This window comes from Lissotriton helveticus, chromosome 2_1 (genome assembly GCF_964261635.1).
Source record: "Lissotriton helveticus chromosome 2_1, aLisHel1.1, whole genome shotgun sequence".
NCBI lineage: Eukaryota > Metazoa > Chordata > Amphibia > Caudata > Salamandridae > Lissotriton > Lissotriton helveticus.
Window position 1 is genome coordinate 516055207 of NC_136059.1, and position 1153433 is coordinate 517208639.

General features: G+C 47.7%; 3 protein-coding genes across 4 annotated transcripts in view; 1 reads left to right on the forward strand and 2 right to left on the reverse strand.

Moving 5' to 3' along the window:
* PPWD1 (peptidylprolyl isomerase domain and WD repeat containing 1) overlaps nt 1-167050 on the forward strand; it is a 387705-nt gene extending 220655 nt beyond the window's left edge. The window contains exons 7-11 of the mRNA XM_078675153.1: nt 64538-64727; nt 92063-92244; nt 114931-115012; nt 148548-148730; nt 166690-167050. Coding sequence (XP_078531279.1) covers nt 64538-64727; nt 92063-92244; nt 114931-115012; nt 148548-148730; nt 166690-166833 — 781 coding nt within the window. The 3' untranslated portion in view covers nt 166834-167050. The remainder of the gene's footprint in view (nt 1-64537; nt 64728-92062; nt 92245-114930; nt 115013-148547; nt 148731-166689) is intronic.
* Nucleotides 167051-250915: 83865 nt separating this feature from the next.
* Nucleotides 250916-963588, reverse strand: TRIM23 (tripartite motif containing 23). 2 transcript variants are annotated; one of them, XM_078675155.1, is made up of 11 exons: nt 963225-963588; nt 802974-803136; nt 724985-725106; nt 651858-652136; nt 577742-577924; nt 517891-518106; nt 483645-483779; nt 390742-390871; nt 390537-390647; nt 292751-292875; nt 250916-254207 (listed from the first exon to the last, which is right to left on the reverse strand). In XM_078675155.1, exons 1-11 carry the CDS (start codon nt 963318-963320, stop codon nt 254028-254030), a joined length of 1740 nt encoding a protein of 579 aa, XP_078531281.1. In that variant the 5' UTR covers nt 963321-963588; the 3' UTR covers nt 250916-254027. The 2 variants fall into 2 exon arrangements, with proteins under 2 accessions (XP_078531281.1, XP_078531282.1); XM_078675156.1 differs by lacking the exon at nt 517891-518106 and having other exon boundaries at nt 963225-963374.
* On the reverse strand, nt 428115-443301 carry LOC144819101 (uncharacterized). The gene is made up of 2 exons (XM_078677101.1): nt 442239-443301; nt 428115-428170 (listed from the first exon to the last, which is right to left on the reverse strand). Exons 1-2 carry the CDS (start codon nt 443299-443301, stop codon nt 428115-428117), a joined length of 1119 nt encoding a protein of 372 aa, XP_078533227.1.
* Nucleotides 963589-1153433: the final 189845 nt, after the last annotated feature.

The following is a 1153433-nucleotide window of genomic DNA, read 5'->3' on the forward strand; positions in this document are numbered from 1 at the left end:
GTGCCTAGTAGGATCACCAAGTAGGTTGTGGTGCTACAGGATTATGACTTTGAGATTAAGTACCTGCCTGGAGTGGAGAATAAGGTCGCTGATGCATTGTCACGTTTGGTTGATTCTGGTGAGCAAGGTTCATCTGATGATTGTGAACAAGAGGACGAGGACATGGTTTGTTAAATTGAGGGTGACAGTATTACCCGACAAAGGTGGTTTGAGGCGTTAAGCTCTGACAGAGTGTTGCTCGAGGTTTTGGAACGTAGCAAGGCTGGTTGTAAGACCAAGCTCAAATGCGAGGATGAGTTAGAACATTTTTGGCATGTCTGGGATGAGCTTTCTGAGCACAGTGGTCTACTTGTTAGGGCTTTGATATTGGTTCCTCTGTCTACCCTTAGACAAGAGCTTGTTACGTTGGCCCATACAGGACATCAGGGGATGTCAAAACCAAGGAGAGGCTGAGGGTTGGCCTATTGGTGGCCGGGAATGGATTTGCAGGTACAGCACATTATCAGGGTTTGTGTGCAGTGTTCCTTGAGTGAGAGGGTAGTGTTGTAGGGATACGGCTCAGTCACAGAACTGTGCATAGAGACTCGGGACCTCAGTGAATTAGGGTGTACCAAAAACTCACCTTAGTACCCAAAATCCCCAACCAGACTAGCATCAGTGTCTCATTAGCTCTTCATCCTATAGCAAAGTCACCATTGATTAGACAACCCAGAACATGCGACTTAGGATACCTCAGGTAAGGTGGGAAACGTGAACACTCTTTCGTTATACTCTCGTACTAGTCCAGAACAGGGAGTAAAGGGAGACACAAGCTGGTTTAAAATGTTTATTTTAATGCCGTTATATCAGGTGCAGCATCTTAGCTAATACAAGCAGACATATGATAAGAAATAAGATTGTCATCATAGTTACTATTCCTTAAAATACAAAAGGAGAAAGCATGTTATAATGCTAAATGGAAACAGGTTAAATATATACCTATATTTCACCCTCCCTTGCTAGTAGGATATTTTGTAACTAAAAAAGGTCTCTTAGGCTTGCATAGGCGACTCCATACCTCAGAGATTAGCAGGAGTGAATCACATCGAGTTCAGCACAAGCTCTCAGGATACGAATGTTCTTCAAGTGTGTTCAATCATGCCTACACAGTGTATTATTAAAAGCACCAGCTATCTAAGCTGTCCACAGCTGCATATATGTTATGTCTAGAACGTGCGCTGATCAGTTTGAACAAAAGCAAGTGTTGATAAAACCTTGAAAGCCTCGACACTCACTGTTCAGACTAAGCTTACAAAGCAAGTCTAGCAATGTAGAAAAACAAGTTATTCTCATGTGAAGCAAAACTCTGTCTAACTCGAAACAATATCTAACGTGTGTGTCGTGTGCAGAAGAAAGCAAAAGGTAAAATGGCGTTTAAACTTCTAATAAGCTCATGCTAACTTAACACTGTAGAAATGCAAGGCTCAGCCCCAGTACAGTAGCCAAGACGAAGGTCCAACCGATGGTCATACGAGATCGCCCTGATGGTCGTTGGAATGGATATTGTTGGCCCGCTCGTTCTTTGGGCTCTGAGTGGTATGTTCTAGATCTGAAAGAGACACATTAGTGATAGATTCCTTAACTTAGAATATCCCCAGGCGTCAGACTGGATCCGGAAGATTTTTGCGTAGCAATGCCCCTGCGCGCCGGCACGCGTCGTCAGCGGGTCCGTCGTCGGCGTCGTTGGCGCCAGTATGACGTCGTCAGAGTGCTTAGACGCCGCCCTCGCGCGCTGACGTCAGTTCTTCTTTTTTCCGCTCCAGCTAGCGCAGATCCGGAGAAGCTCTACCCCTTAGTCACTTTTTGACTAAACTTTTTGATCTTTTTGATCATCTTTCTCGAGTCTCTCGACTCCTACGGTGCCGGTAGGGATGCCCGGTTTCAAACCTTGCTCCAGGTGCGACCGACTAATGTCGGTTACCGACCCCCATCGCCGGTGCCTTCAGTGTTTAGGCCTCGACCACGACGACTGCACCTGCTCCGACTGCCGGGCCCTGACGTCGAAGGCTAGGCGGGAGCGGTCCCGCAAGCGATTGGAGCTCCGGCAGTCGGCCCGTGCCGTTCCAGGTCCTGGTCCCATAGGAGGTCGAAGGACTGGTCGCAGGGTCGGAGTCCTCGTAGCTCCGGGAGTCGGCATCGGTCGTCGGGATCTTCCTCGGGTAAGAGGCATGAGAGGTCGGAGCGACGTCATCGTTCCTCCGACCCACCCCAACGCTCGCACGACACGGCCAGGGGTTCGGGTGACACCACCCACACGGCTCCGACGGAGTCGCAGGCACCGCATCCTGCCCCACACCTGCTGGTCCCTGGGCACGATGCAACACCGGAGGAGATTGAATGGTACCTCATGGCCATGGGGTCCCTCCCTCCTCAGCCGGATTCCGTGGCGCCTTCGGGCCCAACGGTTCCGGCTGAGGGCCTGGCGGGTCGGGTGCTTCAGCTCCGACGCCGCCGGGTGTCTCGGTCCCGGCGCCGCCGGCGACTAAGGTCCCGGCGCCGCAGGCCCTCACTGGATCCACTTCCGGGTCGTCGCCGGTCGACCTCACGACCTCGCCAGGCGCCGGCCCAGCGGGTGTCACCCCGGCACCGTCCCCAATCCTGACGTCGTTTGGAGATTTCTATTTCCACGAACCGGCCCCATCCGTTGACCCTGAACTTCAGGAGATGGGTGATGAGGGTGATTGGGAGGGGTCTGTGGACCCTCTGGCATATGAATGAATGAATGAATGGCATTTTTATACCGCGCAAACTTAGCCCCAAGGGGCATCAAGGCGCAATACAAACAAACATAAAAGTCCAAACTACCAGATAACTAAACCAAGAGGCCACTGGGAGAGCAAACCCTAACATACTTGAGAGAAAAGCCAGGTTTTCAGAAGTTTTTAAAAATTGTTAATGAAGATTGACTAGTGAGCTCCAGGGGGAGGGAATTCCAGAGTTTGGGAGCCAAGGTGGAAAAGGCTCTACCTCCCCATCTTACCTTTGCAAACCTAGGAACCACAAGCCTGTTCTTCGATGATGATCGAAGAGTTCTAATGGGGGTGTAAGCACACAAAAGAGATCTAATACCTTCTGATCCTGAGCCATGAATAGCACCATGGGCCAGACAAAGAATTTTGAAGGAGATCCTAGATGGAATCGGAAGCCAGTGAAGGTCCCTTCTGGCCATTGTTGCAGAAGCTCGCCTAGGAAGGCTTAAGACCAACCTGGCTGCTGCATTCTGTACCATTTGGAGGCGGTAGATGGAGCCTTTATTAATGCGCCATAAAGGGCATTACAGTAATCTAGCCTCGATAGTACTAAGCCAGCTGTTGCTTGTTTCCGGGCTGCCAAGGACAGGTAGGGGGCAATTTTCTTTAAGATTCTAATAATGCCACAACAGGTTGACACTGTCCTATTTACCTGAGACTCGAAAGATAAGGCAGGGTCAATTTGTACGCCAGGTTCTTAGCAATAGAGGTAGGGGTCGGACAGTCTCCCAGGGACGGTGGCCACCAGTCCTTCGACCAAAGATCTTGGCTCCCTCCAAAGACCATAATTTCGGTCTTTTCGCCGTTTAGTTTTAAGAAATTACACGCCATCCATTGGGAGACTGCCTCCATACAAGCTCTAAACTTGGAGGCAGTCTCACATGCTGGCTGGGTGATGGATAGGACTATAGGAGCATAGGAGTGCCAGTCTCAACAGGACTGGACATATGAGCTTGGGGAGGCCAGTGGTATTGACACTTCGCCAGACACTGGATTTGTCTCCCCTCCTACCGTGGGTACGGTGGAGGGGGCTGCCTACAGTGTAGTGTTGACGCGGGCAGCCAAGGCCTTGGGCCTGACGCTCCCCGTCGCGGCCGTGAGGACTAACCTCCTCACTGAGGACCTTAAACCGCAGGCATGCTCCACTGAGCCTCTGCTGCCGTTTAATGAGGCCCTGTGTGACGTTCTTTTGGGCACTTTGTCCAAGCCCGCTACAGGGCAGCCTGTGGATAGGAACGTGGCCAGACGCTACCGCCCGGCCCCGGGCGACCCTTGCTTTTTGTCCACCCATCCCACCCCCGAGAGCCTGGTCATCCAGGCCTCCACTTCCCAGACCGCATTCCCTACGGCTCCACCCGATCTGGAATCCAAGAGGTACGAGCAATTCGGAAAGAAAGTGTTCTCGTCCCGGAGTTTGGGACTGCGGTCTGTCAATACCGCATGCCTCTTGGGCCGCTACACCCACACCCTGTGGGACACGGTCGCGGACGTGCTGCCACAATGCCCGGAGGAGGTCCGGGCTAAACTCGCCCAAGCCCTTGCGGAGGGTCGAGATGCAGCGCGCTACTTCATCCGGTGTGGGCTGGATACCACGGACTCACTGGGCAGAGCGATGGCAACGACTGTGTCGGTTCGACGCCACGCCTTGTTGAGGTCCGCCAACTTTTCGGCCAATGTCCAGGCCACCCTTCTGGACATGCCGTTTGATAGCCGTCGCCTCTTTGGCGACAAGGCAGACCATGCGCTTGAGCGTTTTAAGGACTCCAGGGCTACGGCCAAGTCCTTGGGCCTCTCGGTCCCACGCCAGCAAATGGGTGCCTTTCGTTCCTTTCGTGGCCAAGGAAGGGGCGTTCCCACACGTGCTGCCAGCCACGCACCGCAGACTACTACACAGCGCGGTGGCGGCCGTGGAAACCGCCGTGGCGGCGGTCGGGGACAACGGCGAGGCCAGTCCACACCTTCCCCTGAAGCACCCGCCTCAAAACCCTCCTAGTCCGTGCTTTCAGGCCCATGTGACGCCAGTGGGAGGCAGGGTCCACCATCACCTCTTCCACTGGCACGCGGTCACGTGGGACAGGTGGGTGCTGCAAATCGTCCGAAGGGGCTACTCCCTCCCCTTCGAGGCGACCCCTCCAGCCATGCCACCGCAGTACCACCGCGTGTCGGGGGATCACTTTCAACTTCTGCAAGAAGAAGTGTCGGCCCTCTTGGCCAAGGGGGCCATCGAGCGCGTTCCTGGGCCAGAAGTATTGTGTGGTTGTTACTCCTACTACTTTCTGGTACCCAAGAAGGGCAAAGGGGGCCTACGCCCTATCTTGGACCTACGGAACGTCAACGGCTTCCTCCGGAAGGAGAAGTTCAAGATGCTGACATTGGCTCAGGTCTTAGCTGCCCTAGACCCTGGAGACTGGATGGTAGCGTTGGACTTGCAGGATGCTTATTTTCACATCCCCGCCTGCCGGCCCACCGGCGTTACCTGCGGTTCATGGTAGGCCACGAGGACTTTCAGTTTACCGTGCTCCCCTTCGGCCTTACCAGCGCCCCACGGGTGTTCACGAAAGTGATGGCGGTGGTCGCAGCTCATCTGCGCAGGTTAGGGGTTTCAGTCTTCCCCTACCTCGACGACTGGTTGTTGAAGGCGGGCTCGCCCTTGACAGTCGTCAGCCACCTCCAGACTACGGCCGACATCCTGCACCTGCTGGAGTTTTCCATCAATGTGCCGAAGTCACACCTGTGTCCCTCTCAGAAGCTCCTCTTCATCGGAGCGGTTCTGGACTCGGCGCAGTTTCGGGTTTATCCACCCGAACAGCGGATTCGGGGTATTCAGGCTCTGATTCCAATCTTTCAGCCTTTATCCCGAGTCTCGGTCAGGTTGACGCTGCGGCTTCAGGGGCTGATGGCCTCCTGCATCCTTCTGGTGCATCATGCCCGGTGGCGGATGCGGGCTCTGCAGTGGGACCTGAAGTTTTAGTGGGCCCAGCTTCAGGGCAACTTGTCCGACCATGTCTTGATCTCGGAGCGCACTGCAAGACAGTTGCAGTGGTGGCTCACAGACCGCGATTGGGTCAGCGGCAGATCCCTCTCCCTACCCCACCCGGAGCATGTAGTTGTGACGGAGGCGTCCCTCCAGGGCTAGGGGGGCCACATGGGAGAGGCGGAAATCAGAGGCCTCTGAACTCCGGCGGAGTCCCAGCTCCACATCAACCTTCTGGAGCTGCGGGCGATCCGACTTGCACTGAAGGCATTCCTCCCCTCTGTCCAGGGGAGTGTAGTGCAGGTGTTCACGGACAACACCACCGCCATGTGGTACTGCGACAAACAGGGCGGGGTGGGGTCGTGGACCCTATGCCAGGAGGCTCTGCACCTCTGGCAGTGGCTGGAACATCAGGGCCTGACCCTGGTGGTTCAACACCTTGCAGGTTCTCTGAACGCCAGGGCGGACAAACTCCGCCATCGGTGCATGATGGATCACAAATGGCGTCTGAACTCGGACGTGGCGCAAGGCCTCTTTCAGCAGTGGGGAGAGCCTTGGTTAGATCTATTCGCCACAGAAGAGAACGCGCAATGTCATCAATTCTGCGTGTTGGAATTTCCAAGGCGGCACTCGCTCGGCGCTGCTTTTCGTCACAAGTAGAGTTGCGGTCTATTGCACGCCTTTCCGCCTATACCACTTCTGCCCAGAGTGCTGAAGAAGATCAGGCGCGACCAGGACCAGGTTATCCTTGTGGCTCCGGACTGGGCACGAAGATATTGGTATCCAGAGCTACTCAGCATGTCTGTCGATACCCTGATTTGTCTGCCTCTTCAGGAGGACCTTCTGTCGCAGCAGCAGGGGACGGTCCTCATCCAAACCTGTCCAGTCTCCACCTACAAGCTTGGAGATTGAGCGGCGACAGTTGAGGCCATTTGACTTGCCCCCTGAAGTCTGAAATGTCATTCTGGCAGCCAGGCGTCCCTCCACAAAATCGGTATATGCCTGCAGGCGGAACAGATTTGTGGCATGGTGCACAGCAAAGGCTGTGGATCCTCTCTCTGCACCCCTTTCTGAGGTTCTCCTCTTCCTTCTTTCTCTTCTTTCTGCCCTTTCCGCCTTCTTAAGGCTACCTGATCAGCCATCTTTGTTCAAGTTCCCAAATGTAAATAGGTTTTTGAAGGGCATCACACACATGTTCCCTCCTGTTCCATTCGTGATGCCTCAGTGGGCCTTGAACCTTGTACTTACCTTTCTGATGTGTGCTCCCTTCGAGCCACTCCATAACTGTCCTCTCCGTCTTCTTACTCTAAAGACTGCTTTCCTGGTTGCCATCACCTCTGCCAGGAGAGTGAGTGAGCTCCAGGCTCTTTCTTCCAAACCTCCTTTCCTTTCTGTCCATCCAGACAAGGCTGTGTTGCGGACAAGACCCTCTTTCCTGCCCAAGGTGGTCACAGCCTTCCACATCGGGCAGTCCATCACCTTGCCCACCTTCTTCCCGCCTCCGCACCCCTCTTAAGAGGAAGAGCGGCTCCATCGTCTGGACCCAAAACGCACGTTGTCATTCTATCTACACCGCACACGCCAGTTCCGGGTGGATGACCAACACTTTGTTGGTTACGCGGGCGCTAAGAAGGGGTGGGCGGTGCACACAAGCGGACCATCTCTGGGTGGATCATCTTGTGCATCCAGGCGTGTTACTCCTTGGCTAAGAAGGAACCCCCTGTTGGGCTGAGGGCTCATTCCACTCAGGCCACGGCGACTACGACTGCCTTAGGCCGAGGAGTGCCCTTGCAGGACATTTGTCAGGCAGCTACGTGGGCCTCGCTGCACACGTTTGCGAAACACTACTGCCTGGACAGCCAAGTCCGGAGGGATGGCTTCTTTGGCCGTTCCGTCCTCCAGGACTTTCTGGTGGGATTATTGGTTCGCAGACCCTCCACCGGGGTTGGTATTGCTGGGGTATCTATTCTAAGGTAAGGAATCTATTACTAACATGTCTCTTTCAGATGCACAAGTTACTACTTGTGTAACGATATATCTGTAAGAGACATTAGTTAGTGATAGATTCTTTACCGGCCCTAGTTTCATGGCACCAGTGTTGGTTCTATCATGGCTTTGCGTATCTGGCGCGGAAAAGCGGTGTATCAGAACTGACGTCAGCACGCGAGGGCGCCGTCTAAGTACTCCGATGACGTCATACCGGCGCTAACGACGCCGGACGCGGAGCCGCAGACGACACCTGCCGGCGCGCAGGGGTATTGCTACGCAAAAATCTTCCGGATCCAGTCTGACGCCTGGGGATATTCTAAGGTAAGGAATCTATCACTAACTAATGTCTCTTACAGATATATCGTTACACAAGTAGTAACTTGTGCTTCTGGTAGACTTGTTCTCCAGATGGCCAGAGCTGTTACAAGTGGCATAGAAACTAAGCATGTGAAGACATTTTTGCAAAAAGCTCATAGCCTGGGAAGGCATCCCTGATGCCATATTAACTGACAATGACGTTCAGTTTGTTTCCAGAGAAATGGAGCAGTTCCTGGTTCAACATGGCATTATATGAATGAAGGTGGTCAGCACTCCTTATTCTCCATTTTTATTCCTTTGCTTTTTATTCCAAATTTAAACCTGTTGCGTGCTACCCGGATTGTGTAAGCCCAATACACCTTTTATGAACCTCAACATTGGGGAGTGCGCAGATACACACTCCACTCCAAGGTGCACAGCGTTATGCGGATTTCAAATCCATCTTAATTTTAAACCATTTCATCTTTGTTTGTAAGTTTCTTCAATCTTAATCAAGTCATTCGTCATTGTTCTTCCTTATGCATCAAGTACACACGTTTTTCATACTGCATTTGAGTAACTTCTCATATTTTTATGCGTCCATCCGGACTTCTTTAAAAATAAGATCCCAATACACCAAAATGTTCAGAGCAGCCTTCATTTATTTCAAACCCAATGCCCGAAAAATATGAGAAGTTACTCAAATGCAGTATGAAAAACGTGTGTACTTGATGCATAAGGAAGAACAATGACGAATGACTTGATTAAGATTGAAGAAACTTACAAACAAAGATGAAATGGTTTAAAATTAAGATGGATTTGAAATCCGCATAACGCTGTGCACCTTGGAGTGGAGTGTGTATCTGCGCACTCCCCAATGTTGAGGTTCAACATGGCATTAAGCACAAGGTGTGTATACCATCCTGAAACTAACGGAATGGTGGAACGCTTCAATTGTGTTCTTAAAGAGACGATTGAGATGACTATATCCACTGGGTTGGACTGGCATAATGAAATCTTCAAGAAGGTTGAAATTTATAGGTTGTCACCCACACCACGACCCCTTTGAACTTTTCAGTGGTAGACGTCCCAACACGTTGGTGGCTCCTACATGGGTAAATGAGTTACAGACCGCTCTGGGTGCAAGCTGGGATGAGCATGATTGGAAACTGGCTGAGTCAAGAAAAATAGTAGCTCGTAAGGCACTTTATGGCCAGAGAAAGAGTGTGAAAGAGACTATTGTGGAAGTGGGGGATTGGGTCATAATTAAAAATCCTTGTAGAAGAAGCTCTTCTAAAGCATTTCTGAAACGTTCCCAGCTTATCAAGATCTTTAAGAATGCTCTCAAGACTGCTGATCACAGCATTTGGAACCTGAACAGAGTGGTTGTTGTCAGAGATGATCTGGTACCTTTTCATCCGCTGTACAGAGGTTCCAGTTCTGGCTCTTCTAACAGATTTAGTGGTTCAAAGGTCTCTCCTGCAGGTTTGAAGGGCTCTAATGACTCTTGTGGTTTAAATAACTCTCTTGGAAGTTCAAAGGCTTTCTCAGCATTTCAGGTACCATTCGTAGGTCCACAAGAGTACCTTCTCCTCTGACATACTTAAAAGATATCACTTATGGTTTTAGTCTGCTTTGTAAATGAGGGAGGTGTGTGGCATTCTAGGTCTCTGCTCCTGTTGCCAGGAGCTTTGGAATGTGTTATGTAAGAGGCTGTCAGTTGAGGCTGAGCCTCCTTCCTGTCTGCATGGTTCCTGTGGATGGGATCCCTTTTTCTATGAATAAACCTATCTTCAAAATACCAATCTGCTCAGAGCTTGATTTTTACAGCCAAGTTACCTTATTACCTTTAATAAGCTGTAATTTCCAAATGTCTTTGGAATTCTAATAAAACAAATCCTGATTTATGATAAAGTTTGAGTTTAAGTTACAATTTTGTAAATGCCACTTTTGGAAAGTTTGCATTTTCCTTCCTTAGCCATTTAGTGTCTGTAGGCTGTCTCTGGATCATATGACTGGGTGTAGTTGGCAGCTGGGCTTTGTGTACTCCTCCTCTACAGCCACACACAATAGGTGTGCCTGGATGGGCCATCACTGGCAGGGTGGAAGGGAGGAGCTGGGCATAACCCCACCTACACTTGTAAAGCCTGTGTCCTGCCTCCCCTCATAGGGCTGCTTTCTCCCTGTTAGTCTGGAGCCAGGACAGGGAAGGCAGGGTGCCTAGTAACTTCAAATGGAGTTTCTAGAAGCTTCTGCCATCTTCCAGAGGAAAGGTACATGGTAAACATGTTGGACCTCAGAAACCAACTCTTCAGTATACTTCTGGGCCTGTGGATTTTCTGCCAAGAAACAGTACTACTGTGCTAATGAAAGGTCTATCACTCTTCTGCTGCCCTCCTCTGCTGGCCTCTTGCTTTGGGGAGGACGACAGTGCCTGCATCTATTGATTCAGGACCCCGGAGTGACTCCAAAGTTGCTGATTTCCTGACTAGATCCTCGAGTACAGAAGGCTCCAACATCCTTGAACCTGGCAACTGCACTCTGCCATCTGTAAGACCTACCCTTTCAAGTGGTGCCTGGACCCTTGGAAGTGGGTCTAAGGTGCTCTGCCAGCATGTGCTGTGTGGTGCAACCCATTGCCTCTGCTGCATCGATCACTGCGGAACTGCTGCTGCGTGATGCATCCTCAACGCAAGCCCTCTCATCCCACATCAAGAGCCGCCTCGATGACAGACTGTGTCGCAGCCGCTCAGCTCCTTGTAACTGCTGCATCGCCCTGACTGCACACCTCATCCTCAACACCTAGCTTCACATCACAAGCCCTGTCGACTGGATCCTCGGTGACCACACAGTCCCTCTTAGCTCAGCCTAGCTACATCTTGGAACAGACAATTTTTTTCGACTGCACGGGTCATCTTCGATGTGGACCCTCAAAACGCTTTGCAAACCAGGATTTAAGGTACTTTGTCCAGCTGGCCTAACTGGGTCCCTTCAGCAGGCCTAAGCACCTTTTTGGTCAATCTGAACTTGTGACTTTATCTCGGTCCGGCTCAAGCAAATATCCATAGTAGACGCGTTGTGCTTTTTGGATTTATTTTTACTAAAATCTTTAAAATTGCACATCTCTGATTTTGCTGATTACATTTTTGTTGTATTGGTCTTTTTATTTATTATAATTGACTCCATTTTTCTAATGTAGTGTGGGATACTTTTTTGTGGTGTATTCATTTTATTACTGTTTGAAGTATTGCACAAATTCTTTCTGCATTGCCCCCTGATTAAGCATGACTGCTCTGTGCGAAGTTACCAGAGGGTTGAACACAGGGTAATTTAGGTTTGGCTTATGCCTCACCCTGAAAAGGATTATTGTTGCTGCTTGACCAGGTTTCACACCCAGTCAACCACTATACCAAATTCTCACATTGGTGGCATTGGTTGGATTTAGATTTGTGTTTGTGTAGTGAGATTCAGTGGTTTTGTGTTGCACTACCATCCCATATTTGAGACCAGTTCGAGTTCTAAATTTTCATTGATTGGCCTCCTTGCTTTTTCTAATTTCTCTCCGATCGTTGTGCCTGAATCCACCCCTGCAATGATGGGGTTTGGTCTGGCCAACAAGGATGCCTACACTGTGGCCCAGCTCAATTAGTTCTGCAAAGAGAGGAGACTTGCTGCCAAATTAAACACCAGAAAACTGGAGCTTCAAAAGATGCAGTGGGCCTTGGCAGAAGTCCACCACTCACCAATTACAGCAGCTGATGAGGATGTGGACGGGCAAGGAGAGGATCTGGATACCAGTCCTGAAAGGCAGTAGTCTACTGAGGTACAGTGTACCTACTGAGTTGAAGCTCCCTAGCAGAGAGCATTGGGTTCTCTCTTCATCGGACAGGAAGGCAGAAAGGGAGTTTAGCCTGGAGATGGCCAAACTCAGGATGACAAACTGAGTCTTAAGGAGTCGGACATCAAGGCCCAGCAGGCAGAGTCCAACAATGTAGGTGGCAGCATAGCTGCAGTGTCCTCTTGAAACCATAAGGTCCATATCCCCAAAGGTCTGGTGCCTGACTTTGTTGTGGGGGATGACATCGGCAAGTGGTTTGAAGCGTAAGAGGTGGCTTTGCAAATGCATAGGATCTCAGAGGAGGATGGGGGGGCAACCTCTGTAAGCACATCCCTAGCGGGAGAGGAGGTGCCGGGAGACAGGATGATGTCCCCTACCCCTCCTCCAATGAAGGACACCCTTGTCAGAAAATATGTTCTCACCGCAGTGAAGTACAGCCACAAGCTGGACCAGCAGTTCTGGGTGGATTGTGTGAACTTCTTTTGCAAGGCACAGGATGGTTTGCGTGAATGGCAGTGAAATGAATGAAAAGTTTTTTGATTAATTAAAACCTTACAATATATATGCAGTAATCCCTACTTATAAAATCCAATTATAAAATCAATTATAAAAACATTTGGGCATCGAGTTCGTTATATTATTTACATATTATGTACATCCTACATTACATTCTTTAAGTTTTTGGTGTTCTAACTTAATTCTCAGTTCCGTTAAGAACTTTACATAAGCTAAAGTAAAAATTATATCGTCAGGATGGAGGCATCTTATCCGAGCTTGTCTGCAGCTCCTTATTCCTCGAACATTAAAATGTCTATTAAGAATGGAAATTCTTTCAGCTTTCAGTTCTGGACATGCTCAAAGGAGGTACATAATGTTCTCTTCACCAAGTTTACATAAGCTACAGGTCGTTGGTCCCTCTGTACTCAACCGTGGCATTAGATGACATGTGCCCAGAAATACTCCAAAGCGAGCTTTTATAAATATTTGCTTGCACAGACCAAGGAATTTCGAGGTACAGTTGGACTTTTACCCTGGTATAGCCACTCATTAGAGGTGACGCTTGTTTCTTTTTGAGAAGGTATCTTTATCCAGGAGAAGTGATAAATGTTTTGTTGCACTGTTAATGACTTTTTTTATATGAGTTCAAGGAAATTGGCATTTCCCAGACAGAGTTTACTGAATATTCCTCTAATGATGTAAATAGGTATTTCCACGCCTGGGCTTTCCAGTTTGTTAATCTCCTGCCACAATAATTTGGACAATTGATTTACAGTATCCATTTTTATCCTTTTCTACACTTAAACAAATTGGCCTTTTTGCGCAAGTACCTGATTAGTTATCGCAAATTCCATTCGTATCTGCGTGGCTGATGCATTATGTGGAATTATGAAGAGGGCTTTATAGATTTTCTTGACTGCATTGTTGATTATGACGGAGTCTTTTCCACACAATGCTTCACTTCCATATGTCAGAGTTGTCAAAAGGTTTGCTGATATTACTTTTAACAACGGTCCATAACTTTGCCCTCCTATGGATTTCTATATAATTTTGAAAGCCGCTAGCAATATTTTTGCTCTCCGTTGTATGTCAGTCTTATGTGGTTGGAATGCTCCTCGGTCATCAAATAGTACTCCTAAGTATCTATATGTACTCACTTGTTCGGGTTGTGAGTTATCCAAAATCCAGTTATACTTATGTTTTAACCTTGAGTATTTGTTAACCGCCATAATTGTGGTCTTTGTTTCGTTGATCACCATTCTATTTTCTTTAGAATAGGTGGATATCCTATTTAACAGGTGTTGCAGTGCAACCTTTGTTTGACTAAGTAGGATAACATCATCTGCATAAAGCAGGTTTGATATCAGAGTATTGGCTAATTTAGGTGGACAAGCATTCACCTCATCCAGGGCTTGTTAGATCAGCTAAAAATAAGTTAAAAAGCAACAGGACCAATACACATCCTTGTTTCAAACCTGACGCTGTACGTATTTTTTCTGTTAGGCCATCTCCCATCCAGACCCTGACCCATCTGTTCGTGTAGAGAAGTTGGATTAATTTTAAAAGGGAGAGTGGGGAATCGTTGATCTATTAACTTCTGCCACTAAAGATCTCTATGCACACAGTCGAAAGCCTGCTTAAAATCTACAAAGCACAAGTATAGTGGTTGTTTCTTTGTAATGGAATCGCAGTGTAGTAAAAGATGATCAGGGCTGTACAAATTAATTGTGAGAGACCATAAGTTCAGTCTTTGTTTTGTAGATCTGTGCCAGCACAGTAAGCTCACTGACCCCAGGAAGCTTGCCAAGGAGGCAGACCACTGGCTTTGCACCAGGGTCCATAAAAAGGGGAGACAAACATAAAAACTGAATTCTCTTAAGGTCCCTGAACTAGCTCTAAAAGTCAGAACTCCCAATCCCCACCTGAACAGATGAAGAAATGGTTCCCTGATAGTAAGTCATCAGGGAAGGCACCCCCTAAGTGCTATGAGTTTCAACAGGTCGAGCACTGCAAGGGGGATGTAAAGTATCCCAAGCGGGCACAACCCCCTACTGGTGGGCAGACTTTGGGGTAGGTAAGTGTGTCGCTTGGGGAGGAGATAGCCTTAGATACTGTAGGGGATAGCGTAGAGGTTATGTTAGTGCTCCTGTGTGAGGGAGAGACAGTGCAGAGAATTCACATGCCTAGTAAAACTAGGAAATGCAGGCAGTGGGCCACAATCAATGGGCAGAGGCTCTGAGGGACACTAGAGCCAGCAGGAAAACTGTCAGATATATATCTAGTGACCTCAGCAGGTGGTCCCTAATGCATTCCACAAAGGTATTGCAGAAGACACCCGCAAGCCACTACCCCGTGGCTCTGGTTCCCTTTGTGGGGGAGTGGGTCTGTCTCTGGTTCCTTGAGGTTAGCTGTGAGTCGATCCATGCCTGTGGTTTGTCTGCTTGGCAATGCCTTGAAGCAAATCATCTGGAAGGAGGGGGAGCTCAGGTCGCACTTGGAGATGTTAGAGTTCCCTGAGAGGGTGTTCCTGACCACAAGGTCCCTGGCTTCCCGAGAGGGTAGTCCGGAGGCTATTCAGACTGGAAGAATGGCCCAGTGCCTGCCTTAAAGAGGAAGGGCAGGGGGCACGGAATACCCGCCCCTGAAACTCCCACAGTCCGGGAGGAGGCTGAACCTGCCGTTGATGCCCCAGAACCTACAGGGGAGGACTTTTCCACCCTGGGGAAATCAACCAGAGCTGACTAATTGGCAGAAGAAAGGAGGTCAATCCAGGGAGGAGCTCTACATGTTACAGGTGAAGTGCCTTACTCTGGAGTGCTTACGCCGGCAGGCCAAGGCCCAGGCAGCTGGCAACACCTCTGGTGATACCCTGATTTATTGGGAGAATGGTTTCCTGTATAGGTAGCCTAAAGTTCCTGAGCCTGGAGCAACCCGGGTGTTCATGGTCTCCCACAGCTACAGTGCCTTCCATGGGGAGTGGACTCATGACATACCCCTGGCAGGTCATCTTGGGCAGTACAAGACTATTGAAAGGCTTATCACTCACTTTTATTGTCCCCAGATGAGGGTGGTCTCAGATGCGTTCTGCATGTCATGCCAGGCCAGTGGCAGGTCAGAAGGGAAGCAAGGCTCCCCTGCACCTCGTCCTTGTTGCTGGCAATCCCTTAGAATGGGTCGTCATCACATTTTTGGGCCCTCTGGATCCCAAGACCGCCCTTGACAACAGGTTCATCATGGTTTTGGTGACCGTGCCAGTTGGTACCCAGAGGCTATACCTCTGAGGTCAGTCACTGTCCCCACAGTGGCCAGGGGACTGATGGGGCTCTTCACCCACATGGGGTTTTATTTATTTATTTTATTTATATAAGTTTTATATAGCGCTAGCTAGACCCGGGGGTATCAGAGTGCTTTACAGACTCAAGAGCCCGGCTATACTCCAGTCACTAAGTAAATTACGCACAACAAACTAAGGATCATGTACAAAGAGTAAATATACATGAAAATATTTGGCAAAAACAGGTGGAATACAGTATGTACACTGACTGCAGCTAGGCCCTGAGGGCGGTTACTGTTTAACAGGCAAGTCGTCAATTTGAGTCCAGGTAGAGAAATATCCTCAAGGTAGACGGAGGCAGAAACAGAAGTAAACAGCCCTCAGCTTAACGGGTTAAAGGGAGACTAATATAAGCTGAGGTAAAGAAATTGCTCAAGTGTTCCACTATTTGTTGAGGAGATGGCGTTTTAGATCTCTTTTGAAGCCAGTGAAGGAAGGGTTGCATTGTAAATCCCTCGGGAGAGAGTTTCATATGCTGGTGGCGTCACCCAAGAATGAGCGAGACTGGGTAGATTTATTTTTTAGTTTGGGATGGACGAGAAGAAGTAGGTTGGAGCTTCTCAGTGATCTGGTTCTTCCTGCTTTAATGAGATTATCTAAGTATTCCAGGGTGTGCGAGTGTATGGCTTTGTGTGTGACACAGGCAGTCTTGAAATTGCATCTTCCTTCTTTAGGAAGCCATTTGAGGGTCTTGATTGCAGGCGTGATGTGCTTATACCGTTTGATATCTGCAATGAGCCTGGCTGTCATGTTTAGAACTGATCTGAGGGGAGCAAGGGGTGTTTTCAGGATCCCTGTGAGGATGACATTCCCATAGTCAAGTTTGGAGAGGACCAGAGATTGACCGACCCTTTAGAAATCTTCCAAGGGTTGAATGGTTTGATTAATTTTTGTAGGCGTTTTAGTGTATAAATCGCTCCTTTGGCTAAGTTATTGATGTGCTCCTTCATTGACGGGTCTTTATCCAGGGTGAATCCTTGGGATTTAGCTGAATTTGAGAGAGTGAGAGTACAGGTTAGAGCCTACAGGTCAGTGATCCAGTCTTTGATAGGGAGGTGGTTACTTTTGGGGGAGAACAAGATAATTTCTGTTTTGGTGGGGTTTAATTTTAGATGGTTAGCGTTAAACCATGATTGAATATTACACAGTGTTACATTGAGATGTCGAATTTCACTAGGAGATTTAATTTTGTAGTAGAGTTGCATGTCATCTGCATAGAGGTGAAATTTCATTGGATTTGATTTGATAGAAAGGGGTTCAATGAAGAGATTGAACATGACGGGTAGAGGATTGAGCCCTAGGGTACGCCAAGTGAGATCGGTGAGGGATTTGAGAGGCTGACTTGATTTTGATTTATTGTGATCGGTGTTGAAGGTAAGAAGTGAACCATTTTAAAACAGTGCCACTAATACCGGAACAGATCTTCAAGGATTCCAGCAAGGATGTGTTGTTTACAGTGCCGAAGGCCGCTGATAAGTCAAATATGATAAGTATGCATGCATCACCATCATCTAAAGATCCATGGATGTCATCTGTGACATTGTAGCACATAAACTGCTGTGCTTGATCTTTTCTGAACCCTGATTGGAAGGAGTCAAGTAAGTTGGAGTCTTCAATATATTTGTTGAGTTGTTGCAGTATGCATTTTTCCATGGTTTTGGCTAGGAACAGGAGGTTGGAGATAGATCTGAGATTGCCTGTTGACTTCTGGCCTTTAGCCTCAGATGGACCACTGACACCAGTAAAGACGTTGCGGAACTTGGGGGGCAGCTTCAATGAAAACTTAAACCTGGAAACCAACGTCAACAAACAAGTGAGCAGTTGCTTCACCCTAATGCGGGGCCTCCGAAAGCTGCTGCCTCTCCTCCCAGCACTGACCAGAGCAACCGTAGTCAGGAGCACCATTCTTAGCCGCCTGGATTACTGCAACGCTCTGCTACTGGAATCTCCTCCATATCTGATTTCCAGACTCCAGAGTATCCAGGCGGCAGCAGCTAAAATGGCACTCTCTCGAGGACGCCGATCCTCCACTACTCTAGCACTGGCCGAGTTGCACTGGCTTCCCGTGCCCCAGAGGATCCTCTTTAAATCTCTATGTACTGTTTTCAAAGCAGTACATGGTCTGGGTCCCAAACCTCTACAAAACAAATTCCAATGGTATGAGCCCACACGGACCCTCCGCTCTTCATCCACTACCCTTATCAGTATACCTAGAATCAGGAAAGCAACTCAAGGTGGCAGAGCCTTTAGCATAGCAGCAGCCCACCTCTGGAATAGCCTTCCAATTGCGATCAGGAAAACCAGTGAACTGCTGCCTTTCCGCAAAAAGGTAAAGACCTGGCTCTTCCCTAAAGTTTAACCCCTAGGAGTATCCTGTTCACTCCCCCATCCTGCCCCTTGCTGATCACTTCTTAGTCGCACTTTTCCAAAGCGCCAGGATGCCCGTAGGGTTGCAGTGCGCTCTATAAATGATATAAATAATTAATAAATAATAATTGCTGAGATCATTCGGGTCAGCCCTGGGTTTCTTTGGAATGGGTGTGATTTGTCCTAGTTGAAGGGACTCTGGAGCACAACCCAAGGCGAGAGGGGAGTGGATGATTTTTGTCCAATACGGGGTAATGTGGTTAAGGTTATGTACCATTTTAGCAAGGAGGGGATCTTTGGTATGGGAAGTGGGCTTTAGTTTTGCAATAATATTAAAAACCTCAAGTTCTGTCATGGGTTTGAAGATCAACCATTTGGCGTTGCTTTGCAATTGGATGCTGAAATGGTTGCCGTTAGTTCCACTAGGAGCCATTTTGTCTTTGGCGAGGTCCAGAGGAGTGATTGAGGTAGTGTAGGGAGTGTCCGAGCAGATTGGTTGTAAGGGGGGTGGGGTTGTGGCTTGAAGAAAAAATTGCAAAATTGTCATTCTTTTGTCAGTGAAAAAACTGGCAATTTCTTCACACTGTTCATAAGAGGCTATAATTTCAGCTGTGGAGGGGGAAGTGGTTTGATGTTTGACAGTGTTAAAGAGTTCCCTGTCCTTTCCTCAGTCAAGTTGATTGCGGAAGAAGATGACTTTTTCTCTGAAGATATGCTTCTTATAAGTCGTCCTTGCGGTTCTAAGTAGAGTAAGATGTACTGATGATGGGCTTTCTCTCCAGGCCCTTTCAGAAGAAGTCTAAGAAGTCTTCTGTTGTTGTTGAGATTGGAGGTAAACCAAGATTTGGATTGAGTAACTATTAGTTGTTTTAGTTTGAGGTGCGTCTAGCTTGAGAGCTTCTGTTATAGCAAGGTTGAAGTGGATGGCCAGGTCATTTACGTTATGCGAGGAAGGGAGTTATAGTTGTTCACAGATCTTGGCTTCAAGGTCCTTGAAGGGGACTTGTTTGAGGTTTCTGGTCCAATGCTTGGGTTTATTTGATGAGTCTAAGTGTGGTTTGATGGAGGTATGAGATGGTGGTCTGACCAGTCTTATAGGTAGGATGACGTTAAGGGAGACCAATTCATTGTTGCTGATCTCGTCAAGTGTAGCGCCTTTAATATGTGTTGGTTTATTGCAGAGTTGCTTTAGATCATTCGTTTCAAGAAGGTTCATGAGGCGCCTGATTGTGGGGCCGTCGAGGTTAAAGTCTCCCAGAAACACGTCCTTTTGTCAGTTAAGGAGAACAGAGTTAATAGGGCCGATAACTCTTCAACGAATAGGGCACGCTTACCAGGAGGGTGGTAGATGGTGTCTAGTTTGATAGGTGTGGAGCCATTGCCTTTAACTTCGACGCTGAGGTACTCGAATGTTGAGTATTCTGCCTTATTTAGTAAGGATAGAGGGATTTCAGCTATGTGGGTAATGGCTAGGCCTCTACCCGTTCTTTCCAGTCTGTCTGGTCTGTTCCCCAATGAGATCCATCTGACCGTGTGGCCATGTCCCGGTCCGGCGCTAGCAGATATCCACAGTTGGCCCTTTGTGCTTTTTTGGAGCTATTTTGACTAAAATCTTTCAAATTGCACATGTCTGATTCTACTGATTAGATTTCTAATGTTTTGGCCTTGTGTTATTTATTAAAAATTACTCTATTTTTTAGGCTGGTGGGGGGTCCTTTTTTGGGTGGTGTTTTCACTTTATTACTGTTTGAGGTTTTGCACAAATACTTTACACGTTGCCCCCAGATTAAGCCAGACTGCATTGTGCCAAGTTACCACAGGGTTGAGCACAGGCTAATTTAGGGTTGCTTGTGCCTCACCCCAACAAGGTTTGTGGTTGCTGCTTGACCAGGGCTCACACTCCAGTCAAATAACAGCTAAATTTCTCATACACACCTATCTTGAATACAATAAAAATCTGCATATACATGTTAATCTCTTAATGGTACAGTGATATAACTATTACACTGTCTTTTATTGACATTTTATATATGGAAATTCTGTAAACTTCAACTGGAATGATGAATGCTCATATGATTTTCCAGTTCGTTTCAAAGCCAACAAGAGGTAACTATTAGAGACCATTTATGGTGGCCTAAGGTCTTAATTTAGTTGTAATTTTAATTTCAAACTGACTACTCACAAATCGTAGCTGATTTAGGCCCAAAATATAAAAATAAAAATATGAAACTAATTTGATTTTAAAATGAAAAAGAACTCCTGGTGGAGCTTAATTACATACTCTTTGCAGTTGGTCTTTGCATTCTGGGATCCTGTAGGATACAATCATTTCTCAGTTTCCATAGCCATTGGCACTAATTATTGACCTTAAGTGGAAATCGAAACGGAGCGAGAGGGGGATATCTTAACATTGTAGAGAGACCTGTAGAGGAAGAAACAATTGTGGAAAGGGTGACAAAATGGACTTGAGTGTAAATGTAAACATTGCAAGAAAAACTACATGAAAGTCAAAAACTAATTTAATGGTTATCTACTTTAAATATATTAGAGTGAATTTGACTGCATCGTTAAAAATAATTATTTACAAATATAATAGGTTTGTCCTTTCCCAACCCGCCGACTAACACAAAGGCATTGGCAAATACTTAGCCAACCCGGTTTCTGAAATCTAGTAGGGCTACATTTGTACACTAGTGTAGATGGCTATGTGCTATGTAAACTCTAGCTCTGCTCAGCCAATTTAAAATATCTTCACTACCTGACCAATTGTGAGGGTAAAGAAGCTGCTAGATTCATACTCCTAACCGGAAACCTATGAGACATGCTTCCCCCAAAAAAGCCTTGTCCAAAAATACATCATGGAGCAGTTGCCTCCTTTAGAGGATTAATTGTAGCCAGGACGGATTATTATGTGTTAATCAAACATTTAATCTTTTCCCCAAGATCATACTCACTAGTATTATGATAGGTGTTTATATGTTTCTTCTGTTGCCTGAGAAATTATTTTCCAGTACATTTTCAGAGATCTCCACTACGGTTTCTTTTGCTTTCCGGCACTTGCCATTTTTCAAGACTTCAAGTTCTGAAACTGAAAGACAGTCCTGTATGAGTATTATGTAAATCTTCTCCCGTAGTGCACATATCTCTCCTAGCAGCATGCATTGCTCTTTTTAGATGCAATGTAACTGGTATTGCAAGTCCCACATGGTTTTTACATTGAAAACTCTGTACTTATTCGTCCGGCTGCTTTAGATGCCACTTAAACCAAATACTTTGTATAACAAAAAAACTATTTACTGTTCAGCATACATCCTTGGTAGTCATTTAGTGACACCCCCTGGCACCCTATAAACTCAGACATCCAATTAGTGATGGGGAATAGCCAACTCCCTAAACCTTCTCTTGTTGTATACCTCTGTATACCAACATTGTAACAACACAGTAATAGTTTACTGAATTAGTATGACAGCATACAGGACACAGTGCCTTGTGAATATCTGCAATAAGTTTGGGGAGCCTTTGAGTGCAATCAAGAGGGTGCAGAAGCTGAAGACTTTTGCCAGGAAAAGCTATGAACACAACACATCTCTATTGTGTTTTCTCAACCCGCCTGATCAGGTGGATTGACTTTTACCTTACCGTACCAATCTTCTTTGGCTACCCTTCCCTATTCTGGCATCCTCTTTTGCGTTCGCACTCCAAGCTACACTAGTTGCACTATATGCAGAAAGAGATGATGCATGGATTGTTGCTAGCTTGCACAAGCATACTTACATATGTCATTTTATATAGGGCAGACAAGACCCAGTGTGGATCAGAGCTCTTTACAGAGGTTATGTGTTGATAACATTGCAGTAGGGTCCAGGGAGTAAGGCTTCAAAATACATTATTAATGCCCTCTTCTACAAAATATCCATAAAGTCTAATGATGGTATATCTATTCTCACACATGATGAACAGAAAGAGTCAATCCTTCCTTGTTGATGGGATGGGTGAACTGAATCATACGAGGGGTACTGGTAAGGCCACCAGGGAGCACTGTGATCTGAAAGTACTTGTGGCCTACCATGAACCACAGGTAACGCCCTGCAATTTCATGCAATCATTCAAGCTCTGCGGTCTAGGGCAGACAAGTCCTGAGCCAGAGTGAGTATTTTGATATTTTCCTTTGTGAGGAAGTAGTTGAAGGCTCGTAGATCTAGGTAGGACAAAGGCCCTGGTCCTTTTTTTGGACCACAAAGGAGCGGGAATAGCAACCACAGACTTCTTCTGGCGCCAGAACCCTCTCTATGGCTCCCTGGGCCAAGAGAGCCCTGACGTCCTTGAGAAGCAAGTTCAGGTGATCCTCAGTCAGCTGGTCGTAAGTTAGAGGCATGAAGGGTAGTCTCGAAGGGGAGAGAGCAGTCCCATTGGACTATCTAAAGAACCCACCTGTCTGATGTGATGTTTTGCCAGTGGTGGAGGTGATGGCTGCTACTGTCACCAACTGGTGACTCCAGAATCTTGAATGGACTGACCCACCCTCTGGCCGCCCGACCCAGGGGGTCAAAAGGAGATGCGTCCACAGCAGCGCAGAGGTTTTGAAACTTGCACGTTATAGTGGCTGAGAGATGGCTGGCGCAGTTGAAAGCCCCTTCCGTGGCCACGCAAGGCAGACTGGTGGCAACTGAGAGGCCAAAGGACATGACCATTGCCAGTGAGTCTTCAACGATCACAAGGCACCAGAGACAAATTAAGTGTGGATCCTTCACCGACATGGCGCAATGGCAGGCGCTACATGGTCTGAATCAAGGAAGTCCTGTTCGACATGTTCAGAGAAAACCTACACACCAAAAATCGTCGACAAAACATCGACAAAAACCTGTCAAAAAGTGACAGAGGGTAGCTTTCCACGCTGGTGACATCTTGCAGTCGACCAACCACCTACTGGTGTGCAAGAATATTGCTTCAGCAAAAGTAATTTAAAGGTATGGAAACTGCAGCTAGATGTCTCTATCAGATAACTCTGTTCAACCTAAGATCTTGCAATGGTCTTCAAGAACGATTTATTATGATAACTTTGACTTCATTCTCTCTTTTTTCGTTTTTATCAATCACTGAGTTAGGCCTTAATGGTGCAGCATAGTAGCGCTTTACAGCTAAACGTTACTTGGTTTACCCAGAGAATGACTATCGGCATGGTGAACATGTCCTAGAAAAATTAGGTACCTATTGCTAAACTTCTGAAAGAAATGTATCCTTCCATCATGTATCCTAGTACACAGTGTCGGACTGGCCTATAGGGCAATCAGGCAGTGCCTGATAGACTGGTCTGACAGTCCAGTTTGTGGGCCGGTTTTTAATATTGATTTGGAGGATATTACAACAAACATTGCTTGCAGAAAACACAAATGCTTGCAGTCTCCCCCACCTTGCAAAATACCTTCACAGGAGTCCTAACAAGTTCACAACTGGCCTTACTTGCAAATGCAGGTCCCTTTTATAGCTATCTGGTTTGCTAATGTGGACCACTTTTATTTGGTGCCGGGCCTATTTTTTGTCCTATTCGGACCCTGGTTGTACATGTCCATGACCTGTAAGGGGACTTCACATGAGAGCAAGCGTACTGGGACACCAATCATTCAGTAGAATGGTCCGCAAATGTATAGTGTAGTTAGAAGCACTAACCTACAAAATAAGGAATGCCAGTGCAATGTTTTGTTGGCACTACTGGTGGCTCATCATGGCTTCAAATATGCACTTGTGTTGCATCTATTTTTAAATACGTAACTAACAATGCAGTCTCTACAGGCATCGTATTTCCTCTGCTGCCCTGAAACGTGAGCTTATGCGCCGGAAGCAGCTCTCCTTTCTGGTCATATGCTTTGAGAACTGCTCCTTCCCAATGCAAAGTATGCTCCCCAGACAAGAGATGGCTGAAGGGGCTGAGACAATGCTCACATTGAAAGAGCTGCGTCACCCACCAAATCATGTTCCGTGGGCACTACTTACATTACAACATTCAGCTTAAAAAAACAATTATGGTGCATCCACTCGTCCTCAGTGGATGCTCTAGATAGATATATATATACAGACACTCACCCTCACACACACACTCGTTTTAATGAGGGTAAAGAAAATCCTGCACTTTAGCTGATGAACAATAGTGCCAAATTGTGGATTTTTTAATGAGAAAGTTTTTTGGGGGGGAAGAGGATACAGCAACAAACAGTATTAACCTGGTTGTTATGTGCACACCTATAAGTCAGCCATTTAATACCAGTACATTAATTTGTAGGTGAAACATGAACGTTCTTTCAAATCTGACAACAGAAGTACTTGGTATCCAAACACAAGAACCTGAGTATAAGTCAGTAAAAACAAGCCAATGTGGATTTTTTTGCAGTTGCTAGTGATGGACTTTCCACTTAAGAGACACTGCAACAAAAAGCGAAGTGATGGAAGAAATGCTTGTATTAATCTCAGCCACGAACAATAGTTTGGACCGCATTCCTTACCATTTTTCACCCATTGTGACACTCCACACGGAGATTAGTGATATGAAAGTCAGTCTTTGTCTTGCTCCAACAGGAACAGTCCAGCTCAAACTGCATTGCCTGGTCCTTCCCAGATGGGAACACAAGAAATCCCAAACCAGTTTTTGCCTAATCTCATCAGTGAGGTATAGCTGGAATCCTGTGGTATAGTGATAGCATGAACAATGTGTGGTCATAGTTGTTACACTTAGAGTTTCTACAACAAACATACAACAAGGTGATAGAAGTCATACTCAAGTCCATATCGGGCACTTCCACTCACTGAAGACCACGTTCCGCCCCATTGTTTTGCACTCATTATGCCACTTTAGACAGAGACCAGCCCATAGGGGCTGTCCATCTAGCGTGCAGCAGTCGGTGTGTTGAAGTACTGAAAATGATCTTTACAACAACTTTTCAGAAACATTTTGTGAACGAAATGCTTGGCTTCTGCAGGCAAAACGTGGTGAATGAGTGTAGAACAACTTGTCGGGATGAAAGAATTACTATCACAGGCATGCTACAGTGCAGCAAGGAGTTTGAGTCCAACAGGCTGGGACAAGAGAGGTGAGAAGTGAGCAGCAGAACAAGAACTAAAGTGTGCAACTACAATGCTGAACTCGGATGAAGTTGCCGATAAACGCTGAGTAAAGAGTAGCTAAAGGTATATGTTACCCATCCCTTTCCTTTAATAATGTACACAGTACTGATGTTAAGCAGTTTCACGTCTCTTCTGCCTACACAGTTGGAAACCATCGTAGGCAAAACCTCACATTGCATAAGTAGTACCCGACCACTTGAGATAAGGAACGTGCCTGCCTAGTGAATGTTCTTACTACTGGATGCATGCCTGTGGTCGCACCTGATCAGAGGTGTCCACCTCATGGTTTAAGGTATGAGGAGACCGTGGCTTTCACTTGGTGCTCAGGCACCAGCACACCCAAAGGCATGTAGGTGAAGGGACTTACATCCGGCAATACTCTTGGCCATAAATGACTACCAAATTGCCAGGAGTCCTTTCTGTTAACTGCCCAAACATATTAGAATTGAAGCACACTATAGGTTATTCATTGATCAGAGAAAACTACACCTGCAAAAGAAAACCAGAATCTACATGTGAATGTAATTAAGCTTAATTCTTAACCAGCAGATAAGAAAGATATCTAAGTTTTAAGCCATATTGATAAACATGTTCTTCTATTTATAAGCAAGCTTAAAAATCTAGGATCAGAGCTTTAAATATGTGGGTTTAAGTACAGTTTTTAGGTAACATTTTTCTTCTGACAGACCATGTCTTGGTCTGATAGACCATGTCTTGCAATCCTATAGAGTAATGCAAGTGAGATTAACTTCTTAATGCTAATGAATATGCAATGGGCTGCAAATGAGTGGCTCTCAGTGTGTGCTTGCTGTTCATTCTGGATTTATAATGTAATGAATGGTCGACATAGTCAAACTGAATCCTGCACCAATAGAATGCACCTTCTACATTTTATTGTTGCAACAAGAGATCGTGCATCTTTCACCCAACCCAAGGGGGTTGAAATAACCTGAAAGAGCAACCCATAGATGGTTGCAATCCACTGGTTCAGAAAACAACTTCTCTGCACCAGGTCCCTAACCATTTCCAAACAGGCCCAGCTCACTCCTCAACTTACTTAAGCACCCTGTTTATTTACTCATACACAATTGTAGTGTCCTCAGGAACACATCCTACAAAACAAACAATCATATGCTCATCTGGCACCCCTCTTTTTAAGACTGCCATTAATGTCTTATGAAGAAACCTATTCACCAAATGAACAAAGTGGTTGTATCCCTATGTCCACTAAACAGCTTAGATCCCACCTGGATGCATGTTACATAGGAGACTGCTGGAGGTTCCTGCAAAGGTGAGGGGATTTGCTGCGGTACATGCAATGCAATAATTGCTCAACAGCAACCACCTATACCCACATATCTCCCTAGCAGCAACCACATGGCTCAGACAACCTTATCGTGGAATATCGGTTTTGCAGAATAAAAAGCTCTGCTTGCAATTCTGTTCTAGGAGTCCTTCTCAGCTGTGGAACTCCATCCTGACTGCTATTGTAATAAACCCCTCTCACAAAGCTTTCAAAAGTGAAAGGCTGTTCGAACTATACTTCCAGATGTGACTGTGTATCCCTGTGATAGTGATGTGAGAGCAGAAACACCAAGGGACAATCTTTTATAGCCCCTCTGCTGAACCATGATCAGGGGTGCCAGTCTTTCCCTATCTCGAAAACTGACTTTTGTATGCGAGCTCGCCCCAGACTGCCCTCTTCCACCTCCAGACTACGGCGAACCTCCTGCTTTTGCTGGGGTTCACCATCAACATACCGAAGTCCCACCTGACTCCCTCTCAGACGCTCCCTTTCATCGGAGCTCTACTGGACACATTGCAGTTTTGGGCTTATCCTCCAGAGCGGCGAGTCCAGGATATTCAAACTATGATACAGATACGTAAAGCTCTATCCTGAATTTCAGTGAGACTGATTCTGAGGCTGCTGGACCTCATGGTCCCCTGCATCATGCTAGGGCATATGTCGACTCTGCAGTGGGACCTGAAGTTCCAGTGGGCGCAGCATCAGGGTAATCTCTCCAACATGGTACAGATCTTGGAGGAAACTGCACAGGACCTGTAGTGGTGGCTGACCAACCATGAATGGGTCACAGGAAGAACCCTCTCCCCTCCTCAACCAAATCATATGATAATGACAGATGTGTGGCCATCTGGGAGAGGTGGAGATCAGAGGACTTGTTGGAGCTCTAGGCAATCCGAATAGCATTGAAAGCATTTCTTTTCTCTGTTAAGGGGCAGTTGGTGCAAGTGTTCACGAACCCGATTGCCATGTAGTACTGCAACAAGCAGGGCGGTGTGAGGTCATGGACCCTTTGTCAAGAGGCCCTGCTTCTGTAGACCTAGCTGAAACAGCAAGGCGTATCCCTGATGGTTCAACACCTGACAGGTTCCCTGAACACCAGCCTCCACCTGGAGGTGGAACAAGGTTGCTTTCAGCACCCTGTTTATTTACTCATTACCTTGGATGCTTGTTTCCAGTCCAGGAAGGACCTGGCTTGGCAGTTCGGGCTGGACTGTTCCCATGGGGCACAGGGTCAAGACTGATTTGCATATGTGTGGTAAATAAATAAATAATACCCTATTTTTGACTAGACTTATAGCATAACAGATAGCTCAATAAATAAGAGTCAAGATTCGAGGTAGTAGGAGTTTCTGCAGGTTTATTACAGCATAAGGACAGGATCAGGACAACCTGCATAGGAACAGAATGACAGGGCCCAGCAGGACAACTGGGGCCCAGCAGCTGCCGGGGCTTGGTCTGGGATGAGCGCGCTAACATTCAATAACAAAACATTGACTTATATACATAGCGCAAACACATAGCATTACATTGCAGTAGGCGTAACAGTAGGTGGAGTAGAAGGCGTGACGCGTAGCAGTCGCGAGAGATAACAGAAATAAGGGGTGTAACTGGGAGTTTACTTAGACATGTGATGCAAAAACGTAACAGATTATGTCCTGAATGGGCGGACACATAGGAGGGGGCTACCTAAGGAGCCGGGACCTCTAACCTAATGGTGCGCGGAAACTAGCAATGACGTGTTACTAGGAGAAGCTGGGGGCTACGAACTCTGGGCTAGGAGCAGAGACTAGAGTCTGGAGGGTCGGAGCGACATGTACCTAAACCCTATCTGGTATCTAATGTTTAGGGAACACGTTGATATAAACTAGAAGTCATGAGGGGAAAAGCTAACTTGATTCTAAGACTGGACCATGCATTATTCTACATGTAGTGCGTGAAGAATATTAAATGACCATTAAATACAGTATTTCTCTAACATGGAGACGAGAAGGCTAGACAATGACGGAAACTATTGATGCAGTTCAGTAGCTTAGGAATGCAGAGGAGGAGGACTGAACTGATAGCTGGAACTATAACATACTTTTGGCAGACTCAGAGGCAGAGCCGGGGTGCACCGGGCACTGCAAGGCAGGAAGTGAAGGGTCGAGGATACAGGTGGGGGCTGTATCGCTCCTCAGCGAGGCTTTCAGAAAACAGGAGCTGAATCTGTGGTCCGGGCCCTTTTGAGGCCTAGAAACGGAGACTTTATAATGGAATAACGTGCACACTGAGAAACGTGGCAACATTATTTACATAGGCCTGATATTCGTAGTATTCACGAGGACTGGAAACTAACATACTAGAGGTGGACACAACTGTAATTGTGTCTTTAATCAGAAATGGGGAATAACATATGCATATTGATCATGCACACATAACATATGATGGATGAGGCGTAGGGACACAGAACATGGCAAAATTTACTTTTCCACATTCCCTCCTTGTCACTACGTTTCCATCAGGAAACATCAATATTCATGATACCGTCTATCATTTCATACAGTACCATTTGCTCGTCTCGAATTGTCTTGGAACGAGATTTAGAACGGGGCTTGGGACTAGGAATACAAGAGGTAGCACACATGCTGCAAATCGCAGGGCCACATTGTATACAGAGGCAGCAGCTAAATATGATCGCTACTGCAATACCTAAGAAGGACAGGACTTTCCATCCCCATGCGGAAATTATATTCCAGAACCAACCGGACCATGTCCAGGTGCCTGGATCTTGGTGTAACAGATGGGCAATTTTATGGAGTCTGGTTATAGCTGAATAAACAGACGGCGCGTTATTTGGAATGAAAATACAACAACTGGATCCGAGAATTCTACAGGCCCCGCCCCTATCGGCCAGTATGACGTCAAGGACGAGACGATTCTGTAAAACGACAATTCTCATAAAGGATTGCTCTTCAGTTAAGTTACCTAGAGCGGAGGCAGTCTCATCTACTACTGCTTCAAGGGTTCTTGTTAACCTACGAATAAGCTTACTATTTACAACTGTACCTAAATAAGGGAAAACACCTTTATCTATATCAATGAATTGCTCTGCGGCAGTTTCAGTATAATCGACAATCGGGAGATTTCTCTTGTGTCTAGTGTGTACTAAGAAAGAATTCCTATGATAGTCAGGTGGGGCTAAAAAAACAGGTGGCAGTAGGAAAGCAATGTAACAGGTTCCCTCCCAATCGAGGGGCAGACGGACATATGCAGTTTGACCACAAATAAAATAAGAATGACGTGAAGCTTTGAAAATAGATTTCCCACTGTCACTATACTGGATAACAGTAGTACATTCACTATGACCTATATGTACAGAACCATAACTACGGACACATAATTCGCCTTTGACTGGTAGTACTGAAATAGCGGGTGAGTCTGGAGTAGTATCAGACTGAACATTCAGAACCATGAAATTCGACGAATAATTTCCTAAATTATATACTTCATTTTCTAAATCTAAACCTGTTCTGTGGGGGAAACCTTGCTTGTCTGGGAAACATGTACTGTTAAGAAAAGACATATCTGTTGAGGATGACGTTAACGTGGACCATGCTCCACACGAACCATTGTGTGAGAATGGATAAGGAAAGAGTGGCAGAACTCCCTTCGGTGTCTGGAAAGGGGGGAGTCGACCACACACCCAACAATTAGTGGCATTGCTGGTCTGGTGTGAATAATGTAACATACGGATAAATGTGTTATTACGCATAGCGAGGCGGTATGCATATTCGTGAGGAGGCAGATCACTAAACGTGTGCTCTACTGTAGCATGAGCAGACATATTTACATGAGGAACTGAAAAACACAGATAGAAAGCATAGCTGGTGCAGGAAATCATTATGCTGATGAATAATACGAAACTCAGAAAAACGATACATTTGATTGAGCTTTGACTGACTCTCTCACTATGGGGGTCTATTTTATACATGTCAGAAACAGTCTAACCGTTTCACCTAGGGGAGGACTTATACAATCAAACTGGCTGACTTATTAGACCTGAGCTTTAACTTATACTCCTGTTGCGGAGTTTTCTCTAACAAGGGAGGGAATGTAACAATGTCTTGTGCGGGACAGTCCTTTAAAACAATGTTCTGGCAATCCTTCGAATCCTGGGAAATGTTCTTGGGAATGTTTTTAAAGACTGGTTTCGGTCCTTTGAAAAGTTTTACATGAGAAAGGTGGACCCACCCCTTCCTGCCTTCCAACTTGACGGCAGTTCGGGTGGTCAAGAGGACCTGACGTGGCTCCTTCCAACGTGGTTCCAGCGGACTTGATCTGTCAAAATTTCTGATCATCACTAGGGAGCCTGGAACGATCTCGTGCGGTGCCACCTCAGTATTGTCTGGAAATGCGGCGGCAACCTGTGAACGACATGAGTTGAGGGCAGACATCAAGGAAGCTAGGTAATCTGTCAACATATTACATGAAACATCGGTAATACTTCGGGGTCTAGGAGTACCCCACATGTTAGGGGGGCGGCCGAAAACGACCTCATACGGGGACAGACCTGATCTGGAATGTGCGACCATACGCATGTAAAACAGAGCGACTGGCAAAGCTACTAACCAATCCACACCCTTGTCTTTACATACTTTTGCTATACGGATTTTCAGAGTCTGATTATGCCTTTCGACTAGTCCAGCTGCTTCTGGATGGCGTACACAATGGAACTTCCACTGGTACCCTAACAACAGGGAAACGTGTCTCATGAGTTCAGATGAGAATGGCTGGCCGTTATCAGAATATACGACTCTAGGGAGTCCATATCTAGGGAAGAATTCACGAACCAACTGCTTGGCAGTGGTCGCGGCTGTGTAATCTGGGACTGGATATGCTTCTGTCCATCTGGACAAGGCGCATACAACTACAAGGACATACTTGAAACCTCGACATCGCTCCATTTGAATATAATCCATCTGGAGGACCTCAAAAGGGTGGTCAGGGGGCTGGAAACCACCTTGTTCCACCGGAACACTTTTACCTGGATTAAACTGACAACATATCATACAGGTACGGACTTTCTGCTTGGCTGCAGCTCGTAAATGCTTGTTGAACCAAATGGTCTGGATACTGTCTAACATAGCTTTTTCTCCTAAATGTGCTGGACTATGTGCGGTATTGATAATGACTTGAACCATAGAATCGGGGAGAAACCATGTGGCTCTACCCTTCGTTAACCATCCTTGATCTGTCTGGACCCCTCCTTGTACAGACCATTTCTTGATTTCATCGGGAGTAGCATGTGACTGGATATCTATGACATCTTGTGTAGGGTCCTTAACTGTCATGCATGTAATCGGATCTGGAGTATGTGTCAGATTGACTGGAATGTCTGGAGTCTGTGCTGTAAGCTTGGCTGTGCGGTCTGCTAAATCATTACCTTGGGAAATAATGTCAGTAACTTTCGTATGTGCTTTGCACTTCATGATAGCAATAGATGTCGGTAAATGTATGGCATCTAACAGGGCTTGAATAAGGAGACCATGCTGAATCTTGGTTCCATGAGAAGTCATAAAACCTCTCTCCTGCCAGAGCACTCCGAAGTCGTGTACAACTCCGAATGCGTAACGTGAATCTGTGTAAACATTAACCTTCAGGTTCTTGGCATGTATACAGGCTTGTGTCAGAGCAACTAGCTCTGCTGCTTGAGCGGACAGAGTATCAATACGGTGTGTTTCAATAACTTCAGTGTCAGTAGTCACTGCATACGCGGCGACTAGTTCTCCTGTACTAGTTCTCATACATGAACCATCCACATAAAGTGTCAGGTCAGGATCTGGTAACGGAATGTCTGTCAGGTCTTGTCTTGGCTTTGTCGTAATGTTAACTACTTCCACACAATCATGTGTGTCTGGATTTGAACTAACTGATGGTAACAGTGTAGCAGGATTCAGGACGTTGCAGCGTCTAATTTCTATGTGTGGCTGGAACAGTGTCAATTCATAACCTGTTAAACGTGCAATTGTCAAGTGCTGAGTTTGTGTTCGGTTTAAAAGAACTTCTACTGAATGTGGAACTTGTACTGTCAGGGAATGTCCTAAAACTATAGAATCACTTTGTCTGATAGCTAGTGCTGTGGCTGCAACTGACTTGAGGCACGCAGGCAACGCCTGGGCGACTGGATCTAATGTGCTCGAAAAATAAGCACAGGGCTTGTATTGACCTGCTTGATCTTGTGTGAGGACAGATAATGCTGTACCTTCGCGTTCAGTAACGAAAAGTGTAAAAGGCTTACTGTAGTTCGGTGTAGCTAGAACTGGAGCTTGACATAGGGCTTTCTTTAACTCGTTGAAACTAAGTGTATGGTCAGATGTCCAAGGGAGGACAGTCGATACGGCTGCCTCCTGTGTCGTTAACTGTATCAGTGGCTTGGCTAGAAATGCATACTGGGGAATCCATTGTCTACAATAAGAAGTAAGGCCGATGAAGGCACGTACCTCCTTCTGGGTTCTTGGCTGGGGAAGACTCGCTATTAACTGGATACGGTCGGGTGTCAACTGCCTACCCCTCTTGGACAGCAAGTGTCCTAAGTATACCACTTGCTGGACACAGAATTGAAGCTTCGAAGGTGACACCTTGTGCCCCATCTCGGCTAGAAAATACAGAACTGTAAGTGATGCTCGCTCGCAGTCACGTTCAGAACGGGCTGTGATCAGTAGATCATCGACATACTGGAGCAGGGCAGTGTCAGTTGGCATGTGAATGTTGTCTAGTTGTCTCTTGAGTGCTTGACTGTAAATACTAGGGCTTTCTGTGAAACCTTGAGGAGCGCGTGTAAACATATAGCTCCTTCCATTTAAACAGAATCCGAAAAGAAACTGGCTATCTGGATGAATTGGAACACTAAAAAATGCATTCTTGAGGTCAATAACAGTGAAAAACATGGCTTCGGAATCAATGGCTGTTAACAGGGAAGAAATGTCTGGAACAACTGGGTACTGAGGAATAATACATTTGTTAAGCTCTCGTAAATCAATCACTAATCGATATACTGGGGGTGCATTTGGATCAGTACGTTTCATGACTGGAATGATCGGAGAATTACACACATTGGAGTCAGTTTCTACAACTACTCCTTGAGCCATGAGCTCGTCAATAATTTTGGATAAGGCTGCTACAGCCTCAGGTGGCAATCTGTACTGCCTGATTCGTGGTAACACTACACCTGGTTTGAGAGTCACACGATAGGGTGTGATTTGCATGTAACCTACATCAGTTGGACCTTGCGCCCATAAATGCTGCGGAACATTAGACAATCTTGAATCAAAATCTCGTAATACATAGTGACCCTTAAAGTCACGTAGGAACAGACGTATTCCCTCTGGGGAACAGCAAATAACTGCACCTAATTCTTTCAATGTCTTAATGCCTAATAGATTTTCTGGACATGACTTAGTAAGTAACAGATCAGTAGTACGGGACAATGGACCTACTTCTAGAGTAACTGGCTTAGATATTTCATTAACTATGGGTTTTCCTGAAAATCCAAGGGAAACATTTCTTGAGCCTGAGAGCGGAGCCCCTGGAACTTCGGCATGACTAATTGTGGTCCTACTTGCCCCTGTATCGATCAAAAACTTTCTGTCTTTCCCTAATACTTGACTGTGAACATAGGGACCTTCTTGATCTACAGGTATCTCGATGAGAGGCAAGCCTACCTCCTTCTCTAGGCTGTTTCATGAATATGACTGGTACTCTGGATACTCGGACTGTGCATACTGGTACATCTGCGATGTAACGTGCTGTGTTGCAGCAATAGGCTGCGGTGCTGTAACCGTCTGTTGTGCATTCTGTGACTGAGGAGTCTGTGAAACTTGTTCTTGTCTTGGCGGACGTGGTCTTTCTTTAGTCTTACCAGTAGCTATGTTGTGTTTCAGAACTGCACACTAGTTTATAAAATGACCTGGCTGTTTACAATAGTTGCAGTTCCCTTTAACGGGAGCTGCAGGATGACTGGCTTGATTCGGACCTCTCTTCTGACTGTCTTGAGGAATAGATTGTGCAACTAGCACTTTCATTTTCGTGTCTTTCATACGTTTTCTTTCGTGTTCTTGCTCTTCTCTGATTCTATTCTGGTGGTACTGGAGCATCTGGAGCATCTGGGACGGAGTATTTGCTTGCCAGGTGCTTTCGACTTTCAAAACTCGGTTTTTAATTTGTGGACTTGAATTCTCGACTAATTTGGTAACGAAAAGGTGAGGGTATGACTCACTACTTGTCTTGAGACCACTATTAATACTGAAACATTTCTCAAATCTAGAATAAAAATCACTAATATCCTCATCTTGTTTCTGTTTACAGGCTGAGATTGCATCCCAGTCTTCTTTCCTAGTTGTCAATAATCTGGGTAAAACTTGAATCAATAATTCTGGTAATTCTTTACATTTATCTCCAAGACCGGTACCTGGTACTCGTGCCTTGTCTTCAGCTTCTAGAGCTGCCCAATCGATCTTTTTCTCTCCCACCTCCCATTCTTTTTCCTTTAACTTTTCATACACCCCTGCGGGTAACAGGACCTTTAACATTTTAATGATATCTGGGTAAGTGTATTCTCCCATACGGAGCATGTCTTTTAATTCTCTATGGAACCCCGCTGGATCTTTGTCATGACAGGGGATTAATTTCTTCATTTCAAGAAGTTCCATCTTTGATATCGGAGTGTATACAAACACTCGTTGCATTACGCCACCCGCCCCTTGGACTGGGTGGACTTCTCGTAGCGGATTCTGTCTGTCTATGTAGAATGGTTTACTTTCTGGGGGTGAGACATGAACAAAATGCGGGTTCAGGAACGTTCTATACTTGTGGCGCTGTTCTAGAATGACACTTATTAAATCGGTACCTAGACCTCTCCATCTGTACTGGAGTAACTCGTTCAGGATATCATGTAACGGGCCTGGATCAGAATGTTGACCCTCATACAGGGTAATGAGGTGCTGGATCATATACATACCCACCAGTCGTTGCTCGGCTGGGGGCAGTTTCAGAAACATTTGTGCCACTATTTCGTCTGGAAAAGTGGTAGAATCAGTAATCCATCGGACTGCTGATCGGGCTAGTTCTTGTTCGTGCATGGTACTTAATTCGCTATAACCGACTCGTGATTTCAGAATGTGATCGGTAGCTTGAAATACTTGTTCTAAAGAGCTTTGTTCTGGTGCTAGATGTTGAAAAATAGACTTGGGTTCTAGACGTAAATGGCGATCTGGAAATCTGGATTTTCCTACATACGCTATTCTGGCGGGATTCTCGTCTTCCTCTTCAGGATCAGAGATACTTTCTTTCTCGCTTACTTGTGCTGCTTTACGCTGTTCGTGTAACCTTATTATTTCTTTACGAATTTTCTTGTACATACTTTCCATGGCACTAATGGTCTTGTGCTTACCCTCGGCTATATTATCACTCCACCTTGTTAAGATTCTCATTTCGGCGGGATCTTTAGACGGATAATCTTGTTCTCTTATTAGACAATTGATCAGGAACTTTAATATCATGAGCTGAATCTCGGCTTTCCTTTGAGACATAATCTCGCCAATACTTTCTGGATCATCCCCTGTACGGATGAAACGATATATTCTGTCTAGATCTTCTTTCATATTCGGTAAGGTGACTAGATACTCGGTCACCCTTCTTACGCGTACGGAATATAAAACCATATTATACTCGCCTGGGACTGTGTCATAGACACATTCGGCAAGGGCTTGTCTGATTTCTGTAACAGACTTATTACTTTTAGGAGTACGCTGTGATGCTTGGGCATGTAATTCGAGTGCTGATAGACGCTTGTGTGGCGGTGGGGTTTGAGGAGGACCTCCTCCTGCGGCCCCTAGACTGGAATCGTCGACTGACATTCTTCGTGCTTGCAGGGTCGGTAATTGTAACGTGGGCTGAACTTGTATGACAGGCTGACCCGGGGGTACCGTAACAGGTACTCCGGTGTCTGGAGAAACGGGAAGTGCCTGATTTACAGGGACAGGTGGAGCGCGAACTGGATTGGCATATTCTGGAACTGTGTCGTCCAAATAGGACGAAATAAAAATATCAGCTGCGGTCGGTTTGTGACGTAGCTTGGTCGGAACTAATGGTGGCGGGAAATTACTGGGTGCCTCTGGGGTCGCTTTTGGCAAGCCTTCGGCAAGGAGAGGATACATACCCTTAATAAGGGCATGCCTCTGTCTGTCTGACTGTTCGACTTTGACTTGTTCACCTATCTCGATTAATTCTCTTTCTTGGGCTCGTTCTTGGGATTCTCTACTTAACTCTGACTTTCTGACTTCCTTTTCCGTTCTTCTATGCGCTTCCTTACGCCATAACTCGATGGCATCTTTCTGTGACTGTCTGGCTTTCTTTTTCCATAATGCTTCTTCTACTCGCATGATACATTCGGCATCCCATGTACCCGATACGGGCCATCTATACTTTTCTTCTAACTGTTTGGTATACTCTACCCATAAATCTAGATACAATATGGCGCTTATGCCATGTTTCTGATACATAAAGTGACCTGGACTGTCCCTAGGCGGAACAGGAACTGCTGCTTCCAGCAGACCCTTTCTAGTTTTTAACTGACGTAACTTGGAAAAGAGCGGCATTCTAAACTTGAATCGGAACACAATACAATACACGAAAAACAATAACAATTGGGAAAACAATTCAGGCATACCACGACATTGGAAATACATTAAACAATATTATAAATAACAGTTCGAACAGAATACTACCTGAAAATACTGAAAACAGAACAGAATTCTCGAGAACGGAACAGACTAGAGTTACTGGATGCACTGCTGTAACAGTACGGAACATACCGGTCCCATAAAGGAACGCATCAAGACCCGTATCCACCTAGGTGAACACTTCGTTTGTGGGCTTGGGTACCACCAACCCACGGACCAGGAGTCAATTTAGACTGACCCTGTCTAGACACTACCCCAGCAATGGTACTCACCGGGCAGCACGGAACGGAAGGCCTCGAACGGGACTGGACTACGACGGACTTCGGACTTCGGACTTCAGTTACGGGTGGGCCTCCGGATACCTCGGACCTTGGACTCTCGGCTTGGGCTCTGGTCGGGACTCGCCGCGTTCCTCCACCGTCTCGTTCGGATGCTGGACCGCCTCCTCCGTCTCCTCCGTGGGCCTGAGGGATACTTGAAGCAGAAATATCTGCACTTGGCCAGTATGGTTCCGTCACGACTGCAGAGGGTCAGGGGGTCGGCGTGGCTTCACCGACGCGTGGGGAAAGGGCAAGTCCCTGTTCGGGCGCCATTATGTGGTAAATAAATAAATAATACCCTATTTTTGACTAGACTTATAGCATAACAGATAGCTCAATAAATAAGAGTCAAGATTCGAGGTAGTAGGAGTTTCTGCAGGTTTATTACAGCATAAGGACAGGATCAGGACAACCTGCATAGGAACAGAATGACAGGGCCCAGCAGGACAACTGGGGCCCAGCAGCTGCCGGGGCTTGGTCTGGGATGAGCGCGCTAACATTCAATAACAAAACATTGACTTATATACATAGCGCAAACACATAGCATTACATTGCAGTAGGCGTAACAGTAGGTGGAGTAGAAGGCGTGACGCGTAGCAGTCGCGAGAGATAACAGAAATAAGGGGTGTAACTGGGAGTTTACTTAGACATGTGATGCAAAAACGTAACAGATTATGTCCTGAATGGGCGGACACATAGGAGGGGGCTACCTAAGGAGCCGGGACCTCTAACCTAATGGTGCGCGGAAACTAGCAATGACGTGTTACTAGGAGAAGCTGGGGGCTACGAACTCTGGGCTAGGAGCAGAGACTAGAGTCTGGAGGGTCGGAGCGACATGTACCTAAACCCTATCTGGTATCTAATGTTTAGGGAACACGTTGATATAAACTAGAAGTCATGAGGGGAAAAGCTAACTTGATTCTAAGACTGGACCATGCATTATTCTACATGTAGTGCGTGAAGAATATTAAATGACCATTAAATACAGTATTTCTCTAACATGGAGACGAGAAGGCTAGACAATGACGGAAACTATTGATGCAGTTCAGTAGCTTAGGAATGCAGAGGAGGAGGACTGAACTGATAGCTGGAACTATAACATACTTTTGGCAGACTCAGAGGCAGAGCCGGGGTGCACCGGGCACTGCAAGGCAGGAAGTAAGTGAAGGGTCGAGGATACAGGTGGGGGCTGTATCGCTCCTCAGCGAGGCTTTCAGAAAACAGGAGCTGAATCTGTGGTCCGGGCCCTTTTGAGGCCTAGAAACGGAGACTTTATAATGGAATAACGTGCACACTGAGAAACGTGGCAACATTATTTACATAGGCCTGATATTCGTAGTATTCACGAGGACTGGAAACTAACATACTAGAGGTGGACACAACTGTAATTGTGTCTTTAATCAGAAATGGGGAATAACATATGCATATTGATCATGCACACATAACATATGATGGATGAGGCGTAGGGACACAGAACATGGCAAAATTTACTTTTCCACATATGGCTGGGTTCAAACTGGAATGGCATGGTGAGCAAAAAAACGATGGATTTAGGCCCAGATCTCTGTACTGGGGTGAATGTATGACATTGTTCTGCATTCTGTCCATCAACTGTTGTTTTTGCATTTGTCACCCCGAGTGGAACTGGTATGCTCAGACGTGAGTCCCGTGCTCTCCATGCCACTGGAATCAAGCTATCCAGGCTGATGAGGACTGAAAGCCCGAAACCGGTCCTTGGATGCTTGTTTCCAGTCCAGGGAGGACCTGGCTTGGCAGTTCGGGCTGGACTGTTCCCATGGGGCACAGGGTCAAGACTGATTTGCATATGGCTGGGTTCAAACTGGAATGGCATGGTGAGCAAAAAAACGATGAATTTAGGCCCAGATCTCTGTACTGGGGTGAATGTATGACATTGCTCTGCATTCTGTCCATCAACTGTTGTTTTTGCATTTGTCACCCCGAGTGGGACGGGTATGCTCAGACGTGAGTCCCGTGCTCTCCATGCCACTAGAATCAAGCTATCCAGGCTGATGAAGGCTGAAAGCCCGAAACCGGTCCTTGGATGCTTGATTCTGGTCCAGGAAAGACATGGCTTGGCAGTTCGGGCTGGACTGTTCCCATGAGGCACAGGGTCAAGGCTGATTTGCATATGGCCATGTCTGACCTGGGGTGGTGTGGAGTGCAAAAAAACAATCGATTTAGGCCCAGATCTCTGTACTGGGGTGAATTTATGACATTGCTCTGCATTCTGTCCATCAACTGTTGTTTTTGCATTTGTCACCCCGAGTGGGACGGGTATGCTCAGACGTGAGTCCCTTGCTCTCCATGCCACTGGAATCAAGCTATCCAGGCTGATGAGGACTGAAAGCCCGAAACCGGTCCTTGGATGCTTGTTTCCAGTCCATGGAGAACCTGGCTTGGCAGTTCGGGCTGGACTGTTCCCATGGGGCACAGGGTCAAGACTGATTTGCATATGGCTAGGTGCAAACTGGAATGGCATGGTGAGCAAAAAAACGATGGATTTAGGCCCAGATCTCTGTACTGGGGTGAATGTATGACATTGTTCTGCATTCTGTCCATCAACTGTTGTTGTTGCGGCAGTTGACATTTGACCTTCCTCCCAAAGTCTGTAATGTAATTTTGGCAGCCAGTCGCCCCCCCCCCTACCAAGACAGTGTATACCTGCCGGTGGAAAAAAATTGTAAAGTATTGTACAGAAAGGTCTATTGATCCTCTTTCTGCTTCCCTCTCTCAAGTCCTTCTCTTAATTTTGATCCTTGCCCAGTAGGGCTCTGCTCTGGGCACTCTTAAACGGTACCTTTCGACCTTGTCTGCCTTCTTAAGGTTTCCAGACCAAACCTCTTAGTTGAAGTCCCTTTTTGTTTTTGTTTTTACTAATCTGTTTTTATTGTTTTAAGATTACACTCGATAATAACTGGCATTGCATACAGAAGTTCGCAATCGTGCATAACTTATTAATCAATACATAGGCATGTGGCCACATTAGTTTAACGTGCGTTCAGCTTTCACTGCGAATGTGACAAGGAGGGCTCACCCAGGAGCTAGCTGTATTGCATTCTGCCAGTTCCTTTACAGTCTCTAAATTGCAGTTGAAAAGTAGTGCGTCAACCTCCCGGTTACTCGTGTGATCCAATGCTGATCGTTCCGCTTGATCAATGAAACAGATGTTTTACTTGCAAAGCAAAAGAACAATAACAATGGCAGCTCAAACCATTTGTACATGCGTAACTCCCTCCCCCCTTACCTTTGCCCCAACCCCTCGCCCCCAGGGACCCCTTATGTGCTCCTCAGCCATAACCGTGCTAATGTAGTTGCACCCGCGCCAGGGTAGGGTAGGGAAAAAGTGGGACCAGGCTATCCTGTCAGTACAACAGCCTGTGGCATGCATCCGCCTGCGTGGTCATTACCTGCTTCCCCCGCGTGTCTCATGTGACCCTCCCTTTCCAGCCACTGTAACACACAGAGCATCTGTTCCCAGTGGGCCGCTATCGGCTCCTTCCGTAATCCCAGGGTTTCCTCCCTACGGATGGCAGTGCCCTCTGCCCTAGCCCATGCCTGAAATGAGGAACTCCATGCCCGTATGTGCAGCTGGCCGTGCGCCTTCCATCTCCTTGTAAGGAGGCGTTTTGCTACCACGAGCCTGGAGCCTAGGATTGCTGTTGACTGTTGATTGTTGCAGAACTGTCGTACTCTGTGCCTGTGTTGGCTGTCTGGGGCTGACGCTCGGAGCTCTTTACATCGTGGTGCTGCCTCCCCCTGACTCGCTGGTGTGAGCGCGAGCTGCACTCGGCACGCTCTGCCTGTCGCTCCCAGCTGGAGTCAGAGGGGTTGAGGCAGGGGCACTTGCAGCGAGAGCACCTAGCCTGGGGGACTGCGAGGACCAGAAACCTTAGCGAAGGTCAGCTGGTTCCTCTTCCCCCAGGTGACCCGCCCACGGACACGCCCCCAACGAGCTGACCATATCTTCGTGACCCCCGCTTCGCGGGCGCCACTCACTGGAGCCTAGGATTGCTGTTGACTGTTGATTGTTGCAGAACTGTCGTACTCTGTGCCTGTGTTGGCTGTCTGGGGCTGACGCTCGGAGCTCTTTACATCGTGGTGCTGCCTCCCCCTGACTCGCTGGTGTGAGCGCGAGCTGCACTCGGCACGCTCTGCCTGTCGCTCCCAGCTGGAGTCAGAGGGGTTGAGGCAGGGGCACTTGCAGCGAGAGCACCTAGCCTGGGGGACTGCGAGGACCAGAAACCTTAGCGAAGGTCAGCTGGTTCCTCTTCCCCCAGGTGACCCGCCCACGGACACGCCCCCAACGAGCTGACCATATCTTCGTGACCCCCGCTTCGCGGGCGCCACTCACTGGAGCCTAGGATTGCTGTTGACTGTTGATTGTTGCAGAACTGTCGTACTCTGTGCCTGTGTTGGCTGTCTGGGGCTGACGCTCGGAGCTCTTTACATCGTGGTGCTGCCTCCCCCTGACTCGCTGGTGTGAGCGCGAGCTGCACTCGGCACGCTCTGCCTGTCGCTCCCAGCTGGAGTCAGAAGGGTTGAGGCAGGGGCACTTGCAGCGAGAGCACCTAGCCTGGGGGACTGCGAGGACCAGAAACCTTAGCGAAGGTCAGCTGGTTCCTCTTCCCCCAGGTGACCCGCCCACGGACACGCCCCCAACGAGCTGACCATATCTTCGTGACCCCCGCTTCGCGGGCGCCACTCACTGGAGCCTAGGATTGCTGTTGACTGTTGATTGTTGCAGAACTGTCGTACTCTGTGCCTGTGTTGGCTGTCTGGGGCTGACGCTCGGAGCTCTTTACATCGTGGTGCTGCCTCCCCCTGACTCGCTGGTGTGAGCGCGAGCTGCACTCGGCACGCTCTGCCTGTCGCTCCCAGCTGGAGTCAGAGGGGTTGAGGCAGGGGCACTTGCAGCGAGAGCACCTAGCCTGGGGGACTGCGAGGACCAGAAACCTTAGCGAAGGTCAGCTGGTTCCTCTTCCCCCAGGTGACCCGCCCACGGACACGCCCCCAACGAAACGTTCAAAGAACATCGCGATCCCCGCGACGCGGGACGCGCGCGGGACCAAGCGCGGGGCGAAGCCCGGGCAAAGGGCGGGCCGTCTGTGGCCGTCCGGGGACGTCAGAGGACGGGCCGGGCCCCCCCTCTTGCACCCCGATTATTAATACAGAGAAAACAGCATTCGGTAAGTCAACTCAGAACCCATACTTCACATTAGAACCTTCATCGGTGTTATCGCCTGTGAACTCATAACCCGTAACAACCTAAAGTACATAGGCAAATACATGGGTTTTAAAAAATTACGTTCCCGGACGATATTTATGAAAAGAATGGGGACTGAAAATGCTGTTCGGAAATCAACCGACAAGGCAATTAAACCTGGTCGGATAACGGTTACACCGGCAATAAGTACATACTTTACCACACTTAAAATGAAAGACACTCAAGAACTGAATACATCTGCCAGAGAAACTTCCTCCAACGCTTCCGTAATTTTGAGGGAATTAGAATGCACTCCTACGATTCCTAACCATCAATTACAACGGTGTCTTCCAGTTCTTGATTTAAGTAGTAAATCACTCTGTGTTCCAGTTGATGTACTTAACCCTCAACATGACCAGACCACTCTAAAAACTTCTACTCCTATTAAAACTGAAGGGAGTTTAGCGCTATCGGTTGATTTAAATGTCAACAAATCTGTCTTAGGCCAGCAAAACTTGGATCATACAATAAGTCAGAATAATAAAGAGGAAACATCTCGACCAATCACCTTTACTGATCATTCATTTGACCCCTTCAATATCGACTCTAAAACAAATATTAACATTATTGATTCAACACCACCTATATCAAAAGCCCTGTTTTCATTGCAAGAGATCCTAGAATCTATTCTTTCCTTTCTGGGAAATATACTTGATAATTCTGATCAAACCCTGGACGTTCAGATAGGGATACTAAAACATCTAGTAAATAAAAAAAAGAATAAAGACCTCCGCTTAGCAGAGGCAAAGAATTTACCAACGATAACAAGATCTGAGGAAAGTGTTATATTGAAAGAACATAATAATGAACAGAAGAAAAGTACACGTGATTTCGGCACTCAAACCTCTAAGACCCAAACACAACAAAAACAAAAGATGAAGCAGCCAAATGATTCAACAATATACTCCTTAAAAAAGCTCTTCAAAGAAAAACATCAACATAAAGCTAACAATTTCCCAATATTCAATAAAAGGAGTGAAACAACTACACCAGTAAACAATTCCATATCTGATAATAAGGAAATATCTATGTCTAATTCAGCAGCACAAGATAATGGAATGCCTACAGAAAAAAAGAATCTGGAGTGTAACACAGAAGGAAGGCAACGAAGGAGAAAAAAACCTACAAGGAGGATTCAAAAAAAGAAAGCTCACAAACTAAAATTTCGACAGTTGGCTGGAAAACAAAACCAGGAAGAGGAAGAATTTGGAAAAATAATAGCATCTGAAAGTTTGCCAACATCGGTAACTAGGAAAAACTTCGTAGAGAAGACGTTACAACTAGATCCAAGAGCTCAAGAATTCGTCTCTTCTAGATCCCTTGAGGATCCAATGCAAAAACATAACAACAATAAAATTATAGAACATCTGGATATGAACAAACAAAGAGAGCAAGAGTCTCCCCCCAAAACTATACAATTCGAAGAACTTTTCCCTAGTGATTCATTCCCACTCAACAGAAGTAGGATATTACATTTACTGCGTCATATTAAGTCTTTGCAATCACTGAGTAGCCATGAACTTGATTTAGTAACTTTTCCTATGAAAGACAATAATAAATTAGCAAGGGTAACATTTTGGTCGTCTGTTATCCCAGAAATCATCTTGAATGATAAGGAGTTACTATACAAACAAGGATTTGATGTGGTGGAAAAAAAAGAATCATTGGACAGTGCAGATTCAATTGGGTATGATGCCCAAATTAGCGCACTTTCCAATTCATACAGGAAACAATTTCCAAGAGTCAATGGAGTGCTGGAAGACCCTATCAAGCACTCTGACACTTACTCTACAGGGCAAGAGAAACTAAAAATCCTGGTGAACAATGGACAACGGGCCGTTTGGTATCAAGCTCCCAAAATACCAGAGAACAGTAATAGCATAAAGTCTTGGGCTTGGGTTTCAGAGACTCTAAATTGCAGCAAACCCAGGAGATTTCAACAACAATCTGTTTAGCGCTGGCATAAAAATATCTTCCTGGAACATCGCAGGTGGAATAAAGAACAAATTGCCCATGGCCACTAGGAATTTGCCGGATATCTTGATTTTACAAGAAACATGGGCAATCGAACCTACAACTGTTCATAATTACTATGTTTACGAAATTCCGGCAATTAACACACATCGAGGCCATGCTAAAGGCGGTTTAGCTATTCTGTTAAGGGAAGAATATCTGTGGGCCCAGGAAATATTAGATACCAACTCGGATAACCTCCAATGCATCAAAATCTCTGTTAAAACACACAGCACAGTTCATTCTAAAACAATTCTCATCTTTAATGTATACGCTCCTCCAGGAAAAAAGCAGGACATAACATTCTTAAATATCATGGAAAGGATTGAGAGTATAATAGAAAACCATCTTCACTCATCCTTTTTAATTGTTGGCGACTTCAACAGTAAAATTTCCAATTTCGAAATTAATAAATGGGCAAAACTACATATAGAAGAAGGTCTGGACATAATATCTCCACAATTCCCGGAGGGCATACAGTCTGATAAAAGAGGAAAACTGTTGTTATCAACTCTTACAAATATCAATGGAGTAATATTGAATGGAAGCATGGAAGGGGATATTCCTGCGCACTATACCAGACGGGGAAATGGGACTTCATCTATAATCGACTATGTAATCACAAGTTATGACCTGCTAGAAACAGTTTCATATTTGCTTAACCAGTTTTGCCAAGAGAGCGATCATTCCCAAATGCACTTGACAACAGATTGGTTACCCAAATCATCAGCACCTTGTCATATAACATATTTAAAAAGTAATGTAGTTGTAAATGAAGATAAGAGACGCATTTTCTGGAACTCTTATACCATCGACAAAATTATGTGTCTGATTGATCATTCAAAATTTTTAACGAGAACGTTCTCAGAAAATCCCATCAAAAATTTTGAATCCATTATAATAGAGTACAGATCTCTTATCCTTCAGATGATAGTAAATGATTCAGCTGGTAACAGTAAGAAAAAAGATAAAAATAATCGTACCCTTAAGAACTCCGAGGTAAAGAAAAAACTAAACAAATATATACGCGCCCAATATATAAATCCTACTCCAGAAATAAAAAAGGAAATAAATAAAATCAAAAATCAACTAAGACGTGAGAATCTGAGACATAAAAAAACTGTACAAGATCGCAATTGGGTAGATATACAGATAGCGGCGAATAAGAACGACCAGCGCAATTATTGGTACCTAATAGGAAAACTCACCGGATCCAAAAAGAAACTACAACCAATACCGGTTCCTCCGGGTGCCTGGGAAAATTTTCTAACAGACCTTTATAGATCAAACTCTATAGCCTCATCAGAAAGCAGCGGGGTCTATAACAAAGAAAAAGTTGAACTCTCATTAAATAAAATTACCGCAACATCGGTGGAATTAAACATACGTAAAGCAAGAACAACAGGAGCGTCCGGCCCAGATCAGATCCCGATCAAAGCACTAAAAATTGCCCCAAAGGAATGGAGTCAGTTGTTATATCCCCTTTTTAATTACATCTTAGATACTGGCCATATCCCAAAATCATGGCAGGGAAGTATAATCATCCCGATTCACAAAAAGGGAAGTAAAACCCTGGCAAGCAATTTTCGTCAAATTGCCCTTATGGACTCCGTGGGCAAGGTATTTGCAGCAGAAATTTTACATCGTCTTAAAGAATGGGCCTTTTCGACTGGCCGGATACCAATGTATCAGGCAGGCTTCAGGCCCAAACATTCGGTAACTGACAACATCGCAGTTATTCAAACCATCATCGACAAATATATAACACAGAAAAATCAGGTTGTATATGCTGCCTTTATAGATTATACTACAGCGTTTGACCGGGTGGACCGACCAACCCTGTGGGAAAAATTGAGGAAACTCGGCATTAATGAACAACTACTACAGTCTATAATCAGCTTACACACCAACACTTGGTGTCAAGTTCAAATGGGGGGAGAAAGAGGTTACACGGAAAGAATTAAAACGGAAAATGGACTAAAGCAAGGGTGCCTCTTAGCCCCAATACTATTCTCCCTCTACCTAAGCGACTTGTGCCATTACCTGCAACTGGGTTCTAACCTACCTCCAAAAATTGCTGATCAAAAAATAAGTGCTTTACTGTACGCTGATGACATAGTGCTGTTGGATCTTACCCCCTTCGGATTGCAAACGTCACTAGATATTTTATACAAATACTCCAAAGAAAACTATCTAGTCCCAAATATACAAAAAACAAAAGTATTGGCCTTTTCAGGGAAGAAACAAAGTGCGAAATATACCTGGAAACTGGGGGGGGAAAAGATAGAAGAAGTTAAGAACTATCCCTACCTTGGCAGGATCCTCTCAAAAAATGTATCTAACATCACGCAATTGAATAATCTGTCAAGAAAATCAGATATACATGTAGCGGCCCTCCTGAGACTATATAGCGCAACAGGGAATAGACATTTTTCTTCTCTGATAAACATTTATAAAGTAAAAATACCTCCTGTACTTTCTTACGCGACGGAGTACATTCCCATAAAACAATGGGCTTTTATGGATCGGAAAGAGGGGAAGATTTTAAGGAAAATTATGAAACTGTCTGATGCAGTTCCTGTTCAAGCACTGAGACTAGAACTATCAGTGACCAGTTCTTATGCAGTAGCTATTGCAAGTGTAATAAGGTGGGCCTACAACTTATTGCATGCAAAAGAGAACACATTAAGGTCACTGTTGAAAAAAGAAACCTTTGAGTCCGATGCTAAAAAGCAGGTTTTTAGAGGGAACATGGCAGAAGCATTTCGCGTAGCAAATATTACAGTCGATATGTTGCAAAACTGGTCACCAGCACAACTAAAACTGTTTTTAAAATGCTTCACCCCAAAGCTCAGTTACGAAATGGATTCCCGCCACTGCACCAAATTAACCACTTATAAACTATTCGCTGATTCCTTAGAATTCAAGCAAAGTCGGCCTTATATTGGGCTAACTCTAACACATGGAGCTAGGAGAACAATTACTATGCTTCGACTAGGCATTCTTCCCCTACTTGCATTTATTTCTAGATGGTCCCCGGGGGGATCTGCTTTATGTACATTGTGCGCGGGGGGTAATCAGACTCTGGAACATGTTCTTTTTATATGCCCGAGCCAAATTGTAATCTCTGCGCGTACTAGATTTTTAGCTCCAATATATTGTTCATGTAGAATCACGACAGTAAGTGAACTTATTGCTCTTTGCAAACAACCTCCGAATGAATTTGTTTGTTTTAATTTGTATAAATTTTTTAAATCGTTCTTATCTTTGTATTGATAATGTTGAATTTTAATCTATATGTAATTTGCATATTTTGTGGTCCTCTGTTGAGTACCAGTACAAATAAACTTTTTTGACTTTGACTTTGACTACCACGAGCCCCAGATCCAAGAATCGGGACTTTACCTTGTATTCGGGCCAGTGAAAGGGTATGGTACGACCCGTGCTACCCTGCAACAGCCCACTAATCACGCGCCAGTAGTTGCCCAACCCAGGACAGCTCCACAGCATATGCAAGAACCCCGCCCCCAGCTCATTACACCTAGGGCACCGTGCATCGTTACGATGAAAATACCTTTTGATCAGCTCTGGTGTGAGATGAGCCCTGTGGACAATGAATAACTGAATTTGGCGGAACCGCATGGTTCTGGGGATACGTAAGGGACTTTTAAGTATCCTTTCCCACTCCTTATCCCCCAGTGGCCGCCCCAGGTCCAGTTCCCATTTGCATCGAAGCAGGCCTAAGCTGATAGCTGTATGCTCCCTCAGCGATGCTGCGAAACCAGGTGCCTGCCTCTCCCCATGACATGGAGGTATTGCATGGTTAGGTGCTGATTGGGCACCGTGGTCATGTCCCCCAATTTGGCAGTCAATTTCGCCATCAGGGAGCAGTGCGCCAAAAACCTCCCGGGTGGGCGCCCTTCCTCTGCCACCAGAGTCTTGTATGGTATGATCTCACCATCCCGGTATAGATCTCCAAGCGTATTAACATCGGCCTCCCACCATTCCGCAAGCGCAGGAGCCGTAAGCACCCCTCCATGACTAGGGGAACCCTCCAGAGGTATGGCGGGTGCGTAAGAGACAGCAGTGCGGGTGAGATATAAGGCCCTTCGGTAGCACTTGTATGCCACCACCAATAGGAGCGGCGTCGGCCGCGTAACTGTAGCAAGGGGATGGAAAAGTCTGGTTATTTGTTAAGGCGGCATTGTGTGGCTGTATCATCCCTGCCCCGGTCTGCCAGCCAGCAAGCAACCCATTGCAGTTGAGCAGACAGATAGTAGTGCTCGAAACAGGGAGCAGCCAGGCCACCCCGGTCCGTCGGCAGGAATAATTTAGCAAGTGCCAGCCTGTGCCTAGCTGTACCCCAGACAAAGTCCCGTGACATCTTATTGAGCATGTTAAAGAAGGAGGCCAAAATAAATAGCGGCAAATTAACAAAGTAGTACAGGAGGCGGGGAAGTATGACCATTTTGGCGAGCGCCACCCTACCTGTAGTCGTCAGTGGAAGAGTACTCCAAAAGCGCACCTGCGATTTAAGCGCCGTGCCCGCCCTTCCCAGGTTCCCGTTAAACAAATGAGCTGGTCTACTGTAGATTTGTATCCCCAGATATCGGAAGGTACCCTCTTTCCACTGGACCAGTGTACCATCAAGACAGTATCCCGGGTCCGCAGTCCCTGTGCTAAAAGCATAAAGACAGGATTTACCCGCATTCACCCGAAGCCCCGAGATAGTGGCAATTGTCTGCAGCAGCTGGGCCAACCGCCCCGGCATGTGCCCTACGTCTCTCACATACACCAACAGATCGTCAGCGTAGAGCGACACCTGGTGAACCGCATCCCCCAGAGAAATACCATCCCCTAGAGTCGCCCGTATAGCCACTGCTATACGCCGCCAGTGCGAACAGCAACGTGGACAGAGGGCACCCCTGCCGAGAGCCCCGGATCACTGATACTCCTTCAGAGATGTAGGGCCTTACCGCACACAGACTGTGGGATTCTTGTAAAGCAGGCCGACCATGTGGAGGAACCCCATGTCCAACCCATATCGCAGCAGCACTGCCGACAGGTAACCCCATTCTAGGCAATCAAACGCCTTCTCCAGATCTAGGATAAGACATCCCGTCCTGTGCCACCCATGTGTGGCCTCAGTTGCCACCCTGAAATACCTCCTAAGATTCAACGAGGTGGACCTCGCAGGGACAAACCCGTTCTGATCTGCGTGTACTAAGTGGGGGACCACTGGTGCCAACCGTTCCGGCAGTACTTTTGCGAGGATTTTATAATTGACGTTAAGCATCGCCAGGGGCATATATATGATCCTAAAGCCGAAGGGTCTCTGTCCGGCTTAGGCAGGGAGACCAGGAACGTCTCCAGGATTGAAGAGGGTAACAATCCTTCCTCTACCGCTTTGTTGTAGAGCGCGTGAAGTAACTGCACCAAGGACTCACAATATGCTTTATAGTACTCAGTGGGCAAACCGTCTGGCCCCGGCGTTTTCCCGGATGCCATTGACTGGATCGCCTCCCCAATTTCCTCTAAGGAGAGAGGTGCATTAAGTGCTTCCTTATGCTCCTCTGAGGGTGTGGGCAGCTGGATAGAGTCCAAAACCCCCTCCAGAAGGTGCCTGGGGCCAACTCCTTTGGCCTTGTACAACTGCTTATAGTGGTCAGTGAGGGCCCGGTGGATTTCGCGCTGTGTATACACTAGCGTCCCGTCCACCCCGCGAATTGCTTCTATCGGGGCACAGTGTTCCTCCTGCCGTATCAGCCAAGCCAATAGGCGGCCCGCTCTATCCGCCCTAGCATGTGTTCTGGCCGTGTGTGCCCCATAATTGTGACATCGGAGCCGCTCCAGAAGCTCCGCGTGTTGGGCGCGGAGATCTTCCAACCTGTGTGAGTGTCTACCCCCTCCTTCTCCCTCCCGCTCATATTGCAGTAGCTCATCTTCTAAGCGCGCCAGGGAGTCTGAAAGCGTCCTACGTATATTCCATGTGGCTCCCAAGCAGTGGCCCCGGACAGTCACCTTTGTGGGCGTCCCACTCCACTAATGCGTTGCTCGCCGTTCCTTCATTAATGTCAAAGTATGCTAAGATAGGCGTACCCAGGGAAGAGCGAAACTCCGGGTCCTCTAGCACGCTTGGTTGAAGTCGCCACGTGGGCACCGGCGAGCGATCCGCCTCCCAGCCGATCTGAAACCACAAGGGGTGGTTTCAGATGACATGCAAATCATGTACTGCTGAGTAGTAGGAGTAGATCCTATCTGTCGGGTGGAGTATGGGCCACAGGTCCTGCAGCGCCCAGTGTGTGAGCCAGTCCCTAAGCGCCTGCGCGTTGGACTCTGGCGCGGAGGGGGTGGGGGTGGGAGATCTGTCCAACTGGACATCCAGCACCATATTGAAGTACCCTCCTAGCAACTAAGGGAACCCAGCAGAGGGGTGTAGGAGCTGCATCAGCCGCGCTAGAAAGGACGGTTGGTCCACATTAGGTGCATATAACGATCCCAACTACATCTCTTGACCATTCAGTTTCCCCCCACACTAGCGTGTACCGGCCCTCCCAGTCCACTTTTTCACAGTTGAAGGGAATGCCGCCCGCACCCAGATCAGTGTGCCTCGCGCGTGCACTGAAAAGGTGGTTCCGTATATTTGCCCTCTCCAACGCCTGCAAAGTCTGTCAAGCTCCGTCTGGGATATGTGGGTTTCCTGTAGGAGGACAATCCCCACAGAATGTCGCTGTAGGTAGGAGAAGATGGAATAACGCTTCGACGGTGTGTGGATGCCACGTATGTTCCAGGTCACAATATTATTGTGTGTCCATCAATCTGGGTAGTTAGGCGCGGCGTGGGGCGAAGTGGCCACACCAGGGAGTCTGGGCTGTGGCCTAAGGGGAGCATATCAATGCGCTGCCATTTGAACAATATAACAACTGCAAACATTGCAACAAATAGGGAATATATCCCCGAATGGGCATCTGTCCGAACCTCAAAAACTTCAGTTAAAGGTGAGCTATTCCAGTGTGTTGCCTGGTCGTTTGCGTGTGATAGCGGTGACTTGTCTGCACTATTCCCCCTCCCATGTCTCCCCTGAGTACGGGAGGTGCATTAGCGTGTGGTGAATTAAACTAACGCGCAGGTCTGGTGCGAGTCGCAGGAGCCTGCGAGTGCAGACGAGAGTGGCATCAAACGCCTTGTGTCCCGCCCCCGCGCAGCAGGCTGTCCCCTGTTACACATGTGCCCCGGTAGGCTCCAAGGACCCCCGAGTACACAGTACAGTTCAACGACGTGTGCGCAAACATATAAAAGGGGGAATAGCAATTCTTGGCCAGTGTGTGTAAACCTTGTCCGAACTTAGCACTGTGACATAATATCACTCAATTTGGTCAGCAGTCTGTGGAGTCACCACTGGCAGGTTCGAGTCTTCCGAGATCCCGGTGGATGGAGAAGACGCACCACTGGTTCCCGGAGCACTGCCCATGTAGGCCTCCATGCGGTCACTGCTATGCATTGTCCCAAGGGTCGCCACCTCTTCAAGTACCTCCTGCCGTTCCATTCTGATTCTCTCCGGGCTGGGCGCTACTGGGTCGGGTCTTGCAGTTTGGTGTGCCCCCCGGCGCCTACGCCTTCTGGACCTTCTCTCCGGTCGGCTGCCGGCCTCTGTACCTGAAGGTCTCGTTCCTATCCACTGCCCCGACTCCTCCAGCCAATCCCACACGTCCGCCGGGAAATTGAAAAAACAAGTCCCCTCCTTCGTGACCACTCTCAGCCGGGCCGGGAACAGCAGGGAGTAAGGCAGCTCCAGCTCCCTAAGTTGACGCTTCACCGCCATGTAGTTACTACTTAGCTGCTGCACAGTCGCTGTATAGTCCGGAGAAAACATAACTCGACTGCTGCCCACATTCAGGTCGACTAATTTCCGAGTTTCACACAGGACCACGTCCCTGTCCCGGTAATTAAGAAGTTTGAAGAGGACCGGGCGGGGCCTGGCCCCCGGCCTGGGCTTCTGTGCCGGTACTCTGTGCCCTCTTTCCACGACAAATTGTTGAGAACGCCCCCTGGGGCAGGAGTTCACGCAACCAGCGCTCAGCATACTACTCCGGGTTTCTTCCCTCCTATCCCTCCGAAAGACCCACCACGTGGATAATATTGCGCTGGGAGCGCCCTTCCGCATCGTCTATCCGGTCTTCAAGCGCATGGACCGGTCGATCATGTCTTGTAGTGCTGCAGTGTGACTCTGGGTAACGGGCTGGAGCTCTTGAAGTATTTGACTATGTGCTGTAACTCTCTCAGCCAGCTTATGGTGTTCAGCATGGAGGTGGGTGAAGTCTGACGTGACCTTGTCGATCGCGTTTCTAGGGACTCCTTGGTCTACTCCAGGGTAGCGCCAATCCACTCCACTGCCGCAAGTATAGAGTCCATCTTGGCTGAGAAGGCCACTGCTTGCGGCTCCATGTCTCCAGTTTGGCGCCCTTGTGGGGGTACAAAGCTCCCCGTGCACATCTGCCTTGCTGCGACTTGTCCCGCCGCTGGCCCATCACAAGTTGTTGAGCAGTTGGCATCCAGATTTCTTAAGGGACTTGTACATATGTTCCCACCTGCCCCTTTCATCATGCCTCAGTGGGACATTAATTGTGTTCACATTCCTAATGTGTGATCCATTCAAACCTCTGTACAACTGTCTCCTCCGGCTGCTTACCATCAAACAGCCTTTTTAGTGGCAAAAACGTCTGCCAAGAAGGTGAGCGAATTGCATCCTCTGTCATTCAAGCCTCCTTACCTGACCATCTTCTCTGATAAGTAGGTGTTTTGCACTAGGAACTCTTTCTTGTCAAAAGTAACACCCTTCCACGTGGGGCATTAAGACACCATGCCCACTTTATATGGTCCTCCACACCACTCTAAAGAGGAGGAGCGACTTCACCATCTGACCCCAAAAAGAGTTGTTGTTCTACCCTGACAGCACTAAAGAGTTCGGGGGTAGGTTGGATCAAAGAAAGGTCTTGCAATGCAGAAGAGGACTTCCTCTCGATGGGTCGTCCTCTGTATCAAAATTTGCTATGCGCTCCTGCAGGCTTATGGGCCCACCAGAGCTGTGTCTGTTAACACAGCATTGCAACGTAGAATTCCAGTTCTTGACATTTGCCAGGCAGCAATGTGGGTATCCCTGCACACGTTTACCAAACACTACTGTCTGGACAGTGAAGTCCGAAGGGGCGGCCTTTTTTTCCGCTCTGTCCTGCAGGACTTCCTGGTCTACCCAGGGATGGTATAGCTTGGGTATCTATTCAAAGTTAAGGATTCTGATGCTAGATGTCTCTGTCAGATGGACTAGTTACTTACCTTTGGTAATGCCTTCTCTCGTAGACACCTTATCTAGCTGCAAATTCCTTACGAACACACCAATACTCCACGCACTGTGCTTAGGTTTTTAGAGTCGGGCTGATAGTTTCAGGTCCTAGTTGTTCTAACCACACCACTGTCAGTGCACTTCATGGCTCCGCACTCCTTGTGTGGAAAGTCGTGAAAAGTACCTGACATCAGCACGCTGAGGTGGCGCCTATATCGGTGACGCAAATGTCACTTCCGGCACACCAGATGCCATTGTCACGCTTAGCCGATGCCACCTACCGGGGCGCAAGGGTTTTGCTCAAGCAAAAGTCTTTTGAATCCACCCTGCCACCTGAGAAGCTCAAAGGTTAGCAAACTGTGGTTAGATCATGTCTCTACTAGATAAGGCGTTACCGAAGGTAAGTAACTTGTCCTTTTGAGAGACTGTTTTCTTGAAAATTCTTGGCACAGATACTATGACAAGTCTCAAACAGTCTTTGTCCACACCTACCGGCCTGAGGTTTTTTGTTGTTGTCCTAGACCAGTGAACTAGCCCTAGTCACACATTTAGTAAATCCAGGGATGGTATCAAGAGCGCCACGTCACCCTTATTGTAAGTCTTAATGTTGGTGATGGTGCTGTCATGGTGTATCATCTCACATTTGACCCGTCTTTCTTTGTTTGGGAGTTTGACTAATAGTCCTAACAAAATTAAACCTTTATCTGTTTTATGCTTGAATGTTAATACTTCTGTGAATCGCAAACCTATCATTAGGGAAAGCACACACAATTTAGTGTTCTTTTGTTTTGGCAAGCCTCTAGTACGCTCTAGTCTAGATAGTATGCTGAAGATGGGTTAATCTGCAGATCCTCCCTATGAGTGCATGGTACTCCGTGCAGGAAAGTATAAGGTGATGACAGTATAATGGGGAGGAGAGGACTCCACTTTTTGCTGAGCCTCACTTGGAAAGTGACCGAAATGAACTATAAATGCTTTCTTTGGTGACATATGTATTTAAACAAGCATTGGCAAAGCCAATTGGTTACGCCAATATGAGAGCTATTGACTTTGCCAATGTCTTTGAGCTAAGTTGTACAGCAGCGTTATTGCAGTTCTGCATGGGTTGGAATGATGTAGAGTACAGTAGAGTGGCATAGACGAGTGGCGTAGAGTTGAGTGATGTAGAGTGCCGTAGACTTGCATTGTATTGAGTGGAGTAGCATGGAGTGGAGTAGCACAGTGACCTGTAGTGGAGTGGCATGGCATAGAGTGGTGTAGATTGATATAGATTGGTGCGAAGTAGAGTAACAGAGTGGAGTGACGTGGCATAGAGTGCTGTAGACAGGCATTTTATTGAGTGGAGTAGCACTGAATGGCATGTAGTGGAGTGGCCCGGCACAGAGTGGCACAGTGGCATAGAGTAGAGTGGCGCGGAGTAGAGTGACAGAGTGGAGTAGCATAAAGTGTGGCACAACATAGTGGTGTACAGTAGAGTAGCATAGATTGGTATTGTGTGCAGTAGAGGGGAGTAGGGTAGAATGGCATAGTGACGTGTAGAGTGGTGTGGCGTAGAGTACAGCGGGATGGCACAGAGTACAGTGGATATACATAATGTATACAGTACAAAGCATTAGTCTTCGAACATTTTTGATGTCGTGCCCACAGTGGGGAAAAAAATAATCTGGGCCCTCCTCAGAATTTTTCACATGTATTCTATTAAATTAGTAATGTTTAAATATGTCTAGACTTATTTAAGCATTGCAGTTACGTATTACAAGTTCTGATAACCGTTTTAAAAACGCAATCCAATACATGTTTGCCAAGCATACTGTTCTGGTCAGGCAGCTTTACTAACGCGTAAAAGGATCTACAGTGTGATTATTAGAAATGGGGGTGGGAGTTTTGAAGAATATATGGAATCCTTCCCCTTTTCATACTTACTCCCAGCTAGGATACAAATGACAAAGGATTAGTGATGGCCCATTACAGAGTGACGTAGTGCCACTTATTTATTTCCACTTAAAACAAAGCACTGTTATCAGGATAATGCTTCTTTTGACCTGAACCTGGCGCCCCCCCCCCCCCACTCCCCCCAAGGGGGCGGCCCCTCCAGTTTTAAGACCCCTGGTATACAGTCTTTGTTTTTGTGTCACAGTGCTTTACGCCAACCGGTGCCACAGCTCCTGGCATGGGGCTTGTGGATGCTGTATTTCAAAATTACTTACTGGCTTAAAAACACCTGCTGTAGACTGTGTGTCCAGCAATGTTTGAACAACAGCAATAATAATTATAGCACAATAACTCTGTAATTACTGTTTGTGCTGGCGAGAGATCAGTTATGTCAAATGGTAGTTTTAACTCCTAATAAAGTAGTGCAGAGGGTTAATATGCCTGCGCATTTAACGTGTAGTGCATATCTCAGAAATTAATTTTATATGGATCGCTTAAGTTTTGTTACTTGCAGTTTATCATGTACAAACCTAATGTAGCACAGTGAGCTATGAACTGTCGTCAAAACCCTGCATGCAAACTGCAAGGTATAGTTTTTGTCTTTTTTGTTTTCCGCAGTGTTTCCATTATGCACATGTTCAGACAAGTGTTTTCTTTCTTAAATAAATTTGTATCCGTGAACCCAACTCCAAACACTATGCAACGTTTAGAATCCTGTCACTGCTTCTCGAAAGCAAGCACTTTTAGATGTATATATATATATATTTATATATATTTGCAATGTGCCTTAGGCGTGTATCAAAGCCCCTTGTGAAACGAAGGAAATGGTATTCTTGGGTCTTGTAAAAAAAATTATATTCTGGTTAGGCAGTGTGTGGTATCCCCTACTGCACGTGAAGGAATTGTGTTATTTTTGTTCGTTTAAAAAGTAAACTGAAGCATTAGAGTAGGTTTAATGTTTCCATGAGTTTTTATTGTCCTGGTGTCACTGCAATTGCTGTTTGAAAATGAAGTAAGCTCCTGGAAGTGCATGTTCAAAGGATAGGGAGAGGTAAGAGGTGGTTTGATGTTGTGGTGTTCATTGTGAGTGACGACTTTGCCTATACTGAACTTTTCCTGGTGTAATATGCAGACACCGGGACACGTTCAGTAGCGCCTGTACTGTTGTCTGCTTTCATTCCAAGCAGCAACATGCAGGCAGGAAGGGAACCTTGTTTATTTCGCCTTTGCCTGGGCCAGAGCTAAAGTTAAAGGGCCATCAGATCTCCTTTTGTTCTAGTCCGATCCTGACTGAGTGCGGTCTGGAAGCTCACACTCCTATGGAAAGGAGGGAAAGAGAGGAAAGAAAGACTCACAACTTATCACTTCACAAGTGCTTAGTAGTTGCACAAATGACGATGCAAATACCACAAATGTAATTTCTTTTATAGCGCTACCTATCCCAGTGCAATGTGTCAGAGTGCTTTAAATAACATACATATTCTACATTGACATTAAATCATGCAAGTATGTAAATCTGTGGTCAGACGTGCTTTCCAGTTTTACTTTGGTGCTCACCTGGTGAACCTTTGCCTGCAACTTTGCTTTGGTGGATTCCGTGACTGTGGAGAGTAATCGCCGATTGGGGCTAACTACGGAACAATGGGAGTGGGACTGCGAGGACCAGCCTGCACAGGGCTTCCATCTCCGCTGGGACCTCTTCCCGCCCCCTCCTCCCAGCAGCTGATAACGGCTCACGGCCCCCGCTTCATGGGAGCCGCTCGCAGCCGTTCTGTGGTCAGACGTGCTTTCCAGTTTTACTTTGGTGCTCACCTGGTGAACCTTTGCCTGCAACTTTGCTTTGGTGGATTCCGTGACTGTGGAGAGTAATCGCCGATTGGGGCTAACTACGGAACAACGGGAGTGGGACTGCGAGGACCAGCCTGCACAGCGCTTCCATCTCCGCTGCAGCTGGGGCCTCTTCCGCCCCCTCCTCCCTGTACATAAACTAAGCTACTTCCGTGTTTCGCGGGACACGTGCGGGTCGCGCGCCGGGCGAAGCCCGGGCCAAGGGCGGGCCCGTTTAAGGCCGTGCAAGACCGGACCGGGCCATCCCTATTTATTCTTGTCTCCCGTGGGCTTGCGAATTGTATGTATATCATTTAAAGAATTAACTGTAAAATTGTAGATCCGTGACTGGTTGTATATTCACAAAGGATGGCAACTCGTGAAAGCAGGAGTAAGGCCGCATTGGGGGGGTCCCAGTTAACAGGTACCCTTGATAATTTCATAATCAGGGCCAACTCATTCATAGATCAAGGGATAAGTTTGATGGAACGTAGAGTGTCTCAGGATTTTGCGATGGCCAAAAGATCATCTATGGGCCATATCGCATCTGCCCGAACACCAGAACACACCGATAGACTTAATATTATTGAGACACAAGCTGATGTACACAGTATGTCGAACATACTTTTACAAGCACCTACACAACTGCCAAATTTTACAGTTTTTACGGGGTTAGAAATATTAGATGATATTATAATCGAAACCACAGAGGTTGAGGGCCACCAAGAACCTAATACTAGACAATTGCGTGGAAGGCGGGAGGGCGCTATATCAAAGCGAAAACGCCCTATTCCCTCAGCCCCTGGTGGTAAGAGGGCTAAGGAAGCCAAAGCACAGGCCAACAGTGTTTCACTGAGTAAGCAGGGGGAGGAACGAGTGCCTGCACTGCAAATAGTACAGACTGGGCAGGATGCCTCACAAATTGATTTAAATATAGATTTATCAAATGGGACCCACGACTCCAGAGTTGGAGACGATATAGCAGTCTCCAATACAGGCATATCTGATGAGGGGGCCGCCCTCTTGCAGAAAAATTTGGGAAAAATGTTAAAAAATCTTTTAATCTCCCTGGAAACTAGATTGTCACGTATAGAACATCAGCTGCTTGAGGTAGAAAAGAGTATAATAATACTGTGAAGACGCCACCCATAACAACTTTGGGTACTGCCTCAATAGCTTCAGCCTCAGCTGCAAATAAACCCCAGCTTCCGACCCAAAAACCAAGCCTGAATCCCATAAATGTACCTAAGATAAATCCTGTAGGCAACCATACAACAGTGGAAGATCTTCCTAGATCAAGTGTTACGGGTATCAAGCCTACTCAGCCTAGTCCAAATGAGCATCGAACGGGGAGGTTACCGAAGGGTGATTACATCAACTTACCACCAGAAGCTTGCCCATATGTAGCTGTCCTGACTGGAGTCCCTGAGCTAGGTAAACAAACTGAGGAATCCTTTTGGTCACTTAAAAACAAAGTATCCCATTGGCTTAACGTCAATCGGCCCTTACCTCCAAATATAAAAAGTAAAATTCTAATGGTACGGAGAGTTCCTTGGATAGGCCACACTAGGAAATCATCCCCTGGGGACTGTGTAGTCGTAAATTTTGCAGATCCGCGAACAGCGCAACATATCTGTTCGTGGAGCCCCCAAGATGATGCGGCTAACATTGTAACCAGACCACTTTCGTTTTTTTATCCATCCAATATGGGATCTGATGGTGGTGGGATTTGGACTGTGGTCAATTATGATGCCAAGGGTGGGTATAATGACAGGAGCTCAGGCTACCTCAATAGATGGGGAGGGGCACCGACATTCAACAGATTCAGTTGCTTAGAATCAGTGGATTGACTGAAGCCGATTGTGGGCAGTAGAGCTAGTAATAAAGGAGGGTCATGTCTCCTAAGCCCCACGCTCATATATGATCATGGAAAAAAAATGACAGATGTGGGTGAGTGTGCCGAAACTAGAATTAATTGTAGTGTCTATGTCCCATTTGGGGAAAAAGGAGCTTGTACTACTGCTCCTAGTGAAGGGAAACTGGGGGCAGACTGTGCTGAGGTGGGTGGTATGTCGAAAGATTCATTGCACCACCGAGTATCTGTGAATTGTGGCACTAGAATGAGAGAGTGTACTAACATATTAGATGGAGAGACTTCTCTTGGCGTGCTATGTATAGGAATCACAAGTGCAAGGGATGTTTCACTAGTAACAGTTATGATCAAAATCTGAAACTAATATCATGGAATATAGCCGGAGTAACAACCTGAGTGACCCCGATTGGGCAAACTACATTGACTCGAGCTCATTTTGTCTTCTTCAGGAAACATGGGCCCTTAGTACACCGCACAGAGTGGACTATAAGTCCTTTGGGATTGGTGCAATCCCTTCAGTGAGAGGCAGGCCCTCAGGTGGACTTATCACTTGGGTAAAAGTAACCTTGAAGATTCAGGTAGAAGTTATGGACACACACTCGATAGATATATTGGCACTAAAAATCACCACGCGCGAAGGGAAGGTGCTATATTTAATTAATGTCTATAATAGACCTGCCCCACTATCGAAAGAATCCACGACCATGGCTAAATTTGACTTTTTTAAATAGAATGGCTGATAAAGAAGCTGTAATAATAGCCGGGGATCTGAATTGTATCTACGAACCAATCTTAGGCTTGGGTGAGGTCTTCGATGAGGAAGACCGAGCAAATAATATCCCCTTGCTGGACAACATTGATCCTGTGCATAGTTCAGTTCTGGCAGTCCAACTAATGAAGTTGTGTGTGGAATACGGCCTGAGGGCTTGTAATGGCCGTCTTCCGTCGGATATATCTAAAAGACCTACCTTCGTAAGAAACAACTCAAAAAGCAATTTAGACTTTATAATTGTGTCTTTAGATATCTGGCAGCACATGATAGATCTAGAGGTGAAGGACAGACTAGAGAGTGACCACCGTCCATTGGACTTATTACTTGAACCATGTATAGTTAATGGGGTTGGTAGTGCAAATACAACAGATGCTCAAAGTGGTCCCTGTGATGAAATCCTGGTTAGCAACAATAGGCGTGCCCTAAAATGGTCCCATTTATTAGAATGCGGCGAAACTCTTGCAGAAATGTATTTATTATTTGCTAAGACGTTTTCCGCCTTTGTAAATTCATCAGCGGAGGCTGACTACCCTGATAACTTTATTAAATTGCACAACGAGTTCTTCAAAACTTTAAAACTTTTGGTTACTAAAATGCCAAAGAAGGACTACCAAAAGTCAAATAATTTGTCCCATAGCAAGCCATGGTATGGCAAGATTTGCCGGCAGTCTAAAGAAAGCCTTTTGTTGGCACTAAAAAAGAAATCCTCAGATGATGTTAGACTGGCTCAGAAAGAGCATAAGCATACCCTGGCCGCTGCGAGAAAAGTTTGGGAGGAAGATAGCTGGACAGAACTGCTGGCAGCTGCGAAGGCAAAAGACAATGTAGGTTTTTGGAGATAAGTGGCAAATGGGAACCACGTAGGAAGAGTAGTCAAGGATGTTTTCCTTGACGAACTTACGTGGCTTAACCATTTTACCACCTTATATAAAAAATACGAAACCACAAATGCCACCAGTGAAGATGCTCCATGGCTGACTCCCTCCAGTGCTAAATTGGAATTTACTGTTGAGGAAACTGAAATGGCCATCAATGCCGTAAAAAACGGTAAAGCACCAGGCCTAGACAAGGTCCCCGGTGACCTCTACAAGCATGAATTAAAAATGTGGGCACCATACATAAACTACTTGTGCAATGTACTGTTGTTGGGTGTAGATTTCCCAGAAAGTTGTCGGGGAGCAGAGATTGTTTTAATTTTTAAAAAGGGCGATCGATCTGAACCCTCAAACTATCGCCCAATCAGCCTAATGGATATTCTCCCAAAAATCTATTCTAGGCATATTTTAGTTCGGGTAAACCTGTGGATGGAAGACAATTCTGTCCTCACAAAGTCCCAAGCAGGATTTAGGAACAAAGTGAGCACAGTTGATCAGGCCTTTAGATTCTGCTGCCTTTACTGGAAATACGTTCACATTAAAAAGGGACTTCTCTACGCCGCGTTCGTAGATCTTAGAGCGGCGTTCGACCTTGTGCCACAAGATCTTTTGTGGAAGTTCCTCTATATGATGGGGTTACCTGGTTGTTTGTTGTACCAGATAATTTGGTTGCATGCGAAAAATTTCGCTAAAGTGAGATGGGGCCCAAATGGGGAATTATCCCAGAATATACCAATTGAGCGCGGGGTTCGTCAGGGCTGCGTGCTGGCCCCCACTTTATTCTCACTGTTTGTGAATGATATTCCTACCCATTTGGAGGGTTGTAACAATGACTCGCCTAAATTGAACGGGGAGAGAGGGTACCCGCGCTACTATTCGCGGATGATACCATCCAAATCTCTCAAACCAATAGAGGTTTACAGGCACTCCTCCATTCGTTCTACGACTATTGTAATAAAAAGGGTTTGGAGATAAATACAAAGAAAACTAAATGCATGGCCCTAAATCCTTATAAATCACAAAAAGGTTGTCTAATATTAAACGTCCAGAAACTAGAATCGGTCCAAAATTTCTCTTATCTGGGGGTTTCCATTGATTCTAAGTTTACGTGGAATCCACAAATAGAAAAGAGTAAGTTAATATTTACACAGAATACCATACCCATTCTAAAAAAGCATGGTGCAAGTACAAGTAAAGCTGTTTCACCAGCGTTGGAGATATTTAAGTTCAAGGTCCAGTCCGCAGCATTGTATGTTGCGGAAATCTGGGGGCCTATGTCCAAGAATGCTTTCTCAACTATTGAGAACAAATTTTTTAGAAGTCTTGTAAGGGCTCCAAAAGGCACCCCTCTAGTACCATTACTGTTGGACCTAAATGTTAAAAGAACAGACCACTATACTATCTTGCGTCCCCTAATGTTCTGGGTGAGACTATGGTTAGCGCCAGAATTGCTAGATTATAGGAATGGGTTAAAAGAGATAATGTGTCTTGACGTATTAAAGACCAACATATGGTTAAAACATGTTCGGCTATGGTTCTCAAATTGGCTTGTCCCAGTTCTGGGACAATCCTGAATCCTTACCGCATAACTCGAAAAATCTGGTGAAGATCGCTTTTTGGGGCTTTGTTAAAAGTTTAACGACTAATGGAAATAGAGGCGGAACGCTAACAAACAACTTTCTGACCTTTAAGGACGAGCCTAGCTTTGAGAACTTCCTTGATAAAGTCGAGCCCCCTCTAGCCAAAACATTATTTATGAAACTAAGGAATGGTAACCTCGTGACCAACTCAACCTTGGCATGTTGGTCTAGGAGGGGCAAAGATGATCAAATGACCAGCGAAATCTGCACCATGTGCCAGGGAAACTACAAGGAAGACGACCAGCATATCCTTTTCTTCTGTTCGGCCTATGTGACGGCCAGAAGAAAGTGGATTAAACCATTATGCAACCTTCTGGGTATAAGATCATGTAAGGAGGCACTGAGAATTATCAAATCTGATACAGCCAGAACTATAGTATTCAGTGTCAGTAGATTTCTGCTCTTTACCTATTATGTATTATGTAGGGAGAAAGGCTTAAAACTATAAGGGAAATCTTAATGCTCCCATTCACATTGTAACCCGAATTGTTCGCAATTTACTGTATATGTACGATTTTTATTTTCCCAGCTCCCCGTCTAAATGTTTATTTATGCTTAGTATTATTCCTTTTAACAAAATTATCCATCTTTTTTTGCACGGTTTTCATAATTATATTTGTTCGTTCTGTACCAAAATGGTGTAGGATATGTATTTTTATAAATGTATTGTTGTTTCGCAAATCTTTTCTGACCAAGTTGTGCCGAAATAACGATGAAATGAAATCAATGTACAAGATGATTGTTGCATAAAATAGTAAGGGCTACAAATCATAGGAGACATAAGTTCTTCATAGCTCACTGTGCTGTATTAGAATGATTACAATGTATCAACTACAAGTGGCTAACGGATCTCCGTGTTAAAAGCAGAAACCTGCTTACCTATCTAGCTAAAATAAAAATCTGTCATCAGAATGTTACATGATGTGCTATTAAAGGGTTTTGTTACAGCCTTGTAAACTGGAGCATAGGAGGGGCACGAGCAGGCTCCATGGAGAGGGTAATCTGCATTCATCTTTCCAAAAAACGCTCTCACTTTGAAGTCAGCAAAAGCAAAGTAAACACCAAGCTGTCTCTGAAGACACAGCTTGGCATTTGACCTATGCCTGCCCATCAAACGTGACCCGATCAGAACAAAATTTAGAGACCTGTTTACAGAAAGCGAGTTGATGGAAGAATACAGTAAACAAGGTCAACTTTCTGAATGTTCCAAAAAATGTATTTAGCAAAGCAGACAGTGGTGCTATCTGGTAGGCAGCGACCTAAAAGTACGTTTTAAGTTCAAAATCTTTGGAATAATGTTAATCAAAATGCAAAGGCTGGTTTCAATAATTTTGATTGTCTACATTGACGCCGATGTTTTCAAAAGGGAGCAAGAAAGCATTTATTGGAAGATATGATTGTTTTTCATGTAAGCTTTCTTTTCTTTTTTGTGTAGGTGTGTCCGTATCCTTGGAAAACAAGAAAATGTCAGAATATTACAAATTGCCATGTTCCAAGGTGTAGCCAGAAAGCATCGAGCTGCTGCCACTGTGGAGATGAAGGCATCTGATAATCCTGTTCTTATGAGTGTCCAAGCTGACCCAACAATTGTCTGCACAGCTTTCAAAAAGAACCGTTTTTATTTGGTATGTATAATTTCTAGGCACATTGCTTCACTTCTCTTCACAAATTTTTTGTATGCTTACATTTACTTAAAGCTGATCAAATCCTGTTTTCCAACTGCTTAAATAGTCCGATCAGCTTTTTTCTACTTTCAGAATATTTACATTTATAAATTGCTATCAATAATACTATTCACTGTCCTAGTGGGTAATTGTATTTCCCCCTGCGTGCACACAACTCTATTTTTTTTAACTCTTAATATTAGGGAAGCGCACTATCTCAGTCATCTGATATTAGGAATTCCATAGGGACTATGATGCTCAAACCTAATAGCAGTTCAGCGTCACCAGTGAAGATCAAGTTATAAGCCTTTAAACCGATGGGCACACATGGACCCCGTAACTTAAGGACGACAACATACCCCTTCTTCTGTTCATACTCGGGGTGGGGGAAAGAGAGAGTAGGGAAGATCAAGTTCTTACTAGACCTGAACTCCATTTGCGAAGTGAGACGCGCAAGAGCAGAGCCCTCTTTTTCCCTCCTAAGAACCTAGGGAAACTTGCTTGCCACATAGCGCTTCAGAGCTGGAACACTTGTGACTTTATTAAGAGTCAGAGTGGGATTCCTGAGGCTCGGAATAGTGTAGCTTATCCAGAATGTTTCCTATAGTGAATGGGGAATAACTACTGCTAGCAAGAGAGGAGTGGGACTCAGGATCCAGCCAGTTAAAACATGTAAGCCCTGACCTCGGGGAGCTCTGTGTGTATGGTTTGTGAATTCCATATTTTTCTTTGTGTTGGTACATGAATACAGCTTTTTTTCCAAAAGCAAGTATTTGACTGAACTATCATTTGCTGCTGAATGTATTTTGCGTCGTGAGCCTGTCACACCCCCTGTTTAACCACCACCCGAAAATCCTTGGACTGCTTGACCTGCTCTACAATGGAGAATCAAGTGCTCGAGGTGTGCTCGGTTGCTCAGAACCCATAATAGGTTGGGCACCAGGACATGAGGAGTAAATAAAACCTCAACCCCCATGGTTGGGCTTATGGTTGGATTAGGCTTGCCCCTTGGCCCACTAAACAGGGTTCTGACAGTGTATATAAATGAAGAAGCAACATTTTAAGTTGACATTTTTTAAATATTCTTTAAATGGGAAGGATTTTGAAATAGGAGGCTAAAAATTAAATTAGTATCCTCTGATGTATTCGTGGTAACAGTGCACGTGCATCAAACAGTGTATAGAGTATGGATGATGAAAGTCCTAAATTGAATTTAGAAAAGCTTCAACCTTCTCATTAAAATTCTGAATTATTTTTTTATTGGATTAGGAATTAAATAAAACATTTAATCATTTATGTATTTGTTGGATAAATGTTTGTTTCTATATTGTTTCTGTAATGTTTTGCTTTTCAAATCATCGGAAAAGTTTGATGGGGCCCCGGCTTCCACTATTGACTTGGTGGGTGCCCTAGGATCCAATAATTCATTTTGGGTCCCCTGATTATATTAATGATTAAGGGGCGGGGGTGTCCACATAAATCAGATGTTTGAGAATCACTGCTCTAAATACTTCTGAGATGGTGTTCTGATTAATACGGGACATGAGCTTATCAGACGAGGTACTGAACCAGGACCACACTGGCAAAGGAAGCAAGTGATAAAGTTATTATCAAACTGGAACATATGAAACACCCATGGAAAGGAGCCAGAACAAACTGGAAATACTCAACTCACCTCCAGCAAAGAAGAATTGTGCATCCCTCTGTATAGCCGCACCTGTGCGACATGAGCACCATGGGGTTTAATAGCAGTGAAATTCATTTTAATGTAAAGGGATGACGTTTTTTCTGGTCTGATGTTCTGCAGACCTCAAGGGTGGAAAATTTTCTTGAAAAGCTTCACCTGTGTTTCTTTATCAAGGCAGAGTGGTGTGGCAATTAGATGGCTAAACATCATGAGCCCAGAATTAATGCCAATTGAAGAGTAAGGGTTATGGAGAAGGAATGGGGTGTATTAAATGCATTGATTAAAGTCTTTGTGCTGAACTGCTTTAGGAGTGACCAGTGTTAAGAAGGATATGAGAGGAAAGATTGAAAAGGATTGACAACCAATGGTGTCTAGTAAATGACATCCAGAAACATTTGTTGCTGTCTGACACGAGGCATTTAAATGGGGTTGTTAAAGTTCAAAAGAGGCCGTCCCCCATCTTTTTACTATTGGGATGACAGATATTTCTTTCTAGGAATTGTGGGTTTGGCTGGTTTGAAGGCGGGCGAGTTAAGTTGAGGAGGTGTTTGGTTGTTTTCGTGTAGTTCTTGTCCTATTCATTCTCCTCCATATGTCTCTAAGAGATGGTTTTCCCTGTACGAAATTCGGCAGTCAGGTTTATGTAGAAGAGTCTTGTCCAAGCCAGGACATCAGGGTGGTGCGGGCAGCTATCCACCCTACATGAGTGACCCCTGGGTCAGAACTCGGGAGACAGCACCAGGATCATCATTCAAGAAGATGGCATGCAGGAGCTGAAGGCTCACCTACTGCACACCAACCATAATTGCCAGAAAGAGGCACTTCACCAAAGCAAAGTTTCTGAAATATTGAGTGCTGGGAGGGGAGAAAGAGGGGGCAGAGGACTGTAGCATATTTCCTGGACAAATTGGTGGGCCAGAGGGTGGTTATCACCCACACGTTTATTAGGATGGGAGCTTAAAACATCCGGAAACAAAAAGCAGATTCCCTGTCCATGGTTGCCCTTACAGTTAAGGGTAGTGAACAGTAAGTGATTGCAATTGATTGCTGATCCACATATGGAAGCTAGTCAGATATATTGCCTAGCCTGTGCGAGATCCAGACTTGGCACCTTCGGCGACAACCCCCACCCCCATTCATATTTTGTACTAGATTGACTAACTTTGAAGTTAATTTGAGTAATATTGTGCATCGTGAGGTACGAGGCCTTTGGTGGTGGAATTATGTGTTCGAGGCATTTGAGCTGTAGATCATATGCTTTTGCATAGATCACCATCTAGTGTTGGGTCTGTATGTTTGCACTTTGTTTTTCTTCGAAGAAGTATTTCCAGTCACGAGGTAGGGGACTCCTCCTTTCGGCGATAGTGCGCATGAGCATCGACTCCATTGTCAGATTGTTTTTTTCCACCATCTGGTTCAGATGTGAATTGTCCGCTCCGGTTTGCACCGTTTCTTCTGGCCCCCTTCAACGCACAATACTTTACCCTTGACGGTATTGTTATCGATCGCGTTTCCCATGCTCCGCGTATCGTTTGCTCTCGAAAACCTTTGATTGGAACATTCGTGAAGGTCCTTTGGGCCTACCCGCGCCGGGATCGGTAGCAGCTGATGGAATGGACTCCATTCAAGTTATGCCCAGGGTGGCGCGCTAAGTTCCCGCACACCAACTTGCATGAAGTGTGCAACCTTTGCCTATCCTCGGAACACGAAGAGAAAGACTGCGACGTGTGTCGGTCGTTTCGGTCCAAAGAAAACTAAACGTGATCGTCTGGCTCGATGTCACGAAATGTACCAACAAAGCGGCCCTGCGCCGGACCTCCCCAAAGAACAGTCCGAACACTAAGAATGACAAGCACAGAAGCCGAAATGGAGGAGGAGCAAGTCTCCGTATCTGACGCCGACGCCAAAGACTTGACACCGGGACAACGGATCGTGAGTAAAGAGACTTTGTTCCCCTACCATCTCCTTTATAAGAAAAAGGCTCTGGTCCCTCCTCTGCTTTCTGGCCAAAGTCGGCACCGAGAAAAGGTTTTGAGCACCACGCCTTCGGGCTCGGCGCCGAAACATAAACAGCCTTTGGGCTCTAGCCGTCTCCACACCGGTGCCGACCCGAAACCTTTGGCGCTAAAAGCGAAACACCTTCTGGTTTCCCTGCCACCGTTGCATATACTGAAATGTTCGGAGCCAAAACTTTCAACCCCAAAACCGGCATCTAAAGAAAGTACGGCAAATAAAGAGCCTCGGATCGAAAATCTACTGTAACCGAAACAGAAGGAAATTGTGATTCATCCCGAAACTGGTCATATTCACGCCACACTTCCTGAAAAAGAGGAAAATGGGCCTACCAGAGGGCTACCACATTCCTTTAAAGAACAATTTGCCCACTAACCCTTCTCCTCCTTATAGTGTACCATCTTCACCTATTCATGAAGAATTGCTTATTACACCTACACATTCCCCTACACCAACATCACCTGACCCACAGAATACAGGGGATGGGGATATAGATTACTATGTACCGCAGGAGGAAATACAGGACCCCAAACCATGGGATAATAATAATGTCCCTCAAGATAATGATCCATCCAGGCCTTTGCCTCTAGGTACATTGAGCTCCTTAGTAGGGGTGCACAATATCATGGAGTAGAGCGTCATAAGGAGAGTTTAGAAGAGGATTTTTTGTTAGAGACACTGAGTTCATCTCAAAGGGCTACACAAACATTACCAATGCTAAAGGCAATGCTCAGACCCACTGAAGATATCTTTAAAGACCCTGTAAGAGCTAGGATCATCACTCCCAGGGTAGAGAAAAAATATAAAGCTGCACCTAATGTATATCAAAGGTCAGTTAACCTTAGACTCACTGGTCGTTTCCAATGCTCGTAAGAGAGAACTCACAAACAGGAGATGCCCCTCCTGATAAGGAATGCACATTTTTAGATGCTTCGGGAAAAAGGATAGCCTCACAAGCAGCTAATAATCTGTGCATTGCCAATGCCCAATCATTGTGGGCAAGGTATGATAGAGCTCATTATGACAAAGTCAAAAAGCTCATTGAATTCCTTCCGGATGAGCATAAGACTAAAGCCAGTGACCTTATTCAAGAAGGCAAACTAATAACTAATACTTCTATCCGGTGTGCATTAGATCAGGCAGCAGCACGGGCAGTAAACACTAGTGTATTACTTTGTAGACATGCTTGGTTAAGGATTTCAGGATTCAAGCCTGAAATACAAGCTTCTATTCTTAATCAACCTTTTGATAAAGAACAACTTTTTGGCCCAGCTGTAGATTTATTACTAGAAAATATGAAAAAAGATACCAAAGTTGCTAAATCCATGGGTGCCTTGCAATAACTTTCTAACAGGGGTTCCTTTTGTCGCTTATTCTATAGGGGCGGTTCTAAAACTATCTACAAAGAATCCCTCCTCCTCCAAGGGGAACAATCAATCGCCCTCTTCAGGAGTTTATTTTAGAGGAGGATATAGAGGAAACAACGGCAAGGGAAGGGGTAGAGGCAATTCAACACAAACCTCCCCTGCAAACAACAAGCAGTGACTTATTTCCCATACCCCGATCATTCCACTCCTGTCAGGGGATGCCTTTCACAGTTTCTACCCATTTGGAATAAGATTACATCCGACAAATGGATTCTACAAATTATCTAATCTGGTTATTGCCTGAAGCTTACAAGTGGTATGGTAATTTTTTTTTATTATTAAGAGTTTCATATAGCGCTGGCTAGACCAGGAGGTATCAGAGCGCTTTACATGAGGTTCCACAAAATTACAAGATTACATCAGTTCCAATTTACATCAGTTGCTAGACAAACAATTACAAGACCATAGAAAACGAGACAAGTGAAGTGTAGAGGGGAATGGGGTAAGGGTAAAGGGGTGGGAGGGAGATACGGCAGAAAGACGAAGGAAAGTCTGCCCAAAGTCCGGCTGAGTAGGTGACGGTCGAGGGGGAAGTCCCAAACCCCATCTCCTCTATAGCTATCAGGTAGCTCCACCCGGCTTTGGCCAAATAGCTAGGTCTCAATGGGAACATTTAAAGAACATGAAGGGCAAAATAAATGGAGCGTAGAGGGGAGGGGACAGGGAAGGTGAGAAAGGGAGGATAGGGGAAGAGACCACAAGGAGAGACGAAATGAAATCTGTCTAAAGGCCGACTGGGTAGGTGACGACCAAGGAGGGAGTCCACGGCCCATCTCCCCTATAGCTAAACCAGGTCGCTCCCTCGAGCATCAGACAAAATAGTTTAGTCTCAATACATTGAGAGAGGAGAGAAGGAGAGACATAAATAGAGGGAGGATGCGGGAAGAGACGACAGGAGAGACAAAAGGAAGTCTGGCTAAAGACCGACTGGGTAGGTAACGTCCAAGGAGCAAGGCGATTTTCTATCCACTCTGGATTTAAAGGATGTTTATTCTCATATTCCAATACACCCTGCGCAGCGCAAATACCGCAGGTTTGTGGTAGCAGGCCAACATTATCAATTAAATAAATAAATCCGTATTTGTAAAGCGCAAACTACTCACCCTTACGGGTCTCAAGGCGCTGGGGGCCATCGTGGAAATTAAGTGAGCTATAGCCCAGAGTCACATGGGGCTGTGCTGAGCTGCCGTCGGGGTTTCGAACCGTGAACCCTGTGCTCCGAAGGCAGCTGCCCTGGCTGCTGCACCACATTTTTGGAGTGACAACCGCTCCCAGGGTTTTCACAAAATGTTTGGCAGTAGTCGCAGCCCACCTGAGAAGACAACAGGTTCATGTCTTCCCATACTTAGACAACTGGCTCATAACGGCCAGCTCGCATAAAAGCTGTCTGCGCCACTCACAGAAATCTGTGCAACTCCTTCACCAACTGGGATTTTCAGTAAATCAGACCAAATCCCATCACCAACCATCCATGTCTTAAGACTATATAGGAGCTACTAAAGACAAACAAAGAGCTCTAGCATACCCAACTTCGGCCAGAATCGGAAATATTCAAAACCTAATGTCTCAGTTCCAGCCTCAATACTTCCTACCAGCTAGAGTGTTCAAGCAATTACTGGGAATGATGGCGTCTTGCATTTTTATAGTTCCCTACGCAAGACTTCAGATGCATCCCTTACAGGAATGCTTAGTACGTCAGTGGAACCAGGCTTAAGGGCAGTTATCTGATCTAGTGTTGGTAGACGGTTGCACCCATCGCTCTCTGCAGTGGTGGAACACACAACACCTTTTAGAAGGGCGCCCCTGCAGCTATCCGGTTCCACAGATAGTACTAACGGCAGACTTCTCACTGACCGGTTGGGGAGCGCATCTCCAAACCCACAAAATCCAAGGCATGTGGGGCTCCCAACAAAAACAGCTTCATATAAATCATCTAAAACTACCATTGATTTTTCTGGCGTTGAAAGCATTTCATATTCAACTTGTACGCACGATTGTACCAATTCGTACAGACAACATGACAGCCATGTACTACATTCAAAAACAGGGGGGACACACTCCCTCCAACTGTCCCACCTAGCACAGGACATCTGGAGATGGGCAGTTCTCCACAAAATCTATCTCCTAGCAGAATACCTCCCAGGAGTGAACAATCGGGTGGCAGATCTGCTAAGTCGTCAGACACAGCAAATCAACGTCTGGGAACTGCATCCTCAAGTTCTCCTCCCATTCATTCAGATGTGGGACTTCCCAGACATAGACCTGTTCGCCAAGCATCTAAGCGCAAAATGCCCAAACTTTGTGTCCAGGTATCCACACCCATTGTCCAAAGGCAATGCACTATGAATCAGCTGTTCAGGGATATTTGCTTATGCTTTTCCGCCTCTCCCAGTCATTCCATCAGTTGGTCGGAAACTCAAACAAGCGTCCTTGACACTAATCCTAGTTGCTCCCACATGGGCGCGTCAACCATGGTTCACAACCCTATTGGACCTCTCTGTAGTTCCTCATCGAAACTACGTCTTACACTCAATGTCCTCACACAGAGCCATAGAGACATAACGCACCCAGACCCCAGTCAGCTCAGTCTGGCACCTGGAGTCCTAGAGTTTGCCTATCTTAATTTACCGCCAGACTGCATACATATTATCAAAGAGGCTAGTTGTCCTACCACAAGAGCCTGCGATGCAGCAAAGTGGAAGCGGTTTGTGAATTACTTTAATAACAACCACACGAACCCGCTTGATGCTTCGGTACAAAACATTATATTACATCTACAACGTTCCAATTTAGCATACACGTCCATATGTTTACATCTAGCTGCTATAGCTGCATATCTCTAAAATAGACAACATCTCTCTCTTTTTAGAGCACCTGTCATTAGAGCGTTTATGGAGGGACTCAAGAGTCATTCCCCCTAGACGTCCACCTCCTCTAGTGTGGAATCTCAACATTCTTCTCACCAGACTAATGGGTCCACCCTTTGAGCCATTGCACAAATGTGAACTGCAATCTCTTGCATGGAAAGTTGCTTTCCTAGTGGCTATTACATCACTCAGGAGAGTGAGTGAACTTCAGGCATTAACTATAGAAGAACCTTTTTTACAAATGAATCAAAACAAAGTGGTTCTTCGGACCAATCCTAAATTCCTTCCTAAAGTCATTTCTGCTTTTCATATCAAATCAATCTGTTGAGTTGCCTGTGTTCTTCCCTCAGATAGATTCAGTAGCAGAACGTGCACTACACACATAGATGTCAAAAGAGCATTGCTTTATTACATTGAAAGGACAAAACCTTTCCGTGAGACAAATCAGCTGTTTGTCGCTTTTGCTCCATCACACAAGGGCAATCCTATATCAAAATCAGGTATTGCAAGGTGGATAGTCAAGTGCATTCAAATATGCTATGCGCAGGCTAAAAGAATGCTACCAGTTCCCCCTAGAGCACATTCTACACGCAAACTGGGGGTTTCTGTGGCATTCCTAGGAAATATACCCATAGATAATATATGCAAAGCTGCAACTTGTTCTACACCTCACACATTCACAAAACATTATTCTGTGGATGTATTAGCCGCACAGCAAGCTAGCGTAGGCCAAGCAGTTTTACGTACACTATTTCAGACTACTGCAACAGCTAACAATGGATTTGATGACCATGCGCACTGTCGCCGAAAGGAGGAGTAACCTACCTTGTGATTGGAAAGACTTCTTCGTAGAAAAACAAAGTGCAAACATCCCAACCCAACACTAGATGGCGATCTATGCAGATGCATACTTGGTAAGTAGCATTTCCTATTGGGGGTAGGGGATTTTTTTTTCAGAATGTCACAAAAAGGTAGGAGTTGTGCTTGATAGGTGGTAATAGGTGGGGTGAGGAGGGAGTGGTAGAGCTGAAATCATAAAAAGGGGGGTTGAGGGGGCGTGGCCAAGATGGCGACCTGAGCTGCAGCAGGACTTCGAGGTTTCCCGCTCCAGGTCCCCTTTCCCGGCCTATTTAGCGCACCGCTTGCCCCGGTTCGGTGAGTTTAGAAGCAATGTGTAGCTCCGTGAGGGGTGCCCGGCTGGGGCGCTACGTGGGGTCTCTGGAGATGTTAACCGGAAGGAGCTACGATCCATAGTCCGCATTCACGACATGGCGGCCGAGTGAGGTGCGGGCGCTGTGGCGGGCACCTAGGCCCTGCATGAACGACTGAGCCTGTGACGGTTCGCGGCAGTCATCCGACTTCTGTCCCGGAGGTGTCGCAGGAGTGAGACCGGGGCATCGGCAAAGACAACGGCGGAGGCTGGGAGCGACTGGCGGCAGCTGCGGGGACCCCCCGGAGGGGCCGCGAAAATAGAGGTCCCGGCTCAGGGCCTGCTGACCGAGGGTGAACTGCTGGTCCAGCTGTGAGTGCCCGGGGGCCGCTCGGGATCAGCAGCCACAGGTTATCCCTACAACGGAGGTGGGTAGTCGCCCTCACAGCGGGGTCGAGGAGGGCGGCTGACGGTGCTGGGGGCTGGTGCCGTGGGTCCAGACAGGCTCGCAAATTTAGCCCGCGGCTTGAAGGCCCACATGACTGTCCTGCTGTCGGCCTACCCCACCCCTGGCGAGCACCAGCCGAGGTGAAACAGGAGCCGCCAGCTGCCAGCACTGGCGGAGGACGAGGGGGGACACGGCCCCTACAGCACCAGGAGGTAGAGAGAGTGCTGAGAGACCACACCACTGGGAGCTGTCAACACCGGCCTAGCACAGAAATCCAGGCCGTGGCTCAGAGGCCTACGCTGCAGGCCCGACCACGGCCTAGACTGAACTTGGCACGCAACTGCAGGGGGAGAGAGAGGGACTTGCGGCGGCCCTGCAGGTGGGAGACGGACCCACGAGACGGCTGGGGCGGCACAAGTAAATAACATAGCACCGCACCCTGAGCTGGAGCCCCCCCCCCCCCCAACGGAGCACACACCGCAGTTGCCACCGGGATCCCTTCCAGTGCTGGTGCCCCACTCCTCTTCCTCGAATCACCGCACCATACCAGGGACAGAACGGCTGAGGTTTTTTCGAAGAGCCTGTGGGGGCTCCTCTTCCCCCCCCTGACGTGCTAGCGGCCCTCTCTGAGCTTCACGCCAGAGGCGCACGGGGGGCAAATCTGCAATTGGGTCGGCTCCCCCCTCGCGTTTCTGCCTGCGGAACCCCGGTCCTCGACTCGGGCCACATCATCCTCCACATTCGAGGGACACAGGAGCGACTGCAGACCCCCGGCGGGGCCGCCATGAGGTTGGTGACAACGATGGCCATCTCGGGCAGAAGAGGCGGGCGCACCCTTACTGATATGCTAATCAAAGGTCCTCCCAAAGGCGACAAGAATCCCCCCTCCCCACCAGCAAAAACGCCTGCGGACCAAGGGGACGGGGAGGTACCCATCACCAAATCCTTTTCGAAACTCTCTTTAATTCATTGCGCCAAGACTTCCAAACGTTGAAGCAGGAGATGGCCGGTGAGCACCGGGAACTTCGTCGAGATGTGGATGGTTTCGGCGAGCGGGTGGCGGCAGTAGAGGAAGCGGAACTTTCTAGAGGCGAAGAAATGGAACAACTCCAGCAGGAACTCATCCGCCTCCTTGACCAACAAGTGGACCTGCAGGCTCTCGCAGAGGACCTTGAAAACAGGTCCAGACGGAACAACATTAGGGTCTGTGGCGTGCCATCCAAAGCAGAGGGGGAGAGCATCGTCCGTTTCTTACAGGATATGTTCCGGGAGATCCCAGGGGAAACAAAGGATTTCAACATCCGCATGGACAGAGCACACAGAGTTGGCCTGGGGTGCCGCGCACCTGCACCCCCTCCCGATATACTAGCTTTCCTGCCCGACTTCCCTTTAAAGGAGAGAATCCTTCGGGAGGGGTGACAGAAGCAACCCCTTACATACCAGGGACACCCGGTGACACACTATCAAGATCTCTCGGCCATCACCCTCCATAATCGGAAAGCCTTTAAGCCTGTTACGACGTTCTTACACGATAAGGGAGTCCCCTACTCCTGGGTCCACCCCTTCCGACTGATTTTATTTTAATGGAATGGGTCCCTGCATCAAATGAGGTCCTTACAAGACACCTGCGCTCTTCTGGGTATCGACTTCCATGAGGATGCATCCTCGCCAGATAATTCGCAAGGACCTCGGCCAGCTCTGTCGCAGCGCCCACCGCAGCGCCCACCCCAGCATGGGTGGCATAGGGTTGGTCGCAGACGCTCATCCAAAACCTCCATGAAACCGAACCCCGCCACTGTGGCCCAGGAACAGGCCCTGGCCATTCAAGAGGTGTCCAGAGACGCATCAACGGCGGACTGACCAGACTGGGTGAGGGGTTTCCATCGCATCACAACCATGCAGGTCTGGGAGGGGAGTGGACGGGGGGCCGGAGAGGTCGCCAGTGCCACAAGTTCCTTCACGTAACTTTACCACAGGCCTGATTTTGGGGCTACCTGTCCTGGGACTATGATACAACAGTGGGTTCTCTATGTTGGGTTTAGGGTGGGGGAAGTCGGGCAGGGGGTGTTGGGGTTAGGGAGGAGGGTGGCTGGTACGTTTGGGAGAAGTTGGGGACAGAGGGCAGACGGGCGGGCTGAGTTAGGGGTAGGCGTTGGGGGAGTTGCGGGGCTGAGGGGAGGGGGGTGGGAAAAAGTGTGCCGACAGGGGCAGAGGCCCACGCGCAAGGTGTAGTGCGACAGCAGTGGGCGAACCGCATACACATCACTCCCTGGCGCCCAGATTGCTGATACCACCTTGAAAATTCTCACATTGAATGTGAAGGGCCTCAATAACCACATCAAGCAGCGAGCGGTACTGTCATACCTAGAGAATTCGGGTGCCGCGATCTGCCTGCTTCAAAAAACGCACTTACTTTCTAAAGATTGGCACAGGATGAGGTCCTGGGCATTCCCTCAACAATTCTTCTCCACCCCCGACAAAAAGGCGGGAGTCGAGATTCTGGTTGCCAGGCACTTCCATGGTCAAGTTAGAGACAAAGTGGGGGAGATCAAAGGCAGACTTCTGGCCCATATTATCACAGTGGGAAGCATGCAGCTGACGGTGGGATCCGTATATGCCCCGAACACGGGACAGAAGCCTTTTCTACAAAATGCCTTATCGGAGGCGTTGCGCTCCTCCGATCATCCCTTACTACTCATGGGGGGACCTTAACTTAGTGATGGACAAAGACAGGGGTAGGTCAGGCCACCACTACGGCAGTCCAGACTCTATCTCTGCGGCAGGCAAAGAATGGTTACGCAAAGGGGGTTGGAGGACCTGTGGCGGGCTAGGCATCCTGGGGCATCACACTACACTTTCTACTCCCATGTGCATCATACCTAGGCTGTGGAGTTTTAGGTTTAACCCTATAATAACTGATAAAACCCCACTGAAAGAAAAATATCCCTCACCGGTGAAAACATATAAACACTGGAAAAACCCCTGCACAACCACAAAGTAAATGCCATTCAAAGAAAGGAAAAAGAAAGTGAAAGAGTCATTTTGTTCTTACTGAATGGGTCAATAAAATGTAACTTTGTTATACAAGCTAGCAGTAAGAAAGACTGGCTAACATTATTCTGCTTGAGTTTTGTTCTTTAGGGATGCCACTAAAATATTGTTTCTTCTTCCTTTTACTTTTTTCAATTTTATGGCCTTTGGTCTAAAGATGCAGGGTTTAGTTTCACGTTTTAGGTTTAGTTTAATTATGTTATAAACTGTAGAGAATCAGGTCATATCAAACTCATATTTGATATTTTAGCTGCATTTGATTCTTTTACTGATAGGTAAAATGGCTAGTTTCATAAAAATCTTTCCTAATATGTGTCATCACATTTACCCACAGAGAATGGGTAAAAACCCTTAATACATCAGACCATAGTTTCTAGTGGGTCAGTATTGATAGGTGAATTGCCAACACCTCAGGCTTTAAACATTAAATGCAAGGTATAGTGACAAGTATATATATATATCACCAAGCATCTGGGATAGTGGTGAAAACGTGACACCAGACCTTTGGAAAACATGGAACGCAGTGTCACTGCTTATGCTCTGCAAAAAAGGTTCTTTCCAAGTTCAACAAAGATTGGAGTGATATTGTTTGTATTTGTAGTGATTCAGCTACGTATATAAAACATTTGTGTGATGACCTGTCAAAATTGATACCCCAGCTGAAGTGATTCCCTGTAGGAGATCCTTGCCACTTGTTAGATGGTATGCTGAAAGCATCTTTACAATCTTCAGAGTTAATGAGGGATGCTATTGACTTTTTAGTCCATTCTGGTGCACTGTTTTCCTATCCCCAGGAACTAAAACGCAAATATTTATCATTTCGTGCTTTATGTGGAATCTTAGAGTCAACCCAACTGTGTCCCTTAGCTGACGGTTCTCAACCCAAGGGGCTATGAATGCTAAGAGGGCCTTTTCACAGAAGTTTACACGGGAAGGAAAGCACGAGCGCACATGACCAAAGACTCACTGAAGAAGTATTGTATGGTGTACTACAATAAGATTGAATTTGCAAAAATCTCTTTGGACCTCATATACACTATATGTACACTGTCTATATACCATGATCTTTCAGTGCAGAAAGCAAGCAATGATAAAAGCAAAACGTTCCATAAACACCGGAAAAACACTTTTTCTGTTGTTTTTAGTGGCGTGACAATGTGTAACCACTGATAACTGTTTTTTAAGATATTGAAAACACTGGAAAAAAAACACCAGAATTTACCAAAAATAGAAACTGAAAACAGGACAGCCTAATCATACCTATGCTAGATTGGACCACTTCATAGGCTCCTCTGAACTGGAAACCCTGGTGGTGGATGTGGACATCATCCCGGCTGCCATTTCCGACCACGTAGCCGTGGAGATCATGATCCGAGTCCCTAGCATCAAGAGACCCCCTGGTCGATGGAGGTTGAGGGAACCCCTCTTACAGCGCGTAGAGATAGTCCAGCAACTCCCTAAGCGCATCACTGATTACATTGAGGTTAATGACCGCTCCGATACACCAATGCCGGCAGTGTGGGGGGCGTTAAAAGCAGTAGTGTTTGGTGAACTAATCGCCGTAGCAGCGGCGGAGGCCAAAGATCGTAAAGGCAAACAAAAAGTCCTCACCGCCAAGGTAGTAGAGCTGGTACGGGTACACAGCCGTACGGGAGCCCCAAGAATCTGGAAACATATAAAAGTTGCCCGAGCACAATTAGCGAGTCTAGACATGGATCGGGCCGAGTACGCGGCTCTCCGCCTACAACATACCTATTATATAAGGGGGGAACAGAACGGGACGCCTCCTTGCGAGCGCGTTGCGGGCCAAGGTTCAACGCTTAAAAATGTTATCCTAAAGTAATGAGAGGGGGGACGAGATAAGTGATGAGGCACAAATAGCGGGGCGTTTTGCGACTATTACGCGTCCCTTTACAAGGCGGAACTCATACCAGTGGCTAACGCTGACACTTACCTGCGGGGCGCGGCAACTACCGCGCTGAACTCAGCGAGCGCTCTGGATGCACCTATTCGAATCGAAGAGGTGATCAGTGCCATCTCCCATCTCAAACCTCCAAAATCGCCAGGCCCAGACGGCTTCTCTGCTGGTTTTTATAAAACTTTCTGTCCGCTGCTTTCCCCGATTCTTACAAAGCTTTTCAATTCCTTTCAGGGCCCCAGCTCCATCCCGCCCGATATGCTGGAGGCGGATGTAATAGTGCTGCCCAAGCCGGGCAAATACGCCACTCAATGAACCGCTTTCCGGCCAATTTCTCTACTTAATCTCGACCTTAACATGGGTGTGCTGGCCTCGTGGCTTGGGCCTTGTCTCCCGGGGATCATAGATCCAGACCAATCTGGGTTTATCCGTGGGAGACAATGCAGTGACAACATCAAACGCATCCTCCACTTGATCGACAAAGCCCATTTCCAGGAATCGGACTCTGTACTCCTAGCCATTGACGCCGAGAAGGCGTTTGACCACGTCGATTGGGGCTTTTTATGGGGAAGGTTTTAACGCACTTTGGGGTGGGTGAGCGTTTGCAAGCTGCTACCATCTTCCACAGGCGCGGGTCCGCCTCAATGGCTTATGCTCCAGCCCCTTCGAAATTCAACGCGGCACCAGGCAGGGGTGTCCCCTTTCCCCCCTCTTGTTCGCGCTCTACGTCGAGCCACTGGCACAGAGAGAGTGCGTGACCACCCTGACATCCGAGGCATAACTTTTGGCGGGGAGCCACATTCCATCGGTCTGTACAAGGATGACGTCTTGGCGGCTCTCGATAATCCCGAGAGCTCAATGCCGGCCTTCCTGGAGGAGATTGAGTCTTTCGGCAGGGTGTCGGGCCTTAGGATGAATAGAGGGAAATCGTCAATCTTACCGCTGGGCAAAAACGCTCACACTCAACGTGGAGCACCTGCGTACGGAGGGGGACTGTTAACCCAGATGCAACTCCCTTACTTGGTATTACCCTTACACCGTCAACAGACCGGACGGTGGCTTTGAACTATGCCAACATAACATTGCAGATTCAAAGGGAGCTGGGGCGCTGGGCAAAACAGCCGCCGTCCCTGCTGGGAAGGATTGCGGCTGTGAAAATGTCGGCACTTCCCAAGATACTATATATCTTTCAGACTATCCCTGTGTTCCCACTGGCCGGGACTTTTAAAACTTTGCAAGCCGCGATCCAGCACTTTTTCTGGGGGGGGAAAGAGACCGCGAAAGAACAAACAACTGGCATATCGGGGATGGACGAGAGGGGTCTGGGGATTCCCAATTTACAACAATACTTTCAATCGGCACAGCTGAGATATCTAGTGGAGTGGTGTAGGCCCGAATCGGAGAATAGATGGCTCTTCCAAGACAGGGCCATGGTCCAAACATCTTTGTGGAAAATACCATTCCTTTGTCGCCTACACAGACCGTGCTATCTCCAGAACTCACCCATTACGCGCACCATACTGAAAGTGTGGGACTCGGTTCCTACCGGACGAGAGCTCACAACCTTCCCTTTGCCGCTCACTCCACTATTGGACAATCCTGAGTTCCCCCCAGGCACTGACCCCCGATCGTTCCCACAATGGCGAGGCTCCATCTGTAGATCAGCGGGACATCTCTTTGACTTGGAGGGCTTTATTCCATTCACCGTGCTGTCTCAGGGATATGATATCACCTCGCCACATCTTTTTCAATATTTCCAGCTCAGGCATTGGCTCACACAACCGGAGATTAGCCCTTTCGTTGGTAGGCACATGACTGAGTTTGAGAAATGGCTGGTTACAAAGGACTCGGATCGAGGCCTTATTACGGACCTCTACAAGATGCTCTCTTGTTTCTCTGAGACACACCACACGGCAGGGCAGAGACGCTGGGAGGGGAGTTAGGGAGAACTTTGACGCTTCGGGAATGGCGGTTGTTTTATTACAGGGCCACTCACCCAGCTAGGAATACAGCGGGTAGAGAGTCAGCTTTGAAGTTAGCCATGTATTGTACCTCACACCTGCTAGGCTCCACAGGGGCAACCCATCCCGGAGCGCATCCTGCTGGAGAGGATGTGGTGAAACAGGCACTCTGACACACCTCCTATGGGAATGCACAGAAGTCAAGGCGTATTGGACAGCAGTCCTTAACGATATAGATAGTTCCCTAGACACTGAAATCCCACGGTTTCCAGCCTACACCATTCTAAGACTCCCAAATGCACTCACTTTCCCTCTGAAATCCATTAGGGGCCGCCAAATGGGTCTTGCGATACAGGCAGCCTCCCAGCACATCCTATCCCTTTGGGGGACTAACACGAGGCCCACTCACACGGGCTGGTTGCACAAACTCTGGTTTACATTATGGATGGAACGCATCCAAGCTACACTCACGCAGACTACAGCCACATTCCACACAGTTTGGCAACCGCTGCTCACACTTCTCTCTCAAGAGTTTAATGAAATTACGTGCCCAAGATACCTCAGTCTACTGCGCCTGACAGACACAAACTATGCCACCACAGAGTCTGAGAAGGAAGCGCCATGAACACGCCGCAACAGAGATACCCTACATTCACAAGGTACGGCACACTGGTTGGGGAGGGGCGAGTTTTCGTGGATGGGAGGAGGGTTTGTTACTTTTGTTTTTACTAATTTGGCTTCACGGACGATTATTGCTCAGTGCCATAACTCATTGGGGTGACACAACAAGAGAACGATGGTGGGGCCCTACGACCTTTGCGAGATATGTGCTATGTTATACAAAAGCGGTTCTTCCAGCATGTCATTTACTGTTTCTTGTGGCCTTAATATTGCATTGTACTATCTGTTTTTCCTTGAAACCAATAAAACAAATTTAAACATAAAAAGGGGGTTCCTGCCAGTTTACTAAAACGGGCCAGAGAGCGGCATACCTAGAGGGTATGCATTCTATAACTTATTAAAATACTTGCATGGAGCTCCCGTAGTTGGATACAGCAATGGGGAGATAAATCCGGTAAATGACTGCATCGGCTGTGCCAGCATGTGCTACAGCCAATTCATATCTCAAATGTTTGTGATCCCAGCAGTGGTATCCTCACTAATCCCTCGGTGCTTGCGAATAGTTTTGCCGACTTTTACACTGCATTTTTCACCAAAAGCGATACGCTGCTAGAGGCCTTAGTACAGAAATTTCTGGATGACCTACCACACAAAGACCCTATCAGACTCAGCCATGTTGCTGCTTGATACCCCCTTACAGTCGAAGAGTGGGCAGCTGACCTATACCCAGGTAGAATCCCTAGAGGAGGATTTCCTTTTTGAAACCCTTAGTAGTTCCCAGAGAGCCACACACACACACACTCCCCATGCTCAAAGGTATGATAAGACATGTGGATGACCTATTTAAGGATCCTGTTCATGCACGTATTCTCACCCCCAGGATAGACAAAAAATATAAACCTGCACCATCAGACCCAGTTTTCGTCCAGTTCCAGTTAGACTCTTTGGTGGTTTCTAATGCCCATAAACTGGCCAATTCTCAGGCGTCAGGAGATGTTCCACCTCAGGACAAAGAGTCTAAGTTGATAGACACCTCTGGAAAGAGAGTAGCCTCCCAAGCTACAAATTACTGGTGCTTTGCTAATACCCAAGCCCTTTTAGTCAAGTACGATAGGGCACATTGGGACGAAATGGAGCAACTGCTTCAATTCCTGCCTGATGAGTAGAAGTCCAGATTCCAAGACCTAGTGCAAGTGGGAAAACTCCTTTCTAATTCTTCCATTAGGTGTGCGTAAGGATCCTGTTTGTGCACGTATTCTCACCCCCAGGATAGACAAAAAACATAAAGCTGCACCATCAGACCCAGTTTTCTACAACAGGGAGACTTTGTTTACTCAAGACCTAAAGGATGCGTTTTTCCGCATTCCGATACATCTTCAACCTTCCAATGCTCAAAACTATATAGGAGCCACTTTAGATACTCGAAGAGCTATGGCTTTCCCCAATGCAGACAGAATTTGCAATATTCAGGCTCTAATTCTTCACTTTCAGCCCACTCACTCACTCACTACTAGCTCGAGTGTATATGCAGTTGCTGGGAATGATGGCCTCTTGCATCATGATTGTTCCCCATGCCAGGCTTCACATGCATCTCCTTCAAGAATGCTTGGCAAGTCAGTGGAACCTGTCGCAGGGTCTCTTAACCAATCTAGGGTTGGTAAATGGCCGTACTCATTGACCGTGCTTGAAACAGCCAGTTATAACTCAATGTTCACATAAATAACTTCTCACAGTACATTGACATGATAACTTGTCACACATAACAACACTTGGAATCTCGCCGGTTTCAGTATGCAGGGCCACTGTTTTGAACATCTCCCCAGTCGTTTTTGTGCAACTCCGTTCGGTAATATGAGGTACTCTGGCACTAGGTTTTAATAAAGTCATTTATGACTCAAGCAGCCTCTGTCTGCACCCATACTCTGTTAGTATTATACTAGTATTTGTATTTGTATTGTATATGTATCTTCGTGCGATTAAGTGACTGCTCTATATTGCAGTTTTATACCTCTACTAGTACTCTATACACTCTGCGTAAACTGCACCCATTTCACTTTTCCCTCACCGGTTCGGCACCAAACGCTACCTCATGCTGCACCTATCTCACCTTTATCCCTATCATTCACTGTTCGCTACCTCATTTATTTGGTTCTTACACTTACACTCCTAGCTTTATTTTGAACATTTGTAATGCACTGAATGAGAATACTTTTTTCTGCATTTGACTTTTGTTTGTAATTGTTTTTTGTTAATGGCACATGTACCTCACATATTTTTGACTACACACTACTGTCACTTTCGATTCAGGTATTTTACTGCCTGCATAGGTATTCTATTTTATTCCAGTATATTATTTATATTATAGGCTAGCACTAGTGACACTCACTAGTGTCTTCCTTGGCCCTGTAACTAGCGGCTGACAGTTTGTACTATCGGCCTATTTCCTACTCCTAACACCACAGCCTCTATAAAATGGAGCTCAACGGCAAGAACACTTTTAGAATTAACTACCCCTCCACTCCTCTCTCCAAAAATGCCACTAAACGTTTTAAACACAACTTCTTGAGGTCACACCCTGAAACACCCTTTGCCGACACTTACTTCTCACTGGGCAATGGAGCCCTGAATACTGATATCATCTTCCACACCTCACGCAGAGCCCAATGGAGAAAAACTTTCCTATCCCTACTCAGTCTCCACCACCAGGAAAACAACTCATGGCCTAAGTCTCACCATCACACCTTCCCACCTCTTCCCTGGCAGGTCTACCATTACCATCTACAATAACGGGATTGTCCTAATCCAATCCACGGACAAGAACCTGGAATTACTAGACAACCTGTTCCCCAAGTTCAAAGAGCACCTCTCCAAGCTGCGGACCCCCACCCAGAACTCCGCCAGCACTATCACCCCTGACGTCGCAGCCACCACCTACTACACTTCTACCCCTAGCACCCCAGTAAATGGCCCACCTGCTGTTAACGCCCCCCACTCCCCAAGAACAGTCACAAATAACTCCACCGCACATACTAGCAGCCCCTCTAACATGACCCTTCTTATCCCCACCCATATCCCCTCCATCCCTCCCCCCCCGGACAGAACATCCCCCACCCACAACACACCACCATCTGAACAAGCCACCGCCCAAAGTTTATCCTCCCATCCCCCCCACGACAGACACCTCTCCCTCCCCATCTCCCTTCCCACTCCCACCCACGAGTCTCTCACACCTGACACAACAACTCCCACCCACAACACGCCTACATCTGCACACACCATCACTCGGAGTTTATCCACCCATCCCCCCCACGGCAGACACCTCTCCCTTCCCTGCTCCCTCCCCACTCCCACTCACAACTCTATCTCCCTCCCAACAAAAGATACAGAACATACCTCCTCCCTTACCTTAGCATCCCCCTCTCTCCCACCTCCTATTCTCAGCCCTCACTACCCTCCTGTCTCCCCCACTGTCCTCAGCCTTCACTCACTATTCTACTCACCGGCACCGTCTCCCACTGAAGTCACTACCTATGCTTCCCACCCACCGCCGGTCTCACCTACATCACCCACACCCCTCGCCCACAAACACGTCCACTCCTTGAATACCATCCCACTCATTAGCTCCGCGGAACCCCTCAACAACGCTAGTATACCCCCCCCCCCGATACCCTGCCTGCTCTCCAGCTCACTACTCAACCACTCACCAACGGCTCTCTCCACCAACACCTTCCCCAATGACCCCCCTGACCTGACTTTATCCACCCTCCAACAAGTCAAAGAGGAAATCTTACAAATCAAAAAAGACATCCACGCAATCAAAGACCTTCTCTCCTCACAGCCCAGTCTACCTCCCACCATCCCACTACCCTACAAACGACGCACCCTCCCTGCATACCCTCGCCCCCGACGACACCAGCAATGGCCTACTATCCCCGTTCGCAATAATTCCCACCGCCCCCGTCGTGTTCTCAACCCCTTGTCGGACCGCGACCTATGCTCTCTCCTACGCTCTTATGGCCCAGGTCCGGTAAAAGACTTTTCCAACTCACACATCCCCATACCCACAATTCTTACAAACCCTCTAAGGCCCCCAACACTCAACAACAGAGGCTCCGTCCCTAACAACCTCAGAAAAGTTCCCCTCACACTAGAAAGCTCGACCACCCTTCTCTCTCCCAAACTCAAATGCATCCTACTAAACTGCAGATCGGCCCAGAGACATTCCTCCGACATCTCGGATCTCGTCTCAGATAGGGATCTAGACCTAACCATTCTAACGGAAACGTGGCTCACTGAAGCCTCTACCCCGATTATGGACATACTAGTCCCCCCCAATTATCACATCATTAGGCTGGATAGGTCTCCTGGCAAGACGGGCGGGGGAATTGCATGCATTTTTAGGAGCAACCTCTCCGTTACTCAAGTCACCTCCCCCTCCCTTTCCTCCTGTGAACTCCTCTGCCTCGACATCACCAGTGAGGGCAAACAAGTCTGTGCTTTACATCTCATCTATCACCCGCCTGGTGACAATCTCATATTCACCCAACAATTCATGGACCTGATCACTTCCAATGCCGGTCGGCAGACCACTCAAGTCTACCTGGGTGACTTCAATCTCCATTGGAACGATCAGAAAGACACCGTGGTGAATAGTCTCAAAACTTTCCTCAATGCGCTTGACCTCACCTAATTATGCGATAAACCAACACACGACAAAGGCGCGATACTCGATCTCATCATTGCCAAAGAGAACGCTATTCAACTGGAGGCGATTCTACCCTGCGATTGGTCAGATCACCACATTATCACCTTCTTTATCAACGAAAAAGTTAAACCTAACCCTACTCAACCAATCAAAACCAAAACATGGAAAAGGGATTTGAAGAATCTCAACCCCTCTAACCTACCTCCCCACTACGGCAACCTCCTCCTTCCCCCTTCAGGGGCCTCAGATGTTCAATCACTGACTGACCACTACCTTGACTCTATGAATACAATAGTCAATGAAGTCGCCCCTCTGCAACTGAAGAGAGTCTCCACCAAAATCTCTAACCCCTGGTATGATGACAGACTCAATGACGAAAGGCGTAATATGCGAATGGCAGAGCGCACCTGGAGATCGGACCCTTCAGCTCTGCATCTCAAAAAGCTTAGGAACAAGAGAAATGCCTACTTTAGGAAAATAAAGCGCACAAAGTCGGACTTCTTCAGCCGCCAGTTGGACCAAGCGAAGAACAGGCCAAGAAAGCTGTTCGAGCTAATCAAGACCCAAACAAAGGCACAACCCACACAATCAAACAGCACAACAAACGACACCCCACACTGTGAAGCCTTCTCTGCTTTCTTTAAACTAAAGACTGACAACATAAGAAATGACCTCATCATGGATGTAAGCCGATACCCCAACCACACCAGAATGGCAGACACTCAACCTAAAAACAAGGCATCCTGGCAGTACTTCGATACCTATTCAGAAGAAGCAATACACAAACTGCTCTGCACCTTGAAGCCCTCTAATCACCTCACAGACCCTCTACCTGCTAATGCTGTAAAAGACTTTATCCCCTTGCTCCTCCCTCTCTGGACCAAGATCATCAACAGCTCTTTGCAGCAAGGCCACATTCCAGACTCCCTTAAGGTGGGGCAAGTCACGCCTATACTCAAGAAACCTACAGCTGATCCGTCTGACCTAAACAACTATCGGCCCATCACCAATATCCCCACCCTGGCCAAACTGCTGGAGAAATGTGTCCAACTCCAACTAACAAAACACATTGATCAATTTGACCTCCTCAACCCTCATCAATCAGGCTTCAGAGCGAAACATAGCACGGAAACAGCTATGACACACATAATTGATGACGCCCTCCAAATTCTGGATCGCAATGAGTCCTGCCTCCTCATCCTTCTTGACCTCTCGTCAGCATTTGACACGGTCAAACATGAGAACTTGCTGGAGCTGCTAAGCACTAGAATGGGGCTATCGGGAACTGTTCTCAAGTGGTTCTCGTCCTTCCTTCACAATCGGTCTCAGAGGTTCAAGATCGACAATGTGCTATCTACACCTGTGCCTGCAGATCTAGGTGTCCCACAAGGATCCACCCTCTCCCCTACACTGTTCAACCTCGTTATGGAACCGCTCGCCACCTTGCTTCAAGCATCCAATGTTCAATTCCATATGTACGCCGATGACACACAACTCTATCTAAAGTTACAATCCCCGGAAGATATCAAACATCTGAATTCCACGCTTATTAACACCCAATCTTGGCTGGCCGATAATCACCTCAAACTAAATGCTCTGAAAACTGAGTTCCTACTCATCACACCCCCGGCGAAAATCTCCACCACCCAAACCTGGCTCAACAACCTAACAGCACTCAATGTCCAACCTACCATCGTGGACTCGGCGAAATCCCTAGGCATCACACTCGACGCCAAGCTCAACATGCAGCAGCACGTCAGCAAAGCCACAAAAGCAGCTAATTTTCAAATTAACACGCTGAGGAAAATTAAACCCTTCCTCCCGGCCAAAGACTTCCAAACTGCTGTACAAGCTTTAGTCATCCCTCGAATAGACTACGGAATTGCGGCCCTCAGCGGTCTCCCGCTATCCACAACAGCACCCTTAAGAGCCTCCCTGAACGCTGCCGCGAGACTCATTACTGGCTCTAGAAAGCATTCGCACATATCCCCAGACTTAAAGTCTCTAAAATGGCTGCCTTTTGAAGCCAGAATACATCTAAAAATTGCAGTTATGACACACGCGGCCGTGCACCACAAGGCACCCAACTACCTCGCTCAAAAGCTGTCTATATCAGGAGGTTCGAGATCCAATAGGAGTACAAAAAATCTACTCCTGAAACCTTGTAGATTCCGGAAAGTGAAAACCTACAAGCGCTCCTTCTCAGGAATGGCACCCAGGATCTGGAATGCGCTCCCTCCTGAAACCAGGCTGATCTCCTCCACTGCACTCTTCAAGAAAGAGGTGAAAACAATCCTTCTGGCCAAGATCTCCTTATCGTTATAGATGTTGGTTCAGAGACTCTGCATTGCTTTATATCACTGCTCACCCTTTCCCTTGGCACTATACTCTACTTGCTGGGGGCACTACTACGGCACTCTCTTACTACCGACCAAGATATGATACACGGTGGTTTACTGATCCACCTGAACACCTCTGTAGTGGGATCAATGACTTGTGCTGTCCTATATTACTTCCTTACCTGATTGTATATGGATTGGTTTTATGTATGTTTTTATTATCCATGTTATTACCATGTTATTAACTATTATACTGTTCCCATTATCTCTGTTGACTCCTACTGCCCCTACCCTGTCTTTGTGAAGCGCTCTGATATCTGTAAGGATCCTGTTCGCGCTATATAAAACTTTGAATAAATAAAATAAATAAAATAAAGTTAGGCATGTTATTTGACCACTCACGACTTAAGCGAGTGTACTGTTCAAGGCTGGATAAGATGGAATAGGGTCATCGTGTACTCACTATTTGATCATGGAATATTGACTTTCACCACCCTTTGCGCTAGTTATGGATGTGTATCGTTTTCGATTTAGATCAGTAATGTGCAGTTAGTGGATGGTTTGCCACACTAAGATGGCGCCCAAAATTTCTCTGCGGTCGAATTCGCAGCATGTTCTCGCGACAAGTTGTTTATAAAGCAGGATGTCCGTCATACAAGTGACCAGCTGTTATGGAGGAAATTTCCGGCATCAGGGTTTGAAGTTTTAGGTAAGAACCACGCGGTACGATGAGCGAATGTGGCAGCTTAAATGATTTTAAACTATTAAGTGTGTACGGTGACAGCAATTTCATTGAGGCATTTAAATGTTTGATGAGCGTGATTTTTGCCCTTTTTCTATCTTGTCTAGCGAGTCTGACATTGACCTCTTTATCCGGAAACTAGTGATCACTCTATCTCACTGTCTGAAGTTTGAAAATTCATAATATCTATGGCAACAAGAAGATACTTTTAGTGTGTTAACATTATTAAGGTGATGGGTGCTGTCCCAACGTTTTCAACTTTCTATTCATGCACGAGTATACTCTGGTATTGAGCACGGGTTACAGTGTTGAACGCCCACTACAAGACTGCATGCATATACCGTGATTCTAACGCATTCGGACTATAAAGGAACACATATCTCACATATGCTTTTAAGAGACACCAGTTAAATATCACAGAAGTATGTGGAATAGTTTTATAAGGAGCAGCCATTGTTATATTCACCGTTTGTTGCGAGCTAACCACTTTGCTCTATCTATTGCATCTGTTATGTATATATTTAGTCAATAATTTGTTCTTTCACAGGTTATGCCCCTGATGAAGGGACCACCATCCCGAAATGCATTGGGCTCATATTAACATTTTGTTGATACTTGTATGGAATGAGAAATTGTGCATGTATTGTGTATAAAATAGTTTTATGAATTCATTGTGTGATGTAATATATACACACATTTATATATGAACGGAAACATGAGTAAACAATGAAGATTACATTCTTTGATGGGTAAAACAGATAAACTGCAGTCAAACGTATTGATTATAATCAGAGGCTTTTAAGCCCTTATCAGCTGTGCGCACTCTAATCCAAGTTATCTTGTGAACTTGGCCCCCTTTTATTTATTTTTTTATTTATATACCATACTAACAGTATTTTCAGTATGTTTTTTTCTTCTAATTGTGGCACAAGTTCTGTGTGTTAGGACGCTATAGTTTGAATAAATATTCTAAATTCCATTGTGTCTCTTGTGCACGAGTATGAATATGAAAGCGAAAGTGTGTGTCATGTTACTGCGGTCTCTGAGAGGATCGAGAGTGCTGTGGCCTGGGGTGCCAATTTACTTTTTTCTCTGGTAAGGTTAGGAGGTCAAGTGAGGCACTATAGCTAGTCAGACTCTGGCTCATAGGTACTGAGGTGGTATGGTGACTCAGACCCTACACGCCGATGTTCTATAATCCCAAGCATAGTTCTATTCCTGGGCAGAATCCCTGTAATACAAGAAGAACAGCTACTTCAGCCTACCATAGGATTAGGTATTATGACCAATTGAATAATTTCCCCCTCTACACCGTATCCTTATTGTTGTAATTTATTAGATTGGAGACTGTGCTGTGGCAATACCACTTCATCTCTTTTTGTGTTGCCATATGCAATTTATTGCCTGGTCACAGCCAAGTTGCATCCCATTCAGGCACCAGACCTGAGGCATCCATCAAATGTTTTCTAGGAGTAATCCCAAAACTGAAGAAAGGCAAAATGAGGCACAAATTTGTAGTTTAATGGACACTTGAGGTAAAACGCTGGCTCTCCATTCACTGACTGTAGCTCTGCAGTTTAACAAGACAAGCATGGCAAAGGGATTCGATAGAACGGACTCGTGTGGAAGGAACACATATCAGGAAATTATCCAAGATCCTCCAGAGTCCTGACCTCTATAAACTACATGGCTCAGATGACAAATACAGTTTGGACAGAGTGGGGTAGGTGGATCTGTGCAGAGGAATCATCGAAGTGTGTGCCACCCTTTGCCGTTACAGGGGTTACATATGGTAAAGTGTTTTGGGAACATTGGGTTTATCTAAAAGGATTTATCACCTCCTCCCCTACTTGATGTAATTGTGACTGAGTTTGTTCTACTTGAAATTAATAAGTATGTTAATAAGTATACAAATTATAACATTTTGAAAATAGGTATTTAGAAAAAACAAAGCTGGGAATCTCACAAGTTGGTCCCTAATGTGAAGAAGCATCTGAAATGTATGTTTAAGTATTTGACTCGTAGGATTAATTAAAGCTTGCACTTCTATAATTCACCATGGCGCGAGGTGTGCTACTCTCCTATTAGTTCTGCTCATTGCATAGTCTCCTAGCATTAATGCTCTTAAAGCTGTATATCACTTTTTCTTTGATTTCACCCAGCTTGATGTTGCCTGTAGCCTGACACTTTAGACTGATGAGTAACTTTTGCTGACTTGTTTACTACAGTGTTCGCACGTAATGAATTGCTGCACTTTTCACCTTTAAGTGTTTAGAGAAACCAAATCATGCAGTCTTGTAATTCATCAAAGAATTGCATTTAACTATGTTGACTGTTGTGATCAAATATGATTATTTCTGGTTTTAGTTTTCCAAGCGGGAACCCGAAGACACAAAAAGCGCTGACTCTGATCGAGATGTATTTAATGAGAAACCATCAAAAGAAGAGGTTATGGCCGCCACGCAAGCAGAAGGTCCCAAGAGGGTTTCTGACAGTGCCATTGTCCATACTAGTATGGGAGATGTTCATGTCAAACTCTTCCCTGTCGAGTAAGTACTTTATTCTGTGGAGTTAAGTTGCTTTGTTTCTTTAACCTTGTTGCAGCAAGCCTTTTCGCACATATACAAGTGAGTGTTTAAAATGTTATGAGATAGAGACTCCTCTGTGAAAGGACTGATTGCTTTTGTCATCCCTTGACTGCCTATAGAGCTCCAGAGTCTCTGCATTTGTATGAGCTGACTGGGTGCAAACAAGCATTGCAGCTGTACCCCACTGTTTGTCATGTTCACAGGTCCTATACCTTATTACAAAACTTTCTACTTGTTTTCATACCTCTGTTTTTGAATGGTGTAGGGGACAATGTCTTCAGCCTTTATCTTATACATGCTTTACAAAAGCTAAAGAGAGTCTCCTCTCCTTACCACGAACAAACTATGTGATGTTCATTTCATGCTATAGTTAACTTTTTTTAAATCCCTGAAAATACTCCAAGAACCACAACTATAATTTGAGAGATTGTCAATTGACAGTCAGTTGCCTGCATCCAGCCAAGTGTTTTGTTGAAAGTGTGTTAACCCCTTACATGCATAATAAGCACTGCCTTCGTTTTAATAGGTGCTGTTAACCACATGCTGGGTAAACTATATCTTACTAAGTGTTGACACAGTTGTGACTCTGTATCGCTGATGTCAGAGTGTAGATGATCTATTCTATGTGTTAAGGGATGATACTGGCAAGCTTTGGGAATTCAGTCGATAGGACATAAATATTTCAAATCCGCTCATACTGGACAAGAAGAGAGCAGCAGTGGAAATACTGCAGCCCGATTAAAAAATAAATGTTATACATTTACTACCTTAGGTCTAATCCTAGGTTCACAGTGATAGTGTACAATTACGCAGTTGCTAAACTGTTTGTGCCTGCAAAGTAGTATGTTGTTGATTCTTGACTGGCCATTTTCAGTTGCAAACCTAGGTTCTGAATTGTAGAATCTTCTTCAGAATCACAGGATTTAGAATAAGTCTTGTCTTGCAACATGAAGGGACCATGACACATTTGATAGCCATATCAGAGAGGATGAATAGGCCAGCATATTATCGAATTACGACTTATTGTCGAATGATGTGACTTTGAGTAGTGTAGTTACATGAAACGGCACCACGTTGAGTGAGGGCATGACGTCCAATTTTGAGACCTGGACCACTTAGACTTCAAAGATTTGTCTGACACAAAGTGGGCATACTCTTTCAATATTAAGATGGAAGTTGTATTTGATGGTGAAAAGTTGGCACATTATCTTTTGCCAAAGTCGATAATGAGAAGTTTCTCAGAGGAAATCCCCTAGAGAAAATGGAGAAAAAACACCCGGAGTGTTCCAAGATCCCATTCCCAGGAGACTCTAAAAACATACAGTTAGTTTATTTCCAGTACTCGACATCGTGGGAGATGGAAACCCAAGGAGTGTCAAAAGGGCAGCGTGCCTTGCTAGAACTTCTAATGTTAAATCTCATCAGGATGCTCTTTTTCTAATTTTTATAAACATGTTAGACAACAGGTTATTATAGATGCTGTGTTGCCATTTTAGGTATAGGTTTTTTTTTAATCCTAAAAAATCTGAAAGCTTTGCCTTTGGTAGGCTGAAGACCTGTGGTTCTTAACCTGTGGTCCTGGGACCTCTGGGAGTCAATGAAGCCCAGTCAGGGTGTACATAACTGTCTAGAAAGTTAAATATTAACAGAATATTAAAATGTATTTTGGGATTGAAAATACCTTCGCATGGTGGTGGACGTGCACCCTTGCCCTGAGTGCCCCAGCTGTAATGATCTCTGGATCCCTGATGCTGATTTTTGTTTTCATAGGTGAACACAGATCTGCATGTGCACCATGACATAAGCCTGTCTAAGAGAATTGCAGACTATTTGGAGCGCAAAGGGCACCAAAACCACTACCCTGATAGTGGTGAAAGGCTACTGCCTTTGCCAGGAGTTGAGCAGCATGAGCGCGGCGGTGGCAGCATACCATGCAGTGATCAATAGGAGTGAACAGGCCTTTTCACTTGAGTCGCTGGAGTGCGGCCTACTGGCTCACTTATATAAAGGTCCGCTGCTGTGTGCTTAACCCCCCGTTGACCTACCTCATTTTGGTGTGTAGTGCATGTGTGGCTGTGAATGTTACAATACGTCGGCTATATGCATGTCCTGGATGTATGTGTGCCTGTGAATGGTACAATGCATGGAAGATTCTAGGTCCCATTTTCTGAGGCCCAGGGCTTTTTGGAGGAGCATGAGGAGGTAAAGTAATCCCCCAGTCAGATTTGTGTATTGATGCATTCCTGTTAGCTTGGTGGGACAGACTGGCGTAAGGGAAAGCCAAGCTCCTTAGTGTACTTCAAAGGGTGCTCTTTGATTCAGAGAGAGGCCACTGGGAAGGGGCCTGGGCATATCTCAGACAGGAGGTGGGGATGATAAGAGAATCATAAAGAGTAGGGCTGAGGCCCTAGGGTTTTTTATACTTATCACTGTGGCTGACATCCTGGTGTTACCCTCTAGTCACTCCCATGGGCCTGTGTTGTAGGGCTGTCCTATTTGGAGTCGCTGCTGCTGTGACGTAATACTTTCTTTAGGAAAGGCTGGGCAGGGAAGAGAACACTTCAAAGGAAAGCAGACCCCCAATATTAACTTGGAAGACTAAGACTATAGAGAGGAAGATGGCGTCGGTGTGATCAGGAGGAGTAGGCTGCACTCCATTAGCTCCTGACCCCCTGTGCTATGTACACGGAGCGCCTCACCTCACCTTGTCTCAACTAAGTAGCAGACCGCTGGCATTGGGGTGAGAGCGCACAGTCACCCGTGAGGGACTTGAGACTATGAGAGGTTGTTCTTGAACTGGGAGAGAGCCTGCCAAAACTGGGAGAGAGCCGGGAGAGAGCCTACCAGAACCCGGGAGAGAGCAAGCAAAGGCATAATCCGAGCAAAGGCATTATCAGTGCCGGAACTGGAGCAACACAGCAAACACAGTAGCCGAACAGGATGAAAACGAAAGCCGTGAAAGATCAAATAGAACAAAAAAAGTAAAGACAATCAGGCAAGTTGACTCCACATATACGCGCCCTAGTGATTTAGCACCAGTTTTAACAGGGGCGCCGAGAAAAAAAGAGAAATAAGTTAATCGTTTAGAGAAGAAAAGAAAATTGGCACCCGCGCTCATCCGCACCTGATTCTGTTGCTGTTCTGTATCTGTGCCGTGTGCGGTGCACGGTGCGCCTTCTATCTTAGGCTGCACTTTCTGATCGGTTGATCCATCTGCTTGGGCGTTGGTGTCTCGGGCACTGCAGCGCCGGTGCACTCAGGGTGCATTCCGATGGCGTATTCTGACGGCGCAAGCCTGAGAGTGAACCTTGCTGCAATCTCACTCAGCTAATCGGCTCTCTGAAAGGTCTCCGAGGCCTAGAGTTCGAGACTCCCTGCTCTCTGCGATCCATTGCCAAGCAGACAAGAGGATACAGAAACACGGATGCAGGCAACACTTCTGCATGACTGGACCCAATAAAACCTTAAAATAAACGGGACTAGAATTCAGTGTGTGATAACGGGGTATATTCTGGTCTGCTTTTCTAGCAATTATAACATTTCTAGCTATCCGGGTTCGACTGTGATAGCTCTTCTAAGATTGTGGAGCCTCGTTTCCCGATTGACCAACAAAAGCCTTTTTTGATTTCCGAGGCTGCCATGGTGTCGATACAGGCACCAGCTAAGGCCTAGGAAGTACCTACGAGGTACCTACTGAAGTACACGAAGACATTAGGTGCTGTTGCTGCTGCAAAATTTGATCCCTATTTCTCCCCTTCCTCCTCCTCTTCCTTCTCTTCCTCTTTCTTCTGCCGCCTTAAGGCCTGTCCGAAACGAAGACACAACAGCCAGAAACAATGGCTGGGGCGCAACAAGGAGGCTGATATGGCTGGTATGGCCGGTGCGGAGGGGTCCATTCATGGATCCTCACTGAGCGAGCAGAGCATATTCCACATCCAGGACGAGATTGGCACTATTAGCTCTCAGGGGGCAGTAAATGCACTGGATGACCCTGAGGTTCAAAGTAAGGTAACCCCTACAAGGCGGGTCGAGACAAGGGGCTCTAAAAACAAAGAAGAAAGAGGCAAAAACTCGGAGAGGGACAGGGAAAAAAAGGGACAGAAAGACAAAGAAAAGGAAAAAGCGAAGGAAAAAAGCAAAGACAAAGATAAAGACAAGGATTTTGATATTGAAACTGGTCCTGAAATAGGTCTTGAGAACCAACAGACGCTGGCCAAAATGGAACTACAGGCAAAAAAAGTAAAACGATTACAGGCGATTAAAAACCTAAAATTAGCTGCTAAGACCAGTGGTCTATCAAATGAAACTCAACCCCGGATTTTAACCATCTTTAGCCCAGTTTCTAAAGAGCTAGTCGATCAGAGGATGCCAATGGATAACAATGATCCAAGCGACATATCGAAACTACCGAACAATCGGAGCAAGCGCCAGTTATCCGCTAACGAGAAAATCAAGAGTGGAACTGTGAACAGTTCGAATAGCATTACGACTATTGGACCTACAGAAATCCCTGAATCTACAGGAAACCAAGCAGCTATACAAGGGAAGAATATATACAGATAGCCGATCAAAATGCCCTATCTATTTTATTACCTATAAACTTGATTAACCCAGAGCTCGAGAACACAGCCCAATCACGAGACCCTGACTCTGATCCAAACCCGAATAGGACCAGTCAGCAACCAGACCGGCTCGGGCTAGAATCCGAATCAGAGTCTGAGTCCGAAATCTATGAAACTGGGATGTCTACCTCGAGCGAACCACAGAAACTGCGATACGAACAGATCAATACCGACTCCCCTGAACCATCAGATTCCAACTCCAACTCTAGAAAAACAAACAACTCTCCTAAAGACAATAGTTTAAAGAAAAAACAAGATAAAAAGAAAAGATGACAAAGGAGACAAATCAAATTAATAGATGAAGATACCACCGACCAAGGAAGCAATGCAGATTTGACTGATCAGATGGATCATAGACTTCGGAACTTATCCTCTCATGCTACAACCATATCTGACTCAAAGAATGAGCACAAACAAATGGGCGATAGAGGAGGGGAAGTTAAACCATCCCTGGGGGATGTTTTTAATTCAATAAGGAAGTTTCAGGAGAATGTAAAAATAGACCACCAGAAACTACAAGGGGCAATCTACAAAGTAGGCCAAACTTGTTTGGAAATTTCTGACAGAATGGCCTCGGTCGAGCTACGAACAGAGAATTTGGAAAACTAAGTCTCGGCTCTCCAGAAACAAGGACAAGAACAGGAAGGGATTATTCGAGACCTAATGATGAAAGTAGAGGATCAGGAAAACCGGGCTCGGCGCAATAATCTTCGCATACTGGGAATCCCCGAAGGAGTGGAGGGGAATGACCCAAGGAACTATGATATCTTTGCTCAAAGACTCATTCCCCGAATTAGCAACCTGGGATTGGGATAAAGAGGTCCAGCGTGCCCATCGCTTTCCGTTTACTCTTATTAAACGATCGCAGGGATCGAAGAAATACCCTAGAGCAATGTTGGTGAACTTTGGTAACTTTCTCTTACGGGAACACATTTTTGACCTGGCACGACCAACCCGTAAGAGAGAATACAAGGGGTATGCATTTTTCAGTAGACCCGATTTTGCCCACGCGACTGTTGAAAGAAGATGGAGGCTGCGGCAACTCTTCACACCGTTTGAACAGATAAGCGCCACGGTTTTTCTACAAAATCCAGCTAGATTAAAGGTTATCTACAATGGCATCACCAGAAGCTTCACCAGCAAAATACAAGCACAACTATATCTAGATGAGATCACTGAACATAGCAAAGACAAAGATAAACTCGGAAAAAGGGCAAAAAAAAACCACAATAAATAAACTTTAACTCTAGGTCAAGCAAAACCATGTTAAAGGTGAAGGGATGAGACAGAGTCACCATGAGAAGGGGAGAGGAGAGGGGGGGGGGGTAGCATGGAAAGATCTAAAGGCTAAGAGCAGGGAGTATAGTTATATATACTTCCGAATATGAAAGAACTGCCTACTTTCCCGAAAGCTAAAGGGGCAGGACACGGAGATGCCAGCCGCCTGTGGACCACAGCGATGCCTACAACCTGGGCCCACGGGAACCAGGTAGCCTCATCAGATGGTGGGGGGGAAGGGGAGTGCTAGTAGTTGTGGGGTTTTAGGGGTAGGGGGAAGGGGCGACGATACAGGCAAAAGTATAGGTCAGAATATATGACTTGGTACACAAGCAAGATAAGAAACGGGCTCATTTTAGGCCCAATAAAAACATAGACATAGAGATACAAAAGAAAATCTACACTTACGAATGGCTAAACTAAAAATACTAACTATTAACATATGTGGGCTCAATGACGTTAAAAAGAGGCAAAGACTAGCAATTAGGTTGCAGTCAATTGGAGCCGAAATTGTATGTCTTCAGGAGACACACGTCGACGGGTCTCAAAGGCATCTCCTTAACAACCTGGGGTATAGAGTTATTGTTGCCACTACACAGCCAAAAAAAACTTGTGGGGTAGCTATCCTGGCACGGGGTGGGGATCTTCGTTTTACAAGATCAGCATCAGACCCATGTGGCAGATGGTTAGTGCCAATATGATAGTGGGAAAAAATTTACGATTTGCTCAATCTACGGGTGTGTCACAGACGATCCCGAACTATTGTTGTTTTTATCTAACGAATTAGCACATTGGTCGACTCCCATGATTATGTGTGGTGATATCAATATTAATCTTCCATCAATATGGCTTTCAGGACACACCTTTAAATATCAAGGCAGGAAACCAAATACATATAAGGCCTTGGAAGCACTTTGTTGTCATCATGGGCTAGTAGATTGTTGGGAGATGAAACAACCATACAACCATGGTTATACTTTTTTCTCCCACCCACATCAAAAACTTGCCAGATTGGACTATTATTTTATGTCAAATACTATTCTTTCCAAATCAAATGCACTATAGACCGGCTTCCCAGGGTCTTTTCCGACCATAACCCTTTAATTATTAGTTTTGATACTGATACAATCAAATCCGATCGCAGTAATTGGCCTTTTGAAAGAGCGCTATTACTTAACGAAAAATACTGTAAACATATGGAACATTGGATTCCCGAGTTCCTAACGTTTAATTTGGGTAGTGCCCCGTTGGAGGTGGTTTGGGACTCACTAAAAGCAGGGATAAGGGGGGAAACTCTCCCATTTTCAATCCAAAATAATAAAGAGGCAAAACAAAATTTGAAAAATTTCAAGGACAATCTGGCCAGAAAGGAGGAGGATCTAGTCAGATTAGTACAAGGTGGAAACAATTTAGAAGGGGCTGTTAGGGAAGTAACCATAGCTAAAAACCTCATATCTGAAATATTCACTACTAAAGCAATCAATAAGGCCACTATGAACAAAGAGAAAATCTACGAATGGAGCGAACAGGTGGGTCATCAATTGGCAATTAGTACAAGACAACAAAACTCCAAAACTATTATTAAAGCAATTAGAGACCCTATCCACGTTTTAACCTACGACCCAAAAGAGATTAGAGATGCCTTTAAGAGATACTACTCGGAGCTCTATACTGATACTAGCAATAGTCAGATCAAAATTGATGAATATTTAGGCCTAGTTACAAGGCCCCGCCTATCCCTAACTGATCAAGAAATTCTCGTCGAAACTCCCGATTGGGTGGAAATATTACTCTCTATACGTAGCCTCCCTTCTGGTAAAGCAACAGGCTTAGATGGAATTCCTGTGGAATTCTATGCAAGATTTAGTAGTGTTTTGAAAGACATTTTAACCAAGTTATTTATTCACTCCGGAATCTTGGTCACGGGCCAAAATTATTGTTTTTCCTAAAAAGAACAAAGATCCAACTGAATTAGATGCATATCGTCCGATCACTCTAACAACGATTCAAAAATGTATTAAAAAATGCTGGCAAGTAGATTGGCTCCCATAATCCATAAAATTATATCTGTACGGCAACATGGATTTGTCCCAGGGAGATCTACCACTGATCATGTCCAGAGGGTGATCACTCTCTTTGACATGGCCGAGGTAGCAGGAGACCCTACGGGCCTAATATTACTTGATGCTGAAAAAGCATTTGATAGGGTCTCCTGGCAGTTTCTATGGTCGGCCATGTCAAGGAGTGGGATAGGGGACCAATTCATTAAAGCCGTTCAGAAAATGTATGTCTCTCCTGAAGCCGTGGTAATGGTCAATGGGGACATCTCAGATACTGTCAACGTGACAAGGGGTACAAGGCAGGGATGCCCCTGCTCTCCCCTACTTTTCGCCATATACATCGATCCATTTACTGCGAGGCTAGAAACAAACCAAATTATACAACCTATGAAGACCCCTAATGGTGATACTAATACCTTAGCTTTCGCAGATGATTTTGCGATTGTTACAGCCGATCCAATTATAACAGTTAAGGTAATGGAAGAAGAAGCGAAAAAGTTCGGTGAGATTTCCGGTTATAAATTGAACCAAACAAAAACCCAGATAATAATTAATAACAAAATAAACTCTTCTGATGAAAGGGTTGTGGACAATGCATTATATCTCGGTGTAAATATTACCTCCGAATTAAACAACTTAGTGAACCTGAACCCCTATTGAATCAAACAAAAAAAGTCTAACTAGACTACATAATCTACACCTAACAATCATCGGAAGGTGTAACCTTATCAAAATGGTATTCTTCCCCAAATTTTTGTACTTTTTTCGTACAATATGTCTAAACTTTGACACATCACTATTCAAGGAAATAGATAACATCTTTTCGAGCTTTATCTGGGGATATGCAAGAACACGCAGAGCCCACAGATTTATTACACATACAAGGGAAAGAGGCGGTCTAGCGCTGCCTAACTTTAAAATATATTGGTGGGCTACAATGATTAAATACAGTCGTCTACTTTTAACTGCCGGGCAAGATCTTAATCAAATCCGATCAGTTCCAACCCCACAAGAACTTATTCTTGGTAATGAGGCAAATAACCACTTATGGAAATTAACGTACAATTGCCATTTAAAAAAAGTGCGCTTCAAAACACTTAAAGGTATCTACATCATGTGGAACCAGGTTCGAAAACGTTTGGGGATTGGTAGGTTTTCCTACTATACTACTATAGAGAACACTACTAATCTTCCTGAAATTTTTAGGGATTCATGTATGAGGCGATGGGTCAGATCTGTAATTTCACAATTCGGCTCGCTGTATGATTCTATGGGTTTTTGCTCATTTGAATCCTTAAAAACTAAATGTGGGCTGGATACCCGTGGCTTTTTTAAATACTTGCAAGTCAGGGATTTCATCTTAAAGAAGGGGGGTGGCAGTGGGTGCTTTAAGAAAACCCCAGCAATTGAAACCCTGGTTAGAACAGATAGGGTCAAAATTGGAGAGATTTACAAAGATTTATCTGCAGCACTACCAGATGATGTAGATAAACATACATGTAAATGGCATAACGAAATAGGTATCTCAGAGGTGCAAGCTCATAAAGCTTTGGAACTGTCAAGTTCTATATTAATGTCCACCAAATTACAAGCCCAATTTTACAAAACTTTTTTCCAACTCTATTACACTCCTAGAAGGCTATCTAAATGGAGTGTGGGCAAAGGTACACTCTGCCCTAGATGTATGATGCCCTAGGCCGATCTGACACATATGCTGGCCACATGCCTCACCTTAGATTCTATCAAACAAGAAATCTCTTAATTTCTATCTGGAATCTTAGAGACCACTATAGAGATAACCACAGCAGAAATAATCGTAGGGGGGGATAATGCTATTAGACCTAATGCCATACAGTGACTTATATTTATTTCGATGGCTGTACTAAGAATTTGCCTGACATCCGCTTGGTTGGATCAATATCCACCTTCTTTTCAACAATGGCGGACACGCTTTCTAGCTACATACAACCTTGAAATAGCTATATATAATCGGAAGGGCTGGAAGAAGAAAAAAAAGGGCTAGAAATTTGGTACCTGGTCAGACTATGGGCTGGGAGACCGGATTAGCAACGATATTACGAATAGTAATGAAATGAAATAAGTTGTTGTAATGATATGTAATTACCAACTTGCCCCACGCGGTCCCTGCTGGTGACGGGACGTGGACTGGGGGACCGTCTAGGCGCGTCGGCCATTTCAGGAGGTACGACTGGCACTTGTGAGCGGAGCCGGGAGGCCGAGGTGAATGGGCGCCACGCATTGAACACAGCGGTAGGGCTGCGACCTTCCCGCCTGCCGAGATGCCAATCTCCTGGCTGACGTGGCGACATGGAGAGAGGTGATGATACATAGCGCTACGACCCCGTCTGCACCTGATGCCCATCGCGGGGCAGATTCTAAATGAGATGGCAGCAGCTGTGCCAGGACGCTGAGACATCTCACCCCCCCTGGACCCCTCGTGACGGACAGACCTACGGAGAGTGGCGGCTGCTGACACCTGCTGCCCCCGGAGTGGTTTTGAGCCGTGAAAGCTGCGGAGGGCGCAGCGCGCCAGTTACGGGCCAACAGTGGTGGGACGGTGCCGAGAACATAAGAAGAGACACTGCGACACGGATGCCCGTGCCTGCATATTCTCATCTTCCCACCGTTTCCTGGACACACGCAGCAGCCGAGACCTGGTTACCCTAAACCCTCCGGGGCCCGCGCGGTGTAGGCTGTCACACCCTGCCTACCCGGAGCTGGGCTGAGACCCTTCCACCTAGGTCATAGCCGGAAGGAACGGTCACCTACGGACACCACAGGCCCCTGAGATCGTGGCCTGCAATTGGCTGAGGCACGCCAACACACGGGCTCGCCGCCCGCACGGAGGACACACAAGGGGTCAACTAACTGCCGCACGACGCCGCGTGTGACAGACACAATACTGCGAGCCACAGACGCTACCGGCATAGAGTGAAGGCCGCCATCTTGTCCCCCAGCCGCACGAACGCACGCTACTGGCTGAGTTGCCTGGCACATGTCCGGAGGGGTGAGAACCCGCACTGGGACTGGAGGGGCCCCGCCGAAGGGAAAATCCGACAAGTCCTCGAAAAAGATGGCTACTGATCCGGTCACTGTGCGGTTGGACAGCGTGTTGGCCGCCATGGAACGAATGGAGCAATCGCTCCAACTGACCAGAACTTCTCTAGAATCCAAAATAGACAGTGTTGCCATAGACCTCACCCACCTACGTGAGGATCACAGGAAGCTGGCTGATAAGACCAAGACGCTAGGGGGAACAGTTGAGGACCTTGGCCCCAAAGTCTCCCAAACGGATAGACAAGTTCAGGATCTACTGACCAGAGTGGAGTTCCTAGAAGACCGCGCTGAGGATGCGGAAGGGAGAGCGAGACGCAATAACATCAGACTCGTCGGGGTCCTGGAGAAATGGGAAGGCAACCGACCGACGCAACGAGTTGAGGACTGGCTGAGAGACCTACTACCGGAAGGCACGCTGTCGCCATATTTCGTGGTAGAGAGAGCGCATCGTGTGCCCACGAGACCTCGCACCACCGGCTCCAACCCGAGACCGCTCCTCTTCAAAGTCCTGAACTACTGGGACAGGGACACTATACTGAGGGAAACAAGACGGCTGGGGGAAATCCGCATTGACAATGCTGCTGTGATGTTTTTCCCGGATTACACCATTCAGGTGCAGCGTCAAAGACACGATTTCTTAGAAGTGAAACGACGACTGCGTGAGGCTGGCCTGAAGTACTCCCTACTCTTTCCTGCAAAACTGAGAGTGGTGGCGCAGGACAAGACCTACTTCTTCAATGCTCCTGTGGAAGTCAGCGACTGGCTGGACAGCGGGACGGAAACAGCTCCCAGGCAAGCACACTATCCTGAGGCGAGACCTCAAGACCGTGGGCCCCGACGCCGCAACAGAAACCGCGGGAACGGCCATCCGGAGGAGGCGACGCGTCACTCCCCACCGACGGACCAAATGATCCAAGAGCAACAAGATGCACTCCGGAGAGTTTCCCAGTTAAGCGCCTCACCGACCTCGGACAACGTTCATACCACCAGCCCACAGCTGATTCCGAGCGATGACGAAGCTATTTATGGGATCCCAGACTCCCAACTCTCTGTGGAGCTGCCAGACGTCACGCCGCAAACGGCTGATATGCCACATTGAAACGCTACATGCATGACCATTGGATGCCACGGGGCGGCGGGGAACGGACCAGAGCCCGGACAATGACTGAGATGCTGCGGCTGGACACCAATGCCGGAGATGTCCCTCGCCGCCCTGGTGACAGAGGGAGTGGCCTTTACGCAGTGAGTACTCTACCTGAGATATGGGCGCTGTGCAGCTGATGAACTGGTGGAACCATACCGCATGGTTCCCCCCACCCGCCCCCCCCTCTCTCCGCCCCATGTCACCTGCTCCTGTCACCCGGACACATACTCCTCCTATGCTAGAGGAGCGCTCATCTGGGTACGGCCGGGCACTCCCTGGGCGGTCATGGACACGCAGATAGATACGGAGGGTCGCTATGCGATGGTACGAGGCAGACTTGATGGCCGCCCTGTGGTGCTTACTTCCCTATACTGCCCGAACACTGACCAGGGTGGATTCCTTGAATCCCTCTCCACGGCACTGGCGCCTTGGCATGGACTCCCATGGATCCTTGGGGGCGACTACAACTGTGTCTTGGATGTGAACTTGGACAGGTCTGCCGCACCCCCGGCCGCTGCTCAGGCACATGTAACCACGAAAGCACTCCTCAATTGGGCCCGACAATGGGACTTACATGACGCATGGAGAACACGCAACCCCACGAGGCGTACATATTCCTACTGGTCGGGCGCACACGCTTTGCACGTACCCTTGGACAGATACATGGTTTCCTCTGACCTCCTCCCATTGATTCAGGACACGCAATATATGGGCCGCACCCACTCCGATCATAATCCACACACACTAGCCATCACTTGGGAAGATCCGCATCCTCCCATACCCACCTGGCGCATGCAACCGGACCTCCTACTAGACGCGACCTTCCGCGACTCCCTACTTACACAGACGGCTCAATACTTTGATCTTAACACTGGCACAGCGTCATCTTCCCAAACTGAGTGGGACGCATTCAAGGTAGTGATTCGGGGACTCTGCCTGGGGACACAGGGGCACATGCGACGCACACTTGAGCGAGACCTGACACAGCTAGAAACTGAATTACTGAATTTTGAACGCGCCACGGGAGATGTGGCGACAGCCCGACTGACTGAAGCCAAGGCGAAACATGGCCGCCTACTAGACCAGTTGCGGCACGTCAATTTCGCGGCGCACTCAGCCCGGGTCCATGGACAGGGTGATAGACCAGGCAAACTATTGGCCTGGCTGATAGCACGAGAGGACCGCTCGACTCCCATAACGGCCATACAGGCAGGAGCCGGCGGATTGCTCTACTCCCAGCGCCAAATTCACGAGGAGTTCACGGGTCACTATACGGGACTTTATCACTCCCGCTTACGCGTCCCGTTAGATGCCATTGCTGCCTACCTGTCTGATATACAGCTGCCTGTCCTGACGGCGGCGCAACAGGATGACCTCGGAGCACCATTGGATTCTGAGGAACTTCGCGATACCATCTTTAACCTGTCAAATGGCAAATCTCCGGGGCCGGACGGCTTACCGGCCGAATTCTATAAGGCCGCCTCGGACATCTTGATCCCACACTTGGCAAGGATGTACTCTGCGGCTATAGATGACTTTGCCCTGCCTCCGACACTCAATGAGGCGACCCTTGTATCGCTACTCAAACCAGGCAGGGATGGCACACAGTTGGGATCCTACCGCCCTGTAGCACTCCTTAACACTGATTACAAAATCCTCGCCTCGGCACTGGCTCGACGACTAGCCCCTTTGGTTCCTGCACTGGTGCACCCCGACCAGAACGGGTTCGTACCGGCACGACATACATCCCACAACATCCGTCGCCTGTTCCGCTTGCAGGAATACGCCACGAGACAATGGCCACGAGCTGGGTGTCTGGTGCTGGACCTGGAAAAGGCGTTCGACTCAGTGGAATGGCCCTACCTGAGAGCGGTCATGGAGAAATTCGAGCTGGGGGTCGACTACCAGGCTATGGTCGGGCTATTGTACCGCAGACCCACGGTCCGAGTCCGTACAGGAACGTTGTTATCTGACCCTATTAATGTACGGAGAGGCACCAGGCAGGGCTGTCCTTTGTCTCCTCTACTGTTCTCCCTAGCAATGGAACCCCTGGCTGCGAAACTTCGGTCGCAGGGCATGGACTGGGGTATACCTATGGCGGATGGTCTCCATGTGGTGTCCTTGTATGCCGATGACCTTCTCTTGTACGTTAATGACCTGAGTACTGTCCCGGCGTCCCTACCTGCTATCTTCGACGCCTTTGAGGAAATGTCGGGGTTGAGGGTGAACTGGGCAAAATCAGGGGTCTACTCCTTCAACCCGAATGTTCCGGAATACGACATACGTATAGGGGGTGAGAGAATGCAGTGGTACCCTACCACGTTTAGATACCTTGGGATACACATTTATAGAGACCCTACAGATGTTTTGGAAGGAAACCTGCTGAGAGCAATTGCATCCGTCCGGGCACAGGTTGGGTTCTGGAAGACGCTGCCTCTGAATGTTCCGAGCCGCATCGCCCTAGCGAAAATGGTGGTCCTACCAAGACTGCTGTACTACTTTGCGAATATACCAACTTATGTCGGGTGTTCCGAGATCTCGAGACCCTGTTGCGTGACCTGATCTGGAATAAGGGTCGGCCACGGGTTGCCTTGACTAAACTATACATGCCCACAGCAGAGGGCGGCCTCGCTGTTCCCAACATGGAACTTTACTACTTAGCAGCGCAAATGCAATGGGTGTCGGGCTGGCTCGGTGGTAAGAAACTGGGAGACACAGCCACGGACACCACAGTGTGGTCACTATTACAAATACACGTATTGTTTCATCCATTGACACGGACTCCCCGGCCATCACAGCTGCTGCTTGCGGTAGCGCACAGGTGCTTCCACCGATGTTTACGCCTGACCCGAGAGACGATACCTTACGCGCCGATACTGCCGTTACTGGGTACCCAGACAACGGCAGGGACTCTGACCGCTGCGCAGTTGGGTACCTGGACCACCGCAGAAGTAGAATCGCTGGGAGACCTCTATTCCGACGGCGTTCTCCTATCCTTTGCGGATCTTACAAGGGACACGTCCCTCCCTGCCGGGCAGTTTCTGCTACACGCCTCCCTCATTCACGCGATGACTGCTGCTTGGGGAGACATGTCTGACGAACCACCGACCCACCTCTTCCTGCAATATCTTCATGTTATGAGCAACGGCACACATATAATACATTGGTTAGCGCTTTTCCACACGCACCCGACGACTACACAGCTGAGAGAGAAGTGGGCGACGGACAGGGGGAAGGACTGGACGGACAAGGAGTGGGCTGTAATACTGGCTGGCCCGGTGAACATCCCCCGCAACCCACGCTTCAAAATCATACAGCTTTACATACTACACCGCGCATATCTCACCCCGGACAAGATTAATAGGTATTTTTCGGTCAGACACTGCCTGCGGACGTTGCTCCCAACTGGGCGCGGACCTCCTTCACATGCTCTGGCTCTGTCCTGCCCTCCAACAGTATTGGGAGGGGGTGACCACGATGCTCCGGCATTGCACCAAGGAACAGGTACCAAGCACATGGGAGGCTTGCATACTGGGATTGTATAAGCGTACACGTCTCAACAAAGTACAGACCAGGTACTGGGATCTTGGACTAATCGCGGCCAAGAGACTGCTGACCAAGCGGTGGAAGGCTGCCACACCCCCGCACATCCGACACTGGAGCCTGTCACTGACGAATTGGGCGCGGGCAGAGAGCTCTGTCCTGCGACGTGAGGAGACGGCAGGGCTTAGAAAATTTCCTATTGCACAACACTGGGATGACATCCTACAGTCCTTTCTACAAAAATGCATAGACCAAGGGATCACGTAAAGACCTGTATACTGCACCCCCCTCCGCGCCCAATACTGGAACCGATGAGTCCCACACAATGCACCGTCTGTCTCCCACATGACCACTGTGCTCTATTCACAATACGTCACATATTTGGCTATTTCACGCAGGCGATTGACTAGCCCCCCCAGACGTGCGCCGGCACGCGCAGCGCTGAGACATAGGCCCGAATCCTGTGAGATCGCGCCGGACTGACGCACCGGCAGACCCTACGGACCCCCCCCCCGTACCCTTGACACACGTAGGATCTGACCTCCTCCACCCTCCACCCCCCCCACCCCCCCGGGTTTCCTGCCTGCTCGCTCCATAGGACACGACTGCCACACTAGCTCCACACCCCCTCCTCATGACAATATGGCTCTCTCTGCCCCTATCCACCCCTACCTGCCTTTTATGTATCTTATACTACAGTTTTATAGTTCATTAAGGATCTAGTTCTATTTCCTTTTTAGACCATGCCCATACCGATACGACTCTGCATTTCACACTTTATACAACCTTTGGCCGTCACAACTAGGGCCTGGACGCATTATCTATGTGTCGCGAACAATGGCGGACACTTTCGTCAGGGTGGCCGGACACGGCGACCACGTGCTCCCAACACGCTTGGGCACTGTGCAACCTGGTCACTCATTCAAGTCACACCATACCCGCTTGAAGGCCAAACCCAAGTTGATGCCCTTCCCAATAACGCACGAAAGACATAGTGGCCTTGACCGAAATCGAAACCTTTGATGAGTACCAGCCCATTAACATAAAACTGACCACGCAACCTATATATAGAAAACTGAGTGGACCGCACACTTTTGTCACGCCGAATGCTTACATGAATGCACAATGTCGTGGAATGTTAACGTGCGCTGCCGAACCCCAGGGTTGTCGGCCTTAAAGCTGTGTTCACTTATCATATCTTCTGCAATGCTTCATTCCTAGCAGCTGGCCCGGCTGGGTTGTAGGCTACATGCTGTGTACTATGTGTGTTGGACAATAAAGGTCTTTTGGAGAAAAAAAAAAAAGGAAAAAAAAATGATATGTAATTACCAAAATAGAGAGATCCTCGGATTCTGTTGTGCTTTTTGCTTCTTATTTTTCTTAATTTTCTTATGGGTTTTTTTGGGGGTTTTTTTGTGACAATACCAAGATGATGTATTGTAAGTTTAGCATTTTGCCTGTATCGGGGAGGGGGGGTTCCTAAGGGTGGGGAGGGTGGGTTAATGTAATCACTGTAAAACTCAATAAAAAAAGGTTTTAAAAAAAAAGGAAGACTAAGACTATAAATAACATTTGGACTATAAGAAGTGGAGCTCGAGGCCTCAAAAATTGCCACCTGTCAAGCAGCCTCTGAGGCTGTGCGAGGAGGAGAAGCTCTGCAAGACATCTGCCTGTCACAAGGACTGGTGGTCAAGGCCTGCCAGTCTTCCAGCTCAGTGAGCAGACATCACCCAGGAAATCTAAGATCACCTGCCCCTGGAGCACCAGTGCCTGCATGCTTGCCAAGACCAATGTTCCCTGTGAGAAGGAAGCTATATGACCCAGGTTTGAAAACTATTCCTAAGCTGAAGATTGGCCTGACATGGATACTAGACCTTTTTGAGCTCTAAGAGATGTGGTGTCCTCTCTTAGCAGACATAGTGAAAGCAACAAGCTGTCAAGGGATGGAAGTGAAGTAGGTCTGTCAAGTGCCTTTCAGAATTGCCTGAGGAAAGGGCGACTTGACCCAGTAGTCATGGTGCCACTCTGCACGGAATATTATATGTGAAAAGTTGACAGGTGCCTCCTTCAGAGGGTCACTGCTATGTGGAAACACTGACAAAGAAGAAAAAATCTCATTTGGCAATGTGTGTAGTTCTTGATTCAAGATCTGGACTGCTTTGGTAAAATCAGCAGGGCACCAAACTCCCCCTAACAGCTGGAAGGAGAAAAGAGCCGAGCAACACACAGGTCTAGAGTTAAATATTCCACAACAAAGTTGATCCAGATTGAAACAATGACAGTAGAAGAATTCACCCGTTGTAGAAGGAAAAATCAGGGGGAAAAATAAATAGCAAGAGGGCAAAGAAACCCTGGCGGCCTAGCACTGAACAAACAGAAACATTATACCCATGTCCTGGAACTTCCAGGGTGTCAAGGTCCTTTATTATTTTTATTTCAAATACAAACTCCAACTTTTGGAGTTTGTTTTTGTCAAACAAAAAAGTGTGGTAAGCCTGAAACTTGGCAGCTGCTCAACTAACTTTCATTGCCCTGCAGAGGAGCTGCTGTGATGCTAGCTCATCTGAAGGCACAGAGATCTCTGCTGTGCTGGCAGAGATCTCAACATATGATGAGCAGTTATCCAGCCAGGATGGCGGAAGAGATGGCTTCTGCCACTTTGGCCGGCCTCCATAGTCTAAATCAGGCCCTTAGTTTTAAACATGGACTACTTTGCGGGACCAGAGTTTACACTTTCGATCATTACTGCAACCTGTCCTAGGGGATAATTGTGGCATTGAATAGGGACAGAGCCTGGCATCCTTAGTGTTCGTGGTGCTAGAACAGGAGGCTATATTCTTTGACATCATAAATAAGATCTACAAGCATGCTTCTCTACATTTCGGTGCGATCAATGCAGATGTAGTCCTAAGGGTGTTTTTTCCTCATCATCACGATGATACGTTTGAGCTTCAGTTCAGTCAGTGGAGAAAAGCTGTTGACAGTGCTGCTTTTGATCTTGACACTTGTGCGGGTGTAGTTTGTGGGAGTAAGGGGGCTGGAGCTGTGTATTGGCATACACATGCACACACTTTGAGTCACCAGAGGAAATCTGGGACCTCCTATTTGAAGGATGGTGCCCATAAGTGTTAAATATTTTATTGAGCGTATGTATGTGGCTGATGATGGCTGAAAGCCTGAAACCGGCCCTAGGATGCTTGTTTCTAGTCCAGAGAGGACCTTGCCTTGCCATTCGGGCTGGACTGTTTCCATTTGGCGCAGGTTCAATACTGATTTGCATATGGCTGGGTCCAAACTGGAATGGCATGGTGAGCAAAAAACGATGGATTTGGCCCAGATCTCGGACCTGGGGATCTGGGTTCGAGTCTCGGTAACGACGCCAAAACCTCCTGTGATTCTGGGCAAATCACTTAATCTCCCTGTGCCTAAAAATGAAAGTGTAAAACGTAACTTGTGCTATGTAAAGCGCTCTGATACCTGATTCGGTTCGGGTCTAGTTCGCGCTATATAAAACTCTACAAAAAAAAAAAAAAAGAAGATGATAGTGTAGGCGAGAGTGAGGTCAACTGGGGGATCCTGGCGAATGGACCTCTGTAGAGAGCTGTGAGAAGACAGTTGTGCACCAAATGGGTTGTTGCCCATGTGCAGGTTAAAGTCTGCAACATCGGTATGCAAGAGGAGGGCCGCTGTGAAGTGAACCATGAATGTTGCTGCACCAATCGAGCCATAGCCTGTGTGCGTAGTGTAGTTGGTGACCCTGTATGCTACATGGGGCCATCATGAAGATTGCTGCTGTGCTCATTTGCAGATCGAGGACAGTGACTCCGTATGTCATAGGGGGCCTCTGGGAAAAGGCAAGGAGTGTGGTCTGGTTGAGTCATCGATAGGAGGCGGCTGCTATGGCAACGCATGTAGGCCCAAACCCATGTGAGGACTGCTACCTGCAGAGACGCCCCCAACCCCCTCTCCTCAACCTGTGGAGAGGATCCCAGGAAACCTACCAGCATCGGAGGCGCATAAAGGATTGCCCTCGCTCGCCCCCCCCCCCCCCCCCAACCACCATCACTGCCGTTATGTCCGCAGGACCGCATATGAGAAACTCTAGGACACCCAACCGTTGCTCCTCCGTGGCCACCTGTGACAAACTTAACCGAGACACCTGCCACAACTTCCGCACTCACGAAGGAGGTGTGATCGGAGACTCCTGTCTACTAGGTCATGCTGGTGTAGGTAAGACTGATTCACAGGCCAGACGGCCCCAGGGGAACTTGCGTTCAATATATTGCTTTGGCGCTGGATCCCTTCTGACTTTAATAGGAGTGGGACTCCTGACACTGACTACTAGTGGGGCATAACCTGAATGTCGCCTATAGTTAATTGGGAATAACCACTAGTGAGAGGGGAGCGGGGCTCAAAAGCACACCTGTTAAAACACTAAAGGCATGATCTCAGGGAACTATGTGTATTGTTTGCAAATGCTGTATTTTACTTTGGATTTGTATATAATTACTGCTTTTTTCATAAAAGCGAGTATTACACATCTGGATGACTCCCTGAAACTGTCTGTTCAATGGCTCGCCATCAACCAGCTCAAACTGAATGCCCCCCTTAATATCTCCAATGACTTCGTGGAATGGATTAACTCGATCACAGCACTCAAGTGCACACTGACCATAGTGGAATCTGCCAAATCTCTAGGTATAACCTTGGACAGCAACTTGAATATGCGTGAACACAGCAACTCGATGGCCAAAACATCCAGGTTCCATCTGAGCTACTTGAGAAAACTAAAACCCTTCCTTGAAACTGCCGACCTAAAAACCGCAGTTCAGGTGTTAGTTATCTCCAGAATTGAATACGGCTGCTCTATCCTATCTGGCCTGCCAAAGAATTCCATGGCCCCTCTAAAAGCTTGCCTCAACGCAGCAGCTAGACTCTTATCTGGCTCATTTCACCACGTCTGAAGGCCTTGAACTGGGTTCCTCTTGAGGCCAGAATCCCTCTCAAGCTGGCCTGCATCACACACAAAGCTCTGTACATGAACTCCGCGGCCTACCTCGCCCAGAAAATTGTGGTATCTGGGAAATTCAGAAACTCCCGGTCCAACAGAGACCTTGTGCTCCAGCTACCTCGCTTCCACAGGGAAAAAACATATAACAGAGCGTTTTCTGTGGCTTACCCAAGAATCTGGCACCTGCTACCATCCTCCATCAGAATAAATACCTTCTCTGTCAATCTTCAAAAAGGAAGCTAAAACCTTCCTAATGAGCAAAATTCTCCTATAACTCTCCTTTGTAGCGCATACCGCCTTTTATCATGGCTTTTGTTTCTGTGCATAATCTCCTGTACTGCTTGGCCCTCTCTGTGTACCAATTCTCACCCTTTCAAATGTTCTGCTGGGTCTCTCTGCCTTTTGCTATCATTGTGTCCCCTAGTATACAATTGCTGGTTTTCCCTGTTTATCGCTAACATGTTGCTCGCTGATTTTGTTACTGCGCTGAATATGGGTATATAACTCTGGCTTTTGTCCTATTGTGTTCCATTCCCTTAACCCCATTCCTTGTCTTTTGCCTATGCCTAACCTGTACTTTACATGTTGATCCCTGTAAAGTGCCCTGATACCCTAACGGGTCACGTTTGTGCTCTATAAAACCTTAAATAAATAAGTATATAAATAAAGAAGCAACATTCAAATGTAAACATTTCAAAATGTTTTATAAATGTGAAGGAATTTGAAGTTGGAGACTGAAAATTCAGTTAGTATCCTCATATTGAATCGTGGAAAGAGTGCAAGTGCATCAAACAGAATATAATACGGACTAAAAGTGGCTTAAATTGAATTTAGAAAAGCTCCAACCTTCCCATTAAAAATCGGATAATTTAAAAATAAAAATTTGATTGGGAATTACATGAAATATTTTGTAATTTATGTATTGGTTTGAATGCTTGTTTCCATATTTTTTGTGTATTGCTTTACATTTCAAATCATCAAAAATGTTTATGCTGAGATCCCCGGCTTCCACTAATGACTCATTGGGGTCCTTGGGTTCCAAAAATGATTCAGTGGGGGTCCCCACATTCCAGTAATGTTTAAGTGGGGGTTCACAGAAGTCAAGTTTGAGAATCACTGCTTTAGAAAGTGCTGATCTGCATTGTGCATGCTTGCTCTTTACCGTCTCTGATTTATTTCAACCTTTCATGGGATTGTGGGGAATTATAACTTTTTAAAGACCTCAGTAAAGATTCCTACAATGAAGAACTAAGATGACAAGTAAGTAATGCTTCTCTTTGTCCATAAATTGCTTTGTGATTCAGGTCAGAAACATTTCATTTCTTTTATATTCAGATTTGCAGCACATTTATTCTTCATTCTATAGCGCAACAAGCATAATATAAAATATATGGGCAAAAAAGAAGCTCATGCTAACATTTTGGCTTGACTGTCATGCATCCATCAAGTAAAGCAACTCCCAACTTGAAGAACGACTGCTGTGATAGGTAGAAGAGAGGCAACTATGACACACACTTCTTCCTGTTCTCTGTATTCCAGACTGATCTTGCTGTTTCTCCTGGTTTGTCAAAAATGTACTTGCAGTCTGTGTAATGTTATTTACAATGTTCAAAACTTTGAACAGGCACACACTTTGATTATTGGTTTTATGCTGTATTTAACTTCCTAACACGTATAATGCAGTTTTTCCAGAGCTTTATCTTGAGCTCCTCAATTATTTGACCCACCCATTATGAAGCTGAATTTACCTATATCATGTCTTTGCACAGTTGACTGAGGCACTCATTGCATCTTTAAGTAAACTGGGTGAATATAAACAGCGATGTAAGAGAGAAGGTAGAAGATTTATATGAGAATTTGTAAGACTAACTTTGATCTGTGCCATAACATTACATTTGTCTCCATATATAGGTGCCCAAAAACAGTAGAAAACTTCTGTGTCCACAGTCGAAATGGGTATTACAACGGCCACACGTTTCATCGCATCATAAAGGTATACTACAATTTTTTCTATTTGTAGCAAGTATGAACTTGTATTTGTGACTGAATGGTAATGATTTTGACATGTAGGGTGAAACACAAAAGCAATCTATAAAGCATTCTTTTAATTGGATTGTTGAAGTGTGCTTGAAAGTTTCACACAGTTGGAGGTTCGATTTGTAACTACTTCTTTCCTGGCCTGAATAAGGAACTCTGTAGTAGTGATTGTAATCTGACAAGATAACATAAGTAGATACTATAATAAATACACAAATCCTGAGGTAGATTCATTTATCAGGCCGACAAAATGTTTACATAGTTTTCCCAAAAATTCTTGAAATTGTTTAGAAGTCTATTGACATCGGGCGCGGAATTGATAGGTTGAGTGATGAGTTCAAGCATTAGGTTGTCTATGGAGAAGTCTCTGTAGAATACCTTTGGGTCTTCTCTTTTGTTTTGACCTTGGTTTTTTGGTAGGATGCTGAACAGGGGTTAGGGATGCTAAAGTTAGTTGTTCGAGACTAGGGGTATGGGTGGTCTGCATTGGATGTCTGATCATGTTGACATGGTCAAGAAAATATATCACTTAGGATTATGTTGGTTGTGTTGCATGCTTTACCACTTTGATTGTTATGATGGGGTTGAAGAGGGGGGTGCTTTCTTTTTTTGAGCTTGTCGAGCCTGGGAGATTGATGTCACCCAAAAAAGTGACGTGGGCTTGTCAGATGGAAGAGGTGATAAGGAGATCTGAGACTTCCTTCTGGAAAAGGCCATGACATGGCTGCATGAACAAAAATTACGGAACAGACGGTTCAGCACAACCATAACATAAATATAATGAGTATGAGTCCGGTGCAGCACACTTCCCGTGCCCGTCGCCACAAGGCACAAAAAAGGTCAACAGGTTTCTTCAGATGGTGGAAGGTGCACTCATTCAAATTTAAGCAAAAAGTCTTCTTTAGTCCAAAATATTTAATTCTTTATTGTAGCAATTATGCCAAACAAGTTGCACAGCCAACGCGTTTCGTTCCTGGGCGGAACTTCGTCAGGGCAATTCAAATTTAAAGAAAGGTGTCTCAAAGAGTATATGAACCAGCAAGGGTAAAAGTGTAGACAGTCATACGCGTCCCGGATCCCGGTGCAAGGAAAGGTCGTCCCACGGTGTCCCACAAACGATAAGGATAAACTGGTACGAGGATAATCTTAGAGCTCAAGTCTGTGGATACATGCAATAAGGATAGAAAAGTATAAATGGCACTTCAATTCAGCAACCACTACACATGATGTACTCTCGAAATTTGACGGCAGCTCCCGGCATAGTAACAGGGAGAGGACGAACCTAAGGGCTGCAGCACTTATTGTGCCACCCTTAGAGGTCATATACCTTCACACTCACACACTGCCTGTGCAGGCTGTGTGTTTTGGTGCAGAACAAAGTGAACAGTCCACATGGTACACATCCCTGTGCCCCATGCCTACAACCAACTATCCTGGCATAGGTCAGTCTCCCCTCTATCTGGGTGCACTATACCAGTGGTGAGGGATCAGGTGCTTGAGCCCTGTATCCCTACAGTGTCTAAGTCCATTCTTCGACTTTGAAAAGTGCAGTGCTTCCATTAAGAGTACATGGTGCAGGGAGTTTGTCATTACGAACTCCACAGCACTATAATGGCTGCACTGAAAACGGAGAAAATTGGTATCAGCACATTAAACCCACACTGATGCCACACTTGATAAAAAAAGGCAGGCAGAGGGCATCTTAGAGTTGCCCCCTGAAAATTAACCTACCACTAGTGTCCAGACATGTTTCTGCCCCCCTGGGTCGAGAGCCTGCTGCTCTCGGGGCCTCAAACTATGCACCTCCTGGGACGAGGTGCCAAGTCTCCTGCCCCAGGATGGGCAGGGTCCACGAAGGGGAAGTTTCAAAGGCTTGCCGCCTTTGTGAGCTTCCCAGGTCACTTGCTGCTTTCAGACACTAGTCCCCACTGGTTCTGACCCCCACTTTGGGCGGGAGAATCGGTGGGAAAAACAAGTGAGGAAAAGAGGTGTGCCCACCTCTGCAAACTCCACCCTTCAGGTGGGTGAGGCGAGGTGAAGCACAACTCTCAGTCCCCGCTATCTTGCAGATGGGGGGACTCAGCCAACCAGGGAAAGGCTTATGCCCTCTTCCCACTGGCGGGTACCATAGTAGGGGGTGTACCCCCCCCAGTGAAGGGACCCATTCGTCCCAACCTTTTTACCTACCTGTAACGCCCCTAAATCTAGTGTTTGGGGCACCCCTGAACCTTGCTTCCTCAGACCAGAAGAAACTACAAGAAAAGGAGGACCGAACAGACGTGCCGAAGCTAAGAAGAGGAAGGGGCTCACTGACCTGGCCCCAATCCTACCGGCCTGTTCCCACCTCTAGCCTGCTCCTGCGAATCCCGGTCTGTCCTGCAGCCATCAACCACGTATACCTCGGAGGACCTGCCTGCCTTCAATCACAAAGACTGTCTCTCTTGTGGACACCAGATTTGTTCATCTCCAACCTCTGGCTCCGGCCAGATACCGCGAATCCGCACTACTCTGCACCTGCTGTCCACGGCCCATGTTTGACTAGGCAAACACCACGAGGAGGCCCCCCTGGCGATCCTGATCTGAAATCCGGTGACCCCAAACCTGCCTCAAACCTCCAGCCGACGCCTGCAGCCTAAATCCAGAAGGTCCCCCCAACCAGGAGCTAGTAAAAAGATCTGACCCCAAAAGGCACCCCTGCCCCTACACCCCACGGCCTTGGGTCGCTAAACTGACTGTGCCTAACCAACCCACAACATCCCAACTTACCTCGAAGTGTGGTTGCACCTAGAAGACCTTTGTCCTCAAGCCTTTGCAAACCGGAGGTTCCCCATTGCAAACAGGGCACCCAACGTCGAAACAGCACCCTGCACTTGGGCGCCCTAGTCCTGCTGAGGGTGCACCTTTGGTGCTACTTTGTTTCCCCATTTTCCCTGAGCTAAAGTCTAGGAGGTTTGCTCCCACCATCAAGTGGCCTGCTCGTCAGCAGCCACCAACTGGAGGCCCCCTATGCCCCCATTGGATAACATTGGGCCTCGGCACTCTACAGCCAGCCGCCCTAGTGCCACTGAGGGAGTAACAAGAGTGCATCCCTGACACTGAGGGACCCCTGAGTCTACCCACAGAACCTCAACTCCCACTACCAAATACTTACCCTAAAACCTATAACACTATATTCCTCCATAGGATAACATTGACTGTTTTTCTTGGGAAAGTGTGGAGTTTGAAAACCTAAAGAAATTTTTTTTTTTAAAGTACTAACAAAAACGATTTTACTTACCTGTTTACAGGAAATGTCCCAGTGTATTATTCAGGTATGCCACACTGTGTAAGAAAAGTAATCTCAAAAGTAACTTGCCTGTAATCTTACTGAAAATCCTATACAAAGTATATGTTCTGTATTTACACAGCATTGCATTTCGCAGAAACAATACTGTAAGTCAAAACCAAGTACATTTACAATTGCTATCCAAACTGTTACAATCTGTATATTTACTGCAAATACTTATCACTTACCTGTGCCAGGCTGGCTTGGTTCTAGGAAATAAAAAAACTAAAAGAATATTTTCAAACAAAAACAATTGGCCTGAAGTTCAGTCCTAAAGTGTGTGAATTCATTTGCTGACTGAGTGTGTACAACAAATGCTTAACACTGTCCTCTGATGAAGCCTTACTGCTCGACCACACTCCCACAAATAGAGAGTGAGGTGCTTTCTAATTTTCCCCCTGCCCACCTTTGGGGTTCCACTGGACTCTGTGCACACTATACCTCACTTTTATACAGTATATTTATTTATTTATTTATTATTACAATTTGTAAAGCGCATACGTATGCCCATGGGCGTCATGGCACACAGGCAGTGTGCCATGTCAACTTTGTCATTTCATTTTTGTCTGCACCAAGGCATGCAGGCTGCAGTGGCAGTTTGCATGGCCTTGGTGAGGTGCCCTAGGGGATCCTCTTCAGTTCCAATGCCTTGCATACCAAGCGTACTAATTACTAAGGACTTACAGAGGGGCCTGAAGTTGCCAAGTGTGGTACAGTTTGAGAGAAAGAACACTGGTACTGGGAATCTGTACTGCAGGGTCCCAGTATACTAAAGTCAAAGTAGATGGAAAAAACTGGCAAAACGTGGGGATGTACTGCAACAGAAACCTACTTTGCCACAGGGACAACAAGTGTTCAACAAACTAACGTCATATTGTGTCTTGTGACATTCCCTTCTAGTCAGGTTTCTGTTCTCTTCATTCAACTGAATTTGCACTCGCACGTAGCCATCCTCATTACCTCACTCATCATCTTCTATCCTTATTAGTCTTATTTTTAGTCTAACCGTAGCACTCAAGTTTTGCAGAGTGAATCTTTCTGGATTCACTATGCTGTGCATTATTCCGCGGTCTAATGGTTGGGTCTGGAATCGTAGCCTTTTCTTTCTTTTTCTTTTTCTTTTTCTTTTTTTTTTTCGTAGCCCAGGTGGGCGTCGACTTACCACCTTTTGGTGTACTTCCTGTGACGTAGGCACGCTTCCTGCGGAAGCTCCCACCTTTGGACGCCATCTTCAGATTCTTTTTTCCGCCGTTGGGTCTGAATCGTTCCTGAGGGGCTCCAGAGTTTTGGAGGAAAGAACACGCATAAAAGTCGAATTTGCACGGAAAACACTGAGAAGACGACGAGGAACAACACCATCGAGCCGGGACGACGAAGGAGAAGGAGAACTTCGAGAACTTCGATGTCCAACGGAGAATGCGCACACAGGGGACCCCCCCGAGCACAAGAAATGGACAAGACACCTTTTATATTCTGCCGTAACTGCCACCACAAATACGCGCAGTAGGGCCAGCACCCGGTTGGTAACCTCTGCCTACCGGTCGACCACGAGAGAAGGGACTGCAACGCCTGCTCCGCCTTCACAGCGAAGACTCTCCGGGTTAGAGAGCGACAGAGAAGAGCCAACTACAACATGCAAGGCAAGGGACAACCACCGTCCCCTCGAGACCTGGGGCTCTCTAGCGACGAGGAGGACAACGTCGCTGGAGAAGACGACTACACGGTCGTAGAGACCGAAAAGAAGACTTCTAAAGAGGTAGGGGAGTCGATGACCCCTAAGCCCCTGACAGAACCTCGAAAGTCTGAGTCAGACTCTCGAAAAACAGAGCCAAAGTTCTCAAAGGGAGTACTGGCGCCGAAAATCTCGACTGCCTCAGCTGCATCCAAGGACAAACAGCCCAGCGGATCCTTCGAAAAGGACTCCCCGGCGGCGAAGACCGGCGAAAAGCCACGGTTGTCGAAGCACGTCCCAGAAAAGGAACGTTCAACTTCGAAAGAGAAGGACCTGAAGTTCGCTTCGGCGTCGACTAAGGACCCGAAGCCCATTTCGATGTCGACGTATACGTCGAAGAGATCAGCCGAACCGTTGGACGCCGAACAGGCTGCCGAACTGGAGAGAAAGAAAAGACAGCTCGAGGCTGAAATGGATAACACCCTACAAAGAAAGGAGTTCGACGAAAAGATGAAGAAGTTCGCGATTCCGTCAAAGCCAAAGACGGTGATTGTTGAAGTAGAAGAGGAGGAGGACTTTGACGCCGAAGAGCCGCCGAAAAGTCCCGAGACCCAGGACCATCCAGAGGAAGAAGCCTTCTACTACGAGGAGGAGGGCGAAGACGATCAGCGGACGATCCTCTGCTCTGCATCCTCGGGGACACAGGACCTGGAGTGGCAAGACCTCGACACCGAAAGCCCAGAAGAGGCCGTGGACACGTACCCTTCGAGGCCTTCGCCGCCAGATGACATTGGGGTCTATAATATGGTCATCAAGAACGCGGCAACAGCTTTTGGAATCAAGCTAGATGAGGAAAAACCGAAATCAGACTTCCTCTTGGAGACCCTGCTCCCCACACAAACTAGGAGCCAGTACCTCCCCATGATTGAGAGTTTCATGGCCCAGGGGAAAGAGGCGTTCAAGGAACCGGCAACATGCAGGTCCGTTAAGCCTAGGACGGAGAAGAAATATAAACACTCCTCTAAGGATCCTCCCTACATCCAAGGATCAGTTACGGCGGACTCCATTATTGCGGCGACCGCCAGGAAAAGGGCAAATGTGCCAACAACATGAGGGCCACCACCAGACAAGGAAAGCAGGAGGATGGACCTAACTGGGAGGAAGATAGAAAGAAATGCAGCAATGCACTGGCGCATGGCAAACTCAAACGCCCTGCTGAACAGGCACCAGTACCAAATTCTGGACGAGATCGGACAGCTGATCAAGCACCTCCCAGACTAGTACCAACAAAGAGCTTCACACCTTGTGGAAGAGGGGAAAAATTTGGCACATTCTTGCCTCAAAACAGCCTTGGATGGAGCTGACACGTCCAGCAGGCTGATGATGGGAATCACGGAGAGAAGGCAGGCCTGGCTCAGGATCTCAGGCTTCAAACCAGAGGTACAGCACAACATTCTAAGCACCTCGTTCAATGGGGAGACACTGTTTGGGGCACCGGTGGATGAAAAGTTCACCCAGCTGAAAAAAAAAAACGAAACTGCAAGGTCCATGGGGGACTTACAATTCAGGGGGACGAAAAGGGGTACTCAGTCACGGAGACTGAACAGAAGAGGGGGAAACCAGCTAGGAACGTCACACCAGACTTTCCAACAGTCCCACCAGGGCGCCAGCCAGACACAACAGGGACATCAAAAACAAACCTGGCACTACCAGCAAAGGGGACATTTCTTTCGCGGGAGGGCAAATGGACGTGGACAAAATAAGAGGGGGCCAACAACCCACCTCAAAGTGACTCCGTCACGCAATACGTGCCCACCCACGCAACTCCTCCCAGGGTGGAGCACCACAAGACCAATACAGGGTTACACGGACAAAACATCAACGAACATGTAACACCAGTAGGAGGCAGGCCAAGTCATTTCTTCCGGGGGTGGAAGAAGATAACCACAGATAAATGGATACTCAACATCATACAGTTCGGATATTGCATAGAACTGGAAAAGACACCGCCAAACAGGACACCAAAAAGGAAGGCGCAGTCAGGAAAGGAGCTAGAGCTACTTCAAAAGGAGGTGAAGGAACTCTTCCAAAAGGAGGCCATCGAACCAGTACCATACAGCGAAAGGAACAAGGGAGTGTACTCAACCTACTTCCTGGTACCAAAGGTGGACGAAACACTGAGACCCATCCTGGACCAAAGGTCCTAAACAAGTACATAAAAACACAAAAGTTCAAGATGACCTCCTTACAAGAGGTTATTCCTCAGATAAGGGACGGAGACTTCATGGCCACCATAGACCTCAAAGATGCCTACCTGTGTAGTGTAGTTCCTATTATCCCAATAGGCTCTGCGCATTGGAATAATATCTTCAATAGTATAGACGTAGGACAGAGGTTAACTAGGTCTTCTACTGACGATATTAGACTTAAAGTTTAATGTTTGTGCCAGCTAGCTCAGAGTTCACTAGAAACTTTCTCGAATAGACAAGGAGGAGTTTAACCTCCCTGGATAGACAAGAAGGGATTTAGTTTCTGACAACCATAGAACATGACAACTTTGCTCTCCCCTAATCAAGAGTGTATCTCTAGAGTCGTGTGAAAACAAAAGACAACTTATTTTACTCAGTCAGTTCAGTGCATTCTTAGTTTCACCAGATTGTAGAGAAAAGGAAGAGACGGGCGTGTTCAATAAAAAGATGTTATTTATTGATCAGTCTCTGTTCTCATACAAGAGAAATGAATCGCTATTATTGCAATACTTAGAGTTAAGTAAAGTGCATACAGTAATAACAGAATTATAAAATAATACTGTAAAAGCATTGATATGGTTTCTTAGCCATACGATACTTAAAATGGATAAAATAGATACATACATATATACATTGACTAATCGTACTCAACTGGTGCTTCTAACTACGCCTACCCCAATGTACCTGACCTAAGCCTAATACGTGGCGGGAGTAGATAAGTAGCAGTTTAAGTTAAGTTTGTTTTGACAAGGGTCTGCTTCAAGAATTCTCTACAAAGGATGATTCAGTTCAGTACCTGGGAGTTTAGAAGGCTGGAGGGCTGGTATCTCTAGCTCAGGTCTTGATATTCCAGCTGCCTGCGAGGGCTGCTTGGAAGCGCCGGAGCTGGATTTCTCGGCAGGAGAAAAGGCAGCGTCTCTCTCTCTCTCAGCGCGTCAGAAAGGAGGGGCAGCGTCTGTGGGCTTCGCTGTCAGCTGGGCTCCTCGGTAAGTCTCGCTGCTCCAATCTTGTCACCACCTCGTGTGTTTGCTTAAGGCAATGTCGGTATTATTTATACCTGAAAGGTGCCGGGATTGACGTAAGGATGGACATAAATACGTCAATAAGGATGTCATACGAACTTGATCGTTCGCACATTCTTTACTGAAGTTCTCGGCTAAATCAAAACAATGGCTGTGGGGATTTCCCAGATCGTGGTAGGTTTGATTTGTTTTGAGAACACCGTATGCCTATTAGGGGGCTGGAGGAATAGTGCTTGCCTAATGAGATGGCATGCGCTATGACCTAATCAGATAACGGGCTTCTGTGCCGTTGTGTGGCTAATCAGATAACGGATTTCTGTGCAGTTGAATGGCTGCTAGTTAATTATTAACCAGACAAGGGTCAGAAACAGGGGGATCGATACAGTACCCATAATAAATACACCACACCTGCACATCCCAATGGACAGGCAGCAAAAACATCTACTGAGATTTTCCATCAACAAAGATTACTACCAGTTCACAGCCCTAGCATTCGGACTAAAATCCGCACCAAGGGTCTTCACAAAGTGCCTCGCAGCAGTGGCAGTGCACCTAAGGAGTGAAGGGATCCATGTATACCCTTACCTGGACGACTGGCTAATAAAGGCAAGTTCACACAGGACATGCAAAGAACACGCACAGAGCTTGACAAGTACACTGGTGGACCTGGGATTCTCCATTCACTGGGGGAAATCCTCATGGAACCAGAGCAAGTAAAAATCTTCCTGGGAGCACAGATCGACACCATACAGAGCAAGGTGCTCCCCAGCGACAAGAGAACACTGGCCCTGCTGAAGGAGACTCGCCTCTACCAGAAGGGGCGAGCTCTGACAGTGAGGACAGCGAGCAAGGTCATGGGCATGATGGCCTGCATCCATCTGGTCCCAAATGTACGGCTACACATGAGACCATTCCAGGAATGGCTGCAGGAACAATGGTCACAAGCTACAGGAAGTTGGGAAGATCTAGTGGTTGTAACGCACGCAGTGCAGGAGGAGATGTTGTCATGGAACAAGGAGAACATAACAGAAGTGAAGCCTTTAACACCACCGACCCCAACGGTGACCATCACCACAGACGCATCCCATAAAGGATGGGGAGCACACATGAGCAAGCTCAGGGTGAGGGGTCTGTGGACTCCAACGGATGCGGTCAAACACATCAACTACCTGGAACCAAAGACAGTGTTCCTCGCCCTGAAAGCCTTCCAGACAAAACTGTACAACCAGAGTGTTGATCCAGACAGACAACACAACAACGATGTTCTACATCAACAAGCAGGGAGAAACACAATCAGCCCCACTATCGAACCTAGCACAGGAGATCTGGAGATGGGCCATCCAACTAAAGAAAGACCTGCTAGCCATACAGGGAAGTACAATGAGAAGCAGACTGGCTCAGCAGACAGACATCGGCATCCCACGAGTGGGAGCTCAATACACACGAAACGCAAAGGCTATTCAGAAGGTGGGGAACACCAACAATAGACCTATTTGCAACACACCAGAATGCAAAATGCCTAAACTTCGCATCCAGGCAACCAGGGGAAGGATCCCTGGGGAATGCCCTGTGGATAAGCTGGTCGAACACATTTGCTTACGCTTTTCCCCCGATACCACTGACACACAGAGTACTCAACAAGTGCAGGACCAGCAACATGACTCTGATCCTGGTGGCACCCCAGTGGGCCAGGCAGACCTGGTACTCAGAAAATGGAAATGCCACAGGGTGCACTCCACAAGTTTGGGAAAAGGAAAGACTTCCTCTCCATGCAAGATGGAGAAGTACTACACCCAGAGCCAGAGAGCCTCAGCCTAGCAGCATGGCTCCTGAAGACATAGAGTTTGCACACCTGAAGTTACCTGATAGCACCATGCAGGTACTACGAGAGGCGACGTGACCTAGCATACAAAGGTGCTATGTGGCAAAATGGAAGAGGTTTACACAGTGGTGCAGCAAGAAAAAAACGACACATTAAGATGACCAGGGAATCAACGGTGCTAAGATATCTCATGCACCTGCTGAAGGCAAAACTAAGTTCATCCTCACTAAGAGTACACCTAGCAGCGATAGTAGCCTACACAAGAGGAGAAACAGGGAAGAGTTTCTTTACGTTACAGATAGTGAAGAGATTCCTGGAAGGGGCAAAAAGGATCGCACCTCCAAAGAGGATGCCGCCACCGGCATGGAACCTCAATTTAGTCCTAACAGAGCTCATGAAAGCGCCCTTTGAACCCATTCATAAAGCCTCACTACAAATGCTAACTATGAAAACAGGCTTCTTGGTGGCAATCACCTCGCTGCAAGAACCCTACATCCAAATACACAATGATAGGGAGGTGATGAAAACTGACCCACGCTTTATGCCAAAGGTGGTGTCAAGGTTCCACATCAACCAGACAGTACAAATACCAAGCTTCTTTCAGAAACCGGCCACAAGCGCAGAGAGGGCACCACACACTCTGGACGCTAGAAGGGCAGTAATGCACTACATAGAAAGAACCAAGGAACGCAGCAAAACAGTTCTTTGTGTCCTTTGCAAGCAGTTTCCTGGGTAGACCAGTAACAAAGGGAACCATCACACGTAGATCGCACAAACTATACAACTCTGCCACAAGCGGGCAGGCCAAGAACTAGCAGAGGGGGAACGAGCCCATTTGACCAGGAAAAAAGGAGCAGCGATAGCCTTCCTGACTAACACACCCATTCAAGACATATGCCTGGCGGCAACATGGGCTTCAGTGCACACGTTCACTAAGCACTACTGTGTGGCTATACAAATGAACAAGGAAGCACAAGTAGGACAGAAGGTGCATCAACATATATTTAACAACTAACGCTAATCTTCCACCCAGCCGCCACAAACATAACAAACCGCTACAAAGTCTATGCACAGCATGGTGAATCCAGAAAGATTCACGCTGCAAAACGAATAGTTTCTTAACTGTCGGAGTAGTTTTGCAGCTTGAAGGTCTTTCTGGATTCACTAGCGAGCCCACCCACCTCCTCCAGAAAGATTAGGCTGGGGAAGCAGGTGGTAATATAAGGACAATACAGAAACAGACACCTTGAAGGACAAAGCAGAAAAATCACTTACTTGAAAAAGAAATACAGAACATTGCCAAAGGATTCACAAACAGCACAAAACAAGAAAAAAAGAATCCGAAGATGGCGCCCAAAGGTGGGAGCTTCCGCAGGAAGAGTGCCACCGTCACAGGAAGTACACCAAAAGGTGGGACGTCGACGCCCACCTGGGCTACGAAAAAAAGAATAGACTACGATTCGGGACCCAACCACTAGACCGCGGAATAATGCACAGCATAGTGAATCCAGAAAGATCTTCAAGCTGCAAAACTACACCGACAGGTAAGAAACTATTCGTTAATAGACCACTTCATATTTACTTTCCTCCCTCTGAACTTTAACATCAAGGGCAGTGGGAGGCACTGTTCATTAATTCTTAACTACAGATCACTGCTCAGTGGGACTTCAAATGGTTGTCACAAACCACAGTACAAATCTGGGTTTCTCAAGGGTAAGTAGTAGGTCCACTCCTATTTTCTTTATACACTGCCTGACTTAGAAGCATCCCCTCTTTTGGCTTCTCTTACCATGTTTTCGCTGATAAGCCCAGGTCATCTTCTGCCTTCCTTCCCTCTGACTGGCTCTCTGACATTCATCATTAGATACCTCTCAAGTCTCTTATGCTGAACTTCTCCAAAAGTGAGGGTCCTCTACTTCTACTTATCTTCTACATACACCCCACTACCTAGTTTTATCCCCTTCCTCCTGTCATCTTTTTATTTTGCCTCGACTAGAAACTTGAACCTAGTTTTCAAGACTGATAAGCATTGAATTATTTATCACTACCACTACAGCAGGACACCAAGTATTTAACCAAAGAAAATGTATCCATGTGTCCCTTTCAGTTAAGAAATTTCCCAGTACTTAGTACATCAGCGTTCCTGTGGGATTCCCATACTATCACTTCTCACCATTGGACAAGGTACCTAAATTTGCAACAAGTATGCTTTTCAATCCGCCTGTTCATACACCTACCACTTACTCCTTTTCAGTGATGATGGATGGCTCTCAGAATAAAAAATAGCCATCTGAGGCGGGGTGTGGCTTGGCACCAGCCAAGATGGCCGCATAGTTTGAGAACTTCCTGCGGCCTTCCCGTCCTAGGTAAAATCTGACACTGTCCAGAGCAGAGGTCTCCAACCTTTTCTGTATTGAGGGCTACTTCTGCTCAAGGAAAGTCCTGCTGAGCTACTAGCATATGTTATCACTGTAAAATAGTGGCAACATGTGTTAACATTAAACTATGACCACTCTAAGCAGTATTATCAGAAGTGACCACCCACGCATTCCAGACAAGGTTACCAGCAGAAGTGGCAGGAAAACATTTCTCAATATTAAATGCCACCAACTCACTAATGAAGTTACATTCAAAATATCAAATGCTCTGTGTCACAAAGGACAGAACTAGAGCAGTAAGTCTCTCCAACTCAGCTTGAATTATCATTCGGCCATCAACTTTAAATGTGTTTTAGAATTAAAATATTTTGTCTTTGTCAGCATATTAGTTTTTCAAAATACACATTTTTTCTATCAAATACCACTTTCCATTTTGGGCAAACAAACTCAGTTTCAGAATAAAAACCTTTTCTGAAAAAACATTTACCTTTAAAATATCAGTTTTAATTTTTAGAAAGCACTCAATCCACAAATATCAGTACTATCATGTAAAAATGCTTAACGCAGACAGATTTTTCTTAAAGTGCCCAGGTATTACAGTCATAGGTAATGAATGTTCACCATAGCACCAAGGATGCCTTTGTTATGTGAATAATGCCCACCATTATATCAATATGTCAATGATGGCAGCCGCTATCAATCAATCATAACATTTGTAAAGCGCGCTACTCACCCGTAAGGGTCTCAAGGCGCTGAAGGGGGGGGGGTCTCTACTGCTCGAACTGCCATGTCTTGAGTAATTTCCTGAAGGAGAGGTGATCCTGGGTCAGCTGTAGGTGAGTGGGGAGGGAGTTCCATGTCTTGGCTGTCAGGTAGGAGAAGGATCTTCCTCCGACTGTGGATTTCCGAATTCTTGGGACGGAGGCGAGTGCGAGGCTGGCGGATCGGAGCTGGTGGGTGGGTATGTAGAAAGTGAGGCGGCTGTTGAGGTACTTCGGGCCCAAGTCGTGGAGAGCCTTGTGTGCGTGCGTGGGTGAGGAGTCTGAATGTGATCCTCTTGTTGACGGGGAGCCAGTGCAGGTCTCTCAGGTGGGCGGAGATGTGGCTGCGGCGCGGGATGTCCAGGATGAGTCTTGCTGAGGCGTTCTGGATGGGATGGGAAAACAATACTAAAAAATACCTGTTGTAGTCAAAGATGACCATTATTACACCATGGGCGCTATTATGCCATGAACGGGCACAATTGCACCAAAGATAAAACCCTTATGATGCAGGCCAGCATACACATTTGAGGGTCCTTCACTCTAGGCATAGCTTCCAGGAAACAACACTGTTTATCAGAGAGCGACACCATGTCAGACAGGCAGACACATAAATAAATGCAGATGAAGCTCTTATTTTTTCTTTGCTCTGGATCCATATCCTTCTCTTCTGAGCTCTTTGGTTAATCATGCTCCTAACCAATTTTAACTCTGGCTCCAGACAGTCCCAAATTTTGGTGGGTCAGCACTGATTACTATTGTCGTTATATGATAGTACATTGTTTACATATGTGCTGAAACTGATGGAGTAGGGCGTGTTACATGGCCGATCTCCTTGTGAATTAGTTACAGGGGATACAGAAGGTCATGTGGCAGACCCCATAACACAACTCAGTTTGTGTTTGAGTGTTACTATAAGGCTCTGCTATTTGTTTGGTTGTCTTTCACTCTAAGTGTTTTGAGATGAGAGGTGCTGCCTTCTTTAGTATGCACATATTCTCTGAGATTGTCTTGGCTTGTCTTCAACTCTGAGAGCTACCTTAAGGGTGCTGGCGAGCTACCAGTAGCTCCCGAGCTACTCGTTTGGAGACCCGGTCCCACATAAAAAAGCTGGCCTAAGTGTCCGTGCTGGAGGGGGGCACCTGGCTGGCTGAAGCGGGGCCGAGATCGTCTCCGTAAGAGGCTTGACAGCGACAGATCCATGTGACCGAGGTGTGGCTTCGAGAACGCATGGAGGAAGGAGCCCTTCGAGGATCGTCTGAGACCTGTGGCACCGAACTGATCGCAATAGAGAGGGGTCTGGGACCGGAGCCACTTAAGCCTGGCTAGTGTTGTGGCGACCGCTGGCTCTGCAGCGATCTCAAGTGGGACACCGGGTCCTGACCAGCGGAGGCCCGAGTGTCATGTTAGGCCGAGCCGCAGCAAGAGACCCAGCATAGGGACATAGACCGCAAAACGTTCTTTCGACCCGGTGGTCCCCTCCTTAGAGAGCCACGCCTAAAATAACCACACTGGGGCTTTCCTCCCCCAACACCCGGAGCAACGAAGAGAACCAGGCTGTAGTAGTGAATAACTCATACTGCAAGCCTTCAGGCTGCTGGCTGAGCGGGAGTGCCGGGATCATTGCTGGGCTGCGATGGAGGACACTGAGGTACACACCTGATGGGTCCCTGAGGGGGGGGACGGTCCCAGGAGAGAAGCCTGCGCTCCTTGCACTGTTCTGCGTCCCCCCTCAGATACAAAACTTGAAATAGTTGTGGCCCTCCAAACAAGCCACTGCATAACAGCCGAATAGCCCACAATATTCTAAGCCAGAGTAGCCACATAAGGAATCCTCTCGACCAGGCCCACAGTAATGGGTGAAACTCGTAGCAGGAGGAAGTGCCCTGGAAGACGCCGGAGGAGGCAGGCCCGGAATGAGACTCAGTGCAACCTCTCTCAAAATTTGCCTGAACAGATCAGCCACCCCTCCACCCACCCCTCCAGCAGGGTATCGATGGTGGAAGGTGCAGCAATGCAGGGGGACCCGACGAAGCACTTACGGGGGCAATTATGGTGGCAATCCAAGAACTGGGAATGACGCTAGAATCCAAAAAGGATAAGATCACAATTTAGGTGACCTTACTGATCTGAACAAAACTTTGGAAAAAGTGGGAGCAGCAGAGACCAATATCACTGAACTACAAGTCACTTCCCAAAGAATGGAAAAACAGATAAAACACCTAACATAACAGCATAGGGTGATGGCGGCGAAGCTCGAGGACCAGGAGGGACAAGCCCGAAGAAACCAGGGGCGCTCCTCTTCTGGAGGAGCTCAGACAGAAGCACACATACTCTCTGGAACTGATACCAGGCGCGGACTAGCTGGGGGGAGGGAGGTAGAGTGAAGGAGCCCCCGAATAACAATGAATACGGGGCGACCGCACCTGGCCCGGTAGACAAAAGTGGAGCGGAACAAAAAGACTTAAAAAGGTAACCGGGGCTTATGAATGAATGAAAAAGCATTTATAAAGCGCATAGCTACCCTGAGGCATCCCAACGCTATCTGCGGCAGCGGACAAAGGAGACCGCTTGCTAAGCAGGGACTTGGAAAAGCCAAGTTTTAAGGATTTTCCGGAAAGGCAAATGATTGGACTCACGGCGTATGTGAAAATGAAGGGCGTTCCAGAGCTTAGCAGCGTCATAGGAAAAGGAACGCCCGCCGCTTCTTACAACTCTTTATTTTTGGAATTAGGGTGAGCAAGAGGTTAGCCGAACTGAGGCTTCTGTTAGGGCAGAAAGGAGTAGCAATAAATTGATTTCCCCCAGAAGGACTTGTGGGTGATACAAAGAGCCTTAAATTGAATTTTCTCCAGTATAGGCAGCCAATGAGGAGTCTTCAGTGCAGGCTTGGCAGATTGCCAATAAGGGGTCTTGAAAAGTAGGCGAACTGCGCAATTTTGGATGACCTGTAGTTTATAGGTGGTGGCTTGGAGGACTCCCAGGTAGAGCTCATTCCCGTAGTCGAAGCGTAAAAGAATCAAAGCTTGGTCGAGTATCATTCTAGCAAAGAATGGGAGAAGAGGAAGGATTTTTCGAAGCATCCTCAAAATGCCATAGCATGTGGACTTCAGTTTCGCTGCTTGATAGTCAAAAGTCAGGGAGCGATCCAGGCACGTGCCCAGACCTTTGATCTGGTTCTTTGGTGCTGGAACAGGGCCAAGACAATTTGGCCATAGTAACCCCAGATTGAAAATTGGAAAGTTGCCTAGGTGCATGAGCTTTGTCTTATCTCCTTTTATCTTCAGGCAGCAGAGCTCCATCCATTTGGCTACCTTCTCCAGACAGGCGCCTAGGCTGGAGAGTGAGTTTTCTGGGTAGTTTAAGGCCACCACAAGTTGTGTGTCGTCAGCGTATGTAACAATTTTCATGCTAAATGGATGGACTATCTCTGCCAGCGGACTCATGTATACATTAAATAATGTAGGGCTCGAGGAGGATCCCTGAGGCACAACGCAGCTGAGAGACATACACTTAGAAAAGCTTACACCATGAGCATTCCTGGCTACTAATCATACTAGATGAGGAAGGTGGGCCCCTAATGTCCCATGACAGGGGGTCAGGAGGTGGTCTGACCATGGGAGCAGTGTAGGTGCCCCCACTGTAAGATCCTCACTGTTAGTGAAGATAGAGTCCAATAAATGACCCTTAACGTGAGTGGCTCCAGAAACTCTTTGTCTAAACTGATGTGCTAAGAGATTCCTAACTAACTCAGAGGTTGGGCTGTAAGAATGGGCACAATTTTAAAAAACAATGGGGACAGAAGGTATTGTCCTTAGATGGCAGTAAAGAGTGAAGACAGCTTTCATTTACAACCCCCGCCCCATTAGGCAACGGAGGTATTCAGGGGAATAAAAGCGTTTATTTGCATTAGAACAGACAGGGGGTATGGCCCTTGGCCCGACCGGATGCGGACGGGTGCAGATGGGCTTCCCTTTGGCGCGCCAGTGTTGCGCCTGCTGCGTGTCACGGTCCACATTTGCTTAAGTAGGTCCAGCAGCTAGACTGCTGACCGTGTTACTCCACCCCATGCCCGGAAGAGAGCACCTTTGGTGCTGCCTACTCCCTCCACGCAATCGGGATGAACTGTGGTGGACCGGGTAGCAGGGCGGTAGGTTAATGCCAATTAAAGGAGGATAAGGTGAGGAACCAAAGGGCTAGTGCAAGCAACGATTAAAACAAAACATCCGTGCAAATTTGTTATTAAAATACTTTAGTTAAAAGAAGAAAAGTTTAAAATCAACCATGCTACCTTGCTTGATCACGCGTCTGCCCGATACCCTAAACTGATTACTGGAGTGGGGCCCATCACATGTATGGTTAATTACTTGATCCAATGAGGGCAGTAGGGCGGCTGTATACACACACGCGGCAGAGCCAGCCAACCACAAGTTGTAGTTAAAATGGTTCTAATGGGACGACAAGCGCTCTACAAATTGGGGCGGTAGGTAGTTCTAAACCTACTGTGCAGGGAGGGAGTCAACTATATAGGGGACTAGATTTTTACACACACGGTTATGTTTGTTATTCGTTATCTTTGTTTTACATATCGACCCATCATTTCAAACTAGGCTCATCATGCAGCAACTAGGGTAGGGAGTGGTTGAAGAGGGAGGTGGGACAGGAACCGTACTGAAAAGTTTGACGTGAATGTGAATGGCCTGGGGGACCAAATTAAACGGACTATGGTCATCGTGGGCACTTCCCCGACCTGGTCATCCTTCAGAAGACGCACTTGTGAGGCAATCAATACCTAGCACTCAATAGATATGGTTACACTTTGGTAGGTCACATGGGCTCTACGGCAGGATCCCAAGATGTAGCGATATTTGTCAAAAACATGGTGCCTCGACATTAACTGGGACATGGGAGGGGCGAAACCTCAACTTATGTTTAGCTTACATCCCACCAAAACTCAATGCAGACACCCTCCCTGACTAAGCAAAATCTTACTAGAAATGCGCATACTAGGTGGGGACATGATCGTGGTAATGTCACACAAGTTAGACGGAACTACAGTGCCAGCCCGAATTGGAGGGGCAGAGTCCCTGTCGGTATCTTCGACTGCAATGGGCCTGCAGGACCTATGGAGACTGCACAACCCGACCAGTAGACAGTACACGTATATTTCTGCTGCGCATGGTTCAGGGTCGCGTCTAGATTATCTCTTCATGCAATGCATGCATTTGGGACACTTCTGAGGGGCGCAGGTCACAGCCAGAGGCATCTCTAATCATTCACTAGTAGAGGTCCTGTTCCAGGGCCTAGTCGGAAACTACACCACACCCACATGCATAGCACCCTGGTACTTCCAGAATAGAGGATTCCAAGACCAATTCAGCGAGCGAACACAGTAGTGCTTCAACGAAAACATGGGGTCGGTAGACTCACACTCCACTCTGTGGGAAGCATACAAAGCGGTGGCGATTGGAAACTTGAAAACAACGATAGGGGGCATCAAGAAAGAGAGGCGCTCTGTGTAAAAGGCTAGAGCACGAGATAGAAACAGTAGAACAAACCACCTGTAGTGGCGAGTCAGAGGTTTGTGGGCTGAGACACACAATACGCCTTAAAAGGAACTTCCAGATTTAGAGGAGAAGACTGGGCGCCAACACTCAATAGCTACGCAAAGGCAGCTATACGACTTGGGGTCAAGGCCAACAAGCTCATCACATGGCGACCAAGGAGATATAGGGAGCATAACTGGGTCGCGGAAATCCGTATGGTAAATGGTGCAAAGTCAGGGTCGGGAGCAGACATAGCTGAGGCATTTGCGTCTTTCTACGAGTTACTCTGTCAATCTGTGACCTCTAGATCAGGGGACGAAAGTATTGAACTTCTCAGAGAATTTTCCTTGCCAACTCTTTCATATGAAGAAATGGATGCACCAGATTTTGATTTAGCAAAGGAGGAGGTGGAAGGGGTCCTCTGAGACTTAGTCCGGGAAGGTCACCGGCCTGAACGGGTTACCCGCAGAACTCTTTAAATGTGTAGCAATGAGGGTGGTGCAACCGATGCTGGACATATTTCAGACCGCGCTAACAGAGGGATGTCTGCCCGAGGGCCCAAAAAGGGCAAGCCCGCAGACCCATGTGACTCCTACCGGCCTAGATCTCTCCTTAACTTTGAAACCAAAGTCCTTGCAAAGGTGCTGGCAAACCGACTTATACCTATAATCTCCACCTTAATACACCCAGACCAGTCTGGAATCATACCCCACAGAAGTACACAACTTAATCTCAGACGACTATACGGTGTAATCCACGCCACGGCGGCACACCCACATACACCTGCAGCTCTTATGTCATTAGATGCCAGAATGACCCTGATACCATCAAAGGCCCTATCCCAACGCTGTGCTGCTCAGGCTGGGCTTCAGAACACACTTCTGTGCCTGGGTTTGTTTCCTGTACCAATGCCCGAAAGCCTGTGTGCGGATAAATGGGTCAATTTCTAGGGCGTTCACACTCCACCAGGGCACACAACAGGGGTGCCTGCTATCCCCAATATTATTAGAATTAGCACTAGAACCATTAGCGGCATGGATCCGAGCAGACCCCTTAATCTGGGAGGAGCGTATATCGCTGTACGCAGACGATGTACAGCTCTGTGCACACAAACCCAAACAAACGTTTCATAGACTAATAAATATACTTCGACTCTTCGGTACCTATCCTGGATACCAGATAAATTGAGGCAAATCTCTCATCTTTACTCTAGCGAGCGAACTCCCACTACTCACAACTGACCGCGCGTCCCTGACGCAACATGATGAATTCAAATACTTAGGAATTCCTCAGCTGTCCTCGTGATCCATATGCCGAAGTCTCCATATATATTCCCAATTAGCGAGGCTGCGCGGGAACACAAAACACTGACAGACCTTTACAGATCTCCCTTCTGGGTAGTGCAACACTATTTAAGATGATGGCCCTACCGCGCTTGTTCTATGCCCTGCGGAACACCCGATATAGGACCCCAGACTCCTTTTTCAGGACTATCGAGGGGGAACAATGCAGCCTTCTGTGGGAGAGCGGTAAGCCTCGGATAGCATTGTGCAAATTACAGCGCGAGGTATATGAGGTCCGTCTACCGGTCCCGGACATTCAGAGCTACTATCTAGCATCCCAACTGCTCTATATTAATGACTAGGTCTTTGTGCCACAGACCGAACCGGCATATAGGATTGACAGATATGCGATGGGGACTGAAGGGCACCTAGCGGCCCTCTACCACAGGTAACGGGGGAAGCCGCTGCCACCACACACAAAAGAGGTCGTATGAGCGTGGCTATCGACCACTAAGCTGCGGGGGTGGGACTCGAGATTGACTCAACAAACACCACTTAGGAAGAGAGGTGCACTTGGCGACGTAGGGCGCCTGCAGGGAATCCACAAGTTGAGCCTTATCGGTCTGGACAGCATCAGGACATATGGCAGGGTGGAAGAATGCTTAACTTTGCAGAACTAGAGACTGAATATCAAATGGACGGCACAGAACAATTTCACTACTTACAATTAAGGCACGTCTTACACCGTTACATACCAGAAGGAGAGTCCATACCTGACTATTCCCCTCTAGAGGGCCGACTATTACTCGACCTTGTGCAAGACAAAGCAACATCTCTAACCTATCTTAAAAATAATTAATAATCTCCCAGATCCCTTGGTCTCACTGAGAGCCACCTGGGAATCTGACCTGGGACTACTGGAGGGCGACAATTGGCAGGAAGCAATTCAGAGCCCTAGGGAGGTAGATTTAGATTGATCCAACTGAGAGTCCTGCACAGATCTTACACACTTTGGACGCTCCATTAAATTGGGACTCAGATCACTGCATCAGGGGGTGGAAGGGACAGGTAATTTCTTCTATTTTATCTGGGGGTGCCCCAAAATACAGCTCTATTGAACTCTGGTCACTGGAGTGATGTCTGAACTACTGGGCACAAATACTTCTAGACGCTCGCTGGTACTTACTAGGCATAACTGGCGAGACTAGGTGGCCATCTCACACGAAAACCTGGCTCGCATTGGCCTCAGTGATGGCAAAGAGGGCCCTGGAATCAGCAAAGCTCTCCAGCTGAAAGCAAGATTTAGACTTGTGTTGCCTGGCAGAAAAGACTGTCTACCAAAGTAGGGGATGCCCCCCAAAAAATAGAAGAAAGTATGGGGTCCAGGGGAAAAGTACAGATCCTAATTAAGATGAAGATACGATTGCTGGGGAGAAAGGGTGTAATAGCCCCACAAAAACAACTGAGGGCCGGCAATCACTCTCTGTTACATGTTATATTGTATCCTTGCTCTAAGAACTGCTGATGACGGCGGGCGTGGCCAGGAGCGTCAAGATGGCGGTCGCACTATAGAAGTGCTCCGGACCCCTCTGTCATCCACTCCTTTATCCGCCAATATCATCGACCGTTTGCTTCAGTTTTTTGTCCCTGGACTGCTTCTACGTCTTGAATCCATGAGAGGGCTTACCGGTTGGCGCTTTGATGTTCTTGTCAGCCTTGCAGAGCAACCGCCAAGTGACATCTCTAAAATGGCGGCAAGCTCCGGTAATCTGCTCCCGCCTGAGCTGCTGCGCTAAGATAAGAGGACCGGGGGACCAAGGCTCCCCAGTCATCTATAGGTGACAGATTCACTGCGGACCCGTGATCCCTGCGCCTGGTGGAGGTGAGAGGTGCCGTGGGCTGTGGAGGTGGCCTGCCGCTGTCACCGGATTGGGCTCTTGGGGTAGTATTGGGGGGGGAACGGCGGGTGACCTGTGTCTCCTGGTAACCATGAGGCGTACTTGTAGAAGGTTACCTGCTATACAGCTTGAGCGTGGGTTCCCGACCTCCGGGCGGGTCCTCACCACGTGGGGCACTCTCCTAGCTTATTCCTGGGTAGAACAACGGTGTAAGCGGGGCTCCCCGACCGCTGCCCTCCTGCGTGTGCAGCATCGGCGCGCCCGCTACACCTGGCCTGGGACCCAAGTGACCTCATCTATATTTGAAGGGCTCGGCCGCCACTCCGGGCGGCGACGTAGGCGGTACCATCTCTCTTGGGCAATTTGCTTCCACCTACCCCTCTCTCCCGGAATCTGGCGGAAGGGAGCTGTAGGGCGCAGGCAGCTGGTGTTGTGCAGCATCCCCCTCTGGTGAGTGTGGCGTTGAGGCCTGTGGGGCGGTGTGGTGAGGCCCAGAGAGGGGAGGTATCTGCTACCCACACCCCCATCGGAATCGGGACGTGTGATCCCTGCAGTTTACACTCCTGCGGTTTCTGGGAGTGTGGTGAATCACGCTCTCTTCAGACCGGGGCCTGCCATCTGCCCAGGGGAAGGCCATCTTGCACACGAGCAACCCGAGTGGCGAGGAGCCTAGGCTGCGCTAACTGGATGGAGGACTGCTGAGGGGGATCTCCGCCGCTCATTCGCTCCTTCTCCTTGTACCCCATGTACACGTGGCTCTGCGCTTGGGGCCCCCTGGATGGGTCACCTCTGGCCCTAGCCCCTGTTCTTTTCTGGGGCCCTCTCAGCTCTGCTGTTTGCGGGGCTGTGGTCTCATTGCTGTTTAATCCCTGGCTGTCGACACTGCCGCGTGTGGCCCCCAGTGATCCAGTCTGCCGCGGGTGACAGTGGCTACCTGCTCCGGGGTCCTCTCATGGGCCGGAGCCCCTGTACTCCTCATGCACTGTGGGCTCTATTTGCGGGGGGCTAGCTGCGGAACTGTAGACTTTCCAGGAGAAGTTATCATCTGTGCTTTGGGGAGGACTGCTGGGAGTGTGGCGACTGGGCCTGTGCGGCATCCTTGGGCGTCTTAAACCAGTGGTGGACACGTACGGAGGCCTGCCCAATTCCAGTCTGTCTGGTTGGGTTTGAAGCAGGTGCTGCTGCGGGGCCCTGCCGGCGGTTGGTTGAGGGCCTGCGACGAGCTTCTGTGCCTGGAAGTAGAGGTAAGGAGTGGGGCGCAAGGCGCCGGAGTTTGGGTGGAGGTTTCGGCCGTCAGTCGGGCGGCATGTGGGTGTGAGGGGGCCCTGATCACTGCAGCTTCCTTTGGGTCACCCCGTCTCCTCCCCCTCTCCTGGCGCACCTCCTACGTCCTGTGGTTGAGGCGATCTGACCTGATTGGACCGGGTGCTGCCCAATGACGCACAGCGGTGGTTGTCAGTTATAACCCCCTGCGCAGCTGTCACTCGTCGGGTGAGCACTTTGCGCGAGCTGGAGTGGGGTCTGGCCTGGGTCTCAATGGGAACCTGGTCCTCATTGGGGTCAGAGCATGGGCAGAACGGATAGATCCGCGAAGGTCCCCACCACCCAGACAAAAATGGACCACTTCATCACCCCGGAGGGGGGGCTGCTGGGGGTGGGCGGCGGGGCAGGTTGCTCCTCCGTCCGCAGACCTGGCCGCCACCCTCCAGGCCATCCATGCATCCCAGACCTCGGTGGAAGGCAAAATCACCGAGGTAAGGGTGGACATGACTCATTAGGCAGGACCTCCGTAACGCAAATGCCCGGATTGAAGAAACTTAGTCTAGGATCTCCTCGGTGGAGGATGACGTGCAGCAACTTAAGGGACAGGTGGTACGTCTTCAGTCGAAATAGGTCGAGGCGCAACAACCTCCTCCTGCTGGGCTTTCCGGAGAGAGTGGAGCAGGGGCGAGCGTGGATTTCCTGGAGCGATGGTTGCGATTGTGGGTCCCCGAGGGGGCCCTATCCCCATGGTTTTTTGATTGTGGGCCCATCGGTCCCTGGCCCCCAAGCCAATGCCGGGGGGCTCCCTCTTGCCCGCTTATCATGCGGGTCCTTAATTTCAAAGACCGTGACATCATCCTGGCTGAGGCCCGCAAGCAACAACGGCTCCTACAGGAAAACTGGACCATAATGATCTTTCCGATTATACCCGCGAGGTTCAGGGTCAGAGGCGCTCCTTTGGAGAGGTCGAGCAAAAGTTGAGGGCACTAAATACCTGCGGGTGATATTTGAGAATAAGGCTCTGTTCTATGACAATCCGACGGAGGCTTGGACCTGGGCGACGGAAGAGCATGCTCTGCGGGTTTAGGGCCGAGCCATGGATGAGAGAGGGGCGGGGGGCAGTCTAGGTCGGTCCGCTCCCTCCGCTCCTCAGCCTCCCTGCAACCGTTCCCGTTGGCGCCGTGATCGGAGGTGGGCCCGATAGGACTTCCCGCCGGGTCACACACACGACAGTTCACCCAGTTTGAGGAAGGAGCATCCAATGAAAGGTGCTTGGGTTCATCTGGCCGGCAGGAAGATGGAGGTGACACATCCCGGCCCTCCGTGGCTGACCTTCCAGACACAGACCTCTGCTGTAGCCCGATGCTGCTGAAGGACCCTGCATGAGCCGTTCTCTTCCCACCGGGCCTTGTTCCGCGGCCGGAGGCAGCCTGCTGTCCCTGATCTGTTCCCAAATTCCCGTTGATGTTTATCATTAAGCATCCGCTCATGAAGAGGGTTCCTCCACGCTTCCCGATTCCCAGGCGTTTTAGTTTGGTTGTTCACCCGGTATACTGGGTGCTGTTGTTGATTGGGGGGACGACAGATGCTTCTGTTCCTGAAGTGTAGGGTGGGGGTGAGGGTGAGGGGTGGGTTTGGGACGGTTTAGTCCAGTATGTTGTTGTGGTGTGTGTTGTTTTTTGTTTCAGCCATCACGGATTGACTCGAATCTCTGTGGGACGGGCGGGTGTGTTCCCGTAATATGTGAGCACATGCACCACCATAGGGGCTCCAGCGTGTCTGTACACTCCATACCACACGCTCCGCCTAGATCAAGACCACACTACCATGACAGATAACACCCCCCCTACGGGATCCCTCCACATCATGTCGTGGAATGTCAACGGTCTGTTGGACCGTCACAAAGGTACAGCGGTTTTAAGATATGCGCAGCATCTCCACATAGACATCCTCATTCTCCAAGAAACGCACCTTCTGGGTAACTGCTGTCCCTCCTGGCTCGTTATGGCTATGACAGGGTACGGCACTCCGGCTTCTCCAGGGGCTCCCATGGGGTGGCCCTTTGTTCTTTTTCAAGTGGTGCATGACCGCCAGGGCTCATTTGTGGCGGTTTGTGGGACGTTGTCTGGTACGCCCCTTACTCTCATGTCGATATATGTCCATCCCTCCATGCTTGCAACCACTCTGGCGCACACAGCTTCCTTCCTACACAACATGCCTGCAGGCAGCATGATCATTGCGGGTGACTTTAACGCAGGCTTAGCCCCAGCCCTTGATACATCGCCTCCCCCCCCCCCTCGGCAGCACGGGTGGCGAATGCGAAACACTTGAAGTGGTCTGAGTCCCTGGGGCTTTGTGATGCATGGCGCACTTGGCACTTGCGTCAAATTCACGCATACATCCGCAGCACACCACACCCAGGCCAGCAAAGACGCAATCTTTGTACCCGCGCATGACTGGTCAATGATAGTAGATGTCCGTATCCTCCCCGGGGGCATTTCCGACCATTCCCCGATAATTCTTGGGTCCGCCCCATCTCCATGAAAGAGATTGAGGAGGCAGTCAACCTGGTCTCACCGGGTAAGACCCCAGGGCCGGATTGCTTGCCGCAGGAATATTATGCGCCCTACCGAGGCACTCTGATCCCCCACCTAGCAAACTTGTTTAAAGAAGCTGTGGGCCAAAGATAATTTCCGACAGAAACGGACATCGCCACCATCGTGGTTATCCTAAACCCAACCTCCCTCCCGATTATGTGCTGAATACCGCCCCAAGCTCTGTCACCATTCTGGCCCAGCGCCTGAAACCCTATTTAGCCTCATTGGTACACCCGGATCAGTGCGGATTCATGCCGCAGCGGGGGACCTGCCATTGCCTCCGAAGACTGCAGTTGGCCCAAGCACACCGGCACCTGATTACCCCTTACTTGGCACTCCTGTCCATAGACTTTGAAAAAGCCTTCGATTCCGCGGACTGGGGGTACCTACAGGGCGTGTTGGCCAAGATGGGATTTGGGCCCCACTTTTGTTCTCTGGTCCGAGTCCTCTTCGCCCGTCCGAGAGCGCGAGTCCTGATCAACAGGGTGCTGTCGGAGGCCTTTCCCATCACCAAGGGCACTAGGCAGGGTTGTCCCCTTTCTCCTTTACTATTTGCCCTGGCGATGGAACCCTTGGCGTCCCTGGTGCGGGCTGAGGATCGCCTCCGCGGTTAGGAGTGGCCGCATACGGACAAGATCGCGTTGTACTTGGATGATGTGCTGGTCTTCCTGTCCGACCCCGCCTCCTCCGGGCCACAGTGCCTCAGAATCTTGCATGACTTCGAGCAGGACTCAGGACTGCGGCTTAACCCCAGAAAGTCTGTGCTAGTCCCCCTGCATCTTTCTAGAGAGTGCTTAGAGTGGCAGTCCACCATACCGCTTTGGAGGCTGTCCTTTAAGTATCTGGGGATCTGGATCACCCTTCTGCCCGTACTGGGCTGGTCCCTCAAGGTGGCCCCCTTGGTTAAGAAGGCCAAAGAGGATCTCCTTAAATGGAGATCCCTGGGGAGGGTAGCTCTCTATAAAATGATGATCCTCCCCAGGTTCCTCTACGTCCTCCAGAACACCCCCTTCTGGTATTCCAAGGTCTGGTTCAAGGAGCTGGACACTCTGATCACTAAGTTTCTCTGAAGCGGTGGAAGAGCCCGGGTGGCTTTGTCTGTCTCTCTGATTCCCTCTTATGACGGTGGCATGGGATTGACGCACCTATATCTGTATTTTCTGGTGGGGTGCCTATTAGTGATACACGATTGGTTTAATGGGGGCTGGTCAGACCCTGCCTATAGGCTTGAATTGAGCGAACTGGGGATAACGGGCGTCCAGGCCATGTCATTTAGGGAACCCATTCCGAGGCGGCTTCCTGAAGTCACGCGATCAGTGTTGTCCGCATGGCGGGCTTCGCTCCGACACACTGGGTGGTCGGGGAAACTGACCCAGTGCAAACCCCCTCTGGCAGGGGGCCTGGCTTCGTGAAGTCAGCGGGTTGAGTGGCTTTAAACCTTGGGACCTTATTGGTATCTCCCAATTAGGGGATGTGTGGGCAAGAGGCCAGATTTAGTGCTTCCAAGAGCTCCAAACCCGTTACTCCCTGCACTTCTCTCAACACTATAAATACCTGCAGTTGCGACATGCCCTCCTCACACACATCACGGGCGACACGAGGCTCCTTGAATAAAGCCCCACTGAGGCTCAGACACTGATGGGTGACTTGGGGAGGGGGGTGTTTCCCGAATTTATCGTACTCTAATCAATAACACCCCCACATCACTAGACCAGTTGAGGGATCAATGGGTGGGCCCCCTAGATGATGTGGACTGGTGCAATGCCCTTATGGCCCCCAGAACAGTTACTGTCTCCGCCAAACTAAAGTTGATCCAATTATACTATCTACACGCTGCGTATCTCACCCCTCTGCGCCTGCAGTGAGGGGCTTTGCGCCCAGATGCTGCACGCGCGCGATGCAAACACGTCCCGGCCGATTTCCTCCACATGGTTTGGTCATGCCCCCGCTTGGGGCAGTTCTGGGGTTCCATTGAGGGTGAGTTAACCGAGGTACTTGGTTGGGATGTTTCTCATGACCATGACCTACGTCACTCCTTGCTGGGCATCACTGACGGGCTGGGTGGGTCCAGGTCTGATAAGTTGTTTTACAATACAACAATGATGGTGGCCAAGCAGGATATTGCGGTGGCCTGGCTAAGCCCTGATCCTTCTACCCTGGAGAAGTGGCGAAGAGGGGTGGACTGGTGTGCGAACCAAGAGAAAGCCATGTATACAGCGAAGGGGCATTGCAAGAAATATCGTAGAGTGTGGGGGAAGTGACTGGGGGTGGTGGAGGGTCCCGATTGACTGGGCTCCAGCGTCTGCTAGAGGTTATGTTTTTCCTTTTTAGAGGGTCCCTGATTGGGGAGTACAGCGACGATCTGAATGAACTCATATCTGATATTTCTGTGCATTGGCTGATTTGTTCTTCTCTGTTTTTTTAAAATCAATAAACATTTGCTTATCAAAAAAAGAACAGCTGATGACGCCAAATTTGATCACTGATTATGATGATGGGATGTTTAATAAAAAAATTATGAAATCACCAGTGCGCCCTTTGCAATTAAAGGGCGGCCCTCTGGGCGCTGCTTTGAATTGGAATCGCCACTGCGATATTAAATGTTTGTAAATTATAATCCAAAATTTGTTTTCGATAAAATATCCACAATTAGATTGTCATTGAAAACTTCTTTTTATTCCATGTCATTCCATTGCAAATTGTAATGTTGTATATCACATTCAACTTTGTCCGTTATTCAATAATCACAGGCTCTCAATGCATTTCGTGCCGTGCGGCACTTCATCAGGGAATCTAAAAATCAATACATTTAATGAGGACCCACACTCGTATAATTAATATAACAATGATCATAACAATGATATATCCATAATGATGAAAGTCTATATCGATTTAAAGTATATGCATTGACCAATAAGAAACATATGTTGAAAACACAAATAATTGTGAATTACATTAATGTGCACATTTATCATCATTCAAAGTTGCGTGCTGCTAAACAACTGAAATCTCCTGACAACAATTATAGTCTCGTGGTAAATGCAAAATGTTTAAAACAATCAAGTTAGTATAAATGTCAACCTATGGTGGTGCTATACAAACAAAATAAAGTCAGTGTCACTCTCTGCTTGCTACACGCGTATTACTATCAAAACAGTGTTCTTATCTTACCATATACTGCCACGTGTCTAATAACCAGCTAATAAACCTTACACTATAGCCCTACTTACCGGGCTAGCTGCAAGACTGTGTCATGGTGTGAATTTGCAAACTGTATACTCAGCGTGCTGTCTGTAATCTGCCATTAGTAAATTCATGGCTTACGCGCGTTTGGAAACAAATGATGTCCCGCTAAAGAAAATAAAAAACCTCTGTGTAAACGGCGGCCATCTTAAAGTGTTCGAGTTACCCTGAACATAGTGTATAGTTTGAGTTGCTAACCACCACATGAGAATCTACCAGTTGTGAGATAACAAAGAAATAATAATAAACAGCAAGAGTCTTGCATATAATCAAACTGTAAACACACACTCAACTACTCAAACTCCTACAAGTGGGCCTTTTTTAGAATTAGGCCAAAGAGAACCAGCAGACCCAGGCGGGGCAAAAGGAGATGAACCTTTAACCGTGCCAGTGAAGGAACCGGTAGCCAAACCCAAACGCAGGAACAAATAATGAATGAAAATCAACTGGTGATTAATATTTCATCTCATCAACTTACCAAAGAAGAAATACAAACATTACAAAAAGGAACATCCTTTGTTCCAACGCACAATGCAAACAAACTAGAGTTTCACATCAGCCTTTTCAAACTGATACGGAATTTAAAATTACGTCATTTTTTTGAGAATGTGTTACCACCAAGTGATGATAAAGAACAAGATACTGAGTTGAAACACCTTAGACCTAAAAGCACTTATCAAGCGCCTATCGGCCATAAGTCAATTGATACATTTGAGTCTTTAGTCAAGAATGACATAGATCGACCGGATTACAAACATGGTACCAAATTTTACAACTTATCAAAAAAAGAACTAAATATTCTAAGAAATATTGCAAACAATCCCAAACACCCAGTACTGAAAGCAGACAAGGGAGGGGCAATTGTCCTGATGGATACAGAGTTTTATGTCACTGAAGTGGACGCTCATGTAATAGATCAAGAAACGTATGCCTCTTTAGGATTCGATCCTACAAACAAATTTCAGGAGTTCTTACAATCGATTTTGGAACAAGCAAGTAAAGTTGGTGTAATTACAGAAAAAACAAGACCATTTCTCACTAAAATGCATCCTAGAACACCATCTATTTATATGCTCCCAAAGGTCCATAAGAATTTACAGCATCCACCTTTACGCCCCATCGTCAACACTAGGGACAGCATCCATGAACCAATCGGTCTGTTTTTGGATTTATACCTCAAAGATTTTGTCATCAAGGCTACGTCATATATTAAGGATACAACTGACTTTTTGAAGAAGCTGGCTCAAATCACGCTATCTGAACACCAGGAAGTATGGCTTTGCACCATTGACGTGAAGACGCTTTACACCTCCATTCCGCATGACTCTGGTATTGAAGCAGTAGAATCGATGTTATTACAGTCAGAACTTGATCATGATTTCCAAGTGTTTCTTATCCAACTATTGAACTTTTCTCTTTACCAAAGCTACTTCAAATGGAAGAATGATTTTTATCTACAACTCACTAGAACTTCAATGGGTAATTGTGCAGCTCCCAGCTACGCAAATATCTTCATGACCGACTTTGAAACAAAATATATTCTAAGTGGAGAACAGTGGAAACATCACGCACAAATTTATTTACGATTCATTGATGACATCTTTGTACTTTGGCAGGGCCCGTATGACATTCTGATACAAGAATGAAACAATCTCAACAATATTAACAACCGGATACAATTCACTTACTCGGTGGATAAAACAACCATAGCATATCTTGATGATTTAGTGAAGATTGAACACAACAAAATTACTACCACATTATACAAGAAATCAACCGATCGCAACAACCTGCTGCATTATAACCGTTTCCACCAACTATCTTTGAGAAACAATCTTCCAATCAGTCAACTGTACAGGACGAAAAGGATAGTTTCAGATCCTGACGAATCCGAAAAACAAGTGAAAGCGATGTTGGAAAGATTCCAAGAACTGGGATATCGCAAAATGCTCAGCAAAGTCACGATCTGATTTATTACAAACAGTTCAGAAAGTGGAAACCAAATGCATGGTAGTAGTTTCAAAGTACTCAACTAAAAGTCTCAGTTTCAAACGTTCTATTCTCAAACATTGGCAGATATTGGCGTTGGAACCAGATTTTAAAAACATATTTCAAGAGAATCCAAGATTTGCGTATACTAGGAGTAGGAACATTTTGGATTTAGTAAAGACTACCAACAGAACAATGATGTCTGTGCAATACAAAGGGACTCAACCTTGTCACAATTGTAATAATTGTAATGCTATTATAAAAGGAACAACGATCAATCACCCACGGAGTGGGAAAGCTATTGAGTTGAGAGTTACGGCCACTTGTGACTCCAAAAATCTAGTGTACTTATTGAAATGCCCTTGTGGCCACGTTTATGTGGGAAAAACTATCAGAAAAATTAAAACTAGGTTAGTTGAGCATAAAAGCAGCATCAGAAGGAATGATGAAAAATCCACTGTGGCAGTACACTTTAATGAACGCAGACACAACATATCACAACTTAAATTTATGGTGTTAGAGATACTGGATAACATTGAATATATTGACCTTAACCGGAAATTACTACAGAAAGAAAATGAATGGATTTTTAAGCTGGATGCTTTAAAGCCACATGGGCTTAATGACCGCACGGAATTCTCGTGCTACCTGTGAACACTATGCAATCATTGTAGAATGGACTTGTATGTGGAGGGACCCAGTCAGAGGTCCCGCATTACTGAAGTATATGTGATGAAGTATTATTCATTTATTCTTATCATACACTTGTGTTGGATTTTGCATGGTACACTTGTTGTTTTTCGTCACCTTCCATTCATCAAATTTACACGAGATCACTAATAATTCAGATTTTTCACATTTGGTAACAGTTATTCATACATCTTTCAAGATGGCCGTCGTTCACATTGAGGCTTATGCTTTATCTAAAGTGACATTATTTATTTCTATTCACATGCACGCCAGGGATTTACAATGTGATGCTTTTTAATTATTTCACTTTTATACTATTTTTACAGTTTGATTATATGCGAGACTCTTGCTGTTTTTTATTATTTTTTTGTTATCTCACAACTGGTAGATTCTCATGTGGTCGTTAGCAACTCAAACTATACACTATGTTCAGGGTAACTCGAACACTCTAAGATGGCCGCCGTTTACACGGAGGTTTTTTATTTTCTTTAGCGGGACATCATTTGTTTCCAAACGCGCGTAAGCCATAAATTTACTAATGGCAGATAACCGACAGCACGCTGAGTATGCAACAGTTCGCAAATTCACACCACGACAGTCTTGCAGCTAGCCTGGTAAGTAGGGATATAGTGTAAGGTTTATTAGCTGGTTATTAGACACGTGGCAGTATATGGTAAGATAAGAACACTGTTTTGATAGTAATAGCGCGTGTAACAAGCAGAGAGTGACACTGACTTTATTTTGTTTGTATAGCACCACCATAGGTTGACATTTATACTAACTTGATTTTTTTAAACATTTTGCATGAGTGTGGGTCCTCATTAAATGTATTGATTTTTAGATTCCCCTGATGAAGTGCCGCACAGCACGACATGCATTGAGAGCCTGTGATTATTGAATAACGGACAAAGTTGAATGTGATATACAACATTACAATTTGCAATGGAATGACATGGAATAAAAAGAAGTTTTCAATGACAATCTAATTGTGGATATTTTATCAAACAAATTTTGGATTATAATTTACAAACATTTAATATCGCAGTGGCGATTCCAATTCAAAGCAGCGCCCAGAGGGCCGCCCTTTAATTGCAAAGGGCGCACTGGTGATTTTATTAATTTTTAACACCTCTAGGACGACGAGGTGATACCTCTGAGGCACGCTACATTTAGATTAATCAATACAGACGCCAGTGCACAGTCTAATAAACATTTTGAAATGTTTAATAAAAAAGAATTAAAAAAAATAATAATCTGAAAGTTGCTGATAGTTCTATTCAGAGTCGCCCACTGCATTTACCCACCAGGTTTTTACGCACCCAATCAGAACTTGCTGATAACGCCCAAATCACCATATGCAACATCCAAATTACAATATCACCACTTTCTCCATCCCTATAACTAGAACTACTTGCCTTCAGCCTTCCAAGCTTTTCCTTCACTCAACATGTTCAAATATACCATGAAGTGGTCTAATTTGGCATCTTGTGCGATCGCAACAGAACAACAACTAATAATGTATCAAATGTGGAAAGGAGTGTTTTGATGAGCTCTTATAGTCTAGCAATTTCAAACTGCACCATTGTGAACCAACCTGGTTAATCTTTATTCATATTTCTGCCTATCAAAAAATGTCTTGCTCCTTTTATTAATCAATAACAAAAGAAGATATTAACCTGGAATATTTATTTTCTTGAGGATCTGTACAATTCAAATTCAAAGTTATCATTTATTTATGCTTTTTACTGTCTAGGGTTTCATGGTGCAAACAGGAGATCCATCAGGAACTGGAATGGGTGGAGAAAGTATTTGGGGAGGAGAATTTGAAGATGAATTTCATCCAACGCTACGACATGACCGGCCATATACACTCAGTATGGCCAATGCTGGACCAAACTCAAATGGCTCGCAATTCTTCCTAACCGTGGTGCCCACAGTAAGTACAGCCTGCTCTTTCTTTTATCACTTAATTGTGTGTTTTTGTATGGGCTCACAGGTAAGCATTCCCCGTCCATATTTATTTGTAGAGGTCTCTGCATCAGTTTATGTTGGAAACGCATACTAGCACCTATTTGGACACATACACCTCTCTTCTACTTGCTTATGTTACGTTAAACCTACTTAATAAAGCTAACACATACCATTGGTTTCTTGGTGCTGACCCTACTGGAAAGAAGAGGAAAGTCAGTCAGCAAAAACTTGTTTAAAAAGCCAAGTCTTAAGAGCCTTCCTAAGTGAGACGTTTGTGAGTATGGATTTCACACTCATCTCCATGCCATTGTAATCCATAGGGGTACATTCCATCACATAGAAGCAGTAGCCTCCCTGGTGTTTGTCTCAGATTTCAGGGTGATCAAGAGATGAGCAGAGGTAGAACATAATCACCAAAAGGGTATATTTATCGATTGTATTACACACAAATGTAGGTTTTCAAGCATGCATAGCTTTACAATAGGATGCAGAGATACTTGAAATGAATTCACTGTTCAATGTGGAGCCAATGCAATTGTTCAAGCAGTGGAGAGATATGAGCTCTTCTGGGGAATCTGGTAATCGGATGCAAAGCCGTATTTTTTACAGATTTGAGACACATCAACTCTTTGTCAAGTAGTTGTAAATAAAGTGAGTTGGTGTAGTCCAGTTGCGATCTGACTAACAGCAATGGCTAATCTAAGAACGTCTGAAGTAAGAAAGGTACAATTTTCTTTTATTGGTCTGAGCATATAAGTGCATTAGAGACCACTAAGATTTGATCTGGCATGGTGCGTTTATCTGTGATCACACCCAGGCTCATTACAGAAGATTCAGGGAAAAGTTGAGCACACAGTTTATTTGACGAGTGCTCCTGAAACCACAGATTAACCTTAATAGTTAGCACCAAAACCTTAGTTTTATCAGCGCTTACCTTCAAAGAGTTGGCGCCAATCTAGGCCATAATGAAGTGCATTATGTTTTTGAAAGGTTGCTGAGAAGACAGGTCTCACAAGTATCTGTGAATTATCTGCATACATGTAAAACTTGCACTTGGGAGGCCAGCGGTTCAACAGATAAATGTTGAAAAATGGTTGGGAGAGTGAGAATTCCAGTCTCCACAGTTTACTGATTTCTACCCTCTGTGATATGAAGACAGCTGTAATGTTTGGCGCTGGTCAACTAGAAACAATCTCAACTAAGCTAGGGTTAGGCCTTTAATTCATGCCATCTTGACACAGTCTAGACAAATCTTACGAGAGACTGTGTCAAAGGTGACGGACAGCTCCAGTAGGACCAGTGCTGTAGTTTGTCCTAAATAAGTCTCTCAAAGGATCATCTGATGCAGCGAGCATAGCCAATTCGGCGCTGTGTTTAATACAGAAACCTGTCTGTTTTCTGTCTAAAAGTTTGGCTTCTGAGGGAAGTTCAATAAAACTATAGCCACGTGCATTTCGGTTATTATGGCAACGTGATGGAGTAGCAAAATTGGTCTATAATTTCTCATAGTGGCAGGATCATCATTAAGTTAATATAGCTAAGACCACTGTTTGCTTAAAAGATAACAGCACGTGACCCTGAATCATGGCAGTATGGATCAGTTATTAGAGTGGTAGACTAAGGGCCAGCCATAGTTGAAGCAAAACAGGAGGAGGACATGAATCTAATGGAGAACCAGATTTTATTTTACTAGCAATTTTATGGTGTACCTCTAAATATAATAAGGGAGAATCATGAAGGTGATTATGTTTGATCGACATGTCAACAGAGGGAAAGTTACTTTTAGGAATTTCTGTTTTTTTTAATGCCAGCAGTTTTCTCGCTAAACTAGTCATTGATGATGACACTGCAGTTGGTGCACAAGGGTAGTCCGCATGAGACCGCATGAGACCGCTAAATGCAGCTGTCATTTGATGCAATTGTGCTTAAACAAGATGTATAACCTTAGAGTATGCCTGGAAGTGACCGCGCTAACTGTTTTTCTTTGCTTTGGCAATTGTCTTCTTTATTGATTAGGTCTCCTCCAATTGGTTTGAATGTAGGCCTTTTGAAATCAATCTAACTCAACCTCCAACCATTGTCCTGGAACGTAGTATTTTCAGTGACCATTAAATGTGCTAAAAGGGTGCGCAAATCATAGGTCTTCTACATCCATGAGACTTTCCATCTGAAGTCAGATACCTTCTCTACTGAAGGTAAATCCATATTTCATTTAAAATCAGTTTATTTTAATGTTTCTTGCTAAGTCGGTCTTCTTAACAAAATACCCCTAAAATCATAGCTATGAAAGTAGACTGAAGTCAAGCCTAGCTGCTTCCATCCTCATACTCTTTGCCTCGCAGGCAACTCAATCTCTTTCAAGCAGTCAACTCTGTTCATCTTCATGTTGTGAACCCCCTGCACTGATCTTCTTGCTGAAGTAAATAACCGAGAAGGAGGTTCTGCTGTAAAGCAAGAAAGGCATAAGGGAGCCAGATAATGCTCAAATTGAGGAATTTATCTATGGGGTGATTTCAAAACTGAATCCTGCTGTGGAAAGAAGCCTCAATTGCTGGTCTGTAATGTTCATGTACACCACTTCCTTACAGAGATGATTGAATAAACTTTTCTAGCCATAACCTAATTCTGGCTTGGTCAAGATTATTTTACTGATCCAGCTAACCTATTTTTTTCACACAGCCACTACAAGCATCTTGTTGCCAAGATTGTACAATAAGTATAGCAGTTGTTCAATCACAAGACCCACAGTGTGCCAGGACTTTCCCTGGGGCAGATTGAGTGAGGGGCACTGTGACCGCCAAAAATTTGTTCGATCCGCTGTTAGGTTGGTGCAGAACCACACAAAAGAAAAGTATAAGAATCCAAAGCTTGTAGCTGTAGCACAACTTCCTTCACTTGCAAAAGCCCAAATTGCATTGGCCCTCTGGCTGGGCATGGAATGACCATGCTAATTAACCTCCCAGTGAGTAAATCATAGGAGATTGGGGCTATTGACAATAGTCACATAATAGCAGCCCTGAAGGAAGTTGATCTTTCCAAATCAGCACTGGTCTCCCGCTCAGGAAAAAAACATGGCTTTAAACCATATAGTTTGTCCTTGAAATATAAACACATGCAGTAAATATGCCTGTGAATGAGTACATCTTACTTTCAGAAAAGTTGAATGGTGTCTTATAGAGATTCATGACAGAAAAGGGGCATGCACTTGAATCCCCTTGCCCATCAGACCTGTTTTTGGTAAACAGATTTTGCAATTTTGGGTAGTCCGTTGCATGTTGCGTGTGGTAGCACAATTTCCTGCTTAACTGGGATTTGGATTAGTGTTGCTTGTTGAGAATGCTGCACAGGACAGGGGAAGTATATGGAAACCATGGAAGTGCCACACAGTAATCAAATACAAGGGTTAATCATCTAGGTCATGCCATTCCATAGCACCCAGAGACATGAAAAGAGGAATTTGCAGGTAAATGTGGCAGCCATCCTGGACTGAAATTTGAAAGAGACCTCGCTGAGTTGACAATTGACTCATCAGGTGTCCGGCAAGGATGATGGGAATATAGTAAACATTTTAGCAGCCCCGGTAATTTGAACACAGTAGCTTCTCAATTTATCTTTGATATCAACAGAGAAATGTATATCAGGGGAGGAGGAACCAATCGAGCCAGAAAGGCTCCGTATGGTGACACACAACAGAGGTTGAAAATAATGCTAAGGGTGCAGATGGAAATATAAGGTAAATATAATATGAACTCTGTACCCTTGGACTCTTCTCTGCCCTCATAGAAGGTATAATATGTGTGCAAGATTCTGACTAGCTCTGCACACATGCAGGATCCTGGGACACACTTTTTAAATAAACATTTTGAACTTGTAAGCAGATTATTACAAGAAAACATGCCTGTAGGATGCAACATTTTCTTTTCACTATTTTTTTTCTTAAATCCAGACAAGTAAATAAACATTGCAGTATTATACTTTACTGAAAATTTCACTGTAGCAATGTACTTTTACACAAAAGAGGAAGCTACAAATTGTGCTGTCAACTATGTGACAGAAAACTTATGTTACAACAAACTAGGAGGGTACTGTTCCTATCAGGAAACGAAAGTAAGGATGGACGAATAGAAAGGGTTCCTAGGGATTACTCTTTGGGATGGCATACTTCATCATTGGGGGTGCTCCTGGTACGGCCAGCACTGTAATGCCCTACATGCCCACGAAGGGTCTATGTTCTGTGTCCCAAGTATGTCTATGTACTTCCCATAATCATATGTACCAGCAGATTTTCATCACTTTGCCTCACGCTGTGGCGACTGATTAGCGCCACAGTGAGCATGCGTCCATCCTTACCTTCCTTTCACGATACGAACCGTACCTCCTAGTTTGTTACATCAATGATGTAGGAGCCTGGGCACTGGACCGTCATTGGGTCTTAGCCCCCTTCTTCTTTGCTTAGAAAACTGATGTTAACTATGGAAGCTCTCCTATACTGTTGTAATAACCATGGAGTCAGTCAGGATTTTTGAATGACCGATTTACAAAGTCTTTAACAACACTTATTCAAACTATGATCCTAGAACAAAGTGAGGTGGCTGGGTGCAAATAGCTTTGTAGTTGAATAACAGCTGCTTAGTCTGGAATACATCTTTGGTTCTAATAATGCATTATTGAAAAGTCTTGTTTGTAGTATGTGTTGCTGTAGATGCACATGCTCTGCATACTCCTGCTATCTAGTGCTAGGCTCGCACATTTGCAACTTGTTTTTCTTGAGCCATGAGCTATATGGTGACTCTTCCTCATATCTGCTTTGCACATGTGCCTCAGATTGCTTTTTCCTTCCATTGTGTTCAGACATGACGACTGGAGGTCCAGGATCGAAACGCCCATTCGAACTTTTTTCCTCCAACACTGATTAGATCAGAACATGACATACTACTGCTGACTCGCTATTGAGACCTCCACAACACCAAGGATCAACAGACCTTTCACTGCTGGGCCGCAGACCCGACTAGGGGTCTGAGGCCCCAAAGCGTTTACTCCACGTTTTCTCCTTTGAGAATGTACAGCTGGTGATGGAACACACCCCAACAAGATAATAGCAGAATGTAAAGGCATCTTTATTTATTTATTACTTGAACTTTCACAACCCACCAAAAGTATGCTTGCACCCGCAGTTTGGGAAACTTTGCCTTAATGAGCACTTGAACAAGACATGGATCTTGCCTGCTTGTGAACAGGCAGATTGCTAGGTGGCACAGACCTGCTCTGAGGGACTCCTCTTTAATTCTCCAGCACCCTGCTGCCAAGAGTCTTGTGGTGTAAACTTCCACAAGCAGGCCAAAACCTAACTCTTTTCTGTTTACACCTCTGGATAGAGAATCTAAACTGTTGGAGGCTTTCGGGGAAAGGATGTTATCCTCTGCCGACCGGACCCACTGATAAGTTAACTCTTGTGGTCTCTTAGACAGTTATTCTCATGCATTATGGGGCATTGAGAGCAAGGTCTTGCCTGCGGTCCCAGATGAGTTGCATGTAAACTTGGCATAAATTATACAGATTAGACAGGGCATTGCGAAGTACGTCATTAGATTGGGACTCAACAATACCAATTGTTGGATAGAATGCTTCGTGGCACACATGGATAAGATCCATAGGCTTTTCCAACAACATACAGGCATAACTAATTGATATGCCATTTGATGGCACCCATCTCTTCAGCCTCATCTGAGGCAGGATGAGTTATTATTCTCACATGTGGCAAAGTATCACATTGGATGGATGCTTCAAATTGCCCAGGTTGGATACACCCTTTTGTATTCTGCTCATTCCTCCTCGTATGCCACCTACACCACAGCAACATCCAGAAGGGTGATTGTCCATTTTTAAGTGGGAAGCTTAGGCTCTTTTGGACAGGGAAGCCATTGAGAGGTTGCTGGTATTAGTATTAGTAATAAGAATTGGATGCTGCTACTGTTATTTCCTGGTGCAGAAGAGAATTTTGTCCTTTTGTCGACATTTACCCTCTTCCTCCAAAAAGAACAAGTTCAGGATGTTCACCTTGACCTAAATTCTCTCTCTACCTTGGATCCAGGTGACTGCCTGGTGACACTGGATTTGTAAGATGCGTATTTCCATATTCCCATCCTGCAGTCCCACAGACAACATCTGCAGTTCTGAGTGAAACACAAGCACTTTCAGTTCTCGGTGCTCCCTTTTGGGCTCACCAGTGCTCAGTAGATGTTCACAGAAGTGTTGGTTGCTGCACATCTTCAGAGGTTGGGAATACTAGTCTACGTCTACCTCTAGACAATGGCAAACCTCCCGACATCTTTGGTGTTCTCGATCAACGTGTTGAAGTCACATTGGATTCCTTCACAGAGGCTCCTCTTTAAGCCATTCTGGATACAGTGTTTCGAGCCTTCTCACCACCTCAATGAGTCGAGGACAATCGGGCTAAGATCCCAATGCTTCAACCTGTGATCTGGGTCACAGTGTGTGTTACTCTTAGACTTCTTGGTCTCTTACATCCTGTTAGTAGATCGTGCCAGGTGGCCTATGCAGGCTCTGTAATGGGATCTGAAGTATTAGTGGTCTCAGCACCGAGGGAAACGGTTAAATTTCCTCAATGTGTCAAAGGAGCCTGTAAAACATCTGCAGTAGTGGTTGTTAGACCCCCAGTTGCACCAGTCGCGGGACTCCTCTCCCTACCCCACCCAGAACTGACAGTTGAGACGGATACATTGTTGCTGAGTTAGGGAGGCCTCCTGGGCGAAGTGGGAATCAGAGGACTCTGTTCTCTGACAGATACCTTACTCACATAAATTTGCCGAAGTCGCTTGTGATGCGCTTGCCACTAAAAGCCTCCCTCCTGGTCATTAACAAGGAACGGGTGCATGTTCTCATGCACAGCACTACTGCCATTTCTTACTGCAACAAGCAGAGCAGGATGGGTCGTGTTTCCTGTGCCAGGAGGCTCTATGCCTCTGCAATTGGCAGAGTTGTCAGGATATTTCCCTATTCGTACACTGTCTGGCGGGATCTTTAAATGCCAGGGTGGTTGTACTCAATCTGCGTTGCCTATCAGATCTCAAATGGGTATTACAGCCTGAAGTGGCTCAGTGGTGTTTTGCCAGCAATAGGGAAAGACCTGGCTTGATCTTTTTGTCACTGCAGAGAACATGCTGTGTCAAAGCTTCTGAATATTAGAGTTTCCAAGGTGGTTCTCCCCAGAGATTCCTTCCACCTGGAATGAAGCTCGGAACTTCTGTAAGTCTTCCTGTCTCTACCTCTTCTGCCTAAAGTCGTGAATAACATCAGGGATGACCAGGCACACTTCATCCTAGTGTTCCTGGACTAGGCCAAGAGAGTGTGAGACCCAGAACTTCTGGCCATGAGCCTATGACATCCGATACAGCTGCCGCTTCAGAAGGATCTTCTGTCGCAACAGCAAGGCAGGGTCCTGCATCCTTATCTGAGGTTGAAGAACTACCCGCTAGACGGGATACGTATGACAACTTGAGCAGAAAAGATGCCCTTAGAAACCTGAGCACTAGAACAGATATCACTATCAAACCAGCGGACAAAGGTGGGGCCACAGTGATACAAAGTACCACGGCCTATCAAACTGCCTGTATGAACCTATTGGCAGATACCAGGTATTATAAACCGCTCACCAGAGACCCCACAATGCGCCTCAGAAAACTATAAATACAATAACTGCAGAAGCACTGGACCGTGAGTGGATAAACAAAAAAAAACATGAATTTTTTCAGCTGTGAAGACCCAAGAATACCGGTCTTTTATACCATACCAAAAATTCACAAAGGCAAAAACCCACCACCTGGAAGACCCATCGTATCTGGAATTGGATCTCTGCTGGAACCCTTATCTAAATACACTGACTGGTTCCTCCTCCCTCTAGTTACGCGCATTAGGTCTTCCATACAAGACACAAAAGACCTTCTTAATGTTCTACAAGATGTCACCCACAATCCTTTGCATAACATTCTGGTGTGTTTGGACATCGAAGCACTTTACACCAGTATCCCGCAGGAAGAGAGCATCCGGATAATTGAAACACGTCTATATCAAGAAGACTGGACCTGGGACGCCCCGGTGAGCTGGATAATCACATTGATGCGCCTTGCGCTCAAAGAGAATTTCTTTAGAATTGAGGACCAACTGTATCTACAAGTCCATGGCACATCGATGGGCAGCACGTTTGCGCCCAGTATAGCCTGTTTGTATGTGGGACAACTAGAGGAAGAGTACATCTGGACCCCCTACTCCAACAATATAAAGAAGTGGTGGTGCTACATAGACTATATCTTGGAAGTGTGGGAGGGAGATGTTGCTATGCTGGGAGACTTCCATGATTGGCTAAATCATCTTAATCCACACTTAAAATTGACTATGTCCCACAACCAAGAACATGTGTCCTTCTTAGGTGTGAAAATTAGTGCTACAGATGGGGGGGAGGGGAGGGAGGGGGGGTTGTTGGCTCCCTGCACACAAAATTGACAGATAAAAACAGTCTATTACACTTTAACAGCGCTCACCCCGCGCTCTGAGAGAACCTACCTGTGGGCCAATGTTTGCGTATTCGCAGAAACTGTGCTGACCTCAGCGAGTACAAAGTGGAAGCAGAGATCCTGACAAAGAAATGAGAGGAACGATCCTACCGTAGAGGGTCATAGAGAAAGCAAAAAAACAATCCCGTAATACACCTAGGGAGGCTCTACTGCAAACACACCAGAAAAGGAGCTTGACACACTAATGTGTGTGACGACTTTCAATGCATCATCTAATGATATTAAAAACATCATAAATAAAAAATGGTCGGTCCTAACCTCTAACAAACTGAATTTAAAAAAAACAATGTTTTCTTTCAAAAGAAATAGGAGTCTTAGAGACTCTCTTATACACACTTGACTTCAAAAAATGAAAACATCACACCAAAGTACACTTTGGAACCAGCCACAGGTTACGGACCACTACCCTTGCGGATCCTGTGTGGCGTGTGCGTTCACAGAGCATACGAAGGAAATACACCTAGGCATGCATCATGAGTGGGAGCAAAGATCGCACACTAACTGCAACACTGATAAAGTCATTTATTTGATTAAATGCTCATGCCAACTCATGTACGTAGGAATGACCGGGAGGAAAGTGAAGGTGCGCATAAGCGAACATATGAGCACAATCAGAAGGTCCATTTCGGCTACGAAATTAACAGCACACTACGTTGAGAAAAAACATACAGACAATGACCTATGGTGGACAGTAATTAAGAAAAAAGGTCCGGGGAGATGGGGACATGACAAAGATCCTACTGAAATGTGAGCTACGATGGGTCTACAGATTGAAAACCCATATCTCTGGACTAAATGATTCCAAAGCCCGGGAAAGAACACAGTGATTGTGGGTCATACTGACCAATCTCGCTCTTAAAATTGATGCAAAGTTGTTTGCGGGCATCTTAGCTTCACGCATTAGTCCCCGGATGGTATTGTGGATCCGGATCAATCCGGTTTTATACCGACGTGGCAAGGGGGGATAATTCTAAGCGACTACTGCATCTCATTGATCTTATACACCGCTCGCGCACTCAGGCCTTCCTGCTCTGGATTGACGCGGAAAAGGCCTTTGATCGCGTTGATTGGGAGTACTTGTTCGCGGAGATGCGCGCATTCGGATTCGGGGATAACTTCATCCGCTGGGTTCGTTGCTTATATGCCTCCCCCACAGCTGCGATGCGGGTTAATGGTTGCAAATCAACCCTTTCCCCATTGCCTGGGGTACGCGTCGGGGCTGTCCCCTATCCCCACTTTTATTTGCGCTCTATATGAAGCCTTTTGCCCAACGCATTAGGTCAAACCCTGACATTACGGGCCTTAAATTTGGAGCTGATACACATAAAATGAGTATGTATGCCGATGAGGTCATCCTCTCACTCACTCGGCCTCGGTTTACGTTACGGTCCCTGAACTTTTGGGAACATAGCAGGGTTCAAGGTCAAATTCACAAAATCGCAGATTCAGGTGAATAAGGTGCAGGACCTACAGCAGGACTTTGCATTTCAATGGGCTCCTGCGGTCATTACGTACTTGGGCATTCGTCTGACCTTGTCCATCTCTAAAACGGTCTCTCTCAAATACGCCATACTGATGGAGCAAACGACCAAGGCGCTGGCTGCCTGGTCGCGTCTCAAGTTGGCGTTGTACGTGAATCTGGCTGCGGTGAAGATGATGGATGCTTCCACGCATTCTGTACATCTTCCAAATGCTGACTTTGACTCCTCTGCCGGGCACACTGCGGTAATTGAAAGGTCTTCTTAATAAATTCCTGGGGTAGAATAAGAAGCCACGCCTCGCGTTCGCGCACATAACCTCCTCAAAGGCGCAGGGTGGGCTAGGCTTCCCACTGGTAAGCGCTTATTACCAGGCGACATGCTTCCGTTACATCACGGAATGGAATAGGCCCATGTCCAGCAAGCATTGAAACTTCATGGACCAATCCATATGTTCCTGGATGGAACATATGGCGCGAACTGTGGTTCCTGCGCAAGCACAGAGCGTCTGGACTGTACTCCTCTCCGGTTACTTCCCTGACTCTCAGTGTGAGACCGACTAGCCGGCCCGAAAGGCTGGACTACATTCCCTTCTCCTATGTCCCCCATCGTGGATAATCCCAACTTTCAGCCAGGATGTGCGTCCCCGATCTTCCATCGCTGGAGGGAGGAGGGTTGCAAGAGAATGGGTTCCCTTTTTGATGTTGAAGGCTTGATCCCCTTTCCTCAGTTGCGTAAAGATTATGACCTACCAGCCTCCGATGCCTTCCATTACTCCCAGGTCGCACACTAGGTTACACGGGCTGAGAACTTCGCCCTCATGTCTCGCCCCTTGACAACCTTCGAGAAGTGGCTGGTGTGTAAAAAAGATGACCGTAAGCTCATATCTGAACTTTACGCCATGATCTCTACTCATCCAAAGAGGCACCGCACGAAGGCGCAAGTCAGATGGAAGACTGAACTGGGGATGCCCTGATCACACAGAGTGGGAACACATTTTATACAGAGCACATCACACTGCTCCCAATACGGCAGGCGCAGAATCTGCATATAAGGTGGTTACTTACTGGTACTATACTCCAGTGCGTATTAAGTGTTGGGACAGGATCAAGTCAGACCTCTGCTGGCGGGGGTATGGTCTTATTGGTACACTGGTGCATTTGCTCTGGCATTGTCCGAAGGTGGGACGCTATTGGTCAGCAATCATTGATGATGTTGATGCAGCATTTTAAATTACATTGCCACGGGTTCCTGAGAATACACTACTGGGTCTTCCCCCACCCTAGGTTCTTCCCGCTGAAGTCCTGGAGGGGCAAGCAGATCGCTATGGCATTATTTGCAGCGCTGCAGGTGCTCTTAGCACACTGGGGGTCTTCTTTAGTCCCGGACCCTCGAGATTGGAACCATCGACTTTGGCACTTTTTAGCAATGGAACGCTTGTCGCCTGGTGTAGAAGGAAAAGGCAAAGAATTTGCGAAGCTATGGGCCCCCTTTTTACAGATTCTCACCAAAGACATGAGAGAAGTAACGTGTTCGAAATACCTGAAAATCCTACAGCTCATACCTTTAGAACCACCCGGTGTGTCCACAGAACGAATTGCTGGATGATTGGCCATTGCTCTAATGGCTGTAGTGCAGCGGATTAGACGGGTGCGAACTGATGCGGAGAGAGTGTGGGGGGTGGGCTGGGAGGTGGGGCTGTTTCCTTGTTTTCCTAAAAGTTGTATCTGAGTTGGGAGCATTTATATTTAACACACACTTGAATTCATCGCGAGGTCGCCCTCCGGAATGTAGACCTGAACTCTGTGTATTTAAGCTAATTTCGCTCTGCCGGCACCCCGATGTAGGCAGCTAAGCTGTGTTTTTACTACCATGCTACCACGCAATAAAAAACGATTGATGCTAAATTATTCCATGCTTTGGAACCAACTTCACAGGAACAGATGAGACAGTGTCTCATCACTGCAATCATTGTACATATGATCCAACCCTATAAGTAAAAACCATGTCTGATTAAACATAAGTAATGTTCAGTTCAGAAATCAAGTTGAGTTTTGTACATATGACCTGCGGTATAGATCAAGATTTTTTTTTTTTTAATCCAACATTATACATGAGTGAGCACTGACACCAACATAGACCTAGATACCACTCACCAACTGGTACCACACATCAGCCGTCCATATACCGAGGCGGGAATGAGGGTTCCTAATCACAGTCCTTGCAATCAATATGAGTTCAGAAACAAGAGGCATTATACGCCCTCAATAACCTTTGAATAGAGGAAGCGGTCCTGTATACACAGCCACAGGTTACTGGCCACTACCCTTGTGGATCCTGTGTGGCGTGTGCGTTCACAGAGCATACGAAGGAAATACACCTAGCCATGCATCATGAGTGGGAGCAAAGATCGCACACTAACTGCAACACTGATTGTCATTTATTTGATTAAATGCTCATGCCAGCTCGTGTATGTAGGAATGACCGGGAGGAAAGTGAAGGTGCGCATTAGCGAACGTATGAGCAGTGTAAACATCTTCAAATAAACAACTGCTTGTTCACACACCCCATCCAGAGGTGTAGTGTCCCAAATTCCAGCCCGTACACACAACTCATTATGGGCATAACGCTAACAATAGGACCTCTTACCCTAATTCCGTGGTTAACTACAAACTGGGACCACATTTTCCATGATTCCACAACTAAGTGCGATGACGCACACAACGCAAAATCTCATCATTGCTCCAGAAGTCTTTTTGTGCAATGGGTTATTGTATTTATGTAGATCGTAGTCCCCCATCATGCCTACTGCTGCCAATTTTGGGTTCTGATCGATCTCCTACCGCATTATTACCCCAGTACTTTTGTATGTTTCGGTACCCTCTTATCGTGTGCCCAAGTTTCTCCTCTTCTCCCTTTAATCTCAAACAGTAAGAGCAAACTAGTAGCCCAATTTTAGTACAATAGATGCTCTGTATAATACAGATGCATAAGAGCTACCCCAGTCTTCCTATTCTATTAGTTTTAAATCCATCTCCCACTTAGTCCTAAGACATACATGGCAATTAGGTGTGCTAATTAAGGTTTTATATACATTTCAGATGGGACCATCACTCACTATCTCTATCAGTACTGTTGCGTCCATATGTAAATTGTGTGAGATTCACCCTCTCGATCCCTCCCCACTCACCTCCCCCAAAGTATTTCTCTAAATCATCTGTAAATACTTGTAGAACTCATTCCAATATAATTTGAAATGAGCTTAGGTTTGCTTAAAATATTTAAGTCTTTCGTGATATAGCAGGTCTTCATGTTTCGCTATTGCCATCATGTCCTACTTTAAAAAAGGCTCTTATCCGAACTCCTCTTTAAGGGCTGTACTGAACTAAAATCAATGTTTGCATTGTTCCTACATTTCCATCCTGTAACAGCGGAAGTTTGTTTCAATGTCCTTGGGAAGTATAACCATCCTGTCATTCAGTTCCCCAACCACATACCATGTCCCAATAGTTTACCTCTGTGACCTTTATATCCCAGAAAACGTAAAGTTCCTATCAATCACTACCACTAATTGATTGGTATTAAATGTGAGGTAGTAACATACCGCTCCCAAACACATTTCTATATAATGTAGGCCATAATAAATGCATTCTTTGCCACCATTCCATTGCGTGTTCCTCAGTGCCTCATCTGCTTTTGGGGAGAAAACAGTGCTCATAATTTCTCTATCATGGCTATTCCCTCAGAATTCTGAGAGGTCTCAAATAGCCGTCCTTGTTAAAGCATCCTATTTTGATTAAGTTTCTTGTTTAAACTTTTAAAAAGCTGCTGCCTCACTGACTGCTCAGCATGTTAACATAACACAGTTCACACTGTGTTAAAGTGGCAGGCTCCGGGTTGGATTGTTTTTCAGTTTTAAGTGTGAGGGCAACATTTACTTTCTTTTTATTTTAAAAGCACAGTGGTGTTATCAGTCAGATGTCCCTTTATGTATCAAATTTGGTTGACTGGATTATTTTAAAACGTGCAAGTGTTGTCCTTTAGTCATGTTCACCAGTTAAAAATGCTTTCTTTGATATCATGTTACTTTAAAAATACTCTTGATGGAAGATATTACATTGTTTATGAATTTAGAGGAAATGTCCACAATGTATAATGGGAATTGCAAGTAAGTTACTTTTCCTCTCATGGGTATCTCAAAACTCCAAAAATGATATTGCTACAGTTGTTCTCTGGGTGATTGATAGTATGCCACCTTCGCAGAATAATCTTTTGACAGCACCAGACCATACACTGCACTCTGGTCGAGCTCATCCAGTTTTAGTCCCGATTTCTAGCGTTAATAATCCTCCAGATATTCCTGGGGAGATCATGTGCAACTTATCACCGCTCCTAAATGTTGAACCCATTGGGTGGTGAAACAAGTTCAGTTGTCTGCATTGACATGGTGACCCTTAATCTGTTAAAGAGCTTTTGTCACTTTTAAATCGTCAAACTCTTTTTGGTGAGAGAGTGCTTTGAGAAGCGAATATGCAAGTTGGGGGTAAGCAAATATCATCTTGCTCAGAAGAAACTACAGTGACAGCCATGTATTTTTAGAGGATTATGGAGCTGGTTTCAAATTGAAGAAAATCACTCTGCATTGGTAATGTTTGTTTCTACTTCTGAATCTTGGGAACTGTGTGCTTCTTGTGCATAAGATTACCCGCAAATAGCCATCTTTAGGGTCTTTTGCACATATTCAGTCTTGGTGTTGTAGGTAAAGGAAGCTTTTGCAAAATACTAACATCCTGAGCGTCTTTATACATGCTTGTTTGCAGTCTTCAGGTATAGAGAATGCCAGAATTCTTAGAGTGGTCTTGATTAGGAGGAAGTAGAGGAAAACTATTCACACTTTTTGGTGCAATCCAGTAGGTGTGATTTTGTACGAATAGAAGCAGACACACTTCAGATAGAGGACAATGCTTTCTGAATGAAGGCATTCTGTCTTCTCATACTGATTGACCTGTTAGCAGTGATTGACTTTAACCATCCCACCCTCCTTAAAATAGTTGCAGCAAGAATGGTAATAAGACTCAATATTCACTTGGTTCTACTTGTATCTGCAAAATAGAAGCCAACAAAAATAAAAGCTCTGTCATCGCCCTTTCACCTCCAGCAAGGAGGTACAATGCTCCATCCTCCCGTATACCCTTTTTAACCTTTACATGCAACCTGAGCTCTTTCCTGATAAAAGTTAGTATCTAATTCTATTTTTCAGCTTTTTCTCTGTTTGGGAATCTCTTTGGTGGAAGATATTGGCCAATCATCCTCAATAGTTGTCCTTCAGTCGTGGAGGTCTACCACAATCTGAAGGCTCAACCTGGTAAAAACACAATTCCTTCCTATAATCCCATCCAGCATTAAAATTGCTCTTCAAGCCTGGCTAAATCTCAACAGTCAAAAGACCATAATCCCTGGGTTTCACAGTAATCTAAACCTTCAAGCTCTCAATGCACAGCTGAAAAGCTTCCAGATTCAGCTGAGGTTGATGAAAGAAATGAGATACAACACTGAGGAGGACCTCGAAGCAGTGATACAATCTTTAGCAACTCGCTATTCACTGGACTTCTCAAAATCCAAGTTGCCCCTTAAAAAGTGGTTCTGCATGCAGCAAGTAGCCAGGTTGGTCTCGCGTACAAGACGTTTTGACCACATTTTGTGTATACTAGTGACCCTAAATGGCTCACAATTGAAACTAGAAGCATCTTCAAACTAGTTTGTGTTAACCACAAATAATTAATCATTATCAAATTTGGTTCTCCCAAGTATGTCATTGAAAAATTGGCCATCTCAGGCTGCCTATGAGCACTCCTAAAAAGTATAGATTTTAAATTGCACAATATTTAGTGCATGCCCGTTACTCATAATCTTCTGCCAAGCCAGAGGATGATGGTTTTAGCTTCTGATAAGTGGTGGTGTTGCTCGTGCAACAGTCTTCGGCAGTAGGAATAATGAACATGTTGCTTGCCACTTCAATACTCCTTAATCTGATCCTTAGAAAAATCCTTTGTCATGGGTCTTAACTTCTAGCATTTTTTTTTGTTTCCACGTGTCAAAGAGCAGAGCCTACAAATGAAGATCGAGGATCTTTTGCTCCTCATCAGGAGATAACGCGGTGAGATGTGCCCAGGAAATTAGTTTTATTTCAAAGCTGTCACATTGACATATTCCGAGTCTCTCTAGATGTGCCAATCACGTTAGCTTATGCTATGCCCCACTTCCACATTTCCTAAGAATCCTTCATTTTGCTTTTGACAAGAACTCCATGTTTGTCCCTTAAAATCCCATAAAGCAGGTTCATCCAGTAGAGTACAGGAGTGGCACTCACTTTGAAAGCTGATGTTTGGAATGCCTTCTTTTCTGGAGAGTACATTCTTCTGATTTCTTTCCCTGGAGCATGCCTGGGCACTAGGCATGTAGACCCTTGTGCATAGTACTACTACTGGTTGCTTGTAGTACCAGGGAATATGTAGGTAGGTTTTACTATAGGAATTGAGTGTATTCTGAAATTGAATCCTTCTTCACAGAGGTAGCAAAGTAGGGATTCAGAAAAGTACCCCTGACCGAATCTGGTAGAGCAGGTTGTAGAGGAATGATGGTTCTAGCTGTTTGCTTTGTTTGGAGAGTTTCAGGCCGCCTTCACAGCTCTACGTCTGTAGAAGTGGCTTTATCAAGCCTCTTTGTAGCAACATCAGTAATTTCTTGGAAAGCTTCCAAGTTATTGACTTTGATTAGAACAGAGTGGCATTTTTTTAAAAAAGATCTTGCCACTATAGGAAAACATCAATACCTGGCATCATGTGGTGGAGTTGCATGTATCTTGTATTCGTCTCTTCTACTGCACTGTATTCACACGCATGTTTCCTCTTCATTCCTCCCACTGTTTATTGTTTTGGCTTCTCCAAAATCCAGTTACAAACTGCTGTCAAAACATGGTACAAAATAAGAACATACACACACCATAAGAGGAAGTTATCTTTTTACATAGCTTACACTGATAGCTGAATTGCCATTAAGATGGTTAACAGGGTTTTTAGATGTGAAACATGCAAGTAGTGGAATCCTACTTTTACCATTGCTCCATTACTTTGGTCCATACCCATGTCAGCAGCATAAGACTAAGACACTTGTGACAGTGGGACTTAATCTGCATGTGTGATGGCCTGATGTTTCTGGGATCCTGTTATAAACCTTGTGGGGATGGTGTAGTGCTGTTGAGGGCCTAACTCATTCATGAAGTCTCTGCATAATGGTTTGACCATGTGCTATTGTATCTTTGAATTTCCCCTCCGTCTATTTGCTTGTTCAGATCCTCTTGTTTTGCTTTCCTTAGCCTTCCATGCTCTTAGATGTTGTAGAAACATTTGAACGCCTCAAGCAATAGGTTAGTGTAGCTCTGTTGGTTACTCTTTGAAACCTGGAGAGAGTTGATATGAAACAATAAGTTTGTTTTTCAACGAGTAGCCCCTAACACCATTTATCACAACTGCCCATAATACCCTGGTTTGAGAAGTCGGCCTACACTTCCAGAATTGGTCAGTGAGAGATTTCAGTACTTACAAAGCACTCTTCCTAGCGAAACATGCACCATAAGTACACGGAGATGATTCTAAAATGTAAAAAGGTTCAAATGTTTTGAATGCAAATTAGTCAACCAGTGATTGCTGTGGAGTTAAAGCAAGCAGTCTTTTAATTCTCTCATATAAATTTAGGCCGTCACCCTTGCATTTAGTTGTTTTAAAAATTTAATTTGAATCAAGATTTTTAAATTGTAACATTGCTTTCCTTTTTCCTTTTCTTTTTCATTAAATAGCCATGGCTAGACAACAAACATACAGTGTTTGGGCGAGTGACGAAAGGGATGGAAGTCGTTCAGCGGATCTCCAATGTGAAAGTCAACCCCAAAACTGACAAACCATACGAAGACATTAGCATAATTAGTATCACTGTGAAATAATTAAAGAAAATTTTATAAATTTTGATAAATCTTTAATGTTGAATTTTAGATCCATTATAAAGTTTTTTATGTGTTTTTCATTTACGCTCTCTGCTCAGGAAAGCCACAGGACAGCACCAACTATTACACCAAGTCTTCTGTTGTTCATGCCATGCAACTATCAAGTGATTTTGTTCAATAATTTGTAAATTAAGAAATAAAACTTTAAACCTGTAAATGGATGTAATGCGTTTATTAAGTCTTCAATCCAGTATAGTCAACATTTATGTTTCTGGCACTATTCGTATAGGAGAAGGAAGATAATAGTTCCCCGTGGGTCTGCTTCTTATAGCAGCAATCCCCAAATTCCCCAACCAGAGAGTACTTGTTAGGCCCCACGGTTGTCAAAATGTAATATCAACCAATTCCCAAATAATAAACTATCTTGTCTGTATGTGCCACATCTTCATAGAGGCTATTTGGCAAAAGGCAGTGGCAACATCACGATATATAATGAGCCAATGTTTAACCCCACCACCGAAGTGACACCCTAGGAACTGAAGCACTCCTTAAATGTCATCCAGGTATGAAGGTTCACTTTCTAAAAAAAACTTCCACAAGCTTAAATGCAGCACCGTAAAGGATGACTTCGCCCACAAGTTCAAACTAGCAGAAAATTCATCGAATTTTTTTTTTTAAATTGTTCAAGACTTTACTAATCCTGCTGCGCTTGTTAGTAGAGTACAACCTACAGCCTCCCTCTGTGCTGGGTTATCTGATTTTTTTTCCAAGACCAAATCCATTCCATCTATGACACCTTCCCTTCCAACCCGACCTCACCCAAGCATGAAGCCTATTCAGATAATTCCGAGGTTCTGACCGAATTTCTTCCGGTTTCTCTCAATGACTCCTTAAAACTTCTATTAGCTTGTAAACCTGGCGATCCCTTCCTTTCCCAGATTTTCCAACTCCTTGCCACCTGCTTTAATACCCCTCTGAATCAGATTCGGAATGCCTCCCTGAGGTTAGGCATCTTCCCTGCCTTATGGAAACAGGCTTTCCTACTGCCAATCCTCAAGAAGCCAGAAGCTGACCCTGCAGAATATAAAAACTTCCGACCTATCTCTTTTCTGTCGGCTCTAGCAAACATTCTTGTGAAACTAGTCCAGAGTCAACTTTCAGAATTTCAGGAATCTAAAAAACGAATCCATGACTCCCAATCTGGCTTTAGAACAGGCTATAGCACGGAAACTTCCCTGAGAGTGGTCTGCGAGACCATAGACCAGGGCGACTCAGCCATGCTTGTGCTATTGGAACTGTCCGCAGCCTTCGACACGGTGGCCCATTCGATTCTCTTGGTTGAAGTGCCTGGGCATTCAGGGCACGGCTTGGTCTTCGATCCGGTCCTTTCTGAAGAACCAGACACAGCAAGTCTTTCTCCGGCCCTACATGTCTTCCCTGAAACCTTTGTTATGTGGGGTCCCCCAGGGCTCTGCACTAAGTCCTCTCCTCTTCAACGACTACCTCATGCCACTTGCCACACTGGTTGAATCCTGCAGAGTAAAGGTCATCTCCTATGCGGATGACACCCAACTGCTGTTTTCCTTCAAACATCAATCAAAGGCAGCATTTGCCAACTTTAGAAAATGTCTGTGTAACATCTCGGCTTGGATGACACAACTCTCTCAAGCTGAACTTGGATAAAACCGAGGTGCTCTTCTTTAACCAGCAGGCTCCTCCCCCCTCTCGCGGCACTCTGGTGGCCTCAAGAACTGAATACCCCCCGAAGAGCCAGTCTCCCAGCCCGAGCCAGTGGACTCGGTGCGAAACCTGGGGTTTAGAATCGACAATGAGCTCTCTTGTAAATCCCAGATTAGGCAAGTCTCCTCCTCAATTGTTAGGAAGCTTCTAATTCTCGGGTAATTTCTCCATTTTCTCCCTCTTGACTGTGGAAAGACAGTAATCCACGCTCTCCTTACTTCCTGCTTTGACTACGCCAATAGCCTTTATTTGGGACTCCCCACTTATCTGACCCGCAGACTCCAAATGATTCAGAACGCTGCAGCCAGATAGAATGGCCAAAAGGTACCTTGCATATTAATCACCCCCCCACTTGAGAGACTTCCATTGGCTGCCCCGTCATCAGGCGCACAGTATTTAAGGCACTCACCCTGGCGCACAGAGGCCAAGGCCCGGTATACCTGAGAGCCAGACTTCAACATTACCATCATGACATGGCCCTGAGATCGAACCATCTGCGGCTCCTCACCATTCCTCGCTTCCGCAAGGCGAGGACTGGAGGCAGAGCTTTCTCTGTAAGGACCGCGAAATTATGGAATGCCTTGCCACTTTCTCTCTGACTGATTGAATCAGAACCTGTCTTCCGACTAGCTCTAAAAACCTGGCTCTTCTACTGCCCCTAAAACCACTCACTGTGCGTCCGTATCAGTCATCCGCTTCAGCACCGGGACACCTCTGTTTGGGGTAGCCGTGCGCTTTACAAATGTCTAAATAAATAAATAATACACACAGATTGCATTTATCCTACAATGTCATCCAATGAAATGCAGTAAGCAGAACTGACGGCCTCCATTCCTGCCAAAACCTGGTTCACCAGCCTCTGAAAGGTGGCATGAGTATTCTTGAGTCCAGAGGGCGTCACTCTAAACTGATACTGATACTGTCCCTCTTGAGTAAAGAAGGCTGACCTCTCCTTGGCTCCTTCAGTTAGGGCAATCTGCCAGAACCCTGATATAAAATCACAGGTACTCAAGAACTGGGCAGCCCCTAACCTATTAATCAGCCCAGGAAATGGGCTGAGTGTCAGTTTTGGTGACTGAGTTGAGCCCCCTGTAATCCACACACAACCAGAGGTGCAGCTTTTTGTACCAGCACCAAAGGGCTGGTCGAGGGGCTACTGGAGGGTTCCATCACCCCCAACTCCAGCATCTTATAAGCCTCTTCTTTGATGCTAGCCTTCACCTTATTTTATTCTTGACAAGGAGGCTGTCTCCACATCATGGGTACACAGATGGGTAGTCCCTGGGCTGACGGAAAATAGAGAAGGGGACCCATCCTTCTCACTGGAGGCTAAGGGATCAAAGAGAGGTTCACGCTCCTCTTCCTCCCCTCCACCTGTCACCAACAGCATGGTGAACTCCGACCTCTCAAAGTTTGATTTGAGATGGTTGAAATAGGGCACCTGGGGGTCTTGAGGTCCACCAGCAAGGTGACCTCCACCTTCCTCTCAACTATCTCGTAGGGCCCAGTCCAACAGTCTTAGAGGGCCCTCGACCCCCCAGGTTTAATCACCCACACTTTCTGCCCAGGTTGTAATTCCACATGGTTAGCCGTTTGGTCATACAACTGCTTCATTACTTCCTGGCTGGCCTCTAAGTTGTCAGAAGCTTGGTTCCATAAATTGGCCATTTGGCTTCTGAAGGACAGCATGTAGCTATCTACATCCTGGGGCGTTTTCCTGGGAGCTTGCTTCCACCTTTCCTTCGCCAAACTGAGAGGTCCCCTTACAGGGTGTCCATACAGCTCAAAGGGGTTAAAGCTACCACCTTCTGAGTCCCCTCTCTTTAGCAAAGTGAAGGCATGGCAAAAGGACGCCCCAGTTTTCGTCCATTATCAACAGTGTGGACTGCGCCACGCGTCTTCTAGTTCAATGTAGACTGGCAGTAAAATAGTCTGTACTGAAGTGTTATTTAGTTTTGCAGCTGCCCCTAAAGCCAACTGTGATTATAGCTCTAAAAGTTTTTTTTTTAGTATATTCTCCCTTTGCTTTCCTCAGGAGCAGGGCAAGATACCTCTTGCATTAATTCACCCAATACTTGCAGAAAAAGAAGTGCATTAGTGTTGCAAAAGACTTATCACGCCCACTAAAAAGTCTGTGAGGCTCCTATAGGACTGAGTGCTGGTGCCCAAGGCTGCTCTGAAGCCTGTGGTCGGCGCTATTACATGTGGGTGTGCAGAATACCAAGGCTGCGTAATCTTGAATCCATCCCTGGCCTCTATAACCCACTTCCAGACACTCCCTGCACCTTTGCCAATATTTCAGAATATTTAATGTAGGAAAGCACAGATAAGGCACATTTTATTGTAATTCTGAAGATCACTGGAAACAAATATTTGAATGTGATCAAAACAAATCTGTTAGACCTGTCAGCCCTTTGGGTGGTCCCTCATAATTTTTTTTTGTCCTCTTTTTGCCTTCTGTTTTTTTTGTGTGTCCACTATATATTTTTGGTGTTGACCATAGGTCTCTGGACGCCCATGGTTACCAATTAACCATGTGGCGCAAGGGCTCCTCTAAAATGGAGGGATAGGTGGAAACACAAAATGGTGGCCTGTCCAAATCACCTCATGACTTGGGGCCATAGGGTTGCATTGAGGGATTCTAGAACCTTCTTGTCCACTCTGGACTCTCTTGGCCCAGGCTATAAAAGGTGAAGTGTTGGGCCGCCATTTTGTCATTATGTGAGGAGTGGGGTCAGTCTGGAGCAGAGGCTTTGGATAGGAGAGCCTGGCACATTGAGGAGGGAATTGACTGTTTTCGGGCCTGCTACCCTTTTCTAATGACGTCCCCTCCGGCCTGATGACCTGGCCCTGCCTTTATTCTTGACCCCGAGGTGTAGCCCCATTTTGGTACCCCCCCTCTTCTGTGAGAAGAACGCTGGTTCAGACTAGTGAGCCAAGTGGGAGGGTGGGGGCATCTACCACAAATCAGGGCACCCAAGTCCGTTGACCTAATCCACTTTACCCTGGTGGTTGTCCCAAAACCTTAAGGACTGCCCCTTTGAAGCTAGTTTTCCCCCAAGCCTGCTGCGGAGCTGATTACACGGGAGGTTCATAATATAAAAAAAACGGACCTCGGGCGGCATGGCACTGTTAGCACTTTCCTTCAATTGCTGTTTCTAACCTGGGAATCCGCTGCGGAGAGAGCGTGTGCAGCCTGAGATTCTTGGAGTGTTGCCCAGCAACGAAGGCCCAGTGAAGCCCCGCCCGGCGAGTTGACCGAAGGCGCCGGAAGGTGAGGGGCGGGCTGGAAGGAGGCCGGGCCAACACAGAGCGCTTCCCCGTGTGGAAGGCTGTAAATGTGAAGGACCTGACAGTGGGGAAAACGCCAGAATTAATCCCTGTTTCCCTTTTTCTCAACGCGCCTTCCTCCGGTAGGACTGCAGAGTGAAAGCAGTCACCGGAGCACTTTGAACAGCAGGGAGATTCGATCACGGAATCTACCGGAGCCGGTATTACCATCAGACTTGAGTCACAGTAAGCCGGGACCTTTCAGGGGGAGGGAGGAGTTACCATTATTGTAACCTTAACTGGGAGGTGTACTGGTTATTTGCAGCCAACTTATACGGAGTTAAACCAATTTAATAGGGACTGAGCACTGCTAAAAGGGGGATCGAATTCTTCATATGTAAAGCCAGACTACTCTGGAGAGTGATCCTGACTTCCTGCGATATAATGTCTGTGGGCCCACCTGGTAAAATGGAGTTTGAGTTGGCTGAGTTAGAGACATACACAGCGGCCCAACTTAGGGAATTTTACCAGGAGAAAGGGGTGTTCTTCAAGCGTGGTGCGAAGAAAGTGGAACTCCAAACCAGCTTGAGAGCATGGGTGGCAGCTCACCCAGATGGGCAAAAGGGGGAGGAAGAAGGGGATAGTGACACCATCACAGAAGTGGACATGCTGTACCAAACCGAAGGGGGGAATCTGTTAACAGGTCCTGGGACACCTTCGAGGGCGGGCAGTAGTGTGTCTGGAAGGAGCCTGTCTTCAGCAGAACTAGCGGACAGGAGGGAGAAGACAACTAAAATTAGAATTAGCCCGATTGGAGAAGGAGCGGGAGGAAAGGAGGTTTCTCCATGAGCTTAGCTTAAGGGAGTTAGACCTCAAAGCCCTACAGATAGGGACACCCAGCAATCCTATTGGTGGCAGCGTACCTAAGGAAATTACCAGGGAACCCAGACCCTATTTGCCCAAAGATGTAGTCGCCAGTTTTAGTGTAGGAGACGACATTGCCAAATGGTTGGCTGCCTATGAGGTCTCATTAAGAGCCCATGGGCTTTCAGAAAGTCATTGGGGGGGTGGCCTGTACAAGTATATGCCTCCAGTGGGGAGGGATGCTCTTTTAGCCTTAGAGCAGGAGGAACAGACTAATTACCCCACCATGAAGGTTGCTTTGATTAGGAAGTTTGGGCTGACCCCTGAAAAATACAGGCAGAAATTTCAGAACAGCCACAAACTAGCTACACAAAATTGGGTAGACTTTCTGGATTACGCTAAAAAGGCATTGGAGGGTTGGGTGCAAGGCAGTGAGGTGACTGATTACGAGGGGTTATATGATCTGTTCTTAAAGGAGCACCTCCTCGAGAAATGTTTTCCGGAGCTGCGTCAACACCTGGTGGACAGCAAGCTGACTAGCCCTAGGAAGCTTGCGGAGGAGGCGGACATCTGGGCTAGTACCCGGGTGTCCTCAAACGGGACCGGAGGAGATTCCCAAAGGACTAGTCAGGGCACTCTCCAGAAGAAAGAGGGGGGAGACAAGAAGGAGTTCTCAAAAGGTCCCCAAAACAGTTTGCAAGGAAAGGGATCAGGTTACACACCTAGGGTTAATCCACAAAAACCTTCCTATCCTGACCATAGTCAGCAGCCAAGGGTTGTCCGCTGTTATGAATGTGGTGGGGCACTATAAAGGAGATGCCAAGTGCCCAAAGAGACCACCTCCTCCCACTGGAGGAAAAACCCCGGGAGTGGCTAGTGTAGTGCTCGGGGAGGAATTGCCCTTAGATAAGGGAGGTGAGTGGGCAGGGATAACCTTAGTGTCCCTGCGAGACAGCGAGATGGTTCCTAAGATCCAGGTGCCCCCAAATACCACCAAGTATGGGCAGTGGGTCACCATCAACGGCCAGAGAGGGGAAGCTCTGAGGGACACAGGTGCCAGTATGACTATGGTAAGGAGTCAGCTGGTGTCCCCAGAGCAGGTGATCCCAAACGTACTCCACCCTGCCGCGATGGCTGATGGCAGAATAGGTCACTATCCTGTGGCCGAGGTTCCCTTTGAGTGGGGAGGGGTCGCAGGTCTTCGAGTTGCGGTGAGCCCTGCCGTGCCAGTAGATTGTCTGTTGGGGAACGACCTAGAGCACAATGCTTGGAAAGAGGTGGAATTCCGGACCCATTCGGAGATGCTGGGTACACTTGATTGGACCTGTGCAAGCACACGGTCCGCGACTGCCGGGAGGGGGAGTTCGCAAGTGCTGGAGCCTGGAACAAAGGCACAGCCAGCTGCCAAAAAGGGGAAGACCTGGGGACAGGGAAAACCTGCCTCGGCATCCACACCCCGTGAGATGGATGGGACACCTGAGATGGTGGTCCCGGAGTCCACGGAGGGGAATGTTGTCTCCCTGGAGGACTTTCCTATCCCTGCAGAATGGCATGTGGAGTTAGGACTTACCAGGGAAGAGTTTTGTCAGGGGCAGAAGGAGTGCCCTACCCTTAAGGGTCTGAGGCGTCAGGCAGCAGGTAACATTGCAGGGAACTTTCATATCTATTGGGAGGATGGACTTCTCTACATCGAACCCAAGGCACCGGTGCACAGTTCGTCACGGGCCTTGTTAGTTCCCCAACGTTACCGAGCCTTTCTCTTGGAGTTGGCTCACGAGATTCCCTTGGCAGGACACCTGGGTCAGGACAAGACCTTTGCCAGGCTTGTCCCCCATTTTTATTGGCCTCAGATGAGGATTGCGTCTGACACTTTCTGTAGGACGTGTGTGTCCTTTCAAGCTAGTGGGATAACAGGGGTTAAGCTGAAGGCTCCCCTGGAACCACTACCCGTCGTTAGCACCCCCTTTGAAAGGGTGGGCATCGACATTGTTGGGCCGTTGGATCCACCCACTTCAGCCGGTCACAGGTTTATCCTGGTTCTGGTGGATCATGCCACCCGGTACCCAGAGGCTATTCCTTTGAGGACCGTTACTGCACCTGCGGTAGCACGGGCCCTGTTGGGGATTTTTACCCGAGTGGGTTTCCCCAAGGAAGTTGTGTCTGACAGGGGGGCCAACTTCATGTCAGCCTACATGCGGGCTATGTGGAAGGAATGTGGAGTTACTTACAGGTTCTCCACTCCTTACCACCCCCAGACCAATGGTCTGGTGGAAAGGTTTAATAAAACCTTGAAGGGCATGCTCAGGAGTCTGCCTGAGAGCCTGCGGAGGAAATGGGACATCCTCCTACCCTGTTTATTCTCATACAGGGAAGTGCCACAGAAAGGAGTGGGCTTCAGCCCCCTTGAACTTCTGTATGCGCACCCTGACAGAGGGCCTCTCAGCCTGGTGAAAGATGGATGGGAAAAGACTCCCAGGAGGCTTGCCCAGTATGTGGTGAGTTACATGCTGGCCTTCCGTAGCCAAATGGCTAAGTTGTGGAAGCAAGCTTCTGACAACCTTGAAGCCAGCCAGGTAGTCATGAAAGAGTGGTATGACCACAATGATCACCCTGTGGAGTTGGAGCCTGGCCAGAAGGTGTGGGTCATGGAGCCTGGAGAGCTTAGCGCCCTCTAGAATCGCTGGACAGGCCCCTTTGAAGTGGTTGAGAAGAAGGGCAAGGTCACCTACTTAGTGGATCTTAAGAGCCCTAGGCAGCCCCATTGGGTGCTCCATGTCAACCGCCTCAAGCCCCACCATGAGAGGCCCGAGGTCATCTTGATGATGGTGACTGATGGGACAGAGGAAGAGGAAAGTGAGCCTCTCCCTGATCTCTTTGCGTCCCAGGAGAAGGATGGGTCGGTAGAGAGGGTGAACCTCTCATCATCCCTAACTCCTGAACAGCGGAGAGACTGCCGTCAAGTCCTGGAGCAGTATTCCTCGCTGTTCTCCCTTATCCCGGGAAGGACCCACCTGTGTACTCATGATGTGGACACAGGGGACAGCCCACCTGTGAAGTCCAAGTCCTACCGGCTATCAGATAAGGTGAAGGCCAGCATCCATAGCGAAGTCACTAAGATGCTGGAGCTGGGAGTAATTGAACCTTCGAGCAGCCCCTGGTCCAGTCCGGTGGTTCTGGTATCAAAAGCCGCCCCGCCGGGCACCACTCCAGAACTCAGGTTCTGTGTGGATTACAGGGGGCTGAACTCTGTGACGAAGACTGATGCTCATCCTATCCCTAGGGCAGATGAGCTCATTGACCGGCTGGGAGCTGCCCAATATCTGAGTACTTTTGACCTCACATCAGGGTACTGGCAGATCTCCCTTACAGATGTAGCAAAGGAAAGGTCAGCTTTCTCCACCCCTGAGGGCCACTACCAGTTCTGTGTGATGCCCTTTGGGCTCAAGAACGCCCCTGCTACATTTCAGCGGCTGGTAAACCAGGTCCTCTCCGGTATGGAGGCCTTCTCTGCTGCCTATCTTGACGACATCGCTGTCTTCAGCAGCAGTTGGGAGGACCATTTGTGTCACCTTCAGGCTGTCCTTCAAGCCTTGAAGCAGGCTGGCTTGACAATCAAGGCCAGCAAATGCCAGGTTGGGCAGGGGTCGGTAGTGTACCTAGGCCATTTGGTGGGCAGGGGAAAGGTGCAGCCCCTCCAGGCTAAGATTGAGACTATCATGGCCTGGGAACCCCCCAAGACTCAAACGGAGGTCCGAGCTTTCCTGGCCCTAACCGGATACTGCAGTCGCTTTGTCAAGGGGTATGGCACAATTGTGGCACCCTTGACGGAGCTGACGTCCAAGAAACATCCTCGACGGGTAGTCTGGACTGAGGCGTGTCAACGAGCTTTTGACATCCTAAAACAAGCAATGTGTGCGGCTCCTGTCTTGAGGGCCCCTGACTTTTCCAAGGAATTTATCGTCCAAACTGATGCATCGGAGCATGGCATTGGGGCAGTGTTATCCCAACTCAATGAGGAGGGTCTGGACCAACCTGTAGTTTTCCTATCCAGGAGACTGCTTCTCCGGGAACAGAGGTGGAGTGCGATTGAACGGGAAGCTTTTGCAGTGGTATGGGCTCTGAAGAAGTTGCGACCATACCTGTTTGGCTCACACTTCCTTGTTCAGACTGGTCACCGGCCCCTTCGTTGGCTGATGCAAATGAAGGGCGAGAATCCTAAGCTGCTACGGTGGTCCATCTCCCTACAGGGAATGGACTTCAGGGTGGAACATCGGCCTGGAGTGGACCATGCCAACGCAGACGGTCTCTCAAGGTATTTCCGCCTTAGTGACGAGAACTCCCAAGGGGTGGGGTAGCTCTCCCCACTTTCAGCTGGGGGTGACGCGTTTTAGACCTGTCAGCCCTTTGGGTGGTCCCTCATTTATTTTTTTTGTCATTTTTGCCTTCTGTTTTTTTGTGTCAACTATATATTTTTGGTGTTGACCATAGGTCTCTGGACGCCCATGGTTACCAATTAACCATGTGGCGCAAGGGCTCCTCTAAAATGGAGGGATAGGTGGAAACACAAAATGGTGGCCTGTCCAAATCACCTCATTACTTAGGGCCATAGGGTTGCATTGAGGGGTTCTAGAACCTTCTGGTCCACTCTGGACTCTCTTGGCCCAGGCTATAAAATGTGGAGTGTTGGGCTGCCATTTTGTCATTATGTGAGGAGTGGCTCAGTCGGGAGCAGAGGCTTTGGATAGGAGAGGCTGGCTCATTGAGGAGGGAATTGACTGTCTTCGAGCCTGCTACCCTTTTCTAATGACGTCCCCTCCGGTCTGATGACCTGGCCCTGCCTTTATTCTTGACCCCGAGGTGTAGCCCAATTTTGGTACCCCCCCCCCTTTACTGTGAGGAGAACCCTGGTTCAGACTAGTGAGCCAAGTGGGAGGGTGGGGGCATCTACCACAAATCAGGGGACCCAAGTCCGTTGACCTAATCCACTTTACCCTGGAGTTGTCCCAAAACCTTAAGGACTGCCCCTTTGAAGCTAGTTTTCCCCCAAGCCTGCTGCGGAGCTGATTACACGGGAGGTTCATAATATAAAAGAAACGGACCTGATTAAAAGTTTCCATTGGGAGGAGCCTAGCTCGAGAGCGTAATGGCCGCCTTTTAGCTCGGCTCCGTCGGCCCTCCGGCCAACCTCGAATATCCTGCAATATATCCTGTACTGCGACGATACTTCACTACAGATTTTGGAATTTAACGACCCACTCTTACTCACCGTCTGGTCCGGAGGCTCCTGCGTGCTGTGGGTCCGCAGTTGTGCCCTCGGTGGGATTGGGGCCTCCGGGCGCTCGAGACCGGGACCTCGCCTGTGGGACCCGACCGGCGGTGCTGAGATTGCCGGCCCCGGCCGCGAGAGTGAGCCACTGGTGGGAGCCGTTGTGTGTATGCCCCGGCGATCCTGAACTGGCCCCGATTTGTGGACCGTGCGGCTGGAGGGGGACGAGATGTGTCGGGGGCTGACTGTGTGAAGGGGTCCCTTCGCCTTTGTTCTGTCCGGCAGCCCTGACCCCGCGCCTGGCTCTCGCTTGTGGGGCCCGCCACTGTTCGGAGGGGGCCCCCCCCCCCATTGAGCGCCTGCCCGTTCTGTGCCGGTGAGGCCGTTGTTGGGAACCCCCGGAGGTCTGTAAAGTCCTACATTTGGGAACTGTTTGGGGGCCCGCGGTGGAGTGCGGGGCGGCGAAACTCACAAAATGGCTACCAACAACGTGGGGGGTGATCCGCTCTGCACCGACGAACCTTGCTGGCCGGATTGCGCGGAGGCCTGGGCGTGTGCTCGAGCGCCCACGCTCGGAGATGTCCTGGATGCCTTGATGTCCTTGTACGCTGTCTTGGCCCCCGGTGCTTCTACCGACCCCATGCGGCCCGCCGCCATTTTGGGTCGTCGCTCTTTCATGCACCCCTATCGTCCTGATGCCTCCATTGCTTTGCCCCCTTCGGCTGCGCCAGGAGTTGCTGCCGCTGTTCTTCGGCCACTTGATGGGCCGGTGGCTTTTGAACCTCTGCTTTCTCACCGCCCGGACTTCGAGGACTTGCACACGACGCGGAGATCTGCTCCTTCCCGGACAATTGGGAACTATGGTGGACCGCTGTTTGCTCCCGCTTCGATGGATTCGAGCTTTTGTCCTGGTGGGGTACCTCTGCATTGTCGAACTGCGAAACTGGACTCCGGCTTGCTTTTGCTGGCCCTGTCGTTGCTGCTACAATTGACTTGCTTCATTGACTTGTTGTATTCCATTAGTATGGTGGCTCTCCCTAATCTATATCACTGCCGTAACCCTGGTCAACATTACGATTATTCTGTGCTGGGTGGTCCGCTCCATGTTATCCTTTATTGGGTTGGTTTCGTGATTAGGAAGGGCTGGGGGTAAGTCGCACGACACTGATAGACTGCTGGTTTACCTGTCCGTTGCACTGATGCTTGTAATCTCGACATTGTGAAACTTTTAAATTTCCCCCTCCCCCCCTCCCCCCCTTGCGGGTTTTTGCTGTATGTGAAGGTGTAGCACTGATTTGATAATTATTCATTTGCTGGTCGGGGGAGGGTCGTAGCCGAGTGTGTTTGTTCATATCCTCTGGCTCCTCCCTCACATCTTATTTTTGTTTTATATTCCCTTTCCTCCTTCTTTTTGTCTCCTTATTCTACTTTCTTTCTTTACTATATTTCGGGTTTCGGATTAGGGCGACAGGCACGCTGTTTGGAGGGTAGGCCGTAGCCTTCTGCAGGGGTGCGGGGTGGGCGGGGTCTTTCAGATGCTTCCTTTTTTGGTTCTATGGCCCTTTTCTATCCCTTTATAGCGGTGCCGCTTCTGTCCTCGCTTCTCTGGCATGAGTGGGTTGGGGTCTGTCGCTATGCCACTTTTATCTGTCTCGATGCTCCGTCGTGACTGCCATACCCTTCTTCTCGCCAGCTCTCTCCTTTCTTCTGTATTATTAGCCGCGGGATGCCTGGCCCGGGGTGGCGCCCATCTTGCAAGATTGTGTTTCTCCTTTTATGTTTCCTTTTCTTTGTTCCTCCTTCTTCCCCTTTCCCTGTTCTTGCCCTTACTGGTTTCCTCCCCTCTGTTTCCCCCCTATTTTTCCCCCTTTCCCTCCCTCCTCCTCTTCCCTCCCCCCCCCCTTTTTTTTCCCCAGGCTCGTATGGCGAGTAGGTTTCGATCGTGCAGTTTATCTGCTCCCCTTGCCTTCGTTAGCGTGTTATTGGGTGGGGGGCATGAGATGCTGGTAGTACTTGTATGCTTATCTACTATATTTTGCGTTTGTTTTGTGCTACGACCGACTCGTGTCTTCACGTCCCCCCTCCCTTTCCCCTCCTCTTCCCATTTTGGCGTGGGTGTATTTCTGGTTATTGTTTTTTCCGTATTTTATGAATCTGCCATGAGCCTTGTTCCTTATTATAAAATGGACCTCATTGATCCTGATATTGGGCCGTTAATGTCGCTTGTCCTTTCCTTAGCATTGTTTTCAATATGTTTGCCTGCCTGCCAGCTGGCCTTGTGTTGCTTATTTTGACTTTTGATCATTTTTTGAATTGTGGCCGGCCGGATTGGCTGTGGACCCACGCATGTCTATCCTGTTGATGCAAATAAAGGTTTTCAAAAAAAAAAAAAAAAAAAAAAGAAACGGACCTCGGGCGGCATGGCCCTGTTAGCACTTTCCTTCAATTGCTGTTTCTAACCTGGTAATCCGCTGCGGAGAGAGCGTGTGCAGCCTGGGATTCCTCGCGCACTCTGAGGCGGCCGACATCGGTGTGAGGAGAAGGAGCCGCGTCTTGGAGTGTTGCCCAGCAACGAAGGCCCAGTGAAGCCCCGCCCGGCGAGTTGACAGAAGGCGCCGGAAGGTGAGGGGCGGGCTGGAAGGAGACCGGGCCAACACGAAGCGCTTCCCCGTGTGGAAGGCTGTAAATGTGAAGTACCTGACAGTGGGGAAAACGCCAGAATTAACCCCCGTTTCCCTTTTTCTCAACGCGCCGTCCTCCGGTAGGACTGCAGAGTGAAAGCAGTCACCGGAGCGCTTTGAACAGCAGGGAGATTCGATCACGGAATCTACCGGAGCCGGTATTACCATCAGACTTGAGTCACAGTAAGCCGGGACCTTTCAGGAGGAGGGAGGAGTTACCATTATTGTAACCCTAACTGGGAGGTTTCCTCGGACCCAATAACTTCAAAGGGGTTGCTTGTTGATAAAAGAAAACTCGGCCCATTTCCCGTATGTTCTCTGCACCATTAGGAGTGCATAATTGGGGAAGTTAACTACCAAGAGTGTACTGGTTATTTGCAGCCAACTTATACAGAGTTAAACCAATTTAATAGGGACTGAGCACTGCTAAAAGGGGGATCGAATTCTTCCTATGTAAAGCCAGACTACTCTGGAGAGTGATCCTGACTTCCTGCGATATTAACACATTCAATGCTACTGTGATGATCTGCTAAATTCACCTTTGATCCTCCAGGCCATTAATTGGTGATTCTGCTAGAAGTGTCAATATGGCAGAGCTGCTTTTAGGACATGTATTTCATTCGCTGTAATTTCAAATTATTTGACATAGTAATGCAACTCTTTTACCTTTTTGCGCAGGATTATTGTTGATGAAAAAGTCTGCTAATGAAATTAGATCTTTGCTATTCTTTAGGAAATTTACAAAAGCATGAGAAATAATAGTGATGTTTAAAGTGCAGATTTGACAAATTGTGCGGTAACTGAGAAACTAAGTACAAGAAAAGATAAAGCTTTTCTAACTTTTTCCAAATACGGTGTGGTGTCATTTCTTTTTGAGTGGAAGTACGCTGAGGTGCAGGAGTGCGACGCAAGTACAGCACAAAAGTCTTATAGTTAAGTCTTTCCCTCCCGTGCCAAGCTACCCTAGACGGACCGGTGACCCCGGGTCCAACAAAATCAATTCGCTAGATGATGCCAATTCCACACATTATCAATGTGCGCTGTATTATCAGAAAAACTGTATGTCTGAATAAATTGAATGGTCATTGCAATCAAAAATGTGTTGTCGGTAGCGGCAGTACACTACTAAAACATGCATACGCCACTGTACACCACTCACAGAAATTCTACTACCCTCCACTCCATTGTATGCCACTCCACTGCAGGAAACGATGCCACTCCACTCTAGGCCACTTCTCTATGCCACTCCACTCTTCACCACAACACTCTACGCCACTCCACTTTCAATCAATCAGTCCGGATTTGAAATCACTCAGAGGGTTTCCAGGCACAGGGTTGAGGCTTTTCGGGATCTCAGTCGAAAAGCAAGATTTCAAGTCCCTTTCTGCATTCCTGAAGGTAGGTTGATGTCCTCAGGTGGGTGGTAGGTATTCCAGGGTTTCGCTGCGAGTTAAGAAAGAGAACGACCTCTGCTGTTGCTTCAGCGAATGCGGGGTGTTTGGGAGAGGGAGGCAGAGCACAGGTGTCTGGAGGGTCGGTGGAAGTTCAGTCGGTGGTTGATGCGTGCTGCTCCTTGGTTGTGCGGGGTTTTGTAGGCGTGCGTCAGCATTTTGAATTGGCATCTCCTTTGTATGAGGAGCCAGTAGAGCTTCTTCAGGTGGGGGATGATGTGGGTCTGTCTAGGGAGGTCGAGGATGAGTCTGGACGTTGAGTTCTGTATGGTCTGAAGTCTCCTCAAGAGTTGTGATGTGATCCCAGCATAGAGAGCGTTGCCATAGTCCAGGCGGCTGGTCACAAGAGCTTGGATGATAGTACGTCTGGTGGATACAGGGAGCCATTTGTAAGATCGTGCTGAGAAATAGGGTGGGGAAGACAGCATTGATCTGTTTCTTCATGGTGAGTTTGCTGTTCAGGATGATTCGAAGGTTCTGGGCCTGGTCTTTGGGAGTGGAGGGGGTCCCACATCTGCAGGCCACCAGGAGTCGTTCCACAGTGAGATGGTGCTTCGACGAGTAGCACTTCCGTCTTGTCAGTTTTGAGTTTGAGGCAGTTATCTTCCATCCAGGTGGTGACGCTGGTCATGTAGAGGTGGAACTTTGTCTTTGTGGTGGAGGGTTCCTTGGAGAAGGATAGGACGAACTGGATGACATCCGCATAGAAGATGATGTTCAGTCTGTGGTTTCTGACAGTGTTGGCCAGAGGGGCCATGTAGATATTGAACAGGGTGGGGCTGAGGGATGAGCCTTGAGGAACGCCACAGATGGTGTTTTTTGGACACTCCTCTCTAGTCCACTCAACTCCATTCCAATCCACTCTAGTCCACTGCATGAACTCTAGTCCACTGCATACCCTCGTGTCCACTGGATGCACTCGTGTCCACTGGATGCACTCGTGTCCACTGGATGCACTCGTGTCCACTGCATGCCGTCTAGTCCACGGCATGCCGTCTAGTCCACGGCATGCCCTCTAGTCCACGGCATGCCCTCTAGTCCACGGCATGCCCTCTAGTCCACGGCATGCCCTCTAGTCCACGGCATGCCCTCTAGTCCACGGCATGCCCTCTAGTCCACTGCATGCCCTCTAGTCCACTGCATGCCCTCTAGTCCACTGCACTCTTTAGCACTCTGACACACTGTTGCACTCTACGACACTACTCCATGCCACTCAACGCCATTTCACTTTACGATAATCCACATCACTTCACTCTAGGCCGTTCTACTCTGCTCCAAGACATTCTATTCTATGACACTCCACATCACTCTGACACTCCACTGTACAACACTATGCCACTCCACTCTACTACACTACACTCTTGACACTCCACATTCTGTCACTCCACTTTGATGCTTTACTCCACTCCACAACACTTAAGTCTACTCTGAGCCCCTCCACTCTGAGCCGCTTAACTCTACTCTATGCCACTCTACACCACCCCCCTCCTGTACTCTCCGCCCTTCCACTCGTACTCTATTCCACTTGTACTCTATGCCACTCCACACACTGCGCCACTCCACACTGCGCTACACTACACTGCCCCACTCCCCATCTGCCCCACTCCACCCTCTGCCCCTCTCCACACTTCCATACATGTTTTCACTTCTCCGTGTATTTTTTTAACATCAGAATCGACCTTCCATCAGAAAGCTTCGTCGACGGCCTTCAAGGCCTAACCGTGCCCGGTCAGCTCTCTGCCAATGGATCGGACTCAGTTTAAATTATGTCCTTGGTGCCACGCGAAGTATACGCGCACTGATTCATGAAGTGTGCAACTTGTGCTTAACTCCCGAGCACAAAGAAGAAAACTGTGATGCTTGCAAATCGTTCCAGTCAAAAAAGACTCTCTGCGACCGTCTGACTCGACGTCGGGACATGCAGCGTAAAAGCATCGAAGACACACCGGATATCTTCAGTTTAGACTCCGGCCAAGAAGACACCGGGATATCAGCGGCAGAAGAGGAGGAAGCCTTCTCTAACCAAGGCTCGAACTCAGAGCTCGAGATAGACCTCAACGCCCAACAACTGCCTCAGGCACAAGGTGATGTGAGTACCAAAGACCCCATGCCCTCACAAACAGCGAAATGCATCGGCACCACCGCCGCCATCTAGCCAAGGTCGGCCAGGAGACGTTTCCGACGGCCCGCCTTCGGGCCTAGTTCTAAACAGCCAGTCAAGCCTTCCGGCTCCGTACCCGCTCGCCAAAAGTCTTCCTCAGAGACAAAACCCTCCAGTTCAAAGCATAATTCAGGCTCAGAGCCGAAACACGAGCAACCTTCGGAGTCGAAACATTCCACGCTGAAAGGCCAGCCTCCGTCTGCACTAAAAACACCAGCACCGAAACACAGAGCCCCCTTCGGATCCCAAAGTGGACACTATTCCGTTAACACCAGTTCCAAAGCAGAAAAGGCTACACATTAACCCTGAGACTGGTTATATTTACACCAAACGGAAACGCAAGCTTCAAGATAAGGACATTTCTTACACGATCCCATTGAAGAAAAAATGTGTTGCTACAAGTCTTTCCATCTTCCATCGCCTCCTCCACCTCAGAATCCTTTGCATATTACATCTCAGGATTCCCCACAATCACACCATGACGATGCAGATGATGGGGGGTTGAATATCCCTATAGAACCATGGACAGATAACACAATTGATCCCCCAGGTAATACTGATCCAAACCTTTACCCAGCCAAACCATCTCCTCCAATGCATCACACCAAGAACTCATTGCCAGGGGTGCACGATGCCATGGGGTTGAGCTGCACAAAGAATCACTAGAAGATTTTTTCTTTGAGACTAGTGTTTACACACAGGTCATCACAGACACTTCCCATGCTTAAAGGCATGATGCGACATGCTGTTGAGATTTTCAAGACCCAGTCAGAGTACGCACCTTGACTCCTAGGGTGGACAAAAAATATAAGGCTTTCCTACAGATCCTATATTTATAAAGGGAAAATTACCATTAGATTCCTTAGTAGTATCTAATGCTCGTAACTGGGCGAATTCTCAAACCAGGAGTTGCTCCTCTGCCAGATAGAGTCCAAATTAATTGATGCTTCTGGCAAACGCATAGCTGCTCAAGCTACAAATCAATGGCGCATTGCAAATACGCTAGGCCTCTTAGCCAGGTATGATAGGGCAACTAGGACGAATTGGAGAAATTGCTCCAATATCTCCCAGAGGAGCATAGAAAGCACAGAACTAAGTAAATTAGGGTAAACTCATTTCTAATTCCTCTATACAGTGGGCTCTTGATGCTGCAGACACCACAGCTAGAGAAGTTAACACCAGCATTCTGATCAGGAGATAGGCTTGGTTAAGGATTTCAGGGTTTAAACCTGAAGTCCAACAATCCATCCTTAACACACCCTTTGATAACACCTATTTGTTCCTAATGTCGATCAGGCATTAGAGAAGATGAAGGACACCATGGTATATAGTTCTATGGGAGCACTCCAGACTACCTTCCGCATAGCTCCTTTCATCACTCCTTTTACAGAGGAGGCTCAAAAACCCATCGCCCGATCAAAATACCTCTACTTACTAAGGTAACAACTAGTCCTCTCCCTCTAGAGGGTTTCTTCGAGGAGGTTATAGAGGCAACAATTTCAATGGAAGGGGTAAGGGAAACTAACTCCCCTTCCCCCAACAAAGTGATTTTCCCACACTTACCCCGTCCCCACCCCCCCTCCCCACCCTAAATGCCTGGCGGTAGTCGCTGCTCATCTGAAAACAAAAACAAATTCACGTCTTCCCCTATGTAGACTGGCTTATCAAAGCCAGCTCTCACCAAACTGTCTACATCACACACAGATCACAATAGATCTACTTCATCAACTGGGGTTCACCATGAATGCTCATAAAATCTCACCTGCATCCGTCACCGATGCAGTCTTACCCAGGAGCCTGTCTAGACACCGTCAAAGCTCTAGCTACTCCCAATATAGCCATGATTCTGCAGTTTCAACCCAGCCTCGTTTTACCAGCCAGAGTGTTCATGCAACTGCTGGGAATAATTGTATCTTGCTTCGCAATTGTACCCCATACAAGACGTCACATGCGCCCCCTACAAGAGTGCTTAGCACGTCAGTGGAATCAGTCACAGGGTCGATTAACCGATCTTGTGTTGGTAGACAGCCGTACCCAATGCTCTCTGCAGAGGTGGAACCCACAAAACTTATCGGCAGGCCTTTCATCGACCCTATTCCACAGATCGGGCTCACAGCAGACGCATCTCTAACAGGTTGGGGGGCTCATCTCAAGGGTTACACAATACGAGGCCTCTGGAACAACAAGCACAAGGCTCTCCACATCCATTACCTAGCGCTTTTAACACTTTGTCTGACACAGAAGCTTTTCAAACTCACCTCATCACCAACACTGTCTTAGTCAGAACCGACAACATAACAGCAATATATTATGTGAAAAAGCAGAGGGGGACACACACTCCAACTGTCAACCCTTGCTCAAGCCATCTGGAAGTGGGCAATCCATCACAAAATGTATCTTCTGGCCAAACGACTTCCAGGAGTAAACCATCAAATTGCCGACCTCAGCAGAAGGAGACAGCCAATTCACGAGTGGGAACTTAATCCCCAAGTTCTCCGTCCCTATTTTCAACAGTGGGGTTTTCCACAAATAACAGAAAGATAACCTGCACACCTAACATGGTTCTCAAAAATAATTTTATCTTATTAACTAATTTGTAAAACGTGTTTTAATGTTTTAAAAAATGGTGCATACCCTAGAGCAACCTGACTTTCCCCCGTCAGGTAAAAATATGTCCAATGATCAAACAGAACCTGCTTGAATACCAGGGTGCACTGTTCACATGCCCCATTTGGTGCTAAATATGTTATATTTCTCAAATCATTATGACACTTAATGTCAAACGATATAACTAATTCTTGTATCGGTAATGAATTTAGTTTAAAAATGATTCCTCAATTATGCATTCTCCATAACATGAGGTTAAACATTTTTCACAGTCAACCGAACAACATTGCAATGCGTACACAGTAAGTGAAAAAAAAAATGTGTTTTTTTTAATAAACAAAATGGTCAATGATCAGCATGATAGTTGCTGTTTTATTTGCGGTTTCCAATATTCAATTCTCTATTCTTCAGTACAGCATCCAACAATTCCCAATGCATTTCGGTGCTGGCACCTTTGTCAGGGGAACACTGTGAAAACATATGTATACACAATCCATGTATTCCATGACAAGTAAAGTTTTTCAAAATCGTAAACAATTTTTGTTTAACAAAATTGTATATTAGCAAACTTGTATGGGAACACCACTAGCCAAAGTGGAGAAACATGAGATGTTTTCCACAAATAGACATGTTCGGCATGGTCGAAATGCAAAATGCCCAAGCTTCAGCTCCAGGTTCCCACACCCGCTATCAAAGGGCAATGCCCTATGGATGAAATGGTCTAGGATATTTACCTACGCTTTTCCGCCTCACCCGCCCATTCCGTTTGTGTTTTGGAAACTCGGGCAAACATCCCTCACACTAATTCTTTTAGGTCGCACATGGGCCCGTCAACCATGGTACACCACCACCATGTTGGAGCGGTCAGTAGTTCCACATCAATAGCTACTCCTCACCTCCAGTCTCCTCGCACAGAACCATGGAGAAATCAGACATCCAAATCCCAAGGAACTAAATTTAGCGATCTGGCTCCCGAAGTCTTAGTTTGGTTATTTACATTTACGTTTTTGCCTTTGTTTTTGTTTTTATTTACATTTACCACCAGGCTGTATGACTATTCAAAAAGAAGCAAGAAGGCCTACCACCAGAGCTTGCATTGCAGCAAAATGGAAAAGATTTGTTTTTTACTGCAATAACAACGAAATCAATCCTTTAGATGCTTCCATACAAAACATCTGTTACCTGTTAAATGTATACACCAGTCCAATTTGCTGTAAATGTATTCGTTTGCACCTTGCAGCAGTAGCCTCCTACTTGCAAAATAGGCAACATCAATCACTAGTCAGAGTTCCATTAATTAAAGCTTTCATGGAAGGCTTAGATAGAGTAATACCAACACGGGTTCCTTCTGACCCAGTGTGGAATCTCAACATTGTTCTCAAAAGGCTCATGGTTCTGCCTTTTGAACCATTGCACAAGTGCCCTCTGCAATTCCTCTCATGGAAACTTGCTTTCCTCATTGCCATCACAACACTGAGGAGAGTTGGTGAGCTACAGGCATTAACTTTAGAAGAACCCTTCCTTCAGCTACACACAGGATAGTTCTCCGCACCAACCCTAAATTCCTTCCCAAAGTTGTTTCTGCCTTTCACATAAACGAATCAGTTGGGTTACCAGTTTTCTTTCCTCAACTTGACTGTGTAGCAAAACTTGTGCTTCTCGCGCTTGATGTTAAAAGAGCTTTACTGTACTACATAGATAGGATAAAAGATTTTTGCAAAACAAAACTGTTTGTTGCATTAGCTCCACCTCAAAAAGGAAATCCTACCTCTAAATCTGGTATTGCCAGATGGATTGTTAAATGCATTCAAACACGCTATGCTAAAGCTAAAAGAACTTTAACTATTAACCCTAGAGCGCATTCAACTCGCATAATAGGGGCTTCTGTGGCTTTTTAGGTAACATTCCGCTAGCTGACATATGTGAGAGGAGTTGGCCTAACGGATAGGGCGGTCAACCTCAAATCTGGGGAACTGGATTCGAGTCTAGGCATTGACGCTGAACATCCTGTGACTCTGGGCAAATCACTTTATCTCCCCGAGCCTACTAAATATGAATGTGTCCTCATGTAACGCAACTGGTGCTATGTAAAGTGCTCTGATACTCAATACCTTCGGGTCAAGTTTGCGCTATATAAAACTCAGTAAAATAAAAATGTAAGGCAGCTACATGGTCTACACTACACACGTATAGTAAACACTTGCGTAGATGTGTTAGCACGTCAACAAGCTAATGTAGGCCAAGCAGTACTTAAAACACTTCCAAACAACTGCAACACCTACAGGTTAGCCACCGCTTTGGGAGTATACTGCTTTATAGTCTATGCAAAGCATGTGTATCTACAGCACACATGCCTCAAACGGATAATGTTACTTACCCAGTAAGCATCTGTTCTTGGCATTGAGAGTAGTAGATTCACATGCGCCTCCCCGGGTACATTTAGTTGTTGCAGTTCTTCATTATACAATCATACGCATGGACATCTATATACGACACTTTCTTACTTCATTCTCACCCTCTTGCGGGAAAACAATCTAACAATGGTGTTGATGCCACTATGCACTATAACTGAATGGAGGAGTCGCCTTACCTCGTGACTAGGAAATACTTCTTTGAAGAAAAACAACTTGCAAACATTCAGACCCAACAATAGATGGCAGGGGTATGCAACACATGTAAATCTACAGCTCTACATGCCAAGAACAGATGCTTACTGGGTAAGTAACATTATCCTTTGTAGTGTTTTGCATCACTTTTGGTGACTTTGCACCAGCGCTATGTACTGATAAGTGTGGTCCTAAGTTCTTAATACCATTTCACCAAGCTTTAGAAACAAAAGCAGCTTCTAGAGATGGTTAATCAGTGTTACATACTTCCTAATCAGCGCTGTTTATTCAGTGTCCTTGATACAACCACACCATTATGCATCATAAGCTGCCACATCTCCTTACCCCACACCGCTTCATACCCTTATTTAACAAGCATTGGCGATAAGTTTGATGTTGGCTGCCAACAGTTTGGCTTAGTCAATGATTATTTTGGTAAGCTATGGTTATTGTAAAAGATTATATTTGAGGAACTGCCAGGCCTCAACCAAGTAAAAAAAAATTGTCTAAAAGAAAATATATGTTTGAGGCATATGAGCTGCAGATTACACGCTATGCATAGATCGCTATCTGGTGTTGGGCCCTGATGTTGGCAGTTTGTTATTGTCTTGGAAAAAGTCTTTCGAAGTCACAAGATAGGTGACTCATCCTGTGGACAATAGTGCGCATTGGCATCAACTCCATCTTCAGATTGTTTTTTTATGACATCGGGCTCGGATGTGTTTGACGCATTCCAGTTCGGTGTCAATACCAATCTACCTTTCGACAAGCAATCCTTTGCCCTTTCTTCGGTGTTGTCTTCGATCGCGTTTCCCATTCAACGCGCATCTCTACAAACTTGAACTCTTCAGTTACGGTCGTTGACGCAGACCTTCGGGACCATCTGCGCCATCAGGCCCTTTGGCTCATTGAAAGGACTCCTTTTAAAAAGTGTCCGCAATGTGTATCCAAGTTTCCACACACCGACCTTCATGAGGTGTGTAACCACTGCCTTTCACCCGAGCACAAGGCCAAAGACTTTCCAGCTTGTGCCTCTTTCCACTCCAAGAAAACCATATGAGATCGTCGAGCTGGAAGAAGCATGGCTCGATCATCAACATCGATACCGGATGAGATCTTCCAAGAAGGCATCAATGTACCGGAGCAGGAGCACATCGAAGAGGGCACTTTTAGCGCCTCCGAAGCCGAAGAATCCGTCATCGAAGACATCACCCCAGGGCAGCAGGTCGTAAGTACTGACGTCGACCCCTCCCCCCCCATCCATCCATACAAAGGCTTCGGTAACACCTTCACCTAAAACTTCCCATGCCCTGCCTTCGGGCCCAACAAAGAAGTCAACATATAAGCCTTTAGGCCACTCAGGATCGAGCCAGCCTACCGTCGGTGCCAAAACCCCATCCTCTGCACAGACAACAAAAGACAAACCAAAACAAAAACCATTGTCTTCCTCAGCACGAAGCCTGGTTCCACATCAGCGCACTCGGCACCGAAATCCACAGACAGTGAACCTTCAGATCCGAAAAAATCATTGGAACCAAGGAAACAACCGGATCCGAAAAAATCAACGGAACCAAGGAAACAACCGGTTCCAAAGACCCCAAGCAAACCTTTGGAACCTAAGAAAACTCTTGATTCCAAACCTAAGGAGCATAAAACAACTCCAAAAACTGTGCCACACAAACACTCGGACCCGAAAAAATCTGCACCGAAGCAACAACCTCCAGAAGAGGAGCTTTTTCGACCTGATCAACCCAAAAAACTCTGGAAATAGACCCAGAAACAGGTCATCTTAGAATAAGTCCTTTCCACAAAAGGAAAATGGACAAACCTACACCACCTCCAATTCCTTTAAAGTAAAGAGACATTGCTACTTCTCCTTTAAGAATTCCCCTCTCCACCTCCTCCCCCACAACACATCTCTCCTATCCCATCTCACAATCTCCTCCACCTCGAGAGGATGATGACACCACTGGGGACGACGGGAATGATGAAACTCTAGGGGAACCTAGTCATCCTTATATCCCAAATGATCCATGGGAAAATGATGGCACACCAGATGTTCCAAGTCTGGCCCAAATGACCCTGTTTACATTAAAGGCCAGCTTCCATTAGATTACGTGGTGGTCTCCAACGCCAGGAAAAGGACCAACTCCCAGACCTCAGGCGATGCACCACCGCCTGATAAAGAGTCAAAACTCTTGGGCGCATCTGGTAAAAGAACAGCATCATAAGCAGCCAACATATGTAGAATTGCCAATACACAGGCCTTACTGGCTAAGTACGATAGGGCGCACTATGACGACTAGAGACCCTACTACAACACCTTCCAGATCAATATAAAACAAGGGCCAATAATCTCATCCAGGAAGATAAACTAACAATCAGTACCTCCATTCGATGTGCTCAGATGCGGCAGACACAGCCTACCGAGCTATTCATACAAGTGTTCTCTTATGCAGGCATGCCTGTCTATGGATTTCAGGGTTCAAATCCGAGGTTCAGACTACCATATTAAATCAACCCTTTGACCAGGAACATCTATTGGGGCCTACTGTAGATTCATCTTTAGAGAAGATGAAAAAAGGAGTAGTTTCTTTCCTGTAACTCCAGTTCTGTAGTAGGGGTATCTCTGTTATAGTCATAATCTAGTGAATAGTCCCGCCCATGTGCGTGGACCCCAGAGCAATCAAAAATAATCTCTTAAGGTGTCGAAAAATGCAGAACTGCTCAGACACTTAAGAGAGAATTTAAAGACAGATAATGCAGCCTATATCCACAGGCTACACTGTCCAGTACTTCAACTAGAAATTCCACCAAAAAACCGCAAAGCCTGTCCAGATTTCCCTTGCTTTAACAGCAAAACCCCTCTGGAATGATAGAGAGAAAGACCTGGACAGACAAGCCCATAGGCTGCCATTATGTGGCTCAAAACAGGGTACTGTTATGTTATGTTATGTTAATATGTATTTATTAAGCGCACGTACGCCCGGGGGCTTCATGGCGCTATAGAAGGGAACACAACACAGCAATTTAAAATGAAAGCAAAAAGATCTCAGCAATAGGCCTGCGAAAACAACCAAGTCTTAAGAGAGTGTCTAAAATTAAGAAGGTTGCCACTCAATTTCAACTCCAGAGGAAGGGAATTCCAAAAGGTGGCCGCCAGATGGTCAAAGCAGCTACCACCTAGGCGTTTCCTTTTATAGGAAGGGACAGTCAATAAAGATTTTTGAGCGGAACGTAGGTTTCGCGGAGGGGTATATCTGAAAAACAGATCTTTTATAAATTTAGGGCCAGTGTCTTGTAAAGATTTAAAAAGGATACAGCCAGTCTTAAATGCCACACGCTGCGCAACAGGAAGCCAATGTAAATACTTCAACCCAGGTCCAATAGATTGTCTGTTAGGGAGTCCCAGAATCAGTCTAGCAGCCTGATTCTGGACCCGCTGAAGACGTTTTAACTCTCCAATTTGGAGCCCCAAATAGAGACTGTTGGAGAAATCCAAACGAGATAGAACCAGAGCAATCATGACCTGAATAAGGGCAGCCTGTGAAAGAAAGCAGGCGATTTTTCTTATCTTTTTTAACTGAAAAAGCTAGAGGACACCACCGCGCCTACTTGTCTTTTCAAAGAAAGATCTTCGCTAATTAGTACCCCCAAACTTTTAACTGTGGACGATCTAACCGGTGGGGCCCCCATGCTAGATGGCCAAAAGCATGGGCTCCAGCTTAACACACTCTGCCCAGGCAACACCAGCTCGGTTTTGCCTGGATTGAGTTTCAGATGGTTACAACTCATCCAGGCCTGAATGTGTGCCATGGTGTTTTGGAATTCTTCCACCGAATCCCTGGTGTTCAAAGGAAAAATAAGTTGAAGATCGTCCGCATAGTTAAAGATGGTCACTTTCGCCTTTCTTAGGGAGTACAATAGCGGACGGAGGTACAGATTAAAAAGTAGAGGTGACAAGGATGAACCCTGGGGTACTCCACAAGTGGTGGAACAAGTGGGAGCAGTAAAAGGACCCAGCCTTACGGATTGGGTACGGCCCGTGATAAATGAGCGGATCCAGCTCAATGCAGGTCCCCTAAGGCCAGCCTGTTCGACACGGTTGATCAAGATGGTATAGTCAACCGTGTCGAACGCTGCCGAAAGGTCCAGTAAAACCAGGGCCTGGTGAATCCCATTATCCGCGTTCCGCCTCAGGGTATTTTGTACCGCCAGAATAACTGCTTCAGTCGAATGACAGGAACGGAAGCCAGCTTGGTTGAATTCAAGGTAATCTGTTTCCTCAATGAATTTGGACATGTTAGCACAGACATGGGCCTCCAATAGCTTCGCACAGTACGGCAGCAATGAAATAGGCCTATAATTTAACGGGTCAAGGGGGTCGGCTCCTGCCTTCTTAATAAGGGGAATAAGTAAAGCCTTTTTAAGATTATCAGGGACCTTACCCTGTGAAAGAGAACTATTTAACAGAGGTAAAATGCCCTCAGGGATGACAGTGCCAATCTCTCTCAAGATGTACGGGGGACAGATATCATCAGGTGAGCCCGATTTGACACGACTAAACAGTTTAGAGAGGGTATCACCATCAATAGCAGGAAAAGATTCCAACGTCTCACAGTTATAATACGTGTCATCCAACAGAGAGGTAGGCAGAACCGTGGAAATACTAAGTTTTATAGTATGGATTTTATTAAGGAAGAAGGAGTTCAACGAATTGCAGAGGTCCTGAGTGGGAGCGACCAAAGGTGTCGTTCTGTCACTGCCACTGAGACCATCAACAATATTGAACAGCTCCTTAGATTTGTTCTGAGAGTTCATTATATTCTCTGAGAAGTAGTCAGATTTATGTTTCAGGACAAGTTTCTGATACACTTTCCGAGCCTTGCAGTAATTGATTTTATCTTGTGCCAAATAACCAGCTCGCCATTTCCGTTCCATTTGACGAACTTCTAGTTTTTGGGATTTCAAGTGTGATGTATACCACTTGTGTGCGTCATTGAAGCGGGAGCGGGGAAAGTTAGAGCAGGGAGCATAGGTGTCTGCTGCCTGATGTAGCCAGTTGGAATAGGCGTCTTCAATGCCATCAATGTCCTGAGGCAAACGGGGGAGAGACAACTTCAGAGAGTCTAAAAAAGCTGAAGTGTCAACGTTCTTCCACAGTCTGACTTTCCCACCTGTAAGAAATGGCTGCTTTTTGCTCCTCGCAATGGCGAGAGTGAAATGTATCAAAAAATGGTCCGACCAAATACAGGGGGTAATAGAACAAACCGACAAGGGAATATTCTGAGACCATATCTGGTCCAGATGGTGGCCTTTATTATGGGAATATTCTGAGACCATATCTGGTCCAGATGGTGGCCTTTATCATTATACTGTGCCTTTAAGAGAACCTTCCAGAACTTCACAGTATCCCAGAATGCACTGCAGATCCCTTTTACTTCCAGTTCTTTTTGAAGGCATAACACGCCAGACCTGTAGCATTCTTACGTGAATATCTCTCTCCACCAGGGAGGAGGGCGGGCGCTTATGACTATAACAGAGATAGTAGGGGATCTCTGTGTATAGTCATAATCTAGTGAATAGAATGGCAAGCCCATCCCCACACCAAAGCGGCGATGGAGAAAAGAGAAGAGAAATAACACCACTACTGTGCGAACAGATTTCGCAGCGAAGCCTGCCCAACCTGAGCGTCTGCTTGGCATCAGTGTCCAGGCAGTAATGCTTAGCAAAGGTATGGACCGACTTCCAAGTGGCCGCCTTGCAGATTCCTGCAATTAGAACATTATGGAGCAAAGCAGTCGTGGCAGCTTTGCCCCTGGTGGAATGAGCCTTAGGTTTACCCCCTAAGGTCTTACCAGCTTTTTGGTAACACAACTGTATACAGGACACAATCCACCTAGAAATGGACTGTTTAGAGGTAGCAAGACCTGTCCTGACTGATCCATAATTGATAAACAATTGGTCTGACCTACGAATATCCTTGGTTTTATCTAGATAGAATTTCAACACCCTCCTGACATCCAGGGAATGCAGGGACCTTTCCGCTGGAGAGGAAGGATTCTGAAAAAACGTAGGTAAAGTTATGGTCTGGTTAACATGAAAGTCAGATATAACTTTAGGCAGAAATTTAGGGTGAGTACGCATAACAACCTTAGCAGCATGAAATACAGTATAAGGTTCTTGGCAACACAACGCCTGAATTTCACTCACCCTGCGGGCCGATGTAATGGCCACAAGGAACGCCGCCTTCCAGGATAGGTGCTGCAACGAAGCCTTATGAATAGGTTCAAAAGGCTCCTTCATCAATCTGGACAGCACCACATTCAATTCCCATGAAGGCGAAGGAAGCCGGACAGGAGGGAACACTTTCTTCAAGCCTTCCAAAAAGTCTTTTGATCACAGGGATCTGAAAGAAGGAAGTCTGTGAAGGGCATTTCCTGTAGGCAGTCAAAGCAGCCAGATGAACCTTAATGGAATGGACATTAAGGCCAGACTGCGCCAGATGTAGAAGATATGGAAGGATGACATCTTCCTTACAGGTCGTCGGGTCATAGTTCTTAGACTTGCACCAGATACAAAACCTCTTCCACTTGTAAGCATAGGAAGTCCTAGTGGAAGGTCGCTTAGCCTTCTTCAGTATGTCCATGCAATCTTCTGGTAGATTCAGATGGCCATATTGCACTATCTCAGGAGCCATGCCGCCAAACTCAAAGACGAGAGGTTGGGGTGCAACATCTGCCCCCCGAACTTCGTGAGAAGGTCCGGCCTGCACGGCAGCCGTATGTGAGGAACGAGAGACCGGTGAAGCAGGTCCGTGAACCACCACTGTCTGGGCTATTCCGGGGCAATCAGGATCATCCATGCCCTGGACTGGGACAGTTTGATGAGCACCGCCGGACTCAGGGGAATGGGTGGAAAAGCGTACAGAAAGCTGTTCGACCAGTTGATCCATAGCGCATTCCCCAGCATCCCTGGTTGGTAGTACCTGGAGGCGAAGTCTCGGCATTTGCTGTTTTCGGCGGTGGCGAACAGATCTACGTCTGGAGTCCCCCACCTTGCGAAGACTTCTCCTAGTACTTCGTCGTTTATGACCCATTCGTGGTTTTCCTGGATCAGTCTGCTCAGTGCGTCTGCCTGAACATTCTGCACACCTGGTAGATGGGTGGCCGTTATCGTCAGTCCTCTGGTCAGAAGCCAGTGCCAGATCGCCTGCGCCTCCTGCGACAGAGTGCGCGATCTCGACCCCCCCCTGCTTGTTGAGGTAATACATCGTGGTCGTATTGTCTGTCAAGCAACGAGTTGATCCGGAAGGACGGAAGAAAGGCCTTCAGTGCCAAGTGAACAGCTCTGAGTTCCAGGAAATTGATGTGGTACGTGGACTCCAACTGGGACCACGTCCCTTGAATCTGTAGGTCTCCGGAGTGCGCCCCCCAGCTGTGGAGAGACGCATCCGTCACAATAGTCTGCGTGGGAATGTCCTTGTGGAAGGGAACCCCTCTCAGGAGATTCTCCGCTGAACACCACCACTTCAGAGACTGCAGAGCATGCAGAGACAGTCGTATCCTGTCGTCCCAAGATCCTTTCCTCTGATCCCACTGATCCTCCAAGCACTCCTGCAATGGTCTCATGTGCAGCCGTGCGTGTGGCTTGAGGAAGATACAAGAGGCCATCGACCCCAGTAGAGAAGACACCGTCCTTACTGTTGTAGATGGAGCGGTCATAAGAGCCTGAGCCTTCCGAAGGAGTGATAACCGTCTCTCCTCCGAAGGAGACACGCTTGCTGACAGCGTATTGATGGAGGCTCCCAAGTACTGTATGCACTGGACCGGAGTCGGGACAGACTTGGACATGTTGATGTGCAACCCCAGCTTGTTCAAGAGAACGCACGTCTTCCGGAAGTGCGCTTGAGCTTCCGAGAAGGAGGAGGCCTTGATCAACCAATCGTCCAGGTACGGGTAGACAAACACCCTGTTCTTCCTTAGGTGTGCGGCTACCACTGCCATGCACTTCGAGAATGTCCTGGGCGCAGACTTCAATCCGAATGGCAGTACCGTGTACTGATAATGATTGGCGCTGACTTGGAATCGCGGGAACTTCCTGTGTTTGTGTGCAATGGGCACATGGAAGTATGCATCCTGTAGATCTATGGCACGCAGCCAGTCTCCCTGTTGCAGCTGAGGATAAATCTGATGCAACAACAGCATGCGAAACTTCTCTCTGCGAATCCACTTGTTTGCTTGTCGCAAATCCAGAATGGGCCTGAACTCGTTCTTGTCCTTCTTGCGGACCAGAAAGAACCGGGAGTACAGACCTCTTCCTCTTTGAGACAGAGGTACGTCTTCTATCGCCTTTTTCCTCAACAGGATATCGGCCTCCGCCTGGAGCTCGCGCAGCTGAAACTGCGAGCTGACTGGAGGAATCGATGGAGGCGGGCCGGTGAACCGAAGACTGTATCCATTGCAAACAATATTCAGCACCCACTTGTCCTGAGAAATTTTTCTCCACTCTGCCAGAAAAAATTGGTCGCTTCCCCCCACAGGAGCGGGTAACAGATGAAGGGGAAGTAACAGCTCAGGGTCGAGACCCGGCTGTGCCCTTGTTCGCTGTAGAGGACTGCTGACCTCCTCTACCCTTCTGGCGTTTCTGGAAGGGCCTCCGGAACTGCTGCTGTTGTTGCTGCTGCTGTCCCGGAGCCTGTCCTCGCCCTCCGCCCCGCGCCCCGAACCGTCTCTGGAACGGGCGGTAGGCTTTCTTTTCTTTGGGCTTCTCCAAGCCCACAGCCGTCAGAGTCTCTGCCTCCGCCTTCATTAGGGCCATCTCATCATCCGCATGTTTTCTGAACAGGGTCTCCCCCGAGAAGGGCAGATTAGCCACTCGCTGCTGGGCCTCCGGCTTGAGTGATATGAGCCTGAGCCAAGCATGGCGTCGCTGGTTGATCCCATGACAGTAACCATGGGCCGCCAACAGGGAACCATCCGCAGCCGCGCTGATAACCTGGTTCGAAACCAGCATCCCTTCCTTCAGGATCTCTAGGAAATCCTCCCTCTTGTCTCGTGGCAGGAGTTCCGTGAACTGCTGGAGAGATTCCCACAGGGAACGATCGTACCGTCCCAGCAGAGCCGTATCGCTAACTGTCTTCACGGCCTTAGCTGCTGTCCCACAAGCCTTCCTGCCATTAGAGTCGATCCATCGGCTCTCCTTATCCGGAGGCATGGTAGAAGACGGAGAGGTAGAATGTTGTTTTCTGGCTGCAGTCACTATAACGGAGTCCGGAACCGGGTCAGACCTTAGAAAAGCCGGGTCGGAATCCGGAGCCCTATATTTCTTCAGCAGACGGGATGGAGCAGCTCTCGTTACTGCAGGCGTAAGGAACAGCTCCTCCGCCGGCTCTACCAAGCCTGGCACGAGCGGCAGCAGAGGGCGAGACAAATGTTTCTTGTGAAGTGTCTCAAAGATCACGGACGTCGTAGGTGTGGGAGCCGTCACCGTGATTCCTAATTTCGCTGCACCCCTCAGGAGAACATCCTGGAACGTGCTGATGTCATCCATGGGAGACACCCTAGTCCCCGGGGAGTCTGACAAGGTCGGGGAGTAGGACCTCGTCCTGGAAGAGCCCGTGCGGGACCGTGATTCGCGCCTCCTGTGGCGCCGTCTGGACCTCATCGAGGATCTGTGACGACTGCGCGACCTCCCTCTCCGTCTGGAGCGGGATCGCGACTTCCGTGGCTTTGGTCGCCCTGCCGGTTCCACCGGGACAGGAAACTGCGGCTTGGGTGGTCCCCTCGGCCGAGGGGTCCCCTTCGGAGGGAGCGGTGGAGGCTTGTCAACCGGCAGCTGAGGTTGAGGCTGAGGCTGGGGCCGAGGTGGTAGAGGTGGAAGAAGCAGCGGGGTAGGGACCCGCGGAGGAAGCCCTCTCAGCAAAGGAGGCGGAGGAGGAGGCGTCACTGTCCCCGGCTTAGGAGGGGTATACACAAGGGAGTACACCGAGCCCGGTGACCCGCCCTCCTTATCAGGCTGGGATGTGGGAGAGTCTCTCCTAGGCACTGGACACCTGTCAGACTGACTCCTGGCGCCCAAACTCCTTCTGCGCCGTTCCTGCGTCGAAGAACGGCGACCTGACGGCGAGCGTCGGCCCCTCGACGTCAAACTGCGCTTCCTCGACGGCAAACGCCTGTCCCTCGACGGCAAACGCTTCCGCCTCGACGGCGACCTTCATCGCCTCGACGTCGATCGCCTTCGCCTCGATGGCTTCCTGTGCCTCGACGGCGATCTCTCCCTCGACGGCGATCTCTTGTGCCTCGACGGCGATCTCTTGCGCCTCGACGGCGATCGCCCCCTCGACGACGATCTTCTCCTTTTCGCCGACAGCGAACGGCGGTGTCGCCACGACGGCGAGCGCCGACGCCGGGCCACCCATCGACGTCAAGCCCTCGCCGACGAGGACGGCGACGAAACCGTCACCGGTGATGTCGACGGCGGTCTGTTCAGATCCCTCGACGTCGAACGTTGACGCCACTTCGACCCAGAGCCCTGGGGAGACGGGGAACAGACTGTAGTCATCCCTCTCGACGCCGTAGTCGGTGCAATCGACGCCGACGGAGAATGGGGACGCTTGCTGGACTTCCTGCCTCTAGGGAGCCCCCCCAGAGGCCTCAGCACTGGCAGATGGAACCTGCCCAGACCCACCTCGTGCTTGCAGTCTTCTCTCCTCCATGCCTTGGAGCCTGATCTTCTTTCTGTCTCTCAGGGTCCTGGTGGTAAATCCCTGGCAGATCTCACACTCATCAGGGTTATGAGAGGAGGGAAGGCAGAGGATACACACTTCATGTGGGTCAGTCTTGGCCTTCTTCCTGGAACACTCCGGGCATTTGTCAAATAATGCAGGCATATTTGACAAAAAGACTGCCCCAAAAGCACACCAAAGAAGAATTAACCAAAGTACTTTGAACAAAGTACCAAAAAACACTTGAAAAAGTGAGAAATCACAAAAATAAATCCCAAAAGGGAGAGCTCAATGCTCCACGGTCCTGCTAGCAGGAGCCGGAATAAAAGAACAAAGTAAAAGGGACCTGCAGTGCATTCTGGGATACTGTGAAGTTCTGGAAGGTTCTCTTAAAGGCACAGTACCCTGTTTTGAGCCTCATAATGGCAGCCTATGGGCTTGTCTGCCCAGGTCTTTCTCTCTATCATTCCAGAGGGTTTTTGCTGTTAAAGCAAGGGAAATCTGGACAGACTTTGCTGTTTGTGGATTTTTGGTGGAATTTCTAGTTGAAGTACTGGACAGTGTAGCCTGTGGATATAGGCTGCATTATCTGTCTTTAAATTCTCTCTTAAGTGTCTGTGCAGTCCTGCATTTTTCGACACCTTAAGAGATTATTTTTGATTGCTCCGGGTTCCACGCACATGGGCGGGACTATTCACTAGATTATGACTATACACAGAGATCCCCTACTACAGAAGATACAGATACTGCCAAATCAATGGGAGCTTTGCAATCGCAAGCTCCCAGAAGTTCCTTTCGTCGCTCCTCTTATAGGGGTGCCTCTAGAGGCTTTAACACTGATAACTCCTCCACCTCCTATAAGAGTCCCACACAGACCTCCTCTACCAGAGGTTATTACAGAGGAGGCTACAGGGGCAATAATAGCAAAGGTAGAGACAAAACTACCAATACTCGCACTGCCTCCACTTCAAAACAATGACTTCCCGCTGCTCCCTCCGGACCATTCTGCTCTGTTCGAGGGAAGATTGATACAGTTCCTACCTGTCTGGAACACCATTACCACGGACAGGTAGGTGAGACAAATCATCCGAACTGGTTATTGCCTGGAGCTCACTTCAACTTCCCTAAACATACCACCCAAACAGCGTCCAATGTCAACAGAGCATTTAACACTTCTAAAACAAGAGGTGCTTTCCCTCCTACAAAAACATGCAATAGAACCAGTTCCCCTGCACCATCAAAACACAGAGGTTTACTCCCTGTATTTTCTCATTCCAAAGAAGGATGGAACCCCGAGACCCATCTTGGACCTCAGACCATTAAACCTTTACATACAATCAGACCATTTTCATATGGTCACTCTTCAACAAGTCCTTCCTCTACTCAAACAAGGCGATTTCCTTGCCACTTTAGATCTCAAGGACGCCTACTTCCACATTCCCATTCACCCTGCTCACAGGAAATATCTTCCATTTGTAGTGGCCGGTCAGCATTACCAGTTCGAGGTTCTCTCATTTGGAGTCACCACAGCATCCAGAGTATTCACAAAATGTCTAGCAGTGGTAGCAGCCCACTTAAGAAGACAACAAATTCACGTCTTCCTATACTTGGGCGACTGGCTCATGAAAGCTAAGTCGCATACCCAGTGTGTAAATCACACACACTAAAATCCAACTACTTCACGACTTGGGGTTTACAATAAACCTCCCAAAGTCTCACCTCCAGCCGTCCCTCATCCAGTAATATCTAGGTGCTACAATAGACACCTCAAAAGGCCTTGCACATCCCAATCCAGCCAGGATAGCAAGTATGCAAGCCCTTAACAAATTTCCATCCGCAGCACTCCCTTCCAGCTCAAGTGTTTATGCAACTAATAGGGATGATGTCCTCTTGCATATTCATAGTACCTCATACAAGACTCCAGATGTGCCCCTTACAGGAATGCTTAGCACGCTAGTGGAACCAAGCTCAAGGTCAGCTAACAGATCTGGTGTTGGTGGACGGCCGCACACATCGCTTTCTGCAGTGGTGGAACACCCAAAACCTTTCCAAAGGACGACCGTTCCTAGAGCCGGATTTCACAAATCGTGTTAACAGCAGACGCATCGCTCACCGGCTGGGGAGCTCATCTACTACATCACACCATACAGGGCAAATGGACACCTCAGCAAAAGCTACTCCACATCAATCATTTGGGCTACTAGCAATCTTTCTGGCATTAAAATCATTCCAGAAACACATATCGGGCAAAGCTGTCTTAGTCCGGATGGACAATATAACAGCGATGTATTACCTATAAAAGCAAGGGGGGAGGCACTTTCTCCAGCTCTCTTAACTAGCACAGAGCATATTGAGATGGGCTATTCCTCAAAACATATTCCTTTTAGCCCAACAATGCAAAATCAGATGGCAGATCTGTTAAGTCGTCAGACACACCAGATTCACGAGTGGGAACTTCTTCCACAATCCTTCAACCGTTTTTCCAAATGTGGGGGCATCCAGAGATACATCTTTTCGCCACACATTCAAACAAAATGCCCAAGCTTTCCCGCCAGATATCCACACCCATTGTCCAAAGGCAATGCGATATGGATGAATTGGTCAGGCAGATTTGCGTATGCTTTTCCGCCTCTCCCACTCATTCCATTAGTGGTACGCAAGTTGCAACAACAGTCACACTGATCCTAGTTGCTCCAACATGGGTCAGACAGCCATGGTACACAACATTGCTGGAACTATCAGTAGTCCCACACCAAAAACTACATCTCTCCCCACAACTCTTAACACAGAACCATGGAGAGATCAGACACCCAGATCCAGCACAGCTTAACCTAGTGATCTGGCTCCTCAAGTCCTAGAATTTGGTTACCTCAATCTTCCACCTGATTGTATGATTGTCATCAAAGAGGCTATGGATCCCACCACTAGAGCCTGCTATGCAGCCAAGGAGTCACCTATCTTGTGACTTCCAAAGACTTGTTACAAGAAAATAACAAACTGCAAACATCCGGGCCCAACACCAGATGGTGATCTCTGCATAGTGTATGAATCTGCAGCTCTACATGCCAAGAACAGATGCTTACTGGTAAGTAGCATTTTCCTTGTATGACCTCACAAAGCACACTTTGCAGTACCAGTCCATGGTACTACGTGAGCAATACTGTGTGGATGTGCTCTATGGGGAAAAAGAAGAATGCCTTCACTCTCAGTAGAATTAGCCATTGGCTGAAGTGGGCTGATCCACCGCCTATGTTGTGTAGTAAGCAGAAAAAATGTAAATGAACTACAACTGATGAAGAGGGCTGGCTTAAAGCCCTTTATAAGTAAGTATATTAAATGTATATATAATGTAAGTAATTAAACGGTCTCATGTCAAACCTTAAAAGGAGACGATCAGCATTTATTTACTTGAACTACCGTTGAAGTGCTGGTAGGAGGTTGCCCTTAATAAGTGGGGATAGGCCACAGACTGACTAACAGATTCATAATCATCATAACACTATCCTACTTCTGTGTTCTCTCATCATATAGGTTGTGGCAAACAAGGTTCCTCTGACCCTCCTGACCATATATGCTTGCCTCAAAAGTGTAAGGCCTGTTTTGAGTAAGCCAAATGGCTTTAATACATGATGGAGCATTAGTGTTGGTCGAGTGTTCTCACACATAGGTTGGTCTGCCACCTGGTAAATGTAGGAGCAGGATATGCAGATGTAGTCTACCTGGTAATGATGCCCTCGATATCAATGCCAAAAACCAAATGTCAAATGTCTGTTCTGCAAAACAGAGAAGCTGGTTCTGTCTAGGCAGAATCTGAGCATCAATGTTGTGCACTATTTCCATGGCCTTCCAACATGTAGACCATAGTGAACAGTTCAATGGTGCAGAATGGATGCCTTTAGTTCAAGGAGAAATAGAATTGGTATATTGATGGATCCTGGAGACCTCTGTTCTAATCATGGGATCAGCAGCTGACCAACAATTGTGTAGCAACTCTCTTGATCTCCCTGTGCCCCTTTAAACTCTCCTCCATAAAAAAAGACATGCTTTTGTCGAATCTATTTTACAGCGGACCCTGCAGACTAAATACTTTTCATTGTACAGTGCCACAAGCTTGAGATGCCGCTGGCCACATCCCGGTCTCTTCTCATATGTCACCCTTCCACCACCAGAGCCAAATTCCATACCTGCATGGTGGAAGTTGCTTAATGGATGAGAGGCAATTGTCTGAAACTCAACATGGACAAGACTGAAGTGCTCATCATTGGGAAAAAACCCTCGCACTGGAACGACACATGGTGGCCCATGATTGTCGGCCCAGCACTGGCCCCAACAGACCATGCCTGCAACCTCGGCATCATCCTAGATAGCAAGCTCTCGAAAAAACAGGTCAACGCAATCTCATCTGCCTGCTTCCATACCCTCCCCATGCTCTGCAAGATCTTCAGATGGCTTCCTGTCAACACCAGAAGGACCGTCACACAGGCCCTCATCACCAGTAGGCTGAACTATGGAAAAACACTCTACGTAGGAAAAATGGCACACCTTCTAATGAGACTTCAGACAATACAGAAACACTGCGGCTAGAGTCATCCTCGACCGGACCAGAAGGACCCACATCATTCCCCACCTCAGGAAACAACACTGGCTCCTGATAAAGAAGATATGACAGTTCTAGATGCTGGCCCATGCCTACATTGATTCATTCATTCACAAATTACTACTCTTTACACAGTAACTTTTCAATAAAGACCTGGAAGTGCTCAATTAAAAATGTTTCTTTGATTGCTGTTCAAGCCCTTGAACAATCTCAACTCTGTTGTCTTGCATCTCATGCAGATAATGAAACTACTTTAAAGGAGTTTAAAATCACCAATTTAGCAGCATTTAACACCATTGCTCCCCATTCGCTAAAATCCAGCATAAAAACCTACCAAGCTTGCTTCAAACAATATCTTTAAAAACATTAATTTGTAACCCAAAAAAGGTCATGCTGAACTTCGAATCACTCATTATTGACAAAATTCATAAAGATCTGAAAAAGAAGCGCAATGTTAAAGCCCAAACAGTATAAACATATAGACTTGAATCATTGTCCAAACATTAGTAATAGATGCTCCATGTTAAGTGGGCTTTTAGAATGGTTTCTGAAAACATGCTCACATTTCTTTAAAAATAATTGTTTGAAGGTAGAATGTGGAGTTCTTGTCTTTTGTTTGTTAATTCTAAAACCAGGTGATGCCTACATGTAAGGACAGGAGTTGGCCTTGTTGTAATTCTATCTAGGACCCTAATTCGATATTCCTGATTTATGCCCTTATGTGGTTATAATAAATAATATCCTTATAAAGGCATAAGAATCATATCCATATTTAGTCGTAGCCCATGCAGTCCAAATTAAGCAAGGCTACTTCCCCAGGCTCCTAGAGAGTACGAGTTCTTTAAACAAAACAAACCTCCAGCAACCTGGGAAATCCCCATGCTTCTGTTTTGATTTGTCCTAGAACTCCTGTGAACACTGAAAGAACGGCCAGTTCTTAGTGACATCTTTATTGACGTCTTATGTCCAACCTTACGTCAAACCAGGCACCTTTCAGGTATAAATATACCAACGTTGCCTTAAGCAAACACACGGTGGTTTGAAGCAGAGCGGCTATCTACTTGCCCGAGAGCCCAGCTGATGCGGAGAGCCCACGGACGCCGCCCCTCCCTTTTGACGCACTGAGAGAGACGCTGTCTTTTTCTCCAGCCGAGAAAATCCAGCTCCGGTGTTTTCAGCCGCCCTCGTGGGTTGCTGGGATATCGAGTCCTGAGAGAGAGATACCAGACCTCCTGCTTTCTATTACCCAGGTACGGAGCTGACTAAACCCTCAAAGAGAATTCTTGATTCAGATTCTTGGCAAAACCAACTTTAACTTAAACTGATACTTACTTACTCCTTCCCAAGTATTAGGCTTAGGTCAGGTACACCGCGGTAGGCGTATTTAGGAGGACCAGTTGAGTTCGTTAGTCAATGTATATACGTATGTATATATTTTATCCATTTTAAAGTATCATATGGCTAAGAAACCATATCAATGCTTTTACAGTATTATTTTATAATACACCTTTTACTGTACGCACTTTACTTCACTATAAGTATTGCAATTGTGGCAATTCATTTCTCTTGCATGTGAAAGAAGACTGCTCAATAAATAACCTTTTATTGAAAACTCCTGTCTCTCTATTTCTCTGCACTCTGGTGAAACTAAGTATGCACGATTGACTGAGCGAAATAGCTGTCTATTGTTTTCACACCTAGAGATACACTCTTATTCTGAGGGAGCAAAGTTGTCATGTTTTATGGTTGTCAGAAGCTAATCCCTTCTTGTCTATCCAGGGAAGTTAAACTCCTCCTTGTTTATTCGAGAAAGTTTCTAGTGACCTCTGAGCTAGCTGGCAAAACTAATTAAGTCTAATATAGTCAGTAGAGACCTAGTCGACCTTAGTCCTACGTCTACACTGCTGTTTATATTATTCCAATGCGCAGAGCCTATTGGGAATATAGGAACTACACTACAGCCTAACGGCTAGGGCGGTCGACCTCGAATCTGGGGAACCGGGTTCGAGTCTCGGCAATGACACTCGGCTGAACATCCTGTGATCCTGGGCAAATCCATTAATCGCCCTGTGACTAACAAAAAGGAATGTGTCCTCATGTAATGCAACTGGTGCTATGTAAAGCGCTCTGACACCCGATACCAGGTCATGTTCGCGCTATATATAAAAACAGCTGCCTTATCTCAGCTATGTATGGTTTATAGACCTGTATGGTTTGGTATGGAACTTCAAAAGAGCCAAGAAAATAATTGGGTATTTTGCAATGAATGTTCTGCCAGAATGCACGTAAATAAAAACGGTGTTTTCTAAGTTAGATAAAAGTGGCATGTGCATGGAATTGTAACTTTTATAAATTTGTAACCGTGATATGCACTCTAGGGACAGCTAGGCTGCTGGCATATGGATGGTTGTTTTCTTCAGCCAAAGCCCTTGGGACGGAGATTAGAAACCAGAATGTCATCGCTGTAAATTCACTTTGCTGATAGACTTATCTTTCCTTTTGAAATACAACCAACCATCTTTCCTTTGATTTTACTGTGCAGCTGTACATTGATATTGAGTAAAGCAATAATAATGCTAGGCAATGCGAGTTAAAACATATGTGTGGGGCCTCTCAACTTAAACAAGACAAAACATTTGACAGGATGCAATCTGTATGTTTCCGTGCCGAGGCTAAGAGTAAATAAGTTTGCTTCTTTAGAGCACAATGACTGTGTATTTACTGTTCTTTGCTTTTTACAATAATGATGCTTCCACAACAACTAAGCAATACCCATTCTCAATGGTGACTGCATACAAAAGCAAATAGCCACCTGCTTCAACACTGCAAGGTCTCCTTTTCAGTTTATCCTTGTAAACACCTCCCCACCTCTCAAAACCTCATCTACCTCAGGCTCTAAATTTCTCTTTTTCTCCACTGTTAAAACGAGCTCCATCAGTGAACAAAATCGTGCAACTGTGTCACTACCACCACAAACGAGGAATATCTGGCGTATTTTCCCTCCCATTTCTAAAGATGAGCTCCTTCAAAGTTATAAAGTTATGTGTAGGCGCCTCCTACTCAACGTACGCTCATCTCAGTTACCACTTTGGTCCAGAATTGTACCAGTCCCGGGCAGCCCTATACCATGTGGATGATACGGGCATTTATAGGTGTACAGCAGCGGAGATAAATATTTTCAGCGTGTTGCATTACATTTATTCTATGGAGTGGTAAGATACGTAGTGGGTTAGTAGTTCAATTGTGTGTACTTGTATTGCATGTTCCTCAATACTTCCTTTAACTGTTCCAGGGTCTCAGTCCACTCCTTTCCTTGGAATTGTCGTCCTAGTGGCTCCTCCCACCTAGCCCGCTGACGTCTCGTGTCATCAATGATAACTGCAAGGAATGCTTTGTACAGCCAAGATGCCAGCCTTCGTCCTGAGCTAAAGGTCAGCAGGACTTGAAAGCTCTTGTGTGCCCATGGCTCCAATTAGCCATGTTGCCCTAAATGCTACATGGTTTATTTATTTATTTATGCGTTTTTATATAGCGCGTACTTTACCCGAAGGTGTCACAGCGCTTCACAATAGGAACAGAACTGAAACATGAGAACATTACAAGTGAAAAAATTACAAAAGCAAAAGTTACAATACATGAGGAAAAAGTGACAATCGTGAGCAAACAAAATACAAGAGGTAGCAAAGGTACATTACAGGAGGAAAAAGTGACGTGTGCAGGTTACAAAAGCGTACAAAGTACAAGTAGAGGTATAATACTGCATACTGCAAAAAATGGAGGACACTCAAACACAAGAACAAACGTTACGTAGGCAATGGTGGCACTTGTGCAAGTATCGAAAGCAAACAAAATATAAGAGGTAGCAAAGAGTGTGTTACAAGAGAAAAGTGACGTGTGCATGTTACAAAAGAGTACCAAACACAGGTAAAAGGGTCAATTCAAAGCGCCATAAACCAAGAATTGGGCCTCTGGCAAACTATCTTGCTCTATCATACCATGCAGGCTGCGAAAGGTCCTCTCCGAGTAGCATTCACCCATTTTTTCTATCCCGGCCTCTGTCCACTCCATCACTCACTTCACTGTGAAGAAACTCACCCCCTGTGAAGGCAAGCCCACCAATGGAAGGGCCAAGTCATAGGCTTCATTCACCCTGTCCAGCCTTCTTCAACGCTGTTTCCAAACTGAGCACCACCACCACCAGGAGTTTGGGCTGCTGCCTTTGATGTACTTTGGTTTCCAACATCACTGCCATCAATGCCCCCTTATGCCAAGGACCCCCCAGCTTCCCATTTGATCCACATTCAGTTCAGGGCCCCCTTGACGGCCCCTGAATCTGAGCCCACAAGAAGTACAGTTCAAGATTGGGGTCTCCCAGCCCCCTAACCAGACAATGGTGGTGGCGAGTGATCGAGGAGACCCACTTTCATCCCCCATCTCGTATCAACGCTCGAACCAGGCTGGTCATCGCCAGAACTAGCTCAATAGATTACAGACTAGCAGGTCTGCAACCCACTCATGGCAAAACCACCCTTGTAGAAATGGCAACTCGTGCCATGAAAGGCAGTCTCAGAGAGCGCCGGAATGTCACACTTCTCTTTAATGCCCGCCGCACTCTTCCTAAATTCCCCTCTCTGGTAACTACGTCCATCTTCCAAGGTGCACCAGAAACACCCTCATTCGCCTGGAGTTCTCACTTAACCAGCAAAACCTAGAAGAGCTGGCCGCCCTAAGTAAGTATTACTTTTTAACAATGGCGGCACAGGAGAACACATTAAAGGCAGTTTTGAAAGGTATCTTCAGTGAGCCAGGGAACCCCTGGTCGGCCACCTTCGAAGCGGCTAAGGACCAGCTTAATCTCGCTACGGATTCATGGAACCCTGAACTCGTCAATTATTCTGCCATCAAAAACGCAATTAAAAATCAAGGGGCCGATTTATGAAGGCCTTGCGCCGCCGGTGCGTCACTTTTTCCCATGTTAAAAATGACGCACCGGCGGCGCAAGGCCTTCATAAATCTGCCCCCAAGTGTGTGTGAGGTCACGGGAACTGGATCTGGAGGCGCTTGGAAGAAAAGGCTTGCATGAGACTTTGTGTCTCCCGCACATTCTGCACACCGCTAAACCTCATCTCACGCAGGCCGTGGGCCGCACAGCCCTTCATAAGATCTTGGCGTACAGACTCCACCCATTGCCCCTAAATGAACTATATCCAGGTGTTCAGGCAAGCTCAGGAGTCCGGGAATGCAGGCTTTGCATGTACAAACGCGAGTCTTTGTCCCAACTTCTCTTCTGCTGCCCGGCCCTGCGTCTGGCCCGTAGTCTTTATCTTAGGCCATTACTAAGACAATCTGGGTCACGCACTGCAAAGGAGGGTCTTAGCTATCTTTATACTTTGTCCACGGTAAAGCATATGGCGGCTTCCGGGAAATTCATCTTTCAAGCACGGGCAATGCTGATGATTTCTACTAGTCGGGTTATAGAGTCTCCTGTGGGCCCATGAACCCTTTCATTCGGAATTTCCGGGACCCATGGAGCAACTAGATAAACTGTATTTTGATTTTAACTTTTGTAATGCTGTGATTTTGTATTTTGGTTTTATGTAATGGTTTTCAGTAACCAAACAATAAAAAATATCATGGTAACTACGTCCGTGTGAAAGATTTGCAGCCCTGGGTACTTAAGGACTCGGGCTCCCATTTAATGGTCAGTCGGAAGATCATTGGAGGAGCACAGGAGTTTGTGTGACACCGGAAAAGTGCAGGGCTTGCTCCAGTTAGATCTAAGTCCCAATACCCTACTCGGATCCTCGAGTGCGGCCACACTCCAAGGCATTCCAGATTCTGGGTCCAGTAAGCACAGGAGCACATCACCAACATATAATGATATTATGTGCTCCCTGTCTTGTAGCGGTATGCCCTTTCCTCTTCCGTCTGTTCTCAGACTCACAAATAGTGCAATTGCCAATCAAAAAGCATCAGCGAGAGGGGGCACCCCTAGCTTGCCACCCCCATACTCCCCAAAGGCCTGAGATATGCACTGCCCAGTTCTGACCCTAGCTTGGGCCTAAGCATATAAGAGCTGAACCCACTTGTCTCATCCAGGTCCAAAGTTCACTCATCGTATTACTGCGGATTGATACCCCCAATTCAATGTCAAAAGCTTTGTGTAGATCTATGAACAGTATCAGTGACGCAGGCAACAAACTCCCTGTGACGCAGGCAACGAACTCCCTGGTGTTTCGTCGAGCATCCTTTATAGTCCGCTAATGTTAAATGAGGTGCTACATTGAGGAATGAAACCATTCTGATCGTGATGTACTAGTGTGTGCAGATGTACCTGCAGGCCATTAGTGAGAACTCTACTGAGATTCTTGTAGTCCAGATTCAGCATGGAGAGGGGGCCAAAGAAGGCCACCTCCTTAGCTTCCCCCTGGGCCTTCAGAACTGAGATAATCAGTGCCTCGCTTGTGGTGTCTGACAGTTCGACACATTCCATGGCACCAGAAAACTGCAGCTAGTGTGGAATGTATGTAAACCATCAGTGTCTGAGGTCTTAACTCTGGTGATCTCTGTAATGGCCTTAATTTCCAATTCTGTCATGGACCCACCTAAAGGCTCCTGTTCCTCGGCTCCCAGTTGGACCAGCGGTACCTTATCTAAGAAGTCCTCTATGTCTACATCCAGAACAGTTGGGTTTTATTTGTATAGATCCCAATAGTAGAGGTTAAAACTAATGTCCCCCTGAAAGAATATAGTCTCCCCCAGTGCATGTTTGGTCTGGGTAACTAGGCTATTGCTCTCCTCTCCTCTGATTATAAACCAGGCAGAATTCTGCCTGCTCTCCCTCCATCAGCGTGTGTGAAGTCTATATAGTCCTGGCGTGTTATGACTCTTAACTACTCCATCATGGTGGCGATTGGTAGATCCCTTTCCAATGCTCGGATGTCTCTTTCAAGTGCAGTCAATTTACCACCCAGGGACTTCTGGACCCCTACTGACTTGCCTATGCAATAAACCCTCACCACTACCTTTAACACCTCCCATTCCGTGTTGATATGGCGCGATTTTCCTGCGTTAAGTCAGAAGTATTCCCTGATCTACTTACCCTAGGGATTCCTGAACATTGGCTCAATGACGTTAAAAAGGACGCATCTCCATATTGGAATGGATGCCACAGTGTACCCCAGGTCACTTCCAGAACTAAGGAGTTGTGGTCCGATAGTGTGCAGGCCAGGTACTGTCATAGGGAAACATCCTTTACAACGCAACTTTTGCCACGCAGTGCCTTTACGATGCAACTTTTACAACGCAAACCATTACAACGCATTGCGCTGGGGGGCGCTGTAGGATAGGGAATAGGTTTAATTTACTATCCAACACCTTCCCTACTATCCACGGGGACTGGAGTTGGAATAGTAAATTAAACTATTCACTATCCAGCGCCCCAAAGCACTATGCGTTGTAAAGGCATGCGTTGTAAAACAGTGTTGTAAAGGCATGCGTGGTAAAAGCATGCGTTGTAATGTCATACATCCACTGTCATATAGTTACTGCTTACCTATAGACCGTGTTAAGTTAGCATGAGCTTATTAAATGTTTAAACGCCATTTTTCCTTTTGCTGCTTTTGCACAAGAAACATAATTGTTATTTTAGCTTTCAACCTAGAAGAGCGTTGTGATTTACATGAGAGTAATATGTTATTGCTCTGCTATCAGCTTTGCTTGGTAAAATATGTCTGCACAGTGAGTGCTGAAGCCTCCAAGGATAACTCGACACAGTGTTGTTGTGAGGTCTGATCTTCGCACATTCCTAGACATAACATGAATGCAGCTGCTGCCAAAATCTGGCTTTACGCGCGTTTTATATTGCTTTGCTTAGAGCACACGTAACACACTTGATGCGGTACGCATGCAGAGAGCTGGTGGAAGATGATGTGATCCCTTCACACTAGGATCTTGAGGTATGGGGCCGCCCTGCTAAAACCCAGAGACCTTCTTAGATATTAATATAATATGCTAGTTAGGGAGGGTGAGAATTAGGTGTTGTTAACCCTATTCATTTCAGCATTTTAGTATGTTGTCACCGTTTGCCTTTTATGGACTAGTAACTATGCTGATAACTTTGCTTCTGATAATATGTTTCCTTGTATTATCTAAGATACTGCGTTTGAGAAAACGGCATTAGTAAATAAATATTTCAAATGTGCACGTGTCCTCATTTACTCCACGTTCTGGTTTGAAATGATTGTATAACGAAAGAGTGCTCATGTGTTCCACGATACCTGAGGCATTATAAGTTCGTGTTCCGGTTTGTCTAAACATTGGGAGTTTGTTATGACCAATGAGACGCTGTAGCTAGCTTGGTAAGGGGATTTTGGGTACTGAGGTGAGTTTTGGGTCATCCTAATTCACTGATGTTCCAAATCTCTATGCACAGTTCTGTAGGAGAACGGAATTCCCGCTACATGGCTCCCATACGTTGGTGGTCTTATATCATGACACTCGAGTAGTATATCATTCAGTCCTTAACCCCTTCACTGTCGTTTCCGGAAAACGGTGGTGTCGGGCAAAACCTACCTATTTTTGAAATAGGTCTTTTCAAGCTTGAATCTTTCTAAAACGGTTTCCTTGAATTACTACCCAGTTGTGCTACAAAGTTTACTTTGTTTTTCTAAAATTCCTGTGCTGTCATGGCCCAGCCAGTGGCCATTCCGCAGCATAGTCGCATTGCGGTGCGCAATCATTTGCTGACTTACAATGTACCCGTTGAGGGCTTGGCTGTGATAATGGTGGCGAGTGCGGAAGCTGCTTACCCGTACAAACTCTTTTATTCGTGGTTGACGTTTCCGGCTGTGGACGCTGCTTCTGGTGTGTTCCACACTTACACTCCCTCACCTGTACCGGCTGAATATACTCCGTACAGGGCACAGGAAGTACCTATTGATACTTGGCAGCATCGCGTTTGGTTTGGTGGCGCCCTACCCCATTCTTTGACCGCTCCGAGGTTAGGTCCTTTGTCCATTCTAGGCGCAAATTGGCCTGTTTTGGCCGGCTTTACTCCTCACTCTCTACACGGCAATTGTGACCTTGCTGAAATTCGTAGACTACATGTAGTCTCTATTGCCGTGATTCGAGCTTTAGTACAATACATAGCCCGTAATCTTTCGGGTGGGCCCTCGGGGGGTGCGGCACTTCCGGCCGGACAGGGCGGTTTGAAGCTCAGTCCCGTGATGGTCAATGCTGTGATGGGCAGGCGTCACCAGGAAAAGGATGATTTTCCTTTCTGGCTTGCCGAGAAATTTGACCAGCTGGAAGCTGTATTTCCTAACACGACTCCTGGTGAAAAATACAGGATTCTGACACTTAGTTTACCAAAAAATTTGGCCCCTGAAATCAGTTACTGTGAGACCTGGGGTAGAACATTTGCGGCGGTCTATGCGAGGTGTTACGGCACTCCGTCTATGGCTGTCCTGCCTACGGTCCTTAAACGTGTTCAGGATGATCACGGACCAGAGGCTGCGGTTGAATTGGGTATGCGCCTGTGTGGCACCTATGATGTGGTTTGCAATCTCATTCTTGCTAATGTCAAGGGGGATGCAGTGAACTTTCAGGTAGCTAATGCTTTGGCGGCAATTCCCGATGCCGAGAAACCCCGACAGTTAGCGAGGATTATTGTGGCGGCTTATAAAACCGTGGGTTGCAATAGTAGGGGTCTCAAGCCTTTTTCTGTTAAAGAGAAAAAGCAACCCCAAGGGCAGACTTCAGAAACGGAAGTTCAGCCCAAGTCCAAAAAACAAAATTGGCCTAAAAAACAAAAACAGGGAAAGCAACAGCAACAACAACAAACACAGGAATCTCGTCCTGCGTCTCCGTTACCTGCGCAAACAGAACGTGTTTATGACTTGCGCGATCGCGCAAAGATTAAATCACCTGATCGATTTCAGGTTTCTGATCAACGCTCTCCTCGTTCCTTTCAGGACTCATCAGCCTCGACGACCGGTGGTGGAGGAGGCGGAAGAGGTCGGGGTGGTCAGCAAGGACGCGCCTCCTCCTGTGTCTACGAGCGTCTTACCGGGTTAGCTGCCAAGGGGACATCTGCTGTGTTCTCCGGCCAGTGGCTCTACAGCAAGTGCCTTTACCTACGGGGGCACCCGGAATCCCGTTCCCTACCTACGTCCTGTGTGCTTGTTCCCTCTCAGAGTCCTGTACCAGGCGCCAGACAAGCGCGGTACCGGGACTCCGGCTGAGAGGCTCCCAGACATGAAAGAGCCTCAAACAGGTAGCCTAATCACCGAGGGCAGTCCTGATTGAACACCGGAGTAGGAGAGGACGCGGCAGAGAGCCTGCGAAAGCCTACAGGGGTTGCTACCTCGTGGATGTGTGAATTAATCAACCTTTTGCAACAGACTCTTTTTACCCGTAAGGAACCCTTTCTACCCTAATAATCCTTTTGTTTCAAGAAGCATATTTTATGTTGGTTTATGTCCGTTTTAAAGTCTGCCTAAAAATATATAAAGCTATATTATTTTTATAAATATACCTGTGTGGTGTCCGTTTGTGGTGCTCTATTTCATTACTGTATGTGTTGGCGCAAATACTTTACACATTGCCCTGGAGATACGCCTGTCTGCTCTGCCAAGCTACCAAGGGGGTGAGCAGAGATTATCTACTAACGTGTATCCACCTTGCCCTGACTGGAGGAGAGGGTCCCTATTTGGTCAAAGGCCTTGGCCTCTGCCAACTGGAGACCCCCAATTCTAACATTGGTGGCAGCGGTGGGATGTTAACGTGTATTTGCGCCTGACCTACAGTGATTGGTGTGCATCACTAGTTTAGTGCAGACCTACATAACCACATACCGAATTATTTTTGTTCTTTTTGTTGTGTTGGTTTTTTTTTTTGGTCCTATTTTTGAATTTCCGTGAAGCACCATGTCACAGTCCAGTGAGAAGGCACCCAGTAAAAAGGCACCAAGTGAGAAGGAAGCCAGTGTAAAGGGAGAAGTTGATTTTAACATTGAGGATCTGTATTCCTACCACAAAGATGCTCTCAGGAAGTACTGCAGAGAGTTTGGGTGCCCCATCAAAAGCAGCTCTAGAAAGGAAGAGCTGCAGGAAGCCTTAAAGGTCTGGTGGGAGGCCAAAGAGGCAGCGGGGACAGGTGCTGAAGAGACGGAGAATCCACCAGGGAATGGCTTTGGAGCAAGTGATCTGCCAATAGGCAGACCGGCCTGAAGGGCTGGCAGCAACCATTCCAGCAGGGGTCTCTCCCCGGAGGAAATTCAAGAGAACCAGAGAGTGCGAGAACATGAGCTAGACGTCCTGAGGCTCAGGGCCCAGATGGAAGAAAAGAAGTTAATTCTGGCCCATGAGGTGAGCATGAGAGCACTGGATCTAAAAGCTAAGCAGTTGGAGTCCGGTTCAAATGGTGGCAGCGCACAGCCAGTGCATGGGCATAGGGTATACCTCCCCAAGGATATAAGTCCAGAATTTTCAGAGGGGGTGGATATCTATGCGTGGTTCACAGCCTATGTGATTGCTCTTAAGATGGGTAAGGTGCCTATGGAGGATTGGGGGGCGGGCCTGTGGAAACATTTTGAGGCTTCTGAGAGGGATGTCCTCTCACCCTTAGAATTAGCAGGCAAAAAGACCTACCCCCATATGAAGGAGGCCCTATGCCTCAGGTATGGGCTTACCCCAGAGAAGTATAGACAGAAGTTTAGGAACTTCAAAAAGTTAGAGTCCAGTACATGGGTGGAGTGTGTGAACCTGTATACGCGTGCATTGGAAGGTTGGATAAAGGGCAGCAAGGCAACTGATTATGAGGGGTTGTTCCATTTAATTAGTTGGGAGCACTTGCGCAGTCTATGTGTTCCAGAGCTGCGCCAGCATCTTTTGGATAGTAAGTTAACTGATCTCAGGGAGCTTGCTAAGGAGGCGGACCGCTGGACCAGCACCAGGGTCCACAAGGGGATCGAGGGGACCACAGCCAAAGTTGGAAAGGGTCCCCAGCAGAAGAGTGGGGGGGGACAGGTAACAAAAAGGAGTTCCCTAAAGGGCCCCAAAACAGTTAGGAGTCCCCAGCCCCCAGTCTCAGGCACCACCACCCCTTAAGGGTGGGCGTACCTTTCAAGGTCCCATTAGGTGTTACAACCGCAATGGGAATGGTCACATTGCCCTTAGGTGCCCCAAGAAATCCCCAGCACCCCCTGGTGCTCCCAAACCAAGTTTGATGAGTGTAGCCTTGGGGGAGGAGTTAGTACCTAGTGGGGGGGAGGTGCTGGGGCAGTGATGACCCTGGTCTCTTTAGGAGACCGAGAGATGGTCCAGGAAGCCTACCTGCCTGAAAACACTAAAAACTGCAGGCAGTGGGTGACCATCAACGGGAAGAGGGTGGAGGCTCTCAGAGATACAGGAGCCAGTGTGACATCTGTCAGGTGTCAGTGGGTCTCTGAGGAGCAGGTTATCCCAGATGTGCTACACCCAGTAGTGTCAGCTGACAACTCGGTGCGCCGCTGCAAAGTGGCGCAAGTTCCCTTTGAATGGGGGGGGGGTCTCAGGTCCCTTGAGAGTTGTTGTGAGGCCCTCCATGCCGGTAGACTGTCTGCTAGGCAATGACCTGGAGAGTTCTCCCTGGAGGGAGGTGGAATGCCAGGTGCATCTGGAGATGTTGGGTTGGCCTGAGTGGGCCTGTGCGACCACTCGGGCCATGGCCGCCAGTAAGGGTGGTCAAGCAGACTTGGAGCCTGAAACAGTGGCCCAGGTACCTGCCCAGAGGAGGAAGGGCAGGGGGCGTGGGAAACCAGCCCCAGCCGTTCCCACGGTCCAGGAGGAAGCAGAACCTGAGGGGGATGCTCTGGTACCTACAGATTTAGGCCCAGATCTCTGTACTGGGGTGAATGTATGACATTGTTCTGCATTCTGTCCATCAATTGTTGTTTTTGCATTTGTCACCCCGAGTGGGATGGGTATGCTCAGACGTGAGTCCCAGGCTCTCCACACCACTGGAGTCAAGCTATCCAGGCTGATGAAGGCTGATAGCCAGAAACCGGTCCTTGGATGCTTGATTCCGGTCCAGGGAAGACATGGCTTGGCAGTTCAGGCTGGACTGTTCCCATGAGGCACAGGGTCAAGGCTGATTTGCATATGGCCATGTCTGACCTGGGGTGGTGTGGAGTGCAAAAAAACGATGGATTTAGGCCCAGATCTCTGTACTGGGGTGAATGTATGACATTGTTCTGCATTCTGTCCATCAATTGTTGTTTTTGCACTGGTACCTACAGGGGAACAGGTAGCCGAACTGGGAGACTTACCTGAGCTGACCCATTGGCAGCAAGAAGGGGGTCCCTCCAGGAAGGTGTTCTGCAAGGCGCAGAAAGAGTGCCCCTCTCTCATTGGTATGCAGCAACAGGCTGCAGACCAGGCAGCCGGTGGAGAGTCCAAACACCATCTCATTTACTGGGAAGATGGGTTGTTGTATGGTGAGCCTAAGGTCATTGAGCCCGGTGCAGCTTGTGTGCTGGTGGTACCCGAGCGCTTCAGGACCTTCTTACTGGGTCTGGCTCATGACGTGCCTCTCGCAGGACATCTGGGGCAAGACAAGACCATTCAACGGCTTGTCACCCACTTTTACTGGCCCCAGATGAAGAAGCACGTGGGAACTTTTTGTAGGACTTGTCAGACTTGCCGGCCAGTGGCAAGAGTGGAGGAAAGTGCAAGGCACCCCTCCAACCCTTTCCTGTGGTTAGCACCCCTTTTGAGCAGGTGGGCATAGACATTGTGGGGCCTCTGGAACCCAAGACAGCCCTAGGCAACAGGTTCATCCTGGTCTTGATGGACCATGCCACCCGGTACCCGGAAGCTGTCCCTCTCCGGACAATCACAGCCCCTGTGGTGGGCCGTGCATTGATGGGGATCTTCTCCCGTGTGGGATTCCCCAGAGAGGTGGTATCCGACAGGGGTACCAACTTCATCTCTAAGTACATGAAGTCTTTGTGGGAGGAGTGTGGGGTAACTTATAAGTTCACCACTCCTTACCACCCTCAAGGGAATGGTCTGGTTGAGAGATTCAAAGGCATGATAATGGGCCTCACAGAGCCCATGAGGCGGAAGTGGGACGTCTTCCTACCCTGCCTGTTTGCAGTTTACAGAGAGGTGCCCCAGAAGTCTTTAGGGTTCAGTCCCTTTGAGCTTCTGTACGGTCACCCTGTGAGAGGAACTCTGAGTCTGGGGAAGGAGGGTTGGGAGAAATCCCCTGGTAAGACCCCTCAGGATGTGTTCAGCTATATGCTGGCCTTCCGCAACCAGACTCAACGCTTCAGGAAACTCGCTCAGGCGAACCTAGAAGCCAGCCAGGAAGAAATGAAAAGATGGTATGACCAGAATGCCACTCTGGTCGAATTTCAACCTGGACAGAAGGTGTGGGTGATGGCGCCAGTGGAGCCTTGTGCGCTCCAAGATAAGTGGACTGGGCCGTATGAGGAGGTGGAGCACAAGAGCGATGTAACCTATCTGGTTAACTTTCAATCTCCCAGGAACCCTTTGAGGGTCCTGCATGTGAACCGCCTCAAACCACACTTTGAGAGGTCGGATGTCGCAATGCTCCTTGCTACAGATGATGGGATGGAGGAGGAAAGTGATCCTCTTCCTGACCTCCTGGCAGCCAAGGAACAAGATGGGTCAGTGGATGGAGTGGTTCTCTCCCCCACCCTGACCCCAGAGCAGCAGAGAGACTGTCGCCAGGTGTTGGGTCAGTTTGCATCCCTGTTTTCCCTGACCCCAGGAGTCACCAATTGGTGTGTCCATGATGTGAACACTGGAGATATCCCCCCTGTGAAACAGAAATTGTACAGGGTAGCTGACAAAGTCAGGGTCAGCATCAAGGAAGAGGTTTCCAAGATGTTGGCGCTATGGGTGATTGAGCAATCCAGCAGCCCGTGGCCTAGTCCGGTGGTCTTAGTACCAAAGGCTGCGGGGCCCGGTGCCACCCCAGAACTCAGGTTTTGTGTGGACTACCGCGGGCTCAATGCGGTTACTAAGACTGACGCACACCCTATCCCCCGAGCTGATGAGCTTGTGGATCGGCTGGGGGCTGCCAAGTATCTCATTACATTTTATTTAACTTCTGGGTACTGGCAGATTGCCTTAACTGAGGGGGCAAAGGAGAGCTCGGCGTTTTCAACACCAGAGAGGCACTTCCAGTTCAGAGTCATGCCCTTTGGTTTGAAAACCGCCCCTGCCACCTTCCAGCGACTGGTCAACCAGGTACTGTCCGGACTGGAGCAAATCGGCGCCGCATACCTGGAAGACATTGCTGTGTTCAGCTCCATTTGGGAGGAACACCTGCAACACCTCTGGGAAGTGTTGAAGGCTCTGCAGAATGCAGGCCTCACTATCAAGGCCAGTAAGTGCCAGATAGGGCAGGGATCCGTGGTGTACTTGGGACACCAGGTAGGGAGCGGCCAGGTGGCGCCCCTACAGGCAAAGATTGATACCATTCTGGATTGGGAGCCCCCCCAAGACCCAGACAGAGGTGAGAGCCTTCTTGGGCCTCACCGGGTATTACAGGAGGTTTGTCAAAGGGTATGGCACCATTGTGGCCCCCTTGACAGGGCTGACTTCTAACAAACAGCCTAAAAGGGTGATTTGGACCGATGCCTGTCAGACCGCATTTGAAGCCCTGAAAGCTGCCATGTGCACCGCCCCCGTGCTCAGGGCACCTGATTTCTCCAAGGAATTTGTAGTGCAGACAGACGCTTCAGAGCATGGGGTGGGAGCAGTGCTCTCCCAACTGAATGACGAGGGCTGGGACCAACCTGTGGTCTTCATTAGTAGGAGGCTACTCCCCCGGGAACAGAGGTGGAGCGCAATTGAAAGGGAAGCTTTTGCCGTGGTCTGGGCGCTGAAGAAGCTAAGACCCTATTTATTTGGGACTCACTTCCGGGATCAGACAGACCACAGGCCTCTCAGATGGTTAATGCAGATGAGGGGGGAGAACCCAAAACTGTTGAGGTGGTCAATCTCTCTACAGGGAATGGACTTTACGGTGGAACACCGCCCTGGCACAGAACACGCCTATGCTGACGGTCTGTCCAGATTTTTCCGCCTTAGTGATGAGAACTCCCAAGGGGTTGGGGAGTTCCCCTCACTTTCAGCTGGAGGGGACACGTGTTAGACCTGGCATCCTTGGCGTGGTTTTCCCTGACTTTTTGATCTCTACCTCCTGTGTTTTTGACTCTATGCTGGATTATGTTTTGCTGGTTTAGATGCTTTGGGCACGTTGCCACTGCTGATCAGTGCCAAAGTGCAAGTGCTCCTAGTAGGGCCTGTACTGATGAAGGGGACATGCTGTAGTAGTGGACTACTGCCAAATTCGTTTTTCACTGCAGCAAGGCTATCTTGCCCATAGGACAGAATGAGGGGGAGCGGGGTCCCATGTGTACCTGCCTATCTTCCCCCAGGAGCAAGATAGAAAATCCAAACCTGGTTTCCCAGGATTCGGAAATTGATAATACATCTTTTAGCACAGATGGTTTTCCAATGTTGTGTCTGAAAATAGCAATTTTAGAAAGTGGCTATTTTCTTGTCCAGGCTGTCTGTGGGCCTGCCTGGGTGTGCGAGTTAGAGGGAGTGTGACAGGGTCTGGGAAAGCTCCAGCAGTGGAATGATAGCTGGCTGCCCCTGAAGGTTAGGGGGAGGAGTGGTGCTGGGCTGTGCCCTGCCTTTTATGATACCGGCTCCCCTGTCTGCTGGATGACGGATGTCCCTGCCTCCCTGCTTGAAAGAGAAAGATTCCCCAGGACCAAGAGACTCCCACCGCCAGGGTCTGGACAAGGGCAACCCGTGCCTAAATCACAAAACCTCAAAGGCATCAAAGACAATTTGCTGTATAAAGGAAAGACCGGTGCACAATAGAATCAGACTACTTCTGACTGAAGAGGAGAGTCCCTGCTGAAGAGGACACCGTAAGAAGACCCCAGGGAAAGGGCTGCCATTGCTGTGTGTCTGTAAGCTGACCTGCTGTCTTGTCTTGTCCTGCCTAAGAGGGACCTTTGGGACTGTGCTGTGTGCTTTGTCCTCCTCTGTCCTAGAAGAACTCTCCAAGGGCTAGAAGAAGAGCTAGCCTCCTGACCCCAGAGTTCAGGGACAAAGAAACTCTGCCGTCTTCATCTCACTTCCTCCCTCCCTCCGTGCTGTGTGCGTGAGGAGCGTCTATTTGACTACCACCGACCGGGAGAGACTGAGGACTGCGTGAGCCCGCCAGCTTGTGCTCTCTCTCCCCAAGCTCAACTACACGAGGCACCACCAGAGCCAGGGTGGCCGCTCTTCTGCATCCTGACAGAAGCGCCGTGGGCCCCCACCTCTTGCCGTGAAAACCCGGCGTCCCGAGGTGCCCCCAGTGCCAAGATCGCCGAAAGCAAAGTGCTCAGAGAAGCCGAAGGGGCTCGCTCAGATCGCCGCGCAGGGATTGGCTCAGCGTTCCCCGGCTCACAGCGTCACCAAGGACTTCCCGTGAGCTGCGCGGTGAGTGGCCGAATCGTTGCCACGTCATCAAAATCCCCGAGAGCCCCTCGCGGATTGGCTGCCCAGTTGCCGGGACCGACGGAGCCCTCCGGGACCCGGACTACCGTAGCCAAGACCAGCGATCTCCCCGGTAAGAGCGCGCCTCCTCCTGTGTCTACGAGCGTCTTACTGGGTTAGCTGCCAAGGGGACATCTGCTGTGTTCTCCGGCCAGCGGCTCTACAGCAAGTGCCTTCACCTACGGGGGCACCCGGAATCCCGTTCCTTACCTACGTCCTGTGTGCTTGTTGCCTCTCAGAGTCCTGTACCAGGCGCAAGACAAGCGCGGTACCGGGACTCCGGCTGAGAGGCTCCCAGAGATGAAAGAGCCTCAAACAGGTAGACTAATCACCGATGGCAATCCTGATTAAACACCGGAGTAGGAGAGGGCGCGGAAGAGAGGCTGAGAAAGTCCACAGGGGTTGCTACCTCGTGGATGTGTGAATTAATCAACCTTTTGCAACAGACTCTTTTTACCCGTAAGGAACCCTTTCTACCCTAAGAATCCTTTCGTTTCAAGAAGCATATTTTATGTTGGTTTATGTCCGTTTTAAAGTCTGCCTAAAAATATATAAAGATATATTATTTTTATAGATATACCTGTGTGGTGTCCGTTTGTGGTGCTCTATTTCATTACTGTATGTGTTGGCGCAAATACTTTACACATAGCCCTGGAGATAAGCCTGTCTGCTCTGCCAAGCTACCAAGGGGGTGAGCAGAGATTATCTACTAACGTGTATCCACCTTGCCCTGACTGGAGGAGAGGGTCCCTATTTGGTCAAAGGTCTTGGCCTCTGCCAACTGGAGACCCAATTCTAACACCCAGCAACAGTAAATGCCTTTTATAAATGTTACCCCCCCACCTCTTCCAACACATGCAGCAGACCTAATTGCGGTGTGCGAGGGAGTTCCCACCCTAGTACCTCGGACATATGGTCCTACATCCCATTCCTGAACCTAGCCAGTGAGCTACAACTCCACACCGTGTGGATCAATGTCCCCACCTCCCTACCACACCGGAGACAGTCTGGGGACGCAATGAGGCCGGCCCGCCACAGTCTCTCCCTTGTAAAATAGACCCTATGCAAGTATTTGAATTGGATGAGCCGCAAGCGCATTGCTATGGCCGCACCTCTAGGGACCGCTAGCGCCTCCCGCCAGTCCTCCTCCTCCAGTGCCCCCACATCCCTCTCCCAGGACTCCCGGAGCTTCAGCAGTGTAGTGGAGCAATGTGTAACTAGCGTTTGATAAATGCGAGATATCTTTTTGTCCCCTAGTTCTCCCATAAAGACCTTGGCCTCTAACGGACTAAATTCTGGGAGGGAATCAAGGCCTTCCAGGCTTGGCATGATGGCATGGCGGAATTGCAGATATTTAAAGAATTGGGATTGGGGCATATCATACTCGTCACGTAGATTTTGGAAGGATTTAAGTGTCGTACCTGACATTACATTTCCTAGGGTCGATATTCCTATATCATCCCAGCCCCTGAAGCCCGGGAGAGACGCCAGAGCATGTAGACGTCCATTATGCCATAACGGGGTCTCCTCGGTCAACGTGCCCCACCATCCCATGCGACGTAGTGCCTGCCTCCAGATCCGAAATACCACCTGGGTGGCCGGCGGCAACCTCTTCCGCAGCTGAGCCGCGTACAAGACCGTATGCAGGGTGTGGGAGCCCATAAGGTGGCATTCCAGGGCGTATGCCGGGTCCCCCCTATCCCCATACCACCATTCATTCAGGACTAGGAGATGGGAAGCCTGGTAGTGGTAGTATGATAGGATATCGGAGGTCGCCAGCCCACCGCAGTGGGTTCATAGAAAACAGGTGCACAGCGCTACCCGCACCGCTCCTCCAGCCCAAAGAAACTGCCCCAACGCCGAATCAACTTGCCGGAACCAATGGGGTGAGATCGGGTATGGATTTAATTGATAGAGCAATCCGGGAAGGGCTACCATTTTAAAGATGGCCGACCTGCCATAAATAGTAAGGGGCATCCGGGACCACGTCTTCTTCTCCGTCCGGACCCGATCCCAAACTGGCACCAGGTTGCGCTCCCAGGATATCGTAGGAACCTCAGAAATAAACACTCCCAGGTATTTAATACCCCCAACCGCTACCTGCAGTGTGGATGCCCAGTCACCCACCCCAGAATGCCCCCCAACACCCACAGGGTCGACTTACGAGGATTCAGATATAGCCCGGAGGTTTCGCCAAATATCTGCATAATCTCAAGTAGATGCGGCCCAACCTGCCAAGGTTTGTAAGAAAGAACAGGACATCATCAGCATAGGGGGCAATTCTATCCGATGGGCCCCGCTCCCATTCAAAACCACGAAGCTGCGCATCTATGCGCACCCAAGCCGCCAACGGCTCCATGGCCAAGGCGAAGAGGTACGGCGAGAGGGGGCAGCCCTGCCTAGTGCCGCGCCCAACAGAGAATTTAGAGAAAATGGCCCCCGCTACCCTAACCGAGGCTGTCAGGTCTGTATACAAGAGTCGCAAATATGACAGGAAACGAGGCCCTAAGTTAAGCCGAGGCAGAAGCGCAAACAGGTAGACCCAGCTCAGGGAATCGAAGGCCCTGTCCATGTCCGTGAGGAGAAGAGCCGCTTGCTCCCCGGTATCTCGAACTACCGCCACATGTGCCCTGCGAATATTGTGTCTAGTCGCCCTATTGGCCATGAACCCGGCCTGGGTGGACGAGTCCCGCAATGTGGGGCAGGAGACAGTTGGCCAGCGCCTTAGCCAAAATCTTAGCCTCCACGTTTAGGAGAGATATGGGTCGGTAGGACGCATGCTGCTCCGGAGGCTTCCCGGCTTGTGGAAAACCACTACCTCCGCATGTCTCCAATCTGCAGGGAGGCTGCCACGTTCCCTGGCTTCTTCTAGTGCCGCCCTATAATGCGCACCTAACTGTAGGTGGTATTTCTTATAGAACTCGCTTGGAAACCCATTGGGTCCTGGCGCCTTCCCGGTGTTAAGTTCCCCCAAGGCCCCTCCCAATTCTTCCTCTCTCAGTGGGAGCTCGAGGCGCTCACGTACCTCGTCCGTCACCACTCGTGGTGGCAAATCAGCAATAAATTTGTCTACCATGTCTGTCGGGAGGCACTCGTCGGGGCATATTGAGCAGTGTAATACGTCGCAAAGCTGTCAGCCAGCTTCCGCGAGTCCGTGATCGGGTCCCCCGCAGCATCCAGGAGTCCCGGTAGGGTCTGCGCCTGGAACGTATTTTGACAGAGCCGATGTAACATCGTCCCCGACTTGTCCCCCCACTGATAAATCCTGCTGCGCGTCGCCAGCCACACCTGCCGTGCCTCGTCCAGCAGCATGGACGCATAAGATTGCTGTGCCAAGAGGAATTGCCCCACCGCCTGGCTGTTGCCGTCCACACTACAGCGGCGCTCCAGGGTCTCAATGTCCGCTGCGGCCCGGACCAAGCCCGCCCTACGCTCCCGGCGCGCAGCCGCACACCACGCAATGTCTACTCCCCGTAACGTGGGTTTCAGGGCCTCCCACACTGCCCCCACATCCGTGACAGATCCAACATTCTCAACCCAGAAGTGTGCTATGGCCTCCCCCATGTGTTTCTGATAGTCCTCGTTCTGAAGGTGCCATGTAGAGAGGCGCCATCGGAATGGCTGTCACCCTCTATCTAGGGTGAATTCTATGGTGACAGGGGAATGATCCGAGAGCCCCCGCGACAGTACAGCCGCCGACTCCACCCTGCCAATAGCCGCTCGAGGGACAAATATGTAATCTATTCTAGAGAAGGATTTGTGGACCGCAGACAGGTATGTGTATTCCCGCCCATGTGCATGTAAATAGCGCTACGTGTCCACCCAGTCAACACTGCGAACCATATCTCCTAGTTTAGTGGATATTCCAGCTAACCGCCCACCCCAAGGCCTACATCGGTCTACACGTCCATCCATGACATCATTCCAGTCCACCGCTGTTGTCTCAGGAATATCAGCCCAGACTGCAAATAACTTCTCCACCAACGACCATTGCAAAGGAGGTGGGGCATATACACTGCCCAGCACAAGGGTCTCCTCTCCCACCGTACCTCTAATAAATATATACCTGCCCTGCGGGTCAACCCTTTGAGTGGAGTGAACATAGGAGAGTCTGCGGTGCACCAATATGGCCGCCTCCGGGATCCTCTGACAAAACCCGCATGGTAAACCTGTTGGTAGCCAAAACGCTGTAAGCAAAGTGTCTTATTGCCTAGCAAGTGGGTTTCCTGCAGTAACAGGACATCTGTGCGCTCCCTTTTCGCCTGCCGCAACACAGCTCCCCTCTTAACCTTGTCCAATACTCCCCGCACATTCCAGCTAAGGACTTGAAGGGATGCCCTGGGACCTCTGCAATTGCCAACCGAAAAAACAAGGAAAGGAAATGGCCAGATGATGGGCCACGGAGGTGCATACAATTGAACCATGAAGACCCCCCAGCTATCGTGCGACTCGACCCAAACAAACCCCCCGTCAACACAAAAAACTGCCCCCCCCACCCTATAGCTCAAAAACGCTGAAGTACCTGTCGCGGTAGAGACAGCTCCCTGCCCCAAATGTAGGACCTGAGGCTGTCCGTACCAATGGATCCCCCTCAAACTGCCCATATACCCAACTCCCCCTAAACAGGCCCCAAAGCACGGGGGAAAAGGGGGGGTCCTGCCCCTAAACATCTCCCCCCACCCCGCTGCCCCACAAACATCACATTCATCATGTACCAAGAGTCTTGTCTACCGCAGCTCTCTTCCAAAGCGTCTCTACAGTGGCGCCCCATGCATACCGGTCACTGTAGAGTCACATTGATATCAAAAGTCTCCCCAGCTCGTGTGCCTGGTGTTCAGGGATCCACTGTCAACGGATCAGGGGCTTCCTTTGACCCCCCCCCGCAGCCCCTCCCGAGGTGGAGCGCCTCCGGGATCTGGAACGCCAATTCCCTCTGCTCCGTGACCCCCGGGCAGTTTGTGACCTTGCCCAACACTGCGAAGAATCGCAGTCTATGCCCGGCGGGGTATGCACCCTCACTTTCACTGTCTCATCGGTCCATTGAAATACCTCCTCCGGAGTATCAAAGAAGTGGGTGCGAGACCGGAGCACCACCGGCAGGCGGGCCGGATAAAGTAAAGCATAAGGGAGCTTGAGGTGCCGGAGGCGCGCCTTAGCCGCCATAAACGACTGCCTCTGTTGTTGCACCAGTCTCGTACAGTCCGGGAAAATAAGAATCCGCTGATTTTCACACAGGAGGGGTTCCTTCGCCCGTGCCTGCTGTAAGATGCTCTCACGGTCATGATAGTTCAACAATTTGGCAATTACAGGCCGGGGACGGGCCCCCACGGGTGGCTACTGGACGAGAGCCCTGTGTGCGCGTTCTATAACAAAGCATTGCGACAGGGAGTCAGGAGGGAGCCAGCTCTCCAGCCACTGGGCCAAGAATTTCTCATATGTTGCCCTTCTCGCAGCCCTCCGGGAGCCCAACAAAACGCAGGTTATTCCGCCGGGCCCGCCCTTCCGCATCCTCTGCTCGGAGTGCTAGGTTCTTCTGGATACCCTCCATGCTGGCGACCATGCATTTCAGGGCCGCCACATCGTCTTCCACTCCCGAGATTCTGGTCTCTGCCTCCGTGATGCGGGCCACAGCGTTGCGCAAGTCCTGACGCAATAGGGTAACGTCCGCTCCCACAGCCCCTATTTTCGCATCTAACATATCCCTGGATTGGGTTATGGCTGCCATTAGCGCTGCGTTGTCAGGCCCCGGGTTTTGATTGCCCCCGCAGCCCCAGCCACCTCCACCAGGGTCCGTGAATTTGTCAATAGGGCCATGTTTCGTAGACCCGCTACCGCTCCCTCCTCTCGTCATCATGGGCGGCGATCAGGGACACTCACCGGGAGTCCAGCCGTCTCGTCCACCAGTACCCTTCCTCCGTCACTCCTGGGTCGCCCATGTGCATCCAGACCCTTCCCAAACTGCTCGCTGGGCCCCCGCAATGTGGCCAGCCGGCCGGTTCCAAGGCTCGCCACCCTCCATCAAGATCGTCTACAGAAAGAGCGACAGCAACTCCCCCAGGCCACCTGCAGGATCCCAACGTCACCAGTTAAGTTACTCCGACCCGTCAGCCAGGCCCTGAGCTCATGCACACAAATCAGGCATCAGTTGGTTGGGCTAGTCGACAGGATCCGTGCCACTCTTCCACCCTTCCGGAGCGCACGCAGGAGGGCAGCCACCACCCTGCCAGGCCACCTGTCGCGCGCACCAGCCAAAGGTCTCTTGGCCACCAGCCACGTCTCGCTGCCCCTCACATCTCCGCAAGTGCCGCCATCAATGTCTTGGCCTCAGAGCGCCCATGTGCCGCTATACCGTCCACCAGTCAGGGCGCCCCCAAGAGCCACAGTCCACTATCATGTTGCGCCTGGCGGTGCTGGACCCTACTCATGGCCGTGGACACCCCTGGCACACACTGGTTGCCGCCTCCGAGGGCCGACCTGCCCCCCGATGACCAACTCAGCCACAACTGCTGCCTCCTCGGGCGATGCCAAAATTTAGCCCCCGGCTCTACCGCATACCTTCAGGCCTTGCGAAGTAGAAGTCCCAGTGCCGCTGTAGATGGAGGGTCGGGCCCCTCATGGTGGCAGCCCACCACAAGCTGGAGTCTCCCGGGGGCCTCGGGTGGCCGCGGAAGTAGTTTGAGGAGCACTCGCTCCCTTGGGCTTCACTCTGCTCCCCTCAGCCGCCACCAGTGCACCTGGCTCGGGGAATCTCGAAACTCGAGGCCCCGGTTTCGCCACCCGGGACTAGGCCGCAGACTGCCGCGCCTCTCCCCACCGTCTCCGGGCACCTCCGTGCTCCGTAGATATCACCGGAGCGTTGCCTCACAGTCCGGTGCACAGTACCGCACCTCTGGGCAGCAGGGCAGTTCGGGGAAACCAGGATGATTGTCGGATAATGTGCGGGCGGGACGTAGCTCCACTAGGCTGCGTCCGCCATGTTGGCCCGCTTAGCCACGCCCCCAAAAATAAAAAAATTTTGACAACAAAACAATTATAAACATTTTTTTTAAACATTACAGTGAAACACGTTAATTCTGGGCAAAAATGAGATAGGGAAGGGAGATTAGACATGGCAGGCCAGTAACAAAAATAAATTGAGCGAGGAGAGCAATGTGAAAAGAGAGAAAAGGAGTAGTGAGACAGCAGAATGAATAAGAATGACGAAAATATAGGAAAAGGAAATCAAGTGAGGATGCAAGGAAGTGCTAGTGATGCAGACAGAGGGAGTGAGGGGGAAGAGATTAAGGAGAAGAAGTGATGGACGACAGTTGAGAGAAGGGCAGAAATTGTTAAAGATGGAGAAATCTGGAAAGCAAAAGCGGAGAAGAGAGGGACAGGTAAGTGGTAGAGGATGTGGCGTAACGGCCACAGCTGCCAACTTGGGAACCAGGTTTGAGTCTCGGCATTGGCTTACCATGCTGCGAGTCCAGGCATATTACCTTATCTCCCCATACCTAAAAAACTAAAAATGAATGTGTCCATGTAAAGTGCTCCAATTTATTTGGGTAGAGTTTGTGCTATGTAAAACTACAAAATAAAAGGGAAATGACGAAGGAAATGATGGAGAGAAGAGGAAGGCAGAGGAGGGAGTCAAACATTTCCTGGTCTATGAGTTAAAAAGGAAGGATGGTTACTACCTTACATGCACTATCCTAATTCTGACCCTCAGTCTAGGGCTTAGTTTAGAAGTTGTTGGCATTCCAGGAGGTAGTGTTAAATGTAGATTTCAATCCACAAGTGGACTTTCCTTCATCAAAGGGATGGAATTGTAAAGGAAATTCCTCCTGTGGATTCTCCTTTGGTTTCAACTCTGCCTCCAGGCACAAAAGGACTTTCTGTTACCGTCTGTAGCAAAGCAATAAAAGGGGGTACATAAAATATAACATTCGGTATAGTACAAAGAAATTCAAGGGGTAGAGGGACGTGAATGAGGCTTACAGGAGAAAAAGCAAAGGTTTGCAAGACCGAGAAATGAAACAAAACTTCAAGGAGAGATACAAAATGACAGAAGGAATAAGGGCATGAGAGATGTAAAAATAACTGAAGAAAGAGCCCATATAAGTGACAGGTGTGGGAGAGAGAGGGGTATTTGTAGACAGAGAGAAACATAGGAAAAGAGAGAGGGGGAATGTGAGAGACTGGGTGAAGCACATAGGTAGAATGACATACACCAAGAACAGTAAAAGAAGTAGAGTATGAGAGAAAACGGAAGAACTAGAGGAGGGGCAAAAAGTGATCGGGAGAACAAGAGAAGTGCACACAGCAAGTAAGAAAGGGGTATGGAGACAAAGGCATTTGGAATGAATTACTGCAGCTTTTCCAGATTCAGATCAAGTCTCTACCCACAATACAAAAGAAATCAAGTAAGAAGTTGTATAAATTCCTCAAAGATAAAAAGAAATCAAGTCAGAATTTGTATGAAGTCCTCAAAGACATCACTTGCCAAGAGGCTCCTGAGTGACAACCAAGAGAGGAAGACTCTTAGGGGCATATTACCTAGCAATAGCGATATTTATCGCTAAGCAGGGTTAGCGGGAATAATTTTATCGCCGCGCTACGACGATTTTTATCGCTGAGATACCTTGCTATCATCAAGGTTTATCTCAGAAACGATAAAAATCATTCGCAATGCGTGAATATCGCTGGAAATACAGCGATATTCACACATTATTGTGACAATGCTCTTAGCCATGTTATCCACCTCTCATTGGATAACATGGCTAAGAACTGCTCTGGGCAGGTGTTAGCTTTTGGAGATATTCGCGCTTAGCGCGAATATTTCCAAAACTACACCTTTGTAGGTAATAGGAGATAGCAATGTTAGCAACTGTTTTCAGTCGCTAACATCTTGGCATGCCCACTTTGCATGTCATTAGCGATAATTATCGCTGACATGCAAAGTGGGCCCCTAAATGCCCGCTATCGCCTACAAGCTGTCGCTAACTGGTGTTAGCGACAGCTTGGTAATCGTCGCATTAGCGGGAAAAAGTCCCGCTAAAGCGGCGATAATGGCCCTTCATAATATGCCCCTTGGTTCCTTGAGGGTACACGGAAGCCTCCAGACACGAAAGATGCGCATGGTTCTCTGACTCATGACCTGATATAATACAGGATATTTAGGGATCTCTGGGGGTAGCAGTGCAATAATGGTGTGAATAATGGTGTGTCTAGGCTTGGCCAATGCTACTGACTCCACGAGTTTAGAAAGATTAATTTATCTGAGAATTCTCTCAAAATGACTGCCGATACTAAGCAACATTTCATGAAAATTTATTATCCACAAATGTGGGACACTTTTTCTTTTGGTGCCCGGGCCTAATGTTGTTCCCAATCCGACCCTTTTTTGCACCTGCCAGACCCCAGTGATCCACCCAGCCCTGAAAATCTGCCGCCATTAGGAAGTCAGGCAGAGGAGGAACTGACCTGTCTAAGGCTATATATAAAGTTATAATCTTCTTGCAACATCGTGACCAAACTAACTTGGGGACAGCATTGGGGTTATAGATTAGAAGAATTGCTTCTGATTAGGTTTCGGGGCATAAATGCCTCCTATCAACACTGTTACCATTAGGTCTCGCCCGCAGTAAGACGCCCCTCCCTGTCAATGTGTACTGTTCTCCAATCCAAGGAGACCTCCCAGCCTGATTCAAATGAATGCTCCTCTGGCATAGGAGGAGAAGCCAGTAGCATAAACCTGCCCCCCTCAAATGCCTAGGCAAGTTAGTCACCTAGATGGGTCTCTTATGATAATGCCACATCCACCCTCCTGCTCCTTAGGGAAGAGAATACTTTGTATCTCAAGGTCGCTGATCCCGTAACCCTCATGTTCCCAATAATGAACGTGTATTTAGAGGTGGTAACTGTCATTGGGTGGTCTATCCCATTTCTTCCTTCAGGCCCTTAGAGGTCGAGGGCCGACATCTGCATATCAAGTGGCACAGCTATAAGGATTCAACTATGTGCAGCTCAGCTGTATAACTAACACCCCAACTCCATCTCCCCAATCAGTGTGGCAACGACCACCAATCCAAAACTAAGACAAAACCAAGATGCAAAAATAGAAATCTTAAATAAAAACTTATCATGGACTCCCTTTCTCTAATATCAAGTGAGTTGTGAGGGTGGGCAGCTTAGAATGAATGAGTAAAATAAATCAGAACGTATAAAGCGCAAAACCACTGAAACCGAGCATCCTGGCTCTTAGCTTATATGCATGTCCTGTTCACATGGTCCGATGCAGGAGAGAGAAATGAAGAAGCGATGTCCTGAGGCTCTTCTTCAAACTGACTTCACTGGTTATGAATCGGGTTCCAGGCTTTAACACCAATAAATAAATAGAAAGGCGCAGGATTTTCCTCCTATTTACTTTAATGTGAGGGGGGAAGGGACGGGGGGGGTCAACAGATTGGACCTGGATGATCAGAGGGTTCTCATAGGCCTATATTGCAAGAAATGATTAGATTGATATTTAGTAGCTGTCAGGAAAATGCATAAACCCCAAGACCAATGATTTAAAAGGAACTCTCTTATGAATAGGCAGCCAGCGCAATTCTCTAAGTGGCATATTTAGGAGATTAGTGGTGGAGGGCTGCGCAGGAAGTTGCCTTGCAGCACTGCTGCACTGCCCTACGTCACCCATAAAGGGCAGAAGTGCTGTATTTATCCAATATGGTGCATTCCTGCCCTTTCCTCCTGTGATGGGGCTATTTTGCACTTGCAGGCACTCTTGCACCATGGTGCAAGGGTGCCTGTGTTGTAGGCAGGATTGTTTTTGTGCAGGAAAGGTAACTTCCTGCACAAAATCAATTCAGAGAGCCTTTTTTCCTCTGTCTGGGTGTTCTGCAGAATGCAGCACACACACAAAGAGGAATAAACGAGGAGAAATAATGATATTTCTCGTCGTTATGCCTTACCTGGGGATGTGTATCTTTTTGGCGCATTCCCAGATATACCAGGTTTGGTAAATGGGTCAAAAAGCATGGGACCACCCCCCGCAAAGCCCATGGAATGCCTCCTAGTGCAACGCGATACAAAAGGGGATGATGGACGGAGCGTTTGAGCAAATCAAACACTCACCACTAGTCAACTGATCTGGGTTTAATCCATCACCATTCTTTAGCCCACTCAGCCACCCCATTTCAGACATGGCCATATGCAAATCAGTCTGACCCTGTGCCTCATGGGAACAGTCTAGCCCGAACTGCCAAACCATGTCTTCCATGGACCGGAAACAAGCATCCTGGGACCGGTTTCGGATTCATAATCCTCATCAGCCAGGCTATCCTGAATCCAGTGGCCAAGTGAGCAAGGGACTCACGTCTGAGCATACCCTGCCACACTTAGGGCGAACAAAGCGATACAAAAGGAGATGATGGACGGAGCGTTTGAGCAAATCAAACACTCACCCCCCAGTCAACTGATCTGGGTTTAATCCATCACCATTCTTTAGCCCACTCAGCCACCCCATTTCAGACATGGCCATATGCAAATCAGTCTGACCCTGTGCCTCATGGGAACAGTCCAGCCCGAACTGCCAAGCCATGTCTTCCATGGACAGGAAACAAGCATCCTGGGACCGGTTTCGGATTCATAATCCTCATCAGCCAGGCTATCTTGAATCCAGTGGCCAAGTGAGCAAGGGACTCACGTCTGAGCATACCCTGCCACACTTAGGGCGAACAAATCTGAACTGGGGTGGCAGAGTGGGCTAAAGAACGGTGATGGATTCAACCCAGATCTTTTGACTGGGTGTGAGTGTTTGATTGGTTCGGATGCTCCGTCCATCACCACCCCCTTTTGCACCGCTTTTGGCCGCCATAAGTGTGGCAGGGTGTGCTCAGACGTGAGTCCCTTGCTCACTTTGCCACTGGATTCAAGCAAGCTGGGCTGAAGACGGCTGTAATGCCAGAAACCGGTCCTCGGAAGCTTGTTTCCGGTCCAGGGAAGGCATGGCTTGGCAGTTCGGGCTGGACTGTTCCCATGAGGGAAAGGGTCAGACTGATTTGCATATAGCCATGTCTGAACTGGGGTGGCAGAGTGGGCTAAAGAACGGTGATGGATTCAACCCAGATCTTTTGACTGGGTGTGAGTGTTTGATTGGTTCGGATGCTCCGTCCATCACCACCCCCTTTTGTACCGTCCTAGTGCAACGCAGCAATTTGTGGTAGACTGCATTACTCCATAGTTTTGAAGCCATTCAAATCCACGCAAAGTGGCTTTGCGTGGCTTCATAAATATACCCCAGAGGTTTGCGTGGTACAAGCATGATGCAAACTGCTCATAAATATTGTACTGTAATTGCATTTATATGTGCTTACTATACCTGAAGAGGCATCAAAGAGCTTTTATCAGCGAGTAGCACACTACTCCAGAACCCATAAAAGATTAGTGGTGAATTTGTTTGGATTGAGAAGGATAGTCAAGGGATAGAAGAGGGAAAAATGCCCCTGTGTACTTTAGTAGTGGTAACTTTTTCCGGAGAAATCTCAGCATTAGTCTAGCTGCTAAGTTTTGAACAACCTGTAACTTACGAAGAAGCTGTTTAGAAGCTCCTTGGTAAAGGGTGTTACAGTAGTCCAGTGTTGATGTTATGAATGCAAAGACCACAGTTTTCCTGATGGCCAAAGGGAGAAAGTCAAGGACTTTTAAAAAAGATTTAATCAGAGAAAAGCGCGTTTCTACCACTAATAGTACTTGTGGTTGAAAGGACAGGACATTGTCAAACTTAACTCCCAGGCCTACTGGGGGTGGCATTCCCCCCACATAGGAGCATTTCCGTTTTATCTGTGTTGCATTTCAAGTGGTTATTTTTCATCAACGAATAATGTCCGTGAAACAGTTTATAAAATTAAATTCTGACCCAAACGAGTTTTTAGCCATCGATAATATTTGGGTATCGTTGGCATAAGAGGCTGCTGAAATGCCAAATGAGCTAATCACTGAAATGAGAGGGGCCATGTACATGTTAAACGATGGGCTAAGTGAGGAGCCCTGCAGGCCGCTGAAAGATAAGGCGTTCTCCTCCAATGTGAAGTGCTCAGTGGATACCACTTGTTTTCTGTTTGCAAGGAAAGATTGGAACCATGACCAGGCACTGCAGACAATCCTCATTCCCAAAAAACGCTGAAAGAGTATTGAATGAGCGATGGTATCGAATGCCGCTGAAAGATCTATTAGGATCAGGACAGCATTATGTCCGCTATCCAGTGTCGTCTTTAGAGTCTCGGACACCTCCAGCAAGGCTGGTTCCGTAGAGTGTCTAGGTCTAAAGCCAAAATGAATGGGGTGAAGAGGCTTAGATTTTTCTAGAAAAATAATCCGTTGTCTATTTACAAATTTTTCCTGTATTTTTTTAAGTACAAGAAAGGGTAATATAGACCGGCAATTTGTCAATATTGAAGAGTCAGCCAATGTTTTTTTAAAAGGGGTTTTTACCATTGCCATTTTCCAAGGCTCTGGCACTACTCCTGAAGACAAAGAATTGTTCAAAATTTGGTTAGTGACCTGATTGATGACTTCAGTTGTCTTGTGGAGAATAGCAGGTGGGTAGTGGCCTCACAGTGAGCCAGATTTACAGGTGAAGGTAGCCTGTTCTGATTGTAACAGGGAGATGGGCTGCTGAAAGCCCGCTATGGAAAACCTTGTGAGTGCCACTACCTGAGTGGCCTCTACAGGGTGAATAATCTCGGGTATGATTTGTACAAAGCCTTTTTGGACTTTTTTTAATGTTCGAAAACATTTGACAAATTGTCACAGGGGGACAGGGAGGGGGAAATATCTCTCTAGAAGGCTTTAGGCTGAAGAAAGGCTTTTGAAATTTGAAAAATCTTCTTAAGATCAAAATTAGCGGGGGCGTGGCCAAGCAGCATGGCCGACAGGACGTGAGCTCCGCCAGCTCCTGTCCTGAGGACCCATATATCCTTCATATGTATCCTACCTGGGCTGTTTTTTCCCTGATTCGGCTGCCCAAAGCTCCTCTCGCATTGGGGGGACCCTCTTCCCGGAAAAGCTGCTGACAGACATCTGCGAGCTGCCCCGGAGACGGTACGGTCGCTCTGAGGACTGGACCTTGGACTACGTGAGCCCGGGGTCTGCAGCCTGCGCCGGAGCGGTGTTGCGGGGGCGGACCGGCCCTACGGCGCTCCCGGGTGATTAAGAGGCGAATCGAGAGTCGGCGGAGCCCGCTGCCATCTGGGGCTCCGCCTTGGAGACTATCGTGTGCGGCTGGGGGACCTACGGAGGGCCTCTGCTGCCTCTGGGGGCACGTCCTGATCCCGAGGAGAGACGAGGTGGCCACCCATCCCCCGGGCGCTGTGCCGAAGTGGAGCGGGAGCCTTCCGCCGGGTGAGCGATCCTCAGGGGGGATCTCCCCTGTCTTCTAGGGCCCTAGGGAGCTGGCCTGGAGCCTGAGGCGGCCGGGGAGTGCAGGACAGTGGGAGACACGCGCGATCGTATCTGCGCCCCACCCCACTGCGCCGCATCTTGCCCCTGCGCCGAGGCGGTCGCTTTCTGCGGCACACGGACCTGTCGCCTGGAGGCCCGCTGCCCCGTGCTGGGCTATCATTATATGCGCATGGTTGGAGGGCGCCCCGGGGGCTTGAGAGACTGCACCCGTGGATGTAGGTGAAAGTGATAGCCAGCTGGGCACCCGCTCACCAGGAGGAGCCTGCCTCCTGCACTGGCCTGATTGCCACGGGCCCACCGCCTGACCGGCGGGGAACGCGTGAGCTGCTGGATATTGCTGCCCATCATTCTGCAAGCCTCGGTCCTCTCTTGGGTGCTTTTTGAGGAGGCGGATTGTTGCCCCTACAATCGCGGCTGCCCTGGTGGGAGTAGGCGGCCCTGCGCCCTTGCTTGGAACACTGGACATACTGGCCTGCCCGGGCGCCCCCTTGAATTGCCGCAGGCTGGAGGTGACATTTGGTGTCTGGCATTGTGAATTGAAAAGCGACCTAGAGGCAGGTGCCCAGACGGCAGGGGCTGAGGGAGATCCTCGAAGTTCCACTGGAGGGGTTGTGTGACTTTTTCCCTGATGGCAACCCTCAAGGATAGGACCTCGCGGTCCACCCAGCCCAACAGCATCATGCAGTATCCTATCCCGCGGCTGCCATCGCAACAGATTACGCGCCAGACGGGTCAGGAGGAGGGTGTGGATGGGCCGCGGAGCCTTCCCGGGCAGAGATATTGAAGGCTATACAGGGCTCGCATTCGGCGCTGGATAGGCAGATAGAGACTGTATCGATAGATGTCAATCTGCTGCGGACGGATCTTCGCAAAGTGGCGGATAAAGTCTCGGATGCTGAGGGTAACATTACCCAACTACAGGGAGAGGTGGCCTCCCTACTAAAGACGGTCACGCACCTCACGGCCAAGACGCATGCATTGGAGAGAAGAGCTGAGGACGCGGAGGGTAGGGCGCATCGAAGCACCATTAGGGTCCTAGGTGTGCCGGAACGATTGGAGGAGGGAAATGCCGAGCGCTTCCTAGAGACCTGGATCCGCACTCAGCTGTGCCCCCACGGCTTGTCAAATATCTTCGTTATCGAGCGGGCGTATAGGGCCCTGGTCCCCCCTCCGTGCCCGGGTGAACCCCCAAGGGCGTTGATTGCGAAGATCCTGAATTATAAAGACTGGGACTGCATCTTGAAAGCAGCAAGGGAGGCGGAGTCTCTCACTATAGAAAACAGTTGCGTGTCCATTTATCCTGACTACACTCAACAGGTACAGGAGCAACGGAAGTCCAACCTGGGAGTTAAGCAAAAGCTCCGGGAGATGAAGCTTCAATATATGCTTTGTATCCGGCCCAGCTCAAGGTGATCTCACAGGGCCGTGCACACTTCTTTGAATCCCCGGCGGAAGTGTGTGAGTGGCTGGAGATAAGGGGTGACGACTTGCCCCCGAGTGAACGTGGTGGACCCCGCGAGACGTGGGGGACCGGTCCTCAGCGACGACGTCGAGGAAGAAGAAGACGCCTGTCCAGATCGGGGGGCTCACAGTGGGAGCAGATGGTGCTCTACTTATGAGACCCTCATTGGTGGTGGCTAATCCGGAGTCCCCCGGCGCGTCCGCCCCTGAGGAAATCTTGGTTCCGGATACCCTGCAGGACACTATGCCAGATACAGACTCTACGGCTCCGGTGATCCCGGAAACTGGCCTTTCTGAGCCACGGCTGGAGAAGGCTCCAGCCTGAGGTACTGTTTAGTTTATAGATTGATGTCCTCCGCTTTGGGGGGCCTCTTGTTAGGTCTCTGGTCTGTGGGAGATGCTTATGACCTGTACTGTTTGTCCTTGGATGGCTGGGTGGAACAGAGGACTTGCATCCTGTTAAAAGAGGTACACGAGATAGAGACCACGTATGTCTGAATGGAGACCAGGGGCTGATACCAGTAGACATGCCTAGGGACTGTCCTGTAAGTCTGGGTCCCACAGGGAGCTGGAAGGTTGGGGTGGGTGGTGTTGGTTTGGTTGTGCGTGGGTGTGTGTTGTGTGGGGTGAATGGGGTGGCTGTGTACGTCCTTGCACCGGCAAGGGGGAGGGCAGGATAGCATTTTGTGTTGTTGCTGTCATCTTGCTCGTGGGTGGGGGTGGGGGAGATTTTATGGGGGGGTTCAGAGTTCGCGGGTTTTCGGGGGGTGGGTTGGGATGGGTGCGGGAAATGTTGCTGCCATTAAGTGTACTGTGATTCAGGTTTCTGTGTGACTGGTCAGGCGGGCTGGTTTTGCCGGCCTGGTTAATGTTTGGGCCCGGGGGTGGCAGATCACAATGCATGGATCATATGGCCCGGATGGGCACAATCACCAACTATGGGATTTAAATTCTTAACCTGGAACGTGCGCGGCTTGGGTACTTGCACCAAGAGACACAGGGTCCTTTCCTTCCTCAAGCGACATGGGGTCTCCGTTGCATGTCTCCAGGAGACCCATCTAGACGAGGAGGGTGCTCAGCGGCTGTCCAAGAAATGGAGAGGCCAGATGTTCCATTCCTCCTTCTCTACTTATGCCAGGGGGGTCCTCATTTGGGTGGCGGCTGGGGTTCCCTGTGCCGTCCAATATGTTGAGGCGGACATTGAAGGCAGGTACCTGCTACTGCGGATCAAGCTAGATGGCAGGGATTTCCTGCTCTTGAATTCCTATGCACCAAACGTCGATGACCCTGTTTTTTTCTCCCACCTTCAGGAGCTCATTGTTTCGGACCTAGATGCTCCCTTCCTCTGGCTTGGGGATTTTAATTGCGCGTTGGATCCGGAACTGGATCGACATCCTCCTTGCTCTGGCACGAAGCCGCGCATGACGGCGCGCCTCAGGGAAGTAATGCATAATCTGGGGGCTGTGGATGTGTGGCGTATGGGCCACCCCACTCAGAGGCTATATACTTGTTATACCCCGACGCACGAAACCCATAGTAGGTTGGACCGCGTCCTTGCAGCCAATATTGCCCCGTCTCTCTCACTGACGGTTACCCACCAAGCCCGGTTTCTATCGGATCATGCTCCATTGACATGCATGGCACAATGGGCTGACCAGGCTGCCTGTCCCCGTACTTGGCGGATGCCAATGGACATTCTTCAGGACCAGGTGGGTAGGGACCATGTGGCGACTGCCCTGACGGATTATATAGATTTGAACTGGGGGGACGGTGATTTGCCCTACTCCACCAAATGGGATGCCCTGAAAGCGGTGATACGCGGTGCCTGTATGGGCCTTACATATGTGGTCCGGAAGCAATTACTCTGTGACTTACGGGTCGCAGAGGATGTACTCCGGCGTTGTCAGACTCTACCGGATCCCGGCGTCTCGGACCGGGCGGCGGGAAGGGCGGCCCAGGTGTCCGTTCATGACATTCTTACCCGTCTTGATAAATATACTTTGGGCCAATATAGACAGCGTCTCCACCGTGAGGGAGACACATCTGGTTGACTGCTGGCCTGGATTCTTCGGCATGAATTCGCACCAGAACGGATAGTTACCCTGCGGGCTCCATCTGGTGGTATGGTGCACTCGGAGTCTGATATTCTTGAGATCCTCTGCTCCCATCTGCAGACCGTATATGCGGCTGACCCCTCGATCACGGAGGCCTCCTATCGGCCTTACCTCCAGGGATTGGCTTTCCAGACCCTCTCGAGGGAGGCGGCCGAGGAACAGGATGCAGGGTTGACGCTCTGGGAGATCAATGTGGCGTTGGCCGCCCTGCCGCGGGCTAAGACGCCGGCGGAGACGGTTTCCCGCCTGAATTCTACCATTCGTTTAGCGATGTCCTGGCTCCCCCCTCCTATTACAGGTTTATAATGAGGCCCTGGGGTCTGGCGTTCTTCCGCCCACCATGAATCAGGGAGAGGTCTGTATGATCTTGAAACCAGGTGGGGACAGTTGCGATCCCGCGGCGTTCCGGCCTATCACTTTGATCAATACAGACGTAAAGATCCTCACCAGGCTATTGGCCACTCGACTGGCCCCGCACATGGCACACTTGATCCATCAGGACCAATGTGGGTTTATCCCTGGCCGCAACACTGCGATGAACTTGCGGTGTCTGAATCATGTCCTCCACGAGGTGCGTGGGAGGGAGGATCCCCACACACTGGTGTCAATTGACCTGGTTAAGGCCTTTGACACGGTCAGCTGGGGGTGTCTCTTGGAGGTGCTCCAGATGGTGGGGCTAGGGCCAGTGTTCTGCAATTGGATCCGAGTGCTCTATGGGGCACCCGGGCTAGAGTTCGGCTTGGTTCAGCCCGCTCTGAGGAGTGGTCCTTGGGGAGGGGCACTCGTCAGGGGTGCCCCCTGTCACCGCTCCTATTTGCCCTGGCAACAGAACCCTTGGCGGTCTCCGTTAGAGCAGTGGCGTCACTAGGGTTGGTGTCACCCAGTGCGGGTAAAGGTGTCACCCCCTCACGACAGGAGGGAAAGTCAGGCAGAGGGGTGTGTACGGGTACATGTGTGAGGGAAAGGGAGGAGTAGCGAAATGATTTGACACTGCCACTGCCTAACATTCCTACATTACTAAACAAAGATTACTTTGGACAGAGCTCCGAGCTCGAAGTTGCCTGCGCAGTTTGCCACTGTGTTCGCGTTTCTTTTTCATCTGTTCACTTAACCCTGATGTGAAAACAGATTAGGATTTTAGCGGCTTTCACTTGTGTTTTCCAGTTATTCATCAAAGGGATTTCCTCCTATAAGAATCCAATAAACAAGCAGATAGCCATCGCTGTGTGAGCGCAATCTAAAATGAACACTGCAGAGAGATACTGTAAAAGAAAGCAATGAACACGCTGCCTGATTTCGGCTGTAAACGCAGTGGATGCGAAATCATGACTGAACCCGAGTGCAATGGGGGGGGGGGGGGTTGTTATAATAAAAAAACGTACCTTATGGCCTGATCCCGCTCCGCGCCACCTCAAGGCTCCTGACTGGTCATGGGCTGCCGCGTTTTTTCGAAGTAGGCTTCAAGCAGCCTCCGTCCCTCCCCTGCACCAATCACAACGTTGCAATAGCAGCAATGTGATTGGCCAGAGACCGGGGGTTGCTGCATGAAGCAACCCCCGGTCTCAGCCCAGAAATCGGAAAATGTGCTGCGCTACCCTGGGCCTGCTGCTGCAGGCTGTCAGTCAACTCTAGACTGCTGTCGCGTAGAACGGTGACATGACTTCTTCCTGCGTGGACCCTCATTTCAAAACACAAATGCCAACAAAAATAAAATGGTAAGAACTAAGAACATACTGAAGCAGTACTCGGAAAATGCAATGAAACATGTACTGGGAATGAAAACCATCATCGTTTTCATTCCCAGTACATGTTTCTTTGCATTTTCCGAGTACTGCTTCAGTATGTTCTTACCATTTTATTTTTGTTGGCATTTGTGTTTTGAAACGATATCTTTCCTGGCATTAAGGAGGCATTGGAGACAGCAAGAAGCGCACGGCGAACACTAATTTCCTACGTGTTTATTTTCAGACTGAAGGACTCTCTGGGTCTATAGTCCAGGCTCTTAGCGTCAGGCTCAGCTGCGTTGTCCCACTAATCACGATCACCTGGGGTGACACCACTCACCTGGTGCGTGATTGGTGTCACCCCAGGTGATGGTGTCACCCAGTGCGGTCCGCACCCCCCTAGTGACGCCACTGCGTTAGAGCTGAGATGGCGCAATGGGGCATTAGGGTAGGCGATACCGTGAACGTGATCTCCCTCTATGCGGATGACGCTCCGTTCTATTTGACCCCCCGAGCGACTCGCTTCCCGCTTTGATGTGGTTGCTGGACCGCTTTGGCGCGGCCTCCGGGCTGCGCATTAACCCTGGGAATTCCCCGATTTTCCCGCTGGGGGGATGTGCCGCCGGTCCAGGCGTGAATCTCCAATGCCTGGAGCCGAGATGAGAGCTAGAGGCATTCCGATATCTGGGTATTCAGGTGGCTTCGCTGGCCCGCAACGCTGAACAGGTGCTCCGCTCCCTGCACCAATCTGTGTCCTTCTGGAATACGCTGCCTCTCTCCCTTATGGGGCGGTTAGCGGTTGCTAAGATGGTGATGTTGCCTAGAATGTTATATGTCCTGCAAAATACCCTATGCCCGCTTCCCCTGCGAATATTTCGCACTCTCGACTCGCTGCTCACATCTCTACTCTGGGCAGGCGGACGTAGCAGAGTTGCCCTGCGTACTGTGGTCCGGAGTTGGGAGGAGGGAGGCCTCGAGGCCCCGAGGTTTGACCTTTATTATTATGCGGCACAGCTCCTGCCAGCCGCGAGGTGGTTCGCAGATACAGATAACTGGGAACTGCAGCTACTGGCGGGTAGAGCGGACGAGAAGGCTTTACGAGAGGCTTTGAAGCAGGGAAGGGGAGCAGATGAGGCCTTGCCCTATGTGGTGCGTCAAACAGCAGGAGTCTGGCAGCGATTTGTGGAGAAAATATTGCGGCGGGACCCCTTTCATAGGGAGCTGCCGGTGTGGATCTTGGCCCCGGTGCTCCGGATGGAGGAGAATGTGTCCTTCCGGGAATGGCGGGACGGCGGATGTGAGACTCTAGCAGACCTCTATCCAGATGACTCCTTCTTGTCTTTTGAGCGTGCCACGGAGGCCTTTGACTTGAGCAGGGGACAATACCTGCACTACAGGGGACTCCAGGAGGTGGCAAAGACGACCTGGCCTCAATTCCCAGAGACTCACACCCTCAACATCCTCCTCTCGTGTGGTAGAGGAAAGCAGCTGATCTCCTTATTGTACTCAGCCATGCGTCGGGATTCGGCCCCGCCGGTCGCACCGTCCGGGCGGCCTGGGAGGCGGACCTGGGGATGGCTCTGGAGCCAGGACAGCGCAAACGTATTGGGCTCCTGACCTGGAAAGTCTCGTGTAATGCACGGTTCAAGCTGATCCACTTTAATTTTGTCCATCGCACCTATATGACCCCGGTCATCCTGAATCGCATCTCTGCGGATAGGCGGGACAACTGCCCTAGGTGTGGGGCGGAGCGAGCTGGATTCTTCCATTTGGCCTGGGAGTGCCCACAGGTCGGTAGCTTTTGGAACGAGGTGGTGGACCATATTAGCCGTGTTACGAGCCTATGGATTGCCCTGGACCCGCTCCATTGTCTCCTAGCCCTGGTACCCAAGCCCAAAAAGAGGAATTTGTCCTACAAGTTTCTACAGTTGTTACTGGTGTTGGCAAGGCGGGGCGTGGCTATAACTTGGATGGGGCAGAGGGCCCCAGAGGTATCCCTCTGGCTTAGGGATGTTAGAGAGTGGACCCTGGCTGAGGAGACACATATGCAGCGCACGCGCCACGATGAAAGACTTCAGGAAGACTTGCTTGCTTGGAGGATGTTGTGTGCAGAGGGGTTGCCTGATGATGACTCGGATGCCACTAGTGCCGAATTGTTCACCCCTGAGGGGTCTGGATCCGAGGAGGATGTGGAGGGAGGCGGGATGAAGGGCCATGTCTCGGGGTAGTGCCCTGCTGGGCGCGCACTAATGTTCCCTATCATATAACCCTGTGATTTGTCTTAATTCCCAGAGGATTGCTTCTAAATGTGCTGTCTACACCTTATCGGGCCTTGAGTAAATAACCTGGCTTTTACACGTACTCTATTATTGATGCCATGTACGGGGGGTTTGTTTGTTTAATACTAGACTGTGTTTCTATTGAAAAATTTATCTATTTTGAACGATAGGAGAGGGGCTCCATGGAGGACGTAGGAGGAGCAATACATGTAAACCAGCGGATACTGGAGATGTACGTGTACTGTATGCAAACGCCTATGATTATTTCGGGGCATTTACCGACTTTACGCCTCCCGGCCTCCGGGATGTGGGCTGCATGGCTGTGTATTAACCTGAATGTTGCATGTGGCTAATTTCGCCTCTCGGTGCTTCTAAGAGGTTATACCTGATTGTGTCTCCTATGTGTTCCGCAATAAACATTTAAAAAAAAAAAGATCAAAATTAGCAAGCACAACCTGAAATGTATGAAACATCTTTTACGCCTTGCTTATGGAATTGTGGTAGGTTTTCTAGGCAATTTTAAATTTGAACCTATCGGCCAGTTTATAGGCCAATCGCCAGTTATGCTCTAATTGCTTACAAGTAAGCTTTTCTTTTGCAAGTTAGGGCAAGAACCAAAGTACTGACGGTGAGGCACTTCTTCTACTGGGCCCAGCTAAGGGAGCTGTATCCTCTACAGCCCCCAGAATCCACTGGTTGAATGATTCTAAGTCATTTCACAACTCTCCTGTGAGGGGGGGCTACAAGTAAACAATTTGTCAATTTATCACCAGTGATTTGTTCCCACTTGCGGGTGCTCAAACACGCTACCTTTGGCTGTCGATTGGAAGGAAGGCCGGGGTTTGACGCTAAATGGATGGTCACCATTCAGTGGTCCAACCACTCCTGAACTACACAGCAAATATATCCTGAGCTGTTAGAGCCAGTTCACAGCATAATTGCATCGAGAGTGTAATAGGTGTAATAGGTGTGGTGCTGGGACCACCTGTGTCTGTCCCAACCGTGGGCCCTGAATCTGCATTTGCATTTCTGATCCTCTGTGGACAGCAGACCAAATGATATGTTTGTCCCTCCTGTCTATGAAACTGAGGGTTGCACCATTCAAATGGTTACATACAATGAGTTAATTGGCGCAACGTTCTCTGGTGCCTGGCTCAGCCCTGGTTTCAGCAGATAACTAGGGCCCCATGATCCTCTTCGCCCCCTCTGCTGCTCAGTCTCCCCAGGTCATGCCAGCACCTCACATGGGCAGTCTCGCGCCCCTACAGTTTAATTTCACCTTAGGGGGCCCTACATACATGCCATTAGACCCAATTCAGGTGGGAGACTCCCGATTTTGTTATACAAAAGAGGCTTTATTTTGTCTGTCTCCCGCCTGAAATTGCCTTTACTTCAATAAAAGTCAATGGGGGAAATACATTTTTTTTTTTTAAATATTTGTATTAAAGAAATGACAAAACATTTCACTTCTGTGCAGATAATCCCACATTGCAAAATACAGTTACTACAAATGCATACGTTACATGTTTTGCTCTCCGTCCCCAGCCCTCCTCAGTTCTAACTCTACCATTGGTGACACACATATCTCTCCTCCGTATAAATTCCAATTGGACCATTTTCTGTCCCATTTCTTTGGGCATCCTCTTGCGATAAAGACTTCTTTCTCCGCTATCATACACTTATCCAGTTCCCTACTCCACACCGCTACTTCAGGTGGCCTTATTCCTCCCCATCCCCTAGCGATTTCTATTTTGAATAGCGTGAATCCCAGCGTTACAAACTGATATTCCGTTTCTGTAAGATCTGTCGCCTCCCAGATGTTTAGTAGGCCCAATCGTGGCATCAAGGTAATCGTCTTTCCCAGGGTAGAATGCATATGTGTTGTGATTCTGTCCCATTTGCTTTGCACCATTGGGCAGTCCCATACCATATGGTAGAAGGTGGCTGGCTGTCTGCCTCCCTTGAAACATAGATCATCAGGCCTAGTCCTTATCCTTGCTAAAATGATTCCAGCCATGTATGAGCGATGGAAGATACGAAGCTGAACAAGGCGGTATCTAAGTGTGATGGCAGCCTCTCTGGGAGACATCAGCGCCTGCCTCCAATCCTCATCCTCGATGACTCCCAGGTCCTCCTCCCATTTCTCCTTGAGCTGCCCAAAAGAGTCTGGCATATTATTGCTTAGCTTTTTATAAGTGAGGGAGACCGCCTTAGCGTGCAATTGTCCATCTAACAAACGATCTTCTAAGGGAGAGGATTCCGGTATGTCTACACAGCTAGGAAATGCCGCCAGCAAAGCATATCTTATTTGCAAATAACAAAAGATTTCCGTGGGCGCCAATTTGTAAGTCTTCTGTAGCTCTTCAAACCGAAGGATGTTACACTTCGTAATCATATCGCCTACCGTCGAAATACCAATCATGTCCCATTTATCGAATCCCAGGTGATGGCATAGCATACCCAGCTTTTTAAAGAGGGCAGCACGGCCAATCAGTGATATTGGTAGGGATCTCCAATGTTGGACATCTGCTCGCAATCGCGTCAGCAGGGGCGCTAAGTTGCGACCATTAAAGAGAGCCTGATCAGGCGTAACAAAGATCCCCAGGTATCAAAAACCGTCCTCCACCACCCTCAGAGCACAGTTTTTTGGAAGACGCGGGGTCTGTCCATGAAGTACATACAATACTGACTTGCCCCAATTAATAGCATAGCCAGAGTACTTTCCAAAGTTAGTAAAAATGTCAAGGACCACAAGAATGGATCGGTAGGGGTTCGCAAGATATAGCACTATATCATCTGCGTAGAGTGATATCCTATCCTCATAATCCCGTGACCATCGCAGGCACTTGGTCATAACATCTCGTCGTACCAACGCCACCAGGGATTCTAACATCAGAGCAAACATCAGTGGCGACAGAGGGCAACCCTGTCTGGTGCCTCTGCGGAGAGACAAATGTCTAGACGTGTGATTGTTCACTCTAACTTGTCCCGATATGTCAGTATAAAGTAGCTGCACCCATCGCATGAATTTAGGGCCTAGTCCTGCTCTTTTCAAGACCTCAAACATATGACCATTCAATTGAGTCGAATGCCATGGAAGCGTTGAGGGAGAGCACAACTGCATCTTCTTCTAGGTATTGCTGTCGGGCCAACACGTTATTAAGTCTATGGATATTAAGGGCTGTATTTCGTCCTGTCATAAAGCTTGATTGGTCCGGGTGTACCAGAGAAGATATCACCGTTCCCAATCGTGTTGCGAGTACCTTCGCCAGAATTTTCGCCTCTACATTAATTAAAGAAATCGGTCTATAGGAACGGCAATCTTCCACCGGCTTACCGGCTTTATGTATAACAACTATGTTCGCTAGCCGTTAATCCGGGGGTAGGATACCCTTTTCCCAGCTTTCTTGATACATGCCCCTCAAATGTGGGACCACTCGGGAGGCCATCGCCTTAAGAAACTACACCGGAGTACCATTTGGCCCCATTGCCTTACCTGATTTTATTTGGCCAATGGCCTTCCGGATTTCCTCAAAAACAACAGTTGATGGACAGAATGCAGAACAATGCCATACATTCACCCCAGTACAGGGATCTGGGCCTAAATCCATCGTGTTGGCAGTTCGGTCTGGACTGTTCCCATGAGGCACAGGGTCAAGACTGATTTGCATATGGCCGTGTCTGAACTGGAGTGGCTTGGTGAGCAAAATAACGATTGATTAAACCCAGATCTGTGACTGGGGGTGAATGTTTTGCCATTGTGCAACATTCCGTCCATCATCTTGTGTGTTTTGCTGTTCACCCTATGTGGGAAGGGTATGCCCAGACGTGGGTCTCGTGCTCACTAAGCCACTGGAGTCAAGCTATCGTGGCTGAAGATGGCTGATAGCCAGAAACCGGTCCTAGGATGCTTGATTCTGGTCCAGGGAAGACATGGCTTGGCAGTTCGGTCTGGACTGTTCCCATGAGGCACAGGGTCAAGATTGATTTGCATATGGCCATGTCTGAACTGGGGTGGCTTGGTGAGCTAAATAACGATGGATTAAACCAGATCTGTGACTGGGGGTGAATGTTTTGCCATTGTGCAACATTCCGTCCATTATCTTGTGTGTGTTGCTGTTCACCCTATGTGGGAAGGGTATGCCCAGACGTGGGTCCCGTGCTCACTAAGCCACTGGAATCAAGCTATCGTGGCTGAAGACGGCTGATAGCCAGAAACCGGTCCTAGGATGCTTGATTCCGGTCCAGGGAAGACATAGCTTGGCAGTTCGGTCTGGACTGTTCCCATGAGGCACAGGGTCAAGACTGATTTGCATATTGCCATGTCTGAACTGGGGTGGCTTGGTGAGCAAAATAACGAAGGATTAAACCCAGATCTGTGACTGGGGGTGAATGTTTTGCCATTGTGCAACATTCCGTCCATCATCTTGTGTGTTTTGCTGTTCACACTATGTGGGAAGGGTATGCCCAGACGTGGGTCCCGTGCTCACTAAGCCACTGGAGTCAAGCTATCGTGGCTGAAGACGGCTGATAGCCAGAAACCGGCCCTAGGATGCTTGATTCCGGTCCAGGGAAGACATGGCTTGGCAGTTCGGTCTGGACTGTTCCCATGAGGCACAGGGTCAAGACTGATTTGCATATGGCCATGTCTAAACTGGGGTGGCTTGGTGAGCAAAATAACGATGGATTAAACCCAGATCTGTGACTGGGGTGAATGTTTTGCCATTGTGCAACATTCCGTCCATCATCTTGTGTGTTTTGCTGTTCACCCTATGTGGGAAGGGTATGCCCAGATGTGGGTCCCGTGCTCACTACGCCACTGGAGTCAAGCTATCCTGGCTGAAGACGGCGAATAGCCAGAAACCGGTCCTAGGATGCTTGATTCCGGTCCAGGGAAGACATGGCTTGGCAGTACCGCCTGGACTGTTCCCATGAGGCACAGGGTCAAGACTGATTTGCATATGGCCATGCCTAAAATGGGGTGGCTTGGTGAGCAAAATAACGATGGATTAAACCCAGATCTGTGACTGGGGGTGAATGTTTTGCCATTGTGCAACATTCCGTACATCATCTTGTGTGTTTTGCTGTTCACCCTATGTGGGAAAGGTATGCCCAGACATGGGTCCCTTTCTCACTACGCCCTTGGAGTCAAGCTATCCTGGTTGAAGACGGCTGATAGCCAGAAATACGTCCTAGGATGCTTGATTCCAGTCTAGGGAAGACATGGCTTGGCAGTTCGGGCTGGACTGCTCCCATGAGGCACACGGTCAAGACAGATTTGCATATGGCCATGCCTAAACTGGGGTGGCTTGGTGAGAAAAATAACGATGGATTAAACTGAGATCTGTGACTGGGGTGAATGTTTTGCCATTGTGCAACATTCCGTCCATCATCTTGTGTGTTTTGCTGTTCACCCTATGTGGGAAAGGTATGCCCAGACATGGGTCCCTTGCTCACTACGCCACTGGAGTCAAGCTATCCTGGCTGAAGACGGCTGATAGCCAGAAATCCGTCCTAGGATGCTTGATTCTGGTCCAGGGATGACATGATTTGGCATTTCGGGGTGGACTGTTCCCATAAGGCACAGGGTCAAGACTGATTTGCATATGGCCATGTCTGACCTGGGGTGGCTTGGTGATCAAAATAACAATGTATTAAACCCAGATTTGTGACTGGGGATGAATGCCATTGTGCAACATTCCATCCATCATCTTGTGTGTTTTGCTTTAGCAACCGATAGGCATTTTATCTATCAATGAGTTCGCTTTTAGCCATAATATGTGCTATTTTATTTCATCTAGTAACCAATGCAGAAATTGCAAATCCTTTGTACATTGCACTTTATCAAGCCATAGAACCCTGTGTAGGGAGTCAATCTAAGAATGTATTAAACGCTTCTATAACCTGGAGTATTCCAATTTAAAACGCAGATATCATGTACATAGTTTTTATAATGATGAATTGTATTCTTATTTCTTTTATGTACTACAATGTATGCATTGTTTTCTTCTTTTGTATGTGCTTTTATGGCCTGTAGGGACGAAATAAAGCTTTTCTTGACTTGCCTTGAAAAGGGCAGATTTTAAAAAACGTCTGCTGCTTCCTTCACACTGCAAGGCACCTGGCATGCCTGAGTGACCTAAACCTGTCAGAATATGTTGAAGAACTGATTGAGGGCAATGGCCTCGCAACTGGTTTGGATGAGAAGCTGACCTAAGATTTCACCATAACCTTACCCCCTTATTTTTACTGAACTCACTGAACATATAAACAGCAGATAATACATGTTCCTTGGTCCACTGTGTCCGACACGAGTGCTGCCTTGCTCTGGGTCATTTGCAAAATCCTTGTACTCTACTATTTCCTTCCTCATCTTGCAGCCAACTACAGGGCTTGCGTAGATTAAAAGTGCAGGTTTCCAAGGGTGTGTTTTAGTTGATAAAAAATGCATATACTCCTCCGGACACTACATATGCACTTTGGGTGAAATTAATGCACAACACTGAAAGCAAGAAAATTGTAAGTAGTAAACTAAGCTTTTAATGTACTATCGAAGCGAGCTCCGTATAGTGTATTGTTAACTTGGTACAGAAAGAAAACCTAGGAGTACCTTATAAATACGCGCCTACAATTCAGATAAAGATCCAGTTTCACAGTAACTTCAGTAAAATATTAAATGATTCACAAGCTGAAACAATGTTTTTTGTAGGCAAACATACTATGAGAACTCTTTAAGTTCAGAAAAATCACACGTATGCCATGTTTACATTACACTTTTCCAAAAATGATCATGCTCACGTTTCGAAGGTCCTGTTTTAGCAAAACAAATGGCAAGTTCAAGTAACTTTTCAGACCAACATATCTCACTACAGTAAAGTTACACATTTTAACTTTGCATTGGAACAGCAAAAAGAAAGTGATACATTCTATCAAAGGTCCAAATTCACAAATACATTCCAAAGGTGAGTGAAAGAATCCCACACTAAATACCTCATGTTAGACTAATTGCAGGACCATGTATTACAATTTCCCATACAGTTTGCTACCAGGATAAAAGGGATTTAAATTATCTAAAAGTATTACCTTACTGTTGTTAAGGGGTCTAGCACACAAACCTTCCAATCTGCAACTTCATAATTCGTACTTCCCATCTTGCTCCGCAGAGCCTTCACTAGTTCCTTTAGGTAAGACCATATGGAGAAAAGCATATCTAACAGTGTCCTTCTACTATGTTGATAGTGTCCTGACAATTTAAGTCCACACTCTGAAGATACATTCTTAAAACCTGTGAAGCAGAGCTACAGAGCAAGTAACATAACCCAGGCACATTAATACAATGTTTCCAAAAAGGCTGGTAGCTCCCAAGCCACACCACTTTCTATCTGAAGGGTGGTAATCTACTACGTATGAGAGTTTCCAAGCATTTAATGATCCAAAAGCTATGGTGATCAGTACATTACTGCGTGAAGGACAAACCTTGCTGTGTGGTTAATATACAAGGAAAGGGACAAGTGCTCAGAAGACAACACATCATGCTCCTAATATCTAGAGAAAAGAAAATGTGATTTCCAACAGAGGCTTCACTTTGATCCACTATTCCTTGATACTGCAGAAAATCACTTTTCGCTTGCCTTCAACAAACCATTTGAAGTCCTTTGGGAAAGTGCTCAACTGCTTGGTGTTAAAATGTATAATATGAAGTTATACCAAATTCCTTTTATATTCATCGGCTGCTCGTATATTACAGTAGGCAGATGAATTCTAAAAACGTCCGTCCGTAAGGTTTCTGTTAATTGCATATTCCCAGGAAGTAGAATATTCCATAATGTAGCAAGTTTCTTTGACAGTCTCTTAAATGGGTACACATTACAGTTGGGGCACTCGCAATACACACATTTTAAAGATTGCCTGTAAAGCTCATGATGACTGGTATTTCCTTTGCCGCTAATTACAACCTGCCTTCTGCAAGTATTACAGGCAGTGATGCAATGAAGCGATTATCGTTGTTTTGACATTGTCTCTTAGGAACCTTGAGTCAGAATTTGAACAGATGTTTTTTTTTCCTTTTAAGGTCACTCCTACTCCTGCAATATAACTGGCAATTTATTGTGATGGATAGCACCTAATATGTTATTTTTAAAAAACAAAGAGCACTAGTCGTAGGATTGCTATTGTGATCAAGGAAGCATAGAATACGAACAGATGTAAGTATTGAAGCAGTCCAAGATGTCAGTTCTAAAACAGAATATGAAACAGCAAACAGTATGTGATGCATACTGATGTTTAATTTCTCACAAGGAAATGAGGAGGAAATCAAGTCTTCCTCTAGGAAGTTCATCTTCATACTCTCAAAGCTTGCACACTGCTCACAAATATGTTTTGGTATAACTAAAATGTATGCGTAACAAATCAAACCAATATACTATATTAAAATAATTTTTTTTTTTTAAACTGTACTTTTGCAACTCTTTTATCGCTGAATTAGAATAGCTCCTTTTCTCATATTAGGAAATTGATAATAAAAATTGAAGAAGCTATTAACTGCTCAGATGAAGTGCTACATATTCTTCACAGGGAACTGATTTAAGATTTCCATAAAAAAATTGCCCATTTCGTTAACCCGATCATTGTTTCAGAGGACTGATTTATTTTCCGTGAGGGCTCCAAAAATAGCCAATTCAAGAGTCAAGTTGTCTCCTTTTTTCCTGGAAGGCAGGTCCATTTGTACTCTCTTATTGGACTATCTCAATATGGACTCTCTCATTTCTTATCTCCTGCAAGATGGAATTTAACTATATAGCCTGCAGATTGACCTTAAGATTCACCAGCCACTTTACCAATTTAGTTTTTTAGCGAGCAAGCTCAACTCCAAACATAAGACTTAAGAGTTTTTGAAAGTTATATATTCAAATAGACAAAACAAACTAACAAAAGGCGCTTTAAAACTGCAAACAAAAAAACTATACAAAATGAAAAAAGTAAATACTGTGACCTTAGTGTAAACAAACTAATCTATATGAACAATACATATCTACTTAATCCAGGTTTGGGATTTGGAACTGATGTTACAGGTATTGTATAATAAATATCTCAAAATACTATTGCAATGGGTTTTGATGATACAGGAAAATATACACTGGAAATAAACTTACAGCTAGTTTACATTTCTTGCAATTAAAACGGAGTTTTTCATAATTTTACCATGGATTAAAAGTGCAGTATACTCCGAGGTGCATTAATCTAAAACAGTTTAGGGGTTTTAGGCACTTGGCTGCACCTTGTGCTTCTCAACATTCCCCAAGGTAACATAGACTGCCTGACTCCCAGACACCCAAGCAGGTTACGCTACATACATAATGCTTACTCTTAGGAAATCATGCATCTTGTATCACATTACACTGTTAATCACCATAGTACAATTCTAAGCGAAGAACTATGTTATAACCTGTAACAATACCTATTCTAAAAACTGAAGGGTTATTATTAATCTGCTTTCATGTAAATTGTACTATAGCATTGTTAGAACCAGTGCTAACCAACTATTGTGTGACGTGCTAATAACAGTTACAGATGAAAGATATTCACTGAATTGTTACATATGTACATGAGTTTAACACAAACGTATTAAATTAAGCAACATCCAGGACTCCTGCAGCCACAAGTTGTCTTGAGAGCCAGTCAAGTCCTTCATAGAGTCCCATGCCACTTCGGGCATCACAGCCTTGAATATACCAGCTGCGACCGCAACAAAGTTTGTGGAGACTGAGCAGTTCGGTCACCTCTTCCACTGATAGTGCTCCTGCAACATCCTGAAAGACAACCAATATTTTTTTTTAACTTGAGTAGAATATTAGAAATGAGGTGCATAAGTACAACACTATTTAAAGTATTTCTGAATACCACTGACAAGAATAATAAGGAACAATGAACTTACTGTCACAACATATTGCAAATAAAGTCAGAGACACAGAAATCAAAATGTTTGCTTTAACGTCTAATCAGAATATCACAAGCCAACGCTTTCCCCATCAAGAATATAACCATTAAACTGATCGACAGAATACTGCTGTTCCAAAAACATTTTGCATTAGCAGTACCTTTAAAGGCAAAATTTTGGGAAGGGAAGTAAAGTAGATCTGTCTCTGTAGGTCTATGCCTCTGCTCACTTTCCACACCCAGGTGTTGTTGCGAGGGGCTCATGATCACCAGAGACAAGAGTTCATTTCTGCACTGATACCTAGAGTAGAAGGCCTGTAGTGTTTTAGAGCTTCTACCCCCTTCTGTGAGCTGGTAATATTGAGGAACCGGATGCTTGTTCTCCCTATGTGCAATCCAAGATGACGTCCAGGATTAAGGGTAGAATGTAGCTCCCATAGCTACTGCGGAAAGAAGAGCGGCTCCAGAGTGAGGAGCCGCCCCAGTGATGCAGAGACGAAGATTGTGGTAATCTGCTTTGGATTCCAATGGAGTCTTGGCGATGAACCAGTACTCTAGTGCTTTCTTTAAGCAGTAATACCCTGTGTAGCAAAAGATGTGTCGGATTCTCCAGCAAGGTGCAGCAATCCAGAAGTAGTGTGGGACAGACATTACTGTGACTTGCCCAGGTGCATATACACATCTGCAAGGCATGATATCATTACGTGGTGCTAGAGAAACCCCGCTATGGAGAGACCAGAGGGGTAATGAACAGCAGATTTGTGAAAGTAATGTTTAATCATGCTGCCAAAAGTACAGAAAAGTAAAGGCCCCCAAAGATAAACAGGACACCTGCCCGAGACATCAGTGTGTGTCAACCATCTGAGCTGCACAATGATCAAAACCCATGGGAAGTCAATATAACCCATGAAGAAACCTTTTCACTGGAGCTTCTGAAATACCCAAGTGCTACTACTGGGAGTATAAATCACGGGATGTCCTTGACAGAGCAATGTTTAGAAGACATATCTACAAAGGTCATTTTAGAATCTCAAGACAGGAGTGATGTCTGGAAACTCAAGCTCACAAAAACTAAGAAAGTATTCCTCAGTATGAAGATTTTAACAGTGATACCATCTGCGCTATGGAGTATCTGGAAAGAGACATGGAAAACCTAGAGAATAAGGAAAACACATCCACAATACAAGTGCTTGGAGTTCCTGCACTGCCAGATGGAGAAGACAGTGTAGCCCCCTTGCTAGGTTTTGAAATCCAAGGTCTTGATGGATGATCCTACAACTACACTGGTGAGTCATTCAGGAGTTTTCATCCCCACAAAGGACCCCAAAAAAAGGATTCCCCAGGAAGGAGGAGACCATAATGGATTTAGGATCCCCTAAGCAGATGAAAATAATTATCAGTGCTGCAGCTAGAGCAAAGAGTTTGACTTCTTAAGCTGCAAGATTCTTATTGTCGTCCAATGGAGCAATGGTGGACCACTTGCTCCGCACCGCAAGCCAGTTCCAATAAGTACGTTTGCTACGCAACCAACCCCAACACCAGCCGTTGCGTGATGTCAATGTGCTCCAGATCAAAGAAATGCTTTTTTATCAAATGGGCTTGCGCAGCTCATTAAGTCCAATAGACATATAGTGATGTAAAAATAACTTCTTTATTCCAAATTTGTAAAAATCATCAGACATAGACACTCCAGCCAACGCGTTTCATTCCCTTACTGGGAACTTCCTCAGGGCAATGAAAAGTATTGCACTGGGGCCAAGCACCATGGCGGCAGGTATGATAAATCCTGGACGCTGAGTCAGTCTTCCTCTCTCCTCGAGTGCTTGGCCCCAGTGCAATATACGGGATTGTAAGAAATATTAAACTGTCATTAAAATACATCGGGTATTGAGATATCAGTTACTTATTTGTTCTACGTCATTTGGCTACATTGCGTTACACGGAACAGACGCCTACAGAACCATCACAAATATATAATAGCCTAAAAGGCATACATAGGAACACACGCTAACCTTGGGAAGAGTCCATCGATTCTGACAGTACGGGACGCGAGTAACTACCAAAGTTTGGAGGCATATTCAAGCCGTTACTTTTCAATGCCCTGATGAAGTTCCCAGTAAGGGAATGAAACACGTTGGCTGGAGTGTCTATGTCTGATGATTTTTACAAATTTGGAATAAAGAAGTCATTTTTACATCAATATCTGCCTATTGGACTTAATGAGCTGCGCACCCCCAGTTGATAAAAAAGCAAGATTCCCATTGTCCCCCAATATGAGCTGCATGACACAGAGGACATCCCAAGATCTACAAGTGTATTAAGAGAGAATGTCTTGCCATCAATCCCAGTGTAGCTGCAACATCTTTCTAAGATTCATATGTAGGGTGACATGATCCATATGTTTACCCAACCTCCAACCAGCAGACTTCCTAGAACTGAAACGTAGAGAGATCAGGAAGCGGTCCACCACATCCATCATTTATCATCCTCAAAACCTGTGTGGAACTCATTCAGATTTGATGTTCAGAGCCTATGCAGTGCTCAGCCTGGACAAGACATAATTCCTCCTGTCCACCTGCATCAGCAATTAATTAGCAAGTCAAACATTGATTTCCCCAGTTGGCAACAAGTTGGTTTGGTTCACCCTCAAGACCAACCGTGCCTTTAACCTCATCGATGCTGATGACGGAGCCACTCCGTTACCAGCCACGGACGCGCTGTGCTGGTGACGGAGTGGTTCCGTCACGGCCCGGCCGCCGCGCCTGCGCGGCACGTTCTATTGAGCGGGCGGGGCCGTGACGGAACCACTCCGTCACAAGCACAGCGCGCCCGAGGCTCGTGACGGAGTGGTTCCGTCACGAGCATGGCGGCGCCGCGTGGCCCCCCTCCCCTTAGCGCTGCGGCGGAATTACCGCCGCAGCCAAGGGGTCAAAGAGCACATCGCCAAGAAAATAGATTTCAGAGCATTCTTCACAAGCCTTAGTTCTCTCAGACCTGAATGGAGCCAACACCCTGCAGTATAATCTCAAGGAGTCCAAAATGTCCCTCTTTCAAAAGCATTCTACACAATACAACATGGCAAAAGACAAAAGAAGTCTGATCTCGAAGGTCAAAGGAAGTACACTAGCTTCCTCCGCATTATGTCATCACTTTTAGGACCAGCACCATCACATATAATGTCAGCAGAACACACACTACCACATACAAGGCTGTGAAAAGTGACACAAAACAATGATACATAAATAGGTGGGATGTGGATGTAACCAGTCTACTGTAGAGGCACTCAACTACGATGGGTGCCTAGTAGATGGAGGGACTAATGTAGTATACAACATATTCATCATATGCAAAGGGTTGCATTAACATGGGTCCAGCCAGGGCTGCCTCTCACAATGCTCGATACCAAGATAGACCCTGACGGCAGATATGCGATAGTAGAATGTACGCTAAATAGTAAACCTAAAGTGATTGCGAGCCTCTTTGCACCCTCAACCTCATGGCTAGAACACACAGATTTGCGAACACCTCAACTGGTGTGACTTTTGCAAACCCCGTCCTTGTGTGTGTATGGGAAGGGGGGGGGGGGGGGGGGAGACTATAACTGCATGCATTGCCTGGCATACTTGTAGTAAGGAACGTTGGGGTTACCCAAGTGGAACTTGACCGAAACTTAACCGAACAAAAACAGAATATATATTTTGTTCCTCCATGCATGAACTCATCAAAATGGATATGATATTGTCCGAGTACATGCTTTGGGCCATAGAATACAGAGAACACCTGGGACACACAGTCAGTCAAACCACTTTATTTGGTTAAGTTAAAACCATAAAAGTACAGACACAAAATACATACATACATACATATATGTGCAAAAATACAATATAAAGTGTCCATAGTGTGATACAATCCGGCAGTGGGCAGGTTATGTGCAAAGAACGCAATACAGTACTGGCCAGGTAAAGTGCATTTACAGGACAAAAGTAACAATACATCCAAGATAATTGATATAAAACTCATTACAAAATACCAGTCATAAAAACCAAGTTTAAAAGGATAAAATCAAAATTAAAACCTCATTAATTATGGGCTCTTCTCACAGCTATTTCTCAACCGGACAGCTGCCGTAAGAAAACTGGCTATATAAAAGATCTCATTGGGGTCACTTAGTAACTGTAAGTACAATAAGGCTGGCTTAACTTGGATAAAACCCTTTCTTTTTAGTAAGGGAAAAAGAAACCTCTTCCTGATGTCACTATACAAGTCACAGAACATTATTAAATGCATTGTGTCCTGGGCTGAAAATTTTTCGCAAGTGCATGGCCCTAGTTCTTCCAGCCTGCACCACCCCTTGGAATTTCCCAGTGAGAGGTGAATTAAATTAAAACGGAAGCGTGTAAGGAGTATACGATGGAAAGATCTAGTCACAGTTTTCAGGTAAGGTTCCATCGACGGCGTAGTTTTTAAAAGATAATGGGCTTTTACCGTTACTTTTTTCAGCTCCAATTCCTCCCGTTGTACTGCCCACAAATTTAAAAGCTGTTTCTTCACCCCGCTGGGATCCATTTTCGTGATCAACCCAGGTTCATCATAAAGGTTCTGTCGACCAACAGTTACCAATGTTTCCCTTACATAAACAAGCCACCTAACCTTATGTACACCATCCAAAGTGAGACAATCCCTGATCAGTCTGTGATTGAGGTCTAATTCTGGATTAAGCCACAATTTAAGCCAAAAAATAACTGGCGCCAACCTGAGGGTATCGGTTATATAACCCACCCCCAGTTCCTGATGTACAGCATAGGTGGGTGTTGATTGGGGAACCGATAATATACCCCGTAAAAATGTATTCTCCTCTAGCTGTATCCCCTCCATAGCTCTATACCCCCAGATAGAGGAGCCATATGTTGCAACTGCGATACATTTAGCTTTGTAGATGTTCACAATTGCCTCAACAGGTTTGGTTCCTAACCGTTTGGCAAATCCATTTATGGCCGCAATTGCCCTAGCCATGCCATTGACTTTAAGTTTATATTGAGCAGCCCATGTACCTTTTTTCATCAAAGAGAATCCCCAAATACATAAAAGAAGTTACCCTGGTAACTTCGGAGCCTTCGAAATAAAAAGCCCGGCAATTTCGTTTACTCTGGCAACCTACACTCATTACATGTGACTTGGACACACAATTTCCAACCACAATCCAGTACTGGTATATTAATTTTAGGGAAGGTATGCTGCGGGCATCCCTACTTGGCGGTCACAAACACTATCCTTACAAGATACAATGGTTAAAGACAGTATCAGGGCTTACATTGAGCAATACTTCAAAGATAATGAAGGAATGACTCCATAAATAACAATGAATATGGATGGCCTACTAGGTCTATCTCTAGAGAATATACATTCAGACATCATATACGGGATGTGAGAACCTTGATAGAGATGATACCAGGTGGGAGAAGGAGATCAGGCAGTTGGATATCACAGCGGTGATGGAACCACAAGTAATGAGGGACTTAATAGGCACAAGAACGACTTATAAAGAGACATTGTGGGAACTGTGACAACAGGACTAAAGGTAGTGGAGAACTAAACAACACAGTGAGGGCGACAAGTCAGGTAGTCTTGGCTGTTTTGAAGTGGGACCTCAAAATGCCCCATCCTGGTACTGAGGAGCCCAGATGAGGATGCTATCAAACACACCGACATAAACAACGTTATGCAGACTTAAAAAACAAAGCTGTACACTGCATCCAGAAATATTGTGAGAGAAATATCAGACAACTATATTGAAGGACTTGATTTGAAGAAAGTGGTCAATGCAGGGTGTGACACTAAACGAGCCATTAGGGTCAGATGAGATCAAAATGGTAATTAGAGAGTAAGACTGAACAGTTCCCTTCCGGGTTTAACATCAGATATAGTGCACTATCGGCCAGCAGACTACTGCCAGTATACCAGAACATAGGATACTGCCACAAGCTTTTAGGGGAGCCGTGATATAGGTTATCTCCAAACCACATCAAGCTCTGCTTGAGGTGTCTTTATATTGCCCCCTCTTCATGTTGAACACAGATTGTAAACTGCTAGAGAAAATAACTTGTGAACAGAATTATGTCTTTTCTAGACAAACTAATGCATCCAGACCACTCAGAATTCATCATGCAGAGAAGCACAGTGAAAGACATTAGAAGGCTTTTCCCTGTCACAGGAGAGTGCTCATGTGAGGCAAGACTGCTGAATGTGGTGTCCACGGATATGGAAAAAGCCTTTGATTCTCTTTATTGGTGATATCTATTTGCAGTCCTGTTCAAGATGGGATTTAGCCCAGGGATAATTGGGTGGACCAAACATTTACCCATGAACACAACTGCAAAAGTCAAGATGGGGAGATACTACTTCCAATCATTTTTTGGAATCACTTCACAGAGGGGCACAAACAAGGGCTGCACACTATCCGCACTTTTATTTGCACTGTCGATGTAACCCTGTTATAAATAGGTTCCGCCCACTTAGAACGCCCAGGTTTGTTTGCTTTTTAGATCACCCAGATTGTTTAATTTTTACTATACTGTGGGTGAGTCTCACTATTGTGTCTCACCCACAGTAATCACATGGTAAATAGACTGCGCATATTTACAGCCAGTGTCCGCCTTTTAAGATAAGGCCGCTGTGACGCAGCTAGAGTAAGGGGCACTTGGTTGGTTACACCTATTCGGACGGTGCGGTTGAGACAACAGTTGTGCATAGCCCAGGAACTGATCACAGTTAGACTAATGCAGAGGGGACTATCCAAGGTTAGATGGTGACTTGAGATAGGCCTTATAATATTAGTGTTACAGCAAACAAATGGCTGGGCCCAAACTGGGGTGGCGTAGTGGGCAAAAGAACGATGGATTTAACCCAGATTTTGTGACTGGGGGAGAATGTTTGCATTGTCAGCATTCCGTCCATCATTTGTTTGTTGCAACACTTTTCGCCCTAAGTGGGATGGGTATGCCCAGACATGGGTCCCTTGCTCATTGTGCCACTGGAATCAAGCTAGCCTGGCTGAAGAAGGGTGACATACCCTGAAACCCGTCCCAGAATGCTAGTTTCCGGTCCAGGGAGGACCTGGCCTGGCAGTTCGGTCTGCACTGTTTCCATGGGGCACAGGGTCAAGACTGATTTGCATATGGCTGGGTCCAAACTGGGGTGGTGTAGTGGGCAAAAGAACAATGGATTCAACCCAGATCTTTTGACTGGGGAGAATGTTTGCATTGTCAGCATTCCGTCCATCAATTGTTTGTTGTAACACTTTTCAGCCCTAAGTGGGATGGGTATGCCCAGACGTGGGTCCCTTGCTCACTGTGCCACTGGATTCAAGCTAGCCTGGCTGAAGAAGAGTGACATACCCTGACACCCGTCCCAGGATGCTTGTTTGCGGTCCAGGAAGGACCTGGCTTGGTAGTTCGGTCTGGACTGTTCTCATGGGGCACAGGGTCAAGATTGATTTGCATATGGCTGGATCCAAACTGGGGTGGTGTAGTGGGCAAAAGAACAATGGATTTAACACAGATCTTTTGACTGGGGGAGAATGTTTGCATTGTCAGCATTCCGTCCATCATTTGTTTGTTGTAACACTTATAATATTAGTGGGAACACATATATCTAAAGTCAGTATGGTTTACTGTTTTGTCTGCAGTGACACTGCATTATACATATGGGGGAATCTGCCTGAGAGTGCCGTTTCACTTCCCTTAGGCCTATAAAGTATGAAACTGGGGTGAAACATGTGCAACCCAGTGTGAAATCGCACGTTTCAAGATCATACATGTACACATTATGGGTCGTCTAGAATTTTCATACTTCTCTGGCTCGGCTCAGGTTCTACGCCTTTTGTCACCCTGCTGGGCCAAGTTAATTATTCTGCTGCTGAGGGGAAAAAAGGCCTTCCCACCCAAAAGGAGTAATTGACAGTGATTCACCCAGCTTCCGAGTAGAAAGGGAAGGGGAAGAAAATCTGCATCTATTAATTAGCTGTCACATTGTACCAGGGTTGGGACAGCCCAGGCCCACTGATCAAAGGAGGAAGCCCAGACAACTGGAAAAGTGGTGGGAAAAGCCCAGGCAGTGATTTCAGCTAGGGTTGGAGCTGAGGCTCCGGGAGGAGATATAAACAGTGACTTCTTGATGGCGCATCCATGAATTGCCCCAGCATGCTGTGCAGGGGATTGGTGTCACTACAACGCATGCTTTTACCACGCATGCCTTTACAACGCGGTTTTTACCACGCAGTCCATTACAACGCATAATGCTTTTAGGCGCTGGATAGTGAATTACTTAATTTACTATTCCAACTCCAGTCCCCGTGGATAGCAGGGAAGGTGTTGGATAGTATATTAAATACATTCCCTATCCTAGAGCGCCCCCCAGCGCATTGCGTTGTAATGGTTTGCGTGGTAAAAGTTGCGATGTAATGGTAGTGCGTTGTAAAAAATTCGTTGTAACCGTGCTACACCTGTGCAGGAGGGTTGGGATGTGGCACCCTAGGATTCACCAGGGGTGTCTGGCTTCTAGAACTTTCCAACCCATTTAAAAACACTTGCCCAAGGGAGAGATAGTTGTTGTTGGATTTGGACTCTGGACCTCGACAACAGCAACACAATGGAAAGCTGGAGGTATAAACCCCTTGATGGACTAAGAACTCGCCTACAGCTGATCCTAGGATCAGTGGATCTCTTCAGGACAAGCTCTCTGGCAAGTACATCACGTTTTAGGCCAGTAGGTCTGCTGGAACTGCATCTGGTGGCTAGCGCTCACCATCAGGATTAAAATGAGCACATTATCATTAATATTGGCCCTACGGGGTCCGAGTTATGGGCATTAGAAATGTGATCCCATTTTAACATGCCCGCAATCAGTGACGGGTCCCCTTGCCCGTATCGGGATTGCCCCTGGGGTGCCATCTCCCTGGAGACTGACAAAGCCAGAATTTTGCCCAGCGAGGGCAAAAATGGAGATCTGGGGGCCCGGACACCACAGCACAGGAGAGGATGAATGGGAAGCGCTGCCGCACCCTCCAGGAATGGCCATGGACTGCCTCCTCTCTCCCGTGCCTTGGAGGAGGAGGGAAGAACCACACGGTACAGGACCAAGAAAAGGAAGTACGGCTCCCGTGCCAGGCAGGGAGCTGACCGGGGAGCGAGTGAGTGAGCTCACTGCGCTATCCCAACTAAAAAGAGGTCGGGAGTGCCTAGGTGAGACCAGGGACCTCAGACAAATGCGAAAATATGGTACGAGACCGCTTTCCAGTAGTGTGGCTCTCCCGAAAGTAGAGCTGATAGTTATATATTCATAGCTCCTTGAGGATGAGAAATTCTTCATAACTAATAAACCAATTTCTTACAAAGCCTTATTGGTAATATTTGGCGGGGGGTGCACACCAGAGCATTCTCATTCTCATAGGGAGGCTCAAGTACATGTATTCCTGTAAAATGATATGCATTTCTTTATTTCATACAGGAAGACTTGCAGGCACACTGAAGGTTTTACGCCTTCAGAGATTTATCAGGCTACACATAAATAAAAAGAAATCACCTGAAATTATTAAAATCACTAGAAGAGCTGGGTTTGCAATGAAACTTGAAAAATATCTAACTTATTAGATGGGAACCTGATGAAGAACTTGTCGGGTGCCTACACATTTGTGTCGTTTTGGAAGAATTTTCCCTGTCTGTGATGGGGTGAATTGCTCCAGCTATAACAATACTGCTGGTGCAATTTGTTCCTATTATTTGCCGCTATCTCGTTAAGCCTGCCCAAACTGTTTTTCACTGATGTTGATATTGTACTTAGACTAAATATGGAGGTTAGAGACACAAAGTGTAACTAGTCAAACCACAACTACCACTTACTGAATGAAGGCTGGGAACACTCAACCTAAAGAACTACTATTTGACCACACAGCTCCAATAGCTGTGTGGCGGTGAGGTAGGTTGTCAAACCAGTGCGTCCCCAGGTCCATAACATATAGACAATGATAGGCAAAACACTGCTGCTACTATGCATTCTCTTGAAAAATTTGGTTAGGCAAGATAATATGACATTACTAAACATCACAAGTCAGTGCAGAGTATTGACTAAACAAGCATTTACAATGCAATGGTCTCGGCATTATTAAAGGTAGAGCTATTGGCATTGCTCATGAAATTTTTTTTAAAATCATAAATAAATGCCATTGTCATTTACATTGCCAATAGCTTAATCGTTAAATAAATGGCATTGACATTTACAATGCCAAGAGCTTAATCGCTAGCAAATGCATGACCTATTACATGACCTATTTTCAATATTGAAACCCAGCAGCTGCTCGCTAATATTGAAAATAATCTCTGTGATCCGTTCCCATTTCTCATATGTGAGGTCCTTTTTTGATCTTAAAAAAACTTTTTTATGGATGTTGCATAAAACAAACACATTTCTTTGCAAAATGTCTGTAATAAACTCTCACACATCACTCACATTAAAATTAATGAAAGGAAAACGGTATTTAAAACAATCTGTTGAAGAATTATTCAAGGTCATCAGGGCAAGACTCTGCAGAACAGCAATGGCTCTATCAGGACCCCCCTGAAAGCCAGGGGCCTTGGGCCAAAGGGCACTTTGCCCCTGCCTTAAAACGTCTCTGCTTACACCATATCTGCAAGACCATGAAAAGCCACGCCAAGTGGCTTTGCGTTGCCTTGTACATATGGTTTAGCTCTCTGCGCCACTGAGCGTCATAAAAAGTGATGCAGTGCCAACGCCAGTGCTTTTAAATACGCCCCATGGTATGGGGACTATGGAAGAGAACAGCTTGCCATATGTTAATGAACAAAGCGCTGAGGGGTTTCATATTTTTTGATAATTGGCATGAGAACTTACCAGCAAACTGTGCCTCCCACCGCCACCCCATAAATATTGAGTAGAGTTTGGATGAATAATAAACATACCAGCCTGCCAAGTGTCACATATCTTGTGTTATAAGAAAGTATTTTGTCACTGTACCGCATTACAGCAATTAAAAACATTGTCACGCAAATAAGCTTAGTAAAAAGACCAACAGCACCACCCCAGGAAGAGACGCACTAGTAATGTAATACATAATAAAAAAGCGGCCTGCCAGTGCGCTAAAAGTGTCTTGCTCTGCCTAAGCCTCTGACATTTTTCTCTCACAATAGCGAAAATGAATCAGGCTCCATTATCCGGCATCAGATCACAGATTTAACCGCTTCTGACCCAGGCAGTCGGACAAGGGGCGAGCTGAGCTGACTCAAGTTCCAGGGGGTTTCTCCGCTAATTTAGTTCCGGGGCTAAAATCAACTCCCCACCCCAGTCTCATCAGGACGCTTCTTCCCCAAGCGACTAGTCTCCCGGCCCCAGTTGTACAGCCAGACCCCTACCGCCCCTGGATGATACGTCAACAACTTCACCTGACCACCAGGTGTGTTTGTTAAGTGTTGGGTGGGGGCGGGCACTGTGTCCATCCTGGCGCGCGCAAATATTTAAATATTAAAAAGCGCCACCCCAAATCACCAGTCCAACTACCCCATCCCTGTCTGAGCAGCCATCTTGAACGCGGTTCCTCAGCTCTGCAGAGCTAGAGGGAGTCCTGACTCACAACAGACTGAGGTACGGGCCTGAGGGTCCGAGCTGGAGCCTGCCCAGCACAGCAAGTGGCTCACCAGAGCAGCAATTTAAGGCAGCGAGAGGTAATCAACCAACAAGGGCACCAGGCAGAGGTGGCAGCTGTGCCTGGCGGCGCTGCAACATTTGAAAGGAGAGTGGTGGTAGTAGTGGCCATGCCAAGAGTTTCTTAGCTTCTCAACTTATGCTATGGTGGTGGGGGTGGTCGTCGTGATGATAAAAGCAGAGTTAGGATGAGCTCTCCCGCAGTATTCACCCCTAGAAGCATAGTCAGTTGGTAGGTGGCCAATGGATGAGGCCTTAATAATCACTGGGCGAGCGGTGGCAGAGGGTGGCTGGGCTGAGTGTCGGATGACATCAGGACTGTGTAATGGCTCTCCGTGATTTTTCTGATTTTTATACTGGAAGGGGCACTAGACTTCATTGATTCTGCTCACGAGAAAGTGCCAGCCTTAGTCGTAGAAATGTCACTCATAGTTAATCACACTGAAATGGTGAAACTGTCACACATAGCAGCCATCTGTAACATTGGCAGCTATGAAACACCCTTGCATGTTTTTAAATATGCCTGAAATTCGAAATCTCTCCGGCGCTGGGCAATTAGGATCGACTTCCCGCTGTCAGTGTCTGTAAATGGCCCCTTTTTCTCTGGTCTGTGTTTCAACACGTCTAACTTCCACCTGTGCACTTCTCAGGTAATCATTGCAGCGCCAGACAAACCCGCAACGAACATTCCAGGAAAAGTCAAACATGTCCTGGGCGATGACAGACCTACGCAACCAACACAGGTGGTCGCCCTGGTATTCCAGGTTTAAAACTGCGCCCCCTCCCATTTACCAGAACAATGCAGGGAATGTGAGCCGCCAGGAAGTAGATGCTGCCTCGGAGATATGTAATGTATGACTGGCCTGGGGACGCAAAAATAGGTGACATTCAGGGAGATTACGGACGGACGTAATGAGAAAAGCGGGGTACTTTTAGTGTTTTCCTTCAGATTTAATAGTGATGGCCAACTTTTCCAGTTTTTCGGATATACTGCCCAACATCTTATTACAAAAAAAAAGATATAAAATATAATAGATCGCAGGTAAAGTTTATAACTCATGGAAACCTACCCAGATGGAAAGCTAACAAGCTTTGGTAAAGACAATAGGTCTTACCTTTGGGACATATTGGCGTTGAGAATAGTAACCATGTTGTACAACATCCCACACAATGGTGTTTCTTTTATTTATCAAGTTGGATTTTGGCCTCATACATATGCTAATCCAGGGTGTTTGCGAAGACCTGGGACTGTCCATGGTAAGTTGCTACACCTGTCCCGACAGAGAGAGGGACACCAAGGTACCCTCATATGTCTGACTGGAATTGTCGTGAAAAATACTTTTATTTGCTTTTGTTAAAACCGCCTTGATATGTACAATGCAGCACAATTAATCTAGATTAAAATTACAATAAAACCTATTCTACATGATGTAATTGATTCTAGGGCGGGCGTGGCTACGCGGGCATTGGAGTCGGATATGCTTAGTTAGAGCTCTGTTGCTGGCTCCCATTTCCCAGCTACAAACATCCGACACAGCAGGTTCTCTGGACCAGTGACCTGCTCCGTCGGGCCCTGGTCCAACCTGTAAAATGCAAAACAGTATCTGTGGCACGCTGTGAAGTCTGGAGCCGCCACAGACGCCCGGGCCCACGTTCGGTGCCAGACAGCAGCGAGGCACTGAGTGGAAGTTAAGGAAGCCCAGCGGAAGTCTTCACGCAAGGCTGAGGATGCACCCCACCCAGTAGGCTGCGATACGCAGCGGCGAGAGGCGCTCTGTTACACTGGAACCCCGCTGGACATTGACAGGGCCTGGGGGGGGAGGGGGGTGGGATCGACCGGCGCCCCAGCCAACCCACCGGCATGGCGGCCAACATTCAGCTGGGGATCTGCGTAGAAATTTTATAATGTGCACTGGATCCAAAATGGCACACAGGCAGCCCAGAGCCCGGATTCATCTTTTAAAGTGCACCCAGACTCAGAAGCACACGGGGGACGGTGCCGGAGGCGCGTCGGGACCAAGTGAGTCTCCGATAAATAGCAGAGCGGTACTGGAAAGTGAACGGCACAAAAAAAAAATGGTGGCCACAAACACCCGGACAATTTCGGATTCGGGGGCGTGCTTTGGCTCCACTATCGCATTTGAGCGTGGAATCCGCCTTCTCATCAAACAAACGAGAGCCATCAATGGGCATGTCCATGAGCGAGGCCTGGTCATCCCCGGAGAGGCCATTGGTTCTCAGCAAGGTGTGGTGCCTAAGGGCCACTGAGGATTAAATTGCAGTGCCCAGCGAGTCAGTTGCATCCAGCCCACATTAAATTGGCGAACTTGTCTGAGTCCCCTCTTCAGCAATTGCATAAGAGAGTATGGTTAGGGCCTCCTCCGAGACCAAGGACAGCACCTGCACAACTGAGTCCAAAATGCTATGGGAGTATCGGCCAAGAGGCATGGACGGAGCTCTGAAACTTTTCAGACACTCATCCCCAGTCACAGATCTGGGTTGAATCCATCATTGTTCTTTAGCTCACTTCGCCACCTCAGTTCAGAATTAAGTGAGCAAGGGACCCACGTCTGGGCATACCCTGCGCTTCATCCATCATCTCCTTGTGTTTGCTTTGTTTTCCCTAAGTTGGCAGGGTATGCCCAGACGTGGGTCATGCTCACTTTGCCCTGGATTTCAGCTAGCCTGGCTGATGATGGGTGTTACCCTGAAACCGGTCCCAGGATGCTTGTTTCCGGTTCAGGGAAGTCCTGGCTTGGCAGTTCGGGCTGGACTGTTCCCATGAGGCACAGGGTCAAGATTGATTTGCATACAGCTGGGTCTGAATTGAGATGGCAAAGTGAGCTCAAGAAGGATGATGGAGTCAACCCAGATCTGTGACTGGGGGTGAGTGTCAGAAAAGTTTTAGTGCTCCATCCATCATCTCCTTGTGTTTGCTTTGTTCGCCCTAAGTTGGCAGGGTATGGTCAGACGTGTGTCCCTTGCTCACTTTGCCACTGGCTCCGAACTAGCCTGGCTGATGAGGAATGTTACCCAGAAACGGTTCAGGGAAGACCTGGCTTGGCAGTTCGAGCTGGACTGTTCCCATGCGGCACACGGTCAAGACTGTTTGCATATAGCTGGGTCTGAACTGAGGTGGCAAAGTGATCTAAAGAAGGATGATGGATTCAACACAGATCTGTGGCTTGGGGTGAGTATCTAAAAAGTTTAAGTGCTCCGTCCATCATCTGCTTGTATTTTCACCATTAAATAAGTGCCTATCTATGATCAGAATGTCCTAATACATTATATGACAGATCGGATTTGTGAATGGTGGGATTGGGGGTAGGGGAGGAAGGATCAAAAGTTCCTGGTAGATCCTGGTGCTACTCGCACATGACTGGTTCATAATCCATTTCCTAGGGCTCCTCTCTCTGGTAAATGTAATACATCTGTTGGATTTTCTGGCATCCCCATTCAGAGCTCTATTTCACAAGCACTGGTGCTGGTGATTTTCATAGATGTTTTGTTGGAATTGATCTTATGCTGCTTCCTCCAGAGTTACAGGAAGTACATACATAAGTTTGGGCTTCTGGGGACAATGATGTAGGGAGAATGGAGATAGATCCCATTGTGATAACAGTTAAAAAGGGTGTCCCCTTAACAAGCATTCCGCAGTATAAAATATCTAAGGAAGGGGAAGAGGGATTGAAAGAGGTCATCTCTGATTTGATACATAAAGGCATTATTAAATAAACAGATGGTAGCTCATGTAATAATCCTATACATGCTGTTTTGAAGAAGGGTACTGATGGCATGCCAGATAAGTATCGGCTAGTAACTGATATTCGCCCTATTAATAAAATTGTGGTCCCTCAATACCTTGTTGTACCAGACATGAATTCAATATTTACTATGATGCCCCCCACGACTAATTATTTGAATCTTTTGGATTTAAAGAATATGTTTTTCGATGTTCCTATTGCCCAAGAAAGCCAGGACCTTTTCTTTTTTTCATTCTACGGCTGCTCTTGCTTTCACTCGAGCAGCTCAAGGGTATACAAAAAGTCCTAGTATTTATAGCCAAGCTCTTAAGAAACAATAGGATCCCAGACTCTGGAAACGTTCACTTTGAAACTCAAACATGAATGACCTGATCTCCCTCAGCAAGAACATCTTGTTGCCTTCAATTGACATGTCCGGGGTACAGGACCTGACGGAACATTACAATAGCTCTTTATTGAGTATTTTAGACTCTGTTGTCCCCTTACAACTTAAAAGAAAGTCCACCAAAGACTCCAAACCTTGGTTCAACAATAGTTTAATTTCAGAGAGACGCAATCTGAGCTTTGTCGAACGATCGTGGATAGGATCCCCGTCCCTGGAACACCTCCTGGGATCCAGAAGAAGCTCTTAAAACCAACATATCAGGAGGACAAAATCGAACTTCTTCAGAAGCCAACTAAATAGTGCCAGAAACAGACAAAAAGAGCTTTGTGAATTGATCAAACTCCAATCCATCTATCTACCCACCCTCCTGCCATCTCAGGCACTTATGCAGCCAACCTGTGAAGTGTTGCCTCTTTCTTCTTTGACAAGACTATTAAGATTGAAAATGATCTACGAGCTCTACAAGGCAACCAACTGACTGTCCAATGCCCGACTAACCCTACATCCCCTCCTCCACCTCATCCTCTGCATGCTATATGTCTCTCACCAAAAAATATCTGCTGCTGGAGCCAACTCACTCCACCTCAGCCGGACATAGGTCTCGCATCCAACAAGAACGCCTGCTGGAGCCAATTCACTCCCTATGATGAATTCTCCATTCTCACCGTGCTTACCACTCAAACCCTCTAACCACTTCAGTGACTCTTTACCCTCAAGTTTCTTCAATGAGATGAAAGGGTCCTTAGTCCCCCTCTGGACCAAAATAGTAAATGCCTTCCTACGTCAAGGTGTGATCCCTGACTGTCTGAAGTCAGGGCAGGTTTCACCCATTCTCATAAAACCCACTGAGGACCAAGAGGACCTTAATAACTTCTTCCTATCACTAGCATTCCAACTCTAGCGAAGCTCCTTGAGAAATGTGGTCTTGTCCAACTACGTAAGCACATTGATGAATTCCAGCTTTTAAATCAATTCCAATCAGGTTTTCGCCAGGGCCATAGCACAGAAACAGATATTACACACACAGTCGATGACGCCCTAAAAATGCTTGATCAAAATGAAGCTTGCCTTCTAATCCTCCTTGACTTATCTTCAGCGTTTGATACGGTCAAGCGTGATAACCTCCTGGATTTACTGGAACGAAGGATGGGTCTCTCTGGCCCTGTATTAAACTGGTTTGTCTCTTTTCTTAACAACAGAACGCTAAGATTTAAAGTCAATCAAGATAGGTCGCACCCGCCGTTGGTTGACTCCCCAGTGCGCAGGCTGGCGGCTCATAGGAATGGTTGGCAGGAGAAGTGGGGACTGCTTGATGTGTGGAGGGCACAGCATCCTGGGATGAGGGATTACTCCTACTTTTCTGCAATACACGACCTACATGTTAGATTAGACGCAGTGTTGTGTAGTGGCACGTTGGCAGCGGCGGTGACGCATACTGAATACCTGGCTAGGACCATATCAGATCATAACCCCTTATTGGTGTCAGTGCAGTGGCAACGGGCTAGATCGGCGGTCCCATCGTGGCGGCTTCGGCCGGAGGCGCTGGAAGATCTGGTGTTCGGTGACATGGTTCAACAGGGCATTGACCGCTACTTTGCGGAGAACGAGGGCTCCGCGACGTCACGATCAATAGAATGGGATGCGATGAAAGTGGTGGTAAGGGGCGTGTGCATGGGTGGGTTCTCGAATGTGCGGGCGACTGTCCTGAATGATTTAGCGAAAGCGGAAGGGACGTTGCGTGATCTGGAACGTCGGAGGCCTGAACGGCCGGATCTGCAGGAGAGATTGGTGGAGGCCAAGGAAGTGGTGGCGACTGAAACTGAACGACTGCGGTGTTATGATTATAAGTTGTATAACGTAAGGGTGCATGAGGAACGTGATAAAGTGGGCGCGCTCCTGGCCAAACTTGCGGATCCTGAGCCTAGGGGGTGCCCGATCATGAGTGTAAGAGCAGAGGGGGGGGAGGTAGTTTACTCGCAGTCAGCTGTGTTGGCGTGCTTTCAGTCCTATTACACAGGACTGTATGAATGCCACCTGGAGGCGGGGAGGGACGAGATAGGCGAACACTTGGCCTTGCTCCCGTTGCCAGCGCTGGATAGTGAGGATGCTAAGGAACTGGGAGGTCCTATAACGCTAGCAGAGGTGAGAGTAGCTATCAAACAGATGGCTCGAAATAAAACCCCAGGAGTGGACGGTTTGCCGATAGAGTTCTATGCCAAATTTGTTGACATCCTAGCGCCAAAACTATTGGTGGTGTACTCGGAAGCCAGGCAACGAGGTTGCCTGCCTGAGTCAATGAGGGAGGCACTGGTGGTGCCACTGTTGAAGCCGGGCAAAGATGCGTTGAGTGTGACATCTTACAGGCCCTTATCGATGTTGACAGTGGACTACAAGATCCTGAGTCGAATTCTGGCCACCAGGCTCCTGCCGCACATGACGAGGCTAGTGCACAGGGACCAGGCGGGGTTTATCCCGACTAGAAATACCTCCATGAATATACGACGGCTGGTCCGAATTTTGGATAGTGCCGGGTCTTCGGCTCTCGACTCCGTGGTGCTAGCGGTTGATGTCGAAAAGGCTTTTGATAGCCTTGAATGGCTGTATTTAGATGAGGTGCTGCTGAAGTTCGGAGTTGGGGAGGGATTCCGGAGCTGGACGAGGGTACTGTACTCGTCGGCTAGGGCAAGGGTGCGCCTGGGCCCGCTGATATCTTCGGCCTACCCTGTTTGTAGGGGGACGAGACAGGGGTGCTCATTGTCCCCCCTGTTGTTCGCATTGGCGATGGAACCGCTGGCGGGATCACGCAGGGGCCGGAGTCGCATTATATATCGTTATACGCTGATGATTTGCTGCTGTACTTAGCGGACGCTGAACGGTCACTGGAGGGAGTGGTAGATATGCTGGTTGGCTTCGGTCGGCTGTCGGGCCTCAAGGTGAATTGGACTAAGACCTGTATATTCCCATTGCGGGCAGGTATGCCCTGTCCCCCATTAGCGAGGGAGGTAGTATGGGAGCCTTCTGGCTTCACCTACCTCGGGGTGCGAATTTATCACGAAGCCACCGATCTCCTGGAGGGGAACGTAGGGCGATGCATACGTGCGCTGAAGGGCTGCATGGCATTCTGGGCCTCTCTCCCTCTGTCGGTACTGGGCCGAGTAGCATTGTTGAAGATGGTGGCGCTTCCCCGGCTGCTTTATTACTTCCGTACACTGCCGGTATGGATTCCGCAGCGGGTTTTTAAGGAACTGAAGATGTTGGTGACGGGCTTCCTTTGGGGCCAGGGTCGGCGAAGGGTGGCATTGGAGACTCTGATCAGGCCTAAGATTGAGGGGGGAATGGCGGTCCCCGATTTTGAGCTATATTACCTAGCGGCGCAACTGCAGACCCTAACGCAGAATGTGGCTAGAGAATTCAGGGGTCCTGAGTGTGACTGTGGTGCTGGCATTCCAAAGTACGTCCTTTCTTATATAGTTATGCAACAGAAACTGGATTCGAGGGGGCTGACGGTGGAGGAAAGGACGCTTAGAATGTGCTGGCAGCGGAGTCTGAAAAGAGCCAGGAAGGTCCGGCCGTATGCACCGGAGATACCGCTGGGGATGTTGACCGCACTGCCGCATGGGGGTGACTGGTCCAGGCTTCTGGAATGGGAGGAATTGGGTCTACAGATGGTGGGGGACCTGTACATTGATGGAGTATTGGTCCCCTATCAGGTGCTTCAGGAGCAGTTTGGCTTACCGGACGGAACCTTTCTATTGCACGCGGCGGTGGTGGCGGCGCTGCAAAAACATTGGGGAGTAGGGCTTGCCGAGCCGGAGGTGACCATGGCATGCCAGTATGTGGTGATGGCAGCGGGCACTGTTAAAGCGGTGACGTGTCTCCACATGAGAATGTTGAATGAGGGGCTGGCTCCACTGCTGGCTCTGAAGTCGCGATGGGAGGATAGAATAGGCAAGCCCATTCCGGACACGGTCTGGAGTCAGGTCCTGCGGCGGACGTGGAAGGGCACGAGGAACGCACGGTTTCAGCAAGTGCATTTCTTTATACTGCATAGGGCGTACTTGACTCCGGAGAGGATAAAGCGGTACTTCCAGGTGCATGACGCTGTGCGCCCACGATGCTTGGCGCCCGAGGTTGACTTGGATCACATGTTGTGGGGGTGTCCGACACTGGGGACGTACTGGTCGGAGGTAGGGGTGCTCTTGAATGCGGTAACGGATAGGGAGGTGGACTTTGATATGGCGGCATGTCTCCTGCTCTGGTTCCCACATACAAAAAAGACGAGAATCACCAGTAAATGTATTGATTTGGGACTCATATTGGCACAAAGAGAGATAACCTGGCACTGGAAGTCTAGTGCAGGCCCTTCAGTGAGGAGGTGGATGAATGAGCTGTTGAAGTGGGCGGGCTGTGAAAGCATCATTAGAATGCGGCAGGCTACTAGACTTGGTAAGGAGGGCTGTCTGGACATGGCAAGAGCTTGGGAGATGGTGGTGCAAGCGTTGCGTGATTACATGGTGGGGGATGACGAGGAGGAATGATGATCCATGCGGCTTCCATGCACTTTTAGCGATTGCGCGCGACTCCTGGTGGATGGCGAACCTTTGAGATGGCACGGATTTAGACAGCCCGCATTAGCAGCAGCAGCAGTAGTTGGGGGGGGGGGGAGGGGGCGTTTTGAGGAGGGTAGCTCGACTTAGTGGCCCGGAGTAGAATAGGAGGATAGCACGTGGGTTGGACCCAGGGACCCGGGGCTCCCGGGATAGCAGGCGGGTATTCTGACAGTGCTACAGGGGAGGTCCGGGAGGGGGACTCTGGAACGACTTGATCGGCACGGGCTTGGGCATGGTATGAGCTGTTGACGGTTTCTTCCTGGAAATCTTCAGCTCGTTAGTTGATGCATGGGGGGGGGGAGGTTTAGGGGGGGTAAAAGCAGAAACTGAAAAGTGATGTTGGTCGAATAATTGGGAAAGGAGGACACAGAAGCATCCTACTGAGAAAGGTAATCCTGCAGCGCCGCCCAGCCTCCGGGATGTGGGCCGAATGGCTGTGTACGATATAACTGTAACTTTTAAGATTGTGATGCTGCAAGTGTACTGATTGGCTAAAGATGTGGCCTTGTTCTTAATTCTGCAATAAAAATATATTTTAAAAAAAAATAGATTTAAAGTCAATCATTCCCTTTCTAACTCTTTGCCATCCACTCTTGCGGTCCCACAGGGATCTGCACTCTCTCCCACGCTCTTCAACTTGTTCATGGAGCCTCTAACAGAATTCATCAATTCATCCAACATTCATTTTCACAGGTGTGCCGATGACACCCAACTTTACCTGAAAATCTTCACCTCAGACGACATCAAATCACTCAACTCAACCCTACTCAAAACTCAACACTGGCTGACTTCCCAACATCTTAAGCTCAACTCCTCCAAAACGGAATTCCTCCTGATCGCACCAACCAAACAGACAGCCATCATCGCTGAGTACTTGAACCACCTAACAGCTCTCAAATGTACCCACCCACATCACTGATCCTGCAAGGTCTCTAGGAATTATACTTCACAAGTCATTGAGCATACAGGACACATTAGCTCAGACACCAAAGGTGCCAACTACCACATGAGTATTCTAAGAAAGATAAAACCCTTCCTCCCCCAGACGACTTCAAGTCTGCTGTTCAAGCTCTAGTAAGTTCCAGGCTAGACTATGGCTGCGCAACACTCTGTGGGCTACCCAGCTACAAGTTGGCTCCGCTCAGGGCTTCCCTGAATTCAGCAGCAAGCCCCATCACAGGTTCCAGAAGAGATAGGCACATCACTCTGGTACTGAAATCTTTAAACTGGATGCGTTTGGAGGCTAGGATTTATCTTAAGATTGTGTGCATGATTCACAAGGCCCTTCACTTTAACACCCCTCTGTACCCAGGCAAACAACTGGAGCTTTCTGGTGGGAGCCGATCTTCTAGGAGTTCCAGCACTCTGCTGCTGAAACCTAAAAAATTCCAGAAAAAGAAAACGTATAATCGGGCTTTCTCTGGTATCGTCCCGAGAATCTAGAACTCTCTTCCTGCGTACATCAGACTGACTCCCTCTACGTCACATTTAAAAAAAAAAGTGAATGCTCTATGGATGAATGCCCTTGTTTGATGGCACATACCTCCATTAGCGCTACTTAATTTTTTTCAGGGGGTCCTATGCTTTTGACTATGTCTGTGATGTTGGTTTGTGCTTAACCCCTTTATTTGTCTTATATGCTACTCTTCGAACAGCGTTTGCCCTTAAGCTCGTTTTACTCAGCAAAGAACTTTGTTAGTTTTTGCAACTCACTGACATGCTGGAAAAATTACAGTTGTGTCTTAATTTACTTATCTGTTTGTGACATGTAATTGATAACCAAAGAAATAGGAGAAGGCCTTATCACTGATACTAAACACTTACCGTGTAAGATGCAACTCTTAAAGCAGCCTCGGGCAAGCAAAGGGAATTTCCACTGTTAAGCAAATTTACGATGCACATCTGGCTCCATGTCGGAGTTGAGGATGACTATGTGGTTGGTTGCATTGGTAATGGAGCAGATGCAAGGGAAGGTCAAGGTGGCTAGACTGGTGCCGCTTGATAGAGCCATTGTTCCAAGGTGCTCAACTGGTGCCGGGGAGCGGGGGGGCGACCACTGGTGGAATAACAATAGGGGCCCCTCTGAGCCTGCGGGGCCCAAAGGTCCTCCAGCGGGAACAGGCTGCTCAAATATGAGATGCATGGCCTCATAAAATTTGCATAGCTGGGCGGAGATCACTCCGGCTCCCAGAAACTCTGGGAGGTGCGGCGACAGTCCAGTTGCCGGCTCCACCACAGAGCTGGACTTCAAATGCTGATAATCCCCTGTCTCGTAGGAGGACTTTGACGGACATGGCGAAGTCAAGGATCTCTTCAACTTCGAGCCCTTTGTGTGTCAGTGGGACTTAACCGATTTTCCTGACTACCTCGACTGCGATGATGAGCACTTTAGAGAGGCTCTGCAACCATTCTCTGAACCTTCCTCTCGACGAAGATCCTGAACGCCTTGGCGTCGCACATCGAGTAGAAAGGAGCTTGAAGGAGTGCTCACTCAAGGCCTTGGGGTGCATGGGACAACAATCAATGCAGGTCTTGGCGTTGTGGTCGCGGTCCAAACACAGGTGGCTCACCGAATGTGGGCCCGTCACGCCATCTGCCAGCAACAGGCACTGCAGGGCTTGAAACTAATCTTCCTAGTGGACATCCTCAACACATAAGGAAACAGTCTCAAAAAAACTCGACAAAATGTTGAAAAAAGGTCAATCAAAAAGACTCCGGGTAGCTCTTCTCTGGATCTGCACTGACTGACACAGAAAGAAAATAACAGACGTCCGCACACTGGGGTGGCACCAATGTAGGCACTGCATACATCACTTCCAGCGCGGACGACACTGGTGACACTCAGCGGAGCCGAATGATGCCACTTAGCAGTGTGCAAGGATACTGCTCATGGAAAAGTTCCAGATCCAGTCTGACGCCTCGGAAATACTCTAAGGTAAGGAATCTGAGGCTAGAAGTCTCCATCAGATAGCGTTTTTTACAGTAGATTGGGGGGAGCAAATTGTAGGGTGCAGGTGCGAGGAAGCAACAATAAGGGAAGCAATACATAGGGAGTGAATGGGGGAGCAACAATGTCTGAAGCAACACAGTGGGTGGAGGAAAGCAATGTGGAGCATGAGGTAGAAGAGAATTACATGGGTGACAGAAAGCAATAAAGAGCGCAGTGGAGGGAGGAAGAAAAGTATAATGAGGGAGACAGCTGGAAAATACATGCACTCTCATGGAGTGCTTACCAAAAAGAAATTAGTGGTGCTTGAAAAGTAAGTAGTAGGACACAAGCAATGAGGTCATGGTCCAGGAGAGGGAAATACAAGAGAAAGAAAGAAATCCCACACAATCTAATGAATAAGAAACAAGCAAATGAGAGTGGCAGTAAAGCCAATCAATGGTAACCAATGGGTAGATTTCAAGTCCAATAGGTCTTTTCGCAAACAAACAACTGTGTTGTGAGGAAGGAGTGGCCTTAACACAGGAAGCTTTAACTATGTAACTGGTTGGGACACAATACTCCTAAATATAGCTGAGAAAATTATAAGAATCCACCCTGAACTTACACAATGACTAATATGGATTTGCTAAGAAATATAGGTTTGATCTGACAACCCACCCCGTGGAAAAAATCCTAAAGATGTAGCTTATACGTGACAGTATCATACTGCATGATGGGAAAGCATGAACATGACTTCTGTTGAAAAACCACAAGAGGTTAGGAATAAAAAAGTCTGGATATACAAAGACCACCGTTGAAGCTGCAATTATAATAGAATAAAATTTTTGTTTTTCTTCTTTCTGTGAATAAGAAAATGACTTAAAAATGACCACTCATGCCCCCTGTGCCTCAATTTATGTGCATCCACTTGCTTATCTGAAGCATGCTTGTGAAAACCTTTCATTAAGACCAGTCAGTGAACTAATGACTCTACTTATTAAATTACATTATTCAATACATCATAATCATACATCAGATTAGATTAGACTCATGATTAAATAGACCAAAAGCTCAAGGGTCTGTCCTTCATGGAAAAATCTGAAGCAAACCCTGGTACTTAAAAGGTTCTCTGTGCATCTGACAGTTTCAGCCTCATCACACCAGAATACTTTAAAAACTAATGACGGGGGCCTGGCTAAGATGGTGGCCGAAGCAGACGCGGGTTCGTAAGGCTCCCGACCCAAATCCCCGTTCTGACCCTTCATTAGCTCCCAAACCCCCAAGTAGGAGTTATCCGTGCCCAGCAGTGCGGGGGCATCTGGTGTCTGACCTTTTGGGCAGCGGGAGGAAGCAAGGCTGCCCCTACGCGACGCTCTTCTTTTTGCGGTGTTGGATCCCGCCTGGCACCGCAGTGTAATGGCGGCCAGGATCACGGAGTGATCCGCGACATATCCCAGCCGAAGGGGCATAGCCGGAAGACGCCGATGGTACGGGCGCTGACTGGGGCCGGCGATAAACACCGGAGGGGAAGCCTGCGACCGCAACGCCTGGTGAGAGAGGTGAGCTGCGGGGCGCGCAGCCGAAGACGGCGGCGGCACCGCCTCTGGAGGCGCGAAACTCGAGCCCCAGGACTCGGGGCCTACTCCTGGAGGACGCCTGCCGGCAAGGCCCGCCGGAGCTACACTCAAAAGCGCGGGGGCAGGTGTGGTGGGGCACCAAGAGTTGCCCGCTCTACCAGCAGTTGGCAGGGGCTGGCCGAGAGACAAGAGACTGCAGCGTGCTCCCGCGAGACGAGCTGCGGGAGGACTAGCCGGCGCTGGCGGGACAGCATGAAAATCGAGCTCAGGCTGGGGCCTACCAGGACAAATCCGCCTACAGCACTGTAACCGGACTGGACTCATCGGGGCACGGCCGGGTGAGCAGAGCCATTGACTTTGAGTGAGTACCCGGCAAGGGGGGCTGCTGCCCAAGGGGACAGGACTGCAGCGGAGGAGCCGGCGGCGCTGCCCGGAGCCCATAGCATTCCATCAGTGTCGTGATTGGGCCAGGTGGGCCGCGCTGGAGCCTGCGCTGGACGTGGCCCAGGCGGACTATGTGAGGGGCAATTCAGCTTGTGCTGCATAGTCGAGAGTGGGGCTTGCAGTGGACGTCCGCGGCGCTTGCCCTCCACAAGACCCGGGGGCGCATCGATAGAAGGCACGCCTGACCAGAGCGGCGTGTAGGTCGGTTTGCGGGCCCGGACCTCGGCCCAAGTCGCGCGGGCGTGCAGAGAGCACGCACTCATAAGAACAGACCCCCCCCAGCGGTCGGGCCTTCGAGGCCTTCCAGGGATAAAGTGCTTGGCGCATCATGGCGACAGGGGCACGCAGGGGCGGACGCACCATCACGGACATGCTGGCAAAGGGTGCCCCTAAGGGAGAGAAGGGTCCGCAGTCTCCAGCAGCGGCGAAGGACAACACGGGGCAGGAGGACGGAGGGGCCCCCATCACTAAATCGTTTTTAAAGACTCTATATTTTTTTTTAAACCTTATTTTTTACATTTTAAAATTACAGTTCAAAATGACAGCGCAATTAGCACGTAGACAGCTCAGTACAAAATCTGTTACTTGATAACCTTACTGTGAGCAGAGTTGTAACATTACACGCATGACAATAGCATAAATAGACCATAAACGAATCCTACAGGGTCTCTGAATCCGAGACATGATGTGAATAGTGGCACATTATACATAATGGAATGGCCCGTCAAAAGTCATCATAGGAGCTCTACAAGTATCAGCCCTCGCACCCAGCCTCATCCTTAACAATCAACATTGAATTCGGGTACATTTCAGTGCCAATTGGAGTTTTCCCCAGCCTCACCCTCTTCACCCTCACCATCTTCATCAGTGTGTCCCCGTTGTAGCATATAGTCCTGTAACGGTCCCCTAGATTCCAACCTGTTCCTAACAATATATCATGTCTTGTAACCATTCCTTGAACTTAGGGGCTCTCCCCCTCCCTTATCGGCATGCAAGTTTCCGTTTAGCTAGCAATAGAGCAATATCAATGAATTTCCTGCTGCCTTTGGGTATGTGTGCTGTGTAGCCTAGAAGTAGAGTGATCGGGTCCTTCTCAAAGCTCAAAGTCAACATGCTCTTCAGTGCTTCATGTATCTGCTCCCAATAGTGCCATATCAGTGGACACTCCCAGGCCAGATGGTAAAAACCAGCCCCCGGTCGCCTGCATCATTCACAGTGGTCTGTGTCAGAGAGCTTGAATCTATACTTCCTGGCAGGTGTGTAATAAACTCTGTGCAGGAATTTATAGTGTATAATCTTAAATCGACAACTGGAAGTGATACGTCCCGTTACATCACAACAATACTCCCATTGTTCGTCCGTTATCTCTCGCCCTAGGTCTTCACTCCAGTGTCGCCTGGCCGAACCCACCACCTCCGGGGTGTGAGTACGAAGGCTACTGTATATGCCGGATACAAGGTGCGTGCAGTCAGTGCTGCCCAATAGGACATTCAGGGGCGGTATACAGTCCGGCTCCCGTGGATAATCGGAGAGGAGAGCCTTCATTCCCTCCCGTAGCCGTATATAATAAAAGAGTTCTAGGGGACTAGAGATAGTATGTCCAAAAAATTGTTCCTTAGTTCGAAACTCTCCATTTACAAACAAATCTCCCCACGTTGGCAAGTGAAGAGGTTTGCATAATTTTTGAAATCCAGATTCTTGTATCACAGTCACCTTGGGGTGATACGTCAAGGGCATACGCGGTGCATACAATAGGGGAATCTGCAATTTGTGCGATATCCTCTGCCAAGCATCGATAGTGCACGACACAGTGGTTGGCGGTGTCTCGAGAATAGTGGCAGGTCCATGAACGACCCGGCTTAGGGGCAGAGGCTGTGCAATCCAGTCTTCAGCTGCTATCTGCGGCATATAACGTGTGGGCCTGACCCAGTGATAGAGATAATGCGCTTGAGCGCTAAGATAATATGCTTCGAAATCAGGGATATCGAAGCCCCCTTTGCTATATGCCTGTGCCATGACAGCCCACTGGAGCCTCGGTTGCTCCCCTTCCCAGACCAGCCTGATCAGTTCTGATTTCAGAGTTTTGAAAAAGAAAGCCCCGGGGTGGTAAGGTATATTAAGGAAGAAGTACAAGAACCTGGGTAGCACAACCACTTTAATAAGTGAGGCTCTTCCCGCCATTGATAAGGGCAGCGCATTCCAGCGGGTAATGGTGTCCTTAAGTTTCATCATAGCTGTGCCATAGTTCAGCCGTAATATCTCATCCTTGTCTCTCGAAACCCGGATCCCCAGGTATTTTAGGTCGGAGTGGCACCATTCAATAGGAAAATCTAATGGGAATTCGGACACTGCTGGGGTCAGTGGAAAAATCTGCGATTTGTTCCAATTTATAGTTATGCCCGACAGTCTGCCAAAAACCAAAAATTCCCTTAACAGGGCGTTTAGTCTGTGCTGCGGGTCGGTGACATACAGCGTTACGTCGTCCGCGTAAAGTGAAACCGAGATCTGTCTTTGGAGGCATTGGAATGCACTGTCCCTATGTAATTGTCGGATTCTGCAGGCCAGAGGCTCTATTGGAATGGCAAAGAGAAGGGGGGATAGTGGGCACCCCTGCCGTGTGCCTCTGGTTATAGAAACCGCGGGTGAGAGGTGACCGTTCACTAGTATTCTAGCAGTGGGTTTATTATATAATAGTTGTACCCACGCGAGAAATATAGGTGGAAAGCCCATCTTTTGCAGTACAGTAAAAAGGTAGCACCACTCCACGGAATCAAATGCCTTGGAGGCATCCAAGAACACAGCAGCAAGCGGAAATTCCGGTGCTACTGTTTGTGTAAGTGAAAACAGGGTACGGAGATTATGACTGGTCGCTCTGGACGGGACAAACCCCGATTGATCCGTAAGCACTATTTAAGTCATCAGCAAAGACAGCCGTGTAGCCAGTACTTTGGCCAAAATCGCGTTGCAATTAATTAATTAGGGATAAGGGGCGGTAGGAATCACACTCCTTGGGGTCTTTCCCTGGATTGTGGTAGTGTACCTCCCTCCATTGCGTCTTCGAAGACTTCGCGCAATAACGGTGCCATAATGTCTATATAACATTTGTAGAATTCCACCGGTATTCCGTCTAGTCCCGGCGCCTTCCCATTTTTTAAAGACATAATCGCTTCCCTGATTTCCTCCAACTCCAGTGGAGCACTTAGAAACTGTCTGTGTACATCGCTCAGCCAACATAAGGCCACGTCCCCCAGGAAGCCATCAAAATCCACAGTGCCTGTGACCCGTGTAGTGTATCAGCTCTGGAAGTGCCCGGTAAGTACTTCCATGATGCGTGCATTATCTCTACAAGCCTCCCCATTATTGTCAGAAAGTTCGAGTATGGTATTAGTGCCTCGCATATTTCGTATGATTTCAGATAAGACCTTTCCTGGGCGTTCACCCTCCCCATATTTTCGAGCAATCCAGTATTTACTCCGGAAGTTCGACTCCCAGTTCGCTTCCTCCTCATATTCCGACAGCTTGGTTCGAAACTCTTTCTGCGCATCAGCCTTGTCTCCCTCTTGTATCCTCTTCTCTAGTTCTTTCAGGTCAACCTCTAGTTTTTGTATTGTGCGTTGGATGTCACGGAGTACTCCAAACCCCTTTGCTATGCACCACCCGCGTACTGTGACCTTAAAGGCCTCCCATACCATGTCAACGCTGTCGACAGTACCCTTATTGCGTGGGAAGAAGTCCTGTATGTTGTCACGCAACTCCTCTCTAAAGGCTGTATCAAGCAAAGCAGTGGGCTGTAACCGAAAATTTGGCCTAGGGCAGTCAAATCCAGGCATCCTTAAGTAAGTATGACTAATACAGGACAATGATCAGAGTAAGTGCGGGCCAGATGTTTTGCAGCAGTCACACCAACCGCTAAACCCGTGTCAAGAAACAGTAATCTAGAAGTGCCCATGTACCTGTATATGACGTGAAGTGCGCGCCCTCTAGTGTCGTAGGATGTTTATGTCTCCAGCTGTCAACCAAGGATCCTTCCTCCACTATACCCTGCATGGCCTCCCTTGCTTAAGGATGATATGTGCCAAACCATCTGCCCTGTCCAGTGTAGGTGTTAGTGCCACATTAAAGTCCCTCCCCAGATGACGTGAGTGGATCCAATATCCAGGATCTTACCCCATAACATTGTGAAAATTTCTGGAGCGTCAGTATTGGGAGCATAGCAATTCACAATGGTAACCGTCCCGTCTCCCAGTCTCCCCCACACTATCACATAACGCCCGGCTGAATCGACCAGTTGACCAAGGGATGTGAATGGAACAGCTCATTTAATCAATATTGCAACACCCCTGGCGTAGGAAGAATAGGATGAGAAATACCTACCACCAGCCCATCTGTTGGCAAAGGAAGGATTAGCCTGTGGGGGAATGTGTGTTTCTTGCAGTAACACCACTTGTGCTTTGTGCCTATCCAGGTAAGACAATACTTGCATACATTGACGAGCATCATTAAGACCCCTAATATTCCAGGATATGACCATTAAAGATTTGTTAGGTGGTTCGCCAGTGACAAATAGAAGCAATAATGAGCAGGCAGTACCACCCAGTCCCCATCTCGTCAACCTCTGCCCACATATCAGAGTCCTGTATAGTGTCATCTTGTGCATCTGCTCTGTCTAGAACACAATTAATATTTCCCCCCCTTCTCCCCCCACCCAGCCCCAACCCTACCCCCACTCACTGAAGCAGCCCCGACTTGCCAGACCAGTCTACCCACCCACTACCCCTTTCCCCCAACATAAACGCAGTCCCTCCCCAACAAATACAATCCAATTCAGGGGAATACCCGTAGGGGGCCATTCTAGAGGGTTACACCGCCGCCCTCCCCACCTCGAGCCTCTGGACCTGTACGACCTCTAGGCTCCAATTGAGGGGGGGGTAGCGGATCCCAGAATACATTACCACTGGAACGTCAGCAGTCCTTCTGGGATACTTATCCATTCTTCGATCTCAGTTACAGTTTCTTGCCAGGCATTAGTATTGCCAACAGCAGTTCTTAGGAAGTGAAAGCAATTGGTGGTTGCCCAGTTCAGGTTTCCTCGTCCGTGCCTTGGTCATGTTCTTGTTGGCCTGCGTTCTGTCCATTTCCTCCCCGCTGCGTCCGCTTCAGCAATCGTAAGTAGTCCTGTGTGTTTGTAAAGAAGCGTTGTTTCCCTTGGTGAGTCACCCGAAGACGTGCTGGATATAGCAAGGCATAATTGATCTGTGCTGCACGTAGTTTCTTTTTTACCTCAATGAACTTGCGCCGCTCCTCCTGCACCAGTGGAGTAAAGTCCGGAAAGATCGAGAAGGACACCCCATTATACACCAGAGTTTGTTTGGCGCGTGCTGCACGCAGTGCCACATCGCGGTCACGGTAATTAAGTAGACGCGCAATGATGGGCCTCGGAGGAGCGCCTGGTTTCGGCCTCGGCCCAAGGGAACGATGTGCGCGTTCCACGATAAGATGTGCAGAGAATGCCTCAGCTCCCATGGTAGTTCTGAGCAGTTTTTCAATTAAATCTTCCATACGCCCAGTGTCTGTGGATTCCGGAATGCCCGTCACGCGGATGTAGTTGCGTCTACTGCGGGCCTCCAAATCCTCTTTCTTCGCAGCGATGATACGTAGCAACTTATCCATTCTCGTCAATTGCGTCGCATGACTAGCGGGGATGTCATCATTGTCCGATATGCGCCTCTCGGTCTCCTTTATTCTCTCTTCATGCTTGTCTACTTTATGCACAATAGTGTCCATTCTAGAGGACATGCGGTCCACCTTGTCGACGATTGTGGCAAATCCTTGTCGCATTTCCTGCAATATCTGCCGCATGTCCAGATCTTGAGATGGCGCACTGCCACCTGACGTATCCGCATTATCCACATCGGCATCGGTCAAATTCTGTTTAGCCTCTTTTTTGGCAGCCTCAAAGTTGAGCCTCAGCTGGCGGGTGTCCGGCTTCCCCATATCTCCGCCTGCACCCGGAGATCCGATACTATGCAGCACCTCTCGGGGCCAGTACCGTGTCAATACCTCGCTGTCTGTCCCCTGCGTCCCTGAACTGCGGCGATAGTGGTGGGGTCCGTCACAAATGCAATATTCCTGTTCTCGATAGTACCCCTAGGTCACACCACACCGCTGGGTCTTGTCCACAATATTTCCAATATTGCGCGGTATGGTTGAGCGCAGTTAGTACCTGCCGGCATTCAACAGTTTACGCCCCTGCAACGTCTCCGCCGATCTCGTAAATAGCGTCTCACCGCCGCTGGTTATAATTTTCTAGCATTGCATCAATCGGCGCAAAGCGCCTGGTCCTGCCGCCCAATTCTGCAGTCTGTCACACTGCGAGAGGCCAACGCACAAGTCTGCCCTCAATAAGTGTCCCAAGGTGTCGCGCTTAAGGCCGCGCTCCCAGCAGGGTGCCCTGGTAAATACCTCCACTTTCGCAGTTAGCGCATCGGGCCCCTTGACGCCGCAAGTAGCGCTATATTCCTATGATGCTAGGTTCCCCCTTGGAGAAGGGGTGAGCAGGGGCCCAGGGTCGTAACACTGCGCTGAAAAGCTGGGCTAGATCCGGCCTTTCGTTTCACCCTGCCGGTTTAGATGTCAACCGTAAGTCCACTTGTACCCTACTTTGTTTAACAGGTCGCGTGAGGCTTTACTTTTTAAATAGGATGAGCGTGTGTAGAGGCATGTGACTTAGCCCTCCTCTGCAAGCTCTCCGGCAGAGATGTCACACCGTCTCGAATCTCCGAGCGATGGGCTCAACAGTTCCGTCCCCGATCATAGAGGCCTGTTCACCTCGTGGCGATCCCCGGTCTTTCCTGCCATCGGCCGCCGCCTACGGTGACTCCAGCTTCCCCAGGGCGGTTCCCGGCAGTGAGATCAGCGCCGCGTTTCTCAGCCTCAGAGACTCGGATCGCCTCCAGATTTTCACCGAGTGTGGGAATTGTATTTATAAGCACGCAGGCTTCATAAAAGGAGCTTTCGTTCCAATTTAACAGGATAAATACCGGATAATTATTCCGGGTAGCAGGAGCCTCACCACAGGGCGGCCATTCTGCTTGTGCGCCCTCTAGCGCCCCCGTTTTTAAAGACTCTATTTAACTCCTGGCGTGAGGATTTCCAGACACTGAAGCAGGACATGGCTGGGGAGTACCGTGAACTACGCCGAGATGTGGATGGCTTGGGGGATCAAGTGGCTGCGGTGGAGGAAGCAGACCAGACTAGGAGCGAGGAGGTAGAACAATTGCAACAAGAAGTCATCCGCCTCCGTGAGCAACAAGTCGATCTTCAAGCGCACGCGGAGGACCTCGAGAACCGCTCTCGAAAAGGGTCCGCGGCGTCCCATCCAAAGCAGAGGGGAACAGTGTCACCCACTTTTTGCAGGGACTATTTCGGGAGATCTTCGGGGAAACTGATGACTTTGAAATCCGCATCGACAGGGCGCACAGGGTAGCCCTGGCGCGGCGGGCAACGGCTCCTCCTCCTGATATCCTAGCTTTTCTACCCGACTTTCCCTTGAAAGAACGAATCCTACAAGAGGCACGCCAGAAACAACCCATCCAATACCAGGGCAACCCAGTGGCGCTGTACCAGGACCTCTCGGCCATCACCCTGCAAAAGAGGAAAGCCTTCAGAATAGCCACAACGTTCTTGCGCAACAATGGGATTCCTTATTCCTGGGGTCACCCTTTTAGACTCATCTTCAAATGGAACGGAGCCCTGCAGCAGCTCAGATCTCTACGGGACACATGCGCCCTACTGGGCATTGACCTAGACGAGGACTCAAAGAAGGAAGACGTAACTTCGCGGTTCTGCAGGAGAGATCACCGCAAACCTCGCAAGATGGATGGCAGCGAGTGGGTAACAGACGCTCGCCCAAAGCATTTCTCAAACCAGACCCGGCAACGATGGCACAGGAACAGGATTGGCCATCCAGGAGGTGTCCAAGGACACAGCGGCATTGGACTACTGCAGCGACCACAAGGGGGTTTCTCTTTGCACTAAGACCAAGCTGGTCTGGGGGGGGGGGGGGGGGGGGGGGGACAGGTGGGGGCCAACGAGGTCGCCATTGCCACACACTCCTCCACGTAACGTTACCACAGGCCTGAACTGTGTTTTGATAGGCCTGGGACTATGACATATACTTGGGAGTTCCTGGTTGGGGCTGGGGAGGGCGGGCTGCGGGTGTTGGGGCTCAGGGGAAGGTGGGAGGCTGGCATTTGGGGGAGTTCTCTGTTGGGATCAGGGTGGGGAGGTGGGGATCGGGGGGGTGAGCGTCGGGGTGGACGGGAGCGGGGTAGGAACCAGTGTGCCAACGGGGACAGAGGTTAAGGCGCAGGGTGCATGGCAGCGAAATAGGGCGACGATGGCGCACACCACTCACGGCCGAGACCATGGCCACTGATACTGTAAAAATCCTAACACTGAACGTGAAAGGCCTCAATAATCCCATCAAGAGACGTGCAGTACTATCCTACCTAGAACACTCCGGGACGGCAATATGCCTACTTCAGGAAACCCATTTGCTTTCTAAAGATTGGCACAGGCTGAGGTCCCGAGCCTTTCCACAGCAGTTCTTCTCCTCCACTCACGATAAAAAGGCAGGTGTCGCAATCTTGGTTGCCAGGCATTTCCCAGGACGCGTCGGAGACAAAGTAGGTGAGATTAAGGGTAGATTCTTAACCCACAGCTTTACGGTAGGCTCTGTGCAGTTGACGGTGGGGTCCCTATACGCACCAAATACCGGGCAGGAACCATTTCTACGGAACGCCCTCTCTGAGGCTTTGCGATCCCCAGACCCCTTACTACTCCTGGGATGGGACCTAAACATAGGGATGGACAAAGACAAGGACAGGTCCGGCCACCGTTACGGTTGCACAGGGGCACTTTCGGAGACAGGCAAAGATTGGCTGAAGCAAAGGGGGTTGGAGGACTTGTGGACGGCTAAACATCCAGGGGCATCGCAATACACCTTCTACTCGCATGTACACCACACTTATGCCAGATTAGATAACTTAATTGGCTCCTTCGAGCTAGCGGCTCGAATGGCAGATGTGGATATCACCCCGGCAGCTATCTCAGACCATGAGGCCGTGGAACTTCTGATTAGAGTCCCGGTCACCAAGAGTCCCTCTGGTAGGTGGCGGCTGCGGGAACTCCTCTTGCAACGAGAGGATGTAGTCCAACAGCTTCGCAAATGCATCACTGACCATCTAGCCGTTAACGACCACCCTGACACGCCCTTGACAGCCGTATGGGAGGCGCTCAAAGCGGTAGTGCGGGGTGAGTTGATTGCCGTGGCGGCGGCGGAGGCCAAAGATCGCAAAGCTAAGCGAGAAGACCTTACGGCTAAGGTAGCTGAATTAGAACGGGTTCACAGCCGGAACAGGCGCACCTAGAGTCTGGAAACAACTCAAAGTGGCCAGGACTCAACTGGCGAGTCTAGACGTGGACCGGGCCGAGTATGCGGTCCGACAGCCTGCGCCACACTTATTATATAGGGGGGAATAGAACAGGGTGCCTCCTCGCGAGCGTGTTACGAGCTAAGGTCCAGCGTTCAAAAATCACGCTCCTGCGCAACGAGAATGGGGATGAAATTCGAGACGAGGCGCAGATAGCGAGGGCTTTTAGAGACTACTATGCTTCACTTTACGCGGCAGAGTCCATCTCAGAGGCTGACGCAGAGATCTATCTCCGAGGCGCGGCTACCACCGCCCTAAATTCCACTAGCGCCAGCACCCTCGACGCACCGATTCGAATCAAAGAGGTGATCAGTGCCTCCTGTCTCAAACCCTTAAAGTTGCCAGGCCCCGACGGCTTTTCCGACGGTTTTGATAAAACTTTTTGTCCACTGCTCGCTCCGCTACTTACAAAACTTTTTAGTTCATTTCAAGGCCACGGCTCCAGCCCGCCCGACATGCTAGAGGCAGACGTCATAGTTTTGCCTAAGCCAGGTAACGATGCCACGCAATGTTCTGCCTTCTGACCAATCTCTCTGCTTAACCTTGACCTTAAGCTCTTTACGGGAGTGCTGGCTTCGCGGCTCGGACCATGCCTCCCTGGTATTATAGAGCCGGATCAATCTGGCTTCATCCCGGGCAGACAATGCAGCGATAACACTAAGCGCTTTCTTCACTTAATTGATACGGTCCAATTTCAACAATCCGACTTGGTCCTCTTGGCCATCGACGCTGAAAAGACGTTTTATCGGGTCGATTGGAGCTTTTTAAGGAGGGTCCTGGCACATTTTGGAGTGGGAGATCGCTTTCAAGCCTCGGTTGCTATCACAAACCCCGAGCACGTGTGCGCCTCAACGGCCTATGCTCCCCCCCCATTTGAGATCCAACGCGGGACCTGGCAGGGGTGTCCCCTCTCCCCTTTGCGCTTTATGTTGAACCGCTAGCGCAAAGGATACGGGACCACCCCAATATACATGGGGTAAAATTCAGCGAGGAACCACATCCCATCAGCTTGTATGCGTACGACATTCTGGCGGCCTTGGACAGCCCTGCAGGTTCAGTGCCAGCATTTCTAGATGAAATCGAGCTATTCGGCGCCGCCTCGGGCTTTCGAGTGAATAGAGGGAAATCGCTGATTTTGCCGTTGGGCCGGAACGCTCAAACTAGCCGAGAGCCACCCGCCTCCGCTTGGGGACTAGCGACCCAGTCGCAACTCCCGTACCTCAGCATCACCCTCACATTTTCTACAGAGCGGACGGTAGCCTTAAACTACGCTACCCTCACGACGCAGATCCGCAGGGATCTAGAGCGGTGGACGAAGCAGCCACTGTCTCTAGTGGGACGGGTTGCAGCGGTGAAAATGTCAGCACTTCCCAAGATTCTCTACATCTTTCAAACAATCCCTGTGCCCCCGAAGGCCGGGACAATTACACAGCTACAATCGACACTTCGGCACTTTATTAGGGGAGGGAAGAGGCCACGCATGTATAAAATACTAGAATACCGGGGGGTAGACGAGGGGGGACTGGGAATTCCCTACCTGCAACGATATTTTCAAGCAGCGCAGCTGCGCTACCTTGTGGAATGGTTTAGGCCCGAATCTGAGAAGAGATGGCTCTTCCAAGACAGAGCCATGGCTCAGACGTCTCTGTGGAAGGTGCCCTTCCTCCGTCGTCTGCACAGACACGCTACCTTCAGAACTCACCTATTACACGCACAGTCCTCAAGGTCTGGGACTCGGTAGTTACCAGACACCAACTTATGACTTTCTCCTCACCGCTCACAACCCTGTTAGATAATCCTGAGTTCCCCCAGGCATGGATCCCCGGGCCTTTCCGCAATGGCGTGGGACCAGCTGCAGGTCTGCAGGACACCTATTTGACCTAGGGGGCTTTCTTCCGCTCGCCGACTTATCCCAAGGATATGACATCCCATCGCCACAGCTCTTTCAATACTTTCAGTTGCGACACTGGCTTCTGCAACCCACAATGAATCCACTTGTCAGTAGACACCTGACCACATTTGAGAAATGGCTGGCAACAAAAGACTCGGACCGAGCCTTATTACTGACCTCTACAAACTGCTTAGTCCGGCCCTCGAGACACACCACACTGCAGGGCAGCGACGTTGGGAACAGGAGCTGGTGAGAACCTTAACGGCCCAAGAATGGAAATCGATTTACTACAGGGCCAACCACACAGCGAAGAATGGAGCAGGCAGGGAATCGGCAGTGAAAGTCGCCACATATTGGTATCTAACCCTGGCGAGGCTTAACAGGGGCAACCCATCTCGGAGCGCGTCATGCTGGAGGGGATGTGGGGAAATAGGCACACTAACACATCTCCTATGGGACTGTACGGCAGTTTAGGAGTACTGGACCACGGTCCTAAACTAAATAGATAGCTCCTTGGACACTGATATCCCACAGTTTCCAGCCTATACCGTTCTGGGCCTCCCGAACGCACTCACTTTCCCTCTGAAATCCAATAGGGGGAGACAAATGGGCATCGCGATGCAAGCAGCCACTCAGCACATACTCTCTCTTTGGGGGTCCAGCACATGGCCAACACATAATGGTTGGCTGCACAGACTTTGGTTTACACTGGGGATGGAGCGTATCCAGGCTACACTCACACACACACTACAGCTACATTTCACACGATCCGCTGCTCACACTTCTGTCCCAGAAGTTCAATGAAATCACTTGCCCTAGATACCTACGCTTACTGCGCCTGACAGAATCACCAGATGAAAACACGCAGCCCGAGACGAAACTACTGAGAATTGCCTTATCTAACACAGCCCTTACTCGCACGATTTGGCACACTGGTTGGGGTGGGGGAGAGTTCTGGGTATTTGGTGGGAGGGGTGTTCTTTTTCTTCCTTTTCAGGTGTTTGCCAGCTAAGACGCGCAGAAAGTTACCGGACGATTCCGCAATTCATGGGACTGTCACAAAAAGAGGGCGACCACGAGATCCTCCGCACTATACGAGATACTTGCTGGGTCCTATGAGGAGGTTCCTCCTACAAGTTGGCTTTTTTTATTTGTCTCCGCGATATGGGTTTGTACTTTCTGCGCTGTTTGCTTTGCCTGAAACTAATAAAACACATTTAAACATAAAAAACTAATGTCTCATGCCACATTTGGCATGTGTCCTGAGAACAGGGTATCAGAAGGAATGTACTTGTAATGCTAAAATCCCCTTATGGTTAGCACCCTGAATACAATGCATCTAGATTAACAAACTGCAATGGCTGAATCACAACTGGAGTATTGGTCTAGCTATATATACATGATGACATTCAATTGCACACTTAGCTAACAGCCATCCAGAAAAAATGTTATCCGATTAACTTTACTCTATATATTCAATATGCAATACATATATTTCTTAAGAGTTAGTCTGTTTCTTATATATATGTTCTTTTACGATAATTGTGTAGTCTCAAAATATAGTTATGGCAAAGAACACTGACAAAATCGATCACAGTATGGATGCATACCTGCTTATTAGCGAAGATCAACAGCAATGCATCCCGTAGTTCTTTCTCTGTCAACAGCTTTGCAAGTTCGCTATGTGCCTCTGTTACTCTGTCCCTGTAGCTACTGTCAATAACAAACACAACGGCTACAAAACAAAAACATAAAAGAATATAATATAAAAAACATGACATAATAAAAGATGTAACAAATTTAACATAAGAGAAAAAACACCTATTTTTAAAAAATGTAATTAGGTAGGGACAAGAAACTTCTGCCAAAAACATAGTGCAAGATTCACAGCCGCCTTCAACGGTATTAAACCCATAGCTGTCAAATAAATGTTGGAACCAAGGAAACTTAGTCCACTGTTGTATGATTTAAAAACAAGCAATTACAAGGCCAATAAATATGGTTTCAGCATGCTAAATGCACACAGACACATATAACAGATATGCCTACATACAAATATAGTACAGAAAAAAGGGTCCCAACAACAATTGCATATAAGACACATTTTTTTTAAAGAATAAGAATACGTATAACAAAATATGAGCAACTTGTTATTTAATCAAAAGTGTCAACATAGTCATTGCAGTTTATCATCAAACGACAATAGTGCCCCTAGAAGTGAAGGCGTGCAAGTGAAAGTGGTATTTGTGCAACATTCTCAAAGTTGTGACAAAAAGGCAAAATCCATCAAATCACAGTATAAAATTCAACCCGGCTTTCAAAGAGCCGAAGAGTATCGGAACAACCAATGTACAATAAATCACAAATAACCATGCCAAACGCATTGCAAGTAATGTCCACAGTTAGTAGATGACGCTGGCTGGTTTTGATGTGGGATAAAGTCGACATTTCGACCCCAAGGATGTAGGTATGGATGTGACCTTAAAACAGGGTCTTCCTCAGGACAGGGTGAAGTGTAGGGTGGGGGTGGTGGCAGGGGCCAGGTTTATCTAAAAAATTCATAAATAATGATCACAATCGGAAGGTAAAAACAAATTTAAGAAACACCAAGTCTCATCGCATTGGTACTCAATTAGATATGCAGGGCCATAAAAGCTCAAAGTAGGCGGGGAGCTAAGTGACTCAATAGTATATACAGTGAAGAATCAATATACTAGTCATAAGACCCATATCTGGTATAAATTAATACAGATGTGGAACTCATACAATCACAGATGACCTGATTCACAACTTACGAATGAAGAGTAAACTCCTAGTGTCAACGAGGCCGAAGCTATCTAGCCATCAGATCAGTGCCATTCGTCACGATTATTGTGCAGAGGAATAGAAAATATACAACGGAGGTAGCAGCAGTGTTATCTGAGTTACGGATAGCCACTAAGTGTGTCCATACTAAAAACAAAACCATCAGTACTCACGTATAAAGCTAATACCTAGTCGTAATTGTCAAAGGCATCCTTAATTCAGCCGCATCCGCGGTCCGTGATGCCTGAAAACATAATGGAAAACTATCAACTAACAGAAGGTTCGAGCGTACTGACAGAACGCTCGAGCGCAACTGAAACCGCTCATGGTTATGGGTGGCCGTATCGTCAATTACCTGAAGAGGGAGCGCCTCTGGCTTGTGAAGGGGTTCCGTGTGTCTGCCGCGTGAATCAGCAACAAGCGTAGTGAGGCGCGGCGTTCAATAAATAGGGTGAGGCGTCTAGATTCAATTGGAGTAGAAATGCGATGTATGTGGCCAGGTATGAGACCCACTTTTCAGTTAAGGGGGTGAAAAGTCCACTTGTAACCGGGCAGATTAATCACACAGAAACCCTACAGTATAATGGGGAGTGTGCTAAAGACATGTTATTCTGCAGTGAAACCCCCTCAGTGTATAGCTCATGTTAGGAATGAATGAATGAATGAATGAATTACGCACTTGTATAGCGCATGGCTACCCGAGGGCATCCCAGCGCTTCCAACTCATTCAGACTCCGAGATTCAAACAAACAGAAAGGTCTTTAACAATTTTCTGAATCTTAAATGATTTGCTTCCATTCTAATTGCTTCGGGAAGAGAATTCCAAAGATTTGTGGCTTGTAGGGAGAAACGTCTCCCTCCGGTACGCACTCTCCTTGTCTTGGGGACCGCTAACAGATTTTTGTTGGTGGATCTCAGGGTCCGCTTGGGAGCATATGGGCAGAGCATGGATTGGATAAGTACAGGTCCAGTTTTATTAACTGCCTTATGTACCATAGTCAGAGCTTTAAATTCCACTCTCTGTTTCACTGGTAACCAGTGAAGTTGGCGCAGACCAGGCTTAGCGGATGACCTGCGCGGGACATTCAGCAACATTCGTGCTGCACAGTTTTGTACTGTCTGTAAAGTTTTGATTGTCCCTAATGGGGCACCGAGATATAGTGCGTTAGCATAATCCAATCGTGTCAGGATCAACGCTTGCACCAAGATCTTCCTAGCTTCGAAAGGGAGAAGCCTAACAATTTTTCTCAGTAGCCTGATATAAGCAAGGCAGGTACCTGCAACCCTCCGGGCCTGTACCGCAAAGTTAAGAGCAGGGTCTAGCCAGACCCCCAGGCTTTTAATTTTTTCTTTTGGTAGAGGAGGCTGGCCAAGTCTAGAAGGCCACCAACTTTCCACAGTGGTGGGTGGGTTGTATCCCAGCATCATCACCTCCGTTTTTGCGCCATTTAACTTTAGGAAGGATTTATCCATCCAGTCATAGATCTTATCAAGACAGGTGGTAAGATTTGCATACGGGGCGGCTTGGGTGGTCAGGGAGATGATGAGCTGGGTATCGTCTGCGTATGTCACCAGTTGAACCCCCCAGGGCAGCACCACCTCAGCCAATGGCCTCATGTATATATTAAATAAGGTAGGGCTGAGGGAGGAGCCCTGGGGAACACCACACTGTAGACCCATTTGGGGGGAGGATACATTATCCTCGATCACAGCAAACGATCTATCGGACAGGAAGGAGCACAGCCAATTGAGAGCCTGGCCCGTGACACCTACTTCTCTTAACCTCTGAATCAGAATAGAATGATTCACGGTGTCAAAGGCCGCGCTCAGATCTAAAAGTAGTATAGCAGCACAACTTCCACTGTCCATGATCTTCCTTGTTTCCTCCACCACTGTAACCAAGGCTATTTCTGTACCCAAATTGCTTCTAAAGCCAGTCTGTGTAGGGTGCAGAGAGTTACTGTTCTCCAAAAAGGGGGAGAGCACGGAGTTTACATGCTTCTCAGCAAGCTTACTGACAGTTGGTAAAAGGGATATTGGGCGGTAGTTTGCCCAATCATCCGGATTAAGGTTAGGTTTTTTTAGCAAGGCCTTCACTCTTGCCTGTTTCCAGGAAGGGGGCACTACGCCTGCTATAAGGGAAGAGTTAATCACCTCCTTGATCACTGGGGTCACAGTATCAGACACCAGATTCAATATAGTTGGAGGTGCGGGGTCTAGAGGAGAACCAGATTTAAGTTTTTTTAGAAGCATTTTGGTAGTTGAGCAATCCAACAAATCAAAATGCTCAAGTACATTTACACCTGCATGAGAGGGGCCAGTGGATTCAGTGGGGGGGTGTTGAAAAGAAGAGAATATATTGGCCACCTTTGTAGAAAAGAAGTTAGCAAGTTCATTGCAGCGTGTAATTGCTTGGCCGGGGTCAGCTGTGGGAACAGGAGGAGCAACAAGAGAGTTAAAAATTTTAAAAATTTCTCTGGGCGCATTAGCTGCAGCACTGATTTTTGTCTGGAAGTAGTTAGATTGTGTATTTTTTATTTCCTGTTTATACTTCCTTAGAGCTAATCTATAGCTCTCCTTGCTGGTTGCCGTATAATCTTTCCTCCAGCTTCTTTCTTGTTGTTTACACAGTACTTTAAGGGCTTTTAGCTCGGGGGTGTACCAAAATTTTTTATTTCCACCACTTCTGTGGGATAAATTGCTTTTGGGAAGGGTGCTGTCTAAAGATGCCTCCACCCATTGGTTAAACCGTGCATCGGCCTCCAATGGATCATTCGTTATAGCGGGTAATGTTTCTTTCAAACTCTTGTTCCAGCTATCTATTGGAAGTTTGGACCAGACTCGAGTTGTCCGTTTGGAAACACTAGCCGGTTCCTGCTGTTTCTCCGGGGTCAGGGAGAAAAGTACTAATGAATGATCGGACCAGGGAATCCTAATGGACTTGTCAAAACTAAGAGTATCCATATTGGTATGACAATGATCTAAAGTGTGTCCTGCTTTATGCGTTGGACCTGTGACTATTTGCTTCAACTGGAGCACTTCCAAATTGGAGGTCAAGTTACGACAGGCCAACGAGTCAGGCTCATCGAAGTGGATGTTAAAATCACCTAAAATGGTGAAATTGGGAGCAACGCTTGCATAGTTTATTGCTTTAATCGAGAGATCTTCACAGAATTGGCCGTATGTGCCAGGAGGTCTGTAAAGCAACAATCCAGAAAAGGTGCAGGTAGGGGAGAATAGGATCGCAAACTTCAGGCATTCAGCCCCTGCAATTGTAATTGCTTCTGTTCTACAAATCAGTGTTTTCCTAAAAATGATGGCGATGCCTCCGCCCCGGCCCAGTGGGCGATCTTGCCTCAAAATGGCAAAGTTGGAAGGAAGAGCCCGTATAATATCTGGCTCTGAGCTATCATCCATCCATGTCTCCGACAGGAAGAGTACATCAAGGTCTCGTTCCTCCAGGAGCATGTGGAGCTCAGTCGCATGTTTCGGCAAAGATCTACAGTTTAATAATGCAAGGCGGAACAAATGGGAGGTGTCCTCTCTCCCGTAGAAGTTGGTTAAGTTATAGTTGCATCCTGTGCATGGTTTCCACGTCCTTAAGTATGTGTCTAACTTAGTACATAGTGAACTTTCCCTCCCCTTTAGGGCATATAACTCATCACGACTATACCTTATGGGCACGTGTTTGGTGTCCTTAGTTGACTTCATTCTGTGTTGGAGAAGGTGCTTTTGGTACCCAGAGGTGGAGACATCAATAGGATTCTGAACATGCGTGAAGCAAAATGGATGGCATTTTTTGATTCCATAAAAAATGGCCTAAACGAAACTGACAGCAGCCATGCTCAACTGGCTGCACTATTCAACTAAGTACACCAAACACGTGCACACTCCTAACATGAGCCATACTCTGAGGGCGTTTCACTGCAGAATAACATGTCCTTAGCACACTCCCCATTATACTGTAGGGTTTCTGTATGATTATTCTGCCTGGTTACAAGTGGACTTTTCACCCCCTTAACTGAAAGGTGGGTCTCACACCTGGCCACATATATCACAATTCTACTCCAATTGAATCTAGACGCCTCACCCTCATGTCTGAGAGGTGCAAGTCCTTATGAATGGATGTGATTGCTTAGCGTAATGCACTTATGTATTGTGATCATTTTTCAATGTGGATGCCTTACCCTCCTGTTTGAGAGGTGCGCGCCACCTCTATGTCTGTAATCTGATGTCTAAACTGCTGTTTTTGTGAAATTATGAATATTTCTATGTGTAAACTTAACGTACACGCCCATTCTGCTGCCCCCGCATAGTCTTTTTACTATGGACACACTCACGCATCCGGCGGTAGTACAACGTGCACGCTAGTCGAGGGCGTGCCTATTTATTGAGCGCTTGTTGGTGATTCACGCGGCAGACACACGGAACCCCTTCACAAGCCAGAGGCGCTCCCTCTTCAGGTAATTGACGATACGGCCACCCATAACTGTAAGGGGCTGTGATGGGCCCTAGGCCCACATGCTAGCAGGCACACAATCACTGACGCAGGACACACTGGAGGTCTGGTGCAACTGGCCCAGAGCACGTGCGCTCGGCCTCTTTTATTGATGCTGTGTCACATGACCAGTGACATCAGTGGTGGGTGGGTGTTAAGTGTGAATACAGGCTTCAGCACTAGACTGCTAACTTATGCTGGGCATTACATCCCTTTCCAAATTGGTTAAAAATTAAACCAAACAGAAAAAGTCCAAAACCTGTGGGGGAAAGAAAACACAGAAAATAACACTGGACTTGCGTTTTTCAAAATGAGTCTCTTTGGCTGCTTGCAAACCGCAGGCAGTATAGTTCTTGTATTCTGGACTTGCAGTTCTCGGAGGCACGGTCCGCAGTTGTTCGGCGGGTTCTTTCCTTGGCTGTGCTGTCTGTCTGCTGTTCTCAGCCCTGCATTTGCTTTGCTCCGTTAGTGATGAGAGATAACTAGATGATACAGGTGTTGACAGTTTTCTGGTTTTGTTCTCTCTTCTGGCTTCGTTATATTCTTCCGGGCAGGCTTTCATGTTGACTCTTGGCAGATGAATAGAGTAGGTGCACACATCCCTCTCACTAGGATGCCCCTCTCGCCGGTATTCCTCTCTCACCAGATGTCCGGGAGGACCTCTTTGCCAGGCGTCCACTGGACTGGTGTCTTCGGTCGTGGTGCTCCACCATAGCCTTCGGGCCGTGAGCAGGGCGCTCCACGAGCTTCACCGTCGTGTCCTAGTTCCACCTGAAGGTTGGGTTGTAGACTCTTCTCATCGCTCGCGAGGCTTTCATCCCCTTGGGTCCTGCAGACGTGCATCGGTAGACCTGTCTCCCGTGCGGGACTTGCTGCCACCAGAGTCCCTCGAGGCCTCCGATTCTGGTTTGTCACGGGCTGGTGCGATGTAGGTCAGGTCCTCAACCTCCAGAGGCCTGAGTAGTCTCGTCATCCAACTCTTCCGCTCAAACCACAGAGGTTGATGTCGCCAACCGTCTAGCTTGCTCTCTTCTGCGATCTCCATGTGGATGGATGGCTCGTAGGTGGTTGTCTTTGGTCTGCACTGCCGGTGCTCTTGCCAGGCTGGTCTTCCTTTGCACTCAGGTGTTCCAGTGCTTGTCACTTTGCTTCTTTCCGCAGGGGCGACTTCTTCTTGCAGTGGCAGCTTGCCATTCCGATTTCTCCTTTCTTCCTTTCTTGGGTGGCGGTGTGCCACTACGATCATTCTTCTTCTCTTCTCCTTTTCTCACGACGTACCCTGGTCCCTTTTCCTTCATCTTCTCTGGCCAGGCTTCCCCATGCAGTTGCGCACTCTGCACGTGTCATCCTGGTCTTGTCCTAGGACACTGTCTTCTTGTCACTCACTTCCAGGGTTAGCGTTGCGACCTTTTCTACTGTTCCTTCTTCCTTTTCTTTATGGCATCACGCCCTTCTTCTCCTTGTTCCTTCTTGCGACGTGATTTGGTCACTGTACTGCCTTGGCCTTCCCAGCCAGTCTTCTCCAGGTGGCGTGCACTCCACCTGTTTTCCCTCTGTTTTGGGCATGGCTCTCAGACATTGGTCTTTCCTTCTAGTGACTGGACCGGTTGTCGCCATCTTCTCAGTTGCTTCTTTTCTTTTCTTGGCGACCATACTTGGTGTTCGGCTTTCTCCTTCTGCATGAGTAGTCATGTTGTGCTATCTTTTCCTGGTCGCTATTCACTGTCCCGGTGCCCTTGGCGCGTCGCTGTGTAGCGTCACTTTGGCGCGTCTGATTCCTGGCACGTTCCGGCGCAGTGCTGCGCGGTCCTGTCGTGCGGGGTTTGGAATTCTTGCACTCCTGTCGCATTCCTGCGCGGTCTCCTGACGTCTTCCTCAGCTTTCTGGAGAGTGCCTGTGCTTCTGGCGTTGTAGTGCTGACCTCCGTTCCTCGCTCTCCTTTTGAGCACTTTGGGCACTCCTGGTGCTTTCTTGCACTTGACCACTGTCGCTGCTCTTTCACTCACGCAGCTCCTGGTGCTTTCTTGTACTTGACCCCTGTCGCTGCTCTTTCACTTACGCAGCTCCTGGTGCTTTCTTGCACTTGACCACTGTCGCTGCTCTTTCACTTACGCAGCTCCTGGTGCTTTCTTGCACTTGACCACTGTCGCTGCTCCTTCACTTACGCAGCTCCTGGTGCTTTCTTGCACTTGACCACTGTCGCTGCTCTTTCACTTACGCAGCTCCTGGTGCTTTCTTGTACTTGACCACTGTCGCTGCTCTTTCACTTACGCAGCTTCTAGCCGTGTCGCACTTTAGATCCACCTCTTACTCCTTGCGGTGGCGTCGACACCTCCTGGGCGTGTACTCTGCTCCTTTGTTCGTCCGTGTCGTCGGGTACTTGCTGCTTTAGATCGTTGACCTGCTCTCTCCGTCGTGTGATTATGGCAGTCTTTTCCCTAGGAATTCTTCCAGTGCTTCCTTGCACTTTGTGGCGCGTTCCTCTTTTCTTGCGAGTAGCCACCTGCCAGCAGGTGTTTTCTCTATCCGTCTCTGGGCGTCACTTGTGGAGGTTCTTGTGTTGGATGGGCTTTCTTTACTTGTCGTAGGCTTGTCTCATTTTGACCTCCTTCAGTAGAGTGGTAATGCCACTGACGGTTCTCCCTTTGTTTTCCTTCACCTGGCCGTAGACACCGTCCAACTTCCTCCTGCCCTTCAGACGGGCGTCGCTGCACATAATCTGTCCTTCACTTGAGCAAAACCTGGATATGTGTCTCTATTCGGTGTGTCCTTCACTTGAGCAAAACCTGGATATGTGTCTCTATTCGGTGTTTTTGGTGATATTTCCCTGCTGTGTGTGTTTGCACTGTAATCTCTCCTGGCGTGCAGTACACGGAAGCGGCCACCGGGTGGCAGGGGATCGTTTTCAGCTACGGACGGTAATCTTGTCTTCCCAACACGGTGTTTCACTCCTTCACCTGCGCTGGGCCCCCTGCACCTCCTCGAAGCTGGGACACACGACTCCGGGCACAATCTCCCACGGATGCCTGCAGCACTGTGCACCACTGGGGACCTCTCATTAAATAACCGTGAGTTCCCTTCTTTTCTGGGCACTGTAACATGAGGCGTGCTGCTTCTTTCTCCCACTACGTCTTGGGGCAGACACTGGTCCAACTCTTGTTTTTCCTCCCCCCCCTTTGCCGCTGCAGTTTCTCTCCACTCACGCTGCACGGAGTGGGTGAGGGTCGCGCTATTCTCGAGGCTGCCTGCTTCTGCCTCTCCTCAGTCTTCCTTTCGCCCGGCAGCTCACTGCATGCTGCGGGCGCACCAGTTCCTTCACTCCGCCGCCGCAGCTGCAGTCTTTACACGCTGCACGGTGGGCGGCTGGAGCTCCTCTTCACCGGCCGTGGCCGGGTGCCTACATTATCGCCTCCCCTCCCCCACCGCCGCCGCAGCCACACTTCACACGCGGCGCGGGGTGGGGAGCAATTAGCGCGATTAGCGCTCCACTGCGGGTGAGCTCCGCTTCTAATTCAGTTCCTTTTTCTGGGCGCCCTTGCGATCGCGGGTGGGCTCCGCTTTATTTACAGTCACTTTCCCCCCTCCCGGCAGCTCTGCACCTCGCACGCTGCTGCGGGGGACGGGGACACTTCATGCAGGCCGCGGGTGGGCTCCGCTGGCGCTGTTTTAATTCAATGTCTTTCACCCTCGCCGCGGCCGCCTCTCCTCAGACGCGGCGCGGCGGGGGACAGCAGACGCCGCAGGCAGGCCGCGGGTGGGCTCCGTGAGCCTTGCTTAACAAAAGTCAATAGCTGGCGCAGCTATCATTTCAGGGGGCACATTAATTGTTTATTGTCCATAGCGGGTGGGCTCCGCTTACACTGCAGGTCACGGCCAGGGCTCACCTTCGGCCGACGGGCCTCCTCTCACGCGGGTGGACACCGCATGGCTCTCTCTTCGCCCCAGGCAGGGGGCACACACGCGCCGGGCACAGGGTGAGATCACCTTTTCCTTCACCTCTAGGCCCGAGGCTCTTGACACGCCTCGTGGGCCTCGCGGCGGCCGGCTGCTTTCTTCGGGGGGGGTGCCTTTACTGCTGGCAGCTCCCCATTCCTCTTTCCTTCATCTTCGTTTTCACAGCTGGCACGCGTGGCATCGCGTTACCGCCTCGTCGCCATTGTAAGGGGCTGTGATGGGCCCTAGGCCCACATGCTAGCAGGCACACAATCACTGACGCAGGACACACTGGAGGTCTGGTGCAACTGGCCCAGAGCACGTGCGCTCGGCCTCTTTTATTGATGCTGTGTCACATGACCAGTGACATCAGTGGTGGGTGGGTGTTAAGTGTGAATACAGGCTTCAGCACTAGACTGCTAACTTATGCTGGGCATTACAATAACCATGAGCGGTTTTAGTTGCGCTCGAGCCTTATGTCAGTACGCTTGAACCTACTGTAAGTTGATAGTTTTACATTATGTTTTTAGGCATCACGGACCGCAGACGCGGCTGAATTAAGAATTCCTTTGACAATTACGACTAGGTATTAGCTCTATACGTGAGTACTGATGGTTTTGTTTTTAGTATGGACACACTTAGCGGCTCTCCGTAAATCGGATAACACTGCTGCTACCTCCGTTGTATATTTTCTATTCCTCTGCAGAATAATCGTGACGAATGGTACTGATCTGATGGCTAGATAGCTTCGGCCTCGTTGACACTAGGAGTTTACTCTTCATTCGTAAATTGTGAATTAGGTCATCTGTGATTGTATGAGTTCCATTTCTGTATTAATTTATACCAGATATGGGTCTTATTATTAAATCTGTTTTATTTTCAAGGGTAAGGGATGTCGCACAAGACGGGATCAAGAATACACAGCGTTTAGCCTACAACCCTTTCCAGGGCCGGCCGCGTGTTCAGGTGCTGCAAATAATACCTCAGTGTTCCATATATAAAGCAGAGCATTACACAGCGATATGCCTACAACCCACAGGGGGCCGGCCGCGTATTGTACTGTACATGGGAACACATCCTAATCACCCAATGCAGCAAAAACCTTAGTGGCTATTTGTTGGACAGGCCGCATGTTCGAGCTGTCCCCCCTCCCCGCAATGGGACCAGGACCCTGGCTCTCCCTGCATCCCCAGCCAGAGTCCACAAACGACCACCCGAAGTACCCTGCAATCCCTCCACTACAAGACACCAGCTCCGGACCCGCTGGCCCGGGTCACCATCTACCCCACGACATCGACCCGGCCGCCATCTTGGGGCACTGCAGCACGAGGCCGCGTGGCCTCAACTCGACCCTAACCCCGGGCCCGGCCGGCCCCGACATCGAGGCCCCACCATCCTCCCAGGAGGCAGAGTGACCACTTGGCGAGTCAATGGGAGAAGGAATCGTCAACGGCTCTCCTCCGCCAGGTGTCGATCACCCCAGGCCGCCTGGGCGCTGGCTCCACCCCCCTGCTGGGTGTCTGGACTCCCTCATCCCGGACCTCCCGGCCCCCAGGCGCGAGGGTCCGGACATCAAAGGGGACCAGACCTATAACTGGGGCAGGGCCAGACCAGGAAAGCAGTTGTATCCTGGAGTCGAGAGACCCGAGAAGAACTCATCCGTGACCTGGCCTGCTGGCGCTGCCGCGGCCCTCTGCCTCGTGAAACCATCGTCTTGGCCTGCTGGCGCTGCCGCGGCCCTCTGCCTCGTGAAACCATCGTCTTGGCCTGCTGGCGCTGCCGCGGCCCTCTGCCTCGTGAAACCATCGTCTTGGCCTGCTGGCGCTGCCGCGGCCCTCTGCCTCGTGAAACCATCGTCTTGGCCTGCTGGCGCTGCCGCGGCCCTCTGCCTCGTGAAACCATCGTCTTGGCCTGCTGGCGCTGCCGCGGCCCTCTGCCTCGTGAAACCATCGTCTTGGCCTGCTGGCGCTGCCGCGGCCCTCTGCTTTATGAGACTATCACCTTGGCCTGCTGGCGCTGCCGCGGCCCGATCCATAGACACTCCAGCTCGAGGATTGTGAGCTCGCCTCTTACCACTACCTGTACCGATCCGGTACCAAGACTGTCCCGCTACCCCCTTTCCCTACAGAGACTAGAAGTGAGAGGACCCCCGGGTCCAAGATATCCTGTATCGCTGATATCCTTGCCTTAAGAACCTTATATAAAGCCTTGAACCCGACTTGGTGTGGTGCCTGTTTGTGGGGAGGGAGGGTACTTGTCTGTACGCTCGCCGGAGACGGTCCCCCTCGGGGATCTCTCCCTCGGTATCCGGCCGACCCTCAGGGTCCCCGTCTAACATTGGTGGCCAGCGACGGGATCCGAACCTACGCATAATCGTACAGAAAGTCACTCGCCCCACCACACACAACAACCATGTCAATAGAGAGCGGAACAACGGAAAAATTCCAGATGGAAAAATTGGAAGACTACAACCACCGGGAACTGAAGCAATATTGCATAGAACTTGGACTTCCAACCACAGGTCTTAGCACAAAGGAAGACTTCAAACGAGCCCTAGAAGCTTGGGCAGAAACGGGTACGGCCGTACCCCGAACACAAACAACCGAAACGAGCCCCGCACCAACTAAAGAAAGAGCGGATCTCTCCCTGGAAGAGATCCGAGAAAGAGAAAAAACCAGACTCCACGAATTAGAACTTGCCCGACTTCGCTTGGATGGGGAACTCAAGCTGGCAGAACAAAAAATAACCCTGGAACACTTACGGCTCAGGGAAGAGCGGGAAGACAAGCAAAGACAGAGGGAGCTAGAGGAAAAGAGACTAGAGTACGAACATGAGCGCAATCTCAAAGCACTGGAGATCCAGAAACAGAATAAAGACCTCGGGCTCCCCGAACGACCGACCCCGTCTGCCTCGACCGAACCCAAGGTTCACATCCCCAAAGATGTCATCCGGGAATACCACAAGAACGATGATATCCAGCAGTGGTTTAAAGCCTATGAGGTGGCAATGACCTCCCACCGGATTCCCCGAAGCGATTGGGGAGCCGGATTATGGGGGAGGTTTGTCAACGAAGGGCGGGACGCCCTGCTGCAACTCCCGGACCAGCTGATGACCTCCTACGACCACATGAAGGCCGCCCTCCTCACTCGATACGGGCTCACACCTGAGATGTACCGCCAACGGTTCCGCGACTGCAAACGGATTCCGGGTACAACTTGGGTGGAGTACGTGAACTTTTTTAGCCGAGCCTTCGAGGGGTGGATCAAGGGCAACAAAGTAACCACCTACGAACAACTCTTTGACCTTATCGTATGGGAACACCTGTCGAACAACTGCTTCGTGGAGCTCCGGCAACACCTCCTGGACAGCAAGCTAACCGACCCTCGACAACTCGCCGCCGAAGCCGACCGGTGGGAAAGCACCCGAGTTGGCCGGAGCGCACCCAGCGAAGTATCCAGATCGTATCGCCCCCGAGGGGGAGGAGGAAGTCAGGGTCGGGGGAGAGACCCCGGCCCCTCGTCACCCCCCAGAAACCCCTCGACCCCGGTTGGCCGGGGAAGCCCTGCCGTCCGGGCCGGTTTCCGGGCCAACATTACGTGCCACAGGTGCCAGCGACCCGGCCACTACGCCAGTGATCCCAACTGCCCAAAGAATCCGAACACTACTCCCCGCCAAGTTGCAGCGGCGGCCCTAGGGGAAGAAATAATCCCGGAAGACCAAGAGGAGTACGAGACCGATCCCTCTGAATGGGCACCCGCCGCCATGGCACTGGTCTGCTTAGGGGAGAGAGACATGATTCCGCGGGCCCCCCTTCCCGCCAACACACAGAAGTACGGTCAATGGGTCAACATCAATGGCCGCCGGGCGGAAGCCCTCCGCGACACCGGGGCCAGTGTAACGGCGGTCCGACGCCACCTCGTCACTCCAGACCAAATCTTGCCGAACATTCTTTGCCCTGTTCGATCAGCCGACAACTCCGAAAGCCTATGCCACATGGCCTGCGTCCCCTTCGAGTGGGGAGGAGTAACAGGGATGTTAAAAGTAACTGTCCGCGATGATGCCCCCGTGGACTGCCTCCTAGGAAACGACCTTGAAAGCTCTCCCTGGGCAGCTGTCGAACGGAGGGAGCACCTGGGGATGCTTGGCCTCCCCGAATGGGTCTGCGTCACGACCCGGTCCATGACCGCCCGCGCGGTCCCCAGCCCAGAAGAGCCCGAGTGGCCAGAACCTCCTCCCGCGCTCATCCCAGAGGAGGCCGCCCCAGAAGCCATTCCCTTGACCCAAACCGAAGAAGGACCCGACCAGCTTCGGGACGTCCCTGACCTGGCACAATGGCGGCAGGAGGGAGGCCCCACGCAGGAACAATTCCGGGCCGAGCAAAAAACCTGTCCTTCTCTCGAAGGACTCCGGCAGCAAGCCCTGGCCCAGAGCTCCGGGGATACCTCGGGGGCCCACTGGATCTACTGGGACCAAGACCTGCTCTACAGCGAGCAGAAAATTGCAGAACTAGGGGCCAGTCGGGTGCTGGTGGTGCCCCTTCGCTTCCGAGACTTCCTCCTGAACTTAGCCCACGATGTCCCCCTTGCCGGACACCTGGGGCAGGATAAAACCTACGACCGCCTGGTGACCCATTTTTTCTGGCCCCACATGCGGAAGGATGTCACCAACCACTGCAAGGCCTGCCCCACCTGCCAGGCCAGCGGAAAAAGTGGCCGAAAAATCAAAGCACCATTACAACCCTTTCCTGTCGTCACCACCCCGTTTGAACGAGTGGGAATAGACATTGTGGGGCCCCTCGACCCTCGAACAGCCCAAGGACACCGGTTCATCCTGGTCCTTGTAGACCACGCCACCCGCTATCCCGAGGCCATCCCTCTTCGGACTGTGACGGCCCCCGTGGTGGGCCGGGCCCTGATGGGGATCTTCTCCCGGGTGGGGTTCCCCCGGGAGGTCGTCAGTGACAGGGGCGCGAACTTTATCTCCAGATATATGAAGTCCCTCTGGCAGCAATGCGGGGTCACCTACAAATTCACGACCCCCTATCACCCGCAAGGAAACGGACTGGTCGAGAGATTCAACCGCACCCTCAAGGGGATGATTATGGGTCTAGAAGAACCCCTTCGACGCCAGTGGGACGTACTGCTTCCATGCCTCCTGTTTGCCTATCGGGAGGTCCCGCAGAAGTCCCTCGGCTTCAGCCCCTTTGAACTACTGTACGGGCACCCCGTCCGGGGCCCCCTCAGCCTAGTCAAGGAAGGTTGGGAGCAGCCTCCCCAGAAAACTCCCCCGGACATCTACCGGTATCTCCTGGCTCTCCGCAACCAGACCCGGCGGTTCCGAGACACCGCCAAAGCCAACCTCGAGGCCAGTCAGGAGGACATGAAGAGGTGGTACGATCAGCACACGTCCTCCATTGAGTTCGAACCTGGACAACAGGTCTGGGTGATGTCCCCGGTTGAGCCCTGTGCCCTCCAAGACAGATGGTCCGGGCCCTTCAAGGTAATCGAACGCAAGGGGCCCGTCACCTATTTAATCGACATGGAGACGGCCCGGAACCCCCTACGGGTCCTCCATGCCAACAGGCTCAAACCCCATTTTGTGCGATCCGAACTCAGCCTCCTGATGGCTACCGATACTGGGACAGAAGAAGACTCCGAACCCCTTCCGGACTTACTGAGGGCCCTCGAGCAGGATGGCTCAGTGGAAGGGGTCCAGCTCTCCGAGGCCCTGTCCCCGGAGCAACGCCAAGACTGCCAAACGCTCCTGAGGCAGTTCGCCTCCCTGTTCTCCCTCACCCCCGGAGTCACCCCCTGGTGCCTCCACGATGTGGACACCGGGGACAGCCCTCCTATTCGACACCGAGCATACCGCGTACCAGACCGGGTACGAGCCTGCATCCAGACCGAGGTGTCCAAGATGCTGACCCTAGGAGTGATCGAACCCTCAGACAGTCCCTGGGCGAGCCCAGTCGTCCTGGTTCCCAAGGCAGCTGCCCCGGGCGTTGCCCCTGAGCTCCGGTTCTGCGTGGACTATCGAGGGCTGAATGCAGTTACCCGGACCGACGCTCATCCCATCCCCCGGGCAGACGAGCTAATTGACCGGATGGGGGCCGCCCGCTACCTGAGCATCTTCGACCTAACAGCGGGCTACTGGCAGATCGGCCTCACCCCTAGGGCCCAAGAACGATCCGCCTTCTCTACCCCAGACGGGCACTACCACTTTAAAGTCATGCCCTTCGGCATGAAAAACGCCCCGGCAACGTTCCAACGGCTGGTAAACCAGGTACTGGCGGGCCTGGAAGACTTCAGCGCCGCCTACCTGGACGACATTGCTGTGTACAGCCACCAGTGGACCGACCACCTCCGCCACCTGCGGGAGGTTCTACACGCCCTCCAGCAAGCCGGGCTCACCATCAAGGCCAGCAAGTGCCAAGTTGGCCAAGGGTCCGTGACCTACCTGGGACACCAAGTGGGAAGCGGGCTGGTGGCCCCTCTCCAACTCAAGATTGCTGCCATCCAGGCCTGGCAACCCCCTACGAGCCAAACGGAGGTCCGGGCCTTCCTGGGGCTCACCGGATACTACCGGCGGTTCGTGAAGGACTATGGCAGCATCGTGGGGCCCCTCACAGAGCTCACCTCCAAAAAGAGCCCCAAAACCGTCAACTGGACCCCGGACGGCCAATCAGCCTTCGAGAAGCTAAAGACCGCCATGTGCACGGCCCCCGTGCTCCAGGCTCCCGACTACAGCCGGGAATTCATTGTGCAGACGGACGCCTCCGATCATGGTGTGGGGGCCGTCCTCTCCCAACTCAACACCGAAGGGGTCGACCATCCGGTGGTCTTCATCAGCAGACGCCTCTTGCCCCGAGAACAGCGCTGGAGCACCATTGAGAGGGAGGCCTTCGCCGTAGTCTGGGCACTCAAGAAGCTCCGGCCATACCTCTTCGGCACCCACTTCCGGGTGCAAACAGACCACCGACCCCTGCAATGGCTGATGCAAATGCGGGGGGAGAACCCGAAGCTGTTGCGCTGGTCCATCTCCCTGCAGGGGATGGACTTCACGGTGGAACATCGTCCAGGCCAGGACCACGCCAACGCCGACGGCCTGTCACGCTTTTTCCGCCTCAGCGAGGAGAGTCCCCAGGAAGATGGCTGACTCTCCCCGCCTTCAGCTGGGGGGGACGCATGTTGGACAGGCCGCATGTTCGAGCTGTCCCCCCTCCCCGCAATGGGACCAGGACCCTGGCTCTCCCTGCATCCCCAGCCAGAGTCCACAAACGACCACCCGAAGTACCCTGCAATCCCTCCACTACAAGACACCAGCTCCGGACCCCGCTGGCCCGGGTCACCATCTACCCCACGACATCGACCCGGCCGCCATCTTGGGGCACTGCAGCACGAGGCCGCGTGGCCTCAACTCGACCCTAACCCCGGGCCCGGCCGGCCCCGACATCGAGGCCCCACCATCCTCCCAGGAGGCAGAGTGACCACTTGGCGAGTCAATGGGAGAAGGAATCGTCAACGGCTCTCCTCCGCCAGGTGTCGATCACCCCAGGCCGCCTGGGCGCTGGCTCCACCCCCCTGCTGGGTGTCTGGACTCCCTCATCCCGGACCTCCCGGCCCCCAGGCGCGAGGGTCCGGACATCAAAGGGGACCAGACCTATAACTGGGGCAGGGCCAGACCAGGAAAGCAGTTGTATCCTGGAGTCGAGAGACCCGAGAAGAACTCATCCGTGACCTGGCCTGCTGGCGCTGCCGCGGCCCTCTGCCTCGTGAAACCATCGTCTTGGCCTGCTGGCGCTGCCGCGGCCCTCTGCCTCGTGAAACCATCGTCTTGGCCTGCTGGCGCTGCCGCGGCCCTCTGCCTCGTGAAACCATCGTCTTGGCCTGCTGGCGCTGCCGCGGCCCTCTGCCTCGTGAAACCATCGTCTTGGCCTGCTGGCGCTGCCGCGGCCCTCTGCCTCGTGAAACCATCGTCTTGGCCTGCTGGCGCTGCCGCGGCCCTCTGCCTCGTGAAACCATCGTCTTGGCCTGCTGGCGCTGCCGCGGCCCTCTGCTTTATGAGACTATCACCTTGGCCTGCTGGCGCTGCCGCGGCCCGATCCATAGACACTCCAGCTCGAGGATTGTGAGCTCGCCTCTTACCACTACCTGTACCGATCCGGTACCAAGACTGTCCCGCTACCCCCTTTCCCTACAGAGACTAGAAGTGAGAGGACCCCCGGGTCCAAGATATCCTGTATCGCTGATATCCTTGCCTTAAGAACCTTATATAAAGCCTTGAACCCGACTTGGTGTGGTGCCTGTTTGTGGGGAGGGAGGGTACTTGTCTGTACGCTCGCCGGAGACGGTCCCCCTCGGGGATCTCTCCCTCGGTATCCGGCCGACCCTCAGGGTCCCCGTCTAACACTATTCTGACAGCGCTCTGAGGACACAGTCACAACGAACTTATCAGCCCAACAGGGGCTAGAAGTCCGCAGGAGAGCAGAGGAAACGAAGAGGAAAGAATAGGCGGAAGGAGGAGAATGACAGGAGAAGTGCAAGACAGTGCAGGGAGGGTCAGAATAAATACAGTGTGCGCTGGGGATGAAAGGGAAAACATGGGGAAACCATGGGGCTCCACCCTAGATGGCTATGGCGGACGCAGCACAGGCGGGTGGCTAGAACAGCAACCTCTTTGGGTCTGTGGGAGCGATAGCGTCAGCAAACAGGCGCAGTGTTCTCAGTTTGGTGGGCATGTGTCGCGCATGTTCTACGTTGCATAGGTATGTAATTAGGGGCTGCCAAACTGCCTTGTAACGTGTATCGCTCGCCTGCAGATGCGCTGTGAAGAGCTCCATGCTGACAACATGCCATAAACGCACAAACCATGCAGTGATTGGAGGCGTCTCAGGCTTTTTCCAGTACAGGGTAATTAGCTACCTGGCTGCACCCAGCATTTGAAGTGCCAGCGTCCAATCACTCCTGGTGAGCGCCTTCAGGCCAGCAGGTTTGATACCCAGCAAGACTGTGCAAGGGCTGTCAGGCAGGGGAAACCCCAGCACCCTCCTGATGTGGCTAAGGACCTCCTTCCAGAATACCGCTAGCAATGGGCAGGCCCACCATATGTGCATAAAATCCCCCGTCGCAGAGCAGCATCTCCAGCACACAGGAGAAGAAGAAGGGAACATCCAATGGAGCCGTTGAGGCGTGTAGTACCACTGGGTCATAAGCTTGTAAGCATTTTCCCGTTGCGGAATGCTACGGTACACTTGGGGATTTCCCGCCATAATCTACTCCACTGGGTAGGGAAGACTTCCTCGCCCAGCAGCTCTTGCCAGCGACGTTGATAGGGGTGAGCAGGTGGCTGTCGTGGGTGCTGCAAGATCTGATAAATGCGAGATGTAAGTCCTTTAGACTCAATCGGGTGGCGGGCTAAGCGTTCGAAGGGAGTAAAATCCCTAGTCGCCGACTGCTGCATGTCCACTGCCGTTGCCCAATGTTTCAGCTGAGCGTACTGTAGTCCTGCAGTCGGTGGAACCCTGAATTCCTCCCTGCACTGAGCGAAGGACTTAAATGAGCCCCCCTCAAACAGATCCGTTATAGCCCGGCAGTCTCCTTCCGACCACCTGGAGAAGGCCCGAGTGCGATGAGCCGGTGGAAAGGACGGGTTCCCTTCAATTGGGGTGTGCGGCGAAGGGAAGGTCGTGAGTCTTTTGCGTAAGGCAATTTTATCCCAGATGTCCAGGACTGTTTTTGTAGGCACCACAATATAGGCGCTCTTAGAGCGCGCTGCCCGATGGTGCCATACGAGGTCCCAAATAGTTCGCCCGTCGCAGCTCGATCCATGTGCATCCAACCCTTTTCGCTCTCCGGGTCTCCCCACTCCAGAACGCATCGGAGGTGTGCTGTCCAGTAGTACTCCACAAGGTTGGGGCACGCCAGGCCTCCCCTATCCCTAGGGGCCATCAGAAGCTTTTGCGAGAAACGAGGTTTCTTGCCGCCCCATATAAAATTTGTGAGATCGCGTTGGAGACCGCGAATACTGTGCAACGGCACAGGAGTGGAGAGGCATTGAAAGAGGTATAGAACTTTTGGGAGGACCGACATTTTAATAGCGTTAAGTCGGCCTAGCCATGACAGCAGCAGGGGTCGCCACCGTCTCAGATCCTCAAGCACTGACCGCCGACAGTCCCGCCAGTTGGCCTGCGTCCACGTGTCAAGAGAAGGAGTCACCCGGAGGCCAATATAGCGAATGGAGCTGGCAGTCCATTGGAATGGGACCAAGCGTTCCAGGGCAGGGATCTCTTCTTGCGGGATAGTTAGGTTAAGAGCTCAAGATTTGCTGTGGTTAATCTTGAGGCCAGTAGCGTGTTCAAAGAGGCATAAGATAGCATTCAGGGCTAGTAGGGACTCCCGGGGGCGCGTGAGGGAGAGAATGAGATCGTCCGCAAACAACGCCACCTTATTGTTACGACCGCCCAGCTGGATACCATGGATATCAGGCGCTTGGCGGATCATTTCCGCCAGCGGTTCCACCACGAGGGCAAACAGCAGAGGCGAAAGGGGGCACCCCTGTCTGGTACCCCTATGGATAGTGAAAGGTCCTGTAAGCCGGCCATTTACCCGTATCCAAGCCTGCGGGGTAAGATATGGCGCCATGATCCGAGCGATCATGTTCTGCCCCAAGCCAATTTTAGTTAAGACCGCCCGAAGGAAGGTCCAGTCCACACGGTCGAATGCCTTCTCCGCATCCAATGAGAGAAGGCACTCAGGGATCTTCCAGTGGCGTGCCTTGCCCACCAAATGCGATATCTTGCGTACATTGTCAGCCCCTTGCCGGTTGCGAATAAAACCAACCTGGTCCGGGTCCACCAGATCTGGCATATAAGGATCAAGGCGCTTTGCCAGGAGTTTAGTATAGATTTTGAGGTCAGTATTTAACAGAGCGATGGGGCGGTACGACGCACACTGTGTGGGGTCCGTTCCTGGCTTCAAAATCAACGCTATCTCCGCCATTCCCATGTCTCGAGATGGCCCCTCAGTGGCCGTAAAGGAATTATATAGTCTCAGGAGGTGCGGCCAAAGCTGGGACTGAAACATACGATAAAGGGTAGACCGTCCGGCCCCTTCAGGGCTGCCAGCACCTCCTCTTGGGTGAAAGGGTCCTCCAGAGTTGCAGCATGAAGCGGATGAAGGGTCGCCCCGTGTAATTATTTAGGACCTCCGCCACAGTCACCGGGTCCAGCGGCTCTCTCTGATAAAGCGTCGAATAGTAGGACTGGAACGCCTCACATTTATCCCACTCCAAAGTGACCTTCGCACCTTCGGGACGCTGGACTGTCGTTATATGAGCCTTTGCCACGCGTGCTCGTAAACGTCCCGCAAGCAACCTGCCCACCTTATCTCCTCCTTCGTAATACTTCTGCTTGAGGGCGAGCAGCGAGTGTTCAGCCTTGTTAGCGCGCAAGAGTCTCAACTGTCCACGAAGGTTGGCAAGGCGCCTCCTAGACGCCAGTGAGGATCCACCCTGATCCCTTTGCTCCTCCAGTTTGATATCCTTTGCCAGCCTATCCTCCAAGGCCCGAGCCGCACGCGCCCTGGCTATGGAAAGAGTGGTTATATGACCTCTCACGGTTGCCTTGAAGGCGTCCCACACCACCGGGAAGGGAGTCTCTGGGAGATCATTGGCGAGGAAATAAGCATCAATGGTAGCTCGTATACTGTCAACAGCTTCCGGATCCCGGAGGAGGCTCGGAGGCAAGCGCCATACTGACTTGCGAACAACAGGAGCGCGCGGGTCCTGGAGAGTCAAGTCAACATGGGCATGGTCCAAGATTGAAATATCGGACATGGAGGCACCCAACAGGTCGCGCAGCAGGGCATGGGTGACAAAGAGGTTGTCGATGCGGGAGTACGAACGGTGGGCGTAAGAATAGAAAGAGTAGTCTCTTAAGTATAGGGAATGAGAGCGCCACGCATCGAACAGTCCCAGCTCCGCAATTTGGGTGCGCAAAGCAGATGACATGGCCCCAGCACCAGTAAACATGGTGTCACTGCGGTCCACCTTCGGGTCCCAGACTAGATTAACGTCACCCCCAAGGATCAGGAAGGGGTCGCCCCGCGGCACGTGGTCCCTTAGGAGCGACAGTAGATACCGATCTTGTATCTGATTGGGTGCATACACATTGCAGAGAGTGAGGGTGCGCCACCCAATCACCACGGTTACCCTGAGAAAGCGCCCATCTCCACCCTTGAAGGGCCTAGTCTCCCCCCGCCCGATGCCGGACCTGCACAGTATGGCTACGTCTGCCGTCTTGGTGTCTGCTGCCGCCGAAAACTGGAGGGGGTATCTGGCATGAGCCATGCGTCCAGTATCGGCCTGCAGGAGGTGTTTCCTGTAAAAATATGATGTCAGGATCTTGCTGTAGGAGAACGCCATGTCTGGCGCCGTTTGCTAGGAGATTTTAAGCCCTTGACGTTTAGCGTTAAGACCTTCAGGGGTCTGGGTTTGTTAGTAGTCATATTAGGAGCCAATCAGTGCCAACCCCTGCCTCTCTTCCCCTGTCCCTGCGCAGCGCAGCCCCGCGGTGAGTACCTCCCCTCCCGTCCCGTCCCATCCCACAGAGTGACGCCATGTCCCCCCCATCCCAGCGCTCAAGAAAGGGCGAGAGAGAAAGAATAGAAGCAAAGGAAAGCAAGACACGAGAGAAGAGAGGGAGTGGAAAGGAAAGAGAGACCATAGGAGGAGGAGAGCCAGTTCAAGACAAAGAAGAAAGAAGAAAAACAAGAGAACTAAAAGCGGCCAAGTGAGCCACAAAACATGGTAGAACCTTAACGGCCAACAGGGTCACATATCTCTGGCCCACATACAGGGCATCCTACACCCAAGGGTTTGGATACCCTCAGGGATGTCACTCCCTTAGGGACAGTCCGGGGCAGAAACGGCATTGGCCCTTCAATTCCCACCTCAGGGAGCCCCCGCCGCCCCCATCTTCCCATCTAGGAACCGGGGTGTGGAGTAAGATGTCGGTGAATGTCCCTCACCTGGAGCGAGGGGGAACCACAGGAGATATAGGTAGACAGCTATGCAGCTGGGGGGCCTCTCACCCTAGTCAGGACGGCAAGGGCTGCGTGACGGGGTCCTCCGCTCTCCTTCCAGGGACTTCATGTGAGCGATAAATGTCCTGCTTGGCCTGAGAAGGCGACCGCTCTTCCTGAGGGGACACGCGATGGTGGCGTTGTATAGTGGTCCAGTCTGGCTTGGTTGGGAGACGCTCCTGGTGTCGAGGGCGCGCAGAGCTCTCTGGCGGCGGTGGCGTGATCTGGAGGAGGCGCGCCGCCTCCGTGTAGGACTTGAGCACTCTAAGCCTGCCCTTCCATTGAAAAATGAGGGCGAACGGATGGCCCCATTGGTACGGGATGTTCATAGTGCGGAGTTTTTCTGTCACCGGCTTGAAGGCCCTCCTCCGCTTAAGAGTGTTGGGTGCTAGATCTTGGAAGATCTGAATCTTGTGCCCCTGGTACCGAAGGTCTGGTTTATCACGCGCCGCTCTCCAAATAGCTTCCTTCTCCGTAAAGAAGTGGACCCGTGTCAGGATGTCCGGAAGGAGGCCCGGGCGTCCCGGGGGACCGGAAACCCTGTGCGCTCTATCCAGGGTCGGCGGAGAGGCATTCTCATCCCCCCACACCTCATGGAGGAGCTGCGCCACATAGTCAAGGATGTCCTTCCCCTCTTCTCCGAGCGGAACGCCCCGGATGCGGAGGTTGTTCCGACGGCTCCTATTCTCCAGATCCTCCTGCTTGACTTGGAGCTCTATATTTTGTTCCTCCAGAGCCGCCAGACGCCGCCACAACTGCTCCTGGTTTTCCGTACGGGTATCCATTATTTTTTCCAGCCCGTCAACTCGGTCTCCCAGGTCCGTGACTTCTTTCCGTAGCTCCGTCACACAAGTGTGCACCTTAGACCTGAGAGAACCGATTTCCATTTTGAGTTCCGCCATGAAGGTAGACATGAACGCCTGCGTGACCGGCAGCGTGTCATTCGCTGTCTGGGAAGAGCCCCTGGAGCCGCCAAGGGACCCGCCTTGCCCCACATAGCCACCACAATGATTTTGTTCGTAGCAAGTTCTCACTGAAATACTATACCGGATTCTCAGAGGTATTCGTTTTTCTGCTGTCAGAGTCGTAGAAAGGGAGCTTCAACCGGCAAAGTCACGGCGAGGCAATCATGATTGCCTCACCGTGACTTTGCCGGTTGAAGCTCCCTTTCTACGACTCTGACAGCAGAAAAACGAATACCTCTGAGATTTCTCAGGAGAAGAACGGTGATTTAAAGACTCGTTAACTCGACCGTGAGAATCCAGTAAAGTATTTCAGTGAGAACTTGCTACGAACAAAACCTTTCAATCGTGATAGTTGGCACAAGCAGGTCCTCCTTTCAAGGGTCATCGGTACATGTTTAACTATTCGTCCTGATGATGGTCTTGTGATTTATCTTGATAAGAACGAAACGTCGACCTTCACGTCCATTTCTGCACTACTGACATCTTGCGTTCAGTGACTTACCTCAAATCCAGTAGTAGTCATTGTACCCTATGTAACAGTTTGGACTTGTTCTTGTGTACTATAGGAGAAATGATTGTATTCCTTGTACATTAGAATTGTTTAGTTTGTTTTATTCTGATAACTGATCAAGAACCCTTATGATTTCAAAACAAATATTAACAATTTTGATACATAATCTACCTGTGTTGCTTCTCTTTATTCTTTTAGCTAGTGTTAGGTAGCCATTTATATTTGTTCTGTCTTAAATAAATGGACACTTGAATTGAATACAGCAACTGATTTTTACAGTCAGGATCTAAAATCCTTTTTAATAGAGATCCTCAACGCTGTTCAATAGATCGCAAAAAAATCCCTTGCAGGCAATTTAGATTTGACACATCATCTGCCCAAGCCCGCAAGGGTCTATTGGGTCACCCACCCCTTTTCAACAATATACTTACACACATTAAAAGCTTGAGGATTCACAATTCTTACTCGTCCACTTTAAGGCCTTATTAATCTACTGTAACTTCTAAAATAGGATTCAGCATTTATGTGCATCTACTATGGGTAAACTCTAGCCACAGTGAGTACAAAATTATTTTAGATAATGAGCTGCAACCACATTATCGGTGACCAAATAGTAGGTAAGAAAAAAACATTTTATTTTAATTCATAGAGAATCTCTTCAACACTATAGATCATATCTGCTATGGCAAAGTCTTGTCTTAAGCAATAAAATCCTGATTAATGAAGACCTTTCCAATACACCGACTACTATGACCTGTATTTGAAAGAGTTACATTGGATATTAGCACCAACATAGTTTCTTGAACTGCAGTAAAATTAAAAATGGCTGATGACATTTCGGGCAAATACACTACTGGGTCCCCATAAGCAGAGGCATGCAATGCAAGCTTAAAATTCTGCTGGTCAGAACGACATATATGTGGAAATTGCGACTCGCTAAATAGGGTTTGTACATGGCCCTGTAGGTTTTTGCATGCGCAAACGGGTCGCAAACCTCCATCGGTGAGTGTTCAGGTACACTTTCTCCCTTTTTAGGTCTCGCCAGGCGTTAGCAGCGCGCATGCGTTTCTCTTGCCATGCGAGGGCTTTTGGAATGGATTCAGTTCCAGAAGGGGGCTTTAAGCCACGCCCTTCTTTTTAATTGGCTTGCGTTCGTGTTTGTTAAACGCTGGTGCGTGATTTGTCAATTGGGATTACTTGTTACCACCTTGTCCTCTTTTACTACGGCCCATTTCGACAGTCTGACACCATCTTTGTGACGTATGAGGACTTCTAATCCCCAAACCCCCTTCTAATACCCTAAAACCCCCAAATCCCCTCCATTAAGGAGCGCTGCACGTCCCTTTGTTGGCCTCGCTGCCAACCCCGGACCTCCCCTTCTGCAGTCTTTGCACCTGGCCCTCGTCCTGGTGAGTAGCAGACGTATGATATACATCCTGGGCAGCTGTATCTGTAGGGGCCCCTCTGACTTCTAAGGTGCAGCCCCCCCCCCCACCACACTGTGGGGGCTGCTGGGGCATCAGTTACGTCCCTGATTTATGTAAGAAAACCCAAAGCCTCTTTAGAACGTGTTTTCTTTAGCTAACATTTAAAACAGGGACACATACAAAACAGTAGCATCATTACAGGGACCTTGATGTTATTGCATCAGCAAGCGCCCAGCATTATGTTTCTCATTCTTACCGTGAACTCGTTTTTTAGTGACTAGATGAAAAAAGAAACTATTTAAAATCTGCTTACAACATAAAGACTGTTATATTTTTAATAGGTGTACTGTCTGTACAGTGAAAAACAAGTCCAATGATCACAAATATTCTGGTTAATGTGCAGCTTGTCGGGAAAACAAGCAAAGCGCGCAGTTTCATCTGGGGACATTAAACTCACGCAAAGCAGGGCAGAAGGCGTAAGTGTGTTTATTCAAAGCAAATGGGCGTAGCCAGAACTACAGCCATGTAGAGACTTTTCTGTATGATCTGCAAAAGTGCTTGTGGCCGTGCTAAATAATGTAATCAATGAAAGCATTTGCATATATTGTGTGTGTGCATTTGTCCTGCCTGACACACTCTTTGGCAAGGCCCAGTTGTGCTAAGTGAAAGAAGAGCCCCCCCCACACCCAAAATCCCTTGCCCACTCCATTAAGCAGCCCTGCACCTCCCTTTGTTGGCCTCGCTGCCAACCCCGTACCGCCCCTTCTGCATTCTTTGCAGCTGTCCCCCGCCCTGGTGAGAAGCGGAGTCCGGCAGCCCTTGCACCCATCCCCCACCCTGGTGAAAAGCAGAGTCCGGAGTCAGAGGTTCCAGGAGGCAGATTTAATTCTAGTAGAACATTAGCGATAGTCAGAATAAAATAAACACTGTTGCGGCCTCTCTTTAAACGTGTAGTTCTGGTTAAGTCTTTTCTAATGCTGTGATGCTGTTTTCAGTCCATTGGAGCTCTGACACTTCTTCCTGCCGGAGCCTCGGCTGGAGCAGTTTTGTTCTAGAAAATTCTGCTCTTTTCTTAGATTTGAACACTCAGGGAGTTTGGAATTAACTCTTTCTCCCAGCCTCCCAGATGGAAACATGAATGTGTGTGTGTGTGTGCCTGTGTGTTTTGTGTCCATGTGTGTGTGTGCATGTGTGTGTCTGTTTGCCTGAGTGTATGTGCATCAGTGTGTGCCTGTGAGTGTGTGTGCCAGTATGTGTGAGTGCCTCTGAGTGTGTGTGCGTATCTGTGCATCTGTGTGTGCGCGTATTGTGTGTGTGTGCGTGCCTGTGCGCGCATCTGTGTGTGTGTGCATGCCTGTGTGCGTTTGCCTGTGTATGTGAATATATCTGTGTGTGTGTGTGTGTGTGTGTGTGTGTGTGTGTGTGTGCATGCCTGCGTGTGGGTGCGTGCATGTCCAGGACAATGCACTCCTTCAATTAACATAACAAGCATTAAAAACGCAATAGGTCTCACCTTTCATTAGGTTAAAGCCATTTGCTTTGCTGTACAATACCATTAGCAAAGCAAATGGCTTTAACTTAATCAAAGGCGAGACCTATTGCATTTTCAATGCTTGTTTATGTGTACTGTTAAGGCGTGCCTCAACTGAACATATTTAAATCTTTCTGTGTCCGACAGTTGATATTCTTTCTGCAGACTCTGGAAGCTCACCACTTCCTTGCCTTTCCACACATCTCCCAACGATTCTATACCCAGGAGTTCCCAAGCCCGGAAACCTTGTAACTTTCGCACTTCCCTCAGGAGATCCCCTGCCTACAAGGGTGTTCGCTCTGGCAGTCTGTCCTCCCACCCTAGGAATTTTTTGCCTCTTTCCATATCCGGACTGTTGTTTGAGCGTGTGTCGGCAGCCCTCTTACTATATATAGCATCCGGGTAGCCCTTCTGTCCCACTGCCTAATGGTCTACTCGGTAGTCCGGCTCCTCTCTGCTGCATAGACCCAATCATTAATCATAGCTAACTGTGCCGCCCAGTAATTTATTTATTTATTTTGAAAGTTTTATATAGCGCGAACAAGACCCTTGCGGGTATCAGAGCGCTTGCAAGGTAAGTGTCTTAGATACATAGGTGCAAGGTAAATAACAAAGCTCAATGCTAGTCAATGAAAGTGTAAACACCCTATCATATATACATAGGTATATGGTGCAAAACAAAACATTCCATTAAGAACTTTTCTCTAGGCTCCAAGTTGCGTATATCTGGGACTGCTATCCCCCCATCAAATCGGCCTCGCTGTAGTTTGCCTAGAACTATCCTGGGGTCCCCCCTATCCCATAGGAGCTGTTGCAGCTCCGCATCTAATGTTTGGAAGTATTTTGCTGGTATTCTCGGACCATCAGAGAGAGCGGTAGGTTCCTCCAAACTACCACATCCCCCTTCAGCTTGTGCAGTATGGGAGTTCGGCTGTCCTCTCTAAACTCATTCTCTGTCTTTGTAATCATTATTCCACTGCGAGTGCAAATAGCATAGGAGAGAGCAGACATCCCTGCCTTGTTCCCCTGTAAGTGTCACCTGCCTCGACACTGTTCCATTTACACGTATTCTTGCCCTTGGATCAGTGTAGAGAAACTTAATCCAGGCCTGTATTTTAGGACCAATTCCCAGACGCTCCAGTACTGCCAACAAGTACTCCCATTCTATGCTGTTGAACGCCATTTGGACGTCTAGTGACAGTAATACAGCACTTCATCTGATTTGGAGAATGGGACTATTTATTCATCATATTGAGAAGAATGGGTTTCCCCCTTCTTTCCTCACCTGGGTCACTCTACTGTATAATCAGCCACGAGCGATTGTGCAAATTAACAGTTGCTGCTCACGTCCAATAAAGATATCACGTGGCACCAGGCAGGGGTGTCCATAGTCACCTCTGCTATTTGCCCTCGCAGTCAAGCCTTTGGCAGCAAAACTACGGCAGCACCACAGGGAACATGTGCTCATATATCCAGAGCTGCACCTATTAGTACGCGGATGATATCACCTTATTTTCCGCGAACCACACATAAGCCTAAATCCCATTCTTCGAGAATTCATACAATTTGGGAGTGGTCAGGAGTTAGTATTAACTGGGATAAATCTGAGATGTTCCCCCTCACGCTGAATACACATCAATTCCCCTCGGACTATCCCTATAAATGGTGCGACTCTGATCTTAGATACTTGGGGATAGTAATCTCCAGAGACAAAGGAGCGACATTGAGGGCCAATTATGGCACTGCAGTTGATACAATTACGGAGTCAATGCCATGTTGGATTACACTACTGTTATGACTTGCAGGGCACACCTCCTTAATTAAAATGGTTATCTTGCCAAAATTGTTTTATCTATTCATACCGTACCCACCTGAATGCCAGTTCTTTTGCACATTGCATAGACAACTAACTAAACTCACATGGAGGGGGTAAACAACCCAGAATACGGTGGAGCACGCTAATGCAACCTTTTGAAAAAGGCGGCTTTGAAGCTCCAGTCATGGAACTTTTTTACCTCTGTGCACAAGCACATTTGGCTGTGTATTGGTTTCAACCACCTCCGCATATGCCACCCTTAGCAATAGAAAAGGGGTACATGGCCCACATCCCACCACAGCGTTCTTGGGGGCTAAACCTCCCTGCGCTGGACACTCCCACTCTACTGTGGGCTGCACGGGGCTGTCCTGAAAAAAATTGGGGAGAGATTAGATAAGCCACTACAGTACTCCCAACTGTTGCCCCTGCCCTACCATCCGCACATCCCGGTTACTCATGAATGGGTCTCCAGGACCAAGGTCCAAAACAGAGGAGTCACAACATGGGGAGACCTTTAGAATGACGGAGAATTCAAAGACTGCCCAATGTTTTTTTCAGGAGAGCTCACACACCTCTTTAGAGACTTTCATGCACATTAGAATCAGACATGATGTCAAAGCAGCCTCCTCATGTAGGTTTCCGAAAGAGCCCCTCACGCTGAACACACTACATGTACTATTACAAAACCCGCAACCTACACACTTGGTGTTCGACTATACAGAGCTGCGCTAACCGAACACCCGGTGGAGACAGAGCGGGATGGGACTCGAGATTGGACACCCCATTGACCGGCAAACAATGGACATACTGTTGCAAACAAACAGAGGCAATCACAGCCAGTAGCGGATTAAGAATCATACATTATGGGGGGCGCTAGGTGGCACGCGGCCAGGTGGCACATGACCAAGATGGCCACACACCGGTGAGGCTCTGGCAGCTTGGCGGCATTATCTTGCATTAATCCTGCTCATTATATATTACTCCTGCCTTTTGAAGCCTGCCGCTGATCGCCTACCTCCTCCGCCACCTCTGATGTGAAATCTGGGGCTCCACGATCCTGTCCAGTGACTCCTGAGCCAGACTCCTCCCTTCCCGGTCTGGAGTAGTTCCAGTCACAGCGCAAGACCCGGGAATCCCAAGTGGTGCTGGGCCTCTCTACCCGATGTGGGGCTCCCGCCCGGCCCGTACTGACGAGCTCCCAGTCGTCCTCCAGCAGAGGCTACAGAGTTGCAGGCGACCCCAAACAAGGACTGACAGCGGGGGGGAACAACTCCGCTTTGACCCCGGCTGTCCGCTTGAAGCATGGTGTGAGAAGTTGGCCTGGCATATGCGGTCCACTAGTTATAGTGGGCACCTTGCACCAGTCCAAACAACCCTTATTGATGACAGGTTTAAGAAAACCTTTATTGAAAACTATCCTAGTGGTACCTATGTAGAGCAGCATTCAGGCTAAGTCTTGAAGGAGTGTAAAGCAGCTTGGTTTACCAGATTGTAATCTCTTGAATGGCTAAATTAAAGGAGAACCACAACAGGGATATACAAAATATATGTATTTATTACTAAACACTCTCTAGTAATCTCTTTATGAGATTACAGATCAAGGTACACACGTTAAACAAAATAGAACTTCAGTAAATAGCACAATATACACTGGGCCCCAGGCGGGGACCAAACCATATATTAAGAAAATGTTATAAGAACCCCGACTTAACTAGACACAAGGCCTAGAGCCTGTAGAATCGCTGGGACCCAAAGGAACCACCCAAGGTAGGGACACAGGGGACCCACGAGGGACGTGTGCAGTGTGAGAACACAGCCGCGAGCTCCGTTAACGTCTATGGGGAAAGTCGCGGTTGGAATTTTAAAGATAAAGGACACTTAGGAGAGGACTTTGAGCAAACCCCTTTAGACTTAAGGGGTTCTAGGGCCAACACCCATGGGAGCACCGGAGTACTCGAGTTACCTCACCCAGGGAAGCCGGGTACATAGGTGTCAAATGGTGTTGGGAATAGTCGTTGATTTCAATGGCGATCTGCTGCAAAGTACTGCTGTCGTGAAGAAGAAAAGTGTCCGGTGTGATCCAAGCCTGGATCAAAGATGTGAGGAACCTGAAAGCAGAGGGGACAGAGTCTGGGTCACTTGCCAGTGACCAGGGGCACGATAGACAAATGCCCACCGATGTTGGGTGCTTCAGGTGCGAAAAGATGAAGCTTGACTCTGCAGCCACGAGGACTAAGATGCGTCGAGATGACCAGGAGCTGGATTCGAGCTGTCCCACGAAGGATGTCGAGTGCTGCGGCATTGGTGCTCGGATTGAACACAACAAGCCTTGGCAACAGCAACCCACGCAGGAAGAGAAAAAATGCTTTGGTGTGAACTAGCAAGGTCCAGGGGACTCCCCAAGCGATGGAGAGTCAGGGCACATCTGGAGCAACCAGGGAAGCCCAAGGAAAGTTAAAGTTGCCTTCTCAGGGACCCACCAGTCGACGGACCAGGGATCGCGAAGGTACCTCAAGAGAAAACACAAAGGGCCAGCTCACGGAACACTTGTGGAGTGTAGGCCAGCACCTTCAGTGGAAATGCTGCTCAGGGTCTGGGCTACAAGTAACCCAATGCATAGCCTCAAGGTTCGTCGAGAAGCAGATGCACTTGTAAATGTGCAAGGTGTCCAGAGGTTCCGGTTCCATGGTACCCATGAGGGCTACCGATCTCAGCTTTGCTGGGGACTTGGGTCGGTCTCTGGGAAGTCTGGAAATCCACCTCCTGTGTTGCAAATTCTTCAGAGTCCGGCGGGAGTTTCGGAGATGCAAACCGATCAGGAGCGTCTTTGGTGCCTGCCACGCAGGGGAGTAACTCCTTTACTCCAAGGGAGATTCTTCAGTCATCCAGCGTTGTACAGATCGTCTAAGTTCCAGGATTCAGTATCAGAGTTTCGTCCAGGTAAATCTAAAGTCCTGTAGGCAGGGGTTCCTACTTTATACCCAAGGAAGGGGTGGGACAAACTCTGGGAACCCACCTATGGGAGGGTTTGGAAAGAATGGTGGCTATATCCATTTCCTATGTCCAGTTTCGCTGGTAGCCCCTGCAACTGGTTTGAACTGGGCTATGCACAGGGACACTAAATGTGCCCCCCGTGCTGACTTCAAAGCACTCTTGGAGTGCAGCACCAAGCCCCAATACACTAAAGCATATCTGGGAGGTGGTGAAATCTCTCTGTGACAGGAAACCTATTGTCCAGGCAGGATGCAACTGGGGCTCAGAAGGCTACACTTTGTGACAATCACGGAATACACCACCACAGCTGAACGAGAAGTTCGCTTTCGCGGCAAATACTTCACCGCTCGTAGGTTTGGGGAGGGGGAGCGGCCTGGCAGGGCACTAGTGACGGAAATTCGCTTGACTCGTTTCTCTAATTACGTTACGGATATAATATACAGCTCGGGACATGACATAGGGACAGTGTTGAAATGCAGACATTCACTGAATTCTACACAAATCTTTATCATTCACGTAGATCCGGAGCCCCATATTTTGCTCCTTTCCTTCAAGACATCGTGCTGGGGTGATTAGGGGATAATCAACTGGAATTTCTAGTAGCCCCCTTTGAAGATGATGAGTTTGGAGCGGCCATTATGCAAATGAAATCGGGCAAAGCCCATGGGTCCGACGGCATTCCTATTGACTTTTATAAGATGTATATTGAGCAGCTGCTACCGTGTTGCGAGAGGTATATACCTTGAAGCTCTAGAAGCACAGATCCTTCCAGGTACAATGCGGGAGGCATTAATCACCTCCCTTCTGAAGCCGGGAAAGCCTACATTACGCTGCGACTCTTACCAGCCCCTCTCCCTCATTAACACGGACTCAAAAATTCTCGCCAAACTCTTGGCCAACTGCTTCTGTTTTTTGATGGAGAAGCTAGTACTGCCTGACCAGGCGGGTTTCATTCCAGGGAGAGCGACCTCCCATAACCTCTGTACTCTATTCTCCACTCTGCAAACAGTCGATCCCCAACTGGCTCTTTTGGCTGTTTTTTTTAGACGCCAAGAAGGCCTTTGACTCTGTTGAGAGGGACTACCATTTCACCGTCCTCCAATGCATGGGGCTACCCGTTGGATTTTTAGTGTGGATACGCTTGCTGTATGCCTCCCCTAAGGCACGGGTTCTGATCAATGGCCAAACACCCCCCTTTCTTCTCACTCGTGGTACTCGGCAGGGCTGACCTCTCTCCCCCCTCCTTTTCGCCCTCGCAATAGAGCCGCTGGCAGCAAAAATCAGGCAGCATCATCAAGAAAAGGCCCTACGTTGCTTCTTTTACTCGATCCTCATTTCCCTGTATGCGGATGGTGTTACCCTTTATGTCACAGACCCTAAGCAAAACCTCAAGACGCCCCTCCACGAGTTCATTTGATTCGGAGGACTTTCCGGCATCCATATCAATTGGGCCAAATCTCAACTTTTTCCACTCACAGCATCTGTGGTACGATTCCCCACATACTATCCCATAGAATGGTGCGACTCCGAGGTGAGGTACCTGGGTATAAATGTCACAATCGATCGTGCAGAGGTAATCAGGCTCAATTATGGGCGCACACTGGCGAATATCACCAGCAGCGTCTCTCGATGGATTTCTCTCCCCCCTCACTATGGCAGGTCATATCTCACTCATAAAAATGGTCATCCTCCCCAAGCTTCTATATTTGTTTTTAAATATCCCATATGATCCGGGCAGGCATTTCTTCTCTCAGCTTCGCTCGGAGCTAATCAAATTGGTGTGGGGGGGAGGGTGGGGGGGGGGGGGGGCGGGGGTAAACAACCACGCTTGCAGTGGGATACACTTACACAGCCATATTCCAAGGGGGCATATGATGTCCCTCCCTGATTTAGAACTGTACTATATCTGTGCACAAGCACACTATGCTCATTATTGGTTCCACCCTCAAAGATGTACGCCTCGCGTAGCAACTGAGCACTGGCTGTCGGACCCCAACCGGCTGGACTGGGTTACATTGACTACACCCTCGCCCCGCGCATCCTGTCCGACTTCTGTAGACTATATGGTCGTGGCGTGGCGCCGCATTGCTCGCCATTTACAAGCCCCCATTTTATATTCCCCACAGCTCCCACTCACATACCACCCAAAGATGCCAGTCCTGCAGGAAGGAGTTTTTCACAAAACCCAAACTAAACATGACATTCATTGCTGGGGCGACCTGTATGCCGCTGGCACGTTCCGTACCAGGCAGCAGCTCTATAAGGATAAACAGCCCTCTCCTATGGACATCTTCCTCTACATCCGCCTGCAGCACGGCTTTAGAGAATACATCCCCCCATATCCGCAAGAACCCCCAGTAGTTGCCTCCTTGCACCATGTACTACGTGCTAGCACTGCGTCCCACTTGGTATCTACACTCTATCACAGCATATACACAGTAAAGGTATACCCCCTTTGTCAGTCACGGGTGAAATGGACGGCTGATATCGGACAAGAGGTCACTGACCAACAGTGGCTATATTGCTGTAAGCAGATGGAGCAAGTCTCTTCCAGCAGTCGGTTGCGTATAACTCATTACAAGTTCCTACACCGTTTTTACTACACTCCTGTTAAGTTACACAAATACAAATTACGCTAAACAAATCAATGTGATAGGTGTGAGGCTGAAGCCGCCGACTTTCTTCACTTTGCATGGGATTACAGGTCAATCATTACCTATTGGCAACAGGTGTTCACCGCTTTGGAGTTGATGACCTCATTGCAAATCTCCAGGTCCCGCTTACTGCGTTGCTTGGGTATACAGCAGAGATGCCGGCAATGTACCATAAGTTTGTATCATTTACTCTCTTGTTGGCCACGCTGCGTGTGGCCTGGAGATGGGGCTGCAGATGTGCGCCCAGATTTAAGGACTGGATTAGTGATATGCTACCCTGGCAAGGCCAAACGTGCTCTTATGCTGAATTGCTCCCGCTTTCATCCTGTCCCCGGAACATTTGGGGCCCATTTGCTTATCTCCTTGAACACCATGTGCAGACTGTTCATGAGCCTTAGCTCTTCTCCCCAACCTCCATTTTAGGCTCCATATACGAAGGACCTATGTTTGATAATTCATATTTTGATGCACTGGTGTACCGCCTAACAACCTTACATCTCTATATCTTTATGTCTGTATACAGGGTATGGTTGTGAAGTACAAAGTCAATGGCAGTCATTCGTTTAAGTTTCTCTACACGTACAAAGTAACCAGTTATGGGAGAAGGTCTGAAACAGGTGGAATAACGAGAGAAGGACCACCATCTTAAATGATGATCCGTTCAACACACGTGCAAAGGGAACACTAGACGGCATGGGCAATCTAGTATTTACCATTTGGGTCACTCATATGTAGCACATTTTGTATGGCACCGTCTGACTTTACTTAACAGCTTTTGTTTCATTTTCCTTAAACTACTTTACAAGTCTCCTTATTCCTTTTATTACATATCAAACATTTATTTATTTGCATCTTGATGTTTCCTGGCATCTGCACACTCTGGCTGTAAGCGTTTTATTCTATTCTCTTTTAACTTTATTATAATTGTAATTATCTTGGGTACTATTTATATTTAACTTGTTTGGCTTATTATTGTAATTATTATTTCATTTATCAGTTATTATTTTGTCCCTTATGTTTCCTTACAGCACTCTCTACAGGCTTTTATTCAACGGTGACATGTCAGAGTTAGTCACTTCTCTCTCCTCATCCCACCCAGGTGGCTCCTTCCTGATGTGCTTTGGCCATAGTAGGCTGCTTCAGGCAGATCTCCACAGCAGACACCCTGCTGGCTCATCGAAAGCATACCCAAGGTAAGCACACACAGGCCCAGACAGGGTGAGAGGCAATGAAAGCTGCCACTTCGCATAGATGTACGGAGTTCCTTTCTTCCTATTTTAACATCACCGCCATGTTATGAGCTAAATTTCACCAGCAGCTCCCATTTCTTCTGTTATAACCTGCTTTCTCATTATTTGGTATGAAGAGGTCCAGATACAGACAAATGTTGCATCATCACTTCATCAGCCCATAATTGAATTCTGGATGAAAATCTAGATGCACCTCTTATATCAGAAAAGTAGCTTATGCCCACATCAAAATTTGAAATTTCTGCAGCCATTCTTATGGATTTCTCCCTCTCACACTGACCACTGTGGTGGATCTATCACTGTAAGAGCTTGTTGGACTGTCTTTTTTTCCTAGCTACTCTCCCTTCATCAGTGAGCGAATTCAGATATCCCATGACCGTCATTTTATACTTATGGCCTTTGCTGTACAGAACACCCACACACAACACAAATGTTCTTTCTATATTCTCTAGTTGGTATACTTTCCCTGTGAACTCTTCTAATGAAGTAGAGGTCATGTGTAACTTAAAGTGTGTCGCTTGATGATCCTTCTAATACATTAGTCATAACCTTAGTTGATATCTTTATAGATATTAACATGCCTCAATAGGTCCAAGTTCCCACTCATGAGAAAGGTCACACTTAGGATCATATTTGGGCAGAATAAAGCCTCTTAGCTATTATAATGATCAAACCTGCTACCTGGACTGATCAAATATTTGAGTTTCAAAGTAACTCTGTTTTATTCATTACACCCCCCCAAAACCCCTAATAAAGAGATAATTAGCTGTCTTAACTAGTCCAACATCCCTTTAACAACTACAAGATTTAATCTAAATAGTTCTTTAGTATCCCCATCCTGTGCCTCATGTATGGATTAAAATGCAGCCACCTGTAACCGTATCACCTAGGCTGCTAATGTGCGTGAGCTCATTAAGGACAAAATAAAATAAAGGTGTGCTAATCCTGTTGCTGGGTTCAATAGCTACTTAGCTAATGCTAAAATTAAAGGCCATAAACAGAGCGCCAGTTGTCCCAAATTTATGACCAGTCATTTGTAGACAGAGCTGCAAGAACATAACTCAACCAGAATCTCTCTTGCTTGATCAGAAAATTGTTTGCACGTCATTAGGGAACTTACTGAAGTGTTTTTCGCTTCAGGACAGTCTTGGGTGCTTCAAGAGTGCTGGAGCCTGACAACGATATACTAGCATCATTTTCGCTGTGATCTGAGTCGGATACGCCTGAAAGTGATTCCTCAGTAGTGGAAATAACTTGTCTGTGCCATCAGAAATAATATCACCAGCTGCGGATGATAACTCTTCAGGACATGTGGTGCACACCGCCCTCCCTGAAGCACCTTCTGGTAAAAATGATACCACACAGAATTGTGGGTCAGGCAACCGTATTCCATTTCCATGCAGGTATCGGTATCTTTATTATTCAGCTCCTTCTCCTCCCGAACTTCCACATGTACTAAAGGGGTCTCCCCCCTGACATCCCCCAGATGTACACTTACATTCTGGTCAGCTATCTCCAGGCCATAGTTACCCAGTGTGAGAAGTTGGCCTGATATATGATGCTCACTAGTTCTAGTGATCACCTAGTATCAGTCCAAACAACCCTTATGGTGATTGGTTGTAAGTCAACCTTACAGACCAGCTATCCTAATGGTAACATGGACAAAGCAGTCTTAGGCTAAACTCTTTTGGCATGTGAAGCCAGCTGTTTTACCACAATATAACCCCTTGAATATCAGAATAAAGGACACCACACAGGTTGTTATGAAAATAAACACTATATTTATTACTAACAACACCTCTGAACTCTTTATGAGGTCAGAGGGCTAAGCACATGACAATCTCTTAAGAAAAATACGACAAGTTGCACAAAATTACAATGGTGCCCTAGAGGCACGACAAACCATATACTAAGTAAGTAGAATGTGAAAGTCGATAAAAGGAATGGAGCTGTCCAGAGGCTGGAGGTTCGCTAGGACTACGCTATCTTCACCTTAGGTAAGTAATAGGAGGCCCATGGGACGCGTGTGCAGAGTGTGAACTCATACGCGAGATGCGTAACAACGTCTATGGACAGTACAGTTCAAGTTAAAGGTGAGTACGGACTATCCTGACTAGGTAGGACTAGAACGACTGTGGAACTGGACACTAGGACAGTTAAACTACCCTTGAGCACCCAAATGCTCTCGTTACCTCACCCACGGGCTGCGGGTGCATAGGTGTAAAAGTGTGTCGGGTTCTCGCGTTGAAGTCTATGGAGCCTGGAAGGAAAGATGCTGCAGGCGACCAGGAGGAAGATATCCGGTGCGATCCAAGGGTGGATCGGTGAAGAAGAGGACCTGAATGCAGAGGGGACAGTGTTCAAAGTCACTAGCCAGTGACCGGTGTGGAACCAGGAAGGAACCAGATGCTGTCGTCGCGATCAGGTGAAGAGTGGACGCTTGACTCTGCAGCCACGTGGACCAGGAGGTGTCTTCGACGACCAGGATGGAGGCACGAGCTGTCCCACGCAGGCTCTCGCTGTGGGCGGTGTCAGATCCGGAATTGGGGTCAACAGGCCTTGGCAAAGGTAACCCACGCGGTGAGTGGAAAAGACATCTGGTGCGGACTAGGAGAGTCCGGGGTGCCCCTCTTTTGGAAGGGAGCAAGGGCCAGTCTGGAGCAACCAGACTAGCAGTGAAGATTCAAAGGTTCGCCGTCTGGGAGGCCACTAGCCAGCCGGCAAGTGACCAGACAACGTGTCGAGCAGCAAACAAGCAGAAGGGCTCCACGCAGATCTCATGGAAGCTGGAGGGCTGATCTTCGGTGCAGGGGCTGCTCGGGAGTGGGGCTTCTCAATCCCCAAAGCACTTGGTCGAGTTTACCTCGGGAGTCGTGCTGGAAGCGAAATGCAGGTTCGTTCAAGATGGCCGGTCCCACGTGTCTCGTCGGACCCACGGGTCTCAGCTTTGCTGCAGATGTGAGTTGAGGTCGGAGAGGTCTGGGAATCCGGGTCGCGTCGGGCTCTGAAGTCTGGATCCTAGAGGGAAGACGACAAAGTGAAGCCGCTGGACGCTTGATGGTGCCTGCAGTTGCAGGGTGGACACTCCTTCTCCACAAGGGAGATTCTTCAGTCTTCTGTGGAGCAGAACGTCGAAGGCCAGAGTTTCGTCTTGTAGAATTTGTTCAGGATAATCTAATTTGGAATGGGACCAGCTCCTACCTTTATTCTCCTAAAGGGGGCTGCACTACTGACTAGATCCCTCCCCTGGGTGGGACCAGGAAGGGGGGTGGCTACACCCCCTATCCTTTGTCCGGTTTCGCGCCAGAGCTGGGGCAGGGATGCCCCAGCAACTGGTTTGAACCGGTGTATGCACAGGACACCTTGTGTGCCCCAGGCATGTCTCATTCCTTTCAGTCCTGTCCTACCCAATACACAAAATCCTGTCTGGGGTGGTGCTAGCACCTCCCAAGGCAGGAAACCCTTTGTCCAAGCCTCCCTCGCTGGAAGGACTCCCAGCAGCAGGAGGTCAGACTTGCGTCTGTGATGGCAGCATCCATTTTGTGATGCCAAGGCTCGAGTTAACTTTACCCGGGGTTCACAGTTACATACATGTTGTGCCCCTCTAGAAGGGTGGAATGCTACCCCCGTCGCCAGAATTGGCGAGGGGGTAGTATTCCAATTTGTAGGACACCTTACCCGACATGTTTTGATAATGTTATACCAGAGTTAGCATTTAACCGCGAGGTTGATAATGCACTTAAGAGTATATGGTATAGCGTTATCATGGAACAGCTATTAGGACTTGGTTCCGCAAGCTGCAGACGGGCTCAGCTCATGCCAGAGCACCATCTCACATAATTCCAAGCACTCTGCCTCCAGGATTGATAAGGCCTGCCATAGGAGTGACTGATAGGAATATATCTGTCCATTTTAGGTTTAGATATAGGTATACTATATCTACAGCAAAGGGTGATTACACCACCTTGCCCCAGCTGTCATGCAGCCAGTTGTGTCAGTTTTAGATGACCAGGCAGGGGTGGCATAATACATGCTTCAGCCCCTGGTAGGCCCTGGGTACACCTATGCCCTGGGTACAGGGACTGATAAGGTGGCCCAGTACCAATTGGTAAATGCACCTAAAGTACATGGTTGTCAATTTAGAGAGAGAACAGCTAGGCTGTGGGTCTGATTAGCAGGCCCACAGCCAGGGAAAGTCGTAAACCAGTGAAGCAAAAAGCAAAAATCTGGGGTGACCATAGGATTGCAGACCCCACTCTCCTACACCCAGGGAATCACAAGCTTGCTCCAGAGTACCATCCCTAGTTTAAAAAAAATCAGTGATAGCTGGTTGGGGTGCTGAAAAAAATACATTTAGGTTATCTCCCTCTGGGACTGCGACCCCTTCTTCCGCTATTTTCAGATTTATCGCTTTCCGCCCCACAGTTTGTGTGCGCTAAACCAAATGCATCCATTTCCCGGCCCCTCCACTGTCCAACTGCTTCTTAGCATTGCTAGGCTCATTAGGTTTACCTGTTAGACTCCCGGAAACTGGGGGGGCACTCCAGTCTAGTTCCTTGTGTTAGCAATGAAATTCGTCCCGTGGCTTCCTAAATTTGCCTCATTGCTTTTGGGGGCATACCTTCTGCTGCCAAGTTAGAGCTGGTTTATGTTGTGAATGCCCTCAGAGCCAGTCTGTGTCCAAGAGTTGCTGCAATGCTCACCCACAGCTTCAGGGTGGAGCGTAGTGAACGTGCTATTCCTGCTAGTACGTCATTTAGGTTGAAGCCGTCCTTCCTCCGTTCAATCTCAGCTGATCCGCAGAGAGCCCCCAAGTTCCACAGCACGGAGACGCCGTCCAACGCTCCCTCGGAGAAACGAGCCTCTCGTCTGAACCCAATCATGGCACCAGTAATCCCCAATACTTAATCCGGACCTCAATAGTAGTCATCCGCCATTCGCAGGTAAGCCGTGATCCGGGCACAGATGACTGCGCTAACCTAGGGATGCTTTGGGGGCGAAGGAGAAGCGATCTGCTTCGGTATTGTACGCCACCGCCATCTTGCTTCCTATGCCAAAAGTCACATCGAGACATAGAAGAACAGGGGAAGGCGCTCTGCTGGCCCTTGACTGAAGTGGGATTACTTCCACACAAGGATAACAGGACCTGCGGCATTGGCGACGGAGCAGGTGGAAGGCTCCCTGGTTGTGATATTGGAATCTATAAAGGAACATTGCGCAGAGACTCGAGCAGATGGAAAGAAGGCAAGACAGGCTACACAGAAACTGGAGGGTGCAGTGCGGAAAGTTGGCAAAGCCTGTGCAGAGATTGGTGAACGGATGAATTTCTTGGACGAGAGAATCACTGTTGTCGAAAAAGAACTGTCTGATGTGAGAGAGGAAACAAAATCTCATGATGCTCAGCTCACTGACGCTATGTGGAAGCTGGAATATATGGAGAATCGACTGAGGAGGAATACACTCCGCTTTCTTGGGATTAAGTAAGGCCTGTAAGGGGAAGACATTTGTTCTTTTATTCTAAATCTTCTTAAGGAAGCCTTTCCTGAGCTCATGGGGTAGGACTGGGAACGGAAAATCCAGAGGGTTCATCAGTTCCCATTTATCTGGCAAAAAATCCCTGGTAGAGATCTAAATCAACCGAGGGCCATTTTGTTTTTTTGGGCAATTATATGCTTAGGCAGGCTATATTTGCGAAAGCTCGGCCTGAGGCTAGAAGGCAGTATAAAGAATCTTCTTTCTTCGTGCGTCCTGATTTCTGCCACGTCACTGTGGAAAGCAGATGGCGACTACGGCAATTAATTAAGCCTTTTCAAGATGCGGGATTCGAGGCATATTTTCTGGCCCCGACTAGGCTGAAGACAGTTGTAAGAGGGTTTGTCAAATTTTTCACTTCAGAAATCTAAGTTAGAGAATATCTAGATCAAACCCGGTTGGATAAAAGAAACATAAAAGACCTTAATGTACTTAAATGCCTAAAAAAGAAATGAGCCCATGTTAAGAGCTAAAAACCACACGAGTAGGGTGGTTCTCAGTTTTTTTCCCGGCTTTCTGTCTCTTCATACGTCATAATGGTTTGATAGGGTGCGAAAGGGGCTGGTGGGGGGGGGGGGGAACTGCAGTGTTACCTGTCATACCTGTCACTGAGAACACAGAAGGTGGCATTGGGTCATATTGTATCTAAACCCTCCAAGATAAAATGTGGTGTTCCCCAGGGTTCGGCACTGAGCCCGCTACTATTTAATGTTTACTTGGCACCTCTGTTTACACTCATTTCAAACTGGGGGGTCAAGGCAATATCCTATGCTGACGACACCCAGCTGGTGTTTCCATACTCGGAGGTGTCGGAAGAGGCTTTTGCAACTTTTAAGGTGTGCCTCCGAGATGTGGCCAGATGGATGGACGCTAATAAACTTAAATTGAATGCTGAGAAGACAGAGGTTATCTTCTTTGGCAAGGGGTTGCCCCACCCTGCAGAACTCTGGTGGCCGGTGGAAATGGGGACGCCTCCGTCGCCGAGCCAGAGCGCAAAAAATTTGGGAGTCCGCTGGGATAGCAGTCTCTCTTTTGCCTCTCATATTCGGCAGGTAGCAAGATGCTGTTTAACCAAGCTGAGGAACCTGCGCAAGATCCTGAGACTTCTACCAGAAGAGTGTCGTAAAACTGTAGTCCACGCCACAGTAACATCGAGGCTGGACTACGCCAACGGACTCTATCTGGGTCTTCCCCAATATTTAATCCAGCGCCTACAGACGGTGCAGAATGCAGCTGCGAGACTGCTGAGGTGTATTCCTTTCAAGCACCCAGTCTCTCCGCATCTCCAGGCACTGCAATGGCTCCCAGTGGCCAGTAGGATCAAGTTCAAAACCTTGACGCTGGCCTTCAGGTCCGTGTTTGGCATTTGTCCTAACTATTTGAGAGCCAGGCTACCCAGGTATCATCAGTTAAGGACCCTCCGCTCCAACGGGCGGGTGCAGCTCGTGGTCCCTCGAGCGCGAAGAGTGCGGCTGGGTGGAAGAACCTTCTCGGCCAATGTGGCGGGGTTATGGAACTCTCTCCCTCCTGCCCTACAACAGGCCCCTTCTGAAACTTGTTTTAAACGACTGCTAAAAACCTGGCTATTCACTACACAACGCTAAGATCTGCCACACGACATATGGCTAGTCTGTTCTCACAGCGCCGGGACACCTCCATGTGAGGTAGCTGTTCGCGCTCTATAAAACTCATTATTATTATTATTATTATTATTATTATTATTATTATTATTATTATTATCTCTATCTCACAGACCCCCACAAGGGTAGGGGAGGGAGGGCAGGGTGGAGAGGGGGTGTTGGGAAGGGTGTGGGGGGAGGGGGCATACAGTGGAAAGTTAAAGTGTAAATTGCAGCTGAAATATGTTTTTTAGGATTTCTGTGATCTTTGCGATTTTTTGTTGGTATTAAAGGCTAGAGAACAATCTGTAAGTGAGATTGGATTTGAATATTTGGTGGGCCAGTATATTATCTGTATTAATTGCGACAAGGTAATACAGTTGGATAAAATGCTCCACTGGAATAATAGCTAAACTATGCATTGCTACTATTAATATTTGCAGGTTAAATGACAGTGCTAAAAAGGAGGAGGATTCAAGAAGATCTTAAAGTACTAAAGGCAGATGTTTATTGTCTCCAGGAGACTCATATTGTGTGGAATGACCGCAATGTCCCTAGGGCTGAAGTTTGCAGCCTATACAACACAACATGTGAAGACTAGGGGTGTTGCTGTCTTCATAAAAGGCTGAACCATTAATCCAGGAAGGAAAGCTGTGGATAAAAATGGCAGATGGGTAATACTGGAATGTAGACATAGTACTAGCTCATTTACGCATTGCTCAGTTTACGCTCCAGTGTTAGACGATCTAGGGCTACTGCATTTTTTATTGAATGAATTACCTTCCTAGCCTGCACTGTACGTGGTGTGTGGGGACTGTGAGAAGTTGGCCTGGTATATGATGTTCACTATTCTAGTGAGCACCTTGCACCAGTCCAAACAACCCATATGGTGATGGTTGTAAAGTCAACCTTATAGATCAGCTATCCTAGAGGTAGCGTTGACAGAACAGTCTTTATGAAGTCAGAGGCATAAGCACATAACAAGTTACTCTTAGAAATACTTTAAATAGCACAATTTACAGTTAGGCCCTAGGGGCGCGTGAAACCATATACTAAGTAAGTGGTATAAGAACCACGACTCGGGAAAATGAAAGGCCTAGGGCCTAGAGAATCGCTGGGGCTAAACTATCTGAACCTTAGGTTAGGAGTAGGAGGCCCACAGGCGGCGCGTGCAGTGTCACTGCACTCACGCGAGAGTCAATAGAAAGTCAATAGGAACTTAAAAAGGTAAGTAACGAAGATTTAGGACACTTCCGGTCTAAATAGGAAGATACAACTAACAAAACTAGACACTAGGATAGTCAATCCCTACAGGAGCACCGAAGTACTCGCGTTACCTCACCCACGGGCTGCGGGTGCATAGGTGTCAAAGTGTGTCGGGTTTTCTCGTTGATTCCTATGGAGCCTTGGAATGAGATGCTGCAGGCGACCAGGAGGAAGATGTCCGGGTGGATCCAAGGGTGGATCGGAGTTGAAGAAGACCTGAAAGCAGAGGGGACAGAGTCTAGGTCACTAGCTAGTGACCGCGTGGAACCAGGAAGGAACCAGAAGTCATCGAGGAGCAATCAGGCGCTGTCGTGAAGCTTGACCTTGCAGCGAGGCGTCGAGGACGACCAGGTGCTGGAGAGGAGCTGTCCCACGAAGGTTCTCGCAGATGGAGGGGTCGGCTTCAAGATCGGAGCAAACAAGCCTAAGCAAAGGCAACCCACGCAGGATACACAAAAGGCTTCTGGTGCAGACCAGGAGGGTCTGAGGTACTTCACCTTTTCAGGGAAGCAAGGGCCAGTCTGGAGCAACCAGACCAGTGATGGATTTTCAAAAGGATCGTCGTCACAGGGCTACTAGCCAACTGGCCAGCAACCGGGACAACGCGTCGAGCAGAACACAAGCAGAAGGGCCCCACGCAGATCTCGTGGAGTGTGGAGGGCTGGTCTTCGGTGCAGGTGGAGCTCGGTGTCGGGGTGTCTCAGTCCCCAGGGCACAGCTTCGAGGATGCCTCAGGAGCTGCGCTGTTAGCAAGTTGAAGACTTTCCAAGTTGCCTGGTTCCACGGGTTCCGACGCCTTCCACGGGGCTAAGCTGTGCTGGAGTCGTGCAGTGGGGTCAGAGAGGTCCGGGAGTCGAGGTCTTGTCAGGCTCTGTGCTCGGGTTCCGGCAGGAACAGGGACAATGCAAGCCGTCGAGTTGCTGTATGGTGCCTGGTTGCCCAGGGTGGTCACTCCTTGGCCACAAGGGAGATTCTTCAGTCTTCAACTCAGGTGAATGTCGAAGGGTCCAGAGTTTGGTTTCAAGTCGATTCCAGGATTAATCTAAAGTCCTGGGGTTCAGCTCCTACCTTTATACAACTAAAAGGGGCTGGATTACTTTCTAGGTCCCTCCTATGGGTGGGACAAGGAAGGGGGTGGTTACACCCCCTTTCCTTTGTCCAGTTTCGCGCCAGAGCTGGGGCTGGAGTGCCCCAGCACCGGTTTTAACTGGACTATGCATGAAGCACCTAGTGTGCCCCAGGCAGTGTCTCAATATATTCAGCCCTCCCTGTCCCAATACACAAAGTCCTGTCTGGGGTGGTGCTCGCACTTCTCCAGGCAGGAAACCTATTGTCCAAACCTCCGTGACTGGAAGGACTCCCAGCAGCAGGAGGTCAGACTTGTGTCTGTGGCAGCAGCGTCCATTTTGTGATGCTGGGGCTCTGGTTAACTTTAACCGGGATAGTCAGCAACAACATGTCTTCTCCCTTTAGAAGGGTGGAATGCTACCCCCGTCGCCAGAATTGGCGAGGGGGTAGTATTCCAGAGCGTATGACACCTTACACGACATGTTTAGATAAAGCCAAACCAAAGTTAGCATTCAACCGCGAGGATTATAATGCACTTAAGAGTATATGGTATGGCGATATCATAGAACAGCTATAAGGACATGGTTCCGAAAGCTGCAGACAGGCTCAGCTCGTGCTAGAGCACCATCTCACACATAACCAAGCACTCTGCCTCCAGGATTGTTAAGGCCTGCCATAGGAGTGGCTTATAGGTTACTGTGTGTCTATATATAAGGTTAGATATAGGAATACCATACCTAAGCAAGGGGTGATTACACGACCTTGCCCCAGCTGAGTGATCAGACAGTTGTGTAAGTTTGAGTGGCCAGCCAGGGGTGGCATAATACATGCTGCAGCCCCTGGTAGGCCTTGGTTACACCTATGCCCTGAGTACCTAGGGTACACTTCTACAGGGGCTGACAAGGTGAACCAATTCCCAATTGTGGTTGTACCTACAGTACATGATGTGAATTTAGATAAAGTGCATCCGGGCTGTGGGTCTCATTAGCAGGCCCACAGCCACATCTAAGTCGAAAACCAGTAAAGCAAAAGCAAAAAGTGGGGGTGACCATAGGAAGCAGAACCTACTCTCCTACACAACCCCCCCCCCCAAACTTAGGGACATTAAACTAACCTTGACCAGTTGAGTCTTCATGTTCTAAGTGGAAATATCTGGAGAGTCCATCTGCATTGGCATGGTCAGTCCCAGGTCTATGTTCCACTGTAAAGTCCATCCCCTGTAGGGAAATGGACCACCTAAGAAGTTTGGGATTTTCACCCTTCATCTGATTTAACCATAGGAGGGGCTTGTGGTCTGTCTGAATCTTGAAGTGAGTGCCAAACAAGTATGGCCTCAGCTTCTTCAGGACCCAAACCACAGCAAAGGCCTCCCTCTCTATAGCTGACCAACGTTTCTCTCTAGGGGTCACCTACCAGGTGGCCCAGGTACACAACCTTGCTCTGCCCTATCTGGCACTTAGCGGCCTTGATAGTGAGGCCTGCCTTTTGCAGGGCCTCTAAAACATTCCTCAGGTGGACCAGGTGATCCTCCCAGGTGGAGCTAAAGACAGCAATATCATCTAGATAGGCTGCACAATAATCATCCAGTCCTGTGAGAACTTGATTCACCAGCCTTTGGAAAGTGGCAGGTGCATTCTTCAAACCAAAGGGCATTACCACAAACTGATAATGTCCTCCTGGGGTCGAAAATGCTGTCTTGGCTTTTGCATCCTCAGCTAATCTGATTTGCCAGTAGCCTGCTGCCAGGTCAAATGTGCTCAAGAACTTGGCAGAAGCCAATCTATCAATGAGCTCATCTGCCCTGGGGATGGGGTGGGCATCTGTCCTAGTGACAGCATTGAGACTTCTGTAGTCCACACAAAACCTCATCTCTCTTACCATCTTGCGTGTGAGGTTTTGGCACCAGGACTACTGGACTGGCCCAAGGGCTCTCTGAGGGCTCAATAACTCCCAGATCCAACATCTTTTGGACCTCTGTCCTAATGCAGTCCCTGACATGGTCAGGTTGTCTGTAGATTTTACTCTTGACAGGCAGGCTGCCACCAGTGTCCACCTCATGGGTGCACCAGCTTGTCTGACTTGGGGTCAGGGAAAACAGATGTCTGAAGGACTGAAGAACTTGTCTGCAGTCCTGTTGCTGATGTTCAGAGAGGCTGTCAGCAAAGACTACACCACCTACTAACCCATCATCAGTGTTCTGAGTAAGCAGGTCTGGGAGAGGGTAACTCTCTTCCTCCTGCCCCTCATCTGTAGCCATGAGCAAGCCCATGTCTGCCCTGTCGACAAATGCTTTTAGTCTGTTGACATGAAGCACCCTGTGGGGGCTTCTGGGAGTCCCAAGGTCCACCAAAAAGGTGACATCTCCCTTCTGTTCAACTATTGTATGGGGTCCAGACCATTTATCCTGGAGTGCTGCTGGGGCCACTGGCTCCAACACCCACACTTTCTGTCCTCGCTGGTACACAGTTAGCACAGCCTTTTGGTCATGCCAAGCTTTCTGAAGTCCTTGGCTGGCCTCAAGGTTTTTGGAAGCCTTCTCCATATACTCAGCCATCCTGGAGCGGAAACCAAGTACATAGTCCACTATGTCCTGTTTAGGCTTTTTGCGAGGTAACTCCCATCCTTCCTTCACAAGACATAGGGGTCCCCTTACGGGATGCCCAAACAAAAACTCAAAAGGGCTGTAGCCAACCCCCTTTTGTGGGACCTCTCTGTAAGCAAACAGAAGGCAGGGTAAAAGGATGTCCCATCTTCGCCTCAGCTTTTCAGGTAACCCTTTTATCATCCCTTTGAGGGTCTTGTTGAATCTTTCCACAAGCCCATTGCACTGTGGGTGATAGGGGGTGGTGAATTTATAGTTGACACCACACTCCTTTCACATTGCAGTCAAATATCCTGACATGAAGTTTGCACCTCTGTCAGAGACAACCTCCTTTGGAAACCCCACTCTGGAGAAAACTCCAAGTAGGGCCCTTGCCACAACAGGAGCTGCTGTGGTCCTCAGGGGAATAGCTTCTGGATACCTGGTGGCATGATCCAGTACCACCAGTATAAATCTGTGCCCAGATGCTGTTTGGGGGTTCATTGGTCCTACAATGTCTATCCCCACTCTCTCAAAGGGTACCCCCACCACAGGTAGTGGTATGAGGGGGTCCTTTGTTGTGCCACCTGATTTGCCACTGGCTTAGCAGGTAACACAGGAGCGACAAAACTCCTTGGTATCTTCTGACACATGGGGCCAGTGAAAGTGAGGGATAAGCCTGTCCCAAGTCTTGTTCTGGCCCAAGTGTCCTGCTAGGGGAATATCATGGGCCAAGGTAAGAAGGAAGCCCCTAAATTGCAGAGGTATAACCAACCTCCTGGAAGCACCAGGCTTGGGGTCTCTAGCCTCTGAATAAAGGAGCCCATCATCCCAATACACTTTATGGGTACCTTGTGCATTCCCAGCAGCCTCAGCAGCAGCCTGCTGTCTGAGGGGTTCAAGAGAGGAACAATCTAAGTGAGCCTGCCTCAGATCTGCCCTTGAGGGTCCCCCTGTCCCAAGAAACTCAACGTGATCAGGCTCAAGCTCTTCTAGGACAGTTCCCTCTTGGATCTCAGAATCATCCTCCTGGGAGGGCTGATCCTCAATCTGAGGCAGGGGGAAGGCACTGCCTTAACCCTCTTGCTCTTTCTCTTGGGTAGTGTCTGGTCTATTGTTTCAAGATCCAGCACTTGTTCAGGTAAGCACTTTTTGGCCTGTGACCTGGTCACAGCAAGGACATGTGCTGATGATGGCGTCAAGCAAGACCAGTAAAAGTCCACATTTGTAAAGCGCACAATCACCCGTAAGGGTCTCTAGGCGCTGGGGGCCGTCGGGAAGATTAAGCGAGCTATTGCCCAGAGTCACATGGTGCTGGGCTAACCTGCCGCCGGAGCCGGGGATCGAACCGTGGTCCCCAGATTCCAGCGTCAGTCGCCCTGGCCGCGGCGCCACACCTCTTCCCTGTGAGGAAATGGCATGACTAGCGCGAAGAAAGAGGAAGTGGTCATGAGGGGGATGCCTTACCTAGATGCAGTGGATACTAAGAAAGGACTAGATTATGGACTGCCTTATGGTGTTCATGGGAGTTGTAGTTTATGGACATGTTCTTTTGTTTCGCCCATACCCTTTGTTCTGTGGTAGGGCTGATGTTATTGCTTTTTTTTTGTTTTTTTTTTGGAGTTCAACTGCTTTTATTATAACTGGACTTCAGTACACTGCTTCACACGCCTACAACCCGGAGGCCGGCGGCTACAATGCAATCAGCAGAAAGTATATTGTCGGTCAAACACAGCCTTAAACCGGCATCCCGGAGGCCCGGTGGCGTTAAACGGAGATATAAGAGGAGCGGTTGTCAGCCTGTGCAGTGGAATGAGAAGTGTATTAAAGGACGTCGTGCAGTAGAACAAAGGAGTGCGTTGTAACTGCCCCAAACCTTAAACATATCCCCCCCCACCCGTATCTCTAAAAACAAAACATTGGTCAGTGAGTTACATCAGTCTCGGCACTGGTACAGCACCACAAGCGCAGCATATGTAGAACCTGTCTAGCGGCTATCGCCACAGGGCAGAGAGCTTAGTCTATGTCTTCAGGGCCATCCTGTGGGACAAGGGGAGGTTCGCATATGTTACCTCTAAATTCGTTCCAGCTGGACCATATATCCCTCCATTTGCGGGGGCAGCCTCTTGTCTCGTAGACAGTCTTTTCTTGCAGCATGCACCAGTCCATGTCGCTTTGCCAATCTCTCAGTGTCGGTGGATTAGGGGCTCCCCATAGTCTTGCTATGTTCCTCTTTGCCACCATCTGCCCAAGTGTCACCCAGATCCTCCCCTTGGAAGACAGGTCTGTGGGCTCCCAAATGTTCAGGAGACATCGTTTGGCCTCAAGGCGGAGTCCTACCTCTAAAACCTCGCGCATACAATGTACCACCCTCCTCCAGTATCTTTGCACTTTTGGACACTCCCACAGTATGTGGTAGAAGGTGCCTGTCCCTCCACAACCCCTTCTGCAGAGCCCTTCTCCACCCTTCCCCATCGCTACCAGCCTTGTACAGGAAATGTAGACTCTGTGAAGGATTTTTAGTTGGACTAACCTTAGGCGGGCCGAGATCGCTAACTCCCTGGGTGTGGCTAGTGTGTGAGACCACTCTTCCTCATATATCTCCAGTCCGTCCGTAACCCATTTGTCTTTCAGGGGAAGTAGGGTGTCAGGGGGGTTGTTGATTAATTTTTTATACGTGAGGGAGATGGCATGTTCTGGGAGGTGCCCGTCTAGTAGTCTGTCCCCCAGTGGGGAGGCCTGAGGTATGGTGGTGTCTGGTGGGATATTTGCTAGTAGGGAGTGTCGTACCTGTAGGTATCGGAAGTATTCAGTACGTGCCATGTCGTATGTGTCTCGTAGGTGTGCGAACGTGTGGATAGCTTTAGGCCCCCAGAGGTCTCTAATTTGTGAAATCCCTATCAGGTCCCAGCCGCGGAACCCCTTGGTGCGCCCCAGAGTGCCCAGCTTTTCAGAGGCCCACAGAGGTATTGACATAGTAAGGACATCCGACCACCCTGGCTTCTTCTGGGCAATGTGCCAAATTTGTACTGAGTGCTGGGTCGGTCCAGTAAGTTGGTATCTTCCCGGCTTAGAGTAGATTGCGGCCTCGTAATTCCCTCCAGGGAGTTGCCACCTATCCATCCCATATCCGGGGTCATCCCCACAGCTGTACGTCCCTTGGTTAATGGCTGAGAGGTGCGCTGCCCAATAGTATTTGCGGATGTCGGGAAGGGCAATCCCACCGTCATACCACCCCAATGTGAGTTTATGTAGTGCGATCCTGGGCGTCCCCGCCCAAAGGAGTTCCCGCTGCGCCGCCTCCACCGCTACGAAGTATGAGTTGGGCACTAAGTCAGGGTAGTTCTGTAACGCGTAGAGGAACCTAGGCAGCGCCACCATTTTAAATGATGTTATTGCTTTTTGGCTGCTGTGAGTTTTTGAATAAAATCAGCGAAGAAGATATAAGCATAATCCTCGCCTCCGTGTCTTTAATAGAATTGAAACTTACCGTTACAATGCTAGGCAAATTTCGATTCTGGCGAGATCGGGGAGGCTTTTAGAGTTTTATGAAGATCTATATTCGGCCCCATCCCATGATGGTTATCCATCAAATGATGAACTGTTAAAATTGACCCGATTGGAAGGGTTCCCCAGGAGGAGGGTTCCCAGTTAGGGTTAGAGATAATACAGGAGGAGCTATATAGTGCTCAATAGTAACAAAATAGAAGGAGTGTTCCCAGGACAGGGCGTCCTAGCACGGAGAACGAGGATTGTGAAAAAAGAAAGTTTTCTTTTTTAGTAAACCCCTCACTCACCGACCTGGGCGGCGACATGCTTCAGCATCGGGGTCCACCTGAGTGACCGAGTGCCACTCAGGTGTGCTACGACGCCTGCAACTGCAGCGGAGCTGGTTTTTTGTGAAATGAGTGAAGTGGTGAAGATTAAAATGTGTAATACGTGTCCTCCCTACAGACTTTATTGTGGAGTCAGTAAAACACTAGGAAAAACAAGTGGGATACTACTATTGGTGTAAATTGACCAAGGAGTATCAGATTCTGAGTGAAAAAATGGTCAACATGTTTCAACCTTGTTTGATTTGTAGGTTTTCGTCAGGACCAAAGGAATGGGCCGGGGGGTCTGCACACGCTAAGGGGCAACCGTCCTGGACTCAATAGTGTGCTAGACCGTGTACTTACGGTTTAGCTTTATTACGACCTTCCATGTAAGCGTAATCTGAAACAATAAAAACAAAGCATAATGATGGTGCAAAGGTTTTTTCAGTTGTGGTATAGTGCCTTGTTCCATGCTATATGCTTAATGTCTCCGTGATTTTTCAATCTGTCATGCAAAAATACATTCGAAAGTGCATGCCGTGTCACGCCATTTGGTGTGCAACATATGACCCAGCTGGGTGTTATCTTTTAGAAATTGTACATCTCCCACTATGTGATCACATTCAATTGGTGGGTGACTAGCGTACAACGTAGTGATTTTTACGGACGCTATTTGACTATATTCAGTCAATGTGCGCATAACGTCAAAAGACGTATGTGAACACAATCATGCAGAAAATAGGGCGAGGTGGCCGAGGTATCATTCACTAATGTATTAGCAGGTATGATTACTGAGCACACTCAACATCGGACTTACTAGTTTCTTTTAGAAAAAACACCCCATGGATGTCAGTTAGATGGGAAGGAACTGAGGAAACTCACTGTTTTAGATGGAAGACATACAGTGCGGATAAAGTACATATTTTTGCCATTTGTCCTTGCAAAGAACCTAGAGGTCTTGAAATATCAGGTTTTTTACAACAGGTTTTAAATGAGGATGTCCCTCTGACACCTCAGCTGATGTTATTAGGTGTACATGATCTAGAGGGGAACAATGGGATAGAACTCACCGTTCGAGCGATGGCAGTTTTTAGGCTCTGAGTCGCCTCAGCCAGGCTCGATCCGAAACCTCCAACCTTTCAGCAGTGGAAGGGACGATTTATGCATATATATAATTTGGAAAAAGCACTCTATGAAAGAAGAGGCAGAAAGGGTAGAATTAAAAGGAATAGGATTTGGGGCCCTTTTACTACCTGGGTTACATCATTTACTCAATCGGAATAACCCCTAAGGCTATTGGTAAAATTTCATGTAGTGTATAAACAGATCTAATTTATTCTATAAAAAAAAAATTGGTTGCTCTATGCTATTAGCCTTTATTTAATTTAATTCTTTAGCCTATGATATACTGCTTTATATGATCAATGTATTAATTGACTGATTCTTATTTCAATTGAAATTGTGTTTTTTTGTTTGGATTGTATTAATATTTTCATTATCTGCTGCATTTGCACTGCTTTATCGGAAAATAAAATATATTTAAAAAAAAAAAAGGGAACTTACTGAAGCTTCTTTTCTTTAATGCACCGCCACCCAATTGCAGGAAATCTGCAACGTACTTAGTTGTTCTTTGGTGAAAACCGAAATTTCTGTAGCCTGATTACAGCCGAACATAATATGCCACCAGGAGCATCCAAACAACTAAGTTACCACTGAATCCTAGGGCTTGCTTGGTGGCTATCATATAAGGTTTAGGCCGCCCACAGTAAGGTGTCAGTTCTTCTTCCTACACTAAGCAACTCTAGGATGGAGACTAACTAAGACGATGTAAATGTCCTTAATCTTCTGGTTTATTTAGTTTCACACCATCAGCCACTCCCTTCTGCTTGGTCACCTATAGGCTGCTGGATTTATACCCTATGTCATGGTTGAGATCTTTTTTTGACTAACTGAATACAATCAATTTTTTCTTCCTCCATCCCAAGTGCTATTCTACTGAATTGTAATGTGCCAAAGGAATCCGCTATTTCTCTGGAAAGGTTCTTCAGCTCCTTTAGCTATAACCTTTCCATTAAACTATACTGGCATCTTAGAGCCATATCAAGTTTAAAAGCTTTCTTTTAAAAAAACCTCTAAAAGACTTTTTAGAGAAAAGCAAGCAGGGATAACACTTAAACAAAACTCCCCTATCCATATCCACCCCCCAAATCCCATACTCATTTACCCTTGGCCCCGTTGGCTAACCGCTCCATGCGGCCACCATGGCCACCACATCACCACCAGTACTCGGATTTTGGTAAGCGCAGTGTCCATTTTGCACCTTTTGATTAGTTTGGCAAGATTTCTCGAACGAGAACATCGTGAGCTACTGGTAACTCTCCAGCTACCTGTGAGTAGCTCTCCTGTGTGCAGCCTGGGCTACTAAATTAGAAGATTGCACTTTGTTGAATTAATATATATATACCAAAACTGAAAAGTGTGTATTCAAGATGAAAATGTGTGCATTTTCAGAAACCATCATTTACACACTCTATTTAAAGCTGATATTTGAATGATAAATCATGTAGCATTGGAAGACCTATTACTAAAAATATTCCCATGGAATTATTACCTCAGTGCCAGGGGAAATGCTGCTGTGGGTGATCTGTATTACCAAAGTAGAGGCATTCCAAATTGATAAACCCTTTTTTATATTACTGCTGGCAATCCTGCACTGAGATGATCACATCAGGTAATCTTGCTTAAGGTGGTACCAGTAATCTTGTTTGATGTGTAAAACACTGACAATATTCGTAGCACAGGATAATTTTCTTTGAACATAAGTAACTCTTAGTACTGAAAAGTTTGGAGACCCCTGGTTTAGGCAGAGTTTTGATCCATCAACACATGGGTGCGCTTCGACCCCTCCGGGGGCTGGGGAGCTCCTAATTTAGTTTCTTCCATGGAAGTTTGAGTGATCTGTTGGCTCATTTCTGTGGTGGAATGGGAAGGATGGGGGGTGAGGGTGATGTGCACCACCTTATAGGTGAGCAACGCCTCCCGCTATTTGCCACCTCCGCTTGGAGTATAGTCTGAGTACCTACAGTACCAGACAATCTAGGTTGATCATCTCAAGGCTTCTAGACAGAGTATTGACATATCTGGTCGACAGCTGCCAGTAACTGTTATGAATAATGTATTTTTGGAGCACTTCCAGGATACAGAATCATATTTGATGTGGATGAGGGGCCCTTACAAGCCATATCCATTGACTTGCATAAGGATTGAGATCATCTACCATATAACATTGAGACTGAAAAGGGAGGGCAATTTCAGAGATCCAAGGTTTTTGTTTAGCCAATTATGTACTTCTTTGTTATTCTGTGACCTCTTTGCTTGGATATGAAAATATATAAGTTTTAGATGCTGTATGCCAGCACTTGAATACCTTATGCTGTTGCTTATCCATTTAGGTTTTTCGTGTAGTTCCTATAAATCTATATAGGATCTGCACGTTTAGACAACATAAACTGTGGGATCAGTGTCCAGACTGATTCTAGACACCCCCATTGGATTTGTTCCCTGTATACCAGCTAGCTCACAGTGCCACTATAAACTCCTCATACCAAGGAGAGAATAGTTTCTGGTAACTATCGAACATGACATCCCAGTCCTATTAGGGATTGTGGAAACAGTACAGTACTTTTCGCTCAGTTACTCGTGCTCACTTTGTCTCAGAGAGATACACAGAATAAAAGATGGGGACGTTTTCAATAAGCATTTATTGAACCAGAGTCATTCTAGTTTAAAATATGTTTGCTGAAACAACCATAAGACAGACAGATATAAACGATTATAAGCACCAACAGAGTAAATGGATGGTACATTTCTATCATAGTGCTAAAACAATTTGCAGGCATATAAATACATGACGGTAGTAAAGCATACTCCTATGATGCAGACTCTAACTAGATGTACCTAAATGTACCTAGAATGTATGTATGTGTATAGTCAAGAATCCCCCTAGGATAAAACCAACCCCATTACCTGGTGTGAGAGATTAAAGGACTCCGTCTTGGTCTCTGGATGGACACCCAGCGAGGGATGTAGTGTCTGTGTGGAGGAACCTCAGCATCTCGTGTCAGTGTGTCAGCATGGAAATCTTTCTCCTCTGCCTGCCCCAGCAAAGATATGGTGTTCATATACCCAAAAGGTACCCTCAGGGGTTCTACTTTGCTGTGTCATTTCGTCCGAGGACGAAGAAGGTATGACCCTTATACATAGTTATTTTGTAGAAGATGGTAGTCCTGCTGTGATTCTGAGAATCGTCATAACAATTGAGGCTAGTTTTCTGAGAAAAACACACGACATTTATGTGGCACCTAATTAGATAAAAGGTCAGCACAAACCGGTTATGTAGTACAATGGTACGGTAAATGGAGGTGAAAAGTTAGGCGACTACCCAAGCCAATATTGGGATAAATTACAAATCATAACAGGTTGTTATGTTGTGAGCCACTTTTGACTAAGGTTGTAAATGAGCAATAAAATACAAAATATAGACCGCACTGCAATACAATAGAACATTCCCACACTCTGGACTTATTGTAATTAAGTGATTGTCTAATATGATATGTAAAATGTTTATAAATTCTTTTCAAACTTTGTTTTAATGACTGGTTAATTTAGAAGGAAAGTTATGTTTTTTATCGTTCAATCGTTAAGCCGAATTACGTATTTGATACTTACTTTGAAAGCATGTGCCTCTTTGACCAGTTTATTTGGTGACATCCCCTTCATGTGGATGAAACCTAGATGTACACCACCACCAAGTACCAAACAATTCAAAGAAAGTCCAGCATCAGAAGCAGGTTATCTGGCTCAGAGGTAAAAAGCAAAAGACTAAGATTCTATAAAATGGCAATCGCCAGACAGGAGATAAAAATGTGCAAGAAAGAAAAAAAACGAAAAGTTAAGTTTTTAGGATGTGGAACAGCACACCCACCAATATAAGAACTCCTCCAAACTGTTTAGAGTTCAGAGAGAAGCTGAAGAATGACTTCTTTAAGGGGCACTATGAGCACACAACACAAACATTCCTTTTCCCTTACTCTCTGTAAACCACCTTGTTTTGTAAGTCTGGGCTCTCATCCAGTATTCAATGCTCCGCTCCCTCATAGGTAGTTTGAAGCTACACAATTAAACCCACATATTTGCAAATGTTGGAAAGCACCATGCCATAATTTGTGCTAATAGTTTCCTCTTTATCCCTTGACACTACCACCCTGAGATAGCGGAATGCTGTGTGACGGGTAGGAGGGGAAATACATTGAATGTTTCCAACTGATTTGGGTACCAGATAACCCTTCTAACTTGCCACTTCAGACGAATTGGAACGAAGTGGGTCAAACTGCCTGGTAGAACACCAAGTCACAAACTTATTCCAGCTGCAGGTTGTACAGACTTGGTAGAGGGATGCCAGACTGCCAAGATGATGCCAACAACTTCAAGAGGAAGGTCAAAAGCGCACAACTGCTGCCACTCAATCGCCAAGCATAGAGGTGGAGTATTCGCAGGTTGAGATGCAGGACCGTGCTCTGCTGCTGCAACAGTATGTCCTCTTGAAGGGGCAATTTGATCTGATCAGAGGACAGATGCTCATACCCAGGAGTTCGGGACACCATACTTTCCATGCCCAAACCTGGGCTACTTGAATGAATTGGGCCCGGTCGGTCCTAATTTTTCTCAGAACTCAGCGCAGGAGAGGTACTGGTGGACAGGAGTATAGGAGTCCCGAGTTCCAGTCTACGTGGGACATGTCTCCAAGCAAGAGACACATTTGAAACTCTAATGCGCATAAGGGCTGACATTGTGTGTCCTTGGCGGTGGCGAAAAGATCGAGTTAGGGTTCTCCCCATGCGCGGAAGAGTCCTTGCACTAATTGTTACTGCCGTTCATGATTGACAAGGCGCCGACAATTGAGTTCATCCACCCTGTCATTGAGAGATCCTGCCAGATGGCAAACCACCAGGAAAATATTCTAATGTTCCATTAACGTCCAGAGGCATGGGGCCTCCTGGCATAGGGTCCGCCACCCCACCCAGCCCTGTTTGTTGCAGTACCAGATGGCGGGTGTGTTGTCTACGAGCATGTGCACCAGCTACCAAACGGAAGGAAGAAAAGCCTTGAACACCAATCAATTGGCTCAGAGCTCCAATAGACTGATGTTGAGGAGCGCATCTGCTGGAGACCAGAGGCCTCTGATCTTCACCTCTCCTAGATGTCCACCACAACTCGAGAGTGAGGCATCGGTCCCCTGTTAACTAGGGGTAAGGTAGGTAGAGGGGTCTGCTGTTGATTCTTTGAGGACCACTGCAGGTCTTTTGCAGTCTCCTCTAAAATCTAGCTGTGATGTGCCCACTGGGACTTCCGATCCCACTGACGAGCCCTCACATGCCACCTGGTGTGCTTCATCCAGCATAATGCAGGAAGCTATCAAGCCAAGTAGCCTAAGAGTCATATTCACTTAGCTCCAGGGCAGAGGCTCAACATAAGGATCATAGCGGCACCAAATTGCACCATTTCCAGAATGGCTCCAATGAAAGGGAGCATCTACGAAGGAGTCAAGTGTGACTTTCGCACACTTATAGTCAACTCCAAAGATCCTAGGAGGTTCACTGTAGTCTGGAGGTCAGTGACACCTGCCAGGGGAAACCTGCCTTCAACAGCCCGTTGTCGAGGTAGTGAAAGACTGAAAAACCCTGAACTCCAAAGTTTTGCTGCAACCACCGCCATCACTTTCTTGAACACCCGAGTGGTGCATGTAAGACCAAAAGGGAGCATAGCAAACTGAAAATGCTTTTAGTCCACCATGAACCGCAATTAACGCCTATGGCCCTCCAGGAGGGGGAAGTGAAAATAAGACTCCTGCAGGTCCAGATTTACCAGCTAGTCTCCAGGGCCGAGGGCAGATAAGACCACGGACAGATTGAGCATGCTGAATGTGTCTTTCTGCAGGAAGGATCGAGAGGGCCAAAGTCTAAAATGGGACAGAGACCCCTCATTCTTTTTCTGCCCCAAAAGGTAACAGGCATAACAACCACACCAACTTCAGACATTGGCATCAGCTTTGTGGCTCCTTTGTCCAAAAGGGCCTGCACTTTCTGCTGCAAAAGAGACAAATGGTCTCCATCAGCAGGTCTGAGAATGGGGGAAGGTGGAGCAGAGTTACAAAAAATGGTAAGGCTTAACCCCGCTGAATATTTTGCAGGATCCACTTGTCTGAAGTTACCGCCTGCACTCTAGCAGAAAATGTCAGACCTTCCCTCCGACAGGGTGTCATGGTGCGATGAAGGGCACACTGTAGGAGACTGGGGGCTGTGGTAGCTGGGGGTTGGAATACTAGGCTACACACTGCTCCTATTGTCCACGTGTTCTGTGAATACTGTGGCCTCAATAATATTGGAGGTATTGCAGTACTGGCTGGATCTACACCGGTGCCTAGGACTCGACGCAGCAAATTTGTGACATCCAGCCCACAGCTGATAATAAAATTGGCCACATCACAACTGTCCTCTGTACCCATGATTCTTCAAGAACCATGGGTAATACCTGGGCTACTGAGCCCCACAAGTCATAATAGTAGCAGCCTGACAGGCAATAGGCATTCAATGAGTGAAGTGCCAAACTTGTAGATGAGAAGACCCTTTTATCAAAGATTTCTATCCTCTTAAATTTTCTATGAATGGAAGTAGCTGGAACATAATTCAAGTTCACCTTGTTGGCCGAAGCCTGCACCACAAGGCTCTCAGGAGTGGGGTGCAGAGTATGAAATTCTGGATCACCTGAAGTAGAGTGATGACACCTGGCAACCTGCTGATTAACGGGGAGCCTGAAAAGGTCCTCAAAAGTGTGTCTGTAAGATTCTCGTTAAAAGAAAGAAGGGGCTCAAAATGTGTTTGCCCAAGCAGAAGCATCATCAGTCAAGACACTGGTATTTATTTCCTAAGTAGGAAGGAGGCATTGGTCTTTATTTCCATAGTAGGTACAACAAACCTGGGTGATATCGGAGGTCTGGGTGAAATTCACAATTCTTCAACAGGAATATGAACTAACAGACTCTCAATACTACAGATACTTTCAAATGAAACATGCATTATCTAAGAACTTGTGACATCTGCCGGAGACAAATGATGAATCCTCACTGAAGTACAGAGTACTACCCTCCAGCTGCAGAAACACATTAACCGCCTGATTCAGCAAGCTAAATTGCACTCGCAAAGGGCAAGATTTTCAGAATCTTGCCTTTTGCGAGTGCAATTTTTGCATTTGGGATTCATCATCCCAAATGCAAAAATCGCTATTTAAGAATTCGCACATTTGCGAAGAATTGAATTTAAGGAATCTCTATTTGAGATTCCTTAAATGCAATTCATGAAGCATTTTAAAATTGCGAAAATGCAATTTTTTTTTTTTTTTTTAAAAACCTTTATTGTACAGAAGGCGCTCACAGATACGGGCCTACAACCCACCGGGCCGGCCACCACAATAAAGAGACATACGAGGCAATACAGGAGTGACAACAGGATATCTAAATAGCGCATATGAAGGCAAAGGTAACAAGTCTTCGAGCCGCCATCGCGGACAGGATAAGAGTAGGTTAATTTTATAATGAAATAAAGGGGTTCGCAGGATAAAAACAATCTGTAAAGTCCAGAGGGCCGCGGTGGGCCGTGAGCAAGCCGAAGTTTCGAATACAGGAAAAGACCAAAAGAACAGTCCCATTTTGGCAAAGGCAGAACGTGAGTCCCACATCAATAACAATCACAATCGCTGCTCAACGCCCTCCCACCACTACCATGGCACATAATAGTAAAACAGCGAAAAGTACGCTTACACAACTAAAAGCCCTCCGTTACAACAACCCAGAAAAGGAAAAGAAAAATGGGGGGGGAAAAGGGAAAATAGGGGAGGAAAAGGACATCGGAAAAAGGAGGGAGAAAAAGTGAGGGCGCAGCGTCAGTGCACGCCCCCCACGGCTAACAAAGCACCCAACACTAATTCGGCACAAGGAACTAGTGGCAACAGGAGAAATGAATGCGTAGTAAACCGTGACAGCAGACGCACCAAAAGGGCCATGCCAGCACAAACACCCCGGGGGGCGACGTGCCGACACCACGCCACGAAATAAGGGGATACATAAGAGCCATAGAACCAAAAAAAGGAACAAGGGAAGATACAAGAAAACAGACCCCTCCCCCACCCCGCACAGCCCACCCTGCACCCCTGCAGAAGGCTATGGCCTACCCCCCAGCAGCGTGCCTGTCGCCCTAATTGGAACCCGAAATATAGAAGAAATATGGAAAGAAAGAATCACTTAGATAAAAAAGGGGGGGGGGGGAAGGGAAAACAAGGAAAAACAGCGGGAGAGGAGCCACACAATCAAAACCCTTTCAGCTCCCACCCTCCCGCCGAAAATACTCAGAGCCCACGGGAAGACGATAAATACACGAATAAGCTCCAGGAACGTAAAGAAGTATCAAATATAATCATACAATTATAAACGGATCGCCCAACCATACCACAAAATAACAGTCCACAGAGGCAAGATCAGCTCAACCCTGTCCTCGTTTTTCGCAAATTGTAGTAGTCCAACGAACCAGGAACCAGATCACATGGAGCCGGAGGTGAAGAACAGGGAGTCGAATCAAAAATACACTCAAATCAAAGTGATCGCGATCCGGATGATCCAGATAGAACAGGAACCACCTCAGGCAAAGCAGGCACAGTTCCGATGAGAACTCGGGGAAAGCCGGTCCAGCGGCACAGTCACAGGATTTTCGTTTGGCCATGTGAGGCAAAGGAGGAAAAGGAGACCCATCGAGGTCGGTCCAGATGGGATCCGGCTGGCAAACCTCCGGAGCAGAAGGAGGCACAGGATGAAGAAGGGCAGCGGACTTCCGTACATCCACACCAACAGCAGCCTCCAGGTTCACGACCCCAAGGAAAGTTCCAGCAGCACACAACAGAGATGAAGCCGCCCAAACCGGGGGGGGGGGTCCGGCAGGTCCAACCAAGGGACCTCTCTCCAGGATAGCGACAGGTGCGGTCATGGGTGCCCCCCAGGAGCGCAAGGCGGCGAGGATTTCGCCAAGTGTAGGCTCACCTTTGCAGTATTCAGAAAACGTGCCGTGCGGCGGATCCGCATCGCCAGACCCAGCAAGGCCGAGAGTCATGGGGCCGGCCGCCATCTTAGAAGCTCGGCGGGGCCGCTGCAAACACAGATCCCCGCCCGGATACCAGCGGGGCAAAACAGGACATCGGCAGCCGCCAGCGGAGGCGCCACCAGGGCAGAAAGGGGGGTCACCAGAAGAAGGCGATGCGCCGGCACCCCACACGCCGCCGGCACCGTTCTCCGAGCCCGGGCGGAGGAACTCAAAATGGCCGGGCCGGAGAACAAAGGGGGGACGAGCCAGATGTACGGTGAACCCCGTCCATGGAAGGCAGCGCCCCAACACCAGGCCGCAGGATCGCCGGACCAGGCCCGAGGGGCCGCAAGCGGTCTATTAGCACATCGGCCTCTCCGACCGACTCCACACCACCACCAAGGGCCGGCAACCGCGCCCCGTCCAGCCCGGGCGCCGCCAAGGAGTGCCAGGCCCGGCCGCTCCGGAGGCCCCGAAGCAGACAGGGGCGCAACTCAGGATCTGCAACACCCAGGAGCCACCGGAGTAAACGGTAAGTGTCCGTGAGGTATCGTCGTTCCACAGCACATCGTAGAATACTTCCCGGGGCAGGATAAAGTACAGGATAGTTGTTGTAGACAGGAGAGTGAACGGAGCCGAGCTAAAACGCGGCCATCTCGGACGCGAGCTTGGCTCCTCCCCCGCGAAAATGCAATTTTGGGCCGCTATTTACCGAGAGGTCAGACCTCTCGGTAAATAGCAAAAACTTAGAAAAATGCTTTTAAAAGCATTTTTCTAAGTTGCATGTTGCACACACACATGTCCTTTGGACATGTGTGTGCGCAACACCTGTTTCAATTTGCATTTAAGGGGTGCTACAGGGTGTCCTTTGGACACCCCTGGCACCCTTTAAATCGCTATCTTATTTGCGATTAGCTAATTGCTAATCGCAAATAAGGAATACTCCCCATTCATTCCTATGGGCCTTTTGGCCCATAGGAATGAATGGGTAGTTATTCCTTATTTGCGATTAGCAATTTGCTACTCGCAAATAAGGAATGTGTAGGAATTGCTATTTATTTAGCAATTCCTACATGAATACCGTTTTGCGAGTCCTTAATAGCGATTCGCTATGATTCGCTATTAGGGGCTCGCAAAACGGCCCGTTGATGAATAAGGCTGTATATCTTCATTATGCAGAACACTTCTAAACAATTCACCAGTGAAACAAACAACGCTTAGATCGTAATGGGACGTTGGGCCATTAGAGAAAGAATGCATATGCCCATGGGAAGTAGCCAAAGGGTGGGATTCAGATTGGTTCAATAAAAATGTCCACATCAAACTTACTACTCATACAATCAAATGGCAGAGTTTGATAAAACTAAGGACAAAAGTTGCCTCTGGGGATGTTTCTGACTGAGGCACTCCTGCACTTACTATTGGGATGCTCCTAGACTTCAAACCTTCTAGAGTAGTGTCAGGGATCAGGTCACTCAGACATGTAGCGTGAACAACTGTTTCCTAACTTGATATTTTTTTAGATTTTCAAAAAAGAGGTCACTAAACAGAATGGTAAGGGAGGAAGGAAGGTGAGGAGACTATGAAAACCGAATATAAGCTAATTGTTCCTCTGATGGATACTTCTAACAGCAGATTCCTCATCTCAGAATAGAAACCAAAGCAGTACCTCCCTAGGCAGAGGACCTGTGGAGTGGACGTAGACCAAAATGTCCTGCAGGACCACGTAGAAAAATGCCCTTCCTGCGGTACCTGGCTGTCAAGGCAACAGTGCTTTGTGCATGTGTTCACTGATGCCAATGTCGCACCCTGGAAGATGTCAAGGACAGTCATATCGTGTGCCTACACAGTGGCAGCAGCTTAAGCCCTGGTGGAATGGGCACTTCCACCTTCCGGAAGCTTCTTCTTGGCCAGTATGTAGCAAATCTTAATGCAGATGACCATCCACCACGAAAGGGTCCTCTTCTGCATAACCTTCTATTTCTTCACGGTGGAGAACCCCACAGGTTTATCATCTGCTTAATGGTCTTTAGTACGATCAACATAAAAGCTTAAAGCACTTTTGGCTCCCAGCTTCTGAAGCCTTTGATCCTCCAGTTGAGATTAGCCCATCACTATATTCAGTTGTTGATGAGGAAAGGAACTGAACCCACTGCGTTTGAGCAACCACCACTGCAAATCTTAAGCCCTCTGAGACCTGGATGGCATTGGTCAAACTGCCTTGATGTAGGACCTCATGTGAGCTATTTACCAACTCTGATGAGGAAAATGCAGGAGCTAATTGGCCAAGAAGCTTCACTGCAGCTCTCAATATGATCCACGTTTGTACCTGAGTCACTGGGATCATACCCAGACTGTTATGTTAGAGGGAAAGCCATGAACTCCACCGTGACTAGGATAGGTCTGACAAAATGAAGCAGGGACCAATGTGGATCTCAGGGATGGGCTAGAAATCTGTACTGGAGTCTGTATTGGCCCGGTAAGGAGTCCCAGTGGGACAGACAACACCTGTGATAGGTCCATGACAGTAACCTGACTGCGGGCTGTTGTGAAGGGGTGTGATGGTTTGATGTCCTCACGCCTTCTCTTTGGTGATGGGGTTGAGTCCCTCTGCTTTCTTATGCTTGGACTTACTGGAGGACTTCAAGCACAAAGTTGTGCCCTGGTACCACTCCTGGAGCTTGGAAAGGGAGCAGGACCAACAAGAGGGCCATGACTTTTTTCTTGTGTTCGACATACAGCTTCTTCTCCTTGTCCAAAATCACCTTTGGGTGCACTTATGGCAAAAATAAAGTGGTGGCCCAAGCACAGACACCAAAGATGCACCTTCTGTGGGTCTGTGACAGACATCTGCATCCTGCATTAATGGCATGGGTAGAAATCTATCATTTTGGATGGGTAGGCCGTTCCTTAGCATACTGGTGAAATCATTTAGGAAGTTGTTAAAAAACCGACAAAGTTGGGAGCAGAGTTCTGGTTCCACATCAGATGGCACAGAAAGAAAGGAACTGATATAAGAGGGCAAGAGTGACGCTTTTAAACAACTCTGCTCTGTCACTTCCAGGTTGGCATGGTGTCAGCACTGAGACATACAGCGCCACCTACTAACAGGTGGGATCATGTTATCATGGAGAAAAGTCTCTCGCATCGCCTGAGGAGGGGTTTAAAGTGAGGAATCTGCAGTTAGAATTATCCATCAGAAATATTTTGCAATGTGTCTCTGTTGATGGCAAGAAGAGATACTACACAAGAATTGAGGGGGCAGTATGCTGTCCTCTGTGGAGGCCTGAGGCAGAGATAGGGCTTGGTGCATGACAGTCTAACGGATGGTCTATGCTGCAAAAGATTACCCAACGGATTCTGAGAAGGTTTGGAGTCAATGGAGGGATTGTTAAGGTGATGGATGGAGGTGATGGAGTTTGATGTGATGGATGTGAGAGAGGCAAAAAGAAGATGAAACCACACTGGAGAAGTCTAGCTGAAAGGCGGACTTTGGGTTGAGATGATATAGGCGATAAAGGGGAAAACACTTATTTTCTTATATATACAAATGAATGTGTTTTCTGATGGGTGATTGTTGAATTTCGCCTGTAATAAAATAAAAATCAATAAAATATTTTAAAAATAATCTATCCGCCCACTGTCTTACATGCCTGTGTTTCAACCCACAATGTAGGGTAAGATGCAGTCACCCGCTAATTCCCAAATCTGTGCTTCTTAAAGTCACATAAATTCTATGGTGCCTTTTTTTGGTTTCCTTTCCTACTCCTAGAACGAGGATTAGCATCTTCTGGAGTGAAGAGCAACTCATTTCAGTAACCAGGCCATTTATAAAACTTGAACAGGGTTATCACAATGAAATAACATTACCTTCTGTCATTGTTAAAAACCCTCAGGGCATCACAATGAACATATGTTCTTTGAACTTGTGTTATTGGGGGATATTTGTACTCAAATGGAACATACTTATCAAAGATACACTAGTTTATGGGGTTACTTTATTGCTAAAGTATCTAATATGGTGTATTGTGGGTGTAGTGAAATGAATGCAATTGCACTGCCATAATATTTATTACAGCTACAAAAACTTCTTGATGGAAAATAATAACTAATGCTTTTGTACAGCTGTTATTTCTAAAAATGTGGTTTTTGCTCATAACAAACTTGAATTTCAATGTCATAAATTGAATTCTATGATCGGAGTAGAAACTTGTGGTTTGTCAGAGTTTTTGTAAAATTAGATATGGTCTTATCGGTTAAGGACCTGGTCTTGGAACAAGGATATCTCAGTTTCAATCTAAGCCTAACAGGTTTGCCTACTGTATGATTCTATACACCTCAGTATGTCTCGATACCGCAGACTGAAAGTATGGCTAACATACTATAAATATGTATGATGTAACCACTAACTGCAGAGTGCTGTCAGGAAGTGACCCAGGCGAATGTTCATAGTTGCTCTCCCAATCACATTCGGGTTATAATTGAAGTCTATGGACAATACCTACAATCAAACTCAGTTTCACGTGAGAGGGTTAGAGCTTTCTCTTTTATTAGCACACATATCTTTTTAAATCTCTCCCCATGCTACTTGGACTCCTTCCTTATCTTGCAAGCTTCAGAAATGAGCTAAAACATGTTTTTTAGACTAGCAAGATCGACAACAAGAGACTTTGTGTGGGTAGTGTATGTGCCATAAATGTTGTAATTCATTCATTTAGTTTCATTTCATTTATAGACCCATTCCACTTTAGCATGGCATTTTCATACCAGGAATCATAACTATCTCACAGTGACCTGCTATCATATCAAAATTAAATTCTTCAACCATAGTTTTACTACAGTCATACATCTTCACTGATCTATTCCCTATGTTTGGAATCTGCAAGGCCCCAGTTGACATCAGCCCATTATCCTACATTCCTGAGCCATAAATACATTGAGGGTGACCTCTTGGCTGGCGATGTCCTCCCTATATGCCTTCTTGGCAATAATAGTGTAAGCTACATAAATTTATACAAAATGTAACTGTTTGTGATCAATTAAAATCAGACTCTATCGATGATGATCTGCTAATATCACAATAGAGATTGGGGAGAACCAGAACATATGATAGAAGATAAACCAAAGGTAAATGAAGGAGTAGTTTCTGTCCTGTAACTCCAGTTCTGTAGTAGGGGTATCTCTGTTATAGTCATAATCTAGTGAATAGTCCCGCCCATGTGCGTGGACCCCGGAGCAATCAAAAATAATCTCTTACAGTGTCAAAAAATGCAGAAATGCATAGACACTTAAGAGAAATTTTAAAGACAGATAATGCAGCCAAAAAAGGCTACACTGTCCAGTACTTCAACTAGAAATTCCACCATAAAATCCACAAAACAGCAAAAGCCTGTACAGATTTCCATTGCTTTAACAGCAAACTCCCTCAGGAATGATAGAGAGAAGAACCTGGACAGACAAGCCCCATAGGCTGCCATTATGTGGCTTAAATAGGATACTGTGCCTTTAAGGAACCTTCCAGAACCTTCTCCCAGTATCCCAGAATGCATAGCAGGTCCAACTTAGCCTCAGTTCTTTTTGAAGGCGTAAAAACGCCAGACCTGTAGCATTATGTACCTGAACAAATCTCCACCGGGGAGGAGGGCGGGCGCTTATGACTATAACAGAGATACCCCTACTACAGAACTGGAGTTACAGGACAGAAACTACTCCTTCTGTAGTAGGGGATCTCTGTGTATAGTCATAATCTAGTGAATAGAATGGCAAGCCCATCCCCACATCAAGCGGCGGTGGAGAATATGAAAATTACACCACTATTGTGCGAACAAATTCCGCAGCGAAGCCTGCCCAACCTGAGCGTCTGCCCTGGCATCAGTGTCCAGGCAGTAATGCTTAGCAAAGGTATGGACCGACTTCCAAGTGGCCGCCTTGCAGATCTCTGCAAAGGGAACATTGCGAAGCATAGCTGTCGTGGCAGCTTTGCCTCTGGTGGAATGAGCCTTAGGTTTACCCCCTAAGGTCTTATTAGCTTTGCAGTAACACAATTGTATACAGGACACAATCCACCTAGAAATGGACTGTTTAGAGGTAGCAAGACCTGTCCTGACCGAGCCATAATTAATAAACAATTGGTCAGACCTACGAATATCTTTAGTCTTATCAAGATAAAACTTCAGCACCCTCCTCACATCCAGGGAATGTAAAGACCTTTCCGCTGGAGATGACGGATTCTGAAAGAACGTAGGCAAAGTGATAGTCTGATTGATATGAAAATCAGAAACAACCTTGGGAAGAAATTTAGGGTGAGTACGCATAGCAACCTTAGCAGCATGAAACACAGTATAAGGTTCTTGGCAACACAACGCCTGAATCTCACTCACCCTGCGGGCCGATGTAATGGCCACGAGGAACGCCGCCTTCCAGGACAGGTGCTGCAACGAAGCCTTATGAATGGGTTCAAAAGGCTCCTTCATTAATCTGGACAGCACCACATTCAAGTCCCACGAAGGCGAAGGAAGCCTGACAGGAGGGAACACTTTCTTCAAGCCTTCCAAAAAATCTTTGATCACAGGGATCTGGAAGAAGGAAGTCTGTGAAGGGCCTTTCCTGTAGGCAGTCAAAGCAGCCAGATGAACCTTAATGGAATGGACATTAAGGCCCGACTGCGCCAGATGTAGTAGATATGGAAGGATGACATCTTCCTTGCATGTCGTAGGGTCATAGTTCTTAGACTTGCACCAGATGCAAAGCCTCTTCCACTTGTAAGCATAAGAAGTCCTAGTGGAAGGTCGCTTAGCCTCCTTCAGTATGTCCATACAATCCTCTGGGAGATTCAGATGGCCATATTGCACTATTTCAGGAGCCATGCCGCCAAACTCAAAGACGAGAGGTTGGGGTGAACCATCCGCCCCCCGAACTTCGTGAGAAGGTCCGGCCTGCACGGCAGCTTCATGTGAGGAAGGAGAGAGCGGTGAAGCAGGTCCGTGAACCACCACTGTCTGGGCCATTCCGGGGCAATCAGGATCATCCGCGCCCTGGACTGGGACAGCTTGACGAGAACCGCCGGAATCAGGGGAATTGGTGGAAAAGCGTACAGAAAGCTGTTCGACCAGTTGATCCATAACGCGTTCCCCAGCGTCCCCGGCTGGTAGTACCTGGAGGCGAAGCCTCGGCATTTGCTGTTTTCGGCGGTGGCGAACAGATCCACGTCTGGAGTTCCCCACCTTGCGAAGACTTCTCCTAGTACTTCGTCGTTTATGACCCATTCGTGGTTTTCCTGAATGAGTCTGCTCAGTTCGTCTGCCTGAACATTCTGCACACCTGGCAGATGGGTGGCCGTTATCGACAGTCCTCGAGCCAGAAGCCAGTGCCAGATCGCCTGCGCCTCCTGCGACAGAGTGCGCGATCTCGAGCCCCCCTGCTTGTTGAGGTAATACATCGTTGTCGTGTTGTCTGTCTGAACAAGCAGAGTTGGTCTGAAAGGACGGGTGAAAAGCCTTCAGTGCCAAGTGCACAGCCCTGAGTTCCAGGAAATTGATGTGGTACGTGGCCTCCGTCTGGGACCACGTCCCTTGAATCTGCAGGTCTCCGGAGTGCGCTCCCCAGCCCTGGAGAGAAGCATCCGTCACGATAGTCTGTGTGGAATGTCCTTGTGGAAGGGAACCCCTCTGAGGAGATTCTCCTTCGAGCACCACCACTTCAGAGACTGAAGAGCATGTAGAGACAGTCGTATCTTGTCGTCCCAGGAGCCTCTCCTCTGGTCCCATTGGTCCTCCAAACACTCCTGCAGCGGTCTCATGCGCAGCCGCGCATGTGGCGTCAGGAAGATACACAAAGCCATCGATCCCAGCAGAGAAGACACCGTCCTCACTGTCGTGGATGGAGTAGACATGAGAGTCTGAGCCTTCCGAAGGAGCGATAAACGTCGCTCCTCCGAAGGAGACACACTTGCTGACAGCGTGTTGATGGAGGCTCCCAAGTACTGGATGCACTGGACCGGAGTCGGGACAGACTTGGACATGTTGATGTGCAACCCCAGCTTGTTCAAGAGAACGCACGTCTTCTGGAAGTGTGCTTGAGCTTCCGAGAAGGAGGAGGCCTTGATCAACCAATCGTCCAGGTACGGGTAGACAAACACCTTGTTCTTCCGCAGGTGTGCCGCTACCACTGCCATGCATTTCGAGAATGTCCTGGGTGCAGACTTCAGCCCGAAGGGCAGCACCGTGTACTGATAGTGATTGGTGCCGACTTGAAAGCGCAGAAACTTCCTGTGTTTGCATGCAATGGGCACGTGGAAGTATGCGTCCTGTAGATCTATGGCACACATCCAATTTCCTCGTTGCAGCTGAGGGTAGATCTGATGCAACGACAGCATGCGAAACTTTTCTCTGCGAATCCATTTGTTTGCCTGTCGCAAATCCAGAATGGGCCTGAACTCGTTCCTGTCCTTCTTGCGGACAAGAAAGAACCGAGAGTAAAGACCTCTTCCTCGTTGAGACAGAGGTACGTCTTCTATCGCCCTTTTCCTTAGCAGAATGTCTGCCTCCGCCTGAAGCTCGCGCAGGTGATACTGCGAGCTGACGGGAGGAATCGACGGAGGAGGGCTGGTGAAACGCAGACTGTATCCATTGCAAACAATATTCAGCACCCACTTGTCCTGAGTAATTTTTCTCCACTCTGCCAGAAAAAATTGAACGCTTCCCCCCACCGGAGCGGGTAACGGACGAGGGGGAAATAACCGCTCAGGGTCGAGACCCGGCCGGGCCCTTAGACGCGGTAGAGGACTGCTGTCCACCTCTACCCTTCTGACGCTTCTGGAAGGGGCGTCTGTATTGCTGCTGCTGTTGCTGCTGCTGATGTTGTCCGGTGGACTGCCCCCTTCCACGACCCTGCGACCCAAACCGCCGTTGGAACTGGCGGTAGGGTTTCTTTTCCTTGGGCTTCTCCAAGCCCACCGCCGTCAGGGTCTCCGCCTCGGCCTTCATCCTGGCCATCTCGTCATCCGCGTGTTTTCCGAAGAGGGTATCTCCGGAAAACGGGAGATTCGCCACACGTTGTTGTGCTTCCGGCTTAAGAGACGTCAACCGGAGCCAAGCATGGCGCCTCTGGTTAATCCCGTGGCAGTATCCGTGCGCAGACAGCAAGGAGATATCCGCCGCGGCGCTAATGGCCTGGTTAGAGACCAGCATCCCCTCCTGGACGATCTCCATGAAGTCCTCTTTGCGGTCTCGAGGAACGAGGTCCGCAAACTGCTCCATTGAGTCCCACAGTGCACGGTCGTATCGTCCCAACAACGCCGAGTCACTGGCAGCCTTCATTGACGAGGAGGATGTACCACACGCTTTTCGCCCAGCAGAGTCGATCCAGCGGCTCTCCTTGTCCGGAGGCACCGTGGATGCAGGGGAGGTGGCATGAAGCTTCCGGGCCGCCGTCACAATGACCGAATCCGGCGCCGGGTCCTTTCTCAAGAAGGCTGGGTCCGAGTCCGGAGCTCTGTATTTCTTGAGGAGCCTGGAAGGCGCAGACTTCACAACCGCCGGCGTCAGGAAAAGCTGTTCAGCCGGCTCGAGGAGCCCCTGCACCAAAGGCAGTAGGGGGCGAGACATGTGTTTCTTGTGTAACGTCTCAAAGATGACAGAAGTCGAAGGCGTAGGCGCTTCCACTTTGATCCCCAACTTCGCCGCTCCGCGCAGGAGAACCTCTTGGAATGTGCCTATATCGTCTATCGGGGACACCCTAGTCTCCGGCGAATCAGACAGCGTGGGCGAGTAAGAACGGGTCCCAGATGAGCGTGACCTGGACCGACGCCTCCTATGGCGATGCCTGGATCTCGATGAAGATCCGCGTCCACTCCTAGACTTGTCCCGTCTCCCCGAGCGAGACCTCGATCTCTTGGGCCTGGGACGGTCCGCCGGCCTCCCCGGTTCCGGAGTCCGAGGCTTCGGCTTCGATTTAGGAGTCTTCTTCGGCGGCGTCGGAAACTTGGGCATCGACACCGCCCGTGGTGGAACCGGGGGTGGGGGAGTCACTGGAAGCGGGGCCTGCGGAGCAGGCAATGGAGGGGGGGTCGGAGCCTTCGGAGGCAGACCCCCCTCGTGCTTCTTCGGGGTATATACCTCGGAATACGCCGTTCCCGGCGAGCCATCATCCTGTCCGGAACGTGGGGAGCCCCCCACAGTCCTGGCCCTGTCTTTTCGACCTCCTGACGCCGAAGATCGGTGCCCAGACGGCGAGCCTGGGTCCCTAGACGTCGAACGGCCCTTCGGCGTCGACCGTTTCTCACTCCTCGACGTCGAACGGTGTCGACGTCTCGACGTCGACCCCGACCAGATGGACGAGCCACGGAATCTCAACGACGGGCGATGGTGCCTCGACGGCGACCTCGACCTCTTCGTACGTCTCGACGTCGACCTCTTGGATCGTCTCGACGTCGACCTCTTGGAACGTTTAGACGTCGATCTCTTTGAATGTCTCGACGTCGACGTCTTCAGCGCCGGAGACTTCTTCCGTCTCGACGGCGGCCTCGACGACGAGGATCCCCTCGACGACGATGTCCTTGACGGCGAACGGCGGTGTCGCCTCGACGGCGAGCGCCGACGCCGGGTCCTCCGATGTCGACCACTCGACGCCGACGGCGACGACGAGGAGATCGACACCGGCTTCGACGGCGGCCGGAACACGTCCCTCGACGTCGACGGGCGACGTTTTCTCAACCCAGAGCCCTGGGGAGACCGGGAACTGGCCGTGGACCTTCCCCTCGACGTCGTGGTCATCGCAACTGACCCAGACGGAGATCTTGGCCGCGGGCTGGACTTCCTGCCCCTGGGGAGCCCCCCAGAGGCCTCAGCATGGGCAGAAGGAGCCCCTCCTGACCCACCTCGTGCCTTCAATCTTCTTTCTTCAAGTCCCTGAAGTCTGATTTTTCTCCTGTCCTTCAGGGTCCTTCCAGAGAAGCCTCTACAGATCACACAGTCCTCAGGGATGTGGGAAGAGGGAAGGCAGAGGATACAGACCTCATGGGGGTCTGACTTGGCCTTCTTCCTGGAGCACTCCGGGCATTTGTCAAATAATGCTGGCATTCTGGACAATAAAAGAGTGCAGGAACCCAAGAAGAAAGTCACTAAAATACTTTAAAAGCACCAAAAATCGAATTTAGTGTAAAAACACCAACAAAACCCTTGAAAAGGGAGAGCTCAATGCTCCAGGGTCCTGCTTGCAGGAGCCGGAAAAAAGAACTGAGGCTAAGTTGGACCTGCTATGCATTCTGGGATACTGGGAGAAGGTTCTGGAAGGTTCCTTAAAGGCACAGTATCCTATTTAAGCCACATAATAGCAGCCTATGGGGCTTGTCTGTCCAGGTTCTTCTCTCTATCATTCCTGAGGGAGTTTGCTGTTAAAGCAATGGAAATCTGTACAGGCTTTTGCTGTTTTGTGGATTTTATGGTGGAATTTCTAGTTGAAGTACTGGACAGTGTAGCCTTTTTTGGCTGCATTATCTGTCTTTAAAATTTCTCTTAAGTGTCTATGCATTTCTGCATTTTTTGACACTGTAAGAGATTATTTTTGATTGCTCCGGGGTCCACGCACATGGGCGGGACTATTCACTAGATTATGACTATACACAGAGATCCCCTACTACAGAACTGGTGCTTCACTGAAATATTTTTGTGTACTCTATGTTATAGAGACATTTGTGGATCTATGTTCGAAGCAACCAGTTGAATTAGAGCTGTTTGAACCTGGTGATAGCCAATACCTTATTAATGTTCATACAGCTCCTGTCCAACCTAGCACCTGCTAACTGTCACCATGTTCTTCTCACACTTCAGCCACGGCTTAAAAATAGGATTTAGTCTGACTTTAAGGACCTAAATAACAATGGTATTTGTCATCTTTCCCTGGCAAAGCTAGTCCTAACAAAACTAGCACTCTCAGAGACTTTTAGACATGTCCAGTAATACTTACCAAAGGTATGAAGCTATTGATATATTAAAGCACTGTATAAACAGTCCTGGGAAAATCCCACATGGTCCTGTTCTTCAATGAATAAAATAAAGGTTAGTAGATAAAGGCTTCCCATACAATTACAGTCCATTGGTTTCCACAGAGTCAGATTCATGTCTGTAGCTATACTAGAGAGGCACCCACAGAGAAGTCTGATGTGCTTGACCATTTGCTAGTATTGCGCAAGCAATACTAACAAAAGCTTTCATGTTTCAGTTATGCACTTGTCACCTTGAGGAAAAACCAAGCATGAAGCTATTTTCTAATTCTGAAGCTACCTCTTGTTGGTAAACGAGCAAATTGTAACCCTGATGGTTATTCAATTACTATATCAAACCTTAATTGTGCATACTGAGTGCCACCAAGTACCTGCTGCACACATTTTTCCAGAATTTCCTCAGTATCAATGCCATATATGAGAACACACACTTCACAGCAATTCTCTCTAAACAATACATTACTAATTTACTAATACCATGTAATAACAGTCTTTCACTATAGTACCCCATCATCAGTACACTTAGGAGGAAGAGGGACTGAGCTATCTTTTTGTAGTATTCAAAGTCTACAAAGCCCAAATCACCCTTTTCGTTGGAGAGCCTAAGTATATTCCTAAGCACCCTATTTGTGTACTGCCCCATGATGATCTGGTGATCAGTCTACCAGGAGCACTAATGACCTAAGTCAAATGTAGCATGCGATTCCATTGGAAACATACAGATCTGGGCAACCACATCCCCCCCCTTTGGTTTTCTCTCCCTATCCTTAACCGGCAAAGGAAGATAACACAAAATTCAATTGAGTGCTTCAACCTTTTCATCACCGTCATCATTTTATTACTTAAATATTTATCAAAGTAATAATTACAATCTTCAAACAATTTCAAACGGATACCTTCCATATGAGTAGTAGTTCAAGAATTCAGTGCAGAGTTGTTATAGCATTGCTTTTAGCAGAAAATTGTGGAATTGCCCTTCCAAATCTTAAGCACCAATACCAAACACAACCTCTAAACGTGTTCCAACATTATGGGAGTGTACTGCTCACCATTCTGTTGCAACACTGCTCAGTTTCCTGCATAAAAAGACATCATGTGTACATATGCCCACTGCGCATGCTCTTCGCTGGCAATATAGGTCACTGTATCACTAACAGTGGCAGTACATCTATTGAAAAAAAACAGCAGGCAAGCCAGTCACACCCCATTCAATCTAACAATACTCAAATTAACTCCTTGCACAGAGCTTGAAATGTTTTGGAATGAACAATCAAAAGTGAAGTGGGTTTGTATGAAGTAGAGACTTTAGGATCCTTGTTTTGCTTGAACATAAGACTACCATTCTGTCACACATACATTGCCAACTAGCCAACCTCCTCTGTGACTTTCAGGCGGTTTGTTTCATGCAACCAAGCGAAGTCCTGTGTTCTCTAACATCTAAGCCAACCCTACTTTGTCAATGATCTCTGTCATATATTCATTACACTGTTTGGGGAGGCATGTGTGTACAATGCTATAGCCATCACCAATGGTAGTCCTTATGTCGTTTTTTTCTTGAAGGGATAATGCCACCAAGGCTCGCTCCAAATATAGATGAACGTCAATTGCGCTTCTCCTATTACCATGACTAGAGAATCTGGATTTCCTTAAAGACACGGAGGCTGACATTATGCAAAGTCTTTTAATGCAGTCTCCAAGCAGCCGCATACATCATAATACAAAGGTTCCAGAAAAGAACATAGAAATAAAGTAAATGGCATGAGCTGACAACAATCTGCCTCTTTTAAATGAAGCGAAGAAAAATAAGTAAGTTCAAAGGTATGATAAACTTCAGAGATTTCGGATTGAAGACTTGAAGGCTTCTAAAGGATCCAAATAGAGGCGTGAAGAAGGAAGTAACCTAACAAGGATTCAGCCAAAAAGACCGTAGGTTATGAAGAAGGGTTACCTGAAAAGAAAGAAAGCAATGAATGTCTCTAGAACAAAACAAACCATATGAAAGACAAGATAAAAGGGAAATAAGCGCTATTTCAAAGCATTACATAGGTATAAATGTAAACAAATAATCTTTGTTGAAGAAATCACCAAACACTAGGGAATGTGATGGGTGGGATAATGTCAGCCTTCGTGTCTTTAATGAAATCCAGATTCTCTAGTCATAGTAATCGTAGAATCCTAATTTCATTACAAGAACGGAGGCTACATTATGCATGTTGGTAGCTTTGTAACACATTAGACATATGTTCAATAGGCTTGCAATAATGTCGAACAAAGGTGTTGGCGTTCAACAAGTCGGTCGCTTTAAGGATGTCATCCAACTTACCTCCAGACCATAGGGATTTACTGGCCATAGCACCTCTAACAGAATGAGCTTGAAATTTTGTTAAATCAATACCTGCTAAGTTTATGACGGTCTTAACCCATCTAGCAATGGAAGTAGAGGTTATAGCTTTATGAGGTTGTACGAAAGAAATTAGTTGTTTCTCATCAACAGGACGTAGACTAGAAATTCTCTGATCGTATACTTTCATGCATTCAACCACAAAAAGTTTTGGGCAAGGATCAAAACGTGGGTAGAAGATTGAATCAGACATGGTTTTGGTTCTGCTGTACTTTTCGAATTTGACTCCAATTATGTTATAAGATCGGTTAGAGATCTCCAGGGCTTTAACGTCAGAAACCCCACGACAGGAGATAAGACAAAGAAGAGTTGCAAGCCTGATGGAGAGAAACTTTCTATTCAGAAGGGAATTATCAGGCCAGGAGTGGAAAAGATCCAGAATCAAGTTTTCATCCCAGAGGGTATCGTATTTGGGTCTTGGAGGTCTCCTTAGTCGAATGCTCTTCATTACTCTGCAAACAATGACATTTTTACCTACCGTTATCCCATTGACGATCTATAGCAATTGATAGATCTATAGCTTAAACCTTTATCAAATAGTTCGACCAGAAAGTTCACTACAGCAACAATAGATGCCGGTAGGGAATCCAAGTTCCTTTCCAGGCATCAACAAACCCAGAATTTCCATATGTTATTGTATCTTTAGTGAGTGCCTGGTGCCCAAGACTCTCTGAGGAGAGTCGCAGCTGATGACGAAAGTCCTTAGATTTCGTTGGATCTCCTGAAACTCTCCAAGCAAGAAGGTTCAAACTCCCTGTTTGGATCAGGAGATTCTCTAGAGAAGGGATTAGGCAGGGAGGATTGCATGCAAGTTCCAGAGTGGTGGGGAACCAAGCCTGAGATGGCCAGAACAGAGTTATCAGGCTAAGGGAGCACTGGTCTTGTCTCTCTTTCTGTAAGACTCTTTGGATCATGGAAAAGGGAGGAAAGGCATGTGCGTTGATTCCTGACCAAGGTTGTAGAAAGGTATTCACTGCTAGAGCACCGGGGTCGGGCATCCAGCTGAAATAATTCTCTAGTTGTGAAGTAAGATTGTTCGCAAAAAGGTCTATCTGGAAAGGGCCCCAGATCTTGTTCAGGGTTCTGAAAACAAAGACGTTGAGCTTCCAGTCGCTGTGATCTAACAGGAATCTGGAATTTCAATCGGCAGAGATGTTCGACTTCCCGGGAAGGTATTTCGCTTTGAGAGCAATTTTGTGCTCTAGACAGAACATCCAGAGTCTCCTGGCTAGATTGGAGAGATCGGCAGATTTGGTACCTCTCAAACGATTGATGTAAGCAACTGCCGACATTTTGTCCATCTTTAAAATGACCAACCTCCCCTGGAGGGAATGTTTGAAGCTCAAAAGAGCATAAAGGCCAGCTGTAACTTCCAGGAAATTTATGTGGTGAGAAGATTCTTCTTGAGACCAGATCCCCTCTGCGCTCTGATTCAAAAAGCATGCACCCACACCATGGAAGAAAGCATCTGATTCCAAAACAAAATCTGGTTCTGAACAAAGATTGCTTTGCTATTCCACGCTTCTAGGTTGTCTAGCCACCAGATTAGTTCTGATTTGGCATCCTGGTCCAGGGTAATTCGATCTTCGTACCAGAGACCGGATCTTAGGGCTCTTCCTTTTATCCTTTGTAGGGCCCGATAATTCAAAGGGCCTGGAAAAATCGCCTGGATAGAAGAAGAGAGAAGAACTAGTTCCATCAGAGGAAGATCTTGTCTCAAGACATGCCTTATCTCTTTCTTGATCTTTGTTATTTTGGTGGAAGGTAGAAGAAGGAGACACTTGAAGGTATCCAGGGTAAAGCCGAGGAACTCCAGTGATTTTGAGGGGGTCAGGATAGATTTTTCTTTGTATATAATGAATCCTAGACTTTCTAGGAGATTCATTACGGTGTTCAGATCTTGGAGAATTTGTTGAAGGTCTTGAGACATTATCAGAATGTCGTTGAGATAAATGATAAGGCAAATACCTCTTTCTCTCAGGAAAGAGGCGACTGTCCTCATGACCTTGGTAAAACACCAAGGGGCAGACAAAAGTTCAAAAAGGACGGCCTGGAATTGATAAAGATGATTTTTCCACATAAATTGGAAGAAAGGTTGGTGGATTTCTGCCATAGGAATGGTGAAATGCGTGTCCTTTAAATCTAGTTTGACCCGCCATCTTGAAATGCCTGTAGACTAGATATTTGTTGAGATGTTTCAGATTTATAACCGGTCTCCAACCTTTCCCTTTATTCTTACGAGGAATAAGCTACTTACAAATGTTAAAGTAGCCAAGGGAACCTCTATTATTGCAAAAGTCAACGACGAAGGAACCCACTTTGGTTCCATCAAGCATGCACTGCCACGTCACAGCCTGATTCCAATGAATTAAATTAATCTATTTAGAACTGTTTTTTCATTTTTCCGTTTTTCTCCTTTACTTTTCATCCTGTCTTTTCTTTGGTTCAATTTATTTTACTCAATGCATGTTCAACAACACTGTTCAGCGTAAACTCGGAAGCATGAGGTGTGTTCCATGTCATGTTTTATTTATCAAGCCCAATGCATTTCGGGAATAACTTTCCCTTCGTCAGGGACACCTGAAAATACAAACAAGTATGTGTGCTTTAGATCCATTCTACCAATTAAGTTTAAACAGCTGATACTATTTTTTTTACAATGAGTCTCACAGTGAAACACTGGCCATTATTCTGGCATATATGCAAACAATTATCATTTACCCACAACATACCTTCTTATTAAAACACATAATTTTCTCATATATTGCTCTTAAACTCAATAACTCTAAACCATTAAATAAGCCCTCCCTTGTGCGTAGGCAAAAACAGTTCACTAATTTAGAGGCTCAAACTTTTTCAATACTTTAAAACGCTTACCATGACATGCTGTTTAATCTTAAATTTCCGATAGAATAGAAGGGGGGGGGGGGGAGGGAGGAGAGGAAGACTTACTTGGTGGGTTGGAGTTCAATGAAGCACACGCTGGGGGTAAAAGGCAGGAGTGTTGCTGATATCCCCGTCCAAAGCCACGGGATCTTTGGTAGGGTCTCTGGTTAAACCGGCCGGAAGAAAGGTCCCTTCTCACGACCCTTCCAAAAAGGTTATTGTTAAAAACCCTTTTCATATTTTGTTGTGCTTTGTCTAGGGCTGTAAATGTTGCAACATATTTCCCCAGGGACTTGATGAGCTCTTCGCCGAAAAGAAGGCCTTTTGGATTTGAAGATGGTTCTTTGTTGGCCATATCGGAGAACTTGGGATTAATTTTGGTGAGAATTATTTTACGCCTTTCTGAGTTAATGCTTGCGTTAGCATTACCCAAGAGTATTAGGGCTCTTTGGCTCCAACCTCTGATAAGTTCAGTGTTAAGAGGTGTGCCGTGGATATGGCTCTCTTCAGCTGAGTCGGGAATTCTTGCAAGGGGGCCAAGGACATCAAGAACACGGTCCTGGCAACACTTACGTGATTTTTCCATGCCTTTTCTAGGGTCACGACCGAGCTTAAAAAGAAATGTTATAAGCTCGGGGTCCAGATGGGGAGTCTGACAGGTCTTATCTTTAATGGAAGGTCTTGAGCATTCTGCTCTAAAACTATTCCTAGTTTCCCTTTCTAGGAGATTGTGAAGCCATTTTTTAATACATTTTGAAATGTGGTCCTGCGGGCACCATTCTGAAGATCTAGGGTGCTTTAGATTTAAGGGAGAAAACATTTCTTCCCCTAAGGGGTCAAGAATGTTATCTTTAGAGGATGTAGGGGCCTCATCCTCTGTGTTGAAGAAATCATCGTCTTCTTCGTCTAAATCTAAGATGTACTCGGTACATCAGAAAATTCATCATTGATGCTAGAGGGGTCATCTACCATGTTATGTTGAGCACTATGAGGTATTGTGCCGCTAGGGACACCCGAGTAATTTGTGCCGCGGTGGGCACCCACAGATGTTGTGCTGCTAGGGACACCCTTGGAGATTTAGATGTGAGGACCTCTAATTAGATTTGAGGTGCTAAGACCTCCCGTATTTGAAGAGGTGCTAGGACCTCCAGGGCTCATAGGGGTAGAGAGTTCAATATTTTTACTGTTTTTTATTCGTTTACCCCTTAAATCATGATCATCATAAGTAGGCACCTCATTAATTTCGTCTTCTTGAGAAGGAAGAGGTCTTTTAGGAGGAATGACCTGTCCAAGGGTCTCTAACATGCATGACCTCATTTCCCTTTGAAGCATTATTCTAAAACTTTCATTATCAAAGTTGGGAAAAGAAGCACTAACCTGCTATATTGGGGTTCCCTTGAATAATACTGATGATCTGACCCCTCTTTTTTTTAATTTTATTTATAATTAAGTTATTTACAAAATGTATGTAAATCTCTTCGGCTTTGTTGCAAAATAAATCCTTCACGCTTATAATAAGGGCTGAGGCTCTCTCTACCGAACAGCTGATCGTCAACTGACGATCGCGAGCTTTGTATTGCCAATTGAAATGTCAGAAGAAAGACCCTTGGTGAACTAGGCACGAAGCGTGTCTGTTGCCAAGGTAAATTCCTCTAAATCCTACTGCAACGCGATGTACTGCCAGCATCGCATCGCGCTAGAGGAAGTATCGAGCAAATGGGCCCGTGATGCTCAGTCGAGCAGAGGAAGGGCACGTAGGCTAATGGCCTGAGGGGAATCAAAACAAACCACCCGCAGCGCGTGAAGAGGTGAGGAGTGACGCATAGGCTAAGAGTCTGAGGGGAATCAGATCACAGCACCACCAGCGTGAGTAGATAGCCTGAGGGAAATTGAAGCACCGGTAGCGAGTGAAGAGGCGCAAGGTGCGGGGGGAGTAAGCGGCAAATAAACAGATTAGGAATAATACAAGAATTCGAAATAATACTTACGTGTGCTGTAAAGGAAGAAGTTAAGAAACACGTACTACAAAAATACAAAAGTAAGCGATTTTGATTATGGGAAAATTCCCGACCACGGAGGTGTGTGTGTGTGTGGGAGCGGAGGGGTACGGGGGGGGGGGAGAGATCTTCATAAATTGGAGATCGGTAAGGTTAGGGGATAGGGGTGGTGGTGGGGATTAGGCCACCAATAATTAGAAGAGAGATAAACTCAAAAGAGAGAGAGGTTACTTATCTGCTGGAGCTGCATTTAAAAGAGGCAGATTGTTGTCAGCTCATGCCATTTACTTTATTTCAATGTTCTTTTCTGGAACCTTTGTCATATGATGTATGCGGCCGCATGGAGACTGCATTAAAAGACTTTGCATAATGTAGCCTCCGTTCTTGTAATGAAATTCAATCCTTTCCTTTAGTATGGAGCCTGACCCAAAGTTGTGTCAGGGTGCAGCGTAAGATATGCTCATCATTGCACACTGGTCCAACGCAGTGCACTACTCCGAGGCTCATGAGCGTGCATAAGTTTAGGTGCCGTGGCGGATGGAAGGGTGTCCAGGGTTAGGGCGCTGTCTGGATTCATGTCTCACAACTGAAAAGGATGTGTTCCATGAAACACCTGGGGAAAGACAAGGACTACATGAGGCTGCAGGACTCTCGAGACATGCAAAATACGGTGGCCATCTTAAAATTATGAGTATAAATTCTTCATAGTCTATAGTGCCCTTGTTGGCAATCGTGATACACATTTGCTTCTGTCAGGGCCTGTTTTTGGAACCCTTTTATCTGTTCTTCGGTGAGACAACAAATGCACCTGGAACGAAAGAGCTATCTTGCATAAAACTCAAAGCACTGTTTTATTTCACAAGGAATCATCCGCAAGGAATACAAACACATTTTCTTCTAAAGGAGTAGTCATAGTAATTATGAACTCTTCGCTCTTGTTGATTTCACAAGAGCCATCCATGGAATATGAACTCTATTTGAACTATGGCAAACTCCAATCAAAGTCTAGTAGAGTAGAAGTACTGTTGTATGGTGTGCAGAGATCAAAGATAGTCAATACATATATAACCATTTGTTAGTATTCGCCAGGCAGTACAAATGCTTTCATGTTACAATTATCCACTTGTCACCTTGAATGTAAACCAAGCATGAACTGATTAGGTAGCTCTTGATGGTCAGTTAAAACATCACGGTTCAAACCTTAGTTACACTAAAACTTAGTTTTGCTTTTTATAATTTAACATTCCAGTAGTGCAGATTAACCAACTGTGTAATCAGGAGGGAGACTTTTTCCGGTGTCAGTTTCTCTCTATAGCCTGATTCTCGTTTCTTCTAGCCTACTACATAATTTTGCAACAGTGTTGTGGAGTTGGACATGGGTTTGGTGAAGTGTGGACAAATTCTTGCTCCTGTTTGTCCTACATTTCCAGTAAGTGCATGTTGACAAGTTACTTGACCTTCTCATCACTAGGGATAGTTTTTCCATACTTCCTGTCCTGAAATTTACCAAACTCCTACTGTAACTCTGTGCAATGCAGTCATGTTAAAACTTCCTGCCCCACCCGAGGATGTAGCAGTAGCTTTCACTATAGATTTTGCAACCTACACCTAACTTTTGGTCAAAGCTCATTTAACTCTTCCAGACCCTGCAAAGCACTTTCATAGGCTCACAAATGTATTTTATAAACGACAGGCGCAGTAGTCAGCTATTGTCACTTTGATCAATCTCACATCAAGCCACTGTGTTGGTACTCTACAACCTACAATAATAATATATTCTTATTAAGGAGGCAATATTCTGAGTATCGTTCTTTGACACTTGTGTGAAACCGGGTTGTTGGTAAGGGGGGTGTGAGCCTTTCTCAAGCAACACCCACAATCCTTGTTAGGGTGAACCACAAAGCCATTACATTAACCTGTGTCTAACCCACTGGTATTCTGGCACAAGAGCAGTCAGGCTAGACTTAGACAAATGTATAATGTATTTATGCAGCACTTAAACAGTAATAAAGTGAAAACAGAACACAAGAACAATTGAATAGATGTAAAGAAATTATCAGACACCAAAACAACAAAAAGACAATCAGAGCCAGAGTTATGAATTTTTAAAGTTTAAAGTGAAAAACAGTGCCTTAAAGATCAAAGCACCAATCATGAGCATCTAGTCAGTTGAGACTAGGAAAAAGTCAAACGTTATGGACGACTACAATGGAGCACAGTTAGGATACATGAAGTGGATTGGGCCTGGTTTACGCTTACCTTTGGACTAAGAAGAATTTTGAAGAAAAATGTCTGAGAAGGTAAAGTATAGCTGGGGGCAAGGCAGCTAACTGTGTCAGAGGAAGCCTTCTACATTCAAACTTAGTATATTTTGTGGAAGTCGAAAATCTCTAGTGGGATGAAGCCGCAGGTTGTACCAATGAAGGCTCCACAACGCTGGATACCTCTTCTGGTATGCGCCGCTGAACACGATTTACTGCTGTGCAGAAGAGCTGCTTTCAGGTGATGTACATTGGGCGGATCGGCAAGCAGGTAGGTCCTCGTCTCCTCTCGGATCTCTGAACACCTTTTGGCAGAAAATATTTTAAGTCCCAAGTTTTGGATGTGAGCTATCTGTGAACATGCAGCACCACTTTCAACAGTCCAAGACTGGAGAGGCACCACTTGGAGGGTCAGGACTCACTTAGGCTGGGTTCGGGTGCAGATTCAAGATGGTTAGAGCCTGTTTTGTCCCTGAGGCTCTGATCAGGATGTCAGGCAACAAACCACTAGAGTCACTTTGGATTTCTTGGGTTCAAGCATGAAAGCAGTTCGCAAGCCACAGGGTAGTCCTCTGAGGGCACAGGGAAGACTTCAGGCAGCAGGGAAGTCCTATGAAGTACACTGCAAGGCAGTTCTTTGAGAATCCTTCTACAGGTCCAGAAGTGAACTGAAGAATGGGTCTGAGGGTCCTAATGTTAAATTTGGTGCCTGGTGTTTAGTGGAAGAAACATCTGGAATTTTCATCCGACAGAAGGTTCTAGTATTTCCTGTCTCCTTGCCTGGGTCCCAGGCTGTCTGCAGTCACAATAAACTCGTGTGACGTTCTTTGTTCGTGAGCTGAGGCTGGGCCTCGGAAGTACAAGTGGGGCTGTGGACAGCTCCACCCACATTCTACCACATCCAGTCCCTCTACTGTGTGGCTGTCTGGGCGGAATAAACAAACGGCAACTGCCAACTACAACTAGTCATATGATCCAAGAAACAGGCTGCAGGTGCCAAATGGTTAGGACAAGAACATGCTAACTTTCTAAAAGAGGCCCTTTCAGAATTGGGACTTAAAATCTGATTTTACCAGTAAAGAGGATTTTAAGTTATAATTGCTTTGGCACCAAACAAGACTATCTACTCCCAAACACAAGTTATCACTTATTAAATGGAATAAGATAACCCCAATGTTATCCTATGGAAGGGGTAGGCCTCAAAGTAGTGAAAACCAAATTTGTGAGATTTTCACTACCAGGACATGTAAAACTTAAAAGTACATGTCCAACTTTTTAAATACAAAGCACCCTGCCCTAATGGCTGTTTATGGCCTACCCTAGGGGTGACATATTTATTAAAAAGGAAGTTTTAGGCTTGGCAAAGGAGTTGTTTTTCCAAGCTAAACTGGCAGTTTAAAACTGCACACAGGTGGTAATTGTGTGTTTAAAAGGCTACTTATTAGAACAAGACTGCACCGCATGGGTTTGATTGCTACAACAGGCTGCCTACCTAAACGGGGATCTCCCTCAAACGTTTTGGCAATGCCCCGCACTTTCTCATTTCTGGAACAGAGTATTGAGATTTCTGGAGGGAGTTCTCGGCTGGAACATACCAAGGAACCCCACATTTATTCACCTTTATGTAACACATGGCTTAGAGGGAAACAGGTTTCAGAGGGATTTGCTTTGGTTGGGTTGGATTGTCGGTTGCCTTGAAGGATACGGAGGCTCTCTCCGTCCAGCAGTAGGCCAAAGGAATGGATTTTTGTATGGGACTGGAACGCCCTATTTGCATGTCTATACGGTGCCCTCAGAAACACCAGAAGACATGGAAAGAATGTGCAGGATACAGGGCTATACAGTTGGATCCGTGCCCAGCTATGCTATGCCATGGTCCGTTTTCAGAGATATGCTCTCACATAGCTCTGTACTACACGACTTACACATGGGGTAGGATGCTTAGGGCTTGTGAAACAGTGATGGGTTGTAGAAATTATGTTCGAGCCTTGTTGTCGTGATACTCAATTATTCTGTTGTAACCATGCTGCTGTCTTGGATGTCTATCTGTTTTCATGCTCTGTATCACTATTGGGAACTGTTTGATAAAGTCAATAAAAATATTTTTCACAAAACAAAGGATAACACCACGGATATTGTGCTGCATAACTAAATACTTATAAGGTCCCAAAAGTGAGACCTATTAGCTTTGCCAATGCTTGTTAATTAATTGTAATTAAATTAAAATTCATATAAACACAAACAATGGTTGGTAAAGTTTGTTTGCTTGATTAAACGCTGCTATATAAATGCCCATATATGCATAGATATGCGAGAAACAATGGTTCACTGAGGACAGTGAGTCCTATACAAGTTATCGTTGAAACTTCTCTATTTTATATATATTACTCAGAATTACATTTAGAACCCAAATCAAATAGTTTGGTAAGCAAGGTAAGTATGGAGAAGGACATCATAAAATGATTTAGAAGCAAGTATTTATTTCATTGCAACATTTCAACTTTTTTTTCATTGTTTTAAAAAGTTATAATGATCCAGTGCTCACAAAAAAGGGGATATAAAAGTGCTTCAGTGAACGAAAAACATTAAAACGTAATTTTTTTTAAATAAAAGGACAAAGTACTACAGATAATCATCAGAACAGGTGGTGAACACTAAATATCTCTAGAGAAAGAAAAGAAAGGGGTCAGACAGAGTGACCCCATGTTGCCTGCCTAATATTAAACAATGAATCTACTTTTGAAGTGGAAAGGAGGATTGATAATTGTCACACAATTGGTGTGCAGGTTGAAGTCCTTTATTTGTAACCAGTGGGGGAAGCAAAAAGGGGGTAGGAACCCCAGGTGCGCGCAGGACGCCGGTTAATGCGTCCAGGGTGGTGGATTTGTTTAATGAGACGGAACAGAACCTTTAGGAACGTAGGATGACAGAGATTTTTAGCACACACGTTGATGAGGGGGATCGCCCACGAGTGGAGAGCAAATGTCAGCGGAACTCTGGTAATAGATCTCGATATTTTAGTCAGGAGGCATTAATTGCCTTTAATGAGAAACAGGAGTTGTTTGAAATAACCAATGTGGAGAGGTACAGTGGGGCTGCATGAACCGCGTGGCCCGATTCACTTATGTGGCTCGCTGGGATGCCGAAGGGGGGACCAACTATAAAATTGACAAGGCATAGTTTCAGTGCTGGCAAGGCATACGACAGACAACACACTAGAAGTGTCTGCTCATTAAGCCACATCCTCTCCGATTGAGACCAAGTGGAATGGAGGAGCAGAACATTAAGTAGGGCAGCTTCTTGCTGCGCCCCTTGGAATATTGGTGCCTCGGATCCGAGCCCAGCTCACCCATGCCCAAGGCCAGCCCTGCCCTGGTGAGGTCAGGAACCACTTTTAATAGCATCACGTTCTTGACGTTGAAAATTGCGTGGCTGAAAGAACGCTGTTTGTTGTTTGACCAATATGGCACGTGAGTGAGAGGCGCATGAGTTTTGATGACATGTTAGAAACACGGTGCACCACATGTCACGTGAGATTTCATGACATGTTAGAACCATGGGGCACCAAATGTCAATTTGTGTGTTGCGAAGATTTTGAGAATAGATGAAATCACGCATGTAGGAGCTATATTTATTTGAAGTGAAATGCTGTATCATTTAACACTGGCCCCACATCCTCAAAAACGCTGAGCTTCTCATGGCCAGGCACAGACTGCAACCTTCATCAAACAATTGACGGGCTGCTGGTGGCGAGCGTGAAATCCACAAATGGAAGGGGTGGGGGGGGGCCGAGTGCACTCGCGCGCGCAATCTAAGCAACAGCTGTTTTCTCTTTTTCAAAGCAAACACTCGTGCTTGTGGCGCGCCGCTGCGCACTCCCGCAAGCTGCATGCTGCCACAAGCACGAGTATGTGCTTGGAAAAAGAGCTGTACGACGGCTAAAGGTCTCCTATGCAGCGCATGCGCGCTGCATAGGCGAGACCTAAAAAAGTAAAAGGCTACTTGAGTGGGTGGCACAATAAGTGCTGCAGCCTTTAATTTACAGGTCCTGGGTAAATGTAATATCACTTTACTAGAAACTTCGAAGCAAATTAAATATGCCAATCAGGTGTAGGCCAATGTTACCATGTTTTAGCGAGACAGCACAGAGCACTTTAGACATGGTACATGGTAAAGTAACCATAGCCCTAAGGCAGAGAGGGCCACGTCCAACAACACTTAATGTATTAAAGCAGCATGCAAATTCAGTAACAATTAAAAATAAAAGTCAGGTATACCACTAATGGAAAACTACACTATATACACTTACGAGATTATTTCATACATTTAGCATCATGTTTTAGGTTTTATTATGTTTTCAGGTTTTCACTTGTGCGGAAAGGGCACCCAAATCTCCCTTAATTTAAATACAGAAGTTCTGTTTTTATATTCTCTTTTAGGGGAATACCCCAAACCCTCCTTTAAATGTTTTTATGTACGTCCATTCACTATTCCAAAAGCCTTCAATGTTTGAAACTATTTACAAAAAGATCTTCAGTGAAAGTTTACAAATCTTACATTTGACAATGTATTGTAAAATTATAAATAGTTTCAAGCAAAATTGTGTTTTTGTACCATTCAATGAATAATTTGGACTAAGAAAACTATGTTACAGTAAAGTTATTTCAGTAAATTAATTTTTGGAAAAGATATTTTGGAAAAATATATTTTCAGATGCTGCCCCACTCATCACTAAACCAACAGCGTTTAGGGCATTTCTTAAAAATTTGAAGCTCTTTTCTTTGTATTCCCAAACTGCCACAAATTTAGATTAGGTTACTCGATCGCCATGCCATCAAAGAGAGAGGTATATTCTTAAATATACTGATATTTCAATTGGAGGATTAAAAAGTGTCTCCACCTCGGATTGTTAGGCTAAGTTAAATAAAGATTGTTGGGACAGAAAAGTTTCCTGCATGTGAGGAACGTACCCTAGCTGCAGTGATACTGGATTCTTGGTATGATTTTCATCATTTTCGTCATGGGTGAAGACGGGTCATGCATGTGTGCCTGTCTCATGCATTACGGTCTTGTTGCACTGGAAGGGATGCTCAAATCGTTACCCTAGTTGTGGTAAAGGGTTACTGCCTTTACCTAGAGTTAAGTTGCACAAGCGCGGTGGTGGTAGTATACCATTTCAGTAATAGTGATCAGTCAAGTGGTGCCAATGTGACTCGAGTGAGGCCTACTAGCCCAGTCATGTAAAGTCCTACTGCTGTGTATTTAACTCGCTCATGGACTACATAGTGCTACACAGGACACATGTGGTTGCGTGTGCGCCTTGTTATGCATGTGTGCCCAGGTGCGGAATAGTACGTAGAGGTCTGTGGGTCCCATATTGGAAGCCCAGGCTATTGGAAAAGCAAGTGGAGGAGAAATCCCAGATAGAACTGTGGATTGTCTGAATTTCTGGGAGTTGGGTCACACTAGGACACACACAGGGGCGTGGCTTGGCCACCGGCGAAAATGGACGCGTGAGCTCCGTGCTCCGTACCTGCCTTCCCCAATTATCCTGCTGCTCTTTCTCCTGATCTCCCTAACGGACTAGGATTGTCCGCTTCCCCAGCCGCGGACATCGAGGTGCGGCCCGGAGCGGCGAGTCCGGCTCGGCGGCAGTGCACCGACGAGCCGCGAGCGAGATCCTGTGGGCGGCGCCGGCCATCTTCTGCGGCCTGTGCGCCCGGCATCATCCCCGGCCTCAGTTGATTGTGTGGCCGCCTGGCAGTGAGGGCTGGCCGGTCGCTGCCTGTGGTGGGGGTCGGGGGCCCCCGACTTTGCGGCTGACCGGCGGTGGCGGACGACGAGCCGACCCGGCGGGGGATCGACGTGGTGCCCAGTGGGGAGTTCACGTGGGGGAGAGGACCCCACGCTTCCTGCGGCTGCAAGGGCCCGGCGGACGCGGCAACAGAGGGACTGCCCGCTCGATGCTCGGCCGTTTGTGTTCCTCGGCGGGCTGCCGCCCGGACTCTGGGGGCTGAGTGCGGCCCGGGGTCTGCCTGGCACTGCGGTGACTCTGTGGGGGTGCTTTGCTGGCACTGGACGGCAGGGCTGCGGCACTGGTGTGCCCTGGTGATGGCGGAGGGCCCGGGGAGACGACACTGCGGGCTCCTGTGGCGGCCGCGGCCTGCGGGACCGCACTCCTCTGTTGGGGGACTGCATGGTGGATTTGCCGGTTGCGGCTGGCACGTGGCGAGGGGGCCCTGGAGGAGTGCCTGGGGGCCTGGTGGGGCCTGATACCGGGAGCGACCGATTGCTGTGGAACTGGGGCGCTGGCACCTCCTGGCTGGGGCGGGCGTTGTCTACCGCTGAAACTACGGCGCTGAGGCGGGCGCGCCTACCGCCGCACACCCGGTTGCCCATACATCTGTGCGGAGGGCCGGCTCAACATCGGAGCCTACTGGCAGCGTTTGCCCAGGGCTGGGCGGCACACCGGACCAATGCTGGGAGTGGGATACTAGACCCGAGGACTCACGGTGGTGCTGCCGCATGCGGCCGGGGAGGCGGACCTTTGGTTGGCGTGAATGAGCTCTGGCCCACCGGCTCAGTGAGGACTCCTGGTGGATCTGATTTGAGGAGTGCCCCGCGCCTGTTGACCGAGCGCTGGAGACCGGCTGCCGCCATGGGGAAGCGCCTGAAACCACCTCCTGACCCTGCAGAGGAATCGGTGAGCGGTCAGGACCCTGCTCTGCCCGGTGGTTCGGCGGCGGGCCTTCCGCAGAGCCAACTGGATCAGATCTTGAAAGCCATCACTGACACCAGAGAGGCCTTGCATCACGACATCGCTCAGGTATCCACTAGTTTGGGGCTTCTGCGAGCAGATCACGGCAAATTGGCAGACCGGGTCACACAAGCTGAGGCTCGGTTGGACACACTGGAGCCCTCTCACAAGGCGTCTGAGGCTTCTCTGAGTGAACTGCAGCAGCGGGTACACTTGCTTGAGAAGAGGGCAGAGGATGCGGAGGGACGCAATCGCCGCAACAATATACGCATAGTGGGCCTGTCTGAAAAAATTGAAGGTTCTGACATGTTGGGCTATCTTGAAACCTGGCTGCGCGGCGTGGTAGTCCCGGAGGGTCTGACGCCATTTTACACGCTGGAGCGCGCTTACCGGGTGCCCACCCGGCCTCCTGCTGTTGGTCGGCCTCCTCGGCCAGTCGTGGCGCGTCTCCTGCACTACAGAGACAGGGACATCATACTGCAGAAGGCCCGAGCACTGGGGCCCTACCAAGTGGACAATGGCCGTGTTTCCATCTACCCGGATTATTCCTTGGAGGTCCAGAGGCTGCGCTCCACCTTCCTGGCGGTCAAGAAGGCTCTCCGTGAAGAGGGTATCCGTTACTCTCTCCTGTTCCCGGCCCGCCTGCGGATCATGATGGAGGGCAAATCCTCCTTCTACAATTCGCCTGAAGAGGTGTGGGACTGGCTGGAACTGTACAGGGCCGGCGCAGATGCTCTTCTGCCTTCTGGGGAGCCGCGAGACGTCGCACCGAAGCCTCGACGGAACAGGAGAACCCGGAGGCGACCACCAACTGCTCGGACCCCCTCCGCGTCACAAACTGAACTGGAACGCAGGGAGGTCCTTCGGGCGGTCTCTACCATTTCCAGGACGGCGGAGTCGGTGTCGGCGATGGAGTCGGGCTCCCGCAGGGGCTCTGAGGATGGGTCGTCGGAGGGCTCGGGCAGTGGCGGCCCTGCGCCACCTCATGTCACTCCTGGGACTGCAGATGGCTTGCTGGACGAATGACCTCTCTGCCCCCCCGCTGTGGTATTGTATATGCTGATGTGATCATGCTATGAGTTGGGGAGGGGGACGTCTACCCCGAGCCGGCTAAGGGTTGTTGGGCTGCTACCTCGTACACTTAGTGGCTCCTGCCACTGACACAGTAGAGATGTGGGACACCTGGGAAGTACTGGGGGAGGCGGGGTTTGCGGTATGTAGGGACTCGCGGTCCGTTGGATGTGGTGCCGACCCCCTCCCCCGATCTCACACCTATTGTGAGACTCTGGTAGTTGCCAGAGGCTGTTCTTCTTGGGACTTTTGCATTTGGATGGGTTTCTGCGGTTTAGTGCCTTTTCTGGAGATGGGTGGGATACGGGTTTGTTGGGCGGGTGGGGGACTCAGGTTTTGGGGTGCGGTCAGTGCGCCTGGAGTTTTTTCATTCATTAGAACTGTACCTGTTATTGTGAATGGGGACCCTACCTGAGCTGAAGTGTGTAACCTGGAATGTACGGGGACTGAATTCCATGCTGAAACGTCATAAAGTGCATGCCTATCTTGTTCGCAGGGGGATTCAAGTAGCTTTCCCGCAGGAGACACATATTGACCAGACGGAGGGGCGGGCTTTGCAGCGCAGGTGGCGGGGCCAGTTTTATACCGTGTACTCGGCCTTTGCAAGGGGAGTTTTAATCTGGGTGAGAGCAGGGGTTCCCTTCCAGCCCTTGGTGACAGTGGTAGACCCTGAGGGCAGATTTGTAGCTGTGCAGGGCCGACTGGATGGGAGGGACGTGACGCTTTGCAGTGTTTATGCCCCGAATGTGGAGCAGCCTGCCTTTTTCACACGATTGTTGGGGAAACTGGCGACAGTCCTGGCTAGTACGGTCCTGCTCGGGGGGGATTTTAACTCTGTGTTGGATGTAGAATTAGACAGATCCCACCCACCACTGGCACAGTCAGCAGCTCACAGGCTAGCGAAGAGTAGGCGAGAGTGGCAAGGTAGCTGGGGCCTGGTCGATGCATGGCGCACTCAACACCCTTTTGAGAGGCATTTTTCCTTTTACTCCCCCCCGCATGCTCTGCATGTTCGACTTGACAGCATTCTCTGCTCGCCGGACGCTCAGTGTTTGATCCGCCACAGCGAATACCTGGCTAAAACGATATCTGACCATAACCCTTGCTTGGGGGTGGTCCAATGGACATGGCAGCGCCAAGCTATCCCAACGTGGCGGTTGAACCCGCTGGCGCTGGAGGACGCGGCTTTTAAAGCTGATGTACGTACTGGGGTGGAAGGCTATTTTACTGCTAATGAGGGCACGGCGTCGAGTAGGGCACTTGAGTGGGACGCCTTTAAGGCAGTGATTCTGGGAGTCTGTATCTCGGCTACCGCGGGAGCCCGCAAGACTCTCCTGCAGGACGTCGCACTGAGTGAGGATCGCTTGCGCGCGGAGGAGCGATGTAGTCACACGACTCCAGAGGCTCACGGAGCCGTTTCAGCTACGCGAGAGGAGGTTGCGTCTAAGATGGAGAAGCTCCGCTGCTTCGACTATAAGGAGTATCTTGTTAGAGCCCATCCTGAACGCTATAAGGTGGGCTCCCTACTGGCCTGGCTGGCCAATCCGGGGACTCGCGGTACTCCGGTTGTGGCTTTGGCTACCCCGGAGGGGCACTGGTCTACACTCAGTCGGAGATCAACGCCCAATTCTTGGCATACTATGAACGCCTTTATAGGAGCACGATGTCGAGTGCACCTGCTGAGCTTGACGACTTCTTGCTTGCGGCGCGACTTCCCCAGCTCGATCCGGACCATGTGGACCGCTTAGGCGGGGAAATCGCCGAAGGGGAGATACGCGCAGCTATTAAGCACATGGCTCGCCGCAAGACCCCTGGTGTGGATGGTCTACCGATTGAATTTTATGCAACATACGCGGATGTGTTGGTCCCGCGGTTGCATGCTATTTACCGGGAAGCCTGGGATACTGGGGCTCTACCTGCGACCACTCGCGAGGCTTTGGTGATACCCTTACTGAAGCGTGGCGGCGATGCCAGCTCTCGCTCGGCCTATCGCCCGCTTTCCATGCTCACGACTGACTATAAGATCCTGAGTAAGGTTCTTGCGACGCGGCTTCTTGCTCACATGCGGGCTTTGGTGCACCCCGATCAGGCGGGCTTTATTCCCGAACGCACCACTGCCACCTGTGTGCGTTGGCTGCTTCGGATCATGGGGGGTAATGTTGAAGGCTTACCTGAGGCCGCTGTCCTTCGATTGACATTGAGAAGGCCTTTGACAGCGTAGAGTGGCCGTACCTGCTCCGGGTACGGGGGGCCTTTGGACTGGGTGAGCGGTTTGTGAAGTGGACTGCCTTGCTTTATGCTGCAGCCACTGCTCGAGTCAGGACGGGTGCTACCATCTCGGCCGCGTACCGGGTCGGGCGGGGGACGCGGCAGGGATGCTCCTTGTCCCCTCTATTATTCACGCTGGCTATTGAACCGCTTGCGGCTCACGCCCGGATGGGCCAAGCTTATGAAGGTCACTCGCTGAGAGGTGATTCCCATTATATCTCCCTCTATGCAGACGACTGTTTGATGTTTTTGGCAGACACCAGCAGCTCCCTTCATGGCGCCGAGTGCTTGCTACTACGAGTCAACTGGGGAAAGTCTTGTCTTTTCCCGCTGACGCTGAAGAAGGATGAGTCCCAGCCGGAGGGTGACCTGCGCTGGGAATACCATTGCCTCCCTTACCTGGGTGCGCATATCTATCACTCTTCACAGGCCCTCGTGGAGGGTAACATTGAAAGAGCGATCAGGAACCTGCAGGGCTCCATGGGATTCTGGCGGACGCTGCCTCTGTCGGTCGCGGGGCGAGTGGCATTACTGAAAATGGTGGCACTCCCCCGCTTATTGTATCTGTTCCGCACCCTACCAATCTGGGTCCCGGCGTCGGTTTTTCGCAGACTCCACTCTTTAACCTCCGGGTTCATCTGAGGGTCGGGCAGGCGTCGCGTCGCGCTGGCCACTTTGATGCGCCCTAGGGCGGACGGGGGCTCGCGGTCCCGGACTTCGAATGGTATTACCTGGCGGCGCAACTGCAGTGGCTTACCCAGGCAGTGGCTTTGGAGTTCCGGGGACCGGAGGGGATGCAGGGCAGATTGTTCCCCAGACATGTCATCTCTTTTATAATTCTGGGCCAGAAGATGGACCTTACCCAGCTCACTCTGGAGGAGCGTACTCTTCGCAGCTGTTGGCTTCGTTGCCATAGGCGCTCGGGTACGGCTCGCCCGTATGCCCCTGAAATTCCACTGGGGATGTGCACGGCCTTCCCCCATGGGGGTGACTGGTCTGCGCTGGCAACCTGGGAGGAACTGGGATTGCATATGCTTGGTGATCTTTACAACGACGGTACGCTGCTTACATTCCAAGAGTTGCGTGACTCTTACGACCTCCTGAGAGGTGATTATTTGCTACACGCTGCGCTGGTGGCCGGTATTCAGAGATACTGGAAGGGGGGGCTCATCGAGCCACCGACGTCTGTGAGCTGCCAATATGTGGTCATGGCGGCCGGTACTTATAAGGCCGTCACCTGCCTCTATCGGAGGCTCTCGACTGAAACCCTGCTGCCCATGGATGGGTTGCGAGCCAAATGGGAGTGTGATGTTGGGCGACCGATCCCTGAGTCGACGTGGCCGCAGCTGGTACGCCGCGCATGGAAGGGCACTAGGAATGCCAGGTTCCAATTGGTCCAGTTCTTTACGCTGCACCGTGCATACCTGACGCCAGTTAAGATTTTGCAATATTTTGAGGGCGCATCATCGCTCTGTCCACGCTGTGGGACGGCTGGAGCGGACTTTGCACACATGTTTTGGTCCTGTGATGGGCTGACTGGTTACTGGGGAGCGGTGCTGGCTTGCCTGAATGCTGTCACGGACCGGCAGATAGAGGTGGATATGGGCACTTGCTTATTGTTATGGTTCCCTCACACCCCCCGGACACGGGTCACTAGCAAGTTTTATGATTTGGGCCTGATTTTAGCCAAAAGAGAGATCAACATGCACTGGAAATCTAGCCAGGGTCCCAGCTACTTGCGTTGGAGGGCCACTCTGCTGCGTTGGGCGAGGCCTGAGAGCACACTACGACTGCAACAGGCCAGGCGCTTAGACAACGACAAGGCCTTGGATGTAGCTAGAGCATGGGAGGCCTTGGTGGTGGCGCTCCAGCATCCTGAGGGTAATCTGAGTGAGGAAGAAGATGGGGCAACAGCATAGGAGTGATACTTTAGTGGGTACCCTACTTCCAACGTAACACACGACTACTACATGCATGACAAGGGTTCTGGGGGGACGGTTCCCCCCATCGAATTAGATTATATTTGGCGGTTTGACAGGAGGGGGAGTATCTATTGGTAACAAGCTCACTAGGGAAGGACGGAGGGCGCACTGACAAGGGTGGGAGGGGTGAGGGGCGGGGATTGTTATGGGGGTTGTTCTATAAATGGCTTAGTATACGAAAAGTGTTATCATCCTGGATTGTCATTATTCAATGCATCGTTTTGCTGACTGTATCAATCTCTTTTTGGATATGAGTGCCAATAAAAATTGTTTTTGCAAAAAAAAAAACACTGGGACACACACACACAGAGAAAACACACACACTCTGCAGAAAGAGAGAGTCTATTCTGTGCACTTAAAACAGTTCTTTGATTTCTGAAAATGTCACTGGTTATTGTGTACATCTCAGGAAGGAGATGGGACTGATAAGGGAATCATAAAGAACGGGGTTGGCGGCCTTGGTAATATTCCGATAGGCATATATAAATGAGGCTAACATCCAGGTGTGATCCTCTAGACACTCCCATGACCTGTGTTGTGGAGCCATCACATTTGGAGTTGCTCCTACTGTGAACGACTGCTTCTTGGACAAAGAGCAGGACAGAAGAGGGGGAAATCCCCATAATGCGACCTTCAAAGGCTAAGACACAAAATCACATCTGTGTCCGGAAATGGATTATTAAAAGGGTGGCTTGACTCTCCCAAATTTGTTAAACTGGAGCTGGGCATCAGTGTAGAGAAGCTCAGGACAACTTCTGCCTGTTGTGACCATGCCTGTGGACCAAGATCTACATGCTCCCTGCTGGTTGAAGGGACATCACCCAAAGAATCAAGACCTCTCATCCTGTAATTTGGAGCATCCCCCTGCCTGCCGAAACAAGAGGAGCCTGTGACAAGTAGGAGAGTGGTTGGATAGAGCGAGGTCGAGGTGAGTGGATCCCTCAAGCAGAATGTGAGTTTTTGGGTCCCTGTTGAGGACCTCTGCACCAATCGGGCAACCCGCCCATGTGTAGTTGTTCGTGATCACCATATGTCAAGTGGGGGATGCGGTGAAGATTGAGAACCGCTGTACCGATCAGTTTATCCGCCCGAGAGTTGCTGTTCGCGACTCTTGTATTCCATGTGAGGGTTGCGGTGCGGATTTACGGCGATCACCCTGGTGCACGCTGTGAAAAGAAGCGGGACATCACTCTGTGCAGTGTTGTGACCCGGAGGGGCCGTCACCCTCTGTGCAATGTTCACGAACCCTGTATGCTAGATGAGGGCCTGTGGTGAAGAGAGAGGGAGGTTGCTCTGGAGCACTGTGTGACTGAGGAACAAGCCAGTTGCTACCACCACCCATGGAAGAGGAGCATCGATTCAATCACCCAAACCCAGAAGCACCTGAGACCTGCTGCTGGACATAGAAAGACTTACAGTACAATTGGAGGAGCATCATTGGCACCTGCTGCCTTGCTTGCAGCAGCAAGATGTATGCTCACCACCCGCTGGCACCTGCCCTGACCTACCGAACAGCTCCAGCGGCTAAGAATGATTACTAAGAATGATTACTGGGGCACAGATCTCTGGGTTAACTTGCTCTGACTAAAATCGCAAAGGTGCTGAGACACTTTCAGATTTAAGAAGCTATTGTGGTTCCTTGAAGACTTGCATCATTAGCAGGGCTTAACATGAGTGTTGCCTCACATGAATGGGGAATAATCACAGTCTTCAGACAGTAGAGTGGACTTCTAGGATATACCTGGACAACGCTAGAGTGCAGGCCTTATGAAGACTGTGTGTATTATTTGTTGAGTGCCGTATTTCACTTTGTGTTCATATATAAATACTACTATTTTCATAAATCTGGCTGGGTATTCATGTACTGGGGTTGCTAAGTGCATTTTGAGTTGCGAGTCTGTGTACACCTTGCCCTTACCTTCTCCCGGGAAGCCTTGGACTGCTCAACCTTCGCTACTGCTAAGAGTCAAGTGCTGTAGGGTTAATACTTAGCCCAGTTTCTCTGAGCCCGTACTACTTTGGGCCCCGGGACATCAGGAGGAAAAGGCCTCAACCCCTATGGTTCGGCCCAGTAGCCCTGTGGCCCTCTGAAAGTGGTTATGACAAACATTTTTACATATTGGCTGAAAAGAAAAGCAATTTTTTATAATGACTGCTCAACTCTCCTGTAAACAATCAGAAATGCAAACTAACCTTTTAACAGGATAATGAAAATTGATTTATCAAAGACCATGCTAATCCTACCTTGTGTATTAAGATAATAATGCTTCCACAAAGGTCTTAATTTATGTTTACCGCCAACATCCCAAATGGTGAATTTGAGATTTTTGTACTCGACAGTTTCAACATTAAAACCTAAAAGAAAAAAATAAAATTTTTGCTGCCCATCTCAACAGAAAATACATTTTACCAATCATGTGTATTATGTTTAAATTGTTGTGCTGCTCACCTATTGTAGGAATGGGTTGCATGAACTCATCTTGCTTTAATTTGAATAAAATTGTAGTTTTTCCAGCTCCATCTAATCCTAGAGTTACAACTCGAATCTCCATTTTGGGCCCAATATGTACTCTATTGTCCTGTAAATAAACACGGCAAAAAATGTATCATAACCTTCATTTCCCTTATTGCTCTTTGGCATGCAATTAATTTCAGTTCGACACGAGAGCCACACCTGAAATTCCAGTTCAAAAAGGCATATATGAGCTGCTGAATTATAATTAAAATAGCTACAAACATGAACATGCATACTGTGCATCTGGGGTAACAACTCCAACCGTTGAACCCACTGAAATCAAGTGCACAGAACCACACTTGCAAATACAGTACCCAATCACTCTACATTACCGAAAAAAGAACAGAATTCTTCCTGAGATGCCACGATTACTAAGAGATATTGTTCTGCTTAAATGCCCATTGGAGATATATGTATAGTTGATAATATTAACAACTGGATGCATCGCCTGCATATATCTCTCTCTAGTATTGTGAGCCCCCTAAGATACTGCCTCACACAACAGTAATGGAATGATTGGCCAGAGGCGAAGGCCTTTCTTTGATGTAAACTTCCTTGCATTGAGAATCTGAGGTTTTTCATTCCTAATTTGATACTGGAAGCACAGCTTTTCTCTTTATACATGAGGTTGATCTGCAGATGTCGGGTGTGAAAAACAGGCTTGTTTATACCAGTGCTTACCAAACATTTTAGTACAACACACTTTCAGGACCCCCTAACTTTAACTCTTTCCATGCTGATGACGGAACCGCTCCGTCATCAGCCGCGGTGGCGCTGTGCTGATGACGGAGCGGTTCCGTCATGGCCCGCCCGACGCGCCTGCCCCCGGCCCCTTAGCGCTGCGGCGGAATAGCCGCCGCAGCGATGTGGCTAATGGACATGAGGCAGGCGATTTGTTTATTGTAACTAAAGCATTGTGTGGTAGGGCAATGTCAATTACAGACAGCACGTTTAATTGAAATGGTCACAAAATTTGGTCAGAAAAGGTTTTACTGACAAAACTATATGGCACATGTTAGACCTGTCTGGATTTTTTGCGCAGTCCCTCCTCATTATTATTTATTTTGTCCCCTTTTTGCCCCTCATACCCTTACTATTTTTCTGTCTACTATTTTTTTAGGTGTTGGTCAAGGGGATAGGTGTTCTTTTTCCCCCCATAGTCTTTTTACCTCAAGCCCTGAGGCCTGTTCTGACAGGAAAGTTGGCACCACCTAAAATGGTGGCCACCAACTGCCCTAACTGTCACACACAGAACTTGGCCATAGCCTAACATAGGGCATTCCAGAACCTTCTGGTCCATGCTGGACCATTGAAGGGCAGCCTATAAAAGGCGGAATGCGGGGCAGCCATTTTGTCTGTCAGTGAGGAGCAGCTAGAGTGAAGGCTGAGGTCTAGTGGGGGTAGGATTCTGAAGGGTGGTTCCCTCTACAAGAGTAGCCCTCTGTCAAGGCTTTCCCCCTCCTTGGTCCTGTTGTCCTAGCCAAGTTAGCTCATCCTGCTGATCCTGGGCAGATAGATCAAGGGGTTAACTTTAGTAGTCCTGGGAGCTGAGCTGAGAGTTCCCCGTGCCCCTAGTCTGCCCAGTAAGGAGGAATAGGGGGTTGGTGCTGAGAGAGTACAACCTGGCTTTATTCTGAAGGAGCCCCCCCCCCTTTCCCCTCCTCTTCGTTCTGGTGAAGGAAGGGAATTCATTCATTAAACAACTGTTAGCATCCCCTACCAGTGACTGGTCCTGTGGTGTGTGGCCATCCCCTCTGCCAGCTGAGACGAAGGTGTGAGGTGAACTGTGACCGGGTTTTCATCGATCGCGCTCTGGGCCAACACCCCCCCGGGATCCACTGAGCCTGGGAAGCTTAGAGGGACTTCCCTTTGTGAGCGGGACCCCAGGGGCATTGATCGCGCTGGAGACGCGTCGCCTGTCCTGAAAGGAACAGGAGGAGTTACTGCGCACGCCCCGTCTGTGAGGATATCCCCGGAAGGAGGGGCCGTGAAGTGAGCAGGCCCCAGCGAGCAGCGTCTCTCCTCGGAGCAGGTTCAGTGGGAGGCGGCCTCGGCGAGAGCGCTCCCGCGCATGCGCACCGGAGGAGTGTTTCCTTCGCGCTGAGCTGAGGGAAGGCGCCGGAGGGTGCCTCAGATCGCCGCCTGTCAGGTCGCTTCCTCCTGCTTGGGCGCCGTGTGGAAGAGTCGGCCTGAGCAGGGAGGGAGAGCGAGTAGGCCTGGCAGCGGGGAAGAGGGTTGAGATCTGCCCAGAGGGAATTTCCAGCGCGGAGGTAGCGCGGAGGTAGCAGGCCCACGTTAAGGAGTCACCTGAGGCGTGGGAGCCTCTCTAGCCTTGCTTTTCCCCCCAGCCCCTCGCGCCAGAGCGTTCATGTCCCCTGAAACCGAACTACCTGCGCATCTACCTGATAAACAAGTAAGGAGGAGTCTGAAAGGGGGAGAGCGACGCTGGTGAATAACTTAACAAAAATCTTCCCATTCAACTACTTTTGGGACTTAACTAAATGCTGATGTAAGAGAATCTAAAACAATAGTATCAAAGGAGGTTTGGTAGAAGAACTGTACTGTTGTCCATGCAAAGGGGTGTTGCTCTGATCTAATTTAAGTGCTGCTCTTGCCAATCTTTAAAGCAATGCTGTGTTAAGAGATAGTATAAGGTGCGCAGAGTACAGTAAATGTATAGCTAACTATCAGGAAATCTAGTGATGTGATGTGGACTTTTAAGGTCAGTCATTCTACTTAAAACGAATGCTAATATTGTGATGATACCTGCTTTGGTTTACAGAGAGTAGTAGTTCTCTCCCAAGACTCAAGTAGATTAATAGTTAGCCTGATCGTTTCTAAGGTACAATTTCCCTAAATGCAAAAGTGTGATAAGAAATCAGAAATACAGTGACTGCTAGTAATTTAAAAAGTGATAATCTGCTAGTAACGTACAAAGAGTAATTGCTGACCCGGAAAGTGATTTGAAATGTTTTGAACTATTGATATGTGAGCTACTAATACTTGACAACAAAGAGAATATTATTTTTATATAAAGCAGAACGTATTTTCACATAATTTTGGTGTAGTGTTTTCTTTTTGAGTGCTATTGCGTGGTTCTACTTTAGGGTGGTCTGCAACCTTAACACTGTGCCTCTGAAATGCATGTCTTGCCCTAGGCCAGGCTACCCAGTTCCAACATTTGGTGCCTAGCGGTGGGATTACTGACTTGGTTGCAGCTACTCACTAGTAATTCAACGCAATACACTAAACCTACACCAGGAGTTTTCTCCTTGCGGCCCTCCTAATTTACATTTTTGTTTTTTCTAAATTTATTTCTGGTGGTGGGTGGAGGTTAACCTCAGGTCACTTCGTGGTTTTCTCCTGTGAGTAATTTTATTCCATGGCAAAGATGGAGTTGAATTTTAAGGAGTTGGAAGCCAATACTGTGGCCCAACTGAGAGATTGGTGTCAGCATCAAGGGGTATTTTTTAATAAAGGTGCCAAGAAAGGAGAGTTGCTGACAAGCATAAGGGCATGGGTGGAAGCTCATTTAAGGGAGGAACCAGAAACTGAAGAGGGTGACGGGGACACTGTCACTGAGGCTGCATTGTTGAACCAAGTGGGGAGTGGGAATCTTCTGACAGGTCCCAGGATACCTTCAAGGGCAAGCAGCAGCGTCTCAGACAGGGGTTTAACCGAAGCCGAGCTAGAAGATAGGAGGGAGGAGAGGAGAATGAAGCTGGAATTAGCTAGGATGGAGATGCAAAGGGAGGAAAGGAGGTTAGCTCATGAGCGAACCCTCAAGGAGATGGACCTACAGGTCCTAATACAAAGACCTCCCACTCCAGACAATGGTGGCAGCGAAAAGAAAGTAGACACCAGGGAGTCTAGACCCTACCTACCCAAAGATGTCATTGCTAGTTACACCCCAGGTGATGACATTGCCAAATGGTTGGCCGCTTATGAGGTTTCTTTAAGGGCTCACGGGATCCTGGAAACTCATTGGGGGGGTGGGCTGTATAAATACATGCCACCTGCTGGCAGAGACACCTTGTTGGCTCTGGAGCAGGATGAGCAAACCCACTACCCTGTCATGAAGGTGGCACCGGTGAAAAAGTTTGGACTTACCCCTGAACGGTACCGACAAAAATTCAGGGGAAGTCACAAAATGAGTAACCAGAATTGGGTAGACTTTCTAGACTACGCCAAGAAAGCTTTAGAGGGTTGGGTCAAGGGCAGCGAGGTAAAAGATTATGAGGGGCTGTACAATCTATTTTTGAAAGAACACCTCCTCGAGAAATGCTTTCCCGAGTTGCGCCAACACCTGGTGGACAGCAAGCTGACCGATCCCCGGAAGCTTGCAGAGGAGGCGGACACTTGGGCAAGTACCCGGGTGTCCTCCAAGGGGACTGGAGGGGATTCTCAAAAAGCCGGACAGGGCGCCCCCCAGAAGAAAGAGGGAGGAGATAAAAAGAAGGAGTTCTCCAAAGGTCCCCAAAATAATTTCCAAGGTAAGGGAGCAGGTTTCACCCCGAGGGCAAACCCGCCCAGAAACCCTAATCCTGGCCAGAGCCAGCAGCCAAGGGTTCTCCACTGTTTTGAATGCGGTGGTGTTGGACATTATAAAGGAGATGTCAAATGCCCAAAGAGACCACCCCCTCCCACCGGAGGAAAGTCACCGGGAGTAGCTAGTGTAGCGCTCGGGGAGGAGTTGCCCTTAGATAAGGGGGGTGAGTGGGCGGGTGTCACCTTAGTGTCCCTGGGAGAGCGGGAGATGGTACCAAAGATCCAGGTGCCCCCAAATACTACAAAGTATGGGCAATGGGTTACCATCAATGGCCAAAGAGGGGAGGCTCTGAGAGACACAGGAGCCAGTATGACTATGGTAAGAAGTCAACTGGTGTCTCCAGAGCAGGTTGTTCCTAATGTACTCCACCCCGCCGCGATGGCTGACGGCAGAATGGGCCACTATCCAGTGGCTGAGGTTCCCTTTGAGTGGGAAGGGGTTGCAGGTTCACTTCGAGTTGCCGTAAGCCCTGCCGTGCCAGTTGATTGTCTGTTGGGGAATGACATGGAGCACAACACTTGGAGAGAGGTGGAATACCGGACGCATTCTGCGATGCTGGGTACACCTGACTGGGCCTGTGTAAGCACACGGTCTGCGACTGCCCGGAGAGGGAGTTCGCCTGGGTTGGAGCCTGGAACAATGGCCCAACCCGCTGCCAAAAAGGGTCAGAAACGGAGACAGGGACAGCCTGCTTCGGCTTCCACGCCCCATGTGACAGATCGGCCACCTGCAGTGGTAGGCCAGGAGTCCGTGGAGGGGGAAGTAGACTCTCTGGAGGATTTACCCTTCCCTGCTGAATGGCATGTGGAGGGAGGTCCTACCAGAGAGGAATTCTGTAAGGGGCAGAGGGAGTGCCCTACCCTTGAGGGACTGAGGCGTCAGGCTGAAGCCCAGGCAGCAGGTGATGCTACGGGACACCACCATATTTACTGGGAGGATGGCCTCCTCTACAGTGAACCCAAGATACCTCTACCTGGCTCATCAAGAGCCTTGGTGGTCCCGCAGCAATACCGAGCCTTTCTGCTGGAATTGGCTCATGCGATACCACTGGCAGGACACTTAGGCCAGGACAAGACCTTTGCACGGCTTGTTCTCCACTTTTACTGGCCTCAGATGAAAGCGGCATCCAACACATATTGTAGGACATGTGTATCCTGCCAGGCCAGTGGGAAGACAGGGGTGAAGCTAAAGGCTCCCCTGGAACCACTTCCTATCGTTAGCACCCCCTTTGAAAGGGTGGGCATCGACATTGTAGGGCCATTGGATCCACCAACCACAGCTGGACACAGGTTCATCCTGGTTCTGGTGGATCATGCCACACGGTACCCAGAGGCCATCCCTCTGAGGACTGTTACTGCACCTGTGGTAGCTAGGGCCCTGATGGGAATCTTCACTAGGGTAGGATTCCCGAAGGAGGTTGTGTCTGACAGGGGGACTAACTTCCTGTCCGCTTACATGCGGACCATGTGGAAGGAGTGTGGGGTGACCTACCGGTTCACCACTCCTTATCACCCCCAGTCCAATGGACTGGTTGAGAGGTTCAATAAGACCCTGAAGGGCATGATAAGAAGTCTGCCAGAGAGTTTACGGAGGAAGTGGGACATCCTCCTACCTTGCTTACTGTTCTCCTACAGAGAGGTGCCGCAGAAAGGAGTGGGCTTCAGCCCGTTCGAATTGTTGTATGGGCACCCAGTGCGTGGGCCTCTCAGCCTGGTGAAGGAAGGATGGGAGAAGTCTCCCAGAAAACCTCCCCAGGATGTGGTGAGCTACATGTTGGCCTTCAGAAGCCAGATGGCCAAGTTGTGGAAGCAGGCTGCTGACAACTTGGAGGCCAGTCAGGCAGTCATGAAGGAATGGTATGACCAAAATGCTCACCCGGTGGAGTTGGAGCCTGGCCAGAAAGTCTGGGTGATGGAACCTGGAGAGCTAAGTGCCCTTCAGGATCGTTGGACAGGCCCATTTGAGGTGTTGGAGAAAAAGGGTAAGGCCACTTACTTGGTGGATCTTAAGACCCCGCGGCAGCCCCTACGGGTGCTGCATGCCAATCGCCTCAAACCCCACCATGAGAGGCCAGAGGTCATCCTGATGTTGGTGACTGATGGTGCTGAGGAAGCAGAAAGCGAGCCTCTCCCAGACCTCTTTTCATGTCAAGAGAAGGATGGGTCGGTCGAGGGAGTGATTCTCTCCCCGTCTCTCACTCCTGAGCAACGAGAGGATTGCCGACAGGTATTGGGGCAGTACTCTTCACTGTTTTCCCTTGTCCCGGGGAGAACCCACCTGTGTACCCATGATGTGGACACAGGAGACAGCCCCCCAGTGAAATCCAAGACCTATAGGCTGTCGGACAAGGTGAAGGCTAGCATCCATGGCGAAGTTGCCAAGATGTTGGAGCTAGGAGTGATAGAACCGTCCAGCAGCCCTTGGTCCAGTCCGGTGGTGCTAGTCCCAAAAGCCGCCCCACCGGGCACCACACCAGAACTGAGGTTCTGTGTGGATTACCGAGGACTGAACTCAGTTACCAAAACTGATGCTCATCCAATCCCCAGGGCGGATGAGTTAATTGACCGGCTAGGAGCTGCCCAATACCTCAGTACCTTTGACCTCACTTCAGGGTACTGGCAGATCTCCTTGACAGATGGAGCAAGGGAAAGGTCAGCCTTTTCCACGCCCGAGGGACACTTCCAGTTCTGTGTGATGCCCTTTGGTCTCAAGAACGCTCCTGCCACATTTCAGCGACTGGTGAACCAGGTCCTCTCTGGAATGGAGGGATTCTCGGCTGCTTACCTGGATGACATTGCTGTCTTCAGTAGCAGTTGGGAGGACCACTTGCAACATTTGCAAGCAGTTCTCCAGGCGCTGAAACAAGCTGGATTGACCATCAAAGCCAGCAAATGCCAGATTGGGCAGGGGTCGGTTGTGTACCTTGGACACTTGGTGGGTAGGGGGTCAGTGCAGCCCCTGCAGGCAAAAATTGAGGCAATCATGGCCTGGGAACCCCCCAAGACACAAACTGAGGTCCGGGCTTTTCTGGGCCTCACAGGTTACTACCGTCGCTTTGTGAAGGGGTATGGCACTATTGTAGCGCCCCTCACAGAGCTCACCTCTAGGAAACAACCTCGACGGGTAGTTTGGACAAAGGCTTGTCAGCAAGCCTTTGAAAAGTTGAAGCAGGCAATGTGCGAGGCACCGGTCCTGAAGGCTCCCGATTTCTCCAAGGAGTTTATTGTGCAAACAGATGCATCCGAACATGGCATTGGGGCAGTGTTATCGCAACTAAATGAAGAGGGCCTGGATCAGCCTGTAGTCTTCCTATCCAGGAGACTGCTTCCCCGGGAACAGAAGTGGAGTGCAATTGAGAGGGAAGCTTTTGCGGTGGTGTGAGCTCTGAAGAAGCTGCGGCCATACCTCTTTGGCTCGCACTTCCTGGTTCAGACTGACCACCGCCCCCTTCGTTGGCTGATGCAAATGAAGGGGGAAAATCCCAAGCTGTTGAGGTGGTCTATCTCCCTACAGGGAATGGACTTCCGGGTGGAACATCGGCCTGGAGTGGACCACGCCAATGCAGACGGTCTCTCCAGGTATTTCCGCCTTAGTGAAGAGGACTCCCAAGGGGTTGGGTAGTTCTCCCCACTTTCAGCTGGGGGGGACGCGTGTTAGACCTGTCTGGATTTTTTGCGCAGTCCCTCCTCATTATTATTTATTTTGTCCCCTTTTTGCCCCTCATACCCTTACTATTTTTCTGTCTACTATTTTTTTAGGTGTTGGTCAAGGGGATAGGTGTTCTTTTTCCCCCCATAGTCTTTTTACCTCAAGCCCTGAGGCCTGTTCTGACAGGAAAGTTGGCACCACCTAAAATGGTGGCCACCAACTGCCCTAACTGTCACACACAGAACTTGGCCATAGCCTAACATAGGGCATTCCAGAACCTTCTGGTCCATGCTGGACCATTGAAGGGCAGCCTATAAAAGGCGGAATGCGGGGCAGCCATTTTGTCTGTCAGTGAGGAGCAGCTAGAGTGAAGGCTGAGGTCTAGTGGGGGTAGGATTCTGAAGGGTGGTTCCCTCTACAAGAGTAGCCCTCTGTCAAGGCTTTCCCCCTCCTTGGTCCTGTTGTCCTAGCCAAGTTAGCTCATCCTGCTGATCCTGGGCAGATAGATCAAGGGGTTAACTTTAGTAGTCCTGGGAGCTGAGCTGAGAGTTCCCCGTGCCCCTAGTCTGCCCAGTAAGGAGGAATAGGGGGTTGGTGCTGAGAGAGTACAACCTGGCTTTATTCTGAAGGAGCCCCCCCCCCTTTCCCCTCCTCTTCGTTCTGGTGAAGGAAGGGAATTCATTCATTAAACAACTGTTAGCATCCCCTACCAGTGACTGGTCCTGTGGTGTGTGGCCATCCCCTCTGCCAGCTGAGACGAAGGTGTGAGGTGAACTGTGACCGGGTTTTCATCGATCGCGCTCTGGGCCAACACCCCCCCGGGATCCACTGAGCCTGGGAAGCTTAGAGGGACTTCCCTTTGTGAGCGGGACCCCAGGGGCATTGATCGCGCTGGAGACGCGTCGCCTGTCCTGAAAGGAACAGGAGGAGTTACTGCGCACGCCCCGTCTGTGAGGATATCCCCGGAAGGAGGGGCCGTGAAGTGAGCAGGCCCCAGCGAGCAGCGTCTCTCCTCGGAGCAGGTTCAGTGGGAGGCGGCCTCGGCGAGAGCGCTCCCGCGCATGCGCACCGGAGGAGTGTTTCCTTCGCGCTGAGCTGAGGGAAGGCGCCGGAGGGTGCCTCAGATCGCCGCCTGTCAGGTCGCTTCCTCCTGCTTGGGCGCCGTGTGGAAGAGTCGGCCTGAGCAGGGAGGGAGAGCGAGTAGGCCTGGCAGCGGGGAAGAGGGTTGAGATCTGCCCAGAGGGAATTTCCAGCGCGGAGGTAGCGCGGAGGTAGCAGGCCCACGTTAAGGAGTCACCTGAGGCGTGGGAGCCTCTCTAGCCTTGCTTTTCCCCCCAGCCCCTCGCGCCAGAGCGTTCATGTCCCCTGAAACCGAACTACCTGCGCATCTACCTGATAAACAAGTAAGGAGGAGTCTGAAAGGGGGAGAGCGACGCTGGTGAATAACTTAACAAAAATCTTCCCATTCAACTACTTTTGGGACTTAACTAAATGCTGATGTAAGAGAATCTAAAACAATAGTATCAAAGGAGGTTTGGTAGAAGAACTGTACTGTTGTCCATGCAAAGGGGTGTTGCTCTGATCTAATTTAAGTGCTGCTCTTGCCAATCTTTAAAGCAATGCTGTGTTAAGAGATAGTATAAGGTGCGCAGAGTACAGTAAATGTATAGCTAACTATCAGGAAATCTAGTGATGTGATGTGGACTTTTAAGGTCAGTCATTCTACTTAAAACGAATGCTAATATTGTGATGATACCTGCTTTGGTTTACAGAGAGTAGTAGTTCTCTCCCAAGACTCAAGTAGATTAATAGTTAGCCTGATCGTTTCTAAGGTACAATTTCCCTAAATGCAAAAGTGTGATAAGAAATCAGAAATACAGTGACTGCTAGTAATTTAAAAAGTGATAATCTGCTAGTAACGTACAAAGAGTAATTGCTGACCCGGAAAGTGATTTGAAATGTTTTGAACTATTGATATGTGAGCTACTAATACTTGACAACAAAGAGAATATTATTTTTATATAAAGCAGAACGTATTTTCACATAATTTTGGTGTAGTGTTTTCTTTTTGAGTGCTATTGCGTGGTTCTACTTTAGGGTGGTCTGCAACCTTAACACTGTGCCTCTGAAATGCATGTCTTGCCCTAGGCCAGGCTACCCAGTTCCAACAGCACACAAATGATGATGTGTAGAAATCGGGTTTCAGTGAACATTTATTATCTGTGCATAACCAAGTAAACCGTCTTGATTTGGTCTGATCCTATTAAAATCTTTGTTTCTATCACACTTCAGAAGTACCCAAAAAAGGGCTTCATTGATGCTTCCCTAACTGCTGAATGTGTACAGTTCATTTACAGGTATTTACATTGTGTTGTGTTACGAAATAATGACATCCTACAGCCTTCCCTTTCACAGTTCATGTACCCCAGCAAGATTGTCACATAATTCGCTTTACTTTTCTTTCGCTAACTGCAAAGTGAGAGGAGTTTGTAAACACCAGCCCCATGTTAAAAAAAACATAGGCAACAGAAGGCATAGCCTAACATTTGACCTATGTCTTTGAAACCCAGCAAATGTGATATCATAAATACAGAATGTAAAGGCATCTTTATTGCTTAGACTTTCGCGACCCACAGTTTGGGTAAAATGAATGAGTCTATCAGACTACGGGATCCCTCACAGGCGCGGTGCGTCCATTGGGGCGTAGGAGCATAGGCCCACTAAGCCTCGTGGCATGCACGCACCGCACCTGCAAAGCAGCACAAACAGGACATTGCTTTTCTGTTCTCACCTCTCACGCCCAAATATCGGAGTGCGCGGCGCCAGGGGGTTGTGCTGGGCTGAGCTTCTGCAGCTTGAGTGATAGTTCAATCACTCAGCTGCAGCAGTAGTGCGCAAACTGCGCATGTGTATTTTTGGGCTTTATTCAGCCCGCGTATGCGCTTACTCTTCCCCCTTAGCGAGGGACCCAAGGGGTGCTGTTTCATACAGCACCCCCAGGGCCGCAGCCCCTAGGGTTGAAAGGGGCAAATCGTATCTGTGCCCCCCCTAGCCAATCCTGGCGCTGCATGCAGCGCCAGGATTGGTTGGTCCCAATTGTCCACCCCGCAGCAATCCATTATTGGGTGACACGCGCGTGGGTGGTGCCATGCCCTATCAAATGCCAGGGTAAAAAGAAGTAAACAAGGGTCAGCCGCCTCCCGTCGCATCCAGTCTCCTGATTTGGCCGTTTAGACTTTGCAAAGAAAAGAGCGGTGAGAAGTTCGTTCCACCACGTTGCAGAGCAGAGGAGACGCACGGGATCGGAGGAGAATGGAGATGCCCGGTAAGTTTATTTTTTTAATGTATTCATTAAATTAAGGGATAGAAATTGCTGCCACGCACTCTGTCTACTCTAAGTCTAAGGCCGTCATTAGTAGGGAACTCCATACCGCACTCGGGAGTCTAACTGAAGGAAGCACGATGAGGATTTCTTTACTTTTTTCGCTACACAGACACAATGTCGTTATTACTAGCTCAGGCTCAACCTCTCCCTAAATTAGGGATTTTCAAGAACGATCCAATATGATTGCATATATTGTGAGGTGTAAAAGTTGTCTTACTTCTTGACGCATTCTTTACAATTTGTTCATGCCATTCTTTCATTCTGCATTTACTTGAACGTGGTTTCAGCTGTTTCAAATGATGTTCTTAAATCCTTCGCCAATTCCCATTCTTCTAGCATTTAACATTATCTTCCTCGGAGCAGGGTTGCCTTGTATCCGATTTTCAGGATAGGTGCTTCTGAACTGAATTGCTTCCATAGTATTTCAAAAGCACTGTGGCGATTGGAAGCATCTCGTTTTCTAGTGCAGGTGGCTCTTTCACAGTACTTCAGTTTCCAATCAATTATGTATTTACGCATCCATATATTAGTTACTTTTTATACTTGTTATGTTCCTATCACTTTACTTCTCATCCTGACCATAGTTTTTAATTCCTTTGAAAGTGTAGTTTCAGACAGGAGATGAATACATTGGAAACCCCTTATAATTAATAAGTAATATTACAATATGGCAAGCAAGGTTTGCATAACTATGAGAGGAGTTGGCTAAGGCGCTCGACCTCGGACCTGGGGAACTGGGTTCGAGCCTCGGTAACGACGCCAAAAACCTCCTGTGATTCTGGGCAAATCACTTAATCTACCCGTGCCTAAAAAAATGAAAGTGTGTCCTCATGTAACGTAACTGGTGCTATGTAAGGCGTTCTGATACCTGATACCTGTATTTAGTAGGCATTACCCAATTTAATAGCACTTGAATCACTGGTCTTAGATGTATTATAGGCTCTGGCAATCTAGCTGCGATTCAAACGTGTGACTTGCAGGTGACAGAAGATTCTAGCAGCTACAATAAATAAACCCACTGAGCCATTTTGCTGGTGAAAGTATGTGAGCTAATTTCACTTTAACGCATCTCTCACATAAAAACATTAAGTAGTTCTGTTAGATGTCCAGTTGCTGTTGTCATCAAAAAATACGTGTCAGTTCTCTTGATAATGCTACATAGGCTCTAAAAACAAACAACTTGTAAAAACCGATTGCTAGATGACATAATAGCAATAGGTTCATTATAAAGGGCCTCTTTGGAGCTCGTACAAAAGGGGGTGGTGATGGACGGAGCATCTGAATCAATCAAACACTCACACCCAGTCAAAAGATCTGGGTTTAATCCATCACCGTTCTTTAGCCCACTCTGACACCCCAGTTCAGACATGGCTATATGCAAATCAGTCTGACCCTGTGCCTCATGGGAACAGTCCAGCCCGAACTGCCAAGCCATGTCTTCCCTGGACCGGAAACAAGCTTCCGAGGACCGGTTTCTGGCATTCCAGCCGTCTTCAGCCCGGCTTGCTTGAATACAGTGGCAAAGTGAGCAAGGGACTCACGTCGGAGCATACCCTGCCACATTTATGGCGGCCAAAAGCGGTACAAAAGGGGGTGGTGATGGACGGAGCATCTGAATCAATCAAACACTCACACCCAGTCAAAAGATCTGGGTTTAATCCATCACCGTTCTTTAGCCCACTCTGCCACCCCAGTTCAGACATGGCTATATATGCAAATCAGTCTGACCCTGTGCCTCATGGGAACAGTACAGCCCGAACTGCCAAGCCATGTCTTCCCTGGACCGGAAACAAGCTTCCGAGGACCGGTTTCTGGCATTCCAGCCGTCTTCAGCCCGGCTTGCTTGAATCCAGTGGCAAAGTGAGCAAGGGACTCACGTCTGAGCATACCCTGCCACATTTATGGCGGTCAAAAGCGGTACAAAAAGGGGTGGTGATGGACGGAGCATCTGAATCAATCAAACACTCACACCCAGTCAAAAGATCTGGGTTTAATCCATCACCGTTCTTTAGCCCACTCTGCCACCCCAGTTCAGACATGGCTATATGCAAATCAGTCTGACCCTGTACCTCATGGGAACAGTCCAGCCCGAACTGAGTGGGCTAAAGAACGGTGATGGATCAAACCCAGATCTTTTGACTGGGTGTGAGTGTTTGATTGGTTCAGATGCTCCGTCCGTCACCACCCCCTTTTGTACCGCTTTGGCCGCCATAAGTGTGGCAGGGTATGCTCAGACGTGAGTCCCTTGCTCACTTTGCCACTGGATTCAAGCAAGCTGGGCTGAAGACGGCTGTAATGCCTGAAACCGGTCCTCGGAAGCTTGTTTCCGGTCCAGGGAAGACATGGCTTGGCAGTTCGGGCTGGACTGTTCCCATGAGGCACAGGGTCAGACTGATTTGCATATAGCCATGTCTGAACTGGGGTGGCAGAGTGGGCTAAAGAACGGTGATGGATCAAACCCAGATCTTTTGACTGGGTGTGAGTGTTTGATTGGTTCAGATGCTCAGTCCATCACCACCCCCTTTTGTACCTCTTTGGAGCTCAGCACTCGAGTACCAAGGTTGCTTCAGGTCATAGCTGTAGTCACGTGGCTAGCAGAGATCTGTGTGGGAACTTAGTATTGGAAACGCAGAGGCATTTTCACCTAATTGTTTGTTAGGAACGAGGTGCTTTCGCAGAGCTATGTGTTGGATCCTAATACTGGAATACCAAGGAGCTCTGCGAGTCATGAATGCGGTGCAGTGGATCCTTTCTGGAGTGCCAGTGATGGTTAGAATTGTGGTGTTTAATGATAAAGAACCTGCACCTGCACTATCCATTTGTACAGAGCCCTGAGAGCTCTGAAACCACTTGATAACGTCACTGATTTATTACCAATAGTCCACTGATCTATTTTCCGCCGTGCAGTTGTCCATAGATTTATATCACTCTGCATTTGGGACAGCTATTGATTAAACCTAGTAAAGGCAGGCTTCAAGAGCAGGACATGAATATTCAACATCATAAGACCATAGAGTGTTTTTAAATGCATGCCATATAACTGCTGCTGGTCAGGAGCCCGTTTCTTGTGATTTTCTGTAATAGAAAAACATAACTATAGAAATGTTTCTGACACTAAGCCCTGCTGGCACACAGCGTGTATATTGCTCAGAGGTGCGTGGCACTGGCAGGGCCAAGCTTCAGAAACCTTTCTATCTATACGTTGTTATATGACATCCCTTTACTAATGTAATAACTGCACTTTCACAATTGCTTTATTAACCTTCTTGCTTCCCAAATTTGCTTGAAAATGCACCATTTACCCACTCTTTTTTCAAAATGTTCTCAGGGGGAGAATCCCCCCAAACCCCCTTACGCTGTTCGGGCTTGCGCGCTGTGCACGCTCGTCGCGGTGCCCTGAAAGTTTACGCCCAACCACTTTCAAATGTCACCAGCCACCACTGATCCCTCCCTCCTCCCCCGATATATGCTTTTCTCAGCCCCTAAGAGTTTCTCGGTAAACTGTTCACTCGGTCTTGTAAGTGTGTGGCCGATGCTATTGTTTCCAAGATGTAATCTCTTGCAAAATGTTAACAAAGAATTACAACACAAATTTTTGGGGAATGAGTCTTTCTTTATACTAAACTGCACACTACAGGTCTGCCTACACAGATGTCCTGGTTTAAGGTACGCTTCTAGGAGAGATTAGGAAGAGCCAGAATCTAAAGCCAAAACAACACAGAGCAGACACTTGTCAACGTGTTGTTTAGTTACTGTGGCTCTCTGCTTCGTTCAATTCACACCGGATCACTGTTGCCCTCCTCTCCCCAACCCAACACACTATTTCGGTGTTTGCCACATCGAGGCATCTTTGAGGTCTGTTTACTGGTTGCCTTCTCAGCTCTGGGTCAAACAAATCTTTTTGGCATCCTGGGATATCTGACTGGGATCCAGGTTTGGCAGATGCTTGTGATAGCGACACCTAGCGATTAAGACCGATTATACCTCTCCTATACTCTTCTCACTCCGGAGGGTACATGCTTGTCTGATTGTGTGAGCTACTTCTAATAGGTAGTCCTTAAAGTCCATTGTCTAACCATGCCCGAGTCAAATTCATGGTTCCTGGAGTTCCGGTACTTACCTGTAACAGAGACAAATCCATCTCAAGGGGATTTCAGTCCAGTGTTTCGCGTCATGTTCGGCTGCTCATACATTGCCTGTGAAACTTTGATTAACCCAGAAGAAAATATTCTTTATGGAGGATTTCACCATATACCTTTACTTACAAATTCTTTTTTTAAACTATTTATTTACTCGAAATTGCACTACAAAAGCATCGTTATGTTTACATTCGCATGAGAGAAACAATTTTTGCAATAAGCTATATTCACAAGAATCAACAAAAAATAAACTGTCCATTCAGCTGAACCCAAGCCCGGCCCACTTACCTATAGGAAGGTAGAAATGAATAACAGTTGAGGAATGTATAATTGTTTTTTATGTGCATAGCTGCAGGAGTATGGCTGTGGGGTCAAACATCTGAGGAGGAGGTGGTCAAGGAAAGGGGACAATAACATAAGAGACCATAGTCGACAGTAACATCCCCGACCAATAGTGGAATAGAATAACAGCACAACATGACATTAGCAACCTGACTGGTGACAATATAAGAGAGGACTTTGTCTAGGCAAGAACTAAAACTAAGAGGCAAAAAAACTCAAGACTCTAGGAAGAAAGAAACACAAATAAACCCCCTCTCCAATTACCCCCAACCAAAAGGAATTCGGGGAAGACCGTTCATGACTAACAGCCGGGTGTCCTGTGAGCGCCCTAACCAGGGCCATATATGGGAGAGTTCTGTGCTGGCTCAGCGAGTGCAGTGGGTGAGGAGGAGGCGGTGCAGAAAAATGGGGGTATGGAGATGGGTCCTGCGGGGGTACCCACAAAACCCAGAAAGCCAGTCTTTTATAAAGGGGCCGTAAGGGTATAAGGGTGGTCCCCAACACATTTTGTCAGTTTATGTGGGATCCCGTATGGTAAAGGTGGGGAATGCCTTAGACCTTAGCATAGAGGAGTCCCACAAGGAGCTGCTATCTATGGCCATGCATGCTATACTTCCTGGGCAAAGAACTAAACGTAGCTAGGAGAGTGATGGCTGAAAAGGAATAAAATTCAAGATGATGATGAGAATTTTGTAAAGCGCGATAAATATCCTGAGGTGTCTAGACGCTGCCTACAGTGCAGTTGAGTACAGAGGGTGCAAGACAATTAGACTGAAAACAGCCAGGTTTTAAAGCCCTTCCTGAATTTAGAAAGACTATTATCCTTTTTCAGTGTGATAGGCAAAGAGTTCCACAGGCTTGCTGTTGGGGCTGTGAAGCTCTTACCACCCCATCGCACCCTGCTGACTTTAGGAACAGTAAGGTTTCTCAATGTGGCCGATCTAAGGGCTATGGCAGTGGAGTAGGGTTTAAGAAATGTCATCAGCTGTGATGGCCCCATATTGTTCAGACATTTAAAAGTGATACATAGTGATTTACATTGTATCCTCTTAGCCACTGGAAGGCAGTGTAGTCGGATCAGAGCTGTAGAGACTGAGTCAAACTTGGGGATGCCCAGCAATAGTCTAACTGCTGCATCTGCGCTGTCTGGAGTTTGTTAATGCTGCAGCATGGAGCACTGAAGAAGAGGGCATTACAATAGTCGAGTCTTGATGAAATCAGTAATGAGACCACTGTCTTCCTCAGGTCCGTAGGTATTATCAGGAGTATTTTCCTCAACATTTTCCGAATGAAGAAACAGGCGGAGGTGGCAGCATTAATTTGATATTAAAAGGACAGCTTGGTGTCAAATAGAACACCTAGATTTTTGGCTTTAGGTACTGGCTTGGGCAGGGGACCCAGTTGGTCCGGCCACCAGCTGTCAGTCCAAAAGGAAGGATTATTTCCTAGCAACAGCACTTAGGTGTTCGAAGAGTTTAATTTCAGATAATTGTCGGACATCCACTTTGCAATGTGGCTCATGCAGTCACAAAAACTAGTGGCCGCCTGGCTAGCTGAGCTGCACACCGAGACGATCTGTGAGTCATCGGCATATGATACAAGGGTGAATCCATAGCTTCTCACAAGACTAGCCAACAGGGTGACGAAAAGATTAAAAAGTGTTGGGCTAAGAGAGGAGCCCTGGGGTACCCCACAGGCAATTCAAAGGGGCTGATACCAGGTTCCCCAACGCCACCTCCTGAGATCGCTCGGACAGGAAGGAGCATAGCAGGAACAATGCCTTGCCCCTGACCCCGATGGTACACATCCGGTCCCGCAGCAGCCCATGATCACCAGTATCAAAGGCTGCTGACAGCCCAGTAGGATCAGTGCTGCATTCCCCCCTGTGTCCAGGATCAACCTATTAAGCTCCTCCGTTGCCGTGATAAGAGCCAGCTCTGTCCTGTGCTGAGCACGAAATCCGCATTGGGAGGGATCCAGTATGTCATTGGCCTCGATAAAATCAGAGAGTTCAGTATGTATTGCTCTTTCAAAGACTTTTGCTGGAAATGGAAGTCTTGAAATAAGTGTGTAATTGAGTGGCTCCTTAACATCTAGATTGGGTTTCTTTAACAACGGGTGTATGGAAGCTGTTTTCAAGTCCGTTGGAAAGTGCCCTAATATTAGCATTGAGTTGAATATCTCAGTCAAGGGAATGGCTATAGTCTCTGGTGAGATATGCAAGATTTTGGGAGAGCAGGACAGATCTAGTAGTGGCAATAAGTGAGGTGGTTTGTTCAATTGTTAGAGTATTAAAGTAGGAGAGGGTGGGAGGGTCTATATCTAGGTCACCTTGTAAATTATCAGCCATAGCCGTTTGAGTTTTATCAGCCTCAATCAGCGATTGGCCTTGGCATTTGTCTTTTTGTACACCCAGCAGTGGGTATGGATATCTAGATCCGAAATGTCAGATGTATCATGAAGAATTGCTAGGTGAAGGGAGGAGGAAATGGAGATGGGGCAACTACGTCTGAAATGGGACCTTGGTCCACTACGGGTGTGGGGCTGGATAGGACCCTTGAGCCTTATCCAATGCACAGCATTGCAGGTCACTCACAATATCACAGGCGTGGCATAAAGCTGTCTCACCTGGTCTCCTTCTAAAGCCCTCACCTTCATAGCAGCACTTTCCTTGTGCAAGGGTACCTCCAGCACCCCCCCCCCCCCCCCCAAGCAGTTGACAAACTCTGTCCTTGAAGTAGGGTCCAGGAGCCACCTCTTGGCAGTCTGGTTCAATGACCCCAAGTTACTGGTCCTTTATCTGGAAAGGAACTTGGTGGATATCCCTCCCTGGAGCTCTAAGGATTCTCCTAATAACTAGTGGCGTGGGAGCCAATGCTCTGGTCAGTAAATACTCAAAATGCAGACAAACTTTGCATATTTCTGCAGTTCAGTTCTGTGATCAATTCTGGGGGGGTTCTGCACGTATGCAATTTCCATGTAGCCTGCCAGAAGGGAGATTGGGTGGAGCTGGGAGTCTCCCAGTAGGAGAGAAGAAAAAACAAGCATTTGCAATGCAATCGGTCTCGCCTTTGGGACCTTATATGTATTTAGCTATGGCGCTCATGAGCCTGGGTGCTGAAACATCTACTGTTCCTTAACGTGGATGGATAGTAAGCACCAAACTGCGGAACATGCCAGGTATGGGAACACAGGGAGAGAAATACTGGCTATCAGCGGGAAACTGTATTGTCTAAAGCTCTGTTTTTAATATAAAATTAGCCCCTTCGGAGGTCATATCACTGAAAATACAATTTGAAAAAAATATTGTCTACAGGTGCTCGTTGAATACAAGTTTCCATGGCCTGGAATCTAGAGAATACTAAAATGATTCTGGTATTTTACTGACCACTGCTGGTCGTTTTCTATCAAGAAAGTTAAATAGAGGCAGGTGCCAGTAAAATAAAAAAAGAAAGTCCCGAAGTAGAAATAAATTCTAGTATTTTACTGACCTCTACTGATAGTTTTCTATCCAGACAGTTAATTTGACGCAGTTGAACAAGCAGAAAGCAATTTTGGTATTTTACTGACCTCTACTGGTTGTTTTCTATCAAGACAGTTAAATAGAGTCAGTTGAACAGATAAAAAAGTCCCTAAGCAAAGGTGGAAGCAGACAGGTCGTAGGGCTGATCTCCAGATCCCACAAAGTACATACAACAGATCTTCCAGACAGCGCAAGTGCTGTCTAGGCTCGACCTAAAAAGGGCACAAAAGGTATGCAGGTTGTCTCCTCTCCTACAAACGCTCTGGCTGGTCCACCACAATGATCCATGAAAGAGTCTTCTAATTCATGTTAGAGGTCTGGGCTCTTTTTGACTCTCTATACTAGGTACCGCTTAGATTCTCTAATATACTCCATGCCACACATTTCTTCCATTCGTGTAAACAAGTTTGCATAGGCAACATCCATGTCTCACATAGGTGGGTGTAGCACTCGGCTGCAGAGGACTGTCAAACACACTTAAAACACTTGAGATGCTGGTTGGCCGCTCTCCCTAGCAGGCAACAGGTAAAAAGGACTATCCTGTAATTGTATTCCCTTCGCTGCCATCTTCCTAACCCCCAAACGCGAACCACCCCTCCCCAAATGAAAATCCTTGGACTTAATCCACCACTGGAGAAGTCTGAGAATTTGACTTGGAAAACCAGTGGGAAAGTCTGTTGGAATGAGACTTTCCCCAGCAGGCTAAATGGCCATGAATAGTATTAGAACACTGCGTTTGAGAGAGTACTGGACCAGTGGGGTACATTTTGGATGCGTGTGGTTTACCATGCCACAGTGGAAGTGTATTCCAGGCATTCCTGTGGCTGAAAGCAGGAATAGAGACAGGGCTTTGCTTAGATCTTCAGTGAGGACCTTCTTAGTAAAGGGTTGCTAATTAGGTCTTGCCACTGTCATTTGGTAGAGGGTAGGAGAGAGGGATAGAATTGAAGTTTCTGTAGTTCAGGGTGAGGAAGTTTCTAGGCAGAGCCTGCCCCTCTGTGTATTCCTAATTGCTACTTCTGTAAGACGGATGACAGCTAGGTGCAACAAATTCACACATCAGTGTGACTTTGTTTAGGACACTCATGCTTGGAGCCAGTCACACTGCTACCTGCTCTGAGAGCCACCAACCTGCAAAAAGGCCAAGTATGAGGAAGAGCCAGATAATGACTTATGAGAGGAACACAACCCAAACTGGTTCTGAAGCTTGAGACAGTGGATCCACATCCTTGGTCTAGACAATGTGTGTATAAGTGGGATCAAAGTCACTCCCCATTGTTCAAGTTTCTTCTTGATCAAGGTAGAGAGTGCTCTGCAGAAGACTCAAAGAGCTGTTTTTTTTACCAAGGCTGATATATGCCTAATAGCCAGACGTCCAGAGGTGAGGGAATATCACCTGAAATCTGCATTTACTATTTGAGGAGCTGAAGGTCTACTTAAATTCCTAGAAGTAAAGAGTACGTCTGGCCCTCCATGAGGCAAAACAGTCCAGGAAATGCCCAGAGAGTTCCCGGTGTAAGGAGCATCCAGAAAAATATGACTGGCATAGACGGTGAAGCAAGGAATGGCCCATGCTACAAGTGTTCCCTCTGAGAGGTTCCCATGTAAACTGCCCCAAGACTTGGCAAGAACAAGCATCACTCTAAGGTCTAAAAATGTGGCTAAAACGAACAAAATATTAAGTAACTATTTTTACTTTCAGGTAACCCCACGCCCCCCACATTAATGCAGGTTAGTCTAATCTGTGTAACATATACTATTTTAAGTTATGAAACTAAGGCAATCAAAGGAGATGTATGTGTGACCAGTGTCTCACATAATTTAATCCTGGTTGGGGCAGTAGGGAATAATGACTTGTGTATTTACAGTGATATGAGGTCCCAGTCTGAGGTAAAAAGCAGTGTGCAGATGTAAAGCATTATTTATACCTATATAGTTTAGTGACAAGTAGTCAGACTATACAGAGAAGCATTTTGTACACTTGTCCATTAAAAGAACACGCTACAGTCTATCAGTTAAAGCATTACTAGCTCCCAAGCAGCCTTTATGTTTGTACATAACCAATGCACAGGGTTGAGTGGTATGAAAGGCCAACTAAACCCAGGGTCTCTGATATTATGTGGGATGGAGGGCTTTATCATGTGGCATGGTTTACTAAATTATATGGCACGAAAAGGCAAATTATGTGGCACAGTGTGGCACATTTTGCCATAGTATTACTTCATTATTTTGCCATTTTAGATTTATTGACACTGTCTGGGCATAGGTTTCACCTCATTAATAACAATTTAACACCCAAATATAGCAATAAGCAACATAAAGTTGACCAACTTTTGCGAAGGGCCTTATACTGTGTGCCAACATATGTCGCCATGTTTTAGTAACTTTTGATCTATTTGAGCAGGAGACAATTTTTTGTTAAAATCTACATATTATGCAGCAGATGAATGATTATGTGTCAAAGACTGCAAATCCATAAGTATACAAAAAACAAGATGGCACAAAATCACGTAATTCCAGTGGCCCAGACTAACCCTAAAATTATAGCTGTTTTTCTATCCCTCTTTGCTTGCATGGGGTGACCAGTGCACACTTGCTGTGCACTGGGACTCTGAGCAAAGTTGTATGAAAGGGGAAAAGTGAAGCAGATGAGACACCTTAGTTTCGGAGTCAGAGAGAGGACAGCGTGGGGGATGGAGCAATATGGGAGCCCATGTTTATAACAAAGGGCAGAGTAAACCGTCCATTTCGTAAGGTAGTAGCTATCATTAGTGAAGCAGGTGTAGCAGCAGTGCAGTCCAGGGGTCTGAGGTACCCACTGGATCACAATTAGGACTGCCTTTCTCTTAAAAACAAAGGGTTCAGGGGTAATTTTCCTTGGTAGCATTAGAGCTGAGAGCCCCTCTCTGCTTCAAAAATATGGGGTCAATATGTTGGAGCGGAGTCTTTTTCTAAAAGGGAGGAGTTGTGACCCAATGGTGAGAGCTGCCAACTTTAGAATGGAGTCCTGGCATCAGTTCAACATTCTGTGATTCTGGGCAAATCATGTAACCTTCCTATACCTCAAAAAAGGAATATGACCTCGTGTAATGTAGCTGGTGCGCATATAAAGTGTCCTAATACCCTTGGGCGAGTCAGCATTGCTTAAAATTCCCAAAACAAAAGGGGACAGAGAGCTTGTTTCAAGATTGAAGTGATGGCCAGGAATGGTGGGGAAGGGGCGAAAGAGGCAGAGGAGATAGACTGCTAATCAGAGCTGCAGCGATCATTAGTGCAGTTGCATTGGGGCACTGGAGTGCGAAGGGTCACAACACTGAAATTATGGGGAGTCTCACATTTATTGTGTATTAAAAGCTACTGAAAAAGTATCCATGAATTGATCTCAAACTCCGCTCATCCCAGGCCATCCTGTTTCACAATCCTTGCAATAGAGTTTGGATTGGAAGGGGGGGCACATTTAAACATTTTGCTTTGTGGGGCTCAGAGGAAAAATGTTTGAAGACCTCTTCTATATCTGATACCTCTGCTATAGGTTAACAAGAGACATGGTAGAATGAGTTCCTATGTCCCCAGAGATTCTGTGTTAGAGTTCATATTATACCCACGGGTCTTGTTTAAGAGTTCCACCAGCTCACTGGTCTGTGGTTGGTATGCAGTGGTAGTCACAACAGCTTGCTCCAGTATCGCCCACACGTGAGGAGATTAAATTTGTCATTCTGTCGGGAGACCACAGTACTTGGAAATTTGATCATGGACAAGATAGCAATGAGGACATTCAACACTACCTTGACAGTCGTGCCTCTCAGGGGAACAGACTATGGGTACCCGGTGGGTCGATCCACACGAAGCAAGATATATTTGTTACCTGAAGCAAAGGAGGGATTAATGGGCCAACTATTATGACCACCAGGCCAACTACAAGTAGGAGTATCAAAGATGCTGTGGTTTGGTTTCACGACTTGCTACTCAATTGAAAGCCGGGCAAATTGTGTAAAACTCCTTTGGGACCTGGCCTTTCTTGCAGGGTTATTCCCAAACAATTTGCCTCCTGTACTTTTTTCTGACCTGTTTTTGTTGGCTTAAGAACTCTGGGCTCTTTATCACTGCTAACCAGTGCTAAAGTGCATATGCATTGGTGATTGGTTTATCCATGATTGGCATATCTGATTTACTAGTAAGTCCCTAGTAAAGTGCACCAGGTGTGCGCAGGGCCTGTAAATCAATGGCTACTAGTGGGCCTGCAGCACTGATTGCGCCACCCACATGCAAAGCCCTGTAAAAGTCTCAGACCTGCCATTGCAGTGTTTCATAGTGCAGTCTTAAATTGCCATTTTGACTAGGCAAGCGCACCACTTGTCAGGTCCAAACCTTCCCTTATATTACATTTAAGGCACCCCTAAGGTAGGCCCAAGGTAGTCCCATGGGCAGGGTGCAGTGTATTTGAAAGGTAGGCCATGTACTGGTGTATGTTACATGTCCTAATAGTGAAATGGGGATAATTTCGGTTGTCACTGTTGCAAGGACTATCTCATAGGGTAATGCCTTGAAATATCTTTTAACATAGAATAACATGAATTTGAAAAGTACATGTTCACCCGTAGGTATCCTGGCACTGATTAACAGATGCTTTTTGTTTTAGGTATAATTTCCCATTTGGAGCACATAGAGATTTGGAGTCTCTGAACGCACAAGTTAAAAATAACATCTTTTGGTGAAGTTAGTTTTTAAACTCCGTGTTTGAAAATGATACTTTTAGAAAGTGGGCCTTTTCTTGCTTAAACATTCTGTGCCTCTGCCAGTCTGTAGAATGCATGTCTGGGTTGGCTGACAGTTGGGTTCTTGTGTATTCACTCAAGACAGTCACACAAAGGGAGTTGAGGTGTGCCTTGCATATCCTGATGGGCCATCACCAGAATGATGGGCCTTTCTGAGCTAAAGTGGTGGGAGGAGTAGTCACGGATACCTGAATAGGGCTGTGCCTGTCCTCACACAAAGCTGTCTCCACCCCCCTGTGGTGTGTCTGGAGCCATGTCAGGGAAAGGCAGGATCCTGTGCACCACAAAACCTTTCCTTTGAAGTTTGCCTACTTCAAATGCAGAAAGGGGTATAAGTATTGGACCTCTGACACCCAAAAATCAGAACACTTCTGGACTGAGGACATTCTGCTAGGAAGAAGAGCTGGATGCTGTAGGTGGGACTTGTAGGAACGTGGATATCTGACTATATGGTTACCCCAACTTTTTGCCTAGTGTTTTGCTGGTTTTCGACTTAGTTGGCCTAGGATCCTGATATTCAGGGCCCAGGCTATCTGCTCTCCCTATAAAATGGACTCCCTGTACTTTAGGTACATACCTGATTGGGTATTGGGTCACCTCTGTGAGCCCCTGTATAGTGTACCATAGGTACTCAGGTAATAGGTGCATCCAAGGCCTACCAGGGGCTGAAGCATGTGTTATGCCACCCCTGGCTGGGCATCCAAACTGACACCACAAGCTGATCACTCAGCTTGGGTAAGGTGGTGTAATCACCCCTTACTTAGATATAGTATATCTATATCTACCTTATATATAGACACATAGTAACCTATAAGTCACTCCTATGGCAGGCCTTAACAATCCTGGAGGCAGAGTGCTTGGTTTTATGTGAGTGGGTGCCCTAGCATGAGCTGAGCCCCTCTGCAGCTTTCAGAAACATCTCCTTATAGCTGTTCTATGATATAGCCATACCATATACTCTTAAGTGCATTATAATCCTCGCGGTTAATGCTAACTTTGGTTTGGCTTTATCAAAACATGTTGTGTAAGGTGTCAAACACTTTGGAATACTACCCACCCCCCCCACCAGTCCTGGCGGGGGGGTAGCATTCCACCCTTCTAGAGGGAAAAGACATGTATGTTACTGCTTTACCCGGTTAAAATTAAACAGAGCCTCAGCATCACAAAATGGATGCTGCTGCCACAGACACGAGTCTGACCTCCTGCTGCTGGGGGAAACTCCAGCAAGGGAGGCCTGGACAATAGGTTTCCTGTCGAGTTAGGTGCTAGCACCTCCCCAGATAGCCTGTAGTGTATTGGGGCAGGGTGGGTTGAATGGAAAGATGCTTTTCCAGACACTGCGTGGGGCACACAAGGTGCTCCATGCATAGCCCGGTTCAAACCAGTTGCTGGGGCACTCCAGCCCTGCTCTGGCGCGAAACTGGGGAAAGGGGTGTAACCACCCCCTTCCCAGGTTCACCCATAGGAGGGACCTAGCAGGTAATTCAGCCCATTTTCTTAGTATAAAGATAGGTGCTGTGTCCCCATGACTTTAGATTATCCTGGAACGAAACTCTGTTACAAAACTCTTGGACCTTCGACGTTCTATTTTGACTAGAAGACTGAAGACATCTCCCAGCAAATGGAGGATATAATAAACTAAGCCTCAATTTTGGCGTGAATTTTGGCGAGCTCGGCTTTTGGAGTACGGAGCAGGGCGCGCAGCATACCGGGTTGATCCCGCACCCGCACCCACACGGAAGACTTACATGGAAAACGCGGAGTGCGGGCGATTGAACCAAAGCCCCCGCAGCCCCCACCGCAACTGCGGACCAGCATCTGGGCAAGTGGGTAAATAGAATTCAGTTTACCCGGTCACCCGGTCCCAGGTCACAGGTCCTGTTCGGAATCGGACTGTTATTGACGCCGTCCCCGTAGGCTCCCTTGAGGCTACAGGAGGTTTCTCGGCGCAGCTGACTGCCGATCGCCGATAGTGAGGAGGAGGGGAACAGGAGAACAGGCCACGGGCTCCCAAACGGGTGTGAGCGCTGAGTGAGGAGTCGAGCGCTGGGGGAATACAAGACCACAGCCGCAGCACAGGAAGCCACAGCTGCCGCAGTAGCAGGGGAATTCACCATTGGAGTGCGGGTGAACAGTGCGCAGCAAACCCAGCATACCCGGTGAGGAGTGGCGGAGGGTGTAGAGCACTAGAGGAAAAAGGGGCAGGGTGCTGACTGCTATAGGCAATAGTGGCAATAGAGGTGTCAGTGGTGGCGTGTAACAGCAAAGGCAGCCACAGTTGAAGTCTCCGCTTGGAAAGGATTTGGAGAGGGGTGAAATGGAGCACAAAGGGACATTTCACTCACTATACGTGTTCATTGACCATCCCACCATACATGTAAATACTTTGCAAGCACACAGTGCAAAGGTCCCTAAGGGCAGTAAGAGACCTTGGGGTCAAGCCGGCGGGAACAATGAGGTCGGGGAGAACACGAGGAAACCCCCAGCAGACTACCAAACGGAAATTTAAAGCGAAAGCAATCACTATTCATGGCAAAGATACAGTAGCCAATCCCCCAACCACCTCACTTCTATCCCCAATCTACCCAATATTTGGTACTATGAAGTCCAACGGTAAATTCACATTTTTGAAAGATCCCGTGTCAGCCATTTACACAATGCCAGCAACCCCAAATGGACTACAAAAACCAATGACCCCAAGCAAGGCTCTAATGCAGTCAGTCGTTCCACAGTCCCCTCCGCCCGATGTAACCATCACCCGAGCAAAAGGCATAGGAACCGATGAATTAGACAAGAGCTCACAAATAGCTCTGGGGAGCAACAAGTACAAGACACAAATAAAAGCTCAGGTACATATGGTACATACGGAATACACGGACAACGGTAGCCACGACTCGGCTCAAGAACAAATGAATCGTTCGATGCCGTCAGGTGCCATTGACTGCTCAATGGTCAGTCCTAGTGAAAAACCCTTGGGTGGGAGTATCTCGACCATGTGGCCTCAAAGGATAGCCACGACCCCCACACCGTCAGTTTCATCAATAAATGAGATAAACCAAGATCTACTAAAGACCAGTTGCCCTCCGGCCATAGGTGTCGACGATGCAAGCTATAAGGTCAGCACGACTGATGCAGCATACAAGGTACAACCAAACAACCATTCGACCCCGAGACTGGATTCACGTCTAAATCAAATAAAGCTAAAGTCCAGCGAAAACAGTAAGGGGAGTAATTCCTGGTCGGACTCCCAAACCCTTTCGGACAAGATACAATGCACAACGTCGCGCAATGTAAAACAAGATAACCAAATAAATCTGCCTGGTTCCAAGCAAATGAAACTACATAATAAGTTTGTAGCTTCAACAGCAAAGGCGCAAGAAAAAAATCATAGGCGAACAGCACCGTGGCATTCAAACAACTCAGGAAACGCAAAATAATAATTTAATTGAGATATCTAGTGTGTCAAATCAGGACACAGAATCCCAAGAAAAACAAGACCACATAGTTTTGCTTAACTGCCCTATTGTTGAATGCCATCATGAATCATCAATAGAAATCATAATAGAAATTTCAAGTGTGTCTGCATCCTGTGAACGATCATCCTCAAAAGGGACATTACATAAAGAACCGCCACACAAACAAAATGAGGATCATCGAATGCTACCGACTCTTGATGAACACACATATAGTAACCGTACGTCAAACACTACTAAAGTAAACGCACGACAGCAAACAGGAATGCACGGTCTTAATCAAAATCTGGAATCCATAATAACCTTACATAGTGCATTGGGTAACATCTTGGAAACCTCAATAAAAACATTGAATATGCAGTCGGACAAACTTGATATTCAAATCCACCTTATGAGTACAATAGCCGAACACATCTCCAGTATAAACAAAAAACTAGATACCATGGGAAATGTGGTTGACATTATCCAGGAACAGTCACGTCTCCGGACTCAGCCCTTAAATTGTACGTGCAGTCCAATACTGGAAAAGTTAAAGGACTTGCCGTCAATACTTAAAGACATTCTACAGGTATGCAAGCATGCAAACCAGGGAGTGATTAGTACATTAAATACAAGAGAACCCATCGTGCAACAAAACAATTTCCCCAAAGACGAAATAGTAATTCTAGAAAAGAGAAAGGTGGACCGACAACAGTAGTCGCTCAACAAACATTAGAAAAGGATCTGAAACAAAATATGGCAATAAAAAAGATAACCGATGAACAACAGGATGTCCAAAATGTTTTCGGGACAAACCAAGGACTTCGGAATAACTACTGTCATGAGTCATTAGAAAAGGAACAGCACGCACATGACAGTGAAAAAAATCCCAACACCAACCAACCCCTAACTAAAAGACAGAAAAAGCGGGCGAGAAAAAATAGAAATCAATTATTAAACCGTATGCCGGCCACCAAGCAGACCTTGATCAACTTCCCGATCTTCAATCGCCCAAAACCATTAGTTAAAGCAAAGATTGGTACTGAAGAGGGGCCACATCCTCCAACACCTAAATCACGGGGCAGTTCCAGGGTGCAGAGCTCCAAAGTAGTAGGGCAACAGCACACAGCCGAAGAGGAATGTTGTAACAACCTAGCCAAAATCAAGAGATAAGGAACATCAATAATACAAGAGGAGACGGTCCATATTGCAAGTCCAGATACAGATGACCAAAATAGGGATGAACATGCAACATTAGCCACAACATTAAGTAGTGTGGATTGGAGTCTGGAAAGTATCAAGTATGATCACTCACCACTGCATAGAGTACCACGGAGTTCAAATGACGAGCCAAATAAAGAGGGGAATAAACAACAAAAAACCTACGTTAAGCAGCAAGGTACAAACCATCAAGCATTGAACCAAGAACCCAGCAGATATGAGTCTAACAAACAAGGAGGTCAAAGGGTAGTGACCAAAGGTCTTGACAATAAACACAAAGTTACGCTAAACCCTGACACAATTATGAGCATCAACAACACCTTCAAAAGGGACAAAACCAACGTAAGACAAGTAATAGCAAAAGCTGATAAGAGTAAGCAGGACCAGCTACAAGTAAAGATCATCACTGATCAACATCAAATAACAGGACCGGAAAAAGCAGCTAGGTCAACGCCCATCCAAGTGACCACCATCAACGACCGTATGCCTTACACAGAAGCAGGCGGACAAAAAAGAACAATCCTGAAAGCAAAAACTAAGGAAAGTATGCCATCAGAGCAATTAAGAAAGGACGACTACACCCAACAGGTGAAAAGCACAAAGGAAGAATCGAAGGATATCGGAAGCAATAATACAATGAGAACTCGGTTGCACCGCAATGTGCAAGGTACAAAACCAATAACCACTGGAAAGCTACTTTTTATACCTAATTATATAATGCAAGGCACACAAGACTATCTAAACCGAGGAAACATCTTACACCTGATATCGGTTATACCGAGCCTCAACCATATAACGTCAGCAGACCTATTAACAATTGAATTCATTAATCATGGGAACAACTTAGCCAATGAAGGCACCCTCACAACCTGGAGTGGCGTAGAAATAGTCAAGCAGTTACTCAATGAAATCACAAAATTTGAAGTGTGGGGGATCTCGCTCAAGGAAGAAGCAACTACAGGCTATCCCTCGCCTCTACTAAGAAAGCGCACAAAACGAGATGTTCACACCAGTACAAGTAGACAAACTTACTCGGTATTACAAGGTGCCAGGGGCGCAGAACTTACAAAAACTGAGTTACAGAATAGGCCAATGCAATGCCCTACTGAAGATTGAATTAACAGCGGGCCGTGTAACACCAGACGAAGCATAGTAAAAGTCCTTTCTTGGAACATTGCTGGAGCCAAGGAAATTTTAAACAACTACTGGAAAATGGACACTTGGGACACTTATGACATCGTTGCCCTGCAGGAAACTTGGCTAATAGAGCCAATTGACGTCCCAGGTAGAATTAGTTTTCATGTCAGTGCAACCCGCACCCAGCTCCATGGTCGAGCAAAAGGGGGTCTGTCGGTTTATATAAGTACTGCATTAAATATCAAAGCCTCCCAACTAGCTGCCACTACGGCAGACATGCAAATAATCAAATTTGAGAGGTTATCCCAGTCTAGTATCGGACCCATTATACTAATCAATGTATACGCTCACCCAAAAATGAAGGTAAAAAAAGAACTATTCAAACGTATTAACAATGTAATATCCGGGGAGGAGCTTGGCGGGCATCCGAGATGGCCGCGTGAGCACAGCGCTCCCCGGACCCCCGCCACTCCCGGCATGATATCCTGAACTTATCCTGACTTTTTACGAGGATTTGTATAGAGGACACTGGGCTGATTGCCCTGGACTTTTTGGAATTCGATTTGGACCCGGGGTTCCGGAGTTACGTCTGTTCGAACTTTCGGGCTCCACTCTCGAGGTACGCCCGGGACTGGGTGAGGCTCAGTGGCCGTCTTGAAGTTGAACAACAACGGCAGGGGGATTCGACCTGTGGGTCCCCCTCTTAAGTTTCGGTTTCGTTTCTGCCTCAGACTGAGACATCTGGCAGAGGAGCCTGGCCTGGGCTGCAGTCGGGGCACGGAACGGCTGTCGGGCCTTTGGCTAGCTTATTCTCCTATCTGTTGGCCCTTCTACTAGTGGTGCCCTAGCTGCGGTTCTTTGGTCCCGAGGCCCTACTTTCCTGTGGCCACTCCATCCAGCCTGGTTAATTACCTGGTGACGCAGTTCTGATATGGCGGGCAGAGGGGACCGAGAGACTCGGAAGACCAAGACGCCCCTGCGTGGGGGCCCGGTCCAGTCTAACGTGATGGACCGCTACACCCATTCCAAGGGGTCCCCCGGAGCCGCCCTGCCCGGAGCCAGTAATGCTGATCTCACTGTGGACGCGTCAATGGAGCCTTCTTTGCAGGACATCATGGGCGCCATTTCTGCTATGAAGGAGTCGATAGGCCAACAATATGAAGCTTTGGCCCACAAAATCGACACCGTGGCCATCGAGGTCAACTTGATTCGTGCTGACCTGTCGAAAACCAATGAGAAGGTGAAGTCACTGGATCTTAAGTCATCCAGTCTCACGGAGGACGTTTCGGAGATACAGACGGAGGTCGGCAACCTTCGCAGGGTGAACGACTTCATGACCCGGCGCTTGGAGGACTTTGAGAACAGGGCACGTCGCTGTAATGTACGAGTGGTCGGAGTTCCGGAGAATCCAGAACCTCACTCTGTTGATCTCCTTGTTGAGGATTTGATCCAGAACCACCTCTCTCCGTCTGGTCTGACGAAGTTTTTCGCTGTGGAACGTGCCCATCGTGTTCCGGGGGGCAAGGGTAAACCAGGTGCCCCGCCGAGGCCTATTGTTGCGAAACTCTTCCATTATAGGGATCGGGACGCTATCCTGCAAGCATCGCGTGTGAAGGGCCCGGTGGCCTTTGAGAACGCCACGGTGAACTTCTATCCGGACTTTTCTCAACAGGTCCAGAGACAGCGTATGGGCTTCCGTGATATTAAGAAACGTCTCCGAGACATGGGGCTTCGCTACGCCATGCTTTTTCCGACCAGGCTGCGCGTTGAGTACAACGACAGAACCTTCTTCTTTGATCGGCCTGATTCTGTAAATGACTGGATGGACTCTCTGCCTGATCGATCTCCTGAGACTGAGTCCGCCGCCCACCCGGGTGGTGCTGAGGGTGGTGTGGAGAGCTGAACAATCCGCCTACGCCTGGGCCCTCGACTAGAGTAAACTCTTCAGGGATTTGATGCCTCAGTGCCTCTGCTATTTGTGTATTCTCCTCAATATCTGTCTTACTCGGGGTGGCGGGTGGGCCGGAGCCTTTCCTCCTCCGGGGTTCTTTTTGTAGAATGGGGGTTCCTGGGCGACAGGCACACTGCATGTTGGGGTGGCTATTTAGCATTTTGCAGGGGTGCAGGGTGGGGGGTGTTTTCTTGATTGTTGGGGGGTGGGTGGTTGGGATGTTCGATGTTTTTGTGTTATGTTTTCTAGGCGAATCAATCTGGCTTCTGCTCCTTTTTATGTCATGCTCATTGCAGGGGCGGTTTCGGGGTTGCTGTGTGGGATGGGGGGTAGCGGGTTGAGGCTTGTTTCGTGGAATGTTAATGGTCTGGGAGATCGCATTAAGCGGAGTGTGGTGTTAAAATGTCTACGCCGTTTATCTCCCGATATTGTTTTCTTGCAGGAAACTCATTTGGTGGGCAATACTTGTCGTGCGATGAATAGGTGGGGGTATCGCCTTGCTGCACATTCGGGGTTTACCACAGGTTCCAGGGGGGTGGGTATCCTTGTTCGGGCTTCCCTCCCCCTAGCTATTGATGATGTGATCCTTGATGATCGGGGGCGTTATGCTGTCCTCGTGGGTCGCTATGAAGGTCGTACCCTCTCCTTGTTTACTGTTTATGTGCCCCCCCGGCCTACAGACTTCTACCTTTGCCGATTTGGGCCGTGTGTTGTTGGACCTTCCTGATAGTACTCTTTTTCTTGCAGGCGATTTTAATTCTGTGATCTCCGGTCTGCAAGATCGCTACCCCCCTAGGGATACTCCTTTAGCCCAACAGTGGTTAGGTGGGTTTTTGGATACGTTTGGTTTGGCGGATTGCTGGAGGCTCCTGCATCCTACCCAGCTTCAATACACTTTCCATTCGGGGGCCCACGGGAGTCTGTCTAGACTGGATTATTTCCTGATGCCCGCGGCGCAGACGCCGGCGGTGCGTGAGATCAGACACCTCCCCCGGGGCATCTCCGATCATTCTCCGCTCTGGCTTTGTTTTGAGTTGGGGGTGGAGGCGGTGGGCCGAGTGGCTCCAATTAACCCCTGGTATATTGCCTCCCCTGAGACCCGGAACCTTTTGACTAAGTCTTTAGATGCCTACTTTTTGGACAACGAGGGGTCGGTTTCCTCGGCGGTATCCCTGTGGGAGGCCTTTAAAACAGTGATTCGTGGGCAGGCCCTTTCTCTAATTGCTGAATCCAAGAAGGCTGGGAATCGGGAGGTGGTGGACCTTGAGATAGAGATTGCTGAGAGGGAGGCCGACTTAGAGTCTGAGATCACCCCTGATAAACTCCACGCCCTGGGTCTGAAACAATTTGCTTATAAATCCTTGGTCACGGATGCGGCTAGACTGATGTTCCGGGAACAGCAGGGTCGTCTGTATGATGTGGGGGACAAAGCGGGTAAATTGTTGGCATGGTTGGATACGAAAGAGAGAGCGAATCGTGTGGTGCCTGTGATTCAGTCGTCGAATGGTGTCGGAGTGACAGACCCGGTTGGAATAGTTGAATGTTTTGCTGAGTATTTTCGTGTGGTGTATACCCCTGTGTCTGGACGAGATGTGGCTGACTCTCGCCTTTTGTTGCGCGATATAGCTTTGCCCAGTGTTTCCGATCTGGACCGTGTCTCGTTGGAGTCCCCTTTTACTACGGATGAAATAGTGACTGCCATTCGTTCGCTCCGTTCGGGCAAGGCATTGGGCCCGAATGGGTTGCCAATTGAGCTGTACAAGCTACGCCCTGACAAGGTAGCGCCCTATCTTCGTGCCATGTTTTTGGAGTCCCGGGAACGGGGTATTCTCCCGTATGACCAGCGTCTTGCCACGATAGTCGTTATTCCCAAGGACGGGAAACCGCGGGACCTCTGTTCGTCTTATAGGCCCATTTCCCTGTTAAATGTTGAGCCTAAGGTCCTGGCTAAGCTCCTGGCAACCCGCCTGCTGACGGTCATTAGCGACTTGGTTCATCCGGATCAGTCCGGATTTATCCCGCATCGCAACACGGCTCTTAACCTACGTCGTCTTCCCGGCGCTGTTGCGAGGGCGGGGCTTCTGACGGAGCCGGCCATTTTGGCCTCGTTAGACGCCTCGATGGCTTTTGACACGGTTGAGTGGCCCTATCTTTGGGCAGCTCTCGAAAAATTTGGTTTTGGACCTGAATTTATTGGATGGGTGAAGTTGTTGTATGTGGAACCCTTAGCGCAAGTGGTGGTGAATGGCAGAGTTTCTGTCCCCTTTAGCCTTGGTAGAGGGACCCGTCAGGGTTGCCCCCTGTCTCCATTGCTTTTCGCGCTGGCCTTGGAACCGTTAGCTGCGTGGCTTCAATGGGAACCCTCCCTCAAAGGGATCCGTTGGTCACCGGACTTTGAAGACCGCGTCTCTCTTTACGCGGACGACATTCTTCTTTATTTGACATCCCCGCGTAAATCTTTGAACGTCTTATTTGATGTTCTTACTTCGTTCGGTGCTAACTCGGGCCTTGTTATTAATTGGGCTAAGTCCTGTGTGTATGTTCTCTCGGGTGTTTTGCCCTCTTTGCCGGCCAGATTCCCTATCCAGGTGGTCCAGTCTGGCTTCAAGTATTTAGGGATTTTTATTACCCGGGATTCCTCCCTCCGGTTTGAGCGTAATCTCCTCCTCCCGCTTCTTAGATTGCGACTGGATGTGGCCCGTTGGCGTAAGCTGCCCCTGTCTCCTCTGGGTAGGGCTGCTCTCTTTAAAATGATGTCTTTGCCGCGGTTCCTCTACGCCCTTCAGAATTCTTTCGACGATGTTCCTGCTACTTATTTCAGAGAAATCGAGAGTCTGCAAAGACAATTGATTTGGGATGGGCGTCCACGTATAGCCCTTGCGAAACTTACTATCCCTTGGTACGACGGGGGCATGGCACTCCCCGACATCAAGAGGTACTACTGGGCAGCCCAGCTATCGGCCATTAACCATGCGATGTACTCGCCAGGTCGCGATCCGGCGTTTGAGATGGATAAGCTCCAGTTGCCGGGAGGGGACTTTAATAGAGCGCTATACTCCAGATCGGCCGGGCGCCATCTTGTGGGCCCGACCAGGGCAGCGGTCAACGTGTGGCGCGCAGCGAATGTGAGTTTGGGATGGGAGAATCGGCTGACGCTGGCGACTCCGCTTTATGCTTCTGAACGTTTGGGATGTCTCTGGTCTTCTAAGGGCTTTGACCGCTGGGATGTGATCGGGATTTGTAAAGTGGGTGACGTTTGTGTGAATAGTCGCGTGAAATCATTCCAGGCCCTTAAGGCGGAATACGACTTGAGTGATAGAGAGTTTTTCCGGTATCTGCAAGTCCGACATGCCTTAGCCTCGGTTCTGACTCCTGATGTGGCCCTGCCCGAGTCTTCCCCCCCTTGAAGATCGTGTACTAGATGGACACTTGCCCGACAGCACCATCTCTCTCATCTACAAGAAGCTGATTCATAATCGCGCTGATTTGTTGGTCCGACTCCGAGAAATGTGGGTAGGTGATGGCTTGGAACTAGATGACGAGGACTGGCAGTCGGCACTCTCCTCCCCGAAGGAGGTCGCCATTCCCGCCCGTCTTCGTTTGGTGCAACTTAAGATCCTCCACCGGGTGTATGTGACTGGTCCGCGTTTGGTCGTGATGGGTTTTTCCCCGGATGGATTGTGTAAGCGTGGCTGTGGGATGAGCGCTACCTTTATGCACATACTTTGGGAGTGTCCTGTGGTGGCAGCTTATTGGGTGGATGTGCTTGCGTTGATGACTGAGGTGACTGGTGTTGACCTGCGGCCTGAGGCCCGTCGATGTCTGCTGAATGTGTGGGAACCCTCCGATTACTCTGTGGCCCAGACTAGATGGGCGACCCTGGGTTACATGGTCGCGAAGCGTGACATTGCGCAACTCTGGGGCGCATCCCGACCTCCTGATGTTTCAGTGTGGGAGGACAACATGGACTGGTCCATGTTCCGTGAGAAGACAGTCTACATGGCTAGGGGCAGGCCGGGGGCGTGGACGAAAATTTGGGGTCAATGGAATGCATACCGTGGAGAAATTTGTACCCCTCCCTTGGTTGCCACCTCCGATGTTACCCTGTCTCCTTAGGCTGACGTTCCCGAAATTTTTCGCTCTGTTCTAGGATTTTCCTGTCCTCCCTGCTTCCCCCCCCCCTCACGGCCTTCCCGACTCTCATTGATGTATTTGTTCTCCTGTTTCGTGACCTCCCCCTCTGCTATTTGGGCTGACTTGATTATTGCACTCGCCTTATGTTTGTGTTGAGTATTTTCATGTTTTATATAGAAAATTGTTGTATCCTGTTCTATGTCTGTAGCAATTTCGTTCTACGATTTGGCCTGACCTAGGAAATGATTGTTTATTTCATGTGTCGTACTATGCGACTTAGCGGCCAGCCCGTGTGGTTGTGGGCCCATCTATGTAATTTTACGTGATTGCTCAATAAAAGTTTTTAACCAAAAAATTAAAGAAAGAAAAAAAAACAATGTAATATCCGGGTTCCGTCTTGATCAACCGGCATGGGAAATAATCATCACGGGCGATTTCAATACCAATCTAATACAGCCCCCAGAAGAGGAAGCTAATATCGCTGACAACGAATTCTGGGCGGTTGAAACACAGGAGATCCCGCAAGCCAAGAAGAGCGACCGACTGGGAAAAAAACTCATGTGGGCCCTTGAAAACCATGGGTTGCGAGTCCTTAATGGAAGAATTAAACAGGACAAACCCCCCTCTAACACCTTTATATGCCCCAGAGCAAGTACAATCCTGGATTATACCATCGTCTCGCTCCCGCTGCTGGGGTTAATCAAAAAGTTCCAAATCCTATGTTCGGCTGACAGTGACCATTCAATGCAGCATATTGAAATCAACCTGGCACCATGGAAACATTTAAAAGCCCAATCATCAGTTGGGGAAATATCGACAAGCAATCTGAAGCGACTAAGATGGACGAATAATTCACTAGCGCAAATAGCACAGGAAGCAAAGTACTTATTCCAAAATATAACCAACGGAAATGCAATTTGCGCAGAAACATGGACCGCCTTTTTGAACAAACTACCAAAGACCGGAACCAACTCGAGGATGAAGTCTCACCAAAAGAACAACGGTCAGTTCAGAAAGACCTTACTGTCCTTAAGAAGGCGTCTGCGGAAGTTCATGAGGCGTGCAAAGGGCCGTACTTCAGATCTGCATATTTGGCAAACAATCCGACTAGTAAGGAAACAATATAAAAGACAAATATGGATTGAAAAAAAACCCAGAGAAACAGATTTTTGGACTAAACTATTGCACAACATAAAGAAATCTGATTCCAGAGCATTTTGGTCGCAGGTAAACACTATAAACAGATCAGTACAAACAATCAATATGACCTGTGTTACAGAAAACACATGGGTACAACATCTACTTGACACATTCTCAGTAAATCCATCTACGCCGCCCATAACAACAGCTAAAGTCCTAGCGCAATTAAACAATCTGTATACCAATCAGCAAGGTGGAGATCAGGCATCTAGTTCTCACGCAGAATTAGACATATTAGAAAAACTAATTAAAAGAAGCAGGCAAGATATCGCACCAGGACCGAATGGTGTCCCTCAGGCTATCTACAAGGAGGACCCCCAATATTGGGCACGCAAATTAAACATCTTATTTAGGTCAATAAACAACTCAAGGCGGCTCCCAGAAAGCTGGAGAGGGGCGATTATAAACCCGATCTACAAAGGAGGAGATCGAAAAAATCCAGCTAATTACCGTCTGATAGCACTTATTGATGCCGAAGCAAAATATCATGCATCCCTGGTGCTACGTGACCTTACTAAATGGTCTGAAGAAAATAAGAAAATCCCGGGAAATCAGACTGGGTTTCGCAGGGGTACAGGCACCATGGCTAATGCCATGGCGATAAGTTTAATCGCCGAAAAGAGCATACAAAGCCGTCAAGCATTATACACCTGCTTTGTTGATTTCAAGGCGGCTTTCGACCGTGTCAACCGTCAGCTACTATGGTCCAAGTTAAAACAGCAGGGCCTGCCTGATACAATTCTAAATCCCATAATAGACTTATACACAGATACCTGGATGCAGGTAAAGATCGCAAACGGGCACCAGTTAACAAGGAAGATCAGGACATATGACGGATTGAAACAAGGCTGCGTTCTGGCACCCCATCTTTTTAATTTATTCATGGCAGACCTAACTACAAAGCTAGATGGAATTAACGCCCACCCGCCACGGCTGGGAACACTACGGTTGACACATCTCTCCTATGCCGATGATGTGGTACTGCTTAGTCAGACCAAAATAGTTCTGCAACGTCTCTTGCATGAACTGGCCGAATACACTAAACTGAATCTTCTCGAAATAAACAGCCAGAAAACAAAGATTATGATAATAACTCGCCAACGCAAAACCTTGCCACTTTTCGTTATAGACAATAAAAAACTGGAGGTAGTGGATAGCTATAAATACTTGAGAATACATCTGGCCAGACGCTTCAACTTTTCCTTGCATTTCGAGGTCATCGAAAAAAAGGGTACAGCTCTGTTACATGTATTCAACAGTATTTCCAAACAGCTAAAAGGCCCTCTGTTTAATCCACTTCTGACAGTCATCAAGGCCAAGCTACTCCCTACAATAGCCTACGGCAGCGTGTTACACCATGGGAGAAGTGCGCAGCTTCTAGACAAAATTCAAACCAGAGTCTATAAGCATATATTCTGTTTACCGTACAACGCCTCTCCGGCTCAGGTCCGACTCGAGTTTGGACTACAATCACAAGAACTGCAAAAAAAATATGAGACCATTAAGTTTTGGTATGACATCTGGATGAACAGGGAAACGGAGATCAATTCTGCCACATGGGAGGCAATGCAAAATAGTCCGAACTCCCAATATACTAAGTTCCTAAACCTGTCCCTTGATACCACCGAACTTGCATCATTGTGGCAAACCAAGCTACCGGTATCATCATTCAAGCAAGTAGTTAAAAGGGCAGCAAACAGGCATTCGCTAATCTATGACAAGTCAATCTTCAGTCATCGCGCACATTCCTGGATGGTAATTCAATCATATACTATGCCAAAATCCGCAGTCTATTTTGGGTTATCCTTTTCATCATTTGTCAAACTGAAATACCTTAGCTTAAGGATGGGAAACCTGCCAACAAATGCAGATCAACCAGATTGGAGGAAACCAGACAACAAGGAGTGTGACTTATGTGGTGCCATAAAACAAGACTTATCCACCTATTTTGCATCGGTCCCACTCTGGACCAGGAACGACTATGGAACACGTACCTGTCGATCCGCCATCATACAAGTTCTGTGTACTGCGGATCCACAATTCATTTGTAGATCAGTCAAGTTTGTAATGAACTTTGAGATCAAAAGAGGTGTTATTGTAAAGGGTTGTTAAAAATTTAGACTAAGATGTAATGTAAAGAGGCAGTAAGAACCCTTGTTCGACTCTTAGGCTAGAAATTGCGCCAGCTATCTTTCGCCATTTAATTGGTATCACACAACTCGCAGTAGATCGACCAAAACTTGAGAAGGATGAGCTGTACGAACTGTCCTGTAACAGCTCATGGATCGATTCACACTGACATTCAATTTCTGAAAAAAGACCAATTCTTGTATAGAATTAATATAAAGCTGGTCGATGTAGTGAATTTCAATCTGACATTCTATGAATTTAAATACTTTTTAATGTTTTTTTTTAAGGAATTTTAAACTAATGTACCTTCACTTTTGTAAAGGTTTTTATTAACCATACAATAAAATCTTCTTGACTCTTGACATCTCCCTTGTGGTCAAGGAGTGACCACCCTGTGCAAACAGGCACCACCAGTAACTTGCCGGTCTGCTTGGTCGACGCTCCGGCCGGAACCCGAAAACTCAGCGACACAGGAACTGGACACTCAGACTTCTCTGACTCCGACCCACATCCACAGCAAAGGTGAGACCCGTGGCGGACACGAGAGACGTGGGACCGGACACCCTGGACATCCTGCATTTTGCTAACAGCTCGACTACCGAGGCACCCTCGCAGTTGTGCATTGGGGTACGAGAAGCCCCAGACCCGAGCGTCATTTGCACTGAAGCTCAGCCCTCCACACTCCACGAGTGCCGCGTGGGGCCCGCTCTTGCATTTCAGCTGAACGCGTCTTCCCGGTTACTAGCCCGCTGGCTAGTGAGCCCTCTGAAGACAAACCTTTGAAACCAAACTGCTTTCCTGGTTGCTCCAGGCCTGCTCCAGCTTCCCTGCAAAGGAGAAGTTCCTCAGACCTTGCTGGTCTGCTCCGAAGCCAATTTTCCCTTCCTGCGTGGATTGCATTTGCCAAGGCTTGTTGGGTCCAATCCGGATACCGACACTGCAGTCAACTCGATCCTTCGTGGGACTGCTCGAATCCAGCTCCTGGTCATCGTCGACGCCTCCTGGCCCTCGAAGCTGCAGAGACGAGCTTCACCTGAGATCGCGACATCGCCTGGTTCCTTTCTGGTCACTGGCTAGTGACCCAGACTCTGTCCCCTCTGCTTTCAGGTTCTTCACATCTTCCATCCACCCTTGGATCCACCCGGACACTTTTCCTCTGGTCGCCTGCAGCACTTCTTTGCAGATCTCCATAGAAAACGACGACGAAACCCGACATGAAAAGACACCTATGCACCTGGCTTCCCTGGGTGAGGTAACTCGAGTATTCCGGTGCTCCCGTGGGTATTGACTCTCCAAGTGTCCTAGTCCAAAGGGGTTTTGTCGTAGTCCACCCGGAACTTTATAACTTCTTCCTTCTCCATTATAAGTCAATGGGAACTCGCGACTGTGTTTAGACACTGCACGCGTCTCCCGGGGAGTCTCCTACTTCCTAACCTATGGTTGTTTAGTGTAGCCCCAGCGATTCCTTAGGCCCTAGGCATATTCACTATTTCTGAAGTGGTTCTTATACCACTTACTTAGTATATGGTTTGTGAGGCCCCTAGGACATAACTGTATTTGTGCAACTTATCGTATGCTAATTGAATAACTTGTGATGTACTTCAATCTCTGACCTCAAAGAGTGCAGAGGGGTTGTGCTACAAATAAATACATATATATTTGATATATACCTTGTGTGGTGTCCTTTCATTTGGTGTTCAAGGGATTATAATTGGTAAAACAGCTTGCTTCACATGCTCTCTGAAGTCTTAGCCTATGACTGCTGGTCCATGCTACCACTAGGATAGCTTGTCTATAAGGTTGACTTTACAACCACCATCAATAGTGGTCGGTTAGACTGGTGCAAGGTGCCCACTGGAATAGTGGATATCATATGCCAGTCTAACTTCTCACAGGACTGGCACTCTTGCTGTTGCTTTGTTGTGCTGGCCTGCTGCTTGCGGCTTCTGTCCTGGGAGTGAAAGGACTGGACTTTGCTTTCTACATCCTGCTTTTAAAGTTCTCCAGGGGCTTGTGCATACTTGCCTTCTGTTAAGAAGTTTCAGGGCCATCAAAGACTTCACCTTTGAGCATGGGCTCTTCTGCAGAGGGTCCTGACTTGCCAAGCGGTGCCAAATCCAGTTCCTTGGAAGTGTAACCTGGTGATCTTAAGGAGAAAATCCATGCATCGACCAGGGTTTGTTTTATTGACCCCGTGCTGCAAAAGACTGACGCAGTGCCGTCTTCGCAGCTGAGAAATCGATGCAGCGCCTGCTTTGCGATGTGAAATCAGTGCAGCAACTGCTTCGCCGCTGTCACAGCGACATAGCACGTCTGGATTTTCGGCCCATCCTCTCTTGAGGTCGATCCTTCATCAACAACGCGCTGCAGTAAGGAACCAATCAGAAAAGGGGGTGGTGATGAACAGAGTGTCTGAATTAAGCAGACCACTCTTACCCAGTCCAAAGATCAGGGCTTGATCCATCACCGTTATTTAGCTCACTGCCCCATCCCAGCTCAGAACCTGGCTATATGCAAATTAGTCTGTCCCTGGCCCAGTGCATCATGGGAACAGGGCAGACCAAACTACCAAGCCAATTCTTCACCAGAAAGGAGACAAGCTACCGGGGACCGGTTTCTGGCATTTCAGCCTCGTCGGCCCGGCTTGCTTGAATCCTGATGGAGCAGTGAGCAAGGGACTCATGTCTGAGTATACCCTGCCACACCTATAGTGGCCAAAAACGATTCAGAAAAGGGGGTGGTGATGAACAGAGTGTCTGAATTAAGCAGACCACTCTTACCCAGTCCAAAGATCAGGGCTTGATCCATCACCGTTATTTAGCTCACTGCCCCATCCCAGCTCAGAACCTGGCTATATGCAAATTAGTCTGTCCCTGGCCCAGTGCATCATGGGAACAGGGCAGACCAAACTACCAAGCCAATTCTTCACCAGAAAGGAGACAAGCTACCGGGGACCGGTTTATGGCATTTCAGCCTCGTCGGCCCGGCTTGCTTGAATCCTGATGGAGCAGTGAGCAAGGGACTCATGTCTGAGTATACCCTGCCACACCTATAGTGGCCAAAAACGATTCAGAAAAGGGGGTGGTGATGAACAGAGTGTCTGAATTAAGCAGACCACTCTTACCCAGTCCAAAGATCAGGGCTTGATCCATCACCGTTATTTAGCTCACTGCCCCATCCCAGCTCAGAACCTGGCTATATGCAAATTAGTCTGTCCCTGGCCCAGTGCATCATGGGAACAGGGCAGACCAAACTACCAAGCCAATTCTTCGCCAGAAAGGAGACAAGCTACCGGGGACCAGTTTCTGGCATTTCAGCCTCGTCGGCCCGGCTTGCTTGAATCCTGACGGAGCAGAGAGCAAGGGACTCATGTCTGAGTATACCCTGCCACACCTATAGTGGCCAAAAACGATTCAGAAAAGGGGGTGGTGATGAACAGAGTGTCTGAATTAAGCAGACCACTCTTACCCAGTCCAAAGATCAGGGCTTGATCCATCACCGTTATTTAGCTCACTGCCCCATCCCAGCTCAGAACCTGGCTATATGCAAATTAGTCTGTCCCTGGCGCAGTGAGCTAAAAAACGGTGATGGATCAAGCCCTGATCTTTGGACTGGGTAAGAGTGGTCTGCTTAATTCAGGCACTCTGTTCATCACCACCCCCTTTTCTGAATCATTTTGTCCACCATAAGCGTGGAAGGGTATACTCAGATGTGAGTCCCTTGCTCATTGCACCATCAGGATTCAAGCAAGCCGGGCCGACGACGCCTGAAATGGCAGAAACCGGTCCCCGGAAGCTTGTTTCCTTCCCAGTATAAGAATTGGCTTGGTAGTTTGGTTTGCCCTGTTCCCATCATGCACTGGGACAGGAACAGACTAATTTGCATATAGCCAAGTTCTGAGCTGGGATGGTGCAGTGAGCTAAAAAACGGTGATGGATCAAGCCCTGATCTTTGGACTGGGTAAGAGTGGTCTGCTTAATTCAGGCACTCTGTTCATCACCACCCCCTTTTCTGAATCATTTTGTCCACCATAAGCGTGGAAGGGTTTACTCAGATGTGAGTCCCTTGCTCATTGCACCATCAGGATTCAAGCAAGCCGGGCCGACGACCCCTGAAATGGCAGAAACCGGTCCCCGGAAACTTGTTTCCTTCCCAGTATAAGAATTGGCTTGGTAGTTTGGTTTGCCCTGTTCCCATTATGCACTGGGACAGGAACAGACTAATTTGCATATAGCCAAGTTCTGAGCTGGGATGGTGCAGTGAGCTAAAAAACGGTGATGGATCAAGCCCTGATCTTTGGACTGGGTAAGAGTGGTCTGCTTAATTCAGGCACTCTGTTCATCACCACCCCCTTTTCTTAAGCAGTAAGGAACCAAGGCTGCATGTCAGGAAACTGACGCAACAACTCACATGCCAGTAAGGAACAGACACATCTCATTACTTTTCAGGCGCCTCACCTCCCCTGCGCCATGCACCATCTTTGATTTTTGACACAGCTAAGCTACTTTGTGCTAAAATGAAGTAATCCATTGATTTCTATGGACCAAACTTGCTTAATCTTTTAAAAGTGATATTTTAATTAAACTGGTCTGGACTCCTTTTGTAGAGGGTGTGTGGTGAATGTTTGTGTGTGCTTTACACATTGCCTCTGAGATAAGCCTGACTGCTCATGCCCAGCTACTAAGGGGGAGAGTAGGGGTTATCTTTGCGGTGTGATTCCCTTACCCTTACTACAGTGAGTCCCTGCTTGGACAGGGTGCAACCCACTGTCAACTAGAGACTCAATTTCTAATAACCTGTCTATATCTCGTCCCATAGTTAGCCAGCAGGACAAGGACTCTGATTGGTCTTTTGTCTTCTTGATGTCCTGGTGCCCTGCTAAAGCTACCTCATGTGATCTTGCAGAACCACTAGCCTCTTACTGGCACAGAGTCCTGGATTCATGGGCTCACTACATAACAGCCCATCCTCCTGAACCATGCTGTTGGCCAACTACTCTGGTGGAAACTTTGTCTGGTTTACAAGAGTAGGATACATTCTGGAGCCCAGCGAAAATCTTCCCGTCAATGCCCTATATCAGTTGGCAACTCTTGCAGCTCTGGCTGTGATTCAACCTTCATCATATGGTCTGCTTCACAGGCCTCATCCTACTCTTTGTCTAGAGCAGGGTCAATGGACACAACTGCCGGTGTCTTCTCAGAGCCTGGTCTGCATTAAACTACAGTTATCTGATCCCTTTACTCCAGCAGCTGTCCCAGTAGTTTCCTGATGCTGACTAAGAGAGCACCGGCAAGTAGATTGGCCCAGTGATGGTCTTTGGTCAGGGTGTAAGCATGAAGGTAGGACTAGATTGGCAGTCTCCGGTCAGGAGAAACCCAAATTAAGAGCACAAAAAATATTTCCGGCTTTCCCACTCAGCTACCTGTTAACATGTGGTGGTTAGCCCTTCCCCAAAGAACAAAGGGGAAAGCATAAAAGGGACCCAAAGTTTCCTCTCCTAAACTCACTCCAAAGATCCATGAATTTCCTCTAATTCCCATCAACTGTTGGAGTTCTTTCTGACCCTCCACCTTACGTACCCGATTCTGTAACACACAAAATGGAAGGTAGTGTGCTCATGGCCACATGTACCACACAAACTCCAAATGCTTTTTCCAGTGACGTAACAAGTTTACGCATGCAGCATCCATTTCCGAAAATGTTGGTTGACGGACCTGATTGTAGGAGAGGCAGGTAGGCCGGTAGTCTTGCCCCTGCTAACACTGTATTCCAACACCAGGTCTTCAAATAGTTCAACATTTAATTACTCAAGGAGGCTTGGAGTACTTTCTGCGCTCTCTTTCATCTGCTGTCACTTATTTCCAAAATAATCACTGACCTTATGAAACAACTTTAGGGCTTCAGAGGTAAGTAGAACAGTTGGTTATTCTGAAAAAGTAAAATGCATTCATAACAGCTGCTTGAAATGACAAAGTGGAATGCTCACAATGGGCAAGTGGGCATATAGAATATTAGGGAAAGGAATTTTCTTTAAAGAAATCATACTGGAATTCAACACACCGTCTCTTGTGAAATGAATAGAATAAACATAGCTATAATATTATGGTGAACATTAAAGATAAGACTTTAAAATTGCAGGTGGCAATGCAATTTTTTTTTACATTATCTCCTACACCAAACATGAAACAGATCTCCTACACCAAACATGAAACAGAAAGGAAAATGGGAACACAAAATATACGCTTTCAAAGGCTAAATAATGTGCATGCAATATCACTCTGATAAAAAGAAACCAAGGACCACACGTAAAGAGATATGTAATCACCCAGCCTTCACATCAAACACACATCGAAGAACTAACACAACCATGCTCTTGTGTCACACATTACTATTGCTCAAATCAATCCAACACAAATCTACCAACTCTCCTTATTGTGATGCAGCCCAAATACTTAGAAATTACATTTCTTTCAAAGTTACACAATCTTATTCTCACCACATCTCCAATATTAAACATTGACTCGTGTATTTTCTTTTTCAGAACCTTCAAACCTCCTGGACAGCTTTCTCACACACTCCTTGAGGGTTTTTCTGACAACTGCTTGACTACCACGTCCCCTTGAATTTTCATCATCCAAGGTGGACACAACAAGTGCAAGACTTTATCCCCCTTATCTTTGCAAATGGTGACATATCACCCTCATGAAGAGGTCACTGTGTATGCTCTAACAAGTTCTTCCATCTCATCCTTTACATTTTTAACACTGCACAACACTAACTGAATTCTTTCCCTCAAAACTCTATTCCATCTTTCAATCTTTCCATTCCTTTTTTCAATTTTTTTTTACTGAGTTTAAAATGTTATAAACAGCACAGCAATTAACAATTCATTGCAATTATATATGAGGAATCAGAATTCCAGTTTTTACATACAGCATTTCATCAAAAAAGAGCAAAAGAAGAAGAAAGATGAGATTATAACACATGAAAAAATTGATGTTTGTTTCAAATAATTTATACAAATGAATAACTAAGATATAGAAGTAAATCTAGGCAATATAGAAGCGCCATTCTTTCCAGCAGCCTAGGGCCTATTTTGGGCCCTGGGATTCCCTCCAGCTATATAAGGCTGCCCATATACGTCTGCCAAGGGATTTCCCTTTCTTGCCTTTTCTTTCGTAAATTCCCTTCTCAAGGTTAAATATAGAAAGAAGCCGTGCCAACCATAGATTAAATGTCGGGCGGCTTGGTCTAGCCAAGCTGAGGCAACACAACTTCGTAGAACTGCCATGGCAAGAAAAAGAAAGCGGAGAGACATAGTATGTCCCTGTGTGTTATCAACCCTGAGAAGAATTAAAGGTGAAGTTAGCTTAACCCTGAGGCCCAGAGTGGACTCAAAAAATGTAGTAATTGAGGTTTTTAGCGTGTCTAATCGGGGGCAAGTTGAAAACATATGGTCTAAATCAGCATGTGCAGAATCACAGCATGGACACCTAATTCCCTGCAGCGCCCCCCCCCCCCCACTGTAGAATGTTTGCTGGAGTATAGTATAGGGAAAACACTGTTTTATAGTGTTGGGCCTGAAGCCCAGCAGAGCGCAATACTGTCTGCCCCAACTCTAGGGACTGAAAAAAATTATCTGGGTCAATGCCCAACCTGCCTTCCCATTTTTCGGCATGTTTTTCTAAATTATCCAATTTGAGTGCCGTAAGTTCGCTATAGGTTCCTTTAATAGAACAGCCATCCCTGCTTCTTATGACTTCTATGGTTTTCACCCTACTGAACCCGTTGGGTCCACCCAGCTTTTAACTCAGGTAGCTTCTAAGCTGAAGATATATTTGAAAAAGTTCCCAGTCCCGATGCCAAATTTATACTGGATATCCTTAAATTGGTAAATTCCGTCGGTACGTAATAGATCCCCGACTTTCGTGAGGCCGCATCCCGCCCAGTGTGCCATAGTTTGATCTGAAAAAACTTTCTGGCAGCGTAGATTGCCATACAATTCTGTATAGTAATTCATCCTCCCTAAGCCAGTCTTTCTTTTAAAAGTAGTCCAGATTTTTTTTTGATGAGCAAATTTTATTGATTTTAAAAACATAAGAACACTTCAGCCAATACACGGAAATCACAAACATAAGTTCATTCACACAAGCGCTACAACGCCCAATCACGATCCCCATAAAAACATGTGTAAAAGTTGGAACCAGATTAATCAGGACCCTCCACGTTCCCCAACCACTTCCCCCACACTCCATGGTACTTCTTGACACACCCCTTAGCTTTGTAGAGGGCTTTCTCCTGGATTGCACACCAGTCCACCCCTCTCCGCCACCTCTCGAAGGTGGGCGGGTCAGGGCTTATCCAGGCCGCCGCAATGTCCCGCTTGGCCACCATCATAGCTGTGTTTAAAAGAAAAATGCTACTTACCAGTATGCATCTGTTCTTGGCATGTAGAGCTGGAGAGTTGCACACTATGCATAGATTGCCACCTAGTGTTGGGCCCGGATGTTTACAGTTTGTTTTGTTGTAGAAAAGTCTTTGGAAGTCACGGGATAGGTGACTCCTCTTTTGGATGATACTGCGCATGGTCATCGGCTCCATCCACAGATTGTTTTTCGCCATTAGGGAAGTGATGGAGCTGTATAAGAGATAGTGATGTCCATGTGATATGTATCTAATTAAGATAATACTGGAACAGATAAATGTAGCCGGGGAGGCGGGTGGGCGTGTGCAACTCTGCAGCTCTACATGCCAAGAACAGATGCATACTGGTAAGTAGCATTTTCCGTTCGAGGCATATGAGCTGCAGATTGCACACTATGCATAGATTACATAGCCGTTCCCACACCTAGCGGCGACCACCAGTATCTGTTGCAGTTGTTTGAAACAGAGTTTTTAGTACAGCCTGGCCCACAGTGGCTTGTTGTTTAGTTTGCACATCTACACAGTAATGCTTTGTGAATGTGTGCGGTGTAGACCATGTAGCTGCTTTGCATATGTCATCTAGGGGAATGTTCCCTAAGAATGCCATTGAATCCCCTATCTTCCTGGTAGAATGGGCTTTTGGTGGGATTGTTAATGTGCGTTTGGCTTTTTGATAACATATTTGTATACATTTAACAATCCACCTAGCGATCCCTGACTTTGAAATGGGATTGCCTTTATGTGGCAGTGAGAAAGACACAGAAAGTTGTTGTGTCTTACGAAAAGTTTGTGTCCTTTCAATGGATACAGTAATGCTCTCTTGACATCTAAAGTGTGTAGAGCTCTTTCGGCGACTGTTTGAGGCTGCGAGAAAAATACGTGCAGCTCAACAGATTGATTTAGATGAAAAAGGGAAATTACTTTTGGAAGGAATTTTGGATTAGTACGAAGAACCACTTTGTTATGATGCATTTGCAGAAAGGGTTCCTGAATGGTAAATGCTTATAGTTCACTAACCCTTCTGAGAGACGTAATGGCTACTAGGAACGCTACTTTCCAGGTTAGAAATTGCAATTCACATTTATGTAATGGTTCAAAGGGAGGTCCCATTAACCTTGTGAGAACCACATTTAGATTCCACACTGGTGCAGGTGGTGTTTTGGGAAGAATTATTCTTTTGAATCCTTCCATGAAAGCTTTAATAGCTGGCACTCTAAAAAGAGATAGATGTTGCCTATTTTGCAAGTATGCCGCAATGGCCGAAAGGCGTAACCTAATAGACGTGTCGGCTAAGTTACACTTTTGAAGGTGCAATAAATACCGATGATGTGTTGAATAGACACGTCTAAAGGATTCATTTGGTTGTTCTGGCAGTATATGACAAACCTTTTCCACTTAGCAGCGTAACATGCTCTACTGGTGGGGCGTCTAGCTTCTTCGATAACGTTCATACATTCTGTGGGGAAGGTTGAGGTAACCTAACTATGACCTCAGGAGCCAGATCGCTAGGTTGAGCTGAGCTGGGTCCGGGTGTCTGATCTCTCCAGGGCTCTGTGTTAATAGGCGTGAAGATAGGTTTAGTTTTTGGTGTGGTACTACAGACATTTGTAACAGCGTGGTGTACCACGGTTGTCTGGCCCAAGTTGGAGCGATTAGGATGAGCGTTAGGGAACGTTGCTGTAGTTTGCGTACCACTAATGGAAGCAGTGGGAGAGGAGGAAAAGCGTACGCAAATATTTTTCACCAGTTCATCCATATCGCATTGCCTTTGGACAATGGGTGTGGGTATCTGGCGGCAAAGTTTGGGCATTTTGCGTTTTCATGGGTGGCAAAGAGGTCTATTTGAGGTTGTCCCCACATTTGAAAGAACGGATGAATAACTTGTGGATGAAGTTCCCGTTCGTGGATTTGCTGAGTTTGTCGACTTAGCAGATCTGCCATAGTGTTTGTACCGGGATGTGTTGGGCTAATAGGAAGATCTTTAGTGGTATAGCCCATCTCCATATCTGCTGTGCTAACAGAGAGCTGCAGAGAGTGTGTCCCTCCTTGTTTGTTTATGTAGTACATAGCTGTCATATTGTCTGTGTGGACTAAGGCAGCTTTGCCTGACACTTGAGTTTGAAAAGCTTTTAGGGCTAGAAACACAGCTAGTAACTCTAGGTGGTTGATGTGGAGTAGCTTTTGCTGCGGTGTCCACCTGCCTTGCATGGTGTGATGCAGGAGGTGGGCTCCCCAGCCGGAGAGCGATGCGTCCGCTGTCATGACTATTTGAGGAACTGGCTCTAGAAACGGTCGCCCTTTGGAAAGGTTTTTGGTGTTCCACCATTGCAGAGAACGATGAGTCCGACCGTCTACCAACACTAGGTCTGTCAGTTGACCTTGAGCCTGGTTCCATTGGCATGCTAGGCACCCTTGAAGTGGACGCATTTGCAATCTTGCGTGAGGTACTACAAATATGCAAGATGCCATCATTCCTATGAGCTGCATGAACACTCGAGCTGGTAGCGAGTGCTGAGGCTTGAATTTTGTTAGGAGAGTGTGTACGCTTGTTATCCTTGCTGGAGAGGGATACGCTAGGCTTAGTTGGGTGTTTATTGTAGCGCCGAGATACTGTTGCATGTGTGAGGGTTATAGATGCGACTTGGTGTGATTTACTATGAATCCCAAGTCGTGAAGCAGTTGAATGGTAGCGTGAGTGTGTTGTACACACTGGCTGAATGAGCTGGCTTTTATGAGCCAGTCGTCCAGATATGGGAAGACATGAATATGCTGTCTTCTTAAGCGTGCTGCTACTACTGCTAGGCATTTGGTAAACAACCTTGGCGCTATTGTGACTCCGAATGGGAGCACTTTGAACTGGTAGTGCTGCCCATCTAGCACAAATCTGAGATATTTTCTGTGCGCTGCGTGGATGGGAATATGGAAGTAGGCGTCCTTGAGATCTAGAGTGGCAAGGAAGTTGTTTAGTACCAGTAGTGGAAGGACCTGTTGAAGTGTGACCATATGGAAATGGTCCGACTGAATGTAAACGTTTAGAGGTCTGAGGTCTAGGATGGGTCTTAGAGATCCGTCCTTTTTTGGTATTAGGAAATATAGTGAGTATACTCCTTTGCTATACTCCTTTGCTTTTCTGGTGCTCTGGAACTATTTCTATTGCATTTTTCTGCAGGAGGGATATTACCTCTTGAGCAATGTTAAATGTTCCTGTGACATTGGACGCTGCTTGGGTGGTATGTTTGGGGGGTAGATTTTAGTTCCAGACAGTAACCTGATTGAATAATTTGTAACACTCACCTGTCTGATGTGATGTTTTCCCAGGCTGGCAGGTATTGTTGGAGTCTTCCCCCGACAGGAGTGGAATGGGACAGGGGAAGGGGAAGGGAGTCATTGGGCAGGGGTAGAGGCAGAGCGGGAGTTGTACCTCTGCCCTTGTTATTGTTACCCCTGTACCCACCCCTTTGGTAGCCCTTGCCGTAATTGGACTGAGTGGGGGCTTTGTATGAGGCAGAAGCTGTGTCTGAGGAATATCCTCTGGTGGCACCTTTATAGGATGAGCGACTAAAAGAACGTCTGGGAGCCTGCGACTGCAGGGCTCCCATAGATCTGGCGGTGTCTGTATCTTTCTTCATTTTTTCAAGAGATACATCCCCATTGGGTCCAAATAGGTATTGCTCATCAAAAGGTTGATTAAGAATGGCACTTTGTACCTCAGGTTTGAATCCTGATATACGTAGCCAGGCGTGTCTGCGTAGTAAGACGCTGGTGTTAACTGCTCTAGACGCAGTATCCGCTGCGTCAAGGGCACACCTGATGGAGGTGTTTGTAATGTTTTTACCCTCTTGGATGAGTTTGTGTGCTCTATCCTTGTACTTGTCAGGGAGGTGTCTCAATAGTAACTCTAACTCGTCATAATGTGCTCTATCATATCTAGCTAGCAATGCCTGTGTGTTGGCGATACGCCACATGTCTGCTGCTTGAGACGCAGTTCTCTTCCCTGATGCGTCCAGTAACTTAGACTCTTTATCTGGTGGGGCAGCATCACCTGATGTTTGCGAGTTTGCTCTCTTGCGTGCGTTGGAAACTACAAGTGAGTCTAGTGGTACTGGGCCTATAATATATGCGGGGTCTGAAGGGGCGGCTTTATATTTCTTCTCTATACGAGGGTTAATGATTCGAGTTCTGACTGGGTCTTTGAAGACTTCAGAAGCTTGTTTAATTACTCCCTTAAGCATTGGTAAAATGGATGTAGACCTTTGTGCATTATCAAAGGTATCCATAAGGAAGTCTTCGCCTACAGGGTCTGTATGTATGTCTACCCCGTGATATTGTGCAGCCCTGTGTATCAATTTGTTAAACCCTATAGTGTCTTCTGGTGGGGAAGGCCTTGAGGGGTATAAGTCATTCTGAGGGACATTTGGGACATCTGGAGTGGTATAATCATCCCATGGGTCAGGGGATCCTGTAGGTGTGGCTGGATCAGGCATGTTACCCCCCATATCATCAGAGCTATCATCCCTATGGTCTATAGAGGATGCTGGAGAATGCTGTGGTATGGGAGCATGTGGTGATGGCATAGGTGGAGGAGAAGGGGAAGGCTGTCTTAAAGGCGAGGTAGCCATGTCCTTCTTCTTTGCATGCGGAGCTGGAACTGGTCTGTCCAGTGGTCGCTTCTTTGAGACCAAAATCAACTGTCCAGTGATTGGTCTCTAGCCAGAGTCTTTTGAGCAGGGTCTGGATAAGGTAAGACTTCTGCTGGAGGCCGATCTTTTGGTGCTGGAAAAGGTTTCGGCACCGAATCGGCTTGCTTTGGTTTTTTGACAATGTACTTTGTCGGGGAAGCAGGAGTCTTTCTGGGCTCCGAAGGTTTTCTGGGCTCCGAAGGTTTTTTCGGTTCCAAAGGTTTTTTCGGGTCGGATGTTGTTTTTGGATCCAACTGTTTCTTTGGATCCAATGGTTTTTTCGGTTCCGGTGGTTTTTTGGAATCCGAAGCTTTGCTTGGTTCCGACCTGGGTTTCGGTGCCGAAGGAGGTGTGGGTTTCGGCGTCGATAGTTTGGACGTCGGCGTAGCCGGTGCCAATGTCTTTTTCGGTGCCAGTAAGTTGGCGCCGGCACCATGCGAAGGCTGACTCGAGTCCGGAGGTGGGGCAGTAGAAGCGGAGTGTCGTGTGCACCCGAGCCCGAGGGCGAGGGTGTAACCGAGGCCTTCTTTGGGGGTGTCGAGGAAGGGTCGGGGTCGACGGTCTTACTTATGACCCTATGCGCTGGAGTGATGTCCTCGACATCCGAATCTTCTTCCTGTTCGGAACCGCTGTCGACGTCTTGTTGTTCTGGGACATTGACGCCTTCCTCAAAGATGTCGTCCGGAATGGAAGTTGAAGATCGAGCCATTGTTCTTCTCGCTCTTCGGTCCCGGATAGTCTTTTTGGAGCGGAAAGAGGCACAAGCTGAACAGTCCTTTGCCTCGTGCTCTGGAGAAAGGCAGAGGTTACACACCTCGTGAAGGTTGGTGTGGGGAAACTTCGACCCACATTGAGGACACTTCTTGAATGGTGTCCATTCCATGAGCTGGAGTTGAGGCCTAGTTAGGCCCGAAGGCCGTTGAAGACGACCGGAATCGAAATATTCGACGTTGAAGAATAACGTCGAGTGGAAAAGCATTAGAAACGTATTTTCTGAAAATTGGTGAGGATTGCACGCCGAAGGAATTCGGTTTCAACACGGAGCGCTGGAAACACATCCGAGCCCGGTGGCAGAAACAAACAATCTGGGGATGGAGCGGATGACCATGCGCTGTATCATCCAAAGGAGGAGTCACCTATCCCATTACTTCCAAAGACTTTTCCACAACAAAACAAACTGCAAACATCCGGGCCCAACACTAGGTGGCATTCTATGCATAGTGTGCAATCTGCAGCTCATATGCCTCGAACACAACTTTCACTCCTGGGCCCATCAAGCTCATGAGTGATCCCCAGCTGGGAGTGCCGAGGGTCATGGAGGACATCCCAGCCCAAGACCCCTGTCAGCTCCATTTCAATGGATCCCCAAAACTGCCCCAAACCATATGGAGGAAGTTGGCCGGAGCGTGGTAACATCTGGCACATGACGCGTCTGGGCGCAGACCCGCTCGATACAGGCGCTTGGGAGTGAGATATGCAGCATGTAGATAGTAGAGCTGAATCAGCTTGAGTTTGGCAGAGACGGTGACTATCCTGGGGCCCATAAGGGCATCACGCCAGTCCACCTCGTCAAGGGGGGGGTTGATCCCTCAACTTGTCTAGGGATGTGGGAGTGTTGTTGATTAGGGTGCGGTAAATACGGGAGACCCCCTCCCCAGCCAAGTCTCTCATCATTGTCTGAGCCTCAGCAGGGTTGTATTAGGGGAGCCTCGTATCATCCATGATATGCGTGTGGAGGGCATGTCTCAACTGTAAATATTTATAAAACTGAGATGAGTGTTAAAAGTAGTCTAGATTTTAAAGGCAGTCTGCAGAGTTCTAAATTTAGTTCGCTTGAAGTAGCTAGGCTCACTGAATTTCATAAAGCAGTTTTTTTAATCTTCCCCCAGTAGCCTATATACATCTGGGATCTTATCTTCCATGCTGGGGTTTTCAGATCGGCCACTCAGTAATCCACCCATATAGTAGAGAGCTACGGCCCAATAATAGAGCTTGAAATCCGGGACCACCCAGCCTCCCCTTGATTGGGGTAAAGTTATAAAGCGTAGGGCCCTCCAGGTTTTGCCGTGAGCCCAGACAAATTTGTTGGCCAGATTATCCAGTACGGTAAACCAGTTCTTCCCACATCCCAAAGGTATTGTCCTAAACAGGTACAGTATTTTTGGCAAAAAAATCATTTTTATCACATTACAGCGGCCAACCAGTGACATATGCAGGTTATGAAATTCATCAAAATCTACGTTGGCCTTCCGGATAATGGGATCAATATTAATAGCCACTAAATTCTGGAGTTATAGTAATCCCAAAATATGTCACTGAGTCTGTCATCCGTAAATCGGAGCGGCTTATCTTCCCATTCAAGACAATCTGGGTCTTCTGTTTGTTTAGGGCATATCCGGAGATCAAGCCAAAAGCTGAGGCTATTTCCTCAACTGCCGCTATCGCTGCTACAGTGTTAGGGGTAACTAAAGCAACGTCATTGGCGTATGCTAAAACTTTTGTGGCAGCCCCGTGGTAGATAACAGGCTCAATCTCCCGACATGCCTCCGACTGCCGTATTAGGGGATCAATGTATATGGCGAATAATAAGAGCGAGCAGGGGCAGCCCTGCCTGGTACCCCGCATGATCTTGAAAGACGGACTGTACTTCCCATTAATTCTAAGGCGAGCTATTGGTGCGCTATACATGGTGCGAATAGATTTTATAAACTCCTGCCCAATTCAAAACCATGTAATTGCCTGCCATGGATAATCCCAGGAGATCCTATTGAAAGCTTTCTCTGCATCCAAGAGTAGCATAGCCATAGGGTCCCCTGAGACCTCTGCTGCATCAAACAAGGTTATTGCCCTTCGGATATGCTGGATGGTCCTTCTCCCAGGGATATACCTGTGTTGGTACGGATGGATTACGTTCCTTAACTAGATTCCCACTCATCTCATTTATTTCGCTCTTGACACTCCTTTGTTTGAGTCTAGCTGCCAGCATATGGCCAACACGTTTGCTAAATTCGTAACAATGTCCTCGCTTGGTTGAAAAAAGCTTGGCTGCCTTCGCGGCAGCACAATCTCCTATTTCTGCCTTGGCCCAAGCCAGCTGAAGTAAAATATCGTCGGCAGATAAGCCAGCATTTACTGCAGTTGCGAACTCCCACTCAATGCTAGCCAGCGATTTATACAGTTCTGCCACCCGACATGCTTCCCTCTTTTGTCGAGAGAGGCTAAAGCCGAGTGTCTCCCCTCTGATACTCGCCTTAAAAGTGTCCCACACAACTCCGGAGCTCGCGCTATATCTATTTATATCCCAATATGATGTAATCCATCCCTTCATATGCAAGACATATTTGGGATCTGTTAGGAGCCCCCTTTCAAAAGTCCATGTCCGTTCACTACACAGACCACTAGTAAAAGCCAGGGTAGGGGCTAAAGGGTTACGATCAGATAATATCCTAGGGTACTTTTATATCCTTGCCCGGTGTCCTAGAGAATAAGAGATGAAAAAGTAATCAAGTATGAAAACTGCCTTGTGTGGAGCACAGAAGAATGTGCTACCGGGATCCTTACAGTTTAAATGATTCCATAAGTCAGTAAGCCCATGATTGCTGGACAAGTTCGTAAGTGCCTTAAAAACCCCCTTTTCCCGACCTGAATATATATCTCCCCCACTACCCCACAGCCCATTGATGTTGAAATCACCGCATACTATTAAAGGGGTAGGCCAATTGGCTAGCTCCATGTCCAAGTGCTCAAATACCTCTGGGTCGTCAGCAGTTGAGCCATACACCGAGCATATAGTAAAGGCCTCCCGGCAAACACACATTCTAATACTCTTAGCGTCTGGTCTAACCATATCTATTATAGCTTGCCGAAGCAAAAAGTTCTCAATGTAAATCAAGATTGCTCTGGGGCGCTTTTCTTGCCCAGCTGAATAATTTTGTTTCCGCATGATTGGAAAGCGGTGGGCACGCTGCACCTCAGTGCCCCAGTTCCACTGTGTGAGTTCCGAAAGTGCACCTTTTAGCAGGGATACAACAAAGGTCATTATGTTCCCCCCTCTGCCTTTTCGGCAATTCCAAGTAATCTAACGTTATTTCTCCTTTGTCGTCTCAAAATCCTCGAGTTTTAAGCACATGTCCAATGCCTGTTTTTCCTGCTGTCCCTTGGACTCCTGTAGTTTATCAACCGCTTCCTCCAAAGCCACTGTTCGGTCCTCCACTTGTGTGGCCCTTTCAGCCATTTCAGTACATCATTTCTTTGCTTTACGAATTGAGGCCTGTAGATTTTTTGTTGCTTGTAGCGCCCGCCTACTTTCTATTCTGGCCTCGCCCTGTATTTGTTTTAGGGTGGAATATATTAAATCCAAAGGGGGGGGGGGGGGGTAGCAGAACCGGGGGGTGCAGCTGTGCCATCAGTTGTCGTGATTATTTACAACAAGGGGTGGTGATGGACAGAGTCTCTGAATTAAGCAGAGTACTCTCACCCAGTCAAGAGATCAGGGCTAGATCCAACACCGTTTTTTAGCTCATTGCACCATCCCAGTTTCAGAACCTGGCTGTATGCAAATTAGTCTGTCCCTGGCCCAGTGCATCATGGGAACAGGGCAGAGCAGACTACAAAAGCCAATTCTTACACTGGGAAGGAAACAAGCTTCCGTGGACCGGTTTCTGCCATTTCAGGCGTCTTCGGCCCGGCTTGCTTGAATCCTGATGGTGCAATGAGCAAGGGACTCACATCTGAGTATACCCTACCACGCTTAGGGTGGACAAAATTATTTACAACAAGGGGTGGTGATGGACAGAGTCTCTGAATTAAGCAGAGTACTCTCACCCAGTCAAGAGATCAGGGCTAGATCCAACACCGTTTTTTAGCTCATTGCACCATCCCAGTTTCAGAACCTGGCTGTATGCAAATTAGTCTGTCCCTGGCCCAGTGCATCATGGGAACAGGGCAGACCAGACTACAAAAGCCAATTCTTACACTGGGAAGGAAACAAGCTTCCGTGGACCGGTTTCTGCCATTTCAGGCGTCTTCGGCCCGGCTTGCTTGAATCCTGATGGTGCAATGAGCAAGGGACTCACATCTGAGTATACCCTACCACGCTTAGGGTGGACAAAATTATTTACAACAAGGGGTGGTGATGGACAGAGTCTCTGAATTAAGCAGAGTACTCTCACCCAGTCAAGAGATCAGGGCTAGATCCAACACCGTTTTTTAGCTCATTGCACCATCCCAGTTTCAGAACCTGGCTGTATGCAAATTAGTCTGTCCCTGGCCCAGTGCATCATGGGAACAGGGCAGACCAGACTACAAAAGCCAATTCTTACACTGGGAAGGAAACAAGCTTCCGTGGACCGGTTTCTGCCATTTCAGGCGTCTTCGGCCCGGCTTGCTTGAATCCTGATGGTGCAATGAGCAAGGGACTCACATCTGAGTATACCCTACCACGCTTAGGGTGGACAAAATTATTTACAACAAGGGGTGGTGATGGACAGAGTCTCTGAATTAAGCAGAGTACTCTCACCCAGTCAAGAGATCAGGGCTAGATCCAACACCGTTTTTTAGCTCATTGCACCATCCCAGTTTCAGAACCTGGCTGTATGCAAATTAGTCTGTCCCTGGCCCAGTGCATCATGGGAACAGGGCAGACCAGACTACAAAAGCCAATTCTTACACTGGGAAGGAAACAAGCTTCCGGGGACCGGTTTCTGCCATTTCAGGCGTCTTCGGCCCGGCTTGCTTGAATCCTGATGGTGCAATGAGCAAGGGACTCACATCTGAGTATACCCTACCACGCTTAGGGTGGACAAAATAGTTTACAACAAGGGGTGGTGATGGACAGAGTCTCTGAATTAAGCAGAGTACTCTCACCCAGTCAAGAGATCAGGGCTAGATCCAACACCGTTTTTTAGCTCATTGCACCATCCCAGTTTCAGAACCTGGCTGTATGCAAATTAGTCTGTCCCTGGCCCAGTGCATCATGGGAACAGGGCAGACCAGACTACAAAAGCCAATTCTTACACTGGGAAGGAAACAAGCTTCCGTGGACCGGTTTCTGCCATTTCAGGCGTCTTCGGCCCGGCTTGCTTGAATCCTGATGGTGCAATGAGCAAGGGACTCACATCTGAGTATACCCTACCACGCTTAGGGTGGACAAAATTATTTACAACAAGGGGTGGTGATGGACAGAGTCTCTGAATTAAGCAGAGTACTCTCACCCAGTCAAGAGATCAGGGCTAGATCCAACACCGTTTTTTAGCTCATTGCACCATCCCAGTTTCAGAACCTGGCTGTATGCAAATTAGTCTGTCCCTGGCCCAGTGCATCATGGGAACAGGGCAGACCAGACTACAAAAGCCAATTCTTACACTGGGAAGGAAACAAGCTTCCGTGGACCGGTTTCTGCCATTTCAGGCGTCTTCGGCCCGGCTTGCTTGAATCCTGATGGTGCAATGAGCAAGGGACTCACATCTGAGTATACCCTACCACGCTTAGGGTGGACAAAATTATTTACAACAAGGGGTGGTGATGGACAGAGTCTCTGAATTAAGCAGAGTACTCTCACCCAGTCAAGAGATCAGGGCTAGATCCAACACCGTTTTTTAGCTCATTGCACCATCCCAGTTTCAGAACCTGGCTGTATGCAAATTAGTCTGTCCCTGGCCCAGTGCATCATGGGAACAGGGCAGACCAGACTACAAAAGCCAATTCTTACACTGGGAAGGAAACAAGCTTCCGTGGACCGGTTTCTGCCATTTCAGGCGTCTTCGGCCCGGCTTGCTTGAATCCTGATGGTGCAATGAGCAAGGGACTCACATCTGAGTATACCCTACCACGCTTAGGGTGGACAAAATTGTTTACAACAAGGGGTGGTGATGGACAGAGTCTCTGAATTAAGCAGAGTACTCTCACCCAGTCAAGAGATCAGGGCTAGATCCAACACCGTTTTTTAGCTCATTGCACCATCCCAGTTTCAGAACCTGGCTGTATGCAAATTAGTCTGTCCCTGGCCCAGTGCATCATGGGAACAGGGCAGACCAGACTACAAAAGCCAATTCTTACACTGGGAAGGAAACAAGCTTCCGTGGACCGGTTTCTGCCATTTCAGGCGTCTTCGGCCCGGCTTGCTTGAATCCTGATGGTGCAATGAGCAAGGGACTCACATCTGAGTATACCCTACCACGCTTAGGGTGGACAAAATTATTTACAACAAGGGGTGGTGATGGACAGAGTCTCTGAATTAAGCAGAGTACTCTCACCCAGTCAAGAGATCAGGGCTAGATCCAACACCGTTTTTTAGCTCATTGCACCATCCCAGTTTCAGAACCTGGCTGTATGCAAATTAGTCTGTCCCTGGCCCAGTGCATCATGGGAACAGGGCAGACCAGACTACAAAAGCCAATTCTTACACTGGGAAGGAAACAAGCTTCCGTGGACCGGTTTCTGCCATTTCAGGCGTCTTCGGCCCGGCTTGCTTGAATCCTGATGGTGCAATGAGCAAGGGACTCACATCTGAGTATACCCTACCACGCTTAGGGTGGACAAAATTATTTACAACAAGGGGTGGTGATGGACAGAGTCTCTGAATTAAGCAGAGTACTCTCACCCAGTCAAGAGATCAGGGCTAGATCCAACACCGTTTTTTAGCTCATTGCACCATCCCAGTTTCAGAACCTGGCTGTATGCAAATTAGTCTGTCCCTGGCCCAGTGCATCATGGGAACAGGGCAGACCAGACTACAAAAGCCAATTCTTACACTGGGAAGGAAACAAGCTTCCGTGGACCGGTTTCTGCCATTTCAGGCGTCTTCGGCCCGGCTTGCTTGAATCCTGATGGTGCAATGAGCAAGGGACTCACATCTGAGTATACCCTACCACGCTTAGGGTGGACAAAATTATTTACAACAAGGGGTGGTGATGGACAGAGTCTCTGAATTAAGCAGAGTACTCTCACCCAGTCAAGAGATCAGGGCTAGATCCAACACCGTTTTTTAGCTCATTGCACCATCCCAGTTTCAGAACCTGGCTGTATGCAAATTAGTCTGTCCCTGGCCCAGTGCATCATGGGAACAGGGCAGACCAGACTACAAAAGCCAATTCTTACACTGGGAAGGAAACAAGCTTCCGTGGACCGGTTTCTGCCATTTCAGGCGTCTTCGGCCCGGCTTGCTTGAATCCTGATGGTGCAATGAGCAAGGGACTCACATCTGAGTATACCCTACCACGCTTAGGGTGGACAAAATTATTTACAACAAGGGGTGGTGATGGACAGAGTCTCTGAATTAAGCAGAGTACTCTCACCCAGTCAAGAGATCAGGGCTAGATCCAACACCGTTTTTTAGCTCATTGCACCATCCCAGTTTCAGAACCTGGCTGTATGCAAATTAGTCTGTCCCTGGCCCAGTGCATCATGGGAACAGGGCAGACCAGACTACAAAAGCCAATTCTTACACTGGGAAGGAAACAAGCTTCCGTGGACCGGTTTCTGCCATTTCAGGCGTCTTCGGCCCGGCTTGCTTGAATCCTGATGGTGCAATGAGCAAGGGATTCACATCTGAGTATACCCTACCACGCTTAGGGTGGACAAAATTATTTACAACAAGGGGTGGTGATGGACAGAGTCTCTGAATTAAGCAGAGTACTCTCACCCAGTCAAGAGATCAGGGCTAGATCCAACACCGTTTTTTAGCTCATTGCACCATCCCAGTTTCAGAACCTGGCTGTATGCAAATTAGTCTGTCCCTGGCCCAGTGCATCATGGGAACAGGGCAGACCAGACTACAAAAGCCAATTCTTACACTGGGAAGGAAACAAGCTTCCGTGGACCGGTTTCTGCCATTTCAGGCGTCTTCGGCCCGGCTTGCTTGAATCCTGATGGTGCAATGAGCAAGGGACTCACATCTGAGTATACCCTACCACGCTTAGGGTGGACAAAATTATTTACAACAAGGGGTGGTGATGGACAGAGTCTCTGAATTAAGCAGAGTACTCTCACCCAGTCAAGAGATCAGGGCTAGATCCAACACCGTTTTTTAGCTCATTGCACCATCCCAGTTTCAGAACCTGGCTGTATGCAAATTAGTCTGTCCCTGGCCCAGTGCATCATGGGAACAGGGCAGACCAGACTACAAAAGCCAATTCTTACACTGGGAAGGAAACAAGCTTCCGTGGACCGGTTTCTGCCATTTCAGGCGTCTTCGGCCCGGCTTGCTTGAATCCTGATGGTGCAATGAGCAAGGGACTCACATCTGAGTATACCCTACCACGCTTAGGGTGGACAAAATTATTTACAACAAGGGGTGGTGATGGACAGAGTCTCTGAATTAAGCAGAGTACTCTCACCCAGTCAAGAGATCAGGGCTAGATCCAACACCGTTTTTTAGCTCATTGCACCATCCCAGTTTCAGAACCTGGCTGTATGCACTGGGCCAGGGACAGACTAATTTGCATATAGCCAGGTTCTGAGCTGGGATGGGGCAGTGAGATAAATAACGGTGATGGATCAAGCCCTGATCTTTGGACTGGGTAAGAGTGGTCTGCTTAATTCAGACACTCTGTTCATCACCACCCCCTTTTCTGAATCGTTTTTGGCCACTATAGGTGTGGCAGGGTATACTCAGACATGAGTCCCTTTCTCACTGCTCCATCAGGATTCAAGCAAGCCGGGCCGAAGAGGCTGAAATGCCAGAAACCGGTCCCCGGTAGCTTGTCTCCTTTCTGGTGAAGAATTGGCTTGGTAGTTTGGTCTGCCCTGTTCCCATGATGCACTGGGCCAGGGACAGACTAATTTGCATATAGCCAGGTTCTGAGCTGGGATGGGGCAGTGAGTTAAATAACGGTGATGGATCAAGCCCTGATCTTTGGACTGGGTAAGAGTGGTCTGCTTAATTCAGACACTCTGTTCATCACCACCCCCTTTTCTGAATCGTTTTTGGCCACTATAGGTGTGGCAGGGTATACTCAGACATGAGTCCCTTTCTCACTGCTCCATCAGGATTCAAGCAAGCCGGGCCGAAGAGGCTGAAATGCCAGAAACCGGTCCCCGGTAGCTTGTCTCCTTTCTGGTGAAGAATTGGCTTGGTAGTTTGGTCTGCCCTGTTCCCATGATGCACTGGGCCAGGGACAGACTAATTTGCATATAGCCAGGTTCTGAGCTGGGATGGGGCAGTGAGATAAATAACGGTGATGGATCAAGCCCTGATCTTTGGACTGGGTAAGAGTGGTCTGCTTAATTCAGACACTCTGTTAATCACCACCCCCTTTTCTGAATCGTTTTTGGCCACTATAGGTGTGGCAGGGTATACTCAGACATGAGTCCCTTTCTCACTGCTCCATCAGGATTCAAGCAAGCCGGGCCGAAGAGGCTGAAATGCCAGAAACCGGTCCCCGGTAGCTTGTCTCCTTTCTGGTGAAGAATTGGCTTGGTAGTTTGGTCTGCCCTGTTCCCATGATGCACTGGGCCAGGGACAGACTAATTTGCATATAGCCAGGTTCTGAGCTGGGATGGGGCAGTGAGATAAATAACGGTGATGGATCAAGCCCTGATCTTTGGACTGGGTAAGAGTGGTCTGCTTAATTCAGACACTCTGTTCATCACCACCCCCTTTTCTGAATCGTTTTTGGCCACTATAGGTGTGGCAGGGTATACTCAGACATGAGTCCCTTTCTCACTGCTCCATCAGGATTCAAGCAAGCCGGGCCGAAGAGGCTGAAATGCCAGAAACCGGTCCCCGGTAGCTTGTCTCCTTTCTGGTGAAGAATTGGCTTGGTAGTTTGGTCTGCCCTGTTCCCATGATGCACTGGGCCAGGGACAGACTAATTTGCATATAGCCAGGTTCTGAGCTGGGATGGGGCAGTGAGATAAATAACGGTGATGGATCAAGCCCTGATCTTTGGACTGGGTAAGAGTGGTCTGCTTAATTCAGACACTCTGTTCATCACCACCCCCTTTTCTGAATCGTTTTTGGCCACTATAGGTGTGGCAGGGTATACTCAGACATGAGTCCCTTTCTCACTGCTCCATCAGGATTCAAGCAAGCCGGGCCGAAGAGGCTGAAATGCCAGAAACCGGTCCCCGGTAGCTTGTCTCCTTTCTGGTGAAGAATTGGCTTGGTAGTTTGGTCTGCCCTGTTCCCATGATGCACTGGGCCAGGGACAGACTAATTTGCATATAGCCAGGTTCTGAGCTGGGATGGGGCAGTGAGATAAATAACGGTGATGGATCAAGCCCTGATCTTTGGACTGGGTAAGAGTGGTCTGCTTAATTCAGACACTCTGTTCATCACCACCCCCTTTTCTGAATCGTTTTTGGCCACTATAGGTGTGGCAGGGTATACTCAGACATGAGTCCCTTTCTCACTGCTCCATCAGGATTCAAGCAAGCCGGGCCGAAGAGGCTGAAATGCCAGAAACCGGTCCCCGGTAGCTTGTCTCCTTTCTGGTGAAGAATTGGCTTGGTAGTTTGGTCTGCCCTGTTCCCATGATGCACTGGGCCAGGGACAGACTAATTTGCATATAGCCAGGTTCTGAGCTGGGATGGGGCAGTGAGATAAATAACGGTGATGGATCAAGCCCTGATCTTTGGACTGGGTAAGAGTGGTCTGCTTAATTCAGACACTCTGTTCATCACCACCCCCTTTTCTGAATCGTTTTTGGCCACTATAGGTGTGGCAGGGTATACTCAGACATGAGTCCCTTTCTCACTGCTCCATCAGGATTCAAGCAAGCCGGGCCGAAGAGGCTGAAATGCCAGAAACCGGTCCCCGGTAGCTTGTCTCCTTTCTGGTGAAGAATTGGCTTGGTAGTTTGGTCTGCCCTGTTCCCATGATGCACTGGGCCAGGGACAGACTAATTTGCATATAGCCAGGTTCTGAGCTGGGATGGGGCAGTGAGATAAATAACGGTGATGGATCAAGCCCTGATCTTTGGACTGGGTAAGAGTGGTCTGCTTAATTCAGACACTCTGTTCATCACCACCACCCCCCTTTTCTGAATCATCAGTTGTCGTGAGGCCTGTGTTCTCATAAACCATACTTGTGGCGGGATAGTCCCAATCCAGATTTCTCACAGTGGTCAGATCGTTTTTTACAGAGCTGGCTTTTGCTCTTATTCTTCGCTTTTGCGAAATTGATTTATTATAGTGGGCTTTTTGCACTGCTGAGGATTCTCCAGAATCCTAACCGCTAGAGATAATTGAGTCACGCGTTGTTGCAGCCAGGAGCTGGGGCACTTGCCTAGAATCACTGTCTGTAGCATTAGTGTCAGCATTGCGCATGTAGAGTAATCCCCCCTTGATGTCAGCTATATTGATGCAGTTATTACTGTTATTGCAGCTTATTCCAGCAGGCTCAGTAGGCGTTGTGGTTGCTGGTAGATTACTGTCCTTCAGCAGAACAGGTTCCAATCCTTGTGGTAAAGGTACACTTGTTACATTATTTTTGAGTGGGTCTGTACAAGCTACAGGACCTACCTGCAGGTTTCCATCTTGGGGAGTCAGATCCAAATCTGATTCCAACTGCTGATCCAGTCCGGGTAATGCTTCCAGCCCTGTTTACAAGCTGAGCACACCAAACTCTGCAGCTCCGGGAGTCGTCTGATCGAGAGAAGTCTCTTTAATACCTTTAGCCTTTGCGAGCGGAGCGGTAGGTGAAGACAACGAGAATGCCTCAACTACAGTGGGCTGCCTCAGCGCACCTTCTGAGGCCGCCACTGCCATCTGGAGCAGAGTTCCCCCGGCAGCGCCAACATCGTTCAGGCCGCCGTCAGCACTTTTTGCCTGGCCGCTGCGTCGTCCCAAATTTAACCCCTGCGCTGAGGCAGTATCCCCGGCGTTAGCTGTAGCTTTAGCCTTGGGGGCACTGGAGCTCCCGCGGGCCCCCACCGAGCCTGATGACATACTTGGAGGGTCTTTCGGCCCCCCTTTAACCCTTCCGTGCGGAGCTGTTTCTCCCGCTGTGCTGGGGGGGGAGGGGGGCGCGTACAGCGCACCGGTGCTCATGACGAGGTCAGCTCGTCATGAGCTCCGGCGCTCTGGTGCTCATGAAGAGCTGAGCTTGTCATGGCCACACCCGTTCCCATGGAACGTTCAGCACAGCAAGGGAATCAGCCCAGCGTGCGAGCGTTCCATGGAACGGGCGCAGTCATGACGAGCTCAGCTCGTCATGAGCACCGGAGCGCTATAGCTCATGACGAGCTGACCTCGTCATGAGCACCCAAGGTGTTAACCGCCTTATCTGCCTTATCCAGTCTCAGAGCCATAGCCCAGTCCAAGCGGCGAGGAAGCTCATGCGATGCACCAGATGAGCGACGGGTGTACCGAGTCAGCAGATGCAGGACCGTAGCAAGCACTCTTGTCCTCAGCGGGATCCCGGTATTCAGCAACCGCATGTCATATCGAAGGTAAGTGTCTTAAATGAAGATAGGTTCTTTCCTTTGTTTTCGTTTAATGTTCTTTGTTAAGCTCACTACTACCCCAGCATTTTCAAGTGGGTGCAGAGGGGAAAGGCAGCAGCGGCTCTAGTCGAGGTCAGTCGGCCATCTTGCCTCCCACAAAAGCCCAATATTTCCATTCCTGTGGAGAAATAAACTAAGTTCTTTGGTGTTCAAATCAGAGTCCTTCCAGAAAACACTTCAATTTACCAGACACAAGCTGCACACTGTTGTCAGAAACCAAATGTTTCAACAACACTTCTCTGGTGAATACCTCGCTGAGGAACTTAATGGTTTGACTGGCCTTGGGACATTTAGAAAAATTATACAACTACACTAGAACCAACCTTGCACCCATACCTTTCACAGAAAATGACTGAATATCTACCTGGACTTCTCTCATGCACTTTGAGCTAAAAACGTAATTACATTTTTTTTATTCAAATCTTTTTTATTGAATTTTAAGAAAAGAACAAATAACTAAACAATACAGTAATGAAATCATGAGAAATCATGGGAAATGCAAATTATGAGCAATACAAAAACAAATCCTGAGGAATACAAATCATGAGAAAAACAAAGTAAATAAGTAAGTAGAAAGAATTACAAGTTACTCAAGTGCCTAGCCATGGTATTCGCAGTGAGCCCGCAGCGACATACAGGTGGTTGCACAGTTGTGACAAGCCTGTACATTTACACAGTTGCGGATGCAGGAAATACAATGCAATACAGGCGTATCATTACAAATGCTTCTCATCGATACTAACTCTACCACTTTTAAACTTGTTCCACGAATTTAGTGACTGGCCACATTAATGGGACACCATCAGAAACGTAATTAATAGTTAGATGCAAAGTCATCATCTGTGATGTATTACTCTACACACAAGCAAGAAAAGAACACACCTTCTTTACCTGGGATCTGGCCACACCCAGCCACCCTAAATCTGAACACAATCTGCGTTTCATCCGTCTAATACCATGATGACCCTTCCGTGCTATGTTCCACACTCTCTCTCTAAAAGAAATGGACTCGACGAATAACTCTCCTTTGTATAATAACCCTCCCTCATAAACACTCAATTAAATAATTTCCCACTTCGCCATCCAAACTCCCCCTATTTGATCATCCTTGTGTTGCATAACCTAACACTCATTTTTGTTTCACCTTTCTCATACTCCTGCAACCATTCCTCTTTAGTGATCGCCGCAAATAGATTGGCAATCATAACATCATCTTCCTCCTCACAGCTTCCACTTACCTCTTTGTTTACAAGCATCCTTGACAATCATTCACAACATTTTACAACTGTGCAGGTACAATAAATCGAAATTGTAATCCTGCATCTAAAATTTTAACTTTGTGTTGCTTTCCCTTCAGACTTTGTAGACAATTTATCCACACGCAGCCTCAAATCAGTATACACAGAAATCAACATAACTAACTCAAACCGATGCTTATGTTCCATTCCTCAATAACATGCTAGAGTCTCTTTTTCTATTGGGCTATTTTTATGGTCAGCTCTCAATGGGCCCAAAGCAAGTCATTCTTTCTAACCATCCTTTATAAATACCTGGGACCAGGCCAATTCGTACAATTTACTAAAATAGCGGGTACATCACATGGGATATGGCCATCATTCCTGGATGCCCCACTGGTCTCCAATACCCTGGAAATCCTTTTAGGTATGTTGGGGGCGAGAGGCTGATTTCGCATATCATCCTTTAATGCTAATTATACTCTGTCGGGCTTACTGATCTATCGTCCACCTGGTCCCTCCAAAGAGTTCAGAACGGCCTTAATTGACGCTGTAGCGCTTCTAGCTATGAGAGCATAATTTCAGTATCCTTGGGGATCTGAATTTGCATTTGGATAATCCTCATGACGCCGACTTGGGTAATTTTCTGGCTGATCTTGCAGCGTGTCAACTTCTCCAGCTGGTGCAAGGGCCCACGCACTCTGATGGTCATTTGTTGGACCCTGTTTTTACCAATCTTGCTCTTTTGACTGTCTACTCTCCCTCCCCGATGTGTTGGTTGGATCATCACCTCATAACAGTGACACTCCCTGGGATTACACCTATGAGCAGAGAGCCTCTGAAGCGCACACTTAGGCGCCCATGGCATAAATTTAATATTACACAACTCTATGATCTTCTTTGTTCATCCCCGCCCACTCTTTCAGCTGTCCCAGACTCTGTCGACAAATCACTGTCTGACTGTCTCTTGACCCTCTCATTCCAGTAAAATGGTCTAAAGGCCGCTGCACCAAATCTAGTCCATGGTACAATACTGAGATTGCTTTCTTGCGTAAAGAGTGTAAGAGGTCAGAGAGAGCATGGAGAAGGAGCAATGACCCTAATCTAAAAAGCTCTATAGTACAGCTATTAAGCAATACCATAGATCCATCCAGTCGGTACAGGCCACTTACTATGCTGAGGAGATCAAGAGCAGTGCTAATCCATCTAAAAGTATCTTTTCGATACAGAAGGAGCTGAAATCATCTACTGCCCTAACTGCAACTCCGACTTCATCTGTTGAGCAATGTGACGCTCTGGCCTCCTTCTTTGTGGAGAAGGTTGAGAAGATAAAAAAAAAAAAAAGATCTATAATTCCTTCTCTCAGAGCGCGCCTGTTCCAGATGTTGTGCCTCGTTCCCCACTCCTTACACTCTGACTACTTTTCCTGCTATTTCCCATGAGATTCTGCCTGTGTTATGCCGCAAAGTGAAGTCTGGCTCCCCATCTGACCCTCTCTTGCTGATGCGTTGAAAATCTTACCTGAGCTCATTCCTAATTTGAGCCATGTGATCAACTTATCTCTCTCTACAGCTGTTGCACCGAGTACTTGGAAACATGCTAAGGTGGTCCCACTGCTAAAAAAGCCCAACATGGATGCTGCCAAATTGGAGATTTTCCGCCCCATCTCCACCCTGCCCGGGGTTTCCAAACTTTGAGATCTATGCCAATTCCATCTTGACGGGGTATCTGGAGGAAAATAACATACTAGACCCCTCTCAGAATGGTTTCCGTGCTGGTCACCGCACAGAATCTGCTCTTCTTGTTGTTACCTAGCATCTGAGATGGGCCTTAGATGAGGGCCGGACGATGGCACTGATTCTGCTTGATCTCAGTGCCGCGTTTGATTCGGTCTCCCATCAGATCATGCTGAGGCGCTTGGAGGAGGTGGGTATAACGGGCTCCGCCCTGGATTGGTTTGCTTCTTTTCTCTCTAGAAAGACCTTCCAGGTTGCAGCGCCTCCCTTTGCCTCTAGAGTTATTGCAATCAAGCAGGTTATACCGCAGGGCTCGGCTCTGAGCCCTACCATTTTCAATGTATACGTCCAACCGCTGGCGAGAGTGGGCTTACGATAGTGTTGTATACAGACGACACTCAGTTGGTGGGCACACTCTCCGATGACATTACCCGGGACGCTTGTAAGTTTCGTAGCGATCTGGAGGCCATTTCGGAGAGGATGACTTCCAACTGTCTCTAACTCAACGCCAGCAAGTCTGAAGTGGGGAGGGATGGAGAGCTGTGGAGTGAGCACAGTTGGCCTGCCATAATGGAGTCAGCACCTGTTCCCAAACAGGTTGTAAAAAACCTAAGGTTCTGGATAGACTCCGTCCTCTTCTTTCAAACCCAAACCAAGAAGGTGGCAGGGACTTGTTTTGGGCTATTGCGTAGGCTTAAGCCCGTTTTGGGCTTTTTTGACCCCCCTATCAGGCAGATTATCATCCAGGCCTTGATTCTGTCAAGACTAGACTATGCCAGTTCCCTCTATTTGGGGGTCAACCAGTCTGAGATTGTCAGACTACAAAGGGTTCAAAATGCAGCGCCCGAGCTCTCCTTGGTCTGCCAAAGAGGTGTCCTACCTCTAATGCCATCCACCGTCTTCACTGGCTGCCCGTGAACAAGCATTCAGAGTTCAAGACCCTCTGCATTACCTTTAAAATCCTTAATTTTTCATCTCCTTGTATCCTGACAAATCTTCATGCCTTCTATATCCCCTCTCGCCAACTTCGTTCTATGGGACAGAATCTTGTGGCCAATCCCAGGGTCAGGAGGGCTCATGCTGGTGGGTGCTCGTTTCGTGTGTTGGCCCCGTTGCTCTGGAATGTGCTCCCCATCTCCATTCGCAGTATAAAGTTCTACCTGCCTTTTCGGAAAGCTGTGAAAACATACCTTTTCCTTCCGTTATATGCTGTCTCGTTCTGTGACCTGCTTTGCAGTTTTCTGCTCTCAGCGCCGAGACGCCCCTTTGCTGGGGCAGCTGTGCACTCTATAAAAATCTATAATATAACATCTATCGACCTAGATGCAAGTGCACTATCCATTTCTTTATTCTATGCCATAAATTCATTCTGACAAGCATTACTCCACAAAAACTATTAGTTTGTTTTCAATAACTTTATGTTAATACTGTTGGCAAAATGTTTGGCTACACATCTAACAAAATACTCTGATAACTAGCTGTTTCATATTCACGGAATTTGGGGCACCTATTACCACACTGGGAAGGCAATGCGATCACAGTGCAAATCCACATAGAAGCAAGGTTGCACAGCAACAAACAAGCTTGCACACAAGTCGTATGTAGAGTAACTTCATTCACAATATTGCAATTGGGTGCCCTACAAACACTTTCCTGGGTTGATACGGCCTCCAGATCAACAGCACCAGTGGGTGATGGTGCCATAGTCAAAGCACACTGCTCTCTCACTTGAAGGTTCCTATGCAGGACGGTCAGATTCCTCTTCTGCAGGCAACTCTATGCCAGTGGGACAACTTCAGAGGTAAGTAGAACAGTTGTTTAGTCTCAGTAAGTAAAACTGATCCATAACAGGAGAGGGAGCTTCTTGAAATGACAAATGGAATGTTCATCAAGGTTAAATGGCAGAGAGAATATTAGGGAAAGGAACATTCCAAAAATGAGAATATGCTAGAATACAACAACTTACCTTCGGTTTTCTCTTTCAGCAGGTTTCCAGGACCATTATCGGCTAGAATCACCGCAGTCATGAAGAGTTGAGAAGCAGGAACTGTAACATGTGGCCATGGTAGATGCTTCGGAGGATAAGCACAGTCTCATTGTAGACCGTGATTTATAAATTAAAGCACACCAAAGCTAGCCACCAAGTTTATGAAGTCTCGTAAGATCTCGAATGATGAGATACTTATATAATTTAGTAATTCGAGTACAATTTGGAGCTGGCCAAGAGGAAGAGTCATCATCATCAAAATCTTTTATTCGATTAATCATTTTGATAATCATAAAAAGTACATCATAGAAAATTAAATACATTTGCATAAAAACACATTATTATATTACAAGTTTAAAAGAGTATGTGCAAAATTGGATCGAAAGAACAGGAATTCAGTTAGACATTATCACCATAGTTTTACGAACCATTAAACATGATTTCAAAAACAGCGCTACATTCTTTGCCACATATTGAGAGTCAAGCTGTTGAAGTGCTAGCATGGCCGGACGACATGTCCTCAACCCCATTTGACGCAACAGTGGAATGATCCAACGTTTGCGTGCTTGGTCGTAGTAACGACAAAAAAAAACAACGTGGATAGTCGTTTGAGGGGAGACATGATCGCACGGGCAATTGATTAGATCATGAGACCAATTTGATACTGTTGGAAAGGTAACAAGACGAAAAAACAAATTAAAACGGAACCTTGTTAATGGGTATTTTTCGTGATTCGATATAAAAAATGTAAGGTAGGGCTGGATACCTGGGGACACCTGAACCATCAATACTTGGACGTTTGCTGGCTTATGTACTTCACAGGAGAGACGCAATTCTCGTAGGTGGTTAAGACATTGATTTTTTAGTTCTTTTCTAGTTATTTCAACTAGAGAAGGTGGATCGGTAAAGTAATGGATGAGGTTCAGGTCCTTCAAAAAATTGACAACGTACATTAACCATGGGATTTTCTTCCAGGACGGCATTTTTAAACAATCAGAGATCAGTGCACGGGTTAAGTGACATTGTGGCTTAGTCCAAATACGGTGCCATAGGAGAATTGGTTACTGCAAACACTACAATGATGGACAGAATGTGGATCAATGTCACACATTCACCCCAGTCAAAAGATCTGGGCCCAAATCCATCGTTTTTCCACTCCACACCACCCTGGGTTAGACAATGGCGATATGCAAATCAGCGCTGACCCTGTTGCCCCATGGGAACAGTCCAGTCCGAACTACAAAAGCCATGTCCTTCCCAGAACGGAAACAAGCATCCGAGGACCGGCCCGGTTTCGAGGTAACACCTCTCATCAGCCCGGCTAGCTTGATTCCAGTGGTGTGGAGTGTCTGGGACTCACGTCTGAGCATCCCCAGTACACTTAGAGCGGTAACTGCAAACACAACAATGATGGACAGAATGTGGATCAATGTCACACATTCACCCCAGTCAAAAGATCTGGGCCCAAATCCATCGTTTTTCCACTCCACACCACCCTGGGTTAGACAATGGCGATATGCAAATCAGCGCTGACCCTGTTGCCCCATGGGAACAGTCCAGTCCGAACTACAAAAGCCATGTCCTTCCCAGAACGGAAACAAGCATCCGAGGACCGGCCCGGTTTCGAGGTAACACCTCTCATCAGCCCGGCTAGCTTGATTCCAGTGGTGTGGAGTGTCTGGGACTCACGTCTGAGCATCCCCAGTACACTTAGAGCGGTAACTGCAAACACAACAATGATGGACAGAATGTGGATCAATGTCACACATTCACCCCAGTCAAAAGATCTGGGCCCAAATCCATCGTTTTTCCACTCCACACCACCCTGGGTTAGACAATGGCGATATGCAAATCAGCGCTGACCCTGTTGCCCCATGGGAACAGTCCAGTCCGAACTACAAAAGCCATGTCCTTCCCAGAACGGAAACAAGCATCCGAGGACCGGCCCGGTTTCGAGGTAACACCTCTCATCAGCCCGGCTAGCTTGATTCCAGTGGTGTGGAGTGTCTGGGACTCACGTCTGAGCATCCCCAGTACACTTAGAGCGGTAACTGCAAACACAACAATGATGGACAGAATGTGGATCAATGTCACACATTCACCCCAGTCAAAAGATCTGGGCCCAAATCCATCGTTTTTCCACTCCACACCACCCTGGGTTAGACAATGGCGATATGCAAATCAGCGCTGACCCTGTTGCCCCATGGGAACAGTCCAGTCCGAACTACAAAAGCCATGTCCTTCCCAGAACGGAAACAAGCATCCGAGGACCGGCCCGGTTTCGAGGTAACACCTCTCATCAGCCCGGCTAGCTTGATTCCAGTGGTGTGGAGTGTCTGGGACTCACGTCTGAGCATCCCCAGTACACTTAGAGCGGTAACTGCAAACACAACAATGATGGACAGAATGTGGATCAATGTCACACATTCACCCCAGTCAAAAGATCTGGGCCCAAATCCATCGTTTTTCCACTCCACACCACCCTGGGTTAGACAATGGCGATATGCAAATCAGCGCTGACCCTGTTGCCCCATGGGAACAGTCCAGTCCGAACTACAAAAGCCATGTCCTTCCCAGAACGGAAACAAGCATCCGAGGACCGGCCCGGTTTCGAGGTAACACCTCTCATCAGCCCGGCTAGCTTGATTCCAGTGGTGTGGAGTGTCTGGGACTCACGTCTGAGCATCCCCAGTACACTTAGAGCGGTAACTGCAAACACAACAATGATGGACAGAATGTGGATCAATGTCACACATTCACCCCAGTCAAAAGATCTGGGCCCAAATCCATCGTTTTTCCACTCCACACCACCCTGGGTTAGACAATGGCGATATGCAAATCAGCGCTGACCCTGTTGCCCCATGGGAACAGTCCAGTCCGAACTACAAAAGCCATGTCCTTCCCAGAACGGAAACAAGCATCCGAGGACCGGCCCGGTTTCGAGGTAACACCTCTCATCAGCCCGGCTAGCTTGATTCCAGTGGTGTGGAGTGTCTGGGACTCACGTCTGAGCATCCCCAGTACACTTAGAGCGGTAACTGCAAACACAACAATGATGGACAGAATGTGGATCAATGTCACACATTCACCCCAGTCAAAAGATCTGGGCCCAAATCCATCGTTTTTCCACTCCACACCACCCTGGGTTAGACAATGGCGATATGCAAATCAGCGCTGACCCTGTTGCCCCATGGGAACAGTCCAGTCCGAACTACAAAAGCCATGTCCTTCCCAGAACGGAAACAAGCATCCGAGGACCGGCCCGGTTTCGAGGTAACACCTCTCATCAGCCCGGCTAGCTTGATTCCAGTGGTGTGGAGTGTCTGGGACTCACGTCTGAGCATCCCCAGTACACTTAGAGCGGTAACTGCAAACACAACAATGATGGACAGAATGTGGATCAATGTCACACATTCACCCCAGTCAAAAGATCTGGGCCCAAATCCATCGTTTTTCCACTCCACACCACCCTGGGTTAGACAATGGCGATATGCAAATCAGCGCTGACCCTGTTGCCCCATGGGAACAGTCCAGTCCGAACTACAAAAGCCATGTCCTTCCCAGAACGGAAACAAGCATCCGAGGACCGGCCCGGTTTCGAGGTAACACCTCTCATCAGCCCGGCTAGCTTGATTCCAGTGGTGTGGAGTGTCTGGGACTCACGTCTGAGCATCCCCAGTACACTTAGAGCGGTAACTGCAAACACAACAATGATGGACAGAATGTGGATCAATGTCACACTTTCACCCCAGTCAAAAGATCTGGGCCCAAATCCATCGTTTTTCCACTCCACACCACCCTGGGTTAGACAATGGCGATATGCAAATCAGCGCTGACCCTGTTGCCCCATGGGAACAGTCCAGTCCGAACTACAAAAGCCATGTCCTTCCCAGAACGGAAACAAGCATCCGAGGACCGGCCCGGTTTCGAGGTAACACCTCTCATCAGCCCTCTTATCTGACCCAGGGTTGTGTGGAGTGCAAAAAAACGATGGATTTGGGCCCAGATCTTTTGACTGGGGGAGTGTGTGACATTGATCCACATTCAGTCCATCACTTGTTGTTTTTTGCAATTGCCGCCCTAAGTGCGCTGGGGATGCCCAGACGTGGGTCCCAGGCACTCCACACCACTTGGAGTCAAGCTAGCCGGGCTGAAGAGAGGTGTTACCTCGAAACCGGTCCGGTCCTCGGATGCTTGATTCCGGTCTGGGAAAGATATGGCTGTTGTAGTTCGGACTGGACTGTTCCCATGGGGCAACAGGGTCAGAGCTGATTTGCATAAAGCCATTATCTGACCCAGGGTGGTGTGGAGTGCAAAAAAACGATGGATTTGGGCCCAGATCTTTTGACTGGGGGAGTGTGTGACATTGATCCACATTCAGTCCATCACTTGTTGTTTTTTGCAATTGCCGCCCTAAGTGCGCTGGGGATGCCCAGACGTGGGTCCCAGGCACTCCACACCACTTGGAGTCAAGCTAGCCGGGCTGAAGAGAGGTGTTACCTCGAAACCGGTCCGGTCCTCGGATGCTTGATTCCGGTCTGGGAAAGATATGGCTGTTGTAGTTCGGACTGGACTGTTCCCATGGGGCAACAGGGTCAGAGCTGATTTGCATAAAGCCATTATCTGACCCAGGGAGGGGTGGAGTGCAAAAAAACGATGGATTTGGGCCCAGATCTTTTGACTGGGGGAGTGTGTGACATTGATCCACATTCAGTCCATCACTTGTTGTTTTTTGCAATTGCCGCCCTAAGTGCGCTGGGGATGCCCAGACGTGGGTCCCAGGCACTCCACACCACTTGGAGTCAAGCTAGCCGGGCTGAAGAGAGGTGTTACCTCGAAACCGGTCCGGTCCTCGGATGCTTGATTCCGGTCTGGGAAAGATATGGCTGTTGTAGTTCGGACTGGACTGTTCCCATGGGGCAACAGGGTCAGAGCTGATTTGCATAAAGCCATTATCTGACCCAGGGTGGTGTGGAGTGCAAAAAAACGATGGATTTGGGCCCAGATCTTTTGACTGGGGGAGTGTGTGACATTGATCCACATTCAGTCCATCACTTGTTGTTTTTTGCAATTGCCGCCCTAAGTGCGCTGGGGATGCCCAGACGTGGGTCCCAGGCACTCCACACCACTTGGAGTCAAGCTAGCCGGGCTGAAGAGAGGTGTTACCTCGAAACCGGTCCGGTCCTCGGATGCTTGATTCCGGTCTGGGAAAGATATGGCTGTTGTAGTTCGGACTGGACTGTTCCCATGGGGCAACAGGGTCAGAGCTGATTTGCATAAAGCCATTATCTGACCCAGGGTGGTGTGGAGTGCAAAAAAACGATGGATTTGGGCCCAGATCTTTTGACTGGGGGAGTGTGTGACATTGATCCACATTCAGTCCATCACTTGTTGTTTTTTGCAATTGCCGCCCTAAGTGCGCTGGGGATGCCCAGACGTGGGTCCCAGGCACTCCACACCACTTGGAGTCAAGCTAGCCGGGCTGAAGAGAGGTGTTACCTCGAAACCGGTCCGGTCCTCGGATGCTTGATTCCGGTCTGGGAAAGATATGGCTGTTGTAGTTCGGACTGGACTGTTCCCATGGGGCAACAGGGTCAGAGCTGATTTGCATAAAGCCATTATCTGACCCAGGGTGGTGTGGAGTGCAAAAAAACGATGGATTTGGGCCCAGATCTTTTGACTGGGGGAGTGTGTGACATTGATCCACATTCAGTCCATCACTTGTTGTTTTTTGCAATTGCCGCCCTAAGTGCGCTGGGGATGCCCAGACGTGGGTCCCAGGCACTCCACACCACTTGGAGTCAAGCTAGCCGGGCTGAAGAGAGGTGTTACCTCGAAACCGGTCCGGTCCTCGGATGCTTGATTCCGGTCTGGGAAAGATATGGCTGTTGTAGTTCGGACTGGACTGTTCCCATGGGGCAACAGGGTCAGAGCTGATTTGCATAAAGCCATTATCTGACCCAGGGTGGTGTGGAGTGCAAAAAAACGATGGATTTGGGCCCAGATCTTTTGACTGGGGGAGTGTGTGACATTGATCCACATTCAGTCCATCACTTGTTGTTTTTTGCAATTGCCGCCCTAAGTGCGCTGGGGATGCCCAGACGTGGGTCCCAGGCACTCCACACCACTTGGAGTCAAGCTAGCCGGACTGAAGAGAGGTGTTACCTCGAAACCGGTCCGGTCCTCGGATGCTTGATTCCGGTCTGGGAAAGATATGGCTGTTGTAGTTCGGACTGGACTGTTCCCATGGGGCAACAGGGTCAGAGCTGATTTGCATAAAGCCATTATCTGACCCAGGGTGGTGTGGAGTGCAAAAAAACGATGGATTTGGGCCCAGATCTTTTGACTGGGGGAGTGTGTGACATTGATCCACATTCAGTCCATCACTTGTTGTTTTTTGCAATTGCCGCCCTAAGTGCGCTGGGGATGCCCAGACGTGGGTCCCAGGCACTCCACACCACTTGGAGTCAAGCTAGCCGGGCTGAAGAGAGGTGTTACCTCGAAACCGGTCCGGTCCTCGGATGCTTGATTCCGGTCTGGGAAAGATATGGCTGTTGTAGTTCGGACTGGACTGTTCCCATGGGGCAACAGGGTCAGAGCTGATTTGCATAAAGCCATTATCTGACCCAGGGTGGTGTGGAGTGCAAAAAAACGATGGATTTGGGCCCAGATCTTTTGACTGGGGGAGTGTGTGACATTGATCCACATTCAGTCCATCACTTGTTGTTTTTTGCAATTGCCGCCCTAAGTGCGCTGGGGATGCCCAGACGTGGGTCCCAGGCACTCCACACCACTTGGAGTCAAGCTAGCCGGGCTGAAGAGAGGTGTTACCTCGAAACCGGTCCAGTCCTCGGATGCTTGATTCCGGTCTGGGAAAGATATGGCTGTTGTAGTTCGGACTGGACTGTTCCCATGGGGCAACAGGGTCAGAGCTGATTTGCATAAAGCCATTATCTGACCCAGGGTGGTGTGGAGTGCAAAAAAACGATGGATTTGGGCCCAGATCTTTTGACTGGGGGAGTGTGTGACATTGATCCACATTCAGTCCATCACTTGTTGTTTTTTGCAATTGCCGCCCTAAGTGCGCTGGGGATGCCCAGACGTGGGTCCCAGGCACTCCACACCACTTGGAGTCAAGCTAGCCGGGCTGAAGAGAGGTGTTACCTCGAAACCGGTCCGGTCCTCGGATGCTTGATTCCGGTCGGGGAAAGATATGGCTGTTGTAGTTCGGACTGGACTGTTCCCATGGGGCAACAGGGTCAGAGCTGATTTGCATAAAGCCATTATCTGACCCAGGGTGGTGTGGAGTGCAAAAAAACGATGGATTTGGGCCCAGATCTTTTGACTGGGGGAGTGTGTGACATTGATCCACATTCAGTCCATCACTTGTTGTTTTTTGCAATTGCCGCCCTAAGTGCGCTGGGGATGCCCAGACGTGGGTCCCAGGCACTCCACACCACTTGGAGTCAAGCTAGCCGGGCTGAAGAGAGGTGTTACCTCGAAACCGGTCCGGTCCATGGATGCTTGATTCCGGTCTGGGAAAGATATGGCTGTTGTAGTTCGGACTGGACTGTTCCCATGGGGCAACAGGGTCAGAGCTGATTTGCATAAAGCCATTATCTGACCCAGGGTGGTGTGGAGTGCAAAAAAACGATGGATTTGGGCCCAGATCTTTTGACTGGGGGAGTGTGTGACATTGATCCACATTCAGTCCATCACTTGTTGTTTTTTGCAATTGCCGCCCTAAGTGCGCTGGGGATGCCCAGACGTGGGTCCCAGGCACTCCACACCACTTGGAGTCAAGCTAGCCGGGCTGAAGAGAGGTGTTACCTCGAAACCGGTCCGGTCCTCGGATGCTTGATTCCGGTCTGGGAAAGATATGGCTGTTGTAGTTCGGACTGGACTGTTCCCATGGGGCAACAGGGTCAGAGCTGATTTGCATAAAGCCATTATCTGACCCAGGGTGGTGTGGAGTGCAAAAAAACGATGGATTTGGGCCCAGATCTTTTGACTGGGGGAGTGTGTGACATTGATCCACATTCAGTCCATCACTTGTTGTTTTTTGCAATTGCCGCCCTAAGTGCGCTGGGGATGCCCAGACGTGGGTCCCAGGCACTCCACACCACTTGGAGTCAAGCTAGCCGGGCTGAAGAGAGGTGTTACCTCGAAACCGGTCCGGTCCTCGGATGCTTGATTCCGGTCTGGGAAAGATATGGCTGTTGTAGTTCGGACTGGACTGTTCCCATGGGGCAACAGGGTCAGAGCTGATTTGCATAAAGCCATTATCTGACCCAGGGTGGTGTGGAGTGCAAAAAAACGATGGATTTGGGCCCAGATCTTTTGACTGGGGGAGTGTGTGACATTGATCCACATTCAGTCCATCACTTGTTGTTTTTTGCAATAGGAGAATTGGTTGACATTTGATGTTATCCGAAAGATAGTCAATACCAAGCTCCACATGGCAACCGCATATTGGCGCACTCTGTGGGAGTGCCAGTAAATATTTTGTGAAGCCATTTTGTATTTTTTGCAGGTCTTCAGTATTTATATAACCCCAGACACCCGCTCCATAAGTTGCGATGCTGTGGCACTTTGCTTGGTAGATTTTAAGCAGTTCAGATGGAGCTGGTTTGCCCAATTTTCTGGAGAAGGAAACGAGAGCCGAGGTCGCTCTCTGAAAAAGTAATTTCCTGCTCGCCATCGCCCTTTTCCAGGTTAACTGGTCGTCTATTAAAATACCCAGATAGGGATATTCCCTAGTTCGTTCCAGTTTGGTTTGTTCGATGACAAGATGTTTAGAACTTTTTACCTTGGGGCCCGTGTACATGACGAAGGTCTTACTTTTATTCACTTTTAGGCCCAGTGAAAGCATGTACTTACAGTATTTATCCAGTTGTTTTTGGAGCTGTACTAGGGTTCTGGCAAGTATAACAGAGTCATCAGCATATAGTAATGCTGGAATAGGGCGGTGGTTGATGGTAGGAAGGTCCTGGCTCCCTTCTAACATGGCTGTTTCCAGCCCGTTAGTGTAAAGATTAAACAAGAAGGTGGCCAGGACACAGCCCTGTCTGACTCCTCGTGTGATAGGGAATGAGGATGACAATTCTCCTCCCATCCCGTACCTCACGCAAGCTGAAGCATCAGAATAAAGCTCGCGCAGGAACTTGATGAGCGGAGGATCAACACCCATCCCTTCCAAAATGGACCACAACCTGGCATGAATCACACAGTCAAACGCCGCGCTAAGATCGATGTAGACCAGATATAAATTGCCCCGTTTTACTTTCACATACTTTCCAATTAAAAGGGTTAAATTTAAAGCCTGTTCGACAGTACCCATCCCTCCCGGAAACCATACTGGAGATCAGTGATGATGTTCTTCTCCGTTGCCCAATCCTGGAGGCGTTCCAGGATTAGGCGACCCGCAACCTTCCCCAATGAATCCAGGAGGGAAATGGGCCTGTAGCAGGCTGGGTTATTTCTATCGCCCTTTTTAAAAATTGGGAGGAGTATGGAGGAGGACCAGGAATCCAAAAGGCCAGTTTTTAAAACTGCCGCCATCGCCTGGGTGACTATTGGGGACCATAAGTCAATGTTAGCGAGAAATATATCGAGGGGGACTCCCTCAGGGCCGGGAGCCTTTCCGGTTTTTGAGGAGGATAGAGCATGCATGATCTCACTGAGAGTGAAATGGAGATCTATTGGATATATCTCTGTTTTAGGGGTGTCAACTATCGAATCAACCTGAGCAGGGCAGTCCGAGGAGGGATCTCTAAAGATCTTTGAAAAGTGAATCACCCACTCGTCTGCAGTAACAGCCACATCCAAATGCTGATGTGAGTTCTCTTCAGCAAGAAAAGGGGATTTAACCACCTGCCAAAATTGGGAGCTATCCTTATTGCGGGTGCTCTCATGTAATTGGGCCCACAATTTTTTCTTGTGATCTTTTTTGCAGTTAATTTGGGCCTGTTTGTACTCAGATCTAAGTTTAGCTACTTCATTTTTGTCTCTAGGTTGATTAAGTAGAGCCTTTTTTAGAGCGTTTAACGCTTTTCGACATGCACTATTAAACCATCTGGGTGCTGGCTGATTACCTAGTTTGTGATTACAAAATAGTTCGGCCTGAATTACTTTTAGGATCTCCCTAAGGCTGGATATAATCAGTTCAGGGGGAGAATCCTCCGCCAGACAGTTATTGATCCATGAGGAGGCCTTTGATACAACTTTGTTGGTAGTTGTTGTAGGGTCAATCCTTGACCATTTGACAGAAAAACCATTAGTTCTGTCCATGGTCAAGGATTTCTGAGTCAGTTGGCTCGTCCTAATAGGATAGGAGTCGGTAAAGGTCAGCTTAAAAGTAATGCTGTTGGGGAAATGATCGCCTGAGATTTCTGAACCTGTGGTAAACTGGAGAAGTATACCCTTTAAGAAGTAGGAACACAGTATAAAATCAATAGTGGTAGAGCAATCCCTGCCGTGGAAAGTGGGTTTGAATTCCACGGGAGGGTCTACAAGTTCATTAGCATACATCAGTTCTAATGACATAATACTATCGTTCAACGAATCTCCTATGGAGGAATGAGTAAAATGGGTCATTGGGCAGTCCCCTTCATCTAAAAGGCCACAATTACCATTTTTATAGGTTGAACACAATGGGAAATTGAAGTCCCCTCCCCATACTATATTACAGGCAGATGATATTTTCTTGAGGCGTTGTTCTTTTATAAACAAACAGAGTGCAGAAACAATTTTTACACATTCTACTGGTGATAAATTATTATAAAAATTAATAAAACAATATGACGTACCATTGTTAAAAGTAACCAATAATATTTGGTAATACAAAGTAATATGGAGAATGGAGATATTTCTTACTGCCAGGCTATTTGAAACATATATTGCTAAGCCGCCCTTGGGTCTACCGTGGGTAGATGGGCTCGCTGGGCAATGAAATGTTTTATAGCCTTGTATGTGTAGCGGGTTAACTGTCCAGGTCTCTTGCAAACAGATTATCTGGTAAGTAGATACAAATTTCAGCCATGATTCAAGTAAGATCTTTGGTCGAAGACCTGCTACATTCCAGAATAGTACAGATATTTGCAGGGTCGATGGTGTTTTAGTGTTCGGTACCAGTCTTCCTGTTTGAGATGCAGTATAAAAGGAAGACTGGTTATCTGTGTTAACGGGATAGGGCAGAATCTCAACACATTGCTGTAAGTGTACATCTGTTAAAGCCGTTAACTCTAAGATGGGAGATGGTAACTCTAGTCGGGTGACTGGACTCAAGGATAATAAAGGTGTAGATGGTGGAGGTGGAGAAAGACCTAAAATAGGAGAATTCCTATTGTCCTGATTGTTGGCCGATCGTGGTCAATCCACCATCTTTAAACAGTCAAATCTGTTGTACGTGGGAATACCCCTCCAATCGTAAGATGACCTAGTATCTCTGTCTCCTTGGCCCGTCCAGCCTGCCCAATCTGGTTTCCTATTCCAATTTCCTACCTGAGTCCAGTTCCACTCAGGACCTGGAACATAGCGTTTAGCTGGAGGATAAAAAAAGGACAGTCTTTTAGTGCCTATTCCTTCTAAGGATGTTAATGAACCCTCAGAAGAGGAAATATATTCGACCGTTTGGGGATCTTCAAAAGTTATTACACAATCCCCGGGAATGGATTTTAACTCTTTCCCCACCCAGGGAGCCCTGCGAACTGATGTGACTCTGTTATTGGCGTATGGGGGAAGGGGCCTGTTGATTGAAAGCCAGTGTAGCACTTTGTTTTTTAAGGACCATCCTGGTTCATCTGAGTTTAGATGTAACTCAGGAACCCCAGTCATAACAATGACAAATGGGGTTGCTTCTGGTGGGAGGTGGGCAGAGCGAGGACCGCTTCGTTTGGTGTTATAAGCAGCATTATTGGTGTTATAAGCAGCATTTTTGATTGCGGGTGTTTTTATTGGATTTGTTGCATAAGACAGCTTTTTAGTTGGCACTAGTGGCGAGGGCTGAGCTAAGGAGGATGGAATAGCAAGACTCCCTTTTGCAATGATAGGAGGTAACGTTTGTTGCACTGGTGGGCTTGGTGGTTTATGGTGGACTTCCACTATGGTAGTTACAGATTTATGTGCTTGGGGAGTTTGTTGAGTTGTTGTTGGCCCTACTTTATTTGCTTTTGTATTTAATGTTTGGGCCACTGGAAGAGTAGGAGCTGGAATTAAACTCTTCTTGTTATTTAAGTCAGATACTAATGATGCTAATGTTTTTTCTATCTTGAGCAACGATAGCTCAATAGGTTTCATGTATAATTTAATTAATGTCTCTAAGGAAACCAATATTTGAGTATCATGAGTGCAAGGGTCCTGCCCGTTGGCCACGATCCCACTAGAGGTAGGATTAAGGGCATCAAATGACAGATTTATAATATCTGTTGGTATAGCAATGGCCTGTTGCTGGGCTAACGATGGTTGACTTGTACCTTGTTCAGCGATTGGAGACTGAACGCTAAATTGGGTCTGGGAAATAATTTGAGGTGATTTCTCTTTCCCGTTATACTCATTTCTGTTTTTTAGTATAGCTCCTTCCCTCTGCCCCCTAGTATTGGGAGAGAGAAAATCCTCCTGAGTTGGATTTGTAAAAAGAGACGGAGTTCTCTCAATTCATAGGGGTGAGTGGAGTGGGGAAGGATGCGATAGTTGCGTAGTTGACAGATCGATGGACACTGATAGGTCCACAGTGCCCGGGGCCATGTTGGTAACTAATGATACGCCAGGTTCTAAATTGCGTAGGGGGGTTTTAGCAGCTGCCAGTAGTCCCAAAGAGGAGCGCTTAGCAGTGGCTAGATCTTGAGAGACCCTCCTTTCGAGCAAGAAGACGCCTTGATTTATGGCGTCATTTGCTTTTGCAATGAACTGGTCAATAGGGCCTATTTTTTGGGCAGCGTGAGATGGTTTGCTGCTTCTGGTGGTTCTAGATGACATACTTGTAGTAAATTTGAACAAAGATCTGATGTCCAATTAACAAGTAATATAACACATGAAAAGAGAATACATGAAATGTCAATGGGGTGGCCCAGTCCAGTCTTACCCGGTCTTGAACGGGTTTAAACGGGCCCGCCCTTGGCCCGGGCTTCGCCCGGCGTCCTGCGAGGCGGCGGTGATGCTGCTTTTGAGCGCCTCCTGGCGCTAGCAGGTGACGCAGCAGAGCGCTGGGGCTTCTGGGGGCTGTGGTTCGGTCCTTGCTCGTCTCCACTCGGCGGCCCCGCTCTGATGACAGGAGAGCAAAGGGCGGCGGGAGACAAGCGGTGGAGAGTCCACGGATGTCGCAATACACCCCAGGCAGTAAGCGGAGTCAGAAAAGGCAACCCAGACTTCAGATAGGTTGGCAAGCAGAAAGGTTTCCCCCACTCGGTCGCGGTGATGCTGCTATTGAGCGCCTCCTGGCGCTAGCAGGTGAGGCAGCAGAGCGCTGGGGCTTCTGGGGGCTGTGGTTCGGTCCTTGCTCGTCTCCACTCGGCGGCCCCGCTCTGATGACAGGAGAGCGAAGGGCGGCGGGAGACAAGCGGTGGAGAGTCCACGGATGTCGCAATACACCCCAGGCAGTAAGCAGAGTCAGAAAAGGCAACCCAGACTTCAGATAGGTTGGCAAGCAGAAAGGTTTCCCCCACTCGGTCGCGGTGATGCTGCTTTTGAGCGCCTCCTGGCGCTAGCAGGTGACGCAGCAGAGCGCTGTGGCTTCTGGGGGCTGTGGTTCGGTCCTTGCTCGTCTCCACTCGGCGGCCCCGCTCTGATGACAGGAGAGTGAAGGGCGGCGGGAGACAAGCGGTGGAGAGTCCACGGATGTCGCAATACACCCCAGGCAGTAAGCGGAGTCAGAAAAGGCAACCCAGACTTCAGATAGGTTGGCAAGCAGAAAGGTTTTCCTAGTCAAGTCATACTAGAGGCAACAGGCATGACTGTGCTCTGTCTACTTTTGAAAGCCTAGGTGTCCACTGGGGATAAACGGGGAAAAAACTAAGCCCAAAGGTGTATGGATCCTGACAATTTTACATGCCTGATTCAATTAAATAAATTGAGGACAAGCTGGAGATAAAGCAGGCTAGAATTCATATCTCATTCCCCTCTCTAGACTTGTAAGCCATTGATTGTGTGAACATGGAATTTTTGTTCCACACAAAGTATAACTTTCCAACTTAATGAAGGTTTCAATCCTAAACTTTAATCTTCAATTTTATTTGCATCGCACAATTCAGATGATGATGGACACAGTCAGTACTGTGTGCTATATACAGAACAGGCTTATTTTTTATATTTCACATTTCAACTTGTAAACTGATACAACAAAGATGAGTAGACCCAAGTATTGCTTTAAGAAACACAATCTTTTTAGATAATGATGCGCTCCAGATCAATGAAACTGGTAGACTCTCTGTATTCATCATCCTTCTCAAAACATTCAAATATCAGACTTCGATATAATTGTTTCTACATAACTCTAGTAGCTTAAATAATTTCAATTATTTTAATGGACTGTTGTTCTATATATGTTACAGATACATGGAAGGAAAATGCTACTTACCAGTATGCATCTGTTCTTGGCATGTAGAGCTGCAGAGTTGCACACTATGCATAGATTGCCACCTAGTGTTGGGCCTGGATGTCTGCAGTTTGTTTTGTTGTAGAAAAGTCTTTGTAAGTCACGGGATAGGTGACTCCTCCTTTGGATGATACTGCGCATGGTCATTGGCTCCATCCCCAGATTGTTTTTCGCCATTAGGGAAGTGATGGAGCTGTATAAGAGATAGTGATGTCCATGTGATCTGTATCTAATTAAGATAATACTGGAATAGATAAAGGTAGCCGGGGAGGCGGGTGGGCATGTGCAACTCTGCAGCTCTACATGCCAAGAACAGATGCATACTGGTAAGTAGCATTTTCCGTTCGAGGCATATGAGCTGCAGATTGCACACTATGCATAGATTGCATAGCAGTTCCCACACCTAGCGGCGACCACCAGTATCTGTTGCAGTTGTTTGAAACTGAGTTTTTAGTACAGCCTGGCCCACAGTGGTTTGTTGTTTAGTTTGCACATCTACACAGTAATGCTTTGTGAATGTGTGCGGAGTAGACCATGTAGCTGCTATGCACATTTCATCTAGGGGAATGTTCCCTAAGAATGCCATTGAAGGCCCTATCTTCCTGGTAGAACGGGCTTTTGGTGGGATTGTTAATGTGCGTTTGGCTTTTTGATAACATATTTGTATACATTTAACAATCCGCCTAGCGATCCCTGACTTTGAAATGGGATGACCTTTATGTGGCAGTGAATAAGACACAAAAAGTTGTTTTGTCTTACGAAAAGTTTGTGTCCTTTCATTGTAGTACAGTAATGCTCTCTTGCCATCTAAAGTGTGTAGAGCTCTTTCTGCGACTGTTTGAGGCTGCGAGAAAAATACGGGCAGCTCAACAGATTGATTTAGATGAAAAGGGGAAATTACTTTTGGAAGGAATTTTGGATTAGTACAAAGAACCACTTTGTTATGATGCATTTGCAGAAAGGGTTCCTGAATGGTAAATGCTTGTAGTTCACTAACCCTTCTTAGAGACGTAATGGCTACTAGGAAAGCGACTTTCCAGGTTAGAAATTGCAATTCACATTTATGTAATGGTTCAAAGGGAGGTCCCATTAACCTTGTGAGAACCAAATTTAGATTCCACACTGGTGCAGGTGGTGTTTTGGGAGGAATTATTCTTTTGAGTCCTTCCATGAAAGCTTTAATAGCTGGCACTCTAAAAAGAGATAGATGTTGCCTATTTTGCAAGTAAGCCGCACTGGCCGCAAGGTGCAACCTGATAGACGTGTAGGCTAAGTTACACTTTTGAAGGTGCAATAAATATCCGATGATGTATTGAATAGACACGTCTTAAGGATTAATTTAGTTGTTCTGGCAGTATAAGGCAAGCCTTTTCCACTTAGCAGCGTAACATGGTCTAGTGGTGGGGCGTCTAGCTTCTTTGATAACGTTCATACATTCTGGGGGAAGGTTGAGGTAACCAAACTCTATGACCTCAGGAGCCAGATTGCTAGGTTGAGCTGAGCTGGATCCGGGTGTCTGATCTCTCCATGGTTCTGCGTTAATAGTCGTGGAGATAGGTTTCGTTTTTGGTGTTGTACTACAGACATTTGTAACAGCGTGGTGTACCACGCTTATCTGGCCCAAGTTGGAGCGATTAGGATGAGCGTTAGGGAAATGTTGCTGTAGTTTGCGTACCACTAATGGAAGTAGTGGGAGAAGAGGAAAAGGGTACGCAAATAGTTTTGACCAGTTCATCCATATTGCATTGCCTTTGGACAATGGGTGTGGGTATCTGGCGGCAAAGTTTGGGCATTTTGCGTTTTCGTGGGTGGCAAAGAGGTCTATTTGAGATTGTCCCCACATTTGAAAGAACGGATGAAGAAGTGGTGGATGAAGTTCTCATTCGTGGATTTGCTGAGTTTGTCGACTTAGCAGATCTGCCATAGTGTTTTGTACTCCTGGGACGTGTTGGGCTAATTAGGAAGATCTTTAGTAGTATAGTCCATCTCCATATCTGCTGTGCTAACTGAGAGAGCTGCAGAGAGTATGTCCCTCCTTGTTTGTTTATGTAGTACATAGCTGTCATATTGTCTGTGCGGACTAAGACAGCTTTGCCTGACACTTGAGTTTGAAAAGCTTTTAGGGCTAGAAACACAGCTAGTTACTCTAGGTGGTTGCTGTGGAGTAGCTTTTTTTGCGGTGTCCACCTGCCTTGCATGGTGTGATGCAGGAGGTGGGCTCCCCAGCCAGAGAGCGATGCGTCCGCTGTCATAACTATTTGAGGAACTGGCTCTAGAAACGGTCGCCCTTTGGAAAGGTTTTTGGTGTTTCACCATTGCAGAGAACGATGAGTCCGACCGTCTACCAACACTAGGTCTGTCAGTTGACCTTGAGCCTGGTTCCATTGGCATGCTAGGCACTCTTGAAGTGGACGCATTTGCAATCTTGCGTGAGGTACTACAAATATGCAAGATGCCATCATTCCTATGAGCTGCATGAACACTCGAGCTGGTAGCGAGTGTTGCGGCTTGAATTTTGTTAGGAGAGTTTTACGCTTGTTATCCTTGCTGGAGAGGGATACGCTAGTGTTAGTTGGGTGTTTATTGTAGCGCCGAGATACTGTTGCACGTGTGATGGTTGTAGATGCGACTTGGTGTGATTTACTGTGAATCCCAAGTCGTGAAGCAGTTGAATGGTAGCGTGAGTGTGTTGTACACACTGGCTGTATGAGCTGGCTTTTATGAGCCAGTCGTCCAGATATGGGAAGACATGAATATGCTGTCTTCTTAAGTGTGCTGCTACTACTGCTAGGCATTTGGTAAACACCCTTGGTGCTGTTGTGACTCCGAATGGGGGCACTTTGAACTGGTAGTGCTGCCCGTCTAGCACAGATCTGAGATATTTTCTGTGCGCTGCGTGGATGGGAGTATGGAAGTAGGCGTCCTTGAGATCTAAAGTGGCAAGGAAGTCGTTTAGTACCAGTAGTGGAAGGACCTGTTGAAGTGTGACCATATGGAAATGGTCCGACTGAATGTAAACGTTTAGAGGTCTGAGGTCTAGGATGGGTCTTAGAGATCCGTCCTTTTTTGGTATTAGGAAATATAGTGAGTATACTCCTTTGTTTTTCTGGTGCTCTGGAACTATTTCTATTGCATTTTTCTGCAGGAGGGATAGTACCTCTTGCCTGAGCAATGTTAAATGCTCCTGTGACATTGGACGCTGCTTGGGTGGTATGTTTGGGGGCGGGGGGTAGATTTTAGTTCCAGACAGTAACCTGATCGAATAATTTGTAACACCTACCTGTCTGATGTGATGTTTTCCCAGGCTGGCAGGTATTGTTGGAGTCTTTCCCCGACAGGAGTGGAATGGGACGGGGGAAGGGGCAGGGAGTCAGAGCGGGAGTTGTTATTTTTACCTCTGCCCTTGTTATTGTCACCCCTGTACCCACCCCTTTGGTAGCCCTTGCCTTAAGTGGACTGTGTGGGGGCTTTGTATGAGGCAGAAGCTGTGTCTGAGGAATATCCTCTGGTGGCACCTCTATAGGATGAGCGACGAAAAGAACGTCTGGGAGCCTGCCACTGCAGGGCTCCCATAGATTTGGCGGTGTCTGTATCTTTTCATTTTTTCAAGAGATACATCCACATTGGGTCCAAATAGGTGTCGCTCATCAAAAGGTTGATTAAGAATGGCACTTTGTACCTCAAGTTTGAATCCTGGTATACGTAGCCAGGCATGTCTGCGTAGTAAGACGCTGGTGTTAACTGCTATAGACGCAGTATCCGCTGCGTCAAGGGCACACCTGATGGGGGTGTTTGTAATGTTTTTACCCTCTTGGATGAGTTTGTGTGCTCTATCCTTGTACTTGTCAGGGAGGGGTCTCATTAGTGACTCTAACTCGTCATAATGTGCTCTATCATATCTGGCTAGCAATGCCTGTGTGTTGGCGATACGCCACATGTTTGCTGCTTGAGACGCAGTTCTCTTCCCTGATGCGTCCAGTAACTTAGACTCTTTATCTGGTGGGTCGGCATCACCTGATGTTTGAGAGTTTGCTCTCTTGCGTGCGTTGGAAACTACAAGTGAATCTAGTGGTACTGGGCCTTTAATATATGCGGGGTCTGAAGGGGCGGCTTTATATTTCTTCTCTGTACGAGGGTTAATGATTCGAGTTCTGACTGGGTCTTTGAAGACTTCAGAAGCGTGTTTAATTACTCCCTTAAGCATTGGTAAAATGGATGTAAATGTAAATTGATACTTGTATAGCGCACTACTCACCCGCAAGGGTCTCAAGGCGCTTGTACGAATACCGCTGTGGAACCCATCCTGGGCACCCCCAAGGTGGAGGCCAGGCATCCTTAGCGTTGTGGGGGCCGTTGTGGAGATTAAGCAAGCTATTGCCCAGAGTTGCAGAGTGGGACTCCATGATTGGAAAAGGCACCGAGGCGAGAATTATCAGGTCCGTGGAATTTATTAGCTCAAGACCCTGCCGAGGCGGGGAATTGAACCCTGGTCCCGGGCTAGACCTCTGCATCAGGGTCTGCCACTCTAACCATTGAGCCACACTTCTCCACACCTTCTCCTAGACCTTTGTGCGTTATCAAAGGTATCCATCAGGAAGTCTTCATCTACAGGGTCTGTAAGTATGTCTACCCCGTGATATTGTGCAGCCCTGTGTATCAATTAGTTAAACCCTATAGTGTCTTCTGGTGGGGAAGGCCTTGAGGGGTATAAGTCATCCTGAGGGACATTTGGGACATCTGGAGTGGTATAATCATCCCATGGGTCAGGTGATCCTGTAGGTGTGGCTGGATCAGGCATGTTACCCCCCATATCATCAGAGCTATCATCCCTATGGTCAATAGAGGATGCTGGAGAATGCTGTGGTATGGGAGCATGTGGTGATGGCATAGGTGGAGGAGAAGAGGAAGGCATTCTTAAAGGCAAGGTAGCCATGTCCTTCTTTGCATGCGGAGCTGGATTGTCCAGTGGTCGCTTCTTTGAGGCCAAAATCAACTGTCCAGTGATTGGGTCTCTAGCCAGAGTCTTTTGAGCAGGGTCTGGATAAGGTAAGTCTTCTGCCGGAGGCCGATCTCTTGGTGCTGGAGAAGGTTTCGGCACCGAAGCGGCTGGCTTTGGTTTTTTGACAATGTCCTTTGTCGGGGAAGCAGGAGTCTTTCTCGGCTCCGAATGTTTTCTCGGGTCCGAAGGTTTTTTCAGTTTTGAAGGTTTTTTCGGGTCGGGTGTTGATTTTGGATCCGTCTGTTTCTTTGGATCCAATGTTTTTTTCGGTTCTGGTGGTTTTTTGGAATCCGAAGCTTGGCTTGGTTCCGACCTGGGTTTCGGTGCCGAAGGAGTTGTGGGTGTCGGCGCCGATGGTTTGGACGTCGGCGTAGCCGGTGTCGATGTCTTTTTCGGTGCCGGTACGTTGGCACCGGCAGCATGCGAAGGCTGACTCGAGCTCGAGTCGCCTGAAGGCTTAATTGGCTTCTTAGCCGGGCCCGAAGGTGGGGCAGTAGAAGCAGAGTGTCGGTGTGCACCCGAGCCCGAGGGTGTAACCGGAGCCTTCTTTGGAGGTGTCGAGGAAGGGCCGGGGTCGACGGTCTTACTTATGACCCGCTGTGCTGGAGTGATGTCCTCGACATCTGAATCTTTTTCCTGTTCGGAACCGCTGTCGACGTCTTGTTGTTCTGGGACGTTGACGCCTTCCTCAAAGATGTCGTCCGGAATGGAAGTTGAAGATCGAGCCATTGTTCTTCTCGCTCTTTGGTCCCGGACAGTCTTTTTGGAGCGGAAAGAGGCACAAGCGGAACAGTCCTTTGCCTCGTGCTCCGGAGAAAGGCAGAGTTTACACACCTCGTGAAGGTCGGTGTGGGGAAACTTCGACCCACATTGAGGACACTTCTTGAATGGCATCCTTTCCATGAGCTGGAGTTGAGGCCTAGTTAGGCCCGAAGGCCGTCGACGACGACTGGAATCGAAGTATTCGACGTTGAATAGCGTTGAGTGGAAAAGCGTTCAAAACTTATTTTCTAAAAGTTGGTGAGGATTGCGCGCCGAAGGAATTCGGTTTCAACACGGAACATTAAGTATTTGTGCTTGCCAAGGAAGCCTCAAAGCACAGAGAAAACCAATATCCTGGCCGTTCATTAATACTGAAGCCACGGGCACCCGATGCATCTTGGTAATAATCACCCAATGCCCCAGCCTCACCCATTTAACTTTGGAACAATTCATTTTCTCTTTTTGAATGATTGCAATAGGTTATTGGGCTTCAGTTGGATTATTTTACCCAAACTAATAAACGACTGCTAAAATACAGTTATTCTGGAAGATTTCGGGACTAGCTCTAGCTGAATCAGCTCCAATGTAGTTGATCTTCCTAGGTTTAAGAAGCTTTTCTACAGTTTACGTTCAAGTTAATTAGTTTAATGTCTATCACAGCTTCATATAAAAGAACAGAAAAAGTATTGGTACAGTAAACATGCAACAAAGTGCTAAAGGGCACGCTCCAAAATGAGCAGTGAACTGCCTTAGAGGGGCCATTTCTGCCAGCGACCTCACTTTTCCCATTTAAAATGGCTACTCCCTACAAAGGATTATTCCAAGGGGTCCCAAGACCGGCAAAAGATGGATCAGCTAAAAGTGGATTTTATCTCACCTTCCAGCTACATATACATTCCCTACAGTTCATGGCAATTTATCCGGTTGATTTCAATACAGTAAATTAGATAATTTTGACCAAGGACAACAGCTTTCTTTTCAGACCTACTGGCATATGAATCAAGCACAAAGTGGCACTATCATAATCCATCAAGATACTCTACGATCCAACTAATTTAGGATGAAATACCCACACAATATTATATAATCAAAGTATATCTCAAATATACAAGGTAAACAGGAGTGGTACCAGCAAACACTCCTGCTCCAGCCCTCATTGTACCAACCTTCCTTCAAATTTAGCCATCTACTCCAAATCTGATGCTAACCATGCATCAGTATAAGATGAATGACTACAAATGGTAGCATAGGTGGAATTCAAAAGAAAGCCAATTTACTCCTACAAGCCCTCTTTTTTCACCAAAATCAAAGTTAATTAGTTTCTAGGAAATATATATTTCACAGCAAGAATTTCAATTCTCATATACCGTGTGGACTTCTAAGCCATGCTGTACCTTTGTAAAAGTGACAGGTATGCTGGCATCCAGCTGAATATTATCTGCAAGCTCAGTAAATTGTTGCTGTTGCTTCTGCAGTGTTTCCAGTAACCTTGTAATCTCCAGCTTTGCAAGAACCACTCTACAGTCATCCTGAGAAGATACAAATGTAAAATGATTCAATTATTTCAACATGGAAACATACAGGTTGATAGCACAATATTTTAAAACCTCTGTCCGCCCTACTAGTACTCAGCTACAAAAAATAATGTCATCTCCCACTCACAGCTGAATAATATAAGTGCATACTATGTTGTGTTTGTGTGTATAAAATTACATTTACCATAAATAATTGCCGGCTTTTGTTTCTGCATTTCTACAAATTGACAAATTTTAGACATGTAGGTATGTTCACATTCACCCTGCATTGAGACTAAGATTTTGATAATACGAACGATTTGCGATTTGAAAATGATCAGGAAACACTCAAAAATTAAAACGTATTGGATATTGTAATAAAAAGTATGAATCGTCTTTTTAGTCGACTTAGGTGCATTGTTCTGCTTTTGTATGCCCTGTAAATGGTTACACTTATTTTCCATAAAGGAACCTAAACATGCATGCATACAACTAGACCAAACTTTTATGTAACATGTGACTATTGTTCATGGTTTTTTTCCTATCTTAACTCTAGAGAGGACATTCGGGTATCTGCAAGAAAACCTGTTTTTGCATCGTTAATAACTTTATACCCCATTCTTCCGATCAATTTATATCAAACCTTTCACAAACCCGGTACACAAATCAAGATTTCACTCTGCGAGTCCTTGTGCAGGTTAGTCAAACGGTAGAAAAGAGTAAAGCCCCCAAAACAAGGGAATTTCTTTTCATTATGGAGATTCCCATAGGCAAATTTAGCTTTGAAAAATAAAGTATCCAAATTAATGAAAATACACCATTTTTGCAGGCACTAACCACTTGCCTGTAATTGGCACCTCTTCTTGGTTGAGGTCCTCGTTACAAGCAGTGATCGTTATTTATTAGGTGCAATAAACCGAATGTTTCGCAGATAATGAGAAATAAGGAAAAGTTACTCACTTGTAATCCTACTTCTTCAGGGGAATCCTCCTCAAAGTCACAAGCATTGAATTGTCCTGTCCACACGATCCCGGAGCACTTTACTAAAAGTATATATAAATATGTATACACATGGAAAGCTTATCAGTAGAAACGAGTGCTTTAAATAGCAATATTTTTTACTTGCAGCCAAATAATGGCAAAAATAAGCCAAATGTAACTTTTTTCGCACAAGAAGCCAATTAAACTAAATAGTCATTAATTTAGCAAAAGGTGACTAGAGACATCTTTCACAAAGTTTAAAAAAAAAAAAAAAAAAAAAGGAAATGAACGGCAATGTTACCACATGGATTGCAACGGACATAAGCGTATAAACTGGTGCTGTGCCTTTAAGGATTCACCTTTCTTCCTGAGTCCTATCATGCCCCAAACATGACAGGTCAGTTAATTTTAACAGAAACAAGACCAACCTAGGTGCAACAGAAAAACGATGTAAGCCCACTTAGCCAAGGAGGTGAGAGAGTTGCTAACAACTTTAATACAGATTCACTTGGAGAAGAACTAGGATTAGAGGTAAGTATCTTTTCTTTATCTTCCACTGGATCCTCCTCAGTAGCCATAAGCACGGAATAGAAAAACAAGTTGACCCCACAAGAAAGGCAGAAAAGAGAGTGAAACAGAATCAATTATCATCCATCCGATTCTTCCAAGAAGCCTAACCTACCTAGACATTTTCCCTGGAGTCCAGATCAATATAAAAGTGTCAAGACATACACTGTGAAGCCTAACCTCTATGTGGAGGCCTTACATATTCCTAAAGTGGTGACATTTCTCCATAGAGGCCTGGTAGTAATTTTTCCATTCATTGAATGCACTCTAGGCCAACCAAGGAAAGAACTGTTTGCTAACTGGTAACAAAGTAAAACACAAGACACTATCCATCTTGAGATGGACTGTTTTGCAGTAGATAGACCAGTTTTTACTGGACCATAGTTTATAAAGAGATAATCAGATTGGCTAACATATTGTGTCCTCCCGGGGTAGAATTTAAAACCCTGTTCATGTCTAACATGATAAGGACTCATTCCACTGGAATGGATAGGTTTGGAAAGACAGTTGGTAAGGAATTGGTCTAAATTATTATGAAAATCTAAAATGACCATATGGAGAAAACTTAGAGAAGTTCTAATCACCACCCTGTTCTTATGGAACAAAGGGTAAGGAACTTCTGAACACAATGATAAAGCTCACTCACTCTGCGACCTGAAGTAATAGCTACCAAAAAATCAACTTTCCAAGTAAAATGCTGTTGCCTTATGTATAGGTTCAAATGTGGCCCTTTTAACTTTGAAAGGAGACTGTTAAGCCCTCAATGTAGAGATGGGAACCTAGCAGAAGGAAATACTTTCCTTAAACCCTTGAAGAAATATTTCACAATAGACAATCAAAAGAAAGAGGTTTGTGAAGGACTTTCTAAAAGCAGTGATTGCTGCAGGGTGCAAATAAATGAAAAATGTAGCTCTCCCCTCATGTTAGGTTGCAAGCAAGGAATGACCTCTTCTTCCTGACATATGGAAGGGTTATGGATACATCAAATGCAGACTCTCTTCCATTTAAAAGAATATGATGTTCTGGTGGAAGAACTCTTTGAAACTCTTAAAATGTTCATACTGTCCAGTGGCTAATTTAAAAGTCCATACTTTAAGATACAGGCTGCTTAATTAAACAAGGTAAGGTTGGTATGCAGAATCTGGCCACTGAACTTATAAAGGACATATGCTCTGCGGGGCAGATTCCCGTCTGATTGCACACTTAGATGTATGAGATCCATGAACCACCACAGACATGATCACTCAGGTTCTGTAAGGATCATTCTGGCTTTCCAACTGTACAGTCTGATCAGCACACTCTGGATCAACAGAAAGAGAGACAATGCCTAAGGAAACCTATCTGAGCAGTCTATGAAAAGGGCACTCCCCTTCGATTCTGGTTGATGATTTCTGAAGGCGCAGTCTGGCCATTTCTTGTTTGCTGCGCCTGCAAACAAGTCTTGTATTGGATAGCCCCAACTGTAAAAGATAATTTGCAGAACTTTGTTGTTGAGAACCTACTTGTGGTTTACTTGGAATGATTGCAGAGTGATTCCACATCAGCATTCTGGATTCCTAGCAGATTAAATACTGTGATGTGCAAGTCTTTTGCAATCAGCCATTTTCAGATAATTTGTGCTTTTAGAGACAGTAGTCTCAAATGAGCCCTCCTTCCTTGTCAGTTTAATTCAATTCAATTGAATTCAAGGATAGCTTTATTCGATTTATAAATAAATCATAAAATCACAGCTAAAATATACACATTCAAATATGTTATATAGAAAACATAAAAAAACAGGTTTCCAAATACACACGGTTGTCCAGCCTACAGTAAAACTATATCTTTAAGAAGTATAATGCATCAGACTTTATGACATTTCATTACATAGAGTTTGTATAAAACTGTCATAACTGTCAACCTAGGTCGACTTCACATTGAATTCCTAGACCTAATGACACTTTTTAAAAATAAGGCGACATACTCCATGATCATTTCGTTATCCAGGGTTTGTAATTTAAAATATGCAATACGACATTGTCTTAAGCCTAAACATTTTAATATAGGGATTATGAACCCTTTCCTTGGAACTGAATAACATTTACAAAATAAGACAGTGCGCAGACTTGATTGGCTTGATATATCAGCACATGGGCAAGGCACCAAATTTATTGACCAATCATTGGTAGCTGTATGGCTAATAAGTCTGTGCAGAATCCCCAAGCGAAAGCGAGTCAAAAGCATTTGTTTGAAGCTTCCCTGGACTTGGACCAAATATGGCTGAGTACCTGAACATGTTAGCATCAATTGATTATCCATAACAGTTATTTTTTCGTTTTTTTGGAACATCTCTTAACTTGTAAATGGACCAAATTATCTGTTTTCAATACCTTTCTTGGGATAAGAGCCATGGTCTCTGATTTCTCATAAAATTCAGATGGCCGATTTTAACTTGCTAGATGTTTAATATAGCAGAGCCAGGGAATGGAGGAAACCCTATCAAGTTTTAAACAATCCTTAATAATATCGTGATTAAAGCTGGTCTCATTTGACACCCAGACCTTGTGCCAGAGCAAAATAAGGGTTAATTCTAATCACAGCTGAGATGACGGGCAAACCAAGCTCAGAATGACAAATAAAATTAGCAGTTGAGCTTGGAATAGCCAGCAAGTATCGTATAAATGCGTTCTCGCTCAATTGTAGTGGCTGCACATCCGCAAAACCCCATATACCTGCTCCATACAGAGCTGTCGATAAGCACTTTGATTTATACGTTTGTAATAGTTCAGGGAATGGTCTGCAACCCAATTTTCTCGAAAAGTTGATCACAGCACCTATGGCTCTGGAGAACATCAATTTCCTTGCCTGGACAGCCGCAGATCACGGCCCCAGTGCCATCAAAGTTAATCACCAAGTACGAGAACTTATTAGTACATTCAATGTTATTATTTTTAATAAAAATATCACAACAGTTTCATTATATTCGTCTTACTAGTGTTCACACCTAAACCCCATCTAGCAAAACTGTTCTTTGTAATCCTAGTCGAGTCTGTGCCATTAAATCTGCATCATCTGCGTAAAGTAAAACTTGGACTGGGCTATTGTTAATAATCGGATAATCCTGGGGGTGATCTAATAAATACTGGCCAATGCCATTAATGTACAAGGTAAAAAGAAAATGAGCGAGCACGCATCCTTGCCTCACTCCTTTTCTTATCGGGAATTTAACTGAACATTCACCTAGTTTCCCGAACCCTTGCCCTTGCATCTCTGTACAATTCTCTCATAAAAATTATTAGTGGGGGATCGACTCCCATCCCCTCCAATGTGCTCCATAGCACTTTATGTTTCACGCAATTAAACGCAGAACTAAGGTTTACGAATGACAGGAAGAGCTTTCCCTCCTTCGCCTGCATATATTTGCTTATATTTAATCCCTGCTCAATGGTCCCAAGACCTGATCGAACCCCATATTGCAGGTTTGAGTGGACACTAGTCTCATCTGCCCAGATCTGCAGCTTGTTTAAAATAACCCCCCTACCACTTTGAGGAGAGAATCTAGCAGGGAAATTGGGTGATAACATATAGGTTCATTTCTATCCCCCTTTTTAAAAATCGGAATCACTCATGCATAAAACGATGAAGAAATAAAACCCTGACGGCAACATCTAGCTAAGACATTATTTAATAATGGAACCCAGAGCTGAGTATTGGTTTGTCAGTTAAGTTGTGTTGTTCGTCTCACCAAGCAGGGACTTCATTCTGAAAGAAAGAAAGAACAACTTTCGAACTTGGTGGAATGAGGAATAAGTGGATTGGGCAGGGGTGATGCAGTGGTCCATTGCCTAGTATTGCATTCTGCTTCTGTTAGTTACAGTGGCTTCATTGATGTTCTGGTATTGTATTTTGCTGTGATAAGCTGTTTCTGTGTTGAGCTGAAGGATGTCAGTATCAATAGGTCCTTAGGGTTCAGTTTTAATTACATTTTCTTTCCTATCTGTGGATGCATCGTTTATTGTCAGCAAGATCTTTAGAATACCAGAAGGCTGTAACTGGCACTTGTATGCTGGATTGGGCCTGGTGTCCACATAGCTTTCCAAAAAGTTGCTGAAGTTGTTTAGAAGGGTGGCTGTGCTGGACGAGGAGTTGATATGGTGAGAGAGGAGTTTAAGCATTATGTTGTCTATGGAGAAGTCCCTGAAGGTTTGGTCTTATCTTGGGTTGTCCTTGGCTTGTTGGTATGACGCTAAGCATGGAGAAAAGGATGGCAAAGTGGACGGTCCTGTCCAGAAGTATAGGTCATTTGCATTGGATTGTTGGTGATGTTGAGAAGACAAAGTTGAGGATGGGGCCTTTGGAGTGTGCTGGGTGTAGGACAAAATGCACCACATTGAGTGTATCAATGAGGTTGAAGAAGGGTTCCTCTTGTTTTTTTTTTAGCTTATGTTGTCTGGGAGGTAGAAGTCATCCAAGAGAGTGGTGTGTGCACGTCAGATGGACGTGGTGATGAAGACATTTGACAATTTGATGATAAAGTCCTTGTTCTGCCCAAGAGGTCTGTAGATGAGATGGAAGGGGGAGGTCTTAGTTGCAGAAGAGGAAAGCAGCTCAATGGAGTTAAGTGTTATTTGCTTGCCCATGGTGCAGGACTAGGAGGACTTATGTCAGCGAGGCCTTCTCCCTTCTTATGTGCGCTGACTACACCATGGATGATATGGTCTATGGGGGAAAGGACGCCTAGGATATGTGAAGATGCGGGTATAAACAATGTTTCTGTTATGGTGAGGGTGTCAAGCTTGTGATAGGTGATCAGGTCTAAGATGTTGGGTGTGGGGAGTACTACAGGGTGAGCGTTGATTAGCATGAATTGGAACGTGTGTTGTGTGGTTTGAGGGTGACTGGTAGTTAGTTGGATGTATATAAAATTGGATTAATGTGTAGTATGAATGCTATGTGAGTGTCTGGGTTGTCTACATCTAGATGTGATTTTGGGGACCGGCTCTATGGAGTTCTGGGTGAGGCTCATGACTATATCATACCTTGTAAGTTTCAGTGGGGTTTTCTCTGACGGCAATGTGTGCCACTAACAGGTCCAAATAGACAATACCCTGTCTGTGTCTTCCCTTTCATAGGGCCACCTCCGTGATGGGACAACCTGAAGAGTTGACTGAAGTAGAGAGAAGGTAGGAACAGATTTCACTTTCTGTGCAGATGGATGATGCGAAGTGAAGCCCTCTTGGATGGCTTCCTCTTTTAAAGACGTTTAGGCAGGAAACCAGTGATGTCACTTCCAGCGCAGTTGGATGCTACCTCATCAAGTAATGTTAATTCATGTGCAGATGGAAGATGGGAAATCCAGCGGTGTCACTTTCTGTACAGATGGATGATGGGAAATGGGTAGATGTGGTGTGGTACCAACATCCTGAATTTATCTTTCTTTATTCATTTTTTTGTAGTAATGAGGTAGAGTGTCACTTCCTGTTCTGGACCTTTCTTTTTTTTCCTTCAAAACTCTGTTTTATTGAGTCATCAGATAAAGTAATCACATACATTACAAAGAAGTGAAAGTATACATTAATCAGTAAATCAGTTTCCAAGCAGGTGACTACTAAATGGCATTTATAAAGCAAGAAAATAAACCATTCGGGTCTGTAAACGACAGTCCCTAACCTTCTTAACATCTGTGTGTTATACCGCATAGCAAAACACTGGTCATACCCATCAAGCCCCTCCATGTATGTTACATCTGGTGTAACAACATTACTGTCCTGTGATATAGCTCTATCAACTTCTGCAGGTTGCAGTGGAGGTGGTTCCAATAGGAGACCCCTAAAATCAGCCCATCATTTCCATATTTTAAAGTGCATCTGCGGGCACCCCCGCGCTTAAAAAAAAGGCTGTTCCTGACCCATACACCAGTCGAAGCCTGTCCTCCAAGCACACAATTTTGGCGGAGCTGGATCTTTCCATGCCCTTGCTATATCCCTTTTTGCTAGGGTAAACCCCAAGAACAGTAGATGCCTTTTGTAGATATTACCCCCAATTACGTCTGTGCTATGCAGAAGAACAAGCTTAGAAGAGGGAGGTATGTCCCAGCCTAGTACTTTTGATAAGCAACGAGTAACCCCCCTGCAAAACCTGCCCAGTGCGGCACAACCCCAAGTTGTAGGTAGCAATGTACTCTCTAATTGAGAATCGCAAATTGAGATTGTCTTCCCATTCAGAGGCCCATAGCAATGAATGGGGAGGTATTCCTTGATTGCGACTCGCAATTTGCAAGTCGCAATTAAGGAATTTTAAGAAATCGCTATTTTTTAAGTGACTTCTTCATGCATAGCATTTTGCTATTCCTTATTAGCGAATCCTTATTTTTTGCTAATAAGGAATCGCAAAATGGATGCTTGATGCATGTAGGGGTAGGTCTCAAACAAAACGTGTGGCCTTATTAGTGGGCTGCCAAGTTCGAGGAATCTGCAGCAGCACTGATCACTTGGTTAGAGACAAGCATTTCTTCTTGCAGGATTTCATGAAAATCTTGTCCGCCTTCCCTTGGAAGTTCTTCAGAGAAGTGCTGTAGGAAATCTCAATGGGATCAGACATACCGACCTTTCAATGAGATGGCACTGGCAGTCTTCACTGCTACAGCTGATGTTCCACATACATTTCAGCCAAGTGAATTCTCTTACTCGTTGTCCGGATGAACAGTAGCGGTATGAGCTACTGCATGACATTTTTTGGCTACAGAAACAATGACAAGATCTGGATCAGAATGAAGCCTGAAAAACTGAAGGTCTTGATCTGGAGGCTTGTACTTTTTCTGAAGAATAGATGGAGCAGATCTTTCAGAAGCTGGAGTAAGGAATAATTGCATCACAGGCTCCAAAATAATGGAGACCAGACGCAGAAGAGGTCTGGAAGAAGATATAGTATACAGAGTCTAAAATATCACAGATGTTGCTATTACCTGCAAAAAAAATGCTATATTGCATGCTGGAGAGAGACTAGGAGGACAGGTATAGTGTCAGAGAGGAACAAGTTACTTGCCCCCCTTAATGCTCTTTCTGGTAAATACTCTCACTGCAGATTCCTCACCATTAGATATTCCCAAAAACACTATCCATGCAGCGATAGGCTGTGCCACATGGCTCTGAGGTGACTTCATACTGGACTGGAAGCAGAGTAGAGCACAGACATACTGTGTCTAATTGAGAACCTTTCTGACATCAGTTTCGTACTCTTTCACCTTCCACCCAATCACAGGCGACGCACTTCAAACGAATTGCAGGTGACAGTGTGCCAAAATCTGACTCAGAAAATTATTATTGTATTAAAGAGCCCATTCCATGGACGGTCAGTGAGGAATGTCCAGTTAAAGAATCCACCAGAAAGAGTGTTATGAAAGGTAAGTACCTTGGTCTTCTGATGGATCCTTCTAACTGCAAATTCTTGACCTTTAGAATAGATACCATACCAGTGTCACCGAAAGGTGGAGGGTCTAAGACTTGAAATAAGATTAGGAATTATCACAAGACTGACCAAGCAAAATAGTAGTAGTATTTCATGAACGTGTACACTGACACCAATGTTGCTACCTGGCAGATATCCAGAAATGGAGACCCTTTGCCCATGTCATCATGGCAGCCTTGGCCCTGTTGAAATGAGCCTGCGCACCTTCTGGGGTGCCTTGTTAGCCAGCCTATAGCGTATTTTAATGCAGCAGACTATTCATCTGGGCAGAGTCCTCTTTCGCACCGCCCTACTTTTCTTGGTCCCAGTTAACCAAACATGGAATCTATTATCTAGATGATGGACTGTCGTCCAGTGTATTTTTGAAGCCCAAAGCCTTCTGAGGGTTACTCTGGTGGAGCCTCTCCTACTAATTTGAGGAATTACGTGGAGCAAAAAATGTTCGCAAGGTGATTGATTGGTCGGTATGGAAGGGTGATACCTACCACCTTTAGCAGGAAAGCAGCCCAAAACCACAGTACCAATTTGTCCGGGAAGAAAGTGATGCAGGAAGCTTGCACTGAAAGCACCTACACTTCACTCACTCGATAAAAATACGTTCTCGCAATAAGACTGATGTTTCTGAAGAAAGATCATCAAACACAGTAGTGAGCATCTGTGACTAGATTTTGCCTCAAGGAGGTAATAACAAATGGTCCTTGAAGGTACATATGTATCAGGTCCTTTAGAAAAAGCATCACAACTGCCAATTTAAAGGGCTGATAAGGCAGGCACAAAAAGGCCAAAAGTGAAGGCAAGCTGTCCTCAAGTATGCTCACTGCAAGGCTGTGCTTTGCCAATTACAAAACAAACAATAACATCAGAGTGTGGCCTGCAGAGACTCTTGATGACTTACTCCACAGTAAGCCACAAATGTTTCCCAGCATGAGACATAGCTGGACTTTGTGGACTGGTGTTTGGCTGCAAGAATGACACCTACCACTTCAGGTGGCATGTCAAAAGAAATTCGCTGCTGCTGCTGCTACATTTTCGATGCATGGAGATGTAGGTTGTAAAGCTTTGACTCCATATACAGGAGACCCTTATCCCTTGTCCCATCCTCTGGATGGAGACCTCACTCATGTTCCGCCAGCTGATATCTGCTCAGCTCATTTGCCCTGGCATTCAGGAACTCCCGCTGGGGGGTTGCCTACTGAAAAGATCACATTCTGGTCCATCCAGAGATATACAGCTTCCTGTTACCGGATCCAAGACCGCCATCTGGCTCTGCTTATTGCAGTACCACACAAGGGTCGTGTTGTCCGTTAGGACCAACCTTCCCTTGAAGGTTAATAGGAAATCTTTTAGGGCCAATCTAATCATCTAAAGCTACAAAATGTTGATGTGGAGCAGTTTCTCTGCTGGAGATAAGAGGATGTAGTGCTGTATCTGTCACAACCCTGAAGCCTGGGTGGTGAGGGAAAAGTGTCATGTCACTGGTCAGGTTGGTGCTATTATGTCACTGCATGAGGTCCTGATCCAATTGAAACCTCAGGTTCCACTGCAGGGTCTGAATGTGCCACCAGGAGTACAGGACGAGGAGGGTGCACGAGGCTAGGATGCCAAGAAGTCCCACAACCATCCTCACTGAGACAGTGCGGAGATCAAAATGTTAGGATCATATTCGGAATGTCCAGGGCTTGCTAAGGTGGTGGAAAGGTAATAACACTACATCGTCCAGGATAGGCCTTAGGTCTCTGCTTAGGGCTGAAGTCAGACTTTAACTCATTGATGGAAAACCCTAAGAAGATCATGAGTCTAGCCACTGTCTGGATGGGTCTGTGACAGAGTAATGTGAACCATACTTGAGCAGTCAGTCACTGAATTACAGGATTACATTTATACCCCACCTCCGAAAATAGGCTGTGACCACTGCTATCACTTTTGTAAAGACCCAAGAGGCTGAGGTAAGGCAGACAAGCAGAACAGTGAAGTGGAAATATTCAGACCCCACCATGAAACACGCATATTGCCTGTGGGACATCAGGATAAATATATTAAAATATGTGTCCCGCAAATACAGGGACAGTATCCAGTCCTGAGGATACAGAGCAGAGAGGTTCTGGGTCAGAGTAAGCATTCTGATTTTGTCCTTCTTCAGAAAAGCATTCATTCAATGGCCAGATGTCCATATTAGGCCTGAGGCTTCCAGCCTTCTTCTGGATGAGTCAAATAGCACTTTTCGACCTTCTCACCGTTTGGCATCTGCTTGATGAAGCCTTTAGTCTGTAAAAGATTGACTTCTTGCATCAAGATAAAAGCATAGTCTGCCACAAATTGCTCCAGTATGGAGGGAATAGGAAGTGGGCATGAAATGAAAGGAAGGGCAGAGCCCATTTGAACAATTTGTAAGACCCACCGGTCTGATGTGATGTATCGCCAGCTGGAATCTCCGGACTGGTCCTTGACCTGGGATAGCAAATCAAAGTGGCTTGGCAGCTGCTGAAGCAATGGAGGAAGAGTTTGAGAAGACCTGTCCCTGCTAATGTAAACCGGTTTGGCTGCCATTACACCCTCTACCCTGAAAGGACTTCATTTGCTACTGTACCACCTGAGAAGGCTGTCGCTGCCAGTTAGCCAGGCCTCTGGAATAACCCCTAAACTTTGTATATGCTATTGAAATTGTCTAGCTGGAGACAACAACCCAAATGACCGAACTATGGTATGACAATATTTGAAGTTCTCAAGCGTCAATTTGGCCTTTTCGCCAAAGGTGGTAGATCCATCAAAGAGCATGTCCACAAGAAATGCTTGCAAAACCCCTGAAAACATTATTGATGGCATCCATGTGTGCCTTCTACATACTACACTGGTTACATTAGCATGATCTGTACAGTCGGTGCTCATCAGGCCTGCACGCAACAAATACTTTTGCTTCCTGTCCATTTTGGATTGGGGCCAGTGAGTTTCTGAGGTGCTCTGGCATGGCCGGCAAGAGCTTGCTGGCCATGTCCCATAAGCATTGGTGTACAACGTACAGTCAGGCTTGCTGAGGAAAGTATTTTCTTTCCAAATGCATTGATAGGCTCAAACTCAACTGTGATCCCCTGCAGGTTCAAGAATGTCCAAGGGAATTCAGGGCCAAATGGGACAAAATGTGGGACCGGCTCAGAAGAAAGTGACACTGAACCCATGGGATGATGCCTTTGCAACTTCATACCAGACCAAACAGTGGGATCCCAGAACGCCAGATCGCCATCCTCACTGCCGCGGGAGGACGCGGTGGTTGCCGTTACCGTTCTTTGCAGTTTTGCGATCTGCACTGAGCCCGTGGTATTCGTGGTCCCCCTGAGGGTTGAGGAGCCGAGGAGCTGAGGAGGCCGGCAGCGAGAGATGGGGGGTTCGAGAGAGCCGTCTCTATCAATGTAGCTCCGCTCCGTCTGCCTGCTGCTCTGTCCGTTGGTTCGAACTCGGCTGGACTCGCACCTTGGCCCTGTCCCTCCAACACAGCTGCAGTGAGACGACGACACGTGCTGTTGGAGTGCGGTAGACAGGCGTGAGCGCTGCGTGGAGCTCTGAACACTGTGATAACAACGCTGCCACCGACACTGACCAACTCAACCATCTGGGGTCATCTATTGAGAAAAGGTTTTTAATCTCAAGCGAATTAGAGCGTAGGAGGTCTACGCTTCCAAAGGGAACAACGCTAACGTTGCAGGAAAGCAGTAGGAAATCACAGGGGAAACAATGAGGACTAGAAACTCGACCCTGTTGCAGGTCCAGACACAGGCAAAGCCCCGCCCTCATAGATCTGCTAGAAGACGGAAGACCAAACTCTTTTACCCCTCGGGCGTGGGGGACCTTTACCCTGGGTCAGTGTTCTTGGAGGGGGGACTCTTGCAGTCATCTGGAGCTACAGGAACCACACCAACGCTCCCAGGCTCTCTTACAGGAGCTCCAGCACTGACAGTGTCATCAAACACCGTAGCGTCGCAACCAGGGGAAGAGGGGGAAGTGTCTTAACCGAGCCAACTTAATCCCCAATTTAACTCCCCGCCCTGATGCCATCTCTGGGCCCTTAGGTAATAGAGATATAAGATCATTCTTGCATCCCTTGGTAACAAGTCCCGCCGTACTTTTCAGGCCGCCGAGTGGCATATTGTCTAACATATCTCTAGAGGCCGGCCAGAGCTCGAGCTCCATCACGGCTCAGGCACCAGGGATTCCCCTATCACCAATAATAACCACGCTTCAGGGGGGAGATTTGCTGAAGTTAGAGTCATCTGACAGGGCAGTTTCGAGGTTTGATCACGAAAGAACAAGAACCCCGCCCCCTCAAGCGTCAAAAAATCTTCAAATAAACTTGCCCTCAAATGGAGCTCCGATGGCCGACGTTTGTACCGGCCAACGCCGCTGCGCATCAGGAAACGGAGAGCATCCGCCGGATGCACCCGGTAGCAGCAAATGTCCCGTTGAAGGAGGAGGAGAAAATACAGAATCATCGGCCCGGCACTTCCAGTCTCCGATCCTGTTGTGCTGGAGTCCCCCGGACCAAGACAAAATGTCTCAGCCATCTCCCACAACGAGCAGAAGGGGGGACAGCCCCCCAGTGCTTGTGGACCATCTAACTTTGATCAATGAGACCTTGATTTCCATGACTGGAGCCGCAATCATGCATGCCGATAAGCTCGACGCCCAGATAAATATATTACAAACAGTGGCAAATCTAATTTCTGGGGTTGATGCGAATTTGGATCATCTGAACTCCCTGATCCGCAGAGCACAGGCCAGCACAAACTTTAAGCCTGAACCATGTAGCTGCGGCCCTATTCTGAAAAATCTAGAAAAACTCCCGCACTTATGACTACACTAATTGAGGATCTTAAAATTGAAGCTGGCAAGAACAAGGTCTCAAACGTAAAGGCACCAGTGCTTGATCCCTCTAAAAAAGAAGGCTTGAAAATCCCTCTACTAGACAGCATAGAAATCGGTAAGGCAAACAAACTTGATAGGGTGGAACCCCCATCACTGATTAATGCAAACTTAGTAGAGGTCTCATCAGCCATAACAAAAACTCATGATCGGCAGCAGATTCTCATACCAACCAGCCCAGAAATCCAAAAACATCTATCGAGGAAAAATAAGAACATTTTTTAAAAAATGAACAAAGCGAACAAAAACAAATCTATACGGGAATGGCTATGCCCTGGCAACCATACGCAAGGACATAAAGAGACACCAGAAAGGATAGAACTAGACGCAACCCCTACAATACCAGAAAGCTCGGTACAAAAGCATGAAGTTCTCTATCTTGCTGACGCAACAATTAATCCAGGGCCGGCTGTGCTTCCAGTTACGTCCCAGCCAGTTCCATCAGCACCAATCATAAGCCTAGTAAATGAACTACAAGGCCAAAATGCAGTTGAAGCGTCTCAAATTTGCACTATTGAATATAATGCTCGCTCATACGACCCTTTGGTCGCTGATTCAGCAAGGTCGACGATGCATGGTGCGCCTCAAGTGCCATGGGTTGCTTTAGATACCAAGAACATCGTAAACTCTTCATTTAACAATTGCCTTCCTAGAATTCCACTCACGGCGGCCCCTCAACGAACCACCAGTTCAAAAGGTCAGGCAAGTGCCCTTCCACCTGGATGTCCACAGTCATTACAAACAGGCAGTCAGGCAGCGGCCCCTGCTGGTTATTTAAAGTATGACCAATCACAGGACCGGGATATTAGGCTGTATCCAGATTATGTTTCGCAGGGGAGGTGGGACATTCTCTTTTTTTTTTTTTTTTTTTTTTTTTTTGTTTAAAAACTTTTATTGAGCAATCACGTAAAATTACATAGATGGGCCCACAACCACACGGGCTGGCCGCTAAGTCGCATAGTACGACACATGAAATAAACGATCATTTCCTAGGTCAGGCCAAATCGTAGAACGAAATTGCTACAGACATAGAACAGGATACAGCAATTTTCTATATAAAACATGAAAATACTCAACACAAACATAAGGCGAGTGCAATAATCAAGTCAGCCCAAATAGCAGAGGGGGAGGTCACGAAACAGGAGAACAAAAATACATCAATGAGAGTCGGGAAGGCCGTGAGGGGGGGGGAAGCAGGGAGGACAGGAAAATCCTAGAACAGAGCGAAAAATTTCGGGAACGTCAGCCTAAGGAGACAGGGTAACATCGGAGGTGGCAACCAAGGGAGGGGTACAAATTTCTCCACGGTACGCATTCCACTGACCCCAAATTTTCGTCCACGCCCCCGGCCTGCCCCTAGCCATGTAGACTGTCTTTTCACGGAACATGGACCAGTCCATGTTGTCCTCCCACACGGAAACATCAGGAGGTCGGGATGCGCCCCAGAGTTGCGCAATGTCACGCTTCGCGACCATGTAACCCAGGGTCGCCCATCTAGTCTGGGCCACAGAGTAATCGGAGGGTTCCCACACATTCAGCAGACATCGACGGGCCTCAGGCCGCAGGTCAACACCAGTCACCTCAGTCATCAACGCAAGCACATCCACCCAATAAGCTGCCACCACAGGACACTCCCAAAGTATGTGCATAAAGGTAGCGCTCATCCCACAGCCACGCTTACACAAGCCATCCGGGGAAAAACCCATCACGACCAGACGCGGACCAGTCACATACACCCGGTGGAGGATCTTAAGTTGCACCAAACGAAGACGGGCGGGAATGGCGACCTCCTTCGGGGAGGAGAGTGCCGACTGCCAGTCCTCGTCATCTAGTTCCAAGCCATCACCTACCCACATTTCTCGGAGTCGGACCAACAAATCAGCGCGATTATGAATCAGCTTCTTGTAGATGAGAGAGATGGTGCTGTCGGGCAAGTGTCCATCTAGTATACGATCTTCAAGGGGGGAAGACTCGGGCAGGGCCACATCAGGAGTCAGAACCGAGGCCAAGGCATGTCGGGCTTGCAGATACCGGAAAAACTCTCTATCACTCAAGTCGTATTCCGCCTTAAGGGCCTGGAATGATTTCACGCGACCATTCACACAAACGTCACCCACTTTACAAATCCCGATCACATCCCAGCGGTCAAAGCCCTTAGAAGACCAGAGACATCCCAAACGTTGAGAAGCATAAAGCGGAGTCGCCAGCGTCAGCCGATTCTCCCATCCCAAACTCACATTCGCTGCGCGCCACACGTTGACCGCTGCCCTGGTCGGGCCCACAAGATGGCGCCCGGCCGATCTGGAGTATAGCGCTCTATTAAAGTCCCCTCCCGGCAACTGGAGCTTATCCATCTCAAACGCCGGATCGCGACCCGGCGAGTACATCGCATGGTTAATGGCCGATAGCTGGGCTGCCCAGTAGTACCTCTTGATGTCGGGGAGTGCCATGCCCCCGTCGTACCAAGGGATAGTAAGTTTCGCAAGGGCTATACGTGGAGGCCCATCCCAAATCAATTGTCTTTGCAGACTCTCGATTTCTCTGAAATAAGTAGCAGGAACATCGTCGAAAGAATTCTAAAGGGCGTAGAGGAACCGCGGCAAAGAAATCATTTTAAAGAGAGCAGCCCTACCCAGAGGAGACAGGGGCAGCTCACGCCAACGGGCCACATCCAGTCGCAATCTAAGAAGCGGGGGGAGGAGATTACGCTCAAACCGGAGGGAGGAATCCCGGGTAATAAAAATCTCTAAATACTTGAAGCCAGACTGGACCACCTGGATAGGGAATCTGGCCGGCAAAGAGGGCAAAACACCCGAGAGAACATACACACAGGACTTAGCCCAATTAATAACAAGGCCCGAGTTAGCACCGAACGAAGTAAGAACATCAAATAAGACGTTCAAAGATTTATGCGGGCACGTCAAATAAAGAAGAATGTCGTCCGCGTAAAGAGAGACGCGGTCTTCAAAGTCCGGTGACCAACGGATCCCTTTGAGGGAGGGTTCCCATCGAAGCCACGCAGCTAACGGTTCCAAGGCCAGCGCGAAAAGCAATGGAGACAGGGGGCAACCCTGACGGGTCCCTCTACCAAGGCTAAAGGGGACAGAAACTCTACCATTCACCACCACTTGCGCTAAGGGTTCCACATACAACAACTTCGCCCATCCAATAAAGTCAGGTCCAAAACCAAATTTTTCGAGAGCTGCCCAAAGATAGGGCCACTCAACCGTGTCAAAAGCCATCGAGGCGTCTAACGAGGCCAAAATGGCCGGCTCCGTCAGAAGCCCCGCCCTCGCAACAGCGCCGTGAAGACGACGTAGGTTAAGAGCCGTGTTGCGATGCGGGATAAATCCGGACTGATCCGGATGAACCAAGTCGCTAATGACCGTCAGCAGGCGGGTTGCCAGGAGCTTAGCCAGGACCTTAGGCTCAACATTTAACAGGGAAATGGGCCTATAAGACGAACAGAGGTCCCGCGGTTTCCCGTCCTTGGGAATAAGGACTATCGTGGCAAGACGCTGGTCATACGGGAGAATACCCCGTTCCCGGGACTCCAGAAACATGGCACGAAGATAGGGCGCCACCTTGTCAGGGCGTAGCTTGTACAGCTCAATTGGCAACCCATTCGGGCCCAATGCCTTGCCCGAACGGAGCGAACGAATGGCAGTCGCTATTTCATCCGTAGTAAAAGGGGACTCCAACGAGACACGGTCCAGATCGGAAACACTGGGCAAAGCTATATCGCGCAACAAAAGGCGAGAGTCAGCCACATCTCGTCCAGACACAGGGGTATACACCACACGAAAATACTCAGCAAAACATTCAACTATTCCAACCGGGTCTGTCACTCCGACACCATTCGACGACTGAATCACAGGCACCACACGATTCGCTCTCTCTTTCTTATCCAACCATGCCAACAATTTACCCGCTTTGTCCCCCACATCATACAGACGACCCTGCTGTTCCCGGAACATCAGTCTAGCCGCATCCGTGACCAAGGATTTATAAGCAAATTGTTTCAGACCCAGGGCGTGGAGTTTATCAGAGGTGATCTCAGACTCTAAGTCGGCCTCCCTCTCAGCAATCTCTATCTCAAGGTCCACCACCTCCCGATTCCTAGCCTTCTTGGATTCAGCAATTAGAGAAAGGGCCTGCCCACGAATCACTGTTTTAAAGGCCTCCCACAGGGATACCGCCGAGGAAACCGACCCCTCGTTGTCCAAAAAGTAGGCATCTAAAGACTTAGTCAAAAGGTTCCGGGTCTCAGGGGAGGCAATATACCAGGGGTTAATTGGAGCCACTCGGCCCACCGCCTCCACCCCCAACTCAAAACAAAGCCAGAGCGGAGAATGATCGGAGATGCCCCGGGGGAGGTGTCTGATCTCACGCACCGCCGGCGTCTGCGCCGCGGGCATCAGGAAATAATCCAGTCTAGACAGACTCCAGTGGGCCCCCGAATGGAAAGTGTATTGAAGCTGGGTAGGATGCAGGAGCCTCCAGCAATCCACCAAACCAAACGTATCCAAAAACCCACCTAACCACTGTTGGGCTAAAGGAGTATCCCTAGGGGGGTAGCGATCTTGCAGACCGGAGATCACAGAATTAAAATCGCCTGCAAGAAAAAGAGTACTATCAGGAAGGTCCAACAACACACGGCCCAAATCGGCAAAGGTAGAAGTCTGTAGGCCGGGGGGCACATAAACAGTAAACAAGGAGAGGGTACGACCTTCATAGCGACCCACGAGGACAGCATAACGCCCCCGATCATCAAGGATCACATCATCAATAGCTAGGGGGAGGGAAGCCCGAACAAGGATACCCACCCCCCTGGATCCCGTGGTAAACCCCGAATGTGCAGCAAGGCGATACCCCCACCTATTCATCACACGACAAGTATTGCCCACCAAATGAGTTTCCTGCAAGAAAACAATATCGGGAGATAAACGGCGTAGACATTTTAACACCACACTCCGCTTAATGCGATCTCCCAGACCATTGACATTCCACGAAACAAGCCTCAACCCGCTACCCCCATCCCACACAGCAACCCCGAAACCCCCCCCGCAATGAGCCTGACATAAAAAGGAGCAGAAGCCAGATTGATTCGCCTTGAAAACATAACACAAAAACATCGAACATCCCAACCACCCACCCCCCAACAATCAAGAAAACACCCCCCACCCTGCACCCCTGCAAAATGCTAAATAGCCACCCCAACATGCAGTGGGCCTGTCGCCCAGAAACCCCCATTCTACAAAAAGAACCCCGGAGGAGGAAAGGCTCCGGCCTACCCGCCACCCCGAGTAAGACAGATAATGAGGAGAATACACAAACAGCAGAGGCACTGAGGCATCAAATCCCTGAAGAGTTTACTCTAGCCGAGGGCCCAGGCGTAGGCGGATTGTTCAGCTCTCCACACCACCCTCAGCACCACCCGGGTGGGCGGCGGACTCAGTCTCAGGAGATCGATCAGGCAGAGAGTCCATCCAGTCATTTACAGAATCAGGCCGATCAAAGAAGAAGGTTCGGTCGTTGTACTCAACGCGCAGCCTGGTCGGAAAAAGCATGGCGTAGCGAAGCCCCATGTCTCGGAGACGTTTCTTAACATCACGGAAGCCCATACGCTGTCTCTGGACCTGTTGAGAAAAGTCCGGATAAAAGTTCACCGTGGCGTTCTCAAAGGCCACCGGGCCCTTCACACGCGATGCTTGCAGGATAGCGTCCCGATCCCTATAATGGAAGAGTTTCGCAACAATAGGCCTCGGCGGGGCACCTGGTTTACCCTTGCCCCCCGGAACACGATGGGCACGTTCCACCGCGAAAAACTTCGTCAGACCAGACGGAGAGAGGTGGTTCTGGATCAAATCCTCAACAAGGAGATCAACAGAGTGAGGTTCTGGATTCTCCGGAACTCCGACCACTCGTACATTACAGCGACGCGCCCTGTTCTCAAAGTCCTCCAAGCGCTGGGTCATGAAGTCGTTCACCCTGCGAAGGTTGCCGACCTCCGTCTGTATCTCCGAAACGTCCTCCGTGAGACTGGATGACTTAAGATCCAGTGACTTCACCTTCTCATTGGTTTTCGACAGGTCAGCACGAATCAAGTTGACCTCGATGGCCACGGTGTCGATTTTGTGGGCCAAAGCTTCATATTGTTGGCCTATCGACTCCTTCATAGCAGAAATGGCGCCCATGATGTCCTGCAGAGAAGGCTCCGTTGACGCGTCCACAGTGAGATCAGCATTACTGGCTCCGGGCAGGGCGGCTCCGGGGGACCCCTTGGAATGGGTGTAGCGGTCCATCACGTTAGACTGGACCGGGCCCCCACGCAGGGGCGTCTTGGTCTTCCGAGTCTCTCGGTCCCCTCTGCCCGCCATATCAGAACTGCGTCACCAGGTAATTAACCAGGCTGGATGGAGTGGCCACAGGAAAGTAGGGCCTTGGGACCAAAGAGCCGCAGCTAGGGCACCACTAGTAGAAGGGCCAACAGATAGGAGATTAAGCTAGCCAAAGGCCCGACAGCCGTTCCGTGCCCCGACTGCAGCCCAGGCCAGGCTCCTCTGCCAGATGTCTCAGTCTGAGGCAGAAACGAAACCGAAACTTAAGAGGGGGACCCACAGGTCGAATCCCCCTGCCGTTGTTGTTCAACTTCAAGACGGCCGCTGAGCCTCACCCAGTCCCGGGCGTACCTCGAGAGCGGAGCCCGAAAGTTCGAACAGACGTAACTCCGGAACCCCGGGTCCAAATCGAATTCCAAAAAGTCCAGGGCAATCAGCCCAGTGTCCTCTATACAAATCCTCGTAAAAAGTCAGGATAAGTTCAGGATATCATGCCGGGAGTGGCGGGGGTCCGGGGAGCGCTGTGCTCATGCGGCCATCTCAGATGCCCGCCAAGCTCCTCCTCCTCGGGACATTCTCAATCGCAGTAACCTTCTGACCCTCTGCGTGAACATCCCAGGGTTGGAGGGAATAAAATCGACGGACATTGAAACCGTCTCTTTCCTACCACCAGACGCGGAAGAGAAAAATGAAACAACGGAGTTAACTTTCACGAGCTCGCCATGGCAGAGGCCTTGAAAAGCCAGCATAAGTTCCTGGAAAGCTGGGGCATAAAGATAAAACCCAAGCGTCTACAAAAATATCCTCTTATACTAAAAACACAGTTGGCATACCCCCCGACGGGAAACTTGGCCCAACCAGCTGGCGAGCCTTTATGCTCACAGGCGCATTCCACCTATGCGCCAACAATGGCGCCTACCTATCAGGGCTCCAAAGGGGGCCTTATTACTGCTCAATCCATCAGAACCCCAATAAAGATAACCATGAATCCAATCCAGGGTACACGCATATGCGCTACACTGGAACCTGTGTATAAAGACTGGTCCTGGCTTCCGCTTGCTCTAAACTCCAAGACCTAATGGTCTTTGCCCTAATGCCTGGGGATTATTTCCACCGATGCATGGTAAACACGTACCTAAAGCCCCTAGAGAAGGAACGGTCTCCAGTGAGTCGCAAAATCATGTCTTGGAACGTTGCTGGGCTCAGGAGGTTGCTTCTTAAACAAACTGCGGTGTCATTCATGAAGGAAGCAGACATCATCTGTACACAAGAAACCTGGCAAATGTATCCTCTCTCCTTGAGAGGATACGCAGAGTATGGAAAACCTGCTAAAAAGCTCAACATTTTCGGTAGACCTGCCGGTGGGATATGCATCTATATTAAACATTCACTCAACTTGGAATTCGCAGAAATATCCAACCTGCCAGACACCCTCCAGGCAGGCATCTTGAAAGGCTGTCGGATGACAAACAGTAACCTATCATTGTTACTAGTTAATCTTTATCACAACCCTCACGGGCTCAATTCTAACATGGCCACGCTGATACACCATATCGAGCGCCTAATGCTCTAATTCGCGGGCCTTGAATGCATCATTCTGGGTGATTTTAATTCTCATAACATAGGGGTCTCAACCACACGCAGGTGCCAGGCCGGGGCTACCAATGCCCTGAACGACCTTCTAAAAACCTACAAGCTGGTGAATGCGCACTCAGTCCTTCTAAAGAACACTCCTGGGCTGATTGTCGCTCCCACATTTAATAACCAAACTACGGTCGATTATATAATCTTAAGTGGCAAACTCCAACTTTTAATGTCAAATTTCTCAGTCCAACCGCGTAGTGACAGCGATCACGCTGCCCTAACTGTCACATTGAACCTTACAGCGGACTACCGCCACAAGCTTGAATTCATCGGGGAATCCGATGGAGAAGAACTAATAAAGCTGCCCAGAAGGATTAAATGGGAACAGACCGCAATCAATAGATTCAATAGCTGGGCAAATCATTGGACAGGGTGGTCACGAAGCGATCAGAAAAAGGACGCCATAGAAACTTGGAGTGTCACAATAGAGACCCTTGCGGTGATTCTTTGCGGGAACTTGAACAATATATCGCACAGGCGCCCCAAACCCACATATGGGTATAACTCTGAAATTAAAATAAGCGCCAAAAACCTAAATAAGAACCGAAAACTTTACCGCAAAATTGGGACAAGCTTAAACAAGATCGAACTACAAGAAGCCAAAAAAAGCCATGCAAAGAAGGTTTGGGCAGCAAAACGTGCCCATTGTGAAGCACAATGGCTAATAATTTTTGACTTGCTGAGCCCAGGAAAATCACAGGAGTTCTGGAAGTACATATGCAACCTGGGCAAAGACACAAACCATAGAGAAAACTCTCTTGAAGCCTCTACCTAGGTTGCCCATGTAAAAGCACTATATACTAATGATGGCGCTGCTAACATGCAAATTGATACACCCATGGTTGGAGACAATCTAGGCACATATACCGAGTTGATGGCTCCACCGGGAAAATTGCTGGTCTCCAAAATCATTAAAAACATCAGACAAAATGCTGCCCCAGGTCCTAATGGTCTCCCTGGACATTTATTCAAGGCAAATATCAATTTTTGGTCTACTAACCTGACCCACTTATATTCTGAATGCTGACTCCAGGGGGACGTACCAGACTCATGGAGGGGCTCGCTTTTACAGCCCATCCAAAAAAAAGGTCCAAAAACTGAACCTACCAACTACCGCATGATCGCCCTGCTTGATGTTGAGGGAAAAGCTTATGCCAGCGCCATCTTGAAGGACCTCGTAAACTGGACAAGCGCAGAAGGCATCCTTCCATTTTGTCAAACCGGTTTTAGATCTGGGTCTGCCACAGTTGACAACATCATCGCACTTTCTTTCCTGGCACATCGCGCTCGGAAAAGCAAAAGTCTTCCCCTCTTCGCCTGCTTCATCGACTATTCGGCGGCGTTCGATGGGGTAGATCGCGCAATTCTGTGGCACAAGCTGGTCCAATGGAACATCAACCCGGTACTGCTAAGAGCAATACAGTCCCTTTACCAAAAAACATGGGTGCGAATTAAACTCTCGAGGGACCACGCATCAGCCAAGATCAACACAGATAGAGGCTTAAAACAAGGGTGCGTGTTAGCCCCACTATTGTTCAATTTATACACAGCGGACATGGAGAAGGCTTTGACTGGGGCTGCCCTGGCCACCCCAAAGATTGGTGGAAATAAAATTATTTTCATGCAATATGCTGACGACCTGGTTCTTTTGGACCACACGAGAATGGGGCTACAAAAGGTGCTGACTGCACTTGCCACGTACAACGACAAAAATAGGCTTGTAGCAAACCCGAGCAAGTCAAAAGTAATTATTTTTGGTCATTACCCAAGGAAGAAAATTATAAAATGGAGTCTAGGCAACCTCCTTCTGGATTCCACGCCGCGGTACATCTATTTGGGCATTTGTTTCCAGGAATCGGGGCTCACAAGCGCCCACCTGAAGTCAATCCAAGCCAAAGGTAAATCCATCACCTATGCCATTTGCAAGCTGCAAGCATCCTTACATAGCCCATCCACCACGGCTATTAATAGAGTTCTTAAAGCCAAACTTATGCCGGCACTCAACTAGGCCCTACAGGCATTCCTGGGCAAACTGAGTAACGAATTAGAAAAAAATCAGTGGAGAGCATATAAGAAAGTCTTCCATCTTCCAAGGTGTACTAGAAACACCCTTGTTCACCTGGAATTCTCGCTCAACCAGCAAAAACCTGGAAGAGTTGGCCGCCTTAAGTAAATATTACTTTTTAACAACGGCGGCACAGGAGAACACATTAAAGGCAGTCTTGAAATGTATTTTCATAGAGCCTGGGAACCCCTGGTCGTCCACCCTCGAAGCGGATAAGGCCCAGCTCAAACTTGCCACGGACTCATGGAACCCTGAACATGTCAAATATTTTGCCATCAAGAATGCGTGTGCGGTCACGGGAATTGGACCTGGACTCCCTGAGAAGAAAAGACTTGCATAAGACCTTGTGTCTCCCGCACATCCAGCACACTCCTAAACATCATCTCACACAGGCGGTGGGCCGTGCCGCCCTCCATAAGATTTTGGCTATTGGCTGCACCCATTGCCCCTTAAAGAACTATATTCCTGCGGTCAGGCCAGCTTTGATGTCCGGGAATGCAGGCTCTGCAGGTATAAACGTGAGTCCTTGGTTCACCTCCTCTTCTGCTGCCCAGCCCTCCGCCTGGCCCGTAGTCTTTACCGTAGGCAATTACTAAGACAATCAGGGTCTAGCACCGCAGAGGAGGGGCTCACTCGTCTGTATACCCTGTCCACGGTAAAGCACATGGCGGCCTTTGGAAAGTTCATCTTTCAAGCTCGGGCTATGTTGATGGCTTTCCACAGGCCGGATATCAGAGTCTCCCGCTGGCGCTTGAACCCTTTCCCCAGCATGTTCTGCACCTATGGACCTCTTGCAATTACCTTGATTTTAACTTTTGTAATGTTGTTACTTTTGTATTTGGTTTTATGTAATGGTTTTTAGTAACCAAACAAATAAAATTAATTCATTCATTCATTCAGTGGGATGCGGTCAAGTCTCACCTGGGTTTCTCACTCTTGCGGTGTCTTTTTGACTTACCAGAAGACATTTTGCAGGAACAGGACTTCAAGCAGCACAGGCTTCGTGACTGCGATTGAAAACAGTCTTGCGACTTGGAGTGGGACCTCTGTTTTGTACTCAAACTCTATTTATGCTCAGCAACAAGCTTCACCTCTCAGGGTGCAGGGGCCAAACAATCATATTTACAGAAAGAACCCCGAGGAATAATAACTGCAAGCAAATTTTGCTTACATTTCAATTTTTTATGGTAAAAGGAGGATGCAAAAAGTGAGGACCTTCCTTAAAACTCTAGGCATACATTAACAACTAGAAGAAAGGAACAACAAATTGGCAGAGTACTTCATCCACCATACAGCTCAGGGACTTTCAGGAGCACTTTCTGATAATTATTTGCAAGTAGGAGCCTAGGATTCGAAGGCCCAGAAGAACATGGGCAGGATCACCATCTTGACTATGTTTTTCAGATTTCTTTCAAAGAGCCAAAATGGCGACACCTTCTTGTGCACCAGAAATGTTTGGCATAACATTGCCTGCATTGTTAGTACAGCATTTTCTCCAAGGCTCCGTTCAGCAAGTGAGATGTCACTACTTGGAGAAGGATGTGGGAATGAAGTCTGTTGGGAGGGACTGGATCTTAAAAAACAGGAAGGAGTACTTCCAATGAGATGATTTGGAGGAGCCACTGATCCGAGATGATTTCTTCTCTCTTCTCTCCAATGTAAGAATAGGGTTTGGAAGGAATTGTATTAAAGCTTTTTTTTTTAAATTAGGATTGGAATCTTCGCCCGCTGCATCTGGAAGAGGCAAAGGCAAAGGTATTTTTGTGGGTACTGAGGTTGAAGTCGCAGCATTTTATGCAGAAATGGAAGACCACTGGATAGCTTCAAGTTCCTACATTGTTGGACAAAGGACTTAAAACACAAAGTAAAGTCATTTGCAGTCACTCATTTGACATTTTTCCAGGAGTTGTCAAGTTTATCCCCCAAAATATGCCCCTCTTTAAATGGAATTTGCACTAATATACTCTGGAGTGTACCCTGGTACAACCAAGCAGTACCCATACAGAACACTTGGATTAGCACTCATTATGAGTTTACAAGTCTGGCATAGGTTTTTTTGGGTAGAAATGTAGTAGTTTATTTGACTTCCCACAGAACACGGTTTTAACATCTCAAACATGTAATCTTTGTATGATACTGTCAAAGACAAAAAAAATTGTTTTATCAACTGTCTGGTAACCGTTTGCACAACCAATCTTTTGGACACCAGGTATGCTTTAGAAGTTGAGATTAACATTTGCTAGCCTATGTTTTGTTTTTAGCTCTTTCTTGGGTACTGGGTTGGAGGGTGATTCAGTCATGGATTGTATGAAAAAGTTCAGGGGTGCTTTGTTTAAACCAGAAAAGGCTATGCATGCTGGCTAAAGACACCAAGATACAACTAAGCCAGTATGCCACAACCTTTCCGACCAAAATAGAAAAAAAAGGGATCAGAAAGCCCAAAATGTTTTTAAGTGGTGTGCCGCCTGCTGGAATTATGTGAATCCAGTAATAATCCTGCATCAGTACTGAAAGGCTGAAGCAGTTCCACTTTCTTTTCACTAGTGTTGTCCTGTTTCGAAGAATCTTCAAAATTGGGAGGGGGGGATTCTCAGTTTCAGGCTCAAAAATAAAAGAAAATAATATAATTCAGCTTGCTCTACCACAAGATCCTAAAAGTTATGGATGCACCCCATGTTATGTAAATCCCTGAGGTTACCCCAGCACTGCCGAGCATGCACAGGTCCTGCACACTCCCCCTATCATTGGGCACACAAGGAATTCCCGAAAGTCTACTTTTCACATGGGTGATAAGAACTATGGTCTCAGAAGTCCCATAGGTTTTCCCTACTAGGCATGTGAAACAGGCTGCTAGGGAACACACAGTCTCCCCCCAAGGCCTGTAATGATGTTACAACGCGTGTTAGTACAACGCGTGCTGTTACATCGCGGTCGTTACAACGTCTGCGATGTTACCACGCTATGCCATTACACCGCAAGTCTTTACATCGACTTACGCTAGAAGGCGTGCTAATATTAGAAAAGTGTAATTTACTATTCCAACTCCAGTCCACTTATCTGTAGGGAAGGTGTTGGGATAGTAAAGTATTGAATATGCTACTTACCAGTATGCATCTGTTCTTGGCATGTAGGGCTGCTAACATTCATATCTTTTGCATTAGATCGCCGCCTAGTGTTGGGTCCGGATGATCGCACATTGTTGTCCTGGAAGAGTCTTCGAAGTATCCTGAGATAGGTGGCTCCTCCCCTGGACTACAGTGCGCATGGGCATCGGCTCCATCCCCAGATTGTTTTTAGCCATTGTGGCAGAGATGGAGTGTAAAGTGTAAAGGATGTCCATGCTAATGATTGAATGCAAGAGTATGTCTGCAGCTGCGACAGGCACCGGGGAGGAGGGTGGGCGATATGAATGTTAGCAGCCCTACATGCCAAGAACAGATGCATACTGGTAAGTAGCATATTCAGTTCGAGGCATGTGGGCTGCTAAATTCATATCTTTTGCATAGAATATATAGCAGTCCCTCCATTAGCGGCGGTTGCCCGTGCCAGCTGCAGAAACCTGAAAAAGTGTCTTGAGAACAGCCTGCCCAACAGCTGCCTGCTGTTTGGAATGCACATCAACACAGTAGTGTTTTGTAAAGGTATGTGGTGTAACCCATGTGGCTGCTCTACAAATGTCCTCTAAAGGAATGTTCCCCAGGAAAGCCATGGATGCCCCCAATTTGCGTGTGGAGTGCGCCCTTGGGGGTATTGTTAAGGTGCGTTTAGCCTTTTGATAGCAGATCTGGATGCACTTAACAATCCATCTGGCTATTCCTGCTTTGGAAATAGGGTTGCCTTTGTGCTGTGGCGAGAAGGCAACAAAAAGTTGTTTTGTTTTCCTAAAGTGTTGTGTCCTGTCAATATAGTACATCAACGCCCTCCTAACATCCAAAGTATGGAGCATTCTTTCCGCCACCGTTTGTGGGTTTTGGAAGAATGCAGGCAAGTCAATAGTTTGGTTGAGATGAAACTGTGACACCACCTTCGGAAGGAATTTAGGGTTAGTACGTAGTACCACCCTATTTGGATGAATTTGTATGAATGGCTCTTGGATTGTGAGCGCTTGCAGCTCACTAACACGTCTCAGTGACGTAATAGCAATAAGGAAAGCCACTTTCCATGTTAGGAACTGGAGTTCACACGAGTGTAGTGGCTCAAAAGGTGGTCCCATCAGCCTGGTGAGGACCACATTGAGGTTCCACACCGGAGCTGGCGGTGTCCTTGGGGGAATGACTCGTTTCAGACCTTCAAGGAAAGCCTTAATGGCAGGCACTCTGAAGACAGAGAGATGTTGCCTGTTCTGAAGGTAAGCTGCTATGGCGGATAGATGTATCCGAATGGAAGTGTAGGCTAGATTGCACTTGTAAAGATGTAACAGATAGCAAATGATGTTAGGGATAGATGCATCTAGCGGGTTTATGTTATTGGCTGTACAGTGAAGGACGAAACGCTTCCATTTAGCAGCATAGCATGCTCTGGTAGTCGGCTTCCTTGCCTCCTTGATGATGTCCATGCATTCTGGAGGTAGGTGAAGGTAGCCAAACTCTAGGACTTCAGGAGCCAGATCGCCAGGTTGAGCTGTTGCGGATCTGGATGCTGAATGTCTCCATGGTTCTGCGTCAAAAGCCTGGGCGTTAGGCGCAGCCTTTGATGCGGCACCACCGAGAGCTCCAGAAACGTGGTGTACCATGCTTGGCGTGCCCACGTTGGAGCAACTAGGATGAGTGTCATCGAGTGCTGCTTTAGTTTTCTCGCCACCAGCGGTATCAGAGGGGCTGGTGGAAAAGCGTACGCAAATTTGCCTGACCAGTTCATCCATATCGCATTCCCCTGCGATTGTGGGTGAGGGAACCTGGCGGCAAAGTGTTGGCATTTTGCGTTTTCGTTTGTGGCAAACAGGTCTATCTCCGGATGACCCCACTGCTGGAAGTACGGGCGGAGTACTGATGGGTGTAACTCCCACTCGTGCATTTGATGGCTGTATCTGCTGAGCAGACCCGCCATCTGATTGTCCTTGCCCGGGAGGTGTTCTGCCATGAGGAAAATGTTCCTCTGAATGGCCCACTTCCACATGCTCTGAGCCAGATGAGACAGCTGTGGCGAGTGGGTGCCTCCCTGCTTTTGAATGCAGTACATCGCTGTCATGTTGTCCGTCCGGACTAACACTACCTTGTTGCACAGATGTACATTGAAGGACTTGAGCGCCATGAAGATTGCCATCAGTTCCAGATAGTTGATGTGCATCTTCTGTTGCTGCGTCGTCCATAGTCCCTGCACTGTGTAAGTGAGCAGATGAGCTCCCCATCCCTGGAGAGATGCGTCCGTCGTCAGGGTAATCTGTGGCACTGGCTCTTGGAACAGTCGGCCCTTGCAAAGGTTGTGTGGAGTCCACCAATGCAGAGAGTTGAACGCCCGACTGGTAACCAACACTAGGTCTGTCAATTGTCCCTGAGCCTGTGTCCACTGGTTTGCTAAGCACTCCTGGAGCAGACGCATATGTAACCGTGCGTGAGGGACTATGAAGATGCAGGAGGCCATCATGCCAATCAACTGCATGAACACTCTCGCTGGAAGCGAGTGTTGTGGTCTGAACTTTTGGATCAGAGACTGCATGCTGTCTATCCTGACCTGGTTTGGCTGAGCCATAGCCGTCAGGGTATTGATCGTCGCGCCCAGAAACTGCCGGACATGTGCCGGCTGAAGGTGCGACTTTGGGTAGTTCAGCGAGAAGCCCAGATTGTGAAGGAGGTGAATGGTAGTCGACATGTCCGCGGCGCACTGTTGTTCCGACTTGGCTTGAACGAGCCAGTCGTCTAGGTAGGGGTAGACATGGATATTCTGCCTCCTGAGGTGCGCCGCTACCGTCGCCAGACACTTGGTAAACACTCTTGGGGCGGTGGTCACTCCGAAGGGTAGGACTTTGAACTGATAATGCCTGCCTTGGATAGTGAACCTGAGGTATTTTCTGTGGGATGGGTGTAGTGGGATGTGGAAATAAGCATCCTTGAGGTCTAAGGTTGCTAAGAAGTCCCCTTGGTTTAACAAGGGAAGAATCTGTTGCAGTGTAAGCATATGGAAATGTTCTGACAGTATATACAGGTTGAGGGGACGCAGATCCAGAATGGGTCTGAGAGATCCGTCCTTCTTTGGAATAAGGAAGTACAGGGAATATACCCCTGTGCCTTCCTCCTCCACTGGCACGAGCTCGATTGCGCCTTTTTGCAGCATCACCACTACTTCTTGCTGCAATAAGTGCAAGTGCTCTGCGGACATAGGCCGTTGCCTTGGTGGAATGTTGGGTGGAGTGGACTTTAACTCTAGACAATAACCGTACTGGACAAGTTGTCGTACCCACCTGTCTGTGGTGATGTTTGTCCAGAGTGGCAGGAACTGCTGTAGTCTCCCCCCGACAGGCGTTAAATGGTCGGGGGGCAGTGACAGAGAGTCACTGTTTGTTGGGGGCAGAGGAACGGGAGTTGTTGTTTCCTCTGCCACGTCCTCTGGTGCTGTTTCCTCGATAACCCCCTTTATTCTGCTTCGGGTAGGAGGACTGTGCTCCACCTCTAGTGAACTGTGATTGTTGACCCATCTGTCCTCTGGTGACTCCACGTGCACCTGAGCGACGAAAAGTGTTGCCCCGGAATTGTTGTGATTGAAGGGCCCCCATAGACTTAGCTGTTTCGTTGTCTTTCTTAATCTTTTCGAGGGTGGTGTCAACATCAGGACCAAACAGTCTATCAGGATTGACGGGCTGATTGAGTATGGTGGTTTGAATGTCCGGTTTAAACCCTGATATGCGTAGCCACGCTTGTCGTCTCAGCATGACGCTAGTGTTAATAGCCCTAGCTGCTGTGTCTGCGGCATCAAGTGCACACTTTATGGCTGCGTTGGATATGAGTTTGCCCTCCTCTATAAGCAGTTTGGTAGCCTCTTGAAACTGCGAAGGCAGGTGTTCTAAAACTTGCTCTAGGGTGTCGTAATGCGCCCTATCATAACGTGCCAATAGTGCCTGTGTATTCGCAATACGCCAGAAATTTGCGGCCTGCGCAGCTACCCTTTTGCCCCCTGCCTCAAGCACTTTAGACTCCTTGTCTGGGGGAGGAGCTTCACCCGTCGTCTGGGAGTTTGCCCGTTTGCGGGCATTCGCGACCACAAGAGAGTCTAGTGGCAACTGTCCCCGAATGTATGCAGGGTCTGCAGGTGCTGGTCTGTATTTCTTTTCGATGCGTGGATTGACCACCCTCGCCCTGGTAGGCTCTTTAAAGCTGTCCGCAGCATGCTTAAGGACACCTTTGAGCATAGGCAGTGTCTTTACTGTCCTTTCGGAGACTGAAAAAGTGTCAAACAGAAAATCTTCCTCCACTGGGTCAGCATGCATGTCCACATCATGATTAGCAGCTGCCCGTTCAATGAGTGCATGAAAACCTGCAGAGTCTTCTGTTGGGGATGCACGTGCACTGAAAGGCTGTGGGTCCTGCCCCACAATCTGTATCCCTTGGTCGCCTATGTCGTCATAGGAATCCTGCTGTGCATCGGGTTCATTGATGGGGAAAGTGTACTGGTCATCTTGTCCATATTCCTCTCCCTCAGAGTGTTCGGGGGAAGGTGTTGGACTCCTTCTAGGAGGAGGCTGGATAGGTTCAATCAGGACTGGAGCGTCCTGTGCAAGCCTCTTCTTCTTCAGTGGGATAACATAAGAGTCCACTGGTTGGGAAGTGATCTTCCTCTTGTAAAGGGTCAACTTGCCCGTGTCTGCGTCGATAAAACGCTCAGAATCGGCTCCTGAGTCGAGTTGTCGACCCGATACTCCAGCAGACGTGGACGAGTCCGATGTCTTTGGCGCCGTCTTTGGCGCAAAGGCCTTTGGTGCCTCCTTCGGCGGCAGAAGGAAGAGAAGTTTGCTAGCAGGCTTTGCCGGCATGTCCATCGGCTTCTGGTGCGACGGCGCCGGGACGACGTCGTAGAGGCCTTATCCCGAATTCTCTGGAGTGAAGTGGCGATGAGGGATGCGTCACTCACAGCGGCACTTGGCGCCGACGAGGAGGCCTTCACCTTGCCTTCGGAACCGACGTCTTGTGGGCCCCTCGGAGTCTTAGACGTCGATGCCGCAGCCACCGAGTCCTTGGACCGATGTGTTGAGCTTCCGCTCTTCGATCCGTGGGATTGCACAGGCTCCGTGTCAACCACGCATCCGACTAACGACGTCCCAGTCGGTACCGGAGTCTTGTCGCTGGCTTTGGCGGACTTTGACGGCGTCGTCCCGGTCGACCCGTGCCGGACGACCTTCTTAGAGGATGCCTCCTCCGTTGACGACTTCGGCACTGTTGAATCGACAGTTTTCTTCGACTTCTGTGGACCGGAGGCCGACGGAGTCGATGAGGTAGCAGGCTTTTGTGTTTTTGGTGGAACGGCCGCCATCTTAGATGCACTCGAATCCGTTAGTTTCGGTTTCGTTTTCGGGTCGGCCAATTTAGGTGTAGTCGATACCGTTTGTTTCGGTTTCGATACGGGCTGCGTAGCAAGTATGTCCGTGGCCGGGCCTGAAGGCGGGGCCGTGGCTTGCGGTACGGGGTCTTGGGTAAGGCCGAGTGGCGATCCCGTGACCCGAGCCTGATCCGCGTAACCTTCGGGGCATAGCTCATCCCCTGAGCTATCTTCCGCGGCCCCATAAACTTCTTCGACGTCCCCTACCTCGTCGACGTATTCAAGGCCTTGATCCACGACTCCGTCGTCGTCTTCCGGATCCGCCTCGACCTCCGTCGCGGGCGGCGAGATCTCAAGATGATGGCTTAGGCCCTCTTCTTCCTGTTCGCCGAAGATGTTCTCTGGAGCCGGGGCCGCTTGTCTGGCCTCGAGGCGCACCGCGCGCCGAAGCTTGAGCGTCTTCTTTGACCTGAATCTGGAGCAGGCCATGCAGCTGTCCTCGTTATGGTCTGGCGAGAGGCATTTGTTACAGACCGGGTGCACGTCGATATGTGGGTATTTGGACCCACAGACAGGACAGTATTTAAACGGGCTCCGCTCCATGCTGAAAAGTTCTGGTCGTGTTGCGATGAGAAGGCCTCGATGTCCGAAGAGTGATACGACTCCGCAGATTCCGACTCAAAGAGACGGAAGAACTCGAGACCGTACGCAAACAATACCGACGTAATGAAACTAAGGCCTTTTGGCCGTAAAAAAGCTAGTTTTCTCGGTTCCGACAGAGAGACGTCGAGACCGCATCCGAACCCAATGGCGGAAAAAAACAATCTGGGGATGGAGCCGATGCCCATGCGCACTGTAGTCCAGGGGAGGAGCCACCTATCTCAGGATACTTCGAAGACTCTTCCAGGACAACAATGTGCGATCATCCGGACCCAACACTAGGCGGCGATCTAATGCAAAAGATATGAATTTAGCAGCCCACATGCCTCGAACACTATTTTTAATGTTAGCACGCCATCTAGTGCAAGTCGATGAAAAGACTTGCGTTGTAATGGCAAAGCGTGGTTACATCGCGGTCGTTGTAACGACCACGATGTAACAGCATCGCGGTGTACTGTCCGCGATGTTAATGATGTTTCCCCCTGAGAAGAGTCTACGGCAGGGCAACAGCTATCCCTCAGCCATCAACTTGTCCTGGCTGCCACTGTCAGATTTGAGCGGCAAATACAATACCAGATTGAGACCTGGAAGCATCATGGTGGGCCTATGGTAGAGGCAAAAATGGGGATTCCACCAAGCATGTAGTGAGATTCGCACATCTGCCTTTTTAACTAGGTAAAATGAAGGCAGGTGGAAGTCACTGGCTTACTTTAATCATCAATGACAAATTCTGCAAGATTCCGCCAAAACGTTTTACAAGCTGAGCTGTATTATGCATAAATTCAATGATTTAGAATGGGATTTGCAATCTTTAACAAACATTTCAATAGAGCATCTTTACCTGAACATTTAAAAAATAAAATGCATAAATACACAAATAACCAATGATGCAAAATTACAATATTACAATGGTTACTGACGGATAGAACTTTAATTCATTCCTACTTGCATACCTGGCACTTATAAAAAAAACTCGAGATCTTTTATGTTGTTGTCATTCTCACTCAATGACATGCACAATGTAGTTATTAAACAGTTTTGTTACCTGTTGTAAAGTCTTCTCACAGTGAAGACAGGCAGTTGATACTTGAGACAACAGAATTGTCATATCTTCTTGCTGTTGCCTAAGCCAGATTAATTTCTCCCTCACATGCGCATCGACAACACTAAGTGCCATTTCTTCCTGGCGACAAAGAGTTTCATGCAGATCTGAAAAATATGCCCGTACGCATGATCGAGCATTCTCTGCAATTCCTGGAACCTAAGAAAGTAGAAAAACATGCAAATAAAGAAAAGAAACAAATATACAATTTGACACCCAAGGAGCCTATATGCCGCCTCCCCACCTTCACTAACCGCCTGGAAAAAAGGATTAAACTTTTGCATGGGCTTGGAGATTCCGTTTTTTTTTTTGTTTGTTTTTTGAGAACCTTTATTGTCACTTCAAGTAAATACAAATATGGGCCTACAACCACCTCGGCCGGCCGCTAGTAAAGTCATAAGTACAGCAAATCAATGTAGAAAAATACAGCAGCCCGAAAATGAGGGTCGAAATAGTGTCCAGGAGAGAACTTGTATTCAAACGCACTGTACGAGAATCAGGATGTGAGAAGGTTCATTTTACAATAAAGAAAAACTCAGAATCAATGCCATACGGTCATACATGGTCCTACAGTAGCAAGCATGAAACAGGAAGTCCGCAAATAGTACTAGTACGTCTGAAACATTGGGGGTAAGGCACCCAAGTCAGGATAGATGTAAAAACAAACACATTACGGAGCAGCTGTACCCCACCCCTCAAGACGAGACATACTGTAGGAGACACGAAAAACGACGACACCAAAAAGAAAGAAAGACAAAGGGCCATAGAAACAAAGAAAAGACAAATTAGCAGACCCCATCCCCCTACCCCCCACCCAGCACCCCTGCAGAAGGCCACGGCCTACCCCCCCCCCCGCCGCCCCCCCAGCAGCGTGCCTGTCGCCCTAAATGAGAGACCCGAAATATAGAAAAAGGGAAAAAGAAGAAAAAGAAGAAAAACGTGGGGAAGGGCCATCGTTCTGGCCACCCGGCCCCCCCCCCGCCACCGTGCACAATAAACGTCCCAACAGCAAGATCAGAATAGACACGGAAGACATTAATCACCGATAGCACAAGCAAGAACATACCCGCCGAGTGTCCCCCAAATCACGGTCAGCCAACAATAAGTGTCACTATGAACTAGACGGTCTCAACCCAGGCCCTTCCTATCGGTAGTGCCAACATACGTCCACTGATCAACCAGCATACAGAACAGAGTGGAGGGTCCAAACAATCCGAGCGGATCGGGCGGCGCTGTTATTCCATGGGACTTCAGCCACCCGAACCCAGCCGGGTATGAATGGCGGAAATCCGTCAATGTCAGTATCGACTCCGGAAGCATCCTCCAGTCCGAACACAGTCTCACCAGCCAGGGAAAGAGAGGCACACCATCCGGCAAGCGCAGAAACGCCACCAGGGCAGCCCAAACCATAGACCGACGTTGTTTCCCCTGCCGCCGAGCAGAGAAGTGCCCCGACGAGGCACTCACATGTACGACAGATCTGTCCAAAGGAATCTCATAAACCGGGTCTCGCAGCGGCTCCACGATCTTAGGCGTAGCTGGAGCACTCATCACTGACGCAGAGTCGGGCCCATCGGCGCCTCCATGAGATCGAACTATGCCCGTGTGGAACGGTGGGACAACAATGGCGGCCATCCTCCTTCCCAGATCCTGAGCGTCCCGGATCAGGGTCGTATGCAGGGTTGTTAACGCAGCCAGTATATCTCTGAACGTGGGTTCTTTCTCGTATCTCCAGACCCCAGGACTCTCCCTCACAGCGGCTTCTCTGCCTGGATGTGGTCTGCGGAGGAGGGCGCCGTCCGCCATCTTAGCTGATCCGGCCTCGTCTTTCTCCACTTCGCCTCGGGACCGGGCCCCACACCAGGGCGCAACAGGAGTCAACACGAGGATCTCGAACGTCAAGGCAGGCGTCCCTGTGAAGGGTCACCAAAAGGCTAAACAAAATCTTCGCCGCTCCCTGGGAGCCGCCCGCCGATTACGGGAAAAGCCATTGGTCCTGCCCGGATACAACACTGGAAGGGGGGCCAAGTATCATGCAGTCCCTTCGACCCTGCTTCACCGCACATCCCACAAGGTACTCCACAAGATGGACTGGGTCGGCACTGTCGTCATTGGCCCATCAGATCTCCGGCGCCCTCCGGCCGGCTCCTCGCCCCCACCAGAGGCCGCTGTTGTCGCAGTCCCAGTTGGCCACCTTCCACACTCGACACCCCGGGCTCAGCTCCGTGAAGGCCGCAAAACAGTCGGGGACATTTCCACGGGCCTGCCGCACGGAAAAGCCTCAGGAGCAAACGGTCAGTGAAAGGTGTCCTTCGCCTACTTAAATATGCCGTTATGGCTCAGGATAGTTGCCAGGATGTATGCGCGGGGTGAGAAGGCTCACGGAGCCGAGCGTCTACGCAGCCATCTCGGTCGCCAGCTTGGCTCCTCCGAGATTCCGGTTTTTAAGGCGAGAGGGTGCCCACAGAAATATCTTAAAATATGGAAGAGATGAGCCGACTACCGAAGCCTATAGTTGGAGCCCGTACTCCCGATGGACACATACACACACGCATTAGTACAGATGGGGATATATAATGGTTGGTATGGGAACACATGCTGGATATCAATGCAGCAGTGACGCGTCATTAACGCGAGGGAAGGTAGCAAGGTGCAGCACACAGAGGATTGGTTTAGAAACTTTTATGTTTTATGTTACTGTATAATCTCTACTCGCAGAGAATATAAACCAGATGTCAATATCAATACAGTATGGTGTAATGTACTGCGATCGCCTCATGAGAATGGGCGTTCCAAAATGTACCCGACTGTTGACACAATAAAATGTTTAAAAAAAAGGAGCCTATATAGCCATTAAGTGTAACACGGTTACGCTTAGACTGTGTACTGTATTATAATGTAGCATATATTCAGGACTTACAACACCGATAAGGTGTGCTGAAGCACTTACACAGCTTTCTACACTTTGTACGGTGTGTGGTTGGATGTGTTTTCTTTGTTTTGGATCCTATGTTGCTAGTGTTTCCATGTTGTGGGTGATGACCACCGAGGTGTGGATATCGTGTCAAGGGACACAGCCTAAGGGCCTGAACAGTACGGAGGATAGACTAGCAGGTTATGGTTTTCAGTAAACTCATGCCAAGTATATTTTTTATAGCGCTCTATCACCTGTGAGGTTGTCATGGCACTTTTGCAGGTGTGTGACGTTAGCCTTGAGGGGACTTACTAGAAGAGCTAGGACATCAGCTTCTTGTGAAATTCAAGAGGAGTAGTTTCTAATGTGGCGTTGGAGGTTGTTCCACACCTTAGGAGAGATGTATGAGAAGGCTTGACCTCCTGACCTGTTTCTGTTTATGCGTGGGACGTGTGCTTGTGAAAGTCCGGCTGAGTAAAGGTGCCTGAGAGGTTGGTGGAAATGTACACAGCTGTACATGTAGGCTGGGCCGCTGTTGTGTAGCTCTTTGTATGTGTGGGTAGGAAGCGTGAACTTTGTGCGCTTGTGTATCGTGAGCGTATGTTCTCTCGGATGAGGTGTGATGTGAGATTAGTGTGGAAGGTCGAGGACGAGCCTGGCAGCTATTTCCTGGATTGTCTGTAGTCTTTTAGTGAACTGCTTGGAGATTCCCAAGTAAAGGGTATACCCTTAGTCCAGTCTGCTGGTGATGAAGTCTTGGGTGACAGTCTTCCTGATTTCTTTTGGTAGCCATTTGTAGATATTTCTCAACAATATCAGGGTGTGGAAGCAGACCTTGGCAACAGTGCTGACTTGGGCAGACAGGTCAACGTAGCTGGCTAAGGCACTTGGTTGCCCATTCTGACATATTTGTTTAAAGTTAATGGTTCTGAGCACGTAGAGGTTGGAGGGAGAGATGTGCTGTGATGAATTTAGTTACTATCATTCCAGATATAATCGTCATTGTAAGATGTTAAGAAGTGTAATTGTAAGTGTGGCAGATATCTTTAGTTACATCCAGTGGCATGGTGAGCAAAAAAACTATGGATTTAGGCCCAGATCTCTGTACTGGGGTGAATGTAAAACATTGTTCTGCATTCTTTCCATCAATTGTTCTTTTTGCATTTGTCACCCCGAGTGGGACGGGTATGCCCAGACATGGGTCCTGTGCTCTCCATGCCACTGGAGTCAAGCTATCCTGACTGAAGAGGGGTAAACCCCCGAAACCGGTCGTAGGATGCTTGTTTCCAGTCCAAGGAAGACTTGGCCTGGCAGTTCGGGCTGGACTGTTCCCATTGGGCGCTGGATCAAGACTGATTTGCAAATGACTGGGTCCAAACTGGAATGGCATGGTAAGCAAAAAAATGATGGATTTGGGCCCAGATCTCTGTACTGAGGTGAATGTAAGACAATGTTCTGCATTCTGACCATCAATTGTTCTTTTTGCAGATATCTTTAGTTACTCCATGCAAGTTCATTTGGTGATAGGTAGGTTATTGCGGAGAGGTGAAGTAGTGGGTCATTAACATGACGTATAGCAGGTCTACCTTATGTGATTTGTGTCAAGCAGTAGAAAGGAATTATCACGCAGCCTGTATGAACTACAATCGGCAGCTGTAAACAGATTATTAAATATCATGGACTTGGCTATTACGGACCCTCTGTACACTTTAATGTCGGCCATGGAATGCTCAGCATTTCTAAACTCTAATTCCTCTGCGCATAGCTCCCTCAAAGTGTGGCTCACACTCATTGCACATCAACTCATACACTTGGAAATGGAATTTGAACATTGAGCTAACATAAGATAAACTGGCGTTAACAAAAGGAGCCTGGATCTTTATTTTTTATTTTTGATTTTATAAGAGCTAACATAGGATAAACTGGCGTTAACAAAAGCAGCCTGGATCTTTATTTTTTATTTTTGATCTTATAAGGACCGTTCATATCCTTTGTATTCTTTTTTGTAAAACCAGAACCATTCTTCAACGGTTAATCCCGACCTACACCTGACTAAGACAGACAGAAAAAGAGGACTGTCTATGAGTGGAGATGAGTGAATGAACAGCTGAAGAAGAAACAAAGAAGCCCTTTTCTTTCTCGCTCTCCAGGGAATCGACTTTCTCGAAAGAGGTTATTACCAAAGATAAAGGCCGCAGCATTTTATTGATAATTATTTATAGCCTCTTAAAAACGTCTGTCTCATCACCCCTCTAGGCTACTGAAAAATTAGAATGATCAGAGCGTCAAAGAGGTTACAGATTGTATGGCTTCAACAAGAGGAATTTATCATATTTATGTAGGCATTAACACCAAAGCATTATTAGTTTAAAAACATCCATGCCGAAAACATTACATACTCATTCGAATAGGTCCAGTAAGTGTACCAGTCAAGCCTACCTACCATTTGTTTAAGATAACTGACACTTTTATTTAGAGCCACATTAGGGCAAGAAACATTGGCAATTATAATTACCTAGCATCAAAGTATAATTCCAATAAACTGAGGGCTTCTTCTAGGCGCAGCTGTGTAGCTCCCAAACTAATTCGGGCCACAGGTGAATCATAGCTGTTGTAAACCTCTGATGTCCTGAACTATACGAAAGGATTTTTTCACACAGTTGAGATTTATTATTTTCATTTTCCAGATGGTGACAGTTCACATGCCACTCTGCCCTATAACCCTAGTTACCAGCTTAAGATACAACAGTAACTATATACCCAATAAGGGCTCTCACCGAGTACTATCTACTGACGCATACAGACTCTATTTTTACAGACTTTCACCATTATTTTCCGGTCTAGATTGAGGATTAAGTAAACGTCTAATTTATTGTATAACAGTGCCAGTCACAGCACTCCATATGATCTACTAATGTACCATTATATATTGCTTTTTTTCTACGGGACATACCACTTCACTGACTTTCACTGCATCATCTACAGACTCACCCTGACGATGGTTCAAAGTGACAATCAACCAGGTCAAAATATTGACTTATTTTACGAGACTCATCGAGACTATTGGATCGATATATAGATATAGAAAAACGTGAACAGCAGGAAAGAGCAGAAAACACAGGGTTGTCAATGAAAGTAGACAAAAAATGCAAAAAAAGAAAATGGAGCTGGAAAAGGACAATATAACAAAGTAAAAGAGTGAGCGAGATTAAATACAGCAACACAATGGAAGATATGAGCTGAGAAAGAGAAAATGGTAGAACAAATAGACTGCATGACGAAGAGCTCTGCATAACCTACAGAGCACTGGTTTCAGTCATTTTGAGGTAGTTCAGTGGATTAATACATCACATGCAGACAGATAGGTGTAGCCTGCATTCACAGGTTTTAATCCTAGTTTGACAGCTCAGTGGTTGTATGCAAATTTACATATCCTGCAGCCACAGATTCCAATTCCACTGAAAAAAGTTCAGTCAGTTCATGCAATTCCTGCAGAGGTTTGTGTGTAACGCACAAGTTACTACTTGTGTAAAGATATATCTGTAAGAGACATTAGTTAGTATTAGATTCCTTACCTTAGAATATCCCCAGGCGTCAGACTGGATCCGGAAATGTTTGCGTAGCAGTACCCTTGCGCGTCTGTAGGCGTCGTCTGCGGCTCCGCGTCTGTCGTCGGCGTCGTGGGCGCCGTGATGACGTCGTCGGAGTACTTAGACGCCGCCTCCGCGTGCTGACGTCAGTTCTTAGACACAGCTTTTCCGCGCCAGAAACGCAGAGCCATGTTAAAAACCAACACTGGTGCCATTGAAACTAGGGCCCTGAAGGGGACAACCCTAACCCTAGATATTGGTTCGCAGAACGGGGAGGATGGGTGGGTCGGTAAGGAATCTAATACTAACTAATGTCTCCTACAGATATATCGTTACACAAGTAGTAACTTGTGCATCTGAAAGAGACACGTTAGTATTAGATTCCTTACCTTAGAATAGATACCCCAGCAATACCAACCCCGGTGGTGGGTCTGCGAACCAATAATCACACCAGAAAGTCCTGGAGGACGGAACGGCCAAAGAAGCCATCCCTCCGGACTTGGCTGTCCAGGCAGTAGTGTCTCGCAAACGTGTGCAGCGATGCCCACGTAGCTGCCTGACAGATGTCTTGTAAGGGCACACCTCTGCCCAGGGCAGTGGTGGTCGCCGTCGCTCGGGTAGAATGAGCCCGCAGTCCAACCGGGGGCTCCTTCCTAGCCAAGGAGTAGCAAGCCTGGATACACAGGATGATCCACCGGGAGATGGTCCTCTTGTGCACCGCTTTCCCCTTCTTAGCGCCCACGTAACCAACACAGAGTTGGTCATCCACCCGGAACTGGCGCGTGCGATCCAAATAGAATGAGAGCGCACGTTTTGGGTCCAGACGGTGGAGCCGCTCTTCCTCTTTAGAGGGATGCGGTGGCGGGAAGAAGGTTGGCAAGGTGATAGACTGCCCGATGTGAAAGGCCGTGACAACCTTGGGCAGGAAAGAAGGTTTGGTACGAAGCACCACTTTGTCCGGATGGACAGAAAGGAAAGGTGGAGTACAAGAAAGAGCCTGGAGCTCACTCACTCTCCTGGCAGAGGTGATGGCAACCAGGAAAGCAGTCTTCAACGTCAGAAGGCGAAGAGGACAGTTGTGAAGTGGCTCAAAGGGAGCGCACATCAGGAATGTTAAAACCAGGTTCAAGTCCCACTGAGGCATCACAAACGGAACAGGAGGAAACGTGTGAGTGATGCCCTTAAGAAATCTGTTAACAATAGGGGACTTGAACAAAGAAGGCTGATCAGGTAGCCTGAGAAAGGCTGAAAGGGCAGAAAGGTAGCCCTTGATAGTGCCCAGAGCAGAGCCCTGCTGGGCAAGAGAAAGAAGGAAGAGAAGAACCTCAGAAAGAGGGGCAGAAAGTGGATCCACAGCCTTTGCTGTGCACCATGCCACAAATCTGTTCCACCTGCAGGCGTATACCGACTTTGTGGAGGGACGCCTGGCTGCCAGAATGATGTTACAGACTTCAGGAGGCAAGTCAAATGGCCTCAACTGTCGCCGCTAAATCTCCAAGCATGGAGGTGGAGACTGGACAGGTTCGGGTGGAGGACCGTCCCCTGCTGCTGCGACAGAAGGTCCTCCTGAAGAGGCAGACGAACCGGGGGATCGACTGACATACTGAGTAGCTCTGGATACCAGTACCTTCGTGCCCAGTCCGGAGCCACAAGGATGACTTGGGCCCGGACGCGCTTGATCTTCTTCAGCACTCTGGGCAGAAGTGGTATGGGCGGAAAGGCGAACAAAAGACCGCAACTCCACTCGCGACGAAAAGCGTCTCCGAGCGAGTGCCGCCTTGGAAATTCCAACGCGCAGAACTGATGACATTGCGCGTTCTCTTCGGTGGCGAATAGATCTAACCAAGGCTCTCCCCATTGCTGAAAGAGGCCTTGCGCCACGTCCGAGTTCAGACGCCATTCGTGATCCATCATGCACCGACGGCTGAGCTCGTCCGCCCTGGCGTTCAGAGAACCTGCCAGGTGTTGAGCCACCAGGGTCACGCCCTGGCGTTCCAGCCATTACCAAAGGCGAAGAACCTCTTGACAAAGGATCCACGACCCCACCCCGCCTTGTTTGTTGCAGTACCACATGGCGGTGGTGTTGTCCGTGAACACCTGCACTACACTCCCCCGGACAGAGGGGAGGAATGCCTTCAGCGCTAGACGAATCGCCCTGAGCTCCAACAGGTTGATGTGGAGCCGGGTCTCCGCCGGAGACCAGAGGCCTCTGATCTCCGCCTCTCCCATGTGGCCTCCCCAGCCCTGGAGGGACGCGTCCGTCACAACTACGTGCTCCGGTTGGGGAAGGGAGAGGGATCTGCCGCTGACCCAATCGCGGTCCGTAAGCCACCACTGCAGCTGTCTCGCAGTGCCCTCCGAGATCAGGACGTGGTCGGATAGGTTGCCCTGATGCTGGGCCCACTGAAACTTCAGGTCCCACTGCAGAGCCCGCATCCGCCACCTGGCGTGATGCACCAGTAGGATGCAGGAGGCCATCAGCCCCAGAAGCCGCAGCGTTAACCTGACCGAAACCCGGGATAACAGCTGAAAGATGGTGTGAGAAGTTGGCCTGATGTGCAGTGCTCACTATCCTAGTGATCACTATATATCAGTCCAAACAACCCTTATTGATGATTGGTTGTAAGTCAACCTTATAGACCAGCTATCCTAGTAGCATGGATACGAGCAGTCTAAGGCTAAGACTCTAGAGGGCGTGTTAAGCCAGCTGTTTTACCATCACATTACCCCTTGAACACCCAGTGAAAGGACACCACACAAGTGTTATGAAAATAAACAATGTATTTATTAGAATCACAACAACCCTGTACTCTTTATGAGGACAGGGTGCTAGGCACACAACAAAACTCTTACGAAAATACTTAAGTTAGCACGGTATACACAAATGCCCGAGGGGCACGAAAAACCATATACTCTAAAACTGGAATGCGAAATTACTAGCAGGTAAGTACAGTACTAATAGGCTTTGGAATCGCTAGGACTTGACTATGGAATCGTTAGATTACTTCTAGGAGACCCAGGGGACTCGGGTGCAGAGTGTGCACTCTCACGCGGGATGCGGGACAAAGTCTATGGAAGCTAGTAACGCTAAAGTTAGTGTTCACGGGCGAATCCGACCTGGTAGGGAGAAAACGACAGTGGATCCTGACCCTTGGATAGTGAGGCTATGCTGGGGCACCGAAATGCCAAAGTTACCTAGCCCAGGGGCTGCAGCTGCATATGTCTCAAAAGACGTCGGGAATCCTCGTTGCCGGACCAGGAGCCTGGAAGAAAGATGCTGGCAGGCGACCAGTGAAGAGAGTTCGAGTTGATCCAAGCCTGGATCTTGAAGATGGATGACACCTGAAAGCAGAGGGGACCAAGTTTGTGACTACTAGCCAGTAGTCAGTGGGCACCAGGAGGGCACCGGATGGTAGTCACCTCGACTAGGTGAGTGGGCGACGCTGGCTCTGCAGATCTCACGGACCAGGAGGCGTTGTCGGCGACCAGGATGGAGAGGCGAGCTGTCCCACGATGGATGAAGCTGTCGGCGTCGAAGTTACCCAGGATTGGGCAACAAGCCTTGGCTAATTCAAGCCCACGCGGTGGACTCAAAATGGCGTCTTGAGTGGACCAGGAGGGTCCGGGGTGCTCCTCTTCTGGAAGGGAGCAAGGGCCAGTCTGGAGCAACCAGACCAGCAGCAGTGATGTCGTCGGGCGTCGTTCAGAAGGCCACAAGCCAGCGGGCTAGTAGCCAAACAACGCGGTGAGCAGCAAGAAGCAGAAGGGCCCCACGCCGATCGTGGAGATGCTGGGGGGCTGCTCTTCGGTGCTGGAGCTGCTCAGGGTCGGGGCTTCTCGGACCCCAAAGCACTCACCAGGAAATTACTCGGCGGGCTTGCTGTGCAGAAGTCGTGCAGTCTTGGCAATAGTCGGTCCCTTGAGGTCTCGTCGCACTCACGGTTCTCAGCTTGGCTGTAGAGGTGAGTAGAGGTCGGAGGTGCCAGGGAAGCCGGGTCTTGTCGAGCTGGGCAGTCGACATTCCGGAGGAAGGACTTACAGCAGACCGCAGTGTTCTTGCGTTGGTGCCTGCGGATGCAGGGTGACTACTCCTTAGTCACAAGGGAGAATCTTGAAGAAGGAAATTGTGAAGTCCTTTCGTAGAAAGTCGTGTCTTGATTCCAAAGATGATCTAATTTGGAAGGGGGCCTGCTCCTACCTTTATCTGGGAAAAGGGGGCTGGCACGCGACTAGGTCCTGCCCTATGGGTGGGACCAGGAGGGGGGTGGTTACACCCACTTCCTTGGCGGGCTTTTCCCCAGCACAGGGTCTGGAGTGTCCCTGGAACTGGTTCAAGCCAGCCTATGCACAGTGAGCACCGGGGTGCCACGTGCAGTCACCTTCCTCTGAAGCCCTACCTACCTACAATACACAAAATCCTGTCTGGGACGGTGCTGGCACCGCCCCTGGCAGGAAACCCTTTGTCCTTATCTCCTGCTCTGGGAGGACTCCCAGCAGCAGGAGGGCAGACTTGTGTCTCGGTGGCAGCATCCATTTTGTGGATGCTAAGGCTCTGTCTGACTTTAACCGGGGTTAGGGGTTACATACATGCCGTGTCCCTCTAGAAGGGTGGAATGCTAACCCCGTCGCCAGAATTGGCGAGGGGTTAGTATTCCAATTCGTATGACACCTTACTCGACATGTTTTGATAAAGCGATACCAGAGTTGGCATATAACCGCGAGGATTATAATGCACTTAAGAGTATATGGTATGCGATATCATGGAAACGGCTAAGGGATAGATCCCGAAAGCCGCAGACAGGCTCAGCTCATGCCAGAGCACCATCTCACACGATTCCAAGCACCCTGCCTTCAGGATTGGTAAGGCCTGCCATAGGAGTGACTGATAGGAGATCTGTGTGTCCATTTTAGGGTTAGATATAGGTATACTATATCTAAAGCAAAGGGTGAGTACACCACCTTGCCCCAGCTGTCGTGCAGCCAGTTGTGTCAGTTTAGTTAGTCAGTCCAGGGGTGGCACAATACATGCTTCAGCCCCTGGGAGACTTCTGGGTGCACCTCAGCCCTGGGTACAGGGACTTGGAGAGGGCCCAGTGCCAATTCAGTACCTGAGTACAATTTGGATAGAGAGAACAGCTAGGCTGTGGGTCTGATTAGCAGGCCCACAGCCAGGGAAAGTCGTAAACCAGTGCAGCAAAAAGCAAAAATCTGGGTGATCATAGGATTGCAGACCCTACTCTCCTACAGATGGGAATCAAAGCCTGAATATCCCGGACCCGCTGTTCGGGCGGATAAACCCGAAACCTCGCCGAGTCCAGAACCGCTCCGATGAAGAGGAGCTTCTGAGAGGGACACAGGTGTGACTTCGGCACATTGATGGAGAACCCCAGCTGGTGCAGGAGGTCTGCCGTCGTCTGGAGGTGGCTGACGACTGTCTGGGGCGAGCCCGCCTTCAACAACCAGTCGTCGAGGTAGGGGAAGACTGAAACCCCTAACCTGCGCAGATGAGCTGCGACCACCGCCATCACCTTCGTGAACACCCGTGGGGCGCTGGTAAGGCCGAAGGGGAGCACGGTAAACTGAAAGTGCTCGTGGCCCACCATGAACCGCAGGTAGCGCCGGTGGGCAGGCAGGACGGGGATATGAAAATAAGCGTCTTGCAAGTCCAACGCTACCATCCAGTCTCCTGGGTCCAGGGCAGCCAGGACCTGAGCCAGTGTCAGCATCTTGAACTTCTCCTTCCGGAGGAAGCCGTTGACGTCCCGTAGGTCCAAGATAGGGCGTAGGCCCCCTTTGCCCTTCTTGGGTACCAGAAAGTAGTGGGAGTAGCAACCAAACCCTACTTCTGGCCCAGGAACGCGCTCGATGGCCCCCTTGGCCAAGAGGGCCGTAACTTCCTCCCGCAGAAGTTGCAAGTGATCCCCCGATACACGGTGGTTCTGCGGTGGCATGGCTGGAGGAGTCGCCTCGAAGGGGAGGGAGTATCCCCTTCGGACGATTTGCAGCACCCACCTGTCCGACGTGACAGTGCACCAGTGAAGGTGGTGATGGCGAACCCTGCCTCCCACTGGCGTCACATGGGCCTGAAAGCACGGACTAGGAGGGTTTAGAGGCGGATGCTGCGGGGGAAGGTGTGGACTGACCTCGCCGCTGCCCCCGACCACCAGGACGGCGGTTCCCACGGCCGCCACCGCGTTGGGTATTGCCCTGCGGTGCGTGGCTGGCGGCACGTGTGGGCGCACCCCTTCCGTGGCCACGAAAGGAGTGATAGGCAGCCGATTGCTGGCGCTGGCCCGAGAGGCCTAAGGACTTGGCCGGAGCCCTGGAGTCCTTAAAACGCTCAAGCACATGGTCTGCCTTGTCGCCAAAGAGGCGACGGCCATCGAACGGCATGTCCATAAGCGTGCTCAGGACATCTGCCGAGAAGTTGGCGGACCTCAGCCAGGCGTGGCGTCTGACCGCCACCGTCGTTGCCATCGCTCTACCCAGCGAGTCAGTGGTATCCAGCCCACACCGGATGGAATATTTGGCTGCATCCCGGCCCTCCACAAGGGCTTGGCCGAGTTTGGCCCGTACCTCCAACGGACACTCTGGCAGCACTTCCGCGACCTTATCCCACACAGAGTGGGTGTAACGTCCCAAGAGGCAGGCGGTGTTAGAAGACCGCAGGCCGAGGCTAATAGAGGAGAAGATCTTCTTCCCATACTGGTCATACCTCTTGGATTCCCGGTCCGGGGGTGCGGACGGGAATGCGGTCTGGGAATTGGAGGCCTGGATGACCAGGCTCTCGGGGGTAGGGTGGGAGGACAGAAAACATGGGTCGCCCGGGGCCGGGCGGTGGCGTCTGGCCACGTTCCTATCTACGGGCGAACCCGTAGCGGGCTTGGACCAAGTGCCCAGCAGAACGTCGGTCAAGGCCTCATTAAAAGGCAGCAGAGGCTCGGCCGAGCTTGACTGCGGTTTAAGGACCTCAGTGAGGAGGTTAGTCCTCACGGCCGCGACGGGGAGCTCAAGGCCCAAGGCCTTGGCAGCCCTCATCAGCACCACACCATATGTTGCCCCCTCCTCCGAAGCCACGGTAGGAGGGGAGACAAACCCAGTGTCTGGAGAGGTGTCCAGGCCACTGGCCTCCCCAAGGTCTTCTGTCCAGTCCTCACGAGACTGACACTCTCTGGTCAGAGGGTCCTCAGACCCCTCCCAGTCCTCTCCTTCACCCATCTCCTGAAATTCAGGGTCCTCAACCAATGGGGCCTGTTCATAAAAGTGAAAATCACCCAACGGCGTCTGGAGCGGCGCCCAACGGGGCCGTCCCGACGGCCGAACAGGAACGGAAGGAGGACCGGGGTCGGCGCCGCCCGAGGACGGCACCGGAGGCGACACCTGAGGGTCCGACGCCGGGGAGGTCGTCAGATCCACCGGCGACGAACCAGATCCCGAAGGAAGACCAGCGGCGTCCTGCGGCGCCGAGCCCGAAGGCGCCGGCGGCGTCGGGATAACAGGGACCTGCGGCGCCGGGCCCGAAGGCATCGGCGGCGTCGGGGCCGAAGCACCCGACGGCGTCGGGGCCGGAGCCGCCGACCTGCTAGGGCTCCCAGACGGGTCCGCTGGGCCCAGAGGCGCAGCGGAGCCCGTCGGAGGAGAGAGTTTCCTCATGGCCATGAGGAAGCGCTCGACCTCCTCCGGCGACGCGTTGAGCCCAGGGACCGTAGGGTATGGGGCTGGACGCGGCGCCCGCGACTCCGACGGAGCCGCGTGGGCGGTGTCACCCGAACCCCCGGCCGCATCGCGCGAGCGTCGGGGGGAGTCCGAGGAGCGGTGACGCCGCTTGGACTTCTTGTGCCTCTTACCTGACGACGAATTCGACCCGGAGGAGTGCGGCCTACTCTCGGAGCTGTGGTGGCTCCGGGCCCGCGACCTGTCCCTCGACCTCCCATGGGATCGGGACCTCTCGCGGCGCGGGACCGACTGCCGGAGTTCGAGGCGCCTACGGGACCGCTCCCGCCTGGCTTTCGAAGAGAGGGCCCGGCAGTCGGAGCAGGCCTTGTCGTCGTGGTCGACGCCCAAACACGACAAACAGACGCGGTGAGGATCCGTGACCAACATCAGCCGGTCGCAATCGTCACAAGGTTTGAAGCCGGGCATCCCTATCGGCACCTTTTCGGAGTCGAGAGACTTCGAAACAGTAATCAAAAAGGATCAAAAAAGTTTGGTCAAAATTGACTAGGGTTACTGCTTTTTCCAGATCTGCGCTTGCTGGCGCGGAAAAAAAGAACTGACGTCAGCACGCGGAGGCAGCGTCTAAGTACTCCGACGACGTCATCACGGCGCCCACGACGCCGACGACGGACGCGGAGCCGCAGACGACGCCTACCGACGCGCAAGGGTACTGCTACGCAAAAATTTCCGGATCCAGTCTGACGCCTGGGGATATTCTAAGGTAAGGAATCTAATACTAACGTGTCTCTTTCAGATATATTAGTTACAGGTTCCAATCCAATCATACTATCTTAACTAGTGATGTAATGCAGTTGATGTGTATAACATGTATGTGCATCTGTATAAGGTTTCAAATGTAGTGGTGTATGTGGGATAAAGTACTCTCTGCTGCACGTTTTATGGGTATTCCAAGTTACAAAGGAGCTTCATAACCACATAAAGTAGAGAGGCCAAAGGCAGAGTTCTTGTATAAGGCCGTTGGATTCCGAAGTGACTAGCAATATCCTTACAATTTAAGACAGTATGTATTTTATTCCTTCCAGCACATGGTGACACCATTACCATTCCCACCAACCGATTACATTCTTGGTGAAAGAGATAGTAAGGTACAGAGACGAAGAACAAACGTGTAATCTTTAGTGAAAAATGAACCACACCAAAAAGCAGTTAATAACTTGTTTCAAACATATATTGGAATCAGTTTGATGCAAGTTACATTTAATTAAAAAAAATGCTGTAGCTCAGAATGTACAGAAATACACAGATATTCTAATGCCCCTGTAATGACTGATAGTATGAAAACATTGAACAAGCTGCTATAATATCACCTTTCTGCTGCCCATTGTTCATTTCAGAAAAATAGATGAGAAGAATGAAAATCCAGTGCTCATTTTCGTTGTTTAAACTGCAGAAGTAATTGGGCTCTGTGGCCGGCCTGCCTTTCACCACAGCTGCTGGTTCTGGCAGGAGGTATTATGACATCAAAGGTAGATTAATAACTTGTTACAGTTGTGAAGCTATGTAATTTCTTTGTTACAGGTGAATATAGATGTCACAACTCTACTTTAATAAGGAAATTATAGACAGACTTTTATACATGGATTGCTGGCTTCCTTATATTCAGTACCATCTTAACGCATGGGCACCCTGGGAAGTCGCCCGGGGGCCCTATGCAGACCAGAATTTAACACTAATTTTCTGTTCAACATTTTTATTCCTATGGGTGATTGTGTAGGCAGGGCCCAGTGCACTGCTTTGCCCGGGGGCCTATAATGCTGTTAAGACCACCCTGCTTATATTAGAAACTCCCTTCTAGCAATCCAGTTATGAAGTGAAATGTTCTGTGAGCAGCGACTGCTAGCTTCCCACATTTTGCTTACATGTTCCAATGTCAGGGATTCATCATTTAGTAGTTTAGTAAACATTTGTAACTTTCATTTAAGTGTATAGTGGCCCCAAATATGTTACTTTGCAGTAAACACAGGTTTGTACTGGTGAACAAGTTACTCACCTTTGGTAACGATGTATCTGGTAGAGGGAATATGCTACTTACCAGTATGCATCTGTTCTTGGCATGTAGGGCTGCTGACATTCATATCTGTGCATAGATCGCCGCCTAGTGTTGGGTCCGGATGATTGCACTTTGTTGTCTTGGAAGAGTCTTCGAAGTACCACGAGATAGGTGACTCCTCTATTGGACTACAGTGCACATGCGTATCTTCTCCATCCTCAAATAGTTTTTCGCCATTGTGGCAGAGATGGAGATAGTAAAGTAAGAGATGGCCATGCCAAAGATAATGCTGCAGCTGCGACAGGCACCGGTGAGGAGGGCGGGCGATATGAATGTCAGCAGCCCTACATGCCAAAAACAGATGCATACTGGTAAGTAGCATATTCCGTTTGAGGCATGTGGGCTGCTGAATTCACATCTGTGCATAGCAGTATCACCTCTAGCGGTGGTTACCTGTGCCAGCTGCAGCAGTTTGAAAAAGAGTTTTGAGGACAGCCTGGCCTACAGCAGCTTGCTGTTTTGCTTGCACGTCTACAAAGTAGTGTTTGGTGAAAGTGTGTATGGTGGTCCATGTGGCTGCCTTACAAATGTCTTCAAGGGGAATATTCCCTAGGAAAGCCATGGATGCCCTCATTTTCCTTGTAGAGTGTGCTTTTGGAGGAACTGTTAAAGTGTGTTTTGCCTTTTGATAGCATATCTGAATGCATTTAACTATCCATCTGGCTATTCCTGACTTTGAAATAGGATTTCCTTTGTGTTGTTGTGCAAAAGCAACAAATAGTTGTTTTGTCTTCCTAAATGATTTAGTTCTGTCTATGTAATAAAGTAGGGCTCTTTTCACATCCAATGTGTGAAGGGCTCTCTCAGCTACTGACTGTGGATTTTGAAAGAACACTGGCAGTTCTATTGATTGGTTGATATGAAAATTGGATACAACCTTAGGCATGAACTTGGGGTTGGTTCTAAGAACCACCCTGTTGGCGTGCACCTGCATGAAAGGTTCTTGAATTGTTAGTGCTTGTAATTCGCTCACTCTTCTGAGTGAGGTAATTGCAACTAAGAACGCGACCTTCCACGTTAAGAATTGTAGTTCGCGATGGGCGTGGCCAACAGCATGGCCGTGTAAGACGTGTGCCGCTGTGGCTCCTGCGGAGCTGCCCATGATCCGACAATAATCGGTGGCAAAAAATACCCCAACAGAGTGCGAAAAGATCCGTCTATAGCTCTGGAGAGCCCTGCGGTCTGAGGCGGACATTCAACGAGCCCACGGCCAGGGAGATTTGAAGTCGAGTGGGGAAGTGCCCGGCAGTCCACCTACAAAATGGAGGCCGGACCTGGAAAGGCAACCAAAAGGCGGAGTTAGCCCGGGGAAAATGGAGGGTGCCTGCCCTGACGGACCCTGAAGTCGGGGCCGGGGACCGGGTCGGAGCACACCAGACAGCGAGGTGCAGCCGAATCCGAAAGGGCTGACGTGGACTGGCCGTAGCCTGAGGTGGTCCTCCATGGTGCCTGGGCTACAAGGGAGGCGGCAGAACGGCACTAGATCACGACCCGGAATAGGCCTGCAGACTCCCCCCGCAGATAGCCGAGCCGGAGCCGGAGACTCAGACGGAGATGTACCGGGGCACGGCGAGACGCAGAATCGCTTCGACTGGGGGGTTGTGCGGCCTATGCGTTGGGGTCCTCGGAGGCACCCCCCACGAGCGGCAGAAGAAGGCTCGCCCCTCCCCCCCCAAGAGAACGATACCCAAAAGGACGGAGGGGCGGCAGTCCGGGTCCCTACAAGGAGGAAGCGGAGGGACAGGACGGGACTGCTTCTGCGCTGCATGACTGATGCGCATCCTCAACACTCCGGGACCAGGGAGCTGCGGTGACGGGGACCTGCGGCGGGGATCTTCCGGACTGGCCCACAGGCTGGGGGAGCTGAGATAAGACCCCCGCACACTGTGGAGGAAGACTAGGCAGGGGAGGATGGGGGTTATGGTGCCCAACTGAGACGCTTTTAGAAATGGCGGCGGAAGAACACCACTAGTGGCATAACGTACAGGGGCGAGGAGAACAGACGCCCCAGTACCGAACCCCATCAACATACCGGATCCTAGATCGGGATATAGGCAGCAGTGGTTACAGGGCAGCCCGGACAGTACCTGCCATTGTAACAGGGCCGGGTACGAAGAGCGCCATACAAGGACCTTGGAGAGGCATAGGCAGACGCCCCGGGGGTGCCAGATACGCAGCAGGAGCCCGAAGGAGAGACTGACACAGTGTGGATGGCTGGGGCTCTGGTGCGATCTAGGATGGCCGTGTTGGATGAGGCCAGATGTCGGAAGAGTGAGGACTGACTACCGCAGTGAGTAACACAGCAAGTAGGCCCTGATAGACTTGGGGGAACGGCGCGGCAGCTGCTGGGCACGGAAGACACCATTCGAGAACCGCTGACCAGGGCCTGAGCGAACTGCGGTGGTGGTCAGCCGGTAACAGCACGGCTGACGAGTGAGAGGCGGGGTCATCGCTGCCTCGCCTAGGCGGGGGGTGGTGAAGCACCCGGACATACCGCTGCACCACTGGGCTGACGTGAAGACCGGAACGGTGGGGAAAAGAGAAGTGGCCGCTAAAACTCCTCGGCAGGGGACCATGGACAATTATGCCACGACGCGGCCGCCAGCGGAGGCGGTGCCCTCCGGCTCTCGTTCTGATACGGACTTGTTGATGGAGGCAATCCGGGCACCCCGGACAGATATTCAAGAATCAAGAGCGGCACTGGAGGTTAAGATAGGAGAGGTGGGCTCGGAGGTCACACTTCTGAGGCAAGACTTTCGTAACCTCTCGGAAAGGGTGACCACTGCCGAAACGAGGATTGGGGAAGCGGAAGACTCCCTTACTGTTCTCAGGAAAGAAATGGCGGACCTCAAGGCGTCTCACCATCAATTACTGTGGAAGGTGGACGACGCGGAAAATAGAGCGAGACGCAACAATCTACGCTTTGTGGGCTTTAGAGAGGGAATTGAAGGGACAGACATGCTGACCTTCCTCCACGACTGGTTGCGGAAAACCTTCCCGGAGGCGCAGTTCTCGAACTGCTTCGTTATTGAACGGGCACACAGTGCCCTGTTGGTAAAACCGCCGGAGGGGGCACGACCTAGGCCGGTCATTGCCCGCTTCCTCAACTTCACGGACCGAGACTTGATACTGCGGGAGGCCAGGAAGTTGGGAAACATCCGATTGGAGAACACTAATATTATGATATTCCCGGACTACAGTCAGGAAGTGCAAAAACAACCGCGATCCTTCGACGCGGTGAAAGCAAAACTCAGGGACATGCATCTCACTTACATGTTGCTCTTCCCGGCGAAACTGAAAGTGATCTTTGAGGGGAAGACGCACTTCTTCAATCATCCAGAAGACGTGTGGCAGTGGCTAGAGGAGTGTCCACCGTTCCGGAGACCGGAGGCTGAAAGCCCTAGAGTTGCAGACAGGTCGGCGGCGGGTAGACCCCAGTGGAGCTCGCCGAAGATACAAAGACCCAAAAAAACGAGGTCTAGAAAACGGTTCCAGTCCACCCCGTATCGAGCTGGTGCCGCGTCATGGCCGGTGGAGAAGAAACTCGGCCTCACCGGGCAGAGGAGGACCACGAAGACAACCAGAATGTCTCGCCACTACTACAGGAGAGTGACACAGATAGGCGACAGCAGAGGGTTGCTGGGTGAAGAGATAGAGTCGCACCGAGACCAGACGACTAAGAATTTTGTCATGGAATGTGAACGGGTTAGGGAGTAAGGTCAAGAGAGGTTTGGTCAATGCATATATTAAGAGACTAGTCCCTGATATAGTCCTGCTGCAGGAAACGCATCTTCAGGGGAACAATTGCGGCTTCCTAGCTAGAGGGCAGTATAAAGTTCTTGCCCACGCTGGTTTCACTACCGGCTCTAGAGGGGTAGCGATACTGATCAGGAAGACACAACCGTTTCAGACTGCGAAGGTATGGACTGACCCACAGGGAACCTATGTGGGGGTGCGGGGTACCTGGAGGCGTAGGGAATACACGATAGTGTCGGTATATGCTCCCCCTAAGCTCCAAGCGAATACGTTCAAGGGGGTCATGGATGTTTTACTTCAGACAGCTGACACGTTGCAGGTGTTAGGAGGGGACTTTAACGACGTGATGTCTCCGACGCTGGACAGAACAGGTGATAGGACGGGAGATCGGGTTCCGACGGCGCTGCATAATATGATTGATACCCTGGGACTGACTGACGTGTGGCGCTGCCTACATCCTGACGATAGGGCCTATTCCTTTTTTTCTGGCGCCCATAAGGTGTTCTCCAGACTGGATCATGTCTTCCTTGCCCGCCATGTATTCCAGAGGGACGATACAGCAGAATACAAGGCCAGGGGTATATCGGACCACTCGCCACTACTGATAGAGGTGGGAAAGAATAGGGTTTGCAGGGAAGGTACCTGGCGATTGTCGGCTAGGGAGCTACAGAACCTGGAGATACTGAAAGGCCTTAGAGCAGATGTCAAGGTCTATATGGCAGAAAATGAGGGTTCAGTCTCCTCCAAAGTGGTCCTGTGGGAGGCCCTTAAGACGGTGTTCAGGGATAGGGCTCAGAATAGGGTGGCGGAGGAGAGGAGGAAGAGACGAAGGGAGGTTGAGGCACTGGAGACACGTATACTGAAGCTAGAAAGGGAGTATCAGTTGAATGCCTCCGGGACAGTACTTCGCCAGCTGAAGGACACGCAGGGTCAGTATAGGGACCTAGTAACGGGGGAGGCTAAGACACAGGACCTGGCGACTCTCCATCGTCTGTATGACGTGGGGGACAAGTCAGGTAAACTGCTGGCTTGGCTGAGTAGAAAAGAACGTGATGCTAGATGGGTGGAACAGGTACGGGACGCGCAAGGTCACATGACAAGGTCAGATGCCCAGATAGCGGAGGCCTTTGCGGACCACTATCGTCTTTTTTACGATACGCGGGACTTGGGGACACAAGAGAGCGCTATGCAATACATGGCGAATTTCGACATCACGGTGCTGGGTGATGACGATAGGGAGGATTTAGAGAGCGACATCACGACAGAAGAGGTAAAATTGGCTCTGGCTAAACTGAGAACCGGGAAATCCCCTGGGCCTAACGGCTTCCCGGCAGAATTCTTTAAACGAACAGCAGACCTGCTGACACGACACATGCTGGGTCTCTTTGAAGGGGCATTACAAGAGGGTAGTCTTCCCCCGGACCTGCGCATGGCCACGATAGTACCAATTCAGAAAGAGGGTAAGCCCCCGGATGACTGCTCATCATATCGCCCTATATCACTATTAAACATAGAAGTAAAACTCTTAGCGACGGTGTTGGCTCTCAGGTTGAGAAGGGTCATTCGGGACTTGGTGCATCTGGACCAGACCGGGTTCATTCCGGGGAGAGCAACAAGATATAACCTCCGGAGGACTCATAATTGGCTGCAGGAAGTGGGGAGAAGAGAGGAGCCGGACGCCGAAAAGGCATTTGATGCGGTCCATTGGCCTTTTCTTGAGGGTGTGCTGGGGAGAATAGGCTTTGGCCCAAACTTCCAACAATGGGTGCGACTATTGTATACAGACCCCAGAGCCAGGGTCAAGGTTAATGGAACACTATCCGGGGCCTTCCCAGTGAGAAGGGGTGCCCCCTGTCACCACTGCTCTTCACGTTAACTATAGAGGTGCTTGCGACGGCTGTCAGGCAAAATATAGACATTACAGGTTTCCTGCGAGGACTGTGCGACAGCATGGAAGAAAATATTTCTCTCTATGCTGACGACGTGCTTCTTTATATCACGCGGCCGGGAACGACGATACCGGCGCTGTTTGACGAATTGGAACGATAGGGAGCACACTCAGGCTACAAGATTAACTGGCACAAGTCAGTACTATATGATCCGCAGGGGCGGGAGCAATGGACACCTCTCTCTGACAGGTTGCAAACGACGAAGGAAGGCTTTACGTATTTGGGTGTTTTTATGACGGTAGATAAGACCCACTCCTATGAGGTGAACATAAGAAGAGTAGTGGCTAATTTTGTGACGGATGTGAGTAGGTGGAAACTCCTCCCCCTTACTATCCTAGGTAGGGCGGCAATGTTCAAGATGATGACGTTGCCAAAATTTCTTTATGCATTTCAAAATGAGTATTATACCCTACTTCACGGAGTATTCACAGAGAATATTACCGAGCTGAGGACCTTCTTGTGGCTGGGGAAGCAGGCACGGATTGCGTTAACGACGCTGCAAAGGCACCAATATAGTGGAGGGATATCGCTTCCAAATGTAGAAGCGTATTATTGGGCGGAACACCTGGTGCCCATAAATGAATGGCTTCATGCTCCGGCGTCCCACTCCACGTATGCGCTTGAGAGGTACAAGATGGGTACCCATACATATAATCACTATCTTTATGGGGGCAGAGGCAGGGCGGGTTTGCTGCCGGCTACAAGGCTTACACTGGCGGTGTGGGATAGGGCGACGAAATCCATGGGATGGGGAAAGAAGGTCACCAGACAACCCATTGTGGCACTGCGCATGGCTAAAGGAGCTCAGTAAGTTACGGGGATTCGGGAAGTGGGACGACATAGGAATCTCGACGATCGGGGACGTCCTGCACAGGGGGGATTTAAAATCGTTCCAGAAGCTCAGGATAGAACTTAGACTACTTCCCACACAGTATCTTAAATACGCTCAACTACGGCATGCATGGAGGTCGGAAGAGACCCTGACGGACACAATCCCAGAGTACGCACCTTTGAAGGTCGCTTGCTCCAAGAATTAATGTTAGAACGAGCTGTGTCACTTACGTACAGGACTTTGATGAATAACATGCCGGGAGACTTGAGTACGCTTAGGAGCAAATGGGAAAGCGATGTAGGGAAAATGGATCAGGTGGATTGGGACAATGTGCTTATGCACCCTAGGGAAGTGGCCGTCAAGTCTAGGCTGAGGGCTCATCCAGTTCTAAAGTACTACACGGAGCATATTTTGATAGGGTACGCTTATACACAATGGGCCGAGCCAGAGATACGAATTGCTTAAGGTGTGGTCAAGAGAGAGGGGACTTCTATCATATAATCTGGTCTTGCGTCATGATACAAGCCTATTGGACTGAGATCTTGAGGGAGTTGGGAAAAGTGCTGGAGACACCCCTACCACACGACCCTAAGGTGGTCCTGCTTGGTATGACTAATGACGTTGACCTAGCCCGCCCACAACTTCTATTTCCTACCCTGGCATTGGTAGTAGCTAAAAGAGATGTGGCGAGGAAATGGGGGGCGGACACGGTCCCACAGCTGGAAGAATGGCGAAGGGGTATGGATCTTTACATGGCAGCTGAAAGGGTTACCTAGAGGCGCGTGGATGCCCTAAGAAATTTGGTAGAGTGTGGAGTAAATGGAGGAAATACTATGGCCTATCTATGATGCGATTAGGGGAACAGTAGTACGCATGGAAACAGGTCCGGTCTACCGCAGACTACCCAGCGGCAAGACCCTTGGGGCAGGGATGAGTCCGTATGTGCAGACTGTGATGGGTATTACTGTGATGACTGTAATGACAGGGAGTAGTGGGGAGGAGGAGGGGGGTCGGGATGTGTCGAACATGGATGACATGATTGTATCATTGGTATATAAGAAAATGCAAATAAAAATGTTTAAAAAAAAAAAAAAAGAATTGTAGTTCGCAGGAGTGTAGAGGTTCGAAAGGAGGTCCCATAAGTCTGGTAAGCACTATATTTAGATTCCAGACTGGGGAAGGGGGGTGTCTTGGAGGGATCACCCTTTTCAAACCCTCCATGAATGCTTTGATTGCTGGTACTCTAAAGCCAGAGGGCTGGCACCAAAAGCCAGAGGGCAAAAGGAAGATGCCAGGCCATGTGAGGTAGATACTACCGAACATAGACCTAGACCCGGGGTGTGATCACTACAGACAACCTAGCGGTGCGAACCTGCGAGACGCCACAAAAGGGCGGTATATGAGCCCCAGAGGGATACACATAATGGAAAGTCAACAGGAGCGTACGAAGGCAAAGGCAGACACCTGCCACCTGCCAATACCCCACATAGGGGAAGGATTAACCCCTGGCAAGAAGGGGGGGTCCTCTTGGCAAAACAGACAATCAGAGGACTTGAAAACTAAAATAACCTAGCCAGACGGCTATACAAACAATACAGAGGCACCAACCTGCCTCTGATAAAAACTGGTCCGTTAAGGAAGACCGCAATGAAGAAGAAAAGCCAATCGGTCAGTGGCACTGCAGAATTACAGCAGCCCTGGCAGAAGCCTGGAGATCGCAGAGTCAGCGTGGGACCCAAAAAGGTCTATCCCATTAAACTGCATGTCTCGGAGGCTCTACCGAATAATATCAGGAAAGCGACAGTCACGCATCCAGCATGACACGCAAAGCCACTGACCGTTTCAATTTATTATTATTTATTTATTTATTGAATTTATATGGCGCACAGCTACCCGGAGGTTTCCCGGTGCCTACGGACAATGCAAGGCAAGACGAAAGGGCCAGCTCGGGGATTAGAGGGTTTTACTGATTAAAAAGCCAGGTATTCAAATTTTTACGAAATTTGAGGTACTGCTTTTCAAGGCATAAGTGGATATGAAGGGAGTTCCACAGGGAGGGAGCCAGAAAGCCAAAAGAGCGTCCTCCCATTCTGGCTTGTTTGATTCTAGGCACCTGAAATTTTAATTGATTTGAGGATCGAAGTAAGCGTGCTGCTTCATCGACAGTTGGTCGTCAATAATGACGCCAAGGATCACCCATCTGCGGAGTCCAATGTTGGGGGCCCCAGAGAGTTTTATTGTTGCCGAAGATGAGGAGTTCCGTGTTCCCCCCATTTAGCTTTAGTTTATTTGCGTGCATCCAGTCGGCTATCTTTATTAACCCAGGTTGGAGAGAGGGTGACTTTGAAGGTTCCTTGGAGGAAAGAGAGAAGATGAGCTGGGAGCCATCAGCGTAGGAGTAAATTGTTAAGCCTGCTTGCTCTGCTATCGTGGCCAGATGGCTGACATAGATGTTGAAGAGCAAAGGACCGAGAATGGAGCCCTGAGGGACTCCATACGGGGACACCTGAGTGAGGGAATGAGCAGTTGGGGAGAAGACCTGAAACGTCCTATTAGATAGAAAGCTGGACCGCCACGTGAGTGCCTTACCACCGATGCCCTTAGTATGGAGAATTTTTAGAAGCGAGGAGTGGGAAACAGTATCGAATGCTGCACTTAAATCCAATAGAATAAGTGCCAGCGTCTCTCCTTTGTCGACCAGTTGATGAATATTCTCAGTAACTCCCAGTAGTGTTGATTCTCTAAAGCCCGATTGAGATGGATGTACAATGTTTTGTGCCTCAATAAACTGTCAACTGGAGGTTAATGTGCTTTTCCAAGATCTTAGAGATAACGGGAAAAAGAAAGATGGGGCGGAAGTTAGAGAGGACCTCAGGGTCAGAGTTGGCTTTTTTGAGCAGGGGGAGGACCATCGCATGTTTCCAGGCTGCAGGAACCCTAGCTTCATGGAGTGATGTGTTAAGGAGCTCCATGATAGTGGTGAGTATAGGGACGTCTAGTTTTTGAAGCACAGCAGGCGGGACCGGATCCTGTGGGGAGCCAGACTTGATGCTCGTAAGAATATTACGAAAAGAAAGGATGTCCAGGGGAGTCATTCGTCTAGTAGACTGTTGCTACTTCCTGTGAGATACAAGGCGTAGTAGAATAATTAGGTTGCAGATTTATTATGGTAGTTGTATGTTTGTAAAATTCGGAATAGATTTTGTCAATCTCATCCACAAAAAATATTGCCAAATCATTACACTGTTTGGAGTCAAAACCTGGGGGCTCGGTTGACAAGTGGCACCAGAAAGTTCCTTCACTACTTTAAACACCATCTTGGGGCAGTTTTGTAAATGTAAAATTATGTGTTTGGCGTGCTCACCCCGAGCAGGATTGCACATTTTTCTTTTTTTTTTTTTTTTTTTTTTTTTTTTTTTTACTATTAAATCTGTTTTATTGGTACACGTGGCATACAATTACATTTCTTGTGCGCTTAATTCAAAGGGGAAACAACAAATGGAATAGTTCTTACATCAGCAATGTGAACGTTGGCGACTATAGAAAACCAATAAATGCACTCACTGTTAATAAATACCATCCGTTATCTTGGGGCGGTCCCTGCATTCACCAAATCATTCGCTCCATTGCTTCTATACAGTGTAATGCGCTCTGTTCGCCTCACTATGGTGCCAGACCTCACCCGTCAGGGCGGGCAGCCTGATGGCCAGCCGCGCCCCCGGTGCTCGCGACCCACTGGTTGGTGACGTAGCAAGTTGTCTCTCAGTAGTGCGAATAACCAGCCGGGCCCGGTTCCAAGCAACCTGCATATGTACCGTGGCCGGCTAGGAGGTTCAGTAGTCCGCCTCCGTGAGGCAGAAGGTTGCGGTCGTGGCTTGCATGTGAGCTGCACTCCTGTGTGTCGTCGCCGTGTGTCGAAAGTGAGAGGTGTAGGTGGGAAAGGTAGATCCGGCGTGGACAACTGGGGGGTGTCCTGTGCCGCTAACGCCACCAATTCAAACTGGGGAAAACAGGAGAGTAGGTGAGGGTGTGAAGAGTCCGATCTCGGAGTAAGGGGGGGGGGTGCTGCAGTATTGGTTCTGCCTAGGCGTCTTCGGGTGTGGTAGACTTGCGGGGTGCTGGCCCCGAGTGTGCTCGGGGGAGGAGGCATCGGCGGTGTGTAGTGGCTCTGGGTCTCGGGTGTGGGCGCACCTGTGGGGTCGAGGGTATATGTGGGCTCCGCTGATCAGTGGGGGGGGGGGGTAGGACGTGTGGGTGGGCGGTGGGTCGCTGGGGTGGTATTCCATGCCCATATATGTGTGGATCCCGATACTCCCCTCTCTCGCCACCCAGTCTGTGATTTGGACCTGACCCCCCCCTGTCCACTGGGGAGGAGCCATCTCCTTACAATATCCCTTTATCGTGGCAAGCTCTGGTGAATGCTCTCAGGAAGCCCTCCCATACCTGAGCTATCGGAATGGCCCTCCGCCCCGCCGTTTCCTCCCTACATAGCACCGTGCCTTCCGCGGTCGCCCAATAGATGAGAGAGGCGCACCAATGTTTCGGCAGGGGCGGTTCCACGGCTTTCCAGTGGCGGGTTATGAGTCTCTTGGCAGTTATCAGCCCCAAATCCCAGAACCTCATATGTGCTTTGTTATGTTTGGTCCTGGTCAGAAGGCCCAGTACACAGGTGTCCCAGTCGTGTCGTTGGCCCAGCGCAGTCCCTTTTGTCAACAGCGCGGTAACATCGTGCCAGTACGTCCGGAGCTTGGGACATGCCCACAGCATATGCAGGAGATCCGCGTCTAGGAGCGCGCATCGCGGGCAGTTGGAGGTATTCAAACCAAAGTAGCGGTTAACCTTGTCCGGGGACAAGTATGCTCTATGCATGATATAGAACTGTATGATTCTGAATCTCGAGTTGCGAGGGACGCGTTGCGGCCCCTCTAGGATCCTTTCCCATTCTTTATCCGACCAGTCCCTCCCCCTGTCAGTGGTCCATCTATCCCTGAGCGACTGAAGGGAGGCCGTTGTGTGGGACCTCAGTGCCTGCGTTAGCCAGTGCACAACGTGTGACCCTGCCCCCATTACGTGCAGGTATTGTATTAAGAGGTGGGTCTCGGGTTCCACGGACATATCGCCCCAGTGTTCCGTGAGGACTCGCATCATTGATGCATGCATCAGGAATTGTCCCGCTGGCAGTCCCGGATTCTCCACCAGCCCCTCGAACCGTACCATGGCCCCGTCGTCATACAAGTCCGCCAGTGTCTCAAGCCCCACCTGCGCCCAGTCATGTAGGTGTGTTGCTGTCACCACTCCCCCAGGCCTTGGCAGTCCCTCTAGCGGCAGGGCTGGTGCGTAGGGGGCAGTTTCCCTGGTCAATCGCAGTGCACGCCTGTAGCATCTCAGTGCCACTGCTAGGTGTAGCTGCGTCTCGCGTGTCGCTCCTCTGAGTGGGTGGAATAGTGCGAGGGCTTCTGCATGGGTCAGGGCCGGGACTGTCGAGGCCGTGTCGTTTAGGTTCCTACCCGCAAGCCAGGCCACCACCCACTGGAGTTGCGCGGCAAGGTAGTAATGCTCTTGATTCGGGACCGCGAGTCCCCCCGAGGCCGTCGGGGCATACAATTTCTTCAGGGCCACCCTTGGTCTCCCCACATTCCAGATCAGTGTTCGTGTAAGGGTCTCCAAGTCTCTAAAGACCCGAGCCGGGACATACACCGGTATATTCGAAAAATAGTACAGTAGTCTAGGCAGGACTATCATTTTAGTCAGGGTGATTCTGGCCGGGACATTGAGCGGGAGCGTGCCCCAAAATTGGATCTGGGCCCGCAAGGAATTTATGGCTCGAATCAGGTTGCCATCCAGTATGTCTGCTGCATTTCTATATATGTGGATGCCCAGATACTTAAAAGTGCCGGCATACCATGTCAGTGTCGTGTCCCCTAGTTGCACCGCGCATTCCTGCATATCCGGGTGAAAGGGGAAGACCCCAGATTTACCCCAGTTGACCCTCAGTCCCGAGTGAGTTGAGAATTCGCGGAGGGCGCCGGTTAGTCCCGGCGGTATCCGTGTTAGGTCCCTGACGTAGAGGAGTAGGTCGTCGGCATACAGGGAAACTGCGTGTACCCCATCTATCAACGGGATGCCCCACTCGGCGCCCTGCATCCGCAGTATCTCCGCCAGCGGTTCCATGGCCAACGAGAAGAGTAGAGGTGATAACGGGCAGCCTTGCCGTGTGCCCCGCCTCACCCGTATGGCCTCCGATAGCAGGCCCCCTATCCGGACCCGAACTGTTGGCGTTTGATATAGGAGACCCACCATGTCCAGAAAAGCGTCTCCCAGGTCAAACTTTTGCATAACCGCCCTAAGAAACGGCCACTCCACCGAGTCGAATGCCTTTTCCAGGTCCAATACTATGCAACCTGATAGTGGCCAAGGGCCTCTCGCGTACTCCTGCACTCTAAATAGCCGGCGGATGTTATGTGACGTGCTGCGTGTGGGTACGAACCCGTTCTGGTCAGGGTGGACCAGGGTAGGCGTGTATTGGGCCAGTCTCCTCGCTAGCATAGAAGCTAGTATTTTGTAGTCCGTGTTTAAGAGGGCAAGGGGCCTATATGAGCCCATGAGTGCCCCGTCCTTACCCGGTTTCAGGAGGGAGACCAGTGTAGCCTCACTCAGAGATGGGGGCAGGGAGGAGTCGTCCAGTGCTGTCTCATACAGTTTTACGAGTTCAGGGACCAGGAGGTCTTGGTATGCTTTATAAAACTCCGCTGGGAGTCCGTCCGGGCCGGGGGACTTTCCATTAGAGAGCGCCGCTATGACTTCCCGGAGCTCCTCGGGAGCTATGGGTGCCGGTAGGACGGTGCGTTGGGCATCGGTGAGTGTCGGCAGCAGTATCTGATCAAGATACTCCTCCGTGTCCGGGGCGGGCGTGGGTAGGCAAGAGCGATATAGTGCTTTGTAGTGTGCGGTGAACGCTCCGTGTATCTCTGACTGTGTGTGTAAGGGCACTCCATTCGCGCCTAGTACTTTTGTGACTGGCTGCGTCCGATCTTCTCTAGCGATGAGCCACGACAGCAGCTTGCCGGGCTTGTCCCCCCTGTCGTGTGTGCGCGCCGCGTGAGCCGCGAAGTTCAGACATCTGAGCCTCTCCAGTAGCTTTTCGTGGGCCGCCTGCGCTTTGTGAAGCCCAGTGATGTGCCCTCCCACCGAGTCCCGCTCATGTCTACTCAGTTCCTCCTCCACCCTGTGTAAGTCCCTCTCCACCTGGCGTTTGAGGTTCCCCTGCGTGCCCAAGCATTGTCCCCTAATGACCACCTTGAACGCCTCCCATTCCATCTGCAGAGAGGTGGCTGTACCTGCATTATCCTCGAAGTAGTGTACTATGTGTGCGAACAGTGAGTTCCGGAAAGGTGCGTCTAGCAGGAGGTCCGGCTGCAGCCTCCAGTTGGGGACAGGGGGGCGTGTGTGTGCCCAGGAGATCGTCAGCATATGTGGGTTATGGTCGGAGTGTGTCCTACCCATGTATAGCGCCTCCGTCGCCAGCGGGAGTAGATCATCTGTGAGCATGAATCTGTCTAACCGGGTGTGTAGGGTATGAGCTCCTGAGTAGTACGAGTATATCCTGGCCGTTGGGTTCCGGTGGCGCCACACATCATGTAGGTTCCAGTGTGAGGCCCAGGCTATAAGAGTTTTCATGGCACCCACCACTGGTGCGCCGGGTAGAGGTGGGAATGAGCGGTCCAGTGTGGTATCTAATACGCTATTGTAATCCCCCCCCAATATCCAGGGGATCCCGTGCCAGTGCGCCAGGGTTGTGGACACCATTTCCAGGAACCTCTGTTGGTCCGTGTTAGGGGCATATAGCGACGCCACCACCAGCGGGCGTCCGTCCAGGCGCCCCTTCACTGCCACCAGCCTCCCTTCCTTGTCTATGTGTGAGTCTTCAACTTCAAACGGGAGCCCTGGTCGCACCCATATCAGTGCCCCCCTAGCGTAAGAGGAGAACCCAGTTGCATAGATCTGACCCCGCCATCGCCTGCGCAGGGTGTGTACCTCTGGTGATGTCAGGTGAGTCTCCTGTAGGAGCGCTATCTGTATCTTGTGTCTCTTCAGGTACGAATAAATCATGTACCTGCGCGCGGGTGTGTGTATTCCGCGCACATTCCAGGTACACATTTTGACGTCAGCCATCAGCATTCAACAAGGCAGTCACACCCGTACCCTCCCCTGTTCCAAGCACCCTCCCATTAGGCCCTCCGGTTTCCAGTGTCAGAGTATCTCCTCCTTGGTCCGAGCAGCCCTTGGGATAGTTCAGCGAGCACCCCTGCGAGCCAAGTATGCAGCGTTTCACAATAGGGAGAAGGGGGGTAAACATTAACTGGGGGTAACTCCATCGGGTCGGTTGCCAAACGGGCAGCCGTCCAAACATTCTACGAAAAGTGCGAACAATCCAATCCGGGGGGTTGCTATACATCACGCAGTCCAAGCAGCCAGTGTGTATCTGTTGAGCATGAAGGCGGGAGCGCCCTCCCAGGGGGATGTGTTCGTTAGTCTGAGTGGTCAACCGGCCGGCCCACCGGCTATCGAACAGTACCGAGCAGGATTGCACATTGAGTTATAGTTGTTCAAAGCTAGTTTATACAAGGATTTTTTTGCCGGATCACAGTTTTTCCGCCAGCATCTTTCAACATTTTTACATTTAGTTTTTTTATTTTTATTTTTTCTGAGATCCACGGCGCTGGAGGGCGATGATAATCCAATTTTTCGTTGAACAATGGGAGGCATGCATCAATGGCAGAAGTTAGCCAATGCATGACCAATTGCAAGAGCATGACCCACAGAGTCTGTGGCATCCAGGGAGGAGTGTATTGTAAAATGAGCCATTTCCTTGCCGTGAAGGACCAGACGGAGTAACTCAGAGAGCAATTCCTCCGGAAGGGAAGGAAGAAGGTTAGCCACGGAATCCCGGAGTGCAGAGGACGCCCGTGCAAACACGCATGTAGTGTTTAATGCGCGAATGGCCGCGCCAGAAGAAGCAAAAAGCTGTCTTCTACATGCATCCAGCCACCTGGATTTCCGGGTGGGGGAAACAAGGGCAAAGTGGAGGAGTACTGCAACCTGAAGCACCAGGCTTTGAGCAGTAGGATGGAGGGATAGACAAAGTGGATCCCCCAGCACGGTGCCTACCGGCAATAGCCCGATCCACCGGGGCCCTGGAAGAGGGCCGTGCCCATGCGCCACGCAGTACCTCTAATAAAGCTCCCCCAAGGGGTAGCAAGGGCTACACGGTAATGAGCTCAAGATGAAGCAAATACATTAAGGGATCAGGAATGAGGGGTACCACAGGAGGCTGAAAGCCGAGAATGGCAGCTGCCCGGTTGTTAGTCCATGCTTTAGCGGCCCCTAGCTCAGTAGTCACCCTAGAGGGGACAAGAGGCCATCCCTAGGAGACGGTTGGAGCCTAATCCTCCCACTTGCCATAAAGAGCGGGGCTGGGGAACGACCGGAAGGCCATACCACACTAGGGACCTGCACCAGTGGCTCCCGACCAAGGGAAGTAGCAGCATCCGAAAGGGCTGTAGCGGAGACCTGTGTCACCCGACGCCGCTGAGGAGACAGAAGCGAGGAATCCGGAGGAAGGCCAACCCCATGCATGGACGCTGGTGTTGATGACTGGATGGACACCGGCGGCTTAGGATGCGTCGACGGCGGCTTAGGATGCGTCGACAGCGGCGTCGGTGGACGCCGTGTCGGAGTCGACTGGATGCTGACGGCCTCCACTGGGGACGCAACCTGTGCGTCGACTTACGTCGGCTTAAGCGTTGCCCCAGACGTGGGGCTCAGGCTTAGAGCTGGGTGTGGGCTTGTCCGACATGGGGCCCAGGTCCAAGCTCAGCGTCGTCGTCGCCCCTGCCCCCGCAGGAAGCCGCACAGGGCTATGCATTGACTGGCAGTGATAGCTTGGCTTCGAACCCGGCGTCGCCAGCATTGCCAGCGTCGAACCCGGCATCACCGGCATTGCCGGCGTCTAACCAGGCATCGCTGGCATTGCCGGCATCGCCGACGCCGCTTCCACTGTCCACTCAGGAAGCCGCCCAGGGCTATGCGTTGACTGGCAGAGTGTGCAAGAGCGACCAGGACGGTCTGGGCCATGGCCTAACGTCGTCGCCTCGGCTCCGGAACCCTGGTCGGGGAAAGATCCGCCGATGAGGGCCCGGCCTGAGCACCCTCCGCCTCTGTGGGGCCCGAAGGTGCACCAGGGAGAGAGGGGGGCTCAAAGTAGGCCTGAAGAGTCCTGGAGTAGTCCTCCATTTGGGCGATGTCGCTCCAACTCCTGGAAAAGGAGGGTATGGAGGAGGTGACCTCCGGGCACCCGTAGCTGACCCCGTACGAGAGGAGTGGGCGCCAGCGGCACGTCGACTAGAGGAGGACCTCAGTGGACGCTTGTGGCCCGCTTACCTTTTTTAGGGCGCCAGTCGCGGTAACGGCCTCGGGAGCTAGCCCCCTCTGGAGAGGGAGAGCGGCGGCAAGAAGAAGCTGGGCCGGACAGCCGTTCGGCCAACAGCTTCGTACGGCGTTCCCGAAGGGACTTCGGCTTCATCTGTTGAAAGTCGCCACATTGCTTGGAATCGTGGTGCACACCAAGGCACCAGATGCAAATAAGGTGCGGGTCAGTGCCGGACATCTGACGCGCACAGGCCTCACAGGCTTTGAACCCGGAGGGCATTTAACACTGTTCCGGTACGACACCAACGGTGTCGAGAAGGCTCGAAGTAGGCCAGGAACTGCTGGTTTCCAGGATCCGCGTCGTGACACGGAAAAGAAGAAAACTGATGTCGGTGCGCTGGGGCACGGCATATATGGCTCCGCTGAAGTAGCGTCCATGCACGACGCCAGGGCGGAGCTGTGCGGCACTGCCCCCTCCCCCCCCGCGCGCTTAGGTGCTGCTGCACAGAGTTTTCCGGATCAGTCTGACGCCTGGGGGATATTCTAAGTTAAGGAATCTGCGGCTAGATGTCTCTATCAGATCTATAGGATAATCTGGCAGTGCCAGATGTGCCACAGATCAGCGTGCAGGCTGGTTTTGTGGTGTGGTGGGCAGTACTGTGGTAGGCAGTATTGTCAACTTCTTTACTTAAAGACTAGGAAGTAGTAGAAGGTAGAACTTTGCAGCCAACAGGCCACTCTAGGGTCCACAGACGAGCATGGTATGGAAGGAGTTGCATCATGTCATATGGGATGTCCTGTGGCAGGCTATGCAGTTCGAATTTGACCCACCACACCTACCACCTGACCCATCACACCTGTTTCATACATACATTCCCCAAGATGCCGACTCTCCTATTCTATTTCTAACCTAGTTGTCTGGGTGCTTAAATGCTAATTCCAGCTAACTGACTGATGTACATGCGTCTGGCCAATGGGGTACTCAAGCTGTAATCAGTATTCTGTGCAGCCTGAACTTTGCAGATTTCCGAGGAGAGAGATCCTGACTGGCTGGCAGGTTCAGTCATGCATTGCTGTTTGGCGGCGTCTGACACAATGGAGGAATAGTTGCTGAGCAAGGTAGACAATGAAGATTTTTTTATATACATGTTCTTCCTTTCATAGCTCACAGGTTGAAATGTTTTGGGGAAAAACCTTACATTAACTAAAATGGAATAACACGTTAATTACCTACGCTAGCTCTCTTTTTGGTAGAGACTTTCTAAAAGAAGACTCCTGACCTTTTGACTATTCCCCCAGGAACGAGACTGGATCTGGAAAATCTTCAGCAGTACCCCTGCGTGCCATCAGGTGGCACATGTTTCTCCTTCGTTCATTGCCAGATGTGACTTGCGCGTCCCTATATAGGCACCACCATTGCATGCTGACCTCAGCTGCTTTCTGAATTGCCCACCCCTGCAGACGTGGAGCCCAAATCAGATCAATTATGACCAGTGTGCAGATCTCTAAGTTTGAATCTTATTAGATGAAAAAACAGCCGTGTTCATAGAACAGGGAGACTGGAGGTTTGGTGCAAAATCTGCAATTAGAGTCTCTACCAGAAAGAGCATTACTGAAGGTACGTAACTAGTGATACAGACTTCTAATCCAAGATTCATCACCTTCTGCATAGATACCAGAGCAGTACTTTTTTGGAGGTCTTTCTGTGGAGTGGCTCAAACCAATAAGTACTAAAGTACAGAGCAGGTTAAGTGCCCTCGTGAACATATAGAGTGACACCCACGTTTCACAGTGACAGATATACAGAACAGGCACCTCATGCACCAACACAGTGGAAGCCGAATTTGCTCTGGTAGAAATATTCAAGGGGCTGCCTTTTGGACAGTATATAGCAGATTTTAATAGAGAGCACAATCCTGAGCGAGATGGTCCTTTTCTGCACAGCCGTGCCTTTCTTTGCTCCAGAGACTCCAATAAACATCTGATCGTCTACTCGGGGTTCTTTAGAACAATCAATGTATAAATTGAGAGCCCTTTTCGGATTTGGTTGAGGGACGCCAGGCTGCCAAGATGACATCCCCAAATTCAGGAGGAAATTGAAAGCATTGAACTGTCGCCTTTCAATCTCCAAAGCATGGAGATGTAGGTTGTCTAGGCTCGGGTACAGAACCCTGCACGACTGCTGCAACAGAAGATACTCTTGAAGGGTTAGCCTGACTGGAGTACAAATGCTCATGCTGAGGAGTTCGGGATATCATACTCTACACACCCAATCCAGAGACAGTAGGATGACTGGGGCCTGGTTGGTCCTGATCTTCTTCAGAACTCGTGGCAGAAGTATTGGTGAGAAGGCGCACAGGAGTCCTAAGTTCCACTCCATGCAAAAAGGGTCTCAGAGTGAGAAATGCCTTGGAAACTCCAAAAAGTGCTGATAGTGCTCGTTCTCGGTGGTGACGAAAACATATAGTACAGGCTCTCCCCATTTGCAGAAAAGACCCTGCACCTCCTCAGTATATAACTAACATTAGTTATCAGAGAGGTATCACTGGCTTAGTTTGTTCATTCTGGTATGCAGGAAACCCACCAGGTGGGGCGTGTCACCAGAAAAACGAATTAGCTGTCTATCCACATGCAGAGATGCAATCCCCATTGGCCCAGGACCCCACTCGCCATGCTTGTTGGAACACCACATGGCAGTGGTGTTGTCCCTGAGCACCTGCACCAGCTAACCTTTGACGGAGTACATGAAGGCTTTCAACATGAAGTGGATGGCTCTCAGCTCCAGAAGGTTGATATGAAGCCAGCCTACAACAGAAACCAGACACCTTTAATCTCCACATCGCCTAGATAGCCTTCCCAACCCAGAAGCGATGCATCGATCACCACTGTGAGCTCTGGTCGGGGTAAAGAAAGAGGTCTACCACTTACGCAATTGTGGTCAAGCAGTCACCACTGCAGATGTTTTTCAGTATTCTCCAAAATTTGGACTTGATCGGAAAGATCCCTCTGATACTGTGCCCACTGGGACTTTAGATCCGACTGCAGAGCACGCTTATGCCCTATGGCATGTTTGATCAGCTGGATGATGGAGTCCCAGCAGCCTCAGACTCATCCTCACTGAGTTCCAGGACCGAGGCTGAAACATCACGCTCCACTGGAAGCTGCACCGGTCCCCCAATGGCTCGAGTGGAGGGTAGCATCTGGATGGGAGTCGCTGTGAATTTAGAACCATGATAAGTAACCGCAAGGATGTCTTGAGGTTTTTCCGTAATCTGCAGGTGGGTGAAAACCGCTATGGGCAAACACGCCTTCAACAGCTAGTCGTCGAGGTAGGGGAATACTGGAAACTTCAACTTTCGAAGAGGTACTGCTACCACAGCCATAATTCTTTTGTGAATACAGCACAGCAAACTGAAATTGCTTGTGGCCTACTGTAAAACATAGGTAATGCCCGTGGGCCAGCAGGACGAGGATGTGTAAACAAGTGCCTTGCAGGACCTGAGCTGCCATCCAGTCTTCTGGGTTGAGGACGGGAACCACGAAGTAGTGGGAAATAACAATGAACAACATCTTATGCCAATACCATCACCATGGCTCTTTTGGCCACAAAAAAGCCTGCACTTACTACTGAAAGAGAGACAGATGGTGCTGTGACAGGCAGTCAGTCTGAGAAATGGTAAGATGTAACACTGTGGAACAATTTGCAAGACCCATTTATCCGAAGTTATAGCTTGCCACCCTGGCAGAAAATGACAGACACTTACTCTGACAGGGAGGCTTTGTGTTTTGAAAGGCATGCTAAAGAGGCTTGGGCCATGCAGCTAAGAGGCGACTACTGGGCTGCACGCTGCCCTACTGCCCTCTTTTGAGAGTTTCGCTGCAATGGGCACAAAAAAGCTGAGGTGACAGTGGCACCGGCTGGGTCTCTTGACAATACTGGAAGGCCTTGCCACAGAGAGGGTGAACTTACTGATGCAGCTAGTGGGTAGGGGCAGAGAGGCTCAGGGAGCACACTGTAACCCTGATATCTTTGACGCGCTCCAGGGCGAGCTTGCTTTGCAACCTGAACAGTCATGAATAGTCAAACGGCATGTCCACAAGACTAGCCTGGACATCTCCTGAAAAGCCAGTGGACCATATCAAGGTGTGCTGGTGCCAATAGCTGTATCAAAAGAGGCAGTGGTATCTAGCCCACGGTAAATGGTAAACCTGACTATCTCATGGCCATCCTGCATGGCCTCAGAAAGGATGGCATGGGTCTCCTACACCTTAATGGGCGATACCTGGGCCACTGAGTCTCACAAGCCATGAGAGTAGTGGCCTAAAAGGCAGCTGGCATTCACAGGGCGAAGGGCATACTCCGATGAGAAAACTCACTTACCAAAGGTTTCTAGCCTCTTCGATTCCCTGTCCGAGGGAGTAGTGTGGAATGAGTTTGGGTTCACCTTGCTGGTGGAAGCCTGCACCCCACGGCTCTCATGTGTGGGGTGCAGTCTGAGTCGCCCAGAGCTAAGCGATGGCCCCTGGTGATCTATCGATTAACCAGTGGGCTTGGGAAGGGATTGGCCAGGTCCCCAAAAGCGTGTCGGTAAGAAATTCACTGAATAGAAGGAGGGACTAATAACTTGTTTGGCCGAGCTGGAGGACCTCAGTCCGGATGTTGGTCTTAACTTCGCTGGTAGGAAGCTGAAGATCGAGAACATCTGCTTTCGCACAACCATAACAATGGAAGTGCTGTCGTCTGTGGCAGTGCCCAGAGTTGAAACCTGTTCAGTGGCTAGGCAAGTATCTAGACCACTGGCATCCTGGAGGTCCTCATACCAGCTCCCAAGCTGATATGGCAGGGCTAATTCATCACTAGCATCATTGCCACTGATAGAGCAAGCTTCGCATCGCGACTTGCTCGAGTCATGAACCTCGCCCGTGTGTAATCAATTAATAAACTTGTACGTCTTACTAATCTTTTATTTTTTATATTCGAACGAAGTAGATGAAGCTTGCACATGTATTTCTAATACAACTAATCCATGTCCCTAAAACATGGCCGCCGCTTGGAAAATTGCTTCTGCGCATGCGTCAGTCACACTCACGTGACCTGACGTAGTTATAAGTTTGGTGGGAAAAGGTGCGCATGCGTAATACACAGCTTTCGTGAATAACGTGGTGAATGCTCTTGTGTTCGTGTATATGTTGCTAATGTTTAAACTGCATAGTATATTTTTATAATGATAAGTTTAAAGTACAAAACCAATGATGTGTTTTTCATACCGTCACTTCTATGTTTTAATTTGTTTTCGCTTACTTTTCATGTATCCTCGACTCGGAGGGGTGCTGGGGCTGGGGAGTCCATCTTGGAGGGTATTTCTGCGCAGAATCACTAGAGGCTGCCACGACATTGAACTCAGGCCAAAGAAGGTTGATGCCAGAGCCACCCTGGGAAAGTGCACCTTCACCCAGCAAAAGCATCATGATTATGTTCTATTGTATCGAAATGTATTCTTTCCATTGTATTCTCTGCGACTTCTCGTGGGAACCCCAATCTTGCTAGGCGGTACCCAGAGATGCAAAATAGGCCTCCAAATAGTCTGTTCTGATTGGTGTGTTACCCAAATCCTACCTTAGGACCAATCCAAATTGAGGGATTCTGACACTTTGCAACATTGGGGGGTGGTACACCGTCCCAAAACAGTATATCTACCCTGGGTTCAGCTAGGGAAATTGTCCGACTTGTCTGGTTTAGCTGACCTGTGACTGACCCAACGCACTCAATAGGTGACTGAAGATACAGAGAGCTGCGGAGCACTCTGTCCGAAATTTGACCATAGACTAAGGTTTTACTAAACCTTAAAGTGCTGGCGGAGCACTTTGCTGGGAGTTCGCTGACCCAATCGGGGTCTTGATCGATAGCTGCAGAGAGGGTGGAGCGCAGGCATTGCTTCCGAACTGCGGGTGCTGGTCCTGTCCTGAGGGTCCTGTCCGAAAGGTCCTGTCCTGATTCCTAATCTGAGGGTTTCCTGTCCTGTCCTGGGTGTCCATTCTGCACCTGCTGTCCATTGAGGGGTATCCTTCCTTGAGGGTTTCCTGTCCTTAACTGACCCGTGGCCAGGGTTTGGTTTCCACACCAGTCTAGGTAAATATTCCTCTGAAAACTCTGAATCTTGCACCTTTCTAAATTTCCTGTCTTTTGCTTCAATAAAGACATACCTTTGCATATGTTATTTTTCCATGCTTTCCGCAACCATTTAATCATAAAGTCATTTGCATTTGGTTTCATAACGTGTTCCTATGTTACCCTACTTGTTAGAAATTATATTCTGCATTGCAGTTTGTCACTTTCTCATATGGTCTAGAACCTCCTTACTTAAATTGTCTAAAGAACTTTTGCCTTGATGTATAGCGTGTTTCTCTTCATAGACTCTCCTATAGTTATATAGGATCTTTGAATTTACCATAGTATAAACTCTTCCAATAGGGAATCTCTAGTACGTGCATAAGATTGTTTCCTTAATGAATGTCCATTCTTAAACTTTCTTCTAAAATCTGCATAGCATATTCCCGTTGCATCTCATATCAGAATTTCAATGGTTACCCTGACTTTATTTCTCTATAGTTATGTACTTTTCATTATTTTGATTATTGATTGTCTTATTCTTGTAAATCTAATGATTTCTGAGAACGAACTTTAGATAAAGACTTTAAAACTTCCAGTTGTCCGTGGTCATTTACAAAGAGAATTTGAATGTTATTTGTTGGGTTTGTATTTTGCTGCCTTTCCTTTTACAGCTAGCTCCCTGATCCATTGTGGTCATAGGTACCCGCATCGGTGGATGGTAAGTCGGGTATTCTGAAGAATAACGAAAGGAACTCACAAATTATTGATAGTAGACCGTGAGGTCATCCGATCAATGTATATGGTGATTTGAAATATATGGGCCCGAAGACCGGAAGTGGCGAAATTATTGGTCGGGTGACCCGCGCGCTCTATCAGTATTTTCTGGTAGCAGAGTTATGGTTAGGGAATAGTTAAAGGTTAGGTAGGACTAGTTAAGCTAGCCAAGTCGGTAGCTGCTAACATTATTGCTGCTATAAGAGCGGCCATTTCGGGGACTTGATCACTCTCTTGAGATGCGTTGCTTTTGAAATTTATGAATTGTTTGAAAATTGTTATTCTTGTTCTTATATTGTTATATGTATTAATCCATGCGTATGTAAAACGGTTTGTTAAGTGTTGTCGGAAATCCCCGGGGAAATTGAATGGCAAGTGGTGAATAGAATCTACTTGCCTCGAGGTCGCAGGCTCAAGGAAAGTTAGGTGCAGGTTAGGTAGAACCGGAAGCACTAACTAGGGCTTTTTCTGAATACATGTGTGAATAAATGTTAGTAACGAGGTTCATTGGCAAAATTCCCATAGTGGCGTAACCTAATAAGGGTCACATCGGAAGAGTAGCAGGTTCATCGGAGCTTGGGTGAAAGCAAAGGGGTCAGCTGGGAAACCTTAGACTCGGATATATCCCGGAAAGAGTGGATGGGTCTAGGGAAGTAACAGGTTCACTGATGCTAGAGTGAAGGGTAGGCGGAAGAGATCTACCCGTAGTGTGTGAAAAGTAAATGGAAGTAGTTTACTTGCAGTAAAACAAACTCTTTTTCTGTCTAGACACTTGAGCACTGTGGCGAATGTGTATTCGTCGTAAAATAACCAAGTACTAAGCACTTTAGAAAGAAAGAAAGTTTCTGTTACCTTGCGAAGGGAGAGAGTCAGTCGCGAAGCGTCTCTGACGTCACTCCGTGCTGCGCTGGGATTGGTAGAGACAGCGGGCGGGTAGCGGGGCTGGAATTGTGAAGGAGGGGTGAGCGCCGAAGCGTGAGAACTGTCTCACGAAAAGGCCGCGCACCCATTGGCCGAAAATTATTTGAACTCGTGGACCCCATTGGTCGCACGGAATTACAAGACGCATTCTGATTGGAGGTAATTTTGTAAACAAAGTTAGGCATAGGAATCGTATGTGGCACTCGTATACTCCAGAGACTAGACCCGATCCAAGAAACCTAGGGTTTGAAAGGGATCAGTGGAAGGCTAATAGATACGACATTATGTACGGAAGTAAGCGAAAATTGTCCCTTGTAAATAAGGTAAAGAATTACTTCAAAAAGGACAAGCCGATCAAAACTAGAGAGGGCATTGTTATTCCACCACCAAATACTCCTGCCTCTTTCATGATGTTCGACAGAGGGTACAATACATGTGTGTGGTTAGAAAATTGGGCGAAATACACACAAGATGACGGAATAATGGCCTTTCCGTTAGAAGGTACCTTTAATGGTAGGATCCTATTCAATTTAAGAACCCGAATGAATGAATTACATCCCAGACCGAGACTAACGCAGTATGAGGCATTAGAGGAATGGGAGATCGAGGCTTTCCAAAGAGAAAAGCCCCGAATGGACAAAGGGCTGACAAAGTATTACCCAAAACTGAAACAAGAAACCCGAGACAAAAAGATGAAAGAATGGAGACAGAGCATGATTGTTGAGGGACTGTTTCCCATGATGCCAGCAGAAGATCCTCTTGGGGGGGGGGGGGGGGGGGGAAAGGACAGCGAAATCCAAGCACTGGGGGCCCCTAGGAGAATCAGATGACAAATTGTTAGATGACATATGCATGAGAAGTCCGCCTCCTTATAATGAGGGACACCGACCTTCGAGTGCAGGAGATATTCCCCGGAGACCCCTACAAAGGGAAGAGGTCAGGTCCGCAAGTGTAGGAGGGGATTATCTAATTCCTCCTTATACTGAAAATCTAGGACCCGTAGAAACCAGAAGTATTTACCCAAGGAGACCAATTGGTGGGGAGGCGGGATATTCACGTGAAGGAGATTTTTGCTCTCGTCCCCCTTACGGAGGTGAGGTGAGGTCCTTAAGTTCAGGAATGCCATTATTACAGCCACGGGATGAAGAAGATCCGAGAATTCTAGGCACAGGAAGTTTGTTTCAGAAACCTAATTATGGCGGAGGACCAAGTGAGACACATCCCACTGCCCCGAGTTATGCTCCCATTCTAACACCGCAGGTGTTACATGACAAATCATTGGACAGGTTATTAGAAGAGAAAGAGCGGGAAGCGCTAGCAAACCAGAGAGCTGAGATAATACAGAAAATGTCACAGCTAAATGCAAGTCCTGAAGCCTTGACAATCCCAGTAACTATCGGACCAGTGGTTCCGTTGTACGGGGACCGTCAAGGAAGTCCGAAAACTCCAGTAATTACTCCTGTCATTGCACCGACCAGACCAGAACCATTAATTGTAGATGACCAGACAAGTGAGTGCGAGTCGGAGGTCTCGCTGCTAGATCTGCCCGTTAGAAATGCCGGAAAAAGGATACAGAAAAGACATAATCCTTTTAACGCAAGGGAAATTCAAATGGAATCGACCTCAGGTACTAAGAGTGTCACCTTGGTGACTCCTGAAGAAATCGAAAGATGGAGTCAAGAATTTGAAAAACAAGCGTCCCCAACGAAACCTTTAGATCTCTACAAGCTGAGAATAGAAATAGAGGAATTGATGGCAGGAAACGTAGGATTAGATAGATTAAATACCTACTCTGAAGACGAAATGCTGTTTATCTGCAAGAGTCTCACCCGAAATACCCGAGTACTTCACGAAAAACTGACAGACACTGCTGCTAGCATGGGAATAGATATTTCAAAATCGAAACCACTGCAGAAACCATACAGGGCAGATTTTTCAGACAAGGATTTGGAAAACTTGAATGTTTTGGGGAAGAAAGCACAGGTCAAAGAACTATTGACCGTATTGCAAAAATGGGGAGATGTGGAAAGGTGGAAAGCCAGATGGGCCAAGAAAAAGGATGAGGCCAGGTCTAGGCAGGCAACTCCCGAATTCTTGCTAAAGGAACCTGACAAACCGGAACAGTTATGCCCTATGCGCGAAGTACCAGGTGGAAAATATGTGCACGTTCCATGGTCCAGACAGGATATTGTGTCCTTTACTAACGATTTCCCGAAATTACGCGAAAAGCCCGTGGATTGGTATAGGCAGGTAGAAAGATTCGTGAAAGTGCAAAAATGCCTGTGGAAAGACCTGGATGGGTTCTTCGACATAGTGGTCCCTGTGGATCTATGGACCGAGTGTAAAATAGCCATAGCTTGGCCTAGTGAGGAATACCCAAGAGATGACAAAACAGGGGAACCATCGAAGGAAGTAATGAGAAAATATGAGCAGGTAATACAGCATCTGAAACTAAAAGTGCCAGCAAAGGAAACTGATTGGACCAAGATAGATAGAACCACGCAGGAAAGAGACGAGACAGTGCACTCCTTTTATGAAAGACTGTTGCAGGTGTTCAAAACATACAGTGGTATAGATAACATCGAGATGAAGGATATGACACATTTTATTTACAGGTTTGTAAATGGTTTAAGACCCGAAATTTGTCAATGGATAAAAGATAACAAAATCTGTTGGCATACTAAAAAGATGGATGAGGTCCTACGGTACGCAAAGTACTGTGAGGACGAGATGGCAGAAAAGAAAAAGGCTCTCAAGGAGAAGGTTATGTGGGCTCAAGTGAAGCTCGCAGAACAGCAGGAAAAACAATTGAATAAAATGGCCAAAACTACTCAGAATCCAGGTCCTGGGGGTGGGGGTGGAGGAAAGCCCCGGCCCAAAATGAGCAGGGAGGAGGCTAAGAAGAAATTTCCCTGCCACCAGTGCGGAGAAATTGGACACTGGCGAGACGAGTGTCCCTATTTGCAGGATGATAACTCCCAAACACCTGATTTAACTCCACAGACGCAGAATGAAAGACCAAGAAAGACCCAACAACAGGTAAAAACGATTCAGTTGCCCCGAGCACCAAAGCAAGTGTTTAAGGGAAAATCCAAGCAGGGTGATGACGTAGAAGTCTGGGGGAGCAATGAGAACAGAAATACAGCAACTTCGCAGTATTTACTAAATGATACCTTCCTTTGTGATGACCAGAACTGACGGGGCCTGAGAGGGGAGGACGAGGAGTGCGTACTTGGCGCCTCCTTGCCGGTAGACCAGTCAGGGCCATACATTGAAGGAAAGGTTGACGGAAATGATGTCACTTTTCTGTTGAACACTGGCGCTACCCGTTCTACTGTGAGAACAGTGGACGTTCCAAACCTACCCCTCTCGGGAGAAGCAATCCAAGTAGTGGGGGTATCTAATCAACTGATTAGTACTCCTGTTACCGAGCCCATGGAGATCTCAATTGGAAACTTTAAAGAAATGCATAGATTTGTCGTTTGTGACACCAGTCCAGTGAACTTACTGGGACGTGATTTGCTGTGCAAAATGAACTGTACCATCTTTTGCACACCAAAGGGTGTTGAAATTCAGACCCCAGATGAAGATGGCATTTATAAATTAATGTTAATCAGACCCGACTCAGAAATTAAACGAATGACTATGCAGGATTTGCCCAAAGAACTCCAAGAAACAGTGAAGCCAGAGGTATGGGACTTTACCGGGAAAGATGTAGGATTAATGAAAAACGTAGACCCCATACAGATAGCAATAAAGGACAATGCAGTGTACCCTAATACTAAACCATACAGAATGAATGCAGAAGTAAGAGCAGGTGTTGCCCTAGAAATACAGAAACTGCTAGAAGGAAACATCATACAGGAAGTAATGAGTAGCCCATGCAACTCACCGATTATGGGCATCAAGAAGCCTAGTGGCAAGTACAGAGTAGTGCAGGACCTAAGAAAGGTAAACAAGATAGTGGTTCCTTGTTATCCTATTGTACCGAACCCAGCAGTGATTCTGTACCAAATCCCCTGGGATGCTGAGTGGTTCACTGTGATAGACCTATGTCATGCATTCTTTTCCATTCCCTTGCATCCAGACAGCAAATTTCTTTTCTCATTTGCTTTCAACAGTCACGTGTATGTCTGGAACAGGGTCCCCAGGGGTACACAGAGAGCCCCTCTATCTTTAATCAGATCTTGAAAAAATGCTTGGAAACTTTGGTCTTACCTGGAAATTCTGTTTTGGTGCAATACATTGACGACCTCTTGGTGGCGTCCAAAAGTCATAAAGATTGTGTGATTGACACCATTGCCCTACTGAATCACCTGAGTGAAAAGGGACATAAAGTGGCCCCTGAAAAATTACAGTTCTGTGCAAAATCAGTGAAATATCTGGGGCACCAGATAGAGAAAGGCATCAGGAAAGTAACGTCAGAAAGAGTGAGAATAATTCAAAAGATGCAGTTACCCCGTACTCAGAAAGAAATCAGAATGTTCCTTGGGGTGATAGGATACTGCAGGCAATGGATTCTGGGATTTGCAGTCCTAGCTAGGCCTTTGATAAAAATGACCAAGAGAGGAACGCCGGATATCGTAGAATGGGATGATGAAAGCTTAACAGCCTTCACAAAATTGCGAGATTGTCTGTGTACAGCCCCTGCGTTGGGAATGCCAGACTATTCCAAGGAATTTGCCCTGTTCTGTGACACTCGCGATAATTGCGCATTGTCAGTCCTAACACAAGAGCATGGCACGACCAGAAGGCCTGTGGCATATTTTTCTGCCACCCTGGATCCAGTGGCTGCTGGATTACCAGGATGTCTAAGAGCAGTAGCTGCTACTTGCACAAGTTTAGAGCAGAGTGAATCCATTGTCATGGGACATCCTGTAACTGTGTATGTTCCGCATGGAGTGGTGATTTTACTAACAAGAACGAAAACTCAGTATCTCACCCCTAGTCGGCTGACTAAATACGAGAGGATTCTCGTGGGTGCTGCAAATATAACAATTGTCCGGTGCAACATTCTGAACCCCGCCACTCTGCTTCCCGACTCAATGGATATGGAAGATGGGGAGGAAGATGAGCATAACTGCATTGATTTAACAGAATTTAGCACAAAGCCACGCCCAGACATTAAAGAAACACCTTTGCCTAAACATGACAAGGAATTGTTTGTGGATGGTTCATGCCTAAGACATGAACAAGGAGGCCTGAATGCTGCCTATGCTGTAGTCTCCTTAACCAAAATTGAAGAAGCAGGTTATTTATTTGGAGTAAAGTCTGCACAAGTAGCCGAATTGATCGCTATGATAAAAGCTTGCAAATTGGGGAAAAACGAACGCCTAACAGTGTATACTGACAGTCAGTACTGTTATGGAGTTGTGCATGACTTTGGCCAATTATGGCTACAGAGGGAGTTCCTGACTTCATCAGGTACCCCTATTCGAAATGGAAAAGTTGTTCAAGACCTTTTAGAGGCAATCCAATTACCAAAGGAATTGGCAGTGGTCAAGTGTGTTGCTCATAAGAAGGACTTTGACCCTGTATCTTTGGGAAATGATTTCGCTGATCAAGTGGCAAAATTATGCGCCAGGGATCGACTAATTCAATCTGAAACGGGGGGGGGCCGGAAACAGCTGCCAACTTTGAGTGTTTGAAGAAGTGCCTACATGGGATGAAGTGAGAGAATGGCAGCAGGCAACACCCTGGCAAGAGAGAGAGAAGTGGAAGGAAGAAGGGTGTAGACCAAGACGTGAGGATGGTGTCATCTTGGGCCCAAATGGTATGCCTGTGTTACCCAGACACTTGCTTGGCACATTGGCTAGACTGATACATGAGGGATCACACATTGGTAGGGACGCCATGATTCTGGTATTTCAACAGACTTGGTACAGCAAAAAGTTCAGGAAAGTAGCAGAGTCCCTCTGCCAGAGGTGCTTGTCATGTCAACAGTTCAATGCAGGCAAGAGAACAATGGTGGAACTAGGGAGAATTGGGAGGTCAGGGGGTCCCTTTGTGAGAATACAGGTTGATTTCATCACCATGCCACGTTGTGAAGGGAAACGTTATGTCCTTGTCATTGTCTGCCTATTTTCAAAGTGGGTGGAAGCTTACCCTACTCCCCAAAGTGACGCACTGACAGTAGCAAAGTGTTTACTGAAAGAACTGATACCTAGATTCGGGGTTCCAGTCACTATTGAATCAGATAGAGGCCGACATTTTCAGAATGATGTGATCGACCAACTCTGTAAGGCATTTGGGATCTCGCAAAAACTCCACTGTGCATATCATCCAGAGGCTTCTGGAGTGGTGGAACAAATAAACGGGACTATCAAAATAAGACTAGCGAAATTGTGTGATGCATCTGGCATGACCTGGGTAAAGGCCCTGCCTCTGGTTCTGATGGGACTCCGAAGTATTCCAGACCGGAAGACAGGCCTGAGCCCCCATGAAATACTGATGGGAAGAGTGATGAGACAAGCGTAGGTACCAGGAAGCAAACTGTTGAGTATTACTGATGATTTGGTGCTTGAATACTGCAAGAAATTAGGTGACCAAGTGCGTTATATCTCTCGCCAGATCGGAGAAGACGCCGTCGCCAATCCAACGACTCCTCTCCACAAACTGGTTCCAGGGGACTGGGTCAAAATCAAGAAGCATACTCGGTCGAGCTGCCTGGCACCAAGGTGGGGACAGAAGCGCCAAGTAATCCTGGTAACAACCACAGCAGTGAAGTGTGCAGGTGTTCCCCATTGGATCCATGCCAGCCACACCCAGAAGGTACTACCAGACAAGGAGCCTGGAGAAGAAGGCCGTCCAGCAGAGGGGCCTGCAGAAGCAAGACCAGAAGTAACTGACAACGTACAGCCCAGTACCAGTCAAGCTGAGGGGTCCGCAGACGTTGGTCCAGGGGTAGTTGATGACGAGCTGCCGAGCATATGGCCAGAGGAGTGGATACCCTTGATTGACCTCACAGAAGACCCAATCAGAACAAGAGAGCGAATTTGGGAAGGTAGAGAGTGGAATAGAGAGGAAAAGCAAGGCACAGGCGAAGAACCTCAGACTATTGAGATTCACATCAAAACTGAGGAAGGAGAAGGTCAGACAGGGACTGAGCAAATAATTGATACACCTCCACTGACTCCTGATGTCGAAAAGGGACAGACTAGACATAGTGTAATAGTTCGAGCAGAAGAAAATCAAGGGATCGAAGTGCTCGAACAGGATCAGATAGGGTTAGAAGAACGTGTTCAGGACACAGAAACAGAGACATTTGAAAAGCAAACACAAAACTCTCCTGAACAAGGCCAGTTTAGTAACCAGGCAGAAGAAATAGATACGAGCCCTGGAACTAGTCAGATAGGAAGGGAAGAAAAGGAAGCAGAATTGCCACAAGCAAATGAAAATAAAAGGGCAATAAAAGAAAACGAAATCCCGGTACCAACTAAAAGACTTAAGAAAAGAAAGCACCTTGAGCCTAGATTCATAAAGAAATTGAGGCTGAGGATAAAAACGGTAGAAGAAAAACGTGCCGAAGAAAGGAGGAGTTCTCGCATAGCAGAGCAACCAGAAGACACTTCCAAAAGAAGGAGCGATCGAATAAAAAGACAAAACAAAAAGTACAAGTCTCCTGAATGGACGCTCGTTTTGGAAGAATTTGAAGATCTTGATATAACTGACGAAAGCGACGGAGAACCAGTCGCTGAGTACTCTGCCGAAGAAGAAGACGAGCCACCGTGAAATTGCTCAAAATAAACTACTCGTGCAGAGACACAAAGAGGGGTCTAGAAACTTCTTCTGAGCCAAAATGTCTGATTCAAACGTGAGTGGTAGACCTAGTCGCAGTTGTTGCAAAACATGCTGCAAGGTATGTGTATGTAGTATAATTATAGTGATATTAGTTTGGATAGGACTAACAGTTTTCAATCCTTTTGCGGTGAGCAAAAATACTAATATTGACCCTACTGAGATTATAAATACTGACATTGAAGAACTGACAACACAGAGTGTAGCAAGACATGAGAGAGCACTCAAACAAACAAAACGAGACCTAGAAGCATCAGATGAGGGAGGACTACATTATCATGGAGTTAAGAATAAGACACATTTAAATGTTTTCGCAAACTTGTTAATACACTATGTAGAGACTATGGAAATTGAAGATTGCTATGTCTGCATGAAGCTACCTACCTCTGTGGCTGAAGGCGTGACATACCATCACCTGCCCCTGACATACGGAATATCCTGTAGCATTTTAGCAAGCTTATTTTACAAAAGAGGACCGTTACAGTACTATTACTCTAACAATGACGTGATCTTTTCTGAACTTCCTATACGTGGGAACCTGAATCCTGTACTACCAAAAGTGACGTTACTCGCTATATGGGCGAATACTTTCTGACTATAGGTAATATAGACATAGGTGACGCACACCGAGATAACTTGACCTGTTCTTTGCGTGAACAGGAAAAGATGTTCCTGAACATGGCAGAGAAGAGGAGAATAAAAATACAAAGAAAGGCAGATGACGAAAGACAGAAAACGCCAAAATGGGCTGGGGACATGGAAGGCACCTCAAAGGGTGGGGCGGGACCTGCTCTGTTGCTGGATTTTGAAAGGAAGGGAAAGCTATGTCTTCACCGCGAGAAGACTAGCTATTATAATAACATTTTCATTGGTTCCAGTGAATGTGAACATAATTACAAGGTAATTGGAGGATGGGGTTTCAAAAATGGGTCAGAGCCTGTGTTTCCTGGAATTTATTATATATGTGGAGACAAGGCTTATTTCAAATTGCCGGATCACTGGTATGGAAGCTGCTATTTTGGCATTGTCTTCCCGAAAATATACCATGTGAATGAAGTTGCTGGAAGCAGTGAAAATACTAATGGCTTAGTGCGTAGTAAAAGAGAAAGCGTAGGTGAAATAATGGGTAGTATTTTCAGTGCACTGATACCTGGAGTGGGAGTGGTTCTGAACACTCACAGAATTTGCAAATTATCCACAATAGTGGATGTGTTGTCTACTGACACAGCTCATGGATTTCTGCTGGTCAATACCGAAATGGTTGCGATCAGATCAATGGTTTTGCAGAACAGACTTGCTCTTGACACCTTATTAGCAAAAGAGGGCGGAGTCTGCCGGATGTTGAAGGCGCAACATTGTTGCACTTATATTCCGGACAAGAGTGTGCAGCTCAAAAGATATGTGAAAAACATTACTAATTTGGAAAAGGAACTCAAACCACTCGAGGTTGACAGTGCCTGGAAGAGACTGGTAGATGGTCTCTCAAATGTAGGTCATTGGTTTGCTAGCTTAGGTAAAAGCTTATTGTTTAAGGTACTGATGCCAATTGGAATTATAGGTCTTATCCTATTTTTCATATTTGTCTGTTGCAAATGCCGTAAGCACACCAGAAAGCATCAAGTGAATGCCAGAGGAGTGAAACGGAGTGTGGACGAGCTTGAATTAGAGGAAATGAATAATCAGATATACAAAAAGGTGAAAAATTCTCACCCTACCAAAAATGAAAAAGAGAAGCTGAATCGCTTGCTGGAAGAGATAGAGTTGTATAAAGTGTGAGAAGTTGGCATCTGGTTCCATTATTTTTGTGATGATAGTAAATATCATCAAAGAGGGGATTGATAGAGCAAGCTTCGCATCGCGACTTGCTCGAGTCATGAACCTCGCCCGTGTGTAATCAATTAATAAACTTGTACGTCTTACTAATCTTTTATTTTTTATATTCGAACGAAGTAGATGAAGCTTGCACATGTATTTCTAATACAACTAATCCATGTCCCTAAAACATGGCCGCCGCTTGGAAAATTGCTTCTGCGCATGCGTCAGTCACACTCACGTGACCTGACGTAGTTATAAGTTTGGTGGGAAAAGGTGCGCATGCGTAATACACAGCTTTCGTGAATAACGTGGTGAATGCTCTTGTGTTCGTGTATATGTTGCTAATGTTTAAACTGCATAGTATATTTTTATAATGATAAGTTTAAAGTACAAAACCAATGATGTGTTTTTCATACCGTCACTTCTATGTTTTAATTTGTTTTTGCTTACTTTTCATGTATCCTCGACTCGGAGGGGTGCTGGGGCTGGGGAGTCCATCTTGGAGGGTATTTCTGCGCAGAATCACTAGAGGCTGCCACGACATTGAACTCAGGCCAAAGAAGGTTGATGCCAGAGCCACCCTGGGAAAGTGCACCTTCACCCAGCAAAAGCATCATGATTATGTTCTATTGTATCGAAATGTATTCTTTCCATTGTATTCTCTGCGACTTCTCGTGGGAACCCCAATCTTGCTAGGCGGTACCCAGAGATGCAAAATAGGCCTCCAAATAGTCTGTTCTGATTGGTGTGTTACCCAAATCCTACCTTAGGACCAATCCAAATTGAGGGATTCTGACACTTTGCAACATTGGGGGGTGGTACACCGTCCCAAAACAGTATATCTACCCTGGGTTCAGCTAGGGAAATTGTCCGACTTGTCTGGTTTAGATGACCTGTCACTGACCCAACGCACTCAATAGGTGACTGAAGATACAGAGAGCTGCGGAGCACTCTGTCCGAAATTTGACCATAGACTAAGGTTTTACTAAACCTTAAAGTGCTGGCAGAGCACTTTGCTGGGAGTTCGCTGACCCAATCGGGGTCTTGATCGATAGCTGCAGAGAGGGTGGAGCGCAGGCGTTGCTTCCGAACTGCGGGTGCTGGTCCTGTCCTGAGGGTCCTGTCCGAAAGGTCCTGTCCTGATTCCTAATCTGAGGGTTTCCTGTCCTGTCCTGGGTGTCCATTCTGCACCTGCTGTCCATTGAGGGGTATCCTTCCTTGAGGGTTTCCTGTCCTTAACTGACCCGTGGCCAGGGTTTGGTTTCCACACCAGTCTAGGTAAATATTCCTCTGAAAACTCTGAATCTTGCACCTTTCTAAATTTCCTGTCTTTTGCTTCAATAAAGACATACCTTTGCATATGTTATTTTTCCATGCTTTCCGCAACCATTTAATCATAAAGTCATTTGCATTTGGTTTCATAACGTGTTCCTATGTTACCCTACTTGTTAGAAATTATATTCTGCATTGCAGTTTGTCACTTTCTCATATGGTCTAGAACCTCCTTACTTAAATTGTCTAAAGAACTTTTGCCTTGATGTATAGCGTGTTTCTCTTCATAGACTCTCCTATAGTTATATAGGATCTTTGAATTTACCATAGTATAAACTCTTCCAATAGGGAATCTCTAGTACGTGCATAAGATTGTTTCCTTAATGAATGTCCATTCTTAAACTTTCTTCTAAAATCTGCATAGCATATTCCTGTTGCATCTCATATCAGAATTTCAATGGTTACCCTGACTTTATTTCTCTATAGTTATGTACTTTTCATTATTTTGATTATTGATTGTCTTATTCTTGTAAATCTAATGATTTCTGAGAACGAACTTTAGATAAAGACTTTAAAACTTCCAGTTGTCCGTGGTCATTTACAAAGAGAATTTGAATGTTATTTGTTGGGTTTGTATTTTGCTGCCTTTCCTTTTACAGCTAGCTCCCTGATCCATTGTGGTCATAGGTACCCGCATCGGTGGATGGTAAGTCGGGTATTCTGAAGAATAACGAAAGGAACTCACAAATTATTGATAGTAGACCGTGAGGTCATCCGATCAATGTATATGGTGATTTGAAATATATGAGCCCGAAGACCGGAAGTGGCGAAATTATTGGTCGGGTGACCCGCGCGCTCTATCACCACTATTGTCAGAATTAAACTAGTTACTTACTTTCAGTAACGCCTTATCTGGTGTTGACTCTATCTAGCTACAGATTCATTACCTTAGAATTATGACCAGGCATCAGACTGAATTTGGAAATGTTTCATGATCAGTACCCCTGCGCACTGGCAGGTGGCACTGTTTGGCTAAGTGTGACGGCATCATCCGTGCTGGAAGTGGGGCGCGCAGTGCCTGTAGGTGCCACCACAATGCGCTGACATCCGTTTCTTTTCACAACTTTCCACAGCAACAGTGCACATCCACGTATAACACTTGCCACTGATGTGGAAAACTAGGGCCCTGAAAAGGGGAACAGCTCCGTCCTTCAAAATCAATTTAAGGGGAGGATGGGTGGGTTGGTAAAGAATCTGCAGCTAGATAGAGCCTCTACCAGATAAGGCGTTACCTTGTTCATCTGATAGAGACTTCTAGAAAAGGATTCCTTGCCTCGGAATAGATACCCAAGCAATACCTCCCTGGAGTTTGGTCTACAAAATAATTTCACACTAAAAAGTCCTGCAGGACTGAAAGGGCAAAGTGCCCATCCCTATAGACTTGACTGTCCAAGCAGTAGTGTTGTTAAACATGTGCAGGGATGCCCACGATGCTGCCTAGCAGATGTCCAGGACCAGAATTCTTCATGCTAACGCAGTGGTCACAGCCTTGGCTCCAGTGGAATGAGCACACAAATCTTCCGGGGTTTGCCTTACGGCCAATGTGTAGCAGATTTTGATATGGAGTAAAATCCATCTGGAGAGGATTTGTTTATGTACTGCCTTCCATTTATGGGCTCCGATTTACCCCACGAAGAATTGTTCATCCACCCGGAACTCTTTTGTGCAGTCAATGTAGAACAACAACGCTCTTTTTGAGTCCAGCCGGGGGAGTCGCTCCTCTTCTTTAGAGGGATGAGGAAGAGTATAAAAGTTAGCCAGGGTGAGGGACTGGCCTACATGAAAGGGAATGGCCACCTTCGGTAGGAAGGAAGCTCTAGTGCGAAGGGCCAGTTTATCTGGGAAGATGTGGAGGTACGGTGGCTTAGATGACAAAAATCCTGGAGCTCACTGACCCTCCAGGCAGATGTTACTGCCACAAGAAAGGCTGCCTTGACAGTTAGGCCTGAAAGAACATTTGTTGAGCGGCTCAAAAGGAGTGCACATCATGTACGTCAAAACTAAATTTAGGTCCCATTCCGGAATGATAAGGGTAAAGGAAGGAAAAATATTGGAGATCTTTCAGAAACCTATTTATAATAGGGGACTTGAAAAGGGATGGCTGATCAGGCAACCGGAAAAATGCAGATATGGCAGAAACATAGCCTTTTTAGGTGCCCAAAGCAGAGACTTGATGGGCAAGAGAAAGAATAAACAGAAGGACCCGAGAAGGGGGGTCAACCTGTTTTTCTGCACACCATGCCCCAAACTTGCCCCAACGGCAGATGTATACCTTCTTGATGGACGGTCGCCTGACTGCCAAGATTACATTATATACTCGGGCAGAAGGTCAAAAGCGCTCAACTGTTGCCGCTCAATCTCCACACATAAATGTGGGGAGTGGACAGGTTCAGGTGGAGAACACTCCCCTGTGCTGTGACAGAAGATCCTCCTGAAGGGGCAGCTGATTGGAAAACCGATGGCCATGCTCCTAAGCAAGGAATACCAAACTCTCTGGGCCTAGTCCGGAGCCACAAGAATGACGTTCCTGATCTTCTTGAGAACTCTTAGTAGGAGTGGTTTTGACAAAAAGATGTACAGGAACTCCACTCGGGATGAAAAGTTTCTCCGAACGAGAGTCACCTTGGAAACTCCAGAGCGCATAAGCGCCGACCTTGTGCGTTCTCGGTGGTGGCGAACAGATCTAACCAAGGCTCTCCCCACTGCTGAAAGAGACCTTTCCCCACCTCCAGAAACACCATTTGTTATCCGCTAGGCATCTTCGGCTAAGTTTGCCTTCTCTGGCGTTCAGAGAGCCCGCCAGTTGTTGAACCACCAGGGAAATACCCTGATGTTCCAACCATGTCCAGAGAAGCAGGGCCCCTTGACAAAGGTTCTGCAACCCCACAATGACCAGTTTGTTGCAGTACCACATGGCATTGGTGTTGTCTGTGAACTTCGGCATTAGCCTTCCCTTAATGGAGGGTAGAAAGGCTTTTAATGCCAGTCTGATCACCCAGAGCTCCAACAGATTAATGTGGAGCTCGGATTCAGCCGGAGGCCAGAGGACTCTGATCTCTACCTCTCCGGAATGGCCACCCAACCCAGGAGTGAAGCATCTGTCACTACTGGTAGATCTGGTTGAGGAAGGGAGAGGGTTTTGCAGCTTACCCAATCACAGTTCTTTAGCCACCACTTCAGATTGTTTGAAGTGCCCTCAGAGATCTTGACCATGTCGGAGAGATTCCCCTGAGGCTGCACCACTGGAACTTCAGGTCCCACTGCAGAGCCCGCATATGCCAGTGGGCATGTGTCACAAGAAGGATGCAAGAGGCCAAGAGACCCAGCTGCCCCAGAGTCAGTTTCACAGAGACTCAGGAAAGAGGCTGAAACATAAGTATCATAACCTGAATATCCCGGACTCGCTGTTCAGGAGGACAAGCCTGAAACTGCACTGTGTCTAGAAGAGCCCAGATGAAATGGAGTGCCTGGGAAGGGGTCAGGTGTGACTTTGGCACGTTGATAGTGAACCTCAGTGAGTGCAGGAGGACCGCCATAATCTGGAGGTGAGAGACGACTTCAACAGCCAGTCATCGAGATAGGGGAACTAAACGTGATTGTGACCTGCCATAAACTGCAGGTAACATCTGCGGGCAGGCAGGACGAGGATGTGGAAGTATGCGTCCTGTAAGTCCAACCCTACCAGCCAATATCCCGGGTCCAGAGCAGACATTTTAAATTGCTCCTTTTTGAGGAAGAAATTGAGAGGGTGCAGGTCTAGGATAGGACGAAAGCCTCTGTCCTTCTTGGGCACCACAAAGTAGCACAAATAGCAAACACAACATACTTCTGAAGCTGGCACTCTCTCTATGGCCTCCTAGGCCAAGAGAGCTGTCACTTTCTGGTGGAGTAAGGACAGTAGGTCCTCCGTCAGCCTGTTGTGAGTGGGTGCAATGGATAGAGGGGTAGTCACGAAGAGGAGGGAGTAGCCCCTTCGCACAATCTGGAGAACCCAGTGTCTGATGTTATTGACCTACAGTGGTGCAGGTGATGGCATATGCTGCAGTGCAGTGAATGCCCATGATGGTCAGAGGGCAAACTAAAGAGGCTTGGAGGCTGAAGCTACCAGGGCGGGGGGTGGGGTTACTGGGCCAACCTCTGGCTGTCTAACCTACTGGGTCTGTAGGTGCTGTGTCCTTGGCCACACAGGGGCTGGGAAGCTTTCTAGCTGTGTTGGCTGGTTGGCTAGAGACGTGACTGGAAGTATCTTCTGTGGCTAAGAAAAGTGGACTGGGCTTGATGGGGGGCCATGGAATGGTCCGTTGCCCTGCTGTCCTTGAAGCGCTCCAGTATCTGTCAGTGGCCTGGCAGCGACACACCTGGCTGAGGACAACTGGCTTTTTCATGGGATGTCCAGACTTCATTTATGGACATGCCTTTTGATTTGATGGCTCCCATCTCTTCGAAGACCAGGTGGATTCAGAAAGACCGTTCTGCCTAGTGAGACAGTTGTGTCCAGTCCATATTGGATTGTAAACTTAGCTGCATCTCTCCAATCAGCCATAGCTTGGGAGAGTATGGCCCGGCCTCCTCCGGGACCATTGGCAGTACATCCGCAACCAAATCCCAAAGAGAATGGCAGTACCGGCAGTAAGGCATGCAGTGTTCACAGACCACAACGCCAGGCTGGTGGAAGAAAAGATTTTCTTACCCAAGGTGTCCAACCTTTTGGATTTCCTATCCAGTGGTGTGGTAGAGAATACACCAGGATTTACTCTGAAAATGGAGGCATGAACCACCTCTCTGGGGTAGGGTGTTGGGTAAGCAAAAAGGGGTCCTGTGGGTGGGACGCAATTTTTACTGTTCACAAGAGCCCCTGTGCAGAGCTTGGACCAGACCCTGAGCAAGATGTCCGTGAGGGCTTCATTACATTTTTGTAGTAGTTCTGAAGGGGTGACGCTCAGTTGAAGAACCTCTATCAAGACATTAGTCTTACCATACACAGAGGGCAACTGAAGGTCCAGGATGTCGGCCGCCCTCCTCACCATCATAGCAAATTTGTCTCCCTCCTCTACAGTCACAGCAGGAAGCGAGGCAAAGCCAGTATTTGAGGAGATGTCCAATCCACTGGCATCTGCCAATTTCTCACACCAGTCCCTATCCGGGTCTAGGGGAAGGTATTATTTAGGGTCCTGTGGCCCCTCCCAATCTTCCCCAAGTCCTAGCCCAAAGAAATAGTACTCAGGCTCTGACCTGGAGGAAATAACTCCAGTCCGCATCAGACGATGCCCGTCTGATTCAGTGTTGCAGTTGGGGATAAAAATGGGGACTGTAGCGCTGAAGTGTCAACAGTAGGATCGACGTCAGGCCAAGGAGGCACAACAAGTGATTTTCCGGATCCATTTGTGAATCCAAGGGGCCCAACTGGCAGTGAGAGCAGACCTGCCAGGGGCAACCAGCAAGGGCCACTCCCAAACCCACAGCTCTATTCTTACTCACATTCTGTTGTGCTAAGTCTGGAGTATTTTATTTTACAATTAACTACCATACAGAGCATTTCGTGCCCTAATGACATCTCTCCCACCAACAAGACTTTTATTCCAAGACACTTGTATTTGTCTATAACCCAGCATACTTGAAACATTTGGAAAGATACTTCAGGCTGTTGATCCGGACACTTAAGTTCTCACTAAAATATTGATACACCCTCTCAAGGACTCAATGCTGTAATCTACATTGGTATATATTGGTATACGTTCAAACACGATCCCCACCATATATTCACCATAAACTACTGATGATGTTGCAAGTGGCTCTCATTCTCAAAGCAACAAGACGCATATTTGTGCATCTTTGCTTATAACCCAGTTCGAAAAGGAAGAACACGCCTTTCTGTCACATGCGCAGACAAACAAGCAGTGTCTGCATACCTACCCCACTGCACTTGGACTTGTATCCCTCGATCCGTGATAATCTTTTGAATAATTTCTTGTGGTAAAGTGATACTAGATTCTATTAGCAAAAAAAATGAATGAAAATACAGTTATGGCCATAAATTTAAACTTGTACAAATGGTCTTGACGGTTTTGCCAAGAGTGCGTTTGTATTTGGGTTTAACTGTTCTCACTGGGTAGTGCAATAATGACCGCTTTAAAAGTGATTGCAATTAATGTCAAAAATCCATCCTCAATCCATTCTCAACCAATTCTTAAGAAGGTTGACAGAGATCATCCATAGTCATGGAGGGGCACTTCTGTCACACTATTTCTGAAGAAGGGGTCAGCTGACCGGGCATATTATTGACTTATCTCTTTCGTGGCTGTTGCTGAAAAAATCGTGCCAAAGCTTGTGCTTGAATGGCTGCTACAATTCGTGACTTGAGAGCACGGTAGAGAGTCCTCTAGCACAGGCTGGGGAGCTCAACTACAGAACACTAGCTTGTTCTTTGGGAGTATGCTCATAGATCCATGGAAGCGACAAATACACCGGGATTACAGGCCACCTTTTGACTCAATGGACAAGGCACTTATTCTGAAACAAGCTGAGAAAGTAGCATATTTCAGATCATCTGCTATCTATTATTCTATTACTTCATAAAGGTCATTCGAGCACACAAAAAATGTCCGTCAAAGAGGAGCTTGTTAAAGAAACTATATTTAAAAAAAACGGGCTTAGCCAAAGCTGCCTGCTTGCCCCATTACTGTTATGTCTTTGAGGTCAGCTGTGTCAACATCAGTAGCCCAGGCTCATTCTTCCTCACCAAAAATTGGCGCTAACAATGCGGGACGTTTATTATTTGCTAACAATTCCGTTACGCTCGATTTGACACAGGGTGGCCTTTAAAGGATGATCTATGTATTACAAAATTATTGTCTTGTCAATAAACTGGAAATGAAGACTGATAAAACAAAGGAAATGCCATGCGATGTGCACCGATTAGAATCCACCAGGTGGATCATTAAAAAGAAATTTGAGATAGTAATTATTATTTGAAAATGAGCTTCTCAAAAAATTTGTCAGAGTCCCAAGCACTGATACCAAAGGAAAGCAAAGGCCCGTAGTATTGTGGGTTGTTTGATTCACCTCAACAAACCACTAGGAAGCTTTTATACAGTGCTATTGCTTAAAGCCACTTTTGGGAAGTGAATTGTAATGATATCGTATGGTAGTGAATGACTGGTTTTGGGTGGGAAACAAAAATGTTATTATATTAAATGTGTACTATTGATGAAAGTGTGGGGCCCCGCTAAACAGTGTGTGATGTTGGCCATACGGGTGGATCCTTTGCGTTGATCATGAGACCTGCTTGCCACGCAGCAAACTATCAACTTTCTTTTTTGCTTAAATGATTCTATGCTCACTTTGTTTACTCGTATACCAGACTGAGATTTCTTAGTCCTAAAACGTTTGCACATTCCTCATAATACAACTGTTTAAGGGAACTGTCATCAAATGTTAAGGAAAGGGATTAATGAAAAGAGAGCGTTTTGGTTATGTGTGTTTCAGACATTTATTTGGCTACAATAGAAAAAGGGGTTCAATGGTGTGGGTGTAATATATATTGTAAGTAATAAACACAAGGAATACCTACTAATATCACTATGGTGAAATTTAACGAAACCCACAATGGTATTCTGAGAGAGCATTGTTATGCTGCTTATAAGAGCACAACAGATTATGTTCCATATAACCTACATACATTTGTAAATTGATACAAAAAGGACATACAGAGCATTCAATACAATGGTTGCTTTCATTTCACTTGAAACAAAAAACAGGTGTGAAACCCAGAGAGTCATACTACTTACATGTTCAGTGTGTGCCATTCCATTGCCGTCTTCAACTATTTGTTCTCCACCTTCAATGTGCTGCACAATACCAACTAGTTTCCTGGAGTACTCTGATATCTCTTCCGTGAAGGTTCTTATACAGTGTGCCATGTCCAAAATAGATGCACGGATTTGGTTTGCTTCTGCCTCTAGAACAGCATGCTAGATACAAAGACAGAGAAGAAAAAAATCTGAAAATGTACTAAATACAATTCAAAGCAAGCACCAATGTTCTGTTTCTTAAATTTGACTAAAGTGAATCACATATTTAGAAGTTTACCTGCTTGCATTTATGCTTTGAATCAGTCGTCTCCAATGTCAGCTCACATCTCCTTCCTTTCAAACTTTTGCCTGGCGGGTGTGGCTTGGGAGCTTGGTATATAGGCAAGGGCATATGAAGCTCTTGTTGTGTGTACCATATAAATACTAATTATGTAAAGAAAAGATTATTCGAATAGTATACCTAGAAGCTATTGGAGATTTTCTCAGCAGAAGGTCAAAGTAAAGAATAAAGAACAGCAGCCCCGAAGGACACATTTGTTACTAGGGCATGGCCTGGGACGCAGAAGCCTCAAGGAAAGTATAGATAACACCACACATAGGGAGGCTGAATAAGTCAGCCTTCACTCCCAGCCTCCTCTTCCCTACCAGTCAAAAAGGTAAAGCGGGAAGTGATAGAGGTGGTCTAAAGAATTGCACCTACTGTTTTCTGCTGAAGGGGCCATAAGGCTTAGTGAGGACTGTATGGCAGGTAGCAATATTACTTAGGACACTTAGGGTAGGAAAGCAATGTCATTATTCCACATGTGTCTTATATATGCGTACAGCAATTTAAAAACAGGGTGCTCAATTGAAACGTAGTGTGATGAACTGTATCAAAAGAGATTCTGTATATACACTACTCATTGACAGTGTGCAATTATACATGGTCATGATCGGTTGTCCAAGTACTAAAAAGACGTATGTATGTTCAACATAAGCAGTAAGAACCACTCGGATAGACACTTCAGACTTCAATCAGAGAAAAACCATGCGCACTGCTGCTCGCTCCAGAGACCCTTAGGCCGTGGGAGTGAACATTTAGACAAGAGGTGGGACAAGCACCCGCGTTTGGCCATTTTGGTGCTTTCATTATTGAAAGCCACAAGCAAAGGCCAATAGAATGTGTGGGAGGAGTCCGACCCACACGGAGAAGTTACGGGGAAGTTTGGAGTGCTCACAAGAAGCCTCCCATAGAGAAGCGCATGCGCGCTGCACTAGGCTCGACCTAAAAACAGAACTGCTATGTAAGGCTTTGGTCTGCAGATGGTGCTGTCTGCCATTAACCCAGACCCTGTGGCCAGCCCAGGAAAAAGAGCTTGGGCACCAAGAAAGCCCTGATTTGCTGAGGCATGTTTTGGGAGAGATGCATATTCCCTGCTAGCTTGTCCTTACCAGTAATACAATGGATGTGACAGTAGTTCTTATGGGACTGAACTGTGCCCACAGAAGATTCACCCTACAATTGTAAGTGCTACACAACGTCTACATGGAAAATAAGTGTGGCACTACCTGCAACTGTTTAAGCATATAGTTTGACCCTAAGTGCCACTCACTATATCCTGTGTGTCTTTGAACGTTAGTTCTGCGACCAGACCCAGAGAAGGCATTGGACAGGAATCTTGACTGCACTCCCATTGGCTTGGGACAAGACTGAAATCCTCAGGACTAAAGCCTATTGCTAATGTGACAATACGAAGGAATTGAAAGATGATCTAGCATGCATACCACCTGTCTTAGTCAGTTAAAGCAAACAATGGTCAACTGTCTCTTATTTTGTACTGAGGACTACTGCCTGGAAGAGGATTAGCTCGAAAAAGTAGTACTGTTTTTTTTTTTTGTTTTTTTTTAACAGGGTTTTATATAGCGCACACTTCACCCGAATCGGGTATCAGAGCGCTTTACATAGCAGCAGTTGCTTTACATGAGGACACATTCATTTGTATTAGGCACTGTTAGATTAAGGGCTTTGCCCAGAATCACAGGATGTTCAGCGTCATTGCCGAAACTTAAACCCAGCATCCCAGATTCGAGGTCAACCGCCCTAGCCGTTAGGCCAACTCCTCTACTACTATTGTGAATGTAAGCATAAACAAAGGAACCATAACCCACAACTCCATGTCTCTGTGAGAGTGAAGTAAAGTTTTGCAACCTATGAAGTCTGCCATACCGCAGGCATAAGAACACAAGGGTCATGCCACAATCTTTGTGAAGAAATCCCTTACAAATGTTGGTGTGAATACAATTCTATTTTACACAGACAATTTATCGATAGAATGGAAGTGCTTTTTATTTGCATCCTAATGTGCCCTGCTCGCTGTGAATTATGTTTAATTTGTACTGTTTGAGAGGGGCGTGGCCAAGATGTCGGTGGAGTAGCAGCCTTCTCACGGAGCTCTGCCGACCGAGGCCAACAATAGCATTTCCAGCGGCGGGAGAGGGCATCCGGCATAGGAGAAGACTCCCTGAGGGGACCCCGCGCTAGAGGCTCCGGAGGATGGGCTTCTTGCGGACCTGGAGAGCTGTGATTCCTGGCGGAGATCCGGGGCTGCCCCACAGATCTAATTTGGTGGCCTGGACTGCGAGATAAGCCGAGTAGAGCAGCGGCACCATCTTCAGAGACATGGCTCCCGTTAACTGCAGGAGACGGCAGCCTTGTCGAAGGCCTCGGTCCAGGACCGGTGCTGGGCCTTCTGGTGACATCTGCGCACAAGTCGGATGGCACACAGAGAAAGCGGTGACAAAGAGAACAGAGAGGACGGTGCCCTAGCGGGGGATCAGACGCGCTGGCACAGAAGACACATGCAGGCACAGTGGAGAAACCTGTTAACACAACTGTAACCAGCACCTTCAATTGAGAACCCGGACCTAGTGACCTGAGGCAGGGTGAAGAGAGGCATGACCGGAGTATTTGAGGCCACAGGGAAATACAGTAAGAGAAGCTGCAGCCTGGATTTCTGGGACTTCACAATACAGGATTTGTGGGACTTTGGGGTTCTGGACTACAACAGCCTGCTGGGTGAGAATCACATGCACTAGCTTGTAAACAGTCTGTGCCCACATTGTAAGCCCAGTGAGATTCTACCTGGCTCCCGTGGGCTTATTCCTTCCCGAGATGCCATCCCACAGCACAAAGAAGGAGGTGAACATCAAAGACATCCTGCAAAAGGCAGGAACAAAAATAACTATGGGAATGCCCCCAACTTGCAGCTAACACATACAGGAGAGAGATTTGGACCTGCCCGGAACTGGCATGGAAGAGTCAATCCCTCGCCAATTCCTGGAACAATTATTTGGTACATTAGGGAAGACTTTGCAGGTCTACGCCAGGAGGTTGCTGTTGACATAAAACAGTTCAGAACTGACATCACTAAACTGGGTGACCGCATAGACACTCGAGAGGACCCGTGATCGTAAGGAGGAAGAACTGAATGACCACGCTCGGTAGCTGCTGGACCAGAATGAGGACCTGTGCCTGAACTTAGAGGACCTTGAAAACAGGTTGTGACGCTCCAATATCCGCATCAAGGTAGTGCCTCTTCAGGTGGGTGCCGGGAAATTGGAGAATTTTGTGATGCGGCTCTTCAGATACGTCGCTCCAACCTTGGGCAACAAGGAGAATACCCTCAACCGAATCCACCATGCCGGACGCCACGCAACAGGCCCAGGTCAACCGCAAGACATATTTACCTGCCTTCATTCCTGCAGGCAGAAAGCAATCATTATGAATGCAACACAGGACATGGCAGTTGTGTTATTTGCGGGCCCGCAGGTGGGCATATATCAAGACCTCTCCGCCTCACCCTCTTAGCGGCGCAGAACTCTGAAGCCAGCTAACACCTACCTTCACGAGAAAGGAATCCACTATCGCTGGGGGCACCCTTTTCTGCTGATCTTCATCCGGAAGAGAGAGGCACATGCAGTGCGGTTCTGAATAAAGCGCTAGCTGTACTGGGAGCCAACCTGGATGATGGGAAGAATCTGGACCAAGAGGCTGTTGAAGTACTGGCAAAGCAGACTCCGTAACCAAGAAAGCGACGCAGGAAGGTGAAAGATGAACTTTCACAGCAATCTAAAATGAACCAGAAGGAACGGGAGGCTCTCCTTCGACAGCTGCAAGATCGTGAAGATAGAAGGGAGACCTCAGAGTGACCCCAACGTCACACTAGATTGTATTCTCTCGGATTGCTGGTTACCTGCAGTTACTGGGATGGAACATGAGCTCGGCCACATAAGGTGAAGCCCAACCCTGCACCACTATACTTTGATTATGGTGATGTTAGGCTGTCTGTCTCACGGACCCTTACACTACGGTGATATTGTTGCCAATATTCTGGTTGTTCTCTTGTTGTTGATCTCTTTATCACTACATTATTTTCTCAACTTTCTTTTCCTCCTTTCTTTCTCATGCCTCTTTGATGCATTTTTCTTACAGATAGGGACTGGGGATTGTAATACCTCTCCTGAGAACCAGGGTATGTTGCATCTACTCGTATTGCTGCAACTGCAGAAGGGAGTCAAGGGGGTGCCCATGAGTCTTTCTTTCTCGGGCTAGTCCTGCCAACTTACTCGGCATGCCGGAGGCTCTGCTGGGGCACTACGTGGGACATCACTCAGAAAGGAATAATGCCAAGACAACTTATGGGCCCTATCCTTCCTAATACACACGACAATTGGGGACCTCAAAGGGCAGGGACAAGCTGGGCATCTCTTTGTTCCTCATTAGTATCTGTTGTTTCCCTTCCTTGGTGTGGGACACATGGGAGTGGTTCCCCGATCCCTCTGGCGGGATGGCCCGACACACTGCACATTTGCATCCATTTCTCTTTTAATGGCTCCCCTTAGGGTCGCGCTATTGAGCCTCAACACATGAGGCCTTAATTCACCTGTAAAAAGGTGCATGCTCATTACTTTGCTCAGGGATTCCCTATGTGACAGTTGCCTTTACAGGAGACACACTTAATGCGCACTGTCTGGAAATGCCTTCAATCAAGATGGTTCGATCGCCAATACTTCTCTTCTGTATCAGGGAAGAAGGCAGGGGTGGGCCATCCTATTCGCAACACACTTACCTGGAAGGGTGCTAGATACCCAGGTAGTGATACCAGGAAAAAGTCTTGCACTACAAGTGGCGATGAGGGGACATACTTACTTGCTTGCATCCATATACAGCTCAAACGACCACCAGGAGGCATTCCTAAGAGAGGCATTGAACACCATCCTGAAATCCCCAGATGAGGACCTTATAGTGGATGGAGATTTAAACATAGTGAGCGAACCTCAATAGAGAGATCTATGCAGAGGGTGGGACACGCTGGGCACTTTCGGAATCCAGGTAACAGTGGCTGACTGAGGTGGGTCTGGTTGACGTCTGGCGACAGCCCAATCCCACTGTTCGGGAATACACCTTTTTCTCAGCAGCTCACCAAACCTATGCCGGTATAGATCTTTTCCTGACGTCCTTGAATGCCAGATTAGCAATACAAAACGCTAAAATAGGGATAGTGGAGCTCTCGGACCTCTCTCCCATTACCCTCACCCTGCAGTTGACTGGGGATCACACTTGCCAAAGAATGTGGAGGCTGAATCACAAATTGCTTACATACAATACAAATATTGAAGCGGTAAAGGGGGCAATACAAATTACTACGATACCAATGATGATGGCATTACCTCTGCCCCCTTGCTGTGGGACACTTTGAAAACAGTGATCCGCGGTCAGTTTATCGTGATAACAGCTATGCCAAATAAAGACACGAGGGACAAACGGGATCAGTTGGAAGGTCGGATTAGGGAACTGGAGGGGGTACATCAGCTTACAGGCTCTGTTCAATCTAGATGTCAACTTACCCCTAAGCGAAAGCAATTGAAAGCATTGGATTTCGACCGGGCAGAGTATCCGCTCTTGCTCACTAAACAGCGCTATTATGAAGAGGGGAACAAAGCAGGGAAACTCCTGGCATATCAACTTCGAGTCCAAAGAGTTAAACGCCGCATCGCAGAGATCAAAACATCTCAGGGGGAGATAATACGAATGGACAATCTCATAGCTAGCGAATTTGAAAACTTCTAGACTGCCCTCTATTCCGCCAACTCTCTGGACGAGGAAGCGGCAGTGGCTTATGTGAACCAGGTGCCAGTGGTTTCTCTGCCGACTTTAGAGGCAGCTAACATGGGACGAAGATATTCACCCAGATGAAGTGATGCGAGCATACAGGGACTCGCCTCAGGCAAAAAGCCCGGGAAGATGGCTTTTCCTCTGATTTCTATAAAATCTTCGCACCTAATCTTGCCCCATTTCCCACATGTCTTTTTGATTCATTCAGTGGCGCTTGAGCTCTTGCTCCTTTCATGCCATGGCTGCGGTAGTGGTGATACCCAAGCCAGGTAAACAACCGAAGCAATGTGCCTCATACTGCCCCAGCTCCCTGCTAAATGTTGACTTGAAAATATTTACTAGCATCCTGGCTGCTCTACTAGCACCATATATGCAGGATCTGGTGGACCCGGACCAGTCTGGATTCATACCGTAACACAGTTGCAGTGATGGGACTAGGTGAATGTGTCAGCTTTTTGACAAGGTCCAGCGCTCCCTGACGTCGGCCTTGCTTCTATCGGTGGACGCTGAGAAGGCATTCAATCGGGTCCACTGGTCTTATCTGCGGCTGACGCTGGACAGGTTTGGTCTAGGTACGAGGTTCTTGAAATGGGTGTGTTGTACATACAATGAATCAAAGGCACGGATCAGGGTGAACGGTGTTCTCTCGCCCCTTTAAGATCTCGTGAGATACCGGACAGGGGTGCCCTCTGTCGCCCTTGTTATGCGCTCTATATATGGAGCCCTTCACGAAACGTATCCGCCAACATGGAGCAATAACTTGGGTCCACATGGGCGACAGGGAACATAAGATTTCTCTCCAGGTCTATGATGTTGTGCTCTTCCTTACTCAGCCGTTCGCCTCTCCTAACACCCTACTGCTGGAAATTGAAGATTTTGGGTTGGTGTCGGACTTCAAAATTAACATAAAAATAAATGTAAGCTCTCAGCTTCACTATCCCCAAGACTGAACAGACCCGTCTAGTGGCGAAATTTCCATTTGTATAGGCTCCAGATGGCATCACCTATCTGGGTTTGAAAATATTTCCTGCAATTGACTGAACGGTCCGAGAGAACTATACTGATCTTTTGTCGAATACTCCAGCAGAACTCTTGACCTGGAAGAGACTTACACTGTCATGGTTGGGCAGGCTGGCCGCCATCAAAATGACTTTACTTCTTCACATCCTCCAAGTGATGCAGACCCTGCCGCTGCAGCCTCCTCGTCAGGTTCTCGCCAAACTACAGCCCCTTCTGGTGGATTTTGTCTGGGTCGGGAAGAAGGCCGGCATGGCATGCTACCGGACATACTTTAAACATGAAGATGGAGGTCTTGATGTTCCACACCTAGGGCAATACGAACAGGCACCCCAGCTGTGCTATGTGGTCGAATGGTGCAGGTTTACATTGTAGAAACACTGGTGTTTTATCGACTGCACAACCGCCGGTATCCATGTTTGGAAAGTACCCTAGCTACCAAAACGACACCGTCAAATCGGGGTCTACATCTCACAGCTTCCGAGGGCCTAACTGAACATGCAGGACAAAGTGCCTGAACCTCGTGGCCTCATCCCAGCTGACCCCTGTAGGCGAGTGGGGTCTGCAATCCTATGGTCACCCCAGATTGTTGCTTTTTGCTTCACTGGTTTACGACTTTCCCTGGCTGTGGGCCTGCTAATCAGACCCACAGCCTAGCTGTTCTCTCTCTAAATTGACAACCATGTACTTTAGGTGCATTTACCAATTGGTACTGGGCCACCTTATCAGTCCCTGTACCCAGGGCATAGGTGTACCCAGGGCCTACCAGGGGCTGAAGTATGTATTATGCCACCCCTGGCTGGCCATCTAAATCTGACAACACAACTGGCTGCATGACAGCTGGGGCAAGGTGGTGTAAACACCCTTTGCTGTAGATATAGTATACCTATATCTAACCCTAAAATGGACACATATATTCCTATCAGTCACTCCTATGGAAGGCCTTATCAATCCTGAAGGCAGAGTGCTTGGAATTATGTGAGATGGTGCTCTGGCATGAGCTGAGCCCGTTTGCAGCTTGCGGAACCAAGTCCTAATAGCTGTTCCATGATAACGCTATACCATATACTCTTAAGTGCATTATCAACCTCGCGGTTAAATGCTAACTCTGGTATAACATTATCAAAACATGTCGAGTAAGGTGTCATACGATTTGGAATACTACCCCCTCGCCAATTCTGGAGACGGGGGTAGCATTCCACCCTTCTAGAGGGACACGACATGTATGTAACTGTGAAACCCGGTTAAAGTTAACTCGAGCCTCAGCACCACAAAATGGATGCTGCCACCACAGACACAAGTCTGACCTCCTGCTGCTGGGAGTCCTTCCAGCGAGGATGGCCTGGACAAAGGGTTTCCTGCCTTGGGAGGTGCTAGCACCACCCCAGACAGGATTTTGTGTATTGAGGTAGGGAGGCCTGAAAGGAATGAGACATGCCTGGGGCACACAAGGTGCCCTGTGCATACACCGGTTCAAACCAGTTGCTGGGGCATCCCAGCCCCAGCTCTGGCAGGAAACCGGACAAAGGATAGGGGGTGTAACCACCCCCCTTCCTGGTCCGACCCAGGGGAGGGACCTAGTCAGTAGTGCAGCCCCCTTTAGGAGAATAAAGGTAGGAGCTGGTCCCATTCCAAATTAGATTATCCTGAACTATTCAACAAGAAGAAACTCTGGCCTTCGACGTTCTGCTCCACAGAAGACTGAAGAATCTCCCTTGTGGACAAGGAGTGTCCACCCTGCAACTGCAGGTACCATCAAGCGTCCAGCGGCTTCACTTTGTCGTCTTCCCTCGAGGATCCAGACTTCAGAGCCCGACGAGACCCGGATTCCCAGACCCCTCCGACCTCTACCTACATCTGCAGCAAACCTGAGACCCGTGGGTGCGACGAGACACGTGGGACCGGCCATCTTGGAAGAAACTGCACTTCACTTCCAGCACGACTCCCGAGGTAAACTCGACCAAGTGCTTTGGGGACTGAGAAGCCCCAACCCCGAGCAGCCCCTGCACCGAAGATCAGCCCTCCAGCATCCACGAGATCTGCGTGGGGCCCTTCTGCTTTGTTGCTGCTCGACGCGTTGTCTGGTCACTTGCCGGCTGGCTAGTGACCTCCCAGACGACGAACCTTTGAATCTTCACTGCTGGTCTGGTTGCTCCAGACTGGCCCTTGCTCCCTTCCAAAAGAGGGGCACCCCGGACTCTCCTAGTCCGCACCAGACGTCTTTTCCCTTCACCGCGTGGATTGCCTTTGCCAAGGCCTGTTGAGTCCAATCCCGGATCCGACACCGCCGACAGCGAGAGCCTGCGTGGGACCGCTCGTGCCTCCATCCTGGCCGTCGAATACGCCTCCTGGTCCACGTGGCTGCAGAGTCAAGCGTCCACTCTTCACCTGATCGCGACGACGACATCTGGTTCCTTCCTGGTTCCACTCCAGTCACAACGCGAGAACCCGACGCACTTTGACACCTGTGCACCCACGGCCCGTGGGTGAGGTAACAAGAGCATTTCAGTGCTCAAGGGTAGTTTAACTGTCCTAGTGTCCAGTTCCACAGTCGTTTTAGTCCTACCTAGTCAGGATTGTCCGTACTCACCTTTAACTCGAACTGTACTGTCCATAGACGTTGTTACGCATCTCGCGTGTGAGTTCACACTCTGCACACGCGTTCTGTGGGCCTCCTATTGCTTACCTGAAGTTAGGATAGCGTGGTCCCATCGATCCTACAGCCTCTGGACAGCTCCTTTCCTTTTATCGACTTTCACATTCCACTTACTTAGTATATGGTTTGTCGTGCCCCTAGGGCACCATTGTAATTTTGTACAACTTGTAGTATTTTTCGTAAGAGATTGTCATGTGCTTAGCCCTCTGACCTCATAAAGAGTTCAGAGGTGTTGTTATTAATAAATATACTGTTTATTTTCATAACAACCTGTGTGGTGTCCTTTCATCTGGTATTCAAGGGGTTATATTGTGGTAAAACAGCTGGCTTCACATGCCAAAAGAGTTTAGCCTAAGACTGCTTTGTCCATGCTACCATTAGGATAGCTGGTCTATAAGGTTGACTTACAACCAATCACCATAAGGGTTGTTTGGACTGATACAAGGTGATCACTAGAACTAGTGAGCATCATATATCAGGCCAACTTCTCACATTGGTGTGCAGCGGTTGGGATTTGAGCTTGCTGTTGTTTTTACCACGTATAATCTTGAAATATCATTTGAAAGATCACATAAGGTACCTAGGTACATATAACAAGCTTAGAAATACTCTGAGTTCTACTGAACCAGCTGTTGTAGTAGAAAGAGCCTAGCACACCCTGACTACAACTCTTAGCAAGGGATCAGTAGGAAAACCCATAGTGTAGGTAAGTGCACCACTTAAACCTCACTAGAAAGCATGTCTACCCATGGAGAGACTTCAGAGACTCCCCAGGTGGTTAGTGACCCTCCACAGGTCCTTTCCAAATATGCAGCACTCAGTTTCCAGGAGATGAGACAATTGTGTACCTCCAGGAAATTGAAACAGGGTTCTAACCCTACCACTCCCTTTCGGTTAGGTCTCTTAGAGACATATGATGCTAGAAAGGCTTCTAACACAGATGGGAGCATGCCAGCCTTAGAAGGTACTCTTGGAGATCCAGACCTCCCTGAAACAGAGAATGTAGAAGAGGAGGAGGAAGAAGAAGAACAATCTGGGGATGAGGCAGACAATGGCTCTGTGATAGTCAGCAGACTCACAAGGGCCAACTTAGACCTACATAGGAAAGGATCTGGGGGACCCCCAGTACTGACCCTGAGCAGGCCTAACTTTGGAGTTAGAAGAGATAGATCTCATTCTAGGGACTCCAATAGATCTGTGCACTCTCATGCCTCTGCTCAGAGGAGAATGACTTCCCCTCAGAGGAGAGAGCATGAAGCAAGGATGAAGCAGGCTAATCTGAGGATCCAGAGGGAAGAACTTGCCCTTGCCAAAGAGAAGCTTGCCTTTGCTAGAGAGCAGTTGAGTGGGGTAGTCCCCACTGGTGGCAGCAATATCCCCAGGGATAGAGACAGGAGTTTTGATAATAGACACCTGAGTAAAATAGTGCCCCCCTATAAGACAGGGGATGATATCCACAAGTGGATAACTGCTTTGGAGAGGGCCTGCAAAGTACAGCAGGTACCCCAGAGTCAGTGGGCAGCTATATTGTGGCTCTCCTTTGAAGGTAAAGGTAGAGACAAGCTCCTCACTGTTTGAGATGAGGATGCAAATGATTACCAAGTCTTAAAAACTGCTCTGATTGATGGGTTTGGCTTAACCACTGAACAGTACAGGTTGATGTTCAGGGATACCCAGAAAACTCAGGCTCAAGATTGGACTGACTTTGTTGATTGTGCCACTAAGGCTCTGGAGGGCTGGTTACTGGGAAGTAAAGTTACTGATTACACAGGATTGTAAAATCTAATTATGAGAGAACACATCTTAAATAATTGTCAGAACCAGTTGTTGCATCAGCACTTGATTGACTCAGATCTGACCTCTCCCCAAGAATTGGGAAAGAAGGCAGACAGATGGGTCAGGACAAGGGTCAAGCAGCAGAACCAGAACCAGGGTGGTGGCCAGAAGAAAGCAGACCAGAAGGGTAATGAGAATAAGCAAAATGACCAGAAGTCTTCAACAGGGCCCCAACAACCTAAGGAGGGTGGGTCCCAAACTTCCCAAAAGAAGAAGAATGATGGTCCTAAGAAACCATGGTGCCAATACTGTAAAAGTAAGACTCACTGGTTTAGTGAGTGCACCAAGAAAGGCCAAACTCCTACCACTACTGTCCCTAAGACACCTGCACCCCCTAGTACAGTTAGTAGTGGTAGTGTACCTCCCAAGGCTATAGTTGGGTTAACCCTGGGAACTGAGGTGGGTTCTGACTTAGTTAGAATTCCTCCTCAGGCAGTTCTTGTTTGTACTGGGGACATGGATATGACCCCTACTGTAAGTCCTAGTACTCTGGGCAAATACAGACAAACGCCTTTAATTAATGGAAAAATGGCTCAGGCCTACAGGGACACATGTGCCAGTGTCACCATGGTGACACCAACATTTGTGGACCCTGCCCAGATCATGCTAGGTTCAGATTACCTAGTGACCAATGCTAGCAATGTCACTACCAATCACAGTATGGCAGTTGTTAATTTCTCCTGGGGAGGGGTAACTGGCCTCAAAAGGGTTGTAGTTAGTTCAGACCTCCAGTAGATTGTCTTTTGGGCAATGATTTGGAATCCTCACTGTGGTCAGATGTGGAGTACAGGACTCATTTAGAAATGCTAGGTCTCTCCTCACATGTCCTTGCTGTGACTAGGTCACAAGCCAAGAAATGCCCAGCTGAACAAGTGCTGGATCCTGGAAGAATGGACCAGACACTACCCAAGAGAAGGAATGGTAGGGTTAAGGCAGAGCCTTCCCCCTGCCTCAGGTTGAGGATCAGCACTCTCAGGAGGCTGACCCAGAGACCCCAGAAGGAACTGTCCTAGAAGAGCTTGAGCCTGATCAGGTTGAGTTTCTTGGGACAGGGGGACCTTCCAGGGCAGACTTGAGGCAGGCCCAATTAGATTGTTCCTCTCTTGAACCCCTCAGACAGCAGGCTGCTGCTTAGGCTGCAGGGAATGCTACAGGTGCCCATAAAGTGTATTGGGAAGATGGACTCCTATACTCTGAGGCAAGAGACCCCAAGCCTGGTGCAACCAGGAGGCTGGTCATCCCCTTGATACTTAGAGGTTTCCTTCTCACATTAGCCCATGAGATTCCCCTTGCAGGTCACTTAGGCCAGAACAAGACTTGGGACAGGCTTGCCCCACACTTTCACTGGCCTCATATGTCTGAAGACACTAAAGAGTTGTGTCACTCATGTGTCACCTGTCAAGCCAGTGGCAGATCAGGTGGCACAACACAGGCCCCCCTCATACCACTACCTGTGGTGGGGGTTCCCTTTGAAAGAGTGGGGATTGACATTGTTGGACCAATGGACCCCCCAACAGCATCTGGGCACAGATTTATACTGGTGGTAGTGGATCATGCCACCAGGTATCCAGAAGCTATTCCCCTTAGGACCACTACAGCTCCAGTTGTGGCCAGGGCCCTACTTGGAGTTTTCTCCAGAGTGGGGTTTCCTAAAGAGGTTGTCTCTGACAGAGGTGCAAACTTCATGTCAGGATACTTGACTGCTATGTGGAAGGAGTGTGGTGTCAATTATAAATTCACCACACCCTATCACCCACAATGCAATGGGCTTGTTGGGAGATTCAACAAGACCCTCAAAGGGATGATAAAAGGGTTACCTGAAAAGCTCAGGCGAAGATGGGACATCCTTTTACCCTGCCTCCTGTTTGCTTACAGAGAGGTCCCACAGAAGGGGGTTGGTTACAGCCCTTTTGAGCTTCTGTTTGGGCATCCTGTAAGAGGACCCCTATGTCTTGTGAAGGAAGGATGGGAGTTACCTCTCAAAAAGCCTAAGCTTGACATAGTGGACTATGTACTTGGTCTCCGCTCCAGGATGGCAGAGTACATGGAGAAGGCATCTAAAAACCTTGAGGCCAGCCAAGAACTCCAAAAAGCTTGGCATGACCAAAAGGCTGTCCTAACTGTTTACCATGCAGGACAAAAGGTTGGATGTTGGAGCCAGTGTCCCCAGCAGATCTTCAAGACAAATGGTCTGGACCCCATACCATCATTGAGCAAAAGGGAGAAGTCACCTACTTGGTGGACATGGGAACTCCCAGGAGCCCCCACAGGGTGCTTCATGTAAACAGGCTCAAAGCATTTGTCAACAGGGAGGACATGAGCTTGCTCATGGCCACAGATGAGGGGCAGGAGGAAGAGAGTGACCCTCTCCCAGACCTGCTCACTCAGAACCCTGATGATGGGTCAGTAGATGGTGTAGTCTTTTCTGACAGCCTCTCTGCCCATCAACAAGAGGATTGAAAACAGGTTCTTCAATCCTTCAGGCAAATGTTTTCACTGACCCCCAGTCAGACAAACTGGTGCACCCATGAGGTGGACACTGGTGACAGTCTGCCTGTCAAGAGTAAAATCTACAGGCAACCTGACCACGTCAGGGACTGCATAAAGAAAGAAGTCCAAAAGATGTTGGAATTGGGAGTCATTGAACCCTCAGAGAGCCGTTGGGCTAGTCCTGTAGTTCTAGTGCCTAAACCTCACACCCATGATGGTAAGAGAGAGATGAGGTTTTGTGTAGACTACAGGGGTCTCAATGCTGTCACTAAGACAGATGCCCATCCAATACCTAGGGCAGATGAACTGATAAGAAAGTTGCAGAAGCCAACTTGTCTAAGTACTTTTGACCTAACAGCTGGTTATTGGCAGATCAGGTTAGCTGAGGATGCCAAGGCCAAAACAGCATTTTCTACCCCAGGAGGTCATCACCACAAATTGGTAATGCCCTTTGGTTTGAAAAATACACCTGCCACTTTTCAAAGGTTGGTGAACCAAGTTCTCACTGGATTGGATGACTTCTGTGCAGCATATCTAGATGATATTGCTGTCTTTAGCTCCACATGGGAGGATCACCTGATCCACCTGAGGAAAGTTTGAGGCCCTGCAAAAGGCAGGCCTCACTATCAAGGCTACTAAGTGCCAGATAGGGCAGAGTCAGGTTGTGTACCTGGGCCACCTTGTGGGTGGAGGCCAGGTTCAACCATTGGAGAGCAAGATACAGGCCATAAAGGACTGGGCTCCTCCAACCACCCAGACACAGGTCAGAGCTTTCTTGGGCCTGTCTGGTTTCTATAGAAAGTTTGTCACAAATTATGGGTCCATTGTGACACCACTTAATGACTTGACAGGCAAGAAAATGCCAAAGAAAGTTCAGTGGACAGTTAGCTGTCAGAAGGCATTTGATGACCTAAAGCAGGCCATGTGTACTGCACCTATTCTCAAGAGTCCTGACTACTCCAAAACCTTCATTGTCCAAACAGATGCATCTGAGTTGGGTGAGGGAGCTGTTCGTTCTCAACTGAATATTGATGGTCATGACCAGCCCATTGCTTTTATAAGCAGAAGGCTGACCCCTAGAGAGAAACGTTGGTCAGCTATTGAGAGGGAGGCCTTTGCTGTGGTTTGGGCCCTGAAGAAGTTGAGACCATACTTGTTTGGAACTCACTTCAAGATTCAGACCGACCATAAGCCCCTCTTATGGCTAAATCAGATGAAGGGTGAAAACCCCAAACTTCTTAGGTGGTCCATTTCCCTACAGGGGATGGACTTTACAGTGGAGCACAGACCAGGGACTGACCATGGCAATGCAGATGGTCTCTCCAGGTATTTCCACTTAGAACAGGAATACTCACCTGGTCAAGGTTAGTTTAATGTCCCTAAGTTTGGGGGGGGGGTTATGTAGGAGAGTGGGGTCTGCAATCCTATGGTCACCCCAGATTTTTGCTTTTTGCTTCACTGGTTTACGACTATCCCTGGCTGTGGGCCTGCTAATCAGACCCACAGCCTAGCTGTTCTCTCTCTAAATTGACAACCATGTACTTTAGGTGCATTTACCAATTGGTACTGGGCCACCTTATCAGTCCCTGTACCCAGGGCATAGGTGTACCCAGGGCCTACCAGGGGCTGAAGTATGTATTATGCCACCCCTCACTGGCCATCTAAATCTGACACAACTGGCTGCATGACAGCTGGGGCAAGGTGGTGTAAACACCCTTTGCTGTAGATATAGTATACCTATATCTAACCCTAAAATGGACACATATAGAGACACGCACAGAGCACGAAGTACTGCCACTTTACACCAGCGCTCTATTTTAGGAGATTAGTATTGCATATAGAAGAATTGTAGGCTGCTTGGAATCATTTTAGAAACTTTTACCGATTTTAAAATTCACATGTTGTAAATTGTGTTAGTGTAAACTATTTATGTAACTACACTGATCCAGTGCATTTGCACACATCCCCAGCACCTACCCGACCTGCCAGAGCAGAGGGAATAGGGCACTTGGAGCCGAGCACCAGCCGCCATCTTGGGGCTGGGTCGGGACGCGTTCTAGCTCTTCTCCACTTCCTGGGAGAGAGCTATTTAGAGCGAGCGAGCCCTTCATTCAATTGATACTCATTGAGACACGCACAGAGCACGAAGTACTGCCACTTTACACCAGCGCTCTATTTTAGGAGATTAGTATTGCATATAGAAGAATTGTAGGCTGCTTGGAATCATTTTAGAAACTTTTACCGATTTTAAAATTCACATGTTGTAAATTGTGTTAGTGTAAACTATTTATGTAACTACACTGATCCAGTGCATTTGCACACATCCCCAGCACCTACCCGACCTGCCAGAGCAGAGGGAATAGGGCACTTGGAGCCGAGCACCAGCCGCCATCTTGGGGCTGGGTCGGGACGCGTTCTAGCTCTTCTCCACTTCCTGGGAGAGAGCTATTTAGTCCTCGCTCGGCTAGGATGCGCAGCGGACGAGCGCAGCGGGCGCGCGCCGAAGACGCGCCTAAGACAAGCCCGTCTGTGCCCGTCCGAGCCATATCCGGGCCCAGGGCCACCACCCCTGCCCCGGTAGCCATCCACGACTCTACACCTACCCTACGCTACACCTCCGCACAGCTGAGAGAGCTGAACCCAGGTTTGGATAGGTCATGCCAAATATTACCACCTTTTCAACATTTGCCATCTACGCCCATTTCATGTGTAGGCTGCGCTTATACCCTTCCACCTCCTATGTCCGCAACCACTACCACATTGTACTCACCAGAAATTACCAGTGCCCTGCTCACAGTTGATCAGTATTATAGAGCAGCACTGATTAACGCACGTTCCCTCCCCCAACATAGCTTGGATATTAGGGAGTGTATTCTCAACCAGAATCTAGATATTCTCTTTGTTACGGAATCCTGGGGAGATGAGGCTTCGGGCCCTGACTTTGTTCTGGCCACCCCTGAAGGCTACTGTGTGGCCAGACAAGACAGAATTTCTGGGCGAGGCGGAGGTTTAGCCGTAATTCATAAGGACACTTATCGTGCAAAATTCGAGCCTATTCAAAGCACTACCTGCGAAGCTTTTGCGTTTGTTATCAATCTTACGCAGAGGCAAGCTTTCAAAGGAATACTTCTGTACAGGCCACCGGGTTCCCGCACCAAATTCTTAGCTGAACTTACAGAAATAACTGAACTAGTAATAGGATCCTCGGACTATACGATTCTAGGGGATTTTAACTTCCCGCTTGAAAACCTTGACAATAAAGACACAGCTCAACTCATCACTGATATGCAGGCAATAGGGCTGCTGCAACTGGTGAGGGGCCCCACGCATGAGGCCGGGCACACACTGGATGGCCTGTTCACAAATAACCCGGGCATTGATCTGTCAGCGGTGCTACCTCTGGTATGGTCTGACCACCAAGCTATTATTTTTAGGATTAGACTGTCACCCTCCAAACCCTCTCAGACCAAAATCCGGTCGTCAGTGGGGACGCGGAGGTGGAAAAATGCAGACATTCCACACCTCACTAATCTCCTTATGACATCAGCCCCAGAAAGATCATGTGATCCTGAAACCATGTCCACTAATTTTCAAGATTGGATCCTGAAGGCAGCTAATGAAGTTGCACCTGAAAAATTTTATCGTCCAAATAGAGCCACTCCATCTGCCCAGTGGTATACAGAGGAGCTGCGACTCCAACGTCAGTATTGCAGAAACTTAGAAAGGCGCTGGAGAAAGCATTATAGCCCCCCCGCTAAGCAAGTCTATAAAACTGCACTGGCAATATATAAGAAAGCTCTCATTACGCGAAAGAATATTTTCTTCACTGGCCAAATTGAGCAAGCACAGAATTCAGCCAGAATGCTTTTTCAAGTGGTGAGCTCTCTTTCTAATCCTCCAACTGGACCTACAACTGAGAATTCGCAGGAATTCTGTAGCTCACTGGCTACATTCTTCACCTCTAAGGTGATGGATATCTACTCCACATTCTCCAAAGAACCAGTGGGAGGATCCATGGACCTATCCACCCATCCAGCGCCCACTCACCCTCTCTTCGCTCAGTTTCGGTCAGTCACTGAAGATCAGGTCTGCATGCTTGTTGCTAAGATCAAATCCGGATCTCCGCTTGATCCATGTCCTCCTCTCATAATGAACCAACTACATAACACCATCACCCAGCCGCTCACCGATATCTGTAACTCCATCTTCAAAACTGGTGTCTACCCTGAGATTTGGAAACAGGCTATTGTCAAACCTCTGCTCAAGAAGCCTTCCCTAGACCCCACCGTTACGGCCAACTATAGGCCTATTGCTTGCCTTCCCTTCCCGGCTAAAATCGTAGAGGCCATTATGAACCAACAGCTGTCAGAGTTTATTGAGCAAAATGGACTCTTGGATGACACTCAGTTCGGGTTCCGGAAAGGACACGGAACCGAGACAGCGCTGATAAAGGCCTCCGATGAAATCAGACATATTATGGACTCGGGAGGAGCGGCAGTGCTTATTTTGTTGGACCTATCGGCGGCCTTTGACACGGTCGACCATGTCATCTTGGTCGACCGTGTCGCAGCCCTCGGGATTAACCATCTGGCAAAAGAACTCATAGTTTCTTTCTTAGCTGACCGTAAGCAGGCAGTCAAACTGGGTAATCATTACTCACCGACGTCTGAACTGCCTTGCGGGGTCCCTCAAGGATCCTCGTTAAGTCCGACGCTTTTCAACATTTATGTCGCGGACTTGGCGAGGGTCATCAAATCTTATGGGATGCGTTTAACCACCTACGCAGATGACACCCAGCTTGTGCTGGCGGTGCATAAGAACGGCCCAGTGGTAGCAGCTAAGCTTCAGGAGGGGTTACTGGACATACAATCATGGATGCACAGGAACTGTTTGAAGCTTAATGCGGAGAAAACGGAGGTGATGACCTTTGGTAATATCTCTCCAGAGTGGTCCCCGACATGGTGGCCCAGTCAGATGGGCCCTCCTCCGGTTCCAGACGCCAAGGTTAGGAATTTAGGAGTGATTTTTGATAGCAAGTTATCCTTTGGATATCATGTTAACAAGGTGGTCTCTGCGGCGTTCTTCATGCTGAAAAAGATAAAAAAACTTCTGCCGTATTTACCAGCATCAGCAGGAAAAACACTGATTACTACCTTAGTGTTTTCCAAGCTTGATTATGGAAATGCTCTCTTTTTCAACACGCATAAATGCATCCTGAACAAGCTTCAATCTGTCCAAAATATGGCAGCACGGATACTGCTCAACATACCCAGACGCCACTCCACTTCGGCAGCCATACGTCAGCTCCATTGGCTAAGAGTGGAGAGCAGGATCAAATTCAAAGCTTTGTGCATTGCCTATAAGGCCATCCATCAGACTGGACCGAAGTTCCTAAAGGAGGCATTTCAGGTGTACATTCCTAAAAAAAACCTACGATCAGCAGCAAGCTATCAACTGTCTGTACCCCGCACAAGAACGGCAACATGGGGTGACAGACGATTTTTGGTAGCAACTCCAATATTGTGGAACTCACTCCCCTTAGACATTAAAACTGCGCCAACCCTGATTAGCTTCCGCAAGGCTCTGAAGACCTGGCTCTTTAATCAATAATATTATTAATATTAACCATCTGCCAAAAAGAGCTTATAGCCTCTTTCTTATAATATCGTGTCCTGACCTCTGTATCTTGGAGTATCTCATTGCGCCTAGACACCTCAGGAATTATGTGAGATGGTGCTCTGGCATGAGCTGAGCCCGTTTGCAGCTTGCGAAACCAAGTCCTAATAGCTGTTCCATGATAACGCTATACCATATACTCTTAAGTGCATTATCAACCTCGCGGTTAAATGCTAACTCTGGTATAACATTATCAAAACATGTCGAGTAAGGTGTCATACGATTTGGAATACTACCCCCTCACCAATTCTGGAGGCGGGGGTAGCATTCCACCCTTCTAGAGGGACACGACATGTATGTAACTGTGAACCCCGGTTAAAGTTAACTCGAGCCTCAGCATCACAAAATGGATGCTGCCACCACAGACACAAGTCTGACCTCCTGCTGCTGGGAGTCCTTCCAGCGAGGATGGCCTGGACAAAGGGCTTCCTGCCTTGGGAGGTGCTAGCACCACCCCAGACAGGATTTTGTGTATTGAGGTAGGGAGGCCTGAAAGGAATGAGACATGCCTGGGGCACACAAGGTGCCCTGTGCATACACTGGTTCAAACCAGTTGCTGGGGCATCCCAGCCCCAGCTCTGGCGGGAAACCGGACAAAGGATAGGGGGTGTAACCACCCCCCTTCCTGGTCCGACCCAGGGGAGGGACCTAGTCAGTAGTGCAGCCCCCTTTAGGAGAATAAAGGTAGGAGCTGGTCCCATTCCAAATTAGATTATCCTGAACTATTCAACAAGAAGAAACTCTGGCCTTCGACGTTCTGCTCCACAGAAGACTGAAGAATCTCCCTTGTGGACAAGGAGTGTCCACCCTGCAACTGCAGGCACCATCAAGCGTCCAGCGGCTTCACTTTGTCGTCTTCCCTCGAGGATCCAGACTTCAGAGCCCGACGAGACCCGGATTCCCAGACCCCTCCGACCTCTACCTACATCTGCAGCAAAGCTGAGACCCGTGGGTGCGACGAGACACGTGGGACCTGCCATCTTGGAAGAAACTGCACTTCACTCCCAGCACGACTCCGAGGTAAACTCGACCAAGTGCTTTGGGGACTGAGAAGCCCCAACCCCGAGCAGCCCCTGCACCGAAGATCAGCCCTCCAGCATCCACGAGATCTGCGTGGGGCCCTTCTGCTTTGTTGCTGCTCGACGCGTTGTCTGGTCACTTGCCGGCTGGCTAGTGGCCTCCCAGATGACGAACCTTTGAATCTTCACTGCTGGTCTGGTTGCTCCAGACTGGCCCTTGCTCCCTTCCAAAAGAGGGGCACCCCGGACTCTCCTAGTAAGCACCAGACGTCTTTTCCCTTCACCGCGTGGGTTGCCTCTGCCAAGGCCTGTTGAGTCCAATCCCGGATCCGACACCGCCGACAGCGAGAGCCTGCGTGGGACATATCGTGCCTCCATCCTTGTCGTCGAAGACGCCTCCTGGTCCACGTGGCTGCAGAGTCAAGCGTCCACTCTTCACCTGATCGCGACGACGACATCTGGTTCCTTCCTGGTTCCACTCCAGTCACTGGCTAATGACTGTGAACATTGTCCCCTCTGCTTTCAGGTTTCCTTCTTCAACAATCCACCCTTGGATTGCACCGGACATCTTCCTCCTGGTCGCCTGCAGCATCTTTTCTTTCAGGCTCCATTGACTTCAACGCGAGAACACAACGCACTTTGACACATGTGCACCCACGGCCCGTGGGTGAGGTAACAAGAGCATTTCAGTACTCAAGGGTAGTTTAACTGTCCTAGTGTCCAGTTCCACAGTCGTTTTAGTCCTACCTAGTCAGGATTGTCCGTACTCACCTTTAACTCGAACTGTACTGTCCATAGACGTTGTTACGCATCTCGCGTGTGAGTTCACACTCTGCACACGCGTTCCGTGGGCCTCCTATTGCTTACCTGAAGTTAGGATAGCGTGGTCCCATTGATCCTACAGCCTCTGCACAGCTCCTTTCCTTTTATCGACTTTCACATTCCACTTACTTAGTATATGGTTTGTCGTGCCCCTAGGGCACCATTGTAATTTTGTGCAACGTGTAGTATTTTTCGTAAGAGATTGTCATGTGCTTAGCCCTCTGACCTCATAAAGAGTTCAGAGGTGTTGTTATTAATAAATATACTGTTTATTTTCATAACAACCTGTGTGGTGTCCTTTCATCTGGTATTCAAGGGGTTATATTGTGGTAAAACAGCTGGCTTCACATGCCAAAAGAGTTTAGCCTAAGACTGCTTTGTCCATGCTACCATTAGGATAGCTGGTCTATAAGGTTGACTTACAACCAATCACCATAAGGGTTGTTTGGACTGATACAAGGTGATCACTAGAACTAGTGAGCATCATATATCAGGCCAACTTCTCACAACCCCCTTTATAGGTCATCCGGAATTCCACCTGTCTAGGGAAGGAAATAGCTATATCAAATAGCACGAAGCTAAATGCAAGAGAATTGGCAACCTCTTTGACGAAGAAGGGATAATGGATTATTCCCAACTCTCTTCTGAATATGGCTTGCCTAGAGAAGCCTACTGGCAATATCTTACCGTGTGGCATTGGGCCACGCAAGCCCATATTCGTCCTAATGCTAGCTGCCCACTAACATAATTTGAGAAATGGTTTTTAACTCTACAATCGGATAATGGTCCGCTTTTGGATATATATTCCTTTCACCTTACACCCACACAGCGGGTTAAGTCCCCTGTGCAGCGTAGATGGGAATCTGAATGTGAGCGTGAATTCTCCCCCAAAGAATGACAAGACATAATATATAGAGCTAGGGCCTCCTCCTGCAACACAGCTGGGAAAGAAATGCTTCTCAAAATAGCACACTACTGGCACTATACTCCAGCTAGGGTAGCACACTGGAAGCAGAGAGGGGACAACCATTGTTGGCACCGGTGTGGCCAGGTAGTTACTCTCTCACATGTGTTGTGGCATTGCCAGAAGATACAACCCTTCTGGGATTCAATATTTTCTGATATAAATACCACGTATAATACAGATATACCCAGATTCCCTAGCTACCCACTCCTGGGACTCCCGAACACCTTAACCTACCCTCTCAACTTAATGCCGGGGAAGTGACATTACCCTGGCACTAGGCGCTGCCAAACTTAGCTGCTTTCTAAATGAGAAATGGATGGGGTTCCAACGAGGATGGAATGGCTACATAAGATTTGGGAAGTGGTTGGCATGGAGAAACTAACAGCAAGCATCACGCATAAACTCCCCCGTTATGACAAAACATGGGGCTCCACTATAGGATTTTTATCAATGGAATTCACTGAACTCACTTGCTCTAGATACTTAAGGGTACTTCGATTCAACGGTACACTTCCTTTGATGGATAGACACACTCCACCAATGTAAATTTAACTAGCTGAGATGACATGCTTCACTTTCTGGAACAATTGCTCCTATTAGCTACAAAGGTCCCTCTCTTACCTTTCTACTTACTACTACTCTCTATTCTGCCTTCTCTTGACTATCACTATAACGATTCTCCCCACTGGCCTCCGATGTAGGTGGTGCTAATGTTCTATTTGCAAAACTTAATAAAACAGATTTAAACCATAATTTGTCTTGTTCACTTTGAAGTAGTATCTTGACCTGCCAGATTGATAACTAATGTTGTAATTCGCAAAACTTCTGTTCTATTGGAACCAGCAGTACAATTCCCAAAATGTCTACTTTTTTGAGAAATCAACTCAGCAAAGAAAGCGTTTCTAACTCATGATCCACAGTAAAGAAAGCCCTGAAAACACACGATCCACATACATAAAGATACAAACTTCAAACGACTTTGATGAAAACTCTTAAACACACAGCAAATATAATGGGACCCCCTCGAATTTGAAGTTGGTCAGGGAAAGAGGGGAATGAAGAAGAACACAACAAATAATTTTCCCTCATAGACGGTACTCATTCACTAATGATATGATTCATTTTCATTATTTTAACATTTTATTTCAAATAGTACATTAGTGACAATCACAAAAAGAATTCATTTCATTATTTATTATTAGCACAAATACTCTTTTCCTTTTTCTTTTTTCAGGCCATTTCATCTATATCTCATTATTTTTTTCCCTTTTTTAGAATAGTATATTGCATCTCATATTTTATGACATTCAGAGATCAAAGACATATTGAATTACATAAACACATTATAAAGCGATTTATATAAATAGAAAAAACTTTTTTTTACATTTTATATATACAAAAAAAGGAAAGAAAAACAATTATCAAAAAGACAAACACTATTTTTTTCCTACAATTATCTCACTAGTATATAATGTGTGTGTATGATTGGCGTGTGAGTGGTATGATTCCAGGGACTGTGTATATACTATTGAGATAATTGTTGGAAAAAAATTGTGTTTGTCTTTTTGATAATTGTTTTTCTTTCCTTTTTTGAGACTTCAGGGTATGAATGAGTGTGGGATGATTAACTGTGTCAACTTCATAGATACCAAAGACAAAGTAATGGGTACGTAGATGGTACAACATAACAAAAAGCCCGGAAATCTTCTTTAAGTCGTTGTAAGTGCTAAGTGATCATCTAGAGTCCCCAGATCTTCATGCCCAATCTCCGTTTCTGTTGCCCTTTAAGGGCATATATGCTAGATTCCAGCTTACATATAGCATATAGTCTTCCTTTCCACATTTCAAAGGTGGGGGTTCTTTCTGCCGCCACTGTGATGCTATGCACAATCTATAGTGATGCTATGCACAAATAGATTCTAGCGTTAATTTTGATATATTGGTGCAAATTAACAAGGACCCCCTGTTTTGGAATAAGGATTCCAGACGACAAGGATAAACACTTTGTAAAAACAGTTAGCTAGCAACCAGACAGCTGGATAGGAAAACAAATCACCTAATCTATATGTTCATCAATATTTTACATAGTCACAGACATTGAATAAAAACATTTCTAAGCAAAATACTAATTTTTCATTAATTATACAAAAATCAATCAAACACAAAAATTTTTTTTTAAAAATCAATACACAATGAAGGAGGGAGTTAATACACATGTATATAACACAAAAGAGAATTTATTATGTTGCAGTAAATAAAACAGAGTGAGTGAAGCCCACAATTCATACAATCTTCCTATGGCAATTTGTACTTGAAATATACAACTAAGCAGATGAAAAAAATCACCAACTATGAATTAGTATTTTGCTTAGAAATGTTTTTATTCAATGTCTGTGACTATGTAAAATATTGATGAACATATAGATTAGGTGATTTGTTTTCCTATCCAGCTGTCTGGTTGCTAGCTAACTGTTTTTACAAAGAGTTAATTTTGATATAAACATACTTAAGATCTGAATTTAGTCCGATAGAGGCGAAGGTGTTCATGGGAGACCTGGAGGAGAAGAAAATATCCAGAATCTACCAAACACTGGTCACGCACTGCTCATCCTCTCTCCAGACTCTGCGGGACTCCTGGGTAAAGGATGTGGGGGAGCTAGAGGAGGAAGACTGGAGAGAAGCCCTCGAGTCCCCTAGAGGAGCGGCCATAGCAGTGCGTCTGAGATTCATTCAGTTTAAGTATCTGCATAGGGCCTATTACACCAGGGAGAGACTGTGGCGGGCTGGTTTGATTGAGTCCCCAGTATGCTTGAGGTGTGGGCATGAAGTGGGCACTTTCCTACATACGGTGTGGGGCTGTGGTAGTTTGACAAGATTTTGGACTGGGGTGTGGGACTGCTTGTCTGAGGTGTTGGGCTGGGACCTCCCTCGCACCCCCAAACTAGGGCTTCTTCACGTTCTTGAAGGCGTCGGTGGTAATATGTATAAGCGACACTTACTCCTGCTGGGTCTTACAGTCGCAAAGAGGGATGTGGCTCAGGCATGGAAAGACCCCCGGGCTCCCAAGGTGCCCGGGGGAAAAAGGGCCTCGATTTTTGTATGGGGTTAGAGCGACCAGTTTGAGGCCAGGGGCTGCCCCAGGAAACATTACAAAATATGGAAAAGATGGGCAGATTACAGGGGACTCTGGCTGGAACCGCCAGCATTGGTAAGAGACGCAGAAGGGCAGATGTGATGGGGACATGGGGGCGAACTGATACACACTGTTATATGTATGCAATTCTTTTCACAGGAATAAAGAGACATTGTGCTGGGGGGGGGCCTGGGTTGAGGGCGGGGGGGCTGGGGGGAGGCCGTGGGTGGGGGGTCCAGGGTTTTTGTTATCAGAAGTTATATAGATCGCTGATTATACTGTGATATGTATGTGGCAGTTCCTCCGGGGTACGGAGTGCTGTGTCCTTTGTACGATCTATCAATAAAAAATAAAAAAAAGTAATAAAAAAAACATACTTAAGATCCGATTTTTTAAAAATGTATTTGATATCACTGACCCACACAACTCTGTTGTGTGTCTTCTTCAAGAACAGGCTAGGTGCTGTCAATGTGCTGTTGGATATTTTGCATGTCATCAGTAAAGCAGAGCATGATGGCATTGCACTTTTCTGTGGGTCAGGCTGGGTGGCACAGTGCTAGTATTCAAGAGCGTTCAGATTCTTCTGGCACCTTTACTGAGGACGTTTGAATTGTACCATTAAAAATGTGGCTGCATGAATTATTCTAAGTCTGAAGAGATTCACTTTGGTATCTTCCGGTCATAAAGCTCTTCATTGGCTTCCAGTGTGTGAAAGAATAAGGTTTTAAATGCAATGTTTCACCCACAAAACTTATCCCAATTCTAGTTATATCAGTTGTAAAATTCAAATTATATTCACAGAAAATGACTCCATTCTGCCAATAAAGGCTTAGCTCGGACACCTAAAATTAGACTTTCTAGACAGGGTGGCAGATCCCTCTCCTTCACAGGACCATCCCTCTGGAACGCGCTGCCTTTAGTTGTTAGATCATGGAAAAACAGGGTTAAACCCACTGCTGTCAACAGGACCTGGGTATTTGTCAGTATAAACGAAAGGGGTCCAAGACAAAAAACGAATAACTGCAAATTATTATCTTCGTTCACAAAAATTCTACAACAAAACTAGTCGATACAAAAGAGGTTTAATCAATTCTGTATATTCCCTATATATGGGATAGCACTCATCATATATATTTCATTGCATATAGGACAAATTTATTAATAAGCATAGGTGCCCACATTCACAACGGGGAGGGGGTGGTGAAGGTATTGTGAGGGGAAAAGGATGGGATCACGTAATAGTGAGATTCATTCAGTGACACAAAATATTTCAAATATGGAAACTCAATTTATGTGGTCCCTTTGAAAACAAAGGGCCAACTCAAAAAGCTCAAAAGAGTCCAAACAAAATTGTTACATCACAGATCCAAAATCCATTACACCGTTAGTATGCTGCTTGGGGTAGGAGATTTGGTCGTATTCATATAGTCAAAGTTGTTAGACAAAATGATAATCTGTCATTTTGAGAAACAGTTGAAGACCTGTTTTTTCTCATACTAATTATTCCTAAGCAACATTGCATTCCTGGATTCCATTCAGGGGTATGGTAGGTCTGCATTGGATGGTTGGTGATGATGAGATGATGTTGAGAAGTCAAAAACGATGATTTGGCCTGTGCAGAATGTTCAAAAGATGACATGCTGTATTGTTCCTAGCATGTAGATGTGGCTGTTGATTTTCATGCCTGCCTTGTTTGGAAGCTTCAAAGTCACTAAAAAGGGTGGTGTGGGATGAAGTTGTATGGAGGTCAGAGAATGTATCCATGAAGTCCTTTTTCTGCCTGGAAGGTCTGTAGATTAGGTAGGGGGTGGCACACTGAGTTGCTGAGGGTGAAAGGTGGCAAGTGAGGAGCTACATGGAATGAGTGCCACTTACTTTTAAAGAGTTCAGGACGAAGAGGACGTTTGGATGGCAGGGAGGCCTCCTCCATTCATTTGTGTGTGGTCTACACTCTGGCTGATGTAGCCTGTGGGAACAAAAAGTTATGGGACGTGCAAGTGCGCCATATCTCTGTAATGAAGAGTGCATTAAGTTTGTGATAGGTGATGAGGACTTCTGATGTCAGGTGTAGGAACTACTGCAGAGTGTGCATTAATGAGCAGGCGTTTATGTACAGTGGTTGAGGGTGTGTAAGAGATTGGTGGTAGCTAAAGGGATGTGTAAGGGTGGTAGATGATGAGCTGTGTAAGAGTAGGATGGATTGTGGAGACGTGTGTTGGGGATGGGTAGTAAGGGGTGCTGAGCAAGGTGCATGTTCAGATCTAACTGGTAGGTGATTACTGAGTGTTGAGACAGAAAAGTCCCCTGCATGGTAATGGGTGTGTTCCCGTGCCCTGAATGCTGAAGTGTACTGATGTCTGGATCCCTAATGCTGAATTTTGTTGTCACAGGCAAACAAGGATCATTTGTGTGTGCCATGAAATATGCCTCACGGATTGCGGTATTGTTGGGCTGGGAGGGGGCGCTGAAAACACTACCCTAAAAGTGGTGGAAGGCTACTGCCTTCACCAACAGTTAAGCAGCACAAGCAAAATTGTGTCAGCAAACCATGTAATGATGAGTAGGTGTGGAAAGTTCCTTTGTAGGTCGAGCCTAGAGGCAGCACGCATCCTCTGCACTGCAAAGCATGCTGTATTCCACCTGTGGATTTGGAACACATCCACCACACACCCACCGCTTTTCATTGGTTGCTTGGTCTCCCTTTATTAATTCCATAGTTTTCGTTGGTGAATAGTATCCAATTGTCCCGCCTTGTGGCTGTTTTGTTCCCTCCCTGCGGATTGCCACTGCTACATGGATCCTTTCAGTATGGGCCATATGCATCGTTTGCCTGCACTACTTTTTCTTACCGTCCTCACCTCGCCGCTTATTGGCACACAGCGGTGCTTGCAGTTAACTTAATCTCCTCCTTCATAGGTATTCTTTAAAGTTGGCATGTATGCATATTTATTTTTATTGATAGCATTTCCTATATTCTGAAAGTCAGAGTGGGTTTCATAATGTTAAGCAATATTGGTCATGTGCTGAAAACATTTCTCATTGTCGATGATTTTTTATACCATGGGAGGTTGGACTTGTGTCCCGTCGGCATGCAGTCCGTGCCTGTAAATGTAAATGTATGTGTCTTGTAAAGCGCACTGCTGCCCTGAGGCGTCGTGGCGCTGTAGACCGCTGGGGAACCCGTCCTGGCTATCCCTGTGAGATGGTCCCTACTGGGTATCTCCAAGGTGAAACCAGGCATCCCCGGCGAATGTGGGGGGCCGTTGTAGAGATGAGGCAAGTTAATGCCCAGAGTTGCCGAGTGTGATCCCTGGTTAGAGTAGGCACCGAGGCGAGAATTATAGAGTCCGCTGACCCTGGTCCACGACCCTGCCGCGTAAGGAATTGAACCCTGGTCCCGGGCCGTTCTCTGCTTCCGGGTCTGCCGCCTCTAACCAGTGTGTCTGGCCAGAAAGATGGACATCTGCCTTCTGCTGTGACAAGGACAGTGTCCACTTCTCCTGCTCTGCCACGGTCAGCTGCCCCCCTTTCTTCCCTCTCTTTCTGTCTCACTCCTCCTCACTTGCTCAATGAAAGCATGCCTTTAAAAAACGGCTCTTACCCCCTTTTCCTTCATCCGTTCCCCTGTGAATTGGATCCAAAGAGGAAGAAACACTTTTGCTGGAAATGTTTTCTGTTTCTCACATTTTTCTATTCCAAAGTGCAGCCTCAGGACGGAGAGAAAAAAGGTTTAAAATATGAAAACTAACTAACTATATTAAGACAGAGGGGTCACAAAATGGCCAGAATGGTTTTATTCACACCCACATTAGTGCCACTTTACAGAGTTTGCCAGTGAAGCACTACTTTTGTTTTCTCGTCTTTCTGTTGATGCGTGGAGTGGAAAATGTTTAATAAGATCCTTACCAGCTTTTTTCTTTATTTTAGTTTGTAAAATGTGTACTGGGGCTCTGTGTTCAGGGATGTGGAATTTTTAAACCATACAGCTTATGTTTTGTAAGGATATAGGCAATGGACATTAAAAGAAGTCCCTTCCGGGCCCTGTAGTCATGTCCCTGACTTTTCAGGCAAGAAACACTTACTGATTTCTGAATAATGAGTGTAAAATTGTTAAGGTACACTTGTTGTTCCTGCTTACATTTCATATGCTTTACTTAATAGTGCATTCCCTATAAGTGTTTGCTTTTTCCAGGAAGCTATTACTTTTTTTTCAGGGAGCATATTTCTCTTGTCTAGTGCATAATTTGAAATGAGTTGCATCTAGGTGGTTATAGTGGGGCAGAATTGGGTTGCAGCTGAAGGCAGTGCAAGTTTCTCTGTATTGCAGTACTGTCCTGTCAATGAGGTCACAGGACCCCCTGAGGCTAGTCTGCTCACCCATTGGCCTTGTTTCAGCAGTAGTAGTGCAACTCGCCAGGAATCAGCAATGCAGGATTTGCACCCACACCAAACTAAGTACGCAAACTTTGCGGTCTCGCTGCTTTATGCACAAGCACTTAACATTTTTTCGAGCATTATGGTCTGTGTATCGTTTTAAGCCACACAAACAAGATCTTCAATTGTTTGGTACATCTAACGCTATCTTTTCTACTTAGGCATATCTGTCCGCTTGGGTAACATCTTAAAAACAATGCCAAAGCCAACAGCTCTGGCTAAGCACTTATAAGGTCTCAGTCGATACCTATTTGCTATGCCAATGCTTGTTAACCTCTGTCACTGGAGTGAGGCCCACAAGCTCATTCACCTTTTTAAAGTTCCGCTACTGTGTGCTTATCTCCCCTTTATTTATTTTTATTTATAAAGTTTGGCCTACAGCTAGTGGTTAATCTGTTAAAAAATAAGCTCCAGGACCCTTCTCAGGTGGCCACCACAGCTTGCACCACCCTTTCCCCCTGCCAGCTAGCCACCACACTCCAAGGATGACAATTCAGATTATTTCAGGCCACCCAAAGGTATATAAATGGTGTAGGCTGCATATATTATTCATTTTGATGTATGTTGAATGATTAAACAACCGTTGTTGAGCTCGTCTCAGAATTAGACAAACAGTGCCACCATGTGGCAAATGATCAATCATAAGAGTCAGTGTTGAGAATTCTCCTGCTCTCGCCTGAGCCCCTAATCCACTTAGGGAGAGGGAGCCTTGGACAGCTTTACCACAGCTACCAGCAAGAGTCAACTGCAGAAAGGGGAACTGGCCCAGTTGCTCTGAATCCATAGTAAATTGGGCCCTGGGACACCGAGAGTAAAAGGCCTCAACCACCACAGCTGGGTCCAGTAACCCCTGCATGTTCCGTGGCACTCTGAAAGGGGTTCTGACACTGAGGTTGCAGTGGAGAAGAGGTTCTTGACATATGACCTTCCTGGCCCTAAAAGGCCCGAACAGGTGACAGTTGCCTGTGTTTGTCCTTAACTATGGGCATCCAAGCTGTGGGGCACTTTACGAGTTTAATTAAGTAAGGAGTCAAGCGGTTTCCGGTGGGAACTGCGATATCAGTTCCAATAGAAATGAATGCGGAGAAATACAGTGATTTGCATTTTCTGTATAATGTCTGCTTTCTCTCAAAAAAAGACAATGCTTAAATGTCAGAGAGAGTCATCCTAGCATGACGAAACAAAAAGGAGCAGAGATCCATCCAACTGGAAATGGTGTCAAATGTGACGACACCTGCTTGATGGAGGCTACACTGTCTCGAAAAATGCCTGGGGCGAATTTCAGGATAAAGTCAGACATGCTGGGAAATGCGAGGACAGCCATCAGCGATAACACATGGCAACCGTTTGTTCGCGTGCATTCAATAGGAAACAGGTGTTTTCCTTTATTACAGGTGCACAGCGAAATTCACTGGGCTACAGAACGGTGATGGATTAAACCCAGATCTGTTGACTGGGTGTGAGTGTTTGATTGGTTCAGATGCTCCGTCCATCACCACCCCCTTTTGTACCGCTTTGGCCGCCATAAGTGTGGCAGGGTATGCTCAGACGTGAGTCCCTTGCTCACTTTGCCACTGGATTCAAGCAAGCCGGGCTGAAAACGGCTGAAATGCCAGAAACCGGTCCTCGGAAGCTTGTTTCCGGTCCAGGGAAGGCATGGCTTGGCAGTTCGGGCTGAACTGTTCCCATGAGGCACAGGGTCAGACTGATTTGCATATCGCCATGTCTGAACTGGGGTGGCAGAGTGGGGTGGCAGAGTGGAACCACCTTCCATGAGAGAGCACTGCGAAAGGGGTACAGGGGAGAAGAGGGAGTTAACATAGTTGAAGGAGATGATGTTTCATCTTGTTTAATGTTACAAACGTTTGCCATAAGTTGCTATGGATGCTCAGTCTTGCAGATGAGATTTATTGGTATTTTCGCAGCAAGAAATATTGAGATTTTGCTTTCTAAGGCTTTCTGGTACAAGGATGCACCATCTAATTTTTGTTCCCCTGGTAGAGTACAAAAATATATTTTATGACATTTCATGAAAGGAACACATCATTACCAACCGTGTGGAATTTAATTGTAGCCTTTATCCAAGAGAGACCTGAAAACTACATATTCACTCCTTCTATAATACAAAATGACTCACATTTCTAAGCAATTTTAATATACATTTAAAAATTAAGGTCACGACTACAGACAAACTGCCTTATTAGGAGTGCCCCAGAATTCCAGAAAGTATGATTCTTTAGGGGGACATTTGATATCCAGCTATGCTACTCCAAAATATAAAGAGAGATGAACTCCTGCGATTTATTAGACGATCCATTATGTGAGTGGGGAACTGGAAGCAATGCTTACCAAAGAAACTGATCATTACTGTCCTATACACAACACTTTTAAGACAGAATTAACAAGGCTAATAAACTATTTGAAATTTGGGTCTGTATTTGACATATAATTACTAGAGTAATCTAGGAAAGGTTGAGGAAGGGGAGGGAAGAGGATATTTGCTTATGAGGGGCAAAGAAAATGTCAGAGGAACAGTTTCAAACTGATCAGGAGTTCGCTGTTCATCAGGAGGAACCTCATTCACCATCACCTTTTTCAATATGGCTTTGATGTCTGTTAAGCTGGGGCATTTTTCATGAGTCAGTCAGTTCATACCATAGCTCAATACCTGCTCAGGTGAGTTGTATTCCTCCTAGCTCATTTCTTCGCCATTTAGATAGTGTAATGCATTTGTTGGAGCTTAGCCTCCTTCCCAACTTAGACTGGGTGAATAGGTCTCAGAGATATTAGATAGTGATATGGTGTGTTGCCTTCCAGATGGTGCAGAGGGTATGAAATAAAATGTGTTGTTTGATCAGCAGCCAGTTTAATTTTGTACGATAAGTGGACATAAGATGCATTTCAAAACCAACGTGATTCTGATGGCTCTATTTTCGATCATCTATAATCTTTAATGGGGCATAGAGGAAAACAGATAAACAGTAAAATAACCTGCATAGAATAAGAGCTTGCAGGAGGACAATTCATTTGTGTAAACTAGAGAAGGAACATTGTGCAAATCTAGCTTGATGACAGTGTGCCAAAATATAACTTGGAACCTTCTCATCATGTTCAGGAGTCCACTCTACAGAAAAGGGTGGTGGGAAAGAAGTGCGGAATCTCGTTTAGATAAGGTATCCACCACAAAAAGCATTACAGAAGGTAAGTAACTTGTTCTGATGGATCCTCCTAACTGCAGATTCCTCACCCTAAGAATAGGCACCACATCATTACCTCCCAAAGGTCGAGGGCCTAAGGAGTGGACTTGTAAAGCGGAGCTATTACCCTGCAAGGGTATTCAGGTACTGGGTTTATGCTGGGATCAGTCAAAGAGCAAAATCTTGAGTCCCCTTCCGAATTCGGTCAGAGGTGTGGGGGGCGGGGGGGGGGGGAATCTTTCCAGGACTTAGCGTCAAGAAAGGATGTGGGAAGTGTGAGCGTGGGAGGTGGAGCGCAGGTGTCTGGATTGTTGGGGGACGTTCAGGCAGTGGTTGATGTAAGTAGGTCTTTGGTTGTGGAGGGCCTTGTAGGCGTGTACCAGCATCTTGAATTGGCATCTCTGCTGAATAGGGAGCCAGTGGAGGTCCGTTAGGTTGGAGGTGATGTGGGCAAGTTTGGGAAAATTAAGGGCGAGGTGGTAAGTTCTGTGTAGAGTATGTTGCCATAGTGCAGTTGGCTGCTTACTAGGGCTTCAGTGATGACTTTCTTGGTCTTGGCGGGGAGCCATCTAAAGATCGTTCGCAGCATGTGCAGTGTGTGGAAGCAGGCTGAGGCTACTGCGTTGATCTGACTCAAAGAGTGCAATGTGACTCTCCTACTGGACCGAACTTTCAAGGCAGTAGTGTTGTGTGAACACATGCACAGATACCCACATTGCAGCCTGGCAGGTGTCTTGAACAAGCACCCCACATGGCAAAGCTGCTAAAGCGGTTTTAGCCCTGGTGGAATAAGCATGCATGTCTTCCAGGGGGCGAGTGGGGCTGATTTCTGGCCAGCACACAGCAGATTTTGATGCAGATGACTATCTATTTCGATATGTCTTTTTCTGTACCGCCTTCTCTTTCTTTACTCCTGAAAAACCTACAAAGATCCACAGCCCACAATGGTCTTTTGTACAGACAATGTAAAAGCTCAATGACCTTTTAGGGTTGAGCCAATGGAGTCCCTAATCCTCGTTCGAAGGATGAGTGGGGAAGGAAAAACATTGACAGAGACAAAATAGCGACTGTTGAAAGACGTTACTACCGTGGGTAAGAAGACCGATTGTGTCATCAGTAGTGATTTGTCCAGAAAGAAGGTCATGTAGGGTGGTTGCACCCAGAGCGCCTACTGTTCACTCATGTGGCCAGCAGAGAAGACTGTTCGCAGTCTCAGTGAGCAGCTCAAAAGGCGTGCACATAAACAATTTAATTATTAAGTTCAAGTTCCACTGTGGCAGGACAAACCGCTTTGGCAGCGAAAATGAATCAGACTTTTGAAAAAAAGCATCACAACAGGTGATTAAAATAGAGAGATTTGATCAGCCTTAGCTCTGGCCTCTGCAAAGCTTTGCTGGACGAACAACATAAAAAAGTAACATCAGAAATGTTGGCTGCAGGTGGTACAGTGTGATGAAAGCCACACCAAGCAACACTTTTCTTCCAGCTCCCAGTTTAATGGTCTTTATTGTAGGGCTAATCAATATTAAGCGGGAGAGAGAGGAAAGGCTAGAGCTAGTTCACTTCCACTTTTAATGCATGAAAATCAATGGGAAGTAGCTACAGGGTAAAAGCTCCTAATGTGTGTTTGCAGATGGAAAAGCATTTTGAAAAAAAAAAATTTTTATGAAGACCCTCACCCACCAACCAAGTTGGTGGCATGCTTCATCATCGGGTCCCACCCAAGGCACCGAGTGTGCCTCGGGTGTGCTTCAACGCCAGATTACAGCGGAGCGGGTATTGTGCCGTGAGTGTGAAGTGAAGGTGAATTGTGTGGATTAAAAAACTGTCCAAAGGGTCTCTGGACTCAAAAGACTATTTTAATGCCCTTGGCAGTTATAAAAACTGAGAGGAGAATATTAGTGGAGATAATTAATGACTTCAATATCCAGTGTGGTCAACATGTTTCAGCCAGGTCTCAGTAGTAAACTGGCTTTCATCAGGATCTTATGTGTGTGAATTAAAATAATGGTCTTAAATGAGTGTACCCTGACCCTGACAAAGCGCTTAGAGACCCCTGGGTTATAATGCGCTATATAAATCAAATAAATAAATAAATAAATAAATATATTTGAGACCAACTATGTGGCGCACACGCTAAGGTGCCATACGTGGAAGAGGAGGATTTTCTCTCATGGTTCAGTTCTTGTAAAGAAAGATGACAGACAAACAAACAAACAGACACATGTAGTAACCACTTGGATGCTAATGACAAGGGTAACTCGTCATGGAGTTTCCATTGATTTCAATGGAAATTACATGGAGGAATATCAGGTACCTTAGCATCCAAGTGTTAAATAGCTTCATGGGAGTACATGATAGTGACTCAAGAACGTGGTGTCCGTGCTCTATGCAGTAAATGAATGTAGTGAGAACGGAACGTGGTGTTTTGGTGGCAAAAGTACATCTTGATTTATGTGCTATCATTTGGTGATCAAAATAGCGTTAATGCGTATTGATAGGCATGGGGAAAGAAAATATATATAGAGAAATATTGGTCTTACTATGAAACTTTCAGGAATAAGCCCCAAGAGTTCCGCGGGGGGCCCAACCTATTGTCGCACACTGTGTGTGTTTGGCGAGAGAGAAAAGAAAACACAGAGTTTATTTCCAAAAGTCTGGCTGCGTGAGAGCTGGTTTCTGCATGTCGGTTTCTAAGAAAAACATAAGCATTTTGGGGGGAGGAGACAGGATGGTGGAGGGGAGGAGGCAAGATGGGAGATTCATGCCGTCTCTGAGCACCAGCACACAGAGGAGCTTCCGAGGCTATGGAGCCAGAGCCTGATGAATGATACAGAAATACGAGGACAGATGTGAAAATGGAGGCTACGAACAAATTATCCTTCACATAATCTATATCTAATTAAAAAACACCTAACGCTGGTACAGGATTGCAGACTACAGACTGCTGGCTGAAAAGACTCACCTTGCCGGAACTGCTGGAAATCGCCAAACCTCCGTATTGAATGCAGGCTATTGCACGAATAGGCCCCAAACGCCTGCGGTCTATGCTGGTTGCCGTGTGTTTAGCGGCTCTGCATTTTCACTGAGCCTGTGCTCTTGGCTCACACTGTGCCCGCAACCTCACGCGACATCTGGCGCATTTTGAATTATGGCCCTACCGAAGAGCACTACGAGGAACACCTGTGCAGCTAGCTGCCTGCCGCTAAGTGCCACAGGGACTATGGGGGGCGATCCGGGTACGGAGGCTCGGAAGGCGGATCTTTCCGGCAATGCTGCAGGGGCTGGGAAGCTTGGAAAACTGGTACTGTGATTCTTGCAATCAAAGCAGTTAGTGGAGCTAATTTCATCAGAAGGCGTAATGAAAGCAAACTCTGACAACAGACTAGCCGAAATTGTGACTCACTCTATAGATGCGCAACAAAGTAACACAGCGCCTGTATCCCCGCGTTTCGGTAAGATAAATAGCCCAGTGGAGATTTATCCAGTTCAGCACCAATCTCGGGTTGTTGAAACAGACCGCCACGACAGTAGTGGGAATTCTGTCAGGACACCAGAGGATATGGAGATTCAAGCCCCTAGTCAAGCCCCTAATAGCCCTAAAAGGCCCGATAACCACAGAGAAAATCCGGACGCCTCTCTTAACCGCATGCGTGCGGGCGGAATTCCGCCCGTACGCTGAGATTTGCGAAAGCGCACTTTACGTGACGAGCTGGGCTCGTCATCAGCGTAGCAGGAGGCTACCTCATGACGAGCCCAGCTCGTCATCAGCGTCGAAGGGGTTAAGGGTGTGGACCAATTTGCAGATGGAAAATAGAAATAGAATCAGAATCAGACTCAGAATTGGAACCTGATGATATTAACAAAGAAACAACAGGAAGTGCCCTAAGACGCTATTTTAGTGGGGCTGTACCAGACGGGAAAGCTACCATCCACTATCAGTACCACATTAATAAAATCAACAGCTGTCTCTATTCTTATAGAAGATGCTATAGTAGAGTCGAGGCCAACAGAGGGCAGCGTTCATAGCATGGAGTGCGGTACTTCAGTACAGAATAATGGGCTACTCGAAAATAACCCATCTACCTCAGTAGAAAATGTCATTACCCCCATCAATGACTCTGCATTAGATAATCATAAAGTGCATCTTAACCCTGGGAGGCCTGAGGTGGATCAAGGGTATAAAAAGGGGCAAAGCTCTATTGCATTACAAAATTTAACTGGGGAAAGGCAAATGCAAACTCCACGTTCAGTGGGTGGCAGAGAGAAAAATATCAAATCTAAAACACCGAGGAATATAGGACAAACAGCTTTAACTGGCTCAGGCCAGTCTTCTGGCAATCAGAGGTTGACGCAATTGAAAAGTGCAGAGGTGGTCAGCCCCATACGACGATGGATTCAAGCCAAAGGTGGGGTTAAAACCCTGATATCTAGACAGTCGGATGCTGGTCTGGCGGATGATGTTTGTGGGGCGCTCAGACTATCAGTGGGTGGGATGCCTAAGGGAACGCTTGAGGAAACCTGCTTCCATCAAGCTGCCCGTGTGCCCTGTGAGGAAGAAGACCTCCAAAGCAAAGATGCTCAAGCTGGCGAAGCGTCGCTACTTTCATTAATTCTGCAACCCCTTAAAGACCGAAGGGAGGAAACACAGGAGTTGTTTGCTCAAGTCAGGTCAGATAATCATGATATATAGCAATCATTAAAGGAAGTAACTTCGAAAGATGGGACTCTCACAAATGATATAACGGAATTACAACTCAGAGTAGTTCGTACAGAAGAAACAACTTCTAAGATAACTAATACGGTTCAACAGCATGATGACTTGCTTGGGACAATGCAGTTAGAAATCAAGGATTTGGAAAATCGCCAGAGGAGAACATAATCTGAAATTGTTTGGCATTCTGGAAGGGCAAGTAGGGTCAGACCCTGGGGCCTTTGGGGAACAAATATTGCAGAAGGCTTTTCCGGACCTGGGGGACTGGGACTGGGATTGCCAGATACAAAGAGCCCACAGACTGCCATTGGTACAACGTAGGCAGGATGCTCGCTATCCACGCCCTTTTCTTATTTATTTTGGAAATGTTTTGCTCCGACAAGCTGTCTCTTTGAAGGCTAGACCTAGAGCACCCGTTTCTGTTGAGTCGTTTTCTATTTTTCTTGTTCGGATTTTTGTAAAGCAACAATGGATAGGCGTTGGCAGTTTAGACAATTGATTGAGCCATTAAAAACTACTGGGGTACAAGTGTATCTGCAGGAACCGACACGTCTGAAGGCAGTACGGGAGGGGCAATCATATTTCTTTGTGTCTGAATCAGAAGCAAAGGAAGCACTCTGCAGATGGCAGAACGGGGGGGGGTATAAGGGTCTGGGACTGATTTATGCTCATGTTGAGGGATGGTTATGGTAAAAGAAATTTCTCTCTATTTTTTTTTTCTTGCTTTTCTTTTTTCTTATTCTCTTATTGTGAGAAGTTGGCCTGGCATATGATGTCCACTATTCTAGTGGGCACTTGCACCAGCCGAAACGACCTTTATTTATGGAAGGTTTAAAGTCAACCTTTATAGAAAGCTATCCTAGTGGTAGCTGTGGAGAGCAGCCTTCAGGCTAAGACTTAGACTTAGACTTGAGTTAAGCAAGTTATTTTACCAATCTATAATCTCATGAATGATCAGATGAAAGTACACCACACAAGGTATAGATCAAATATATATGTATTTATTCTAAACACAACCCCTCTGGTCTCCTTATGAGGTCAGAGGTAAAAGTACAATACAAGGAAATGAATTAGCATACGATAAGTTGCACAGTATACGTTATGCCCTATATTCGTCACAAACCATATACTAAAATAGTGGTATAAGAACCACGTGAGGGTTAGAAAGCAGTCCTAGGGCCTGTGGAACCGCTGGGGCAAACAGGAACCACCCAGGAGACCAACGAGGGACGCGTGCAGTGTCTAAACACAGCCGCGAATCACCATTGACATTCTATGGAGAACAAACAAGTTACAATTTTAAAGATTAAGGGCACTTAGAGGTGAACTACGATGGAACCCTTTCAGAGTAGGACACTTCGAGAGTCAAGACCCACAGGAGCACCGGAGTACTCGTGTTACCTCACCCATGGAAGCCGGGTGCATAGGTGTCTTTTGGTGTCGGGTTTCGCCGTCGATTCCAATGGAGGGCTGCGAAGAAATGCTGCAGGCGACCAGAGGAAAAGTGTCTGGGTGGATTGGAGATGTGAAGAACCTGAAAGCAGAGGGAACAGAGTCTGGAGCACTAGCCAGTGACCAGGATGTTGACAGAAAGAAGCCACCCGATGTTGGGTGTTTTCAGGTGAAAAAGGTGAAGCCTGACTCTTCAGCCAGGAGGACCAGGAGGCGTCGATAATGACCAGGAGCTGGATTTGAGCAGTCCCACGAAGGATGTAGAGTGCTGCAGCGTCGGAATCTGGATTGGACCCAACAAGCCTTGGCAACAGCAACCCACGCAAGATGACAAGGTAGGCTTTGGTGCAGACCAGCAAGGTCTGAGGGACTCCTCCTTTGGAGGGGAGTCAGAGCACGTCTGGAGCAACCAGGAAAGCTCAAGAAACAAAGTATTGACCTTTGTGGGGGCTTACTAGCCAACGGTGCTCGGGGAAGGGGCTTCAAATACCCCAATGCACAACTTCGGGATACCTTGGGAAGTAGGTGCAGTCGCAAAAATGCAGGATGTCCAGGAGTTCCGGTCCCACGTCTCTTGTGTCAGCTACAGGTCTCCGCTCGACAGGGAACTCGTGTCTGCTTCAGAGATGTCTGGAAGTCCATGTCCTGTGTCGCAGATTCTTCGGGATCCGGTGGGAGCCTCGAAAATGCAGACCGGCAAAGATGCTTCTTTGGTGCCCGTTTGAACAGGGAGGTCCTTGACCTCAAGGGAGATTCTTTAGTCTTTCAGTCGAAATGAAATGTCGAAGGGCCAAGATTTCTTCTTCAGAGTTTCGTCCAGGATTATCTAAAGTCCTAGGGACTGGGTTCCTATACTTATAATAAGTTTAGGGGTTGGGCTAACACTAGGGTCCCACCTATGGGAGGACCTGGGGAGGGGGTGGTTACACCTCTTCCCCATTGTCCAGTTTCGCGCCATTGCTGGGGCAGAGTGCCCCAGCAACCGGTTTGAACTGGGAAATGCATGGAGCACCTTGTGTGACCCAGGCAGTGTCTGAAAAGCATTTACTGAATGCAACCCACCCTGCCCCAATACACTAAAGCCTGTCTGGGGAGGTGCCAGCACCTCCCTGGACAGGAAACCTATTGTCCAGGCCTCCCCAAGCCAGAGTTTCCTCCAGCAGCAGGAGGTCAGACTCGCGTCTGCGGGAGCAGCATTCATTTTGTGATGCTGGGGCTCTTTTTAACTTTAACCGGGTATACCAGTGTGTACATGTCTTCTCCCTCTAGAAGGGTGGAATGCTATCCCCGCCGTCAGAACTGGCGGGGGTAGTATTCCAAATTGTTTGACACCAAACACAACATGTTTTGATAAAGCCAAACCAAAGTTAGCATTAACCGTGAGGATTATAATGCACTTAAGAGTATATGGTATGGCTATATCATAGAACAGCTATAAGGAGATATTTCCGAAAGCTGCAGAGGGGCTCAGCTCATGCTAGGGCACCCTCTCACACAAAACCAAGCACTCTGCCCTCAGGATTGTAAAGGCCTGCCATAGGAGTGACTTATAGGTTACTATGTGTCTATATATAAATAGGTAGATATAGGTATACTATATCTAAGTAAGGGGTGCGTATACCACCTTACCCAGGCTGCAAGTGCAGACCTGTGGTGTCAGTTTGGAAGGCTAACCAGGGGTGGCATAATACATGCTTCAGTCCCTAGTAGGCCTCTGGAGTACTTATGCCCTGGGTACCTAAGGTACCATATACAGGGACTCACAAAGGTGACCCAGTAGCCAATCTGGTATTTACCTGAAGTACATGGTATCAATTTAGAGAGAGAACTGCTAGGCTGTGGTCCTGATTAGCAGGGCCACAGCCAGACTAAAGTCGAAAAACCAAAGAAACACAGCAAAAAGTGGGGGATAACCATAGGAAGAAGACCCTACACTCCTTATCTCACATTCGAAACTGATGTTGGGAAGTTTAGCCTCGGGAGTTGCTGTGGAGACTGGAGTCTCAGCCTGCAGCCAAATCCAACGGTAGCATTGGAAGAGGACGGTTCCACCTTCTAGATGCGGGGGGTCGGTGTAGGCGGGTGGGCCAACCTCCGCTAAAGTTATGGGCTGTGGGTGGTTGTGGCATGGGGTAAAAAAAGGGAAAAGTCAATAGGAGGGTAACAAGGGATAAAAAGGTTAATAAGGCAGGCGAAAACAGTATTCAACTAATCAAACTAGAAGCTATAGTTAGTAGAGTATTATTTTTTTTACGGATTGGCTTAAGTGTTTAGCATGGAACATGGGCCGGTTTGAATAGTAAGATTAAGAGGCAATTATTAGCAGAAGAATTAAAAATGTATAGCCCCCAAAGAGTTATGTTAATGGAAACGCATCTCTCTTATAGGGATCGTGGATTGCTAAAGAAATTAGGATTCGGAGTCATAGTGTGTACAGAACAAAGCGTCTCTATACGGGGGGTCGCCATATTAAAGCATAAACGGTTAATGGGGTAACCTGCAAGACAATGTCAGATAAAAGTGGGAGGTGGGCTATAACAGAGATGCTGATAAAAGGAAGGAAATATGTATTTTGCGCAGTGTATGGCGCTAACACAGACAACCCTACTATCTTTGATGTGATAAATGTCGAAATGTTGAACTGGGAGGGTGAACGGGTGGTGATGGGTGATTTTAACGGTTATGGATTATGGAATCGAGAACACGATGGGCGCATTTCATAGAATGCGAGGACAATAGGGGAATTAGGGCGGCTACATGCTATTAGGGACGTTATACCCTAATATATGTTATACACTAATATACCAGGCTATACTTACTATTCTGCTCCACACAAATTATACTCTCGGATAGATATAGCTTGGGCTACAGATCTTATTGTATGGTCGACGGATATGGAAATTTGTCCAAAAGTTACCTCCGACCACAACTCTATCCTTCTTACATTTAAGACAATTGATGAGAATAAGGTACCTAGATCCTTTTCGTTTCCTAGGTATCTAGTATCGGATGAGGAGTATTCCGGATAGGGGTCAACTTAAAGTTTTTTTTAAGGAAAATATAGGATCAGCTTCCCATATAGTGGTATGGGACACATGTGAGGCTGTTATTAGAGGGTACACACAACAGTATATTTGGTGACGAAATAAAGACCGAAGAAATGTAACTAGTGAGACAACATTAGCGATAGGTGTGGCAAAAGACCGACAAGCAGAGGCAGTTTTGAGGGGCAGTGACGATATGGAACAATTGGGGTTAGCTTTAATTGATCTTTGTTAAACTTTAAAGAATACATTCAGGGAGAAAAGCATGGCAAGATACAGTTAATACCTCTTGTCACAATACAAATTTGGGGATAAAATAGGTAAGATTCTTGCATTTAAAGTAGCAATGATAGGGCCAAGGTTCACATAAAAGCAATTAAGGGGTCAAATGATATCTTGTACGAGCATCCACAACAGATATTTGAACAGTTTGCTCTTTTCTATCAAACACTGTATACCCCAACGATCCAGCCAAAACAGGAAGACATCTTTAGCTATATCCAGAATAGCTCTTTGATAAATATGGGGAATGAGACATGTGATTCTCTTGATGAGGGCATTTCAAGCGCTGAGATAGAATTAGCAATTAGCGCTTTACCATCTGGCAAGGCAACGGGGGAAGATTCCATTCCCTTGAAATGTTATACATTTTAAAGATGTTCTGTTGATGCCATTTAGTCAGGCAATAGAGTTTGTCGGAATTAATGGTAAAACTCCTGAATCATGGCATATGACACAAATTGTTTTTTTCTTGAAAAAAAACAAACCAGCAGAGAAGTGCGGATCGTATCGGCCAATTTCACTCATAAATGCAGATGCAAAAATGTATGCAAAAATTCTTGCGAATCGCCTAGCCCCAATAATATGTAGTCTGGTCTTCCCCAAGCAGCATGGGTTCATCCAAGGGAGAGACACTGCTGCTCACGTTAACATGGCAGTGACGGCCTTTGATATGGCAAATATAAGATCCACCTCGCTCAGTATGATACTGCTAGACGCAGAAAAAGCGTTTGACCGAGTGGGGTGGAAATTTCTTTGGGCCACACTCTCAGCCTTTGAGATCAAGGGTCAATTTATGAAGCAGATATAAGCTCTATATGATAAGCCATGCGCTAAACTAACATTCAGGCCTGCAGTAGTCAATCTTGGGGGTACTCTGTGGTACTCGCCAGGGATGTCCCTTTTCACCTTTATTATTTGCTCTCTATATAGAGCCATTTATTTCGGGTTTGCAAAATAATCCCCAAATAAGTGCTTTTATGTCTGGGACAAGCTCTCTCAAGGTCATCGCATATATAGATGACATAGCGGTCTTCTGAAAAGCACCACTAAAAGTGATCACAGAAGCAGCCGGCGAGTTTGGATCAATTTCAGGCTATAAACTAAATGTCAATAAGACCCAAGTTGTTCTTAATCATAAACCGCTTGCCCCTGTGCAGGGAGTCTGCTCTGTTGCTACTTATCTGTGGGTCAGGATAGCAGCACAGGTAGACAGAATATTTTCTCTAAATTACGACGCTTTGTTAAATGAGACAGCGAAGTCTCTAAGAAAATGGCATAAGTTGCCTATTGGCATTATTGGCAGAATTAATATCATAAAAATGAAGATTCTGCCTAAGTTTCTTTATTTTGTCCGCTCTATTCCGGTACATGTTCCAAACTTATTTTTTAAACGAGGGGTAATACCCCGAAACACGTGTCCAGGGATGGCGAAGACAGCGAAGATAGCAGAAGATCGAAAGATGATGCATCGCGAACACTTTACTACATTGACCAGAGTCCTTAGGGGTGACACCGCCGGTGTGTGAGTAGTGTGCGACCCCACCCCCATTTGTAACTTTAAAGCTCCCTTGAGCAGCGGGCTGACGAGCCTGGGATCCCGCGCCTGAGTGGTACTATACCTGGCAGATATTGGCAGCCATCGGCAACCCCAGTACACGACCTATCCCTGCTGATGAGGGGTAATACCCCGAAACACGTGTCCAGGGATGGCGAAGACAGCGAAGATAGCAGAAGATCGAAAGATGATGCATCGCGAACACTTTACTACATTGACCAGAGTCCTTAGGGGCGACACCGCCGGTGTGTGAGTAGTGTGCGACCCCACCCCCATTTGTAACTTTAAAGCTCCCTTGAGCAGCGGGCTGACGAGCCTGGGATCCCGCACCTACGCGCCTGAGTGGTACTATACCTGGCAGATATTGGCAGCCATCGGCAACCCCAGTACACGACCTATCCCTGCTGATGAGGGGTAATACCCCGAAACACGTGTCCAGGGATGGCGAAGACAGCGAAGATAGCAGAAGATCGAAAGATGATGCATCGCGAACACTTTACTACATTGACCAGAGTCCTTAGGGGCGACACCGCCAGTGTGTGAGTAGTGTGCGACCCCACCCCCATTTGTAACTTTAAAGCTCCCTTGAGCAGCGGGCTGACGAGCCTGGGATCCCGCACCTACGCGCCTGAGTGGTACTATACCTGGCAGATATTGGCAGCCATCGGCAACCCCAGTACACGACCTATCCCTGCTGATGAGGGGTAATACCCCGAAACACGTGTCCAGGGATGGCGAAGACAGCGAAGATAGCAGAAGATCGAAAGATGATGCATCGCGAACACTTTACTACATTGACCAGAGTCCTTAGGGGCGACACCGCTGGTGTGTGAGTAGTGTGCGACCCCACCCCCATTTGTAACTTTAAAGCTCCCTTGAGCAGCGGGCTGACGAGCCTGGGATCCCGCACCTACGCGCCTGAGTGGTACTATACCTGGCAGATATTGGCAGCCATCGGCAACCCCAGTACACGACCGATCCCTGCTGATGAGGGGTAATACCCCGAAACACGTGTCCAGGGATGGCGAAGACAGCGAAGATAGCAGAAGATCGAAAGATGATGCATCGCGAACACTTTACTACATTGACCAGAGTCCTTAGGGGCGACACCGCCGGTGTGTGAGTAGTGTGTGACCCCACCCCCATTTGTAACTTTAAAGCTCCCTTGAGCAGCGGGCTGACGAGCCTGGGATCCCGCACCTACGCGCCTGAGTGGTACTATACCTGGCAGATATTGGCAGCCATCGGCAACCCCAGTACACGACCTATCCCTGCTGATGAGGGGTAATACCCCGAAACACGTGTCCAGGGATGGCGAAGACAGCGAAGATAGCAGAAGATCGAAAGATGATGCATCGCGAACACTTTACTACATTGACCAGAGTCCTTAGGGGCGACACCGCCGGTGTGAGAGTAGTGTGCGACCCCACCCCCATTTGTTATTTTTTAAACGACTAGATGAAATGCTAGGTAGTTTTATATGGGGATATAAGAAGTCAAGACGAGCAACAGATCGGTTGAAAACTCGTTTTCAGTCAAGGTGGGTCTAGAGTTTCCTGATTTGAAAACATACTTTTGGTCAGCCTGTTCCATTTGTTTCCGTAGTTTTATCATTCCTGCTAGCACCATCTTCTGTCATGAGTTTATATTGGGGGGGAGAGCAATATGTTCCTGTATAGAATCAACGACCCAAACTATTTTAAAAGGGTAAAATTCAAGACTATACGGGACGATATACTTATTTGGCGTGCTATCCTGCTTAGTGGTAACATCTCTCCTTATCATAATAAGTTTCCGCTTTTGGCATAATCCAGGATTGCCGGAGATCTTCCATGATGCTGTGGGTAAAAAATGGGCTAGGTGTGGAGTTACATTTTTAGGAGATTTGTATGACTACAGTGGCTTTGTCCCATTTGAGAGACTGCAGATCAAGCATAAACTACCAGACCATATGCTGTTTAAATACTATCAGATTCGAGATTACTTTTCGAGGGATCTAAATTTGATAAACATAACCGACTCCGAGATATGGGATTTTCTGTATGCAGTAGATCCGAAATCTCTGATCAGCAGGGTGTATAAATGGCTAAGTAGCCATAGACCAGACGACTGTGAGGGATTAGCTGATCGGTGGAGTAGAGTGATGGAGTAGAGTGATGGAGATGCCGGTAGCGGTTAGCACTATATCACAAGCTTTCAGTATAATAGACTAGGCTGTGCACTCTACTAATCTGCGACTGCAGCAACACCGTACCATATGTCTCTTATACTATACTCCAGAAAGAATAGCTAAATGGTCATCGGATAATAGTATAATTAACGAATGGACAAAATGCCCAAGATGTAATTTATATGCAGCTGACATCAAACATATGTTTATAACATGCCCAGAACTGACAACATTTTGGCAGAAGGTTGGGAATGTGCTGGGTCAGAAGTTGGGGAAAGAAGTACCTCTGTCGATCATTGAAATCATGATGGGATATAGTTCTGTGAGTTCTAAATGTTAACAGTCTGCTTGCTATTCTACTAGTTTTGGCAAGATTAACTATAGCTAGGGAGTAGATATCATCAAAACCTCCATCTGTCATGGATTGGTGGCTGCTAGTAGGCAAATATATGACATGGAACATGCGCTGGCTAAGACGAGAGGTATTCGCTCTATAGCTAAATGTACTGCAATCTGGTGGTCTTTGTTCTAGGTGATATAAGTAGCACGATATAGGGGAGGTTCAGACTGGCTTGACTATCCTCTCCAGCTGATGTATACGAGTTTATTCATTAATCCTTTTCATTTTCGTGTTATTTCTTTTTTCTTCGTTTTTATTCTATTATGTGTATAATTATTGTGTTTTTTTAAATGTCTGCATATATTCAATTCTGTGAATCTTATTTGGCTTGCATTTATTACCCCCTCATTGACAAATAAAAATATTTCAAAAAAAGAAAAGAAAATATATATAGAGAAATATCAGTCTTACTCAGAAACTTTCAGGAATAAGCCCCAAGAGTTCCGTTGGGGGGGCCCCACCTATTGTCACACACTGTGTGTGCGGCGAGAAAGAAAAGAGAAAAGAAAACGCAGAGTTTATTTCCAAAAGTCTGGCTGCGTGAGAGCTGGTTTTGGAGGTACACATGTGAGGAGGGAGGAGTAAAGATGGCGGACTGAAGCCGCCACGGGAGAGTAGCAGCAGCGGATCCTCTCCTCCGATGTCCGTCTGATGTCTGATGCACGACTAGCAAATCAGCAAAAGCAACCTGAATCCTACCAGCGCTGCCCCCTAGTGCTCTTTGGGGGTCAGAGGTTTCGTGGTAGCCAAGCTCATCTGCAGGCGCGGAGCCGAGGCAGAGCTGAGCCAGCAACGCGGTGCGGAGCCGAGGCAGCAACGCGGTGCGGAGCCGAGGCGGTCTCCCGGTGCTGGAACTGGAGAGCAGTAGAGGGCGTCGGCCTCAAGGCATCAGCGGCTGTACGCGAGGGGAGAGCGAGCGAGGCGAAGCGCTGCTGAGCTGCACACGGGTGTCTGCCAGGGCAAGCGAGGGTGACTGGCCCCTGCTACCGCGTTCACCAACCACAGCGTCTGTGTCCCAAAGAGTGCTGATGGCGGATGCTGTGCCCCCTGCATCTGGTGAGTTTTTTTGCCGGCAGATAGCCAGATAGACAACCGAGGAAATACCTTTCTGCTCCCTGCTGCTTGTGGCTGCTTGCTGGAGGCTGGTCTTGAGGCAGTGCGGAGAGCTGTGGTGGAATTAGCAGCCAGCCCCTAGGGTGGGATAAAACCGATTCTTAGGGCTGTTTCAAGCTGTTGGGGACAAATTAACTTCCTACCGGTTTCTGACGGAGTGCAGGGCTCGTCCGACTTCCCTCCCGCCGCCACTACACCACCTCAGCGGCCGCCGTGTGGAGGAGTAGAACTACCGGCCCCAGACTCCCTAGCAGCAGCAGCCGTCAACCGCCAATTACGCGCACGGAGGCGCTTCAAAATCCTGCTCAGCCCCCGCGTCGAGAAGCCCGGGACAAGGGCGGGCTGTCTGTGGCCGACCAGGGCAGGGCCTAGTCCATTACATCTGCTGCACTAGACCTACTATTGGCCTAAACTTGCCGAACACGTATCATATCAGAGGACCGAGGGAGTACCAGCTAAAGGTTGGGGACAAGTTTCTAACTGCATTGCACTGGACTGTCTATAATTGTTATTAGTATTACTGTTTTTAGCAAGCAGCGTATATACAGGTCCCATGGGGAAACGAAAATCTATGGAGGGGTGTTGGCAACCCTCCCAAACACCGAAAGGGAAAAAAAACCAAGAAAAGGGGCTAGCCATGCCGCTGCAAATTGTGTAATAGACCGAATTAACAATCTTGTGGATGACTGCAGGGAGATCCTTGTGGCTGATCATGGTTACACTAGCGGTGAGGTCACAAGTGATAAGGGTGGTGCTATATTAAGATCAGCAAACTATGCTAGTGATCCCCCTACAATTCCAGCAATGTTTCGGGCAAAAAGAAAACTGAAGGATGTTACTGATGATGATATCGGGGCTTGTTCGATTATACCTAATGAGGCTCATTGCCATGTGGGTCTGGATGCCCCCCTTAGTGCCACTGTGGAAAATTAGTGCGTTTTGGTGAACATTATCTGCGCCATCTTGCCTCTTCCCCTGATGCCACACTTTTGTCGTGCGCGCCCGCCATTTTAAGATGCCCCGATCAGAACAAACCCTTTTGCATGCCGCTAGCCCCTGACATAGCCCTTTGCCTTCGCTAAGCCTGCACGCTGACCACCTCCTGCTTGCACCTGCCTTGAGTCATAAACCCCTCTTCGGCGCTGCTCTGCCCCCGGCCCTCATCCTGTTCCCAGCGCGACACCTCCCTGCTTTCCTTTCATGATCTCCGGCCCTTAGATGCAAACCCCCTTTTTCCCCGTGTGCCCGTTTTGTCCTCCCCGTTCCCAAGCCGACACCCAGCTCTGCCGATACCACCCTTGCCCCTCCCCGTACAATAGAAAGCTTCCCCCATCAAAGAAATCCCCGGGTTGATCAAAGCCCCCACCCCATGAGACCCAATCACACTCCCCACATCCCGTGACTCGGCGGATTATCCAGCTGCGCGATGCTCATCACCTGTTGTGATTAGGGTGGGGATTTCAACTGTAAATGTGTGTGGGAACGGGCCCCAAAGGGGGATTCCGGGTATGTCTTTCCGTATATCAAAGCTTTGTCACATATATGTAAACTGCAATAAAAACCATAAAACACTGTATATAAGGGGCCAGGCCTCAAACGTAAGTTAGAGCACCTCAGAACGATACCTTCTGTCCGTTTCGTTGTGTTCTCCTCCGGAGAGAATAAAAACCCTTGTTTCCTGCCTTCCAGTCTCCAGCGCCTGCCTCTTCATTGATTTAACTGACTAGAGGGTCACAGAGGCAATACCGCCGGGCAAATATCGATTGTCCCCGACCCGATTGAAACTGTTTTTACAATTGGCGTCCCAAGCGTGGGGCCCATCAGCGACTCGTGGATCCAGTGGGAGAGGTCCCGACGACAGAGTGAACGACTGCAACGATCGGGAGAGCTCTTGCCCAATAGACCCTCGTCTGGCAGCCGATCATCCGAACTTCACTAGTTCCGAACAGACCTCTCTCGAGTGATCTATGGTCCTGACTGGGAACCATCAGGAGTGCCGTGAGAAATACGAGAAAAAGAGGACGATCGGGCGCTGGATTCGGAAGACAAGAAACTGTCCACATGGTCCGGGTAAGGTCGTGTTGCCACGACTAATTGCGAAATTTGTTTTGATCGTTTGATTGTTCAAAATACTAGTATTGCCTTGTTTATTTTTATTTAGAGATTCACTGTCTGCAAACGGAGAAGCAACAGGCTCTCTCTCCCTTTGCAAGCAGTGGAGGATAAGTAGGGTAGCAGCCGTGCTTATTCTTTTTCTCCCCCACTCAATAATTGCTTGAAACTGAACTGTTGTTCACAAACTATTGTTTCCTGGAGATTCTCTGTCTGCAAGCAGGGAAGAGACCATCCTTTTTGCAGATAGTGAAAAGGGTAGGTAACGCAGATCTTTGCGATCCTACTCATTCTCCCCATTGTTATTTTGTTGGTCTATTGGTTTTTTTGGGATCCATGAGGTATTCACTGCCTGCAAACAACGTAGAATAGAAATATTCTGTCTAGTCTTTGCACCTAGTGATAAGATAGGCAGTGCTGACTTTTTAGTCCCTCGTTACGAGCCGTCATGTCTGTCTTCTCCCCATTGATAAATAGCCTGTTTAGCCCGGACCGGGTGTTAGAGGTGGACCATATGGCTCCACTAGAAGGCACCCCTAATAAGGACATGTTCATAAACTATGGGTTAGTCACCATAGCTTATAATAAATTATGGCATAGGTATACCGAAGATAGCCAAGATAAACAGTGGCCACTGGCAGGATCCTTTGACCTTGATAAAATAGAAACGTTAGAAATAGCCCTTCGAAATAATAAGACGACGCCAATTATGCTCGACAGTCTCGGTATGTGGCGCAGAGAGGCTACGAAACGACAGAGAAAAGACGAGGATAAACCAAGTAGGGAAATATACCGACAGGACAACCCCAGGACACCGCTACCCACAACTTACCCCCCGACACTATACCAAGGACGACCAGACTTAGGGTCAGACCAATGCGCTTTTTGTAGGTATGTCGGACACTGGAAAGCCCAATGCCCGACTCTACTGAGCGTGAGTAGGAGCAGAGGACCGACAGGAACGACAGACCGACAGTACGAGAAAAGGCGCGAGACAGAGAAGAACCCGACTTACATAGACAGGCCAGACAGAACCACCACGTTTGATTATGCCCGATGGCACAGATTTCGCCAGGAAAATCTCAGCGGCATGATCAAGTTCTCCTAGGTCGGGCAATGTCAAGACGGGAACCCAGCCTCGTTTAAAAACTTACAGACGGAAAGAGATAATTATGACCGATAACTGTTTTTATATTTGTCTTGGGTCTTTGTATGTCGTACTTGTACTGCCCCCCGTCTGAGTTTGTGCGTATGTAAATGTACAAATCTGCGTCACCCCTCTACACGTGTTTCCGTGTTACTCGACCCCTGTTAGCAGAAACTTAGCATAAAAGCAACCTGGAAAGAAAGAAATGATAAAACAAAATCCGTAGAACATTAATAAACTTGAACTTTTAATTTAACACAACAAACAAGGAATAATAACGATAAACTGTAGAAAATGAAAGTCAAACAGAACATTCGCCCCCCCCCCCCATTCTGGAACCTTCCAAAATAGGGCAGGGTTACGGCTACGCCCAACCAACGGCGACCCATATAAGGCGGGCCCCGCCGCCAACTCTTGGTCAGGAAATCTTAACGTATGGGGGAGCCGGAGGAGAGGCAGGAGCCCGCAGCCTGGGCATTTGCAGGTAGTCCCGCCACATGTCTCCTTGGCCGGCCGCAACGGGCCTGGAAAGACTAAGGTAGTCCCGCCACATGTCAAGAGGAGAGCGAGGCATCTCTTCCTTTTCTCTTCTGTCACAGCCGCAGCAGTCCTGGACGGCGGGATGTCCTGCACGTACCTCCACAACAATTTGTCCAAGTTGGGCTGGGAGGGAGAGGCGACGCGGACGAGCCTCTCCCACCTCCACCGGTAGGAGGTTTCCCAGCCCCCAGTCCGACGCCGAACACCCCCAGTCAGGCGATGGTGCCCATACTTCCACAGCACCGGACACACCATGGTGGCACCCCAGTACTTGCGCAGCACCGAACACACAATGGTGGCACCCCAGTATTTGCGCAGCACCGAACGTACAATGGTGACACTTAGGGAACACCGGATGTGGAGAGGCCTTCATGCAGGGCGATGAAAAGGAGCGGCATGGAGTGCACCGGGAGAAGGAGACGATGTGAACGAGTCTCCCTCGCCCCCCCCCCAGGTGGGGGCATCACAGCTGCACCCCAGCTGAACGTCCCGCTCTCACAAAACAGGGACCTCTTCCTTTCACTCCGAAGGGTCTCTTCCATTCTTGCAAACTCGACGAGGGTGGCCCCTGTAGGGCCTCAAAATGGCGTCTGGATCCGCTGGAAGGCGGGCCCCGGCCACTAGAGTAACTTCGGCCAGCCATACAACTCAAACATTTGTCCCATGGAGCACGAGCCCCCATCTCCGGCAGCATCTCCGCAGCCTTGAAGATCATACAAAGGTCCCCGGCGGAGCCTTCGGCCTTTGCAGGTTTCCGGTAAGGGACGGCTGCTTCGATCGCCAACGAAACAAACATGACATTGCCACACCTTCTGTTAGCGTGAATTCTAGAACTGCCGAAAAGGACTCTGGTCCAAACTGCCAGTAATGGAAACATTTCCCCCTGATGCTGCTTCCGGACTGTGCCGGCCCCGCCCAAAATGGCGCTGGTATCAATCGGAACTTACGAACACCTCGTGGTGTTCCTTCGCACCAATATAAACTTGATGTTCTGAGATTTTTGTGATCCTTTGTACACTTGGCTAGAAAAGACAAGGAGAGCTCACTCGACGAACAGTATGAAAAGATCCCCGTTACAAACGTTGATTACGAATATACAATGTATTATATTTTTATAACTGATGTAAACCTCATTTACGATACATGCGTACGGTATGTATATAGGAAATCTGATTACAACTGTTATGCTTATGTTTCTAAATTATGAAAATATATGCCCCCGAACCCCCAGCCAATTAATAGACGTTTTAGTCTCTCACAAATGAATGAATGAAACTTTCCGATGTTTTTACTGTTGCAAACGACACCCCCGCTGTACGCACTTTAGCCATTGCCACGACCGACCAAATACGACCACACCCTCCTAATCCATATGCTGAAATGAATTTGCAAAATAAAGTCTTTGAATCTATGGACGGGTATTGCATGCTTTATTTTAAAACAATATGGGATGGGTAGGAAAGTTATTTTTCTGTGCACCCTACTCTGCTCTCTCTTTAAGGTTAAAGGAAGATGGTTGCCCAGCCCTGGAGGACGGATCGGATCGACAACACGACACTCCGTCTTAAAAGTACGCGACTGACTCATGAACTCTCGCGTAGAGGAAGACCGTGACTTCCAAGGATGGGTAAAACGAATGGTGTAAATGAGGGAATGTAAAAGGAGGGTGAAATGAAATAATGTAAATACTGTAAAGTACAACGTTCCAAAGTAGCAGGGACCCAAGAACCGAAGAACTTTAGAACGCCACGGCGTTGAAAGAGGTTTAAGGATCCCGATAGTGAGATATATCCTTTGACTAGATACCTCGCACTAGGCACCTCTGGTTTCCTTTTTATGTTTCCCCGCACACGCCCTACATGAACACACTACCCCCCCTCGACTCCGAAAACCATATCCCCGGGGACCCTGCCCCAAGGAGGAAAGACGAGTTAGAGGTAAGTAAAGGACTTATGAATCCATGTATTTGTATGCGCGCGAATGCTCTCTTCCCTCCTCCCCCCCCTTTTTTTCCTCCCTCTGCAGGTTACATCAGAGATTACAGCCAAGGTGTGGCGAAGATCTGAGACCTTGCCATGTCTAAAGTGCACGAAACGGACTAGCGCCGCAGGGTGGTGTCTAAGCACGCCTGCAAACTACTCACGTATCGAACAAACCCGAAAAATTAGCACAACCTGATAAAAAGTGATCACCCTTAAACCAGACCGGACGAATGAACCCACGTTACGTATGATGCGAAACTGTGAGGGAATGTGTGTGTGTGTGTGGCTGAGGCGTTGACCCAACTGGTCAAAGGACCGAGAATGCGAGAAAGTGCGACAAAATGGTACCTCCTTTTTCTTCTTTCCTTTTCCCAAAGCACGTCCCCTCTACCCTGTCTAATGCTCAAACTGCATGATTACAAGCTAACGTGGACTCGTGAATACCCTTTACTGTGTAATGCACTAAATAGCCTTTCTCGAACGCACTGCCGCCCTCTCCGTTGCACGTGTACTATTTAGCCTGCCGTTGCACTCTCTCTCTCTCTCTCTCTTTCTCTCTTTCTCTCTCTCTCTCTCTCTCTCTCTCTCTCTCTCTCTCTCTCTCTCTCACTCTCTCTCTATTTTTTCACTACCACTCTTCCGAGTGGTTAGCCCCGAAATTGGCAGATTGCCACCCCTAGCACACCACCTAATTGGCTTCAAATACCGTCAGTATTTGCACAAATATTTGTCTTTAATGCAATCACCCTGAGGCCGCGTCATTACCTCTCCTTTTCCGCTAGAAGTCAATGAACCCAGGTTGGGCCGTAAGGGAAAGGACAGGTAAGACGACAGAGGTTCCCTAATCTGGCCCGAAATAAGGGAACTACATGTCAACGGCTCCTATAGTATAAAACAAGGACCTCAGAATACGCGACCCTCCCCTCCCCGAATCGTCGCAATACCCAAACCAGAAAAACGATCACCCCCGTTGCCTCCCCTGTCTATGTCCCTGGTTGTTTCCCATAAATCCCCTGTCCTTCCTAGTTAAGTAATCGGGCTGTAAAAGGTTACGTAGGACCCAGAATGATGTTTTACAAGGTTAACAGACTAGACCAAGGTAAAAAAAAAAAAAAAATCGTCAAAATGAACCTCGCAGTAGCTGAAAAACAGGATGCACCGATAGAAAGGAAATGTTTAGCCATGTTCGTCTCTCAGCGAAATACCTGTGTAGTACCATGTTGACGACTCACTGTACCCTTTTGTAAATGTGAAACTCTAGAGAACGGCATATCTTTGCCAGATTTATCTCCCGAAGGTGGGTTACCATCAGATGAACTGTCATGCCTGTAATAAATGATTATGAAGGAAAGTCATAGTAAATCCAGCAGGTCCGCCACCGGTCATTCATATGCCAGTTGTGAACGTTAAAAATGACGGACATTTTCATTCTTTGCCTGGAGCTGGGAGAGAAATAGACTTTTTGATTATCGTCATCCGAAAATTTTCTAAAAGACTGTCTTTTCAAACTTGTTTAAGGGTACTGCTGTTGGAGGAGAGAAGGACCGGATGTGGGAGCACGAGGCCCGACTGCAGACTAAGGGACACCTACGACATTGGCCAAGGCGAGACCACGACTGAAAAGAGCTGCAGGACGAGGCACTGTTTTCGACAGCATGAAAAGAAAGGGTCGACCTGATGCCCCTGCTCGACGTCCAGTGCCTGTCGACAAGTCCCCGCTCTCTGAATTCCGTCACACGCCCGCCTATTTGAAGTCTCTCGTTCCCCTAGTTTGTTCCTAATTTGGCCTTGCTCCATCCCCCTCTTTTTCCTCTGACCTACCCTATAGACTGTTTTGAACGCTCTTCTTCCATCGGAACTTTCTGACAATCACCTCAAAGGACACGGGGCGAAAAGGACCTTTTCCGACCAGAAACGCGAGGAAAGGGTCGTGCCCTGCAACGCAGAACTTAGACCAGAGCTGGACTCGTAGCTCCACCGCCGGTGCTCAACAGCGCCAACGAAAGACCACAAAGAACAATGAGAACTCGTAAACTTCGAACGTTTGACCTCCTCAACCACCGTTTTTTCTACGCCTCATTTCTCTCCCAGCCACCATTGTATTGATCCTGCTCCAATCCGAATCCGAAATATGTATTAACCTGCCAGTTTACGTTATGATATGTACTTGCTGCTCGCCGTTTTTGTATTTCATTCCTATGACTTTCCTGCTGAACAAATTTATCAAAGTTCATCAAATAGGTGCACCTCCTAAAAACTAGTAACCTCAAAGTGTATTGTTTACAACTCTTTATCTTGGGTTTCCTACCGTTCTCTCTTTCATGCTCACCACAATAGACCCGAGTAGAAAATGAACCAACAAGATGTCTTGAATATGTTAAAGGAGGGACTGTGGAAAATTAGTGCGTTTTGGTGAACATTATCTGCGCCATCTTGCCTCTTCCCCTGATGCCACACTTTTGTCGTGCGCGCCCGCCATTTTAAGATGCCCCGATCAGAACAAACCCTTTTGCATGCCGCTAGCCCCTGACATAGCCCTTTGCCTTCGCTAAGCCTGCACGCTGACCACCTCCTGCTTGCACCTGCCTTGAGTCATAAACCCCTCTTCGGCGCTGCTCTGCCCCCGGCCCTCATCCTGTTCCCAGCGCGACACCTCCCTGCTTTCCTTTCATGATCTCCGGCCCTTAGATGCAAACCCCCTTTTTCCCCGTGTGCCCGTTTTGTCCTCCCCGTTCCCAAGCCGACACCCAGCTCTGCCGATACCACCCTTGCCCCTCCCCGTACAATAGAAAGCTTCCCCCATCAAAGAAATCCCCGGGTTGATCAAAGCCCCCACCCCATGAGACCCAATCACACTCCCCACATCCCGTGACTCGGCGGATTATCCAGCTGCGCGATGCTCATCACCTGTTGTGATTAGGGTGGGGATTTCAACTGTAAATGTGTGTGGGAACGGGCCCCAAAGGGGGATTCCGGGTATGTCTTTCCGTATATCAAAGCTTTGTCACATATATGTAAACTGCAATAAAAACCATAAAACACTGTATATAAGGGGCCAGGCCTCAAACGTAAGTTAGAGCACCTCAGAACGATACCTTCTGTCCGTTTCGTTGTGTTCTCCTCCGGAGAGAATAAAAACCCTTGTTTCCTGCCTTCCAGTCTCCAGCGCCTGCCTCTTCATTGATTTAACTGACTAGAGGGTCACAGAGGCAATACCGCCGGGCAAATATCGATTGTCCCCGACCCGATTGAAACTGTTTTTACACCACGAGTGAGAACCTGTCATCTCCTTCTGCTTTTCAGAGACCTTGTGGCAATAGGTTTGCAGTCCTGGCTGACATTCACAATGAGTCCTCCCCCCCTCACACGCCTTTAGGCATAGGGGCTGAAGGGATATGTGCTGCCCCTGTGATACAACAGATAGATAGTTCGAATGCTGTGCCCAATATCAACATCAGTAGGGATAAAGTAGTGTCTGAAGAAGTTAATACTCTATCCAACCTTGTCATTCTTCTACGTGACGAAATAGATTCATTAAAATCATTAATTATAAATTTAACTACTCTAGTTAGTGGCAAGCTAGAGGGAGTAAAAAATACCCCGCCTAATGTGACATCAATCACACGAAATTTTTTCCCTACAAAATCGAGCATAGTAAGTAAGGTACATCAAACCCAGACAAGGGACACATATAGGAACATAACTATGGTGCATGCTACTGATCCTAGTAAAATTGGCCTTATATCTCTGAATGGTACAAAAGAAGGGCCAACATTACAAAAACCTAGAGTAATGGGGAATGGCTCCGAATTACGCCAGAAGTTTGTTACTGCAACAGGTGGGCAAAAAAATAGCTTCTAGGGCAGCTGAGAGTGTGAAAGTAACAGAGGACAGTGCCCCAGGGAAAAAAGGGGTTAATCTGGTTGGTAACGCTTATTCCCAAAATAAAATATATATGACCAACGTTCCTAAACTCGACAAAGTGAGATATGGCAATAGAGAGTACCCAGATTCCCTAACTAATAAAGCTATTCACTGGCTGCGCCACGTTAGAGGCTGCCGCTCAGTGATTAGGGAAGATATTCTGGAGGCAAAAAGGATTAGCTCCTAAAATTATAAATTTGACTCTATAGAGTTGACCTTGAAATCAGCAATTCTTGCTGAAAATCTCTTTGCATTAGAGTTTAGAACCAGTGCCCCGGCTCAATCACTGACTCAGCTAAGGAAATCGTGCCCCCAGCTTATGGAGCAAACTCTCCATACCATGAGGAGAGTAAGTGAGAGAAATTGCTCTGGGCTGGATAGTAATGATTGACATACACTAGATCCATCAATAGAAAATGGGGGAAATCTGGTAGTTCTGAACGGTGAAAAATCACGGGGAAAATAGAGATAGTTGGTAGGAAGTGTTGAGCGTTGATTACCCTCCTAATTCCGACTTAAAGCTAGGACAGAACAGTGGGGAGAATTCTATAACAGACTTGAACCAAGGTACTTTGTGTGAAGTAGAACAGGGGTTGCTCATTACCCCCGCTGTAGCTATTTCCACAAGAATAATTGATAGTACTAGGGCTGGTGTGGGCAAGCTAGTCTCATGGAATATTGCTGGGTTGCGTTTCAGGCAGGAATCCCAGGATTGGCTAAATTCTGTAAACAACTTTGATCTGTGTATTTTCCAGGAGACGTGGCTGTGTGAACCTTTATTTGCCCAGGGCTACTTGAATTACTCTGTTCCAGCATTAAAGGGTCCTAAGGGGCGACCTATGGGTGGTTTGACTATTTGGGTTCAGCAGAGCTTATCACTTATTGTCAAGGTGGTAGACACTAGTAGCAAAGACATCCAACTTATTAGAGTGGACCTGGGCCCGCTTGGATTGCTTGACATTTACAATGTTTATGCTAGGGGCAACTGGGGTGGGAGGTCAGAAGTCTTAGCAGCTTTGGGTTCCCTCCTCGAAACCCATTATTTGGACAATAACATTGTGATAGCTGGTGATTTAAACCGGACCTTTGAGCCTTTGGCCATTTATGACGATTTTGCTGTGGATGAGGAGGATAGGCAATGGGGAGTCCCTAAATTAGATTTGAAACCTGTCACTCGTTGGTCCGAGGATATTATCTGTTTAAATGCCATATGTTATGAAAAGGGTCTAAGGGCCCTAAACGGGAGGACCAAGAGTGACTAGACCGGGGCAAACACTTTTGACAACGGGCGTCATAGGAGCAGAATTGACTATGTCCTCTGTGGCATGAAACTCTGGAAACATGTTGGTGACATGGAGGTTATATGGAGAATTGAAAGCGACCAAAATCCGCTGTGAGTTGCACACAAATGGTGGACATCTGTTAATGTGGTCCCGAACCTTGAGGTGGATAGCGCCCCTACAATTGTCTCCACAAATGATATGCGCAGGCTAAAATGGGTACATGTTAAGACTAACCAACAGGCCATGGATAGTATTAACGCTGAGGTTGATAAAGCCATAATGGCTATTGAGCAAGCGAATATAACCGACCCAGGAACGGACCAAGTAACTAAAATCCATGAAAGCCTCTTCCGAGGTATTAGGGATTATTTCCTGAAACCTGTAAAGAAGTCTAGCAGGGTAACCCTTAAGCCGGCAAAGTGGTACAATACTGATTGCAGGAATGCCCGATTAGCTTTAGGTACAGCGATTAAGGGGAGGCAATTGGCGACCATTCGTATCGCCAGAACTGAGTACAAGAAAAGTATAGCAAATGCTAAGAAACTCTGGGACGAGCTCCACTGGCAAGAATTAAAGGAGGCTAGTGATAGAAAAGACCCTATGCACTTCTGGAACATTGTATCCCAGGAGGACTGGGTCAACTATTTCAAGCCCCAGTATGCCGAAACCCAGCTTGCCAACTTGATGGTTGGTTTTAGGCCTGCCTATTACAAAGATAATTCTTTTAGTAGTAATGAAGTAATGATGGCTCTTAGTACAGTCACTAGTGGAAGAGCTCCGGGTTTAGACGGGGTGCCGGCGGAATGTCTTTATTAATGATAAGGAGCGCTGGAGTAAGTACATCTTCTTCCTTGCCAATGCAGTTGCAAAGGGTGCAACTGTACCGACATCTTGGCAAGGCGCAGTCGTAATCCCTGTTTTTAAGAAAGGAGACAGATCCCATCCGGGAAATTATAGGTCCATAAGCCTAATTGACACCATCCAAAAGGTGATTGGAAGGATGGTTGTCAATAGGCTCTTGGACTGGGCCGAGGAGAATAACGCTTTGTCTCCATTCCAAGCAGGGTTCCGAAAATCTACCAATACGGTGGACCAGGTCTTCCGTTTCACTCTATTACAGTGGAAGACTGTGCTACTGGGCAAGGGCAGCCTGTATGCGGCTTTTGTCGATCTGCGGGCTGCCTTTGACCTAGTCCCCAGGTCTAAGCTGTGGCTGGTACTGAAGAACTTGGGCATCCCAGAAGAACTATTGACAATGCTAATGAGGCTCCACGAAGCAAATTTTGCTAAGATCCAGTAGGGAGGGCAGGGAATGGTCACCCCAGACTTCCCGGTGGAGCGAGGAGTCCGACAAGGGTGTTCGATGGCTCCTACGCTTTTTACATTGTATATCAATGGTGTCGTTGCTCGCATGTTGTCTGCAATTGTGGATGCTCCCTCATTGGCTGGCACTAAGACACCTATTTTAATGTTTGCAGATGACACTCTGATTTTATCAAAGACCTCGAGTGGTCTACAGTACGCCTTATCTATTTTTGATCAATTCTGTGGGGAGCATGGTTTAGAAGTCAATGTGGCTAAAACTAAGCTCATGGCTTTTAACCCCCACCGAAGTTTTAGAACAAAACTTGTCATGAATAGTCGCCACCTTGAGGTAGTTATTGCCTTTGCGTACCTGGGGATTCATGTATCAAACAATCTTAGATGGTCCCAACATATAGATATTGCAGTATTAAGGCACAGACAATTAGTTGGTGCCCTTGGCTCAGAGCATAGAAAATCTATCACCAAGCCAATAAAACCAGCACTCCAGGTGTATGAGGCCAATGCCCTCGGCTCAGCACTTTACGGTGCTGAGCTGTGGGGCTTTGATAAACTCCAGCCACTTCAAATTTCGGAAAACACGTTTTTCCGGCTTATCACAGGCCTCCCTAAGAGTACTCCCTTGCTGCCACTCAGGTACGATCTGGGCAGGAAGGCTGTTGTAGACTTGGCCAGGCTTCATCCAATTTTATATTGGCGGAGGCTTTGGACTACACCTGAACTCTCACACTACGCTGAGGGTTTTTTAGATATCATTAAAATAGATGTGTTCCATAAAATTGGATGGTTGAATGAACTTAGAACAATGCTGGGTGATCTCGGCCTTCAAATGTTATGGGAAAACCGAGTGGCAGCCTCATTCCCATCTAAAAAAGTCCTAAAAGAAATCTATTGGGAGAAGGAGGCCGCTCGGAACTGGAGTGGTACTAGCACTGCGACCATGGCATGAGGAATTCTAGAAGCAAAGCCCAATACCAGCCTAGAACTTTATTGGGACGCTATAACTACACCGAGGGATAGGAAGCTCCTCTTCCAAATTAGAGCAGGTGCCCTTCCCCTTAGATCTCTGACAGGCAGGTGGGGAGGTCCATCTATCAGCAACTGTCCCGCTTGTGGAGCACACAAGGAAACAATTGGACATTTTCTATTTTCCTGCACGATCTATGCAGAACCAAGACGCATCTGGCTAACACCTATGTGCAAGAACTTAGGCACCACTAGCAGTGTTGTAGCTCTAAGAATTATACGCACTAGCACTTTTCTGCCTATAGTAATAGCCGCTGCCAAATATCTTGGATGGGCATGGACTATTAGACAGAGGGTTCTAGGCAGTTGACGGTCTTTTTTATGTTAGTTATTTTTAACCTGCCAAATATTGTATTAAAAGAGTGCCCGCATTTTATCTGTAATTCTTATCTTGTAATGATATTTATGTTTTTAACCTCACTGTTTATAAACCAAATCTTATTTTTAACAGAATTGCTTATTAATTATTCTATAATGGAGTTTGTATATGCTTTTATGAGTGAACCTCGAATAAAGCAATTTTGACTTGACTTGAGAGCTGGTTTTCCCATGCCGGTTTCTCAGAAAAACATAAGCAAAAGAGAACTGGTAAGCCCCTTAAGGTTCGCCCGGCTTACTTCATCAAGGTCTGGGACCCTCGGCCCGTACCTACTGCGGCCGCATCTGAACTCAGTCGATATGTGCCATTCGTAGAGCGGTGGTTTAAATACCCAGATATCTTACAGGTGCAGCCAATCAACGTCATGAAGTCGAGAGAACCCCAAGTAGGCCACAGCTCACGATGACAACAAGTTATCAATACACACCCTCGCTGGTGTTCAACCTATTCACCACTCACTCCCCTCACACTGATTGAGGAAGATGTCCTCAACAAGGGGCTTTCTTTTGTCCCCACAAATCATCTAGACAAATTCAAACATCACACAGAACTGGCAGAATTCTTCCTCACGTTGAAGCTCAAGGCTTTCTTCGAGAAACAACCACCCACTGAAACGACAATGACCAACAAGGTGACAGGCTTGAGATTAAAATCCACTTTCTTCCCCCTCCTTCCAACCTCCCGGTGGAAATAATGACATTTGAGCAAGCAGTATACAACCAGATTGAAGAAATGTGCCAACCCAAGACCTACAATAATTTAACTGCTAAGGAGAGAGAAGCATTGCGCAACCTACAAAAAAAATCACAATATTGTCATCAAATCAGCTGACAAGGAGGGAGGCATTGTTGTCCAAGATAAGAAGGACTACACCAATGAGTGCAGAAGACTACTCCGTGATGAGAGAAATTAAAGAAGTCTCACAGAAGACCCTACTAACGCACTCAGGGACACCATCATATCCATGGTGGAGACAACAGAAGCCCACAAATACATCTCGAAACAAGAGGCTGATTTTCTTTACACCAAGAAGGCAAAAACACCGTACTTCTATACGGTGCCCAAAATCCATAAGGAAATTAGATCACCTCCTGGACGCCCCATAGTATCAGGGATACATACCCTCTTGGAACCACTATCACGGTTTTGCGATTTCTTTCTAAATCCCATGATCCAGAAGTTCTCCATCTACGTCAGGGACACTAAACATCTATTCAACCTCATCAAAGACATGAGTTTCGACCCCACCACCCAACTACTAGTGGGCTTAGACATCGAAACCCTATATACAAGCCTCCCACAGGACGACACGCTCTGGGTCCTCCATAACATGCTTAAGGACATTACCTGGGAGTACACAACCCTGAGGGACTACATTCTACTGTGCGCAACACTAGCATCAAGGAGAATTACTTTGATTTCAAAGGTGATTTCTTCTTGCAGACTAACAGAACATCTACTGGCAGCATTTTTGCCCCAAGATTGGCAGGCCTCTATGTTTACCAATTCGAAAAACAGCACATACCACCAACTACAAATCTCTACAGCAACAACATCAAATGTGGGCATTGCTATATAGACATTCTTTTGATCTGGACAGGATCACCAGATTCCTTAAGCACTTTTTTAACCTGGCTTAATGAACAGGACCCATACCTATGTTTCACTAGCAGTGCTAGTTCTTCCAGCATAGCGTTCCTGGACCTCACCATCGAATCCAAGTAGGGACATCTACAAACCACTATGTACTACAAACCAACAGCAAGAAACTCATTACTTCAATTTGAGAGCTTCCACCGGAGACCCCTCAGAGAGAATTCCCGTATGGAAAATTTCTGCGCATATGTCGGAACTGCAGCCTCAAGAGGACTACCAGAAACAATCATCCAACCTAGCAAAACAACTCAGAGAAAGTGGATATCCCGAAAAGGATTATTCGGACCACAAAAAAACACGCACACAACCAACCCAAAGAGGCTCTCCTGGAAGACACCTGACGGGAAAACATCACCACCCACTCACATGCATTACCAGGGATAATGCAGCTTCCAATCAAGAGGCCAAAATAATACTGAAGAATTGGCACATTGTCAATACAGGCGCCTTGACATGGGATCAACTATTTGCATACAAGAATGCAGGCAGTCTGAAGGACCTTCTGGTCTCCACCGCCCTAAAAAACCTCAGGCACCCACGACCAACACAGTTCTCAATGTTTGGGGGCTACCTAATGTAGTCGGTCACCACCCTTGTGGTCACTGTAGTGTCTGCCACCTCACTCAGGCCACCAAAACCATAGACCTGGCGGTAGGCAAAACGTGGCATCAGAGGAAACACACAAATTGTAATTCATCGAACTTCGTTTACCTCATTGAATGCCCATGCAAACTCCTATATATCGGAATGACGGGCCAAAAAGTGAAGACAAGAATCGTAGGACACCGCAGCACTATGCGCTGCAAAAAAACACCAGCAAACTAACAGATCACTTCATTCAGATAGGCCATACCCCCACTGACATAAGGTGGAAAGTGAAAGAACAGAATACTACTCCAAAAGGAACAGCAATGGATATATCGCATTTCCACTCCAGTGGCTACACCGATGCTCTGTCTTTCTTCTATTTTTATCCCTCCAATCACTCTAAATATTGCTAATGCACCCATTTTTAGCCTGCACCACAAAGAAATAATTTACGTAACCCTAACACGTAGAGGAACTATCTTTATTTCCAATATCAACACTTAATTTCCAGTAGCAACACTCTATGTTAGCAGAACGACACACGGACAGAGACACGAGTCCGCTCATTGTGATGTTATTCTCCTTTAGGGCCATGACGCTGATGCACTGCACCTGGAAAGAATTAAGGTTCCCTTAAAGCTCAGACGCTACTCTTCATGACGCTGATCGGCTGCACCTGTAAGATATCCAGGTATATAAACAACCGCTCTACTAATGGCACACATCGACGGAGTTCCGATGCAGCCGCAGTAGGTACGGGCAAAGGGTCCCAGACCTTGATAAAGTAAGTGGGGCGAACCTAAATGGGGTTACCTGTTCTCTTTCGCTTATGTTTTTCTGAGATAACCGGCATGCGGACACCAGCTCTCACGCAGCCAGACTTTCGGAAATAAACTCTGTTTTCTTTTCTTTTTTCTCTCTCGCCACACACACACAGTGTGTGACAATAGGTTGGGCCCCCCACGGAACTCATGGGGATTATTCCTGAAAATTTCAGAGTAAGACTAATATTTCTCTATATATATTTTCTTTCACCATGCCTATTAATATAGCCTTATAGCCCGCCGTAGAGGGCTATACCGGCTATTAAAGGCCCTCTCCAGCGTTAAAGGCCCCGAGCCGAAGGCGAGGGCCTTTAACAAGGGAGAGGGACTTTAATAGCGGTATAGCCCATCTACGAAGGGCTATAAGGCTATTAGAACATTCTGTCACTAAAGGAAAGAATGTTCTAACAAAAAAAACAAAGCCTTTTGGGAGCGTGAGGGGATTGGAATCCCCTCAGGTTCCTTGAAGCCTTTGTTCACAGCCAGAGCTGTGAACAAAGAAACATTGGAATGTTGGAGCTCCAGGCTTATACCAGCCATTATAAGCCCAGAGCACTCCATTGTTTTCAATGGAGCTCCCAACATTCCAATGTTCTAATACCTATTAACGCTATTTTGATCACCAAACGATAGCGCATAAATCAAGACATACTTTTACCAAAACGCCACGTTGCGTTCTCACTACGTTCATTTACCGTATAGAGTAAGGACACCACGTTCTTAAGTCACTATCATGTACTCCCATGAAGCTATTTAAACTACATGTATCTGTTTGTTTTTCTGTCTTCCTCCTTTACAAGAACTGAACTATTAGAGGAAATCCTCCTCTTCCACGTATCGCACCTTAGCATGTGCGCCACATAGTGGGTCTCAAATATACACTCTTTAAGACCATTATTTTAATTCACACACATACGGTCCTGATGAGAGCCAGTTTAGTACTGAGACCTAGCTGAAACATGTTGATCACACTGGATACTGAAGTCATTAATTATCTCCACTATCCACCTCTCAGTTTTTATAACTGCCAAGGGCCCGCCATTAAAATAGTCTATTGAGTCCAGGGACCCTTTGGACAGTTTTTTAATCCACACACTATTCACCTTCACTGCACAATACCCGCTCCGATGTAATCAGGCGTTGAAGAACACCCGAGGCACACTCAGTGCCTTGGGTGGGACCCAATGATGAAGCATGCCACCAACTAGGTCGGTGGGTGAGGTTCTTCATAAAAAACAAATGTTTTTTCATAATGTTTTATTAAAGGGAATAAGGCTGCAAACATAATATCCTTCGCAGTTGAATACATTTAGTTGTCGCTGCTAAATCTCAATCCGTTAAAGTATAGGCTACAGAAACTTGGGTGTACAATCCTCCCCTGTTGGTAAGAGAGGAGTTGTTACTGAAGTGGTTCCTGAATTACAGGGCAAACCTTACCTGCTAGTAATAGCCCCAGCTTTGCACGTTTGTCCAACCCTTCCTTCCCTTACCTGTCTCCCCCCCCGCAGCACCTACCAAACTACACAACCCCGTCCTGAAGACGATCCCGAATCACGAGGATCGAAACGTCGTCAACACAGCGCAATACATGGCGCAGCTCCTACAGTTGCTCATTTGAAGTGCAATCCATAAAAATCGTACTCTTTGAATCACCCTTGAGCCCACTGTTAATCTGAACTCACTGTATTGAATATGCTACTTACCAGTATGCTACTGTTCTTGGCATGTAGGCCTGCTAACATTCATATCTGTAGCATAGATCGCCGCCTAGTGTTGGGTCCGGATGATTGCACATTGTTGTCCTGGAAGAGTCTTCGAAGTATCACGAGATAGGTGGCTCCTCCCCTGGACTACAGTGCGCATGGGCATCGACTCCATCCCCAGATTGTTTTTAGCCATTGTGGCAAAGATGGAGTTTAACAGTGAAAGTGATGGCCATGCTAGAGATGAAATGCAAGAAAAGTCTGCAGCCGCTACGGGCGCCGGGGAGGAGGGCGGGCGATATGAATGTTAGCAGCCCTACATGCCAAGAACAGATGCATACTGGTAAGTAGCATATTCAGTTCGAGGCATGTGGGCTGCTAAATTTATATCTGTAGCATAGAATACATAGCAGTCCCTCCATTAACGGCGGCCACCCGTGCCAGCTGCAGAAGTCTGAAAAAGTGTTTTAAGAACAGCCTGTCCTACAGCTGCCTGCTGTTTGGAATGCACATCTACACAGTAATGTTTGGTAAAAGTTTGTGGTGTAGACCATGTGGCTGCCCTACAAATGTCTTCCAAAGGAATGTTACCCAGGAATGCCATGGAGGCCCCCAACTTGCGTGTGGAGTGTGCTCTGGGGGGGACCGTTAAAGTGCGCTTAGCCTTCTGAGAGCAAATCTGAATACACTTAACGATCCACCTGGCTATTCCTGCTTTGGAAATGGGGTTGCCTTTATGCTGGGCTGCGAAGGCAACAAAGAGTTGCTGTGTCTTTCTAAAAGGTTGTGTTCTGTCAATGTAGTACATAAGCGCTCTTTTGACATCAAGCGTATGGAGCATCCTTTCTGCTACCGTTTCTGGGTTGGGAAAGAATGCGGGCAGTTCGATGGTTTGATTGACATGAAACTGCGACACCACCTTAGGGAGAAATTTGGGGTTAGTGCGCAGCACCACCCTGTTTGAATGAATTTGTATAAATGGCTCTTGAATGGTGAGCGCCTGTAGCTCACTAACACGTCTTAGAGACGTTATGGCAATGAGAAAAGCCACTTTCCATGTGAGGAACTGAAGCTCACATGAATGCAGAGGTTCAAATGGGGGACCCATCAATCTGGTGAGCACCACATTGAGGTTCCACACAGGAGCTGGCGGGGTCCTGGGAGGGATGACCCGCTTCAGCCCTTCCAGGAATGCTTTAATGGCAGGCACCCTGAAGACAGAGAGATGCTGCCTGTTTTGGAGATAAGCCGCTATGGCGGATAAGTGTATCCGAATGGAAGCGTATGCTAGATTGCATTTGTAAAGATGCAACAGATAGCAGATGATATTAGGAATGGATGCATCGAGCGGGTTGATAGCGTGCTCGGTACAGTAGATGACAAACCGCTTCCATTTCGCTGCACAGCAAGCTCTGGTAGTGGGATTCCTTGCCTCCCGGATGATGTCCATGCATTCAGGGGGCAAATCAAGGTAGCCAAACTCTAAGACCTCAGGAGCCAGATCACCAGATTGAGCTGCTGCGGATCCGGGTGCTGAATGTCGCCACGGTTCTGCGTTAAGAGCCACGTTGGAGCAACTAGGATGAGCGTCAGCGAGTGTTGCTTTAGCTTTCTTGCCACCAGCGGAATGAGAGGCGCTGGGGGAAAAGCGTACGCAAATCTGCCTGACCAGTTCATCCATATCGCATTGCCCTGCGATAGTGGGTGAGGGAACCTGGCGGCAAAGCTTTGGCATTTTGCGTTTTCCTCCGTGGCAAACAGGTCTATCTCTGGATGACCCCACTGCTGGAAGTACGGGCGGAGTACTGATGGATGTAAATCCCACTCGTGCATCTGGTGGCTGTACCTGCTGAGCAGATCCGCCATCTGATTGTCTGTGCCCGGGAGGTGTTCCGCCATGAGGAAGATGTTCCTCTGAATGGCCCACTTCCACATGCTCTGAGCCAGATGAGACAACTGTGGAGAGTGCGTACCTCCCTGCTTTTGAATGTAGTACATGGCTGTCATGTTGTCCGTCCGGATCAACACGACTTTGTTGCACAGATGTACTTTGAAGGACTTGAGAGCCATGAAGATTGCCATCAGCTCTAAGTAGTTGATGTGCATCTTCCTTTGTTGCGTTGTCCATAGTCCCTGCACTGTGTAGTGGAGCACATGAGCCCCCCATCCCTGGAGAGATGCGTCCGTTGTTAGTGTAATCTGCGGCACAGGCTCCTGGAACGGTCAGCCCTTGCAAAGGTTGTGTGGATTCCACCAATGCAGAGAGCTGTATGCCCGACCCGTCACCAACACTAGGTCGTTTAACTGTCCTTGAGCCTGAGTCCACTAATGCGCTAAGCATTCTTGGAGCGGACGCATATGGAGCCTCGCGTGCGGGACTATGAAGATGCAGGAGGCCATCATGCCTATCAACTGCATGAACACTCTCGCTGGGAGTGAGTGTTGCGGTCTGAACTTTTGGATCCGCGCTTGGATGTTGTCGATCCTCGCTGGATTTGGCTGCGCTGTGGCAGCCAGAGTATTGAGCGTCGCGCCCAAATACTGCCGCACATGGGCCGGCTGAAGGTGCGACTTCGGGTAGTTCAGTGTAAATCCTAGACTGTGAAGGAGGTGAATGGTGTGGGACATATCTGAGGCGCACTGCTGGGCTGACTTTGCCTGAACGAGCCAGTCGTCCAGATAAGGGTAGACATGTATACCCTGTCTCCGGAGGTGTGCCGCCACTGTCGCCAGACATTTTGTGAACACTCTGGGAGCAGTGGTCACTCCGAAGGGGAGTACCTTGAACTGGTAATGCCTGTTTTGGATGGTGAACCTGAGGTACTTTCTGTGGGATGGGTGGAGTGGTATGTGAAAGTAAGCATAAGGTTGCGAGGAAGTCTCCCCGTTGTAACAAGGGAAGAACCTGCTGCAGTGTCAACATGTGGAAGTGTTCTGAAAGAATGTACTGGTTTAAGGGGCGTAGGTCTAGAATCGGTCTGAGTGAGCCGTCCTTTTTTGGGATTAAGAAGTACAGGGAATAAACCCCTGTGCCTTCTTCCTCCAGTGGCACGAGCTCTATTGCGCCTTTTTGCAGCATCACCAGAACCTCCTGCTGCAATAAGTGCAAGTGCTCTGCTGACATAGGACGGTGTTTTGGGGTCATGGGTGGTGGGGTGGACGTCAGCTCTAAACAATAGCCGAACTGGATAAGTTTCCTGACCCACCTGTCTGTGGTGATGGACTTCCAGACGGGCAGGAACTGTTGGAGTCTCCCCCCGACAGGTGTTGGATGGTCGGGGGGTAGTGACAGGGAGTCACTGTTTGTTGGCGGCAGAGGAACGGGAACTGTTGTTGCCTCTGCCTCTACCCTTGGCACTGTTTCCTCTGTATCCACCTCTGCCCTGCTTGCTGTAGGAGGATTGCGCACCACTTTTATTGAATTGCGTCTGCTGCGACATGTGCCCTCTGTTAACACCTCGATTGCCTGAGCGACGAAAAGTGTTCCCTCTAAATTGTTGTGACTGGAGAGCTCCCATGGACTTGGCAGTCTCGGTATCTTTTTTGATCTTCTCCAGGGTGGTGTCCACCTCTGGGCCAAACAACCTGTCTGGATTAACGGGCTGGTTGAGGATAGTAGTTTGTATCTCTGGCTTGAATCCCGAGATGCGGAGCCATGCCTGACGCCTCAACATCACACTAGTGTTGATCGCTCTCGCTGCTGTGTCCGCAACATCTAGCGCACACTTTATAGCAGCGTTGGAGATGAGCTTCCCCTCCTGGATAAGCATTTCAGCTCCCTCTTTAAACTGGTCTGGGAGGTGTTGTAACAGCTGCTCTAGGGTGTCGTAGTGTGCCCTATCGTATCTGGCCAACAGAGCTTGCGTGTTTGAGATGCGCCATATGTTGGCCGCCTGAGCTGCTACCCTCTTCCCAGATGCCTCCAGCACTTTTGACTCTTTGTCTGGGGGAGGAGCTTCACCCGTGGTTTGGGAGTTTGCCCTCTTGCGGGCATTAGAGACCACCAAAGAGTCCAAAGGCAACTGGTCACTTATGTAGGTCGGGTCGCCAGGTGCCGGTCTGTATTTCTTCTCAATGCGTGGGTTTAAAACCCGAGATCTTATGGGTTCCTTGAAAATGTCTTCCGCATGCTTAAGGACCCCTTTCAACATTGGGAGAGTCTTGACAGTTTTTTCAGCAGCAGAGAAAGTGTCAAAAAGGAAGTCCACCTCCACGGGGTCAGCATGCATTTCCACTTTATGGTTTGTAGCTGCCCTTTCAATTAAGGCATTAAATGCCGCAGAGTCCTCAGTGGGAGACGGCTTCACGTTATAAACCTGAGGATCCTGGACCGTCTGCTGGTCCCCTTGATCACCAGTGTCCATCCATGAGTGCTGTTGCTCATCAGGCTCTGTATGAGCAGGAAAGTTGTACTCCTCATCTTGCTCCCCTCCATCCCCATTAGAGTATGTGGGTGAAGGTGTTGCACTCCTCCTATGCTGAGGAAGAATCTGCTCCACCAGAACTGGTGTTTCTGCTGCAGGCTTCTTACGTTTCAGAATGGTAAACGACTGCAAAGGTTGTGAAGTAATCTTCCTCTTGTATAGCGTGAGTTTCCCGGTGTCGGCATCGATGAAATGCTCCGACCGTTCTTCAACCAAAGGGTGTCGATGACCCACAGTCCCAGCCGGGGGAGTTGACGTCGACACAGTGTCCTTGGGCACCGACCGCGGTGCAAAGGCCTTAGGCGCCACCTTAGGCGGCAACGTGTAGAGGAGCGGTACCGATGTGGTCTTCGGTGTGTCTGCCGGCTTCGGTGCGGAAGGAGTCTTCGGTTCCGATGCCAAAGCCTTGTCCTTAAGGCGCTTGAGGGAGTCCGAGACCTGCTTCGTAAAGGAAGCGGACGGCTTCGTCGGTCCGACCGAGGTCCTTGGTCCGCCCCCAGGGGAAGACCCGAGCGTGGATGACTTGTGCTTGTCCGTTCGAGGCGCAGGAGCACCCTTGACTGGTGCGCCACGATCACCGTCCACAGCTGCAGACGGCTTCGGATCGACGGGTTTCCCTTTAGGAGCAACGACCCCAGACCTTGGCTCCGCGCCCTTCACTGACTTCGCGTCAACGGGCCCCTTGGTCTCCGGCGCGACAGACTGTCCCGATGTAGGCTCGACAGCCTTCTTGGACGTCGGCTTGTCTACCTTGGTTGACACCGGCTCGACGGGCTTCTTCGAGCTTGGCTCCTTGACCACCTTCGGCACCCTTGCCTGGTCGACAGCTTGCATCGGTTTGGAGGCCCCCGAAGACGACGGCGTCGGTACCAGAGCAGACGTCTTCGGTTTCGATGGCGTGTCGGCCATCTTTGTTTTGATCGATACCGAGGGTTTCAGTTTCGGTTTCGATTTCAGTAATGGCGGCTCCGCGGAGGTGTCCGTAGCCGGGCCGGAAGGCGGGGCCGTGGATCGAGGTGTAAGGTTTTGGGTAAGGCCGCGTGGCGATCCCGTGACCTGAGCCTTTGTAAGAGTACGAACGGGGCATAGCTCTTCCTCCGAGCTATCTTCCATGGCCCCATATGCTTCGTCGTCGTCCCCTACCTTCTCGACGAGTCCCTCAATGTCTTGACTGTGGATGTCCGCTCCGTCGTCGGACTCGACCTCCACCGGGGTAGGGGAAATCTGCAGGTGACGCACTTGCTCGTCTGCCGCGGGGTCGTCAAAGATGTCCACCGGTGCCGGAGCCGATCGCTGGGCCTCAAGGCGCGCCACGCGCCGAAGCTTGATCGTCTTCTTCGATCAAAATCTCGAACAGGCCATACAGTTGGCCTCGTCGTGGTCCGGCGACAGGCACTTGTTGCACACAGGATGGAAGTCAATGTGTGGGTACTTGGATCCACACACGGGACATTTCTTGAATGGACTCCGTTCCATGCCGTCGAAGTCTTGCTGCGTCGACTAGGCCCCGATCACCGAAGAGTCACACAACCCCCCGGATATCCGACTCCACGAGCTGGAAGATAGACGGGACCGAACGCGAACAATACCGACGGTGCAAAGAAGGCCTTTTGGCCTTGAAAAAGTTCTATCACGATTCTGAACAGGAGACGTCGAAATCACATCCGAACCCAATGGCGGAAAAAAACAATCTGGGGATGGAGTCGATGCCCATGCGCACTGTAGTCCAGGGGGGAGCCACCTATCTCGTGATACTTCGAAGACTCTTCCAGGAAAACAATGTGCAATCATCCGGACCCAACACTAGGCGGCGATCTATGCTACAGATATGAATTTAGCAGCCCACATGCCTCGAACATATTGTACGCACGTCCACTTTTCGCGCCGTCCACGCTGTCCACAATTGTCAATTGCGTCGCCACCTATGTCACTTGCACATACCGAGCACCAAGTGCAATTTGGGTTGTTGTCTTTTTGATTCATTTTATACAGTGCTGCTATAACTGTATTCCCTAGATTTATTTTATTATATGATGCAAATGCACATAAACTAAAAATTACTTCAGTCTCCTTATTTCTGCACTAGTAATGCTTTTAGCATACATGCTTAATCGTCTATACAATAATACCTGTTGGGATATTGTTTGTTTATTCTACCCTTCAAACCAGATCCCAGTGTGGTTTATGGGTCACACTCCTGTAGTATCTTACTAACTTATTGAAAAATCAAACACAGACATGGGGGTCTCGCTGTCCCCAGCATGCAACCATCCCTTTGTTTGTAAGCCATTCCCAATGGGTCTCAAATTGCGACCTCCCTCGTGAGTATTAATGAGGCAGGTCTCTTGCGTTCCATTTGAGAATCGCAAACAGTGTCTCATACACTGCTGTACATTTCGCTGTACATTCTGCGAGCAGCAAACTGCAAGTCACAAAGCATCGCAATTTGTGACCTGCAAAATGGAATGAAAGGTCGTACATCTGGCCCTTGGTTCCTCCAGACAGATTTGTGGTACTTACTGTGCAAATACAGCTTTAAAGGCTGGAATAATACCAAGGCTTTTAAAGAGAGAGCTGGAGCTGCTTTTTAACGAACTGTTGTAGGGCTTGCTCAGAAGATGGCCATGAATTTGAATAGAGCATAAGGACTCAAAAACGTTGCTTAGATTATGTCCCTGGTACAAGAGGTGAATAAAATTTGTATATTAACTAAGTACTGCCTCCAATACATATAAATCTTGTGTACCAGTCTAGCATCTTGAGAATCTGGTAGCCCAAACCGCACTAATATATATGATTCCATGCATAATCTTACTAACACCTGGAGCACTGCCTTTAGCCATATCATCATTAACCTTCTCTGGTTACTTTCAGTCTTAACTTTAGGTCCATCATTTCAATGTAACCTAAGCTCACCAATTCTTTAAGAAGCAGTTTGGCATCACAGAGCAATATACGAGTAATCAAGATAACACTGTGCCAAGAATGCCTGCATTCTGGTCAAACGCCTGTCATGTGCAACATGTAACCAAAGCTATTAGAGTACATACCTTGTGTCCTTGATGCTTTCCATACTCTTTGCAAACACAGCACATAAGAGGATTGGCTTTGCAATCGTCTTCCAAACAAACAAACTCAATGGCGTGAACTTGGTGCTGGCAACATAAGGTCTTCTCATGCGGCTTATCGGCCAGAGGCACACGCCTATGCTTTGCAAGTGTCTTTGTAGAGTGAGTGAGTTGAGAACATTCTGAACAGAGGTGAGTAGCACAGACTGTGCAATACATGGATGCCACATGTGCTTCATCTTCATCACAACGTATTATGCTCTGTAAGTAATAAGAAATGAGGACAAAAGATTTTAAAAAAGAAACTAATATATAAAACTAATTAAGATAAAGGAAATAAGATACAATATCACTAAAGAACAATTTGAAATAGGAATGAGTAGAATGTGAGAAAAAGTAAAGCATCAGTCACATCATGTTTACAGGCTAGACCATTTCTTGAAATTTGTATTAGATAACCAATTCAATAAAGGGTTATCTGTTTGATTTGTAGACTTCTATATTTTACTTAAACATGCACACTTTAATTACAATTCCTTAAAATATAAAAGTGGCACATGCATATTAAGATGCCATTACTGTTACCAGTAATAATGCAGACCGCTGGAGTTCACTCTAGAGAAGAATAATAATATGAATAATTGGTCGACATCCTAGTACAGACCATATTGTGCAACCAATAAAAGATTTGACGGCTGGAAACAGTGAACCACTCTCCACTCCAGAAAGTGGCCAAGAAATTATTTATCTAACTCTTTCAATCATTAAATGGCTAGCCACATTTAATTAAAACGAGCAAGATTTGAGGAAATGTTGATAACCCATACAAGGTTTTTGACTGTACATTGTCTTCATCTCAACTCGTAACCATGTATGTGCATTTAGGACTTTTTCAAAGTGAAACCGGTATTTGTGAGCTGGTTTTTCCAAGCTAACTATGCCAATACTGGTACTGTAATTTGTAGCATCCCCTTGTCTAAAAATATATCTCTGGGTCTCCATAAGTGTTCTGATGTTTTCCGATATAGTTGTTGTGCGCATAGCCTCTGAGGTCAAATTGCCTATCATCAAAAATTCCCTTGGGCAGGTACCAAAACCATGAAGAACCTTCCTATCTTTCTCTCATCTGAACATCTTTGTACAGATCAAGTGGTCTCAACAGGAGTAGAAGTTACATTAGCAGTGTAGCAAAATGTATGAGACAGATGAGGCACCCCCCATCTTAAACATAAAAAAACAAATCGGAAGAATCTTCTATGCATAATCATGCATCAAAGATCAACAGTAAGCCAAGAATCCAATCCCTGAAAAACGCATAGAATGTTTAATGTTTATGCAATGGTCTCCGGTGTAAACAAGAGGTCAAAGGCAGCTCAACTGGTTTCAGTTTAAATTCAGCCCAAATGAACCGGGTGTAACAAGTTCATAGATATAGAACGCGGATCGCCATGATCTTCTGTGATGTTTTAAAAAATCTCCAATGGACACTTTCTTCCTTCCCGGCAGCAGCTCTTCTATGAAGTCCTCTATTGAAAACTACGGCGTTTTCCGACACCACTCCAGACCTATGCACCAGGTTTAAGGTTTATTTATTGTACAGTTAATAAAAACTCACAATTTTGAAACGTACAAATTTAAAAGGTCAATATTTTCTTTAAAACAAGTAAGGTGCAATAGCTCAAGTGTTAAAAAGTGTAAAAGTCTCAGCTTAGGTTGCATAAGAATCAGTGGGGTTTTCGTGGCCTTGATGCTTTCAAATTCGAAGACCATGATAGCCAGGGGTGTTTGCTCTGTTATTGTTTATCTTTTGCTTGAGAAGACCCTCTGGATTTTTCGTTCAGTCTTGTGGCCACTATATCAAAGAATTTTGTTGTTCTGCAGTTTAGCTGAGTTTCATCGGGATTAAAACAGAGCAACACGGCCTGCCTGCAGCTCGTTATGCCCTTCTGGTTCCATAAAGCCCGAAACAAGGAACGCCTTATGTCCCGGAGGTTTGTGCAGATACAGATAATGTGTATGAGGTCCTCTTTCGCAGAAAGACAGAGGCGGCATTGATTTGCGGGATTCTCCCTTGTCCATGGAGCCAGGTGCGGAGCTAAAGGAATTCTGCCCATGCGCATATTGAGGAACTTATTTTTTGTCTTCTGTGTGAGGCCCGTCGTTAGGTACTCTTGTGGTTTTAGAGCGCTGTAACTATTCAACACGACCCATCCGTGAGCTCCCTAGGCTAGGGTGGCTTTGTCCTCAATTGATGAGACCATCTTGGTGACTTTTGACACCACTTTTTTGAAGGTGCCAAGGTCAGTTGCCGACTCCCATAAGTCTGCAAGTCCTAAGACCTTCAGTGATTCCATTAAGTAGGTCCTTGCAGGTGAGTTGTCTCTGATGGTTAGTTCGGTCCAGAGGTGGGCGTTTAAGGATCCGTGGTCGGCATCTCTGATTTTCCGCCAGCTTTTTAGATATGCGCCTCTTCTCTCCACCGCTTGTTTCTGGAGGCCGAATTCGAGGCGAATTTGTGCGGGTGATGAGTTGGTGGGGAGATGAAATATTGCCCTGTATGCTCGACTGATGGTTTTATCTAGTGTTGTTGCATCTTTGCCTCTCATGGATTCGCTGCCATAGGTAAGCATGGGCTGTAGGCGAGCTCTTAATACCTGTAGGAGAGGGCCCAGTGACCGATCAGGAAGTGCTTTCTGCAGAGGCTATATCGATAGGTAGAATGTCGTGCCCTTTCGACGAATGTCCTCTAGTTGTTGTTTGAAGGAGCCATTGCCGTCTATTGTGACGCCTAGGTATTTATAAGACGCTACCTGGTCTAACCTCTGTCCGTCCAGGAACCATGCGGGTTTCCGTTGTTTGTGATAGTTTATTGTCATTACTTGTGTTTTGTTTAAGTTAATTGTTAATGAGTTGGTTTTTGAAAATGTGTTGGTTTTGTCAAGGAGATGTTGGAGACCAACGGGGGATCGACTGATGAGGACTAGGTCGTCTGCATAGAGGAGGTTTGAGAGGGAGATGTTGCCTAGTCTTGGGGCATGGGATTTAACTGTCTCCAGTCGCCAGGGAGGTCTGCAAGAAAGAGGTTGAACATCATGGGGGCTAGCACGCAGCCCTGTTTCAGGCCTTTACTGGTCTTGATTTGTCTCGAGACGTGCGAGCCAGAACCCAGTTTGATCCTGACCCAGGTGTCGGTGTATAGCATTACCAGCTGCTGTAAGAGTGGGCCTGGGATTCCCCATCTGTCCAGCTTCCGCCAGAGTTTTTGCCGATCTACGTGGTCGAACGCAGCACTGTAGTCTATAAAGCATGTGAAGAGAGGGCTCTTGGAAGCTTTTGCTGCGTCGGACAAAAGAGTTAGCGCCATGATATTTGTCGAGGTGCCCTGGTCGCTGCGGAATCCAGTTTGGGTTGCTGGGATGATGTTATTTGCTGTTGCCCAAGATATTAATTCCTCCAAAATTAGGCCCGCGTAGTATTTTGCCTCTGTGTCAATTAGGGCTATAAGGCGGTAGCTACTTGGGTCGTTCCTGGCTCCCTTTTTGTAAATTGGGCTTATTATCGAGCCTCTCCAGGATGTTGGTATGGTTGCTGTTTCTCTTATTGCGTGGAATACTGGTGTCAGGGTGTTGCACCAGAAGGCAGGGTCTTGCTTATATAGTATGGGCGGTATCCCGTTGGGACCGGGGGCCCCCTCAAGTTTGCCCTTTAGAATTAGTTTTCTTAAGCTGTCCGGTGTGTCCTGGGATAAATTCTCTTCTCGAAGTGCGGTTGGGTCGAGTGTTGGTAATAGGCATTTAGCCTCGGTTGGGTTTTGCTTCCTCGGTTGGTTTCCACCTGAGGGCTTGGATCATGTTGTGGGAAAATATGCCAAGGTTGTCGGGGCTCTGGTACCCTGCGTCTGACCTGTCTCCCCCTTTTGGCTCGACCGTTGCTGGGTCGGCTTTATTGAAGTGAGTTGATAGGTAGGTAGCCCAGTCAGATTCGGAGATGTTGGAGTTAATGCCTTTGTGACCTGGTTGTTGGAGGCTGTGAATGATCTTCCAGAAGCCGGAACTATTCTTCTGTTTGGAGTTGTGAAGGATTTTTACCCAGAGGTCCTCGTTTAGTTGCCTTTTTCTTTCCCAGGTCTTCTTTTTTAGCAGTGCTTTTAGCTTGCGGAGATTCTTTTGGGTGTCCTCGATGTTGGGGTGTTTTCGGAGTTCTTTGAGAGTCTTTTTTATTTCTCGCTTTATGTTTTTTGTCTCTGCAGTTGTTATTTTGCCGTGTGTGATCCTGGTGATGTTGTTGCCTTTTTGAGTTTTTATCTCTGTTGCGTGTTTGGCTCCTAATTCTGTTACGAAGTCTACCCAGGCGTCAAGGGGGTTATTGTTTGAGCTGGATGTCTGGTGTATAATTATTTTAGCGCTATTTAGAAGTTTCTCAGGCTCGGTGGGCTTGCATCTTATTCTTCTGTAGTTGGTGGTGTGTTCTGTGACGATGTATCTTTTTGCAGCTGCATCGTTCACGCAGGTCAGCCCAAGATTGGTTTCTAGCGGCAGATGGTCACTTTGGGTGCTGTCTCCTATCTTGAACGAGCTTATTTTCTCGTACATTGGAAGTGATACAAGCATGAAGTCAAGGTGTGAAAAAGTGCTTGATGAAAAATATGTTGGTGCTGGAGGGATGTCCTCAATGAATCGTCCGTTGAGCACTCTTAGGTTTAATTGCTCAAGATCTTGTACTAACTGGGTTGAGGTTTTGGTTTGTTTGTTTCGTGGGGGGAAAAATTGGCTTGGGATTTTCCAGATGGTGTCCATTTCCTTTGTCATTTCGTCCATGGTTTTGTCACCGAAGAGGTTGAGGTTAAAATCTCCTGCCACAAGTATGTTCTCCATATCCCCTCGACCATGAGCCTTGTCAGTTCTTTGACAAGTTCCCTTGACCCAGATTGCTTGTGCTTCGGGTGGATGTATGTGTTTATGACGTATAGCTGTTGGATGACCTGTTCGTTTTTGACTGAGTGATATGAACTGTATTTCATTTGGTGGGGTGATGTTTACTCTTTTTACTTCCGTTGCACCAATGGTGGTTATTGAGGTGAGTATTGCAAGTCCCCCTGAGCTTCGGCCATATTGAGAACCTCTGGTTGCCGCATGAGTCAGAGTTGTGTAGCCTTGTAAAGGAATATCGTTTAGTTCCCATGTTTCCTGGAGGAGGATCAGGTCAAAACTATTTAAGTAATTTAATGTGTCTGGGTCCTCCAATTTGTCTGAAAGGCCATTAATGTTCCAACTGCATATTTTGATTTTGGTGGAGGGGGTCGTAGGGTCGGGTGTTAAGAGTGGCACTTTTTGTCAGTTGGGGTCACCTCCAGGTATGGTGCGAGTAATTATTAGACTGCATGTTGCTGATTGCTGAGTGGTGGGGTTATGAGAAAACGATGAATATTTATCCAACCCTGGGGAGTAGCTAAGTGCTCCTTTCAGTATTGATTTGGCCAGATGGGTGCGTTCTTGTATCCTTTCTTCAAGGAGCAGAGTGGGGTAGGCTGGCTTTTTTCCTACTTCAAGCTTAATTCCCCACTGTGAGAATGTAGGAGATTCGTTCATAATTAAATTTGCTACCTCCCTTGATGACCATACGGTCTTTGTTGTTTCGTTTCCTTGTGGGTGGGGGGCTGGTTGGAATTCAAGTGATAGCATGTTGGTGGTTTTTATGTTTTTTAATTTCTCTATTGAATTAATTAGCTTTAAAATGTTGCCCCTGTTTAAAGTGTCCACTCTTCCTCTGGAGATAAATTCGGGAATGAATAAGATTATGTCCGAGTCCCTTTCCCCAAGGGGAGGTGTTTGCTGGTGCATTTGTTGCTTGGTATGGATATTCCCATATGGGTTGTGGATGTGCGAAGTTGTTGTTCTGCTATTGGATGTCACCTCCTCCGATTTCTCCTTCGACTGGCTGCTTACTGAGTGAGCAACACTTGTTGATCGGCGGTTCTTTGTTGTTTCGCTGGTACTGGTCTCATTTTTGTTGCAGATGCATTTATCTGAGAGATCTTTTGATATTACTTCAGTTTGGATTGGTTTGGGATCCTCTCTGCACTGTCTACTTGCTTCCGAGGTTAGTTGAATTGTTGCTGGTTGACAGGCCCATTGCCCCTTTTGTTCCTGTTCTGGTGGCTTTCTGGTTGCCGGATTGAGTGTTTGGTCGGCGGGGTTCTGCTCTAAGTAGAGATTAGGGGCCTCTTTTAAGAGTGTATAGGATCCTGTCCCTGCTACTGTTAGCGTCTTTGTTTGCGGTGTGTTTGTCGGTGATAGTGGGAGATTTGTAAGTTCCCGTTGATGCTTTCTGTCACCTGGCAGCTTCTTTCCTCTCGGTGTGATAAGATGACTGTGCTCTTCTCTGCTTTCCGGTTCTGTTTTCTTATTCCGGCCCTTTCTTTTTTGCTTTCGTCGGGCCCGAGCGTTCGGTGGGCTCTCCAGTAACTCGATTTGTCCACTTTTGGGGTTGTTCTGAGGGGGTTCTTCAGGTAAGCTTGTAGTGGGTGAGGGCTGACACCACTGCATGCTTGTTTTTATTTTGTGTGGGTCTTTGCTGCTTCCTGGTGCCCCTTTGATGTGAGGGGTGTCGGGCCTTCCCTCTGTTGATAGATGTTTTGTTGTGATTGAATCTGTTTCAGTCTTATCGTGCCTTTCAATCGTTGGGGGAGGCTTTATGATATTTGTTTTTATGTCCTCCAGAAGATTTCCCAACATCATGGGTATGGATGATAGTTTATCGATAATTGGCGAGCAGATGCAGTTGGTTCTTTCAATTTGAATTAAGTTAGCTGACTCCTGTCCTCTTTTGATTAGGCCGTTAAGGTCAGCTAGTTTTCTGTCGATCCCCATGGTGGCCTCTGCTAGGCTTTGTAAGACTGTCAGTTGTAAGTCAAGCTTATCCGATTGATACTGAAGTGCCGTTGAGGATAGCTGTATTGTATTGAGTAGGGTTGCCCAGAAGGAATTAAGGGGATCTCCGGTCCCTTCTGTGGCCAGATGGGAGCTTTCTTCGCTGATTCCGTTGGTAAGTCCTGTTGCGTTATACGCTGCCACTAGCTCACTCCATTATTGGGATACCAGGAAGGTCATATCCCTATCTGGGGAGCTTTGATCCCCTCTTGCAATAATTGGTGACGAATTTGCAGGGTCAGGTTTTGATCCCGGTGAGTCAGGAGCCTCAGTGTGGCTTGAGTTTTTTGTTCTTGTTTAGGATGGGCATTAGGTACTTGGGGGGATGCTGGTTCTTGATTTGTTATTGCTTCTACCACCCCTTGCTGTATGTGTAAGGAGGGTTTGGTTGGAAATGTATGTTTTTTGTTAGTATGAGGCCCCGGGGGCCCTTCCAGCTCTGGGGGGTGTTTCCTTGGTGTGTCCTCCTTTGGTGAGGGACTTGTTTGGTTTGTTCTCTCATTGCGTCCATCAATGGTTCCCTCGATTGGTTCCTCTGATAAGGGGGCTTGGCCGTTGGTGCCTTCTAGTGGCTCTTGCCTTCTGGTTTCTTTTGGCCCGTTGTCCCCTACGCCTGCTTCGCCTCCGACATCTTCCGCTCTTTCCCTTGGGGTCGGAGCCTTGTGTATTTCTGCTACTATGTAGCTTTTGGTTTGTGGCAAAGCGTTGTTTGCTTTAGCGGGTTGTAGTGGAGGTTGGAGGCCTGTGATGGAGTCATTTGAGGAGAAGATGACGTTTCCTGGATTTTTTAGAAAGGCAAATTTTGTGTAAATTTTCGGCTGAAAGTTGTATTTTGTTTCCGTTTGCTGTCCCACTGCATTGATTAATTGGTGGGTGTTTTTCCTTTTGTTGCTTCTGGGTTGTTCTGGAAGCAGGGTTGGGCTGTGATTGATGTCCATATCGGATTGCAGTCCACCGGTTTGTGAACCGTCGGTTGAGCTGGTATTGGTTTCTTTGGGGCTGCTTTCCGGCAGGGTGATGTCACTTATTATTGTGTCTTTTTCTTTGTTGCTGTTAGTAGCTCGCTTGTTTTTTTCCGGTGACGTTTTCTCGCGGTTGTGTGGTTTCTTTTTCGTTTGGCTGATTGCTTTATTGGAGGTCTTCGTTCTCTACCCGACCTCATGGTGATCCGATGAGTTCCTGGGGGTCTAGAAGTCTCACAATCTTGCAGTGTCTTCGTGCCTCCGTGTCTTTGTCACCGAGACTGTGCTGCTGCTGCTACTGAGGACCACCGTTTAGGTGCTTATTGGCACTGCGGTGATTTGCGGTTGGTTGTAGCGACTCGGGAACTCCCTCCTTGCCACTCCGCAGCAGCTTCCGGGCAGAGACTTGCTTGCTATAGGTGGGCTGTTAGTGTGGTATGGTGTGAGCAGTAAGCTGTGGTCTTTCACCCTCTCCTGCGACCACCGCACTGCTACGTTTGCTCAGCCTCGGGGAGGTGGGGGAGGGGGGCGGGAGGGGGGCTATTGCCGGGAGTCTGCCACCGGGAGCCTCAGCCTCCTACCTAACGTCACCTCGCCCCACTCTCCACTCTTCTTTCGCTGACGTCTCTCACTTACTGCTGGGTGTCTATGCTGGCAGTGATCTAGTCTCTTCAGTAATTCAACTGCCAGCCGTCAGAACACCAGTAGGGATTAGTTAGGAATCAATTGATCAGTTAATTGTTTCGGACTTTATGGGGATGAGTGTGGGAGAAGAGTGGGATTAAGAGTAAGGGTAGGGTTTTCACGTACTCACTCTCACCGCCGTAGTCACTCTCACCACTCTCCCCACCATCTGTGGTCGTCAAGGTCGGATCCCGGTTGTTGCCAGCAATCCCGTAGTGCGCCAAGATGTTCTCACAGCCGCCCGCCTTCACTCGCGGGCAGGTGGGTTGTGTCCCGTGTGCCGGGACCAGGGCTGGCTGGAGCAGTCTGGAACAAGAGGGCGGTTGCGTCCCGGCGTGTTGGAGCAAAGCCGTAGCCCCGCGTTTGTCCTCTATTAGTCCTGCTGTTGCTCCGTGATGCCTTTGCCCCCCTTTCCCAGAATGCTCGGCACTCAGCAGTCGGGTAGTCGGCTTGGCGCTTAGCGCTTGACACTTGGCGGTTTTGAAGTCCTCTGCGCTCGAAACTGGCTGCCTGGTAGATAGCGGCGGTGGAGGCGGCGTCCTGCTCGCCCTGCTCGCCCTGCTCACTGCTTCAGACTGCTCAGACCACTCCTCTCCTCTGGCTATCTGCTGCGCTCACTCACTCTGTTGCTGCCTGGCTCAGCGCGATGCTTCTCGTGTCTCGAGCTGTCTCGTGTCTCGAGCTGTGCAGCTGTGCAAGTGAGGCTGAGGCGGAAGGCGGGGCGGGCCCGCTGGGCTGGGCTGCGCTGGACTGCAGGGCTATGGGCTGCGGGCTGCAGCTTCTCAATCCCCCTGCTCGCGCCGCCGCCTACTCCACCACTTGCTGCTTGCTGCTTCTTTCTTTCTGCAGGCAGCCGGACCGACAGCCTGAGGATGCTCCGGGTACACCGTGCGGTGGTGCGCGTGGTGGGGTTCCGTGCGCCTTGCTCCGAGAACCGGGTACCGGGGGTCATGAGTTTTGGCGACTCCTGACCTATGCACCAGGTTTTCCTTGGATATGTAACTTGGGTACTCCGGTATCCACGGGTGGAGTGGCTCTCCAACCTCCCAAGTTCCAAAGGGTTTCCTCGAAGTCCACAGAAAAGGGTCCTTAAACTTTCAAATTGTAACCGCGACTTTCCCACAGAATTGTACGGAGCCCAAGGTCGTGTTAGCACATTGCACCCGTACTCCATGGGGTCTCTGTTTACTCTTAAAATCAGAGAGAGGGACCCACCGCCCAAAGGGAGGGATACCACAAAGACCAAGGTCACTAAAGGACCCCTTTGGACAAATACGCACTTTACACAGCATTCATACAAACATTGCCTCTCAACCGTGGACTGGTCATGGACACTAGGGATGCACCAAAAAAAGAAGAAATCTAAAAAAATCTAGAAAAGTAGACACATTTATTCTTAGTTAAAATACACCATATAATTCACAGTCTATTCAATGATGTAATTTTCATTAGAAACTCACCTTGGGTGGTTCCTTGGGGTCCCAGCAATTCTACATACTCTAGACACTGTCCCGACTCAAGTCATGGTTCCTATACCACTCATTTAGTATATGGTTTGGTCTCCCCCTTGAGCTCACTGTGTATTGTGCTCCTTACAACTGTTTCTTAGCTAAAGTATTGTGTGCTTTGTGTTGTATCCTCGTGTAGAGGATACTAGAGAGTGTTATATAAATAAAAACATATTTTTTTAACTACTGTGTGGTTCTCCTTTCATTTAATTAAGACTAAAGGTGATATTCTGGTAAAACGAGCTGCTTTACATTCCTTCAAGATTAAGCCTGAAGGCTGCTCTCCACAGCTACCACTAGGATAGCTTTCTAAAGGTTATCTTTGACCTCGTACATCATAAGGGTCGTTTGGACTGGTGCAAGTTGCCCACTTTAAGTAGTGGACAGCATATACCAGACAAACTTCTCACATTGGTGAGCAGCGGTTCGGATTCAACCCTGCATTGTTTTACTAGATAAATCTTTGTTTGATTAACTGAAAACCACTAAGAATGAGGTACATATAATACTAGCTTAGAATAAGTAAATTCTACTGAACTTAGGGTTGGGTAAGTCGAGGGTCTAGCACACCCTTTCTCCAACCTAAAAGAGTTTAGTTTCCCACTAGGTGAGGTAGGTGCATAGCCCACACCACACTATCTTCCAAAGGAGAAGCCACCAGTTGCTCTCTGCCTTCTAGATACAACAAGTTTACATTCCATGAATTGAAAGCCCTGTGTGGCTCTAGAAAGTTGAAGACAGGGAGAAATGTCAACACTCAACGCTACATAGGGGTGTTACTGTTAGATGACCTTAGGAAGACCCTTTGGTCAGATGAACAGGAAAGAGTGGGCGGGACAGAGAATGAAGACAGATCAGGAGGCAACACCTTTTATGACCTAGATTCAAACCCTGGCCAGGAGGATCAAGATGATTCCCACCTGGACAACTCAGATCGTCAGGAAGATGGTGGAGAAGGCCAAACTGGCTACCTCTTCACTTCTCCTTGAAGAGTGCAGATTTTACCAAGGAGATCTATATCTCCCTCTGCAGGACAGTCTGTAGGGACCTCGGTATCTAGCAAGAGGGACCATTCCTTAGACAGGGAGTATCAACTGCTTGAACTTGAGAAAGCTAGGTTTAGGCTCAGGCAAGAGCAGTTGACCCTAGACAAGGAATCCCTAGAAGTCCAGAGGGCTTTACATAAATTGAGACTAGAGTCCCATGGTGGCAGAAACAGTGTACCTAGAGTAAAGGAAATTTCTTTTGAAAATAAGAACCTGAGCAAGATTGTCCACCCCTACCATTGGGGGGATGACATTCATAAATGGATAACTGCTTTAGAGATGGCCTGTACAGTTCAGAGGGTCCCTCAAGAGCAGTGGGCAGCTATCTTGTGGCTTTCCTTTGCTGACAAAAGTAGAGATAAGCTCCTCACTGTTGGAGAAGAGGATGCTGACAATTATTCAGTACTGAAAAGTGCTCCCATCGATAAGTTTGGCTTAACCACTGAACAGTACAGGATTACATTCAGAGGTACCCAGAAGGCACAGAATCAGGACTGGGTAGACTTTGTGGATAGTGCTGTTAAGGCTCTGTAAGGTAGGTTGCTAGGCAGAAAAGTGAAAAATTTCAAGGGATTGTACAATTTGATTATGAAGGAGCAGATCCTTAATAATTGCCAAAATCAGTTGTTGCATCAATACCTGGTTGACTCTGATCTGACTTCTCCCCAACAATTGGGAAAGAAGGCAGATAAGTGGGTTAGAACCAGGGTGAAGCAGAAAACCCAGAACTCTGGTGGTGACGAGAAGAAGCAGGATTCTAAAACTCCAGATAAGGGTGGGGACAAGGGAAAAGATCAAAAGTCTTCATCAGGGCCCCAAAAACCTACATCTGGGGTGGAGTCCCAATCCAACAAGGGAAAAGGCAAGAGAAAACCTTGGTGTCACTTTCGTAAGGTAAAGACCCATTGGACAAAAGATGCTGACTGTCCAAAAGCCAAGGCACATCCTCCTATCACCACTGCCCCCAAGGCAACTGTGCCCCTAGCACTAGTACAGGTGGTGGCACAGGGAACAAGGGATTAGTAGGGTTAACCTTGGGCTCTGAGGTGGGTTCTGGCCTAGTCGGGACACCAGCTCAGGCTGTGCTTGTCTGATCGTGGCATGGATGTTGGCACCTTAAGCGTCAGTTCCAGTAACCTGGGCAAATAAAGACAACAGCCTTTGATTAATGGTAAGGAGGCCGTGGCATACAGGGACACAGGTGCAAGAGTCACTATGGTGAGAATGGATCTTGTAGACCCTGAGCAGATCATACTTGATGAGATGTACCAAGTGACCAATGCTAACAATGTCAGGACAGACCATTCCTTGGCAGTTGTTCATTTCAGCTGGGGTAGGGTAACTGGCCAAAAGAAGGTTGTGGTTAGCTCAGACCTCCCCGTGGAATGCTTGTTGGGCAATGATTTGGAGACGTCAGCCTGGGCTGAAGTAGACTCAGGACACATGCAGAAATGTTGGGCATCTCTGCAGACGTGTTTGCTGTGACCAGGTCACAGGCCAAACTGATGTCTACTGAAAAGGCCCTGGATTCTGAAAAAATGGACCAGGTGCCTTCCAGGAGAGAATGCAGGAGGGGTAAGGCCGTGTCTCACCCCCCCCCCCAGGCTCAGAGAGAGGGTCAGTATCTTGAGGGAGATGACCCCAGTCCCTGTGAAGGAACTGTCTCAGATGAACTGGAACCTGGTCAGGTTGAGTTTTTGGGGACAGGGGGCCTTTCCAGGGCAGATCGGATTCAGGAGCAGCAACCCTGTCCCTCTCCTGAACCCCTCAGACAGCAAGCTGCTGCTGAGGCTGCTGGGATTGTCAGTGGGTCCCACAGGATCTATTGGGATGAGGGTTTCATTTACTCAGAGTGTAGAGACCACAAGCCTGGTGCCACCAGGAGGTTGGTCATACCACTGAAGTTTAGGGGCTTGCTACTCACCCTGGCACGTGATATTTCCTTAGCAGGTCACCTAGGCCAAAGTAAGACTTGGGACAGGCTTTTCCCTCACTTTCACTGGCCTCACATGTCAGAGGACACCAAGGTGTCTGTTCCTCCTGTACCATCTGTCAAGCCAGTGATAAGTCAGGTGGTACCACAAAGGCCACCTAACACCACTACCTGTGGTGAAGGTTCCCGTTGAGAAGGTTGGGATTGACATAATTGGTCCCATGAACCCTCCAACTGCATCTGCACAGTTACATTCCAGTGGTGGTGGAACATACCACTAAGCATCCAGAGGCTATATCCCTTAAAACCACCACAGCTCCTGTGGTGGCCAGTGCCCTCCTGGGAATTTATTCCAGAGTGGGTTACTCTAAGGAGGTCTAAACTGACAGAGGTGCAAACTTCATCCCTAGTTACATCACAGCAATGTGGAAGGAGCGTGGAGTAAATTACAAATTTACCTCACCCTATCACCCAAAATGCAATGGGTTGGTTGAAAGGTTCAACAAAACCCTCAAGGGCATGATCATGGGCCTCCCAGAAAAGCTTAGGCGAAAATGGGATGTCCTGTTGCCCTGCCTTCTCTTTGCCTACAGAGAGGTCCCAAAAAAGTGGGTTGGCTACAGCCCTTTTGAACGTTTGTTTGGGCATCCAGTTTTAGGGGTCCCTTGTGTTTGGTGAAGGAGGGATGTGAGTTACCTCTCAAACAGCCCAAACAAGACAAAGTAGACTAATACTAATACATCCACTCCAGGATGGCTGAGTACATGAAGAAGGCCAGCAAAAACCTTGAGGCAAGTCAAGAATTGCAAAAAGCTTGGCATGACCAAAAGACTGTACTGACTATTTACCAGCCAGGACAGAAAGTATGAGTGTTGGAGCCTGTGTCCCCAGCAGCTCTCCAGGACAAGTGGAGTGGACCCCATACTATCCTTGAGCAAAAGAGAGAGGTCACCTACTTGGTAGACCTTGGAACTCCCAGGAGCCCCCACAGGGTGCTCTATGTAAACAGGCTCAACCCCTATATGGACATGGCAGACATGGGCTTGCTCATGGCTACTGATGAGGGACAGGAGGAAGAGAGTGACCCACTCCCTGATCTCCTCTCACAGAACCCTGATGATGCCTCAGTTGATGGTGTAGCCTTGGCAGGCAGCCTCACTGAGCAACAGCGGAATGATAGTAGGAAGGTCCTAAATCAATACAGACACATGTTCTCTTTGACTCCTAGTCAGACAACCTGGTGTACCCATGAAGTGGACACAGGTAAGAACTTACCTGTTAAAAACACGATTTACAGGCAGCCTGACCATGTCAGAGAATGCATCCGGACCGAGGTCCAAAAGATGCTAGAACTTGGAGTGATTGAACACTCAGATAGCCCTTGGGCTAGTCCAGTAGTCCTGGTACCCAAACCTCATACCCAGGGTAGTAAGAGAGAAATTAGGTTTTGTGTGGACTACAGGGGTCTCAATGCAGTCACTAGGACTGATGCTCAACCCTCGGGCAGATGAGCTCATAGACACTTTGGCCTCAGCCAACGTCTTGAGCACATTTATCCTCACTGCTGGATATTGGCAAATCAGACTAGCTGAGGATGCCACACCAAAAACAACATTTTCAACCCCTAATGGACATTATCAATTTATTGTGATGCCCTTTGGCTCGAAGAATGCACCTGCCACATTCTAAAGGTTGGTGAACAAAGTCCTTACAGGCCTGGAAGCCTATAGTGCAGCATATCTTGATGATATAGCTGTCTTTAGCTCCACCTGGGAGGATCATCTGGTCCACCTGAAGAATGTTTTGGAGGTTCTGCAGAAAGTAGGTCTCACTATCAAGGCCACCAAGTGCCAGATAGGGCAGAGTAAGTTTGTATATCTAGTCCACCTTGTGGGTAGAAGTCAGGTTCAGCCATTGCAGAGCAAAATCCAGACCATCTTGGACTGGGCTGCTCCCACTATCCAGACTCCGGTCAGAGCTTTCATCGGCCTGATTGGATACTACAGAAGATTTGTCAAGGGGTATGGGCCCATAGTGACTCCTTTGAATGATATGACAAAGAGAATGCCCAAGACAGTTCAGTTGACAGCTAGCTGTCAGAAGGCATTTGATGATCTCAAGCAGGCCATGTGCACTGCTCCCATTCTGCAAAGTCCTTACTATTCCAAACAATTAATTGTCCAAACATATGCATCTGAGTTGGGGGTAGGGGATGTGTTGTCACAACTTAATGCAGAGGGTCAGGATCAACCAGTAGCTTTTATTAACAGAAGGGATGACCCCCTGAGAGAAACATTGGTCAGCCTTTGAGAGGAAAGCCTTTGCTGTGGTTTAGGCTCTGAAGAAGCTGAGGCCATACTTGTTTGGCACTCACTTCATTGTTCAGGCAGACCAAATGCCCGTCTTATGGCTAAAACAGATGAAGGGTGAAAACCCCAAACTTTTGAGGATGGTCCATTTCCCTACAGGGGATGGACTATAAAGTGGAACATAGACCTGGGAGTAACCATGCCAATGCAGATAGACTCTCCAGATATTTCCACTTAGAAAATGAAGACTCAACTGGGCAAGGTAAGTCTCACCTCCTTATGTTGGGGATTGGGGGTTGTGTAGGAAAGTAGGATTTACTTCTTATGGTTACCCCCACTTTTTGCTGGATGTTACACTGTTTTTGACTGGTCTGACTGGGATCCTGCTAATGAGGACACCAGTCTATCTGCTTGTTTTATTTTTTTAAACATATTTTATTGATTTTATACATCAATATCACATGTAAGAGAAGGCATCATGTTGGCATATTATTTGTACGTCACACATCGTATGCAGTTACATCACTTGTACAGCAAATCCCTGCATTATCCCCAAGGACCTCATACATGTCTCTATTAACAGTGCGTTGTTTCTTGTGTACAATATGGCAGGTTTATAATTGCAAGTCAGTTTACAACATCACGATTCGTACGCACTCTTCAGGAATCAGCCTGTATACACCATTTTAAATTCGTAAAATCAAGTATGTACGTTTGGTATTTTACATCTAACTTACCATAACAAACTCCACCACCCCTCCCTCCCTCCGCATGCTCGTTACTCACAACCCCGTTTTGATGTATACACATGCTCATCCCATGGTCCCGTATACATGGCGTCTCTGTGCGGATTCCTACTGTCACCCCAGCCCGTACTGTAATAAGTACGTTGACATCATATGTATGTGTAATTACAAACTCGTAGGAGCAGACTTGTGCTTGCCGCCTTTGGGACCCCCAGCGTCCAGGATCCACCGCAGCAGTTCCCGCCCACAACTGCCCACAACTGTCTTATTACTCCTTGCGGCCCCCGCTTCGCAGGAGCCGCTCGTAGGAGCAGACTTGTGCTTGCCGCCTTTGGGACCCCAGCGTCCAGGATCCACCGCAGCAGTTCCCGCCCACAACTGCCTTATTACTCTTCGCCGCCCTCGCTTTGCGGGTGCCGCTCGAAGGAGCAGACTTGTGCTTGCCGCCTTTGGGACCCCATCGTCCAGGATCCACCGCAGCAGTTCCAGCCCACAACTGCCCACAACTGTCTTATTACTCCTCGTGGCCCCCGCTTCGTGGGAGCCGCTCGTAGGAGCAGACTTGTGCTTGCCGCCTTTGGGACCCCAGCGTCCAGGATCCACCGCAGCAGTTCCCGCCCACAACTGCCTTATTACTCTTCGCGGCCCTCGCTTTGCGGGGGTCGCTCATAGGAGTAGACTTGTGCTAGCCGCCTTTGGGACCCCAGCGTCCAGGATCCACTGCAGCAGTTCCCGCCCATAATAGCTTCATTACTCCGCACGTCCCCCGCATCGCGGAACGCGCACGGGCGTACGCCAGGCCCGTTTGAGCCCGTTCGAGAATGGTCGAGGACGGGACGGGCCCCCCACTTATATCTGCCATCAAAGGTTAGTGCATGAATAGCAGACCGCCATTTCTTATAGATCACTATCGTACTAATTATTGTAAGTGATATGGAGTAGCTGTCTTTTAACTTCCTCTTGTAATGTAGTGGGCACCTTGGACCAATTTCTCACAAGAGCATCTTCCGTGTTGGCCCACGAAATAGAACTGACCGAAAGGAAGTTATCCTTGGACCCTGCCTTTGACAAACGTCATCTATGGGTAGGCTGGCCCAGGTACTGTCGCCAAACCACCAACAAGTTATAGAAACTACCACGCCAGGTGGCAATGGCAATGGCGAGGGGAACCAGCTACTGCAAGCCGCTGGAGGTTCGCCCACTTCCTGTGCTAGTACGGATGTTATACCAGTTACTCAAAGTGTTTCTAACCACAACTATGAGCATCCCGGACCACCGACGCCAAGACTGATAACGCGATCTGCATATAGTTCTAAAGTGGGGGCTATACAACCTGCAGAAGATCTAGTTCCTAAAAGGAAGCGTGGGGGAGCCCCTTTGAAAAGCAGAAAAGCGAAAATTCAGAAACGCAATATTGTGGGGGAGAGTCCAATGTCAAGAACTCCAAATAGTCCTGCCACATGCCAGCCCATTACCAATGTGACTACACCTACAACGAGCCTTAGTGCTGTGTGCCCTACTGAGTTGTGACTAGTCTTTTGGACCAAATTGGAAAACATTTTTACTAAGACATGTCTCCCTATCTACGATAGACTCAATATGATAGAAAATAGACTTGTGTGCCTTGAACTATTGTTTGCTCCTGCCCATGCACAGGATGGAACACGGGACAAAGGGGCAGTTGGAAACCAAGAGAGGCTGTCCAGGCCAACCAACTAAGATGGCCACCATTCTGCCCCGTCTATCACGAACAATATAGTTGATTTAACTCCCTTCGCTGTAGTATTAAATGACCCCCTACCCCAATCCAGTGACACTGCTGCGATCAATAACAGTAATGAGTAGAAGGGCGGAGATTGGGGATGGCAGCGGGACCTAGAACCAACAACCCAGCGGGACTGAGATCCAACAACCCAGAGTAAATAGTAATTTGCCCTGCGATGTATTAACAAATGGACTACCGTGTATAGATCTCCCTCCCGCGTCTATACCGTATGTGGTGGTGCTTGCGGGGGTCCCAGTTTTGAGCCAGGGAAAAAGGGAGGTTTACATGGAGCTTAAAAATAAATGCATCCACTGGCTCAACCACAATAGTCACAACAGCGGGAAACTGTAGAAGTGCCCCAAACCGTGGCACAGTTGCTGCTGCTTCTGCAGACATCATTATTCATTTTCATCCATTCGAATCTTAAGTAATCAATTTTTTAACTTTTCAATTCGTTTTTAATCTGTTTTAAACCACATGCAAGGAAATGCCAATTTTCAAATGTTACTCATATTCAAGATGGGCCATCCGAGCCCCTTCAATCAAGAATACGTACTAGAGCGTATTTCATCAAAAGCAGTTTATTCAATAACCCAATGCATTTCGGGCCTCCACGGGCCCTTCGTCAGGGATAACTGCAAGATCAATTAAACAAGCATTAATATACAATGCACTGTTATATTTTCAAAGTTACATAATTATCAAATCTACCTTGATAAAAGCAACTGTGATACATTTATATGGCGCGCTGCGCACTGACTAGAGGCCTGTATGTATTTTCCCTCGCTCATAAATCAATTGGGTTCTGGTATATATTTATTTATATTCCTGTGCAATCTCCATGTCACCTATACACTCACATGGTTCTCATCATGTAGGCTCACCCCTCCCATCAAGCAGATTAACTCTATGCTGTTCGTGAGTCGAACATCCCTCCCCTCAATGTTCCCCATTACTCGCAGAAACGTGCTGCCAACCCTCTCCCTTCGCGTGTCAATACATGCCCCACACGTACCCGTTAACTGTTCAATCTGTGTTATAATGCGCAAACCTGCCTACTCAAGCAATCCATGCCTCGTGTGATTTATCGCAGCGTAGTTAACCGAACGTCTAAAGCTCACAACTTTCTCATTATTCACTCTACTTCACACGTACCTGCTGATAATCTCCATCTTCCTTTCTTAACCTCAACAACAGAGTCCTTCAACATCTTCATCATGAGTTATTTACTATTGTTTTTTGTCATCTTTGCAATAGCTCAAGACGAACCCCTTATTATATCCTACTTATCAGTTCTACAGTCCAGACAATCAATTGTGGTATGTAGTGGTCTTACATGTATCATAGACATTGTGTATATTTATATTGTGGTTAGCAAAGATAGACTGTAATACTTATCTTCCTTTCCAGCCTACCTGTTACCAAGCATCCATTCTGAAGTCCACCATCAAGCTCTATTTTTTTCTCCCCCAACCTTTCCTTGTTTTGTCTCCCTGTTTTCCCCTGGCGAGCCATTCGATACTCTGGTGTTTGATAGAGTCGGAAGGCCGTAGGGGAAGGCTGGGGATTACTCTCCGGATTCCTGACGCTCCTGCGGAACCTGCTTGGAAATCATTACAGAACGTAAAGCCCACGTGGTGTGTTCTGCCCGAGCGTCATGGAGCGTCTCCCTAACAGATTTAGCTGGCATGTTAGGAAATTTGCAGGTTGAAACTCAGGCTTTGATTGCTAGGGTAGATAACAAACTGCAGGGGCTACAGGTGGAGGAACATCAGTATTACAGGTCACTACACCTCCTTCCATTCCTCTAGCACCCCCTGAAAGGTATGCAGGGGACGCGGCGGGATGCGCCACCTTCCTTAGTCAATGCCAGTTGCATTTTTCTTGTAAGGCTAATTGCTTTCCCTCTGATCAGGCTAAGGTAGCATTTGTAATATCATATCTAAGTGGTTCTGCTGCTGATTGGGCCATACCTTTAGTACACAGAGACGACCCACTATTACATAGTTACACAGCATTCAGGAGGGAATTCCGTAAACTGTTTGATAGACACATGTATACCCATTCTTCTGATACTGAATTGTTAAGTCTTAAACAGGGAAATCAAGATCTCGTTGCTTACATAACATCATTCCGCAGACTGGTGGTTGAATCCAACTGGCCGGAAGAGAAACGCAGTACAATGTTCTACAGGGGCCTAAGAGACGATTTAAAAGACGCTCTCTCACAGATAGTTGACCTACCAACATCCTGTACAGATCTTCTTGATTTGGTAGTTAAAATCGAACACCGAATACAGGAAAGGAAGAAAGAGAGAGGAAAGGTCGAAGCCAGATATGTTCCTATTAAAGAGAAAAAGAGTACTTCAGAGAAAACCAACGATGATAGTGAGCCCATAAAGATAGGCATAGTAAGAGGACCATTGACGCCCGAAGAAAGACAAGAGAAGAAGAACGCTTAGGCTCTGTTTGTATTGTGGCAAGGCAGGTCACTTTTTAAAGGACTGTCCTATTAAACCTACACAATCAAAGTACACGGGAAACTAGGAAGCCTGGGATCTTGTGAGACGAGGATCCCGGGTAGGTCTGGCCTTACAGTCTCTTCCTCGGATTATACCACCAACCCCACTAATCATCTATATGTGTCTGCATATCTGACTCAGGGAGAAAATGGACTACATGTTTTAGTAATGATAGATTCCGGGGCATCTGGGAACTATATGGATGTGGAGTGGGCAAAAGAAAATATGATACCCTGTGCAAAAAGAGAGATAGTCAGTAATGTTACCACTATAGACGGCAGCTCTCTTATCTCTGGTCCTGTAACACATCGCACAATACCATTGCACATGAAAATAGAACCCGATCACCAAGAAGATATAATGTTTGATTTAATCTGTTCTCCACAATTTCCAGTGCTCCTGGGTATTCCTTGGTTGAGGTCTCAGAACCCTAACATAAATTGGGGAACTTCTACTATAACTTTCCCCCCTGTTACTTGTCCACATCTAGTAGGAGCAGCTATTTAAGAGGCATCCATCGGTAATGAAAGCAGTGAGATCAGCTCAGTCTTGCCATCTTGTTATCACGATCTACAGTCGGTCTTTGATGCTAAAGAAGCCGAAATCTTACCTCCACATAGAGTCTACGACTGCCGTATTGATCTTGAGACAGGGGCAAGAATTCCATGCAGCAGAGTCTATGCTCTCACTGAAAAAGAGAATGTGTATTTACGAGAATATTTAGACCTCATGCTTGAGAAAGGTTTTATCCGACCCTCCCGTTCCCCTACTTCTTCATCTCTGTTTTTTATTCCGAAGAGGGAAGGGGGGTCTTCGTTGTTGCATTGACTACAGAAAGCTAAACGATGTCACTATAAAAAATCGTTATCCTCTGCCTCTTACAGCCTCCCTCCTTGACAGAATACGCAATGCCCAATTTTTTACCAAGTTAGACTTGCGTGGGGCATATCTTGTACGGGTCAAGGAGGGGGACGAGTGGAAGACCGCCTTCTGTACCAAGTTTGGACTCTAGGAGTATCTTGTGATGCCCTTTGGGCTTTGTAATGCCCCTGTGGCGTTTCAGTTTTTTATAAACAAAGTGTTAAAAGACATGCTTGACATATATGTGATTGCATATATAGATGATCTACTGATTTTTTCCCCCCTCTATGACAGAACATATACATCATGTACGTAATGTGTTGGAACGTTTACTAGAGAATCGCTTGTATTGCAAGTTGGAAAAATGCACATTCCATACACAAGAGGTCCCCTTTTTGGGGTATGTTGTTTCTCCTTGGGGCATCTGTATGGATTCCAACAAGGTGGATGCTGTTCTCTCATGGCCTGCTCCTCGTACCGTAACAGAAATCCAAAGTTTTCTGGGTCTGGCCAATTTTTATAGACGGTTTATTCGGAACTTCTCAGCCCTGGTGTCGCCCATTACGGCCTTGTTGAAGAAGGGGGTCCCTTTTACATGGTCCATTGAAGCTGATTGTTCTTTTCGGCTACTTAAAGAGGCCTTCACCAATGCCCCCGTCTTGCGTCATCCGGATCCAACCCTGCCCTTTGTGGTGGAGGTAGACGCTTCCCAAGTGGCAGTGGGAGGTGTTCTGTCTCAGGCGGATTCTGTGTCAGGAGAGTGTCATCCAGTAGCCTATTACTCACATAAATTCACCCCTGCTGAATATAACTACACTGTGGGAGATAAGGAACTCCTAGTAATTAAAAAGGCATTTGAGGAGTGGAGGCAATACCTACTGGGAGCTCGATATCCTGCTGTAGTGTATACGGATCACCGTAACCTACAATACATCAAGTCAGCTAAAGCTCTGTCCATGAGGCAATTACGTTGGTCCCAATTCTTCAGCGAGTACGACTTCACCGTTCAATACAGACCTGGGAAAAGAAACGGCAAGGCAGATGCCCTATCTAGATTGGGGTTTGAACACCCTGCAGAAACAGTAGAACAGACCTTTATAATTCCCAGAGCACATATCATAGGAGGTATACTGACTGAAGAAGATTTTGTGACTCAGGTTAAGAAAAGTCAGGCCTCAGTGGATATGCAAACTCTAGTGGGCTCCCACGAGACCTCTACTAAGGAAGGATATGTTTGTGTACAGGGGGGAGTGGTGCTGCCCTCCAGTGAGTTACAAGAACAGGTCATGACGTGGTATCATACTCATCCTGTGGCAGGTCATCCAGGGATCAAGAAAACAACCAAGGCTGTACGTGATCGTTTTTGGTGGCCTACTATGCTTAAAGACATAGAATCCTTTGTAAAGACATGTCATGTATGTGCTCAAACCAAGGTATCTCACCTAAATCCAGTGGGCTTACTCATGCCTTTAGCTTCCCCACCTGGCCCTTGGCATACAGTGTCTCCTGATTTTATAGTGGAGTTACCGCTCACTAAGATGAAGAACAATACCTTGTTAGTAGTGGTAGACTTATTCACGAAAATGGCTGATTTCGTGCCTTTGAGGGGGGTGCCCACAGCTGTTGAATTGGCATCTGTATTCATGCAACAGATAGTCCGACTCCATGGTTTCCCTTCTGTCTTGGTTTCTGATAGAGGTGCCCAATTTGTATCACGTTTCTGGAAGTGTTTATGTTCTTTGCTCCAGATAGATGTTAGGTTATCCTCTAGTCACCACCCGCAGTCAGATGGACAAACAGAGAGGGTTAACCAATGTTTCGAACAATACATACGGAATCAGGTGTTGCAATCCCTAGAGGACTGGGACGAGCTAGTATGGTTAGCTGAGCTGTCATACAACAACAGTCCACACACCTCTATCAATACCACTGCATTCTTTTGTTCTTATGGTTACCACCCTAAGTTGTTGCCTTCAGGAATCCCTACAGATAGTCCGACCCCTGCTGCTACTGATAGGATAGAGAGACTACAAAAGGTACATAAGAATGCATTAGACAGTCTCGAAATGGCAAAGGTGAGATACACGGAAGGGGCAAATTTACACAGGAGATTAGAACCTATTTACACACCGGGAGATGAACTGTGGCTCTCCACAAGATACATAGCACTAGGTGGTCCACGCAAGTTCAACCCCAAATATATAGGCCCCTATAAGGTGGTAAAAATGATTAATCCTATGGCCATGAAATTGGAACTGCCCCCTTCATTCAAGATCCACCCGGTATTCCATATTTCACTGTTGAAACCGGTTGAACCGGGAACTAGACTGCCTAAGAAACCCGCTCCTATAACCATTCAGGACATTGAAGAGTATGAGGTTGAGGCCATACTAGATTCCGAAGAGTGGGGAAGTACCTACAGTACTTGATTCATTGGAAGGGTTATGGAGTTGAGGAGCGCACATGGGAACCAGCTTCTAACGTCCATGCACCTCGGTTGGTACGTGGGTATCATCTGAAATATCCTGACAAGCCCAAACCCGGGGGGGGGGGTGCATTGTGGGGGGAGTGTGCTGTCATGCCCCAACTTCCCTCCTACACTGTACCTTTAATTGCATTTACTATTTAAGACGCTAAGAACAACAGAACGACGCTTTACGTTCTTGCGTCTAGCTACTTCCGTTTTGGGTTCCGTCCCGTTTCTGTATTGCCTGACTTCAGGTTTTGCGATTTTGTTCCGTTTCGCTTCTAGAGTGATTCCTGCCCTCTCGGCAAGGTGTTGTGGGCTGCCGCATCCATTGCTCCTTCAGCGGAATCCTGGTTATGTGACGTCTTTCCACCGGACGTCCACTTTTTTTTCGGTGGTTACAGAGTTTGCTGTAGTCGTCCGTATTTCCCCTTCCTTGAGCCCCGCCCGGTGGCCGGGACCTTCTCCGCCATCCGGCTGGGTTCAGCTTCTGTTTCCATTTCAGTCCTCAGGTGCTCCGCCCGGCGGCCGGGTTTGATCTCCGCCATCCGGCTGGGCTCCCTTACAGTTCACTTAGATAGTGAGGCTCCTTTCCTTCCCCCTCCTATTTGTTCCTGGTGCTTCGCCTGGCGGCCGGGATTGTCTCCGCCATCCGGCTGGGTACTGCTAATTCATTTGGTCATATTATTCCTCACTTGTTGCTGGATCCTCCTGTGCACTTCATCAGTTCCCCCATTCCTTGGCCAGCTACAGATTATTTCTGGGGATCTTGCGTGGATCTGAGTGTGGTACATATTCAGGCGACTCATCACAGAATCACGGTAACAGCGCTGTGCGCTGCCTTACAATATATATATATTCTGTGTGACCAATTGTGAGAGAACCTGAATGTATTTCTTGTTTAACAGATATTAATGCAAAATTCATGGTATTGGCTCAAGCTCATATCCATACCTACAGGAATATTGGATGTTTTCCCAGTATCCTTGAAGAACATACAGAGTGAGCTTTACACTTTAGATACTTAACACACACCAGTACAGAGTAGATGAGTTATTTACTATTGTTTTTTGTCATCTTTGCAATAGCTCAAGACGAACACCTTATTATATCCTACTTATCAGTTCTACAGTCCAGACAATCAATTGTGGTATATAGTGGTCTTACATGTATCATAGACATTGTGTATATTTATATTGTGGTTAGCAAAGATAGACTGTAATACTTATCTTCCTTTCCAGCCTACCTGTTACCAAGCATCCATTCTGAAGTCCACCATCAAGCTCTATTTTTTTCTCCCCCAACCTTTCCTTGCTTTGTCTCCCTGTTTTCCCCTGGCGAGCCATTCGATACTCTAGTGTTTGATAGAGTCGGAAGGCCGTAGGGGAAGGCTGAGGATTACTCTCCGGATTCCTGACGCTCCTGCGGAACCTGCTTGGAAATCATTACACTTGTTTCCGGTCCAGGGAAGACATGGCTTGGCAGTTCGGGCTGGACTGTTCCCATGAGGCACAGGGTCAGAATGATTTGCATATAGCCATGTCTGAACTGGGGTGGCAGAGTGGGCTAAAGAACGGTGATGGATTAAACCCAGATCTTTTGACTGGGTGTGAGTGTTTGATTGATTCAGATGCTCCGTCCATCACCACCCCCTTTTGTACCGCTTTTGGCCGCCATAAGTGGCAGGGTATGCTCAGACATGAGTCCCTTGCTCACTTTGCCACTGGATTCAAGCAAGCCGGGCTGAAGACGGCTGGAATGCCAGAAACCGGTCCTCGGAAGCTTGTTTCCGGTCCAGGGAAGACATGGCTTGGCAGTTCGGGCTGGACTGTTCCCATGAGGCACAGGGTCAGACTGATTTGCATATAGCCATGTCTGAACTGGGGTGGCAGAGTGGGCTAAAGAACGGTGATGGATTAAACCCAGATCTTTTGACTGGGTGTGAGTGTTTGATTGATTCAGATGCTCCGTCCATCACCACCCCCTTTTGTACGGCTTTTGGGTGTGTTCCAGTCCTGTCTCTAACGGGAAAGGCCCAGGATAGAGATCCAGGGGACATGGGGTCAAATCATGACAGGGGAGGGAACGTAGCGAAGGCCCACTTGCTGGGGACGAGAGTTGCTCTAGGACACAAGGGGAAACCATGGGGGGGGGGGGGGTGATTAGCGGAAATATCAAAATGTTTTCCTGGAATTTGGCTGGGATTAAAAGTAAATTAGCATGCCCAGATTGGGGTTTGTTCGTAGAAAAGTGTGATATTTGTCTAATGCAGGAGACGTGGGCGCTGGAAGAGAACCTGAGGGGAGGTTTTGCCACTTTTAGTATATTGGCCACAACGAAGGGTAGGGGTAGACCATCGGGGGGTCTAAGCATCTGGGTGGGCTCTCACCTGGGTGCTAAAACAGTCCATATACCAACTAATTTGCCTGATGTACAATGTGTCCTCCTAACGCTCCCAGGTTTTACACAAATTGCCCTACTTAACATCTACTCGAGGCCTAAGCAGAGCGGGCCAGAATCTGGAGTAATTGATCAACTGAGGTAGTTCATTTCGACTCTTGACCCAGCAGTTGCTCTAATAGTAGGTGAAGACTTTAATTGTCAGTTCGAGCCCCTTACCAATGTAACCTTAGATGGCCTAGCTGACGAGGACCAGTACTGGAGTATCCCTGAACCACAGATTTCGCCAGTTAAAGCATGGATGCCGCTGGTTCTCCAAATAAACTCGTTCACCCTTTCATCTTCTCTGAGTGCATGTAATGGGAGGGCAAAATCGGACAGATCTGGTTTACCGAACTTCAATAGAGAAGGGCAAAATTCCCTTCTAGATTACATTTTGGTTGAACCCAGAACTTGGGACAGGGTTCTGGATCTTCAGGTACATCCGAGGAATGACAGTGACCACAATGCCCTGGTCTTGACACTCAAACCAGGGAGTTTGGGCCTGTCTAACCCCACCCCAGAGATCAACCCAGTACAATATCCTCTCTCGCTAACTAACAGCAGGCGGAGAGTTAAATGGCCACATATACAGGGCTCCCTAAACAAACTTGCACGTATATACCAACAGGCTCTGCCACATTTGAGAGAAATGGGAGAGGTTGGGGATATGGATATGCATCTAGGTTTAGAGGATAGGCCTCGGGAAATACACAAACAGCTGGCTTCTAAACTGTTTGATGAGTTCTATCCGGAAGGAACTAAAAAGGCATGATCTGTTACAGCCCACCCCTGGTATAATGTTAATTGCCAGAAAGCTAAAAAAGATTTGCTAATCGCTGTAAAAGCAAAGGATAAGACAAGTATTAAGCAATGTCGGTTTAAGTACAATCAGACTATTCAAAGGGAAAAGAAAGAATGGGAAGCTGACAAATGGGAGGACCTTAGAATAGCACTCAAGCGTAAGGACTCGAAATCTTTCTGGGCAATCGTTGGTTCTGGGGGAATAGAGGGTAGATCAGCGGTCGAACCTAACATAGCTGCAGCTGTTTGGGAAGTACATTTTGGCGCCCTGTATGCATATTCAGAAAACGACGGTACTTCGACCCCAATCTCAGGCCTCCTCCATGAGTATCGATTGGAGGGGGCCTGGGATATCACCTCCTGTGAGGTCGAAGTGGCCATCGTCAAACTTCTACCCAATAAGGCACCTGGCCTGGATAAGCTCCCGGGGGATCTATTTCGGTCTGAACCGAAAATATAGGCACCATATTTGGTTGTTCTTTTTAATGCCATACTAAAGGGTATGGACCCACCGGATACCTGGCGCGGTGCAGAGATAGTCCCTATCCACAAAAAAGGTGTTGCCTTGTGCCGTCAAATTATAGGCCTATCAGTATGATAGATATCACCCAAAAACTGATGGGACGGATCATCCTAGATAGAGTCCAGGGTTGGATAGAGGAAAATGACATCTTAAACACACTGCAGGCGGGTTTTAGGATGAGTATCTCGACTTTGGACCAGATATTTAGACTCCAGGTATTGTACTGGAAAACGGTGAGTCTGGAGGGTGGCAGCCTCTACCTCATCTTTGTTGACCTGTGGTCAGCATTTGATCTGGTTCCGAGGGATAAGTTATGGAGTGTACTGCTCGATCTGGGTCTACCAATTTATCTATTGGATGTGTTAAATAGGCTTCACATGGGTACCTATGCACAAGTTAGGTGCGGGAGGCATGGAGAACTGTCCGCTCGCTTCCCGGTGAAAAAGGGGGTGCGCCAGGGGTGTGTCCTGGCCCCTACCGTATTCTGTCTATATATAAATGGGCTTAGAGACCACCTACTTGGAGTTAAGGATTCAGATGCCCCGAGGTTAGCCTCAGGTAGGGTGCCCGCGTTGATGTTTGCGGACGACACTTTGTTGTTGTCCAAAACATCAACGGGCATCCAACGAACCCTGGACGGCTTTGCTGATTTTTGTGTATCGAGAGGGCTAGAGATACATTTAGCTAAAACTAAATTTATGATTTTTAATCCTCCCAGGCAGACTCGCCCAAACCCACTTCTGGATGGAATTCCATTGGAGCGAGTAAAGACCTTCGAGTACCTATGCATTACTCTCACAGAATAGCTTGACTGGGATACCCAGCTAGCAAAGGCCGCTCTTAGGCTAACTCAAGTGGTGGGGGATTTCGAAAGTGCACAGAATATCTGAATTTAAGCCAGCTGCCCCTGTCATAGAAATTTACAAACTACAGGCTAGAGCGGCCTCTATGTACAGGGCAGAACTCTGGGGACATCAAAGGCCACTTAACCTCATGAAGGTAGAACATATGATCATGAGGAATTTACTGGGTCTTCCAGCCAGTACACCACTAGTGCCTCTACGTATGGACTTGGGGCTACTCCCTATTGAGGAGGAAGTAGCACTGCGGCCACCGACGTATTGGAGAAGATTATGGTCAGTGCCTGAATTAGCCTCTTATAAAAATGAATTTCGGGAGGTCTGGGCTATAGTGAGAACAAAGAAAACCCCGTGGCTAACACACATCAAGCTAATTAGCACAAAGATTGGCTACCCGATTGGCTACCCGAGCTTTGGACCTGCCGAGCGATATCCAGGGCAGATTTGGTTAATCATTTCAGGCAATATAATCTATTGTCTTTTCATGCGAGCCCTACAGTGGGAAGATTAACAACTGAGTTTCTTCAAGTAAAAGTAGATTTGAAAAAGAAGGATTTTTTAGACTTGATTCATCCTCCATTGGCGAGGAAACTCTATATGCAATTTAGGATCGGCACTCTTCCGCTTAGGGCATTTACCAGTAAATGGGACAGTATTGAGAATACTGAGTGCCCAGCATGTGAATACAACATTGAAGATGAAATCCATGTCCTTTTTTTTGCCCGGCTTATCAGGCCACACGGAAAAGCTGGTTGATACCAATTTGTAGAAACTTAGGTTTCAGACAAAGTGCTCCAGCCTATAGAGTTCTAAAGTATGACACCCACCCCTCCATCATCTTCGTTGTTTCGCGTTTTTTAAATGGTATGTGGCACAGACTTAAGAAATCTTTTTAATGATTTAACGGATAACAGGATACTATATCAATTGTAATGATTCGTTAACTCTTCAAGGTTTAATCTGCTTTTACGATGTGATGGATTACGTCATAGTTTTAACTTTGTGATTAATGTGTACTATGATGATTTGGACCAATTTGGTATTGTACATATGATATTTAAGCCTTTTATCGTGTGTTATGTATGTATTTTATTTGCACTTTTAAGGTCCTTTGTGACCGAAATAAAGTTACCGAATGAATTACAGCCTTCAGTATGGGAGTTGGGTGGATGCAACTATATCTTTTCAATACGATTGTATGTCAATCGCCCCATATTCCTCCAACAGTGCATTCCAAGCCATAGATTTCCGTAACCCCCCGTGTTCTTCTCTTTGTAAGTCAACCGCCTCCACTTTACCCCACCTGACCACTTCCGCATGCCAGTCCTGCAAGGACGGCGCCCTCTTGGCTTACCATCGTGTTGTAATGTTCCTTTTGGCTAATAGAAGCGCAAGATTAGCGAACTTATGAGTTGGGTTGCCCTTCTTCCCTCTTGGCCCCAGCCCCAATATACAATATTCCATTAAATCATTGTTGCGCACTGGAGCTATGTCCCTTAATATTTGACACACAGATGCCCAGGAGTGCCCTAATCTCGGACAGTCCCACACTGTTGGACCCGGCCTCGTGGCGTGGTTCATCTCGGTCCCCCCACACCCTGTGAGCGTAAGCCTGTACCCCGAGTCCCCTGCGCAGCCTCCCCGTTAGGGTAGCCTGCACCCCGAGCCTGGTCGTCCTCCTCCAGTTAAGCCTAGATCCCCCTAGAACCTCGACAAGGCCTGCCTGTTCCCGGTCCACGTCCGGCTCCGAGCCCCTAAACCGTGCATGCCCCACAAGGCCCGGACGCCGTCTTCCCTTCCCGCCATCCCTGTCTCCCTGGGCCTAGCGTGACCCCGGCCCCCGCGAAACCCAGACTCCAAAGGCGCGCCAGTCCCAGATGGGGGGTAAAAGGGCTCCCCGAGTGAGATAAGCCGGGGAGTTTCGATGGCACCTCCGGCCTCCCCTGAGAGTCTGGTATCTGTCACACCTTTGGCCCTCCCCTGTGGGCCAGTTTCGATCACCCCTCTGACCTCCCCGAGGGCTGGCTCCAGACCCGCTGGGCGTCTGGGAATTCCCGGACCCATCTTTCCAAGGGATCAAAGAGCCAGCCGCCGAACCTCGCCAACGGCCAGCCCCCCGGGCAGGAGACCTCTGCCTGCGAGGGTCCGGAGATCAAAGAGAAAAAGGACTATAACTGGGCCCGCCCGACAACTAGCGGGCAGTTGTGTTTGGACCTGAAGCCTGCTGATCTGATCGCGGCTGACCCTAAGAAAACTCATCCTGAACCTCTGAGCCCTGCTGACGCTGTCGCGGCTCAAGCTAAACTGGTAACCATCGGAGCCCTGCTGACGCAGTCGCGGCTCAAGCTGAACTTGTAACGATCGGTGCCCTGCTGACGCTGTCGCGGCTCAAGCTGAACGTGTAACCATCGGAGCCCTGCTGACGCTGTCGCGGCTCGAGCTGAACTTGTAACCATTGGAGCCCTGCTGACGCTGTCGCGGCTCGACCTCTAAGACCCCCCCGAGCCCTGCGGACGCTGTCGCGGCTCAGGCTTGAACCTGCAACCCTCCGAGCCCTGCTGACGCTGTCGCGGCTCCTCACGAACTTCTCCGGATCGAGCCCTGCTGACCTCGTCGCGGCTCGAGGAGTACTCTGGTCCGGCTGGATCATCGAGACCATCATCACGCCCAAGCCGACTCGACGGAGGTGAGGCAGCCAGTACGACCATCATCCCGTATCCTCCAGCTCGAGGATTGAGAGCTGTGCGTAGGGTACGCCTCGTACTGACCCAGAAACTAAAAGACTGTCCCGCTTCCCCCTTCCTGAATCCTCCAGGACTTTATGGTCCCTCGACCACCGTGTATATAAGAGTGCTTCCTTCGTCTATTACTTGTATAAAGAACTTGTTATTAGAATCCAACGGTGTGGTGTCTGTTCATAGTGTGGTGTGAGCTCCGTGTGTACGATCCTAGACCCGAAGTCCTCCCCGGTGAGGACCTCACAATCAAGACTCGGCAAGTTCTGGGGAAGAGGTGGGTCTTGGGGGGTATCGGGGTGAGCACAACCTGGCCCTCTGAGGCGTCCTCTTCTAACATTGGTGGCAGCGTCGCGATAAGAACCTACGTCTAGGGATCGTACAGTACTGACACTACCCGAACGAAGAGCAACCATGAGCATCACCAACGACGAAACCACCTTCCAGATGGAACTTCTGGGAGATTATACACACCGGCAGCTGAAGCAGTTTCGCATAAATCGCCAAATCCCGACAACGGGACTAAACACCAAAGAGGACTTTCAACAAGCTCTAACAGCCTGGATGGGGGCCGGAGCCCAACCTCCAGCACCGACAGAAGCCGATGGAGGGGGAGCCCCCCGGATCGAAACCCACGCCCCAGAGCAAGAAAGAGCAGAGTCCCCGACACGGACTCACAGCACAGAGAGAGGTCTGTCTCAAGAGGAGATGACCGACCGAGAACGCAACCGAAGCCACGAGCTAGAACTAGCCCGGTTGAAGATGGAGGTAGAACTCAAGCTGGCCGAGAAAAAGCTAGCCATCGAGCAGCTACGGCTGCAAGGAGAACTGGAGGACAAAAAACTCCAAAGAGAACTGGAGGAGAAGAAACTCCAGCGAGAACATGACGGAAAGAAGCTCCAGCTGGAGCACGAGCGCAGCGTATTGGAAATAGAACTAAAGGCCCGGAACGAAGACAACAGAACAGCAGCAACCCGAGAGTCCGTTCCCCCGGTGGAACCCAAGGTCCACATTCCCAAGGATGTGGTCAAAGAATATTACAAAAACGATGACATCCAGCAATGGTTCAAGGCCTACGAGGTCGCCATAACCTCCCACCGAGTTCCGCAGAAAGATTGGGGAGCCGGGCTGTGGGGTCGATTCCTGAGTGAGGGGAGAGACACCCTACTCGACCTACCGTCTGCCGAACAGACCTCCTACAGCCACATGAAAGAGGCCCTCCTCACAAGGTACGGGCTCACCCCGGAAATGTACCGCCAACGCTTCCGAGAATGCAAGAAGATCCCCGGCACCACATGGGTAGAATATGTCAATTTCTACAGCCGGGCCCTGGAAGGGTGGATCAAGGGCAGCAAAGTATCCACCTTTGAGGGACTCATCGACCTCATTGCGTATGAACATTTGTCCCTGAATTGCTTTGTGGAACTCCGACAGCACCTCCTGGACAGCAAGTTGGCTGACCCCCGGAAACTGGCCGTCGAGGCCGATCGCTGGGTGAGCACCAGAGTACCCCGGGGGCCCGGGGCAGACTCTGGCCGAAATGAACAGGGATCTTCCCGCCAGAGGGGAGGGGGAAGTCAGAATAGACAGAGGGGATCCCAGGTAGGGTCCCAGCGCAGCCCCCCCAGAAACCAGCCTGGCACCTCGCCTCCCACAGCGCGCGCAGGGTTCCCCCCAGCTAAGCCTGGGCCCAGGGCAGCCAAGCCTGCTACCATTGCCAGCAACCAGGGCACTATGCCAATGACCCCCGCTGCCCTTTGTTCAAGAAGCCTGCCGCTGCAGGGCCCCCAGTGCGCCACATCACCTCAGTAGCGCTAGAAGAGGATGGGGAGGAAGAGTTCGAGGGAGCGGACCCCGCAGCGATGATGTTAGTCTCCCTGGGTGATAGGGAGATGGTCCCAGGAGCCTACCTACCCGACAACACCGAGAAATACCGACAGCAGGGGACTGTCAATGGCCACCACATAGGGGCGCTCCGAGACACTGGGGCCAGTATCACCGCCGTCAAACGGCACCTCGTCACCGAAGCCCAGATTGTTCCCCACATCTCCTGCAGGGTGATCGCAGCCGATAACTCCGTCCGCACCTGCCGGATAGCTCAAGTCCCGTTCGAATGGGGGGGCGTCTCCGGAGAGTTACGAGTGGCGGTCCGCTCAGACATGCCCGTGGACTGCCTGCTCGGCAACGATCTAGAGAGCTCCCCATGGCAGCGGGTTGAGAAAAGGACCCACTTGGAGATGGTGGGCCTGCCCGAGTGGGCCTGTGTGAGCACCCGGTCGATGACCGCCCGAAGGACCACCCCCAAAGGGGCGACCGTAGAGGCGGCACCGGCTACCCCCGAGGACCCAGAGGTCCCTGAATCCCCTGAGACCCCTGAGCTATTCCCCGGGGAGGGCTTCCCCCCCCCCGACGCAGGGCCCCTCGGCCCAGACGGCGAACCGACCCCGAGCTTGGACGATCTTCCTGAGCTGGGCCAGTGGCGCCAGGAAGGAGGACCGTCCCGAGAAGAATTCTGCCTAGAACAGACCTCCTGTCCCTCCTTGGTTGGGCCGCGGCAGCAGGCCGCCGCCCAGGCCGCCAGTGACCAGTCCGGCTCCCACTTTGTCTATTGGGAAAACGGCCTCTTGTATAGCGAACAAAAGTCCGCCGAGCTAGGGTCAGGCCGAGTGCTGGTGGTACCCCTACGCTTCCGCGGCTTTCTCCTGAACTTGGCCCTTGATGTGCCCCTGGCGGGACACTTGGGTCAAGACAAAACATATCACCGCCTAGTCACCCAATTTTACTGGCCGGGCATGCGCTCCGATGTGGAGGCCCACTGTAAGTCCTGGCCCACGTGTCAGTCCAGCGGAAAGAGCGGGGGGAAGCGCAAGGCCCCCCTCCAACCCTTCCCCGTGGTCAGTACCCCCTTTGAAAGGGTGGGAATCGACATCGTGGGCCCCCTCGACCCCCGGACCTCCTTGGGGCACCGCTTTATCCTCGTCTTGGTGGACCATGCCACCCGATTCCCCGAAGCCATTCCCCTCCGAACGGTGACCGCCCCCGTAGTGGGGCGGGCCCTTATGGCCATCTTCTCCCGGGTGGGATTCCCCCGAGAAGTCGTCAGCGACCGAGGGACCAACTTCATCTCCAAATACATGAAGTCCCTGTGGCAACAATGTGGGGTGACGTACAAATTTACCACCCCATATCACCCCCAGGGTAACGGTCTGGTGGAGCGATTCAATCGGACCCTCAAGGGAATGATCATGGGTCTCGAAGAGCCCCTGAGGCGTAAGTGGGACGTCCTCCTTCCCTGTCTCCTCTTTGCATACCGCGAAGTCCCCCAGAAGTCCCTGGGGTTCAGCCCCTTCGAGCTCCTCTACGGGCACCCCATCAGGGGACCCCTCACCCTGGTCAAGGAAGGTTGGGAGACGGCGGCCCCAGAGCCCCCTCCCGATGTGCTTCGATACATTCTGGCCCTCCGGAACCAGACGAGGAAGTTCAGAGACCTAGCCGAGGCCAACCTTGAGGCCAGTCAAGAAGAAATGAAACGGTGGTATGGCCAGAATGCCACTCTGGTCGAGTTTCAACCCGGACAGCAGGTCTGGGTGATGGCCCCCGTGGAGCCCTGTGCCCTGCAAGACAAGTGGACAGGGCCCTTCAAGGTGGTAGAGCGCAAGAGTCAGGTGACCTACCTCATCGATGTAGAGTCCCCCAGGAACCCCTTGCGGGTCCTTCATGTGAACCGCCTCAAGCCCCACTTCGCCCGGTCCGAGTTGAGCTTGCTCCTCGCCACGGACGACGGGGAAGAGGAAGAAACGGAGCCTCTCCCCGATCTCCTGTGTACCAGAGAGAAAGACGGCTCCATAGAGGGAGTGAGTCTCTCCTCCTCCCTCTCTCCCGAGCAGCGCGAGGACTGTCGCCAGCTGTTGGGACAGTTCTCGGACCTCTTCTCCCTCACCCCCGGCGTCACCAACTGGTGCGTCCACGACGTGGACACCGGGGACAGCCCACAGGTACGGCACAGAGCCTACCGCGTCCCTGACCGAGTCCGGGCCTGTATCAAGGCCGAGGTATCAAAGATGCTAGCTCTCGGGGTGGTCGAGGCCTCTGACAGCCCATGGGCTAGCCCTGTGGTCCTGGTTCCGAAGGCAGCCGCCCCCGGTGCTGTTCCCGAGCTGAGGTTTTGCATTGACTACCGCGGGCTCAACGCAGTCACCAGAACCGATGCGCATCCCATCCCCCGAGCAGACGAGCTTATCGATCGCCTCGGGGCTGCTCGCTTCCTTAGCACGTTCGACCTGACCAGTGGATACTGGCAGATCGCCCTCACCGAGGGAGCCAAGGAAAGATCCGCGTTTTCCACCCCAGATGGTCACTACCATTTCCGGGTGATGCCCTTCGGGATGAAGAACGCCCCCGCCACCTTCCAGAGACTGGTGAACCAGGTACTGGCGGGGTTGGAGGAGTTCAGCGCTGCGTATCTGGACGATATAGCAGTGTACAGTTCCCACTGGCCCGAGCACCTCCAGCACCTCTGGGCGGTGCTGACGGCCCTGAGAAGGGCCGGTCTCACCATTAAGGCGAGCAAGTGCCAGATCGGACAAGGGTCCGTAGTCTACCTCGGGCACCAGGTCGGAAGCGGCCTCGTAGCCCCCCTCCAGCCCAAGATCGATGCCATTGTGGCCTGGGAGGCCCCCACGACCCAGACGGAAGTGCGGGCGTTTCTAGGGCTCACGGGGTACTACCGACGGTTCATCAAGGGGTACGGCAGCATCGTAGCCCCCCTCACGGAGTTAACCTCCAAAAACCAGCCGAAGAAAGTCAGCTGGACCTCTGCCTGCCAAGAGGCGTTCGAAACTCTAAAAGACGCCATGTGCACTGCCCCCATCCTACAGGCCCCCGACTACTCACGATAGTTTGTAGTCCAGACGGACGCATCCGAGCACGGCATCGGAGCAGTCCTGTCCCAGGTGAACGAGGGCGGCCTAGACCAACCAGTGGCATTCATTAGCCGAAGTCTACTCCCTCGAGAACAAAGGTGGAGCACCATCGAGCGGGAGGCCTTCGCGGTGGTTTGGGCCCTGAAGAAGCTGAGGCCCTACCTGTTCGGTACTCACTTCCGGGTCCAGACCGACCACCGACCTCTCCGGTGGCTAATGCAGATGAGAGGGGAGAATCCCAAATTGCTGCGCTGGTCCATCTCCCTCCAGGGGATGGACTTCACTGTTGAGCACCGGCCTGGCTCTGACCACGCCAACGCAAACGGCCTGTCCAGATTCTTCCGCCTCAGCGAAGAGAACTTCCAAGAGGATGGGTAGTTCTCCCCGCCTTCAGCTGGGGGGGACGCGTGTTGGACCCGGCCTCGTGGCGTGGTTCATCTCGGTCCCCCCACACCCTGTGAGCGTAAGCCTGTACCCCGAGTCCCCTGCGCAGCCTCCCCATTAGGGTAGCCTGCACCCCGAGCCTGGTCGTCCTACTCCAGTTAAGCCTAGATCCCCCTAGAACCTCGACCAGGCCTGCCTTTTCCCGCTCCACGTCCGGCTCCGAGCCCCTAAACTGTGCATGCCCCACAAGGCCCGGACGCCGTCTTCCCTTCCCGCCATCCCTGTCTCCCTGGGCCTAGCGTGACCCCGGCCCCGCGAAACCCAGACTCCAAAGGCGCGCCAGTCCCGGATGGGGGGTAAAAGGGCTCCCCGAGTGAGATAAGCCGGGGAGTTTCGATGGCATCTCCGGCCTCCCCTCAGAGTCTAGTATCTGTCACACCTTTGGCCCTCCCCTGTGGGCCAGTTTCGATCACCCCTCTGACCTCCCCGAGGGCTGGCTCTAGACCCGCTGGGCGTCTGGGAATTCCCGGACCCATCTTTCCAAGGGATCAAAGAGCCAGCCGCCGGACCTCGCCAACGGCCAGCCCCCCGGGCAGGAGACCTCTGCCTGCGAGGGTCCGGAGATCAAAGAGAAAAAGGACTATAATTGGGCCCGCCCGACAACTAGCGGGCAGTTGTATCTTGGACCTGAAGCCTGCTGATCTGATCGCGGCTGACCCTAAGAAAACTCATCCTGAACCTCTGAGCCCTGCTGATGCTGTCGCGGCTCAAGCTGAACTGGTAACCATCGGAGCCCTGCTGACGCTGTCGCGGCTCAAGCTGAACTTGTAACCATCGGAGCCCCGCTGTCGCGGCTCAAGCTGAACGTGTAACCATCGGAGCCCTGCTGACGCTGTCGCGGCTCGAGCTGAACTTGTAACCATTGGAGCCCTGCTGACGCTGTCGCGGCTCGAGCTGAACTCGTATCCATCAGAGCCCTGCTGACGCTGTCGCGGCTCGACCTCTAAGACCCCCCGAGCCCTGCGGACGCTGTCGCGGCTCAGGCTTGAACCTGCAACCCTCCGAGCCCTGCTGACGCTGTCGCGGCTCCTCACGAACTTCTCCGGATCGAGCCCTGCTGACCTCGTCGCGGCTCGAGGAGTACTCTGGTCCGGCTGGATCATCGAGACCATCATCACGCCCAAGCCGACTCGACGGAGGTGAGGCAGCCAGTACGACCATCATCCCGTATCCCCCAGCTCGAGGATTGAGAGCTGTGCGTAGGGTACGCCTCGTACTGACCCAGAAACTAAAAGACTGTCCCGCTTCCCTGTGGAAACTAACTGGGGGGCACTACCAACCAGAATATAAGATCCTTAATTATTGCCCGGCGGTGTCGCCTCTTGAACCCACAAAGAAGTTAAACTATTGAAGAGGCAGGCGCTGGAGACTGGAAGGCAGGAAACAAGGTTTTTATTCGCTCCGGAGGAGAACACAACGAAAACGGACAGAAGGTATCGTTCTGAGGTGCTCTAACTGCATCCCTGAGGCCTGGCCTCTTATACACACGTTTATCTGTTTATTGCATGTAACACATTCTCGTTGATACTTTGAAGTACGGAAAGACATCCTCAGAATCCCCCCTTTCCCAGCCCGTTCCCACGCAAGGTTACAGTGGAAGTCCCCGCCCCGTTCACAACAGGTGATGATCATCGTGCAGCTGGATATTCCGCCGATTCACGGAGTGTGTGGGTTTCGATCGGATCTCGTGGGATGGGGGGGGGGCTTTGATCATCTCGGGGGTCCTTTGAGGAGGGAAGCTTTCTATTGTATGGGGAGGGGCAAGGGATTGGTATCGGCAGAGCTAGGTGTCGGCCTGGGAACGGGGAAGACGAACGGGCACACGGGGAAAAGGGGTTTGCATCAAAAGGGCCGGAGATCATGAAAGGGAGGCAGGGAGGTGTCGCGTTGGGAACAGGATGAGGGCCTGGGACAGAGCAGCGCCGAAGGGGGGTTTATGACTCAAGGCAGGTGCAAGCAGGGGGTTGCCAGCGAAGCTAGGAGGGAGAGAGAGGCGCGCTGGCTCTCAGCGAGAGCAGGGAAGCCATGGTGCCCAAAATGGCGGCTGTTTTACGCGCAAAAAGGTCTAGGGAGAGCAAGAGGGCGCCGATAATGTTGACGGTTTTCAGCCTAACTTTCAACAGTCCTCCCTTTTCAACATATCTAGCCAACTTGCTTATTCAATGTCAATTTTCATCAAATTCCTAACTTCGGTATCATACAATGCCTTCATATGTTCGCTTCCAATGTCCACTGTTTTGGGAAAAATACAACTCGCACATAAAGAACACATAGGTGGCAAACATTGAATTCCTAAGCATAGGCCACATATTACAACTACGGGAATCAGGATAATGGTGAGCAGTCTCCAGCCCCAGCTTTTGACGGTGTCCCAGAACCAACCACCAAGCGACCATTCTTCTTGCTCTTGGTGAACTTCCGAAGAGAGTCTGTGAAGATGTTCGATGGCTTTGTACACTGAGGGTGAGTTGTCCGGTATGTATGTACAACAGCTGGCCCCAATAATGCGGCATGCTCCTCCACGGTCCGCCAGAACCACATCTAGAACGAGGCGGTTCTGAAGAGCCACCAAACGGACCGCTTGGAGCTCGGCAGTGTTGTTGGCAAAGATGCCCGCTGTGATGTTCATGGTTGTCTCGACTGCCTGAGTCAAATGTCGGATGGCACGGCTGTTTGCCATCGGGCCCCAGAGGGGGACGAGTCCTTTCATAGCATCGAGGAACTGTGCCCCTGTTGAGTCGGCTTGCTCAACGTCTTTGGCTCGTTTTTGCCTGTGGTGATTCGCTGGAGCCACATAAGTTGGAGGAAGGACGAAGGAGATGTAGCAAGTGCCCCCCCAGCCTTTGGGGAGCCAGGTGTAGGCCTTCGTGCCGCAGATGAAATACATGTTTGGAGATGACACAAAGGAAGGCGGATCCGTGGAATCCAGAGTGCTGGTAAAGCGGCAAGCGCTGCGACCCACCAGCTGTGTCCCAAGTCCTTCTACACACATGTGGCCTGTGACGTTGATGACCGTCAGGGCCACAGTCAGAGTGGCAGCCGTTCGTTTCCGCAGATAGGAGAAGGTGGGTCTGGTTGGATTGTTGAACACCTGCATTTCGATTCGTTCTTTGGCCGGGATGTCCATTTGGATCGAGTCGCTGGGGGTCAGCGGGCAGAAGTGTGTCTTTGTCTTGTTTCGCCCGGCCCCATGAGAAGAATGTGCTGCAGTTCTGCTGGAGGTGGCATTTCCCGTATAGCTCTCTTGCAGGAGGATCAGCCAGGCAAGGCAGGAGCCGTGGACGGAGAAGGGTGAAGGGATGAATGGTATTGAATGTCCAGTGGCATGGGGTAGCAACCCACAGATCCAGCAGTTGGTGGCGTTGGTGGCAAGATTGTGCTGGTGAAGTAGCTGCACGAAAGAGTTGTTCCAAAACTCCTTTCGCCTCTCTCTTAGTTGAGGAGAGAGCGAAATTAGATAATGTTCCTTCATGGTGGTAGGCTGAGCAGTGGTTAGGAATGTTTCGTGAGCAGGTGCGTGTTCTTCCATAATCCAGAGCGTAGTCATGAGGAGAAAACAGAGGAGGATTACGATGAAGAGTGCAATTGTCTTTGAGCTATGGAGTCTGTCTGTTCTCGGATTTCTGTAGTGGGTATTTCCTGCTGTCTCCGTCGGCTTCTTATTTGGCGCTTCCATCATCTTCTTATCTGGCGCTTCCATCATCTTCGTCTTCAAGGTGCTCGGTAGTGGGCAGGACCACAGATTTAGTTTAGTTTCTCTCCAGGTAACCCTTGGTAGTTTGGGTCACCGTTCGGAGATCCTTTAACCTAGTCCGTGGCCTACTTAGCCGAAGCTCCCTCCTTTCGACGCAGGAAGTACCCTTCTCGAGATGGCACAGTGGGGTCAGGATGTTTTGAAAGTTCAAGTGTCTCTGTGTCAGGATAGCAGTTCAACGATGGTCGGTCCTGGTTCAGGAGCTCTTCTTGGGTGTTGACGGTGTCTGTCGTGGCCAGGGTTGGAGAGACCTTTTTGCAGTGATGGGCGTGCAGCCAATGTTTCTTCCCCTCCACTCGAAGTGCGGTCCGAGTGGTGATCAGCACTTGCCAGGGGCCCGTCCACCGGGGTTCCAAACTCTTTGATCGCTGAAAATTTCGGATCAGCACGAAGTCCCCCGGCTGGATGGCGTGGCCCGGACCCCTGGAAGCATCGGGGATGGCCTGCTGCACCTGCTGATGAAGGACAGACAAAGTTTCAGTCAATTTGTACAGATAATCAGACATTAGGACATCCGGAACGTCATGAATGGAAGTTGGTTTCGGGGCAGACCAGACGCTCATGGGTCGACCGAAGACAACTTCATAAGGGGTTAAGTGATGTCGGGTGGGGGTGGAGCGCATCGATAGCAATGCCAGTGGGAGGGCGTCTGGCCATTTCAGGCCCGTCGTAGCCACTATTTTGGCCAGTTTAAGCTTGAGTGTGGCATTGTGTCGTTCGACAAGCCCAGCAGATTGAGGGTGGAAGACTGCGTGGAATTTCTGTTTAATACCCAGCCCATTTAGGATGAGCTGGATAACGTTGGCTACAAAGTGGGGGCCATTATCACTCCACAAAACACGACAGAGGCCATAACGGGGGAAAAACTCCTTTAACAGGACCTTTGCAGTGGCCATAGCGGTGTTGTCACGGGTTGGATATGCTTCCACCCATTTGCTAAATGCGCACACCACGACAAGTACATATTTCAGGCCTTGGCATCTGTCTAGCTGGATGTAGTCCATCTGCAGGACTTCAAATGGGTGGTTTGGGACCCCAAATCCCCCCCGGGGTACTACAGTTCCTTTCCCGGGGTTGTGTTGCAGGCATATTAAACATTGTTGAACCAGGCGTTTGGCGGAATCTGGGATCTTGTCATTGTGCCAAACCCTGGAGACAAGTTCGATCATGGGGGCTGATCCTATGTGGGCAGGGGAGTGTGCCATGGTTAATATGGGAATCAAGTACGAATCAGGTAGTAGCCATTTGTTCGTGTCTTTTGTCCGCCAGCAGCCTTCATCGTCTTTCAATCCCACCCGTGTCCATTCAGTCAATTCGTGTTGTGTGCTAGTCGTTTGTATGTCTCTAATTGTGTCCTTGGCGTCAGTCCAGTTTTCTGCTTGTGACCTGGTCACGTACATATGTGTTGTCGTTCTATTTTCAGCTGTCGTTCGGGCGGTAATGTCGGCTAGTGCATTTCCCTGTCCAATAATGTCTGTCACTTTCTTGTGTGCCTGGCATTTGATAACGGCAAGTCTGTTGGGGAGGAGGACAGCTTCGATTAAGGCGGAGACTAAATCCCCGTGCAAAATGGGTGTGCCGTGTGAGGTCAAGTATCCTCTCTCCCTCCAGAGGAGCCCAAAATGGTGAACCACCCCGAAGGCATACTGGCTGTCAGTGTAAATGTTCGCTGTGGTTCCTGTTGCCAGGATGCAGGCTCGCGTCAAAGCAATCAGTTCCGCTGCCTGGGCAGATCGCTGGGTGATGCGGGCTGTTTCTACTACAGTTCGAGCCGTGGTGACTGCATAGGCAGCGGAAGTGGTACCATCGGAGAGTTTGATGCAAGAACCGTCCACCCACAACTCCCCGTCGGGGTCAGGGAAAGCTGTGTCTCTGAGATCGACCCTACTCCTGGTCTGTTCGTCCGTAAGAGTCACGCAGTCATGTACGGGGCGCACATTGGGATCGTTCTCTGGCAAGGGTAACAGAGTTGCTGGGTTCAGTGTGGTGCATCTTTTCAGGGTGATATGGGGGGCAAGCAAGGTTAGTTCGTATCCAGTCAGTCGTGCACTCGTCAGATGTTGCGTCTTGGTTTGGTTCAGGAGGGTGTCGACTGCATGGGGTACCAGTACCGTGAGGGAATTCGAGAGTACAATCCCCTCACTCTGTCGGATAGAGACTGCAGCAGCAGCTACAGCTCGAAGGCAGGCAGGCAAGGCTCTGGCGACAGGGTCAAGAGTGGCAGAGAAGTAAGCGCACGGTCGTTGCTTAGGGCCGATGGCCTGGGTCAGGACAGATAAAGCGCACCCCTCCCTTTCGTGAGTGTAAAGGGAGAAGGGCTTTCTGTAATCAGGGGTACCCAGGACAGGGGCTGAGCAAAGGGCATCTCGTAGTTCCGTGAAGGAAGTTTGACACTCAGGAGTCCAAGGGAGTGGGAAAGGGACGTCTTTGTTTAGCAGAGAAAGCAGTGGTTTTACAACGAGGCTGAAGTTTGGCAACCATTGTCGGCAGAAGGAGGTGAGGCCTAATAGGGAGCGAACCTGCTTCTGGGTTTTAGGGACAGGGGTATCTAGAATGGTTTGGATTCGATCAGGGGTGAGTTTCCTTCCATCTTTGGACAGAAGGTGGCCCAGGTAAGTGACCTGGGGTAGGCAGAATTGCAACTTCTTCTTGGAGACCTTGTGGCCATTTTCCGCCAGGAAGTGCAAGAGTTGAATGGTGGCGGTAACCGCTAGAGGGGTGGTGTCGGCTGCCAAAAGGATGTCATCGACATATTGTACCAACACCACCCCGTCGGGTAACCGGACTTGGTCTAGTTGTCTTTTGAGGGCCTGGCTGTAGATGCTAGGGCTCTCCGTGTAGCCTTGAGGGGCTCGGCAAAACCTATATGAGCGGGATTTTAGGGTAAAGCCGAAGAGATATCGGCTGTCTGGGTGGATGGGGATGGAGAAGAATGCGTTCTTGAGGTCGATGACGGAAAAGGTGGTGGCAGTGGATGGAATCAAGGTCAGGATGGTGGTGATGTCTGAGACCACAGGGTACTGGGGTACCACCACTTTGTTGATCTCTCGGAGGTCGATGATGAAACGGTATGCTTTCTCATCTCCCTCTCCCTGCTTCTTGATAATGGGCAAGATAGGGCTGTTGCAAACGTTGCTAACCACTTCCTCTACCACTCCTGCGTCTATCAGTGACTGGATGATCATTACCAATGCCTTCTCGCCCTCTGGCGATATCCGATATTGTGGGAGTTTTGGGAGTGTTGCGTCTGGTCGGACAGTAATGTGCACTGGGTCAATTAACATACGCCCTACGTCCGAATCCGCTTTGGCCCACAGATACGGAGGTAGAGTGTCAAGCAGGGACGCGTCAACGTCGGTGATGGAAAACATGTGCCGGGGGGAACAATGTCTAAGCAGAACGGGGTTGTCGTAAAGAAACACTCGAACTCCATCTTGAGAACACCTAATCGTCGCTCGGAAGTGTTTCAGTAAGTCAAGTCCCATAATGGCGTCAGGGCTATTGGAGGAAAGCAAGAACGTGGTGTCGGTGGTGTTGTTTTCTACGTCAAAGAGAATCGGGGCAGACAAAGGGTTGGTGGAGGGCGTTCCATCGAAACCTGTCGATGTTATGAGTGAGCCAGACAAGGGTGCCCTTGGAATCAGTCGTTTAGATAACGCACTACGTGTTGCGCCAGTGTCTACCAGAAATGGAGACTTGGTACCCAGGACCTTAGCAGTGACATAAGGGCCCTGCTGGTCAACATAGAGCTCGACTGGATCCCTCCCTCGCCCTTGGCTGTCCTATGCAAAGGTGTGAGTGTCGTCATAGTCAGATTGTTGATATTGGTTCTGTCTGGGTCGATCGAACGTATTTGGTCTGCTTGATCTGTCGTTCGTTGCGTCATTTGGGGGCCCTTGTGGTGGTCCCTTAGGTCTCGGTCCGTTTGCTACATCCCTGGGGTCTCTGTTTCTGATCATTTCCAGAAGAACTGGGCACTGGGATTTCCAATGGCCAGTCCCTTTGCAGAAAGCGCACTGGTCTTCTCTAAGGTCTGTGCGTCCACTGTAGGGAGTCAGAGTGCGGTCCTGGGGAAATGCAGTCTTAGGGACGTTAGTCTGGTAGTTTCCCCGGTATTGGTCTCGTCCTATAGTCACCCCTTGCAGTTTGGCAATCATCACCCTCTCTTTTAAGTCTTTCTTCTTTTTCTCTGTCGCCCTATCGTTTTCATTTTTCTGATGCTCATAATATTGGGCCATTTGGAGAATCGCTATAGGTTTGGAGGCTGCCCAACTACTCTCGCTGGCCTGCAGTTTCTGGGAGATTTCCAATGATAGGCCCTTAACATAATTCTGGACAAACAGATGGTGTCCGGTTGCAGTGGTCATGTCCTGGCCGCTGTAATCGGAGAACACCGTTTCAAACCGGGAGAAGTACTCCGATACGTCCTCCTGGGGTTTTTGGCGACAGGCCGTTACTATCGACCAGTCCACTTTCTTTTCTGGGATTTGGGTTTTTAATTTCTCTACGATTTTATCTGGGAGGTCTAGAATGGATTTCAACGGCTTTTGTCCGGGTCCCCGTTGTTTGTCCAGTTCATCGAGTTGTGACCAGGTATGTCCGAATAGCTCAAGGTGGTCGACTTTCCGGATTTGCTTCCACACATCAGCTGGTAGACATAACCCGAAGAACAAGTCGATGTCAGCCAGGGTCATGATCGTTGAACCCAGGGCTGTACCCAGTTCAGTATAGAAGGCAGTGGGGTTTTTACGTAGATCGGGTAGAGATTTCCGGAATGTCAGTATCTCTTGCCGGTCCCATGGCTGGTAGACCCAGTTGTACACTACCCTTCCCTTCGCATCTTGGTTGTTTGCATCATCGTGAGTCCCTGTACCTCGAGGAGGAACCCAGTAAGGGGCAGCCTCACGTATCGGCATCATGGTGTTAGATTGCTCGATTGGTGGTTCGGTCACTACGGGGGCTGTGGATTTAGCTCCCGGTTTTCGTTCAGTGAGGTGGCGGAAAACCTCAAGCGTACGCGTAAGGAGGTCCGACACATCACACTCGCCCTCATCCCCGATATCGACCTTCCGGTACAGAGTCCTTAGGCTCTCGGGACCTTTTTCTCGATATCGGTCCTCGTATGCATTCAAGACATGATCACACAGTCGTACGGTAAAATGTCGTCTGTGACTCCCTGTATACGAGCTGAACATATCTGTGATGTACTCTTCATCATCCTTCCTTTCTACCAGTGTCCTTGCTATTTTGTCGATCCCCGCTCGCTCATCTTTGTCTAGCCTGTTTGTTCTTGCAGGGCCAGCCCCTCGAGTCTCATGGTCGTCTAACGTCGTTGTTGATGCGGGTTTTAATACAAGGGGTTCGGCCGGCACAGAGGCCATTGGGGCCGACGCTGTGGCGGTACCTTTGTTTGTACCTGGGGGTGGCGCGTGCTGCGCCAAGGGTTGAGAAGGGGCATATGGAGGGGGCATGTAGATGATAGGAGGACCTAACAGCAGGTCCTCATTGGCTTGTCGTTTCGAGGGTAAATCAGGGTAGAGCATGGAGGGGGTTCTAACCGGACACTGGCTTGGCGTTTCCCTTTCTAGTTTCTGTTTAGCTTTCTCTCTTTCCTCTATCTCCTTTTTTAGTTTCTGAGCAGCTAGGTGGGCTGCTTTTTGCAGCTCTTTTTCCAACCTACTCTCAGTTTTCTTTTTACGCTGTTCAGTTTCTTTTCGCCACATGCCGAAGCTATCAAGCATAGTAGGTGTTGTCTTGTTTTTACCCAGGGCAGTTTCTAGCGTTTTTATTTTATCATCATCGAAGGATCCTATCAGGGGCCATTGACTTTCTTGACCCTGTTTTGTATATTTATGCCATAGTTTACTATAGGCAATAGCGGTCAATCCATGCTTCATGAACATGTCCTTATTAGGGGTGCCTTCCAGCGGGGCTGGATGGTCCATCTCTAATAGGCGGTCCGGGCTAAACAGGCTACTCATCAGTGGGGAGAAGACAGACATGACGGCTCGTAACGAGGGACTAAAAAGTCAGCACTGCCTATCTTATCACTAGGTGCAAAGACTGGACAGAATATTTCTATTCTACGTTGTTTGCAGGCAGTGAATACCTCATGGATCAAAAAACCAAAGACCAATAAATAACAATGGGGAGAATGAGCAGGTCCGCAAAGATTTGCGTTACCTACCCTTTTCACTATCTGCAAAAAGGGTGGTCTCTTCCCTGTTTGCAGACAGGGAATCTCCAGGAAACAATAGTTTGCGAACAACAGTTCAATTTCAAGAGATTATTGAGTGGGAGGGGAAAAAATAAGCACGGCTGCTGCCCTACCTATCCTCCACTGTTTGCAAAGAGAGAGCCCGTTGTTTCTCCGTTTGCAGACAGTGAATCCCTCATAGATCAAGATAACAAAAGACCGATAAATAACAATGGGGAGAATGAGTAGGTCCGCAAAGATTTGCGTTACCTACCTTTTTCACTATCTGCAAAAAGGGTGGTCTCTTCCCTGTTTGCAGACAGGGAATCTCCAGGAAACAATAGTTTGTGAACAACAGTTCAGTTTCAGGTGATTATTGAGTGGGGGAGAAAATAAGCACGGCTGCTGGCCTACCTATCCTCCACTGCTTGCAAAGAGAGAGACCGTTGCTTCTCCGTTTGCAGACAGTGAATCTCCAAATAAACAAAAAAGAGCAATACTAGTATTTTTTAACAAACAGGCAATCAAACAAATTTCGCGACTTGTCGTGGTTACACGACCTTACCCGGACCGCATGGACAGTTTCCTGTCTTCCGAATCCAGCGCCCGATCGTCCTCTCTTCTCCGTTATCCTCGCGGCACTCCTGATGGTTCCCAGTCAGGACCGTAGATCACTCGAGAGAGGTCTGTTCGGACCCAGTGAAGTTCGGATGATCGGCTGTCAGACGAGGGTCTATCGGACAGACGCGTTCCCGATCGTTGCAGTCGTTCACTTTGTCGTCAGGACCTCTCCCACTGGATCCATGGGTCGCTGATGGGCCCCACGCTTGGGACGCCAATTGTGGAAACTAACTGGGGGGCACTACCAACCAGAATATAAGATCCTTAATTATTGCCCGGCGGTGTCGCCTCTTGAACCCACAAAGAAGTTAAACTATTGAAGAGGCAGGCGCTGGAGACTGGAAGGCAGGAAACAAGGTTTTTATTCGCTCCGGAGGAGAACACAACGAAAACGGACAGAAGGTATCGTTCTGAGGTGCTCTAACTGCATCCCTGAGGCCTGGCCTCTTATACACACGTTTATCTGTTTATTGCATGTAACACATTCTCGTTGATACTTTGAAGTACGGAAAGACATCCTCAGAATCCCCCCTTTCCCAGCCCGTTCCCACGCAAGGTTACAGTGGAAGTCCCCGCCCCGTTCACAACAGGTGATGATCATCGCGCAGCTGGATATTCCGCCGATTCACGGAGTGTGTGGGTTTCGATCGGATCTCGTGGGATGGGGGGGGGGCTTTGATCATCTCGGGGGTCCTTTGAGGAGGGAAGCTTTCTATTGTATGGGGAGGGGCAAGGGATTGGTATCGGCAGAGCTAGGTGTCGGCCTGGGAACGGGGAAGACGAACGGGCACACGGGGAAAAGGGGTTTGCATCAAAAGGGCCGGAGATCATGAAAGGGAGGCAGGGAGGTGTCGCGTTGGGAACAGGATGAGGGCCTGGGACAGAGCAGCGCCGAAGGGGGGTTTATGACTCAAGGCAGGTGCAAGCAGGGGGTTGCCAGCGAAGCTAGGAGGGAGAGAGAGGCGCGCTGGCTCTCAGCGAGAGCAGGGAAGCCATGGTGCCCAAAATGGCGGCTGTTTTACGCGCAAAAAGGTCTAGGGAGAGCAAGAGGGCGCCGATAATGTTGACGGTTTTCAGCCTAACTTTCAACATCCCCCTTCCTGAATCCTCCAGGACTTTATGGTCCCTCGACCACCTGTATATAAGAGTGCTTCCTTCATCTATTACTTATATAAAGAACTTGTTATTAGAATCCAACGGTGTGGTGTCTGTTCATAGTGTGGTGTGAGTTCCGTGTGTACGATCCTAGACCCGAAGTCCTCCCCGGTGAGGACCTCACAATCAAGACTCAGCAAGTTCTGGGGAAGAGGTGGGTCTTGGGGGGTGTCGGGGTGAGCACAACCTGGCCCTCTGAGGCGTCCCCTTCTAACACACACCATATGTATCAGTCCCGCATTGGGGGCACAGTAGCACGGGCACGCATCCCCCGTTCCGGGAACATGGTGCTCAGTCTACGTGGTGTCAAATAGGCTCTGTGTACCAGCATTAATTGAATGATTTTCTTTTTTTTTGATAATCAACTTTATTGATTTTGCAAAAACAGAGAGAATTCATAGGTTGCAGTTCAATAGGCATCAAAGAGAACGGGTCAGGGATGATGGATGTTACAAGTAGGGTCGGTCCATCAAAGTCCAACACAGCAGTTTGCATGGTGGTTACATCATGACGTAGAGCAAAAGGAAGACAGATTAACATGGTGGCATCATATTAAACCATTTACCCCACACTTTGTTAAATAAGTCCGGGCCTCGAATAGGGCCTCCTCCTGGATCCCACACCAGTCCACTCCCTTCCTCCATCACCGCACAATGGGTGCCTTAGCTTGTGACCAGTGCCTTGCTATGTCCCTCTTGGCCACCACCACAGCCGTCCCCAAGAGACGCTTGTCCATCCTAGAACCGTCTAGGCTGTCAAAGACCTCCAACAACATACGCAGTGGGTCGTGTGGAACCTCCCACCCCAGGGACTGCGTGAGCTCCAGCTCTACCCCCCTCCAGAATGGCGCCAGCACCGGACAATGCCATACCATGTGATAGAAATCGGCAGAGGCCGATGCACATCTCAATGATTCAGAAAATGGGGTGGTGATGAACAGAGTGTCTGAATTAAGCAGACCACTCTTACCCAGTCCAAAGATCAGGGGTTGATCCATCACCGTAATTTAGCTCACTGCCCCATCCCAGCTCAGAACCTGGCTATATGCAAATTAGTCTGTCCCTGGCCCAGTGCATCATGGGAACAGGGCAGACCAAACTACCAAGCCAATTCTTCACCAGAAAGGAGACAAGCTTCCGGGGGCCGGTTTCTGGCATTACAGCCGTCGTCGGCCCGGCTTGCTTGAATCCTGATGGAGCAGTGAGCAAGGGACTCATGTCTGAGTATACCCTGCCACACCTATAGTGGCCAAAAACTATTCAGAAAATGGGGTGGTGATGAACAGAGTGTCTGAATTAAGCAGACCACTCTTACCCAGTCCAAAGATCAGGGGTTGATCCATCACCGTTATTTAGCTCACTGCCCCATCCCAGCTCAGAACCTGGCTATATGCAAATTAGTCTGTCCCTGGCCCAGTGCATCATGGGAACAGGGCAGACCAAACTACCAAGCCAATTCTTCACCAGAAAGGAGACAAGCTTCCGGGGACCGGTTTCTGGCATTACAGCCGTCGTCGGCCCGGCTTGCTTGAATCCTGATGGAGCAGTGAGCAAGGGACTCATGTCTGAGTATACCCTGCCACACCTATAGTGGCCAAAAACGATTCAGAAAATGGGGTGGTGATGAACAGAGTGTCTGAATTAAGCAGACCACTCTTACCCAGTCCAAAGATCAGGGGTTGATCCATCACCGTTATTTAGCTCACTGCCCCATCCCAGCTCAGAACCTGGCTATATGCAAATTAGTCTGTCCCTGGCCCAGTGCATCATGGGAACAGGGCAGACCAAACTACCAAGCCAATTCTTCACCAGAAAGGAGACAAGCTTCCGGGGACCGGTTTCTGGCATTACAGCCGTCGTCGGCCCGGCTTGCTTGAATCCTGATGGAGCAGTGAGCAAGGGACTCATGTCTGAGTATACCCTGCCACACCTATAGTGGCCAAAAACGATTCAGAAAATGGGGTGGTGATGAACAGAGTGTCTGAATTAAGCAGACCACTCTTACCCAGTCCAAAGATCAGGGGTTGATCCATCACCGTTATTTAGTTCATCACCACCCCCTTTTCTGATGCACATCTCAGGCACTCCGAAGAGGGTCTTAACCGGGCCCGGAATAGCCGTGGTGAGGTATGCCGCATGGAGGTAATATAATTGAACCAGGCGCAGCTTGGAAGACGTGGTCAGGGTTTTGGGCGCCATAAGCGCATCCCTCCAGTCTGCCTCTTCTAGGGGGCCTAGCCATTCCTCCCAGCAGGCCCTGAGCCGGTCTAGGGAAGCGGGACTATTATTCACTAGGGGCCGATAAATGGGGGACACACACCCTCTGCCCAGACTCCCCATCATCACCTGGGCCTCCAATGGACTGAACTCTGGCAGCGAAACAGGGGGCGAGACATGCGTGTAGAGGGCGTGTCTTAGTTGTAAGTACCGATAGAGTTGGAAGTGAGGGAGAGCATGCTGTAGGTCTGCGAAGGAGCGGATGTGGTCCCCCACCCAGACATCACTGAGCACCGAAACTCCAATGAGGTCCCCCCTCCGGAACCCCCGCAGGGACGAGACCTCCCGCATCCAAGACCCCTGCCAGAGTGGTGTCTGTCGAGTGAGTGTCCGGTCCCACCCCACATGGCTCAGGGCTGTATGCCAGGCCAGAAACACCGTCCTAGTGACCGGGGCCATCGCCTGTGGCACTGGGCTGCCATACAGAAGCGCCTGGACCTGTGGAAAGGCCAACGAATTGAGTTCCACCCGATAGGCAGGGTCGGACCAGCCGCCCGCGTACCAATCATGGATGACGTTTCGTGGCTAGGTAGTAGAGGTGAAGATTTGTCACCCCCATACCTCCGTCAAAGGGGGGGATGCAGCAGTGTGCCAGGGAGACGCGATCTCCCGCCTCCCCAGAGAAACCGGATGAGGACCCCGTCAAGTTTGCGGAACCAACTGCTCGGAAGGTGGATCGTGATATTCTGCAGTATATAGAGGAAGCGGGGGAGGACTATCATTTTGAATAGCGCACTCCTGCCCAATGGGTTCAGGGGAAGAATCTGCCACTCCTTAAGGTCTGCCTTCATCCTGACAACCAGGGGCGTGACGTTTAGGGCCCATTCGTGCTCCGGTAGAAGAGCAATCCATACGCCAAGGTACTTGACCGAGTGCCTCCTGAAGGGAATAGTTGACTGCCAGTTATAGCACCTCCCTGGAGGGATGCAGTAGGACCAGAGTGGACTTGGCTGCATTGAGACGAAGTCCGGAGACCTCCTCAAAAGCTGAGAGGGCCTTCAAGCACCTGGGGCCAGAACTTGCAGGATCCGCTAGGTATAGCAGCACGTCGTCCGCATATAGGGCTATCTTGTCCACTTGGCTCGAGTCCCAGGCCCAACCCCGAATGAGGGGGTCCTGGCGGATAAGCGCCGCCAGGGGCTCCATCGCCAATGCGAACAAAAGTGGCGAAAGGGGGCACCCCTGACGCGTGCCCTTGCGGATCGGAAAGGCCTCAAAGAGCTCTCCGTTAATGAGTCCCCGGGCACGGGGGTTGGTGTAGAGGACCTTGACGAGGCGGCGGAACGAGGGGCCGAAACCCATCTTGTGCAGCACGTCCTGCAGGTAATCCCAATTCACCGTGTCAAAGGCCATCTCGAAGTCTAAGAAAAGGAGAGCTAGGTATGGGGTTAGCCGATCACGGTGGGCCAGGGCCAGGTGGAGGTGACAAATGCAGTGGCGGGTGCCCCTAGCCGGCATATACCCGCATTGGTCAGGGTGAACCAGCTCATGCAGGAGGGGCCGGAGTCTCTAGGCCAAGACAAGTGGGGAAGAGCTTAATCTCTGTGTTGATCAGCGAGATCAGGCGGTAGTCTGCACAACGGCTGCGTCTTGGGGATAACCACTATCGTGGCCAAGTCCGACTCAGGGGGGAAGGTGCCAGTCTCCGCCACATGGCGGAAAAGATCCAGCAGGCGAGGGGCCAAGTTATCTCGAAAGGCTGCGTAGTACTCTTGCGGGTACCCGTCGGGACCAGGCGTCTTACCGGGGTGCAGGAGGGAGATGGCATCCTGAACTTCCTCCAGGGTGAAGGGGCGGTCCAGAGCGTCTGCAGTGTCCTGGGGGAATAGAAGGCAGTAGGGTACCAGTTCCATCCATCAGAGCGGCCAGAGGCGCACCCGAGGGTCGAGCAGCATAGAGGCGCGCATAGAAGTCAGCAAAAATCTGTGCTATGTCCGTGGAAGCCACGTGAAGGGTTCCATCATTTGAGCGGACCTCCGGAATAATACGGTTGATTTTAGGATAGGACACCAGATTGTGAAGGAGTTAACCGTTCTTATCCCCCTACCCATAAACCCGAGCCACCGACGAGCGCCAGAGCATTTTGGCCGACTCCAGCGAGATGCGGCGGATCTCCTCACGAACCGCCGCTAGTTGCCGGGAAGAATCCTCCCGCTCGCCAGAAGAGTGTGCAGCTTCCAACCGCATCGCACGGGATTCCAGCAGTGCGAGCTGGGCTATCTGCTCCGATCGTTTCACGTGCACCAAACCCCTGCCACTCCTCGGACCACAGCCTTGCCTGCCTCCCACAGCGTCGCCGGCGAGGGAACCGAGCCCTCATTAGTGGAGAAATAGTGACTGAGTTCCTGGCCAAGGGATTCTACCAGCTCCGAGTCTTGTAGGAACCAGGCGTTCAGCCGCCAGAGCGCACGTGGACCCGTCGATGAGGACCCGAGCCGGAGGGAGACAGGAGAGTGGTCAGACAGCCCTCTGGGCAGGATCGCAGCGCCAGAGACCAGCTGGCCGTCGGTGGCCGGCAACAGGAAAAGGTCAATGCGAGAGTGGGTATGATGGGACGCCGATGTATGGGTGTACTGATTCACGCGGGGGTTCCAGACCCCCCACAAGTCACAGAGCCCCATGGCCGAGGTCCAGCTCGACAGGGATTTAGCAGAGGCGACACGGGCCTCGGATGGGGTCCCCGTCGTATCACGCAGGGGGTGCAGGACGGCAGTAAAGTCTCCCCCAATCACCGTAAGACCCTGCGGGAGGGAGGAAAGCACCTGTGTAAGATGTCAGAGTGTTGGAGATAGGAGGGCAGGGGGAATGTAAAGGCTCAGGAGGTTTAGGGGCATTCAAAGTACCCGATACCACCACATAGCGGCCCTGTACATCTGTCTCGGCAGCAGCCAGGGTAAAGGGAAGGCCCTTCCTGAGTAACATAGCCACCCCCTGGGAGCCCCGTGTGAAGCCGGAGTGCCAGACCCTATCAAAGCCATAACGGGCTAGGAAGTTACGTTGTGTACCTAAGAGGTGTGTCTCCTGGAGAAATAGGATGTCAGATGTGTAGCGGTGGGCAGCACAGAGAATGGCCGTGCGTTTGATGCGATCCAGGAGGCCATTAACATTCCAGGAAAGGATATGGATGGGTCTAGTGAGAGTGTATGTCATCGGAAGGGATGGGACGTGGAGGGACGGAGAGCCCCAGGGGTCCACACCCAGCCAAAGGGGGGCAGCCATCCAAATGCAGATATAGAGATATAGAGAGGGGGGTCTTGGAGCTGGTGATTTGATCGGCAATGGCGGAGACCCAAGGAGAGGAGGAGGGAACGACCGCCTGCAGCCGTTTCCGATGGCGGCCCGTAGGCGGCCAAAAATAACAAACTGTTGGAGGCAATGAGGTGCGTGTCAGTTGTGGACACGCCCGTAAGAGAAGATTAATCAGGAGAACTGCAACCAGCCGCACGCAGGCGGCGCCAACAGTGGCCCGTGGGCGGCTAAAAGTAACAAACTGTTGGGAGACAACGGTATCCCCTCCCACCCTCGCCCCCAACTCCCCCCACCCTACACTTCGGAAGTGGAAGCATCTGTCGCCCCAAAGCCCCAACCTCTAACTACCCCACAATAGGTAATTCGCTAATCTAAAACGGATAGCAGAGAACAACAACAACAAGCAAACGCGTGGCTAAAGAGGACCCCCCTCCATGTTAGAGGATGAATACCAACAGCTGTAAAAGGAATGATGTGATAAGAATAAGGTTAACTGGATGAATCGATCCCGGCACTGCAATATAGACAGATGAGTGTCAGCAACTAAAAGGGCCAGGAGTGATAAGCAAAGAGGAAGCAATCCCGACATCTCCTCGGGAAGGCGAACCTCTGATCGGGCGAACCTCTGATCGGGCCACCCAGTGGAGCCGGGCAGGACCTCGCTCTGAGCGTCTATAGCGGACCCATTGTGAAGAGACTCTACAAATGGAGGCCAAGCACGCAGTCCATTGCTCCGGTTACACCCCTTCTTCACCAGCAGAGCAACGGATCATAATTGAATGAATTTAAATTTGGGATTACGTGACACCTTTTTGGGGTGTCCAAGTATGATATCCCACTCCCTGCCTGTAAGTGCGCAACCCACATCTCTCTCCCATTTTACACGAAGTGGCTGCAATGATATCGCTGCAACTGTACTTATTCCCTGGTATAGCCATTTTGTCAGATGTGCCCCGTGTCCCATTAGATATTGCATAGTAAGTAGCGGGTGTATATCAGGTTCATTACCCCATTGAGTCCAATTGTCCCGAATAAATCTAGAGATGCTTGCATGTAATGGAAACAGTCTATCTGAAGCTCCATGCTCCCGTACAAAGGCCTCGTGTGACATTAAGGTACCCTCTGAGAAGAACGCCCCTATTGTAGTAATCCCCATGTCTGTCCAGGCCGTTAGGTTTCGGTTAGTAACTACACCTGACTGTGTGGGGATACCTAGCAGCGGAATGGTAGAAGCATATGGTAAGGCCTGTATTGTATATCTTAGCGCGATTCTCCAATATGTTATTGCTATTTTTAATAGGTGGGGTGTCGATATCGGTATCTTGGCCCTGAGCAATAAGAGCCTATGTACTTTTCCGCGTTCCCAGTCCCGTTGTGACAGATCTAATTCCTGTAGATTGCGACCTGCCAACCAGTACGCTAGCCAATGCAGCTGGCTAGCGTAACAGTACGCCTTCAGGTCTGGCACCCCCAGCTCTCCCTGGTTTGTACTCAACTATAGTTTCATTAGGCCAATGCGTCTGCGCCCCGTGCCGAAGATCAAAGCTATTACTAGGGAATTCAACAATTTAAAGATCTCTGTTGGTACAAGTATAGGTATATTAGTGAAATAATAGAGCAGTCTCTGTAGTAGCACCATCTTAGTTAGGGCAACCCGCCCTCCCACCGACAGGGGCAGCGAGGTCCAAAACTTAACTTGGGACTTAAGAGCAGTTACCGTACGGGTCAGATTGCCATCTAATAGATCTGTCGTATCCTGATAGATCTGAATTCCTAAATACCGGAAGGTATCAGGTGCTATAGTAAATTCCCATTGTCCAAAGGTTAACTGTCCGGTGCGTGTATGGTCAGCGAAAAAATGGTCATAAGATTTGGTGGCGTTTATCGTGAGGCCAGTTAATTCCTGAAAAAGAGCAAGGGTTGAGGGTAGAGGCTCAAAGTCCATATCCATTATCATGTATATAAAGAATGAGGTTGTCTGCATAAGCAGAAACAATATGTGTTGTGTGACTTCTTAATATTCCTTTGTATCCCATTAGGGAGCGGAGTCTATGCAGAAGGGGTTCAAGTGACAAAATAAACAATGGTGATAGTGGGCATCCCTGCCTAGTACCACTGACCACACTTTACTGCCGGGAGATTTATTGTCCTGCACCTGCTCACAACGTGGGGTTCGTATACAGTAAACGCACCCATTTAATATATTCTGCTGGTATACCAAACCAAGAGAGGGCATAAAACATGTAATCCATGCAGTGAGTCAAATGCCTGCCGCAAATCAAGCGAAATGCAACCCTCTTTTTTATTTTAGTCTAGGGTACTGGTCATGATTTGGTGCAATCGTCTAATATTAAGCACCGTACTCCTACCCGGTACAAATCAACATTGGCCAGTGTGTATCAATTTTGGGAAAAAACTGACAGAGTCTGTTGGCTAATAATTTGCTTAAAATTTTATGATTAGACTTTAATAACGATAAAGGCCTATATCCCGATATGTCGGAACCGTCTCTTCAGGGCTACTACTAGAACGCTGGGTCATTTTAAAAGTCACTGTGTTTTCACTGGCCCTGCATTTTGGCCCATTGATCTCTATTCACGAGTATCGATCTATACGCCACTACCGGCGTGGAGGGCCACTAGTTACGCCTTTTTTCTACCTGGCATAGTGCATGTCCACGCATCTGTCTGCACCTCAGACCGATGGATCCTGCAGAAATATACCTATTATTACACCAAGGTCATGCAATTGTGACTAGTTATAAGCACCTTCACTCTGACATCGGTCCTTTAGAGAACCCAGAACACAGATCTTACTTACTAAGTGTGTCTCTTTACTTGTTTGTATGTCTTTTTCCTTTTTAGACTATACAGGTTCCTCTGATTTCGAGGTAAATCCCACAACTTGTTGGTTTGTTCTCTTTTTCTTTGCACTTAGTAGTTTTTACACAATTTTAACTTTCACGTCCTCAGGTTAGGGTGGGCCTTAGCGCGCCCATACCGCCGAGGTACACTCCCCATGGTCCTGAAGAATGCCCAGTACATCACACATAACGGGCAGAAACATGTCGACCCCACTTTAAGTGGAAATATCCAAACAATTTACTTGGTAATTTCCCTACACATACTTTTAAATATGTCAGGTTGACCACTGAATAACGTTTTTTCTGTGTGGGATACAACCTTGACTTTTTTAACTCACCTTTTCATACTACTGTCACAAAAACCAGCTCCGCAGTATCCTGGCGTTGTAGCACACCAGGGAGGCATTCGGCTTCTCCTGGTGGGCCCAATGATGAAGCATGTCACCAACCAGGGTGGTGAGTGAGGGCTTCCTGTTAAATCCAATGAGATTTACTCTTTCCAACCTTTCTCCTGTGATTGTGGATAGAAGCATACCTGCTTTCAGTGACTCGTGATACAGGCACTGTAAATGAGGTACCAGCAAGTCAGCATATACAACATAAAATGGCCGTCATTGCCAGGTGTTTTATTGCGCGGTAGAGCTTTAATCTCCATACCGGTCACCGGTTGTGCCAGGTCCTTACTGTGTTGCTGTATCAGCTGTGGGATTTGCAAACCGTCAAAGAAAGGTTCAAAGTCCATATCGTTATGGCCTACTGGTTGTCTGTAGAAGTGTTCATAGTAGTTCCTAAATGCAGTGTTAATTTACAGTTGTGTATTAACTATATTACCCTCCCCGGTCCGAATCTCCAATATAGGGGACAGCGGGGAGCGTTTTTAACCAGTCTTGCCAGTAGGGGCCCAGCTCTGTTCGCCTGTTTGTGTGGTTTCTGCGTATAAAGCCCATAGTTTACTATGCGCAGTTCCTCTAGAAGCTCCCCATGTTGAATATTGACCTCCTGTAGCTGTGACTGTTGCGCTTCCGTCTTAGCAGCCTCCCCTTCTAGTGTGGCCAATCTACCCTCAACCTCCTTAATCCGGTCTAGAAGGGCGAGGCGGACTCCTGCCTTCGTGCTAATTACCACTCCCCTTATAACCATTTTGAAGGCGTTTCATTCCATCTGGCACGTACTCGCAGACCCTTTGTTTTCGGTGAAATAATTAACAATAGCAGTGGATAAAGCACTACGGAAGACTTGGTCCTCCAGTAATAGGGGTTGAAACTTCCAGGTCGATATCGGGGTTGGGATTTTGCCTCATTGGAGTGTTAACTCTACTGGGTTGTGGTCTGATAAAGTCTTACCCATGTGGACCACGTCATTGACAAAACCAAACAAAGCCCCAGAGCAGAAAAATCTATCTATGCGAGCATGTAGACGGTGTGGTTGGGAATAAAAGGAATATTCTTTATGGCTTGGATTTAGCGCTCGCCAGGCATCATGCAGTTCCCATCCCTCCGCCCATCTTCTGAGCACTTCTGCTTGTTTTTTACATTCAGTTGCGTGTAATGGAGGGTGCAACCTGTCCAGACCAATGTCTAATACTGCGTTGAAGTCACCCCCTACCACCCAATGATAACCAGACCAGTCCGTTAGTGCCACGCTAAGGGTCTCCAGATATCTATCTTGATCAGTATTCGGGGTGTATATACTCCCAAGAACTATATGTGCCCCATCCAATAAGCCATGAATCAATACATATCTGCCGTTTAGGTCCACTTTTTGCTCTAGTACTCTAAATGGGGTATTATTTCGAACACAGATCGCTGCCCCCCATGCAAATGCTGAAGAGGTCGGGAAAAACAATTGTCCCCTTCATTTCCGTTGCAATTTAAGAGCCTCACCATGACTAAGGTGAGTTTCTGGCAGGAAAGCTATATCAATTTTTCTTCTGTTCAGTTGCGCCAATATACGATGTCTCTTGTGAACTGATCCCATGCCCGCACATTCCACATTAAGTGATGCCATCTGGAGGCAGGGAGTACATTCGCAACAGAGCATGTGAAATACTACTCATATCAGGTGTCTTATACGGGAAGGCCGAGCATGCACAACTAACTAAACTCCTCAATACTAGGTTCCCCCGGTTAACAGCAGAGAACCAAACTGGAAATAAAAGTCCAACTTGGACTTTAAACAAAAAAATGCCATAGTGCAGTCGCTAGGGGGGGAAGCTACAACTGCCCCACACCAAACAACCTGTACATTGCTCATCATATGAATGATCTTAATATATGAATACATTTCCCCTTCCAGCTATTAATAACTAGACCTTCTAGAAATGACCATCATCTGAAGAACATATTGCAGAATATCATATACGTTACCACTCCCGGCCACCTCAAAGCTACAGTTCTAGTATTCATTGAAATCTGTGCAGTGATCGAAGGGAACAATGTCAAGCTAGCCTGAGAGTCGGAACGGACTGTAGCCGGCACTGAGGATTGCCCCGAAGTCATTGCTGTTTGGGCATCGTGTGCAGCCAGTGCCGCCACCGTCAAAAGAGCATCTTTTTGACTGTTCGTAATTTGTTCCAGAGATGGGCCAGCGTCAGTTGCTTCAATGACTGGTCTGCTCTCCGCCATGTTGACCCCAGCATCCCATTGCAGAAGAGGGCGGCGCATTTGGCTTGATGGAAGTAAGATCTGCGAGGCCGTCAGCGTAAATGTTATATCCAACCAGCCGGCCACTTCTCCAGGATTGTCGAAAAAATTGATTTTTGTCCGTAAATAACTTTCAGGCGGGCTGTGAAAAGCAAGTCATATTTCAGATTGCGGGTCCGTAAGTTCCTCTTGACCTCCTGGAAGGTGGCTCTGGCTTTCTGTACTGCTAGAGTGAAATCTGGCTACCGGGAGATCGTTTTGTTCTCGAAATGTATAGGGACGTTCTCTCTGGCAGCCCGTAGGATCGTGTCATGGTCTTTATAATTCAGGATACGCGCTATCAGTGGCCTTGGCGGTGCTCCCGGCTGGGGTGGTCTAGGCGGTACTCGTTGATCTCTTTCCACACTGTAAAGATCCGTTAACCCCTCCTTCGCCACATGGTCTTGTATCCATTTTTCCACGAACTGGTTGGGGTTATACCCCTCGCTGCGCTTCGGAATTCCGAGGATACGAACGTTGTTGCGTCTGGATCTCCTTCCGCGTCATCCACCCTATCTAGTAAGCCCTTAAATTGACGTTGGAGTTGTTCAAGTTGAGAGGTAAGCATGGTTTGTTGCGGGATCAAATCATCCAGAAATAATAAAATCTTATCTTTTTTTTATGTATATCCCTGTAGTATTATATGTATTATAATTGCCTAGTAGGGTCCTTGGTCTCCAATTGAGTGTGTATGGATGGTGTGTTGTGTTGAACACAAGGGATTAGACAATATCAGCAGTAGCTGTGAACTGTCCGGTCTTCCCAAGAGAATTTTGATTTTTGTTTAAATCATCTAGGGACAGCTTATTCGACTTCACTTTATCCGTGAGCTTTTTATGGTCCGCCTGCAGCAAGTTTAAATTGGTGGATAGCGTTCCCATCTGTGCTTCAATCGCTACACAGGAGTCGCTTATTTCCTTCAAGATTAAATCCAATTTGGCTGCAGGTTGATCAGTCCCTGTGTGGGGGCACCGCTTCATTATCAGAACTGTTTGAGGGGTCATTGCTAGGCGTGAGGTGCGTGTCTTCACTAGACGCTGCGTCAGCTGGCTTTGCTCTAGGGCGCCCCATGGTGTCACGACGCCCGCGTGTGCTCTTCTGTTCCAGAGTATTCCGTGATGGGAACTCTGTTCCACCCCACTTCCCCTCAGCGTGAATCTTCCGCAGCTCCAGCCAAAGAGTATCCTCTGTTGGTAACCACTCACTCCAGGATGGGTCCAGTAACACCCCACCAAGCACGCCACCGGTGCAATGGTCCCCAGTGCAGATGCGGTGTTAAGGTTATAACAGTATCTTCAGCAATGTTCCCTCTACTCACTGCTTTGCTGCACATCTCTAGGCCGTTTCACTGTACCGGTCCGCTGCCGGGTAATGACCAGGTATCCAGAGCTTATCCCCACTAAACCTTCAAGCAGGCAGGAGCCCCTGTGACTCAGAAGCGTCTTTTTTCACGTGTATCATCTGCCGTACCTCCACAGTAGCTCCTGCCGTTTCAGCCCCGTCCCGAACAGTGTCCGCGATCCCTGAATCAGGCAGGGCTGGTGATCTCAGCCCTGTTCCAGCGCCGCAGATATCGTCACTCAGTCACTCCCTCCGCGGCCGTCGAGTCATCTGTATTGCGGTGTCCAGGGCTCCGCGTTTTCCCTGCGCAGAGTTTCAGGGGAACAATGACCCACAACGCCGTGACGCATCAGTCGTGTATACTACTCCTGTCGAGCACCTCCCCGCGCGATTTCATTCAATGGGCTTCTTCAATGCCAGGCGTAGTATGCTCATTATAGCTCCAGCGGCAGCAGGGAGCCCTATCATTCTCTACGCTCGGTACCTGCCACACTCCGTTGGGCGATCGACCATACACAACAAAATCTGCCTCCCGCCATCTTGTTTCCTCCGTGCTTTGGTCCGTCGAATTTCAATGTACCAGGCAGATGGCACCTCCACTCCGGGGCTCGCACTCCACTGACAGTTGCTGGGAACCCGGTCTCAACTCAGCACCCAAGATCCACGGGGGCCACAGTTCGTATACCAGCAGCATCGAGGTCGAACGGCTCCCTCCACCCCAGTCAGCGGCTCCTCCCACCGTCCTGCGTCTTCTTCGTGTGGGTCAGAACAGTTGCTCGGAATCCAACTTTCACTTGAGCTAGTGTCCCCGGAGCGCAGCCACCATCCGCAGAAGCATTCCTCTGTCAAACACCGTTCTTAGTATGTCTGAAGGTCCAGTGGAAATTAGGATAATTTGCCAATTGTTGGGGTTTGGGACGGAGCTCTCTCAGCTCATGTCCTCCATTCTCGGAAGTTGGCCACGCCCTCCCCAGTCTATCTGCTTTCTCCCTAAAATGTATGACATGTACTTAGGTACACCCTCGATTGGATACTGGAGTACCCTTATAAGTACCTAGTATATGGTACCCAGGTACTCAGGCCATAGGTACCCCAGAGGCCTCCCATGGGCTGAAGCATGTATTATGCCACCCATGATAGCCCATGCAAAATGGAACTACAGGTCTGCCAATGCAGCCTGTGTAAAGGGGGTGCTAGCACCACTTACTTTAGATATAGGTTTACTATATCTATCTGTCAGTACACTTAAAACTTATAAGTCAACTCTATAGCAGGCATTAATCCTGAAGGCAGGGTGCTGGGTTTTATATGATAGGGTGGCCCTGCATGAGCAGAGTCCCTCTGCAGCCTTTGGAGACAATTCTCCCGGGTTGTCTGTGACTCAGCCAGACATATAGGTAGAGGCGCAGTAAATGCTATCTCGAAAACGACTGAAACAAAAAATGTTGTGTTGGGTATCAAACACCTTGGAATCATACCTCCACAACGGAAACTGGTATGTGAGGTATGATTCCACCCTTCTGAAGTGAGCTTTGTGGGGTCACTAGTCTTTCGGGAGCCAGCCTTCTCGACCCGGGCAACTCAAAATGGTTGCTGCAGACCAAAGACACATTTCTGCCCTCCTGCTGAGCCAAGCTCGAGCAGGGGAAGGCAGACAATAGACATCCTGTCACATCCCAGACAGGATTGAGTGTATTGGGGTTGGGTGGGTGCACTTCCAATGTGCCTGAAAGGCTGCATCTGAAGCACACTTGGTGCCCCTGTGCATAGTCCAGTTCAAACCAGTTTGGGGAGCCATTGGTTCCTGCTATGGCCAAAACTGGACAAAGGACATGGGAGTAAACTCCCCTCTGTCCTGACTCTCCCCTAGGAGGGTCCCCTGAATCTGTCCAACCCTCTCCCGTGGGTACAAAAGGGCTTACCTGGCTGTAGGACCTTCGATTTGATGTGGACAAGATTCTCAACAAGAAACCACTGACCTTCGACAGTCTGGGCCCGACTACGTCCCACTCTCCGTCCAAAGCATTGTCTGTGCCTGTGCACCATACAGGCTCCGTGCAGGACATGTGGAGTATCAAGGACATCCGGAGAATCCCCACTGTGGTGAAGGAGTCACTCCCCTGAATTTGCAGACACCGTAACGCAACTGACCGGTCTGCTGATCCTGGGCTCCTGCGGACTCGGAAGGCTCCAGCAACACAGAAGGTGGGTTCAGACGTTCCTCGAGGTTGAGCTGCCCTCTCACCAAGTTTTAGGCCAGTATCCCTCATGGGGACGCATAACCCGAAACCCTGTCCACCTCGTACTTTTGCAAGTGCATATGATTGTTGGCGATTCCAAGCTTGTGCATTGGACTCTGTGTAGTCCTGACCCTGAGCAGTATTTCCACCGAAGAACTCCGGCCTCCTTGCACCGAGTGCTGCATGGGCTGGTACTTTGTGATCTTGCTCAAGGTCCGCTCGCGACTCCTGGTCATTCGGCCTGTGGGTCCTCCTGAGGATCATCTTGGATTCTTTTGGGCTTCCCTGGTTGGTCCAAACATGCCCTGACTCTCCATTGCTTGGTGAGTCACCTGGACCTTGCTGGTCCACACCGTAACCTGCTTGGCCTTCCTGTGTGGGTTGCCATTGCCAGGGCTTGTTGGTGCTCCCGCCGAACACCGACTCCTCAGCACTCAACATAATTCGTGGGACAGCTCGCACCCGGCTGCTGATCATCCTCGACGTCTCCTGGTCCTCGTGGCTGCAGAGTTAATCATCTTTTCTTCGCACCTGAGGCACCCGACATGTTGCGGAGCATGCGGAAGGTGTTGAAGCAGGAGGAGGAGACGGCGTTGACCTGCTTGGTCATTGAGAGTGTTGAGTCGAGGATAATTCTCAGGTTGCGTGCATGGTCGGTGGGTGTCGAGGCTGTTCCCAGTGCCGTCGGCCACCAGGAGTCGTCCCAGGCTGAAGGGTTGGAGCCGAGGATGAGGACCTCCGTCTTGTCCAAGTTCAGCTTCAGACAGCTGGTCTTCATCCAGTCGGCGACGGTCTTCATTCCTTCGTGGAGGTTGGTTTTGGCGGTGATGTGGTCCTTGGTGAGGGAGAAGATCAATTGAGTGTTGTCGGCATAGGAGATTATGTTGAGGTCGTGCAGTCGGACGACATGTGCAAGCGGGGCCATGTAATTGTTGAACAGTGTCGGGCTGAGGGAGGATCCCTGGGGTAAGCTGCAGATGATCTCGGAGGCTTTGGCACGAAATGGGGAGAGGGGGACGCTCTGGGTTCTGCCGGAGAGGAAGGAGGTGGTCCATTCCAGTGCCTTGTCTCGGATCCCTGCAGCGCGAAGGCGTGCGCGTAGTGTGCGGTGGCAGACGGTGTCAAAGGCGGCGGAGAGGTAGAAGAGCATGAGTGCTGTGGTCTTGCCGTTGTCCAGCAGGGCCCTGAGGTCGTCAGTGGCGGCGATGAGGGCAGTCTCGGTGCTGTGGTTGCTGCAGAACCCTGACTGGGAAGGGTCAGGGATTCTGTTTTGTTCGAGGTATCGGGTTAGCTGTCTGTTGACGATTTTCTCGATGATCTTGGCCGGGATGGAGAGCAGAGAGATGGGCTGGAAATTCTTGAGGTCTCTTGGGTCTGCCTTGGGGTTAGGGCGTTGATCTCGGTGTGTTTCCAGCTCTCTGGGAAGGTCGCGGTCTCGAGGGAGAGATTGATGACGTTGCGCAGGTGGGGTGCGATGGAGGGAAGGGATTTGACGGAGAGCCGGAGTGGATTGTGCTCATGGTCTTGATGGTGTCATTGATGCTAACGCTGGCCCAGGCTAGCAGGGGGTCGTGATCGATGGTGTGCGGAGGGTCTGAAGTGTTGCGGTCTGTTGGGTCCGTCTGGGTGTTGAAGATGTTGTGGATGTCTGCTATCTTGCGATGGAAGAAGGTGGCGAGGGAGTCGCATAGGGCTTGCGACGTCGGGATGTCGTTGGTGTTGGAGCTGGGGTTGGAGAGTTCCTTCACGATGTTGAAGAGCTCCTTGCTACTGTGTGCATTGTTGTCGAGGCGGTCTTTGAACAAGGTTTTCTTGGCAGCCCAGATGAGGGGGTGGTGGTTGAGGATGGCGTCCTTGTGTGCTGCACAGTTGTCCGTCGTTTGTTCGCTGTGCCATTTCTTCCCTAGTTTGTATGTACATGTATTTATATAGCGCAAATCACCGACACGGTATCTAAGCGCTTGCTTAGGGAACCCGTCCTGGTATTCCCCTGTGAGATACCCCGGCAGGGTATCCACAAGGTGAAAACCAGGCATCCCGCCGCGAGGGGCCGTAGTGGAGATTAAGCAAGCTATTGCCCAGAGTCGCAGAGTGTGACCCTGTGAGTCGAGTAGGCACCGGAGCGAGAATTATCGAGTCCGTGGAACTTTAGAGCCCGAGACCCGCCGAGGCGGGGAATCGAACCCTGGTCCACGGCCGATCTCAGCTTCCGGGTCTGCCGCCTCTAACCACTGAGCCACACTTCTCCACAGGATTGCTTGGAGGCTAAGAGTTCTGGGGTGAACCAGCAGGCCCTCTTGCTGGTGTCTCTGTGGGGGGGTTTCTTCAGCGGGGCGAGAGTGTTGGCGCAGTCCTCAATCCAGCGTCTGAGGCTTTGGGCAGCGTCGGCGGTGTTGCAGGGTTCTGTGGGTGGGCTGAGAGCGAGGTTTGCATATAGCTGGTCTTCGGTGATTTTGCTCCAGCAGCGGCGGGGATCTGTTGGGTGAGGTGGTGTGTGGTGGGTTTCTGGAAGGTGAAGTAGATGCGGCGGTGGTCAGTCCAGAGGAATTTGGTGGTATGACTGACGGAGACGTGCGGACTTGAGGAAAAGACGGGGTCGAGCATGTGGCCGGCGAAGTGGGTGGGTGTTGTGATGAGTTGCTTTAGTCCGAGGTTGGCGAGGTTATCGAACAGGGTTGTGGAGTTGTTGTCGTTGTTGTTCTCAAGGTGAAAGTTCAGGTCTCCGAAGAAGATGTAGTCGGTGGAGGTCAGGGCGTGCGTGCTGATGAAGTCGGCGATGGAGTTGCTGAACTGGGGCGGGGTCCAGGGGGTCGGTAGACAAGGGTGCCTTTGAGGGTGGAGTTGGGGTCTGTGTGGATCTGGAAGTGCAAGTGTTCGGCGGTCCTGGGCGCGTCGTCCATGCTAGTCGAGACCCTGATGCTGTTCTTCTGGATGATGGCTATTCCTCCTCCGCCTCCGTTGGTGTGGTCTCTGCGGGTGATCTTGTAGCCATCTGGGATGGCTATGGCGATGTCGGGTGCGGAGGAGTTGTCGTGTCGAGCAAGTCCCAGAGCTCGACGGCGTGTTTGCGCGCGGAGCGGATGTTCAGTAGTATGCATCGCAGGTGGGTGCGGTCTTTCTTGGCAGGTGGTTCGTCGGTTCTGAGGCTGGTGTAGCTGTAATTCCGGCAGGTGTGTGCATTTCAAGGCCGCCTTGAAGCAGGTGTGGGTCCGTCCGAGGTTGAGGGCGTGGAGTGTGCTGGCATCGTAGCGGCGGTACAAAAGGGGGTGGTGATGGACGGAGCATCTGAACCAATCAAACACTCACACCCAGTCAAAAGATCTGGGTTTAATCCATCACCGTTCTTTAGCCCACTCTGCCACCCCAGTTCAGACATGGCTATATGCAAATCAGTCTGACCCTGTGCCTCATGGGAACAGTCCAACCCGAACTGCCAAGCAATGCCTTCCCTGGACCGGAAACAAGCTTCCGAGGACTGGTTTCTGGCATTACAGCCGTCTTCAGCCCGGCTTGCTTGAATCCAGTGGCAAAGTGAGGCAGGGACTCACGTCTGAGCATACCCTGCCACACTTATGGCGGCAAAAAGCGTTACAAAAGGGGGTGGTGATGGACAGAGCATCTGAACCAATCAAACACTCACACCCAGTCAAAAGATCTGGGTTTAATCCATCACCGTTCTTTAGCCCACTCTGCCACCCCAGTTCGGACATGGCTATATGCACATCAGTCTGACCCTGTGCCTCATGGGAAGAGTCCAACCCGAACTGCAAAGCCATGCCTTCCCTGGACCGGAAACAAGCTTCCGAGGACTGGTTTCTGGCATTACAGCCGTCTTCAGCCCGGCTTGCTTGAATCCAGTGGCAAAGTGAGCAAGGGACTCACGTCTGAGCATACCCTGCCACACTTATGGCGGCCAAAAGCGTTACAAAAGGGGGTGGTGATGGACAGAGCATCTGAACCAATCAAACACTCACACCCAGTCAAAAGATCTGGGTTTAATCCATCACCGTTCTTTAGCCCACTCTGCCACCCCAGTTCAGACATGGCTATATGCAAATCAGTCTGACCCTGTGCCTCATGGGAACAGTCCAGCCCGAACTGCCAAGCCATGCCTTCCCTGGATCGGAAACAAGCTTCCGAGGACCGGTTTCTGGCATTACAGCCGTCTTCAGCCCGGCTTGCTTGAATTCAGTGGCAAAGTGAGCAAGGGACTCACGTCTGAGCATACCCTGCCACACTTATGGCAGCGGCGGTCGTCATGGCGGGAGTGGGCGCCAGGGGTTCTGGTGCAGGGCGCGGTCCAGGCGCACATGGGCTTGCCTTAGGCGCGCCGCGGCCAGCATATGTGGGGAGGTGGGAGGGAGGAGCAGCTGGAAGGCAGGGGCAGCGAATGGGCAGTCAGGGGGCAGGACCGCAGGAGACTCAGCGGCGGGGACGAAGGAGGACGACGAAGGGAACAGAAGGCAAAGGGCACAAAATCAGGCGGGAAACGTGTGGCACAGAAGGCAAAAGTGCCCAAAATCAAGGGAGAAACGAGTGGCACAGAAGGTAGAAAGGGCACAGAAATACATGGGGATTACTAACAGAAGGCAAAAATGGGCAGATAGACACGGGGGTAGCAAGGGGAACAGAAGGAAGGACCGGGCAGAGAGACAGGGGAAAGCAAGGGGAGCAGAGGGAGAAAACCGGGCAGAGACCATGTACAGGCAGCGGGGGGAGACAGACAACAGCAGTCACAGACACAGCAATGAAACTACAGCAATACAATGAGCCAGTGAAATACAGGCAATGCAATGAAAGTAATGGAGAAAACAGGCATTACAATGAAGCAATGAGCGAAGATGAAGCAAACCTACGGCTAACCACTGGCCACCTCAAACTTCCTCAGTAGCGGCAGCTGGGGTAGGGGAACACAGTGGGTGCTATGCAGAGGGGAAGCGACCTACCTGGTAGGGTCAAGGGTCGCTCTCCTCACTGCGCAGCGGCCGGCATATGTGGGGAGGTGGGAGGGAGGAGCAGCTGGGAGGCGGGGGCAGCGAATGGGCAGTCAGGGGGCGGGGCCGCAGGGGACGCAGCGGCGGAGGGAGACGACCAAGGGAACAGAAGGCAAAGGGCACTAAATCAGGGGGCAAACGAGTGGCACAGAAGTCAAAAAGGGCACAAATCAGTGGGGAAACGAGTGGCACAGAAGGCCGAAAGGGCACAGAAACACAGGGGCGGTTATGAACAGAAGGCAGAAACGGGCAGACAGACACGGCGGCAGCGAGCGGAGCAGAGGGAGATAAACGGGCAGAGACCACGTACATGCAGCGGGGGGAGACAGAAAAACAGCAATCGCAGACGCAGCAATGAAACTACAGGCAAATCAATGAGGCAGTGAAACACAGGCAATGCAATGAATGTAATGGAGAAAACAGGCAATACAATGAAGCAATGAGCGGAAGATGAAACAAACCTAAGGCCAACCACTGGCCACCTCGAACTTCCTCAGCAGCGGCAGCTGGGGCAGGGACACATAGGCAGTGCTGTGCGGAGGGGAGCGATCTACCTGGTAGGGTCAAGGGTATGGTACCAAACCAGGAAATACAGTTTTTGGGTTTTGTCATAAACACAATAAGGCAGAATTGAAATTAGCAGGGGAAAAGTTAAGGAAACTGTGCAAAGAATTGCGGAAACTCTTAGGGAAAAGAAATTCCCCTTGAGGGTTCTTGCAAGGATCAGAGACCTTCTGTCTTCAACAATCCAAGAAAACTACCCAAGTCCCTTGTACTACAGTGCACTCAAAAGACTCAAAGCCAAAGCATTGAGAACATGTCACTCTTATCCTCAAATGCTGTCTCTGGACCTGGATTCAAAGAAGGAACTACTTTGGTGGCTGAGGAATGCAGAAGCATGGAATGGCAGAGCCATTTTTAGGGAAGGCCCGGCGATAGTGATAGAATTAGACACAATTTTAGAGGGATGGGGTGAAAGATGTGGGGACTCATCAGCAGGGGGATGCTGGACAGATTAGGAGAAGGAGTTGCACATCAACTGCTTCAAATTACTGGCAGGTCGATTTGCAATTCGCTGCTTCACCAAAGACTAAAAGAAGTGTTCTGTGGTGTTATGTTTGAACAATGCATCTGCAGTCAGATATGTCAACACAATGGGGGGCCCACACTACAAGGGTCTTGCAGATTTAGCCATGGTCTTCTGGAGTTACTGTCTGAGCAAGGGCATTTTAGTAACAGTGGACCATATCCCGGTATTCAGCAATTGTGTTGCGGACTGGTCACCTATCAAACCTTTCTTCAGAATTGGCAGGGGCTAGCACCTTATGCTTTCCCTCCTTTTGTCATGCTACCAAGACCACTGTAGCACGTTCACAGGAACACGAAGGTCACGGTAGTGATAGCAGCACTTTGGAGGTGACATGCCTGGCTCCAAATCCTACTAGAAAAGAGAATCTATTTCCCAATCTTAATTCCAACTTTCAGGGAAATAATTACAGGCCCAGAATGACAGTCATATCCTTTTGTAGAGCAAGGACTACTGAAGCTGTTGGCTTGGAGGATTTCAGGATACAGTGGCAGATTTCAGGCCTTTCGGCAAAAGCTTTCAGACTCATATCGGAGTCATGGGCACCTGGCACTGGGAAAGCATATAGACTGGCTTGGAAGAAATGGGGTTGTTGGTGTCTTCGAAGGAACTACAACTGATTTAGTATATGTAGTTAATTACTTATCCAATGTATTTACATCAGGGCTCTCTTATAGTACAGTAAATGTGTACAGATCTATTGCAGCATACCACTGCCTTGTAGACAAAGTCTCTGTGGTGAGGAAAATGATATTTTGCCTGACCAAATATGTCCACTACATATACCCTATGTTACATGTCATGTGCATGTCACCCATGCATATTTCCCGTAGTGGCCTGAATCACTAGGCCTCTGCAAACATGTCCTGCAAGTCAAGTCATCAAGTCTCCCAAACGTTAAGCTAAAATGAAGGCCCATGTATTTGCATTTTGCATTGTGCTCTTTTAAATAAATATCGTACTGGTTGAGCCTGAAACCACTTTCTGAATTAATGTTTACATGACTCTTGGCATACTGAGCTGCAGTCACGTCAGCAAGAAGTCTGCCAAGACAGTATTATGAATAACAGTTATCCGTCTGCTGTACAGAGTGGCATCCCTGCCCGGTGAGGAAAAGTAAACAGACCCGTCCGATAGCCATTCTGTCTCCATTTAAGTGAATTACAGTGCTTGCACCCATAGAAAGCTCATGCAATGAACGAATAAATATGCCCTCTCTGTCTTTTAGTGACGAACAACCTTTTCTTCAGATAATACATCCCCTGACTCTAGATATCAGTTGTACTAGATGTGCTGGTCGCCTTGACATAAGAGATCTCTCTACTAGGTTGAAAGTCAGCTCTCCTCCCAGTTACACGTCAATTGCACGTCATGCTCAAATTGCACAATTAGGGCACAGTTCGAGCTGGTCATGCCAACTCCTCCTCTAAGTACCCACCCACCTATGACACCTACCTATCACACACCTATGACTCATCAAGTGTACACCCACATGTTCTTATCTCATTTTCTGTCTTGCTCTGCCTCGAGTTCCCTATGTACAAGGAGTAAAAAGTATATATATGATGTTTTGTTATTAAATGATTAGAAGACTCTTCCTGAACCTCTGTGGTGATTGAACTAATTCTCCCTTTGACTCGAGTTATTGGAATAAAGCCCATTTTAACTCAGATACCACGGACTCTGCTTCTCACTTGATGCATGATACTTTGTTAATGCCTAGAAATTCAGCCAGGGTAATTATTTATTTACCACAGTGGGACAAAACTTACTGACTAGAAAATCATGTGACGTATGCAGGTACTAAACCCACCTTCTTCAAAATACGCTGCATAATGGGACATTAGAGATGTCCTACAGGTCTTAATAAATTGGGGCAAAAAGTCTGAGTTATCTCTAAAACGTATCGCTTATAAACTCACTGTCTTGCTATGCCTGGTATCTTTTAGATGGACCTCAGATGTAAAAGCCTTAGACATCACCAGTAGGGCATAACAACCTGAAGGAGTTTGCTTTTACTTAAAAGATTTACAAAGACCATGTAAACTTCTGCTTTCTCCCCCTATAGATCACCTCAAAGAGCAGTGTCTTATCCCACCTTAGCACGAGGACCGAAAGAACATTCCTGGACATGGCCCTTTTAGTTGCGAAACGTGATATCGCTACTCGATGGCTCCTTCCCCTCTGACTCTCACAAGATAGAGACGAGGTGTGGATTGGTGTGCACAACAGGAGCGTGTGGTCTTTGAAGCCAGGATTTGTTCCTGAAAACATGGGCAGGTGTGGGGAAACTGGTTGGGTCAGTTTAACTGAGAATGCTACTGACGTGTATTCCTGGTCACTGCTTTCGCTCTACGTGATGTACTGCTTGAGGGTTACTGCCTTGTCTGGTCCTGATGCTTTATCCTATACAGTGCTGTACGTGTGCCTTACGTTCTTTGCTGCCATTTTTAATGGGCAAAAATTCTACAAAAATGGTTTATAAAAAAAAAAGGTGAATGTGAATTTTTTTTACAGATCACCAATTCTAGTCAGAAAATTTAGCACATGACTTTTTATTCCTGAAATGTAAATATAATTTATAATTGTAATATTATAAATAAAATATGTATTAGAAGGCCTTTTTCAGACAGATATTAATGTGTTTGGTTATATTCTAGACAAAAATGTTCCTGTTAACTAATTTGTGAAATTTCTCAACAAAATTGTACTGAAAAAACAACGCCTAGTTTGACATGTTTACATCTGCCTTACGTTTTACATTGATGGCAGACAAGCAAATATTTCACGCTTTCCGAAGGTCCCCAGAGTCATGCAAATTATTATTATATGGATCTAAATGTCATTATATGGATAAAGGAAAGCTTAGATGGTATTGGAAGGCCATTGTTAACAATGTATTTCTGCCAATTACATAAGTGAATCTATGCATAGGGTACTAATATTTCTTCCCAATGCATCTGGCAAAATTTGCATTGAGCGGCAGTGGCAACATATGGGAGCCTACAATCAGACTAAAAGATGCAAGTGCATCCTAATCTTAAATGCATTGGCAAAGCCAATAGACCTCAACTTTATAAAACAAGCGCCAAACTGTGGGCTTTGTCAATATTTGCTTGTAAAGTATGGTTTAAAAGAGTAAAAGAAAAAAACATTTCTAAATACTGGAGGAAAAGCAAACATTTTTATGGTATTTTAGAAATGCAAATTCAATTCGGTGTTTTCAAACTTTATATATGGCATAGTTTATTTTTCAAATACTTTTCACATAAGAGACTCTGAACTCTTAACAGAATTTTAAAAGAATAGGGTTGGTATCATAATTTAAAGTAAAAGCTTGTCAAGTCCTAAATTTACTTTCACAGGATTCAGCAAGCTAGTCCTCTGAAGGAGCCCGGGGAGCAGGTTCATGGGCCTCCTGTAGAACTGTTATGCTAAGTACACCCTACCCCTCAGACACCCGCTTATTGAGTCCAGCTGATGGCCATCTTCCCGGGTCCTTAAGACTTTGGTGCACCAAAGCATGTGCTTTCATGCAATATGTGAAATGCAGGCAACAACAACCCTTGAAGTGTATCCATCAACCATACACCAGAAAACATATCCATATTGCTATGTTTTTACAAACATGATGGAAGAGGTGGGACGCACACTGCAGGGGGCAGGTAAGGGGGGTGCATACGAGGGAGAAAGCTTGAAAACGCTCACTGAATGGTGAACAAAAAAAGAAAAAAATGGTTCCACACATGTGAACAGTGGAAGGCTGCAAATCAGCCAGTGAAAAGGATCATAAAGAGGCTATCCTCCGGGCGAGAGACAAACACAAGAGAGGATGTCAAGCCGTTGAGTAAGAAGCACGCAGAAGGGAGCAACAAAGCCAGCCAATGGTAACTAATGGGCAGGGTGCACCCAACTGTAAGCTCACAATAGGTATTTTGCAACCTGGCATCTTGTGCTATCTGGCAGGCAAGACTCAAACATGCGAAATGGTACATTTTGAGGGCTTAAACACGTGAAAAATTATTTGCATCTATTACTGTTCAGCACCGTGGAAGTAACAAGAGCCATCACTGATCAATTGATACCTTTAAGAATTCAGAAAATAGGCACTTGTACCCTCTTGTCTGGAAATATAAAACACCAACTACACATGCAAAGCTCAATAAACACATTTTACAAGAAAACATTAAATACCTCTCCAGATATTCCAATGGCTTCATCGGGAGCGCCGTATGGGCCAGAGGCCCCATTCTGAAGCCGCTCCAGCAGTTCCAACAAAGCAAAGTTTTTCTTTAATCCCCAGACACCAGAATCACCTGTTGAGCAGGCAGAGCTTTGTTAAAAACTGGTTTAGAGAGAGATACAGCGGTGTGGGGAAAATTGAATTTAGAACAAATTTAAAAAAATGCTAAACCATTATGAAATATTTATTTATACTGGTCTATAGATCTGCAAATACTTATTTGAAAAAGACACATTAATATAGATTTCCTCTACATGCATACGTTTACACATTTTTAATCTGCGGTTTAACTGACATTATTTTACCCACAAAATACACAGTACTCAGAATTGCTATTTAAACTCTTAGGAGGAATATTTGCCTCATACATATTATTTTTCGTCCATTCCTCCTAAACGAACTCACTGAATTAAACTTCCCACTAACCCCTTTGACTAGTAGTAGGAATAAGTAATTGTTTACAAATATCGATCACTAACCTGGAACTGCAACTGCTCTGAAAAGTGTTAAGTAAAATTCACAGTTTTCGACTACTGTATCCATACTCTACTCCGTAACTTTAGCCGGTACATTATTAAACATGTGCTATGCGGTTTGTGTTTTATTTATAAATACATCTCATAAACCATCATCATCTCTCCAAAATATTTTCAAAATTTAAATGAGTGAGCTGAACAAAAAAAAAAAGGTTAGATAAATTGTCCCTGTTCCAAATAAATTCACTAAATGTTAATTAATATTAAGTATGATTCGCAAACATTTTTGCCTGTGTAAATTAAAATTATGCAAGAAAAGTTGCATTAAAGGCTAAGACGAATTTTCCCCCATCGTAATATAGGTCTCAGGGTGGGAAAATGGGGGTTCCAGTGTAAGAGACGCCTTTGGGAATAGGAAGGTAGTTAAAACCCACAAAGTTGTTACTTGAGGGTAATTTGCAAAAGCTCTGCTGCAACTATATTGTGAGCCCCAGGTAAAAATACTTTACTTTTTTGGCCACTCTACTTCCCCCCAAAAAAAGATGATTCTTAAAGACATTTGTTGCATTATGGAGACACTTGTACTGGCAATGCAAGAGCTGCTTTCACTGGCTGTATCATAGGGCCGGCCCTATATAAACACAGTCACAATCATTTACAGACCCAATTTCCACACCTACATTTAATGGTTAAAATGCCAGACTACATGTGTATAATAGGAGAGAAGGAACAAAAAAAAAGAAAAAACGTTATGCACCTTACATAGAATGGTAGCTGGGTTGCTATCAATTGTCAAGGTGACGCTGCTACGTTATGTAAAGCTCTAAAGGCCACCTCTTGGATTTTAGTCAGGTTCTGTTTGCTATCCATGACAGTTACGTTCAGGAAGTCACCTCTGATGCTGCGGACCATCTAGCTTCTCATACCCAGTTTTTGGAGATCACCTCTGGAATACTGTATCCAACACCTCTGGAGTATCATGTACATATCTGGCGAATGCAGGTGGATGCCTCAGCTATATTTATTAATGGATTTTTGTGAAGTACTGCACGACACAATACGACTTCCTCACAGCACTAATGGTGGGCTGAACTAAGGCCATCATAGATATTTGGCATTAGCTGACATTTGGAGGTTTCTAGAACTTATCATGGAGGCTGCATGACAAAAGGCAATACCTATGCCACATTAAGGTATTGATTGGCATATGGGATGGGTTAATAGGACACAGCAGCACATGGCAAGTACACAAGAGCAATTTACAGCAAAAGACGGATCTATTATGAGGGACCTCAGAATATGAGGTCTCTAGCATCACTGGGATAATAAACAGCGGCTAAATAATATTTGGGAAGCCATTAAAAAAAAAAAAAAAGGTTCAACATTATGCTATCTTGAAAAACCAGTAGCCACAGGAAGTTGCTAAAAGGGAATCAGAATACACTGCAAAATATATGAAGGACAGAGCGGGAGGAGGAGGGGCAAGAGTAGTTGAGGCAATAGGATGTTCCCTGCCCAAGAGATCATATACTTCTATGACGTGGCAGCATTATCGAATGTTCCTTGCCTGGCACTAACTGATGAATCCTCTGACCAATTAAACCAGCTGTTGGTGGGAAACGGACAGGGGCTAACGATGCGCGCCTTCTCTGTTGTCTCCACCGCGCACCTCCTCTACTACAACAGCCAGCTGCGGCTCAGGCTGCTGAGCGCGCGGACAGGGGAGGGGTGTGAGGAGGGGATGGAGGTGAGGAGACCAAAGGGGAGTGGGGAGGGAGGAGGAAGGCGATCGCTTTTGGAAAAAACAAACCCGCGAATGACAAGATGGTATTTGGGGAACAAATGAGCTAAATTATTACTAATGAAACATTATTTGGGAATCAAAAATGTATTTTCATAAAAAGATGACCTGAACACAAATAAGCATGGTTACAAATTATTACAGGTTGCTCTGTGAGTGTGAATTAAATCTGAGTTTAGAATAAGTATTGCTGAGGTTGTGCGTGATGTTCTCATTTACTGAGGCAAGATGATAGCTGATCTAGTTATGGCCATCACGACCAGCACCCTCGCTTTTCTTGCAGAAAACCTCACTACCTCTGATGGAGCTCGGCTCACCCACAACCAGGGCACCCAAAAAGAACAGTAAACAAGATAGCAGGCCTTTTCCATCTAACAATCCACAACCTGGAACAACATTCCCATAGACAGCACACCTGCACCAACCCTTTAGGAAATAGTTGAAGGCTCACCTCTTTGAAGAACACTACATCACAATGCATTCACTTTCCACAATCTGTCTTACTCTCCTCTTGCTCGTTGAATTCATGCCAGTCTTTGACCAGTTACAGTTCTCCTCTGCCTTTTGGCTAGGCTCGAACTAAAGAAGTACCACATACATGCATGTCAAGTCACATGAATGCATTTCATGTTCTACATGAATGTATGTTTACTATCGGATTATCAATGTGTTCAACTTAATCTGACTGGAGGAATAGCTCTGTTAATACCTGAGGCCGTGAGTGTTTTGTTTAATTTTCGAATCTTTTTGTTACATTTCATTAATAATGTAAGCTGCCACAACTACAATACAACAATGGTTAATGCATGCAGAGTAGATATCATCAGTGTCAGCCACTTATAAAGTAATATGATAGTTGCCACAACAGCACAATCCATGCTGTGTATATCATTTTCCTTATATAGTTAAGTTTCCTAGGAGGGGTTCAGAGTCATCCACATTATATACACAGTTGAATATCTGTATTATGTTTATCTTGTCACTAGTACTCATTGTGTCCATCTAAAGTATGCGATCATCAACCTAGATCCACCAGTTTAAATACCCACATCATGCACTTTGGTCATAAAACTTTCTTCATACCCCTAAGTGGCAAACATCTGTGTGCCTTTCCAATCGTTAAGTCAATCCCCCAGTTCATGGAGGTCAACTATCGAGAGACTCCATCACTTTAAGGAATATTATTACCATTCTTTCATTTGTTCTTGTGTTTTTTATATGTATTTTCCTCTTCCTTTTTTTCTTCTTTGGGATTACTCCCCAGCAAGTACTGTTCACTGTTAGTGTTGGCAGTTCTTCAGTTATGGATCTCTTTAAAACCACAATTTCGGACCAGAAACTTTGTATGATCCCACAAAATACATGAGAAATTTGCTTGTGGACTTTATCTTGGACAGTTAGCAGAATTGTCAGGACATTTATATTTGAGAAACGTCGGTGTAAAATCGGTGCTATGTAAATATTTGAACTGGATTATATTTAACTCTAGTGTTGATAGATTTTTCTTAACTAGTGCACATGCTCTATTCCATTCTTTATTTGAACAAGCTCTAAATATGTTAGACTCCTTCAACGCTAGCTGGTGGAACATTCATCCCTTATCCTTTTTGAGACCCAAGATACAGATTGGCACTAAGATCTGTAAAAGTGTCACGGTTCGTGTGGGTCTTTGTCGAAATACCTCTCTTTCAGTTTGTGCTATCTTTGCATTCTATAGAAGCAGACCAGTCCCTAAACTAAAGCTCACTTGTACACAAGTGAAAGACATTAATCTACTGTTCAGGTAAAGAGTTCAAATCATCTTACTCCATCTTGCTGTACACGGATTTTACAAAGATTTACAAAAGGGTGAAATACACCATAAAAGTGCAGTGACTCTCACACAATCGACTTGGCAGACAAGTGGTTGTTCATCAGAATTGTAGTTCGCCAGAATATTTTCCTAGTTGTGGTTGTCATCAAACCACTGTATTGCATGTTGTATCTGGATTGTTATGTAATAAATCTCTATAACCGGCAGTCGAAGTGTAGGAAGTGGACTCTTCACCTGGTGGACCAAAAAGAGGTACACTGTGTTAGGAGTCTAGGCAAACCTCAAAGGAATTACAGAGGCACAAATGACACCCTAAATGCTCTTTTTAGGGCTCGCCTGGCGTTGCAGCGTGAAGCGCTGCCTTTAGCGAGCCTTATTGTCTTTGTGTTGCCTCCCCAAGTGATACAGACCAGTGCACGAGCAGACACCGGTCTGTGACCGCGCTAGCCGCAGGGAACGCCAACGTGCACGCTCACGGCGTCACGCTCCTGCCCTCCCGCGTCTCTTCCACAGCGCGCTCCAGGCAGACTAGTTTTCTTGTTTTTATTTCATTTCGCGGCACACAACTGGGTGTTTTATGTATTGCATCACATTGCTGCTTCCAATGCTTGTTACCTTCCCGCTCACTTCCTCACAGTCCGCCAGCTGGACTCCCTCCGCCCGCGCCCTCTGCCGTGCGCTTGGTTAGTTTACCACCAGAACAGCCCTGCTAAATGGCGTTGTAGAAGATGTGGCATTTAGTTGAGCATAGGCAGAGAGCATGGGATGGGTGTTGCTCTCAGAGGTTCCCCGCCTCCTCGTCCTGTAAGCTACCTCCGGTAGTGCTGGTCGACGCCCTTTCCTCCTGCTCCTGCGGGGAATAGGCGCTCTCCTCCCCAGGAGCAACTGGCCTTTTGTGTCGATGCTTCCTACAGCTTCCCCCGGTGTCGTGTGAACTGAAGAAACGGGGCCCCATCGTCATTAACAAGGTGACTACTACATAGTTGCATACCTCCGCCTTGTTCATTGGACTGAACTTTCGGATTTCTAAATTGTAAAGTTGTACTTTTATTGTGGTATTGTTGTAGCGAGCATCTATAATTAGTATTACTTAGGAAAGTACGGCAACTTTTCAGGGCCTCTTATGTACAGTTTTCTACTGTTTTCTTTGTATTTATATAATTGGCTCCGCCAGTGCATGTGTGGTAGTGGGAGCCTGGCCCACAATATTCAAATTAGAATCATGTAATTGACTGTATGCTCTGCTGGCAAAAGAATACTCAGGCCACATGTTTTTGGGTTGTCGCAAACCGCTGACACCGCCTCGCTTTTTAAAAATGAATGCATTTCCTTTGAAGCAATACACGTTGTGTTCAGATCTTTTTGGTAAGGCCCTGGCATTCTGCGTGCAAACGTGTATGATAATGCCCGGAGCAGAACGCTCGAGTCAAGCTGCAAGCGTGTTCTGAGAGCGGTCTCAAATGGAAACATCTACTTCCAAAGTTTCTCGCTCGCTACTGACAACTGCTGATGTGGACTAACAGTTTGCTTTGTCAGTGGATATAAGCACTCAAGTGAAAGTTCTGGAAATAAGCTGCTTCATCCCGCAGTTTGTTGTATTTACTACCGACTGTACCACAACACGTCCCCAATGGGCCAGAAGGGTATTCTGGCATTAGCTACTTAGCATGTAGATCTCGCAATACTGAAAGTTTGAGCTATTACCGTTCCATTATTATTAGCAACACCGATACCTCAAAATTTCAGTAATGGGAGACCTATTGGCTATGCCAATGCTTGCCATTCATTGCGCTATTTAAACTTAGTGTTGTCAAAGGAGTTGGCTGCTAGCTTTGATATTTTCTCATTGTCGATGTAGAATTTCTAAATGAATTCTTGTGTATTTTGGGATTTCCCAGATTATTGTTAAGTTAGTAGCATAGGGAAGACCTGTTTTACTATAACGCTCTGCATCGGTAGACCCCAATGAACGAGGTCACGTGCATTTTTGAAAATGCTTTAATTACATTGTCAAGTACCAAATATCACCAAACATGCCTCCACGAGCCTAACTTAAAAGACACCTGTCTCCTGCATGTGTAGAAGAGATGGAGAGAGCCTGTCTGGGAGGCAACCTTCTGCAGAAATAGCCATTCTCCGCACACCAGTTCAGTCAAGATATATCTGGGCATGTGTGTGTCATGAAAAGATACCTTTTTAATGCACACGATGCGAGCCTGATTCGGACGCACACAGGGGTTTGCTTATCACCCACTTGAAAACTAGCAAAGGAGCAAAAAGAGGGCCGAGGCTGCTTTTCTTCACGTGTCCTGAAAACCGCAGAAAGACACAGCACAATTTTAATAGAAAGTGTGTAGATATAGAAAGTTGATAAGGGCATGATTTCCTGTAGCTCTTCATCTTTTTTTTTTTTTTTTGCCAATGCGTTCACATAGATTACTAGTTTTAGCATTCTAGGGCGAGAAAAGTAGATAGATGGTACTTCATTGATATAATCAAAGAAGGGAAGAGTGTAGTCAAATAGAAAGAAGAAGTTCTGAGCAATAGAAACAGGGATAGGAGTGAAGACTAGCTCGGAGGGCCTCTAATCAGAAGACCGGGGGAAGGTTGTTTAACAAAAATTAGGACTTACATCTTGTCGGTATCCACTTTTAAGCAGTTTGATGTTATTCAGTCTGCCTCTACCTAAAAACATGTCTAAAAGGTGTTTGGGTGGGAGAGGGATTTGCGGAGATATTAAAAATAATTTGAGTATCACCAGCATAGGACATAATGTGGGAGCTGAAAGAGTGGACCAGAGAGGCACAGGAGTGGAGAATAGGTGTTGAATAATATCATACTTCAAGATGAACCTTGGTGAATTTTGTAGGTGATGGGAACTGGAGATGAGCGAAACTGAGGTAGTGAGCTTTGTTTGCAATTGGTTAGGGAAAGAGACAAGCCATTTAAGTGTTTGCTTACAAATACCAAGATGAAAAAGACTAGTAATCATAGTTGAGCGAGAGACAGTGTCAAAAGGAGCAGTCAGGCGTAGTAGGATCAGAGCTGCACTGCTGCCTTGGTTTGGAATTTCTGATACCACCAATAGGGAGGTTTCTGTACTTTGGAAAGTATGGACACCAAATTGAGACAACATTCCTTTCAAAGCGCCAGCTAAGGATTTTTGGTAAACATTGGAGGGCATAGTAGCTCCACTAAGCAACTCCACCAAATAAGATGGAGGTATACTCCTATGTCTTGTTTATACCTTCCCAACTAGACCCCCCCCATCCCCCCCCCCTCCCAAAAAAAAACAACAAAAAAAACACAGCTATTTTGGAACCAGTATTGTTGAAAACAACTTACAACTATTGGGCATTGTGATAGCTCTAGTCTACACACATGGTACTGAGCTACTGAAGAAGACAATATACGCTAATATTGCATTCTTGGTGGGCATGGATCTGCTTTGTTTGCTGATATAAATTCACAATCATGGGTAATTGTAAAGCATTAAGTGGCAGAATACAGTAACAGACAGATTCCAATACACAGTGCCAAGTCTCATTGAATTTATTATTACTCCTTCATATGTCAAGGACATAAGAAGATCTTCACTGCATACTCACACCTTCTATGCCCAAGGTAGTTGATTTGCCTTTAGTCAGGCTTGCTAACTATCATTAATGCAAGCTATAATCTACTGATATTCTTATGTGTGGCCTCAGAATTGCAAAATCATTGTTTATTTATTCTGCTTTTGTATCCCCCCTCGCCCCCCAGGTTTCCCTCTGTTTTTTGTACTTGCATGCATTTATTTATTAGGTAGCCCTTCCATCACACATGAATAGCATAGAAACACCTTGGCAGTAGATGGAAACATTAACCAAGGGTGGGGATTATTAATATGTAGATAAAATATGTCATCGTGAGTAGTGAGATTGAGCACACTTGTATGCATGTGTCAATCAGTGTGTTTATTTGTTGTATAGCTCAACAATTCCTGGCGGGCGCCACCCAGGACAATATCCTGTATAGCTAAACACTTAATAGGTCCCAAAGGCGAGACCTATTGGCTATGCCAATGCTTGTTTGTGGTATTGTGGACGAGCAGTTACGCATATCAGATGGTCACACAAAGCCAGTGAGACAGAGACTCAATAAAAAAATCCACCACCAATGTATTACAGGTGATTTTATATGAATTTAGATACCAAGATAATCGGAATCAGATAAGTGCCTTTCGAGTTATGAATTTTTACAGTTTTCAAAAGTTAAATTTTTAGGTGTGGTAATGTTATCCTAGGGGGAAAAACATGTACTGCATTCGGGCACTTAACAGGTAATTATAGGACTGTTCTTCTGGAAGGTGAGTATGGGGCAAGTTTCAAGGCCATACCAACAGGTCACCTCGGAAGGCTCCGGGGCACCCGGGTGCAGAGGTGTGATATGGCGTCAGGTGTCCCATTCACTTCAATGGGACAGCAAGAGGCTGGGACTGGAGGACCAGTTCGGGAAAGCCCACAAGGGGGGTCGACCCTTGAGATCCCCAGGCATGTAGGGGCACAGTTGGTCGACTTCACCTTGGACTGTGAGGCTCGGGAGCGGTGGTGTCTTTTGGCGTCCGGTCCAGTGCTGTATTCGCTTGCGGTTGAGGGGTCCTGCAGAAAGAGGCTGCAGGCAGCTACTGGAAGTCCAGTCTGAGCAAATCCAAGGGTGGGCTTAGCTCCTGTGGGTGCGGGGACCCCATTGGCACTGTCACCTCCCTTGGACTTGGGCTGTAAAGCGCTGGTGCATAGGTACTTTGATGCGTTGGGTGGCGACGGTCGAAGGCTCACTTTTTGTATTTGGTTTCTGCAAAAGGGAGTTAATCAGGACAGATAGGCCACTCTCATTGTGGGTTTCACTGTCCCTGAAGTCCCTCGACATGCAAGTCTGTTTTCCTCTGCATTGGCATCCAGTCCACACACAACAAGCCTAGGTTGCTGCAAGGGGTCTAATACAAAAGGTATTGGTGTTGTGCGGTTCCGGTCGGTCCAGACATCCCCACACTTGGAGTGAGTACTGATCCGACCTGTAGAAGCAATGCTACCTCTTTCTGGGCGGTGCTGTGTTGGTAATCCTAGTGAGCAGCAGGTCGGTGAACTGGGGCTTGTGGATCCATGTCGAGACCAGGAAAACCGTCACCCACGCCCTGGTAAGCAGCAGATTGGATTACGGCAACGCCCTAAATGCAGGAACAACGGCCAAGCTACAAACCAAGCTACAACATATCCGGAACGCATCCGCCCGCCTCATCCTTGACGTCCCACACCGCAACCACATCTCCCCCCACCTCAGAGACCTACACTGGCTACCAGTACCGAAAAGGATCACCTTCAAGCTCCTGACCCACGCACACAAGGCTCTCTACAACACCGGTCCAGCCTACCTCAACAACAGACTTTCCTTCCACGCTCCCACATGCCATCTCCGCTCCGCCAACCATGCTCTCGCCACCATCCCCCGCACCACCGCCGGAGGAAGATCCTTCTCACACATCGCCGCCAAAACCTGGAACTCTCTACCACTCCAGCTACGCCAGACCCAGGACCTTCTAACTTTCAGGAAACACCTCAAAACATGGCTTTTCGACCAGTAGCATCCCCTCTCCCCAGCGCCTTGAGACCCTAACGGGTGAGTAGTGCGCTTTATAAGTATATTGATTGATTGATTGATTCCGTGGAAGTACCTCCTCTACTCCAAGAGACTTTCTCTGGCAATTAGCGAAGCAATGGCAGCCCTCTGGGTTTCTTGGAGTCTGTACAGCGAGCGAGGGTTGGCTGCAGCAGGCAGACTGGCAGGGTTGGCGCCAAGTCAGTGTTGCTCCTCAGTTCTCAGGTCAGCAGTCTTCTTTGTCCACTCCTTCTTTTGTGTCTGTAGAAATCCGAAGTCTTGGTGTCAGGGGGTCCCCTAAATACTTTATTTAGGGGCATTAAGGAGAGAGGGGAGTAATAGCCAATGGACTGCTTACCCCTGAGGTCACTATACCCCTTAGTTGACCACTTCCTTTGGGGGAGTGGGCATCACTCTGTCCCAGAATTCCTAATTCCACCACACACAAGATGGTGGATTTTGTAACTACCTGTTCACTTCCAGCTGTTACCTAGAGGTGATGTTTTTTTTTTTTTTTTTTTTTTATACCGCGCACGGTTACCCAGGGGCATCCCAGCGCTTATAGAACCAAGGGCAGGCAACTAATGGAAGAAGAGAAGCTGTGTTTATTCTGGAAAGAGATGCGTTTTCAGATGCTTTCGGAATCTGAGAAGATTAGGTTCGGAGCGTAGTGCGAGCGGGAGGGAGTTCCAGGCGCGCGCTGTGAGGACAGAGAAACTCCTGCCCCCTGAACGGGCTCTCCTAATTCTCTTTGTCTGAAGGAGATGTTTATTTTCGGAGCGTAAAGCTCTTGTGGGCTTATAGGGCCGGATCATGTTCTTCAGGATAGCTGGTCCTTGCCCCTGTATGCTCTTATGGGCGATGCAGAGGGCCTTAAAAGTAACTCTCTCCCTAACAGGGAGCCAATGGAGTTCTTTTAAAGCAGGCCTGGCTGACTGCCTGGCCGGAACGTTCCGCAGCAGCCTTGCTGCTACGTTCTGCACTTGTTGCAGGATCTTAAACGTTGACTCTGGCGCTCCGAGAAAGAGTGCATTACTGTAGTCCAGGCGAGAGATGATTAAGCCTTGGACTAACAGCTTCCGGGAGAGTTCTGGCAGCAGGGGGTGAACCTTGCGGGCCACCGGAGCATTCCATAACACACGCCAGCGGTCTTCTTGGCGTGTGTCCTAAAGGACAGATCCGGCTCCAGCCAGACCCCCAGGCTCTTAAGCTCCTCCTTTGGGTCTGGTAGGGTGCCCATACAATTGGGCCAGCTGCTCGCCGAGAGGGCAAAACTGGACTGGCCCAGGATCATCAGCTCTGTTTTTGATCCGTTCAATTTGAGCGATGACCTGGACATCCAATCGAACACCTCTCTTAAGCAAGAATGGAGCGCCTCAAGTTGTTTATCAAGCTGTGTCAAACTCACCACAAGCTGAGTGTCATCCGCGTAGCTTATGGTCTTAAAGCCAAACGGAGACACCACATCCTCCAGGGGTGCCATGTATACGTTAAATAACGTGGGGCTCAAGGATGAGCCCTGGGGCACCCCGCACTGAAGTGGGAGGGGGGGAGATTTTTCGTTTCCTTCCCAGACCTCGAAGGTGCGCCCCTCCAAAAAGGAGGCCAACCATTCCAGGGCCACTCCAGCGACACCAGACTCAGCTAGACGTTGTATCAACACCCCATGGTTGACGGTATCGAAGGCCGCACTGAGGTCCAGGAGGATCACTGCCACTGACCCCCCTGCATCCAAAGTGCTCCTGGCCTCCTCCACCACTGCTAGCAGAGCCGTGTCAGTTCCATGGCCCGGTCGGAATCCCGTCTGGGAGTCCCTCAACCGCCCATTCTCCTCAAGCAAGTTGGATAGCCGACGGTTCGCTAGCCTCTCGGCGATCTTACTAACTCCTGGTAACAAGGAGATGGGCCTGAAATTGGCCAAATTTTGCGGGTCCAAGCCAGGCTTCTTCAGAAGCGCTTTAACAACCGCGCTTTTCCAATCAGGCGGCACATTCCCATGAGAGAACGAAAGATTGACCAAATCGGTCAAGGGTTCTCCTATCACCAATGCGGCCTGCTTTAAGTACCGCATTGGGACTGGGTCCCGCGGTGAGCCACTTTTCAGACTCCCGAGGACCTTCAGTACTTCACCTGAAGACACAGGGCCAAAAGACGTCAGTAGATTTTCCGGCATGCTGAGGACCTCAGAAGGAGCCACTGATCCCATCATCACAGGGAGAGAACTAATAATAATATCAATTTTGTTCTTAAAATAGGTGGCTAATTCCAAACATTTTTCCTGAGGTCTGTCATAGACAGGAGTGAGCTCAGGCGGTTTAAGAAGCTCCTTCATTACTAGGAAAGCTTCCCTAGATGAGGACACAGCCTGATTTACTCTCTCCCCATAGAAGGAGGCCTTAGCGGTGCGTATAGCACGTTTGTATATTCTTAGTTCCATGCGATATTGGTCCCTGTTATCTGTCTCCGGGCTCCTCCTCCATCGTCTCTCCGCACGTTTACAGATCTGTCTCAGAGTTCTGAGCTCAGAGGTGTACCATAGAGCAGACCCCAATCTCTTGTCCCTAATAAGCATCTTCTTAAGTGGAAGCACATGATCCAATGCATTGGACAACCAATTTCTCACTGTGGCGTCTGCAGTTACCGGGTCATAACCCTTCTCAGGCTGGGTGCCCTCAAGGCGGGCGTTCCAAGCCTCTACAGGGAGCCTTGACCATGCCCTGTCGATTCTAAATTTCCTGAGAGGGAGGGTGTCATCACACTTAACTTCCCAGTTAGCCCTAATCAAGAAGTGGTCGGACCAGGGAAGAGCAAGGGGAGGCATAGCGGATATACCCGTCGTGTTCGTGAAAAAGGGGTCCAGGAGATGACCTTTAACATGTGTGGCCCCAGTATTTATCAATTTCACCTGTAGGGCGCTTAACTCGCTCAACAGGTTGGTTGCCATTGGATCAGTAGTTTCATCAAAATGGCAATTGAGATCTCCCAGCAAAATGAACTTGGACGAGACCGCAGCCAGGAGGGTGGTAGTTTCCATTAATGATGATGTGAAATCACCCACACTCCCAGGGGGCCGGTACACCAAAAGGCCTGTCAACGTGCAAGTAGGGGAGAACTGAAGCGAGAATTGGCAGCTCTCACAGTCTTTGACCCCTGCCTCACGTGCCTTACAACCCAGTGACTCCTTATATATAATGGCCAGACCTCCCCCTCTCCCTCTCCTGTTCAGCCTGGCAGCGCAACATGCCTCATCTGTCCTGGTACCAGATAGGCCAAGGGTAGGGGGTGGCATTTTCCTTATCTAAGGAATCCTGGGTCGCACACATCAAAGGTGGTGTGCTATTTGAAGCACCCCTGCCTTGACATGCTAATTGACAAGCCCTTCTGTTTAGAGAGGGTGATAACACCTCATGCCAGAACAGGCATTGTTCCTGACCTCCTGAGAGCATGGGCTCTCACCCAGAGGTCAGAAACTTGACTGTGGTGGAAGGCTGGACAGGACCAGTCAGCCAGAGGGCTCAGGTGGTACCTATAAGGTACCCTCTGGGTGCACAAATAAATAAATCCATCACTGGCATCCGTGTGGGTTTATTAATGAGGTGTTTGATACTATGTAAATGTAGGTTTACGTGTAAAGCGCACTGCCACCCTACTCAGGGTATCCTGGCGCTGTATACCGCTGTGGAACCCTTCCTGGTTTTCCCTGTAAGATGCCCCCTACTGGGCACCGCCAAGGTGGAACCAGGCATCGCAGCGCCACTGGGGCCATTGTGGAGATTAAGCAAGCTATTGCCCAGAGTTGCAGAGTGGGACCAATGATTAGAGTAGGCACCAATGCGAGAATTGTCGAGTCCGCGGACATTGAGCCTGATACCCCTGCCGCGTCGGGAATTGAACCCTGGTCCCTGGCCAGACCTCTGCATCAGGGTCTGCCGCCTCTAACCAGTGAGCCACACTTCTCCTAAACACCATAGGTTGCAGAGAAGCCATTATGTAGCTTGGTAACTCATTTTGACCAGTGCCCACTATGTATATATTTATTTATTTATTTAGAAAGTTTTGTATAGCGCGAACATGACCTTAAGATGGCTTCCCTGCTCACTTACCTAGTAATGGAACTGGACATCACAGGAGTATATCTGCTCAGGCGGATATGTTGTTGCATAAAATAAAGAGCACCTGCCCTAGGGTTCAAAGGACCTAATGTAGGGGTGACCTACATATACTAGATGCAGAGAGACTCTGGCATGACACAGCCTAGGACGCATTGGGGTACGGGGCTCCCTGTCCGTGTGTAGAGGAGTCCCCAAGCGGTGGAACGAAGTGCCGAGGACCGCTGCCACTAGCTGAACTGAGCTACACGGCGAGAGGGGCGACCTCCTGACGGATGCTGTCTGAGTGCGGAGTAGACTGCCTCATAGGACGACGAGTGGCTTCCTGAGGTACACCTGAACGTAGCCTGTGCAGTAAGGGCCACTGGAGACTGAGGGAACGGCAGAGGTCGGGCCTGTGCCTACATCTTCCCCCTGCACCTCCCTATCGCAATTGCATGGGAGCGTTGCGGGTAGGTGAGGTCACCATTGCTGGGTCTTGGGCTACCTGAGAGGCCCAAGCACCACGTCGGACCCCGAGGGCCTTCTCCCCTCCCCGCGAGACCCGATCTAGTCGGAAGCCTGCGTTGTGGCACCATGAAACACAGTGCTTAGACAAACGGCGTTACAGGAATTAGCAACATGGTTGGCTGGACATAGCTGCTCCCACAGTGTATGTGCGATGTAGGCGACAATGATTGGTGCAATGCCGGGAGACCAAGTGCTGCAAGGAGACTTGAGGCAAATGGTGATGGGGGTCACAGACGGCACCGGAATGCGAGTGAGGCCGTTAGGGTGTGCATAGAAGGCAGAGACCAGCTTGCTTACCCCGAGCGGACTAAAGGAATATGCAGTTTTGCAGCGCAGACTGAGTTTACTTAGCGATCTGGGGGTAAATCCAGGCAAAGCCAGACACGGGCTGTTTAGCAGGCCGCACAGACCGGACCATCTTCCTGCGTGATCAAAGAGGCGACGCCAGAAGCATTACCACATCTCTTGAGTGCCAAGGGTATTGCACCCACGACAGGATGGGTGGGCAGTGCACAGGGACGGGAGCAGCGTACACACGCTCGACATCAGGCTCCACCCAGTCGGATCAAGAGACTGATCATTGGATACCTCCAGAGCTACAAGTCTGGAGTCCAAGATAGACTCAGTGTTGCAGGCCGTAACGAAGATTGGGGAGGCGCTAGCGCACACCTGCATGTCCTTGGAAGGCCGTATTGATAAAATCACATCGGACTTCACGCTCTGACCTTGGCAAATTAGCTGGGAAGGTTAACGAGCTGGAAAAGGAGGTGAAAGAAATTTCCCCAGTGGCCAAGGCAGTGTCCACAGAAGTACACGACCTCACGGCCAGACTTCACTCTCTGGAACGCAGAATGGACGATGCAGAAGGCCGCTTGCGGCTAAATAACGTACAAGTGGTTGGCCTGCCGGAGGGCACGGAAGGTGCTGATGCAGTCGCATATGCTGAGGACTGGCTGAGGTCGTTGCTGCCTGAGGGTGTGCTCTCGCCCTTCTTCATGGTGGAAAGGGCGCATAGGGTGCCAGAGCGCATGCCGCCACCGTGCGCTGTCCCGCTGCCTTTTTTTGTTTGTCTCATGAACTTTAAAGAAAGAGATACAGTTCTCTGTGAGGCCAGAAAACTAGTGGCGATCAAAGTGAATAATTCATAAGTGCTCTTTTTCCAGGACTATGCACCAAGTGTGCAGCGGCAGCATTCCGCGTCGTCAAGCAGCGAATGCGGGAACTCAACCTCAAATACTCCCTCATATTCCCAGCCAGGTTGCGGGTAGTAGCGGATGGCTCTACGCACTTCTTTGATGCAGCGGAGGACACAAGGGAATGGCTTGAATCCCAAGGGCATCACACTTAGCCGAGCGTGAGAGACAGAGGCATGGGCCCACAGACAAGTGCTCACAAAAGACGGGGAACTGGGCAAATATCCTCGAAAGCCCAGTGCGCGTTCCGGGGAATGTCCGGGTCAGACTTATTTAGTATACTATATTGTCCATAGAGCCTATTTGACACCGAAGTGTATAAATTGGCATTTTGGCCACACTGATGCCAAATGCGCGAGGTGTGATGTAGTGGGAGCAGATCTGCTACATATGCTCTGGACCTATGCTGCCATCCAAACATACTGGGGTGCGGTCACCAGCTGCTTAACTCAATGCACGGAACCTGGACTGGACATGGGAGCAGAGCATCTTGGGGCTGCACCCCAGATCCAGGAGACACAAGGTGACTTCCAGGTATATAGACCTGGGACTCATAGTTGCCAAACGGCTGCTCACGCGCCGGTGGAAGTGTCCTACTCCCCCAGTGGCCGCGCCTGGTACCAGTCCAAGCTGTGTTGAGCGCAGGCGCAAAGTGTGGCTCTTCACTGGGAAGACACCAGAGGGCTGCGTAAACTGCCGCTGGCTGCTGCATGGGACGCAATTCTTTTAGACTTCCGTACAGCCTGGCATGATTGCCCGTTGCGGACACTGGGTTCCCCAACGCCTGAAGGCGGACATGAAAGCGCAGATGGCTCTTAACGTGGGGAATGTGGAGGGGTGTTCGCCATCTTATCCCAGTGTCTGGAACCGATGCATGCATGTTCTTTCACTGCTTTGTCTCTTATGCGTACACCTAACTCCCACATAACGATAGGGTACACCATCTGAACTATAGACAATACGCATTATACGGTATACAAGACTGGGGTAAACACATTGCACAGACACAAATCTGTGTTGGGTCTGGCACGCTGGTGCAGGGGGGTCACGGGTACGACACATCAGGAAATTAATAGTTCTACTGTAAGTGCTCCGGGTGAAGGATACACCGTTCTATGTTGTTGTGATAGTAATTTGTAAGGAAAATTTTGCAATGCGCTATGTTACTATATCATTAAATGAAACAGTCGATTCCAGATGTAACTGTACGGAATGCCGAATAACAATATGGGCGCTGTCTCTATGTAAGCGTGTTCTGAACTGTAATAACTACAATGATTAACTAGAAAAAAGCACTGTAAAATGCAATATGTTGAAATACAATAAAAACAAAGTTAAACAAAACAAAAAAACACTCAACTATACACACATAAACAATACAAAAACATGAACTTTTGCAAAGGGAGAAGCTTGTACCAAGCATCATAAACACATACTACATGGTAGTACATGCTTCCCTCATACATTATATGAGCGGGTACAGCATGAGCAGTAGCAGTGCGAGCCATAGTTTTATATACCCACACACATAAGAAGCTGCAATTCAAGATTCCGTCACATACCACCAGAGGGAGACCATTGGCAGCATGTTCAGGGGTTATAAAAATCTTTATTTCAATGGGTACAAAGAAAATCTAGGAAATACTGAAATTTTAATCGGAGAACCACACTATAGCTGTATTGCTCTCAAAACCCTCAACCAGCACTTTGTGATTCCTTAAAGCATCTACAATTGTTTAACTGTGAGGAACTGGGATTGTTTCACTGGGAAGAACTACATGTTTAACCCTCCAATAAAGGTCAATATGACATGCGCTGAAAAAAGACCAAAACAAATTCTTACGGAATGGATCTGTAAATTTGGCAAAAAGTTCCAAATAGCTGGTGGCCGTGGTTTGAAATTTCTAAATGAAACAAACTCCCTGACCAAGAACTGCTTCTGTTTGTCTACAACACTAGGCAAAGACAGTTAAAGTAACTGCACACAATCAAAGAAGAACCACCAGGAGAATTAGAAGATACAAGCAATGGTGACGCCAATAGGTCTCACCTTTGTGATCCATTGGCTTTGACAAAGCTTTTGAACTGAGCTGTGCAGGATCGTCTCAAAAAAAAAAAACTTACACTGCCTCCGGCAACGTCATTTACAATATACACGCATACAAGAGGACATACGTGTGTATGCATCATCAGGCCTCACAGGTGCAATTTTCTTTAACTTAGCGATGCACGGCGATAAAAAAGGCATTTGAAGTAGTAAATAAAACAACAAAAAAATTCACCTGCACAAAATAGCTTTTTACAATTTTAAAATAGGTGGGATCCAGCAGCAAACGGCAGTTGCCAGTCTCTCCAAAATAATGGTAATTTTGTTATGGATGGGAACAGGTGGGGGGTGGGTGTAACGAAGGAGCAGTGGGAGGAAGCAATGAAGAAGCAGGAGCAGGGAGCAACTAACACCCTCGAGGTTGTGAGGGAAGAGTACTCAAACAAAATTAAAGTCAAGGAAAGAGAAGCAGTGGAAAATAAAGGGATGGAAAGACCAACATTGAGCACACTTGTGGATATGGAACAAAAAGCGCACATCCAGAAAGTCAGTGGGGCGAGGGAGGGGTGTTGGGGTAGGAGGAATCAGGGAGAACATGGGGGTGGGTTGTGGGAGCTGCAGCACAAAAGAGAGTGCAAGAAAAAACATGCACTCTCAGAAAGAGAATAATGGAATAGGAAAAAGTAATTCTCTAAATGTGAACAGTGGAAGGATACAAGTCAGATAAACAAAAATGGAGAAAAAAAGCTATGTTCCAAGGGAGGGACAATCACAATAAGAGGAAGTCAAGCTATTGAATAAGACACAAGCAAATGAGAGTGACAATGAAGCCAACCAATGATGAGCAATAGGCGGGCTTCTTGCCCACTATATATTTTTGGTATGGTCCAGAAGAGGTCATTCACAAACAGCGAGCTAAAGGTTTGTAGGCATTGAGTAAAAAAATGTTTTACAAAAATGCTCACACTGCATGTTCAACATGAGCAGAACCAAGTTCTGGAGTGGATTCTGAGGTACTGCGAACCAAAGAACAGATGACAAACCCAGCATGCATGCATTAAAGTTGGCATGATAGTCAGTACAGCACACATGACATGACGCTTCAAGAGTACATTGTTTATGGTGCAGTACGGAAAGTGCCTATACATTTAATATTTATATTCATGCTGGTTTGCTGTGATGTAGCACCCTATATGAAAACAGGACAAGATAATTTATCTAATCAGGTGCGCACAGGCACACACAGTTGTTATCCCTCTTCTAGTTAAGCCTCCTAGATCACAACTTGAAGCAATAAACACTGATTACAGTGATCAGAGAAAATGGTGGGTTAAATACATTTCAATGCAGGACTTGGAATCGATTCTGAAAGGTCTGTGTGCTACACCTAGCAAAAATAATAGCTAGAGCACACAGTCACTCCCTGATCTAAATCCACCTGGACTATGGAAAAGCGATGTATCTAGCAGCACCAGAAAGAGTTCTAGAAAGCCTTTATTTGGTTTACCCTGCTGCAGCACGCTTGAATTTAGGCCTCTCCCGCCAGGCTCGCATCAAACCTACTCTGCAACGTTTGTATTCTTCAAAGTAGATGATAGCGCGGATCGGAGCAAAACTTTAAATATGGTTTAACCTTACTTCTCTCTGCTGTCTGGCCACCTGCATCAACCAGTCTTTCATGTGAAAGTAGTGAACTCTGGTTAGGGTGTCCGGCAGCAAATTCTTCTGCTGCTTAAATTACGAGAACGCTCCGAGTGCGATTGAGGAGCACATGTTGATCACCCGGAAGGCGTAGTAGATAGGCAAAGAGGGGCTGAACATGTGTTTAAAGTCCACCTGCGAGACAGACGCGGCTACACCCCTGATCAGAACGTTGTTCCGCCTTGAGCAATTTTCTAAGTTATCATGCTTATCTTGAAGCATTTCATGACTCCTTTCCAACTTTTCAATGCAAGTTGTTCGATCTACATTTTCCATTGTGAGCTCTGGGAGCATGGTTTCTACTACCGTCAGGCAAGAATCCATTTGACGTGTGGATTGGTCAAAGTCAGACGGCTCTTGCGAAATCTTTGTGAAGCGACGAAATGTCCTTGCGGTACTTTATCAGCAGCAGTTTGATATCTTCTTTTGTAGTTGGAGCCAGTGCATCTGGGCACTCTCCCAATACTGAGCCGGTGTTGCGGGATCATCTCACTGTGATCAAGGGGAATTGGTTTTCTGAAGATTGTCTCTGATGAAGGAGGGCCACAAGGTTTTGGTTTGGTTGGCTGCCATTGTGGGGTTGAGCAAAAGCAACACTACCAAGGACACTGTGTTTAGCCCCGGTAAGTAAACTCATAGGTTTGGGTCTGCTCTTGGCTAAGCGCAGAGTGGGGATGCGTTGGTCACGTGGACCCCCCACAGACAAAATCTGAATGGGAAAAAGATATGATATATTGCAATACGCAGTCTGAAACGTAATAGAGTTAATGCCTCCACAGAGCCGTCCAAATAAGATTTTGGGGCCTGTATAAACAATACGTAAAGGTAAGGGACATGGGTGAGGTGTGTGATGATTAGTGATCTCATCGCGATAGCCAAGTATGAGCTGGATAGGTTGGGTCACATTGAAACATAGAGCCAAATTGGCCACGTTCCAATATAGGTTGCAGACTTGGCTCCAAGACTACGCTCCATTATATCCGAATGGTGTTTGTATCCTTGTAGAAGGCAATACTGTAATACTCTTTGGTTGTTTTTTCAATTGCTGTATTCCCAATGCTTGTTTAACACAGTATACAGCTGTGGTAAGTTCAATAACAATTTAAAAAAAAAATTAATTGCCTGCACCAATAGTGCAGAATATGGATATAGAATCAAAGGAAACATGGCTAATACAGCTATCTTTATACAGATTAGGGTTTCCTGGTATATAGAAGCCACTCCCCCCCTCCGCTTTTGGTTCTGTTATTAGATGCTATAATATGGTGTTGATAACCATGTTTCAGTGATACCAAGGAAATTGAAATTGAAATTTTCAAAAAGGTTCTGGATTTTTTTTGTATTTTAATGCTGAAACAGACTTGATACCTAAGATCTTTAAAGATATGCCCTGAGGATGCACAGAGAAGTGAAGCAAATGTTGGATATCTGTGATGGGAACAGGAAGTAGCCTTAGGTGACCGCAACATATATGGTATGGTGGTATAGGTTAACTGGAAGGACATAAATTATGAAAGGTGCAAATAAGGTTGGCAGTGACCTTTAGCAGACTATCAGGAGAGATACCGTATGCTGTTTTAGATCAGATAAAGGTGGATTGGACATTGGAATGTCAGGTTCATTCCAAGCTTAGAGACAGGGGAGTACATTGTAGGGGAGTTTATGATGGAAGGCAGGATAAAAGAGGATACCTGTCTTGTGGTCATAGTGCAAAGGTATACAGCTGAAGAAGGTGGGATAGTTCGAGTTAGAGGAGCAATGTCTTATAGTGCCTTCACCTGTAGAGCTAGAGTACAAGTTATTTACACATACATCACTTTAGGTATATGTCTTTGCTTCCTATTTCACGCTCAAAACCACCACTATCCAGAACACCCCAGCAACCTTATTTATCACTCTTTCAATCCTCTATCTACTCACCCTTTACTCTTCAGAGCAACTCTGGTCATGCTCTTGCACTTCTGCATCACTTAACCATCTGAACCTATCCCACTGATCAAATTTTGTAACTCTTAATATGCCCCTTCTCATCCATAGAGTTAAACAAGCATTTACAATGCAATGGTCTCGGCAATATTATAGGTAGAGCTATTGGAATTGCTCATTATTTTTTTTCTTTTTTGTATCCCTAAATAAATGGCATTGTCATTTGTATTGGCATTAGCTTTGTTTTTTGCATATGTGATACCTATTGCATTAGCAGAGAGAGAGTGAGGTAGTGAGATAGAGAGAGCGAGTGAGGTATTGCAATAGAGAGCGAGTGAGGTATTGAAATAGAGAGTGAGGTAGATAGAGAGTGAGGTAGAGAGGGAGAGGGATGTTGTGAGGTAGTGAGATATAAGCATAGAGTGATGTTGTGATGTAGTGAGATAGAGAAAGAGATAGTGAAAGAGTGAAAGTGAGTTAGTGAGATAGAAAGAGTGAGGTAGCGAGATAGAGAGTGATTGAGGTAGTGAGTTAGAGAAAGAGAGTGACGTTGTGAGGTTGTGAGCTAGAGAGTGAGGTAGTGAGCATGGAAAGTGCAGAATGAAGCAACAGGGGTGAAGAAACAGGCAAGAGAAGTGCACAAAGACAAGCAACAGAGGTGTAGAAAGAAGCAAGAAAGTACAGAAAGAGGCAAGTGAGATCCAAAAACAGGCAGCAAAGGTACAGAAAGAGGGAATACGAGTGCAGAAAGAGACAACAGGGGTGCAGAAAGAAGCAAATGATGTGCAGAAAGAGGCAGTGAGAGAGTGAGGTAGTGATGTTTTGAGAGAGAAGTTGTGAGATAGTGAGGTAGTGAGAGAGTGGAGTAGAGAGTTATGTAGTGAGAGATAGGTAGATAGAGAGTGAGGTAGTGAGAGACAGAGAAAGTGAGGTAGTGAAAGAGTGAGGTAGAGGGATGTTCTGAGGTAGTGAGATAGAAACAGTGAGTGAGTTTGTGAGGTAGTGAGATAGAGATTGTAAATGACAAAATTTGTATTTATGTGTTGGTTATGAAAACAGATAAATAAATGGCATTGTCATTTACATTGCCATTAGCTTAATCTCGGCAGTCACTCTGCACTCCCTAGTCACTCTGCACTCCCAAGTCACTCTGCACTCCCTAGTCACTCTGCACTCCCTAGTCACTCTGCACTCCCTAGTCACTCTGCACTCCCTAGTCACTCTGCACTCCCTAGTCACTCTGCACTCCCTAGTCACTCTGCACTCCCTAGTCACTCTGCACTCCCTAGTCACTCTGCACTCCCTAGTCACTGCACTCCCTAGTCACTCTGCACTCCCTAGTCACTCTGCACACTCACTACTCTGCACACTCACTACTCTGCACACTCACTACTCTGCACACTCACTACTCTGCACACTCACTACTCTGCACACTCACTACTCTGCACACTCACTACTCTGCACACTCACTACTCTGCACACTCACTACTCTGCACACTCACTACTCTGCACACTCACTACTCTGCACTCTACACAAAGATCCGTTACAATTAAAATAAATGCGAGATTTACCGGGTAGGAGTTGACACTTTATGCTCCATCACTCTGAAATGCTATTTTTATTAATACAGCTAATGTACAACCCCTCCCCGAATCCAAAGAAGATGAGAAGCATGATTGCGTATTAATTACTTAGGAGGAAATTAAGGGACAGGTAGACCTGACGGATACCCCTATATATGACCCCAAGGGGAACTGTTCGTGGATGGTTCATGTTTCAAATTACCCGACGGCACTAGTACCCCTGCTCAAACCTGGAAGTTTTGGACTAAAAGGAGGAAAATAGTTTTACATGTATGTACTCTACGGCTAGATTTGAGATTGTTGGCATATTTTGGTGGATTCAAACATGTTACCCTAATCATAGCGTAGTGCCTCCTACTCCTATCGCATCTGAACATCATCATTTCACCTTGTCTCCTCTTAAGGATTACGGTTACTCTCCAAGTTGGTGTTGCCAAATAACAGTTTCTGACTTCAGTGAATACAAAACATCACAGCCAGAGATGTTAAGTTGCAGTGAAAACATACCAACAAACAAGAGACCAGATTTGATGAAATCACAATCAAGGATCAAATTCAAAATGTCACTTCTAATCCATACTCTGTAAAGCCTTTCTCAAGCACTCCCAGGAGCCACCATGATAGTCACATAAATCCGCTCAGTTTGAAGTAAGAGAAAGAACAGTAAACACCAGGCTCCCTGGAAGAGAGAGCTTGACATTCGACTCTTTGAATGCACAGCAAATGTGATAAGATGAGAACAAGATTTAAAAGCCTGTTTGCAGAAATCGAGCACTGGTGGACGAATACAGTAAATAGGGTTTGGGCACGGGAACTAACTCGAGCTGGACAGCCTAAAACAAATAGACCCTACTAATAGAAAGCAAGCAAATGTGCATTATAAACCACAAAGACAATAGCAAACTACAGGTGTAATGCATACCCAGGGAAGCTTTCCGAAAATTCTTAAGATGTTGCAAACCATACACCTGCACTGTCTGGTAGTCTTTGACCTAAACATAGGACTTTTAAACCTTTCAGTAGCAGTCCTTGGCCTTCACATCAGCTTACTGAAACTAAACATTGCTCAAACAAGGAAAATATATATACAGGGACTCTATTGACCAAGGTGGAAGAGTTTGCTTGATTGCACCAGTCTCAATTTGAAATACTAATTGCTGTGAGTTGCTCAATACCCACACCTTTCCTTTAGTCAAGCCGACAAAGGTATTCAACTGTCTGCAGCCTCAAGGATATCAAACGATGACACATTCAAGAAAAGCATCACAGCTCCAAGGGTAAACAGCTATTGCCAAAAGATAGGCTATGGAGGCAGAAGATTGGTTCTGTCTAAACAGATCGGAGATGGGAAACATTGCAGTGGCCAAGTAGCTGGGGACAAGCCCCAGGACTATTAAACCTTTGATGTATAAATCATTTTACATACACTTCGAACTGATGAAGTATTTGGAGTTTACGCTTATCAGACCACACTAGAAAGGGCAGACATCTTCTAGAGAGACCGTCTATATTTATAGCACAAGTGCGAAACATGTTCAATCAATCATGAGGGCAGCTCCACTAATCCTGCACTAAGACAACAGCACACAGACAACCCACATTGTCAAAGCCAATAGGTCTCGCTTTTTAAACAGGAAAAGGATTAGGGGCAGAGAAACCAAGAAACAGTCAGGAAGAGAGAAACGCAAGGCACCAAGTTTTAAACCACACACACCTTAGAGTTTAAAAGCTACATGATTTTTTTTTTTTTTAAAGGACAAACCTTTATTGATGTATTTAATCTGATTTTATTTAGTTTCTTCATTGCAAGCATGTTTGTTTTTACATATGTATATATTGTGGAATGTTTGTGTTCACCTATGCTTACAGGACTTCATTAAAGCCCTTATGAAGTTGAACTGGAGCGACAATGTAATGAAACTTCCACCCTGTCCTTTAAGTCCAGCTTTGGACAACGCAGATTTCGAAAGCTGGCAAAGTGCTAACTGAATAAGTTAACTCCTCCCGCCTCCAATCACAAAATATACTAACTAGAACTACCTCTTATAGATTTAAAACACAAAAAAATAGAAATCCCATGATTCATCAGATCCGTCCTTCACATGGCAATTAAGTGCATTATAAACACTATACACCGATGAAGGATATAAATCAAAAGGACACACGTTTCAAATGGGATAAAATAACATCTGCACGACGTATTGAAAAACATTTTGGTAAGTGGGCAATGAAGTGTACAAAAAGCACAATTAAAGAAACGACCCACGTCGGATGGGGCGCTCCCCTTGGCCACACCTCCTACAATGTGCCATGGTTGAAAAATGTTCTGATAGTCCATCCTATAGAGTCTGCAAATGAATGGGACAAAGCATAAAACTGTGTAACTAAATATCTCGTAGAGAACGCACCCTTACCCAGGAACATTAACCAGAATTACAGCACACACATCCACATCCTAACACATGGCTAAAAGACAGTCATTGACAATGCCATTAGCTCTAGGATTGCTGAGACCTATTGCATTTGCTAATGTTTGGCTTTTTTTGAAGACATTTCTGCAGTGTGTATTCTGGGAAGGGCTTCAGCATCCAGCTGCCCCCCCCCCTTGCCCCCCAACTCTGCGACTGACTCAGTATAATGAAGAACCCAAAAAAACTGAACATTTTTGACCGACTAATAAGTAGTTCACGGTGATGTTTTTCTTTTTACTTCCTACCAAGGGCAGAAAAGGGTCTCCTTGCATTAAACTTTAGGAAAATACATTAAACACCATCATCCGGTGAACTCACAGCAGCTTTTCCAACTACTAAGAACGGATTTCAGAAAAACCTACCTCGTTGTAGGCACCACACTTTGAAAAAGACAGCAGGAAGGCCACAGGCTTCTAACAAACGCCTTCCTTTCAGACCATCTCTCAACATACTCCGGCTCTATACACTAAAATCGACTAAACAAACATGAAATAAAAAGCTCAAGCCTAACTCAACTAACGTCCAAAGGAAAAGAAAAAAAACCATTAAACTATTAAACTCTAGTGTTTGGTTCCGGGGTAGCTGCTACTAGCCGAAAATCGCCTCAATGCCTAGTCTGGGTTAGTACGCACTATATAAATACAATTAGCAGCTTTTCCCTTCTCTACTGTAAATTGAAAATCTGCTCTGAGGTGATACTGGAAAATCAAAGGTAAAAATCCCGAGCAGGGTCGCACAGACATGCTCAAAAACAGCACCTCTGACGTGTGGATAAATTCAGATTGAGAATCGCAAAAAAATATACAGAAGGCGCAAACTATTTATCTACAAAAAGATAGGAGAAATCCGGACTGGTTTGAAATTTGTTTTTCTACACTTCGTCCACGAAATAGTGCGTACGGGGTCAGTGTTCGGGTAGGGGCCGTGAGGGCCAGACGGGGGATCGAAAAGCAGCCACATTCCCTTCGCCTCCTCGGGCAGTCTCTATCCACCTCTAACGCGTTTTGTACTCTCTTTTCTCCCACTCTGAACGCGTTATTTCTATCCTCTCTTCCAGCCAGTGTCTGCTTCAGTTTATGTTTGGGGGATAAACAGAGGCCCCAGGAGCGGCCCTGGGGTTTTAAAACCGCCGCCGACACACTGGGGAAATGCCCGGTGGAATAAAGGGGCCCGACTTCCCCTAAAATATCGAATCTTGACTTTTCACCATCTTTGAACGCACTCTCGCACATTGGTTCTGGTTCACTTACTTATTGCTCGATTTATGTCGGAGGACTCAACAGCAGTTCTTTCACAGGCAACGTAAATAATACATCCGTCCCAGAGTTTTTGTTTGGCATTTTGGGGCGCGCAGTCCCATTTGGCCCATTGTTCAGTCTGGACTTGAAATCCCAGAATGCAAAGCACCAATAACAAGATGAGCTACTCACGCCTGAATGCGGCAAACTACTTCGGATTAATAAATATTTTCAGTCAAATAGGGCCCGCTGACAAGGCCGTGATACTCTTCCTCCCGTCAATCAGCTGCTCCGAGCCGCATACACAGGATGCTTTGTTGCTTACCTGTTTTGCCTCTTCGGTTTAGGTTTTCTTTTCTCAGCCCCTACAGTCCGCCCTCATCTCACTGCCCGCAGTCTTTGTCTCATCTTCAAAATTCCCGCCGTGCCACACCTTCTCTCTTGCTCCCACTTAACAAGGCTGTTCAGGGTCTGAAGGTGCACGGGGTTATGCAAGTAAGGTGTGATGATGCATGGGGCTGTGCAGGCAGTATTCGAAGGCGAGAGGGACTGTGCAGGCAGTGCTGTGCAAGCTACACGAGGTTGTGCAAACTGGGTAACAAGCATGAAGCACGGTGGACGGAGGGGTGGGGGGGCCGGAACGGCGCACGGACAGCGGGAGGGGGGGGGCGGGAACGGCGCGCGAGAGGGACTGTGCAGGGGCTGCCCTGCAAAGAAGAAAAAACAAAAAGTATACTTAAGGGCCTCCGACGGAGGCCTCCTTACTCGGCGCCGCCTGGGCAACAATGGCGGCCACAAAGCTTACGGCATTTTCGGATTTGGGGGCGTGTTTTGCTGTGCTGAGTGACGGACAACGTCACTGTCTAAAGAACAGCAAAAATTACGCCCCCAAATCCGAAAAGGACAGGGCTACATCGGAGTGACGGATCTCTCTTCCAATGGCTGGCCTCCGTTTAGGAAGCCAGCCAATGGAGAAGAGACAGGGCAAGGAGGCGGGATCTACTGAGAGACATTAATTCTCCGGACCGGAAGCTGCTTCGCAGCTTAACGGTCCCTCGACCTAAAAACGATTAACACAATAGCTCTCTTCGAGCGGCTTTCTCAGCATTAGTTTACTATTCAGTCATCTCCACATACCCTACTTATGCTGACAATTCAAATATGCTGTGATTATTCCACTTCTACAAAAATGTACAGTACACTATTCCTCCTTTGAAATATTCATCAAACGATGTATCTGCCCCTTAAACCTCCCTCCAATAGTGTTTCTGAGCACTCCACTCTATCACCCATCCATATACTCCTTGACCTTCCACCGCATTTGACAAAGACTGGCATTTTATTTATACTTTCCTTCTTCTAAAGCTAGTACGCTTATGCAATCCACTTCCCTCCTAACACTATGGCCTTGGACCTCGACACATGAAATATTGGTGTCACCTTTAATCCAGCCACATAAAAGGAATTATTTATCACTACACTCAGTATCAAGTTTTATAAGGATGGAAAATATACCCATTCATACCATTCTATACTACCAAAATGTCCCTGAACTTAATAATAGCAGTAAATTGGATTACTGCAACACACTGCAAGCCGGTCTCCAAAACATTCCTTAGTTCCTTAAGATAAGGTTCTGAATTTCGCCACAAGAATGATTTACCATGTTCCCAGACACATTCCCACTGCCTCCTATTGCCTCAGGCTGGCTGATTCTCTGACAGAAACATGGCTATTTACAAATTCCATACCAGGATCCGAGGCTTCAGATTATGCCTTAACTATTTTCCATGTATTGCACATCAACTTCAAACAACTATACGGAACACAAGAGACTACAACTCCCATGAGTCTAACAAAGTTCAAAAGTCCACCCATCAGGCAGCTCAGGCGCCCCATAAAACACTTCAAGGAAAATCACTTCCTCTTTCTCAGCAGTCAAACAAGTGCTTTTCATGGATTTGGTTTTATTAGAGTGCCTTATTGCATGTCTTGGGACATAATGGTGTAATGTATCACTTTTGAGTGTGAATGCGCTGCACTCTCGCTTTATTCTGCTGTGCGTGTATTTTGCTAGAGGGTAGTGTACTCTCTCTCTCTCTGAAACAGCCTATACAATGACCGGCATCCCACATTCCCACTTCCAGCCTTGCTCCTATTTCGCAGGCAATCTGAGACTTTCAGCGTTTTGTTTTGGGAGATCGCTCCTTTCCGTGGGGCCGAGCAGTCGATTCCCGGCTCTTTGGACTGTTGTGCGGCTGCAGCTCTACCAGGGCTCCTACCACGAGCAGAGACTGCCACTAGAGGGAATGGTCAACCCATCGATGCTCATGTCTCTATCCCTGCAAGTGATACAGTCAAAGTGTAGTGGACCGGGGGGGGGGTTTGCCCTCGAACAGCTTCACATCTTGCTAATTTCAGATGATAGTGTGGTGCAAATTTTATAACGGGACTACACGCTAGTAAGCTGGGTCTCCACAGGTGATGCCCATTGTTGGGAACCTTACTGTTGATTTCCCCAGATGATCACAGTGCAGTGCTACATTAAAAGGCCCCTGACTAACGTAACAGGCCTTCTATCGTGGGCATTTTCCCAAAGCCAGGCTAAGATTCTTCAGGCCCACATCAAACATGGTAGGTGCCAGGGAGGGAAACCCAGCTAATCTTGGGGAGCATCAGTGTTCCTTTCATTAGATGATAGCTTTCTGGAAGCTGTGGATGCCGCATTCCACAGGACTATGTCACTTGCCCTGGAACATCTGAGCAGGAGGATTTTATTACTGGCTGCTCAACGCAGCATCAAACTTCCCTCCACTTTGGAAAGTAGTGGCCCCAAGGAGACCACTATAGTCTCAGGAGACTCTCATGCATGACAATACAGGCAGAGTTAAAAGCAAAGTGGAGGCCAAGGCTGCTGGGTGCCCACCCTCCGAAGCCTTTGAACGGTTAGCAAGCGATCCTAAAACATCAAGCTTTCACCCCGCTAGATTCCAACAATCCTAGTTCACCTGGGCTTACCCTTGTATACAACATGGGGCCAGCCCTTGGTGGGGAAAGAGATGAAAGAGAGGATGAGGAAGACTTAAGAGACCTGGATCAAGGTGACGGCCTAGCAGACCCTGGAGATTGAAAGGTGGTCGAAATGTCCCACATTGGATAACCCCCAATAATGACGGAGCTTAGGGTGTTCATTACGTTGAAGGCATGTTGAACTTTGATGATATTTTTCACCAATGTTCAGAGGACTGGGTGTTGGGCCTTACTGTATATCGCCAATAGAATTAGTAAGCCCTTGGACAAGCAGGGTAGAGGTCGCATTAGGGTGGAATGTTCTTGCTGATGTCTCGACAGAAAGGTTGCACCAATGCCCAAAACGAATAGAAAAATGGCTACTTTTATTACCAAATTTGTGAAGGACCCCAAGAAAGGGGCAGATCGTGCCTGGAAGGTCTTCCAGGATAAATTATTGGACATTCTATTTCCTTTACTAAAATATTGGATACGGCTGAAGAGGTCAAAGACATGGGCAATTTGATTTCCCCCCGGAGGTTTTGTCGGGCTGGACGCAGAGGCCATATTTCCTCGGGTATGCAAATTGTGCTCTCTCATCGGAGAGAAGACACTCCCTTCTCATTAAAATCAACGCCAAGCTAACTTGGAGGTGGGATGAATGGCTGGCGAGGAACCTTAAAGGGACCTGCTTGTGAAAAAGCCAAGCAAGATTGTCACTATCTTCTCATCTTTGGACAAGAACCAACAGTCCATTAAACGGATGTTCATCAAAAAAATTTTGGAGGGGCCATCAGAGTTTGCTATTCTAGCTGTTCCTTCTCCCCAGCCTCCCAGTGATTTTCAGGTAGCCTCTAACAGTATAGTAACAGTATTAAGGCCAGATGAGGTTTGGAGTTCCTCCGCCCCCCCCCCGACCCGAGGGAGAGAAGCTTCTGTGAAGCAAACATCCTAGGTGATACATCAGAAAAGGAGCATCTCTTCTTCCCCACCAAATGTGGACAATCAACTGGGTCTATTCCAACGCATTTGGAGGGAGGTTACAGAGGACGTGTGGGTGTTGCAAACAATGTCAGGTTTCCACAGAGTTCTATGGGACCCCGGTTCAGGCCAGCAGACCTTGTTCTCTATTCTATTCAGTGGTGAACAGTACTTTCACCTCCCACAAGGTAAGCTCTCTCCTAGACAAAGGGGCCATTGTTTCTATGATGCTTCACCCTCCCTCCCCCACCTCCCATCTTACACTCCCCCACCTACCCCTCCCTCCCTCCACTGCCCAGGTTCCTCAGCAATTTGTTACTGGTTGAAAAATTGCATGTGGTCAGCGATCAATCTATGAGAGTTCAACCAATAGCTGATGTACCACCATCTCAAAATGGAGTTTGCCCATTTTTTTGCGGGATACTATCCTGCCAAACAATTGGATGGTAAGGCTGGACCTCAAGGACATTCATTTTATATTCCGATTTTTCACCCTCATAGCATCTTGCTGCACTTCGCCTGGGTACGGTCAGATTTAAGAGTTTGTAGCTCTTCCTTTCGGACTATCATTCGCCCCAAGGTGCTTCACTAGATCATGAGATCTGTGGTGGAGCATCTGCGTCCAAGGGGCATTGGATTGATCATTTATCTGGGCAACATTCTAATTCTTCATCAGCATCTGTCGATCCTTTTCCAGCATCTGGATTTTTCGTGATCTCTCCTTTAGTCCCTGGGCTTAATTATCAATGAACAGAAATCAGAGTTTAGTCAAAGTGTTTCCTGGGTTTTGTCATAGATTCAATTCAACAGGTCCTCAAACTTCCTCAAAGAAGTTGTCGCTGATAAGGAATGAGTTCAAAAGCACTATAGCGAAGGAGTTGATCTCCCTTTGCTACGTGGCCCGGATAGGTGGCCTCCTCGAGTCATCCAGCCAGGCTATCCTTCCGGGCCTGTTGCACTCCAGGGCCCTCCAGAGGTTAAAATCAGCCAAACTGACTATCCTATTCCCTGGAAAGCCTATGCACGGAGGCCAAGTCAGAGTTGCAATGGCAGTGGGACCACATGACGGCCTGGAATAGCAACACTATCTTTGGCTCAGTTCCGGATCTAGTTACTGAGTCCGATGCCAGCCTTCTAGGCTGGGGAGCTCGATGTGGAGAGGAGCAGGAGCGAGAGTTGCATATCAACTGCTTAGAACTGCTCACCGAGTCCTTTGCAGTACAATCTCTTTTGAGGGACAAGGTGTTGTGCTCAATCCTCCTGAAGATGGACAATGTATCAGCAGACCGTTATGTCAATCATCTCAGCGGAACTAAGACCAAGGCTCTTGCAGAGCTGGCAAAAAATTTCTGCCACTTTTGCCCAGCCAGGAGGATAGATGTCAGAGCAGAGTAACTTTCCAGAAAATTAAACTGCATATTGGACTGGAATTACCGACATTTAAGGGATTTCAGCGCTGGGAAGCTAGACCCCACACTCTTCCAGAGAATGGAAAAGAGGGGTCCTTGAGATGTGGATCTTTTTTTTGTGATTATCAGCTTTTGAGATTCTTCAGTTAGAGGCCAGACCACTGGCAGTGGCGCCAGAAACTTAAATGGAGTCCAATGTGGGGGCACGCTTTCCCACTCTTTTCAATGATAACAAAAGACTAAGCAAAGGTCATGCGTCGAAAGGCACCCTTGTTACTGGTGACTCTGATTTGGAGTTCTAAGGTATGGTTTCCATTTCTTCTAGAACCTTCTAAGGCTTCTTTAACCCCTTCTGTGCCTATGACGAGCTGGACTCGATCATGAAGCACAGTGACCGTGTGCCCATTAAGAGTCCAACTCGTTATGACACCCACCTACGGGGGAAGCGCTGGCGCTCCCCACGTGGGTGGTCGATTCGGGTATTTTTATTGGGGAAGGCAGGGGAAGACCTTCCCCTGCCTCCCCCGGTCCCCCACCGCGTCATCAATGACATCAGCGCGCGAGCAGCGCTGACGTCATTGGAGGCTTCCTGCGCGTCGGAGAAAAAAACAGGTACGTTTGGGACTGGGGAAGTGGGGGATTTTACTAAAAGAGGGAAAGGGTTTTCCTTTCCCCCAATGCCTCTTGTGTGCATTCCTGCTGCGCGATCGTGCAGCAGGAATGCCCCACTAGAGCCAGGGATTTTTTTTTTGTGTTTGTGTGTTTGGGGGTGGCCCCTTGGGCAAGGGTCGCCCCCCCCCCCTTATGGGGATAAATATTTTGGATTTGTCTGCCCCCCTGGGGGGGCAGATTTCTTAATTTTTAAAAAAAATATGCCCACAGGGTGTGTTTGTTGGGGAGTGGCCCCTTGGGCAAGGGTCACTCCCCTTAGGGGGCCATTTTGTTTTAGTTTGGGGGAGCAGCCCCTTTGGCAAGGGTCGCTCCCCTTATGGGGGTGATAATTTAGACTTTGTCTGCCCCCCTGAGGGGGGCAGATTTCTTTTAAAATTTAAAAATAATGCCCACTAGACCACCAGGGATTGTTTGTTAGGGAGTGGCCCCTTCGGCAAGGGTCATTCCCCTTAGGGGGCCATGTTTTTTTTAGGTTGGGGGAGCGGCCCCTTGGGCAAGGGTCGCCCCCTTCCTTTATGAGGATATATATTTTGGATTTGTCTGCCCCCCTGGGGGGGGGGGAGATTTCTTAATTTTTATTAAAAATATGCCCACAGAGAGTGTTTGTTGGGGAGTGGCCCTTTGGGCAAGGGTCACTCCCCTTAGGGGGCCATGTTGTTTTAGTGTGGGGGATCAGCCCCTTTGGCAAGGGTCCCTCGCCTTATGGGGGTGATAATTTAGGCTTTGTCTGCCCCCTGAGGGGGCAGATTTATTTAATTTCTTTAAAATAATGCCCACTGGAGGGGCGTGGCTAGCAGCCGGGAATGGCGGACGCGTGAAGCGTGAGCTCCCTGAGGCAGCACGGCCTTATGTAAAATCCGACATAATTATCCGTAAAATCCCCCACCTGAAGGAGCAGTAACCAGGTCCGGTGGAATAGAGGCATCTTCCGGTCCTGCCCCGGCGATTGTACGAGGCCGACAACTGGACTTATTTGCCCCGGAGTTTCGGGCCTGCGGCCGGAGCGAGGCACCGACCTCGAGTGCTTCCCCGACCCCGGCGGAAGTGAAGGCTGATCGGATTGGACCCCGACCCCCCCCCCCCCGCCTGGAGCGCCGTGAGGGGCGATCCGGCGCCACAAAGTAGATCCTACACTGCCGCTGGCGGGCGGACCAACGGACGAGCCCAACAACGCCTGGAGACACCACAGGAGCGTCTCGGTGACTGCAGAAACGGGACAACAAACGGGCGGAGAGCCCTGCGGAAGTGGGGGTCCCCCGAGGGAGGCGAGAACTACTAGGAGGCAATACCGTGAAGGACCCGACTGCACCCCTTCGCCATCGGCTGGTCCATAAACGGCCACACGTGGTGCCGGACGCCGGGGCTGCCGGCAGGTCCCCCCGGGGTCCCGCCTGGAGAGGAGACGACGGAGTGAAAGTTAGAGTGGCCGGGGGAGACGGCGGCTATTACGGGGGCAGTGGTGGACCAGCCAGGACAGACACTAGCGAGAAGCTTCCCGGGCGGGGGAAGCCTCGCTGAGGCAACGGCTTGCAGCGGGGCGTATGCCGGACAGCGCCAACAACAAGTAACGGGATACACCCGTGAGTGACCGAGACCTCCGGTGCACCGAGCAAAACAGTGGCCAAATACCGAGACCAACATCACCCAAGCGCACCTTGTCACGGCGCGATGCAGCGAATAGTCAGGACCAGCAGCGCTATGAGCGCTCTGTTTGGTTGGTGAAAGAGCGACGGTCCACAAGGATAACGCAGTATACCACCTCCCACGGCAAATACCGGACTACAGAGGGTCAGAAGCCCCTGAGAGCAGAACGCAGGGCTTTCCTCTCGAACTGCAACCGACCTGCCCTCCCCAGGCGCGCGAAGAACTAGAGGAGTGCATTGGTGGCCCTAACGAACCCCAGAACCGTGTCCCGTAACCGAAAGCTGCGAATCATGGCGGGCAGGGGCCCCAGGGGAGGTTCCACGCAAGCTAAACTGGACAAATTTGCATATGGCTCGCAGGGACAATCGTTAGGAAATGGTCGACCTTCAACAGGCGCCACTCCAGAAGTAGAGGGTACCAAAAAAGTCACGCTGGAAGACATCATGAAAACCCTCTCCGAAGTGTGGACCACAGCGGGCTCTATCTCCTCCGAGGTCACTCTACTGCGAGCTGACTTCCAGAAAATGACAGAAAGAGTGCCGCAGGTAGAAGTGGTCACGAAATCTCTTGTGGAGGACACTTCGGAGTTACAAATAGCCATGGAGCGAATGGACAAGATCACTCGACAACTGCAGGATAAGCTGGACGACCAGGAAGGACGTTCCCGGAGAAATAATGTGCGCATCCTTGGTCTTCCGGAGACGGAGGGGAAGAGAGCCATGGACCTCTACATAGAAGACCTCATCAAAACTAAACTCCAACCTAAAGGGCTGTCACACTTTTTCTCTGTGGAGAGGGCGCACAGGGTGCCAGGAGGCGAACCCAAACCGGGTGCGGCACCGAGGCCGGTGCTGGCACGTTTGTTCAACTTTAGAGACAGGGATGCGATTTTGCAAGCGGCGAGAGTCTCACCACCAGTTAAAATCCACAACTCCACCTTGGCATTTTTCCCGGACTACACGGCGTAAGTGGCCAGACGCCGGAAGTCGTTTATAGAGGTGAAAAAGGCACTGCGGGACAGAGAACTGCAGTACTCAATGTTATTCCCTGCTAAATTACGGATTGTGGCCAACGGGAAGACGTGGTTCTTCGACAAGCCGGAGGTGGCACAAGACTGGCTTGACGGCTGGCGACAGGTGGCACAACCCCGACGGCCGCACAGAGATCGACCTAACCAACGGGACGGTGACCAAGCAGGCAGGCAGACTGAACATTTGACGCAGCGGGAGAACTCAGCGAGGGCGGAATCCGACACGGAGCAGAATCCAATTGACTCTGGTCAGCCGGGACCCATCTGAAATTTGACCTTTGGAGGGAGGGGCAGGATATGAGAAAAGGACCTGGGCCTGGTGCTGCGGAGTAAGGTGGGCAGAGCCGGTGCCTGTAGGGGACTCACCACCCCACAAGCAAGTAAGATAGTTTGGGATGGGACAGAGCACTCTGCACAGTTGGGGGAACGGGCGGGGGTTTGTCCGTGGCGCAGGGAGGGGGGATGGGAGGGGAGTTACACAGTAATTGTTCATGTTAGTAGTCATCAAACACACCACAGGGTACTCGAACGCACATGACACAGAGTTTCTCCCGCTCTGCCACGGAGCGTTGCACGTACAGTGAACCCCTGCGGGGACAGGCAGGCCTGGCGATCTTCCATGGCATGCTACGATGCATGAGTGCACTAGACACTGAGCTGCCTCTACACCTCACCATTGGGAACTACATGTACACCACGACCAGCCCTATGATACGGAGGGTACCACACAGACGATCCCATGGCCCGGCAATTACATAATACACCCACTGAGGGGGCGAGCACGACCCTTGAGGTGCCCCCCCTGCGAATACTAACTTGGAACGTCAGGGGGTTGGGAGATCAAATAAAGCGGGGATTAGTATTGCAGGCACTCAAACGTCATGGCCCTGATCTGATCCTACTGCAGGAAACGCACCTCACGGGACCAGCGTGCAAGGCACTTGACAGGCGTGGATATGTCATGGCGGCGCATGCGGAATTTACGTCTGGCTCCCGAGGGGTAGGGATACTTATGAAAAAAAGGCGTCACCCTTCATGGTGACACACCACAAAACGGACGAGCAGGGTCGTTTTGCGGCAATACATGGGCAGTGGGAGGGAAGACCCCTCAACGTGGTGTCGGTTTACATCCCCCCGGCACTCCACTCTGTGGCTTTGCCAGCACTGGGCGGCTTCCTTTTGGATCTTCCAGAGGGTGACACAATCATAGGGGGTGATTTCAATGCGATTATGGACCCAACACTAGACACATTTCCCACTAGAGACCGCCGTAGAGGGACTCCACCTCTCCCGGGATTCTTAGAGGCAATGGGCATTACAGACGTTTGGCGTCACCTACACCCCACAGAGGCACAGTACACATACTACTCTGCAGTACACAATAGCATGACACGCATTGACTACTTTCTGTTTCTTGGGGCAGGACTGGGAAAGATAGACAAAATTGACATCTTGCCCAGAGGGATCTCCGACCACTCACCGATGTCTCTGTCACTCACCACAAAAGAAAAGAGACGTACGAGAATTTACCCAATATACCCGAACTACCTCACAATCCCGAAGATCAGGAAAGAACTCCAGTTAGTGACCACACGCTACTTTGAGGAGAATACGGGCTCAGTATCAACCCCCTCGGTACTTTGGGAAGCTTATAAAACGGTCCTGAGAGGGGGAGCAATGGCAGCGATAACAGGGCACAAGAGAGAGTGCAGGAGGGACCTTACAGAGATCGAGCTGGCATTACACGCCGCAAACACTGCTCACATGGCTGACCCCTCCCCAGGAACAGCGCACGCACTACATTTAAGACAACAGCAACACCGGGCCCATCTTACGGTGACAGTCCAAGGTCACATCACAGGCACAGCCAACAGAGTGTACGACGTGGGAGACAAGGCTGGGAAAATGCTGGCATGGCTAGATAAGAAGGGGAGGGGGAGTGGTAAAGGTATTCAGCAGCTATATTCACATGACGATCAAATACAGACGCACCCGGAGGACATAGTATGTACCTTGGCGGATCACTTCCGAGAAATATACACCCCTGAGCGAGAGGTGACGGCTCAAGAGGCGACACTCGCACTTACAAACATTGACATCCCCAAGCTCGCACCGGAGGCAATACAGGACCTAGAATTAGACCCGACGGAAGACGAAATTCAACTGGCAATTCAGACACTGCACTCAGGTAAAGCGATGGGCCCCAATGGAATACCTTTGGAATGGTATAAATCGCGGGCCGACACATTGAGTAAGCCCCTGCGAAACATGTATATGGAAAGTCTGGAGAAGGCAATCCTACCTCTGGACCAACGTACAGCCACGATAGTGGCTATACCGAAGCCGGGCAAACCTCCGTCTCGGTGCTCATCGTATCGCCCCATTTCGCTGATTAACGCGGAAGCCAAGATACTAGCGAAACTGCTGGCCACTCGTTTGATACAACACCTCCAATCGCTGATACACCCTGACCAATCAGGCTTCATGCCTCACAGGAGTACGTCTCTGAATCTCAGACGACTCCATGGGGTGATAGCACGAGCGCACCTTATCCCCGAAAGCGCGGTTATTCTTTCCCTCGATGCCAAAATGGCTTTTGATCTAGTGGAATGGGAGTATCTGTTTGCGGTGCTAAGACGGATGGACTTTGGACCGAAATTCATAGCCTGGGTAAGATTACTGTACACACAGCCGGTGGCGCAGGTCGTGGCGAATGGCCACATCTCACAGACATTCCCACTGGGCAGAGGGACTAGGCAGGGATGCCCGCTGTCACCCTTACTCTTCGCCCTGGTGATAGAGCCGCTAGCAATCCTGCTCAGAACTACACCGTTGATAAGGGGAATCACGTGGGAGGATGGATGGGAAGACAGAGTGTCCCTTTATGCAGATGACATGCTGATCTATATGGTGGAGCCCGAAAGCGGTATCCCAGCTTGCTAGATTTATGTGATACGCATGGTAAAGCATCAGGATACACTCTGAACTGGACTAAATCGGTGGTGTACACACTACGTGGTCCGGACCCGGTGCTGCAGGAGAACTGCCCCCTACAGCTAACTAGAGATTCCTTTAAGTACCTGGGCATTGTCATTACAAGGACCGCAACAAACTTTTTCAACAAAAACTTACAGCCCCCCATGGAACGCCTTCGGGCGGATGTTAAACATTGGGCGGCCTTGCCGCTGACTCTCCTAGGGCGCGCTGCGCTCTACAAAATGATGGCTCTTCCCAGGTTCCTATATGTGCTAGAGAATACTCCTTATCTCGTGGAACCGAGATATTTCAAGCAAATTGCGGCGTTGGTTTCAAACCTGCTTTGGAACAACGGCCCGGCGCGAATAGCATATAACAAACTGACAAGGAGCTGGTACGAAGGAGGCGTAGCTTTGCCTAACATACAGCTGTATTATTGGGCGGCACATCTAAAAACAATCAACCAGTGGATACATGCCCCAAGGGCCGACCCAGCATACAAAGCGGACTGGGCACAACTAGGAACGGACGGCATGCTTGCAGTACTGTATAATAAGCCGCAGGTACGGGAACTATGGGGCCCGACGCTCCACACTGCAACCATATGGCACATTGCACAAAAGCGACTGGGTTGGCAAGGTAAACTCACCAAACTGACACCGCTTTGGGACACAAAAGCATTGGGGGCCCTACGCTCCTGCAAGGGATTCACGCAGTGGGACTGTATAGGAATCTCCACAATCGGAGACCTCTGTTACAAAGGTACGGTGATCGGGTTTCCACAATTACAACAGCATTACGACCTGGGCCCGACTGAGACATTTAGATATGTGCAGATAAGGCATGCACTACTGAGAGCGATCCCAGCGGGAACGGACCTACCAGAATCTTCGCCACTAGAGGACAGACTCTTAACTGAATTCATGCCGCAAAGCGCCACATCACTCACGTATAAAAAATTGAGCAATAATCTGGGAGATCCAACGGAAAGACTGAGAGATAGATGGGTGGGAGATGTAGGAGAGGTTACTGAATCAGAGTAGAATGAGGCAATGGCGTCCCCACGAGAGGTCGGAATCTCAGCAAAATTCAGATTGATACAACTGAAAATCTTACACCGTATTTATTACACTAGGACCCTGCTTCACAGAATACACCGAGCGCCACATCCCTACTGTCTACGGGGGTGCGGGGAGGAGGGGACACTATATCATACAATCTGGGAATGCCCACAGATACGAGAATTCTGGAGACAGGTAATGCGCACCATCTCGCAAACACTTAGGGTTTCAATTCTACCTGAACCTCGAAAATGCTTATTGAACATTTGGGACCCTAATGATTTGAATAGGCATGGACAGATATGGGCTACCCTAGCCATGATGGTGGCGAAGCGAGATATTGCGCAGAAATGGGGAGCGCCAGACACGCCAACAGCCTATAGGTGGGGTAACAACATGGACAAGCTAATGATTACCGAAAGAGCAGTGTACGTAATGAGGGCTTGCCCCCGCAAGTGGAATAAGGTGTGGACAGCGTGGAACACTTATAGAGGAGACCTCTGTGAACCTCTACCGGAAGAAGAGGACCTGGAGTCTGAGGGAGAGGAGGAGTAGGGGGCGGGGGGGAGGTTGTAGTATTGGCCCTAGTGGACACCATGCAGCTCGGAAGCAGATTTTAATAAGAAGTGGTGCAGGGAATGAGGGATTACTATAGACAAATGTCACTGTTGCAAATGCACCTATGGTGGATGACTCATATAATGTTTTAATGGTTTATATTGTTATCTTGATGATAGTTATGATACACACAATAGTAGGAAAAGATCTTTGTGATTATAAGTAAAGGCAGAAATGAGGTTAGACAATCAACAGACTTAACACACTCATGCAATGATCGCGTAATATTCTTGTTCCTAATTGGGAACTACTATGGTATATTGAGGAAAGAGTGTAAACTGACGGAATATTGCCCTGAAGGGAACCTTGTGACTGTACTGTATGCTGACAACTTCAATAAAAAAGTTTTTCAAAAAAAAAAAAAAAAAAAATTATGCCCACTGGACCACCAGGGATTATTTGCTGGGGAGTGGCCCCTTGGGCAAGGGTCACTCCCCTTAGGAGGCCGTGTTTTTTTAGTGTGGGGGAGCGGCCCCTTTGGCAGGCGTCGCTCCCCTTATTGGGGTAATAATTTAGGCTTTGCCGGCCCCCCCGGCGGGGTTGGGGGGCAGATTTCTTATTAAATTATAAAAAAGTGCCCACTGGACCACCCGGGAGTGTTTGTTGGGGAGTGGCCCCGTGTTTTTGGCTGTCTGCTCCCATGGAGGGGGGAAGATTTTGCCATTTTTAATCTAGGGCCCCCTAGGCCTCCAGGGTGGAGAGTGACCCCTTGTGCAAGGGTTGCTCTCCTTTGGGCTCAATATTTGTGGCTGTCTCTGGCCCCCAGGGGGTCAGATCGCTGTTTTTTTTTAAATTAGGCCCACTAGACAACCAGGGATTTGTTTGTGGGGAGTGGCCCCTTGGGCACGGGTCGCTCCACTTTGGGGAGCATTAATTAATTTGTAGTGCCACTAGGCCACCAGGGTTTTTTTTATGTTTGGGAGCGGCCCCTTGGAAATGGGTTGCTCCCCTTTGTGGGAGGATGATTGTGGTAATTTCTGCTCTCTTTGGGTGACAGAATAGCAGTATGTGTTTAGGCCCATCTGCCCCCAAGGGGAGCCGAAGCCAGTAGACACCAGGGTTTTTTTTAATTTTTGTGTTGGGGAGTGGCCTCAAGGGCAAGGGTTGCTCCCCTTTTACAGGGTGAATATTTAATTTATACTCTTAGGCACACCTACCCATAGCTTGGCTGCTGGATTGAGTGTGGACTGGTGCATTATTTGCATATGTGATTGTAATGTTTTTTTTTCTCCTTTTTATTCTAGTGTAAAGCTTTTCCTTCCGGTTTGCGGTTTCGACAATGGTTGTTCGGCAGTTTTGCATAGTTGCATTTTTTTGGTAAGAAAAACATTTTTGTTGTATTTACTCCAAATGAGTAATATTGTAATGTATGAATGACTTTTTTTGTAAGTGGTGTCAAAATGGCAGCATATTTAGTTCGTGTTTTGAGCAAGAAATTCTTTGCGATGTGATTTGCATGGTCTTGTCATGTGTATTTCTTTTCTCTTTCTTTTTTAGGGGGATATTGGTGATCCATACTGTGTCTGTGCAGAATAGGTGGTGGTGAGTTTAGCTGCCTCTGGCAAGTGAGTGGTATCGTTTTTGAGTATAAATGTGTTTTTGATAAAGGTGCTTTTTGTTTATTACTTATTTTTCAAAGTGTTTGTTGTTGTCTTTTTTTCCAAGTTACCTTTATTAGTAAGCATTATGGCTAGTCGTAGAATGACTGCTCAGCAGGTGGTTGGTATGCTTCTTGAATCTTCCTCTGAGCAGGATTATTAGACTGACAGTGCGTCTGAGGGAGAGGAGGGAGGGGAAGATTCTGGCAGTGAGTTTTCTATCCACATGGAATCATCAGATGATGAAGGTTCTCTCAGTGCAGATAAAGGTACTCTTGGTGTGGACGAAGCAACTCTCAGTGCAGGAAGTGCCTGTTTTAGAGGAGAAAACTGCAGTGCCAATGGTGCAAGAGGCATCTGGATTGCAGCCTGAGGCTGCTAGGCTTCCTACTGGAAGTGCTGGACTCTAGGTTGATCCAAACATGGTGCAGCCGGTGTTGCTTGCCTTTAGCGGTGATGCAGGTGTAGAGTGGATTGCAAATTTTTTTTGCCTATTCAGTTTTTTCAGTTGTTTATGGATGATGTATTTTTGGGTGAGACTGTTGACCAGACTAATTTGTTTGCTGAACAGTTTTTGAGGGACAACAGTGACAAACTTAGGCCCCAGTCTAGAGCTACCCGGTGGACTCCCACAAATCTGGAACAGATTAAGAAGCTTTTGGGTTTGACTTTATTGATGGGTGTGGTAAGGAAGCCGAACCTGGCTTCATATTGGTCTATTAGCCCCTTGTTTGCAACAGCCAAATTTCCTGCAGTTATGACTCATAAATCGGTATTTACTTTTGCTACGTATGCTGCATTTTGTTGATAATACTATGGCGTTGCCACAAGATCACCCTGACTGTGACCGTCTTAAGATTCGGCCAGTTCTTGATCACTTTGTAGATCGATTTTCTGAGATCTATACTTCTGGGAAAGAAATATCTATTGATGAGTCTTTGGTCTTGTTCAAGGACCGTTTGGTTTTTAGGCAGTACATCCCTAGCAAGAGGGCACGCTATGGAATTAAGTAGCATATGTTGTCTAAGAGTAGGACAGGATATGTTTTTAATTTTCACGCGTACACTGTTAGAGATTCTATATTATTGACCCCCCAGGTTGTCCGTCCACTTTTGGAGTTTCAGAGAAAATTGTGTGGGATCTGTGAGAAGTTGGCCTAGTATATGATGTTCACTATTCTAGTGAGCACCTTGCACCAGTCCAAACAACCCTTATGGTGATGGTTGTAAAGTCAACCTTATAGACCAGCTATCCTAGTGGTAGCATGGACAAAGCAGTCTTAGGCTAAACTCAAGAGGGCATGTGAAGCCAGCTGTTTTACCATATGCAATCCCTTTAATACCAAGTGAAAGGACACCACACAGGTTGTATATCAAAATATATATGTATTTATTTCTAACACAATCCTCTGAACTCTTTATGAGGTCAGAGGCACCAGCACATTACAAGATACTTAATTAAAATACAATAAGTTGCACAAAATACAGTAATGCCCATGGGGCACTTCGAACCATATACTAAAATAGTGGTATAATCACCACGTCACGAACAAAGGAAAGGCCTAGGGCCTGGAGAATCGTTTGGGCCACACTGCACTACCAATGGATAGAGAGCAGGAGGCCCACGGGATGCGCGTGCAGTGTCTTTACAGGCACGCAAGTTACCATGGAGTTAGAATGGGAACGAAAGAAATGGAAACTAATTCTTTTAGGACACTTGCGGATGGACTAGGGAAAAGCTACTTGAAACTAGGACACTAGGATAGTCAATACCAACAGGAGTACCGAAATACTCGCGTTACCTCACCCACAGGAAGCGGGTGCACAGGTGTCAAAGTGTGTTGGGTTTCGTCGCTGATTCCTATGGAGCCTTGGAGAAAGATGCTGCAGGCGACCAGGAGAGAAGTGTCCGGGTGGATCCAAGGGCGGATCGAGGATGAAGAGTACCTGAAAGCAGAGGAGACAGAGTCTGGGTCACTAGCCAGTGACCAGAATGGAACCAGGAAGGAACCAGGCAATGTCACGAAGCAATCAGGTGATGTCTTGAAGCTTGTCTCTGCAGCCACGTGGACCAGGAGGTGTCGATGACGACCAGGAGCTGGGCACGGACTGTCCCACGAAGGATCTCGCTGTCGGCGGTGTCTGCTTCCGGATTGGAGTCAACAAGCCTTGGCAAAGGCAACCCACGCAGAAAAGGAAGATGGCTTCTTAATCAGACCAGCAAGGTCTGATGGGCTGCTCCTTTTCAGGGGAGCAAGGGCCAGTCTGGAGCAACCAGACCAGCGTTGTAAATCGAAGGTTTCGCCGTCACAGAGGTCACAAGCCAACGGGCAAGTGACCGGACAGACGCGTCGAGCAGGAAAAGGCAGATGAGCCCCACGCAGACCTGGTGGAGTGTGGAGGGCTGATCTTTGGTGCAGTTAGTGCTCGGGGCTGGGGCTTCTCAATCCCCAATGCACAACTTCGAGGGTGCCTCAGAAGTTGCACGGAAAGCAATTCGCTGGCTTTCCAAGATGGCCGGTCCCACGTCTCGCGACGCCTCGACGGGTCTCAGCTTTGCTGTGGCTGTGGATCGGGCTGAAGGAAGTCTGGAAGTCCGGGTCTTGTCAGGCTCTGTGCTCGGGCTCCGGCAGGAGCGTCGACAAAACAAACCGTTGATCGCTTGATGGTGCCTGCTTGTGCAGGGTGGTCACTCCTTGACCACAAGGGAGATTCTTCAGTCTTCTACGTCGAGTAGGATGTCGAAGGTCCAGAGTTTTGTATCAGAGTTTCAGTCAGGATAAATCTAAAGTCTTGGGACTCAGCTCCTACCTATATACCAAATTTAGGGGCTGGATTACCTGCTAGGTCCCTCTTATGGGTGGGACCCAGGAAGGGGGTGGTTACACCCCTTTCCCTTTGTCCAGTTTCGCGCCAGAGCTGGGGCTGGAGTGCCCCAGCACCGGTTTGAACTGGACTATGCATGGGACACCTTGTGTGCCCCAGGCAGTGTTTCATTTCATTCAGCCCTCCCTGCCCCAATACACTATAGCCTCTCTGGGGTGGTGCTAGCACCTCCCAAGACAGGAAACCTATTGTCCAAGCCTCGCTCGCTGGAAGGACTCCCAACAGCAGGAGGTCAGACTTGTGTCTGTGGCAGCAGCATCCATTTTGTGATGCTGAGGCTCTGGTTAACTTTAACCGGGATTAGTAGAAGTAACATGTCTTCTCCCTCTAGAAGGGTGGAATGCTAACCCCGTCGCCAGAACTGGCGAGGGGGTAATATTCCAAAGCGTATGACACCTTACACGACATGTTTTGATAAAGCCAAACCAAAGTTAGCATTTAACCGCGAGGTTCATAATGCACTTAAGAGTAAATGGTATGGCAATATCCTGGAACAGCTATAAGGACATGGTTCCGAAAGCTGCAGACAGGCTCAGCACATGCTAGAGCTTCATCTCACATAAAACCAAGCCCTCTGCCTCCAGGATTGTTAAGGCCTGCCATAGGAGTGACTTATATGTGTACATGTGTCTAGATATAAGGGTAGACATAGGAATACTATACCTAAGCAAGGGGTGATTACACGACCTTGCCCCAGCTGAGTGATCAGCCAGTTGTGTCAGTTTGGATGGCCAGCCAGGGGTGGCAAAAGATATGCTGCAGCCCCTGGTAGGCCTTGGGTGCACCTATGCCCTGGGTACCTATAGTACACTGTACAGGGGCTCACAAGAGTGACCCAAATCCCAATTGGTGATGTACCTAAAGTACATGGTGTGAATTTAGAGAGAGAACAGCAGGGCTGTGGGTCTGATTAGCAGGCCCACAGCAACATTAAGTCGAAAACCAGTGAAGCAAAAAGCAAACAAATGGGGTGACCATAGGAAAGCAGACCCTGCTCTCCTACAGGATCTTGCTGGAAGACTGTTTAACAGAGATCACCATTTGTACCTTGACAACTTCTACACAGCTGTGCAAATATTTAAGGAATTGTTTAAAATGGACACTTTTGCATGTGGCACAATCCGCTCTAACCGTAAAGGTTATCCGAAAGAGCTTGTTTGCAAAAAACTTGAGAGGGGACAGTGCAGTTCTTTGTGTAGTGATGAACTACTAGCTGTGAAATTTGTGGTCGGGAGGGATTTGTACATGCTGACTACCATCCATGATGAGAGTACTTCACGGGGGCGTGGCTTGGCCACCAACAGGAATGGATGCGTGAGCACGAAGCTCTGTGCTCTCCCTCCGTTTTATCCTGTTTAATTTGGCCCTGTTGTCCCTGGAGGGCAGGCTGTCATCACCTCGGGCTGCGCGGGCCCTGGGGAGCCGTCTGGAGTGGCGAGGGCCGACCTACAGCTGAGCGGCGCCGAATTGCCCCGGAGTCCTTCCGTCCGGCGCCGGCCATCTTGTGCGGCCTTCTTCAGAGAGCTCATCCCCGGCCTCGAGTAGCTGGCTGGGCCGGAGTGCGTGGGGGTCGGCTCCACTTCACAGTGTCAGCCGGTGCACCGGCGAACATCGGAGTGAGGTCACCGAAGAAGCGGCGAGCCTCGGAGCAGCTGGGGGATCCCGGCGGTGCCCTGCGGTGGCCCTGGCGAGCAGAGGAGGCGCTGCATTCTGGCGCTGCTTGGCCCTTGTGGTGAGGGAGCGAGGCGACCGGCTGGGCCCGTATACCTGCGGACACTGCCATCGGCCTGTCGGACCCAGAACAGGCGTCACTGTGGGGGAGCCTGGAAACAATCTGGGGGGGCCCCAATAGATGCCTCCATGGGACTGCGCCACGTACCCACGCGAGCTGGAGCTCTTGGCTTAGGCCCTGGTCGAGATTCTGCGGGGGCCTAATTGACTGTGTTGGTCGGTGGCTCCGATTCTCCCTACTGACCCAGAGTGCCGGTAATCATTGGATGTTCCACCTCGCCATCCGAGTGGTGACCCTGCGGCCCGAGGGGGGGAGTTGGTCAACCTGGCCGTGACCTTTGACGATCCACGCATCAACGGCGAGGAACCCCGGGACGCTGACGGAGGCCCACCTCTCCTGCCGAGGGGCATTGTTACTGGGAGGCACTCTCTGGGGCCCTGCACACGGGCAGACATTGGGGTTGTGTGAGCTGGGACCCCGACTGCATAACGCAGACCGCCCTGCGCGGTTGGAGGATTGCCTGTGGCTCGCCATCGTGTCGGCGTTGCGACGCTGCTACTGGGTTGCGACTGGCTCACCCTCGGGCACATCGGGATCGTCTTGGCTTCTGTTCCTGGCGGCACTGCGGGTCATCTGGGACCTGAGGTGGTCCGGCGGCTCCCCGAGACGCCTGACGGCGGGGCCGGTCGGGGCCATCTTGGTGCCCGGACAGACTTCTAGCGTGGAAACTGCTGATGGGAAGGGCCCTATCGCCTCCGTGCTCATAGGTACGCCTTTTCATTATAGAGGGGTGCTCCTGGCTAACCGGCCTTGGGGGTTTGTTTGCGGACAAGGGCCCAGTGGACTGCTTGGACGGTGGTACGATGGTAAAACCACGCCCGAAACCGGGCGCAATGCCCCCTGACCCTGTGGCGGACCTCTCCGGAGATCGGGACCCGGGCCTGACCGGGGACCCTGTGGCGGGACTACAGCAGAGCCAGATGGAACAAATCCTGAAGGCCATTGCGGACACGAGGGAGGCCCTTCATCATGACATCGCCCAGGTGGCCACAGGATTGGGGCTCCTGCGAGCTGACCACGGGAAGTTAGTAGACCGTGTCACGCAAGCCGAAGCTACGCTGGACTCGCTGGCACCAGCTCAAAAAGCGACGGATGCCGCCCTGGGGTACCTTCAGAGGAGGGTGCAGATGCTAGAGAAGAGGGCTGAGGACGCGGAGGGACGCAACCGACGCAACAACATACGCGTAGCCGGTTTGCCGGAAAAAACAGAGGGGGATGACATGGTGAGCTACCTGGAGACTTGGTTACATGAGGTGGTTGCTCCTGAGGGGCTGACTCAATTCTACACGCTGGAGCGGGCTCACCAGGTCCCGGCCCGTCCCCCGGCACCTGGGCAACCCCCCCGGCCGGTCGTGGCATGCCTTCTGCACTACAGAGATAGAGACTTGATCTTGCGGAGAGCTCAGGCGATGGGGCCTTATCAAGTAGACAATGCACGTGTTTCCATCTACCCTGACTACTCCTTTGAGGTACAACGCCACCGCTCCTCTCTCCTAACCGTGAAGAAAGCTCTTCGAGAGGAGGGTATCAGATACTCGCTCTTGTTTCCAGCCGGGCTGCAGATAATGATGGATGGCAAATCCTCCTTCTATGACACTCCCGAGGAGGTGTGGGCCTGGTTGGAGTTGTATAGGACTGGGGCGGATGCTCACATGATGCCTGGGGAGTCGCGGACCACTGCACCTAAACCTAGGCGGAGCCGACGGAACAGGGGACGACCGGCGCAGAGGCCCTCTTAGTCGCAAACGGAAGTGGAACGCAAGGAGGCCCTCAAAGCGGTTTCCACTATTTCCAAGGCGGTGACCTCTGCTTCGGCGGTGGACTCCGGATCTCGGAGGGGCTCGGAGGACGCAACATCTGAGGGTTCGGGCGGGGGTGACCAGACAATGCCCCATGTCACACCACGAACTGCCGATGGCCTCTTGGACGAGTAACCCCTGTACCCCCCTTATTATGGTATAGTAAGAATATGTGTTCAAGGGCCTACAGCAGGGGGATGCCAGGGTGGCTTGGGGGGGTTGTAGATTTGAAGTGAGGATGGCTAGGTTGCGTTGAATGACTTTACGATGGCTGCCACTGTCTAAGGGACAACCGTGGACCTATGTAGGAGGGTGGGTCACCAGACCACGAGAGATTCGGTGTCCATGATACTGTGGTGCCAGACCCCCTAGCTCTCACACCTGCTGTGAGACTCTGGTGGCTACCAGAGGTTTTCTTTAATTGGGGATTTTGACTTTGGTTGGGTTCCTGCAGTTTAGTGCCTGCTCTGGGGGTAGGTGGGAAGGGGGTCTGTTGGGCTGTTTTGGGGTTTCTTGGGACTGTCAGTGTCAGCCCGGGGATATGACGAAGAGACGATTTATGTATGTTCTTTTGCATGGGGACCCTACCTGAACTGAAATGTTTAACTTGGAATGTGAGGGGATTGAATTCCATGGTAAAGCGCCACAAAGTGCATGCATATTTGGTGCGCAGGGGGATCCAGGTGGCCTTCGTGCAGGAAAAGTATCTTGATCAAACTGAGGGGCAGGCCCTGCAGCGCAGGTGACGGGCCAATTGTTTTATACTACCTTTTCCGCTTTTGCACGGGGGGTTCTGATATGGGTGAGAGCGGGTGTTCCATTTCAGCCAATAGTAGATCCTGAAGGACGGTTTGTGGCAGTGCAGGGCCGCCTAGATGGGAGGGACTTGACGCTGTGTAGTGTTTACGCCCCGAATGTAGAGCAGGTTGCCTTCTTTGCCCGCCTGTCTGGCAAGTTGGCGACGGTCTTAGCTGGCACGGTCCTGCTCGGGGGGGACTTTAACTCTGTTGTTGATGTGGGACTAGATAGATCACACCCACCACTAGCTCAGTCGCCAGTGCGTAGGATAGCGAAGGGAAGACGAGATTGGCAAGACACGTGGGGTCTGGTCGACACTTGGCAGACACACCACCCAGCGGAGAGGGACTATTCCTTTTATTCCACTCTACATGACTTGCATGTTCGACTAGACAGTATTTTATGTTCCCCAGATGTTCAGGGTTTGGCCCGCCATAGCGAGTACCTGGCGAGAACGATCTCCGATCATAATCCCTGTCTGGTGGCGATCCAATGGACTAGACAGCGACAGGCGATTCCCACCTGGTGTTTGAACCCGCTGGCATTAGAAGACTCAGTTTTTAAAACAGGCGTGCAGGAAGGTATAGAGAGTTATTTTATCGAAAATGAGGGGACGGCAACAAGTAGGGCCTTCGAATGGGATGCCTTTATGGCGGTAATTCGGGGGGGGGGGGTGTATATCCTCAACAGCGGGGGCTCGCAGAACTCTGCTACAGGATCTTGCGAAGAGCGAAGATCGGTTACGTCAGGCAAAGCGGACCAGCCACACAGATTCGGGGCCTCATGCAACGGTCTCGGCAGCGCGCGAGGAAGTCGCAGCGCAAATGGAGAGACTCCGCTGTTTTGACCACAAGGAATACCTCATTCGGGCTCATGCAGAACGGGATAAAGTGGGCTCTCTGCTGGCCTGGTTGGCTAATTCTGCCTCCCGTGGCACCCCGATTTTGTCCCTGTCTACTATGGAGGGCCGCTTGGTGTACTCCCAGACGGAAATTAATGACCAATTCTTTGCCTACTATGAACACCTTTATAGAAGTGCGATGCCGGACGTACCTGGAGACCTTGATGGTTTCCTAATCGCGGCCCATCTACCGCGCCTAGATCCAGCACAGGCAGATAGCTTGGGAGGAGAGATCTCAGAGGGCGAGATTCGCACAGCAATAAAACATATGGCTCGCCGTAAAACCCCTGGTACGGATGGTTTACAAATCGAGTTTTATGCAGCATACGCAGACATACTTGCCCCACGATTGCGGACTGTCTACAGGGAAGCATGGGACACCGGGATATTGCCTGCGACTGCCCGGGAGGCCCTTATAATCCCGTTATTGAAGCGTGGGGGGGGATGCCAGCTCTCGCTCAGCTTATCGACCATTATCCATGCTTACGGTCGACTATAAAATCTTGAGCAAGATTCTAGCGACTCGACTCCTAACACACATGAGAGCGCTGATTCATCCGGATCAGGCGGGTTTCATTCCCCAGGGCACCACAGCGACATGTATACGCCGGCTCATTCGGCTAATGGGGGAGAATTTCGAAGGGCTCCCAGAGGCTGCTGTGCTTTCAATCGACATTGAAAAGGCATTTGACAGTGTTGAGTGGCCCTACTTGTTTCGAGTTCTGAAAGCATTCGGATTGGGCGACCGGTTTGTCCAATGGACTACGTTGCTCTATAATGCAGCTACGGCTAGGGTGAAAACGGGCGCCACAATATCAGCTGCATATCAGGTGGGCCGTGGGATGCGCCAGGGGTGCTCACTGTCCCCCCTTTTGTTTGCGCTGGCCATTGAGCCCTTAGCGTACTATCTGGCGGCACAATTACAATGGTTTACGCAGGCAGTGGCTCGGGAGTTCAGGGGACCGGAAGGTCCGCAGGGTAGACTGATTCCCAGACACGATATGGATCCCAGCGTCAGTTTTTCGGAAACTTCGTTCCTTGACCACAGGCTTCGTCTGGGGTTCGGGCAGACGACGAGTCGCTTTGACCACCCTGTTGCGTCCCAGAGCTGAGGGAGGCCTAGCAGTCCCTGATTTTGAATGGTACTATCTGGCGGCACAATTACAATGGTTTACGCAGGCAGTGGCTCGGGAGTTCAGGGGAGCGGAAGGTCCGCAGGGTAGACTGATTCCCAGACACGCACTCTCTTTTATAGTATTACGCCAGAGAATCGACTTAGATCAACTCACACTGGAGGAATGCACCATTCGTCTCTGTTGGAATCGGAGTCATAAACGATCGGGTACCACTCATTCGTATGCACCGGAGATTCCTCTAGGAATGTGTACGGCTCTCCCGCACGGTGGCAACAGGTCGGCACTGGCTGGTTGGGAAGACCTTGGGCTACATATGATTGGCGATTTCTATAAGGATGGGGCCCTACTGACTTTCCAAGAGTTGCAGACTGCTTACGGGCTCTCGAGGGGAGATTATTTGCTTCATGCTGCGTTGATCGCTGGCATCCAGAAACATTGGAGTATGGGGCTCTCGGAGCCTCCGACCTCTCTGGGCTGCCAATACGTGGTTATGGCCGCTGGTACTTACAAAGCTGTGACGTGCCTCTATAGGAGGCTCTCAACGGAAACTTTGTTGCCGCTCGAGGGATTGCGAAGTAGGTGGGAAGTGGATATCGGAAGACCCATTCCTGAGTCGACATGGCCCCAGTTGATCCGACGCGCCTGGAAGGGTACTCGGAACGTTAGATTCCAATTAGTACAGTTCTTTACCTTGCATCGGGCATACCTGACTCCGATTAAGATCTCACAGTATTTTAATGGCGCTCCTTCGCAATGCCCGAGGTGCAAAGTCGATGGGGCTAATTTCTCCCACATGTTTTGGTCATGTCCACACCTGGCAGGTTACTGGGCGGCGGTGGTGGATTGTTTAAATACTGTCACAGGCCGGCAGCTTGAGGCGGACATGGGAACCGGTCTATTATTGTGGTTCCCGCATACATCCCGGACAAAAGTTACTAGTAAGTTTTACGACCTGGGTCTGATTCTGGCCAAAAGGGAAATCCCCATGCATTGGAAATCGAACATAGGCCCTAGTTATCTGAGGTGGAAGGCGAATCTACTACAGATAATGATAAATCCGTAGCTGTGGCCAGAGCTTGGGAGGCTCTGGTGACAGCGCTACAGACCCCTGCAGAGGCTTCCAGTGAAGGAGAGGAAGATGGAGATTAGCGATGCATTGCCCACTGGACCTGTACCTGGCGTAGGAGGGGTGGGTGGGGTTTTCCCCTACCAGATTAGCTCCAGAGACATCCCCTTTGCATCACACAATGAGGAGAATTCTTGGTGTACGGTGGTAGCCCGTGTAGGTTATACTTTTAGGTTATTGGTCGCAGGCGCACTGACAGAGGGTGGTGGGGTCTGACGGGGGGAGGGAAGTAGGATTGCTTTGGCGGGCTCAGATTGTCATTTATTGCTGAGTGCCATGTCGCTACAACGACCTATTGTGTTATTAAATATGATGCTCATTTTGGTTGTAAATGCCAATAAAATGTATTTACAAAAAAAAAATGATGAGAGTACTTCACCTGTGGCTGTTTGGGGTCAGGTTGCTGAAGTGCACAAACCTGTGTGCATTCTAGACTACAATAAGCACATGGATGGTGTTGACAGAGTATATCAGAGGTTGGATCCTTACACTGCTATTCGGAAGGCTTATGTTTGGTATAAGAAGTTGGCCATCCATGTCTTTGAATTAGCAAGTTTCAATGCTTTTATTGTGTTAAAGGAGTGTTCTCGGCATCAAAGTTATTTCTTCAGTTTCAGCACTCTGTGATAGCTAGCCTTGTTCTTGTGTGACAGACAAGTGTTCCTAGATTTGGAGTGGTGGAGGATGTGGCTCGATTGAAAGATCGCCACTTTCCTGATTACATTCCTCCGACATCTTCAAAAGACTTTGCCACTAGGAGATGTAGAGTCTGTTGGCGAAGAGGTTTGCGGAAGGAGTCTCGCCTTTTCTGCCCCGGGTGTCCTTCTAACCCTGGGCTGCGTGTGCCAGTTTGTTTTAGAGCGTACCACACTCGAAAGAAATTTTGGGAGCATCCATGAGTGGTAAAGTGAGCTGCCTGGTCTGTATTGTTTTAAAAAAGTATTCTATTTCAAGGTTGGCATTAGTGCAATGTATTTAGTTTCAGATTTTGTGTTTTGTGATTTGCATCTATTTGCAATTTGTTTGTGTATTTTTTTTCTATATAAAATCCTAAATGTGATGGCGGTGTGTGTAGACTGACGCTTGGCTGGCGGTGTGCGTGGACTTGCACTTGGCTGGCGGTGTGCGTGGAGTTGCGCTTGGCTGGCGGTGTGCGTGGAGTGGCGTTTGGTTGGCGGTGTGTGTGGACTGGCGCTTGGCTGGAGGTGTGCGTGGACTGGCGCTTGGCTGGAGGTGTGCGTGGACTGGCGCTTGGCTTGCGGCGTGCGTGGACTGGCGCTTGGCTGGCGGTGTGCGTGAACTGGCGCTTGGCTGGAGGTGTGCGTGGACTGGCGCTTGGTTGGCGGTGTGCGTGGACTGGTGCTTGGCTGGCGGTGTGCGTGGACTAGCGTTTGGCTGGTGGTGTATGAGTAGTGACTTGCTGCTGGTCACTACACACACTGCTAGCTGAGCGCCACTCCATGCAATCCATCAGTTTGTGTAGTTGCTGTGTCAGGAATGTAGGCGTGTGGAAGTGATGGGCCCTTGAATGGCGCTGTCTGCTGGTATGAGTGTTGTAATGTGATGGGCCCGCGGCTGGCGGCGTGAATGTTTTCTATGTGTCACACGTATGGAAGGTGTAAGAATGGCCTGTAAAGAGGTTGGTGCCTTGCCGTGGCTTTACAGCTCACGAGCTGTGAGTCAATGGTTCAGTTTCTCGCCTTTTCAATTATTAACAGTGCATTTCATTTTTGTGAAATCACTTGCTAATACAATTGTATATATTGAACCATTACTCACCCTCGTGCCAAATCCAACCAGTATGTGTGTGTGCATTAGAATTATATGGCTGTGCAGTAATATTTGTCTTTTTTGTCTTTCTGAAGCAGGGTGTACCTTGTCCCTTTTTGTGAATGTTGTGATGTGTTGGTTTTGTGCCTGGTGGTGTGAATGGTCTTGTGTGTATCACGTATGAAAGGTGTGTGAATGGCCTGTAAAACGGTTAGTGCCTTGCCGTGGCTTTACAGCTCACGAGCTGCGAGTCACTGCTTCGGTTTTTTGTCCATTTAATTATTGACAGTGCATTTCATTTTTGTGAAATCTCGTGTTAACACATTTTTATACTGAACAATGACTCGCCCACGTGCCAAATCCAACCAGTATCTGTGTGTGTTTGAGGAATAGATGGCTGTGCAGGAATCTTTGTCTTTTTAGTCTCTCTGCCAAGGTGTACATTCCATCTAAGAATAACCTACCAATTGAAGATATGGTTGTTAACCCATGGGAGTACATGGTGATGTCTCTCTTGTGAAATCCAACAAATTATCTTATCCACAATGTCCTGCAAACTTAAAAACGTCTGTCTCATTGTTCTTGTAATATTGTGCCAAAAATCTCACGCTGCAGAAATAAACAACTAATTATGTCAAAACAATTTGGTTGAGAGACTTCCGAGGGCCACACAAGTAATCTTCAAAGTGTGGCGCGATGCGCTCCGCCGCATGGGATGGTGGAACACGCTCACGGGCGAGACTCCTTTATGGCATAATGGGAGGCTGCCCGGCCTGGCTGCGCTCCGGGGCTTTGAGGGCTGGGATGCCATAGGCATTTCGGCGCTGGGTCACGTCCTGAAGGGCACAGTCCTCAAATCGTTCCAGATGTTGCAGGATGAATTCGATATGCACCGGTCCCAATTCTTCAGGTACCTACAGCTCCGCCACGCCCTGACCCCCACACTAGCGGACTTGTCGTCCTTGCCGGAGTTTAGTCCCCTAGAAGCAAAAGTCTTTATGGGGGAATTGGAATCGAAAAAAATCTCAACCATATATCAAACATTAGTTACGCATTGTTCCCCCTCTCTTGATAAGTTGCGGGCGGTCTGGGAGAGCGATCTGGGAGACTTGGAGGAGGAGGACTGGAGAGAAGCCCTGGAGGCCCCTAGGAGAGCAGCGATAGCGGTGCGCCTGCGCTTTATTCAATTTAAATACCTGCACAGGGCATACTTCACGAGGGAACGGTTGTGGAAGACGGGGCTGATAGCCTCCCCGGATTGTTTGAGGTGTGGCAGTGAGGTAGGCTCCTTCTTACATACAGTATGGGGATGTGCACGGCTGCAGAGGTTTTGGACCGGTGTGTGGGAATGCTTGGAGGAAGTGTTGGCATGGGAGCTCCCTCGCACGCCGCAGCTGGGCCTGCTCCACGTTATGGAACAAGTGGGGGGTAATCTGTATAAACGGCACTTGCTCCTTCTGGGTCTTACAATAGCCAAACGGGATATAGCCCAAGCCTGGAAAGCCCCCAAGGCTCCGTTAGTGGGGGTGTGGAAGCGGGGCATGGACTTTAGCATGGGATTGGAACGCCCGATCTTTGAGGCCAGAGGCTGCCCCAAGAAACATTATAGGATTTGGAAGAAATGGGCTGATTATAGGGGCCTATTGCTGGACCCCCCGGCGCCACAAGCCTCTGATATGGATCACGTCTGTACTACCCCCATGTGAACTGACCACCTGTCGCTACCATGCTGCTTTGGCTCCTGTTTCTGGACAGTATGAACACCGTGCAGGGAGGGGGGTGGGAACCGGGTGGGGATGCGGGGAGGGGGGTGTTGGATAATGTTGACTGAATTTCTTGAACACTGTTGCTCTTCTATGCTCACTGTCTTTCTGCAATCTTGGAAGCAGTGTTTCTTTTGTATTCTGTCAACTGCCATAACACTAATAAAATCTGTTCTGAAAAAAAAAAAACAATTTGGTTGTGCAAGGGAGGTCACCTGTTTTTTTGGTCCTGTGCTCTGCGGGCATCTAGGGAAACCTACCAAACCCACACATTTCTGAAAACTAGACACCCAGGGGCTTCCAAGGAAGTATGGCTTGCGTTGATCCCCCAACGTTCTGTTACCCAGAATCCCCTGCAAACTTCAAATTTAGCTGAAAAAAAATCCCTTGTTTCACATATTCTGGTGTGGGAAAGTTGTGGCATCACCGGGTTCACACAAATTTCCCACCACCCAGCGTTCCTCCAGGTCTCTCGATAAAAATGGTGCCTCACTCGCGTGGGAGGCCCAAGTACCTGCGACAGGCAAGGGCCCAAAACGTAGTGAGGCCACATCAAAATTGCCTATCTCAACACCACCTGCTTTTACAAGCGGGGTCACCTGGGTTTTTGGCCCCATGCTCATCGGGCATCTAGGGAAACCTACCAAGCCCACACATTTCTGAAAACTAGACACCCGGGGCCTTCCAGGGAGGTATGGCTTGCGTGGCTCCCCCAATGTTTCCTTACCCAGAATTCTCTGCAAACCTCACATTTAGCTGAAAAAAAAAATCACTTTTTTCACACATTTTGGTGTGGGAAAGTTGTGGCATCACCGGGCTCCTATAAATTTCCCACCACCCAGCGTTCCCCCAGGTCTCCCGATAAAAATGGTGCCTCACTCGTGTGGGAGGCCCAAGTACCCGCGACAGGCAACGGCCCAAAACGTAGTGAGGTATGTCACCGCACTACGTTTTGCAGGGGATTCTGGGTAAGGAACCGTTTGGGGATTCACACAGATTCCAGAACTTTTTAGCACAGAAATGTGGGGAATTGTTTTTGGGGGGGGACAACTTTTTAGGTTTGCAAGGGATTCTGGGTAACAGAACCTGGTGGGAGGCAGTCAAGTTACCCCATGCTGCATTCCCCTGAGTGTCTAGTTTTAAAAAATGTATAGGTTTGCTAGGTATCGGCAGAGCTAGGCTTAAAAAACTACAGCTAGGCACTTTGCCAAAAAAGGGTCATTTTTCAGTGCGAGATTGAGGTGTGACCACGTTGCGTTTTGCGCTGTTTCCTGTCGCGGGCACTAGTCCAACCCACACAAGTGAGGTACCTTTTTTTTCGTAAGACTTTGGGGATCGCAGGGTGGGTAGAAATGTGTGGATCCACGCATATTCCAACACTTTCCAGAAATGTGGGCGAAATGTGGCTTTTTTGACAATTCTTTAGGTTTGCAAGGGATTCTGGGTAACAGAACCTGGTGGCAGGTAGTCAAGTCATCCTATCCTGGATTCCCCTGGGTGTCTAGTTTTCAAAAATGCATAGGTTTGCTAGGTTTCCCTTGGTGCCGGCAGAGCTAGGGTTCAAAAGCGACAGCTACACACTTCGCAAAAAAAGGGTACATTTTCATTGTGAAAATGTGATGTGTTCACGTTGCGTTTTGAGCCCTTTCTGGTCGTGGACACTATGCCTACCCACACAAGTGAGGTACCATTTTTATCGGGAGACGCATGGTAATTCAGATTTGTAAAGCAACTGTTATTACCTATTGAGTTTTGATGCATTTCTGCCTTCCAAATGAAAGACATTGTGTCAAAAAGAAGTCATTTTGAAAAATGACAAATAATTCTCATGCTAGTAAGAGTACTGCCAATTTTGAAAATGTGCAAATATGTCCTGTTTCTAAACTCTATAATTTGTACCCATTTCAGAAATACATAGGTGTCTTTCATACCAATTCTTCCATGTATACATTTTCACACAACAATTGCTATATACCCGGTACATAATAAAAAGCCATTGCAAATTGCTACACAGTTTTTTACTCTGGGTTCGTCTGGTTCTTGGTGAACCTGCAAGTCCTATATATCCCCACAACCAGGAAGGTCCAACGGATGTAACGGTATATTGCTTTCATAGAGCTGTCATAATTACAAGAAGTTAAGGTGAAAACGTTGACACAAAAGGCTGTTTTTTTCAACTCATTTTCAATTTTTCCAAAATTTAACTGTTTGTTTCTATAAAGAAACCTTGATGGATCTACAAAAATGACCCCTTTCTGAATTGAGAATTTTGTCAACTTTTCTAAAATGTATAGCTTTCCAGGATCCATTATTGCTTTCATACTCATTTTCACCATTAACTGGAAGGAGGTTGAAAGCACTAAAAATAGCAAAAAAAGGCTATGACCCAGAAAAATGCCAACACTGTGTAAAAAATGTTTGTTTTCTGACAAAAGACTGTCATTTCCTAAAAGCTGTGTAAATGGTGATTTCAGCCTCACAAACCCTTATTTGATAACATTTGCAGGGAAAAACCCAGACGCTTTCATTTGTAGCCCATTTTTCCCCATTTTTCACTAAAAAACAAACTTTTGCTGTATTTTGGTTCATTTCTGTGACCCCTCTAGGTCAATCCACAAAACCTAAGTACCTTTAGAATCCCCATGCTGTTGGAAGAAAAGGACGCAAATTTGGCGTGGACACCTTATGTGGTCAAAAAGTTAAAGGGGCCTCAGCGCGCACTACCCCAAATAGCCAAAAAAAGGCATGGCACAGGAGGGGGAAAAGGCCTGGCAGCGAAGGGGTTAATTGGACTACCCCAGAGTCAATCAATGTTGACATAGCCAGAGGGCATCTGGCATCCACTAGTTCTGGACGGTTCTCTCCACCTCATGGCTTGGAGAATTACCAGGGATGCTGGGGCCTCCAAGGCCTTTCTGGGCAGACGTCAGAGGTCATTAAGAGAGCATTGTGCAAGTTCCACTTCTAAACAGTATAGCTCTTTTTGGCGTAGATGGACAAGTTGGTGCCTGGGAATTAATCTGGATCCTGTGGGGGCAGATTTAGTGCATATTTGAAATTTTTTGTCAGAACACTCATTCAGAAGGTAATGGCCTAACATACAATCAATAAGTTTAGGTACACAAAATCGGCTGGCCATAAACCATGGAATGGGGTCCTGGTGGGAGAACAGCCCTGGATGTGTACGTTGTTGAGAAGGATACACCTCTCCAACCCCCCACAGAGTCAAAACTCTTGGTTATGGGATGTCAACTTAGTGTTGCAACTCTTTGTATAATGGTCAGATAGCGTGTATCTAATCTCTTGCAGGCAATTCTCAGATGTTACCTTTAGTAGTGTCCTCTAAGGTTTTACTCCTGAAGGAGTTACGTTTACTGTGTCTCAAATCAACAACACCAGCATCAGAACGGTTCAATACCAGTCTTTTATGAATCATCACAAGCTCTGTGTAGTGAGATGTATTCAGGCTTCAGATTTACATCGTCCCACCCCCACAGAGGGGGGTCAGACAGGCAGGTGCCCGGCAGTTATTGATTTAATTGGAAAAAACTGTATTTCAGTATTTCCCCCCTGTAATTGCCAGGTGGGTCCATTATAGTAATATCAGAGGCTGGCACAGACACCACTGCTTTAGGGGGCACATTTTTCCAGAGGAGCAATGACTTCAAAAACCTTTGCAGTGGGAGACTGGTTAGGGGATATCCTTATAGCGGCAGACAGGTCATCAGGCTCCACTTTCAAAAAGTTTTACTTTAAACCTGTTATGGATATGGCAACTATGGGGGATATTAAGCTTTAAACATGCATAATATGAAGCCTTCTATCCTCACATAGAATGAAAAAATGCCCTTACTGTTGGACTGTTGTTCAATGTTGTTAAGGACACAGAAGTGAGGATTATCTCACCCGAAGGAAAATTGATTATTTCTACCCACCCTCATTCAGGTGACATTTGGAAGCACATTGGGCTAGGTATAATTATTGGCTTTGAGTCTACAGCTTATGCAAGTGCTTTAGATTGTTATTTACTATGTTGCGTTGATTTAGTTGCACTTTTTACAATGCTTGATGTCTGACCTCTAGTCTTGAGAACTGAGGTAACCTGGACTTTATCTTGCAGGTGGCGATCAGAAACAGGATTTCGAATAAAGTGTCTTTGGTTCTGGAGACTTCTGCATGAAGAAAGAGAACTGCTTTCCCCAAAGATGTTTTTTTGCATGGGATCACTGTGCTGGCACAAATGTCCTACCACACAGCCTTCGCCTCAAGTCTCCCGAGTAAAATGATACCTCACTTGTATCGGTGTCCAATGCAGAATTGGCTAACAAAGTATTCTTTTTTTAAATGTAGTGCTTAGAATTCGCGCTGCTATACCCTTAATCCCCAGGGTTTTGACTCTTCCCAGTCACAGGCGCTTGCCCCACCCACACAAGTGAGGTATCATTTTACTCAGGGGACTGAAGGGAACGCTGTGGGGTAAAACATTTGTGCGGGCACGGTGATTCCACACAAAAATATGTGGAAAAATTGTTTTTTTCCAGCTAAATTGGAGGTTTGTAGGGGATTCTGGGTAGGAAAACATTGGGTGACCCACGGACACCATACATTGCTGGACTACCCCAGGTGTCTAGTTTTCTGAAATATGTGGGTTTGGTATGGTTCCCAAGATGGCCCCCGAGCCCGGGGCCAAAAATCCTGGTGAACCTCCACCTTGCAAAACAAGATTGTTTTGTGATAGGTAATTTTGATGTCTTCTCAATAGGTTTTGGGCCCTTGCATGTCGCGGGTACTTGGCTCATCCACGCGAGTGAGGTACCATTTTTATCAAGAGACCTAGGGGAACGCTGGGTGGTAGGAAATTTGAGGATTCATGCAAATTCCAGAACTTCCCATCACGTAAATGTGAGGGAAATGTGTTTTGTTTTTACAAAGTTCGAGGTTTGCAAAGGATCCTGGGTAACAGAACCTGGTGAGACCCAGACTCCCCATCCCGAATTCCCGTGGGTGTCTAGTTTAAAAAAATGTATACGTTTGCTAGGTTTCCCTAGGTGCCGGCAGGGCTAGGGGTCAAAATCCACAGCTAGGCACTTTGCAAACAAAGGGTCAGTTTTCACTGTAAAAATGTGGTGTGTCCACGGTGCGTTTTGGGCCGTTGCCTGTAGCAGGCTCTAACCCTACCCTCACAAGTGAGGTACCTTTTTTATTGGAAGACTTTGGGGAATGCGGGGTGGGTGGAATTTTGTGGATCCGCGCAGATTCCAGATTTTTCCATCACAAAAATATGAGAACTTTTTTGTTTCTTACAAAGTTTGAGGTTTGCAAGGGATTCTGGGTAACAGAACCTGTTGAGAGCCAGACAAGTCAATCCATCCTGGATTCCCCTGGGTGTCTACTTTTCAAAAATGTATAGGTTTGCTAGGTTTCCTTAGGTGCCGGTAGAGCTAGGATTAAAAATCCACAGCTAGGCACTTTGAAGAGAAAAAAAAGGGTCAGTTTTCACTGTAAAAATGTGGTGTGTTCACGTTGCGTTTTGAGCCGTTTCCCGCCGTGAGCACTACACCTACACACACAAGTGAGGTACCATTTTTATCGGGAGACTTAGGGTAACATAAAATTGTAGAGCAACTGTTATTACATACTGACTTCCGACGCATTTCTGCCTTACAAATGAAAGACAATGTATAAAAAAGAAATCACTTTGAAAAGTGTCCTATAATTCTCATACTAGTATGCGTACTGACAATTTCGGAAATGTGCAAATAGCTACTGTTTCTAAACTCTATATCTGGTCTAATTTCAGAAATACATAGGCGTCTATCACCCCGATTTTTCACTGTATATATTTTCCCAAATGAATTGCTATATACCTGGTACACAATAAAAACCCCTTGCAAGATGCTACTCAGTTATTGGCTCTGGATTCGATGGGTTCTTGGTGAACCTACAATTCCCCACAAGCAGAATGGTCCAATGGATGTAATGGTATATTGCTTAAAAAAATGTGTCATATTTAGAAGAAGTTACAGGGGAAAACGTTGGCACAAATGGCTGTTTTTTTCAACTTATTTTCAATTTTTCCTATTTTCAACTGTTTATTTCTATAAAGAAAAATTGAAGGATCTACACAAATTACCCCTTGCTGACTTCAGAATTTTGCCTATTATAAAATGTAAAGCTTTCCAGGATCCATTATTGCTTTCCTACCCATTTCTACCATTAACTGGAAGAAGGTTGAAAGCACAAAAATAGAAAAAATAGGCTATGTCCCAGTAAAATGCCAAAACTATGTAAACAATGTTGGATTTCTGACAAAAGTCTGTCAGTGATGTTCACATCCTCAGCATTACCTTTGGAATGCTGAGAACGTGAATGTCTCACTCTACATTCTCACAAAAAATTCTTCTGATGTATGCATGAAAATGTTTTTCTCTTTAAAAATAAAAATCATTTTAGAATGCAAGGGAAGAGGTTCCCACCTATCCTAAAATATTTTTTGGGGGGGGTCAGGGAGACGTGCAGAACGAGGGCATATTTACAAAAGAGTACCCAGCTGCGCAATTCATTTTACTTTGAAGAGTGCTCAGGGGGGGGCTGACAGCCAAGCCTGTTAGAGGAGCTCCGGACCGGGGCCGGAAAAATCCTGAAATATATCAGTCCCCCGCTGTAGGGTGGAGATTTTGAGTGCTGGGAAGCTTGGATGAAAGGGGCACGAAGACTCTGTGCCGCTTTTTAGGAGAAGAGTAGCAGCGACCTTGGAGCTACCATCCATGAGATCTGCCGGCGCAGCTGCGGGCGGAGGGTCGGTGTAGCCCCAGATCTCGAACACCCCACCATTCGGTGATCGCGGGGCTGGGGCCGGTGCTGATACATGCTGCAGTGACTTCTGAAGAACCAGAGGACCAAAATTTTCGTTTGAGGCAAAGACCGCTGCAGGACCTGTGTGTGACGCGAACAGGAGGAGGTGAGCTTGCGGAGCCGCGATAGAGATCATGGGAGCACGGGGCTGCACAAAGGCCTACTTTTTGAGAAAGTGAAAGCCTTGGGAGACACCGTGAGTGAGAAGCGGCGGCGCAGAAACTAAACATGAGGGGTGGACTGCGACCGCTTCACGGCTACCACTGCGTGAGGGAGAGAGGCCCGGACTCTGTGGAAACGCATAAGGCAGATGCCCAACTACTGCTGCCTGCAATATTAGCAGCGATTACCGCTGGGACAGCCGGAGTGCAGACGGTGAGGAGCGGCGACGGGCGCTGCCGGAACGACATAACTGGAATATAGCCCAAGCAGAGGTGCACAGTGACCTCAACCTCCCTCCCATAACTAGCGCGGAGGAGGATGAAAAGCGCTAGCACGGCAAAGGCCTGACTCGGCAAGAGCAGAAGGCAAGAAGAGGCGGTGGAAGCGGAGCCCCTTGAGCGCTGCAGAGGTGAGAGACAAGAGACACAGTGAGTCCTGGTACAACCACTCAGCAAGTGGATACCTGACCACCACCGCCGGCCGCCGTTGCATCAACGTATACAGAATAAAAAATACGGTGCACCAAGGGGGAAGAGTGAGATGGCACAACTACGAGCGTCCACGTGCTGACACTGCTGGGTATCCCACTGGAGCACATGCAAGGTGGATGAACTAGGTACTCCCGTGTTGCGGTTATTTGTGCTGCTGCGCTGGGGGCTGGACCCAGGGAGTTGGTTGGTGTGCCGTGGGACGGGCGGAAATACGCCTGGTAGCCCCGCACTGCACTGGAGGATAACGTGCTGTGACGCGGCCAGAGGCGAGCTGAGACAAATATTACGTCATCGTATTGGTGAATTCCTGGAGAGGTGCAGTACACGTACTGTGAACGGTATACACACTGTTTCGCAGGTCAGACCTGTATAATGGGGCGAAACAAGGCGAGGCAACAGGACCAAAGCTGCGCAGACTCTGTACAGGATGTAACGGACCGTGTGGACAGCACGTTTGTTTCTGGTTGTGTCCCGCCTACTGCTGTCACTGTTCCGGCGGATAAATTGGATCTTATACTGCAAGAAGTACGGGACTACAGGAAAGCAATCGAGCTCCAGGTTGGGACCTTGACCTTAATTTGCTCCAGGCAGACCACGCAAAGACGTCAGACAAGGTAAAGGAAAATGTGGCGACACTAGCGGAGGTGGTGCCGAAACAGAAACAGATTGAAACCAACGTGAAGCAACTGCAGACACAGGTTGCCACCTTACTTGATAGCGTGGAGGATGCAGAAGGCAGGGCACGGAGGAACAACATCCGAGTGAATGGAATGCAAAAGAAAAGTGAAGGGAACGATGCACCCTGATATATGGAACAGTGGTTTAGGGAACACGTCACGACGGAGGGTCTCTCCAGGAAATACTGTATTGAGCGCGCGCACAGAATACCTACAGGAAGACCGAAGCCGGGAGCCCTGTCGCGACTGCTGATAATCAAGCTGCTGAACTTCCGTGATAGAGACACGCTCCTGCAAAAAGCTAGGGAATCTGCTCCGATAAACTTTGAGAATGCGAGAATCTCATTATATCCTGATTACACAATGCTGGTGCAGCGACAGGGGTCCTCCTTTATGGCAGTAAAACGAAGGCTCAGGGATCTGAATCCGAGATATGCACTGCTATTCCCGGCACGGTTAAAAATAATACACAAGCAGAAATCTTACTTTTTTGAAAGCCCCGGAGACGTTGAGGACTGGAAGGAGATGGAACTGACCAACGCTGCAAAGACCTCCACTCAACTCACGGACCAGGGCCGGCCCTCCGCTGGCGTTGCTGCGGGTCGTGGGAGCGGAGAACCGCGCCGAACCCTGCAAGTAAATATGTTACCTCGCAGCAGATGCAACAGAACAAGTCACAAGCGATAATTGCTGCTGCCACCTTCACAAACCCCCCACGACTGGACACTAAATCCTCCTCCTCAGAAGAAATGACACATGAATCAGACTCTGAGGGCAGTGTGGCCATGTTCCCTTCAGCCACCCCGCAATTAATTAACGACCTGTTTGGCTGACTGGACACGTGCAAGTATCATTTCCTTTTGTAACTGTATTATGTATCCCTGATTGACTCATTTGGGATGCTAGCAGATTCGTAGTAGATGGCATAATATTATTAAGGCCCAGTATACTGTAGAAACTTTATAGTAATATTGTAAAGATGACTGAACCCCATGCAGAGCGCTGGTGTTGTCACCCGCATGGCGAAGGCTCTCTACATGACCATTATTTTATTGCGGATGGCATGACATTATTAGGGCCCAGGGTACCGTAGAAGCTCAAGAGTATTGCTTAGAAGACGTATAAACCACATGCGGAACGTTATAGTTCGGAGACCAGACCGAGTACTGGGAATGATGGGGGGTGGGACGGTCTCAGCATGCATGTACTTGTAGATATGCTAACTTACTGGGGAACCATGTTGTCATGCACTTTGACACAGAACATGATACGATGTATGCGCTGGGCAAATACACCATTATAACATGGAACATACGAAGTACGGGCACAATACAAAAACGTCACAGGATTCACGCGCACCTACAACGCCGTAAGGCACAGATAGTATACCTGCAGGAGTCTCATATGGTGGACAGCGAGGTGGTGAAACTCAAAGAAACGTCGGGGTCAAATTTTCTCAACCTCTTATTCTAACTATGCAAGGGGGTCCACAATTTGCATACGGCATGGAGTGCCGTTCATAGTGCAAGAACGGAGGACTGACAAATTGGGCAGATATGTGTTTGTGAAGGGAACACTAGACGGACAACTGGTGGTACTGGGTACAATATACGCCCCTAACTTTGATCAACATAAGTATTGGGATATAGTAAGCGGGGGTGCTGGCGGGATGGGACACATGTCCATGGATAATGGCAGGAGACTGCAATACAGTAATGATGTGTCCTTGGATAGATCACACCCGCCATTACGTGGAGCTGGGGTATTTAACCCCTTCCATGCTCATGACAAGGTCAGCTCGTCATGCAGTGCACTGATCCTGTGCTAATGACGAGCTGACCTTGTCATGAACAATGGGAATTCAAGGAAGTCAGCACCCAGCGGGAATTGCCTTAGCACCAATGTGGTTAAACAGACCGAGGCATTGATTAGGTGGGCAGAAGGGTGGGGGCTATGCGACGTGTGGAGGATGCGACATCCTTCACAAAGAGAATACTCCTTCTGTTCCACAGTACACGATCTTCACACTAGGATCAACAGGATATTTTGTTCTGATAGAATAGCCATGCAAGTGCTTCACTCCACATACCTGCCCAAGACTTTTTCGGATCATAACCTACTGGAGATAGTTGTTACATGGGGCAGAGTGTCCACCCCGGTCCCTACATGGCGGTTATGGCCACGGTTGTTGGAAGACCAAGTGTTCTGCAATGATCTCTCAAACACTATAGAATGTTACTTTACAGAAAACAGTAACGAGCAGACTGGTGGAGTGGGATGCCTTTAAGGCAGTCATAAGGGGGAAAGTGATTAGTGTGACGGTAGGCGCAAGACAGGAACTCCATAGGTCCCTAGTGGAGGTAGAGGAGAGAATGGGCAGATTAGAGCAAGAGGCAGTGACTAATGAAGAGCAAAATTGCCCATTACAAGAGGCGCAAATTAAACACGCTGAGCTTTTAGAATCACCTAGGGTCATAGACTATCATGCATATACCCGAAGTGCTCACGCCAAAGATAAGGCAGGGGCTTTGCTTGCTAGACTGATCCGGGATACCCCTCCAGCAGTGGTGATACGCAAAATTAGCACAGAGGATGAAACGACAGTAACTAGTCAGGAAAATATCAATGCTGCCTTCCGGAACTATTACGCTGCACAGTACTGTGCGTCAGATTACACTACAAGAGAACAAACAGAGGCTTTCATATCCTCTAACATTTCCAGTGATCCCGACATCCGCTCAAAAAGACCTCACGGGCCCATCACGCAACATAAGATCAAAATCGCTATAAAGGGTCTTCCACGTAATAAAACCCCTGGTAAGGATGGAATCCCCATTTTATTCTATGCCACATATGCAGAGGCCCTAGTACCCCAATTAATGGAATTGTTTAAAACAATATGGGACAAGGGTTCCCTACCTCTCACCACAGCGCAGGCGCTTGTCATATCATTACCAAAGCCAGGGAGAGACCACACGGACATGGTTAATTATCGCCCACTATCGTTATTGTCCACCGAATATAAAATATTGAGTAAAGTGCTCGCCAACAGATTACTGCTATACTTGCCAAAACTGGTACATACAGACCAAACTGGGTTTTTGCCAGCACGGAGCACATCACTAAATATTAGGAAACTACATTATTTGATGACAGAAGCGCCAAAGCATTACCCCCATGCGGGCTGTATCTGGTTTGATCTCAAGCAAGAGTTTGACTCCATCAATTGGGAATTTATGTTTAGGCATTATTGAAATTTGGGATACCAGAGGGATACATAACCTGGCTGCGCCTACTATACAAGGCCCCAACAGCACGCGCCAGAATGGGAGGACATATATCGGAAGAATACACTATACATAAAGGGACCAGACAGGGAAGTCCTTTGTCGCCTCTCATCTTTATTCTGGCACTGGAACCCTTAGCAATCAAACTGAGACAATACTTCCTGGGCTGGGGAATAAGACACATCTCTTCTCGGCTTATGCCGACAACATTATCATGTACATACGCAACCTCCGCTTGCCCCTAACCCCAATGTTTGAGATATACCGACAATTTGAAGTCTTGTCGGGCCTGGCCTTAAACACTACAAAGTCACATGCATTTTTCTTCACGGAACACGCAGATGAAACAGACGCAGAATTTGGGGATACCAGACTTAAGGTAACACCGACTACCTTTAGGTATTTGGGCATCCAGATATATAGAACACATGCGGATATGTTGGATGGCAACCTCAACAGAGCAATCAGAGCCTTACGAACCAGTGTCCCCTTTTGGACGGCGCTGCCACGCTCCGTTATGGGAGGAGCAGCAATAGCTAAAATAGTTGTTCTGCCACGATTATTATATTATTTTACAAATTTGCCATTGATAGTGTCACAGGCCACTTTTAAAGTACTGAACACTTTGATAATAGAACTTATATGGGGGAAGGTTAGAAGACGTATAAGCTTGAAGAAATTGCAAGTGGGTACACGTATGGGGGGATTGGGAGTGCCGGACTTCCGCACCTATTACTACGCCTGTCAATTACAATGGTTGTCATAATGGACGGCGGGACATAATCTGCAGGAAATAGACACGGACATTGATAGTGGAGCGCTACACACCTTGCTGTTGCCTGGCAATAGACCCCGAGGGACCTGCCCCCTTTGTTAGACACTGCGCTCAAGTGCTGGAAAGCAGCACTGCTGTATACGAATGCACCCCCTGCATACGCGGGCAAAATCCCGTTGTTAGGTATCCCATTAGCGGGCAGCAGGCTCACCAACCGAAAATTGGCTCCCTAGTCTGACGCAGGTGTTAGTACGATGTCGGACCTATTTGGAAGCGAGACACTGCTCGGCCATGACACCTTTGTTAATGAAACAGGAGCCCCTGTGCACTTGTATTTAACACACGCTGCACTACATCAATACATAAAAATGCATTGGGCACCACAGAGGAGGGAACCTCCCAGTAACAAGCTGGTCAAGATGGTACATTATCTGGGTAGAGGTAGACGCTTAGGGGTCGATTAGGATCGCGGACGGACTTGAGCCCGTCCGCGACCCCTGAGGAGGAGGGAACGTTCGCATGGGCTGCGGCGTTCCCTCCGAGCTGATTAGGATGTGACCGCCAGGGTGGCGGTCACATCCTCTATCTTTAACATTGCGGCGGGTGCAGCTTCACGCTGCACCCGCCGCAATGTTAAAAATGCATGCCACGAATTTGCATGCACAAAGCGGCAGGCACCGAGCGGTGCCTGCCGCTTTGTGCACGTAAATGCAGGGGGTACCATAGGTACCCCCTATGTGCACCCCCCACACCCCTTTCACCCAGGGGGCCCGCAAAGGGCCCCTAAAGTGAAACTCCGTATCCACGGCGGAAAATCCGCCGCGGAAAAGCATGTCATTCACACCATCCTAATATGGCTGGCGGTGTCCGATAGACACCGCCAGCCATGTTAGAGCCTTTCCGCCGCGGTCGGAAGGCGACCGCAGCGGAAAGGCTGCAGACGGAATCCCAGACCCACCGCCATCCTAATATGGCGGTGGGTCTTTTGAGGCTTCACAGCGGTTTTTCCACATCCTCCGGGCCAGCGGTGGCTTCCGCCGGCCCGGAGGATGCGGAAAAACCGCTATCATAATCGGCCCCTTAATCCGATGGCTATACACCGGTATTAGCGCCCATGCACAGGTCTCCCTAGATACACTGTGTGGGCGGAGGACATAGGTAAAGACCTGACAGACAAGGAATGGACAGCAGTAATTGAACATCCCAGGAAGTCATCGAGAAATGCTAAATTTTAATTTATCCAGGCTATGGTATTGCACCGCGCTTATCTAACCCTGCATAGATTGGATAGGATGTTTCCCCAAACACAGCACAGACAGAAGGAGCGGATCTGCTACACATGCTGTTGGAGTGCCCGATGGTTAGGGGATACTGGGACACGATTAGACGAATAACTGGAACAGCTGCGCATCACGTAATTCATAATACGGTAGAAGAATGTATTTTGGGTTTACACAAACATTTGTCCAAGCACAAGGTGCAATATTGATTCATAGAACTTGCATTAATACAGGCTATCAGAACCCTTATCATGCGATAGAAATCACGTAAACCCCCAGCTGTATCGAGCAGGCATACGGAAATGATACGTTGGAGTTGTGCGGAGGGTGCAGCGTTGCGCAGGGAGGAAATAAGAGGGCTACGTAAAACACCAATAGCGCTGGAGTGGGAGGCTATGTTGGAGGAGTTGAAATGAACTGCTATAGATCAAGAAGGTTGAATGTTCTAAGTCAAGATGTAATATGGTACGCCCATGCCTCGAACAAATGTGTATCAAGGAGAAGCTGTATGGCTAAGCATGCATCACTCAAGACTATGCTATAACAAAAGTGGTTCACGGAAATTTTCGCAGACAAACTGACGGGGGTTAGTGGGTGGGTGAGAGTTGGGGGATGGTTTATGTTTAAATAAGTATTATTGTTATATACACGGACCAAATTCATACAAGACCTACGATGACACACAATGATACCAAGGATGACAAATGTTAGAAATAACGTTATTGTAATAGATGTATAAAGCTAATGTCATATTCCAATGATCACGAGACGAAAATGTATAAAGATTATATATCACGCTACTGTGTGACATAATTGGAAAACCTCAATAAAATATGTTTAAAAAAAAAAAAAAAAAAAGAAGAGTGCTCAGGGGGTAACGCAGTACAGATCACATTGGGAGAGGTGGCCCTGGAAAGAAAATCACATGGGAGAGGTAGTACCGTAAAGAAGACAATGTACCCTTTCCAGAGCGACCTCTCCCCAGTGGATCCCTGCTTAGAGATCGCCCCAGGTCAGCGATTAGTTGGCAGCGGCCCACATACTATACACCAGATAAAGTTGTTTGGCGGGGGAGCGGTCCCTGGACACGGGCAGATGCTACCACTCTCACCAAGAGGCTCAAGACCAATCTGTCCCCAAAGGGTGAAGGGCCCAGAAAGGACACAAGTCAACCAGGGATTATGATTAATATTTTTTAGAGAAAAATTGTGGTGGGGTGAAGTGGCACTCCCAGGTGTCAGGTCCACCCCCCATTCTTAAACTCTTAAAAGCATTCTTGCCCTTAGCTTACTATCATCTGTCTTTAGGGGGCAAACAGCTTAATAGGCAACAGGAATTTTTACTTTTTTAAGGAATTTGGATTATTTTGGCGGGGTTTTGATATACGGGGAGAGGGGATAAATCCTAATTTCCACTCACTTGTCATGGTGAATGACCACACTACTCAGGCTCTGGTCAGCTGGCAACCAGTAAATCCGATTAACTCAGGGCTTTTCGGAAACCTAGGGGTCCGGACGAATCCAGGGTGCTGTGGCTTGCATGGATCCTAGAAAACCCTGCAAACATCTACCTTTGGCTAAATTCACGCATTTACCTCACATTTTGAAGAGGATAAGTTCAGGAATGTGAAGGGATCAACAAAATTCATACCACCCACCATACCCAAAGTTCTCCCTCTAAAAACAGTACACTACTTGTGTGATTGGGCCTATCGCCCGAGACAGGAACACCATACCAGGGTCCATGTCAAGACTATATTGACTTAATGTGGTCACAGTTTACATCCTTACAAACCACTACAGCTAAGAAGGAGGAGACCGCAGTGCCAGAGTGTTTTGGAGACCCACCAAGAACCATGAAGCAAGACAAGTAAACTATAAGAGACTGGAGACTCCACAAGAGCACTTGACTGGAGCCTGCTACCAGGAGGAAAATTAACCAGACCTTGTTTTTAATGTTCCATCAGGTCAGCAATATCCTAATCCCAGTGAAGGAAGTCGTAACCATGATCAATGTTCTGGGGAGATTGGCTAGGAAGCCCACGGCCCCTATATTTTTTTTAATGCTTTTTATTGACATTTTCATAACAAAACATCAAGAGGAAAAATAAGCAGACATTGCAATGCTTAACTGTTATAGGCAGGTACGACACATATGCGACATAGCCTGTTCATCCCCGCAGTAGGAGTCCACAATATGCAATAGGTAGTATACAACACTATAGTACGAGTCCCACAAGAAGCATGTTGACATCACCTGCCTAGTGTCCAACAATACAATAACATTGCAAAAAGGCGCATCTGCAGGAACACAGAGTAAACAAGCTGGTCCCTACCCCTCAACTTCCCTAGTGCTCAACCAGGCTACAAACGGTTCCCAGATATCTTTGGGTCGAGATATGGTTGGTTGGAGATCCCAGTATGTGGTCAGCTGTGTGCTACAATGAGCAACCTGTGTGACCCAGTCCTTAGACAGCGGTGGTCTTGCTGTCCCCCAGTGTAGTGCTATCTGCCGTTTGGCCATCAGAAGTAGCATTGCGGGTAGTTTACGTGATTCCGGGGGCACTGTTTCCAGTACTCCAAGCGAAAGTGTTAGGGGAGCGATGGGGATATCTAATTCAGTTATGCCTTTAATGTGTTGGTGAATTTCTAGCCAGTAGTTTGCTATGGGCCTGCAGTTCCAAGCCAAATGGAGAAAAGAAGTCATCTGCTCTAAGTCCCATTTTATGCAGCTGTACGGTAGACGATGTAGATATTTAAAGTGTATGAGCCTGAGGTGATAGTTAGGTGATAGCCACTCAAGCTGTTGACAGCTCGTCAGTAAGAGGCTCATCGAGGTCCTGATTGCAGGCCCTACGGGAGGGGGAAGTATTATCGGCGATGTTCGCTGCGGGGGAACATCTTTTACAACGCGGTAATGACACCGCAGTGCCATTACAACGCAGGTTTCACAACGTAAGTCGTTACCACGACTTGCACTGGAGGGCACTCTAGGCTAAGGAATAGTAGATTTACTATTCCAGCACCTTCCCTACTGTACGTAGGCTGGTGTTGGAATAGTAAATCTTACTATTCCTAAGTCCAGCACCCTACAGCAAAAGTCGTGGTAACGACTTGCGTTGTAAAACCTGCGTTGTGATGGTCTGCGGTGTTTTATACCGCGTTGTACTGTCATTCATCCTTCGCTGCGTGTGTGTAAACATGCGAGATACAAGTTTTTGTTCCGATTCGAACGCCAGCAGATTTTCTAGGGCCGGAAGGGTCGGCGGGGGTGCAGGGAATGTAGGGAACTTGCTTCTGCACGACTCTCCAAGTTGGTAGTATAGCAGCCTATCAAGTGCAGTCGGCTATGCATGGAAGCACATCTGGTCGAGGGTAAGGAACGAGTCACTGGGAAAGAGATCTCCTCCCACCGCCAGTTTATGGGTTGTGGTGCGCGCCTGACCTTTCTTATCGGTCATGGGGGGAAAAAGTGGGCTGTTGAAGAGCGGCATGGATGGGGTGTATAACATGTCTAAGTGTGCCCTTTTGAGAATACCGTCCCATGCCCATTGTAAAGCCTGTACAGTGTCTAATTCTCCGCATAGGTGCTTATAAGGCTGGTATAGCACTGTTGATATCGGCAACGGGGCAGCGCGATCTATTTCAATAGCTACATGTGGCTGATATGGTGTAAGTGGGCCCAGAAGTGTAGAAATCGCACCTGCACACTGTAAGCATATAAGGTGAAGTCTGGTGCAGCTAGTCCTCCCTGGTCCTGTGGTAAAGTGAGAATTTCCCTTGCTATTTTTAGCTGACCTCCCGCCCATACCAATTCAATCATGAGTGATCGGAGACACTGAAAGAATTGCAATGGAAGTGGAAGCGGTAAGTTAACGAACAAATAAAGTAGTTTAGGCAGTATTATCATTTTGGCGATTGCTATCTTGCCCACTAATGAAAGAGGAAGGGTTTTCCACCTCTTTACCCTGTCTTCTATCCACACTACCGCTTTTCCATAATTAGCTGTCCCTAGGTCTTGTAAATCGCTAGTTATCCATATTCCCAGATAACGGACCGGCTCTGTGGCCCATTTCACTGGATATTCGCTATCAAAACGCTGTGTGCCCGACGTAAGCGGTAGAATGACCAACTTGAACCAGTTAATATGCACACCGGATAGTCCGCCAAAACGGACCACTTCCCTCGTCATGGGGGGCCAAAATATCTTTAGGGTGAACCATAAACAGAGTAATATCGTCCGCGTACATGGAGATTGTCAGTGCTCTTATAGTGAAGCCAATTCCTCTGTCCGCATGGTGTTGGCGCAGTCGGGCGGCTAGGGGCTCAGTCGGGATAGCAAAGAGTAGCGGGGACAAAGGGCACCCCTGCCGTGTGCCGCGAGTTATGGCAAATGGTTCCAATATTTGACCATTTATTTTTAGGCGCGCTGTCGGTTGTGTGTACAGGAGTTGTATATGTTTTATAAAGCACAGCCCCTATATTAGAGGTTTCAGAATCAGACTTGGAGCACAAAAGCATAATTCCTTCCTTGGTTGGTACGTTTAAGATCCAGTTAGGGTTGGTGGGTCTAGGGAATCCACCTTTTCTGCGCGGTCACCCCTGTTTGCATTTTGCTAGATCCTTAATTTTTGTTGGATTTTGAACTCTGTGCACTTTACCCCTGCTACCTAGTAGTAAATTATTTGTGCTCACTTTTTAAACATGGTCGAATTGGTATACTCCTAATTGGCATATTGTACTTGCCTGTAAGTCCCTACTAAATGGTACAAATTGTACCCGGGTTATGGATGTTAAATGTCACTAGTGGACTGCAATACCTACTGTGCCAGCCACTACAGTGGCAGTGCAAACGTGGCTTCAGGCCTACCACTGTACCCTGACTGTAGCACTATAACAACTGCAATTCATTCGGTCACAATAAACACTTGACAGGTCCAAACCCTCCTTTTAAATATGAATAAGTCTCCGCTATGTAGGCACTGTAATGCCAGGGTGCATGGTTTTTAAAAGTAAGTCATGTAGAAATGTAATGTTAAAATGTCCATATAGTAATTAAAACCCAAAAGCTATTTTCACTGCGGAAGGCCTAGCTGTCCAATGGAGAAAACCGAAGTACAGATTTTAAACAAGTTACCTTTTCCCTGCCTGCCATTTCTGGAGGATCATTTGCATTTGCTTTTGCAGCTCCTCCCAGTGAGTAATTAGCCTTGAATGTGTGTGAAATGTCTCCTAGGAGCAAATAGGTTGAATCAAATAGGTATAAATTACTTCTGTGAATCTAACAGAATATGCAGGGTGGGGGTAGTGGGCATCATTTTTTATACTAGTGTCAAGTTCTGCTTGAGTGTCAAATCATGCATGACAGGTCTGCTGGGTTCACAGAGATCACTTGGGGTACACTTGAAATGGGAGAGAACAGGATGCTAAGACAATTTGTGTGGATCCACTGTCTGGTTGCTGAATGACTCTGCCTGAAACCCTGTGAGTCGTTAAGTGTCTCCCCTGAGGTCTAGGGCACTTTAGATGTGTACTCCTGTGGTGGACTGGGACTTAAGGTCAGAAGGTAAAATCTTTGACCAGGTCAAACCTGGTTGGTTTATCTGACAAGCGATCGCCGTCAGGCTCAAATTGCTACACGGTCCCAGTCTACTGTGACCATTGACTATCAATGGCACTGTGGGCTTTTTTGGCACATTTGCTAATTAAATTTCAGATAATCATATCTCCAGTTCCTCTTATTAGACTTTTGTCATTTTTGGGGTCAGTTTGTTTAGTACATTTCTGATTCCGTTTGGAATTTGTACTGTTTTGCATTTTGACTTATTACTGTTTTAGTGCTGCATAAATACTTTACACATTGCCCTAAATTAAGCCTGTCTGCTCTGAGCCAAAGCTACCAGGGGTTGAGCTCAGGTTTTATGAGTGTCTGCTAGGGACCATCCTGTGATAAATCATTGAGGTGGGTGGTCGCCAACCCCAACCATTTCTTAGAGTAAGGATCCCCAAGAACCAAGGGTGCAAGAAAGTTTTGCCTGCCTGTGAATAGGATCTCAAGCAGGTAGGCAGAATCATTCGGGACTGCAGACTCTCCTAACCTGCAGCTTAGAAGGTAGTGCTTAGACACCTACAAAAACGCACAGCTCCAGAACACAACACCAAAAGGTCCACCTCTAAAAGGTTTCCTGTGAACCAGAGTATATCAGGCATACATAGTATTTGTTAAAATACCCCTCACACACCAAAAGGGCCCTTGGTGTCATGCTTCATCATCGGGGTCTTCCCGCCCCGCTGCGGGACGGGGTGTGCTACGACTAGCGACTACACTGGAGCACTTAGATATTGTAAGTGCTATGTGAAGTGTATTGAGTGAGTGTGAGTAGGGTCAGGAGTAATATGGAAAAGTGAGATTTAAAAGAATACCTGGCCTTATGAAAGCAAAAAATTCTTTATTAGTCATAGGCTGGTATCGTTAAAAATAGTGTGGCGGAAACAATCTAGCTTAACAAGGGGCTAGTTCTCCTAGTGTTGTCAACATGTTTCAAGGCTGACTGCCTCTTCGTCAGGACGGGGTCAGATCCCTCTGTCACTCACTAAGGTTGGCAACAATGTGTGCTATGTGTATATACAAGTGAATAGAATATAGATTATAATACAACTGCAATATGGCATTCAATTTTGAACAGTTATAGCCCTGTCAGGATGAGGGAGGATGCGAGGACTGCTCGTGAACTAATGGAAGTTCCATGTACCCCTCTTCCAGACCGGCTCATGGGGCACTGACTCCTATTAATTCCAGCCCACGACTCAGAAATACTGACAGGGCTATAACTGTTCAAAATTGAATGCCATATTGCCCATTGTTAAGCTAGATTGTCTCCGCCACACTATTTTTAACAATACCAGCCTATGACTAAAATAATTTTTTGCTTTCATAAAGCCAGGTATTCTTTTAAATATCACTTTTCCATATCACTCCTGGCCCTACTCACACTCACTAAATACACTTCACATAGCACTTACAATATCTAAGTGCTCCAGCGTAGTCGCTAGTCGTAGCACGCCCCGTTCCGCAGCGGGGTGGGAAGACCCAGATGATGAAGCATGACACCAATGGCCCTTTTGGTGTGTGAGGGGTATTTTAACAAATACTGTGTATGCCGGATATACTCTGGTTCACAGGAAACCTTCTAGAGGTGGACCTTGTTGTTTATTTATAGAAAAATGAAAGCATCAGAATTTTCAAATGTTCAATTGAAGACTTCAACTCCATTCAGATGGACTGGCAGTACTTAAAGAGAGCTGTGCATCAACACATTTTCTCAAATATCACTGAGCTTAAGCAATTTAGTGAAGGAGAGCAGGACAGCATTGCTACAAGTCAATGTAATATCAATCAATTCGTATTTGTAGAGCTTGGCTAATCACTCATGGGGGTATCAGGCACTGGGATCTAGCTAAGGCCAGTCGAAGAATATAAGGAAAAAGCAGGGAGAAAGTAGTGAAAGTGAGGGAAAAGCAAGAAGACACACAAAAAACAGGGGAAAAGCAAGGAGAACGCAGTGAAAACGAGGAAAAAACAAGGTGAAAGCACTCAAAAAATGGGGGGGGGGCAGGAAAAAGTAGTGAAAACGAGGGAAAAGCAGGAAAAAGCACTCCAAAAAAATGGGGGGGAAAAATCAAGAAAAAGATCAACCTCCAATATACTCAACAACTCCTAAAGGAAATGCCTACTTCAAGTTATTTGTGTTTTAATCAAGTTACTGAATCAAGGTAGACGTATACATTTTTTTAACAAAACCACTTAATGTTGGGTAACTTTTTTAATAAATGATGACAAACAGCTTCTTGCTCTCCTCTTCACCATAGCGCACATACTCTACAACTGGAAAGAAACTCAGAAACTATCGTCTCATGCATTGGGGGCAATGGTCAATCATGTAAATTTGATAATAATGCATTGGGAAATGTGGATCACGTTTCATCGACAAGAAAACTTTGGGGTAGTCTTGACAAATATATCTAATCAGTTTTACCACCATGATCGTATGACAGACACAAAATACACTCACTTTCATGAATCTCAAAAACTAATTAAAGATTCGCTATCCACTCAAACGATCTACAAATCTGCTTGAATACTGCACAAAATCTGACATATTCCTGATAACCTAATGTCCGCCTCATCCTCCCCTTTTCTTTCCTCTTCCTCTACTTTTCTTTTACTCTACACCCATATCAGCAAGAGAATCAGAAATTTACATAAGGCATCAAATGAATAACAGAATACATCCTGTAGTTCATCCTTCTAAACTTTTTTTTTTTTTTTTTTAGATATTTCAGAAATCCTTCAAGTCAAAAAACTAAAGATTATCACATTCCATTAAAAGTACAACAGACTCTCACTGACATTGGCACATAAAACTTTCTCACTACATCATATTACTTACTATATGTCAGCCATTCCCAGTATTACTTTCGTTATTTCCAACAAATTATGGCAAACTTAAATTTGTATATTTGTCAAACGAGGTTATATTTTCTACTGTTAGGGCTTGTTGAGAACTAGATGACGTCAGTTATATTAATGTGTGTGTGTAAACGATGGAATACTGAGTGAGTGTGTACTTACTTTCTCACTTGGCTGTATTCTTTCCAATGCCCATTATAATCGGCTCACTTACACGTTTTAGTCAGCAACTATACAAGCAAAATAACTTTTTTACTGCCTACAGGTTATTAGGATAATGTGTACAGTTTGTACATTATAAAACATCTGCTATAAAGCAAACTTAAATTTGTGGAAAAATGGTCTAGTAAAGATTTAACAAACACAAACAATACAGGAAATGTCTAAAGAAGGTGTTAATACTCAAAATCACAATTATTTTTATTTAGTGAAATAATCCCAAAAATAAATAGGCAGTGATTTTTTTTCCTTACCTAGCTCAGTAACTTGCCGATCAAAGGGGCATCGGATTGCCCTACCATGAAGAGGGAGGCGGGTAAGACAGTCATGGCAGACAGTATGCCCACATAAAAGAAGGCGTGGAACTTTCTCACCTTGCAAGGAAAATACATCCTCGCAAACTCCACATTCAAGAACCTAAAAAAAAAATAGAAAGGACGGCCATTATAAAAGAGGAAAGCAACAAAAATGGCAAAGGGAAAAAAGTCAAAGGTGTTCTTGCTGGATCTACTCGTCATCTGACATTTGCTGCAAGCATTCAGTACCTCCTCCTTCACACAAGACACCAAGGCCTCTCATTTACTGACTGAAGTGATTCGCTCGCCTGTGGATTAGCCCTTTAAAGTTACTCTTTACACAACAAGCTCACATTGTCAACAATAATACACAATACATTTTCCAATATGATGTGGATCCATTGAGCCAAATACCTTTAAGACACACCAGTGCCAAAAAGAGAAGTGCTGCTCTAAGTACTGAATGCACTAGTAATCCGAGGACAGATTTACATCACAATGCAACAAAAGAAGAGGTACGCAGTTCCTCAAACAGTAGTGTCACTGTTCCATAGTCGGAACTTATCCAACGACCTACCCCTACCGCTCCGGTGGAAAACGAAAAGAGCTGGTGACCCCTCTACCTTTTTTTTTTTCTTCAAAAAGTGCTACAAGTTGTTACAAAGAGCTGGAAGGAGTAATTAGATTAAACAAATTTGCGTTAATATTGACATTGGTATTGATACTATTTAAGGCAAGATACTTTGGAATTGGGAACGTTGCTATACGGTTGTTCATCACATTCCGGCTATTAACCTTAGATTGAAAGACCTTCTTATAAGCACCGCTCTGTGTTTAGCAAATCAGTCTATTATGGGTCCTAAAACAGCCCGTGGTGGAAAAACAAGACCTAGTGGGGAGAACCAGGTTGGGACACGGGCTGCCCTTGCGGCAAATGCAAAACAAAATGGGAGTAATAATGATCCTGTTGTCAGTCAAATAGGCACCCCGAAAATACCACAAATGTTTAACACTAAAGTGAAAAACCCAGTGGTAAAGACCTCGATAGCTGGAGGTGGGGGGTGATAAAATTATTGATGATTTGGAGTTTTTGGACGTTGATAGTGATCAAGATAAGACTTTGGCGGAAGCACTTGAACAGCTAGTAGTCTCTCCAGTAGTCTCTTCAGCAGCCTCACCTGTGATTTCTGCATCACAAACTACCATGGCTCATGATTCTATTACCGACGCTGTCGCTGAAGTTGACATTGATGTTGAGGTGGATCCCTCTAGGACAGAAGGGACAGAAGCTGATCCTATTAGTAGCAAGGATAGCGAGTTTTATTCACTTTCAGAACACTCTGAGGATTCTGATTTGGAGGGTGACTTAGAGGATGAAGTGGAGACTTCCTCTTTGGAAAATACTAGCAAGGAAGTTTCTTTTATCGCTACAGCAAATCTACAAGTAGACAGCAATTGGAGTGAGGAAGTTCCCAATGGAGATATGACTTCAGTAGATCAAGAGGCTATAATGGGCCAATGTCGACAGGAAGATCCAACAGGCTCTGTTGAACAAACTAGCTATAGCCCTGGGATTTCAAGCAAAGCCCCACTAGATATTATTTTGAAAGCCATCGCAGATCAACGCCTGGAGGCTAAAGCTGAACATCTGAAAACACATAATGCTTGCAAAAAACTTCAAAATACTGTGTGACGGCTGGCAAAATCGTGTAATGATTTCACGGATAGAATGGCAGAAGCAGAAGGGCGTATCTCTTCATTGGAAGATCAAGTCACGCATAATAAAACTGACATCGATGGTATGAAGGCTCAGAAAGATGATGTTAATATAAAATTGGTTGATTTGGAGAATAGGCTACGTCGTAACAATTTGCGAATTTTGGGTGTACCCGAAGGATGTGAGGGACAGCACATGCGACAGTTTGAGGTCGAACTTTTTGAAGAAGCTTTTCCGGAGGTTAAAGCTTGGCAGTGGTCTCATGAGATTCAAAGGGCACATCGTTTTCCATTTCGCAAGCAAACAACACGGGGCACCCAAAGTCATCAATATCCTCGTGCTATTTTGATATCTCTAAATAACTTTCTGGCAAGACAAAAAGTATACGATCTTGCAAGACCGGAAAAAAAACGCTCTGGGAAGGGCATTGAATTCTTTGTACACCCTGATTATTGCCATGCCACCGTAGAAAATCGCTGGCGACTGCGTCAGTTGATCGTTCCTTTTCAAAAGAAGGGCGCTCAAGTTTTTCTTCTTCAACCATCTACGTTAAAGATTGTATATAAAGGGCAGAATCAGTTCTTCACAGCTGGGGCCCCAGCAAAGGAGTATTTGAACTCATTAGCATGAGGAAAAAAGTTATAAACTTTGAATATATATCTTGCTATATGGTTTCTACCTCATGCTTTATTTTTTTTAGGTTGATGGATACGCCCAAACTTGAGAGGTGTTCTCACACACATCTACGGGGCGATAGGCCCCTTTGCCTTAGTATTGGAGGAGGGTCACAGGGGTCGGGGGGTGGGTGTGCTGGGGTAGGTGGAGGGTTTGGGGGGACACGGGGGGTGTGCCGGGGAGAAAAAGGGTAAAAGTTCAGTCAAAGCCATAGAATGTCAAGTCTAAATATATTGTTTTTTCTTTTTTTGGTGCAATTGTGTAATGAACTTACTTAGTACTGATGGCTAGTTATAATTTGCGTATGTGTTCATTTAATGTATGTGGCCTTAACAATATTCACTAGCGAAAACGTGTGATGTATGAGATCCGCTTGATTCAACCGGATATAATATGTCTCCAGGAGACGCATATACCTTGGGCAAATAGAAAAGTTATGAATGATCTTGGGTATATAGTACTGGCGGCCTCACAACAATCTACTATGAATCGAGGAGTGGCTATACTGGGGCGCCAGTCCATAGTAGCAACAGGGAAAATTAAAGTGGATAGTCTAGGACGCTGGGAAATTGTTGAGTGTGTCATAGGGAATGTTGTTGCTACAATATGTACAGTATATGGATCTAATGTCGATGACACTGCAGTGATAGAATTTTTGAACGTAGAGCTGGCTCTCTGGGGTACTCCACTATTTCTACTTGGTGATTTTAATATTCATGGGGAGTTGAATACCTGGGACTTGATGTTTAGTGGATATTTAGGTAGGAAGCCCAAGGTATTTAAAGAATTACGGCAACTACTACGTCAACATGGGTTGATCGATGGGTGGCCTTTGGCAAATACGAGGGATCCAGGTTTTACTTTTTTTCTTCGCCACATAAGAAATTTGTGCGTCTAGATTATATTTTTCTACCTAGGCATATGGCAGTAGGATCCCGAATGTTTGTAATGCCACGTATTACATCTGACCATGCTCCGATTGTTATAGACTTGCCCCTGCTTAAAATCCAGCCTGTACTAAGGTCTTTCACAGTTAATAAGAAACTTCTCTCAGATGAAAACTATCTGCAACAAGTTTAAGATTGGGCTCAACAGTTTTTTTATGTTAACAGAGGCTCTACCTCCTATGCAATGGTATGGGATTGCTTTAAGGCAGGATTGCGTGGTGAAATTTGTAGTTACGGCTGGAGTCTTCAAAAGGAAGGAAAAAACATAATGGCGCAACGTTTGCAGGATTTAACGAATGCAGAACACAACTTAACACATGATATTAGCTTACACCAAGATAGTGCCACACAAGATAAAGTTGCAAAATGCAAGGCCAAGATTAATGGGGTGTGGAGCCAAGACAGCATGACAATATAAAATTCATCGCGCTGAGAGGTATGAATACGGGGAGAACGTGGAAAGATGTCTAGCTCAAAGAATGCGGGGGCGTCAGACAGCACAGCGTATAACTTCTATAGAAAATAGTCAAGGTATTCCAGTAGAGTCATCAGAGGGTATTCTTCAGGTATTTCACGACTACTATACAAATCTTTATACCCAAGAACATTTTTCTTCTGATTTATAGATAAACTGGACTTAACTCAATTAGACTCTGTGCACAAAGACGTGCTAGAGTTACCAATTACAATGCAAGAACTCGAGATCGCCCTTAAGGAACTGGCTTTGGGGAAGGCTACCGGCCCCGATAAACTTCCTTTAGAGGTATACCATGTGCTATTCCCTGTTATTAAAGATGACATGTTGGCGACGTTTATAAATGCCCAAAATGGAAATCCCCCTCCATCATGGGACGATGCAAGTATAATTGTATTTAAAAAAAAAGATAAGCCTTCGCATCTTCCTGGGTCATATCGACCTATTTCACTTATTAATGTAGATGCAAAACTATATTCTAAAATTCTGGCGAATCGGCTGTTTCAAGTTGTATCGACACTTGTTTCTGAACAACAGCACGGTTTCCTTCCAGGTCGTGGCACGATTAATCACATACATCGTGTTATTGCAACTCTAGATTATGCTACTGCAAATCGTATAAACGTTGGTTTGGTGTTTTTAGACGCCGATAAAGCGTTTGATCGCGTTACATGGGCATTTTTATGGGCGATTTTGGGAAAAATGGGGTTTGGAGCACGATTTATATATGCTCTACAAGTTATGTATAGACATCCAAAGGCCAAGATATGCTTGTCAGGCCAAGAATCGGAAGCTGTTAACATTACTCGGGGCACACGGCAGGGGTGCCCATGCTCACCATTACTATTTGCCATGTACATAGAACCACTTTTAAAGACGTTGATGTCATCCCAACATATACAATCTATGGCTTTACCCGGGGGTAATATACGCGTATTAGCTTACGCCGACGACGTCGCTGTCATAACATCTGATCCAGAATCTGCATTATGTGAAATTGAAAACCTGGCTCACGAATTTGGTAATGTGTCAGGGTATAAGCTCAATATCCAGAAAACACAGGTTATTTGTTCAGCAGGACTTTGCCCTAATGACAGTCGGGTTACCTCGGAGGCTAAATACCTGGGCATTAAAATTAGATTATCGCTTCAAGAGTTAGTTATGGTGAACTGGTCAGATATATTGCAATCGGTTAGAAACCAACTTGAGAAAATCGAATGTTTATATTTGTCGTTGGTTGGGAGACGCAACGTACTAAAAATGTCCATTTTGCCAAAAGTTTTATATTACTTTCGGTCGGTACCATTGGAGATACCTGTACTACAACAGAGGAAATTACAATCTATAGCTGATAGATTCTTATGGGGCTGGAAATCTGCACGAAGGGCTTCTAAATTTATGACACTACCAATCTTACGCGTGGGATGGGGAGTTCCAAATTTTGCATTATATTATTTGGCGTGTCTTATGCAGAATATTAAATATTTTGCGATTGGTGGAACTCCGCCTATATTTGAGAGCCCTGACATTTTTTCCCTTTTACTTGGCCCACAATCTCGACAAATGTTGCTTCGCTGTTTAGAACCCAGCTACTATAAAAGAACTAGATTTAAATTAGTATTGTCTTCCTTTAAAGGATGGCGATCAATACGGAAGCTTATCTCCCTTGGACGTATTAACTTTTATACGCCTTGTAATTCTATAGAATTGCTCCCGCCAATATTCTGGGATCGTACAATGTGTACATGGGGGGAAAAAGGTATGATAGCTATAGGCACTATGGTTAAGGGTGGTACAATCGCTACATTTCAGGAGTTAAAAGATATATATAGTCTCTCAACATGACTTTTTTAAGTATTTACAAATACGCGATTTTATCCTTAAGCATCCAAATGCTCTACCGCTTTGTCCTAATGACTTTATTGAAATACTTAAAAAACCATCACGTATAGGGACTCTATATAACCATCTGTTGAATATACAACAAGACGATATGGGATTGCAGGAGTCTAAATGGTGTATTAGATTGGGTACTTTGGCAGTACCTTTTCAAGAGTCAATTTATACAGCTGCTAAAAGTATATTGTCTGCCAATTTATACTCACAGCATTACAAAACCTTATTTAATCTTTATCATACACCGCTTAAAATGTTGAAATGGGGTAATGCTAATAATGGGAAATGCTATAGGTGCCAATCTGATCAGGCAGATATTGTGCATATATTTTCAGATTGCTCAGTGCTAAAACCTTTTTTTATATCTATAGAAAAATTTATTTCTGGCTCATATTACAAAGTGTGAAGTGACAATCTCAAAAGAGATGATTATTTTTGGTTTATCTAATGATAACAATTTGTTTCCGGGGTATCAAAAAAACAGATATGTTTTATTTATGGCTATGGCGGTAGCTCGCCTATGTATATCTTCAATGTGGTTGCCAGAAGCACCTGTATATGAAATGTGGCGAGCAAAGTTTTATAATGTTTTTTATTTAGAATTTAATCTCAATCGGATTGATTCACTTAGGAAAATGCAAAAGGGGTATAAAATTTGGCAGGCAATGATAGACCATTTAGGTCCCTAAAAAATGACTTTTTTCTTTTTTTTCAGTTATATATGGTGGTACCGTTGCCTATATAGTATTTTTGATATTGCTTTTATTCATCGTTTCTTATCTTTCTTGTTTTTGAATATCTTTGATTGTTTACTTGCACCATAAGGTTTTTTGCTTATTCGTTGTCTGGATATGATATAATGACTTTGTATGTTTTTGTTTTTTCTTCTCTATGTGGTTTTGAACTGAACCAATAAAAAAAAAAAAAAAAATGAAATGGCTCTAAATACAGAAAAGAAGGTCGAGACCATTTCATCACATATTTATACAATACTGTACATGTGCTAGAGGCTGGGGTAAAATATTGTCTCTAGTTGTCCTAAAAATAGAAGCTCTGTTCTCTAAGAATAGTTCTACTTTAAGCAGAGTACCATGTGCCAAAAAAAGTAAATATTTTGGAAGTGAAAAAATAATAATTTCGCTTTCAGGGGAAAAATAGTTCCAAATGTTTTTCAGTAGCTGTGTATCAAAACTGAAGGCCGAATTCAGAGTTCAGGGAACGCTGTGTGCTCGTTGTTTTAAAAGTTATTCTTTTTGTTCAGGGGAGAACATCATATCAGACAGGCTTGCAAAAAAATTGGTCTACAACATCAGGTGAAAGTTCGACCAAGTTCGAAAATGCTGAAATTGTGCATATGTGAGAATGATTGCTATCGTCGATGTCAGGATCAGCAATGCTCACAGAAGGTTGTACCTGTTTGGTGATGCTTTCCTCTCGTACTTCACCGCCACCTACTCGTAGTGGTGAAGTCTCAACGAATGCAGTCATCAGAATAGGTAACCGCTGGGGACAATACGATGCATGAGTCGTTACCGGACCTAGAAAAGTATCGATATCCATTGGTACTGCTGATGGTAGTGTAAGACAGACGTCCAACACGCATTCTTCTCTGCATAGCAGATATCGAAGCACAGGTAAGATGCAATGTTGCCAGATAGGTCTGAATGAAAGAAACCATGTTGCACTTAGATCTCTTAGCCGGGCTAGTCCGACCACTTTAGTGATGCGGTCTCGGTAGCGTATTGCCAAGATAGTTTCTTCCATTGTAGCTGGAGTTCTGTCTGTGGCTTGGCTTGCCATATCGGAGCAGAAGGATCAAAAATAAAATTCCTGCTACGAGTCCCAAAAGAAGAGGCAGGCCGCCGAATACAGAATGGACAAAGTTCGGAAAAATGCCCCGAACTGTTTCAAAGGGTGTTAACAGTCCCGAAAAAATTGTCTTAAATACATGTGCAATGCCACTGATATCAGACGTGTTTAAAATTTGGCTTAACATTTCTACGAAAATTTGTTGATAATAGGGAATGTAACTCTGCCGCTGTCCTTGCAACTTGCAGATCATACGTCTCTTTGGACGAGGTTAAAGGTACAGTTGTCTGTAAAAGAATGGATTTCATTCTGCTTAAAGTGTCAATTCGAATAGAAGAGATATTCAAAGAAGGCCATAACGCAGCCTCCATGTCTGGATTGCTGTTTGGATACAATACTTGCATACAGCAAATGACCCTGGAAGTGACGGTTACGAGATAGGCTTTTCCTGGCACCATGCCACAACAGCTGCGGTCACTTATAAGAACATAACTGCCGTTGAAAAGCTGTCTGAAAAATGGCTCTGTTTTGCAGGAGTGCCATGCAGGTGACATGAAAGGTTATTTGAAGACCCTTCGCAGGCTCCATTCAAGTTAATACCTTGACACAGGAGTGTACCGCTTAGTGTTTTTTTTACAATTGTTACCACTAAGAAATACCTCTTTTTTTCCTTCACTATAACATTTGTGTGTGTATGGTAAATCCCAAGTTGATTTGATGTATCCTTTACCCAACCTTTCATACAGGCCTGCTGGTATATATTTTTGGCAATACTTAAACTGGAAAGTTGTTATTGGGATTGTAATCGTTCCATGTATTATCCATTCAATGACCGGTCTCTCTGACATTGTCAATGGTAATCTCTCAAGTTTTTCAATGCTCAGAATCGTATAGTCTGCTCCTTTTTGTGCCAAACTGATTTGTTTATCAGTAAGGTTAAAGATAGAGAATAATGAGTTTACGTTGATTAGACGCCATGGCACGTAGCCTGAACGCAGATTTTGCAATGTCCAGCCAAGCTGTACAATAGAACGTAATTGGGACTGACCATGTTGTAACATTAGTAAGTCCTGCTCTATTATATCAATAGCAGATGATACAATGCTGCCCAGTGAATATATTCTGGAGGACAGAGTCGTCAACCCATTGTCCATAACAAAAAGTGATTTTTCCAAATTTATACGATCAATTTCTCGTATTTTTTCTGCTGTTTCAATTTGTGTTACTTTCCAAGCTTCGTTGTAAGCAGCATATATACCGACGTATATGAAACGTTTTTGACGCGGTTTGTGTGGTCCCAGTATGAAATCATGCAAGTCAGCACCGTCTTTAAGTAAAGTCAAGTGTTGCTTCATTTCAGCCAGTGTGGATTTCTGTAGCCATTCGAGGAAGAGTTTCCCTACACTGTATATTGTAATTATCCCTGGATGATGCTCTCTGGAGTATCTAGGGTCGGGCCTGGTCTGTTTAAACCCCTGTGTTTTTTCAGTAATCTATCTTGACAGTTATTTGTGTCTGTGGGCCAGATCAACCATTTTTTCCAATCAGGATTTGTTCTGTTTTGGTGTAAAATATGGGATACGTCTATCTCCACATCTGTAGTGCTATTACTATCAGGCATGGGCTTCGGAATAGACGGTTTATTTAAATCTTTTATCTTGGCTAGGCCAAGACAGGTTGTCTGATGAATGGTGTCATTCAAGAATATTATTTGTTCTAGGATCATGCAGGCTCTAAATAATGCTTCTAAACCTTGTACCTGCCAGTCTTTTGAACCCCAGATGGTTTTTGTTTCAATGTTGTTTTTCCAAAATTCAAAACCAAATGTAGACATTTTGTCATAAAACTTTTCAGAATAAATCAATTTAGCATTTGTCAACATTATTTTCATTCCTGTCTTATTTAACATTTTAAAATAAAACGTTTCTGGATCACTGTTAAACCCTGAGAAGTATGTGAATTTCTCATAAAATGTTTTTGAACTGCCTTTCAGCGGTGTTGGACAATGTTCCCATTGATTATAGTTTAAAACATTTCTAGGTTGCGCAGATTTATGCAAATAGTGATCGCCAAAATGATTATAACAATATAACTCTTCATAATTTGATGAACCCTGCAAATAATCATGTTCTGTAAATTTTGCTGACATTACTAAATCTGACATCATATTAATATTTTCAAAGTCCCAATCATCAGAGAAAGTACTTGGTGTCACAAAGTCACTTAAGGAAACTTTGAACTTCAAGAGCTCAATCGGGCCATAGATTTCATAATCCGTTTCGTCCCATGCTACCCCACCGGCTATTGGATTGGCTGTGATGTTCACCGATGACAGTTCTCTTTTCTCTATGTGAGAGGATGTGTGAGGCTTTAGGACCAAGTTGATGTTCTGACTTGCTGTGTCCATTGTACTCTATGTTCCATCAAGAATTTTCCCAAATATAGAACCATGATGAGCCAAAGCAGGAGGAAAAGTACACCTAACACAATCCAAAATTCAATCCATGGTGAAATCAGATAAGTTTCTTTTAGTAGGAGAAAAAGTTCTGTCATTTTTTCTTTGAAAGTTTTTGTTGCTGGCATTTCTTCATGCTCGCTTGGATCTTCAGAAAAGTCATCGAAATTGATGAAGTAGCCAGATGCAGTTCTGTCAATTGTTGGAATTGCTTCCGGATTTTCATTTGCCTTTGGATTTTCCTTTGTTTCATTAGCATAGTCTGAGGCTACATCGTTGTAGACAGGTGTTTCTTGACGAACTGTTGCAATTTGGGTATCAAGAGGCACAAGTTCCATGGCTTTGTTGCATAGTCCTTTTTTATGCACTGCAGGTTTATCAAATGTGATTAGTCTTTCAGTTTGAACCTCTTAGATTGTAGCAAGATTTGGTCTTCTGCTATTTCTTGGGAGTCCACTGGGCCTAATACTTATTATTGGCCACATGATTGTGGTTTTACCAGGTTGATGGATACAACTCGGTTCTCCTTTTTACCAGCAAGGGGCGGTAGTACAACTGATCTTGTTCCGCTGACAGCTAAGACAGGTACTGCTTTTCTGTAAGAAGGCCATAATTCCTTCTTCACCGCGATCTTTTCTCTGACTAGATCCCCAATCTTTGGAATCCAGACAGGTCTTGCTGGGACAGGTGGTTTCTCTTCAGTGGCTGTTGGCTTTAACTTTATATTACTCAGACTTCTTCTTGTTTCTTTTAAGTCCTGTAAAACAGCCAAACGGTCTTTGATATCAAAGGCTTTTTCTTTTACCACTGAAGTGTGACAATCCAGATCCTGGATGTGCATTCTAGTGCCTAACAATAGTTCATAAGGAGTGAAGCCTTTTAGAGAATTTCTTGGCAGATTGTTAAGACTACGTTGGACACTTGTTAAATGTTTCACCCACCCATCACCCGAACCTAATACCCTCGCCGTTATAGATTGCTTTATGTCACGTTTTTTCTTTCCACTACCGCATTTCCCTCAGGATGGAAGGGAGAAGAGTACTGCAATGCAATGCCCATGCTGGCCATGGCCTCTTTGTAAGCTAGAGAGCTAAACGCGGGACCCTGGTCAGAATGTAGCATGCCAATTGCGTATGTGCTGATAAAGACTCGCAAATCTTTTATAACAGTTCTGGCGTCAGCCGAGCGCTGGGGCCTGCATTTTAAGTGAATCTAGTCTTAATATTTATGGGATCGCGTTTCTCCTGCTGGATTTTTGCGTATAGATAGCCTTATGCTTTCTAATAGAGGTGTCCTGGCAGTAGTCTGGTCCGGTTCACGACTGCGATCTCGGTTGTAGTTTGGACAATCCTTTGCAAATTTTTAATTTTGCAGGCTCATCCCCGGCCACCAGTATTCTGATTGTAATTCTTTTAGAGATTTCACGATCTCTTGGTGCCTTAGATCCAATCCCATGTGTGCGTCTTCAATCAAGAAGACTCTCCGGTTCGTGTTTGGAATTACTCTATCCCCCACTCCAGGGATTTGAGCAAAAGGAACGGAGTTTGCATCAATTATGTATGTATTATTGAGTGGATAGCCGAGAGGCAATGCTGCATAGTCGCCTTTTAATGAGGCTTTTACCGCTGGCATGGTTTCTCCGTCTATGTGTTTTTTTAAATGCTTTTTTGTGGCTATGGAAGCCGGTTGAACCGCTTCCGCTGTGGCTCTGTTAGCCAATGAATTCCCTGCAACGTGAACGCCATCACGTTGATGACTCAGTGTATGTATCACGTGAGTCTTTTGTAGTTCTTTCTGTAAAAGAACTACTTGTTCCCAGAGCTTTTTATGCTTTATTGTGGCACCTGTGTCATCTTTGTAACCGTTTTGAATCCAGGTCTGCATGTCCTTATTGTAGGACTTGACGCAGTAATGCAAATTGCACACTATCAGTGTGCGGAATTCGCGATCGGCATTTTCAAGCGCCATCTTTAAAGATCTTATTTCAGCTCGCTGATCTGTACAGTTTCTGAGTGATTCAGTTTTTGTGATTATTGGTCGGAATTTACCTAAGCGCCAGCGACCTTTAACAATCACGCACGCTGCGTTGTAGGATTTTTCATCTACATCGTAGTGTTATGCAAATCTGTCGATGTAGATTACACATGTGTACTGTTCGAGAGGCAGACTTTCGATTAGCAGAGGATATTTTTCTTCATATTCTAGATGTTCTAGTTTTTTCATTTTCGGGTCAAAATAGTGCTTCACGTCTTCTGCAGCAAGAGAATTTTCCCATTGTATCCATTTTGGATCTAATGCCACTGCATTTAGATTGCGTGGGCTTGTTAATGCCTCAAGGGCTGATTCTGCTGTTAAAACAGATATCCTCCTGCCTTGGGCTTGGGTTCTTTCTATTGCTACAGCAGTTTGAACCGCTATTAGAAGTTTTTCAGTAGAACTGAATTTCATTTCAGCTTGTGTGTACAAATGTGATTTGTAAGCTATTGGTACCGTTGTCCCTCATTAGAGGTCAGGTACGTGAATCCGCATCTTCCTGGGATGACTCGGATTACAAGGTTGCGTATGTTTTCGCGTGTTTGCAAATTTGTTTTAGTTAACATGTTTGTTTGTAATGATCTTAAAATTTCTGTGTGTTTCTGAGTCCAATTGATTGGTTTGAAATCAGGTTTTATTAATTCATAGAGAGGTTTAACCCTCTCTGCATAATTTAGAATGTATATTCTTCAGAAATTCAAGAAGCCTAGTATCGATTGTAAGTTCTTCGGCGTTTTTGGAGCTTGGAGTACAGCACACTTCTCTAAGAAGTTATCTGCTAGGCTTTTGCCTTCACTTGAAAATTCATATCATGAAAACAGGACAGTTAGATGGGCAATTCTTGACTTTTTAAAGTTGAATTTGTAACCCTCAGCTGCGAACCCAAGTATTATGGTGTTCACTCTTTTCAAGTGTGTCTCCAGGTCATCATCTGTGAGATAGATGTCATCGACATAAGATAATGCCTCATCATCATATATTTGTAGTAACTCTGTTACCCTTGCTGAGAATAATCCTGGGCTATTCTTGAACCCCTGTGGGAGTCGACAGAATTGTTTTTGCGACCCCATTATTGAAAAAGCGGTCAAATACCTGCTTTCAGGTGCAATGTTTTGACAAAAGAATCCATTAGAGATACCTAATGTCGTTTTATACTTTTTACGCACGATGTTATTCATTAGTGCTGCACTGTGTGAGTTTTGTACTGCAAATGTTTTGCAGCAGGAGTTTAGGTGTCTGTAGTCCAAAACTAGACGCAATGAATTGTCTGGCTTGGAGACAGGAAACAAAGGATTGTTCATTTGTGAGGTGCATGTTTCAATCACCCCTTGATATTCAAGTTGATCTAAGATCTCCCCGACTTGTTTTTTAGCTTCTTGCTTAACTGGGTACTGCCTTTGTGCAGTTGGTTGATTTTTTAACTGGATTTTGTGAGGAGGAGAATCCTCATCCCATCCTACATGATTTTTATATAATGCAGGAGCTTGGGCCACTGCCCATTTTCTTGCAAATGTGTATTTTTTATGATTTGGAATATGATTTGAGAAGGCAGGCATAATCATTTCTTCGCCATGAAGGCACTCCCTGACAAACTCTGGTGGCCAGTCTTTCTCAGCTAACAGGATGTCATAGCCTTTCGAAAGGTTATCCCAAAATAGACCCCTTACTTTCCTAGTCTTGTCCGCCTCTATACGTAATGTTATTTCGTATAATTTATGGGGTTTGCTAACTCTGGTGTCTGCAGTTTCCACCTGAATGTATTCTTTTTTTTTTTTTTTTCGGTTGTATAATGCTGTTTTATTCACAACAATCCAACCATTTTAAACTTCTTTAAAATGTCTACTATTCAGAAAATCCATTTTCATTTCAACTTCAATGTATATCATTCCTAATACATTTCGGGCAACGAAGTTCCCTTCGTCAGGGGACCGGACCCATCTGTAATTGAAACCAAAATATATATGGCTTGTAAATTGAACACTCCCCTTTTTTTTTTTTCTTTTTTTATTATATTGAGATGGTTCCGGGTATAAACAAGAGAAAAAAAAAAACAATTAATACATTGATACATTAATACGATAATAAATAGGATAAAATCAGACATTGAAAATACAATATACATCTTGTAAATAAATACAGTCGTAGGAGAGATAAAAAACATTTTCGAAGAATAGCACATGCTGGAATGCCCTCAGCGTCACCCAAAGTCTATAAGCTCTTGTTCATCTAATTTCTCTCCAATTCCTAAGAGGGGCCCAAATATTCTTACCATATTCTTTCGACCTCTTTCCTTTAAAATCATACAAGCATTCCTCTATGTTATGAGTCCCGAGAAGCCTAGTTAACCACATCTGAAATGTAGGAGCTACAGGACCTTTCCAGCCGTCCGAGATTAAAATTCTAAAAACAGCCATACAAAGAAAAATAAATGCTTCGGCTTCATGCTCTAATTTTAAATTTTCGTCTCTGCCGATCAAGACCATAGTAGGGGATAGAGTAATCTGATGCTCTAGCAGCCCCGTTAAAAACCTTTCAATTTCTTTGAGGACTGGGTTAAGATTCTGACAGTTATAAAACATATGAGGTAAATCTGCCGGGCCTTGGTTACACCTGGGGCACCTATCGTTTTCTCTCTTACCCCATTTAAACAACTTGGCAGGCGTATAATATAAATTAAAGATAGTCTTGTAATGCTGTGCCTTTAAATTTGAAGCTCTTAGTATTTTCTTATTCAGTGCTAAGGCAAAGTCTATATCTATATCCGGATCCCCGATTCTTTCTGCCCAATCAGTTTCGATTTGTCCGATGTCATCCCCCAAACCCTGCAGGAGATAACTATACCCGATTTTGATCTTCTTACCACCGTTCCTTACATAGTTCAAAAATGCGTTAGGCTCCTGAATTGAAATCCTAGGTCTAATTGCCTTAACTGTTTGCTCCAGTTGTCTATATAAGAACCATTGACCAGCAGGTATACCAAACTTTTGCTGGAGTGTGTCAAATCCCAGAAGTTCATCCTCAATCATAACATCCCCCAGACAGCTAATACCCAGCTCCTTCCATATCCTACTATTACTGTTCTGTCCGAGATGAACAAACGGATTTGACCGCCACAAATCCAGTATACTATTAATCTTTGGAATCTTCAGGAACCTCATTATTGACTTCCAGGTGCCCCAAGCGCTAAGCATCACCCTGCTTTTACTACTTTTAAAATACCTACGGTTTATTTCTCGTGTTAGAAGTCCCACTGCTTTCCCCCCTGCTAACAGTTCATATATTGTGGGGGTTCTGTCCATACCTATCGACCCATCGATATTGACATGTTTAAACAGAACATTCATTTGCATCATTAGACACACCCAGTGATAGAGCCTCAAATTTGGTGCTGACAGTCCCCCTCCCTCCAGTGGAGCTGATAGTCGAGCTAAGGAACGGCGAATCTTCCCATATTGCCACACAAATTGGGAGAAGACTGCTTCCATTTTTTTCAACAAGCCTTCTTCTACTAGCAGAGGTATGGCACGGAATAAATACAATATTCTCGGAAACATTGACATCTTTAACACGTTCACCCTACCAATCAAGGATAAGTGTAAAACATCTATTCGTCTCAATTCTTTATCTATTGCAGCGATCAAGGGACCATAATTTTCTTGTATAATTTTCTCCACATTTGCATGGATTCTCACCCCAAGATAAACTGCAGACTCCACATACCTCTGGTCGATTTTATGGATATTATTAGTACTAATTATTATAGTTTTTTCTTCATTTAGCTTATACCCAGAGCGGGTTCCAAATGCGTTGGCCAGTTGACTTAATTCTACTATAGCCGTCTGCGGGTTGGTGGTGATAACTGCCAAATCATCAGCGTAGGCCAGTAATTTGGTGGTATGGCCATTTAGTATAACAGGGGAAATTTTATCTGAGGCTAAAATTTCCCTGATCAAGGGATCTATATATAGTGAGAAAAGCAAGGGAGAGCAAGGGCATCCCTGACGGGTTCCTCTTCTGATTACCACCTCCTCCGACTGTAGGCCCATAGTTACAATTCTGGCTACCGGATCCAAGTACATAGCCTTTATTGCTTTCCTGCACTTCTCTCCGAAACCTCTACTGACCAAAACTTCCCACATAAATTCCCAGACCACACGGTCGAAAGCTTTTTCGGCGTCTAGGAGGATCATGGCCGTTTCTCCCCCCGTGGCGGCAGTAGCGTCAAATAGCGAGATCGCGCGTGCGGTGTGATCTGTGGTACCTCTCCCTGGGACGAACCCATGCTCCCACGGGGAGACGAGCCGGCCAATGATCCCCCCTAGCCTCTTAGCCCACACCTTGGAATACAGTTTGGTGTCTGCATTTATCAGCGATATTGGCCGATAAGAGCCCGGATTTTCCTCAGGTTTACCCTTTTTAAGGAACACTACAATATTGGTCTGTTTCCAGGAGTCAGGGGTTTTCCCAGAACAAATTACTCCATTAAAGAGATCTACGAGCAGTGGGAGGATTTCCTCTACTAAGGTCTTATATACTACCATGTATATCCCGTCTGGTCCCGCGGCTTTACCTGCAGCTAAATCTTGTAATGCGGTCCTTATCTCATCTGGGGTTATATCCTTCTCCAACTGCTCCCTATCTCTCTCCTCTAGAACCGGACACACATGTCCGGGCCCTTGCCTGGATGGTACCCAGCCCGTCTCTTGATCGTATAGTTTCTGGTAAAATTTCTGGAAAACACCCATTATCTCTTTTGGGTCCGTATATTCAATCCCATTATCTCTGATCTTACGAATGTTATTTTTGTTAGTTTCTTGTCTTATACGGAGCGCTAATGCTCTACCAGCTTGTTCCCGTGTCTCATATCGTTTGGCACGAGATGACTGATATTCTCTTGTCTCCCTTTGCGTGACCACTTTTAAGATATCTCCCTTAATCAAAGCCATAGTTCTGGCGGTTTGACTACCATCCTTACCTGATCCTATTTCCACTATATGCCGATTCTCCGAAGCTGCCAACTCAGAAATGAGCGTCTCCACTTTGCCTCTGTCTTCCTTCCTTAACCTGGCAGAGCAGCTGATCGTCTCGCCTCTTAAGGCTGCCTTAAAGGCTTCCCAGACTCCGTCCCGGGATGAGCTATATCTATTTATATCGAAAAACTCCTTCGCCCACTGTTTAAGGTGTTTAACAAACCTGTCATCGTTTAATAGTTTCCTTTCAAATGTCCACTTGGTTGCTCTCCTAGGGATGTTATGTACTTTGTATGTCAGAATCAAAGGGTTGTGATCTGAAACTATTCTTGGAAGTTTAGCGATTTTAACCTTGCATATCTCCCCCGTTGAGACAAAGAAGTAGTCCAGCTTAGAGTATTTCTGAGCTGGATGTGAGAAATAAGTAAAACCTTGATCCGTAGGTAGCTTTTCCCCCCATACATCGATCAGGCCATGCGACTGTAGTAGGGAGCCTAAAGCCCTATAAACCTTATGTTTGCGACCTGTATATTTACCTCCCTGCTTCCAATCGGCCGATATATTCATGTCTCCACACAGTACCAACGGGGTAGCCCAGTTAGCTAACTCTTCCTCCAGCTCATCAAATACTGCCGGCTCATCTTCATTTGGTCCATAAATCACACACAATGTGATACCCAGATTCAATTCCAACAAAACCCATCTGCTGGAGCCATCCGTTTTAGTGCGTCTTACCCCTCCCAGATTGCATTTCCCCATAATGGCCACCCCCCTAATTGTAGTTGATTGTGACGAGCATCCCAGCATGATATATCCGTGCATATTCAATAACTTCCTTTTAACCCAAGGTAAGTGGGTCTCTTGTATACACAGTATGTCTATGTTATTAAATTTGACGAAGTGACTCAATCTCTGCCGTTTCTTCCAATCGTTTAACCCCCCTACATTTATAGTGCATATCTTAATGTTTGACATTATTAACAAAATTTCTACATCTGACCTGTCTGTTATCCGTAACTCTACAGTGTGCCAACCTCAAACCCTTTTCCATCTCAAATTTTTTTTCCATTTTTTCCCACCCCAGTGCTCCCTCTCTTCCCTCTCTTCCCCCCACCTCCCCCCTCCCTCCTCCCTTTCCCCTCCCTCAACTCCCCCCACACCACCCAGAACCCCCAGCCACCCCCACTTTTCAGAGGCGCTCAGACCAGCTGGTCTGTGCACGTGATGGATCGCAGTGATAACCGGGGAGAATTCTAATAACCCACAATAATACATGTGACACCATTGTCCACCATTATACCCATCACCCTACCCAACTCAGCACACCACAGCACAATTGTTCTCACTGTTTCCTATTTCAGCCGATTTAGGAATTAATTATGCCTATCAAGAAATTATTGCTGTTCAAATCTGTGGATTATACTAAGCTAAACCCCTTGTGTGTCCAGATATTCCTTTGCTTTCACTTCGGAGGAGAAGTAGAAGGTTCTCCCACCCCACCGTTGATTATTTTCAACTGTGCCGGGTTGATTAAGTATGCCAGCATACCCTTGTCTTGAAATGGTTTTATCATCTGCCTTAATCTCCAGCGTCTCTCCACAGTGACATGGCAGAAGTCTGGGCGAACGAAAAAGGAGAAGCCATCACAATTTTTTTTCCGGTCCAGTCTTGCCATATCCGAAATTGCCTGCCTTAGGTTGTAGTTACCAAGAAATATTAAAATTGCTCTGGGCTTATCTCCCTCCTTAGCATTTTTATTGATTTAAAAGGGGCTACGATGCGCCCTCTGAATATCCTTTGCCCAATCCCCCCCCTTTAGCTCCGCGAAAGCATGTTCAAACAACTTCACCACAAAGGATCTCATATCCGAATTTTCAGATCCCTCTGGTATACCCAACACCCGCAGGTTATTCTGCCGAGATCTATTTTCGAGCGCCTCCAGTTTCCATTGCACATCTGTCAACTGTTCTCCCTGTAGATCGACCTTGCTGGAGGCAGCCGCTGTCTCTGCTTCCGTTGACACAACTCTTTCTTCCAGGTTATTGACTCGCTCTCCCAGATTCACACACACCTTGGCCAGCTTCCTTACTGCTCCTTGTATTTTCCTAACTGCAGCCTGTGATTTGCGGCTCTCCTGTCGGGCCTCTTCCCTGTGCGCTATTATTTCCTGATGTATAACCTCCTGGAGAGAAATCTGTGCTGTTTCTCCTCCGGGGCTCTCCCACACAGAGTTATGCGTTGAATGCTCACACTTCTCTCCATGTATTTTGTACCTATACCGAGTTTTACTGCCGTTGTCGGAGGACTTAGATCTTCCTTCTCTGGTTCGCTGTCGGTGGCTGAACCGCTAATCTCTTGCTCCAGACTGTCATAATCTTCATCCGACCATTCTCCCCCCTCGGAGACTGAAAAGAAAGCCTCGCTAGGGCCCTCCTTCTTGTCACCTGTGCTTTCGCTAGCCTCTTCTTCCGGGTCCTCTTCCAGCTCCGGAGGGGGTTTATCAGCTTCTGGTTTCGGAGACAAGGTGATATTATTTTCCGTCTCTTCAGCTAAACCAGCTTTATCTTTAATATCCTCCTCTTTGTTTGTAAGATCAACAAGCTGTGGAGGTATATCCGACAGAATCTCTGTCTTCTCTACATTTTCTGCGGCCAGGTCAGTTCCTTTAGGGTTGCCGCCTCCTTCCGATACCTCAACACTGACCTCATCAAAATCTTTGTCTTTGCTGAGTTTTTTAAAGATATCCGAGATCGGAGTAGTGCCATGATTACTCTTAGCTGCCCCATGTGTTTGCACCATTTTCTTAGCGGGAGAATTTTGCTTTTTTTTCTTGTTGCCATCTGCCTCCCTCTTAGCCGCTGACTCAGCCTGCTTAGCTGCAGCTTTCCTCCTTGCAGCAGCTTTGGAGCTAGCACTCTGTTTGGGGGACATGATTTCCCTCCTCCTTTCCTTGTCCCCAAACTGCTCCTTACCGCACGCTGTGCTGACAGACTTGTCTTCGATCACCACCGCCTCCAGGGTGCCTCGTGTGCTCTCCTCCGTCTTTTGGGACACACTCGCCTTGATTTTCCAGAGCCTCCGCTGCCTCCCCCTCAGCAAACTCCGCCTGCTGCGAGAACTCCGCAGCACTTGCTCGATCAACTCTGCGAGCAGTCCGGCTGCTGACACGCCTCCCGACGTGAGCCTCCCCGCAGCTTGTGCAGGTTCCCATAGAAGCCGCCTGAGCAGCCGGCGGCAGGTAAGGAGCATACGGCGTTTTTTTGGAATGTTAAATTTTTAATGTCCTCTTACAGACCGCCGTCCTTCTGCTCATATTAGTCCTTGAGCGATGTGATGTGCTGGATGAAGTACTGTCAAAGCCAGAGTGTCATGCTATCTCAAGCCCGGATCTCCCCGGTCTCACCGCTTCCCAGCCGTCCTAAGCGGCCACCATCTTGCCCCTTCCACCTGAATGTATTCATTCGTGTCCACTGTCTCCAGAAGATTCATCAAGATCTTGCGAGCTATGGTTACTTCTGCTGCGCTGTCTAGCATTGTCTGGGCCCACTCTCAGTTTTTCAGTTGTGTCCTCAGTATCCTCTGCATGTTTTATTTTAATACTGGCTACCTTCTTTCTTGGATATTGTAATTTTTTACTTTGATGAGCAGGTTCCTTGTCTTTGGACTTGACGTGCTCTTCCTTGTGTTCTGACCGTCCTCTTCTTTCTGATTTCTGTGAGGAAGTCTGAAAAGATCGAGAGGGACGTGTATCAATATCTTGATATCTGTCAGGTTTTCTTAATTTTTCCCTATCTCTAAGGTTGTATCTTTTCTCAGAGGGCTCCCTGTGGGGAGACTTGCCTCCTAGTTCTGGAGATCTATCTCTTCGTTGAGGAGACCTTCCTCTGGACTGGAATCGTTTTTCTTTGGGAGTGGATTGTTTATTTCCATCCCAACTCTTTTTTGGAGTGTATAGATTATTTTTAATAACTGTTTTTTCAGGATTTTCAATTAGTTGGGGTTTTACTGGTTTTCCACCCAAACTATCTCTCTCTAGTTCTTCATAGAATTTTTCTATGATTCTGGCAAGTTCAAAAGGTTGTTCTGCTATATCTGTTTCTTTCAATTTCTGGCGGATCGCCACAGATGCTGCTTCTCCTTTTATGTTGGCTAATAATATAGCCGAGACCTGCTTGAAGTCTTTCAGTAATTTCATACCCAGAGTTAAAGCAGGTTCTGGACCGTATTCATTTTGAATCTGTCTTAGTACATCTGGTATAACCACCATGGACGGAACACCATGTGTTTTTCTGTAGATTGAAGCAAAGACTGTGCCCCAAGTGTCACATGTGGTGTGATCCCCATTGGAAGGCAGATAGTCAGAATTCTGTGTTTCTCATTAGGAGTAGTATCAGGAAATACCGCCTCTATTTCAGTGATTTTCTGGGCTAACCATAATGGAATTTGTTCCCGTTTTGCGGGTATTTTGCCAATGGCTGATTGTATATTCTGTGGTGTGATTTTATTTGTGTTCCCCCGGTGAGGGGTGGTCTGTGGAATTATTATTGCTGGTTGGACTGTTGAAGTCCGCATGACATATTGGATCAATTGTCTATGTATTTTAATGAGTTGTTTTAGTTGAGCTAAAAGTTCTCCGTTTGACATTTTTTCAATGTCAGGATGTGGTGCGTAGCTGGCTAGAACCGGCCACGTGGCTCCTGGTCTACCTAGTGGACCGAGCCTGGTGATGTGATTTTGATGTTTTAGGGCGCCATTAACCAGAGCAGGTGCTCTTGGTAAGTTAGTGGGATTTCAACGTCCTCGAATGGAGCGTATACCTCTGGAGGTTCCCCTATTTTGTAATAATGGAATTTGTGTGTCACCGCGTGTGCTGCTGGAAAATGTATCCATGAATAGAATACCTCTGTCTGCCGATATTCATGTGCCTCTACCACGAATATTACTGTACCACCTCGTGATACTCCATTTTCTATAAGTTTTTTAGTTATAGTTCTTCTTACATTTACCGGAATGATTATAGCATTCGGGTCTTCATCTTGGAGACTTGTGTCATCCACTAGTAGTAGAGCTGCTATTCTAGCTCTCTCTTTCGTCTTCACGTTCTCCCATTTTACTGACAGAAAGTTTTGTTGCAGATCAAGTTTCAAGGAAACAAAGATTAGGTGCACAATATTTTGGAACAATGTATCCTTCAACGTTGACTAAACCAAAAACTAATACATAGGAATCTCTTCCTACTAAGTTCCGGCGGATATTAACCTTTTACCCACTCCAGACGTCTTTTGGAGTATTTACGGAAAAAGGGTCTGTGTGAAAAAGCACGAATGAGTTACTCTAATGTCTTGCGTTAGATTATTGCCTTACCAAACGTTGGGCGCCATGTAGTGTAGTTCCTACATTCCCAATAGGCTCTGCGCATTGGAATAATACACAGCAGTGTAGACGTAGAATACTGACGTAGACTGAGGTCAACTAGGTCTCTACTGACTATATTAGACTTAATTAGTTTTGCCAGCTAGCTCAGAGGTCACTAGAAACTTTCTCGAATGTACAGGAAAGAGTTAACTCTCCTGATTTAGACAAGAAGGGATTAGCTTCTGACAACCGCATAAACATGACAACTTTGCTCCCTCAGAATAAAGAGTGTATCTCTAGAGTCGTGTGAAAACAATAGACAGTTATTTCACTCAGTCAATCGTGCATACTTAGTTTCACCAAAGTGCAGAGAAATAGAGAGACGGGCGTTTTCAATAAAAGGTGTTATTTATTGAGCAGTCTTCTTTCTCATGCAAGAGAAATGAGTTGCCACAATTGCAATACTTATAAAGTAAAGTGCGTACAGTAAAAGGAGTATTATGAAATAATACTGTAAAAGCACTGATATGGTTTCATAGCCATTTGATACTTTAAAATGGATAAAATATATATATACATAAAAACATTGACTAACATACTCAACTGGTGCTTCTAATATAAGCCTACCCCGGTGTACCTGACCTAAGCCTAATACGTGGGAAGGAATAAGTAAGTTGCAGTTTAAGTTAAGTTGGTTTTTGCCAAGAATCTGAATCAAGAATTCTCTTATGGGTTTAGTCAGCTCCGTACCTTGGTTCTAGAATGTAGGAGGTCTTGTATCTCTCTCTCAGGACTCGATCTCCCAGCAACCCGCAAGGGTGACTGGAAACACCGGAGCTGGATTTTCTCGGCTGGAGAAAAAGACAGCGTCTCTCTCAGTGCGTCAAGGGAGGGTCGGCTTCCTTTGGCTCTCGCATCAGCTGGGCATCGGGCAAGTAGATAGCCGCTCTGCTCCAAACCACCGTGTGTTTGCTTAAGGCAACGTTGGTATATTTATACCTGAAAGGTGCCGTGTTTGACGTGAGGTTGGCCATAAGACGTCACTAAGAACTAACAGTTCTTTCTGGACTCCAGGAGTTCTTGTGCAAATCAAAACAAAAGCAGGGGGAATTCCCAGGCTGCTGGAGGCTTGGTTTGTTTAAACAACACGTTGTGCTTTCTAGGAGTCTATGGGAGTAGCCTTGCCGTATTTGGACTGCATGGGCTATTACTAAATATGGATATGATTCTTATGCCTTTATAAGGATATTATTTATTATACCCACATAAGGGCATAAATCGGGAATATCGAATTAGGGTCCTAGATAGAAACACAACAAGGCCCTCTCACCCTCTCTGCACCAGAGCCCTCTTAAGAGAGCCTGTTGGGCATTGCAGCGCCAGCCCAACGAGGAGCAGGCTCAAATGATGAAGCATGACACCTAGCTTGCTGGGTGTGTGAGAGCCCGAGTTCTAAAAGGAAGAATTCCCCTCCTCCTCCCCCTTTAAGACCCCTGTTTTACTTACTCCACCGGACACATTTGTCCTGGTGGGTCTCGGCGATTAATATTTCAGCTAGGAACTGTGTACCTCTTCTTTTGTTGCATTGTGTTCCGGGCAAGTACGCTGGACCTACCTAAAAGCCTAGTCACTTCTCCTTCCCTTTTGTTAAACAGATTTACATCACACCTTAATTTTAATTTAATTTTAATTTAAGAGTTTTATATAGCGCTGGCTAGACCCAGAGGTATCAGAGCGCTTTACATGAGGTTCCACAAAATTACAAGATTACATCAGTTACAATTTACATCAGTTGCTAGACAAACAATTACAAGAGCATAGACAACGAGATAAGTGAAGTGTAGAGGGGAAGGGGGTAAGGGTAAAAGGGTGGGAGAAGATACAGCAGAAAGACGAAGGAAAGTCTGCCCAAAGTCCAGCTGGGTAGGTGACGGTCGAGGGGGAAGTCCCAAAACCCATCTCCTCTATAGCTATCAAGTAGCTCCACCGGGCTTTGGCCAAATAGCTAGGTCTCAAAGGGAAACATTTAAGGAACATGGAGGGCAACATAAATGGAGCGTAGAGGGCAGGGGACAGTGAAGGTGAAAAAGGGAGGATAGGGGAAGAGACAACAAGGAGAAACTAAATTAAATCTGTCTAAAGGTCGACTGGGTAGGTGATGACCAAGGAGGGAGTCCACGGCCCATCTCCCTTATAGCTAAACCAGGCAGCTCCTTCGGGCATCAGACAAAATAGTTCAATCTCAATACATTGAGAGAGGAGAGAAGGAGAGACATAAATAGAGGGAGGATGCGGGAAGAGACGACAGGAGAGACGAAAGGAAGTCTGGCTAAAGATCGACTGGGTAGGTGACGTCCAAGGAGGGAATCCCCGACCGGTCTCCTCTATAGCTAAACCAGGTAGCTCCATCGGGCATCAGACAAAATAGCTAGATCTCAAATGACGAGGGAAAATTCACAGGTAAACAGGGTGGGGACTAGGGTCAGAACAGGTGAGGGCAGAGGTCAGTAGCAGGAAAGTGGAGAGGAGTAGAGCGGGGAGGGGTAGGGGTAGGTAGTTTGGTAAAAGTGCCCATGGATCTGCTTCGAGTCATTCAAAAAGCAGGTCCGTTCCTTCTCAGGCGCCATCTTGAGGTTAAAACGCCGGGTGAGATTTTCGCCAGAAACCATGTGTTGCTACGACCAGTTGGAATGGCAGCCACAGCGTCAGACGCTCCCGACCATCCGATGTCCGGAGATGGTTGAACAGTTGTTTAGGTGGGGAATTAAGCGCCTCACTTAGTTGATGAAAGCGGGGCTTCAACGGAACAGCGGCTTTGAGCAGCCAAGTTGGATCCTGGCTCCTCCTCCTTTCCCTTGAGGGTGCCAGTGAGAGGTTAGATGACTCCTCCACATTGCAGGATGAAAGATGGAAGTCTGAGCAGAGGCGGCGGCAATGGCGCGGGGGCGAGCGCAGCTCTCCTCGTGGCGGCGAGGGTGAATGCCCTTAAATACATACACACTTATGAAGGCTTTGGGCCAGCCCTCTTCATCTACTGGTCTGCTGCTGTGTCATTCACATTTTTCTTCCACCCATTACAGCAGATAAGCATGAGACTACAGTTCAACCCACTTCAGCCACAGGCTTACATCACTGTGAGTGACGGCATTTTGCTCTTCCACAAGGAGAACATTAACACACAAATAGTTCACTTCAGTATATGGAACAATTAAAACAATATGTGCTTTTTGAGACCAAAAAATATTTCTGTTTCAAGCCAATTTCTTTTCTTTTTCTCTTTTTATTTTTTAAACTGGTGAAGGTCCAGCAGTTCGCTTAACAATAAAGTTTGCAAATAAAATACAAAGTATACAAAGCAAAACAAGCACTGGCAAAGCCAAAAGGCTGGGAACCAAAGTCAGATATCTTGGCTTTGCGAATACATAACATCTGTGCATCAATTTAATGCACCACTACATTGAGTGACAGTAATAACAAGTGCCACGTCAACTTAGAATTATTTAAGGGGAAAAGCACAAACAAAAGTGAAGAGACAATTACAGAGCTCTTAAGTTTCCACGGTCCATGTGCGAATAGCTCATCTAGTTCCGGTTTTTGTATTCTTCCCATTCAGGGATTTGTGGACCGGCTCATCTTAACTTGGTTTATGCCAGGTTAAGATTATGTCATTCGGTTTAGCTTTAGCATGCAGTTTTTCAAAGAGCAATGTGCCATTTATTCAAAGATATGGATAAAAATAATATAATATTTAGAAGATAATATTTTAGTATGGAACAAGTACAGGAAACTTTGAATTTGATATTTAAGCATTAAGAGGATTGCTTGACTGACAAAGCTTTTGAAAATGGTACTAAGTCGAAGAGGTCTTTAGAGGTTGTCTTTAGACACATTCCTCTTCTGAATCCCACGGATAAATGATCACTTTTAGGGTTATGTACTGATGGGACATTTGTGTAACAAAGCAAACACAAGGAGATGATGAACGGAGCGCTGAAACTTTTCATACACTCACCCCCAGTCACAGATCTGGGTTGAATCCATCATCATTCTTTAGCTCACTTTGCCACCTCAGTTCAGACCCGGCTATATGCAAATCAGTCTTGACCTTGTGCCTCATGGGAACAGTCCAGCCCAAACTGCCAAGCCAGGTCTTCCCTGAACCGGAAACAGGCATCCAGGGACTGGTTTGTGGGTAACAACCTTTAACAGCCAGGCTTGCTTGTATCTAGTGGCAAAGTGAGCAAGGAACCCACGTCTGGGCATACCCTGCCAACTGATGGATTCAACCCAGAAGTGAGTGTCTGAAAAGTTTCAGAGCTCTGTCCATCAACTCCTTGTGTTCGTTTGTGGAACAAAACTAAAAAACAAAAAATGTTAAGGAAATTATTTATGGTAACTGTTGATGCTAGCATGTGAAGATTAGGAGCACTACTCCCCTGATACTACTAGGAAGAATAAGTGGAAGGTAGGATTTGCTTGCCTCCTTGGAAGGAAGCATGGTGCAGGTACATTGTGACTAAAAATGAATTAATAGTGTTGGGCTGTTAACCATTTTAGTCTTTATATATCGGGTGCCAAGTTTCAGTTCAGGTACGATTGTAAACCACTGGTAGCTATCTGGGTTCTTCATGCAGTAGGAACGCTACAGCATTATGCATTTAAGATCAGGCATGATACACCAAGTGTGTATTCTGAAGCAGATTCTAGGATAAAGACCCTGGTGCAATACCTATGGTCCAGTCTGGTCCCCATTTTCTCATTCTGAAAGCCTTATTATGTACTTCAGTAGACTCATGTCACGAGTCCCCAGAAAGGTGTTTACATGATTTTAAACAGAGTTAGACTCTCCCGAATTATAGCAGTACAACAAAATGGTATTCTTTTTCTCATGGGTATCTACCGTTCTCACAACATGACAAGCAGTTGGTGGTGGCTGGTCTAGGTCTATCTACAGTAATGGCCTGTAGTCTTCTTTCTCTGCAACCCACTAATGAGACTGCCTATTGGCTCTCCCTGTACTGCAGCCAATGTAAAGCCAAGAGAATAAGTCTTGTTTGGAGTCACCTAACTTTCAATGGAGCAGAAAGGCTCTCTTTTTTTTCCACAATGTTTTTAATAATATCTTATAGTAAATATATTTGAAGTCATTGGAAAGTATAAAGTACATAACACATAGAGAGTTATAGCAAGGTAACCACACGCTACAATTGTATTCTCACACTCATAAGAGTTGAGTGATATAGAAACAAGCAACCAGTAGAAGCAGGCGGTAATAGCAATATACAGCAAGGAGACCACAAGCATCAGGCCTCACTTGAGTGGCAATTCAGTTCCGGACTAACACTCCTGTTTTCGAGCAGAACAGAATTACAAATTTGTAGATTTTACTGCACCCGGAATTACTGGATTGCAAAAGCAGGTCGAAAATGTGACTGGTAACTGGAACAGGAATGGGAAAATCAAGCAGAAACATGTGCTGTAATTGTGCATTCTGCACGTACAAACTACTAAGGACCATAAATGCAAAATTGCACAGTAATGACAAGATGATATTGCATGGAAATGGTAACTGAAGGTGCGTCTTGTAATAGTTCCTGTAATGTTTCAGAGTCTATGATGTATGTGAACCGCACCTAGAACAGGATAAACACAAACAGACAAAAATGTAGTACGGAACTGATAATAGTGAACCACAGGTTTTGCACATGGCTCCAATTTCGGAAGCCTGAGAGCCAAGTATACGGTAACAATGAGAGCTCACAATCTCCCATCCAAGTAATTACTTTGTAGCAAAGGGGCAGAGCTTGGCCGTGCAGCGAAATGGCCGCTCTCTAGGGAGGCCCTGCCGGCTGGATGTAGTATCCTTCAGCATCCTTGGCCAGCTGGCCTTCAACACTGACCCCTGTTGGGGGGTCCGAGTGAGCAAACAGATGGTGCACTCACTCTGCTCCGGTGAAGCATACCTGCATTGAATTGCGGCGATCGTGAGGTGCGAGTGCCTCTTCCGAATGAGAGGTGCATATTGCCGCCGGGGCCCCGTTGTGTGGCAGGTGTGAGACTGAGACCAGGAGGCGAGCTGCGGTCGTGGGGGCCCAGGCAGCGGATTGGAGGCGCTGCTGACCTGAGGCGAATCCAAGCGAGCTCCTGCCCATGCGGAATACGGACAGCCTGAGCGGGACTGCAACAGAGGGGCGGGGTGCGGTGCCGCACCAGACCTCGCTGTGTTGGCTGAGGGAGCCGCGACAGCCTGGCGGAGGTGACAAGCGCCGGAGTGGCTGTGTGGGTTGAGCCGGGTGTGCCGAGTCCTCCAGCAAGGTGAAAGCGGGCGCTTCTGGCGATGCGTGGCCTGCTCGTGCCGCGGGGGGCTGGCCCGCTTGAGAACACGCAGCTAGCCGAGCCTGGGTTGCTCCTGCACAATATGGAACACTACGTCACTGCCATGTTGAAAGACCACTTCAGCGAGACGCTATCTCTAGTGTTATTGTCGAGAGGGCGCACAGGTCCCTGGCGTCGCGGCAGCCTCCGGGTGCCCCAGCCCGCCCTAAAATTGCTTGTCTGTTGAATTTTAAAGATAAAGCTGTTGTGTTGCGCCAGGCGAGGGAGCGTGGTGAGATACAATATGGGGATAACATCTCTTTCTACCGGGACTTTACTATCGCTGTTCAAGCAGTCCGAATAGACTTTCAACCTGTGAAGAAACTACTACAGCAGGCAGAGGTCAAATATGCCCTCCTCTACCCCGATAAGCTGCAGTTCATCCAAAGGCGAAAACCCACCACTTTACTAATGCTAAGGGGGCACTTAAACTTGCTAAAAGCATTGCATCAGCCTCCTGGAAAGCCCCTTTGAGTCTGCCTGATGGCCCGTAACTAGATGAAAATGACTTGGGACATCATCGCATGGAACACCGTTCATACTGATACCACCTGTGGAGTACAACGCAGAGTTTTGGGGAGGGTGGAGCTGGATGGGTGATTCTCAACCATGTTTAGGGGTTGGAGTGGGTGGGCTTATGTTTTACCACAGGCTACTGTTCTGGCTGTTGAAGCGCATTTATGTTTCAAGGCAGGTTTTCTTCCAAGTCTCCCCTCCCCCTTTTCCCGTCACTAGGTTGTTGAGAGAATTGAGCACTACCCCTGTCTCATCGACTGCTAGAACACCCACTCAGCGTTGCAGAGTAGTGACATTTTGGATTTACATCCCCATTATCAGGCTCCCTCCGCTAGCACTGTAGTCGGAACAATGGTTCTTACATTAACCAATATATAAGAGAAATAAATATAGGCTAAAATGAGTGCAATATTTCAAATGTCCAGCCGGACAGAAAGTTTAATACTTCATTAAATTATTGACGAACATAAATACAACACAACAATAATAAGGGACACAGTCCTGTATCCTACACAAAAACATATATATATATATATATATATATATATATATATATATATATATATATATATATATATATATATACACATATATACATAAAAACCAAAAACTTTTCAGGTGAAACAAAATGGGCTAGTACACTGTAGAATATTATTATGGCAAGCTTCAGAAAAACAGTGATAATACTTCTTTTATCAATGTGATTAATGTGTGTGACTGTTAACTGTAGTCGACGACGTTTCGATCCATTAGCGGGATAACTGAATCATCATCAGGACTTTTAAATGCAGGCCTGAAAAGCCTAACGTGGCGCAATAAATCTCGGCTATCGGAATGAACAGCAATGACAATATCCGATACAATAGAAATTCTCCTAATGCATAGGAACGTGCTGCCGTTATTAAGGAAGATAAAAACCAGCAAGGAGAAGCGCAGTGATAACGAATTCCTGTTCAAGTCAGATGGTCCCAATGTACTTCAAGGCCTTTAAATACTGCCTGAATTTAGCGCGGCGGCAATCATAACGAGACAGAGATGTGCCTACCATGGCAGGTGTTTGAAATAAAGACTGATCGTGTGCAGTGCGAACTTTTCATTTCTTTTTGCTGCCACTGATGAAAGGAGGTGATATCCTGGAAACGCGTCTGGCTTTTATTAAGAGAGGCCTGTTCTACGAGCGAGATGACTGCTGGCAAGTTGTTTAATTAAAGAAAGCACTTCATTCCATTTGATCTTCCGTGTGGTCTCCTCTTTGGTGCTTCCTGAAACGGTGGATATGTACAGCTTGCACGGCCGTTGAGGTAACCCACTGCTGAGAAGCGGGCCCGTTCAGGCTTCAGTGAAAGGCTTGAACTATTGGGAGGAAGAGGTGCAGGTATTCAACCCAAAGACCATCATGTCGGTATAATCTTAGGATCGGGGACATCAGTCCAACAAAAAATGTTTTATTTTTGAAGAATTATATTTTCGTTTTTGGGACTTTTTAAATATTTGGATACAAAGAATGTCTACGCGACCTCATCAATCTAGCCTTGAGAAAGCCCCGGCGCAATTCGCCAAGAGGGGGCGAAACACGTGTCGGCTGTCCTTTGCTCTAAAGAAAAAATAGAAAAAAATAAAAGAAACCTCACTGCAAACAAAAACGTCTCTGTCCTTCATATTATGATTTGAAAAAAATGGATATTAATCTCGAAAATTGATGCAATCTTATGTGGAAGAACACACTTATCACTTCTCAAATCTGTTTGTATTTGAAGCCCAAGAGGTCCAGAGCTTCGAGTGTGTCTCCACCAACCTATTAAGATCACTTATTCAAGTGTTGTTTAAAGCCTTGATTTTCCCGGACCTTTGCTACTTCATCCGCAGGTTCCTTTCAGGGCTGGAGCCTGCATCAGTGCGATTGGACTTCTGAAAAGCAGGGCAGCCACGGCTCTGGTTACATGGCATCAACTCACCTGAGTCTGAACTGTGAATAATTTTGATTGAAAAGCGCACCCACTCGGGGGTTACGACACACGGACTACAAACACCATGAGGCTGCGCGAGCGCCACGCCTACCATGGCAGGTGTTTGAAATTAAGACTGATCGTGTGCAGTGCGAACTTTTCATTTCTTTTTGCTGCCACTGATGAAAGGAGGTGATATCCTGGAAACGCGTCTGGCTTTTATTAAGAGATGCCTGTTCTACGAGCGAGATGACTGCTGGCAAGTTGTTTAATTAAAGAAAGCACTTCATTCCATTTGATCTTCCGTGTGGTCTCCTCTTTGGTGCTTCCTGAAACGGTGGAGATATATATATATATATATACATACATACATACATATACATATACACATAAAAAACAAAAACTTTTCAGGTGAAACAAAATGGGCTAGTACACTGTAGAATATTATTATGGCAAGCTTCAGAAAAACAGTGATAATACTTCTTTTATCAATGTGATTAATGTGTGTGACTGTTAACTGTAGTCGACGACGTTTCGATCCATTAGCGGGATAACTGAATCATCATCAGGACTTTTTAATGCAAGCCTGAAAAGCCTAAGGTGGCGCAATAAATCTCGGCTATCGGAATGAACAGCAATGACAAGATCCGATACAATAGAAATTCTCCTAATGCATAGGAACGTGCTGCCGTTATTAAGGAAGATAAAAACCAGCAAGGAGAAGCGCAGTGATAACGAATTCCTGTTCAAGTCAGATGGTCCCAATGTACTTCAAGGCCTTTAAATACTGCCTGAATTTAGCGCGGCGGCAATCATAACGAGACAGAGATGTGCACCGAAAGACAGAGACACACACAGAGATGCACACACAGATGCGCACACAGCAAAAAACACACGCAGACAGAGATATGCACACAAGACAGAGACATGCACACTGACACAGAAACGCGCACACAGAGACAGAGGCGTATACATAGAGACGCACACGCAGAGAGAGGCACGCACACACAGACTGAGACACACAGACACACAGATACAGACGGATAGTTTGGTAGCTAAATGGGCTAAGGCATCCGCTACAGGGGCTTGTGCTTAACCTTACGTTTACAGTTGTTTTTAACTGTATCCCAACCCCTTACTGACCTTGCTCCCACAGGTGCGGATAAGTTGCCCCTCTGTGTTTAAATACAGTACAAGGCAATAAAATATAGTTAATTGCTGTGGTGTTTATGTTTGGGCGATGTGTTTTGATGTTAATGCACATTTTGCGAAGTGCTTCAAAAGGGGTCTTTCACTTGGGCAGTATCAGCAATAATCCAGATGAAACCAGTACTGGCGCTTTAAAGCCACCACCGCTTTTATAGCTTCAATGGGACAGATAGTGCCATATATTCTGGGGACTAAGTATCGGGAGATGTGGAGCGCCTACCCGACTTCAATGCAGGGAAAGGAGGCTGGCATTTCAAAGGAGTACAGCAATGTTATTGATAAGGCAAGCACTGCCGCGGTTGAGCTCACAGCAGGTACATACACTGAAAATTCTCCATTGAAAGCACTGGAAAAGGGACCGGGAGACAGCAGAAGCCTGCAGGGGCAGAGAGCCCCCACAACTGGAAACTGATAAGAGAAGCAGGGGAAACTGATAAAATAAACTGATGAACAACAAGCATTGGTAAATGCAGCAAAATATGCTAGCTCCAATAGAAATGGAAAAAATGGAGGAATAATAATGTGCCACGCACAGGAACCAATAAGAAACTAAGAAAGAGAGGGGGAGGCATGTAAGCCCCTTATAAGTTTTTATTAAAAACAATAGATTTCTCAAGCACAGAGCAAGTAAAACCTAAACTGCAATGCCAAAAATCACATTATTATTATTATTATTAAGTGTTCTTATATAGCGCTCGATTACCCGTAGGCATCTCGGCGCTTGCCTTGGGAACCCGTCCTGGCTTTTCCCTGTGAGATACCCATACTGGGCATCCCCAAGGTGAAAGCCAGGCATCCCGCCGCAGGGGGGCCGTAGTGGAGATTAAGCAAGCTAATGCCCAGAGTTGCAGAGTGTGAACCCGTGACTCGAGTAGGCACCGAAACGAGAATTATCAAGTCCGTGGATATTTGGGCTCAAGACCCTGCCGCGTCGGGAATTGAACCCTGGTCCCGGGTCTGACCTCTGCTTCAGGGTCTGCCTCCTCTAACCAGTGAGCCACACTTCTCCCTAACCAGTGAGCCACACTTCACATGAAATTGTGGTAAACTACAGGTACCTATTTTCGCTCCATATTTTCAAACGGTCCTCCACATAGCAGAAAAAGCAGTAGACGTGGGTAGACCAGAGCCACAGGAGTTCATACCTGGACACTCCATGATCGCTTCTGCTCTTTTACTGGTTTACCAGATGGTTATCGTACTTAATTTCTTCTTTATAGCGCCTCATACGCTTCTGGCCACTTTGATGCTAGTGACAGGCATTCACACGCAGCCTTTTTGATTATGGTTTTATTTCAGTGCACATGCCTTCAGAGAAACTGGTGGCCGAATTGGCCAAGGGGCAGGAAATGTAAGCTGAGCCCCCAGACACTTTAAACGCATCATAAACTCGTCCCCATTAAAATACGCCCGGCCCTATGCGAAAAACTGCATGTTGTGTTTATGTGTACTGCTGTTCAATTGGCATATCACAAACAGAAGGAACAGTTATATATTCAAGGGGTGACTGAGGTCAGACCTGCCAACTTTGGAGCTGGGAACTAGTTTGGAGTCTCAGCGTCAGCTCAACATCCTGTGATCCTGGGCAAATCATTTCATCTCCCAGTGCCTACCAAAATGAATGTGTCTTCGTGTAATGTAACTGGTGCTCATGTAAAGCGCTCCAGTACCTTCGGGTCGAGTTCACACTATGCAAAACTGCAAAAAATTTTGTGCACATAGTCAAGTATAGTATATAGCGATGGTGACGTGTCTGATATCTTTCAGTGTGATGAAGGGACAGTTGGATCATCTGTAGGGTCCCAAACCAACTCCACATGTTTTTCCTAAAAATGGACACCAAGGGGAATATGGAAGGGAATCGGTACCTTGTGGTTACATTGCTGACCCTACAACCCTGGGATCGTAAATCTAATCCCGGCTTTGTAACTGACTGGCACATCTTGTGAATCTGGGCGAACTGATTGAGCAGCATGAACCTTTTTATATACACAATGCAACTATCTCTAACAGAAGAAAGCACTGTGCGGTGCGGTGCCTAGATCTGCCCAGGTACACGTGCCGTGCCTCGCTGCCCACTGAACGGTTTTCTGTGGTCTACTTTAAACAGGACTCAAACGCCATGCTGCTGCTACATTATAAATGTTCCTGCGACTTGATCCAGTGTTTCACGGGTGACGTGGGTGCTACATCTAAGAGAAAAAGTAGTTTCTAGACCGTAATAAAATAAGTAAATAAAAATATAATTAACGCTTTCATGCATTTTTACAGTGCCAAAATGTGAGGATGGGAGAAGATGGGGCGATCTTAGAACACATTTTAAATTACCGTTATAAAATGTAAATAATAATAAAAATCACATCTAAAACTCAAAATTTACTGCGGTAACCCGTCCTGAACATAATGCTGTGTATCTCTCACCTTACACCGGAATATTTCGTCCCTGGTGTTTTTTTAGAACCCCCCTAGCCCTCCCCCCAACGACACACACGCCCAGATGGATGAAGTGACTGACGATTCTATTACAGGACCGGAGGCTTCAGATTATGCTTCTCAATCTTTACTGCAAACATCATTAAATAACAATAAACAACTACATTTCCCATCATGACATGTACATAGGCACGCCCCCACAGTCCATAAGAACCCCTTGCGTGCTGCCATCTTCCTCTTTCTTTGCTGCTCACAGCAAGAGATAAGTGCACCTTGTTTCCCTCCTTTTGCTGTAGTGCATGGAGTTATATAATTATACTTGGAAATGGACTGTTATTGATTTGGACATGTATATTTATTGAATTGTCTTTTTATATTTATTGCATTGTGTGTATTGTACCTTCCTTGACATTCACTGTGAGAGATTTGGTGCATTGGCGGGCGAGCTCGTGTCCTGGAACGCGTCTCCTCAGCTCGTCTGTATTTTTCATTCCTCTGTGGCTGAGATCCAAGCTTCGCGACGCTTGCGGAAGCGTTGCAATTACGGTCACTGACCGGGGGCAGACCGTCACCGCTTCCACATTGAGCCTAAGTCCCGAGTGAAGGCTTTCTCAGCAGTGGCGCGCTTCCCGCGCATGCGCAAGGGCTCCCCTCATCGCCCTGTGACGCAGTACAGTCCGGGTGGGTCTCGGCTGCTACGCGCTCCCCAACGCCCTGAAATTGGGCTCCTTTTTGGGCGGATTTCAGTAGCGTTTGGGCGGCACGCTAGCGGCGCGATTTCCTTCACATTCAAAACGCGAGTTTTACAACGGGGATCGCTCTGCTTTTACTAGCGCCTGGGAAGGTTGTAAAATACTGGCCTTTAGGAGTGGGCACACGCTCTGCATATTATTACATTGGCCTGGGTCTCTGACCTGTTTGATTACAGCTTTGCTGAGGGGGTTCTAGAGTATATTATTCTGTGTGCTGGTGGGCTGACCCCCCCATTACCCTCCTTGTGGCTGTGTTTCCATTTGGCAAGACTACCAACATCAGTGTTCTAAGACTCAGTTTTACATATTACTTAAAGCCACCTCTGACAATGGCAGAGTGGGAGCAGCACCCAGAGGAGTACGCTGAATAGGAGACATGTGAGGGACAGCAGGAAGCTGTCTTAGAAGACAATTTGGTGAATGCTTTGGACGCATCGGTCCAATCATCCGTGAACAGGGCTATGGAGACCACGGTCCCGCAAACTGTTCAGCAAGCCCTAGCGGCGGCTCTGCGCCCTATTAGAAAGCAACTGGAGGGCTTTGCTAAGAGACATGGCTACGACAAGCCGCAGAAGAAGAAGGTAGAGGCATCTACATCCAGTCAGGGCTCGTCTGACTCTGTAAAATGGCCACATGCGCAAGCACTCTCGGCGTTGCCTGCCAGCGAGGCAGCAGACCATTCATATTCGGAGGGCAAGGCCAAAGCCAAGCGTAAGACCCATGACGACACAGATACCGACACTAACACCACGAATACGGACACTGACACGGATACATCGGAGGAGCCTCCTCCACCAAAGAAGGCCAAGACACCTCAGTCAACTGGGGCGACACCAATCAACACCCCATTCACATTCGACCCTTCTGATATCATGCACCCCAGATCCTCTGAATGTGTGCCCCCCCATCGCAGTCGCTGCATATCTGCATGAGAACCTTAGGAAGAGTTTCCCAAGAGAGGTGCGCAATCGCCTAAAATCAGAATGTCCACGGCCAGAACTCCCGGACAAGGTGGCGGAAACGCCAGAAATAGATACTAGCCTCTTGACCTTTCTCCGCAAATTTTCGAAGGACCCTAAGCACGGTCTTGACCGAGCATGGAGAGGATGCCAGGACAAAATGCTGGATGTGGTGGGCCCCTTGGCCAAGATTCTAGAAATGGCCTTAGCAGCCAAAGAGTCCTCTACCCCAGTAGATCCGGACATATTGGCAGGATGGACCCAGAGGGCCATATGCCTTATTGGCAACGCCATCTGCGCCATATCTTCCGAGAGGCGCAAATCTCTCTTGATCAAGATGGATAGTAACCTGACCGAATTGGCAGATGCGGAACCGGGACCCCTAGCAGCGGGTCAGCTCTTTGGCGACAAGTTCGTAAAAGACGTCTCCAAGTACGTAGGAACTTTCACGGCCTTGGATAAGGCGAAGTCAGGGATCAAGAGAGCCCTTAGCCAGGGTGTTTTTAACAGGGCCGGACGATGCGGGGGTCGCTCGTCAGGCCGTGGAGGTCCCCAAGGCTCCCAGAGAGGTGACTTTGGTCGTCGACGAAACGACTACGACTCCACCAGAGGCGGGACCTTCTACCCATCCCGCAGGAGGTTCAACAGGGGTCGCTTCCAGTCGAATAACAACAGAGCGAACTTCAAGGCTCAGCAAAACACAGGTGAGCGTTTCAGACCTTTCTATTCTTCCGTTGGGGGGTCATACTCAGCACTGCCTTCGGCAGTGGAAGGACTTAACACAGGACGCCTGGGTGTTACAGACAGTGCAGGGTTTTCACTTAGAGTTTTATTCTCGTCCTGTTCAATCAGGTACGCCTGCAGATCTCAATTTTTCCCAACAAGATCGCAGTTTTATAGCGGCGGAGATCGTGAGTTTGCTGCCAAAGCGAGCGATAGCACCAGTCATCCAAGGGCCTCGCGGCTTCTGCAGCAACATCTTTCTTGTACAAAAGAAGGGAGATGGTAACAGACTGGTTCTGAATCTCAAGGATTTCAATCAGTTTCTAACGTACAATCACTTCAAGATGGAAGGCATCCATCTTTTAACAGACTTGCTACAGGAAGGGGACTGGATGGTCAGGTTGGACCTCAAAGACGCTTACCTCTCCGTTCCCATCTTCCCTCCGCATCGCAGGTACCTACAGTTCAGGTGGAACGGCCAATGGTACGAATATTTGGCTCTGCCTTTCGGGCTCTCCTCGGCTCCTTGGTGTTTCACCAAGATAATGAAGCCGGTTGTGGCTCACTTACGGGAGAGGGGGATACGTCTCATAATTTATCTGGACGATATTCTGATAATGGCACAGAGTCAACAGGTTCTTCTGCAGCACCTCGCCCTTACGACGACGCTGATTCAAACCTTATGGTTTGTAATCAATCCAAAGAAATCAGTGATAGTTCCCACTCAAGTAATAGATTTCCTGGGTTTCTCGATAGACTCGATGGCAGCCCAGCTGTGCCTTCCAAAGGCGAAACTGAAGGATCTCAAGAAGGAAATCCGGAAGTTGCTGAGCAATCAGACAGTAACCCTCAGGGCGATTGCCAGAGTAGTAGGGATATTGGCCTCCTCGCTACAAGCGATATTCCCAGGCCCTCTTCACTACAGGGCCCTGCAAAGGCTAAAGATCAGACATCTTCAGAAGGGACTGTCTTATTCGGATGTCATTCCCCTATCAGAGGAAGTACGAACCGAGCTACAATGGTGGCTGGAATGGAAGAGCGATTTTCGGCTCCCAACCGGAAGTCATAATCGAGTCCGACGCCAGCCGGTGGGGCTGGGGGGCGCGCTGCGGAGACATCTCCACAGGCGGCAGATGGTCTCCACAGGAGCTTGCCTTGCATATAAATTGCTTGGAACTGCTCGCAGGGTCGTTCGCCGTGCGGACGTTATCCCCGAGGCAGACCTCTTGTTGTATCCTCCTTCGCATGGACAATGTGTCAGCAGTGAGGTACATCAACAAGTTGGGCGGCACGAGGTCGTCGCTTCTTGTGCAAATAGCCAAGGATTTTTGGCATTATTGCCTGACGAATCAGATATCGGTAGTGGCGGAATATCTTCCGGGCCAGTCCAATCAGGTGGCGGATTGGAACTCGAGGTACCTCAGAGACTACAGCGACTGGAATCTGCTTCCAGAGGTCTTTCAGTGGATACAGACTATTTGGGGTTCATTCCAGACGGACCTCTTTGCCTCCAGACTCACATACCAACTACTGCAGTTCTTCAGTTGGAGGCAAGACCCACTGGCGAAAGCGACCGATGCTTTTCTCCAGGATTGGTCGAAGGCAACCCAATATGCCTTTCCCCCCCTTCATGTTGATCCCCAGAGTAATGTCGCAGGTGATCAGACGACGGGCGGAGATAGTCATGGTGACGCCATGGTGGACGTCCCAGTCGTGGTTCCCCAAGTTATTACAATGGAGTTACGATCTACCCAGACTCCTTCCGGAGTCGGAATTGCTATTGCTGGGCCCTCATCAGGAGCAACACCCACTGATAGTGGAAGGCAGGCTCCAGCTGATGGCTTGGAGGCTTTCAGGGAACAGTAGCAACTGCCAGGTGTTTCGAGCAGGACTTCCGAATTTATCAGGCAGGCCTGGGCACCATCCACAAGAAAACGGTATTCCTCGGCCTGGAAAAACAGGGTGGATTGGTGCGTGGAACGACAATTGGATCCCGTGGGGGCAGAGTTACCCCACATGTTGAACTTTTTATCGGATAAAGCAGCGGAAGGATTAGCTTATAGATCGGTGAACAATTTCCGGTCCGCCATTTCGGCGGGCATGCTCAGATAGACTGGAAACCGGTAGGCATGCACCCAGTGGTGTGCAAGTTGCTTAAGGGTATCCGGGTGGCCAACCCACCTAAACCCAAGTATACAGGTTTGTGGGTTGTTTCGTTAGTTCTCGCATTGTTTAACGGATGGCCGGCCAACACGCTATTAACTAGGAAACAATTATCGGCCAAATTGGCCATGCTACTTTGTCTTTCAGCATGCAGACATTCGTCGGACGTGCGAGCTCTCGACGTTACAGGTAGAGTATTTACTCCGGAAGGAGTTTCCTTTACCATTACAGGACGCACCAAAACAATGTCACGTCATATTAGTTACAATGCATTTCATGATAATGAGAAATTATGTGTGGTACACTGTTTGAAGACATATGAGGAATGCACAAAGGCCATCAGGCCTCAGGGCTGTTCACAATTGTTGATTGCATTGCAAAAAACTTTTAAAGCTGTGGCGGCCGCCACCATTGCCAGATGGCTGCGTTATATTATGAAAGAAGCTGGCATTGACAGCCCCATATTCGGTGCTCATTCTTTAAGGGGCGCTATGGCGTCAAAATCATTTATGTTGGGTTCCAGCATTCAGGACATTATGCGTAGCGCAGATTGGTCCTCGGAGTCCACTTTTAAAACGTACTATTATAAGCCGGTGGGGGATATTACCTCTGTTGTTTTCAATAAGCGTTAAACTATCATAATCTGAAGCCTCCGGTCCTGTAATAGAATCAAAAATTAGCTAGCATTCGCGCCAAGAATTTTCAATTCTATTAAGGACACGGAGGCAAGGATTATCCCACCCGGCTTGGTTATGTGTAACAGCTTGCCCACCCAGTTGTTTTCGGTGGCTACGGTTTCATCTCCTTTGTTTCAGGATCAGACAAGAAATCTGACTAAACGCAGAAGACTGCAAGGATATTCAACCTGAGGAGGACGTTCTTTCTTCCATGTTGGAGGAGTTATGATGTTATTCAAGTTATTTTGGACTTGTTCGCTACAAAGAAAGAGGAAGATGGCAGCACGCAAGGGGTTCTTATGGACTGTGGGGGCGTGCCTATGTACATGTCATGATAGGAAATGTAGTTGTTTATTGTTATTTAATGAAAATACGCATTTTCATTGGCTGCTGTGATGTTTGCAGTAAAGATTGAGAAGCATAATCCTCGCCTCCGTGTCCTTATTAGAATTGAAAATTCTTGGCGCGAATACTAGCTAATTTTTGATAACCTCACAAAGCCGCACACAAAAACGGACATGTATGTAGCATGCCTTCGATTCAAAACTAGGACACGGCGTTTCACCTTTCAGCATAATTAAACCGAACGAGATAAACAACCACTTTAGGAGGTCAAGCGTTGCCGGGAAAACAAACAGCAATAAAAGCATTCACAAGAGTTCCAATCGCGTCACTGCTACGCCAAATTACATTGCGTGCCTCCGTGTGCAAAACACGCATTCCACTGGACTCTGTCATGTCGTTTTCATTTGAAATCTCCCCCGCCCCAGTTTCACGCAAATGAGCCTCAACGCATCTCCGATCGCCCCTTTGCATCCTACTTGCGCTTATACGTGTTAGAGTGAATGTCGTTAAAGTGTCCACTATTGCATATATTGTTGAGCTGTTTTTCTATTGAAACTTGCCGGTTGATTTTTAAAACATGTAATCACACGACAACATTTTAATTTGGGATAAATATTACATAATATACGCAGGAGTATGCACTAGACCGCCTTTGCGGTTTACATTTTTTGCTCATTTTAAACGAATAACTTATTTGTGTTTAATACATACACATTTAATCAGACCATAATAAACACAAGTTTTGTTGAAGTGCGGCCTTTATTATCCCCTTTCCGTGTATTTATTTACTCGAGAAAAGTATGTGCTTGTGTTCGGGTTTACTTTTTAGTGGAAAATGTAGATACTTGTAAAATAACAAAAGGGGCGTCCTTTTCTCTTGCCTCGTTTCCCCACCTCATGGTAATCCCGCTAGACACGTCAGGAAATCGAGTGCCCGTGACAGCAGGTAAACGACGTGCCAGTAACCTCACCAGGCACCCCAGGTAAGCGGCGTGCCCGTAACCCACCACATGTAAACAACTTGCTGTTACCTGCACATTGCACGTCAATAAATGACATGCCGGTAACACCGCTAGGCACCCCGGGTGCCCGAAACCCACCACATGCGAAGAACTTGCCGGTGACCCCTCCCGGCACGCCAGTAAACGATGTACTGGTAACCCCACCTGGCACCCCAGGTAAGCGACTGCAGGTAACACCACCAGGCACATCAGTAAAGGCAGATCCGGTAACCTCACCGTAGGTAAAAACGAACCAGTACCACGATTGTGGCTATCTTAAAACCGGGGAAACCGGCTGACCACTGTACGTCATACCGCCCAATTTCCCTCATTAACGCCGAGGCTAAAATACTCGCGAAACTGTTGGCGCAGCGCCTCACGTCTCATCTGCCCAAGCTCATACATAAAGACCAGTCCGGCTTCATGCCGGGCAGGAACACGGCGCTCAATTTGTGAAGAGTACATGGTGTACTTGCGCGCGCGCAGTATCTATTAGAACCCGCAGTGATACTATCCCTCGACGCCCATATGGCGTTTGACACGGTCCACTGGCCCTTCCTATTTGCAGTACTACGCCACTTTGGTGTTGGCCCGAAGTTCTGCTCCTGGATCCGTCTGCTCTATGCCAGACCAATGGCGCATGTAGCCGCCAATGGCCACATCTCGGCAGACTTTCCATTGTCTAGAGGCACGTGCCAGGGCTGCCCACTGTCCCCATTACTGTTTGCCTTGGTCCTTGAACCACTGGCCGAATGGATAAGGTGGGAACCCATGATCAGTGGTATCCGCTGGACGGACGACTGGGAGGACAGAATATCCCTCTACGCCGACGATGTTCTGATATACCTCACCTCTCCCAAGCGGTCGATTAACACCTTACTATATGTATGCACGGCATGCGGCCGAGGTTCCGGCTATTCGATCAACTGGTCCAAATCCACCATGTACATACTGCAAGGTCCCGCGCCGTGCTTGCCGGACACCTGCCCGCTTCGGATCTCTGATGCCGGGTTTAAATACTTAGGGATACACATCACAGCTGACCCTGCCGTTTTCCATACACACAACCTACAGCCCCCCCTTGATCGCCTTAAACGTGACATCCGACACTGGGAATCACTACCGCTGACGCTGCTAGGTAAGGCGGCCCTGTTCAAAATGATGGCCCTGCCCCGCTTCCTCTACGTTCTAGAAAACGCACCCTACCCGGTCCGTCCCACGTACTTCAAAACCATCGCAGCGCAGGTCTCGGTGCTACTATGGAGTACTAAGCCTGCCCGTATAGCGCAAGCCAAGCTCACGCGCGGCTGGTACGATGGAGGCATAGCGCTCCCGGATGTCAACCTTTACTACTGGGCGTCACAGTTGAAGGTTGTTAACCAATGGCTTCATCTCCCCCAGTCTGAACCAGCCCTAAGGGCAGACAGGGCACAGTTGGGATTCTCTGGAATGCTGGCCCCCCTGTACGATAAATCATTAATCACCACGAAGATCGGCCCCCTGCGTCACACGCTCACCGTGTGGCACGCGGCGCTGAGCAGGTTGAAATGGCAGGGAGTACTGACACAGCTGACCCCGTTGTGGGACATAAAACAGCTGGGAAAACTGAGACACTCCAAGGGCTTCGACCGCTGGGATACTATCGGCATCTCGACCATTGGAGATTTATGGCAGAAGGGGCAAGTGCTGCCTTTTGAGACGCTGCAACAGCAATATGATTTGGCGCTGACAGAACGTTTCATGTACGTGCAGGTACGCCATGCATTGACAGCAGCGTTAAAGTCCGGAACAGCTATCCCGGAGGCGTCCCCGCTCGAGGACAGGCTTCTGACTGTCTTTATGCCCTCAAAGGCGACGTCTCTAACGTACAGGAAACTTGTAAACAACTTACCTGACCCTCTGGAGGCCCTGCGGGAGAAATGGGTACACGACTGTGGTGACATTGATGACTCAGAGTGGCAGGAGGCGACTTCGTCTCCGAAAGAAGTGGGTGTCCCATTGCGTCTTCGCCTGGTGCAACTACGTATACTTCACAGATCATACTACACGAGGGATGCACTACATAAGATGAAAAGGATTTCACACCCATACTGCCTGAGGGGATGTGGGGAAATAGGTAGCTTCTACCACACGATATGGGATTGCCCCCGAATTGCGCACTACTGGGTGCAAGTGATGCGCACCATGTCTCAATTAGAGGAACTCTCCATACTGCCTGACCCCAAGCGTTGCCTTTTAAACATATGGGAACCCAATGACCTCACACGATATGGGCAGAACTGGATGACGCTAGGTATGATGGTAGCAAAAAGAAATATAGCGCAGAGGTGGGGTGGGGGGATGTCGCCATCACTATCGGCCTGGAAGCAAGTTATGGACGCTGCAATGATTGCAGAACGGGCAGTGTTTCGAAATAGAGGTTGTCCCAAGAAATGGAATAGGGTTTGGGGGGCATGGAATAAGTACAGGGGGAACATTTGCGACCCACCTTCCGATACGGACAGCTCTAGCTCTGATACGGAATAAAGCTTTAGAACTTCGATCTTGGTTAGCAACCCATGTTCTGCTTGGTAGAAGAGGATGCTCCTGTGTTAATGCTGTACTCTCGCTAGTTTCTGTTGCCAAACTACCGAGCCTAACTTATTTTGTGTTTCTATGTGACACTGTATCGCATTGTTTTCAAATGCCAATAAAAATAATTTAAAAAAACCCCCCAAAAAAACCAGTAACCTCACACCAGGTAAACGCCGTGCTGGTAACACCATCAGGCACCAATGGTGAACGACTGCCTGGTAACGGGCCAGTTACCGCACCCTAAGTAAATGACGTGCCGTTAACCTCATCGTCGCTGCCAGTAACCTCACCGTAGGTAAATGATGTGCCGGTAGCCCACCACATGTAAACAAGATGCCGGGAATCCCACCCTGCAAATCAGTAAACGACATACCACGCCAGGTAAAAGTGCTGGGTGCACTGGATGACGCTTCCCCCCAGAAGTGGGAAGGGACCAGCCAGAGAAAGCAGATGGTGGGAACCCGTCCCTCAAACATCTCGGTGCCGCTCACACCCCAGGTGGCATCGGTGCATTCTGTGAAAGGCAAACTCACACCACATAAAGCGCGCGTTTATGGTGTTTGCTGACTGTGGCATTTCAATGACATCGTTTTGGAAACAGTTGCCGGGGCGAGGGCACCTCTGTCACTTCTAGAAAGCCACACGAAGCCGTAAAACATGGGAGGGCAGCTTACCTTTAATGGGGCCACCAACTTCAGTCCTTTACCCCCACGCCTGCTTTCTTTAAACAAGCATGAAATCTATACCGGAGTGAATAATGTCTGCAGATGCACTTTTCAAATGTAAATACTCAATCGCTTATCCACCCACCCTCAGGCACATGCACCTTGGGACAAGAATAAGGCGAGGCCCAGGCCCATGCTGGGGTTAGGTACACTCGGCATTCGAATCTGGACAAAGTACTACCTCCCTCACTCACATGACACTGCTCCCGTCTGCAGACACCAGTGTTACAGTATACTTTCCTGCCTAACCTTTAAACTCTTTGAGCATCCAGCTAGGGGTGTTTTTCTAGCAAGAATTTAGATTCAGTCAATACACTCACCTCTTTTTCTCTCGAACATCCATGCCGAATAATTAGTTCGATAAGTTTGTTTGGTTTAACTGGAAATCCCTCTGAGTTAACAAAAGTTTGTGCACATATTTGTATCACCAATAAAGGGCATGCACAGTTTTAACTTGCGTGCAATTCTAGAGAGGTCCGGAAACATTTACCTTTGAAATGAGAGATGCTTCCTAACGGAGGACAGCAAGGGCGCATTCCAGCAGAGCAGCTGTGAAATGGATCCCCAAAAAAATATAGAAGCTCGCGAGTGGTGCACGCGCTCGCCAGCATATGTCTTCAATTATCGCGGCCGTGTCTGGCCGCGATAATTGAAGACATATGGGCTTTGCCTATGGCCTATTGCGTGTTCTGTTAAAAAACAGCACGCACACAAAGCCCAATAAAAATGGGCCTAGGAATTAACACGCACGAGCTAAGTGGAATTTCCAGGTCCATTTTTGAAACCCTACCAAAAGGGCTTTTTGCTACGCTTCACTTGCGAGCCCTAAAAAACAGCAATAGCAGATTTCAATAAACTGACTCGTTACGCTCTGTTGCCTAGATTGATACATATCAAATTATTTGCTTTTCCCTGGTCTAGGAACTCTATTTCCATGCACTCAGGGGGTCCTTGATAAATATTGACGCAATAAACTGACTTGTGACAATGCACAAGGTGGTTCAAGCAGCTCAATGGCAATAATCAAACCGCCAATTGCTAACACAGCACCACTGCATGGCCCCATGGCGACTGGTATTAAATGTTTGACCTGGAATGTTCGGGCCTAAATGAAATAAAATGAAATACCGTATTTGATAAAGCGCACAGCTACTCAAGCTAGAATGTCCTGGCGCGTAGACAGCGGAGGGAGAAGAGTGAAGGAGCCAATTATTGATTAAAAAGCGACGATTTTGATGGGGCATGGCTAGCAGGCGAAAGAAATGGCCGCTGCCTGAAGAGGCTCCGTCTTCCAGATAACTTCCCTCGAGATCCGCACACTGATGCGCTGACATGCACGGTTGGCACAGTCGATGGCAGGCGTCCTGTCTTGATTCACCGTCGTAAAACAGCCCGAATTGCTGCAGGGGAAGGCGTTGGAACTAGAGCAGGTGAAATACTGGAGACGGAGGGCGGACGAAAGAGCGGCTGCAGTTGAGGAAGGGATTCGGCGCCAAAATCAAGATTAAAGTGGCGATACCTCCTCCCCGCACGGAGTACCTGTAACGAGAAACCAGACTGACGTAAGCCTCGCCAGCGCAGCTTCTGTACGGCTGAATCGAGGCCACCCAGGTTCACACCACGCAGTGGGGGCTGAATACATACTGCAGGAAGACACCGACTACAAAGTGAACAATGCCGCTGAAGAGGAAATTGCAGAGATCCTATCCATACCTTGATCCAGCTAAAGGCGAAGGTACTCCCCGCCAGCACCCGGACCCCCGAGACTTGAAAATAATAGTCTCTTACACAGGGTTGACTTAATGCGCGCCTACAGTGAGCTGCACAGAGGCACATTACACAAACAGAAATCCTTTGCCACAAAGCGTTCATTAATAGACTGTGTGTGCGAACGCGCTTTACTTGATCAAAGGGGCAATCAGCGAAGCCACAGGCTCTCTATACAACGCTACCTAGACACGCAATACAGTCAGATTTCACAAAATCAGACTGCATCTACAGAGTTACCAGCTGGATACTGCTACAGCGCGACCTCACCAACGTAACAGCAAGATACACGGATTCCTCCCCCCCCCCCCCCCCCCCCCCCCGGACCACTCGCCCCATAGATGATGCTCCTGTGCCACAATTGACCTAGGGTGAGAAACCCGACATGCCGCAGGTGTCTATACGACACACAGGCAGGTGGCGGTGAGTACCACCCCAGTCACAGTTGCTCCAAGTAAATAACACTGAGGCACGCAACGATGGGTGGCAGGGCCAACAGGGTACACAGCACGCAAAACTGGAAAAATACACTTATACTAAAGTCCAATCTGAATCCACAGATCAAGATCCGACTGAAAACTACGAGCCATACAACAGTAGACAAAGCAGACATGACGTTTCAAGACATCATGACTACCCTAAATAACATACATATCTCCTTAGATTCAAGCAAAGGTACAATCTCAGTTGAACTTTCATTAATCGGAGCGGATTTCCAGAAATTGGCCACTAGAGTGAGAGAAGTCGAAACAACTACATCCACCCTCGCCAGATACACTTCCGCTCTGAAAAAACAAATAAGTCAGCTCGAAGCTGACAATAAGATGATGGCCACTAAGCATGACAATCAAGAAGGACGATCAAAACGTAACAATAGAAGACCTATTGGCGTCCCGGAGCAATCCCGGAGAAATAGCCCTCGACCTACTAGTTGAAGACCTGATCAAGAATCAACTAAACTCTCAAATTACTTCTCCGTAGAACAAGCTCATCATGTCCCAGGAGGGAGACACCCCCGCCCCCCCTTCCCCCAGGCCCATACTAGCTTGAAACTTCAATTTTAGGGATCGGGATGTGATACTGCACACTGCCTGTGTTGCTCCTCCGATACGCTTTGAACACAGCACTGTCACAATCTTCCCGGATTACATAGCAGCAGTGACGAAGCAGCAATGCGTTTTTCTGGAAGTGAAGAAGGAGCTCCGAAATAGTGAACTCAAATATTCAATGCTGTTCCCGGCGAAGCTGGGAGTTGAGGCCAAAGAAAAAACATGGTTCTTCATGACTCCCAAAGAGGCGCAAGACTGGCTAGAGGGGTGGCGCAAGGCCCCAGTCGATCAGACAGAAGTCACGGACAATGCTTGCATGATAAGTCATCAGCACAATCTGACGAGACTAGAGCAATGGAAAACACGTCGCAACCAAGCGGGGAGGAATGAATGCTTTTACACCAACAATATTTCCGGAACTGATGCTAAAGCCTAGGTAAATTGAGCATAGGGATGACCAAACAACTCGCACCTCCACTATGACTTTGCGACAGCTATTTTACACGTCATAATGACGCACCCGTCAGACACTATTCAAGCATTGTATGATATGGAATTATTTGACTTTGTCCATTTACAAACTGAAAATAAACCTTACAAATTATGCTATTGCCAACATGGTACACCATAGACGAGGTGGTACTGGGGGGCCTCTGGAGAACCATTTCCCCCCCCCCCCAGCCCCCATCAAGGTATCGGGTATGGGAACTAAGCACTCTGCACAGTTGGGGTGGCAGGTAATTTCAGGTCCGTCAAGCAGGGAGGAGGGTGGATAAGGGGATAAAGTTAATTTGTTTATATTTTATATTATTTATATGGTTAAAATGGGTTGCGGTTACGCATCACTACTTTTAGATTACGCCTCTGACGCGTTATTATTCAATCTCCTACAGCATAATTACAAGATATGACAGAAGACAGTACTGACTGACCATGAAACTGTCACCTTGACAACTTCCCTCGCGCCAGGTATCCCCCTCTCACTGCTCACATGGAAAGTTAACGGACTGGGCTACAAATTCAAGAGAGGACTGGTCCTACAGTACCTGGGACGCCACGCCCCGGCAGTGGCCCCGATTCAGGAAACACATTTAGTGGGCTCCTCCTGTAAAGCTCTAGATAGATGGGGCTTCCAGCCAGATGGAGGTTCAGTCTGAGTTTACTTCAGGTTCACGAGGGTGGGTATCATCGTGCGGAAACAATTCCAGCTAGTTATTAAATGGACATTGACAGATAACCAAGGGCATTACGTGGCCGTCTCATGCCAGTGGGAAGGACGTGTATATAACATAGTATCAGTATATATCCCCCGACACTTCACTCAGAGGCCCTTCAGGCCCTTAGTACGTTCCTACTCGCTCTCCCAGAAGGGAAACTCCTGATTGGTGGAGATTTTAATACCACCATTAATGGTGCTCTCGACCGTCAACCCCCCAGCAATAGGACCTCACGGTTCACTGAGTTCCTAGAGGCACTCGGTCTCATAGATACTTGGCGTTTCCGTAATTCTTCCAGTCGACAGTTCACCTTTTACTCCGGGTACACAATAGCCTCTCCCGAGAGATTACGTGCTAACATAGGCAGATATCTTAGGGAAAATAATGGAAGTAACTAACCTACCTAGAGGTTTCTCCGATCATTCCCCAATTGTAACTAAATATACATACCATACAGCGGTTTGACGACGTACCTTCCCCATATATCCTGGATTTCTGCAAAACCCTAAAATGGATAACTACCACAACGCAACAATACTTTCAAGAAAATGAACGCTCTGTCACCTCCCCAGTAACTGTTTGGGAGGCCTACAAGGTGGTCCTTCGGGGCCAAGCCATTTAGTTAATTACAGGCCACAGAAAAGAAAAGAAGAAGCAAATAGAGACCCTAGAACAAGACGTGGCCCATGCAGACAAGCTCTATGCCCTCAAATCCAACGAGAGCGGCAGCCCAGGCTCTTAGTTTGATACAACAGGAGTATAAGGGGTACCTATGGGAAGACACGAAGGCCAAGCTTCAGGCTACACAACATAAAATATACGAAGTAGGGGATAAAGCGGGGAGACTCCTGGGCAGGTTGGACAAGAGATAGCGAGCTAGTCGGTGGATCGCACAACTGCACCCAGCAGATAAGGAAATTACAACTGACCCACAGAAAATAGTAAGCGCATTAGCCAGACACTACTAACACATTTACACATTGACACAGTCTACGACAATTGAGTAGGCACAAGCTTTCATAAAAGATATTAAAATGCCCACACCAAAGCCGGAAGCGGCCCTACCACTTGAGACTGATCTCACAACATATGAACTACAATTAGCTATAGGAGCCATACAATCAGGGAAAGCGGTGGGACCCAACGCTATACCTATTTAACTTTACAAAAGAACTGCAACTACTACTGCCCTACACCTATTAACAAGCATTTACAATGCAATGGTCTCGGCATCATTAAAGGTAGAGCTATTGGCATTGCTCGTGACATTTTTTTTTTTAAATCATAAATAAATGGCACTGTCATTTACATTGCCAATAGATTAATCGTTAAATAAATGGCATTGTCATTTACAATGCCAATAGCTACACCCCTACACAGAGCCACCCTCACACAGAGCCACCCACACATAGAGCCACCTACAAAAAAAACTATCCACACAGAGCCACACACACACACACACACACAGAACGGTGGCATGATGCGCTTTAGATGAATATGTTTAAAAGTAAAGTGCAGCATAGTGCGATTGCTACAATAGTTAATTGTGGATGCGTTAACAATTGATGCGTGCATTGATGGTTGGTGGTGTGTGTGCCTGTAGAAATTGTGCACTGATGGCTGGTGGTGTGTGTGCTTGGTAGAAGCGTGCAGTGCCGGCTTGAGGTGTGTGTGCCTGGTGGAAGCGTGCACTGACGGCTGGTAGTGTGTGCGCATGTCAAGCGTACAGAGATGGTTGGTAATGTGTGTGCTTGGTGAAAAGGTGCACTGACAGCTGGTGGCGAGTGTGCCTAGTGAAAGTGTGCACTGACAGCTGGTGGTGTGTGTGTGTGCGTGTTGGAAGCCTGCACTGATGCATGGTCGTGTTTGTGTTTGGTGAAAGCGTACATCGATGGCTGGTGGTGTTTGTGCCTGGTAAAAGCGTGCACTGACGGCTGGTGGTGTGTGGTTGTGTGTGTGGTTGTGTGTGTAGTGGTGAGTGTGTGGTGGTGAGTCTGTGGGGGTGAGTGTGTGGGGGTGAGTGGTGATGAGTGTGTAATGGTGAGAGGCTGGTGTGTTTGCGGTGTGTGTGAGTGTGGTATGTGTGTGTGGTGCACATGTGTGTGGTGTGTGGTTTTATGTGTGTGGTCCTATGCATGTGTGTGGTGGACTTAGTTTGAGTGTTTGTCTCCTGCACACTCAAACAGTGCCCCTACACACATACACTGCTCACCCTGCACATTCACACTGTTCACCCGGCATAGTCACACACTGTTCATCCTGCACACTCACACATTGTGCACCCTGCACACTTACACACTGTTCACCCTGCATACTCACACACTGTTTACCTTTCACACTCACACACTGCAGTCACTGTCACTCTGCAGTCACACTCACTCTGCAGTCACACTCACGCTGCAGTCGCTCTGCAGTCACACTCACTCTGCAGTCACTCTGCATTCACTCTGCAGTCACACTCACTCTGCAGTCACTCTCCAGTCACACTCACTCTTCAATCACTCTGCAGTCACACTCACGCTGCAGTCACTCTGCAGTCACACTCACGCTGCAGTCACTCTGCAGTCACACTCACGCTGCAGTCACTCTGCAGTCACACTCACTCTGCAGTCATTCTGCACTCGCACTCACTGCACTCACTCTGTACCTGCACTAACTCTGCACTCACTTTGCACCTGCACACACTCTACACTCACTCTCCAAAAATTGTGCACTGATAGCTGGTGGTGTGTGTGCTTGGTGGAAGCGTGCAGTGCCGGCTGGAGGTGTGTGTGCCTGGTGGAAGCTTGCACCTACGGCTCAATTCTTGTTTTTAACCTCTATGTCAAAGATATACGTTGATTTAGCCTTAATGTTAAACTTACATTTTGTTCAAGGGTGTGTGGTTGTTTTGTGTGACCTGGGTGTGCGTTTGCGTTGGACTAGGGTGGTATTATGACTTTTGCTCGATGTAAATTTCTATGTTCTAAATTTGAGATTGCTTGTTGAACCCAGGCATTTGGAGGTCCACCTGGAGAGTAGCTGCAGGTGCCCCTATGGCTGCAACAAACTTACTTACATTGAACCAACATGTGTAGAGCTTTTTTTTATACATGTATTACCTATAACAGTTTAAAGGAACCAATCTGCGAGTACGCTCTCCATCTCAAAATGTAATTAGAAGGCATGTTGACAAACTACCTCTTTTCGGCAAGAAAGAAACCAAAACCTCGATAGGACTGTAACACTGACTAAGCGATGCCAGCTAATCTGTCACCTTCACCTGTGGCATAGTGGGAATTCCTGGCCTGTAAGATGGCCTGCCTCTCTAGTGGACTTCGAGTAACCCAGGCATTGAAAGCATATGATGATGGGCGCTTTGGGCTTCCAAATCTTCCACACATTTCAAACATGAACAGGGTGATAGTCTGTGCTGCTCATCCTTTCTTTGTGAAATCCTGCAGATATCTGAGTTCCAAATTAATGACACGCTGCCTCGCGTTCCTGAGCCCGTTCTGTCTGTGAAGAACAGATTTAGCAACGTCCACGTACGTCCACAGTGAGAAGTGCACGGACATTCCTCTCTGAAGTTAGATGTTCATGGCAGTGTTACGTTGCTAAACCTCGAGAAGAAATGCACTCGGCCGCCAGCCAGTAGCAGTCTCCACTTGTTACTGCAGTGTGTCCTGCAGAACACCTTACCATACAGGACTGTGCTCTGTACTTTTCATCCAAGGACTGCTCTCGCCTCAATCAAGCAGCATGCCCCTTCTCAGAGAGATGCAAGGAGCCACCTTCACTTTGTCAACACTACTCCTCAGAAATAGGCATGAGAAAAAGAAGGTCGGTTTCGCCAGCCTTACTGTATTTGCTAGTTTCCAGCCCCAGTTCCCAGGGCAGCTCTGTTCGCTAATTGGTTCCCGAGGGTTTGTAGGAGAGGGCGGCTTTGAAGAGAAGGGTAGAAATAACACACTAGGTGTAGTAACTGGCAGCGTTTGCCGAAATAGATCTTGTTTTAAAAACGTCTCAGTTCCCAGCTGACATTATCAACACTGTGGTATAACTTCGGGTTGGTTAAATAACAATGTAGATGTACTGCTCCGGCCCGGCCCTCTTGGGACAAAGGGAGGTACTGCAAGGTGTTTCTTTAAGTATTCCGGCAGCCTCCTTCAACGATGCAGGGGGCCAAAAGCGGGCTCGTCTGTTGTCGGTGTGTGCTCTGCTGGGGTTGTGGGGGCACTTAGCGGGAGGAGGGCGGGACACGAAAAGCGGACCTCGTGAGACGTCCGATGTCGGGAAGCGAGCTGCAAAATGGCCGAAAAAAGCTCTGAGATTTTTTCGGATTTGGGGGCGTGTTCTTGCTGTTCAAAACAGGCGTGGAAAAAAAGTCGAAAGAACAGCAAGGAACACGCCCCCAAATCCGAAAAAGACGGAGCCTATTCTGAGAGAGAGTTCTCTCCTCCAATGGCTGGCCTCCATTTAGGAAGCCAGCCAATGGAGAACGAGCAAAAAGAGGGAGGGATAAATGCAGCACTCTAAGAATCATTAAATCTCCGACTTCCGGTTTCTGCCTTACGGCAGAACCGATAGTCCTCGACCTAAAAAGGTTTGTAGCCAGTCTAAAGGCAGCGGAACTCCAGAGGGACCAATGTACAGCAACCATAGTGGCAATTCACAAACCCGGGAAACCATCCTGGGAATGCACGTCTTATCGGCCCATATTGCTAATTAATGCAGAGGCTAAATTACTCGCTAAACTTTTGGCAGCTAGACTAACTCCCCATCTCACGGCATTAGTACATCCAGTCCAATCCGGGTTTATGCCAGGTAGAAATACGGCCCTTAATCTGAGGCATCTCCACGGTGTCATGGCGCAATCCAGGAGGCAGCGGTCATTCTCACATTGGATGCGCGTATGGCCTTTGATACAGTTGAATGGCTTTTCCTCTTTGCTGTTCTTAAGCCTCTAGGCTTCGCCCATAAGTTCTGTGCCTGGATACAACTTCTGTACACAAAAGCTCTAGCCCACGTGACTGCAAATGGTCACATCTCAGCTGACTTCCCTTTGGGACGTGAAACACACCACTCCTACTTGCCCTTGAATGGAGCCATTATCAGCATGGATCAGAAAGGACCCGAATATTCGAGGGCTCCATTGGACAGAGGGGTGGGAAGATCGCATATCCCTTTATGCTGATGATGTGTTGCTCTATATGGCATCCCCTAAGCAGTCCATCAACAGGCTCTTGGACATCTGTAAACTATATGGTCAATTTTCTGGTTATACCATTAATTGGACTAAGGCGATACTGTATGTCCTTTATGGCCTCCCACCGCAACTCCCAACGGAGAGCAATTTACAAATAGTGAAAGGCAGTTTTAAGTACTTAGGAATCCATATCACACCACACCCTGAGGAATTTATGGACAAAAACCTCATGCCACCTCTTAAAAGACTTCAACGAGATGTGAAACATTGGCAATCCTTGCCATTAACATTGCTTGGAAAAGCTGCACTTTTCAAGATGATGGCACTTCCCAGGTTCCTCTATGCCCTGTAAAATACCCCGTTCCAGGTTCCCCCAAGCTACTTAAAAGCATTTATGGCAGAAGTCTCAATTTACTATGGGAAGGAAAACCGGCCCGTGTCACCATGAATAAAATGGTAAAGAGCTGGTATGATGGGGGATAGCTCTTCCCACAATACAAATGTATTATTGGGCTTCACAATTGATAGCAATTAATCAATAGCTTCACGCCCCACAAACAGACCCAGCATTTATGTCCGACAGACACGGGTTGGTAGAGGGAGGAGTAATGAGGGCACTATACACTAAAAAGCGCACTACGCCATTGATAGGACCCACAGCACACACAGTCCAAATTTGGCAAATAGTACTCAAAAACCTAGGATGGGAGGGTATCATAATCCAACTCACCCCACTTTGGGAAACACAACGACTAGGCAGACAAAGTACTAGTAAAGGATTTAAATGATGAGACTCCATCGGAATATCAACAGTTGGTGATTTATGGATCAAGGGAGCAGTGGCTACCTTTGCCCACCTCCAGGATCAGTACGGAATGGCATCCTCTGAAATATTCAGATACACACAGACCAGGCATGCACTCATGACAGCTATACCTGCCAGTACTGTACTACCTAAGGCCTCCCTATTAGAGGACAGGCTACTGACAGAATACTTTTTTAAAAAAAGGCCGTCTCCCTCACCTATCGCAAAATTATGAATAACCAACCAGATCCCACGACACCTCTTAGCGAAAAATGATCAAGTGTCATTGGAGAATTAGATGACACAGACTGGCAGGACGCGCTCTCCTCCCCACGCAAAGTGGCGATTTCCTCAAAATTAAGAATAATACAATTGAAAATACTTAATCATAGCTATTACACCAGAGTGACCTAGCATGGAATAGGTGGGGCTGGAGATGCACTTTACCTAAGGCAGTGCGGGGCAGTGGGTACTTTTTATCACAGACTTTGGGAGTGCCCACAGATAGCGTCATACTAGACAACAGTTATGCGAACCCTTACAGAAGTTAGTGGAGAAACTACCAGAACCCAGAGGATCTCTTGAATGTCTGGGAGCCAATTGACCTAAACCATGCAACACAAGATTGGGTGACGCCAGGAATGATTTTTGCCAAACAGAATATAGCTAGGTTTTGAGGTTCTCAATCCTCCCCCGACGCACCATGACTGGTGCAGTGATATGGAGGGTGCTATGGTGGCAGATAAGTCAGCATACATACATTGGTGCCCAAAAAAGGGTGGAAGAGTATGGGGGGCCTGGAACGCATATAGAAGGAACAATTGTGATCCGCCTCTGACCGAGTCAGACAAGTACTCTGACTAATCTAGATGAATAAGAAATGTTGACTGTCGATTTCTGCTAAAATTAAAGTATTGAACGCAATGCTCACATGGGAATATCAATGTGATGTAAGATGTAAAATGTACATTAAGATATACATTGTAACCGTATTTTTCAACACTGTTTTAAAAATCAATAAAAAAGTTTTATACACTTTTTTTTTTTTAATGAAAGTAGGTCAGAATTTACCCTCAAGTACTCCAGAAGGCTATTCCATAGTTTAGCGTTTAAATGATGTGCGAAAAGCCCGACTTGTGCACACCTACCTTTGACATATGCTTCCTACAGGAACATTATCTTTCCCCAACAACAGAGCCTCGTCTGCGCGTTCGCTGGTGTGCAGAAACCCATACATCATACTACTATAACTATGCGAGTGGTACGGCTACACTCATTCGTTAAAACATACCATGGAGACTTACGCAAGCAAAATCGGACCCCAAAGGTCGATTGTTTTCCTGGCCGGCACCCTACACCAGCATTCAATAATACTTGTGTGCATTTACGGGCCTAACACCAATTGCCCCGAATTCTTTAGCTAAGTATGGTGACACACTGTTACCCTAGGACCGGGGGCGATAATATGGGAGCAACTTTAATGTTATTTTAAATCCGGACATGGACAGGTCTAGCACCTCTCGACGCCCTCACCCTAGAGCTGCGGCACAGATACGTACCCTGCTTCAGGACCACAGCCTGACGGATGCACATCGTTCTTACACAATTCTAGTAGAGAAGGTAAATGCACCACATCTGCGACGGAGGTCTGGTCCCGTACAGATTATTGGCTCGTCACGAAAGAGGTCCTAACATGGATGACCAGCGCCACGCTACTGCCCGTACATTATCTGATCATGCCCCAGTACTACTGGAACTGGCGATGCACCTTGTAGTCCCACGTGCCTTCTCCTGGCGATTGCCTGCCAGAGCTATAAGAGACCAAGTACTTTGATCCAAAATACGAGCCACCATCATTGACTATTTCTCAACAACCGAGGGCTCAGTCACGTCTCCTTGGTGCTCTGGAATACCTTTAAAGTAGTCGTAAGAGGTGCCTGTATTGCAAAACAAGCGGGGGTCTTGAGGGCTATTCACAAGAGAATTGCACAACTAGAGGCTGACCTGAGAGCATTGCATTAGAACAAGAATTTAATCAATCCAAAGACTAAACCATTATGGCGTGCATACATGAAACTATCAGAATATAACGAAGAAGCAGAACGAGAAGTACATTATCTGGGACGGGAGGAAATTGCCCGCAGGTATGGAGAGAGAGAGGGCCCCAAATGCTCAGACACCTTATAGCGAATAACTATATTGCAGACGAGAATAAGAAACACAATACCAGGCCCTCTGTCGTACTAAATATGATGACCGCCTATTATTCCAGACTATACCAAACCAATCCCACTTCCCCCAGACCAAACTAAAGAATATTTGGAATCTATACAACTATTATGGCTAAATGATGCACATCGGCAATACCTCCCCATATACAAAGGAAGAAGTCCTGCACGTAATTAACAGTCTGCCTAATGATAAGGCCCCCTGCCTCAATGGCCTCAAGACATCTTTTTATAAAGAATTTTCCACTATACTGACCCCTCATCTTCTAGCTATGTATCAACCGTTTGTGGAGTCTGGGGAACATCCCCCAGCTTTTCGTGAGGTGATCATTGTTACTATATTGAACATGGCAAATCTGCCCCGTTCCACAACTCTTACAGACCACTATCTATGATTAACGTAGACATAACATTGTGGCCAAACTTATTGCCAATCGCTTGGCACCACTTCTTCCTGACATGATCCGTCCAGATCAGTCAGGCTTTGTGCCTGATCGATCAACCACACACAACCTCCGCACTTTATTTGCGGTCGTGCATGGTGTGGACCCCAGGGTGGCTGCAGATGCTGCCCTACTCAACGCCATGAAGGCGTTCGATTCCTTGGAATGGCCCTTTTTATTCCAGCTCCTACAGCATTTAGGGTTTTTTTTTTTTTTGTGAAAGTTTTTATATAGCGCGAACAAGATCTTTGCAGATATCAGAGCGCTTTACAAAGCCGGGAATACCAACAAGAGAGTTGAATTAAACATATTAGGTGGGGAGGGTAGGTACGTGAGGGATCAAAGTAGTACAACACATCAATAATACAAATAATACAGTTGAATGCGTACATAGATAGTCAGTAGCGATAATCATACAGGTGAAATACATAGTCATAGAGTTCTGTGTAGAGTCTTTCCAGCTCCATGCTAATACGTCAAGTGTATTTGGCCATAAGAATAGCTTTTACTTCTTTCTTAAAAAGTGTGATGGAGGAGATGAGCCTGGTTTCAGGAGGGAGTGAGTTCCAGATCCTGGGTGCCATTCCTGAGAAAGAGCGTTTATAAGTTTTTTCCTTCCGGAATCTTCGAGGTTTTAGCAGAAGATTGTTTGTGCCTCTAGTGTTTCTGGAGCCGCCAGAGATTGACAGCTTCTTATTGAGGTATCCGGGAGAGCTCAGATGTAGGGCCTTGTGTGTCATGCAGGCGATTTTCAAATGTATTCTGGCTTCAAAAGGCAGCCAGTCCAGTGTTTTCAGGTCAGGGGTGATGTGCGAGTGTTTTTTTGATCCAGTGATGAGTCTGGCTGCAGCATTTAGAGAGGCTCTTAGCGGTGCAGTGGTGGTTAGCGGGAGACCGCAGAGGGCGGTGCTGCCGTATTCAATTCGTGGGATTACTAGTGCTTGTACTGCAGTTTGGAAGTCTTTGGCTGGTAGGAAGGGTTTCAATTTCCTCAGGGTATTGATTTGGAAGTTCGCTCCCTTAGTAGCTTTGCTGATATGATGCTGCATGTTGAGGTTGGAGTCGAGAGTTATGCCTAGGGATTTCGCTGAGTCCACTATGATGGGTTGGACATTGAGTGCAGTTAACTGTTTAAGCCAGTTTTGCGTGGTGGAGATCTTCGCTGGAGGTGAGATCAGCAGGAATTCTGTTTTCAGAGCATTGAGTTTGAGATGATTATCAGCAAGCCAGGATTGGGTGCTTCTGATCGTTGAGTTCAGTAGTAAGATGTCATTGGGGGATTGTAATTTGAGATATAGTTGGGTGTCATCTGCGTACATGTGAAAAAGTACATTGGATGCTTGAAGCAAGGTGGTGAGAGGTTCCATAACTAGGTTGAACAAAGTTGGTGATAGGGAAGATCCTTGGGGGACGCCTAACGAAACAGGTATTGGAGAGGACATCAGGTTGTTACTCTTGAATTTCTGCGACCTGTTGTGTAAAAAGGAGGTGAACCATTTGAGAACAGTCCCAGAAAGACCCATTCTTGTGCTCAAAAGATCGAGTAACTTCTCATGTTTAACAGTGTCGAATGCTGAAGAGAGATCAAGAAGGATGAGGAGGCAGGTGTCACCTCGATCTAGTATTTGAAGGGCGTCATCAATTATGTGAGTCATAGCAGTTTCAGTGCTGTGTCCTGCTCGGAAGCCTGATTGATGAGGGTTGAGGAGATCAAACAGATCAATGTGTTTAGTCATTTGTAGTTGTGCACATTTTTCCAGTAATTTGGCGAGAGTGGGTATATTGGTAATGGGACGGTAGTTGTTTAGGTCAGATGGGTCGGCAGTAGGTTTACCTCATTAAACGATAGGTGTACCTCATTAAACGATTATATATTGCCCGCGGGACAGTTGTGGAGATGGCTGTGATGTCAACACCGCCCCTTAGTCTTGGAGCCTATAGCACGTTGGATGCAGAGATAAATCCATGTAGATTAGATGCACCTTTAACTGTGCATATCGATCAAAGGCCTAACCCCCCACTAGTAGGAAGGCAGGGAAACATGGATATAATCTCCTGGAACATAGCAGGTCTGTCCAGTAAACTAAAAAATCAGGACTGGTTAGGATACATCAGGAGATTTCACATTATTTGTCTGCAAGAAACTTGGGAGGCAGATTGTAGCGCACAAGCACTGGAAGGCTACAAAATGTATTTTGTCCCAGCGCGTAAATCCCCTTTAGGGCGAGCCAAGGGAGGTCTAATCCCTTATGTGGACCTGAGGTTACAGGGGAAATGGGAGGACCTAGCCTGGGACTCTAATTGCACACAGGGAACAAGGTATACGAACAAGGGACTAAAACTAATTTTTATTAACTTCTATAATGCCATCAGGGGCGGACAGACTTTAGCTAGCACGGCAGAGTTGGAACATGGGTTGGTAGGAATTGAAGCGCTTGGGGATGTAAGCGCTCAACTGGTGTTATTGGGAGACTTTGTCATTTGTGCCCCCACCTAATTAGCAGTGAGGGGGAATGGTGCGCTTGCCCAAGGGAAGAGGGACTGCATATGGAACAGACCAGGGAGGGATCCGAGTTAAGCAAGCTGTTGGGCACAAACGCCCTCACTCACACGATGGATTTGATAAGAGTAGACGGGGACCATCGTATCCACCCAACTTTTAAAGGCAAGGGAAGAGGCTCTTATCGATTTTATTTTTGTTCAGAGTTCCTTAACCCCTTCGGCGCTGATGACAAGCTCAGCTCGTCATCAGATGCGCCGCTCGCACGCTGATGACGAGCTGAGCTCGTCATGTAACGCGGCTTTTTTAAAAAAGCCGCGTAGCGCGAAAATCGCCGCAGCGCGCATGCGGTTAAAATGCCGGATTATACGTTTTAATGTTGAGTTTAGGGCCTTAAGTGATCATAACCCCCTGGTGTTGATTTTAAGGGATCCTGACTCAGTTAAGCACTTACATCGCAAGCAGATCAGAGGCTCTATCACAGCCACCGATCAGGGAAGGAGACTGAGATGGTCAAATACTAACTGTGAAAAATGTTATAGGGCACTATTGACGGAGAAAGACCAGCAGGTCTGGAAGTGCCTAGACCCAACAGTAGAGGGGGTGGACCTAATCACTGCATTTGAAGGAGTCGCACATTGCATCGACGGCCTGCTCAGGGGTAGAATGCCAAGAGAGGATGAGGACATTCCTAGGTGGTTCGATTGGCAATGCTCCAGCGCCTTGAGGGAACTGAAAGCAGCCTTAAAGATTGTTCCCAAAGATAAGACAATGGTGTCCACTTGCCGGGGGAGGTACATACAGGCACTAAAACAACGCAAAACCTCACTGCAATATCGGGCTTGGGAGAATTTGAGGGAAACGGTCGAATCAAGGGACATGACCGCATTTTGGAAAATAATAAATGAACCTTGTTTCCAAGATAAGAACAAAGCCAAGCTTGTATGCCACATCCTGCCAGAGGCCTGGGTGGAGCACTTTCAAGGCCTCTATAATCATGATAGTATGAGCATTCCAGTACCATCAGCAGGGACAGGAAATCGAAGGGTTGCCCAAACCCCTTTCTCTCTGGGGGAGATAAAAGCGGGAATTGAGGGCTTAACCCGGAATAAGGCCCCGGGCCTGGATGGAATCCCCCCAGATCTCCTAATGACTTAGGTAGACCTGTGGGCGTCTATCTTAACCCCTGCCACGCTCATGACGAGCTGAGCTCGTCATGAGGTACGCCTCTCGTACATGACGAGCTGAGCTCATCATGTAACACGGTAATTCAGAGCCTTTAGCGCACAGCGGTAAAACGCTTAGCGCGGATGCGGTTAACAAGAGTGATCAACACGGCAGTGGAGTCAGGCATGCCGTCTTCCGGGTCCACTGCGATAATTGTCCCGATTTTTAAAAAGGGTAACAAAGACAACCCACAATGTTACAGGCCTATCTCACTCATCGATGCAACTGTGAAAGTTATGGGGAGAGCTATTCTCAATCGGCTTATGGACCGGGCAGACGAACACAACATCATTTCGGACATACAGTATGGTTTAGGGCCGGGTCGTTCAACCTCTGATCAATGTCTCAACCTTTATCTCCTGGTAGCCAAGTACACTGTCGCTAGTGATGAGACGGTGTACTTGGCTTTCATGGACCTCACAGCAGCATTCGACCGGGTTAACCGCAAGAAATTGTGGGAGCTATTGGGGGTCATGGGCGTTGATGTAGGACTGGTTAATCTCTTAAGCACCCTGCACCAGTACACCTCAGCCCAGGTCAGATATAACGCTGATGGAGATACTACTGATTCCTTTCCTTGCTCTAGGGGAGTGAGACAGGGCTGCATTCTGGCGCCTTTTCTATTTACTTTATATATTAATGGTTTAGACAAGGCACTAGGATCATTAGGGGTGGACTGTCCGAGGATAGGCAGAAGAGGGATCCCTGTTCTGCTTTATGCGGACAATGCAGTGCTTCTGCCACGCACTGCGTGGGGCCTTCAGCACCTCATTGACAGCTTTGTCATCTTCGTGGAGAACCTGGACCTGTCCGCTAATCTCTCCAAATCATACATCATGTAGATGGGAAAAAGGCCAGGCAAGAAATTTAACTTTAGGATCGGCACCCACTGTTTGGAAAAAGTGCAGGCATTTTCTTACCTGGGAATTTTATTTGACAGCCGCACCAGGTTTAACATACTGTCAGATGAGAAATGCAGATCTCTTATTAGCTCTTCTGGGGCAATCATGAATTTCGCACACAGGTTGGGTCGCTGGGCTCCTGAGCAAATCCTGAACCTGTACAATGCCATCTGTAAAGCCAAAACACTATATGGCAGTGAGGTTTGGGGCTTCATTGACCCACCAAGGATCCAAATTCAAGAAAATAAATTCCTTTGACGGTTACTTGGAGTCCCCCAGCGCACACCCTCCCATTGGATCCACGAAGAGCTAGGTCTCACCTACATTAGAGACAGGATTCAATTGAAACCTCTCACCTGCTGGCTTAAAATATGGACTAACCTTGAAGCGGTTTTAAGCCAGCAAATAATAACAGATTGCATCACCAGGGAGCATGGGCACAATATCCCCTGGTTTAAATATGTAAGGGAGACCGTGTCTGGCCTGGGTTATGTTGACTACTTCAACAACCTGAGAAACCTGTTAGCCCGGGACAAGGTGATTGTTAAGTCCGCATTCCTAAAGAACAAGGCCTCCATTAGGGAAGATATAGAGATGGTAAAACCATCCGTGAGAGCCCACCTCCTGGCTAAATCTAGCCCAGGTATGGAACCATATCTGTCTTTTCTTTAGAATGCCCAGGACAGATTTTTGATGACTCGATTTAGGTTGAACCTACTTCACCACACACTGGGGCATCCTTCGGGGTATTTAACATCTAATGAGCTGAGGGGCCCTTGCGGCTGTGACTAGAAGTCTCTGCAGGACACGCTGCATTTTGTTTTGTTGTGCCCCTATTATGCTCACCACAGGAAGTTATTTTTAAAAAGTATTTTAAAGAATGCTAGGTTCAAACACGCGAAGGTGGCGCTGTTTTTTAAATTGTCCGAAGAAACTTTCACACTTTTTTGTACTGTTAACTTTTTAAGGATGGAAATGAAAAAAGAACAGGAGGTCCTACGGGGAGCCACAACAAATGGTATCCAGTTATCACAACTACCCATAAATTGCCTGTCCTTTATCAGTGATACCAATCTCACAAAAAACAACCTCTGAATGCACGGTGCCAATAGGTGCAAGCTACTAGTAACACCCAGTATACCCCAAATCACAGTGTCATATTGGTACAAACAACATTATCATATTTACTAAAGGGAAAAGCAACAGTGGAAAAACGAGATATCTGTACGTTTATAGCATATATATTTTTAATCAGTAGTTTCATAATCCATTTTAAAAAAACAAATAAATGCAATATAATAATCATACACAGTACATAATATTATAAAAACACAGTATGTAACAATTCATAAAATGTTCATGAGGAACAGGTGTCGACGCGGCGTTTCGGTAATATATTTAAAACCTTCTTCAGGACAGTTTCTGTTAAGGAAACAAACAATTACTATTTGTACAGTTCCACAGCACGTCATTTTTTAAACACTCTAACTTTCACATCCCTATACATTATATTTTTCTGTTAATGTTTTATTCAGACTTAAACATTGTAAAGGAGCATAATTACTGGGCACTTGATCAGAATCAGGAGAGGTATTTATTATTGGTATCATGAAAAAGGGACAATGGGGTTGTATTTATCAAAAGTGGCTTGTCCACTTTATGTGGGGCCGATATGTCTCCGACATACTCTCTGTAGAGTGAGAGCTTGCTTACCTCAATGTCTAAGATCAATGATTATCTTAGTGTTGCGCTAGGACGGTGTCCTGGATGGAGTACAGCGGAACAAAGCCAAATTCTTAAATTTTTGGCTAGTCTTGATGATAAAACAATCTGAAAATATTACAAAAATTGCCAGGGTATCAATAAGGACTATACTGTATTATCACTAGTGCAGTCTTTTCTGGAAGTCTTAACAAAACGGAAGGCAATACCTTTCTTTATTGTGTGACTGATTCACACTGGTTAAACAGGAGCCTCCGATATCAGATTAGTATCTCAATGGGAGTATCTGGAGTAGAAAGGAAAAGAGAAAGCAGTATAGGGAGGTCCACTATATCTCTACCTTTGATACATCTTAAGTCTCTACCTCACTCTTATTTCTACTTACCATGTGTCATTATGTGGCAAATCAATGCAGTCACGGAACTTTTATATTGGTTACTCGTGTTAGCACTGTCTCATAGGGGGAAAGACCTCCCTCGTTTTCACCGATATCTGTTGAAAGAGAGCGTGCTTTTAGTCTCCACATCTGTTTTAATTGTTTATATAGATATTTTTAAAATTGCACTTTTAGTGGCCATATTTCTCATGTGCAATTCAAATTCGTCTGCATGGGGTCAGTGTATGGTTGCTAAAATGCTGACTGCCATAGGGATTAATACGTCCATATAAGTGGTATATTGATGGCTTTTTAAATATAACTTTTATCTAACTCAGCCAGTCAACCGGATGACATACTCAAGATTGCACGTGCGTCTGGATTCGTATTAAATTAATTAGGTCAGGACAAAGTATCCTGACTGACAGCGGATTATCTATCCGACCTCACGGGGACCCAGGCTTCTTACCTTTTCACATCGGGTCGGCCTCCTTGCTCCTGTTTGTCCAGCGTCTCGGGGATTCCAAATACCATTTCTCGATCTTCTGGGTATTTTCGGCTTATATGCAAACCTGCCGCTCATTGGTTTGTTCTGCTCTACGGCGTGATAGGGCATTTGCCGATCACGTGCTGCCTGAAACTTTTTTTCTCAAAACTTTATTTAGTTATTCGAACGACTTGTTATCGCTTTATTAGTAGTTCTTCTACAGCAATCCAATAACTGCACTATTTAATTCAAGATCGCTGTGGATGGCGGTATTGAGATTAAAATTAACGCTGTCGCCAGCGTGTTATTTATGTACCTATTGAGGTTAGTTGGTGTTTAACAAAACATGGAATACCGTGGTGTTCTGTTGTGACAAAAAAATAGGGAACTACAGTGCAATATATTGCCACTCTACGGTATAGTCTGCTGCTATTACATAACCCTATTCTCGCCTAGAAAATACAGCATTTATTAGTGATTATTTTGGTTCAATTGATCATGTGCTATGTCAGTCCTTAAGATCGACTTTATTTAAGAAATCACATAATATATAAAATATGCTGATGGTGTAAGGAATGTATACAGCCACCATCTGTAGCCACTGTGAGATGAAATTCTTAGTTTGTCAGATGTCAATAGTCCTATACTATGCGCTCCCAGTCTTCTCTACTGTTTAGGCCCTTGCGGACGCTGTTAAATCTTGACATGTATAACTAAATAAAGTTTTGAGAAAAAAGTTTCAGGCAGCACGTGATCGGCAAATGCCCTATCACGCCGTAGAGCAGAACAAACCAATGAGCGGCAGGTTTGCATATAAGCCGAAAATACCCAGAAGATCGAGAAATGGTATTTGGAATCCCCGAGACGCTGGACAAACAGGAGCAGGGAGGCCGACCCGATGTGAAAAGGTAAGAAGCCTGGGTCCCCGTGAGGTCGGATAGATAATCCGCTGTCAGTCAGGATACTTTGTCCTGACTTAATTAATTTAATACGAATCCAGACGCACGTGCAATCTTGAGTATGTCCTCCGGTTGACTGGCTGAGTTAGATAAAAGTTATATTTAAAAAGCCATCAATATACCACTTATATGGACGTATTAATCCCTATGGCAGTCAGCATTTTAGCAACCATACACTGACCCCATACAGACGAATTTGAATTGCACATGAGAAATATGGCCACTAAAAGTGCAATTTTAAAAATATCTATATAAACAATTAAAACAGATGTGGAGACTAAAAGCACGCTCTCTTTCAACAGATATCGGTGAAAACGAGGGAGGTCTTTCCCCCTATGAGACAGTGCTAACACGAGTAACCAATATAAAAGTTCCGTGACTGCATTGATTTGCCACATAATGACACATGGTAAGTAGAAATAAGAGTGAGGTAGAGACTTAAGATGTATCAAAGGTAGAGATATAGTGGACCTCCCTATACCGCTTTCTCTTTTCCTTTCTACTCCAGATACTCCCATTGAGATACTAATCTGATATCGGTGGCTCCTGTTTAACCAGTGTGAATCAGTCACACAATAAAGAAAGGTATTGCCTTCCGTTTTGTTAAGACTTCCAGAAAAGACTGCACTAGTGATAATACAGTATAGTCCTTATTGATACCCTGGCAATTTTTGTAATATTTTCAGATTGTTTTATCATCAAGACTAGTCAAAAATTTAAGAATTTGGCTTTGTTCCGCTGTACTCCATCCAGGACACCGTCCTAGCGCAACACTAAGATAATCATTGATCTTAGACATTGAGGTAAGCAAGCTCTCACTCTACAGAGAGTATGTCGGAGACATATCGGCCCCACATAAAGTGGACAAGCCACTTTTGATAAATACAACCCCATTGTCCCTTTTTCATGATACCAATAATAAATACCTCTCCTGATTCTGATCAAGTGCCCAGTAATTATGCTCCTTTACAATGTTTAAGTCTGAATAAAACATTAACAGAAAAATATAATGTATAGGGATGTGAAAGTTAGAGTGTTTAAAAAAATGACGTGCTGTGGAACTGTACAAATAGTAATTGTTTGTTTCCTTAACAGAAACTGTCCTGAAGAAGGTTTTAAATATATTACCGAAACGCCGCGTCGACACCTGTTCCTCATGAACATTTTATGAATTGTTACATACTGTGTTTTTATAATATTATGTACTGTGTATGATTATTATATTGCATTTATTTGTTTTTTTTTAAAATGGATTATGAAACTACTGATTAAAAATATATATGCTATAAACGTACAGATATCTCGTTTTTCCACTGTTGCTTTTCCCTTTAGTAAATATGATAATGTTGTTTGTACCAATATGACACTGTGATTTGGGGTATACTGGGTGTTACTAGTAGCTTGCACCTATTGGCACCGTGCATTAAGAGGTTGTTTTTTGTGAGATTGGTATCACTGATAAAGGACAGGCAATTTATGGGTAGTTGTGATAACTGGATACCATTTGTTGTGGCTCCCCGTAGGACCTCCTGTTCTTTTTTTCAATTCTTCTCCCCTGGTCCCTGAACGTAACCAGTAGGGGGCCTCCTTGATTTTTACTGCCAACTTTTTAAGGATGGCCACAAGATTGAGAAATACTAAAGATATGGGATGATGGCACTGGTCGTTAAAGTTTTTTTTTGTTTTTTGTTTTGCATTAGTATTTATAATGTATTTTCTTTTCCTTTTTTATACAAATGAATTTTGATTGAGGGGGGCTCCCCTTTTAATATGTTGGTCTTATATTTCCCTTGCTCCGTTACCGGACCACTTTGAATGTAATAGGTTTAGGAGGTCTAGACGATCTAACTTTAAGCATAGTTTTTAACTTTATCACCTGTTATGAATTGTATCGTTACTTGTAACATTTTGTATTAATTGTATAGGTACTTGGTAGTGGGTTCCGTTTCATGTGCTTTTTAATTGTATTGTACTTTTATGGTATTGTTGTACACCGAATAAACTAATTTGATGATGATGAGGATATATTGCCCGCAAAGCTAGACTGCATGTAAATGGTCTACTCTCTGATCCTTCCCAGTCACACGCGACATACGGCAGGAATGCCCTTTCGTCCCCTCTCCTTTTTGCCAAAACCATGGAACCCCTTGCAGCTCGATTACGCCAACATCATGCTCAAGGGGGACCAAGAGCGTGGTATTCTGGTATCTATGTATGGGTCGGTACTTGACGGTAATCTTCATTACCCCGATTAAGGTCCTCCTCGTCCCAGTCCTTACAAGTGAGACAGTCCTGCTTCACAACAGGCCAATTCAAAACGTTAGTTTTTCTTTCATCTCTACCATTTAAGCCCCTTCCACCCACCGCCATGCCAATTATCAACAAGTCCAGACACAAACACAGCTGGCGGAGGAACAGGACTGGGACAAGGATGACCTTAATCAGGGTAATGAAGATTATCGGTATGTAACAAAACATTACCCCCTCATATGTCCGCATCATCCCAGTCCTTACAATGTGAGGAGCTCACAGGCAGAAAAACCATGAGGAAAAACGCAGGGCACCAGGAATCCATGCAAAATTATAAAACATTTAATCAAACAAATGATTAAGGTACAGCAGCGTTCAAAGCACCAAGAGCAAAATTGTCCACATAGGCATGCAAAACATCAAGAAGATATTGCCGGACAAACGTATGATGAAACTGCCAAGTAGCTGCTCTAGAAATCTCCTGGATAGAAACCCCTGCCGCCTCAGCCCAGGAAGTAGACACAGAGCGTGTTGAACGCCCCTACACCTGAGACAAAGGAGGCAGACCCACAGACTTGTAGAACTGGCAGCCCGCCAAACGCATCCACTGACTGATGGTGGAAGTAGATACCTTCTTCCCCTTGGCCACACCCCCACAGGAGAAAAACAGGGCAGAGAACGCCAAAACCCGAGGCCACGTTGGAGGTAAACCTGAAGGGCCATGCGAACATCCAAGGCCGAAGGAATACGCGTATCCCCATCCCCAGGCAAATCAGGAAAAACCACCTCCTGCCGTAAATCGAATTTGGAGGAGACTTTAGAGAAAAGATGGGTCAAGCCGCAAAACCACCTTGTCGTGCAGAAACTGCAAATAAGGAAAGGATACAAGCAAAGCACCTAGCTCACCCAACCGCCAGCGGAGATCATGGCCAACAGAAATGCTACCTTAGCCGATAACCATTATAAATCCGCCTCCAACAAGGGCTCAAAAGTGGGCAACTGCAGACCCCTCAAAACAGTTGGCAAATCCCAAGAAGGTACAATCACAAGTGCGACTGGACAAAGAAGCTGAAACATCTGCAGAAGCCAACTGACCAAAGGAGTAACACCCAAGGAAGCCCCCGGACCCCTACATGCCCAAACCGCAGCCCATTGAGCAGACAAAGGGGAAGGATCTTTCAAAAACCCATCTCGAAGAAAATCAAGACTAGATGCCGAATCCTCAACTACAGGAGTCACACCAAGCGAGGAGCACCAAGAGACAAAAGAGCCCCAATGTTTACCATAGCTCTTAAGGGTTGAAGGCCTACACAACTGCTGAATGTCACAGGCCACCAAAGAAGAACAATCCAAAGATTCCAATGTTTGCCTTTCAAGAGCCAGGCCGTTAGATTTAAGCGACAAAGACGAGGCAAAGACAGAAGAGGGAACTGAAGTGGAGATGGAACCACAGGAAGTCGGACAAACCTGCCCCCTGTCAGCTGCATCAGCAGTGGAAATCAAAGGCAGCGAGTCCAAAAAAGAGCAAGAGTACAGACACCCTCTCCCCTGAATCTTCTGTAGCACCCTGGGGAGGAGGCTAATCGGATGGAAGGTATACAGAAGGCCCGAAGGCCAAGGAATCGAGAGTGCATCCACTGCCTAAGCCGGAGGACAAATCACCTCGGAACAGAACCGAGGGAGAAGAGAGTTGTGAGGGGAAACAAAAGATCGATTCAGGGAGTCCCGAACCGAAGACAAAGGTCCCGGAACAGAACTGAGGACGAAAGGTTGCGGCTCAAACTATAAGCATGAAAGTTCAGGTGCCCCTTAATGTAAACGGCCCTCAAAGCCAACCAACAGGTGTGATTTTGTTCAGGCACAAATCATGGAAACCACCGGATTCAGAGACGCACACCGGGTCCGCCCCTGGCAATTCAAGTAACAATAAACCACCTTATTGTCAGTGTGAACTGAACAGATTCGAACCTCGGAGAAAAACCTGAAAGAACAGCATCGCCTGTTAAATGGCTGCCAACGACCGCCAATTTGAGGAACGGGTGTTGTCTGCCCAAGACCACTGACCCTTGGCCTCCAAGGACCCGAACGCGGCCCCCCCAACCAAAAAGACAGGCATCCGTTAACAACAAGAGGGGAGGCGGAACCTGAAAACGCACCCCCTTCTCCAGATTGGGAGTGCAAAGCTACCAGTCCAAATCCTGAACCAGAACAGGGGAGAGAGGAACCAGAGCTTCGTAATCTGCCCAAGAGGTGTCCCACTGAGTCAGATTCACCAAGGGCTTGAGGTACAGTTGAGCCCAAGGAATCACACCCGTGGTGGCAACCATCAACCCCTGGACCCAGAACCAAACCAGAGCCGGGGCAGAAGGGCGACACAGCAGGTCCCACAGAAGAGTCTGTAGGGTAGAGATCCGAGCAGGAGGGAGAAATACAACCCCCAAAAAGGTGTCAAAAATCCCCCGATAGGAGGAGCTACGCGCTCATCCGTGATGGCCGCGAGAGCACAGGGCTCCCAGGGACCCTAGCTGCCTCCCGCATTCATCCTGGATAATATCCTGAATTGACGGAAGGTCATTGAAGACACAACCCGGCTGATGTACTAGCAGGTTTTTGGGTCGGAATCGGACGCAGGGTCCACGAGTTCTACTGTCTTGAAATTTGTGGCCTTCTCCATGGAACAGCCTGGACCTTGATTTGTAGCAGTGCCCGGGTCGTAATTTAACAACAACGGCTTGAAGGGATCGGACCACAGCCTCACTTCCGGTTTAGTTTCTCCAGCGCACTGTCTCTTATCTGCAGTGTGTCTATTGATCGGACGAGCTCCGATGTCAGCTCATTGAGCATCGAGCTAGAGACTGTCTGGCTGTGGACTTAAATTGGCCCAACTTCGCCTCCTGTAATCTTGTGTGTGAATTTTAAGGAGCCATTTGGACCAGATCCCAAGCCTCCCTCCGGGGCACCCGGCTCGCCATGACAGCAAGCCCGAGGGTGAAAAACGGAAAGTCAAGACCAATATCCGTGGAGGTTCAACCCAGACGAATGTCATGGATCGCTACACACTTTCTAAAGGATCCCCTGGTGGCACACCCAAGGCCCGGGAGGAGGCTGTCAATGATCCTGCTGTATTGGCGGAATTAACGCTACAGGACGTGGTGGGCGCCATTGCTGGTATTCAGTCATCTATTGGTCAACAGTATGAAGCCCTGGCTCTGAAGTTGGACACGGTGGCTATTGATGTCAACCTCATTCGAACTGATTTGGCCAAGACGAACGAGAAGGTGAAGTCATTGGACCTAAAGACATCCAGCCTCACCACGGATGTGTCCGACTTGCAAACAGAAGTGCGCAACCTTAGATCTGCTAATGACTTTTTTGTTCGTCGCCTGGAAGATTTTGAAGGCCGTGCACGGCGCAACAACGTGTGTATTATTGGGGTCCCGGAAGATTCTAGTTCACTCGCCACTGATCTTCGAGTGGAGGACCTCATTCTTAACCATCTTGCACCCAAGGGCCTGAGCAAATTCTTTGCCATCGAACGTGCGCACAGAGTGCCAGGGGGACAGGCGAAGCCCGGTTTTCCCCCCCGTCCGATTATTGCACGGATCTTCAACTTCAGAGATCGCGACGCCATTCTGCAGGCGGCACGGACAAACGGCCCTACGCAGTTCGAGAACGCTGCTGTGAACTTTTATCCAGACTTTTCTCAATCGGTACAGAAACAACGGATGGGATTTCAAGGGGTGAAACGGTGACTAAGAGACATGGAACTAAAATACGCTATGTTATTCCCGGCCCGACTGCGTGTTGAATATGACAATCGAACATTCTTCTTTGTCAGGCCTGAGGAAGCGAGTGATTGGTTGGACACTTTGCCGGCTCGCCGTGCCGGCCAGGAACATGCTGGTGGTGCTGAGGGGGGACTGATGGACCAAGAGTGATTATGGTGCCTGTGTCCGCAACACTATTCAACGTATCCAGCTGGGCTCACTGACTTCCTTGATCATTCCATTCGTATCTTGGGAGGTAGCGGGGATAGTGGGACCCCTTTCCTCCTCTGGGGTTTTCTTTGTGTAGCTTAGTTCTTTGTTTGTAATTGTTAGGGCGACAGGCACACTGCAAATTGGGGTGGCTTTTGAGTCGGTGTAGGGGTGCAGGGTGGGGGGGAGTTGTGATGGGAATCTTGGGGGGAGGGAGGGCCATGTTCTGGGATTGTTTGTTTTTTCTTTTTCAAGGCAAGGTACTTTCATTATCTTTGACATTGGTGTGGTGCTCGTTTTGCGATGGGAGTTCATTGTGAATCTGGATGGGGGTAGAGTGTTGAGGGTGTTTTGCTGGAATGTGAATGGGTTGGGTGATCGGATAAAGAGAGGGGTGGTTATGCAGTTGCTACGGCGCCTTTCGCCTGATGTCGTTTTGCTACAAGAGACACACTTGATAGGAAATACTTGTCACGCTCTTAATAGACGGGGTTATCGTCTTGCCGCCCTTTCTGGATTTACATCTAGTTCTAGAGGAGTGGGTATTTTGCTTAGGGTTTCCCTCCCCTCGAGGTTGATGATGTGATCCTTGATGCCAGGGGTCGATATGTTGCACTTGTTGGGCGGTGCGAGGGAAAACCAATTTCGTTGGTGTCGGTGTATGTCCCTCCGGGCTTACAATCTACGACATTTGCGGACCTGGGGCGGATGGTTCTGGGTCTCCTGGAGGGTGTTTTGATACTGGGTGGTGATTTTAACTCCGTCACTTCTGGCAAAATGGATCGCTATCCGCCCCGAGATCTTCCTGCTGCGCAATCCTGGTTGGGTGACTTCCTGGAAACATTGGGACTTATAGATTGTTGGAGACTAATGCATCCAGAGCATACTCAGTTTACTTTTCATTCGGGAGCTCATGGTAGTCTTTCTAGATTGGATTATATCCTGATACCGGCTGCCCTGTCCCCGTCGATAGGAGAGATTAGACACCTGGCCCGGGGTATATCAGGCCATTCCCCTATTTGGTTTCATTTTAATCTTGGCATCGGCGCCGAAGGGAGGGTGGCGCCGATTAACCCCTGGTATCTTCTTGACCCTAAGACTCGCACTGAATTGATTAAATCATTTGATCTGTATTTTACTGAGAATGCTGGTTCTGTATCCTCACCTGTTTCGTTATGGGAAGCTTTTAAGACTGTGATCAGGGGACAGGCGATGTCTTCGGTGGGGTGTGCTAAGAAATGTAAGAATGAGGCAATTGTTCAGCTCAAGACTGAAATCACAGACCTGGAGACTGCATTGGAACGAGGGGTGTCTCGAGAATCATTACATGTCCTCCGCCTTAAACAATTAGAATATAAAACTTTAGTTACTGATGCGGCACAGACGATGAGTAGGGAACAGCAGGGACGGCTATATGATGTGGGCGATAAAGCAGGTAAATTGATTGCCTGGCTGGACAGAAGGGAGAGGGCGAGTCGAGTGGTTCCGGTGATTGAGACATGTGATGGTGTGCGTGTAACAGACCCTGTCAAAATTGTTGAATGCTTTGCTGATTATTTTCGAGAGGTCTATACCTCGGTGTCCGACAGGCCCGAGGAGGATTCGCAGTTGCTGCTTCGAGATATAGCACTTCCATGTTTGTCGGAATCGGATCGGGACTGTTTGGATGCCACGCCCTCGGTGGATGAGGTGGCTCTCGCGCTACGCTCCATTCGTTCCGGCAAAGCTCTGGGTCCCAATGGCCTTCCTGTTAAAACTGTACAAATTATGCCCTGATACTCTAGCTCCCTATCTCCGTGATATGTTTTTGGCTGCGCGAGACGGTGGCTCCCTCCCCAGAGATCAGCGGCTTGCTACCATTGTGGTGATCCATAAGGAGGGTAAACCACAGGATCGCTGCTCGTCTTATAGACCCATTTCGCTCTTAAATGCGGAGCCTAAGATCCTCGCCAAACTGCTTGCTAATCGTCTGATTACGGTTATTAGCGACCTGATTCATCCGGATCAGTCGGGTTTTATCCCGCACCGTAACACGGCCTTAAATTTGCGACGTTTGCATGGTGTTCTCGCGAGAGCCCCGACGCTGCGTGAACCGGCCATCTTGGCGTCCTTGAACGCCACGATGGCCTTTGATACAATCGAATGGTCTTATCTTTGGGCGGTACTCGCCAAATTTGGATTCAGCGCTGGTTTTATTGGTTGGGTCAAACTCCTGTATGAAACGCCACTGGCACAGGTGGTGGTTAATGGCCGCGTGTCCGTGCCTTTTACTCTTGGGAGGGGCACGCGGCAGGGTTGTCCATTGTCCCCGCTCCTCTTTGCTTTGGAGCCACTCGCCGCTTGGCTACAGTGGGAACCCTCGATGAGGGGTATACGCTGGACGCCGGAATTTGAAGATCGCATTTCCTTATACGCGGATGATATTTTATTGTACCTTACATCCCCCCAGAAATCGCTCAACGTATTGTTTGACATACTTAACTCCTTCCGGAAGAACTCGGGCCTTATCATTAATTGGTCGAAATCCTACATTTATGTACTCGCGGGTGATGTCCCTCGTTTGCCGCGGGGCTGTCCTATCCAGTTGTCGCAGTCTGGCTTTAAGTATTTGGGTGTGTTTATTTCGTTGGATCCGGCGGTTCGCTATGAACGCAATTTTTCTCCCCCCACTTCTAAGGTTGCGCTCCGATGTAGCGCGTTGGCGTAAATTACCATTATCTCCCCTAGGGCGTGCGGCCCTTTTTAAAATGATGTCCTTACCGCGGTTCCTATATGCACTTCACAATAGTTTTGATGTCATCCCGTCAAAATATTTTCGGGAAGTAGAATCGTTGCAGAGGCAATTAATATGGGACGGACGTTCACGCATCGCTCTTTCAAATTTGACACTTCCCTGGTATGATGGCGGTATAGCGCTCCCGGATATTCGTAGGTATTATTGGGCCTCCCACCTTGCTGCCATCAACCACGGGATGTATGGCTCGGCGTTGAATCCAGCATTTGCAATGGATAAGTGGCTGCTCCCGGGTGGTGATTACTACAGGACGCTTTATTCGGGACCCTCGCGTTCACGACTCTCGGGACCTACCGCTATAGCCGTGCGGGTATGGCATAGCGCAACGGCGGCTATGGGCTGGAGTGATAAACTAACTGGTGCAACTCCGCTCTATGCCTCTGCGAAGTTGGGTGGCCTATGGAAGACGAAGGGATTTGATAAATGGGACACAATCGGTATTAGTAAAGTGCGTGATCTCTGGGTTAAAGGGGAGGTGAAGACCTTCTCGGATCTGCAAGTAGAGTATAAGCAGAGTGACAGGGAAAAATGTTGTTATGTCCAGGTACGCCATGCTCTGAACTCTGTGTTGCCAGTGGGTAGTGATATTCCGGAGTCCTCCCCCCTCGAAGATCGTATACTAGACGGTTATGTGCCTGACAGTACTATCTCATTGTTCTATAAGAAAATGATTAATGACCGATCGAGTCTGCTTGATCGTCTTCGTGAAGCTTGGATTGCTGATGGTATTGAACTGGATGATGAGGACTGGCAGTCCGCGATCTCCTCTCCCAGGGAGGTGGCGATTCCGGCCCGCCTCTGTCTGGTCCAACTCAAGATCCTCCACAGATCCAACTCAAGATCCTCCACAGAATCTATGTCACCGATCCCCGTCTGATCCATTTGGGCTACTCCACGGATGGCATGTGTAGGCGTGGATGTGGTCTCCTTGGCACCTATCTCCATATCATATGGGAATGCCCTGAAGTGGTGCGATTTTGGAAACGTATACATGAGGTGATGGATGAAGTAACGGGTGTTGTGATGATGCCGGAAGCCCGACAATGTTTACTGAATGTGTGGGGTCCGAATGATTATGACGTGTCGCAGCTTCGGTGGGTGACTCTTAGTAATATGGTTGCGAAGAGGGATATTGCACAGTTGTGGGGGTCCCCGAGGCCGCCTACAGTGACTGCTTGGAAAGAGTCTGGACTGGTGCATGTTCAGAGAGAAGACAGTGTATATGGCAAGAGGCAGACCCACAAAATGGGGGAAGAATTGGAACCGGTGGAACTCTTACCGTGGAGATATCTGTACGCCCCCACTCACTGTGATTCCTAGTCCTTCCCAGTCGCCCTGACCTACATTCCTTCCAGCTGTGATATATTATGCTGTTCATATGCAATTCTACCTTTGGCACCCTCCCCTCATCTGTATTCCAAAACTCTTTTCTCCTGTGGTCATATATCTCCCGTCCTCCTTGAGCGCAGTCCTAATGACTGTATTATTGCTGTATTGCCTTGCTTGTCTGTTTGTTATGTTGTTTCCTTTTGTTTTATATAATAAAAAGTTACAAAAAAAAATAAAATAATAATCCCCCGATAAACTGAAGTCTCTGCACAGGTACCAGATAAGACTTTGCCAGATTCAGCTTGAGCCCCAGAACCTGGAACATGGACATTGTTGCCTCCACTGCCAGAAGAGCCTGAGGAAGAGAGGAAGCAGAGACCAAACAATCAATATATAGGAAACACAGATGAACCCTGAAGCTGCAAATCCCCCACAGCAGGAGCCAAAACCTTGGTAAAAGTCCGGGGAGCAGTAGAGAGGCCGAAAGGCAACATCCCAAACTGGTATTGGACCCAGTTCACTGCAAACCTCAAGAACCGCTGACTTCCCAATGGACAGGAACGTGAAAATCGGCGTCTTCCAGAGAAGCCAAAAAATCGCCCTTTTGGAAGAGATGGATGACGGATTGCAAGGTGACCATCTGAAAATGATCCAGCCACACCAATTTGTTCCCAGACTTGAGATTCGGAATTGGGCTGAAGGAACCATTGGGTTTTGGGACCAGGAACAGAGTGGAATAGAACACCAGCCACCACCGGAACCAGGACAACAATGCCCTTTGACAGTAATAAGTCCACGCCTAACAACATAGCAGACCTTTTCACGAGGTCTCTAGACAATTGGGTAAGCCGAAAACAGTTCATTGGGGGATGGCCCTGGCAAGGAATCTGGTAACCCAGTTCGATCCCAGACAGGACCCACTGGTCGGAAATCAGACTTGACCAATGATCCAGGAACAAATCGAGCCGAGCCCCCACCTTGGCATAGTCACTTTTGTCCAGCATCCTGGGGCTGCTGTTGCTGCTCCTGCTGAGGTCGGAATTTATAATGAAATGCAGCTCCCCAGCCACGGACCCTACCACGAAAGGGCTGAGAAGAAGACAGAGCACCCTGAAACCCTTGCTTATTGAAAAAGGACTTCTTCTTCTGCACACTCCGATAAGGTTTCAGCAACTCCTTTTCCGCAGACCGCTGCACCATAGTGTTCGAATCGTCCCCAAAAAGCCACAGACCATCAAAAGGCAGTTTATGAATCAAGGACTTCTGAGCAGAGTCAAGACGCCAAAGCTTGGTCCAGAGAGACCTCCGACCGGCTACTGCTGCCCCGGCAGCTGACGAGAAGACCCACAGGGTATCAAAAGTCACATCGGACAGAAACTGAGCCAAGACCCCCATCTGCACAAAGATAGGAGTGGGATCCTCTGATCTGAAGACAGTCAAACAACTTTTCGAAATCCTTGATAAGGACCTGGGATGCATAGGCAGAGTAGGTGCTAGCCTGAACCCCAAAATGAGAAGCAGCATAAGAATGCTTCAGAGCAGACTTCACATTCAGTTCAACTGGGTCTGCAAGAAAAGCCTCCTCCACAGACAAAGCAGCAGCCATGGAGGACAAAATAGAATTTATTTTAGGAACTAGATGAAAATGAGCATCAAACTCCGCCAGGCGATACTTTTTTCCCCAAAAAGCGTGGAATACCCAGATTGTCAACCTCAAGCCATTCCTTAGCCAGAATGTCCTTAATAACATCATGAAAGGGCAGGTCATCCACCACTGAGTTACTATACTTGGAGTAAAACCCATTATCAGTCATCAACTTAGGATCAAACTCCAGCACCTCACGAATATGGACCAACATGTCTGAAAAAACCTTCCCCTGGATATACTTCCCCTTAGGGGAACAGTCCATGTCCTAATCTTCCTCCACCTCAGACTTTTTAGCAGAAGGCTCAAGCAGCGCAATCTGCACAGAAGAATTAATTAATTTCTACAAATTCGACCTGGAAATCTGCTAGAGGTCGTCCTCCTGCAGTTCCTGTACATTATTCCTCTTGGACAAATACTTTGCAGGCACCGGAGAGGAATCCTCATCCCCCATGGCAGAAGCGGGAAGTACAAACACCTCACAGGAATCCACAGAATAAACCAGGAAGTGCCCATCAACTCCCATTAAATACTGTAACCAGGCAACAAGGTCTCAATCAATACGAGACTTAGAATTGCCAAAAAGGCCTCCCCCACAGCCATAGAAACAAAGACCATGGCCGCAGGAGCCGGACACTGCTAGACACCACAGCATCGGAATGACCAAAAGACAGAACGCAGAGAAAAGCTCCCCGGCCCTGTCCTGCACCTGGGCCGGGAGCACGTTCAGTGAACGGAGCAGGAACGCAACTGACTGGAACACTGGTGAGGTCAGCGTGCACACAGAATAAACATGAGAGAGGAAAAAAACAACTGATCGCACAGTAGACCCCCTGCTCGAATCGGCAGCAACTGGAACATACACGGTACAGCAAACACCAAACCTCCGACCGCCGTGTCGGACAGGAAAAAAACGGGCATGGCGGTGGTGGGAGGGACTTATATGGTAGAGATCAAAGAAACACAAACGTTTTGAATTGCCTCTCGAAAGGCAGAACTGCCTCACATTGTATGGACTAGGATGAGGTGGACATGTGAGGAGGTAATGCAGAAGATATCGCACTGTACATTAAGAACCCCCGGGATAATTTAGACTGTCATTAGCCAAGTCGTTAAGTTTGGGGGAATCTCAGGCATAACAATAAATTGGGCTAAATTGGTTACATTCCCTCTCACCGAAAGCACCGGGCAGTTTGAAACTGAATTTGTGCTACAATGGGCGTCGAAACCAGTCAGATACTTAGGTGTGTGGCTGAGCCAGGACAAAGATGAACTATGGCAGGCCAACTATGGTAAGGCCACCTTTTGGAGTCACCTCCCTCTCTCGTTAACTGGGTGCTTGGCCATCGCAAAGATGGTGGTGCTGCCTAAATGTTTATACCTATTCCTCAATCTCCCCATTCCGCTCATGCAGCAGTTTTTTAAACGTCTGCGTCCCAATCTGATATTCCTAGCTAGGGCAGGCAAAAATCTCAGGATAGCCTGGGAAACCCTTACGCTGTCATTTCATCAGGGCAGCCTTAATGCTTCAAATATGAAGCTGTAGGTGTTATGTGCACAGGCCCAATACCGACATTTCTGGCTGTATCTGGTAAAATTCCAAGCACACACTGCAGTGGAGGCAGACTTGACATCTCCAGTCCAGCTATCCTAAGCACTATACCAACCTTACGGACCCACCATGGCACCTAAGGACACTGTGGAGTGTGTAAAATGGGCTTGGGACGGAATGCAGCGACGAGCATCCCTTAACTGCTTATACGCTCCCTCTGTCCCTATTGCGCTTAACCCATGTTGCCGGTACTGATGGACGATGGTACGCTGATCTGTACCCGAATGGCCACTTTTTGCCGGCACCTATGCCAACCGACACTCCGAAGCCGACCCTGTTGGACATGCTCCTCTAGACCCAAATTCGCACCATGTATCACGCAAGCTATACTACCTTCCCAGCACCCCCACCAACATTACATGCTCTTGAACATATGCTCACCGACACCTCTCATCGTAAACTAGACATTAGAATCTACACAGTGAAGCAGGATAAGGCGCTAGTATGTACGCCCACAGCGCTCACTCAGTGGCAACTAGATACAGACCCCCCCCCCCGTAACTGCAGACTTATTGCTGTGAGCAGACTGCGGCTTCATCACCCAATTACAGACTGCGCTTTATACATTTTAAGTTTTTGCACAGATTATATCGCACACCCACACAAACATATGGGGCTCAGCGAGGAGGCAAAGTGTGCGAGGTGTTCAACACCTCAAGACGTGTTTCTACAGCTGGCCTGGGAATGCCCTAAGATCCTAGATTACTGGCGGGAGACACATTCTATGATCCAGCAAATCATTGAATGCCAGATCCCTTTTACCTGGCTAGCGAGATTTCTGGGCTATGTTAAAGACTTGCCATCACTCCACACGTCGTATCACAGCCATACTGCTACTGTTAGCCAAACGTCAGCTTGCTAAACATTGGGGGAGGAAGGGGGTCCCCCGAGTCACCTTATGGCTGCGAGATGCGTCGCACTGCCAGGAGCAGATGGCTCAATACTGGGAGTTGATGCCTCCATAAAGTTGAACTAAAGACATTTGGGAACCGTTTCTAACATATTTACGCTTAAGGGCCACGACGACCCACCTCCCAAAGTGTGGGTAGCGCTGTGATGTGTTTGCCAGAATTGAAATTTAGGGAGTAGCCAGCTCAAGGGAAATCGAACAATTATGCAGTCCCATCCTACAACTTTGCCTGATGACCCGATAACCTGACATGTTCGGGATACCGGCATCACTTGCCTTGCATCCACAACCGGTGTACTATGATTGGGATTCAAGGTGTCATGCTAATATGTACTAATCAGATTTTAATTTTGGTGATCCGTTTCTCATATTAGCTGTGATTTCTATATCGGATCTCTTCTCCTCCTCTCTTTTCCCTTCCCCCTTGAGATGCTGTTACTGCAATGTATGTTGTTAAAATTTTAATTTAACAAAAACGCTTTGTAGCAATCAGCAAGACAGACGGTTTGCCCATGGCTAAACAGAAATAAACAACAAGTATTTGAGTCACAATATACCAGCACTTGTGAAAGAAAAAGGAAGTGTCTCTGTATGTGTGTCTCTATTTATAAACAAAGAGGCACGTGCAATCTCACCCATAATGCAAGGTTTGGGCACACAAGCACACAGGGGTCACTACAGACTAAGAGGGCTTCTGGATACCGATACCTGGTAAGCAAACTGGGTGTTGGAAGAATGCAAACATCAGGGTGAGGTAGCAATAAAAAACAAGCATTTGCAATGTAATAGGTCTCGCAGCATTAACGTTTGAGTTACTGGCATTGTAAATGACAATGCTTTGCATTAATTTTTTTTCTTTAATTTGCAATTGGTATATAAACATTGCTTTTTGAAAATGGTTAGCTGTTGCTTCTGCTAAGCAAAGTTGGCAGTAATATAGAGTGCTAGTCTTGCTTGTTATAAGCATGCTGATTTAAAGCACTCTGATACCTGTGGGTAAAGTTTGCGCCCTATAAAAGTGGAAACTAATAAATAAATTTTAAAAAAAAGCCTACCTGTACCACGTCCACCAGACCATAAATAACGTGCAAAAAGAAAAGACCATTCACCATCTCCTTCTAGGAATGGGGCTGCCAGGCCATATACAATAAAATCCATTAACACCCAGGCACAAACTAAATTAACTGTAATTGTTTAATTCGAGTGATGTGGTGGTGTCCCCGAGTGATGCGGTGGTGTCCCTAGGTGGTGCCCCTGAGTGATGTGGTTGTGGCCCCGATTGATGCGGTGGTGTTCCCGAGTGATGTGGTGGTGTCCCCGAGTGATGCGGTGGTGCCCCCGAGTGATGCGGTGGTGCCCTTGAGTGATGCAGTGGTGCCCTCGAGTGATGTGGTGGTGTCCCCGAGTGATGTGGTGGTGTCCCCGAGTGATGTGGTGTTGTCCCCGAGTGATGAGTGGTGGTGTCCCCAAGCCAATAGGTTTCGCCTTTGAGACTATAAGCTCTGCCAGCGACTTTTTGCTCATGCTGTACACTACAGTATGGGCATTGCCGAGGTTGGAAATTATTTGTAGCCATGCTGTAAAGATGTTGCTGCGGTGCAGCATAGCCAATATTAAAAATAAAAAGCGACTAGCATGGATCACGCTCTAATGCATGTTATTTTTTTAAGTGCATTAGCCCTGGGAGCTTTATAGTGCTTCCTATAATCCAGAATTCGTTTTAGCACACTGCAAAGCATTGCCAATAGCTCTTGCGGGCATGATTTATTGGCATTGCCACTGCTTTTTTTTGGCATCTGCTGGCCATTAAAACTTTTTTTTTTTTTTTAAATACAGCACATCTGCTCATCAAATTCAAAGGCTTTGCTAAGCAGTCCTTACTCAACAAATGTTTAACAAATGAGAGAACTGTCCAACTGGCACTCGTGCAGCTTATTAACAAAAGTGGCTTCATATTTTTCTGCTAAAATATCAGCAATGCGCTGGGTAGGCATGTTGAAGAAACAATGGGGCCAGAACACAGGTAAAGGATGAGCCCCTCAGCTTCTGTGCATTTATACTTTTTTACCGTTTTATACAGCACTATCCTTTTTCATATTTCCAGATACTAATTCTTCACTAATCCTTTTTGGCTTCCGATGTAGCGTATAGCTCGCTGAAAAGCACTTGGACGCCTCATCACTGGTAGTAAGCGCTATATAAATTCAATTACAATAGCACAAACTCGACCTGAAGGTGCTTCCCCCTCCGCGCGCACTGGACAATGAGCGAAACTGAAACCTGTCGTGGGGCGGGACTTCCGTCTTGTGAAGCCTGCGACCACGGAGTGCCTGGCCAGGAGAGGAGCAGTGGAGACGCGGGGCTCCCATGCCCGAGGGAGAGCCCCGCAGTGGCGGCTGAAGTCCGGAGAGGCGGTAAGTGGGCCTTAGTTGTAGGAGGGGAGGGGGGTGGTGGGAGGTGGGTCTTGGTGCACGTGTGTGTGTATGTGTGTGTGTGTGTGTGCGCGCGTATGTATGTGTGCGACGGCGGGGGGGGCTCGGTGCACGTGTGTGTGTGTGTGTGTGTGTGTGTGCGCGCGTGTGTGTATGTATGTGTGCGACGGGGGGAGTGTGTCTATGTATGTATGTATGTGTGCCTGCGTGCGTGCATGAGCGCTCGTGTGTGTGTCTCTGTGTGTGCGCATGCGTGTGTTGGAGCTTCCCAGGAGACAGGCACAGTGAGCGCGTTGGCGCGCACGTGGCCCGATCCGATCACCATGCGCGTGGCCAGGTCCTATCTCCTGGTAACAATAGGTCTCTGGCGAGACCACGCTTTCGCGCAGTTAACGCCACGAGACCTAAAAACGATTTCTCCAAAGGAGACTTCTGAAAATACAATAATTTCTACATCGGGCTGTGGCAAAAACGACCGCAAACGTTTCAAAATAGTGCATATCTTTCTTCTCAATCTGCCTCCATACATTAACTAGTGAACTATCTGAGTAAAGATACACCCCATATATGCAACACCCTGCAAATTAATGGTGGCTGCTCACATGGCACACAGCACAAACTGATTAATATATGTGAATATTGCTCAGCTCAGTGGTACTCGTATCTGCCCCAGAAGGATGAAAGGCTGAAGCAACATTTTCGGGCTTCGAATCCTTTACCTCAAGATTTTTTAGTGGGTTGTGTAAACACCATAGCAAGATATTCGATACGAAGGCCCCCAGATGTGCACTTAAGAGTGCAGAGGCGTCACATGCACACTGCTGCACCTACAGCTGTGCACTGCTTTGTGCAAAACCCCTGGTGGCTCCCTGCGGAGTGTTGCAGTAAAAACGTTAACTTGAGTTGCACTCGTTTTACCATTCTGTAGCTTTAAATTGAGGGAGCACTGCTCATTAGTGATGCAGTATTATGCCTAGGACCACGGAAAAGCAATTACTTGTTTTCACTACCCTGGGGTTAGTGAAATCCAAAAGAAAATCATATGGAAAAACATGCAGTGACAATGTTTCCACTGGACGTTTCCAACATATTTGCATACAGTCTGAATCTCAAGGTAATGTCCTTACAGTGCCCTAACAAAAGGTACGGCGGGCCAAAAATCCACTGCGCCACTGTTCAGCCTGCAAACAGACACCATTGAAACCGGTCTGCAAGCCCTCAGCTCCTATTTTGAGTTTTAGGGGGCCCTGAACGGAGTTTCGTTTAAAAAAGGACGAGTGCGATGCCCAAAGCCCTGCTCAGAAGACCGGGCCGGCGCCATTAAGTGTCAGCGCGCCGAATAACAAGCATGCGCACTCAGTCTTGATTCCACCCCATGCCTTCTTAAAAGACTGCCAGGCACTCCCTGGCACTTTATACCACGCTTGTGTGTTCCTGCTTTTTTCCGTTTTTACGTTATTTCCGTCTTTCCCCTCCTCCTTCTTACCCCTCTGTTTTTCACTCCCTTCTCCTCTGGGAAATGTCTGACTAGGCAAAATACGTGCCGGTCCCCAAAAATGAGTACCGGTGGCACATACTAGCACAAATTAAGCACTGTCTTGAGCCCCCTTCTGGTTTCTCTGAGATCACATCTCCTCACACCTGAAGGTGCTTTCCCCTCCGCACGCACTGGACAATGAGCGAAACTGAAACCTGTCGTGGGCCGGGACTTCCGTCTTGTGAAGCCCGCGCCCACGGAGTGCCTGGCCAGGAGAGGAGCAGTGGAGACGCGGGGCTCCCATGCCCGAGCGAGAGCCCTGCGGTGGCGGCTGAAGTCCAGAGTGGTAAGTGGGCCTTAGTTGTAGGAGGGGGAGAGGAGAGGTGGGAGGGGCTCTTGGTGCACTCGTGTGTGTGTGTGTGTGTGTGTGTGTGTGTGTGTGTGTGTGTGTGCGCGCGTGTGTGTATGTATGTGTGCGACGGCGGGGGGGCTCGGTGCACTCGTGTGTGTGCGCGCGTGTGTGTATGTGTGCGACGGGGGGAGTGTGTCTCTGTATGTATGTGTGCGTGTAGAAAAATACAAACTGGGGGGCACTACCAACCAGAATATAAGATCCTTAATTATTGCCCGGCGATGTCGCCTCTTGAACCCACAAAGAAGTTAAACTATTGAAGAGGCAGGCGCTGGAGACTGGAAGGCAGGAAACAAGGTTTTTATTCGCTCCGGAGGAGAACACAACGAAAACGGACAGAAGGTATCGTTCTGAGGTGCTCTAACTGCATCCCTGAGGCCTGGCCTCTTATACACAAGTTTTATCTCTTTATTACATGTAGCACATTCTCGTTGATACTTTGATGTACGGAAAGACATCCTCAGAATCCCCCCTTCCCAGCCCGTTCCCATGCAAGGTTACAGTGGAAGTCCCCGCCCCGTTCACAACAGGTGATGATCATCGCGCAGCTGGGTATTCCGCCGATTCACGGAGTGTGCGGGTTTCGATCGGATCTCGTGGGATGGGGGGGCTTTGATCATCTCGGGGGTCCTTTGAGGAGGGAAGCTTCCTATTGTATGGGGAGGGGCAAGAGATTGGTATCGGCAGAGCTAGGTGTCGGCCTGGGAACGGGGAAGACAAACGGGCACACGGGGAAAAGGGGGTTTGCATCAAAAGGGCCGGAGGTCATGACGGGGAAGCAGGGAGGTGTCGCGCTGGGAACAGGATGAGGGCCTGGGGCAGAGCAGCGCCGAAGAGGGGTTTATGACTCAAGGCAGGTGCAAGCAGGGGGGGTTGCCAGTGAAGTTAGGAGGGAGAGAGACGCGCTGGCTCCCGGCGAGAGCAGGGAGGCCATGGTGTCCAAAATGGCGGCTGTTTTACGCGCACAAAAGGTTTAAGGAGAGCAAGAGGGCGCCGATAATGTTGACGGTTTTCAGCCTAACTTTTAACAGTCCTCCCTTTTCAACATATCTAGCCAACTTGCTTACTCAATGTCAATTTTCATCAAATTCCTAACTTCGGTATCATACAATGCCCTCATATGTTCGCTTCCAATGTCCACAGTTTTGGGAAAAATACAACTCGCACATAAAGAACACATAGGTGGCAAACATTGAATTCCTAAGCATAGGCCACATATTACAACTACGGGAATCAGGATAATGGTGAGCAGTCTCCAGCCCCAGCTTTTGACGGTGTCCCAGAACCAACCACCAAGCGACCATTCTTCTTGCTCTTGGTGAACTTCCGAAGAGAGTCTGTGAAGATGTTCGATGGCTTTGTACACTGAGGGTGAGTTGTCCGGTATGTATGTACAACAGCTGGCCCCAATAATGCGGCATGCTCCTCCACGGTCCGCCAGAACCACATCTAGAACGAGGCGGTTCTGAAGAGCCACCAAACGGACCGCTTGGAGCTCGGCAGTGTTGTTGGCAAAGATGCCCGCTGTGATGTTCATGGTTGTCTCGACTGCCTGAGTCAAATGTCGGATGGCACGGCTGTTTGCCATCGGGCCCCAGAGGGGGACGAGTCCTTTCATAGCATCGAGGAACTGTGCTCCTGTTGAGTCGGCTTGCTCAACGTCTTTGGCTCGTTTTTGCCTGTGGTGATTCGCTGGGGCCACATAAGTTGGAGGAAGGACGAAGGAGATGTAGCAAGTGCCCCCCCAGCCTTTGGGGAGCCAGGTGTAGGCCTTCGTGCCACAGATGAAATACATGTTTGGGGATGACACAAAGGAAGGTGGATCCGTGGAGTCCAAAGTTCTGGTAAAGCGGCAAGCGCTGTGACCCACCAGCTGTGTCCCAAGTCCTTCTACACACATGTGGCCTGTGACGTTGATGACCGTCAGGGCCACAGTCAGAGTGGCAGCCGTTCGTTTCCGCAGATAGGAGAAGGTGGGTCTGGTTGGATTGTTGAACACCTGCATTTCGATTCGTTCTTTGGCCGGAATGTCCATTTGGATTGAGTCGCTGGGGGTCAGCGGGCAGAAGTGTGTCTTTGTCTTGTTTCGCCCGGCCCCATGAGAAGAATGTGCTGCAGCTCTGCTGGAGGTGGCATTTCCCGTATAGCTCTCTTGCAGGAGGATCAGCCAGGCAAGGCAGGAGCCGTGGACGGAGAAGGGTGAAGGGATGAATGGTATTGAATGTCCAGTGGCATGGGGTAGCAACCCACAGATCCAGCAGTTGGTGGCGTTGGTGGCAAGATTGTGCTGGTGAAGTAGCTGCACGAAAGAGTTGTTCCAAAACTCCTTTCGCCGTGGACGGAGAAGGGTGAAGGGATGAATGGTATTGAATGTCCAGTGGCATGGGGTAGCAACCCACAGATCCAGCAGTTGGTGGCGTTGGTGGCAAGATTGTGCTGGTGAAGTAGCTGCACGAAAGAGTTGTTCCAAAACTCCTTTCGCCTCTCTCTTAGTTGAGGAGAGAGCGAAATTAGATAATGTTCCTTCATGGTGGTAGGCTGAGCAGTGGTTAGGAATGTTTCGTGAGCAGGTGCGTGTTCTTCCATAATCCAGAGCGTAGTCATGAGGAGAAAACAGAGGAGGATTACGATGAAGAGTGCAATTGTCTTTGAGCTATGGAGTCTGTCTGTTCTCGGATTTCTGTAGTGGGTATTTCCTGTTGTCTCAGTCGGCTTCTTGTTTGGCGCTTCCATCATCTTCCTATCTGGCGCTTCCATCATCTTCGTCTTCAAGGTGCTCGGTAGTGGGCAGGACCACAGACTTAGTTTTAGCTTCTCTCCAGGTAACCCTTGGTAGTTTGGGTCACCGTTCTGAGATTCTTTAACCTAGTCCGTGGCCTACTTAGCCGAAGCTCCCTCCTTTCGACGCAGGAAATACCCTTCTCGAGATGGCACAGTGGGGTCAGGATGTTTTGAAAGTTCAAGTGTCTCTGTGTCAGGATAGCAGTTCAACGATGGTCGGTCCTGGTTCAGGAGCTCTTCTTGGGTGTTGACGGTGTCTGTCGTGGCCAGGGTTGGAGAGACCTTTTTGCAGTGATGGGCGTGCAGCCAGTGTTTCTTCCCCTCCACTCGAAGTGCGGTCCGAGTGGTGATCAGCACTTGCCAGGGGCCCGTCCACCGGGGTTCCAAACTCTTTGATCGCTGAAAGTTTCGGATCAGCACGAAGTCCCCCGGCTGGATGGCGTGACCCGGACCCCTGGAAGCATCGGGGATGGCCTGCTGCACCTGCTGATGAAGGACAGACAAAGTTTCAGTCAATTTGTACAGATAATCAGACATTAGGACATCCGAAACGTCATGAATGGACGTTGGTTTCGGGGCAGACCAGACGCTCATGGGTCGACCGAAGACAACTTCATAAGGGGTTAAGTGATGTCGGGTGGGGGTAGAGCGCATCGATAGCAATGCCAATGGGAGGGCGTCTGGCCATTTCAGGCCCGTCGTAGCCACTATTTTGGCCAGTTTAAGCTTTAGTGTGGCGTTGTGTCGTTCGACAAGCCCAGCAGATTGAGGGTGGAAGACTGCGTGGAATTTCTGTTTGATACCCAGCCCATTTAGGATGAGCTGGATAACGTTGGCTACAAAGTGGGGGCCATTATCACTCCATAAAACACGACAGAGGCCATAACGGGGGAAAAACTCCTTTAACAGGACCTTTGCAGTGGCCATAGCGGTGTTGTCACGGGTTGGATATGCTTCCACCCATTTGCTAAATGCGCACACCACGACAAGTACATATTTCAGGCCTTGGCATCTGTCTAGCTGGATGTAGTCCATCTGCAGGACTTCAAATGGGTGGTTTGGGACCCCAAATCCCCCCCGGGGTACTACAGTTCCCTTCCCGGGGTTGTGTTGCAGGCATATTAAGCATTGTTGGACCAGGCGTTTGGCGGAATCTGGGATCTTGTCATTGTGCCAAACCCTGGAGACAAGTTCGATCATGGGGGCTGATCCTATGTGGGCAGGGGAGTGTGCCATGGTTAATATGGGAATCAAGTATGAATCAGGTAGCAACCATCTGTTCGTGTCTTTTGTCCGCCAGCAGCCTTCATCGTCTTTCAATCCCACCCGTGCCCATTCAGTCAATTCGTGTTGTGTGCTAGCCGTTTGTATGTCTCTAATTGTGTCCTTGGCGTCAGTCCAGTTTTCTGCTTGTGACCTGGTCACGTACATACGTGTTGTCGTTCTATTTTCAGCTGTCGTTCGGGCGGTGATGTCGGCTAGTGCATTTCCCTGTCCAATAATGTCTGTCACCTTCTTGTGTGCCTGGCATTTGATAACGGCAAGTTTGTTGGGGAGGAGGACAGCTTCGATTAAGGCGGAGACTAAATCCCCGTGCAAAATGGGTGTGCCGTGTGAGGTCAAGTATCCTCTCTCCCTCCAGAGGAGCCCAAAATGGTGAACCACCCCGAAGGCATACTGGCTGTCGGTGTAAATGTTCGCCGTGGTTCCTGTTGCCAGGATGCAGGCTCTCGTCAAAGCAATCAGTTCCGCTGCCTGGGCAGATCGCTGGGTGATGCGGGCTGTTTCTACTACAGTTCGAGCCGTGGTGACTGCATAGGCAGCGGAAGTGGTACCATCGGGGAGTTTGATGCAAGAACCGTCCACCCACAACTCCCCGTCGGGGTCAGGGAAAGCTGTGTCTCTGAGATCGACCCTACTCCTGGTCTGTTCGTCCGTAAGAGTCACGCAGTCATGTACGGGGTGCACATTGGGGTCGTTCTCTGGCAAGGGTAACAGAGTTGCTGGGTTCAGTGTGGTGCATCTTTTCAGGGTGATATGGGGGGCAAGCAAGGTTAGTTCGTATCCAGTCAGTCGTGCACTCGTCAGATGTTGCGTCTTGGTTTGGTTCAGGAGGGTGTCGACTGCATGGGGCACCAGTACCGTGAGGGAATTCGAGAGTACAATCCCCTCACTCTGTCGGATAGAGACTGCAGCAGCAGCTACAGCTCGAAGGCAGGCAGGCAAGGCTCTGGCGACAGGGTCAAGAGTGGCAGAGAAGTAAGCGCACGGTCGTTGCTTAGGACCGATAGCCTGGGTCAGGACAGATAAAGCGCACCCCTCCCTTTCGTGAGTGTAAAGGGAGAAGGGCTTTCTGTAATCAGGGGTACCCAGGACAGGGGCTGAGCAAAGGGCATCTCGTAGTTCTGTGAAGGAAGTCTGACACTCAGGAGTCCAAGGGAGTGGGAAAGGGACGTCTTTGTTTAGGAGAGAGAGCAGTGGTTTTACAACGAGGCTGAAGTTTGGCAACCATTGTCGGCAGAAGGAGGTGAGGCCTAATAGGGAGCGAACCTGCTTCTGGGTTTTAGGGACAGGGGTGTCTAGAATGGTCTGGATTCGATCAGGGGTGAGTTTCCTTCCATCTTTGGACAGAAGGTGGCCTAGGTAAGTGACCTGGGGTAGGCAGAATTGCAACTTCTTCTTGGAGACCTTGTGGCCATTTTCCGCAAGGAAGTGCAAGAGTTGAATGGTGGCGGTAACCGCTAGAGGGGTGGTGTCGGCTGCCAAAAGGATGTCATCGACATATTGTACCAACACCACCCCGTCGGGTAACCGGACTTGGTCTAGTTGCCTTTTGAGGGCCTGGCTGTAGATGCTAGGGCTCTCCGTGTAGCCTTGAGGGGCTCGGCAAAACCTATATGAGCGGGATTTTAGGGTAAAGCCGAAGAGGTATCGGCTGTCCGGGTGGATGGGGATGGAGAAGAATGCGTTCTTGAGGTCGATGACGGAAAAGGTGGTGGCAGTGGATGGAATCAAGGTCAGGATGGTGGTGATGTCTGAGACCACAGGGTACTGGGGTACCACCACTTTGTTGATCTCTCGGAGGTCGATGATGAAACGGTATGCTTTCTCATCTCCCTCTCCCTGCTTCTTGATAATGGGCAAGATAGGGCTGTTGCAAACGTTGCTAACCACTTCCTCTACCACTCCTGCGTCTATCAGTGACTGGATAATCATTACCAATGCCTTCTCGCCCTCTGGCGATATCCGATATTGTGGGAGTTTTGGGAGTGTTGCGTCTGGTCGGACAGTAATGTTGTCACGGGTCTGACTGTCAAGAGACCTCTGAATATAAAGACTGGTGGTGCGCCACCCACCTTTCACCTTGCGTCTTGTCTCAACAGCCGCAGACATCTACGTGGCGTGAGGAAGAAGGAGACCCCGACACGGAATGGCCATCAGGCGTGAATGTATACGGCTCCTTTAAGGCCGACGGCTGGGATTGTGGAGTCACGCCCCTAGTGACGACAAAAGCAGGAAGCACGGCATCGAGGACGAACGGCGTTTCCCCCCGCGGAGGAGATCGAGGAGGAGAGCAGCGCGGAACCAAGTCCAGGAAGAGAAGCAGACGGAAACGACAAGCCAGGAGGCCAACGGTCGGACGAGTCGCCCTGCCACGCGCCCACGGGAGGAGCGTGGCTTAAAGAGGTACGGGGCCGGGTCGCGGGTTGGGTTGGGAGGCGGAGACAGCCCCCGGTGTAACACTTCCTGCAACCAAACCCTTCCCTGAGCACGAGCACCTTCCGTCACTCCCGTTGTTAACTGGAGCACTTCACGGGGTTTGCGTGTCCCTCACTCCCGGTCCTTGTGTGTGTCCAACCAGAGTGCAGGCAGTAATTCGCCTTCTCTTGATTTCCTTTGTCTTTCCGGTACCACGTGGAATCCTGTTGTTGAGACGTATCAAGATAAAGACTTCCACGACCAGAAGGCACCGCGGCATTCAGCGATACCCAGAGACTAAAGACTACTTACCTGTTCATGAAGAAAACGTATATAACAATAAAGCCCTCCTTAAAACCTTTAATCAAAGCCCCAGTGTTTCTCTTTGAGCCTGCCCCTCCCACTCCAGTGGTCGAACCTCCAATCCTTCCTGAGCCCCCGGGACAAATGTGCACTGGGTCAATTAACATACGCCCTACGTCCGAATCCGCTTTGGCCCACAGATACGGAGGTAGGGTGTCAAGTAGGGACGCGTCGACGTCGGTGATGGCAAACATGTGTCGGGGGGGACAATGTTTAAGCAGAACGGGGTTGTCGTAAAGAAACACTCGAACTCCGTCTTGAGAACACCTAATCGTCGCTCGGAAGTGTTTCAGTAAGTCAAGTCCCATAATGGCGTCAGGGCTATTGGAGGAAAGCAAGAACGTGGTGTCGGTGGTGTTGTTTTCTACGTCAAAGAGAATCGGGGCAGACAAAGGGTTGGTGGAGGGCGTTCCATCGAAACCTGTCGATGTTATGAGTGAGCCAGACAAGGGTGCCCTTGGAATCAGTCGTTTAGATAACGCACTACGTGTTGCGCCAGTGTCTACCAGAAATGGAGACTTGGTACCCAGGACCTTAGCAGTGACATAAGGGCCCTGCTGGTCAACATAGAGCTCGACTGGATCCCTCCCTCGCCCTTGGCTGTCCTATGCAAAGGTGTGAGCGTCGTCATAGTCAGATTGTTGATATTGGTTCTGTCTGGGTCGATCGAACGTATTCGGTCTGCTTGATCTGTCATTAGTCGCGTCATTTGGGGGCCCTCGTTGTGGTCCCTTAGGTCTCGGTCCGTTTGCTACATCCCTGGGGTCTCTGTTCCTGATCATTTCCAGGAGAACTGGGCACTGGGATTTCCAATGGCCAGCCCCTTTGCAGAAAGCGCACTGGTCATCTCTAAGGTCTGTGCGTCCACTGTAGGGAGTCAGAGTGCGGTCCTGGGGAAATGCAGTCTTAGGGACGTTTGTCTGGTAGTTTCCCCGGTATTGGTCTCGTCCTATAGTCACCCCTTGCAGTTTGGCAATCATCACCCTCTCTTTTAAGTCTTTCTTCTTTTTCTCTGTCGCCCTATCGTTTTCATTTTTCTGATGCTCATAATATTGGGCCATTTGGAGAATCGCTGTAGGTTTGGAGGCTGCCCAACTACTCTCGCTGGCCTGTAGTTTCTGGGAGATGTCCAATGATAGGCCCTTAACATAATTCTGGACAAACAGATGGTGTCCGGTTGCAGTGGTCATGTCCTGGCCGCTGTAATCGGAGAACACCGTTTCAAACCGGGAGAAGTATTCCGATACATCCTCCTGGGGTTTTTGGCGACAGGCTGTTACTATCGACCAGTCCACTTTCTTTTCTGGGATTAGGGTTTTTAATTTCTCTACAATTTTATCTGGGAGGTCTAGAATGGATTTCAACGGCTTTTGTCCTGGTCCCCGTTGTTTGTCCAAGTCATCGAGTTGTGGCCAGGTATGTCCGAACAGCTCAAGGTGGTCGACTTTCCGGATTTGCTTCCACACATCAGCTGGTAGACATAACCCGAAGAACAAGTCGATGTCAGCCAGGGTCATGATAGTTGAACCCAGGGCTGTACCCAATTCAGTATAGAAGGCAGTGGGGTTTTTACGTAGGTCGGGTAGAGATTTCCGGAATGTCAGTATCTCTTGCCGGTCCCATGGCTGGTAGACCCAGTTGTATACTACCCTTCCCTTTGCATCTTGGTTGTTTGCATCATCGTGAGTCCCTGTACCTCGAGGGGGAACCCAGTAAGGGGCAGCCTCACGTATCGGCATCATGGTGTTAGATTGCTCGGTTGGTGGTTCGGTCGCTACGGGGGCCGCGGATTTAGCTCCCGGCTTTCGTTCAGTGAGGTGGCGGAAAACCTCAAGCGTACGCGTAAGGAGGTCCGACACATCACACTCGCCCTCATCCCCGATGTCGACCTTCCGGTACAGAGTCCTTAGGCTCTCGGGACCTTTGTCTCGATATCGGTCCTCGTATGCATTCAAGACATGATAACACAGTCGTACGGTAAAATGTCGTCTGTGACTCCCTGTATACGAGCTGAACATATCTGTGATGTACTCTTCATCATCCTTCCTTTCTACCAGTGTCCTTGCTATTTTGTCGATCCCCGCTCGCTCATCTTTGTCTAGCCTGTTTGTTCTTGCAAGGCCAGCCCCTCGAGTCTCATGCTCGTCTAACGTTGTCGTTGATGCGGGTTTTAATACAAGGGGTTCGGCTGGCACAGAGGCCGTTGGGGCCGACGCTGTGGCGGTACCTTCGTTTGTACCTGGGGGTGGCGCGTGCTGCGCCACGGGTTGAGAAGGGGCATATGGAGGGGGCATGTAGATGATAGGGGGACCTAACAGCAGGTCCTCATTGGCTTGTCGTTTCGAGGGTAAATCAGGGTAGAGCATGGAGGGGGTTCTAACCGGACACTGGCTTGGCGTTTCCCTTTCTAGTTTCTGTTTAGCTTTCTCTCTTTCCTCTATCTCCTTTTTTAGTTTCTGAGCAGCTAGGTGGGCTGCTTTTTGCAGCTCTTTTTCCAACCTACTCTCAGTTTTCTTTTTACGCTGTTCAGTTTCTTTTCGCCACATGCCGAAGCTATCAAGCATAGTAGGTGTTGTCTTGTTTTTACCTAGGGCAGTTTCTAGCGTTTTTATTTTATCATCATCGAAGGATCCTATCAGGGGCCATTGACTTTCTTGACCCTGTTTTGTATATTTATGCCATAGTTTACTATAGGCAATAGCGGTCAATCCATGCTTCATGAACATGTCCTTATTAGGGGTGCCTTCCAGTGGGGCTGGATGGTCCATCTCTAATAAGCGGTCCGGGCTAAACAGGCTACCAATCAGTGGGGAGAAGACAGACATGACGGCTCGTAACGAGGGACTAAAAAAAGTCAGCACTGCCTATCTTATCACTAGGTGCAAAGACTAGACAGAATATTTCTATTCTACGTTGTTTGCAGGCAGTGAATACCTCATGGATCACAATAACCAAAGACCAATAAATAACAATGGGGAGAATGAGTAGGTCCGCAAAGATCTGCGTTACCTACCTTTTTCACTATCTGCAAAAAGGGTGGTCTCTTCCCTGTTTGCAGACAGGGAATCTCCAGGAAACAATAATTTTGCGAACAACAGTTCAGTTTCAAGCAATTATAGGGTGGGGGAGAAAAAAATAAGCACGGCTGCTACCCTACCTATCCTCCACTGCTTGCAAAGAGAGAGACCTTTGTTTCTCCGTTTGCGGACAGTGAATCCCTCATAGATCAAGATAACAAAAGACCGACAAATAACAATGGGGAGAATGAGTAGGTCCGCAAAGATCTGCGTTACCTACCTTTTTCACTATCTGCAAAAAGGGTGGTCTCTTCCCTGTTTGCAGACAGGGAATCTCCAGGAAACAATAGTTTGTGAACAACAGCTCAGTTTCAGGTGATTATTGAGTGGGGGAGAAAAAGAAGCACGGTTGTCTGCCCTACCTATCCTCCACTGCTTGCAAAGAGAGAGCCTGTTGTTTCTCCGTTTGCAGACAGTGAATCTCCAAATAAACAAAAAGAGCAATACTAGTATTTAACAATCAAGCAATTTTTTTTTTTCGCAATTTGTCGTGGTAACACGACCTTACCCGGACCGCATGGACAGTTTCCTGACTTCCGAATCCAGCGCCCGATCGTCCTCTCTTCTTCGTTATCCTCGCGGCACTCCTGATGGTTCCCAGTCAGGACCGTAGATCACTCGAGAGAGGTCTGTTCGGAACCAGTGAAGTTCGGATGATCGGCTGTCAGACGAGGGTCTATCGGACAGACGCGTTCCCGATCGTTGCAGTCGTTCACTTTGTCGTCAGGACCTCTCCCACTGGATCCATGGGTCGCTGATGGGCCCCACGCTTGGGACGCCAATTGTAGAAAAATACAAACTGGGGGGCACTACCAACCAGAATATAAGATCCTTAATTATTGCCCGGCGATGTCGCCTCTTGAACCCACAAAGAAGTTAAACTATTGAAGAGGCAGGCGCTGGAGACTGGAAGGCAGGAAACAAGGTTTTTATTCGCTCCGGAGGAGAACACAACGAAAACGGACAGAGTACGGAAAGACATCCTCAGAATCCCCCCTTCCCAGCCCGTTCCCATGCAAGGTTACAGTGGAAGTCCCCGCCCCGTTCACAACAGGTGATGATCATCGCGCAGCTGGGTATTCCGCCGATTCACGGAGTGTGCGGGTTTCGATCGGATCTCGTGGGATGGGGGGGGCTTTGATCATCTCGGGGGTCCTTTGAGGAGGGAAGCTTCCTATTGTATGGGGAGGGGCAAGAGATTGGTATCGGCAGAGCTAGGTGTCGGCCTGGGAACGGGGAAGACAAACGGGCACACGGGGAAAAGGGGGTTTGCATCAAAAGGGCCGGAGGTCATGACGGGGAAGCAGGGAGGTGTCGCGCTGGGAACAGGATGAGGGCCTGGGGCAGAGCAGCGCCGAAGAGGGGTTTATGACTCAAGGCAGGTGCAAGCAGGGGGGGTTGCCAGTGAAGTTAGGAGGGAGAGAGACGCGCTGGCTCCCGGCGAGAGCAGGGAGGCCATGGTGTCCAAAATGGCGGCTGTTTTACGCGCACAAAAGGTTTAAGGAGAGCAAGAGGGCGCCGATAATGTTGACGGTTTTCAGCCTAACTTTTAACATGCGTGCGTGCATGGGAGCTCATGTGTGTGTCTCTGTGTGTGCGCATACGTATGTGTTGAAGCTTCCCATGAGACAGCCACAGCGAGCGCATTCGTGCGCGCGTGGCCCGCTCCGATCGCCATGCGATTGGCCAGGTCCTGTCTCCTGGAAAGCTGCGTCAGTAACAATAGGTCTCTGGCGAGACTCCGCTTTCGCGCGGTTAACGCCAGGAAACCTAAAAAGTGGATGCAGCGAAGAATGTGCTTGCCAGGCAAATTTCCCATCCATCTGACAAGCAGCCACCTTCATATCTCTGGTGGGGACTCCCAGAATGTTCATGAACTGCAGTTGTCCCTGATGTTGTTTCTAGTGGCATAGCTTCAGAGGGAGGTGTTTGGGGTGTCACCCCCCCCCACACACACAGCCTAAATACTCTAGACTTCGTAGTTGGGGCTGGGAGCCCTGATTTGGGTCTACTATGTATGTGTCGATTTTATTGTTATTCTGATTACACTAAGAAGTTTTAAGTTGTTCTGTTTTGGATGAGGAGCGTAAATATATTTAGACCCAGATTTACAAACATTGTGGTAGTGTCACATTTTTTGACGAAGCCCAGATGTAAAATCCTTTATGGTATCTACAAAGCCACACAGGTGCCGATCTGTGCGGCTTTATGTAAAAGAAAATAACAACAAAAAAAGTAAAACAAGGCAGCACATTGCGCCGCCCTGAATTACTTTGCATGCATTCCATTGGTGGTGCCTGGGCATTCGTGTGCATTCAACCGATATTGATGCAAACCCAAATTTACATGGGCCCTGATTTCTAAAGTGTCTGTGACTGGGTTGCATCACTTTTTTGATGCAGCCAGACACAAAATCCTTTGTATATTATATTCACAAAGCCATACAAATGCTGATCCATGTGGCTTTGTAAGAAAAAGTAACGCGAAAAAGTAACGCAACACAGAACATTGCACTGCCCTGTGTTACTCTGCGCCAGGGAGGCGTTTTATGGATGATGCATGGGTGTTACCATGCGTCCATCCATGTGTTTTGATGCAAACAAACAACCACAGAGTTGTAGACACGGGTCTGCACCAAAATGGTGCGCCTGCCTGAGGCTTCGGTAACAAGGTCAAATATCTTTATTTCTCCGTTATTTCCTTCTTCCATGCGTACTGCATTCTGCAGCACTCATAAAAATAGGGGGGAAAAACTTGAAGGATAGCCCTGCACAACAACCAACCTGACCATAATGCAGACATCCCTGCACTATGGCTTAAGAGAGTCGCTGCATTGACACTAGGCAGCATAAAGTGCGCCAGTATATGGAGATTGCAAAACCACTCCACCCCTTTAACCCCTTCAGCGCTAATGACAAGGGTAACTCGTCATGGACTTTCCATTGATTTCAATGGAAAGTCAATGGAGCTCATCGAACACCCTTAGCAGCCAAGTGGTTAAAGAAATAGCACAGCTCCGCCCTCCCCAGGCGACGCAACATAGTGCAGCAACTTTGCTTGTTGCTCGGTGCTGTGCCACTTTGTTGTAAAAATTACCTTTAGTGACTGATTTACATGTGCACCCATAGAGGTACTCCTGGAACATTTGTCTACATATTTTTCTTTATTTGTAGATTTTATATAGCGCAGTTTATCACCTGTGAGGTTATCCAGGTGCTGTCCCATGGGCATGGGGAGATTAAGTGATTTTGCCTAGAATCACAGGATGTTGAGCCGAGGCACAGCCTCGATCCCAGATCCACAGCAACCAAGTCAGCAGCTCTGGCAGCTGTGCCACATCCTCTCCTTTAGAATAAACGCAAATTTACTATTTATTAGCATTCACAAACATTAGCAGTAGTAGACCTGGAAAGCTATACCAGTCTCAGTTTTCCAAGCATTTTACTGGCAAACACCCAAAATGTAATAGGACGAATGCTGGCAAATTATATAACCTCAGAGTAGTAGTCCAAATCACTGTTTTTCGCCCACTGTGCCACTCTAGACAGAGGGTTTTTATTAACCCCTTCGATGCTGATGACGGCCGGGAGCCGTCATGGCGCACAGTGCCCGTGTGCTGATGACGGCTCCCGGCCGTCATGGCGCCTACCTGCGGGAGGAGGGCTGGTGCTCCCCCCGCATGTCCTCGATCTTTTTTTTTTCTTCGGGAGGCAGGGGAAGACCTTCCCGAGCCTCCCGCACCCGCCCCCTCCCACGTCACTGATAACGTCAGCGCGCGAGCCGCGCTGACGTCAGGACTTGTTTACTTTCTGTTTCCCCACCGGTGGCCGCCATTTCCAAGCTGCGCCTCGGTGGGGAAACAGGTAGGCACAGCGATCTCGCTGCATCGTGTTATGTTTGCGAGGCACCGGGGGACAGAAAAGGGTTTGCCTTTCCCCCCCGGTGCCTCATTTCTGCATTCCTGCAGCACGATTGTGCAGCAGGAATGCAGAATAGTCCCCGTGGGGGGGCAGATCAAGCCATGCTTTTTGTTTTTTTGTAGCCCACTAGGCCACCAGGGATGCATATAAGGAGAGTGACCCCTTGAGCAAGGGTCACTCTCCGTTTAGGCCCCACTAGATCACCAGGGATGTGTGTGGGGAGTGGCCCCTTGGGCAAGGGTCGCTCCCCAAGGGGGCATATAATTTTGCAGTGTCTGTCCCCCCGGGGGGGGGGGGCAGGACATATATTTATGTATTTTGACCCCCTAAAGCTGTGCTTTATGTTTTTTGTAGCCCACTAGGCCACCAGGGATGGTTAGAAGGAGAGTGTCCCCTTGGGTCACTCTCCATTTTGGCCCACTAGACCACCAGGGATGTGTGTGGGGAGCAGCCCCTTTGGGCAAGGCTCACTCCCCAAGGGGTGCAAATATTTCTACGGTGTCTGCCCCCATATATAATGTATTTTTCTGGCTGCCTGGACCACAGATTCTGCGGTCTATGGGGAGTGGCCCCTTGGGCAAGGGTCACTCCCCTTGGGGGCATGTTTCTGGCAGTCTGCCCCCTTGGGGGGGGGGGCAGATCAAGCCGGTATTTTTGTTTTTTGTAGGGCCCACTAGACCACCAGGGATGTTTAGAAGGAGAGTGATCCCTAGGGCAAGGGTCAGTATCCATTTGGCCCACTATACCACCAGGGATGTGTGTGGGGAGCGGCCTCTTGGGCAAGGGTTGCTCCCCAATGGGTGCAATTTATTTTGGCAGATTGAATGTTTGGTAATGTATTGGACCACTGGACCACCAAAGAAGCCATGTGTGGGGGGTGGCCTCAAGGGCAAGGGTTTCTCCCCTTTTACAGGGGTGAATATTTTATTTATACCCCTAGGCCCATTTACCCCTTTGCTTTTTTGGTGGATTGTGTGTTGACTGTTGCATTATTTGAATATGTGATTGTAATGTTTTTTCTTCTCCTTTTTATTGTAGTGTAAAGCTTGTGATTCCTGTTTGCGGTTTCGGCAGTGGTTGTTCTGCAGTTTTGCGTATTTGCATTTATTTGGTAAGAAAAACATTTTTGTAGGGTTTACTTCAAATGAGTATTATTGTTATGCATAAATGTCTTTTTGTAAGTGCTGTCATAATGGCTGTATTTCTGTTTGTGTTCTGAGCATGAAATTGATTGTGATGTGTTTTTTTTTTCTTTTTCTTTATTAGTGGGATATTGTTGATCCTTTCTGTATCTGTGCAGAGTAGTCTAGCTGCTTCTGTCAAGTGAGTGGTATAGTGTTGGAGTATATAGGTCTGTGAGATAAAGCAACATTGTGTTTATTTCTTTTTTTTTTTCCAAAGAATTTGCTGTTCACGTGTTTGACAAATAATCTTTTTTAGTTAGCATTATGGCTAGCCGTAGAATGACTGCTCAGCAGGTGATTGGTTTGCTTCTTGAATCTTCCTCTGAGCTGGATTATGAGACTGACAGTGCGTCTGAGGGAGGGGATGATTCAGGCAGTGAGTTTTCTCTCCACATGGAATCATCGGATGAGGACGAAGTGCCTGTTTTAGAGGAGGAGATTGATGTGCCGATGGTGCAAGATACATCTGGCGTGCAGCCTGGTGTTGCAAGCCTTCCCATTGGAAGTGCTGGACTCTGGGTTGATCCAAACAAGGTGCAGCCGGTGTTGTCTGACTTTACTGGTTATGCAGGGTGTAGAGTGGATTGTGAAAGTTTCTTGCCTATACAGTTTTTTAAGTTGTTCATGGATGATGACTTTTTGGCTGAGATTGTTGAGCAGACTAATTTGTATGCGGAACAGTTTTTGAGGAACAACAGTGCCAAACTTGGGCCCCACTCTAGAGCTACCCGTTGGACTCCCACAAATCTGGATGAGATGAAGAGGTTTTTAGGTTTGACTTTTTTGATGGGCTTGATAAGGAAGCCTTCCCTGGCTTCATATTGGTCTTCCAGTCCCTTGATGGCAACGTCTATATTTCCTGCAGTTATGAGTCGTGATAGGTATTTACTTTTGCTTCAGATGCTGCATTTCGTTGATAATGCTTTGGCGTTGCCAAGAGATCACCCTGACTGTGACCGCCTTTTTAAGATTAGGCCTGTTATTGATCATTTTGTAGATCGATTTTCAGAGATCTATACTCCAGGCAAAGAAATCTCTATTGATGAGTCTTTGGTCTTGTTCAAGGGTCGTTTACTTTTTAAGCAGTACATTCCTAGCAAGAGGGCACGTTATGGAATTAAGCTGTATATGTTGGCTGAGAGTAGGACAGGATATGTCTCCAATTTACGTGTGTACACTGGTAAGGATTCCACTATTGACCCCCCTGGTTGTCCGTCCACTTTTGGAGTGGCAGAGAAAATTGTCTGGGATCTTGCTAGAGGACTGTTTTACAGAGGCCACCATTTGTACCTTGATAACTTCTACACTGCTTTGCCATTGTTTAAGGAGTTGTTGAAAGTGGACACTTTTGCCTGTGGCACAATCCGCTCTAACCGTAAAGGTTATCCGAAAGAGCTTGTTTGCAAAAAGCTTCAGAGGGGACAGTGCAGTGCCTTGCGTAGTGATGAACTGCTAGCTGTAAAATTTGTCGACAGGAGGGATGTGTACATGCGGACTACCATCCATGATGAAAGTACTACATCTGTGCCTGTTTGGGGTGAGGTTGCTGAAGTGCGTAAACCTGTGTGCATTGTAGACTACAATAAGCACATGGGTGGTGTTGACAGAGTAGATCAGAGGTTGGAACCTTACACTGCTATTCGCAAGTCTTACATTTGGTATAAGAAGTTGGCCATGCATCTGTTTAATATTGCAACTTTTAATGCTTTTGTTGTGTTCAAGGAGTGCTCTCCTGCATCAAAGTTGACTTATGTTCAGTTTCAGGAGTCTGTGATAGGCAGCCTTGTTGTTGTGGATCAGGCACATGTTCCTAGAGTCGGAGCGGTGGAGGAAGTGGCTAGATTGCGAGATCGCCACTTTCCTGATTACATTCCTCCCACGCCCCAAAAAAACAATCCCTGTAAGAGATGTAAAGTCTGCTATCGAAGAGATGTGCGGAAGGATACTCGTATGCACTGTGCCGATTGTCCTTCTCATCCTGGGATGTGTGTGCCCAGATGTTTCAGAATGTATCACACTCAAAAGAAATTTTGGGAGCTCCCGTGAGTCTAATGATCTACTGCCTGGTCTGTAATGTTTATTGGCTATTCAGTTGCACCTGTGGCATTAGTATTTTGTTTTTTAGTTACCGCTGTTTGTAGTTGTAGTTTTGTATCTAGTTCCAAATGGTTTGTAATTTTTTTCTTTGTTTTTAAAAATAAAAATTATTTGGCGGTGTGCGTGGACTGGTGTTTGGCTGGCGGCGTGCATGGACTGGTGTTTGGCTGGCGGTGTGCGTGGACTGACGCATGACTTGCGGTGTGCGTGGATTGGCGATTGGCTGGCAGTATGCATTGACTGGCGCTTGGCTGATGGTGTGCGTTGACTGGTGCTTGGCTGGCGGTGTGCGTTGACTGGTGCTTGGCTGGCGGTGTGTGTGGACTAGCGTTTGACTGGATGGTGTGCGTGGAGTGGTACTTGGCTGTCTGTGCACGGAGTGGTGCTTGGCTGGCGGTGTGTGTGGAGTGGCGCTTGGCTGGATGGTGTGTGTGGAGTGGTACTTGGCTGTCTGTGCATGGAGTGGTGCTTGACTGGTGTTGTGTGTGTGTGGAGTGGCGCTTGGCTGCTGGTGTGCGTGGAGTGGTACTTTGCTGTCGGTGTGCGCTGAGTGGTGTTTGGCTGGCGGTGTGCATGGTCTGGTGCTTGGATGGTGGTGTGCGTGGACTGGCGCTTGGCAGGTGGTGTGTGTGGAGTGGCGCTTGGCTGGTGGTGTGTGTGGAGTGGCGCTTGGCTGGATGGTGTGCATGGAGTGGTACTTGGCTGTCGGTGCACGGAGTGGTGCTTGGCTGGCGGTGTGTGTGGAGTGGCGCTTGGCATGCGGTGTGTGTGGAGTGGTGCTTGGCTGGTGGTGTGTGTGGAGTGGTACTTGGCTTGCAGCGTGCGTGGAGTGATGCTTGGCTGGTGGCGTGTGTGGAGTGGTACTTGGCTGTCGGTGTGCGCTGAGTGGTGTTTGGCTGGCGGTGTGCATGGTCTGGTGCTTGGATGGTGATGTGCGTGGACTGGCGCTTGGCTGGTGGTGTGTGTGGAGTGGCGCTTGGCTGGATGGTGTGCATGGAGTGGTACTTGGCTGTCGGTGCACGGAGTGGTGCTTGGCTGGCGGTGTGTGTGGAGTGGCGCTTGGCTTGCGGTGTGTGTGCAGTGGTGCTTGGCTGTTGGTGTGTGTGGAGTGGTACTTGGCTTGCGGTGTGCATGGAGTGATGCTTGGCTGGTGGTGTGTGTGGAGTGGTACTTGGCTGTTTGTGCACTGAGATGTGCTTGGCTGGCGGTGTGTGTGGAGTGGCGCTTGGCTTGCGGTGTGTGTGGAGTGGTGCTTGGCTGGTGGTGTGTGTGGAGTGGTACTTGGCTTACGGTGTGCGTGGAGTGGTGCTTGGCTGGTGGTGTGTGTGGAGTGGTACTTGGCTGTCGGTGTGCGCTGAGTGGTGTTTGGCTGGCGGTGTGCATGGTCTGGTGCTTGGATGGTGGTGTGCGTGGACTGGCGCTTGGCTGGTGGTGTGTGTGGAGTGGTGCTTGGCTGGATGGTGTGCATGGAGTGGTACTTGGCTGTTTGTGCACGGAGTGGTGCTTGGCTGGCGGTGTGTGTGGAGTGGCGCTTGGCTTGCGGTGTGTGTGGAGTGGTGATTGGCTGGTGGTGTGTGTGGAGTGGTACTTGGCTTGCGGTGTGCGTGGAGTGGTGCTTGGCTGGTGGTGTGTGTGGAGTGGTACTTGGCTGTCGGTGTGCGCTGAGTGGTGTTTGGCTGGCGGTGTGCATGGTCTGGTGCTTGGATGGTGGTGTGCGTGGACAGGCTTGGCTGGTGGTGTGTGTGGAGTGGCGCTTGGCTGGATGGTGTGCATGGAGTGGTACTTGGCTGTCTGTGCACGAGTGGTGCTTGGCTGGCGGTGTGTGTGGAGTGGCGCTTGGCTTGCGGTGTGTGTGTGGAGTCGTGCTTGGCTGGTGGTGTGTGTGGAGTGGTACTTGGCTGTCGGTGCGCGCTGAGTGGTGTTTGGCTGGCGGTGTGCATGGTCTGGTGCTTGGATGGTGGTGTGGGTAGACTGGCGCTCTGCTGGCGGTGTGTGAGTAGTTACTTTCTGTTGGTCACTACACACACTGCTAGTTGAGTGACACTCCACGCAGTCCATCATTTTGTGTAGTTGCAGTGTCAGAAATGTGGGCGTGTGAAAGCGATGGGCCCTTGAATGGCGCTGTCTGCTGGTGTGAGTGTTGAAATGTGAAGGGTCCGCGGCTGGCGGTGTGAATGTTTTGTATGTGTCACACGTACGAAAGGTGTATAAATGGCCTGTAAAGAGGTTGGTGTCTTGACGTGGCTTTACAGCTCACGAGCTGTGAGTCAGTGGTTCAGTTTATCATACTTTCAATTATACGCAGTGTATTTCATTTTTGTGAAATTACTTGTGAATACAATTGTATGTACTGAATCATCACTCACCCTCGTGCCAAATCCAACCAGTATGTGTGTGTGCTTGCGGATTAGATGGCTGTGCAGTAATATTTGTTTTTTTTCTCTTTCTGCAGTAGGGTGTACCTTGTCCCTTATTGTGATTGTTGTAATGTGTTGCTTTTCCTTCCAGATGGTGTCAGTGGTCTGGTTTGTATCAGGTATGAAAGGTGCGTGAATGGCCTGTAAAACAGTTGGTGCCTTGTCGTGGCTTTACAGCTCACGAGTTGCGAGTCACTGGTTCGGTTTTTATGCATTTATTTATTGACAGAGCATTTCATTTTTTTGAAATATCTTGTTAATAAAATTTTATGTACTGAACCATCACTCGCCCTCGTGCCAAATCCAACCTGTATGTGTGTGTCTTTGAGGAATAGATAGCCGTGCTTGAATGTTTGACTTTTGAGTAACTCTGTTAAGGTGTACATTATAGCTTTAAATAACTTACTAAATTTAAATATTATTGTTAAACCATGGGAGTATATGGTCATGTCTTTCTAGTGAATTCTATTGTTGATTTTTATCCACAATCTCCTGCAAACTTGAAATTGTCTGTCACAATTTCTATGCAATATTGTCCCAAGAATCGCACGCTCTCAAATTGAAAAGTTAATTCTCCACCGTACGATTTGGACCTTTTCCTGTTGCAGCCACTATGCCTACCCATGCAAGTGAGGTAACATTTTTATCGGGTGACCTCGGGGAACGCTGGGTGGGAGGAAATTTGTGTGAGCCCAGTGATGCCACGCTTTCCAACACAAAAATGTGTGAAAAATCTGATTTTTTTCCAGCTATAATTGAGATTTGCAAGGGATTCTGGGTAAAGGAACGTTGGAGGATCCACGCAAGCCATACCTCCTTGGAAGTCCCCGGGAGTCTACTTTTCAGAAATGTGTGGGTTTGGTAGGTTACCCTACATGGCCGTCTAGCACGGGGCCAAAAACCCAGGTAACCCCTCTTACAAAAGCTGGTGGTTTTGACATTGTCAAATCCACCAGCTTTTGCTAGAGGGGTTACCTGGGTTTTTGGCCCCGTGCTAGTCGGCCATCTAGGGAAACCTACCAAACCCACACATTTCTGAAAAGTAGACAGCTGGGGGCTTCCAAGGAGGTATGGCTTGCGTGGATCCTCCAACGTTCCTTTACCCAGAATCCCTTGCAAATCTCGAATATAGCTGAAAAAAAATCAGATTTTTCACACATTTTTGTGTGGGAAAGCGTGGCATTACTGGGCTCACACAAATTTCCTCCCACCCAGCGTTCCCCAAGGTCTCCCGATAAAAATGGTACCTCACTTGCGTGGGTAGGCATAGTGGCTGCAACAGGAAAAGGTCCAAATCGTACGGTGGTGAATTTAAAATACCCTATAGCAAAATAACCTTGATTTTTGGGGGGGGGCACCTGAGTTTTTGGCCCGGGGCTCGGTGGCCATCTTTGGATACTACCAAACCCGAACAGTTATGAAAACTAGACACCCGGGGGAGTCCAGGGAGGTATGGCATGCGTGGGTCCCCCAATGTTTTCCTACCCAGAATTCCTTGCAATCCTTAAAATTAGGTAAAAATATCACTTTTCCAAACTTTTTTGCGTGGGATCTCCGTGCCGGCAAAAATGTCCTACCACCCAGCGTTCCCCTTGTTCTCCAGAGTAAAATGATACCTCACTTGTGTGGGTGCCCCAAAGCAGAACAGGCTAAAAATGAATTTTTTTAAAAATCTAGTAATTAGGTTTCACAAGTTAAGCACCCCAGCATAGTCACAGGGCTTTGGCCCACCCACACAAGCGAGGTATCATTTTACTCGGGAGATCAAGGGGAACGCTGGGTGGTAGGACATTCGTGCCGGCAGGGAGATCCCACCCAAAAATGTATGGAAATGTGTTTTTTTTAACCTAAATTTAAGGTTTGCAGGGAATTCTGGGTAGGAAAACATTGGGGGACCCAGGCATGCCATACCTCAGTGGACTCCCCCGGGTGTCTAGTTTTTGGTAGTTTCAAAAGATGGCCACTGAGGGGGGCGTGGCTACGAGGGCGAAGATGGCGGACGTGGCTTGCTAGAGCTCCCGCCAGCCCGATATCCATCCGTGTATTTATCCTGGCCTCCGGACCCATATCTCACCCCACACCTGCGGCGGAGGTAGCGGCTGACGAAGGGTGCCCTCCGGTGAGAATATCTGGGCTCCCGGATCCTTAGTGGTGGAAATAGAGGCGGCGGCACCCCGGGGCCTACGTGCATCGTGGACAGCCGGGGCCTCAATTTCGGCGATCCCCGGCCGGAGGCTTCCGGTGTCAGCTGGCTGGTGAGACGGCGGGACCCGCGCTTCGGGATCTGCGCAGTCAGCGGAGAAGCGGAAGGAGGTGCTACAGAGCCTCACGGTAGTGGAGAGTGTGCCGGCGCCACAGGAGCACTGAGAGGGGACTGCGGCCTGCATCGAGCTCCAGAGGCCGGGGCCTCGAGTTGGGCGACCCCCCGTCGCCGAAGGTACAGCGCAACGGAGGCAGAGGCCGGGCGGCAGCGGGACTGTTGGTGGTGAGGGCCCCCCGAAGTGAGACCCTGCACACGCTCTGGCCCGGGGGTATATAGACTTGCCTGGTCTCCTGGTGTTGAGGCCCCCAGAGCTTGATCCCCCGAGAGGGGGGTGCCTGCAACCTGGTGTGAGAGAGAAGGGAGGAGTGCACACGGCGTCTCTCTGGGGCCCCGAGCGACTAGCGACGAGGGGGGAACCTGACTGGAGGGCAGTGGTGCTGGAGCCGGCGGTGAGACTTCATTGACCGCCCTGGGGTGACGAATCGAGGTGTGGGGGACCCCCGACCTTCCGCTGCGAGTGTCTGGCAGTGGACGCCCAAGATTGGAGCCGCTTGCACCGGGAGGTGTAGTTAGATTGGTGTCGCGCTGATCTCGTTGATTCTGGACCGGAGCTGCGTGCAGACCCACACCTTCTGCCCGGGGGCTGCGGAGCCACTTGGGAGCGGTGAACCCGAGCTCTGTGGACTGTCCCATAGAACCATACCTGTGCCCCCCTCCGTGGAGGACTGAAGCGGTCGGCGTGAGTTGTGGAGGCGAGAAAGGGCTATTTCTGTGGCGATCATTGGTGACGTGAGATCCATTGCAGAGAGGCCTGTGACTGATACGGCGGCGGGAGCCCCGGATTGTGCCAAACCATGACCAGAGGGGGGGTGGGCCTGCCAAGCAGGGACCCATTGACAAGTTTACGGGTCCAAGTGGAGGCTCCGGAGCGTCTGGTGGCCAGGGGTCGGGCCCAGACAACGCAGCGCTCATGACGGCCATTACCCAGTCCAGGGTCATGCTGGATGCCAAGATTGGGGCGGTTGGTGCGGACGTGGCCCTATTGCGCCAAGACCTGCGCAACGCAGTGGCACGGGTAACGGAGACGGAATCCCGGATTTCGGTTGTGGAGGACGACGTGGGGACCCTGAAGCGGAAAATGGCAGCGATGGAAAACATTCAACGGGGCCTGGCGCTCCGGGTGGAAGACGCGGAAGGGCGGGCGCGCAGAAATAACCTTCGCTTTGTAGGCTTTCCGGAGGGCTGTGAGAAGGGACACCTGGATCAATTTCTATCCCAGTGGTTGGAGAGTTGGCTTCCCCCGGATGTCCTATCCCGCTGTTTCGTAATTGAACGCGCCCATAGGGCCCTGACGCAGAAGCCACCGGCGGGACAGAGGCCCAGACCAGTGATTGCTAGATTTCTTAACTTTCACGACATGGACACAATCTTGCGGGAAGCCAGGGCCAAAGACTCCCTTCTCTTCGAAAACCAGAAGATCATGATTTTCCCTGACTATACGAGGCTTGTACAACAGCAGCGGCACTCCATCGCCGCCAAGGCGAAACTTCGAGGCCTAAAAATCCAATACTCCTTGCTCTATCCAGCTCGCCTTCGGGTGGTTTTTCAATCCCGTACCCACTTCTTTGACACGCCGGAGGAGGTCTTCAAATGGACTGACGAAACAGTGAGCGTCAGCCCCCATGCTCAACCTGGATTGAACCCGGGACGCTCGAGAGACTCATCGCAAGACCGAGGGGACCAGACTGCCCGGGCCAAAAGGAACAGAAGGTCTCGATCTAGGAAACGCTCTGCTTCTAGGAGTGGGTCTCCCGCGGCTGAGCCAGGCGACTCCGATCAGTCTGGAAAGGGCTGATGAGAAACTGTGGGGCTGTGTGCCCTGCCGCGGATGCCGTGGGCTCCAATGGAGAGGAGCTATACCGATATCTTATACTGTATTGATGATTGACTGCTGCACCTCTTGCTGTGGCTTGTATGCTTATCAGTCATTGCATGGGGGGGTGGGGGTAGGGGTTCGGGGTGCTCCTGAATAGGGGCTACTTGCCTCCTACGTTAGTGGGAGTTGTCAGGGGAAGGGGGGGATTCCTATTGTTTGCGGGGATACTTGGGATCCATTGGTATGGTTGGCCTTGGGCGCTATGTTTTGGGCCCGAGGATACCCATGCCGCGACAGATACTTCAGAGTTCTATGAGGTATAGGGGTGGGGGGCACGGGGAGACGGAGGGGTGGGCCTGGGAGGGTCTGGTTGGGGTTGAGGTGGGGGGGGACGCTGTTGTTAAAGGGCATGAGGGCGGATGGGGGGGATTGTACGTGATTTCCAATGCTTTGCCGGCGCTGGGGGCCGGATGGGTTCATTCCATTCGACTATGGCTGACGCACCGCCGCCAGGGCTCCCTAGGGAGTCCATGCGAGTGATAACTTGGAATGTAAGGGGGATGCTCGATAAGATCAAACGGGGGGCGATCTTGCGGTGGGGGAAGAGGGAGGCAGCGGATGTACTTTTGTTGAAAGAAACTCACATGATGGGGACGAAAGTGCTTAGCCTGCAAAGGTTTGGTTATCAGCAAGTCTATCATGCTGGGTTCTCAAGGGGGTCCAGAGGGGTTGCTGTTTTGGTGCATCGCAGGCTGGCATACGTCCATGAGAAACAGTGGTCTGACCCACAGGGTCGATACATTTTTATTAAGGGGATGGTAGGTACTGAACCAGTGGTATTTGGCAGTATTTATGCCCCTCCCCCATTGCAATGGTCCCTGTCTGAGAAGTTGTTTGCGTTGTGGGTGGACATCCCGGAGTCCTTGGCAGTGCTGGGAGGTAATTGGAACGAGGTGATGGACGTATGTATGGACCGTCGGGGATTGCAGGGGGTGTTGACAGCGGCTGCCCCTACCCGGTTGAATGCAATGGTGGAAGGAATGGGCTGGGTAGATGTGTGGCGCCATATGCATCCAAAGGCGCGGGACTTTACGTATGTATCGGCAGTGCATGGTTCATTCTCGCGACTAGATTATGTATTTGTGCCCCATGCGTTCCTAAATAGGGTGTGGGGGGCAGAGATCCTCCCTAGAGGGTTGTCTGATCACTCCCCGGAGGCCGTTAGGGTGGGACTACAGAGGACACGTCAGCCGTTCCGCTGGAGAATGTCCTCATGGCACCTTCAGCGGGCCGACTACATCCAGCACCTGCGAGGTACGATTGCACATTGGCAGGAAAATCTGGTGGAGGGAATGGATGCAGTCGTGGTTTGGGAAGCCATGAAGCCCACCATAAGAGGAGTGGATATTGCATGGTGTGCGGCGGCGCGTCGACAGCGTCGGGAGGCCATCACTGAAGCGGCGGTGCAGGTGGAAAATCTGGAACAGCAGTGCTGGGGGGGGTGGAGATGTGGTGGCGGTGAGGCTGCTCCTGCAGGCGAAACAGTCATATGCATCTGTGTTACTGGACGAGGCTCGGCAAGCGTGGCTGGCCACGCGGAGCAGAGTCTACCAATGGGGAGACAAGTCCTGTACTATGCTCCATAGGCTATGTCAACGTACCCTCCAGCCGCTTACACTTCCGGGCCTTACCGACGGGAATGGCGTGGAGATCACGGACCCGGCGGAACTGGCAGCGAGCTTCGCCCGCTATTATAGGGAGCAATATGCTCCACGGGACTGCCTCTCAGCTGACGCGATCGATAAATTCATTGGAGACTTGCCTCCGAAGGCAGTCTCGGACGAAACCAGAAAAGCGCTAGACCTTCCCCTGATGGCAGAGGAACTGAGCGACGCGCTGGGACAGCTTAACACCAGGAAGGCACCTGGACCGAGCGGCTTCCCGTGCGAATATTATAAGACATTCCATCTCCAACTGGGGTCCCACTACCAGGCCGCACTGGAGGCGGCGCAATCACAGGGTAGACTGCCTGCTGACTGGCGACACGCAGAAGTGGTGGTCTTTCAAAAGCCTGGCAGGCCCCCTGACAGGCCGGATTCCTATCGCCCAATCTCCTTACTCAATATCAAGGCCAAGCTTCTGGCTAAGGCCCTGGCGAACCGACTTCTCCCGTATGTGACTGACCTGGTCCACCCAGATCAGGCTGGTTTTATGCCACACAGGGCAACGAGGCATAATATCAGGCGGGCACAGGCGGCAATAGACGCTATGGGGGCCAAGGAGGAACGTGCGGCCCTACTACTAGCCTTTGATTCAGTCGGTTGGACTTACCTGTTCGCGCTCCTGCCGCACTTAAACTTGGGCCCGGTGTTTATCTCCTACGTCAAACTGCTCTATACCGATATCACGGCGTCTGTGCGAGTCTCTGGGGCGGTCTCCGATAAGTTTTCGATCGGCCGTGGGACCCGACAGGGATGCCCGCTCTCCCCATATTTATTTGCATTACCAATGGAGCCTTTGGCCTCTTGGGTTCGTATAGATGTGCAGATGCGGGGCTTTGAGTGGGGTGGAAACCTCACCGACAGAATTGCACTGTATGTAGATGATGTCCTCTTCTTTCTAACAGATTTGCGCAGATCGGGCCCCCGAGTTTTGGAGATAATGCGTATCTTTGGGGAAGCTTCGGGCCTGTGTCTGAACCCGCTTAAGTCCACTCTGTGGGTGTTGGGAGGTGGTGTTGTAGCGGACCCATGGGCAGCAACATTGCAGGTGGCGGTCGGGGGATTGAAATACCTGGGAGTGTTCCTCACCGAGTCCGCTGATGTCGCGTGGGAACGCAACGTGGTACCGGTGTGGGAAAAAGTCCAGACGGATATCAAAACATGGTCTTGAATGCCTCTTACCATCTTTGGTAGATCTGCGATCTTCAAGATGGTCGCACTCCCGCGCCTCTTTTACCAGCTACAGAACCACCCTCACCTCATTGCACCCCGGTGGTTTCGGCAGGTTAACTCTGTCCTGAGCCGCTTTCTCTGGGCTGAAGGGGCAGCTAGAGTTGCGTTGCGGACGTGCTTCCTGTCCACATACTGTGGTGGCCTGGCTATGTCTGATCTTTTGTCTTACTATCAGGCCTCCCACTTGTTGGTACTTAACGAATGGTGGTATGGGGACAGAGGAGACCCAGCATACGCTCTGGAGCGCTCGTTGATGGGCGATAATACGCTGCACACGATCCTATATTCTGCCAGGTTGCGGCGCGGGCTGCCGTGTACTGCGCAGGTGGTATTTGTTGTATGGCAGCAGGTGCTGCGTCGCATGGGTTGGTGGGGCAGATTGACAGCGGAGACTCCGTTATGGAAGAACGGGAGGCTCCCCGAGCTGGCCTCGCTGACGGGGTTTGGTGGATGGGACGCGGTTGTGATCTCGTCACTAGGACACGTGCTGACCGGAGTCACCCTCAAGTCCTTCCAGGAGCTCAGTACTGAGTTCCAAATGCCCAAGACCCAATTCTTTCGATATCTGCAGCTTTGTCATGCACTGGAGCCTAGCATTGTGGGTCTGGAGTCGCTGCCGGAATTCAGCCCAATAGAGGCGAAGGTCTTCATGGGTGACCCTGGCGATAAGAAAGTGTCCAGAATCTATCAGACGCTAGTAACGCACTGCTCTTCCTCCCTACTTCCCCTTAAAGTGGCTTGGGAGAAAGACGTTGGACCCTTAGACGAGGATGATTGAAGGGAGGCACTAGAGTCCCCGAGAGGGACAGCTATAGCGATAAGACTCAGGCTTATTCAATTTAAATACTTACACAGGGCCTACTACACTAGGGAACGATTGTGGAAGGCGGGTCTGATCGTGTCTCCGGAATGTCTGCGCTGTGGAGTTGAGAGGGGTACGCTGCTGCACACCGTGTGGTCTTGTGCTGGCCTAAACAGATTCTGGAGTGGGGTATGGGGATGTTTGTCAGAGGTATTGGGATGGGATCTACCCCGCACCCCCCGACTAGGGCTCCTTCATGTACTAGAAGGTGTAGGGGGAAATTTATACAAGCGTCACCTGTTATTCCTGGGTTTGGTCGTCGCAAAGAGAGACCTGGCAAGGGCATGGAAGGGAGTGAGAGCCCCCCCACTGTGTGCATGGAAGGCGGGTCTGGACAACTTTATGGGGTTGCAGCGCCCGGTGTTTGAGGCCAGAGGATGCCCCGTAAACACTATAAAATCTGGAAACGATGGGCGGAGTATAGGGGGTTGCTTTTGGACCCTCCGGTGGAACAAGAGGATGGTGTACAGGTGGAGGAGGACCCTCGGGCCTAAGGGGTAGCGCCTTATCGAACACACTACAGCCGAATGCAGACAGTTTATTGTGATCACGTGCAAGGGGTTAGGGAGGGATAAGGGGTGGGTAGAAGGGAATCTGGGTGGTTGGGGCAAGGGGTGGAGGTAGGGGCGGGTGGTTTGTATTTTCCTATTTTCATTGATTGAGCTGTGCAACAATACAGAAATGTGTCATGATGTGTGGTGGTGATCTCCGGTTTGTGGAGAGCCACGTTCATGCTTTACATACTCACCCAATAAAAATCTGTTGTGAAAAAAAAAAGATGGCCACTGAGCCCCGGGCCAAAAACTCAGGTGCCCCCCCCAAAAAATCAAGGTCGTTTTGCAATAGGGTATTGTAAATTCACTACCGTACGATTTGTACCGTTTCCTGTTGCAGCCACTATGCCTACCCACGCAAGTGAGGTACCATTTTTTTCGGGAGACCTGGGGGAACGCTGGGTGGGTGGAAATTTGTTGATCCACGTAGATTCCAGAGCTTTCCACCGCAGAATTTTTAGGAAAATGTGTTTTTTTGTCAAATTCTTAGCTTTGCAAGGGATTCTGGGTAACAAAACCTGGTGGTAGGAAGTCGAGTCACCCCATCCTGAATTCCCCTGGGTGTCTCCTTTTCAAAAATGTATAGGTTTGCAAGGTTTCCCTAGGTGCTGGCAGAGCTAGGGCTCAAAAACAAAAGGTAGTCTCTTTGTCCAAAAAGCGCAAGATTCCACTGGGAAATTGAGGTGCGACCACGTTGCATTTTGCGCTGTTTCGTGTCGCAGCCACTATGCCTACCCACGCAAGTGAGGTGCCATTTTTTTCGGGAGACCTGGGGAAACGCTGGGTGGGTGGAAATTTGTTGATCCACGCAGATTCCAGAACTTTCCACCACAGAAATGTGAGGAAAATGTGTTTTTTTTGACAAATTGTTAGCTTTGCAAGGGATTCTGGGTAACAAAGCCTGGTGGTAGGCAGTCGATTCACCCCATCCTGAATTCCCCTGGGTGTCTAGTTTTCAAAAATGTATAGGTTTGCTAGGTTTCCCTAGGTGCTGGCAGAGCTAGGGCTCAAAAACAAAAGGTAGTCTCTTTGTCCAAAAAGCGCAAGATTTCACTGGGAAATTGAGGTGCGACCACGTTGCGTTTTGCGCTGTTTCGTGTCGCAGCCACTATGCCTACCCATGCAAGTGAGGTACCATTTTTTTCGGGAGACCTGGGGGAACGCTGGGTGGGTGGAAATTTGTTGATCCACGCAGATTCCAGAACTTTCCACCACAGAAATGTGAGGAAAATGTGTTTTTTTGGCAAATTCTTAGCTTTGCAAGGGATTCTGGGTAACAAAACCTGGTGGTAGGCAGTCGAGTCACCCCATCCTGAATTCCCCTGGGTGTCTACTTTTCAAAAATGTATAGGTTTGCTAGGTTTCCCTAGGTGCCGGTAGAGCTAGGGTGCAAAAACTACAGGTAGGCACTTTGCCATAAAAGGGTCAATTTGTAACTGCAAAATTGAGGTCTGACCACGTTGCATTTTGCGCCGTTTCCTGTCGCAGGCACAAGGCCGACCCACACAAGTGAGGTACCGTTTTTATCGGGAGACTTAGGGTAATTCAGATTTTTAAATCAACTGTTATTACCAATTGAGCTTTCATGCATTTCTCCCTTTCAATGAAAGACATTGTGTAAAAAAAAAATCTTTTTGAAAAATGACCAATAATTCTCATGCTCAGAAATACATAGGTGTCTTTCATATAGATTTTTCCATGTATACATTTTCCAAGACAATGTGCTCTATACCCACTAAATGAAAAAATACCATTGCAAGTTGCTGCTCAGTTTTTAGATCTGGGTTTGTCCGGTTCTTGGTGAAACTACAAGTCCTATATATCCCCACAACCAGGAAGGTCTAACGGATGTAACGGTATATTGCTTTCCAAGAGCTGTCAAAATTAGAAAAAGTTATAGGTGAAAACGTTGAGACAAAAGGCTGTTTTTTTCAACAATTTTTCAATTATTCCAATATTTAACTGTTAGTTTCTATAAAGAAACCTTCATGGATTTAGACAAATGACCCCTTTCTGAATTCAGAATTTTGTCTACTTTACTAAAATGTACAGCTTACCAGGATCCATTATTGCTTTCAAACTCATTTCTACCATTAACAGGAAGTAGGTGGAAAGTTCTAAAAATAGCAAAAATAGGCTATGTCCCAGAAAAATACCAAAACTGTGTGAAAAATGTTGGTTCTCTGACAAAAGACGGTCATTCCCTAAAAGCTGAGAAAATGGAGATTTCAGCCCCACAAACCCTTTTTTGATAACATTTGCAGGGGAAAAACCCAGAGGCTTTCATTTGCAGCCCGTTTTTCCCATTTTTCTGAAAAAAAAAACATTCCACTATATTTTGGTTAATTTCTGGGACCCCTCCAAGGGAATCCACAAACCCTGGGCGCCTTTAGAATCCACATGATGTTGGAAGAAAAGGACGCAAGTTTGGCGTGGATATCTTATGTGGTCAAAAAGTTACAGGGGCCTAAGCGCGCACTACCCCAAAACGCCAAAAAAAGGCTTAGCACAGGAGGGGAAAAGGCCTAGCAGCGAAGGGGTTAAGGATTTAGCAGACTGAGTACAGGCAAACAGGGTGTTAGAGGACTCCTCACATTCTAAATGAGAAAGTACGTGGGTCCTCCTATTAAAAGTTGTCAAACATCATGGGCCTGTTGGCCCATCCTAGCCCCCTTACACCAATCCCTCCGTCATCCACCCCTCTCACCCACCCACCACTGTGCCACCTACAGGAGCAGGAGACACCACATGCTGCAATAAAATAAACCCCACCCAACAGTCGTGTCCCACCCCCTGTCCCAACCCCATCTCCAGGTAAACACATACAAACCTAATTTGTGTCTCGCCAGCCATACTTTGTACCCACGTACCCTCATGTGAAACTACTAACACTTGTGACTATATTGATGTGTGACAGAACCTATACTTCTCTTCCCAACTAGCTAAATATATCCAAGAGGTGAGGTGTGGACAGGGTCAAACAGATGTCTACTTGAGTCACGATTGGCCTCATTATCTCCCAACGATTCCCACAGTCTCCCCACACAATACAGTCACCACCTCAGCAAGAAGGGGGTGAACACCTCAGCTGTGGGCAGAACCCACCCTTTGGATCCCGGCCCTGGGTTTCCACATCGTCCTGTTAAGGGTCACTGTTCACATGCATGGGTTGTCAAGGCTAAAGTACGAACTGTCTCTTTCTGAGGTGCAGAGCTTTTGCCAACAAAGTACAGTACCTTGTCTGCCATGTGCCCAACTCAAGAGGTCTCTTCACCCTCCCAGATATTACATCAGTTCAGCTGCTGGCAGACAGCAACAAGCAGGCCCAGTCAGTCAGACTAAGTCTCGCTCCGTCTCAAGAATATGAGCATCCTCCACCAAGTCTGAACCATTCTAAGTAGAGGCAGCAGAGGGGACCATGTCCACCAGTGCCCTGGCCTCCTCCCTTTCCTGGAGGTGTTTTTCCAAATCCAGTGTGTAATACCAGCACACCACCACCTTTTTGCTGGACATGGGGCACCTCTTGTGTCTGTTTCTCTTCCTCACCACTGACCCTGTCCACTGCCTCCATCGTTTCCCTGGATCTTTAGCCAGTTCCAGACATCCTCCGGCTTAATGAAAAACTGTGAACAGCAATTGTTTAGCCAGGTAGAGCAACATATATTTAAGGCCATTGCTTTCAATTTTTGCTTAACACTAAATGTCTGTCTCTGCTGCTAGACAGTGCATGTATAGTCTGGAATATGCGTATAACATAGTTCTCGAAAGAGGGGTTACCCCCCTCTCCGCACCTCCTGCAACATGTCATCCTGATCTCTGTAATTGAAGAGGTCTGTTATCATGGTCCTCGGGGTGCCCCTAACCCCATACCCCCCAACCCCCCACGGGGGTGAGGTGGGGCCAATGACCTGTGGGCCTGGTCCGCCACAAAATTTAATTGCGGGTTTATATAGCGCTAGGAATCGACTCCCGGAGGAGTATCTCCACGCTTCGACTGCTGGGGAACCCGTCCTGGCTCACCCTGAGAGATGGTCCCTGATGGGTATCTCTAAGGTGCGACCAAGCATCCCCGGCAGTCTGGGGGGGCCGTTGTGAAGATGAGGCAAGCTGATGCCCAGAGTTGCCGAGTGTGGTTTCTGACTAGAGTAGGCACCGAGGCGAGAATTATCGAGTCCGCTGACCCTGGTCCACGACCCTGCCGCGTCGGGAATCGAACCCTGGTCCCGGGCCGTTCTCTGCTTACGGGTCTGCCGCCTCTAACCAGTGAGCCACACTTCTCCACGAAACATCTGCAACAAACGTGCATTCGTGATTGTCACCCTAGGTGAGCACTCTAGGAACAGCTCTGCACACTGCCTTCAGCCTTTTCGGGGAACCCCACAAATCTCAAATTAAATATACAGCACCGACCCGCTGCGTCCTCAGCTCGCATCTCCAGCTTCTGCGACTGGACCTCGAGTGCAGCCACTGTGGCCCTCAGCATCACCATCTCCTCTGGCAATGTGGACACCTGCTGCTCTGTTACAACAGACCTTTCAGCCACCTCACGGACATCTAACACTCTAATCAAGAAGGAGCATTAATATTTTCAAACATATTTTTTTCATACTTAAGTATAAAAGTCCAAAAGAAGATCCTCGAAGTGTCTGATGTCAAATTCTTTTCTTTATTTTGCATCCAGTCAAATCATCAATGTCAGCCAACTTGACAAACAGTTAATATTTTTCACAGCCAACGCGTTTCGTCCTCTTCTGGGACATCATCAGGGCTGTAATATAAAGAGTACAATATCAAAATCCAACCTTTAACATACCCATAAAATGTACATGAACAAAATACACGTAAATAAATGCGACGGTGCGGATGGTATAATCTGGTGAATTATACTCCTACCCTGCCTATATAATATTCTTAAAGCATTTATTATGTATTTTAGAACAAGTTAAGTAAGTACTTAACTTGTTCTAAAATACATAATAGGAAGATTTTAGAATTGTCTACACAGGATCGCCTACTTTCTGTGTTAAAGTGTTGATTTACTTTGTTCTCTTTTTATGTTATAAATATGATTTTGTGTTAATTATAGCTATAAATGCTTTAAGAATGTTATATAGGCAGAGTAGGAGTATAATTCACCAGATGATACCATCCGCACCTTTGCATTTATTTACGTGTATTTTGTATATGTACATTTTATTGGGTATGTTAAAGATTGGATTTTGATATTGTATTCTTTATATTACAACCCTGATGATGTCCCAGAACGGGACGAAACGCGTTGGCTGTGAAAAATATTAACTGTTTGTCAAGTTGGCTGACATTGATGATTTGACTGGATGCAAAATTAAGAAAAGAATTTGACATCAGACACTTCGAGGATCTTCTTTTGGACTTTTATACTTAAGTGTGGAAAAATCTGTTTGAAAGTATTAACGCTCCTTCTTGATTAGAGTGTTAGCATTGATTAGTGGTGGTGACGGTGAACCAAAAGAAGTAGAGCGGTCTCACAGAGAAAAAATTAGTCTCATATAATCTCAAAAAATAGCCGTCCAGTGCACACAGGGTTTGACCCCCACCGTCTTGCTGTGTGTGATTGACCTTATGGACATCTGCCTGCAGGACGTTGATGTCCAGTGCGATGGTGTGAGAAAGTGCCATCTTTCTTGCACGGTATGCCCCCACTTTTTGCTGAACTGCTGATGTATTTTGACTGAGTGTGCCCTGGGCTCATGCCAATCAGGTGCCCAGGGCCTGTGTTCCTTCCCTAAAGCTGTGTTGAAGCTGAAACCTAATTGGCATCTCTGGCCACATGTCAAACTCTGGTAAATGGTACCCTAGGTACCCAAGGCATTGTGACGAGAGAAGACCCCTAAGGGCTGTAGAGCGTATTGTGCCACTCTTAGGGGCCCTGCACCCTGACACACACACACTGCCTTTGCAAGCTGAGTGTCCTGGTGCAGAACTAAACAAAGAGTCGACATGGCACACATCCCTGTGTGCCATGCCCACAAACCCACTGCCCTGGCAAACATCAGTCACCACCCTAGCTGGGTGCCCTATGTCAGTGGTGTGGGCACAGGTGCATGAGCCCTGTGCCCCTACAGTACCCAGGGCCATTTCTGGGCGCTGTAAGTGCAGTGATGCCATTAAGAGTATATGGTACTGGGAGGTTGTAATTATGAACTCCACAGCACAATAATGGCTAAACTGAAGACTGACAAGTTTGATATCAAACTTCTCAGCCCATTAAACCCACACTGATGCCAGTGTGGGATTTAATGTAAAATGCACTACAGAGGTCATCTTAGAGATGACCCCTGAATCCTAACCTACAATCCACGTCTTGTCTGAGAGGCTGCCTAGGCTGCCACTTAGCAGACATGTTGCTGGACCCCTGGGTGGAGAACCCCCCGCTCTCCTGGGTCTGCAACAATGCACATCCTGTGTGAGGTGCTAGGTCTCCTCCCCCAGGATGGGCAGGGGGAAGCCTCACAGGTATACCGCCTTTGTGAGCTTCTCCAGACCACTTGCTGTACTCACCAACTGGCCCCCACCGTTTCTGACCCCCACTCTGGCGGGAAGACTGGCGGGAAACCCTACGTGGGGGAAGGGGGTGTGCCAGCCTGTGCCAACTCCACCCCTCAGGTGGGAGGGGCGAGGTGGAGCACAACTCCCGGCCATCTTGAGGATGGGGAGCCCTGCCCAATCAGAGATAGGCTCCTGCCCCCTCCCACAGGAGAGGAGGTGTACTCACCCCAGGACAGGGACCTATAGATCCCTGCCCTTCCCCTACCTGTAATGCCCCTAAATTTAGTATTTGGGGGCACCCTAAACCTTCCTTCCTCAGATCCCGATTTCGAAACAAGAAAGAAGACCAAGAAGAAGAAGACCTGTCGTGCAGCTGCTAACAAGAGGACGACACCAACTGACTTGGCCCCAGCCCACTGGCCTGTTGATCCTTGAACCTGCTCCTGCTAAATCCCGGCGTCTCCTGCAGACAGCAACCTCGAGAACCCCGGAGGACCCGTCTGCACTGACCCTCTTAGAGACTGGGACTCCCATGAGCAGTGATTCTGCTCAAACAGCAATACCCCTGGTGCCAGCCAGGAACCGCGAATCCAGCCCACTCTGACCCGGCGAGCCCGGCCTGTGCCCAAGTAGACAAAGACCCTGAGGCGATTCTGACCTGGAATCCAGTGCCCAAGGACCCTCCTCGATGACCCAGACGACGCCTGCAGCCTCAGAACCAGGGACCCCTCCAACCGCGACTAGCAGAGGGTAAGATTTCCCGACATCAAAAGACACCTCTGCACCCGGCGCCCCCCGGCCTCCTGAGCCCAACTCCGAGGTGCCTACCTATCCTCCAAGATCCCAACTTAACCCTCGAAGTGTTGGTCGCTCCTGAAGAATCTCCGTCCCCAAGCCTGCAGCCTTTGAACCCTTTTCAAGATCTCCGTTGAATAACATTGAGCGCCCGACGGCTCAAAAGTACCCTGCACCCAGCCGCCCGAGTGTCCCTGGCAGTGCAACCTTTGTCCTATCCTACTTTCCCATTTGCCCTGAGCAAGTGACCAGGAGGCCAGCTCCCACAGTCGCGTGGCCTGCTAGCCAGCAGCCACCAACCGAAGGCCCCCTGCTTCTCATTGGATAACATTGGGCCTAACTACCTCTGCACCCGGCTGCCCCCGTGCCGCTGAGGGCGTACCAACTGTACCTGAGAAAGTATATTTTGATACCTTGTTGGTTCTAAAATAAAACTATATCTTTTGATACAAAACAATTGGCCTAGAGTTCAATTCTGGAGTGTGTGAGACCATTTGCTGACAGTGTGTACAATAAATGCTTTACACTGTCCTCTGATACTGCCTTACTGCTCGACCAAGCTACCACTTTAGAGAATAAGGTTATATCTAACTTTAGCCTCTGCCAAAGCTCTGGGGACGGTTGTCTATGTACACACAGTACCTTACTTTGGTCCAGTATATAAAGAGTCACTTTCTTACAGATGGCTTCAATCTTTGCTTGCACTGAGGCACCGGAAGCCTCGATTGCCACTAGGATCTGGGCCCCAGTTGGACGCTGCAAGTCCTGCAGCCCCCTACGACCATGATCCGTTGGGCCCCCTCCCATTCCGGAGACTGTAAGTTGGCCGATTTTTGTTTGCTGCCTAATCCCCGGCACTCTGTCCTTGCCCATTGTTTGTGTTGGCTCTGCCACACTGGAGTACCTCCCGCAGTTTGGATACACAATCCTGTTGGCAACATGTACACTTACAATCCAGAGGTGGCCCCATGCCAGACAAGGATCCGCGGCCCATTGGGTGCCTCCAGCTAACCTATCTATGGCCTAGTCTAGGTTATGTATTCGCCTGGTCCTGCTCCAGTGGGCTCCACCACCATAGGTTCATTCACAAGTGGGAAGGTTCAGTGGACCCAATTATTGCAGGCAACCTCCTCCTCTCCATCTGCAGTACACTGCATTATGGGCCCTACCGCCTCTCACACGCGGGGTCCTCTTTCCTCCATCATCCAACTTGCGAAGGTTCCCCCACTGACAGCTGTGGGGGATGCCATTGGGCCTCATCCGGCTACCAACACAGGTCTTACCGATCACCTCAGGGCAACTGGATCATGGCTGCAGCTCTCCTGCTGCCACAGGTGCCACAGAACAAATTTGTGGCAACCAATTTGCACAGCTCCTACAGTCCAGGCCATCTTTACACTGGGTCCTCACACAGTCATCCGGCCTCACAGCGCCTTTATTCACAGTGCAGCCACAAGTTTAGCAAAGTCATTGGCCCAGGCTCAGCACCGCTGCAGCAGAAGGTAGGTTTCATTTTCTGGGCTTCTCCCGACCGACGGCCAAAGTCACATCAGACGCTTCTTGGCTCAGCAAGAGGGACCCCAGGAAGTGGAGAACACAGCAACTGTGGGGTCTGCACCCCTGACCAGATAGGCACGGAGGCAGGCGACCATCCAGGTCGTCCCTGCGGCCGCAGAGCTCTGATGGCGGCATTGCTCAACGGGAAGGGGCCTGCCCCAATGTGGACCTCTGCAGGCTCCTTACTGTTCACAGCCACAGTGCGGCCCTCTGCAGTGAATTTGCTTTGGTGGGGGCAGTGAAGTAGAACAGTAGCCTACCTCCCTCCGCTGTCTTCTCTGGCTACTGCAGAGCCACTCTAATCCCGCGGCCAGCTCAAAGGCACATCCGCAGTCTAGGTCTCCACCATGGGGTCTGGTCATTGAAGGGCCCACAGCAAATCATCGGTTCCCCGACCCCTCAACGGACCATGGGACTGGGCAGAGGGCTCCTACCACTCTCCACACTCCATTGCGCAAGTTGCTGCCTCAGCGGGTCTCCTGGGGTGGCAGGAAGATACAGGATTATTGATACGGGCGGGGAGCTCCCGCTCTGCACTGCCGGTTGGCCATCTTGCCAGCTACACCCCCCATGCACGAAGGCTTTCTAGGATGAAGGCAGTTGCAGCAAATCAGCATGTGGCCATAAAAGTGCAACACCTTAACAAAGAACATGGTCAACGGCACAGCCAAGCTCATGCCTGCCTCACATGTCCTAATCTGCACCAAAAGCTGAGCATCAGCTCCATACTGGCCGCAGGACGCAGTTCCTCATTCTACAACCCATGTGGATACAAGGCAACATTGCACCTTTGATTACTGGTTACCATGGAACTGTGCAACGCCTGCAGAAGATTGCACTTTTGAATGGTTGGTGCCCTCCAAAGGTTTAGGGACACTTCTGAATTGCTAACTGGTGTGGATCTAGCGGCCACATTTTAATGATAAAAGCTGGACCTGCAGATCAGATCAGATTTCACCATTTGAATTCGAAGACGCTATGTACAACTGTGCTGAGATGGACAGGCCAAAGATTGGCTACCTTGGCTGACTCAACTTAAAGAGCAGGGAATATACTTTAAGAATGAGGAAAAGACTTGCTGATGCTACAACACGAAACAAGGCAGGAAAGTGCTTTTAAAAGCACAGACATTGCCTTCAAGTAAGCACAGATTCCAAATCTCGCTGTACCCTGCACTGGCATGAAGAGCACTAACATTCACAAACTAGGGTGATCTAAGGCTTGCGACTCCTTCCCAGCCCAATCAAAGGATGCACCTAGAACAACCTGCAGTTAGTTGGGATAGAGTAAGGAAGCCATTAGGGAAGAATGCTGAGGAGCCATGGTTTGTTAGTGGCCTTTCTCTCCTCCTGCGGTCTCCTGAACTCTGCGATGTCTACACAATGTGCCTGCTGTGACCCTGGAAGCCTCTGACTACTCTGCAAGCTGCGACCACACAAAGTAATGGGAATCCCAATACAAGAGTACCAATCCCATCCATGGGGTTCTTTGAGCCTCCCACTCCAGTACCTCACTACTAGACTGTTTTCCCCTATGATAAGTCTGCCCAAGCCACAAGAGTCCTCCAGACTGTCAACGCTAGTGTCAATGCTGTAGCATTCCATTCCCCATTGTAAGAACTACACAAGCAAGACACACTAACGTTTGCAGTAGCATTGCTGCCATTGAAGCATGTCACCAGCATTCAGACTGAGAAGTTGATGCACTGCCACAGTTGGTGTTAGTGCATCGGTGCTCCTAAAATGTTTAAAAATCAGCTTGATTTCCCTTGACTTCCACTGACCACGATTGCCGGTCTCACAATGATATAGTGCACTTGCACCAAAGTATTTTATAGTAAGTTACTCTGCTAGGCTGTTGTTAGCAGCATCAGTTTGCATGACTTAAACTGTTATCCTTTATATACAACTATGTTTCCCGGATCTAATATTCCTTTCAGCCAGTGGTTCTTAACCTGTAGGCTGAGAACCCCTGAGGTTTCATGTAGCATACCCAGGGGTTCCACAATTGTGTTACAAAATTAATATTAAAATACATCAAATGTATACAAATATAGAAGCACAATTGATCATGTGAATATTTTTCTATATTTTGTTGTGAATTAAACAAATTATTTTAATACTTGAGCAGCAGTTTGCTGTATATTCTGATCATAGAAATTGCTTAGGCCGGGGGTCCTAAACTTCCAATAATCATTTAGTGGGGGTCCAGAAAGGTGAAGAGTTTATGAATTGCTGATTTAAGTTTCTGAAGATGTACCCCTTTAATAATATTGCTGAAGAGTTACCTTCTATGAAACTGCACTTACAATGCATTTACCAGAAAACTTTTCTAGAAACGTGCAAGCCTGAATACTTCAGGTTAATAATTGATAATGATTTATTTATTTATTTATTTTTTAAAACCTTTATTGTACAGGGAAGGCTCACAAATACGGGCCTACAACCCAGCGGGCCGGCCACCACAGATAAGGAGCATAATCGACAATACAGAAACGCATACAGAATATCACAACAAATCATACAGGAAATAAGGGCTAAAAGCCATATAGCAACCAGCAGGGACAGGATACGAGAAGGTTGATTTTCTAATATATAGAAACGGGTACTACAGGATAATAAACAGGTAGGAAGTCTCGGAGGGCCGTGGTGGGCCGCGAACAGTCATGGTAAAAGATACAGGATAACTCAATAATGACAAATACCTATCAGTAAGGGCAGAATATGAGTCGCACCAGAAAAACAGTGGCAACTGCCGTTCAACGCCACCCACCACAATAAGAACATATCATATCAAACAGAGTCGAAAAAGGCTTATCAAATAAAGCCCTCCGTCACACAACCCAGGGAATAAGGAAAAAAAAAACCCACGAGAGGGGGGAGGAAGGGAGGAAAAAGAGGGAAAAGGGGACAAAAAGCGAAAGGAAGAACGCCACCTCAAGCATGCGCCCCATGGCAAACGAGGCCGTAAACCACAAATCGGTATACAGAACCGGTAGTAACCAGAGCAAAATTAAATAGTGAGCCAAAGTCACAGTAAGACCCAAAGGCCAGCGCATCAAGAACAACCCACCCATGGGGACACATGCCGAGACCGCGTCCCGAAAAAGAGGACACACAAGAGCCAAAAAATAAGAAAAAGGAGGGGAAAAAAAAAACCCCAAAGAAATGACAGACCCCCCCCCCACCCCGCAAGCCCACCCTGCACCCCTGCAGAAGGCTATGGCCCACCCCCCAGCAGCGTGCCTGTCGCCCTAATCAGAACCCGAAATATAGAAGAGCTAAAGCAAGATAGAACCATAAAGACAAAAAAAAAAAAAAGGGGGGGGGAAAGAAGGAATAAGGGAGAAAGGAACACGGGAGAGGGCCATATAACAGAATCAACGGCTCCCACCCTCCCGTCCGAAACATCAGTGTCCACGGGAAGACGAAAAATTGAAGGATACAGAACAGGAATACGACAAAAGTCCGACATGGTCATACCGTACTAATCGATCATCCAACCATTGCAAGACAACAGTCCACAAAGGCAAGATCGTCTCATCCCTGTCCTTTTCTTTCCAAATCTGTAGCAGTCCGCCTCACGAAGAACCAGACCACAAGGAACAGGAGGCAGAGAACAGGGAGGTCAAACTTCAATCCGCATAAGATGTTCCGTGCACCACTCGAATGATCCGGAGCAGTCAGAAACCATTGTACACAAGGCAGGCACAGTTCCGAAGATGATCTGAGGAAAGTCGACCCAGCGGAGTCAGCACAGGATCTACGATCGGCCATTCGAGGAGATGAAGAGCAGGAAGAACCACCAAGACCGGCCCGGACAGGACCCGGCCCACCGACCCACAGCACAGGAGAGGACACATCACGATGGAGGGCAGCGGAACTCCGCACATCAGCAGAAACGGCAGCCACCGGGTCCATAATTTCCAGGATAGAACCAGCCGCACCTAGCAGCGACGTAGCCGCACACGCCAGGGGGGGCTCAAACGGCCCAGCGAAACGAGCCTCCTCCAGGTTAACAGCGGGTGCGGCCACAGGAGTACCCCAGGAGCGCAGGGCGGCGAGGATGTCCGTAAGTGTAGGAACACCTTTACAGTATCCGGTTTCCGTGCCACATCGTGGACCACCGCCGCCCATCTCGGCGCGGCTGAGATATACAGGGTCGGCCGCCATCTTGGAAGCCCGGCGGGGTCGCAGCGATCCCCGACCCCCGACCGGGCCACAGCAAGGCAAACGGAATTCAGTCAACCACCAGCAGAGGCACGTCCAGAGCAGGAAGGGGGGCCACCAGAAGAAGGAGGATCGCCGGCCCCCCAATGCCGCCGGCCCCGTTCTCCGAGTCCGGGCGGAGGCACTCAAAATGGCCGGACCGGAGAACAAAGGGGGGGGACAAGCCACAATTACGGTCAGTCCCGTCAACAGAAGGCAGCGCCTCCACCCCAGGCCGCGGGACCGCCTGATCAAACCAGAAAGCCGCGACCGGCCTCTCTGCACAACCGCCTCGTCGGCCGAGTCCACTGCGCCATCAAGGGCCGGCCATAGCTTAGCGCCCCGTCCGGGCGCCGCCAAGGAGACTCAGGCCAGTCCGCTCCGGAGGTCCCGAAGCGAGCGAAGGCACAGTTCCGGAACCACGGCACCCAGAGACAACCAGAACAGACGGTAAGTGTCTATAAATCGCCGTAGATCCACAGCGTAGCAGAAATTGTCCTCCCGGGGCAGGATAAAGGCAGGATGTATGTTTCGAACAGGAAAGTTGACGGAGCCGAGCTAAAGCACGGCCATCTCGGACGCGAGCTTGGCTCCTCCCTGATAATGATTTTAACTAGAAGCTTTCTTCTAGAGAGTAACCTCCCAGCAATGAAAGCTGAAACTGATATTTTAAACACTGCTTCTCAATACTCTTCTGTATAAAGCAAATGATATTCTTGAGCATTTCCTATATTGGCTATTTAATCTCATAGTTATGCAGATGAAGCATTAAAAGTTTGTGTAATATAGTAGCATAATACTTACTAGTTGTATTACAATTATTTTCTTTACAGCAATCTTTCCAATTTATGTAAAAGGCTCCAGTGCCATTCCAGATTGTGCCGCTAAATTAAATCTGTCTATAAGTGGAACATCTTAGTTATAAGCAGCAGGAGTACAGAACGGAGTAATTAGAGGTTCCAGATATAAATAATTCCTCTGCACATTTGTATCCCTTTTCTTTTCCCTGGTAGAATGTTACAGAAGGGAAACAGCATGATTGGAAACATGCAGAAAATGTAAAGAAATAAGGGGCGTGGTGTTGCAAAAGAGGTGTCAATGGAAAGAACTGGATGATGTACTACTGAGCAAAATGAATGAACATGTGATAAATGGCTGGCTTAGTACAAAGAGTCTTATGGATGCAGAATGTTCCTTGGGTCAAGTTGCCAGTGATTAATGTGCAAAAGGGGATGCATGCTGTTGGTAAATTGTTAAATGGTTATATTTAGAAGCATGGAACACATGCTGAAGTGGACAGGTGACTGAAGAATTGTGAGGAGTGTGCCTCTAGTTACTAACTAATATAAGTGACACCAGCACAGTTCATTCATGCCAAGTTACCTTAGCATAGCTAGCAAAAGGTCATCTTTGAATATGAAGCACTGTATAAACATCGTGCCTGAAAGAATACAGAAGATGCAAGAGCACATTGGCAACACCAAACCTCCTTCTCCTTTGATACCAACTTCTATGCTATGCACTGTATCCCACATTGGTCACCTTTCAAATCCCGATCTCTAAAAGACCTCACTGAAATTCTCAACACTCAAGGGCACTGCCAAATAAGAGGATGTTTTACCATCATCTTTCATCAAAGTCCTCTCTGGAGGGGCTCTATTTCCCCAACCCACTATTGTCAACACTTCACTCAAGGCATCTCCCCTAAAGCCCACAAAACAGACCAGATCCTCCCACTCCTGAAGAAACACACAAAACAGCGACAACATCCCCAACTATCAGCTCTTCACTTGTGAACCTTCATCAAGAACATTGAAAAAGCAGATTTGCACAACTTCAAGATTACATCAACTCTAACCATCTCCTGTATGACTATCATCTGGCTTCATATCACACAGAAGCAAGAAGACACCAACCTTAAAAGTCACAGATGACGCTCTCCTGACCACAGGTAAAGATGAGGCTTACCTCCTGACATTACCGTACCTCTCAAACTGCCTTCAACACATTTGACCACTTCACCTTCTTTCACACTCTGGAGTTGCAAATGGGAGTCAGTCGAAAAGTCCTTCACTGGTTTTCCTCCTGCTTATCCAACCAGCACCAGTTCATTAATTTAAACATTTCCAGGTCACAGAAGATTTTGGACACCTGCGGAGTTCTCCATGGTTCCATCTTGTCAATCTCAACCTCTTTTTGGAGCTCTTTGTAGTTGAATTCAGCTTTCAATATCAAAATCCACCAATATACCAACTACACACAACCATATTTGAATGACTCAAACACTTGCTGTATCTCCTCTTAAGCTTAACCCCACCAAAACTGAATTCCTGCTACTTGCTAAGAACAACCATTAGTACAAACATGGTTTAATGATATGAACCTGGATAAATTCAAACCCAAACTTTCACACAAAGGCGTCACTCTGATTCAATCTAACCACTGATCTCACATACAAAGATCACATTGCCAAAATCGAGACAGTCTTATACCAGTTGTTTCCACTTTAGAAAGTGAAACCATTCCCTCTGGAAAGAGACTTCTGAACTGTGGTTGAAAGCCCTCAAACTCTTGCACATGAATGACGGCACTCCCTGCTCCACGTCCTTCCAGACTTCACAATGGCCTACCCTTAAGGGCTTACTCCATGCTGCAGCATGCCTCAATAAGAGCCTGAAGACGTATGACCACATTAACCCTACCATCATGGAACTGCACTGATTCCTCTATCCAGTCCGTATAATCTTCAAACTCAACTGTATCACCAGCACCCTATCTGGCTGAAAATCTCACAATCTCCAGTGGCTCTTGGACACAAAGAGGTGCAAAAATTAAAAATCAAGGCAATGGCCCTTTTTCCTCTATGCACCTAGAATCTGGAATGATGCTCCTGTAACCATTAGAACTGCCACAAGCCTGCTTCAATTTATTGAAAGAGCTAAAGCTTCACCTCTTGAAGGTACGCTACTTCATGACTGCTGGACTTGGTCCGCTCTGCAGGGTCACCCCTAAATGTTTTACCTTTGCCCTTCTATTTTTCTTTATTCATTTTTGTCAGCCTTAGGACTATGTGCACTTTACCACTGTTACTCAGTGCTAAAGTGCTATTCCTCTGAGACTGCCACACAATAAAGGGATTAGGTGTGCCTGGATGGGCCATGACTGACAGGATGAGGGGGGGAACGCCCCACTTGCAACTGGGAAAAGCCCCACTTACAAATCAATAGGTTGTGCTCTTTGTTCACATGAAGGATTTCACGCCACTTCATTGTTCATGCAGCCAGACTGGAGCCACGGAGGGGAAGCAGGACACTTTACACTTCAAAGGGAATTTTCTAGAAACTTCTACTTCAAAGAAAGCACCAGATATAAAACCCACTCTTCAGTTCACTTTCTGGACCTGCAGACTGTCAGAGGAGTGCCTGCTGTTGTGCCCTGCTGTATACTTCAGAGGACTGTTTTGCTGTACCTGTAAGAACCGTTCTATTGCTAGAAGTCAGACTTGAAACCTCAGTGGCCTACCCTGCTGCCTGAGGTCTATTCCACCTCTTGGACCGAGGACTACCAGAGTGACTCCCAGGGCTAGTAGTCTGGCCTCCAGGTCAGAGCCTCAGGAACAGAAAAGGCCCCTATCATCTTGAACAAGCACCTGCACCCAGCCAGAGTGAGTCCTAAGCCTCTAAGTGGTACCTGCCCAGTCGGGAACCCTTGTGAGCCAGCTAAAGGTGCCCAGATAGCAAAAATCCAAAACTTGGGACTTCGAAAATGTTTTCTAAATGCTGGTCTGAGAACCAAGAGATCAGACTAACCTGCTCACCTATTTGCGCAAGGTGAATTGCCAGGCGGACTGACTTTGCGGCAGCTCCCGCTGCATTCTTTTCAGCAGCAACAAATCCTGTTCAGTGATCCTAGGCAGAAGGGGTACCCAGCCTTGCGGAGCCCTCGTCAGCTACAGCCTCTTTATGCTGGAGATTTTCAAATTTCAAACCCGAGAATAAGGGCTTGATTTAGGTTACTCAGTCATAATGGTGATAAATATCCAGTGCGCCAAAATATAAATCCCATTATATCCTATGGGATTTATATTTCGGCAGGTGGGCTATCGGTCACAGTTGTGACGAAGTAACATGTCCGCCAAGATCTAAATCAGGCCCTAAATCCGAATGTGGAAATCTTCACCACGACTTCACCAAGCGGCTCCCTGACAACCACAGCTCCTCCTAGGACACCGCCTGCAGCCTTGCCCCGCTAAACTTCTACCTTCTCAAGAGACATTTTGTAAATATTTCTTCTAAGTCCGAAGGTAAGCGCCGACTGGGCCAATCCACTTTTTGTATCTGACCCACACTCCATTGAGGTCTGCCATATTTTTCGACTTTGAACCGGTCGCTTGTGACTAGATGTCCGCGGTAGGCGCTTTGATCTCTTAGCCACCAGTTTTCTCTTTGACAATTCATAGCTCCAGTTCTACTAATAGGATTTTTGTGTCACATACGTTTTTAAAAATGTACTCTAGTTTTCTAAATTAGTGTGGAATTTCTTTTTCTTGTGTTATGCTTTCACTTTAATACTGTTTGTGCTACATAAATACTTTACATGTTGCTTCTAAGTTAAGCTTGACTGCTTCTCTGCCAAGCTACCAGAGGGTTAAGCACCAACTAATTTAGTGTGTTTGTGGTTCACTTTTGACAGGGATTGTGGCTGTTTTTTTAGCAGGGTTATCGCCCCCACTCAACAACCCAATTTCTCACAATGATTGAGTATTACTACACAAAACAGCTACCCTTCCTATCCTATCACATGTGACTTTGTCTTTGCATTTGACCCAGTACAAATTGCCTGGACTATAGGGGTTCAATAAATTACTTTATGAAGGTTGTATATGTTTCTCAAACATTAGACACGGACAATGGAGTGAACTTCTCTGCATGGGAAACTACAGTTTTTATGGATATCAAGCATATCACCACTGGTGCTACAAGCCCAAGTCAGGTTGTGCAGATGTTGTAGGTTTGTACATGGTACCTGAGGAAACAAAATGCTATCCCAATAAGTTTGCAGTTGGAGTAGCATCAAGATTTATACATAGTTTTGAAGACATATGTAATACTAAGTTTGTCAAGTCTGTTTAAGTTGTCAAAGAGGGATACACAGTGTTGTGTTTTGGTGTTATAGAGTGTGGAATTTCTGATTTATTGCCAAGTGTGATGGCGCATGGAGGAAGAAGAGTGAAAGTAAGAATGCCTGGTTAATGGAAGCAGAGTGAGGGTATAGATTTTAGGATCAGGTGTTGAGCACTGCAGTAATGACCATCAGGAATGCCAGGATGTGAATATGAGGGTGTAGTTATTCCTGTTGGTGAAGCAAATTAGACATTAGGTCGAGCCTAGGCAGCCTGCATGCTCTGTCTTCGAGTTATGCTGTGTGGGCTTACAGTCCGCCCACAGGTTTTGGTTGGCTTAGATTAGGGTCCTTACATTTTTTTTGTTTTAAAGTGGTTAATGTTTCATGTTTGTCTCACCATTTTCACAATTGTCCACTCCCATGGAGAATTGTCGCAGGATTTGTCCTCTTCCACTTGTGCAATTGTATTTTGTGTCTTTGGAACTTTTTTTTAAACTTGCAACTGACGCCTTTATTCAGCACGGGGCCCGCTTCACGGCCGCCAAGCTTTATGTTTGGGGCATATCACCTCATCTCCCAGTGCCATCACCCACCACCTCTCACATGTTGCTGCTGCTCCGACGGCCCGGTAAATCTTTTTTTTTTATAATCCTCATTATTTGAGCTATTAAAGATGTCCGCCACAATGCATTTATTCTCTTTGCAGGCACTTACTATCCCGTTCTTGTTATGAATTCTTTTATGTCATTAGGTTAACTTCAGTTATATGGCACACACTCCCAAAAAATAAAAAGAAATCAACATGCGTTAAACTGCGCTAGCGATCTGCGTGCATCAGGAAACAGCAGGCATACTAGAGCCAGGCAAAATGTCTACGGCGACTTGAGTCTATTGTCAGATGGATTCTTTATCACTTTAACATGCACAGGCTCTGTTGCACGCATGGCCTCGCTAATCTGCCTTTGTTCGTGTTTATTTTCTGTTTGGAAGTTTCAGAACAAGCTGCGCTTAGCACAGGTCTTTATTCCATTTCTATGATTTCTTGATTCCGCCACCTTCCGACTGGTCTTTCTTACATAAAAAGACCAGTCAGCCTGCGTCAAATTTATGTGACAGCGTTATGTTTCGAAATAAATAATAACAGTAAATTGAAAGGACATCCACCAGCTTTGGAAATACATTTGCTATAGTATTCACAATTTGCAATACTTGAGAGCCACCTTCTAACTTTTTAAAGAAGTACTCTTAAACAGTGCAGTACTCCAGTAGACATACCTTATTGCCTTATGTGGCGTGGTAACTCTGTCTTTCTTTACAGTGCATTTAATTATATTTGCCACCTGCATAATCAAAGTAAGAGTGTAACAAGACTAGGCATGAATTACGAGTAATGACAGCACTTGAAAAGTTGGGGAGGAGACGTGGACTAACAGCATGCAGTGCCAACTTTGCTGTACTAGGCTCAAGTCCCAGCCTCAGCTCAAAATTTCTGGGCAAATCGCTTAATTCCTCTATGCCTAAGCAAAAAGATATGTAATACAATCTGTAGCCTATGCACATAGCTCTAGTGCCTTTTTAGCCGACTTTGCCTTGTATAATAACTTCAAAAAAGGTGAAAGCAATTAAAAGTTCTGATGAAGACCTGCATGAGGATTTTATCATTGGATGGACGGAGGTGATGAATATTTCTCGTTTTGTTCTAATGGAAATGGATATGCCTTATTCCTCTGGTACCCTTTCCTAAAGTTAAAGAAACTTAACTGGCTCTATTTAAACCAAGTAAACAAAAAGAACTTGTTCTGTTAGTGTACTATGTGTCTGTATGGGAAACCATTTGGTTTTGTATGAAGGCTCTCACCCATCAACCTAGTTGGTGGCATGCTTCATCATCAGGCCCCACCCGAGGCACCGAGTGCGCCTCATGTGTGCTGCGACGCGAGGATGCACCTCCCAACTCGTCACAGGTGTAGGGTTCGTGGTGGAGGGCCCTAGGCCCGCATGTTAGGAGCGGTAAAAGACCTGACACAGACACAAGATCAGGGTAGTGGGAATGGCCCCAAGCACGTGCGCTCGGCCCCTTTTATTGCCAGCGTCATGTGACACCATGACGTCTGTGGTGGGTGGGTGTAAAGTGTAATACAGACACTTGAACACTAGAACGTGTCCATGCTAGGACACTACATCCCTCCCATTTTTTAATTGCAAAGACCCACATTCAGAAATCAACCTGTGGGGAAAATAACAGGTATCAGGATGCAGTAAAGTGTTCAGCTTCCGCAGTGTCTTTCAATCCGCCGCTGCTTGGAATCACAGATGGTGTTCAACCTGTTGCGGGTAACATCCGTTCACAGTGGCACCGGTTTGTGGTGCTCGATGGAAACAGTCTGTTGATGACTCTGCGACCAAATTGTCCTCACAGTCCTTCTTTTGCTCACTTCCACGGCGATGGGTGCAGTTAGAGTTCTGGTGGTTCGCCGGGGAATGATGCACGATTTCCGGCCTTGGCTTTAGCTTTATTTGTAGTCTGTGTCCTACTTGGCAAAAGGCAGATCCGTTGCAAGGCATCCCTCTCACTAGGATGACCCCTCTCGTCGGTGTTCCCCTGCCACGGGATATCCTTGAGGTCCTCTTCTCGGATTCGCGCTGGGCTGGATGTGTCCACATCAGTTGTTCCTGCGCCGCCGTCAGTGGGGGTATGGAAGAGACGATGTGTCTCACCTCAGATTCCGCAGCCTCGTCCCAAGGTAGCTGTTGGTTTCTGTCTTTGCTTGCGATGTCTTCGCCCTCCCCGGACCTTTCGGATGGGCGTCGGAGGACCGTCTCTCGTCGCGGGGACTGCGTCCCGGAGGCCTCTGCCCCTGGGTCACCACGGCTGGCATGTGTCCAGTGTCCATGTGACCCCAAAGGTGGATGTCACTAACGGTCTCGCTTGCTCCTCTCCGCAGATCCTGGGTGTGCGGAAACATCGTCTGTCAGCTGGTCTTCTTTGCCACTGGTGTTCTTCCGGCCTCGTGTTCCTCTCACTGTTGTCCTGGCACTTGTCACCTTACTTCTCTTCGGGAGTGAGCGGTCTTCGTCTTCCTGCACTCCTCTCTGTCTTTCCTTAGTTATTTCTCTGTGAGGACGTTGCTTCGCACTGACTTCTCCTTCTACTCTTAATTGTGGCAACAGGCCACATGGATATGCTTCCTTCCTTTTCACGGTGGCAAACGTGCCACTCAGATCTCTCCTTTTCATCCTTCCTTTTCACGGTGGCAAACGTGCCACTCAGATCTCTCCTTTTCTTCCTTCCTTTTCACGGTGGCAAACGTGCCACTCAGATCTCTCCTTTTCTTCCTTCCTTTTCACGGTGGCAAACGTGCCACTCAGATCTCTCCTTTTCTTCCTTCCTTTTCGCAGTGGCAAACGTGCCACTCAGATCTCTCCTTTTCATCCTTCCTTTTCACGGTGGCAACCGTGCCACTCAGATCTCTCCTTTTCTTCCTTCTGCATCGCGACATCACTTGGACCAAACTTGTGTCTTCTCTTCTGACCTGGGTCCTCCATGCAGTGCGCGCACCCTGCATGTGTACCCCTGGTCTTGTCCTCGTCGGGGACACTTTCTCCTTCTTCCTCAGCAGCCAGAGTTGGTGTCGCGAACCTTCTTTTCTTGATGCTTTCTTTTCTTGATGGTTGTTGGTGACGTTCGGGGGTCCATGTTTGTAGACCTGTTCATGGTTGAACGTCCTGGACCGGTTGGGGGTCCACTTCTGCCGATGCCTGGCAGGTTGCTTTCGGTCGTCCTGTCGGACTTTGCGCTACAACAGTTCCTGGGGGACCCGTTGTGGGTCAGCACTTGATGGGCGATCATTCTGGGGATCGGCTCCTGGGAGGCGCCATGGATCTGTCGCGGGTCGGCACTTGATGGGCGATCGTTCGCGAAGATTGTTCTGCGCGATGGTGCTGCATGCATTCTTCTTTCTGCTGGCGGTGGCTGTGCGTCGCCACGTGGCGCGTTGTTTGCGCACTTACTGTTCAGGGTTCTGGGACGCCTGTGGCGTGACGTTGGGTACTTGCTGCTTTGGCTGTCGTCGGGTACTTGATGCTTTGGACCGTTGACGGGAGTAGTTGATGATGCGGTGAGCGCCTGTGGCCACAAGGCGTCGCTGCTCTCTCCGTCCTTTGATCGCGGCAGTCGTTTCCCTGGACGTTCTTTTAGTGCTTGGCAGCCGTTTCCTCCAGACGTCAGTGCTTGGATGCTTTGTGAGGCATTGGTGCCTTTTCCCACGTCGCGTTGGAAGTGGCAGTCGCCGACTCCTTGCTGGTGTGTGTGGGTGTCGCTGGCGCTGTTGCGCAGTTACTTGCTGAGTGAGAGGTTGGATGCTTTCTTCCTGCGGGAGTTTATACGCTTCCGCTGTCACTTGCGCTGTGGAGAACTTACTTGCTGCGTGAGTTTTCTTGCGTTGTGCAATGCTTGTTTTAGTCTTTGTGGAGGCAGGTGCACTTTTGCAGTTGGCCACTGGGTGGCAGTGTTGCAGGAATTGTTAGCAGTCTGTCTTGTCTTCCCCTGATTTGCACTCTATGGTCACAGTGCACAGGGGGCTGGAGCTGCTGCTGCAGGGAGCTGGTGAGTTTCTTTTATTATTCACTTTTGGGGGCAGAAAGGCACAGGCGCATTGTTTGGGCACATGCTGAGTGAGGCACCGTTATTCGAGATCAGGGGTCAATGCTCACATGTTTGTTGTGTGTGCCGGTACTTCCATGTGTGGTTCCTGGTATGCAGGAGAGTATGGGTGTGAGTGGTGAGGTACTCCTCCGTGGCTGTGCACAGGGTACCAGACTTTAACGTTTTCCTCTCTGCGTGGCACAGTGTATGGTTGGCGGCGCTGGCCGCTCACAGGCACTTCATTTGTTCTAGGGAGCCCACGAGGTGGAAGCTCATCAGACCGGCGGCGGCGCTGGCCGCGTGTGTGCACCTCCTTCTTTCCCCTCCCCGCCCGCTGCAGCCTCGGCAGTCCTCGCGGGGGGGGGGGGGGGGGGGGGGGGGGGGGGGGGCTGGGGGGGGTGATTCTTCCTCAAGCTGGGGAGCGCGTCGCTCCGGTCACTCTTCCTTGGGCGGGGGTGCTCGAGGCAGGCCGCGGGTAGGCTCCGCCGGCTCTGCCTATTTAAAGGTTCAATAGTTCTCCGGCACGGCAGGCTTCACTTTTCCCCGGTCTCCCGCCGCAGCAGCTTCACCTTGCTCACGCTGCGCGGCGGAGACCTGCCATGTACCTCGCAGGCCGCGGGTAGGCTCCGCTGGCTCTGCAGTGTCATTACACGCCGGGGTGCCGCCGGCAGGCCGCGGGTGGGCTCCGCTGGCGTTGCTGAGTCCTCCTTCGCTGGGGGCTACCGGCGGGCCGCGGGTGGGCTCCGCTGGCCCGGATGACGTGGCGAGGGGGGTCGGGATGCGGTTAGCTACTCCGCTCCCTCCCCCTCGTAGTCGTTGGTAATTGCGGGTCCGGCCGCCCTTATTTTCACCGCGGTCTTCAGCCTCTGTGCCCCTGCCGCTTCCAAGCACACACGCGGCGGGGGCGGGGAACGACTCGGGCAGGCCGCGGGTAGGCTCCGCTGGTCCTGCTCATTTATGGCACAGTTCGGGGCGGGCACTTCGCCCGTGGGGCTCACCTTCGGCCGGCGGGCCAGATGCTCCGTCGCGGTCGCGGCGGGTGGGCTCCGCCCGGCCCGGGTACCTCTCCGGTGGGGGTCGTAAGCCTCGCGGCCGTCGCAGGTGGGCTCTGGGCGGTCCGCTGTTGCTTGGTGCACGCGGTGGTGGCGGTCGACGCGGGTGGGCTCCGGTCGGCTTGCTGTATGGCGCCGACGTGCCTACCGGCTTCACGGCGCGTTGCGCCTCGCCACAGGGGATGCCCTCTAGACGGGCAGCTCTCTTCCCCTATTTCTTGTAGAGTTAGCAGTGGGTAGTGGCACGCATGGGCTGCACTCCCGGCCTCGTCGCCATTGTAGGGTTCGTGGTGGAGGGCCCTAGGCCCGCATGTTAGGAGCGGTAAAAGACCTGACACAGACACCAGATCAGGGTAGTGGGAATGGCCCCAAGCACGTGCGCTCGGCCCCTTTTATTGCCAGCGTCATGTGACACCATGACGTCTGTGGTGGGTGGGTGTAAAGTGTAATACAGACACTTGAACACTAGAACGTGTCCATGCTAGGACACTACAACAGGCTGGGGTGGGATCCAGCCTGTGACGAGCTAGGTAAGAGGGAAAGAGCGTTGGAGAGAAGTCAGGAGGGAAAACCATAGTGCGTGCAACAAGTGTCATTAATGACGCCTGGACGCACATTTCAAACATATTAGTATGCTGATGTTCGTGTTTGTCATGCTGTTACGCTCAGTCAAGATGAAAAGCCATTCCTTCTTCGGTGAATAATGTTGCTGGTTTTCATGTAAAGCGCTCCAATCCTTTCAGATCGATTTAGCGCTACATAAGACGAAAACAAAAATGTGAGTACTCCTCTGCAAATGCCCTGATAACTTAATTCTGTGTAGCTGGGGGCTGGCAGCGAGGCCTCATGGCAGTGAATTGTGTTTTAAACTGGCCGATATCCATATCAGCTTTGCATTTTATAAAGCAATGTTTGCGGTCCATGGCCTGCTGCCCTCATGGCAGTGAATTGTGTTTTAAACTGGCCGATATCCATATCAGCTTTGCATTTTATAAAGCAATGTTTGCGGTCCATGGCCTGCTGCCTGCCACAGAAAGTCTTAATTTTTTTATGCTAAATTAGGGTATTGCGATAATTATTCACAAAACAAAACCCAAGAAGATTTGAGACAAGACGATTTACAGAAGTAAGACAAGATATTCCCAGTTCGCTGTGCAGTTTATTTTCTAGCTTTGTAAAGCAGCAGCAGTTTGCTTTTTTCTGCTGCAATTGTTCTCTGCAGTCTGGCAGCTGGATTGTCTCTGGAGTAGGGGGAGAATCACAGTAGGAGAGACAAAGGGATGGAAGTAGTTAAGGAGTGGGGGAAGTAGACTGTGGGAGTGATAGAGGCATAAGGCAGTTGCCTTTAAGAAGGAAATGCATACACAGCAAAAAGAGAAGGGTAAGTTAGAAGTGGAGGTAAGGTGAAAACGGTTCAGAAGAAAGAACCACAAGGGAGTTGTAGACAGATAAGGGGCAGAGAGTTGAAGTTCTGACAAGTGCAAGTAATCCAACTTGTTTTCCTTTGCATCCTGGTATTTTTAGTATTCATTTTTCATTTACAAACAGGAAACGACAAGTAGGGTAATATAAAGAAAACAGGAATAGACTAACTGCTTACACCTCACTTGTGGCCATTGGAAATCCCTAAAGTGAGAGATCCAATGGAAAAGAGAAGGTTGGAGACAATGGTAAGTAACTGAGTGGAAAAGGCAGTGTGAAGAAAGGAGAGAAGGCTGGAGATGAAGTGAGACAAGCAGGATGAGGGAATACAGAGGATGTACCGAAGGTCAGAAAGAAGGGAGGCAGAGGCAGTGGGTCTGAAGTTGTCAGATCTGGTGCGAGGAGTTTAAATGGAAAAGTTTTTGTCTTTACATTTTGCCGTTTGTAGTTTTGCATTCTAAACTCAAATTCACTTTTGAGATGGGGCAACTTGAAATTTTGAGGAAAAACGATTGGAAAAACGACTGGTAGAGGCAAAACATAGGGACTGGAGGCGAGAGGGAACATACGGGGAAAGGAAAATGGAGGGAACGTAGAGGCATGTTGATGGAGACAAAAAGGAATGCAATTAATTAGTAGGGAGAGGCATGGGCCTATAGAGAAGGAGAGGTCTAGAGGAAGGGAAGGAACAAAGAGCGTAAATGTCACAGAAGAGGGAAGGTAGCTCTGTCTCCTAAATAAACCCTTTTCAATTACACCAGCATCAATCCCATAACTCCTTTCTCTTTATATACCCCATGTCCATTTGTACCCATCTGCTAATACCAGCCACCGAGCAGCATGGCAGAGGGAGGGTTACTGCACAAAGGTAACAATATGTGCACTGCCCACATGACCCAGACATGGCCCCTCAGAAATAAAGGTATTTGTGGGGATTTATGACCAATTTCTTTTAGACACTGTGCTAAAATATGCACTACTTAACCCCATTATAAATAAATATATATATATATATATATATATATATATATATATATATATATATATATATATATATATATATATATATATATATATATATATATATATATATATATATAAAAAAACACTCCACCTTTGCCAGTCAGAGCAATGCTGCTGTCGTGAGCGGTCCAGGTAAGGTCACTGGCCAGCCTCGAAATTCTCTCCAAATACCTCTCACATCAAGAAGTAGACCTGGACACTCAGCGTTTGCAGTAAATCCTTTATTCTTGACAGGAAAAAAGTCGACGCGTTTCACCTTTACGGCTTGTTCACGCTCGTCTGGTCGACAACAAACGACCATTTTTAAATTCCCAAAACACACCCAACGTGTAGGTCATGTGATAACCCAAGTAAATGGGGAGGACATTTTAGACTAGTCAAAATCGCATTCAATATGTACATCAATATGCCATATATCGTATCCAAAATACATACACTTATTCAAAAGCATTTTGAATGTCGAACTTGTTTAAACCTGTATTTTTGCATCCGTACAAATTTCATTATGAAGCAAGTGCGCATATATTTCTTTATGCATACGATAATGTGCACGTCATGATAATGGCGTAATTCAACCCTGTCTATTTGATCAGTTTGATATTTGACATAGACAATTCAAAATTGAATATTCATCAACATAAGTTACGCCCAAGTGGGCTAATTCATATTGTCCTAGTAGCCTAAGATTCAAAAAGGCCTAATTCAATCATCATAAATGTCATGAAGTCCTTAGTTCTATAATACTCCTGATCCGTCAGAAGTCATTGCTGTGTCATGCCATGCAATTGCCATTAGTCCTCCACATTTATCTGAAAAATTAAAATATTAAAATCAGAAACAGACGGCTGACAACTCTACAAATAATATTCTGTACATAATTCATTCATATAAATGAACCTTCAATTCTTCACTCATATTCAGTCCCATTGGGTGCGAGCATTGAAAATCTATGATGTACTTAGATTCCAGTTTTCTAAGGGATAATTCATAGTTGCCTCCTCTTATACCCAGATCAACAGAATCTAATACCACCATACGTAACAAGGTTTCATCCTGCATATGTGTTTCGAAAAAATGTCTAGCGACAGGATACAGTTTGTTGTGGGAGCGTATGGCTCGCAGATGTTCTAATACTCTCTTCTTGGCCTCATGTTTGGTGCTTCCCACATACCATCTATTACACGGGCATATCAGTACATATACACTGTATGCAGTATTACATGTAAGATGTTTGCGAATGATAAATTCTCTGTTAGTCCCCGGAATAATCAGACTTTTACAACTCCTGCTGTTTCTGCACGCTTTACATTTGCCGCAGCATGTAAAACCACTGCGCGTGTCTTTTTTTCTTTTACCCCTTTCGGTGACATAGTTTTGACTAAGTTCATCACGTAAAGTTCTTCCCTTACGGAAAGTGATCTGAGGATTTTCTTGGAGGTATTTTCTCAAATGTTCGTCTGTGTTCAGAACATGCCAATGTTTTTTAAGGATTTTGCGAACTTCATGTGACTGACCTGTAAAGGTAGTTATAAATCTGACTGTATCTGTTAACTCTCTTGTCTCTCTTGGATGTAGCAGTTCCTCCCTCGTTTTGGTATCGACACGTTGTGTCGCTCTATTAATCACCTATTTGCTGTACCCTCGGCTCAAAAAACGTTGACACATAACATCTTGCTCCTCTTTGAACTCTTCCAAGGTACTGCAGTTCCGCTTGGCGCGTAATAGCTCGCCATACGGAATGCTGTACAGTAAGTTCTTTGGATGGCAGCTTGAGGCTCTGAGGATGCTATTGCCTGCTGTACTTTTTCTGAAGAGTTTTGTAGTTAGTCTGTCATCTCTCACTTCAACTTTTACATCCAAAAACTCCATACTGGTCTGACTGATGTGTTCTGTTAGATGTAGATTAAGACAATTGTTGTTTAATTTATCGACAAATTGTTTCGCTGAAATGGCATCCCCATTCCAAATGAAAAAAATGTCGATGTATCGCAGCCACAGGGCCACGTTGTCAAATTCTGCCATTTCCCTGACGACCTGCTCCTCCCACCAGCCCATAAAAAGGTTGGCATAGCTGGGGGCGAAGCAGGTCCCCATGGCTGTACCCTGTGACTGGCGATACAGAACATCATCAAAGTAAAAGAAATTGTTGGTTAAACAAAACTCAATCATTGCCACAATCATTTGTGAGTGATAGAGTAGGGAAATTGATCTAGTTTAAAAAAAATGTTTTATTGCTGCCACTCCCAAATTGTGTTTAATACTTGTATAGAGACTGCTCACGTCCAAGGTCACCAAGGTAAAGTTAGACTCCCAATGGATTTCATTAATGGTACTGAGGAAGCGAGTAGTGTCTCTAATATAAGATGGTAAAGCTATCACAAAAGGTCTTAGATAGTGGTCTATATATCTGGAAGTGTTTTCCAATGAAGATCCAATAGAGGATACTATGGGGCGACCCGGGGGATTCAGCTGGTCTTTGTGTAGCTTGGGGAGAAGATATAAGATAGGTATCTTAGGATGGGCACAGTATAAATACTGATATTCTTCCCATTCTATTAGCCCTTTGTCCCTCCATTCCAGCAGAAGTTCTCTAAACAAGGTGTGAGATTCTAACAATTTGTCTTTATTACATATACTGTAACATTTATCATCACTTAGTTGTCTAATACCTTCTAAGAGATACTTGTCCATCACTACAACATTACCCCCTTTGTCAGATTGTCTAATGACAATATCCGGGTCCCGTTTGAGTGTTTCTAATGCCATATATTGATTGTTTGACAGATTCTTATTACCAATAGATGTCTTGTTGTACCGTATTTTCAACAGGTCATTCAAAACCCCCGGTTCAAACACATCTCGCTCGATGCCATTCTGCCCAAAACTCACTCTCTGAAATACATCAAGAGAATCAATCCCTCACCCTGGTACACCCCGGAACTCAACCTTCTTCGCAAGACTTGCAAAAGGAATGAACGTATCTGGAGGAAGGAAAAAACCATGGAGCAAAAAGAGTCATTCCGTTCCTCTATAAAAACTTATAAAAAAGAGCTCCGTAACACCAAAACTAGTTTCTATGAGAACAGAATTAAAAACGCCGCTTGCTCGGCCCATGAAACTTATTCGGTTCTTAAAGAACTCATCCACGCCCCTGACCCCCCACTCAAATACCTTGACCCCAAAGAAGCTGAAACTAAATGCAACAACTTAGCCACCTTCTTTGACGAAAAGATTCAAAAAATTCTTCTCACCATACCTCCCCCCGATCAAACCCACACAGAGCAGGATCTCACTACCACCGCTACCCATCATCCTCTGTCACTAGATCACCCCCAACCCTTCCTGGATGCCTTTGGCCCCGTAACAACGGAAGAAGTAGGAGCAACATTGGCTTCAATCAAAAGTGGTTCCCCTCTCGACCCTGCACCCTTCCGTTTCCTAAAAAAAGTGTCGAGCACCATCATCCCCACCCTTACGGCCTTGATCAACTCCTCTTTCACGGAGGGCATAGTCCCCTCCAGCTGGAAAATGGCAGCTGTCAAAGGTCTATTAAAAAAACCTTCCTTAGACCCGCTGGACCTCACCAACTACAGGCCCATATCCCTCCTTCCTGGAAACAGCAAGATCGCAGAGAAGCTGGTAAACAAACAATTGTCATCTTACCTAGAAAGCAACAACCTCTTAGCGGTCTCCCAGACAGGGTTCCGTCCAGGTCAGGGCACGGACATCGCCCTCCTGGCAGCGGTAGAGAAGGCCAGAAGCATTCTGGACACAGGAGGATCAGTGGCAGTGATCCTCCTGGACCTCAGTGCGGCCTTCGACACTGTAGATCACCCAACCCTAATCCATCGACTGGGAAAGATCGGACTAAAGGGTACAGCCCTGAAATGGTTAGAATCCTTTTTATCAGGACGATCCTTTCAGGTGCGGGAAAATGACAGCTGCTCTTCCACCTTCCCCCTCCGGTGCGGAGTACCACAGGGCTCATCTTTGAGCCCTACGCTGTTTAACGTATACATGGCCCCACTGGAGAAGAGGGTCAGTTCGTTTGGCGTATCAATTATCAACTACGCCGACGATACTCAATTGGTCGTAACCCTCTCACACCCCCACCACGCCCCATCGGATCTCCACAGCTGCCTCTCCGAGGTCCACCGATGGATGAACCTCTCCTCACTTAAGCTGAATGGGTCCAAGACCGAGATCCTCTTGATGGGCCACAAGGGGCTCTCTTTACCATCTCACCTCTGGCCTAGTTGCCTAGGTGACCCTCCGACACCTAAGGAAGAGGTCAAAAGCCTTGGTGTGTGGATTGAGAAGGATATGAGCTTCAAAACCCAGGCTAAAAAAACAGCAGGGACATGTTTTGGGCTACTCAGGGCCTGCAGGAAGGTCTTCCCCCTGCTCCCGGAGACGGCAAGGAGGCTCCTCATTCAGGGCCTAATCCTGGCAAGGTTAGACTACTGTAATTCCATTTACCTGGGAGCCCCCGAAGCCACCTTGAACTCACTACAAAAAGCCCAAAACGCCGCAGCCCGCCTACTCACGAGCACTCCAGGAAGATCTTCCGCCAGGCCGGCCCTTAAATCCCTTCACTGGCTTCCAGTCAGAGAAAGGGTCGTCTTCAAGGCCCTCTGCCTAGCCCACAAAACCATCAATAATAACGGCCCCCCCCTCCTTAAAGAACTCCTAATCCCATACAAAGCGGAGAGAGACCTCCGGTCCGGAGCAGAAAATCTTATCGTAGTCCCGAGAGTCAGAAAGGCCAAGACCGGTGGCCGTCGCTTTTCGGTTCACACGGCAAAACACTGGAACCAGTTACCACGGAAACTTAGGATAGAACCGAACTACCTCCAGTTCAGAAAAACCTTAAAGACCCTCCTTTTCCCGCAAACATAAGCTTTTCAGACAGCTGAAACCCTCGGAGAATTAGGTCAGCGCTGGGATGCTCTCTGAGTTACTACGCGCTTTATAAAACCATTAAATAAATAATAAATAAATCAATTGCATCACATTGAATTGCTGGCAAAAATGTGGATTTAGGTTTGAAATTGGAACCTGGATTGATGTTACACTCAGTTCCCCATGTGTCCCATTCAGGTGTAGTCTCTGTGTCTACTTCATCCATATGTAGCTCATGCAACAATTCTACATCATTGACATCCAGATTACTGTAAATATTAGTGTTACTCACAGTTCCTTTGTCTTTGGGTTTAGTGCAGAACCACTTCTTCAGTTTAAGCTTGCGTGAGAAAAGGAAGAGGTCTATGCGTGTTTGTGCAAAATTCAAATTTTGGGAGGGACAAAACGATAAACCCAATGCCAAGGTATCACTTTCATCTTGGGTTAAAATTCGTCTTGATAAATTTACAACTGTCATGGTCATTTCTGCATTTGGCTCCTTGTTGCCATTCCCATTGGAGCTTGTGCGACGTTTGTACCCCCTCTTTTTTGCTTTTTTATTGCGTTGGTTCCTCCTCTGTTTCCACGCCCTCGACCTCTCTGATTTCCCACGTTCTGAAACGACTCTGTCCTGTTTTGACTTAACATCTGGAACTGTAATAAAAAATTCGGCTTCTTTTTTGGATCCATTGCAGCTTCCAGGACAGTCTCACTGTTGGATGAGACAGAGCCCTCAGATATATTCCCGTCAGATACATCGCTTTTTACCACTTCTTGGCAGCCGCCTATTGAAGCAGAGCTCGTGATTGCCATCCCTGTTTTCTTATCAAAAAGATGATCGTATTTTTTCTGGAAAGTTAAAGTACGCCCCGATTGGTAGTCTTTGAAGTCACGAATAAACTTACGTTGTTTCTTTACCGTGATTTCCTGTTCTAGTTTGTCCATTTCTATTGCCAGATTTTTTTGATATTCATCTAATGCTTCTTTGGACATCATAAGACTAACTTCCGATAGCAATTTTTCAATTTCCAGTAATAATTTAGCACGATCTTTGATGGCATATTTCACCAGTATCTTCATCATGATGTACGAGCAGTTCCCGGAGTTGTCTGACCATTCTTCTAACATTTCTTGGTCAGGATCCTCATAGGTGGGGATGGTAAAAATTCGAAGTCCTCTTGGTACTCTTTTTCCGTCGATATACCTTTGCAGTGATTCTGCCTCCCACCATTTGGAAAGTTCTTTCCTGTATAGTTTCTCCAACATACCCAATTTTGTCTGTAAATTCGTTTCCAAAGTAATATTGGCCGAAATTTGTACATCTTCAATGCGATTGCTTGTCTCCGTGAAGAATAATTTATCGGCCGTCTGTTTGCGACGAGCATCCAAATTTCCCGTCATATCGTAGAATGTTAGGTCTGCAAACGCTGTGCGCGTGTACTCGCTGGTTGTTTGAGAGTAAGTTCACACACGCTCTCCGTCTCCCAGGTGCTTGCGTCTAATATGCGCAGTGACAGGGACAGCAGGAACCTTACTTGAAGTTCCCCGTAGGCGTATCCCACCTGTCGGGCATTTCTTTCGAGACCCGCTACTCCCGTCACCCGAGAAAGACGAAAAATAAATACTCTGGTGCTCCGTTCACATCACCTAGACATCAACGGTGTATAACTTCCGTATTTCATCGGGCGGTATGTCCCTAGCCCAGTGAACGGCTTCCACACACCCAGGAGGTCAGCTGCAGCTCTATTGAATTAGAAAACACTCCACCTTTGCCAGTCAGAGCAATGCTGCTGTCGTGAGCGGTGCAGGTAAGGTCACTGGCCAGCCTCGAAATTCTCTCCAAATACCTCTCACATCAAGAAGTAGACCTGGACACTCAGCGTTTGCAGTAAATCCTTTATTCTTGACAGGAAAAAAGTCGACGCGTTTCACCTTTACGGCTTGTTCACGCTCGTCTGGTCAACAACAAACGACCATTTTTAAATTCCCAAAACACACCCAACGTGTAGGTCATGTGATAACCCAAGTAAATGGGGAGGACATTTTAGACTAGTCAAAATCGCATTCAATATGTACATCAATATGCCATATATCGTATCCAAAATACATACACTTATTCAAAAGCATTTTGAATGTCGAACTCGTTTAAACCTGTATTTTTGCATACGTACAAATTTCATTATGAAGCAAGTGCGCATATATTTCTTTATGCATACGATAATGTGCACGTCATGATAATGTTGATGAATATTCAATTTTGAATTGTCTATGTCAAATATCAAACTGATCAAATAGACAGGGTTGAATTACTCCAGACGAGCGTGAACAAGCCGTAAAGGTGAAACGCGTCGACTTTTTTCCTGTCAAGAATAAAGGATTTACTGCAAACGCTGAGTGTCCAGGTCTACTTCTTGATGTGAGAGGTATTTGGAGAGAATTTCGAGGCTGGCCAGTGACCTTACCTGGACCGCTCACGACAGCAGCATTGCTCTGACTGGCAAAGGTGGAGTGTTTTCTAATTCAATAGAGCTGCAGCTGACCTCCTGGTGTGTGGAAGCCGTTCACTGGGCTAGGGACATACCGCCCGATGAAATACGGAAGTTATACACCGTTGATGTCAAGGTGATGTGAACGGAGCACCAGAGTATTTATTTTTTGTCTTTCTCAGGTGACGGGAGTAGCGGGTCTCGAAAGAAATACCCGACAGGTGGGATACGCCTACGGGGAACTTCAAGTAAGGTTGCTGCTGTCCCTGTCACTGCGCATATTAGACGCAAGCACCTGGAAGACGGAGAGCGTGTGTGAACTTACTCTCAAACAACCAGCGAGTACACGCGCACAGCGTTTGCAGACCTAACATTCTACGATATGACGGGAAATTTGGATGCTCGTCGCAAACAGACGGCCAATAAATTATTCTTCCCGGAGACAAGCAATCGCATTGAAGATGTACACATTTCGGCCAATATTACTTTGGAAACGAATTTACAGACAAAATTGGGTATGTTGGAGAAACTATACAGGAAAGAACTTTCCAAATGGTGGGAGGCAGAATCACTGCAAAGGTATATCGACGGAAAAAGAGTACCAAGAGGACTTCGAATTTTTACCATCCCCACCTATGAGGATCCTGACCAAGAAATGTTAGAAGAATGGTCAGACAACTCCGGGAACTGCTCGTACATCATGATGAAGATACTGGTGAAATATGCCATCAAAGATCGTGCTAAATTATTACTGGAAATTGAAAAATTGCTATCGGAAGTTAGTCTTATGATGTCCAAAGACGCATTAGATGAATATCAAAAAAATCTGGCAATAAAAATGGACAAACTAGAACAGGAAATCACGGTAAAGAAACAACGTAAGTTTATTCGTGACTTCAAAGACTACCAATCGGGGCGTACTTTAACTTTCCAGAAAAAATACGATCATCTTTTTGATAAGAAAACAGGGATGGCAATCACGAGCTCTGCTTCAATAGGCGGCTGCCAAGAAGTGGTAAAAAGCGATGTATCTGACGGGAATATATCTGAGGGCTCTGTCTCATCCAACAGTGAGACTGTCCTGGAAGCTGCAATGGATCCAAAAAAGAAGCCGAATTTTTTGTTACAGTTCCAGATGTTAAGTCAAAACAGGACAGAGTCGTTTCAGAACGTGGGAAATAAGAGAGGTCGAGGGCGTGGAAACAGAGGAGGAACCAACGCAATAAAAAAGCAAAAAAGAGGGGGTACAAACGTCGCACAAGCTCCAATGGGAATGGCAACAAGGAGCCAAATGCAGAAATGACCATGACAGTTGTAAATTTATCAAGACGAATTTTAACCCAAGATGAAAGTGATACCTTGGCATTGGGTTTATCGTTTTGTCCCTCCCAAAATTTGAATTTTGCACAAACACGCATAGACCTCTTCCTTTTCTCACGCAAGCTTAAACTGAAGAAGTGGTTCTGCACTAAACCCAAAGACAAAGGAACTGTGAGTAACACTAATATTTACAGTAATCTGGATGTCAATGATGTAGAATTGTTGCATGAGCTACATATGGATGAAGTAGACACAGAGACTACACCTGAATGGGACACATGGGGAACTGAGTGTAACATCAATCCAGGTTCCAATTTTAAACCTAAATCCACATTTTTGCCAGCAATTCAATGTGATGCAATTGATGTGTTTGAACGGGGGATTTTGAATGACCTGTTGAAAATACGGTACAACAAGACATCTATTGGTAATAAGAATCTGTCAAACAATCAATATATGGCATTAGAAACACTCAAACGGGACCCGGATATTGTCATTAGACAATCTGACAAAGGGGGTAATGTTGTAGTGATGGACAAGGACAAGTATCTCTTAGAAGGTATTAGACAACTAAGTGATGATAAATGTTATAGTATATGTAATAAAGACAAATTGTTAGAATCTCACACCTTGTTTAGAGAACTTCTGCTGGAATGGAGGGACAAAGGGCTAATAGAATGGGAAGAATATCAGTATTTATACTGTGCCCATCCTAAGATACCTATCTTATATCTTCTCCCCAAGCTACACAAAGACCAGCTGAATCCCACGGGTCGCCCCATAGTATCCTCCATTGGATCTTCATTGGAAAACACTTCCAGATATATAGACCACTATCTAAGACCTTTTGTGATCGCTTTACCATCTTATATTAGAGACACTACTCACTTCCTCAGTACCATCAATGAAATCCATTGGGAGTCTAACTTTACCTTGGTGACCTTGGACGTGAGCAGTCTCTATACAAGTATTAAACACAATTTGGGAGTGGCAGCAATAAAACATTTTTTTAAAACTAGATCAATTTCCCTACTCTATCACTCACAAATGATTGTGGCAATGATTGAGTTTTCTTTAACCAACAATTTCTTTTACTTTGATGATGTTCTGTATCGCCAGTCACAGGGTACAGCCATGGGGACCTGCTTCGCCCCCAGCTATGCCAACCTTTTTATGGGCTGGTGGGAGGAGCAGGTCGTCAGGGAAATGGCAGAATTTGAGAACGTGGCACTGTGGCTGCGATACATCGACGACATTTTTTTCATTTGGAATGGGGATGCCATTTCAGCGAAACAATTTGTCGATAAATTAAACAATTGTCTTAATCTACATCTAACAGAACACATCAGTCAGACCAGTATGGAGTTTTTGGATGTAAAAGTTGAAGTGAGAAATGACAGACTAACTACAAAACTCATATAATAATCAGAGGGGAAAGGATCACTTGTCCTGCACAACCTTAGGTATCTAGCAGGAGCGGGGGGGGGTGTCCCAAATTAAAAGACCCTCATGCACGTGATGGGTATGTTGACGTTGTAGCGGTGTATCTTGATTCTCCGCTTTTTAGTCACGTGTGTGCATAATCATCAGGTCGATCAAGTTATGCAACCTCCACCAGGAGGTATTGACCCAAGGTTGAAACAGTAGTGAGCCAGTGATAAGGGATTGTTAAAAAGGCCCGGATTACCAGATAATGAATTTTAATAAGTCTGGGTTCGGGTCTGGTAAGCTCTGGTATTGTGCATCATGAGATACTTATTAGGAGTAGTTGATGCACTCAGAGTATCGTTAAAAAGGATTTTGTGAAGGGAAAAGGAATTAGGTCGACATGTTTCTGCCTTTAACGCCTTGATAGGACTTACAGGCTTTCATCAGTACCGTTATGTGAAATAACGTGAAGGTAATGGGTGTGGTCAAAGTGCTCAAATGAAGTGATAAGAAAAGGTATATTGACCTGTCTCTTGTTTCGATTGAGGTCACAATGTGCCTGTAGGGGAAGAAATATATACATATTCGTTTTTCAACACACAGGGGAGAGGGTACAGGGGGAAACACCAAACAGATAACTGTATCTCAAGTCTATCGATTGATATGATTTTTGTAACAACTAAAAAATGGCAATACTTCATTCATGGCTACTATTAATGGCAATGTCAACTCTCTCTTCAACTCTCCATACTCTGACAGAGGATAAAGGCATGCTCAGAGGTGGATGTTACATGCATGCAGTCTCAGCGTTTTTACCTGTACTATTTATTGAGTTGTGAACTAGACTGTGGGTTTACAAAACCGTGTTGTGCTAGTTTAGAATGTCATTGTGAGATCTTCCGCACACATGGTCTTAAATATAGTTTTAAATTTATCCGATATTGCAAAGGACCATACGTGATACCGTGCCCAGACACACGTGTACTTTTCAATGCGTGCTCTTAATATCTAACACGCTTTTTTGGCATCATTGTATATTTACCTCGCGCATATAGATAAAGCGCTCCAATCAGGTAAGAAGGCTATCAGGGGACTAGACAAAGGGGAAAGATGTTATTAAAAGGGGTTAGCTGCAATACTTGCGGTTATTGGACTGTTTTGTCTACAGTCGCGCTACCTCTTTCGTCCTGTCCTGGCGTCTACTGCGAACGAGCTGCCTTCTTTAACCCGGAATTGGTGGAGGTTGCATAACTTGATCGACCTGATGATTATGCACACACGTGACTAAAAAGCGGAGAATCAAGATACACCGCTACAACGTCAACATACCCATCACGTGCATGAGGGTCTTTTAATTTGGGACACAGCCCCCGCTCCTGCTAGATACCTAAGGTTGTGCAGGACAAGTGATCCTTTCCCCTCTGATTATTATATGTACTTTGGAAACTGATTGGATCGGCTTTCCACCTCCCTCACTTTGATGAAAAGATAACTACAAAACTCTTCAGAAAAAGTACAGCAGGCAATAGCATCCTTAGAGCCTCAAGCTGCCATCCAAAGAACTTACTGTGCAGCATTCCGTATGGCGAGCTATTACGCGCCAAGCGGAACTGCAGTACCTTGGAAGGGTTCAAAGAGGAGCAAGATGTTATGTGTCAATGTTTTTTGAGCCGAGGGTACAGCAAACAGGTGATTAATAGAGCGACACAACGTGTCGATACCAAAACGAGGGAGGAACTGCTACATCCAAGAGAGACAAGAGAGTTAACAGATACAGTCAGATATATAACTACCTTTACAGGTCAGTCACATGAAGTTCGCAAAATCCTTAAAAAACATTGGCATGTTCTGAACACAGACGAACATTTGAGAAAATACCTCCAAGAAAATCCTCAGATCACTTTCCGTAAGGGAAGAACTTTACGTGATGAACTTAGTCAAAACTATGTCACCGAAAGGGGTAAAAGAAAAAAAGACACGCGCAGTGGTTTTACATGCTGCGGCAAATGTAAAGCGTGCAGAAACAGCAGGAGTTGTAAAAGTCTGATTATTCCGGGGACTAACAGAGAATTTATAATTCGCAAACATCTTACATGTAATTCTGCATACAGTGTATATGTACTGACTGATATGCCCGTGTAATAGATGGTATGTGGGAAGCACCAAACATGAGGCCAAGAAGAGAGTATTAGAACATCTGCGAGCCATACGCTCCCACAACAAACTGTATCCTGTCGCTAGACATTTTTTCGAAACACATATGCAGGATGAAACCTTGTTACGTATGGTGGTAATAGATTCTGTTGATCTGGGTATAAGAGGAGGCAACTATGAATTATCCCTTAGAAAACTGGAATCTAAGTACATCATAGATTTTCAATGCTTGCACCCAATGGGACTGAATATGAGTGAAGAATTGAAGGTTCATTTATATGAATGAATTATGTACAGAATATTATTTGTAGAGTTGTCAGCCGTCTGTTTCTGATTTTAATATTTTAATTTTTCAGATAAATGTGGAGGACTAATGGCAATTGCATGGCATGACACGGCAATGACTTCTGACGGATCAGGAGTATTATAGAACTAAGGACTTCATGACATTTATGATGATTGAATTAGGCCTTTTAGAATCTTAGGCTACTAGGACAATATGAATTAGCCCACTTGGGCGTAACTTATGTTGATGAATGTTCAATTTTGTATTGTCTATGTCAAATATCAAACTGATCAAATAGACAGGGTTGAATTACGCCATTATCATGACGTGCACATTATCGTATGCATAAAGAAATATATGCGCACTTGCTTCATAATGAAATTTGTACGTATGCAAAAATACAGGTTTAAACAAGTTCGACATTCAAAATGCTTTTGAATAAGTGTATGTATTTTGGATACGATATATGGCATATTGATGTACATATTGAATGCGATTTTGACTAGTCTAAAATGTCCTCCCCATTTACTTGGGTTATCACATGACCTACACGTTGGGTGTGTTTTGGGAATTTAAAAATGGTCGTTTGTTGTCGACCAGACGAGCGTGAACAAGCCGTAAAGGTGAAACGCGTTGACTTTTTTCCTGTCAAGAATAAAGGATTTACTGCAAACGCTGAGTGTCCAGGTCTACTTCTTGATGTGAGAGGTATTTGGAGATATATATATATATATATATATATATGAAGCAGTTGTTGCCCAGATTGGTGTCGGCGCTCGTTATTTTCAAAACGTGGTGCAGTTTTTACGACGGGGCACGTCGTTTAAATATTGCATCTGATTCCCCGAGGGGAAATAAAACGCACTCACCCGTCTCAGTTATTTGACAGCGGTTTATTCAGCAACCAATAATGCTGAATAAACCGCTGTCAAATAACTGAGACGGGTGAGTGCGTTTTATTTCCCCTCGGGAAATCAGATATGTATATATATATTATTAGCAAAAGATTTCCCATGTACCTCTCTTGTAGCAGTCATGCTCCCTTAGTGCATTTCCTTGCACAGTATAATTCAGGACTTGGTCTTGCGCCACACCAATTTCAAAGTTCACCAGCCGCCACGGACTTCCACGCACACACGTTGACTTTCAGAGCCCTGACTTTGGCTCAGTATAATCCATGTCACCATTAATCCTTTCGCAAAAGATGCTTTGAAGTGCCTCTCTCTGCCTCCCCTTACAGTCTCTAGGTGTTTTTATATGTGTGATAAATATCAGTTATCTCTCCTCCTCAGCGTGATATATACACACGCAGGACTGGCCCAAAGACAGTATCCTGTCTCGTGCTGACGCATTTCAAATTAGCACGCATTCCAGGTGGCACTCAAGCAAAAGACTGTTTGCTTATTGGACAATGCTGCAAACACTAGAGTTTGGCTAAGGCCCAGAGTGCCCCAACCCAATGCCCAATATTCTGCACACTCCAATCTGCCACACTCCAATACAAAACAATCGGCCACAATCCAATCTGCCCCCCATACAATCTTCCTAACCCAAAACAATCTGCCCCACTCCGGTCGGCCCCATTCCATTCCAAAACAATCTGCCCCATTCCATTCCAAAACAATCTGCCCCACTCCAATCCAAAAAGAAAAACGCCAGTCTCAAACCGCCTCACTCCAATCCACCCCATTCCAATACAATCCATTCCACTCTACGACACTCTCTGCCACTGAACTCTGCTCACCTCTACGACACTCTACTCTCCCACTCCACTTAACAACACCCTTACTCCAATAAATCCAGTCTATGACACTCTACTCCTCCGACTCCACTCTAGGACACTAGCAAATGACAAATAGCAACATTCCACATAAATACACCCCACCTCATGCCACATAATTCCAATCAGAATAATTTCACTCAATGGCACACAGTTCCACATTACAGAATTCCACTCTACACATTTCCAAGCCACACCAGATAATTCGGCAACAAACCACATAATTAAACTGCACAGCATACCATTACACAACACAAAATAAAATTCTGCATAATTACACTCCATGACACGCAGTCCCACTCCACATAATTCCAGTACACTCCAAACCATATAATTACTACCAACAGAATTCCACGGCACACCATGCCATATAATTCCAATACACACATCCACTCCACACCACACAATTCCACAACTAATAATTCCAATCCAACCCACATAATTGTACTCCAAGCCACATACATCTACTCCACTCCATAACACATGGGTAAAAGATATTGTAATTTACAACGCCAATAGCTCTAACTCTCGCAAATGCGAGACCTATTGGCATTGCCAATGCTTGTTTAGAACTGTAGTTGATTAAGTGCCTCAAGGAAAACTGTCTGGGTAAGGAGATGAAGGCTGTAAATCAACATTACTGTCTTTAAATGCTTACATTACTATTATTTTTTCCTTTAGTGGAGACGAGGTGTTACAGTGTGTTCGTTGCCTTTTGACTTGCACCAACTTAAATAAACAAGCATTAGAAATGCAATTGGGCTCGGATTTATTTGAGTTTGAGCTAATGGCATTGTAAATGCCAATGTATTGTTGCTATGTGTTATGGAGTGTGTTCATGTGGTGTGTACTGCCAGTGATCTCCTTGTGAGTGTGAGAATATTGCACCGTTACTGCCTGTGATGTCCTTCTTGTGAGTGTCAGAAGCTTGCACCTCTGCTGCCTGTGGTCTCCTTGTGAGTGTAAGAAGCTTGCACTGCTGCTGCCTGTGATGTCGTTCTTGTGAGTGGGAGAAGATTGCACCTCAGCTGCCTGTGGTCTCCTTGTGAGTGTAAGAAGCTTGCACAGCTGCTGCCTGTGATGTCCTACTCACTACTCTACTCACTACTCTTCACTACTCTGCACTCACTACTCTGCACTCACTACTCTGCACTCACTACTCTGCACTCACTACTCTGCACTCACTACTCTGCACTCACTACTCTACTCACTGCACTCTCTACTCTACTCTCTACTCACTACTCTACTCACTACTCTGCACTCACTACTCTGCACTCACTACTCACTACTCTGCACTCACTACTCACTACTCTACTCACTACTCTCCACTCACTACTATACTCACTACTCTACCTTCTACTCACTACTCTACTCACTACTCTACTCACTACTCTACTCACTACTCTACTCACTACTCTACTCACTACTCTACTCACTACTCTCCACTCACTACTCTACTCACTACTCACTACTCTACTTTCTACTCACTACTCTACTCACTACTCACTTCTCTACTCACTACTCTGCATTCACTACTTTACTCACTACTCTACTCTACTCACTACTCTACTCTACTCTACTCACTACTCTACTCACTACTCTACTCACTACTCTACTCACTACTCTACTCACTACTCACTACTCTACTCACTACTCACTACTCTGCACTCACTACTCACTACTCTGCACTCACTACTCTGCACTCACTACTCACTACTCTGCACTCACTACTCACTACTCTGCACTCACTACTCTACACTCACTACTTTTGATAAAAGTGCTAATTATGTGGCAAGTTCATAATTATGCTGTAAACCCTGCATCCAAAGTGACAGAATTGCATATTTTTCTGACCCTCGCAATTTTCTATTGCTTTATTAACATGCCATTTGTGAAAGGCAAACAAAACGTGAACATTCTAGTTTCAAACAGTGTCCATAGTTAGCCGCACACTTGAACGAACAACTCCAACAATGCCTCCCTTCTGGGAACAGAACTTGTTTTTGACAGTGCAAACTGTACCTTTTATTTTAGTAAAAATTATACACCCCTCTCTATATAATGAAGGACTGTTCTGTCATTTTACTGCGAGCAACCAAACAACATAGTCCACTATGTTAATTACTATGTTCAATGTAAAAAAATCCGTTTGGAAAAATGAAAAAAAATATTTTGAAGCGTGACTTATGTACCAAAAGCGTGAAGAGTGACACGTGGAGTTGATTCATATCTGTAGACCAGAGTGAAGATGTCTGATTCTGATGCAAAACTAGCATGTTATGTGTGTAGCAGAAGTAGCATCTCCGACCCCAATAACACAACAAACACCGCTCACCTATCAAACCGCGCGTGACATGCAGGCAGTCAGCTGTCTGTTGATTCCTCTTTGAGGTTGGTGTCACGCATTTACAGCAGCAGGCGGAGTCATCCATGTCGTGTTCGTTTTATCCCGAGGAGCCCACCTTCGCCGTTTCGGGGGCTTTGTGTACTGTCCACACTTGTTTTTACAGCCCTACAGACGGACAACATAAAGATACCAAGCCTGCAGTATCTCCTTTCAACAGAACATCCGTTAAGATAACTCACAGGGTAATGCGCCCCTGCAGCGCACTGCAGGTGACACGAAGGTTCTGCTTTTGCAGGGATAAACTGCCTGAATGCAATTCAGTTGAGAAAAGTGGTTAAGTGACATTTCATTTCCATCACTGGCAAACAGCAAATTCAACGAAAGTAACTCGACATGAAAACACGTCATTGTTTTTCTCCTCTTACACATCGCACACGTATCTCTCCTTTTTGGAGCAGTGCAATAGTGTTTGATGCTTCCTCGCTGTGGTGTCTTAGGAAGCCCATATTCACAGTAAATATAGCGCGTTTTCAAAATAAAGAGTCGTGTCACTGGCACGTGCATGTAATGTGACTCAGCAGATTAACCGCTCCCTGCTGTGACCTGCTGTCATGCTTCAGATGTCTGTTGATCGAGTACATTTACTCCATTGAATTGCGAGTTATAGGCTTTACTATGTCCTATACAAAACAGAAATCACAGGTTGTTACCGCGTCAGTGTTTTGTTATTTTTTTAGTGAATGGTTTCAGTTTTCACAAATAGACTTTTAATGATTTAATTAAATCGTATTTAAACAACCCTGATTTTAAAAAGCGCTGCATATAACGAATGTTCCTTTTAATCCTTTTTACTGTTCTATTTTTTTATCACATTTTATGGTTAATGACTGCGTCTGCTCTATGTAAAAAATGCAATATGTTATTTCCTCGAGTAATGTTGCAAAGAATTCGTGTATTTTTCTTCTCTTTCCCAAAATTGTTACTTTCACATCGTCATCAGATTCTCGCACAAACTCTCTACCCGTAGATATTAGCTTTTGCATTGCTGACTTTAAGCACATTTTCAAAAGAAAGTTATTTAAAAAAATATATATATATACGCACAGATTATTTCGGCTGGAGTAAAATGTTAAACGGCAATCGCTTCAATTAAGAACAGTCTAGGAAATCACCCGCCTTCACTACGGGTAAGTCCCCTAGATGAAATCATTTTTGGTAGTTTTATATTGCACTATTCGACTCGAAGGTATTAGGTCGCTTTACAACAGCACCAGTTGCTTTAACACAAGGACACATTATTATTTATTTATGTATTAATTTATTTTTGGAGGGATGGGGACATTAAGTGATTTGCCTAGAATCACAGGAAGTTTAAGAGACGCCGAGACTCGATTATCGTTCCCTAGTCCCAAACTCGAAGCTCTGTCTGTAGATCCACGTTCTCTCCCCTAGACTTGTACTTTGGGTATTTTTATCTAACGGAGGCTGTAGTGATGGTTCATGTTTCCGAAGTCTTGGCAGGGAATGGACGGCTCGAAACACCTGGAAGGTGTAAATCAGAGGCAGGGTAAACATTTCACGTCTGAACACATGACAGACCCACAGGGCTGAGCTCGCTGCATTTCTCGGCTGGAAAAGCAGAAATCTGCAGGAAACCAGAATCGATAAATCAGGTGGTGACCCTACGCTCATAAACATGTCTTTTTTATAAACCAAAAATGTGAGATACGGTCTCCGCCCAGTGCAGCGTGAACAGACAGGGGTTTGATTTGGTCAAAAAACGCCGAAGACAGTCATGCACACAAAAGCGAATCCCAGGGCTAGGTAGCATGCCAGTAAACCCGACATGTACACTTTTAACCCCTTCCATCAGAGTTGCAGTCTCTTCAACCACAGCAAACCAAACAAGTTCTAACAGAGCTTTAATTCTTACTGCCAAGATTTACAAACCTCTCTGTTTGAAATGCTTCATAAAAAAGGCATGTCCCTTTGCAGCGCTTAATGCTAGCTGACCCGCATCTAGGCGCCACAATGATTGGCGCATATGAATCAAGAAATCGAAGTCATTTTAAGTGAGGGAGTCACAACTCGAAAAACAACGTGTCTCGCAAGTTAGAAACGAAACCCGCACAGAAGTGTACGCACAATATTGGAGCCGGCTTGCACTGATATATTGAAATTGCATTTATATAGCGCTTCCTATTTGGCAGCATTTTGAAACTCCTGTGCAAGCTGATTCAGATTGCACTGTGCCCTTAAAGCACCCCTAGCTCACAAGGCGCCATGCTACAATAGGTAAGCTGGTTTTTTTACCTTTACATTTTGTCTTCTCTTCTTTCAAACAATTCCTAGTGCTACGCGTTAACAACAATCTGTAGACATGTTTTTTACTACCTCAGACCTAAGTTCCTGTTACTCATTTTATGTCGTTGATACATTTCGAAAAGGATGCTGGTTTCTTTGGAACGTTTGCAAGTTACAACTAATAGAACAATGCATTCAGAACTGTGTAGGCAGCTCAGGAGAATAGTGTACCTGCTGCAGAATTCCGTATGAAGATTCAAGCCTTCATGCTTCTGAGGTCGATAAAATCGAGTGTCCCTGATTTATAAACCAGCGCTTCTCCGTTGGACAGCGAGCTCTGGTAGTCACAAGGCAAAGACAACCGATTAATAAAATGAAAATCAGTATTTATTGTCAATAGCTGACTAATATCCCTTCGTGCATGAGTGTGGGTTAAATATGTGTACATTGAATTCGATACTAAGCCTCTGGGATGGGTGGGAACAAATCGACATGCTCGCCGAACGAAAGATTTATCCCCCTGACAGCTCCTCGGCACTGGAACAGTAAAACTCCAAATGAAAGAAGCAAGCTGCCGAAACCGCGATAAACCCATTCATCCCCTGAATAAATATGCTCGGACTTGCACCCACCCACAGGAGGCGCAAACAAACACTGAGGCCCTTAAAACCACTTTTAAAGCTGCACGACCTCCACCGCTTCCCGCCCGGTGCGCGTGCCAACTGTAACATGATGCCACGGCCATGTGTGTGTGTGTTTATGACTTTTTGTATGCAATGCCATGGTGAACGCGCTCGCACCATCTGGATTGCATTACACGGGCACTCTGACAGCTCCTAATTAAGATTAATCACTCGGCCGTGCTCGTTCGCGCACACAATATGCCACATCGGCCACGCGTAAATTACTTATAGCCTATCAGGTCAAAGCTACAAAAAAAACAGCACAGCGAAGACGAATCACTAGGCAGATACCAGAAAACACTAAGGAATGTGCCTGGAAAGAGCCCTTTCTGAATTCCTTCTTCTTTTGAACGCATAAGTTCTCGGGAAGCTCCGTCTCCCCACTTCGTGGAGGCGGAGGCCCGAGCCCTAAAAAAGGTGACTGCCATTGAACTGGTCTGTATGATCTGCATGGTCCAGGTAGGATCTCACACTCTGAAGGATATCTCACATGAACGTACCAGTTTTTGTCCTAAACGTCTTCTATATAACAAAACAAATGCCAATACTGCTTTCCTTGCTTCTCTTCTTACTCTTTAATACATGCGGATTATAACAACATGTAAAACCACAATTTGTTGGTCAGAATTAATTCCGACCAACAAATTGTGGTTTTACATGCTGTTATAATCCGCATGTATTAAAGAGTAAGAAGAGATGCAAGGAAAGCAGTATTGGCATTTGTTTTGTTCTATATTGGTCAGTGGCTTGGCCTTACTGTGGAGAGCCCAAACCCAGTGGTGGTTTTTGGTCTAAACGTCTTCTGAGCATTAAAAAATATTATCCTGCTTTTATCCTAATGTTTAAGGGGTTAATGTGAGAAACCCACATAGACAGGAATAATAAACACAGGAACGATAACGCCTGGTGTGTTCCATTAATAACAGACAAAATGGAAGCAAAAATAAATAAACATCCTAGATCGATTCCATTGTACGCACCCAGCACGACAGCCGTCCGGTTCTCATTTGGGTAATGTAGTTGCATATTACTTACATATGTCATTACTGGTGTAATGTCCACCAGTAGTTAATATCACAAGGCCAGCCTCGGCAACATTTCACATTTCTCTTTCAGTAAGTCCTGAAAAGTATAGAGTGCATCTTACTTTTTATTTTCACTCTAAGGCACATAAGCATTTCCAATCTTAGATTAATAAAGGTAATAAAGACCTTCCCCTACGTACTGTGCATCTAAACAAGCTATCTGCGTCAGGAAGCTATTTTAAACCAACGGCTATTTTCTTTGCAATTAAAGATAGATTACTAAAACGTTTAAGGCACTGATTCGAGTACAACCACCAGCCACCTCGTTGTATTAATTACGTTTTTTATTTCAGGTAGATCGCTCGCCTTCCTTCTATTTTAAGACCTATAAGTCAACTATTCTTTTTTACTATCATACACGGGACATTCTGAATAACGTTTCTTTGTTTTACCTCTACGACATATAGGGACAATTATAGGCGGGCATCCATACCGGTCAGCCAGTGACTAAATGGGAGCAAGTGCAAACCGGCACTTTGAGCTATCCATGGGTTGCATAGACATATCCCCTGAGAGGGGCCTTTGCGTCACAGTGCCTCTGCCCGTTTCGCATAAAATATTGTGTCCTTCTGCAAGACATGACCTGCGCCTTACCTTCACAGCGCCCCTGTTATGTTTCCCACCGCCACCACCTTCCATCCCGGCTCCACAGCCACCACCGGCCCTGTTGTTGACAGCCGCGGCAGCCATGCTGACATGTCGACGATACCATCTGCAATAGTCCCAAAAGGGGGGGCTGGGCTAGGAAATACGTCAATCAGACTAAAATAAAAAGCACGTCGATAGCGCCGGCGTCGTCTCTTGAGCAGCATAAACGGCCGCTTTTTAGTAAGACCTGACTTTGTTAATAAGAATTGATATTTATTGTTTTCAAATTGCTGATTATTCACACCCCCATTTGTTTAGTCAAGTGGTGTTTTCTGCAACCTACTCTTAAAGGGCGAGTACGCCTGCGCAGAATCTCGACCAACGAAAGATTCTGCATTCTCTAAATATGTACGTGCAAAAAGAACAGGCTGGCAAGTAGTTTGGGAGCAACCAAATGCGATTGCCATCTTAGAATGGTACCAACCTGGAACTCCTTATGTTACTACAACCCTGAAGAAAACGAGGATTTATGACGCAACTGCCATTGTCTTATTTCAAAATAAGCTATATATAATTGCAAATTAGACGTATGCACTAGACGTGCATTAGAGCAGATTTATAATCAAACATATATTGTCTGATAAATGACGAATGATTTGCAACGTAAACGAGTTTTCTGCACTTTAGAGAGCTGGACTTGATTTAGCTTGTCCATCTTGAATCTTAAAGGTAATCACATTTTTATTTCTTAATAACTCCACGTGGAGCAAAACGTGACCTGAAAATATTGAATGTGATACCTCTTGTAAATTATGCTTGCTTTCTATGAATGCAAATGCTGTTCTTAGCCAGCTCAGGAGGATGTTTCCTCCTCAAATGTTGCCATTTCTTCCATTCTTCCTTCCCGACCTCAGTCCCAGGTCAAACAGGATTACTTTAGAAGCCATCCCAGAGTCATTGGATGATCATACAACTACTTTAGAAGTTATTTTAACATCTTCAAGCTCTTGAAGTAATCAGCAATGCTTAGAAACCTGTGCTCTATGATTTGAGGATGACTTGAAAATGAGTGTTTGATGACTTCACAAGGTGTGACTATTCCTGCTGACTTGAGGATGACTTGAAAATGAGTACCCAATGACTCCACTAGCTGAGGTTGTTCCTGATGATTTCAGGATGATTTGAAAATGAGTGACTGATGTCTTCACAAGATACGTTTTCTCTTGACGATTACGACTTTATTAAAATAAACCCTTTTTCACAACATTGGAATAACAAAAGATTAAAAAATAAAACTATACATTTTTAAATCTATGCTTTGCTGTTCCTTCATGTCGGCTTAGAGCTCACTGTGCCTTATTAGCAGTATTGTAGTTTATGAACTGTAAGTAGCAAAAGTATTTATGTGACAAAAGCAGTAACCTACTTAACTGAACTATCACATAAAATACACATTTGTGAGCTGCATGTTCCATGTTTTACTTTGTGCCGACACATTGATCCTCAATGCTACTTTATGAAGAGTGAAAACTGGGACTAGACAATACCCAAAACTCTTCAGCAAGTGATTTAACCCTCAAAGTTGTGTTACTCTGGTTAAGTTGCTTGCATATTACTGGACACACAAAGAATTCAACAGCATGTGCCTAACCCCTGTGAGATGTTTAAAATGCAGCCTGTTTGTGACCAATCAAATAAGCAAAATCAGATTTATTGTCACATTTATACTTGGTGCCAGTTATAGATAACTACATGTATTTCCCAAACTCTGCTCTTTCAGGAATATATTAAAGCCAAAGGAAGAAATAATGGTGATGCCACACATTACTAGCTCATTGTGTGATTTGGTTGCATTGTGGGACATGTAGTCTTGCTTTTCAAGACGTAAATACCTAACCATAGATAAACTGCAAATTGTAAAACCTCGGCTGGCTAAAGTTTCATCTGAATGGATACAAATACGTAATCTGCATTATTTGCATTGTGCAGGCTTATAACGAAAAAGCCTAATGGTAACAACCCCTTTTCAGACTTGATGTAGAATCACAGGATTGTGAGCGGACACTGAGCTTCCCTGGTTCCCACTTCAGCAGTATTAAATCTTTAACGCATTCATAATCCCCTCTCGCTTTACAGCAGGCCTTGAATAGAAGTTAATTGTTCAAAGGCGTTCCCAGATGCATTGCTTCGAGCTATTCATGCAGCACAGTGGGTGGTAAAGAGCTGTGAGTCTTGAGGAGACATTCAGCCAGAGGCCAGTGTCGCCCACCCTCTTCTAAACTTCATCACAGCTACGGGACGCGGGAGGGATTTGCCTTAACAATGATACAGTACGTCTTTAATGAAGCGTTATCTTACAGTGTTTTGTCCCAGCAATTGTCATAGGAACAATTTTAATACTCGGGCTCACATAAATATTTAGAACCGTGACTTGTGGAGTTTGCGCAGTATAAAATTAGTGGAAACAAAATGCCTTTTAGATAACATGCATGTTAGACCTGCCATCTTCTGGGTGGTCTCCCCCTATTTTTTTTCTCTTTTTGCCTCACATTTCTTTTCCACCAATTCTTTTTATGTGGCCTTAGGTCTCCGAGTGCCTCACCACTGCTAATCAGTGCTGAGGCACAGGTGCGCCTTCCTAAAATGGTGGGGTGGAAGAGTTTCCTAAAATGGACGCCTGCTAGAAATTACCTCAGAGCTCTTGCCCATAGGATAGCATTAGGGGGTTCTTGAACCTTCTGGTCCACTCTAGTGACCTGGGCCTAGGCTATATAAGGGAGGACACTGGGCGGCCATTTTGTCATTACCGGGCTGGCTGGAGTGCAGACTACAGTGTCAGGGGGATTGTGTCTCAGGCTAATCTGACTGCTCCTAGGGGCTGCAAGTTAGTTGTGGGTGCTGCCCTCCTTCCTGTTGATCTGGCCCTGCCTGTGAGAAGATTGCAAGTACCACGTCCCAGTGTGGCCACCCATCAAGAGGACCAATTTATTTCAACAGCTGGTGAGAGTGACCTTGCCCTAGCCGCAGAAACCTTACAGGGTGGTGCTGTGTGCTAATAAGGCAACGCGGAATAAGGGATTTTATTTATTTATTTTTTTTTTTAAACCTTTATTGTGCAGAAATTGCTCACAAATACGGGCCTACAACCCATCGGGCCGGCCACCACAATTATAGAAGCACATTGGTCAGGACAGAAGCTCCAGCAGGGTACCACAGTAATCCAAACGGGAATCAAAGGCGAAAAGCCACAGAGCAACCACCACGAGCAGGATGAGAGAAGGTTGATTTTATAATAGAAGAAGGGGTATAGCAGAATAATGGCAATCATGAAGGTCCAGAGGGCCGTGGCGGGCCGCGAGCAAGCAGTAATACAGAACGCAGGAAAAGTAAAAAAGAACAGTTACATTTTAGCAAAGGCAGAACGTGAGTCCCACATTAATAAGCAATTGCAACCGCTGCCCAGCGCCCACCCACCACTACGAGAACACACAATGATACACAGAACGGAAAATAGGCTTGCAAAACAAAGAGCCCTCCGCTACAACAACCCAGGGGAGGGAAGAAAAGAAAAAGGGGGGGGGGGGGAAAGGGAAAGGACATCGGGGAAAAAAAAAGGGGGGAAGAAAGAAGGCGGCATCACAGCATGCGCCCCATGGCTAACAAAGCACTCAAAAATAGACCGGCACAGGGAACCCGTGGTAACAGGAGTAATAGATGCATAGTAAACCGCAACGGCGGGGAGACCAGAAGGCCCATGCTAGCAAAAAACACCCCAGGGGGCCCACATGCAGACACCGCGTCCCGAAAAAAGGGGATACATAAGAGCCATAGAACCAAAAAAGGAAAAAAAGGGGGGGAAAACAAAATGACAGACCCCCCCCACCCCGCACACCCCACCCTGCACCCCTGCAGAAGGCTATGGCCTACCCCCCCAGCAGCGTGCCTGTCGCCCTAACCAGAAACCCGAAATATAGAAGAGTTAAAAGTAAAGAAAGAACCACAAAGACAAAAAGAAGGGGAAATAGGGAAACAACGACGGGAGAGGAGCCACATAATCAAAACCATCAGCTCCCACCCCCCCGTCCGAACATACTTAGTGCCCACGGGAAGATAGTAATTACAAGGATAAGTCCAGGAAAATGAAGGAGAATCGAACATAGTCATACAGTCACAAACGGATCATCCGACCATACCGCAAAATAATAGTCCACCGAGGCAAGTTCATCTCAACCCTGTCCTCATCTATCCAAAGCCGTAGGCATACAACGCACCAGGAACCAGATCATGAGGAACCAGAGGCGAATAGCAGGGAGTCCAATCGTCGATCCACACAAGTCATATCGATTTCGACCCAGATGAACAGGAAAAGACGGCAACCACCGCAGGTATTGCAGGCACAGGTCCGCCGACAATAGGAGGAAAGCCGTCTCGGCGGAGCAACCACAGGATCTTCGTGCGGCCATTCGAGGCAAAAAAGGAATGGGAGATCCAACGAGACCGGTCCGGACGGGACCCGGCCGGCGGACCCCCAGCACAGGGGAAATCACATGATGATTGAGAGCAGCGGGTATCCATACACCCAAACAAGCGGCAGCCGCCGGGTCCACGACCTCCAGGAAAGTCCCAGCAGCACACAGCAGCGATGAAGCCGCACACACCGGGGGGGGCCCAGCAGGCCCGGCAAAATGACCATCATCCAGTCCAGCGATAGGTGCGGTCATAGAAGCACTCCAGGAGCGCAAGGCGGCGAGAATGTCGCCAAGCGTAGGCTCACCTTTACGGTATTCAGCAAACGTGCCATGCGGCGGACCAGTGTCGCCAGTCTCGGCCCGGCTGAGAGACAGGGAGCCGGCCGCCATCTTGGAAGCCCGGCGGGGCCGCGGCAATCTCCAATCCCTGTCCGGCCACAGGCGGGGTCAAACAGGATACAGCCGACCACAAGCAGAGGCACCCCCAGGGCAGGAAGGCGGGCCACCAGGATAAGGAGGGTCGCCGGCTCCCCCACGCCACCGGCTCCGTTCTCCGAGTCCGGGCGGAGGGACTCAAGATGGCCGGACAGGAGAACAAAGGGGAGACGAGCCACATACACGGTCAACCCCCGTCCATGGAAGGCAGCGCCTCAACACCAGGCCGCAGGATCGCCGGTCAGGCCCGGAGAGCGGTCACCGGTCTAATTGCACATCGGCCTCTCCGACCGAGCCCACACCGCCACCAAGGGTCGGCTACAGCGCTCCGCCCCGCCCGGGCGCCGCCGAGGAGTTTCAGGCCCGCCCGCTCCGGAGGCCCCGAAGCGAACAAGGGCGCAGCTCAGGATCCGCGGCACCTAGGAACAGGCGGATCAGACGGTAAGTGCCAGCGAAATGTCGTAGTTCCATAGTCTACCAAAGAATACTTCCCGGGGCAGGATAAGACACAGGATAGACGTTCCAGGCAGGAAAGCGAACGGAGCCGAGCTAAAACGCGGCCATCATGGACGCGAGCTTGGCTCCTCCCCCGGAATAAGGGATTTTGACCACGACCCCCGAAGTGAAGCGGGGTCTTAATCTTTGACCTGGTTTGCTGTTTGGCCTTATTGAAGAGCGCTGAACTTGCCTGCGATGTATACTGCCTAGTTCTCCCAGTGCTGCATCTGGCGGAGCCCCCTCTCTCTTTGCGCCCTCTCAGAGGCGCTGTGGTGCCGAGGCTGCCAGAGGACCCTGCGCCGCTGGCCTGGGTGCTGAGACAGGCCGCGCGGTTCCCGCGCCAGGCGTGAGAAGAAGGGGAGCAACGCCGGCTCGGAGAGAGACGCTGGGCGGGGTCGCTTAGCAACCGGACTCCCGCCTGGCGCGTTACCTCTCTCCGTCGAGCTGGAGCTCCTCGCTGGAGCGGAAGCTGCCCCGACCCTTCAAAAGGCAGAGTTGACCCGCAGTTGACTCCCTGGTGGGCCGGTAGAGAGTGCACAAGGAGGCCCCTACGCTGCAAGACCTCTGGGGAGTTCACATCGCGGCCCGGCTGCGGCCCCTGCCCCGCCTCAGGCGACGTACCAAGTCCTGAGCGGGAGAAAGGGGGAAGATCGGGCCGCAGACTTGCTCCCAGGACAGGGTAACAAAGGTGCCGGATGGGCGCAGAGGTATCTGGGGACCACGCAGCGGAGGGTGGGGCTGAAGGAGTGAAGCTGTGCAAGGAGGGGGGACTATAAGGGAACGGGGGGTGCAAGAACTAAGCCCTAAGATAATTCACTCTCAGATAACAACGTGACTAACCTGAATTAAAAGAGTGGGTTCCAGACTTCAATCCCCCCTCAGAAGTAAAGCCTCCCTAAGCATATTTCTTGCGCAGGAGTGAGAAAGAGAAAGCGCACTCTGAATAAGAAACCGGTGTGACTCTAATCCAAATGCCTTTTCCAGCTTAATTCCAATTAATGCAAAAACCTGCTAAAACAGAGCTTCATTTACATGCTTGCTCCAAACGGTTACTCATATCTACTACAGTAATATTCAATGTACTTACCTGACTGGTTTAGACGACAACCTGTTTCAATTGGTTTATGTGTGATATACGTACCTGCTGAATGCCTAGCTGAATGTATTTAGAAATCTGGTGCTTTGACTACTGTGAGAAAATACAATGTACTGTCTAGTTAATGCAATTATTCCCCGAAATGAAATTTCCAAAGTCCTAATTTATTAAACATTCGAACTCTCATTCCTCCTTTTACAATACAAAGAGATAAAGCTACTCTATTTTCTATTTAACCAAGACCGTGTGGTGTCATTTTTGGTGGGTTTGCACTTGGGTGTTGTAGTGAGTGTTGCGCAAATACATCACACTTGCCTCCTGGATTTAGTCCTCCTATTCTGCGCCATGCTACCTGTTGGAAAGTGGGTTATTGGTAGGGGCAAATGTAGGTCTGCCACTGGCAATAAGGCCACTAACCCATGATAGGACTCAGCATAGGTCTTAGAAAAGTATTCCTTTGCTCAACCCTTGGTAACGTGGCTGCGAGCAGACAGGCTTAACTTCAAAGACAGGTATGTAAAGCATTTAAAAACACAATTTCAGTAAATAATTAGACACAACACAAAATAAAAATCCAACACCAATTTATAATAATAGGTAATATTTTTATCTTTTAAATGACACCAAAACGAAAATAATCCACTGTGGGAACCTGATATATGAATTTTTAAAGATTAGTCACTTTCTAGTGCTTAGAAACCAACAGCGCCCCTTTAAGTCTTTTTGTTTTCTCTGTCAGGGACACACCTTTATAAATTGTTCTGAACAATTCTCACCACAGTAATGGGCCGCCTTCTACAGCAAGCGGGGTCCAGTTAGAACACCTTCCTGGCGTTCTGCTTGCAGGTCCCAAAGTTTCCAACACACAATCCAATGTTCTGGAATCTCCAAGAGGGTCCTTGAAAGTGTGAAACTTCAATTCCTTAATCCACTTGAACAAAACCCTTACAAATCCACTGGTACTCCAGGCTTTGAATTCTTTGTGGGGCTGTCCAGGTGAGCTCTGTTAACCTGTAGCTTGCAGGGAGTTTCCACTCTTGAGTCTTTTGGCAGCAAGGTAATCCACAGGGCTGTAGTTTCAAATGGTGCAGTCTTCATAGGTCAAGCCTTAGAGTTCCTTGCACACAGCAAAATCTTCAGCAGGGCACTTCTTGCTTCATTCAGTTTCAAGCAGCAGATCTGGAGGGCTCTGCCCCTCTCAGATACTTATTCAAAATTCTCTGGGTCAAGCACCAGGTCACTGCTGACCAATGAGAGCAGGGCAACTCCTCCTAGTTATGACCACATCCTGTGGAGTGTGTCATTAGTTTGTCCCAGAGTGCATCATCCTTCCAAATCCATAATGGCTGATTTTCCAGCAAGTCAAGTCAAGTCAAGTTTAACATTTGTATAGCGCACTACTCACCCAGAGGGTCTCAAGGCGCTTGAGGGAGGGGGGTAATTTATCTATCGAATATCCAAGTTTTTAGTTGTTTTCTGAAGGAGAGGTGGTTCTGTGTAAGGCGGAGGTAGGTGGGGAGAGAATTCCAGGTTTTGGCCGCTAAGTAGGAGAAGGATCTTCCTCCCATGGTGGATCTATGGATGCGCGGAATTGCGTCGAGGGCTTGATTGGATGATCGTAGTTGGCGGGTGGGGGTGTAAAAGGACAGGCGCGTGTTGAGGCATTCGGGTCCTAGGTCGTAGAGGGCTTAGTGTGCGTGGGTGAGGAGACGGAACGTTATTCTCTTGTTGACGGGGAGCCAGTGGAGGTCTTTCAGGTGACCGGAAATGTGAGCTTGGCGGGGGATGTCTAGTATGAGTCTGGCTGAGGCGTTTTGGATGCGTTGGAGTTTATTCTGTAGTTTGGCTGTGGTTCCAGCGTAAAGGGTGTTTCCGTAATCCAGTCGGCTTGTGACCAGTGCGTGGGTGACCGTCTTCCTTGTTTCGGTGGGGATCCAACGGAAGATTTTTTTGAGCATGCGTAGGATGTTGAAGCATGATGATGATGATACGGCGTTGACTTGTCTGGTCATCGAGAGGGAGGAGTCCAGGATGAAGCACAGGTTACGAGCGTAGTTCGTAGGTATGGGTGCGGTTCCTAGGGCCGGTGGCCACCATGAGTCGTCCCAGGCAGAGGGGGATGAACCTAAGATGAGAACTTCCGTTTTGTCCGAGTTTCGTTTTAGACGGCTGTTCTTCATCCACTCGGCTACTTTTTTCATTCCTTCGTGTAGGTTGGTTTTGGTGGTGTTTGGGTCTTTGGTGAGGGAGCGGATCACCTGGGTGTCGTCTGCGTTGGAGATGATGTTGAGGTTGTGTTGGCCTGCGATGGTTGAGAGGGGACTCATGTATACGTTGAAGAGGGTGGGACTGAGTGATGATCCTTGTGGTACGCCGCAGATGACTTCGGTGGCTTCAGATCTAAAAGGGGGGAGGCGGACTCTCTGGGTTCTTCCGGCGAGGAACGAGATGATCCAGTCCAATGCTTTTCCTTGTATTCCGACGTTGCTGAGGCGTTGTATGAGGGTGCTATGACAGACTGTGTCGAAGGCTGCGGATAGGTCGAGTAGAATGAGGGCAACTGTTTCTCCGTTGTCTAGTAGAGTTCGAATGTCGTCTGTTGCTGCGATGAGGGCGGTTTCGGTGCTGTGTTTGGCTCGAAAGCCGGACTGTGAGGGGTGGAGGGATTTGTTGGATTCGAGGAAGGCGGCGAGCTGACTGTTGACGGCTTTCTCAATGACTTTGGCAGGGAATGGGAGGAGCGAGATGGGGCGGTAATTCTTACGTTCGGTGGGGTCTGCTGTGGGTTTCTTCAGGAGGGTGCTAAGTTCGGCCTGTTTCCAGCTTTCCGGGAAGGTAGCGGAGTTGAGGGAGCAGTTGATGACGTCTCGGAGGTGGGGTGCGATAATGGAGTCTGCTTTGTTGAAAATGTGGTGGGGACAAGGGTCGGTTGGCGATCCTGAGTGGATGGAGTTCATAAGGCTGTGTCTTCAGTGGTGATTGAGTTCCAGGCGCAAAGGTTGTTAGAGGGGGGTTTAGGTTTTGAGGTGGGTGGAGTGGACTGGTCTCCGGAATGGTTTCCAAAGCTGTTGTGTATGTCGGCGATTGTTTTGTGGAAGAATGAGGCTAGGGAATCACAGAGGTCTTGGGAGGGAGTGATGTCATTGGTGCCGGCGGTGGGGTTGGTAAATTCTTTGACGATGTTGAATAGTTCCTTGCTGTTGTGGGCGTTGTTGTCAAGTCGATCCTTGAATGCTGATTTCTTGGTGGATTGGATCAGTTGGTGGTGTTTGCGGGTGGCGTTCTTGAAGGTGGTCAGGTTGTCAGTGGTTGGGTTTTTTCTCCAGGTTTTCTCGAGGGTACGACAGAACTTCTTGGATTTCTTAAGGTCATCGTTGAACCAGGGGGCTTTTTTGCTGCCTTGCTTGGTTTGATGGTTTTTCAAGGGTGCTAATTCGTCGGCGCTGTGGGTGATCCATTGTGTGAAGTTGGTGGCTGCCTGGCTTGGGTCCGAAGATTTGGCAGGAGGGTTTTGGTGAAGTGATGTGAAGAGCTGGTTGGTGGTAATTTTGTTTCCGGTTTCTTCGGAGAATTGGTTGTGGGTGGTTGTGGGTCGTGGTCTTTTTGTAGTTAAAGTGAACGCAGCTGTGGTCCGTCCAATGGAGAGCAGTGGTGTGATTGAAGGAGATGTGCTTGCTAGAGGTGAAGATTGGGTCGAGTGTGTGCCCGGCATAGTGGGTGGGGGTGTCAACAAGTTGTTTGAGTCCGAGATTGGCGAGGTTGTCCAGAAGGGTGGTGGTGTTGCTGTCGTTGTTCTTTTCCAAGTGGAAGTTGAGGTCTCCCAGTAGAATGTAGTCTTCGGAGGGGAGGGCGTGTGGGCTGATGAAGTCAGTGATGTCTTCGCTGAATTGTGTGCGGGGTCCTGGTGGCCTGTAGATGAGGGTGCCTCTGAGTGTGGTCTTGGGGTCGGTGTGGATCTGGAAGTGAAGGTGTTCGGTGGCTGAGAGGTTATCGTCAGAACTGGTCGTGATGCGGATGGTGTTTTTATGGACGATGGCGATGCCTCCTTCTGTTTGGTTGGTGCCGTCCTTTTGGATGATCTTGTAGCCGTCCGGGATGGCTATGGCGATGTCGGGAGCTGATGAGGCGTTCATCCAGGTTTCTGTAAGGAAGGCGACGTCCGGCGATGTGGTGTCGAGTAGGTTCCAAAGGTCAATGGCGTGTTTATGGACCGAGCGGGTGTTGAGCAGAATGCATTTTAGGTGGTTGTTGTCGGAGTTCTGTTTGGAGTTTGTGGATTTGGTGTGGATCTTGATGCATTCGAACTTGCAGGAGTGGCAGGTGAAGGGTCCATGGGTGTGTCCTGGGGCAGCTTGGAAGCAGTCTGGAAGTCGGCCGGGGTTGAGTGCTGAGAGGGTTGCGGTGCCGTATGTTATGCGGGCGGAGGGGATTTTGCGGGGACCAGGGGGTTTGGTGCTGGGCGTGGTCCAGGCGCGGACGGGCGTAGACGGGCTTACCTTTGGCGCACCTTCGGAGCGCATGGGGCGCTTCCGCTGCGCGTTAACGCTGCGCGCAAAGGCATCTGTCATATGTGGATAGTGGAGGGGGCAGAGCGAGGGGGGAGCAGCTGGGAGGTGGGAGCGGGGTGGAGAGGCTGGCTACGAGGCCCAACAAGCAAAATGGCAGCGAGAGCAAAACCGAAACCAGGACGAGATTGGGGCACAAAGGCACCGGCACAATCAGGCAATAATTGAAAATATTAAATTACGCAATGCGTGAGCAGAGGGCACAATAATTCTTCTACGCAGCAGTGAGCACTAGCAGGCAGCAATTAACAAAGTGCTACAATATTATGCAGTGAGCACTAGCAGGCAGCAATTAACAAAGCGCTACGATATGATGCAACAAAGCGCTACGATACCCAGGCACAATTCTTAGAGGCAGAGAGGCAGTGCTAGCAAAGCGCTATGAGATCCAGGCAGGGAGCGTGGGGAGCGACCGCTTCACAGAGAGTCAGACGGTCACAGCGCTACAGTAACCAGGACGAGCCTTATCAGTCAGTGGGAGGGGGGAGGAGCTGGGAGGCGGGAGCGGGGTGGAGAGGCTGGCTACGAGGCCCAACAAGCAAAATGGCAGCGAGAGCAAAACCGAAACCAGGACGAGATTGGGGCACAAAGGCACCGGCACAATCAGGCAATAATTGAAAATATTAAATTACGCAATGCGAGAGCAGAGAGCACAATAATTCTTCTACGCAGCAGTGAGCACTAGCAGGCAGCAATTAACAAAGCGCTACAATATGATGCAGTGAGCACTAGCAGGCAGCAATTAACAAAGCGCTACGATATGATGCAACAAAGCGCTACGATACCCAGGCACAATTCTTAGAGGCAGAGAGGCAGTGCTAGCAAAGCGCTATGAGATCCAGGCAGGGAGCGTGGGGAGCGACCGCTTCACAGAGAGTCAGACGGTCACAGCGCTACAGTAACCAGGACGAGCCTTATCAGTCAGTGGGAGGGGGGAGCAGCTGGGAGGCGGGAGCGGGGTGGAGAGGCTGGCTACGAGGCCCAACAAGCAAAATGGCAGCGAGAGCAAAACCGAAACCAGGACGAGATTGGGGCACAAAGGCACCGGCACAATCAGGCAATAATTGAAAATATTAAATTACGCAATGCGAGAGCAGAGGGCACAATAATTCTTCTACGCAGCAGTGAGCACTAGCAGGCAGCAATTAACAAAGCACTACAATATGATGCAGTGAGCACTAGCAGGCAGCAATTAACAAAGCGCTACGATATGATGCAACAAAGCGCTACGATACCCAGGCACAATTCTTAGAGGCAGAGAGGCAGTGCTAGCAAAGCGCTATGAGATCCAGGCAGGGAGCGTGGGGAGCGACCGCTTCACAGAGAGTCAGACGGTAAGAGCTGGCTAAACACACCCCCTGGGATATCTCATTTCCATGGACTATCCCAGTAACATCTGCAAATACCTTTCTTAAGCCTAGTCCTGACTCTGGGTCACGACTGTCATAGTGGACTAAATCCCAGGCCTCCCCTCTTGCCTTTGAAGAGCGTAGTTTACGACGCCACCTCCTGGCCTGGCATTCCTATAGAACAGATCACTGCCCTCCCAGCAGCCTGGCTAATCCACTTAACTCTGACCAATCAGGACACACCACTGAAAGGCTGAATTTGGACTTACAAACAAGAAAGTCTCATAACTTATTGTATGTACACTTTAGGAGAAATTCAACAATATAATATTGTTGGATTTACTACGACCATTCTGGGAAGTCTTTGAATGGTCCGGCTAGTCCTCTCCTATCAATATTTATTAATCAATCCCTTCCTACCATGTTAACCTATGGGCCATGGGGTTTGCAATGGGGAAAATGACGTGCGCCTCTTTTGTAGCACCAGGGCTTATAAAACCATATTTTATAAGCATTTCCCTAATTTCTATCGGACCCCCACTCCCTGTGCCACTAGGGGAGACTTCAGGGGTTCTGAATCTGCAGAAATATTGCAGATCACCCTTACCCAATTCTTCCAGCATCAAAGTCGAATTTAAGCACCTCTTTAAGACAATGTGGGGAGTGAAATGTAAAATTTCACTTTACCCAGGCTTCTAAAAACTCATTTTATAAGGGCGCTCCTTATAGAAAACTGACCCCCCACCCCTGGGATACCTAGGGGTGACCCTGGGGGTCCCTAATATGCAAAAACATGGTAGGTGTTTAATTTTTAAGGGCCCCTACCCCCAAAGTCGAGTTTGGGCACAATTTAAACTGCCCTCAGGCTTCAGCACTGCACACATGCTGATGCAGAGAATCTGCTGGCCTCTAAACTGCCATGCCCCAGGATACTGGAGACTTCTAGCTAGTTTCAATCTCCTGCCCTATTACATACTAGGGGCTTAGGTGGTAGGTCATGCCAACTACAGGGGTACCCCACCATACTATAGTGTACCCTAGTGTATGTTGGGTGTCTTAACTGTGTTCTAATGTGTTCCTTTTAGCTTTGCACTGGCCCTGGGCCTGGTTAAACAGAGCCCAGGGTAAATAAGAGTCAGTTACCACCAGTTCCAGTCAGCAAAAAGTTGGGGGTTGCCCAGGGCACTGGATGACTTTGCAACACTACCCTAAGTGGGCCGGAAGTCCCGGTTCCAACAATGCACATTCGGCGCTGCCAGAAAGACATCACTTTACTCTGCTGTTTGCAAGAACTTGTGTCGAGGTCGTGAGGAAGTTGGCGAGGTCTTTGTAAAAGGGGACTGTGTATATTGTTTAATTTTTAAAAGCCTCAAGACTTTCTTTTCCAAGGGACAGATTTTGTCAATTTTCAGCAGCCAGTGATTAGAAGCAGCCAGTGATCAGATTACTGATAGTAGGTATCGTCTGCGATATTTTTTCTCACAGTTTGGAGGTTTGTATCACAACAGTAGAATGTGCCTAATATAGAAAAAACTGCAAATTTGTGTCTTCAAAGCTAAAACTAGCTTGCATTCTGCAATTTTCTGTTAAAGAGTTATGTTGTTCCCGATTACTGTTCCCTTACACGGCGACCCGGGAAGAAACAGACCAGCTACACTACTCGTCTGATCCAAGACACGCAATTCCGGAGTTATCCACTCCAGGCTTTGTTTCGCCACACATCCCGGGCGTACTGCACAGGAGCTACACGTCTCCAGTGCGATCTCCGAAGAGAGTCGCGCTTACACTTCTTTACTCAAGGAGGATACATTCCGGTGGGAACACATATCCACGGGACATATTGTCGCAATGGTTTTCTTTAGAAGATACTACTTACTTTTGGTCACGAGCCCCGCTGGGGCTGAAGTATCACCAGTGGAGCGACCTTGTATCTTTTGATTTCTGCACCATAGCCCTGAGGATTCGTGAATATACTGTTTGCACGTGACGGAACACGTGTCGGCTGGTTGTGGAATAAAATCTGAAATCACACCAACAAATACCAAGAAATTGCATTATTATGTTTGGTTGTCCTTGGCGTTTTCAATGGTGTCACTAAACGGAGACACGACTGTAAAATAAACTTTTTATGTGTGTGCATAGGCATTTTGATATATTATGTTTTTGTGTATGTTAGTTAATTCTAGCACACTATTGGAGCGGTGATAGGGTCTTCCGCTCGCCAGTTGCACCACTCCCACTTCCCACAGCTACTACAAGCTTTGCGCACACTGTAGGCAGAGCGCCCGAAATAATATGTGTATTAAAAACCCTTTCTTTGTATTTCTAGATTCCCAGTCTCCCCAGCTTTGTCAATAATATTTATTCTTCACCTCTGTCTTTTATCCTGGTAAGGCTTGAAGGTGGTGGGGTTTGGAAGGTCGAGACAGTAGAGCAGCAGCGGCTCCTTCGTAATGACGGCGGAGCGTTGCCCCACTGCTAAAAGCCAGCAGATGAACAATAAAATGATAACAAAACGATGTATTATCCTTTTATTTTTCCCTGGCTAGGCAGAGTCTGCTAAGTGGCCCAGTCAGTCTAGGATGGGACAATCCTCGAGGGACAGTAGCAGGGGGGAGGAGCGGTGGGGGCGGTTAGTTTGCATGTTGGTTTTGCAGGCCGTCTTAGTTCGGCCAAACCAACATGCACGCGTACATTTCTACAACCATGCTGTATTGTATCTCCGGGTGGAGAAAGGCCACAGACTCCCTGTGCCTGAGTGAGCTTTAAACCAGCCCGCTCAGGCCAATCCCAGCACTGCTGTCATGCTGGGTAATAGCATGTGAGCAGCTTTGGGGTTGGGTGGGAAGTCTCGAAGCTGGACTGCGCTTGTGGAAGAAGCTGGACCCCTGCAGTGGCAGGTAAGTCCATTTTTCTTCTTTTTTGTTTTTTTAATACAACCTCCTCGCTGCCCCACCACTTTCTATTGAAAGCAGCCACTGGAGTAGAGTCGTCTACATAGAAAGATCTGACCCCAAATATTTTTGATTTGAAATAGATGAATCAATAAAAGATTTGTGGATGCCGATTCATACTGTCCCTCAGTTGCTAGCATTCTCATTTACTTCATTCTTCATTATGCTCCTTTCAGAAAGATTGGTAAATGTTTACGCAGGAGCGGAGTCACTCATGCTTTCATTTACATACAGTTTTTACATAACAAGGTCTCTCACCTCTGCAGTGTCCAGTTACCCATGTACACCTGCTCATGCTCGCTGCTAGCATGCTCTCCTGTTTCAAACCCTTTCCCAGGCTGTACATTCATGCCCAGTTGTTCCCTCCTGCAGTCTACCCATAGGACTCACGTCCATTCCTCCCAGGTGTACTAATCGGGAAACTGCAGCTGTCGATGTGAGGGAGAATCAAGGCAGCCTGGACTACCATTTGGCATTGTGACCGAAATAAAAGGTAAGCTAGAAAACAAATGAGGGTCTGTGAGTGCAGGAGTAGTGTTGCTCCTATTTCCCACACTGGTGACATAGTGACCCTCACATAATGGTATTCCTTGGCAACTAGGCGTCCATTGCATGATTCCCACCCTTGAGAAATGTTTAGCCCATACACACGAAGGCTAATTCTTGGCCATGTGTGAGCATGCATGATATGTTACCTACCTCTGGTAAAATGCTGGGTTGGGTATAATGGTAGGAATTCCTGTCATATTGTTGGCTTCCATGAAAGGACGGTGCCTTCACCTTCCTGATTGGAATAGTTTGCCCAATGATTCCCAACAATGGCAAAGATTTCACATGACCTGCAATTTTAAGTTAAGATATTGACAGGTATGCATTTGCCACTGATAAAAACACCCCTTCTGCCAGGCCCTTTGGACAACCCTTCGTAGTTTGATAAATTCTGGCCAGGACTTGCAACCAAACCCTGTGGGCCCCCAAAGTCCCGCTGCATATGGCCTTTGGAAGTGTGAGGTTGGGTGCCCACCTCTGAGCGGGTAGCCAACTGCCAGCTGCACATTACCTTTGGCTTTGTGCTGTAGGGATTGACCACAGGGCCTGACCTATGGCCACACCCACTGCACCCAACACCCTGTAGCTGCCAACCACCTCACAAGCACCCACCCCATGCTGTGCACAGCCAACAGTCATGTGTATTAGTGGGTTGACCCTGTACCGAACCCACACTGCACATGGCCTAAAGTCTGCAAAGTGGCGATTAGTCGTATGGTCTTGCATTTTATTTTTTAATGTTTTATTAGTACCACAGTGGCTGCAGCGATGGGTACCATAGTACCAGGCATTGATTGCGGGGTACTTGTGACCCAATAATAATAATAATAATCCTCCTCCACCACCATTCGAACCTGTTATTATGAGGTCAAGTACAGGCCCCTACAGTGAACGTATTACTCCACAAAGACACCAGACACAGCTCATCCTGATCTCCATTTTTAGGCTACTTTCTCAAAAATTGCAGTACAGATTTACACCAAATAACGAAAAGCAGATTTTCTCTGTAAAGTTCTACCATTTTGCCAATTTTCGTGTAATTTCTTTATAACTTACCATGATGAAGCCATTGCGAGATTTTTTTTAATGAAACACACAGGTTATTCAAGAAAGGAAAGAAATGCCTTTCCTATGGATACTCTGGCCTAACATAACTACACAGTTGTGACTGTGTAATAAATATATGATATTCACCAGTCAATATGCCATAATAAGGTGTGGGTGTAGTTGAGCGAAACATAGGGTTTCCTTTCCTATTTGATTTGCTCAAGTGCGTTATCTCATCTGTTGTGGGTGGATTTAATTTATTTCCTAACATGCAACACAGTGGGCAATCATTTCATTTGAGAATTAGTGAAACTCAACCAAACATTCTCTGTTTATGTTAAAGAAGTTTAATTCTCAATGTTATGTGCCTATTTACAAAATACTTTTTTCACTAGGTATATCATTTATAACTCCTTGTCAATTATTACTGTAAATTACAGCTATTCGTCAGATTACCGTGCTACAGGTATGAATGAAGAGCTAGAACTAATACAAACAAAAGTAAGAAAATTTCAAGCTAAGATTGATTTCTCAAAAGGTAAGTGAAACTCATCTTTTAAAAACAAGTGAGTAGCAGCAACTTTATGACCACATAACCTAAAACACCTAATTCCCTTGCACTTTGTACTCCTCACCTGCAGCACTTTGTACTCCTCACCTGCATAGCTCAGAAATACGTTTCTGTTCACCAAATGCTGTGCCTTAAAATAAAAATAATAATAAAAACACCTACTAAATTGTTGCCAGCTGAAGCATGTGTGGAAATTAGTAGGCTATTTATCATTTGCAGCAGCGCTGTGTGCTTTGACAAACATTGTATGTTCTGTGCAAATAGAAATTGGTTCGGGAGTACATTTTTGACATGACCAATGCGTATTTCTGCCACTAATGCATACGTTTTTGATCACTGTTACACATGATGCTTATAAATGTTAGTTAGCCCGCCAGAAACAAAAACTTTTACTTTTCAAAGCATGTATATATGATTGCACATATATTAATGCTTTCTGTTGTTATATGCAGGATGATATGCAGCAGCAGGTGGTGGTTCTGTTGGACCCTATTCATTATGAAATTATTGTGTGCTGAGGAGAGCATTGGCCAGGGATCAACTGGAAATTGCTGATTTATTTGGTAAGATATTCTAAATAACCTAATTACCCTTCTGGTAACGAACATTCAGGTTAAAGCTGCAAATTGTTTGTGTAAAAACAGTAACTAACATTAATCATTTGTTTTGACTGATAAAACCTTAAGGCCTAAGTGGCCCCGTAGCAGCTCACGGTTTTGCTGCAGTGTTCCTTTTTTTTTTTTCCAGAACAAAAACAGTGTTCCTTTTTTGCTGTTTTGTATTGCCTTTTTACTTCTTCAGTCAGTTTTCTCCAAATAAGCAAGCAATCCAGGACTTAAACCAGAAATCTTTGTGACAGCACTGAGAGCACACAGTGCTTCCAGCCTTAATTCGTACTTTCATCTGCATCCCTGGTCCAAACACTTGCTTGTCTGCATTCATGTAATGGCCGCAAGGGAATTTGTAACTTTTTTTTCCAGACGGGCATGCTGCAAGCATAGTTCAGTGGACCTCCCGCCAATATCCTTCTTGAAGGTAACATAAGTTGAACCTAATAGTTTACTCCCTGTTTGCACAGGCTACATCTAGTGGCTTACAGATTCTGGTAACTGGGAAAACACTCTTGCTGTTCTTAACCTTTGTACATCTGTAATTTATCCTGACTGTTAGAGGGGCAGTGATTAAAGACACAATACTGTCAAACTATGTGGTCAATGTGTGGCAGAGATTAAAATCTAAAATTCCCCCGTTACTTGAGGATAAAAAGCAGGTTTTTACAATAATATTGATACTCTTGGACTGATGTTCTGAATCTAATTTGCCCCTTCACTCTTACAGTTGAGAAAGGGATATTTTCTTTCTTCACCTTCCATCTGATCAATGGCCCAAGTTAAAATGTGAACCAGAGGCATCAGCAAATCAGTGTTAAAACCTCTCATAAGGCACCCTTAATGGTGGAGGGGAATTCAGTGATTTATGAAGGCAGCTAATCTAAAAGAAAATCTAAAGTAACTTAATTTTAGAAAGTGTACTAATAAAAATTTAAAAAACAATTAACCCAATTAAACATCCATGATTTCATTTGCAGGCCTCTTTCCTGTTTATCACTTTGCATGCACCAAAAAGTGCCACTTTTGAAAAGCATTTCACTAGGCCTTATTTCATGTTTCATTTGTTTTCACTTGCACCAAGCATTGCCTGAATGTAGGTGGAATCTGAGCTACATCAAACTCATCAAAAAGGCCTACTTATTCGATGGACGATCAGGCGAAATATCGACATACATTAAATAATATTGACCATCACAGAAATAAACCTCATTTCTGAAATGCTGCAAGCAGGCATAGCCAAGCGTTATATAGCTAAATGAGGTGCACTGTCAATCTTAATAATAAACATTTATCTCCACATTAGAAGGACAGTTTAAAAAACTGGAAAGATGATTGTCCTCTTTGAGGAACTAATTAGTAAGCACACAGCATCTGAGGTAATCTTACTCAGCGACTTCAACATGCACAGCCTGGGAGGGGATAGCACCAGCATAAGGTGCCTTTGTCAAATGAGCCGTAGTTTGAAAACCTTTCTTCTAACATACAAACTCAACTATAGCAAAGAATACCCAACCCATCTATCAGTCACCCTCTCTCTTTCAACAATTTGACCACAATCGATTACATCTTTCTCAGTCCTGGCCTGAGCGAAGCCTTTTTAGATTTTCAGGTATGTCAACAGGTAGAGATTGAACACGCTGTGCTGGTGGTTCATCTGTCTCTGCTAGGAAGGAGCCGCTAAAGCCTACCTGCAATCGAACAAACAAAAGGTGAGGGTCATTACAAAATGATTTGCAGTATAAAACGGACACCCAAACCTCAACCAGGAGAGTTGTCTGGAAACGCCAATGGGTGGGCTGGTCGATTGAACCACAAAATCATGATATCATCAAAAGTTGGCGCAGCTGTTTACTGTGGCGAGTTTACTGCTGATAGCATGATGATTGCTGCCAGTGCTAGTGCTCAGTGCGTATGTCGGATTGGCCAGCTGTCTCTGTTATACAGCCGGGGGATTGCAGACAATGGCCCCTAGACTCAAAATGAGCGCAGGTTTAGTCTGCTCTAGCCAATTGTGGGGCTGTGCTCATTCAGAAAACAGCATGAGAGCAACTCCAGGATTGGTTGTTGGCACTTGGCAGGAAGTTATCCACATTGCTTCCCTTTCCTACTCATTGTCACCCTGGGAGACAAAAGGCAACGGACACCAGCAGCATCTTTTTTTGTTTTAATTTGTTTATTGGGTTTTAGGTTGCATTTACATGAACAATACGACAGTGATCAATCAAGGTAAACGAGCATTACAAAAATGAACGCCATAGAGATACAGTTGGAGACGTGGATTCTGGTAGGCATTTCACAGTTCGGGGTCATTGTCTATCTATCGTCCTTATCTGTGTGCTTTGGTAGCACGTAGCCCGTAGTAGAGTAGTGTGGCTCACTGGTTAGAGGCGGCAGGCCTGAGAGCAGAAGTCAGCCTGGGATCAGGGTTCAATTCCCGACGCGGCAGGGTCGTGGACCTTGGTCAGCGGACTCGATAATTCTCGCTTCGGTGCTTACTCTAATCAGGGGTTCCACTCGGCAACTCTGGGCATTAGCTTGCCTAATCTCCACAACGGCCCCACCAATTCCGGGGATGCCTGGCTCCACCTTGGGGACTCCCAGCAAGGGACCATCCCACAGGGAAAGCCAGGACGGGTTCCCCAGAGTTATACAGCGCCGGGACGCCCCGTTGCTGGGGCAGCTGTGCGCTTTACAAGTATACTACATTTACATTTACTGTGACCAATCACAGAGTGCATATTCTCAGGTCGTGAGGTATAGGCCTATAACGAGCGTCGGTGAATTGTGTCTGGGCGTCGGAGGGTCGTTGATTGTGGTCGCTCACGACAAGTGTGTAGAACCCGTGACATGTTTATGGAAGAATGGGGGTTGGTGTCGTCGGTCGTACCTGGGATTGTGTGGCTGTGGGTGACTCCTGAGGGCGTGTCGCCTGTATGAAGGTGTATAGTAGTTGGGCCCACTCCAGGGATATGGGATGTTTGCGGTGTCCCCGTACCTCCTCCTCCCGGAGTATCTCTTCCTCCGCCTTACCCCATTTATGTACCGCACCGACCCACGCGGCCTCAGGTGGTCCCCTAGGGGTCCTCCAGTGCATGGCGATACCGCGTTTCGCCAGAAGGATTGCTAGTGAAAGGAATCGGTATTGCGTTTTCTCAGTTTTCCGTTTACGGAAAATTCCGAGTGCGCATGCCTCCCATGTGTTCATGGTGGCAATGGTTGTGACCTCTTCTAGGGTTCGGTGGATCGTGTCCCAGTATCGGCGGATAGTGGGGCAATCCCAGAACATGTGCCTGAAGTCTGCCCCCGGGGTTCGACATCGGGGACATTCGAAGTGAGTGTCCGGGAAGAATCGTTGGAGGCGGCTCGGTGTGAGATAGGCCCTGTGGAGGACGTTGAATTGTATGTTGCGGAACCTTGCGTTCCTGGAGACTTTTTTGGGAAATTCCACGGCTGACCTCCATTCCCCGTCATGGACCACTCTGCCGAAGTCTGTCTCCCACTTCTGGCGTAGAGACTGGAGGGATGGGAGGATTAACGAGCGCACTGCCCTGTAGAGCCATGTTACTATGTGTCTCCCCACCCCCATGTGCAGGATCGCGTGAATCACTGGATGCGTCGCAGGTTCGCCGGCCTCTGGGTTCCAGTGCGTACTGCTGCTATCTACCAATTGCCTATGGAGCAAAAACTGTCCCGGGGGTAGGTTGTATCGGTCCATCATCTGCTCAAACGTCTGCAACTGTCCGTCTTCGAACAGAGATCCGACCTCCGTGATCGCCAGCTCTGTCCAGACCCGAAGCGTGCCTGGGGAATAATACAATTCCCTGCGAGGGATACCCACCAATGGCAACAAAGGCGAATACGGTGGTTGTGTTGTGGACATGCGGTGTATTCGCATCATGCACACTCGGGCCACAGACACCTGCAGGGGCCGAGTCCTCAGGGGTTTAGTGCCCGGCAACAAAAGTCTGACGATCGCGGCCTGCGAGAGAGGACCAGTAGCCGTGATGGTTTCTCCTGTGTGACGTCCCGCCGTCCAGTAGGACAGCCACTGGGCCGCTAGAAAGTATGCCTCAAAGGCCGGCGCTCCCAGTCCCCCCTCCGTGGTAGGCAGGTAAAGTGTGGAGAGCGCTACCCGTTTTCGACCCCCTCCCCATATCAGGTCTATCAGAAGAGTGTTCAGTTCTCCGAAGAATGATCGAGGTGGGATCACTGGGAGATTCGCGAAGCTATACAGCAGGCGGGGGACCATAATCATTTTTGCCAGTGCCACTCGGCCTATGGGCGCCAGTGGGAGTGTCTTCCAGAAGTTGACCGCTGATCGAAGACCGGCTAGCGTCCTACGATGATTCCCTGTGTATAGGTCCTCCGGGGTGTGGTACAACCGTACTCCCAGGTATCGGGGAGCGTCGGCATTCCAGGAGAGTGATTGGGTACCCATTTGAATTTCGAAGGGGGCCATATGGGGGCTCAGCGGGTATATGGATGATTTCCCCCAGTTGACCCTGAGGCCCGACACTGCCGCAAACTCCTCTAGCGTTCTCCAGATGCATGACAGGTCGCTCGTGGCATCCCTAACATAGATCAGGAGGTCATCCGCGTACAGAGATACGCAGTGCCACAGGTTCGCTAGGGGGATACCCCAGTCTTCACCCTCTCGTCTTAGGCGTATCGCTAGAGGTTCCACCGCCAAAGCGAACAAGAGGGGTGACAACGGGCATCCTTGTCTAGTTCCTCTGTCTACGGTGAATTCCGGGGAGATATAGGTGCCGATCCGGACCCTGGACTTGAGTTGTGTGTATAGGAGCTTGGTGTAAGCGATTAGGCGGGAGCCAAAGTTGTTCTTGGTGATGACTTCGAACAAATATGGCCATAGGAGGGTGTCAAATGCCTTCTCTAGGTCTAGTATGAGGCAAGCTGCATGCGGGAACTGGGTTCGAGTTATGTCTTGGACGTGGAAGAGCCTACGGAGATTTTGGGATGTGTTGCGGTTTGGTACGAATCAGTTTTGGTCGGGATGGACCAGTTGGGGTACGACCTGGGCATACCTCGTTGCTAACAGTTTACCTAGGATTTTACAGTCTGAGTTAAGTAATGTGTTCGGTCTGTAGGATGATGGGAGTTGAGGGTCCCTGTGTGGTTTTAGGAACGACACTATTAATGATTCTCTGAGGGAGCGTGGGAGGATTCCCGCTTTGAGTGCGTCTTCGAACATAGTCGTTAGACGTGGGGCAAGGTGAACCAAGAAAGTCTGGTAATACTCGAGGGGGAAGCCGTCCATGCCCGGGGCCTTGTTTCTGGCAAGCGTCCCTATCGCCGTCTTAATCTCGGTCTGTGTTAATTTCCTGTCTAGATCCTTCCGGAGTGCTGGGGAGACTTGGGGGATTGGCAACGGGAGTAGGAAGTTGGACGCCTCGAGGGTGTCGCTTTGGCTGGAAGTCTGGTATATGTGCGAGTAATATGTGTAGAAAACCTGCATGATCGCTACCTGGGAAGTTTGGAGGTGACCGGCCTGGTCTGTAATTTCCGTGATAGGTTTCAAGTCGGGGTCCTGTCGAGCTAACCATGCTAAGAGTGTGCCTCCCCTGTTGCCCTCCCGGTGTACCTTACTGGCGTATTTTCTGAAGTTGTATTTACGCAGGTCCCGCAGTGTCTCAGCGTATTTTGTCTTAGCCTCTGCTATTTGTAGCTGGGTCACCTCGCCGCGGTCTTCCACTTTCAGTATGGTTGCTAGCTCCTGTTCTGTGGTGTGTAATGCGCGTTCTAGTACCTTTCGCACTCCAGGTACTTGCTGAATGCAGTGTTCCCTCGCCGACACTTTGTGTGCATCCCACTCCACGAGACTAGAGGACGCCGAGCCCGCATTGAGTCTGAAGTGTTCCTGCAGGTGTTCCCCGTGATCATGTGTGAATGCCTGGTCTGTGAGGCACTCCCGAGGGAGCTTCCAGGTCGGTACTGGGGGGTGGGGCGGTTTCCATCGGAGGGTCAGGGCATGGGCGTCATGATCTGATAGCACTCTGCCCAGGTAGTCTGTGTGTCTAGCTTTGGCGTGTATAGCAGGTGAGCAGAGAAATCGATCAAGTCTCACTCGAAGGTCGTGTGGAATGGAGTGAAACGAGTATAGTTTCGTCGTGGGGTTCAGTGCTCTCCACGTGTCAGTCATTGTCCAGTGTCGAACCCACTCATTGAAGAGTTCCGTCTGTCTATATATTGGTGACCGTGGTGGCGGGGGGCGAGACCGGTCGAGGGTTGTGTCTAAGACACTGTTATAATCCCCTCCCAGTAGCCACGGGGTGTGAGTGTGGTGTGCCAGTGTGTTCGTGAGGCGAGACCAAAAGGCGTTCTGTTCCACATTGGGGGCATAGATACTGCCTATCAGGATAGACTGTCCATCCAGTTGCCCTTCCAGTAGTGCATTGCGTCCCTCCTTATCTACCACCCTGGATTGTTCACGGAAGGGGACTCCCGGCCTCACCCAAATTAGTGTGCCCCTGGCAAATGTGGAGTACCCCGTGGCACAGATCATACCCCTCCACTTCCTCTGTAGCTTGCTGACTTCTGCCGTTGTCAAGTGAGTCTCTTGTAAGAGTGCTATATGCGCCTGCTGTCTCTTTAGATAGGCATAGACTGCATACCGTTTGCTTGCCGTGTGCAGCCCCCTGACGTTTAGTGTGATAAAGGTAAAGTCCGTGTTAGGGGGTTTTGTCATGTGAGGATGTCAATCGTGTTGGTCGGTGCACCCGTCACCCCTCGGCTATACCCAGAGCCACTCTCGCTCGCATGACCTCCCACCACATATAGTTCCACCGTGACCAGATTACCATTTCCCGTGTAGGCATCAGGTCTGAAAGGGAAGGGACGTAACACAGAAACAACATATGGGAAACAGTCCCAACTGAAGGGGCCCATTGCAAGGCATGATGAGCCCAAACTGTACATCTCGTACTGTCTCTAGTTCGTTTGGTGTGAGGGGGTGGTGTAGCGGTGGAGCCCCGATCTCGGGTCAAGGCTACCCGCCGCATTGTGTCTCTGCGTGTGTGTATGCTACCACCCATACCTTAGGCGTGTCTTCTCGGCGTCCCTCGTCGGCTGGTTGCTCCGTCATCTCAGTCTTACCGCTGGATGTGTCAGTCGCCATCAGATGAGTGTATCCGCCGTCTGCGGGGTCACCAGTGGCGGGGAGACGGAACCATCTCTGGAGGTGCGGACGTCACTCTGACCCTCATCCTCAGATGTAAAGATGTGGGGGCCTCGATCTATCTCCTGTTCGGCGTTCAGTTGCCTGACCTCCGCCGCTGCCTGAAGGGCTTTCCGCCGGTCTGCTATGATTTGTTCCAGGTCCGGGGCGCGTTTGACGTTGGGCGACGGCGGTCGATTCATCTGTGTGAGAGTGACCTTTCTGGCTCGGAGTCGCCGCCGTTTGTCGGACGCAGAACTCGACGGTGTATCCTCACGATCTGATCGAGGCAGACTGCGATGATCCAGCCAGTGTCTTGCCTCCGCGGGGTCCGTGAAGAAGTGTGTTGTATCTTCATAGATGATCTTGAGGCGGGCCGGGAACAGGAGGGCATATTGTATCTTATGTTGGCACAGGGCTTGCTTTATTGCCAGGAATGTAGCGCGTTGGCGTTGTACTGCTTGAGAATAGTCCGGGAACACCATCACGTTTTTGTCTTCCACCCTGAGGACTTTCGCTTGCCTGGCCGCCCATAGAATCGTGTCCCTGTCCTGATAATGTTGAAGCTTCAGAAGGAATGGTCTGGGCGGGAAACCAGCTCGAGGTCGTCCAGTCGGGACCCGGTGTGCCCTTTCTACTGAGAAGAACGGCGTTAGGTCTTGGGTCCGGGTGAACGTCTTTATCCAGGTCTCTATATATCGGATAGGGTCTTCTTTCTCCACTCCCTCCGGCAGGTTGATCAGACGAATATTGCTCCGGGGGGAGCGTCCTTCTAAGTCGTCCGTTTTGCGTTCCAGGAAATCGACCTTCTCTTGTAGGTCCTTGATGGCTTTTTGATTGAGCTGGACCTGAGGTTTCAGTTCATGGAGCGTGTGACTCTCTTGCTTCACCTTATCTGCCAGCTTCCTATGGTCGTCTCGTAGTAGGGTGATGTCCGAGGCCAGTTCCCCAAATTTGGTTTCCATGGAGACTCGTGAGTGTTCGATGGCCGCCAGGACTTTGTCTATCTTCGTGGACATGTCCGACTCCTGTGAAAGACCTCCGGTCCTCGATCCGCGTGAGGGGCCCGGGGAGGGTGATCTTCTCTGAGCTGGCGCCGGCGTCACGGGCACTGCCCGCTGTGTTCGCCCCATGGGCGGCGTGGGTGACCTATCGGTCCGATCCAGCCTGCCAGGAGTAATTCAGGCCCCTGTCTGCCGCAATGCTGGGCAAACCGGGCCTCCGGGGTCTCCTTCGTCAAGTGTTGCTCTTCTAGGCTGGGCCCCTGACGCCCGGCTGCGGGGGGTCTGTGGTGCGTCCTCGATACGGGAGGCTGGAAGTTCTCCGTGTGGACTCGCCCCACTTGTGTTGACAGGGCGGCCGGGGTGCTCCCCCACCGCCACCCGCTATTCCTGGTCCCTCCGCCGGGTGCAGCTACAGTAGGTCAGTGCTCACCAGGGGGCCTCGGATCTGACACCGGGGGCCTGAGTCGGGCATGGGAGCTCACCTCGGGGGCGCACGTGTTATTGCTCCCTGGCACTCTCCGCCGCGTAGTTCCTGGGCGGCACTCAGTGGTGTTGGCTCCTGGGCACCAGTTTCGAGAGTCTCCGCAGGCCGCGTGTGCCGTTCCGCCCCTCTCCCTCGCAGAATCACTCCGGCGGCGCCATGTTGGATTGGGGACTTCTCGGGATCATCCGCTGGCGGCCCCTCCGGCGTCCAGCGCTGAGCGGCCGGGTCCGCACCGGTCTCCGCGTGCGTTTGCCGCGATAGGTCACCAGGGGCCGCACCCGTCCAGGCTCCCCGCGACGGCGGGATCACGCTCAGCCTTCAGTCCGCCATGTTTCCGCGGTGGGTCCGGGGTCCACGATTCCCCTCTGGATGCCGCTGCGCCTTGCGTGTTACAGCGCACTCCGGATGTGACAGCTGACCGGCGAGGCGTGTAGGGCGCTCCGGATCCCGGCAATGGTAAGGACCGCGCCGGCCACCCGGGACCTCTCGTGTCAGTCCCTGGGCGCCGCCATTTTGGAGGAGGGTCTGCCGGGGTCGTCGGGGGCCAGTGTGGGCACATCCCGGACACACCGTCGCTCTCCGAGGCTCCCCAGGTGGTCTCGGGAGTCCCCTACAGCAGCTGGAGGCGATAAAATTGTGTGGTGGCAGCTTTCATCGTCGGCGTGGCGGGTAGCCGACCGGAGCTCTAAGGGAGCCCGTCCGCCATCTTGGCCAGCTTAGCCACGCCCCCGACACCAGCAGCATCTTGTTGAGTTTTTCAGCATTGCACCCTACCACACCAATTTTCAATATTACCAGCCGCTCCTGGATTTGTGCATGAGATTTAAACAAGCACCTGCAAACTAAGGCGAGCAATACGGGGCAATAACAGATTAAGAACAACTACTACCTGGCTGAACTGCCATAAAAAAAACACAAACAGCTAGTATGAGCCCAGAAAAGAAAACACCATGAGGCTGAATGGGTCAAGTATTTTGACCTAAAAACAGGCCACAAAAATCAGCAGTTTAAAAAACTAAAAATTATTTTTTATTAACAGAACAATCAGGGCAACGATACATACAATTGGAGCAATATGTAGTATGGATATTGTGGACACAGCGCAACTTTGTCCAGGGTTTGAGACACATAGAAAAGCAGTCGCATGGACACAGTAACATTGCAACATTTCTGTATATCCAATCTCTATTACTCTGAATCAACTGTAGTGTAGTTCCTATATTCCCAATAGGCTCTGCACATTGGAATAACATAAACGATAGTTTAGACGGAGGACTGAGGTCGACTAGTCTACTGAATATGTTAGACTTAATTATGAATGCCAGCTAGCTCAGAGGTCACTAGAAACTTTCTCGAGTAAACAAGGTGTTAACTTTCCTGAATAGACAAGAAGGGATTAGTTTCTGACAACCGCATAAACATGACAACTTTGCTCCCTCCAGAATAAGGAGTATACCTCCAGAGTCGCGGAAACAATAGATAGCTATTTCACTCAGTCAATCGTGCATGCTTAGTTTCACCAGGAGTGCAGAGAAATAGAAAGACGGCGTTTTCAATAAAAGTGGTTAGTCTTCTTTCTCATGCAAGAGAAGTGAATTGCCACAATTGCAATGCTTGTCATAAAGTAAAGTGCGTACAGTAAAAGGAGTGTTATGAAATAATACTGTAAAAGCATTTATATGGTTTCTAAGCCATAAGATACTTAAAACGGATAAAATACTTACAATGATAAAAGTTGACTAAACGTACTCAACTGGTGTTTCTAAAATACGACTACCCCGGTGTACCTAACCTAAGCCTAGTACGTGGGAAGGAGTAAGTGAGATATAGTTTGAGTTAAGATAGTTTTTGCCAAGAATCTGAATCAAGAATTCTCTAAGGGTCTAATCAGCTCCGTACCTTGGTTATAGAATGAAGGCGGTCTTGTATCTGTCTCTCAGGACTCGACCTCCCAGCAACCCGCAAGGGTGACTGGAAACAATGGAGCTGGAGTTCTCGGCAGGAGAAAAGACAGCGTCTCTCTCAGTGCGTCAATGGGAGGGTCAACTTCCTTCAGCACTCGTTTCAGCAGGGCGTCGGGTAAGTAGATAGCCGATCTGCTCCAAACCACCGTGTGTTTGGTAAGGCAGACGCTGGTATATTTATACCTGGAAGGTGCCGAGTTTGACGTAAGGTTGGACATAAGACGTCACTAAGAACTCGCAGTTCTTTCAGGACTCAAGGAGTTCTTGGACAAATCAAAACAGAAGCAGGGGGAATTCCCGGGCTGCTGGAGGCTTGGTTTGTTTTAAGAACGCGTTGTACTTTCTAGGAGTCTATGGGAGTAGCCTTGCCGTATTTGGACTGCATTGGCTATGACTAAATATGGATATGATTCTTATGCCTTTATAAGGATATGATTTGTTATAATCACATAAGGGCATAAATCGGGAATATTTAAATAGGGTCCTAGATACGTTCACAACACCCACTCCACGTATAATGTCCATCATTACTAAATACTAAGCAATACTAAACATATAACGATGCATGTGTTTTCCAACCCACCCCAAAATACATAAAATGCATTTGAAATGGTATATACACGAAAAATTAGTATTATACTGTACGTTTTCAAGCAGTGGTATCATTCAGATAATGCATATATAGTACATTTAAAATTTTTGCTGAATGAATTTGAGAAAATTACATTTATGAAATGGCTCTTAATACAGAAGAGAAGGTCGAGACCATTTCATCACATATATATACAAGACTGTACATGTGCTAGAGGCTAAGTCAAAATATTGTCTCTATAGATTTTTAAAAATAGAAATTCTGTTCTCTAAGAATAGTTCTACTTCAAGCAGAGTATCATGTGCCAAAAAAGTAAATATTTTGGGAACGGAAAAATAATTTCGCTTTCATGGAAGAAAAATAGTTCAAATGTTTTCAGAAGTGTTGTTTATAAAAAACTGAAGGCCAAATCCAGAGTTCAGGGAACGCTGTGTGCTCATGTTTTGTTTTAAAAGTTATTCTCGGTGTTAGGGGAGAACATAAGTTCAGATAGGCTGGCAAAGAATTCGTATACAACAGTAGGTGAAAGTTGGACCAAGTCCGAAAAAGTAGAAATAGTGCAAATGTGAGATTCATTGCCATCATCGATGTCTGGATCAGCAATGGTCACAGAAGGTTGTACCTGTGTGCCGCTTCCATCTCGTACCTCACCGCCACCTAATCGTAATGGTGAGGTCTCAACGAATGCCGTCATCAGAATAGGTAGCCGCTGGGGACAACACGTTGCATGAGCCGTTACCGAACCAAGCAAAGTATCGATATCCATAGGTACTGCTGATGGTAGTGTAAGACAGACGTCCAACACACATTCTTCTCCGCATAGCAGGCATCGTAGAACAGGTAAGATGCAATCTTGCCAGATTGGTCTGAATGAAAGAAACCAGGTAGTATTCAGATCTCTTAGTCGAGCCAAGCCAAGGACCTTAGTAATCCGCTCTCGGTATCCCATTGCTAGGATCGTGTCTTCCATTGTTGCCTGGGTTTTGTCTGTGACTTGACATGTCATATCGGAGCAGAAGGAACAAAAATAAAATTCCTGCTACGAGTCCCAAGAGGAGAGGCAGGCCGCCGAACACAGAGTGCACGAAATTCGGGAAGATGCTCAGGACTGCTTCAAACGGTGCTAATAGTCCCGAAAAAATTGTCTTAAATACCACTGGTATCTGACATATTTAAGATTTGGCTTAACATTTCTACGAAATGCACTGGGCAATTTGTCTGCCGCTGTCCTTGCAACTTGCAGATCATACGTTTCACTAGACGAGGTTAAAGGCACAGTTGTCTGTAAAAGAATAGACTTCATTCTGCTTAAAGTATCAATTCGAATAGAAGAGATATTCAGAGAAGGCCATATTGCTGCCTCCTTGTCTGGTTTGCCATTTGGATACAATACTTGCATACAGCAAATGACCCTGGAAGTAACGCTCACGAGATAGGCCGTTCCTGGCACCATGCCACAACAGCTGTGGTCACTTATTATAACGTAGCTGCCGTTGGAAAGCTGTCTGAAAAAAGGCTCTATCTGTGTTGCAGGGGTGCTGTGCAGGTGACATGAAAGGTTGTTAGATGAACCTTCGCAGGCTCCATGCAAGTTAATACCTTGACACAGAAGTGTACCGCTTAGTGAATTTTTACAGCTGTTTCCACTAAGTAATACCTCTTTTTTCCCTTCACTATAACATCTATGTGTATAAGGTAAATTCCAGGCTGACTTGATGTATCCTTTACACAACTTTTCATACAGGCCTGCTGGTATATACTTTTGCCAATATTGAAACTGAAAAGTCGTTATCGGAATTGTAATTGTACCATGTATTATCCATTCAATGACAGGTCGTTCTGACATTGTCAATGGTAATTTTTCTAGTTTTTCAATGCTCAGCACCGTATAGTCTGCTCCTTTTTGTGCCAAAGAGATTTGTTTATCTGTAAGGTTAAAGATAGAAAATAATGACGTGGTGTTGATTAGACGCCATGGCATGTAGCCTGAACGCAGATTTTGTAACGTCCAGCCTAACTGTACAATAGAACGTAATTGGGACTGACCATGTTGTAACATTAGCATATCCGGTTCTATTATATCAATAGCAGATGATACAATGCTGTCCAGTGAATAAATTCTGGAGGACAGAGTCGTTAACCCATTGTCCACTACAGACAGTGATTTTTCCAAATTAATACGATCAATTTCTCGTATTTTTTCCGCAGTTTCAATTTGCGCTACTTTCCAAGCTTCGTTGTAAGCAGCGTATATAGCGTCGTATATGAAACGTTTTTGACGCTGTTTGCGAGGTCCCAATATGAAATCTCGCAAGTCAGCACATTCTTTAAGTAAAGTCAAGTGTTGCTTAATTTCAGGTAGTGCGGATTTCTGTAGCCACTCGAGGCATAGGTTTCCTACACTGTATGTTGTTATTATCCCTGGATGTTGTCTCTGGGAATATCTTGGGTCTGGCCTGTTTTTTTTTAACCCCTGTGTTTTATTCAGGAATCTATCTTGACAGTTATTAGTGTCTGTGGGCCAGATCAACCATTTTTTCCAATCAGGATTAGTTCTGTTTTGGTGTAAAATATGGGATACGTCTATCTCCACATCTGTAGTGCTATTACTATCAGGTATGGGCTTTGGAATAGACGGTTTGTTTAAGTCTTTTATCTTGGCTAGGCCAAGACAGGTTGTTTGTTGAATGGTGTCATTCAGGAATATTATCTCTTATGGGATCATGCAGGCTCTGAATAATGATTCTAGACCTTGTACCTGCCAGTCTTTTGCACCCAAGAAGGTTTTTGTCTCAATGTTGTTTTTCCAAAATTCAAAACCAAATGTAGACATTTTTTCATACCATTTTTCAGAATAAATCAATTTAGTATTTGTCAACATGTTTTTCATTCCTGTCTTATTTATAATTTTAAAATAAAATGTTTCTGGATCTGAGTTATTAAACCCTGAGAAGTACGGGAATTTCTCATAAAATGTTTTCGAACTGCCTTTTGGCGGTGTTGGACAATGTTCCCATTGATTATAAGTAAAAACATTTCTAGGATTAGCAGATTTATGCAAATAGTGATGCCCATAATGATTAAAGCAATACATTTCTTCATAATTTGATGTACCTTGTAAATAATCATGTTCTGTAAATTTTGCTGACATTTCTAAATCTGACATCATATTATTAATATTTTCAAAGTCCCAGTCATCAGAGAAAGTACTAGGTGATACAAAGTCACTTAAAGAAACCTTGAACTGATGTGGATATTTCAAGAGCTCAATCGGGCCATAGATTTCGTAATCCGTTGTGTCCCATGCTACACCACTGGGTATAGGATTGGCTGTGATGTTCACTGATGACAGTTCTCTTTTTTCAATGTGAGAAGATCTGTGAGGTTTTAGAACCAAGTTGATGTTCTGACTTGCTGTGTCCATTGTACTATATTTTCCATCAATAAATCTACCCAAACTTAAAACCAAGATGAGCCATAGAAGCAGGAAAAGTACACCTAACACAATCCATAATTCAATCCACGGTGAAATCAGATATGTTTCTTTGAGTTGATGAAAGAGTTCTGTAATTTTTTCTTTGAAAGTTTTAGTTGCTGGCGTTTCATTTAAGTCTTGTAAAACAGCCAAACGATCTTTGATATCAAAGGTTTTTTGTTTCACCACTGAAGTCTGACAATCAAGGTCTTCGATTATCATTCTTGTACCAAATAAAAGTTCATACGGAGTGATTCCCCCCGAGAATTTCTTGGCAGATTATTAAGACTACGTTGGACACTTGTTAGATGTTTGATCCACCCATCACCCGAACCTAATACCCTCGCTGTTATAGATTGCTTTATGTCACGGTTTTCTCTCTCCACTACCGCATTTACCTCGGGATGGAATGGACTAGAGTACCGCAATGTAATGCCCATGCTGGTCATGGCCTCCTTGTAAGCTCGAGAGCTAAATGCAGGACCCTGGTCAGAATGTAGCATGCCAATTGCGTATGTGCCGATAAAGACTCGCAAATCTTTTATAACAGTTCTGGCGTCAGCCGAGCGCTGGGACCACATCCAAATGAATCTCGTGCAGGAATCCACTGCGACCATGATATATTTATAGTTGCCATCCCTTTGTAAGGGACTACAGTGGTCCAGGTAAACACATGCTAATGGTTTATCCGATATTAGAAGGGGCGTCTGTGCTGGTCGTTTCACTGTTGATACTTTCATTCTTTGGCATATTTCATAGTTTCTAGTCTGTTTTCTCATGCGTGGCCACCAATATCTCTGGTTTATTAATGATACTGTGGCGGAAACACCAGCATGTGCAGAAGCGAGCCCTTCATGTGCCGCTAAAATTAGTCCTAACCTGTGTTCCATGTTTGGAATTGCTCTATCCCCCACTCCAGGGATTACAGCAAAAGGAACTTTATTCGCATCAGATTTGTATGAGTACTTTACTGGAAAGCCTTTCGGGAGTGTCTTATCACTGTCTTTTACTGAAGCACTGACAGCTTGCATTATCTTGCTGTCTATTTTTGTTTTTGACCGGGTAATGGCAGCTACGGAAGCCGTTTGCACAGCTGCCTTCGCGGCCTCATCAGCCAATGAATTCCCTGCAACGTGAACGCCATCACATTGATGACTCCGTGCATGTATCACGTGAGTCTTTTGTAGTTCTTTTTGTAAAAGAACTACTTGTTCCCAAAGCATTTTATGCTGGATTGTGCCACCTTTTGCATCTTTGAAGCTGTTTTGAACCCAGTTCTGCAAGTATTCATTGTAAGACTGAACGCAGTAATATGAATCGCACACTATTAGTGTGGGGAATTTGCGATCGGTATTTTCAAGCGCCATCTTAAAAGCCTGTAGTTCAGCTCGCTGAGCTGTACAGTCTCTGAGTGATTGTGTTTTTGTGACCAGTGGTCTAAATTTTCCTTCATGCCAACGACCTTTAACAATCGCGCACGCAGCACTATATGCTTGTTTACCCCCAACTGCGGGTTGTGCTGAACCGTCTGTATATATTATACAGCCGTAATGTTCGAGAGGCAGGATTTCGGTCGGCAGAGGACATTCATATTCGTATTGGAGGAATTCTTGTGTTTTTAAGTTAGGATCAAATTCGTATACTACGTCTGATGCAGCAAGAGAATTAACCCATTGTATCCATCTCGGATGTAAAGCTTTAGCATTCGGAATGCTTGCTCTTGTTACCGCTTCTAGGGCAGGTACTGGTGTAACGATTATTATACGTTTACCTTGTGCGAGGGCTCTTTCTTTTGCTACAGCAGTTTGTACCGCAGTCAGAATTTTTTCAGTAGAACTGAATTTTATTTCAGCTTGTGTGTACAAGTGTGATTTATAAGCTATTGGTACTGTTTCTTCCTCATTAGAGGTCAGGTATGTGAATCCGCATTTTCCTGGGATGACTCGGATTACAAGGTTGCGTTGGTTTGCGCATGTTTGCAGTTTTGTTTTAGTTAACATGTCTGTTTGTAATGAACGTAAAATTTCTGTGTGTTTGTGAGTCCAATTAATTGGTTTGAAATCAGGTTTTATTAATTCGTAGAGAGGTTTAACCCTCTCTGCATAATTTAGAATGTAAGTTCTTCCGAAATTCAGGAAACCTAGAATTGATTGTAAGTTCTTCAGCGTTTTTGGAGCTTGGAGTACTGCACACTTCTCTAAGAAGTTGTCTGCTAGGCTTTTGCCTTCACTTGATAATTCATATCCTAAAAATAGGACAGTGAGGTGGGCAATTTGTGACTTTTTACTCTTCAGATGCGAACCCAAGTATGATGGTGTTCACTCTTTTCAAGTGTGTCTCCAGGTCATCGTCTGTAAGATAGATGTCATCGACATAAGACAATGCCTCATCATCATACATCTGTAGTAACTCTGTTACCCTGGCTGAAAATAATCCTGGGCTATTCTTGAATCCCTGTGGGAGACGACAAAATTGCTTTTGGGCCCCCATACTGGAGAAAGCGGTCAAATACCTGCTTTCTGGTGCAATGTTTTGACAGAAGAAGCCATTTGAAATATCTAATGTTTTATTTTTTTTGCGCACAATGTTATTCATTAGTGCTGCACTGTGTGAGTTTTTGTACTGCAAATGTTCTGCAACAAGAGTTTAGGTGTTTGTAATCCAAAACTAGACGATATGAATCGTCTGGCTTGGAGACAGGAAACAAAGGATTGTTCATTTGTGAGGTGCATGTTTCAATCACCCCTTAATATTCAAGTTGATCTAAGATCTCCCTGACTTGTTCTTTAGCTTCTTGCTTAACAGGATACTGCCTTTGTGCAGTAGGTTGATTTTTTAACTGAATTTTATGGTGAGGAGAATCCTCATCCCATCCTACATGATTTTTATATAATGCAGGGGCTTGGGCCACTGCCCATTTTCTAGCATATGTGTGTTTTTTATGAATTGGAATGTGATTTGAGGAGGCAGGCATAATCATTTCTTCGCCATGTGGGCACTTCCTGACAAACTCTGGTGGCCAGTCTTTTTCTGCTAGAAGGATATCATAGCCTTTGGATAGGTTATCCCAAAAGAGACCCCTTATTTTCCTACTTGTGTCCCCCTCTATACGTAATGTTATTTCATATAATTTATGGGGCACGCTAACTCTGGTGTCTGCAGTTTCCACTTGAATGTATTCATTCGTGTCCACTGTCTCCAGAAGATTCATCAGGATCTTGCGAGCTATGGTCACTTCTGCTGCGCTGTCTAGCATTGTCTGGGCCCATTCTCCTTTTTTCAGTTGTGTCCTCAGAATCCTCGGCATGCTTTATTTTTAATACTAGCTACCTTTCTTTTTTGGAAATTGTAATTTTTTACTTTGATGAGCAGGTTCCTTGTCTTTGGACTTGAAGTGCTCTTCTTTGTGTTCTGACCGTCCTCTTCTTTCCGATTTCTGTGAGGAATTCTGAAAAGATCGAGAGAGACGTGTATCAATATCTTGATATCTGTCAGGTTTTCTTAAATTGTCCCTATTTCTAAGGTTATATCTTTTTTCAGAGGGTTCCCTCTGTGGAGACTTGCCTCCTCGTTCTGGAGATCTATCTCTCCGTTGAGGAGACCTTCCTCTGGACTGAAATTGTTTTTCTCTGGGAGTGGCTTGTTTATTACCCTCCCACCTCTTTTTTGGAGTATTGAGATTATTCTTAATAAAGGTTTTTTCAGGATTTTCAGTTAGTTGTGGTTTTAGTGGTTTCCCACCCAAACTATCTCTACCTAATTCTTCATAGGATTTTTCAATTATTCTGGCAAGTTCAAAAGGTTGTTCTGCTATATCTGTTTCTTTTAATTTTTGGTGGATCACTACAGATGCTGCTTCTCCTTTTATGTTGGCTAATAGTATAGCCGAGACTTGCTTAAAGTCTTTCAGTAATTTCATACCTAGAGTTAGAGCAGGTTCTGGACCGTATTCCTTTTGAATCTGTCTTTGTACGTCTGGTATAACCGCCATAGATGGAACACCATGTGTTTTTTCAATTCCCGACGCGGCAGGGTCTTGGGTCAATGTCCACGGACTCGATAATTCTCGCCGAGGTGCCTACGCTAACCATGGGCCCCACTCTGCAACTCTGGGCAATAGCTTGCTTAATCTCCACAACGGCCCCATCAGCACCGGGGATGCCTGGCTTCACCTTGGAGGTGCCCAGTAGGGACCATCTCACAGGGAAAGCCAGGACGGGTTCCCCAGCGGTATACAGCGTCAGGACACTCCGAGATGGAGTAACAGTGCGCTTTACAAGTATACTTACCTTTACCTTTACCTTTACCTTTGTGTATATCGAAGCAAAGACTGTGCCCCAAGTGTCACAGTCCTCCACATGTGGTGCGATCCCCATTGGAAGACAGATAGTCAGAATTCTGTATTTGTCATGAGGGTTAGTATCAGGAAATACTGCCTCTATCTGAGTAATTTTTGAGCTAACCAGAATGGAATTTGTTCCCGTTTTGCAGGTAATTTACCAATGACTGATTGTATAGTCTGTGGTGTAATTTTATTTGTGTTCCCCTGGTGAGGGGTGTGCTGTGGAATTCTTATTGCTGGTTGAACTGTTAAAGTCCGCATGACATATTGGACCAATTGTCTATGTTTTTTAATTAGTTGTTTTAGCTGAACTAAAAGTTCTCCGCTTGACATTTTTTCAATGTCAGGATGTGGTGTGTAGCCGGCCAGAACCGGCCATGTGGCTCCTGGTCTACCTACTGGACCGAGCCTGGTGAAGTGATTTTGATGTTTTAGGGCGCCTTTAAACCAGAGCTGATGCTCTTGGTATGTTAGTGTAATTTTAATGTCCTCAAAAGGAACGTATTCCGTTGGAGATTCATCTATTTTGTAGTAGTGAAAATCGCGTGTCACAGCAGTTGCTGCCGGAAAATGTATCCAGTAATAGAATACCTCTGTCTGCCGATATTCATGGGCCTCTACCACAAATATGACTGTACCACCTCTTGATGATACTCCATTATTTATAAGTTTGTAAGTTACACTCTTCCTTACATTGACTGGGATGATTATAGCCTCCGGGTCATCTTGTTGGAGAGTTGTGTCATCCGCTAAAAGTTGAGCTGCTATTCTAGCTCTTTCCCTTTCGTCTTCACTTTCCAACATGTTTTTTTTTACAGAAAGTTTGCAGAGCAAGTTTCAAGGAAACAAAGATTAGGTGCACAATATTTTGGAACACTGTATCCTTCAACGTAGACTAAACCAAAAACTAATACATAGGATTCTCACCCTACTAAGTTCTGGCGGATATTAACCTTTTACCCACTCCAGACGTCTATTGGAGTTTTTACGGGAAAAAGGGGTCTGTGTGAAAAGCACGTCTGAGTTACTCTAGTATCAAGCGTTAAATTATCGCCTTACCAAACTTTGGGCGCCATGTAGTGTAGTTCCTATATTCCTAATAGGCTCTGCGCATTGGAATAACAAACGATAGTTTAGACGTAGGACTGAGGTCGACTAGGTCTCTACTGAATATGTTAGACTTAATTATGAATGCCAGCTAGCTCAGAGGTCACTAGAAACTTTCTCGAGTAAACAAGAAGGTGTTAACTTTCCTGAATAGACAAGAAGGGATTAGTTTCTGACAACCGCATAAACATGACAACTTTGCTCCCTCCAGAATAAGGAGTATACCTCCAGAGTCGCGGAAACAATAGATAGCTATTTCACTCAGTCAATCGTGCATGCTTAGTTTCACCACGAGTGCAGAGAAATAGAGAGACGGGCGTTTTCAATAAAAGTGGTTATTTATTGAGCAGTCTTCTTTCTCATGCAAGATAAGTGAATTGCCACAATTGCAATACTTGTTGTAAAGTGCGTACAGTAAAAGGAGCATTATGAAATAATACTGTAAAAGCATTTATATGGTTTCTAAGCCATAAGATACTTAAAACGGATAAAATACATACAATGATAAAAGTTGACTAAACGTACTCAACTGGTGTTTCTAAAATACACCTACCCCGGTGTACCTAACCTAAGTCTAGTACGTGGGAAGGAGTAAGTGAGATATAGTTTGAGTTAAGATAGTTTTTGCCAAGAATCTGAATCAAGAATTCTCTAAGGGTCTAATCAGCTCCGTACCTTGGTTATAGAATGAAGGCGGTCTTGTATCTGTCTCTCAGGACTCGACCTCCCAGCAACCCGCAAGGGTGACTGGAAACAATGGAGCTGGAGTTCTCGGCAGGAGAAAAGACAGCGTCTCTCTCAGTGCGTCAATGGGAGGGTCAGCTTCCTTCAGCACTCGTTTCAGCAGGGCGTCGGGTAAGTAGATAGCCGATCTGCTCCAAACCACTGTGTGTTTGGTAAGGCAGACGCTGGTATATTTATACCTGGAAGGTGCCGAGTTTGACGTAAGGTTGGACATAAGACGTCACTAAGAACTCGCAGTTCTTTCAGGACTCAAGGAGTTCTTGGACAAATCAAAACAGAAGCAGGGGGAATTCCCGGGCTGCTGGAGGCTTGGTTTGTTTTAAGAACGCGTTGTACTTTCTAGGAGTCTATGGGAGTAGCCTTGCCGTATTTGAACTGCATTGGCTATGACTAAATATGGATATGATTCTTATGCCTTTATAGGGATATGATTTGTTATAACCACATAAGGGCATAAATCGGGAATATTTAAATAGGGTCCTAGATACGTTCACAACACAACCTCTACTCCTTCAATACTTGGCGGCTCACAAATACAACCTCTAAACTTGTTCCAGGCCCCCCAGGTTTTTCCCCACTTTCCGGGGCACCCACGGTGGACAAATACCGCTTTCTCCGCCACCATCGCTTCATCCATATCCCTGCACCATTTTCTTAGTGTTGGCAGTACTGCCGAACCCCATAACATGGCAATGTTACGTTTTGCCACCCTCATGCCTAACATCACCCAGTCTTGTTGCCGGTGGTTTAAATCATTGGGCTCCCATACGTTCAGCAAACAGCGACGGGGCTCCGGCAGCAAGGAAACATCTATGGTTTGGGAAATTGTACGCATTACCGCTGTCCAATATGTTGCCATGTGCCTACAGTCCCAGATTGTATGAGGGAACGACCCTTCCTCCCTGCAGTTTCTTAGACAATATTTATGTGAAGCTTTCCCTATTTTGTGTAATGTCGTTCTAGTGTAATATGTACGATGTAGTATTTTAAGTTGAACCAGTTTTAACCTGGAGGGTATTGCTGTTTCTCGGGGGGAGGAGAGGGCCTCCTGCCACTCGGAGTCTTCAAAGGTGCCCACATCCCTGGACCAGTTCTGTTTCAGTGTGGACGTCGTGTCCGGGAGGTTGTTGATCAATTTCCGGTAGATCAAGGAAGTGGCCTTATCCGGCATATGTTCTGTCAGAAGTCTATCTTTGAGAGGAGAGGATTCCTGCAAGACGGCACCTGTCGGTATAGCCGACTGGAGTGCATGTCTAATTTGAAAGTATCTGAACTTTTCTGTCAGTGCCATCTCATATTGTGTTTGCAGGTGGGAGAAATCTACTACCTTTCCCTTCTTCCAGAGATCACCCATCACAGAAATGCCTATGGTGTCCCAGGCCTGGAACACTTTACTGTTACGAAGAAAGCCTAACCTGTATGAGTCCCACAGTGGTGTCATTTGCGTGATAGTCCCAGAACATTTGAGACGCCTATTTGCTGTGTACCAAAGTTGTACAGAGTGTTGCGTCGGACCAATCAGGTCTGGAGGCACGCGACGGCTATAGAGATTTCCTAACAGCCCCTGCACTCCAGGCACTGTCTGTCAGCAAGGTATGCCGGCTCGGTCTGCGGGGCATGCAGCCAAAAATGTATCTGCTTAAGATGGGCTGCTCAATAATATAGTTCAACATTTGGAAGTGCTATTCCCCCATCATACCAGCTCCTTGTTAGCTTGTCTTGTGCGATGCGCGCCGGCCTCCCGCCCCACAATAGGTTGGAAACTACCGCAGCTATAGCTTTGAAATACGATACAGGGACCAGAAACGGGGTGTTTTCAAGCACATACAGAAAGCGCGGGAGTGCAATCATTTTGTATAATGCCCCCTTGCCTAAGAGCGTGAGATGAAGAGCTCGCCATACCTTGCCGTCGCGTTTAAACCGCTCCAGAAGGGGGCGAAGATTTAAAGCGTAACATTCATTGGGGTCCGGCGTAATCCATATACCCAGGTATTTAAATGCTTGCGCAGTAGTTCTCAGGGGGCAGCTCGCGGGTAGAACAGGCGGGGGCCAGCGAGGACATAAAGGATGGACTTGGACCAATTAATCCTGTAACCTGACACCCTACTGAACTTCTCAGACGCTCAATAATTCAAGGATAGATTTCTTGGGGGAAGTAAGGTACAACAGGATATCATCCGCATATAGGGATATGCGGGCCTCCCATACATCGGTCCAACAGAGTCCTTTGATAGAGGGTTCCCATCTGATCCAGATCGCAAGCGGTTCCAAGATCAGCGCAAAAAGCAATGGGGACAATGGACATCCCTGCCTCGTGCCTCGCCAAGAGGGAAGTCTCGCGAGATGTGCCCATTGGCAGCAACATGCGCCAAGGGTTTATTGTACAATAAGCGAATCCAGGCGCAGAATTTCGGACCAAAGCCCATGTGGTGGAGCACTGCCAACAGGTAGGGCCACTCCACTGTATCGAACGCCATTGTAGCGTCCAAGGAAAGGATGACTGTAGGTTCCAGGATATATGCTGTGCGTGCCAGGACCGCGTAGAGCCGACGCAAGTTAAGGGCCGTGCTGCGATGCGGCATGAATCCCGACTGGCCCGGGGTCACTAAGGAGGAGAGGTGTGGAGTCAGCCGCAGTGCCAGTAGTTTGGCTAGGATCTTAGGTTCTGCGTTTATTAGAGAGATTGGGCTGTAGGAAGCGCAGTCCATCTCCGGCCTGCCTGGCTTATGGAGTGCGACAATTGTGGTAAGCCGTTGATCCCTCGGTAGCTCCCCTGCCTTGAGACTATCACAGAACATGTTCAATAAGAAGGGGGCCGTTGTGTGCACTGTTTTTTTGTACAGTTCAACTGGGAGCCCATTGGGTCCCAGCGCCTTGCCAGACGCCAATGAGAAGGTAGCCATCTGAATTTCATCAGTGGTAATGTCTGCCTCCTACTGGAGCGCTGCTTCAGGGGAAAGTTTTGGGATCGCTAGATCCTTAATATAGTCATATGCTTCCGCAATCGTATATGACCCCGGGGAGCATATATTTTTTCATAATGATCGGCAAGGATGTTAACTATACCGTTAGGATCAGAGACCATGGAACCTGTGGGCGACGCCAGCTGTGCAATGACTCTATTTGCTCTTTCTTTTCTGTCTAGCCAGGCTAACATCTTCCCTGCTTTATACCCCATCTTGTATATTCTATGCCGAGTTGCTTGAAGTTTGTCTTTCGCCATTTCCCTTTGGTGAGCCACAAACGCTGTTTGCTTAAGGTGAACCTCACGGGCGGCTCCCGGTGATGGGTGTGCCGCCTGCTCTGTTATTGCCGTGGCTAGCTCCACCTCAAGGCTATCTAGCTCCGCCCGCTGTCCCCGCTTGTGACCTGAGATCGAAGCTATTGCTTGCCCGCGGAGGACCACTTTATAGGCCTCCCAAAGCGTGCTGGGTGAGGCTATCGAGCCAGTATTTTCTTGGAAAAATTGTTTGGTAGTGTTTGTGAGGTTTTTCATGAGGGGCGCCACCTGGAGGAAGCCGGCAGGAACCGGGAACATACGTCTCCTGTAAGTCTGGTGATGCGTATATCTCAGCAGCAGTGGAGAGTGGTCTGATATGCCCCTAGGGCGAATAGTCACTTCTTCTATTCCTTGCAGGTCATCTGCGGATATCAGAAAATAATCAATGCGTGTGAGACAGTTATGGACCCCGGAGTAGAAAGTGTATTGTTTCTCGTTAGTGTGTGTGTACCTCCAACTATCTGTGAGTCCCAGGGCGTCTACCAGACCAAGAAGACGTCGCCCACCCTGCACCTCTGATCTGACAGGAAATCTGTCTATTGTGCCATCAAGTATTTCATTAAAGTCTCCCCCTATCAGTAGTGTTGCAGTCGGTGCAGCCAGTAAGAACGCCGTGAGAGCAGAGTGGGCCCGTGCGTGGAGGGCAGGTGGAATGTAAACAGACAAAATTAAACAACCGCCCTTCCCACTGACACGTCAGCGCCACAACACGGCCTTGGTCGTCGACTCGCTTCTGCTGTATCACCAGTGGGAAGTTCTTTCTAATAAGTATCCCCGTGCCTCTGGAACCTGAGGAAAATTCCGTATGTGCCATCATTTTATACCCCCACCTGTCCATAGCTTTGACCGCAGTGCCCACTAGGTGCGTTTCTTGCAATAGAACCATCGCAGGGCCACAACGCTTTAAATATAGCAGCACCAGACCTCTCTTCACTTTGTCTCCCAACCCTCGGGCATTACAAGTCATTACAGTTAAGGCTGTCTGGGGAGCTTGGAGCTCCTGTGAAGTGTTCTCAGCCATCAGAGATAATAAAATGCATTAAACATCTGGAGTTATATTTGTCCCGCAATGCCCCAGAAACGAAACAGTTTGTTGCCCCAATAAAATTGCATTCAAACAGTTCAGAAACGATAAGCAGACACATAACTGATTCAACAGAAATTAACAAACCAATTACTTCCCCACCCTGGTTCCCACCCACCCTCCCTGCCTCCCTGCTCAGCGAACCTACAACTGCCCGCCTCCCCAACTTCGCAGAGTGCTTCTTCCCTCCCCTAGTTACAATACTTGCTTGTCGGGGGCGAAGAGTTCTACGAGGCACCAGCCCTTTGGAGCCTCTCAAGCCTGCCCCAGTCCAAAACTCCAAGACAGCTCAAATACTGTTGTCCATGTAGCCGCTTAATGCGCCAGGAAACATTCCCGTAGTGGTGGGGCTTATTCCTCCTCTAGGAGTAGCTCATGGTGCGGCTCTTGGCCACCGGAGCCCAGATCGTTTGGAGCGTCTTCCCCGTCTCGGCGGCGGTGAGGTCTGGGTCTTTGGTCTGCTCTGTTCGCAGGGCGCTACCCCTCCAGCCAGTCGTGTTCCGCCTCCGGCGATTCAAAGAACCAAGTCCGTCCATTAGCCACCACTCTGAGTTTTGCCGGGAAGAGCATAGAGTACGGCAATTCCTGTGCCCGGAGCAGTTTTTTAACTTCAAAGAAGCTTCGTCGCCGTCTGGATACGGCTGCAGTGTAATCAGGGAAGAAGGATACAGAGGAATTCAAAATCCGGATGGGGGGAGAGACCCTCGCTGCCTGTAGAATTGAGTCTCTAGCCCTGAAATTAAATAGTCGAGCGAGTACTGGTCTTGGGGGTGCTCCCGGCTTGGGCCTGCCGCCAGGCACCCTATGAGCGCGCTCGACCGAAAAGAAATGCATGAGTTCCTTGGGGAAACAACCTTTACAACGAAACTTTTACAACGAACTACCATTACAACGCAATTTTTACAACGCAAACTATTACAACGCATTGCTCTGGAGGGCGCTATAGGATAGGGAATAGGTTAATTTACTATCCAATAACCTTCCCTACTATCCACGGGGACTGGAGTTGGAATAGTAAATTAAACTATTCACTATCCAGCACCTAAAAGCATTATGCGTTGTAATGGTATGCGTTGTAAAAGTTGCGATGTAAAGGTAGGCGTTGTAAAAGTATGCGTTGTAACGTCATACATCCGTTCCTTGGGCTGTAGCTTAGTTATTATTAATTCTTCCACATATAGATCCATCGCTTGTGCGCCCTCGGTCTCTGGAATACCTATAATTTGCACGTTGTTTCATCTTGTGCGCCCTTCTTGGTCGTCAAGCTTCTACGCTAGCATCTTATTTTCCTTTTCAAGGCGGGCCACCGAAGTCTGCAGCTCCGAAGTGTCCAGGAACAGAGATTTTGCGACTATGTCCACTTCTTTCACTCTATCCGCCATTTTGTGGAGGTCCGCCCGCAACAAGGAGACGTCCGTAAAGATCGTTCCGACCGTGTCCTGGACACTAGCTAGGGCTTTCATGATGTCTTCCAGTGTGACCTTTTTTCCTCCTTCTCCCTCCGTTGCTTTACCTTGGGGTGGAGTCGGGGGCAAGCCCTTTTCATTTGCAAACTTGTCCAGCTTAGCCTGTGCAGCCTGGTTTCGCGGACCCCTGCCCGCCATAGCCACGCGATTGGTTGAGCTCACGACAATTTCAATTGTTAACTGTTCCACTAGCTGAAATAACGGTAACCTCTCCGGTATACTCCGATATCTATATGGGATATCAGCATGGCATTCAATTTCCTTCTGTAACGTGGAAACTAGGCGGGTGGAAGGGATTTCCCCGTCTGTAGAATGTTGGGTTGCTGACTCTGCTACCCCTCCCTCTCTCCACCCAAACCAGAAAGGTGGAGTACGGACAAGCAGCAACTATGGACCGCACAAGATGAAGAAATGTGGGAAGTCTCATTTAACTGGGCGTATATGGGAGAAGAGGACACGGCCCCCAGATGACGCACGTTCGATTGGATTGTCCAAAAGAAAGGAAGTCCAGAGAACGGCATGTGACATCACCCAGGAGGAGTTTGCGGTGTGTTGTGGAGAATGAGCTGGGTGCGGAAAAGAAGGAGAGTACCGGAGTAGGAAGGTGAGCGGAGAACCACCCGAGGGAGTTGTAGTGCCAGGAGGCCAACGTCCCCACGAGTTGCCGAGCCACACTCCCGGAGGAGTGTGGCTTAAGCAGGTACGGCAGCGGGTGTCGGGCTGGGTTGGGAGGCGGGGAGAGTCGTCTCTAAAGTAACTCATCCGACCTGCTACTACCTGTACCCCCTTTGTACATAGTCTATCTTACTCCCTCTTTCCTGTTACCCCTTTCACGCTATCCTCACAAACCGCTCACCTGCCACATCGTGTATATAGCTTGGTTGTAAATACACGTTATCAGTGGTGCTCCCATCACTCCCAGGTTCCCCCCGGGCATTACAAAGAAAGAATTGTGTCCTGACGGATGTTATATATTTCTTTCCTGCATGCCCTGCGGTGACGAAACCGAGGAGGAGCAGTACCTATTGGTCAAAGGGAGAAAAGCAAGAACGCCGAGACTCCCCAGAGGGCACCAGTTACAACGAATCCAGCCATATATACCCGTGAAAGACTAACTTCACGCAGCAAGAGAACCTTTACAAAAATAAAATCTTATTTATCCAGATCCAGTCTCGGACCCGCCACACCTTCCTACATTTGAACACAACGATTACACTGGAGTTTTGCCTCATAATACAAATATTTGAATGCATGGCTGCACATGCAAAATATTTTTCCGGATAATTTCAGCCACCGAAAATACAATGAAGGCAGTCTTAAAAATGATCTGTACCACCCGGAACAACCTATGGCACAATTGCCTAAACATAGCTGTAGAAAAGGTACAACTGGCCATAGAAAACTGGGCCCAAAACACAGTCCCTGTCAGAATACTTGTTGGCGATTTTCGCAGGAGCAAAAGTAGATACGCAATCCACTCCACCACTTCAAGCAACCTGAAGTACTCCTAGTCACTTACAAAGGAGGGGGAAAGGGGAAGCGGATGAGAAAGAGAGAGCCTCAGATATTAGTTGATTCTTCTCTACAGGTATATTTTCAAGTGGTTCAAATCTCTGTAAATGCCTGTTACTATCTGATGGGAAGCTTCTCTCTCTATTGAAAGGATCTAATAATTCTTTTCTTTTATTGTTCATCCTTTCATTCACTGAAAAAAACATAGGTTTCAGGCACGTTATAGTTAGAAATGAGCATTTAAAAACCTTAGAAATTCACTGAAAAAACAATAGGTTTTAGGGAAAGTTATAGTTAGTTGGACATTTCACTCGTACAAAACCAGAGGAATTCCCCATTATAGTTAGTTCAACTCGCGACCCCGCAATGCACTGCTGATGACGTCACATATTACATCACTCATGATATGGTCAGTGACACCACTGATGATGACATCACTGATATCTCAAATTACATCACTGATGACATCATCCATGTGATAATTTGATACATCTTCTCACACACTAATATAACCTTTGATACACCCACTCTAATTACAGACTGCCATTCTCAAAACCATAGACACTCCAAAAGCAATAACTACATACACACTCACTGATTCTTAGGTTTACACACACATCCACTCACTCATCTGTACAGTCACTCATACTTATGGTCATTCAGTACAGGACTGTCATATGCACTCATAAACCCAATTGATTTTGTCATGTCCTTTAGGTTAGTCCCATCATGTACATACCGATTACATACATTTTGTCCCATCCACCCAACATAACAGTCTTACACAGGTGACCTTTTACCTCGTTGCTTACTTCTGTCTCTCTGACATCAGTCTCTTGGTACCGTATCTGAATCCCCACATACATAAACTGTCCTCAGACAAGGTAGATTTATTCTGTGTAAGGGTCACCACGTTTTATTCCTTGGCCAACAGCCAGCTGTGCATGATCATGTTTGTTTAGAATGGGATTAGCGAATGTTTTCAAAACATATTGATTATAGAAAAACCCCGGAGTGACCACTTTATCATAAAAGACCCTCACTCCCCCTTACAAGATGGAGAAGAATTCCTTCCAGGCTGGATCTAGACTCTGAAGGCTGATCCTTCGACACGCAGAGATCTGACATGCCTTGCAGGGTGCCATCCTCGACCCAGAGATGGGGCCCTTCATTCAGAACCATCAGGTGAGTGTTTAGTACTTCCCCGGGGGGATTCTTAGCTCCATTAGGATCTATCCTGACATTTACATATACAGGCTTCACCCACATACCTAGACTAGGTACATTTGGGTAGGCTACGCATGGTAGGAGTACGCTAATGCTATTGTTTTTATAAACTATGTTTTTATTCATTTTATTAGCACTATGGTAGAAATGTATCTGCTATTTACGATATTGGTACTAGCAATTACATTTGTCTGCTCCTGTCTTCTGATTGTCGCAGCTAACATCTTTCATACTAGACTGATGCTTGACCAATAAAAATTGAAACCATTCCAATCATCATTCTATGTATAGTCTGGGAAAAGCAAGCACGAGTGACTGAGTGAAAGATACTGTATTGTTTCCACGATACCTGAGGAATCAGGGTTGTCCTGTTCAGTGGTTGCCAGAAACTACATACATCGCTGTAGAAAACAGGGGGTGGTAGTGGCACCATTTACCTAGCTGGTATAATGGCTGACTCATCCTGAGGGGAAGGGGGTGGGGGGTGGGGGGGGGAGGTCCAGAGTCTGTCTGCACACCAAGCCCTCAGTTTAGGTAATCCAAAATGAGCAGGTCCTCGGGGGGTCCTAGCAACTGCACGACACAGCACTGCCAACGTTGGTTTGGTTCTTATATTAACAGTTAAATCTGAGTAGTTCAGTTGTGCATGCTCAGACAATCCTACTCACATTTTCCAGAGACATCTGAAGTGGGAAGGTTAATCTGCCTCAGCTGAGCAGGTACACCCTGTGTATTGGCTGAAGGTTTAGACAAGCTTGTAAGGATTAAAAGTTCCCATATTGTGCTAAACTCTAGAGTTTAAACCTTTATTTTCTTCTCCTTTCAAAATGACTGAACCTGCGAGTAGCAGTGGAAATGCGGAAGGAGACGAATTTGCTAACGCTCTTAACATTACTGAGAACTGCAGACAGGCCGTAACTCTGAAATTTTTTAACATGGATTACCTGCAACAGGTGGCCATGTTACTTTCGTGATTGAGGCACACAAGGTGTTCGGATCAGAGGTATTCTATTCCTGGGTGAAATTCCCACCTGCAGATCTACAGACACTATTATTCCACGAATACATTGAAGTAGATCCACTGGAAGAATACATCCCATACGATGACATTTAAGTTCCGTTAACTTGCCAGCAACATAAAAACTGGTTTAAAGGCGCCCTCAAACACACAACTTCATGCAAACACTCACATTGCAACCTGCGAGAGCTGCTCCACCTAGAATAGTCCAGATTGAGCCCAAACTAAAAGCAGTAATGGGTGCATTCTCATCAAAATGGGATCATGTACCTTCCTGGATTGCTAAAAAAAATAGCACAGTTTGAAGCAGTATTTCGTCATACAGGTCCGCAGGAAAAACACAGGATGTTAACAATTTGCTTGCCAATGGAAATGGTTTCCTCACTGGAGGATTGTACCTCATGGGGAACATTATTTGCTTCAGTCTACATTAGAATACAGGGTATCCCAACCATATCAGTTATTAAAACAGATACAGAATGAATAGGGAGCAGGACCTGCCTGGACTTGGGGAAGTAACTGAATGGTCATTTTGACCATTTTTTGGCAATTATGCTGAGCAACATCAAGGGGGAAGAAACAGCAGTGACCATACGCCAAAGCTTAAGGGAAACAACTCTTGCAAATCAGGAGCGTGCATTACCAAACATTATTGAAGACACCTATGCTTCACCAGGTAGAGATAGTTTTTAAAAAAACATTCAAAACCTTTATTGACATATTAAGCATGATCACAATACACTGTTGCTTCAAATCAGAACATCTTACACATCAGGCAATACTCAGAATACAGTAGACATATGAAAAGTCTAACCCCACAGCTGCATTGTCCTGTACAGCACGACAGAGGCACCATAAATAACAAAAAGCCAGAAGAGATGATATTGACCCTCCAGGGGGAGAGACAGGCCCGGCCAGGGGGGGAACATGATCCAGGAGGTAGGCAACTACTGTCCTACACCGGCGGCCGCCGTGGGTGGAGTGCCGGCGGGGAGCGTGGGGAGGCAGTTCTGCTCGAGTGTGAACGTGAATGGAGATATGTTACTAGGGGGCCCCATATGTCATGTGGGCGTAACCTCGCAGGCATCAGGTCCCAGAACTCAGATAACAGGGACTGGCATCTCAAAGCGTCTTCAAGCCAGTGGGCAAACTTGGGCGCCGGTCTATGACCCCAACACATGGCTACCCTACGCCTCGTGAGAACGAGCAGCATTGCTGTCAGTCGACTAGTGGCGTCCGGACAGAACTTGACAAAGCCCAGCAGGCACAGCGGTGGGTCGGGGTTAACCCTGGTGGAGGTAATTTCAGAGATGGCGACACAGACCTCCAGCCAGAAATCCGACACCCTGGGGCACAACAAAGCAAGATGAGTGAAGTCCGCAGCAGGGGCAGAGCAGCGAATACAGTTATCGTTAGGTATGAGTCCCAGTTTGTGTAGCTGAACGGGTGTATGATATAGCCTGTGCAGATATTTAAAATGTATGAGACAAAGACAGGTAGAGATAGTTTGGGAACCAAACCAGGGAAACCACAAGTGGTGAGTAGTTCTGATAAGGATTACTCAAAGAAAACACTCATTTCTACTAAAAAAGAAATGGGATAGTAATCAATGTAAAAATAATAATAACAGAAACACTTCATGATTAAGGGGTTGGTCTCTCCAAACCGCGTCCTCTGAAAAGAGGTACAACCTTAGGAATCGTGATAAGAACAGGAAACCAGACAGGTATCAAGATGCTGATACACTTTCCTTTTGTTCTTTTCAGGGTTCATCAAAAAGCTCGGAGAGGCAATGACGATCAGAACAAAAAATTGAAGATTGGCCAAAGGGAAAAAGGGAAACATCACACTTCAGATTTCATTATCAAACAGGAAGAGCAACCTAAAGCTAAGACTCAATTCAAAAAGAAGAAAGTAGCTGGCTTAAAAATGAGAAAGGCCCAGGTTACTGAGGACTCAGCTTCTGAACGGGGAATGGCCAAAGACGATGTTAGACAGCAGGGCAGAAGTAACAATAGCTCGCCAGAACCTGAAGGAGTTTCTGGTGACAGCGGTATTAAATGAAAACATCACGGTGGAAACAGCGGATACAAGAGTGAGTGTCCCACACCGTCTATACAAAATTAATCTCCAAATAGAGGGGAACATCTCAAGAAAAATTAAAGGTTTCTTTTGGGAAAATTTGCCATTTGGATACGACTTCCTGTTAGCAGAATAGGATTGGCAGCCTGAATTTATAATGGATTGCCCAAAAGGTAAAAGCGTCATTTTGCCGGCATTTTCCGATCTCATTCCTGTTTCCTTAAAACACTCATACGTGCAGGAGTGGGCAAACGCTAACTCTGGTATTATACCGCTACCATGTAGGGTGGGACGTGAAGTCCAAACACCACGAAATCCCATTAAAAATGACCCCAACTCCACAGAGACAGTACTCTATTAAAAATGAACCAAAGAAACAGTTTAAAGAAATCTTACACCAACTAGAATACTAAGGTGTGATTGAAACATGCACTTCGCCAACCCTTTGTTTCGCGTCATAAAACCTGATAACACATCGTTTGTATAGGCATTTGAACACATGTACAAAAACATTTGCAGTTCAGAACGCATATAGTGCAGCATTAATGAATAACATTGTGCGGAAGAAATACAAAAGAACACTAGATGTCTTGAATGGATTCTTCTACCAAAATATAGCTCCGGAAGGCGTCCTGTTTTTGGGATATGAGCTGTCAAGTGAAGACAAAAGCCTTGCCGCGATTTTTTTAGACAAGTGTGCGCTAATCCAGCCTCCAAAACCTCTGAAGGGTTTACAATCCATTTTAGAATTTCTACATTTTGGTAGAACATACATTCAAGACTACGCAGAAAGAGTCAAACCTTTCTATGATCTAATCAGACCAGATTTCACAGCAAACAAGTGGACTCAAAAACATACAGACACTCTACGTTCAGTTCAAGCTTGCATGATAGCTTCAAAACACTTGCAGACACGAGTAAACATCTGCAATCTGGTAATACGGGTCGTCCCCAGGTTATCAGGGTATACTTATATCACGTTTGATGAATATTAGACAGTTACAATAGCGTACAAATCTCATTTATACAAAAATCCATGCTAAAATCCATTTGCAACTACAGAAAAAATACTGACGGCAGTACAGGCTGCTAATAGGGAGAGAAAGAGCACTCGCACCAGAAACGCATTATCGTTGTGACCCCGACACCGACTTTAGAAGAGGTAACCAAAGCCAACATTCAAAATGCAAATGATACAATGGGCTAATTCTCTCACTGCAACAGATGTAGAATACAGATATGATTCTGCACTGAGAACTCAAGTATTCCTGCAGTACGAAGAAGAATACCCTCTCTAGAATGAAATCTTGCCTCTAGATCAGTCCGAATACATTATTTATACTGACGGTTCTGCTAAACCTGCCATTGGAAGTAAACAACAATATGGCGGTGCGTGTGCTATAGTGAAGGGTCGGATACGGGATGGTAAGTTCCATCCCAGCAAATCGACTACACAATCTCTAGGCGATTGTACAGCGCAACTGGCAGAACTGAAAGCCCTGATACTAGCACTACAGTATACAGATCGGGAATTCCCCACACTGAGTGTGCAATTAATTTTACTGGGTGCAATCTTACCGTGAATATCTTCACTTCTGGGGCCAGAATGGGTTCAGAGATTCCAAGGGCTGCACGATAAAACAAATTGTTATGGGAACAAGTGGCAAAGCTGAAAGCATGCCTGTCATGGGCTCAATTTAGTCACACTTTGAGTCATCTGCATGTTGGTATACATGTTGAAGGGAATTAACTGGCTGAAGAAGCAGCCAAGGCGACAGTGCGAACTGCTGCTGTTGCCGCAACCACTCATTAACACATGAGAATAGACTTAGATATACTAGTACCATCAATGCCGCAAGGAACGGCTCTGCGATCCTGCCAAAAGGCTTTCCACTCAAGTACTCCTACAAGTTAGATGCGCACAACACACTGTATGCTCAAATTCCAGGAGTGGGGAATAGAGTAATACCAAACAAAGATCGCAGATTAGGTTTAATACTAGCTGCAAATGAGGTTCTTGGCTCAGCACACGCAGGAGTCACTGCAACAATTTCATTATTGAAGCAGTGTTACTGGTGGTCGGGCTGACAAAACAAACAAAGGACTATGTCCTGACGTTGAATATTTGCCAGCAAATGAAGGGTTCCACCATTCACAAGCCATCACCAACACCATTACTGATTTCAGACAGACCTCTTGCATGTGTCTATTTGGACCACTGTGGCCCTTCAAATTCTGATGGGGCTTACAAGTTCATCTTGGTGGCAGTGGATTCCTGCTCTATATTCCTATGAGTTTGGCCCCAGTGCTCGGCTGACGCTTGAACTATTGTAAAGGATTTGCGAGTCTTCATCGGGACATACGCAATTGGCACATTACATTCCAACCGAGGTCCTGCGTTTAGCTCTAGGGCTTACAAGGAAGCTATGGGTGTGGCCTTGCTGTATTCCTCCCCCTACCATCCAGAGGGAAATTTGGTGATGGAGAGGAAAAACCGGGACATAAAGCAATCCTTAACAGCAAGGGTATTAGGCGCGGGTGGTAGTTGGGTCAATCACCTATATGGTGTCCAGAGGGCACTAAACAATATGCCAAGAAAATCCTTGAGAGGTCGTACTCCTTATGAAATCCTGTATGGGACAAGAATGTGGGTACCCGATCTCGATTGTGCCAGCATGCCAGCACAGTGACAGATGCAAAACCATTTGAACTGAATGAGCGTTTGGAATGGGCAAAGACGATGTTAGACAGCACGGCAGAAGTAACAATAGCTCGCCAGAACCTGAAGGAGTTTCTGGTGACAGCGGTACTGAATGAAAACATCACGGTGGAAACAGCTGATACAAGAGTGAGTGTCCGACACCGTCTACACAAAATTAATCTCCAAATAGAGGGGAACATCTCAAGAAAAATTAAAGGTCTCTTTTGGGAAAATTTGCCATTTGGATACGACTTCCTGTTAGCAGAATAAGATTGGCAGCCTGAATTTATAACGGATTGCCCAAAAGGTGAAAGCGTCATTTTGCCTGCTTTTTCCGATCTCATTCCTGTTTCCTTAAAACACTGATACGTGCAGGAGAGGGCAAACGCTAACTCTGGTATTATACCGCAACCATGTAGGGTGGGACGTGAAGTCCAGACACCACGAAATCCCATTAAAAACAACCCCAACTCCACAGAGACAGTACTCTATTAAAAATGAACCAAATAAACAGTTTAAAGAAATCTTACACCAACTAGAATACTTAGGTGTGATTGAAACATGCACTTCGCCAACCCTTTGTTTCGCGTCATGAAACCTGATAACACATATCGTTTGTATAGGCATTTGAACACATGTACAAAAACATTTGCAGTTCAGAACGCATATAGTGCAGCATTAATGAATAACATTGTGCGGAAGATATACAAAAGAACACTAGATGTCTTGAATGGATTCTTCTACCAAAATATAGCTCCTGAAGGCGTCCTGTTTTTGGGATATGAGCTGTCAAGTGAAGACAAAAGCCTTGACGCGATTTTTTTTAGACAAGTGTGCGCTAATCCAGCCTCCAAAACCTCTGAAGGGTTTACAATCCATTTTAGGATTTCAACATTTTGGCAGAACATACATTCAAGACTACGCAGAAAGAGTCAAACCTTTCTACGATCTAATCAGACCAGATTTCACAGCAAACAAGTGGACTCAAAAACATACAGACACTCTACGTTCAGTTCAAGCTTGCATGATAGCTTCAAAACACTTGCAGACACGAGTAAACGTCTGCAACCTGGTAATACGGGTCGTCCCCAGGTTATCAGGGTATACTTAAATCACGTTTGATGAAGGTGAGACAGTTACAATAGCGTACAAATCTCATTTATACACGAATGCTAAAAATCCATTTGCAGCTACAGAAAAAATACTGACGGCAGTACAGACTGCCATAGGGAGAGAAAGAGCACTCGCACCAGAAACGCATTATCGTTGTGACCCCGACACCGACTTTAGAAGAGGTAACCAAAGCCAGCATTCAAAATGCAAAGGATACAATGGGCTAATTCTCTCACTGCAACAGATGTAAAATACAGATACGATTCTACACTGAGAACTCAAGTATTCCTGCAGTACGAAGAATACCCTCTCTTGAATGAAATCTTGCCTCTAGATCAGTACGAATACATTATTTATACTGACGGTTCTGCTCAACCTGCCATTGGAAGTAAACAGCAATATGGCGGTGCGTGTGCTATAGTGAAGGGTCGGATGCGGGATGGTAAGTTCCATCCCAGCAAATGTACTACACAATCTCTAGGCGATTGTACAGCGCAGCTGGCAGAACTGAAAGCCCTGATACTAGCACTACAGTATACAGATCGGGAATTCCCCACACTGAGTGTGCAATTCATTTTACTGGGTGCAATCTTACAGTGAATATTTTCACTACTGGGGCCAGAATGGGTTCAGAGATTCCAAGGGCTGCACGATAAAACAAATTGTTATGGGAACAAGTGGCAAAGCTGAAAGCATGCCTGTCATGGGCTCAATTTAGTCACACTTTGAGTCATCTGCATGTTGGTATACATGTTGAAGCGAATTCACTGGCTGATGAAGCAGCCAAGGCGACAGTGCGAACTGCTGCTGTTGCCGCAACCACTCATTAACACATGAGAATAGACGGAGATATACTAGTACCAATCAATGCCGCAAGGAATGGCTCTGCCATCCTGCCAAAAGGCTTTCCACTCAAGTACTCCTACAAGTTAGATGCGCACAACACACTGTATGCTCAAATTCCAGGAGTGGGGAATAGAGTAATACCAAACAAAGATCGCAGATTAGGTTTAAAACTAGCTGAAAATGAGGTTCTTGGCTCAGCACACGCAGGAGTCACTGCAACAATTTCATTATTGAAGCAGTGTTACTGGTGGTCGGGCTGACAAAACAAACAAAGAACTATGTCCTGACGTTGAATATTTGCCAGCAAATGAAGGGTTCCACCATTCACAAGCCATCACCAACACCATTACTGATTTCAGACAGACCTCTTGCATGTGTCTATTTGGACCACTGTGGCCCTTTAAATTCTGATGGGGCTTACAAGTTCATCTTGGTGGCAGTGGATTCCTGCTCTATATTCCTATGAGTTTGGCCCCAGTGCTCGGCTGGTATTAGGCGCGGGTGGTAGTTGGGTCAATCACCTACATGGTGTCCAGAGGGCACTAAACAATATGCCAAGAAAATCCTTGAGAGGTTGTACTCCTTATGAAATCCTGTATGGGAAAAGAATGTGGGTACCCAATCTCGCTTGTGCCAGCACAGTGACAGATGCAAAACCATTTGAACTGAATGAGCGTTTGGCTATTTTTACAGGAACTCAATGAATTCCGAGCATTACAAAGCAACATGCAAGTCAAACGCACCGCCACTGGGGAAGTGAAACCTGTTCCTTCAAGACCTGCTTGGATCCCAAAGATTTGGGACCTGGTCATGGAAAAGATCGTGGACAGAAGAGAGTTTGGGTCATCTTACAGATCAGCTGTACCTGTCCTGGCGGTAGTGGGAACAAGAACAGTACTTCTTCCGCCTCTTGCCGGCAAAAACAAAAAATGATTAATCTCCATTGATCTGATCAAACCGCATCATGTGGCCGATCTTCAACAATAGGCTGCGTGGGGTCCTGAGTAGCCGCAATCAATCAATACATTTATAGAGCGCGCTACTTACCTGCGAGGGTCTCAAGGCGCTGAAGGGAGAGGGGGGCGCTACTGCTCGAATAGCCAGGTTTTGAGGTGTTTTCTGAAGGTGAGATGGTCCTGGGTCAGTCGTAGGTGTGCGGAAAGGGAGTTCCATGTCTTGGCAGGCCAGGTAGAAGAACGATGGTGGCTCTGCGAATCTTTGGGACGGTTGCGAGGGCGAGGCTGGTGGAGCGGAGCTGGTGGGTAGGAGTGTAGAACGAGAGGCGGTTGTTGAGGTATTCGGGCCCATGTTGTGGAGCGCTTTGTGTGCGTGGGTGAGGAGCCTGAACGTGATCCTCTTGCTGATGAGGAGCCAGTGCAGGTTTCTCAGGTGGGCAGATATGTGACTGTGGCAAGGGATGTCGAGGATGAGTCGTGCGGAGGCGTTCTGTATGCGCTGAAGTCGTTTCTGAAGTTTGGCTGTGGTTCCTGCATAAAGGGCGTTCCCGTAGTTCAGTCGGCTGGTGACAAGGGCCTGGGTGACCGTCTTTCTGGTTTCTGTGGGGATCTGCCGCAAACCTCCTTGTTGCTACTATACAGGAAGTTCACATGGAATGACTGATAACCTTTCAAGATTCCACTACACAATGTGAAGGAGTAACGAATAATGGAGCACAAATCATTCCAGTTAAAATTGAAAAACATCAAGAAGAAACAACAATGCAAGTTGCAATTTGGCCCAACAATGATGCCTACATTAATGTGTCTTCAGACGATACATCTGCTAGTTCTACAAAACCTGCGTAGCTACCAAAGATAGATCGAACTACGTCTGGCTACTTTATCAACTTCAATGATTTCTCTTCAGATCCATGTGAATCGGATCAAATGCCACCAAGTTAAAAACAGAAAGATTTCTACAATTCTATCTTTTGCTCAAAAAGACGTACTTAGTGCCGCCTTGGTTGCATATTTGGTTTGCAATAGGAGTTGTATTATACCTGTTAATTTGGATCGGCATAGTGACTGTCTTTTTTCTGCTTCTGAACGGACATTATCTGCCAGAACGCTCTGCAGTACAATCCGTGAACTTGGTCCTGAAACCACATATGTTATCACATCTTGAACAAAGAGAGTTGTCCCTGGTGAACATTACAGCAATTCCAATACCAGATGGTATCATTTGGGATAAGGTTTCTTATGATGTATATGACCCCACTGAACATTTGAATATTCCACATTTATTTAAATGATTTTATTACCCCATGTACACTATCTGATGATTGGGACATTGAGACTATAAATACTATGAATTCATATTTAGAACAATCTGCTGCATTTTCTTACAGGGAATTGTATGAGGATACAACTGACTACGATACCATGTTTTGTTACCTGCATTATCATTTTATGCATAGAGTAAGTGTACCATGCACTGCTAATGTGTACCATCAATGGGAACATTGCCCGACAACACCAAAAGGTAGTTCTGCCACATTCATGCAGACATTCACATACTTTTCAGGTTTCAATACATCTGACCCAGAATCGTTTTACTACAAATATGCACAGACTAGTGCAAGAGCAAAGAAAATTATGCTAACAAACACAAAGCTGATATATTCAGCACATTTTATCAGCCAACTGTCTACACAGGGTTTCAACTACTGGAGAGACACCATAGACACCATAGACGCAAAATCTTTCTGGGGACAAGAGAGTGGCAGGTTCAGGGAACTGGGGCTTTATTCAGAACTTGCCACATACCATCACACATGTTTTCCTGAACAGAACAGTACAACAGACTACTAATTACGGTTTTGCAAAAAAACCTGAAAACACCCAGCTTCCTTTCACCCACACCTATGAAGGGTTTCACAAATAATACACTAACAAGTGAAGGGACACATGGTACAAGTACGTACAATTAATTATCTCCCAATCGGAAGGGTTGGTTGGTTTGGCCTGTAGACACAAATATGTGTAATGCAAGATTCAAGGGTACCACCGATGGGTTTGGTATCCATAGGCCCGACCCAAACTATGTACACACAGATGACCCAGGGGTAGTCACTTCCCATAGTGTCGAGAAGTTGTGCCTAGATTGGCTAAAGACTCCGACTCTTTCACAGGTGAACCAACACTTGTCCCTTCTGTCAGACAACATGGATCTTAGGTATTTCTTGTTAGGTCCCAAGAAACCACATGGGAAACGCTTCTATTATACCATCTATAATGAAGTTTGGAAAGTCTCTCAACAGGAAGCTGCAGAGAGACTCTGTGGAATTGATAGACTAACCCAGAAAAGGCCTTAGCTGTGGTAGACAATGGCATGGCCACACTCTCGTCTCGTATTTATTCACTGAGCAACATTGTGTTCTCAGCTATCGACATAATGGAACAGGTTTTGTCTGTTCTACAACATTGGCAATTGCAGCTATGTGCTATTATGCCCCTGAGCTGGACTCTTCAATCATTGCATTCTGGCTATTATTAAAGACATAAATCTGTTTTTGGCTTGCAATCTGACCGAGAGATAATTGACCATGGCACGCAGAGATGCGAAGTACACCATGCTGCTCATTGAAGAAACTAGTTATTTTTTAATGTAGCAGAGTCACCATCTACTGAATGGTTAATCCATGGCTATATCACACTGCCAATCACGACATTCCAATTCCAGTACTGCCTGAAATATTACCCTGTAAGCAGGTATGAAGTGTTGGGTGAAGGCTACAAACGAGAAACCTGGGAGTTACCATACACATATAATAATAATAATACAGACACTTGTAAAGCGCGACAGGTACCTCAAATAGAGGTGTCCCGGCGCTAAGCGATCAACAGTATGTGAATGGAGAACCAAGAAGCAAGGCCTCGGACCCGTTAATCTGACCTAAAGAGCCAGGTCTTGACTTTCTTCCTGAAAAGTAGCTCTGCCTCTATTTTGCGGAGATCACCAGGCAAGGAGTTCCACAACTTAGGTGCCCCAACCATGAAGGATCTACCTCCTAGGTGGGCCTTGTTGAAGCGGAGTGTGCAGAGCAGCCTTTGTGAGTTCGACCTTAGGGATCTCGTCTGCTTATAGCTACGTAGTCTTCGTTCCAAATAGCTCGGGCATTTGCCATGGGTGGCTCGGAATGCCAGCATCAGCGCCTTACACTCGATCCTTTTAGCCACGGGTAACCAGTAGGATTATTTTAAATGTGGAGAGACATGATGTCGGAAAAGGACCCGCCTAATCAGTCTGGCAGCCATATTTTGAACCATGTGAAGGCGTCTCTAATAAGTACTTTGGAAGGCCTAAATATAGGCTGTTGGCATAGTCCAGCCTGGATGTCACCATGGCATGGACTGTGATTTTCCGGCACGCTTCTGGTAGTAGATGCAGAAATGTACCCAGATTTCTGAGTTTGCTGAAGCAGGTGGCAGTCACCTGCCATATCTGAGCCGAGAATGACAGATCAGACTCCCACTTCACACCAAGATTTTGTATACTGTCTGCAGGGGACGGGGGACATTTCCCCAGGCCACCAGAGATCTGGTGCTGAAGGTGACTCCTTCCCGAAAAACATCACCTCCGTCTTTCCGGCGTTGAGTTTCAGTTTGTTGTTATTCATCTACAACGCAATATCTCTTAGGCAGCCTTTGAAGCTCCAGAATGAGTCCTCTGATTGCTCTTTAAAACAGAAGACCAGCTGGGTGTCATCCGCATATGAAATTGCCTTAACCCCCAGCTGGCTATCAGAGAAAAGGGCGGAGCCAGCTATAGATTAAACAGGAGAGGGCTCAACGCTGATCCCTGAGGGACTCCACACCAAAGTGGTTCGGCTTAGACACAAATGGTTGTAGTGAGACCTTCTGAGAGCGGTTGCTTAGGAAGGAATTCAGCCAGGCCAGTACCGTCCCCCCTATGCCTGTCTTCTGTAGTCTCTGAGACAGCAAAGTATGGTCTACACTGCAGTGTAGAATGTCGCCGATAGATCCAGGAGCACCAACATAGCGGATGCCCCTGAGTCCACCGCCAGCCTCACCGACTCAGCTACCTCCAAGAGTGCCGTCTCGGTGCTGAAACCCGATCTAAAGCCAGATTGGGTAACACATAGGCTGCCTTTGCTCTCAATGTCAAAGTCAATTGCCGCTGCACCAGTTTTTCCAGCATCTTGCCTGGGGCAGGCAGCAGAGAGATAGGCCTGTAATTATTAGATCCCCAGTATCCCTGTTTGTTTTTTTCCGCAAGGGGTGAAATGTGTCATGTTTCCATACGTCGGGAAAAGTGCCAGATGTTAGGGATGGGTTCCAAATGTGTGATAGCACATACTTCAGAGAGTGTGCCATCACTTTCCAGAGTTTCGGGGGGGCAGGAGTCATCTTGTGCTCCTGACTTACACCCCTGGATTAAGGCTAACACTTCCTGCATTGGAATCGGGCTAAAATTCGTGAGTGAGGGCTCTTGTGAGCCACCCGCCTTACTGTCAGAATTTTCTGTTTCACAAATCTCAGAGAAGGACTGGTAGACCTTCTGGATTTTGTTCTCAAAGAAGTCGAAAATGTATTCGCACAGAGAGAGGAATGGTTGTACTTCGGTCTCTAATGGTTTTGGCTTGAGAAAAGAATTGACCACCTTGAATACCTCTTTAGTAGATTTTTCAGCTTTAAATATGCAGCTAGCTATGTGATCCCTCCTGGAAGCTCTGATTAATTTATGCCAATCTTTCAGTGCGTTCTTATAGGTAGTTTTGGCTGCCTCACAATAGTTTACCCTCCACTGCCGTTCCAGGCATTTGCACCTGCTCTTGGCCGCTCTAAGAGAGTCCGAGAACCAAGGGGCGGAGGGGGAGTGCCTCACTGACCTAGCGGCTCTAGCCGGTGCTATGGATTCAACAGCTATTGAAATTCAATGACCCACAGCCCAGGAATCCGCATTAGGATCGGATGAGAGTATAGGCTGACTGACCTGTAAGATAGGGGCCAATGACGCTTCTGACAGGTTTTTCCAATTCCTTTTGATAAAAAATTGGCTACCCCTATTATGACAGGGTTTCTCACTGCAGAAGGAGAAAGGGTTCAGATAATGGTCCGACCAAACCAATTCAATGGAGGCCTCTGTGCGTAAAGACTCCAAGTTAGAAAACACAAGATCAAGTTTATGTCCTGCCTTGTGAGTAGGGGAAGTGATATGTTGTGTTAAATTGGCCCCTGCGAGGAAGAGAACTAACTGAGCTGCTTGAGGGCAGGATGGGTCATTCACATGTTGGTTGAAGTCACCTAGTGCAGTAAAATTTGAATACAGTAGTGATTTCTGGGCAGGGGCGGCTGGTGGAATTTGAAACTGGTGAGGCGTAAGCTGAAAGACTCAACGTATGCGAGCGAGCACAGCGTGCGAGCTCGACGGCAATAAGGGGGGTTCTCCCCCGTGAATTTTTTTTACAAAATTGGCATCTTTTTGGGGCAATTTTCAGCACTATTTCTGTGTTAAATGGACTAAAAATTCAGTTCTTCTAGGCATTCATAAAAGAAAACTCATACATTATTTCAGAGGATTTCTGGGTTGCCAAGCAGTATTAGGAGGTTTGCAGGTCTACTGATTGCTGAACTAATTTGAATCAAAGACTACCTGTATGGAAGCAGAGGTGAACTGTTAGATGTGAGAACGTAAGGAAAACATGTATCCTGTAAATTGTTCGGTGATGCCCTCAGCTGTTATTTTTTGACATCGTTCAGAAGCTGTGCAGGCCTAGAAGAGTTTCATAACCTCTGCTGAAAGGTCCAGTAAGATCTTTCACATTGAGACTGGTGTCTACCACTCAATGACATGCTGTTCCCTTTCAGAAGTTGTGGTGTTTTTACTGAAGCATCTGTGTTGGTTTGCCACAGTCCAGTGAGAGGAATCCTTTCCAAATAATATAGCGCATGGTTTCAGACGTAATGATTTTTCTGCTCGTGGCACGTTTGTTTTAGTGCTAAAGGGTGGCTGGCATCAGTTCAAATGGAAACGTCTTGCCAATTCTAAATGGAGTACTACGTTTACATAAGTAAAAGTATATAAATATAATCTAGATACAACAATATTCCTATTGTGCTTTCGGCATGATGGGGCAGTGGCAGTGGATAACTTTGTTTTCACTTTAAATCAGTTGTTAGCGCTAAGCCTTGAGGGCAAACATTTTCGGAACATTTAATTTTAAATAAAACAACTTTAAATTCCCTATAGAAAAAACTGAACACTAAATTAAGAGTCATGCAGCTGTCTGAAAAACGTAGATGCCAAAATGGCATTTTTAAAATCACAAAAAGGTCTGAAACTGTCTTGTTTCTGGGTCATGGGATATTCGTGACATTTAGCCTTCTAACTATAGATGTGCTACCAATCACATTACTTACAGTAGCCTACTGCAAAAACAAGAAACCTTATAAGCATTCCACCATGCATTATAAATAGGTTGGATTTACTCATGAGTTGTGCTCGATTCTGATGCGAATGAGACTTCATGGGAAGTCCTCTTAAGTCAGGTAAATAATGCTTTAGAAATGACCTTTCCCTACACGAACTGAATCCGCAATGCTACTAAAGTTTACCGAACAGTATTTCTCCTGTGTCTTTAAGATCGCTGCGTTGCTGCCCGCCGCGACCCCGCCCCTCTGGCTTGTGTTATGGCCCGCCAGGCTCCTGACCTCCCAAACCCGTTCTTAAAAAAGAAAACTACCTTTCTATTTGTTTGCTCCTGAGATTGCTCTAAGATGCTTGCTCTTTCCCCTGATTTGTTGCCTTAGTATATTGTGACACCTGATATATGTCTCCTGCTGTTTTTGTTATGTGGTGGCCAGCCCTGGTGGGTTGTAGGCCTGTATTTGTGAGCTTTCTCTGTTCAATAAAGGTTTTCAAAAAAAAAAAAAAAAAAAAAAAAAAAAAAAAAAAGTTTACCGAACAGCGCAGCTGCTTAAAATTTCATCTATTTATCTCTGATTTTAATGTTCAAAGTTTCACCACACATATCATGCTTCCCTTTATAATAATATAACTTGCTTTGTGGAAATTTGAATTTCTAGACAATATTCACATTTATTTAACCGCTACCGCGCTAGCGGGTTTTCCCGCTGTGCGCTGAAATTTAAAAAACGCGCGGTTTGTGACAAAGCCAGCTCGTCATCCGAGTAGCGCAGGTAACGCCCATGACGAGCTGGCTTTGTCATCCGCATCGAAGGGGTTAAGTAAGATATTTGTTTTTAAAGTCAAACTTTTTTAAAGACGGGCTCCTTTATTAATGTTGCAACAGGTGATACGATTCAAACCATAACAATAGTATTTGTGAATACATTGGGGCAAATATAAATAGCAATGGATTGGTGAACAAGCGGGTAAGGTAAAAATTAGAGTAGAAATGTATGTTTTCTACTAAGTTATAAAGGGCTGTTTAGGTAGCATCAAGATACACATGCTACTTGAGACTTGCCTATTACACTGCTTTTATAAACCTACTATATTTCAAACTATTCTTAACACGATTCAGGGTTTTGCAGGTTTAGTAACATTACGTGGACTTACCTAGCAAAAAGATGTTTGTGTAAACTGGGCTGAAAAGGTTCAGCCTAGACTGAAAAAAGAAAGCAAAATACAATGCGTAAACGAGTATCAGTAAAAGTCGCATTTACAAATTCAGAGTAGGCAGACTAATACAGTGTGAAAAAGCAACATAATGCAAAGGACTATCCTTCAAACAACAGAAACACACTAATATAGTCTGGCACTAGAGAACACATAAAAAAAACTTCCAAATGCAAAACCAAACTTTAACAGAACCCAAAAAAGTACAAATCGAAAGTCCAAAAAAGGTAGAAGATAGGACAGCAAAAGCACCTAACAAGGAAGAATTTACTTTTTTTTTAAATAACTTTATTTTGTTTTTCAGCAAAATGAACAACACAATCCCCCCCCAAAATTGGTATCGGTAGACGAAAAATACAAGTGTACACATTCCACAGCCCCAGTATAGCTCCAGCAGGTGCAGATACAGCAGTAGTATAATAGCCACATTCTTGGGATGCAAAGCAATTATACTAAACTAACAATAAGGAACCACGTGCGTAGACATCAGGGCATTACCTCGACACCTACTCTCCCTCTCCACCTCCCGCCACCCCATCCCCGGGCCCCGATTCCACAGAGGAGAAGGTCAGCACTAGTTGCATCGGAATCGCTATCAACGGACCCCACAGCGCACATCATTCTCCATGCGAGCAAATCCTCTTGCAGCCGCTCATCTTTACGCGTATGCTGCATGTGAGTCTCCTCAGCCAATGTCAATTCCCCCACGTCCCGGAGCCACAATGACATGTCTGGTGCCCTCTGCCCCATCCAGGTGATAGCCACCCGTCTCCTAGCCAACACCAAGAGCAGCTGCAACATTTTATATGAGAGGTTCCTCTTCCTGGGTTTGGGGACTAGGGCCAACAAGCAGTGAAGTGGGGTTAGGTCAATGGGCAGGCTCGTGATCTTCCTGATGTGGACCACCACTGCCCTTCAGAAGTCCCCGACCAGCGGACACTCCCAAGCCAAGTGAAGAAATCCGGCCCTGACTGTGCTACATCTAGGGCAGGTATCCAATTTATCCGCGGCAATGCGGCGCAAAGCAACTAGGGTTATGTAAGTGCGATGAACAAAGTTGAAATGGATCAGTTTGAAGAGTGTGTTACACGACACCTTCCTAGTAAGTGTCCCTATGCGTTTGCGTTGTCCCGGGTCCAAGGCGACCCCTAGATCCGCCTCCCATACCGCCCAGGACGGAAATATCGGGGGGACCGAATCGCATCTCATAGCCCTATAGAACAGCGTTATCAATCGCCATCCCCTGCCGCACGACAGCAGAACATTCAGAGTATGGGACACCGGGGGTGCCTCCGGATATTGCGGCCAGGTCGCCCTCGCCACATCCTGTAGGGCCCTATAATGGAGAAACTGTCCCCCAGTGAGACCAAAGGCCTCCATAGCCCTTTCCAGCGTCACAAAGGAAACATCGGGATACAGAGCCGCTAAAGTGTCACAGCCGCCTTCACGCCATTCTCGGAACGACATGTGGTCTTCCATCAGCGTGACCGGCGCTAATATCCACACCGGTAGCTCCCTATGAAATGGGACTCGCCTTAATTCTCTCTCCACTACTCGCTGCCAAAGTCCAGCCGTGTGTCGAACAATATATGGCAGGGAGTCATCCGCTCCCCTACCCCGCATCAGGGCCACCTGTAGAGCCCGCTCATCTGCTCTACCTGCTAGGAGTCGCAACTCCCAGTTGTCCGCACCCGCATACCAGCGCGCAGCCGGTAGCAGTTGGGCCGCATAATATAGGTCAAACCTCGGGGCCTCCAGGCCTCCTTCCTCCCAACGTCTAACCACCGTGCGCAATGGAACTCTGCTGCGTTTGCCCACCCAAAGCAAGGAGGTGAGCAGCGTATTGAGTTTGTTGAATATGCGAGGAGGGAGAGGGCACAGGGTATTCTGCAAAGTATACAACACCCTGGGCAACATTACCATCTTCGGGACGGCCAACCGTCCCATGAGAGAGAGTGGGAGCGCATTCCAGAATGACACGGACTGTTGTAGGGAACTGAGCACCCGGTCGGCGTTTCGAGCCAGCAATTGCTCATCGGACACGGCCACCTGGATTCCCAGGTAGCGGAAGGCCTCCACTTCCCATCGAAGTCCCAGGGGCGGGAATCCCACTCTTGGGTTCTCACCACAGCCCGCAAGGGGGAATATCAAGGACTTCGCGGGATTAAGGCGCAGGCCAGAGGCCTCACCAAAACGATCCAAGTGGTGCAACAGGATCGGCAGCGATTCCCGGGGGGAGGTCAGGTAGAACAGCGCGTCGTCGGCGTACAACGAGACCAAGTGCACTGTATCCCCCACTTGAATCCCCCAGGGGCCATCTCCGCCCGGAGCGACACCGCCAGGGGCTCAATCGCCAATGCAAATAGGAGCGGCGACAGGGGGCACCCCTGACGGGTGCCCCTGCCCAGCTGCCACTCCGCGGAGCGGGCCGCCCCGAGCCTGACCCTGACCGTAGGCGCACTATATAGGATTCGGATCCAGTCGCAGAAGAGGGGTCCCACCCCAGCCATTTGAAGCACCTCCTAAAGGTACCCCCAGCTGACAGTATCAAAGGCTTTAGCCAGGTCTATCGACACCAGGACCTGGGGATCCTCTCTATCACGTACCTCATGGAGAACGTGGTTTAATCGCCGAAGGTTCATGGCGGTGTTGCGGCCCGGGATAAACCTGCACTGATCTTGGTGAACTAAGTGCGTCATGTCCGGAGCCAGCCGCGTGGCCAAGATCTTAGTGAGAATTTTTGCATCGGTGTTAATGAGGGTGATAGGCTGGTAGGCCGCGGGATCACAGTCATCCCCACCCGGCTTCAGAATCATGCAAAAGGAAGAATTAACTTAAATCACCCAGACAATGGACAACCCAATTATGCAATACACAGAAATGTTATGTAAATGTGACAAAAATACCTGAAAAAATGTCTGAGTACAGGAAGGAGCGCATGAACTGAAACATCAGTAAACATGACCAGCAGTGGCAAAGCTATCAATGCTGAAACCAGTGCTGTGGTATGAGGGCTAAGAGCTGAGCTGGCTGGGAACCACATTGCACCTGTGGCTCAACTGTATTGTATGGGCTGCTGCCTCTGATCTCCACTAGCTGCTGAAGGCTCAGATCTTCTTGACCCCGCTTCGATAAAAACTGGAGAGGGAAAAAGAGATGCTTTAAGATATGCAGCTGCTGAAAAGAAATATACCACTAGTGAGGGGGGCATCCCCTGTCATTGCTTCTTGCCCAACTCGCTTCAGAATTGCTGGGAGCCAAAAACCAGCACAAAAACAGAAATGAAAAAAACAGCACCCGGGACTCCCGCAAGAGGTAGCCTGGGAGTACGCGCCACGCTCGCCTACGTCTGACTGCGTTTAAATTTGCCCCAGTGCCTCGCTCCGTGGTCTGTGTGGGCCACGTACAAGTAGTGGTCGGAATGCTGAAGCTGATATTACAGAGACAGATGGACGCCGCGAGCACATGGCGCGTGGCCGCAATATGTAATATCAGCAGGACGGTTATGGATTCAAGCCGGCATCATAAACAGTGCAGCAAGGAAGCAATAACGGCCAACATCTGTCTCTCCCTCCTAATGCCCTGGCTCATTAACTTCCTCTCAACCGCAGGGTCCACTTCTGAGATTTAGAGACAAGTCTTAATTGCTCCAAGCGCTAATAAAAAAGCCTCCCATTGGCACCCACAAATGGTATTGAATCTGTTCAGACACTTCAAGAGCTTGAGCTAAACAAGCGCGGAAGGCTGCATGGGGAGCTGCGCGATTCACTTGCGAGTGTAATAATTGCTGCCATATGGCGGCGCTCGCTCCCACAAGTCAATCGCCAGACGTGCACGCGTTGCCATTGAAGGCAATGGAACGCGTGCACGTCTTTGGCTGAAAAGCCAAAGCGATCACAAAAAGTCTTTTTGCCTTTGCAGCGCATGCGTGCTGCGTAGGCGAGAGCTAAAACCGAGGAGTGTAGAAACCACGGTCTAAATTGAAAGTGCTGAAACTGGTGAGAAGGAAAGAAAGAGGTTCCTGGTCTGACAGACGGGAGTTAAAAAGGTGAATAAAACGAGGTATTGATTGATGGATTTTAGACAACGTTTTGGGAATTTTTTAGCAAAGGATGGTGCACCAGAATTTAGTAGTCCAAACAGGCTGTTGAATTTTTGAAAAAAAGTCCTTTATTATTTTCAATCTTTAAAAAGGCCATCAGCCTGAATTTTTAAAAAAAAGTCCTTTATTATTTTCAATCTTTAAAAAGGCCATCAGCCAACGCGTTTCGTTGCCATACGAACTTCGTCAGGGCTGTAAAGGCACAAATAAAACCACTCAGTACATGGACATACAAAAACATAATATAGTCATATATATATATATACAAAATTATACAAAATCTTTACATAAACATAAAAATATACAAATCTGAAAAACATTTGATATTACATTATTGTGCAAACAGAATCCATATAATTATACCGGGATCAAAATCCCTAAAGAGAGGAAAAAGAGGAAGGAAAGGAGATTAGATAGAGAATATAGACCACAGTAAGGGGAAGGCGTGGGAGAAAAACTCATAGAGTTGTCGTCCCCTTTCTCTGGACCATTCTTGTTACCGGGCCCAGTCTGTCTGTGGCCACCCAAGAAACATATTACTCAATCATATTCATTAACATTACATAGGAAAAGTCTACCTACAAGGGAGCATCAAAAGAACAAATTGCAAAGAAATAGGACCACACACTCACCTAGAGAGAAACTGGCAGCAGGGGGGACGAGGCGGGAGCTGCGCGATTCAATCGCCAGACGTGCACGCGTTGCCATTGAAGGCAATGGAACGCGTGCACGTCTTTGGCTGAAAAGCCAAAGCGATCACAAAAAGTCTTTTTGCCTTTGCAGCGTATGCGCGCTGCGTAGGCGAGAGCTAAAACCGAGGAGTGTAGAAACCACAGTCTAAATTGAAAGTGCTGAAACTGGTGAGAAGGAAAGAAAGAGGTTCCTGGTCCGACAGACGGGAGTTAAAAAGGTGAATAAAACGAAGTATTGATTGACGGATTTTAGACAACGTTTTGGGAATTAAACACGATTCATTGCATATTTTTTAAATAAAAAAGTTTGGTAACTCGTAAATAAAAAAAATGATATTGAGAAAGGGGAGAGCGAGGATTATCAGGAAATAAAGGTAAAGCAGGAACAGGAGAGAAAGCAGTACGTCCAGCAATAACTGGAGAGGAGAAAATGTAGCAGTGTGAGCAGCGAGTAGTGATAAAAGAATGGGAAGAGAAGGTGAGCTGTAGAGAGAAAAAGGGCCAGGGAGGGGGACACAAACTGGGCAGGGAAGAGTACAAAAACTGGACAGTGAAGAGTACAAATCTGGACAGGAGCGAAAGAAAGCAGGATGAGGAAATAGTTAATGGGAGAGGAATCGAGAAAAATGCAAGAGTGGGGCGGTGAGTGAAGGAAAACAGTGCAGGCGCGAGCGAAGCGGGAACACGTCTATTAAGAGGCTGTAAGTAGGTAAACATCGAGACTAACAGCACCTACCTGCAGGCACCTCGAGCGACGGGCAAGGTGCACTATGACAAACACCCTCAGTTACACAAAACTACCGATGCTGAATTATCAAGGCTGCTATGGTATGATGCCCGGCATTGCTTATCTAGTGACCGTCAACTCCAGGGTTATTTGTTGTAAGCAAGTATTTTTTCCCCCAGCTCGCACAGTTAGGGAGGCACCACTGTGGCCTTCACTGAATGTATCTAACATAGGGTTTGATTCTCTGAGCAGACTGAAAGCCATGCTGTTTCAGCATAATGTGGCCTTAACTTCAGCCCGAGAGACTTTTGATCTCCAAGTGGCAAGGCCTTCGGCAGAGATTCATGAGCTAGTCAGTACGAACTTCCCACTCCAATTCGGAGAAAAGGTCCATCGTATCTTTAACATGTCTGATACAGGGAGGATAGTACACTTATTTGAGAGCATTGGATCAGGTCAGTTAACCAGCTTTCAAACCATTTTCGGATTGATTCCATCATTTATACACTGCGTACTTGGAAGCATTTTTGGAGGGTTTTTTTTTTTTTTTTTTTTAAAACCTTTATTGCGACATAAGGCAGATACAATTACAGGCTAGCAAATACACAGCCGGCATAATCACAGAGACGGTCAATGCAAATCAAGAAGTTAAAACACATACCTCCCGCCTCCCAAAGTCCACCTCAACACCCAGGATACTGTTGCACCATAACGGCACCAGGATAAGAGAGGTTTTGTTTTCGTTTTTTAAGGGGGTTCAGAGATAAAGCAGGATCCGACATCATACAATCTAGTAGCACCAGAGCTAGGGGACATCATAAATCAGGATATGCACATTTGGGACCACTGCAGGCGGGGCGCAGACACTAACGCGCACTAAACAGGATAGACAACAAACAGCACATTACGCCCTCCAATGCAGCACGAGCCCGCCGTACCTGAAATGAAAAATTTATTAGAACATCCCCCATATTGGCTTGAGACATAAGAACAGCCAGTAAACTACTTACTACTCGGAATCCCAAAAATAAGAAAAGAAAGAGAGGAATAAGTCACCCAAGCAAAGCAAGAGAGAAAAAGAGGCCCTAGAAACTGAAAAAGGAAAGAGAAAAACAGAGAATACCCCCCACCCTGCACCCCTGCCTCCGGCTACGGCCTCCCCCTCAGCAGTGTGCCTGTCGCCCACTGTATGAACCCGAGATTTAGAAGAAAGAGAAAAGAAACAACCACCCGTCCAGACTAAAAAGAACCCAAGCGAGGGAAGGAAAGAAAGAAAGAAAAAACGGGAGGGGAGCCCTCTAACAGTCCCCCGGCTTCTCCCTCTGCAAATATCGTAGACGGACAGAATGTAAAACACCCTCGCCCAAAGCAATACAATAGGTCAGTGCACAAGGCACAGGAGCCGCCCAACATGGCAACAATATGGACAGTATGTCACACATCCCACAGGAATCCGCAAGCAGGAAGCATCGAAACGGAGGAAACATCGTCTACCCTTGTTCTGTCCCGCACATACTACGATGGCCAATCAAATTGTCCCACACCAAATCTGCAAACGTAAGGAAAAGGAATATTGGAGCAAGTCCAGAGAGCAGCAAGTCTGTAGTGCTGCGCTGCGATCGGACCCCATCCGAGCCCGCTGCCCGCCAGCGCGAATGACCAACCTGTCGCAACAACATGACTGCCACATCGCAATCAGCAGAGCAGAGCAGGGAAAAAGTGCCGCAGAATGAAAACGTGGTTGGAGCAGAATCGAAGACACCAACAGCATGGTGTGGAAAGAATGCCGTCGCTCAGTTCCAAGCAGGAGCCCACGGATAGTTCCAAATCACGAATGTCACAAACTGGGGATCTCTCGAGAGCCCGCGTACAGAAGTTCAGGATATCAGCGCAGGCGCCATATTGTCGCGTCTAGGTAAGAAGTGAAACATACCACTGTGCGCCCACAAACCACACGGGCTCAATAGTTCCACCACAAAGTCAATACCATCCAGCATATCACACAGTGAACGGACATCCTGCTCCAAGGTATCGTGAAGTACAGCTAGGGCAGCCATGAATCACCAAGACGAAGTTCCGCTCCATGTCCTCTTTGTTAAAGCTCCCGTCCTCCACAGGATGGAAAACAGGTCAGGACTCGGTAGCACGGATACAGCACTATGCCCCCCTCACTACGTTCCGAGGGAGCACCATCATAGATCGGGGCCGGGGCACGAACAGCAGGGCATCAGGCGTCATGGAAGCACAAGCCGGGCACCCAAACAGAGGAAACATGGCCAAAACACAGCCGCCGGGGGAGGCCGTGTTATCAATCGCGGCCGGGCACAAATTCGGGATTCTCCCGCGAGTAGCGGGACAGGAATGACCACGGTCCTCGGCGGCAAGCGAAAAATGTCCAAAAAAGGGGGACAAACGACCCAGGGAAATCAGGAAGGGGCGATCTCCAGCTCATGCCCCCAATCAGACAGGTAAGCGATCTGAAAATCGGCCGGTCCGAAGCAATCCGGAACCGACCAGCCCTTCACCGTGGTCGGTGGCCGTTGTTGTTGAATTAATGGCCGGCCCCGCAGTTAGACGAGGTCCCGGTCTTAAAGCTGCCCCAGGCCGCAAACGCCGCCGTCCGTTTCTCCTCGTGTGGAGGTGGTAGAAAACCCGGGGACGCTCCATCGAGCACCGGAGCCGCTCCCGCGCCCGTGTGTACACTTTATGAAACAGGACATCAGGCCGAAGGCGCCTCCAGGAGGAGATGGTACACGGAGCCGGGGCACTGGGCGGCCATCTTTGATGCCGGCTTGGCTCCTCTTTTGGAGGGTTTTTGGTCCTGCTTTCAGTAGCAGGCATCCTGATTTTACTCTTATTGCTTCGCAATGGATGTCAACATCACTCGAGACATGGAGAAAACACTACTGGAGCAACGTTGTCGTGAATGATTGGTGTTCTTCCTGGGTATACTGCAACTTTGAGAGCTGAGCGAACATTGGTTCCTGTCTTTCAGACCGGCCTGGCTTGACTGCATTCTGCCAGTATTCCGCTGCCTCTTTTGCGGATTTGGACGCATGTTGGACCTGTCTGACACTTCCATTGGTTGCGCTGCTGGACATAGACATGCTCCTTGCGCCTTTGCGGGCCTATGTGCACAGTTGTCCACAGCGTATTCCCATGTTGATGATGGCGGTCCCTAGAGCCTCCACAAGGCGCTTCAGCTCCTTTTGGAACAGAGATTGGCTTTACTACGGATGTGCAGGCATCTGTCTCAGACATAAAGGCATTTAATTCTTCCCCGATGGCTGCCATGGGAACTAGTGATGACCACCTGTGCTCATTGGAGCTCATACTGGAGGTACTAGAAGGACTGCCTCCTGCGGATGACATGTACAGTGATGATGAGTCTTCAGCGCAGGATTCTTAAACAACCTGGCCTTTCCTGTGCTGGGAACCATTTGGGCAATTTTTAAACATGTACCAAATTGAAGGTCGAACAGACTTTGTTTTTCTTCTGTGCTCTATCTGAAAATAGTGGCTTTCAAGGTGCTCAGAAAAACAATGACAATATATTCAAACATATGGAGGACATTTAATAACGCTTTTTAGGGATGAAAACCTTTTATATAGACCTTGCTTTTATGGACATTTTTACAGTGATTTTATTATAAATTATTTTATCCTTTTTTATCATTTACTATCATTACCTAGCTGACCTTGTTGACCTTTTGATGAGGAGTGGGTATCATGTCCTTTAGGTTAGTCCCATCATGTACATACAAATTACATACATTTTGCCCATGCACACGACATAACGGTCTTACACAGGTGACCTTTTACCTAGTAGCTTACTTGTATCTCTCTGACACATCCGGCTCTTGGTACCATATCTTAATCCCTGTACATGACGTACATAAACATGTCCCAGGCACAGTAGATTTATTCTGTATAAGGGTCACCACTTTTTTCATCCATGGGCAAAAGCCAGCTGTGCACATTCATGTTTGGTTAGAAAAGGATTAGCAGGGGATTAGCAAATGTTTTTAAAACATATAGATTATAGAAAAATGCCAGAGTAACCACTTTAGTATAAAAGACCCTTACTCCCCCTTACAAGACGGAGGAGAATTCCTTTCAGGCTGGACCGAGACACTGCAAGCTGATCCTTTGACAGGCAGAGATCTGACATCCCTTGTGGGTGCCATCCTCGACACAGAGATGGGGTCCTTCATTCAGAATCAACAGGTGAGGGGTGAGTCCTTCCCCGGGGGATTCTTGGCTCCATTAGGATCTATCCTGACATTTACATACACAGCTTCACCCACATACCTAGGCTAGGTATATTTAGGTAGGCTATGCATTGTAGGAGTACGCCAATGCTATTGTTTTATATAATATGTTTGTATTCATCTTATTAGCACTATGGTAGAAATGTATCTGCTATTTACAATATTGTACTAGTGATTACATTTGTCTGCTCCTGTCTTTTGATTGTCGCAGCTAACATGTTTCATACTAGACTGACGCTTGACCACTAAATAATTATTGAAACCGTTCCAATCATCATTCAATATATAACTTGAGAAAAGCAAGCACGAGTGACTGAGCGAAAGATACCGTATTGTTTCCACAATACCTGAGGAATCAGGGTTGTCATGTTCAGTGGTTGCCAGAAACTACATACAACGCTGTGGAATACGGGGGTGGTAGTGGCACCGTATAGCTAGCTGGTCTAATGTCTGACTCATCCTGTGGGGATGTCCAGAGTCTGCACACCAAGCCCTCAGTTTAGATCATCCAAAACGCGCAGGTCCTGGGGAGTCCAAGGAACTACAAAACAATTCTGGACAATCCAAAATTGTGTATTGTCCGAAGCCAAAATTAATACGAAGACAGTACTAGAGGACTCCAACAATCCCCCTGGGGCAAATTCTTATTGCCCTTCAGAAGCCCTTTAATCTCACCTCGTTAGAAAGATGGGCCAAATCAAATGGCTAATGACGGAAGCTGGAATAGATGTGAACAGGTTTGGAGCTCACTCAGTTCGAGGGCCACTGGCCTCCAAATCATACTTTCTAGGTTCCCAACAGCACAATATCTTGAGAGCAGCAGATTAGTCCTCTGAATCCACATTTAAATATTTTTATTATAAGCCAATATTGGATGTAGCTTCAGTGGTGTTGGCAAACTATGAACAGGCCTAATCCGAAGCCTCCAAGCCTGATTTAGCTTACATTTTTTAATAGGTATCACATCTAGAATTTTCAATTCTAGTAAAGACTCAGAGGTGAGGATTATCCCACCCTGAGACTTGTTCTAAACTACACAATATTATTTGTATAAAGTATCTACCCACCCAGACACTGTAAATCACTGAATATTTGTTAATGAAAATACAAAATGCAAGTAAATTTCAGGCAGGCAAGAAGGCTCACCACCAGATATCAGCAATGAGCGTTTTAGAACTGTATGAAATGAAAGTAAAAAACAATCCTCAGTTTCACAAGTACACAGAGTAGTGGAGATTCAGAACCCTAGTTCAGTAAGTTCAGCCACACAGGAAAATGAACAATTTAGCTGGCTTGTAAGAATTCAAGGCCACTAGCACAGGAACATGTACTCCTACTCCCACTCGTGACAGAAACACACTGTTCCAAAAGTATGTGATCAAAAGGAAGTTTTAGTCAGCAGTGCAGAAAGTCAGATAAGAAACCTTTAGAATAGCGCAAAGTTGTATTATTCTCACAGATAAATGGAACCGAGATGGAAAAGAAATAAGTTCATAAATGCCGGTGGTGCATTGTTTTTCTAAACATATATCAGCAACTTGTCATATTCTGCAACTAGTTTTCTGCATATGTTAGATACTATGTATGAAGTCATAGCACCTTTTGGCTATAAAAAGAGCTGCCTGTGTGCAATATATATTTTTTTAAACCGATTTTATTTCCCAAATTACACATATAAAGCAGAGCTCTGTGCCCCAGAAACTTCTGCAGAAAAAAACACATACATCATTTTGACTTTGACCATTTTCATGAACAAAACTGGAAAAATGGAGAGCAATACAAATGAAATAATAAAAAGAGAACTATAACCCCAAAAACCCACCCCCATCGCACTAACGTCCACTCCAGAGCAGTATAGTATAGTACCATTTAGGAAGCTGCTTAAGACCCATTTGTTTCCCCGGTAGTGATTAGCTGAGTCTCTCCTTTTTTCTTTTTTCTGGTCTGTTGCGCCGGGATGCCCCTGGGTAAGCCGAGCGCATTATAAGTTTCATATTATTTATAGCTAAAGCAAATGCATCGTCTACACAGACATGAACTGTTATCTCCCATGAAGCAATATTTTGCGTCAACCAAGTGAAAAGTTAAGCCAGGTTCAAGTGTCTGGCCGGCGGATCAGGTTCCAACTCCAAACCACGATAGTCCGACCAGCGCCTACAGATTTTAAAGTGTTTGTGTGGACACCCCCTGGCCCCGAAGATGGGAATTTCCAAGCCCATACAGTAGTCCAGGCCATTCTTCCATGCAGACACTGAGGGCGCTACCAACACTTTCCAAGCCCTGGCAATATCTCTTTTAGCTAGGGTAAATCCCAGTAGCATAAGGTGGCGTTTGTATATATTGCCCCCAATTCTGTCCATGACATGTAGGAGTACTACCTTTGTGGAGCAGGGGAGTTCCCAACCCAACACTTAGGAAATGTAGGCCATGGCCCCTCTCCTGAAGTGCGCCAAAGCCAGGCATTGCCAAACTGTATGTAGCAGAGTACCCTCTTCATGCCCACATCTAAGACACACAGGGGAAGCCACCAGACCTGCCTCCACAGCCTGACCTGGGTAAAATATACCCGATGAAGGTACTTGAACTGGATAGGGCGTAGGCTTACAGCAATGGCCGCCCCCGTGGGGAGGCCAGAGCCTCCGTTCAGTCCTCTTCCTCTAGGGGACCCACATCACCCTCCCATACCTATCTGAGATGTTGTAGCATAGGGGAGCAATGGGTAACTAGGGACTGGTAGATTTTGGAAATCTTATGGTCGTGGAGATCTTCCATGAACACCTTCGCCTCTATCAGGCTGAACTCAGCCAATGTCTCTAATCCCTCCAAGCTAGGGGAAATAGCATGTCTGAACTGCAGGTATTTAAAGAATTGGGTTTTTGGCACATGGAAGTCTTTTTGTAAATTTTGAAAGGATTTCAGAACCGACCCTCGCATGTCATCTCCCAAAGTAGAGATGCCGATATCGTCCCAATCACGAAATCCAGGCAGAGCAGCCAGCTGTGGCAGGTGCTCATTGTGCCAAAGAGGGGTCTCCCGGGTCAACACCTTCCACCAACCCATTCTCCGAAGCACCAGCCACCAGATCTGAAAGACAATCCTTGTAGCTGGCGGCAGGAAGCCACGCACCCGCTCACAGAATACAGAAGTGTGTGTAAAGTATGTTTCCCCATGCACCTTCATTCAACCGCTTATGCCGGGTCGGCCCTATCCCCATGCCACCATTCATTGAGTACGATAAAATGTCAGAGGTCGTCAGTCCCCGACGATATGTGGACAGAAAACAGGTCCGCAAAGCCACCCTTGCCACTCCACCATCCCATAAAAATTGCCCATGGGCCGCGTTAACCTGTTGGTACCATCAGGGAGGGATCGGCTATGGGTGATTTTACAAATGATAGAGCAAGCGCAGGAGCGAGCCCATCTTAAAGATGGCCGACCAGCCATATATAGATAGAGGCATATTGGACCAAGCTTTAATGTATTCCCGCAAGTGATCCCACATGGGAGCCAGGTTTCTATCCCAGGACGCAGTAGGTGAGTACGATAGGAACATTCCTAGATATTTCATCCCCCCAGATACTACCTGAACGGAAGATGCCCACGAGCCAAGGCCCCCCTCATCGCCAAGAACGCAGAGAGTGGATTTTCGAGTGTTCATGTACATGCCGGAGGTCTCTCCAAAAATCTGCATGATGTGAAGCAGTCTCGGTCCCGTTCTGTCTAGATTGGTGAGAGAAAAAACACACATCGTCGGCGTATAGGGCAATACAAACCAACAATTCGTTTGCCCATTCAAGACCGGTCACTTGTGCGTCTATCCGTACCCAGGCAGCAAGGGGTTCCATAGCTAAAGCGACCAGGTAGGGAGACAGTGGGCACCCCTGCCTGGTGCCGCATCCAATAGAAAACATGGAGGAGACAGAGCCCGACACTCGCACAGACGCTGTGAGGTCTGTGTAAAGTAAGATTAGGTAGGATAGGAAACAAGGCCCATAATTGAACCTTTGGAGGAGCACAAATAAATATACCCAGCTAAGAGAGTAAAATGCCCTGTCGATATCCGCCAGCAAAAGCGCGGCCCATTCCACCAACCTCCAGATGGTCGCAACGGCAACATGCGCCCGTCAAATATTGTGGTGGGTCGCCTGTTGTATGCAATATTTTGAGAGGCAGTTTTTCAGTTCCACAGAGCTGACTGCTCCAGCCATATATTGCGTAAAGGTATATTGCATTGCCAACCAGTGTTTGCCTTTCTTTATTTCCCAGTCAATATACTGCCATGTAATCCTCCTATTAAGATGGAAATATGGCATACTCATTTATAATTTCCTTAAAGGGAATGACCAGAAACAGGAGTAAAAGTGGATGGAGGGGCTAGCCGCCCATTGTTCTTCGACTCTTCCAGACAGACCCATGGACAGGTCCAGTTCCAGATCATCACTTCCAGATGATACATTGTTGTTGTTTATAGGAAACCCAACTCTTTATATGGTGCACCACAATAGGATACACTGTACAGAGAGGTCTGAGAGACCCTTGTTGGTTCACAGAGGCAAAAGTAGATAATAGTAACGCTCTATTTTGTGGTAGTGTGGGCGAACAGTTAGGCTTATCAGAGGGTAGTGCTAAGCATTTGTTGTTCTCACAGAGGCAATAAATAGATCATACACTCAAGAATGAATTCAAGACCGATTTATAGAAAAATAGCAAGTCTTTTTATATATTTTGAACCAAGAACCTCAGGTAAGCATGTAATACGTTTCAGCAATAAGCAAAGTAATTACAGACTATATACAGTTGCGCGCAATTACGCACACTGTTATCCTATGGAGAAAAACATAGAATACAGTATGGACTTAGGCCCTAAGTCCATACTGTATTCTATGTGTGTGTGTGTGTGGGGGCGGTGTGTGTGTGGGGTGTGTGTGTGTGGGGGGGGTGTGGGGTGGGGTGTGTGGGGGGTGTGGGAGTGTGGGGTGTGGGGTGGTGTGGGGTGTATGTGTGTGTGGGTGTGTGTGTGGGGTGTGAGTGGGCTTGTGTGGCTGGTGTGTGTGGGGTTGTGTGGGGTGTGTGTGGGGGTGGTGTGTCTGTGGGGTGGTGTGTGTGGGGTTGTGTGTCTGTGGGGTGGTGTGTGTTGGGCTGTGTGTGGGGTGTGTGTGGGTGGGGTGTGTGTGGGTGGGGTGTGTGGGGTGTGTGTGTGGGGTGTGTGTGTGTGGGGTGTGTGTGTGGGGTGTGTGTGTGGGGTGTGTGTGTGGGGGTGTGTGTGGGGTGGGGTGTGTAGGGGTGTGTGTGTGGGTGGGGTGTGGGGGGTGTGGGGTGTGTGTGTGGGGTGTGTGTGGGTGGGTTTGTGTCAGGGGGTGTGTGTGTGTGTGGGGTGGTGTGTCTGTGGGGTGGTGTGTGTGGGGTTGTGTGTGGGGTGGGGTATGTGTGTGTGGGGTGTGGGGCCTGAACCCACCATAGGTGGTTCGGGCTCGCTCGCTGCACTTCCTCTCATTACCGTGTCCCTGAATTTTTTTTCACAAAAAGTGTGTCACCAACATGAAAAGTTTGGAAAGCTGTGACTCAGGGGTTCACCTTTATGACTATACAACTCAGAAGTCCTTTGTAATCAATCCTCAATTCCGTTTGTACAATGACTTCTGAGTTGAATAGCCTTGATGATGTAGTAAGGATACTCCCCCCAAATGATGAAACACATGTTGGCTAAAGTTCAAAGGGGTCATAAAGAAGAGGCCAAGTATCGAAAAATAAATCTACAAGTCAAGAAAATACGTCTTTTTTTCTCAAACTGTATACTGTACTTACATATGATACAACTTGCGCGTGACTCATAGCGATAGTTATTGTTGATCAATCCTAGTATTGAAATTGCGGGAGTTGAGTGTATCTCCCCTCTTTGAGAGCACCGCGGGTAGGCCCCTTGTGATTGAAATTGGATATAGCTGTCGTATGAGCTCCCCAATCCTATCAAACATACATTTGAATTAATAGATACTATCTAAAAACAGGCTGCACAGGGGGACTTGTAGGCAAGTCCGAGAACACTTAAAAGAGTGTAGAAGTCGCAAGAGCCTGGGCACCATGCTCCAAGTTCTGGTGAACAAAGTGCACCTCACGGTCAGGCGCAAACTCCTCAGAGGGGCTGGTGCAGGACGGCTAGGCCGTTCAGTGAGGGGGTCTCAGGGCTGCTGATGTCTCTCGACAGGTACTTGGTCCCCAGGCAGTTGGATTCTGGCTTGCACACTTTTAGTCGATCAAGAGTTGCAGGGTGTCCGGTACCTTGGGGCTGGTGCTGCTTGGCTCAGGAGGACCATAGTGCCTCCAAACTGAGTGAGGAGGCAAAGTTGATCCTTTAGAGCTGTGGGACCTTCTTCTGGGTAGTTGCAGCATCGTCAGGGCTGGGGACCTGCAAGCCGAGAGTTTGGAATCTGCGGTTTCGGTACCTGCGATGCTGGGGAGTAGCTCCTCTACTCCAAGGGAGTTCTTAGGCAATTTGGCAAAGTGCTGGCGGGCCCCCGGGATTTGCAGAGGTCTTTCAGCAGAAGAGCAAGACAGTGTTCCACGACTGTCAAGTCTTTGGGCTACAGGCAGGGTTTTGCACCAAAATTCAGTGCAGGCTCTCTGTTCTCGGGGTCAGTCGTTCTTCTTTACCCTTGGTCTTAGTGTGTCAGTCGAATCTGAAATTCAGGGGTGCCACATAAATACGTTTAGGGACGTTAAAGGGAGTGCCAGATAGTTGACAATGGGCTACCTACCTTTAGGGTGACTACACCCTTTAAGTGCTCTAAGTGTGGTCAGGACAGGGGGGTTGCCATCTGCTGCTAGCAGGAGAGGCATGGGTTGGAGTTCAAAGGCAGCATCACTTTTGAAGCTTCCCACGCTGGAAAGCTGTTCCTGCCTGGAGGAGCTGTGAAGCACATCCTCCCAAGCCAGGCATTGTTTCTGACCCTTGAGAGTGGAGGCTCTCGCCCCATGGGCCCAGAAACATGTCAAGTAGTGGTGGGTTGGTGGAGTCCAGTCAGGAACACAATAGAAGTTGGTAGCTGTCAGGGGACCCTTCCAAAGGGTCCTCTGGGTGCAATTAATAATAAATCTGACACTCGAATCAGTACAAGTTTATTAAGAAGAGATGTTTGGTACCAAACATCCCATAATAATGTGAAGTTATCATGGGACTTGGAAACTCATAATGACATGTATCCAGTCCATATACTCTCTATAGGTGTTCTGTTCACTTACAATACCCAATAATCAACATGGATATTGCAGGGGCATATCTGCTCATTCAGATATGTTCTCACAGGGAAACCCTCCCTTAGGACCACGGCCTGCTAGAGGGGTGGCTAACCTATATCCCATGCAGTGTGGTTTGTGTGGGCATGACACACAGGGATGTGTGCTATGTCAACTCTTCGGTTTCGTCCAGGGCCGGACTGGCCGTAGCGGGCACCGGGCAATCCCCCGGTGTGATGCACGGGTAGGGGGCCGGTTTGCGGCCCCTGGGGGCCGTTTTTGTTACAGGGCTGTTTTTGCAGCATACCGGCCCTGGCAAAGAGCTCCGCGGCACCCACAACCCCCCAGGGGGAGGAGGGGCCGGCCGAGCACTTTGCCAGGGCCGGTTTTGGTTCCCAGTCCGTCCCTGGTTTTGTCTGCACCAAGGCATGCAGTCTGCAATGGCAGCATGCCTGGTCTTGGTGTGGGGAGATCCTGGAGTGTCACAATTTGTGTTGCTACCTTTGGGGTCCCTCTTCTGTGTCAATGCCCTAGGTATCAGAGCCACCATTTACTAGGGCTATACGAGGGGTACTAAAGTTGTGCCAATTGTGAAACAAAAGGTACAGATTAGGGAAGGGCACAGGGGGCGCACTTCAGTCGAAATTACATAATTTTCCACGCAAAAAGTGGGCACTAACCATGTCCACAATAGGCACTTTCTTACATGGTTCAATTTCAACTGATAGATATGATTATGGACACATGGTTTGATTGACTGTTTTATGCAGTTGAGGCAAAGAAAGATGATTTAAAATGGTGTCAGTGTTTTATGGCACCAGGGACATACTGATTGGCGGAAAGAGCCTGTCGTCATGAAGAAAGTAATAGAAAATGTAGTTTGCGTTAAAGTTTTATTTTGATTGGATGCTGTGAAAATTGTATTAATACACAGCAAAGAAGGAAAATTATGTTCCTTCCCTCTGAGTCCTCTGAGTCCTTAATGTTCGTCTTTGTTTCATAGCTCAAGGTGGACTCAAGACTGAAGCCTGACTCTATAAGAATCTGGGTGATATACATGACAACTGTCTTGCCTCTCAGTTCACTAATGACAATGTGGCCAGGGTGGGTTGAGGGCAGGTTTAAAAACTATTAATTTTCAAAAGCACTTCTCAGTGCAGTTCTATAATGTGATATATTAAATTCAAAGCTTCCACACGTTAAAAAAATACACTTTTATTAATTCTGAAGATACAATATCATATTTTTAGTGATGTTTGTTGTATGATTTACAAGGCAAACATTTTCAGGGCTCGGCTCGCTCACTGGCTCAAGAACCAAGAACCAAGCCAGACCCTTGGCTCGGCTCTCCCCGTTAATTTGCTGGGTTGCCCACCTCTAGTCAGAAGGTGAATAATTGCTATTCATTTACTATTCTTTTAGGGGATGAAATTAGGATGGTGCTCGGTAATGTTGCAATTTATTCTGTATTGTGATTCTCTGAGCCTATGTAAAATCTGACTTTAATTCAGTATTTTCCTATAAAAGAGGGCTCATTAACTTGGAATAATCTGCAGATTCTAGTTGAGAGATACCCTGAAACTCATTTTTGGTGTTTGAATCTGTTTTATTATTTTTAAAAGAATATACATAGTTAATGGGTCGACATGTCAGGACAAATTACATTGCCAAGTATACATCATCATATGCAAGACATATGGAAGCAGCATAAGAGCACAGAGTACGTTGTACACAAAAATTTCACACACAGCAATGAACAGGTATTGGGTCGCACTCAAAGGACAGAGGGCATGGACGTCTCAATGCACAGGGTGTTTGTGGGTTTCCTACTGCCGGTCCTACGAAATGCGGTGTTGGCAGAGGTTGAAATCCTTTACAAAATCATCAACAAAAGGAGACATCAGAATAAAGATTAAAAGGGGACAAAAGGAACAAAGGGACAAACTAGCCCAACTTGGGCCTCCCCAGCCCTCCCCTATCGCCCAGTCCTCCAAATGAATCAATAATGCACACATTTCCAATCAGCGAACCCATCAAACCCTAATTTGGATGAGGGCGAGCATGATGATATCGTCTCTCATGTCTTTGCAAAGTGTTAAGCTAGCACTATAGCGGCCGGGTGGTCTGAATCTGGATGCGGCTCGCTTTGGTAGTCATGTAATATAGTGTCCCAGTTGGTAGCTATAGGAATCTTATGTAGCCTCTTTGTGCAACACAGTGTTCTTAACTTGGGCCCACACCAGAAGAGATTGTCTCCAGTCCTCAAGAGGAAGAGGCTCAGGTGACTTCCAGCATCTTGTGATTAAAAACTTAGTTGTCAGCAAACCCAGATTCAGAAAGTAGGAAGTGACTTTGTGTCTCTTACTTCTGTGAAAGAGGCCCAAGACGCATGTCTCCCACGTGTAAAGTACTGGGCCTACTGTGCATGTAGGCAAATGGGTTGTGATGTTTTGCGAGTAAGTAGTGACAAGTGGATAAGCCCATAACATGTGAAGGAGGTTGGCATCTAGGAGGTTGGCATCTAGTAGGTGACATGCGGGGCAATGAGTATCAGCACAATGAAAGTATCGGTTTCCCTCAGCAGGGGTGAGGTAGGCCCTTTGGGTAATGTAGTAATGGATGAGGCTGAAGCAAGCGTTACGAGGGACACAAACTGGGCTCTCTAATATGGCAGCCCACTCCCAATGTTGCTTCGGAGATATGAGTGGTGTTGCCTGTGCTGATGCAGTGAAGCTGCAAACCATTTTCTGAGGTGCTTGTCTGTCCCCATAACATGCAGATATTGGGCAGTAAGGTGTGTTGGATGCTCCCTCATCCTGTCTACCCCTTTGCCGCCCAGTGCCACAAGAAACGAAGTGTGTAGAAAAATTGGTTCAGAGGTAGGCCATCTTTTCCCACTAATGTGTCATAAGGTACTAGTCCCCCATCTCGGTAGAAGTCCCCCAGGGTATGTAAGCCAGCTTCCAGGCAGGCAGAGAGCTCCGCGGGCCAGGTGATGTTACAAACCCAAGGTGTGCTAAGCAGGGGTAGCCATATGGGATAGTGGATTGTGTGAGCTGCAGGCTTCAATGGTAACACCAACACGCAACTCTGAGAGGCAGTGAGTTTGGTGGTTTTCAATGAGTACAGGGATGTAATGTAATGTAATGTAATGTAATGTAATAGGGCATTTATAGAGCGCGAACTGTTGCTCCGAAAGGAGCATTCTAGCGCTAAGGGGGGTAGCTAAGAGAGTGGAAGAAAGGCGCTAGATGGCAGCAAGCACATACGTGTCTGTCAAGTTGTATAACCAGGGGGGCGTGGCCAAGCCGAGCTGCGGAATGGTCGCCATCTGAAGCGGCTCCGCGGCCAAGCCCGTTTATCCGCTAATTATCCGCACAAAATGCTTATGCGCACCGATCCCTGCCCAGAAAACGACAGCTGACGTCCTCCGACACCCGCGACTGAAATTTGCCCGCTCGTGCCCGTGTGGTGCGGGCGATCCGGCGGCCGATTGCAGGGGCATAGCTGAGGCCTAGCGGCGTGTGTGGAGCCGGGGACTAGAGTTGCGGCTGACCCGGCGGGGGGCTGCGCCTGTCTCTAAGACCGTGCCGCGGGCTGGAGCATTGCGGGAGCTGAGAGCTGCCATGGCCTGCGGAGACGGACGGCGACATCGCGGGGTGCGATACGGCCCGACACCCCTCCCTTTGGACGGCCCTGAGGAACGCGGCGTTGACGGAGAGATAGACGCAAGACGCCCTATCCTGCTACTGAGGTTAGAACCTGGAGGGGGCCAGTCACACCGGGCTAGATACATCGTGCTGGCTAAACTGACCGTTCGGTTGCTGGGACACTGCCTGCGGGGGGACAGGGATCTTGGAGCTTGGCCTGCGCTGCCACATGACGCGGAGGCCTGAGAGGGCTGCCATCTTGCTGTTTCACCAGAGACCCGCTTCTGACTGCTCTGTGAGGCCGATCTGGCCTATCTGGGCGCTAATCCTCCAGGCGTGTGAGTGAGGCGCTGGGGCTGTTACATGGAGAACGCGGGGCTGGCTATGAGGAGCGGCCATTTCTATAATCCCTAGCGGAAAACGCCAAAAACGACATCCTGGGTGGCGGCTGGAGCGGAACTGTACACGGAGTCCTGGAGTGCGGGCTGTCCCTGTCGTCGGTGGGGACCGGGCAGCAAGGCCTGCGATTTGGGCGCTTTCCCGTTATACTACTGGGCACGTGTTGCCCTGTTTTATGGAAGCAGCGGGCGGTCTCTCTCTGATTTGGCAGACCGCTTTTGTCACTGGTTCAGCCACGCGACCTATGGACCACGGGACTCTGGGGTTGCACCGGGCCGTACTCCTTGGAGGTGCCTGATCCATTAACATTCCTGTCCCTTTGAAATTGCAGCACCTACAACGCCTGAACTTGCGACATCATGGGGAAGCCGGACACACGCCTACCCTGCATCAACTTTGAGAGAAAAGGTAGCAAATCTGCCGGCGCGGAAGACAGCGATCACAGCCAGGCGGAAGGGGGTGCGACGAGTCAGCTTCCAGTAGACGATGTCCGAGCCATGTTTCTGGAGCTAAAGAATGGCTTGAAGGGAATAGACTCCAAAATGGACGCACTGGCAGATTGTATGGACAAAATCACGCAGCGCATGGATAAACAGGAGGGACGGGTGAGTGTCTTTGAGACTCGGGTGACTGAGACAGAGGAAGGGCAGACGGAAGTCGAAAAGAAGATTCGGGGCATGGATAAAGTGCTTGAGCTCATAAGCCAAAAGAATGAGGATTTGGAAGTGTGCTCGCGCAGAAATAACGTTCGCATCAAGGGCGTGGCAGAATCCACAGACATTCCAAATATGGAGCTCTTCGTGGAGGGCATGATGAAAGATCTATTTGGTACCGGTCTGTCCCCGATGTTCCTCGTGGAGCGAGCACACAGAACCCTGGGCCCGAGGCCCAAGCCCGGCGCCCCCCCCCCGAGGCCGATATTGGCCAGAGTGCTGAATTACAGAGACAGAGATGTGATACTCCGAATGGCGAGTGAAAAGGGTGCCATTCAATGCAAAGGCAATGACATCGCCCTATACCCGGATTTTACTTTGCAGGTATAGGCGGCGAGACGGGAGTTCATTCCCGCAAAGAAGATATTCCAGCAGATCGGAACCAAGTATGCCCTGATTTATCCGGCCAAGCTAAGAGTACAGGGACCTGGAAAGCCAACCTTTTTCACTGATGCTAAGGCCGCGTTAACATTTGCGAAACAGATGGCCAGAGACTAAAAACAGCAGAAGGCGCAGGGTGCAGAACAATCGCAGGACAGACTCAGTGATAATGATTGAATATGGCTCCAGTGTACGGCTGGCGGTGGAGTTGGCTAATGGGTGCCTGGAATAGGCGAAGATAGGGTAAGGCGATGCACTGATGAGGCGTGTGGGACACGACCTGCAGTGCCGGCTGGGGGATGTCTTTGATGGTTGCACATAGACATTGTAAATGGGCGGGGAAGGAGAGTGCGTATGCACAGGTTGCAGCTTGGCCGCCCTGCCAAAAGTGCAGGGCTTGATGCCGGCAGACCCGACGTACCCACTGGGATGATTCCCCTTGTTCTGCTGCATCTTTTGGTTGGGGATCTGTTGGGGGGAAGAGGTGGGAGGGGTTAACAACCTGATTGGGGGGTTGGTGTGGGTGGGGGGAAGGCAGGGGAGTTGTTTCGGTTGATGTTCTTATCGCCACAGGTCCAAATGGCACGACTTCAGAGACATTGCATAGGCCGATTGTGCAATTGCAGGTCGTGGTTGCATTGTCGATGCCTGAATCACCATAGTCATGTGTCCACGAGTTGTTGTATAATGAAACTGTGTACGTTACTGGATTACGCACTATATGACTGTGATGGCTAGCTCAAGTTCTGTAACCACCCTTAACTGTCTTACGTGGAATGTGCTAGGCCTCAACGACCGTAGGAAGACTAGGCTTATACACTCCTATCTTACAAGGCACGCAGTAGACATTTGTTTTCTGCAGGAGACACACCTACCTAGTTCAGCAGCGAGTACGCTCAAGAATGGTATACAGCCTTTACAACGAAACTTTTACAACGAACTACCATTACAACGCAACTTTTACAACGCAAACCATTACAACGCATAGCGCTGGGGGGCGCTCTAGGATAGGGAATAGGTTTAATGTACTATCCAACACCTTCCCTACTATCCACGGGGACTGGAGTTGGAATAGTAAATTAAACTATTCACTATCCAGCGCCCAAAAGCATTATGCGTTGTAATGGTATGCGTTGTAAAACTTGCGATGTAAAGGTAGGCGTTGTAAAAGTATGCGTTGTAACGTCATACATCCCTCAAGAATAGAAGATGGGAGGAGGTGGTTGACGCTGGCTACTCCACTTATTCCAGGGGGTTGCAATTCTGCTGCGTAAGGGTTTACACTGGCGCCCGCGAAGCACAATCATAGATAGGGAGGGCAAATACATCATATTGCAGGGGGAGCTCTGTAACACGCCTTTAGTCTTAGTAAACACGTATGGTCCGAATATTGATTGTCCGGAATTTTTCCAGAACATATGGCACGAGCTAACCAAACTGGGTCACACTGCTATTCTGTGGGGCGGTGATTTTAATGTGACTCTGTCCAACGAGCTGGATAGGCAGGGGTCTTCCCGTGTACATCACCCTAAGGCAGCGGAGGTGCTTCATGACATCATAGACGACCTTTTCTTGATTGATTCCTGGAGGGCCACACATCCTACGATTAGGGAGGGGATGTGTTTCACGCACAATAGAAATGCATGGTCGCGATTAGACTATTGGCTACTCACCAGAGATATGCATGCATGGCTGGAGGGTGCTGGGCATCTGCCTCGTCCGTTTTCGGACCACGCACCTGCCCAAATAAGACTACACCTTCCTCCAATGTACGCACGGCCCTTTTCTTGGAGGTTCCCTACGTGGGCCTTGAAGGACCTGGTTTTCCGAGAGGAGCTCCGTGAATGGATAGAGGGGTATTTTGCGACAAATGAGGGTTCAGTTGATTCGCCGGGTGTACATTGGGAGGCCTTCAAGGCAGTAACACGAGGGGAGTGTATAGCGCTCAAAACTGGGGTACTTCGGGATATCCGAAACTCGCTTAGTAGACTGGAGAGGGAGATTGGTGAGCTGGAGCGGCAACAGATGCACAACCCATCACAGGCCAATGCGGCCAGTGTAAGGTCTAAACTTACCGAATTTCAGGACGAGGCTGAGAGGGAAGCGGCATACCTGCATAAGAATGCACAGGCCAGGCGGTATGGCGAGAGGGAGAGGCCCGGCAGAACGCTGGCAAATTTGCTTAGAGCACCAACAGGGGCCACATATATCTCAGAGCTCCAGGCTGAGAATGGGGAAGTGTTCCACACTTCGCCTGATATCTTGGGGGAATTTGCACACTACTACACTGAATTGTATACTTCCCAAACAACCCCGTCGCAGGAAGAAATAAACGAATATTTAGATGACATAAGCTTGGCTTGGTTTAACGATGGGGTGCGCCAATATATGGACTTGCCAATAACAGTAGAAGATGTGAAGCGTGTGATAAGTGCCATGCCAGGGGACAAGGCCCCGGGGGCGGATGGCCTGACGGCGCCCTTCTACAAGGAGTATGCTGACCTCCTAGCCCCCTGGTTATTGCAGATGTATCTGGAGGCCATAGATACTGGAACACTACCACCCACGTTGCGCGAAGCAACTATAATCACTCTCCTAAAGCCGGACAAGGACCCCGCTAAGACAGACTCATATCGGCCTCTATCGCTCATAAATTTAGATGCCAAAATCTATGCTAAATTATTGGCGAACAAGCTGCAGCCCATACTCCCACAGATAGCGCTGATGGATCAATCGGCTTTTGTACCGGGTCGCTCTACCGCGCATAATCTGCGTACTATTTTTGGCATATTACACTATTTGGCACCGCAGGTGCAAGCCACAGCAGCCCTGCTAGACGCTACTAAGGCGTTTGACTCTCTAGAGTGGACGTTTTTATTTACACTACTCTCGCGGTTTGGTTTCAGCCCACTATTTGTCAGGCAGATCCAGGTCCTGTATGCCGACCGGACAGCCAGAGTTCGGGTTAATGGCCAGGTCTCCCAACCGTTCCAAATCACCAGAGGTACGAGACAGTCCATTATCTCCCCTGCTGTTCGCCATCACCACGGAGCCACTAGCGGCGAGGCTTCACCAACATCATACTCACAAAAGCATAGGTTTCACCACGAGGGGCAACCTTGTATCCATGTATGCAGACGATATCACGGTACACATGACAAACCCCCGAGACAACTTCGATACGCTGATGCGGGAGTTCATTCGATACGGGGGGTTGACGGGGATCCAGATCAACTGGAAAAAATCCACGATGCTATCCCTGACTGATGACACCACACGCATTACTTCAGAGTTCCCTATCCAATGGGCGGACGATGTAGTGCGCTATTTGGGCATATATATCAGCAGAACGATGCAGGAACTGTGGATGGCGAATTATGGCAGGGTAATGGACTGGCTGGAGAGCAAGATTTAGAGGTGGAAAGGCCTCCCTTTGTCCTTGACGGGTCGTATAGCTATAGCGAAGATGGTAATTCTTCCTAAACTCCTATACTTGTTCGTGAACCTCCCTATGCCGCTTACTGTGCATTTTTTCAAGCGCTTACGTACCAACATTCTTGATCTGGTTTGGGCGGGTAAGCAGACCAGGATTTCCTGGAAGGTCCTTACGTTGCCATTCTCGCAGGGGGGTCTGGGGGCACCGGATTTTGAATTGTATGCTTACAGTGCGCAGGCCCAATTTTTACATTTCTGGCAACATCCCACCCCATTTCAGCCCCACGTGGCGATAGAAATTGACAGGATAGCAACGCTCCCACTCAACACGGCTGTTTTTCAACCGTACTAACGCCCGTGGCAGGAGATCAACACTGTTGAGACAGTGCGCTGGGCTTGGTCTGGCATTGCGAAGAGAGCGCACCGGGAGGTATTATATGCGCCATCCATGGCATTGGGGGGGAATCCGCTGATTCGACCTCTTTTAGATAAAGCCATTACACTCAGGGCACGGGCGCATGAGTTGAATACAGGTGGAGATCTATTCCCAGGTGGTGAGTTCTTAACATTGCAGAGCATGTGTAGCCCACAGGTTCCCACGGCTTCAGATACGCTCCTATACTACCAGCTACGGGCCGCATGCAGATCTACCTATAAGGAGTTCCCGAATGAGCCTCCTACGCTGCCTGCGCTGGAAAATGTACTTTCGAACCCGTCGCCCCGTAAACTCATCACGCGAATTTATAGCATCACGTAAAGAGAGTCCCGATCACTTGCACTAGGTCCCGGGAGGCATGGGAGGGAGAGGCAGAGTTGACCATAACGGAGGAACAATGGACGTTTTGCTGCACCCAGCTAGAATACTTATCACCTAACTACCAACTTAGGCTTATCCATTTCAATCACTTACACCGCCTATACCGCACCCCGGCGCAGATGCATAGGATGGGGGTTCAGGCAGACACACGATGTTGGCGATGTGGGACACAAGATGCCACGTTCACACACATGGCCTGGACCTGTCCTCCTGTGGCTGGATATTGGGCGAATGTATTCAAGCACATCAGTCTCATAACGGTGTGGACAGGGGTGGGATCTCTGTTGCTGGCTTTGTTGGGTTATGTGCAGGACATTCCGAGGCTACACCGCGGACTTTTTGCGATGCTGCTACTGATGGCCAAAAGACAGGTGGCGATACATTGGAGGAGGAAGAGGCCACCCTCGGTGGCGGGCTGGATACGGGCTGTTGTATATTGTATGGACCAATTAACTGTATTCTGGGAACAGATGCCTGACAGATCCAGACCATCAGACATATGGGCTCCTTTGTTGACTGGTTGAGGTTGGGAGGTGAAGATTATCTGACGGAATAGGTTGCATATCACGTATTTATTGCTACACAGGTCATTGCATGGCAGTCGTACTGTAAAGTCGAGGTTGCGCGCTTGTATGGACACATAGTGAGACTTCTGTCACCTGACTAGCAGTGAAGTTTATTTTTGGGTAAATCGGGATGTACCAGACTATGATAGTAATTGACCATCAAGTCGTGGACTCTGGACCAAAGGGGGGGTGGGCACTAGGGGTATAGTTTATCGTTATTGCATTCAGATATAACCGGACTTTATGTATGGTGATTAAGTAAACATTGTGCACTGCTACAGTGACTATTTCCCTGCCTGCCCCTGTGGTTGTTGGCACACAGAGCTGTGTATGTAAAATCCTGTAAGTTAGCCGCCGGCCTCCGGGTTGTAGGCATATGTCTGTGTATTCATTGTACTATGCAATAAAATGTTTCAAAAAAAGAAAAAAAAAAGTTGTTTAACCAGGTTTTGAGTTTCTTTCTGAAGGCTACTTCCGTAAGTTTAAAAAAAAAAGTCAGAGTATCGCCGAAAGGGTCCAGGCCAGTGACAACGTAGCTGTGTCTGGGAGCTGCAACCCCGCCACCCACTTAACCACCCATTAGAGCTGAGAGGCAAGGTAATACTGCTCCATGTTTGGGACTGCAAGCCAACCCTGATCTGTAGGTAAATACAGTTTAGATAGTACCACCCTACAGCGGGACGTGCTCCTAATGAACCCTCTCATGGTTCCCTCAAGAGAGAGGAAGAAGGGAGGTGCGACACCCAGAGGTCGCAGTTAAGGCTCCTCAGCTATGGCAGAGGAGCATCTCGCCACTGCTCTTAAAGTCGTGGAAAGGGGAAAAATAGAACGATAATAACAAGGTTATTGTCTTTTTTTAAACTTATTTTTATTAAACAAGTGTCAGCATCCACATACATTTACATAGGTATAGGTTGAATTACAAGTTTCTATCAACTTTCACAATCTGCGACTCATAGACATGCCGGAATAATCATGGTACAATTGTAATTTTCCTGTGCAATACCTACCTCCCCCTGCCACCTCCCCTCCTAACTACTCGATACCCACCATGCCCTCTATAGTCTTCCCACCCCTGCCAAACTTTCTCCCATTTCTTAGGGCGTGGAGAGGTGTGGCTCACTGGTTAGAGGCGGCAGACCTGTAAGCAGAGACCGGCCCGGGACCAGGGTTCAATTCCCGACGCGGCAGGGTCTTGGACCAGGGTCAACGGAATCGATAATTCTCGCCTCAGTGCCTACTCTAACCAGGGAACACACTCGGTAACTCTGGGCATTAAGCTTGCCTCATCTCTACAACGGCCCCCCACAGACGCCGGGGATGCCTGGTTTCACCCTGGAGATACCCAGAAAAAGGGAGCATCTCACAGGGAAAACCAGGACGGGTTCCCCAGCAGTCTACAGCGCCAGGACACTCGGGTAGAGTAACAGTGCGCTTTACAAGTATCCCACATTTACATTTACATATATACCCTGCTCTCATAGATCGTCTTTTCGGCTGCACAGCACCAATCCATATCTCTCTTCCATTGTGACACTTTCGGCGATTGAATTTATCCCATGCCTCTGCGATATTCCTCTTGGTTACCATCGCCTCTGTCGTTTTATTTTTGGTTGCTGCGGACTGGGTTAGGGCAGAGCTGGTGGCTCAGGGTGGGACGAGTGGACTTTGTACACTAAGTGCTCATGACTGCTTGGCTGGCCGTTTCGGCCGGCCAAGCAATAATGTGCGCTTTGCATGTTCCCCACAAGGCTGTCATGTAGCCTGGTGGGGAAACTGCACAGGCTCCCTGTCTGGATCAACGCTGCATTGCAGCATTGTAATTGGCTCAGGGGAGCCTGTGTGCAGGATTCTTCCTGCAGCTTCTTCCTACTGGAGTCAGGAAGAGCAGAGAAGCGGAGGAGAGACGCGGCTGTCGCAAAAGGTATGTGTTTATTTATTTTGTATATTTTACATTACTTGAAGACCACTAAGGACAAAGGTAGGGTTGGGGTAGAGAGAGATACCTAAGTCTCATTCTGCCTCTATTAGTTTGATGTCAGTCCCATTAGATACTGGTAACTTATTCGTCCAGTTTGATTTAGCCTTTGCTAATTCTCTATATATGATTTATTAAGCATTTTTACAGATTTTGGGACATGACTACCTCTACCACGAGTGACAATTTAGGATTACGCTTCGGTAAGTACATCGTGGCAGAAATCCTCAGAACCCCAACATTACTCGATAGTGAAGGGAACTTGGCAGCTGCCAGTCTACAAGGAGACTGGAACTCCTTAGCATCACTCATAAAACTACAAGTCAAAATCGCACTCCATGGGTCCGTAATGACAGAATATCTGAGAGCCAACACAGCACCCAATGGACTTTCTTGATGAGCTGATCTTTAGACGCCAATGGATCCAGATTGCGTGGAAATGTACCTCCGACTGGCTCATACTGATCATTGGTTGGCACAGCGAAGCGCCTCTCTGAAGCTCTAATTATCAAGATCAATGTTGCAGAAAATGGCTTCAAAACAGGCATTAGCATCTCTGCCTTTAAATCTCGTTTGGCTGAGATTAATGCAGAGATGTCTGACCACCAAGACTACCTTCTGCAACAAAAGATCCAGAAGTTGCAAAAGGATATCAAAAGATTTGACAAGGAAAAAATATACCCCTATATCAAAGAGGATTTCCAACCCTCTGAGAATGACGCACTCTCAGATGATGGCTCAACAACCTCCAACAACTCAACCCGTTCATCCAACAGCAATTGGAGCAGTAACAGCTGAGGAAGGAACACCTACAAACTGTGTCTCCTCCAAGATTTTAACCTTCAAGAAAGTATCATCGTCAAGCCAGCGGACAAAGGGGGAGCTAAGGTGATCCTCAATAGCACTGATTATGAACAAGAATGTTCACGACAATTGAGTAACGTTCAATACTATGAGGAGCTGGACATTACCCCACCGAACAACTCCTCACTCATATCAGGATCATGGTGAATGAGGAGGCCACCGAAGGTTGGATCTCCCCCCAGGAAGCAGCGTTCCTGGCCAACACAAATCCCAATATGCCATATTTTTACCTTCTCCCGAAGATCCATAAGGGCATTGTCCCTCCACCTGGATGCCCTATTGTCTCTGGCATCGGCTCCCTTCTTGAACCCATAAGCCAGTTCAGTGACTTCTTTCTATGTCCCCTGGTACAAGCGACACCTGCATACCTCAAGGACACGGGGAACGTCCTCAACCTCATCCAAGAGATCAATGACAACAACATTGAGGAAATCAGTTCCCTCCTCACACTCGATGTAGAGGCACTGTATATGAACATTCCCCAAGAAGCCACCATGGAGGTAGTGGGGAACCTTTTACGGGAGGCGGACTTCCCCACCAATACGCCGGCAGATTTTATCCTGGATTGCATCACCATCGCACTCATGAGCAACTTCTTCATGTACAGGGCCACTACCTACCATCAAGTACAAAGTACTTCCATGGGTAGTACCTTTGCGACTAGTCTGGCGGGGCTGTACATGTCATATTTCGAGGCAACCCACATCTTCACAGACACCAACCCGTTCCAGGACAATCTTCTTACGTGGAAGAGATACATTGACAACGTGATCATCTTTTGGAAGGGAATGGAGGAGACCTGCATGAAGTTCCATGATTAGATCAACGGCCTGAACCCCCATCTACACTTTACCAAAACGTCATCCAACAAGGAAATTCCCTTCCTGGATCTGCTGATCACATTGGAGAATGTTCTGGGGTTGGGCTACGCCACCTTACACCAGGTTTTGATACAGTGAATATGGGTATACCCACCGTATGTGGGTCCAATTGAGCCCTGACCGTGTCATAACCTTGGGAGTATTCGTCCCCAGTATATATATATTTCTTAACATTATTGTGTCAGTCAAATGCTTACAATGTTACACTTCTTTTTTTTTTTTGTAAGACCTTTATTGACATGAAGATATTAATACACAGCAATGAGCCTACAACCCTGTGGCCGGCTGCGGCATTCTATCACTTTCAAATAATGACAACATACACAGCCCATCAGCCGACAACGTCAGGTCCGGCAGCGTCAAAATAAAGAAATACAGCAATTATGCAGTGCTTGCTTACAGCAATCAGGTGACTTCTTACTTTTATATTTTATAAAAAACCATAACAAAACAAAATGACTCAATAGTTTAGGTATAAGATCATCTATCAAGTGAGGCAACGTGCATTTTAAATCGGAACCGATATTACAAAAATGGAGGTAGCCGCTGTTCGGGCCCCATACGTACTGGTCACTTTCGGACCCTCCATCCAGTCATCCAGCTATCTTACCATAATCCATCCCACCCCCACTCCTATCAATAGGTGTAAGTACCTCAGTCCTCCTCCTCCTCATCATCCGTACTTTCAATGTCTTCTTCCAACAAGGGATCAAATAAGTCCCCTCGGTATGTGTTCCATGGCAGCCATATTTTATTCCACTTGCGAGGATTTGCCCGTGACTTATACACAGCTCTTTCGGTTACCATGAGAGCGTCCATATTCCTACACCATTGCACTAAAGTTGCCGAGTCCGCCGCCCCCCATTTCTGCGCTATATCCTGACACAGGCGTGTGAGGTCATTGGGGTCCCACACATTCAATAAGCATGTATGGGGGCTAAGGGGGAGGGAAACCTCCAATACCTGTGACACGGTGCGCATCACCTGCCTCCAGTAATCCTGTATAATTGAGCAGTCCCATAGTGTGTGATAGAACGTGCTCTCCTCCCCACAGCCGCGGAGACAGAAGGGGTGTTGTGCCGTATGAAGTTTGTGAAGTGTGGTCCTTGTGTAGTATATCCGGTGTAATACCTTCAGCTGCACTAGCCTGAACCTGGCCGAGATACCAGCCGCTTTCAGGGATGCTAGTGCCGCATTCCAGTCTGTCTCGTCCATGTCACCCAGTTCATCCACCCACGTCTCTCTCAGTTTTCCCATTGGGACCAGAAGGTTGTTAATAAGTTTACGATATGTAAGGGATGTAGCGCTTTGTTGCATAAAGTCAGTTAGTAGGCGGTCTTCTAGCGGTGAGGCTTCGGGGACCTCCGTGCCCTCCGGTAGTACTGCGAGTAATGCGTGTCTAATTTGCACGTATCGGTAGGTCTCATTGGGGCCTAAAGCATATTGCCGCTGGAGTTGTGAGAAAGGCACCACTCCCCCGTCTGTCCACAGGTCCCCCACCGTTGAAATGCCTATTGTATCCCACTGCGTGAAGCCCTTGCTCCGCTGCAGATGACCCAGTGCCTTAGTGTCCCATAGAGGGGTGAGTTTTGTGATGACACCTCCCCATTTAAGTGCTGTCAGAGCTCTATACCACAGTGCTACTGTGTGTTTCGTAGGGCCAATGAGTTTCGCTGCCAATCCCTTGTGGTACAGTGCCGCAAGCAGGCCATGGGTTCCTAGCTGTATTCTATCTGCCCGGTAGGCTGGGTCGTCCTGGGGGACATGTATCCAATAGTTAAGGACTTTAAGCTGCGTTGCCCAATAGTACATCTGTAGATTGGGTAGAGCTATCCCTCCCTCATACCAGCTCCTATTAAGCTTCACATGTGCTATTCGTGCCGGGCGGTCTCCCCACAGCAGACCTGTCACCATGGCCGTTACTTGTTGAAAATAGCGCGGTGGCACCAGATACGGGGAATTTTCCAGTACATAAAGAAAGCGCGGCCGTGCCATCATTTTGAATAACGCTGCTCTCCCTAACAGTGTCAGGGGCAGGGTCTTCCAATGGTGTACATCTCGGCGTAGTCGCTCCAGCGGTGGTTTAAAATTTTGTTCGTAGAAGTCGATCGCGTTCCGGGTGAGGTAGATCCCTAGATATTTAAAGGAGGCGTCTGCCACCTTCAGAGGGCAGGCCGGGGGAAGGCCTGGCGCTGGGCCCTGCAACACATAAAGTATTGATTTCGTCCAGTTAATCATGTACCCGGACTCCTTCCCATGGCTATCACAGAGTAGTAGCAGTTCCGGAATTCCACTTTCCAGTTCCGTTAAATACACCAGCATATCATCTGCGTAGAGGGAGACTCTGTCTTCCCAGCCGTCGTCCCAGCTAATCCCCCTGAGCAACGTAGTGGTCCTAATTAAAGTCGCCAACGGCTCCAGCACCAGAGCAAACAGTAGGGGCGACAATGGGCATCCCTGGCGCGTCCCTCTAGCCAGCGGTATCGCGCGCGAGATGTGGCCGTTCGCCGAAATATGTGCCACCGGACTAGAGTATAGGAGTCGTATCCAAGATATGAATTTGGAGCCGAATCCCATGTGAGCGACCACTGCAAACAAATATTGCCATTCAACCATATCGAATGCCATTCTGGCATCCAGGGACAATAATGCGGCCGGCTCTTGCAGTCGCTGTGCCCGTGCTAGTACTCCATGAACCCGGCGAAGGTTCAATGCGGTACTTCTGTGTGGCATAAAGCCAGATTGATCTGGGTGTATCAATTGCGAGAGGTGGGGTGTCAACCTGGTAGCCAAAAGTTTCGCCAGAATCTTAGCTTCTGCATTTAGGAGCGAGATTGGGCGATAGGACGTACACTCTGTCGGAGGTTTTCCTGGTTTTGGGATTGCTATGATGGTCTCTGTGCGCTGGTCTAAGGGGAGGATAGCATGATCACGACTTTCTAAATACATAGCCAGCAGCGGCGCGCTCAAGGCCTCCGACATTGTTTTGTACCATTCAATTGGGATCCCATTGGGGCCCAAAGCCTTGCCAGATTGAATGGCTTTGATGGTCAGTTGTATTTCTTAGGCTGTTAGGTCGGCTTCCAGTTCTTCTATCGCCTCCGATGAAAGTGTTTGCATCGGGACATTGTGTAGGGAGGTCAATGCCGCCTCCGCCGTCACTACTTCGTTCGGGGTATACACCATCTGAAAGTGATCCGCGAGTTCGCCGACAATATCAGCCGGGCGCGTGAGAAGTGTCCCGTCCGCTGCGCTCAATTGCAATATACTCTTACCACCACCCCTCCCCTTATCCAGCCAGGCCAGCATCTTACCAGCCTTGTCGCCTATGTCATAAACCCTATGTGTTGTTGCCGTTATGTTGTCTATTGTCCAGCACTTCAGGAGACCATTGTGTTGTTGTTGGCATAATTGAAGTGTATGGAGCATGTCCTGTGTTGGGTTCGTCATTTGAGCAGTATTTGCCGTGTGTAGTGCCAATTCCAGGTCTGCCAGTTCCTGCCTCTGTGTAGGTTTGTGTCCTGCTATTGACGCTATAGCTTGTCCTCTCAGGACTGTTTTGTACGCCTCCCACAAAACCGACGGGGACTCCACGGACGCAGTGTTTTCAGTGAAGTAGTACCGGGTCGCTTATTTCAGATCTTTCCTAATTTTTGGGACCTGCAGGTACCCCGGATAAATTGGGTATATCCTCTTACGAGTCTTCTCCTGACAGGACAGAGTCAATACTATTGGGGAGTGGTCAGATATGCCCCTGGTTCGGATTTGGGCATCATCAACAGTAAGGTGAGTGTCGCCCAGAGTCAGAAAGTAGTCTATGCGAGACAAACTACTGTGCGTTGCCGAATAGTAGGTATATTGTTGTGCGGTGGGGTGCATGAGTCTCCATATGTCGGTCAGCCCTTGTGCCTCTAGGAAGTCGTAGAATCGTGTGGGCCCAGCCGTCTGAGATCGCACTGGGAATCTGTCATACGCATCATGTGCCACTGCATTAAAATCCCCCCCCAGGATTAGGTCACCCTCCGGAAGTTCTAGGAGGAATTTCCCCAGCGCAGGAAGAGCTATAGCATGAAGCGCTGGAGGGATGTAAACTGATACTATGGTCAGCGGTCTGCCTTCCCACTGTCCCTGAACAGCCGCAAAGTGCCCTTGGTCATCCGTTTTGATAGTTTTAAGTATGAATGGGGAAGATTTCCGTAACAATATGCCTGTCCCTCGTGACCCTGATGTAAATTGCGAGTGTACCGCCATGTAGTAACCCCGTCTATCCAATTCCTTACATGCCTTGCCCGTAAGGTGCGTCTCTTGCAGGAGGACCAGCGCCGGGCCCAATCGCTTTATGCTCTGAATAACCAATCCCCTTTTGATTTTGTCACCTAGTCCCCTAACATTCCACGACATTATCTGCAGCGGCGCTACTTGCGCCTCCCGGGTCTCCCCTACCAAATCGTCACCCCGTGAATCGTGTGCCATTCTGAAGTAGGGTGCTAGTGTGCGAGTGTGGCCCCAGCAGCTGCGTGTACGGTCCCACCCCCTGCCATGTCGCCCGTGTACCATTGTGGTCATATCCTACCATCACACATTGAGTCAACATTACATCAAACCATGCCCCTAACTGTGGAGCTTTTAAAACAAGAACTTTTCCCTCCTGCAACTCCCCCCTCCCTGCCTCCCTGCTATACGGACATAGAACCGCCCGCCCCCCCAACTTAGCAGAGTGCTTAACCCAACATGCATACAAAATACTTGCTTGTCGGGGTGAAAGACCCCCCGGAGTCGGCAGCCCCTCATTCCCTCTTTTGGAGACCCTTAGCCCAGTGCTCAATGGCAGTCCGCATTGCTAATACCACTGAGGTGAAGACTCAAGTGGGCGCCGGGTGTTCAGTGCCTCGCACCAGTGTCATCGCCAAGATCTTCCCGCGCCGGTGAGCGCTCTGCCTCCTCCAGTCCTGACATTTGTGAACCTGAGTGTTCTTCAGTCCTCTGACCTCGACGCTGTCTGTTCGAGCGGCGAGGCTGATCGTCCTGCCGCCAACCCTCCAACCAGTCTCGTGCCATCTCCGGCGAGTCGAAGAACCAGGTTTTGTTGTCAGCTACCACACGCAGCCTGGCCGGGAATAGCATGGAGTGTGGTATCTCCCTCGTCCTCAACTCTTTTTCCACGTCCAGGAAGGTTCTCCGCCGACGGGCGACCTCCGCTGTGTAGTCCGGGAAGAATGCGAGCGAGGAGTTCTGAATTTTGATGGGCGGTGACACCCTTGCCGCCTGAAGGATCGCGTCCCTGTCTCGGAAGTTGAAGAGCCTCGCCAAAATAGGCCTCTGCGGCGCTCCAGGTTTTGGCCGTCCTCCCGGGACTCTGTGCGCCCTTTCGACCGAGAAGAATGTGGAGAGGCCTTTAGGCTGGAGCTTCGTTTTGATCAGGTTTTCCACATACAGGTCCGTCGCTCTCGTGTCTTCAGATTCTGGAACCCCTAGAATTCGGACGTTATTCCTCCTTGATCGGCCTTCCTGATCGTCCAGCTTTTCTTTCAACAATTTGTTCTCGGCCACCATCCGCTCCATCGCTGTCTGTAGCTCTGATACATCCTCCACCAATGATTTCGTGACCACCTCAATTGCCTGCACACGTTCGGACATTTTGTGGAAGTCTGCACGTATTAACGTGACCTCCGTAGAGATCGTTCCCACGGTGGCTTGTACCTGTGTGAGGGCTTTCATCACATCTTCAAGGGTCACTTTTTTGCCCCCGTCGCCCTCCCCGTGGATGTCCTCGCCTCAGCGTGGGGTGAGTTATTCTTATCATAGGTGAATTTATCCAAGCGGGTCTGTGTCGCGTTGCCCTTGGTGCCCCTGCCCACCATGCCTAGGTCTGCAGTATCACGCAGCTACTGGAGGCACCAGGGTGCGTGGGGGAGGGAGAGGAGAACCCCTTCCGGGTCCTCTGTGTGTACAGCGCAGTCCAAGCCGCTTCAGGTCGCACCCCCTTAACGCCACCGGGTGGTGGCAGTCCCTTCACACGCTCTGCAGTCTGGAGATAGGCCGTCCCCAGTCTCTTATGGGGCCTTATAATGCTATGTGTACCAGTTACACCACATGGGCAGTCGCACTGGCCGGAGCTCAGAGTCAGGAGACAGTGTCACTGTTCGTCTGTGCCTCAGCAGGGGGGTTATGCCAGGATATGCAGTGTCAATTACCCCCTATGATAATGGGGAGTCTGCACCGCCTTGCACTCAGGCCGCCTCGTTGTGTGATCGCCGGTATTACGCGTGCCTGCCGCTTTTGGGTCTCGTAGTTGCACCGCCTTATACTCGCCTGCTGTGCTCTTGTGTGCCGTCTCTGCCCGGACTCCCCCACCGATGCCGCAGTCCTGCTGTCGGTGGCGCCGGTAACATGCGCACCGCAGCACACAGTTGAAATGCCCGCAGTCCGGCCTTAGCTCACGGCGATCAGGTCACCCCCGCTGCCCCGCTGGTGTGTGTGCCGCTCACGATCCCCTCGGAGGCTCGCCAATCACCTATGAGCCTTATTGCTCCGTCCGTCCAGCACGGCTTCCAAGTGATGCGGTCAGGGAAGCTTCCGGTCAATTCTCCCCGGGCAGCAAGGACTTCTGCCCGGCCTTCCTCGGCAATTGAGCTCGGGGCAGTTAGACGGATTTATGATCGGATTGTTGAAAAGGGCCGCCTTACTCGCGGAGCTCCCTTTCTATGCTGCCACCATGCTCGGCTGCAAGCCACGCCCCCCACAATGTTACACTTCTGGCGTTGCCGGAATCTCTGTTTTTCCTTTTTCTCTTTCCGGAGCGCACTGGTTCACTCTGCCAAACCTGGTACATTAGTAGACGAGCACCATTGGGTTTTCCTCCCCCTCCTGCCCCAGGTGCACGCATAACAGCCTCAGAATGCCATTCGGCATTTCTGATCCCCAGGTATGCAACAGAGAATCTTAGCTTACGCGCATGAGTAGGTGAGACGTTCCATCCTTCGCACATGCGCACTGAGTATCGACCTCTCCACAGCTCCCTTCCACATGTGCAGCAGCGCCCAACATGATTAGGCATTCCGGAAGTAGGTACCTCCCTAATCGCCAGCCCTGCTACAATATCTAAGCCGCACAGACCGTGGCTAGACAATTATACGGGCAGGTGTAAGGACAGGTAGGTGCTGAGAGCCAGCACGTCAGGGGAAACTGTAAGTAACTCTACGAGGCCGGACACTCGGCTGGCCCGTATGGCTTGCCCAGTAAGTCGCTTATGTGTGGCGTGTTGGTTTCTATCTCACTCTGTGTTTTGCTCTCGTATTTCTTTTACTTCTCACAGCTCGTTTAGGTGCGGGGTACCTTTAGCACTAGCCCATGGAGCAACTCTCCTCATGATTTTAGGTAAGGGCTTTCTACCCACGCACTAACTACTAGCGACACTGCATAATGGGAGCCATGTTTTTTTATGCATAGTACCACACTGTTAGTCCAACTAGTGCACGTGTTTGCCACACGGTATGGGCTGTATTTTCCATCGCGGCTCTACCTATTATTTGGGGGCATGATCGTGGGGGCCAGCATACGCCGTATAAGCAACCGCTAGCCCTCTGGCTGAAGAAGGGTGACATACCCTGAAACCGGTCCCAAAATGCTTGTTTTCGGTCCAGGGAGGACCTGGCCTGGCAGTTCGGTCTGGACTGTTCCCATGGGCACAAGGTCATGACTGATTTGCATATGGCTGGGTCCAAAGAGGGGTGGGGTAGTGGGCAAAAGAACAATAAATTTTCTCCAGATCTTTTGACTGGGGAGAATGTTTGCATTGTCAGTATTCCGTCCATCATTTGTTTGCTGTAAATCATTTTTAGTATTTTCATAAATTGTTTTATAAAATCGTGTGTTCTTACCTTCTCCGCCAAAATAGTACTTTACACCGCTAGAAATTCTTTAACATTTGTATAAACGTTAAAGGTGAACTTTTGGGAGCAATTGCCCAGATTTTAATTGCAAAGGTTTTGACTGACTGCTTGTAATTGTTGTATGCTGAAACTTGATGCGCCACTTCCGGCACAAACTGAATTTTAAAATTGCTAGTAGGTCCTTCTTACGTTTTTAGGGATGTTGTTATGATTTTAATTGTAAAAGTTTTAATTAACTAATCAATAAAGATTCATTCATTCATTCATTCGGCATAAGGTATCCCTCACAAAGAAGCAGTATTGTATTAAACAAGTTGTCTATTTGAGACACCATATTGAAAAAAAGGCAAGAAAAGTACCCAAAGAACACGTTTCTGAAATTGGGAGATTGAATCCACCAGCTATACAAAGAGAAGTGAGGATGTTTTTGGGAAAGTTTGGAACTGTAGACAGTGGATTCCAAACGTTTCCCTGATTGAAAAGCCTTTAATGACGCTCACTCGCAGTGATGTAAGCAATCTGCTGATATTTGACATTGAATGCATGAGTACCTTCCTAGAGCTCAGATACAAACTCTGTACCTCACCTGCTTTAAGAATGCAAAATTATAGAAATATTTTTACTTGTCCTGCCATGAAAGAGAAGGTTGCGCATTGCCAGTACTTACTCAAAGACAAGTGAAGAAGCCTGTGGCTGGATTTTCTGGCAGATTGGATCCTCTAGCTGCAGTGCTTCCTGTGTGTTTAAAATCAGTGGCAGCAGGTCATCTGGCAATTCAGCAATGTGAAGGGCTTGTGATGGATTCTACACTTATTGTGTTAACTCATACTCAAACTCAGCATTTGACAAATAGCTGACTGACCAGGTATGAACAGGTGATCCTAGCGGCTGACAATATTTCAATCAAAATGATGAAGGGTAGAGCAGAATGCACCTTGTAGGGACCCCCGAAGGTCCAAGACTCCAGACCCTCACAGGACCTTTCTGGCTAGCGCTAGTACCAAACCTATCCAATAAGTGACATACCTGTACTTGGAAACAAGTGCATGTTAAGAGACAGTGGGTAAAGCAAGAACCGACAAGTCCCATCACACCTCAGTTTCAGGAAACTTGACAGAATATTTTGTGGTTATTTCAGACAGGCTAATTGCATGAAGTTGGTTACCAAAACACGCACCTGCCAGGAGAACGATCTGAGTTGCACCAATATACAAGGGCCCGCTTCCCCTCGGAGCGCTGCAGTTCCTCCCACCTCTGCTTGAATACGAACACAGGATGACACACTAGGTGCATATCCTGGCCTAGAACATATGCTAACAGACATGTGCATGTTGTTGCAAAAACCACACATAGTAAAGGTCAAATAATGTGGCCCAGTTAGCTTTTAGCATGTTATAACCAGGTGCTGTGCGGTCACATAAACATGGGCTTTGTATGCTTAGATTCCGAGAAATTACACCTACATTGTGGGTTCCTGTTTATCATCACAGAAACTGCTAAAGGTCAATAAGTCATGTGAAGTTGTGGTTTTTCTGTATAAATATTGCTGCCTGCGAGCAGTGCTTCATGATCAGCTTTCAACTCCATGGAGGTGACTGATCTCCTGTGGTATCTGTTTAAAGCAATATTGCCATGCGTGTTGTCTTTCTTTCCCAAATTTTATCCCTCCAACAAATTGGGGAGCCAGCCAGGAAGTCCCATTTGGCCTCACCGACCGCCACCATCTGGAATACCGCCTACCCCTGTCAAGTGGATTATTGCGCAACCTAAAAGAAGATAAACAGACATAAATTTAATTAAAGTTCTTCCTATTCACGGAGGAGGGGAATATGGATGGTTTTTGTATCTGCATGCAAGATTGTGTACGAATTATATCGCATGATACTTATTCATTCCAGTGGTAAGTTCAAAAGATAATAGAAACTCGACAGTTAAAAATGGTCGCGGTAGAGTAGGACTTGAGACTGGGTTTCGCAGTATGCATTCTGACGTTGTGGCAGAGGGACGGACAATAGGCTGGTGTCATTAGAATTTACACTAAGGACAGAACACTCAAGTCAACATATTATCAAGACCTTAAGTTCAAAAGTTTCGTCTCTAGTATTAGAAGTCTTTATTGGCCTATTTCTCACAAATATTCAAAATTGTGGGGAACTGTGAGCCTGCTTTGGTTTATAGGTAAATATAGTTTAAAGAGTGCCACTCATCAACAGGAGTTATTCCAGATGAATTCTCTCATGGCACTTTCAAATTTACGAAATACAGAGGGGCAGGTTTGTAAAATGGTATAGTAGCCATGGTAATACAATCATCTTGAAAGGTGCCACTCAACCAATGACCGACAGTGGAAGTGTGCACCAGATTGTCGCCTGTAACCTGATCCCTCTTCCGAGATTGCCTTCTAACAGGTCGGTTGGTTGGTGATAGATTCTAATCCCCAGATACCTTAACATATTAGGTTGTCACATGATAGGATCGCCATTAAGTATAAAAACGGTGTCAGGACATTCCGCAGCAAATGGGAAAAAACATGACTTGTTCCACTTGACCTGTAAGGTAGAAAGGGCGACAAAGTAAGTAAGAATCTGAGCCAACTCGGCGGGATCCGAGCACACGTTTCGGATATACAGGAGAAGGTTACAGGCATATAGTCAAATTGTCTGTGCCCTGTCTCCCAGTGGGATACCCCATCCCATGCTGTGTGCTCAGATGGCAGCACCTAATGGCTCTATGGCAAGAGAAAAGAGCAGCGGGGACTGCCAACCCTGTAGGGTGCCTCTACCTATTGCAATTGGGTATGATATGAAGGAGCTCATCTTTACTGTGGCTGTCTGCTCAGTATAGCGCAAACTAATCAGTCAGAGAAAACGGCGAGGTAATGTGGCAAATTGAAATTCCCACTCTACAGAATCAAAGACCTTCTCCAGGTTCAGCACCAAGCATCCTGAGTGCCACTTAAGGGCTTAGTATTTAGAGACCCGGAAGAAGTGCTTTAAGTTTATTCAAGTATTACAGGCTAGAACAAACCTGTTTTGGTCTGAGTGGACCAGGGATTGGACTAAGGGAGCTAGGCAGTCAGCCAGGACCTTGTTTAGTAGTGTCATAGAGTGGTAGGAACCCAGAGCAGTAGGATCTCTGTCTGGTTTTGACGGAGATAAGTAGGGCCTTCTGCAATGACCCAAGGAGAATGGATGCAGCAAGAGTCTTATTATACAAGTTGTGCAAGTGGGGGGTCAGTATCAGAGTGTATGCTTTATAGTATTCGGCCGGTACGCCGTCGGGTCCTGGTATCTTACTCGTCACCTGGGCCTTGAGGGCTTGACGGATTTCAAATGGTGTGATCAGCTTGTTTAGCTCCTCCTGTTGCTCAGGCAGGATGACCGGTGATCTAATTGTGGAGAATAATGCATCCAGGTGGTTGAATACAATTCTCATGGTCGATTGGTAAAGGAAGCTATAGTGGCACATTAATTTGGTATGGATTTCATTTTGAGTGTGGAGAAGATGTCCTCCAAAGGCCCCCAGTGAAACAATAGGGTGCTGGGGCTGCTCCTGGCTTATCCGCCACTCCAGTAACTGGCCCCATGGTCTGAGGCTGCGTGGATATGGGATGAGTGTACGGAATAATTGAGGCATCTCAGGTGTTCTAGTAATGAGGTATGTTCGCAGCGTGTTGCCTCCACTCAATGACCATATTCTAGGTTTGTTACAGATGGTCCCAGTTTTAAAAGCGTGTTTTCAATGCGGGCGAGACTACCATCTAATTGTTTGCGAATGTTCCAAGTCAGTCCCAGTTATGCCCTCTGATGGTCAATTTAAAGGCATCCCACGTAGTCAAATCATCAGTTGCAGAGTTGCTGTTGAGTGCAAAATATGCTGCTATTGCTGCACCCAGTGATTCCATGAATGGTGGATTCTCCAGAGCTGTGGGTTGAAGGCACCATGTGGGTATGGCTGGCATGTTCGCCTCCCATATCAGGTGAATGAATCGAAGGTTGTGGTCTGAGTGCGTGCAATCTATCTAGTCAGTCAATCCCACTATGGAGACGAGGCTGGCCGATCCCCCAATCAATCTGATGTGCAGATTGTGGGGTGAGGAGTAAAATTAATGTAGACGTGTTTCAGGATTACAGGCATGCCATTTGTCTACTAAGCCCCAGTGTTGTAGCCAATTGTTTAATTATTTAGCATTTGATGTGGTCACCGTGTGTGGTGGGGGGGAAGGAGCAGTCTAGTGTGGTATGTAGAATAAAGTTAAAATCTCCCCCTAGTAGTGATGGAATATTGCTCCAACCAGAGATTGTGTTAGATAATTTGTGGAGGTATGTGGTCTAATCTGTGTTGGGGGTATAAACTTACCCTGGTAATAAGCGGTGACCGTTAAGGCAACCTAGTATTACGACAAACCGCCCCTCAGTATCCACAGTTACTTCGTCCACCACAATGGGGGTGCCTGGCGTTACCCATATCAGGGCTCCCCTCACATAGGATGAGTAATCAGTGTTGAATACCCAACCACTCCATCGTCTCCGAAGTCTATTGTTCTCGGTTAGTGTCAGGTGTGTCTCTTGCACTAGGGCTTTGTGGGAAGACCTATGCTTAAGGTATGAGTACAAAGCGTATCGGTACAAGATTGTGTGCATGCATCTCACATTTTAGGGGATGTTAGTATGTATCAATAGGAAGATGTGCTGATGTCCCGCAGTCAGGGGCGCCTCAAACAGCAGGGCTTCTTACTACTTATGTCAACATGGTTAGACCAGTGTGGTCGGGGGTCAAGTATCCTAGGGCAACTTGTTATAACTTGGGAAAGAAAAGAAAAACCCAATATATGTGACATTACCTGAGTAGAGGCTCTACAGATATCCTCCAAAACTGTAATCCCTGCCTGTGACAAACACCAGCCATATAGGTCGGCTTAGGGAATTGTGTGGTCGTGGAAGCCAAACATGCAGGACCCCTTACATGTGAGATGTGTGAGTACCCAACTATAGGTGCATGGAAAGAGACTATTGTGTTACATTTTTATCCTGTGTACTGCTTGCTTGGTTTCCAATTAGAACTACCAGGATACCTGGGTTCCCAGATACTGTAATCAAGTGATCTTTTATCATTACAGACACAGAACAATACAAAAATGAGTCATGCGTTAGTGGATTTAGCATTGCTGCTGGAGCAAGTCTCATTGGCATTTCATAAAATGTCCTCTGCAGTTTGTGAGTACCTTCTGGTAGGGCCAAGGAGTCCACTCTGGATGGCCATGTGCTAGAGGAGCTGTCGTTGCTAAAAGATTTTGTGGAGATTGCATCTTGGTCCAGGGTCAGGTCATGCTCTTGCATCGTGGGTGCCATTTGTAGGGCTTGTCGTCATTCTAGTGTTACTTGCTCCAAGTCTGGCACTGTTCTAGGCTGAGGAGGGTGACTTGCCTTTCCATGGCGTCCGTGATCGCAACCCCATTCTTTCACCTCTAATGGGTGCAGGGCACTTTACCATAAGTCCAGTGGTTTCCATCCAGTCCCATGCCTGCTCTGAAAAGGCGAAGAAGTGTGTTGTCCCATTACCTATGGCGCAGAGATGGGTAGGGAATAGTGGATGTTAAAGTCTCAGAGACGCTTCTAGACCACTTGAATTGAGCTCCTTTGCCTCTGCACTGCGATGGTGTAGTAAGGAAAGATCATGACAGAGACACTGTTTACTTTTATGTCCTGTAGTTTTCGTGATTCACAGAGGATGGAGTCCCACTCTTTGTAGTTCAGTAGATAGAACAGCAAAAAGTCTCGGGTTAGTGCCAGGTGGTGGTTTGCATGCTGGTATTTGGTGTGCATGTTCGATTGAGAAAAAGGGCGAGAGCACGGCTCCAGGTAGCGAGGTATGGCTCCAGTTCTCTGCATATTCCATAGACTCTTGACCTTCTACTCCTTCTAGAAGCCCTACTACACGTAGATTGTTGCTCCTGGAGCGACCCTACCCATCTTCAGCTCTGCATTCCAGGATATGTACAGGGTCCATCAGGATCTGCACCAAGGTTGTTGTTTCGCAGATTGTTGGTTGGAGTTCAGTCAGTGTATGTTCACCTATGTTGCAGCAGGGTGAAATCCTCCCTCACTTTGTTGATTCTGTGCTCTAGTGATGTTCGTTTTGTGTTGAAGGGTTGTGCAAACCTTTTCCATTGCTTGCAGGACTGTATCCAGTTTAGCACCAGGAGACATATTTGAGATAAGTGATCCATCCCCCATCTGGTCTCCAGTTCATCGTTTTGGGGTTGAAGTAGAGAAGGTTGTCATGTAATGGGCCCAGAGCGCAAGCGACCCATGGCCAGTTGACGGGCATTGGGCATTTAAGTGGTCAATGCGTGGTGAGGTGAGTCCAATGTCTCTGTCATTCAGCAAGCCTTCAGATGTGTTACTGATTTGTAGGTCTAGGTGTTATGTAAGCTGCCACTTTGGGGCCTCATGGGGCCCAGGTGATAATACTTATGTTAGATGCTTAAGTATGACCAATTCTTTTGTGAATGGCAGCACAAAAGGGTTGTGGACACTAGAAGTGGCTAGACCAGACCCTGGGCAGACACGCATCTTTAAAAGCGATAGGTGCCAGGAAAGGCTAGTTCTAATGTGGTTGCATGGATTCACAGTGGTCCATGGGCCGCTTAGCCAGTTCTGTTGATGTGGGCAGTTAGTAGTGTTTAAGACACTGCAATTTTTATGTTTGGTATTTTGGAAGGGATGAAGCTCGTTCCATGGGGTCGAGGGTACTGTGGGTTTGTGACTGGTCAGGTCATAACTTCATACATCAGCTCAGTTCAGCCCCCTCTACAAAAATCCCCCTTTTGCAGCACGTGAACATGGAGAAAACCCCACAGGGCCCATGCCAGTTGTGACCTCTGGACAGCCTCTGGCAGATCACCACAGTTCAGAACGAGGGTTGAGGGACTTCCGAGTTGAGCCGATCAGAAGTGACTCCGATCGGCTCCTCTCCAGGCCCTGCATTAACTACGCAATATATGGCACCCTTGGCTCACAAAACCACTTCACCTGAAGTTTGCGGGTGAATGGCGGTGAGGGGAGTCCTCAGAGGTGACCTGCAACCCCCGAAGGTAGAGATCTGCAAGGGGAGCTGATGAAGCAAGATTTCGCACATTACGCGACTTGCTGAAGTCAAGAACCTCGATTCATGTATAACTCTGTAATCCAATCGTACGTCTTACTAATTTCCTTTATTTTTACTCTATACATGTATCCTAGCGATGCTTGCCTATGTGTTTTACTAATACGATTAATTTGTATCTTTAACATGGCCGCCGTTTAGAAGATTGCTTCTGCGCATGCGTTAGTCACACTCATGTGACGTGACGTAGTTGTGATTTTGGAGGGAAAGGGTGCGCATGCGTAATAGCCACAAGATGGCTGCTTGTGTAATAATATGGTGAAGCTTGTGCAGATGCTCTCGTGTTATTGTGTATTGCACTAATAAATAATTGCATAGTATATTTTTATAGTGACAATTCATAAGTACACAATCATGTTATGTAGTTTATTCATTTATTTCTATGTTTTAATTTGTTTTCGCTTACTTTTAATGTATCCTCGATACGGAGGGGTGATGGGGTGCTTGGGAGGCCGTGCTGGAGTGCAGTACCGCGCAGAATCAGAAGTAGCGAGGTGGCATTGACACAGCGCCAAGAGAGAGTCGCTGCCAAGATGTGCATGGGAAGATGCACCTTCACCCAGCCAGAGAAACTGAAAACTGTTACTTTATTAACAATGTATTCTTCCTATTGTATTCAGTGCGACTTCTCATGGGAACCCCAATCTTGCTAGGCGGTACCCAAGAATGTAAATTTAGGCTTGCAGTAGTCTGTTCTGATTGGTGTGTTAACCTAGCCTACTTTGGGACCAATCGAAATTGTGGATTCTGACACTTTGCAACATTGGGGGGTGGTACACTGACCCGAAGACAGTATATCTAGCCTAGGTTTAGCTATAGAATTTGTCCTACTTGTCTGAATAGCTGACCTGTCACTGACCCAACGCACTCAATAGGTGACTGAATTCACAGAGAGCTGCGGAGCACTCTGTCCGAAATTGACCATAGACTTTAAAGGTTTTACTAAACCTTAAGTGCTGGCGGAGCACTTTGCTGGGGAGTTCGCTAACCCAATCGGGGTTCTGACTGATAGCTGCAGAGAGGGTGGAGCGCAGGCGTTGCTTCCGAACTGCGGGTGCTAGTCGTGCCTTGGTGGTCCTGTCCTGATCCTAATCCGGGTTTCCTGTCCTGTCCTGGGGTGTCCATTCTGCTCCTGCTGTCCCATTGATGACTGCTATTCCTTGGGGTATTTCCTGTCCTTGACTGATCCGTGGCCATGGTTGGTTTTCACACCATTCTAGGTAAATATATAGATAGGGTTGAGAACTCTATACTGCACCTTTCTATTTTTCTGTCTTTGCTTCAATAAAAACATACCTTTGCACATGTTATATTTTCCATGCTTTCCGCAGTCTACCATATGAAAACCTATTGCATTTTTCTCATAGTATGTTTCTATGTTACCTTACCTTTTAGAGCACAAGTCTTCCCCATACTGTTTATGAATTTAGATGTGATTTATATTTTCTCCTGAATTCTATTCTTGAAATAATCATATTAGAATATTAGCAGGTTTCACTTTTACCCCTTTTTGATAGATGTATAGGATTCCTAAATTTCCACTCATTGTTCATGAAGTACGTCCCATAGTATAATTCTAGTACATACAATAAGTTTTGCTCACTTATAGGTGTCCATTCTTAAGTTTCAGTTTAAGTCTACTTAGCGTGTTCCCTGTCACTCTATTTACAAACTTAAATGATTGCCCTTACACTTTTCTTGTATGGTTATGTGCTTTTTGTTATCTTGATTATTGATTGCCTTTTAACTGTAAGCCTAATACTCGCAGATACTGATTTCTAGATAAACTTTTAAAACTTCTCAGTTGTCCGTGGTCATTTTAGGAAAATCAAAGTTTATGAAGTTGGGTTTGTATTTTGCCTGCCTTTCTTCACAGCTAGCTCCCTGATCCATTGTGGTCATAGGTACCCGTAACGGTGGATGGTAAGTCGGGTACACTAGAATACAACAGGAAGGAATCAGGGTGCTGATGGTAGATTGTGAGGTCGCCTGATTAATGTATATGGTGAATTGAAATTTATGGGCCCGAAAACTATATGGTGAAATTATTGGTCAGGTGACCCCCGATCTCTATCAGATCTGGTAGCAGAGGATGGTTAGGGACTGGTTAAAGTTAGGTAGGACTAGATAAGTTAGATAAGTTAGATGCTGCTAAGTAACAAACCTTGTTGCTGCTAAGAGGGTAGGCAGTTCGAGTGATTTGATCGCTCACTTGAAATGTTTGCTTTGAAAAATTATGAAATGTTTTAAAATCGTTATTCTTGTTATTATACTGTTATATGTATTTATCCATTCGTTCGTAAAACGTCTTCAATGTTGTTGGGACTCCCCGGGGAATTGAATAGCGAGTGGTGAAGAGAATCCACTTGCTTTGAGGTCACTTACTCCAGGAAGGTTAGTGCAGGTTAGGTAGAACTGGAAGCACTAACTAGGGTTTTTCTGAATATTTGATTGAATAAATGTTAGCAACGAGGTTCATTGGCAAAATTCCTATTGTGGCATAACCTAGTGAGGGTCACACCGGAAAAGTAGCAGGTTCATCGGAGCTTGGGTGAAAGCAAAGGGGCTCGCTGGTGAAACTTTAGACTTGGATATATCCCGGAAAAGTGGATGAGTCTAGGGAAGTAGCAGGTTCTCCAATGCTTGTGTGAAGGGTAGGCAGAAGAAAGCTATCCGTAGTGTGTGAAAAGTAAATGGAAGTAGTTTACTTGCAGTGAAACAAATCTTTCCTGTCTAGACACTTGAGTACAGTGGCGAATGTGTATTCGTTGTAAAATAACCAAGCACTAGCACTTTAGAAAGAAATAAAGTTTCCGTTACCTTGTAAAGGAGGGAGTCAGTCGCGAAGCTGCTCTGACGTCACTCCGTGCCGCGCTGGGATTGGTAGACGCAGCGGGTGTGTAGCGGAGCTGGAATTGTAAAGGAGGGGTGAGTGCCGAAGCGTGAGAACCTGTCTCGCGAAAGGCCGCACACCCATTGGTCAAAATTATTTGAATTCGTGCATTGCATTGGTCGCACGAAAATAAGAGACGCACTAGGATTGGGAGCGACTTGTAAACAAAGCCGCTCGCAGAAGTCGTAAGTGGCATTCGTACAGACCGCATACTAGACCTGATCCACGACATATGGGATTTGAGAACGATCAGTGGAAAGGAGTTAAAAACGACATTATGTACGGAAATAAAAGAAAAGTGTCCCTTGTAAAGAAAGTAAAGAATTACTTCAAAAAGGACAAACCGATTAGAACCAGAGAAGGTGTTGTCATTCCGCCACCAAATACTCCCGCATGTTTCATGCTGTTTGACAAAGGGTACGATACCTGCGTATGGTTGGAAAATTGGGTGGAGTACACCAAGGATGACGGAGTATTGGCTTTTCCGTTAGACGGTACATTTAATGGCAGAATGTTATTTAATTTGAGAACCCGAATGAATGACTTACATCCCAGACCTAGATTAACGCAGTATGAAGCACTAGAATTGTGGGAGATTGAAGCTTTTGAAAGGGATAAGCCACGAATGGATAAAGGGTTAACTAAATTTTATCCGAAACTGAAACAAGAGACCCGTGACAAAAAGATGAAACAGTGGAGACAGAATATGATTGTAGAGGGACTGTTTCCAATGATGCCAGCGGGTGGTCCTCCTGCAGGGGAAAAGAAAACAGAAAAGTGTAAACATTGGGTGCCTATTGGAGAGTCGGATGATGAATTGTTAGATGACCTGTTTTTAAGGAGTCCACCTCCTTATAATGAAGGACACCGACCTTCTAGTGAAGGGGATAATTCTCGAAGACCTCAGCCCCAGGAAGAGGCCAGATCTGCCAGTGTGGGAGGGGGTTGCTTCATGCCTCCCTATACTGAGAGTTTAGGTCCCGTAGATGCAAGGGATATTTATCCAAGAATGCCAGCTAGTGGGGACGCAAGATACTCCCGGGAAAGAGACTTTTGCCCTAGATCCCCCTATGAAGGTGAGGCAAGACCATCCGGTTCAGGAATGCCGTTCCTAAACCCTCCGTATGAGGAAGAACCAAGATCCCTAGGCACAGGTACTTTGCCCCTTAGACCTAGTTATGGTGAAAGACCCAGAGAGACACCTCCCACTGCCCCGAGTTGTGCTCCAACTTTAACCCCACAAGTATTACATGACAATTCCGTCGAAAGGATATTGGAGGACAGAGAACGAGAAGCACTAGCTAAGCAGAGAGCTGAGATAGTTCAGAGGATTTCTCAGTTAAATGCAAGTCCTGAGTCTTTAACAATTCCGGTTACTATTGGACCAGTGGTTTCATTGTATGGGGACCGACAGGGAAGTCCGAGAACTCCAGTCATTTCCCCAGTTGTAGCCCAACCGAGATCAGAGCCCTTAATTGTGGACGACTTAACAAGTGAGTGTGAGTCTGAGGTTTCACTAATGGATCTGCCCAGTAGGGAACCAGGGAAAAGGATGCAGAAAAGACATAATCCTTTTAATGTGAGGGAGATTCAAATGGAATCAACTTCGGGTACTAAGAGTGTCACGGTAGTAACTCCTGAAGAAATTGAAAGATGGAGTCGAGAATTAGAAAAACAAACTCTTCAGTCAAAACCTCTAGATCTCTACAAACTGAGAGTAGAAATAGAAGAACTTATGGCAGGAAATGTAGGATTAGATCGATTAAATACCTACACAGAAGAAGAGCTGTTGTTTATCTGCAAGAGCCTTACTCGAAACGCCAGGGTACTCCATGAAAATCTAACTGACACTGCAGCTAGTATGGGAATAGATATCTCGAAGTCAAAGCCTTTGCAAAAGCCGTACAGAGCAGATTTCTCAGACAAGGATCTGGAAAACCTGAACATGTCAGGGAAGAAGGCACAGGTCAAGGAGTTATTGACAGTATTGCAGAAATGGGGAAATGTGGACAGATGGAAAGCCAGGTGGGCCAAAAAGAAAGATGAGGCTAGATCCAAACAAGTGACTCCTCAGTTCGTTCTGAAAGAAGCTGATAAACCAGAACAGTTATGTCCTATGCGTGAAGTGCCAGGTGGAAAATACGTACATGTTCCATGGTCCAGACAGGATATTGTGTCCTTTACAAATGATTTCCCAAAATTACGAGAGAAGCCTGTGGACTGGTACAGGCAGGTGGAAAGGTTTGTAAAGGTGCAAAAATGCCTGTGGAAAGATTTGGATGGGTTCTTTGATATCGTAGTTCCGGTAGACTTATGGACCGAGTGTAAAATAGCCATAGCATGGCCTAGTGAGGAATACCCGAGGGACTCTAGAACAGGAGAACCCTCTAAAGAAGTGATGAGAAAATATGATCAAGTGATTCAACATTTGAAGCTAAAAGTGCCCGCAAAGGAAACTGATTGGACAAAAATAGATAGAACCACGCTGGAAAGGGACGAGACTGTGCACTCCTTTTATGAAAGACTGTTACAGGTGTTTAAAACATACAGTGGTATAGATAACATCGAGATGAAGGACATGACCCACTTCATTTACAGGTTTGTAAACGGTTTAAGACCCGAAATTTGTCAGTGGATCAAAGATAACAAAATCTGTTGGCAGTCCAAGAAAATAGACGAGGTCCTACGGTATGCAAAATACTGTGAGGACGAGATGGCAGATAAGAAAAAGGCCCTCAAGGAAAAGGTGATGTGGGCACAGGTAAAGCTCGCAGAACAACAGGAAAAGCAATTCAGTAAATTGAGTAAAAGTACCCAAAATCAAGGCCCTGGGGGTGGGGGAAAGCCAAAAGTAACAAGCATTTGCAATGCAATAGGTCTCGCATTAGGAACGTTTGAGCTATTGGTATTGTAAATGACAATTTTTTTATTTATGTGTTGGTTTTGAAAATAGCAAAATTAATAGCTTTGTCATTTACAATGCCAATAGTTTTAACTTTCGCAAATGTGACACCTATAGCATTTGTAATGCAATGTGTTGTATTTACGTGACTTAGATGTATTGATATTACAAATAACAATGGCTTTTAATTTTTTTAAATAATTAATACTTAAATAAAAGTTATTGTAATTTATAATTTCAATAGCTTCAACTTTTGTAAATAACTTTTGTGTAGATTATGTTCAGTGTATTTTATTGTGACGAAAATCCAAAAACAGAAGTGAAATATTAACATCTTTTTGTGACATTTGTAATAAAGGTTGAAACATTGAGAGAACATATTTGAACCAGTTGTTGTTGAATGGTTGCACAGATTGATGTTGTGGTGGCGCTGAGTGATGTTGTGGTGGCGACGAGTGATGCTGTGGCGTTCAGTGATGTTGTGGTAGCGCATAGTGATGATGTTGTGCCCTGAGTGATGCTGTGGTGGTGCTGAGTGATGCTGTGATGATGCGATAGATAGAGTGAGTGAGTGCGATAGATAGATAGAGGGCGATATATAGGTAGAGTGAGGGCGATAGATAGATTGATAGAGTGAGGGGCGATTGATAGAGTGAGGGGCGATAGATAGATTGATAGAGTGAGGGGCGATAGATAGATTGATAGAGTGAGGGGCGATATATAGATAGATAGATTGAGGGCGATAGAGTGAGGGTGATAGATAGTGAGGGCGATAGATAGATGGATGGTTGTGTCTGTGGTTGTGTGTGGGGTTGTGTGTGTGGTGTTTGGGATGTGTGTGGGGTTGTGTGTGTGGTGTTTGGGATGTGTGTGGGGTTGTGTGTGTGGTTGTGTGTGAGCTTGTGGTTGTGTGTGTGGTGTGTGCGGGGGGTTTGTGGGTGTGTGGGGTTGTATGTGTGTGGGCTTGTGTGTGTGGGCTTGTGTGTGGGGGGGTTGTGTGTGGGGGGTTGTGTGTGGGGGATTAGTGTGTGGGCGAGTCTGGGGGTGTGTGTGTGGGGGGGGTGGGGTTGTGTGTGTGTGTGGTGTTTTGTGTGTGTGGTGTTTTGTGTGTGTGGTGTTTTGTGTGTGTGGTGTTTTGTGTGTGTGCTGTTTTGTGTGTGTGGTGTTCTGTGCGTGTGTGGTGTTCTGTGCGTGTGTGGGCTTGTGTGTGTGTGTGTGGGGTTGTGTGTGTGGGGTTGTGTGTGTGTGTGTGGGGTTGTGTGTGTTGCCCATTAACGTTGGGCATCATAACTCAACTTAGACCCTTGTGTGTGTTCAGGGCACTCCCTTTCCTACATAGCAGTCATAGGAGTGAGAGAAACTATAAGAGAAAACAGAATGAAGCCAAGTAATGGCATTGTAAATGACAATGTCTTTTACCCCCTGTTGACCCCCGCAAAGCTCATCAGCACGTGGCCGCCACTGTTTGCAGCCCACCCAACAAATCCAGAATAGACAGCTGTTTCTCCCAGTGGAGCTATTTCATGATACTCACTAAAAGGCCATTCACATTGTATTTTAAGTGCTCGTTTACTGTATATTTGGACTAGTGGCTCAGCTATCAATAGTGCAGAGTGGAGGGAGCAATGAGGTGCGCACCTCATTCATTCAAATAATAGCAGTTTTTTGTTATATTATATTTTCTACTGCCAAACCATGGTTTCTGAACATTTTCTGTGCTTACGGTAGAACCCAGCCCTAATTAAGCACTGGTTGGTGAGAAGGAAGATGAGGAGGGTTTGTGTTCAGGTGATGACTGAGCGCACCATTATCTTTGTAAAGAGAAACGTCACACGTAAAAACGCACTAGGTGTTAATTTCTGTGAGAATCCAGCTCGAGCCAGTGAGCAGAGCCTCTTTCCGAAACCTAGGCACACGTCGCAGGGTAACGCCCCAAAGGCCATAATAGGGTTGTGCGCTTGTATAAATCCCCTGTGGGTCCTACTCTGTGGAAAAGCAAAATCATGGCGGAGCTGATGGCGTGGCACCGGTGTGTTTGTGTGTGTGGGAGATGGAATGGGTCAATGGGGTGTTAGGAACCAGCACAATTTAAACTTATTCACATACACTGAACAACAGAATAAAGGACACAGTGCTGCTGCTCCGGCTAAATTACAAAGCACAAAAACACGAGAGTGCACCGGATGAAACCAGATCAATATTTTTTGGGTATGGTTATAAAAGCAAGCTCCGTTCCCCTACAAGATACGTCTTGAGGGTCGAAACACAGCGCTCACGCTAATCATAACCCTGCACGTTTTTATTGGCTGGGGGAATCAGGAGCCTAGGTGCTTCCTGGTTCCTGCTTTCCTGGAGCAAAAGGCGGTGAAGGTGGCGGACAGCCGGGTGGCCAGGCTGAAGGTAAGTGTTTTATTTTTTAATATATTATTTTACAACCCCTCCCCCTCAAGTACATAGTGGTCACCAATGTTCCAGATACTGTATAACTGAGTCTGTGTCATTACTTTAACTGTATGGGGGCTAGGGCCCTGACTCTTACAACTTATAGAAAACTTTGCCTCTAGACCGGACTAGGCTTCAGGGTTGAATAAGCTGATATCAAAGCTTGCCACACATCGCAGTTCCGGAAACTGAGCCTGCACCAACTTGTATGAAAGTGCGACCCAAGCATCAGGCTGGCACAGCCAGTCTGTACAACCTTCTAAATTCATAATGGGGCGTAGACCGTGTGAGCTCATTTTAAAGTGTCGCCCTCGGCACATTTGGATTCATAATGGGGCGTAGACCGTGTGAGCTCATTTTAAAGTGTCGCCCTCGGCACATTTGTGATCCGGGTCATACGTGGGCGTGCGGTGCCCACAAACAGCAGACTGCACCGCTGAGTCCGCACACACATATATCAGAGCGGGACACAGAGAAATATGCGTGGACATTGAGAACAGCACCAGCCAAGACACAGCTCTGGTGCAAGGGTGGCTCAATAAATCGCCTCACCACCCTGCATCTATCAGATGCAACTGCACATCCGCTTCACAAATCATGTTCGCATTGCTCGAATCCACATTGTGTTGCATTCTGCTAAAATCCTGATAACGCGCAAAACTGCCGTGACTGTGATCTACAGTCAGCACTACAGCGAACCGTGTTTTACCAAATGTATGCAACATACCAATACTTATCACCAAGACTTATCACAGGCACAAATGGAAAAAACACTTGGCGCAAACAAAAACAACTGGAATCAGAAGGCAGAAATCCACCTTATAAAAGGCATGTAGGAACCCCTTTACTGCCACTACGAAACTCCAGCTTATTCGACACAGAGTGCTGCAACTAGTGAAACAAGCTTCGCGTGATGTGCCCGGCTCTAGCCACGCCTGTGCCCCTCACGTAGAAGAAAACAGCAAATTAAATAAATAACCAAGCGCGGCCTCTAAAGTGAGCGGTCCGTGCTGCAAATAAATTAAATAAATAAAAAACGCGGCCGCTAAAGTGAAAGCGGACCACGCTACAAATAAAAAAATAACTAAATTAATTAGTACCGCAAATCACCGCCGTCACTGTGCCGGCCTGCGACCAGGAAGTCAGGCAGGCCGGCGCGACAACAGGAAACCGGAAGTAGGAGGGCAGAAGCCTACCCCGCCTCCAACGGAAGAGCCGCGATGGGAGCCGCGTTTCAAGCACCGGAGCTGGAGCCGCGTTTCAAGCACCGGAGCTGGCAGGAGCCTACCCTGCGGGTGCCGAAGGAGGGAAGAAGTGTCCTGCTGCCCTGCAGCTGAGGAGAGCCGCCGCAGGAATGAAGCCGGTGAGTGGGTTGCTGAGCGGGGGGCGGGGGGGGGGGAGAGCATGTGTGCGCGCGCGCGCGAGTGGGGGGGGCGGGCTGTGTATGTGTGTGTGCGTGCGTGTGTGTATGTGTCTGGAGTGCGTGTGTGTGCCTGTTGGGGAGTGGGGTGTGTGTGAGCGAGTGTCTGCCGTGTGCCTGCGTGTGCATGCGCTCGCCTGTGTGTGCGCATGCAGAGGGGTGGGGGCTGCCTATATGTGAAGCGCTCTGATACCTGATTCGGTTCGGGGCTGGGAAATAAAAAAAAAAATAAAAAAATAAATTAAAAAATTGCTGAGTTACTCTGCGCATGCGCGGGTGAGACGCGCGCTCCCGCGGTGAAAACCGCGAAGGAAACGCTCATCCACATCGGTGTCCACATTCCCATTAATGGGCAACAATAGTAGTCGAGCAGACACTCCGTCTGCTCGACCTAAAAATGAGCAGAGAAGAAGCTAAAAAGAAATTCCCCTGCCACCAGTGCGGGGAAATTGGACATTGGCGGGACGAGTGTCCGTATTTACAGCATGATAATACCCAAACCCCTGATTTAATTCCACAGACGCAGAATGAAAGACCAAGAAAGACCCAGCAGCAGGTAAAAACAATCCAAGTGCCCCGAGCGCCAAAACCTAATTTTAAGGGAAAATCACCGCAGGGTGACGATATAGAAATCTGGGGAGGTAATGAGAACAGAAATGCAGCAACTTCGCAGTATTTGTTAAATGATACTTTTCTCTGTGACGACGAGTACTGACGGGGCCTGAGAGGGGAGGACAAGGAGTGTGTACTTGGCGCCTCCTTGCCGGTAGACCAGTCAGGGCCATACATTGAAGGAAAGGTTGATGGAAATGATGTCACCTTTCTGTTGGACACTGGTGCTACCCGTTCTACTGTGAGAACAGCGGACGTTCCAAACCTACCCCTCTCGGGAGAAGCAATCCAGGTAGTAGGTGTATCTAATCAATTGATTAGTACCCCAGTTACTGAGCCCATGGAGATTACAATAGGGAACTTTAAAGAAATGCATAGATTTGTCGTTTGTGACACTAGTCCAGTAAATTTACTGGGACGTGATTTGTTGTGCAAAATGAACTGTACTATCTTTTGCACACCAAAAGGCGTTGAAATTCAGACCCCAGACGAAGATGGCATCTACAAGCTAATGTTAATCAGACCTGACTCAGAAATTAAACGAATGACTGTACAAGACTTACCCGAAGAACTTCAAAAGACAGTGAAATCAGAAGTGTGGGACTTTACTGGAAAGGATGTAGGATTAATGGCAAATGTAGATCCCATACAAATAGCCATGAAAGAAAATGCAGTTTACCCCAATACCAAGCCTTACAGAATGAGTACCGAAGCGAGAGCAGGAGTTGCCATTGAAATACAGAAATTACTAGAAGCAAACATCATACAAGAAGTGATGAGCAGCCCTTGTAATTCTCCAATAATTGGAATCAAGAAACCTAGTGGCAAGTACAGAGTAGTGCAGGACCTAAGAAAGGTAAACAAGATCGTTGTTCCTTGATGTCCTATTGTCCCGAACCCCGCAGTGATCCTGTATCAGATTCCTTGGGATGCTGAGTGGTTCACTGTGATTGACCTATGTCATGCATTCTTTTCGATCCCATTGCATCCAGATAGCAAATTTCTTTTCTCATTTGCTTTCAACAGTCACGTGTACGTTTGGAACAGGGTCCCCCAAGGGTACACAGAAAGCCCCTCTATCTTTAATCAGATCCTGAAAAAATGCCTCGAATCTTTAGTCTTACCTGGAAAGTCTGTTTTGGTACAATATATAGATGACCTTTTGGTGGCGTCTAAAAGTCATAGGGATTGTGTGATTGACACCATTGCCTTGCTGAATCACCTAGGTGAAAAGGGACATAAAGTGGCCCCTGAAAAATTGCAGTTCTGTTCAAAATCAGTGAAATATCTGGGACACCAGATAGAAAAAGGCATCAGAAAAGTCACTTCCAAGAGAGTCAGTATAATTCAAAAGATGCAATTACCCCGTACTCAGAAAGAGATCAGAATGTTCCTTGGGGTTGTAGGATACTGCAGGCAATGGATTGTGGGATTCGCAGTCCTAGCAAAGCCTTTGATAAATATGACAAAGAAAGGAGCAAAGGACCCAGTTGAATGGGATGATGAAAGTTTGACAGCATTCTACTAAATTACGAGACTGCCTGTGTACAGCTCCTGCTTTAGGAATGCCTAACTATTCTAAGGAGTTTGCCCTGTTCTGTGACACACGAGACAATTGTGCATTGTCAGTCTTAACCCAGGAGCATGGGTTGATTAGACGCCCAGTGCCATATTTTTCTGCCACTTTAGATCCAGTGGCTGCTGGATTACCTGGATGTCTGAAAGCAGTAGCTGCCGCTTGCACGAGCTTAGAGCAGAGTGAATCCATTGTAATGGGACATCCTGTAACTGTGTATGTTCCACATGCAGTTGTAATTTTACTGACCCGAACCAAGACTCAGTATCTCACCCCTAGTCGGCTGACTAAATACGAGAGGATTCTCGTGGGTGCTGCAAATGTAGTTATTACTCTGTGTAATATACTGAACCCAGCCACCCTACTCCCTGACTCAATGGTTGTGGAAAACCAGGGAGAGAACGAGCATGACTGCATTGACCTGACAGAATTCAGTACTAAACCCCGCCCAGACATTAAAGAAACCCCTTTGCCTGTACATGATGAGCAATGGTTTGTGGATGGCTCATGTATGAGACACGAACTGGTGGGCCTAAGTGCTGCTTATGCTGTAGTCTCTTTAAACAGCATTAAAGAAGCATCATGTTTATTTGGAGTAAAGTCTGCACAAGTAGCCGAATTGATAGCATTGATAAGAGCTTGCAAATTGGGAAAAGACAAAAAGATAACAGTGTATACTGACAGTCAGTACTGTTATGGGGTTGTGCATGACTTTGGCCAATTATGGCTACAAAGAGAATTCCTGACTTCATCAGGTACCCCCATTCGGAATGGAAGGATTGTACAAAATTTACTGGAGGCAATCCAATTACCAAAAGAATTGGCAGTAGTCAAATGTGTTGCCCATAAAAGAGGCCTTGACGCTGTATCTATGGGAAATGATTTTGCTGATCGAGTGGCAAAACAATGTGCTATGGATTGCATGTCAATAAATATCAAACTGGGAGGGACTGGAAACAGCTGCCAACTTATGGTGTTTGAAGAAGTGCCTACCTGGGATGAAGTGAGAGAATGGCAGCATGCTGTGCCTTGGGAAAAGAAAGAGAAGTGGAAGGAACTTGGTTGTCGACCAAGGAGTGAGGATGGTGTCATTGTGGGCCCAAAAGGTATGCCTGTGTTACCTAGACACCTGCTGTCCTCTATGGCAAGATTGATACATGGCAGTTCACACACTGGCAGGGATGCCATGGTTCTGGTGTTTCAGCAGACCTGGTATAACCCGAAGTTCAGGAAAGTAGCAGAATCACTCTGCCAGAGGTGCTTAACATGTCAGCAGTTCAATGCTGGTAAAAGAACAGTAGTTGAACTGGGGAAAATTGGAAGATCAGGGGGTCCCTTTGTAAGAATTCAGATTGACTTCATCACCATGCCTCGTTGTGAGGGAAAAAGATATGTCCTTGTCATTGTCTGCCTGTTTTCAAAATGGGTGGAGGCTTACCCTGCCACACAGAATGATGCTATAACCGTAGCCAAACTGTTACTGAAAGAATTGATACCTAGGTTCGGGGTTCCAGTCATGATTGAATCAGATAGAGGCGGACATTTTCAGAATGAGATACTGGCTCAGCTCTGTAAAGCATTTGGAATCACACAAAAGCTGCACTGTGCACATCGTCCAGAGGCTTCTGGAGTAGTAGAGCAAATAAATGGCACTATAAAATCAAGATTAGCAAAAATGTGTGACTCTACTGGCATGAATTGGATTACTGCCTTGCCTCTTGTTCTGATGGGACTCAGAAGTATTCCAGATCGGAAAACAGGCCTGAGCCCCCATGAAATCCTAATGGGAAGAGTGATGAGACAAGCATGGGTACCAGGATACAAACTGTTAAGCATTACTGATGATTTGGTACTTGAATACTGCAAGCAACTGGGTGACCAAGTGCGTTCTATCTCTCGCCAGATTGGGGAAGACGCCGTCGCCAACCCGACAACTCCAGTTCACAAATTGGATCCTGGTGACTGGGTTAGAATCAAGAAGCATACTCGTTCGAGTTGCCTGGAACCGAGGTGGGGAGAAAAACGCCAGATAATACTGGTGACCACGACAGCAGTGAAGTGTGCAGGCGTTCCTAAGTGGATCCATGCCAGCCATACACAGAAAGTAGTTCCGGACAAGGAACCTGGAGCTGAAGGTTGTCCAGCTGAGGGGTCTGCAGACACCGGTCCTGAAGTAGCTGATGACGAACAACCGAGCACCAGCCAAGATGATTAGATACCCATAATCGACCTAACGGAGGACCCAATCAGAACAGGAGAACGGAACCAAGAAGATAGAGAGTGGAATAGAGAGGAAGAGATAGGCACAGGCGAAGACCCTCAGATCATTGAGATTCACATCAAATCTGAGGACGAAGAGGGAGGTCAGACAGGGACAGAACAAGTGATCGATACTCCTCCACTGACTCCTGAAATTGAAAAGGGACAGACTAGAACTAGTACAAAAGTTCGAGCAGAAGAAAATCAAGAGATCGAAGTGCTTGAACAGGATCAGATAGAATTAGAAGAACGTGTTCAGGACACAGAAACAGAGACATTCGAAAGCCAAAATCAAAATTCACCTGAACCAGGCCAGCTTAGTAACCAGGCAGAAGAAATAGATACAAGACCTGGGATTAGTCAGATAGGAAGGGAAGAGACAGAGACAGAAGTGCCACAAACAAACGAAAATAAAAGAGTATTAGAAGAAAGCCAAATCACAGTGCCAGCTAAAAGACTCAAGAAAAAGAAAAATATTGAACCGGGATTTATTAAGAAACTGAGACTGAGAATAAAAACGGTAGAAGAAAAACTTGCAGAAAGAAGGAAAAGTCCTCGAATTGCAGAACAACCTGGAGAAAGCTCCAGAAGAAGGAGTGATCGAATAAAAAGACTGAACGAGAAATACCAAGATCCTGAATGGACATTTTTAATTTTGGAAGATTTTGAGGATCTTGATTTAATTGACGAAAGTGACGGAGAACCGATTGCTGATCAGTCTACAGAAGAGGAAGACGAATTAACCTGAAGTTGCACAAAGTAAGCTAACTGTGCAAAGTTACAGCGAGGGGTTGAGAAATCTTCTTCTGAACGAAAATGTCTGATTCAAACGTGAATGGAAGGCCTAGACGCAGTTGTTGCAAAACATGCTGCAAAGTATGTATATGTAGGAGAGGAGCCAAGATGGCGCCTGGGTCGGACGCTTAGTCCCTCGGCTCCGGGAACCGTCTTCTCCTTTGTTCTTATCCTGTCGGTGATCCTGCGCCAAAGCGGCACGTTGCGGAAGCCGATGGGTTCCGACGACCCATGGTGAAATCCTGAGGCTTGCGCTTCCTCGCAAGCGGGTGAAACGTCCGACCGCAGTTTGCGGCCCGCAGCGGCCCTGTGACCGGGACCTCGAGTGGGTGTCGAGGCCGGTTGCCAAGTGAACAACACCGGGCACCAGTAACTGTGGGGAGCCGGTCGGATCATTTCTATCGGGAAACGGCCGAATTTTGAAACGTGCGCCCTGTCGGACTGCAGCTACGGAGCAAAGCGTACCCGGCGGTTTATTGGGGGACTCGTACGATTGCAGGTGCCCGGATTGTTGGCTGCCACGACACTGCTTGCGCATTGTCCCGCTATCGGCGGGAGGTTCCCGAATTTTCCGCCTCTTACACGTCGGACAGGGCGGCTTCACTACAGGACACTACCTATGGCACCATATGGGTTTTGTTTGCCGCTCCTTCACTATACAGTGATTTGATGCCCCGCTGGGCTCGGAGTGTCTATGCCACAGACCGCTGAGGGTGACAATGGAATGCGGCTTTGAGGAGTCTGGGCTGCAATGTGGTCGTGGACGTGTGGAACAGAGGGACATGTTCGAAGGGAAGCGTGGACGCGACCAGGGATATGGCGATCTACTGGCGGCTGTTGTCTCCCTTCGTCACGATATGGTATACTCTGTTCGAGCCCTGACCAGCAAGGTGGATGATATTCTGTGTGCCCTGGGAAGTTCGAGTTTGGCTGATTCGCGGGTCCACAGCGACCTTCCTTGCCCCGCGTCTGTCTACGACAAGATGGCTGCCCTGTGCGACAATGCTGGCTATGAGACTCCGAGCCCCGAGAGGACTTTTGCTGTGGATGGTGTTTGCCCGAGACGACGTGAAAATCTCGGATTGCAATCTCAACGGGTGGATTCTCCCTGCGCCCTGCTCCCCGTTACCCGGGGGCCGCTCCGGAAGTGGTCGGACACTGAGTCTTCTCTTCCTGGCTCAGCTCCGCTCTATATCATGAGGATGGTGTGCTTTTGGCCCGGCCTGGGATCGCTAGATCTGAGTGTATATGTTACGGTTGAGTGGTTCACTCGAATTGCCGCTTTTGGACTGCTGTTCACGCCCTCCTGGGTCGCTTTGGTAAGCAGTGTTGGACAAGATAAAACGGGACAAGGATGAATGTTTCCTACCACAGACTGGCGGTTTCTTCGTTGCTGACCGAGATGGCTGTGCGGCGTGCTGATTTCTCTGATTGCGCAATATGTCGACTTCGTGCTTTGTGACTTGTATGTTAGTACGGTTTGCCTGGAACTATCGATGGGCTACCTCCTGTGCCTGCTCCGATGACTTTGCCTTTGTTTGTCACAGAGACCCCCTTACCCGCCCCAGCGGCGAAACTGAACTCCTGTTTTTCTTTCTCCGTGCTGCGATTGCTGATACATCTCAGCTCTCTGTTTGGACTTCTGCCCCCTTGCGGACCGATCTACCCCCCATGTCGCTATACTGTTCACCATTTTCTCGATTATATACTGGTCTCGTATTTAGTATTTTGTTTTATATTGACATATGGTGGATGGACTCTGTGGCTCGAGAGGGTTGGGGTGATATGCTCGTCTCCTGGTCGATTCCTGGTATGCGACTTAGTGGCGCCTTTGTTTCTACCCGTGGAGGGGTGGGAGGTCCCTTTCTCTGTACGTTTTGTGGCGCTGGATGACGTGTCGTTCTGGTCTGCTTTTGGCTGTGATTGTTTGGTTGGGCGGAGGGCGGCAGCCGACCATTTTGATTACTGTTATTATGCTCCTCCCTCGTGTTTTCTTTTTCCGCTTCTGTTCCCCCTTTTTGTCTCGTTTTTCCTTCTTCCTTCTCGCTATATTTCGGGTTCTGGTTTAGGGCGACAGGCACGCTGTCGGAAGGGTAGGCCATAGCCTTCTGCAGGGGTGCAGGGTGGGATGAGTGGGTTGGGTTCTATTTGTTGTTTGTTTTCTGGTTCTATGGCCCTTTTGTATCTCTTTTTCGTGAGGCCGCGTCTGTCTCAGCCTCCTGTGGTGTGTTTGGAGTGGGGTGTGTGGCGTCGTTAATCCTCCTTCTATGGTTAGGCTGCTTTTCTTCTCGACTGCCATACCCTCACTTGTGCTGATACTCCTGTTGTCTCCTGTATTCCCGCCACGGGAGGCCTGTGTCGACGTGTCTTCTTCCTTTCGTTTTTATATTTCCTTTCCCTTTTTCATTGTTTCACCTTGTCCTCCCTTCCCCCTCCTTCCCTCCCTCTTCCCCCCTTTTTTCCTCGTCCCCTCCCCTCTCCCTTCCTTATTCCTAGAGGTTATTATGACGGGCTGGTTTTGCTGTGCTGCCTCCCCGATCCCTCTGTTCTGGCTTGGTTGTGTTTTGGGTGGGGGGCAGGTGACGATGATGATGCTCAGGGGCCGGCTATGTTTCACATATCCTGACTTGCTTGTGTGCATGGTGTTGTCTCCCCTATAATGCGGCCCCTTACCCCCCTATTGACGCTGAAGTTGGTTATGGGTTATCGGTTGTTTATATATTGTAAGTCAGCCTGTCATACGCCTTTTCCCCATATTATAAAATTAACCTCCTTTTGCTTCTGTGTCTTGGCCCTTTGGTTCCTATGTCTTTTTTTCCCCCTTACGATTATATTACCTCTGCTTTGTGCTGATTGATTCTGTACTATTCGCATTGGGACCTCTGCTTGCTTTGCACATTGCGGCCGGCCGGTTTGGTTGTAGGCCTCGACTTGTCTCTCCTTTTGATTTCAATAAAGGTTTTAAAAAAAAAAAAAAAAGTATGTATATGTAGTATAGCTATAGTGATTATAATTTGGATAGGACTAACAGTTTTCATTCCTTTTATGGTAAGCAAAAATACTAATATTGACCCTACTCAGACTGTGACCACTGACACTGAAGAACTGACAACACGAAGTGTAGAAAGACGTGGAAAAGCACTCAGACAAACAAAACGAGACTAAGAAGCATCAGATGAGGAAGGACTACATTATCATGGAGTTAGGAACCAGACACAGTTAAATGTTTTCGCTAATCTTTTAGTGCACTATGTAGAAACTATGGAAATAGAAGACTGCTATGTCTGCATGAAGCTACCTACTTCTGTAGCTGAAGGCGTGACTTATCATCACCTACCTTTGACTTATGGAATTTCCTGTAGCATTTTAGCTAGTTTATTTTACAAAAGAGGACCATTACAGTATTACTATTCTAATTCAGACGTGATATTTTCTGAACTTCCTATACGTGGAAATCTGAATCCTGTACATACCAAAAGTGACGTATGGGAGAATACTTTCTGACTATAGGTACCATAGACTTGAATGAAGCACACAGAGATAACTTGACCTGTTCTTTACATGAACAAGAAAAAATATTTTTGAACATGGCAGAGAAAAGAAGGGAGAGTTTCCAAAGAAAGGCAAATGACAAGAGACAGAAAACTCCTAAATGGGCTGAAAATATGGAAGGCACCTCAAATGGTGGGAGTGGTCCTGCTTTGTTGCTGGATTTCGAAAGGAAAGGGAAACTCTGTCTTCATCGCGAGAAGACTAGTTATTATAATAACATTTTCATTGGTTCCAGTCAATGTGAACACAATTACAAGGTAATTGGAGGTTGGGGTTTCAAAAATGGGTCAGAACCTGTGTTTCCCGGAATTTATTAAGGGAGTGCTACTTTATCGACCTCCTAGGACTAGAGCAGCGTTCCTCACTAATCTAAGTACCATAATAGAATCTATAGCCACTGACGAGTCCATCACAATCATGGGCGATTTTAATTTCCATTTGGAACAAACTAATGATAAAGATACCATCGCCCTAATATCAGACCTAGAAACTGTTGGCCTTAGGCAATTGGTTAAAGCTCCCACCCACCAGGCAGGACATACGCTGGACGGTATATTTACCAATGTTAAGGATTTAAATATAACTGATATTCTTCCCATGACATGGACAGACCATGCGGCTATATTGTGTAGCCTCACTATAAAAGGACCACCAAGAATGACGTCCTCCGACCCGAAACCGGGAACGTTCAAAGCTTGGAAGGATATAAACTATGAAGAGCTTACCACTCTTCTGACCAACTCCAGCCCTGACCTTTCTAATAATTCTGACATTGCGACTCTTCAATACCATGAATGGTTGGACAAGGCTATGACCCAGTCGGTACCTACTAAATCTCTCTCAAAAAATAGGAGAACGCCTACAGCTAAGTGGTATACAGAAGAATTAAAAACTCAAAAACAATTAACTAGAAATAGGGAAAGGCACTGGCGTCGAACTTACGATAGCGAAAATAAGATCAAATACAAAGAAGCTCTCGCCACCTACAAAACCATGATAATTGCAGCAAAAAAGAATTTCTTTTCGCTACACATAGAAAATGCTAAAAATTCTAGTAAGCAATTGTACAATATTGCAAAAACCCTATCTGGTAACACACCAGACCTAAATCCTCCTCCATCGCAACCATTTTGCGATGCCTTGTCTGAGTTTTTCTTCTCGAAAGTTAACAACATATATCAAACTTTCTCCTCAAAATCGAATACCAGTAGTATTTTTAATCCCCCACCGATCATCTTGGAAGACACTATGACAAGTTTTAAACCCTTAACGATAGATCAAACTAAGATCATAGTGCGATCTATCAAATCAGGATCGCCCATGGACCCCTGTCCTACTTCGGTGCTAGGCAGGCTATCAGACACCATTATTCCAGTCGTCACCCAGGTCTGTAACACAATATTGAGTTCAGGGGTCTACCCGGACCCATTGAAAAATACACTGATTAAACCCCTGCTCAAAAAACCAAATCTCGATAAACAGGAACTGAAAAATTACAGGCCTATAGCTAACCTCCCTTTCCTGGCAAAGGTAATAGAAAAGGCCATGAATCAGCAGCTAGCGGATTACATTGAAAGAAATAACCTCCTTGATGACACTCAGTTTGGTTTTCGTAAAAACCATGGCACGGAAACCGCACTAATCAAAGCGGCGGATGATATCAGACTCATCCGCGACCAAGGAGGAACAGCGCTGCTGGTACTATTGGATCTCTCGGCCGCATTCGACACGGTCGACCATAAGACCCTAATCGACCGTGTCGGAAAGATGGGCATTCAGTCTTCTGCGAGAGACCTGCTCGCCTCCTTCTTGGCCAACAGAACTCAGGCGGTTACTTTAGACCCATTTCAATCAGCCAATGTGTCGCTACCGTGTGGGGTTCCTCAAGGCTCATCCCTAAGTCCGACACTATTTAATATATATGTGTCGGACCTTGCTAGTGTCATCAAAGCACATGGGATGAGCCTAACCTCATACGCAGATGACACACAACTGGTGTTGGCCATCAGGGATGATGGGCAGGAGGTGGCAGAACGGTTCCAAAAGGGAATGACTGCTATCGGTGAGTGGATGGCGGGAAACTGCCTGAAGCTCAACTCTGATAAAACAGAGGTGGTCGTCTTTGGTACTCTCACACCGGCCTGGCCTGCAACATGGTGGCCATCGGCCTTTGGCACTCCACCTTCACCTACCACCAAGGTCAGAAATCTGGGAGTTACTTTCGACGACAAGCTCAACTTCATGGCACACGCCAATAAGGTGGCATCAACGGCCCATTTTAAACTCAGGATGATAAGAAAAATCATTCCTTTTCTACTGGATACGGCCGCCAAAACCCTGGTCACCTCATTGGTTTTAACATCCTTAGATTATTGCAACGGACTCTTCCTCAATGCACAAACTAGAGTCACCAAAAAACTGCAGACAGTACAAAACGCGGCCGCACGGCTATTAGCTAAAAAACCTAAATTTGTACCTATTTCAGATACCTTGAAAACATACCATTGGTTGACTATCCAAAACAGGATAAAATTCAAATCCCTGTGTATAGTCTATAAAGTGATGCAGGGTCAAGGTCCTCGCTTTCTCAAAAACCAACTAATACCTTACAATCCAGCCAGAAAGCTCAGATCGACCTCACTCAACCAATTGGTGGTCCCACGCAGCAAAACAGTTTCTTGGGGCGACCGCCGCTTTCTAGTTGCGGCCCCCAAAATCTGGAATACTCTGCCACACCATATAAAAACCTGCCCCTCTCTGTTACAGTTTCGGAAAAAGTTGAAGACGTGGCTTTTCAACCAATAATATAGCACTCTGTCAGCGACTTTTTCCCTGAGGAGGGACATCAATGCAGTCTAGCGCCGAGACGCCTACGGGTATTCGTTCGCGCTTTTACAAATGTCAGTAAATAAATAAATAAATAAATAAATATGTGGAAACAAGGCTTATTTCAAATTGCCGGATCACTGGTGTGGAAGCTGCTACTTTGGCATTGTTTTCCCGAAAATATACCATGTGAAAGAAATTTCTGGAAGCAATGAAAACACTAATGGCTTAGTGCGTAGTAGAAGAGAAAGCGTAGGTGAAATAATGGGTAGTATTTTTAGTGCACTGATACCTGGAGTGGGAGTGGTTCTGAACACTCACAGAATTTGCAAATTATCCACAATAGTGGATGTGTTGTCTACTGACACAGCTCATGGATTTCTGCTGGTCAATACCGAAATGGTTGCGATCAGATCAATGGTTTTGCAGAACAGACTTGCGCTAGACACCTTATTAGCAAAAGAGGGCGGAGTCTGCCGGATGTTGAAGGCGCAACATTGTTGCACTTACATACCGGACAAAAGTGTACAGATTAAAAAATATGTGAAAAACATTACTAATTTGGAAAAGGAACTCAAACCACTAGAGGTTGACAGTGCCTGGAAGAGACTTGTCGATGGTCTCTCCAATGTAGGTCATTGGTTTGCAAATTTATGTAGAAGTTTATTGTTTAAGGTGCTGATGCCAATTGGAGTGATAGGTCTCATCCTTTTCCTCATATTCGTCTGTTGCAAATGTCGCAAACACACAAAGAAGTACACGGTGGATAGAAGGGGTGTGAAACGGAGTGTGGATGAGCTTGAATTGGAAGAAATTAATAATCAGATTTACAAAAAGGTGAAAAATTCTCACCCTGATAAAGATGTAAAAGAGAAATTGAATCGCTTGTTGGAAGAGATTGAGATGCATAAAGTGTGAAAAGTTGGCATCTGGTTCCATTTGTATTTGTGATGATAGTAAATATCATCAAAGAGGGGATTGATGAAGCAAGATTTCGCACATTACGCGACTTGCTGAAGTCAAGAACCTCGATTCATGTATAACTCTGTAATCCAATCGTACGTCTTACTAATTTCCTTTATTTTTACTCTATACATGTATCCTAGCGATGCTTGCCTATGTGTTTTACTAATACGATTAATTTGTATCTTTAACATGGCCGCCGTTTAGAAGATTGCTTCTGCGCATGCGTTAGTCACACTCATGTGACGTGACGTAGTTGTGATTTTGGAGGGAAAGGGTGCGCATGCGTAATAGCCACAAGATGGCTGCTTGTGTAATAATATGGTGAAGCTTGTGCAGATGCTCTCGTGTTATTGTGTATTGCACTAATAAATAATTGCATAGTATATTTTTATAGTGACAATTCATAAGTACACAATCATGTTATGTAGTTTATTCATTTATTTCTATGTTTTAATTTGTTTTCGCTTACTTTTCATGTATCCTCGATACGGAGGGGTGATGGGGTGCTTGGGAGGCCGTGCTGGAGTGCAGTACCGTGCAGAATCAGAAGTAGCGAGGTAGCATTGACACAGCGCCAAGAGAGAGTCGCTGCCAAGATGTGCATGGGAAGATGCACCTTCACCCAGCCAGAGAAACTGAAAACTGTTACTTTATTAACAATGTATTCTTCCTATTGTATTCAGTGCGACTTCTCATGGGAACCCCAATCTTGCTAGGCGGTACCCAAGAATGTAAATGTAGGCTTGCAGTAGTCTGTTCTGATTGGTGTGTTAACCTAGCCTACTTTGGGACCAATCGAAATTGTGGATTCTGACACTTTGCAACATTGGGGGGTGGTACACTGACCCGAAAACAGTATATCTAGCCTAGGTTTAGCTATAGAATTTGTCCGACTTGTCTGAATAGCTGACCTGTCACTGACCCAACGCACTCAATAGGTGACTGAATTCACAGAGAGCTGCGGAGCACTCTGTCCGAAATTGACCATAGACTTTAAAGGTTTTACTAAACCTTAAGTGCTGGCGGAGCACTTTGCTGGGGAGTTCGCTAACCCAATCGGGGTTCTGACTGATAGCTGCAGAGAGGGTGGAGCGCAGGCGTTGCTTCCGAACTGCGGGTGCTGGTCGTGCCTTGGTGGTCCTGTCCTGATCCTAATCCGGGTTTCCTGTCCTGTCCTGGGGTGTCCATTCTGCACCTAACCAGAACGCTAAGAAACCCTGCGCTCTACAGCCTCCTCGCTGCAAGCTGCACCATTTAATTCTATTTTAAAAGCCCCGTTTTTGTCATTTGCGTTTATTTTATTATTGCATTTTTTCCCCTGTTTTTAAACAAGGGCACTCGCTTACTTGCACTGCTGCCACCTTACCCCCATTTTAAACTGCTGATCACCGCGTTTTTTCGCGGGTCCCTGCCCATTGCCTCGTTGTGGTGGCCATCTTGGGAGGGGGGACATTGCCGGCGGCGCGGTTAGCGCGATAGCTTCCAGGCGCTCGGCGTACATAAAGTCAGCCATGCTGACGCGCAGCGTCACCACGCAGCGTCGTCACCGGAATGTGGCCGGAGTTTCGCCAGAGTTAATCCCGTCTGTGCCCGTCCGGGCCCGGACGGGCTCAGGGCATGCTACTCTGCTCAATACCGTTGCCCATATGTACGCCACACACAGGTACTCCAGGGATACCTTGTTGTCGTTGCGCGCTCCCAGACATCTTAGTTGTAGCTATCAGTGGGTAGAAGGTTCCCCGTTTGCTCAATGCTCCGTATGTACCGCTGGCAATTCTTCTATGGATTGGACCTTGCTCTCTATGGCATTGCTTAATTGCAGGTCTTTACCCTGCCATGCCACGGAAATTAACTCCCTGATTTCAGACCACAATCTGGATGCCTTGTTCCTTACAGAAACTTGGCTAGATTCTTGTTCGGATCCAGATATTGTCAAAGCCCTTCCTTCGGGATACCTTATGTATCATCTGAATAGGCCGGACGGGAGGGGGGGAGGAGTGGCCATAATGTACAGAGATGAATATGTATGCAAAGCGAAAGATTGCAGCATTAATAACTCGGAAGGCTGTCAGTTTTCCCTACGCATATCCTCTACTATCTCTTTATCTGGCCTTCTTGTGTACCGGCCTCCCGCAACGTTAGGTAATTTCGTAGACTCTTTTATTGAGGCAGTGATACCATTGGCTGCCGCGTCCTCCAACTTTGTTGTCCTCGGGGACCTCAACTTACATTTTGATGATCCCTTTGATATCGTGGCGAGAGACCTACAAAGTACGCTGGCTGCACTCGATCTTCACCTTGTGAATGTCGGTAGTACCCACCAGAGGGGTCATCAGCTGGATGTGGCTTTTGCTAATTCTGCGAACTTGCAAGCCCTCCAGCCGCTGGCGCTTCCCTGGACGGACCATTATTTAGTCCCTCTTAGATGGCAGCTGGGGAAGTGGAGAGACCCTGTTCCTAGACAGCATACAGTGGAACGACTCTGGTCGAGGTTGCCAGTGGATAGCTGGGTGGCAGAGTTAGCTAGAACCTGTCCTCCTCCTGCCACAGACCCCATTATTGCTGACCAGCATATAGGTAACTGGTTGACAAATTCCTTGGATTCACTAATTCCTAAAAAGAGAAGGCTTATTAGGGAAAGAAGAGTGGGCTCTGCTCCCTGGTACACTCCCGAACTCAGGAGTCTTAGAACCCTATGCAAGAGACTAGAACGTGCATGGAGGAGAAAGCGGACGGAAGACTGTAGGTTAGATTATAAGAGAGCGATGAGGAAATATAAAAATGCGCTGAAGGATGCCAAAAGGAGCTTCTTCAGTGATAGGATCAAGAGAGCAAGCAACTCTCCAGGGGAATCCTTTAACATTTTTAAGGAACTCCTGAAAGCCCCAGTCCCCCCAGTTGTTCATAACAACCCTCAGGAAAAATGTGAAGAACTTGCGGGCTTCTTTCATTCGAAAATAGAGAAGATCCTACTTTCGTTGCCGACGACCTCTCAACTCCCTGAGCTGGACCTTAGGCCGGTATAAAACCCCGTTGAGTTATCCTCCTTTGGCCCTTTTTCAGAGGAAGAGGTCACAAACGTTCTGAAGGGGATGAAGAGTGGGTCCCCTAGTGACCCAGTGCCCATGAAATATCTTAAACTAGTGGCAGACTCTCTGTCCTCTCCGCTGTCGGACCTCATTAATCTTTCACTTTCCCAGGGCACAGTGCCTCAGAGATGGAAAGAGGCGGTGGTAAAAGCATTACTGAAGAAACCAGGTTTAGATTCTACTAACTTGGCCAACTTTAGGCCGATTTCACTTCTGCACGGCTTTTCTAAAGTCGCTGAAAAGTTGGTCAATCGGCAGCTTTCCTACCATCTTGAGTCCCAGCATCTGCTGGGAGACTCCCAGACGGGCTTCCGCCCTGGTCAGGGAACGGACACAGCTTTACTGGCTGTAGTGGAGGAAGCTAGGAGCATTCTTGATTCAGTAGGGTCAGTGGCAGTGATCCTCCTGGACTTGAGTGCTGCCTTTGACACCGTAAGTCATCAGGTGCTCCTCCAGCGACTGTCAGAGGTTGGTGTGACAGGGCTGGCTTTGAAATGGCTTGAATCCTTCCTCTCTAATCGTTGTTATCAAGTATGGGAAGGGGTAGAGCAGTCGGCCTTGTTCCCTCTTCAATGTGGAGTCCCGCAGGGCTCATCTTTGAGCCCTACCTTATTTAATACTTATATGACTCCGCTTGAAAGAGTGGTCGCCCCTTCAGGAGTCAAGATCATCAGCTATGCTGATGATACACAGCTGGTGGTAGGGCTCACCCAGTTGTTGGAACAACCTGAAGTCCTTCATGACTGCCTTGCCAATGTCCATCGTTGGATGTCCCACTCTGCCCTCAAGCTGAATGGGGAGAAAACTGAGCTGATGCTCCTGGGAAAAACCAGTCCCTCTATTATTGCTAGCTGCTGGCCTCGGTCTCTGGGTGATCCTCCATCTCCCAAGAAGGAGATCAAGACCTTGGGAGTATGGCTGGAGGAAGATCTGTCCCTTAGGACCCACGCCAGGAAGACCGCAGGGGTGTGCTTCGGTTTGCTTCGGTCAGCTCGCAACGTTTTACCACTGCTCCCTGATCCAGCTAGGAAGCTTCTGATTCGTGGCTTAATCTTGTCGAGGCTTGATTATGGGAACGTGGTGTTACTTGGCGCACCCGAAGCGACTTTGAAGACCCTCCAACAGGTACAAAATGCAGCTGCTAGAGTGTTGATGGATGTTCCCAGAAGACATTCAGCTGCCCCGGCCCTGAAAATGCTTCATTGGCTCCCCGTCGGGGAACGGGTGAAATTTAAAGCGTTGTGTACGGCCCATAACATTTTGCATGGTAAGGGCCCACCGATCCTTGCCCCTATGGTATGCCCCTATAAGCCCACACGCTTACTGCGTTCGGACCAAAGACATCTCTTGCAGTCAACTAGAGTAAAGAGAGCTCGCTCTGGGGGGAGGCGTTTCTCAGTGCAAGTGGCGGCACTGTGGAACTCCCTTCCACTTAAGATCCGTTCAGAGCCTAAGATCCTACTCTTTAGGAAACTTCTGAAGACCCATCTGTTTCCAGTGTAGTGATAAATTGGCGCTATTTCTTGTTCTGTACTGCGCCGGGATGCCCCTGGGTAACTGAGCGCATTATAAATTTCATATAATAATAATAATAATAATAACCTGCTGTCCCATTGATGACTGCTATTCCTTGGGGTATTTCCTGTCCTTGACTGATCCGTGGCCAGGGTTGTTTTTCACACCATTCTAGGTAAATATATAGATAGGGTTGAGAACTCTATACTGAACCTTTCTATTTTTCTGTCTTTGCTTCAATAAAAACATACCTTTGCACATGTTATATTTCCCATGCTTTCCGCAGTCTACCATATGAAAACCTATTGCATTTTTCTCATAGTATGTTTCTATGTTACCTTACCTTTTAGAGCACAAGTCTTCCCCATACTGTTTATGAATTTAGATGTGATTTATATTTTCTCCTGAATTCTATTCTTGAAATAATCATATTAGAATATTAGAATGTTTCACTTTTACCCCTTTTTGATAGATGTATAGGATTCCTAAATTTCCACTCATTGTTCATGAAGTACGTCCCATAGTATAATTCTAGTACATACAATAAGTTTTGCTCACTTATAGGTGTCCATTCTTAAGTTTCAGTTTAAGTCTACTTAGCGTGTTCCCTGTCACTCTATTTACAAACTTAAATGATTGCCCTTACACTTTTCTTGTATGGTTACGTGCTTTTTGTTATCTTGATTATTGATTGCCTTTTAACTGTAAGCCTAATACTCGCAGATACTGATTTCTAGATAAACTTTTAAAACTTCTCAGTTGTTCCTGGTCATTTTATGAAAATCAAAGTTTATGAAGTTGGGTTTGTATTTTGCCTGCCTTTCTTCACAGCTAGCTCCCTGATCCATTGTGGTCATAGGTACCCGTAACGGTGGATGGTAAGTCGGGTACACTAGAATACAACAGGAAGGAATCAGGGTGCTGATGGTAGATTGTGAGGTCGCCTGATTAATGTATATGGTGAATTGAAATTTATGGGCCCGAAAACTATATGGTGAAATTATTGGTCAGGTGACCCCCGATCTCTATCAGAGCGTCCCGGAGAAAGGAGCCCACAGCGCCGCCTAAACTGGCTTTTGACACCGACTCTGCTTCCCGCTTCGAGTGCGGTGGCTCGAATCACAAGGGGAGCCCCGCGACAACCGCCGAGGCATTGCGTTGCGAACCCACCCCCCCCGGCCACCCTTGCAGCTCTGTTGCTGGAGCACGACTCGTGGTGACACCCGCGATGGGAGGGTGGCGCTCTGAGCCGGGACCTGCACCAGCTGGAGAGACCTTCAGGGGCATGACTGACCCCCACCAGCTGAAGAGGACCTTCAGGGGCATGATGGCCCCCAGCGACTGGCGGGAGTGGACCTCCGGTTGCGAAGAGGGGTGGGGGGGTCTCCCCAAGCTTGCCACGGTCATTGGAAGCACCCATTAGCAGACTGGCATCTGACCTCAAGATGGCGGCGGTCAGGCGCCATCTCACAGCCTTATAGCGGAGCCCCTGCCCGCTGTCCCATTTTTGGCAAGGTGCCTCTGCTTCTGGGAAGTCGTAAGCCCACCAGAGGTTAGTCTGTGAGGCAAATTCATGTTTTAATTGAATCATAGGCTTTTCTGGACTAAATACTTTCGGTCACCCAAGACTACCACCCTTGAGTGCAACACCACCTGAACACCTGACTGAACGATGGCAAGAATTTCCTGCTCTGTAAATATGTAATATATAATTGTCCAAGCCTAATCAATGTTAAAATGTAATCCTGAGTGAATTTGCAATTTGTATATATATATGTATCTCCAACCACTAGGATATGTAGTAGACCTGTGTATTACGCCGAAACGCGCGTCGATATTTGCTGCTGTTTTTTTTACGAAGGATATTTTTAATTCGTTTGTTATGTTTTCTGTCATAAGGACCAACTGATTGCTGTTGATTATTATGATTCATTGATGTACTGTTCAGTTTACTGAATTTTAACTACATACATTTGTGATACTGAATAAAACAATACACTTCCCTTTTTTATAATCTTTTCATAGTTCTTTCTTCTTTCCTGAGTCCTCCTCAAAGTATTGCTTGTATATTGTTGTTATTGCCTAGGAGAGATGTTTACACATATGTATTTTCCCTGTCCTAGGATCTGATTTACCCAGAATTCAGGGGGCCTTTGATATTCACTAGCGTTTTACCCACAGCTTGTCTGTGCAGGGCTGTTCTCTTTGCATTATTGCATCTTTATCAGATTGTTTGGTTCTGAGTACACTTTATATCGTGCCACTTACCCCTGTGCATTGTTTTTGGCCCCTTCCCTCCCCCCCCTTTTTTTTGCCTTATTCTTTCACTATCCTCAATATGGCCCAACTTAAAACGTTTGGGTTTACAGATGAGGAATTCGCCCTTCTTGTGGGCACCTCTGGTCCATTTGGCACTACCTCTAATGACAATGGCAAAAATCAGGATGATATTAAAAAACTTATAGAACTCAAAAAGAAATTGAAACGCATGGAGGCTCATGGGGAATTCATGTTAGCCTATGTACGGGCAGGCATCATACCGATGGGTCTCCGTGTCCGCAATGTCCCTGGTTTATTTGTACTTCATAGGGATTTTTTAGAGAAATGGAGCATGATTGCTAGTCGTTGCTCCCGAGACCTTATGATTTTAATTGTCGAAATGGCAAAGGAGTTATCGTCGACAATTAAAACAGAAATAGAAGAATTAGAAGCCAAGATTAAGAATACAGACAGTGTAGAGAAAGCGCTAAAAAAGCTAGAGGAATCCAACAAAGAGATAGAATCCTTTATTAACTATCTAAATAAACGGAAAAATGACAAACTTAACAAAGATAAAAGATTTTTATAGTATAGAGAACACATATCAATATCTTAGGCAAGATTTCTATAAACAAAACCATTATACCGACGATATGAGATCTCACCAACAGAGAGTTAATACTTTCTCTGAGACATCAGACTCTGAAGGTGATAATAGCAACACATACTATGAACCGGAAAGTGATTTTAATTCCTTTCAATCTAAACAGAATCACCAACAGCCTTTTTTAGCCAACCGAGGTACTCACAGAGGGCGGCAAAGAGTCAGATTCCAAGCACACCCCAGAGGCAGCTATCAACAACAACATTCTCATCAACCATAGGACCCGCAACTCATGAGGGAGACACCCAACCGACAGTATTGGAAGCAGGGGATGTGATCCCTATTTTCAATCTGTCGAAAGTGGATTTAGATATCCAATGCATTAGTGTATTATCGAAGGGACTATCGTATGTTCCACATTCTTATGTTAATAAATTTGAAGTACATCAAGACATCATTTCTTTTTTTCGTAGAGTGATGATGACTTAGATATGGATATAGATAGGTTAACTTCTTTGAAACTCCCCTCCACTTTCAGCCCGTCCTTAGACCAACTAGGACCGGAAGTGGCTGCCTTTGAATTGGTGGTACTACAAAGATTGGAACAGGCCCTCCGATTTAATCCTAAACCTCTTTATAATCTAAACAAGGATGAGCACAATGCTTTGAATTTTTTGTCTGATAACAGTGATCTAGTGATAAAAAGTAGCGACAAAGGAGGAGGAATTGTTGTCATTGATGCTAGTGATTATGAAGATAAAATGAGAACAATGTTAAGTGATACAACTTTTTACTCTCCTATTACAGTCAACCCTATGACAATGGTCTCCAAAAAGATTCAAGATTTAACACATAAAGCTTTTCTAGATGGAGACATCACAATGAAGGAATTTGAATATCTAAACCATCATCAGGGCAAAAACGCATGTATCTACGGTATGCCCAAAGTGCATAAAAATACTATAGATCCCCCATATAGACCTATAGTATCTCACCAATACGGAGCCTTTATCTAAATTCGTAGATCATGTATTACGTCCTCACATTCCAAAAATCACCTCGTACTTTAAAGATATGGGCAAAATGATAAATAAAGTTGTGACTATGACATTTGACGTCAACAAGGACTTATTGGTTACTCTAGATGTAGAGTCCTTATATAACAATATTCCATTGGAGGGAGCTATGGAAGCCGTCAAATGGTTTATTGAGGAATATCACATCCCTTGTTCTAAATCATTCATTTTGGATTGCCTCAATATTGTACTTACCGATAACATCATTGAGTTTGGACATTCTTTATTCCGCCAAACAAAAGGCGTTAGCATGGGCGCATCTGTTGCGCCCTCTGTCGCTAATATCTATATGGCTGCCTTCGAAAGGTGCCATATTTACAACGAGATTGCTCCTTTTTTCGAATCGGTCTCCCACTGGTCCCGCTATATTGATGATATCTTTTTTATCTGGACCAGTGGGAGGGACGATTTGGAGGAGTTTTTAAGTTGGTTGAATGCTACTGACCGCAATCTGAAATTTACTGCCCAGATTAATAAAGAGAGAGTAGAATTGTTAGATATTTATATTCTATACAGCGAGGGTAAGCTTAAGGTGGACCTTTATGTGAAACCCACGGCAAGGAACACTTTGCTCCATTTTAATAGTTTCCACCCGAGAAATCAAAAGCAGAGCATCCCCTTTTCGCAATTTTTACAAGTAAGAAGAAACTGTTCAGACTTGATAGACTTCGATAGACAGGCAGCAATTATGAGGAAAAAATTCCTGGATCGAGGATATCCGCATTGCTTAGTACGAGACTCATACAAGCGAGCTCGTTTCTTTGATAGGGATCACTTATTGCGACCTAAAGTTAGTCCTAACAAAACCCAACTTGTCTGTGTCATGAGGCATTCCACTCTAGATGCCAAAATCAAACAAATCATTAACAGTAATTGGCACATTTTGAATAGCAATCCTACAGATAATCTCAAAATGCCAAAACCTCTGTTCGCTCATGGGCGAAACAGAAATATTAAGGACCTTGTAGTTCACTCTAGGTTTGAGGAGAAAGGTACAACTTGCAACTTTATCCAGAAATCTATAGATAGTTCTGCACCAGTAAGAGGCACTATCAGATGCTCGTCATGTAAATCATGTGACTCCATCATCAAAGGTGTAACCTTTACCCACAATGGATACACGAGTCAGGCCACAGGTTTGTGGAACTGTAAAACTTTTAATGTCATCTATTTCATCCAATGCCCATGTGCATTAGGATATGTAGGAGAGACTTCTCGTACTATTCAAACTAGATTGACTGAACATCGTTCAGCAATCAGAACGAAGAAGCTCCTCTCTCCGATGGTGAAACATTTTATTGAGAAGCAACATAAACCTGATGATTTCCAGTGGAGAATCTTAGAAAAGATTAGAATCGCAGATCAGAAAGGAGGTCTGAAAATCCGAAAAAAAACGGGAGGTGTTCTGGATCTTCTCTCTGGACACTCACAGGAAGGGTCTAAACAGCGATACTCCGTGGGAGAATACGATCATATGAGTGCACAATGTTTACATCAAATATCTATAAGACAAACGTGCAGAACGACACTTTGTGAGAGTTTGCGCTCATATGACTAGTCTTTTCTCTTTGTTTAATGATTTGTTTTTAAATGAATGGAAAATATAAAAGTTTCCCTTTTATAACCTGGTTTCGAGTTATTTCTAACTCATTGGAATGTCGGATATATGTGATTCCTTGATTTGGACATGTCACATTAAAGCATCATGTTTATCCTAGGGACCATATGTTTTCTCTTTTTTACCTATACAGATAATTCTATGATCATTATTTCTTATTATGTTAGTGTCGGTTTTCACTATTCAACACAGAAAAAATACCGGAGATTTCGCCTTTGCAATGCATCTAATAGATATAGAAAAATACTGGTGACCCTTCTGAGGGATGTGGTCCCTGAATGTTTTAGTCACCGACCGTATCTTAGTTTTGTATATATTTTTCCTTCTCAGGTCTTATATTTTATGTTTATCGATATCAAGATTTTTCTAATTCTGTGCCGGGCATTTCCGTCTTTGCTTGATTGGTGAGGTTAACAATTGCCCCGCTATCGGCGTTTCATCTTTATCCAATTGACGTAGACAAAGGACTATATTAAGCGCATATGGGGAGGGTCCGTTTCACTGGATTACTTCCGCGTATGACGTCAGACGCCAACATTCGTCGACGAGGCTGAAGGGGAAAAGACATACATGACTCGAAGCAAGGTAATGAGCCCTGCTCCCCCTGTCTACCCTGGCTTTATCTTAGTTCGTTCTACCAAGACCACTTATATGGGTCTTATATATTTTTCTTATGAAATAAAGTGTTTTTATTTCTTTATTTTTTTCTGCTATGATGATGATGCGTTACCAGCAATATTCGTGCTGCATCCGGGCTTAAGCGCTCTACTTTTCGTTGATCCCTTCGGCCACTATCAACAACTCCGTATCAGTCACGCACAGGTAGATATTGGTCCCTGTTTATGCGTGCTTATCTGATATGATTTAATTTAGGGGACATGTAGTATATGTGTAACTATGGATAGCGGATGGTCGTTTTTATATTTATGACCTGGTCCGACTAGAAACATAGAAACATAGGAAGTATGAATTTATTCAATCAATTTCCAACATGGAAAGCTTAGCCTTTTCCACTGATATTTTTTCTCAAATAACCTAATTACTTGTTTAGGTTTCTGTTAGTAATCATAGGCGATGTTTGCCATTATCAAGACGGTTTGTGCTACAACATTGATTAACCTTAGAGTATTATATTTATTTGAAGTCGATTTCTTCTTTCTTTTTTACTTCACCACCCTTATCTCTGTCAGGTTCATTATAGATATTACTGAGCCATAGTCAGACAGGTTTGTATGTTTTAGAGTCAGGATTCTTGAAACTATGGGAGAAATGGTTCGTTTTGGTGACCGCCTTTTCTAACCCCTGAGTATTAATAATATAGTCTTAAATCTTTACATGACCTATGAAATTATTCAATTAATCAGCAGGTAGTTAATGATTATTTTTGTTTTTTCTTCTTAGCATAACTAAGGAGGTCGTTTTTAACGAAAGCAAATAAAATTATCACTTTGCTTATTTCCTCAGTACAACAAAGAAGGCTGTTTTTAAATGAAACAAACTGTTCATATATCGTAATCCTTGTTCCCGACATCATAAAAAGGCACTAGGTCCATAAGCTTAATCGAAGTAGCTGTTTTCAGAACGCTATATAATGCATTTTTTTGCTTTTCAGAATGTTATCATTTTATAAGAATCATTGCAACACCATCCAAGTTTTGCATGTTCACGAGAAATTCAAAAAGTAAGTTGTTAGTAGGAATATGACTACCTATTCCAGTTCGCACGGCTCTTTTACCTCCCCCCGCCCTTGATATAATCACAGTGGTGCAATCTCTGTACTCAGATAAGACTACAAATAGATGTCTATTAGGCTTTTTGTATATATAATGTTGGAGGTACTTCAGGAATGAGGACTATGTCATTTTCTTTATGAATTTGTATTATTCTGTTGTTTTTAGCTTTTGTATCTTTTTTAATATAATTGTATATGAGTTGTCGCATGTTTTATGTATAAAGGTATGATGTATTAGTGAAAGAAAGACCATCAAATGTAATGTCAAAATCCTATGTATTCTACATTTTGAAAATGTATTTTTTAATTTTGTAGGTTACTGGTGGTAATTTCCTGAAGAAGGCGTGTATTACGCCGAAACGCGCGTCGATATTTGCTGCTGTTTTTTTTTACGAAGGATATTTTTAATTAATTTGTTATGTTTTCTGTCATAAGGACCAACTGATTGTTGTTGATTATTATGATTCATTGATGTACTGTTCAGTTTACTGAATTTTAACTACATACATTTGTGATACTGAATAAAACAATACACTTCCCTTTTTTATATTCTTTTCATAGTTCTTTGTTCTTTCCTGAGTCCTCCTCAAAGTATTGCTTGTATATTGTTGTTATTGCCTAGGGGAGATGTTTACACGTATGTAGACCTTTGTACTTACTACCATTCCTATGTGATTTTAGAGTTTATCTGTTTGTATTTCTTCCTTGAGTGACTTTACAGCTTGTACTTTTGCAAGTTTTCCCTCCTTTCACTCCACTTGTGTATATATAACTCCAACCACTAGTATATGTAGTAGATCTTTGTACTTACTAGTATTCCAATGTGATTTTAGAGTTCATCTGTTTGTATGTCTTCCTTGAGTGACTTTACAACTTGTAAATTTGCAATTTTCCGCTCCTTTCGCTCAACTAGTACATTTGCAATTGTTTTTCCTGTTTATATCTTTTATGTAACTCATGTAAACTGTCATGCTCCCGCTGAGCGCCGCTGACATGAACGGGAACTACATCTCCCAGAATTCCTAGAGGAAGCAGGAAGTGATAAAGGAGACCTGCAACCTGTAGAGGGCGTCGGATATTCGTGGTTCTTCCAGGATTGTAGCTGCTTGCCTGTGGATGTTCCTGTTTTTCTGCCGATCCGCATAGTTCTTATCTGTTGTGTAAATCAGACGGCTGTCTGATTATTTCCATCTCCGAATTGCCCTCCGTTGGGGAGCCGGTTTGGCTCATGCGGAGGACGATTGTTTGTTGTGTGAAGGGTTAGGACCTTAACCCTTTTGTAACATCTGTGTTTAAAGCGTCTCTGCTCCCGCGGAGAGCGCGAGTCGGTGGTACTCACCTGCAAGTGGGCTGTTGCTTCTTTGCCCTCCGTTGGGGAGCCGCTTTCCATGGCTCATGCGGAGGACGAAAACTCTACAATTACCCACCGTCATTACCAGGCTTGGTAATCATCCTGTAACTTGTTTGGAAACTTGGCGTCTTGCCACCCCGGCTGGGGTTTATTCATTGGGTTCTTCTGGATAACGGATTGAGAAGTCAAGTGGGTGAAAACTATCACTATCCAGTTCTTAGTGCCTCATGCTCATAGGATCCACAAGGTACTGTGTCATAGCGTTTTTTCAGGGTGACATTAACCCAGCATTATGTGTTTTATATTCAGACATTAATCTTGGCTACGCCCCACAATCAAGAAGCCCCTTTTGACGTTCTGTCTAAATGAGAAGGGGGTACGTACGCAATCTGTATATGGGTTGGTTCATTCAATCACTAGTATATGAGTGTATACAAGAAAGGTGTGTTTGTGTTCACAGGTGTGGTTGGCGTGGTCCCTGTACCTACTGAAGTGGATAAGGGTGAAGAGAATTATCTTCCTATGAGGCCTGATGTTGTTTATTATTTACAGGTATATATATATATATATATCTGATCAGAGTACCTAGCGCTTTGTGTTTTGGTTATTGTGTATGAAACATAAAAGAAGAAGGGGTTCTTACCTTCCTTTTCTTTTGTCGTTTCAGATCTCCCTCCCTGCTGTTCCCTCCCCTTCCCCGCGGGCTTTATTGCCCCCGTCTGATCCTTCCTTAACCTTTGGCTATTGTAGCATTCAGGGTTTGGATAGATCAGGAGGTGGCCTATCTTTTGCATCACGCTGATCCTGAGGACAAACCCGGATAACAGAATATCCGACCCAAGAGTTCACGTCCTCCTGTTCAGCAGGTGTGAAAGATGGCTACATTAGATGACGTATTAGCGGCCCTTGTAGTGGTGCAATCTGAACTGCTCTCCTCCAGACAAGAAACCACGGAATTGCGCAATAGAGTGGATGCGCTTCAGAGAAATCCGTTCAATGCGTGGACTTCCAGTCCCGCTGCGTCTAGCCCTGTGGTAGTGGAAATGCCTACCACGGTTCCTCTGGCTAATCCGGAACGGTTCAAGGGTGATGCAGGGTCAGTCCAAGTTTTCCTCTCTCAAGTGATGTTGCATTTTACATGCAAACCTCGATCCTTCCCCACTAATCAAGCCAAGGTGGCTTTCTTGATTTCGTACTTGGCCGGGGACGCGGCCCAATGGGCAGTGCCCTTGCTCCAAAGAGACGACCCGGTTATTCATGACTGGGAAGCATTTTAGGACGAGTTCCTTAAGGTCTTCGACCGGAGGGCGGACTCATATGCTGCGGATAGAGAGTTGTTGCAGTTGCGTCAAGGGAATCAGGATGTGTTGACGTACCTGAACTCCTTTAGGAGACTTGTTACAGAGACGAAGTGGCCTGATGCCAAACAAGCCTCTCTGTTTCATCAAGGTTTAAGGGAAGATATGAAAGACATTATCGCCCAGATAGACCCTCAGCCAGCCACTTGCGAGGATCTTATCAATCTGGTTTTACGTCTCGACCATAGGATGAGGGATCGCAAGGGGGATCCTAAATTGCAGGGAAGAACAGTTCCTTTATCCGGGGCTTCAAAGCCGGTGGACAAGGACACAACGCATGCGGCTGAACCCATGGATATAGGGGCTGTTCGGGCAGCTCTTTCAGCTACTGAGAAGGAATTGAGGCGTAAGCATGGGTTATGTTTATATTGTGGGAAGAAGGGACATTTCGTAAGGGAATGTCCGGTGAAACCTAAGATGTCCAGATTTCGCAATTTCAAGGGTGTTTCCTCAGCGGTCGAAAGACCGGCGGAAAACTAGAAGGCTCTGAGGTGGACAAAGGGGTTCCTTGGAGTCAGGCATATATCCCTTCATTGTATAAGAACATAGTAGGAGCGCAGCATTTGTTTATTGAGGTATTGTTGATGGTACAGACCAGGTGGACCCCTGTGCACGCCATGATAGATTCAGGTGCTACAGGTATGTTTATGGACTCGTCCAAAGCAAGGAGAGCCGGAATAGTGTTGATTCCCCGAGAGACTCAAGACGTGGTGTATGCAGTGGACGGTAGAAGGCTGGATTTAGGTCCTGTTGGGCATCATACCAGTGAAATGGAAATGAGATACGGGGATCACAGAGAGAACATTCAGTTCAGTATCATCAAGGCCCCTCAGTATGGTGTTATCCTGGGCATTCCATGGCTCAAGAAGCATAATCCGGTCATTGATTGGGCGGGTGGCATCATAACGCTAGATTCCCCGTATTGTAAAGACAACTGTTATGAAAGGACTGAAAGACCTTCGTCGGCATTAGCCTGTATTGAATACGTGGCTACTGCAGCAGAAAAAGAGGTTTGTTTGCCTGAGGTATACCAGGAGTATGCGAGCGTTTTTGATGAAGTGCAAGCAGAGACTCTCCCCCCACACAGGCAATACGATTGTCAAATAGATCTGGTCCCTGGGGCAGTGGTTCCTTGTGGAAGGTTGTATGCACTGACTGAAACTGAAAACGCACACTTGAGAGAGTATTTGGATAAGTTGTTGGCACTTGGGTTCATACGTCCATCCATGTCCCCTGCGGCATCGCCTCTTTTCTTTATACCGAAGGCCAATGGGGAGCTGAGAGCGTGCATAGACTTTAGGGCCTTGAATGCTGTGACAGTAAAGAACCGGTACCCCCTTCCATTGATCAGCGTGTTACTAGAACAAGTCAAGTCTGCGGTCATCTACACCAAGCTTGATCTAAAGGGGGCTTATCATCTGGTGAGAATGAGGAAGGGGGACGAATGGAAGACCGCTTTTAAGACCAGGTATGGGCTCTTCGAGTATACAGTAATGCCGTTCGGACTCTGCAACGCCCCTGCAGCGTTCCAATACTTCCTGAATGACGTTTTGAGGGAGATATTGGACCGATATGTCATTGTGTACATTGACGACATTCTCATCTACTCGGAGTCGGAGGAGGCTCATGTATGTCATGTGCAAAGAGTATTATCCATCCTGAGAGAAAACAACCTGTATTGCAAATTGAGCAAGTGCGACTTTCATGTGTCCACAGTTGAGTTCTTGGGTGTCATGCTCAGCCCCCAGGGACAGGAAATGGCAGAGAGAAAGATCAAGGCTGTCAAGGAGTGGCCAGTTCCTAGGAATGTGAAGGATGTGCAATGCTTCATAGGCTTCGCCAATTTCTACAGGCACTTTATTCATCAGTTCTCCAGAGTGGTGACCCCCATCACTCGCTTACTACGAAAGGCACAACCTTTTGTGTGGGATTCTGCTGCCCAGGAAGTGTTCGAAAGTTTGAAGGAGGCGTTTGTTTCTGCTCCGGTGCTCGCTCATCCTAACCCGGATAAGCCCTTCATTGTGGAGGCGGATGCCTCGAGTGTAGCGTTGGGAGCAGTGTTGTCTCAGAGACACGATCAAACAGGCCAGCTGCATCCTGTGGCGTACATGTCCAAGAAACTGAACGGGGCTGAGTGCAATTATTGTATCGCCGAAAAAGAACTGCTTGCGATAAAGGTGGCATTCACGGAATGGCGGCATCTGTTGATGGGGGCTAAACATCTTGTCACGGTATATACAGACCACCGCAACCTACAGTTTATGACCACTGCCAGACATCTTACTCCCAGACAACTTCGGTGGATGCTATTCTTTTCGGAGTTCCATTTCGCTATCACGTACAGACCTGGGGTGGCCAACAGAAAGGCGGACGCTTTGACTCGCCAATCCTCCTTACGTGATCAGGAAACAAGAGAGGAACGGGCCATAATCACGCCAGCACAGAGTTTGTGTTCCATTCAGCCCGATGCCTTTCTGGAAGGGGTACGGAAAGGGGTGAATACGTTCTATTGCAGGTCTTGGTTGCGGAGCCACGTTGAATGGGAGTTGCTGGATGGCTTTCCGGTGCATAAGGGTCGGCTTTTGATCCCTACCGTGCCTCTTAGGAAGCAGGTGTACGAATGGTGTCATTGTTCCCCCAGTGCGGGTCATCTGGGGGTGGAGAAGACTGTGGATTACATCAATCGGAGGTGTTGGTGGCCGTCTTTAAGGAAGGACGTAGCAACCTGGGTGTCCGAGTGTGTGGTCTGTGCGACGGTCAAGGCTGATCACCGTCGTCCGGCAGGGCTCCTCCAGCCATTGCCCACGCCTCATGTGCCTTGGGATCGGATCTCTATGGATTTTGTGGTGGGCCTTCCTAGAGACCAGGGGTGTACTGCCATCATGGTGGTGATCGACTATCTGACGAAACTGGGTCATTTCATCGCTTGCCCTCAAGTCCCTACCGCAAGACAAGTTGCTCACCTACTGATGGTCCACGTGGTGCATTTGCACGGGTTGCCGTCTGTCATCGTTTCGGACAGATGCGCTCAGTTCACAGCGCAGTTTTGGAAGACTTGGTGTTCATCTTTGCATATTCAGACGGCGCTGTCCACCAGCTTCCATCCGCAGACGGATGGACAGACGGAACGTCTGAATCAGACATTGAAGCAATTCCTGAGATGCTATGTGGATCAAGGAAAGGAGAACTGGGTGGACTATCTATGGTTGGCGGAAGTGGCATATAACAACGCTACTCACAGCTCCACTCAGGTGTCCCCTTTTTACTGTACATATGGTCGTCATCCCCGATTCCTTCCTTTTCTCCATCCTGTGTGTGAGGAGAGGGTGCCCGAGGCGGCTAAGAGGGTAGTTCACATCAAGGAGACCCTGGCACGGGCACAGGGAAATCTCGTTGCTTCCAAGGCAGCATATAAACGTACAGCGGATAAACATCGCCGTCCTGGGCCATTGTATCAAGTGGGTGATCTGGTGTGGCTGTCTACTCGGAATATCAGATTCCGCAAACATAGTGTGTTCAACCCTCGCTACATCGGACCATATCCTATTGAACGTTGTATCAACCCGGTGGCGATGAGGCTGAGACTCCCGAGGCACCTGCGGATGCATCCGGTGTTCCACGTGTCCTTTCTGAAACCGTCTGTTTCCTCTGTGCGTCGTCTTCCTCCGCCTTTGGCGGTTATGGGCGGTTTTGAGTATGAGGTGGAGGACATAGTGGACTCGAGGTGGCATGGTCGTGGTCTTCGTTACTTGGTCTCCTGGAAAGGTTATGGTCCGGAGGACAATACGTGGGAGCCGGCTTCTGGAGTACATGCGCCTCGTCTGGTTGCTCGGTATCACAGGAAGTATCCGATGCGTCCTGGCCCATTGCGGCGCTCTTAGAGCGGAGGGGGATGTACTGTCATGCTCCCGCTGAGCACCGCTGACATGAACGGGAACTACATCTCCCAGAATTCCTAGAGGAAGCAGGAAGTGATAAAGGAGACCTGCAACCTGTAGAGGGCGTCGGATATTCGTGGTTCTTCCAGGATTGTAGCTGCTTGCCTGTGGATGTTCCTGTTTTTCTGCCGATCCGCATAGTTCTTATCTGTTGTGTAAATCAGACGGCTGTCTGATTATTTCCAGCTCCGAATTGCCCTCCGTTGGGGAGCCGGTTTGGATCATGCGGAGGACGATTGTTTGTTGTGTGAAGGGTTAGGACCTTAACCCTTTTGTAACATCTGTGTTTAAAGCGTCTCTGCTCCCGCGGAGAGCGCGAGTCGGTGGTACTCACCTGCAAGTGGGCTGTTGCTTCTTTGCCCTCCGTTGGGGAGCCGCTTTCCATGGCTCATGCGGAGGACGAAAACTCTACAATTACCCACCGTCATTACCAGGCTTGGTAATCATCCTGTAACTTGTTTGGAAACTTGGCGTCTTGCCACCCCGGCTGGGGTTTATTCATTGGGTTCTTCTGGATAACGGATTGAGAAGTCAAGTGGGTGAAAACTATCACTATCCAGTTCTTAGTGCCTCATGCTCATAGGATCCACAAGGTACTGTGTCATAGCGTTTTTTCAGGGTGACATTAACCCAGCATTATGTGTTTTATATTCAGACATTAATCTTGGCTACGCTCCACAATCAAGAAGCCCCTTTTGACGTTCTGTCTAAATGAGAAGGGGGTACGTACGCAATCTGTATATGGGTTGGTTCATTCAATCACTAGTATATGAGTGTATACAAGAAAGGTGTGTTTGTGTTCACAGGTGTGGTTGGCGTGGTCCCTGTACCTACTGAAGTGGATAAGGGTGAAGAGAATTATCTTCCTATGAGGCCTGATGTTGTTTATTATTTACAGGTATATATATATATATATATCTGATCAGAGTACCTAGCGCTTTGTGTTTGAAACATAAAAGAAGAAGGGGTTCTTACCTTCCTTTTCTTTTGTCGTTTCAGATCTCCCTCCCTGCTGTTCCCTCCCCTTCCCCGCGGGCTTTATTGCCCCCGTCTGATCCTTCCTTAACCTTTGGCTATTGTAGCATTCAGGGTTTGGATAGATCAGGAGGTGGCCTATCTTTTGCATCACGCTGATCCTGAGGACGAACCCGGATAACATAATCCAAAGTCCTTATGTAACGCTACTGGTTCTTTTGTAAAGCGCTCTGACACCTTTGGGTAATGTTCGCGCTATATAAAATCGCATTAAATAAATAAAAAAATAACATTCATGAGTTTTGGTAGGGGCCAGGCCCAAATCAGCTTCTGGGCACATCCACTCAGTTTTTGGCGTTCAGGAGGGGAAGCCTGTGTGTAGTGCTATGCATCAATTCCCAGGGACACTGCACCAGATCACAGCACCACACCACAGCCGGCAGTGGGGGCAGAGATCCAGGACGCCTCCTGTGCCCCCACCGGAACACACTGATCCAGTTACGGTATCCCCAGGTGTCTGTGACAGCACGTAGGGCCCGTTAGTATGGTGAATGGCTGCGGAGGTCTCAGGCTGGAGTTCAGGACAGCTGCAGGGGTCCAGCACGCATTCTCAGCCTCCTTCCATGCGGTGAGGCCCAGGCCTGATATGTCCCACCGTCTCTCACCGTCTCTGGGGGACGTAGAAGTAGGAGTGCAACAACCTCCCAATCTCTGGCCCAACCAGCAGGGCCAGTCCGGTCTGGTGACAGTCCGACCCTCTCAGTTTTCACCGGCACCACCTATGTGCCCCTTTGGGTGTGCCAAAGGGATGATCCTGGCTGTCTCGGCTGTGTATCGGTATGCCTTCCATGTCTTGCAACCGGAGGCAAAGGCTCACAGCTGCGGGTGTGGGGATGGGCGTCGGAGCAGGGCTGAGTATTGTATTCAGACTCTTCATGTCTACCTTCACCTCCCCCTACGGTCAAGCATAGGCTCGACACGACCTCTGGACTCCTGATCGGATAGCAATGGGGGAGGGGTGTTCCAGCAGGATAGTGGCCACGCTGCCGCTCTTGACTCAACTGGTAGTGACGCTTTGGCCAACAAGCAGTTAGATTCCCCAGGGGCCTAGTTAGCAGTGCGGCCGTCTCATCCGTTCAAAGCTAACATGGCAACAAGGTCGATGGGCCAGCGTTGTGTCTCATCTTCGCCGGCCTAGGCAATGATGTTGGCAGTCAATTCAGTAGGAGTATTTTCAGGCTGGCTGGGTGGTTAGAAGTTATCGGGGCGCCTATCAGTTCGGCCAACCTGCACCATGGCCGCAGCTCCCAACAGCCCTCCTCCTTGCAGATGTAGGCCTCAGTTGGGTCTCACCTGAAAGAGGTGAGTAAGCAGAGCCTCTCTAGAGGGAGTCTACCAACTTGGCTTGCTAGCCATGCCCCTGAATCATACAAATTCATGATAACGTTATAGTGTCCGCTGTGTCAGGCAATAATCTACCAGCGGCAAGTAGCAGAGAGCAGTAGGTGATGTAGAGTGGTGTATCTCCCTGATAAATTTGTGACTATGAACGACACCTCCTCTTCCCCCCCTTGACCAAATCTTTGGCATCCCCTAAAGCATAGGGTGAATGACACAAAATGGGTATTAGCATCCCAGGTAGGCCTCACTTGGGTTCATTTATAGGTGCATTGGCTCACATGACTGTGTAGAATATCGGTAGGTACCTGCAACTACTTGATGGGGATCCAATAACCCTGATGAATGCCCCAGACCTACTAGGCTAAAGTGTATTGGCAGAAACATGTTGGTAACTTTAAGGATGGACTAGAGTCATTACCCTCTAAGTTTCCATCACTCAATATGGTTTTATTGTAACAAGGTTCCTCACTAATAAAGGTGAAAACCAAGGAACCTGAAGGTATTTTTATTTAACTGGATCCCGACCTTGTCCTGAAAGTTTTATGTAAGAACTCCATCCTACCGCTAAGTCTTCGCGGAGGTTGAGTCTGCCCTGATACCACCATCTTACTAGGGTGGGGAGAGGATGCCTATGATGAAGCATGACACAATAATGTGTGTGAGACATCCTCTTCCATTAAGGATGGCCTCCCTGTTTTGAAGTGCCCCACGAGACCTTTAGTAGGTAGCTTCTGAACCCAAGGCTGGGCTCTAACTCAGTATTTTTGTTAGGCAGCCCACTTCTTTTGTGGTTAAATAATCTTCTTAGACCACCCATAAATTCACTCTCCCCAGACATATCTATGAGTGTACTCCTAGACAGGTTAGGAATAATCATGTCTGATGTCCATTGTTATTGTGAGGGACTGTCCAGCACTATGTCTGGAACACAGTCAGGGACTTGGGCAAGGCCTGGAGACTGGGTAGAAAACGTAAGCAGAAAGAGGAGTACAGTGCTGCTCTGGATTACACAGGAATTCAGAGGAGAAAAGGGATCCAAATGGAAGCCTGCACAAGTGAACAAGATGCTTAAGACTCCGAAAATATGGGCACTCAAGAGGCAATTTAGCATTCAGAATAACTACACCTAGGACGGATGTGCAAGACATATGTATACACACATAACAACATTAAGAATAAAGGGAATGTGGGGTAAAGCACTAGGGAGCTCCACACGGTAAGAATGAAGCTCAGTAAGTTCCTCACCCATGATTGCTGTTACAGATACTGACTGTAGCAAATACCCACATATAGGATAGACATGCAAAGGCAGGGTCTGTGGAGCTGATACCTATGGTGATGTTATAAAAATACCTCAAAGACAATAGTTGCAGTAGACAGGAAACACCACCTAAGTTTTCATCTGTGCCCACGAATCCTGGCGATCATACAGAAACACGCAAGGCAGTAACAGCAAGGGTGTAGAACTAAACACAAGCACAATAGACAAGGAGCTAACAAGGAGGAGTGCTTAACAGAAGAGAAGGGAAACAAGGATACATTTGGCAGAAAGCAAATTAAAATCAAACAAGGAAACTAGAAGCAAGATAGTAGAACAGGAAGACAGCAACTAAGGACTGAAACAGAGGCAATGGAAAGAAAAGCAGGAACTGGGACAAAGGAAATATAGGAAAGTGGAAGTGGAAGTGCATTAAATAGTACTGATCCAGGAATCAAGGGAAAGCTAAGGATCAGAAGTCAAGGTGGCACTGAAAACAGTGTTAATTCAGGAACAAGGAATGCTATAGCTCAGGAACAGGAATCAAGGTAACACTTCAGGCGGTTGCTAATTCAGAAACCAGGACAGCTATAACTCAGGAATCAAGAGAGCACTGCAAGCAGTGATAATTAGGAACAGAGAATAGCCACAGCCCAGGAATCAAGAGAGCACTGCAAGTAGTGCTAATCAGGAACAAGGAATAGCTGCAACTCAGGAACAGGGACAAGGAATAACAAAACCCAGGAATCAAGGAATATCAAAAGCTCAGGAAACAAGGATATCAAAAGCTCAGGAAACAAGGATTGATCTCACCGTAACACAGCTACAATGACCATCACTGGACTGAAGGGAGCTGGGGCTTACAAGGGCTCACAGTAATTGTATGCATCAGTCACAGTCAGCCACAGGTAAGCTGAATTACTCCACCCATCCTTGGCCAGCAGGTGTGGAGACAAAGCAGTGAGCAGGGAATTCTAGGTAACAGAGTGTCAAACATGAGCAGGCTGGCTTCAAGTATGAGTAGGCTGGCTTCCACAAGCCCGCCTGGATTGGAAATGGATGGTCATTTCCAAGTAGAGTCCTAATGGCTCGAGGTATGCATGTGCATGGAGGGGTCCATAAGCTTATTATAACAGTTGAAAGTCCCACAATTCGGGCCCCTGGTGAGTCCCTTGCTCACTTTGCCACTGGATTCAAGCAAGCCGGGCTGAAGACGGCTGGAATGCCAGAAACCGGTCCCAGGATGCTTGTTTCCGGTCCAGGAAAGACATGGCTTGGCAGTTCGGGCTGGACTGTTCCCATGAGGCACAGGGTCAGACTGATTTGCATATAGCCATGTCTGAACTGGGGTGGCAGAGTGGGCTAAAGAACGGTGATGGATTAAACCCAGATCTTTTGACTGAGTGTGAGTGTTTGATTGATTCAGATGCTCCGTCCATCACCACCCCCTTTTGTACCGCATAAGGTGTAAGAGGCCGATGATATCCATACTGGTAGGTATTATATGTTATATGAGTGTGTACCCTGGAGAAATATAGAAACTCAGGATTTAAAACATAACTGTTGGTTGGGGGTTGCTTTTACTAATAAGTATTTATTATTATTCAAAATAACCCTATTTAGCAACCCTGGAATAATTAAAGATTCTGGAAACGCAAAGGCAGGTAGCAAAAGGAATTATGTGACAACAGCAGTTACCCACTGAGCTATATATAAAAAATAATTAGTTGATATGCATGTCACACCTTGTGCTTTTCAAGATGCACGTTATCCCTCTGTGCTACTGTGAGTCAACCCGGCACTAAGCAAAATTCAGATCTCTCTAACGGATACAGTAATCACCACAGTTAAACCGCCATTTTTATTAGCGCCTAACACACAGTCTAGCACTTAAAGAACTCTCCAGTATATGCAAGCTATTTCAAAATACACTCTCACCCATCTTGGCCCTCTTCTGAAAGTCGCTCTCTAAGTGTGGTGTGTAATCCTGGTGTGTATCCTGAGACCATGCTAATGCCTCTTTCATTCCCCAAGTCTGCTTTGGCCAATGGAGCTGTCATTTTGATCATTTATCCCTTGTTGTGTCCGTCCCTGAGCAAAATGTTGGTTTGGCGGTCCCTGGACATCTCCTTCTCTTTTGCTTTCTAGTGTCTGCAACCATTCTCATCCTTCTGTTTGGGCCTGTTCGAATTTGCCCTGACTAGTACCCTTTGTGTTAGGTATGGTTGGCCCTTTCTGAGACTGACAAGATAAGTGCGACCTTGTCATCCACTCTCCATGGTTTCTTACTACTGTCATTGTCATCATCACCTTTTTCTTTCTGTTTGTGGGACTCATCATCCATGAGTAAAGTGAATTGTGTGTTTTCCTGTCCCACATACTTAGTTCTGACACCGTCCTGTAAGTCCCTAGGGGTACTAGTGTTCCTAAGATGGAGGGTCATACAGACAGGTGTAGAGACTCTGTCGGGGACCCAGATGGTGTGATGACTATAGTACTGTGAAAGCTTGCGGAAGGTGTATGCTCTTCATCTGATTGTACCATATACATCCCTTGTATCTTGGCGGCCTGCAGTTCTATCCTTACTGCTTGATATGGTAACGGGGGTGTTATAAGAGTTAGTATGTCTTGGTTTTTATTAATCTTTCTTTTCACAGAAGACTGGTCATAGGGCCAAAGTGGTCTTCCTTTTCTCCAACTTAGACCCTGAGTATTTACTTTGCAATAAAGTAGTCATGTTTTCTAATGTTGTGTCATCAAATGTGCCATATTGGAGCCAGGCATGTGCATGTTTTAGTGTTGCTGTATGACATTCTTTACAGTGTTTCTCTATCCTAGCTTCATCTCCGGGGAACACTTTCACCAAATGTTCTAGAGGGAACCCCGTGTCTTTTTAGTAAACCTTTTCAGACCACTGTATGTAATTATTTCTCTTTCTCAATGGGCCTGTTCCATTGTGAAAAGTCCTATATTTAGTCCCGACACTGTCTTTAATAAAAATAATACATTTTCCTTGTCTTATTTGTATAATACTTTGTTTCCCCTGTGTTCTACACAACATAAGTGAACATTTATTTGCCTCATTGGGTATTTCCGAACTTCACATAAATTGTCGACAGGCCACAACTGTCACGATTCGCTTCATGGGAACAGTCCAGCCATGAGGCGCAGGGTCAAACTGATTTGCATATAGCCATGTCTGAACTGGGGTGGCAGAGTGGGCTAAAGAACGGTGATGGATCAAACCCAGATCTTTTGACTGGGTGTGAGTGTTTGATTGGTTCTGATGCTCCGTCCATCACCACCCCCTTTTGTACCGCTTTGGCCGCCATAAGTGTGGCAGGGTATGCTCAGACGTGAGTCCCTTGCTCACTTTGCCACTGGATTCAAGCAAGCCGGGCTGAAGACGGCTGGAATGCCAGAAACCGGTCCTCGGAAGCTTGTTTACGGTCCAGGGAAGGCATGGCTTGGCAGTTCGGGCTGGACTGTCCCATGAGGCACAGGGTCAAACTGATTTGCATATAGCCATGTCTGAACTGGGGTGGCAGGGTGGGCTAAAGAACGGTGATGGATCAAACCCAGATCTTTTGACTGGGTGTGAGTGTTTGATTGGTTCTGATGCTTCGTCCATCACCACCCCCTTTTGTACCGCTTTGGCCGCCATAAGTGTGGCAGGGTATGCTCAGACGTGAGTCCCTTGCTCACTTTGCCACTGGATTCAAGCAAGCCGGGCTGAAGACGGCTGGAATGCCAGAAACCGGTCCTCGGAAGCTTGTTTCCGGTCCAGGGAAGACATGGCTTGGCAGTTCGGGCTGGACTGTTCCCATGAGGCACAGGGTCAGACTGATTTGCATATAGCCATGTCTGAACTGGGGTGGCAGAGTGGGCTAAAGAACGGTGATGGATTAAACCCAGATCTTTTGACTGGGTGTGAGTGTTTGATTGATTCAGATGCTCTGTCCATCACCACCCCCTTTTCTTACACCTTATAGCCCTTATTGTCTTAAGTAACATTTCCTATACATTGATTTACACATTTATATGGGTGATTGACTCTATATCTGTGTGTGATGTAACGCACTCCGACACCTGCCCTACATACTTGGGAAGAATAGCACTATAAAAGAAATTAAATACACATGAGAAAGGGTCTATGTGAAGATGAGGGGCGCCATTGGAGAGTGGTAGCAAGGCTGGACTGGCCATACCAGGCATCAGGTGTTTCCCCCGGAGGCTGGAAGGGTGGGGGCTGGTTTTGTTAGTGGGGGCCGGTTTTGTAGAAGTGTAGCAGTTTTAAAAGCACTGCAAGTTCCTTGTATATCCAACAGTTTTCGGCTAACAATAAAAGTGTCACAATAACTCTGGTGAATAATGTACTGCTGGAGAGAGATGGGGATTTTGTCTAGTGCCAGTTTTGATTATTCTAAGGTAGCACATAGGATTAATATGCTTGCAGCACAGAATGTGTACCATGCATATTATAGTACAGTATTTTATGTGCAGAGCTCAGTGAGTTATTGCTTTTATCACAGAGACCCTTTTGTTACTGTGCAGCTGTGCAGTTCATAAGCTATAGTCTTAATCTAGCACTGTGAGTTATGAACTGCCATCAAAGAGATGCAAGCAAACTGCACGGTACAGGTTAGAAAGTTATGATTTCTTCCCAGTCTTTTGCTGCTAGGATATGAATTTACCTTAAAGAAATGAAAAGACAAGAGGTGTGTGGCAAATTAGGAACAAGGGGCCCGATATAGGTAAATCTTTTTTACCACTTCTTAAATACCGATTCATACCGAATCGGTATTTAAGAAGTGATAAAAAAGAGGAGGGGAGATGTAGGTATTTCAGATTCGGTAAATACTGAATCGTTAAGATTCGGTATTTACCGATTCTGTATTTACCGATTCTGTAAATACAGAATCGGTAATGCCCATTGATTCCTATGGGCATTGAAGCCCATAGGAATCAATGGGCATTACCGATTCGGTATTTACAGATTCGGTAAATACCGATTTCAGCAAGGGTGCAGGGGGTGTCACTTTGACACCCTCTGGCACCCCAAAAATAGGCATGTGCGCCATGTGGCACACAGACATGCCCTAAGGGCATGTCTGTGTGTCACATGGCACAGGTGTGCATGCACACATGTGCATGCACACCTGGATTCGGTATTTTACCACCCAATTGGATTGGGTGGTAAAATACCGATTCTTAAAGCCCTGTGGCACTCTGACATGTGCCAGCTACATCTGCATTTACAGAATCGGTATTTTACCGAGTCTGTATTTACCGATTTGGTAATTTTACCGAATCGGTAAATACAGAATCGGTAAAATACCGATTCTGTAAATGCATGCCCTACATCTGAAAACCCTAATACCGGTCGGAAACGGCCAAAATCGGCCGTTTCCGACCGGTATTAGGGCTCCTACATCTGGCCCATGATGGTTTAATTAAATGCAGAGGACGGGAGAAAGTCTCTTGTTGTACAAAGTTTCGGCTGACAATATATACATCTTGTGAGGTACAAATAAACAATTCTGCATTCTTGAAAAAGCATCTCAGTTGTAAATTAACAAGTTTGGGCATCTGATAAGGACTCAGATGGTCTCGACCTCGGAGAGAGCTAATGTAGGTAAGTGTGTATGTGTCCACATGTCTAGTGTGGGAAGCTTGTGATCACTACGTGTCGTGTTTATGTCCTGCCCTGATTGGCTGAGTGTTTCTATCTACATGTGGCATCTAGGATCAAAACAATCAAGACACTTTACTTGGTACTATTCAAATGATACATATTTGCTGAAACCACGCTTCCATACTTTATTATTTGTGCAGTATATCGTTTTATCAGTAAAACTGCATGTTGGTATTTTGCTACCATTTAAATAGAAAATGTGCATGATTGTCTCAACCTAATATAAACTTATTTTGACTTATACTTAGGTTGGTTGTCTGTCTAATTACTTATATTCTATTGCGCGGCCTCTCCTGATGTGTCTGTAAAACTTGCTGAATTTTGACTTCTGTCCTGAATTTCTGTTCTGAATTGTAACTTCTGTCCTGAATTTTTGTCCTGAAATTTGACCCTTTGTCCTGATTTTTCACACTTACTGTCCTAAATTTGCACCCATGCCAGTTGGTCACCTTATTGTGTTCAGGGGCCAGTCACTGCTCTGCCACCTCATTTAAATAGTTAGCATCAGCAACGGCGTCAAATTTCCCTCTGTCCAGGGCGCTATCTTAACACAGGCCGGCTCTGCTTTCAGCTGTTAATAACCCACATTTCAAAGTGCACATTCTAAAATTCACACTAGAGATTTTCTCAAATTAAAATCCACAACAAGCAATCTCCACGGAGGTTACTTTACTTCGGATAAGTATAAGACGACCACTAGATACAAAATAGTTTTGCTTTCAACGCAAAGAAAAATGGTAGACCCTTTTAAGATTTTACTGAAGATGAGCAAGACACAGGAACACAAATTTCTTAGAGACTCACATCAAGTCAGGTGCACAACACCCACGGGGCTAAAAGGGCTTCAGCCCCCCGTCGTGTTCCACAGCCTGGGCTGCTGTAGCTTGACCTGCTGTGGCTCGGCTGGGCAGTGTCTAGAGTCTTTTCTCTGGCACGCCTGAGTTTTTCTCAGGTCTTTAAAGACCATTTGGATTTTACATATCTTTGTAAGCTGGTTACTGAGGCTTTGTTTTTTCTGGTTTCAGTACCCCCAGTACCCCTTGGGCCCCCACTCTGCCTGTTCCTTACATTTGTATTTTACATTTACTTCCGTAGTGTGAAAATGCATTTCATGAAAGGAATATAAAGTAGGGTTGCCAAAAGAAAAATGTGTTTTTTAAAGAGCCTACAAAGATCTCGTCTTGACGCTAAATACAGTTATAAATAGAAATGTGTGTATTCATTTGTAATACCACTTTTCTGTCTTTGTTCCCTTTAATTATCAGCCCTAGTGTGAGGAAAAATATATATCTATATGTTTGCATCAGCCAAATAAGTGAATCAATCCCATATTCTCCTCCACACTATCTCAGACCCACTTAGCTAACTAGGTCTGCGCTGACCAAACTGCTTGCTCTGTGCTCCTGAACACCCCTCCCCTTACAAATCTATTAAAGCCTGACCCCAGGACCTGTATTGCCCTCTTTGACACGTCCTGAGTTAACAGCTGTGAAAAGCCCCTGAATATTGCAGGTTTGCTTAAACTTGCTTTCTGGTCCCATGTGCCCTTATATTGCTCTATGTCCTGGGCTTGCAAGACACTGCTATTTGTATATGTACAACCGTATTTGGCCTTGTCCACATCTTATGATTTTACTGATGACTGCCCTTTCTGCCCTATATATTCTCCTGTTAATATCTATGAGGGGCAGAAGAAGCTTTTTCCAAGACGTGACACTGCGCCTGCCTTCTGCCTTGGCATGCCAATAAACGGACAAAGGTGCAAGAACATTTCCTGTGTTTTGTAGCAGCTGGGGTCTGTTTGCTTTGCGTTGCTCTGAGGAGGGTTGGAGGATTTATTACCCAACGTAATGGATTTATTACCCAACAAAGTGGCGTCAGAAGTGAGAGGCATTGAAGGACTGCAATGTCACCAGTTGGTAAGTAGGCTGTAACGCTCAAATATCTTGCTGGAGTGACCTTTCAGTGTTTCAAATGCTCAGTTAGAACATAGTATTTTTTTTTTTTAAAGAGAAGGGGTAGTAACTGGCATCTAATCTAACTAGGGGACTGTAGAGAAACATTGATTGATTTTTTTTTCATCATTGATTGAATGCTTTTCCATCAGTGATTGAAATTTTTATCATCATTAAAATCTTTCTCTGAATCAATACATTGGAGTTGATATGCGACTATACAAGAGAATAATTTATGACCCTAGAGTAGAGGGACGAAGAAATAAAAACAACCCTCTCAGAGTGTAGCGTGGGAAGCATTGACTATTGGCTGGCTGCAGGACCTCTGTTTGAATTTCGCTGTGCACATAGCGCTTCTCGTTAGAAGCTTGTTGTTACTGGCTATTTTAACTGTCCCGTTTTGTCGTTTTATTTACCTGATTTTGCCCTTTTTCCCCTGTTTTTAAATGTACTTTAGAACTGTTTAAAAATTTCATAGTCCCCCTACCTGTGCTCTTATTCACGGACCGCATCCTTGCACAGTGGTATTACGCCGCATTCACTGCCATTTCGGCGGGCCGGTCCCCACGCTTTGTTTACTTGGGGCGCCATATTGGGTGGGTCGAGCTAGTTGCTCCTCAGCCATTCGCTGAGCCCAATCACGTGGACTGGCTAGAGGCTGCACTCTGGAGCAGTACTTAATGAGGGTAGGAGAAGGCTTCATTCTCTGTTTGAATTTCGCTGTGCACATAGCGCTTCTCGTTAGAAGCTTGTTGTTACTGGCTATTTTAACTGTCCCGTTTTGTCGTTTTATTGACCTGATTTTGCCCTTTTTCCCCTGTTTTTAAATGTACTTTAGAACTGTTTAAAAATTTCATAGTCCCCCTACCTGTGCTCTTATTCACGGACCGCATCCTTGCACAGTGGTATTACGCCGCATTCACTGCCATTTCAGCGGGCCGGTCCCCGCGCTTTGTTTACTTGGGGCGCCATATTGGGTGGGTCGAGCTAGTTGCTCCTCAGCCATTCGCTGAGCCCAATCACGTGGACTCGCTAGAGCCCTTTATAATTGTATGGATATGACGCGCAGCGTGTACGCGCATCGTGGACGCCGTGGTGACGCCGGAGTCACGCCAGAGTCCAGCCCGTCTGCGCCCGTCTGCGCTGAGGACGCGCTGGGCGGCTGGGCTTTGGACTCTGACGACACTACAGCACCCCCCTTTAGTTATTCCCTTCAGGAAATGCTGCGCCTAAAACCTCGTATATCAGGTTTTATGCATTCTATTGAACCTGATGCATTTCTCACCCCTTTACGCTGTGGCTGTCATCACAAGCCTAGGCTAATCAATTCCTCTCACCCTCTTCCCTTTGGCTACTCCGATACTATTAGATCTAGGGCTAAGGGAGTAGAAGGCATTTTGGTCAATGCCCGCTCCCTTGTTAAAAACAAGATAATGTTTAGGGAGATGGTCTTAGATAGAAAGCCTGCCCTTGTATTTGTTACCGAAACATGGGCCAAAGATTCGTCTGGTCCCGATCTAATTGAAGCAGTCCCGGAAGGGTACTGCCTGGTTAGACTTGACAGACAGGGTCGAGTGGGAGGGGGCATAGCGATCCTTCACAAAGACCACTTGCAATGTCATACTGTACCTATTCCTGATTCCCCGGATGGCTTCCAAGCCTTTTATTTCACAATAAAGGAAGCACAGTGCCCCTTCCTTAATGGTATTTTATTATATCGACCACCAGGCCCACGGGCTGGGTTTACTTCCAATTTTCTTCATGCACTGGAACCATACTTTGGCCGAGAGAATTTTTCCATCTTGGGTGACTTCAACTACCACTTAGAACGGCACAATGCTTCTGATACTTCAAGTCTCATTGAGGCTCTGGCGTCCTGTGGACTTACGCAGTTAGTCAGCGGGGCCACTCATCGGGCAGGTCATACGTTAGATGGCATTTTTTCTAATGACCGTCGCCTAACCATCAAAGACCCGGTGCATCTATCCTGGTCCGATCACCTTGCAGTTCCTTTCCACTTGGAGTATTACAGGGAGGATGGAAACAAAAAAGGGAATCACATAATGGAAATGGCTAGAAACTTCAGGAACATCAACAGCCACTCCTTTGCGCCATGGGCTGCCAGCCTCTCTACTATGGGTATGGACAGTGTACAGACCGCAGCTGGCCATTTTGTACAGACTATCACGGAGGCTTTGAATGAATTGGCCCCAATGCAGACCCGCCGTCGAGCCAGAAAGAGACCATCTGCCCCATGGTTCTCAGATTCTCTCAGGCTGCTCAGGCAAGAAGTGAGAAGGAAGGAGAGGCTCTGGCATTCGAGTTGGGACCTTAAGAATAAAGAAGCTCACAAACTCCTTATTAGGAAATATAAGGCTGAGATTGTGCAGGCTAAACAAGACTACTTTGTAACCCTGACAACCTCGTTGTCTTCACCGAAGGAGCTTTTCAAAATCGTAGATTCCTTAATCAATCTACAAGTCCCTGACCCTGTCGCACCTTCGCAGGATTTATGTGATAGGATTGCCTCTTTTTTCCACACTAAAATACAGGATATCCACCTAGCTCTTGAGAAACAAAGAGCCTGTATTAGTGTGTCTACTGTCTTGGCTGAGACGAATTTGCCTACCACCGACGTCTCCCCATTGGGCACTTTGGACTCCTTTCCACCTCTGACTCTGCAAGATCTAGAAATCTTGACTGATAAGATCAAATCTGGCTCCCCCCTGGATATTTGCCCTCTGAAAATCTTCAAGCAGTGTAGGGAGACCCTCTTACCACCGCTGCTAGAAATAATGAATCTAGCTATAAGAAAAGGTGTCTTCCCCTCGGAGTGGAAGAAAGCAGTAGTTAAACCTCTGCTAAAGAAGGCCTCCCTTTATCCGGAGGTCCTAAAAAACTTCCGTCCGATCTCGTTGCTTCCCGCCCCTGCGAAGATGCTTGAGGTACATCTGAACAAGCACCTCGCGGCCTTTGTGGAATGCTCGGGCTGCTTGGACTCCTCCCAGCATGGATTTAGGAGGGAACATAGTACCGAGTCGGCCCTCACCATCGTGCTTGACAACATCCGCACGACAGTGGATGGGGGCCAGACCACCCTCCTGGTCTTGTTGGATCTAACTGCGGCCTTCGATACCCTCTCCCCCTCAGTACTTACATCTCGTCTGAGGGATGTGGGGTGAGGGGCGCAGCTCTAGATCTACTGACCTCTTTCCTTGCTGGGAGGGAACAGAGAGTCAAATTGGGTGAGTTTCTATCTCCATCCCGATCTGTGCTATGTGGGGTCCCTCAAGGGTCGGCTCTTAGTCCGACCCTATTTAACATCTACGTGACCCCACTGGCCAGACTAATAAGAACTTTCGGGATGGAGGTAGTCTCTTATGCCATTGACACCCAAATACTCGTCTCTCTCTCCCATTCAGATGTGCAGACCGCCTCCAAGTTTAGATCTTGTATGGAGGCGGTTGGTCACTGGATGATTCAGAACTCTCTTAAACTGAATGGGGAGAAGACTGAGGTGATGGTGTTTGGAGGGAACGAAAACATCTGGTCAGCCAGCTGGTGGCCTGACTCGCTTGGAGTGTGCCCTTCCCCCACAACATCTGCTAAAAATCTTGGGGTGATGATAGATCCTGGCCTGGATATGGGCAGACAGGTGAGTAGAACCATTTCCACCTGTTGGGGCTTAATCCATACCCTGCGAAGGATCAGGAAATACCTTTCGTTACAGTCCAGAAAACAAATAGCTGTTGCACTCATTGGCTCACGCCTAGACTACTGTAATGCGCTGTATGCGGGGCTAAACAGGAGCCTCCTGCAGCGCTTACAGGTGGTTCAGAATGCCACAGCCAGATTCGTTCTGGATGTTCCCAGACGCAGCTCGGCCACGTTAGCCAGGAAAACATTGCACTGGCTTCCGGTAGAATGCCGAGTACGGTTCAAAGTCCTATGCATGACATACAGAGCCATCACAAAAAACAGTGACTCGGGAGTGGGCTCCATCATCTCCCACTATACTCCTGGAAGGAACCTGCGTTCCTCCGGGAAACTGCTTTGTCTGCTCCTCGCATACGAAGAGCCAAATGGGGTGGTAGGGCCTTCTCCACTCTAGCTCCCAAGTGGTGGAATAATCTCCCTCTCGATCTTAGGTCCCTGCCATCGCTACAGACATTCCGCAGTGCCCTTAAAACTCGCCTCTTTTTGCAAGCCTATGTGTAAGGATGAATTGTTCAAACTTTCTGATTTTATTGTTAGGCGCCTTGATACCTGCGGGTCATTGTTCTGCGCATTATAAATTTTTATCAATCAATCAATCAATCAGGACCCAAGGAAAAGATTTTCAAATTTGCACTGTTCTGTCATTGATCAATGATTGTATTTAATTATGTTTATGTGTTGATCTTTAAAAGTATTGTCCCGCTATGTTTCTTTGAAATGCGTCTTTAAGTGATATTAAAACAAACTGCACCAGAGAAGTCAAATTGTTTTATGTGATGTCTGAGTGATCCACAGCTGCTAATTTTTTCTATCAAATCTCTATATCCAAATCTTAACAAATCTTTCTTTCCAGGAGACAAATCTGTTTATCTTTCAGGGTTTCAAATTGTTAGTGAAGGGCACAATGGGCACCAGCAATTCTACAGGAACTATGGAGGTGGTAAGGCCTTGCATGGTGAAAAAGACAAAACAATTGTTTAAACAACTGTCATTAGAGAAGGATTTTAAATTACCAGCATCTAGCCCTGCAGCTCAGGTTGTAAAAGATGAAAAATGTTTAGAATATGTAACTCCGTTTTGCGCGCTAGTATGGATGTAGAAAGGGAATGAAGGGCTGTGGCCTAGATTTGGTTTTCTTAAGATTGATGATATTGAACGCTTGACAGAAAGTATACACTTAAAGGGTGACCCATCATGGGATTCACATTATGTAATAGATTGTTTAGAGCAGTGGCTTTCAATTGCAAATATTAAAGCACTCCTTTCAAAAAAGAAAGGCCAGGGGAATGCCTCCACTGAATATAAAGACTGTTCTACAATAGCAATGGTGAATAGTGAGTGCAAGAAGCTAGAATTAGCAAAAGATTGGCCCACATCTTATATAACCAGTGTTTATTGGAATTAAGTAACTATGTGAAAACAGAACAGCATTTGTTGTCACTATCGCAAAAGTGTGGGTTTTCAACAATTGAAGCAGACTGGATTAAAGAAATATCAAATGCCACTACTTCTAGACGGGCTGCTGCTCTGCTATGTATTTGGATGCACTGCCAAGTACATATAGACATAAATAAACTAAAAGAACTGTTTATCGCCTCCAAGCCTCAAGGCCTTTTTGTCAAACTGGGGGAGGGAACAGACAATGAACAAATATCTAGTAGCGCATTGGCTGAGGAGGAGATTTTGTTGCTTACTGAGGAAGAAAGGAAAAGACAGAGAGTAGATGCAAATAGTGATTTTAATTCCTGGGTCCCAGATAGAGCCAGCAATGAGAACGGCCACCAAACATTGGGACAAAACATCCAGTCTGCAGGGCCTGTTTCTCCTGCACCTCAATTCTCATCCCTAAGGCGCCTTGACGCCCTATGGGCTAAGTAGCGCTATATAAATCGGGTTTATTATTATTATTATTATTCCTCCAGCAACTTCAATTTACCCATCACTTTCAGGACCCTACATACAGTGTGAAAGACATAACACACCTGAGCAAGCACTGGCTTCACAACCAAGTTACCTGACATACCAACTAGCCCCAGAGAGGGCAGTTTTAGAACACCAGTCCTGAATGGGCACTTATCCTTAAGAGGGGACATGCTACATGCTTTTGAATCCCCAGCCCAACCTTCCACTTTTGGTCTGAGTGAAAATTTAGGGCTGAGTGCAAAAGAGAGAAAAGATGAGGAGGAATATGAGCAGTTGACACACCTGAGGAAAGAGGCAGATGAGTTCCAAGAAGAAGTGAACACTGATAGGGAGGAAATACAACACTCCATTAATAAACTACAGGATAAGCTAGAGAGGAGGGAGTGGCTGATTCATATACTGTCACAAACACGGACCCTAAAGGGAAAGGGTAAGAACTCATAAACTGATGACATACTATTGAACACTAAACTAACTGCACCAAAAATAGTGTTGGAGGGACAGGCATGCTAAAGCCATGGACCCCCTTGGAGGCAACCCAAATGACTAAGGACGCGCCTTACCCACTCACTGCCAGTGTAAAAAATTATGAGTGGCTTCATAAAATATGTATTGCCTATACCCCCCTCCCTCGAGATGTAGCAATGCTATTAAAAATTTGATATGGGAGCAGATGGTCTTTAGTAAAAAGTGCATTCCAAATTCCACAGGAAAGGGATTGGACCATACTGACTAATATGGATGTCACAGAAAATAGATTGAATAATTGGTTAGAGTCTATCAGGGACACAATTAATGGTCTAGCAGTTAAAGATGGTGATTTTTCTCAAGTCACTGCCACGTTGCAGAAGCCAGGTGAGTCAGTAGCTGATTACATCTTAAGGTACAATGAAGCATGGGATAATAGTGCAGGGGTACCGCGCACCACAGAGGCCTATAAGGTATTGGCTACGCAAACACTTATGGATTGCTAGCTTCTGTGGCCCACAGTTATAAACTACGCCACCCTGATTGGTCCACTAAAGGATATCACGAGTTGTGCACGCTTCTCATAACTATGGAAGGAGATTGTATTTTTAAGGTAAGGAAGGACATCGCTAAATATGACAAAGGAATGATGTTGCAGCAAGAACAAAGAGAGGAGGAGCCGGAGGGAATGTGCTATCAGGGGGCACAGCAAAGACAGGATAATGGAAAAGGATACCAGAGGAGAGACAAGAGATCAGTGCGATAATTGCCAGAGGTATGGCCACTGGGGATGCAATTGTAGAAATAATAGCGGTAGAAGGGACTGGAATGAGAGAAGTGACCAGTATAATAGAAATTATAGAAACAGGAATGAAAGGTTTGACAGAAATGAGACCCAGCCATCTGCACCACCCATGCCCAGAGACCTGAGGCAGACCCAGCACACCCTGAGGAATCCTTTCCAGGAGCAACATGGATCAGCATAGGACCACGCGGAGAGAGAGATGGGACAAACTGCAGCAACCAGAGCCCAGTGCTTTATGATGAAGGTCTCAGAGACACCAGAGGAGAATCCCATGTTTCAAATTAAGGTAGGAGATAAAGAGATCAATTTCCTAATAGAAAGTGGTGCAACCCTATCCGCAGTAAGAAACAATTTGGGTCCTGGTAGTGGTGAAACAGTCACTACTATAGCAGTAAATGTAATGATGATGCATGAATAATTGTCAGAACCCCTACCAGTTTCTATTGATGACTTCACAATGACCCATCAGTTTCTGCTGTCATCAGATGCACCCATCAATTTTCTGGGGAGAGACCTCCTCTGTAAATTGCATGCAACATTATATTTTTCACAAAATGGGATTTACTTACAAGTACCTGAGGACAGGTTAGAAATAGCTAATAGAGCACTTACTGCTTGTAAATTAAGGGGCTCATTAGGATGGCGGATGGAAGGACGTCCGCCGTCCTGGAGTAGGCGGAAAAAGCCCTTTTCCATCCGCCTGCCGCGGACAGTCGGACCGCCATATTAGGATGGAAACACTGTCAAAACTCCGTACGCAGCGGAAGAGAACGCACCGCCGCGGAATTACACCCGACCCCGCGGCTGACGTAACCAATCCAGAGACACTGCCGTACGGAATGACGTCTCCTACCGTGTCCCAAATCACGATGGCGGAAAACACACATAAAACCGCTGTGGATGAACAACCTGCCTGAACACGGCGGATTCCCCACAGCTAACAAACCACACATTGCGAAGATACCCACCACAAGCAGCTTGCCCACATGGACCCAGCACTACACGCTTTTCCGATACTCTTCGCGATCCTCATGGACCATCATCGACGACGACGCAGGTTCGCTACACACCATTTACTGCCAGAGGGGAGTACCTGGCAGGGCTGTGACGTTGGGAGGGGGAGTGTCATGTCACAGGAAATACATTGACGAACGCACCAAAATATACACAATTGAAGTACACAACCAGGAATGACAGCGACAAACCACAAAACATGATTTATGAGCTTTATTCAACATAATAGGTGCATAATATCAGAATATCCAAGAGCATGGGCATTGGGTACAACAGATCATGTACATCAGAGGCAGCACGTGAGAGGGCAAAATGCAGTATCAGAATAGCATCAGGGCATTGTGGACAACAGAGCAGGTACATCAGAGGCAGCACGTGAGAGGGCAGAATGCAGTATCACAACAGCAACAGGGCATTGTGGACAACAGAGCAGGTACATCATTGGCAGCACGTGAGAGGGCAGAATGCAGTATCAGAACAGCAACTGGGCATTGTGCCCAACAGAGCAGGTACATCATTGGCAGCACGTGAGAGGGCAGAATGCAGTATCACAACAGCAACAGGGCATTGTGGACAACAGAGCAGGTACATCAGAGGCAGCACGTGAGAGGGGCTAAGTGCATCAACAGTCCATTGCACTGAACAGGTCCATCAGAGGCAGCACGTGAGAGGGGCTAAGTGCATCAACAGTCCATTGCACTGAACAGGTCCATCAGAGGCAGCACGTGAGAGGGGCTAAGTGCATCAACAGTCCATTGCACTGAACAGGTCCATCAGAGGCAGCACATGAGAGGGCAGAATGCAGTATCAGAACAGCAACAGGGCATTGTGGACAACAGAGCAGGTACATCATTGGCAGCACGTGAGAGGGCAGAATGCAGTATCAGAACAGCAACTGGGCATTGTGCCCAACAGAGCAGGTACATCATTGGCAGCACGTGAGAGGGCAGAATGCAGTATCACAACAGCAACAGGGCATTGTGGACAACAGAGCAGGTACATCAGAGGCAGCACGTGAGAGGGGCTAAGTGCATCAACAGTCCATTGCACTGAACAGGTCCATCAGAGGCAGCACATGAGAGGGCAGAATGCAGTATTAGAACAGCAACAGGGCATTGTGGACAACAGAGCAGGTACATCATTGGCAGCACGTGAGAGGGCAGAATGCAGTATCAGAACAGCAACTGGGCATTGTGCCCAACAGAGCAGGTACATCATTGGCAGCACGTGAGAGGGCAGAATGCAGTATCAGAACAGCAACAGGTCATTGTGGACAACAGAGCAGGTACATCATTGGCAGCACGTGAGAGGGCAGAATGCAGTATCACAACAGCAACAGGGCATTGTGGACAACAGAGCAGGTACATCATTGGCAGCACGTGAGAGGGCAGAATGCAGTATCAGAACAGCAACTGGGCATTGTGCCCAACAGAGCAGGTACATCATTGGCAGCACGTGAGAGGGCAGAATGCAGTATCACAACAGCAACAGGGCATTGTGGACAACAGAGCAGGTACATCATTGGCAGCACGTGAGAGGGCAGAATGCAGTATCAGAACAGCAACTGGGCATTGTGCCCATCAGAGCAGGTACATCATTGGCAGCACGTGAGAGGGCAGAATGCAGTATCACAACAGCAACAGGGCATTGTGGACAACAGAGCAGGTACATCATTGGCAGCACGTGAGAGGGCAGAATGCAGTATCACAACAGCAACAGGGCATTGTGGACAACAGAGCAGGTACATCATAGGCAGCACGTGAGAGGGCAGAATGCAGTATCAGAACAGCAACAGGGCATTGTGGACAACAGAGCAGGTACATCATTGGCCACCCAAGTACGTGTGTCAAGCGACCCGCCACAAGGAGATTAAAAAAAACCTAGGTGGTTACATTCGTCAATCTCCACACTAACTTAAATGACATGTGACTGATGGCAACTAGACCTCACACCACAGAATCTGGTGGACTGCTTGAACAACTCACCTGCACCAGCAACAGGAGTGTGAGACACAGCCACCGATCTACTGACTGACACATGAGCCCTAGACCCAGACACACCGCCAGCACCAGAAACAGGAGTGCGAGACACAGCCACAGCTGTGGTGACTGACACATGTGCCATAGATCCAGACACACCGCCAGCACCAGATACAGGAGTGTGAGACACAGCCACCGATCTACTGACTGACACATTGGCCCTAGACCCAGACACACCACCAGCACCAGCAACAGGAGTGTGAGACACAGCCACCGATCTACTGACTGACACATGAGCCCTAGACCCAGACACACCGCCAGCACCAGCAACAGGAGTGTGAGACACAGCCACCGATCTACTGACTGACACATGAGCCCTAGACCCAGACACACCGCCAGCACCAGAAACAGGAGTGTGAGACACAGCCACCGATCTACTGACTGACACATGAGCCATAGCCCCAGACACACCGCCAGCACCAGAAACAGGAGTGTGAGACACAGCCACAGCTGTGGTGACTGACACATGTGCCATAGACCCAGACACACTGGCCAGACATGTCCCTGTACACTGACCAACAAATACCACGCCTGCACCTGACACATGTGAGTGAACAGCAGCTGAGCCACAAGGACCACTGAAATGGTGAGCCACCGGGCTGTATGGGCCAGGAGGCAGTGTGGCTCTGGGAGCTGGGGACAGCTGTACTGGAGCGACAATGGGGTGGTCAGGTCTCAGTGGTGTGTGTCTCCGTTTCTTTGTGAAACGTAGGGGCACCCCGGACATGCTTGGACTGGTAAGTGGAGTGGCATCACCAGACATCAAAGGTGAATCATGTGCTTGTGGTGGTCTGCTCTCTGGGGACGTGCTGGACCCTGCCTGCCATTTGCTGTGGGCCTGCCTTCTGCCCTCTGCATCATGTGTAATGGGGGATGCAACAACAGTGTACTCCTTCCTCTGCTTTAGCGGGGCGTGGATGGGAGTAGAGGTATGGGGGGACTCCACCGCTGATACATGTGTTGTACGTTCCTTAAACATCATCCTCTGTGCAGCCAGGGGTGAAATTTGCCTGTCCTTGATGGTGCTCGTGTCCATGGAAGAACCCTTGGCCATGGGATGTGCCTTGGACGTCGGAGGTGTCCTGTCCCTGGAATGGGCCTGATCCCTTTCCGGTGCCCTGTCCCTGGGTGAAGACATGTCCATTGTAGTGTCCCTGTCCTTTGAAGCTACCTTGCTCTTGGGCGGTGCCCTTTCCTTGGTACTGTCCTTGTCCTTGGGAGTGTCCCTGCTCTTGGGAGGTGCCCTTTCCTTGGTACTGTCCTTGTCCTTGGGAGTGTCCCTGCTCTTGGGAGGTGCCCTTTCCTTGGTACTGTCCTTGTCCTTGAGAGTGTCCCTGCTCTTGAGAGGTGCCCTTTCCTTGGTACTGTCCTTGTCCTTGGGAGTGTCCCTGCTCTTGGGAGGTGCCCTTCCCTTGGTACTGTCCTTGTCCTTGGGAGTGTCCCTGCTCTTGGGAGGTGCCCTTTCCTTGGTACTGTCCTTGTCCTTGGGAGTGTCCCTGCTCTTGGGAGGTGGCCTTGGCTTGGGAGTCACTTTGGTGGCGGATGGCTGTGTAGCATGTAAATCCATTTCCATACACACCCCTACATGATCCTGTCTGTCAACTCCAGTGTTGGACACGTCGTCTTCGGATAAAGAGATCACAGGCTTAGGGGATGGTGTCTGTGCCCTCCGTGCCCTGCCTTGCTGCCTGTGGCTGCTCCTAGTGTAATAACCAGAATAAGAGGCCTGGTCGGAAGACTCACTCTCCCCTGTAACATCAAGTGGTGTGGATGGTTGTACAGAAGTAGCACCCTGTCTATGCGACTGTACAATGGCTGAGGACACAGTGTTTGCCAATGACTGAACTGTTCTGTGGAGACCAGCAACATCGCCATGCATCCCCTCCATGAATGCCACCACCTGCCCCAACTTCCTATCGTGGTCTTGGAATGCATTGATCATGTTGGTCTGCCCTACACACAGCTGTCGCAGCAGATCAACAGCCTCTGCACAAAGTGCACTTTGTGTCACTGGGGCAGGGGCGGCGGTTCATGCACCGAAGGCAACTCTGCTCCCCCTCCTCTGGCGAGCACGAGCAGTACATGTTGCAGTGGGTGGCAGTGTGGGCCCTGTGTGCTGTGTCCCGACTGAAGGTGTCGATTGCCCACTCCCTGTCTGTGCCAACAGTGCGGACTCACCAACACTTTCTGAGGATGAGGGCGATGGTGTTTCCACATGCGAGTTCTCAGGGACTGTCCTGTCCTCCTCTCTGGGGCTGCCCTCTTCAGTGTCAGACTGCGTGTGTGTGACCTCTGATTCGGAAGATTTGCCACCACTCATCTCCGTCGTCTGTGGGTCAGTGCCCTCAGCCAAAGCTGAAATAGAGAGAAACGCGGTGTGAGTAAGTGCCACACTCACGTACTGAAGGACAACAGATCTAGGATTCCATTACATACATTGTACATGTAGCACACATCCTGCACACGTCCCACCCCTACTATCTGCACATATGTCATGCCATGGGACCACAGACCTCAACGGCATGTCCTGGAACCCTCAACTACCAAGCAAGTGGGCTGTCCACCTGGCGGACATGGATGCCAACGCCTACTCCACTAATGGCACCAGCATGGTATTTCAGATAAACATACGCACCACGGAAGCCACTACTGTGTCTGAGCAGCAATACATGCATTGCAGGCCCAAGTAACATACACATACAATCTGCTCACCTCTAGTTTGCTGTGGTTCCCCACTCAGCTGGGTGGACAGGTTAGGATGTGTCATAGCAATGATACGGTGTATAAGAGGGGTCATAGTGCGGCGGGCCAGATGTGTAGATCTTGGAATCATCCCCAGTGTCATCTCCGCCACATTCTTGCTAAGCCTGGAGATGTCGTCCCAGCGCTTGTGGCAGTGTGTGTGTCGTCTATTGAACCCCTCCACTGCCCGTACATCACGTGCTATCGTCCTCCACACGGCCTTGCGAAGGTGCAGCTTTACCTGCCATGATGGGAGACAAGAGGGAAACGTAAGTGGACAGTATGACATGCACAAACATCGTAGTAACAAGTTTTAACATGCAGCCATGCTCAGCACTACACATGTAAAGGTCCCACAGCACACCGCCAGGCCTGCAGAAGACAGGAGCCACTGAACACCTCATGACCAACAACATGTACACCACTGTACTTACCACCTGTCCGGGCACACCGTAGAGCCGTTGGTAGTGGCTGAGCACACCGTCCACAAGGACATCCAGCTCCGCTGTGGTGAAGGGACGCGACCGGGCCTCTCGCACTCCCTGCATGGCAAGGTCCTGGACTGTGGCACAACAGCAGCAGCCGTTGGTCAGCTCAGCAGCAGCAGGTCGAGGTGATGGTCACAGGCAGCAGCCGTTGGTCAGCTCAGCAGCAGCAGGTCGAGGTGATGGTCACAGGCGGCAGCCGTTGGTCAGCTCAGCAGCAGCAGGTCGAGGTGATGGTCACAGGCAGCAGCCGTTGGTCAGCTCAGCAGCAGCAGGTCGAGGTGATGGTCACAGGCAGCAGCCGTTGGTCATCTCAGCAGCAGCAGGTCGAGGTGATGGTCACAGGCAGCACTGGATCAAAGCAGTGAATGTGTGCTTGTGAAAGTCACACATATATAGGGCCCAGAGCCCATGTCAGTGGCACACGTGGCCAGCTATTGGTTCCCCCTGGATGCCTCATTCGAAAAAAGGCCCAATGACAGGCCCTGGTGTGGCGGTGCACTGTTTCCGCCATTGTCGATGGCGCATACGTGCCCCGTGTTACCTCTTTCCCATTGGCTGCCTGTGCATGTGCGTCACGGACAAACATCGGCAACCGCAAGTGCACACTTCCGCGACGGTTGCATCTTTTGCAACAATATTCAATCAGTGGCGCCACCATGGCGGTGCACGCCTTCCGCGGGGGAGGTGCAGGCCAACACATACTTGTAATTATGGAAATCGAAATGGCAGGTCATGACCCCCCTTACAGTCACATTGCATCATCCACCGTAGACCGACCGTCCCTGCCCGGTCACCCACCGCCGTGCCAGGCCGGTCACCCACCGGTGCACAACCGCCATGCCAGGCATGTCACCCACCGCCGGGCCAGGCCGGTCACCCACTGCCGGGCCAGGCCCGGTGCACAACCGCCATGCCAGGCATGTCACCCACCGCCAGGCCGGTCACCCACCGCCGGGCCAGGCCTGGTGTACAACCGCCGTGCCAGGCATGTCACCCACCGCCGGGCCAGGCCCGGTGCACAACCGCAGGGCCAGGCCGGTCACCCACCGCCGGGCCAGGCCCGGTGCACAACCGCCGTGCCAGGCCGGTCACCCACCGCCGAGTGTTGACCGTCCTGGCCCGGCGGTGGGTGACCGGCCTGGCACGGCGGTTGTGCATCGAGCCTGGCCCGGCGGTGGGTGACCGGCCTGGCCCGGCGGTGGGTGGCATGCCTGGCACGGCGGTTGTGCACCGGGCCTGGCCCGGCCGGTGTACGGTGGATAATGCAATTTGACTGTAAGGGGGGTCATGAACTGCCATGTCCATTGACATCATCAGAAGGATGTGTTGGCCTGCACCTCCCCCGCGGAATGCGTGCACCGCCATGGTGGCGCCAGTGATTGAACATTGTTGCAAGAGAAGCATCCCTCCCGGAAGCTTGCACATGCGGTTGCCGATGTGTGACCGTGACGGTCCGTGCACATGCAGCCAATGGGAAGAGGGAACGCGGGCCGCGTATGCCTATTTGAAAATCGCGGAAGCAGTGCACCGCCATGGCGGCGCCAATGATGTTATTAATTGGACCACTGCACCGTGCTGTATAGTCCGCTATTGCGTTATGAGGGTTGTGACCGTGCTGGCGAAACTGCTTATGTCATGCACTATATCATGTGTGTTCATACTATGCCCATTGATGTGCACACAAAGTGCTACACATGTGCATGTCGACATGTTGACGTCTTGTATTTCCCTACACACGTTTCAAATTCTTCACATCTACACAGTACGTCAGGCCTGTCTCGCCACATTCTGAATCTGTTGTCAGTGTGTAGTTAATGTGTGCTAATAACAATGGTGGGGGTACACATGGAGCCGGTACGGAGTCAACTTGTGGGGCAGGTTGCTCAGGGGCCACATCCGTGTCCAGTGGCACAGGTGGCAGTGGCGGTGGTGTTGCTGACCGTGGCGGCTGGACACTTGGTTGAGGGGAGGGGGGGGGTGTTGCGGTCTAACCATTCCTTCCACAGTGATGTGTGCTGGCCCAGGAGGTCCACTATTTGGCCAAGGCGGCTGTCAATGGACCACAACACATTGGTGTTATCAACCGAGACCTGGTGGGCACGATCAGCCTGTCCCTGCCCACGCTCATAGGAAGCCTGGACTCTGCCTAGGGCTTCCAGTGTCTCAGCGCCAGGATGGGGTGGGTGTCCTTCCCCAGCTCACCGGTGTGAGGTACTCCTGCTTGGGGGATGTTGCCTCGGCTCTCTCCTTTCCCGTCCACTCTCCCTGCTTGGCTGGGATGTTGATGGCCCTGCGTCTTGCGGTGGGTCAGGCAGGGTGGCACAGGCAGGAGTGGTGGTAATGGTGGTGGTGGAGGTGGTGGTGGTGGGTCTACAGCTCACTGTGGCAGGTGTTGCAGGAGTGACACAGGCCACGGTTGTTGAGGCAGGGATTTCCAGTGAGCCAGATGGCCTTGGCAGTGTGCATTGGCCCGCTCCCTCCTCCGCACCGGAGCTGGCTGTGGCATCGTCCCAAGAGGGTCCTGGATGTGAGTGAGGAGAGTGTTGCGGCGGGTTGCTGGTTTCACCAGTCAAATTGCGATCACCTGAGGGACAAGATTTTGATGATCAATACTTTGGACATGACATGTTTTGTTTGCCATACATTACTTTTCAGTGTCCTCTCGCACACACCCCACACCCCACCACCCTCCCTGTGGACATGGGGGCCTGTTGGGAGTTGTAGTTGTGACCTCTCTCACACAACCCACACCCCACCACCCTCCCTGTGGACATGGGGGCCTGTTGGGAGTTGTAGTACTATCCTCTCTCACACACCCCACACACCACCACCCTCTCTGTGGACATGGGGGCCTGTTGGGAGTTGTAGTTGTGACCTCTCTCACACACCCCACACCCCACCACCCTCCCTGTGGACATGGGGGCCTGTTGGGAGTTGTAGTACTATCCTCTCTCACACACCCCACACACCACAACCCTCCCTGTGGACATGGGGGCCTGTTGGGAGTTGTAGTACTATCCTCTCTCACACACCCCACACACCACCACCCTCCCTGTAGACATGGGGGCCTGTTGGGAGTTGTAGTACTATCCTCTCTCACACACCCCACACACCACCACCCTCCCTGTGGACATGGGGGCCTGTTGGGAGTTGTAGTTGTGACCTCTCTCACACACCCCATACACCACCACCCTCCCTGTGGACATGGGGGCCTGTTGGGAGTTGTAGTTGTGACCTCTCTCACACACCCCACACACCACCACCATCTCTGTGGACATGGGGGCCTGTTGGGAGTTATAGTACTATCCTCTTGCACACACACCACCCTCCACCACCCTCCCTGTGGACATGGGGGCCTGTTGGGAGTTGTAGTTGTGACCTCTTTCACACACCCCACACACCACCACCCTCCCTGTGGACATGGGGGCCTGTTGGGAGTTGTAGTTGTGACCTCTCTCACACACCCCACACCCTACCACCCTGCCTGTGGACATGGGGGCCTGTTGGGAGTTGTAGTACTATCCTCTCTCACACACCCCACACACCACCACCCTCCCTGTGAACATGGGGGCCTGTTGGGAGTTGTAGTTGTGACCTCTCTCACACACCCCACACCCCACCACCCTCCCTGTGGACATGGGGGCCTGTTGGGAGTTGTAGTACTATCCTCTCTCACACACCCCACACACCACCACCCTCCCTGTGGACATGGAGGCCTGTTGGGAGTTGTAGTTGTGACCTCTCTCACACACCCCACACCACACACCCCACCACCCTCCCTGTGGACATGGGGGCCTGTTGGGAGTTGTAGTACTATCTTCTCTCACACACCCCACACACCACCACCCTCCCTGTGGACATGGGGGCCTGTTGGGAGTTGTAGTACTATCCTCTCTCACACACCCCACACACCACCACCCTCCCTGTGGACATGGGGGCCTGTTGGGAGTCGTTTACATTTTGGTGAGTATGTAGCCCACATGCATGGGTTAGAGCCTGGGAGCTTTTTCTTCTCAGTTGTGTGAGGCAGGCCATGTCTATGTGCTCGTGGTGCTTGGTTTGTACTTACCAGCCTCTTCTCCTTCCTCAATTCCTTCCAGGCTCTCTGGGTGCAGTTTGCCCAGCACCTTTTCCTCCCAATCAGTATAGGGTATGGGCTCCGGGGATGTGCCGCCGCCAGTGTGATGTGCTCGCAGATGGTTTTTAGCACGGATGCCTTTGACCCTGGTTTTTAGGTCATGCCACCGCCTCTGGATCTCGCGCTTTGTCCTTGGCACGGTCCCTGACGCATTCACCCGAGTTGCTATCCTGTCCCACATGTGATTTTTGTTGGCCACGGTGGTCTGCTGGACTAGTGTCCCGAATAAGTGGGGTTCAACACGGATGATTTCATCCACCATGACCTTCAACTCTGTCTCCGTGAATTTCGGGTTTTTCTTGGGTGCCATGGTGTGTGGTGCTCAAGGTGTGGGTTGATTGGTTTGGGAGGTGCAGGTGTGTGGTGTGTAGGAATGGTGTGGTGGGTGTTTGTGTGGTGGGTGTGTTTGGGTGGTGGTTGTATGTGTGCAATATGCGTCTGCTGTCCGTCGTCTCGGGCCTCTTGCTAGCAGCTATGCTGTGATGCAAAGGATTGTGGTGGTGGGTGGGGGTAATTTTATAGTCTGTGTCGTGGTTGTGTCCCAATGGTTGTTGGCAGTCAGGTGCTAGGTGGGTGTGTTGACTAGTGTGGATTAGTAGGTGCTTGGGGGGATGTCATTGTGGCTTGTGATTGGTGTGGGTGTTTCAGGTGGGTGGTAGTCCTGTTTTGTGTGTTTTCTATTAACTTCCGTCAGACATTTTGCCATTGGTTTGACGGTAGGGATGTTGTTCGTGTTGGCCTTCCGCTGGGATGCACAGTTTCTCGTTGCATTGTTTCCGCTGTGGCCATGGATGGAGGTGCGTACCGGGGAACAGGCGGCGTTATCCTAATCGCGGCCACGGAGCCTCCGCTGGTATTGCGGTGGTTGTGGCTGTTCCGGCGGTCATGTTCGTCCGCGGCGGTGTGTTTTTCTTAGGTTCCGTCCGCTTGCGGCGGTCTCCTGTGTACTCCGTTCGCCGCGGACGGAGTTTGATGTGGTCCATCCGCTGCGGTCGGACTTTAGTCCCATTTTCATCCTAATTGCTACGGAGGTTTCTCCGCGGAGCGGTCCGGAGTATCTTGGCCGCTTCCTTGGCGGACGGAACCAGTTTCCATCCGCAATCCTAATCGGCCCCTAAGTGAGGACTCTGTGTTATGTGCACCCCCACGTCTTTTCTCTCTCTCCAACACGTTACCAATGGACTCCATTACATGGAGATTTTTATGAAAACATGTTTCAAGAACTGTTTAAATACAGCTCTGACATGGAGAGTGAATTTGTCACTCATTTAGTGCAGTTGTCATTAGTACCTGAGCCCATACACTGTACTGCAGCATTTTTCACAGGAGCAGTGCGTGAATGGTACACCTACAGGGCAGACAAACATTTGGACTGGACAATCGAGTTGCTTGAGCACACATTATATGTAGGAAAAGAAGGGTGCGCAGTGAGCATTGAACTAGGACCACAGGAAATAAGGTTATTTCAAGTGCCAGATTCTGAACCACATGTATCCATAGCTGTGGCACCAGGTTACTACCCTAAGGATTTAGGCCCCATGGTCAAACGCTAGGGATTTTACATTTCCTTTAGGAATGGTGTCTGTGTTAGGAGATGGAGAAGGGTGGTGTTGGACGTTGTGTATGACCAGAAAGGACAGGACTGCAGTTTTTGACGAACTTGAAGGGAATTTGGCTTTACAGCTGAGTAAAAACAAGGTCCTAGAGCAAGTGAACTCAGAGGTTTGGGCAAAACACAAAAATGAGGCAGGATTATTGAAAACATGCCCACCCCATAAAGTGACACTTAAAGAGAATGCTGAATTACCTTATGTCCGTCAGTACAGGCTGTCACCTCAGGCAGAGGAGGAAATAAAACCTGTGATTGAATTGCGATTCTCCTATTACCATGACTAGAGTATCATCTGGATTTCATTAAAGACACGGAGGCTAACATTATGCATACAACTTTTAATGCAGACCAGGCAGCCAAATACATCACAAAGCAAGTTCCATATTAGAACGTTAGAAAAGAAATAAATGGCATGAGCACTAGGCAATCAGCCTCCATTAAATGCGGTGTAAAGGAAGAAAAGATTCAATAAAATAGCAGGAACAGTCCAATATACTTGAAGGAACAGTCCAATAAACTTGAAGTAGAATTCCATAAGCCCTTTAGTCTATCTTGAAGAAGAAAGATTAATAAAATGATCCGTGGTTCACAACAAAGAAGTTACGAGAGATTATCTGAAAAAAAGAGAAGATATAAAACTTTGAAACGAAAAAGAGGTGCAAAAGACCAAAACAGAAAACATTGAAAGAAGTATAATCATTATAAATGCAAAGTAAGCATAACATATAAATACAATATACAGAGTATATAAAGGTATACTGTAGGTTAAAACCAACCACCCAAGGGAAAGTATCGGAGGGATAATGTTAGCCTCCGTGTCTTTAATGAAATCCAGATTCTCTAGTCACGGTAATAGGAGAATCGTAATTTCATTACAAGACCGGAGGCTACCATTATGCATGTTGGTAGCCATGTAAAACAACATCAGACATTATTTAGGTCCTTACCAAAGAGTAAGCCCTTTGGATTGAGTGAGAGCTCCTTATCAGCTAGGTCACTCAGTTTTGGGTTAATTTTAGTAAGTACAACCCTTCATCTTTATGAGTTGAGACCGGCATTTGCATTGCCTAATAAAACTAAAGCTCTTTGACTCCACCCGCGGATAATATCAGTGTTAAGTGGAGAGCCATTAATATAGCTATCCTCTGCAGCATCTATGATTTACGCCAGGGGTCCTAAAACATCAAGGAGACGGTCCTGACAAATTTTAAGGGACCTCTCCATCCCCTTTCTCGGATCTCTACCCAGTTTAAAAAGATATTTTATAAGTTCAGGGTCAAGGTGTGGAGTATTGCAGATTTTCCCTTCGATAGAGGGTCTTGAGCATTCTGCTCTTAGGAGATTCCGGGTGTCTCTCTCCAGTGGGTTTCTCAACCATTTTGTAATAAATTTACTATCAAAGAAAGAGAGGTCCGCTGCACACCAAAATGTGTTCGTAATCGTAGTGATGAAGGTATATTGAATGTTCAAAAAGATTTAGGGTGCTCAAGGGGATCGCCTTCTGTCCAAGAGGGCGCTGTGACATATACTACAAGAAAAACCATACTGATGTAAGGTGGAGCTCTTGAGCACTCCTATGTGCAGAATGATTTTGCAGACAATTATACAAAGGTAGTCGAAACACACAAAGTTTTATTCACTTTGTAGTCTGAATACTTGGAAACGAAATGTATATCTTCATAAACATGACATGATGCAATCCAAATGTTTCTGTATATTCCAAGGGTTAATTCAACACAACGTATATGTATCCTTTAGACATATTTTTATGTTAGCCCCGATGCATTTCGAGCCCACGGCTCTTCTTCAGGGGGTCCAAGAATCTACGAAGAAATTTAACGAATAATGTGATTTTAGCATACTACAGGGTCCGAGGTTATGGCTATTGTCTGCAAAATCATTCTGCACATAGGAGTGCTCAGGAGCTCCACCTTACATCAGTAAGGTTTTTCTTGTAGTAATAAATTTACTGACATGATTGTGAGGAACCCATTCTGAGCTGCGAGGATGTTTAATGTTAAGAGGAGAAAACATCTCTTCACCTAGAGGATCCAAAATGTTATCTTTGGTAGAGGAAGGAATATTATCGTCAAAGAGTTGCGAGTCAAATTCCTGGTTGTCTTCGTCCAGGTCGAGGATGTATTCATCAGGGAATTCAGAATTACAATCATCATGATCGATATCATCATGAAAAAATTCGAGATCATTGTCTTGAGCACTGGGATAGTTTGTGCCGAGAGGGACACCTTTAAATGTTGTGCCGCTAAGGACACCCGAAGCATATGACCTGTTATAGTGCTCCTTATTTCAACCACTTCGTCGTTATCTGAAGGGTTATCTTGAAATACTGCAGCGTCTTCCTCCCCGGAGGAAGGAGGCCTTTTTGACGCTATAACCCTAGAAAGTGTTGAAAGCATGCATGATCTCATTTCCCTGTGAATCATACTTCTAATCGTTTCATCCTCCATGTTGGGTAGGGGGGTATTGCATTTATCTGAGTCCATTTCGGACATTGATAGGAATGAGGATAAAGCAAGGTAAGTAAGTAGGATTATATAAATACATTTTATATTATATAATATATTTCCTACAATTTTCCTTTTCCTCTCCTTTTCTTTATTTTTATATTTTTTATGGCAATTGATATTTTTTTTGCAGGTAGGTTTAAGAAGAATAAGGGATCAATGGGGATAGTAAGAAACAGAAATCTGCTCAAAATAACTAGAATAAGGGCTTATAGATCGATAAAATGATAATCCTGTAAAGGGGAAACGGTCGCGTACAGAAAAACAGCTGATCGTATTGCAAACTGACCGAAACCTCGAACGCGATCAGCTGTTTCTAGGAGACGGCATTCTGAAGTCGGTGAACAGAGAAAAGACCCTTAGCAACCACACGACTTTGCGTGTGTGTTGCCGAGGTTGCCTCCTCTAATATCGGAGACCGAAGGGAAGTTCGTAGGCCCGGCTCCTCGAAGGGAAAGCGGGCACTCGTCAGAGCAACGAAAGACTCCTCGCACGCGCATGAATGGGGGAACGAGCGCAAGCAGGTAAGCTGCGCAAGTTGAAATCCAGCGCGACCGGAGTTTAAAACAAAATAAAGATCGAGGGAAGTGGGAAGAGAGGGTGGGAGCCGGCCTCCATAAATTGGAGGTCGGAAGACCGATCAAAGAGGGGGGTGGGGGGCAACCGAACCCAGCAGTAAACGGTGACATTAATAAAGTCGAAATAAGACAAGGCATAAAATCAGCGAATATACGGTCACAGGAAGAGAGGTATCATAACATCTTGAATAAAATAGATCATCAATAAAACAATGTTAAAAGTGATTAACTACGAAATAAAATCCAGCAAGAGAAATCAAGAATTTAAAATCATTGAGCATGAAAAAGGCGGTATTAAATGCTGTCAAGAGAAGTAAATGTACAATAAATAAGAGCATAGTATCAGTAAATGAGAAATAGACATATTATAAAAGCCATCAATAACAATCAGTGAGAGGAATAAAGATGAACGTATCTGCTTGGAGCCACATTTAAAAGAGGCAGATTGCCTAGTGCTCATGCCATTTATTTATTGTCTAACGTTCTAATATGGAACTTGCTTTGTGATGTATGCGGCTGCTTGGTCTGCATTAAAAGTTGTATGCCTAATGGTAGCCTCCGGTCTTGTAATGAAATCTCTCTTGCAACAAGGTATCATTTAAAAGACATACAGCCCCTGTAATAGTCCTATCATTCCATTACCCAAGGGCAATTCTGGGCTTTACAGGTTCATACAGGACTTATGACAGATAAACAACATTGTGGTTCCCTTAGCACCTCTTGTGCCTGACACCAATACTATATTATCTTCTATTCCTGTAGAGGCAGAGTACTTTTCAGTCATTGATCTCTCCTCTGCATTTTTCAGTATTTGAGTTCATCCAGAGAACGAGTACCTTTTTGCTTTCACCGTGAAAGATACCCAATTTACTTTCAGAAGACTGGCACAAGGCTATACTGAGAGTCCCACGGTCTATGCGCAGGCAGTGAAGAGAGACCTGGATAGCCTACACCTGGAAGGAGGTAGCATCATCTTGCAGTACGCTGATGATCTACTCGTGGCTTCTCCATCACTGGAAGCCTGTGAAAAATACACTGTAGTGCTGCTGAATCACCTCCAGGAGAGAGGACACAAAGCTTCATTGTCAAAATTCCAGTGCTGCCAAAAAGAGGTGACATACCTGGGTTATGTGGTATCCAAAGGTACACGCCGCTTATCACCCGACAGGATCAAAATGATTCAGGGCATGCAGTCTTCGTCCACCAAGAAAGGAATGCTGTCATTCCTGGGGATGATGAAGCACTGCCGCCAGTGGATCCCTGAGTACAGATCCTATGTTGCCATCCTGCAACAATGTACACTACAAGATGCTCCCAACATTGTAAACTGAAAGAGACTTTGTGTACTGCACCAGCCCTGGGGCCGCCTGATTACAAACTGCCCTTCCTTCTCTATGTGTCAGCGAAAATGGCATTGCAAATTGTGTGCTGACACAGCAGCATAGCTCAGGAAAAAGACCTGTGGCATACTACTCCGTGACTTTGCCTGCAGCAGTAACTGGGCATCCAGCTTGTTTGAGAGCAGTGGCATCAGCAGCTGTGATGGTAGAGAGGATGGCTCCCATTGTGTTGGACTACCCTTGTATTGTTTATGTGCCACATTCGGTACAGTTGTTGTTGTCATCTGCAGCAACACAACATTTTTCGGCGGCCAGGCAAACAGGTTATGAGGTCACTCTGTTGTCTAACACCAATATCACCATTAAAAGATGCCCACCTTTTAATTTGGCAACATTATTACCTCCAGTAGGTGATTCAGATGAGACCCCAGACCATGACTGTGTTGAAGTTGTAGATACATGCACCACACCCAGACCAGATTTGCATCAAACACCATTAGAAAAGAATGACTATGAGTGGTACACTGAAGGTTCCTCCAGCAGACTAACAGACACTGATTACAGAGCAGGGTATGCTATAACAACAGTAGACACCATAGTTGAAAGTGCAGCCCTCCCCCTGGCACATCTGCCCAGCAAGCCGAGCTGTATGCTGTAACAAGAGCATGCATCCTAGCTGAAGGGAAAAATGTTAATATTTACCCTGATTCACAATATGCCTTTGGAGTTGTCCACGATTTTGGCCAGCTGTGGCAGTATTGTGGTTTCATAACAGCAGCAGGACGCCCCATTCAAAAAGGCCCCTTAGTAAAGAATTTGCTACAGGCAATACTACTCCCCAACAGAATAGCAGTAATAAAATGTGAGGCACCTACAGGAGCTAATACTGATATAGCCAGAGGTAACGCAACGGTTGACACAGCAGCAAAAAAGAGCATGTTACAGCCAGTACAGATGGTGCCTTCAATGGCAAAAAGTATTCCAAAAAAACACCTCATTCAGACACAATTGTTGCTAGCTGATGTAAAAGAAGCACAATGGTCTGCACCTCCAGAGGAAGAAAGAGTGTGGGTTGATGCTGGATGTGAGCCAAATGATGAGGGATTGTGGGTCTACCAGGATGGGAGGCCTGGGGCCTCACACAGTATGTTCCTGCCCCTTACAAGGCTTGCCCATGGACCCACTCACATGGCTCAAGGAGGGATGAATGCTTTGATTAGACAAGAATGGTTTGCACCAGGGATAACAGCTTTCACTGCACAATTCTGCTCCCAATGTCTTGTCTGTGCCCAACATGCTAAAGGTCGGTCCCCTGCTACCCATGATCACTTGCCAGTACCAGAGGGTCCCTTTACCAACATTCAAATAGACGTTGCCTATATGCCCCCAGTGAATGGATTCAAATATTTGCTGGTATGTATGGATCCATTTTCAAAATGGGTGGAGGTGTTTGCCACTAGGAAGAATGATGCAGCAACTGTTGTGCGATGCTTGATGAAAGATTTAATACCCCAATTTGGAGTCCCCCAGAGTATAAACAGTGACAGAGGGGGTGAATGTGTTGCTGCCATTGTGGAAAAGATGTGTGACTCTTTGGGAATAGAGTGGAAACTGCATGCCCCATACCACCCACAAAGTTCAGGCCAGGTGGAGAGGATGAACGCCACAATAAAACATAAATTAGCCAAAACAACTGATGCAACAGGCCTGAAATGGCCAGATGCGCTGCCTTTAGTGCTGCATGCCATAAGAGCAACACCATCTAGAACAACTCTCTTGTCTCCCCATGAGGTATTGATGGGGCAGCCTATGTCCGTGGGGTTGAGGTTACCTCTCACAGCATCCCAAGCAGCACTGCTGTGGACGGATGAGCAGATTTCTGACTATGCTTTACAATTGTCAGTGGGATTGAGGCATCACCATCTCCAGGTGATGGAAGCTTTGCGCCATCCTTCATTAGAACAAACATACCCTTTTAAACCTGGTGAGAAAAATAAAAAATGTTTCTCTTACTTCTAGGTGGACTGGACCCCACGTTGTGCTCCTGGTTACCAGAACATCACTAAAGGTGCAGGGACGTCCCGAGTGGCTGCACGGAACACGAAGTAGGGCTGCACCAACAACGCCTGAGGCAGAGGCACCTTTAACAGATGAGCACAGGCCACAAGTGGAGCAGCACGAAACACAGGACAAGGGGAGACAGACCAGACCTTTCCTAACAACAACGCTGAGGGTCCATCATCAAGTGTCCCAGGAACGGTGACACCAACTGATGCTGTTGAGTGAAGCACGCAGGGCAGGTCCGTGAAACCGCCCCTGAACAAGACGACTACGGACCAGGAGGAGAAGCAGATGACAGCGCACCACATGAACTTTCATTATTGAAACCTACAGAAAGTACCCTGGAACTGAGCCAGAAAGACACTGCCTAACAACATTTTAAATTCTGAAAGTGACATTTACCACTGTCGAGAAAATGCATTGCATTATGCTAACAATATTGTTTAGTACATTAATTATGTGTGTGCTACCTGTACTGCAACAACCTGCTGACCATCCCCTCATTGCAGTACATGAGAAAGTTGCCCAGGCTTTAGGTCTTCAAAATTGCTGGATTTCAGGGGAATTATCCAGACACCCCAGTGACCCAATTGGACTTTATGAAACACCAGTGCCTATACAAAATTATGCGCAAGGAATAGGATGCCTCATATCCAATGTAACCTGGAATTGTGGAGAAGGAAGTATTGGATGGTACCCACGTTGTACCATACTGCCAAATATTCAAGCCCAATACCAAGTGTCTCCTACAGTAGAATACAAAGACAAGGAAAAAGCATTTCCTGTATGCTTAAAGCATCATGTTTCAGGATATAACCCAGCTTCGTGATACTTAGGACATTCAAAAAGTAGCCAGTGTCCTAACATATTAGAATTTGATAATATCACAGGGAATTGGAACATAAAAGACAAACAGTTAGTAAATAGGAACTGGACAGCTAAGGTGCGAGGAAAACAAGTAAACTATACTTTGCATTACTGGAACATCACTGTAGATGGAGAGACACTATTAATAACAACTGATGGTCTTCTATATGATCCATTTATTGAGCAAAAGAATAAGCATGCCAGGGCACCAAATGTGATTTCTAAAATATTAGAATACCCCTTATGGTCAGCCCGCTGCTCATACATGGCACCATGGGCAAATGTTACGCTTATAAATTCTTCATGGATTGATTACAAATGGTGTGATCAATTCCAAAACACTTCTCCTGAAGGGGTAGGCCTTCCACTCAGTAAATATCACACATTAGACACACAGTTACAGGGCGGAATGTATTTTGTTTGTGGCACTAAAAGCATACAAGGTGCTTCCCTGGCACTGGGAAGGCATGTGTGCTATTTCTTATCTTACACCAAACATTTCAGTCGTGCCACACATTGCAGTCCATGAGCCACTAAATTTGGGGAGTTTTGCTCATAGATATAAAAGAGATATACATGCACCTATTCTGGAAACTAGACAAGGTCTAATATTTGAACTATGCGTATATTTATCCCTGGATATGGGGTATATGATTTAGAATTGGCTCTAGTTAATATGTCTGCTGAGCTAGCTGTAGCAATGCAACAAGAGATGCACTTCAACAGTTGCAGATGGAAATTAACTCAGTAGCTGCCATGACTATTCAACACCGAATTGCACTTGACCTCCTGACTCTACAACAAGGAGGACTGTGTGTGTTATTAAATTCCTCTTGCTGTTATTTTTTAAACAAAAGTGGAAACATAGCAAGGGACTTGGCACAAATTAAGAATGCAGTTAAAATATTCTGTGGAGCAGGGAAAATGACAGATTCTGATGATTGGTCCTGGCTATGGTCATGGCTACCAACAGGATGGTTAAAGCACTTACTTTTAGCGCTACTGGGTATCTTTTTAACAATAGTGATATTTTTGTGTTGTCTTCAGTGTTGCTGCTCCATGGTACAGCAATTGTGTAGTAAAAGCATCCATTTAATTTCCGCAGTTAAATTTCTACCTCCTACAGAGCAGGAGCTAGCCTACAAATATCCCCAGATACAACAGGATGTAGAGAAAGCACACAAAGAAACATTTCAATTAATGGCTATAGATATATAATATAAATGCATTGAGTATTAGTATATAATTTTATGTATGTTGAAAAATGAATACCTCTTGGATGGGTCTACGCCAATATATGCATGTTATTTAAACAATGGGTAATACTAGTCAAAGATATGTACTTTTTCTATACTTTATATTTCTACCATATGTATATATTCATATTTTTCTTACAATGGTATTTGATATTGCAACCAAAAAGGAGGGATATTGTGAGGAAAAATATATATCTATATGTTTGCATCAGCCAAATAAGTGAATCAATCCCATATTATCCTCCACACTATCTCAGACCCACTGAGCTAACTAGGTCTGCTCTGACCAAACTGCTTGCTCTGTGCTCCTGAACACCCCTCCCCTTACAAATCTATTAAACCCTGACCCCAGGACCTGTATTGCCCTATTTGACACGTCCTGGGTTAACAGCTGTGAAAAGCCTCTGAATATTGCAGGTTTGCTTAAACTTGCTTTCTGGTCCCTTGTGCCCTTATATTGCTCTATGTCTTGGGCTTGCATGACACTTTTATTTGTATATGTACAACCGTATTTGGCCTTGTCCACATCTTATGATTTTACTGATGACTGCACTTTCTGCCCTATATATTCTCCTTTTAATATCTATGAGGGGCAGAAGAAGCTTGTTCCAAGACGTGACACTGTGTCTGCCTTCTGCCTTGGCATGCCAATAAACAGACAAAGGTGCAAGAACATTTCCTGTGTTTTGTGGCAGCTGGGGTCTGTTTGCTTTGCGTCGCTCTGAGGAGGGTTGGCGGATTTATTACCCAACTTAATGGATTTATTACCCAACACCTAAAACACAATTAAAAGTGCTTTCTATTTATAGTTGCTGTTCGAAGTATGCACAGATAAGGCCTGAAA

Excerpts from the sequence above, each read along its gene's own strand:
- TRIM23 (XM_078675155.1), bottom strand. The coding sequence starts at position 963,320 with ATGGCTGCCGCGGCTGTCAACAACAGGGCCGGTGGTGGCTGTGGAGCC. Across the intron at positions 390,648-390,741 it reads GCAACCCATTCCTACAATAG|GTTTTAATGTTGAAACTGTC; the intron begins GTGAGCAGCACA and ends TTTTTCTTTTAG. Across the intron at positions 292,876-390,536 it reads TTATTATCTTAATACACAAG|CCGTTGTGTTTGTTATTGAC; the intron begins GTAGGATTAGCA and ends TTTGTTTTGTAG.
- LOC144819101 (XM_078677101.1), bottom strand. The coding sequence starts at position 443,301 with ATGCCTGATCCAGCCACACCTACAGGATCCCCTGACCCATGGGATGAT. Across the intron at positions 428,171-442,238 it reads TAACAATAACAAGGGCAGAG|TCGGATTGTTTGCCAAATAT; the intron begins GTACAACTCCCG and ends TTTCCTTACTAG.